General features: G+C 36.4%; 1 protein-coding gene and 1 long non-coding RNA gene across 3 annotated transcripts; both read right to left on the bottom strand.

Annotated features, from left to right (window-relative positions):
- Positions 1-267,476: 267,476 nt before the first annotated feature.
- LOC138706037 (Krueppel-like factor 8) lies at positions 267,477-1,144,638 on the bottom strand. 2 transcript variants are annotated; one of them, XM_069834934.1, is made up of 7 exons: positions 1,143,439-1,144,638; positions 777,418-777,477; positions 659,356-659,439; positions 606,527-606,665; positions 308,126-308,225; positions 303,287-303,492; positions 267,477-276,305 (listed from the first exon to the last, which is right to left on the bottom strand). In XM_069834934.1, exons 1-7 carry the CDS (start codon positions 1,143,448-1,143,450, stop codon positions 276,133-276,135), a joined length of 774 nt encoding a protein of 257 aa, XP_069691035.1. In that variant the 5' UTR covers positions 1,143,451-1,144,638; the 3' UTR covers positions 267,477-276,132. The 2 variants fall into 2 exon arrangements, with proteins under 2 accessions (XP_069691035.1, XP_069691036.1); XM_069834935.1 differs by lacking the exon at positions 777,418-777,477.
- Positions 502,628-504,054, bottom strand: LOC138706036 (uncharacterized). The gene is made up of 2 exons (XR_011333880.1): positions 503,768-504,054; positions 502,628-503,164 (listed from the first exon to the last, which is right to left on the bottom strand). It is a non-coding gene; the product is annotated as an uncharacterized lncRNA (long non-coding RNA).
- Positions 1,144,639-1,153,433: the final 8,795 nt, after the last annotated feature.

Here is a 1,153,433-nt window from a genome sequence, read left to right as displayed (position 1 = left end):
CATAAATATCTTTGACAAATAACCAACCTCAAAACTGAATAGTGCAAGAAATCTCACTACCATGCCACCTTTCCCAACACACCATTAATCCCTTTTATATCTTGACAGGTTCCACTTTTTTATTTGCATTCCTTGGAATATGCAATCCACTGTACCGACACCTTTCTAGAGCAGAAATTTGGTCGAATTTGAAGCCTTTCCCGCCCGCGGCCCGGCTACTGTGCAATAAATCAAGTTTACGGTCACCTGTCAAGACGGGCCACCAGAGCGACTCTACTGCGCATGCTCATTTGCATAATTACACGGACAGGAGCGTCATGTCTTTATTAGCCGGATTATTTCGCTTCAGCTGCGAGGCCGATCGATAATTAAACATGTTAGAGGTGGTCCGCATGATATTCATTGTTGTCATGTACCTAACATGTTGCAAAATGTTCCTACATCAATTGCTAATAGAATTGACGGGTGCTGCACAACAGCCGAACACGCGTCTTACATTGCCGAAAACACCGGCACTACGATCCATATAGATTATAGCACAGTCTAGTATATACAGTCACGAAGCTCAATACGTAGTAACTATGCATCCATAGACAGTTGCTAACCACTAGGATCGCTACTATCGCCTCATTACAGACAATGCGAAATAGTACCTGTACAGTCTATTGTTCCTAGTACTCTCACAACTCAAGTTTCGTGACTGTATATACTAGACTGTGATTATACGCTATTCTGCATAGTAGCAGAATACCTCGTTGATTTTCAATACTGAACTCTTGACAACAAAGTTATTGGTTCTCCTTCACTAGTCTCGGCTTAATTGATGTGCGCCTTCAATATATTCACTTCATATATTTATGATAGCGGGTTTCGTTACATAAAGAATTCTGCAGACCAGTGATATTTTTTAATGTACAGTCTTAGAAAAAACTTTTGTCGCACATATACTTTCTAAACTCCAGAAAGGAGGCAGTGCGCATGATCAGACATTCAACGAAACAAAGCTAATTTTATTACCTCAACTAGTCGTTCTTTTGCGAACCAGATCGTTCGTCCTCTGATCATGCACACTGCCTCCTTTTTAGGACTTAAAGTATCTGTGCGACAAAGCTTTTTTCTAAGACTGTACCTGTTTCAATTCTTCCTATTAGAGGCCTCCTTAATCATCGTTGTGATGATTGGGGGGGGGGCGGATTCATATGCACTAAAAAACGAAAAAATATGCATGCATATATGCATTTAAAAACCATGATATATGCACGAAAATAACGAAATATGCACTCTTAAAAAAAGCAATTTACTATTATTGATGGTTTTTCTGTTACAATATAAGAATATTGAGAGACCGTCAGTTAAAGTTGCGTGTCCTTCAACCCACTGCTTAAGTAGAAGCACACTTCTAGCACATTCTTCGTTAGGCATCGTTGATAAAGACTAATTCAAAATTAATAATTTTCTTGCAGCTAAGCTGTTCTAAAATACAATTCACTCTACAGACTGTAGAAGTTTCTAACATCCGTCATTATAATAAAATTAAATATTCTGATTTACCACGTTGGTATAAGAATAAAATAAACATAAAAAATTGCATTATCGTGCCTATATTATTGTTGATAATATATTTATATTTAAGTATAAATTATTATAATATTAAATATCAATATCATTAATTTATTCAATTATATTAAATATGTTCCTATAGGATCATATTAAAATGGATTTGAGGGAGGTGGGATATGATGGTAGAGACTGGATTAATCTTGCTCAGGACAGGGACCGATGGTGGGCTTATGTGAGGGCGGCAATGAACCTTCGTGTTCCTTAAAAGCTGCAAGTATATTATTGTTGACAGGTGGCGAAATTCGAACTCTGCGAGTGCAAAGAATCCTATGAATACTTTCTGTAAACTATGTTCCCAATCATATTACAACGTTCCAGTGACAAAATCTTATGGACTTGCGGAATAGACAATAAGCTGGCTTCTTGTTTTGAATAATTGTTCTTTTAATCACAACTTTCTTCCATCATAACATCCGAATATTGTAAATTTGTACAAAGTCCCTAACGTACCTAATTAACCCTTAATTTGGAAAAACTTCATTTCTCACTAGTTTATTAAACCGTGTCGGACTGTAAAGAAAACAACTATCGCAATGTCTGTATTTTATGTGTTGTACAATATTATAGTATTGTGAAATTGTGGTTAAATATAATTTTCCTACCAATTTTTTTCTATTGTTCTATTAAAATAGCATATAGCGGCTATTATAGCCTATTAACCTGTTTTATCCTATAGGATACTTTGTGAATTTAAGGATTAATTGAGTGCTTTGTTGATGACAAGGATCTGTCCAAAATGATTCGCCGACAACAGTGCACTCTCTGTATGTTGTCAGATTGCAATAAATATAACTCCTGTAATGTTTTTCAGTGTCTGACTTTCTTCTATATTCCAATTTTCCGTATTCTCAATCTTGGTTGAAGCACCACATTGCTAAAAACATCTATACTAATAATAAATCTGTAGCCGAAATTTTTCTGGTAATTTTCGATTTTCCAAAAATAATTGGTCCTAACATATATAATTAACCACCCTGAAACCGAAAATCGCTTTTTTGAAATGTTTGCATGTCTGTCTGTCTGTCTGTCTGTCTGTCTGTCTATTACCTTTTCACGCGATAATGGCTGAACGGATTTCGATGAAAATTGGAATATAAATTAAGTTCGTTGTAACTTAGATTTTAGGCTATATGGCATTCAAAATACATTATTTAAAAGGGGGGTTATAAGGGGGCCTGAATTAAATAAATCGAAATATCTCGCTTATTATTGATTTTTGTGAAAAATGTTACATAACAAAAGTTTCTTTAAAAATAATTTTCTATAAGTTTTATTCCTTGAAATATTTTGATAGGACTGATATTTAATGAGATAAATGAGTTTTAAAATTAAAATAACTGCCATCTAAGGCCGTGTAATGAATTAAAAAAGAAATGACTTCGTCTATAAGGGGCCTTGGACAGCAACAATCGAAAGCTATGAAAGATAGCCTACAGAGAATGTTTCTGTGTTTGTATGAAGTAATATCGGAAGCTAAATTAACCGATTTGTATAATTAATTATTATTTCACCATTGGAAAGTGTAGTTTCTCTAGATGGACATAATGCTATAATGTTATTACAATAACTTCTGATATAATATAATATAATATAATATAATATAATAATACAATATAATAATATAATATAATATGTAATATTATATAATATAATTTAATATGTAATATTATATAATATAATTTAAGTTATTTGAAGGGTTCACAACCATAGTGGGCCAAGCGCCATTTACTGAATACGTAGAAAACAAGGGTTAAAATTAAGTTATTACCATAATTCAATGGAAACCTATAACAAGTAAAATAAAATATACACAATAAATCTAAATGATGTCAATCTTCATTAAACTATGGTTGCATGTAATAAAAATTAAGAAACAGGTTAAAGGAATTGTCATTGCATCAAATGAGTGTCTCTGGACCAAAATGATCGCATTTAAATTATTTGGATGCAATTTAAATTAAGTAACACATTAAACGATTTATCCTTCTATCAAACACGAATGTTCCCTGGATCAAACGTCCTATTTTAATTATGCAATTACTTTATATTTATTTCTAACGGGTGCAGCGGAGCGCACGGGTACTGCTAGTAACAAAATATGCTTTTATACAGAGTGTCCCATTTATCTTGTGCACCCATTATAACTTTTTTGTTTGGATAGGTATTGGAATTTTTTTTTAGAGTTATGTTAGAACGAGGGGCTAATATGATTGTAGAGATTTGGTGCATGTAACTACATTATAGTTCGAGATACACGTGACGTCATCAATTTTTCAAATAGCACTACATACTTTAATCATATTACATTGATTACACACATTAAGACTAGTTCAAAAATGTATCACAATGTCACCTTCCCTATCAATAACAACAACAAAATGCAAAATGAATGCCATCAGAATGTGCCGTTTGTTATGGTGCCCTATTCATCTTGTGCATTAACTTACACAAAACGAAAGACGACTGACGTCTGTACACGTCGTATGTTGTGTGTTTGCTGTCTTAACATGTAAACAAACTACATCAACTGTTCCACGCCACAATCTACGTAGTGGCCTTCTCGTTCTCCGGACCTGTCGCCACTCGACTTCTTCCTGTGGGGAACTGTAAAGGACAGTGTGTACCAGAACATTCTGACAACACCAGATGGCATGCAGCAACGCATTCGACAGGCTTGTGTGTTCATTCAGCCAGCAACATGCCGGGCAATCATACGGTTTTTCGGGGAACGCCTTCGAATGTGCTTTAATGTGAATGGTCACCATTTGGAACATCTTCTGTGACGCTTAAAGCATAACATTATCACATCGGAAGTACGTTTTTGTTTAGTTTTGTTGTTATTGATTAGGAAGGTGACACTGTGATACATTTTCAACTCTTCTTAATGTGTGTAGTCAATATAACATGATTAAAGTATGTAGTGCTATTTGAAAAATTGATGACGTCACGTGTATCTTGTACCATAATGTAGTTACTTGCACCAAATCTCCATACACATGTTAGTCTCTCGTTCTGACATAACGCTCAAAAACAAAAATTCCAATACCTAACCAAACAAAAAAGTTATAATATGTGCACAAGATAAATGGGACATCCTGTATGCGCTAAAAGCTGAAATATGTATTAACTCCTTAAATATGTATATATCCTCTATAAAATCTTGATCTTTGGTTACAAATAACTGAGATGCATTTATATAATGGCAGCATATGATTTGCAACTAAGGAATAAAACATGCAAATATGCTAAACTCCGCCCCCTAGTGATGACATTACATAGTTTAGGCCTACCACTACACGAAATTGAAGTAATGTCAGTGTTGGGCAGATAGTAATTCATCCTTGTTCGTGATCAAGGAAATATTTTACCCGTTGTGATCCCAGTACATACAGTAGACACACAAGGTCTATTGTTTCATTAAACATTTTTCCCTCTGAAAAATCCACAGCTCTCGGCCGGAGTCCTCGTATTCTGTGTCCCCAGGAAGTAGTACTGGCTACAATGTGCAAGTGTTGCGAACATGTAGCTAACATGTTGCAAATTTGTTTGTATAGATTTATTCAAAAGTCAGGAATTATATGTTGTTATCAAAGAAACTTCTCTTTCAAACGCTTTACTTTTGTTGCTATGGAAAATGAAATAAATAAATAGAAATTTAAGCTATTTTTCATTTACTTATTTATGTATTTAATTAGTTATTTATTTAGTCTCGAGAGGACACAATCCTTACACTTTACAAAGTACTGACAATGCCATCTCTGCTTTACAGCTGTGAATGCTGGACCCAAACAAAAACAGAAAAAGAGGCTGAATCATTTGTCGTCATCCTCCCCCTATTTCACTTCCTTCAAACATTTCTTCCCCTATCCTGACTTTGACTCCTCGTTTCAAATATAGGTTGCTGAACAGCCTCCTGTCTTTCGAATTCACACCTATTTTCTTCAGGACGTCCATCAGTTTGTTCCAATCCACTCTGTCAAACGCCTTTTCTAGGCCCACAAATACTATATACAGTTCTTTATCTTCTCTAGGTATCTTTCGCAGATTTTTCGTAGTAGTCCAGTTGCATCTCTTGTACCTTTTCCTTTTCTGAAGTCAAACTGCTCTTCTTCCAAATGTCCTTCCATCTTAGAATATAAACGTCGATTTAATATTCGCAGGAGAATCTTTACCGAGTGCGATATCAGGCTGATAGTCCTGAACTCCTGATGTTCCTAACAGTCGTCTTATAAAAGTGACAAGGTATTTTAAATTATGCTTGCTCATATTTAAAAAGTAGCATACATATAATTTTTAAACTGAAAAGTAATAAGATGTTTATAACAATCATTATTTTCGTCGTATGATTACACAGCATCTGTACATAATATGATAACAGCATATGTCACTTTTTAGTGTACATTCATATGTCTCTATCTTTGCCCTTCGCTGCAAGAAGGAACCTATTTTATTATTTCCTTCTAATTAAGAAACATTTCTCGAATTCTTGAAGCAAAAAGATAGACTAGAATATGTAAAAATATACCTGTATAAAAACAGAATCGTATCAGTACCCGAGTCTTATATCACAATTTTTCACTTTACATGAAGACCACAATAAAGGGTTACGAAATCCTCGGACGATAGGACATACAAGTTTCGATGAGTAAGTAGTATTTTATTCTACGAAGCTTTCAACTGCAGACATTATTCAGTGTTGAAATTCAACGTGGCAAGAAATAACCTTTAATTTTGAATGAATCCCTCAATCAGAAACAGGGTCCTTCTGCATACCATAAATCTACAATTGGGTCTCACGAGCAAACATTCTCATGGGGGCAGATAAAAGAAAATATATATTTTTTTCTTCCACCATGTTAATAATGTCAAAACAAGTGCTTGTACAAATTTTGGCCACTCAACCTGTAAAAAATTAGTTTTCCTGGGACCGTTTACATAAAGAAAACACAATTTCATGAAAATATTTATTGGAACAAATATAGTAGGCCTAATTGTTGTAATATTTTTCAACATATTCCCCACCGGAATTGAGACATTTATCATACCATGAGATCAACTTTTGTATGCCTGTGTCGTAGAAGTCTGCCGCCTGGGATCGGAACCAGTGTGTGACAGCCGTCTGCACCTCTCTGTCGATCTCATGGTATAACAAATGTCTCAATTCCAGTGAGGAATGTGTTGAAAATAGCTTAATAGTTATTATATCTGTTGCAATAAATTTTTCCAATTAAATTGTGTTTTCTTGCTATAAACGGCTTCAGGGAAACTTATTTTTTTTCGGTCCTGGTAATTATGCACGAATGGCCAAAATTTGCACAAGCACTTGCTTTTGAAATTATTAACAAAGTGGAAGAAAAATATGTAACTTTTTTATCTACCCCCATGAGAATGTTTGGTTGTCAGCCTTACTTCTATTCCGAAAGAAGCCATACTAAGAATTTTATCGCTCTTCAAAATGCGCGGATTTGTACTCGAAAACCAAAAGGCGTGGTATTCCTCATCCTGGAGGAGATAGTAAACGTCATACATAAGATGTCAATATAGGCCTAATTTGCCTATATGTCACGATAATGTAATGATGATGATGAAGTCACAGACATGTTGGACACAGAGGGACAGAGAGAACACTATAGGGTAAACTAGGGTCTGTTGGACAGTCGGGCATGTTGGACACTCTGTACTTTAACGTGTTACCTCGCCACTTGTGGCCATCACATTCTGCTAGAAGTCAATGACGGAAGTAGCCCCACTCGTGGCTACTTCCGTCATTGACTTCTAGCAGAATGTGGTGCCCACAAGTGGCGAGGTAACACGTTAAAGTACAGAGTGTCCAACATGCCCGACTGTCCAACAGAGCCCAGTTTACCCTATTGAATTCATTTTCGGTCAACAGAGTTTATTAATGTCAGCCTACATCATAGTCTAGGTACACACTTCTCATTATATTGTGACGTTTTGTTAAGTGACCTAAGTTCTGAATTGCCAGTCAAGTTACAGCGAGCTCAGAATATGTGCGTCAGATACGTGTGCAACATCCGACGATATGATCACATATCACCGTCCTTCGCAAGTCTCTCGTGGCTCCGACTTAAAGAACGTAGAACTTTACACACTTTGTCTTTACTCTTTCGAATTCTGCACACTTCAACACCAAATTACCTTTCTTCTCGTTTCTCTTATCTATACTCTAACCACGACGTAAATACCAGATCACTTATCTGTGGCACGCTAAGTATTCCTCTTCATAGAACATCTTGTTATTCATCATCTTTTACAATATCCACCTCGCGTCAATGGAATTCCTTGTCACAAAGTATTAGGGGCTGCAAGACAACAAACACCTTTAAGAACAGCTTAAAAGATAACCTTATTAGCAATTCACTCCAATCTTACTGATTTAAAATATCACTGACTACATTCTTACTTTTTTCTTTAGACATCATCCTGATTGTGCTGTATTTTAATTGTCTCATAATAATCTCTTTCTATTATCTAATATTATTTGAAATATATTAACATCCTATGTATTTTAGTTTAATTCTGCTACACAGTTTATTTCAGTGTTTAATTAATAGTTCATAGTATTTTGTTGTTTAATTTGTAAATAACTCTTGTATACATGTAACTCACATCTAAATCAAATTGTTGAATTCTTTGTAAGTTCATGCATATGTATATACACTTTTTGCTGGTTGAGTGGAAGAGAAGGCCTTACGGCCTTAACTCTGCCAGCTAAAATAAATCATCATCATCATCATCATCATTATTATTATTATTATTATTATTATTATTATTATTATTATTATTATTATTATTATAAAATAGAATTGCATCAAAATTCGACAGTCTTTCCAATGTCAAATTGTGTACTAAGAATCCATTTGAACAGGCTGGAAATATTTTTCAATATACCTGACACATGGGGTCAAAATAGGGCTCACGTAGATAGAAATTATTAGTATGTGCCTCAGAGAAAAATGATCCATCTCGTAATGAAGTTTCTTTTTCGGAAAGCAACTCAACAAGCATTAGTCCGTGCCGGCCCTCCGGCGGGTATGCTGAGGAAAGCGAACGCCTGCAGGTTGCGATATGCAAATAAACTCACGTCACGTCTGCGTAACCTGGATTCGTTGATGCGATGCGATACGATACGATGTTCATAAGTTGCCCCTAGCTACGCAGCACTGCAGGGGTAAACAACTCACTGTGCACCACCGCATAACAGAAATATTAGGGAAGCAAAACACATTGCTTAACTTTAATTATGGGTATTCAAATCTGAAACATGCCGTTTCGTTGTGTATGAAACCATAACATATTAATTCAATTATGGTCAATTATGTCAATAGTAGTATTGGTGCGTCTAAAACGTTTTTCCTATAACTGTGTTTCGGTCAAATTCTACGGATCTAAACGTCACCGTTCAGACAAATCCCAAATTAGAAGAGTGACACTGAAGCCTTAGATCCTTAAACCGCGTATCTACGAAGTGAAGCTGCCACGCGTGGCCGCGTCTCGCGGCAGCCTCGCTTGTTGTTTGCCTCGCGGTTTTGTTCTTTTGGTAGCGAGGCAAGAACGCAAAGCAGCGTGAGCCACCAATTAGCGCGCGGAAATAGAGACAGTTAACACTGATCTCCATTTCAGTTTGGTTGATAGGCCTTTCCCCTCTACTCACACACTCTGCCATCAGTGAAGTGGAAGATGCTACTGTCCATCTCACAAACGTTCGACTAAATGACTTTCAATACAGTGACCAATTTATTATTATTGAAAGTGTTTACCGGTAATCTATATTTCGAAAGTCTATACTAAACGTTTATATTTATTTTATTGCTGTTTATATTAACTGACATGTTAAAAAGCTACTGACAGCAGAAGATAAATGTTTTCTTCACCGCTAGTTACTACTCTACAGTATACACAAAGGAACAATCTGCACTGTGTCGCTCCCACCCGACTTCATAATACAAACTAACATTCCTTAATTAAATTTATTATTAGTTGAAAATATTGTAACAACGACACTAAAATATATTCAAACATATAATTGTCAAACAACTGTGTTCCTGTATTTTATATTCACTAATGCACTTTATTTAATATTTTATTGTCCACACCTGTGGAGTAAAGGTCAGCGCGTCTTCCTCGAAACCAGGTGGCCCGGATTCGATTCTCGGTCGGGGCAAGTTACTTGGTTGAGGTTTTTTCCGGGGTTTTACCTCAACCCAATATGAGCAAATTCTGGGTAATTTTCGGTACTGGACCCCGGATTCATTTCACCGGCATTATCACCTTCATCTCATTCAGACGCTAAATAACCGAAGATGTTGATAAAGCGTCGTAAAATAACCTACTAAAAATATATATTTTATTAGCTATTGTGTACAGCCTAGGGGGTGCAGGTATAAGAAGTAACAACTACCAGTCTGTCACTGACGGACTCAGGGCAAGTAGAAGGGGAAAGAAATGTCTTCACACCCTCTCAACTTGTATGAAATGTCGTTTATGTTGCGTGATGGCATCTTTACCAACGAACAGTTCACACGGAGCGTAAATCACTATGAGGCACCTTTGACCGCTCCAAAAACTGACAAATTGGTTCAGAGGTGAAGAAGCCTCGCATTCTTGCGAGGCAAGGTAACCACTGAGAGAAGCATCATGAGGCAGCCTCGCGAGGCATTCTTGCTTCAGGGATACGAGGTTTAGAAACGCCAAAACTTGCTGACAGTTCACTGCTATCGGCTAGTGTCAGTACAGTCTTAAGATAATACCAGACGTAATAGGTCATTCGACATTTGACATTAAATAAAACAACAAATCAAAATTACTTAAGTGCTATTGCGATTTCAGTTAACGGATACTATTCGACGCTCATTTATAAAATTTGGTCAACCCATTTGAAGGTTCCGTAGTAACAGTCTTCAATATCTACGCTGTGTACCTCCTATACTAGAACGTAACCAAGAATACGAAAAACAACGATAGCATGTTAAGTATATATAATGACACTTCAACACATCCAAATGGTTTTAAATTATAAATATCATATACAGCAAATATTTAACATATAATAAATTTAAAACACACACCATTCTATTCAATAAAAATAATAAATAAATGACAAATAGAACTGTAATAAAAATATATATTACAATAATTTAAATAATAAGTTAAAATTCAGTTGAAATTATAGCAAATTACGTTCTCAATTGATATGAAAGCGTACTTTATAATCAAACTAGTGGTTTGTGTAGCAAATGCTGCAAAATAAGTTCATTAGAAGTTCAAATAAAAACTTTTTAGATTTACTCGTATTTTCATTGAAGAATGCAAGAATTTTGAAAGATATGAGGAATTTATTACTGAGATGCTGAAAATAAGGCAAATCCTATATCATGTTTTTCCATTTTCTTCTTTCCTCCATCTTCTCTAACATTTTCCTGTGACCCAAGGTTTCTTCGTTCTCACTCCTTCTCTGTATCCTATTGTTTCTTCTGCTGTTGTCTGTATACAGCTTTTTAGATGAGTCCAGTACTCATTACTATTCAAAGGTGTGGATTCTAATGTAGCGGCTTTCTCTTAAAAATTTGCTTCAAATTTTCTTCCTTCCTCTTCATTCTTCAGTTTTTCCATATCAAATTTCGTCACCTGTCTTCCTCTTATTTTCTTAAGATGAAGATCTACTTCGCCTATCAGCAAAACATGATCTGAGTTAATATCCGCTCCTGGTAAAGATTCTCCTCTGTCATTTCTTTTTTACCAATCCATTGTGAGCAGTATGGGATGAAAATAAATACAAGCAAGACGAAGGCCATGGTTGTCGCAAGAAAAATAGAGAAGGTAAACTTGCGAATTCTAAATGAGACAGTAGATCAACTGAACAGCTTCAAATACTTGGGATGTACAGTACTATAAGCAGTACATGAGCTACAGCCAAGATGCCGAAAGGGGGACAGTAATGGACAAGAAAGCTTTTAATAGAAAAAAGAGCTTCTTCTGTGGACCTCTTGAAAAAGAACTAAGGAAGAGACCAGTGAAGTGCTTTGTGTGGAGTGTGGCATTGAATGGGGCAGAAACATGGACAATACATCGAACTGAAGAGAAACGAATAGAAGCATTTTGAAATGTGGATATGGAGAAGAATGGAGAGTGTGAAGTTGACAGACAGAATAAGAAATAAAGGTATTTGGATAGAGTGGGTGAAGAAAGACTGATAGAGCCCCAGAACACATTGCATTATTGGATTTGTGTAAAAGAAACTATCCTATTATAGGACTGAATTTAGACAAAATCAATAACTTTTCTCCTATCTTACAGATTTTTATCAAACTTTGTACAGTAGTTACAGATAGCATATTTTTTTATATACAAGCTTTCATTATATTTGTTTAAAAGAAACTACCCATTATAGGTGTAAATTTAGACACATTTAATAACTCTTCTATCTTACAGATTTTGTTCAAACTTTGTACAGTAGTTACAGGTAACGTATTTTTTTTATAGAAACTCTCATTACATTTGTTTAAGAGGGACTACCCTATTATAGGGATGTATCTAGACAAAATTAATAACTTTTCTCCTGTGTAACAGGACTGAACTGAAAACGTAGTCTACTGGTCTAGAGTACCTTGTAGAGAATGTGCTTGAATTTTGCCAAATACAGTAATAATAATTTGTCATTAGACTATCATTATTTAAGGTAACAACTTGTATTGGTACAACGGAAGTCATAAATAAATTCATGTCATGGTGCTGATGGCCCTCGCCCTTAAGTACTTGTTCATAGCTATTGTCCCCACTGCTTCCATCACACCCTCATTTATGAAATATTTATAATTTTATTTCTGATTCGAACTTTGTGTAATTGAACAAGGTTAATTTAATTGCTATTGCTAATTCTTTTTTACAGTTGTATCTAATATATGTTGTAATTGAATTTCGGTAGAGTTGTCTGTAATTTTTATGGAATTTTCGGGAGGATAGCAGTCTTTCTTTGCATGTACAACTTTGCAGTATGGCGAATATATGTTTGCATTACAATCAATTTCTGCTCTTCGAATTGATAAATATTGATGCTTACCCTGTAGTTAATCTGTTTCGCATAATAAGAGCCAAAGCTTTGTCAGGAGTTATTGGAATATTCTTTTGCCAGCTGACATGTACTCTCTCTTTATTTTTGTGGTAGGCCTTGGTGTAGCATCTGCAATTTCCTTGAGAAGATCAGCAGCATCTCTCTTTCCCTGATCTCTCAAGCTCATCTGTGAGAGAAAGGGAAGTTATTCCTTGTTTGGGATTGCAGTGTGTTCCTAGCTTTCCTTCTCTTACACCTTTCAGAAGATTAAAAAACAGTTTCCTTGGTCTACCCCGAGATATCTCTTTGCTAGTACCAGGAGTTGGTTCAGTGTGTCTACTTATGTCGAATATTATGCTGTCATCCAGTCATTGATAGTTATTTAAAAAAAATACAGCATTTATAGTATGATAGCTTTTCGCCCACCTTTTTGTTAAACTTATTGTGAAATTAAGTAGCTGTGACTATATTTTATTCTTGCCAGCTTCGTTAATGGATAATAGTGTCCATGTTTATTTTCCAAAAAAAAAAATTATATAAATATTGACGGGACTGAATATTCTGTGGCCGTAGTTTGCCTTTACTTCTCAGAAAATCGAAGAGTTCCTTACGGGTCACAGACACTCCGACTACTGAAATGAGGAATAACTGCTAGGAAGGCGACTAAAGGCAAGTGAAACTTATGGGACCATGAAGAAGATACAGTAGAGTCTCGTTAATCCCAACTAATTCGGACCAAGACCTATTCGGATTACAAGATTTTCGGATTAACCGAAATATTTCCTGTAATGCAATGCATGCTATTCACGAGAGCTGAGAGACGGTGGTGGGAATACCCTGTTGCTATTTTTAGAACCACAACCAACAGGTTCACTTCATTACGACAACAGACATTACTGATTTTATGAGCATGACAGATGTGTAAATTATGTACAGAAAACACTGTTTTAAGTACCCTTGAATGTGCTTTTTTTCATAATTTTTTGAAGTAAAAGATATTGAGTGAATTTGATTACCAGAAATTGTGTTCATGAGGTTAATAGTTGAACAATGAATTTCGTATTAATTTTTCATGGCAACTGTGGTAATTTTAAATTATAAGTGAAATGGAAAGGGATCCTAAAGTGACAACTTCCCAAAAGGATAAACCCCTTTTTGCTTTTAAAGGATTTCTATACCAGCATCATGACTATAATAAGAACAGAACTAAAATTTGTCTTTCTAAAGAACATCGAATTTGTAACTTTGTAAAGTGTGGACACAAATATTACAAGCAATAGGCCATACAAATAAAAGAGCCAGTAAATAAAGCATATGTGACTAATCAGCGACAAATTCTCCGGATGGTCAGTACCAAACCTACAAGTAAAATGATGAAATTCTCATATATCTGAGAGGAATTGGATATTGCCTGAAAAATGGGGCTCCCCTTCAAGTACCAGAGGAACAATAACGTAATGTACATAATAAATTTTAAGAAATAAAATTTTGGTTCTGGAGACATTTTGTCGTTTGTACATTTAGCTCATGGACATTTCACGTTCATGGATATTTTAACGTCATGGCCATTTTAATTTCGTGGACATTTTAACATATGGATAATTTATGGTGAAAGCAGTGAATTTATATATTTTTTCTTTTCGCTACTTTGTACTATTACAATAAACTTGGTTTTTTCTTAAAATAATTTTGGTCGGATTAAGCAGATATTCGAATTAGTGTAGTTTGGATTAACGAGACTCTACTGTATATCTCAGAATAAAGTAGTATATAGCTTATTAGAGTAAAATGGAGTATTTTATTAATCTCAAGACAAATTTAGAAATTTAAGAAAAAAGTGCAATTTTATATGGCTGATAAAAACTTTAACTAAACCACAAAACATCAATTAATAAAAATTATCGATCACTTTACATGATATAACATATCTTGAAGATGAGCTTCCATCTCGTTTCACTTCAATTAAAATTACAACTGAAGCATACAACACTATTCCACAACCACCGTCACTGAGTGTAAGAGCGTGACTACTGGGGAGCTGTTAGTATCCCTGCGTTCACGCCTTTATCTCGTTTTCCCCAAGCAACACAAGAACTTTTCTTGTTTGTTTTCATGGAGTCTGAAGAATGGAGAGCATAATTATTTCATGTTATGAGTAGGTCAGAATATCGAATTTTGGCCGCCCAGATTGCTGATTTGGTCCGCTGCGCAGCGGTCCCATACACTTGATGGAAAATTTTTCCTGCGTGAAGGCTCAAACCAGAGTTCATTCCGTAACACTAGTCCAAGGCATGACGCCTTTAACCGCGCAGCTACGAAGCGGAAAGATTATGTAAATTGAATGCTCAAATATGTGTGAAAGTGGAAAGACAAACTTTTTTTTTAAATTATGACACTCGGATGCAAAACTCAAAGAAAGGAAATATGGAAAGACAATCGAAATGGGATTTTAAGATTTTCACTGCAAATTATAATAGATAACTGTCAAATAACTAACGATATAGGCTACGAAGACATAATTTATTTCAAATAATTAATAATAGCGGGAAGTAGATGAAACGGACGAATAAATGTAACCCATGAGTAGTTTGATCTAAGATCATGTGGCTTGTAACTGTGATCGTACAAGAAACATGTGTCTGCATATATGTGAGATGATTATAATTATGATTTTATTTAACCTGGCAGCGTTAAGGCCCTTCACCAACACTCAATCATGAGTAAAACTTTGATATAAAGAACGTTACAAATGTATCAATTATAGTACACGAACAATTGAAAAAGCATAATACAATGTAAACAATAAATCAATAGATCAAGAGAAATGAAACATACACAACACATAAATGAAAAGAAAAGCATAATAAAATGTAAACTTACATACTTATGGCTTTTAAGAAACCCAAAGGTCATTGCCGCCCTCACATAAGCCCGCCATCGGTCCTATCCTGAGCAAGATTAATCCAGTCTCTAAAATCATATGTCACGTCCCTTAAATTCATTTCAATATTATCCTCCCATCTACGTCTCGGCTTCCCCAAAGGTCTTTTTTCCTCCAGCCTTCAACTAACACTCATGCATTTCTGGATTCGCCCATACGTGCTACATGCCCTGCCCATCTCAAACGTCTGGTTTTAATGTTCCTAATTATGTCAGTTCTTTGTTGTGCAACTTTATCCATTCTCCTGTAATTTCATCCCTCTTAACCCCAAATATTTTCCTAAGCATCTTATTCTCCAACACCCTTAACCTCTGTTCCTCTCTCAAAGTGAGAGTCCAAGTTTCACAACCATAAAGAACAATCGGTAATGTACAGTAACTGTTTTATAAATTCTAACATTCAGCTTTTTGAGAACAGACTGGGTGACAAAAGCTTCTCAACCGAATAATAAGTGCATTTTCCATATTATTCATTTCCTCCCGAGTGTCATTTATATTTGTTACTCTTGCTCCAAAAGTTTTTAATTTTTCCACCTCTTCAAGGATAAATTTCCAAATTTTATATTTCCATTTCGTACAATATTCGTACATAATCATATACTTTATCTTTTCTGGATTTACTTACAAACCTATCTCTTTACTTGCTTCAAGTAAAATTACCGTGTTTTCCCTAATCGGTTGTGGATTTTCTCCTAACATGTTCACGTCATCTGCATAAACAAGAAGCTGATGTAACCTGTTCAATTCCAAACCCTCTCTGTTATTCTGGAATTTCCTTATGGAATGCTCTAGAGCGAAGTTAAAAAGGAAAAAGGTGATGGTGCATCTCCTTGCTTTAGGTCGCAATGAATTGGAAAAACATCTGACAGAAACTAACTTATACGAACTCTGCTGTACGTTTCACTGAGACATATTTTAATTAATCGAACTAGTTTCTTGGAAATGTCAAATTCAACAAGAATATCATATAAAACTTCTCTCTTAGCCGGGTCATATGCTCTATGAAATCTTGAATAACTGATGTACTGTACCCTTATACTCCATTTTTCTCCAATATCTGTCGAATACAAAAAATCTGATCAATAGTCAATCTATTACGCCTAAAACCACATTGATGATCCCCAATAATTTCATCTACATATGGAGTTAATCTTCTCAAAAGAATATTGGACAAAATTTTGTACGACGTCAACAAAAGTGATATTTCTCGAAAGTTACTATAGTTAGTATTGTCTCCCTTCTTAAAGATAGATACAATTTATGGACTCCTTCCGTTGTTCTGGTACAATTTCCTTTCTCCAAATAGCAAGTACAAGTTTATACATTTCTATACATAATGCGCTTCCAGCCTCTTGTATTAATTTTGCTGGAATTTGATCGATACCTGGAGACTTGTACTTTTTCAGATTTTCTATCGCAATTTCGACTTCAGAAAGTGTGGGTTCCGGTATAAATGGCTCAGCAGTTGGTATTGAATTTCGTCCCGATCATTTCTATTTGGCCTATGTACATTTAGTAGTTGTCCAAAATAGTTTTTACATCTGTTCAGAATTGTATGAGAGTCTGCAAGCAAGTCACCATTCTCATCCCTGATCAGTTTACCCATGCCTGATAGCCGTTCTTAAATTCCTTTATGTCCTTATAGAGATCTCTAATGTTTTTATTCACACTATTTGTTTCTATCTCATTCAGATTTTCCTCCAAGTAATCTCAATTTTTATTATTAAGTGTACGATTTGCTTTCCGACTTTCATAGAAATAATTATCTCTATTCGCTTCAACTGGATCCTGTACCATGGAGCAATCTTCATCAAATTTATTACTCGTAGTTTCATAATAACCTATGCTCTGCTCAGCTTGTAATTTTGATATTATCTCAGTAAGTCAAAATGAGTGAGGCAATACAATGTATAGAAGTATGATAACAACAATAATAATAATAATAATAATAATAATAATAATAATAATAATAATAATAATTATTATTATTATTATTTTGAGTAGGTTATTTTACGTCGCTTTATCAACATCTTAGGTTATTTAGCGTCTGAATGAGATGAAGTTGCTAATGCCGGTGAAATGAGTCCAGAGTTCAATACAGATACTTACCTAGCATTTGCTCATATTGGATTGGGGGAAAATCGCGGAAAAAACCTGAACCACGTAACTTGACCCGATCGGGAATCGAACCCGGGCCACTTGGTTTCGCAGCCAGACACGCTAACCGAATAATAATAATAATAATAATAATAATAATAATAATAATAATAATAATAATAATTATTATTATTATTATTATTATTATTATTATTATCATTCTTAAGAATTAGAATTTATAGAACAATAATTATTTTACCGATTCTTTATAGGATTGTAGAACTTGGACTGTCACTTTGAGAGAGGAACAGATTAAGGGTTTCGAGAATAAGATGCTTAGGGAAATATTTGGAGCAAGAGGAATGACGTTACAGGATACTGGAGAAAGTTGCACAACACAGAACTGCACGCAGTGTATTTTTCTTCACATAACATAGTTAGGAACATGAAATATATACGTTTTAGATGGACAGGGCATGTAGCACGTATGGATGAATCCAGAAATGTAGATATTTACAGGGTGTAATAGGACCTCAGCGACAAGCTGATAGGGATGGTAGGCCATGCAGAGAGGATAATTTTTTTTTTAAGGAACATATACTCCCAAACTCCTCGTTTATGAGTTATGCGCATTTATCAAGGTGCGCACGACGCACACTGTAACCAAGCCGTATGTTGTTCATCTGCGTCGTAAGCCCTCATTCTGTCGTAGCAGTACGTACCTGTAGATTTGGTTGGTTGTGAGGATTCAATCAACATGGAGTACGAGTTGTCTAACTCAGAGATATGATTATGTGTTACGATGAGGCGAGGGGAAATGGAAGAGAGACTCATCACATCTATAAGCAGCAGTATCCTGGCAGGAGACGTTCACACCACACTACCTTTGCTGCAATCCACCGACGTGACGCTTTGGTGAAACGGGGAATCTTCGTTCTCGGTCCGTTGGCGGCGGGAGGCGTGATGCGAGGACACAGGAGTTTGAGGACGCTGTATGTGGTCGAGCGATTTAGTGAAGAACCTTCGACCAGCACGCGTAAGTCACCAATCCATTTGGAGGGTATTGAGGGAGTACATACTGCACGTGTACCACCTTCAGAGGGTGTAGGCAGTAGGACCACAAGATTTTGTACCCCGTATGCAATTTGTACAGTGGTTTCTGCATCAGCGTGTTAATGATGCTGCCTTCCCCACACAGGTGTTAATCTTAGATGAGGCCTATTTTATGCGTGACGGATACTTCAATAGTAGGAATAGTCACATGCAATTGATGTTCGCAATCACCAGTACAGTTTTCCGTCAATATCTGGGCTAGAATTGTTGGTACTCATCTGCTGAGACCTGTAATTCTGCCAGCAAGGTTAACTGGGGCAGCTTAACTACAGTTCCTGGCCTGCTGGACAGTGTACCGCTTGCTGTGCACCGCAATTTCTGATTGCAGCATGATGGAGCCCCAGAACACTTCAGTGTCGACGCAAGAGCACAACTTCGACTATGGGGAACATTGGATTGGACGAGCAGGAGCTGTTGCGTGGTGAGCACGTTCGCCCGATTTAACGCCTCTTGATTTTACTATTTGGAGATGTGTCAAGAGTATCGCCTACGTAACTCCAGTTGCCACCAGAGCTCAGCTGATTGACCAAATAAATGGTGCGTTTTACAACGTCAAACAGAATCCTGTCATGTTCGACAGAGTTGGACGATCGTTGCTGCGGCGTTATGAAGCATATAATGAGGCACAGGGTTGATTGTTTGAACACCTATTGTGAGAACATGCCTTTCAATAAAATGCCATTTCTGTACAATTCTTTGTATTCAATTCCGAACCTTACGGGCGAGCTTCTTCACCTGCGCATAACTCATAAACGAAGTGTTTGGTAGTTTATGTTCCTTAACAAAAAATGATCCCATCTGCATGGACTATCATCCCTATCAGTTTGTCGGTGAGGTCCTGTTACACTCTGTATAGTATTAGTTGGAAGACCTGAGGGAAAAAACGTTTGGGATGTAGATGGGAGGATAATATTAAAATCGATTTAAGAGAAGTGAGTTGTGATGCTATGGACTGAATTAATCTTACTCAGGTTAGGGACTGATGGCAGGCTTTTATGAGGGCGACAATGTACCTGCGGGTTCTTTAAAAGTAATTTGTAAGGAAGTAATACCATTAATAATAATAATAATAATAATAATAATAATAATAATAATAATAATAATAATAATAAAAACAATAAAAACAATAAAAACAATAATAATAGTAGTAGATAATGGAGTACAGATCGTAAAAAAAAACACATTTTTAGATACACAAAAAAGGAAAATTGCGATAAGTAGCATGAGTTCTCGCATAATAGATATAACATGCTAGGTATTATAGGGTAAAAAAAAAATTCAAGAAATGTCACTAGAATAACTAAATGTAGAGAATGAATACGAATATCATGACGATGACGATAACTACGACCACGTGTGAGTCTGGTGTGGCAGGTTTCCCAACCCCTGCCCTGGTAGCAAGTTTGAAAAATTCTCGTCTTTGTTTAGCCAGAATGCCGCAGGCTACTACAAGTGAACGTTCGAGGGCAGAAGCATCCGCCCCGGCTGATAACACAAATTGTTTATTACATAAACCTAGCAACGTGAGTGGAGCCATTTGCATACCGTTGATCGTTGTCAATTTACATCAGTGCCGACTTCAACGTGATGAACTTAACAATGAAGTTCTGGCCGTTCTGACAGGCGAAGATTGTGGCTGTGTAAACTTCAATTAAAGTTCAACAAACATAAAAGTGAAGAAAAAAGACTAGCACGATCTGTACCTTCTTCTCTTATGCATATTTTTTCCTTTATTCGTCCATTCCTCAACCCCATCTCCTAGGTATTCTTTATTTACTGTTAATTTAGTCTTCTTTTTCTTTTATTCATCAGCGCATTTTGTGTTTATACATCCGTAAATTCCCCTTGTCAACAACACTTTAATTCTATTGCAGAGGCCTATTCTATTTTCATTTATTGAACTTCTCCATCTGTTAACATCAAAGAGTCCTGATAATTCTCAACATTCTTAGGTCTCTTAATTCTGTCTCCCCAGTCTCAAACTTAAGGGTATGAACCCGTACCTACGAAAACTTATCCAAGCTCTACACACCCACTCGATCGCTAATCCTCATCAATAACTCATTAAGACACTCAACTATCCATTAAAACAGCCACTCACTCATTAATCCGCTCAAACATCCACAACTCACTGAGCAACTGGTCTGTTTACTAAAACCATCCAACTGATTAACTCACTCAACTTCCACGTATGCTTCAGCGATTTAGCCAGAGACTCATTACATTTTTATGGTATTTAGCCCTCACATTACTCATTCATTACCCTTCATTCACTCACTATTTCCATACCGACTCATTAATCCTGTTACCAGTCTCTTTATCCAGATACTCGGATACTCAATAATTACCCCGCTCACTCATTCATACAATCAATTATTCAATTATTAATCCACTCACCATCTCCTTATCCAGATACTCGGATAATCAATTAACTCGTTCATTCACCCATTCGCTTATTGCAACACCCACTCAATAACTTCTCACTCATCTCTTTGTACAGAAATACCGATACTCAATAATTAACCTGCTCACTCATACACTCATTTATACGGATGCCCACTCACTAATCCACTCACCATCTCCTTATCCACATACCCGGATACCCAATCAGTTCATTCATCCACTCACTTATTCCGGTATACCCACTCATTAATCCTTTCATCCGTTTACTGATCCAGACACCCAGATACTCAATAATTATTAACCCGCTCACTCATACACTCAACTATTCGGTTATCCACTCACTAATTCGTTCACCAACTCTTTATCCAGGCACCCATATACTCAGCCAGTTCATTCATCCACTCATTTATTCCGGTACCCACTCATTAAGCCTCTCACCCATCTCTTAAAGCCTTGGTTTTTCTGAACCGACGCATGCGAGTTGCGAGGTGCGAGGCCCGCCTCGCACAAACCCGGACTATACGAGAGATAGTGAGTGGATTCTATAACTGCAAGGTACGCCGACCTCGCATCTCACAGTTATAGAAACCACTCACCATCTCTCGTATAGTCCGGATTTGTCTCGCAACTCGCATGCGTCGGTTCAGAAAAACCAAGGCTTTATACAAACATCCGGCTATTCAATAATTAGTGTACTCACACACTCACTTATACGGATACCCACTCATTCAGCCACTCATCTAATCAGTAATTAACTTTCTCACCCATTTCTTTCTCTCACCATCTTCGTATCCCAAATAATCACCAATTTAACCTCCTCACTCATCCACTCATATATTCGGATTGACACTCATTCAATCGATTATTAACCTCATCCATCTCTTTATACAGGATCGCGGATAACCACTAATTTCAGCTCACTCAGCCATTGACTCATTCAGATTCCCACTCATTCAGCCACTCACCGAACCAATAGTAATTAAATCTTTCATCCTTCTCTTTATACAGACACTCGGATAACCACTAATTTTAGCCCACACACTCATCCACTAACTTATTCGGATTCTCACTCATTCAGCCACTTACCGAACCAATAGTAATTAAATCTTTCATCCTTCCCTTTATACAGAAACTCGGATAACCACTAATTTTAGCCCACACACTCATCCACTAACTTATTCGGATTCTCACTCATTCAGCCACTTACCGAACCAATAGTAATTAAATCTTTCATCCTTCTCTTTATACAGACACTCGGATAACCACTAATTTTAGCCCACACACTCATCCACTAACTTATTCGGATTCCCACTCATTCAGCCACTCACCGAATCAATCATTAAATCGTTCATCCTTCTCTTTATACAGACACTCAGATAACCACTAATTCTAGCCCACTCATCCACTAACTTATTCGGATTCCCACTCACTCAGCCACTCACTGAACAAATAATTAAATCTTTCATCCCTCTCTTAATACAGACATTCGGATAAACACTAATTTTAACCCGTTCACTCATCCACACACTTATTCGGATACTCATTAATCCACTCACCCAATCAGTCAGCAACCTTCTCACTTTGTCAATATCCAGACTCACAAATACTTAACCCAATTACTTATTCGATTACCCATTCATTGACCCACTCAATCAATCATTAACTCTATCACAATCTCTTTATCTAGACACCCGTATAGTCATTAATCCGTTCACTTACCCACTCACTACTTTCATCCGGTCACTCTGTCAAATATTCGTATTTTCATTCACCCATCCACTCACCCGGACACTCATTCAATAAAACATTCATACACTTATTCATTCATCCACCTATTTATTACGGCAGCCATTCCCTTATTAATCCACTTAACGACACACCGCACCCATCCACTCGCCAAGTTACTCACCCAGTCAATAATAATTCATCCACTAACTCATTCAATTATTACTCAGTTCAAAAATCAGTCAATCATTCAGCCATTCACTCGTTGTCACTCAGCCATCTAGAAACCAATGCTTTCCAAAACAAACTTTATGTTCTGAGTATCATCTTAGAAATCAGATGTAGTCTGAATATTTCAGCTGTTCTGCATTATACCACGAGAATGAAGAGGAACAACTCTGTGTTCCCCTCTCGTTCCGTAGCTCTGCACTATCAATTATCGTTCCCGAAAGCCTCAGAGCGTACAGGGAACAAATGTTTTTATCCCACGAATTCGCACTTGTTCATTACCACCTCTGAAGTAATATCCGGCCTCATAAACAAGTAACGCACGCGTCCCGCCCGATGAGATGAGAAGAGGTGTGATCGCTCTTTGAGGAAAGCCGCCCAATTTGTTCCGCGACTTCCAATTGCATTCCTGCATCTCAGCTATCTCTCTCTTTCTCCTTTCTCTCTCTCTCTCTCTCTCTCTCTCTCTCTCTCTCTCTCTCTCTCTCTCTCTCTCTCCAATTTGGAATCCGCAAACCATTGTGAAAGGTAGACAAGTTACATCAGCTAAAACTCTAATACAGTTTTTATTTAGATGTGAGCGTGAGATTAACGAAAAACGTGCTTTTGAGGTAGATGGACACATAATTCCTTGTTTCACTATTTTGAACTAAAGAATCTCTTCGCAGGCGATGAAATTATGTAGTAATAATAGGATGAGTTTACGAGGGGGAGCAGAATTACTGGGGGGGGGGGATCTGCCTTCAACAGCTTCTTTGTCCTCCAGAAGCTTGTAGAATTTTCAAGGAATACGGAGAACTGTGACCTCTATAGTGACAATAATTAACAACCGACTGAGTTCTACTGCACCGCTGGATACTACTAACTTGGGTATTAGAGGAGAAAAGTTCGCTCCGGCGGTGGGGATCGAACCCGGGTCCTTGGTTCTACGTACCAAGTGTTCTAACCACTGAGCTACGCCGTTACCATAACAGCCACAGATACATTCTGTAAGACCAAAAATTAATCTTTACGTAGATTCTTCGCCCAACAGTGCATAATACTGAGGAATATCGGCCATCAAGTCACTCAATTGAGTGCTGTCCTTGTAAAATGACAGTTGACTTAATATATGTCAACGTATATGTCGAACTTCAGAGTTAGGCCACAAAGAAAAAAACACTAGAGGAGGCAGATTCGATCCGATGCTGTGGATTGAACTACGGTGTAGCTCGGTGGTTAGGGCACTTGGTACGTAGAACCAAGGACCCGGATTCGATCCCCGGCGCCGGAGTGAATTTTTCTCCTCTAATAACCATTGTTACCATAACAGATATATTCCGTAGGACCAAAATTAATCTTTACGTACTACTAAACTAAAAAACAAGCCCTTATAATAGCTTAGTGATAGAGCGAACAATAATTCAATACGAATAATGACGCAGAAAAAGACATAGGTATGAAGTTATCAGAATTCCGGATGACGTGTGGTATAGATCATTCGTTATCTCGGGAAACCAAATGCATCCGTGCGCCGTAGCTCACAGTAAGAACCTTACGGTGGAAGTAAGCGAGCTAGCTAGCTTGCAAGTCGAGGTGAGAGGAAAGTTTCTCAGTCAACCTTTTCCTTCTCACACGCAGGTAGGTTTCACGAGATAATGGCCTATACTATCCATCGAACCATGAAAAATATAACAAAGAAAACAAGACTGAAATGTTTCAAAACAATGCCCGCTCTACTCCGTGATTCTGAAACATGGACAGTAACTCAAATATCCAAAGCAAAATAGAGTGTAGAAATGGGATTTATGAGAAGCACAAAGAGATGTACCATTGTACAAAATTAGGCTTGGTGAAAAGCGAGGATAAAGGAGACAATTTTCCTTCACCTTCAAATTGATCATCACAATGAACGTAGTCGTCATCAACCACTGAATGTAAACTATGAAACATTAATTAGTGACCAAGATAAATCGTATAGTGTGTACAAATCTAACTAAAATCCATCTCCGAGGTTTCTCATCTCTCTAGAACAGTGTTCCGCAACCTTTTTCTACTCACGGCACACCCTAGACAGGCCTAGACTCAACACGGCACACCAAAATGTTAATCCCCTCAAAAATATATGATGCGACTCTCCTAATATAATTACGTAAGGTAATCAAATTTACTATTATTATTATTGTTATTATTATTATTATTATTATTATTATTATTATTATTATTATTATTACTATTATTATTATTATTATTATTATTATTATTACTATTATTATTATTATTACTAAACAAAAATCTACTCTTGCATTTATTAACAATTTATGAACTTTAATTCACTGTAGAAAATACACATTTCTATTACTAACATTAAAGTAAATAACTTTACTCATACTTTCAATGTGATACTTGGGTCTGCTTAGCTGAACACAGGTGACTGATCCGCGTCGAGAAGACCAGTTCACACATATATCATAGTTGAAAATAGCAATAACATATTAACTGTAATCTCAGAGATAGCCGGGTATTCAGTCCTTATTGACAACCAAAATGTTTCCAAAGGCACTTCGAGAATTTATAATTTCAATGTTTTTATGTAGGAGGAGTGTAGTGTACTCTGATCTCATTTCCTGACACAAAACAGAAAAAAGCTGCATTTTTAGGGACCGCGATTTGATTAAGTTCACGACTTTTACTACTTCGTCCATCACAATTTTCAGAGGAGATGGCAAAACAATGGCTTCGCGGCGAATGAGACAATGGTCGCCAGTATGTTAGGATATAGGCCTGCTTCACGTACTTCAGCCATGAATTCTTTCACTCGGCCTGTCATAGAAGCAGCTCCGTCTCTAAAACACTAATGCTATCCTCCCATGTTAATTCATTATGGACCACATATTCATTAGTTGTACGAAACATTTCTTCACCGGTTGCTCGCTGGGGCAGTTTGCACAAAAAAAAAAATTGCAATTACATCCCCATCAATGTACCGAATGTAGGAAAGAAGTTGTGCATGACCGCTAATATCGGTGGACTCGTCGATCTGAAGTGAGAACTTCTGACTGCTCTTTATTTTATCCTTCATAATGCCTTGGATGTCATTGGCCATGTCACTAACTGGGCGGTTGTGTCAGCAGAGAGAAGAATTTAATTTTAATTAATTTTATTAATTTCTTACAATAATAGGTAAAAGTTCGCGTCACACCTATCAACTTGTGGAGGCACACCAGTGTGCCGCGGCACACCGGTTGCGGAACTGCTCTAGAAGTACCTTTTCACAAAACTTGTGGGTATATTGCCTTTGTAAAATATAATTATCTACTAAATGCGACCCTTGATTGAAATTAAAGAAGAGCAAACGATAAGAAGTGAAAATGACTGTGTAATTTCTTTTGATTTGGTTAATAGCACAATAATAAAGTGTAATCCAAATCGTGGCATGCCAGACGAAAAACAGACTAAATAACAACCAGCTGCTACAACATTCAATTCATTTAAAAAACTGCATTGAAATTGTAACAGTAGCTGTTCATTTGTAATGAAAACGACTAACAATACCATATTACTTTTATTAGAACATTCTTCTATATTTATATAGACTGTATGTCTGAGACTTAAAATTTATTAATGTCTACTCGAAGTTCAAGTATAATGCAATATTTATCAAACAGTAGAATAAAATGAGTACCATATATTAATGTCATACATTCAATTATCCTCTTGGCACAACGTACACCAGGTACATATGACCTGTTACATTTAATAAAAATACACTTTACTTACTTCGATATATCGAAATTGCGAAACAAGCTACGAATCCGTAAATTGACTACAATTTTCACTAAATAAATTGTACAGTAGTGGCAAAAGAACCAGATCGACCCTTGTATCTGATTTCAGAGCCTTGTTCACTCCAGAGCACGATAGACTGGTAACTAAGACTTTCGTGGTTCGAATCCTGCCTGAGAAGGGAACATTTTTTTGTTATTCAAATTTATTCCCAATATTTTTCGATTGCTAGTAAAATTCATGTTCTGGGAATAATAAATTAATTACGTAGTAAAATATCGCTGCAATCGAAAAGTATTGGGAATAAATATTTGAATAAAGAACAAAAAATTTTCGCACCACGAAAGTCTTAGTTACCAGTCTCTCGTGCTGTGGAGTAAACAAGGCTCTGATATCAGCTACAAGGTTCGGTCCGGTTTTGTTTCCCACTACTGTACATGTTGGAATAAAGAAGCATTTCTATTTAATTTAAGATTCGATTAGAGTTAAATAAATCGAAAGCTAATCTTAATATACTGTAGTAAGTGTTCAAATTCAACGTGAACACATCCTATACTACTTACAAATGTATCCATGGACTGTCAATGAAGAGGTTGAATATTAGTTCCCTTTGACCACATTGATCCTACACATATTACCTAAATTTCTAATCATAGTTTTGTCACTTTCCCTTCCCTTTTCTACACCAAATTTCCCTTTTTCTCATATTCTTCCTTCTTTCACTTCACGACGCTTCTACTGACTGTAGGCTATTCAAAGACAATAAGATAATATAGTAGTTCAATGAGAATAACAAAGAAAATTGAGGTTGTGATAGAATATGTGTATGATTTGGTGTATAACAGACACATAGCACTAGTCTCAGAGGAATTATTCGAAATATCAGATGACTGAACATGGCTGGAACTGCAAGGCAATTGAATGAAAAGAGAGTAGAAGAAGAAGAAGGTGAAAAAAGAGATTAGGAGAAGAGTAAGCGGAGCAAATAAAGAATAGAGCGAATAGGAAGCAGAAGGGTAACAAACAGGGCTGAGAAAGAAAAGACAGACACAAGATGCAGAGGAAGAAGCGGATAAAGAAGTGAGTAAAGGTGCAGAGAAGGAAAAGTGCATATAAGGAACAGAGCGAGAAAGAAACAGGGCAAAGAAAGAAAAGAGCAGAGGAAGAAATAAGCGGACAAAGTACAGACTGCAGAAAGTAAAGAGCGAAGAGAGAAAAGAACAGGGAAGGGAAAAGAGCGGAGAAAGAAAAGAGCTGAGAAGGGACAGAGCAGAAGAGCGAAGAAAGAACAGATCGGAGCGAGAAAAGAACAAAGGAAGGAAGGAACGGAGAAAGTAAAGATCACAGATAGAAAAAAAAGACGGAGAAAGAAAAGAGCGTAAAAACTGATAGAACTCAAAAAAAGAAAAGATCGGAGGAAGAAAAGAGCTGAAAAGGCAATAGAGAAAAAAGAAAAGAACGGAAAAAGGAAAGAGCGGAGGAAGAAAATAGAAGAGAAAGGAAAAATCAGAACAGAAAAAAATCGGAAAAAAAAAGAAAAGATCGAAGAAAGGAAAGGGCTTAAAAAGAAAAGAACGGATAAAGGAGAAAGCGGATAAAGAAAATAGCGGAGAAAGAAAAGAAGGGAGTAGGAAAAGAGTGGAGAAAGAAAAGGGTGGGAAAGAAAAGTTCAGAAAAGGGAAAGATCGGAGAAAGAAAAGAGTTTAGTCACACGTTAAAAAATGTTAATTTTTTTTAAAAAGGTTATATACCTTGGACAGACGGTCCGTTTCGACGCGATGTTGCGTCTTCATCAGTGTCCCCTGAAACTACTGGAGACACTGTGAAGACACAACATCGCGTCGAAACGGGCCGTCTGTCCAAGGTATATAACCTTTTTTAAAAAAATTTAACAGTTTTTAACGTGTGGCTAAACAATTTTATATTTTTAACAAAGTGCTAACGTGAACTAGAATCAATGAAAGAAAAGAGCGTGAAAGAAATAATAGGTAAGAGACACATAGGTGGAGAAACAGCGGAACCGAAACAGAATGAAGAAAAACACAGAGAAAGGGAGAAGAGTTGAACAGAAAGAAAAGATAAATATTTGAGAGGAAGCGAGGGGTAGTGATATAACGAAAATAACAGAAAAACCAGAAAATAACTAAGCTTACAAGTCTAATGGAGAAGAAGTGCAATAAGAAGAGTGAATGAGAAAATAAAATAAGGACAAGGTTGAGCTGAAGTAGAATAGGCAGAGAAAAGCTTTAAGAGTAAATGCTAACGCTACTTCAGTCTCTGATAATACAATGCAAGAATAAATATCTGTAAAGGAGACTTAGTTTTGTTGTACTCGTTCCAAATTACGAATTCTCTCTCCGGACAGGTCGCGTGTTCCCCCAGAATGTACTTCGTTCAGCACGATTCGTTTCGTATATCGCAAGGCAAACAACATTCCTCCAAAGAACGGCATCTAGGTTACGTCTCAAAATAGTAAATTCGTTTAGGACAAAAACTGAGAGTGTTTAGCATCGCTCTGGTTACTTTAAGCAATTTCATACAAATGTGCACACCAAGGTCAGGGCAATATATCACCGGCATGCTACAGCACTGCTGTCATTAACCGCTCCTTAAATGCGTGTTTATTAATTGGTCCATGATAATAAGACGTATTCTGGCAATATAAGTACGAGGAGTCGCCTTAAAATTATTTGACATTGATTTTACGGTTCAGAAAAGTCTAAAAAAGAAAGACTGAAACACAAATGATTTAAGTGATCAGCTGAAGCAGGATTCGAACTCTATCCGAGAGCAGTACGAGCATAAGTCGTCCTTCCTAGACCACACTGGTAGCGCCAGTCTCTTGGTTATGTTCTTGGAACGACTAAGAATGACACAATATGTGAAGGGTTCAGAGCCATAGTGGGCCAAGCGCCATTTATTAAAAACTGAGAAAGCAAGGGTTGAAGTTAAGGGAATACCATACTTTAATGAAGATTGACATATCATTTACTTTGAATGTGTATACTTTATATTGCTTCCTATATGTTTTCATTGAATTACGGTGATAACTTCATTCTACGGTTTTAGTAAATGGCGCTTGGCCCACTATGGTTCTGAACCCTCATTTTAAGTCTTCGATAAATGAATAATTAACAGAACTGAACAATAATTACCAGGACGAAGAAAATATCAACTATACTACTCGCAGATGGTCAACTCATAATATATCAAATTCAGAAGATCATTTATAGGTAATAAGCCACAATTTAAACGAAATCCTAAATAATTCTGGATTAAAAATTTCAACAGGAAAATTCAAATTAATGGAATATCAAAATGAAAACCACAAATGAAAGTAAAATATTAACTAATAAGAGAAAAAAAGCAAGTAAATACATTTAACTGTCTAGGTGTCTAGTTTCACATAAAAAATAAAAAAGAACGTCGACAGCAAAATTTCGAAGCCTTTAGAAGTAAAAAAATATATATTAGTAATATCTTCAGAACTAAATACTTGCAACACTGCTCACGGGCATCTGAAGATGGCTACAAATCAAGCAGAAACTAAACAACTAAGATAAATTGCCAACATAGTTTCATATTAACACTGGAAAGTTTATTTCGATAGTACATTTACGAAATCTTAAGTGATCAAAGTGTGTAGGCCTAATCAAGATGTAAAAATTAAGAAATAGTAAAAATAACGAAATTACACAAGACACTAGCCCATCCTGTGCTATTATAGAGCTATATGTGAAAGAGAAAGTTGGATATTAGAATCAAAAATAAATAGAGATTAAAATCTTTCAAGACTAAATTCATGCGAACAACAGCAGGATACAATAAAATTAAAGAGTGAATGTGGAAAAAGGTGAAAGTGTAACCATGGTGTATATGTTTTCGTGTCATCTATTGAATGTACCACAGGGCACAACATTTAAACGGTTGATAGTGCCATTACAGTGTGAATATTTCTGAGTAGATTTTTTTTCCCCCCAAATAAAATTAAAGAGTGAAAGTGGGAAAAGATGAAAGTGTAACCATGATGTATATGTTTTCGTGTCATCTATTGAATGGTCGACCTGGTTGGCAAGTTGGTATAGCGCTGGCCTTCTATGCCCAAAGTTGCGGGTTCGATCCCGGGCCAGGTCGATGGCATTTAAGTATGCTTAAATGCGACAGGCTCATGTCAGTAGATTTACTGGTATGTAAAAGAACTCCTGCGGGACAAAATTCCGGCACATCCGGCGACGCTGATATAACCTCTGCAGTTGCGAGCGTCGTTAAATAAAACATAACATTAGACATTTCTATTGAATGTACCACAGGACACAACATTTAAACTGTTGATAGTGCTATTACAGTGTGAATATTTCTGAGTAGAATAATTTTTCTGTGCTTCTTTGACTTTACAATACAGTTTTAGAAAGTTTTAATGAAATTATGAAAACGTTTGTTTTTGGTACTTTCACTCTTCCTTATTCACTCTTCAATGAACTGTCAAGACTTGAAACAAAATGACGAAGTTTTATAAGAACTAAGAATAACTTCTATTTTCTAATGGAAAAAGTAAAAAAAAACTTACAAAACGAATTTGATTGAATTTCTTCACGGAATATCCGGAAAAAGATTCCCAAAATTAATTATGTGATATACGCCAAATGGAAGAAGAAAGCAGGGGCTTCTTAGGCGAAAACATGCCAACAATGGTATATGAGCAGTTGAGAGCAGAAGTGATGTAAGTAAAAAATGGGTAATGAGGTTTAAAGTAAACATTCTGTAAAATACAGCGCAAAGTAGCAATTAATATTCAATGTATTAGTAGTCAGTGGATATCATGAAGGACATATTAATTGCTACTTTGCGCTGTATTTTACAGAATGTTTACTTTAAACCTCATTATCGAATTTTGACTTGCACCGATTCTGTTCTGAACGGTTCAAATATCTCTGAAAGCTCGGTGGTGGTGGCGGTGGTGGTGGTGGTGGTGGTGGTGGTGGTGGTGGTATCATTCTGGACTCGCAGGAGTTGAAGACCGGAATTGTGCGTGGAAATCCAATACACCTTCGCATCGCGGCACCCAGAGTGTCTGGTTGTGCCACGTCTCACGCTCTCTGCTCAGGTAGAGCCCTGATTATGCTCCTCTCTTGTTCTTGTTTTGTGGTAGGAGTATCTCAGCTGGATCTCGTAGCGGAGGCCATGTCTCTGTTATTGATTAATCTGCATGTTACATAAAGGCCTCCGCTGTTTCCCCACTGGAGCATATCCAGTCGTTTATTTGCTGTAACCTCATTACAGCCATGTCGTGATGCCATCTAGCGGCAGGCTCCGTTATTATGAAGGGAAGATGTTATCGTGCCTGACTATTAAGTCATCAATGACAGCTATACATCAACACAACAGCAAAAAGGTAGGCACACGCCAGTTATTTCTTTCTTTTCTCTCTTTAGACTTATTGTCCCGTCACAATAGAACCCTGGGAACGTTCAATTTTCGTACTTGCCTTCACAACATTCGTCAAGCAGGAGAAAAAAGTAAAAAAGAGTTTCTTTTGTCATTGCCATCTTTGGTAGTGAGAGTTCTTCAGTTACTCTTCAACCTGGGTAAGTGGCTTCCTTGTTATGTTATCAAGTCGTGAAATCTAGCTCAGGGCGTGGAATTATTAGATATGAGGTCAGACCTAGAAGATGACACTGAGAAATGCTGATTTAGTGGAAAGTACTGAAACTGTAAGGTTGCTCTTCACTTCCTTATTATAAGAACATTAAAGAAAGCGAAGCTGGAAAAATCTATTTCGAGCTCTTAAATAATTATTAGAGATGAACAAAACTAACTGCCGCTCTCGCTCGCTGTGTTCGTCTTTCGAGTCTCGTTCATCATTCTCGAAATAGCATTTGGTCGACGTGGAAAGATTTCGTAACTTTTAATAACATACATCATTGAAATAAATAACATTATAAATGTTTAAATGAGACAAAAAGACAAAACGGAACAGTATCTTAGTTATCAAAATGTTCTGGTTCTATTATATGATATTACCTATGGTTATATAAATAGAAAGAAAACAATTATCAAATAAAATTTCATTTCTAAGAAACATAAAACATAACGTTAATATCTTTTTACGTGAGATAGCACATTTGATCTGAAACATATGAAAAGAAAATTCCTAGTCTTTTAATAAGGGCCTAGTAATTAAATAAAGATTGAGGAACGGATTCTTATACACTGAAAGGTAGAGATGATGATTGAAATAGGCTACTTGATTGTTTATAAACCTACATAGGCCTATATAACAGTTGCCAAAGTAGATAAAAGTTCAGTCAGGTATAAACAACTGTGGCGATTCAAGGCTACGTGATTTCAGTAGTCGTCATATTAACTAAATAATATTTGGCGTGGAATATGTCTTTCTTTATGTAGAAATTTTATACCTACTCGTACTTTTTATTAAGGAATGGGCACACCATAGTCTCGATAACTGAGTCTAAGCGGGGTGAACCGGATTTAATGTGAACAGTACTACTCCTAACTGAAAGGGAATCTTTGTAATTGGTTCGCCCAACATACAAATTTTCAACATCTTAAATATGTTTTCTATTCATGCCACGAAGTCCGTTCGCCTTTAATCAACAACCAAGTTAATGCCCGATTTCTGGAACGAAATATATTATTTTGTACAAAAACAGTTATCTACGATCTAACATGCTAACGTGTTTGAAACTGGATCAATGCAGTTATCATCTTTACAATTATTATTACTTTAACTGCTAACTGTGCCTGGATTTGTAGTTAACCGACTATTAGTACGATTCGAACAATTAAACGATAGTCAACGCCACTGCATAACAACATAATATTATGTTATACTAAAATAATAATGCAATCTACAGTTAGTTTACTCAACATTTTAGCATTTTGTTTATGTAACATAAGGTAAATATTCTACCTTTCTATGTCATATTGCTTTACTCTAGAATTTATCTTCAACTTCGTTTCACTTAACTTCAGTTTCTACGTCGTCAGATGAATATTTATTTTTTTTAGTGCTTTACCAGAGGCAATATTGTTCCAAGCTCCGAAAAGTCCATTTGAACATTTAAATGAAATCATTCCTCTGTATGTCGATTGCATACAACTTACTAGCATTAGCAGTGGGAAGAGTATGAAGTACTGGCTACAAACAAACTTCAAAACGTGACGGCATTAATGGATTGGATTGTACGACTGCTGTTCAGGAGTGGTAATATCTTCGAAGGGCATCACTAGCCATGGAGTTACGCCATAACCAGAATATCCAAGCAACACGGCATTATAGCCATTCCAGTGCATTCCTTTATATATAGCCTATCTGAATTTTTCTAAATACGTGAGTCATGTGCAGACAGTAGTAATTAAGCACCAACATCTGTAAATTGTACTCTGCCGTTAGACGTTGCTTGTAGTTTGATGCTGGGAAAATTTCTATTGACATATTCGTCACCAGATTGAGCGGGTTTTACGATCGGAACATGAGTACAATCTATAGCACCTATGGTTGAAAGAAAGTAATACCACAGTCTAGTATATACAGTCACGAAGCTTGAGTTGTTGAGGGTAGGAACAATAGACTGTGCCGGTACTATTTCACATTGTCTGTGATGAGGCGATAGTAGCGATCCTAGCGGTTAGCAACTATCTATGGATGCATATTTCCTACGTATTGATCTTCGTGACTGTAGGCCTAATTATATACTAGACCTAGACTGTGGTAATACTTGTTTGGCCCCTTCTTTTTCTCAATTTCTAACTCTTCAACGGAAGAAGGTTATCTAATCTACAATATGGCTTACCTTCTTACAGCAGCCCTATGTCTTCTCCTACTCCACTATAAAATCCTGGATGTTCCATATAATGACGAAAAATCCTCATTTTTCCATCATTGGTTAAGACACCAATTCTTGTTTTAAAACTATCTCCCAGAAAATGTTAACATAAAATTAAAAAGGGCATAGGGGATGTTTTTCTGAACATTTTGAGATAGGGAACTTATGGCCTGAGAAAAAAGCTTAAGGAGATATGAGCTTAAACATGTGAGGGAGAGCTTGAAGGTATTTTTTGTTTACCGGTAATGTAACTGTTTTATAAATTCTAAATAAGATTTTTTGACAGCAGACTAAATGACAAAAGTAACGGTTGGTTTTATAAAATACTACTAAATGTTGATTTTGTGATGTTAATTATGGTCACGATGGTGATGGTGATGTATTAGTGTTAGTGATGAAATGGTATTAAATTGTTGACAAAGGAGAAGAAGCGAAGAAAACAGAAGAGATCAAGGAGGAAGAAGGAAAAGTAAACATGATTATGATATTGCATGGCCCTCCGTCATTAATTAAGTTCATTGCAGAGATCTGTATCTGCTGAGTCCTGAATTTCTCATAAAAGAGACTCGCATAATTTCCTGTCCCATCAAGTGTAGTCTCAGAGAGCAGCATGCTTCTAAACGTCACTCGCTTTGCCTCTTGATGTAAAGCTCGTCTCACACTACCAGCATCAACATTGTGGGCCCTCTAAAAGACGATCGTCCATAAACATGTCCTTTCCTTGAACCATAATAATATAATATTTTGACAAGCGTAACTTACTGGCCATCAGTGGTGGTTCGTCATAGCGGGAAAAGGTTTAGTCACACAGAAATCAGATGCAGCCATAGTGAAATTGTTCCTAACCAAAGCAATAAAGATTCGATCTCCGACAGATGCAATATTTGTTTCATTCACCACTATTACTGGAGTGCGGGCTTGGGTTCGATACCCAACACTGCCAGGACTGTTACTTGTAGTGGACAATATAGAAGAACAATATAGAAAGTATATAACTTATATGACATTCTATCCAATGTAGCCTACTTCAGAGGATTATTGTAGAAATGAGTTCCCATTCGCTTAGTTAAGTTGCAGGAATACTTAAAAACACGTGCTTTACGCGATCGTGAAATTACCTTTATTTCAATATATTTTCTAGCATGGAATTTTAGCATGTGGAAGTGCTTGTAATTCTACTCTCACTCCACTAATACTTCAGAAAAGAATAATTAAAATTCATCCTAATAATGCTCTTGATTAGTCATCGTAATATTTGTTCACTGATTTCAATATTCTTAAAATTTGACAAATGTATTTTACTGCTTTATTAAACTTTATACACCAAAAACCTATCTCTTATTGAGGTTTCGGCTGAAATGTACACCCTTTGATACGGAAAATGATTGCTCTTGCTTCATTCCAAGTGTCATTCGGATTAACGTGCGATTCACACGGGTAAATATTAGACATCGAGGTCCGAAGATGAAATCAAGTCGTAGCAGCGATGTATCCGTAGGTCACGAAACGACATAGGTCTATTCCTTACGAAGACTTTATGGCTTCTAGTTACAAAGACCGGGTTACGAATCTTTCCATGTAAAACGCACGCGTGTAAACACAGCGCACACGATGATTCCCGAGCTATTCCGAAGTGGGACTTAGTCTCTGAACAGCGTCTAATTTCCATCTCGAAGGATGTACATCTATTTCAGTCAGTATATCTGGATCTTGGAATTCTCGTCACCGGAAATGTCGTCATTATACCTTTTGTCACCGATTACATTTTAGTCACCGGCGTTCTCGTCACTTATTAGATTTAAGAATAATTATTAATGTTTTATTGGAAAATTTTAATGACATTTAAATGTAATGTGAAGACTGTTTCCATAGTTGAAACACATATTGCTTTCATTGATTTGGAAAAAGCATTTGATAGGGTGAACAGAAATAAATTATTAAATGTATTAGCCGCAGACCATGTTCCACAACTTATAGCAAACATACATAATATCTATAAAACAAATCTAATTGCAGTAAGGTGTGACAATAAATTATCGCATTGGACAGAAATTCATACAGGAGTAACACAAGGCTGCGGCCTTTCACCGTTGCTATTTATTATATATATATATATATATATATATATATGAATCAAATAATTAGAGAATAGAAACAATTGCCTCATGGATATATACAACTCAATAGACATTTACAACTAGATTCATTACTTTTTGCAGACGATTTAGCTCTGATGGTATCCTCAGAAAATAAATTACAATGTTCAATTTTTAATTTTAACAAAATTGGAATTAAATATGAATGAAAATCAATAAAGGAAAAGCTAAAATTATGGGCTTCTGCGGAAAATACCCTATTCCTAGCAAAATATGTTTAGATTAAAAAATATTAGAAAGAGTAAATTATTTTACATATCTCGGATACACATTATCTTTTTTCGATGAAGTAGACATTTCACAGAAAATTTCTAAATACACCAAAACAATGGGAATAATTAACACCATTATGAAACCTTCCTTAGTACAAAGGCATACTCGAATTCGCCTTTACAAGACCTTGGCGAGACCTATGAAATTTATGAGATATACTGCGGCATATACGAAATGGGATCACAAACGCAATGAAGATGTAATGGAAGAATTACAACTAGAACCTGTAATTAATCACGTAAAACATTATCAGAACAACTGGATAAATCATCTGCATCGCATGCATAGAGATAGAATCCCAAAAGTCATGCTCCACTATCGTCCAAACGGGAAGAGATCTCTCGGTCGTCCAAAGAAGCGCCGGATTGAAAATTCAACTGTGAGATCGTAACAGGCCATTTGACCTAATACTTGAAGGAAAGAAGAAGAAGAAGAAGAAGATTAATTGTAATTATTGTGTATAATTGTGTTGTGTATTTTTTTTCTCGCTGTTATTTATACTCGCTTTAACGTCTCTGGTCATATCGCGAGTTAATCTTCCCTGAATATGCTAATCATATTCGACAAAATGTAGTCTGGGAAGCTGTCAAGACAGCATTAGAGACTGATCAGGTGACACACATGAAAAGTAAACAGATATGTCAATTTGACAATATTAATTGGAACAATGAATAAAAATAGTTCCATCACAGGTTGACTAATTTATTTCATAGTGTACCTTTCCTTGTTAAGACCACTTTCCTTTCTATGAAGTATAGATCAACGTCACATAGTTAAAAATAGGTCTGAATTGCAATAATTTATTAACAGTAAGATGAAAAATATTTATTTAAATATAGACATTGCTTGTCAACACAAATTAAGGAAAATTCAGTATTGAGTAACATAATGAAAAGCAGTCTTTGTATCTCAGTTGGCAGATTACTGGGCTTCCGATGTCTGCATACACGGGTTCAATCTCTGTGATGTCATGGTCGTATTTGTGATGGGCTGATAAGGGAACCGTCCCAGGTCATGTTGCTTGAATTTAATGAAAATGCATTTTTAAGCTAATTTTCATTCGTTAAGAAACGTAGTGATGGTCGTTCGTTTCGCTTTTTCCTCGTTTAAGAAATATAATGACTTGAAAATCGCTGCTACGTATGCTTCTTGCACGCACTCGGTTCCTCATAGTTTGCGTCACCGTATCGCAGTTCTCGCATTAATGCTCTAGTCCAGCTGTCATCAAAACACTGCACGCTCGGGCTAGCGTCTCTTACTCGCGGACAAGACACTGCCCTAGCGTACAATCGTCGCTGCTGGCGGGTATGCTGTCTCTCTATCCCTTGTGCGCGACGGAGCAGAGTTCCTTACCCTCCATGCACTCTACCCATTTCAGCGAGTGCTGACGACCACTGCTCTAGTCTACACTAGTGTCCAAAAGTTAAGCATAATTCGTAAAACAGAGAAATGAAAGGGAAAACGGTGAGCAATCGCTATAAAACTTTATCACAGTGTGTGCCGCTTCGTACTTGTGCTCTGTGCATAGGGAGGGGGTACCTCAACCTCCGCTTCCCCTCCGAATAAACACGTGTTTCGAAGGTAAGCAAACAAACCCAGTGCGACTCATTCGTTCTTGTTCTCCCATTGTGAACAGAGGGTAGTTTCTTATCACAGCACCAACATGCCACAGAGATGCCAACTGGGTCCTGTTTTGAAGGATAGAATAATCGGACGTCTGGAAGCAGGTCAGACACAGACCGAAGTCTCTCGAGCCATGAATGTGGCACAAAGTGTAATTTTTCCAGGCTTTGGCGACGGTTCGAAGACACAGGAGATGTTCGTCGTATGCCTTTACAAGGTCGCCCATGGGTCACAACGCCGGAAGAGGACCGATATTTGACTTTAACAGCACCACGTAATCGGACGATGCCTGCAAGACAACTGCCTTCTGCTGAGCTTGCAGCCGCCTCAGGTGTTCGAGTTCCCAGGCAAACTGTACACTGGAGGCTCAGGGCAGACGGCCTCTGTGCCAGACGACCAGCAGTGTGTCTCCAGCTCACTCCAGTACATATAAGGAACCGTTTACAGTGGAGTCGGCAACACCAACTTGATGAATGGAGGAACGTGCTGTTTACAGACGAATCCAGATTCAGTTTGACCAGTGATTCCCGAAGCACAATAATCTGGAGGGAACGTGAACCAGGTTTCATCCCACAAAAATCGTGGAAAAACGCCCATTTTGTGGTGGTGGCATACTCGTGCGGGCAGGCATAATGTTCAATGGGCGTACAGATCTGCACATCTTCGCAGCTGGCACTGTGAATGCCCAGAGGTACAGAGCCGAGGTACTGGAACGACATGTGCAACTTTTCAGAGGTGTAGTTGGTCCACACTTAATCTTTATGGACGACAATGTACCTCCGCATAGAGCCAACCTGGTGGACGAGTATCATGAAGGGGAAGATATCCGGCGCATGGACTGGCCAGCGATTCCCTGGATCTGAACTCTATAGAGCATGCCTGGGATGCATTAGGAAGAAGAGTTGCAGCCCACCAGCCTCCATAGAGGACACTTTCAACACTCCGCAATGCTCTTCGTCAGGAATGGAAACAGCTGTCTGCTGAGCTCTTGAACCACCTGATAGAGGGCATGCCACGGCGCTGCGACGCCTGTGTAGCCATGAGGGGTAACCACACCCCATATTAACCGCTCAGCACCATCATTGTTGTGGACGTGATAGTCAGATTTTGTACCGTAATTGTGTAAAATGTGTCTCTACACCACAATAAAACAAAATTTCCTGATATGTGTTACTCTGTTGCATACCAGATCCTGTGTGATTCATTTGTATAAGTTTGGTGCCATTCTGACAGGTTGGGAACAAAATATTGAATTATGCTTAACTTTTGGACACTAGTGTATTTTCTTTTTCTCTTAATTCACATTAATACAGTACTCTTGCTGAAATGCAAATTCAATTTGAATTTAAAGTACGTGTTAGCTTTGTGACTCACATTAAATATGATTCGAAATGAAGTGGTCGGGACAATGAACAGTACAAACATTTTATATAGTCTGTTTTTCACACTCTTCTACAAAGAAGAAAGAAAAAAAAACAAACACACACACCACAAACACTGTTTCCAACATTGTTGCAAGAACGTTATCAAACAGAATGGAATGGAATGTCATTATAATACCCCTACTGCATAATGTGTCTGGAATGTTTTCAGAAATAATTTTGTATCTGAAAATACTCTTCTAGCCTTCGAATTATAATTTTATATCGTGTAAAAAAATACACATACAAAGGTTACACAAGTCTTGTAGGTTTTGGAGGGATAATTTGTGTTTTAATTGTCTTATAATGTAAAGTATTGTTCACTTCTTCATCAATAAATATAGTATCATCTATCTGATCACTCCAGGAATCCAGAAGTAGTAGTGTGTCTTTCTTAACATCCGGTATAAATACATCTCTCAACATCTCGCGTGATTTTTTTGTCATTTTACCGGAGTTACTTGCATCGACTACGATATTAAATGACTTAGCTTTGTCTACATGTTGTTTTACTTTAGTTCCAAATCTCCCTTTCGGTTCTTGAAAACATATTATGTAAGCCTACAGTCGTGTTTCTGCCAGATGCATACCTATGGATTTGGACGCCGTACGAATGAGTGACAGATGCGATGGATTGCACTACTACTGTATTAATGTGAGTTAAGAAAGCAATTGAGTAGAGCAGCGTTTCTCAAACTTTTTTGAAGTGGGGATGAGTTTTAAGTCAGAACAGTTCCGCGGACCACCTTACTCTTGTTCCCTTCGAAAGTGGATTTATAATTTTTGTAGCATATTTTAATACCAGTATACTTATATTTTAAATTAGAATTAATTAATTAAAATTAATTTAATTGTATTAATTTTATATTAGTATTAGCTAATTAAGTTAATGTTAATAGAAGAATTTTTTTTAATAATTCAAGACAATTAGAGTTTGGATAACCTTTAACTTATTAACTAAAAAAATAAATAAATAAATGTTGGTACTCACATTAGTGAGATGAATCAGCCTGTCGATTCGTACAAAGTTGTTCTAGGCCTATGTTTGAATGACTAGATATTTCTTTAATGGCACTAGGATCACTGATATTCATATCTTCACACACAGCTTCTGAACTATTAGCAGTGCCTAAATGAAGCGTATTATCACGTTCCTTTCTTTTCAAAGATCCGGATCGAAGCCAGTTTTTCATTATGTATAATGGGTACTATTTAACAGAGACATAGACACCTACTAGCGTGTACCACATCAGAAATTTTAAAGTCATAAATACATGAAAAGGTTCGGTACTTTGGTCCTCTGTAATGAATTCGAGTGGTCCCTGGCTGGGTTACAGGTGCAGCACCAGAAGTGCAGGGAAAAGATGGCGAGAAACACCACGTCCATAATGCTTTAAATCCCTCTTTTGTTGGTGATAGTAGAGTGGGAAGTCGATAGACGGGTAGGGTAATAAATTTCATAAAATGTCCGTGAGGAAAAGTGAAAGCGATTGCCATGTGTAATTTCCAATCTCTGAGGTTTTCAGCTATAATGTAATACGCAATTCGTTTGAATTTTATTTTTTTCTTCTGTCTTTTTTGAAGGACCACAGGGGCAGACCTCGAGGACCACAGGTGGTCCGCGGACCATAATTTGAGAAACGCTGGAGTAGAGCATTAATGAGAGAGCTGTGATACGGTGTTGCGGAGCTATGAAGATCAGAGTGTGTGCAAGACGCGGTATAAGTAGCAACGATATTCAAGCCAAAATATTTCGTAAACGAGGAAAAATCGAAACGAACGAAACTTAGCTTAAGTATGCCTTTTCATTAAATTCAAGCGACCTGGGACGGTTCCCTTGTAAGCCAAGGTTTCTGAGAGTGCTCCTCGGGATTCTTCAGTTTCCTTCATAAATTCCAGTCATTCACCAATCTCCATTATCATTATTACAAAGGAATTAACCATAAACGGTGTCGTCGTGATGTAGTATTGTGATTGGCGTACAGATGGCATCACTCTGAGGAAGCATAGTACGCTTTCGCGTAGTGTGAAAGAGCACTCTAGTGGACGTCAGCGAAAACTTAAGCCCACATGGCTGAATCAGCAGATGGCACCACATGACTGAATCATATATACAAAGAAAGTGGCCATTTGGATTTCAATAAGCATTGCTAAATAAAGGAATGATAGGGCATAATAAACCCATTGGAGGCTGCGGTTCTAGCCTTCGAATCTCACTTCCCTACAAGAGGAAGAAAATACGGAAAATTTATGTCTATTTGCTTCCAGTATAGACTATAGATTTGTATAGGCATATTGTATTCTACTAATATCACTTTTGTCGTAAAAATGACTTATACATGTAGACAGTGGTGTATTTTTAAAGAAAGAAGTACCCTGGTTCTGGGATCTCGGAAGTATCGGTAGTAGTTATCTTCATCTTCGTCGTCGTCGTCATCATCATCATCATTTCCGCAGCAATACTTAGGAATATCAGACGAAAATGCATGGGTTCGAATCTAGATGTAGGAGGTGTTATGTCTGCGGAGTAGGCCTCACTATGAAATTGTAGAAATATGAATAAATGACAAGTTTGACGACAATATGAGAATCATCAAAGTGTCCTGGTACCGCCTGGCCTCGAAAGAAAGTGTTGTGGCGCCGCCAGGTCTGAAATATACTCCTGCCTACAGATGTAGTGCAAGAGTGTTTTAAACACACCTTTCACACAAAATTGATAACTAAATTCAGTGATAATTAGTAAGGTGTTACCAACTTTGAAAAAATAATACTCATTGCTACCATCTGTATAAGAGAGTAACACACATTGAGAAATCTAAAAGCGACGGTGCCAAACATTTAAATAAATTTCATTTGGCACTATTATAAGCCTAAGTTTAATTCTTTCAGTCCGGTGGTATTGCTAGTACGTCTGGCATTTAGGCTACATCGCCAAGAACACGCCTGTAGTACTAATATGCAGTGTTGGCACTTTTATTTCCTGACAATGTCAGGGTTTGGTACAATTTAAATTATGTGCACGTTAATATGTACAGTTTATTCTTTGGTACAATTTTATACAAATTGGTGCGTACAATCTGTACTTTTTATTGTTTATTTTTTATTGGGTTATTTTACGACGCTGTATCAACATCTAGGTTATTTAGCGTCTGAATGAAATGAAGGTGATAATGCCGGTGAAATGAGTTCGCGGTCCAGCACCGAAAGTTACCCAGCATTTGCTCGTATTGGGTTGAGGGAAAAACCCCCGGAAGATACCTCAACCAGGTAACTTGCCCCGACCGGGATTCGAACCCGGGCCACCTGGTTTCGAGGCCAGACGCGCTGACCATTACTCCACAGATGTGGACTTCATTGTTTAACATGAAAATTGAGAATTTTGCTAATGTTTTATGAACTTCCAATGTTGAATTACTAGTATTATCAGTGATGAATAATGATATTTAGTCAGTTTGAAATAAAATGTAGTAGCTAATAGGGAATACAAATTAATTACTTTTAAAATTAAGTTGTTTTCTTTCTGTCAATGCCCATCATTATTTTCACCTGAAAATAGGTTTCTCTGTTGACGCGATTATATAATTAACCGAAATCAACATGGAACAACATAGTGTACTGTATGTAGAAAGAAATAAAACTCATAATGCTGTAATCGTACGAGTAGTATAGGGACAACAACAAATTTAGATAGAGGGAGATTTAAAGAAAAATAAATCGTCCGGCTTTAATTAAGGATGACCACGATAATCCAAGTATTAATAACAAAAATATAATGAATTAAAGATGAATATTGTTGTAAAAATAAATGTAATAATTAGGATAGTATCAATTATAATATAAAATCTTAAAAGACAAGCTTAAAATTAAATTTATAAATAAAAACTTTTAGTTAAAATTAGCATATGACATATCCTTAATTAAGACCTTCTGAGCGGTATGAATGAAATTGTATAATCTACAGGGAATCTTTAAGAATGTGGTGATGATTGTTTTAAATTCAGAAGATGGTATTGATAATTGTTTAAAAAATTACATTTGTAAGTTGTTTAGAGGGTGCAATTGATTGGTAAATTTTGTACCTGAAATAAAGAAAGTAGAATTTGGTACAATTTGGTACAATTTTCTCTAAGATTTGGTAAATTTTATTTTTGGTCAGTGGTAGCGCTGCTAGTATGCCTGGGTACAGCGCGCGTACTCAAATTTTCGATCATTTATCGAGAAAACCGACTCTAATACTGATGTGAACAGTTAACCATTCGACAATCCACTTCATCTAATATTCACGGTAAAAAATATAAGCAGGGTGCGAATTAAGATTTCTAATGAGGGGGGGAGGGGATAAAATCCTAGATAGAGAATACCACACATTATTATTATTATTATTATTATTATTATTATTATCCTCATTCGATACGGCTCAACGCTTGGTTGCACTGAGTTGCTTGTCTTGCATCTTGGTCATAATAATAATAATAATAATAATAATAATAATAATAATAATAATAATTATTATTATTATTATTATTATTATTATTATTATATCCATGAGCAGGCTTAAGATAAGATGGGTAATTCCTAAGTTATTGATTGTTGTTAGCTTGCCGATGATCTTAATACATCTATATATATATATATATATATATATATATATATATATATTGCTTATTTTATACTGTACTTTATAAAGTATAGCCTAATCGAATTAAAACAATTATATTTTGTGAGGGAGGATAGAAGTTATCCCTGGCAGGGATGTTAATATGAATTTATGAGAGGGGGATAATTTTCGAACAGGAGGAAATCTCCCCCATCCACCCGTTAATTCGCACCCTGAATATAAGTCTATGTCAAATGCTGGCACCTCAGGAAAATTTTTCGTAGTATGGGCATTTAAAAGAGACGACACAGGGGTATGCTATTTGATTAAATACTTCCAGACTTAATGTGTTAATTGATGCTTAGGGTAGCCTTAATAAGTAATGGTTGACACAAATGCGATACACCATCTCTGGCCGACTGACTTACACAAACAGAATTTATTTAACTTACTACTAATTGGGTTTCATAGATCAGAATTGTAGACTGGCCGCCACTGATGACGATGTTCTATTCAATTATTTTTGTACATAACTGTCACAGTCGCCATTTTACCTATTTACAGCGACTGGTTTCCTGCTCATTCGGTCGCCTTTATGTCTGAGCTCATTTCTTGCCTCGTGTGAGTTATGAGGCACCGGACAAGAATGTGACTTCACGCAACGTGCAAGCTCAGAAATGTCCGAATAAGACCAAACCTCGGCGCGCTAAATAACAAGAAACCTGCACTAACTCACCGAGATGTTCTCATCAGACATGGACACGCGGTGTTCTGATCCTTAAGCAAGTCCGTTCTCTGGTAGAAAGTAATTGCAAAACAGCGCAAGGAATGTGTGGATGTACCGCTCTCAGAAATGCTCGCTCTTACTCATTTTCATTCACTTTTCCTACAAAGCGAGCAAAAAAATTACTCCGTTAACTAATTCCCTTCTCTTTACATTTTTTCTTCCTCGTTATAATATTATTTTTTCCGTACTGCGTTTTATATTTTCTTACTTTTCCCCATTCTTTCTTCTTTCCTCGCTTATTCTTTATTGTTTCCCTTCCAATATTTTCTCACTCCTTTTCATTTCTTCTATCTATTATTCCTCATTTCCGTTCTTTATTTCGCTCTTTCTTTATACCATTATTTGTATTTCTTCCCTCCATTCATTGCATTCCTTCTTCCAAACTTTTTATTTCTTTAATTTTTCTACCTTTATTTAAGTTTCTTCCTTTTACTCTATTATTTCTTCTCTTTGTTTCATTTTTTATTTCTTTTTGTCATATTTGCTTCCTTTCATGATTTCCTCCTCTTTTCCTTTCTTTGATGTTTTCTACCTTCTTTTCTTTCATATCTTTCTTATACTTCTTTCTTTCATTTGTTATTCTTTCCGTTTTTATGTTCTCCACTCTTTAATACTAAATATTAGCAAAATCAGTTTAGTAATATAGAAGACAATAAATTGCATAAGCAGACGAATAGACAAAAAAGATGGAGTGTCAAACGAATAATCCTTTTTTCCCAAGAATACCGAAGATCAGAATTTTCGACAAAACAAATTCTTTTACCATCAAATTTTACGGTCTTCATACTTCTTACGGAATATCAAAAAGCGAATTATTTATTTTCAAGAATACCAGAAATCTGAATTCTCGCCAAAACTAATTCCTTCAGCACCAAATTGAATTTTTTGTATTTCTTTATACGAAATATCTAAGATTCTAAAGCACGTATTCTTTTCAAGAAGTCTAGAGGAAGGATTTTCGTCAAAGCATTTTTGCAGCATCAAATTACATTATTTGCATTTCTTTATATGGAATAACAAAGCAACCTTTTCTTCTCAAGAAATCTGAATTTTGGTCAAAAACATTTTAAACACTAAATGACATTCTTTGTATTTCTTTAGACGGAATATTAAAGCTATTTATTCTTCCAAAAAAATGCCGAAAATGTAAATTTTCTCACAACTATTTTTTCAACACCAAATTACGTTCTTTGTACTTCATTATACGGAATAACACAGACATACATTTTTCTCAAGAATGCTGGAAATGCGAGTTTTCGTCAAAAACCTTTTTCTTCGGCACCAAATTGCATTGTTTATATTTCTTCTATTCATTAATTCATTCGTAGTCCAAAGGCAGGTCTTTCACTGCAAACCAATATTTTCCAATCTTTCCTATTTTCTGCCTTCTTCTTAGTCTTCGCATATGATCCATATATCTCAAGGGCGTCTCTTATCTGATATCTTCTGCGCCGAACTCTTCTCCCGTTCACCATTCCTTCCAGTGCATCTTTCAGAAGGCAGTTTCTTCTCAACCAGTGACCCAGCCAATTTCTTCTTCTCTTCCTGATCAGTTTCAGCATCATTCTTTCTTCACCCACTCTTTCCAACACAGCTTCGTTTCTTATTCTGTGTGTCCATTTTACACGCTCCATCCTTCTCCTCATCCACATTTCAAATGTTTCTATTCGTGTCTCTTCACTTCGTCGTAATGTCCATGTTTCTGCCCCATATAATGCCACACAAAGCACTTCACTAATAGTTTCCTTAGTTCTGTCTCCAGAAGTCCGCATAAGACGCTTCTTTTCGTAGTTTTCTTAGGAAAGGTAAATGCAGTAACTTCCCGTTGTTTTACGCACACCACTCTCTCATCCACATTTTAAAAGATCCCAGAAGTCCCCAGCGTGGAGGTGACCAGAGTGGATTTGACTAATTACGCCCTCTGAACTTCATCGAAAGGTTAAATATCAATTCTATCAAGGTTTTTGACCCGATCAGAGACCGGAATATCCCAATTAGCCTTTGTCCCCCTTTGCGGGAAAATAATACTGGACCAGAAAAAATATGCCAATAGTTAAATGACTGAGAACTTCAATGAATTGTAATGAACATTTGAGAAGGTAATTTCTTTCGATTCCATTATTGAATCCACGCCATACTCTCCAATACTAGTGTCGTTAAATCTCTCGTCAAAAATAGAGAGTAATCATTCTTATTCGAGATGTGAAATGCTCATTAGCGATCACAGTCACTGTACTTTCGTATTAAATTTATATATACATATTGTATATATACACTGTATATATACTGGGTGTCATTTCAAAATGTGTCATGACGTCACTGTTGGTGAGTCAGCGATTTGAAGCGAGTTTCAGCTTTTATGTCAGAGAAGTTGCCTATTAATCAAGGCGTTCAATCTGAACTTAAGAACGTGTACGGTATAACTTGAACGTCGTAGCAACAGATGGCGATCTGTACGGTCTGTGTGCTACCATAACCTCTTTCGAACTGTGTTTTGCGCGGGCACGTCGTACGCAGGGTATTTGTTATCATCGGTTGCGTACGGCGTACGGCAACATTCCACAATACAAATCAAATGCTCCGTGTACATGTTGACCGTCTAAGTTAATGTCAACAAATACTGTACGTAAGTAATCGTCTTAACCATCTCCCCATATCCCGACAGTAAGAAAAAAACTCACCTCAGTACGTGTTTCCAAACAGTTCACATTCCTGCCACTGCAGGCGTTACCGTGCGTATCGGTAAGTACTCTTCAGAATGAATGCCGTACTTGGTAGGCAACTTCTCTTGCATATAGGTATTACGCCTTTGCGGAGATGTAGGAAGATTGAATTCTCTAGGCTCATCGGCTAGCCACATGACGACATACAGCGAGCCATGACACACTTTGAACTGAACACCCAGTATATATTATATAATTAAATTAATATGTTTTTAAACTTGGCCAAACAGCAGTTAAAATGTAGTTGTAACATCGTGGAGAAACCTATAAACATTGGTTGAAATTTTCCAAAAAGATATAGAATTATGTTCATCTTTCGTCATTGTGACAAACTTAGTTGTTTTAGGTTGAGTCCTATAGTCGTTTCAACCCCACATCACAAGATTTCCACACATTCATCTATCACGTCAAAAGATAGCAACAATGAACTTCAGTTTATTAACACCTAGGCCTAACCATACATTTAATCCATTATTACCGCTTAATATTCATTTTCCTATTTATACATTCTTCTTTCCTTCTTTTGACGTGAAACACATCTTTTCTCGAACCGAGTATGGGGACCCGTTCCGGGATCTGTGGTGAAACAAAAAAATATTATTTCAAATGCTTACTGTAACAGTGTGAGCCACAGCCGAATACTAATGTCATTAATAGTTATACCATGAACCAATGTAATTTGTGTAACTACCCTAATGACGCTATCTCCCCTCGCAAAGCGCACGACGCGACGCCGCCGAATTTTCGTTTAAAATTAGCCTACCGCGTGGCCTCTCTCAGTAATATCTCGGCTTCACGAGAAGTTTCAGAACTGTGCTACCACTCATTTTATTTATAATCACAAGTTCTAACGTATTAAAATGGTAACATACAGTACGATACACTTCGAGTGAACAATAGTGAAAAATTTATGGTGAGCTGGACATATTTCGGAATGTCGGTTCATATGAACGTAACGTATTGCATGCTCGCCATTAATTACTTCTCATATATCTATAATCCTCATTTCTAAACGGAAACAAAATAAAGCATTAAAAAAATCAACACAACTGTACACGTGTTCCCGAAACTCAGTGACGTATTATGTGCCGGTGTATCCCTGATACAACACAGAATTCCTGTGTCTTGTTTTATCTCCTTTGATACCTTCTTACAATCCAATGCAGTGCAGTGGAGAGAATAACATGGGACCAACACTAGATAAATACACATTGCGGGCCTTCCTGATTATGCACTCAGCAGGCAAAGGACCACCGCGGAAACAACACAAAAGAGCGCGCAAGGGACAAACACCCAGGCCCGTGGAAGGAAGATAAATCTCTATTGCTTAACATTTAAGTAGTCGCGTGGAGATCATGTTGACCCCCAGTATTATATGGTACTAATGTCATAAAATAGTAGTTCGCGACTACTTCAATGTTAATACGGAACAGATTTGCACAAAAATGTGGACACACCTACTTACGAAAGGTATGTTTTTTCTCTCACACAGTGAGTCCTTCACATTTCACCGCACTACAGTTGAAAAGTTAATGGTAAATACAGAAATACATTTGATTACTTACTTACTTACAAATGGCTTTTAAGGAACCCGAAGGTTCATTGCCGCCCTCACATAAGCCCGCCAGCGGTCCCTATCCTGTGCAAGATTAATCAAGTCTCTATCATCATATCCCATCTCCCTCAAATCCATTTTAATATTATCCTCCCATCTACGTCTCGGCCTCCCTAATGGTCTTTTTCCCTCCGGTCTCCCAACTAACACTCTATATGCATTTCTGGATTCGCCCATACGTGCTACATGCCCTGCCCATCTCAAACGTCTGGATTTAATGTTCCTAATTATGTCAGGTGAAGAATACAATGCGTGCAGTTCTGTGTTGTGTAACTTTCTCCATTCTCCTGTAACTTCATCCCGCTTAGCCCAAAATATTTTCCTGAGCACCTAATTCTCAAACACCCTGAACCCATGTTCCTCTCTCAGAGTGAGAGTCCAAGTTTCACAACTATACAGAAGAACCGGTAATATACATTTGATTAGATTCATAAACTTTCTAATTAATCAAGTTTAAAAATCACATCTGAGTTTCATGTTGCAGTAATGATAAAGAAAATTACAATGGATAAATATCCTAGTAGTCAGAGATAGTCAAATTGCCAGTTGTGTTACAATCTTCTACGTACATCGAAGTCTCTAACCTTCTGTTCATACTAGCATTGAAGTCCCCACAATCACCTGCTTTGGACTGGCATTAAAATCTCTACGAAGTATCCTGTCGTAACTTGAAGTTATAAATAAAACAATTGCTTATCTATTATATTGCACTATAAGTGCATCATGCTGGATGTTTCAATTTAATTTTCTTTTAATATTACATTTTTTCTTTCCTTTCTCATATCTACCTTCATGTGATCTCCATTTCATTTGAGTTAGACATATGATTAATGAACAACTTAACATGCTTACATTGAGATTAATTGGGTAATACCTTTCTTATGTATATGCCTACCTATTCCTATTTTGTCCTCCATCTCACTATACTTTTTCATATTCTGCTTACTTCACCTAATTTTGACTTCCATATTATACGTAGTGTAATGTGTCTAAAATTCTATTAGAAGTATATAGATTAAATATAATAATATTTAGACCCTACTCTAAACGAACTTTATTTGAAAACATTATCGTCAAAATTCAGTCCTAACGAGTTTCTTTTCTTGTTATTTTGTTAATTTTTTTCTTTGCATGGCTTCTCTCGAAATAGAAATAAAAACTCTCTGTCCCGTGTTCTACATTTAAACCTTGGGAGAAATCTCATAGGAAACCAAGGCCGATCAACCTACTACTCGCGTCACTTCTACATATCTCAGCAGTGGTGAACTATCATTCAATCAGTATGGAGTATAGTGTTGTCGTTGCACGATGATCCCCTAGCCATTATAGGTAATTCGAAAAACCGATTTCGTTACCTATCGTAGATTATCAAATTCATTATGATTCTGGGTAGACATCGGTTCCATACAATGGCCGAAATATTATTCGAAAATTTCTTCCCATATAAGGATTTGAACCACTGCAGTGTTCATTTCGTAACGCGAGTCCAGGCATGACGCCTGAGACCACGACACTACGGCGCGGAAGGCGTAGTATATTTACGGTACGTAACAGAAGCCTGTCCTAATGGAGGAGGGGGCAGGAAATATTTGCTGTTTCCCGCATAGGCCTATGTTGAAATTCGACACTGAATAACTTCTATAGTTGACAGCGTCGTTAAAATTACTACCTCTACTACTAACAGTAGTAGTAGTAGTAGTAGTAGTAGTAGTAGTAGTAGTAGTAGTAGTAGTAGTAGTAGTAGTAGTAGTAGTAGTAGTAGATCTGCTGAGTAAGTTGACCCTACCAGGGGGAATCACACATATAGAAATTTCTTTATTATAATATGAAGAGAGTAATTTCAAAACACGTTCAGCCATTTTTATGAAAGGACAGGACTAATTTCTTTATCCATCGGTCTACGGACTGAGAGAGTTTCCAAGTGACTTGTACAATAACACAATCTTTTAGATAAGGATTGGCGTTGTTTTGGAAGGAAATAAGTGTAAAATATAATGATAGAGGTCTCAAAAATCATATACATTTATAATCATAAAAATAGTAACATGGCCTGAGCGAGTTTTGGGATCACGCTCTTCAAGTTGTAATTGTTAACACTTTCCTACTTGTCTGTTTCAAGCAATAGCCTACATCGGATGAAATGCAACTCTAGAACAATTGAGTACACATAAAATCAAATAATAATAATAATAATAATAATAATAATAATAATAATAATAATAATAATATTATTATTATTATTATTATTATTTATTTATTTAATCTGGCAGAGCTAAGACCAGTAGACCTTCTCTTCTGCCCATCCAGACTATAATTCTAATTGAATACATTAGTTACATAGTTATTACATTAATATCTAGACCAGGCCTACAGAACTCGCAAGTAGGGGAACTATGACGTCAGCCTCACTCCACTTCTATGGGGATGATCGACTTCCGCCCCGAGAATGAATGTCGATGCAGCCGAGCGTAACTAGAACGCCGTGACCGTACAGGTAGAAAAGGTGGGTGGGGTAAGAAAGGGGAGGAAAGGAGTCGCTCTCAAGAGCTACAGTTCTGCAGGCCTGATCAAGACCATAAAACAACATGAAAGTAAATAATGAAAGTTGGATAAGTAATGCTAGTGAGACAATAATAAACATTGGTAACAAATAATAATAATAATAATAATAATAATAATAATAATAACAATAACAATAACAATAATAATGAGATAATTTAAATATTTATTCTGTGATATATATAACCATTAAACATTGAGGAACTTGAAACAGCTATTATTGTTAACAAGAATTGTTAGAAAAATATTTCCTTAGTCTGTTCTTAAATTGGTTTGATGTCTGACAGTCCCTGACATTACTCGGTAGAGAATTCCAAAGCCGAGAAACAGCCACAGTGAAAGAAGATGAATATGAGGAGTTCGGTGGGAAGGAATGGAAAATATTGAGGAGTGTTGTGGTCATGTGTCTAGGTTATGGTGGGTGGATAAATTTTGAAAAGAAGACGCAAGATAGACAGGAGTGGAGAAATGCAATATGTGAAAGAGGAGGGAAATATAATGGATTTTCCTATGATCTTCTAGACGGAGCCAGGACAAAATTTCGAGGGATGGTGTAACGTGATGGTAATGAACTTCTTAACAGGACATCACAGTTAACAACTGAATAACATTACAACCCTCGAACAGAAATTGAACTTAGACTTTCATGAAACCTTAAAGTTGTGCGCCTAAATTATTGTACACACTACGACCGGCATTTCGCTTTATTTCTTCCCATATTTCTTCCTTCATTCATCAGTCCTTCTTCGCCTAATTCCCAACCCGTAGTCTCCTGTTGCCGCCCTTTCTTCTATCGAAACATATTTTTGCTCAATATTTCGTACAGAGTTCGTGACAGCACTGCCTTTGCTTCCGCGGAGGACGTGACCTCTGGACCGGAGGGCGGAAGAAGTCGTTCGCTAGCCGCGACAGGTGTCCCCGGCCGGCCGGAATCACTTAGTCCGTGTGTACTCACGACCAGCGCGCGCTATTGTGTGCGACAGCCCGCGGGAGAAGGGAGTTGGTTCCGATAAATATCGTGGAGGGGTGTCACTCGTAATAATGTTCCCGGATCTCGCGAAACCAGCAGGGCGATGCCTCTCTAATGACGCACTCACTCCACCCTCGCAATCTTCTCCGCCCTACAGCCTGCTCCACAAAGTGCATCTTCTACCTCCGGGTCCTTGGAACGCGCCTTCGGTTTCCAGCAGCGTGACCAAGTATTGTTGATGTTCAGCACATATAGAGGGGACATAAATAAAACATTCCTATGATAATTACGAAATATCAAGGTTGCTGCTTCCTTTCCTTAAAACCTTGACCTTTGGATTCGATAGACGCAGCTCTTAACCTCGACTGAGTACGAAAATTCGTGCTGTGTTCTTCATTGTGGCCAAATTTTGGCACTAGAAACAAATTGATCATATTTAACTTGTAATGAAAATCGGAAAATTTGAATTGTTAAATTAAAATTTTTATGTTGTTGATGATGATGATAATGATAATGATAATAATGGTGATAATAATAATAATAATAATAATAATAATAATAATAATAATAATAATAATAATAATAATAATCATGAACAACATTACTGTATATTATGTTCCTATGATAAGGTCGCAAATAGCATAGTAGCTGACGCACCCTTTTTAAACCCCACTAACTGTTCCTATGAGAGGCATGACGAGAAGTCGCGATCTGTTCTTCAACAGAATTCTAAATATCTTTCCTTTTTCTTCAGATGATTCAAACTGCCAAATTCTAATTTTGTCATCTATTTAATTTACAAACTCAAAATTTGCATGATAAAATATTTGCGAGTATTATTATTATTATTATTATTATTATTATTATTATTATTATTATTAGTAGTAGTAGTAGTAGTAGTACGAGTATCATTATTTTACATGACGAATCTTTTCATAAACAGTCAATATCTTTTTCTTTCGCGCGAAACACGACGTCACACCAATACCTTTACCATATCTGTAATATAATAATAGCAATATTTAGTCTACAAAAAGAACATTACTAAGAAAAACCGCCACAGTGGCTCAGTCTTACAGCGCTACATTTATAAGCCTAAGGGTCCGGTTCAAATCCCGATCGATCCACCTTGTGCTGACAAGCCTGTGGTACAGTCAAGTCAACACAGGTGTTTTCTTCGGTCGCTCCTGTGACATCCCAACAATTCTCAATAATTATTCACTACGAGTGTAATCTACGTTCACCGGCTATAGTGCATTCTGAATAGTATCTGACGAACTAAGTGGTCTACGCTTCTCAGCACTAGCGACATCTATGAGCCACGCATGTTAGAGTCGGGGAGAATAACGGTAGTTCAGAGTCTGTCATTACATAAGAAACATTATTAGCAGGGAAAGGGATTTGGAGTATTATAAAGAATGGTGAAACGTAGTATAGATATTTGTAGCTCAGCGACTGTCAAGCGAGCTGCGTCACAGAGCATGGACGAGTATAGTTCACTTCATACAAACTTACACGCAACGTGCTGTAAACATATTGCAGAATAAACAAATGATATAGTTTAATGATATATAGTGGCCTACATAATGTACATAATCTGCATTTCATTTTGAACTACATGTGTTTTTCTTGGCAACGCACAAGATACCAAAAAACAACAATACAAATATACATAATTAAATATCAATCTCTGCGTCCTCGCATATCAGTGGAAACATTGATGGCTAATAGACAGTTGTCTTCTATATGGAACTCGCCTCTGAATATGTATGTTTTTTTTCTGTCAGGAGCGTGTTAAATTAAAATCTTTATTTACAATATTACGAAATATGATAATATGTATACAACGTATACTACAGAATTTACAATATATGTAATATATTACTATGTTTACAACATAGCCTAATGTAGTATCATTAAAAGTTGAACAAAATATAGAACCAAACGAAATGGTATTTTCAATTAATGCTATGTTTTGTTGATGAAACAATTATTCCTACTGTGCCTTGTTGTAATCAATTGTGAATATCATGTTGAATGACGTCATTGGGACACGTCTTTGTTAGTACATCTGAAATCCGACTAAGAATATCGTATCCATCATTTTTAATCAAACCCTGTTCATTTTTTCACCAACACGGTTTCCTACTTCACCTTCTACTGCACTCAGTTTATTTACAATAGTCCTCATACTATTTATTTGCTCAACTAGTTCTACTCCTGACTTTTCTAATCGAATAATGGCATCCGGTAAATATAAAAAAATGTGCTTAATATCCACGACTTCTTTCTCGATTGTTTATCCTTTAGCAGTTCCTGGCGTATTTGAATCGCAGCCGCGTCATCGGGATTGAAAGACTGGACCACTTTCTTCACAGATTGGAGGTGATGTGCGTAATAATTGCAAGCTTCTAACCATGACCCCCAGCTCTTAAGAACTGGAAATGGGGGGAGCGACAATTTTGGGAATTGTTTCCTGAATTTTGATACTCGAGCTGGAGCTTTTACAAATATAGGCTAGTCTTTCAATTTTGTATTGTTAGTTGGTTTCACTTTCGGCATTGTAGAGCTGAGACGAGATGTTATGGCACCAAAATGCGCGAAGTTTTAAATTGCCGGCCAGCAGGGTAGAGGAGTGGGGGTTGTTTGGGTTACGGTTCTCAAGCTCAGAGCGGCAGGCATATCCGTTTCATCTCTTTCCAAAAACATTCGTCTTACCTTAGTATCACCACTTTCCTACTCAAGAGTCCGAAGATACCTAATGGAATTACGCCCGCTATTCCATCTTTATATTCTTATTCTCCGTCCGAATCAGACGACTGATCTGTGCTGGAATCAGATATCCCTAAGTTTATGGAAATATCCCTAAGTTTATGGAAATGTTCTCCAAAATACTGTCCATCACGTGCTCACTTTCAATGTAATTGTTCTCTACTTTCTTCACATAATCATAAACCGATATCCATTCTTGGAAGAAGCGATTGCAGAGTCGGCCTCTGCTTATGCGTAGCGTAGAAATTATAAATGAGTCTTATGACTTCCTCATCAAAACTGTCTACAGCTGCAACAATCTTCTTCTTCGGCTATGATTTTTCCGGACTGGAGAAAGATCTGCTGTTCCTGCCTCAATATTTTTCCCTTCTTTCCTGATTCTTGCCAAGGTTCGCTTTGAAATACCAATGGCAGCCAGTACCCTTGCAAACACGCTTTTCAATGGAATTGGTATTCCGTTTACAGCCTCTTCTGACATGAATTTCTATACATTGTATGCTATTTCATGTCCTTGACTATGAGCTACTCTATGATTTCACACCTTAGACAATGCCATAATGAGGGCGCTCAGAAGGACAATGTTTTCAGTATTAGCAATAACGGTAGTAGCAGAACGATCTGAACACTCGGAATGCTAGTAACCAACTAACCAAACACCCCTCCAGTTGAGTGTGAGGGCGAGCCCAAGCAAACGAACTGAAATGCGTCCCTCGCGCCGATGCCATAACTTCTCGTCCGGGCTTTACCTGCACTTCATACTCTGAACTGCAAACCTGCATGTTGAAGTTCTTATGCGGCAACTGTCCCGTTCACCTGCTGTTGACGTGCAGAGAGCTGCGAGTATGTCATGGAGGGGAGGACTTGATATAAAGGGTTGTAAACAAATGGCTGTGTAGATGCCAATACTAGCTTTTACTGCTCCAAATTCCGTTCCCTAATTATTAGGATAAAGAAAATATTCCCATATAATATATCTTCTAGCGAGAGTGACAACAATGACAAACGGTCAATTATTCAGAATAGTAAAAGCAAAAATTTTGTTTAATTTTTTACGAAGATTTGAAAATAAAACATTGAAACACAAATACGAGTATACAATAAAGGCGGAAAAAATGTTTTCAGCAGAGCAACTAGAATATCACTAACGTAAGATAAAGAATGAAGCCACCAGTAGCCTACCGTGAATAAATTGAGTCAAAGAAATATGGTACAGATATTTTCAACGCGTGGGTGACAAGAGATTACCGAACAAATGTTATAGACTACGTAGATCCCACATGACCAAGAAAATAATAAGGATAAGACTGAAAGACTGTACCACCCAGCAATGAAATGCAATGATGCAATATAACAGCGGGAAGATAGTCACTCCTGGAAATATGCAATTCAAAGATGTTGACAGACTCATAAACGACTACTGCACGTAAATAAATATACACACCATATCCGTGAACAATTGATACACTTAATTTGTTATACTAAGGTATTACTGATAGGGCCTATACAGCTGTTAACTAGTGTCTTTTTAATTGGTTATTTAACGACGTTGTATTATATACTAGGTTATTTAGCATCGATGAAATTGTTGACAGTGGGATGGTATTTAGCGAGATAAGACTCAGGATTCACCATGTGATTACTTGGCATTCGTTTTACAGTTAGAGAAAGAGTCTGAAAAAAAATTAAATCCAAGCGGGCATCGAACCCACGCCCAATCACAGCTACGGATCAGTAGGCAAACTTTTCAACCGTCTGAGCTACGCCGATGGTGTGTAAACAGTGTAATTTGGAAGACAAATACTGAAAGCTTTACGCACTCTGAAAATATTCCGTGTGAGCTCCATTCGTAACTCGGCAAATTTATTCTCCAGCTCATTCCACACTATTCCTAACATGTTTTTGGGATAAGTCTTGATAGCTGCTATAATACTTAACGTCCATTGTTCAGTATCCACTGGTAGGGGTGGCATAACACTTTATCACATAACCCTATAAAAACAATTCACCGACACCTTTCAGTCCCGAAAGAAAGAATCCTATGACAGGATCTGGCGGGAACGATAGGTACTGAAATACCGCGAATTTTGATAACTGTCTGATTCTGGCGCCAATTTTAATAGTTCTGAGCGTCTGGCGGTAAAGACAAAAAAGAATAATATGAAGATACACCGTCAATTTTGATATCTGAGAGTTTGGCGGTGGAGATGGAAAATATGAATATATAACGCCAGTTTTAATACCTCTGAGAATTTGGCGGTAAAGTTAGGTAATATGGAGATGTAGCCTACCATCAATGTTGATATCTCAGAGTTTGGCGGTAAAGAAAGATAATATGGAAATGTACCACCAATTTTGATACCTCTGAGATTTCGGCGATAAAGAAAGATAACATGGAGATATGCCGTCAATTTTGATATCTCTGAGATTTGGCGGTAAAAATAGGTAAAATGGAGATGTACGCCAATTTTGACATTTGTGATATTTTTCCGGTAAATATAAGTAATTTGGAGATTCTTCTTCTTCTTCTTCTTTTTCATGGTTTGAAGTATTTAATCTATTCCGGCTCCACATTGTTCGGACTATCTCTCCTTTGGCCTATCAGGCTTTTTTCTGCCTTGAAGTTTAAATTTTAATCCTAGTTTAGGGATTCTGATTTCCGTCATTGTGTCTATATATTGTCGCCAGTTTTTCTTTATTTTGTTTACTATTTCATTCACTGTTTCTATTTGCAATTATTTTCGGATATCTAAACTTTTTTTAGCCAGCTACTGACCTAAGGAATCCTCTGCTAATTGTATTCTGGATGTTGCCTGCCTTGCCATTAATGTCCATGTTTCTGAGCCGTAATATGACAGTAGTCTTTCCTTTCTTTGTGTTTCTATGTGCTTTATAATGTTCCTGTTATGTGGTTAAGTTTGGAGATGTGGCAATTCTGACAGCTCTGAGATATTGGCAGTATATACAAAGTGAACCGTAAGTAATGTCACTAATTTCAGAGGATAATTCTTTGATATATTTCAAACCAAAAACTTCGATCAAATTTTGCTGGTTGTTGCTTCCTTTTCGGGATAAAATTTGTTTTATCAGAAATATTTCATACGGCGTTTTGGTAAAGCCATTGATTTAATTCCCAATGTGCTAGTTAGTTTAACAGAGCAGTGTATTATGATAATAAATTATTGAAAGAATTTTAGTTTTGTTCTTTAAATGTGTAGAAATTTCATCTGAACAAACGTAAACATGTTACATTTGTTCGGGTAAATTTTTTGCTTATTTAAAGGGCAAAACTACAATTCATTCAATAACGTAGTACCATAATACACTGCTCTGTTAAATTAAAGGAGCATATTGGAAATTAAATTATTCGTTTTTCCAAAACACCCTACGAAATGTTTTATATAAAAATTATTATCTCGGGAAGGAAGCAGAAACAAGCAAAATTGTATTGAACTTTTTAATTTGAAATATCTCAAAGAATAACCCATTGAAATTAATGACATTACTTACGGTTCTTCCTGTACAGGTAATATGGAGATATATCGCCAATTTTGATATATCTAAAAGTTTGGCGATAGATATAGCTAATATGAAGATATTGGCAAATCATCAATTTTGGTATCTCTACAATTTTGTCGGTAAAGTTAAGTAATATGGATATGTACAGTTAGTTTGACTTTCCTCTGACAAAGGTTATTTGTGGTATGCTTAGTTACTCTCGTATTTTATCGTCGAAAGGATATCAATAATTGAGGCATTGACATGGGAAAGGTCGTAACTGCCAAAAATTCCAATTTTTAGGTTTTTTATTGAGAAGGTAGTAAATGGTCATGCCAATGGCACAGAGAAGGTAGTATGTCCGTATGTAATGAAACGAAGTTGGAAATGTAGTCACTAGATGTTGTAAGTTGTATGTGCACAGATGTTGGCGCGAAGAAGGTAGTAAGTCCTTTTACAACATCAGAGTGTGTCTAGACAAATATGGGCTGATAACTGTGCAGGGCAGAATAAGAATCGGATGATTCTAATGGTCCTGATTTACATTATTGCCAGGAAACATTTTGATTCAGTGTACTTGAAATTCCTGGTTTCAGAACATTCCTACATACTGTGACAGCGACGTGAGATTCGAACTCACGACCAGCGTCCCGCAAGAAAGCAGATCGCGCGGAGCACGGAGGGACGGCGCGCGGCGGAGAGTAGTGGGGAAAGGGGCCTGCACGCGAGGGGAGGCTGCGCGCGCAGCTGCTACTTAACGCAGTGAATGGGGAACGGACCTTCCCGACTATTCCAGAAGTGCGTCGAAGTGGAGATATCCAGATAATTCTCTACACACTTGTAGAAATTTCTCGCAACTATGATTTTGCTATAAAAGAAGAAACGCCAGCGAACTCGAGCAGAGTTTTCAGTTGATTAGTCAGCCAGTCAGTGAGAAAGCCAGAGCAAGCAAGCCAGTCTTGTGTACCGGAGTTCGACTCGAGTGTGCGTCCGCAACTGTATCAGCATCCGAAGGCCTGAGTTCGAGTGCAGTGGACCGCAGTTGGAGGGATCTGAGTTCGAGTGCAGTGGACCGTAGTTGGAGGGACCTGAGTTCGAGTACAGTGAACTGTCTCTGAAGGTCTGTGGTTCGAGATACTGTGAACTCGAGTGACTGAGCTAGAAGAACTGTGAACTGGGAACTGATAGTTCTGATTTGTAAATAGTGCTTTGTAAATATTAGTTAAGATTAACAGTTCATTGTTGTTCGTAATAGTCCAAGTAAATTGTCATTGCCGTCAGTGGAGTGCTATAACGAATACTGTGTTGAGTGAAAATTCTATTGTTGACGAGAGCGTTTAAGGTGATTGTAGAAAGGAATTATTGTTGGAAGAATAAAATCCTATTGTTGAGTTGAAATAAAATTCATGTGATAGGGAATTTGGCATCATAGAGAAAAGAAAAAAAAAGATGCAAGACCATGGTTCCAGAAGAGATAAGGCCTAATAATGTAATAATCAGGGAAAGGATTTATATGTAAATACATATTTACTTATAAAGCTAATATAATTTATATTTTGCATTATCTTTATGTTTCACAATGTGTAGGGTTGAAAAATCCTACTTTTATTTTCCATATTTTTCCATATTTTAGAGTTTAGTACATATTTTCGTTAATTTCCATATATTTTCCATATTTCATATAAAACAGTCCATATTATATTAGGTTTAACAATAAAACAAAACAAAATTCCATTAACTTTTAAAAATACATTTCGACAATAGAGATTTAAACACATGTTCAGTAATCCCTTTAACATCAGAGTTATTTGAAAATTAGCAGTCCTATCAACAATGGGAAAGTAAGTTACAAAACTGTATTAATTTAATTTAAAATTTTTAACAGACTTCAGTTGTGCAGCTCAACAGTTAAATGCCAGTCAGAGTACACATAGGTTCAGTTTTGTAAATCATACTATAAAGACGGTAAATATGCCAAAAGTACGTCATTCAGTCAATTTAAAATCAAAACTAACAAGTTACATTTCAGAATTTAAAGAAGATGGTTTATCAACTGACAATAAAATATTATTTTGTAATTTGTGTCAGTGTGCAGTATCATCTACACAAAAGTTCCTGGTGCAACAACACATTACAACTAGTAAACATCAGGCCAACAAACAACTAAATTCCAAGCAGAGACAATTGTTTTTAACACAACCAACAACATCGAATGTAAGATCTGAGTTTAACATCGACCTGTGCCGTTCTCTCATCTCTGCTGATATTCCTCTCTACAAACTAAAGAATAAGGTCTTCAGGGAATTCCTTGAAAAATATACTCAACATACAATCCCGGATGAGTCAACACTTAGGAAGACGTATGCTCCATCCATCTACGATGAGACAATACAGAAGATAAGAGATGAAATTAAAGATAGTTCAATTTGGGTTTCCATTGATGAGACTCCCGACAAAGAAGGTAGACTTGTTGGTAATGTAGTTATCGGTTTGTTAAGTGAACAATATTCTGAACGAATTCTTTTACATTGTGATGTTCTAGAAAAGTGCAATAACAAAACTATAGTTAAACTGTTCAACGAAGCTATGGGTATCCTGTGGCCAAAGGGTATTATGTACGATAATGTGTTATTCTTTATTAGCGATGCTGCCCCTTATATGGTCAAAGCTGGACAAGCATTATCTGTTGTATATCCTAAATTGACTCATTTTACTTGTGTGGCGCATGCATTTCATCGTGTGGCAGAAGTGGTCAGAGACAATTTCCCTAAAGTAGATTTGTTGATTTCATCAGTGAAAAAAGTATTTCTCAAAGCTCCCAGTAGAGTTAACGTGTTGAAAGAAATGTACCCTGAAATTCCATTGCCACCAAAGCCAATTTTAACCAAATGGGGTACATGGCTAGAAGCAGTTGAATATTATGCCGAACATATAGACTCTATTAACAATGTTCTCCTTGCATTGGACTCTGAAGATGCAGTCTCAATTGATACTGCGAAAACAGTTACCTGTGACATAAGTGTGAAGAATGACTTAGCTCACATTCAGCATACATTTTCATGCATCATAAAAACGCTCAAAAGTCTCCAAAATAGGCACCTTTCACTATCTGAAAGTTTTGAAATTATAAATAGTACTGTGGAACAACTGAATCGTGGTAGAGGTAAAGTTGCAGATGCAGTAAGAGCTAAGGTGGACACTGTACTTTCAAAAAACCCTGGATATGAAGAACTACAAAAGGTTGTTGCTGTGATGAGTGGTGAATCAACAGTGAAGATGAACTTGGACTTATCCCCAGCAGACATTGTGAAATTGAATTATGTACCAGTTACTTCTTGTGACGTCGAACGCTCTTTTAGTCAGTATAAATCTATCCTCAGAGACAATAGAAGAAGATTCACTTTTCAGCACTTGAAAGAAATGTTTGTAACCTATTGTTATGGTAACAGACAATAAAAATTGTGTTTTGTTGAAACTACATTGGAAGATAAGGTACGTCCATTATATTTTTTGTTTAGTTTGATTAAAATGTACCAATATTTAACGTACATAGTCATTTTTTTATAATTTTAAGTCCATATTTAATTCCATATTTTGGTAAAAATCCATATTTAATTCCATATTTTGGTAAAAATAACTACATATATATTTACATATTTCATATATTTTTAGTCCATATAAATCCGTTCCCTGGTAATAATGATGAAGGATGAGGATTTCTTCGACTTTTCTGCAGAATGTGACAAGTTTTTGAATACAACTCCTATCAAAATCAGCACCCTCAACTGGATTAGACTCTCAAGAGCTGATTTTCCTCTAATAAAAACAAGACAGTCATTTAATGACCTTGAAATGTGGACAGAGCACAGGATTTTTAAGAAAGGACAGTCATTAACGTCAATCACTAACTTGCAGTGCTTGCAACGCCTTGAAAGAAGACCAGTCGTCCCTGATCCCAAAAAGAGAGACTTGTTATCTATGTTAGACTTCCTCGATGAAAAGTATCATGCATTTTACCGAAAAATTTGTGCATAATGTGTAAATAACGTTAATTCTCAGTTTGGTTAAGGAGTGATTTCAATGTTGTATTTTCATAAAATAGGATTTCACGGATAAATCTGTGCCAGGCTTTTCAAATTTCATATGTAACACAAACATGAGTGTATACGTTTCATTTAAAGCACTTTCTGTAATAATGTAACTGAGAAAATGTTCATAAATTTGTTTTTTGCTTCCCTGAAAAATTATGTTTTTAGCAGTTACTACCTTTCCCATGTCAGCGCCTCAATTTACGATCACGATGTACACGTAGGCCTATATAGTGGCATATTAAAGATCGAAATACTATAAATTTTAACAACAAAATTGAAGTAAAAAAATGCAACAATTTTCTCTAATTTCATGTTGTACGGCATACAGAAGTAGACTACACATTGAATAAATTATGAAGATTGGGTTTTAAAATATTCTTAGCAGAAATCAACTAAGATACATTCCTGTTTATACAGTGAAGAAATAAAAAAAAAGAATGACATAGTCTCAATTAAAATTCATATATTTATGTTTGCGGTATGTAACTCAAGACATACTTTTTTTTTCTATTTGTTTTTTATCTTAAGAAACCTCCTTTAATCACAATTCGATAATACACAATTTCTTAATAAGCTCATAAAATATCTCTTAACTGTACTTCAGATTTACGAGTAGATAAAATGTTAAAGCTCAGGAAACTTAAGCTTTAGTACTAACTTAAGCGCAATTAAGTCTATGGGATCACGTCCCCAAACCGCAGACAGTTTAAGGCATTTCGTAAAGAAACTGAAAGTGAAATACGTGGCAGTGTTTGTAAAGGCGAGGTTTTGCAGAATCTTTATCCTTATACTAAAAGAAATCAAGGTTAGTCTTTTTGGAGAAAGAAATAACCCGCCAGACGCGTGGAGTATGAATTGGATATGCAATCTGGCCTTCTTGAACTACATTTCTGTGTACTCGAGTGATCTAAATAAGAAATTACAGTAGAAATAAATGTCAGCTTGTAACTGGAAGGAACAACAATATAACGACATTCCAGCTTAAATTATCATTATTCCAGTCACAAGTCTTGCATACCATGAGTTGTCATTGTCGAAATTGACTGAAAATACGTCAGCAGTACAAAACAAACAGGTGATACTTCAAGTCACATTTGCATAGAGATTTGTGAACTTGTATAAAGTTGACTCTGAAGAACTCCACTTACTTTCTATTCGGAGCAAGGAAACTATTTTTATTACACCCAAATAAAAAGTTCAATTGAATGTAAACTTATTACAGAGGAAGAATTTAAAGCAGTGTGACTCCAAAGCAAATACTGAAATAATTATATCTAGTAAGTTTTTCAGAAGAATTTTTTTTTAGAGATTTGGGAAAAGAGAGACGGCGGGTCCCATATCGTCATCGGTCATTTAGTGATATATTGACATATTAACTGCTGAATTATCTAACGGCGGTAGAATTTGTGATAGCGAGTAGAAGCCGAGTATTCGCAATGAATTACCTGATATTCGCCTTACATTTGGGGATAGCCTTGGAATGAATCCAACCAGGTAATCAGTCCAAGCGGTATTGGAACTCACGCCCAAGTGAACCTCTGATAACGAGTCCAGCTTCTTATCTCTTAGTTACGCCGATGGCTTTACTCATAGATTTACATTAGCCTACACGAAAAACAATCTATTCGTGAATTGAATCACTCCAGGTAAAATTATCAACCATTGCACTCAATTTTCTTTCTTCGCGGACAAGCGCCCCTCCAGCCCTAGTGAAAAAGAAAATACGGGCATTGTGCTTCAAATGGTCAGAATTAGCTTTTCTCGTCTGTAAATCCATGTCACAATTCATTCACATCAATTTTGTTATCCCAAGTGTGACTTTCCTCATAAGAAAAATTAATATACCAGATGTCACCTTGATTTTTAACAACCACGCAATGACACATGAGTGAGCGTGATGCTGCACTCAGAATTCAAGTCTGTTTATTTAGGAATTTGGATTTTAACAGCCACGCGCGTGACTTTTGCGCGGCGACATTGCACAAGTCCCACTACGAAATGCGGTAGCGGGATCCAGACTTTGACTTCGTCGTACTACGCAGTAGTGTGTTATGCACTGTGGTATAATGATTAGGGATCGGAATTTAATTATGCACTATAAAGTAGTATTGCTACTTGTGTATATTATATTGAACCTGGCCCCCATACACGTCTAACATGATAAAATGACGTAACCATATTTTGGTAGGCATGGTATATATTACGGTAGAGAAAACATGGTTCATAGCATTACGAAGTTTAAATCTTTCAGTTTTATCTTCGTAGTAATACCTCAAGAAGTAGTCGCCTATGAACCGAGCGCATTACACATGCAAATTATTGTTACAACTATTATAAATAGACGCTACGCTTAAATTTGTTTTATCTTCTTTACAGGCTTCTGTGATTGGACTACTATACATTGTTTTCCACTCCATGGTTGAGTATCCAGAAATATCTGATATCAGACGCGTATGGAGGTCTGGTTAAATACCTATATACGAGTTAGCAATACTACTTTATAGTATATATTTCCTACCTCAAGTAATAATACAGCCATAACCTTGATAACATGGTGAAGATTTTGTACAGTAGTGCTCTTGTATTGTAGAACTACAGTATTCGCTTTTGTATCATTAGTTACAAAGAAGATTTTCTATGTTTGTGTATGTGTGTGTGTGTCTGTATATGCATATGCATATGTATATGTATATGTATATATATATGTATGCACAGAAATTCTTCTAACAGATATATATTAATCTGTTATTTATAACGTTAGCAAGAAGTCATACAAGGACAGGATTGCCAAATAAAATGGCTGGAAATGTATCATTCTATTGAATATATTTCTAGCACCCTCCGTCGCACAGTAAACCAGTAATCTTAAACCATAATCATAATTATAATCATCATCGTCATCCTTCTCCTCAAGCAACAGCCAACAAGGCAACAAGTCGAGCCATGTCCACAGGAAACCACGAATTTCATGATACTCCTAGAGGGACGCACACAATGACGGCCTGTTAAAAACCATGACAGTGCGCGTACGTACACTTCAATCTTTTGGTTTCACGTTGTGCCGCATCGCGTTCGGGGCGTCATTGCTTGGTTGTTAAAAACCAAGGCTTTGGAGTACGATAAAGAATTATGTCTAGAATAAGAGACTTTCACGAAAATTTATGGGAAATTCCTTGTCCAGGTTTCCATAGATGTTTGGAGATGTAATGGTCGCACTGCGTGTGAAAAGTTCTCAGAGCTAGAAGAAAAAAAATGAATGTAATTATGAAGAAGAACCTAACGGTTAGGATGCTGAGGAAGAAGAAAAAGATGAGAGCGAGGGAGAAAAAGAAAGCAGTACATGGAAGAGATAATTGAAAAGGCCAAAAGAGTAAGAGGAAATGTGGATCTATATCAAAATATTCAATAGTACAGGAGAGCAAAAATATATTTTAATATCTTTATAACAAACAAATATCTGACATAAAAGGTAATTTAAATATCTTCATCTAAGGTTTATATCCATGCTTTGACATAAGATGCGTCTGCAGAAGATTCGGAAATACATTTTTGATAGGGATAAAATGAAATCTCATTTTGTTCATTTTTTTTACATACTGTTGATATTTCAAAGGTGGGTGTTCATTCTTTAACACCTTTCCTAATACATTTTATAAGCTAGTCATAGATGAAAATATGATAATTTGGCGAAGATTATTTTGTCGTGTGTGGCAGTTGTGATATTAGAATGAAGAATAGCATCACAGATACGATTTCTCGTACTCTGCATTGTTCCACGCGATAGATAATGATAATGATGCGAGACAGGAAGGAGTTTTCATTTATCAAGTACTTATAGGAAATTGCAGAAACATTATGAAGGTCTGATAAATGTTTTATTTTTTAAATCGGGCTTATTCTTGCATTTCAATGAGACTACAGGCTACAACCAACGTTCTTAATACATAGTATAATGCCTTATCTTGTGAGATATCTACACGAGTTGAGCGCGCATCAACTACTATATTATTTAGTGTCGATGGAATTGGTGGCAGCTAGATGATATTTAGCGAGAATTAGAAGGAATCCTTAGAAATACTCAAGCTAGGCGAGAAATTAGTGATAAACCAATCGTCTATCTATCGCGTGGCAGAGCAATTGCCACACTTCGCTGGCCGACTGCAGCCAGAGTTTCCAATACGCAGCCTAGGACTACGGTTACAGTGGATGCGTATTCTGACGAAGGGTTGTGCCAGTGATGTCAAAGCAAGCGCATTTTTCTGACCTTAACGTCGTGCGCGGGCAGCAAGCGCTAAGTATTGAAAGAGGAAGGGCTGTGTATATGAGTAAGCAACCTGTTGGATTAAGAAAACAGTGGTGCACAAACTTCAAACGGAACGTGAAATTTTATGTCGTTATTTTTATATGGCTTCTTTCTGTTTAATATTATCTATATTGTCTCTAAAACAAAAGTACTAACACTGATTTCTTAATATTGCACTTGTGTTTTAAATCTTAATAACATAATAGAGAGTTAAGAAGGAATATTCACTTAAATTCCATAGTAGTATAATATTATACTGTATTAAATGGATGAAACACATCATTCATAAAGAAAGTGATATTCCAAAGAAAGAGATTGAGTATGACATGATAAGTTGGAATTTAGCCTATAATGATGATATCTTTAGCCTTACAAAAGTAATCAATAAACTAATCAAAACAATATTACAGTACAAAGCAAAGTTACCTAGGTACTGTACCTATCTGTTTTAAGTGTAACTAATATAACATAACAAAACTCTTATCGCATTATGCTTTTAAGGTGATACTAAGGCCACTACTAAGTTTTTCATATAGGATTTTGCACACTGCCGTAAGACAGATAATATACACTACTAAAAAAAGTTTTGCACCACCCGCATATCTTGCGTATTTTTTGTTTATGTTAACATTTATGTTTTCTTGATCAGTATACATTTACATTGCCATAGTAGATTTGCCACCTGTCCATTCAGAGTGAAACTAAAGCTTCTGGCCTCGGTATGTCAGTAGAGTGCGCTGTCTGGAATCCTGAACTGCATTAAACAGTGCTCTGTTCAGTTTGTCAACATGCCTAGAAGCGTCTATAACGTTTACTCGTACGAGCATCGTTACTTTGTCACAGGAAAGGTTATCAGTGCGGGAAGTTGACGTTTCACCATAGCGACATCGATAGATGATCATGTCAACGATATCGTGTTACTAAAAATGTTCAAGACATGCCTCGCAGTGGTCAAGAACAGCAGCTGAAGACCGATACCTACGAATTATGGCTCGTAGGAACAGAGAGATGAACGCCATGGAACTGTGCAATGCCTTCCTGGAGGAAACTCATACGGCTGTGTCGACCCAAACTGTAAGAAACAGATTTCACACAGACAATTTGGCCTCCAGACGTCCTACACGAACACCACTACTACAACCTCAACACCGTGGCTCCAGGAACAGATGGGCAAGAGAACATCTGCAATGGGACCTGGATCAATGGCGTAAGGTCCTCTTCAGCGACGAGTGCAGGATTTGTCTGACGCCTGACAATCGTCGTAGGAGAGTGTGGAGAAAACCAGGTACCAATTCATACTATCCATCGGATCCAGCAGCGAGGTGAATCAGTGATGTTTTTGGCAGGCATCATGTAGAGATGTCGGACAACGTTCATCGTTGCCGAGAGTACTTTGAGAGCTGCCCAGTACTGGAACAGCATTCTCCAGCCCATTGTTCAGCCCTACAGCCAATATATAGGCGATGGATCTGTCTTCCAAGACGACAACGCGCGATTGCACCGCGCCCGTCTCGTGAAGAGCTTCCTCCAAGAGACTGGCATACAGAGAATGGAATGACCTTCGATGTCACCAGACATGAACCTAATTGAACATGCTTGGGGATGTTGAAACGTGCAGTACGACGCCGCAGAAACCCACCACGCACCCTACAGTCCCTCAGGAGAAACGCTATAGAAGAGTGGGACTTGCTTGACCAGCAACGCCTCGATCATCTTGTGGACGGCATGCCGAAAAGGATCCAAGCATGCTCCAACGCAAAGGGTGGAGTAACATGATACTAGAGTCCCCCAGAAGAAGTTTTTGATTTCGACGATTAGCACAGAAACACTTTCCAGCTAATTGTTGCGCTATTTGTCAACATATCCTCACTGGAATTGAGACATTTGTCATACCATGGGATCAATTTTTGTATCTTTGTGTCGTAGAAGTCAGCCGCCTGGGATCAGAACCAGCCTTTGACAGCCGTCTGCACCTCTCTGCCGATGACAAAGATATGAAAAAGTCTCAATTCAGGTGGGAATATATTGAAAAACAACTCAACAATTGCTGTGTTTGTTCCAATACATTTTTCCAATGAAATTGTGTTTACTTTCTGTAAACGGTAAAAGTTAATAGTAAAAGACATGATTTTAAACGCACATTTTCAAGAACTGGAAGACAAAACCAAGAAAAAACAGTGGAAGGCATGAATTCAAAACATCCCAGACGGACCACGAAAAACATCAGTTGCCCTATTTCGTCTCAGTACTGGTCATGACTGTCTTGAACAACATCTCCATCTCTTTAGAATTGTGATGTTTTCAGCTTGCATCCTTTGTAACCCATCTGAGGTTATGGACAGAGAACATCTCCGGAGATGCCCAGTTCTGCAGTGTTTCTCAGAGCCATTAAGATACTGGGAAGATAGATTGAAAATGATGAAATTAATGGGATAATAATGTTTCTTCTTTATTACAGTGTAATCCTGCCATTAGATTAAATTTATGTATATATATATATATATATATTTATATTTATATTTAAATTGTTATTTGTTACGACCTTAACATTTATTGTTATAACGTGATCTGGTTAATTTTAATATACGTTGGCTGTCACTTCAAGTTGTTGTGTACTACAGTATTATTAGTTTACGTTTTTCCCAACTGATCTACTGTTCCTCATCTTTACAAACACCACGCATATCGGTACTAGAAATTTTAGACAGTTTTACACAAAATTGTCATGCATATCTTTTAAGAATAAAAAAAAAACGAATTCACAAATAGGTATCCAATTATACGCCAAAAACAAAACGAAACGTTGGACGATCAAGCAAAAGATGGAGAAATCAGCTGTAGAACTTCCTGGAGACGGAACAGGTCTGAGGTTCTAATCCTAGAAGTTAATGATAGTGATGATGATGATGATGATGATGATGATGATGTGTCTGTATGAGGTCTTATGTGTGACACTATGTAGTTACTGAGAGTTTGTCATGGTACATAATTATTGTAGTGTCCTGGAGCGTAATTTTCTAAGACATTGTCGTTAGGAGAGATTACCTGGTATTAATCTCGAAAGGCAACTCCATTACTTAGAAATCTGTTGCAAATACCTCCATAGAGGAGAAAAACTGCTGCAGTGCCCTGGGGCATAATTGTCAAAGACTTTGTGTTTAAGTGAGATTACCTGATATTCATCACGAAAGAACTCCATCACTCGGAAATCTACTGGAAATACCATCCTAAAGGAGAAAAACTAGAAAACCTCTCACCTGGCTATACTGTGTTAACTCAAGTAGACTACACTAATAGACATAGGGAGGTAGTAAATATTATCCATCAAAACTTGTCATGTGCACAGAACCTGTTCTTGGATGAAGATCATATTCAGTCCTGTTTCGTTAAACAAATCCCCAAAGGTGAACTACTTGACAGACGCAACTTTGTCTACAAAAATAAATTTCGTCTAGGCAAACCTGCTTACATTTCTTCTTCTTCTTCTTCTTCTTCTTCTTCTTCTTCCCCTCCTCCTCTTTCACATTATCGTCGTCATCATCATCAACATCATAATCATCATCATCAGACCGAACGTCTCCTGAGCGTTCCCAAACTCCACGCAGTTCGATTCTGTAATCTTTGCGGTTTACTTCACTTTTATCGCTCCAGTACTTTTATTTTCCATCTAATGTGGTTGTTGGTTTGAATCCTTCTACTTGACCTAGTCGTACAGATAGCTTGGTTGGCATTCGTGAACCGATGCTGACAGGGGTCATCCTGCCTCAACCTGATAGAGTCAGATCCCGTCATCAGAAGAATATCTGAGAATCTCCAGGATCCGGAGCACCAAGCTATTCCTACGCTCAAGATTCCAGCCCAACCTATTCTTATCTATTGCAAATTTTATTCATTCACGTGATGGACATGGACAATCATTCTGTATTATTCTAGATCTGCAACACCCTTTATCTTTCATACTATTCGCATTACGCTCTCATCAAAGCGGGTTCACTTAAAAATCTATAATGTATTACGGATTTTACGCGGATGCAAACCCTTCACTACAGCTTTAATGAGCTACTGAATCTAGCCTTGAACCAAGTGGAACGGGACAATAAATCTCTCAAGATGCTTAATCAGATTGAAATAATTCTGATTGCAATAGGTTTTAATGCTATAGCCAGACATGACCCTCTTGCATATGATGTTGACAGGTTTTTTTTTTTTTTTTTTTCTTTTTCGAAATTAATGAATAGTAATTGAAACTGCGTTGAAGTGAATTCTTACAGCTTACTTAGGATAATAGAAATGATAGCCTATTTACATTTTTTTATATGAAATAAATATTTAAAATATTTAGAGGCGAAATGCTATTTTAAGTTCGATCCGGGCCCATGCAAAAAAAAAAAAAAAAAAACGTTCAATAGCGTTTATCAGCGAGAATGCGTTAGACTACAGAATGCAAGTCACAAGTCAGATAAATTAAAGAGTATAAATAAAGAGCTTTTTATTTATTCAATTATGAATAATATACATAGGCCTATTGTTAAAATTTTCGTTTCCTTCTCAACTTCAATAACTTTCCACACCCAAAGAACCGGATTTAAATGAAGATCTATGCATGTATTACAAGAGAAATATATTAAGTAAACTTGCGATTTTATAACTTGCTTTTATAGCTTAAGGGTGCTATGCATAGACATTTCGCTAGCCCGCGCTACAAGCGTGCTAAACTAGACCCGGCTATCGACCGATTACTTGTACAGGATTCATATTATATCATATCGCTAACACTGCTTTATGAATACGAAAAACGTTAGTTCGCTGATCATCTACCGGAAGCCCGCGCTAAGAATGTCTATGAATATGGCCCTAAGAGTTTTAGTACAATTTGTTAATAAAACTTTGTTATACCGAAGCAGAATTTTCACTTAGCTGTAACGTTATCTATAGTTAAATTATTAAGTCGGCGCAATATAGGAAAAAGGAAGCGTAGAGAAAACTCTGATTATAAATGAATATAAAAAGTAAAAAAAAAGTAATTAAATCCATGGCGCTACAGCCCATGAAGGGCCAAGACCGACCAGCCGGCTACTGGCCTCGCGTCCACATGCCGAAACAGAGGTGGACGATAATCCAACCAGAATGGAGGCATCGTGTAGTTAGCACGATGATTCCCCCCCCCCCCCCAGCCGTTGTAGCTCGTTTGCGAAACCGGATTTTCGCTACCTATAGTAGCTCCCCAAGTGCATGACGATGCTGGGTGGGCACCGGTCCCATACACTGACCGAAATTTCATGAGAAAATTTCTTCCCCGATGAGGATTCGAACCAGCGAGTCCTAGGCAGGATGCCTTAGACGACGACGCCACAGCGCGGGACTATAAGTGTATATATTTTACTTTAAATTGTAATAAATATAAAAACACATAGTTTTACAAATACAGTACATCAGACGATATTACGTGGAGCACACTGAAAGTTTCTGCAAACTGATAACTTATAACAATAAACTACATTGCCTTTTGTTCGAAAATAAATGCAATTCAGAGTCCAAGAAAATCTTTGTTTACAAATAAAACAAATCATGCATTTCCTACTTTAGCTACTAGATAGTGTTGACGGCAACAGTCTCTCATTGTTCTTTCTTTAATATGTTTCTTTTTCGTTTCTTTGTTTAGCCCTTTGCTTTTATGTGGTTTTACACTTTTATATCTTTGATTATTCTCTATTCCTCCATTTCTTGTATTGTATTACATCTTTCACACTTATTCCTTTTTGTCATCTTACACTGAACTACTCTTATTCTACAAGAAGGAGTAATGTAATTATTCCGTGTACATAATAAAGTTAAACATAGCCTATTACGTCCCGTGAAAGGCAAAGGCATCCTGCTAGAGAAAAAGCTCTAACTTCTCTAACGAGGTGAGCTAATCCACGTTAGAAGTGTACATAATACCATATACAGGGTGATTCAGGATTTCTGGAAAAAATTCTTGCGATCGATAGATCTCGCAATGAGGATAATTTTTCGTAAAACAACCCATTTTCTCCGATGCCTCGTGTAAGAACTACGCGACATCGGAAAAACACAGGTTTTAGTGACTTTACAGTTAATTATGAAATTAATTATTCATGTATTTCTTCAAGTACCCTTGCGGACAGTTACAAGTGCTCTGTCATTTTGCTGCCCCGTTTGAATGGAGCGCTACTCATGGAGGATGTACCCTTCATGATGTGAGGGGACATGTGATTCAACATACCGTCCCAACGCACTTCAACCTGAGCACATATGAACAACATCTACGGTAAGCAATGGATAGGGAGAGCCGGACTTGTCGCATGGCCAGCGTGATCAACCGACTTCAAGCCCTTAACCATTTTTTTCTCTCTCTCTTTTGGGACATGTGAAGTAAGACACCAATCGCATTGACATTAAAGAGGAACAGACTACGCTAGTATTAGCTGCTTTTGATCAAATTCGACACAGGCCGAGAACCACTGCTACAGCTGTGTAATGAATGTAATTAGGTTCAGGGTTAGGGTGACCAGACGTCCTCTTTTGTCCGGACATGTCCTCCGTTTTAGATCTTTGTCCGGGGTCCGGGCGGATTTTTTAAAAATCAAGAAATGTCCTCCTTTTCATAACTTGTATGCCTGATATTTTGAAATTATCTGCTTTGACGCCTTTTCAAGTAATTTGTCTGTAGGTAGCAGCAGCATCGACGAAATATACTCTTTGCCAACGATCATAACTCCCTCTCCTCCTCCTTGTTATGGTCGTTGCTCAGAGGTAGCTAGTAAATCGAGGTGCGAATGTAAATCTGAATAGATATTTTCTGTTCTCTTTAATGATTTTATTATAGTTCCCATGAGTTTCATATGTAGCTAACTACAAAATCATTATTACTAAGTTTTTTCATAATTATTTTATAATAAAATAGATAATATCATATTAAAATATGTTAAAATGAGCCTAAATCTGTACTGTAAATACATTGAAGATGTTAATGAGATTTATATAATCTTTAAGTATTGTATTGTATTTATAAAATTTTTCTTTATTTCTAGAGTGAAAATATAGTGTTTTAATATTATTAAACTATATAAATTAGAAATGTAAACGGAATTTAACCTAAAATAGATATTGACATAATTTAAAGTATAATATAGGCCTAAACCTAAATCTAAGTAAATATTTTCTGTCCTGTTTTTTCGAACAATGTCCTCGTTTTTTAAATTTAGTGTCCTCTTTTTTATCGATGTGAATCTGGTCACCCTATTCAGGGTAGACACTTTGAACACTTGTAACTTGTCAGCAAACATATTTGAAAAATAATTCATTTAATAATTGTAATGTCACTAAACCCTGTCGTTTTTATGTCGCTTAGCTCCTAAACGAGGCATCCAAGAACATGGGTTGTTTACGAACAATAATCCTTATTGCGAGATCTATCGAGCCCTCGAGTTTGTTGCAGAGATCCTGAATCACCCTGTATAATAAACCAATAGTTGTTACTCAGTTATGCAACATATCGTGTGAAAATATTGACATTACTTTATGTTGTTTGTCACAATTAAATCTGATACTATTTGCACGTATAAACAGATCAGTAATGTATTCTCATTTTTCGTCTTGATTGGCCTGGTTAATATTTTCCTCATTTTCTCCAGGAAAAACTACACTCGTTACATGTCCACGTAATTTCCACTACCAAACATTCGTGCTCCTTGGAATTGATAGGCTACATGGTCTTCGGAGCAATCGATACTTAACAGCGATCACAAACTACTACAGATACCGTGACAAAAGTGTCATTGGCGCAAGGTGATATGTTAGCGAACCGCCTGCATTGAATACAGATGCCGCACACTAAGATAAGCATTTAATTCGTATCCCACAAATGACAGACAGCGGACTGTCGTTTAGTACAAAGCGCTGACGCTAAAACGCTGTTGATTACTCCCCTTTTCTGGTTTGTACGTTATGCACCCGGCTGGCCTTCCTCAGCTTTACGAGGTTTTGTTTCGAAAGCCTAATAAATACTTGAATAACATTCCGACCCGACTGCTTGAATGTAAAGAAGCCGGGCCGGGCCACGCCGCAGCTGACTCCAGATATCGCCTGCTTTCATATCCTCAAATTACTGTCCTCTCATAGTTCTTTATTTAACGACCATTTTATTTCTCAGGGCCCACCCGTAGCTCAGCCTACCGATAGTTGCTCTATAAACGATTTGAGATTCAATTCACAGTAAGTCCCATAAAATATGTGTTTACAAATTGATTGCAGAATTTCACGGAACTTCGATTTGCTTCTCATTTCCCATCCTGCAATTACTTTTCTGGAATTCTGTCCTAATGCCAATAGTAGTAATAATACAATAGCATTAATAATAATAATAATAATAATAATAATAATAATAATATATTTATTTTATTTATTATTTATTTATTATTAATATTTCTGTGCTGAACAATAGCCGGAGGCCAATTATAGTTCAGGACAATATACAAACAGAAGATACAAAGGTGCAAAAACAAATAAATAATATCTTAAATAAAGAAAAACATACATAAATAAAATTGAGAACAAGAACAGTTAGTAAATACTAATAATCAAAACGAAACTATACCTTAAAAGGATCTAAATTGTGCCCATGCAAACTGCATATTTTATGCATCTACAGACTGGAGAAAGTGATTTTGAATTTCTGTTATAATTTTTTTTTTTTTTTGAAATCTTAAACCTTTTGTAGGAATACGAAGGCTGATATTGTTTATGATAGACTCACAATCAATATCACACTTGATCACTTTGCAAAAAAATTAATAATAATAATAATAATAATAATAATAATAATAATAATAAAACAACAATAAATACGCTGATAATTCTAATAAACACAATTGTGTCAACTATATAATACAATACATTATAATATACTATATTACATTGTATTACATAATTCATTCATACATAGGCCTAGTGTTCTGCCCAAGGGCAGGTCTTTCACTGCAAACCCAGCATTTTCCAGTCTTTCCTATTTTCTGCCTTCCTCTTTGTCTCCGCGTATCATCCATATCTCTTAATGTCATCTATCATCTGATATCTTCTTCTGCCACGAATTTTTCTCCCGTTCACCATTCCTACCAGTGCATCCTTTAGTAGGCAGTTTCTTCTCAATTAGTAATCCAGTCTCTTTCTGACCAGTTTCAGCAGCATCCTTTCTTCATCCACTCTTTCCAACACAGGTTCATTTCTTAGTCTGTCTTTTCATTTCACATGCTCCATCCTTCTCCACATCCACATTTCAAATGCTTCTATTCGCTTCTCTTTAATTTGTCGTAATGTCCATGTTTCTGCCCCATACAATGTTACACTCCACACCAAAGCACTTCACTATGTCTTGCTTAGTTCTTTCTCCAGAGATCCGCAGAAGTTGCTCCTTTTTCTATTAAAAGCTTCCTTTGCCATTGCTATTCTCCTTTTGACTTCTTGGCAGCACCTCATGTTACTGCTTATAGTACACCCCAAGTAATTGAAGCTATCCACTTGCTCTACTCCCTCATTTAAAATTCCTAAGTTTACCTTTATTTTTCTTCCTATGGCCATGGTCTTCGTCTTGTTTGCATATATCTTCATTCTATACTGCTCACATTTAGCTCCAGTAGCACATTCCTCAGTAGCATCTCCTCTTCTGTTAACAACGCCATATCATCAGAAAATCTTACACACTTTATTCTTCTTCGTCCCACTATCACTCCTCCCATGTTCTGAAAACAGTTATTGACTAAATCCTCCAAGTAGATGTTGAACAGTGTAGGTGATAAAGGCCATCTTTGTCGTACTCCTCTCCCTATTTCACTTCCTTCTGACATTTCTTCTCCTATCCTTATTTCGACTCGTTTCATTTAAAGGTTACTGAACAGCCTCCTCTCTTTCCAATCCAATCCACTCCTATTTTCTTTAGGATCCCCACCAGTTTATTCCAATCCTCTCTGTCAAAAGCTTTTTCCAAGTCCACAAATACTATATATACTTCTTTATTCTTCTCTAGGTATCTTTCGCCGATTGTTCGTAGCAGTCCAATTGCATCTCTCGGACCTTTTCCTTTTCTGAAGCCAAACTGCTCTTCTTCCAATTGTTCTTCCGTCTTAGAATATAAACGTTGATTCAGTATTCGCAGAAGAATCTTCGCCGAGTGCCATATCCTCCTTACATTTCTTTGCATTATTTTCTTCGGTATTGAAAGAAACACTGTCTCCGTGAAATCTTCAGGCCAGTCGCCTTGCTCATATATTTCGTTGCATAATGATAGAATTTCCTTTTTGTATTCACCCAGACATTTCACTAATTCAATGGGGATTCCATGAACTCCTGTTGCTTTCCTATTTCTCATTTCCTTAAGCGCTAGTTCAACTTCTTCTCTTAAAATAGAAAATCCTTTTTCGTCTTCTGATACGGCTGCTTCGTCTTCTATAGCCAAGTCATGTGGACGATTCCGTCTCATAAAATTCTTCTACATATTTCGTCCAACTGTTCAGTAAGTTATTCCTGGTCTATTTGTTATTTCATTTCCGATTTCGTCCTCTATCAACACATGGATTTGCGTTTCTTATTTGTGAAGTCCAAACATTTTACTTCGTGGTAAGTTACATTAAATCATATCTTCCTTTTTTCTCTAGATCGTCTATTTCTTCACATTTCTCTTTCATCCAGTCTTCCTTCGCCTTATCAGTTTCTCTTCTTAGTTCGTTGTTATGTTTCCTGTAGTTTTCTTCTACCTTCTTCTGTGTTGATGTTTTTGCATTTTCTCCTTTCCTCCATCTTCTCCAACATTTTCCCTGTGACCCAAGGTTTCTTAATTCTCCCACCTTCCATTACATTACATTGCATTATACAATAATAAAACAAATTAAGTCATGCTAAAGTTCTGGAGAAAAAGCTTTTGTGCGAGATCGTGCGTATTTGCTTGTTTTCCGCACAGAACCAATACGCGGTAAGTGTGAAATACCACATTCAGTATTCCCAACGTAACACATAACAATTTCCCTCTTCTTACCGCTTAAGCGCGACATTCATTTTACTGCTTTAGGCTTTTAACATATTATTTTTAGAGACGTTTAACATAGTAATAATTATAAATTGGAAACTTACCACTGCAATTTCACCTAAATTGCAATGTTAATTATTGTTTTTAAATATTTGCAAAAATTAAGTAAAGTCTACTACTCCACGAAACTTATTGGATTCCTGATACAAGTAACATGAAGGAAGCCGTGAAAAAATCAACAAGATTCCAGATGCCGAAGTTATTACTGCAATATGTTATATAAATAATATTGTTAAAATATTAAAATGAAAAATAAATCATTACATAACCTTACCGTTTGTTTTAAGTTCGCATTTATAGACTGGGGGGAAAAAAAGACAGACGTATATCACGGCCTGCTGGAGTATAGTAAACACAGAAAACATTTTACAGCAACAATGTTGAAGAAAGATATTTTGGTTTTCCTAAGTTGGCGTCATTAAACAGAAACCAACATGGAGATTTCATTGCAACTAATTAGAAATTCGTCTTTCAGGTATGTAATAAACGATCTTCGCACAAAATAATGTACAATACACGAGCGGTATGTTTGTTTTCATGTTGTCGGAAATTAAAAAAGCTCAACTACGTTTCGCTTTTTCAATCTTTTCCTCGACCATGAAAACGTCAACATACCGCTCTTGTAACGTATATTACTATTATAAGTAGTCTACACAAATGAAAAACAAAAAACATAATTTTGGGAACAATGTCTTAAAAACTTTTATTTCATAGAAAATCCGTTATCTATACTTAGAATAATGTAGAATATACACATCAAATTCTGTCCCCGTCAGTAATTTAATTTGGACACCCGATAATAATTTAAATTCTATATGAGAACCAAGTCTTATATTCAGAATCTATAATTCATGATTCTGTAGTCCTAATTTATTTCCTATTGCCACTTTTACTGTAAATCTTTTTGTATCAAGAAATACAGCATCAATCTAAAGCTAATGACATTGATAGTGCTGTCAGTCAGGAGTGTTTATTGCTGCCGTCACCCTGACACGAAATGGGCGCGCCGGACTCGCTGCGCAAAAATACGGCTTGCTATTTGTTACATTTTTTGTCTGGATGTCAGCATTCGCAACACGTGACTAGTCGGTTCTATTCCTTTAAATAGCTCACACTGAACAGAATTGAGGATTCCTTGGGTAACCCAAATCAAGAGCAAAATAAAACAGAATTATTAACATTGAGGTGTTGTCAGCTGTGACTAAAATGGTAGAGTTGCAACAGTGGTGATTTATGGCAGTAGCACCACCTTTATTATATTAATTTAAATTAACCAAGATTGAATATTGTTACTTCTCAAGCAGCATTCCAATTAATTCATCCTGAGTTGCGATTCGTTTAAAGTTCTCCGGAATTAACAGCAACAGAATTTCGATTGCGTTTAGTCCAGCGAGTTGTGGCAATAGCGATATCCTGAACTAGCACCAACAGATAGCACGCGTGTACTTTGAGGGACGCGCTTTGGTGTACATTTGTTTCCCAATATATAAACATTGAAGATTTACGTAGTGTATTAGTATATTAAATACTCTTAAAAACAACTAAAAATGCCAAATTTTTGTTGTGTTCCTATATGTAAAAACCAGGGAAAGCTTATTGCCCCGAATCAGGTCCCGAAAGAGTCTGAATATATGCTTTCAACCTTAAAAAGATATAACTAATTAAATTGCGCCTATTAAACAACAATCACTACTTCAAATAAGGAGTTGCTGGCTACAGTTTCATTTTGGAAGAGGGCAAAAAAATAAATTTTAATAAAAACACATGCAACATCGACATTAAGCCATGTCAGCTTAGACTGTATGCAGTATTTGTAGGAGTCCTCGATGGAACGTTACTTGGCCTACACTAAACTCTCGAACTGAGATGTTTATTATCTAGGACGATCCGTAGTGAAAAAGAAATATATAGGCCTATATATAATATAATTTATGTAACTTATTGAAACCATGTTTTAACTCGAATTTTCAAAATCATCAGCCATAGTATTCAAAACTGCATGTTCTTAATCTACGAAATGCACGAATAATCGTGATACTACTGCAATCATATTATAGCCTATCATCCTATTAAAAATTGCATTTCTGCAATTAGAGAAAACAAGTACGAAGAATTCAAGCCGCACAGTCCCTTCCCTATAAAAAGACATTGGTGGCAGCATATCCTGTTTATCTCGTACGGTACCTATTTACAATACACTTAATTATGGTTAAAGAGGCAATATTCACCTTCGACAAAGATACTTCTTTTTTATTATTCATGCACCTCGTTCTCAAAGTAGCCCTACTCGTTTAGGATCATGACAATGTGTTATGGTTACATTGGTTTATAACTTAAATTAAATTCAACACTGACTCAACTGACAAGATGAAATGACTCGATCTCTTGATGTGAAACAGGCCAAGGGCCTAATTCCATGAGTAATAATAATAATAATAATAATAATAATAATAATAATAATAATAATAATGAGTTCAGTACCCAGTTTGGTCTTAAAATCCTTTAGTTTGCATTTGGCGGGATAAAAGTTGAAAATTAAAAATCTAGGACGACCTATTTCAGCTCTAACAGAGCAGACTATAAAATAGAACACCATGAGACAAGGTAGCCTTTCCGTATTAGTATGCCTCGAGTGCAAATAAACTTCATCATGAACATTTCCAATTTTAATCAGAAGGTTATTAATGTTTGCTCATAGCAAAGCACGTAGACTGGACTTCCTTTTCAAGTAGGACTACGTAAGTGTTTTCGAGGAAGATATTTAATGTATGTACCGGTACAGTATTATTAGTGTTTTAATTGTTATAGGACTTTAATAACAGCTAATCCTGTAGGCCTACATGGTTAGGATATTCGTAATTTGATTATAAAAACTGAACCTCTTCGTCATATTTCGTTAAACCTACTTATTTCTTTCTGTTGAGTTTAAATCAATTTTGTATGGTTTAAAGGCCATTTTCAATGCAACAATTTATACACTATGTTATAACGCCCTATCTCCTACTGCAGATAATGGTTTGCATCTTTTACCATGTGTATTTTGTGTGTTGTTTCAAGCTAGGATCTTGTTATGTCCAAGTAAAAAAAAAGTTATCAAGCAACTTATAAAGATTAATAATAATAATAATAATAATAATAATAATAATAATACTTACTTATTGGCTTTTAAGGAACCCGGAGGTTCATTGCCGCCCTCACATAAGCCCGCCATTGATTCCTATTCCGAGCAAGATAAATCCAGTCTCTACCATCATATCCCACTTCCCTCAAATCCATTTTTATATTATCTTCCCATCTACGTCTCGGCCTCCCCAAAGGTCTTTTTCCCGCTGGCCTCCCAACTAATAATAATAATAATAATAATAATAATAATAATAATAATAATAATAATAATAATAATAATATCGTCATCATCATCATCATCATCATCCAGTTTCCAAGGATATAGGTCAGTGTTGACCAGTTCCGACCTCAGATTTCATTTGTTAGTTTCTTCATTGGTCAGCCCAGGTTCCATCTTACTTTTAGAGTAAATTTCATTACCATTCCTCGGATTCTTGGTCAGGACATTCGGTTCACATGTTAAACCAAATTCGTTTCGTATTTTTTTTTTTTTGTAAATTTTACTTTTGTTACAAATTTTGTTCGTTTTCTATGGAGTCTAACCAATTGTATCCTGCTGTTCTTGCGTAAATTTTATTTCAGCGAATTTCAATCTGAATTTATTTTGGGGTCAGGAAGTCTACTGTTCCTTGACATAATAACTTAATAACTACAAAACACTTCCACATATGCAGAACACGTCACAAATGCTAACCATACCTACAGAGACAAACATAAACATGGAAATTCTATATATTCAACCAAAAACCAGACACTAAACTCACTAGAACAATACGAAATATATAGACACACAAAAACCCATTCAAATGAAATTCTCAACACAAAACTCAATTTCAGAACACACAAACTCTTTGACTCCACATTACATTACACAAACACGCCCCAACAGAAAAAATAAACAAAAGGCGCCAAGACCAGCATCAACCAGTTCTGAAGATGGCCAATAACAGGCTGAAACTACTTAACCAGGTACTGTAATATTTAAAACGCGAAAGATATTAATACATATTACGAAGTGATATCGTGTTAAAGATTGTGTAATCAAGATATAAATTTATTTTTCTAAACATTTCTCTTATCCTATAGGGTGGTTTTTAAGTAAGACCTCTGTTTTGATTTTACTCAGATTTTTATATTATAATCCTTCCGTATTCGGCTTAAGTAAGTTTAACATTCTTATCTTACGCTTCCATCTGCTTTTGCTCACCCCCCTCCTTCTTCGGATGAAGAAGTCTTGAAGAAAGTCACGGATTCGTTTTCAAACACGGATAACCTTTACGATATCACTGCTACAAAAGAGTTGCGGTCTCGCCCAACCTCCTATGACACGGCACCTCAGTCCTAGGTCGAAAGTGCCGAAATTCGACCCTAGCCCTGCCTGCAGCCTGTGTCTTTGTTATTGTTCTGTTGACCCGCAGTCTCGACTTGCGGGCCACCCGGTGCGTCCTTGTTTTCTGCACATTACAAATTCGTCTCGTGCTGGAACATGCACCACGCCCCTCGGCACGTGAGAAGATGCGCAGCCCAACCTCAGGGCGGCCTGCGACACCCACACGACGGTGTCATCCTGCCAGGGCTGTCCATCTTTCATTTCATGGTATGAGTTGAGAAAATAACAGGGCTTGACATTAGAAGAGACTTTCTTCACACGTTTATATTGCTGTAAGTTTAGTAAGGCCCCGTCTATGGTTCAAATACTAGCGCGCTGATCTTCCATTCATGCGGGCCAGGTCGTGATGGAATTCGTGATGGACAAAGTAGACGTTGCAGAGGGTTTTTCTCGTGGTACTCCCGTTTCACACTATCATCCCATCAACATTTTTCACCTTCCCCTCATTTCATTCATTATCTACAATAGTTAACAGGCCAATAAATAAATAAATAAATATATATATATATATATATATATAATTCTTCCATAAAATTTTAGTTCTAATTAGAAATATTACTAACTATTGTTCACATCCACAATGACTTTCAGCGTTCAAACAAATCAGTAGCCATTTCTTCATTCAATCAAGAATATTATTAAATTATAATTTTATTTATTTATTGATTTATTTATTTATTTAATACTTTACACTTGAGCTACATTAGGCATTGCAGCCCGAAAGAGCAGAAGCTCGTGCTCGGGCGCAGTTCAGATCAGTTATACAAAATATATCACAAAATTAAGAGAGTTCATTGAGCACAATAACATTAATAAGTGATAAAATACATACAGCATGTAATAATAGGGTCTATATACAAATAGAAAATACAGAAGTACATGAATATTAGAGTATCAATTTTTAACTCAATTAGCTTAAACAATTAAATAATTATTCTGATTTGTTTCTTAAATCTATATGTGTTAAGTGTACTTAGCTCAGGGTAAGCTCTAATTAATGCATTATATATTTTGGGTCCAAATAGTAAAAATAGACTGTGGTTAAGTCTTTGAGTAGTACGGGTTTTTGATGTTGATAAGGAAAGGATTGGAGCTACGGGCCCCTGGAAATTATCAGGCTACTCGTCAGCGAAACGGGACCTGACTCTATGAGGGGCTAGACAGGATGGCCCATCTGTCATCGTCGGATTCACAAATGCCACTCAGGTCACCTATAGGACTTGGACAATCATCGTATATATAAAGGTAATGCCAAGACTTGTAAACCCAAGCCAAAATCTAGCAAGACATCCATTATCACACCAGTTAGTGTTGCGCTGATGCATAGTAAACATGGCTACACCTGTCTCCGTTTGACCAAAGAAGAACAGCGTGCAGTGTTCCGTGATGCTCATACTTTGTGGGACTCACAACGGCCAACACTGCATTATTTGGCCTACTTGTAAAAAGGTCAACAGTAAACAGTGCACGTTACAGTGAGATGCTGAGCAATGGGCCAGGTGAATAAAAATCAAGTTAGAACTTAAGTGTTAAGTTTTAGTACTAGCTCTAGCTATCAAGTGTTAAGATAAAGCACTAGCTTTAGCTTGAAAAAATGTGAATAAAACTGAAATCAGACTTCTAAGTTAATGCTGGAAAATTTAAAGCTTTAGCTGCCGCTGAACTGAACACCTGCAAAAAAATCCGTATAAATTGGTTTAAATATGACATTGTTGAATACACTTCTGATATTATTAATAACTACTAGGCCTAAAGTATTGTTGTTGAGGGAATGTAAGGCAGTAGTTTACAAGGGAATGAACAGTACTGCAGGATGTCAGGGTCAGGGTCAGAAACAGAAACAATTCAAGAGTCAAATAATGATTCACAATTGAAATTTGTCATGTTGTTGGCAGAACATAAGATACTTTGTAGCAAGTCTCAACTGCCAAAAATTAGAGATGAAAAAAAAAAGATCAGTGTCTGTATTGAGGAATGAATTCTTAAAACATGTTGGCCAAGACATCACAGAAAAGCAACTTAAGAAGAAGATACAAAATATGAAGACCGAAGTGAAAAAGAAGACGGATAAAAATGCTACAGGAAATAAGAAAGTGGTTCTAAAGGACTGGGAAAAAATATTACTGGATTTGCTGTCATCTGATGAAAATCCCGTTTTCAACAAAATGCCAGGTAATTATAACCTATTAGTATATTGTCAATAAATTTTTACTCTGATTCTTATTCATTCGTAATAATACATTTTTATTAATTATATTATAATTTTGTAATGTATATTCATAATATAATATTAGTAATATTTTAATAATATTAATTTTTATTTTTAATTATTGTTAACAATAGTTATCCATTTTATTCATACATTTTATTACTAGTAGTAATAATCAGGGAAAGGATTTATATGTAAATACATATTTACTTATAAAGCTAATATAATTTATATTTTGCATTATCTTTATGTTTCACAATGTGTAGGGTTGAAAAATCCTACTTTTATTTTCCATATTTTTCCATATTTTAGAGTTTAGTACATATTTTCGTTAATTTCCATATATTTTCCATATTTCATATAAAACAGTCCATATTATATTAGGTTTAACAATAAAACAAAACAAAATTCCATTAACTTTTAAAAATACATTTCAACAATAGAGATTTAAACACATGTTCAGTAATCCCTTTAACATCAGAGTTATTTGAAAATTAGCAGTCCTATCAACAATGGGAAAGTAAGTTACAAAACTGTATTAATTTAATTTAAAATTTTTAACAGACTTCAGTTGTGCAGCTCAACAGTTAAATGCCAGTCAGAGTACACATAGGTTCAGTTTTGTAAATCATACTATAAAGACGGTAAATATGCCAAAAGTACGTCATTCAGTCAATTTAAAATCAAAACTAACAAGTTACATTTCAGAATTTAAAGAAGATGGTTTATCAACTGACAATAAAATATTATTTTGTAATTTGTGTCAGTGTGCAGTATCATCTACACAAAAGTTCCTGGTGCAACAACACATTACAACTAGTAAACATCAGGCCAACAAACAACTAAATTCCAAGCAGAGACAATTGTTTTTAACACAACCAACAACATCGAATGTAAGATCTGAGTTTAACATCGACCTGTGCCGTTCTCTCATCTCTGCTGATATTCCTCTCTACAAACTAAAGAATAAGGTCTTCAGGGAATTCCTTGAAAAATATACTCAACATACAATCCCGGATGAGTCAACACTTAGGAAGACGTATGCTCCATCCATCTACGATGAGACAATACAGAAGATAAGAGATGAAATTAAAGATAGTTCAATTTGGGTTTCCATTGATGAGACTCCCGACAAAGAAGGTAGACTTGTTGGTAATGTAGTTATCGGTTTGTTAAGTGAACAATATTCTGAACGAATTCTTTTACATTGTGATGTTCTAGAAAAGTGCAATAACAAAACTATAGTTAAACTGTTCAACGAAGCTATGGGTATCCTGTGGCCAAAGGGTATTATGTACGATAATGTGTTATTCTTTATTAGCGATGCTGCCCCTTATATGGTCAAAGCTGGACAAGCATTATCTGTTGTATATCCTAAATTGACTCATTTTACTTGTGTGGCGCATGCATTTCATCGTGTGGCAGAAGTGGTCAGAGACAATTTCCCTAAAGTAGATTTGTTGATTTCATCAGTGAAAAAAGTATTTCTCAAAGCTCCCAGTAGAGTTAACGTGTTGAAAGAAATGTACCCTGAAATTCCATTGCCACCAAAGCCAATTTTAACTAGATGGGGTACATGGCTAGAAGCAGTTGAATATTATGCCGAACATATAGACTCTATTAACAATGTTCTCCTTGCATTGGACTCTGAAGATGCAGTCTCAATTGATACTGCGAAAACAGTTACCTGTGACATAAGTGTGAAGAATGACTTAGCTCACATTCAGCATACATTTTCATGCATCATAAAAACGCTCAAAAGTCTCCAAAATAGGCACCTTTCACTATCTGAAAGTTTTGAAATTATAAATAGTACTGTGGAACAACTGAATCGTGGTAGAGGTAAAGTTGCAGATGCAGTAAGAGCTAAGGTGGACACTGTACTTTCAAAAAACCCTGGATATGAAGAACTACAAAAGGTTGTTGCTGTGATGAGTGGTGAATCAACAGTGAAGATTAACTTGGACTTATCCCCAGCAGACATTGTGAAATTGAATTATGTACCAGTTACTTCTTGTGACGTCGAACGCTCTTTTAGTCAGTATAAATCTATCCTCAGAGACAATAGAAGAAGATTCACTTTTCAGCACTTGAAAGAAATGTTTGTAACCTATTGTTATGGTAACAGACAATAAAAATTGTGTTTTGTTGAAACTACATTGGAAGATAAGGTACGTCCATTATATTTTTTGTTTAGTTTGATTAAAATGTACCAATATTTAACGTACATAGTCATTTTTTTATAATTTTAAGTCCATATTTAATTCCATATTTTGGTAAAAATCCATATTTAATTCCATATTTTGGTAAAAATAACTACATATATATTTACATATTTCATATATTTTTAGTCCATATAAATCCGTTCCCTGGTAATAATAATATCACCCAGAAAATACTCAGCCAGCCATTCAACTTTCTCTTCTTCGAATCTGAATAGAACATGGTAGTCTACTATGTGCGTTGACTTACGTTCTCTGTATAATTTAGGAGTCCGAATATTTATGAAAGCAGCCATTCTATATGATGTAGCCTCACAAACTGATTTTAAGTCTGGTCAGAGGCACATTTGAAAATTCGTAAGACTAAACTTGTAGTTAAATAGTTTTAACTGGGTTTTATTCACACTTTTTAAAGCACCTGCTGGAAAATTTAAGTTTTATCTACGTGCCTTAGTATAAACTTCGTTCAGTAATATTCAGCTCTAGTTATTGCTTATAAGTTTAAGAATAAACTTGACTTTATTGACAGAATCGGTAGTATGAACTTAAAATTTGCTAGATTAAGCAATAACTAGTTTTTATTCACTTGGCCCAATGAGCTGAAGCCTGCAATTATAATCAAACGCCGAGGGTTATTGTCGGAAGAAATTTTTTTGTTGTATGACAATGCGCGTCCACATATTGCAGTCCACACTGCTCAAACTATTGAGAAGCTTCGATTCGATGTGTTCGAGCATGATGCATACAATCCCGATCTCACTCCGTGAGATTTACATCTTTTCGAGCCAGTTAAAGATATCTTAAGGGGAGAGGATGGCATTTTTTAAAACTTTTTTCCTATTAGGTGTAAAATATTAATTTTTGTATGTAGATAGTTTATAGCTGTGGCAACTCAACCAAATAAAAACATTTTGAAAAAAAAAATTATTGGGGGCTCAAATTTGAAAAAAAAAAATATACCCAATGCAGGAATGTACTAAAACCGATATCTAAACCGTTTTTAAAGATAGATTCAAACAATTCTTTGCAATGTATTTGCAAGAGCATGTTCTCCAAACTGTCTGTAACAGAATTTTGATATTAGTCCCTACGTTTGTAAAATAAACAATTAAAATTTAATAACAATTTTCTGATTTCCTTTCTTGCAAACAAACGGACGTATTTTTAAAATGAAATAAATTAACAAAATTCTGTTACTGAGAAAAGTTTCCTAATAGCCTAATGAATGTGTATTCTAAATTTCATTCATGTATCTTTAATAGTTCAGAAATTATATCCATTTTTGTCTGGCAATGTAGCAAAAAAAATGAAGTTACTGGAAACCGATAAAAGCGGGCGAGTGATTTAAAAATCCATAGCGCAGGAAGTTTAAAAATGGCGACTCAACATCCGATAAGGACACAAATATCCACAAAATGTTATGCTATGCATTCCACACATGTCACAGAGTATTTTAAAGAATTGTTTTTTGAAAATTTACTCATTTTTCACCAAAAAATACCATCCTCTCCCCTTAAAGGGCCGTCGATCCACCACAGACCAAGAAGTGAAGGAAGCGATGCATAAGTGGCAGCTGCCTAATTTTTAAACATGTTCCGCAATGAAATTGAGACATTCGTCATACCATGGCATCAATTTTTGTCGTAGAAGTCTGCCGCCTGGGATCCGAACCGGTATGATAAATGTCTCATTTCTGGTGGGGAACATCTTGAAAAATAGCGCAACAATTATTGTTGTATCCGTTCCAATAAATCTTTCCATGAAATTGTTTTTTTTTTTTCTGTAAATGGCCCCAGGGAAAATCACTTTCTGGACGGCCGCGTAATTGCGGTCGAGTGGCGAAAATTTGTATAAGCACTTGTTTTGGAATTATTAACATGATGGAAGAAAAAAAATAACTTTTTTATCTGCCCCCATGAGAATGTTTGCTTGTCAGCCGATGTATTTTTTTTTCTGAGGGCAACAGGAAGATTGTGCAATGATGGACCAAGACAAACGTGACTAAGTGCATTGAGAAACAAGACGACTGTATTGAAAAATGAGGTAATTGTAAGTTTTCTATTGTTATTATAATAAATTAAAAGAATAAAGTGCGGATACTTATTGACTTAACCTCGTACAATATAAGAATACGGTAACGTAGCGTAAACAAGACTATGACTGGCAACATGAGAAACTACATACATTGATTCGGAATGAATAGTCGGTATGTATCACCTTCATGACACTTTTAGCAAGAAATGTTTATGCTCGAGCTTCAAATGGAAAAATATGTTAAGGAAATTTCAACATCTGACATCATTTACTTAGAAACAGCAATGAGTTATGTGACAATTATTCTGAAGTTACTTGCTTAGCAACGAATCAGACTCTTGCACAAATTGGTGTTTACTTTGTTTATGAATTTTATTTCTTATTTCTCATGAGAACATCACACAAAAAGCCCTCATAACGAAGTGGAAGTGGGGTGGTCATGTAACAAGGTAGCAACAAGGTAGAGGGGCGCTGGAAACCACCATGTGGGACCTCTACATAGGAAGGAGAACACAAGGCAGGCCAAGAAGAAGATGGGCAGATACATTCAAGCAGCAGCTGGGAGGGAACTGGTCAACCATCTCCAGCAACAGGAACGAGTGGAGACAGATAGTGAACAAACTCATATAGAACTAAAATTTGACGAACTTCAGAGTATCTCACATAGTGAATGTGAATGTGAATATTGTTCACGTGAAATAGCTCATCATGTGAACCACACCAACCGAGCTTCCCCTCCTGTAGGAGGCCCTAGCCCTCATGGGACACAGTGGCTCCATTCATTCATTCATTCATTCATTCATTCATTCATTCATTCATTCATTCATTCATTCATTCATTCATTCATTCATTCATTCATTCATTCATTCATTCATTCATTCATTCATTCATTTTCTCACATCATAGATCGGCTCCCCAACAAACCAATTAAGATGAAACACGGTAATTCCACTGTAAATACTTGTAGAGATATAATAATATTGTACATATCCTACAAAGAAATAAAGGAAAATAATCATTAATCATATAACACATAAATTGCATTAAATATACTGTACTTCAGTTGAAACGTGTCCTGGATTATTCTCGTGATGTAAGTACAGGACGTACACTGGACAAGGTTTCTCCAGCTTTAATCCAGCAGTCAAGCACTCAGCGTAACTAAATGAAATGAAAATGTGTTTGTTAACAGGATAAATAAAAGCACTACAAATAAATTTCACAAACCAATTCAATAGCGATTAAATAACAAGACCATTTTAACTCATACCTTTAACAGATGCAATTACAGTTAACCTAAAATTAATTCAATAACTAACATCAAGAAAGTTGGAAAGTTGAAAGCTAAAATTGCTCATGGTTGGCGAACATGTTTTCCGATGTTAAATCACAAGCTGATCTAAATATCGGCTTAGATGGCAGAAGTCGTAATTATTGTTGTTTGGTCAACTGTCCGAAGACAGCTTTGAACCTCATAAGTGACGTCATGAGGCAGCTAAGCCAGGGGATAATGGGGTAGTGTGTCCAGTTCTTTCCCCTCTCCACTCCATACATCACAGATTAGTGACATATTACATTAATTAGACCTCAGATGTATACAAACAATCAAATTGTTCTTCTTCTGACACATCATCAGGTGAGATGGACTGCCTGTTAAGAGATGTATAGTACATATCGTCCAGAATCTCAATAAGAGGTAATCGTAAGGATTAAAGGTTCTACATTTTGAAATGACGCCGAAATAATTAAGCTAAATTACAGTTACCAATATTACCGGCTCTCACGCCGGCGTAAGATAGAAGTTACCTTAAATTGGTTTCTGGTGTTTATAAATTTATAATCTACCAAGAGAGATGTTATTGATCCAACCTGCAGGCTCGCACTCAAGAGAGTGAGAGCGACCAGATCGATGTACTACCTCAACCGGAACCAATAGCAAGTACCACGCATACGCACAGAATCGATAGATATGAATCGATCATATCGGAAACCTGATAAAGCTAAATGTACCATTCTGTCAGATTACAATAACATATATAATATATATACATATATATAATATATATATATACGTATATATATATTTCTCATTATATATCATTGTATATATATATATATGTGTGTGTCTATACATCTCTCTCTCTATATATCTCAAACCGTTATTTATACATTCCTTCATATTCACAATCCCTGTAAGAACCAATTCCTTAAACATCTAAATATCACAGTAACATTCAACTGAGAGTATAAACGTTTTACGTATCCATGAAGTAGAATTGTTACATCATAATATTACATCTTTGTATCTTCTCCGTAACTTCTTCCTAATACTCAAAAATAGTTCAGCGAAGCTCATTGTGATTAAATAATTGCCACAAAATAAATATTGTAGGTCTAAGTTTGCAAAATGTTGTATATTTTGCTTTTCTAATAATCTTGTTTTTAGGGAATCGTTTACACAGAAAGTTGTCATTTCACTTTTAATTACAATTCATGTACGAGTTCTTGGATAATGAGCCTATGTGAAATACTAGTCATAAATATAACTGTGTGATCCGAAAAGCACTCGAGTCTAAATTACCGCCTATATAGCATTTAAAGCGTTTTAGCAGCGTCTGTGTTAAGGTTTGTTAAAACAAGTTAGGCCTAATACTTTTAATATTTACTATTTTAAAAAGTCATATAAATGTTACAGTAGATACAGTTCGATTCGAGTCCTAACATTACATCTTAACAGGTATATCTTTTTTTCTTTTTTGTCGTCCTTCAATCTTGCCCCACTTTAGCACTGTTTCAGCTGTGCTAGGAGCACTAACTACACGAGAAAACATTTATGATGGCTTTTAGAAATATAATCGCCTGACATTTATCAAAATTGGCTCATCTCATGAAAAACCTCTACACGACATAAATAAAATATTACACATCGTAAAGTGTGTAAGATTGGGCGTATATTTGAGGATATAAATTCATGTCAAAATCAAGTTATATATAATTAATCAAGTGTCACGAAAGTCTAGAACACCTTGTAAAGCATGATTCAAACCTTGAGCTGAAGTTACTCGATATTATGAGTGGTTAATGATGTGTAGAGAAACGATTCATCTATAAATCTAAAAGCTAGCTCAAATATCGTTAACTCCTATAAAATATATTACAGGATGTATATTTGTGGAGAAGGCAGAAATGATCAAGAGTCATTCATTATAATAGGTAGAAACTGTACAAGAAACGAAGGTTTTAATGCTCTTTCTCAATATTCAACGGTTACACTCGTAATTTTCTCGTTTATGGTAATTTTAAATGCCGCCTCTGTGATGACAGACATTAGTTGGTTTCTTGGCTTCTGTGTTCTTTGACTGGATTCCCATTATATGAAAATAAAATGTCCTTAACACAAACTGGCATAAAACGACACGATAACAGCAAACGCAAATAATGAACGACGAAACGCTTGGATTGGATTGCATTGGATTAGGTGGGATTTTATGGGCAGGTTTGGATTGTGATAGGTTGGAAGGGACTGGATCGGTTGAATTCTGTTGGGTTGTAATGCAATGGAAATGAATGCAATGCAGTGGAATTTTCGGGAGGGGGCACTATGACCCAGCACCGCGACCTTTTACGATCTATTGCGCTAACCCTCAAACTAGAAGTATTCCCAAAACCACATCGGCTGACTACACTAAGGTTCAATGTGTACCCAAATTTCAAGCAAACCATCCCACTTGACCGTAGATCAGCTTCCTCCGTGCTTCGCCAGCCGGTGTTCGGGAAATGAAATAGAATAATGACGAAATGGAGAAACGTTTACGGTATGATACATATACATTCAAATGTTCTGCCCAATGGCAGGTCTTTCACTGCAAACCCAGCATTCTCCAATCTTCCCTCCTTTCTGCTTCATATGTGGAAACGGGAAAACCCCGAGAAAAAACTAAACTGCAATCTTGTCCGCCACAATGTATTGGAATGAGTTTGGTTGCATTGATTAGGATCATGTTGCTGTATTATTATTATTATTATTATTATTATTATTATTATTATTATTATTAATGTTCCATTGCATTGTATGGGATCGGTTTGTATTGTGTTGCGTTGCTTCAAATCAGAGTGTGTATAATTGTATTAGATTATATTGTTAAGATTATAATAAATCAGATTTGGTAGAATTGCATTCGATTGGATTGCGCTGGATTACTTCCGATGTGATTGCATTGAATTGGATAATATTCGACTCGATTGTGTTATATTATTAGGCCTATTGACTGGATTGTATTATTTTATATCGGCTGAATTGCATTGGATTATATTGATTGAATTGTGTTAGATTATATTGGCCATGAACAATCGTTAAGCATGAGGGTAATAAATTTTTAACCAGTACAATAGACTCGTCAGGAATAGTGAGTATAAGAAGAGTTCACCCTCCTTGATGAAGGAGGCCCTTGCCCTAATGGGATGTAGTGGGGTTATTTATTTTTTATTATTCCGACAAGGCGGTCCTATGGCTAGAGCGCTCGACTCAATCGTGTGGAGTTGAGTTCGGTCCCCGGCGTTCCCCTGATTTATGACTTATGTTGGGCAAGCTCGTGGTCCAGGTAACACAAGGATTTTCTCTGGAAACTTCTGTTCCCATGCGGCATCCCAACCAATCTCCATCTCACCTTATCTCATCTCATCGGGGATGTAGCGTAGACCAGTTTCCTATGATGCAACCTTAGCAGTAAAAATTGGTCTACACAACCGGCTTAATAAAGGTGTATGGCGATCAGTCAAGTGCCCACCATTAGACAAAAAGTATTCGATGGGATTTGATTGAATTACATTGGATGGGACTTTATTAGATTACATTATATTGAATTTCATTGAATTACATTCCATTGGATGTTACTGCATTGCAGTCTATTAGATTTTATTGGATTACTTTCGATTGGATTGTGTAGGATTGCATTCGATTGGTTTATGTAGGTTTGCATTCGATTAGATGTCATTGTATTACATTCGACTGGATTTTATTGGATTGCATTCGATTGGATTTTATTGGATTGCATTCGATTGGATTGTATAGGGCTGTATTAGATTGGATTGTATAGACTGCTTTAGATTGAATTATATTGTATTTCATTCGATTGAATTATATTGGATTTAATTGGATTACATTAAATTGGATTTTAGTCCATTATATTCGATTAGATAATGGTGGATTATATCAGATGGATTTTGTTCGATTAATTCGACTTGGTCCTATGACAATAAAGATAAGAAAAGCAATAACTGACGAAGTATTACATTACTTTAAAATAACTTCTTTTAACGCAATATTTTAAACACTTTCTTCTTCTTATATTACCTTATTTTAAAATTTAGAGCCAAGTTTTAAAATGTTAAATTGAGCTCACTGCACGGTTAATTCGAACGAAATAACCTGTCGGTTAAAATTAAAACCTCGTATCTCATTTTTTTTAATGTTTAAATTAAAGTAGGTCTAAATATAGCCTATTAAAACGTAATTTTTTAACAGTTTAAAGGATTTCCTGAACTGACTTGCTTTGCTAAATTTCATTCTTCTTTAAATAATAAAATTGGTAGTGCTCAAGACTCTGCATGTATTATACATTGATACATACAGTATACACATTATATAATAGAAATTCGCTAATTATTTTCAGAAATGTCTGCATATAATGTACAGTTACCCTTAAAAAGAATGAGACGATTCTTGGTTGTCGGAAGTTAAAGTTCTACAGCGCGGTTCACTCGATATCGACGTATAACGGTAAGTACCATGACAAATAGAACAAGAATTGTTACAAGGACCACAACAAGGACAAGGATCAGAATAAGGATCACGAAGAAGACAGCCATTTAAGGCCACTATTTCACAACGTAGCTCGGGTAACAAAATATCATTGCTTCTCTGTACCGAATGGCAAATGCCTGCTATCGGATCTACATTCTGGACTGCTACTGTCACTGTCTTGTCTCAATAGCTCATACAGTAGCGTGCCGGTTCCACCTTATAACCGAAATGTTTCGTGTTCGATCCCAGGTAAAACTCTTTTTTTTTTATTGAGGTGTAATTAATTTGTTCAGAGTTCCTCGACTGTATAATTTGTCGAAAAATATGGAGAAATGAGGGATGGCGATAATACTTTAGTGTAGACAATGACTATTTAGCGTGATATAGAATTATTGAAATAAGTGGCATCTTGTACAGTAAGAGTTAATAATTCAACCCTAAATTAAATATTTAAATAACAGGATATAACAGGAAGTCCAATTATTGTTGAGAAACTAATCAAATTAAATCTAATTACGTTAAGTAGACAAACCCCAAGTTATGACACCACATTGCTACAGTTAAATTCTATGTTATTAACATAAGCATTGAATAGATCCGTCCTTATGCGTTGGACGACAAAACCAAACATCGAAAGTTCGAATGTTGCCGCGGAATGTAACTTCTTGCTTTTTATAATGTAAATCAGACTTCTAACTACAATCATTCATATTTCTTACATTATCTATTAATATTTATGCCCGACATTGAATTTGTAAAGAAAAGACTTTAGAAATCTCATATGGAATGTGTAATCTGTAGTGACATAAACATAAATTACCTCTCGGAACTTTTCCGTAAAAGTAAATTAAATTCACTCCTTGAAACTGGAAACCTTAGTCGTAGAGCCATTTTCCCACCCGCATACAAGCTGAAGTAGCACAGCCATTGATAAAAGTTTTGTACACAGAATTAGACTGAATTCCTATTCGACAGAACCTATAATCAATGGCTTGTCTGAACATGATAAATAAATCCTAAGTGTTTCCAGTGTCACTGAACAATTTCAAAATATTAATTTAAAAACTAAAAAAGGGTCGTAGTGACTATTCACATTTATGTCTATAAAATGAATCTTGGAAAAACGTATATGATACTGGTACTACTGATATTAAGAGTAAATGTATTGTATTTTTCACTTTAATTTCAGATTCACTTTAGTGGATGTTCTCCACTCAATGTTGTGAAAAAAATTCAAAAGTAAAAGCATGTAGATAACGCAGGGACTTAAAAATCTCATGTATTAAAAAGAAGAATCCATATGTAATGAGTTGCAATGTAATGAACCTCATGTTCTTAAATACTACAAGAAGTACGGTGCAATTTATCAAACATTATGAAAGAGGGAAATAGAATACATTCGAATAGAAAAGTACGACATTCAGATAATGCAATTAAAGCTATTCGGAATATTATTGAAGTTAAACTTGTAGATATTCTAAGAAAGAAAATATTTTTTCATTAAAACCAATGATTATAAAATAGAGGACCCCAAATCTATTGCAAATTCTTTTAATGTCTTATAATATATAGTACAGAAATATTATTGACAACTTAAACATTCAAGATTTTGCAAAAGATACTGCAATTGGTTATTTAAGAGATGAATTTAATAATTAGTATTAATATATGTAATTAGTCAATAACTGCAACAGTTCTTTTTCATTCAATCATAACATGAATAAAATTGAATGAACATTAAATTAAACACTATTGCAAACACGTAGATAAAATAGTTAAAATCAACTGAAGTGGTGAGAATGAAATAATCCAAAGCCACACTTTTAACAAAAATTGTTTTGTGCGAGTGCATTTCTTACACATATGGGAAAGCTACTAATAAAATATTGTAATAACTACTCAACAAATGACATAGCCTAAGGACTCTAAACCTTTGTAAAAGTTTGTCTGTGTGGCTTAGGAATATTTTTTAATTTCATTTTAATTGTTAGTTTTTAATATATATGCATTTACATTGTATGTGTGTGTATGTATAAATGCATTCATTAGATTAACGTTTACAATATTATACCTTGTAATTTTGTATTGTCTGTGATCATTAACACTTAAAACATGTAAAACTCTATTTCAAAGTTATTTCAACAAAAAAAAAATCGTTGTGTAGACTAGGAATCGAACTCGCACTCTTCTACACGAGACGCAGAAGTCTTAGAGTCTGAGCTATGGAAACGACATGAAAGCTTTCATTTCTGTGCGGAGTGTCGATCTAGTCATGAAGGTCCATTGTCGATTTAAGTACACGATTTATGTATATATTTATCTTTTATTTACGTAATATTATCATATTTTTGCAGTTTTTGAAGTGAATTTCGGAACGATGCTAGTAAGAAACCAAATAGCCTGAATTTAAGTAACTCAATATTCGTTATCTTGTGTATCAGTGCTTTGGTCTCTGATCATGCGCAGTGTCTTACATCTGAGACTTAAGAATATTCAATCGTCTCATCCTTTTCTAGGGAAACTGTACATATCAAAAAGTTCAATACTGAATGCATAGTGCAATTTTCTTAATGAAATTCACAGGAAAAACTGTGCAACCTGTAAAAATGCATTAATGAGACTTAATTTTTCGCAATTGAACGTATTTCTTCTTACAATTATGGCGAACTGTTTTGATCAAAAGTGAATAATAATTACTATGGGTAAATACTCTTAATTTGGCTTAAATAGTTCAAATTTCAGTTTTTGTTCGTTGTCTCATTTTGAGTACCAGTATTTCTACATTATTGATCATTGTGGTCTGGAGGAAGGCCACGACGACTTGAAGGAAGACCGGGAAGACCAACGGCTGACATAGACGAGGTAAATGGCATGAGGTCTGAAAGTGGAAACGTAATGTGAGTTGTTTAAGGGCAACAGCAGAAGAGGAAGGAGTAGCTAACATTTCAAAGATGGCTTCTACCACACGACAAGCTCTGACACAATTCTTCTCCAATTGGTGTCCTGCCGAGCAATTGAAGGTCTAATTAGAACCAAAAGTTCATCAAAATTTAAAGTTCTCATTCTATAACTTAATAGTTCAAAAGTTATCAGAATAATGCAAACCTGGCTTTCAGGTAGAGCTTCCTGTGAAGCAGACTTGAATAATTTCAAGGGAAAAATTGTTCCGGGTATCGAACCCGGGACCCTTCGCTTAGCGCACTAATGCTCTATCGATTGAGCTACCCAGGAACTACACTCGACACCGTCCCAATTTTTTCATTTATATCCACACAACTCAAGTGGGCTGACAAGACACCAGAAACCCAACTTTGAAAAATTGTTCCAGGGCCGGGTATCGTTCCCGGGACCCTTCGCTTAGCGCACGAATGCTCTATCGAGTGAGCTACTCAGGAACTACACTCGACTCCGTCCCAATTTTTCGCTTTGTATCCACACAACTCAAGTGGGCTCATAAGATGCCAGAAACCCAACTTTGAAAAATTGTTCCAGGGCCGGGTGTCGTTCCCGGGACCCTTCCCATAGCGCACGAATGCTCTACCGACTGAGCTACCCAGGAACTACACTAGCTCAGTCGGTACAGCATTCGTGCTCTAAGCAAAGGATCCCAGGATCGATAACCGGCCCCGGAACAATTTTTCGCTCGAAATTATCAGAATAATTCCTATAGCGTTGAAAACTGGTTTAAAACTTTCCAAGTAAATAGGATGTACCCAAAATTGACTTACAATTCCAGTCTACAAGACTCAAAATAAATAGCAGCTACTTCTACTATATCCATGAAGATGCTGGCAACAAAACTGTGTCCGGTGAAAACATACGCCAACGACGCGACAGTTTTGTCTTTTACTGTTGTCGTGCAGTTGCCAGCGAGAGAGGTTGTCGACAAAAATGTCGTTCAACAATTTGTCGCCTGTGTAAACACAGCCTGGGTTTTCATTATAACTCCCTGATCATGTGTCACCATTTAAGCTGACAGAGGATTACACCCACACATCCCATTCCTACCGGAAAATTTAAAGTGGGTCAACTGGAATATTGTATCCGGAACTACTAGATTAAACCTACTATTATGTCTATCAAAATGTACGTAGATTTTGTGACATGATCATGCAGTACACACAGTGTAATAATACAATAAAGCTCTGTTATCCAATTTATGTAGGAATATTACACAGCCAGAAATTATTACACTTGGAATAATGCACATACTCATTTCTGCCGGAAATTGATAAGGGGTTCATTGAAATTGTAGCTGGAACTATTACGATTGAACTCACAGCATGTCCTCTGAAAATGCTGTACATTTCTGTAACTTGGCAATGCGGTACACGGTATTAGAATAAAGTAAGGTAGGCTACTATTATACAATTCATGTAGGAATATTACGCAGACTAACGATGTTCACTATGTCATGGAAATGGACATTTAAGCACGTACGCGTCTTACTGCATGTAATGCGCATCACATTTATAAATAGTCTTGATAAGACGCCCAAGCTGACGTGAGACGCATTTTGACATCTCTCACGGCTACCATGCAAATAGGCTACATCGAGGGTGTGTCGAGACGTCACAAGGATCCGGGCTGTCAAGATTAATAAAGTTAATCCGTAACTCTGCCCATTATTTACACGTATATTATGAGATAATAGTCTGGAATTTATGTCCATTCATTGCAAGTTGATGTATACATATAAATTACTCTGTTTTAAATTTATTTTATAAATGAAGATCTTGCAGCTCAATTTCTTTAATAACAGGATAACAAGTTCTGCAACAAGTTTTAAACGCGTGTTCGGTTACAAAGTTGGCTTCTACGATTACAGTGATTTAACTAACCAATTCGAAAGTACGTATCATGTATGTACGCAAATTAAGAGATAATTATTATTAGGGCTCCGAAGTTGATGACCTAAAAACACAGAAAAATGACCTATAAAATGACCTTAAATTTATGAAAACATGACACTAAAATTAAAAAAAAAGACCAAGATATTTAACAATAATAATAACAATAATAATAATAATAATAATAATAATAATAACTTATTTTTGCTTCAACTGTCGTCATGGGCGCATACTTAAAACGATCAAGGTCCTCTGGTGAAAAATATTCATCAAAACCATTGAAGTCAAAATTTTCACTTTACAGAGCTTTCTCGATTTTACACATTGATTGGTAACCAATGTTATATTCCAATACCTTTTTCATTTTTTGTCTAACTTCTTGTCCAATTTTTCCTACATGTTTTTGCAAGTTGTTGACTCGCAGTAGTTCATACACTCTAGAAAGAGCAAGAGCCATGCATGTTATGTGAACCATTTTTGTACAAAATGATTTAATTGCCGTGGCCGCTTTCAACATATATCTGGCTGCATCTCCACTTTCCTTAATTTCACACAACTTGTAAAATAGTATAGCCTACTTCCGTCTGTGGAAAATATACTGTCACTAACTGTAGCAAAAAAAAAAACTTTGTCTATTTTATTTCACTTTCGGCATTTGTACGTCTTCACTTGTGAAGTACAATAAAATGCTGACTGCGGGCACTGCGGCTGCAGTATTTGTTCTGTCGCGTTGAATGGGGGGGAAGCACTTAACACACATGATCAAGAATCAAAGCTGATGCAACCATAGGCCTAAGGAAAATTTCTGCATGACGCAATCAAATTGCGTAAGCAATCTGCAGTAGGTTCCCTAATATGGACTACAACCACAACGTAAAAAAAAGTCCGTTGAAAGCAAAAAAGGGGGAAAAAAATGCAACAAAAAGTACTATATTTCCTTAAAAATGACCAATATATAATAGAAGATCGAAAAATGCAGAAAAATACTAAATAAAAGTAGGCTATATTGGTTCGTGTTGAAGTGAAACCAGTTTATGTTGCATCCTGCATTATCTGTGATGTCTTAGAAAAAAAATGATATTTCATCAACTTCCGAGCACTAATTATTATGAAATTGTGCCCTTGCATTGGAATAACATCCTTCCACACTCTAGAAATACCTGGTCTCTGAAATTCTTTACCTAATGACATCAGAGTTTGCAAGACATTATCACAATTCAAAATTAAATTGAAAAATTTTCTCATATTCGATGGTTTTTAAGTATTGCTAGATTGTGTCGATTTGTGTTCTTACTGTAGATTTAAAATTGCAATTTATTGTTTGCATTCGGTATTATCTTAGCCTTGTTAATTGTTGTTGTTTAGTCAACTACCCGAAGACAGTTCTGAACCTTACGAGTGATACCAAGAAGGCGCCACTTATGAGGCAACTAAGCCAAGTGCATACATCGCAGAAAAGCTAAAGTGAGATTAATTCGATAGTGTTCGAGTAAATAGAGGTAACTCATTTTTTGTGCCAATGGAGTTTAGTTCCCCAGGCGAATACACAAGTTAAATTCTACGTACAAGTGCAAGAAAAGAAATAGACCTAATCCTAATATTTGATTTGTTTTATTTGTGTAGAAAATTATTTGCGAAAAGGTTAGGAAGTTTAATTTTCACTTATCTCACAGCTCATTTTTATGACTTATCTTCCTTTACCCAAACACCATCGAATTGTGATACTTATTCCCGCATTTAAAGTTTGTGTGATTTCATTCTGTATTTCGTGTGGTTTTACTTTGTTTATAATTTTATATTTTTTCTAATATTGTATTTGTATTTCTGTTGGTATGGGAGGCAAGGCCACATGGTCTTAACTACACCAGAATGAACGAAAGAATGAACGAACGAACGAACGAACGAATGAACAAGTGAACGAATGGATAAATTTCTAGGTAAATAAATTAAATAAATATTTTAATTTTATCTGGTTATTTTACGACGCTGTATCAACATCTAGGTTATTTAGCGTCTGAATGATATGGTGATAATGCCGGTGAAATGAGTCCGGGGTCCAGCACCGAAAGTTACCTAGCATTTGCAGGTATTGGGTTGAGGGAAAACCCCGAAAAAACCTCAACCAGGTAACTTGTCCCGACTGGGATTAGAACCCGGGCCACCTGGTTTCGCGGCCAGACGCGCTGACCGTTACTCCACAGGTGTGGACATTAATTAATTAATATACTACATAAAAAACCAAATAAATAAATGAAAACTTCTCTATGTAGGTGTTACGGAGTAGTGGCCCAATGCACTGTAGCGCCTACTCGACTTATCAATTAGCTTTATCGCTCCTATCGCAGGACTGATGTTTGAAGTCCGAACGGTCGTTCTGCTGCTGGTATCATGACATACAGTAGCTGTGTGGCGCCATCTGACAATTCAGTTTGCACGTTTTACGGTTACGATGAAGTACTACTGCAATGTTTGCTCTCTGTTCTCCCCCGAAAGTACACTATGCCTATTCAGAATGACGCCATCTGTATGCCAGATACATCACCGCTTCGGATAATGCTAGTGAGCCACCGGTGTAGCTCGGTCGGCTAAGGCGCTTGTCTGTAGGTACGAGTTGCGATCGGGCGCGGGTTCGATCCCCGTTTGGGGTGATTAGCCTACTTGGTTGGGCTTTTCCGAGGTTTTATTGAATCGTAAGGCGAATGTCAGGTAATCTAAGGCGAATCCTTGACCTCATCTCGCCAAATACTATCTCACAATCAGATCGATGCTAAATAACCTAATAGTTGGTACAGGGTCGTTAAATAACCAAGTAAAAAAATAATAGTATCATAATGCTATTGAAGTGGTAGTAAAGAAACTGAAATTGAAACTGACTGTGGAGTGTAGAATGATAGAAGGAACTGGAGACCCTTCATAAAAAATCCTCAAGTTTTCTGGCTTTGTGCACCACAAATACGAGTCCGCCATCACCGGGATTAGAACCCGGGTAGTCATCGCTAACAAGCTAACATTCTGATCGGGGCATATAAAAAAAAGTTTGTTTTCTTCCACCATGTTAATAATGTCAAAAGAAGTGCTTGCACAAATTTTGGCCACTCGAACGCAATTACGAAGGCAGTAAAAAAAATGTTTCCCTGAAAGAAAGAAAACAATGTCATTGAAAAAAATTATTGGAACAGATACAACTGTTGAGCTATTTTTTTCAACATATTCCCCACTGGAATTGAGACATGTGTCACATCATAGGATCGACAGAGAACTGCAGATGGCCGTCACACACTGCTTCCGATCCCAGGCGGTAGAATTCCACGACAGAGGGCTACGAAAGTTGATCCCAAGGTATGACAAATGTCTCAATTCTTATGGCGAATATGTTGAAAAATGTCTCCACAATTGCTGTATCTGTTCCAATAAATCTTTTCATGAAATTTTGTTTTATTTCTTAAACGTATTTTACAGCCCTCGTAATTGCGTTCGAGTGGCTCTTGTTTTGACATTGTTAATATGGTGGAAGAAAAAAAATAACATTTTTATCTCCCCCATGAGAATGTTTGCTTGTAAGCTAGTGCTATTCAGTCGACTATTTTGAAATGAAACTATAAAAGTTAATGCAAAAAGATATTTAGATTGTGTGATACAAAGAACTACACAACGCAGAACTGCACGCATTGTATTCTTCACCTGACATAAGTAGGAACACTAAACCCAGACGTTTGAGATAGACAGGGCATGTAGCACATATGGACGAATCCAGAAATGCATACAGAGTGTTAATTGGAAGGCCAAGAGGAAAAAGACATTTGGGGAGGCCGAGACATACATTGGAGGATAATATTAAAATGGATTTGAGGAAGGTGAGATATGGTGGTAGAGACTGGATTAACTTGCTCAGGATAGGAATCGTTGGCGGGCTTATGTGAGGGAGGCAATGAACCTCTAAGTCATAAGTAATATAAAGAACTTCATAAAGTTTTGAATGTTGAGTGTACTTTCGTTTCCAGGTGAAAAGCAGGCTTAAAGGAAAAAAAAAAAAAAAGTTATCTACTTGTTAAGGTCGTCTCTCACACGAAGATGGAGATTATTTATTAATAGGCTAATAGTAATTTACTTATTTAATCTGGCAGAGCTAAGGCCAGCAGGCCTTCACTTCCGCCGTGGTAGTGGTAGTAATAATAGCCTATTAGTATTGGTTTATATAACGGTACTTTCAAATGCAGGGATCATTCAGTGTCGAAATTTAGCGTGGGCGAATAATGTCCGATAAATTTGTTCTGGAGCCCTCTATCAAAAGACAGTGTTTTCCATTTGTCGTGTATCTACGGCACGGATCCACAGATTACTTCCCTCCTGTACTAAAGAAGCAATGACAGAAACAAATAATATTAATTGTAAGAAGAATCTAAAGGGCAACAGCTATCATTACAAGACGTGGCTAGTCCTTGTTGGAATTCGTAAAAATAAACACAATTATTGACAGATGTCTTCGCAGCACTCATATTTACTCGCTGACTCGTTACTGTCATCCCCTTCAACTTTCGCAAATGGCCTAACATTTGTCTTCGAGAGAAAGAGATGAGGCTAATTTTCTCTCATATTAATGTTAGTGACTTTTGGTGGACAATAAAATTTGATAATGACAATAATTTTAAGAATTAAAAGTGCAATGCACCGAGGAAGTCTCAGGACCTGCAAGCCTCGAGCTCCACAGCATCGCTCCCTTTGAAAAACCTCAACTGCAATTTAAATACCGACAACTAAAATGGACAATGACAAAAAAAATTAGAAATGCACACTAACAAAATGTATCACAGGTGTACCGTGACAGATCTTCACTCATCCATCACGCGGTATCACAGGAAGGAGACAACAAGTGTTTCGGTGCAACAGTGTCCTATGAGAATTAAAATAAGGGCTTTGTATTGTAGTTTTTATGCTCTATCTATGTACTAATCATTTCAAATCTAATTATGTTGCGTAGCAAAAAGTGTGTATAAAGTCATTCAAAAGTAAGTTCCCATTTCGAAATGGTAATAAGTTAGTCAAATTTTTAGATTCCAAAAAATTAAAAATACTAATTTGTTCTTAAATAAATGGGATTTTATTAAAACACGAAAAAATTAAATATGACCACCACCGTGTTTTTCAATAAGAAATAGCATTTCCTGAACAACTGCACATTTGCACAAATTGCAACCATGAAAACATTGTTTTAACGAAGCTTTATGTACGGCTTATAGAAAATATGATTCAGACAGACAATATATCAAAGGCTTCCTGAAAACAATTGGAACCATGAAAACATTGCTTTAACGAAGCTTTATGTGCGGCTTATAGAAAATATGATTCAGACAGACAATATATCAAAGGCTTCCTGAAAACAATTGGAACCATGAAAACATTGCTTTAACGAAGCTTTATGTGCGGCTTATAGAAAATATGATTCAGACAGACAATATATCAAAGACTCTCTGAAAACAGTTGCACATTTTCACATATTGGAACCATGAAAACATTGTTCTAAATAAACTTTTGTGCGGCTTATAGAAAATATGATTCAGACAGACAATATATCAAAGTCTCCCTGAAAACAGTTGCACATATTGGAACCATGAAAACATTGTTTTGACGAAGCTTTATGTGCACCTTATAGAAAATATGATTCACACAGACAATATATCAAAGACTCCCTGATAACAGTTGCACATATTGGAACCATGAAAACGTTGTTTTAACGAAACTTTTGTGCAGCTTATAGAAAATATGATTCAGACAGACAATATATCAAAAACTCCCTGAAAACAGTTGCACATATTGGAACCATAAAAACATTGTTTTAACGAAGCTTTATGTGCAGCTTATAGAAAATATGATTCACACAGACAATATATCAAAGACTCTCTGAAAACAGTTGCACATTTGCACATATTGGAACCATGAAAACATTGTTCTAAATAAACTTTTGTGCGGCTTATAGAAAATATGATTCAGACAGACAATATATCAAAGTCTCCCTGAAAACAGTTGCACATATTGGAACCATGAAAACATTGTTTTGACGAAGCTTTATGTGCACCTTATAGAAAATATGATTCACACAGACAATATATCAAAGACTCCCTGATAACAGTTGCACATATTGGAACCATGAAAACGTTGTTTTAACGAAACTTTTGTGCAGCTTATAGAAAATATGATTCAGACAGACAATATATCAAAAACTCCCTGAAAACAGTTGCACATATTGGAACCATAAAAACATTGTTTTAACGAAGCTTTATGTGCAGCTTATAGAAAATATGATTCACACAGACAATATATCAAAGACTCCCTGATAACAGTTGGAATCATGAAAACATTGTTTTAACGAAGCTATATGTGCAGCTTATAGAAAATATGATTCACACAGACAATATATCAAAGACTCCCTGATAACAGTTGGAACCATGAAAACATTGTTTTAACGAAGCTATATGTGCAGCTTATAGAAAATATGATTCACACAGACAATATATCAAAGACTCCCTGATAACAGTTGGAACCATGAAAATATTGTTTTAACGAAGCTTTATGTGCAGCTTATAGAAAATATGGTTCAGACAAACAATACATCAAAGGCTTCCTGAAAACAGTTGCACATCTGCACAAATTGGAACCATGAAAACAATGTGTTCAATATCATTTTACAATATGCTACTTTTTAAATCGCCTACTTCAAGGAGGATAGCTAGTCCCAAGCCTAGAAAAAGTGTGAGGGAAAAGTTGCGAGTTTTTAAGAATCTTCTATTTTCGAAAATGACGCAGATAAAAATTGTTTTATTGGAAAAACCACCATGAGACATAAGACTTCGGAAATGACACTGCCGCAAATGACGCGCTACGATCTAAGACATGGTTCTCTCGTACTTTTTTCCTTCCCGTATGAAACTATGCTAAGTATTTTTTCGCTTTTTTTAAATCCTTCGCATCCGCGAACCTAGGGTCAACTACTAGCACAGTAGCCGTTATACCACCTAGAGCAACCACTCATTGTAAAATTTTGGCTGCGTGTTTTTAGGAAAGTAAGATATTCTCCCAGGGAACGATTAATGATTCCTCTTGGTCTTTTGGAACGCTTCCTCGTCATGTAACTTCTTAAACTCCGAACAACGTCTTCATACAAACCAGCTGTTTGTTAAAGAATTAAATGAAGTACCATACGGACTCAATTTCTGAACATAAGTAACAAGGACAATAAACGCAGTTGGCTGCGGTGGACGCGGCCGTTAAGCGTCCTGCGCCGCGGTGTGGACGGACAGCTGCTCGAAGTCACGTTCGTGCGGCAGATGAGCTCCCCGCCCTGTACTCGAGACGCTGCGCCCCATCCGACCGCCCGCCCGCGTGCGCTTCCCACTCGAGTCGCGACCGTCTCACGGCATTCGGGAGACCCAGGGGTCGAACCTTGAGATCTACATCTCGATAGAGATGTTACACAAACAGTGTATGCTAATTCCCTGCTTTCCTGTGCAAGATCTCAGCTTGGTCGCATATCACTACCGAATCAGAATTCCGATAAACATTCTGCACAAAGTGGTACGTATATATAATATAACTTTACTGAATTTTATAAACTGATCTTACTTACTTACTGGCTTTTAAGGAACCCGGAGGTTCATTGCCGCCCTCACATAAGCCCGCCATGGTCCCTATCTTGAGCAAGATTAATCCAGTCTCTATCATCATATCCCACCTCCCTCAAATTCATTTTACTATTATCTTCCCACCTACGTCTCGGCCTCCCAAAAGTTCTTTTTCCCTCAGACCTCCCAACTAACACTCTATATGCATTTCTGGATTCACCCATACGTACTACATGCCCTGCCCATCTCAAACGTCTGGATTTAATGTTTCTAATAATGTCAGGTGAAGAATACAATGCGTGCAGTTCTGTGTTGTGTAACTTTCTCCATTCTCCTGTAACTTCATCCCTCTTAGACCCAAATATTTTTCTAAGCACCTTATTCTCAAAAACCCTTAACTCATGTTCCTCTCTCAAAGTGAGAGTCCAAGTTTCACAACCATAAAGGACAACCGGTAATATAACTGTTTTATAAATTCTAACTTTCAGATTTTTTGACAACAGACTGGATGACAAAAGCTTCTCAACCGAATAACAGGCATTTCCCATATTTATTCTATCCTACAAGATCTGCACGAGAAGAAAACCAGCATACCGGAGGAATTCTATGCAACGTGTGCGATGCAAGATAGGACATGGACGGAAGCTAATCATGAAATGGGACACGTGACGACAAGATTGGCAACCCATGGCTTCCACCACAAGGTGTGCGGCAACAAGACTTACCACGAAACAAATGATAAGTGTGTGTGTGTTTTATGCTCAGAACTATGTGACAGATATCATATTATCAAATGTAAGAAGAGACAGAAATCCATCGCAGCTTATAGTAAAGACAAGTAATGTTTCTTACCCCATGCACGGTGTGTGCGCATTTCAACTTATTATATTATATTTATTCTGTTTTTAATTTCCTCCCAAGTACTATTTATATTTGTTACTGTTGCTCCCAGGTATTTGAATTTTTTCACCTCTTCAAAAGATAAATTTTCAATTTTTATGTTTCCATTTCGTACAATATTCTCGTCACGAGACATAATCATTTGTCCAAACCTATCTCTTTACTTGCTTCAAGTAAAATTCCCGCATTTATAAACTGGTCTACTGCGTTTAATAACGTAACTATGGAAATTTTTGTACAGTAAAATCTGGACTGTTCGGAATTATCTAAATTATCCACAGCTCAGAACTACAAATAAATGAAGTTTGAATATAACATAATTTTTGAACGACTAGAAATCAGTTTAATATAACACAGTTGGGAACACTCGTCCAAATGTGTTTAAATGAACAGAAAGTAGCTGGAATTTTACGGGGACACTATGATGAAATAATGGTGAGATATAAATAAAATCCTCTTTTTTATGTTCTTAACTATATTTGAACCATCTGGTTTCATAATATGTTTTCATTCCATACATCAGAGCCCTTTATCAAATATAGCCAAACATACGGTGCGTGAGTGAGAAATCCTTCTTCTCGATTTTTAAATATTAAGCTGTTTCTTGAATAATAAAAGTCCCTTGCAAAACACTTATTGTCAGATTGGTCTGAAACTTCTCACAGAGGCCACTTAATTTAATTAGCATTTGTATGAAATATTAATATTAAGTTACTGTAGGGTATATTCATATTGAATTTAGAATAACATTTCCTGCAATGGTAATTCATGAAATCGAGAAATTATTTTAACCCTAAGCTTATATTTAGACTGAGCTCAAAAATGAAATTAAATTTTATTCCCTTGATTATTTTGAAGCTTTTTTATTGTCTTTATGTAATATATATTTAAAAAATATAATTTCAAAACTATTAGTCCTGTACACTTTGTACAGATCATCATATTGCAAGCATGTTTATGTACTTTAATAATAATCCCTGGCGCTACAGCCCGTGAAGGGCCTAGACCTACCAGCCGGCTGCTGGTCTCACGCCCACATTCCGAAGCAGAGGTGAGAGGAGAGTCCTAGGCGGGATGCCTTAGATCGCGACGCCACGGCGCGGGACTTATGTACTTTAAATTTCATAAATTTTGGATGAAAATTGTAGAAGTTTTAAAAATCATATCTGTCAGCATATTATTCAGTATAAATGCACTATCGTACATACATTTACGATATTTTAATTATGATTTTTTTATATTCATTCATAGTTTTCACAGCAACCCTATCATTCTCAAATATTTCTTATATTTTTTACATTATACATGTTTATTACAAACCTTCTTGAATTTCATTTTTTTGTTTCGTTAGAACTTACCTCAATTTCTTTTATAAGTCTAATTTTGTCTTCTAGCGACTATTTTGTCCTTTTATTGTCACAGATGATTGCTAGACAGATACTGAGTGGTCTGCAACTGTTTTAAAATGTTTCGAACATGTCCAATGAGAAAGAAGATGCCTAGCATATAAAGACAGAGCATGCCGGCTCTGTATTCGCCTGGGCTCTGTAAATTTGCTGTTTTATAGGTTGGAGTTCCGAAGCCTTAAGATCACTTATGTAAAGAGGCAGTAATCTTCACAGTCACGTGGCTTTTATGTTTCCAGTATCCCGCAGCTGACCTTGAAGATTGTAGGAAATTAATAAAATATATTCAAAGTCATAAAACAAACCATGGGTGAAGTTAAAATTAAACTTTATTACATATCAAAGCCAATAAAAATACATAGGCCTACAATTCAAAATGGATTTTAAGAAATTCCTACTTACAACAGCGAATTACGTACAATTCAAAATCAATTTATACGTAATGAAATGTAATTTTGCCGGGAATTGTGCATAATTACGAACAAACTAGAACTACGTATAACTGGGTTAAGTATAATTCATATTATTATTATTATTATTATTATTATTATTATTATTATTATTATTATTATCGATTCTGCATACGGATGCAAATTATTTACACAATCTAAAATATTGTCACCATCATCAAATCTAATACCATGATCACCACGAACACCACTTGCTCACTGGTGTAGTAGGCCTGCAGGAGTAGCAACTTAGACTTTCCTCCGATGCAGCTCTTGTGCTTACCATTGCCATTATTTGGTTCAGTTTGGCAGAGGTATATTCTCAGACTGTAAGGCGAATGTAATGTAATCTCATGGAAAATCATGGAACGAATATTAGGCCTATCACCAATTGTGCAATTGATACACCACTATCACGAATCATTTTCGTACCTTGGCTTCGCTTTTCGAGATCCGAACCCGGGACAGATCTTTGCACTTAGGCTTGCTTTGTCCCATGTGCGTCCTATACCATAGGTTTAAATAAAAGTATGGCATATTTTCACAGTAGATAGTACTGGCCAAAACTAAACAAAATATTACCGTGAACACATATCGGAAAACAAATATCTTTAGACGTATGGGTTATTCTTTATTGTGGCCTACTAATGTCAGAAGTTTAAATATCACAAGACAAAATTCCGTGTGTTCTGAGAATGGGAAGCATTCCTCAATATAAGTAAAAAGAGTCCAGCAAACATGGGTTTTTAATTTAATACATTATCTTCGAAGATATCTTCTTACATGTGTAGAGTATTCAGTGGTGTAGCCTGACTTTCCGTCTGATCTCATTTACCTTTTTTCTTGTCTGTGTTTACCTCTGCAGCCCACCATCGAATGTAGTTCATGCACGATATGGGACCAACTCCATTTTCTTCACATCGTGCGACAATGCCTAACCCAGACATGTAATTACCAATGGATTAGTTGTGGAGATCCAGTAGCATGGCCTCTCCTTTCACCTGACCTTAATCCTTTGGATTTTTGGCTATGGGGATACTTCAAGATCTTGGTGTGCCACTTCAATCGACAACGTATAATACAAACTTGCAGGAGAGTGTGTACAATGCAAGTCTGAGAGCAGACAGGGTGTGCTCATAAGAGTACGTGATTTTCTGATACGTAGGGCTTACGATGTGTGACAAGCGTGGTAAACATATAACGCACCTCCTACAGTGACTACTGAACAGACAGGTGAAGATATTAGGCCACAATATAAGATTACCCATATTTCAACATTCATTTATTTTCGGACGTACAATGTTTCTAGCAACTTTTTTTTTATCAATACTACCAAGTGAGCAAATATGTCATACTTAGGGTAACCAGATTCACATCGATAAAAAAGAGGACACAAAGCTTAAAAAAGGAGGACATTGTTCGAAAAAAGAAAGCAGAAAATATGTACTTAGATTTAGGCTTGGGCCTATATTATACTTTAAATTACGTCAATATCTATTTTATTACAAAATTATTATGATAAATCTTAATAATAATAATAATAATAATAATAATAATAATAATAATAATAATAATAACAATAATAATGATTTTACAGTTAGTTACAATATGAAAGTCAAGGGAATATAACATTAAAGAGGACAGAAAATATCTATTTTGATTTAGGCTTAGGCCTATATTATATTTAAAATGATATCAATATCTATTTTATTACAGCATACTTATAATAAAACTTAATAACATAAAAAGTAGGAGCAAAGAGAGTTATGATCGTTGGCAAAGAAAATATTCCGTCGATGCTGCTGTCACCTACAGACAAATTACTTGAAAATAATGATAATTTCAAAATGTCAGGTATATAAGTTACGAAAAGGACATTTCTTGATTTTTTAAAAATCCGCCCGGACTCCGGACAAAGGCCTAAAAAGGAGGACAAGTCCGGACGAAAGAGGACGTCTGGTCACCCTAGTCATACTTTTAATTTTAACAACCCAGTATATAGTAACGTGTGTATTTATGTGTCCCTGGTGTAGTTTTTTTTTAATTGGGTTATTTACGACGCTGTATCATCATCTCAGGTTATTTAGCGTCTGAATGCAATGAAGGTGATAAGGCCAGTGAAATGAATCCGGGGTCCAGCAATAAGTTACCCAACATTTTCTCGTATTGGGTTTAGGGAAAACCCCGGAAAAAACCTCAATCAGGTAACTTGCTCCAACCGGGATTCGAACCCGGTCCACCTCGTTTAGCGGTCTTAAACTTCATCAGGTAAAATATATTAATATTAGGCCTATTATTATTATTGTTATTATTATTACTCTTATTATTATTATTTATTATGCAGTGATTATCAGAGTCCGACAGGTGGCCTGTGTGACATTCGTAAATCTGACGCTGACAGGAGAGCCATCCTGCCTCAGTTCTGAGAGAGAGCCAGATCCCATCCTCAGACACGTACCTAATAAATCCCAAGGCCCGAAGACCTAAGCTGTTTCTATATCAGCGTCGGAAACCCGTACTACCCCCAAGACTTTACCCAATCTATTTCTAACTATTGAAGGTGATAGATGAATTTAGAGGAACGTGGAGAGATTTGGTGGGATGATAAGAGAAACGGGAGTATCCCGACAAAAACACTCTACAACGTATGTTTTGTTCATCACAAATTCCATTACGGTCTGGCCGGGGATCGAATGCGGGCCACCTGGATGGAAGACCAACGCGCTAGCACACATACGTGGCTATTTTATCATCTTACACTTATATTAGACCATAATGTTGTAGGACACCAATAACTTGAGAATCGAAACGTCTCTTCCAAGAACAGGTAGCCTAACAACTTTGTAGTTATAGATTGGAAAAGTTGCCACCATTAGTACTGCCATTGGCTTCTGATTTTCTCACTGACAATGACAGTGTATTCGTAGAGTATGAAACACAATATAAAAATATCTTCTTTCATTGCTTCACGTTTTGTTGTTCGGCGTGGGCCTATTGATGCACATGCATTTCAATTGCTTATTTTATTCGCTACATCCATAAGACACGCTGTGGCCTAGATATTCTAATGCCCACATTCAGCTGTCGATGTAGTATAGATTGCATGTGCCCATGTTCTGTGAACGTCATGTTTAAAAAGACTAAAATGTGCTTCTAGTTTGCACCGTTAGGGAGTACGGGTATAAATATGAATCGTAAGCTACAGTACTTCTGTGCTTTGGGTGGTCAAGTTAACGCCCTTGTCAGCACAGTGACATTAACCTAATTCGTGGAAGTTTCAATTTATGACACGGAGGATCATCCCAGGTTCACGTTCCTCCCACAACGTGATGGCCACTTGAATGCTCCAACTAGCGCCATACCACGGTTCTCGGTCAGGAGGTCTCGACACACTTCCTTGTCACCGAGCAAAACAGGACCATAATCAAAATTGATTTCACACACAGACATGAGCTTCTTAATCGCTTAGAAGATGGACATTCACTTGCGGACGCTGCAAAAACTAACCTATCTTAAGAAATGTTGGTTTATTATATGTAGGCCTGCTATAAGTCAGCAATATCTAAGTGCCAATTATCATATAAATACAGAGTGTTCAAAAGTATGGAATATTACTCATAACTTCTTAAACTTTAATTTTACAACAAAGAAATAAATTACTAGTTCGTCCAGTAACGGAATATGGTGCTGCATGTTGGGATCCTTACTGATTAGAACATATTAAGACACTGGAAAACATTTAAAAACGGGCTCTCAAGTGCTTTCGTAATAATTCCCCATTAAAATGGGACACACTCACGGACAGGAGAACGCGAATTCGATTATGCGCAATGTTCAAAACATGCAGAGGTGAGCCTGCCTGGAGAGAAATAAAAAATAGGTTGCAGCCGCCAAATACTCTTCAAGGAACGACCACACATATAAATTGAGGGAAAGGTGACAGAGGACGGACACTGGAAAATTTTCTTTTCTCAATCGTACTATCAGGGACTGGAATGCTTTACCTGCAGACTTACTAAAGGCTTTACCAATAACCAAAAATGTATTTAAAAATAGGCTTAAGGACTTTAATAATAGACGGTTGTATATTATACACACTATTTAAAGGGTGTAATTGATATTTTGTTATTGAAGTGTTGTATCAGTGAAGTGTGAAGTGTATTGTGTCAGTGAAGTGGGAAGTGTGTCTTGTCAGTAAAGTGTGAAGTGTGTTGTGTCAGTGAAGTGTGTTGTGTAAGTGAAACGTGTTCCTGTCAGTGAAGCTTTATAGTTTATAGTGATAGTGCAAAGTACTTGAACAGTGAAATGTTTTGAAGTGTTAGTGAAATCATGATAGAAACAGTGAAATGTGTCTTAGATCCAGTGCAGTGAATGAGTTGTCAGCGAAATGAGTGTAGTGCTGAAAGGTACTTGTGCAGGTATGAAGATATCATACTCGTGGGTTTCAGTTCGAACTTAAGTTTAAGATACAAATTAGATTTACTTTAAATGTTATTTTGTCCCGCGCCGTGGCGTCGCGGTCTAAGGCATCCCGCCTAGGACTCGCGTTACGGAATGCGCGCTGGTTCGAGTCTTCATGGGGGAAGAAATTTTCTCATGAAATTTCGGCCAGTGTATGGGACCAGTGCCCACCCAGCATCGTGATGCACTTGGGGAGCTACGATAGGTAGCGATATCCGGTTGCGAATACCAGCTATAACGGCTGGGGGGATCATCGTGCTAACCACACGATACCTCAATTCTGGTTGGATGATCGTCTACCTCTGCTTCAGCATGTGGGCGTGAGGCCAGTAGCCGGCTGGTCGGTCTTGGACCTTCACGGGCTGTAGCGCAACGGATTATTATTAAATGTTATTTTAAGTGATCGTGCTTCATTTAGTTTAGGTTGTTCCCTGTTGTTGTTTTGTTGTTATTATTATTATTATTATTATTATTATTATTATTATTATTATTATTATTATTATTAATTTATTATTAATTGTATTGTTATTGTGTTTATTATTAATTGTCATTATTGAGTGTAATTAGTTGCCATTGCCACCGGGTATATATCCATTTGGAGCGTAAATAAATAAATAAATAAATAAATAAATAAATAAATAAATACATACATACATACATACATACATACATACATACATACATACATAAAAAGAAAAAAGAAATTTCATACAAAAACTGTTGCAGATGAACCATACAATATGATATCAGTGTTCTATTCTGGCGTACAGATTGTGACAATAAACTATTTTTTTTTTAAATGGCACCCAATATTAAAATTTACATCTTCCGAACCTCCATTAAATTTTACGTACGAATGTCTAGAAATTTTACCCATTCATCCGTCTGATGTCTCTTAACTGTTTATTAAACTTGTTTCGTGGACTTCAAACTTGAGATAAATATGTAAAGTCATATTGAGTAGGCCATAAATCTGAACAAAACACTATTACTAAACAAACTTCACACATATGCTCAAAATGAAAACCATTCACAGCCAAAGAATATCCCAGTCTATCACGGAAACAGTCCAGTGTAGCTGTGAGATGGAAGAACAGATCAGTCATGCAACTGTGAGAAAGACAATGGACATTGTTTGGCTGTGGTTCTCATTGGTTAGTATTAGGGTTTTGTTTTGTTTTATAGCCTATTCAAGTCTCTCTCCTGAAAAATTATTTAAAAAAATGCAGACAGAACCTTTCTATTCTCACATCACGCTGTATGAACGTCGAACCCAGTATAATAACTCAGAAATGGAACCCAATACGGTGAAATAAAACTAATAATAAAACTGACAACTATAATCATAAAATTAAAATGATACTGACTGGTGACAACTCTTCGAAGGATGTAACTGTATGCGACTCCAGGCCCACTGTATTATCATATCCGTGAGTAATGCATGAGAATGAGTAATTTTTGCCCTTCCCCTGCAAGTATGGGCTTGGAGAAACCGTGAAAAGATGACAATGAATGTTATAAGAAAACTTGTGTTACATTTTTAATATCATTAATTTCCTTCTATTAAAGAGATTTGAGGCGGTTGGAAGCAAATGGGCATAAGTGACATTTCTATGTGCATCCAGGGTAAACTAGAGCATTTAATATTTCAGTAGTAAAGGGATATATCTTTTAACCATATAACACATTAAAATTAAAACTTCACGGAATTACGAAAGATTAGTAACTTTTAATCACATTTTTTCGAAAGTAACTTAAGTTCATTACATCCCTTTGCTTCTAACCGCCTCATTTGAAATCAGAAGTCTCAATCCAATGAAGTAGCCACTTGGCAAATCATTTAAGGTCAAGGAGGGCTATTATGATACAAAAATCGATTTTTTTCTATAATTTTTATCAAAACATTACAGATTTAAAAAAATTAAGTCAAGTGGAACTTTAGACATACATGAAAGATTTGGAATTAAATTTATTTTTTATTTGTAATAATGGATAAAATGAAAACTAAACCAGTGTATCAGAATAGCCTTCTGTGTGGGCTATTGTGATACACCCATAGTGTTATTCTGATACAGTGCTGTAAATCTTGCCATATTACACAAATCAATGAAGTAAGGCTATTGTGGTAGATACAAATGCTTAATGTATCATCTGTAAAAGTTTGATTGAAATCACATTAAAATTGACTAAGATTTAGCAACTTTTGTAATGATCTCTTTTTCTCACAGAAATGTACACACTTTACTGAAATTTTAACACTTATTGTCAATACTATAAAATTGCTGTATGTCCAAAAAAATTGTGTAGAAAAATAGAGTGAGAAAATTTTGATATAGTTTGTATTGCTAAATTAAATTAAAATAAGTTTTTAAATAATATTTTTTTTTCAAAGTTGTGTAAAATTTTAGCACTAAGAATAATGACTATTAAGCTAAAATTGTTAGGTAAATGAGTAAAAATAAGACTGTAGGCCTATGTGTATATATTTTTGTACTTACACTGTATTGTAGGTGCCACGTCAACATGTCAATTCAAACATCCCTCAAGAGCCGAGATATTATGAAACACCCCTCAAGAAGTAATACATTATTTTATGTTAGAACATATTTATCAAATTGATCAATTTATTTCATTGCAAACATAATATTATAATAGCCCTTCTAGCGTATCATAATAGCCCCTCTCATTAACTCACTAATTTACTCCTACATAGATCAACATTCACAGCTTTTCTTTAAAGAAAATGAAGCCGACACTATTCTGAGTAAAAGAAAAATTTAAAAATTATCCTACCTTTATTTATTCAAGAGCAATAACAACAGAGTATCACATCAAAGATTTTTCAATACACAAAACTGCCCTTCCTTTAATACATTTATAAGGCTGTTAGTGATTTTATTAAACTTTGTTCAATATTGCACCTTAAAGAGCATAAAATGTACTTCTGTAATCGTAGTTTTAAATATTTTCAGACTGAGTCTTTGGTATGTTTTAAAGTCTATATCAAATTAGCCGATTTTTTACAGTAGCATATTAGCCCTACTTGACCTTAACCCATAAACAACTGTAAAATTTAAACATTGCTGAAGATAGAAACTCAAATTAAATGAAAGAAAGTGAAAAAGTCTGTCCTTACAGCAGTGACTGAGGAAAACAAATCTGGAGTGACGTGCAGAGACCAGCGCGGTCGTTGCACCCTGGCGCTTCAGATGTTCCCATCACGCTCAACCTCCTCCGCCGTTAGAAACCATTAGTCTCCATTCAAACTGGAGCGTCGTTAAACAGCAGGTGGGAACAGGTGTAGAGCCACGGCGACACCCTTAGAGGAAGAGTGAGTTAAGTGCGCGATTCCAGACGGCTTTTCATTCATTACAAAATAATAAAAAGGATGTTTCTAAAATTCCGAGAGAGCCGTATACAGTAAAACAAGACTGGCTGTCTGAGGACATTAAATTTCCAATTCCTAAACAAAGACGTGCCAGACTTCATTCTTGCCTGTTATAAATATTAAGTGATTCGGTGATCACCGCTCCTGTCTCTGGATACAAGTAAGTATATTGTAGGTTCGAAACTGGGAAAGATAATAGACTTTTCCATAAAAAAAGAAAATTAAAGAATAATAACGAAATAGAACCATAGGGTGTTATTCATAGACATTTCGCAGCACGCGCTACGAGCGTACTAAGCTAGCCCCGGCTATCCACTGGTTACTTGTACAGAATTCAAATCATATCCTATCGCTAACACTGGTTTATGAATACGAAAAACGCTGATCATCCACCGGAAACCCTCGGTAAAAATGTCTATGACTACAGCCCTTAGGTTCTATAACACACTGAATTTGTGGCGTAACTTATGAAAGACATTTATTCCTTGAACATAACATAAAAACATATTATATACTGAACACATGCAATTTTCAAACTTCGAAGTTTGCGTGATAAGTTTAAGAATATTCGAACTTGATATTTTCATTTCAATCATTCATATTTTATGCCCAAGGCCAGGTCTTTCGATGTAAACCCAGGATTCTCGAATCCTCCCTCTTTTCCTCCTTCCTCTTAATCTCCGCATATGATCCATATACCTTCATGTTGTTTATCAAATGACATTCTTCTGCCGGGACATTTCTCCCGTTCACCATTCCTTCCATTGTATCCTTCAGTAGGTAGCCATTTGGTATCTCGTGAAACTTTCCTGCGCGTGAGGGGAAGGAAAAAGTTGACTGAAAATCTTCCCTCCCTCGATATACTTCGACTTCCAAGATAGCTGGCTCGCTTACCCTCACCATAAGGTTGTTGCTGTGAACTACGGCGCACGAATGCATTTGGTTTCACGAAATAAAGAATGACTCTATACATCGTGATGTACTTTGGGAACTACGATAGGTAGCGAAAATCCGATTTCGAAAACCAGCTATAACGGCTGGGGGATCATAGTGCTAACCACACGATACCTCCATTCTGGTTGTATGATCGTCCACCTCTGCTTCGGTATGTGAACGTGAGGCCAGCAGCCGGCTGGCGGTTGGCCCTTCATGGGCTGTAGCGCCAGGGATTTACGTTTTATGCCCTTAATAAGGTATCCATCCTCCGATTGAGGTTCTGGTTGATATGTAAATCTACTATCAGGCAATAGGCCTACATCTCACTTCACGATATGTGTTAGAGAAAGAATAATTGTTTGTATAAGCCTAAATCTGAAGTCTGACTAGTGTAATATGTAGCTAGTCGGCGATATATGTAATGGAGGGTGAAAGAAACTGGCCACCCTACCCCATTATCTTCTGGCCTAGTTGCCTCATAAGCTGTGTCTCCTTGGTATCATCATTTGTGAGGTTCAGATCTGTCTTCGGACAGTTGACTAAACAACAACAATAAGGTATCGTATTTCCATCCCTTTCTTAGTTGATCTTTTTTCAACAACCAGTCACTGCTCTCAGTGTACGCATCTTCTTTCATTTGTTTCTTGTTAAAATTCAACATTCGCTCTCATGTAATATAAATGGCATAGTTAACACCTCATAATTTTTTTTCCTCCTTGCGTGTCTTGTTTAACAATGTTCATTTAATTGTACCACGTACGCCTGACAGTTGAACTTACGTATCTTACTTTCTTCATTGGTGTTGACATTACATCTTATTTTACAACCAAATTAAAAGTTTTTACTTCATATATTACGTTATTATTATTATTATTATCATCTTTGCTGGTTGCACATTTTTTTATTTAAGAAATAATATCTTTATGTTAATTACTCGTATATGTACTGCGACGAATACGTAAAGAGTCAATTAAATGTAAAGAAACAAGTTTAAAATCACTTTGTCTTACTGGACATGCATTCCTCTAAATTCGATGCGACAGTAACAACAACTAAGGACTTAACAAAACTGTGATAATTCTGTATCGAAGGAGCTCACAGATTTCTCATAACATGGTGTCTTAGAATAATCTGATGAATTTTTTCAATGGCAATTCGGTTTCGGAAATAGAAAATAGTCTGTGGGTGCTAGATCTGGAGAGTATGGTAATGAACAAGTGCATATTTACTTTCGGGTTAGAAATTCCTGTACAGCTATTTCCCTACGAGGAGCTTTGTCTTGGAGCATAAACAAGGTGAGATATGCGGGTCTTACACAAAAAATTCGTTCCCACAGTTGTTCAAAAACTCTCACACATAGTAAGTGGGTCTACATTATCGTGATGTTAAACACAGCTTCTTGGGTTTCTGCGAACTTTGTGACATCCATCTACTTCTTGACGCTCCGTTCAAGATAAAACTGGTAGCCAAACATTAGATTTATACCTCGTAGTCAGAATTTTATGTACGTTATCTGTTAGCAATTTCAATTACTTTTACAGTTTTAAATATGATGTTCATATTCTATACACAGAACTGCACGCATTGTATTCTTCACCTGACATAATTAGGAACATTAAATCCAGACGTTTGAGATGGGCAGGGCATGTAGCACGTATGGGCGAATCCAGAAATGCATATAGAGTGTTAGTTGGGAGACCGGAGGGAAAAAGACCTTTAGGGAGGCCGAGACGTAGATGGGAGGATAATATTAAAATGGATTTGAGGGAGGTGGGGTATGATGATAGAGACTGGATTAATCTTGCTCAGGATAGGGACCGCTGGCGGGCTTATGTGAGGGCGGCAATGAACCTTCGGGTTCCTTAAAAGCCATTTGTAAGTAAGTAAGTAAGTAAGTAAGTAAGTAAGTAAGTTCATATTCTATTCATCTGCGAGGAATATGCCGTGTACAACCGTTCCAGTACTTGCCCATACTGAAATATTTTTCAATATTCTCAAAATAATACAACGCCCAATTTGCACCTTTTTAAGAGATTGATACATTAATAACACCGTTTTGGATATGATTTTACATATTTTTACGCAGAACCTAATTTTTGCTCTTTGATCCATTTTGGTTTAGTTACAACAATTTAGGCCTATATAGATCAATTATTTGCTAAGAAAAATATAATAAACTCAAAGTAGATCAAAGGTAATTTTGTGCTAATTAGGATAGATAAGAATGTTTAATTTAAGGTGTATGAATTGAGACTATACAAGAGGCAATCCCTCCTACTTCAGATGATACGGGACCCAGACCCAGCTGTTCGACAAGTCACGATATGGAACCAGACATCGAAGCTGGCGTTTCAATGGATGACAGCCATGAAAACGACATTGGTAGATCCGTTGAACGGTCATCTATGATTTCGACTGAGAAAAATAAACAGTTACTGGAAGATTGTTGGATTTTAGTTCAGATTCAGAATGAAATCATTTCTTTATATGGTACTACTATAAAGGAGAGCATCGTCAATAAGGTGAAAGAAGTGTGAGCGTACAGCTTACTAGCAAATGAAAGGAGCAGTTATCCATATGGTTGCGGTATTTCGATAGAGGCCGATGAAATCAAAGAGGAATTTGTTGGCTTTGTTGAACTGGAAGCTCTTAACGCAAGAACAATTGCGAAAACCATTGACGATTTTGTCACAAGCGAAGAACTGGATCCAGAGAAATTCGTGACTTGGGTTTTGATAGCTGTTCTACGATTTCTGGCAAAGAAGGTGGGGTCCAAGAAATATTTCGGGAAAAGTATGAAATCAAAGAGGAATTTGTTGGCTTTGTTGAACTGGAAGCTCTTAACGCAAGAACAATTGCGAAAACCATTGACGATTTTGTCACAAGCGAAGAACTGGATCCAGAGAAATTCGTGACTTGAGTTTTGATAGCTGTTCTACGATTTCTGGCAAAGAAGGTGGGGTCCAAGAAATATTTCGGGAAAAGTATTGCTGTTCACACTAACTAAACCTGGTCGTAAATAATTTGAATACAATACCTGAAATTCACGATACTGTAGGAACCATAAAGGACATTATTACGTTTTTCCGCGAGTCAGTCTTGAGAAAAGAACTGATACCAAATATCCCACGCTTATGGGAGACCAGATGGTCTGAAAACACAAGTGCATCAGAGTGTCTAAGGAGCACTTCTTATAAATAATGCAACTATTAGAAACCCTTTCCGTTGAAGGAAATACCGCCAGAAGAAAAAGCGCCTTTCGGTTGCATTCAGCGGCTTTTAAGTCGTCATTCGTCATGGCTGTCATTTTGATTGCGAAGTTCTCTGCAGTGTTGGAACGAATCTCTCCAATCCAAGACTATGGATATCGTCAAAGCCTCGCAGCACATTCGACGCATTGTGGAAATGGTTAGGCACCATCGCGAGGATGAAGAAAAAAATCACCGTTAAAGTGTTAAAAGAAGGTAATCAAATCGCCGAGCAACTGGGACTGGATCTGAATATGCCACGGATTGTTGGTGTGCAGCAGCACTGCAACATCCATTCAGAAAAAAATTCCTCGGAGTTCTTGAGAAGATCTTTAATAATTCCGTATCTGGATTCTATTATTTCTTCTTTAGAATTACGGTTTCTTACTGACTGCCTTTGCATTGACATATCTACATCTTTCGCACATGTTACTCATGACAATCGATGAATTAAAGGAAAAGGCAGCTTCATTCTATCTATAATAATTGCAACTGTCCTAAACTACGCCCATCAACCCACGTGAAATATTTAGGCATCTTCATCGATCAAAACTTAAAATGGAATTTTCATATTGACTATCTATGTCTTAAATTACGTAAAACTCCATACAAATTTGTTCAACTGCGTCGCTTTATGCCAGTAAAACTATTGAGAATAATATTTTTTAGCCCTATTGCAGTCTATAATACAGTATGGAATTATAGGATGGGATGGATTATCACAGAGTACCATTCGCCCATTAATATTACTACTTAAAAGAATTATTAAAATATGTTTACGGAGAAAACTTGATCATCCACCTCATCTCATATATAAAGAATTTATGTTTTAAATATCAAGCAAATTTATATGTATACTATTTTGAATCACTACCATAAATATCAAGCTAAATTCATATAATCCGATCATGGCCACAACATAAGAAGATACAATATTTCGCTCCCCGTCATTGAACCAAAATGTAAGATTGAAGCAGGTCTAAGGCACATTTCTAATTACAGTCCAAGATTATATAATGATTTTATAAAGAGGAATCCTGAATTAAAATTATTGAACAATACATTATTCAAAAAACAAGTGCTTGAACTGTTTCTAAAATTATAATCATGTAAATTCTTATTCTTTATTTTTTTCTGTCACTTCAACAATGTTGTATTCTTAACTTAGTATGTTTATGTGGGTATAGGCTATGGTATTGTTTTGTTTGTCTGTTTTTGTTTTTGTTTTTTTTTCTTATTCCTTTTAAACTTTATGTGTTATTACATTTAACAGTTTTAGTCAGATTATTATTATTATTATTATTATTATTATTATTGTTTTATTATTTTTTTTTCTTCTATCCAGTTTTCATTATTGGTCACACCCGACCTCAAGCATCTTGCTTTTTCGGGTGTGGCCCAGTTACTTTGTATTTATACAATAACTAGTGGCTTGTGCAGCAAATGCTTCTGCAAACTAAGTTCGTTAGACGTTCAAATAAAAATTTTTCAGATTTATTTTCAATGAAGAATACTTGTCTTTTTAATAGTTATTTGCTTCCATAATAATGAAACATACTCCCTCTGAATGGATTTTTTTAGGCCATATACTTTCTCTTGAACCTATCCAACTTCAGTTTTTGAGTTTCAACACGAAAACGCAAGTATCAATGTCAGGATGATATCAGTAGCTATTTCAGGTCATTGTGGATTGTAGGCGAAAGTTAAAAAAAATGTCAGGTTTGCTAAGCTTTCGAACAATAGCATTTTCGTATAGCTGCTGCATGTAGAACTTGAAATATAGAGCGTAAAATCATTTTATCCTACTAAGAGATCTTGCTGAAATGATCTGGAGACTACAAAATTTTCTAGGCCTCTTATTTTATCAGTAAGTAATACCTTTTGATCTTTCCTTAGGAAATGTAATTTTTGCGCTCTCTCGAGCCAATACTGAAGACAATGACACATATCAATATCTACACTACACCGCCATTAAGTATATGAAAAAGACCCAACCCCATTGGGTTAATAAGTATAAAAAATATTTGATTTTTAATAACAATATTATTATCTTACTTAAGTTTTGTAGTTATATATAGCAGCCACTCAGTAAATTATAGAAATGAAGATCTAAATTAAGATATTCTCTACATTTACTTACATAAACTCAAAACGTTTCACTTTCATGTCATCAATATAGCATCAATATTATGGACAATTAATGAAAAATAGATGCATCATGATATTAACTATAATAATATTTAATTTATAATGATAATAATGTCATCAAACCACCTCAAGTTTCGTAGATTTGAATATCTAATATACAGCTGTACTCAGAAAATTATTATACACTGCAGAATCAGTTTTAATAACAAATTGAATTGAGCTCTAAATATGTCGGCAATCCTGCAGGGCATGGCCTTCGTGTAATAGCCTATTGTTTATTGTAATGTGTGCTTTGTTCTGAAATTCAATCAAGTCGGCCGTGATTCGATAAAATTAGTTCTCAAAACTGACAACAGATGGATTTTGGAAAATAGGAAAATTATGTAGGGAAATTGACATTTCACTGAAAACTACTACTTTTCCGAAAAACTCTGGGTTCCAAGCTTCAAAATGAGGGGCCATTTATTAAAATCCGTTCAGCCGTTTTCCCGTAATTTCCATTACCAGTTCAAATTATATATATAGATTTGTAATATATAGACTATTTGACTACGAGATTTGTAATCAATTTCGAATTTTGAAGAATATTCATATACGAGTATTACAATAGTACTGTAAAATCTTTGTTATTGTATGTAATTTTTGCTTGCAATAAAAAATCTTGTAATCTTTTAATCTGTAATTCCACAGCTTTCACCATTTGGAGGGCCTAGAAGCAGAGTTGAAATTTTGGTAAAAGCATGAAAGGACAAGAAATTGAGTAGTGAAGAATTAAAAGATCTTGTCGTCTCCCAAGTCTTAAAGGAGACTGAATTTTTCTGCTCGCCCAGCCATGCACAACCAGTACAGTAGAGCGCTCTTTCAGCACTCTGCGAAGGATCAAGACATGGCTACAAAGTACCATAGGAGGGATTGGCTATTATGAGTACCGGTATACATAGAAAATTTGTGACAGCTACGATTACTTTATTCAAAAAGTAATTGAAGAGTTTGCCATGAACACAAGAAAATTAATTTTTCAATAATTTTATTATCAATTTATTTGCAACGCTTCCATATTTTGAATTTTTCATCGTTTCATACTGTATTGTATTTACTACTATATTCTATTAATACAATAAAAATTAATTATTAAACATCAAATTACTTCCTTATCAATACAAATGTTTCCAATTTATTACAGTACGGCTGCTTCTTTCCCTGTACGTTATACAAAATTTTAAGCTGCCCTCCCTAGCTTGGAAGCTGGGGACGCCCCTGTCTTGCCATAATTATTATTAAGGCTTGAATGAAGAAGAAATCTTTCCTAACAATTCCATAAACATCCGTCTATTACACATAACGCATAATAGGAATTCCATTACTCAAATTGTGATTCATGAATTCGACCAATTTCTTTTGTGTGTGTTTGTGTGTGTGTGGTGTGTATACACAGGGTGTAAGGGGTATAATTGCCATCCTTTCCACAGTTGTTGGGGACAGTCTAAAGGATAAAAAATATCCTTACAACATAGGGTCAAATCTTTATAGTTTTCCCAGAAAAAATATTTCTTTATTTTATTTGCGTTACACTCCTTATATCGTGAGTAAAATTATGAAAATAATTACATCAGTAGGTATATCTAGCAAAGAGTTAATGTTAGTTTAAATCAGCCGCGGCGAAAATGCGACTCACGAGCACATTGTGGCTCGCAGTGCTTTTCTCTCGCTTCCTACCTACAACCCCCACCCTCTCACTCACTGGAGTCAAACTCCGTTCTATTTGTATTTGTCTCGGACCTGCGAGTGGCGTATCGTCGCAATATCTCTCTCGAAACCATGTACTTCTATAAAAAAAAGAAAGTTTCAAGTAGGATGGGAGGATGCATTCTTTTGCTTACAATATGATGAAAATATTAAATGTATGATTTGTTCACAAATATTACTAGGAAAACGGTTGTATAACATAAAACGGCATTATAAGTTACTGCATGTTACTGATGAAACATTAAAAGGTTAAGTGTTATTATTATTATCATTATCATCATCATCATCATCATCATCATCTCTGTACGTCGATTCTTTTACAGCAGATGTACGAATAATGCGGTTAGATTTTCAATTTAAACTCACAGATTTACAATGTGACGTTAAATGAAAGCTAGATGTAAGGACTTGACAGATATTGAACTTTTCAAATCTTTGGAAAAAAATAAATATTTGAAGCTTCGTTCTTTCGCTTGCTCTGTTGAAGCCATGTTCGCTGTAACTTACGTTTGTGAAAAATTATTTTCAACAATGAAAATAGTAAAAATCAAATTTAGATCACGACTGACAATCGTGATCAACTACGATTGGCAGTAAGTGACATAATTCCTGATTTTGAAACTTTGTCGCAGAGACATTCTGAAGACAGTTAATTTTAGGTTGTGATAATGTGTCCTATGTTTTCTTCTTCATTTCTTTCTTCGTTACACGTCCTAAACATTAACTTCCCCTTCGGTTGTCCGCCTCCCTCCATAGGTGCTATGCACGTTGCAGCTTACACAGTGGCTCGGCGCACCATGGCCTTTTCGCCACGGCTGGTTTAAATAAATATTTGTGTGTTCTATTACGTTTTCGTGAAATTAAATAATAATGCATGCTTAAATTTTTTAATATTCTAGCGTGAGAGACGTTGCAACATGTTTATCAGGATTCATGCTCCTGACAGCAGTCTGCACAAACGTACAGATCAGTCGAGTTCAGGCTCCCTGTCCATAGGTCTCCTGCCAAGCGGATAGCAGTTCAGGACAGGTAGGCCTATTCGATAAACAACTTACAATGTCATTCACAATTCAGGAATATCATTATATTAATTTATGGAGAAAGTCTTCGTAATTCAAGTGTGGCCAGAAGGATGTACCGTCAACGTTTTCCGCAAAGAAGGTTACCCAATCGGCGAAATTTTGTAGCAGTTTCTCGACAATTATTAGAAACTAGAAGTCTCTTATCCCGTTTCGCAAATCACACAACGAGAAATTTCTTTAAAAATGATACTGCTTTAAGGAAAGGGGAGAGATTAACATTTTGCTTAAGAAAAAAATTTCATGTGATTTTGTGTACTAAACCATTACTGTTTATTATTAGACGTACAATAAAAATGGAGTAATATTGTTAAATAAAATGTAAATTTAACATAATGTTCTAATAATGAGATTGAAAGTTTGTATTGGCTGCTCGTTTTATGTAAACAATTGTCCTGTCCGTTCCTGCATTAGAACATAGCATCTGTTTGTACCCGCTTGAGCTGTACTGTGTACTTACAAACCGCCTCCTCCCCATCCAGCAACGTAGAAAAACGTTTAATATTGTAAACTTTAATAATTAATTAAATATTACAACTAGAAAAATATTGTGACGACATGTTTTCTTCCTTATGACATAAATAATCATCAGTTAAAATAATGGCACTTATGCCTCTTACACTCTGTGGTGTATATATATCCACTTCACTTGCGTGATTTAGGTTCCACATACTGAGGATAGATGGCAGGACTGTGAACCATTTTCAAATTGCATACCATTTTGGCGGGCCACGTTATGCATGATGTGTATCTGTGAAGAGTCATATGGTGTATTAGGTGAGTGTAAGTGTTGTCTAGGGAATGGATGAGGATGATGAAGGTGAGGAAGGGAGAAGGATAAACCCGGTGCCGGCACGAAGCATACTCCTGTCGAATAGCACCAAGGCAACCGCCAACCTTAATGTCCCCATTTGACGGACGAATCACTATCTCAACAGTGACATTATGCATTCTCTTCATATATAGGCTACTGCGGTGAGATCTGAGATTTAACCCAGGCATATTGATGCACAATTTAGTGATTAGAAGTTGTGCACCGCCATCTCTCCTACTCCCGATGTAGAAATTTTACATGAAAATTTCTGACCCCGCCGGAAATCGAACTCGGGCCGGCTAATCTGGAGGCAGACGCGCTACCTCAGACTTTTGTATATATATTAACAACCATTCTCAGTAATCACATTTCAGAAATTAATGTCCATAGATTCAATTCCGGACAGAGAAGTGAGGCCTGATCTCCTTCGAGTTGGGAATTGTTCCGTGCTCCTCGTCTTTCATCTGTGTTTTCTCAAGAAACCTATTGTATATATGATGTTAAGAGTGTGAAAAGGCTAGCTATACAGTAAAAAAGACTATTCTTTTTAGGCAACAACTAAACTAATAGAAAGAAATCGGCCTATACCTATTTTATAGCCCCGACACTGGACACCCGATCACTGTTTAAGGACCTCTATACTCAATACGCGATACCTGTATTTGAGCCTCGATATCCGATCTCTGTTTTAGAGCATCGATACTCAATACACGATACCTGTTTATAGAATCGCTACTCTATACACGATACCTCTTTTAGACCTTCGATACTCGATACCCGACACCTGTTTTGGATCCTCGATACTCTATATACGATCTCTGTTTTAGAATCTCTATACTTTATACACTACATCTGTTTTAAAGCCTCGATACACGATAGCTGTTTCAGAGCGTCGATACACGATATCTGTTTTAGAGCCTCGACACTCGATATCTGTTTCAGAGCCTCGATACACGATATCTGTTTTAGAGCCTCGATAGATGATACCTGTTTCAGAGTCTCCATAAACGACACCTGTTTCAGAGCCTCGATACACGACACGATACCTGTTTCAGAACCTCGATACACGATATCTGTCTTAGAGACTCGATACACGATATCTGTTTTAGAGCCTCGATACATAATACCTGTTTCAGAGCCTCGATACACGATACTTGATTCAGAGCACTGATACACGATACCTGATTCAGAGACCTGATACACGATATCTGTTTTAGAGCCTCGATACACGATATCTGTTTTAGAGCCTAGATAGACGATATCTGTTTCAGAGCCTCGATACACGATATCTGTTTCAGAGTCTAGATACACGATATCTGTTTCAGAGCCTGGATACACGATATCTGTTTTAGAGCCTGGATACACGATATCTGTTTCAGAGCCTCGATACACGATATCTGTTTCAGAGCCTCGATACACGATATCTGTTTCAGAGTCTAGATACACGATACCTGATTCAGAGCCCTGATACACGATATCTGTTTTAGAGCCTCGATACACGATATCTGTTTCAGAGCCTCGATACACGACACCTGTTTTAGAGCCCTGATACACGATATCTGTTTCGGAGCCTCGATACACGATACCTGATTCAGAGTCCTGATACACGATATCTGTTTTAGACATGATATCTGTTTCAGAGCCTCGATACACGATATCTATTCCAGAGCCCTGATACACGATATCTGTTTCAGAGCCTCGATACACGATACCTGATTCAGAGCCCTGATACACGATGTTTTAGAGCCTTGATACACGATGTTTTAGAGCCTCGATACACGATATCTGTTTCAGAGCCTCGATACACGATATCTGTTTAGGAGCCTCGATACACGATATCTGTTTCCGAGCCTCGATACACGATATCTGTTTCAGAGCCTCGATACACGATATCTGTTTCAGAGCCTCGATACACGATATCTGTTTCAGAGCCTCGATACACGATAGCTGTCTTAGAGACTCGATACACGATATCTGTTTTAGAGCCTCGATACATGATACCTGTTTCAGAGCCTCGATACACGATACCTGATTCAGAGACCTGATACACGATACCTGATTCAGAGCCCTGATACACGATATCTGTTTCAGAGCCTCGATACACGATATCTGTTTCAGAGCCTCGATACACGATATCTGTTTCAGAGCCTAGATACACGATATCTGTTTCAGAGCCTCGATACACAATATTTGTTTCAGAGTCTAGATACACGATATCTGTTTCAGAGCCTAGATACACGAAATCTGTTTCAGAGCCTCGATACACGATATCTGTTTCAGAGCCTCGATACACGATATTTGTTTCAGAGCCTCGATACACGATATCTATTTCAGAGCCTCGATACACGATATCTGTTTCAGAGCCTCGATACACGATACCTGTTTCAGAGCCTAGATACATGATATCTATTTCAGAGCCTCGATACGCGATATCTGTTTCAGAACCTAGATACACGATATCTGTGTCAGAGCCTCGATACACGATATCTGTTTCAGAGCCTCGATACACGATATCTGTTTCAGAGCCTAGATACACGATATCTGTTTCAGAGCCTCGATACACAATATCTGTTTCAGAGCCTCGATACAAGATATCTGTTTTAGAGCCTCGATACACGATATCTGTTTCAGAGCCTCGATACACGATATCTGTTTCAGAGCCTCGATGCACGATACCTGTTTCAGAGCCTAGATACATGATATCTATTTCAGAGCCTCGATACACGATATCTGTTTCAGAGCCTAGATACACGATATCTGTTTTAGAGCCTCGATACACGATATCTGTTTCAGAGCCTAGATATACGATATCTGTTTTAGAGCCTCGATACACGATATCTGTTTCAGAGCCTCGATACACGATATCTGTTTTAGAGCCTCGATACACGATATCTGTTTCAGAGCCTAGATACACGATATCTGTTTCAGAGCCTCGATACACGATATCTGTTTCAGAGCCTCGATACACGATACCTGATTCAGAGCCCTGATACACGATATCTGTTTCAGAGCCTAGATACACGATATCTGTCTCAGAGCCTCGATACACGATACCTGTTTCAGAGCCTAGATACACGATATCTGTTTCAGAGCCTAGATACACGATAACTGTTTCAGAGCCTCGATATACGATATCCGTTTCAGAGCCTCGATACACGATATCTGTTTTAGAACCTCGATAGACGATATCTGTTTTAGAACCTCGATAGACGATATCTGTTTCAGAGCCTCGATACACGATATCTGTTTCAGAGCCTCGATACACGATATCTGTTTCAGAGTCTAGATACACGATACCTGATTCAGAGCCCTGATACACGATATCTGTTTTAGAGCCTCGATACACGATATCTGTTTCAGAGCCTCGATACACGATATCTATTTCAGAGCCTCGATACACGACACCTGTTTTAGAGCCCTGATACACGATATCTGTTTCGGAGCCTCGATACACGATACCTGATTCAGAGTCCTGATACACGATATCTGTTTTAGACATGATATCTGTTTCAGAGCCTCGATACACGATATCTGTTCCAGAGCCCTGATACACGATATCTGTTTCAGAGCCTCGATACACGATACCTGATTCAGAGCCCTGATACACGATGTTTTAGAGCCTCGATACACGATGTTTTAGAGCCTCGATACACGATATCTGTTTCAGAGCCTCGATACACGATATCTGTTTCAGAGCCTCGATACACGATATCTGTTTCAGAGCCTCGATACACGATATCTGTTTCAGAGCCTCGATACACGATATCTGTTTCAGAGCCTCGATACACGATATCTGTTTCAGAGCCTCGATACACGATAGCTGTCTTAGAGACTCGATACACGATATCTGTTTTAGAGCCTCGATACATGATACCTGTTTCAGAGCCTCGATACATGATACCTGTTTCAGAGCCTCGATACACGATACCTGATTCAGAGCCCTGATACACGATACCTGATTCAGAGCCCTGATACACGATATCTGTTTTAGAGCCTCGATACACGGTATCTGTTTCAGAGCCTCGATACACGATATCTGTTTCAGAGCCTCGATACACAATATTTGTTTCAGAGTCTAGATACACGATATCTGTTTCAGAGCCTAGATACACGAAATCTGTTTCAGAGCCTCGATACACGATATCTGTTTCAGAGCCTCGATACACGATATTTGTTTCAGAGCCTCGATACACGATATCTATTTCAGAGCCTCGATACACGATATCTGTTTCAGAGCCTCGATACACGATACCTGGTTCAGAGCCTAGATACATGATATCTATTTCAGAGCCTCGATACGCGATATCTGTTTCAGAACCTAGATACACGATATCTGTTTCAGAGCCTCGATACACGATATCTGTTTCAGAGCCTCGATACACGATATCTGTTTCAGAGCCTAGATACACGATATCTGTTTCAGAGCCTCGATACACGATATCTGTTTCAGAGCCTCGATACAAGATATCTGTTTTAGAGCCTCGATACACGATATCTGTTTTAGAGCCTCGATACACGATATCTGTTTCAGAGCCTCGATACACGATATCTGTTTCAGAGCCTCGATGCACGATACCTGTTTCAGAGCCTAGATACATGATATCTAATTCAGAGCCTCGATACACGATATCTGTTTCAGAGCCTAGATACACGATATCTGTTTTAGAGCCTCGATACACGATATCTGTTTCAGAGCCTAGATATACGATATCTGTTTTAGAGCCTCGATACACGATATCTGTTTCAGAGCCTCGATACACGATATCTGTTTTAGAGCCTCGATACACGATATCTGTTTCAGAGCCTAGATCCACGATATCTGTTTCAGAGCCTAGATACACGATATCTGTTTCAGAGCCTCGATACACGATACCTGATTCAGAGCCCTGATACACGATATCTGTTTCAGAGCCTAGATACACGATATCTGTCTCAGAGCCGCGATACACGATACCTGTTTCAGAGCCTAGATACACGATATCTGTTTGAGAGCCTAGATACACGATAACTGTTTGAGAGCCTAGATACACGATATCTGTTTCAGAGCCTAGATACACGATATCTGTTTTAGAGCCCTGATACAAGATATCTGTTTTAGTGCCTCGATACACGATACCTAATTCAGAGCCCTGATACACGATATCTGTTTCAGAGCCTCGATATACGATATCTGTTTCAGAGCCTCGATATACGATATCCGTTTCAGAGCCTCGATACACGATATCTGTTTTAGAACCTCGAAAGACGATATCTGTTTTAGAACCTCGATAGACGATACCTGTTTCAGAGTCTCCATACACGATACCTGTTTCAGAGCCTCGAAACACGACACCTGTTTCAGAACCTCGATACACGATATCTGTTTTAGAGACTCGATACACGATATCTGTCTTAGAGACTCGATACACCATATCTGTTTTAGAGCCTCGACACAAGATATCTGTTTCAGAGCCTCGATACACGATACCTGTTTTAGAGCCTCGATACACGATACCTGTTTTAGAGCCTCGATACACGATACCTGTTTCAGAATCTCGATACACGATATCTGTTTTAGAGCCTCGATATACGATTCCTGTTTTAGAGCCTCGAAATAAGATATCTGTTTCAGAGCCTCAATATACGATACCTGTTTCAGAGCCTCGATACACGATACCTGTTTTAGAGCCTCGATACACGATATATGTTTTAGAGCCTCGATAGACGATACCTGTTTTAGAGCCTCGATACACGATACTTATTTTAGAGCATCGATATACGATATAAGATACCTGTCTACCGCGATACTCTATACATGGTACCGCTTTAGATTGTCGTTACTCTATACACGACACTTGTTTTAGATACTCGATACTCTATACTGATATGATACCTGATTTAGTGCATTAATACTCTATACACGATACGTGTTTTAGAGCCTCGATACTCGATGCACGATACTGTTTTAGAGCCTCGATACTCGATACCTGTTTAGAGCCTCGATACTCGATTCCTGTGTTAGAACATAGATACTCTATGCAGATATCTGCATTAGGCTATCGATAGTCTATTGAGGATACTTCTTTTAGAGCATCGATACTCGATACACGATACCTGTTTAGAGCATTGACACTCTATAGACCAGTGGTTCGCAACCGGTGTGGCGCGCAGTCCCATGGAGTGTGTCGCGAAATTTTGGAATTGAAAAATAAAATTATTCCATCCATGCAGTCTCTTTACAACGCATTTTTTTATTTACAACGAGGTCTTTGATATGATACTTTTCTTTTAGACCGTCTTTACCAATGAAACATGAACACCTGCAAAAATGCTCAGTTTAATTTTTCTGCCTGGCGATAATTCGAATGAAAATGAACACCTCCAACAATGCTTAGTAATTCGTTTACTCTTCCCACTTAGTAATAAACAGAGTTTGGAATCGTCAGAACATATTGGTGAGTTTCAATATATACTTGTGTGTGTTTGTGTGTGTGTGTGTGTGTGTGTGTGTGTGTGTGTGTGTGTGAGTGAGGGGCGATAGTGCGATTATTTTAACAAAAGTGCTTTATTTGGATTTTTATGGACAAATTATTAATTCAAAAAACTCAATCTGAATTAAGTTCTGGGTTAGATGACAGCAGTGCTAATTCAAAAAATGTGAGCGGAAGTTCCCTTCAGGGTTCGCAAAAACGTACTGCGTTTCGTAAATATTATCACTCATTCCAGACACTATATTTACACGAACACTTACACATGCACTCACCCTAGTACACGACATAACTGTCCACAAATACACATCATGTACAGTTGGGACGTTCGTTCTGTGCCGGTGAGAATCATATGGTAGCTAGCCAGTGAGCCTACACTATCTCGCATGCGCAGAATATGGCAAGTGGCCAGTCTCGCAGAAAGCCTTGGCTGTGTAACATCGTCCTGCCACGTGTGTGATAATTGCTGTTTGTTAGTTTAGTTAGTTCATATTCATATTGTTTATTTATTATCGTGGCAAATTGCAGTTGTGTGTGTTTGTGTAGACTAAAATGCCTCCTATTCAGTCTAAACTTGGCGCAAAAAAACTGCATAGCCAAACTCGGGAAGTTGTGAACAATATACATTCTTTCATGAAGAGTGAAGCAGCTTCTGGAGACTTTTTAATACCGCTGAAAAAGGTGCAAGAACGAGTGAGTGCAGCAACTAAAGTGCCCAAAAGAACAATAAGAAAGATAATTAAAGAAGGGAAACAGTGTGAGGAAGAAGGGACCTCTTTTGGAACGCCCGGTAAAGTTCATCGTGTACCGAAACGCATCACAGATGTTGATGATTTTGATAAAAGAGTTATACGACAGACAATTTATAATTTTTATATAAATGACAAAACAGTGCCCACTGTCAGTAAACTGCTACCTAAACTAAAAGATGCCATAAACTTTAACGGGGGTAGTACAAGTTTAAAGATCATTTTACGTGATATGGGGTTTAAATGGAAGAAGACAAGAAATAATAAAGCGGTATTACAGGAAAGGCATGATATTCGAGAACAGCGCGTATCATATTTACGCGCAATAAAGAAATACAGAGAAGAAGGTAGGCCTCTAATATACGAGGATGAAACGTATATTCATAGCACGCATACAAGACCAAAAAATTGGAGTGATGACAAAACCTCAGATTTACTGGCGCCTATTTCGAAAGGACCTAGGCTTATTATTGTTCATGCAGGGGGTCGAGCGGGTTTTGTACCTGGCGCATTTCTGATGTTTAAATCGAACAGGAAAACTGGAGACTACCATCATGAAATGAATGCCAACAATTACCAGAAGTGGGTAACGGAAAAGTTGATTCCGAATTTGCCCCCTAGATCTGTTTTTATAATAGATAACGCACCTTACCATAACGTGCAGTTGCATAAAGCTCCCTCAAGTAATTCAAAGAAAAGTGATATGCAGGACTGGCTTAGAAGAAACAATGTGCAGTTTCAGGAAAATATGCTGAAAGTGGAGCTTTACGGGCTCATTAAAACACATAAGCCACTTCATAAAACTTACGTGATTGACAATCTCTTAGCTATGAATGGACACTGTGTACTCAGATTGCCGCCGTATTCACCTGAGCTAAATCCATTGGAATTGATTTGGGCAGATATAAAGCAGTGGGTAGCCGGTCAAAACACAACTTTTAAATTAGAGCAAGTGATGAAATTGTGCCAACAACGGGTTGATGACATCAGTGTAGAAAAATGGGAAAAAGTATGTGAACATGTTGAAAAAAATCGAAGATGAATATATTGAACAGGAAGGAATTATGGAAAATGTAATTGAAAGCTTCATAATTACGGGCGGAGACAGCAGTAGTGAAAGCGACGACGATGAAGATGATGATCACGACGACAATGGTGGTGATATATCTGGTATCGAAAGTTTGTCTGATGATTAGATATATTGATTGCATCTGTTTCTCTTCATTGCTATATAATTGAACCATGGATATCATGTTATGTTTATATTCAGTTTGTATTTATTATGATAACACGTGTGATGTGAAAAGTGATACTGGACAACTGTGAGTGGAATGCGCCGTTCATCGCACATCCTGGAACCAACTGCGCATGATGATGTCACTACACGCTGCAGATCCCAGCCGAGGCGGTAAGTCACGTGTTTCTATAAACTCACTCTGTTGCTCAAGATAACCAAGCACACCGGCACAGAACGACCGTCCCAACTGTACAGTGTGGCTCGCCGAAGTGGTGTACAACTAGAAACTGGGTTACAGTCCTGCCATCTATCCGCAATATACGGAACCCGAATCACGTAAAAGTGAAGTGGATAAGGATTGGATACATACATACATACATACATACATACATACATACATACATACATACATACATAGTGATGAATACTTGCAATATAGTTTTACATAGCGTGGCGATGAATATAAACAAAATCCCGAGTGTTTTATATGCGGAAATGTTTTGTCAAATCAGTCGATGGTGCCGAATAAACTAAAAAGACATTTATAACTGCCGTTTTCAACGTCATACATCTATCATAAAAATAGTGAACTCTAAACAAAGTAACAAACTGCTGCATCTTGAAGATAATTTACGTGTTGGCCTGTCTATCATAAGGTCACGTATAGAGAAACTCTATGCAATCCACCAAGCGCAGACTTCACATTAATTTAAATAGGTTAGTTTCCAAAAACGACAATAAACATTTTTATCGGACATCCAGAATAGACAGGTTGATTTTTTTGCCACATATATTTTTTTCTTTAGAATTTTCGATTGCTATTAACATCGACCTATTTACAACATGGATGTCCGATACTACATAGAAATTGTTATTAGTGCTCTTTTCTGACTGAACGCTGTGGAACAGCATTCCGGCACCTTTTTGTTATATTTTTCATCATGGAACCGAAATATATGTGAATAACTATGTTTTTAATATTTTTCTTTGAATTCCCCTTAGACCTCGAAATTCTTAGTTGGACGAAAAGGAGGTTAAACACGACAAAATTCCCGTGCAGTGAACAGTAATAATCTCCCCGTCCACTAAAAATATTCTACACAGTATTCCACCACCTTCTTCTCCAGAAGAAAAGCACTGGTTGTTATTATTATATAATTATTTTTAACAAAAAACAAATAAGTGTGTCGCGATATCGTGGACTTCCACTAACGTGTGTCGCCAATCAAAAAAGGTTGGGAACCACTGCTATAGACGACACCTTTACACAGAAAATATAAATAGCCTACAGAAAGAAATATGAAAAGAAAGCGATAGACAGAAAAAAGAAAGAAACAAGGAACGAGAAAGAAACAGAGATAGAAATAAAGAAAGAGAAAAATGAGAAAGAGATGAAGAAATAAATAATTAAATAAATAAATAAATAAATAAATAAATAAATAAATAAATAAATAAATAAATAAATAAATAAATAAATAAATAAATAAATAAATAAGAAGGAAAAAAGAACAAGGGAGAGGGAGAAAGAAAGAAAGAAAAAAGAAAGAAAAGAAAAAATAAAGAAAGAAAAGAAGAAAGAAACAAGGTAATACCCTAACAGCTAAATAAAACTAGCAATTCCCCCAAAATTAGTGATCAATCATTTCCTTTACCTCGTTATACGGCGTTTGAATGTAGTATTATGCCAGTATCCTGCATTATTGCTTCAACCACAGGTGTAAATTGGGGATGAATATAATTTAGTTTGTTGACATAGGATTAAAAGTACAGTGAACAGACGACCTACTTATACAACATGTCAGTTCTCAATGTTCAGATAGGAACACGGACCAAGATACTTTGTCTGCTGTGCCACAAAACTTCAGATAAGAATAACGTATTCTCTCTATATACTCAGAGGTGATACCCTGTCAGTAGGAAGGAAGACACTTGAAGCTCCTTGGGCTGTGAAGTGCATTACAGCCGAGATGCGATCACACGTCTCGCCGAAGTGCGTTGTTGCACGCCACGTGCGACTCCAGCGCCTGCGTAGGCGGCTGTATATAAGAGTGGCCTACTCATTCATGATTGCAGTAACGAATAATCGTGACTTGGGGAACTTGCCTCAGAGGCCGGCAGCATGAGCGATGCGCACTGACTGTAAATTACTGTATATCAATAATAATCACAACCAATGGGTTCGCTTTGCACAGACATCCCCAGCAGCGATACCGATAGCACTCTGCTGTACATCATAGGAATGTAGGTGAAACTCTGCCTTCCCTACATGTGTGAACTACAAAACTAACCTTTTTTACGGATCAGCGATTGGAGGGTTTATACATCCAATTTTCATCGATTTGGGATTTCGAACTAAAGCTCCTACTGCTGCTGAAGTATGCCAGGAATGGTTTGTACTTGCATATGTAACCAGGTTTTCAGTAAAGCAATTTCATTAAATATTCAGACGTAATTTGGAGACAGATTTAAGGCATCCTACCACCTCAGGCAACGCATGGCATAGAAGAGTGTAAAACATCACATTCACCGCCTGTGGTGCACACTGGATAGTCTCTAACGAACTAAGTGATGAGAATCAGAAACTACACAATATATAGGAATGACAGGGATCGACGTTAGGGAGGTGGAACAGCCATTTTCATGAAATCGGATATTCCACATAGATTAGCCATCATCCCCACCTTAATGTACTAGAAGCTACAGCTATTTATATTAGTTTTGAGGATTTAGAAGTCTTGGTTGCAACTATATACTACCTACCATATGATCGTCTGGATAGAAATGATTTGGATTCCTTAATCTCGTTACATAAAGACTTCATTATATGTGGGGATCTCAATGCCAAACACAGCACAGGAACTCTAGAATCAATACCCCGAAAGGCGAACTTTTTTTAGATCATTCCTTAACACATAATTACACTGTGCTCCGACCACTGGAACCAACGAGATATCCCTGGATTGCTACGCATCACCCAGAGTTCTTGATATCTGTCTATATCGTGGCAAAAACATTCCCATAGAACAACATTGTCTAACAGCACTAGATTCTGATCATATACCGGTGCTTATAACTTTCAGCAGATCCATCACTAGATATTTTAAACCAGTTAAAAACTTTAAATTGATGAACTGGAATGAATATACCAAACGCCTACATGAGACTATCCCAGGAAACCCTTCAATTCAAAATAAATGTGATATTGACACATCAATACAGATGTTTACTGATACCATAACAACTACCCTTGATGAAACAACAACTTTCTTACCTAAAACGTATGATACAAATAACAACACAGAATTGCAGTTCCTCGTCAAAGCTAAAAATCAAGCACGGCGCCGTTGGCAACGTTTTGGAGATGTTCAGGCAAAGAGAGCTTACTATCGTTATCAACTAGCAATACGCAGGAAAAGTCAAGCTTACATAGTCCAAAAATTTACAAACTAAGCTCAACGACTTTCACCAGGAGGAAGAGATTTTTGGACTTTCACTAAAAGACTTCTTGGAAAATCTAAGTAAAAAATTCCAACTCCCATGCAAGATAATGTAAGCAATATGTTTTATGAACCTCTGAACAAAGCAGAAATTCTGGCAAATAGTTTCTATGACAGATTCCGTCCATGTGCACAACCCTCAAATGACAATTTCACTATGGCTGTTACTCAGCAAGTAAAACAAATACTTACTAGACCTCCATCGAAGATCATACCTCATGTAGGCCCTAAGGAATTTAAAATTATAATTCAGAACTTACCAAATAACAAAGCGCCAGGCCCAGTTTCAATCTGTACGGAAGCACTGAAACGACTACCAAATCGTGCACTGACACACATCACTAAAATATTTAATTTATGCCTACGCTATCACTATTTTCCTCTAACTTGGAAAACAGCTCACATCATAGCTATTCCTAAGCCTGGTAAAGACCCATAACTACAGGCCAATAAGTCTGCTGAACTTTCTGAGTAAAATTTTTGAACGCTTAATATTAAATCGCCTCAGTCTAATCTTAAACTCACCTGAAAGAATAAATCACTTTCAATTTGGTTTTAAGAGTCTTCATAGTACCACAGATGCTTTGTTTAGATTGACATCTTTTATACAACATGGCTTTCAACAACATAGCCATACAGTTGCTACCTTTCTGGACTTTGAACAGGCGTTTGATAAGGTATGGCACAATGGCCTGATATACAAACTACATCAATTAAACTTCCCTGATATTTACATTCATCTGCTAGCTGACTACCTTCAAAATCGTACATTTCAAGTTCGAATAGGAGCAGCCCTCTCTACCTCCAGAAACATCAAAGCAGGCGTTCCTCAAGGATTTGTTCTTGCACCTGTTCTTTACTCCATTTATGTCCAGGATATGCCTACAATGCCGGACTGCCTCCATAGTCTCTATGCTGATGACACTGTCATATTTACCAGACATTTTAATATTCATGCAGCTTGTGTCAACATGCAAAATGCCCTAAATATATTAACACAATGGTCAACCAAATGGAGGTTAAAAGTAAACTGCGAAAAATCTCAATTTATGGTCTTTACTAAACGTTTTCCCAGGATTATAGACCAACTGAGTATTCAAAATCAAATAATACCTTTTACCACATCAGTGAAATATCTTGGAGTACTTCTAGACAAACGTTTATCTTACAGGCATCACATTCAAAATATAAGAGACAAAGCATTTCAAAGATTCATGGCACTCTATCCACTTTTCAAAAGTCTGACTTCAAGGAAAGCAAAAGTCCTGCTGTATACATCAGTCATCAGATCATACATCCACTACAGCTGTGAGATATGGGCCTAAGCTCATCCCCGCCACCTGAAGAGTCTGGAAGGAATTCAAAGAGCTGTCTGCAGAACAATCACTGGTGCACACTACCTCACGAACAATGTCAAACTCATATACCCTTCCTGGTTGCTCATATTCAAGATCTACAGACTACATACAGGAACAAGCTACTTCATCATGCCAACCCTTTACTAAGAGACATAACATAAATTCAAACAAATACTTCCGTCTTTGACGGTCTTAGTAATCAACTTTCTTTAACAAAACCTAATTACACTTCAATTTATAAAATCATATTTTGTAAAAGGCAAGGGTCCAAGAGATCTGGTACTTTTAATAAAAACATCTTTAAAAAAATCGGCACAAGTGGCATCTATAGACCAAGCTCGTGAGGTCAGGGTGAATAACAACAATGCGCAAAAAAAAAAAAAAAAAGAATGGACAAACCAATTTTGATCGTAAGTTCAAGGATATTGTGCATATATTACTATTATTACTCGTCGTAATCTTCATCATCATCTTTATTTTACCCCTATTCATCCTCCCTCTACTCCTTGCTTCTCTTTAATTCCATAATATTCTTCCTCCTTTCTTTCTAAAGTTTTCATCTATTCTCCTCATATTTTGCTTCCCCATCATCTTATTAGTTTCTCCATCTTTCTTTCAAAATTCCTTCCTTACTCTTACAGTCACATCCTTTATATTTATTTCCTAATTTCCTTTCTTTCTCCTATACTTACTCAATTTTCCTTTTTTCAGCTTCCTTTCCTTTTCTCGTTCCCTTTTTCCTTCTTTTATTCCCTAGTTATATTTATTCTTCAGATCCTTTCCCTATTCTCTTTCTTTTCATAACTGTTACTTCATATTTCTTCTCATATTTGCCATTTGTAAATTAAGAAAATGTTGTCATCGAAAATTTTCACCAGCAAAATAAAAAATAATGATATTTTATAAAAAGGATCCTATACGAACAAAAATAATTTTAGATAACTAGGCAATTGAAGTAGCTGTGAGTTTCAACCATTTAACATCAGTATGTGTGGTTGAATTAAGAAAACGCTGTTGGGGAGAGTGCGGAACCATGTCGAAATTTTGTAAGGTTTTGGTGGCCCTGGTTTTTATAATTACATATTAGTTTGTCTGACACTGAATAAAGATGTAGCCAAACGAATAAAGAGTTTGAAATTAAATGTCCAATAGCTATAGTTTGATTTAGACTGGCTGAAAAATATAAATAAAAAAAATTGTAGAAAATTGAAAACTTTATTTTTTCAGCAAAATAATAAATTACGGATTATAAGACAAAATGATACGACCATGTCTACAGAATGAACGAAAAAATAAACCATTAAACGCCATAACATACAAATCTTCTAGATAGTAGATGCTAAGGAATATCTTTTAAGGATTCACCAACTATAACCTATCCTGTCATTTGCATCTGGTACTAGCTTTAAGCCTAATCCTTGAGATGAGATGAGATGAGATGAGATGAGATGAGATGAGATGAGATGAGATGAGATGAGATGAGATGAGATGAGATGAGATGAGATGAGATGAGATGAGATATGAGATGATGATAATGACTAAGGAGCGGATTCTTATAATATTCTTTTTGCTTGCGATAAAACACAATTAACAAAGTTAAAAATTCCGAACATGAAGTTTCAAGTTTAAAACCCGAATTTTATTTCATATAAAAACACATATTTTCACAAAAAAAAATATGTAAATACATATTTTCAGGAAATCTATTATAAACACATAAATCTTGGAGTTTTTTTTACATTTTTTACAAGACCTTTTAAATATTTTAAAACCAAATCAATTATATCACTCGAAGTACTTCATCTTTTTTAAGAATTCTTGGTTACTTCGTGTTTCTAAGCGCTATGCGGTGTATCCGTGATCCATTTTCATAATAGTATCGCCTCAAGTTCTGAGAACTGCTAGGCAGCATATCAGTGTTATTATTAGAGAATAAAGTAACATGGACAAGGAGGAGAGATCTTGTAACACATAATTAGGAATATTTATTGTTGCTGAAGATGATTTCATTCCATGCTTTGTTTGTGAAACACAACAGATAAGAGCTGGGTATGAACATTATTTAATTTAAACAAATCTCTCATCTTTCGCTCATGTCTATCAAGTAAGGCAATATGTCTTGTTGTGATTCCCTGTTATCGGGCTTCGTCAATCGATATCCTTCAATATATACTGAAAGATGGTTATTTAAAAACGATTTGGCTTTCCTATTAGCAAAATTTAAGCTTTTTGTGTGACACCATAAAAAAACTGGAAACATCCAAAAACCTGTTGTCTGAAACAGGCAGGTGCGTGCCGTGGAAATTAAACTAGACTCGCTAACAGGTTCAGGAGCACAATTACTAAGGGACACATTCCAGAATGTGTTTGGGAAAAACAGTGGATCTAAAAAAATGTGTAAAGTTGCTCAAGTATTGGAAGATGTGCCTGTAGGTGAAATTGACGGTGTTTGTGTTTCTGACATTCCTCTCTTTAAATATGAAAATCTGACTTCCTGTGATGTGGAAAGATCGTTTTCACAGTATAAGTCGTTGTTCAGAGATAATCGGCGTTTATTTGTGATGGAGAATTTGGAGATGACCTTTGTTGTTCACTGCAATTCTCGTCTAACTACTAGCACTCAAGTGTGGTTGGTGAGTACCTACTAACATTTTTTTTCAAGCTAAGTAAGGTATTTTTGTCATATTAAAAAGAAAATATTTTTTTTAGCAAATATTTTCGTACTTTTCAGCACATAAAAAATAAATATATTTAAATTTGTTAGCACATAAACATCCGCTCCCTGATAATGACAATGATGATGATGATGATGATGATGATGAAGACGACGACAACAAATAATTCTTCGTGCATCACACATCCTATTTTGCCTTATGTTTCCTACAGTTATTCTCCTGCTGTCTTTATCATATTACGTCCTCTCTTTTCCAGACACCATATATTCTTCACATTCCCTCCATCTGATCTCTACTCTTCTCCTTTCCTCCACCAGATTTCTACTCTCCTCCTCCTCTCCACCAGATTTCTACTCTCCTCCTTTCCTCCGCCTAATTTCTACTCTCCTCCTTCCCTCTACCATATTTATACTCTGCTCCTTTCCTCTACCACATTCCACTCTTCTCCTTTCCTCCACCACATTCTACTCTACTCTTTTCCTATACCACATTCTACTCTCCTCCTTTCCTCTACCAGATTTATACTCTGCTCCTTTTCGCTCCCATCCTCCACCAGATTCCTACTCTGCTCTTTTCATCCACCAGATTTCTACTCTGCTCCTTTCCTCTACCACATTCTACTCTTCTTATTTCCTCCACCACATTCTACTCTTCTCCTTTCCTCCACCACATTCTACTCTCATCCTTCCCTCTACCAGATTTCTACTCTGCTCCTTTTTGCTCCCATCCTCTACCAGATTCCTACTCTGCTCTTTTCATCCACCAGATTTCTACTCTGCTCCTTTCCTCTACCACATTCTACTCTTCTTAATTCCTCCACCACATTCTACTCTTCTCCTTTCCTCCACCACATTCCACTCTTCTCCTTTCCTCCACCACATTCTACTCTACTCTTTTCCTATAACACATTCTACTCTCCTCCTTCCCTCTACCAGATTTCTACTCTGCTCCTTTTCGCTCCCATCCTCCACCAGATTCTGCTCTTTTCATCCACTAGATTTCTACTCTGCTCCTTTCCTCTACCACATTCTACTCTTCTTATTTCCTCCACCACATTCTACTCTTCTTCTTTCCTCCACCACATTTCTACTCTACTCTTTACCTATACCACATTCTACGCTTCTCCTTTCCTCCATCAGAACTCCACAACACATTAGCTTTATTAGCATTTTTGTACCGTACCGATTTGAAACTTGGACGCTGACAACAGCTCATTTGAGAAGAATTGAAGCCGCTCAGATGACATTACTCCTACCATTTGCTGGATGAATTCTTTTTGATCACAAAATAAGTGCAATTAGATAAAAGTTTAATGTAGAAAATGTTTGCAACAAAATTATAACAAAGGACAAATTGGTTTCCACATATAGAAAGAAACCCCCCACACATGTCCCAAACAAAATATTTAATTACAATCCAACAGGCAGACGTTCTAGAGGACGCCCGAAGATATGTTGGAAGACCAAAGGATTAGATACTGATGATGATGATGATGATGACGACGACGACGTTGATGATGGTGATGATTATAAATACTGTACAGCTGTCAGAAAAGTGATCGCACTCGTGAACAGCGAATATATTCTATCCACGGTGATGTTTTATATATATATGACATTTGAAACATACTGCAGAATTGGTACAGATATTCTTTATAGACTGTATTTACGTAAGTGACTATTTATGTCATTTTTGGACCTCATTATTAATACGTATTCATTTTATTATTTTATCTTGTGCCTTACTTTTGTCATTTAATTTCGCACGTGTTTTTATTGTATATCATTACAACCGTAATGAATAAATAATACAATAATTAAACAGATAATTAATACATTAAAAGTAAATGTAAGTAGCTAAAACTAAGTTAATATAATCTAGAACAAATGTTTATAGAACCAGAAGATATTGCACGTTAAGCATGCTCTCCTAAGGTCAATAACTTTCCATATAAAATAGGAAAAACGACCTTAAAGAATATGAGCTGCGGGGTGTTTACGCCAGGGGTTACCTCGTACGAGTTACAATTGAACATTATGATCTAGTATGATCTGTCACTTACTTAACCACAGTGTCGAACTTTCTTTCGCAGAAGCCTAAATCTATACTAATAATAAATATGTAGCCGAAATTTTTCTGGTAATTTTCGATTTTCCAAAAATAATTGGTCCTAACATATATAATTAACCACCTTGAAACTGAAAACCGCTTTTTTGAAATTTTTGTTTGGATGTCTGTCTGGATGTTTGTTACCTTTTCACGCGATAATGGCTGAACCGATTTATATGAAAATTGGAATATAAATTAAGTTCGTTGTAACTTAGATTTTAGGCTATACGGCATTCAAAATACTTTATTTAAAAGGGGAGTTATAAGGGGGCCTGGATCAAATAAATCGAAATATCTCGCTTATTATTGATTTTGTAAAAATGTTACATAACAAACGTTTTTTTTTTTTAAATTATTTTCAATAAGTTTTATTCTTTACAAAATTTTGATAGGACTGATATTTAATTAGGCAAATGAGTTTTAAAATTAAAATAACGCCATCTAAGACGGTGCAATGAAATAAGAACATATGACTTCGTCTATAAGGGGCCTTGGAAAACAACAATCGAAAAAGGAGCCTTGGGCAACAACAATCGAAAGCTATTAAACATAGCCTACAGAGAATGTTTCTGTGTTTGTATGAATTAATACCGGAAGCTAAATTAACCGATTTGTATAATTAATTATTATTTCACCATTGGAAAGTGACTGATTTAGTATGCAGTAATAGTACGTTAGGTTAGCAATTAATTTTATTATAATTCAAATTTTAACTATGCTCAATTGAATCGTGTTAAAATACATAAAATATATATGCTATAAATGCAATGCAAAAAAAATTGGGTAATGAGCCCAGCAGATTATTGAAAAATGAGTTCTATTCAGTCAATACTTAACATAAACACAATAAACATGTTATAATAACATTTACACAGATTTTAAAAACAAACGTTTTCGCCAATTTTGATTGGCATCTTCAGGTCGTGTAGGTCGAATGGAACATGTTATGAAAAGCAGATTATGTTGAGCAGTTGTAAAAGTTGTTCCTTTTGAGATTCAAGATCCCCCACAACAAATTAAAAACTTACTTATCGGAGTACATCCGTTATCAACGCACTTTTTATATAATATAATATAATATAATATAATATAATATAATATAATATAATATAATATAATATAATATAATATAATATATACTAATAATAAATACGTAACCGAAATTTTTCTGGTAATTTTCGGTTTTCCAAAAATAATTGGTGTTAATTATTCATCCTGAGACCGAAAATCGCTTTTTTGATGTTTGTATGTCTGTCTGGATGTTTGTTACCTTTTCACGCGATAATGGCTGAACGGATTTCGATGAAAATTGAAATATAAATTAAGTTCGTTGTAATTTAAATATTAGGCATATGGCATTCATAATACTTCATTTAACGGGCCTGAATTAAATAAATCGAAATATCTCGCTTATTATTGCTTTTTTGTGAAAAATGTTACATAACAAAAGTTTCTTTAAAAATGATTTCCGATAAGTTTTATTCTATGCAAAATTTTGATAGGACTGATAGACTTTTAAAATAACAATACAATACATTTTCACCGCCGCCTCAGATTGTAGCGTTGTTGTTCCTGCAGTAAATCCTATGTGCAAAATATAAAATTTTTGAGTAGGAAGAAAAAACACATTTATTCATTCCATGGCAATGGTACATAGGAGATCGTGAATTCTTACATTTTCGAAAGAAAGAAATATAATTACATATCACTGTTTATGCTGTATCACTATTTAAGTTATTTGAAGGGTTCAGAACCATAGTGAGCCAAGCGCCATTTACTGAAGACGTAGAAAGCAATGGTTAAAATTAAGTTATTACCATAATATATAGCAAACATATAGCAAGTAATATAAAGTTTACATATTAAAACTAGATGATATGTCAATGTTCATTAAACTATGGTTGCATGTAATAACAATTAAGAAACATGTTAAAGGAATTGTCATTGCACCAAATGAGTGCTCTCTGGACCAAAATGATCGCATTTTAATTAATTAAATACAATTTCAATTAAGTAACATATTAAACGATTTAACCTTCTAACAAACACGAATGTTCCCTGGATCAAACGTCCTATTTTAATTATGTAATGACTTTATATTTATTTCTAACATGTGCAGCGGAGCGCACGGGTACGGCTAGTACTTAAATAAAATGTATTTTAACAAATGAAAATAAACACAGAAAATAAAAGAGACAGAAGTGAAAATTTTAGACTAAAAATATTTATTAATGAAACGAAAATCAGTTCTTCTTTCCAAAGCTGAATTTCAAATCAGACATAACAATAAATAAAAAATTAATAAATATGCAATAGTAAGTAAATGAACTCAAGAAACTTATAATCTAAGCAATGACCATTTTATCTACACTTACTGTTCCAAATCAGTCAAGGTGGCGATATGCAGTTATATTCCTTGAAGAAACTTATAAATAAAAATTGTCCAATCAATATTCCATCTTTAGCTTCGAGTTGCACCCCATACGATATACAGAACAGTGTTCCACATTGCATCATTAAATAACGACTCATATGTAATGCTGTCAGATTTTCTAAGTAATCTACAAAGTTTTCAAGATCATAAAGCTGATCTGAAACCTAGATCACATACCATACCGTCATCTAGTGATACGATCACATATTGTGGATGCCAATGACATATGACACCTCGTAATACCGTTGCTTTATCTTTGAAAAAAATAGTTGCTATGACTTATGCTCCAAACTATAACTGTATAACATATCTGTAAAACCAGTTATGTATAGGGTCAATGTCAAGTAATTTTAACAAGTCGCGATATGACGTAGATATCCAAGTGACTATAAATCAGTTTTAAAAAATTCAATGAAAAAAATTAAAATAATACAACAAAGTTTCATTCTAACCAGGAGTGATTATTAGAGGAGAAAAATTCGCTCCGGCACCGGGAATCGAACCCGGGTACTTGGTTCTACGTACCAAGTGCTCTAATCACTGAGCTACGCCGAAGTTCATTCCACAGCAGCGGCTCGAATTCCCCTCCTCTAGTGTTTTTTCCTTTGTATCCTCACTCCAAGTTTGACATATGAGGGGGTCAGAAGCAAAGAGGTGTAAGTGCACTTAAGATATTTGTGAGAAAATGTGGTTGAAAGTATTTAAGATTTCGTAAATTGCATGAAATTTTTTATTTCAATTTTAGTGTATGGTGTGGTTAAAAGATGTATCCCTTTGCCAGTATAATTTTAAATTGTTTAGATTGCCCTGGATGCACTTAACTCATGTTCTTAGAAATGTCACTTGTACCCCTTTGCTTCTGACCCTCTCATATATGTTGACATATATTAAGTCAACTGCCATTATACAAGAAGCACACTCAATTGAGCGACTTGGTGGCCGGGATTCCATAGTAATATGCACTGCTGGGCGAAGAATCTACTTAGAGATTAATGTTTGGACTCGCAGAATATATCTGTTATGGTAAAGAATGATTATTATAGGAAAAAAAATTAGCTCCGGCGCCAGGAATCGAACCCGAGTCCTTGGTTCTACGTACCAAGTGCTCTAATTACTGAGCTACGCCGAAGTTCAATCCATAGCACCGGCTCGAAACCCCCTTCTCTAGTGTTTTTCCCTTCGTCAACATGTATGCCAAACTTGAAGTAAGGCCACAAAGGGAAAAACACTAGAGGATGGTAATTCGATCCGGTGCTGTCGATTGAACGTCGACGTAGCTCAGTGATTAGAGCACTTAGTACGTAGAATCAAGATCCCGGGTTCGATCCCCGGCGCCGGAGAGAATTTTTCTCCTCTTTTAATCATTGTTACCATAACAGATATATTCTGTGGGACCAAACATTAATCTTTAAGTATAAACTAAACAGGAGTCTAAAGTTCATCTCCCAGTAAATAAAAAAAAGGCAATATTTATAGTCTAATCAAATAACAAAACAATTACCAAATAAGTGGAAACAAAATGAATAAGTGACATAAATATGAAATCAAATAATTAATAAATAAACAAGGAATTCGTTGAGCACGCCTACGTGCCGGGTGGCACGGTTTGCTTGATGCTCGAAGTGGAAGTGTTAGTTTTTATGTGCACCACGAGCGGCGATAAATCAAAAATCAATTTAGATACTCGTACGTCGTATAATTACACGTTTTATATATTCATAAGTTATTTTAATTTCGGTTTATGTTGCAATTTCCTGATAGCTGATCCGCTGATCTGAGCTCGTAAATTCGATTACAGCGGGCGGCGGCCGCGCCAAGGCTAACTGCGGGGGGCTCGGACTCAATTTTTAATTGCTGCATTGTGAACAGCAGGGTTACCAACCGCGTGCGTTTTGTTACTAAATGAAGACTTAAAAGCGGGATTATGCCGTGAAGCCCCTAGGGGGCTCCATCATGCCGCACAAGAGGGGGCGTCCCGACCCGACCCGATCCGGAGAGAGAAATCTGGCGCGAAGCCTCCTTCATCCAGAGTCGTGAGTTTAAATCTCGGCCAGAGCCCGGAAACGCTCACTGTTTGAGCAAGAGGGAAGGAGAGCGAGGCAGAAAGAGAGGAACGAAAGAAAGTGAGGAAGAAGTAATAAGAAATTAAGTAAAGCAAATAAAACCCCAAAGAAAGAAAGAATGAAGTACAGTAAAACTTCAATAATCCGAATACATTACTGAACATACGTACACTGACAAAACACGGAAAACGGGAGAATATTGGAAAAGAGATCTAATGAAACTCCCTCCTCTAACAGCAGTGATGTGTAAGTAGGATAAAAGGGGATATTAAGCAGAATAAGGAGGAAAGGCGGTGATTTCTACCACTTTTTATATTTATAGTAGTGTACAATGTGTTCAAGTTCAAGTACAGTAATTTAATATAGGTCTATTTAATAATTTGAATTGTTAATTCAAACAACCCCCGAACCCAATTAGTTTGAATTATTCAGGTTCTAATGTAATCGGAAGAAAAGAAAAAAAGGAAATAAATAAATAAATAAATAAATAAATAAATAAATAAAGAAAGAAAACAAGTTGGGAAAGATGGTAAAAAAACAGGAAGAAATGTAGACGAGATTAGAGAGAAAGAAGAAAAAAGAAGAAAAGACGGAAAGAAAGACAGACACACTGAAGAAAGCAAGAAAGAAAAACGGAAGAAACGAAAGCAGGAATCTCAGAAGAAAGAAAGGACGGAACTATTAAAAAGATGCTAAAAATATTAATTTATAAATAACGGAAGAAATTAGATAATCTCGAAACTGACTTATTTTCTTTGCAGGATGACAATACTTCTCTCTATATACTTTTTGTAATAAAAAAATAAAAAACCAGACCTTTTCCTATTAAATATTATTATTATTATTATTATTATTTTCCCATTAAGGCCAAGTATATTGGTCTTTGTGAGTCAGCTTGAACACTTACCGTCTTACTAACAAACCGTGAATAGTTTTCATACGAGACTCATGTAAAGTTGAGACAGAAAACGTTACTAATAAACCATGCATAAGCGATGGATGTATAAACAGTCTGTAACTATATATTGGAATTGTTTTGCAGTAGTTATATACATTAAACCCCTTGTTTAAGCGTTGTATATAGAGAAAAAAATGGCCACCGCTCTAACAGGTGTTCGCATCGATTGTCATTTTATTATGATGGTTGCCGTGTAACAACAGAACAACAAACCAAAGAGCAGAGATTAATTAAAATAATATTGCTCTAGCTTGTACTCTTTGACCAAAATATAGCGTGGTAATCAATCAGACCAAGTTATACCAAGTTGTACTATCGACAATAAGTGCGACACACTAGAGCGATCTATCGGATGCAATACAGAACCTCAGATATTCTATTACCATTCGTAATGAAGTAATGACGAAACTATGACGTAGCTGTACAACAGTTTTACTGTCATAAATGACGTATGTAGTGTGTATTAGTAAGGAATTTACACACAACATATAAACGAGCTATTCATTGTGCAAGTATAAGAGAGTTAAAAGTCTGTGAAAGAGTTTTTATTAGTAAGACCGTTATTAATTTTTAATAAGTAAAACAAGATTTTTTAAAAGAAGAAAAATATTTTGAATTAGAAACACAGTATAATCGTGTATCTTAGCACAACACATACTTATAGACCTACTTCTAAATTAAAAGATTTAAATATCTGCTGTGTATATATATCCTGTTTATACAATACTTGATGAAAAATGATTATGTTATACCATTAAAACAGACGCGGCTACAATGAAGATATCACTTTCATAAGTGAATGAATATTACAAACTACACTATAAAAAACTACACTAAAAAAATTATATTTGTGATTAGTTGCAGGAAATGGGACCTAAATTCGGATTTTCTATTTGTTTTTTGTGGTTTCAAAAAAAAGAATGAAATACTGAGCATTAAAAAAAAATTCATGGTTCTAGGTGCTAAAGTTTGTAATATGTTACTTATGAATGTTGATATTACATTATGTACTTTTCGAGAAAAATAAAATTAAAGTTTTCATCGTTTTCTTAGCAACTGTAAGAAAGATTTAGTTATTAATTTTAAGAAGCACTGTGTAAAACTACATCCTAGTTTAGTATCTAAAAAAGCCTACAGGTAGCGTAAGATGTCAAAACACCCAGTTTTTACACCGCAAATTCGTTATTTTGTTATCCTGTAAAATTTCCTTTTACGACTTTAGGTCCCTTTTCGCGCAACGGGATTCATTTACCTAAATTACTAAAACGAATTTGAGGGGGAAAAGCTGAAAATCTGTGGTGTTATGTTATTGTTCGCACAAGCTCTAACTACATGGAATATAATAAACGGGACAACTTTTATTTTTATGTACAAGAGTACTCATTTTAAAAAGAAACTTGTTTTCACTATAGTTTGTATTTAATGTTTAAAAATAATATTGCATTTCCTCAGCATGAACTGCTGAATCAACAGATTTTTCAAATTAATAGGAATAGCTTCCAAACATTCATTAAAAAACAATGAAGTCAACTGCAAATTGTTTACAAAATACATAATAATATAGGAACTTCTTTAGGTCTCACGTAAACAACATACGGAATGGCAACAAATGATCTCCGTTACGTTTTAATACATATTTTACGACATATCTGTAGAAATTATCACGAGATTAAAGCTTACGCAAAATCCAGGATTTTTTTCAACTCTTAAAGGTACGATGATGATAGGCAAGTAATGTAGTAATTAAAGGGCGTGACTGCGGCTATAAATAAAGGGATCAGAGCCATAGTGGGCCAAGCACCATATATTAAAAACGGAGAAAACATGAGTTAAAATTAGGTGAATACCATAATTCAAAGAAACATATAGCAAGTAATATAAGGTATGCACATTAAAACCAAATGATATGTCAATCTTCATTAAACCATGGTATTCACTTAACTTTAACCCTTGCTTTCTCAGTTTTTAATAAATGGCGCTTGGACCACTATGGTTCTGAACCTTTCAAATATTGGTTCCCTTTAACTTAGATTGTTTTAAAAAATAACTTCGCTTAAAAACAATATACTCAAAATAACAATTTAATATCACTGTCAAAACACAGCAATGGAAATTATTTTTAAAATACAAGATGAATCATATTTAATGTAATATGAAGGAGACTGAGGAAGATTAGATTCTAACAAATAATTCAGTAACATCTTATAAACGCAAAGTTCCGTTAAACAAAAGAAATGTTGCGTGCGTTTAAGAAAAAAATATAAATAAATAATATTCTAATTTAAAGGGTCCCACTAAGTACCACGACTCTTAAATATCTCCAACATAAAATCAATATGACAAAGTAACAACTATTAGGCACAAATTACTTTAAAAATCAACAACCTTAATGATTATAACAATATATTCACCAGATATGAAGTGACTGGTGTTCGTATCTGATAAAATATTCAGATATGAAAGGTCCGATCATTATAATTTAAATAGAATAGCAAACACTAAAGTAGTATATTTCATATGTATAGGAATTAGAAGAAAAAAAAGATGCACTTACGAGAATATGTCTTCGATTTATCACTACCATTGAGAATAAATACGCGTGTCCTAGATGACATTGGCCAATTGCTAACATAGTGTCATCTTTCCACGCCATGAAGGCCTTGCAGATGAATAGGCTACAATTATTTGGCAGTATCTCTTAATTACGGTAAGAAAAACATGTTTACAGTAGAATAAAGCAATATTAACAGAAGACATAAGGCTAATATCATGTGGATATCTAAAAAGACTTACAAATTAGAGTACTAAAAGTATATACATCGAATGCAAAGAAAGAACATTGACACTATCCCACTATGCAAACGATGCTAACTTTCCTTAATTGTACTTATATACACAGTGTGTTTAATAAATATATTATTATTAAAGTATATATATATATATATTTATTTATTTATTTATTTACACTCATGTTTTCAAACAGAGGAATAAAGAAGAAACCAAAGACCAAAGAAGAGATGGATGGAGTTATTTAAATTAAGATTTTACTACTGATAGTGAATTGAGGAAAAGCAAAATTAGCTCAGAAAGAAGAACTCTAACGTGCTTTTAACAGGTTGACTGTCGTGGAGGTATCCTCTCCAAAACATTTTTTTCCCTGTGTCCGCTGCTCTATGCTTTGTCTCACTGCCACATGTCCGCTAGCTTAGCATTTTGTTTATGCATGTGTGTCCCCTATAGTCCACAATAACCTCACGCATGCAACAGTTCTTATGGAATAGATCATTTCGGTGCAAGAATGACACAAGTCATTACATCTTCTTTCTTTTCCTTAAAATGAATGTGAACTACTAATATTTATTGAAAATCATCCGTCCTCAAGTGAGGTTGACCACTGGGATCCGGAATTAACAAACATAAAAATATAAAGAGAAATGTTTTAAATGTTATGTTTTGCTTAGCGACGCTCGCAACTGCCGAGATTATATCAGCGTCGTCGGTATGTCGGAATTTTGTCCCGAAGGAGTTCTTTTAGATGACAGTAAATCTACTGACAGCACGCTGTCGCATTTAACCACACTTAAATGTCATCTACCTGGCCCGGGATCGAACCCGCAACCTCGGGCATAGAAGGCCAGCGCTATACCAACTGCACCAACCAGGCCGATGATAAAGAGAAATGAAACGAGTAAAGTGATTATTAGATTTTTACATTCAAACAAAATGTATGTGTTAACATATAAATGATTGTGTAGAATTTGAAAAGAGGCCTTCAGAATTTCCATCACAATCTTCTAAGCCTCATAAAAGGGAATTTTAAAAGATTTAAGGATATTACATGTAAATTTTCGTAAACAATCCCTCGCTTCAAATAGTAAGCCTGTAACATTCCAGTTGTAAAGCGAAATGCCATATTTTTCACTGAGGTATGGTAGACAAGGAACATACATTTACATACACACAATAGCTATTCCTGATTACTTTTATCAGTTATAAGTTTAACATGGAAAGAGTACAGAAAAGTACTTAACTAATGGTTACAATGTAATAAATAATGTTCCAGGCCAGAGAGATCACTGGCATCCGCTACCCAAAAATATGTCATTTCCAGCTTAATTTCTTTTTATTTGAAAAAAAAAACTATATATTATAGCATTAAAACCAATTCATAACATAATAGTGATTTTGGCCTGAGGGAAATATTTTTCAAATTTCGGCCTGGCAGTCAACTTTACTTCTTATTTCTTGGTGGGGTATGATTTTAAGACCTGTGATTTTGTCGCTGTGACAGGTTTGTCGCTGGTTTCGACTTTGACTATAGTTCCAAAATCAAAGCTTAGAGAAATCGCCATCTCCTACAGATATGTGATATAGCAATAGCAACTGATATACTGATACATATATGTGGTGCTTCTAGAGCCAAAGCAACTGCAAGTCAGGAGATTAACTTGAAGAACAACATAACTGGGATCTAATTAATTTTCATCTCGCTCAAAAAGTTAACTTCAGAAACTCTCTAATATTCAAATTAAAATGCATTCGCTATATTCGTCCAAAAATGATTCACCTAATCATTCGTAAACAATCTTAGGCGAATATACGCGCCCACCCATCGCGATAACGCAGTTCAGAGCAAGGAAAGTAACTGGTTCAGAGCGTGCTTGCTTATACTCGCCGCGCTAATTAGTATTGTTGATAATAAGACACAACATCCGTATGTTCGAAGAAGAGCGATAAACATTCACAATCGCCAAGAATCATTAGAACGCAAAAAGTACACTGTGACAAAATCACTGTTACCTGTCACAACGATTTTTTCGGAACTGTCGCAGTTCGGATATGTAACGGCAAAACGTTGTCACAGCTCACCTCTAGTTTCAACGTATTCTGAGGTTGCCACAACTATCTTTCTGGTCTCAGAGAGAGAGAGAGAGAGAGAGAGAGAGAGAGAGAGAGAGAGAGAGAGAGAGAGAGCAGTACCTACGGTCATGTTAATGTGTTACCGGGTAGATGGCTTATCTGTTGCGACCACGCAACCTAATTCTAGTGCCGAGGTCAAGAAAGTGTGGGGCGCTACCTCCAATATCTTCATGGCATGTGAAGGGGCTACCTTTACCTTTACTTTACTGTAACTTGTCCAGAGTAACAGATATGCATTTCTTAAACTACGTTCTTTCTTCACCCTTCTAAACAATTATTGTCAATATTACGTACATTACAAAATCACTAAAGTTGGCTTCTTAATGTTACAACACAAGTTTAAAGTTACATACCTTAAGTTAAAAAGAAAGCACCCACTGAAGTTTGAACTTTAGATCTCATCCTCCGACAGAAACCGTCTACAGTGTTTGCCAATTGTGCTAGAGAGATATACTAACGTTCAATATTGTATCCGACACATTTCCAAATGCATCGCTATGCCACGTGCAGTTTTTGTCAGTCGCTTACTGGCTCAAAAAATATTTCACGCCATTACGTGTACGTTTGAACTCCCAGACTGTTAGTTCCCCATCTCAAAATACAGTAAAATCTCTCATATCCGGCAATACCAAAACAACGGCACTTTCGGCTAGGCCAAAAAAAATAGTCGTTCATGCGAAACGGAAGAGTCGGACGAAGATGTGAGTGGTTTTCGTGAATCGCACATGCTGTATATTATGGTTACTCTTTACATTGTTCATGTGTGAAAACAGACTGAAAACCCTGTTATGACCCTGGGCTTGGACCTTACAAACAATGCCCAAAGACGATATATTTAAATTTACCACTTGAACTCGCTCGTTTCGAAGGAGTGTTGGCCGAGTCTAAATAAGAAAGTGTGAAAACCTCTGTTCCTGCAGTGTGTAAAAGTTTCATTCCAGCGATAGATAGTATATATTAACAAGCATACATTACAGATATGTTAAAGGGGTTCAAATCATCGAGCGCTACATGATCGTCTTCATACATGTAGCGACGTTGGCTACACTGTTCTTCACGTCACATGGCCGCCATTTAAAATTGTCACAAGATGCGAAAACTTTTACTAATTTTTAGCTATTGTGTATTACTGTATTACAATAATTATGAACTTATGACTCTACATTACCGTATTTTACAACTTTATCTTTAAATATCTATATGAAAATTACAAAATTTTAACATTGATCAAAATGTTTGTGCAGTAGGCTACAGTATGTCTTCACATAACCTATAAATGTATTTTCCAATTATCCGGGACAGGCTTTGTCCCACAGCTACCGGATACGAGGAATTCTACTGTACTTACATAGGACCGCTCTACAACCTCTTAAATTTCTTCGGTTAAATTATGAAACACCCAATATAGAACATGACGAACGACGGGGCACATAAGCTCAGTTTCCGTTCTCGAAAAGTCGAGCCCCGTGATAGGAATACATTTTCACTTTCCTTCCTGAGATCGAAACAATGTTTAGTGAAAAATTTTTGCATTTGATCCAAATCCCAATTATTTTCAACTTTAAACTTAATTGTCATCAATTTTGTACTATGTTAACATACATTTTCTTTTTGTAGTCACATCCTCATGCCTTCTTAAATCCCAATCATTATAGGCCTACATTCTCCATTATGATTTCCAACGCTTATGTGTGGTTGTATTACTGCGCCTTGTTTTGTAATTGAGTAATATTAGAGCGTTACTAGTGAGTGTCAGGATAACTCAGTGTACTACGTGCAAAGACATCGAAGGCAATCGCCAATGAAGTATCTCATTGATATGATTTCTTGATCGGATAAAGGTAGGCTATAAACTTTCAACACAAACTCGTCTTGTTTGAGGCATGAGTTTGGTTTACATTCCTAGACAGAGGCTGTATATCACATCCTCTAACAACAGCTAATGACACTGTCATAATACTAAATTGGCATTTATCATATGACAGATGCAAGATTAGAAGAAAACGCTTGTCAATTATTTCAGCGTTTCGGTATTTGAAATAGAAGAGTGACAACACCAACAGCTTGTCCAGATAACCAGCCTCTTACGTGGCAGGAATATGTTCAATTATTGCCAGTGTATTTTGCTACTAAAACTGAAGTAATCTCACATTATAATCTACATTCCCTTCTATGCAATAGAATGCTTCTATTTTCAAGCAATCAGAAGTTAGTCAGCTTTGACATTGATGAACAAACATCTCAGGAAACATCCGCGATAATGATACGCTTTTTTTAACATATTATAGAAAATCACAGAAATAAAATACAATAAAAATACAGAGAGCTTACAAATTCCATCACTACAATCTGTATGAGAGTATCAGAGTACTGCACTACAGTTACATTTTTCCACAGTTTCAAATAAACAGGATAACATTGTTACTCATATAGTAAAGTATCAGTATGGTAAGTTGCAATTTACACAGGTAACATTGCGGCGCATCACATGTAATTATTTTAAAGTACATAATACGAATACTTAACGTGATCATTATTATAGTTATACCAGGGATACAGAATCGGAGAGAGAGGGGTGGAAAGCATGGGGAAAGCGTTGGGTCCCTCTCCACAGTCCACCGGCGTTGAATGACGTCTCTTTGGCCCGTAAGACGGACACTGAATACAAATCCCCTCCCCTACCAAGTCAATGACGCGGGGGGGGGGTGGAAGGTAGGTGTGAGTGACGTATTCGACGAGTGACGTAACGCCACAATTGTCGCACAGTTATGCAAGCCTGAGTTATACTTTCAGGTGATTCATTCCCCTACCTCTGCCTTTTTGGTTTAGTTTGTTTTGTTATTTTCGCCGTTTTCTTTCTACGCCTAATCTTCTTCGCATACCGTTCCTTCTCTTTTTGTTTCCAGCTTCGGTGATGTTGCGATTACAGTGCTAATCGTTGAATTCAATATCCACGTGTTCAAATCCGAAGGAGAACGACAGATTTAAAAGAGCGAAAATTCATCCGGGTGGGAAATAAAGCTATGGTTCCGTGTCGTACATTTTCAGCATGTAAAAGAACCCTTTACCAGACAGAGCGCTCAAAGCAAAATGGGTTGATCATTTCTCGCCTGTGTTGAATTTCTTACGCTGGACAAGATCTTCAGTTGAAGGACTGTTAAATCAGTTTTATTTTTGTTTTATTTTTCTTCCTGTTATTCTTTACATTCCTCTTCTGCCTTCTCTGTTATTCTGACTTATATTTTGCTCCTTCTCTTTCTGTTTTATCTTTCTCTTGTTGTTATATTTGTTAACAATAATAGAAAGATTCTGAGCCAATCATAGCTAAAACAAAGAATATGATTATGTCTCATGACCGGAACATGGTACGAAATAGAAATAGCTATAACAATTTGAAATTTCTCCTTTTAAATTTGAAAAATTTAAAATACCTTGGAGCAACAGTAACAAATATAAACGACACTCGAGAGGAAATTACACGCAAAATAAATATTAGAAATGCCAGTTATTATTATTCGGTTGAGAAGCTTTTATCATCTAGTCTGCTCCCGAAAAATACTAAAGGTTAGAATTTATACATAAATATATACACATATAATACATATATAAATTCATACATAAAAATGGAAATAATTTTGAATTGTATTCTCATAGTTGTGAAACAAATGGTATGCATTCTTTATGATTGTTTGAACCAAAATTCAACACTGCTAGAGTATTTAATCATAGTAGTAATTTAGGCCCACGAATATGTAACAAATTTATATTTAAATATCCTAATCTTGTCAATTCTAATAGTTCTAGTATTAAATTTAAGAAGTCATGTATGGATTTTATAAATAATGAAAAATTGTAAATTTAGATTTATATATTCTTATTGTGCAGTAGACGTAAGATAAATGGTATTATAAACTTCTTAATTTAAATTCACAAATCCGCCACTGAGCATGAGTTCTACTCTTTCAGGAGTGAGTTACAGTTTTATCTGTTTATATTATATTTTATGTTACAATTATTAGCAAAATAAAAATAAAAATATAAAACTATTATATTACCGGTTTTTCCGTATGGTTGTGAAACTTGGACTCTCATTTTAAGAGAGGAACAGAGGTTAAGAGTGTTCGAGAATAAGGTGCTTAGTAAAATATTTGTGGCTAAGAGAGATGAAGTTACATAAAGTTACACAACACAAAACTGCAAGTATTGTATTCTTCACCGAACATAATTAGGAACATTAAATACAGACGTTTGAAATGGACAGGGCATGTAGCACGTATGAAGGAATCCAAGAATGCATAAAGAGTGTTAGTTGGGAGGCCGGAGGAAATAAGACCTTTGGGGAGGCCGAGACGTAGATGGGAGGATAATATAAAAATTGATTTGAGGGAGGTGGGATATGATGCTAGGGATTGGATTAATCTTGCTCAGGATAGGGACCGATGAGGGCTGCAATGAACGTCATGGCTCCTTAAAAGTATTTTGTAAGTAAGTAAGTAAGTAAGTAAGGGCTTCCTGACCATGCAGTCCGGCCACAAAGGAGACTGCACTGTTAAATATGGCAACACAGCCAGCCGCTTCTAGGAGTCGTCGTGGGGAATAAAACGCGGAGTCGTGTGCTGACTGAAGCGTTTTATTAGGGCTGCAATCAAGCTGATAGAGAAATAGAGTACAGTGTGTTGGCACGCCTGGCGGGCGTGGTGGTTGGTACCCGCTTTCATTAACCCCAATTAATGGAGCGTGGTGAGGGCGCGGCCGTCGTAATTACTGGCTGTGTAATTATAGCCGTGCGCCATATTAGGTGGCCGGACGAAGATGAGGCCCGTGCGGAGGCCGAGTGACATGAAGTGAGTCCGGCCGCCACCTCGCACCGCTCGTGTTCACTTATTTACTAATTCGAATTTCATTGCTGTCCTGCATTCCCAGATATACCGGAGGCAAGAACTGCAACCATATTACTATACAACAATCATTCACAAATCATGTAAAAGGGAAACGAACAGCATTTTTAGTCCGAAACACACAAAATCATAAACAGTTATACATTTGCATTTTATATAAACCAAGTAATTTATAGTATACTTAAAAATAGCTTTTAAGGAATCCGAAGATTCATTGCCGCCCTCACATAAGCCCGCCATCGGTCCCTATTCTGAGCAAGATTAATCCAGTCTCTATCATAATATCCCATCTCCCTCAAATCCAGTTTAATATTATCCTCCCATCTACGTCTCGGCCTCCACAAAGGTCTTTTTCCTTCCGGTCTCCCAACTAACACTCTATATGCATTTCTGGATTCGCCCATACGTGCTACATGCCCTGCCCATCTCAAACGTCTGGATTTAATGTTCCTAATTATGTCAGGTGAAGAATACAATGCGTGAAGTTCTGCGTTGTGTAACTTTCTCCATTCTCCTATAACTTCATCCCTCTTAGCCTCAAATATTTTCCTAAGAACCTTATTCTCAAACACCCTTAACCTATGTTCCTCTTTCAAACTGAGAGTCCAAGTTTCACAACCATAAAGAACAACCGGTAATACAACTGTTTTATAAATTCTAACTTTAAGATTTTTTGACAGGAGACTAGATGACAAAAGCTTCTCAACCGAATAATAACACGCATTTTCCGTATTTATTCTGTGTTTAATTTCCTCCCATGTATCATTTATATTTCTTACTGTTGCTTAAAGATATTTGAACTTTTCCACCTCTTCGGAAGATAAATGTCCAATTTTTATGTTTCCATTTCGTACAATATTGTGGTCACGAGACATAATAATATATACTTTGTCTTTTCGGGATTAACTTCCAAACCTATCGCTTTACTTGCTTTAAGTAAAATTTCCGTGTTTTCCCTAATCGTTTATGGAGTTTCTCCTAACATATTCACGTCATCCGCATAGACAAGAAGCTGATGTAACCCATTCAATGTCAAATCATGTCCGTTATCCTTGACTTTCCCAATGGCATATTCTAGAGCAACTTTAAAAGGTAGAGGTGAGAGTGCATCTCCTTGCTTTAACCCGCAGTGAATTGGAAAAGCATCAGAAACTGACCTATACGGACTCTGCTATAAGTTTCACTGAGACACGTTTTAATTAATCGAACTAGACTCTTGGGAATACCAAATTCAATAAGAATATTATATGAAACTTCTCTCTTAATCGAGTCGTATGCCTTTTTGAAATCTATGAATAACTGAAGTACTGTACCCTTACACTCCCATTTTTCTCCAATATGTGTCGAGTTCAAAAAATCTGATCAATAGTCGATCTATTACGCCTAAAACCGCACTGATGATCCCCAGTAATTTCATCCACGTACGGAGTTAATCTTCTCAGAAGAATTATAAGAGAGTAAAATTAGATTTTATCCGCAAGTGGAAAGTTTAGCACCCGAGATGAAGCCGTAGTTGATAATTACCCTAAGCGCATCGAATCTGTTTACTCTCGTGTGCTATACATTATTTTATCAATTACTGATATCTAAATGTAATTTTAAATTGCAGATCTTTCCTTTGTAATGTGTAGTTTCTGAAGAATTAATGTTGTTGCTAATGTCTTGATCAGGGATGCAAACTGGCATACGTCACAAGCCAGATTACGTCACTCATTCCTTCCTTTAACTCCATTCATCATTCATAAACTAAGGTTAGAAGGGATTTGTATTCACTGTCTAATAGTGGAATTGTGCACAATATCGTTAGGAAAGTACCAGTTTAAAGAAGAATGGGAAAATTAATGCTTCCGCATTGAAAACAATTACAAAGCACGTATGAGTTCTGTGCTTTAGTTATATATATATATATATATATATATATATATATATATATATATATATGTATATATATATATATGTGTGTGTGTGTGTGTGTGTGTGTGTGTGTGTGTGTGTGCAAACATTCTCGAAAATTAACTTCATTAAAAGCGACGATCGCTCTAAATTGACAGATGCAGATCTGATTTCCCTCCTCAGGCTATAGGCCTGTACATCTTCAGTATTGTCTAATTTTATAACGAAACAGGTGAACAATAAAAAAGAATGCAGAGATGTGGCGCACGTTGTAGTTGAAACTAAGTTAATTACAATGATTTTCCTTCATATTCACATGACAAATAACATTTGTCTTAGTTTTTATTATAATATAATGTAGTCAATTTCACTTAAAATAGAAGTACGTACATTTACTCTTTTCAAAATATTATGGATGATTTAATTTTTACATACAATATCATGTACAGGCCTAAATAGTAGAGGCCGGCAAACTGTCGATCAGGCTTGCCCATGACTGTTTACGTCCGTGACCGGGCTTAAGCTTCGTATCGTTCGCCTGCCTGCAACCTTCCCTCTCAAGCAGGCAGGCAGTGTGGTTGCACGTGAATCCCAAACAGTCCTAAGAGTGACCCGAAAGGCCTGTTGGATTCCGCCGACCTGCAGCGGACTGCTGCTTTCAGATGCATGATAAATATGAACCAAGTCATTCAAACCTGACAAGAAGCCTATAGATGTAGATAAACTACTGAAAACTTAATTCGTTGTCTTCTGAAACATACCGTTAATAAAGACAAAGAAAACTATTTCTCGTCAACATAATATCCATTAAATGCCAACAGTTATTATAAATTACTTGCACTTTACTTTTCATCGTAGTAATATAAATTTAATGCAAACCATTCAAACTTTCAGCTTCATAAATAAAAAGAAATCTGTCCCTCAGAATTCAAATAGCAAATCAATATTCTGAAGAACGAAAAACTTTTATACAGCTTACTTTTATACAGCTTAGAGGCTGATAAAGAAAAAGTTAAAATGAAATATTTTTCTATAATAGTTCTTGATATTCATAATAATTGTTACCAATATCTTTTCAACACCTCTCTCGTCGTCTCTCTCCCGTCTCTCCTCTCTCCCCCTCCCCCTCTCGTCCCCGCTTCCCCTCTCGGCTCGTCTCCCCTCTCCTCTCCCCCCCTCTCCTCCCCCTCTCTCCCCTCCCCTCCTCTCTCCTCTCCTCTTTCTCGTCAACATAATATCCATTAAATGCCAACAGTTATTATAAATTACTTGTACTTTCCTTTTCATCGTAGTAATATAAATTTAATGCAAACCATTCAAACTTTCAGCTTCATAAATAAAAAGAAATCTGTCCCTCAGCAGTTAAATAGCAAATCGATATTCTGAAGAACGAAAAACTTTTATACATTTTACAGGTATTCATGAGGTTTTTAATTGTTGATAAGGAAAAAGTTAAAATGAAATATTTTCTCCCCTCCCCTTCCCTCTCCCCTCTCTCCTTTCCTTTTCTCTTCTCTTCTAGTCACAAGTTACGAAATGTTATCATACTATTTTGTTGAGTCAGATGCAATTTGCAGGAATATGAAATGTATAATATTGTCTTATTACTTTATGAATTCTGTAGCGCAATAAATCGTAAAACTGTGTTTCTTTAATCAAGAAATATCTGCCGTCTTGGACCATAAGATAAAGATTTTTTGAAGTGACTAAATAGCCAACGAACTTAGATTTCAAACTAGTACTGTTTCATCTTAACCAGCGCAGACTGGCTTCCGTGAATGCACTCTACCTTATAATACGAACAAACAGGCAGGCTTTCTTGGGTCCCACCTGGACTGAACCTATAAAACCCGGGCTCAATGGGTTCAGGCTAAAAGTTAACATTCTTTGTAGCGTCACCGGAACCCAAGCCTGACGGCAACCGGGTACGGGCGTGAGTCTTGTGTGATTTGCCGGTCTCTACTAAGTAGCAATACAAGAGTAAGGTATTTAATCTGTTTTTATAGCAATATGTTTTGAAAGGGAGTAAGGCCTATTTAAGCCATTTAATTCATGACTGATATTTCCCTAATCTGCTAAGACTACAACAAAAATACGTTTTGTTTAAACAATTAGTATTATTATGAGTTCACTTCAACCAATTGAATTTAAAAGAGAAATTATGAATTTAAGTATTCTTCAATGTCTTTTTTTTTTCTTTTTTTTTTTTTACTTATAGCCATTTGTATTTCTTTACATACCATTAGACATGTAATGCACTTAATCCGAATTTGTTGGTTAAGTTTAAGTGTTGTAAATATTGTGGTCGGAAATACTTTCGTCATTTTTTTCCATAAGCACCAATCTATTGCAATCCGCTACATGGTTGTGGACGCATCACGGAGACGTCATTCAACAACGGTGAACTGTGGAATGGAAACCAATGCTTTTCCCAGGCTTCCATACCTCTCTCTCCTAGTTCTGCATCCATAGTCTAGATGGTCATGGAGAGAGTGATTTAAAAAACTTTAATTCACTGCTGTGAGTTCAAAACGTTTAATTCACTGCTGTAAATAATGCAATTGTTAGGTTCCTAAGGACCGTGAAAGAAAGATCAGTTTTTATTGTTATTTTACGACGCTTTATCAACTGCTCTATGGTTATCTAGGTCTGAGTGCAATGATGATAATGGTACCGAGTCTGATTAGTCTAATATGTCAGCCATGTATACAATGGAGGGGAAAAAGAAACTGGTCACCCTACCCCGTTTTATGCGCAGTGGAAAGTTTAGCGCCCCAGGGGAAGATGAGGATGATGATTTCCACATGAGCATAAAATCGGTTTACTCTCGTATGATATACATTATTTCATCCATTACTGGCATCTAAATTTAATCTGGCATTATAGGTCTTTTCTTTGTATGCCTAATATTTTGTCTGTGAAGTTATAAATGAATATATGTGTGGATTTTCATCTTGCTCATGTGTTGGTTGTCATGGAAAGAGTGATTTAAAAGATTTTAATTCACTGCTGTGAATAAAGCCATTGTATAGGTTACTAAGGACGGTGAAAGAAAATCTGGTTTTTAATCGGTTATTTTACGACTCTTTATCAATTGCTATGGTTATCTAGCGTCTAAGTGAAATGAACATGATAATACTAGCGAGATAAGTCCAGGGTTCAGCGCCGAAAATTACCCAGCATTCGCTCTTAATGGGTTGAGGTGAAAACCCCAGGAAAAAAACCTTAACCAGGTAACTTCTCCCAACAAGGATTTGAACCCGCTAGTTTCACGGTCAGACGTGCTAACCGTTACTCCACAGCGGTGGACAAAAGATATGTTTAGATATCAGTGTGGATAAAAGCAATTTTCTCAAACTCTGATCCAAACGTATGTAGCAGTATCCTTGAGATTTAACGTGTTCGTTTGCTATGTAAAACGGTTAATTTATTACTAGGAATAAAATAGAGCCTTTTATATTGAAATGAGAGTAACACTTTTAAATAAAGAAACTCAAGCATTATTGTGAAATTCTGTAAAATTTTTGAACACTACATCATTACTGCTGAAGAATTTATTCTGGTCTTTAAAATTTTTAAATTCTTTAAAATCGTCATTTCATTCAAGAAGTTTGAGAAACAGCGAAGTCTAGTTTAGACAACATGGAAGAAGAAATTTTGGAAGGACAACGGTAAGACAAGACAAAATGAAACAGAAAAATCTTAAGTGAAAAAGAAAAGGAAAGCGTTTATTTTACGCTACATACACTATTAAATCAATGCGTTGATGAAGAAGCAATACTGCAGCAACGATTAGGTAATTACAGGTAGAAAAAGTAATGAAAGAAAGCTCGTCTTACAGCAGCTTTGTCTACAAAAAAATCTACATGGAACCGGTCTCATTGCTCATGTCCGAAAAGAATTAAAAGAAACTAAAAATTTAAGAGTTTTGAAGTAGATGAGCTTAGAGAGTAGATAATAAAAAAATAACACAACAGAAAATAATTGTATGTTCAGAGTCTGACAGAGTAACATTTCAACATGAAATGAAATTATATCCAAAAGATGGGTTGAATGCATGTACAATGATTAAGAGGAACAAGGGAAAACGAAGAAAATCAAGAAAAGAAAGAATACGCACGTCGTTCATGAAACATTGTGAGTTAGGGTAGATAAAAATATCGACGTTGCAGACAGAACAGTTTAAATATTGTGAATTGAAAGACATTATGGATGGAGCACTTGATTTCAGCATATCTAAGGCAGCATAGGAATGATTTAAATCGGTTACATAATTGTCAGCATGGGTGGCTATTCATGTGAGAGTAAATTGAAGGGTTCAGAGCCATAGTGGGGCAAGCGCCATTTACTATAAATGAAGAAAGCAAGGGTTAAAGTTAAGTGAATACCATAATTTAATAAAGATTGACGTATAATTTAGTTTTAATGTGCACACTTTATATTATTTGCTATATGTTTCATTGAATTATGGTAAGGACTTAATTTTAACCCTTGTTTTCCCCGTTTTTAATGTATCGCGTTTGGCCCACTATGGCTCTGACTAGATTCAAATAACCAAGTAGATGCAGTGATTATTCACTTTTCACGCGCATTCGATGAAGTCCCACACGACATATTGTTGGTTAAACTACAGTCAAGAGTACTCCAGAGGATCAAGGAATTTTTAACTTGTTGCACTCAGAGAGTACGGGTGGGGGAGGAATTATCGAGCCCAATAGAAATTACAAACTTCCGGAGTTCCACAGGGAAGTGTCTTGGGGCCCCTTCTATTCCTGGCTTTTGTAAATGATATGCCAGTTAACATCTTATCCAGGGATCGCTTAATCGCGGATGATTATATCGTATACAGGGAAATAAAAAGTTATGAAGATACTACTCTTCTTCAGAATTACCTCAATAGAATAAACGATTGGGCAATGGCCAACAAAATGAAATTAAATTCTCTAAAGAGCAAAGCTGTCGCATCGTATACGTTAGGAGGTGGAACCATTCCGGAAGTTAACAAATGTAAATACCTTGGAATAACTTTTAGCTTCTATCTCGGCTGTAGGGACCAGGTTACTGACACAGCGGGAAAAGCATGGAGAGCGTTATACTTTGTGATGAGGGTACTAAAAAAAAAGTCTCTGATAAATCCAAAGAGATTGCATATAAGTCACTAGTTCGTCCAGTAATGGAATATGGTGCTGCATGTTGGGATCCTTACAGATTAGAACATATTAAGACATTGGAAAATATTCAAAAACGGGCTCTCAAGCGTTGTCGTAATAATTCAAGATTAAAATGGGACACACTCACCGACAGGAAAACACGAATTCGATTACGTGCAATGTTCAATACATATAGGGATGAGCCTGCCTGGAGAGAAATAAAAAATAGGTTGCAGCCGACAAATTACTCAAGGAATGACCACTCACAAATTCAGGAAAAGAAGACAGAGGACGGGGAGTTTTCTTTTCCCAATTGTACTATCAGGGACTGGAATGGTTTACCTGCAAACTTGCTATAAGCATTACCAATTACCAAAAACGGTATTTTACTTAGGCTTAAGAACTTTAGTAATAGACGGTATATATTATGCACACTATTTGAAGAGTGTAATTGATGTTTTGTTATTTGAAGTGCTATATCAGTGAAGAAGTGTGATGTGTCAGTGAAGTGTGAAATGTCAGTGAAGTTTTATGGTTTATAATGGTAGTGCAAAGTATTGGAACAGGGAAATGTTTTTGAAGTGTTAGTGAAATCAGGATAGTATCAGTGAAATATGTCGTAGTTGCAGTGCAGTGGGTGAGTTGATAGCGAAATGAGTGTAGTGCTGAAAGGTACTGGTGTAGATATGAACATATCATACTCGTGGTTTTAATTGGAACTTAGGGTTAAGATACAAATTAGATTATTATTATTATTATTATTATTATTATTATTATTATACTACTGTTATTATTTATTATTAATTATTATTTATTAGTATTAATTATTATTAGTTGTATTATTAATTGTGTTTATTATTAATTGTCATTATTGAGTAATTAGTTACCACTGTCACCGGGTATTTACCCATTTGCTGTGTGAATAAATAAATACATAGATTACGAATAGGTACACTAACACATACATTACGCGCATTACATTACATTAGGAGTACATTACAATACATTATTGATGGGGGTCCTAAAGAAAATTGGTGTGGATTGGAAAGAGAGAAGGCTGTTCAGTAATCTGTATATGAAACGAGTCAAAGTCAGGATGGAAAAAATGCCAGAAGAAAGTGAAATAGGGAGAGGATTACGTCAAGAATGGCCTTTATCATCTACCCTGTTCAACATATTCTTGGAAGACTTAGTGAAGAACTGTTTTCAGAATATGGTAGGAGTGATAGTAGGAGGAAGGAGAATAAAATGCATAAGATTTACTGTTAGCAGAAGAGGATATGATGCTAAGAGATGTGCTACTGGAGCTAAATGACAGCTTTGAGCAATATGGGAAGAAAATAAATATAAATAAGACGAAGATCTTGGTCATAGGAAGAAAAATAAAGGAGGTAAACTTGCGAATTCTAAATGAGGCAATAGAGCAAGTGAACAGCTTCAAATAAGATTACTTGTGATGTACTATATGCAGTAACATGAGCTGCTGCCAGAAAGTCAAAAGGAGGATAGCAATGGCCAAGGAAGCCTTTAATAGAAAAAGAAGCGTCTTCTGGGAACTTCTGGAAAAAGAACTAAGGAAGAGACTAGTGAAGTATATTATTTTAATGTACCGAAGTACATATGATATTTCCATGCAGATATTCTGCGCTTATTCCGTCGGATCCCGGCCAACTAGTCACTCATAACGAGTGCTCCTCAGCACATGTGTGGATTTCAGTCCTACGTTCATAGACATCTATGACGTAGTGCAGAGGGCAGTCACTAGAGGGAACCCAAGAGTTGGAACTTAAACTGAGACGATTCTGTCCGACACCGGGATGGGTATCCGGTGTGGCTTAGTGGATAAAGTATCAGCACGTAGAGCTGAAAACCCGGGTTCAAATCCCGGTGCCGGAGAGAATTTTTCTCCGTTCCATTACTCTTTCATCGACTAGTGAAGTGCTTTGTGTGAAGTGTGGTATTATGTGAGGTAGAAACATGGACATTACGACGAAGTGAAGAGAAGTGAATAGAAACATTTGAAATGTGAATATGTGGACGAATAAAACGTGTGAAGTATACAGGCAGGATAAGAACTGAAGCTGTGTTGCAAAGAGTGGGTGAAGAAAGAATGATGCTGAAACTGATCAGGAACACTCTCCATCTTCCCTTTATATGATCTATCATCTGTAATAGGTAAAAAAAAATAGGCTGGGGTGAAGCCTTTGGCGAAAAGATTTCAAATTTTGATTAGGAAGAGTTGAGAATCCGGGCCCGTGGGCGTCTTAGGATGGGACTAGCTCTGTCAGGGTGTGGTAGGATGGTCCACCTGTTAACACCGGATTCACGAATGTTACCCTGGTCACCTGTCGGACTTTAACTATCATCGCAAAGGCGCATAAGGGTCAAAGCCATCCAAAGTGCAGAAATCCGTCAATGGTCCGGTTTTCGAAAAGTAAAGCCAACCCGTTCACCTTTCTTTCCTCCCGTCTCCCTTTATTTGGTTTTCCACTTGCTTTCTTAGTAGTATGTCGTTCTGCCTGTCTTTACTTATTTCTGTATGTAAGTATGTAAAAGTTTTACATATGAATTTGATTCTGCAATGAATTGACAGTACATGTGATGTATTAGACCTACTTGATGACAAGTGTGAGATTTCATGAATTGAACAATACCAAACATTCTGTGTTCGTGAAATGATAGAGGGAACGGGAGTACCCTGAGAAAAACTCTCTGTAATGTACGTTCTTTACATAACAAATTCCAGTGAATAGAAAAAGGTTCGCCTGGATGGAAGACCAATGCTCTACCACTTGAGCCACAGACGGATGGGCAGACAGATTAAAATGATCAGAGATGAGAAGTGTCTTGAAAAAATGTTTACTTCCTCAGCATAAGCAGGATCGTCTGTTGAATTTTCTGGGTAGTATAATGAAAAATCATTAGCCAATCGCTTTAGTGCTGGGCCTTCAAAAACTGGTGAACAATGAAGAGTATAATTGTGTCCACATGAAGAGCTCCATCGAAGAAGGATTAAGCATACAGAGAAAGAAGAAGAGTTTGGAACGAAAAAGAGGGACGCTGAACAAGAGTCGAATTAAGGAAGTCTTGGATGAGGAAGCAAAATAATGAGAATGAAACAGAGAATGAGAGTGATCGCCCAGAGATGAATCAGTCCCATGAGATGACAGCAAGCCAAGAGAACTCTGTATTTCTGAAATTTGGTGAGAATAAGAGAATCACTGCTCTATCCAAGAGCTGACCCACTAGCCAATCGCTGAGCTGACTCAACTACTGACACTAATGTATATGATGCAGGCCTGAAGAACTGAAAGCAGCTGTCAAAGAGAAATTCGTTTCAGGCAGATAGCGAGGAAGTCGAGAGGTACGCCGCTTGCATATTCATATCGGCCATTACTGCAAATCACGCTTCATTAAGTTCAGGAGGCGGCACGTTCAAGACGCTTGACAGGAAGGGTTTAATGCAGTAACTTCGTGATCGACTTCCAGTTGCTTCTGCCCTTGACATTTGTCTTTGTTAGCTTCGATATGGAATATTAATCTATATATTATAAGGCAGTGGTTCTCAAACTTGTTAGCATACATCAGTATTTTCGCGAGCTCCTTGAAAGTCGTCAATGGAATGATAGGTAGGTTAGATTTAAAGATAATATAATATTAAGTGAATACGAGTAATGATAGTTGTTATATTTTCCAAAATAGAATAAATATTAACGATATATGTATTTAAATTAATGCGCAAAAAATAATTATACTGTCCTGAAAAAAGCAGATGGCCTTCATCAATATGTTACAGCAGAGTTGATATTAAAAAAAATGTAAAGCAAAACTATGCTCTGCTTTCAATACATTCTTTGTGCAATGTTCTTATATTACAAAAGAAAACAGTTTATTTTTGCAACTTTCCCTGTTTGGTGAGAATTTTGGAATTTTTTTTCTTAATATGTCTTTACATTTAGGATCAATGTTAGTTATCTTTAAACTTAAGTCTATCGCCGCATTTACTCTGCTTCTTTTAACAGTTTTGATACGAAACAGTAGAAAATGCTTGCTCACACAAGTAAGTCATGGGAAATGGCATTCAATGTTTCAAAGTTTTAAGAGTTCTGTATGAACATTCAACCAAAAATAAAAAAGCTAGGATTCACTTGAACGTTCTTCCAAGCTTGTCACGCAACAACTCAACAAGCTCATCTTCCTCATCTTCGCTGATCTTGTGAATCTCCATACTGATAAAGATAATAATTTGAAGCTATAATTTATTAAAATTAGGAACTGGAAAATAATATCTGAGTTTATCTTTTTATTATGATGAAGTTTAAGCCAGCGATCCATTATAAACAGAACTTATAAAATGTTTGTGGTTAGTGTGTTTAAACTTACAGTCTTACACTGTTTAACAACTTTAATCCATGTTGTCAACAAAAATCGAATGAATTTATAAGTTCTACGTAATGGCAACAGCCAATGGTCTTATTATTACCAATCAAAATATCTTTCTTACAGGTTTACACTGATTAACACACGAACAACTTATTGAACGAATTTATAAATTATATCAACAAAGGCCCTCCTCCACTATTACCACAAAAAATCCTTCAGCAGGAAGAAGAAATTGTCCCTATCCAGAATATTCGCGGACCCCCAGAATGAGCTTTGGGAACACCCAGGAGTCCGCGGACCCCACTTTGAGAATTTCTGTACAAGGTATAATCCTTCATGTTTCGCAGTATTTATGTGATGCACAAAACAGTTGACATGAATATATTTCTTGAATCTGCTCAGAACCTGTCCGCTGTACTTCCAGAGCAAAGATAGGAATCGAAGTTCGCAAATGTCTCAGGGAACAATAAAGAAGGTGGAAACATGGTTTGATCGAAAGACTGGCAAGCTACTATTCAGAAGTTCAAACCAAGTCTTTATTAAAACTCTCGTTCCAATGGACAGTATTCTGTCAACACCGCAACTATTGGTAAAATAACAAGATATGGCAGTTTTGGAAATATATGCAGCTAGGGGATCAAATTTTTAAGCAAGAAGAAATAACTGCGAAATATATTCTTCTAGATCATAAAGCTATCTAAAGTCAAAAATGGAAACTTTCCGATCTATTTCGCCCTGAAGTGTAACATTCTAACATTGAAATACATTTTTTAAATTTGTTAAAAGAACATATCTGGAATAACAATGTACAGAGATTTGTGCAAATAGCATTAATACTGGCGATTTCACAGTAAGATTTCATAATCTCATATCCCAAGGTCTACTACGGTTTAGTAATATCAGAAACATGCGAGGTTTCGAGAGTCGTAGTTCTACAAAGGTGTCTGCAGTCTCAATTTTAATATTGGTCCGCAAAAACATGTTTGTCTGCAAACTAGGCTTGGCTAGTGAATGTTATCCGGAGCCTTCTCTATCATTCATGTCCCGATAGTCCTTAATATCAGTTTTATTTCTCTTTTGAAAAGTTCATGCTTAGAATCTGTATAGATTAAAAAAAATCAGGACATCGGGAAAATCTGAACCCTTCAAAATTGGATCACAGAGAAGGACTTAAATTTATACATTCTTAAATTGTCAAGAGAGACGAGATAAAGGAGAATGCCAATGTTTACCTACTTAGATATAACACGCGTAGCAAGTCCACTGCAATCGGCAAGCATCATATTTAGGTAGAGGACGGAAGTCTAGGAGTATTAAGGACAGTAAAAAATCGATCACGTGGGGATGGGTATTTAAGAGTAAAGTTGTTCTTTCATTATAGACAGTGAATCTGATGTGTTAATACAAATTAATGTTATCCTAGAATACATCTATCTATAAAATAAAATAATGAATAAAAAAGTAAGAAAGTAAATAAGTGAATTAATTAATTACTCAGTAAATAAATAAATATTACCTTAAACACTCCCCTTAATATTTGCGTCGGTTTCAAGGCGTTGAATAACATTTTACCTTGTCAGAAATAATCAGACGTGAACGTGTTTGTGACATGATGCCTTACCGGTATGCAGGGGCTTGGATTCTCGTCACAACAGACCACACTGTACTGTTTCGCTGCTTTCTTTAGACTCAAACGCATTCTACTATCAATGGAGCAGTGTACTACGCGTTCAACGTTTGCCTACGTTGATCTGTTCCATATCCGTATTTTGGGCTTTTCTAGACTTACAGAATGGCACAGTCTGACTATCATACCTTGAGATTAGCACGATTCTTCACAGAGGACAACACTGCATGATGACTTAATGGCAATGGACAGACATCCACGGATTTAGAGTGTTTTGAATTCAAAGTCTACTCGCAGTGTAAAAATTGAAGGCCTAGAGTGTAAAAATGATAACCCACATGTACAAATCGCTCACATTTTTTAAACACAAAATAACTGCCATATTTTTCTTGCAGCTTATTCCAATTCTATGTTAATATATTCACGTAATTCTCCAACTAAATGAAACAAAGTGGCTTATAGACTGTTTACAACCGGAGAACTGTAAATCTTAATTTTTAGTGTTGTTATCGCTATTTACTCCCGATGTTTTCAATTTGTGCTTAGATTTATGTTCACCATGACCGATTTTTATCTAGAATATCTAGTAGGCTATTTTTCATGCCCATAATCGGGTTTATTGTAAGTTCATAATTTATAATTTATTTTATTTGCACTGAACTGAGGTAGGTTGTGGCTTCCGTATGTGGAGTCAGTTCGACGTTGAAGTCTCCTTGGGCAACACAGAACATTACATTAACAACGGATAAACATCTGTGCCTCTGGCGTGATCGAATCGTGACTCTCACGCAACATCAAAACCGCATCCTAGCTGCTGCATACACCACGCCAATCTGAACTAAACGGTGTTGCGCCTCGTTTCATAGATGCGTTTCCTTATTTTTGTATGGCATGTCCTAAAGTATATAAAACAACAGCTCCAAAAAAGGGTTACCCTTAAAAAAATAATTATCTTATGCCTGAATCAGTTTTAAACTATTCACACGTAATATTTTAAATATTAAACAAAAAAGAAAAAGAACTCATTTTTTCCTATTTCTTCTCCAAGTAGATAAGATGGACCTAATGTAAATTCCAATTTCTGTAGCGGTCACTTTACTATGTGCATGTGCCAAGTGTGGTGCACTCTAGATAATCTCTGACGAACTAAGTGGTCTACGCTTCTCGACACTAGAGACATCTAAGAACCGCTCATAGAGTCGGGGCGAACCATTGGATAAGGGAGAAGTTTATGATTACGAGTTCAAGTTGTGTGAGAAGTCTTTTTGGATAGCTTCTTGCTAAATAAATGTAAATAATAATGATCACGACTTAAATTTTACGTCTGACTTCAACACAATACTAGCTTCACCAGATCTAAGTTACGCACTTCCCAAACAAGATTTAACCATTGTTTAGTTGTACCTAAAGTGAGGCTGTCGAAAACCGAAACCAGTTAATTTTAATGGCAATTGCTTAAAAATAAGCTTCACATTGTTAGTTTTAATATATTCAAACCTTTCTTACGTCAATGGCTCTTTGTTAACCCCCTTTATGATGTTCGGGAATATTTTAATAGTGTTTTTTGTAATTTTAGTTTATTCCCTATGGCTTTGATTGATGTTACTCTATTTGTACTTGACTATGTCATAGCATCTTCTGATGTTTTTGACAAAAGCAATCAATCAAATCAAATCAAATCAGCAAATCAGAATGAGAGAATTATTCTTATTTTACGCATAGGATTAATTGCGACAAGGTAAATGGTAAATATGAATTTAACCAGTCGAAGAGACAGCTGCTTCTCTCCGAATACTAACAACTTCAAACACTATCCTACAACTGTGGCAGAAATTTTAAGTTGCGTATGTCATCAAGTTGGGCATGGTTTTCTACTTTGGTTGTTCAATCTACAATAGATTTAAAAATCACATGAAATGTGAACTGATCTATGATTAGCTGTTTCTACTTCTTGGACATCAATCATCATAAATATCATAAAATGTTACATTTTATTAAATTAATTCGAAGAAATTATTCAGATGAATCTAACTTTAAGGGAAGATGTAGGCTACTCGTAAAATGTGTAACATTATCCTGTCATGAAAAAATGAAGTTCAGTAATTTTTCTCTTCGCATGTTATAATATTAACAATTGAAAAACAATTACTAAAACATAAAATTTACTATTATCCCTTTGTGTGTAGAAAACTTTGCTTACAAATTCACTATGGAAATGATATTGACATATTGAAGAACATATACTGTACTCACAGTGGATGTAATGAAATGCATCTCTAACAGCCTCCTACCTGAAAAAAGAAAATAAATCCAATTAGATATAATAAGTCATTTTCTGTAAATCGTTGATAACATTGACTAACAGATTTTAGAGGATTGTAGTTTCCTGACAAATATTACAAGTATTTATCAAAAACTATATGTCCGCTATCGTTTAGTTTTAATGCTTCCTAACAACAAACATTACACGTATCATAGCATAGTTGCTTTTAGCTAGACATATCTCATATTTTATAAATTCATTAAATACTAAAAATGAAGGTTAAAAAAAAAAAAGAACCATAGTCCAAAAAATGCGAATTTAAGGTATTAAGTATGTAGTGAACGTATTGTAGCGGCCATCTATTGAATTAGTTGTTAGTGAAAAAAAAGAACACTATAGTCCTATGTTATAGGAGTGAAAATTTTTTCATGAAACAACTATAATCCAAAAACTTTTTTTTTGTGAATACAGCCATTGTCCAGGACGATGGTAGCATTTACAAATACCCCATTCATATCATCTTGAAACATTTATCCACACAATTTTAAACTGTAGTAGACTGGCAGTACTGCTTCTTATGTACGCGGAAAAAGCCACCTCAGAGAAAAATACTGCAGCACGTGAATTGTTGTATTAGTTATGGAATCATCTTTAGGTGCAGAAGTAACCCCAAGGTAGAAACGTAAGCAAAGAAAGGAGAAGAAACAGGATATAATAAAGAAAAATAAGATTAAAGTGGAGGCACACTTCAGTCACAACAGAGAATTTTTTCTTAAAACAGCCATTGTCCACAGTTACCTGCATTTACACATGTATTTCTATGAGGCAGTTTAAGTTGTAAATGTACTTCAGTTTTCTCAAGTTTCTGAAACACCTTAAGATATGGAATGATGAATTTCATACTTGAAGTGTCAACAACATCCATGCCAGAAAGCTTTTTTTGTTTCTGCTGAAAATTTTTATGTTTGGCCTAAGGTTGTTTTTCCAAAGAAACCCTTCAAATATTACGAGTAGAAGTGAATTGAAAGTCTATGCTGTTCACTGAGTCACAAGCGTTCATATATTTATTCTTTTCCGCGACGATACTCTAACGCTTTTATTAATGATGAGGTATTAAGTGCATGAAGCATATAGCGGAAGAACATGTAAAATTTCGTATCACTCTATATACAGATGACGCTGTGTAGTGGAATCATCACTTCCTCCATTTTTGGAAGTTTTTCTTTAAAATGTGACATAACTGTTAATAGTTCAAATCTTATCTTTATACGTCAAGATACAGGGCTACTTATAAAGTTCATCTTTGTGAGAATCATTCCACATGGTAAACGAACGGTTTTATTGAACTTTATGACTATTATAAAGCATATTTCATTTAGGCTAAAGATCTGTTAATATCCTTCATTTATGTTCATATCTTCTTCTTTGTTCAGTTCAATCATATGTAACGCACAGTTTGTTGATTTTAAATAAACGTGTGTACTGTACATTTCTGACTAAAAATATTACAGTACATTATTCGAGTTTGATAAGCAAAAGTGTCTTTAAAATAACTTGAATTTAAAATGTCCCTTTTTTAAATGTTTATTTCTGAATTTTAGTTTTTGTTCTGTATATTATCAAATTGATTACATCAGCTTCTTGTTTATGCGGATGACTTGACTATGTTAGGTGAAAATCCACAAACCGTTAGGGAAAACACGGGAATTTTAATTGAAGCAAGTAAAGAGATAGATTTGGAAGTAAATTCCGAAAAGACAAAGTATATGATTATGTCTCGTGACAAGAATATTGTACGAAATGGAAATATAAAGATTAGAAATTTATCCTTTGAAGAGGTGGAAAAATTCAAATATCTTGGAGCATTAGTAACAAATATAAATGATACTCGGGAAGAAATTAAACACAGAATAAATATGGGAAATGCGTGTTATTATTCGGTTGAGAAGCTTTTATCATCCAGCCTGCTCTCAAAAAATCTCAAACATAATTACAATTATATTACTACTTCTTCTGTATGATTGTGAAACTTGGACTCTTACTTTGAGAGAGGAGCAGAAGTTAAGGGTATATGAGAATAAGGTGCTTAAAAATATTTGAGGCTATGAAGAATGAAGTTACAGAAGAATGCAGAAATTTACACAACGCAGAACTGCATGCATTTTATTCTTCACCTGACATACAGTAATTAAAAATATTAAATCCAGACGTTTGAGATGGGCAGGGCATTTAGCACGAATGGGCGAATCCAGAAACGCATATAGAGTGTTAGTTGGGAGGCCGGAGGGAATAAGACCTTTGGGGACGCCGAGACATAGATGGGAGGATAATATTAAAACGGATTTGAGAGAGATTAATCTTGCTCAGGATAGGGATCGATGGCGGTTTTATGTGAGGGCGGCAATGAACTTCCGGGTTCCTTAAAAGCCATAAGTAAGTATATTATCAGATTAAGGGTTTAATTTTCGTTGCTCAATGGAATATCTTGCGGTAGGAAAAAATTAGCTGGGTTAGCAATTTTTAAAGAGGCATTCTTTATTTCATAAGTTTTAATGGTACATCTCGTAAGATGGGAAGTACGTCAACGACTATGCTCAAAGTTTGGCGTATTTATACGGAAATACGTATAATCTAAAAGAAAAACTTTCAATTAAGAAAATGGAAAAAAAAGGCAAGAAAAATATCCCAGCTGCAGAAGTGCAAATTTTTAAGAACCAGGAGAGTTGGAAAACTGGTCACTTAACAAGTGAACCTATATGAGAACTCAACATGATATAGATCTAATACCGAACAGTGTTTCTCAGCTTTTTTGATGATGAGGCTCCTTTTTCCTCTCATTAATTCAGTGCATCCCCCTGGCATAATAATCATAACGAGTATTTTTGGAGTCCATTCTAAACCATCTAGCCTGGAGTTGGACACACACACTAAAAATTGGGAGAGAGACTGGGTGTATGTAAGAGCATAGGTGAAGGGAGCGTCACAGCTTTTCATTACCGATTCCAATAATGAACGAAAAACAAATTAATATTCTCCTTCCCTCTTTCATTCTCTTGAACCGAAAACATTGCACCTCTTTTACGCAAGGTGGGAGAGGAAACTTCGTAGATATGAAGTTAAAAAGAAAATAATTTCAATGTGTTTCTATTTAGCTACTACTACTACTACTACTACTACTACTACTACTACTACTACTACTACTACTACTACTACTACTACTACCACTACTACTACTACTACTACTACTACCACTACCACCACCATCACTATTATTATTAATTATTATTATTATTATTATTATTATGATTTTCCCCGCTGCCAACCCATTAAGTATCCAAAGGCACGTCGGTTGAGAATCACTGATAAGCGTACTGGAGAATAAGTAAGAAAATTAATTCCACAAGGAAACACATTTATTGAGATCATAACACGACAGGTTTCCAAGAAATGACTGAATCTATAAATAAATTGTAAGGAAAGAGCAAGAGAGATCACGGCAAATTTGAGTATCAAAAGGGGATTAGTGCCTGTTAGCCTATGCCCTCAAGTGCACAAGAAGTGTAATACATTATTTAGTCCCTTAATCAGCGGTCGGCATTTCTTGACTCGCGAACCAATCCCTTAATAAACAAACAGGGCGGAGAAGTAAGGCATGATCTCCCGTCCCTTAGCCATATAACTGGTTGGCTGTCTGGCTTTAAGAGAGCTGGAACCTGAACGAGTCCGTACACTTAGGCACTTTTTGGCCCATTGGATTCCGTATATACGATGACTGTCCAATTCCGACAGGTGGCCTGAGTGGCATTCGTCAATCCGACGCTGACAGATGGATCATCCTGCCTCAGCCCCTGATAAAGTCAGGTCCCGTTTCGCAGACGAATAGTCTGATAAGCCCCAGGGGCCCGGAACTCCAAACCCTTCCTACATCAGCATCGGAAATTCGTACTCCCCCAGATTTCGCCCCAGCCTATTTTTACTATTATAGATGATAGATGAAATTAGAGGGAGGTGGAGTGTGTTGGTAGAATAATAGAGGGAAACGGAAGTACTCCGAGAAAACCCTCTCCAACGTCTGCTTTGTCCATAAAAAATTCTATCATGACCTGGCCGGGGATCGAAATCGGGCTGCCTGTATGGAAGGCAAACACGCTAGTGCTTGAGTCACAGACGCGGCTCCCTTAGCCATCACTTGTTCATTCAAAGTTATACTCCTCCTCCTACCTTCCCCTTTGTCGTGCATTGCGAGGTGCATTTTATATGACCATGTTCTTATCTGCAAGTTTCATTCTGAAACTGTTATATTGCTATTTTAATAACTATAAAATAGAATCTACAGTATTTAAAACAGCAACATTTATATAGTTATTGCAAGTCGGGTTTAGACTATGACATACTATACAGAGCGATCCAGAAGTTCCATAACCCGTAGAATATTGTCCTTTGCTGCGTTATGATGCTTGAAGAAAAAGACTCTGAACAAACCGGAATGACACGGTAGTGTCCAAAGAGCAACAGAGACGTTACAACTGCATCCATATCGGATTCACGTTATGCATGGACTTAGAGAATCTGATAAGGAGAAACGACTCCATTACTGACTGTGGTTTAGGCGGTTGGTGCTGCTTTTCTGGACAATGCGTTCTTTACAAATGAAGTGTGGTTTCGTGTTAGTTGTTACGTGAACAGTCAGAACAGCAGGGTATGAAGTTCCGAAAACCCACACGTTTATCATGAGAAGCCACTTTATTCTCAGAAAGTTTGTGTATGGTGTGAGATTTCGTGGAAAAGAACAGGTGTGGCTCTTTAAGGTAGTAGCAAGTTTGTCCTACAATTAAAAATTTCTGAAGGCATAGACCCTATACTGTTTGAAATAAGAGTTGAAATAATTTAGTTCTGTTTAGGCCTATTAGATGTTAGCAGCACGATTAAAATTTTACTTTGCTTCAGATATCGCACGAATCGTCTGTAGGAGCCTCATCGTTGACTCGCCGAAGTAAGTGACCGTACTTCTTATAAAAACAGAGTAAATCTTGGAAATTTTCCCGGAGAGGAGACACAAGAGTGTTTTTCTAGCACAACTTAAGAGTTTTTGATAGCGCAATTCTAAATTTTCGACATATAGGACAGGAGGCAGCAGCTGTCAGCAGAGAGTGGTGACGATGAGTGAGATATGAAATACCCTCGCTCGCTCTTGTTTTGGCGAGAAAACTGGTTTTTCCTCCTTTTTCCTTGCTATGAGTATCTTCCGTCTTACTTTAAGACAAGTATTTTCTTTCCGAATCAGATTCTTTGATTGTGATTGCTGTGATACGAGATTCGTTTGCTTGAATATTCATTTACCACTAGAACGTGTTAATATTTAATTAGTGCTAACAATTGTGTTATGAGAGATAAATGAGTAGCTTAATATCAAAGACAGACATCTGACCTCAATCGAAATTTAGATAGCTGTGGTTTTTTATATAGAATTTTTCATGCACTTTCCAGTTATAGTGAAACCGTATGCAAACTCTAACACTATTTTTATAAAATAAATTGTGTTAAATATTACAAAGAACACTGTGAATTAAAAATTGCCTCTAGATCAAAACCATGGAGAAGACAGATGTCCGTCTTTTAATTAAGCTATGTTTGAAGGTAGCTTTCATATAGTGAGGATCACGTAAGAGCAGTTCCTAAAATGCTAATTTGGTCGTCTCTTCCGTATTTTTAACTAATACCAGGTATCACCAAAGAGGATAAAATCACAATGTCATGAACTGTATTAATAATAATAATAATAATAATAATAATAATAATAATAATAATAATACAGTATTAATAATAACGGCCCAGAACAATTTATATTTTCAGAATTTACACCACCGACAACTGCTATCACTGCTGCCAACATAACAGTTAGAAAATCACTACCAGTTGTAGCCTATTTCTCTGTACTGAAATTCCAAACGAAGTTGCCAAAAGAAAATTCAACCTTCAAACTATAAAATCACCATAATCCACTAGCATACGTAGTAATGGGGGAAAAATGCTTAGGTTTCACCCTTCGGGTATTAAGTAAGCTGGTCCGGACTATACTGTATATTAGTTAATAAAGATGAATACTTCACAGTATTTTTAGAACAGCCTTTTTCAGCGGGCACTTGGACAATTTGGAAGAAAAATCTGAGATCTACAATTATTACTGATTTTATGAAAGTAAACCACCAATTTTTTTTAAATACCAGCTGCCATTGAAAGGACAACATTCTTCATGGACACAGTTACGCCTGAACATTACCAGTACATAAATAATCAGTTGATATCTATGTTAGAAATTGAGGGATGTGATGATTATAGCAAGATGAGAGAGTAAAGCACATAGCAAATTACACTATTTTCTTGTTGCAAAAGTTATTCAAAACCGCATAATTTGTTGTAGATTGTGACCGCCTAAATCACCTGATATTTCCCCTCTAAATTTTTATCTTTGAGGTCCTGAAGAAAAATTTCTATAAAAGCCAATCCACGAATACTCAACTATCTTAGGCGGAACATTGAGGTATCAATGGCCAACGTGTAGTGATTATACGAAAGGTTGCAGCAAACATTATGAAACGTATTGAAGCTTGCATGAACCTGATGGAGGACATTTCTAACATTTATAGTACATCAGAAGTGTAAATCTGTTTTCTGGATCAACCTAGGTCCTAGGTCTACGTCACATAAATCGTTAAACAATCAATATCATACAGTAAAAGTGCCCTTTTTTATAGTTTACAGAACATTTACCAATACAACAGTTCTTCTCGTAAGCATAAGTTAAAACTGTTGTGCCCAGGGATTATGATAAGCAATATATTTTCACTTTAATTTAAAGTAACGAAATCGTATTATTAATACATGCATACATGCTTTACATGCGAAAGAGCTCGCTTCCTGTTTCGACAGAGTACAGATTACAGTTTAGTTAACGTCAGCACAGTCCAGTCCTTGAACATGCAGAAATCCGTACGCTTGCATCTTGCATTTTTATCGCGAACTCAACTTAGCAACAGCTGACTTATAGCGAGACATTTTAATTGGCGATGATTCCGAAATTCTGAATTTCCATTGGTCAAGTCAAAAACAGATTTAGTCGTGAAAGTTCCTTGAATCCACATTGTTCTAAGTAACGACCGGAAACGCCGATTTGAAAGAATGGTTAAGAATCAGAAGCGTGGTGTTTAGTGAATGCAATACCGTCTTTTCAGAAGATTCGCGGGTAAAATAGCGTCACTCTGTTACGTCACAAAGGACGCGGTTCGAGAGTTTATAAAAGAGCATGAAACGTCGAAAACGCGGTCATTAGTTATTGTTCAAGATAGCGGTCATGGAGTAGCGCTCCCGACGTTCAGGAAGAAACTCACGAAAATGGGTTCAACTGGGACTAGCATTAGGGTTCGCCCTACTATTTATTGTAAGTAAAATCAGCAGATAATTCTATAAACTTTTCATTTAACTAGTTATCTTGGTACTTCAGAATAAACAGAAATGTTCATACTTTCCAAATCGTTCAATACTCAATATTTTATCTGTAGTAAATTGATATTTTTATTAATAAACTTAGTAATAGTGAATTTCTACACTTGTGGTTATTTCGGAAACCTGAAATCACGTTCTAAGTAGGAATCCCTCCTATCCATAAGAAAGAACAGTTTATAAAGTATAACGCAGTGTCTGATTCGTTTGTGTTATCTTGATAGAGATTATAACTCGCGATTATCTCGAAGATAAGCCATCCGCCCTTGTCGCGGCAAGCGCCACGACAAATTACTGGTGTCAGATATAATAGATCTTAACAATAAATTATGGTGTCAGAAATGGTATAATAAATAATTATTGGTGTCAGAATTAATATAGTATAACAAAAAGCTGGTGTCAGAAATGGGCACAACAAAACTAACCTTTTCCAAAAAGTTGAAGTCTAGGGGTCACATTTCCGAGGCTACATTCGGGCGTGGGTTCAAATCCCCGCTTAGACTAATTATTTTTGGTTGTGGTTTTCTGAGATTTCCTCTGAATTTAAGGCGAATGCCAGGTAATCTAATGGAGAATTCTCGAATTTATCTACCAACAAATCCACCTCCACTAGGTAACACCGCAGTTCATACAGCGCCTTTGAATAACTGGCGTTGTAAAGATGCCGTGTGCTATGCTTGATAATACTGCAGATATTGTTCCTGATGTAATATGAAAATTTCTCCATAAAATGTGCAGACTATTAACAATTCTATAACATGGCTCATCCACAATAATCCAGACTATCTAAAAATACGTTAAGCGAGATTCTTCAAGACTTGCTATGAATAGAGGAAGGGCGGTTAATTCTCACATGAAAAATTACACCATTTAACATCAGTCGCGCAAATATGACAATGGGAGATCAAAGCAAGGTCTTACAGCTGAGATATGTCAATGATTAATGGCGTATCAGTAAACGTTATTCAAAATAAGATACGCTTCATATAAAATCTGCAGGTAATTAGAAAGTCACTATCGTTTCTTTTCCTTGACCAGTTGTAATTAGCGGCATTCAAGTGCTAGCCAGAAATACAGAAGCGGAATCTAATTAATGGAGTCCGTTGTTAGGAATGACTTCTGCGGCTGCAGGTTACATTCCCGCAGTTTAAAAGTTTCGCAGGGACGTGCGAGTAGCGATACCAACCTCTGCGAAAAATCTGTGTAATGACAGCCATTACTCTACCAGCAATTGAAGTAAAACAAAAATAAAACACAAGTGATAAAATTAACTCTTAGTGCAAACCTGAAGTTCAAAACCGTATTGCAGATATGTTACCGGTATTTTATAAGAAAGTTAACAAGTTATTGCATAAGAATAATGTAAAAAACCGACAAGGATGAAAAAAAAAATGTTGTTATTTCTATCACTAGTCCACTACCACACCCACTACATTTTCTCTTCATGTGTATAATAATAATAATAATAATAATAATAATAATAATAATAATAATAATAATAATAATTCTTACAAATGGTTTTTAACGAACCCGCAGGTTCATTGCCGCCCTCACATAAGCCCCCCATCGGTCCCTATCCTGAGCAAGATTAATCCAGTCTCTACAATCATATCCCACCTCCCTCAAATCCATTTTTATATTATCCTCCCATCTACGTCTCGGTCTCCCCAAAGGCCTTTTTCCCTCTGGCCTCCCAACTAACACTCTATATGCGTTTCTGGATTCGCCCAAACGTGCTATATGCCCTGCCCATCTCAAACGTCTGGATTTAATGTTCCTAATTATGTCAGGTGAGGAATGCAATGCATGCAGTTCTACGTTGTGTAATTTTCTCCAATCTCCTGTAACTTCATCCCTTTTAGCCCCAAATATTTTCCTAAGAACCTTATTCTCAAACACCCTTAATCTCTGTTCCTCTCTAAAAGTGACAGTCCAAGTTTCACAAGCATACAGAATAACCGGTAATATAACTGTTTTATAAATTCTAACTTTCAGATTTTTTGATAGGAGACTAGATAATAATAATAATAATAATAATAATAATAATAATAATAATAATAATACTCTGCTAAGTGGTGGTCCTCCTCATAATCGTTTAGTTATTTTAATGTTCATATAATTTCATGTTTCATGTAATTTGTTTCCATTTTCTTGTTTGTCATTTTGTGCGACAATTGGTTTTAAATAAGCTATCCATTTAATGTAGGTATTTCATATGTTATGTTATAATCTAGCTGAGTGGAAGAGAAGGCTTCATGGTCTCAGATTTACCAGGCAAAATAAAGTAGTCTACTACTGTTGCTGCAACTGCTCACCACCACCACCACCACCACCACCACCACCACCACCGTCAGTTTTACTTGGTTATTTAACGACGCTGTGTCAACTACTAGATCATTTAGCGTCGATGTAATTGGTGATAGCGAGATGGTATTTGTCGAGATGATGCCTAGGATTCGCCATAAATTACCTAAAAATCTCGGAAAAACCCAACCAGGTAATCAGCTCAAGCGGGAATGTGACCCGTGTCCGAGCGCAACTCCGGATCAGAAGGCAAACGCGCTACCGCCTGAGCTACGCCGGTGGCACAGCCATTATAATCACTGCTATTACTGCTGCTGCTACTATCATCACATTCTTATTCATTTTACCTACTGCAGTATTTTACGTAGGAATGTTACTTTTATTACTACTCGTATATTATCACATCTTCTTTAACCACATTCACTACCACTGCTACTACCATCAACCCCATCACCAACATTAACACCGTACCATAGGCAATGGTGATGATGATCATATCTCCAATTAAAAACTTTCCTATAAAAGATAAATTTGTGAAGCTCAACAAGCTTATGAAGAGACAATAGCAAGTTGAGCAAGTAAGATCATAAAAATCGTCGTCTCATGGTTCGGCGTTGTAGGTCTAACCAGAAGTTTGCTAGAAGGTCTTAAGTAACTGGATGTAGAGGTTAATGTTTATAAGCTCATAGACCGTGGAAATTGCAATAACAAAAATCGTCAGGATATTTATGAGAAATAATGTTCAGAAGTAGATTTTTGGATATTTTATCGTAATACTGAAAATGGAGATGTTAATATCCAGGACAAAGTGGATTATCCAAAGTCTGTTTCTGAATGCATGCAAGGTAGTGAATCGGAATACGCACCACTAGGATTTCAGTGCTAAAATTTATATGTTGAGATATTAGCTCCTCTGATTGTTACGAAAGCAAAACTTATTGCATTATTCTGTAGAGAAAGATGTTATTCGTTCATTCGTTCTATTAAATGAATATTTTGAGTACGAGTTTGTTGGTATTCATAAAAATTAACAAGTAACTTAAAATGAAAAATATTCATTGCAATAGGCCACGTATGACTGAAATTATGACGTGTTTAAAACAGTAGTTTCGGATCCAGCCAGCCGTGCTGAATCATAAAGAGGAAACAAGTGAATGTAACAACATAATACTGGTCATTTTTTTTATTACGGATGAAGGTCCTCTCTGGTATTATTTTATTGCGAGGTATAAATGAAAGAGTATATCAAATTAGTGAATGAGAAAAATCCGAACTCTTGAGTGGTCTAGCCTCCGAGAATCACCGAGTTTCATGTACGCCTTGCTTGACTGTGACATCATGCTTGCCCACTGTCGAGTGTTATTATTATTATTATTATTATTATTATTATTATTATTATTATTATTATTTTATTGCGATGTATAAATGAAAGAGTATATCAAATTAGTGAATGAGAAAAATCCGAACTCTTGAGTGGTCTAGCCTCCGAGAATCACCGAGTTTCATGTACGCCTTGCTTGACTGTGACATCATGCTTGCCCACTGTCGAGTGTTATTATTATTATTATTATTATTGTTATTATTAATATAAGTATTTATTCATACATAGTGTTCTGCCCAAGGGCAGGTCTTTCACTGCAAACCCAGCTTTCTCCAGTCTTTCGTATTTTCTGCCTTTTTGTTAGTTTCCGTTTATTATCCATATATCTTAATGTCGTCTGTCGTCTCATATATTTTTCTGCCACGAACTATTCTCCCGTTTACGATTCCTTCCAATGCATCCTTCAGAAGGCAGTTTCTTCTCAACCAATGACCCAACCAAGTCCTATTCCTCTTCCTCATCAGTTTCAACATCATTCTTTCTTCACCCACTCTTTCCAACACAGCTTCGATTCCTATTCTGTCTATCAATTTCACACGCTCCATCCTTTTCCATATCCACATTTCAAATGCTTCTATTCGCTTCTCTTCACTTCATCGTAATGTCCATGTTTCTGCACCATACAATGCTACACTCCACTAGTCTGTTCCTTAGTTCTTTCTCCAAATCTTCGCAGAAAATCTCCTTTTTCTATTAAAAACTTCCTTTGCCATTGCTACCCTCCTTTTGACTTCCTGGCAGCAACTCATGTTAGTACACCCCAAGTATCTGAAGCTGTCCACTTGCTCTACTGCCTCATTTAGAATTCGCAAGTTTACTTTCTTTACTTTTCTTCCTATGACCACGGTCTTCGTCTTGTTGGCATTTATCTTCATTCCATACTGCTCACAGCTGTCATTTAGTTCCAGTAGCATATCCCTTACTTAGTAGCTTAGTATCGTCTCCTCTTCTGCCAACAATGCCATATCAGTAGCAAATCTTATGTACTTTATTCTCCTTCCTCCTACTATCACTCCGCCTATGTTCTGAAAACAGTTCTTCGCTAAATCCTCCAAGTAGATGTTGAACAGAGTAGGTGATAAAAGAGTATCAGAGGTTCGAACTGATATATGCGTAAAACCGGCGACTGACTGGCGTGAACTGAGATAGTAAAGCAGACACAAGTGGTGCCGCTATTATTGGATACTCCTCACTAAGTATCTGATATAGTCTACGTGCACTATTTCCAGCATTAATTAATCATTCGTGAAATACATTTTTTCAGATTAATACATGAATCATATACAACAACGTTGCATTCAATTTTCAAAATTGTTTTTACTGATGCATGGTCAATAATTATGATTTGCGTGTACTAAAAACTCAGTGCAGTTCCACTGCAAAATACTGTATAAATTGATTTAAAAATATATTATCCAGAGGCAAATAATTATCTGTGCAGTTTCACTGGAAAATACTGTATACATTGATTTAGAATTATATTATCGAGAGGCAAATAATTATCAGTGCAGTTTCACTGGAAAATAGTGTATACATTGATTTAGAATTATATTATCGAGAGGCAAATAATTATCAGTGCAGTTTCACTGGAAAATAGTGTATACATTGATTTAGAATTATATTATCGAGAGGCAAATAATTATCAGTGCAGTTTCATTGGAAAATAGTGTATACATTGATTTAGAATTATATTATCGAGAGGCAAATAATTATCAGTGCAGTTTCACTGGAAAATAGTGTATACATTGATTTAGAATTATATTATCGAGAGGCAAATAATTATCAGTGCAGTTTCATTGGAAAATAGTGTATACATTGATTTAGAATTATATTATCGAGAGGCAAATAATTATCAGTGCAGTTTCACTGGAAAATAGTGTATAAATTGATTTAGAATTATATTATCGAGAGGCAAATAATTATCAGTGCAGTTTCATTGGAAAATAGTGTATACATTGATTTAGAATTATATTATCGAGAGGCAAATAATTATCAGTGCAGTTTCACTGGAAAATAGTGTATAAATTGATTTAGAATTATATTATCGAGAGGCAAATAATTATCAGTGCAGTTTCACTGGAAAATAGTGTATAAATTGATTTAGAATTATATTATCGAGAGGCAAATAATTATCAGTGCAGTTTCATTGGAAAATAGTGTATACATTGATTTAGAATTATATTATCGAGAGGCAAATAATTATCAGTGCAGTTTCACTGGAAAATAGTGTATACATTGATTTAGAATTATATTATCGAGAGGCAAATAATTATCAGTGCAGTTTCACTGGAAAATAGTGTATAAATTGATTTAGAATTATATTATCGAGAGGCAAATAATTATCAGTGCAGTTTCACTGGAAAATAGTGTATAAATTGATTTAGAATTATATTATCGAGAGGCAAATAATTATCAGTGCAGTTTCACTGCAAAATAGTGTATACATTGATTTAGAATTATATTATCGAGAGGCAAATAATTAACAGTGCAGTTTCATTGGAAAATAGTGTATACATTGATTTAGAATTATATTATCGAGAGGCAAATAATTATCAGTGCAGTTTCACTGGAAAATAGTGTATACATTGATTTAGAATTATATTATCGAGAGGCAAATAATTATCAGTGCAGTTTCATTGGAAAATAGTGTATACATTGATTTAGAATTATATTATCGAGAGGCAAATAATTATCAGTACAGTTTCACTGCAAAATAGTGTATAAATTTATTTAGAATTATATTATCGAGAGGCAAATAATTATCAGTGCAATTTCACTGGAAAATAGTGTATAAATTGATTTAGAATTATATTATCAAGAGGAAAATAATTATTTATGAATAAATGGAGCATTTATTTATCTAAAAAAAGAACTGCACTAACTTTTTTGTATAATAATTAAGGGAGCAAGTATTTTAACATATACATTTCAGCAGTGAAATCTCTAACACGCGTGTATCAATTCACCACCCGGTGTATATTTTCTCTTTACTGTAGTTAATTGTGCTTTAATTTTAATGATTTATGTATTGCTATTGCATTAGAAAAATGTTTTAAGTGAAATGAATAATTGTAATATAATTTAAATAATTTGAACTACCTTTCATAAAAACTGATGCATTAGAAGAATGAGCTAATAAGGAACACAGTAAAAATAACGTATATGGGTAGAAGTAATTACTGTACAGATTGAAGAGGGCAATAGAATACATTAAAATAAATAAAAAGTTATTATGCGTTTTGTAATTAAGTGCGTGATTAAGTAGAAAATTAGGCTAAAACTCTGAGTAATTTTGTGATATCGCATCGCCGGCTCTTCTGCGAACACATACAAACTCAGATCTGAGTAAAAACATTTCGTTCCTTAAGATTGGTCCACAATAAACCGGGAACGGAAACGACAACGAGAACGAGAACGGAAATAATGTTAAAATTAATGTATTTAAATGTGAGCATTCAGAATAGTTAATTGCTCACATTTAAATACATTAATTTTAACAATATTTCCATTCTCGTTCTCGTTGTTTTCGTTCCCGGTTTATTGTGAACCAGCCTTTAGTCATAGTCGTAGCAGTAGGGTTGTCAGACTTCCTAATAGCAGGAAATAACGATACGTGTTAATATTTTTATTTCATTCGTAAGAAAATCGTCGATTTTATTGAAAAACTGCAAAGGGATAACTCATTCCTTATCATTTTCTCTAATAATAAGAGTAAAAATCAGAATCGCATGTATAGAAGATCCTGCTTATCGAGTAAAATAGAATTAAATTTAGGGGATTTTTTTTCTTAGGAAAGTAGGCTATAGATTTCGAACTAATAGGGTATTAGAATTATTTTCTTGTACTCTATCCAAGGAAGAAGCTGTAAAAATCTGCACAGTAATGTTACTTCCACTCTGTATAACATTTTGCAATTTGGTAAGGTTTAGATATGTGTTTCTTTTGTTTTAAGTTTTCGTAAAGCAGCAACTGATGAAGAGACAAAAACTGTGAATATCTTGTGTCGGTTCAAAAATCCACACGAAAGTTAGGACTCATTGCATGAAAATAAAATAATGATGATGATGGTGATTGTGATGATTATGACGGTGATGGTGGTAATGATGCAATAAATATCAAATATGCTTCTCGTTCATTATTACGCCTTATAAAAAACTCTGTGCACATATTATTACTTGCATTTCTTTTTTACTACACAATTATCGAAATTAATTTATTTGAAGTTGGCAACGCTAGTTTGGAGACCTGAAGGGCAATGTGGGAGCAGAAAGGCTAATGACGTCGATTGTGCTCATAATTACGTAGATAAGCATCTCGAGAGGGGCGGAGACACCTCGTTTTCTGGATAACGGCATTAACAGTGGATATAATTGCAGTGGTGTGCATTCGAAGTGTTGAAACTATTCAGCATGAGCTACCCGTGAGATATGAAGCTTAATTGCAGGCACGTAAATGCCCTTGCCACGATGTTGTAAGATAAGCCTCTGCCTTCAAGTTTTAATAGTTACTTCGATGTACACGGCTATCTCAGTTACACGAAGAAATGTGTGATTACGTTTGTGCATACAGCACATTAAGAGAAAAACACATGATGTCATCATTATATGTAGCTACGTTTGTGAATATATTCTAGTCACCTTAAAGCAACTCATTTTACCAGAATTGATTTTTAGGAAATGCTATATTTACTTCCTCCTGAAACATAATTTCGCATTGCTTATTACATATTTACTACACTAAGTAAATAACATTGTCCTACGTAAGTATCATGAATAAGCTTATTCGGCAGATCTTACGTCAATTTTCGTTTTATCTCCTAAACGAATCATTTCACTTCAGTTTGTTACAAATACTTTCATATATAACTCTCTTGAAGTCTTACATTATAGGCTGAAGAAATATTTATTCCCTGCAGTAGGCCTATAGAAGTTCCTGTTTATCGAATTAAATGTTGAGAATACATACATATGATTACTTCTATACTGCTGAAGAAATCATATTAATTCTCAGCAGTACAGAAGTTCCTATTTATCGGATTAAATGCTGAGAATACATACATAAATACTGTATGATTACTTCTACTACTGAAGAAATCATTTATTCTCAGCAGCATAGAATTTCCTATTTATAGCATTAAAGGATAAATGTGGTAGGATAAACGCGGTAGCTTCCCGTTGCTTTCCGCACACCACTCTTTCTTTCGCATATGGAAAGATTCCAACGCGTCCCAGAGAATGGATTTGACTAATTGGGCCCTCCGGACTTCATCGAAATTCAACACAAGGGTTAAATATCAATTCTATCAGAGCTTTAACCCGATGAGAGACAGGGGAATCTCAATTAGCCTTTGCCCCCCTAATAATAGTAATAATAAGACGAAGAGCATGGTCATAGGATTCGATAAACTTGCGAATTCTAAATGAGGCAGTAGAGCAAGTGGACAGTTTCAAATACTTTAGGGTGTGTTATAAGCAGTAACGTGAGCTGCAGCCAGGAAGTCAAAAGGAGAATAGCAATGGCCAAGGAACCTTTTAATAGAAAAAGAAGCATCTTCTGCGGACTTCTGGAAAAAGAACTAAGGAAGAGACTAGTGAAGTGCTTTGCATGGACTGCGGCATTGTCTGGGGCAGAAACATGGACATTACGACGGAGGGAAGAGAAGCGAATAGAAGCATTTGAAATGTGGACATGGAGAAGAATGGAACATGTGAAGTTGACAGACAGAATAAGAAAAGAGTGGGTGAAGAAAGAATGATGTTGAAACTGATGAGGAAGAGGAAAAGGAATTGGTTGGGTCACTGGCTGAGAAGAAACTGCCTACTGAAGGGCACTGGAAGGAATGGTGAACGGGAGAAGAGTTCAGAATAGAAGATATCAAATGATGAACGATATTAAGATATATGGATCATATGCGGAAATAAAGAGGAAGGCAGAAAATAGGAAAGATTGGAGAAAGCTGGATTTGCCAAATTTCACCCTTCTCCTTCCTTAAACCCCTTGTCATGCGATGTTAAAATGATAGGTAGAAATGATAGTGAGCACAGTCAAATTGTAACCAAGGTAAAAAAAAATAGTCGATAAATTACGTTTGAAGCACTGTCAATGAGGAACTGGTTTCTTTCACATGCGACAAAAAACGAGCCTCCCAGCTTTTTTTCTGTCTGACGGAAGCCATCCTAAGGTCTTAATGGTCTTAAAAAATCACACACGAGCCTCGATATAAAGAAGCACGAAATTCATTCAACTACCGAAGACTATAGAGAAAAGAAGTGATAAGTGGCTGGTAGAAAAACCACAAATCGATCACATAAGTAAGGTAATTTAATTTGATTAAAGGATCGGTGAGTTATTCGTGGCACACCTTATACGAATGATCGTGAGCTTTTTATTATCCGTTTTATAACTTGGACTACAATGCGAACCGAACCGCATCAGCACCACATGTGCTTATATTCTAATAGCGTTTTTGTGTTCATGCGAAATGCCTGCTGAATTTGCAATCGATATAAATGCATGGCATTGCTCACACACCTTTGCGGAGTGCAGAATGCAATCTGGACTCAAAAGTCTTGCTACCAACAGCACACTTTGTGCATATTTATACATTTAAATAAATAGCTTATGACCTTACCGTCTCGTACAGAATACAAAAATGAGGTAAACTGCTTAGCTAAAATAAAACTAGAATAAGTGCACTGCAGACAGATGAGATAGCTGAGCCCTTGTTAAATACCTGCGTATTTACTTATTTTGTATTATTTATTCACTTAATACCTAATTTTCATTGCATTATTTAATAGTCTATTTATTTTCATAGTAATGAAGAATACTGATAATCCACCGCTGTGGAGTAACAGTTAGCATGCCTGACCGTGAAACGAGCGGGCCCGAGTTCAGATTCTGGTTGGGGCAAGTAACCTGGTTGAGGTGTTTCTGTAGTTTTCCCCTCAACCCATTAAGAGCAAATGCTGGGTAACTTTCGGCTCGGATCCTGGACTCATTTCGCCAGCATTATTACCATCTCACTCAGACGCTACATAACCATAGCAGTTGATAAAGAATAGTAAAGTAACCAATTAAAAAAAGAGTCCTGAGCTGATCCGCAACTACAATTAAGCGTAAACACACTTTAAGTAATATGGTTGCTGTTGCGAGGGACTGACGTCATGAATAACAGTACTGTTATCTATGATGTGAAAATTCATTTTCGCACATTATGTTCGTATTATGATTTTTTCCTCTTCTTCTCTCAGGAATCATCTTCTATTATTTGTGCACACATTTTAAGTTCAACCTGTATAACAATGATTAATTTTTCATTATATGAAGTTTAAAACATCATTAATTATTTTAGTGTTATTTCAGAATCAAGGCTATTAAATATAGACTGTGACATGCTAGTAAAAAAAGGGGCTACAAAATAGTACATTATGCAACAAGCCTATAATGATAGTAATTAAGACGCAAGTATGTTTGTTTATGAAACGAGCGCAAGCGAGTTTCATAATTTTCATACGAGCGTCTTAATTAACATTATAGGCAAGTTTCATACGACTTTTATGCTCGATCATATTTCTAACTTTAAATTATTCAGAAGTATACATTTTATTTGTATCTGACAGAAGATCGGAAGTGACCTTGTTCATAGCTCTTGAATTGTGAGATGTGCGCAGACGCGAAAGTATTGATTTTTTTTCTGAGGAACAATAATGTCATTGATGTAATGCAGAGAATGTATAACCTGGAAATTGATTTAGAACTGAAAAACGAGATGACAAATTTAATTTATTTGAATATTATTTACAATTAACGCTAATTATTATAGTAACAGAACATAACCTTCTGCGAAAGTATTGGATTTCCAGCCTCCGTGACGTTTCCCTCGTCTTTCGATTGCATATCCGAGAATAATCGAAAACCTGAACTTTAATGAATAGGTGTACTTTAATGACATGCATTAAATACTGCTACCAGGTGTATAATTACTACATTTCGGCATGGTCGAGCATAAATAAATTTTCTACACTCAAAGATTGCACTGTGCAAGGGAGAAGTGCAAATGTAGAAACCAGACAGGTCGTTAAATGAAGATAAAATATCAACAGAGCTCGGAAGATTATCTAAATGTAATGAACGAAGAAGGCTTCACAAAACTAATTCTACAGTAAAAAAAAAAAAAAAACAAGAAATCTGGAGGACATGGAGTTAAATAAGTACAACGTACAATCCAGGGGTTCCCAACCGGTGTGTCGCGCAACCCTATGGAGTGTGTCGCGAAATTTTGAAACTGAGAAATAAATGTTATATAATCCAGAAAGTCTATTTGGAATGCATTTTTTAATTTACAACGAAGTCTTTGATAGGACACATTTTATTTTGAGACTGACTTTACCAATTAAACGTGAACACCTGCAATAAGGCTCAGTTTAATTTTTCTGCCCGGCGATAATTCGAATGTAAGTGAACACCGCAACAACTTTTAGTAATTCGTTTACTCTTCCCACTCAGTAATAAACGGAGTTTAGAATCGTCAGAACATATTGTTCAGTTTCAGTAGGCCTATATACGTGTGAGCAGGTCGACAGTGCGACTATCGTATCAAACCGATTTTTGTATCTCTTCGTCATACAACGATGTCGCCCGTGATGATTGCCCTATCTTTTAATCACATCACACTTAAAAATTAAAATTAAAAGTTCACGGAATTTACGAAAGTTTAAACATTTTCTCAAAATTAATTAGTGCACTTATATCCCTTTGCCTCTGATCTCCTCAATTGAGAATTCGTTTTACACTCTTTTTCAGTTATCCAATAGCAAGAAAGAAAAAGTAAATTGAGGGTTGTTTGTTTGAATTGACAGCGGGTAGTCCGTGAACAGTTGCTATCAATCACCAATAACTGCAGTTATTGTACGTTCGCTCGGAGAAAAACCAGGGGAAGGGGTGCAATAAGTGAGGAAGCTACCGAAGCAGTGGTTGTTGTTACACAACTTAACACGCGACTAAGGAAGCAGCGTTGTAACATCTACTAGATTATGTGACTTAAACGTCCCTTTACGATCTATGTTTATTTTCACTAATAAGATAATAACATTTGTCATTCTTGTTAGTCTATTATTATTATTATTATTATTATTATTATTATTATTAGTGTTATTACTCATATTACTATTATTAATCCGCCAGTGAATGGGTCATGAGAGTTACGTAACTGCACGGATTAGGTCTCTCAGATCCATTTTCTAAATATGAAAAAAGTATAAACGTTTGAGTCGTATAATAATTTTATTTTCCCATACAGTTGGCATAATACATTTGTGAATTTCACAAATTTCAGAATAGTATAACCTATAACAAATTAGTAATTTTTTTACCAATACAGCAATTCGCAATCTGTGTCTCGTGTCTTTTCTTGCACTGCACTTAAAATGATGTGTAATGTCGGGGATATGTAGTTGTTGTAACATTCATAAATGGTGCGTCGTATTATATCACGTCCGAAATCAAGTTTTTTTGAATTTAGTAAGTGTTTGTAATGCAGTCTGAGTTTTCTTTTAAGGAATGTTATACTCGGTTATATTGATAGACATTATTTTGTTCACTAATGAACTTGAAACACCAGTAGCGCGAACAGTTTTAGCAATATTGGCGAATAACATTTGCTTTCTACTTCACTGAAAAAATAGGTACACATTTTTTTTTATAACATGTGCAGCTTGTTTCTGTAATGAATGACCTCTTCCAACAGGAGAAGTACGAACATTACAATTATTGTTGTCATAACTATGTTGTTCATTCTTTCCAACAGACTTCCATGATCGCCACTATCTCTAATTTTAATATACACTAAGAAACCTACACAGATAATGTAAACTACGTGCACTGCAAGTCGTTAACAGAACTGCAAACTATGTGGTGTTTACCTCTGCGCAGGACGAAGGAAACAGCAGTAACTTGTGTGGTCTTCTGCTTTCAATCCCGATCCTTGGTTTTTCTCCGAGCGAACGTACAATACATTATAGTCATCTGTCTTTTGAAAATATTAGTGCCTGTGTTGTGATTATAGTATCTTTAATGAAAGTGCCGTTCGTTCAGAAATTTAGCAGAGGGGCTAGAAAATGTTAATTTTAAAATATTGGCTTTAAGAAATGTATAAGGACTCTATTATAGTGACATACACATTTTTCAACTAATTGAAGCAGAATTGTTGGGCAACTTTCGATGTCGGACTTATTTCGCCACCATATCATTGTCATTATTAACACAGCCCGAATTTAGTCCAGAACGCAGCGTGCTGTATACGTAAAAAAACGACCGTTCGGCGACAAATATTCACAGAACAAGCACAATAAACCTCAGGTTACGATGCAAGTCTTAGGCCCTATATATTAATTACGGTTAATCTAAAGGTTAAGTTAAAGCCGAGAGTTTAACTCAATGCGCAGTATTACAGAGTCTCGGTTAAGTTGACCTGTAGTGGAACACGATTGCTATTACTAGTAGAAAAGAAAGAAGGATGGTCGCGGCCGTTTGATTATATTATTGCAATTAAAATAGTCGACGCTCGTGGAGAATCTTCATTAAGAAACATCTTTTTTCTTCGATAACAGAAAGAATATCATAAAAAAACCCAACGCATTGCAACTAGACTAAACCAAGCATGGCTATCAGCGACTTAACTCCATGGAGCAGCCGTCGGCAAATTTGTACTCACGATGACATCACTGGACGCACTTCTCATCCTTTTGTTGCATCTCGTATTCGACTTTCAATTTCCCGAAACAAGTTTAGGACTATAAAGTCTAATTCTGAAGGTTAGGGTTGTCTTTTTCGAAAGTCTGAATCTATTTTAAAATTCATGTTCATTTATATTTCAAAGTCGTACACTCTATTTCGAAAAATTCTTGGCCGCCGTTGTCATTCAGTAATATTGATCACTTAGGCCTACTCATCGTCACTCATAAGTTCTTGGAAAACATGTCATATCCATAATTATGTATAGTGGGAACCGCCATCTTGCACTGTTGAGCCTTGAACTGCAGTTTAAACGGCAGAGTTAACTCAAGGTTAAGTGGTAGTTAAGGTTTATAATACGAAGCAGAACGAAAAACTCGAGTTTAAACTGAACGTTTATAATATCGGCACTTAGGGCTCCTTCCCCATAAGAGAAAATAGTGATGAATAAATCTAAGGGCACATTTACAACTCTAACAAAAAACGATTTACTAAGCAGTAATACGACCTATGTATGCCACTAGGAAAGTCCAGGATAACAGAGAGGGTTTGGAATTGAACGGGTTACATCAGCTGCTTGCCTATGCGGATGACGTGACTATGTTAGGAGAAAATCCACAAACTATTAGGGAAAACACGAAAATCTTACTTGAAGAAAGTAAAGCGATAGGTTTGGAAGTAAATCCCGAAAAGACAAAGGTTATATGATTATATCTTATGACTAGAATATTGTACGAAATGGAACTATAAAAATTGGAGATTTATCCTTCGAAGAGGTGGAAAAATTCAAATATCTTGGGGCAATAGTAACAAATGAGCCGTTCAGAGCAGAAGTGGTGTAAGTCAAAATTGAGTAATGAGGTTTAAAGTAAAATTCTGTAAAATAAAGCGCAAAGTAGCAATTAATATGTCCTTCGTGCTATTCGCTGACTACTAATAGTTTAAATAAATTGAATATTAATTGCTACTTTGCGCTGTATTTTACAGAATGTTTACTTTAACCTCATTACCCATTTTTGACTTACACTACTCCTGCTCTCAACGGCTCAAATATAAATGAAACTCGGGAGGAAATTAAACGTAGAATAAATATGAGAAATGCCCGTTAATATTCGGTAGAGAAGATTTTATCATCCAGTCTGCTCTCAAAAAAGCTGAAAGTTAGAATTTGTAAAACAGTTATATTACAGGATTACCGGTTGTTCTTTATGGTTGTGAAACTTGGACTCTCACTTTGAGCGGGGAACAGAGGTTAAGGGTACTTGAGATAAGGTACTTAGGAAAATATTTGGGGCTATGAGGGATGAAGTTTCAGGAGAATGGAGAAAGTTACACAACGCAGAACTGCACGCATTGCATTCTTCACTTGACAATTAACATTAAATCCAGACGTTTGAGATAGGCAGGGCATGTAGCACGTATGGGCGAATCCAGAAATGCATATAGAGTGTTAGTTGGTTGGCCGGAGGGAAAAAGTCCTTTGGGGGGGGCGATACGTAGATGGAAGGATAATATTACATTGGATTTGAGGGAGGTGGGATATGATGGTAGAGACTGGATTAATCTTGCTCAGGATAGGGACCGATGGCGGGCTTATGTGAGGGTTGCAATGTACCTCCGGGTTGCTTAAAAGCCATAAGTAAGTAAATACGATCTATATTTAACCCCTCGATAGCTCCACTGCTGTGGAGTAATGGTTAGCACGTCTGACCGTGAAACGAATAGACCCGGGTTCAATCCTGGTCATAGTCCGGGTTAATTCACTGCGCGCGTCCTGTGCTTGTACAAGAGCGCGGCCGTTCGGCTACCCAGTCATTCACAGAATAGGAGTGGTAAGCACAATAAGCCTCAGGCTGTAGTGCAAGCCTTCGGGTCCCTCCTCCGTACAAGAGAAAAAAAATGCTCGATAGCCGTCTCAATTTTGAATTGCCTAACTCAACTACGAAGAGAGCAACGGGAGTTACACTTATAACATGAAATACCGTTAGGCCACCTTTATCGAGGGATAATCAATCTTTTAGATACTTTTAATGTAAAGAGGTTGTTCAGAGGTGATGAATTGGTGATGTCATGATAATCAGGGATTGGTGGAATAAGAATAACATAAATAGGCCTATACAGAAGTACCTACTCTGGGAAATCCTTGCTTCAGCACAAATCTCAAATTCTACCGAGCCTCTTTATGAATGAGAGAGGGAACAGCGTCTCTGTCACGTACTAAAGCCAGTAGTTTAAGATTCAGAATTGACGGGATTATAAAAGTCTAATGCAACGATCAAGACTCAAAGATGTTGACCTCTCGCCCGGAACTGCCGTCGACAGGTTTATGTACAGTTCAATTTATGAATAAGATTGCGAATTTAATGGTGTGGGCTCTTAAACCCGGATTAACCGAATTAAGGCTATCAAACAGTTAATTTTAGACACGTAGCCGGAACTCGGAGAGATTGTGGTGGCCATTGTTTTTATGGCGAACATAAAGTCGTTTGATTGATGGACGGGGAGCCTGTCACTTGTCTCTGCGCACGTTTTCGAATGGATATTAGCCTTGTATCATTCCTAATTAACAGAAACAGAAAAAAAGCGAAAGGAGTAATTACGGAGCGAATTTAGAACGGTGAACGAACACCGAGACAAGTGTCTCCGCCCTTTGTGCTCTTACTAGTTTGTGTGCTGTTGCAAATCCTTCATAATCTAATACCTACGGGCAAAAAACAGATAAACTGATACTGGTTCCAAGGCAGCGTGCTCAGAACTGACCTGTGCCGCTAGTTACGCAAAGATTCGTGTTGTTTCAGTTCAGTACGTAAGGAGTACTTTTAGTGGTACTTTTATTTGGTCTACATGTAGGCTGCTATAAGCAGTAACATTACCTGCTCCTAAGAAGTCGATAGTAATGGCAAAGAAAGCTTTTAATAGAAAAAGGAGCATCTTCTGCGGACCTTTGGAAAAATAAATAAGGAAGAGACTAGTGAAGTGTTTTGTGTGAAGTGTGGCACTGACTGGGGCAGAAACATGGACATTACGACTAAGTGAAGAGGAGCGAATATAAGCATTTAAAATGTGGATATGGAGAAGAATGGAACTTGTGAAGTGGACAGACAGAATAATAAATGAAGATGTGTTGGAAAGAGTGGCTGAAGAAAGAATGATGCTGAAACTGACCAGGAAGAGGAAAAGGAATTGGTTGGGCCACTAGCTGAGAAGAAATTGCCAACTGAAGGATGCACTGGAAGGAATGGTGAACGGGAGAAGAGTTCGGGGCAGAATAAGATATCAATTGATAGACGACCTAGAGATATACTGTATATTTTTAGTAGGTTATTTTACGACGCTTTATCAACATCTTAGGTTATCCAGCGTCTGAATGAGATGAAGGTGATAATGCCGGTAAGTGAGTTCGGGGTCCAGCACCGAAAGTTACCCAGCATTTGCTCTTATTGGATTGAGGGAAACCCCGGGAAAGAACCTCAATCAGGTAACTTGCCCCGACCGGGAATCGAACCGGGCTAGCTGGTTTCGCGGCCAGGCGTTCTAACCGTTACTCCACAGGTGTTGACTAGAGATATATGAATCATATGAGGAGACAAAGAGGAAGGCAGAAAATAGGAACGATTGCAAAAAGCTGGATTTGCAATGAAAGACCTGCCCTTGGGCAGAACACAATTGATTAATATAATACTAATAATGTTACTTTGCTTAGAACTGTGGCACTTTTGATAGATTTATGTGCAGAAACACGAATTTAACATTTTTTAAGGAAGTAGGGAAATCTGTTAGAATTTATAACTTTTTGTTAACGTTTTCATGATACGGATTCTTTATTGACAGAGAAAGAGTGTAACAAATATTGTCATAATCTCTGCTCGAAAGGATGAATTACGTCCAAATAGATGGCGACAAAAAAATTCAAAATTTTGACACGTGGTAATATTCATCAAAACAAGAGAAAAAATATTTAATAAATATGGACCCTAAAATGTTCAGAGGTATGAGTACTTGTTCATCAATATTATAGGAGATGTCCAATGTAATTTCCATAAAAAAAGGAATATTCAATATTCTGAGAAGTGACATTAGTCTCCATAATAAGAAAAATATTATAGAACTTGATTATATAACTTCTAACACTATATCACTTCGGAATATGCAGTTTATTGCTTTCGCGTGTTAAATATTAGGTACGGTACCTTGTTGACTAGTTTCAGCCTGTTGTGGGCTATCCTCAGAATTGGATGGTCCTGGTTTTCGTGCCTTTTGTTTGCGTTTCCTGTGGGGAAGGCGCGAAAACCAGGACCATCCATAGGTCTCCTTGGATTCCTTTAACATTGGGGATTACAGGCCCGTGCCGCTTTAGATATTCTACTATTCGGCACTTTGGTTATATGTTCTTTCCAGATTGCTTTATATTTATTTACTTTCTGCGTAATTATTGTTAAATATATATATATATATATATATATATATATATATATATATATATATATGCACGCACATAGCGCATTTTATTTATTAATGTGCTTATTATATTAATTTTATTATGATTACAACCACCTTTAAGTTCACTTAGCAAATATAATAGTTGTCGATTCTATGTTTATCGGTTTATCAACCGTAACTTATAGAGATTTCTTGAATTCAGTTGCAATGTTTAAAATTAGCCTAAGAGGAGAGGAAGCAAGGAAGTTGAAGAAAAGAGCCCGCACTGCAATGTAATGTTATGCAACGCTTATAGTGAGACAGATAGCTATCTATCACTGACTATAGTCACTCCTGACAGGAGAAACCTTGCTGGTGCGGGACAAAATTAATGCGGGAGATATAGTTTTGCAATATCATTAATGCAAGTCTCTGAAGAAGTTAGGTATCGAAGTTCACTTACAAACTAAACAAACTGCTATTCCTGTGCTGCGATCACATCTAATGTACGTACGTATATTGATGAAAGTCAGTTTATTAATATTTAATGAGATAGTTTGAGGCTCTGATAGTTTATAGTAATAAGTAATTCCAACTAAATCACCGCCTCTTAATATTTTAAGTAGACACTCCGAAAGCAATATGTTAAGATGGAAGTTGTAAAACATACTACTACTAGCATTTTCCCAGAAGTACAAAGTTCTGAACCGTAATTTAACATTTGTCATATCACGCGATTTAAAGTAAGGAATAAAGTTACAAAAAATCTTTGGAGCCAATTTTGAATAAGTCACCATTTTGTGGTATTGGTTTTTAAATCAATCATTTTTAAATCTAATATTTAATGACACTATCAAATTCCCAGTTTTACAGCGTCGTCGTTGGAATTGGTGATAATGCTTTAGTATCTTAGACCAGTCTGAAAATTCGCCATAGAATTACCTCACATTTATCTAACAATTGGGAAACCTCGGAAGTCGCAACCTGATAATTATCCCAAGTGGGATTCGAACTCACGCTTGAGCGCAGCGACGCAGGCACTTAAATTATGCCGGCGACTTAATAATTACTTCATTCAAAAGGTGATTTTCCATATGCATATTTCCATACCAAATCGACTATTAGACAGGTCTACTGTAAAATAAGAAATAATTACGATAAGGAAGCCCATTATCACCTATTCTGCTCAACATTTACTTAAAAGATTTAATGACGAACTGTTATCAGAACATGGGAGGTATGATAGTAGGAGGAAGAAGAATGAAATGTAGGTATAAGATTTGCTGGTTATATGGCATTGTTAGCAGAAGAGAAGATGATACTAAGGGATGTGCTATTGGAGCTAATTGACAGCTGTGAGCAGTATGGTATGAAGATAAATGAAAACAAGACGAAGGCCATGGTTATCGAATGAAATATAAAGAAAGTAAACGTGCGAATTCGAAACGAGGCAGTGGAACAATTATACAGCTTCAATACTTGAGGTGTACTGTAAGTGGTAACATGAGCTGCTGTCATGAAGTTAAAAGCAGAATAACAATGACAAAGGTAAGTTTTAATAGAAAAAGGAGCATATTTTGCAAATCTCTGGGAAAATAACTAAGGAAGAAATTAGTGAAGTGCTTTGTGTGGAGTGTATCACTGTATAGGGCAGAAACATGGACATTACGACGAAGTGAAGAGAAACGATTAGAAGCAATTCAAATCTGAATAGCCTATAGAGAAGAATGCGGCGTGTGAAATGAAGACACAATAAGGAAAGAAGCTGTGCTAGAAAGATCGGGTGTAGAAAGAATTTTGCTGGAACTGATCAGGAAGAGAAAAATATATCGACTAGACCATTGGCTGAGAAGGAACTGCCTACTGAAAGATGCACTGGAAGGAATGGTGAACGGGAAGAGGGTTCGGGACAGAAGATGATATAAGATGATAGACAACATTAAGATATGTGAATCGTATGCGGAGACTAAGGAGAAAGCGGAAAATAGGGAAGATTATAGAACCTGGGTGTGCAGTGGAAACCTGATCTTGGACAGAAAACTATGAGTATGATGATAATAATAATAATAATAATAATAATAATAATAATAATAATAATAATAATAATAATAATAATGTATGTTTAGTCAACAGTCTGAAGACTCTTTGGAATCTCGTGATAGCAATAGAGCGTCTGTTATGAGGCAACTAAGCCAAGAGATAAAGGGGTAGGTTGGCTAATTTCTTTCCCGCTCCATTTCATATAGCCTATCACAGACTAGCAACATACCTGTAGTTCACTAACCAGACTTGAGATGTATGCAACAATAATGTATGAGCCAGAATCTAAAACAGAGGCAGATAATAATAATAATAATAATAATAATAATAGTAATAATAATAATAGTAACAATAATAATAATAATAATAATAATCATCATCATCATCATCTGGAGTCATAAATTTTGAGTTTCTCAGTTAAGATTCGGAATCTTAGAAAAGAGTCCTTGGTCTTCAAGGAGTTGTGCAAGATAAACTGTGCCCGTTTATAATGAGAAGACCTAAGGCATTGCTTAAAATATATCTCATATTCTTAAAATACGTGTTCCAATTTTTTTCTGGACATCAATTAATTGTACTGTATAGTACAATTCCATATCTTTCACTAAAGATGCAAAAGTAGCGGAATATTGCTGCGCGGTGATATATTCTGTAGTAATAAAGAAAACTTTCAACCATGTTCACAATTTTCTTGGCAAACGGAAAATTAACCGCTCTTAAATCTGTAACGTTTGTTCGCTCCTTCCTGAATAAAGAAGTAGACGTCTACTAAAACAGGCACGCAGACCGTAGTGGGTGACCAGCTTCTAACACATCAAAATGAGGACTTTTCAACCATATCAATGAATAAAAAATGAACTGTCAGTTTGACAGCTCAAGTTCATTCTTCGACATTGGTTACTGCGGGTGTTTTTTTATTAATCCGTTTTAGAGTTGCTTTTGGTGATTGATTAAATATTTTTATAATAATAAAGACAAAAACAATCTAAAAACAGGAGCAAAATAATAACATAAATAATTAGATAAAAAAGGAAAAGTTTGTTCCCTAGTTATTTTAGATATAAATTATTTTTAACTTGAGTAGTATTAGTTAAGGTCTTGAAACAAAGAATTTGTACTTAAGATCATAGCTGATTTTTACAACCGAAGCAAATATTGTAACAGACAGTCGGGATTGAACGTTTGTTATTATACAGATACTTTTGCCTATCGAATGGATTTGTTATGAATTCTCCGGTTTTTTTTCGTACGAATATAGCATTAGGATGGCCAGTGTCACATCAGAAACTATTGTTAAAATATTATAAGGAATTCAAAATCTTAATTCAGACAATATATTTGACAGCAGTGTAAATATTGTAAATAGTGAAAGCACTGCTCATGTTACAATAACTGCTATTAGTAGTCTATTAAAGTTCAGACATAAAATGTACTGACTAAATTAGTAACAAATGCAAGTAGTATTGGATTACTGTTGCTCACAGTGTTCTATGAGAGAAACTCTCTCCTCTAGACCCAAAAGTTGCGGCTTCAAACCCGGCTAGGGTCGATGATGGGTTTTTCAGGACGCAAAAACCCGGAGCTCAAGTCTTCCGCGAGGGACTTCAAGCCGTGTTTTGAGTGTCGGATTAATCTGGCAAGTTAAAGACTTCCAAGTCTAAATTAGAGCCTCTGGACCAAATTTTTCTCCTTTATCACGTCCTAGATACCGTTTTAGGTGATGAGCTTACCACTTGCTCTGCCCCTGTCGGCAAAATAGTGTAAATTCCTTGTAGGTGTGAAACCTTCGCTAGGAAACACATTTGTTCCGGCATCGTCAAGATTGGTTATATACAGAGTGTAACGAAAATAGTGGGCAAAACTTCAGATATGAATTCCTCATATGTAGAGAGGAAAAAAAGGTTATATGGAAATAGGTCCGGAAATGCCTGGTTGCCGAGTTATAGGGGTCACAAGGAGGATCATTGTGCATCACAGAAGTTAAGTATTAGTTGATTAATGTTTCAGTCTGTGTACATTCGTTTACAGGAACTGTTCAAAATGTTCATCTCCTGCCAGAATACAGGCCGCAGTTCGTCGTCGCACCAACATCCGGACCTGCTCCCAAATTTCTGGCGTAGCACGTATTGTCCGACAGTGTTGCTCAATTGGCACACATTTCAGTCTGAATGTACGTAGACATCTTAATGCAACATTCCCTGGCCGATGGATAGGGTGCTTAGCCTCCGCGCTCACCAGATCTCAACCCACTGGACTTCTACTTGTGAGGGCACTTGAAGTCGCTTGTGTATTCAACTCCTGTGAACGATGTGGAAACTCTAAGTCTGCGACTTGAGCAACACTGTCGGACAATACGTGCTACGCAAGGAATTTGGAAGCAGGTCCGGACGTCAGTGCGACGACGAACTTCGGTCTGTATTCAGGCAGGAGGTGGACTTTTTAACAGTTCCTGTAAACAAACGTACACAGACTGAAACATTAATCAACCAATACCTAAGTTTTGTAATACACAATGATCTCCTTGTAATCCCTATAGCGCGGCAGCCAGGCATTTCCGGACCCATGTTCATATAATCTTATCTTCTCTACATATGAGGAATCCATACCTGAAGTTTTGCCCACTATTTTCGTTACATTCTGTATATAGCTCGAGTTCTACTCTTTTAGAGGCGAGCTAAAATTTTATCTGTGTATATTATATCTTATGTTACAATAATTATTACCAAATTAATAAATAAAAAATATATATTATGTTCCTGCAATGGAGCATGCTGAATATAAATGAGGAGTCCAAAGCACAAGGGGTATAAGTGCACTTTTCAAAATATTTGAGTTAGGCATAGGAGAGTGAAGCTAAAATTCCCCTTTATTCAGTTCACAAATGCTATGTATGTTACTCAAATAGGTGCTGAATTATAGAGATCTAAAGAAAAACGACTTCACCACACACCTCTTTAGTTTGGAACACAAGGGATATGTTGCAGTTATATTCACTGTGCTCCATTCTTTCAAATAGGATGTTACATGACTGCAGATTTCATTGTAAAATTCTGGCTCTATGTTATCCGTAACACCAATATTCAGAGTATAAGTCACAAATTCATCATTTCTGTAACTGATTCAGGGAATGTGACTAGAATTTTATAATAACAGAAAATGCTAAGAAAAATAGTGACTGGAAGTTGTTTGTTCCAGAACACATACTGTACATAGGCCTACTTACTCCAAGTCCGAAGTAAAATGGCACTTCTGGACATTCTGTATGTTTAAGACTTCAACTTTTTCACAGGTGTAAATTTGTTTGAATTTAGAATGTATTTTGTAATTTACACATTACATTTTTGTTTCATTTAGTTTATACACTTATTTAATCTGCAAAATAGTTCGGAGCACAAGAGGTACTAGTGCAACGTCTTATTATAAAATAGTTATTTTTAATATCTTAATGTTAAAATTTCTTCGAAATCTGCAGTGAACTACTTCATTAAACCGAGACTCAAATGTAAGCATACAACAGACATCGTAGACTTTGCATACAATTTTCTCAGCTTTAGGGTTATGTCACTTGCATCCTTTGTGCTCTAGACCCCTCAAGTTAAAAAAAAAAAAAGCAAGAATGAACGATATCAGAGAAAATGAAAAAAATGCAATAAAATAGAATGTAATATATTATAAATCAGATGTAAGGAAGCATTGATAATTTAATTGGATAGGAGAGACTTATTTCAGAACTCAAGGATTCTTGGAAAACTATTCAAATACAAAAATCTTGCACAACAAGAAATATACCTCATGTCAGAAAACAATGTGGAATGAACCTGCTACTTCAAATCTTAAAAGTCAAGAGCAACTACTGTGCACGAGAAGGTGACTTATTTGTATGGCTATGACATTATGAATTTTGTTCAATTTTATTTAGCCTGAAACTTGCTTCGATTACGACATCGTGTTACAAGTTTGTCATTATACAAAAAATAACGGCCAGTGTTTCATGCTAGCAAAGGATACTCATGTCACATATTTCTCGGAACTTCAGGTATAGCATTTCATCCTGAACTTGCTTGCTATTTTACTAAGCATAATTACCAACTTCGTAATGTTCTTGTATTTACATTCTTTACTCTTATATGTATGTATTTATTCACACTGCAAATGGGTAAATGCCCGGTAGAAAGGGTAGCTAATTACACTCAATAATGACAATTAATAATAATAATAATAATAATAATAATAAGATTAGATTAGATCTTTATTAGCTGATAGAATTACAAGCATTCATGGCGTCGTCAGTACACAAGAAAAATGACATAACATACCATATAATACAAAAATAGACTTAATTCTAAATAAATTTAACAGTTTAATATTACGTGACATGCAAAAAAAAAGAAAAAAAAAAATATATATATATATATATATATATATATATATATATGACAAGCTTGATCTTCAGTCTCCACTGTTCTATCTAGTATCTTCTCTTTTTGCTTTCCCTGTCTTTTCTTCAACTCTGAGTTACCTGAAACATAAATGGTCAAGGGCAGTATCAAGAAACGTTAAATACTAAAATTTTAAATTTAGATATTCATTTGCGCAAAATGGCATATGTGTTAATAAAATGTTCTTTACCTCTTTTTTTAATTTTCTTATGTTAAGTTCTTTGATTTTCTGTGGAAGTTTATTATATAAATTGCTGCCTCTATGTGATATGCTGTTAAGACTTCTGGTAAGCCTGCGGTAATTCAGATGTATGTTTTGGGATGTTCTGGTGTTATACTCATGATAGGTTGAATTTGTTTTAAAGGAATCTATGTTTTGATGAATAAAGCACACTGTTTCTAAAATATATATACAGGGTACAGGTAAGATTTTTAGTTCTCTGAAAATTTTTATACTTTCAGTCCGAATAGGAACTTTTTTGATGATTTCGAGTATTCTTTTCTGCAATTTGAGAACTTGTGTCACTTTTGGAGAAGATCCCCAAGTAATAATGCCATATGATAGTATTAAATGAACATATCCAAAATAGACAGATATTAAAAGTTCCATGGATGATATCTTCGCAAGGACTCGAAAAGCATAACATAAGCGACTCAGCTTCTCAGTTAGATGTTGTATATGATTTTCCCATGTTAGACTGGAATCTATTCATATACCTAAAAATTTAGAGCATTCTACTTCCTTAATTATGGTATAATAATAATAATAATAATAATAATAATAATAATAATAATAATAATAATAATAATAATAAATGCTAGTTCAGTATACTGAAGATGGCCAACTGTATAGCCTAATTCTTTGTATATGAATTGACAGTGTTCAACTACTTAACAAGCCAAATTCAATCTTCAATTCTGATCAACGATAATGAACATTCATGAAAATGAAATACGACTGTTCACAACGTTCGCAGTTCTCACATTCATTAAGATGTCTTGGGCGTGATCGATGAAACTAGTTTTCTGTGTCATCAACATTTCACTCTTGCTTTCACACAGCTACTTTTTCCAATTACTCGAACAAATACAGGGTCGTTTCCGATCTCTGATAACGAATTTAAATGACGTCATGTGCGTCAGGAATCACACCAACAGCTGAATTGCGGCGAGAGGTTACAGACCAATAGTGAGTGATTTCATAATCAGAGTGCACGGTGTATAATAGCAGCAATGCCCAAGAAAATCCTGTTTTCTCCCTATTCTGTTTTATATTTTTCTTCTGTTACTATCAATGAAGTAACTCTATGCTACAATTTTATTTCTCATTTTTGTTCTCAGTAATATATTTTCTCTCACCTCCTATCCGATTTTATTTAATGTTCCTTTCTATATTCAACTATATACTGTAATCCCCCTGTGGATTATAGTAAACTCTTTCAAATAGATTAAGTATATATGCGAACTCCCCTTGTGTATACCACTAGACTCGTTCACATTGATAACTTTATCGTATAAGATGTAAGAATTTCCATGGCGACGAAAGTTTAATAATGGCTTTATAATTTCCGTTCTACCAAATCCTATCATTTTTTCTATTAATGTAGGTTGAATATAGAAGTTACACTTCAAAAGGCTAAATTACAGTCCCTCTCCGTTACCTCATGAGAACCTCCTTTATTAGTTTACGCGAGTAAATCACGTTTTAATTGTTTATCTTAATAATAGTTTACCTTATTAGTTTTGTGGCTGTAGAATTAATTATACAGCACTGCCTCGTCATCAGCGTGTGGTAGCATGTCGGATGATAGCGAAAGTTGCCGCTTTCCGGACGGAAGATAATGTGATCACCCAGTAGTAATAGTAGTACGCCTATTAGTAGCAGTAGCAGTAGCAATAATAGGAGCAGCAGCAACAGTAGTAATAGTAGTAGTAGTAGTAGTAGTAGTAACAACAGCAGCAGCAGTAGTAGTAGTAGTAGTAGTAGTAGTAGTAGTAGTAGTAGTAGTAGTAGTAGTAGTAGGCCTAGTAGTAGTAATAACAGCAGTAGTAGTAGTAGTAGTAGTAGTAGTAGTAGTAGTAGTAGTAGTAGTAGTAGTAGTAGTAGTAGCAGTAGCAGATGCAGTAGCAGTAGTAGTAACAAAATTAAATTATGGTTCATTTAACGACGCTCGCAACTGCAGAGGTTATATCAGCGTCGCCGGATGTGCCGGAATTTTGTCCCGCAGAAGTTCTTTTACATGCCAGTAAATCTACTGACATGAGCCTGTCGCATTTAAGCACACTTAAATACCATCGACTTGGTCCGGGATCGAACCCGCAACCTTGGGCATAGAAGGCCAGCACTATACCAACTCGCCAACCAGGTCGACGCAGTAGTAGTATTTTATTCAACGACGCTTTAAACCTCAGGCGTTATTTAGCGTCTAAGTGCAATGTAGGCGACAAATGGACGACGAATTTTGCTTGGAGTCTTCTAACTGGGACAGTTCTTAGAGGGGAGCTCGTACATAGTATATCAACAAGACACCTTTCAGCTTTAATTTCCTCTGGAAGGAAACTATACTGAGAATCTCATTGTCCTTTAAAGTCCATCATCCTCGGCCGGGTAGGAACCCGCGATTTTCTGAGACTACGACTATGCATGATGAACTGCTAGACCACCTACTACGATATCAACATTGTCCTCATTGCTGTCACTGTTGTCCCCATCATAATTATCATTGTCACTATCATCGCCATCATAATTACCTTCATCGCGATCCCCATCATCAGCAGTATCATTATTGTCGATCTCCTCTCAAGGGCAGGGCCATTAGAATCGTTCCATATCCGTAAGGATTATATCGAACCAGACTTACAACAAGCGGAACTTACTGACCATATGGCCAGCATGGGCGAGGTCACTGCTGAGACAATAGAAGGACATCAAAAGTTAGAAGACACATGTACGGTTCCCCTGAGGGAAATGTATCTCCATATCATTTTATTGGAAATCAATTTCCAGTCTGCTGTGTCTATAGCAACAAATTTCACCTGTAAACTACAACGAAGGATATATTATTAATATATCAATGGCAAAAATTGTGGGCTGCAACCTGTTATCCTTGCAGGGCTGTCTGTTTTGTGCAGTGAAGAATCTATGCGAATGTTTAAGAACTGCGTAACAATTTAACGGATAATAATTAGACTATATCCGCAATGGAAACTTAAACTCAACATTGGAAAGAAAGCTAGAAACTACTCCCTTAAATGCAACTACTCAACAATATGTCAAATAATACTCCTGTTTTTCTCTATCATTCCACTAAGTCTCTCCATTTTATGTACTAAAATTAGGTTGGATTGAAGCCTTGGAGGTAGTATGATACAGGAAGGGCTTGGGGCTTCAGGCCCCTGGAGTTTATCAGGCTACTCGTATGGCTCTATCAGGGGTCGAAATAGGATGGCCCACCTGTTAGCGTCGGATTCACGAATGCCACCTAAGTCGCCTGTCGGATTTGGACAATCATCGCATCTATAGGGCGCACAGTGGACCAAAGTAGGGCTGGGGACGGAGCGGTTCGGTTCGGAGCAGTTAATGTGACGTCATTACTCGGTTGAACCGAGTACAAATTTGTGGCGGCAGATTTAAAATTTAGATAGATTGAGTCGATTTTAGAACGTACTTTGAAAGTGAAACCAAGCGTGTTTTAAAAGCGTTGTAGTAAAGCGCTTTCGCCTTGCCAATTGACGAGAAAAAAGTACTTCTCTTCATTGCAAAATGGCGGTTGCAAAATCCATTTGCGTGATTACAACTATTTGCGGAGTTATTTTGTATGAAAGGACTATTTAACTTTCAGTGTTGTTATATATGACAGACGAAATAAAATTGATAAAATAATTTATAATACTAACAACTAATAAATTAACATGTGATGTAAACGTTAAACGCTGCAGCTAATTAAAAAAGAAGATAGAAAGAAACGGGTCCATGAAGCGCTGCCTAAAACACTTAAAAATAACACACAGAATTATTTACTATTACGGAAAGTGGATAAAATAATCAATAAAACGTGGAATCTTAAACTGAAGAACATAATGTTTATTTATTTTATAACATTACTAGCCTTCAATACAATCATGTTCTCTTTGCTGAAGAATAATAATATTGATAAATTAAAGTAATTAGGTAACACAATTCGTAGAAATAAATACAAACAAAATTATGACTGATGAGGTAACACAAATCCAATAAACACAAACAGAAGAAAAATAAAATGCACTTCCTTTTTAACATATTTTAATATTAATCAAACACATTATTATTATTATTATTATTATTATTATTATTATTATTATTATTATTATTATTATTATTATGTATAGTAATATGTTCAGACTGTCAATGTTCATTAGGTCCACTTGACAGGTCATATAATAGGATGAACTCCTCTTCAATACTAGAGGCCTTTCAGCCCGCCTTGGGGATAAGGAAATAATTCGTCCTCCAGCAGAAAATATTTAAATGCAACAGTACCTATGTTGTTGCCTGCTAGAATTAAGTAAAACACGCGAACTCTGTTTGAACGTTTGAACTGACCGGAAACGGCTACGGTTAACCGAGTAACTTCGGACCTCCGCTGCCAAGCACATAAACCGATAGAACCGAGTAACTCAACAGTTCTACTCGCTCCGTCCCCAGCTCTAGACCAAAGCGTGCCTAAGTGTACGGACCCTTCTCCGGTCCAGCTTTCGTAAAACCAAGCTAGGCCAAGACCCATCCATTTCACATTGACTTAGGAATACGAGGAGTGGATGGGAGTTTAAAAATATACTCTACGTAGCTGTCAAAAGTTGCTTTTTTTCTTGCGGGAGCTTCAAGTACATTAGAGAGAGCAGGGCAAACGATGTTGTGAGCATGGACTACAATCTATGAAAAGCTTGGAACCCAAGTACGAGCTACAAGAAGCAGAACTTTCTTCCATTCACTCTTTTTAATTTTTTTTAGTCGGTTATTTAACGACGCTGTATCAACTACGAGGTAATTTAGCGTCGATGAGATTGGTGATAGCAAGATGAGGCCGAGGATTCGCCATAGATTACCTGGCATTCACCTTACAGTTGGGGAAAACCTCGGAAAAAAACCCAACCAGGTAATCAGCCCAAGCGGGGATCGAACCCGCGCCCGAGCGCAGCTTCAGACCGGCAGGCAAGCGCCTTAACCGAGTGAGCCACGCTGGAGGCCTCCATTCACTCTTTTCATTCCGTTCTTAAATTATTCTTTTCTTTATTTCTTGTACGTTTCATCCGTGTCTCCTTTACTTTTTTCTTTTCTTGCCTATTCCCTCTTTTCATCTAAAAGTTTCTTCAATCCTTTCTTCTTTTCATATTTCGATTAATTGAGGATTTTCCGTATCGCTGTCTGGCCTAACCTAAAACCTATTTTGACACTGTATATCCTGTCTTACAATTTATCTTTCTTTCTTCCTTTTTTTATTCGCCCTCTTCCTTTTTCTTTATGCCCTTCTTCTCTGTATTCCACTTCTTTCTCATTCATTCTTCTCTCTGTTCTCTATCTTCCTGCTTCCTTTCTTTCGAAAGAGAAATTAAATGTTGATCAATTGAGTGAAGTTTTATTTGCGATCGTAGGAAAGATAATTTTTACGCGAGTCTATTCCTTAGAATGACAAGCCACAACAATCTATAAACCATCTCTATCCCATTAACTGAACAATTTCATCGTCGCTTCTCGGACTGTTTACATTCTAATAAAACAGTGCCCGAATCTGTGTAATTAGCTATCGCCTCAACATCATCTTTACACGAATCAGCACTGCCAAATAATAATAATTATGATAATAATAATTAGGTTCAGTCCGTGTAATTGCAACGTGACAAGCTGCGCGCTAACATAACACGCCGTTGACATAAAAGCTGCTCTGCAAACTCGGGTAATTGACCAAATGTTGAGACCAGTTTAACGGCTTTGACAGGCGCTGACAACAACGAGTGATACGCATTCTGAGGTGTAGGTGCGGTCAGAAAACTTGCAGTCTGTGTTTTACAAACCTGTAACTTTTTAATGCAGCTGGTTGAAAAAGTGGACACAGTCTTAACGTTTGATATATCGATCCACATCAGAAAGAAATTAGAGAAACAAATCTGTAGTACTACGGAAAGGAAGTAATGGTGCAAAATGTTACACAACACCGTTATATATTACCTGCAATTCCCCGACACATTTATCCACTTCATTTTTACTCATTTAACTGGAGCGAGAACTAAATTTAGAAATTCACTTTTTGTTTAAACTATAGTCGCAACACTCAATAACTTGCACAGACTCAATTTTTCCTTTTTCCTTCTTATAAATCTATAGACTTTACCATGTGTTATTACAGTTTAGATAATTAGAATCTCATACCATGAGACTCAGTTTCCTCTTCAACGTTTCAAGAGCCTTATTGAGCACTTCTACTTATGGATATTTATCTTAATTTTAACGTTTAAGTTCGTTGTTCGACTCGCTATCTCCCCCATTTCGTGATGTGTTTTTATATTAGTTATCTTTTTGTTTAATTTACCATTTACTTTTAATTGTAATGCATCTTTTTTAATTTGCAACTCCGATGTCTCAAAATTTCATTCGCTTTCATTTCCCCTCCACTTTACAGAATAAAAAATGTGGATGTTTTGTTAATTTCGCATAATGTGGTAGTATTCTGGTTTTCCACTTTAAAGCAGTTCACGTTTGATTTCTGCTTTTCAGACACCCTATTCTCCCACTGTCCCTCTTCACCGTGCATATGTGTATTCCTTCATACCATGTCTTTCCAGCTCTTCCACGGTTTCTTCTTCCTGGCACGGTCCAATTGAGGATACATTTAGACCACCGTTCCTCCGACATCCGTACCACTGTAAAGACCTATTTTCTATTCTGCCCATAACAGTTTTATCTGCATCCATTTCTTTCCTAATATAATATGTGTTTCTTACATGTTCTATCTAGTCTGGATATCCTCACACTTCTTCGCAATCTATCCATTTTTGTCACCAACACTCTTTTCTTCATTTTTTCACTTATTGTCCAACTTTCTGAACCATATGTAAATATGCTTTCGATTATTTTTTTAGAATATACTGTTTTGTATTTCCAGTCATGTCCCTACTCCACAAAATACAATTCAGGGATCTAATCACTTTCCTAGTACAATTTACTCTATTAATAATATATTTTTCACATGTGCCAGATTTATCAATAATGGATCCCAGGTATTTGGATATTTGAATTCCTCAACACATTTAATTGTGACATCATTTATCTATAGATCTTCTGAAATTCCTCCAATTACCATGTATTTTGTTTTAGCAATATTTATTTTCAGTCCACCTGCTTCAAATGCATCCATTAATTTACGGACCATATCTTCTATGTCTTCTTTGTCCTGTCCTATTATAACCTAGTCATCTGCAAATAGTAAATTGTGCATTAACCGATCATTTATATTCACTCCCATTCCTCTGCATGACTTATTCCACTTTATCAGTATATCTTCTAGAAATATCTTAAACAGTGTTCGTGATATCCCGTATGCCTCTTTTAATCCTTTTGTTGTAATGAATTCTGATGATAACCGATTTTCGACTTTAACACATGCTAAGGCATGTTCATACATCCTTTTTATAAAAGTAATGAGAGCTTTATGGATTCCAAATTGCTCCATTGACACCCAAAGTCTGTTGATGGTATAGAATCATAGGCCTTTTCAAGATCGATAAATATCATATGTACTTTCTTCACTTTGGCCACCATTTTTTTCAGTAATCTAACCACTTAAATTTCTCAGTATCTCCTGCTCAAAGATCACTCCCCAGAAAATATTACTAGCCTTACTACCATTAAGCATCTCATCACCGAGTGTACTCTTCACGACAACTGGAGAAAACTACCGAACATCTCTCCACACCTCCCAAATGCTGTCAGAGGCTCTACTTCTTGTGTGAAATTAATTAAATTTTTATGATAAACTATTGTAATCTGTATTGAAATGTTCATACTGTCACGTAGTGTACTAAGTTCTGTTAATTTAGTCAGTATACAACTATGCAGTCAGACGACTATAAATAAATGAAGGGTACACGTAAAGGACAATCAGAGTCACAATTTTAATGTTTTGAGTAAATAAAAATTTTAAGTTTGAAATGCTGTGATGTATTTAAATTAATATTTATAAAATTAGCTTCAACGTAGAAATGTTCCACTGATATCTATATATTATCCAATAATCTGACTTGTTACCTAATTTTTCCACAGTGCATTTTGTTGTAATTTTTTCCAGTAATATAAGAACCGAAATTCTGGGAAACAAGGAAATAATAATCAAAGTCATCACAAAAATTACATTATGATTCACAATATTATTAACTCAGTGTTTCTTACTGCCTCTTTCACAACAGTTGAATTGACGATTCATGTTTGTCGCGTTGACTGTCTGAATACGTACCCTAATACCCCAACTATCCACGGCACTAACTAGGGTTCAAAATATCTCTTCCGAGATAGTGCTCTGTACTGTATCAAATGCCATGTTGAGTCATAACTAAGCTTATGTCCAATTTCTTAGGAACATTACTATCCTTCTTCAAGATTTCATCAGTTTATTTTGAAAAATTCTATAATAAAACGCAAAAAATAAAAAAAGAGTGTTGTAATAAGTCTTAAAATTAGCAAAACAGGTATCACACGGCGGTACATGTACCTGACCCGTCAACATCCAGATATGTCGCATCATCGTTTATTTAATTTAACCTGGGCCCATCCCATCTAAATCCACAGGCGAAATAATGCACCTCAGCGGGTCTTCGACTTCCTCAGACATGTCCCCGGTCGTGAGACAAAGGTTGCCTTAGAGAAAAGACCAGCTCAACTCGGACCTGAAAGTCTAAGTCACGTTTTTGTATAATACAGTATACAGAGTGTTTAAAAAATACGGGGCATAATTTCAGGTATGTATTTCCCACATGTAGACAATCAAAATAGTTCATTACAACATGTGTCCGGAAATGCTTCATTTTCGAGTTATGGCCTTCACAACATTGAAATTCACCGGAACGTTTTTCTTTCCGCAGATCGTTGTCATTACAGAAGATGTTCAAATGTCCACCTCCTGCTTGAATACAGACCTCACATCGATGTCTCATTGACCTGCGAACACGATCCCAAACTCCACGAGTATTGCGTATGTCCTCAGAACATGCCACAATTCGATTCCGAAGGGATTCCAAATCAGACACCGGAGACGAATAAACCAATGATTTTAAATGGCCCCACAAGTAGAAATCGAGAGGGTTCAGATCAGGTGAGCGTGGAGGCCAAGCAATTGGGCCACCTCTACCTATCCACCGATCATGAAACCTTCGATCCAAGTACCGGCGAGCCGTACGACTGAAGTGTGCAGGAGCGCCATCATACAAGAAGTGAATGTGTTGACGATTGATCAGTGGAGTGTCTTCTAAAACATGAGGTTTGGTGTTTTCCAGGAAGTTTGTGTACGCCTGCCCCGTAAGTCTGTTTACAAGTACATGAGGTCCAACTAATCGATCACTAATGAAACCGGCCCACATGTTGAGGGAGTACCGAACCTGGTGATGAGATGGAACAGTTGCACGTGGGTTTTCATACGCCCATACATGCTGATTGTGGAAATTTGTTATGCCATCTCGTGTGAACTGTGCTTCATCTGTGAATAATACTAAGGCAGGAAAGTTCGGATTTACACCACACTGCTGCAAGAACCACTGACAGAACCTAACTCTTGCAGGGTAATCTGCTGGTGACAGGGCCTGTACACGTTGCAAATGATAAGAATACAATTGATACTCTTTCAACAGTCTCCAGACAGTCGTGTGAGGAACATTGACTTGCAACGCTACCCTTCGTGTGCTGATAGAAGGAGTCATGTTCATAGCCTCCAGAATCTCCTCCTGTACTTCTGGAGTTGTAGATCTTGGTCGTCCCCTTCCCAAACCAGGAGAGTTAAATTTTCCATACTCGCACAGACGGTAATGGAGACGTACAAATGTCTTCCGATCTGGACATTGTCGCTGTGGGTACCTCTCCTGGTACAAACGACGAGCCAGCGCAGCATTTCCGTCCGCCTTACCGTATACATGAAGTGTATCTCTGCCAGCTCTTGATTTGAATACATGTCGCACAGTCTAACGCCTACACAACACTGAATGTAACCTTCGCCTCGGAATGAACTGTCAGAGTGCCCTCTTAATGTCTCCTTTGATGGCAACGACCTGCGGAAAGAAAAACGTTCCGGTGAATTTCAATGTTGTGAAGGCCATAACTCGGAAATAAAGCATTTCCGGACACATGTTGTAATGAAGTATTTTCATTGTCTACATGTAGGAAATACATACCTGAAATTATGCCCCGTATTTTTTAAACATCCTGTATATGTACTTACGACTGGTAAGCAGAAATACTTGCAGAAATTAATAATACACAATAGATTAAAAATTATCGTTAACGTATACTGAGAAATGAAAATGTATAAATGTCAGTCACAGTAAAACTATCCTCAAATGAGGACACTGGGATTTAAATCACGGTCACAAAAGTATTTATATTACTGCTCCAAGAAGTTAGTTACACAGAGCATGCAGTACTTAGACAGCCAAGATGTAGGATTGACATCCCTACTGTTACTAATGCCTATTTTCTGTAAAATTGGGAGCTATAATCTCACGTTTCCCTAAGGACCCCTAGAGTCTATAAAAATGACAACTTTATTTTTACCAATCACTATTAATATTAATATTATTATTATTATTATTATTATTATTATTATTATTACTGTTATCATTATCGGCATCATCATTATTGCTCTTTAAAACACAGCAATGAATAGTGAGATCTTCATAATATGGCGGAATTTTAAAACTATAATTACGTGATCTCCCTATGTTGAAGTTAAAGAGTTCGTAGTAGGAAAACACTACAAAATTCGCGTTTGAAGGAAAAATGAAAGACGGAAATTTATTTTTCATGTGACAAAATACCTGTGTGTAAAGTAGCATGCTTCTCTGGGTCTTCAGAGTCATAGTATCGCTCTAGAGTACGTTTCTAGATCTGCAGGCAATATGAATAATGAAGACATTCTCTCAACTTTTGGGTCACACTTAATTGTCAACCTCAATTTTTCGCCACCTGAGTTAATTAACGGTAGATGGCAACGTTATTTTTAACAAAGCAGAAAATAAGTATGTGAAACACACTCTTGATAAATATACAGATAAGAAAATTGTCCAAGAGTCAATCCTAAGGATGCATTAGTCTACTAAAGATCTTGTTATGAAGATATCATCAATAGAATAAGAAAAGTTGTAGTAGACGAAAAAAAAAATAGGCTTTGAAATTATCGCCTAATTGAGCTGTTAACAGATTTTTGTTAGCTAATATGTTAAGTGCTAGGTATAAGTTGAACCACAAAAGCACTGAGAAAAATTGTATTTTTGTACTAGAATTATTTGACCTATAGACTATTCGTAAATTTAAATATTACATTTTCCACCTCACCGTAGGCCTACATACGACAGCCTATTTGTAGAAATTACCTTTTACCAGTTTCCTTTTATTGTAGAACAAAATGGTCCCGGTCCACGCAATATACTGAAGAGGCTACGTGCCGGCATCGGGTTTCCCCTTTCCCTTTCCTCATCATCATCATCATCATCATCATCATCATCTCATTTCAGACACTACACTTACACGAACACTTACACATACACTCACCCTACTACATGACATAACTCTCCACAGATACATATCATGTACAGTGTGGCCCGCTGAAGTAGTGTAAAACTAGAAAATGGGTCACAGTCCTGCCATCTATCCGCAATATGCGGAACCCGAATCACGTAAAGTGAAGTGGGTAGGCACTGGATAGATACATACATACATACATACATACATACATACATACATACTGAAGAGGGGTCCTGTGGCCGAGGTCTATCATTACCAAGCAATGATCATTAGGTTCGAACCTATTCTTTTGCTATCTCATTACTCTAGAAATATCACTTTTATTTTTCGTTTTATGTACCAACGAATAACACACCTAAATATTATAGAACCTAAAGAGGCCTAATTCGTAGGTTAGGATCTAGAAGTATCTATTTTGCTTGTTAGAACCCAAGAAGACCCAACTCGTTGTATTTAACACATAGGCTACATTACTACATTTTATTTATTTTAAAGTAATTATAGAACTTTCTGAAACTGTAGTCTATTGTAGTTCATTCCAGCGTAATACCTTTAAAGGGCAAGTTCTTACAATACGGTGACAATGTATAAGCCTACAGAGGACTACTGTCTATAGGAACATAGAACAAATTTTAAAAGAAAAGGTGCATGTCAGAGTCAGAGATAGCCCAATCACGCGATCATGACAAGGAACATTTGTTCTCTCCACCTAAGACGTGAGAAGTTTGATTCGTTATCGTTCAGTACTGAACTAGTGCTACAGACTTCAACAATGTTATTCGTACAATATAATTCAGTTTCCTCAATTAAATGATTTTTTTAAATGAGGATGGCCCTGTTAATTTAGAAACTGAATTATACTGTACGAATAGCTATCCACTCTCGCACACTTCTTGAGGACTTATATTATGAGGAGGTTTCACTCCTGAAAATCTGTCAAAATATTAAATTTCATTGTTCAGCATCATGTTATGAATACTAATTAAATGAGTGGTTTGCGGGTGTAATAATTTAATATACACAGCATTGTAAATATAATACACCTTTAATATGTATCAATATCGGTAAATAGTTTCATGAAATATTTCATCATTACCACGTAAATCACTTTTGTGCGAGATCGTGCGTATTTGCTTGTTTTCCGCACAGAACCAATACGCGGTAAGTGTGAAATACCAGTCAGTATTCCCAACGCAACACACATAACAATTTCCCTCTTCTTACCGCTTAAGCGCGACATTCATTTTACTGCTTTAGGCTTTTAACATATTATTTTTAGAGACGTTTAACATAGTAGTAATTATGAATTGGAAACTTACCACTGCAATTTCACCTAAATTGCAATGTTAATTATTGTTTTTAAATATTTGCAAAAATTAAGTAAACTCTACAACACCACAAAAGTTACTGCATCTGTAATGCAAGTAACATTAAGGAAGCCGTGAAAAAATCAACAAGATTCCAAATGCCGATGTTATTACTACAATATGTTATATAAATAATATTGTTAAAAGATTAAAATGAAAAATAAATCATTACATAACCTTACCGTTTGTTTTAAGTTCGCATTTGTAGACTGGGGGAAAAAAAAAAGACAGACGTATATCACGGCTGCTGGAGTATAGTAAACACGGAAAACATTTTATAGCAACACTGTTGAAGAAAGATATTTTGGTGTTCCGAAGTCGCCGTCATTAAACAGAAACCAACATGGAGATTTCATTGCAACTAATTAGAAATTCGTCTTTCAGGTATGTAATAAACGATCTTCGCACAAAATAATGTACGATACACGAGCGGTATGTTTGTTTTCATGTTCTCGGAAATTCGCTTTTTCAGTCTTTTCCTCGACCATGAAACGTCAACATACCGCTCTTGTAACGTATATTACTATTAGACTTACAACGTTATAATAACGAATATTTTCAAGTAAAGTTAGTATTGCAATATATATATATATATATATATATATATATATATATATACATTAATAGAGCATGTTGCTTATTTTTAATTTTTCAGTTAAACACTTACAAATTCCTAAATATAAGATTTAAAGTCCCCAAAAAAATCTTAAAACAAACATAATTTTGGTTTTTTAAAGCCTAAAAATCCGTAGATTGATCATGACTTATCTATCAGCAAATCATGTCCCGTGCCACTATCCTGTTACAGCAATGTTAGGATTAAGATGGGGAAGTTCTGGCCTGGCATGACCACCATCAGCAGTACTCCGATTCGAGCATTTTCAAGTTTGTCTTGAAGGCTTGAGTAATGTTCGAGAAGCTGCTAGGAAGTAGCACAATGGGCCCGTATGGTAGCGGGAGTGCATGTGGGCCTCTCCCATTTCTCGTTGTGTCATATCTGAAGTCACATGTCCATGCTACTTTAGGAATTGCCATAGTTACTTGTTACGTGAAATGTTCGTACAGAGTTGATATCGTGGAATGCAGCAATGTTCAATTACTTACTGCTCGGATGACTTTCACTGAGAATTGTGAAACAGAATGGAATATTAGGGGGGGGGGAGAGGAGCATCACGAGAAAATCCACAAAGCAAGCTTTGTCCGCCAGAAGTAATTAGTCCCATCTCGCCGGAATTTAAACAAAATTTCCCGACATGGAGAGATTATTGTTTCAATACTGCAGCTAACGACGCTGTATCAACTAGCATGTTATTTAGCCTCAATGAAATTGGTGATAGTGAGATGTTATTTGGCAAAATGAAACAGGATTCGCTACGTGATTACCCGACATTCATCTTATAGTTGTTGAAACCTCGGTAATCAGCCTGCGGTAGCTGAATGGTCAGACCTTTAACCTGTCAACATCTCTTTATCAGTTCCACTACATCCCCACTCCCAGCTTCCTCCGGTCAGAGGCAGTGAGGTGAGTCCCAAACTATAAGGGTGCTATTCATAGACATTTCGCTAGCCCGTGCTACGAGCGTGCTAAACTAGCCACGGCTACCTACTGGTAATTTGTACAGAATTCATATCATATCATATCGCTAACACTGGTTTATGAATACGGAAAACGTTAGTTCGCTAATCATCCACCAGAAGCCCGCGCTAAGAATGTCTATGAATACGGCCCTAAGTGATTCCAATTCCGAACTTTTTGGCTAAGACGTAGGTTCGATGATATAATATTCAATGTCCTTAATTGATATTGTTCTCCACTATAGCATATTTATCAAGTTTGTATAATGTAACATGTTCTGAATATTCTTTGATTATTCAAGATGCAATAGTCTACTGCAGATATGATCACTATACATTTTTGTCATATTTACATGGCATTTGTTATATTCCTTTTTAAACTTGAGTACTGTGTGATATGCCATAGTCCTATTTGTTCTTGAGTTCTTAGGTTTTGCTATGTTAAAAACGATAATACTAATCTTAAACAGTAATATCAAATATAGCTCCTATCGAGACAGACCTGAAGAGTGACCTAAGAAATCAACAAATTACAATTTTTACTAATGTTTTCGATAAGTCTGAATTATCAGCTGGTCTGATACAAACTCAAACAAAGAATAATTACAGGACGAACAAACAAAACCCAGGCTAAATTTTAAGAGTGAAATGGGACTAGATGGGACCTGCTCTAAGAAAGAGAAACTCAATTTCAAAATATAGTAGACTAGAATCCAGGAGGAAAAAAAAGGAGGAAATCCAAAAGAATTTGGAAAATAACTGTACACCAATAATTAGCAAAGGTGGGTAAAACCTGGAAAGAGTGAAATGTATGAGCGGAAACTAAGTTCGACGGCGATTTCCTATTGATGCTCCATGTTATCGAAGGAATTAAAGGACACAATCATCACCGCCATGTAGATGCTGATTTTACTTAAATTGCGGTAGCAATTGGCTATAAAGACATACTTTAGTTTCTAAAACCTGTTTATGAGGAAAAATGTTTGTTTATTATGAATACAATTAGTGCATTTTACCTGTATCATAAGACATGTTCAAAATGTCCTTCTGCTTCAATACATTTCTGACATCTCCGAAGATTGTTCTGAAATACTCGACAGTCCTCTTCTTGTGAAATGTTAGAAATGACGTATCGGATATCTTCTTCCACTTTTTGCATAACTTAACTACATAAACTCGTTGCAATACGCCTATGCTACACACCATTCTCAATTAGAAAAAAACATAGTAACGTCTACTACAATACGCATGAATGAGTAATCTCTTTGGTTTTCTCAAACAGTTATAAAAAATATAGTAGCTTGACTGCAGTGATAATAGGAGGAAGAAGAATGAACTGCATGAGATTTGCTGAGGATATGGCCACAGTCTACTATATACAGTCGCGAAGCTCAATATGTAGTAAAAATGCAAACATGGGTAGTTGCCCACCACTAGGATCGCTACTATCGCCTCATCATCGCAGATCACTCTCCTAGCAGACGACAAAATATGTTACACTTTCGTTGTCGTGTTCTTTTGGAAAAATTAACACCTTCCTTCCATTATTGAAATATTAAATGCATAAAGTTAATTTATTATTTTAATGAAGTATATTAAATTCCACCATAAACTCGAAGATACCTGCAAGAAATAAGTTAATATAATTTTTGTTTGTGCAAAACGAACTGAAATTTACTATAATAGCTTCACTCATTCAAGATTATAGCGATAATTAACTATGAAACCAATAAATATTAATTTGCATTTCCCTTTTACAACAATAATAATGGAAATATGAATTAATGGAGTAACTTACGTGTACCGGTACTTGTACACACCAGAATTGGAAATAAAACGTGATCAATAAATTTTATTGTAACAGACTTTTTCTACGTCTCTAGCAAAGCAACAAATAAAAATAACAAAATTAACAGCTATAATTAAAAACATATCCTTTGAAAAAAAAAAGTAGGCCTAAGCAATAATAATCCCACCAGAATTGAAAATAAAACGTGATCAATAAATTTCATTGAAACAAACTTAATGTTTTTCTACGTCTTTAGTAAAATAACACATAAAAATAACAACAAAATTAATAGCTACAATTAAAAATATATCCTCTGAAAAAAAAAAGTAGACCTAACCTTTATTTCTCTGGAAATTCAGCAGCCTAAGTGACAGAACTTTAACCGGTATCTAATGTCCTTTCGGTTAGACTGAAACATTTCATTGTGAAATTTAAGGATATAATGTATTCTAACAGTCACAGATAACTTCAAAATGAAGAGTTTTGTTTCTGCACAGCATTCTTGTGGAAACCCAGGAACCTTTCTGAATCTTTCGGAAATCGGAAAAAGGATAACTCTGACCTCTTTCTCTTACTGTTGCTACAATTTATATCACTACAAACGTCTCCTCCTTGTCCCATATTATTATTCCAATTATTATATTTTAGCCATTAACATTTTCATTACAACCAATAACGAACATTTCACAAGCATCAATGTGAAATACGCAACGAGCTAGCACTTGATAGAAATACGACACAGTCCAAAGTCGACCATGGACAGTCTATTGTTTATAGTTGCTAACCGCTTGGAGCGCTTTATCACGAGATTTGCAAAAAAACACCTCAAGCTTCGCGACTGCATATAGTAGACTGTGATATGGCGTTGTTAGCAGAAGAGGAGATGATACTAAGGAATATGCTACTGGAGCTAAATGACAGCTGTGAGCAGTATGGAATGAAGATAAATGGAAACAAGACGAAGACCATGGTCGTGCCATGATTCATCACCGCCTCAATAATCAATATCATAAAACATTAATCAAAATCTATAATAAGTTATATGTGCACAAGCCATCTACAACACACAATTGAAACAGGAACGATAGTGAAAACGACCTACTGGTATACCTTCAGATCCCAAACACGCAATATGACCACAGATTTTAAAGGGTCTATAAATAAACTTAACAAAGAAAATTCATTTATATCCGACAGGTAACTTAGCAACAAGAAAATTTTACACATTTTACATCATGCTGGAGCTTTAAATAATTCTTTATCGCTAACAAATAGGCTACTACATAAGGCCCGATGCAGACTAGCGTTAAAAGGACGCTGTGACGCAGAGTCCCATTGATGCGCGGTTTAGAAGTACATTGTTCTAAGTGACTAATACACACGTGGTCCCCAGGACGCAGCGTCAGGTAAAGACAGACGGCGGTGACGCAGCGTTAATTAGCCTATCTAGTTGCGTGTTCTGCCAGAACGCAGCGTCACCGCTGGCTGCTGCGTTCTGGCACTTCATTGTTGACTGTTGTTCAGTACACACTGGACGCGCGTCTTTATGACGCCGTATGGACAGCGAAATCGACGTAGAATAATGCGTCATTATGACGCTACGTGTGGACGGGTGGACACAGGGATGCAGAGTTAATCAAATAATTGGACGCGCGTCTTTATGACGCTAGTCTGCATCGGGCCTAGAAGTAAAGTAAGTAAAATGATTACTAGGATAATTTAAGATAAAACGTTGTAAATTACACGTGGATAAAATTCCATTATGCATTCGTGAAAAATTATGATTCGAAAGCGTAAATAAGTTTATCTTATTTACAAATAACTTAAGCTACTTATAAGATAAGTATCTTATTTCCATTAGTATTTAATTCTATAGTATGGTGTTGAACGTTGCTTGCTGTTGTCATGTTAACCGAGTTTCCAGAAATTAAAAAATAATGACAAAGAAATTGTAATTAATTTAGGGATAGATTATTATTTTCAGAATCTGTGGATTTATCAGCAGATCACCAAAGCTTTGCTACTGCCTGTTCCTGCCTACGCTATTATGCACTTCTAAATCACATTTAAAATTAAGGTAAACAGCTCGCGGGTTTTACAAGTTTTTGCAGCAGAAGAAATGAATTTTCATTCTATTACGTCTTATTTGGTACAAGTCCTGTCTGCGTGACAGGATAAGTGATAATGCTCATTGAACAGCATAAATCTGAATTGTCTTACAAGTCGCTTCCTTGTAGCTACACTTAATTGGCACATATACTTAGTTGGCGTTGTTGTCGCCGACGCTCAACTCTTCCTTGCTTCTAAATATGCACTTGTCGGAATTGATTACTTTATCCAGCCATTATAAAAAGTCGATCGCTCTAAATAATCAATACAGACGCTCATTATGATGTTTACAAACAAGGGTTACTTCGCGGTAATGGTCGCTCCTTGTTCTACTAAGTGACACATTATGTCTTACACACGCGACCGTGCTGCAGCGGCGGCTCCACACAAGAATTCCAAGTAGCATACAAGTAATAGTTACTTATTATTTAACACTATTCAAAATACTGATGTAATGAGATGGTAATACCACGATAATGGGATGCTGGTGACCGAAGACGAAGAAAATATACATTTTAACAGCTGCTCTGTACATCACAACCTCCGAACTTGTTTTCAGAAGAAAGAAGAAGCAGCCTTTTGCTGGAGTGGGATACTTGCTTACAAATGGCTTTTAGAGAACCCGGAGGTTTATTGCCGCCCTCGCATAAGCCTGCCATCGGTCCTGAGCAACATTAATCCAGTCTCTACCATCACATTCCATCTCTCTCAAATCCATTTTAATATTATCCTCCCATCTACGTCTCGTCTCCTCAAAGGTCTTTTTCCCCTCAGGCCTCCCAACTAACACACTATATGCATTTCTGAATTCACTCATACGTGCTACAAGCCCTACCCTTCTCAAACGTATGGATTTATTATTCCTAATTATCAGGGAACGGATTTATATGGACTAAAAATATATGAAATATGTAAATATATATGTAGTTATTTTTACCAAAATATGGAATTAAATATGGATTTTTACCAAAATATGGAATTAAATATGGACTTAAAATTATAAAAAAATGACTATGTACGTTAAATATTGGTACATTTTAATCAAACTAAACAAAAAATATAATGGACGTACCTTATCTTCCAATGTAGTTTCAACAAAACACAATTTTTATTGTCTGTTACCATAACAATAGGTTACAAACATTTCTTTCAAGTGCTGAAAAGTGAATCTTCTTCTATTGTCTCTGAGGATAGATTTATACTGACTAAAAGAGCGTTCGACGTCACAAGAAGTAACTGGTACATAATTCAATTTCACAATGTCTGCTGGGGATAAGTCCAAGTTAATCTTCACTGTTGATTCACCACTCATCACAGCAACAACCTTTTGTAGTTCTTCATATCCAGGGTTTTTTGAAAGTACAGTGTCCACCTTAGCTCTTACTGCATCTGCAACTTTACCTCTACCACGATTCAGTTGTTCCACAGTACTATTTATAATTTCAAAACTTTCAGATAGTGAAAGGTGCCTATTTTGGAGACTTTTGAGCGTTTTTATGATGCATGAAAATGTATGCTGAATGTGAGCTAAGTCATTCTTCACACTTATGTCACAGGTAACTGTTTTCGCAGTATCAATTGAGACTGCATCTTCAGAGTCCAATGCAAGGAGAACATTGTTAATAGAGTCTATATGTTCGGCATAATATTCAACTGCTTCTAGCCATGTACCCCATCTAGTTAAAATTGGCTTTGGTGGCAATGGAATTTCAGGGTACATTTCTTTCAACACGTTAACTCTACTGGGAGCTTTGAGAAATACTTTTTTCACTGATGAAATCAACAAATCTACTTTAGGGAAATTGTCTCTGACCACTTCTGCCACACGATGAAATGCATGCGCCACACAAGTAAAATGAGTCAATTTAGGATATACAACAGATAATGCTTGTCCAGCTTTGACCATATAAGGGGCAGCATCGCTAATAAAGAATAACACATTATCGTACATAATACCCTTTGGCCACAGGATACCCATAGCTTCGTTGAACAGTTTAACTACAGTTTTGTTATTGCACTTTTCTAGAACATCACAATGTAAAAGAATTCGTTCAGAATATTGTTCACTTAACAAACCGATAACTAGATTACCAACAAGTCTACCTTCTTTGTCGGGAGTCTCATCAATGGAAACCCAAATTGAACTATCTTTAATTTCATCTCTTATCTTCTGTATTGTCTCATCGTAGATGGATGGAGCATACGTCTTCCTAAGTGTTGACTCATCCGGGATTGTATGTTGAGTATATTTTTCAAGGAATTCCCTGAAGACCTTATTCTTTAGTTTGTAGAGAGGAATATCAGCAGAGATGAGAGAACGGCACAGGTCGATGTTAAACTCAGATCTTACATTCGATGTTGTTGGTTGTGTTAAAAACAATTGTCTCTGCTTGGAATTTAGTTGTTTGTTGGCCTGATGTTTACTAGTTGTAATGTGTTGTTGCACCAGGAACTTTTGTGTAGATGATACTGCACACTGACACAAATTACAAAATAATATTTTATTGTCAGTTGATAAACCATCTTCTTTAAATTCTGAAATGTAACTTGTTAGTTTTGATTTTAAATTGACTGAATGACGTACTTTTGGCATATTTACCGTCTTTATAGTATGATTTACAAAACTGAACCTATGTGTACTCTGACTGGCATTTAACTGTTGAGCTGCACAACTGAAGTCTGTTAAAAATTTTAAATTAAATTAATACAGTTTTGTAACTTACTTTCCCATTGTTGATAGGACTGCTAATTTTCAAATAACTCTGATGTTAAAGGGATTACTGAACATGTGTTTAAATCTCTATTGTTGAAATGTATTTTTAAAAGTTAATGGAATTTTGTTTTGTTTTATTGTTAAACCTAATATAATATGGACTGTTTTATATGAAATATGGAAAATATATGGAAATTAACGAAAATATGTACTAAACTCTAAAATATGGAAAAATATGGAAAATAAAAGTAGGATTTTTCAACCCTACACATTGTGAAACATAAAGATAATGCAAAATATAAATTATATTAGCTTTATAAGTAAATATGTATTTACATATAAATCCTTTCCCTGCTAATTATATTAGGTGACAAATACAATAAAATAAATACAGATAGACGTGTTGCATTTCTTTTATTCTTTTGTTCTCTTGCTGTTTCTTCAAATGGTTGGTTGCAGTTCCCCGTTATACTGTAGTGCCCCTTCGATTTTCTTATTATACTAATGTAAAGAGAGAATAACATAATACTGCAAAAATCTGGGTTTCTTATTTTATACATACATTCATTCATTCATTGTTTCTGTCCAACGACAAGTCTTGCACTGCTAACGCAGAATTTTCCAATCTTCCTCTTAGTTTCCGCATACGATCCATATATCTTACTGATGTCTATCATCTGGTATCTTCTTCTGCCTCAAACTTTCTTCCAGTGCATCCTTCAGTAGGCAGTTTATTCACAGCCAGTGACCCAGCCGATTTTTTCTCTCCTCCTGATCAGTTTCAGCATTATTCTTTCTTCACCCATTCCTCCTGCCACAGCTTCATTTCCTATTCTGTGTCTCCATTTTACACGCTCCATTTCTTTCCATATAATACGATTCAAAATGCTTCCAGTCGTTTTTCTCCACTTCGCCGTAATGTTTATGTTTCTGACCCATACAATGCCACACACTTCATACAAAACACTAAACTACTTTCTTCAAGAGTTCTTTTTCAAAAGTTCCAAAGAAAATGGTCTCTTTTATATTAAAAGCTTTCTTTGACATTGCTATCCTCATTTAGACCTACTGGGAGCAGTTCATATCGCTACTTAGTACACCCCAAGTAAGTTATTTGAAGCTGTCCACTTATTCTATTGCCTCATTTCGAATTCGCACGTTTACCTTCTTTATTTTTCTTCCGATAACTATGGTGTTCGTCTTGTTTAGATTTATATTCATCCCATACTGCTCACAGCTGTATTTTAGCTCCTGTAGTATATACTTTAGTATCACCTTCTCTTCTGCTAATAAAGCCATATCATCAACAAATCTTATGCACTTTATTCACCTTCCTCCTACTATCACTCCTCCTATCTTCTGAAAAAGTTCTTAACTAAATCCTCCAAATAGATGTTGGACAGTGTAGGTGATAAAGGGCATCTTTTTCATATCCCTTTGCCTTTGAGGTAGCGGAAAGTTGAGGTTACCTCCCCACGAGACAATCAGAACTGAGTAGCAATAGGGATGCCGACTAGGCCCATCAAATAAATATTTCTAATATTCGTTTATGTTAGAGGGTGAGTGAACTATAGAGGCATAGTGCGGCGGAAAGTATTCGAAAGATGGAGGAATTCCATGTCCACATCGGGAATTGAATCCATGACCTACAGGCTTACAAATACTTAACCGTAAGGCTACAGAGCACCCCATAATAAGGTAGACGCAGTGTTTCTCAAACCTTATACGAAGTGTGATTCCCCTCTTCCACCAAAAAGTAGCTAATTCTTGGCGACCCATTCCAAAAATTAAATAAAAAAATATATTGTAAAACAATAACTAATTACCATGTTTAAAAATTGAAATTCCGACTGTAGTTTTTACTAAATGTGTTTTACATTTGCTTCTCATGGGTGCGAGGACACAGTGGAACAGCAGGAAATGAAAGGGCTGATGAACAGTCAAAAAGTGCTGCAGTTTCGAACTTCAATTTGAGCTATAGTCTGTGCCCTTATTCATACGTGAAAAGGAAAATAAATGAGCATATAATGAATAGGTGGAACAATCAGTGGCTATGCAGTACAAAGTGTTCAGTTACGAGAGAAATCTTTTTCCCTAGTTCGACACCCTCTTAAATAGAAACAAAATTATACCGGATTTTATACTAACGCAAATTTTATCGGGTCATGGGAAATTTGGGTCTTATTTAGAACGATTTAAATTACATAAGAAAAATGACTACTTATGTATCTGTGAGGAACAGCAAACTGTGGATCACCTTTTGGTTCATTGTCCAGTATTCGAAAACAGAAGGTTTATTTTGGTCGGACATTTACATTTTTGTAATGTAATATATGACAAACCATTATTCAATGTGTTCAGAAAAACATGCTGTTATAAAGAGTTTTGTAATTTTATACGCAATATATTTAAGCACTTGTAATTAATAATTCAAATCAATGTAGCAGATATGTCTTAATTTTAAGTAGCAAGACTGGGTTACTCCCGTAAAATGAATTCTTATTAGCCTATAATAATATAAACTATTAATCTACAACTATAACCCTAATATATGTATGATTTGAGGCTTTCTCGGCGTTGGTTCGCTAATATGAGGCTCTATTACCCGAAAAAATCTGCAGTGGCGCAACACAGCATAGAAAAGGAGTATAAAATACTGTTTGACCATACCAAGGTCATTAACAAATCAAGCCACTACTGGGATCGTACAATCAAGGAGGCCATAGAGATCAAGCTGGAGAGAAACAACTTTAACAGAGACAGTGGACTCCAGCTCAGTCAGGCATGGACACCGGCCTTGGACCAACTTAGGCCCTCTTACAATCAAGGTCATGAAGATCACGGACCGAGGACGGCAACCGATTCCAACCGGCGGAACTGGGCTCGCCTCCCGCCAAACTTCACACAGGAATCCCGGGAGGGGCGGAGCTTACGAGGAATGACAATTCCCGGCCCCGGATTGGCCGATCCGCCAACCAATCCCGTTTCACCTGAGACAGCCTAACATCTATATTACCTTTCGACTTTCTGTTCGGACATCACTTCCCTGAAGATGGCTGCAGAGATAGCAGTCGAAAGCTTGGAGCATTCCAAAATCTTAACTCGGCTGATATCCCGCGAAAACATATTAGATAACCCTAATACACTTTGGGATAAAATAGGGTTCAAGAAATTGTATATATTCAAATAGATAAATATGTTTTAACAATAATGTTTATAACATTGTGTTTTCGTTTTTCTCAGAAAATGTGTTTTACTTCTTTCGTACACAAGTTATTTTTTATTTCGCGACCTCCTTGATATGGTGTCACGATCCTCAGTTTGAATTTAAAAAGTTTTCACAGTTTTGTATGAAAGAACTGAATTAACTGAATTCTTGAGTGCATAATTGCATCTCTTAAAAAAAACTTCACACAAATATTAAGTTTTAAAGATTTCTAAATGAATAATTCTGAAAAACTATTAGCAAACGGCTAGACTTGTAAAAGGAGCAAGAAACAAAGCACGTTCCCGCGGAATGCTGCATTGTGTTAATTTATTATTCACTTCTCTGCAGTATTTTTTTTGTCTACAGCAAGTTCATAGAAAATGAAACCAGTTTATTGCACATAGGCCTATACTTTATTATTTATGTACAGTATTAATAAAATGTTGATAAAGCGTCGTAAAATAACCTACTAAAACAGTATTAATATAATACCGGCAATAAGTAGGGCTATATATTAATAATAATAATAATAATAATAATAATAATAATAATAATAATAGAGGTCGAGGTGAGAAACTACCTTTTGAGAATAAGGAAATAATTTTCTTTGCCCCTCATACTCCATGCTAATGCATACAGTTGGACAATTATTGTTCTTTGATACTGCAGGTTTCCTCTGAAAACAATATACTATACGAGTATGTATTTGAAAGCGAAATAACAAAGACTGGAATGAGTCGTTGACAGAAAAATAAGGGAAATAACTACAAGCCATGAGAGTCCGTGTCCTTGCAAGGGGATTTGAACTGAGTAGAAGAAATGATGTGAGCTCAAAGCCTGTAGACCACTTGTCTAGGTTTACAGGTTATTTCAATTTAACGGCGATACACGGAATAAGACAAGTGGCCTACCGTCTAGGAGCTCATATAACAATGACTGAACTTCAACAAGAGCGTAGTATAGATCGGTCTTTTCTTTCTTTCCCGTCAGAATCGGCACGACGTACATGCACAAGAATAACGTTATTTCAAATAGTAGCAGTAAGTATTCTGACTCACAGTGGGATTTGTCTCTCCGCAGCGACCAAATAATATCGCGTTCATTTCCACTGCGCAGAAAGTTGGTACTCGTCATTCAAAGCTATTTAAGGTGTGGGGTGAACAGATAACTGTATGAGTTCTCTCAAAGGAGGATCATTTGTTCCACAGACTCTTATTTGTTTTGTAATCATTCGTAAATGTGTATTCGTACAGACTGTTAATGCTGATGTTAACAAAGAGCCATTCCTCCCACATAACGGGTTCTCGCTTTTTCCACTATTTAGTATTTTTTGTAGTATGAAGTTTATGCACATTAATATTTTACTATGAACTGCACTTTCTTTCTACGTCGAATTTTGCATAGTTCTATTCGTCTACAGATAAATTAACTAAATTTTAATGTCTGGAACATAAAACTAATATTTTTACTTAATGAATAAAATGTATAATAATTAAATATATAACTGTAAAAAGCTACAAAGCTCAGTTCACAAGTAACTCTAAGTAATTCGACTGTCGTAGAATTTATACAGTAGTATTAAATTTATACAAAATTTTGATTGTAGTAATGATAACACATTTGTGACACAGCTGTTGTAACTTATACAGGATCTTTCCGAATACTCTTCAAAGAAGGCTTGTATAGCATTATGTACGAATCCGATGTCTATCCACTTCACTTGCGTAATTCGGGTTCCCCATATTGTGGATAGATGGTAGAACTGTGACTCACTTTTCAAGTTGCACATCACTTCGGAGGGCCATGGGCTATGCTGTGCATGATGTGTAGACCTATCTGTGGAGAGAGATGTGTACTATGGTGAGTGTATGCGTAAGTGTTCGTGTAAGTGCAGTGTATGGAATGGGTGAGGATGATAATGAAGATGAGGAAGGGAGAAGGGGAAACCCGGTGCCGATACGTAGTCTACTCCTGTCGTATAGTTAAAAACCACAACTTGACAAGAATTGGCCCTACTTATAAGAAAATATGGCAGATCTAGACCTCACTACCGATAAATAGATTGGACTCTATGTCCACAGTAAAAAAATTACTCCAACTGCAAAATACGTAAAGGTTGTCGCATTTAAGCCATTGTGGCATACGAGAAGTAGGAAGGTAAATCTTCCATCTTTCCTGACCATGGCACTGAAAAGTGATTTAGGGCCTACTACATTACAAGAAAAAGAATGAATCTACGTCTGAGGTAAGGGGAAAGCTGATTTGTTTTTCTGCTTCCACAACAATAGTGATAACACTAATCGTCGATTCATACGTGGGAACGGCTATGTTTCACCGTCCTAGCACAAACCATTAAAAGTTCCACATGCGGTCTTCCTTATTAACGCGATGGTGTAGGAGCACTCTGCACTCAAATATGGATAGTGTGTATGTCTAATGTACTGTGACAGTCTGCTGCCACGTCTTGCTTAGCAGTAGGTTGTGATACTTCACGAGTTCATTCCTTTCCCTGTCAATTAGTAGTCAACATCACCACTTGCCGCGTTTCATTCTCGGGAAACACCCAGTACTCAATTTCGTACGAGGCTTCCCAGGCGTTTTGGATGTTACAAAAAGATGAATAATTTCGAGGGAAAAATTGTTCCGGGGCCGGGCATCGAACCCGGGACCTTTGGTTAAACGTATCAACGCTCTCCCAACTGAGCTACCCGGGAACTCTACCAGACACCAATCCAATTTTTCCCTCTATATCCACAGACCTCAATGTTTGTTGCTTGACGGTTGTCAGCCCACTTTGAGGTCTGTGGATATAGAGGGAAAAATTGGATCGGTGTCTGGTAGAGTTCCCGGGTAGCTCAGTTGGGAGAGCGTTGGTACGTTTAACCAAAGGTCCCGGGTTCGATGCCCGGCCCCGGAACAATTTTTCCCTCGAAATTATTCAAATCAACTTTACAGGGAGTTATACCTGAAAGCTTGATTTGCTTACAAAAAGATGTCAAATCCTATCTTCATCGTAATTCAAGTCCTTCCAATTCGTAGTCTATATGTCACTGAACGAGACAGTGCTCCTTGTTCTCAGTCTTCAAATTGAGGGTTTGTGAATTAGGTAAAATTGTAAAAATACGAAAGTGTTATTATTCCCAGACAAGGAAATCAAACCGCTACAAGTCTATAACAATTGGAGAAATAGATGTCTTGATAATGAATCTGTTATTACACACACATAAGAAGAAGAAGAAGAAGACGAAGAAGACTACATTGTTACATCCACGCGCAATGAACGCCCGAATAAAGATTGTCCCAAACAATCAATCATCGAAAATGCCTGCAAAGAAAGGATAAATATGGTCAAAAATGAAGCTTCCAGGAGTGAGTAGGCCTAAATGGAACAATTGAGGGGTTAGCTGGAAGAAGTGCGTAACTCACAAAACATAGTTTTGAGATAACCAACAAAAACTATCTGTACACTGCATCTCTTGCTGGAATATGACACTATTCATATATATAATCTATTGTAGGGTAATACGTTCTCTTCTGATTACAATGAGTTCCATGGTTAATGTTTAAATATTGTACGAGAACGAAGCATTCAATTTTTTTAATTACGCTCTTCTTCCATAGAAGATGGTTGAAAATACTGCAATACTGTTAACTTTTCTTTATTTCTATAGGAAAGATTAGATATACTGTAGGTCTATACTACAATAATGAAGTTATAATGTATGTTTTAAAAAAATATATGCACAGTATGTTTGTTTACTAAATTGTTATCAGAACATTAAAAATAATAAATCCCACTTATTTTTCGTTATCATTTTAACTTAAAGTACCTAGAATATTGGCTCACAAACACTTTAAGTGATCTAATAACCTAACATAACATCTAGAATCTTGTGAGACCTATTGGAGTGTTTGCTTCTCATATCAGTCATTACAGTATCACCTAGTTTCACTATATTTTATACAGTTATCACTCGTTTCTCAGATATTTTAAACAATGGCAGAATAAAGGACTTGCATAAAATTTCTTCTCAGTCATGATAGGCTACTGTATACTCAAGAACATTCTCGGTGGTGTGGTTTTACAGTTGTTTGACGTTGCTTAATGATCCTCCTCTCCAAATATCCCATAATAAATGTACCCTGTTGGTTTTTGATTCCAGTTTCACAAAATCCTCAATGGCTTGTTCCTTTGTAGACATCTCATATTTCTTCTGGCAGCAACTGGTTTAAATGTTTTGCTGCTAACCTGTCAGAAATATGGTCGTTCCTAAATGACTGCTAGCCTGGATCTAACATTTTATAGCACTGCATACGCCTATATTATTAGTACCTTATATTCATTCTCCAATGACAAAATAAATATTAATAGTGTATTTCAACACGTTGAGAAATGGATGCTTAATATCTGTGATAATACGGCACAAAATGTTTGAAAGTTTAGTTTGAATGACAATGTATTGTTTCCAACGAAAATGAAATGGGTTCGCCGTCATCCTTGTACAGGTGAAATTAAGGATTAACAAGGTATTTATGCAGTGCCTATTTATAGTCCATAAATCCTTCTATCAAAACAACTTTTAATGAGATCTGTCAAACAAATTTATCACTGTAACGAAAATGATATTTCATAAAATTCTGTGAAACTACTAAGCACATACAATATACCTATCTATAAAAAGATAAAACGTCTAATGCTTTGCTATAGGCCTAAGACTGACTGGGTCAATCCTTCACGTTAAATCAGATTGATAGCCTATATTTTATCCAACAAATTTTAAGTTTCGGCTGGCGCAGAGCTCTGCTAATCGTTCACTTGTTAGCTAGGTAATTAAATCGATCTGTCATCGCGGCGCGGGATTCCAGTTAATGAGTTCGGACTATTGACCAGCAGTTCATATGGCCTGGGGCTCCGCATTGAGAAGTCACGAGCCGCCGCTGCCAAATTAGTTGCGGTGAATAATAAGAACTGCATAAGGAATTCTTGGCCGCCAATTACTGCGCCATCATTAGTGCGTGGGTTGGAGTCCCGATACACGTGTAATTGGCGGCAGCGGATATTAATAATCTCGGCGGCCGGACGGGACGATAAGTTACAGTAATGACGCATGCGCAGTCTACTTTGTTCGCGTTAAGAAAGCTAAATGTGTTCTGTACTCATCTAATTGGTCATTGTCTTCGTAAAGGGTTTCTCGTGTGAATTTTATGTTGTTTCTCCACTGGGCTTTAAAACTTGATATAATTATAAGAGGAAAACTTGCTGGTCTGCTTGTATGAAATAAAGAAGATATCAAAACATGAAGACGTGCATTTTATGTATCAATACATCTTATATTCTAAAATTGTAGAAAAATACATTATTTGCTTAAACGATAACTATTGAATTATCTATTATTATTATTTTTACATATTTTCTCATTCATTTTGAATCTCAACTAAAAAAACAAAATTACCGTACTCAATTTGTAAAAAGTTTAGGCGTTATAAATTCATATCAATTTATAAACCATGGTATGCGACAAGATTTTCCTTAACCCCGCTACTTTTAACATTTATATTGAGACCTGGTTTCAAGACTTATTTTGAAAAACTGCAAATGAAGTCAAAATCCATACTTAATTTTTATATAGCGCTTTAAGAGGAACAAATCTAGAAATTAATTCTGATAAAACTAACAAGCAAACATTCTGATGGGGGCAGATAAAAAAGTTAATTTTTTTCTTCTACCATGTTAATAATGTTATAACAAGTGTTTATACAAATTTTGGCCTTACAAGGGCCGCGCAGAAGTAAGTTTCCCTGAAGCCGTTTACAGAAAGGAAACACAATTTTATGTAAAGATTTATTGGAACAGATACAGATATTGTTGAACTATTTTTCAACATATTCTTCACCGGAAATGAGACATTTGTGATACCATGGTATGAACTTCAATATCCCTGTGTCGTAGAAGTCTATACTGCCTGGGATCGGAACAAGTTTGTGACAACCGTCTGCACCTATTTGTTAATCCCATGATATGAGAAATGACTCAGTTCCGCTGGGGAATATGTTGGAAAAATAGCTCAACAATTGCTGTATGCGTTCCAATAAAATATCCTTCCATTAAAATGCATTTTCTTTCTTTAAACGGCCGCAGGGAAACTTACTTTCTGGGGGACCCTTGTAATTCCGCTCGAGTGGCCAACATTTATATAAGCATTTGTTTTGACATTATTAACATGGTGTAAGAAAAAACATTATCTGCCCTCATGAGAATGTTTGCTTGTAAGTATCTTGTTGTGACTAGACATCTATCAACTCTATACAAATAAATTCATTAAATTTTCAAAGCGGTAGTAATAGTAAAAACAAATACTAGATTATCGCTGGAATTCAGAAGGGCAATCGATTTTACTAAGTAGACCTACCAGCCTATTAAATTACTGAAGATATTATTACAAATCACTGAAAAATTGAGTTATGGTTGTGAAACATGCACACTTACAAGAAAAGATGAGCAGGCACTACAGATTTTGGAAGAAAATTATTTAGAAAAATATTCGAGCTAACACTTGATCCTGTATCCCAAAATGTTGCAATGACGCATTCGGTATAATTATTAAATTTATGATTTAATGATTATTTGTGGCTAGAATTAAATCAAAACGAAAAAAGAGATTTTACATGAATATAGAGCAAATCAACTCATAATATTGACCAAGCTGCAATTGAAATTACAGACCATTGGGTAGACCACGATTGCAGTGGACAATAGTAATGAAGATAAATTAAGTTTCTTGTATCCTCACTGGAAGACTATTTGTGACAATAGAGACCAATAGAAGCAAATTGTTCATTCCGCAGCGAAGATCCTTCTTGGCTTATGAAACTATATACGAGTAATAATAATAATAATAATAATAATAATAATAATAATAATAATAATAATAATAATAATAATAATGTCGTACTAATAGGCCTAACTTAATCTTACCGTAATAGTAAAATTAAATATAGCTTTATAGAAAGTTTATATGAACTTCGAAAATTGAAACAATATTATACCGACAAGCAAAAGTTTAAAAATCAATTACATGTAAATTATTTGTGATATCAGCGTGATGGCTTAGTGCACACATGTGTTAATTACATTTTCCGGTCAAATTGAGTTAAGTACAACATCGGAGTCCTGTGAGGTGTACCTTTACTGTGCACAAATGTGGGAAGTGAATACAAAGGTTTTCCTATGTTATGTTCACTTTTTGAGAATAGATGTTTAATTGAAGTGTAATTATTGAAAATTAAAACTCGTTTTCCTCAAAATTAAGAAATTAGTACTTACAACATGTGTGCACTAAGCCATATGTGTGCTGCATGTCCTTGCAGAAATTAGTAGTTTTTTTTTTTTTTTTAAGGCATATTGGTTCCGTTAAGTGCAATGTTAATTGATAAAAGAGTTCTATTCAGTCAATACTTAACATTATGTTAAGTACTGACTGAATAGAACCCTTTTATCAATTAAGAAATTAGTAGGCCTAAGTACTGTCCCTCTAAATGGTTATGTCGCAGGGTCGTCGAAATGGGGCAAATCACGTGACAGTTATTTACTTAATGGGACCCTCGTCTTTAAATTATTTTAAACAGTTATATAACGTTACGTAGACTTCCAATTCCGTACAGGAAATACTTTCTGGAAAGAGTCTAACAGCACAGCTACTAGCATTCACAGAAGCGGGTTGGGGAAGCCGGGATGTGTCATAACCACTCTGGCAGACAGTACATGGAAAAGAATTTTAGATTAATTGGTGTAAAAATTCAGAAGTTAGAAATTTCACAGATTCATCGGCTTAATTAATTTTCTATATGAACATCCTCACACTTATTTTTTCCTAAGGTTCTGTAATTTTGAAAGGCTTCATGGGTACCTATCTGTCCTTTCTCATTCTTTTCTCAAAACAATTGCATTGTGTGGGTTTCAATTCATAACAGTGTGCTTTTAGCTCTTTTCGTGTCTCTTATTTTCATAATGTGCATAAATATTACTTCGGTAAAGTGTTCGGGTATATTTTAATGGTATAGTTTTGTAGTATTTTGTTTTCAATTTTGCTGTCATGCAGTTTCCTTTTCCTAACAGAAATAATTATTTTATTTAATATAGAAGTTTCAAACCCTGATATAAAAACTTCAATTTCATTGATGACAATAGCCATCACAAGCAAAACCTTATTTACTATGAACAAATACGAGTATAAATTAATATCAAAGATTTTTTATTAATTTGTCCTACAGAATAATATCTGTAATATTGACAATTAATATTTGAGGAGAAAAATTCACTCTGGAGCCGGGGATCGAACCCGGGTCCTTGGTTCTACGTACCAAGCGCTCTGACCACTGAGCTACGCCGAATTCAATCCACAGCACTTGACCGAATTTTTCTCATCAAATATTAATTGTCAATATTACAGATATTATTCTGTAGGACAAATTAATAAAAAAAATCTTTAATATTCTCATAGCTAGCAGTGCATATTTCTGTACAGATTACTGTGCACTTAACTGCGGAATCCCGGCCAAACAGTCACTCAGTTGAGTGCGCCCCTTGTATAATGGCAGTTCACTTGGACATAAAACGTCAACGTATATGCCTAACTTGGGGTCAGGTTACAAAGGGAAACATAGAAAGAGGAGAGTTCGGTCCGGTGCTGTGGATTGAATTCGACATAGATCAGTGATCAGAGCGATTGGTACGTAGAACCAAGGACCCGGATTCGATCCCCGGCGCCGGAGCGAATTTTTCTCCTCAAATATTGAGTATAATTAAGATAACGTCTGAAATTCAATCCACCTGTTTTATATCGTTTTCTGAAAAATACTCGTTTTCCCCTTACATTTCATTCATTTAATAAACACGACTTCAGAATTGTAATAACACTTCTTTACACAAATTAAATTTGTATAAATCTGTTATCACTCGAGTGTTTATGGCTGGAAAACGCTTATAAAATCTTCACTAAGACTTGTCAACAACAAAAGAAATAACAAAAGACGCGAACCGTGCGAACAGTTTGTTTCCAACAAAATGACAAGATCTCTTACTCATTTTTCTTTGGGATGTCAAGGGTTTATAGCCACAAACAAAATAAAAGTGGGATATCAACTATGATCAAAGTACAACAGTGATGAAAAGAGAAAAAACCTGTTTCGACCATCATCGTGGTTTTACGAGGAGTCAACAATATACCCGTAAGTTACAACGCTGTAAAGCTTCCCTGCCTTGTTCGCAGCTCTGTTTTTCAGTCGTGTACAATATTGTTTTCTGTCCGGCTTGACAACTAATAACTTCATCCAGCTCCACGTCATAATTCATATTTCAGCACAATCTGGAGAAAATTGTGACTCGTGGTAGACTTCCAAGTTAATGATGCACTCAACTGTTGACTATTATTTCTGACATATCTATTGTTCAAGACTGCGCGCTTTTGACACGCACAGTTTGATTCCTGAATAAAACAAGGATTGATTATTCAACGCCATTGCGTTAGACATGCTGTGACGTTTTAATTAGTCTAGTAATGCTTTGTAATTATACTATACAAAACTGATTCATTGACTGGATTGACTGCACCTTGCATTCTCCGTTCATGACAGAGCATTAGAAACTGATTTATTTTAATGATGCGTTTTGTATAATTTCTTACGCCTCATTGTTGACGTAAATATTTTGACTATGATACCTCATTACCATATTAACTAAGTTTATAATTCTTGTGCACTATCCTATCCTCTTTCATTGTAAGAGCTCTCACGCTATCATCCCACTTTCCATTCTTTTTACATGGCATACTAGCTTATGAGTTTTAGTGTTGTATGTATTAGTGTTGCGTCTCAATTTCTTCTCTAATTGCACTATTTTGTATTTTGTGCTTTCCTGAAAATGTTGCAGATTTCTAGCACTCTATTTATTATTAATTTGGGAACGTCTAATCTAATTCATAAGTGATCGCACTATTTTTTCTTTAGTTTTATTTTTATTATGTATTGTGACAGCGACGTGAGATTCGAACTCACGACCAGCGTCCCGCAAGAGAGAAGATCGCGCGGGCTCCACGGAGCACTGAGGGACGGCGCGCGGCGGAGAGAAGAGAGGGGAAAGGGCCTACGCGCGAGGGGAGGCTGCGCGCGCAGGTGCTACTTACGGAGTGAAGGGGGAACGGACCTTCCCGACTCTTCCAGAAGCCCGTCGAAGTGGAAAAATCGCGAATTCGAAGTTTCTTGGTTACGTCGCTGTGGTTATAAAAGAAGAAACGCGAGTGAAATCAGACAGAGTGTCATTCATGATTAGTTCAGTCAGTAAGCCAGTGAACAGAGCAAGCCAGTCTTGTGTACCGGAGTTCGACTCGAATGTGCGTCCGCAACTGTGTCAGCATCCGAAGGCCTGAGTTCGAGTGCAGTGGACCGCAGTTGGAGGGACCTGAGTTCGAGTACAGTGGACTGTCTCTGAAGGTTGTGGTTCGAGATACTGTGAACTCGAGTGACTGAGCTAGAAGAACTGTGAACTGAGAACTGATAGTTCTGATTTGTAAATAGTGCTTTGTAAATATTAGTTAAGATTAACAGTTCATTGTTGTTCGTAACAGTCCAAGTAAATTGTCATTGCCGTCAGTGGAGTGCTATAACGAATACTGTGTTGAGTGAAAATTCTATTGTTGAGTTGAAATAAATTTACAGTATCATGAAACTTAAGTCATTCTGGCGCTTGACATCGTTAAATGCTAATAAATCAGTACTTGTGGAAGATAAATTAATACAAACCTACGTGCAAATCAAAGAAGAAATGCGTTTTTTATCTGTAGTAATGTCACGAGAGGTCTGAGATTAGGACTATTTCGTGAATAAAACAAAAATGTAAATAATATATCCCTAAAATTCGCTCACAAAATGTTAATAATTATACATTTACGAATACTTAACCTGTTCAGACATTGTGAAGTTGAAATAAATGAATATCGATTACTGCAGTAAAGAAATTGGATGTTACTCAGTAATGCCAATTGCGAAAAGCAAAATATAGATTTAACAATGTAAATTACATGTACTGCGCTTTTCTTTTGTTATTATAACAGAAATACATTTTCATTATCTGCTGAAATCATAATCTAATTTAAACATTTTATAATATAATTAACTTACAAGTAACCTGATTAATACATTAATTAAATGAAGAATTGTTGAAAACGCTGTTATCAGATCTGAATGAAGGAGTGTAATTTTTTCAGAGAGCTTACAATGGATATGGAATTAGAAGATGAAGATGTAGGTGTGGAAGTAGAATTTCGCACTTTATTGAGTATTTCATCGTTACATTACCCACTACACCGAGAACTAAGAACTATGTAATATGTGTGGAGTCAGCTATACAGCAATGCTTATGTATTCACACTACAGCGAGACATATGTTGCTACACAGTGCAGCCATCTCTGTATAGATAATTAAAACACGAATTTTATTACGCCATACGCAGTTTGATCAAAGATCTTGTATAATATTATACAAAGTCTTTGGGTTTGTTATGGTTAATAAATTTGAACATCTGACTTTCTATTAATTATTTAATTTCATTCACGTAATACAAATTTTATAGGCTACAATTACGTTAGATTGCCTGTGAGACCGGGACCAATGTCAGCTGTGCCTTATTTCGACCGTGCTACAGGAAAGCATTTTCCATAGATCGACAAAAGCATTCTCGCTGTAGTGTGTAAAGTGACTGAAGCTGCATCTACACAGTTCAATTTTCCATGCTCCTATTCATGCAATCTGGGAAGAATATTGAAAGAATTAAGTATAAATCGTACGAGTACGTTCAATTAAGATGCATGAATATTGTGTGTCTACATGGTGCGCCGTTTTGAACGTCATCTGCATTCCGTAATATGTAAATATATTAATTAATATTAAATATCAATCTTTAATTCATTGCTTGAATGCGTAAAGTTGAAAGAAAAGTTAGCCGTGTAGATGCATCTTACTATAATGAATTCATGCTCATCGATTTACGGGGAAACAGTTGGCAACACCAACTAAATAAAATAACGACAATGCGATAAATTGATAGCAATAAATTTAGCTGCTAAAATTATCGCGATGTATAACTGTGATCGGTTGGAATTCAAAATTTAATTACACTTCGTTGGTCGAAAATGGAAGGACGTCATATAAACGAAATAATCCATATAATTTATTTTATTCCATAATGAATATTTTACACAATATTACAAGCAACAATTTTAGTTCACTCTCTATCTTCAAAATCTTTCGATGCTCAAAGTACATAAGTTGGGTCTATACAGAGTGAACCGTAACTAATGTCATTATTTTCAGGTTATTATTTTATTGACATATTTCACACAAAAAGTTCAATACAATTATAAATTTGATTCGAACAAATATAACATTTTAAAATATACTTTCAGAACGAAAAGTTACATCTGTTTGGATCAAATCTTTGCACATTTAAAGGACAAAACTAAAATTCTTTCAATAATTTATTATCACTATACGCTGCTCTTTTAAATTGACTGAGCATATTGAGAATTAAATCAATGGCTTTCCCAAATCACTATATGAAATGTTTCATATAAAACAATTTTTATCTCGAAAGGAGAGCAAAAACGAATAAAATTGTATTAAACTTTTTGTTTGAAATATCTCAAAGAATAACCACCTGGCATTAATGACATTACGGTTCATCCTGTATATTGTGAGTGAAATAAGCAAGTAAACATAAGATTTTAAAATCTGTATTCTGATTTTAGCTAGCTTTTATAGTTTAAGAGTTTTGGTACAATTTTCTACAAAAAATAATAATAAGCTTTGTTATATTGAAGAAAACTATTACGTAGTCTGTTGTGATGTCATCTACGGAGAAGATAATTATGTCTACGTAAAACTAGCGTGCAGAGTACATGTGTGAATATATTGTAGTATTCAGTTAAATTCAAAATTGTAGCTACGGCGAAAGATACCTAGAGAAGAATAAAGAAGTGTCTATATATAGTAGTATTTGTGAACTTAGAAAAGGCGTTTGGCAGAGTGAATTGGAATAAACTGATGGGCATCCTAAAGAAAATTGGCGTGGATTGGAAAGAGAGGGGACTGTTCAGTAACCTTTATGTGAAACAACGAGTCAAAGTCAGAATAGGAGAAAAAATGTCAGAAGGAAGTTAAATAGAAAGAAGAATACCAGAAGAATGCCTTTTATCACCTAGCCTGTAAAACATCTACTTGAAAGATTTAGTGAAGAATTGTTTTTAGAACATGGAAGGAGTGATAGTAGGAGGAAGAAGAATAAATTGTATAAAATTTGCTGATATGGCATTGTTAGTAGAAGAGGAGATGATACTAAGGGATATGCTACTGGAGCTAAATGACAGCTGTGAGCAGTATGGGATGAAGATAAATGCCAACAAGACGAAGACCGTGGTCATAGGAAAAAAAGTAAACCAGGTAAACTTGTGAATTCTAAATGAGGCAACAGAGCAGGTGGACAGCTTCAAATATTTGGGTGTACCGTAAACAGTAACATGAGCTGCTGCCAGGGAGCCAAAAGGAGAATAGCAACGAAAAAAGGAAGCGTTTAATAGAAGAAGGAACATCATCTGCGGACCTCTGGAGAAATAACTAAGCAAGAGACTAGTGAAGTGCTTTGTGAGAAGTGTAGCATTGTATGGTGCAGAAACGTGGACATTACGACGAAGTGAAGAAAAGCATATGAAATGTGGATATGTAGAAGAATGGAGCGTGTGAAATGGACAGACAGGGTAAGAAACGAAGCAGTGTTGGAAAGAGTGGCTGAAGAAAGAATGATGCTGAAACTGATCAGAAAAAGAAAAATAAATTGGCTGTGTCACTGCTTGAGAAGAAACTGCCTACTGAAGGATACATTGGGAGGAATGGTGAACGGGAGAAGAGTTCGAGACAGAAGAAGATATCAGATGATAGACGATAGGCTATTCAGATATATGGATCATATGCGGAGACAAAGAGGAAGGCAGAAAATAGGAAAGATTGGAGAATGCTGAGTTTGTAGTTAAAGACCTGCCCTTGGACAGAACACTATGAATGAATGAATGAATGAATGAATGAATGAATGAATATAGAAACATTACAAATTGAAGGTTCCCCCTGTTAATTTTTTCTTCCGTAATTCAATGTTTAATTTCTTGCAAGTTTCCATTTTCTAATTCAACTAAATATTAGATTTTGTCAAAACTTACTATAATTCCTCCTGTAATCATTGGAGGCTGTCATCTATTCTCAGCTAATATATTGATTTATTTAAAATTTACAACCACCGCCACTATTTTTGTCTATATTTGGTAATTTGATTTTTGATTAATTGTGTTCTTATTTTTGTGAAAATGTAATTCTACACTAAATATTAGAATGAAAGAACTGCTTAAAAAAGCGAGGACAGACACAAAAGAAGGCTGACATATTAAGGGGTAAGAATGATATAGTCCTAAGCCACACAACAAGATTTTACAGGGGAGCGTATTCATGCTATTAGATGCGGTATCATAATTTCTTCGGCATATACTTATGTTGTTTGTTAAGTAATTTTTATAATATTTTATTAACCCGTCCTAATATGTGTAAGAAGTGAACTCGCACACAAAAAAAAAATGTTAAAAGTGTGGCTTTGGACAATCTCTTTTTTACCCCTTCATATGTCTTTTTCAGATATGATTTTTGTGGGGGGGGGGAAACATTTTGGTCAGCCTTCTACAAGGAAATCCTAATCTCTCTTACAAGGTACAATCTCTGAAGCCAACTTCATTGGACCCTGCATACAAGAGTCAGGTATAAAATACAGTATAAAGAACCGAATCTTGATTTTGTGCTTAAATGAGCTTTCAAGGTCATTTTCTGAAAGTGCATTCGGAATGCATGAGCAATGCATTCAACTTTTTAGGTAGTGAGTTACTATGTCCTTCCAGTTTTACTTGCATTCAACCACGGGCGGCTCGTGGGCTGAGGTCCATGAAGAGCAATTCAGTTACCTTTGTAAGTTTCGATGAAGCAACGTCTTGAGTGGCACATGAAACTTCTTAGAATGTGTTATTCTCTGTGATGTATTGATTATCATTAGAGACCGGATTAAAAAGAGAGTCAATTTTTATTTCAACACGAAACATGAAATAATTAATTACAATGTTCAAAACTATCTTCCACCGACCAAATTATGTGGTTTTGACTTCCATTTTTTCCCTTTTTTTAGTTCACATTCTTTTTTTTTCTTTTTTAGTCCATATTCCCATTTTTCCCTTCTGACAAAACAACGCAAACATTTAGATAATTTTCCCATATTTTTTCCGATAGACATATAACTTCCTGAACAAGCGAAAATAAATATCGTTCTTCTTCTGATTCCAGACATTGAAAAACTAATAAAGTGTGCTGAGTTATATTTCAGGATAAACATAAAATTTTCACCTCTGGTTTCAGTTGATGTTGAGCGGTCATTTTCCGTTTATAAAGACATTCTGCATTCAAAGAGGCAATATCCCATTCTTTCTGCTATTCGTCTGTAGTTAGAAAAATAATTGTATTTCTAAATAAATATTTGTATTGTGTCTGCACGAATGTGATAGCTCGTGACAGCAAACTCAATCAGATACGATGTAAGTAAACCAAATATCTTATATGCGTTATCTACCGGGTGTTTCAGAATTCAATCGAAGAAATTTTAGGGGTTGTGGAGTGGTCCCAGGTAAGTATTTTGATACGGGGAAGTAGGGGTTTGCGGATTCAAAATTACACGTAACAGTTGGGCGTCATCCAATCCCTACTAATATCCGAAAAAAAAAAATCCGATACCATTCCTTACCCCTATTTAATTTTAATACTGGATTAGGAGTGTAAAATGTAAACAATTTCAACAGCTGCTAACTTGGATATTTTTCGTCGGAGACCCTGAGTTCCTGATATCAAATTACTTGTTTACAACTCCTCTATAACCAGATGAATTTCTTGGGTTGAATTCTGAAACACCTGTATATTTTCTTAATTATTTATTATTTTATTCGTGAAATAGTCTTATAAAATTTCACGCAAGATTTTAGATTTCTTTGCGTAAATTCACAGCGCAAGATCGACAAAATGAACATTTCTTGTGATAGGACCTATCTATTATCTATAAGTATATTAGGATTAGGTCTACAGTACACAGATATTTTCCTTCTTGAAATTATCTATTCTCAAGTCTCGAATAACGTTGCAGTCCCCAGTTGAAGCTTAGTGGAGCCGCTACTGCATTTGAGTGTTATTTGGTGCTGTGTTCAGTAAATACCGAGAATGCATTATCTAGTCAAACGGATTTGGCTGGTTAACATTCTTGCATCTAAAATGTCGTCATGTAACTTTATTAAATTATCCCGTGCAATGTTAATTGCTCATAGAAAGTAAACTACTCGTTGTCTTGTACCAAGCTGAGGCACATAAATAGTGGTATCTCTTGACATTCAAATAAAACGCCGTTTTGTAGGGCAGCATCCGAAGTTTGTAGGTCGCACCACCCTTTATGAATATGCATACGTGCACTCGGCAGTTACCTTGGAAATCTGATAATAAAACAACCAAGCATCAGTAAGACTTACTCGATGTAATCATAGTGTTGTTCCTTAATTGAAGACCCTCGCGGAATAAGGATATAACCAACGAAACTGTAATTCATGTTTCGGCAGAAAGGAAAATAATTTCAGGGGTATATTTCATTAGGCCTTTATTTATGGACTAGGAGGGGAAAATGTGGAAAGAGGTGAAAGCATTGGGGAGGGTGAGGTGGAGGAAATTCGTTGCCGCCCTATGCTTCACTGAGGAGTAACAGGAAGCAAGAAGAAGATATTTGCTATCATAGCCATTTGACTGAACAAGGATACAAGTTTATTCAGCCACTGAACGCAATAATTTATCTATAGTAATCTCAGACCTCGAGAAGACATTTATTAGGACTATTTCGTGAATAAAATAAAAACGTAAATAATATATCCGCAAAATTCGCTCACAAAATGTTAATAATTGTATATTTATGAATACTTAACCTATTCAGACAATGTGAAGTCGAAATAGATGAATAACGATTACTACAATAAAGAAATTGAATGTAATTCAGTAATGTCAATTCCGAAAATCGAAATACAGGTTTAAAATGTTAATTACATGTACTGCACTTTTCTCTTGTTATTATGACAGGAATAAGTTTTCAGTATCTGCTGAAATTATAATCTCACTTAAACATTTTATAATGTGATTACAAGCAACCTGATTAATACATTAATTAAATGAAGAATTGTTGAAAACGCAATTATCAAATCTGAATGAAGGAGTGTAATTTTTTCAGATAGCTTACAATGGACATGGAATTAGAAGATGAAGATGTAGGTGTGGAAGTAGAATTTCGCACTTTATTTACTAATTCATCGTTACATTACACACTACACCGAGAACTAAGAACTATGTAATACGTGTGGAGTCAGCTATATAGCAATGCTTATGTATTCATACTAACAGCGAGACATATGTTGCTACACAGTGAAGCCATCTCTGTATAGATAATTAAAACACGAATTTTATTACGCCATACGCAAGGCAGTTTGATCAAAGACCTTGTATATAATATTATACAAGGTCTTTGGATTTGATATGCGCCGATGTTACATAATTTGAACATCTGCCTTTCTATTAATTGTTTAATTTCATTCACGTAATACAGATTTTATAGGCTACAATTACGTTAGGTTACCTGTGGGAGCGGGATCAATGTCAGCTGTGCCTTATTTCGACCGTTACTCCGTACTACAGGAAAGCATTTTTTATAGCTCGACAAACACATTTCCGCTGTAGTGAGTGACGGGACTAAAACTGCATCTACACAGTTCAATTTTCCATGCGCGTATGCGTGCAATCTGGGAAGAATATTGAAATAGTCAAGTTTAAAACGTACGTTCAGTTAAAATGCATGAAGTTTTTTGTGTCTACATTGTGCACCATTTTAAACGTCGTCTTCGCTGCATAAATAGCCTATATTAATTAATATTAAATCTCAATCTTTAATTCATTGAAGTTAACCGTATAGATACATCTTCATGGATTCATGCTCATCGATTTACGGGGAAACAGTTGGCGACACCGACTAAACAAAAGAACGACCATGCGATAAATTGATAGTGATAAATCTAGCTGCAGAAATTATCGCGATGTATGACTGTGATTAGTTGGAATTCAAACTTTCATTACACTTCATTGGTCGAAAATGGAATGACTTCATATGAACGAAATAGTCGTTATAAATAAATGCTTTAAAATCACTTTTTCCATTTACATCGCATGTTTCAATAATTTGATAATACACCCTTCTTCCGGAGAGATCTTCAATCATAGCTAGAACTCTTCCTTTATTTCACTCCTCAGTGAATTACTTACTGTAGTTTTTTTTTTTTTATTTACTTATACGCTTTATAATCTATGGTCATATCGTGTGTTTAGGATTTGTGAAATAGGCCTATACCAGTTAGTCGTTTACTCTTTTTTTCTTATTTTTCATTTTAATGTTTATGATATTGGTAACTGAGGCGGTGGTGAACCATGGCATGTAAATTTCCAATCCGGCATTTGCATTTGTGGCTGAGAGAAACTATGAAAAATCCGTCAGATTGGTTGGCCAAGGGGTTTGAACCCGGGACCTCTCGAATGCGAGTCTCAAACGTACCGTCTGCCTGTAGTTTTATCTTATGGATCCCAAACACTGAATATGTTAGCTTGATATCGAAAAGAGAAAACAATCCTACCCTTGAGAGTATCTAATTAACAACATCTACATTCGAAAACCGGTTTTGGCCACGTTTGTACAAATATTAACGCGCTGGTCTTCCCGTCTAACTGCCCGAGTTCGATATCCAGCTAGGTCATAATGGACCGTTTGGTGGAAAAAACAGACGTTGCATGAGGATTTTCTCGGGTATTGCCATTTTCTTCTTTCATTTCACGAATAGTCTTTACCTCTCCTCATTTAATTTTAAATACAATAGTTATGTTAAGTCTAGTGGGTAGTACGAATTTCCGATTGTGATCCAGGAAGAGCTTGGCACTTCGAGCCCAGGGACTTATCAGGTAATCGTCCGAAGATGGGACCTGGCTCATTAGGGTTGAGGCAGGATGACCGACCTGTCTGCATAGGATTCACGAATGGTACCCAGGTCATCTGTCGGACTTGGACAATCATACCATACACGTATAGGACGTAAAATGAGCAAAAACAAGTTTAAGTTCAAAGACGAAAAGCCAAGCCAACCCAAGCCTGTCCAAACATTGTAAACATACGAGTAAACATTTCATTAACACATCAACGATTAAATAAGTTTATAAAACTACAGAACTAGGTTTCGAAAAATTACAACAAATTTCAGAAAGCCCTCTTTTATCACAAGTGAAAAAATTGGGACGTCATTTTTTCGCTTTGCTTTATCATCAATGTCCATTCAAAGATTTGAGATCCATTCTGAGATTTTAAGTTGAAAACTCTTCTTGTTATGTTCGTTCCTGTAATCCACCGTTGCCTCTTTTTTTCGGTTACAGTAGTAGTCTATCCCCAATAATCTTGTATCAACCCTTATTAGTAAATCTTCCTTACATTGCAATCCATACAGAGTGTCACAGGAGAAAAGTAAAACACTTCAGGATAATGTAGTTTAGGTTAACCTGCATCGAAGCGTCTTGCGGTTCCGTGTGCTATACTTGAAGTGTTACGCCAAATCTTTTGCACACGGCAGTATCTGAGGATCGCAACACCAGCGCAACACACACAAGTGAATACACGTTCACTTGATATTTAATTAATGTATTCGCATAATGAATATGCAGAATGCTTTTCTTTTATGCGTTTTGTGATGGCAATGCATTGGCTGCTGTTGAGGAATACAGACGACGTTTCCCCAATCAAAGGATTTCATCTAGCTGTGTCTTTTCCCGTGTTTGCCGAATGTTATCTGAAACTCACAAGCTACTAAATGCATCACTGAGGTCGGAAAGAGAATCGATGATTCATGAATTCCATAAGAAGTGCAACCTTAGTAATTTGTCTTGTGTGGTTATTTTATTTTCTTACCGAGTTTGTACTTAATTATGAAATTAACTTACTGGACAACACGAGATGAAGGATTTTCAATAATATATCATATAACAGTGTTCTAAAAACGTAGAAATACGTCTATAATCCCTCTTAGCATTTAAAAGTTCGCCCATCAATAACTTCGCAACTGTTACATTTCTGACATAGGTATATCGGGTTAAATCGATGTAGATTAACTCAAAATACATTATCCTGAAACATTTTACTTCTTCTTGAGACATTTTGTATATCTATGATGCTATCACAGAGTTATATATGGTGATAGAATTTTTAGTACTTAAAGTTTTATAGACTGAAACATTCAATACTTCGAAGCTACTTCCATTATCAGGAAAGACAAGAAACGGAAACGTAGGTCTGTCTATTGAATCCGTTACCAAGAGCTGTTTTCCAATCTGATCCAACAGATAGATTTCTCTTCTCTTATTTTCCCTGGTAATGAAGCAATAAAGGTACAGTGGTGCTTATCGGGCGGGACATGAAGCATTCCTAGCACTTCAACGCAAACAGGCTTCTTGTGCACCCGTATTAAAGTGAGTTGTGTGCCGATTGTGCTGCCGGCTAAGCCGACTTCATCATCAGTCACATCACGAATTCCTCTCCAGCTATCGAATCCGTATCTACCATAGCTTTGATGGTGAAGTACTGTACCTCACAGATTTACATGAGTCTTCATATCTCTGTCAAGCAAGGGCGAACCTGAGGGAATCCGGCACATCGTTTGGAGATTATGATTCTTATAAAATTCACCACCACTGCCCTCTACCAATGGTTGGAAAACCGTGAGGAACATCTACCAAAATAGATCATCTGAATCCTCTAGATTCAAAAACCCCTAAAGACCATTTTGTTCATAATTGAGTTATGCCCACATATTGCTTCCTAAGAATGAATTCTAATGATATATATATATATATATATATATATATATATATATATATATAGTTTGAATTAAAAAATCCACTAAATTTAAAGCAAAAGGTTTGTTAAAAGTCGCTGTTAGGTTGAAAATCCCCTCTATTTGGAACCAGTTACTGTCAAAATCCTTCAATTTGTGAAAGTGGATAGAGAGGATTTTGAATCTATAGGACTCATCCATTCGGAGTCACGTAAACCCAAGTGAAGGCCTGTTTTTCGAGACGGACATAAAATCAAAGAGGAATAATTCCTCAATTATTGTGAAGTGTTTGTAGAATGACGAGGAAAAAACGGGGCAACCTCGAATAAAAACTCCACAGCCTTAGCTTTGTCCTCCACAAACATAACACCGCCATTGTCGAAGTCGTTGTGGTCACGGTCGTCCTAAACCAGCACTCTACCGACTAGGCCTAAGCCATTTATGTAGCTCCGAATTCTTACATTATTAGTTGCACGCTGTGAAAATCCAAAAATTCTTACACCATATCTGTATAATTCTTCAGCTTCAACGAAATTGTCGTGTTTATTTGCACCATATTAACTTCATGTTTAATGCATCTACTTATCAACGATTCAAAAACTTCATTTATTGAATTTCCAATCTTATTTCATATGTCTTGTGTATCAGAATAAAAAAAAAATAACGTTTAATTGGACATAGCTCTAATCAGTTTGAGTAAGACATTTGGTAACATCTAATTGCCAGAAATATTCTAACAATTCCAGTCATTCTGCTGAGAAATATGACGTTGAAACACTCAAGACTGCGTTGTGTGGTGTGAGAGTGTCCGTTACTTTTAGAAGGACGACACCAGAAGTTATCAGAACATACATATTGGTCTGTGTTCTCAACTTCAAAACTGATTAGCTTATAACGAAAATAATTAAACGAGCTCACAAATTAATCCATGATTTCACAATGATTCACATTAGCAGAGTGCTCACGCATGAACCTATTCGGGAACTCTAGGTCGTCGGTGATATTCTATATAACTTACCTTTAATTTCCAGAAGTCTCCAATATTCAGATGGTTCTTGACAATTTTAAGAGTGAGAGGTAACAACTACAGAAGCTAGAGATTTAGGCCGCAAAAGAGATGGTGGAATTCGTCGCAGAATAATAAAATGAATTTTACATTGGAAAAATTGTTGTTGAAGAAGAAAAAGAAGAAGAAGAAGAAAATTATAATTTTCTGATTACATTACGTGAATAATGTCAGAGTTGTAATACCGTATCGCATAAATAACACCCACCCATACATGTACACATATTTATTTTTTCAAATAGATGCATCAGTTCCCTCCAGTTGTTAGAAAATCACAACAGGATTCTTTTTAACTTGTGTCGTCGGTTATCAATATTATCAAATTCTATCAATTACTTTTTTTATATTTTAAATTTTATACCGACTATTACACTTTTACTGCGTCATACTACTACATAAAATGGTGGGAAAGGACGTCTTTCAACCAATCATGACTGTTTATTGCTACAATTTTATCACTTCCCCAACCTTTGTTTTATCACTTCCCTAGCATTTGTTCGTTTTTATCAGCTCCCTACCATTTGTTTCTTTGTTTACTAACATTTCAAACTGCAAATTCTTCACGGTACTATAAAACATGCTTTGCGGTCGTCATTTGTTTACCGCATAGCTAGTCAACTGAAAATGGCGGCCCCGTTCAAACGTTTTGGTGAAACTAACATTAGTTAAATAGAATTTTAGCAAGTCAATTAATATTTTATTGTATTAGAGTACTTTATTTCTTCTAATTTTTATATTATACTTTCTTCTAATCGTGTGATAATCAATTAAATCCCACTCGAGTTTTGATTTTCTATAGATAAATCGAAACCTCTAGTGGGATTACTGTTGAAGAACTATCGTGTTTTCAAATTTAATTACAATTCATTTTCATTCACTTTTAAACAAAAAGGGAATAATAACTCACTCGATGCAACAACCTCTGTGCCGAACGGGTATCAGATATATATATATAAAATATCATTTCATTTAATATTTTCACTTATCAGCAGTGCTCTTTGAGCCCCAAACGACGAACATATCTCTGTCGTGCAAATGTCTGAACTCGAAGAGCCTTAAACATTCGACCACGCTATGTACGTAATTCGAGAGCTTCGTCTTTTCCTTTCCTCAATTCAATAAAGTTCGGAAATCAATTAGAGTCCAGAATCGTAATAGTAATATGCGTTACAAGAGCGGTATGTTGAAGTTTTCATGTTCGAGGAAAAGTTTGAAAAAGCGAAACGTAGTTGAGCTTTTTTAATTTCCGAGAACATGAAAACAAACATACCGCTCGTGTATCGTACATTATTTTGTGCGAAGATCGTTTATTACATACCTGAAAGACGAATTTCTAATTAGTTGCAATGAAATCTCCATCTTGGTTTCTGTTCAATGACGGCAACTTTGGAAAACAAATATATCTATCTTCAACATTGTTGCTATAAAATGTTTTCTGTGTTTACTATATTCCAGCAGGCCGTGATATACGTCTGTCTTTTTTTCCCCCAGTCTATAAATGCGAACTTAAAACAAACGGTAAGGTTATGTAATGATTTATTTTTCATTTTAATATTTTAACAATATTATTTATATAACATATTGCAGTAATAACATCGGCATCTGGAATCTTGTTGATTTTTTCATGGCTTACTTAATGTTACTTGCATTACAAATGCAGTAACTTTTGTGGTGTTGTAGAGTTTACTTAATTTTTGCAAATATTTAAAAACAATAATTAACATTGCAATTTAGGTGAAATTGCAGTGGTAAGTTTCCAATTTATAATTATTACTATGTTAAACGTCTCTAAAAATAATATGTTAAAAGCCTAAAGCAGTAAAATGAATATGGCGCTTAAGCGGTAAGAAGAGGGAAATTGTTGTGTGTGTTACGTTGGGAATACTGAATGTGGTATTTCACACTTACCGCGTATTGGTTTTGTGCGGAAAGCAAGCAAATACGCACGATCTCGCATAAAATAGTTTCAATTACATCAAGGCTAAGAAATTGTTTCTTGAGAATTTTATAGACAAAGGTCTCAAGTTTTCTTCAAGAATAGGAATTCAAAGAACTTGAACAAGATCTATAATACAGTGGTCCGTGTAAAATTTACTGAACGAATTGGTCAGAATTAAAATACAAGGAGACCGTACGCAAAAGTATCTGTACTGCATGCATGCAGTCATAGATCCTATCATTAATAAGTGACTATTGCAACTAAACAGAAAAAATTTTTTTCACGTTTCGCAATGCTTTTCCAGATTTCTAAGAATCAATACCGCTGGCTACAAATGATCCAGCAATACTGAAGTGAAATATCTACTTTTTATATGATCCACTTGGTTGTTAGAGTGGAATGAAATTTCATTTATTCTAATGATAATAAATGGTCAATATAAGGACGACAAGACAAAGAATGTGCGCCTCCATTGAACTGAAGTCTGAGAAAATCGCAGGTTTGTAAATTGCATGGTAGGTTTTGCGCCTACATAACTTAAATTGAAGTTCCTCATCACTCATTTGTTACCAGCATTTCCTTGCCTCGCTTCGTGATCTATTCTACAATCTGTAATCGTGCACACAAGATAAAGAGCTAGAAGTAAAACCAGTGAGTGACTACATTTTTAACTCCCGAGAAAATTGCAGGTCATTTGTCGTAAGGATGGAAACCCGAAGACTATTTGAGGAAATTCCCAGACGAAATGAATGCATGGATAGACCTACCACACACGAAAGTACAATGGTTTAATATCTGGTTACGCAAGGATTATGGTGTGCTCATCATGGTGGTAGTAGGAACAGTAGCAATAATAATAATAATAATAATAATAATAATAATAATAATAATAATAATAATAATAATGTACAGCAGAATCCGTATAGGCCAGTTTCTATCTAATGCTTTTCCAATTCACTGTGGGCTAAAGCAAGGAGATGCACTATCACCTTTACTTTTTTACTTCGCTCTAGAATATGCCATTAGGAATGTTCAGGATAACAGACACGGTTTGGAATTGAACGGGTTACATCAGCTTCTTGTCTATGCGGATGACGTGAATATGTTAGGAGAAAATCGCAAACGATTAGGGAAAACACGGAAATTTTACTTAAAGCAAGTAAAGCGATACGTTTGGACGTAAATCCCGAAAAGACAAAGTATATGATTACATCTCGTGACCATAATATTGTACGAAATGGAAATATAAAAATTGGAGATTTATCCTTCGAAGAGGTGGAAAAATTCAAATATCTTGGAGTAACAGTAACAAATACAGGGACATCATTTTATTTTTACTAACATTTTTAATATTAACTTGTCTACACCTCTGGATCAACGCCGTTTGCTATCCCCTTCCACGACTGGAGTTCGATGATACTGACGTAATATACAAACAAATCACTTTACTAGGTATAGGAGGGAAGAAAAGTAGTTCATCCATTTATGTAAACTAGGAAATATTGCGCTTTTGAGTTTCATCATTTTCATTAGGTTTTTGTTTAATCAAAGTACAGTACAGTATTAACAATGAGTGTTTTTACTCACGAACTGAGCTGTCCATGTGGACGTATTCATTATACAGTGTATATTATACTGTCTACAACACATTAGCGTACAATATAGAGAATGAAGTTAAATTGAAAAATAATCATAATATGGATATTAAACACATTTCGATACAGACTTCAATTCTAATGTGCACATTATCGCACTATAGACTATTGTACTTAATTCCAATTACCAGTTCTTCGTACTAGTAACTCATGTTGAAATAATTCTGTACCTACTCTATAAAAGAGTACCTTACGTACTGTAAATTCAATCTTCTGCCCGAAAAGATAAAATTACTCAGACTATCTACTGTCCGTCCAAGTGGTTATGTCGTAGGGTCGTAGAAAGGAGGGAAATCACGTGACAGTTAATTACTTAACGAGGCCCTTTTATTTAAGTTATTTTAAACAGTTGTATAATATTGCGTAGACGTCCAATTCCTTTAGAACAGAAATTAATGTTCTCAGAAAAGAGCTAAGACAGCCCAGCCACTAGCTGGCGAATAAAAGCTGGTTGGGGAAACCGGGATACGACGTAGGCAAATGGACGACAGTACCTGTGCGAAAATGATTCAATATTGAAAGCTCTTTCGTCACTGGAAAATGCGAACATATTTTTGGAACGTACTGTGGCTACTATGACTGTATATGCGGTCTTGGAGCTGTGTGGAAGACGGTTGAAGGGGTGGGAGTGAAGTACATTCAAAAACTCAGGTACAATAAAAATTGAAGTAAAAATAAAATGATGTCCCTGTATAAATGACACTCGGGAGGAAATTAAACGCAGAGTAAATATGGGAAATGCGTGTTATTATTCGGTTGAGAAGCTTTTGTCATCTAGTCTGCTGTCTAAACATCTGAAAGTTAGAATTTATAAAACAATTATATTACCAGTTGTTCTGTATGGTTGTGAAACTTGGACTCTTACTTTGAGAAGGAAGAGAGATTAAGGGTGTTTGAGAATAAGGTTCTTAGGAAAATATTTGGGGCTAAGAGAGATGAAGTTACAGGAGAATGGAGAAAGTTACACAATGCAGAACTTCAGGCATTGTATTCTTCACCTGACATAATTAGGAACGTTAAATCCAGACGTTTGAGATGGGCAGGGCATGTAGCACGAATGGGCGAATCCAGAAATGCATAGGCCTATAGAGTATTAGTTGGGAGGCCGGAGGGAAAAAGACCTTTGGGGAGGCCGAGACGTAGATGGGAGTATAATATTAAATGGATTTGAGGGAGATGGGATATGTGATGAGAATGGATTAATCTTGCACAGGATAGGGACCGATGGCGGGCTTATGTGAGGGCGGCAATGAACCTTCGGGTTCCTTAAAAGCCATTTGTAAGTAAATAATAATAATAATAATAATAATAATAATAATAATAATAATAATAATAATGTATCTGGATCGAAGTCCATTTAGATTAATTTTTATGTTATAATTAAGCATTAAAATCCTCGGCATATAAATGCACCAGCAGCTCTGACAATATAAAGACGATTCTAGTATAAAAGTCACTCCTCTAATTTATTGTTAACTTTACTATATCATTTCTATTTTATCTTTCGACTTGAAGGGTGCTATTCATAGACATTTCACTAGCCCAGGCTACGAGCGTGCTAGCCAGGATTCATATCATATCATATCGCTGACACTGATTTACGAATACGAAAAACGTTAATTCGCTGATCATCCACCGAAAGCCCGCGCTAAGAATGCTATGAATACGGCCTTAAGACTTTTTTGGTAGTGGCTTACTGCTAATGTTTTCATTCCGGCGACAGAACTCGCATTACAAGCAATATAGGCCTAGTATCAATAATTTTCAGTAAAATGTATGAGAAATTTGTTTACGAGAAAGCGACTAGTAATAGTACCTTATTAGACTAAAATCCAAGTGAGTTTTGTCTCCTGTACCATTCCTGCTCTTCAAACACACAGAACCACCGAGCAGGAGTTTCCTTCCACCTCGAGCCGATATGCAAGTAAAAATAATAGGCATATTAGTCATGCTGAATTAAAAAAAATCCATTGTCAACGAATGTCATTGCCTTTTTTTTTATTTATTTATTTTTTTTTTTTTAGGAATTTCTAGAAATATTCAGGAAAGTGAATACGAAATTTAAATCCGGGTACGTGGTTTCGGAAATTTGCATTCGGGAACATACTGTAGATTCGAGAAACAGGCTTTCGGGAAAATGATTTTTCGGGAAACTAGATATTCGGGAATGCGGATTCAAGAAAATAGACGGGAACGGTCCACTGTTGTGGAGTAACGGTTAGCATGACTGACTGTGGAACGACGGGCCCGGGTCCAAATCCTGGTTGGGGTAAGTTACTTGGTTGAGGTTTATCCGGGGTTTTCTTCAACCCATTAAGAGCAAATACTGGATAACTTTCGGCGCTGGACCCTATATTAATTTCGCTGCCATTATCACCTTCATTTCACTCAGACGGTAGATAACTATGGCGTCGTAAAATAAAGCAATTAAAACAAAACACAATATTTACGATTTTAATTTTAGTTCCAGTGTTATTTAATTTTCTATATTCATCTTATATTCCTCTTATATTAATAATATACCTATCTGAACTGCGACCGAACACGAGCGCTGGTCATTCGGTCCTTAAATTTTGTTAATATTATTGTATCCTCTTTTCATATGGATTGTATTATGTTATTTCTATTTCTGTTGTTGTAATAATTATTATATTCTGTATTTTTAAATAATAATAATAATAATAATAATAATAATAATAATAATAATAAGTTAATAATAATAAGTTAATAATAATAATAAGTTAATAATAATAATAGTAATAATAATAATAATAATAATAATGTTTTCATTATTACAACACATGTTTTAGATACAAGAATTTATTTGCTAACGAAAGCTACAGTATATTTTGCCGTTAATATATTGTAATGACACCTCATGCTACTATTTCTTGTAAAACAGAACGTCATTCTAGGTATTAGATTCATTAGTAATACTCTGTAGCCTATGTGTAGGAGTATGTACAGTATGTATGACTGTTGAAAACGCGAGACTCTCTGCAGAGACACTTTGCATAACTACAATAGCGGGTTTGATTTAAATACAAACCTCAACATTTCATTACTAAATAGAGATATGTGTATTAAATACTAAAATAGGATACTAAAAGCCTTTTGACTGGTTTCTAGATTCTAACCTGGACTTATTCCAATGTATCTTTTGCACTCTCAATGCCTAAAATGTTATTGTATCTTGCATAAATACCTCAGTCGCCTTGCAATTAATTCTCCTGAAAATCACTCACAAACACACTGAAACAAATGAACTGTCATTAGCGCGTCACTACACCACCATCCACCATATACGAAACGAAAGGGAACTGCCGTCCGTGTTTCAGTACAGATACTAACTTCTACTCTTCTACCGTCTAGTCTAGTGTGCCTCTCATTGGTCAAAATGAAGACTCTTGTGTCTCGGTGTTCTCACATTCAACTAACTCGTATCCAAACGCTACATCTTTTTTGCTTATGATCGCTTCTTCTAGGAACAGACTTTAATAAGAAAAAATCAATATTTTGACTGCATCTGAATCGTAAAGAAACACGATTTACTTGCTCTTTATAAAGTACGCATTCAAGTGACATTCATACTCTAGTACATATATTTATTATTAACTGCGAATTGGCGTATCTAATCTAATACAAAAGACAATAATACAGCAGGAAAAATAATAACAATAAGATAGGCCTAAGTAAAGGAATTATTGTTTAAAGTAAATGTAAATACTGAAGTAAAGCTAAGCTTAAGGGAGACTCCAACGAAAATCATGAAAATTTTCCAATTTCCCAATATTTTTCTTGGCTATTTCGGTTCTTTAGAATATAAATATATCCCAAAATGATTTAGTTTAATTCTGATTACAAATATGTTTAATTTTTTTAATTAAGAAAGAAGATCTGTCAAAATTATTTTTTTCATTAAAGAATTCTTTTTTGCAAATTTCTGATTACGAATCTAATAACTTTTTGTTCTAAAGTAGGCTTCTTGAAGTTACTAGATCAATGTAGCGGAGGAAAATTGTAATAGGTATGTGTTACACATAAATCCATTTTACTTTCAAATTCATCTTTCCGTAAGTTTATTTTTCTCGGTTCAACACCAAATTTGCTTGCCAAATATTAACCAATGTGGATGAAATTTTTACTGCAAGTATTTATGAGGTAGCTGCACATTTCTATGCATTTATTTTGTAAGAAATGCTGCTAGTTAATATTATTAATATTTTTTAATGAATTATAGAAAACAGTAACATTTTCAAAAGTTGAAAACATTTTTGAAAGCGAATAAATTAGATATTTCATAAAATTAATTTGTCTTGTGAAAGGAAAAAAAAAAAAGGGGGGAATCTTAAAAATTGAGACGTTCTACTAAAAAGTTGGATTTGAAAATATTTATAAAATTATAGAAAAAAAATAAAAAGTCAAACACATTTGGGAGTTGAAAATTTGGATTTTGTTAGTCCTTTACATAGCAAACTTGCTCTCAAAATTTGGTTGAAAAAAAATGATTAGGAAAAAAGTTCTCATTTTTAATGGAGTGTACCCTTACCGTAAATCTAAAATCTGTGAAATTCATAGGTCCAAACATTGAGGAGAGATGAAGTTTTTAATTTCGAGAACTGGATATTCTCAGAAATTCGGCAGAAATACCTAAAGTAGATAAGATTTCGAAGTGACGTGAACCAAGGACACCCGAAACAAATGTCGTGGAGTTAATTTGCTGGCCATAAATGACAGATGTGAATAAAAATTAACTCCTTTTGAAAGACGAGAAAGGAAATGGTTCATTTCATTAAACGGAGTGATTGAGATCCTAAAAACTTCATTTCTATTCCAATACCTGAATTTTTTAAAAATTTGAAATAGCTCGCTATCGAACAAAGAAGTCTAATTTATATTGCAATACGTTACATAAAAACTTCACTTCATTAGATGCTGTAATTGAAGATTAAATTTTGTTAATTATTCAACATAGACACTTTCATCACCTTGTAAATGCCAACCTAGTTCTTCTGAAGGTTTTCCTTTGCAACATTTTTCGTATTATTAAAATGCTTTGAAATTTAATTTTACATCAATATCTTCTTTTAGGCAGTATGATGTGTTATAATACTGAATAAAAAAATTAATTGTTCTAAAACCATTACTACAAATTACTTCACCCGGGACGGTCCGTACACTGAGGCACACTTTGGTCCATTGTGCATCCTATATATGCGATAACTGTCCAAGTCCGACTCTGACAGGTGGGCCATCCTGCCTTAGCTCCTCATAGTCAGGTCCCATCCGCACACGAGTAGTCTGATAAGCTCCAGAACCCGGAGCCCTAAGCTCAGCCTTTATCAGTATCAGAAACCTGTACTACGTCCAAGATTATTGCAGATGATAGATGAAAATCAAGAGGAGGTATTGGTGGAATAATAGGGGGGAACGAGAGCACCCCGAGAAAAACCCTCTGCAACGTTTCCTTTATATCCACCGCATAGTGCTCTCGAGTTCTTTTGAGAAACAATGGCGGTACAAAATATTTTTGTCTTAGACCCAATTGTATAAAACTCCCTGACTAAAGATCAACTTTGATCGAAGATCGAAAAGTGAACCGAGTTCAGACACTTCTATTGTATAAAACTTTTCTGCGATCAAATTACCTTGGTTCAAATGCAATCTAAGTTCACGTGAAAAGGATTTGGCAACATCGCATAAACAGGTGAAGTATGTGATGCGCGGATCATGTTGTACAGGTTTGTTCAGTGTGGCCAATCTAGCGACTTTAACTCTTTTTGAACAACAATTTCTTTTAACTTTTATATTGCTTAACTAAGGGTTTAGCGACCTTTTTAACATCCCATAGTGACAAAATTTAATCTTTCTTTGTAGATAATGAGAAATCTAGCGACTTTACAACTACTTTTTGGCGACGTTCCTTACACTCTGTTGGAGACACTGGTTTGTTTTGTGCAATGTAAATAATGGCGGGCAATAAGAAGAAGGTTGACCGTTCTCCAAATTATTATCATGTTATGGTGTTTGATACTGTTAAACATAATAAAGCTTTGTAAAACGACAATTTGTTTAGTAATACAGTTAATTGAAATATCCATTAATAATTAATGGTTGTTATAAACATAATATAATTATAGGTTATGTTATTTGATACTGCTGAACACGATAGAGCCTTATAAAATATAAGATTGTTTGTGTATTAAGGGAAGAAATTGAAATATATATATATACATATATATACATATATATACATATATATACCTACCGTATCTATTAATATTATTAATAATTAATATTTTATTTGCACAATCTGTCACTCGTATATTTCAAACAGAAAATGAATAACTGAACTTGGATCATCTAACTTAATCGGAGAAATTTCTTCAGTCAAAGTTGACTTTAGTTTAAGGCAAAGTAATCTCAGATTAGACTTTATACAACACAAAATTCCAAATTCAGCTAGAACAAGGATCAATTTAACCTCTGATCTAAGATTAAATGGTTTATACAATCGGCCCTTAGAGGTTCATATTCAGGAGAAAATGAGGAAAAGAGAGTTGATAATGGAGATAAGGAGACAGAGAGGATAACAATAAAAAACAAGTTGTGTGAAATAAACAAGAACATAGATTTATTTGCTCATTTTTTGAACAGCAACTGGATGTTGTTATGCTGTCCACTTGGAATGTCTCAACCATATTTATTATAAATACGTAAATGTTGTACCAAGCGAAGCTTCCCCTGAACCTGCCGTACAGGAGAAGTTGTATTATTGTACATGAAAAGAGAGATGAAATGCACCTTAGCTGTTTGTCCTCAGAAATAATAACTCTAAACTTACCTATACAATTAATATTTACATCATAATCTATTCTAGGAGTATCGATAGAGAACTGCAATAAATTATAAAGACTATAAACCAGATACAAAGATACTGACCATATACATCTTCTATAACAATATAACAAGGAGGTGGCGCCCAAGCTAATGTGGACGCTATAAGCTAAATCCACTCACTACGCCTTCACCCTGATGCCTTTGCACACGGGTGTTAACGTACACTACTATCTATACAGTTGCACCTTGCACAATTGAGTGCAAGGAGGTATAAAAATTATGTTGGTCCCTTTGATAAAAGTTAAGACACGTGTGTACAAGTGATATAAAGTCTATGACCCTATCACCACTGGCCTTGGGAATAACTTAAAAAGACAGCGGAAGCCATCTTTAGTAAATAATGCAGAAACGTATAATGCAGAAGGGATCTCACTGCAGAAAATTTCAACAATATTCCGTATTAACAAGGAGTCACATTCTAAAGGATAAAGTGCCTGTAAGCTCCTTATTAACTGTAGTTGATCTTCATCAACTGTAGTTAAAAACGCGAGTTATTAGTTACCGAATGTGAAACGGTTTTATAAACTAAATTAGTAGCCTATTTCAAACTAAAAACTATAATCCGTTCGGCCGCTGGATTTAAAAATGTACACGATATTTGTGGCAGAATATTGTATTATTTTATTTTTGTCATATTTTCTTATGTGGAATGACAAACTTCTAAATCAGCCCTGGGCACAAGACGGAAGCGGAACGGAATTCTGAAACCCCCCCACCCATGTCCTTTCGCCTTACACTGTCTTATAAACGTATCAGTGATGGATTTCAGGCGGCCAATGAGAGTGAAAGTTCGTAAAAGCTATGATGCAATCCGTCACTGCCAGTCTACTCGTCTCAGCCGAGGATGATGAAGTGGAGAATTAAAGGGAAATCTGAAGTGACTCAATTGAACTAATAGCGTCCAGGCCTGTTCTAGATGCTAACTACTCAAATCCTCTATATCTTGTGGTTCTTCCGAAATAAACTCACAGTATCATATCCTATCTATTCACTCCATTACAATCTGATGATATCAATTTATTCTGAAATAAATTTAGTTCATTACTTATGCACTCTCTACGGTGAAGATCTGCGGGCGTGATTACGTGAAATATGTTTCATTCTGTGAACTAATACTAATTCCACGACAATTCTCACATTACATCAACAATACTTCTCTCTTCTTCTTAAGCTCTACAACTTTTATTGAGAAAATACCGAAAATTCGACATTATTATGTATAGTATTCTTCCACTATTATATGTATAATATATCTAAAACATATTTTATTTTACGTTCTTTTTACACTACACTACAAAGTGCACGAATTGATATATTAATAGAACCATAGTGAAATGGGGCAGGGAAAACCACTACATTAAGAAAGAATTTTTCCCTCAGTCGTTTTTCACTACAACTTTCAGAGGATTTACCGAGGATTCAATTCCCGTCTAATCCATGAGAAGTCGTTAGTTAACTAACCTCTAACTGGGCCTATTATGCAATTAACAAATGTTTCTACATTTTCTCTGACAAATTAGAAACATTACAAATAAAGAAAAGACAAAAACATAGTTCTGCTTGTGTTACCCTTATTGTAAATATCTTGAATAGGTCTCTAACTATGAATAATATATTCTTACAGGAGTTCAAGCGCACTAAATAGTCTATGTTACATGTCTTCGGAATAATTTAACCATTGCTCTTAGAAAGAAAATAATGTTATTGGAACTTATATTTGAAGGGATGAGAATGATATAGTCCTAAGCTATACAGCTACAAATTTTAGAGGAGGACGTGTTAAATGTTCAGAGTCAAATGCTATTATGTACGGTATCGTAATTTCTTCGGCGTATACTTACGTCATTTGTTGAATAATTTTTATAATATTTTACTAGTAGCTTCCCCATACGTGTAAGAAATGAACTCGCACAAAATACATTTTTGTTAAAAGTGTGGCTCTGGACTACCTCATTCTCATCCCTTAATTTGAATATTTTATTGTCATTTTATCTGAAGGCACAGCATACTACACACTGCTGGAAGTTGTTAAGGGCTTATGATATGAAAGAATGATGCGATTAATACAAACATGATGGAATTTGAGCACTCTTATAACCGAAATGTAGCCCAATAGGGGACGGAATCAAGTTCGCTATAGTAAGAAACAATCGAACTGGCTTTTATGACGCAGGCCTATATGTATAACAGGAAAATCAGTCGTTAAAAATCGATTCTAAATAAAATATTCAATATGTATGTATGACACGTCATTGATTTATCATGCTGTACCGGAACAGTGGGTAGAATAGCCTTGACAAGCTGTATTTTCTCGTGAGATACGATAGGATTGTGTTATAAAGGAGAAATATATGGATGGAGAGAAGAAATAAAAAAGTGAATAGAGAAATTAAGGAAATGGATGGACAGGAAAAAAGGATGGATAAATTCAGGATTTGGGAGATTACATGTTTTAGACTTTTGAATAATATTTGGCAACTCTGTTAGCGAGTCCTTTAACATACTACGCGTCTTCCTAAAAAGGAAGTAGATCTACTGGCTACACATTTAGGAAATACCAACAAATGACACCGTGACTCAACAGAGCACTATGATGCCACCATCGCACGAATTTGTATGACTTCTCATAGTTCGGCGATTACTGGCCATTCAGCAAGAAACACTGCAGTAATGCAACAAAAGAGTATCAATTATTCACAAGTATTTTACCACAATGGATCCAATACATCAGGAATACAAACACTGGCCATAGATTTGATGTAATGACTAACACCCGGGCGCGATAGCCCACAGAGGGCCAAGGCCGGCCAGCTGCCTGCTGGCTTCACGTCCCCATACTTCAGCAGAGGTGAACGATCATTGAACCAGTAGTGTTGCTAGCAGAATGATCTCCCCAGCCGTCACAGCTGATTTACAGAACCGGGTGTTCGCTACCTATCGTAGCTTCCCAATTTCATCACGATGCTGGGTGGACACCGGTCCCATACACTGGCCGAAACTTCATGAGAAAATTTATTTTCCATGAAGACCTGAATCAGCGCGCATTCCATAAGCGAGTCCAGGCATAGTGCCTTGGACCAGAACGCTATGGTGCAGGACTAACATTGATGTAGTACTAAATAAAATCTACAATTATCTCATAAAATAGTGTTAGTAAAAATATTCTCTGATTAAATGTATTCATATGATGAAATAGGCTACTTGTTCGACATCGTCATCATTTTTATAAAAATAAATGTGTCGGGTTTTCTCAGGGTTTACTGATATTTTCTTCGGAAGTTGTTATGCAACTTTTGACAAACGTACGTATAATTATGTAATTAGCTAGTTACCTATGACTAAAATAAACATAATAAAAGATAGAGTACAGTAAACAGAAAGTTATGAAACTGAAACGTCAGTACTCTGTTCAAGTTCTCAAAGTAATATCTTGCATTCATTGTCACAAAACTACATAAAATAAAGTTATTTCTAGTGTTGTTAATTTCTCTTCACTCGTTTGGATTGTATTCAGATTTCAAAGGCGTATTTTTTATGAATCGAATTCAATATAATAAGTCACTCAGAATAATATTCACTTTATCTGTAATATTCACCCGACACTCTGACACATATTAAATAACGGATTATTAACATATGAAATGCTTTTTAGAAACACTGTTCTTGCAATCATCTGTAACTTCTGCAAATAAATAATAAAGCTCTACCTATAAAACATTCATTGTCCATTAACCAACAAGCTAAGATTTCAGACTATCTTTCCTTTTTCTCCTAGTGAACAGCGATTGAGCTTTTCAAAGTGGAAGAGTGAAGTGCATTTGATCGGTACGAAACCCTAACTCTACTTCAGTAAAGCAATTTCTGCAGTGAGAACCAAACCTAATTCTTCTGCATTTAGAATCCCATCAGCTTGTGCTTCTTCGGGTCCGCCCGCCGCTATCTTGAGAAGACATTTTGGACGGACACAAAACTATGATAAGGAATGGCAAACCATACAACACAGCCGTGTTTGAAATACTAACTCCAGCCAACATATTTATATGAGGGCCAAGAGAAAATATGCAATATCCATGTGTACAAGATCCAAAAAATATATATAATTATTGTACAAGTTCACATTCAAGGCACACTAATCCCTTATTTACAATTCCAGCTCCTATTACTATATACATATTGAATAAATTAACTGGAGGAAATAACATGTTATAATGCAACCTCACATTGGAGTCTCGCGTTTGCCGTTTAGATGTAATATACGAGTTTGTTTCATGCGGATAACAGTAAGCAACTGTTCATAGAGATCCATCGTGTAAACAGGTTGTACGCATGATTTGCGTGGGAACGGACCTCTTCAAACCATTAAAACAATCTTAATTAATTCTCTCTACATTTATGGATTAAGCTTCCGAGACAGAAACGTACAGATGGATCCAAAGTTGTCTACTATGACAATCACAAAAAGGATACTGTTGTATCATGTTCATTTTTGTCCTTGCATTCTATCCATCACATCTTGATTGCGACACTCCAAAGTAGGGTCAATTACAAAGGGACACCAGCAAAATGCATCTGGTTCCATAAAACCACAAAACATAATCAACCATGGAATGTCTATGAAACACATACAGAGTAAAACAATCTTCAGTAATCTCTTTGAGCTGAAATTTAACAATGGCCGGTACTCCTGTACTTTAATCACAGGGTCCTCAGGAAATAAAATTCTTGAGATGGTAACTTAGCCACTCGTAGGCCTTCTTTAAACTGTGAATAACCCACAGAAATCTATTTAAAGACGGAATATAAAACAATTGTTCATTCCTACAGTAAACAGTAACAATTTATATAAAATAATGTTTTGCACTGGTACATATTCTTTCGGCGAATTTTATTGGTGAATTAACATTATTTTTTTAAACTAAAACAATATCCGTGAAAAGCACTTTTTAAACAGACACCTACTTCAGAAAGTCTTACATTTAAAACGCCTTAAAACTTTATTTTGAACCAAAAAGAACATTATTCACTGATAAACAGTTTATACAGTACTTTGTGTTTAAAATTTTCTGACATTCTTCCTACTGTATCGTATAATCAATTTTATTCCAATAGTAATTAAAATGATAAATTTATCAGAAAGAATTGTTATGCTACAAAACATTGAAGATAAATTTAAGAGGGCGACCGTAACCATCTCAAGAAGACTTGGAAGACAAGTAACTGTCAACATGAAGGGGCTATCATAGTAGGCTTTGTTAAATCAACAACAGGGATTTCAGTCTAAGATTTGTGTGAGATCTAAGGGAAATTTACTGGCCTCAGAAAACCTAAGATTCAGCACACGAAAGTTCCATTCTGTGTAGCTTGAGTTTGAAAGTTAATTTCAGTGCAGCAGTGACTTCGTATGCAAATCAAGGCTTGTTTTTGGGAACCTAAGGCTGGTTCTCCAGGATATTGATTTTCTCTCAAACGCTCTTAACAAAATGTTGTTCTTTTTTTCAACATACCTCTACTTACGCATGCACTCAATTCAGTTTTAATTGCTACTCGAGAATTAAACACACTCCACATGAACTCCAAATTGCTCAGCAGACGACAGAACTGCAAATTATGTCATATTACAATAATATTCACTATTATTCAATCAATAACAATCTTTATAAAAGTTTAACTTGCTACCGAATGATGCCCATGTGAATATTAACTCCTTAGCAACAAAGAAGGCATCCAAATCAAAATACTGTATATCTTCCTACTAATTCACGGCTGCAAAGCTTGTTCAACAAACCTGAGCTCACTGAATAAAACTGAACAAAAGATAGTTCCATTTGTATGAAATGAAGAAGACATGTCACTCAACTTATGACTTCACTTTAGAGTTGCCCAGAGCGATCTGCGCAACTGGTATCGTCCATCTTTCGAACTCAAGCTCACATTTAATATTACATGTACTACACAACCTCCGAGTGTCGTCCTATATTTATAACGACTCCCAAAAATATATATTTTTAAATTATTTATTATATATTTTTTCTCAACCAATACTTAACTTGATATTTAATATATATCTGCTCACTTCCACACTTAAAATATATAAAGAAGTACCGGTATTATCTCCAACAAACTGAACTCATACTGGCTCCAATAATACTACTGTTTTGTGACGTAACAAAATAAATATCCTGCCCCAAACTATCTACATATAGCAAGAGACTGTCTCTACCCCATCCTGAAGAAAGCACCAACAAAATATTATTGTGTTCCTTGATCACCATACAAAATCAGTCGTTATACAAACTGATATTAAGCTCAGTAGGAGTCAAATGGACCATACATGATCCCTCTCCTTTTAACATTTTGTTTCAGGGAAGTTCAAATTGATATAGATTCATCCAGTTGAGTCGATATTGAAGATCTTCGTATCAATTCTAGTTTTATTATAATACTAACGTTTGAATCCATTAAATAAATATGCGTGTATGATAAAATATTTTCTTTAATATAAATATATTATTTTCAGTTTCAAATCTGAAATTCTTCTTAGAAGAAATGTACTTATTGAAAGTAATTTTAATGAAATTATATTTTTTGCACGTAACGGAATAAATCCTCATTTGAAAATTTACTATATATTCCTTAAATCTTGAAGCAGCTACAACACCGACTAAATTAGATAAATCCCAAAACTGGGAAGACTGGTAGAATAACTGAAGGATAAAGATTCTAATTTTTTCCATCATACAAATAATGTAAATATTGCCAATTTTATAAACAAAATAAAGTTGTGTTATAAATGACCAAATGCATTCTAAAGAAAACATAAGTAAAGTCTCAAATTATAATACTGCAATGAAAACGTATGTAGATTTATGTATTTCTTGGATTAAAAGTCTGATTTATACATTTCACAGCAAAGAGAATTTAAATTTAATGAGAATTTGTTAGTTTTAATGAGTTATTTGACATTTGTGGAAAATCGCGGGATTGATAGATGCTCTAAAAGCATGATAACTTTACAGAACAGCTATTTTAAATATAAAATTCCATTGATCTGCAACTTTTACAGAACTTGGTGTGACTACCTTATAGAAAGTCACATTTCACGCTATTAACACCATATTTTATTAGAAAGTACAAAGAACAGAATCTCTCAATCATCTATCACATGAACGTGAAGCCTTAAGGAGTTTGAAAACTTCCGATAAACTAATCTTATGCGTGAAATGTAATTTAAAACCATAACAATTAGAACAAACAATACAGACAGAATAAATGTTAAAGGAAATTATTGCCTTGATCCAAATAGGAACAATGAATTCATATTTTATCTTCATTAATATGGAAGAACAAATAGGTACTTCATTCGAAGTTCTTATGAGGGAGTTTTGAACTTTTCATTCGGATATTTTACTCAGACTGACATACAGTTTTCTGAACAGCAATGTAAAAAGTTATAATCTGAGTATTTCCAAAAAAATAAATATCATTTGTACTCTCCAAGCTTTCATACTGGCCAAAATTGAGGTAAAAAATGATGCTACGCGTTAATAAATATTTAAGATAAAGTCTTATTCAACAGGAACAATATTACAGTCATTATAACTTGTTAATTCGCATATAGATTTGAAGGTGAGTAATATGACGCACAGAAGCAAGTACGATTTGGCAGCGAATGCTGAATTCAAAATCTTGTACAAAGGAACGAGTTAGAATATCTATCCTTCATATTACGCTCTGAAGATTCTAAAGTCCCATTCACACATTGGACATAATATATATAACTTAATTGCATGCAGACAAGATCGAAACCTAGATCAATACTAAATAAGAAGTCCAAATCAAGATTAAAATGTGTCAACGCAATATCAAAATTAATGGAATAATAATAATAACAACAGCGATGTTTTAAACCCTCCACATAAAAGGAGATAAACATTTTTAACAGTGAAATTGTCAATTTTGATTTCTTTATCTTTAGGATGCTCCATTACTTAATTTTCTCAAAGAATCCTATTTTAGTATTGACACTTTTTTTTGTTGTTGTTATATTTCAAAATTCATTAAGATTGTCAGTTAATATTATCAGCACTGCTGGATTTATAAGTGACACTTCTGCAACCGGAGCATTTTGGCGTTGACTATAGGAAGTAGAAACTGATAGTAATTTAGTGGTTCTACCAAGATCTTTGACAGCGACTTCTGGCGATATCATCACATGAATATCTGAAGCAGCAGAATAATCAAGTGCTTGCTTCCACGAACACATTGCGCTTTTTGGTGGCGTTTCGATTCTGTCTGGTGTGAATGGGGCCTTGCACCGAACTCGCTGTTCGCATGGCCAACTATGACTAGCTTGTTCGGGGGGTCTGGGTTCAGTGGCGCTTCATGTGCAGGGACAGGTGGTCGGATCTCGAGAAGGAGCGCTGACATAAATGGCACTTGAAGGGTTTTTGTCCTGTGTGTTTTCTGTAGTGACGCGTTAATTCGTCGGAGCGCGCGAACTTCCACGTACAGCCTTCCCACGTGCACTGGTAGGGCTTTTCACCTGCAACACAACAAAACGCCAAATTATTTCCAACATCAAATAATTTTTAGGAATTAAATAATTGACTAAACATGGCAAACATAACAGTACACATCAATAATTCACTTTATTAGCTACGCAGATTGACAACTAAATTATATTTAGCATGCCTTGCCATTATTTGAGGGTATATGGAAATCTTAATTTACATCTTGCGTTAAAATTAGGAAAGTTTTGATTATCACTAAAAAGTCTTCACTTTTTAACACAAAACCATCAGGAAAAGAACGTACTCATAAGGTAAGTATTAGCACACATTTTAATTATTTTAGGAAAGTTTTGATTAGCACTAAAAAGTCTTCACTTTTTAACACAAAACCATCAGGAAAAGAACGTACTCACAAGGTAAGTATTAGCACAGATTTTAATTATTTTAGGCAAGTAGTCTCAAATTCAGGACATTACAATAATATTTCATTTTTGTTCAGAATAGTGAAAAACACATCATAATATACGATTATAAATTCAAGTTTTAAAACTCACTACTTGTTCATTTCTGTTCAAATATGAAACAAAACTTTAATGAATTCATGAAGATCAGAGCATTTTCATGAGATAATCGAGTGGAAATTAAATTTTTCTCTTTTTAGGAAGTAGATACAGCTTAATGCACTGAAAAATTGACCATGTTCAAATTTTTTTCTTCGTCCACATGCCTTATACAAAACTGGAAATTGAAAAACCTACCATTTTTAATAAATTAAGACTATTTTATAAATGTTAGCATGCAATTAAATTAATTATTTAATTATTCAAAATGGCAGGTACTCGTTACGCCGGAATCGAGCGTTTCTCTCTTAACTCATCCAATTTTTAACATTTTCATGTTCTGCTTTTTTTTTTTCATTTTGAAGCTTAAGGATAGCTCTACAAAATTGACCACCATCAGGTTTCTAAGTAAACGGATAATATTTTTAATTTATATTTTAAATTATGTAACAGATTTTCAAGATATTTCAAGTTTAGCTCATAAGTTATTTTTTTCTAGGCAAAATATTTAACTGAAGGGCATGATTATATTCAATTTTGTAGGTTATATATGTGTTAACATGCACAAAAAATCATACAACTCTGTTCAATAGTTTCAGAATAAAGAGGAAAACGGATTTGGAAAATGCAGTTTCCGGAAAACGAGCGTGCCGTTCTCCACTGACAGCTGCACGAGCATAGTGCGGAGTCTTCCATTTAAATCCATAACTTTAAAACTAATGCAGATATAAAAATAAACTTTCTACCAAAATGAACTTACATATTTAATGCATATTTTAAAAAATATTTTGAAAAAATTAATTTTTTGAATGTGTTACGCTGTACCTACTCCCTTAAAATTACACGCCCTTGATTTCTAGATTAAATGTAAAACGGGCGTGTAATTTCAAAACAGAGGGTAGATGGAATTCTAATTTGTATCTTGTATTAAAATTATGATTGTTTTGATTAGCACTAAAAGTGTCTCGATTTTTAAAATAAAACATCGACAAGAAAAGAATGTACTCATAGGATAAGGCCAATATTTCTAAATGTTGAAATATATTTTTACATGATATTGTCTTATGTACATCTGTCATTCATTATTCTTAGAGCTATCTTTTGCAAAACAAAAATATGTTTAGCTTCAGAAGAGTTGGTCCTTAATATTAATCCATATTTCTTTATAGAAATATACCACAGACAGCTAGAATAAATGTTAAAGAAAGAAATTTTCTTGATCCACATACACAGAATTTAACTGCAAATAAAATATCAACCAATAGTAATAATTAAGAACCGAATTAACGTAAGTTATATATACTTCCTCACTAGGCCTATACAGCTCGACCAAGTTAAGTCTGAGAGCCGAGAGGGGAAGTTGGAGACAGTTCTGTAGGGAAAGGAGGCGGTAACGAGAGGAGACCAGTACAGTCTCATATGACAGCAAAGTTTTCCTACTGCGCTTCAGTTCATAGAGCGGTAACAATTTAAGACGCTTTGAAATAGACTGTACTTCTACTTCTGCTTGACAGTGAGGTTTGGCGTTCTGATTGGCAAGCGTGGGCGTAGGAGAGAAAGTTGCATGAGGGGGGAGGCAGCGTAACTGTTGCCTTTATCTGAAGACAAGGACAACAAATGCGTGCGCTCCGTAGTGTATTTTAAACGATGTGCACACGTTGAAATCTGAGCGTCAAGTGACCTATGTGGCAACTGTGTTTTGCTTCTACATTCATCCCGATATTCCCACTCGCAGACTTGACTTGGACGAGCTGTATATTTCATTCTTTGAAGCGCTAAACTGTTACTTTTATGTAAATGTGAATGAAACGAATTGAAGATTGGGCAAAAAATCTGTAAGTGCCAATATCTTTGAAAATTCGTTTTTCCAAAAAAAGCCTATGTCCCCGGCTCAGTCCAGTAAGAAAAGAGGATAAGTCCCATTGCAATTTTATTTACAACCTAGCTTCGCCCATACTAATGCAAAATGTATGATATTACTTTACTACTTGCATAAGGAAGTCCTGTTTTCTATGGTTTTTCTCTTTGGCACTTACAGCCATTTTTATGACCAGTACTTAATTTATATCTTATTATGGTCTTCATAATTTATCTGAGGGTATTTTGTAACTTTCTTAAAGTTGCTAAAAGAAAGCTCAATATTTGCTGACGTCTGATAATGTGAGCATATATACATTAAATTGATCTGCAACTCAATATCCAGAAGGAGAACAAAGTAGGAATACATTCGCTAGTTCACAATTGTGAATATCTATTACCTCCCACTGAGCTGATGCACTCACGAAGCCTTACTTAAAAAGTCATAGAAACGTGGATGACCACACCTACGAATCCTCCAAGCACGCGCCGTGTTTTATCTGGTCATGAAGAAGAACAATGGAACATTTCAAGATTTTGTCAAAGCCATAAATTAAAGAGTTTTCAACCGCAGCAAACCATGTGGGGTTGGGAGGTTCTAAATCAAATGCTTGTTTCATAACAACCTGTTTCCATGCAAGTACTTATCCAAACTTTGACCATAAGATAGAGTTATATTTGCTCAGATATTATCAAGTTGCAGCAGATTAACAATGCCAAACAGTTTCATTCATAATTAAACGATTTATGTCGGTATGATGAATTAAGTAGATCTGAAACAAAGATTTAAGATTCAGAAATAGACTTTTGGGTATTCCACTGTATGCTGGAACTTGACATTTCAAACGCTTTGGAACTACAGATGGGCAGATAAGTATGAACAGAGGGCTCTTTACGTATGGCTACTCCAGACGAATGAGCAAGGATGATTCTTCGCCATTACTTACATAGAGTAATAAAAAAAAAGGATTCAGTATTTTGAGAGGTGGAAATATTCATCAGAATAACAAAACAAAGTCAATAAACATGGGTCATAAAATTAATATCTTCCGAGATAGGAGTCCTTGTTCATAACATGATAGTACAGTAGATGTTCAATGTGATTCCCATAAAAAAAATCAATATTCGAGAGGTGGCAGTATTCATCAAAACAAGAAAAAAAGTCTAATAAACATGGGTCCTAAAATTAATATCTTACGAAATATGAGTACTTTCCATCAGCATCACAGGAGAGGCTTAGTGTGATTTCCATTAAACAATTCAATATTGTGAGAGTATTCGTTAAAACAATAAAACAGTCCAATAAACATGGGTCTTAAAATTAAATTATGTCCGAAACAAGGGCTTTGAAATTCGGGTGTAGATTATTATCTGACGCCAGCTGTTAGTTATCTTCTTATATAGGGTCTTGTTTTGTGGAAAGAACTAGGAAAGGTCATTGTAAATAGATAACATAATCAGTGTTAAGATATTGTAAATAGTAAAGTCAGTATTTGTGAAAGTGTGAGATCAATTTTGTAAATAGTAAGGTCAGTGTTGAGAAAGTGTTAGTTAAATAGTGTAAATAGCAATCAGTGTTTGTCAAAGTGCTGGTGTTAGTATTATGTGGACAGTGCATAAATGAACAAAGAACAAAGTGCTGAACAGGGTTAGTAACCATGTCACGATAGTAGGCTATAGACGACAAGCTCGCCTGGATTGGCTCACCAAGCGAGTACACTTGAGCCATCCCTGTCGAGGGGGTTCTAACCTCATCACAAGAGAACCTGTGCCCAACACGGGACATCATGGCTATCATTCATTCATTCATAGGGTCTTAAAAATGCATTCTATATTTTGGAAGGTGACAGTATTCATCAGAACAAGAAAAAAGCCTAATAAACATGGATCCTAAAATTAATTCTTCCGAGGTATGAGTACTTCATCATAGAAGACGCTCAATATGGTTTTCATTCACTGTAACATACCCTTCTGCTCTGTTATGCTTTTTTCCCACGGTATAAGAAATGTCTCACTTCCCGTGGGGAATGTTTAAAAATAGTTCAACAATATCTGTACCTGTTCTAATTAAACTTTCCATGAAATTGTGTTTTCTTTCTGTAAACTGCGTCAGGAAAACTTACTTTCTGAAGAGGGGGCCTCGTAATTGCGCTCGAGTGGCCAAAATTTGTATAATCACTTGTTTTGACGTTATTAACATCGTGGAAAAAAAAAAAAAACTTTTTTATCTGCCCCCATGAGAATGTTTGCTTGTGAGATGAAACTGCTGCCAACAAAGATAATGATTATGGTAATAATTAGGACTCGGATAATCAATTACATAAATATATATATATATATATATATATATATATATATATATATATATATATCTTAGTTTACTAGTGAAATGTATTCTCATTTAAGGTTATTTTCAAATTAGATAATTTTGAGTACCCTCGTAGATATTTTAAGCACGTACCTTCGCTGTTGTTTCAGAACTTCGTAACTCCAAAAAACATTTTTCAGTAAAAAGAAAAATATCAATGGAGCGAAAGCAGGTGCTTTCACGAAATATAACTACAAAAACCTCGCAATAATCATTTACCAAATTTTGCGTTAACAATAAAGCACTAAAAACTGGTATGTATCAAAACATTAGGCTAACTATACGAGATTTTGTACTAATAGATACGCTATCATTCCAATGTACGTGGTTATATAATTTTTCATTTGCGGAAATGTATTGTTCATTCTTCAATAAGGATTCATAAACCACTGAGGATCGATATTTTGTAAACATCAAGCCCGAAACCTCGATTTCAACGGTCATCGGATTTACGAGGTTTTGGAATAACGACGATATTTTTTTACATATTTCGGTATTCAGAATTCTATTCTATTAGTCCCCCTTGATTCAATATACATAAATACATATTTTTTGTCATGTGTACTTATAGACTAAATACATAGGCCTATATTATTTAAGTAAGCTTAATTGAGACTAACAGTGCAAAAGCTATTACCAATATTCATTACTAATTTATTTTTAAATTAGCGATAACAAAAATGTTTTTTTTTTTCTAGTAAAGCATGTATTTTTTTAAGTTGTAAATAGACCTGCACGTTTTGTCAATTTTAAATACATCAATCATAAAAGAATGTATAATTCCACTTGAGGAAATTTTATAAGTATTATTTTAGCAGATATTTTTCGATTATTAAGCACATAAAAATTAAATAATTATGGAATTTTAAGCACAAAATTATCCGAGCACTAGTGACGATTATGATAATAAAATTACCTATGTTCATATCAGATAATAAAAACGCTCCGTGATTATGGAAATTTGTGTATACAGTGTCTTAGTGTGAGCCTGATCTGGGATTCCCCAATCTCATGATACTGAATCTCCCTGATCGGCGACGGAAAGCCAGGGAGAACAGAGCAGCGGACCTGGTAAATCAAACAGAGACAACTTTACTGCTGTCGTCGGACAAGGGTGCCTTGCGACAATAAGTCAACGGAAATTTGAATAGGGCGTGGTCCTATTGAAAGGCGAACTGCGAGATTTATGCAGGTTAGATCGAATCCGGCCTCATTGCTCATTCTCCACCAAACTCGCTTTCCTGCGAGACGTTCTTCAAATACAGGATGTTCAGAAAGTCGATTCGCTGAAAACGGCAGAGTTGATAACAAGACCATTTTTCACTTTTTAAGTAATTTCCAACAAACTGCACTAAGTACGTGGGAATATGAAGGTCAGTAGCACTCACGAAATTTGTCCCCAGCAATTTTTATGATGTTAATATGTTATCGAAGTCTCCATTGTACTGAAACAAACTGTATGATAAAAAATATACGTTTGAAATTATCGTAAAGTGTTCCGAGCTGCTAATATTTAAGTAATTCTTCTACTTGTCCTTGACGAAGGCAAGCCAAATGAATCACATTTTACACTGCAGAATAGGAAGACGGGAAACTTGTCACACTATATGCTTTAAGCAAACACTACTTAACAGTTTCTAAGTATTTTGCTTAAAACATAGCACTTCATCACATTGTGCCATTGCATTTCGTAACTTTTAAACTTGTGCATTTGACATGTCAATGTTTGCCCACCATATGATTTGTAATCCATATGATATATTTCTCATACAGTGTTTATTATTGCAGTTGTGTTCAATCTTCGCACAAGCTACTACCACAGTCTAGTATATACAGTCACGAAGCTTGAGTTGTTGAGGGTACTAGGAACAATAGACTGTGCCGGTACTATTTCGCATTGTCTGTAATGAGGCGATAGTAGCGATCCTAGTGGTTAGCAACTATCTATGGATGCATGTTCCCTACGAATTGAGCTTCGTGACTGTATATACTAGACTGTGCTATTACACTGGAATCATATGATTTTCCATCCTCTGTCAAACTGTTCAACACATCGTAGTTTGTACTTCATTTTAATATTTTACTGATATAACAGTTTATACAAGCATTTTATCGATGTTTTAATTTTTTAAATTTTAAATTTCACAATTGTATTGTTTAATTTTAGCAATGTTTGATATTATATTAGATTACACACATGCATATTTAAACAGATGTATTTGTGTTTTGATTGGCATAACTTCTGAAGATGACTCAGTCGAGTCGAAAACGTTAGATATTTATTTAACAAAATTTGTACAAATAAATTCTAGTTAATTGTTCCAAAGAGATAAGCATAGACGGACCTTGTGTTTAACTTAACTTAATATAATAGGTTATCGGATTTCCATTATGGTTTTTAAATTTAATTTCAGTTGTCGTTGATTGGCACATCTATGGAGGCATCACACTGCTAGTACGATTCTACCACCCAGCACAAAGTGAAAATATGGGCTACAGTTCCGTTTTTTTCTACCTTACCGTTTACGTTTTATTTGTTTTAGTTGGTTATTTTACTACGCCTTGTCAACTGCTATGGTTATATAGCATTATACCGTTTGAATGAGATGAAGATGATAATGTCGGCAAAATGAGTCCAAGATCCAACGCCGAAAGTTACCCAGGATTTATCCTTTAAGTAATTCATTAGGTTCACAAGTTAAAATAACACGTTTCCTATAACTTAGTAGTTTCGAAGTCAACAAGTCTCAATCCATAGGCCTTTTCATTAAAAATAAGGGAATTTTTCTGAAAAAAGAAGCCTTTAACAATAAAGAAAATCTTCTCTTATAAACCAAATGAAATAAAAACGTTTATCCACATAATATAATAATATAATATACTACCTTCTCATATTATTTTAGGAAACAATGGTAATGGTAGTAAATAATGCAGAAGTAATGCTACTACTGCAAAGGAAATAGAAGTTCGTCCTACAAAATTCCGTTCCAAAACAGTGTATGTTTCGTAAATTAAACTTAATCTATTCGTGATTTCAAGTTGTCTCTCCAAACTATATTAAAAAGAAATATTAGTTTCAACAACTTATGTAACTGATATACACTTGATTACTCGTGGATGAGATTTTTAATCCAGTGTACTATAAACATAAGCCACTTTTGGAACACACTGTATATCAACGATTCTTATCTGTGACTCAAGCAAATAAATATGAACCTGTACCTGTATCTGTGCACAATATTCGGTCTCCTGACTTCTCACAATGTCATATCGTTCATTTCCCCCTCAACCTCTCACCATGTTGGTTAAATGAAAGTAGTGCAACAGATGTGTAAAAAAGGTCCGCGACTCGACTTCATTCTACTGGACCATATTTACAGAAATATAAAATAATTTTCTGAATTTGTGTATTTACTAAAGGAGATAAATTTGACAAGAATACTGGATTTTTCTTTTTCTACGAGCTAGAAGTCCAACTATTTTAGTTTAAGGTCAGTCGCTTTACCGATATGAAACTATTCTCTTCAACAATACATACAAACAAGGTAAAATCAGTCTTTGTTTCTTTTTCACGATTTTGACTCTTGGAACGTGCGGTTTCAATATACACATTTTCCTTAATTCCTGCTTCCGAATACTGTTCGCAATTCAACGTCGCTTCTGTTAAGCGGTCATGATGTTCATTCCACTTCGCTTACAGTTTACTATTCTTTGATGACATGATTTCCATCTTTTCTCATTAGTTAATTCTTAATATGATTAAGTTCTGAAAATTCCTTTGTTATGCATGAAAAAATTCCAATTCTGAGGCAACTACACGGCCCTCATTTTTAAGTTCCATTAAATAGTATTAATTTATACTCATTATCATTTAACGATGCTGTATCAACTATGCTGGGTTGGTTTTCCGAGGCCCGGACTCAGGATGGGCCCTTGCACTTTGGCTTGCTTTGGGGCATTGCGTACCCTGACTATACACTACACATGCGATGATTATTCAAGTCTTGCCTGGGTGAAAGTTGTGAATCCGACGCTGACATGTGGGCCAGAACTGTGCTCCAACCACGAGAAAGTCTTTCCGGAATGAAACGCAGGGGGGTGATGCTGTGAATGAATGTTGATGTCATAAGATGTCATAAGGTCACACACGTGGGTACTCGTTTCTGTATTGGCTAGCTCTCACAGCACAAACAATAACATTGACACACATATGTTTATACTACCCTAGTTACAAAATTAGATCACTGTTAATCTCCTGGTCTTTTAATCTCTCCATACATATGCAGAAGAGAGCATGGTTTTTAAACTGACGTTATAACGATAACATTATCTTTCTACTTCGCTCCAATAGATGACGCAATAGTAAGCACATTCCTTTCACGGTTGATCTCCTGATTGGAGAACAGTATGCCTCAGCCCTGTCAGAGACAGGTATCATCCGTTTTCTGATGGTTGGCACACAACAAATGTCACACGAGTCATTTCATACTGGAAGATGACACACAGCAACTGTCACACACGCGACATTTCGCCTACCCCAATGTAACCTACAGCATATATGTAAGTTAAATAAGAATAATATTAACAAGTTTGATATATATACAGTGTATATATATATATATATATATATATATATATATATATATATATATATATATGTTTACTGCACATTCTTTTTCTGGAGCCTACCAATCACGCGTCTTTTACCGTACCTGTTCTATATCTTGGTCTGGAAAGCTACAACGTTAGTAAAACATTTAGTAAACAAAATAATTCCCTCCATTCATTTTACCGTGTCTTTTCTCTCATAAACAACTATTATAAATATCTATATAAAACCATAAATTTGATAGAATAGGTATATGTAAATATATATGTAATACAAACATGAATCTATTCATCCATCCATAAACCCATTAATACATTTTACCCATATTTTACATTTCGTGACATTACATACTATGTCAATTTTCAAAGCCTCAGTCGAAACATCACGAGGTTACTTCCTTAGTGAATTGGTTGTGATTGCGGAATCTTTTTCACATAGATCTATTGAAATCGTTAATCTTGTGCTGGGAAATGTCAATACCAATGCACGCAATATATTTCATTGCTGTAAAATTATAAATCTCGAAACTAGTCTCAACTAGATGTTCTGTCTGTAAGCTCGTATTTAAATGTACATTTCCAATCGTCACAAAAGGCAGTAACCTTGGTACTCAAACCCTAGAAACTCGTTTCACTTCCGAAGGTCCGCCGCATAAGAGCACGCACGCATAGGGCAGAACGTGAAGAGAACCATTTGGGGCAGTCATCGAACAAGTGCAACAAGGTCTTAAGAGCAAAACTGTTTGAGTTGATTGTTGGCTACTTCATGACATATTACAGCAAACGTTAATATCGTTCAGATTATGATGAAAAGATGACATTACCAAAATTCAAATTTTACTTCCAAATTGCAATATAAAATTTATGCACGCTTAAAGCACACATTCGACCAAATTGTGTGATTTATGACCTGTGATTTATCCATCTTCCTGCAAAATTATCAAATTGTAAGATTGAATTACTCATCATTTCACTAGCCCTACTGCTTTGCTGTGCCTTATCCTGTTTCACCTCGGCCTTCCTTACAGACTTGCAAACAATTGCAGTGTATATGTATGTATGTATGTATGTATGTATGTATGTATGTTGACAAACACTAGACACTACGGACTCTCAACACAACACAGCCACCGCTGAGACAACACCAGAAATCACCGCTATAACACAACGGCACAATTACGAGCAGGTGTGGAAGATGCCTTCAAAAAAGTGGCCCTTGATTACGTCCGCAAAACATCTGCCAGAACTGGCGCAGAATTCAGCTATGCTATGAAAATGAAGGTCTTCATACCGATATCTTGAATCCTTAAACTATCAGATACATGATGAAAATACAAAAGTACAATTTTAATATTTCCGTCTTTGACTTATTTAAAATGTCAACAAAGTTATTTTTGTTAATACATTTGATTATATTTGAACGTTTTCGCCCCTTGTTATGGGCATCATCAGACAACTATGTAGATATCTATATATAATATATATGGTGAATAAATCAATATTACATAATACAAGAGATGAACCAATTTTACAAACCTTAAAAAATTTAAAACCTATAAAAACTTTCAAAGAAAGCTATCTAATTAGAAGGTAAAGGTAATTAATTAACAATAGTAATATGCGTTACAAGAGCGGTATGTTGAAGTTTTCATGTTCGAGAAAAAGTTTGAAAAAGCGAAACGTAGTTGAGCTTTTTTAATTTCCGAGAATTGAAAGAAAACATACCGCTCGTGTATCGTACATAATTTTGTGCGAAGATCGTTTATTACATACCTGAAAGAGGAATTTCTAATTAGTTGCAGTGAAATCTCCATCTTGGTTTCTGTTCAATGACGGCAAATTTGCAAAACAAAAATCTCTATCTTCAACATTGTTGCTTTAAAATGTTTTCTGTGTTTACTATACTCCAGCAGGCCGTGATATACGTCTGTCTTGTTCCCCCCAGTCTATAAATGCGAACTTAAAACAAACGGTAAGGTTATGTAATGATCTAGAGTTTACTTAATTTTTGCAAATATTTAAAAACAATAATTAACAGTGCAATTTAGGTGAAATTGCAGTGGTAAGTTTCCAATTTAGAGGAGAGTCGGACATCGGGTAATATCGGGCAGTGAGTTTCTTTCATCTACCACACGATGATAGTACCTGATTGACATGGTTACGTTCTGTGATGTCACATAGAGAAACGTAACCATGTCATTCAGGTACTACCATATGGTGGTAGATGAAAGAAACGCACTGTCCGATATTACCCGATGTCCGATACTACCCGACTCTCCCCTATAATTATTACTATATTGAACGTCTCTAAAAATAATATGTTAAAAGCCTAAAGCAGTAAAATCAATATCTCACTTAAGCGGTAAGAAGAGGGAAATTGTTATGTGTGTTAGGTTGGGAATACTGAATGTGGAATTTTAGACTTTCCGCGGATTGGTTTTGTGCGGAAACCAAGCAAATACGCACTATCTCGCACAAAATTACATATGATTATTTTAAAAGTTTGTAAAATTGCTTCATCTCTTGTATTATGTAATATTGATTTATTCACCATATATATATATATATATATATATATATATATATATATATCCACACAGTTGTCTGATGATGCCCATGACAAGGGGCGAAAACGTTCACATGTAATCAAATGTGTTAACAAAAATAACTTTGTTGACATTTTAATAAATATGCCAAAGACGGAAATATTAAAACTGTACTTTTGTATTTTTTATCATTACATGACTTATTGGAACACATACAAAAATGAATTCAAAATTCAAATTTATCAGATACATGTCCATATCAATGACATATTTAAGTGCATATTTCAGCTAAATTAGCACTGAGTTAGTTCCCTTCGTACTCTGCTTATGCACCTTCAACTGTCTCACAGCTCTTTCCTCAGTCATAACTTAGGTGACATTACGAAAGTTCCACGCTATGTCTTGCATATACGAATCTGTGACAGATTAGGTCAGATTAGTTTATGCTTTTGTTATGCCTTGCATGTACTAATCTGTGATAAGGTAGGTTAGGTTAGTTTAGGCTTTTGTTATGCCATGCATGTACGAATCTGTGCAGGATTTTCAAGCGCTGGGAAAAGTTTGGTGAATTTCTTTAGTAATGTTTTCAGTATTGCTCTGTCAGTGGCTAGCATAATGGCGGACGTACAGACGAAGTTACATTATGGAAACTGTGTGTTTATTTCATTATTATTATGAAGAGTTCGCGGGAAAAACGATGAATGTCACAGTTTTCTTAAGGTTGATGTCATTATCTAATTCAATGGATCACTGCGAAATTTAATGTTGTTCTTATGAAAAATGGTAAAAAGGAGAATTATCACCGTGAATACAGTAATCCTTTCCTTTATTTTCTATAGAAACAGCACTACATCTTGCAGTTATAGACTCAGATCATTATCTAATCCTTAACAGAAATGTGACATTCGTCGTTTTTCCCGCGAACACTTCATTGTTGTTCTTCACTATTTATCAGTGGCTATTGAATTAATACTAGTTTTAAATTATTCACATTGCATCGTATCGTGTGTTTTATATCCTTACATTCTTCTCCTTCATGAGAAACCACAACGTTTGCACTTCCATTACCATATTCGTCTCATTTCTGACGTGATTTACTACATTTCCGAACAATTTTCTTTTCTTAAAAAATTTCCGTATAAAATCCTTAACTTTTCAAACCCATGTCCCCCCCCCCAAAAAAAAACCTTAAAAGGCAACCATTTTCACTTCGAAAATTACCGGAACTAAATCAGCGCTAGTTTCACCCATATTTCTATTAAGCGGCAAATTTAAGTGCATATTTTAACTATATTTGGTGCATAAAAATACAATATATAGTAATGAGAGTTATGAGTTGATGTGGTCTGATTTGCACAGATAATGGTCATGGAACGCTGATGCATATTCACGGAATGGCGGCTTGTGTGACAACATGTAGGGTGTTGGTGGGAATGATACAGCCAGGGCCCCGTGAGGCGACAGAGGCGGAGGCGGGAAGAGACGCCGCCCCTGTTTGCACAGTGGGTCAGCATGAGACACTCCCTGGTCCTACCCGCTACCGCGCGTACGTACAGCGGTGACAAAGGCGTAACCAGGGCTCTGTCTGGCTCATTAACATTTGTGATGAAGTTGTTTCATGATGACACAATGCGACAATATGCCTTCGACCATGAGCGCAGATTTCTATCTCTTTCATATCATGAAACTACGACACGCCCAAACTTGTTGCCGGTAGAGGCTTGAGAAATCAGACAATACACTCCTATTATTATTATTATTATTATTATTATTATTATTATTATTATTATTATTATTATTAAACGAAATTATAATTAATCACTTCCTTGCACAAAGCCAAATTTAGGCCTAACTGTAAGTTTGGATCTGGAAATATTGTAAGATTTGGACAACTAGGTTGTATGCTGATCAATCCTGTTCTCAGCTGAACATCACTTCGTTGTCATGTCTTTACATTAACAGGGACGTAAAATAAAGAGTTACAATAGAAGAGTCCACTGCAAGAATGATGGATGTCCCTTTCTTGTAGAAAATGAATCAAGACTGTCAATGCATAGATTAAGACATATAGAATATACATAGAGAGTTATATGGCATTAACACTGATAGTCATTGTCCAGTAATGATCGGAAAATCACAGTTAAGCTTTGAGCGCTAAGCATTTCAAACTTTCAATTGCTTCTCCTGCAAAATGTATTCCAAATGACATCCATCATTCTTGCAGTGGACTCTTCAATTCTGAGTTCTGGGTTTCATATGAACTCGATCCAAGCTCCCCCAATACTCAAAAGTGAAAGTCTCCCATCCTGCCTGATTAGCCACAAATTAGATCTTTGCGTAACTTCGCGGGCGCAGGTGATAAACTCGAGGCTTTGTGTTAGTTTGTAAGTTTATTGCAAGTGCTTGTCCAGAGTGGCGAAAGTTTTTCACCGAATCAGACAATAAACTCGAGTGTATATTGGACAGCCGCGCGCACCGGTTACACAACGCTGTCGTCGAGCCCACGCCGCCGGTCGCGGCCACAGGGTGCGGTACGGGTGTGTGTGTCTCTGCGGGAGGATGACAACCCAAAGGTCAGTGTGTCGTAACCAGGATGGTCCTTGTTTCCTCTGCGCAATACCGTGTTGGCTTCGCCCATATTTTTGACTCAAGAATCTGGGACACTTCACACTTCAAGTTGTCGTGCTATAAACTTATTTAACAACATAATTTAAAAATCTTTCATGTTGCGTGACAACAGCTGACGGATAACATTATCAATAAATGGTTGTAACGTCTTAATAATACAGCTGCCAAGTTTTCTACTGCGAAGACGTCCTTGGCAGCCTAGTGTCATTTGGTCCGAAATTCGTGGGTTTAAACCAGGATTTAGTCGACAGGCACATAAAATCTCCGATGGGGGATGTTTCACACGATTCCAGACGTTGACTGGAGTGACATTTGTGGTAGGCAAGATCTTAGGACAAAGGTTTTCCCTCTCTTTTTACGTTGCCCTCAACATTACAAACTACATTCAACTCTTCATTACATCATCAAAAAGATGGCAGGGGTTCTGTAGAATCTCTACAAATGTCTGGAACGTTTTTAGTGTTTTGTGTTTGTGTGGCTGTATGTGTTTGTATGCTTCTATGTTATGATGTGTATGGCGTAATAGCACAGTCTAGTATATACAGTCATGAAGCTTGAGTTTATGAGGGTACCAGGAACAATAGACTGTGCAGGTACTATTTCGCATTGACTGTAATGAGGCGATAGTAGCAATCCTAGTGGTTAGCAACTATCTATGGATGCAAATTTACTACGTATTGAGCTTCGTGACTGTATATACTAGACTGTGGTAATAGCATGCTGCATTATTAAGAGTTATTTTATTTGTATCTTCTTTGCTAACGCTGCGTATTGCATCGACCGCTGCCGCTAAAGAGTAATTATGTTGCGGGTTTTCTTTATTTTGTTTATATAATTGTCAATCATGATTACTTATCGGAACAATGGACTAAACATGGATTTAAAAATGTTGCGGTTTGCTAAGAAGGAAGATTTACGTAGAGTATTATGTAAATGTTAATGCCGTGTTAAGTGTTACAAAGGAATAGCGATTTTTTTTTGTAATGAGGCAGGGGGAGCTATAAAAATGTTAGTATGCTAGTATATAGTGATTTTAAATAGGATAGACAACAAAAACTTATGAACGATATTTTGAAAGAATATAATATAGATCAATAGAATAATATGTTGATTGACTTTGGTATTCTCAAGAAACTAATTCGATTAATTAAAATGTGAAACGTATAGCAGAGTCCGTATAGGCCAGTTTCTGTCTGATGCCTTTCCAATTCACTGTGGGCTAAAGCAACAAGATGCACTATCACCTTTACTTTTTAACTTTGCTTTAGAATATGCCATTAGTAAAGTCCAGTAAAGCAGGGAGGGTTTGGAATTTTGAACGGGTTACATCAGATACTTGTTTATGCAGATGACGTGAATATGTTAGGAGAAAATCCTCAAACGATTAGGGAAAACACGGGAATTTTAATTCAAGTAAGGAGATAGATTTAGAAGTAAATCCCGAGAAGACAAAGTATATGATCATGTCTCGTGACCAGAACCTAGTACGAAATGAAAATAAAAAAAAAAATTATTCTTTGAAGAGGTGAAAAAATTAAAAGAATTTGGAGGAGGAGAGGAAATTAAACGCAGAATAAATATGGCAAATGCCTCTTGTTATTCGGTTGAGAAACTTTTATCATCCAGTCTGCTCTCGAAAAAGCTGAAACTTAGAATTTATAAAACAGTTATATTACCGGTTGTTCTGTATGGTAGTGAAATTTGGACTCTCACTTTGAGAAAGGAACAGAGGTTAAGGGTGTTCGAGAATAAAATATTTAGGAAAATATTTGGGGCTAAGATGGATGAAGTTACAGGAGAATGGAGAAAGTTACACAACGCAGAACTGCATGAATTGTATTCTTCACCTAACTTAATTAGGAACATTAAATCCAGACGCTTGAGATGGGCAGGGCATGTAACACGTATGGGCGAATCTAGAAATGCATATATAGAGTGTTAGTTGGAAGACCTGAGGGGAAAATACCTTTGGGGAGGCCGAGGCGTAGATGGGAGGATATTAATAAAATAGATTTGAGAGAGGTGGGATATAATGGTAGAAACTGGATTAATCTTGCTCTGGATAGGGACCGATGGCGGGCTTATGTGAGGGCGGCAATGAACCTCCGGGTTCCTTAAAAGCCATTTGTAAGTAGTAGGTAAGAATATGTGTTGTTGTTTAGTCAACTGCCCGAAGACAGGTTTGAACCTCATAAGTGATACCAATAAGGCATCACTCATGAGGCAACTAAGTCAGAAGACATACATACATCGCTGACTAGTAACATATTATACTAATCAGACTTCAGATGTATAGAAACAACTGTTCTTCTGACACATAACTTATAGTGAGATATTCTGCCTGATAACAAATGCAGGCCTACCTATCAGTCAGAACCTTAATCAAAGGTACAAGAGAATATACTCTATGAAAAATACTATAGTCTTGCAATGAACAGAAACGTCTAAAATGTAAAAGGCTAGAGTAGGAAAAGTAAGATGGGATGTACGAAAGACCGTAAATAGGCCTATTATATATATATATATATATATATATATATATATATATATATAAGTTATGTTAATAAGAATAGAATGCAAGAAGAAACGTGATTGGAGTGTGAGCTGGAAGAAGAAATAACAGATGGTGAATATTTAAGATCAGTAGGACGAAATGGACTGTTTGAAGTTAAATGTAATAGTCATGTTGAGATTAAAGTTCAGATAAGTTGAATAATATATAGTAAGGAAAATTATATTACAACTTCAGTCAGCAACTTATCAGATTGGTACAAAAACAAGTTTTGTTACAATAATCACATTTTAATTCTTGATTGTATCCACCAATATTTTCGATTTTCAAAAAAATCATCATCAGGTGGAAAAGCAATACATTAGACAAATTGAACACAAGTGAAATATAAAATATAAAATGTATACATGATGAAATAAAACAGTGCAGGAACATTACCATGTCAAATTATTAAAACAACTTATAAAATGATAACATGCATTCAAGAAGTGATGCAAATGTATATATCTTTTGGATTGTTAATGATTACAAGAATATAAATATAAGATATATGTATGTTAAAAGTTAAAGTTCAATGATGCCATATTTTGATAGTAGTTGAAAACTGAACTGCTTTTCCACCTGATGATGATTTGTTTCAAAATCGAAAATATTCGTGGACACAACCAAGAATTATAATGTGATTATTGTAACAAAACTTGTTTTTGAACCAATCTGATAAGTTGCTGACTGAAATTGTAATATAATTTTCCTTATTATATGTTTGGAGTTAAGTTAATATCAGGATTAGTGGAGTTATTAGTTAAACATACTGTCGGAGTTTCATACAAAGTTTATGCAGTGGAACCGCGAATACAGGAATTTGGAGTTACACCATAACTAGTATAAATGTTGATGACAAATATTATATGATCATATAAATGGGTTGTAATTGGTTATTTAACGACGCTGTATCAACTACTGCGTCATTTAGTTTCAATAGCGATAGCGAGATGATATTTGGCGAGATGAAGCCGAGAATTACCTGACATTCCGGATGCGTATGGGGGCATAAATGAAGAGCGTCATGTTTTCATCACCTCGGCACAAGAAAGAAATGGTAAGATCGGCACCACGCTCCGACAGCCTTTTTAACCCCGATAATGACTCGGCAAGTTATTCACTATGACGGAGCCGTAATGAACGAAAGTCCAACTGCCACCCGGGATAGTATGTAATGGTGGAAATATGAGTCTTGGATAAGTACCGTACATGGACAGCCCTGCGGTGTGTCGGGCAGTATGTTACGCATGAGATTTTCTTTTTGTGTCTCCTTAACTTATAACTCCGTCCTGGAGATAAATGACCGGAGATAAAGCATACACACGGCGACTCTACTGCCATCTTTGCTTTATCTGAAGGTCGGATCCCAGCGCAACCGTTTCCATAACGCGCGCCGGGCGATTTTCAATTGTCGAGTTATTTGTGCGACTCCATCTTGCTCTAATAAGTCGGCAAAGGTTTGTGTTTCCCGAACAATCGCCTTATCAAGGCACTATTCATGAACACAACGCCCCAAGTTCCAATGAAATAGTCAGGTGCCGTAGAAAAAGAAGGAATTCTACAGGATGTTTAAGAAGTTCATATCAACTTAAATGAACAGCAATTTATACATATTCGTATATAAAATATTGTTAATATATTATTATTATTATTATTATTATTATTATTATTATTATCATCATCATCATTATCACCATCATCATCAGGAGAAGAGGAGCACTCGCAGCAGCAGCAGCAGCAGCAGCAGCAGCAGCAGCAGTAGTAGTAGTAGTAGTAGTAGTAGTAGTAGTAGTAGTAGTAATAGTTATCGTGGAATTTTGTAAGTCATGAGTTTACGTATTTCAATAAAACTAGTTGAAGTTTAGTGAACTCTATTTTCATTGTGTAACCTACGTTTGCTGGATATTGCCCAGAAGTATTTTTTTTAAGAATCTTCAGATGATGCGGCTATTGCGGATGTGTTTTACTTATGATCAAATATTCAAGAACCTCTTGAAGAGTAGAAGAAAATTGTCCTCTTGTTAATGAAACTATTACTAAGATTTGGACTTGTTATTTTCCGTAGATGTGCAATTCCAATACAAAGTAAGTATAGGCCTATTTAGTTATTTTAATTGTAATACCATCTGCAAACTTGTGTTTTGGACCTACTACGTCAATGAAGAACACATTCTTATAGGCCTATATGTATTTTCCTGTATATGCTTTTAACCTGGCTGAGTGGAAGAGAAGACCTGATGACCTTAATTAGGCATTAACTCTGCCAAGAAAAATAAAACTATTATATTATTATTATTATTATTATTATTATTATTATTGTCCAAACCACGATTATCATTTCGAGGCTGCTCTCGGACTTGGATTCTTTCAAAGTTTCCCCCAATTTTAAGGCGAATGTCGGGTAACCAAATGGAGAATCCTTCGACGCAACTTGCCAAATACCGTCTTATTAATACAAATTACAATAATGCAAGATAATCAAGCAACTGGCAAATCGTTGTTAAATAAACGGTATAAAATTAAATAAAACTTATATCCTATTATTATTATTATTATTATTATTATTATTATTATTATTATTATTATTGTTGTTGTTATTATTCACTTATTTGCTGAGATTTTAGTATGCTATAACTTAAGGCTCATCTACCATACGATTAAATCCGATAGAGGGTGGTATATTTTTTAAGATGCAATAAATATCCTGGATACGGCATCTTTCGGAATGAATCAAAAGTCGCAGCATTGTAGTATGTCATTTATGCAAGAAAAGTATTATCTTTGGGTTTATGGAACGTGTACGCTAATCTTCAAGAATGTCATAATGAAGATTATAGGTAGGCCCACACAATTGGATAGTTTTATGTAATCCTAACATTATAAACTGAAAACAAGTCACAATACGACTTGAAATTATCCTGTACGCGTCTGTCTCATGTGACGAATTCTAAGAGGAGTGGTTTGTTTCCATTTCCCAGGAGATCTCATTTCTTTTTTGTTTCAATAAAGTTATTGTATATTACATAATCGTTTCTGAGTTGCTAGCTGACCTTAAAATAAATGTGCTATAAAGAACCCATTATGCACGATTTGTATTGTTTACAACAACCTGTTCATAATGACAGGATTGCATAAACTATTGTTGTTCCTTATCGAGAGGGCCACGGCCAACTTTACTGTCTCGTTGTTCCCAGTCCCAACGAGTTCCCCTTCTGCGGACTGACGTTCTCATGATACCACAAGAGGCTTGTGATGGCAAACTAGGTTGAAAGTAATAAAGGTATGCAGCATGACTAGCGGGCTATCGTATATTAGTAACTAGATATCGAATGGAACTATCAAACATATAAATTAACCTACAGTTATTATTTTAGAAATTTATGATCACCTACGTGCTTCAGTTAAGTTATAAATTCGACGTGGTATAGCCTATAGATTGCATGAATGTATCAATATTTCCAAAGGCTCTTCCCTTTGTTTTTCGACCACTCTAAGCATTACTGGTCACCAATGTAGCTCGCTCGTCAGGCGCGCTTGCCTGGTCATCCGAAGCAGCGCTCGGGTGTGGGTTCGATTTCCGTTGGGATCACTGACCGGCTGGTTTTTTTTTTTCCCCGAGATTTTTCCTCCCAACTGTAAGACCAAGGTCGGGTAATATGAGGAATCTTCGACCTCATCTCGCTAAATACCATCTCGCTATCACCAATTTCATCAATGCTAAGTAACTCAGTAGTTGATACAATGTCTTTAAATAAGTGGCTAAAAATAGTGCACTCGGTCCAGTTTTAACATAGGAAATGGATCTCCAGTAGTCTTATATGTAAGTTCTATAATACACTCAAGCACTCAGTGAATAATTTCGGATGTTGTATTAGATATTTATCGCTGCATTTGTTCCTTTTAATTTAACATGGCAGAATGATTCATTGTTCCACATACAGACTCGCGTTAGAGTCCATGAATTGTAAAATTAGCTACGTCACTGGTGAATGTACTCTTAACACCCGTGGCGTCACACAAACGCCCTCACTCAAAACTGCGCCCTTTGTGCCGCTGTTAAGGACCACAGGGAAGCTCACAAAACCCTCCAGGTGAGATAGTATTGAAATTTATCAGTGTTACAGTTTGTAATGCGTTCCAGCAGCGAAACTAAGGAGGTAATAATACAATTTACGAGTAGTTATTCCTGCCTTTGTGGACGCGGTTGCCATAGAAATTGTGTGCGGTCAATTAGAATTTACAGATTTTTATTTTTATTAAGACAGAGATTTCATGAAATTAAACGTAAATTTGTAAGTCGAATGGCCAATGCTGGATACCAAGGTTGAAATACCAGTAAGTTCAAGTGAAAAATTTGGTGTTAGGTAGTTTGTTCGGGGTACTTCAGTCTTCTTTACTATCAATCTACCATTTCCTACATCGTCCGAGAGGGAGTGCCTTTATATACAGTTCCATGGCAACTCATAAAAGCACACAGTGATTCAAATATGACCAGAAATTGAACTAAATTTATAAAATTATATCAGAATAGAAATACACGCAAGGAAATATGCATCTAAGATAATTATATATTACAATCAGAGACGACTTGGTTATTCATAAGCCTTTTTTTCAACGTTTTAAGGGGTTAGGTACAGCTTACAGCAGCAGAATTTTTGGAAACAGTCAACATTTATTTCCTCCATTACTGTATCTTGTACAATAATGAAAATTGGTATGTGTAAAACACTGTCCTTCTCCTATATGAAAAAATAAATATTTTTACGATTAATATATATATATATATATATATATATATATATATATATATATATATATTTAATTCAAAATGGTGGCCGTCCACTGTGCAGTGATGAAGCGTTTCCCCCATAACTCATAAACTTGTTAACTTTTTCATGTTCTCTCTCTTTTATTTTATTGCTGAAACTCATGTTCATAATATCATGCGCTTTCAGCTACATTCCTTAATAAATAATATTTTTTTTAATTTTATGTTAGAAGAAAATACTGATATTTGACCATTTTTTAATGAATTTATTTTTTATCAGATAGACCTAATCTAATAAAGATATAGAAGTGATCTTGCGTCATATTGTAGATATGACATGCATAAATACACACAAAAAATTTCATCACCGAATGTTGGGTAGTTTGTGAGTTATGTGGGAAGCGCTTCATCACTGCACAGTGAACTGAATTTGGGGGGAGGGAAGGTAATAGTAATATGCGTTACAAGAGCGGTATGTTGAAGTTTTCATGTTCGAGGAAAAGTTTGAAAAAGCGAAAAGTAGTCGAGCTTTTTTAATTTCCGAGAACATGAAAACAAACATACCGCTCGTGTATCGTACATTATTTTGTGCGAAGATCGTTTATTACATACCTGAAAGAGGAATTTCTAATTAGTTGCAATGAAATCTCCATCTTGGTTTCTGTTCAATGACGGCAAATTTGTAAAACAAAAATATCTATCTTCAACATTGTTGCTTTAAAATGTTTTCTGTGTTTACTATACTCCAGCAGGCCGTGATATACGTCTGTCTTCCCCCCCCCCCAGTCCATAACTGCGAACTTAAAACAAACGGTAAGGTTATGTAAAGATTTATTTTTCATTTTAATATTTTAACAATATTATTTACATAACATATTGCAGTAATAACATCGACAAGTTTGTTGATTTTTTCACGGCTTCCTTAATGTTACTTGCATCACGAATGCAGTAGTAGAGTTTACTTAATTTTTGCAAATATTTAAAAACAATAATTAACAGTGCAATTTAGGTGAAATTGCAGTGGTAAGTTTCCAATTTATAATTATTACTATATTGAACGTCTCTAAAAATAATATGTTAGAAGCCTAAAGCAGTAAAATCAATATGTCACTTAAGCGGTAAGAAGAGGGAAATTGTTATGTGTGTTAGGTTGAGAATACTGAATGTGGAATTTTAGACTTACCGCGGATTGGTTTTGTGCTGAAACCAAGCAAACACGCACGATCTCGCACAAATAATTTCTTTAATTTCCCTCCCCCCCCCCCATATAGCAGAAGGACAGTGTTTCACATATACTAATTTTCATTATTGTACAAGATACATTAATCGAGGAAAAAGATATTGAATATTTCCAAAATTTTACTGCTGCAAGCTGTACCTAACCCATTAATAACTAAATCTTGTATTCAAACGTGCACTACCACACTATGGCTATATCAGATGTTTCCTCATAGTACGCATACATTGAGAGCGATCACGAAGAGAAATGGAGAATTGATGTAATTATGGCAGGGAAAACATGAATACGCCGAGAAAATCTACCTTGGTATCTTGTGAAGAAACTAAATTCGAGGGAATTTGGATCCAAGAGAACTGGTGCACTAGCCATTGGACTAAGAGGGAGCCATATTTGTTTTTATAAATAACTTGGTCTCTGGTCGTGGTATCGTAAAGTTTGAGCAAGCCCGGCACAGGCTTCATGGAGACACGAGGCAGCGCGGATCCCGGACCTTTGAACTGTTCAAAGTCTTGGAGGATGGTGCTGGAGTGGCAGTGCAGTCTATGTGACACGAAATACTAAATACAGGAAAACAAACTTGCCGTGAAGATGATAGGAAGTTCATCATATATCCATTTTGCTAAAATTTCTTCCAGCATGACTTCAATAACCTAATATAAAATTTTTATCTCTTCTCTATATCTCAATAACTCATGAAATATATATTTGTTGTCGGTTTGTGGCGATTTGAACTGTATCATGAAAAATAATTTTAAAATATATTTTAAATCTTTATTTAATTTATTAGAGAGCGGGAGGGTAAAGCAAGGAGATGCATTATCACCTTTACTTTTTAACTTTGCTCTAGAGTATGCCATTAGGAAAGTTCAGGATAACAGAGAGGGTTTGGAATTGAACGGGTTACATCACCTGCTTGTCTATGCGAATGACGTGAATATGTTAGGAGATTATCCACGAACGATTAGAGAAAATACGGGAATTTTACTTGAAGCAAGTAAAGAGATAGGTTTGGAAGTAAATTCCGAAAAGACAAAGTATGAGAAAATTGTACGAAATGAAAATATTAAAATTGGAAATTTATCCTTTGAAGAGGTGGAAAAATTCAAATACCTGGGAAGAACAGTAGCAAATATAAATGACACTCGGGAGGAAATTAAACGCAGAATAAATATGGGAAATGTCTGTTATTATTCGGTTGAGAAGCTTTCATCATCCAGTCTGCTGTCAAAAAATCTGAAAGTTAGAATTTATAAAACAGTTACAAGTATATTACCGGTTGTTCTTTATGGTTGTGAAACTTGGACTCTCACTTTGAGAGAGGAACAAAGGTTAAGGGTATTTGAGAATAAGGTGTTTAAGAAAATATTTGGGGCTAAGAGGGATGAAGTTACAGGAGAATGGAAAAAGTTGCACAACACAGGACTGCACGCATTGTATTCTTCACCTGACATAATCAGGAACATTAAATCCAGACGTTTGAAATGGGCAGGACATGTAGCACGTATGGGCGAATCTAGAAATGCATATAGAGTGTTAGTTGGGAGGCCGGAGGGAAAGAGACCTTTGGGGAGGCCGAGATGTAGATGGGAAGATAATATTAAAATGGATTTGAGGGAGATGGAATATGATGATAGAGAGTTCATTAATCTTGCTCAGGATAGGGACCAATGGCGGGCTTATGTGAGAGCGGCAATGAACCTCCGGGTTTCTTAAAAGCCAGTAAGTAAGCAAGTAAGTAAGTAAATAAATAAGTATTACAGAGCGGGAACGTCAACATTCAACTCATTCTAAGCCTCTCCGTTTAGGAACATGATGCCCAACATATCCATCACTTATCCGTCATTGAGATTACACGTGGTGCACTATGAGAGGATTGATGTTATACGAGGGATTCGGATATGAAAAGCACGAGTAGGCCTACTCCAAGGAAATCATCATCCCATACATGTGCATTGTGTAAATTTACAATTCCATCCCTCGTGAACTACGCCTCGGCCGTAAGCAAGAAGTCGAAGATAGTACGTATTCTGTTGTTACTACACGAATTTTAAAATAAGTTTTTCGTAAAAATTATTAATTTTAGGACTCGTGTTTGTTGGATTTTTTCCTTCTTGTGATGAGTATTACCATCCCTCAAAATATTAAGCCGCGCTCGTAATGAACATGTTCACATCTAGTTGGCTTATCTTACTGCCATGCTCAAAGCTACCCCATTGTTGTTTTCTTACACTGTCATTATAAAATGCTAGCCGGCATGGATTTCAAGGCATAAAAATATCATAATGACCTGCTTTACCACACTACTGCGGTACAATTTTTTCAGGATTTGCTGAAATGTCGATATCAAGGACAACTTTCTTCATATGTATCACTCACTTTTACAATGATGCGCAAATTATGACAGACAATGAAAAATATTTGTCTCCTACTAAATTGTTTATAGTGACTTAGCTACCGTAACTAATGTAAATTCAATTGTTTCAATACTAATCGTATTGTAAACAAAATCTTGTCGCTCTCCCCCCAGAGAGATCGTCAAATCTAATAAAACGTCACAATTTTAGATTAAATAGTGGCCTTAGGCCTTGTATAACAATTTTCACATCTCGTATTATAATACGATACGTTACGATACTTAGGCCTATATCGTAAATAACTATCATCCACTGATTATATAAGCAACAATAGTACAAATTAGTATGCTCATTTTATAGTATAATAAATTGACCCATATGTACAACTAAATTATCTGTGTTTACATTCTGAACAATTTCCAATATCAAAGTACGAGGGAGCCCAATACTTTTTAAAGTCACTTTATGCAAGTCTAGCATTATAATAGTTAGACCTATTTACTCGTAACGTTCCATATTACAATACGAGATTGGAAAGCTGTCAAATGAGGCCGCAGGCCGAGTTCGATAACCAGTCGAGTATTGTAATATGAAGTTACAATAAATATATTTATTGTACAAAGTTTTGTCCACTTTGATAAAAAAAATAAATTTTAACTAATTATAATTTTTTAATAGTTTTGAACATGTCTTTGTATTTATTATAAGATTCTTCCTGCAAGAGGCGATTCGTTTATGTTTGTTTTATTAGTTTGGAATACGATAGGTTTTTGTTTATAATAAATAAAATCAATTTAATTTAATTTAATGTGTGGTTCATTCACATTACGCAACCAGTTATGTAATAACAGTATCATCTAACTAGCTGCGTAATAGAAGTATCATTACCTTATTAGGTACACATTATCTAACTAGTTACAATGTGTTTGCAACATTTTCATTAGTGATGTGAAGTCCACATTACATAATCAAAGTGGATAAACAGTCTTTATCCCACACTTCACTTTTCATTCTTACTTTAGCACTTAATTTGTACTCCTTTTAAAAAGATTCAACTTCACAGCGTCTTTCTTTTGACTTCCCATCACTGTAATATTTTTGACAGCGTATTAGTAGCATCGAGAATGAGATGCTCGCTCTCACTGACCGAATACCGATCCTTCGGTAACGACAAGCCGAACAAACATCTCATTCCCGTACGCTACCAAGCGTCTTAATCTGCTAACCATTGTCATGATCGAGTATAATCTTCTAATACAGTTCTCTAATTTCTGCCCAGCTGCTACTTCGATAGTAGCAGTACGGAAACATAAACAATATAAAGGGATCGAGTGTGAATTAGTCTACAACACCTCACAAATTAGTTTGATTTATTAATTTTTACAGACTTCCTTATCTGCGCAAGAGATTTCGCATTTCTCTCAGCAAGGCTTGAAATCGCATCGGTTTCAACGGTAACGTCCAGAGCACAGGAAGGGGGGAGGTGGGGTCTGTTGTGACTATTCCGCCTCGCATCGCGACTCGACTCACCCGTGTGCGTGCGCTTGTGCGCCTTGAGGTGCGAGCTCTTGGTGTACACCTTGTCGCAGCCCGCCACGTCGCATCGGTGAACCTTGCGCCGTCGCAGACTGTCTCCGTAGTCGGGCGGGGCGCTGGGCGACGGGGACCCACTGCGCATGCCGTTCTGCGCAGGAATCCCGCTACTAGGACTCACTACTGCCCGCTTGTGGAAAACTCTGCAAATATACAACAATGCATGTGTCTTCAGCAGAGATAGGCAATGTAGTCTACACATTTTGTGAACAGAGTTCGGATTTTTATGTAATATCATCATTAGACCCCGGAATTTCAGGTGCTAAATGTTAATATTATTCCTCGCTATAGTATATAAATATAGAAGCCATGCCCTCACTTCTTTGAGATGTCATTCTTGTCATTCAGTATTTTTCCTTGGTACCGTTGAAGGTCTTTAATGCTCTTAACCACCACTTATAAACTAGCGCACCATTTACAAGTTCCATTGCCCAGTCCTTGCGACTCTTTTGTCTATCATTAGGCCTACACATCGGACTGTTGTGAACTAGGCTTAAAACCCTCCTCACGGGCACTACATCTATTCATCTACACTAAGTGTCATTCTTAACTTTTAGCACCTAACATTCCGGGCTCTAGCCATCATATACCTAGTGAAATGGTTCATAAGTACGTAGCAAGGATCCTCGAAATATGTAACTAAGATGTAACTGTGAAAAAAATTTGAGAATCAAAATGTAGTACTGATAATAATTTCACTTAAAATGGTACATAAAGATGTCACGAAGGTGACATAACTTTCTCATTATACATTTTGTGCATCCCGAAATAATTTGGTTTTTCACATTGACAACTATATTCTCGCCTACGTTATATAACCATATTCTTACATTATACTTCATATTTATTTCTTTTTAAAATTTTACCAGCGAGAGGCCATTTTCCTAAAAGTTTCTTTTGTTTCACAGATTTCCTTTTTTTCTGTTGTCTTTTTTTTTTTCTTGAACTAATACAAACACAGCACCCATACCCGAGGCAGGACTCGAACCCACAACTTCGGACCAAGCAATAGATACATTCCGTGTCTCACTCAGGCCGACACTTTCAATCTCTTCTCCACAAGCACACACATGCTGGCACCCATGCTAACGCAAGCAGACAGACAAATTGACATAAAACAGCTGTTCATTTGAGAAAAGGAGGAAAGAAATAAGGAAAGAAAAAAGAAAGAAAGAAAGAAAGAAAGAAAGAAAGACAGGGGATCATACACAAATACCGGTATAGAAAACAAAGACATTTAATTTTATTTATAAACTGTATTGTTTAAGATTTAGTTGAAATTAATGTACCACAAATTTATATAAAACTAGTGGCTTGTGCAGCAAATGCTGCAAACTAAATTCATTACAATTCAAATTAAAATTTTTCAAATTTATTTCCAATGAAGAATACCAGACATTTTGGAAGTTATTTGCTTCCATAATAAAGAAACATACCCCTCTGAATGGTTTTCTTTATGCTAAATACTTTTTATTGAACCTATACTATCACTATTACATCTTCAGATCTTGAGTTTCAATGCGAAAACGCAAGTAACAATGTCAGGACGATCAGCCGGTTTTTCTTGTGGAAGCGAAGCAGTAGCTATTTCAGGTCATTGCGGATTGTGAGAGTTAAGAAAATATCAGTTTTGCCATGTTTTCCAACAATAGACATAGCGTCTTAGTATAGCTGCTGCATGTTTCGTGAACTACCTTGAAATGTAGAGGGTAGAATCATTTTATCCTGCTAAGAGATCTTGCTAAAGTGATCGGGACACTACAACATTTTGTAGGCCTCTTATATTATCAGAAAGTAATACCTTTTGGTCTTTCCTTAGGCATTATAATTTTTGCGCTTCCTCTAGACAATACTAAACAGAATCACACATATAAATATCTACATCACTTATTTACAAATGGCTTTTAAGGAACCCGGAGGTTCATTGCCGCCCTCACATTTATAAGCCCACTATCTGCCCCTATCCTAAGCAAGATTAATCCAGTCTCTACCATCATATTCCACCTTTCTCAAATCGATTTTTATATTATCCTCCCATCTACGTCTGCCTCCCTCAAGGTCTTTTCCCTTCAGATCTTATAATTAACACTCTATACCATTTCTAGATTAATCCATACGTGATACATGCGCTGCCATCTCAAATGTCTGGATTTAATGTTCCTAATTATGTTAGGTGAAGAATACAATGCGTGTAGTTCTGCGTTGTGTAACTTTCTCCATTCTCCTATGACTTCATCCCTTTTAGCCCCAAATGTTTTCCTAAGCATCTTATTTTCGAACACCCTGCATTTGTCGCATTTTGCTACTCGATTTCTAAAAATGCAACAAACTTTCAATGTAAATTGCAAAAATGCGACAACACATCAGACTTCAGAAACGAAGATGGTAATAGAGAAAATTAAATCAAAGATGAGTTTGAAGTAATGTGAATTTAAATGAAATGCTAATAACATGGGCAATGTTCAAAAAGATACTGAGCAATAGATATTCAGGAATAGATTTCAATGAGGTGGTGTAATTCATGTAAGTTAAGTGAACAAATTTCTTCTAATTGATTTATATAATTACATCGCATACTATAAATTGTGAGCGAGGATTTAGTTGCATAAATCTTGTAAAAACTGTAATAAGAAATCGCCTTTCAGTAAAAAGAGTTAGCACTCTGTTAACAATAAATCTTGAAGGGTCTACTCGCAAAGAATTTCAATGCCTAGAATAACCATAAAATAACGTATTTTAATGTGTTGTAAATTCAGTATTTATTGGTTCTAAACATATCTAGTGTGATGATTTACTTACATATCTAGAATGTACTAAGATGGATTGAAAGTAATAAAACTCTAAGAAACAAATTACATAACCTTTTGTGCATACTTTATTATTTCATATTTCTGTAGAACTATTTATAATATTGCACAAGCTTTGTGAAATTTGAACAAATATAATTTTTCATTTGTGCATTTTTTCGACAATTATAGTATTTCTTTTCTAGATTTAGACCGACTTTGCTATTCTGGTGCGTGAATTTCTTAATGAACAACTTCCAGGCCGCTGGATTTGGCGTGCTTCAGCAATATCACCGGCCCCATTGATACGGCCCCCACGAAGCCCGGACCTTACCACACCAGACAACTCAATATGGGGAATAATCAAGTCTCATATCTCTGGTAGAGGATAAATGAAGAATTACGCGAAAGTGTAGATGAAGCCTTCCGAAACATAACTGCTGAGATACTTCGCATCATGTCAAGGAGGACATGAAGACGCATAGATCTCTGTGTTGAGCACGATGGTGCACATACAGATCCATTGGATACATAATTTGTTCATGTAAATACTCCACTATGCTATACTATGATCAACTTTCAGTTTATACATATGTAACGAAATATAACAAAGAGGTACGGGGACTTCTCCGACAGTATATATGTATTTTTTTCTCCCTCTCTTTTCATTAATAACATAATTTTACTTTTCTCAGTCTTTGTTGGCTTAGCTGTTATATTTAGATTTTTAATCACTTCGATTGTTTTATACAGTCCTAAAGTTTGCATACACTTCTAAAAATTATAATTATGACTCGAATTGTTCATTATCTAATATTAGAAATACATAAAAGTACCTGTTACATGCGAGTAGTTTCTCTAACCGTTCATAGGACATACTGTTGCTTTACATCCTCTTATTAAGGTACGCTCGTTCATTTTGTTTTACCAATAAGCGGCAATTTCATTGTTCATAACTGCTCGAACAACTAACTTTCATGCATTTAGGCCTACCACTAAATGTTTTTACACTAAAAATATAAAATATGGAGCCTCCTACTAGTTTTTTTTTATTTGCACACTTTCAATGCCTCCAAATTTTCTAACAAGATTAGGACCTATGTATTGTAGTATGATATTGATACCTGGCTAAAGTATCCTAATCTTATTTACAATTGTCGAGCGGAGTTGGTGAGTACATTAGAAACATAAGCGCTCGCGGCTACTATGCAGTGGTATGCAGACAATAATATTCAACGGTTGGACTGACCTGCACAGAGTCCTGATCTCAATCCCATTGAGTACCTTTGAGACAAATTGGACTGGCGATTGAGGTCTCGGGAGATGCGGCAAACTTCCATTGTCCAACTGAGTGCCATGTTGCAGGAGGAATAGCGATGCATTCCAGTGGATATCCTACACAAATTAGGGGAGAGCATGCCTGACAGGGTGGCTGCTGTTATAGCAACAAGAGGTGGTACCACGAGGTTCTAAAGGGGCAAAAATAGTTCCCAATTACTTTTTGGTAGACAGTGTATTATTATGTTGTAAGACAGCTACGGAAGTAAGCGCCATTTAATGGTAAGGAAATAAAACAGGCGTACTTTATACAGCCTAACATATTCAGAAATATATTCATAATAAAGAAACACAATAAATAGTGTATATAAAAACGGAACAGAAATCAAAATAAAGAAATACGGAAATGAAGAAAAAATAGTAAATAGGATAGAATGAGTAGGCCTAAATAAAAAAAGAGGAAAACAGAAAGAAAGAAGAAATAAAGAGAAACGAAGGAAGAAAAACCGAATGAATGAAAAAAAAATAGAAAATAAGAATTAGAAGTGCTAAGAAACGAAAGGAAATAGAAAAGGATATGAAGACAGAGGAAAGAAAGAAAACAAAACGCGAAAGAAATAATTAGAGTAAAGAAAAAATGAACAGCAACAACAAAGAAAAAAAGATGAAAAATGAGCAACACCAGCCACACTGGAGATTACTAGTTACTCACAGGGAGGCATTCTTTATCCTCTGCAAGGACAGGAGCGTGGTGGGGCCAGTGCGCAGGTTCTCCAGGCAGTTCGCCAAGGACTCGCTGGGGGGCGACGCTTCTGCAACACAAACAACATAATCATCAACACCTCCATCTGTCTGTTTCCAGTTGATATTAATTTCATAACCACTTCCCCCGGAGTCAAATTTGGCAGTTATGTCTAGGGTTTTAAACATGTGCTAACTTTGATGAAAGTATTTCAATCATGACTGGATTATAGGCCTACAGTATCCAAAGATTTGAGAACTTCTTACTAGATTCCTAATTTATACAGTATATAAATGACATTTGTCACACTGAGCCAACAGAGGAAGACAGCCTACTGCTTAGAATCTACGTGCTACAGAAGTTCAAGTGCACATTATAATCAAATTAATTATAATCTGCTATACATTTATTTGTGATGTAATTCCATTTAGGCCCCCTTGGTTCACATAACGGCAAATGCTTGCAATTCACAGTATATGGTTTGAATTTCACATAGTGCACGCAGGTTTATTATTATTATTATTATTATTATTATTATTATTATTATTATTATTATTATTATTATCATTATTATTATTATTAACAACAACAATCGAAGTAAAATTGCATAATGCTTCACGTAATAAACTGAATTTTAATGCTTAAAATGCTTATAGAACCTTCGTTGCAGGATTCATGTTGAGTAACGTTAAATATTAGGTTTTCTATTGAAACAACTTAACAATTGGATTACGTGTATGGACAGTTGATGTGGATGTAGTCTATGTAATGTTTTTGCTTCAGATCTGCGTTGTTAATACCCACGTACGTATTCGGCATTAGCCTTTCTTCGTTTGGGTACATCATTACTAGATCGAAAATTTATCTTTCTCTTCACGTTCCCTCACCCTTATAAAGTCTCCTATTTTGTACGAGTACTCTGCGCGATTGCTTCCTGTAGACATGTTTATCTGTGCAGTTGTTATAATAGTACCATAGACAAACACACTGTTCCGTCGATTTAGTACAATGCGTTTGGGTCTAAAGAAAGCAGAAAAACAGTACAACGCGGTCTGTTATTCTGACGAGAATCCAAACCCCCGCATACTGGTAAGATATCATGTCAAAAACACTTTCAAGTCTGAGTATTTCTGGCAAAGTAAATATTATTCAACGCCTTGAAAAGGGCACAAATGTTAAGGATATTGCTGGCGAGAGTAAGATAATATTTATTTGTTTTTATTTTTTCTTTCTTTATTTAATCCTTTATGTATTGATTTATTTTTTAGTTTACTCCTTCATTAATTCCTCCCTTCTTTCCTTCCTTCATAACTTCACTCACTCACTCACTCACTCACTCACTCACTCACTCACTCACTCACTCACTCACTCACTCACTCCTCCCTTTCTATCTTTACTTATTTATTTATTACTTTAGTTATATATTATATGTATTTGTTCATATATTATTGTATTTTCTTAATATATAAAATTAAGTTGTATTAACGTTGTATCAGATTCACTTTTTTTAAATGAATTAACAACTCTTGAATACCCATTCCTATATGATCGATTTTTTACTGTCCATAATGTTTCTTGATTTTCTTGTTCTACAGGGACATCATTTTATTTTTACTTCAATTTTTATTGTACCTGAATTTTTTAATGTACTTCACTCCCATCCCCTCTACTAGTAAACTTCCAACTGTTCTCCACACAGAATCAAGGCCGCGTATGCAGTCATAGTAATACTGAGTTAGTGAGTATAGTACGTTCCAGAAATATGTTCGCGTTTTCCAGTGACGAAAGAGCTTTCAATATTGAATCATATTTTCTCATAGGTACTATCGCCCGTTTGCCTACGTCGCATCCCGGTTTCCCCCCACTCACTTCTGCTCGCCGATCTGTAAAGGCTAGTAGCTGGGCTGTCTTAGGTCTTGTCTGAAAACATTAATTTCTGTTACGAATTGGACGTCTACGTAATATTATACAACTGTTTAAAATAACTTAAATAAAAGGGCCTCGTTAATAATTAACTGTCACGTGATTTCCCCCCTTTCTACGATCCTGCGACATAACCACTTGGACGGACAGTAGATAGCATGTCTGAGTTATTTTATCTGTGGGGTCGGGCAGAAGTGAAGATTGAATTTACAGTACGTAAGGTACTCTTTTATAGAGTAGGTACAGAATTATTTCAACATGTGTTACTATTACGAAGGACGAAACTGGTAAAAATGCCGACAAATTTATTTTATTATACTTGTTGATAATTGAATAGCCGCCCAGAACAAGGCTGTAACCCTCATTTCTCATAAGTTGACTTTTTAGTGAATAATAAGAGTTAAAACCCATTAGCTGTTACGGTTATTATAACATGTTCTCAGTACAGCAGTTGCATAACATAAACGAAATCGTAAGAGATGGGTCAAAACGGATTGTATTTTTGAAGAGAGCTCATTTATTAACGTATTTCATTCGCAATATATCCTGATCCATCTTTTGTAGTTTAGCCGTAGCAAGCATAGTATCAAGAGTCAAAGAGCAGAGATATTTTCAATTGGAAATATAACTGCAGATCAATGTCAATATCAAAGAGGGAAATGGGAGGCGAAATATTTAAAAGGTGTGCGAAAACGTATCCTTGCAAGGGAATTTAGGGCTGAAAACTGAATATGTGAGTTCCAAGCACGTTGACCACTTGTCCCACTTAGAGCTTCGCCATTCCATTGAAGGAACTTTCGAGAATTTTGAAGGGGAATCTGGACGTAATCTAATAGCTACCACATGCGAGGGGGAGGAGAAGCATGACAGTACAGCAACAGTAAACTAAACGGAAAAGTCCTCTTTAATCATAGTTTCTCTTACGTAATTAATCGGTCAAAATAATGTCGTAAAGATTTTTACACGCCACAAACCTTGTTGACATGGGACTCCTAGAGTTGGGATCCGGAATTTTCGTCACCGATTTTTCGTCACCCGGTGATTTCGACACACATTACATTTTGTCACTGCAACATTTTGTCACCGATTGACTTTTTCACTGCAAAATTTTGTCACCGATTCACTTTTCACCACCATATTTTGCCGCCGATTTAATTTCATCACTATTCGCCACCACAATTTCCCCCCCCCCCCTTCGTATCGTTTCTCTTGATGATACCTATACAAAATTATTACGTAATATGAAACCTCCTACTTCATTGTACATTTCGTTTCAAAGGATACATTCATTTTTTTGGTTTCGAAATCTTCAAGTTACATGATTCATTGTGTTCATATTGTACATTTCGTTTGGATACATTGATTTTTTGGATTCGAAATCTTTAAGTTACAGGATTCATTGGTTTCAAAAGGTATGGGGAATTATTTCGATTCGTAAGAAGTAATAGAGCAAAAACTAAGTTAATCTATAATGAACATATGTATACAAAACACAAAATTACGAAGACCGGGATTGTATGGAGGCATGATCAGCGAGACATTTGTAATTCATTGATGACTATTTCCTCAGATAAGAAAACCATTATAAAAGATCTACAGAGCACATCAGTGGGAACTTTGGTTGAAACTCCATAAAAACAGGATGAATGTATGCAATTCAAAAGCCATGTTAACAGAGCATTAAAAAAATTATACAGTGATAGTTTTGGACTCATAATAAAAACAGCTTAAATGTAATTTTCTGTATTATTTTGGTGACGAAATCCCATCACTATAAAAGAAAAGATGACAAAATTTATATGATGATGTTCGGTGACAAAATCTCCTCAGTGACCAAAAAACTAATGACGCAAAATAGATGACAAACTATAACGGTGACGAAATTTGCGATTACGAAATGCCCTACACCTCTAGAGTTAAGTCCCTCATTTATGTTACAGCAATTGCTGGGTTTGAACCATGATACGACGATCGAGGAAGCATTGAAATCACTTCATCACCGTAGTCTGAAAACCTTCGAAGTGTTCATGCATGTAAATAATTTTGCAAGATTCTTCTGGCGTGGAAGTGTGGAAGGTTGGCGTGAGTGGAAGTTGCGGTGTGGATTGAAACCGCACAAGCAGCGTGCGTGTCAAATGATGAAGGGTGGAAGCTGACTCGCGTGTAGTGACAAATTCAAGTGCCACCGACGTACATGACGGATCCATTACACCGCTTGCTCGGTGAATTCCTGTGGCCGCAAGAGTGACGATCGCTGACAAGTCTGCCGGACTGGAACACAACTCTAATAAATTATCTAATTCTTCATCTTCCTCGCTCCTTCTGCTTCGCTGTGCAGGAAGTGCCTTCTGTAATCGTCTTCAGAGTGGTAAAATCGCTTTCCGAGTTCATTACAAATTAAATGATATAGACTTTTTTTTGTAGTCTGCATCAGCTAGTGCACTTAAGTGACGATAATAATTCCTTTATCCCTATTCTTTTTCATCTTTTTTCTCCCTCCTTCTATAATTTTCTTTCTTTATACTTTCATCCATTTTCTCCTCCGTTCTTGTATATTGTCTTCTTCCCTTCCTATCTTTAAGTTTTCTTCCTTTCTTCACTTCACCTTTCTTCATACTGCTTTCTTACCTGCCATTCTTTCTCCTTTCTTCCATTTTCCTTCTTCTTTTTCTCCTTTCTTCCATTTTCCTTCTATAATTTTCTTTCTTTATACTTTCATCCATTTTCTCCTCCGTTCTTGTATATTGTCTTCTTCCCTTCCTATCTTTAAGTTTTCTTCCTTTCTTCACTTCACCTTTCTTCATACTGCTTTCTTACCTGCCCTTCTTTCTCCTTTCTTCCATTTTCCTTCTTCTTTTTCTCCTTTCTTCCATTTTCCTTCTTCTTTTTCTGCTTTCTTCTATTTACCTTCTTTTTTTTCCTTTTTGCCTTTCTTTCTTTAACTCTTCCTTCTTTTTATAGATAGGATTACCAGATAGAAACAAAATGAAAAGCAAGACTTTTATCTGAAAAAGTACGATTTTCCACAAAAAAAAAAAAAAAGATAGCGTGACACGTCGTGACGTGACGCTTATTCTCAATATTTCAAATAACAGCCAGGGTAAATATGTTACTTTTAGTATTCACTAGGCTTACAATTGATACAAACTGTTAATAATCAATAATTAACTATTTAAATTTGCAGATTATAAATAAGCTTATATCGTCGTCGTTCCTGCAATAACTCCTATGTGCAAAATATAAAATTGTTCAGTAGGAATAAAAACACATTTATTCATTCTATGGCAGTAGTGCATAGGAGACTGTGAATTCTTAAATTTTCGAAAGAAAGAAATATAATTACATATAGGAGATTTTATTATTTGCTGTATCACTATTTAAGTTATTAAATAGAGCAAACATTTCAAAATCGATAAATATGTCACATAGGAGTTATTGCAGGAACAACGACGATATACGTCATTCGTTATACTTCTGATTGAGGTTCTCGCTAACATGTATAAGCTTATCTATTATCAGGCAATCTCATTTTACGATATTGATATTGATATATATTTCTCAAAAAAAATCTACGGTCCTGCTGGCCCTTCACATTTCTGTATTCGGGCCAGCATTCCCTTACTTGCACTATTTACAATTTTAAACAAGACGTGTATTGATCCTTGAAGCCTGTTCTTGCCATGTCTTTGATGTCCCTTCATTTTCACTTGACCATCATTTTACTTTATCCCCTATTATTCTACTTCCCTTCTCTTCTTCTCAGTTCCCTTAAAAAATTCTAACTAAAATTAATTAATATTTCTTCCCTCCAAACTAATTTCATATTTTTAAATAACAATGCACATAACTTATTTAATATAAAAGACCTAACCCTTGTTGACTATTTCACTACAAACTTGAACTAGTAATATATTCACTGACTAAACACTTCTCCACCACACATTAGCGCTCGTATCCTGGCAACATTGTTTTCACTTTATTTATAACACAATTTAACACTGGAACAAAAGAACTACAGTTTACCTCCATTTACCATTCCTAGCTAACCTACTATTATTTCAACCCACTGATGCACCATTTCCTCAGATTATAGACAGGTCATTTTACGATATGTGTCAGAGGAAGAACAATATTGTTTGTATGCATCTGAAGTCTGACTAGTGGAATATGTAGCTAATCGGCGATGTATGCATTGGAGGGGGAAAGGATCTGGCCACTCTACCCCATTATCTCCTGACCTAGTTGCCTCGTGAGTGATGCCTTATTGCTGTTACTTATGAGATTCAAAAGTGTCTTCGGACAGTTGACTAAACAACAACAACAAGGTAAATATGTTACTCTTAGTATAGGCTACACTAAGCTTAAAATTGATACAAACTGTTAATAATCAATAATTAACTATTTCAATTTGCAGATTATAAATAAGCTTATACACGTCATTCGTTATCTCGTGAAACCAAATGGATACGTGTGCCGTAGCTCATTGCCCAGATCACATAATTATACAGATTGCTCAGCCTTATAGGCTTTGACGACAACACCTTTTATCAATTTCACTATGCTGCCATCTAGCTACTGCATAAGAAGTCACGTTATAACTCTCATTTGAATTGCATGGAGCAACTGTACTACCTTATAGCGGTCGTTCCCAATCGACGGTGGCGAACCTGGTGGTTGTTCTCTTCCACATGTTACCGTTTTTAACATAGGGATGGTCAATCTGTTATATATGTAATCACGGCTCATAGTAAGGACGTATGGTGGGAATAAGACAGCTAGCTAGGTATAAGTGGAAACGTAGCGAGAGAGGGAAGCATCCCAGTCTACTTTTTCTTCCCCTTAAGCGCAAGCAGATTGCATGAGATAACGAATCCCCTATACTTTGTTTAATTTCCTAATTGTTGGTACTTCTCAGACGATCCAATCTATTTGAGCAAGAAATGGTGTTTGTCACTTCAGTAAATACTAGTGGAAATTCACTCGACATAGATGTCTTAGATTAAATTTTACAAACATAATTCCTCTAATGGAATCTATTCTCTGTTTGGTCCACTGAGAATTGACGAGAGAGAAAAGCAGGACAATGTCTGTTTTTATACAATGCCTGGCCGGACGCAGGACACACATCTAAAGAGCAGGACATGTCTGGAAAAATCTGGACGTTTGGTAACCCTATTTATAGGTAAGGAATAAAATGTATTTTTATCACTTTCATTCCAAATACACTTTCCATTGACTCAGAAATTATTATTATATTCAATTAATTGGTACGTACGGTATCCAATTACGGTCATTTTCGATCACTCCAGGCTGTCATTCACTTTCATGGTTACATACTCGAACAACTATAAACTATTTTTCTTAATTTGACATTCCTACCAGATAATCTTTCCATTCACTTAGTAATTTAACATTTTTAATTAAATATATAACACCATTGTATTTGGTGAAAGGGAATGTCTTTGTGGGTGTTACAAATTACTAAATCCAACTGAAACTAAAAGGAAAGAAAAAAAATACAGAAAGAGAATGTGATTGGTTTACCTCATCATGCCTTCATTTGAAAATTAATGCAGATTTAACCTTCACGAAACATGGCGTGTTCTATAATTTTGTTTAATCTGTGTTTCACTCCCTTATAAAGGTCTTGCAATTCGAAATATAGCAAGGAACAAAGACAAGTTAATTTAGACGAAAAAAAGGTGAAAAAAAGTTCGAAATCTTGCTTCTGTTTTTCTGTTATTTCCTGGTAGGGCTACATACAAAAATGTTATTCTCTAACAGGAGTAGAGTTCCGATAGTGAATCATGTGAACCCAAGCGCGCGTGATTGCGCACACGTCAATTACACCTGCAGCCGCATGCAGTAAAAGGGTATTCGCGTGTTCAGGGCCACTATCACAAGCCGGTGAATGAAGTATAAGTACAAAGATGTTGCCGCTCCTTCCTTCTAGTTGTCCTCACACGCCGCCACCCAGCTGGAAGCGCACCCAGCTCGTGATGTTAGCACGACGTGTGAAAAATACTGACACGTGACGTCATAGTGTATTGGTGCAATAGTGACACAGCTTGTCCCATCAAAAAGCACAATTATATAACCAATGAGACAGTATCTTTTATGAAATACTACAACCATCTCCATAATAATTGTGAAGCAGATGGTCGGATGCACACCTGCGATCTTATTCGAGCAGACAATTCACAGAGACATCTATTCGAATATAACAAAACTTTATGGGCAAGAAACACCTTATCTGTATTTCTGCCTTACTCTCTCTATCTTAACGTGCAGCAAATATACGTAAAACATGTCGTCGTTGTTCCTGCAATAACTCCTATGTGCAAAATATACAATTTTTCAGTGGGAAGAAAAAACACATTTATTCATCCTATTGCAGCCGTACATAGGGGATTGTGAATTCTTACATTTTCGAAACAAAGAAATATAATTACATATGGGAGATTTTATTATTTGCTGTATCACTATTTAAGCTATTTAATAGAGCGAAAATCTGAAAATCGACAAATATGTTACATAGGAGTTATTGCAGGAACAACGACGATGCCCCTTTTAAATTTGTCTTAAGAAGAAAACCACGCAAATATTTGTAACGACATTATGCACTTAACAGCTGATTACTTTATCGTTTAAAAGGTGTGATGTATCTCATATTTCTGCTGCTACCAGCGTCATCTTCCCGATCCTATTTCAACATATTTCCTTATTTACAAATGTCTTTTACACAACCTGGAGGTTCATTGCCATCCTCACATAAGCCCGCCATCAGTCCCTATCCTAAGCAAATTAGTCCAGTCCCTACCGAGCAAATTAGTCCAGTCCCTACCATCATATCTCAACTCCCTCAAATTCATTTTAATATTACCCTCTTATCTACGTCTCGGCCTCCCCAAAGATCTTTTCTCTCACTGAAACTCTATACGCCAGGGATGGGCACCAAAAACCTATTCTACTCTCTCACGGGGAGCCATATGACTTCTCTTCAACCCCTTTCTTTCCCGCCGAACACCGCGCAGCGTTGATGCGTGACGGATGAATATTAAGCGTTCCAGTTTAGAGTTTGGATTCGCTCCCGGTGCCCAGCCCTGCTATACGTATTTCTGGATTCACTCATACGTGCTACATACCCTTCCCATCTCAAACGTCTGAATTTAATGTTTCTAAAGAATCCTGTTCAAACACGGCAATATTACATCCGAAAAAGAAGTGCTATTACAAAACCAGTTCAGAAGTCTTCCAGGTGGCGGCATTACCATTGAAATAGCCAGAGTGAAAAACCTGATGAGAAATGCACAACTTTTTACATGCCGCAAATGAATAGTCGAGATGGAAAACTACATCTTTCTTTCTTAGACAAACTACATAGTTCAACATTCGTGCTAGAGATGATGGTGGTGGTGGTGGTGGTGGTGGTGGTGGTGGTGGTGGTGGTGGTGGTGGTGGTGGTGGTGGTGGTTTTCAGAAAACTCGTATTAAGTTAAAAAAATATCGATGCTGGAAAATTGTACCTCGATAGCGCAGTTTAAAGATATGCATGTTTTCAACATTCTTTATGTCTAAAATTCCCTTCATAATCTGTTATTCGCCAGTCTGTGTGCTTGCGTATAAAGCTTTATATCCTACACTAATGGACCAATTTCATTCAAAATGAATTAAAGGCCTCCCTACAAAAAGGAGATGGCTCCACTTTCTGGTGAAATTAATGTTTTCCTTGTTTCATACGTTACAAAAATATGTCCGACCTTTTAGTGCAAGAACGCTGTGATTCCGAGCATTTGGTAGTACCTAAGTTACAGTGGAATTGGAGCTGAACTCTCAATCATTTCGTTGCAAAAAGGAGGCAGCTCCTGTAGCTATGTACAGAGTGAATCGTAAGTAGTGTCATTAATTTCAGGAGGTTATTCTTTGAGATACTTCAAATAAAAATATTTAATACAGTTTTGCTCGTTTTTTCCTTCCTTTTGAGATAAAAATTGTTTTATATGAAACATATCATGGCGTATTTTGGCAAATACATTGATTTAATTCCAAATATTCTCAGTTATTTTAAGAAAGCAGTGTATTATGATAATAAATTATTGAAAGAATTAAATGGGCAGAAATTTGACTCGAACAAATGTAACTTTTCGTTCTGCAAAGGAATTTTACAATGTTACATTTCTTCGGATTAAATTTCAGTATATTGCAAGGACAAAACTAAAATTCTTTTAATAATTTATTATCATTATACACTGCTCTCTTGAAGTGACTGAGGATACTGGGAATTAAATCAATGGCTTTCCCAAAACAGTCCTCAGTTGTTTAAAATTAGGTTGTTTAGAAATATTTTAAATGAACAGAATTAGTTTTTAGGCATAATTTTTATTTATTTATTTATTATTATTATTTTATACAGTCATTACTTTATTTTTCCATTAACACTAATATCTAGGTAATTGTCATTGTCTCAATGTAACCCGTGCTGTGCTAATCATTCTAATTGTACTATTTCTTTAGTTATGAGATTATATTCATATGTATTAATTCTTTTTTTTTTAAGTTAATACTTATATACTAGAATGTATTTTCCTGTTTGTGATTACGTATTCAATCTCTCTTTTTTCATTATATTAATTTTTTTATTATTATGTTTAAGTTAATACTGATTGTATTATGTATTCAATCTCTCTTTTTTATTTCATTATTATTATTATTATTATTATTATTATTACTACTACTACTACTACTACTACTACTACTACTACTACTACTATTATTATTATTATTAATATTATTATTAATATTATTATTATTATTATTATTATTATTATTATTATTATTATTTAAGTTAATATTTGTATACCGGTATGTATTTTTCTGTATATGATTTGGTCCTGGTTGAGTGGAAGAGAAGGCCTGATGGCCTTAACTCTGTCAGGGAAAATAAAACTATTATTATTGTTATTATTATTATTATTATTATTATTATTATTATTATTATTAAAACACACTATGAAATGTTTCATATAAAACAATTTTTATCTCGGAAAGGAAGCAAAAACGAGCAAAATTGTATTAAAGTTTTTCGTTTAAAATATCTCAAAGAATAACCCCTGAAATTAATGATATTACTTACGGTTCACTCTGTATAGACTCGATGCATATGCCTATTACTTCCATATGGAAATGCATCACTGACTTAACTATCCTTCAAGGTACCGGTAAAGAAATGAGCATAAGAATAAATTAATGCTAGAAATGAATAAATGGCAATATTAGACGTCATTGAATGTTATGCAACTTAGCATGTTCAAAGGAGTAACACTATAAAAGCCATCAACTTCAATGCTGCATGGAATAAAGAGCAACGAGAAAAACAATCTCAGACTTAAAATATAACGTAAGGTCAAACACGTCAGGTTCGCCCTGGAATGCTTTTATGCTGATTGCATCAGTTTTGTGCTTGCGTGGGACGCCTAATTAAAACTGTGTTATAACGGTGCCGTTTGTTTTTATACAACTTAATTTATACCGACGTTTGGGTAATTATGTCTTTGAAACAATCTTAAGATATCTCACGATAAGAGGATACTTTCTGCACTCATACGTAAATCTTCCCTTAATTCTGTACACACTGTAGACATTCACACAATCTCTGAACTGTGAAGACAAACCTGCCACTGTTGCATATATTTCATCCAAAAGCAGCGGTTCAGCAGATCATCTTCACTGTGGGTGGGAATGCGTCTCCCATGACACATTTCTAACATATAACTGACAGTCCTTTATTTAACTTTTCTTCCAAATAAAGGGACAATCCAGATAATATGGTAGGATCATACTAGCATGGCGACAATGATAAATTGGTGATCTAAGAATGGCTACAAAAACTGAATTACAGGTACTTTGAGAATATCTGGTCCGCATACATTTTACCCTCCGTACATCTTACAGAAGAGCGATGAATGTTTCTTTCAGTGAAAATATGTCATATGACTGCACTACGAATGAGTATTTATATAACTCTGCAATAAATATATTATAAGATGACGTGAATGTGTTAGGAGAAAATCCACAAACGATTAGGCAAAACACGGAAATTTTACTTGAAGCAAGTAAAGCAATAAATAGGTTGGAAGTAAATCCCGAAAAGATAAAGTAGGCCTATATGATTATTTCTCGTGACCAGAATATTGTACGAAATTCACATATAAAAATTGTAAATTTATCTTTGGAAGAGGTGGAAAAATTCAAATATCTTGGAACAATAGTAACAAATATAAATGACACTCCGGAGGAAATTAAACGCAGAATAAATATGGGAAATGCCTGTAATTATTCGGTTGAGAAGCTTTTGTCATCTAGTCTGCTGTCAAAAAATCTGAAATGAGGATTTCTTAACAGTTATATTACCGGTTGTTCTGTATGGTTGTGGAACTTGGACTCTCACTTTGAGAGAGGAACAGAGATTAAGGGTGTTTGAAAATAAGGTTCTTAGGAAAATATTTGGGGCTAAGAGTGATGAAGTTACGGGAGAATTGAAAAAGTTACACAACGCAGAACTGTACGCATTCTTCACCTGACATAATTAGGAACATTAAATCCAGACGTTTGAGATGAGCAGGGCATGTAGCATGTATGGAAGAATCCAGAAATGTATAGAGTGTTAGTTGGGAAACCGGAGGGAAAAAGACCTTTGGGGAGGCCGGGAAGTATATGGGAGGATAATATTAAAATGAATTTGAGGGAGATGCGATATGATGATAAAGGGTGGATTAATCTTACTACAATTAATTTTACAATTACAATTGCAATAAAAATCAAAGTACGAAAAGATTACCTGATTAATGAAAGCTAGACAATTTATCATAGAAGTTAAGAACAAAGAATATTTTTGTATTTACTGAATTACAAATTAAACCTAGAATAACAAAATTGTATAGTGATGAAATTACCGGATACTGAAATATTTTATGATAGATGGAGAGAACTATTTATAAGAAACCATGTCTGAACGAGTCTCAATTACTGACCAAGTACCTAGTAAGTTTGCGTTTGAATTCAATTTTATTTCGACAGTCCCTGATGCTAGCAGGTAGCGAATTCCAGAGTCTTGGCAGGGCTATTGTGAAAGAGGATGAGTATGAGGAGGTGCGATGGGATGGTATAAATATTTAGGCTACAGAAATGCATCAGCGATTAACAATTGTTTCAATGTTTTAAATACAGTTATCTTCTCCAAAATACTTCCAGTAACTACTGTACTGCGATTTTACAAGACAATCATCCAATCAGTGTTACTCTGCACAACAGAAAATTGGATAATTACAAAATGAATGGGAAATGCTCTTTTAATTTTTGAAAATAAAATTGTAAGAAATATCTTTGCTCATATTAATGAAAATGGAGTACGGATAAATAAGAGAAACTAAGAGATTAGAAGATTACATAAGGATCCGGACTTCATAGCAGTTCTGAAGAGTAAGCGAATTCGCTGATTGGGACACGATCTCAGAAGAAACAATGACACCTTGCTAAAAAAAATGCATGGAGAAATAACCCGTATGGCTGGAGACCTCTTCGTAGAGAAAAATCACAGTGGACGGATGAAGTCAGAATGGACTTCATCTTCCTACGAAGACGTGAACACAAGACGGACATAGTGGAATGGAAGAAAATTGAGTGGCTTAGTGCCAGAGTTGCTTAAACCACAATTACGCTGAAAAAAGTTACTGAAGTCTAAACTTAAAAGTCGTTTGTTAAAATTATATGCTCTCAATTGGAAATTAGTTTTCATTTACCATCATCTAATATTTATCTAGTACATGTTCTCTGGCATACATATAAATAATACATTACAGTAATTTTACGCAGAAATTAGAGGCTTAAAAATTTGTGGGTTAGGCAACTCTGGCACTGTGCCACTCAAATGTGATCAAGATCAAAATCCTTCCGCGGTTTGATACGTCACGGAATTAAACTGAAAAATACTTAAGCATGTTAATAGTCGGCTATTTTAATTGATCGTCTGCAAATAACAATGTTCACACAGTAACCCCTCCAATCATCATACCCATAGGCTACTACACACTTCTATTTTATTTTCCTATTCGAATATCTACAGAGTCATTAATCTAAGACGAGACAGGAAATCATATTGAAAACAGACAAAGCCTCTATCATTGCCCTAGGCGCAGTCCTAAACCACGACACCAGTCACCACGCTACGTCGAAGACACGCCCTAACCACTGGGTACAATATGGCTTGTGAATAATTTTAAGCATTTGGAAATTTTGCAAATAACACATTTCCTTCAAGTTTTCAACAACTACAACCCAACTTGAAGGAACAATCAAGAATGCGAAATGAGGTAAAATGTTTTCCCATACTGTTCGGGCTTCTGCAGACCCCACACGCCCCACCCTGCTGCTGCTGTAATTTATTCGAGTCGGTGTTTTCTCTTCAGCAAATGACGGGCCGGTCTCGTCACAGCTCGCTCCTCCCATCGGCATGTAAAAAAGTCAGGGGGGGTCACGTAATGACCCCAACTTCACGATCTCGACTTCGATTCATTATCGCCTGCCTCACTCGGAGCATCTTCCATGGCAGCCCACCGATCGCTACTCTAGCCCGGCACAGGGTGACCACAAACTAGCTTCTTTTGGTTCTCAAATGCGTCGTCACTAGGCCCCGGATTTTTTCCTTGCAGTAATAAATAACTCAGACTGGGTTCTTACATGTTTAAGGTTTTACAGATTTTAATTTTTAAGTGATATTCTGTAGGTTTCTTTGATGATTTTAAGTCTAAGACATGTGCACCAGTAAACATGTTCAGATTTTTAAAAGTGATGAAAACGCTTTTGATGTCAGAAATATTTAAATCCATGAAGCAGACATTGAAAATATTATAACATTATAAAGTAAAAGGGTGGTATTCATAGACATTTCGCAGCACGCGCTAAGAGCGTACTAAGCTAGCCCCGGCTATCCACTGGTTACTAGTACAGAATTCAAATCATATCCTATCGCTAACACTGGTTTATGAATACGAAAAACGCTGATCACATACCGGAAGCCCGCGCTAAAAATGTCTATGAATACGGCCCGAAGTGTCCACCTACATGTCATTAACTTTGGTGGAAGGGAGGCAGGAAGGTAGAAACCATAGACTTTCTTAACCTCGGTACCATCAAAAAATGATATGATAATCAAATCTCTTCATTTCAATATTATTACCGCTACATGATTTATTACAGTCTGAATTACATTGAAAGCTTTTTAGTATAAATTTTGTACAAAATTCAAACAAGTTATTAGACAAGTAAAATGCTTCTAAAATGCATGCATCCATTTCATTAATTTAGTGTTCTGCCCAAGGGTAGGCCTTTCACTAAAAACCCAACTTTAACCCAACTTTCTCCAGTCTTTCCTATTTTCTGCCTTCCTCTTTGTTTCCTCATATGATTCATATATCTTAATGTCGTTTACCATCTAATATCTTCTTCCACCACGAACTCTTTTCCCGTTCACCATTCCTTCCAGTGCATCTTCAGTAGGCAGTTTCTTCTCAGCCAGTGACCCAACCAATTCCTTTTGCTCTTCCTGATCAGTTTCAGCATCATTCTTCCTTCACCACTCTTTCCAACACAGCTTAATTTCTTATTTTGTCTGTCCACTTCACACGTTCCATTCTTCTCCATATCCACATTTCAAATGCTTCTATTCGCTTCTCTTCACTTCGTCGTAATGTTCATGTTTCTGCCCCATACAATGCCACACTCCATACTTCACTAGTCTCTTCCTTAGTTCTTTTTCCAGAGGTGAGCAGAAGATGCTCCTTTTTAATGCATGCAAATATGTACAAAATAAAAGAAAAATTGAAAGGTGTCAAGTAGAGATTTTTCAGATTGTAATACCCACATTAAGAATCTTACGTTCAATGAAATTAATATATTTTGTCAACCTAAACTTGAAACGTAAAATAAAATTAACAAAACAGGTTAAACTGTATAGGCCTAATAGGATCTACTTTCAAAATCCGGGGCACAGTAAACATTCACTGGTAGTGTTTTGCGAATCTGAAAACTTACAGGAGGGAGTCAATTTCATCTATTTTAGATCATATTCATGTTCTGTTTCTTGATGTATTTTCTAGTATGCAAACACACTCTAAATTATTCATCTTCAACTTCTTCATCCTCTTCTTTCCACTCTCTCATATTATCACGTAACGAAATTTATTTCTAGCAGAGAGGTATAGATGTGTTTATATGGGGGGACACGGAGCATCCCTAAGCACTTTACTTGTTCAAGTAGGCTTTTTGTGCACCAATGATTGAGTGGGTTGTGTGCCGATTGTGCTACCCAGCTAAGCCGGCTCCGCCATCTGTCACATCACTCATTCCTCTGCAGTCATCAAATTCTGCTGGTGGTCTGCCGTACGTCACAATTTTACTCCAGTCATGTCTCCGTCAGACAAGTAAGAAGCTGCGGGACTCCGGTCCATCTTACGCAGATCTATAAGTCGTCTAGAATTCATCACCACAGTAATCTAAAAATCTTTGGACAAACTAAGAGGAACACCCAACATGGCGGACGACCGATTCGGCGTTATGCAAACACAGGAGATTCCTTATTTTTCAGTACGGAAGGTAATAATGAAATGAGAATTGTGTAGTGTTGTTAGAATGACGAGGGTAGAAACGGGAGAACACTGAGAAAACTCCTCACAACGTTAGCTTTGTCCATTACAAATAGGCAACTCCGCCATCGCCGAGATTTGAACTCGGATCCGCGGTTGTACTAAGCCAGCACTCTGCCATCTGAGCTAGCAAGACGGATTGATTTTTAACATGCTTTCTCTTTTTAGTTGAAGTAGACGAATTTGAATCAGACTCAAATTCTGCGAGGAAATTCATCCCTAAAAACTTTCACGTGAGATTATTTTAAGTTGCCATGCGAAATCTGTACAAAATCTTTCTTTTCTCTCTTCCATTTTGTAATTCTTTCTCTTTCCTTTATTTATATTTTAATTCTGTTATTGATCATCATCATCGTCATGCTTCCTCTCATCAATTGTAATAATAATAATAATAATAATAATAATAATAATAATAATAATAATAATAATATTAATAATAATATGAATATTAATAATAATAATAAAAATAATAATTAGAAGTTCCATTACACAATGATTCCCCACCCCAAAATGATCTACCGCCAAAGATCTCTATCCACATCTCCCTCACATAGGCCCTTCCCCTCCATGCATCTCCCCATCCCATCCATTCAGCATTTAAACATTCTCATGGTCTAACTTTTTTCTCTTTTCCTTTCCGCCTCCCATTACAATATCTTTCTTGGTATCCTGTCCTCTATTATACGTTTTAAATGTCTATACCATACCAAACGTTTTTTTTTCTGTTGTCTCTCAAAATTTTCCTGTCGTCCTGCGTAATTTCCCTTATTCTAATATTTCGAATTTGAACTTTTCTGAAGATTCGCGCTCACTTAAAATAACCCAGTTCTACTACCATTAATTTTTTGGCTTGTTGTCTGTTCACTGTCTATGTTTCGGTCCCATTCCTTACATTTAATGAGAATTTTCAGTATCCGTAGCGGACTATACTATAGCCTTTATATATATATATATATATATATATATATATATATATATATATATATTACTACTATACTGTATACAATATATATATATATATATATATATATATATATATATATATATATATATATTGACGATGCTACATCCAATCGGCAGACGAAATTAGATTCACATTTTATAATTAGAATAATTAGAAATTGACATCTAGATACTTTACTTTTTGCAGATGATCAAGTTCTCATATCTAGCCCAGAAGATGGATTACAGAAAGCTCTGTATATATTAAATAATACTGTCCATCAATATAACTTAACAATATCTATAAACAAAACTAAAATATTAGCTTTCAACGGATCAAATACCATAAGAGCCGCCAAAATCATCATAGAAGGAAAAGCCGTTGAACAAGTCAATTGCTTTAATTATCTTGGTTGCAATATCTTTTATTTAAAAAGTGAAAATATTTTAAATAAAATTAATAAATTTAACTATGTTTGTGGTACTATAAAGAGATCTCTAAACAATACGAGAAGAGAAACTAAATTAAACTTTATAAAGTGACGGCAATTCCTATACTATTATATATGACTGTGAATTTTGGACTTTAACTAAAAAAGAACAACAAATTATCGAAACAGCTGAAATGAAATTTTTAAGAAATATTGCTGGATATAACCTACTAGATAAGAAAAGAAGTGAAGATATTCGAAATGAATTGAATATCTTTAAGTTAACAGACAAAATAAAACAATACAGAAACAACTGGAAGGGACATGTCGACAGAATGAATGATTCCCGCATTCCAAAATTAGTTTTAAATTATAAACCGTCGGGTATAAGAAATATTGGCAGACCAAGAAAAAAATGGATACAACTTTTTGACTAAAACTTACAAGACCGGAACGAGCCTTGATAGCTTAAACCGTGAAATGTTGATGATGACTATATACTACTTATTCTCGATCAATTTCGTATTAATAAATTGTTTGCATGCAAAAAAAAATCTACTGAACTTTTTTTTAAATTTAGACTAGACAGATACAATCTCGGTAATAATTTTCTTATCCTTCCTTCAGTCTCGCACGCCTTTGTTCGTTTTTCCCTCATCCATTATATCCTCTTCAATTTTCTACTGCTTATCATCATTCCCTTATTGTTCTTCTTCTCCACTTATCTTCACATATCTTCATTAGCAACTTCAACTGATGTTTCTTCATATTCGTAGATAAATTATTGTTAGGTTTTTTTTTACATTCATTAACATCAACAACTTCGTCTTATTTTTAATTAGGGTTTTTCATATCCTTCCATGTTGCTTTTAACCTTCACTAGATGTAGGTAGGCCTACACATGGTCAGACTACCATTATATGGTGTGAGCATCTCAATTTCAAAAAGATACGATAGGCATATCATATTATGGACATTCATCCACACCCTGTGCAGGATTCATTATCTTATCTTTATACTATTTTTTACTTGTCCTTTCATTACTCCATCTTCTAGCGCTGGCCTTTTGTGCTCGAAGTTGCGGGTTCGATTCCGGTCCAGGTCGATGGCATTTAAGTGTGTTTAAATGTAAGTAGACTTACTGGCATGTAAAAGAACTCCTCCGGGACAGAATTCCGGCACATCGGCGACGCTGATATAACCTCTGCAGTTGAGAGCGTCGTTAAATAAACCATAATTAAAAAAAAATTAAATTTCCTTATGATTTAATATTGATTTTTATCGTGTCGGTAAACCTGGTATTCGAATTCAAGACAGAAATTTCTAATAGAATTTCTCGCAATTGACAGAAAGTTACATATCCGTTGGTGGACATGAAAAGCGATTTTACAATGACTGTAAACTATAGGCCTACATATTCTGAAAATTTCAACAGTGGAAAATATTCCTTCAAGAGAGAGAGAGATAGAGATAGATAGAGAGAGAGAGAGAGAGAGAGAGAGAGAGAATATGTCGTCGAGAAGCAAAACTTTAAAATGGAGTATGGATTTAGTAGGTACACCCTGTTTGCTATATGGAAGTGAGACTGTCATTTTTTAAAGCTCTTGTGAATCTGCGCGCTGTGAGAGTATTTGGGAGTCTGAAAAGGTAGAAGAAGCCACTGGGAGAATGTTGAGCTTGCCGAATAGTAATTTCGAGGAGTGAATGCCAGGCGTTTCTTGTTTGTTTATTGCCACAGCAATGAAAGGTTTCCGTGACGTCATTAGGTTACTTAATGGTCGAGAGCAAAGTGTTTGTGGCTGTAGGGGAAGAAGTGCGGCAGGTAAAAAAGGGTTTCTTTATGCAGAAAAACATAAAAAACGATAAAACAAATAAAGAAGAACCCACATTCTTGAACGAGACACGAAGTTTGGTACTTTTATAAGCTTATATCAAATGCGGAACAGATAGCGTAAACTAGGGATCTTAATAGAAAAGTGTTTTAAAGGTCTTGGGAATCTCTTTTGTGCCAAGTCATCTCCCTTTGTTTACTTTTTATAATTACTCCGAAGGACCATTACAAGACAATGATCTGTCGCTACAAATGATGATTTTCACTCATGCCGACGATGAAAATAGAAATACAAGGATTGGCCATTCCGTTCGCACTCTTGCGAAAGCTTACTAAAATAGAGCCAAAGCTAGATTGTTATGAATAGCAGAAAATTCTGCCGAACTGACCAGCAAAGTGTAAAGTCACTGCTTTACAAAACAAAGGACAAACATAAGACAGGAATACTCACCGAGCCAGTCCCTACTGCAAGGAAATAAATTTACATTTTTCTCCAATAGTTGAGTCCATTGTCCCTCGATACGCCTGACGTCAATAAAATTCTTATCATGAATAAAATTCTTCTGGGAGAGACGTAAAATTGTGGGTCCTGTGTCGTACATTTATGTTGCATAAAAGAACCCTGTCCTTGATTACCTGGAGCTCCAGGTAAAATTTTGTTGCTATTTCCTCCACGTTGAATTTCGGCGCTGAATACTCTACAACCACTGTTATTAGTAGCCTACTACTGCTACTACTACTACTGCCGCTGTTGCTGCTACTACTACAGTTGCTGCTGCTGCTACTGCTACTGACTGATGTTACTACTATTGCTGCTGCAACTACTACTACTACTACTACTACTGTTGCTACTAATACTGCTACTACTATTACTGCTACTACTACTACTACTACTACTGTTGCTGCTGCTACTACTGCTACTGCTGCTACTACTGCTACTGTTGCTGCTACTACTACTACTACTACTACTACTACTACTACTACTACTGACTGATGTTATTACTACTGCTGCTGCAACTACTATTGCTGCTACTAGTATTACTGCTACTACTACTGTTGCTGCTGCTACTAATGCTACTGTTGCCGCTGCTACTACTGCTACTGTTGCCGCTGCTACTACTGCTACTGTTGCTACTACTACTACTACTACTACTACTGTTGCTGCTGCTACTACTACTGCTACTGACTGATGTTACTACTACTGCTGCTACTGCTAATGTTGGTGTTGCTGCTACTGCTACGGCTACTGTTGCTGCTACTGCTGCTGTTGCTGCTACTACTACTGCCACTGTTGCTGCTACTACTGCTGCTACTGCTGCTGCTACTACTACTACTACTGCTACTTTTACTGCTACTGCTATTGCTACTGTTGCCTCTAATGTTATTACTACTGTTGCTGCTACTACTACTGCTACTGTTTGTTTTACTACTACTACTGCTAATACTATTACTGCTACTGCTGCTAGTACTACCGGTATCGTTAAGCTGGATATTAATGGGAGAGTAATATGTCCGACTCTGGATCTCAGACACCCAGTTTCCGTGTTAAAACGGCCAGTAGAGCAGTGTCGCTACATCAGCAAGCGAACAGCGCGAGAACAATGTATGTGCAAGTTGTGTCCCCGTTAAGACACGTCTTGGGTAGTGCCGAACATCGCTTTATGAATTTCTGGAAGATTGGAAATAAATGTCTCACACTCGGTAAAGATCAAGTAGCGAGATGGATGCAGTGGACTTGTGGCAAGTTTATACTAAATATTTGATTATTTATTTAATGTATTTGTATATCACAGCTGCCAAAAATTGTTCTACTAATTGTAGCCAGTAAAATCTGTTGATTTCTCCCTAATGAATAATAGAACGATCGATTCGGCGTCGTACAGAGACAAGTGGTGCTTATTTTTGGAAACAGATGATAATGAAAAGGGAATTGTGGAGTGTTCGTGGAAGGTCGAAAGTCCTTAATATTTTGGCTTTGTCCACCACAAATATAATTTCGCTATCGCTGGATTTGAACCTTATGGCGAGACTCACATGATAAGGAGTACGTACAGTACGATGCCAGGCCTCCCCCTAAGACAACAGAGAGTATCGCAATGGCAATGGACAGAGATCTATGTCCAAGACGAGATCCCAACCCACATCCAAGTAACGTCATAGCTGTTCGCGTTGCCTTTATTTAGCACGACACATCAGTCACACATAAATTATGATGATAAATGACGATATGGTTGGTTGCGTGGGGCTCCAAGATGACGGTAGGTTCATGCGGGGAGGCGGTGTCGACCCACCCTGTGAGGAACCCGAAACCGCAACCTCGACGCAGCCTGTGCACGAGGTCAGCTGCGTTTAATTAATATGAACCTGGTATTATTAACACCATTGTATGCTAATGAGTCAAGCGGTATCGGACGATTAGTATCCGAGATCCAGAAATTCAGCGCTATGCCTTATAGTTTTTTTTTTTCAAGGATTGTAATACGAATCACTATTCGTTTGAGTGAAAGTGGAACTTCAATAATTTTCTTTAGGGACACCATATTTTTCTAAAATCTAGTATTTGATTTAAATTTAATCATAAGACGGATACACATACAAAAATTAAATATAAAAAACAATAAAAGAAGGAGCAAATATTAATAATTTCAAATTATACTTGTTAAAACTAGAATTATAGCAATATGAAGAAATTAATGCACTTCGAAATTTATTAATATTTAGTTCAAGTCAGAAATTAGACTTCTAGGGCCATATTAATAGACATTCTTAGCGCGGGCTTCCGGTGGATGATCAACGAACTAACGTTTTTCGTATTCATAAACCAGTGTTAGCGATATAATATGATATGAATCCTGTACAAGTAATCACTCGATAGCCGGGGCTAGTTTAGCACGCTCGTAGCGCGGGCTAGCGAAATGTCTATGCATAGCGCCCCTAAAAATTTTCTTTCTTTGCTCCATACTTAGCAGAAGTTGTTATTGAATTCGGCAACTCAGGTTTTGCAAGCAAATATGAATAAAATCATTGCAGTTACTACGGTGTGTATCAGAAACACGGCTATACCTTTGATTGCACCGTGTGATGACAGTATATAATTGTTACAGATAAGTAAAAGAAAGGAGTTATTAAATGATAGTAAAGTCACAGAATTAACAAACAAATTCAAGTTTGGCAGATATGCATTTTCATGACTTACTGATATAACATTTTGGACTTAGTTAGAAATTACTTAGCAATCGTTTTTATTTATAAATTTAATAGTTTTGAAAGAATGTCAAAGGAATACTGTGACATTAATTAAGAAATGAAAACTTGCCAACTAGAGAGGGCTTATACGAAATGTGTAAATATTTCTGTTGCGAAAGAGGAATGGAAGATAGTACCATAGTGAATGAGTTATATTATACTGGTTGCATATTGTAGAGTTAAACGAGAATTACGGCTTAGGCAAGTAAATAAATATTAAGGGTTACAATAAACTAGAGTGGTTGAGTCTTGCTTTAAAACTAGACATATTATATTAAATATTTAATTTTAGAAGTTGTGTTAAAAATTGTATATTTATTGTGTAATATTACTAATTGTGTATATGTTAGTTTTAATTATTAAGTTTATGTACTATTTTGTGAACTATTAATATAGAGTACATAAAATAAGACATTACTGTTGGAAAGGCAATTCTTCAAATAACAACAATACCACACCACAACAAAGCTGACCTTACGTCAATAGTCAAGATGGCGCTGAATATGCAACAGCAAATTGTAGTTGCAGAGTGGGCAATAACGTACGGTAATGATCATGAGGCCGCAAGACTGGCAAGACGTGATTTTAACGTGGTATTGCGGTCGTCGACTGTGGGTAAGCGGAGGAAACGGATGCTGGCAACGGGAAGCATTCAGAAAGGAAAACCTCCTGGAAGGCCGCAGTATCACGGATGCAGCAACAACGGGAAGGATTCTGGAAGCGTTCGACATTAGTCCACAAAAATCAACCCGCCAAGCTGTACGCGAGCTTGGTATCGGTCATGCCAGTGTGTTTCGTGCTTTGAAACGTGAGGAGTACCATCCCTTCAAACCGATTCGTGTCCACGAACTTAACGAGGACGACCCTGATAGGCGGATGGAATTGTGTGAATTTGTTGCCAATTATCCTTGGATGTGAATGGTGAATAGTTCGAGGCAATAAAGTGACTTGGCTAGTATTGTTGTAAGTGACTTGTTCAATTTGAAGAATTGAGGACCGTTTTTGCAAAACTTGCTAACTGCAAAATTTGCAAAATTGAGATTTTGATGGATTCGTTAACATAATGTTCAATGAACATTATGTTCAAAGCGTCTTAGTAAAATTGGGTTATTTCTCTTCATTGTAGTGTGTCAAAGTGTAATCGTTTTTTCAAAACTTGCTTTCTGCTATACAGTAAGTGAGAGTTACAGTAAAACTTGCTTACTATAGTGTTTCGTCTCTCCTGTAAAATTTAGTTTTTTTCAGTTAGCAAGTTTTGCAAAAACTGTCCTCAGTTGCCTTTCCAACAGTTACGTCATATTTCATGTAACAATAATACTACCATCACACAATGCAATCAAATGTATAGCCGTATTTCTGATACATTCTATATATTCAGCTGACTGTTATTTTCCGTAGTTCTAAAACAAGTAAATCTCATTTCAAACTCTTCCGTAAATTTACATTGTCTCTTTGGCATTGTTATAAGAAGTGAAACACAGTTCTAATGTTCACTATAAATACACATTAAATTGATTAAAACCCTAGCTGAACTTGACAACTCAACAAAAAAAGGTAAAAAATCTCGAATGTTATCGTTCTATCGATAAAAAAAACAGGTAGTACCAACCTAAAAAAATGATATTCTTAATAAATACAAGCTATATTATGGAGAAATATCTTCCATGTCGACAGTATGAAAGTATTATAGGTAAAATTTATCGGCACACTTTTAAGAAGTTTATAACTTGCAAACTTACGCCAAAAATCGGGACAAAAGCCTATTTATTAAAAAAAATAGGGATAGGGTTTTCAAGGTTCAAAACCGGGACAATCCCGATTAATCGGGACGTATGGTTACCCTATACGAACAACAACCTGACTTGTTAGAAAATGACATGTAGTGAACGTCAAGATTAAAGAGAGCACTGTTAAGAATGCCATAAAAATTACAGTATATTTAAATTTGTTAATTTTTATATTCTGATAAGACTAACATGTTACACATTAATTGCTTTAATTTACTACAGTAAATTTCCGATCATCCCATTCAATGAAGTCAAAGAGTTGCAGAGCTTGGTGGAAAAAAATACAGATAATTCAAATTTTTCCAGCCACAAAACACAATGCACTTTTCTTTGGACATCCATCTTGTATATTTACTTGTAGCAATAAAAATTATTGCATTTGTTCGATTGTTACCGTTGGTTTGTTTCCCTCAGTGCCTTAAAATTACAGACGAAAAACTTTTAGTGTTTTATTTTCATCATATTACGTTTATACCTCTATTCATTCAAAAAATATAATCCTCTGAAACCCCACCATGATTTTGGGACACAGTGTATTATATCGTCGACGATTAACTTCGTCGTCCATGGCTATTATGCTAGGACATGAATTCGAGATTCACGAATTCAAACCGAACTGAGGGTAATGGATTTAAAGGTTTTTTTTTTTTTTCGGGAGACAATAAAGCTGTAGATTCCTGTAGTACCCTGTCCCTCAGAGAGGACCCACCAGACAAAAATTTCGGCCATATTCACGTTGAATTTCGACGCTGAATAAACTCTGCAGATAAATGCTACCAATACTACTTTCACTAAAATCACTATCACCTTCGTCACTACTGATACTACGATTACTTTCTGTCTGAAGGTCTGTACAAGTACTCCGGATTTGTATTGATTTTATTGATATCTTTGACAGTTTCTACCATATATTCCATAGTCTGCTTCCAGCTTAGTAACCGAATTTCAGTGGCTCACATGTACTTGGCGCATCTTACAAATCGTCGTTGTTCCTGCAATAACTCCTATGTGCAAAATATAAAATTGTTCATAGGAAGAAAAAACACATTTATTCATTCTATGGCAGTAGTACATAGGAGACTGGGAATTCTTAAATTTTCGAAAGAAAGAAATGTAATTACATATAGGAGATTTTATTATTTGCTGTATCACTATTCAAGTTATTTAATAGAGCAGAAATCTGAAAATCGATAAATATGTCACATAGGAGTTATTGCAGGAACAACGACGAAATGTAGTTTATGTTGGGCGAATATGGGATAAATTCACTCGCATTTCTTCATCCAGCACTTTTTAAACTGCCACGTTTCACTGTTTTGGAAAGCTCTAGACCAAATGTTTTGGGGTCTTGTTATCAACACTGCTTCATCTGTCAGTCCTTTATGTCAAATAAAAGTAATAAAGTAGACAATTATTAGCTCTAGTTTTCATTACTGATATATCACCATTTTTTTTATAATTTTATTTTGACTTAAGGGCTTCAAATAATCTCTAGACTAAGAATTACTACAATTCGCGTACATACTTCTCGGATGAAATGACTCGTACATATTGAAATCCACCCAGTAGCTTAGGGTACACAGCAACTGCTCAGACAGACAGTGTGACAGACAGACTTCAGAGGACGATCAAAGAAGAAAGGTTGATTCAATCAAAGGGTTGGCTCTCCAGACAACAGCGGCAGGCAGAATGTTAATTGATTTAATAACTGTAGTTAAGGAATTTGTAGTGGCGAGGGAGGGGGCAAGCTAGGAGCACCCCGGCGCCCCGGCTAATGAGACGCGGTCATAATACATCACTCAGCCGAAATCGCGGAGGCACCACACCCTTTACATTTTAATTGAACTGCCACCAACACATCCACTCGCGCCATTTTATTTGTGCCCCCTGGACACGTTAATTCAGAAGGCAACAAAACAAAGGATGGAGTCCAATTTAATTCCCATTACCCCACATCCGCGGCCAGATGCAGGATCACCGCTGTCACTGCAGCAGTACACTCAACAAAACCACTAAGACCCTTCGGAAGACATCATCATCATCATCATCATCATCATCATCATCATCCATGTCCTTCTATCCTTATCCGTCTTTCGGCCAATAAGTAATGTATTTCATGTAATTATATATTGCGTTCCTATATAGACCTATGTAGCTATAAGAAAAACTAAAATGTAGGCGAATCACACCAAAGGGGTCATTAGTCCGAAGTTTTAAATTACATATTTTTACATATTTTAGTGCATAATAAATATTTTGGCATATATTATATATTTTGAAGGATATTGCAAATTTTGAATGAATATATTTTTCTTTTTCACCAATTTTCCCTCGGCTTACGTTTGAAAATTGTTTATAAAGCTTGTCCCTTTGTCTCTAATGCATTAAAATAATTTAATAACTGAAAATAATAATGTATTCTGCCAAAAAATGGACATCCCTTCGCCATGCTTACATTTTGTGTACTCCTTAAGAAGTAACGATAAAGTAGGAATTAGTACCAATGCGAAGAGTGGGTCATTGTACTGCTACTGCGGTGAAGGGAAAAATGAAAATTACCCTGTGGATTGAACATTTGGCACAAACACCCACAATAAGTTGCTCTGAAAGAAAACAGTAGTTATTTGAGTTTTCTCGAGAAGTTTACTTTGACATCAGGTGACACAGCTAGCTAGTCTACTGCTATGGCGACAGTCGCAACTAAATTAGCATTCAAGTTAAAAGGTTGGATTTCAATTGATAAAGCCTTTACTAATGACGATAAAATTGTGCTGGGAAAAGTGTGTGACAAATGCATTTAAAAACTGAACTTCATGAAACAGATAAAAAACGTGTTCCGCCGAAAAAGCAAGTTCTTTTTGCATAAGTGGTGCTGGAACCTTCTTCGTCTTCTACCAGTAAATTTAATAAATATTTGTAAATGGCAATGGTTGCTGCAAACATACCGTGGTATAAACTTGGAGTGCCAAAGTTTCGAGCATTCTTACGCAAATACTGCAACTTCAATATTCCGGATGAATCAACACTCCGGAAAAATTATTTGAACTCCTGCTACACTGACACAATGGAAACTATTAGACCTTAACTTGGCGATTCCCATGTATGGATTGCCGTTGACAAGACAATGAATGACCGCAGAAAATATGGAAAAATATTAATTTAATTAATTGCGCCTATAAATAATAATTAAAAGAGGTTGAATCACATGTGCACCTGTAATTTTTTATCAGTGTGCAAAAATACATCTAATAAAGCTCAGATTTCAAGTTACATATTTTGATTTATTATATATTTATTTACATATATTGGCATTTTATCTAAATATTTTTTGTTTTCATATTACATAAAATCCGGCTCTAGTAATGAAACCCCATAAGCATGTAGCTAGTATGATGAAACGACCACCGTTTCAAAACTACAGGCAATACGCACAAGGAGCACACCATGCCTATAGAAGGGACATAAATCTTAATTTCTTTAACGGCAATTGAACTCGGTGTAGTCACAGAGGAAGCTATTATTTTTAACAGTTTTCTTATGTTACAGGAAACTAGAAAGAGGTGACAGATCATGGCATGCATTTATATAATTAATAACAAATAAATAATGACTACTGAGAAGACATCAGTAAGCATAGGGGAGAGTCGGGTAGTATCGGACGTCGGGTAATATCGGACAGTGAGTTTCTTTCATCTACCACACGATGATAGTACCTGATTGACATGGTTACGTTTCTGTGATGTCGCATAGAGAAACGTAACCATGTCGTTCAGGTACTACCACATGGTGGTAGATGAAAGACACGCACTGTCCGATATTACCCGACGTCCGATACTACCCGACTCTCCCCTATAATACATGTGTTGCTGTAGACTCCGGAAAGGCTTAAAATCATATTCATTAACGTTCAGAGTAAACTTAAATTAACACAAAACAATAACAATAAACAGGATAGAAACATAGGTTACAACGAAAATTGGGGAAAAAAAATTTGAGAATCATATTTGGGTCAGTAAACATAAATGTAAGAGTAACGAGTAAGATACAATCGCGAGTTCTAGAGTATAGCTATGACTTACTGAAATATATAGCCTAATATAACAGTTGAACGGTTAAAATGGACGAGAAATGTATTCGTAATCACATCTAACGATCACACGCACGCACACACACACAAATCTTAGCTCAATAACTGAAAGCAAAAGATCCAAAGGACCAAAACTCCGATAAGAAGGGTAATCACCTCCACATTGAACTTTTGGTAAGAAAAATTGGCGAGCACTGGCACCGAATAGAGGAGCTTAGAAGCAACAAAGAGGGCTGTTGTGCCACTGATAATGATGATGATGATGATGATGATGATACACAACACGAACAGTGTACAACATACAGGGAGATAGGGCCTACAGTTTTCAAGCTTTCTGGACTTTGACATTGAAGTGATGTGGTAAGCATCATAGTCCCGTCGTCTTGTATCTCTGGTAAGACCTGATTATTACAGGAGACTGGAAAGATCGTAAAACTCCACTGAAAAATATGGCAAGATGAAAAATTTCATCTCCAACCAGGTTTGAACCCGGGTTCTCCCAGTCCGTAGTTTGTTGCTTTAATTCGACTCGTTCGTAGGAGAGCAGATGAGAAAATCAAAGTACACCAATAATGTGCTTCATACCCGTAGTTATGAAAAATACCTGAAATTTCTCGATCTGATTCACCAAGCCAAGGATGGAGGACGTTTGTGAACGCCAGTTTCATTTAATAAGTGGGCTGATAGGCTAGCTATAGTAAAAATTAAAACTGACATTAATTTATACATGTATTGTATAATAAATAAGACCCGTCTTAATCCGAACAGTTGGAACATTGGCTTTCATGCCGGTGGCAGAGTCCAAATTGAATTCGTGATGGACAAGGACGGCGCCCAGATAATTCTTCATGGGTTTCTCCAGTCGCCGCCATCACTACCACTATCATCATCATTCATCACAACCAATCTTCCAATACTGCTTCGTTCTATTTGCATTATTTAGGAAATTTAGAACCACAAGTGACTGGTTGACGATGTGGTCATAATAGAGAAAAGCACACATTTACGACAACAAGAGCAAACACAAGAGAAGGAATAGCCCAGGCCTATATGGAAACGGTCTCAATAAAAGAAGGATAAATCTTCAATTCCCTTTGCAAATTTTAACGCCGATGCACCGAATTCGTAGTTGGAAATATTACATTATTTTATATGTACAGTAAATAGAAAGTTTTCAACATTTTAGAAATCTTTCTCGTTCCATTTTCAGTCAAGATAGTACACAATGATGGAAACAGTTCTTTCATTATGGGAAATACATCACGGAATTATGTGAACTCTCTCAAGTCCCAATATTTAACAACATAGTAACATTTGATCAAAAAAGTAGGCTGTTGAAGAATGAAGGCAAGGAGCACAATAAATATTTAAGCGTTGAAGTGAACGAGATCACCGAAGTCAAAAAATAAGCAATTACAAAGACAGAACATGTAGATATGAAACCTTTAATAGAGCAATAAGACGACGACAAAACTAAAATAAAAGAGATTAAAGTAAAATAAAAACTGCCTGAGCGAATTGGCTCAGTGGCTGAGCATAAAACTCGCATTCGGGAGATTTCGAGTTCAAACCCCATAGTCGGCCAATATAATTGGGGTTTTTAGTGGTTTCCTCGGTCTAAAATCTAGCTATGTCAAAAGAAAATGCCGGAGTTGTTCCCAGTTGCACTGGAACAGAGATACAAACACTGATCCACGAGACATGAATCCATAGTTGTACAGTCTTAGAAGAACGTTTTTCGCACAAATACTTTATAAGTTCCAAAAAGGAGGCAGTGCGTATGATCAGACATACAACGAAACAAAACTAATTACCTCAACCAATCATATGTAGGTCGCTCGAACTCTGATCATGCACACTGCCTCCTTTCTGGAACTTATAAAGTATCTGTGCGACAAAACTTTTTTCTAAGACTGTACATGATGGCCGATAGATTACATCTAAATGGAAACACAGTGTATTATTCCCAAAATATAGTCGTAATATAGACTAGAAATAAAACTAAGAGAAATAAAAAACACATTAAATCAGTTTAAAATATATTGAAACATTTGGAACTCACATTTTTTCTACACACGAAATAAATACGTTGTTACCTTCGTCAAGACGGAATCATGGCCTTCCTTGCAGTAGTCATCTGACTACAAGAGAAAGCCAAGTATTAAAGCCGTTCAAGAATACAGCAATTGTTTTTCCAATGGCGGGTACCTGACTTCCGTCATTCAGCCAAGCGTCCCTATCTATGGTCGACGCATAGAAGCTATAGTTCTTTTAGCCGCCGTAGACGTTTCTCTCAGTGCACCATCGGGGACGAAATAAATAGTAGGCTACCGCACGATGATGATTAATGGAGCAATGATAGAATATCGGTTGGGAAAACGAGAGTATCCTGCGAAAACCTACCACGAACCACAGTCTTTGTCGGCCACTAATTCCAGTTTGACCTCCGGAAATGGAACTCTGGTTACCACGTTAAAGTCTGAAATTTTATCCGTTCGGTTAACGGTAGCTCACATTAAATCCTTACTGCTTACCAAAGTTTTGTCAGATCTTCTTAATTGAGAAGTGCTCTGCAATAACAAGGTACGTACACATACCGGTATAGTCGCCATCATTAGAAATACGAAGCAAATGCACTTATTTTGCTGTTCCATCACATAGGTGGAGAGTATGAAATGTCTTACTGCTTTTGCACAGCTTATAATAGGCCTATGACTATGTCACAGCTTCGTTACGTAAATAGTAGAGAGCTCTAGTGTCGGTGCAAACGTTCGAACGTCACTGAAGGGAGCAGACAGCAGACCTACTACCAGAAGCTTTTCGAAGCTGCACATAGGTCAGAAGCACTGGATTCTGAATGTGATGAATCCGAGCTGGAATACTGACTGATGATATAAAATATTACTTCGTAAAGTGATCAAATCAATGTGAAGAAAACATTTTGGAAGCAATACTGTAACAATACTCACAAGGTGATGGATGCCATTATTTTGATTTTGAGAAGTCACTTTTTTTCTCCACTACCTAAAAGTGCTGGGATATACAAGAAAATACACAAGTTCTACTTTCTTATTTTCTTATATCACGTATTGTATAGGCTACTTAACTTCTATTGTTTTTTATTTTTTTAATTGGTTATTTAACGACGCTGTATCAACTACGAGGTTATTTAGCGTCGATGAGATTGGTGATAGCAAGATGGTATTTGGCGAGATGAGGCCGAGGATTCGCCATAGATTCCCTGGCATTCACCTTACGGTTGGGGAAAACCTCGGAAAAAACCCAACCAGGTAATCAACCCAAGCGGGAACTTGTATTGCGAAAATAAAGTTCAACTCTTAAATTATTTTATGTTAGTGTATTACATTTTAACCCTTATTACATTTAGCAACCTTAGAAAGAATCTACAATGTTCTCATGCATATGAAATAACAAGGCAAATTGTATCGTATGACTGTAATAACAAGGCAAGTTGTATCGTGTGAGTGCAATAACAAGGGAAGTTGTATCCTATGACTGTAATAACAAGGCAAGTTGTATCGTGTGAGTGCAATAACAAGGGAAGTTGTATCCTATGACTGTAATAACAAGGCAAGTTGTATCGTGTGAGTGCAATAACAAGGGAAGTTGTATCCTATGACTGTAATAACAAGGCAAGTTGTATCGTGTGAGTGCAATAACAAGGGAAGTTGTATCCTACGACTGTAATAACAAGGCAAGTTGTATCGTGTGAGTGCAATAACAAGGGAAGTTGTATCCTATGACTGTAATAACAAGGCAAGTTGTATCGTGTGACTGCAATAACAAAGTAAGTCGGAGTACTTTACTATTAATGTATTAAAATAACAAATTCAATAACAAGATTTTGACGAATAATACATGAAATTTATACATATAAACTATCAATAATACTAATTCAGAAACGCAGATTTGCAAAGGCCTTTCTTTGTTAATGAAAACAATGTTAATTTTACTTCCTGCCAAAAACCCACTCTTACACATACTTTGTTATTGCAGAGCACCTCTCAATTTTTGGTGTTGTGTGCATTACTTGTGTCTTAAACGCTGTTTCGATCTGCAACAGGCGAAGTTTTGTGAATGCCTTGATATTCGACAGAGCTGGGTGTGCCTCGGAACAAGAAGCACTGAATGGTTGGCAAGGCGACAGAGCCCGGTAGCTAGCTCTGGGCTGTGAACGTATAACTCAGGGACCACCAAGCAGCAACGCCCTCTCTGACAAGCTCGACAAATTGAATATTAATTCACGGGCTACGGAATAACTATTCCACAAATATCCCAGTGCCTGCGACTCACCGTACAGAACACGTAATAGATTTCTACAGTCCTACCAGACCAGAACTCTTCCTCTTGGAATATGTCAATCTTTTATCAGCATTCGGTTTCAGAAGAATGTCATTCTTTTATCATCAAACGGTTGTCACTGACGTTTTAGTTTCTGATGGAATTTGTAAGATTAATTGTTGACGAAAAGGCTCTGGAACATAATATATTTATTCTCAATCACCATATAGACATAATCTTCTTCTTCTTCTTTTTCTTCTTCTTCTTCTTCTCCTCCTCCTCCTTCTTCACTAAGTTATTTTTCTGTCTCATAATAATAATAATAATAATAATAATAATAATAATAATAATAATAATAATGTCTTTATAACACAATAACATATATAGGTCCTAACTTTCAATCATTTTTTTATTTATTCTGGAGACCTGGTTCGGGATCTCGCAGTGAGGATAGCTGTGAACTATTAATGAAATGATCACAATGGTGAGAGAAAACGAGAGAACCCCGAAAAAAAATCCTCGCGGCCATTTTGTCCACCACAAATTCCTTTGTGACCGGACGGGAATTAAACCCGGGTTTCCATGGTGGAAGGCACAGAAGCAAATCACTTGGCACGTAAATGATATTAAATAATAATTAAACCTGTTAGTATTCTGTTACATACAGGATACTGTAATTTAATTTTTCCAGACGTTGCATTAGGCCTACGCAACTCTATAAAACGGAATATAAATATAGGCTAGCCTAAAACCAGAATTATACATTGACTGAAAACATTTTAATAGTTCAAATAACACGAAATGTTGAAGTTTTTGTAGTGGCATGAAGGAACAAACATAATATTAAATAATACACAAAAGTGACAAACATCAGCACTAAACAATTACGGTTTCCGAGCTCTATCACGCGAATTTTATAATATTTTATATCTCTTCTGTGCATCTTGGAGTTGTGCCTTTCTGAACAAACATCGGACCGCCCTCCCATTAGTACGTAGGAATGTAGGGTATGTTTCTTCAACGATAAACAAGATCGTTTACTCTCTGTGGTCGTACAAGATATTGTTAAGCTAATACTGAAGCACCCTGTATAGCAAACATTTTGTTTTAACTCGAAAAGTGGCTAGTGAATGTCTCTGCAAATTTAATCTGTCTTATGACAGGGAGAGAAGAGATCTGTAGGATGACGGTATTCAAATATTTAAGCCGCTCCTGCAGGTATTTGCGCAAGCATGTCGTCAACCACGCGCACACGAGCCAAGAATGTCACACCAGACAGAGAATGCTGCACAACGCCACCTGGAGGATTAGCGACTTATCACCGATTCCTTTATAACCACGTCTGAAGACACAAGCTTAGACGTCAACTGCAGGAGTTTCACGGTTACTTGCCTCGTGAGATATTAGCAGTCATTCAATGGAGATGACAAGAGAGCGGCAGTTCCTCTACCTTCTGATACACGTGGTTGCGAATTATGGAGAAATAATGAAACGATATGAGATAGAACTCGAGAATACCTATAGAAAATCAGAACGATATGAGATGGAACTCGAGAATACCTATAGAAAATCAGAACGATATGAGATGGAACTCGAGAATACCTATAGAAAATCAGAACGATATGAGATGGAACTCGAGAATACCTATAGAAAATCAGAACGATATGAGATGGAACTCGAGAATACCTATAGAAAATCAGAACGATATGAGATGGAACTCGAGAATACCTATAGAAAATCAGAACGATATGAGATGGAACTCGAGAATACCTATAGAAAATCAGAACGATATGAGATGGAACTCGAGAATACCTATAGAAAATCAGAACGATATGAGATGGAACTCGAGAATACCTATAGAAAATCAGAACGATATGAGATGGAACTCGAGAATACCTATAGAAAATCAGAACGATATGAGATGGAACTCGAGAATACCTATAGAAAATCAGAACGATATGAGATGGAACTCGAGAATACCTATAGAAAATCAGACTTGAAACTGCTTTTCCCTACAACTACAACAAATAGAAGGGCTCCCTGCAAAAACGAAGTAGCTCCACTTTTACAAATTTGTAGAAAACAACAAAAAACATTCCAAACGGATTAAAATTTTTACTGAGCTTCTTTTCTTTTTCAGAGTATGTCTAAGTAGCTAGGAGTTCCATTTTATCTCACTTATTTATTACAATCAGCAATTTAGAGACATAAATTATGCACGAATAATGGAGTCATTTTCTTTTTGCAATAAAATTGGATATAATTAGCCACATTTTGCACTAAACACACAGTTACTGTGCGAATATCATGAACTACAACACAAGACATAGCTATAGCTCCAGGAGCTGCCTCCTTCTTGCAATGAAACGATTAGGAACTCAGCTCCAATTCCACTGTAACTTACTACCAAAAGCTTGGAATCACAGCGTTCTTGCACTAAAAGATCGGAAATGTTTTTTAACATATGAAACAAACAAAACATTAATTTTATGAAAAAGTGGAGCTGCCCCCTTTTTGCAGGGAACTCTTTAATTTCACTCTGATACGTTTAGAGAGGAATAACAACGTCCGACGAAACATAAGGTACACACGTGTATTGTAGACCTATGCATATAGGGTTATTCAAAAGTCAAGAAAGACTTGAAAATCCTCTAACTTTCTTAAGAAGTACGTTTATAGAAACATAATACAATAAGGTAGTGATGTAGTGTTAAACTTTTGTATAGAAAGGGATAAGAAAGAGAAACTCTTACAGTCAGGGTCAGGTTTAATTAATGTAGCCTACTATTATTACACGATAGGAGATCTTCGCATTTAGCCTACTTCCCTTTCAAAGAAAACCTTTTCATGAATTTTAAGTCTAATGGTGGTAGGTTATTATTATCGAGTTGGAAATACTTAAAATATACCCCATTATTCTTTCACTAATGACATTTAAGGACCATAAAAATAATTCCAGGTACGGTGAAAAGCGTGAAAAGTACCAGACAGTGGAAAATACTTAGACAAAAGTTGATTTTTTTCATTTTTGTAGATTATTTTACGATGCTTTATCAACATCTTAGGTTATTTAGCGTCTGAATGAGATGAAGGTAATAATGCCGGTGAAATGAATCCGGGGTCCAACACCAAAAGTTACCCAGCATTTGCTCATATTGGGTTCAGGGAAAGCCCCGGAAAAAACCTCAACCAGGTAACTTGTCCCGACCGGGAATCGAACCCGAGCCACCTGGTCTCGCGGCCAGACGCGCTAACCGTTACTCCACAGGTGTGGACTTGAAAGTTCATAAAGCATCAATTGTACAACCCTGCCAGTTCTCAAATGGTCACTCGTTTCGGCAGTGCGTTTCTCCCATCCACAAGAATATACTCGTACATTAAATTATTTTCCCAATACGAGTATTTCCCCTACACCAAAAATACAATACAGATGGAGTAAAAATGAGTATTTTTACTTTTTATTATTTATTTTTCTATCGTGGAAATATTTACCTCTACCATGACGCACATCTCTCATTTTAACCGCATTTCATTACTTTATCTAACAATTCCACTTCAAAAAATAATAGCCTTAGAAAATCCTTAAATATTAAAAATTCATCTCCACAAGAAAAAAAAAGCGTTATAAATTTGACGATTTTTAACTTCAAAATCACAGTAAAGGCTGGTTCACAATAAACCGGGAACGGAAATGACAACTATAACGAGAATGGAAATAATGTTAAAATAAATGTATTTAAATGTGAGCAGTCACAATTAACTATTGTAAATGCTCACATTTAAATACATTTATTTTAACATTATTTCCGTTCTCGTTCTCGCTGTTGTTTCCGTTTCCGGTTTATTGTGAACCAGCCTTAACTTCTCGTGCGCTAATTTCTCCGTATTTTTAACTTTCCACGAGTTTTCATGCTTTCACACTTTTCATCGCACTTAGAATTATTTGCTTGATCTTTACAATGTTATTATGAAAATAATTACTTAATTTTATTAACAATTTCCAACTAGTACAGAATGTCCCCGAGGTTCACTCAGCCTCCTATAAAATTGAGTACCGGGTCTTTCCCGGGGGTAAAAGGCGGTCAGAGCGTGGTGCCGACCACACCACCTCATTCTAGTGCCGAGGTCATGGAAAGCATGGGGCTCTACCTCCATGCCCCTCAAGTGCCTTCATGGCATGTTACGGGGATACCTCTACCTTTTTTAATAATATGTAGCAACAGAAAGAATCGACAGTTTCATTTACATTCTAGAGTAGGAATAAATACGAAGAGACTAACCCTCTTACCGTTAGGCCTACCCCAATCTGCGCTCCACTCTAACGTGTCTTCGTAGTTTTCGATACGACTTATTGAAAAATAATCTGAATAGGTACACTATATAACAGCACTCAAAATAGTAAGAATTACTTCAACTGCACGAACTACCGTAAAGAACTGACTCTTAGAAGCAAAAGCAACCCAGCTTGTCATTTATGGTTGTTTATAGCTAAGTTGGTGGTACTTTGGAGAGGATAAGTGCAAAAATGTAATACGTACGGCCCGCCAATATTCGTTCCCTGAACTACAAGCGTGAGGGAGTTATTAGTGAACTGGCGCCCCGAGCGTTGTGGCCCTGCCCGCAATCCGGCAGAGTTTGTATGTGTCATTAGGAGGTCCGTTTTATTGCTTTATAAACAGGAACTCAAAGGCGTTGTCCACTTGCTGAAGCACGCACATGTGTTTGCTGGTACACACAGAAGTGCACTAACTAAGCTGCCAGCATGCACGGCTACATGTGAACAAGAGACAGACACTTACAGTATATTGCTTGAAATCTCTCCAATTTCCTAAAATTGAACAATTGCAACATACAATATACTCGTATGTGTGTGTGTGTGTGTAGGGTTTTTGTAATGTAACCAACATAGTCGAAATTAATGTAGGGCCTAAGTGACAAACAAATTGAGCGATCAAGATTATAGAATATGTGAAGGACGGGATTTTGTTATGCCGTGCTAAAACAAATGCTTTCATTGCTATGACGTAATAATTAAGCCCTGAAAAATAAGCTTAAGTTTGCTAACAGTTTGGCTTCTTTATTGCACAGAAGTTTGAGAATATAGAATTTTTTGGAGCAATGCTATTATTAGAATCCGGAAGTTAGGAAAAATGTCTTTTTTATCTGGAATATGTGAAAGAGTTAAATAGAGATAAACACGTTTCCACATAATTGGGGACGGTAGTGTCAGTTTTTATTTTGCATTTTTGCCCTATTTTAACTTTCCTTGCCTATTTTATGGATTAATATCCTATTTTTCCTTTATTGCTTTGTTATTGATATTTCCTGCTTCTATTTACATATTAAAATGAATCCGTACAAATAAAATAAAAATGTACGAATTTCAATATACAGGGTGTTTCAGAAATACTTTGACAAACCTTGGGGGCATGTTCCTCACATCAAAACAAGAAAAAAAGTTCATATATACATATGTCCGAAAATCCTTAGTCTTTTAGTTATTAATGAAAGAACATAATGAAACATCTGTTAGATATTGTCCGCTTGGTAGCAAGTGTTGCACTTTAATCAATTCAGAAACTCATAACAAATGTTCAAATGACAAATGACTGTAGTAAACAAGCCACCTTGGCAACACACAGCCATCTAGGATACAATTAGTGCATCAGCAGACTTGTATCGATAACATAATTCGATTATCTAACAAAATTAATTATTATTATCAGTTACAAACTTAAGTTAAGTTGTTGGATTCTACCTCGAAACGCGTTGAACGTAAACTTTCATTGTTATGAGTAGACCTCGGACTTTTAGGTCCTAAAAATCTTAAATTAGGTACCTAAAATAGGTTCTATCAGAAATCAGAATAGGTTCTAAAATTACAAAAATAGGTGAACAAAAATGACATTATTTCATTTCCCATTACAAATTAGCCGAAACATTTGACATTATTTCATTGTACATGTCCATAATTAGAGCCAGAGTAAACAACTAACACCTTTTCTAAGTTTTCCATTGAGAAACTGCATCGCTTCTCAGATAACACCATCTCATATGCCGAAAATGAGAGTTCCACATCAACTGATGACACCGAAGCATATTTAAATGTTGGTATTAGATGCAAGGGAACAGCACATTCATGTTCAGGTGTTTTGTCAGCCAAGATGTCAGCAACTGTGCGGAGAACTGTCAGTCCTGGGTTTTTTTGAAGCACTGATTTGAGTTTTTCAGAAACTTTTTCACCAACATAACCAGGAACCAATTTGAATTTTTCTGTCACCTCTTCTATCAATCCCAGTTGCGTGTAGACTGGTTTGCCTGAAGACTCTAGAGCATTAATAATCGGGACCAGAAATACATAATGTGATTTGATGAATGCAATATCCCGGGCAATTGTTGGGTCCTGCGGAAGTTTTTTAGCTGAAGTAATGCTCACTGCATCTTCCCCCAGTTTCAAAACAAAGTTCTTAATGTCCTCCAAATGCTTGCTGTAATATTCCACGGCCTCTAACCATGTTCCCCATCGGGTAAGAATAGGTTCTGGTGGAAGTGGCACATTGGGAAGTTGCTCTCGAAATAACTGAATCCTCGTAGGTGCTTTAATAAAAACCTTTTTAATTGTGGAAACCAGCTTATTCACTTGTGGATATTCATGCCGTATCGTCTCAGCTACGCGATTCATGGAATGGGCAAGGCAAGTAATATGGAGCAAGGCAGAGTAAAATACTTTAAGTAATTTAACGGCAGCAATTATGTACGGGGCTGCATCAGTGTAGATTACTAGCTGCGATTGTTGTCAAGGCACGACTGGCATACAGAATTACACAGCGTTTCCATATTACCAACTGTAGAAATTGGAAAATGTAAAATTAGGTAAAAATAGTTTCTAACGTGAAATTAAGTATTTTTAGGTTGTATAGGACCACCATTTTCGAACATATATTTCCATAATTCGTATATATACAACTTTTCTTTTGTATATATCATGAGGAACAAAATAAGTTTTTACCTAAAATCCGAGGTCTAGTTATGAGTTTCTGAATTGATTAAAGTTGCAACACTTGCTACCAAGCTGACAATATCTAACATGTTTCATTATGTTCTCTCATTAATAACTGAAAAACTGAAGATTTTCGGACATATGTTTGTATGAACTTTTTTCTTGTTTTGGTGTGAGTAACATGCTCCCAAGGTTTATCAAAGTATTTCTGAAACACCCTCTATAAAAATATAAATGAGTATTTTTATTTTATAAATAGAGAACAATTACACAAATTGAACTAAGAAAATAAAAATGTACGAATTCATATATATATATATATATATATATATATATATATATATATATAAGGAGTAATTTTTATTTTATAAATAGAAAACAGTTACAGAAATTAAACGATATTTCCGCATTACGCGAGAATCTCACTCTACACAGATAGGCCTACATTTATAGTGGCATGGTTACAGCTAGCCCTAAGCTGATCAGCCAACTGGCCGAGAACTCCTGTGCTAACAGGAAATCATTAGCAATGATCTCGCATTTATAGCAGCACATCATCATGGTATAGAGGAAGCAAATACGAAGTTGGAGAAAAGAGGTGAGACACTGCTGTCATCATGGCTACCATCGGACATCCTGTAGGTCATCACTGGAAGTGAAAAGTGTAAATGTGTGCTGTGCAAATGGAGACCTAGAGAAACTTAAATACATTCGTGAAGTTCTGAAATGTGAAATTTCATTGTTACTGATATTAGTCCATCCACAATATCAGGTTTTAAGTATGCACTAATCACTTCAGTGGAAGTAAAACGATGTTTTTCCATGATGAAAAACGTCCTCTCTGACATGTGGCTAACTTTGACAGCTGAGGACTAAAAAAAAAAAATAAAAAAAAAAAAAAATTTGCTATGGGATGTAAGCAAGAAAAGTAAAAGGACTGAAATGTGATACAGAGGTATATTAACTGACACATATTAAAATAATAGGCTACTTTGATGAATTTACTGTCTAGTTTCCTAATTTATTTTAAATGCCTATTTTGGTTGTTTCACTGTCTATTTCCTGAATTTTAAGTGCCTATTTGACTGCCTATTTCAACCAAAATAAATTCCTGAACTTCGGGCTCTAGTTGTTATGTATGTGGTAGAAACTACAATACCTAATTAAAAAGATTTCGGACCAAAATGTATCTGATGGATGGGCCTTGTACCATGCTTCCTTATGGTAGAAAAATGAAGAAGAATCGATGGGACTAGTTCAGTTCATGATAAAATGAATTGTGGAAGACCAAGAATTAGTGACATTGAGATTGCAGAGGTTCTTCATGAAAGTCGAAACCTAGCTAGAGAAAATCTGTTAATATGTTGAGTAAACGCTTGCTAATGATAATACCTACAGCAGTGTACGTAAACTTCTGAAAATGTATCCTTACCACCTGCAAATGATGTTTGAAAATGGTGAAATCAATACTCACGGTTGTCGAATATGGACAACAGACAATCCACATACTCATTCTTAGCACATTCCATAGCCACTTAGTTCATCTTGATTGCTCAATCTGCAGTTATATAAATTTCATCTACGTTAGTTTATAATAACTCTACCTATAAGGTAGGTGTATCAAACAAGGCCCAGCTCTTAACAAAGCCCACCCCTTCTTGTGCTAAAAGTATACGCGATATCTGGTAGATGAGAACAGTGATTGAATCCTCTATCAGTGCGCATTTAACAGTGCTAATATCACATATCAGATGTAACTGGTTTGCCGCCATTGTATGTTGCTGTGTTTGAGATGTTTGTCTGGCTAATTATGGAAAGTGTAGTTTTTACGTATTTCTGCAGCCATTGTACGTAATATTTTAGGTATACATTTTTCGAAAGCTGTTTTATTCCTTTTGAAGATAATATAATTAGATTTAAGACATAATTGGTGGCGATGGAGTAGTGAGCAAGGGACTGAAGAAAACTGCAGGTCTCTAATAAGGCGCGGGTGGGCCTTTTTTGGTGCATGAAGTGTCAGAAAGATTACACGTTCAACATTTGGTGAACTGTTTCCATCTGCTTGGCTCAGAGCAATGACTCCAGGTAATTTGATTGCAAGATTTCGAGAAACAGGAAATTTTCCTTTCAGGCTATTCCTGAATCTGTGACCTATTGAAGGACACTCAGGTTCAAATGCAGATGTACCAGGTCTGTCATCTGACGAAGAGGCAGATGTTAATGATCCTGATGATGTCACTGATCTAACATCAGCAGTCATTAACAGTGAAGAATCTCCAAACACCCGTGTGATCAACAATGATAAACACAGTCCTGGGGCTTATTTAGAACTATGCTTTCAATAAGGCCCACATGACAACTAATTTTGAAATAATTACCACGACAAAAATCTTTAAAACATGGGCCCTACATTTAGAACATTTTTTTTCCCCCAAAGAGAGTACAAACTCAATTGTAAACGATTTCCCATCTTTAACCACTGAAAACATAGATACTCCTGTGTGTATGTGCGTGCGTGCGTGCACGTGTACGTATTCTTGTGTTATTAAGTTTCGAACTTCGTCAAACTATGATACTCGCATACGATATAATAATGCACCTCTTGGTCTATGATGATATATCGTTATATGGTGTCACGTGATATATATCACTACAGTCGCCCTCGGTAGCGCAGTTGGTATGGCGCTGGCCTTCTATGCTCGAGGTTGCGGGTTCGATCCCGGCCGAGGTCGATAGCATTTAAGTGTGTTTAAATGCAACAGGCTCATGTGAGTAGATTTACTGGCATGTAAATGAACTCCTGCGGGACAAAATTGCGGCACACCGGCGATGCTGATATAACCTCCGCAGTTGCGAGCGTCGTTAAATAAACCATATATATATATATATATATATATATATATATATATATATATTACATGGTTTGGTATGATTTGATTATTTTATACGGTATGATGCGGTACATGACGAGATATATTATGATGCTTCTATAATGAATGATGGTTTTATGTTATAAAAATATGATAAAATATGGCGTAGTAACATATAGGAGATAATTTACAAGGTAGACGTTATTGAAAATATAAAATTATCATATTTATGCGAAAAATATAGGCCTACTATTTTTCAATGGACGGCTGAATCAATGTGGAAAGCATTAATCCTCTTGCGTGTACAAAATCTGGGCGATGAATTGTTAATTCTATCTTGCGTGAAAGGAATGCCAGGCACACGGTTCTCATCACCATAATGATGTCACACAATGAACCATTAAAGCAACTCTCTTTTGACAACTACAATTTAATCAGGGATAGAAGATCTAAAACGATTTGACTGAATGCAGGCGTTGCTATTCACACATGCAATCAAGAAGGATGAGGCAGCCGAACAACTGACAGTTCGAGAATCGCGTCTGACATTGGACATGAGGATGGCGGAGGGGGGGAGGAATAGAAGCATACGGTTTGGAAAAAAGATCTGTACATCCGACAAGGATGAAAACTTCTCAAAGAATCTACCGTCAGAGAATTTAAATAACCTGCAGACACATAATTGTTGACATTTAGACAAATGGAATCTTACTTCATTTTCAAAATGAAGAATGTCAGCTGTTCAATCTGTGTTGACTTATTATCTCCGGAAATAAACAGTAATGACTGCTGTCGCGGCACCTAGTAAGGAATGTCAGCCACCACAAGAATTTTTCTCTTTTAATAAAAGTTATTTAAATTTAGTAATAATTCGACGTCTTTACACTACTAATACTAAAAGAATTTTGAATTTTTAACTCCATGGACTTAGGAGTTGTTAACCGTGTGCATTATGCATAAGCACACACACTGCTATAAATTAAAAATATTTCTTCTGAGGAGAATCAGTCTCACCATAAATTTGCAAATCCAAAACTTTTCTTGTGAGGAAATATTAAGTATCCATACACGGTTGAAAACAAATATTTATTTCTACCCCGAAAATATTTTTAATCTCATTCAACATGCGGTTGAGAACTCAGGGGGAACCAGTGGGGTTGCCGTTTCGAAACTTTGGTACGCAGCAAATCTTAGTGTAGTTATCCGGTGTGGGTTCGGGAATGCGTCTAGCTTGAGAGTTAGCGCAATAGATCTTAAAAGGTGACAGTACTGGGTCATAGTGCCCCCTCCCGAAATTTCATTCCATTCTATTACACATAGTAAATCTGCTATAGGGGACACCTGGCTGTAATTTTGTTCAGAAAGATACAAAGTTTTTTAGATAGATAGATGGATTTATTGAGGAATATTATACAGAGTGATTTATATAGAACTGACACATTTCTTTCTTTAATTATTCCGTTGGAAATTCATTCAATGACCCAATTTTAGCACCAAATTAAGCAGAATGTTCTGGAGTTTCGATTCCTTGTCACTAGATGCGCAGATGTTTATGTTTTATTCCTATTGTTGGCAGCTGTTTTCGACATTTTGTGTCAACGTGAAAATGCAGTACACATTAAATCAACGACTGTTCCTTGTGAAGCAATACTGGATTACGAATTCAATTACAGCTACTCAAAGGGCATGCCAGAGAGAAATTGGTGTTCGCAATCCTCCCAAAAGAAACATAATACTGGGACTGGTAAACAAATTGGAAACATCTGGATCTCTGGTGAGTGAAAAGGGCAAGCATCGTTCATCTAGGCTTCCCACGGTTGTTGTTGACGTAAGAGCACGACTGAAGCAGTCACCCAAAAAATCATTAAGACGTTTGTCGCAGGAGACAGGGTACACCGCACAGAGAATAGTGGGGACAATTTTTTTTAACCAGACTGTGAACACTGCAGAGTACCGACTGATTTTCATAGAGTTTGTTGAGCAACTGGACGATGTAGAGCTGAGTCAAGGATATTTTCAGCAAGATGGCGCTACATGCGATGCATCAAATGAATCCATGGAACTAATTGCAAGTTTCTTTGACGACCGAATAATTTCCAGGAACCTGTGGCCACCGAGATCTCCGGATTTGACAACGCCGGACTTCTTTCTATGGGGTTACTTAAAAGACGGGGTTTACGCCACACGTCCCCAGACATTGGTCGATCTGAAGCACAACATCACACAGGAGATTCAAGCTATTGACAACAGAGTCCTCCAACGAGTGGCCAGTAACATGGAACGACGTGTTGAGTTGTGCCTTATGCAGGATGGAGGACATTTTCAACATTTGCTATAGAGGTAAATAATCTCCCAAAATTCCTCTACATTTTAGGTATAATAAGTTGTCGCTAGCACAATTCGTTTTGAAACAATTAATGAAAGAAATGTGTCAGTTCTATATAAATCACTCTGTACATGCAGATGTACTATATTATCATACTTTTCTCTTAAATCCAATTCACGGGTCTTCTGACCGTACGTGCTGTGTACCTAAAACAAGTCCTACTTTGTAGGTTCCCCCCTCACTTATGATTAAATCCAACCACTCTCTAAAAGAACACACAGATTAAAATTAAAATGGCACAAACAAAACACATTATATAATATATCCTAACCTAAAACAGACTTAAAAGTGTATGATTGAGTAGTTACCACTATCCCTTCGTCAGTTCGCATCACAAACTTCAACAGCTGAAGTTCTAATCCGTCTCGCATTCAAGAGGAACAATCCAGTCTTTTGTTCGCATTCTCTAGTCCCCATGAGGTTAAGACATGCAAGCGAACTCCTATTCTGATTTAGCATCGAGGGTGGTAGATATTTTCTCCGGATATGTTCCAATTCGACACACTGCAATGAAATATCTTTATAGGAGTCCTTTTCTCCGCACATTGGACAAAGGTGCTCTCCATCTTCGTTGAAATTTTATTACCCTTCCATGTCCCCAATATTAACCACGCTAAACCTGCTCTACTGTCTTTGTTACAAGAATTTATGTAGTCACACCTCCCCCAGTTAAGCATGAGATCTGATTAGGGTTTTGCATCGTCCCGAAGAAGTATCTCGCCTCGATCGGGCCTGAATCTTTGGTAGCCACCAAAGAACCTGACAATAATTGCACACAGGTCTAGTTCATTAAATGTATGCTGCATTCAAACAGACTAACTTGCTGAGTGTTTCCGTTTGTCCTCTGTACGCCAAATTTCCTGTAGACGAATAATGTCAGCCCTGAAGTGAATGATTTAATATTATGCCTTCTGGGTTCTCCTTGGGCACTGTTCTCATTTATGAAGAATATTTGCTCTTGAATTATATCTTCATTTCGCTTTTTATCACTTTGCGACTAACCTACAATTTGTGAGAGGAATTTCATGCCCGCCCTTTCATGTCTCGTTTTGTTTTCTTTGCCAGGTCGTTCATCTGCTACATGCATTATAGCTGAGACGGCCATAATTCTGTTTGTAGCGCAGTCTGCTGCTTCTCGGTGTCCTTAACTCTCAAGAAGTATTATTTTTTTCTACTTACTAAGGTAAATGCACTAGTAAATTGTAAGTCATGAAAATTAACTGAAAACTTTTATTATCTGAAAAACGTAAGGTTAACGTGGGAATTGGAAGGTACACTTACAGTCCTACGAAATTACATTTGCATATCAACATCCCAATTTTCTTCAGCAATTGCTGAATAAATTTATACTTCTCGGTGATTGTATTGAGAAGAAATGTTTATCTTAAACCTTGTGTTGAGACTTCAGACTTAATGTCTCGTAAGAATAGTGGGATTGTATTGCTGTTACGGCATCTAATAGTCTTAAAATAATATTTCCTCGTTTTTGGTAGTCGTTAAAATTTGCGAACATTTCGCGTTTTTTTCCCCTAACTATAGGATGTAGCAATACGAATTTTTAGACTTTCAGATTTTCAACCTATGTTCAATGAGACTTAATATCGCCTCAGACGAAGAATCTTGGGTTTCCAATCGTATGCACAGTAAGATTTAGTGTTTCTTCAGAAAAGAAACTTTGGGTTGATAAAGTTTTCATATATCCTTAGACGAGAAATATTTGTTTTCTACCATATATCGATTGAAACTTAGTATTTCCTCATATTATAAATTTTGGGGTTTCAACCGTATGTCGAGTGAGACTTAAAATCTCCTTAGACGAGGAATTTTGGAATTTCAACGTATATTGGTTGAAACGTAATATCTCTTCGGTCAGGAACTTTGGGCCTTGAACTGTTATCGAGAAAGACTTCATATTTCCTCTGGCGAAAAATTTTGAATTTTCAATCCTATGTTGAGTAACATTTCATAATTACTCAGATGAGAAACCCGCAATATTAAAAATAGGCAGGAGTGAAGTCTGGAGATAGTACGAGCTTTCGATGGTGATGTAGGAAGAGTTTGGGGCTTCAGGCCTCTGGGGTCCATCAGGCTACTCGTTCTCGAAATGGGACCTGCCTATCAGGAGCTAAGGCAGGATAGCCTACCTGTCAAGTTCGGATTCACGAATGACACCCAGGCTACCTGTCGGAGTTAGACAATCGTATATAAGAGCGCACAGTGGACCAAACCGTGCCTAAGTGTACGGACCAGTCTCGGGTATAGCCCAAGTAAAAGTCAAGGCAATTATCGTACTAAACATACGTTACCTCCTGGCTGGATAATCTTTCATTCTGTTGAGGCATGTGGTCGGCATTAGAACTCTATGGACTGTCCCGTCACAGATTCAAAATTCTAAGTGTTTGTTTCAAAACATTTTAAATAGGGCTTATATAGGGTGATTCACGAAGATTATGCCATAGTCTAGGATCTGATACCTGACATCATTGTGAAGAAAAAAGTTCATTACAGGTGTCCGATTTTGAATAGTTTTGGATAAAATCACGGTTCTTTCATCCGTAACACGCATTCTTGTGAACTACTCTCTCTCTCTCTGGACGTCTGGAGCTGTGTGTCTCGTGACATTAGGATCAGGGTTAGAGATAACGCAACACCGAAACAACTTCACCTACATAACATCCGAACAACAGAAGTTAGGAAATGCGGCGGGCGCAGTTCGCACTCAGGTGACTTCATGTATTACTACAGAAGGGGGGGTCTTTGAAAACAGGGTTTAATAGAGATTTTTCAGGAGAGTAATAATATGAATATCCTTTAATGAATTTATAATACACTCAGTAACCATTCTCGTAAATAATTTAAATGCTTAAACCTTCTACGTTTATGTTTTACATTCAGGGCGTAACTCAATTAAGAAAAATATGACATACGGTCATAATATATACTTTTTCATCGAAATGATGTCAGAAATCAGATCCTACTGTCCGAGCGAGTGGTTATGTCGCAGAGTCGTCGAAACGAGGGATATCACGTGACTGTTGCTTAACGGGATCCTTTTAAGTTACTTTAAACAGTTGTATAATATTACGTACAGAAAATATTTTCAGGAAAAAGTCTAACAGCTCAGTCACTAGTCTTTACAGACGGGTCATCGGAAACGTGTGGGGGAAACCTAGATGCGACATAACCATTCGATAGGATAGTAGAGTATGACACAACTTCGCGAATCACTCTGTATATGTATATATCGATTATTTAACGACGTTGAATCAACTATACAGTTATCTACTGTTGCTCATGACACCGAAATGATTTCGAAAATTCGTCATAGATAGGCTACCTGATATCTTCCTTACAGCAAGGAAAAACTTAGGCTGCGGTCACATTGGACGCACGCTTGGTTAAGTAAAATGGAAGCGCCTGCGTGTCCAAGCGTGCTTAGAAGCTTGCTCTGGAAGTGTGGTCACATTGGATGCAAGTAACCGCTTCTACTTCCAGTCTAGTTGTCGAAATGGATTCCTCGGATGAAGAGCATTTATTGTTAGAAAAAAATGGAGTGTTGAAGTTTTTAATGATAGATGAGGATGCAGAAGTTTTCAATGATAGATGAGGATGCTGAAGTTTTCAATGATAGATGAGGATGCATTTTAAGGGATGAATGGGTGAACGAATATTTTAATGACAGGGAGGAAGATGGAGAATATAAACGAATTTTTCCCGATCTTCTTAAAGAGCCAAAGTTATTCTTCAATTCTTTTAGAATGTCCTTACAAGATGCATCCCAGTTTGCCCTTCTTTCTTGAACATATGCTATTGGTATTTCAACATCCATTGTGGAAAAAAATCAGTCACAAAAAAAAGCTACAAATATGACGTCACACAGACAAGCGTGCTAGAAGAAACAAATTTAGGCTGCGTTCACATTGGAGGCACGCTTGGGCAAGTAAAATGGAAGCGCCTGCGTGTCCAAGCGTGCCTGAAGAAACAAAATTAGCGAATGTCCGTTTGAAACTAATGGTGACGCGGCGAAGGTGTTCACACTGGAAGCAAGTTACAAGCGCAACCTTGTGGACGCTTGTTCACCCGTCTCCGCCGATTAAATAAATCTGCTAAAAGGATATAAGGTAAGCAAATTTTTTCAGCTTACTCAATATTTACACCTTAGCTTCGCCACCGTTACATGCAAGCCGCCATTTCGTGTTTGTGTGCAAAAACTGAACGACACAAAATATTTCAAGTTCCTGCGCCCGAATGAAGTGTGCTCCATAGCAATTTATGTTAGTATAGTTTTGTATAAAGAGATAAAAGACATAAAAGAGTGGGTCTTTTTTATTCTTCTATATCAGGAAACTTCAAAGTCCGTATTTTACAGTTTATTTATACTCCTTGTAATGAAAAAGTAAGAAAGAAAAAGAAAGAAAAGAAAAGACTGGCAATATGACTCTCAAACTACTGTGAGTACTAAAGTCGTAATAATCTCCACAGTAAACTCGGTGATATTAAAACGTACAAGTAATAAAGAAGGCAGATGTATCATTACTCGAACTTAAAGCAATGTTATACGCACACTAATCTCAGACATAAAGACGTTGCTAACTACAAACACTCCGAAATAATTACGGGTATGAATTTATTGACAATCACTAGGAATATATAAAATGTCAGTGCTCCACTGTGATTACGATAGCATCATTATTCTCACACTGCAAAAACGACCTTTCCTGTCGATAAAACTGACTGAACTCAATCGTTATTTGTTCACGGTAGAACACTAAGGAGAACTGATGTTGTAGTAGCAAGGTAGTCACAAAAAATTACTCTGAAAGAATTCTTCCGATACGAGATTCCGGATATTCATGGTTATCGAGTTGTGAAGATTTCTTGATTTTACAATCGTACCATTAAGGACTTAATTTCTCACAACTTCCAGTGCGATACGCGTACGATAGCACGGCTCTCTAGTTATGAACTTAAGTGTTGACGTCAACGCTACATGATTAAAAAAGTGATGGAACAGCTTGCAATGCGCGGTAAGTTGGTAACGAGTCAAACATTTTCGCGACGTTGCCAGCTCACTCAGGCTTATCCGGCAGCGGTCGTTCATATCTCAGTTGTTGTCGGTGTTTATTTCTCTATTTTAAGGTCTGTGTTTTTTTCATTTGCGAGCAGTAGCGGCGAAAGGAGGTTACTGAGTCACCCAGCAGTCCTATCACTCTGTGTGTACATACATACATACATACATACATACATACATACATACATACATACATACATACATACACATACATACATACATACATACAGTCGCCCTCGGTAGCGTAGTTGGCCTTCTATGCTCGAGGTTGCAGGTTCGATGGGTTTGATCCCAGCCGAGGTCGATTGCATTTAAGTGTGTTTAAATGCGACAAACTCATGTTAGTAGATTTACTGGCATGTAAAAGAACTCCTACGGGACAAAATTCCGGCATACCGGCGATGCTGATATAACCTCTGCAGTTGCGAGCGTCGTTAAATAAATCATAATTTAAATTTTACATAATACATATTCATACATATATGCATGCATACAAATACATCTGATACTTCTACTATGAAAACTGATGTCATATTAGTGACAGGGAATTGATACTGAGAGAACTAAATTCACGCTTGCACATTATGCTTCTCAATCATTTTGTTGATAACCCTCCCACATGAAAAGTCAGTTACTTAACAGCGATCTTATTTTAACTACTTGTTAGAATAAACGAAGGACAAACAATTTGGAATGACTGATCAACGCAAAATAGCAAATGGAATGTGAGAGGGCTTCATCATAAGTATTCTGAACTTATTAAACATATTATTTGTCGACGATGTTGTCCTTCTGACCAAGTCTGGAAATTAATTACAAATGATTGAATTTACTTTTAACTACTCGTAGGTCTTAGAACACCTTATCTGTAAAATTTATACAGTACTACGAAGTCGGTAGTAATGGCAGTTTATGTTTTTTTTAGTACTTGTCTAATGTCTGGCCTTAATTTGAGACTGTATTTCCACCAGACAAAAAAATATAATACTAACAATTCTTATAACGGAAAAAACATGTATGCCCGATCTGGACTCAAACCCGCATCGTGACTTCTACACAACGATTGCTTTGCTAACCCGCATGCTTCAAATGCATGCAGGACTATTCTGCTAATCAACGCAGACAACTCGAATACCGCATCTCTAGATAAAGTCGTAATTATTTCAAGACGTCTTGCCTTCTAGCGCCCGAGGTGACCCCGGTATTTGATTATCATTTTCAGCACATTCCCCTAAGCGTGCTATGTAACAGTAATTTAATTTTTAAATTAATTGCAATTTATTAGTTTCGGTCTTAGCAAATTACAAAACCACTTTGCTCTCATCTTATACTTATTTTATTCCAGTTTTTACCCAATTCCATTTGCATACGACATCATTGCAAGCGGCAAAGTGAGCAACAGTCATCACGCCACGACTTAATACAAAACGCTACTTTTAAATTTACTTAAATATTAACCACTGTAATCATCAACAACATAACCGTACAATCTTATTAAGACTGGGCAACGTGTGTACAGAACTGTAAATAATTGTAATCTAAGAACATAACCTGATCTGATGACTGTTTTCTCCACAGACTAATAGTAAGAGTAAATAATACAGATTATCTCGTTGAGACCACACATTACGGAACAGCCGACCAGGTCTTTTCTGCAGAGTACAAATAATTTTACTGTAATAATAATAATAATAATAATAATGTTTATTTAACGACGCTTGCAACTGTCGAGTTTATATCAGCGTCGCCGGTGTCCCGGAATTTTATCCCGCAGGAGATCTTTTACATACCAGTAAATCTACTGACATGAGCCTGTCGCATTTAAGCACACTTAAATGCCATTGACCTGGGCCGGAATCGAACCCGCAACCTCGAGCACAGAAGGCCAGTGCTGTACCAATTGCGCTACCGAGGTCGACTAATTTTACTGTATAAAATGAAGTAAGTATTTGAAGGTTGTTCATTATCGCCTACATTATTAAATCAATATATTTTATTCGCGGATGATATGGTGATATTTGCAGACAAATAATAATTACATATTAACATGTACAAACTAAATCAATGAATCTAAAAATCCTAGAACAAACACGAAGTGCATGGCTATTTTCGGTTTATACCAGAAACATATTATTAATAACAAAATGGTAGAACAAATTCATTCATAGTGTTATGCCCAAGGGCAGGTCTTTCACTGCAAACCCGCTTTCTACAGTCTTTTCTATTTTCTACCTTCCTCTTAGTCTCCGCATATTATCCACATATCTTAATGTCGTTTATCATCTGATATCTTCTTCTGCCCTGAACTTTTCTCCCGTTCACCATTCCTTCCAGTGCATCCTTCAGTAGACAGTTTCTTCTCAGCCAGTGACCCAACCAATTCATTTTCTCTTCCTGATCAGTTTCAACATTATTCTTTCTTCATCAACTCTTTCCAACACAGCTTCGTTTCTTATTCTGTCTGTTCATTCCACAATCCATTCTTCTCCATATCCACATTTCAAGTGCTTCTAGTCGCTTCTCTTCATTTCGTCGTAATGTCCATGTTTCTGCCCCATACAATGCCATACCTCACACAAAGCACTTCATTAGTATCTTCCTTAGTTATTTTTCCAGAGGTCCGCAGAAGATGCTATTAAGAAATTTAATAACGTGGGTTGTAACAGGCGATAAAGAAGAAAAATAAAAAGCAGAACGATAAGAGCACGTTAAGGCAGAATAGCATCAACGAAACACAGTTAATTATAAAATTATTGCTACACCAGTGATTACTTAGGCTATGGAAGCGAAAATTGGAATATAAACAGATCTGACGAATGACAAAGGGAGACAGCCCAAATTAAACTTCAAGAGCAACTGCGGGAATAAGACTTATAAAAAAATAAGAAACACTATATATAATAGAAATAAAACATAGAATAGCTCAAAATCGGGTGACAACAACATATTAGGACAAGATACAAAACTCTTCAGACAAATAACAAGCCACAAAGAAGATTCATAGGAAGACGACGTAGAAGTTGAAAAGGTTTCTTCTGCCCCAAATATTTTCCTGGTGACGGAATAGGTCATTTGACATAATCCGATTATGATGCTCATCATCTATAAAATGAAATTTATTCATCGATACCAGGGCTGCGGGAGGGTGATTCAATATGCAGAATAAAAATTAATAAAAATACAAGAAGTATACTTACAGAGAGTGTAATAGGGCCTAACCGACAAACACTGAAAAATGATTGGTGACACAGAGAGGATAATTTTTGTTAAGGAACATATGCTTACCCACTCGTCTTTAACCAGAAAGTCAGATCTCTGGTAATTTTTTTTGCACAAATGGAATTTCATTTTCCATGCATGTTTCGACAATTTACAATAGCTGTTCAAATTTCATGTCCTACATCTCATTACATATTTGATACCTTGGCAGCATTTATCGTCCAATTCTATCCAGCACAGCAGGGTTAAGTTAGATTTGAGTGATAAGACGGACTGAAGGTGCATTACACAGAACAATAAACCTACGTAGGCCTACGTACTACACAACTACAGTGAGACGGTAAGACGGACTGAAGGCACATTATACAGAACAACAAACTCACTTAGAAGAAGAGGACACGCTCTGTATATCACCGAATTAAATCAGATTTTGTGACATGAAAGTACAAGACACACTGTTTAAAGTCATACCTGGTATGGGTGGCCAATGACCCCTCGTTTTGGAAATATTGGCTATTGTTTATAACATACTTCGGTTAGGTGCCTAATAGGGAAGCATTTGACTGTGTAACAGCGTAGCTCATGTGGTTGGATGCTGAGTTGTCATCCAGGCAACCCGACTTCGAATCCTAATGCCTTGTCATTTTTAAAGCTTGATAGTCTATTATTATTATTATTATTATTATTATTATTATTATTTTAATTCACTTTCAGTTGTCAGTTCCTATATTCAAAGTCATGTTGAAATAAGCGTGGTATGCATCAAAATTGATAAACGAACGAGAAGTGTTTGTGAATGTGAAGGACATCTGTTTCGCAGCAGAAGTGCGGAAAAATGTGTGTGACTGTGGAGAACTTCTTTCATTTGTTGTGCATGGTGCAGGAAATATGTATGTTTTGTGTGTTTTATGACATAATAATGAATCGGGTACAAAATGAAATGGAATAGCTGCTACAGAAATAGAACAGACACCAGTGACGCATCTTACCTTCCTACGTGAGCAGTATTTCATTGTTTATCCTTTACAATACATTGTTAGTTAATTAGTAATTTGTTTAAAACCTGATGAAGCATTCAATACATTGAGAAATATGATATAGGTATGTAAATAGATAACTGTGATCACAATATGAATCATTATTAAAAGAAAAAAAAATATAGGACCAGTTAAGATTCGAACTCGGTTGCCTGAATAACAACTCAGGATCCAAACATATGGGCTATGCTGTTACACAGTCTAATTCTTCCCTATTGAGCATCTAACGGAAGTATGTCACAAACAATAGCCAATATTTTCAAAACGAGGGGTCATTGGCCACCCATATCAGGTATGACTTTAAACAGTACGTCTTATACTTTTATCTCACACAATCTTATTCCATTCGGTGATATACAGAGCATGTCCTCGCCTTGTTAGTACGTGTCTACTACAGTGTGACAGAGATGATAAAACGGACTATGGATGCACAACAAGGACCAACAACAGACTACAGCAGTGTAACAGAGAAGATAAGAACTTACGGCGCACACTCATGCAATATATGTGTTATATATTATTTTAATGTACCGAAGTACATATGATATTTCCATGCAGATATTCTCCGTCATCATTACTCTTTCATAATATATGTGTTGCAAAATAAGTTTCCAAAAATACTCATTGGTCATTACACATTAAGAAAAATATATCCTCTGTGTATAACCTACCACTCATCAAAGTTTGTCGGTGATCCTGTTACAGCCTGCAATGAGAGTCCTTAACTTGTAATTATTCGCTTCGACTCTACGAGCATAGATGTCGCTAGTACCGGGAAGTTTAGACTATTTAGTTCGTGAGAGATTATCTAGAGTGCACCACAGGCGGTGAGTCTACCTTGCACTCGTAATGAAGTATGGTTTGATGACGGCGAACGTCACAGAGGAACCGGAGTACCCGGGAGAAAACCTTTGTGTTGCATGGACCACGGGATTACCCAACACTAGTTATAATACGGGGTGGATTGAAAAGTAACGTAGAAGGAATGAAGAATGTAAGAACTAAGAAAATAGAAGGAATGAAGAGCATGAAGGTAAAAAGGAAAGAAGAACGTACACGTGGAAAACCAAAAGAGAAGAGAAGAAAGTGGAAGAAAAGAAACAAAGAATGACGAAACGAGAAAATAGGAAGAGAAGAGAACATTTTGACTTCAAAGATGGAAGTAAAATAAATAATATAGAAAGAAAAGAGGATAAAAACGATACTGGAAAGAGGAAAACAAAAGAAAGACCAAAACGAAAACATGAATAAATGGAGTTAATGAAAAAAAGAAGTAAAAACACTAAAGAAGAAAGAAAAAAATCACAGAAAAAAAGAAAGGAAAAAAAGGAGAGAAATGAAGCAAGAAACAAGAAAAGGAAAGAACGAAGAAATTAAAAAGGAAAGAGAGAGAATGACAGAAAATAAAAAGAACGTATCAAAGAAATACATATTGGAAGAAGTATAGGCCTAATATGAATTCAGCCACCGGCGTAGCTCAGTCGGCTAAGGCATTTGCCTGCCGATCCGGAGTTTCTCTCGGGGGTGGGTTCGATGCCTGCTTGGAATGATTGCCTGATTGGGTTTTTTCCGAGGTTTTCTCCAAACGTAAGGTGAATGTCAGGTAATCTATTGTGAATCCTCGGCCTGAAGTCGCCAAATACCATCTCGTTATCAATAATCCCATTGAATCTAAATAACCTAGTAGTTATACAGCGTCGCTAAATAACCGAGTAAAAAAAAACATGAATTCAGTCAATTTTTCGAAAGACAATGAGATAAATTTCTTCCCAAACCACACACACATAGATACCTATTATTGGAGAAAAATTCATTCCGGCACCGGGAATCGAACCCAGGACTTCTCAGCTATGCGTGCAGAACGCTCTTTCCATCTGGGCTATGCCGAGACCCGATTCACGGTGCCGGCCGAACTCTCCTCCTTTGAATCGGGTCTCGACATAGCTCAGATGGAAAGAGCGCTGAGCGCGCATAGCTTAGAGCTCCTGGGTTCGATTCCCGGTGCCGGAACGAATTTTTCTTCAATAATAGTTATCTGCATGTTGACTATTTATAGAAAGTAGTCTTGATTATTCAATGAGGATGGCGAGGCCTCATAGGACTATATGAATATATACACACATACTCTCTCTCTCTGTCTGTGCCCACATTCCACTTTATTACTCCAAACCACACGTCGCGTTTTTGTAATCCGGCGACGAAGTATTAATTCTCATTCTGTTAGTAAGGGGACACATTACAAACATCCACAAGTCATACATGACATAAAGACTTATGATCTGTACATTAAGGTTCCGAACTGGACGGCTTCTTTAATTTAATATATAATAATTGTCTTCCCCCAACGGCTTGTTTATATTTCTACAGGGAATAATAATATCACAATAATAAATTAGTAAACCTCGTTATAAATTGATGCAACAAGGATGGAACTTGGCAACGCTGGAAGGCACTTTTCTCCATGGAAACGGGCTACTAATTATACAAACGGTGTATTATGTCGTCCCTCATCTACATAAGATTATAACACTCGGAGTGGTACAAATTGCTTTTCTCGCAGCACAAACACACAGACATATAGAGAGAGACAGAGAGAGAGAGAGCGATTTAGTAGGGAGCAATCTTTATGTAATTATAATAAGTTGGGTGGCATTATGAATTCTATTTACCAGAAGATTGTACGGCGACCTTCGTGAGCTACTTTCAGCTTCTGAAAGCGCCTTCAGCTACGAAGCTGCGTTCTAAATCACTTCCATTTTCGCGGACGTGGATTGTATTAAAATAACTAAAATTCTTTTCATTGCAATCTCATGAAGGAGCAAGTTAACTCGATAGAAGGCATGAGCTGTGAACTGAGTGTTCGCCGGCTCGATACCTGGAGAAAACAAGGGAATTACTTCTTCGCCATTAAGTCTCCACGACACGCCGTTAACTGAATGTTCAGAGCGTGGCTTTCCACGCTAGACATCCGGGTTCAAATCCTGACACTTGTGAGTGGAATTTGTAGTGAACAAGTCACAATCTCCCCTAACACCACTACAACCGTCCAGTCGTTAACATGCTTACCAGGTTAGAAGGTTCGCTGTTTCAAACCCGCCCAAGGAATCTTAAGGGCACTCGTCTGTTAAATACAGTAGTTTCGTGGTTTATACATTTAAATACATCTAAGTTACTTTATCATACATCATATATTCATTATATGATGTCTCGCCATCCTCATTGAATATTATCACGACTACTATGAAGTAGTCAATGTGTATTATCACCGTTAATTCGAGAAAAATTCGTTCCGGCACCGGGAATCGAACCCGGGACCTCTCAGCTCTGCGCGCTGAGAATAGTTCGGCCGGCACCGTGGATCGTGTCCCGGCATAGCTCATTTGCTCAGCGCGCAGAGCTGAGAGGTCCCAGGTTCGATTCCCGGTGCCGGAACAAATTTTTCTCGAATTAATGGTGATATTACTTATATCATTTTCAGAGCAGCAGAGAAAATGTAATATAAATTTACTGAGATATGTCATATAGTTTTAGAGTGCAAGTGACACAAAACAGTTGAATGCTTTAATATAAAGTAGGTGCAAATATATTTGAAAATCCTGAAATGAGAGACATAAAATTTCAATAAAAAAATTAAGAGCATGCTCATAAAACCATGCAACATTGGGATCTTAGCCACCATGTAAAATATATTCCACTGTTCACCGATAACAAGCGATTAATGTGCGAACAAAATTGCTTTCCCTGAAATGCGTGACCCTGATCATGCCAGTAATTCAATTTCATCAAAAGTTAGGTAAAACGTAACTCCGAATATGTCCTACAAACGGAATAATGACTGGCCAGATCAGTGTTAACAGAGCTAAGGAGCAGGAGTCGGAGTCAGAGTCGCAAAGGGAGTCGAAGACAGTAAAAACAATTTGCAAACACCGACCTCTATACAGAATAAAATTGTTCTTCATTACTTTCTTATCACAAGACACCCTCAGGGAGGTCCAATGACCAATTCAATCACGTAGTATGAGAATGTTTTGTAACATTATTTCTAGTACGTACTTTAAGAATGGATTTCTGATTTAATCTACCGTAATTCATTAGACGTATAGTGGTACTTAAATAAAATTTGTAAGTCTTAAAGGTATTCTCATTATTTATGTGGCTCTGATGAAATAGTACGATCTGAAACTTTCACGATGTTCAGCATTGAGACACATTAGTTCTGCAGTGCTTGGGAAAAGTGGCATAAGTCAGCTTCCACAAACATTTTTTTAATAATTTATTGACAACTTAAGGAACATCTGCTCGGTTGGGAAAAGAGACATAAGTATTTCTCCCATTACAATAATTCATGCAGAAGAAAATCAAATCGACATAAACCAGTGTGAAGATAGTTTTTTTTCTTCTCCTGTAAAATTAACATTTTTGACTTGTGCCACTTTTCCCGAGCACTACAGAGTTTTTCCAGTGTGTCATACGTACATGCTGAAACATAACAATTAGCAACTACGTATCGGCGACGAGGAAGACGAGGAAAGTAGAACCTACCTATTGGATCTGTTACCAAGAAGTATCATCCAAGACTAGCACAGAGTTGAATTCGGAGTCCGGAGACGGAGCTGGAGTCGATTCGAGTCGGAGATGGAGCCAGGATCGGAGCTGGAGTCAGAGTCGGATATGGAATCGTACCTGCAGTTGAAGTCGGAGTTGGAGCTGGAGTCAGTCGGATATGGAGTCGAAATCGGAGCTCAAATGGGCCTAAATAGACGGAGCTAGAGTCAGAATTGGAGTTGCAGTTCGAATCGGAGTCGGAATCAGAGTTGAAATCGAAGTCGAAGGTGGAGTCAAAGTGGGAGCTGGTGTCGGAGCCGGAGTAGGAATTTAAATCGGACTTGGAGTCGGAGGTGAAGTCAGAGTCGGTGCTGATGTCAAAGTCGAAGTCGAAGCTGGAGTCAGAGTCGGAGCTAGAGTCGAAAGTGAAGTTAGAGTCGGAGCTGGAGTCGGAGTCAAAGCTGGTGTCGGAATCGGAGTTGAAGTCGGAGTCGGAACTGGTGTTGGAGTCGAAGTCGGAGGTGGAGTCAGAGTCGGAGTTGGAGCTGGAATAGATGTCGAATTAGACGCTGGTGAAGTCGGAGCTGAAGTACAAGTCGAAGTCGAAGTTGGAGTAGGAGGTAAATGTGAAGTCGGAACTGGAGTAAAAGTCGAAGTCGGAACTGGAGTACAAGTCGAAGTCGGAGCTGGTGTTGCAGTCGAAGTCGGAGCTGGTGTTGGAGTAGAAGTCGGAGCTGGTGTTGCAGTCGAAGTCGGAGCTGGTGTTGAAGTCGAAGTCGGAGCTGGTGTTGGAGTCGAAGTCGGAGCTGGTGTTGCAGTCGAAGTCGGAGCTGGTGTTGCAGTCGAAGTCGGAGCTGGTGTTGCAGTCGAAGTCGGAGCTGGTGTTGCAGTCGAAGTCGGAGCTGGTGTTGCAGTCGAAGTCGGAGCTAGTGTTGAAGTCGAAGTCGGAGCTGGTGTTGGAGTCGAAGTCGGAGCTGGTGTTGCAGTCGAAGTCGGAGCTGGTGATGGAGTCGAAGTCGGAGCTGGTGTTGGAGTCGAAGTCGGAGCTGGTGTTGGAGTCGAAGTCGGAGCTGGTGTTGCAGTCGATGGTGTTGCAGCCGAAGTCGGAGCTGGTGTTGCAGTCGAAGTCGGAGCTGGTGTTGCAGTCGAAGTCGGAGCTGGTGTTGGAGTCGAAGTCGGAGCTGGTGTTGGAGTCGAAGTCGGAGCTGGTGTTGAAGTCGAAGTCGGAGGTGGAGTCAGAGTTGGAGCCGGAGCTGAAATAGATGTCGAATTAGAAGCTGGTGAAGTGGGAGCTGAAGTACAAGTCGAAGTCGAAGTTGGAGTCGGAGGTAAATGTAAGGTCGGAACTGGAGTACAAGTCGAATTCGGAGCTGGTGTTGGAGTCCAGTTGGAGGTGGATTCAGAGGTGGAGTCGGAGCTGGAATATATGTCGAATTAGAATCTGGTGTCGGAATCGGAACTAGAGCTGAAAGCAAAGTTGGTAGTCTTGTGTACCGACTACAATGCTATGTGACACAAACGTTTCAAATAAAGAAGAAAAGAAGAAAAACAATTAGTTTGTGTGATGATGCTCTTAATAGACGCCCAACGTAGCGAATACTTCGAAAAATGTTTTCTCGGAATTTTACCAACATTGGCAGAACTGCACCTGAATATTACTAGACAGATGGATGGAAGAAGGCAGAAGAACTGTATACAATGAATGTTCACAACATTAAAAAATGAATTGCAGCTTTGAGTGGGAAATTAAATTACATTTTAATTTGATCGTTTATTATTTTTAAACAGTCTGTATTAATATTGGACGGGGCCCTTATAAAAGAATCTGAGCTAAAATGAGAGGAAGGTTTGTTCGGAAGTCTGTTAGTGCAACAAAATTGCGATTAAGTACGTGTTAATAAACAGGCTTGAAGGATCTATCGATAGCAATCAGGTAAGTACGGTCTACAGACAGGTATATGCGCTCAAAGCAGCCTTTACAAGACACTATAAAATATTTTAAAATACTCCAACCCCACGCGCTGCAAACTAGACTCATAAATTAAAAGCCAATCGAAAACTGTGTCTTAATTCCCTTGTAAATAGAATTAATGTTGCAATTTATTCAGTGTTAATCTATAATTATATTACACACACTCGTTTACAAAACCCTGCTTTTCTTGCTTCCCACCTGACATTATATAAGAGAAAACTGGAATCTGAAATCGTACAGACTTTTCTAAAGAAATAATATTGCTAAATATCAATTATATAGCACAGCATACTTCAAAATTCAAAACTGAAGTTAAAATATAACAAAAACAATAGCAAATATTAGGTTTTGGTACCCTACAACAGCTGACAGAAGACAAAAAACCTGAAGCTATTTTGTAAACGAGGCCAATGTTTTCGGTTAGGATAGTAATATTACCGCATATGAACCATCAGATAACACGTAATTACTCAACAACTTCTCCGCCCACCGATGTTCAATTGTTTCAAGCATGAGGAAGGAGATCGGGAGCTGCTACTGAAAATACAAACCGGTTTCATGTGAAACAATACACATACTTCATATCACACTCCAGGCTGGATATTACAGCCTTGAATCTGTAGCGCGCAGGACATCTCCATTTTTACTCTTCTGTACAAATAGCTGTTGGTGGCATTATTATTATTATTATTATTATTATTATTATTATTATTATTATTATTATTATTATTAGAAAAGCTCCCGGCCCGGATGACATTAATATGAAATTAATAAAGTATGCTCCTGCAAACTTTATGTACAGATTACTAAATCTTTTAAATGTTTGCTGGAAATATGGATATTCACCAGAAGAATGGCAAGAAGCTATAATTATCCCTATATTTAAGAAAGGAAACAGGAGAGATTGTGGAAATTATCGTGGGCTCAGTCTTCTAAATACCGGATATAAAATATATTCTAAAATAATAACAAACCGATTAGCTCTTATAACAGAAAATATACTACTGAAAGAACAACATGGTTTTAGGAAGAATAGATCCTGTATCGATTGTGTATTCTCCATAAGCCAGATGATTGAGAAAAATAGAGAACACAATATCCCAACTTATATTACCTTTATTGATTATAATAAAGCTTTTCACACTGTTAATCGTCAAAAATTATGGGAAGTATTGAGATCTAAAGGAATATCAGATCATCTAATAAGGGTAATACAAGGCTTATATAGTAACACTAAAATTAGAATTAAACTAAAGAATGGAATAAGCAAAGAAATAACACGAGGTGTTCGACAAGGGTGTTCTTTATCACCTGTTTTATTTAATTTATACATTGACGACGTCACCAGAAGGTGGCTATTACATATGGAAACCATTTTCAACCGAACTAATACACCTCTAAATACAATTTGTTTGCCGATGATCAGGCTATATTTACAACCACAGAAGGCGACCTCCAACGAGCTTTGTTTAAACTGAACTGCATCACAAAAGAATATGATCTTCAAATATCTACTAAAAAGACTAAAGTGATGGGTTTTAAGGGAACAATGCCATTAAGAACAAAAGCGATTATTGATAATGAAATCATAGAGCAAGTGAACTGTTTTAATTATCTAAGTTCCATGATATCATATGAACAAATTAACGACATAGATAAGAAGCTCTCTAAATTCCAGCAATTAATTGGCACGATAAAAAGAACACTAAAGAAGAAAGTTAGGACCGACACAATTTAAAAATTTTACAAAACAATGGCAATTTCAACATTAACCTATGGGTCCGAAACCTTGTGTATGACAACTCAACAAATGAAGAAAGTAGAATCAGCTGAAATGAGACTGCTAAGGCCAATAGCAGGATATAGCTTATTGGACCACAAGCGAAATGAAGACATACGCCAGGAACTAAATATGCCTAATTTTATTGAAACGATCACAGAATATAGGAATAAATAAATGGGATGGACATATATCTAGGATGGAACCAACCCGCATTCCATACCGACTACACTATTATAAACCGCAAGGGAGAAGACGAATCGGACGCCCTAGAAAACGCTGGAAAGACCAATTTTAATACTGTTATGGAGACGAAACAGGCCAATGGGCCTAAATCATATTGTTGTTGTTGATGATGATGATTACTACCACTACCACCACCACCACCACCACCACCACCACCACCACCACCACCACCACCACCACCACTACTACTGCTACTGCTACTACTACAGTTTACCGATATTTACTTCAAAATTTAGTCCTCTAGCCTATGCGACTCTCAATCTTGTAATAATTCTGAACCCTCATTAGTAATTCACAAGTAGTAGCGGAACACTGGTCATAAAGGAAGCAAGGGGGCAAGTGTACCGCTTATGATAACACAGAACAGCATGAAACAAGGAACATATCCATTACCCACGATAGAAACAAATCTTAAAACATTCTATTCGAGTTCTTTGAATTTATAGTCCTATTTTCTAAAAGTTGAGCAACAAGAGAGAACATTTTAAATGTATTTTTATCTTCATTATAATATGTACTCAGCATCATTACTGTTCATTATTTCTTCTTTTTTTCTTTGTGATGTGCCTGTTAATGACTACAACTTTTTCATACTGAGATATCATGCTCATTTTTCCTATTCGCTTCACATCCATTACAACTTTGTTAAAGTCTTTAGATTCTTTAAAGGCAACCTTAAATATAAAACAAATGAAGACAATTCCATTTAGCGACCTATTTATTTATTTTATTGGATTATTTTACGACGCTGTATCAACATCTAGGTTATTTAGCGTCTGAATGAAATGAGTCCGGGGTCCTACACCGAAAGTTACCCAGCATTTGCTCATATTGGGTTGAGGGAAAACCCCGGAAAAAACCTCAACCAGGTAACTTGCCCCGACCGGGATTCGAACCCGGGCCACCTGGTTTCGCGGCCAGACGCGCTGACCGTTACTCCACAGGTGTGGACGTTTAGCGACCTAAATGTAAACCTTAAATAATATGGAACCAAACGGAAGTCAGCCACCGTAATCTCATACAATTAAAATGTGTTAGCTGATCACATACTGTATGACTTAGTGATTTTGTTTACTATTAATTCATTAATTAATGACGGAATAGATAACAGACTTGCTGAATGACCTATCTAAATAACTAACTGAATGACTGACTTACTGAGTAACTGAAGGAATTACTTGACTGATTGAATGAATAATTGATTTACTGAATGAGTGAATTACTTGACAGACAGATTTATTGATTTATTGAATAAATTAATAACTTGTCTCACTAAATGAATTATTGATTGATGAAATGCCTGAACGAATTACTTCACTGACTTCATTATTTATGTATTCATTGAATGAATTAACTAATTATTTCCCTGATTGAATGAATTATTGATTTATTGAATGGCTGAGCGAATTACTTGCGTGACTTAATGAATTATTGATTTATTGAATGAATGAATGAATGAATGAATTAGTTAGCTACTTAAGTATTCGCTTGCCCGGCTGAATGAATGATTGATTTATTGAATGACTGAGCAACTTACCTGACCAATAAATAATTGAATTGCTGAACAAATTATTGATTCACTGAATGACTGAATGAATGATAGATTTAGTGAATGAATTATTGATTTACTGAATGGCTGAGCAAATTACTTGCGTGACTTAATGAATTGATTTATTGAATGAATGAATTAACTAATTAATTAATTAGTTACTTAAATATTCGCTTGCCCGGCTGAATAAATGATTGACTTATTGAATGACTGAGCAATTTACCTGACTAATAAGTCATTGAATTGCTGAACGAATTATTGATTTACTGAATGGCTGAATTAATTATTGATTAACTGAATGACGACTTACTCAGTTACTGAATAACTTACTAAATGAATGACTAACTTACTAAGAGACAATGAGTAACTGAATGACTAATTGGTTTACTGGATAACTTAATGACTTAGTCGGTTACTGAATGGCGACTGTTTATTGAGCAGGCAGACTGATTTTACTGTCTAAATGTCCTGACAAATTAATCTAGCTGACTGATCTTTCTTACTACCTGACTGGAGGACACTGAGATTCGGTCATTTATGTGAAAATAAATAAATAAATAAATAAATAAATAAATAAATAAATAAATAAATAAATAAATATAGAAATTATAAGGATGCCCGAGATTTTAATTTTATTACAGCGGTGAGTAGGACGAAAAACATAAAAATTAGACAGAAACACAAACGCCACCTGCACTGTCATTCAATTTGTCTTTCACGTCGCGCGAATTTAAATTAACTTCTTGATACACTCTTCTAATGAAAATAATTCTGACCCCTTAGTCCGTAACAACAAATCACACATGCAATGCTGAACGCGCAAATTTTCGTCTCGAATACATTAGACGTCATGTAGGGACTTCAGATATGACAAATTTCCCTCCAGATTACCAAGCTGGCATTTTCTTAATGGTCTCCAGGTGGTAAGTTTTTTGGGAATTTCTACAACGAGATTAGAATCTCATCTTCGGCACAGGAAGTACGCAGCTTTCGTAATTACGGCAGGTGAGGCAGTGTTGCCGAAACACAAACACATCTCCAAGCTATAAATCAACATTCTTTTTTATTTATTGCTGTAAATCATACACAAAGAAGTCACCAGATGGCTTCGTATTTGTGCTCACCGCCTCACTCAGAAATGGCCAAATATTTGCTCAGCTTTGCACAGTGCTACACCCACGCCAGTGCTCAAAGTCTTCCTTCATGACCCACCTCACCCACACGTCAAGAAAACCTGTGCTTTCATACGTTCTCAGGCATGCTGCCAACTCCGGGAATCGATGCCAGCCTCAGCCGGAACTAAATCATTGTTTACTTCCAAATCGTTCTTAACAAAGTTACAAACTATACTCGGCTTAAGTCTTCTCACCAGAGTAACCGAGGTTGCAATCCTGGCGGATCCTATTATTTTAACGTGCCTACTACCAGAGTGATCATGTTTCTACTTCCGACGGATCCTTAAGATTTTACGGCTTCTCAACGGAAGGTCCGAGGTTCTATTCCTGACAAATCTTGTAATTTCGTTGACAGCTACTTACGAATTCATCGAGATTTCATTCCAGACGAGTTCTACTATTTTCTTCACGGCTACTACCAGGAAGACTGTGGTTGTATTTCCGACGGATCTTACAATTCTGTATGTTATCAACTTATCACTATGATGCCATATGTTACATGAGATGGACTTTTTTTTAGTAGATTATTTTAGGACGCTTTATCAACATCTTAGGTTATTTAGCTTCTGAATGAGATGAAGGTGATAATCCCGGTGAAATGAGTCCGAGGTCCAGCACCGAAAGTTACCTAGCATTTGCTCATACTGGGTTGAGGGAAAACCCCGGAAAACCCTCAACCAGGTAACTTGCCCCAACCGGGAATCGAACCCGGGCCACCTGGTTTCGCGGCCAGACACGCTAACCGTTACTCCACAGGTGTGGTCGAGATGGAGGTCCGACGTGTTCATTGTCATACAAAAAAAAAAGGGCTTACGAATTTTAATATTATTGTGATGTACCGAATTACGTATGATATTTCCGTGCAGGAATTCTACATTACCATATGATGAAGGATGGGTGGAGCGGAGAAAAATTCTGAGAGGATTCAATCCGGCATCGGGTCTGGAATCCGGTGTGACTTAGTGGATAAAGCCTCAGCATGTAGAGCTGAGAAGCCGGGTTCGAGTCCCGGTGCCGGAGAGAATTTTCCTCCGCTCCACGCATCCTTCATCTTACGAAATTTAAGTTGAATTCTGCAAGAGCTGCAAATGTTGTGACAGTGTGTGTGTATGTATGTATATATGCATGTATGTATGTATGTATGTATGTATGTATGTATGTATGTATGTATGTATGTATGTAAGTTATGTATGTATGTATCTATATCTCTATATATGCATGCATGAATGTATGAGTTTGTGTCTGTAGTACGTATAAAATAACAGTTCCAAATATGGCAATCCCTTGCGCAAAACAAGTAAACCGGCAGGAAGGGACGGTTAGGGATGGGGTAGTCTTCTTTTTCTAGCAGAAGACCCAGACGGTCAGTAGGAAGTAGAGTGGGAGTTTTGTAAATTTATGACAGAAAATCTAGTTCCCTATCAGATATAACTTAAAAATGTAGGATTTATTTTGTTTCAAGTGCGTAGTCCTAATGAAATTGAATATTAAAAGAGCAATAATTGAGGATTACAAAATAATCTTAGTGTAATATAATAATTGTAGAAAGTTAAGTAACAGATATATTGCGATCCGGTAGTAAGACAGAGCGAGACAACTGAACATCATGCCAGCAACTTCATACTAACCCTTACTATCCCAAAAAGAAGGTTCGTTCCTAAGGAAAACGAAATTATACGTTGGTTTCTGAGTGGATACCATCATTTCAGAGCTGGATTAAATGTATATAGTACAGTCGAACCTGTATGAGATTCTTTCCCAAGAATGGCGCTAGACCTACATAAAAGTGAAATTCTACAATGTGTTATGTAGCCTTATTTAATTATATGGTGAACTGTATTTTAACAAATACATGCATTCAGAAGGTCAATTAATATTTAATTAATATTAAATCAAAACAATGCTCATTCTGTACAGAATATTTTAAAGAAATTCTATGGGCTACGTGAGGAGCTGTTTTCCATTCCTATATTTACTTTAGGCGTTTATTTTCTTCCATTCTGAACCCCTAATACAGAGTTGCAGAATTGGGGAAGAGAGGGTTGGAAACATGGGGAAAGAGTTCGTTCCCTCATCCATAAGGCCGGAGCCTTTAGTGACGTTTGGCAAACACACTGTTCTTTCTTCTCTTCTCCTCCTACCGTACAATGACGCGAGGGTTGAAGGGAAGGGATGAGTTATGTGTTTCGGTTTATGATGTGTGCATCAATTGTAGCACAGTTTTGCATCCCTTCCCTAATAGGTCTCATTATATATGTACACTGAATAAAAAGCAATGTTCTACGAACTGACAATTATTTCTTTATTTCTTGGATCGTTCATTGTCTCGGAATAATTCATACATATGTTAGTTCGTAGGTGAAGCATGTTCAGGACCTCCATGTGAAAGAAAAATTTTTAGTCGCGGTTTTATAAATCTGTGATGTAGGTACTAGAAACGGTAACCACTACCGATCCATTTACATTTTAGTAAAAATGTTGCCAGATTTTAAAATTTGAAGCAGTCAGTTTTTATTTATTTAGAAAGAAAAACTGAAAAGTTAGAGAAAATACGGTATTTTAAGCAGTTTATGGCTGGTAATAAAGTAGAAGTGAATATAATATTGAAGTTGATTGGCCATTCAAATGAAACAGTGTATAAGGTAAGTTGTAATTCGATGTTGCAGAAGAAACAATAACTCACAACTGTGGCTCCCACGTAGTGTAAGAACTGTGCTTTACAAATATACGCCCATTCAGTACAGAGTACACGTAGAAATAAACAAATAAGACGATGTGTGTATATACATACATATATTATAAGTAAATAAAAATTTATAAAAATATTTATTTGTGGCACTTCGATACAAATGGTATCTTTGTGACGGGTTGGTCATTTGCAGCGAGAAGACGTATTAAACACAATCGTGTCAGATTAGACCCGTAATGAACACCACAAAAGGGCAACAATAACGAGTGCTAGAGCTCGGCGGCCGTCCTATTTATTCTACCAGCAGCAGATGTGAACTGCAAATGATTTATTGAGCTTTAAAAATTCCGTCTCTTGTAATGAAAACCACTATAAAACAGGAAATTGTTTGTACAGAAGTATTTACAGCTACAGCACAGTGCCATAATCTAGTACTGAGAAAATTTGTAGCAGTAAATCGTTTAAGATGATTGTGGAGCGATGATACAGCTACTTAATTAAAGTAATAGGGAAACATAATTATACAGTAATCTGTAATTTACTGATGATCCTGTACGGCAGTCTTTCTTCATCCAATCAGCTGGCACGCTCGTGCAATTTTGTTCTGTATTTCTTTTTATTTTACCATTAATACTAAAATCTGCAATTATCTACAGAGTTCCTCATTCCCTTGCTTACCTAAATGTGCGCATCCTGCCACGTATCTAAAAATCTCTTTGTGTTACCTCCAATCGTCTCAACAAATATTTTTCCCAAGTCCAACATCCGAAGTCCTTAAATAAAACTGGTACAGCTAAAGCTGAATAAAATTTAAGAATTTTCTCTACGCACTTTCCTTGCCAATGCTTTTCAATCGTACTACATGGTCTACATCTTGAAATTCGTAAATTTAATTTCTTCTTTATATCCTTTGTTCTACTATTACCTATAAATACCGCCAAATAATTAAAACCATTACTTGTTCAATTATAACCTTTGCTCTTGCTGGATTCTACTCACAAAATGCCATAATTCGATTTTTGGTGATATTTATAATGTTATGTTCAGCGGTAACTTAGCCAACAAGTGACTCAAAAATGGCTCCCTTTACACTATCATCATTTGAAGGTATAACACTTGATCGTCTGTGAAAAGAAGAGCATTTAATTTTACATTAATTACTATAAAACTGTGTATTAAAAACTATTGCCAAATTCTTATACAAACTTTTAAATAAAAGTATTGCATATTTTCATGCCAGATAGTGTTGGCCCCATGAATTATGTCCAGAAACAAATACATGTTGAGATATGAACCATGTTGTATTGCAGCCTATTATCCTTATGTCTCTTGAGTAGTCACTATAGGAGGTGATTACTAATTACCACACATTATCACACATTCTTCAGCCCTATGTCTCAGAGAATCACGTACTCTTGCGAATACACTTCGCTGCTCTTGGATTTGCTGACTTGCATTGTACACACGCTTCTGCAATGCTTGTGCATTGTCGATGGATGTGGCACACACCAAGATCCTTTAATATCCCCATAGCCAAAAATTCAAAGAATTAAGATCAGGTGACCGGGAGGCCATGCTACTGGACCTCCTCGACCAATCCACCGCTTATTAAATGCCTGATCTGTTAATGCACTGCAGAAGTAAACAACCAATAAGAAAAGTCACTGAATACTCTACTTAAGCAAGAAGATATCTTGAAAGATAGTGTATTAAACATACGGACCCTTGTTTTCTGTTTTTAAATGAGTGATGGTAATAGACCTCAATACATAATGAACCATATCTGAACAGGTATTTGTTTCTTGCTATACGTTCATAGGAACTTTTTGATCGTGAGGGAAGAAAATTTCTCATGAAATTTCGGCCAGTGTATGCGATCGGTGCCCACCCAGCATCGTGATGCACTTGGAGAGCTACGATAGATAGCGAAAATCCGGTTTCATCCAAACAGGAGGGGTAACGTGTGGTTAGCTTGATGATACCCTTCAGCCTTTATTGATGACTCGCGAATCCGAATTTCGTTACTCACTTTAACTTCCAAGTTCGTCACGATACTGATTGGGCAACGGCTCGATACACTGATCCCAAAGTTTCATGACAAAATTTCTTCTCATGAAGACGGGAACCAGGGAGTATTCTGTTATTCAAGTCCAAGGCAATGACATCTTAGGCCTTAGATCAAGCAGCAAAACATTTCTTACTGCCTAATTAAAATAAGGATTGTAGTGGCTCATAAATATATTAAAACTTATATAAGATCATGAGCACTACAATTCCTCAGTTTGTCACACAATGAATTTCTTACATAATATATTTGAGAGTTACAATGCTTTCCAACGACTGCAGAATTTTGAGCATTCTCATATTCTCACTTCAATTACCTTCAGCTGAACAACATCCTAAATTATTCTTTAGATACTATAAACTGCAATATAACCATAAAAGTCAGAAAATCTGAACTTATCATACATTTTATTCTCTCTTTTAACGTAAATCTATTCCAAAGTTGTGCATTTACTGTTGATTCCATGGTAATCCCAGATGTTCACCTCTCCGCCCGAAAAAAGTAATAGCTTTGAGTATCCTATAAATAAGTTCGTATTCTAAAGTAATCCTAGAGACGACATTTTACAAATAAGACTCATTAACTTATGGTAGACAGATGGTTCGAATTCTGTGAACTCTTTCACCAAGGCGCCTCGGAGCTCCAATGGCCACACAAATCTTGTGTAAACGAGAGGGTATATAAATTTCAGTCTACATTTTTACTGTAGCGAATAATTTCCATTTGACTGTCGTAAAGTGACCTCACTTCTCCGCGTCAATAAATCAATGCAAAGCGTTCTCTTGCTCCGCGATCCTAAATTGGTGATTCAATTACTTAATGGACCATAAGAATCTGCTCCACTGTGTTGCGTGACCGTATCGTCATTTGTTTGTAGCCCGCAGGCTGCTGGGTCCATGTCAACACCCTCAAAAGCACTGAATAAAACATTACCTCACAACTCACATAATAATACAACTCGCATTCAAACCAAGTCGTTATCTCGTGTAAAAGCGATCTGTCTTCAGCGTTCCTTATCAACAGTAACGATCAATATGATCGCAGTTAAATGGACTGTCGGTTAGAGGTCGAGATGAATTCGTTTCTCGTAACTAGAAACAGGATTTTCATGCACTATCAAATCGTAAAATATTCATGCATCCATGCATCCATCCATGGCCAAATATGCACAATGAAGGAAAAAACCACTGAAAATATGCACTACCAAAATTGAAATTTAACATTTTATTTTAGAATGGCACAATGTACTACTAATAATCTTTCCAAATTTCTAAGATATTCTTTTCCCTTGATCCACTGTGCCACAAGATCTCTTCTCGAACATTTAATCGAGGGCATTACAACAGTTCACAGATCATCACACAACACAAATTCAGCAGCTAATTCACAAAACACCTGTACATGTAGCCTACTATAGACCTTCTACCTATCTACCGTTCCAAATTAAAGACATGTTAGGGGAAGGATATTAGTGCTATTGTCGCCAAACTTCGAAGTATGGGAGGGAGCAGGAGAGGCATCCTTCTAATAATAATTTTAGCCTCAGGGTAAGACTTGTATAGAACAGGAGTGTGGAATTTCAGTGTGACAATACAATGAGAGGATTAGCTGGTAAGGTTCAAAGTCCTCAGGTAGAAACCCTGCAAACCGTTAGCATTTCACTTACATTTTTCAGTACATATACTCAAATATTGTAAGCCCAGAAATGCCAAACTCTACGAGGCAATATTTATAAAATGCAGTATCATGCAATTTAATATGAAATGTGAATGGAACTATAAAAATGGACGTAATATGCAACATAAACCTCAAAATACACATTATTAAACTTAAATTCTAAAAGACATGCATTATGCATGAATTTACCACTAAAAAGACCAAAACATGCAAATATGCACGGAAAAAGTATACTTACAGTATTTCGAATCACTAAGCCATAAACGGATATTTACAAAGTTTGATAACTGTAGCAAGCTTATATAAAAACATGCATTTGCATGGAAATCCTGTCTCTACTCATAACCTTACTACAGAAAAACAATCCGACAATGCTGGAGACATAATTTTTACGACGCAAATAGTTTAAAATATAGAACTGTGAAATATGAGTATAAAGTCAAGGGAGAGTAGCTCCCATAGTGTTTTTCCTTATCCAATGAAATAAAAAAAAATCAGTTTCGATATTTTAAAATAAAATTCTTGTCCGCATATTTCTTAATAGGTTAAGAATAAATTTCGTCACGTTTGTCTGTCTATTCCATCTTTTTAACAGTACACTCTATATTATGCCTCTCTAAGGAAATTTATTCAATATATATTTCGCAGAAATGTAACACTCATGAGTTGTCTGTCGTATATCAGAATTGTTATTCTAATGTTACTTGTACAACCCCTGATAATATATGAATATCAGTTTGGCCATTACTATGTTATAGAAGAGAACAACCACTAGTATCTCCACTGTCCAAAATGAATTTTTTAGTAACGACCGCTATATGGTCCATCAGGGTTATAACGTGACTTCTTTTGCAGTCGCTAGATGACAGCATAGTGAAATTGATCAAAGTAGTTGTCTTGAAAGTGCTTTAGGCTGATCAATCTGTTATATGTGATCAGGACTTGTACTATAATCAAACGCTGTATTAAGGAATATTACATTTCGAATATAGTGATTTACACAGAAGAGACATCTTTAGATAACACATTCTTCCATTCTTCCCTTTCAGAAATTGAAAGCTATATTTCAGTAGGCTAATAAGTTTTCTTTTTACAAAGAAGGGCTTAAATTTGCAAGTGGTAAGCAATTTATTTTCGGGAAAGTCGTGAAATTCACCATTTGAAAAGTAGAATTTTGCATTAATACGTTAATTTGAAAAATATTTTAAACGCAAACCGTCTCTCTCTCTCTCTCTCTCATTCTCTCTCTCACACACACACACACCACACACAATACACATACATATACACACACTCTTCCTTGTGATGTTTTGTTAAAAGTTACAAAATAAAAGTTAACCATAAAACAGTCGTTTGCAAGTATTATCGAAATCTTCAGAATGTTGAACAATTATCAATGACAACATATGAAGGGCTCACAACCAGAGTGGACCAAGTCCACCAGTGATCAGTTTGTGGATTAATACAATCTCGGATGAAGAAAACTTAGATTTATTCATTGCCATAACAAACAAAGTCCATAACTCATTTGTTACTTCACAGAGGACAGCATTTCCTATGGAAGGTGAAGGTTGCTAAGCATGAGCCAGGAACTTTAAGACTCAATATCTCAGAACTACTCCAGATGGACTTGGTCCACTCTGGTTGGGAACTCCTCATATTACTTCATGTGAGGTTCATCAACTATAAAAAAAACAAAATGACAATTGGTATAAAGAATTCAATAATCTTCATGTTCTCACACAATCCTGTGGTGAAGATCCAGTTCTTAAAACATCTATCGTAGGTCTTCCCAAAATCTTTCGTTATACATGTTAAAGCTTACTTATATGTCTTTGAGTTGCTAGGTAATGAACATTTGTTTATATCAGCTGTTGTTAGTACTGTACACAGTGGCCACACTAAGAGTACACAGAAATAATAGCTTATAAGTTCACAATCGTAGGCCTATATTATAATTCTTTAAGATAAAGTTCAATCAATAGAAAAACTCTCGAAGATTTCGTATCATACATTTTCCATGACCTTTGTTGTGCGCAATGTTTTGTTTCAAGCTTATTGTTGCATGACCATTGTTGTATGAAATGTTTCGTTTCAAGCTTATTGTTGCATGAATGAAAATTTGCATTTATCAGTCTAGTTCCTTGTCAATAGAGACGCGTGCTCTGGTTTGCAGAATTGATTTCAATTACGCGTGTTCAGCGGCGCATGCGGAGGGAATGGAATGTGGATCCTTCTACACGCAAATCCATTTAGGAGTGGGATAGAACTCCACGAGATAATGGAAGCTTGATTTCAAAGACAGAGAAACATTCTAAAAAGCATGTGGCCGAAATGACTGTGGATCACGTGCGTGAATCATTTGCTATAAGCCCACGTAAATCAATTAAGCAGGCTAGTAGGGAACTGCAGGTTCCTCATTCAACAGTTCACAAGATTCTACGCAAACGTCTCCGTATGCGTGCTTGCAAACTTCAGGTCCTTCATAAACCCAAACCAGATGATTGTCGCAAGAGAGCTAATTTCTGTGATGAGATGATTGCAGAAAAAATTCATTTAATAAACCTCATCCAAGTTACGATATAAGCTGTTATTTCTGTACACTTTTAGTGTGGACTTATTGTATTTTCAAGAGGCAATTAACTGTATATTTATTTGCGGCATACAGTAGGCCTTGTATGATAGTATCTATTAACTATCTTAATTTTCTCAATGCAAATGTACAACGACATAATTGGAATTAAAGTGTTTCTGCCTTATTTTTAGAAAAGAACGGCATCAGTACAAAATCAGCAACTTAAGAAGTAGCCTATATTAGTGGAAGGCGATGGGGCAGTCAGTAGTAGGACAGCATTGAACTGTGTTAAGCGATGAAATGATGGAGATCTAAGTCTTGAAGATAAACCTCGATACGGAAGACACTTAACAAACTGAATCTCGCACTCGCAGGTAATAATAGAGCCTCAAACGAAGGCGACGATACGCCTCCGGTGTAGTCGTAAGAAAGACTGGGAACAAGTATAAAAATCGTAAGTCTTAGTATCTACTTTCAGAAATGAGGATATTTGGTAAATTCTTCAAAATCAACCTAGCTAACTAGCTAACCAACGAGGACAACTTTAACCGTGCTCACTTCTCTTCGCCTCTTCCGACGACGAGTGATTGTGAATAAACAAACAGCAACTCAATTTCGCGATGTTACTGCATACGGAAGTAGGTTAACGATGGACAATCCTGCGACGACCTCTGCAGCAAGAGCCAACATAAGATCGCACTGTACCTCCTACACGAGCTGAGGAGGAAACGAGGAGAGTGAAAGAAGAGAGAGGAGAAAGGCTGGGCGAGGAGCCACGCGCGATTTTTCGGTAGTGAAGGGCGTCGAGCGCCACGCGGCGAGCCCCGGGCGACGGGCATGCGTGCGGGGCTCTCCTCTTTTTGGTCACAGCTCCGCAGATGGCAAGTCGTGGCCTCTTCTCCCATATGTCACGTACCCGTCCCAGCATTTACTATGCAATACTTTCACGAAGACCAGGCTGCTTGTAACAGTGGCTTACGACGCAATTTGGGTCATGACAACTCCTCCAAGAGAAGGTATAGGTAATGACATTCCTTTTGCTTGAATTGCTCATCAATCCTACCCCAAAACTCACTGAGTTAGCTGTCTTAGGAAATTATAATCCCAGAGATAGACTTTCCTCGTATTTAATATTCCAAAATCTGATGAACATTATAGGCCTAAACCTTGTGATTTTCGTAGTGTTCGCGCTTCCAAAAACTGACGCATACGACAATTCCAGAGATAAACTGCCTTAGTATTTCACCTTCCGAAACTTTATGTCCATTACAAGTTGAGAGATAAACTGTCCTAGTATTTTTGCTTCCAAAAATGTGTGTTTATATATGTGGCAATTGCAAGGATAAACTGTCCTAGCGTTTACGCTCCCAAAAAAAATTATGGAGACGATAATTGTAGTTTCCAAAAATTGACCTATCTGACAATTCCAGAGATAAACTGTCCCAGTATTTTCTCTTCCAAAAATGTATCTATATGGCAATGCAGAGATAAACTGTCCTAGTGTTTACGCTTCCAAAGAAATTATGGAGACTATAATTGTCGTTTACAAAAATTGACCTAGCTGGCAAATCCAGAGATAAACTGTCCCAGTATTTTAACTTCCAAAAATGTAATACAGTATATGACAACTCTGGAGATAACTGTTCCAGTAGTTGTACTACCAGAAACCCACGTACATGAAAATTCCACAGATAAACTGTCCTAGTATTTGAGTTTTCAAAATTGACCTACATGACAGTTCCAGAGATAAACTACCCAAGTATTTTCGCTTCCAAAATGGCAATTCTAGAAATAAAATGTTCCAGTATTTGTGCTTCTAAAAATGTATGGACAAGACAATTCCACAGATAAACTGTTCCAGTATTTCCGCTTTCAGACAACTTAAATCAAGAGATGAACTGTCCTTTTTTTTTTATTTTATTGGGTTATTTTACGACACTGTATCAACATCTAGGTCATTTAGCGTCTGAATGATATGAAGGTGATAATGCCGGTGAAATGAGTCCGGGGTCCAGCACCGAAAGTTACCCAGCATTTGCTCGTATTAGGTTGAGGGAAAACCCCGGAAAAAATCTCAACCAGGTAACTTGCCCCGACCGGGATTCGAACCCGGGCCACCTGGTTTCGCAGCCAGACGCGCTGACCGTTACTCCACAGGTGTGGACTGAACTGTCCTAGTAGGTCTACTTATCCTCCCAAAAATTGATCGATATGGCATCAAGAGATGAACTGTCCTAGTAGGCCTACTTATCCTCCCAAAAATGATCTACATGGCAATTCTACAGATAAACTGTCCTAGTATTAGCACTTCCAGACAACTTAAGTCAAGATATTAACTTTTCTAGAAGCTTATTTACCTTTCCAAAAATGTATCTATATAACAATTCCAGAGTTAAAATGTCCCAGTATTTGCCCTTACAAAAATTTAGGAACACGTCAATTCCAGGGATAAACTACTGTAATATTTTCGCTTCCAAAAATTCATTTATGTGACAATTCCACGGATAAACGGTCCTAGTATTTGCCCTTCCAAAAATTCACCTACGTGACAATTCCAAAGATAAAAGGTCCTAGTATTTGCGCTTACCAAAAATTCATCTATGTGACAATTCCAAAGATAAACGGTCCTCGTATTTGCGCTTCCACAAATTTATGGACACGGCAATTCTAGAGAAAAACTATCCTAGTATTTCCGCTTCCAAAAGTTCACCTGTGTCACAATTACAAGGATAAACTGTCTTAATATATGAGTTTTCAAACATTTACTTAAGTAACAAATTCCAGATATAAACTGTCCTACAATTTATACTTCCAAAAGCTGACGTATGCGACAATTCCAGAGATAAAAAAACTGTTCTAATATTTATGCTTGCAAAATTGATGGACATGACAAATTTCGAAGAAAGACTGTCCTGTTATTTCAACTGAAATACATATTAATATAATAATAAAATTCTGAGAAGGAATCTTCTTTCAGAGATTCTCTAACATGATCTAAAATAAGACATGCAGCCAGTTGCGAGTTATACTGCACAATATGACGTCCAGTAATGCATTAGTCTTATTTTGAGACATTTTCTTTAAGATTTCATTCAGTTAAAAGTGTCATTGGATCTACCGGAGGTCGAACCTCATTCCAACTATTCAAAAAACATAATATGACCGAAAGGTGTATAATGAGATGTCTGTCGTAAACACGGTAAAAACGCGGAATTTAAATAATTTCGGACACGTAGCCGTGTGAAGTAACGAATAGTCGAAGATGCCTCATGTATGGAAACAGCCAGGATAAAGGAAGAGTGGCCGATCGTGTAAATTGAGGGAGAGAGAATTTAAGAGACCAGCGAGAACTGGAAGTGGACAAGGCACAATAAAAACAGCATATATAGGATTGGCGATAGAATTGGTGGTAGAGAGATGGCATTTGGCGAGATGAGGTCGAGGATTTACTAGGGATTACCTGACATTCGCCTTACAGTTGGGGAAACCTAGGGAAAAGTGCAATGAGGTAACTAGTCCAAGAGGAAATCGAGTCCATGTCCGATCGCAACCCACAGAAACAGCAGACAAACGCTGTATCGCCTGCGGTACGCCGCACATTGGTCGTAAGACACCTGTTTGGCGCGAAAACCTCATTTTACGAAACTTCTCTATACGGGCCGACGAGTTCCCCAATCAACTGTCCGATGTCTAAGGATGTAGAAAATAACAAGAAGCTGAATAAAAATATGCCATTTCGTCCGTAGTGCGACCGCACAGTCAACGTACCAACTTTTACAATTTTAATATGATTATGTGACTCTTTTTCATGACTTTTTTTCCGTATTGAAAACGTCAAAATTTTAAATTATTGAGTGTAATTTTGTATTAAGACCTTTAAGAGTGATCAGGTCAAAAAATTCTTTACCTACAAATTTTTATTGATTTAATGGCCTTGCAGTATGTTTATTAAATTCCTTAACTTTATTCAGTTTTCTGGAAAAAACAACCTACAACATTGTAGTATGAGTTAGAAGTTTCTTTTCTTTTTCCTTATATAACTCCAAATATCGTTTAGCAATACCTGATAAAATTAGGTGGGTATGGCTGCGCCTGAGAGTTTCCTGCCTATTCAATATTGTTACTGTTATAACTCGCAGTTGATTTAGTGACTAGGCTTGGCAGACACAGAATTGACCGTTTGAGATAAATCTTTCAAAATTTGTACTGTATATAAATAGCGTCGTAAAAATTTATATTTTATTTAGTCGAAAATTATAAGAATTTTTACAATTTTTGCAAATTTAAATTGTGTCGCATTTGGAAGAATCACTGTTTCTCCTACAAAAGTCAAAAGTCCACACCTGTGGAGTAACGGTCAGCGCGTCTGGCCGCGAAACCAGGTGGCCCGGGTTCGAATCCCGGTCGGGGCAAGTTACCTGGTTGAGGTTTTTTCCGGGGTTTTCCTTCAACCCAATACGAGCAAATTCTGGGTAACTTTCGGTGCTGGACCCCGGACTCATTTCACCGACATTATCACCTTCATATCATTCAGACGCTAAATAACCTAGATGTTGATACAGCGTCGTAAACTAAACAAAAAAAAAAGTGAAAATACTTACCTAAAATTTGCTCTGCATACCTTTCAAGCTTCCCGAACATGAAACACAACTTGCTACTTACGTTTTCCACGTTATTCTTCAAGTGCTAAGAAACAAAAATACATCACAATTTTTACCTGTTTGCATATTTGACTATATAAAATAATAAAAGCTGGAATTTGAAGCTTCTTAGAGTACGAGAAGGTAGCTATATCTATGCGACCGGATGTCACTTTATTCTGGATGCGCCAAAGCGAGGAGGAATGTCTAGTCTACACTTTCTCAGTCAATAAGCGTCATGATAGTGGAGGGCTACTTTGCGCTTTATTGCAATATTTTCTACTTTGCATTTTAAAGTTGTGCTCGTGCGTACAGAAAATATAAGCATGAAATATCGTACACGTGTGATGTTACATACGCAAACACGAGGAACTGTACATAAAATGAGCCAGTACTGCAAAAACAATTTCTTAGAGTAAAGCATGAAACATGCGCGTCGGCTACCAACGTTGCACAATGTCAGGGGAGTACAGGTTCTGCTCCTGGAATCCGGCTTCGTTTGATACAAAAGCTTGTAACCAGAACATCTCTTAGTGACAGAAATTCTCTCGCTTTTAATCATTAAAAATATACCAGTCTTTGGCACCTTTAGATTGTTTATCAGCCAGTAAAGTGTAATTTCTCAAATATGGCGCTGTCTTACTCGTGTAAGGAAGTACTTTGTTCACCTGTACAGGTGTGCCTTCCTTATTGTATTGTTTGTGTCTGCTATCTACGACTATGGAAGGAATTTCGAATGGTCGAACTGTGAACTCATCCGCTTCACTGCTATTATGAGTCAAATAGAGTCCAGTCACGGACAGCAGTATGTGGAAATTTTTACCGTGACCATGTCTTTATTAAAGTATAAATCAGAGCTTTTCAAACTGGGTGTCGCTTAAAGGTTTATGGGGTGTCGCGAACTGTCTGGTATATTTAATTATTTTGAGCTATTAACTCATGAAAACTGAAATGAAGTAAGAAAATCGCTGGTCACCTCTTGCTTACCTTGCTGCCTAGTAGACTCGTGTCCTTGACAGACGCATAGATGTGTGTATAGTTGTATATAAGTAGGGGGCGGATGTTGATGACCTAAAAATCTACTTAAAAGATCAATAAAATGCCCGTAAAATAATGGGAAAATGATATAAAATTAAAAGAAGAAGACATTTAAATATTATTCAAAGTACTCGCACCACAACGTCTTAAAAATTAGTCACCTTGTTGCAATGACTGCCCTGCAAATCTCGGAGAGAGAAGGCAACTTTCTGGAATTTGACTAACATAAAGGCAACAAAATAAAGGTTTCCAGGGTAAACTACAGAATTTAATGAAGGTTTACAGTTGTTGCAATCAGGGGTGGTCATTGTCAGTTCCTTCATTCTCCGTCTCCTTTTTCCGCTCTTCACATATAAGGGAGTGTGAATGACAAAGCAAATTGTGGGCGCAGCGTACATTCTTGCAATCTTTGTTTTAAAAAATACTGTCTACTGTCTCCTACAGTACATCATTTCTAAACCATATTGGGGACACAACGTTCTATTCTCCAGGAAACTGTGAAAGTTTCCCCCCCCCCTTCCAAACATAACTTCTAAAAACACCTTCATACCGATGAAAGAACAGTAACGGTCAAAGCCCTCACTTAAACTAAGTTGTTGTCAAGCATTTTATATAACTTCCGTTGTGTGAAGTGAAGTCTTCAGTGGAATGAGGGATGGACTTTAGAGTCTTTTCCAAACTATAAAACTCAAACTTCTCGTTATTCACTTATTCAGTAGGTAATTACTACTGACCTATTTGCTTAGAAAATGATTTAACAGATCTATCGGTAAAGAAGAAAGTAAAATGCATTTGAAATGATCTAAAAGCTCTTCAAAGTATTAAAAATGACCTATTAGTTCAAAAAATGCAAAAAATGCTATATAAGGAATTATTGTTTTACGTTGATATTCACATAGAAAGGAGTTCTGTATTAATAGGCATCGTCCTAATGTGAAAAATAAGAAAATGCGTTTTTATCAACATCCGCCCCCTGTATATAAGCATAGGTCTAGTCAGCAAGATAAGGATGAGAATATCTTAACTGCAGCAAATAAAATATCTGCCTTATGACACAAGTTAGCAATTTGGTCTCGGAAAGTGAAAGAGGGCAGCTATGAAATGTTCCCAAATACATCTCACTGTGATTCGAAGAAAGAAATAAAAGATTGAGTTTACAATTGTCTGACATTACTCACAGACAAACTCGAAAGTTACTTCTCAGATCTGAACACAAATGCTTATGACTGGATAAGAAATCCATTTTTGTCATCTGAAGTTAGTGTACTTTCCTAAGAAGAAGAAGAAGAAGAAGAAGAAGAAGAAGAAGAAGAAGAAGGAGGAGGAGGAGGAGGAGGAGGAGAAGAAGAAGAAGAAGAAGAACTGGCAGATATTAAAAATGATAGGAACTTGAAGTTAAAACACAAAACAGATGATTTAGACAGATTCTGGATTTCACTTGAAGATTTATTTCATTTTAGTAGGTTATTTTACGACGCTTTATCAACATCTTAGGTTATTTAGCGTCTGAATGAGATGACGGTGATAATGCCGGTGAAATGAGTCCGGGGTCCAACACCGAAAGTTACCCAGCATTTGCTCATATTTGGTTGAGGGAAAACCCCGGAAAAAACCTCAACCAGGTAACTTGCCCCAACCGGGAATCGAACCCGGGCCACCTGGTTTCCGGGCTAGACGCGCTAACCGTTACTCCACAGGTGTGGACTCTCTTGAAGATTTTCCGCATTTTGTTAAACGGGCTTTTGTGACTTTGTTACAGTTTTCAACCACATATTATTGCGAAGCAGGATTTTCTGTGATGACCAATATCAAAACAGTGAAACGTGGCAGTTTAAAAGTGCTGGATGAAGAAATGCGAATGAATTTATCTCATATTCGTCCAAACATAAAATACATTTTTAAGATTCGCCAAGCACATATGAGCCACAAAAAAATTAAAACCAAGTGTTATCGTTTTTCTCGTCTTAGAACTCTATGTAAAATGTTTTTTTCCCCTTCATATAATATGTTAACAATAGCCTACAAGTAGCCTATTAATGTGTGGGATACTTTCATTTGAGGGATGAGGTGACGCGCTAAATTTTTTAAGTTTACTATGGTATCGCCATATGTTTGGAAAGCACTGGTATAGTAAATGGAAAAAGTCACATTTTATATGTAACAAGAAGCAATGACGTCATACAGTGATAAGATAACAGTGCGTCGGCTGTAGTATTGCTGTCTGACGAAGTCACGCACTGGTATGGGGAACTGGATTTAAAAAAAAATGTCCTTTCACTTTTTCCGTTCGAAACAATTTCACCTGTCGGTTTTATTAATATCGTTAAAATATTCTGCAATGAGATATTTTTCTCACAAATTGGCAGCACTGTAAATAAATATTCTGTAGTTATATTTGTGACAGTGTGCGTTGTGTCCATGTTGCGCGCGACTATTAGGGCCGGGCGATCCTAGTGACCCGTCCCAGCCGGCCCAACCCGACTCATCCTCGCGCACACCCTGCAATAGGATGTGCCGCGTGACGCAACAGCATGACATCACAGCGAGCCGGCGCTCCACCTCGACGACGCACGCGCACAGCGGCACCACGCCTATGCACGTGTCTCCTCATGTGGAACAACTTCTTTATTACACGGCCATCTAAAACTATTCACTGATTATGGTACCGCGATAATGAAGCAATCGTTGAATAACAAAAGTGAGAGCAATCTAAAACTTGGAGAATATCATATAGGCTACTGCGCTGCCCACTGTTGAAAAATGGAATTTACAATGCAAGTGGTGACAAACCGTTAACGTGCACTTACAGGGTTCAACTTTTCTTTCTATTTTACGCATGCAATAGTGCACGAATCGCATTCAATAGTGCATGCCTTTTTCCACTAAAAATGATAGCGCATGCAGCAATGAGAGCTACCCATCGCCGGTGGGTATTGTGTGCGTCATTACGTTCAACAGTAGCATGTAGCGGACAGTTGTTGATTGCTCTAGGTGGTCGAGAATAAACTGAAAATTGTTTTCTTTGGTGATGTTTGGCCTTTTAAGCTCAAAATGATGGAAAGTACGATTAAGCTTATTACTTTATAGTGAAGACGACGTTCAACATAGAGCATCATGGAGATACAAAATCTTATAGAACGTTCCTTTTCAATATTCTTCCCAGATTGCATACGTACAGTCTTAGAAAAAAGTTTTGTCGCACAGATACTTTTAAGTCCCAGAAAGGAGGCAGTGCGCATGATCAGACGACGAGCGACCTGGTTCACAAGAGAACAACTAGTTGAGATAATAAAATTAGTTTTATTTCGCTGTATGTTTTCTGGGACTTATAAAGTATCTGTGCGACAAAAAGTTTTTTCTAAGATTGTACGTGCACGGAAAGTTGAACCGTGAAGTTTCGTCTCTAAATTATTTGTCTCTATATTAAAAAAGACGTAAACAAAGAGGTGGAAAAAATGTCTGTAACTCTGCATCTCCCTTGATTAAAATATGGAACATGCACGATCTTTACGTTACTTGGCGTACATAAATTACTTGAAAGTTGTGTTGAGTCTGAAATCATTACTTTTTATCTATATCGAGAAAATAAACTGAATAAATTTAACAGCTGTAAGATGCATAAATCAACAAATCACTCTTATCACAGGAGCAGTTATTTTTACTGAAACTTCGATCTCTCTACGCACCACACACGGGACTGAGTCTGATTTGTATTACGTTAGTTCATGGTGAAATGAAACTGAAAAATGGTATAACTTTACAAATTCACAATATCTGGAAATATCAATAAGCGAGTTTTTGTAAGATCGAGGATCAGTGACAAATTAAGTTTGGTTTGTTTAGGATTTCGGTATCCCTTGTACATAAGTTACGTTTTTTGGTATATAGGTAGCAAGCAAGTTTTCGTGATGTCGAGAATCAGTGATAGGTTAGGTTTGGTTTGTTCAGGCTTTTGATGAGCCTTACATACACGCTTTTTTCAGATAGATAGAAAACGAGCTTTCGTAAGGTCTAGGAACAGTGACAGGTTAAGTTTGGCATGACTTGAGCTCGTTTGAGGAGGGATCTAACTCTGTCAAGAGTGAGACAGGATGGCACGCCTTGTCAGCATCGGATTCATGAATTCACGAATGCCACTCAGGCCACCTGTTGGACTTTAACAATCATCGCATATAGGACGCATAATGGGCCAATGTAAACTTAAGTGCAAGAATATATCCCAAACCCTGTCCACGAAAAATCAGCCCTACTGACAAAAAATACAATATTCTGTACACTATATAAAATTGACTCACAATATTACACTGCTTTAATTATTAAGATCTTCCTGTACCTTCCTGTACTATAGTACATCGTAACTTAAATCGATTATGGAAAACGCAATAATAATAATAATAATAATAATAATAATAATAATAATAATAATAATAATAATAATAATAATAATTTTTTAAAATGAAAAATCATAGAATATAATCAACTTTCCTATAACATTATCCTCTTTCTTAACTTTGTTTGGTTTTCTTCATTTTCTTCCTTCTTCTCTGCTAGTCCTCTTTGTCCCCTGGTTTCTTCTTTTCGTCTTCTTTTTATTTCTTCCCAATGCCCGTTTCTTATCTTTCTTTCTTTCCTTCTTCTATATGAGATTTTCATATCAGGCTCTCTTAAGCATTTTTCTCTCCTTGCCGTTTCTCTCTTTCCTCTTTTACCTTTATTACCCCCTGTTTTCATCTTCCATTTTTCTCTATTCTTATCTTTTTGTCACGCTCCTCCCTCTCCCTTCTTTATTCTTCTTCTCCTCTTATTCTTCGTTTTCTTCACCCTTTCTACTTTGAGGTTTATATTCTTCCTCTTCTCCTTTTTACAGTGTTCATCTTGTATCTTTACATTTTGATATTTCATTTCTATAGAACCTATTTTCAGTGACGATTACACTTATATTAATATTAGGAAATACTGTGGCTACACGTCTTCGAAAATTGAACCTTTACCTACCGTAACCTTATACAGGCAGCACCGAGTACTTCATTCAGAGCGTTGGGATGAGTTAAATGCCCTCAAGTAGATGGGAATTGAGCCTCCCGAACGGAAGGCATTGCACTATAATCCACCGTGTAAACAGGGCACATAAAATGGAAATTCGTGCTGTTCATAAAATGGAAATAGCAATGTAAAGCTTCGGTAATGGTAATCTAAATACAAGCAGTTATTCTTTTATGTCATGTTAATGTGCAACTTACTGTGCTTTTAAGAAAGATGCAAGAATACTCTGTGTGAAATGTTGGCAAAACAACGTAATAAATATTTGAATTAGTGGCAATAAATTTCATTTACAGCGGCATACTGTATGTATTTGCTAAACTGTAACATAACTCGGTTACTGTACAACTGCAAACCTCGCACTATATTTGATGGAAATTCTGGAAGGAAAAAAAGCAATTAAATGTGGTATATATTACGTTTATGACTCTTATAATAATAAATAGTGAGGATGTCTGCGCATTCCAAAACACTTGAACTTAGGTCGTATTATGAAAATATTTTCTTCAGACATGCTGTAATAACTTTCTTTTCACTGTTGCCAAACCGCGTGTTTCTGTCATGCATACTGATATTTGTTTTTGTACGGAGTAACTTACCCAAGATGCATCCTTAAAGCTGTAGTATTATGAAACGAAAAGAATATCATAAAAATATTCAAAATAATTTAGTTATAGCTTTGACTGTCTTATCATTTCGATGGCCAGATTCGGGATGTATCCATGCACTTGGACACACAGTACCAGTGCAGTATTGCGCGCCCTATACAGAGTGTTAATTAATAAGCTGTGTGAAATGGTTAGAGGACCTAAAACAAGCAAAATAGTTCATGTAAATATAAAGAAAATTTCACTTAGTTTATTTATTTCAGGTACTTTCATTTCATGTGGTTCAGTTCTTGAATTAGTGGATCATCTCTATTAAAATTAATTGAACATAAATGTCATACAAGTGCAGAACTTAAACATGGTTTCGGCCGAAGACTATAATAAAATTACTGTCCGTTACTCAGGAGAAGACGAGGGGCAAGAATGTGACCTTTTTGACTATCGCTGTTGATTATTACAAACATCGCTCAGATAAGCATCCCAGTATCCAGGTTATTACTCGTGCAGGAAACATGAGTAACAATGTGTATAGAAATTAAAGCTAAGTTGAACAGAAGGAGACCTAATGTTTCCGCTTACTACATTACAAATATGACGTGTTGTCGTACGTTATCTGTTCACATCCCTTTCCCCTCAGTCCGCTCTCGTCTCCTCCTGAGTCACCGACAGTATAAACCATTTTCCAAATTTGAAATATTTTAAAACTGAACCTTTTAAAAAAGAAATTTATAAAATTATTCATGATATATAATACTAACAAATGTGTGTATTTTTTACCTTTTTATTTCTGTCGACTATGTTCATGTTTTTATTGAATATCACTGGCTTCTGTCTGATTATCAATATATATTAAATTAGTTTTTTCTCTATTTCTTCTTTTTTTTTTGCTCTTGTGTGTTATTTATCGGTTTGAATTAAGTTAATTACTGTATCTAATAAACTGTCTTTGTCAATTTTATGCTATATTATTGGTTAAGACCACACCGCACACGAGCCTGGCACTTACGGTAGTGGCTAGAAACATTTTTGTTTTATAAATTTAATTTGTACTCACTTTGCTAGCTAAATAAAACATCGCAATATGTATTATATGTCTTTCTCGTGTTAAATTCTATGGTACCTGGTTAACATGTTTCGGTCTGTTATTAGCCTTCTTAAGAATTGGTTGTTGGTCTTGGCGCCTTTTGTTTTGTTTCCTGTAGGGGTGTGTTTTTGTAATGTAATGTGGAGTCAAAGAGTGTGTGTGTTCTGAAATTGAGTTGTGTGTTGAGAATTTCATTTGGATGTGTTTTTGTGTGTCTGTATATTTCGTATTGTTCTAGTGTGTTTAGTTTCCATATTACACTACACAAACACACCCCCATAGGAAACAAACAAAAGGCGCCAAGACTAACAACAACCAGTTCTGAAGAAGGTCAATAACAGGTCGAAACATGTTAACCAGGTACGATAGAATTTAACACGAGAAAGACATATAATACATATTCCGAAGTGATATAGCGTTAAAAGTTGTGTAATTAAGATGTATAAATAAAACAAATAAAATCAGTAGTCCCAGTAAAAAAGAGGATCTACTCATTACCGCTATCTGCAACTGAAGACAAGGGATAGTGAAAGCTTCACGATTTGTTATTTGCTACTGAAATATGTTACTATGTGTTATTTGTCATTGTATTTGTGGTCAAAATGTATTCTAATCAGAGATTTCCTAATAAACGGATAGGGCATGGGGGAGACCAACATCCTGGCCTGCTCGTTCTCCTGACCTCAATCCATTGGGAATTTGCTTATGTGAGCAATTGTGTATTCACGACATATTGTCAACACTGAAATTCTTCGCCATGTATTGAATAAGGATGTCAACAGATAAAACAGACACGTAGAATATGGCAGAGAATAAAACAGTCCAGGATGCGGTACGTAAGAGTCTGCATTAGAACACACGGTGGTGTAGAATAATATGTGGGCTTTGTACAGACGTAAAAATTGATCTGTAATAAACAAATATGTATGAACTAGAAAACTACCCGTAATTAAAGAAAGAAAGCAAAATTGATTATTGTGTTCGTGCATATGAAAAGCGACCACTTAGCGGCTTCTAATTTCAAATAGTATAATCCAAAACAAAACAAAAAAGCAAAGGGAGGATTCAAACTGGTGATTTTTATGTCTTTGATATGATCACATCCTAAACAATAAACTGTATTACAAATAGACCTATTGAAGTCCTGCATCAACTGGATCACGGTCAAATCACCGTCTATATCTGAAACTAAAAAGTCACCCCAAGTGGTCCCTTTTCATACACACGCGCGTATATTTACATGAAATTTTTTGCTTCTTTTAGTCTTCTATCCATTCCACAAAGGTTTCCTACATATTAGTTAACTCTCTGTATATGCGATGACTGACTAAGTTAGAGCGTTGGTCTGAGTGGTATTCGTGAATCCGATGCTGACAGGAGGGCCTCCTGCTCAGCCATAATAAATACCCCAAGACCCGTGGACAGAAAATCCATACTTACCCTAAAACTTCAACCAGGCTATTTTTAAATACAGAAGATGGCAGATGGAGGAGGTGGTAAAGTGAAAGGGAATCGCACGTACCCTGGGAAAAACACTTTCTAAAGTCTGATTGTCTATGACAAATTCTATCATTACCAGGCGAAAGATCGAAACCGGACCGCCTGGATGGAAGACCAGCGCGCTAGCGTTGAGACACAGACGCGGCTTTTGTTTTGTAAAACTCGAAGATTGCTTTCTCTTTTACTGTCACCATTCCGTGTACCGTGTACTTTCGTGATGTTTGGTGATCAGTTACCAGATTCCAGTGAAATGATGAACATATTTAATTTATTTCATTTTATTTAAACTTCACCACCAACAGAAGGAAGCTTCCAATTATAGGTGGTGTACAGTGATACAATTTGTAATACAAAATATATAATAGTAAAAAAAGAATAAAAAAACCGAAACAAAACAAGCAAGACAAACGAGAAAAAGAAGGATACATAATAGATGCTAGAATATAATATTGCAGTTAATATTAGTGCCAAATGTCAATATACGAGTAGGCCTAATAATGCAGACTTATTTCAAATTAGAGTAAAAATATTATAATACACTTATTCATAATTTAAATACCTAAGGAAATACAGTTCTTTTCAAAATTGTACGAAATCTAGGTAACTGAAAATCACAGTTTAAAGGTGGGCCGTATTCATAGACATTCTTAGCGCGGGCTTACGGTGGATGATTAGCGAACTAACGTTTTTCGTATTCATAAACCAGTGTTAGCGATATGATATGATATGATATGATATGATATGATATGATATGATATGATATGATATATGATATGATATGAATCCCGTACAAGTAACCAGTCATTAGCCGGGGCTAGTTTAGTACGCTCGTAGCGCGGACTAGCGAAATGTCTATGAATAGCATCCTTGAGAGTTGTAAGTATTACACATAACAAACAATTGAGACTTCTTGAAGAAAATAGTTCTAGGAATTGGAATAACAAAAGGTTGCCTATGACGTAATTCTGTTCTTTTTACATTGAACTGAGAACTTAAAAGTTTGTTAATTAAAATTGTATGGCCAATTTTATCAAACTCTTTGGAAAAGTCAAGGTGTCTAAATTTCTAAGATTATATAAAGCATTAAATACTTTTTGTGTAAAATTAATATGACTAACATAATAAAATCATTGCTAAATAGGATGAGTCGTTATGTGAACAGAAAGAAGTTACGTTCCTCGATATAATTTTTACAGTATTCAAATAAAGACTGTAATAGTTGCGTTACCCAGTAGCGGAGTTCTGGAGTAAGAAGCTGTTCTCCTGGTTCGAAGTTGCATTCGAACGTGGGTTCGAATCCTGTTCGACTGTATTAGACCCTACCTGTTGGATTTTTTCGAGGTTTACACCAACTGTAAAGCGAATGTCGGCTAATTCGTGGCGAATTCTCGGTATCATCTTGCTAATAACTCCGCCAACGCTAGATATCCTCATAACCGATACAGCGTTGTTAAATAACCATACTAAATATCAGTGGCTCAATAGTGAAGTAAGCTGGAGAGTTTATGGACGTAAAACTACATTTTGTCAGCGAGGGCTGTTCAGTCTCCAATAACCGAATTCACTATGTGAGCCGTATAGACAACTGCGGTGAGACGTATCGCCGTTCTGAGTCCACGGAGTCCACATGCGTCCCGCTCTTTTGCGCTCTCTCCCTGTCATCTCTTGTACTCCGCAGTGGTGGTCTTGGGATTGTTTGATCCGTCTTGAGATTCCCTTTTCTCCTGTTGTGTTCATGTACACTTTCAAATTTCCTCAATCTTTACACTTCGAGGCATTTTGAAAGTTCACAAATTTTCACGACTACTTTTTGAAAGCTGAGGGCCCAATTACTCACATCTTTCTTTCATCGCGTTTAATTTCATCGAGCTCGTCGCGCTCGATCGATCGACATTAAACTATATCAAAACAATGGCTCATTTGGGTGGCAACACTGGTCGCAACCGCTGTAAAAGTTGCAACAAAAGCGATATCAAAAATGCTGCGGCTGCAACCCTGAGAACCCTGTTCATACGTCGCTACTTAGAGACGTGGATAAATTATTAGCAAAATTGGAAATTTTTATTATATATTTTTACAGATTATGATTCTTCAATTTAGACTACAGTTGACATCTTTGGGTATTTCCAAATTATTAGAACAATCGAAGATTTTTATTTTATATTTTTAAAAAATTTCACTCTTCAATTTAGACTACAATTGATATTTTCGCATATTTACAAATTATTAGCAAAAGTGAAGATTTTTTAAATATATTTTTTACAAATTCGACTCTTCAATTTGGACTACAGGTGACATTTAGGATATTTCCAAATTATTAGCAAAACTGAAGATTTTTATTATATATTTTTACAAAATTTTACTCTTCACTTTAGACTGCAGTTGACATTTTTGCATAATATTTACAAATTATGAGCAAAGTTGTAGATTTTATTATATATTTTTTAAAATAAAATTTGACTCTTCAATTTAGAATAGCCTACATTTGAAATTTTTGCATATTTTTATCTACTGTAATGATAGAAATATGCAAAATTGTCAACTGTAGTCTAAATTGAAAAGTCAAATTTTGTAAACAGAATTAATCATAAAAATCGTCAATTTTGTTAATTATTTGTTCCCGTCTGTATAAGCTGCGCGCAGCATGGAAAAGTAGCGGGCAGCAGATTCGGTAGCCGCTGCTTTTCGGGTTGCACCGCTATTCAGACGTCGCAGTACGAGAGTTGCGCAGTTTTTTGTACTGCAGCGCTGCAAATGTAGCGACGTGCGACCGCACCTTTAAGAATTAAAAATCTGTCTCCATCGGCAGAGTCTCAGACCTAATAGCAAGTACGTCTAGCAGGGTAACCCATACACTACCGTGAATGATACCGATTTCTTGTTTTGTATTCGTGGGTGTTTGAAGCATGTATGCGCACCGCACAGTACACGCAACGCTCAAAGGAATCTCCTGCTTCATGAAGGACGCAGTGACTGGTTACATCCCAAATGAGGGCGTGAGACTGCATATGGTGGCTCTGCTGTGAAGACATCTATGTGCTACTACTTTCATTCGCCCGCCACCTGATCTCCACTCTTACGACACGGGGTCGACCCCTCAGAACCTGACGCGAGTGTGTATTGCTTGTCCCTGAGGCCAGAGAAGAATGGCAGCGCGAGGCATAATCACCTAGAGGTACATCCTAGATATTTCAAAACCATTTTTAGAGCTAACAGTGTCTTGTTATCAGCGACAGTAATACCACAGTCTAGTATATACAGTCACGAAGCTCAATACGTAGTAAATATGCATCCATAGATAGTTGATAACCACTAGAATCGCTAATATCGCCTCATTACACACAATGCGAAATAGTACCGGCACAGTCTATTGTTCCTTGCAACCTCAAACTCAAGCTCCGTGACTGTATACACTAGACTGTGGCAATACATTGTTAAAAAGCAGTATCATCTTATCATCATTATCATTATCTGTTTCGTCTTTGTCATAATTATTCTCTTTGACTATAATTATATGTGTACAAAACCGCCTTTGCTTATCATAAAATAAATAAATTTTCATTAACGTTTTCGATACATGTGTATCATCTTCAGATGTGAAATGTTAGATTAATATGATGAAAACCTTGCTTATTAGATGGAACTTAATGTGGTAATTTTCGGGTCATATTAGAGTGATTGCTTGGACTTAACTTAGGTTGATCTATGATATACATGCTATGTTAGGTTAAATCACTGCGAGTCATATGACATGATCTAAAATATAAAATAAAACTGTTTAAGAATTGTAACCACTATTAGCGTAGTTATTGAAATGTGAACACTTTGTATAAACACTTTAAAAGTTTAAATCACTTTGAACATGTGTTGGCTGTATTTGCCGATTTAAATCACTGCAAGTCATGTGATATGATCTAAAATATAAAAAATTAAAACTGTTTAAGAATTGTAACCACTATTAGCGTAGTCATTGAAATGTGAACACTTTGTAAAATCACTTTGAAAAATTATAATCACGTTAAACATATGTTGGCTGTATTTGCCAATTTAAAGTTCGTTGAATAGGGCAGTTTCTGTTGATCTTGATGTTTGACGTTGAACTGAAGCGCAGTGTCTTTTGCCACTAACATGTTTATATTTTGTTAAAATGCGTGTTGTTAAGACGTTTCATCCAATTGTAGTTGATGAAATTGATGTAAATCATAGATATATTACTGATACAATATTAACATGACCATCACCATCACCATCATCGCAATTCAACCCTTCCAGATGTGTTCTGGTTTCAGAAGGTTCCAGTGGTTAAACTTACACAAGTTACCTCGTAATTTACCTTCCTACATTTCTCCTTCAAAAAAATCCCTGAGGTGGCTGAGCGGTCAGACCTTCAGTACCTTCAGTCTGTCACGTAGATGGTCCGGGTTCGTGTCCCGGTCAGACCTCGGATTTTTCATTGGACATTTGTAGCGGACAAGGTCGCAGTGGAGGTTTTTTCTCGGGGTTCTCCCGCTATTTCACATATTTGTTCTCTACATCAACCCATCAACATCTTTTCATTTCGTCATCATTCCATAGCATTCCCTGAACGCCGGTGGCTATGCACGGAGGGGGTTGGGCCTAGGGACGAGTGGGGTTACCTGCTCGAAACTTGGGTACGCAACGAACCTTAGTGTAGTCAACCGGTGCGGATTTGGGAACGTGACTACTGCAATAGATCTCAAAAGGTGCCAGCATTGGGTCACATTGCTCCGCTCTCGAAATTTCATTCCATTCTCCCTCAAACAGGTCTACAATAATTTATTGATAATATATTTCGGTATACGATTGTCAGTGATAACATGCTTGAGTTTCATTAATAATTCTTTTCTTTCTTGTCAATTTACAATTGAAGAGGTGGATTCCAAAGTGTTTTAAGTCCTTTTTTTTTTTTTTTTTTTTTTTTTTTTTCCACGTTCTAATTTATCCCTTTCAAACAGTGTAAGTTTACTGAACAGACTCTCCTACGGCTTGACTTCGCGTCTGCATATGATTTTTCAAACGGATCTAAGTGCTTCAATTTATTTTATCAGTTTCTGTCATTTTCTCATAACCTGTCATTTGGACCTAGGCCAGTTTGAATCCACCTCTTCAGTTGTGTGTGCGGGTATTATAATTATGTAAATACTTAAAAAAATAATTATTACTACTCGTTTAGTCTTTCATCTTTTATGTTAGGATCCAGAATTCGAAGGCATAGCCTACATGATGAGAGCAGTGATATAATTTTGTAAATGTTGAATGTTGTGTTCTTCTTACGCCTTAATAGTTTTTTTACATTGTACTTACTTATGGCTTTTAAGGAACCCGCAGGTTCATTGTCGCTCTCACATAAGCCCGCCATCGGTACCTATCCTGAGCAAGATTAATCCAGTCTCTACAATCATAGTTCACCTCCCTCAAATCCATTTTAATATTATCCTCCCATCTACGTCTCGGACTCACCAAAGGTATCTTTCCCTCCGGCCTCCCAAATAACACTCTATATGCGTTTTTGGATTCGCCCATACGTGCTACATGCCCTGCCCATGTCAAATGTCTGGATTTAATGTTCCTAATTATGTCAGGTGAAGAATACAATGTGTGCAGTTCTGCGTTGTGTAACTTTCTCCATTCTCCAGTAACTTCATTCCTCTTAGCCTCAAATATTTTCCTAAGCACCTTATTCTCAAACATCCTTAACCTCTGTTCCTCTCTCAAATTGAGAGTCCAAGTTTCACAACCATACAGAACAACCGGTAATATAGCTGTTTTATAAATTCTAGTTGGCTACAGCGTAAATAATAATTAACTTATTACATTACTTTCATAGTTATAAATTCATTCCCCCCCCCCCGCCTCCAGATGCTTTAAAACTAACAAAATGTTGAGTCATTTAATTTACACACTCAGAATTTGCATAACTGTAAAATATCTACCTATTATTGTTATTTTTATAATTTTCATTAATCTTGCTGTATATTGTAACTGTTGTACTCTCCAATTATTGGGTAATCGATGTCAGCTAGCACATTAATACTAATATTAAGTAAATAAACAAATTATTATTATTATTATTATTATTATTATTATTATTATTATTATTATTATTATTTAATATCTTAACTGCTTAAAGAACTCTTTTATATAAATATATAAATTTGTGGAAATTCTGAATCGTCTTAGAAGGACGAAATGGAAATAAATTTCCATTCATTTACGAGAAGTCAGACTTCAGGACAGCGTGGGAGTCTGCAATGTTTTGGAGCGCCGCAGTTACATAAATTGCAAGCATCATTACAATCACGAAGGTCGACGTAAGATATTCAGTAAACGAACATTAACTGAGATGAAATGACTGTCTGGAGCGACGAGATGAAAGCACAGAACAATGTCGTTTTGATCCGGCATTGGAGTGATAATAGAAGTGGCAAAATAGTTTTGTGCAAACAATAGAGTTTCTACTGAGTTATTAAGATGGAAAATCCAGCCAACCGTAACATTACGCAATAGCGTCAGTGTAGTTAGTATTAAGTACCCAGCAAAATATTATGTATCCAGTGGCGGACATCAGCGTCGTAGTCATAATTACCCCCACTATTCTCTCTCCCCCCCTCCTATTTAAAGGAATGTGCCGTAGCAAGTTGTGAAGACCATGAATATGAATCGAACGTTGTCACGTAGGCAGCCCCTTGGGAAGATTGAAGTAATAAGGGAAAGAAAAATATGGGAAAGAAAGCAGAATAAATCATGAGAGGCAGAATGAAAAATATTGGAGAAAAGAAAATAAAGAAGAAAAGAGAACACAGAGAAAAGTTAAAATAATAAAAGAGAAGATATGATTAACGATTACCGATAAAATGGAAGAAAAATAAATATGAAAAGAAAACATGCTGCATGATGGAACTACAGAAAGTAAGGAAGTAGGCCCTAAATACGAGGAAAAGAATGAGAACAAGAAAGGTAATTATGCACAAAATAATAATAATAATAATAATAATAATAATAACAATAACAATAATAATAATTTATAACTTTCTGCCCAAGGGCAAGTCTTTCACTTCAAACTCAGCATTCTTCAATATTTCCTATTTATAATAATAATAGTAATAATAATAATAATAATAATAATAATAATAATAATAATAATAATAGACAAATAAGCAATGCGACTGGTAAAGAAGGGTGGAGATGAACTGTATGCAAATATATTGTTCCAAATCTAATACTTATTAAATTTATTTTATTTATATCGCTAAAGAACGATGAGAGAATATAAATGATAACTTGAATATTATTTATATCACTAAAGAACGATAAGAGAATATAAATTATAAATATCGGCTTGTTTAATTAATATAAAATATAATATAATATATAAATTAATTATTTAAATAAAATAACCTCTTTCACTAAGAAAATATATTATTTATATTACAATAATTACTTATATAAAATACAGATTATTAATATCGCTAAAGAACGATAACAGAATATAAATGATAACTTCAATATTATTTATAAATCTAAAGAACGAAAACAGAATATTAATGATAACTTGAATATTGTTTATATCGCTAAAGAACGATAACAATATAAATTATAAAGATCGGTTTGTTTAATTAATATAAGATATTATATAATATATAAATTAATTATTTAAATAAAATAACCTCTTTCACTAAGAAAAAGGATTATTTATATTACAATAATTACTTATATAAAATACAGATTATTTATATCGCTAAAACCTTGTTTTTACTGTGACAACGTTCGTTTAGATCTTTTTAGCATCTGGTTTTTGTATTGTTTGCATTTTTGTTTTGTGAAGAATTTTAGATAAGGGCGCAAATAGCCATAGTAGCTGACGCGACCTTTTAAAGCCCCAATAACTAACTAACTAACTAACTAACTAACTAACTAACTAACTAACTAACTAACTATATCACTAAAGAACGATAACATAATATAAAAACTTGAATATTATTTATATCACTAAAGAACGATAACAGAATATAAAGAACGATAACAGAATATAAAGAACGATAACAGAATATAAATAACTTGACTGTTATTTATAACACTAAAGAACGATAACATAATATAAATGATAACTTGAATATTATGTATATCGCTAAAGAACGATAAAAAATAAAATGAAAACTTGAACTAGGCCCGAGCTCACAACCTTCGAATCTACCGCTGCTCTACGAGATGTAGATATAGAATAACTCCATAGTTCCGAAACTGCTTCTAGAAGCGCATGCATCATGTAACATCGCAGTGACCCGAAGTGGACCTAGAAAACATTCGCTGTTCAAGAGTGCGGTCACTTTTTTTTTTTTTTTTGACAGCTGTACATCTCACTTGACGATATGTCAGAGGAAGAACAATTTGTTTTTACACATTTGAAGTCTGACTAGTGTAATATGTTACTAGTAAGCGATGTATGCAATGGAGGGGGAAAGGAACTGGTCACCCTACCGATTATCTCCTGGCTTCGTCGCTGCATGAGTGATGACTTATTGGTGTTACTTATAAGGTTCAAACCTGTCTTCTGACAGTCGAGTAGATAACAACAAGATCAGTATGTGGTTCATTCTGCTATGACGATGATGGTAAGAGTGTTATGTTAGTTTCAATGATAGGATAATGGTCGTAGTGGTGGCAGTGATGTCGATGTCGATGTTGATCAAGTAACAGCCGCAGATCCGGAACTAGGCCGGGCACCCCTAGCCGCGCGGGCAGGGCGTGGCAGGGTAGTAGTGGCAACGCCGCAATGCTGCTGTCCTTGCCTACTGGGCGCATCCCGACCCACAGCAAGAATTAGCATCCGGGATGATGCGAGTGAGGAGCCATCTTCAACTGCGGCCTTGTCCGGAGAGAGGGGACACACCTAGAGCGTACAGCGCCGCCATAAGTCGCGCCTCCGAGGCCAACCTGCTCGTGCTGGCGGCTTCCGCCACGACACGACGCGACGCGACTGCCAGCCTCATTCTACTTCATACCACACAGGCAGCCCGGTTCCTGAACCCTACGGAATGACTGCTGCTGTCACACTATCAATCAGTTTGGAAGAAATGACGTTGCTTAATTTTGCCTCTCGCTAATAAAGTATTGTGATGCTGCATATGATTAATGCGAAGAAAGGAGAGATTTTGTCGTACCGCTAGCGTAACAGCATAAGATCCGAGCTAGAGTCCTTGTGAGTCCAAATAGAATTTGTCGCAGGTAATGAAGTATTGTGGAAAAACTGCACATATAATATTGATCACTTAATATTCTCATTAGATATGATTAATGAGAAGAAAGAAGAGATTATGTCGTACCGTTAGCGTAACAGCAGAAGATCCAAGCTAGAGTCCTTGTGAGTCCAAGTAGAATTTGTCGCAGGTAATGAAATGGAGTGGAAAAACTGCACATATAATATTGGTCACTTAATATTCTCATTAGATTTGATTAATGCGAAGAAAGAAGAGATTTTGTCGTACCGTTAGCGTAACAGCAGAAGATCCAAGCTAGAGTCCTTGTGAGTCCAAGTAGAATTTGTCGCAGGTAATGAAATGTGGTGGAAAAACTGCACATATAATATTGGTCACTTAATATTCTCATTAGATATGATTAATGCGAAGAAAGAAGAGATTATGTCGTACCGTTAGCGTAACAGCAGAAGATCCAAGCTAGAGTCCTTGTGAGTCCAAGTAGAATTTGTCGCAGGTAATGAAATGTGGTGGAAAAACTGCACATATAATATTGGTCGCTTAATATTCTCATTAGATATGATTAATGCGAAGAAAGAAGAGATTATGTCGTACCGTTAGCGTAACAGCAGAAGATCCGAGCTAGAGCCCTTGTGAGTCCAAGTAGAATTTGTCGCAGGTAAAGAAGTGTGGTGGAAAAACTGCACATACCATATTGGTCGCTTAATATTCTCATTAGATATGATTAATGCGAAGAAAGAAGAGATTATGTCGTACCGTTAGCGTAACAGCAGAAGATCCGAGCTAGAGTCCTTGTGAGTCCAAGTAGAATTTGTCGCAGGTAAGGAAGTGTGGTGGAAAAACTGCACATATAATATTGGTCACTTAATATTCTCATTAGATATTAATGCGAAGAAAGAAGAGATTTTGTCGTACCGTTCCATATCATAGGCGGGATTTAAATCAAGGATTATACGTTCCATACAGTTTCTAGCTTACACTCTAAACTCCGTATACAGCATGTGATTAAAGAGAGAACTCGCGCGTAAAGGCACAAGTCTTCAAGTAATTGCATTAGCAGCTGTCATTTAGGGCATGCGCACACCGGCAAGACGAGTATACGACTCACATTCCAGACTTTGGCTGTGGGATCACATCACAATCTACTCACTCGCAGTGTAAGGAAGAGGTGCATCAGGTACTGCTTCTGCAAGTGAATGCTTCTCTTCCCTCCCTCATCATAACTTTGCTGTTATAAAGAATTCACCGTAAGTTCATTGGATTTACAAGGCGGAGATGTGTTTCACTTCATTGCGAAGAAAATTAAATTTTGTTTGCAAGGGCGATTTTCTCAAAAAACTTCCTTTTATTTTTTTCTGTTTTTTTTCCAAAGATTTATCCATTGTTCATGATGCAGGAAACAATGTAATTGTACTGCTTCGTCTCGCATCTTCAGGGCAAAAAATTTATGGGACCAGTGATGAATTCAGGGGATGACCCGGGGAGGGAGGAATTTCACCCCCGGATTTCAGGATGTTCTTCCGGAAAGTTCAGATCTTTTTAAACCAAAAAATACTATTTATGCTATATTATAGTTCAATTTTTATATGACTTTTCAGTGACTAAAATGAATTCTATTATGTGGATTCAGGTAGTTGTTTCCTTGAAGCCTAGATCGTATATGTAACAGATTGTACATCCCTATGTTAAAACCGGTAGCAGTTTGAAGAGAACAACCGCCAGGATCGCCACCTGTCCGCCGTAAACGAACACGAGATGGCAGTACAGTCGCTAATGGAATTAAAATCGGAGTTACGACGTGACTCCTTATGTAACAACTAGATGGCAGCATAGCAAACCTGACAAAAGTTGTTACCGTCAAAGCCTATAAGGCCGAGCAATCTGGGTATATATGATCTAGGCTTGAAGGTTAGTAGTCTTCCGGCCGATCTTGATTGGTTGAAATTTGAACCGTCTGAATTTTCAGTCTTTATTGTTATGGCTAAGAAGTCAGGTGTGCTGTATTCTTACTGATGTAGTTTTCAGTGTTACCGGGTTTCCCCTTCTCCTTTCCTCACCTTCGTCATCAGCTTCATCCATTCCCTACACTACATTTACACAAACACTTACACATACACTTACCCTAGTACACGACATAACTCTTCACAAATACACATCATGCATAACGTGGCCCGCTGAAGTGGTATGCAATTTGAAAATGGGTCAGAGTCCTGCCATCTATTTGCAGTATGCGGAACCCGAATCACGCAAGTCATTAGATACACACACAGTTTTGTTTAGCAATTACTATAATAATTTTGTTTACTAAAGTAGTTACAGCATATGAAGGATTCAGAGCCATAGTGGGCCAAGCGCCATTTATTAAAAACGGAGAAAGTAAGGGTTAAAGCTAAATGAATATCGTAGTTTACTGACATATCATTTAATTTTAATGTGTATACTTTACATTACTTGCTATATGTTTAATTAAATTATGGGAATCACTTTATTTTAACCTTTGTTTTCTCTGATTTTAATATATAGCGCTTGGCCCATTATATTTCTGAACCCTTCATGTACAGTAAATATAAATATTTTAGTGTACGATGGCAAAACAGGAGGGAGCAGACATAGTTAACGTTTCTTAAAAAGAAAAGACGTATTGAGAAGTCAATGGAAAGTGCATCCGTTGCATTTAATGAACAAAATTCTCAATTGACTGTAAGTGAAAGTAAAAACTATCAAACGGTAATTACATCTGTCTTACCTTCATCTAGTGCTGTTAGTAGCGGTTAGAAGTGAAATGAAATTTAAAAAAATGATGGGAAACTAAATATGATTGGTTGTATTTCGATCGTCCTCATGGTGATACATTTTGCAAACTGTGTTATATATAACTTATTTAAAAATGGCGAAGCTCTTAAAAAAACAGGTGGGATATTGATATTATTCCCCTTTGAAAATTTTAGAAAAAAAAAACTCCTGGAAAATGCATTCGTCTAATTTAATCGGTGAGCAATTACTACTTGTAGGCCCACTAAATTGAGGTGGTTTGTGTAAAAAAGGATACCCAACACCGATTTTAAGGAACAAATTTACACAGAAGAATACACGTATAGTAGTTAATATTCTTCATGTTTCACATAACAATATTAATACTTTTAAGTTAATGATTATATTGACATTTAGTAACAGGTACTCGTATTTAAAACAAATACAAATCAATGCAAATTCTATTTCATTAATTGGCACCATTTTTACGTATATTTTTTACACAGTTGTTGCGTTAATACCGGAATTATTGCTTATTTTGCTGTCGGTTCCCCTACTCTCCCTGTATAGTATAAATCCCCACGGAGGAAAAGGTTTCAATTCAACATTGTATGATAGTTCTACTCTGAAATATTTTATAAAATCAGCAACCAGAAGCATTCTTCTCAGTTGACGCCAGCGCCCTAATCATCACATATTGCCCCCGACAGGCCAAAATAATTAAAAGGTGATAGCTGAGGCGCTTAAAAATCATCAACACGGAATAATCGTGCGAAATGTTTGCGGTTTTGAACCGCGCACATTTATAAACGTCCAACGTTTGGAGTTCGCATAAGCAAGGAAAGAGAAAGCTGGAATTTAGGGGACTGCAAAACAGACTGCAATAAAATTCGTCTTATTTACCTCGTAGAAGTTAAAGTCCTTTGTCAGAGCATGTCATTGGGATATTATCATCATTTTATTGGTAATCGTGTCTAATTTTTATTTCACTCGCAAGGCCTTTTTATCGTTTAGAACATGAACTGGAATGTTGAAAGTTTATCAACATATGCTAATCAGCAGTATAAAATATTTTATGCTCGACCATGCCGAAATGTAGTAATTATACACCTGGTAGATGACCTTTAATGCATGTCATTAAAGTACACCTACTCATTAAAGGTCAGATCTTTCAGCCAATGACGACTCAGGTTACAACTGTTCAGCCAATGGCAGGTCAGTTTTCAACCGTTATAAAACCGCAAGTATCGATTATTCTCGGATATGCAATCGAAAGAGAATTAGCGAAAAGTCACGGAGGCTGGAAATCCAGCCTCTGTTACTATAATAATTAGCGTTAATTGTAAATAATATTCAAATAAATTCAATTTGTCATCTCGTTTTTCAATGTCTAATTTAATTTCAATGTTATCTCTGTAGGTTCTTATGGCCTTGCAAGGTCAATGTGGACAACTGTTCCTCGGAAAAAATCAACACTTTCGCGTCTGCGCACATCTCACAACATACGGGACATTGCTCAAAAATTAATAATATCAAGTTAGAAATATGGTCGAGCATAAAAAGTCGTAAGAAACTCGCCTATAATGGTACCGTAATTAAGAAGCTCGTATGAAAATTATGAAACTCGCTTGCGCTCGTTTCATAAATATCCATACTCACTTCTTAATTACCTTCATTATAGGCTCGTTGCATAATGTACTATTATTCCATGTAGATCCAACTTTTACTTCTCCTAATGTTTGTCCTTATTTATATTTACATCCACAAATCGATTATATTGAACAGCACTCTCGTGCGTCAAAAAAATTAACACACTGACTGAAACTTCACTTTATCCCTATCAAAAATAACTTTCCGTATCTTCTGCAGACACATCTTATGTCAAGGCATGAATACAGATTTTTCAAGAAGATAACTTCTTATGTCAGATATTTGTTCATTATCAAGATATTAAAATGTTTCTTCACTTTCCTTAAAAAAATGAACATTTGGACATAAGAGGTTGCTGTTCAACATGATCGATGTTTTGTCGCTATGATCAATATGTCGTCAGAAAAAAATACATTTCATAAGAGTAGTGATGTGAGATGAAACATTGTCCCCTATATTTTTTTGGAAACATTTCCCGTCTAATCACATTTATGCTTTCTTCGCTCTCCTGCTCCCCGTTAGCCATCTGCTTATCAAACGTAAGTCGTCTAAGCCTTTTATAGATGAGTCAATATTGACTCCAAATCATTGACATGTTTGCTTTACCATGACACTAATAATGATTAAAAAATAATCGTTGACGAATAATTATTTTGTGAAAATTTTACTCAATCTAAATTGTCACAACAATATTTGATCTACATGGGGATGATGTATGCCTATCATTTTAAAATAATTAGTTATTATTGGCTGAGGAAACCGTTTATATGGTGTGTTATTCGTGATTTCCAGGCTTAGTTATATCTGTGGACTTCACCTTTTATTTTTTACTATGTATTCACAACTCAGTTTCCAGTCACCCATAGCAAGTGAGAAGTTCTGCAAGTAGTGTACTGTATGTAGTCTATGACTGTCTGAGGAAACTGTTACGTGAAATTAATTTACAGATTAATTTTATTTTTTAAATAGTGATCTGCTTTGAATTGCGCGTGTGAATTTTGTATATACACACTTTTAATTAGCCTAACAAGCTGTGCTAAAACTAGCTAGCTAAAAATATGAATACAGATTTCAAAAGGTAGTGTTTACTTAAGTATTTCATTTGCAATATCTATCGATCCAACTCTTGTACGAGTATTTCGGACGTGGCAAACGATTGAAGATGGGAAGTGAACGAAATATGTTGCATGTTTTCAGTAATTATGTAACATGTGTAATATATTCATTATGATATAAAATAAATCACGTACATGGATAGTAAGTTCTTTATTTAATCTTTAATTTACAAATGGCGAATTCTCACTCCCGTTTGGTCTGATCACCTGGTTGGTTTTTTCCGAGGTTTTTCCCAACCATAAGGCAAATGCTAGGTTATCTTTTGGCGAATCCTCGGGCTCACTACATCTCGCCAAAAATTGTAAAAAATTAAAACTGTAAAAAAATTGTAATTGAAGAGTCCACTGCAAGAATGATGGATGTCATTTGGAATACATTTTGCAGGAGAAGCAATTGAAAGTTTGAAATGCTTAGCGCTCAAAGCTTAACTGTGATTTTCCGATCATTACTGGACAATGACTATCAGTGTTAATGCCATATAACTCTCTATGTACATTCTATATGTCTTAAGCTATGCATTGACAGTCTTCGTTCATTTTCGACAAGAAAGTGACATCCATCATTCTTGCAGTGGACTCTTCAATTGTAATCTTGTAAAATCTTGACTTGTTCCACATCTTAAAGCTTCATTGCTAATGTAAGCTCTATGGAATATAATAAATGAAATGAAAAAAAATGAAGTAAGTGTGTGATGTCCATCTTTTACAGGTACTGAGTTATTGACATCTAACGCCAACGTGAATTAAGACCTAATGTACATTTTATGTCTAGGGCAGACTCTTAGATAAAGTTATTCAACGTTAAAATACAGCACAAGAAGTGAAGCAAATGTCAGTTCGTAAGTCCAAATACTTGGAGGAAGAATTCTGTTAAATATGCGGCGTGTCTACGAAAGAAGTATATCTCCTTAAAAAGATCGGAATGTATAATGGTGTAATTTGTTTAGTGCCATAATGGGCACTCAGATCAGCATCAAAATACGTCTGCAAGGTAATGGAATATAAGTTTACATTTACATGTCTTTAGATATGCCACATTAATTAAAATGTCCGAATATTTCCATAATCGGCTGTGGCAGTTCAGAAAAGATTTTAATTACGAAAGCTATTTGATACCCACCTATATAAAGAAACGAAATTAATAGTTTGCACACCTTTATTCGAAAGATTTATGCTCTGTTTTATTCGTGTTAACTTTAGTGACACTGGCACGTCCATAGAGGAATTCCATAACCATTTTAAGCTTTCATGTTATATCCTGGATTCTTTAGAGCTGCGATAAATAGCGCGCTCCCATTCGACTGCTCCAGCAGAGAACGTTAACTGCACATCTTTGCAAAGGCCTTCTTTCTGCACATTAGTTTTGTGTAATGGTCTCACCATGGGGCCAGAATGGAGGCGGAGAATTGTGGGAGGAATATATTTGGTTTAAGTTTTGAAACGAGCTGCTCAAATTGTGTGCATACCCCACCCTTTGCCCCAGGATCAACTTTATGTGCTGTACCCATACACCGAGATGGCATTCAGGTTACTAGCAGTAACAAAAGAATTCTGAGAAGAAATTATGGGCTTTATATCCTACTATAAGGTTTAAAGTTAATAAAAATATCACATGAACAACACGTGCTTTAAAGTAAGTAATCTACATAGATTTTACGAACAAGCACTGACCTTCATACTAAAATATTAAAAGTAGAATATTATCTAAATCTGATTGTATGTTTTCAACTCTCCTCTACCCCCCCCCCCCGTAAAAGTCAGATGTCATTTGTATAGGGTAGAGAGATATTTATTTTCCTTTCTTTCTATATATGAATTCTTGAATTGAGAGGAACATTGGGATTTAGTTCCTTCGCGAACGATTTTATTTAAACTTCTGTTAAGATATTTTCGAAGATATAGGTTGAAGTTTCACGACGTCCCGTCTTGGATATCGTATAACAATTAAATTTGAAAACATAATTACTGTACTCGTTTGTCAATAAAACGTACGCCACAGTTCAATGAGATATTGCTGACGCCAGCGTTTCTGGCGCGTGTCCTTGAGTACAATGCACAGTCTGCGAGCATCTGTTGATAGTGTAGCTGAGAATGGTACTACCTCCTATACACGTCACGTCAGCAATCTACCAACCACAGTTGTCAGTCTTGCTGCCCAGACTGCGGCAAAAGAAAGATACTCGCACTTAACTTTCCTGCGGTGTGTGCTTGAGTACAGTGTCCAGTCAGTGAGTTTCTGTTGTCACTGCAGCTGAGAACGGTACCTCCTCCTAAATACACGTCACCTCAACAATCTGCCAAACACAATTTTCAGCTTTCTCGCCCATAGACTGCTACAAAGGTAAGACACTCGCACTTGAGGTTCCCATTACTTATTTCATATGACAGAAACGGTGGCGCGGCCTATACCATCGTCTGTGTTTTTCTTTCGAATTATTACGATTGAGGAGTTAAATTCACTATTCTTTTGGATGTCATTATTGTGAATCAGTAATTTTATCGATAAAATTACTACTGAACAAGTTATAAACTGAATTATTAAACAATACTCTTAGATCAGTGATTTCCAAAATTTTTAACCTAACGTCCACATCCGAGAACTAGATGCTGACTGCTGTCCCTTCCCCGAAAGTTAAATGTAATGCTAAAATCAGCGATAATATCTTACATTTATATTACATTGTACTTTCATATCTAATTATTTCAAATTAAATTGTATCTGCATTTCTTTGCCATACTTTGCATAATTCTATCGTATCAATTAACAATCCAATGCGACATAACGGAGGGTATATATTTCGACCAACATTTGCCAAGCACACATTGTAAGCCTCTCTGGTTGTACGTATAGTCAGCACGGAGCAGGGCCACCGCTGAGACAACAGAGGACAGTACATGACAAAGGACAAACATCGAGTCCCACTGATGGGAGATAAATCTTTTTCTCAAATTAAATATAAAAAGTGAATATTCATTAAAAATCAATTGACATAATTTTTAGATACCGGATTTTTTAAAAATGGCATCGGATATACTTCAGTGGATGTGATGTAGGTTAGAATCATTTTGAGGACTTGTTCATAACACTCGGAAATCTGACAAAAGACAACTGGGCCATAAAGACTGGAGAATGCATCTAGTGAAGAGCGCTTGCTAATTTGTAAGTAACGATTGTGAATGAATGAATGAATGGATGAATGATAGAATGGATGAATGATAGAATGAATGAATGAATCAATGAATGAACGGGGAAACAGGCGGAGAAACATTTAAAAGGTACGCGAAAACGCATCCTTACAAAGGAAAATGGGGTTGAGAAGAAGCTCCAAGCTTGTTGGGGAATTTCTCAGTCCGATTTTCGCCGTTCCATATGAAGGAATATTAGATAATTTTCAAGGGGAAAGCCGAAAATGCACCTTAAATTGAATTTACATTATTTTGAGAAGCGAGAACCAGCAAGTAAATCTATCTACATGCATACGTCAACGGAAACTTTGGTTAATAGCAGTGAATGGTGCAAACTTCGCCAATTAAACAGTGAACAAACGGCTACCGCTTTCAAACCCAGCGGTATTATTTCATACGAGAGTGGGGATACTGCTTGCTCGTTTATAACTATAGCTAGTTGGATTATTAGCTTTCAATATGCTACCTAAACATCCGTTCCCCAACGATTTTATTTAAAACACAGTACAAGAATAAATATATAATTTCATCAGCTGTCAGAAGTTCCAAATTTGTCAACACTTCTGATCAGTATAAATGAAATGTTGGACAATACGTCCACGTTTGGAAAAAAAAATCGCAACCTAACTTTACTGAATTCTTTCGTGACTTGGCTTATAGTATTCATGCATAAAACGAGTTAATAAATTGTAACGTATGTTACTGGCAAATGTTTATAAACACAAGTAATTAAACGTATTTTTTTAAATCATAGAATATGTATTCAAAAACAAATTTAGAACCATTTCGCTAAATATTTTGTTGCCTATTATTATTAACAGAATTATTCCTGCAAAATCTATAAAAACTTACACGCCCCAAAATTGCCCCCCCCCCTTAAAATTTAATACTCCTCTTAAAATCAAAAACGCTCCTGGGGGGGGGGCGATTATGTCCAGATTTAGAATCGCTGTTCTACTGTATAACATTGCAGTTTAGTCAACTGTCCGAAGACAGGTCTGAACCTCACAAGTGATAGTTTCACTGACATTTTGATTGGCATAGTGTTCCGATAAGCAAGTATGATAATATTAAAAAATTTATATTTTGTTTCGTCTATTACTTATGTTTATTGTTTGATAATAAGTTATTACATTATGGCAAAAAAGAATTCATCTTCGACAGTGGAGATCCTAATGGTTGTTCTCTTTTATATGTTGCCATTTTATAACATGGGAAAGGCCAATCTGAGATATATATATATATATGTAATCAGGGGTACAACTAATTTACTATAACTGAACGGATTTCGAACTGGCAAATCAAGGTCACGTACAAACGCACAAATCATGCACGAGTCACTGAACTGAAAAGTGTGAACTGAAGCACTGGCAATCCCGGGTGTCCCAGTTGAGGAGAATGGTCTAGGAATGGAGTAAGCACGCGTGGAAAATGCAGTCCATTGCTTGACCTTGATCTGCCATTTCGAAATACACTGACAATACAAGAAATCAACGCCACTCTAGCGTGAGAAAATAGGCGCAGTGTAATTGTGCAGATAATTTTAACTGTTAACTTTTAGGCTAAATTTCACCACTTATTTTCTTATTGTGGACTTGTAAGATAAGAAGCGACGATTTCTTAGAATAGTGCTTAAAAATCTTGTTCCGTGAATTCACCGACTTTTCTATCTGGAATCCTTGTAAAACCCAATCAAAACTGTTACGTCTGCCGACGTCAATTTGCTCAGCCAGCTACACATCGGAGATATCGATCTGGCCCGTGTAATTACGATACAAACAGGTTGTTTCTTCCCAGACCTGTTACGAAACAGAGTGAAAGCTTGTCCAATTTGCTCGCAGACTTGTCAAAACATTGGGTTCCTCGTCGGATGTATAGAAAGACAGACAGACGTGGTCCCTGTCCAACAGCGAGAACTGGATTCTGTCTGTCGCAGAGATGTATTCCCTGCAGTCAAAGCAATTAATTCGCTCCTTTTCTTTCTTTCTTTTTGTCTTGATAAAGCTGCAACCCAAACAATCTCGTTACCTAGGAACGGATTTCGAACCAGCATAGGAGTAGTAATAGCTTGTTAGAGAACTTATTTACTCCTCCTATCTTGTTTTCTAATTTATTGATTTCTTTAACTAAGTTCCACCGCTGTGACACAATGGTAGTCCGAATCGCTACGGATACAACGACCACGAATTTAATTCTCCACCAGAGGACTACCTATAGACTATCTTCCTCCAATTATCAGTAAGACGTGTGGTCGTTTCTTATTTAGCCTTGTGTTAGATCTGTCCACATGGTCAGAGCCTGTTCAGTTGTAAATTGGTTAAGTAGCTAGTCTTAACTGGAGAAAAGGCGGAAGAGCTCAAGAACATTATCTGTAAGGATATGATGATGATTGTTCTATCTTAATAGCCCATATGGTAGAGAACTGACTTACGATGACTGCGGACCCGAGTTCGAATCCCGGCCATAAAGGAGTCTATTTGTGGCGGAAAAATTCGAGGTTCTTAACTATTTATCTGGGAATTCTTCCGTTTGTACCCATCATTCCATGGTTACTTTCCACCCCAATATTAATTTAAATTTATTATCTCAATACTAATTAACATGGACTTTATGACGAAGTGAAGAGTAACGAATAGAAGCATTTGAAATGTGTGTGATACTGATGAAGTTTGTTGGAATAACTTTATTGGAGCGCGTTGTAGGTGGGTAGTAAAAAATCTAAGTCCTTTAAACTACCAAGGGCTGCCAATACTTAAGTTTATTAACCAATTTTGAAATACAAGGTGTAGTACAAGTGATGAAATGAGGATGATGGTGATGATGATGATGATGATGATTACTCGTAGCCATGTGGGCCACTTGTCGCCCTCCTCCGTGCTTCTGCTACTGCAGAGCTACCGTAGTAATAATAATGATAATGAATGAGATCCTCCAATGATCACCGCGCCTTTTCATGGTCTGCCCTATAGTGACGCTACGGTGACCTTTGAAGTCCGCGTGATCGCCTCTACTCGGCTTGGCGTCCCCACGCTATAACCAGTGCAATGACCTGATTCTGGAGTTTGAAAGATAAGCTCTTAGTCATTAATCCCAGTACATACATGACTCAATTAGTAATTATCGGTCAGATCTGCACGAGTTATGAGGATGGAATACATTTTAGACTTACAATGTTAACAATGTTACTCTTAACATTAATTACAATCATAACAATTATAATCATATCAATTACAAGCATACCAATTATGATCACATTAATTATAATCATACCAATCATGTCCCTACAATAAGTGGCGCTTATCACATGTGAATATAGAGAAGAATGGCGTGTGAACAGTCGGAATAAGAAATAGAACTGTGCCAGAAATAGTGGGTGAAGAAAGAATAATGCTGAAACTCATCCGGAAGAGAAAAAGTAATTGGCTGGGCCAATGAATAAGAAGAAACTGTCTACTGAAAGATGCACTGGAAGAAAATTTCGAGATAGAAGAAGGTATCAGATGATAGACAACATTAAGATACATGGATCATATGCGGATACTAAGAGGAAGACGAGAAATAGAAAATATTGGAGAATGCTGGTTTTGCAGTGAAAGACCTGCCTTTGGGCACAACACTATGAATGAATACTACTATGCATCAAAACAAGAAAATAATGTCTAATAAACATGGGTCCTACAACACATACTTTCTGGGATCTGATCACTTGTTCATAGGAGGTGCTCCATGTGACGTCCATTCATGGCAATGAGTAAATATCGCACTCCCAGTAAAATAGTGCCGTAGCTCGAAAATTGTGATTTGTAAAAATATGCTATTTCCTAGTAAAATACTACTGTAAGAATATTTTAATAAATAGGTACCAAAACTTTTGATAATTTACTATTTTATTATTATAATTTCATACCTCCAACCAGTAAAACAGCGTTGTAAATAATTCACGGAAGTAATATGTGACTTTCGACTTGCGACAGTATTTTACTGGGTGTGCGATATGTTATGAGTCATATTGCACTTTTGCTCTCATTTCGAAGACTGTAAGATTCGTTTATCTCCGTATTTCTTCAAGTTATGTAATTTGTGTCAAATTTATTATATTGCAGATACCATTTAATTCCATCTGACATCTCAATTCGTCCTTGCAGCTGATAACTCATCCACACGCCATTGTTACTGCACCGCGTGGTAACTCATCTGCTTATTGGACCATGGAGACAATGTTGTGCATGTGTGCAGAATCAGTTCTCTATCTAAGATGCATACAGCGGCGCACTGCCTCTCAAATTCCGTGTTGGAATATACGTATACGAATACGTTTCTCTTTTTCCTCCTCGGCTCTCGAATATCGGATGTTAGGATATCACAATGAAAGCATATTAAATTTTACATACATTTCATAGGCAGATTTATAACAAATGTCCGTAATTTAAATATAATGTTAATATCAAAACTGCTTCTACATAAGCACGTAAATATATCTTTATGTATTACTATTCTTCTACATCATAATGTTCTTAATGTAGTCATGGATTAAGCGTTAATCTGTTAGAGCTTTCTTGAGAGTCTAAAATATAATTCTTTTCCTGTATATAGTTTAATACAAAAACTATACGTTTGTGTTGCCTAAAATTAAACTACTTTAAGCTATCAATGTTAGGCCTATTATACATAGATGACCAGATCCTATTATCAGGATCGTAAGATGTGCAACAAAAAGGATTATTTTAATGTTGACAAAATAATTAAGAGCTATGATCTAGGCCGTAAATTTTACTAGGACTGAGAAAACAAAATTAATAGTAGTTTTGTGAAAAATAACCAATAAAAGAGAAGATACTGTAGATTTAAATGCTGTATATGCCATTAGTTATCTCGTGAAACATACTTGCGCTTCAGGGAAAGAAGAAATTGGACTGGGAATCTTCCCTCCATCCCAATGCTTCCACTTGCAGCTAGCTAGCTCACTTACCCTCACCATAAGTTTCTTGTAACATTCGGCGCATGCATGTATTTAGTTTCAAGAAATAACGAATGGCCTAAAACAAGATAATAAAGAAAATTAATGTTTTTAATTATTTAGACTACAGTAAAATTACAAATTCAACTATGATTTACAAAAGAAAATTTTCATGTTCCAAAATATGTGTGGCGCAATTATTATAACATTTAAAGGCAAAACACAAAGGGATTTTCTAGTAAAGTTTTGTACATAATAGGTGGAAACATGTACACCAGGTACGATAGAATTTAACACAAGAAAGTCATATAATACATATTCTAAAGTTTTGTAAAGTAATGGCCGTTCCTAAGTTGTATATGGATGTGAAACCTGGATACTAGCAAAAAAAGAATGATTATGAATGAATCCAGACAGCAGAAATAAAGTTTCTGCGACCAGTGACAGAGTATAGGCTAATGGATAGAAAGAGAAATGTAGATATCAGGAAGGGACTAAACATTTTTTCATTAAATGAAAAAATATAGAATACAGAAGTATATGGAATGACCATTTAAATAAACAGTACGACAGTAATATCGCCAGGAAAGCGTTACTATATTATTACAGTGAAGGGGCAGTGAAGAAGCCTGAGACGCTCAAAATTAAGATGGTTCTCCACAATCTTTTGAAGCCAGAACTGGCCACAGGTGGCTAATCGCTATAAGAAGAACAAGAAAAAGATCATGATGATGGGTTGCGAAATCTTTCAAGTCACTGTAAATTGTGGGCATGATTCTTAGGAAGAAATTACGTCGTTCTAGTGCTGTGGTCGCGGAAACATGGACTCCCCAAAGCGCCTTTTGGCATGCGAAGGGGACACCTATTACCTTCTTCCGTAGAAAAAATAAAGACAGATGTATAGTGTCGTTTTAGAGGCACAGAATTTAAAATAACCCTGACATAGACAAAATTAGTGGCTAGCCTTTCACAAACTTCTCGGCTTTTCGAACAAACGTCTGAGTTGAGGCTACAGTTGTCTGCGCAAGACAGTTCTCGAGGCCGAGCAAGCAAGAGATCTCTTCTGAGCAAAATAGGAAAGATATGCGACGCATAATAGACTTCCATATGCCACAGCGGTTAAGAAAAATAAAATGTTAACCGCTACAATTTTTTTTTTTTTTTTTAGTATTTAGGTTATCATTGTTACCATACTTGCCACTAGATTCGAGGTCGATGGCAATTGATTTTAAGGGCTTTGAACACCATAACATAGCTTCCTTCGGAAGAAAATAAAGCTGGAATATTGGGAGGTCTTAGACATAAATTGACGGCTCGAAAAACAATCTCATCTTTAAATGAGAAGGTTTCAGACAAAAATTTACTGGTGTATCTAAAAATTCAACTCTGACGGTAGCACATCGGTCGGCACACGTGGCATGAGTGTACGTGGAAATGTTTCTGTACGTTAATACATCTAAGAATATAATTTAGTTTGATAGATTTGTCATGTTATTTACAATATGGTGACATTATAAAATTTCTTATATGTTTATTTATATATTTTGTTTGTCTTTTGCATGCTACCTGCATACAAAAATTTAGTTCGTCCTTCCAGACGATTTTCATTAAATCCTTCGATAATATAATATGTACCTCGAAACACAATGTGTACACTATTTTGATGCAATTATCTTCATTTTTTTTTAATATTCCATGACTGTTACACGACCAAAGGCACCGCCTGGCACATCTGCCGACGTAAGCGAGCGGCGCGCGATGAAGGTCGCCGGATCCGCGTCCGGGTGCTCACCGGAAGCAGCGCATGCAGCTCCGACCCGTGCTCAAGGCTGGACTCGTCCACCTGTTCCTGCTCCACGACGCGGTGCTGATACCCGGACTCATGATTCTTCCAACGTGACTGGTTCTCAAGCATTATACCGGGATATGTTTCCACATTTATCAGTGAACTCAGTCGATGAACTTCTTGTTAAAGAGATTTAGAGTTCGATTCCCTGCAGGTGGCGAGAGATTTGTGGTGGGAAAATTAGAATGTCAAGCAGGTTTTCTTCGAGTAGTGCTCATTAGCAGCCGATGATTTTTGTTGTGGTGTTGTTTAAAACTGGTACCCACTAGGAAAAATTGGGCGGGGAAAAAGAAAACTTTAGTTAAAACCTAAAATGTACAACAGATAGGCAAAATGTGAAAATTGACTTCGATAACCGAAGGATAGGAGCACCTAACAATAGCTAAGTGTCGTGTTGGCGTGCCTGGGTAAAACCCAGGGAGGGAAAGGGGATCGTATCTTTCAGGGTTTTTGATTGCCTTTCACAGTAGTACTAAATAAAGAAGCCACCATGAAATTAACAATTTAATAAAGGACAAAGAAAGTAGAGAGAGAAAGGATAACACAGATGTACAAGTTAAGAATTATAACCTAAGGATATCCCCAGACACGGGGAAATAGATAATATAGAATATAGACTCTAAAATCTGATAACAGTATAAATTAGCGAGAGAGGGAAAGAGAGAAAATTAATAACTAACATAGAATAGGTTGTAAAGAATAATAATATATCACAAAGGTAATTAAACGCCCGTAGCACACGGGCCCTGATAAATCCAATAAAGTTCTACGCTCCAACCTTTAGCTGAGTTGAGATTCAGATCCATGCAGAATACGCCATCGCGAACTCACAAACTATCTCCATTAATACTGTCGCAACCTCAAGGAAACTTCACTGCCGGCTTAGGGACGTTAACCATCCCTCGTAGTGTAGAATATAGTAATTAACAGCGCTGGCCAACGCGTTGTTAAAGATGAAGCAGACCGTCCCTGGATATGTGTAACTGTAATATGCAAAGGATGTTCCACCGATGATGCGTCCCACGCAATCAGAGTCGTTCCAAATCAACCAAGCGGGCCAGCTCGACCGCAGCAATGGCGAAGTACAACCAAACGACGAATCTTACAGCAGAGGTCGGAGACTGCCCGTGCTCTCTCTGTCTCGTCACTAACCAGAGTCCCTCTCGAAGTGAAGTCCCCTCGGTCTTCCAGCAGACCGTACTCGATACTGGCTCCTTCCTCCAATCAGAGGAGGAGAAGATGGAGGTGCGTTCACAAAAATAAAGGGAACAATATAGCCACCATAATAACGTAAAATTAACCGCAGCATAAACTACATCACAAAAGTCACGCGCAGGCGTCGGGAGCGGGAGGAGCATCCGCCATTTTTGGTTCTGTCGCACTGAGTTACGGTTCTTCAAGCCACTGCATCTCCAAACTGCAACGTGGTAAGACGGTGATATGGTTCTCAAGCGATTCATCTGAACGAGATCTAACCAGAGAACGTAAAACCATAAGCATTTAAACCAGGGATATAGAACTGGCGAGAGAGGGGTGGAAAGCATGAGGAAAGCGTTGGTTCCCCGTCCGCAGTCCACCGACGTTGAATGACGTATATGTGGCCCGTACGCTATCGCATAAGACAGACACTGAATACAAATCCCCTCCTCTATCAAGTCAATGACGCGGGGATGGAAGGAACGGGTGAGTGACGTATCCGATGAGTGACGTAACGCCACAATTGTCGCCCAGTTCTCCAATCCTGATCTAAACGTACAGTAAAAAGTTATAAGTAAGAATCCAAAACAAAAAAAGTGACTAAAATTGAAATGTCGAAATATTTGTAACGAAGTCCAAGTCAAAATACAAGAAACGCATATCGGATGAAAGAATAGTTCAAAAGGAATCGATTAAGCCCAAAATGACCAAACCGAAAGACGTAGGGCTTATAGAAAGGAAGAAAGGAGAAACTCGAAGAGCCTCAACCGAGCACGTCTACCGCGCACACGTGCGAACCAATGGACACTGAATACGATTCAACAGAAGGAAACACACATAGGCTACCAAGCCAGTAAACGTGTTTAGATCTCAAGAAAAAGTGAGAAAATATAACACAAATTAACTAATAAAATTAGTGAGCAATAAACCAAACGTTTGTTACTTCTCATACCACAGTCCTTTGTATGTTGTTTAGTCAACTGTCTGAAGACACGTCTGAACCTCACAAGTGATACCAAGAAGGCACCGCTTATGAGGTAACTAGGCCAGCAGATAATGGGGTAGGCTGGCCAATTACCTCCTCCACTGCATACATCGCCGACTAGATATATATTACAATAATCACACTTCAGATGCGTACAAAACAATTGTTCTTCCTCTGACACACATCGTCAAGTGAGATGTACTGACTGATAATAGACATACATATCAGCCAGAACTTCAATCAGAGGTACACCGAACTTTAATAAATAAAATTCTACTAAAGTTAACTTGTCTTTCATTTCACAACCAAATTATCCAGCGCTATGAAGTAACGGTTAGCAAGCCTGACAATGAAACGAGCGGGCCGGGGTTCAAATCCTGATTGAGGTTATTTCCGGGGTTTTCCCTGAACCCATTAAGAGTGAATGCTGGGAAACTTTCGGCGCTGGACCCTGGATTCATTTCGCCGTATTATCATCTTCATCTCATTCAGACACTTGATGTCCATAGCTGTTGATAAAGCGACGTAAAATAGCCAATCAAAAATACAACCAAGTTCTACATCAAACCCTTTAGTGTCCAACACGGAACCACGCACATAAAGCACCTCGGTTGTGTCACCGACATAGGCCACTCCAATTCAGTGAAGGATGTCAGTATAACAACAATGTTGTAGGCCTACATAGTCTACATCGAATTATTGAAAAACAGGAAACTATAGTGGGGATTCGAACCGAGATCCTCACACATATTAGTTTACATCGTTATCCCTGTTCTAAATCTGGGCAAAGAAATTTCAAGTGACGAGCCGTTTTTTAATTAATTAAAGACTAATCGTCTTTTCCAGTAATATAGCTGTACTGGAGTGTATTCTTTAAGGGTTACAAATTGGTATGGTTCTCATTAAAAATATTGCATTATTCGTTGACGACCTCCCCTTGACGACGATACTAAGGGATATGCTACTGGAGATAAACGACAACTGTGAGCAGTATGGGATGAAGATAAATGCAAACAAGACGAAGACTATGGTTATCGGAAGAAAAATAAAGGAGGTAAACTTGCGGCTTCTAAATGAGGCGGTAGAGCAAGTGAACAGCTTCAAATACTTGAGATGTAATGTAAGCAGTAAGATGAGCTTCAGCCAGGAAGTCAAAAGAAGGATAGCAATGGCTAAAGAAGCTTTTAATATAAAAAGGAGCATCTTCTGCGGACCTCTGGAAAAAGAACTAAGGAAGAGACTAGTGAAGTGTTTTGTGTGGAGTGTGGCATTGTATGGGACAGAAACATGAGCATTACGACGAAGTGAAGAGAAACGAATTGAAGCATTTGAAATGTGGATATGGAGAAGAATGAAGCGTGTGAAATGGACAGACAGAACAAGAAACGAAACTGTGTTGGAAAGACTGGTTGAAGAAAGAATGATGCTGAAACTGATCGAAAGAGAAAAAGGAATTGGTTAGGTCACTGGCTGAGAAGAAACTGCCTACTGAAGGATACACCGAAAGGAATGGTGAACGGGAGAAGAGTTCGGGACAGAAGAGGATATCAAATGATTGATGACATTAAGATATATGGATCATATGCGGAGAATAAGAGGAAGGCAGAAAATAGGAAATATTGGAGAATGCTGGGTTTGCAGTGAAAGACCTGCCCTTGGCCAGAACACTTATGTAAGTAACACATTTTAAATAGCTCCCGCTATGCGAAACTACAGTGAAAAAGGTAGGGTCCATTTCTTCGATCGAGGAATTCTCTCTACGATCATCATCTCTGCGACCATGAATATTTTTTGTAGTCATGAAGCATCTCTAATAAAGAAACATGAAAATAAGTATGCTATAGGACCTGAGGCAATGTTTCACAACAGCTAATGAATACTATCACAAACATAATAGCTCTCTCCATAAGAAAATACAACACAATATATTTTAAAGACAGATATCCAATGAGTCGTCCTTGACATTATCATCATCATCATCATCATCATCATCATCATCTTAGATTAGGCCATTTATTTTTCTTTCGGTTCCAAAACAAACTGTTCATTCCACGTACCAGTCGGTCTTCCTCAGCTTCTAATGTTGTTTTTTCCATTGATTTAGTTTACTTTACATGCGGATTTCTTTAATTATTTACATAATATATTGAAGTCATTTCTCTTAATAATGCTTAATTTATTTTACAATGGTGGCACATTTAGTTCGTTTTTTACACCTACAATTCGCTTTTTATCTTTTTGCCTGAACCACGAAAGTGATGTTAATAAACTCATTTCAACACTTCCACTTTTTATTTTGCCTTTGCTGTGGGCGTCCAACTTTCGGCTCCATATGGTAAGAAAGTTCGGACAGTCAGTACGCTATTCAGTTTTACAACGGTGTCTGCTTTTTTAAGTGTTCGTTTTATTGTGTCATATAAGACACGAAATCTGTTCAAGTTTTATCCATATCTCCTTTTTATTGTATTTAAGCTTATTCATATATAGTTTAATTCTTTAACCTGAGTTATATATTTTTTTCTTAAACACTTTAACAGTAACAGATTTCTTTCCTTCCATATATATTAGGCCTTCGTGTTGTCCTATTACATTTTGAGCCAGTGTGATGTATTTTCATACTCTTTTTGGGATCAAATGTATTAGTTTTAAAGAATTATTTGATCTACAAAAATTGCAATATATAACAAACTGCATTTTATTTCTTCCTTCACGATTATACTTATTATTATCATCATCGTAATAATTGTCAATAGTGTCTAGATATGAATTCAAAAAGAATTTATATGCACTTAAATATGCACAAATTTTACTGAAATATAGTTCCAGGATAAAGTGTACGGTGCCGACCGATGACTGGTAATTTTACTGCCTGTTTGAAAAGTTGGCTATGCTCCAGTATCAAACGAAGGACCTGAACCGCAGAGCCACTACACATTTAAGGGAGTATGTTTCTGGTGTTGGACGAGGGAAGGTTAAGGCGCGCCCAGATGTGAATTTTGTTCACAAACAGAGTTCGCAAACAAAAGTCGGCAAAATTGTTCACGAATATTGTTTTACAAACACGTTCGCTGATAGTTGCAAAGTAGGCCTACAAACCAAGACGAACATTTCGTTCATTTTGTGAACAAGATTACGTGTGGTTGAAGACATATCAAGTAGCAAAGAGAATGTCCCCCCCCCCTCCAAAGACAGGGCCCTTAACTTGCCGTTATTCGCCCCAATTCTGAAAGCGTGCTCATAGATGTCGCTTCCATATTATTAATATGTTCTGCAGCATTTTCAGTTCATTAAGGCCGACAGAACTGAATAGCCTAAAAGCACGTATACTTCGGTTTGTAGATGGATAGGAGCACCACTCCCAGTTTCTGCCACCTTTATTTTTTCTCTTCCTCACCAGAGCAATGATTTCAGTTTCCTTTCTACTTCCTCTGTCGAAATCCATTTGATACTAGCGAGAGCCGCCGAAAAGACTCGACCAGACAAACGTTAACTTGGTTCACGGTGTTTGCGACCAATGTTTGTGAACTACGTTTGCGCGTTTTTCACGGAACATCTTCCTACAACATGTATTTTGCTATAAAATTCTGTATTTGTTAGCGTAGAACAGTGTTATATCGAGAGTCGGTCGATGGAGATCAAAAGCAAACATGTTCGCAAGAAGTTTCGCCATTTCACCATTGGAGATCGCCATACTTACTCTCTAGTAAGGACTAGATGCGTTGAGGTACTTCATTGAGATCAAACAGTTTGAGCCAATTTGAAGAGCAGAAATAGAATTGTGCAGATCGAAAACTAGTTCATTTCATTTTATGAAATGGTGGAATGTTTGCTGGACAAGACGTAAAAAAATTACAAGAACACATTGATAAAAAACGTTTCCTGTAAAAAAAAGTATATATCTTCTCGAATGAAGATTTCGTCAGGCAAGGTATAAAGGAAACTAGAATCATTGTTAACCCACTTCAGGAGGGAATAAAAGAAATGTGGCATAAAGTAAAAATCTGGTATTAGTGTTTCCATCTGCATACGAAAGTATGTGGGTTTAAGACCTTACAATTTTGTGTTTAGATATCTCCCTGAGCACGAGTTTTTTACTCCTTCAGGGAAAAACTAAGATTGTATTTCTGTCAATGTTATTTTATTAACAATAAACAATAAACTTGTCTTCATTCACAAACTGGAGGAAATGTTCATCTTGGTTTGAACGGTGGAGTCATCTGCGAATGTTCTCAAACAATTTTGCTAACTTTTGTTCGTGAACAAAGCTCTCGTTGGTCTGACTGTGTCTTAAGGCTTCCCTTGTGCAACATCGGAAACAAAATTCCTTAAGCAAGAACTCTGCCAGTCAAAGGCCGCATAATTGGTGTACTGCTGTCATTCGAGGCCGGTCTCTTTTCTGGTGACCGTTAAGGACCTGCCTTAAAGACGTCTGCGATATCTACGGGGATGATGAGTCAGCAGCAGGATTTTCCATTCATATCATATAACCGACGTGCCTGAACGGTCTGTATGCAGTCTTCTGTCCTTTCTGTGAACGAGCAAACAGAGACACATATCAGGTCTCAAATGAACAGAAAGAAAGAAATCAAACTTGCTGTTTATTAATAGCCACGGCAGTTAACACACTTCTTCCATTGTAACAACACATGACGGATACCGGTTTCACATAATCCCAGTAGCCTCAAGGTAAACCAATGTTTAAGAGCATTTTGTACCACTTCGTCTGATGAAAATGTAGATCATCAGGTTTTTCTTAAAATCTCCAAAAATTTGGGAATCGCATGAAGTTTAGGGAGTGACGGGTGAAATTTTGGTCATTTTCAATAAAAGAAAATCGCATTTTCGTTTTCTTGTAAAAAAATGAATCAGCAATCTCTTATTCATAGGTTGAGCAAGGTTCAATGATCTGTGGCGCTCGAAAGCATAAAAATTATGCAATATATAAATGGTTGCACCCTTGAACTTCAATTCCATGTACATTTTACAAGCTCTTTTCTCACACTTTTTTATAGCACATCTCGTGAGGTTCGAAGTGTAAAGGTCTTACAATTTTGATGCTAGGAACATGAAATTTGTACTGCATGTTCTATACACTGTGGTTAACAAAATGGTGTATGGGTTTTATGATTAAATTAATACTTTTTAAAATAAAAAATGAAATATTAATAATAGCAATGGAAATTTTCTATTTTTAGGTATGCAGTGGTTATATAAACCTTTTCCCCCTTTCATAGTAAACATATAGGAAAACTGATGCATGGTGTTTTCCTAAATATGCCACTGGTTTCGAAAAAAAAATCGAACATTTTACAGAAAAATTGAGCGACACAATTCATTTTGGAATATGCAAATTTTTTGTTAATAACTCAGAAACAATTGACTCACAGAAATGAAACTCCACCACATCATTATCTATCACACTGCGATTATGTGTACAAAAAATCAAGGACGTAGCTTGAAAAATGTAGAAAATATAAATTTCACCCATTACCCCTCTTAAGGGAGAGGTTATGGTAGTGTTTCCCAGGTATGGCATAGTTGCGACCCGAAGAAATCGGGTAGCAGAATGGACATGGCATAGTTGCGCCCCGATGAGCATAGTATACACGAAAGTGATTGTCATAAAATAAATAAATTAGGCCTACTTAAAAATATTATAGTGGTAGGTGCGCTGAAATCAGGTAGCATATAATCAATTTTGCTATTTAAAATAGCACATTTTTTAGCAATTACACACAATAAATGAAATGTAGTTTTTGTTTGTACACCGATATCTTAACCCTACGGTACAGGGTTTCGCAAATCGAAACTTACAACCATTGTGAGTTATTAACTTTTTACCCTTTTCACTAAACTTAACATTCATTTTAAATTAACCTCACTATATGCCACAGACGAGTGAAAATCACTAATAAAATGTCAAGATTGCTAAGGTCCCATATTCCAACGATTCACTCATTTGAATAGGTCAGCTAATAAAGTACTGCCAACTTCATGGTGTTCATTTCAACGGTATCGATAAGGAATATTAAATCGAATAAGAAATCAATAAGGTTGATTGATTACGAGTCTCGAGTTCTCGTAATTCTTTTTCTTTACCTATTTCATCGGGGCGCAACTATGCCATGCCCCTTTTCTCTACCTGATGGGAACGGGGCGCAACTATGCCTACAAAACAGGGACCCTTTTTTATCTGCTGCATCTTACCTGGCCGTGGGGCGCAACCATGCCCTACCCGTGTTTCCCAGCGAAATCTCTGAAACTCGTCCCTTGTTGATCTGGCAGTAACAGCATTCTTCTTGTCAAAAGGCATTGGCGTTTATTCTTGATGTTGTAAGATTCTCAAGGATGTCTCTATAGCGCTTGCGGCTTGATCACTTGTCCATGCTGCAGAAATTCCACTAGTAATGGCTCTCGATATTGTAATAAAAAAAAGCGTATTTACCTTGTAACTTGAGCTTTTTAAGCTAGGAGATTCGGTGCATTTTCAGTAAGAAACTAAGTTCGCTTATTGTTATTCTCCTATTGTGACAAGCAAGATCATCAACATGTTGAATTGAATTTGAAGTGATCGTCTTGAGAATCTGTTCTGCTCGTGGATTGTCCTGTAGAGATGTTCGGTCGGAACGAAACCGCGCACACCAATCCTTTACAGTTGATTTACCTAGATATGTCTCTTCATGCACTGTAACTATTCTTTGATGAATTTCAGCAAGTGTACGTCCCTCTGCAGTAAAAAAATTAATTATAGCAAACTGTTAAATTTTGGACGCTACCATATTATGACATTCGCTATTCTTTTTCCATTTATTCAAAGCAACAATGACAGATATGCCAACCATATCAATCTACTAACAGTAAGTGTCAAATCACTGTTGCCAATATTCCTAAAGCGAACTCAGGCCAATAATAACCTACTCCTGTTGCACATAGTAAGGTTCGGCCACCTTTAATTTGAATACACCAAGAAACTAAAATTTACATTAATATTTACAATTGCCGATATGATGACCTGCATTATCTAAGGTGAGTCTTTTTTACAATGTGAGTCATGTGCAATTTGGAAACCCAGATACCGCAAGGCAGAAGACGGACTACAAACTTATAACGAAAGTTTTGTAATGGTTGTATTGCTTATACTTAAGGAATGATATTACAAGACATGAAATAAAAAATAACTTGTCTGTAATTTGTTATAAAATGTGTTCAATGTGTACATCCAAGCAATATGTTCGCCAAGACTAGATAAAACTATATCCATATTAATTCAATACATCAATGTCTCATATTCCGAAGTCCGGACCTCCTGCCGAGAGAGGTAACACGGACCCGATGCCCTTCAAAGGTGTTGAAAGCTGTAATTATCATTTCCACATCTATACCAACACAAAAACGTCTCTGTCGCTGAATTTTCTAAATCCTTTCCCCTGCAATCGACGCGACGGGCCGGAACTAACCTCTGTTGAAACTCGTTTCCAGCTGAAAACATGCGGAATGGACTTGGCAGCAACAACGAGATACGTACAGCGCGCCTAACCTCATACATACAGGCAACAAGTAAGTCTGTGCGCCGGGGTTCCGTGCTTTTGAGATGGATCAACTGGAAGTAGTCAAGGCTAGAACTGCACGATATCTCCCGCTTTATAGTATAATTCCGTATTGCTCTCTCTTACAGATAGCTAAACATAAAAACCAACGTGGCGAATTGATTAACCATAAAATCACATTTCAGGCTAGTCGCCGAAATAAAACAATCTTACTTGTTGCTCAATCGTGTGTGAGCGAGCATTTATGAGTGTGAAAGGTAATCTTTCAGTACCGATACATGACAAAGAATTTTATGTATGTATGTATGTATGTATGTAATAGTAGTAGTAGTAGTAGTAGTAGTACCTAGATTATTTTACGACGTTTTATCAACATCTTAGGTCAGCTGTGGCGAGAATGCGACTTGCGAGGACACTGTGGCTCGCAGTAAGAGCTATGCATTTCTCTTGCTTCTAACCTTCCCCAACCCCCACCCTCTCACTCACTGGAGTCAAACTCCGTTTCATTTGTATTTGTCTCTGACCTGCGAGTGGCATATGTCTCTCTCGAAACCATGTACCTCTACAAAAACTAAAATTTCAAATAGGATGGGAGGTCGCATTTTTTTGCTGTCAATATGAGAATATTAAATGTATGATTTGTTCACAAGTATTACGAGGAAAACGGTTATATAACATAAAACGGCATTATACTACATTTACTGATGAAACATTATCATTTAGGTGTTAATAACAATAACAATAATAATAATAATAATAATAATAATAATAATAATAATAATAATAATATCATCATCTCTGTACGTCAAACCTTTTTCAGCAGATGTACGAATAATGCGGTTAGATCTTCAATTTAAGCTCACAGATTTACTATGTGATGTCAAATGAAAGCTAGATGTAAGGACTTGACAAATGTTGAACTTTCAAATCTTTGCCAAAAAATAAATATCCGAAACTTCGTTCATTCGCTTGCTCTGTTGAAGCCATATTCGCTATAACTTACATTTGTGAAAAATTATTTTCACCAATGAAAAGAGTAAAAACCAAATTTAGATCACGACTGACAGACAAATGCCTTCGTGATCAACTACGACTGGCAGTAAGTGACATAATTTCTGATTTTGAAACTTTGTCGCAGAGACATTCTGAAGACAGTTAATTTTAGGTTGTGATACTGTTCATTTATTCTTCATTCCTTTCTTCGTTACACGTACTAAACATTAGTTTGTAATCTTATACTCTATAAAATTATATTTAAGCGCTTGACGTAAGGAAAATTAAATCGGTTAATAAGTCAGACAGTTGCTTCACTTCCCCTTCGGGTGTCCGTCTCCCTCCATAGGTGCTATGCATGTTGCAGGTTACTCAGTGGCTCGGCGCATGATCGCATTTTCGCCGCGGCTGTCTTAGGTTATTTAGCGTCTGAATAAGATGAAAGTGATAATGCCGGTGAAATAAATCCGAGGTCCAGCACCAAAAGTTACCCAGTATTTGCTCATATTGGCTTGAGGGAAAATCCCGGAAAAACCTCAACCAAGTAACTTGCCCCAATCGGGAATCGAACCCGGGTCACCTTGTTTCGCGGCCAGACGCGCTAACCGTTACTCCACAGGTGTGAAATGTATGTATGTATGTATGTATGTATGTATGTATGTATGTATGTATGTATGTATGTATGTATGTATGCATGTATGTATGTAACACTGTGAATGTACCTAAGTAAGACAGACAGATAGAGATGGTCCACCGCTGTGGACGCTTAGCATGTCTGACCGTGAAAAGAGCGGACCCGATTCAAATCCTGGTTGGGGAATTTTTTTATTTTATTGGTTATTTCACGACGCTGTATCAACATCTAGGTTATTTAGCGTCTGAATGATATGAAGATGATAATGCCGGTGAAATGAGTCCGGGGTCCAGCACCTAAAGTTACCCAGCATTTGCTCGTATTGGGTTGCGGGAAAACCCCGGAAAAAACCTCAACCTGGTTGGGGAAAGTTACCTGGTTGAAGTTTTTCCCCTCAACCCATTAAGAGCAAATGCTGGATAACTTTCGGTCTGGATCCTGGGCTCATTTCATTGGGCTGACACCATCTTCATCTCACTCAGACGCTAGATAACCATAGCAATTGATAAAACGTCGTAAAATAACCATTTAAAAAAGAGATAGTGGGAGGGAAAGAGTGAAAGAAAGAGAGAGATGTAGATGACCCAGGCCTGGTAACATAGTCCGTGTTTGTTTCGAAGAAGAGGTGTTCAATGTTAGCATGTGGAGAAGGGGACTAGGCTAGGCTTCCTTGGTAAGAAGAAAGGCTAATAAATATTTTCCTTCCTGAAACACATCATAAAGCCCTTTAATAGTGATTTTTCTTACAACGTGACTTTTAGGGTCTCTGCCGTACGCCATAGGTTGCCTCTTTATTCATTGAAAAAAAAAAAGTAGCTTATTAAGGATGAAACATTGAGGATTAAACCTGTTCTACGTTCTCTTCGCATCTCTTGCAGTCATTACTAATTAATTACCTGACTATCACACTCGTTCTTATGTGCAACGCTACAGGTACTGCGCCAGTCCTTCCCGCGTTCTTGCTTACAGGGGAAAGTCAGCACGCATGCCGCTTCAAGTACTTGTCGTGCGTATAAATCCCTGCGTACTCATGCCACTAACGGTGCTGCGGCCAATATTTGGAAGAGGTATATGTATAATACAGTGAGGCTGCGGGCTGTTGAAATCGTCTCGTGCATTTCATATGCCACCAACTAGTAAATCCAATAGAAAAATGAGGGAGAAAATCAGAAATCAAAATAACTGTATGTTGCTAGAGTAGAAATGATATTGGGCGCGTTCATTTCTATTTCTACAGTAAACATTGCAGCACATTTTACACAATAAACGATATAAAATGCCACGGCTGTATGGATATATCCAGAAGCAGAATTCTCCGGGTACTTGAACTCTTATTCCTATGGCATGATTATTTGTCCTTCACTGAGACTCAAATTGTTTAGTTATTGTCACTTCCAGTAAGACCGTGTTTGATCACAAGCAGAAAAAAGAATATCTTTTACAGTGACTGATTGTATGCTAAATTACTCGTGAATAGTTACTGAACCATTATCCAATCCTTAGACAATACCGAAGATGATAAAGATTTTACTCATTATCTTCAAGACTTTTAGTTATTTGCTAACAGTACGTTAAAAGAACTCAAATCCAACAATAGTATCCAAAGAGAGCTTAATTTCTACAAAATAATAAATATCTTACATTTCCTTGTGTTTTCTTTAATTTTACAGACCTAAAGGAAAGAGAAAAGTAAGATGCTGACGGAACGCTGGAATGATAGAATAAACTATTTACTTACTTTAAGGAACTCGCAGGTTCATTGCCGCCCTCACATAAGCCCGCCGTCGGTCCCTATCCTGAGAAAGATTAATTCAGTCTCTAAAATTATATCCCACCTCCCTCAAATCTATTTTAATATTATCCTCCCATCTACGTCTCGGCCTCCCCAATGTCTTTTTCCCTCCGGCCTCCCAATTAACACTCATATGCATTTCTGGATTCGCCCATACGTGTTACATGCCCTGCCCATCTCAAACGTCTGAATTTAATGTTCCCAATTATGTCAGGTGAAGAATACAATGCGTGCAGCTCTGCGTTGTGTAACTTTCTTCATTCTGCTGTAACTTCATCCCTCTTAGCCCCAAATATTTTCCTAAGCACTTGTTCTCAAACAGCCTTAGCATCTGTCCCTCTCTCAAAGTGAGAATCCAAGTTTCACAACCATACAGAACAAACGGTAATATAACTGTTTTATAAATTCTAATTTTCAGTTTTTTTGAGAGCAGAATGGATGACAAAAGCTTCTCAATCGAATAATAACAGGCATTTTCCACATTTATTTTGCGTTTAATTTCCTCCAGAGTGTCCAAGATATTTGAATTTTTTCCACCTCTTCAAAGGATAAATTTCCAATTTATTTCCATTCTGGTCATGAGACATAATTATATACTTTGTCTTTTCGGGATTTACTTCCAAACCTATCTCTTTATTTGCTCCAAACAAAATTCTCGTGTTTTCCCTAATTGTTTGTGGATTTTCTCCTAACATATTCACATCATCTGCATAGACAAGCAGCTGGTATAGCCCGTACTCGTAAACGATCATGACTTTGATACTAATCTAAATTAGTGATTAGTGTTACGCATTTCGTTTATGATGGTGCTGACAATCTCTTAAAAATTACAGTTCGTACTGTCTCTGTACAATGACTGTTGAAGGAGGTCTATTAGAAACAGAAAATCCGGTTCTGAATTTCAGACGAATGCACAGTGGGATGAAATGACCTTATTTCAAGGCTCTGTTGAAAACGTCTGTCAAACTGGGAGCCCGAGAATTTCTTCCTCGCATGAAATTCTCTATCTTCCTTGTAAGCCTATACTTTATCCCATTTCACTTGTATTTGTCAATATATAATCTCATAAATTTCTCAAATTACCTGTAATTTGGCAAGTTTTTATTTCAATTCGATATGGAAATTGTATAATGTATTTAAACATTCGAAACCAGGCATGAAGGGTGCTGATTGTAGCGTTTCATGTTCAGGCACAAATACAATGTAGCTAAAGTTTTTGTGTGTCTAGGTTGCAGAGTTTTGCTTTACAAATCTGGCATGTTCGATTAGATTTTGTGTTTGTTAGTTGTTTAATATTTACCCGTCAACTAAGGTCATATTATACAATTTTACATACGCCGTATTACGCATAGAGTTATTTAAACGTTTTTTATCTGCTCGATTTGTTTGTCGATATTAGCCTTCTCTTACAGGGCATGGTCTCTCGTTTCTTTGATATGTTGTAATTTCAAAGGGCGACAGAATCTTACTGGAGGACTTGGTTGTTTCAAATAATATTCAATGATGAACTAACCATCTATACTAATAATAAATCTGTAGCCGAATTTTTTCTGGTAATTTTCGATTTTCCAAAAATAATTGGTCCTAACATATATAATTAACCACCCTGAAACCGAAAATCGCTTTTTTGAAATTTTTGTTTGTATGTAGGCCTATGTCTGTCTGGATGTTTGTTACCTTTTCACGCGATAATGGGTGAACGGATTTCGATGAAAATTGGAATATAAATTAAGTTCGTTGTAACTTAGATTTTAGGCTATATGGCATTCAAACTACATTATTTAAAAGGGGGGTTATAAGGGGGCCTGAATTAAATAAATCGAAATATCTCGCTTATTATTGATTTTTGTGAAAAATGTTACATAACAAAAGTTTTTTTAAAAATCATTTCCGATAAGTTTTATTCTCTGCAAAATTTTGATGGGACTGATATTTAACGAGATAAATTAGTTATAAAATTAAAATAACTGCCATCTAAGGCGGTGCAATGAAATAAAAAAGAAATGACTTCGTCTATAAGGGGCCTTGGACATCAACAATCGAAAGCTATGAAACATAGCCTACAGACAATGTTTCTGTGTTTGTATGAAGTAATGTCGGAAGCTAAATTAACCGATTTGTATAATTAATTATTATTTAACCATTGGAAAGTGTAGTTTCCCTAGATGGACATAATGCTATAATGTTACTACAGTAACTTTTGAGTGAATTGAGGACAGGTAAGATTAAAATAGCTTCTTATGCACAGAAAACTTGATAGGCTATTCTGTATATTCATTTCCTGTATTTCTTATAGTAATGTTTATGTACAGATTCATTTTAATCTCAGAGAATTAACGAACAACGAGAGTGTATTGATTTAGTATGCAGTAATAGTATGTTGGCTTAGCATTCCATTATTTTATAATCCAAGTTTTAACTATGCTCAATTGAATCGTGTTAAAATACATAAATAGGCCTACATATGCATTAAATGCAATGCAAAAAAATTGGGTAATGAACCAAGCAGATTATGTTGCGCTGTTGTAAAAGTTGTTCCTCCTGAGATTCAAGAGCCCCCATAACAAATTAAAAACTTACTTATCGGAGTAGCCTACATCCGTTATCAACACACTTTTTATATAATATAATATAGGCCTATAATATAATATACTATAATATAATATAATATAATATAATATAATATAATATAATATAATATAATATAATATAATATAATATAATATAATATAATATATAATATAATATAATATAATATAATATAATATAATATAATATAATATAATATAATATAATATAATATAATATAATATAATATAATTTAAGTTACTTAAGTTATTTGAAGGGTTCAGAACCATAGTGGGCCAAGCGCCATTTACTGAATACGTAGAAAACAAGGGTTAAAATTAAGTTATTACCATAATTCAATGGAAACATATAGCAAGGAAAATAAAGTATACACAGTAAAACTAAATGATATGTCAATGTTCATTAAACTATGGTTGCATGTAATAAAAATTAAGAAACAAGTTTAAAGGAATTGTCATTGGACCAAATGAGTGGTCTCTGGACCAAAATGATCGCATTTTAATTATTTAAATACAATTTAAATTAAGTAACATATTAAACGATTTATCCTTCTATCATCACGAATGTTCCCTGGATCAAATGTCCTATTTTAATTATATAATTACTTTATATTTATTTCTAACGGGTGCAGCGGAGCGCACGGGTACGACTAGTTCGTAATAAAACTATAGTTGTTGCAAACAAAATAGGCTCAAATTCACCGTGGCTTACTGATTAGAATGTGTGAATTTATGTTCGTATAGTGCTTGGTCTAAACTTCCATGAAATCCATAGCTACAGATTACAGTAGTTCCAAATTGCAAAATCCGCTATTATTGGTTAAAATGTCTCTTGGTATTATTCCTTCCTAAAATGAAAATAATATTTTAACAGTATGTTTCCGTAAGAAATTTAAGGGCATTTCACCTAATGTATCACTAATTTGTAGATGTGCATGAAAGTTTTGCTTCTTTAATGCTTTGATAAACGTTTAACAGGTGATGGATCATTCGAATCAAACAGCATTTTTTAAAGAATCTCTTCTCGGGTTCTCAGCCAGGTGAGCTGGAGATTAGCTTCCAAGCTTTCGACGGCTAGCTCTGCCATCTTCTTCAGGGACGTCCAACTCACCTGGCTGAGAACCCGAGAAGAGTTATTCTATATCAAACGCCGGGAAAGCCTCAAGTCATACAAGTATTTTTAAAATTTTTGTTGGCATAATGGGGGTTTTAATCACATCACAGCAACATATAATTGTCCTATTGATCTGGAAGCCATGCTTGCAGCTTTAACCATAAAATCAGCTTGTTGTTGATGATGATCAGATGATAACTTTAATACTACACTACGCTTCGATCTTTCTGATTTCCCTTCGAAAGAAAGAGCAGGACGACCTGATTCATGTCTTGAACACTTTGTAGAAGCAGAAGATTTCCATTTAAGGAACTCAAAATCCTTCGAAAGCCAACGACAGTTTCTAGACAGAAATTTTCTAACACCCTGTAGGTTTATTGCTAAGACAAAAATCTTCAAATTTAATTTCAAATTGTATACATAATCATCTGGAAGATTGCCTTCATCACTGAAGTGGAATATTTAACAGAGAGGAGCACTTTCCTTGTTTAATTTTACGATTTCATCATGCCATGTATCAAATAGTGTCTTTACGCGACACTTCTCAGGAAGAACGTAAATAACCCCTACGAGAGCAGGAGATTGCAAAACAAAAGCATTCGATCACGATCAGTGATAAATAACAATCAATTCACATTCGACTATGAGTCAGCATATCGCAGCACTTTTACCGTAAGTCTGTTGGAACTTGAAACATAACCTGTATTCATCAAGAAAATCTTAAATGCATTACAACCGTATCAACTCTAATATATAACAAGATATGGCTGACATAATGAATGAAAACATATGAGCATACCTTGGTGAATGGTGTACATGATCCAGTATTTGGTAGCCTATATCACCTTAACACAACACTCACAGTACGTCAAGAATTAACAGTTTTTAGGGAGCACACATTTTCTGACTAGGCTTGATCAGAAGTGTCAAATTACGAGAAAGATTGCACTATAACCCCTAAAGCCAATCTGCATGAATTTACGCTTATAAGATGCTTTAACTATAATAGATTCAATGCAGAATAAGTATTTTCCTAACAAATAAAAACTATTTTTTTTATTTTGGCCACGAAATCAACACTTCTATCCTACTGTGGAATGGTAAAAATCTATAAAATCTAGAAGGAATTCCGTTCTGTATGAAAGGATTGCAAAGAAACAATGTAACCTAAAAAGAATTCTGTTCTTGTTTATGGAAGCAATGTCAGAAAACAATGAAATCTAACATAAAATTTTGATCATGTGTGGGGAATGTTAAGAGAAGTGTAAAATCTAGAATAACTTTTGATCTTCCGTTTGGGAAAAATGTCAAGAAACAATGAAATCTAACATGAATTTTATCCTGATCTTGTGTGTAAGGGAATGGTAAGAGAACTATGAAATCTAACAGGAATTGTAGTATTGCGTGGAGGAAATAGTAAGCGAACTATGGAATCTAACTCGAATTGTAATCTTATGTATGATGATAATAAGAAAACTACAGAGTCTTAAAAGGGATTTAAGTTTTGAGTATATGAGGACGGTGAGAGAACAACGAAATCTAAAGCGAATTCTGATCGTGTACGGGAAATTGTAAAAGAACTGTGAAATCTAATAGGAATTCCCGCTTTGGCTACGGACGAAAATGGTAAGAGGGTTTCAGGATCTTATGGAATTGGGTACCGTATAGGCCTATAGTGGGAATGAAACGAGAACTAAAGAATCCAACAGGAAATCCGCTTCGTGTATGAAAGGAATAGTGGGAGAGTTGTGGAATCTAGCATAAAATCCCGTCCTGCGTGTGAGAGGAACGGTAGGAGTTCATCTGGTGCAGAGGCAATGGCACACGGAACAGAAGAGTGGACGGGCAGAAGGAAAGTCTGAGCCGCCGCACTGCGTCCCTGAAGTGTACTCAAGGCTGGTAACTTCTGCTGGGCCGTGGACATGTGACGGGGAGTGGATTCGCTTACTTTCGAAATTGGAGCGGAGATATCGGGTTACACACACTGTGATTGATGGTGCCGTAAAAACACGTGTTTATGGTGGAAGGAGCCTTCGTGGTGGCCGTGCAGATAACAACCCGCGATCCAATACACGTCTTAGAATAAATCTAACCCTATTGAAACAAGTCCGTGTGCGTGCCTTCGCCTCAATGAGGTGACAGCTTTCCATTTACTTGTATTAAGTATTAGTACCGCAGTGTAGTCGTTATCAAAGCGTGGGACGTACTTATATCAGAGACAGGCGCACTGTAGCCTTAATGTTTCTTTCATTACTTATTTTGAATTCCACTTCGCTGCTCAGCTCATGATACACTGCAACCTTTAGTGCGTCCTTTCTGATATTTTATATTTTGTTTCCTAGTTTTATGTCAGAAGCCATTGCGAGCTATTCCGGCAGTGACATCTGCAGTTCCAATTGAGAGGAACTCTATCGAGAGCAGTTAGCTCTAGCATTGCGGTGGTGCCTCCAGTTTAGTATAGAGCTCACTTGATCGAGAGGCAGCCCGCAGAGATATAATAATAATAATAATAATAATAATAATAATAATAATAATAATAATAATAATAATAATAATAATAATATTTATTTATTCTGGCGAAGTTAAGGCCATCAGGCCTTCTCTTCCACTTTGGCAGAAACAAAAGAAGTTGATACAATTTTACAGACTAATATTTAAAGAACACTAATAAAAATTTATATAGTTATACAAGCACAAGTTGAACATACTAAATAATAATTACAAAATAATATAAGGCTACACTCAATGAATGTGCAAGCGGTAAGTGAACCGATATTACAAATTACAAGAATAACAAATTCAAATGTAAATTATAACTACGAGTATACAACTTACTTACTTACTGGCTTTTAAGGAACCCGGAGGTTCATTGCCGCCCTCACATAAGCCCGCCATTGATCCCTATCCTGAGCAAGATTAATCCATTCTCTATCATCATATCCCACCCCCCTCAAATCCATTTTAATATTATCTTCCCATCTACGTCTCGGCCTTCCCAAAGGTCTTTTTCCCTCCGGCCTCCCAACTAACACTCTATATGCATTTCTGGATTCGCCCATACGTGCTACATGCCCTGCCCATCTCAAACGTCTGGATTTAATGTTCCTAATTATGTCAGGTGAAGAATACAATTCGTGCAGTTCTGTGTTGTGTAACTTTCTCCATTCTACTGTAACTTCATCCCTATTAGCCTCAAATATTTTCCTAAGCACCTTATTCTCAAACACCCTTAGCCTATGTTCCTCTCTCAAAGTGAGAGTCCAAGTTTCACAACCATAAAGAACAACCGGTAATATAACTGTTTTATAAATTCTAACTTTCAGATTTTTTGACAGCAGACTGGATGATAAAAGCTTCTCAACCGAATAATAACAGGCATTTCCCATATTTATTCTGTGTTTAATTTCCTCCCGAATATCATTTATATTTGTTACTATTGCTCCAAGATATTTGAACTTCTCCACCTCTTCAAAAGATAAATTTCCAATTTTTATATTTCCATTTCGTACAATATTCTGGTCACGAGACATAACCATATACTTTGTCTTTTCGGGATTAACTTCCTAACCTATCTCTTTACTTGCTTCCAGTAAAATTCCCGTGTTTTCCCTAATTGTTTGTTTCTCCTAATATATTCACGTCATCCGCATAGACAAGCAGCTGATGTAACCCGTTCAATTCCAAGCCCTCTCTGTTATCCTGGACTTTCCTAATGGCATACTCTAGAGCAAAGTTAAAAAGCAAAGGTGATAGTGCATCTCCTTGCTTTAGCCCACAGTGAATTGGAAACGCATCTGACAGAAACTGACCTATACGAACTTTGCTGTATGTTTCACTGACACACATTTTAATTAATCGAACTAGTTTCTTGGGAATACCAAATTCAATAAGAATATCATATAAAACTTCTCTCTTAACCGAGTCATGTGCCTTTTTGAAATCTACTGAGGAAAATTACATATATACACATATACACACAAAGGAGAATTAAACCTGAATAATGGTCACGTGTTTAATCAATTCACTTTTAAATTGCAATATCGTTCGACAGTTCCTGATGGAGCTGGGTAGGGAGTTCCAGAAACGAATTGCTGATACTGTGAAAGAGGAAGAATAGTGAGCTGTTTTATGGCAAGGGATTGATAATAAAGGGTCATTTTTAGAACGAGTACCCAGACTGTGATAAGAGGACAAGAAATTAAAATGCACCGAGAGATAGTTAGGCGAAGAAGTATTGATGATGCGATATAGGAATATGATAGACATCTTTCCGCATGGAAGTAAACTGCGTGAGACAAGAAAAATCTGGAAAGTTGATTTACCTTGAGTTTCTACACTGAAACTCTGTCGTCAATAATAATAATAATAATAATAATAATAATAATAATAATAATAATAATAATAATAATAATAATAATAATAAAAAGTGGCGTGGTCTCTTTGAATTGAATGAAGTTACTTATTCTCGTACCTTGTTGAGGTTAGACAACTGGATATAGAACGATGGTTGCAGCGCGGGACCATGGAACTGTGAGCGGTTGACATCGTGCGTGTCGGTGGGGCGTGGAGACAGACCGCTTCGCCTACTCATCCATCTCCATCACTTTTAACAGGAATGTAAATTACCCTGGGCGACAAGCTTCCGTTACGACACGGCATAGCCGGATCTTGCAGCTCGCTGACAATCCAGATTTATGACGATATTGGAAACAAGTGATCCTCCCATCACGAATCAGTAACGCAAACTCTTGTAGCAGGAATTCCTCAACTGTTCCATACACCACAACATTTTGGGCATTGCTGTCAACGATATCACATTTTCCTATCTCCAGAATGTTTGTCATAGATGCCTAAGTTAAAATTGTTACTAATGCTGTCAATCTAACAACAAATTAATCTCTGCTCATAACGCTGTCAGTTGCCAACTCAAGAATTAAAAATTTTCAGTGTACTGGTATGTCTAATGTATGTAGTAATTTGAATCTATCTGACATTTCATTGACAAGAAGTAGGAACTTCTTGCAACCGGAACAGATTAGGAGATCTACTCTCAGATGTGATATGATGATGGTGGTGATAGTATTAGTATAGCTTCATACTAAGCCGCGTCTGTGGTGGAATTTGTAGTGAACAAAGCGGAGTTTGAAGTTATTCTTCGGGGTGATTCCGTTTCCCTCTTTCATTTCATCGCCATTCTCCACTTCCCCCTTAATTGTTTCTATCAAATGCAATAGTTAAGTGGCTGAAAGGAATAAGGGCCCATCTCACTTCCAGTAAATTTTCAGAGCTATAAGCCTATAACATTACTAATTTTTCGCTCTAAATACAGTAGAACTCAGATTATCCGCCACCCCCCCTCTCTCCCTCTCTCTCTCTTACGGGACAAAATATGGAGTCCTATACAATTACTTATTGGAGGGGGTGTTTTTCGCAACTTGTAAAATAATCACTACCTGCTTTCAAGGAAATGACCCCAAGAATTTTCACACAAACAATTGCAAAACCCGTGTACAATTCAGTCCTTGTTCTACTGTTGGAGTGGACGTTCTGTATAACATATTATGTAAAATAACTTCCATGGGTGTCGAAAGAAAACGTGTTGTGCTAAGTATAAAAAGATCAAATAATTGAGAGATCAGGAAAAGCACAAACTTTATCTCATATCGAATCAGAATACGAGATTGGCGTTACAACTGTGCGCGATTTAATAAAAAAAAAAGGTAAATTGTATAAAGTACGAGTGTGTAAATCTACAACACGAGGCCTCTACTCCTATCTTTCGGCAGACAACCATCACAAAGAGTTCCCTTACCCCTTAAAACCCGTCATTGACAACCAGACTTAAATTAATGAACTTCTGCTCCACTATCTAGCATGTTAAACACAACACCACGGACGAAATTACGAAACTATAGGCCTAAATATTATGCACTTTATTTATGAAAATCTTTTATGGTACGGATTATCCGATTTTTTCGATTAACCGTTCAGTCCCTCTCCTTCATTACCACGGATAACGAGGTTCTACTGTATATGTCATACATTCCATCTTGGCATAGTATTGCATAAGGTACACATCAATTCTACCTGAAAATATTATAAGGTCCTAGGTTGATTAATTTAATAAATTTTACGTGTTTTACTGAAATCTGTCATTTTGAAGAGAGATTGGGATGGACCCTTATTCCATTCAGCCTTTCAATTGATAACAGACAGGGATGAAATCTTGAAGATAATACGATTCTCTGATAATGATAGGCCTATAAAATATAAGGGTGCTATTCATAGAAATTCCGATAGCCCGGGCTGCGAGCGTGCTAAACAGGATTCATATCATATCATATCGCTGACACTAGTTTATGAATACGAAAAACGTTAGTTCGCTGATCATCCACCGAAAGCCCGCGCTAAGAATGTCTATGAATACGGCCCGAAGGGTGCTATTCATAGACATTTCGCTAGCCTGTACTACGAGCGTGCTAAGCTACCCCGGCTATCGACTGGTTACTTGTACAGGATTCATATCATATCATTTCGCTAACACTTGTTTATGAATACGAAAAAGTTAGTTCGCTGATCATCCACCAGAAGCCCGTGCTAAGAATGTCTATGAATACGGCCCAAGTGTTTAAACTCCGAGTTCTAGGATTTATCAGGTACTCGTCAGGGGATGCAATCTGGCTCTACCGGCGTTGAGGCAGGATGGCGTATCTGTCAGAGTCGCAGTCACGAATGTCGCTCAGACCACATTTGTTTGACGGTAGAATCATCGCATGTATGGCCCACATTGAGCCAATGTCAGACTAAGTGCATGGATACATTCCGGTCTGGCCCTTGGAAAGTCAATCAGCCATACAGATAGTCTACTAAGATAAAACACGTTGTTTTAGTCAACAAGAGAGACAAAAATGAAGCTAGGAATGCGATATGAACGTTTCATAAAAATCTGTTACATAGGAGAGATGTTTTTACTTTTGTCTAAAGCCACCCCCTATGAAGGGGTAGTTCCTCTTACACAAACGTAATCAGAGTTTGTAGACAAAAAATATATGCTATCTGTAAGATCTATTCAAAGTTTCATAACAATCCGTTAGAATGCAGAGAAATTATTAATTTTGTCCAGCTAGATTTGCATTATGCGCACTGTGCGTCGCCTCTCTTCTTGGGTGGTTAATAGTACAATTTCTTCTGTTAATCAGCTAGCATTGCTACATTACGATAATATTAAAAATTCATTTTAAGTTTTTATGTCAATAATGCCGAACCCAATAAAAATTTAATCACTTCACTATTATTGGTAAAGGTACCAACTCAGTAACAACTGAACCTCTTGGAATTTGTGCTAACGCTGCAAACAAAAAAAAGTTAATCCCTTTAGTATAACAAGTAATGCGATCAACCTAGCAACTCATTAGTATTGCTGCCAACTCTATATATCTAACAAAAAACTCAATATTTGCCGTGTAACTGTCAGCGATACCAACAAAAAATTCAATAACTTTAGTACAGTTGTTAACATTGGCTACTAAACACAAAAATTTCGTAATATTTAGACATGCTACGAATGTTATCAACTTAAGAGGTTTAGGATTACTGTTGAAGGTAGCACCTTAATAACACTTTAATTTAATTAATACTGCTGTCAAGACTTTCAATCTAACAATTTAATATTTATTTGTCTATAACAGGAGAAAGCCCCAGTTACAATATACAGTACAAATAGTTGCTTATAACCAGGCTTCGGCCTAGGGACATAGAGTAACCAGTATGAGTACACGGAGTGTAGTTTAGTGTACACGGAGTATAAATGACGTCATGACCCGTACGCAGTCACCCGACTCCAATAGCACAGGTGGTCCGTAATGTGCATTACCGTTGTGTGTAGGCCTATTGCTGCTTGGCTGCGGTACGTTTAACAGGCTTCGGCGTAGGGACACCTGATTGAAGGTTACAACTCACGTTAATACTTTAATGGTAGACATTTATTTCTACATTAGGAATGTACTGTATATACTGCATCTGTACAGGGTGAAATAAATTTTGTGCCGTACTGTGACGGACCGTTTACATGTTGAGACACGAAGCAACGGCGCGCTCCATCCCCCACTCCACTCGACCAACACAACACTATTCTTCGTGCGTTCTGAACTTCATGCGTTTCTGTGCCCAGGACCGAAGCCTGCTTATAACACAAAAAAAATAACGTGAAAAAAATATAAATACAGATATAGGCTACATGTAAAGAACAGATATAAATAGAAACGAAAAACGAAAAATGAAAAGAAAAAAAAAAAAAAAAAAAACAGACAGGCCTAATAAAGATAATACAAGACACAGATATAAATATACTTTGTATAGCTGCTAAGGCTGACGATTTAAAAATTTAATTTTACTAGTATTGTTTCCGACGCTTGAAGGCCAACAAGATAATCTCATTACAATGAATCTACAACACATTTAATCAGTTTAGTGTCACTGTCAATATTCCCGTGAAAAATTAATTTCATCTCATTATTATTAATACTAACTCTGCGAATTTAACGATATAATATTTAGGCTCAATCGTTATGCTTCTAAATTATCCGCTATCCTCTATTTGATCTACTTAGCTTTCCTATTAATTTTAACAACCTAGAAATAATAATTCAATATAGCCTACTTAATACGTATTCTTTATTTCTCCGCCTTGACTGAAATAGTAATGTTTCTAGCTACAAATTCAGTTGACTTTGATTCAATTTCCGGTATAAAATTACAGATTTACTTTTCTTATATACAGAAATTACGTACGGTATGTGATCTTTGTCTCATATTTGAGTTGTAGGTTAGTCTTTTTATTACTGGTATTCTGTCATGCTAACAGCATAATCAAATAATATTTACATTCCTAACGAGTCTGATAAATAATATTCCGCAACAAATTGGCATTTTAAAATGTACTATATTAAAACAAGTATCGTTGTCATTTTAACAATAATTAATTACTAATTTCAGGAATTAAGGATGAACAATCAGAATCACATGGGTATTTTAAGACTAAATTAATATAATATAGCCTACACTTATTATACCATATCCATCAATAGGCATATACTGTATGCACTGTATGCTTGCACAGTACTAACATGCGTAAGTGCACGCACACAAACATGCATACATACATGCATTCATCCACACAACCCATACATACACGCATACGCAGCCTACAAAGGCCTACATTACAAACATACACGTACACAAATATGCACACATATATACGCATGCATACATACATACCGGTACATACATACATACATACATAGTTAGTAGGTTATTTTACGACGCTTTATCAACATCTTAGGTTATTTAGAGTCTGAATGAGATGAAGGTGATAATGCCGGTGAAATGAGTGCGGGGTCCAGCACCGAAAGTTACCCAGTATTTGCTCATATTGGGTTGAGGGAAAACCCCGGAAAAAACCTCAACCAGGTAACTTATCCCAACCGGGAATCGAACCCGGGCCACCTGGTTTCGCGGCTAGACGCGCTAACCGTTACTCCACAGGTGTGGACTACATACATACATACATAGGCCTACATACATACATGCATGGGCACGTAAACGTCAACAAGCGCTGAAGCCTGCAAATGCTAATAAGAGGAGATAAACCTTGTAAATGGATCAGAATTATGAACATGTTACATAAGAGGCGTGAAACTTGCCAATGACGCCACCCATAATCCCCACGAGATCTGCATTTCGACAAAGCAGTTTTGATTATAAGTTACGAAAAAAACCACAAGGTTGTAACATGATTAATTGATGAAAGCATTCATTAATCTTAAGATTCCAGAACAAGTTTATTTGTAACAATTAATCAACTTTTCAAGGCGTTGCTCATGAAGGAAAATTCTCTCCTCACTACTCAGATGAAAGAGATTATCAAGTAATGAGTTTTACTTAAACAAAATATCTCATCTTCCAAGCCAAAGCCTGCAAGTCTCTTACGATGAGGGCAACTTGCACATGTCTGCATGATATCTTAAGCAGCCTGTAGTTTAGTTACTTATTATAAAAACAAATATAGGTATGTATATCCACTTGTCATACAGAGGTAAGTACCTGGAAGATAGAACATCGGCCAGTCGAGGGAGACTGGTTACTTCCAAAGATTGCAACACTGAGACAATATCATCAAGATGAAGAAGAATGAAAAAAACCTTAACCTCTCTAGCTATTGGCTGCGGTGCTGGAAGTCCTTCATGCTATCAGGGTCTTTTAAGCTAAAATTTTCCAGCGACTCTTTTTTTTTTAATTTATGAACGGCGCCACTTTATATTTTCCCATGATTAAGGATGCTATAATCACAATACAGACACTATCACAGTGATTAATAGTATTTAAAAGACAGAAGACTATTATTTTACTGTACCTCCTGATGAAATTCAACCGTTCACGGGTCACCCCGTTATCAATTATAAGATACTTAAGGGGATATTATGGTAAAATAATGCTGAAAATTAAGAAGATCCACTTATTTTGTTTTCATAACAGTAAATATATTTGAGACTATTTTAAATGATCTAGCCATATAATCAAATGTGGCCAAACATACGGTACGTGAGTTGAGAGAGATACTTTTTGGTTTTCTTAATGGAGTTTCCTGGACTTAAAAAAATGTAGTAAACAGTTTATTGAATAAAAAAAGCTCCTTACACAACAGTTATTGTCATATTGGTCTGAAACTTCTCACAGAAGTCAATTAAATGTTGATAAGTTTAGTAGTATCATTATATTGATAGCCATCCAAATCTTGGATTTATAATATCGGCATCCTAATCAATTCAAATGAACAAAAAAAATGAAATTGTAAATCAATGTTATAAATATACATAATAAAATTTTAGAAAATTTAATGATCTGCAACAAGATGTGGTAATTAAATTAACAATTTAATTAGTATTTGTATGAAATATTAATACTAATATTAATATTAAGTTCCTCCGTGGCATATTAATATTGCACTTAGATTAAAATATACTGCAATTTAAATTCATGAAATTAAAAAATTTATTGTGACTGTCTATTTAGACTGAGCTCATAAAACGAATTAATGTTTCTTACAGTGATTATTTTCAAGCTTTTGTGCATATATGAAGTAAAAATTTTGAAAACATTGACGCAAGGAGTCTTTTTAGTGACGTCAATATAAAATATAACTCAAGAATTTAATTTCAAAACTATTAGCCCTAATGGCACCAAATTTTGTACATATGCCAGTATTGTAGGCCTACTCATATAGTTTAAATTTCAGAAATTTTGGATGAAAATTGTAGAAGTTTTAAAACTCATGTGTCCCATTAACTCTTGACTAGTTCAATCAAATAATTATACAAACATGATGATGATGATGATGATGGTTGTGGTGGTGGTGATAGACTTAGACATAATCATAATCATTATCGTCAAATTAATTAATATTTATTTGCAATTTCGAAATTTCTACCGGACATTGAATTCACACTATGTCGATAATAATAATAATAATAATAATAATAATAATAATAATAATAATAATAATAACGCAGAATAAATATGGGAAATGCCTGTTACTATTCGGTTGAGAAACTTTTGCCATCTAGTCTGCTGTCAAAAAATCTGAAAGTTAGAATTTATAAAACAGTTATATTACCGGGTGTCCTGTATGGTTGTGAAACTTGGACTCTCACTTTGAGAAGGGAACAGAGATTAAGGGTCTTTGAAAATAAGGTTCTTAGGAAAATATTTGGGGCTAAGAGGGATGAAGTTACAGGAGACTGGAGAAAGTTGCACAAAGCAGAACTGCAAACATTGTATACTTCACCTGACATAATTAGGAACATTAAATCCAGACGTCTGAGATGGGCAGGGCATGTAGCATGTATGGGCGAATCGAGAAATGCATATAGTGTTAGTTGGGAGACCAGAGGAAAAAAAGACCAATGGGGAGGCCAAGACATAGATGGGAGGATAATATTAAAATGGATTTGAGGGAGGTGGGATATGATGATAAGAGACTGGATTAATCATGCACAGAATAGGGACCGATGGCGAGCTTATGTAAGGGCGGCAATGAACATGCGGGTTCCTCAAAAGCCATTTGTAAGTAAGTAAGTAATAGTAATAATAATAATAATAATAATAATAATAATAATAATAATAATAATAATAATCGTCCTAACAAATATCGGGCCTAATGTCCCGTTACGGTCTCAAGCCAATAATAATAATAATAATAATAATAATAATAATAATAATAATAATAATAATAATAATAATAATAATAATAATAATCCGCAAGTCGTTTATGAAGCTTGTCTACACCTTCCGATTACAGCAAAACATTGTATATGCACACGTTTTAATGTTACGTATACCATAATATATTTTGTACGGAAGCTTGGTCCAAAAGCTGGTACTACCGCCGCGAATAGGATTGTTGTTCCTTACTGCCCTTTCAGGCTACTTAGGCATGATTGTTGAAATCCAAAAGGGTCTTTATTTGTGAATATGATTCAGATCACTGTGAGCATTTGATGTAAACTCACGGGTCCGATGACGTTCCAATACAGTGTCATTCCATTCTCTCCCAACTAAGCGTACTACGCTTCCACAGATAGATGTCATCTTATATTACTAACAATGATACATCACTGTAACGTTCTGGGTAAATGCTGATAATTGGTACGAAAATGAACAGTAACGGTGGGAGAAAGGAGAACGCAGAGAAAATCCACAGGAACCTTGAATTTATCTACCGCATGATTTAAGGAAGAGGCCTAAGTAACAGTAGCAGTAGTAGTAGTATAGTGGTGGTGGTAGTAGTAATTTAAGGTCACAGCCGACTGAGGGCCGAGGCCGACTGCTGGTCTCACGTCCACAGTAGCAGCAGAAGTGAACGATCATCCAACTAGTACGGAAGTAATGTGTGGTTAACATAATGTTCTCATCCGTCACAGCTGTTTCGCGGAACCGAATTTCGTTATCTACCGGTATCGTACTTCTCCAAATTCATCACGGTGCTGGGTGGGCATCGGTCTCATACACTGATCGAAATTTCATGAGAAAATTTCTATGAGGACTCAAACCCGCACTCATTCCCTAACTGGAGAGCGGACATGACACATTAGACTATGGCGGTGCGGCGCGGGACACTAGTAGTAATAATAGTAGTAACGGCAGTACTAGTGATACTAGTAGTCTACTAGTAATAGTAGTAATATTAGTAATTAGCATACTAGTAATAATACGACTACTGGTAAAATCAGCAGTAACATTACTAATAGTAATAAAAGTAGTATTAATAATATTAGTAATAACAGTTCTAGTAGTAATAACATTACCAAGAATAGTACTAGCAGTAATATTACAAATAATATTTCTAGTAGTAATAATAATACTAGTAATACCAACAGTAGTAATATTAGGCCTACTTACTTACTGGCTTTTAAGGAACCCGCAGGTTCATTGCCGCCCTCACATAAGCCTGCCACTGGTCCCTATCCTGAGCAAGATCAATCCAGTCTCTATCATCATATCCCACCTCCCTCAAATCCATTTTAATATTATCTTCCCATCTACGTCTCGGCCTCCCCAAAGGTCTTTTTCCCTCCGGCCTCCCAACTAACACTCTATATGCATTTCTGAGTTCGCCCATGCGCGCTACATGCCCTGCCCATCTCATTACAGTAGTAATATTAGTACTAATAATACCAGTGGTAGTAATACTATTACTAACTTGTAATAATAATAATTTAGTAACAGCAGAAGTAGTAACAGTAGGTCTAATAGTAGTAGGCGTATTAGCAGTAGCAGCAATAGTAATAAATAGTAGTATCAGTAATAGTACTAGCAATAAGAGTTGCAGTAACAGTAGAAACAATACCAGGAGTAATAGTATTTGCAAAAGCAGTAATATTAGTAATAGTACTAGTAATAGTGTTAACAGTAGGCCTAATAGTAGTATTAATAGCAGTGGCAGTAATAGTAGTAGTGTTAATAGTAATAGTGGTAACATTAGTACTAGTAACAGCAGTAGTGACGGTTGGATAGTTCACTTCGTACAACTGGCTACGGAATGGAAGGTTCGGGGTTCGATCTCAGGTAGTGACGGGATTTCCTCATTGCCAAACTTCCCGAGGTTCACTTAGCCTCCTATGAAGTTGAGTATCGGGTCTTTCCCGGAAGTAAGAAGGGAGTCAGAGAGTGTGATGCCGACCACACCATCTCATTCTAGTGCCGAGGTCAAGAAAGCATGGGGCTTTATATCAATGCTCTCCAAGTTTCTTCATGGCATACAGTATCTAGGGAATACCATTACAACAATAGTAGTAGTAATACCATTGGCAGGTAAGAATTTCACCCTCTTTTAAAATCAAACGCTCCCGGCCGAAATTAAACTGCGAACCTCGAATACAACCATGCGCAGGCCTAGCACTTAAGACACATTGTATTCTAAAAATATGAATAAATAATATTATTATTGAAAAAATTTCTTGCTGAGAAGGTAATATAGATAATTTAAAATACAAGAACGCATTATAAACGGACGGATACAAACATTTCAAATAAGTTATGATGCGGTAGAGTGAATGGCTTGCAACCGTCTTCTAGTGACACTATGCTAACGTCAAGGCCGATGTTCCTCGTTATGTACAAGCGGCAATGCAAACTACTGTCAAGGTTGATAGAAAGACCTGTGGTTATTAGTTGTAGGCAAACCCGCTCCAATTTCAATGACGATAAGTTGCCTACAGAGCAAGGCGCTGTCACGCGTTCTGAAGATATATGAGCTTTTGTTGATAGTAATATAAGTAGTACAGTAATTTAGTCTGGAAAGCTGAGAAAATACCGAACATAATATGTCATACAACAGAGTTACACAAATATAAGTATGATATTTCATATTAGTCGTCGAAGGAATTCGTTTACGTGACACTGGAGGAAGATCAGTTAGAAAGACGAGCGTCAGTGCAAGAAAGGTTTTATATACCTCCTAAGATTTACCTTACTCTGAAACTATTGGTCACATGGTGGAGACAGCACGATGGCTATTATCTACAAAGCAGACATTTCGATACGTGTACAAGCAAAGAAATTAGTATAACTAGACCTACTTACTGTTGCTGTTTTTTTAAGCTCTTTCATTAATTTCATCCAGATTTTCCAGTGCTAGCGCGCTGGGCTTGTAAGCTAGGGGGCCCGGGTTCAAATCCACTCTGAATTTATAACTTGTGTTTGATAAACCCGTGGTCTAGGCAACAGAGGTTTTCTCCAGATACTCCGTTTTCCCTGTGACATCCCAACAATTCTCCATTATCACTTTTCATTACGTGTAATGTAGACTTACAGCCTGTGGTGCAGTCTGGGTAATCTCTAACGAAATAAGTCGTATATGCTTCTCGACACTAGCGATAACTATGAGCCAAGCTCTTAGAGTCCGGCCGATAACGGCAAGTTAATGGCCTGGCAATGCTAAAAAAATCCATCTACACTGCAATTGCGATTTGAACCACTTTCACAAGACATCATATAGCATTTCTTAAAATTAGTACTCAGTCGAATCCTTTTAATGTCACAGATAGTACTTCCCTTCTATATTAGGCAATTACCTTCATAAAAACATGCGGTAACTCACTGGCAGAGCGAGAGCATAAACTCGGGTTAGATTTTCGGCCTTGGCTGGAGAATTATGTGAAAAAAAAAGACTGAAGTATGAGGGATTTCTAGGGTTCCTCGCGTTTTCCTCAATATAATTCCATGAACATTCGCCATTTCATCTTACTCTTCTCATGTCATAAGAATGTGGCTACATGTGGTGTATGAACTTCGGTGATGGCGAATGAAAATGCTCAACGAGTTAATTTTCTCTGTATAGGCTAGTACATACAGAATTATTACGTACCGGTGCCAGGCAGGGAACGCCCAGTTGACGAAACCCGTTGGCACAATGGAGTGTTGCCCTGTGAATAAAGAGTAACAGAAGACATTTTGAGCAAGTGCTCCAAAATTCAGGTAAAATTCTCTCTATTTCTGTGAATAAATAATTCACTATTTACGCGAAAGATCACTTGCCAGACTGTAGGTGCCGGTCCCTGTCTCTGTAATTCAATTGGAAATGATACGGCTTGTTTCGTCCCATATCTCTTATTCTCACATGTATTTCTTCATACCAATAAAAACAACACATTAACGTAATTTTCTTAAAGGAAGGATCTACAGGAATGACAAAATGTGTGTCAAAATTAACACTTTTTATTTTTAGACTAAAAAGACTTCATAGTATTAACTTCATTTGAGCAAAATTTCAAGGTCGTTATAATTAATTTTACGCCATTTTTAAATAGCCGCTGTGCTCCAGTCCCCTTGAATATGCGGAGTGTGTTTATTTTACATTCTTCAACATTTAATATGTAATATCTCAGACAATAATAAAGATAAATGAATATAATTTTCAAGGCACATTCTCACATTATATATGAATAATTCCGTGAGAGAAAATTGTAAAATTGCAAATTAAAGAATAAGCTAAATATAGACGTGCAACTTTGTTTCTGTTCATAAAAATGCAAACTAAAAACAAAAATATAAAATTTTAAATTTCTAAAAATCATCAAACAAAAATGATTAGTAGTCTTTTAGCTTTCATTGTGATTCTGTGATACTCTTGAGAGCAGGTAATCATTTTCTTTATATTACTGAATTTTTTGCATTTTTATATCTGTACCTGTATCATAAAGGGTAAACGTGAAAATGTTGTATTTAAAAGGCTTCATACATTGATATGAAACTATGTTAGGGAAATAGAGGCTCTACTTAAAATAATATGAGAAAAGAGATTTCCTGTAGGTCCTTCCCCTTAAGGCATTTTCTCAGCGACTAGCCATAACGTAACCAATGCCAAATAAGCGACTCCGTTTAAAATTATGGTGACTTCACGTTTTACTTTACTGAGCCGATTGTGTCATCCTCCTCAACTCTAAATTTTATTGCAGTAATAAATGTGAACAGTAATTAATAATAAAATTTTCACCATTCAGATAACGTGAATATTTTGGGATTCTACTAGATATTCACAAGTAGTTAAATTTTCTGTTAACGTGATCAGAATAATGTATTTTCAATTCGGGAGCCCGTCAAAAATTATTCAGCCCCCAGTATACTGCAACCTATTAGCTTGCTGTGACAGCTTTCGTTTTTATAATTTTGTGTTCTTTCTCCCAATATAAACTTTTGGAGTCTCACGAGAATTTGTTTTGCATAGATAGCCTATCAGTAGTCCCAATCGAGAATTTGGTTCGCAATTAGCACGAACCCTATTAATAAGGAGGGGGAGCGTTTTCATTTCCTACAAATTTTCTGCGTCAGACTCCTGGCTTTCGTTTCTAAAGAATATAGGGGGATAACTTTGCCAATTATCGAGGAACTTATTCGGTGTGCACACCACTGAACCCAACGTTGCCTGTATTAAGTAAGAAGTTAGCAGTGCTAAAAGCCTGTGTGATGTATCTTGTCTCACTGTGAAAAGAGAGAGAAAGGAGATGTCTTACCTCGTCTGTGTTGTTATGGCGATGGGGGAGTGAAGCGATGCCGTCCATCCATCCAGTGGCGGAAGGGACTAATTGATACATTCTGTAGCGCAAAATAAAATAACAAAATATCTCTCTTCGTACTGTGTAGTTCCGTCACTGAGCTTGTATTTCAAGAAACTGAGTTCCAATATCCTGTACAAAAATAAGGTTTTGAAAAGAATCCCGAAAATTTACAACCCCCCATAATCTCCACCCTCATCTGAAGGGACTTGGTTTTATTGCTACTGAGACAAGATAAACCTTACCAGGTATACGTATCGTGGAACATGTTCGATATGCACGCCACAGAGCACAATGTTGCATATGTGTAAACACAAGAATGACTGTGTTAAGAACCGTAAAGCATATGTTTGCGATGGTTACATAGTCTAGGTCTAGACCATCAGGCTGTCACGCAAGCGGTCCGGGGTTCGAGTCCCAGTGATTTCTCGAGTTTTTTCATTTGAATAATATGTAATGACACTATAGCGGATAAGATCGCAGTTGGGATTTTTTCGCGTTTCTTTTTTTTTTTACCTTCCCCCGTTTCTCCATTATAGACATTAACACTGCTCCGGCCGATCTCCATTCTATTTCTCACCGTCACGGAATTTCTTTGATCACTGTTGGGTGAAGTGCGGCAGGGGCTTGTCTAGGGATATGAGGGATGCAAGCATAAAATCTAGATACGCAGCGAACCTTAGCACAGTTGACTGGTGTGTCAGAACGCTCGTCGCCGGGTTATCCTAATACTTCAAGTATGATAACATAGAAGTATGGGTTCACTCTCTTCATGGTAACAAAACTGTGAAGCTTATTCGATTTGCACGCCACTGACCATCAAGTTGTCTGTGTGTAAATAGGAGGATGACTGTGCTAAGTACCGTGCTGCACGCTCGAAGCAGGCAATTAGACGGCGTAATGGAATGAAAGAGGCTGGCAGCTCGAAGGACAAACGGCTTCATGAAGCTTGGGCGCATGTTCCTTGTCCAGAGGAGAGATACCAGACTTCTACACGATATGTGGAAAATTAACCGTTCAAATAAGCCAAAATAAAATTTACATTTTAAAATAATATGAATTATAAAATAAAATTAATTAACCTGCATCCATTTTGTCTATTTGTACTACTACGACGCTCCAGTTAGTTAATTTCCTATTCAAAGCATCTAAGAGCGACTACGCGTACCGTAAGTCGAATAACGTATCATTGTGAATAATAATAATAATAATAATAATAATAATAATAATAATAATAATAATAATAATAATCATAATAATAGTAAGCTAATAATTATTATAATCTTAAATCATAATAGTAGGGGTCCCTCAGGGCACAGTTCTTGGTCCAATTTTATTCTTGATTTATATAAATGATTTGTTATAACAGATTTACGCAAATATAATGGGGTTATATATTCATTTGCGGATGATACCGTAATTCTTTTTGGTGAACAATCTTGGGAAGGCACTTATATTAATGCGAATGATGGATTACAGGTAATTAAAGAGTGGTTTGATTCAAACGCTCTTTCCTTAAACACATCCAAAACAACTGTTGTTCCATTTTCACTAAGGTCCAGTGGTCTTCAATCTCCTCAATCTTCCTTTAGGCTCAAAATTCATCATTCAGATTGTTCTTCTCAAAACCGTGAATGTCCCATATTAACCGAATCCTCAGAAGTTAAGTATTTAGGCATTACGATCGACCAACACTTACGATGGAACAAATATATTACATATTTATGCAATAGATTACGTAAAACAATTTATATCTTTGTTATACTTCGGTCATATTTATCAATTAAAATTTTACGTCTCATTTATTTAGCTTTATTTCAATCCATTCTCCAGTATGGAATTTTAGGGTGGGGAAATGCTTGTAATTCTAATCTCACTCCACTAATACTTATTCAGAAAAGAATCATTAAAATATGCCTTAATAAACCAATCGATTACTCATCTGAGCTTTTGTTTACTGATTTTAATGTTTTGAAAATTAAACAGATTTATTATATTGCCTTATTAATCTTCATACATAAAAACCGTAATAAATTCAAATTGTATCATCATAAATATGGAACTAAAAGATCCGATTTTATACGACTAGAGGAACCAAAGTGTTTCACAAGCACAGCTCTGAGCCATGGTACCTACTTTGGTCCAAGGTTGTACAATAAAATAATTGATAAATACCCAAATTTGGAAAATTTTAGTATCAGGAATTTCAAAAATAGCGTTAGGAATTTAATTTTTAAAGAATATATATTGATTTAATATGTATATGTATTTGTATGACTTAAATTGTTAAAATTGAAATTGTATTTTTAAATTTAATTTATTCCTGTAATTTTTTTTTTCTTGACCCAGTTTGTGTCAAAAAATTATCTTTGTGTTTATCTTTGTGTTTAGATATCTCCCTGAGCACGAGTTTTTTTACTCCTTCAGGGAAGAATTAAGATTGTATTTCTGTCAGTGTTATTTTATTAACAATAAACAATAAACAATAATAGAACTAATAAGACTAGTGTTTTGCTTTTCCGCTATTCCGGGATGATGGACGATTATAAAATAATGTTAAGAGAATGAGAGAGGAACTAAAGTGCCCGAAGAAAACCTACTTCAAAGAAACATAAATTAGATAACCGATATTCATGTGTATCTACCAAAATATAGATAGCCAAAATTGATATTAAATAGATTTTACAATCTACTAGCAGTAAGCTACTTACATAATTACCACAGTATTAATGTGATTTCATCAAACATCTCTTGCTAACGACAAACGATTTTCGTGTAAATTGAATAATCAAACAACAATAAAACATTTAAAACAGATATTCACATCAATTTGTACCATTCAGGAGAATAAATATTGCATTATACTCCCCGAAACATAGCACTATGCTGCGTTCTTGAATAGTTTTCTGAATAGATATATTTGCTTCAGAAGTAATTTTACCATATATGTTTTCACCAATGACAAATTTTTCCAGAAAGTATTTTATATAGTGACTGTTCTTCCAAAAATAAATTTTCCTAATGCCATTTTCTCCCACAGTATTTTTCCCGCCATACCTCTTTTCCAACAAGTGGTTAACACTGAAATAGTAAACATGGGAACATTATTTCGTATTTGATGCTAAAATATAGGCTTCAGTTTTAGGGAAAATTATTTCCAATATTATGTCAAAATTGTGAAGCTTTATGTCGTTGAGGTGTCCAACGACGCCCGGATTCTTACTTCAGAACGAGGTATAAAGAAATTACTTCTGAGACGCTACATGTATTACAGGCGGGATTCCAAAGACAGAATGCAGTGCTATTACCAAAGGTGCTAGAAGTCATATTACGATAATGAAGTAAGGAAATTACGGTCTTGCACCTGCTCAAGATAAAGTGCAAGCAGAACTGAACATAAACCGACTTTAGAGATTAGCTAATGACCATCCAAAGATAATACCATCCCAATTACTTCCCTGGAGTATCTTATAATTAATTAATGTTCTTTTGAAGAAAAAATGTTTTACGAGACAAAAAAAGGCTGTGGGATAAAAAGGTATTGAAAAAAAGAACTACAGGGTTGTTTCCGATCTCTGATAACGAATTTCAGTGACTCATGTGCATCAGGAATCACACCGACAGCTGAATTGCGGCGAGAGGTGACAGACCAGTAGTGAGTGATTTCATAATCAGAGTGCACGGTGTATCACAGTAGCAATGCTCAAGAAAATCGAGCCTATTTGGGAGGAGCACATAACAACTTTTTCCGATGCCAAGTACAGTTACGTGAAAATCACAGGAGCCTGCAAAAAAAGTGGTTTCGTCACAAGTCGCCTCACCCCACGAGGTGATACAAATCAATTCCATTCGAGCTTTACCAATCTTATTAGTAAACAGAAGATGTCTTTCTTGGAAATAACGAAACCTCGTTTATTGCAGGCTTATTTTATTTTCACTTAACTGTAATTCGCATGGGAAAGGGTTGTTATGTATTCTCTCAAAAAGGCTCGATTTTCTTGGGAATTTCTGCTGTGAGTCGTTGTGCACTCTGACTATGAGATCACTCACTACTGGTCTGTCACCTCGCGCCACAGTTCAACTGTCGTGTGACTCCTGACGCACATGATGTCATTCAAATTCGTTATCAGAGGTCGAAAACAACCCTGTAATAGTGAGAAATTACTTTTGGGAATAATTATCGAAGGGAAAATGTTATAAGGAAAAACTTTTGGGAATATTTGTTTCTGATAGAATAATTGGGAAAAAGTGTCAGTGAATCCTACCCTGTCTTTAAACGGAAGACATCTCTTTGAAAAAGGATTACCTGCTTGAAACTTGAAACGACAGTTGAGAGTAAGTACTGCGATTATTGTATTAATACTTTTACATTATAAACGAAGGTTATTCAGAAGCGCCGAGTACATGGTAAGGCGAAAATGCAGCAATGAATGAATGAGAAAGATATAGGAAACAGAAACGCTATACGCTAAAGTAACCTGATACACTGAAGACTTATTAGCCGCAAACACCAAAGAAAATGATTTTTCATCATATATTTGAGCGGTATTTGATTGAAAATTAAAAGAAACTTATGAAAAATATTTAACCAATTATTTTTACCGTCCAAAATATATAAACAGAAATTGTGTCCTGTCAAAATGTTGCTTTATTGATTCTACTTCCGCGTTCAATCACTGTAGCAATAAATTAAGATACGAAACATAAAGCAGCAGCTTCTTAAATTGATGTGACTTGTATTAATTAAAGCACTATCATTCGTTAATTAAGCCTTCAACAAAATCTACAATGTAACCGAATAAATAGATGCGGTGGAAACAATGGTCGATCATCACGATCGTTAAATGTGCTGTGGTCGAAGCCTTAATTATACATCTGCTGATGAGGATAAACTCGGTGATAAATGATCTTCGGCGGCCATTAAATTGTTACAATGCTGCCATCTGTAGGCGAGCCTTGCTAACGGGACGTGAATGGTGGCGTTGCAGTGATTGATCGAGTCCGATTTGTTTTGTTCAATGACGCACTATCCTACCGTGACCATTACGGGTTAAAGGAAACGTTGCTACCCATTAAACGGAGGAGTTTGTGAGTTGAATGCCATCAATTGCGGCTATTGTCAACCCTGATTGAAGTCAAAACGTTTAGTTCCTCTTGAGAAACTCTTAAGGAAAGAGGTGGTGCCATTCTTTGTTTGGAGAAGAATTTGGGTTTATCTATCATGTTCCATGAATTAAATATTAACATATTGTACATTAAATCTCCACACGAGGTTACAGCGTGAAATTGTACTCAAAAATATCATAGTCGAAACCAAAAATCTCATCTTTACATATTTATTTCGAGGGTACATCAGCTATCAAGCTAAGGATACAGTGAAACATGTTAGATTATTAAGTTCGTCCCATATTTTCTACATAAGTTTCTAATTTTCTTTCGGAGGCTTCTGCGACTCCCTGAAGACCAGAGATGAACAACAATCGAGAAAGCAAGACTAACAGTGCCTGCAAAGCCGAAAACCCGCACGACAATGTCCTATACGTCGCGTCGTCGCATCGTTGACTTAGACTGCTTGTGAGTGTTTCGAGACGCCGAAGTCCTGAACGTCAAGCAGCCTTGAATCGCCACAGTTGTTTATACGTAACTGAACTTTCATCTACTTTGGCAACTGTTATATATGTATAAACAATCAAGTAGTCTATTTGAAACATCATCTCTACCTTTCAGTGTATAATAATCCGTTCCCCAGTCTTTATTTAATTACTAGGTCCTTATTAAAAGGCTAGGAATGTTCTTTTCATATGTTTGAGATCAATTGTACAATCTCAAGTAAAAAGATATTAACATTATGTTTTATGTTTCTTAGAAATGCAAATTTATTTCAGATTTTTTCTACTTATATATCGTATATGGTAATATAGTATAATAGAATCAGAACATTTTGATAACTAAGATACTGTTGTGTTTTGTATTTTTGTCTCATTTAACCATTTACAACGTTATTTATTTCAATGATGTATGTTATTCAAAGTTACGAAATCTTTCCACGCCGACCAAATGTTATTTCGAGAATGATTAATGATATTCGAAGCGCACGAGAATGACAAGACGAGAGTCCAAAGACAAATGCAACGAACACAGCGAGCGAGAGCGGTAGTTAGTTCTGTTCATCTCTACTAAAGACATATTTCCAATTTCCAATCTCAATCGCGAAGTTATTATGTGGAATCATCTGTCTGTATAACAGTAAACTAGGTGAGACGAAAATCAGATTGCCCGTATTTTTATCTAAAACATTCCTATTTTGAAACGTAGTTTATTTACTTGCAATACATTTATGACTAGGGACCAGTCTTTACTTAATCTCCAAAGAATGTCATGCCAAAAATTGTATGGCTCTTTGAAAATCCGTTGCCCTCAGTCTGCTTTGAACTAATCAACTCAGAATTAAATAGCAACCACTACTGAAGGCGACTAATGAGGGTGATGGCGACAATAGAGAAAGAGGAAAAGATGGTGGTGGTGGTGGTGGTGCAAATGCTGCTGCTGTTGATTATGTTAACAGCGATTATATTTTATTTAACATATATTTTTAACAATATTTTTTTTAGAAATAAGGTGACAAAGCGATAAATATTAAAAATTGATATGGCTAGGCTGTGAAACAAAACTTTAGGTGGTAACCTGTCACATAGCCAGTTTTTCACCACGAAATTAACAGAATCTACCGGGAACGAAAGTACGACCACCTCCGCAAGAAGCTCGTTGCTGATTGGTATCACATAATCTTTGAAATAAAAATAAAATTGACGAAATAATTGTGCAAAATCTTATAATGCCACTGGCGACATAACTGCAAATGTTTTCTTAAATCTAAATTAATTTCTTCTTGAGAATATTTACGTCAAGAGACTTTTCCAAGACCCTGTAGGCTACGTACGATCATCGCCCTCGTATTAGGAAGACAGTTGGGGAAAAGTGCGAAGTTCGGTGCGCCACGCAGGCGTGTTTGAAGGTGTGATTTAGTGCAGGGGGCGTAGTCACGGCTCGAACCAAGTCCACAGCGCCAGTCAATCTATCACGCCGAGTCATCCTGTTAGCACTCTATAAATTAACGAGAGGCTCTACCATCTGCTGGCCAACAACGGTACATCTCCCAGTAACGGAGTGCAACACATTGTCGACTGCTGTTCGCATTGAGATATAAGTAGCTACGATAGGTCCATGTCTAGACTAAAGACTGGTTTGCAGATTTTTACGAATTAAGATAGATACCGGTTTGCGAGTCTTTTTGTTACTTTTATCTCTATTTCTTTTATTTTTCTTGGGCATTACGCCTATACAGGTGTCAGAGTTCGACTTTTGCCCCGTTCAGAAAATGTAACTTTTTACGAAGGGCAGATATTAATATCTGTAACAACATCAATATCTATTATTTAGCAAATATAATAGTAGTACAGATTTCCATGCTGTGTTCCTAAGTTGGTATCTTAGAAGGTATTGAGAAAATTATGATATGTGCATTAGGAGAACAGTTGTTGCGAAATAAGTCGTATTTAATTCATGAAATGAAACTGGATCTATTTTTTCATTCTTGCAGAATATCCATACTAGCCTACCTCTGTATTTAAAATGTTAAGAGTAAATGTGATGAGATCTGTATTTAATTAATGCAGAATATTCATATTACCTCTGCATTTAAAAAGTTAAATGTGATTAGATCTGTCTTTAATAACAATTGCAAAATATCCATACTATTTTGGTATGTAATACGTTAAGTGTGATTGGATCTAAAATTCTTCCAGAATATCCATACTATCTCGGTATTTGAAATGTTAAATGTGGTTGAAGCTTCAATTGTAGCAGGATATCCATACTACTTCGGTATTTAGAATGTTAAGTGTGATCGGATCTATAATTTTTAATTCTTGCAGAATATCCAAACTGCCTCGGTATTTAATAGATGTGAACTGTAAAATTAGATCTGTAATTAATTCTTGCAAAATATCCGATCTATCTTGGTATTTAATAATGAAATGTAATTGCGTTTATATTTAATTCTATCAGAATATCCACACTACCTCAGTATCAAATAGTACGTGAAATGCAATCGGATCTAATATATTTTAATCATAGCAAAATATCCATGCTAATTCGGTATTTAATACGTTAAATGCAATTGGATTTAATTTAATTCTTGCAGAATATACACATTACCTCGGTCTTTAATGCAATCGGATCTATATTTAATTCTAGCACGATATCCATATTACCTCGGAATTTAATACGCGAAATCAATTGGATTTAATTTAATTCTTGCAGAATATACATATTACTTCTTTAATGCAATCGGAATTATATTCTAGCACGATATCCATATTACCTAGGAATTTAATACGTGAAGTCAATTGGATTTACATTTAATTCTTGCAGAATATCCATATTACGTCGGTATTTAATAAGTTAAATATAATTGGATCTGCAGGCCTATTTGATCCCTGCAGAACATCCATAGTAACTCGGTATTTAATACGTGAAATGCAATCCGATCTATATTTAATTCAAGCACGATATCTATATTACCTCGGTATTCAATACATGAAATGCAATTGGATTTATATTTAATTCTTGCACAATATCCATATTACTTCGGTTTGAATAGGCATACGTGAAGTGTAATCGGATCCATATTTAATTCTAGCACGAAATCTATACTACATCGGCATTTAATACGTGAACTGTAATTGGATTCATATTTAATTCCTGTAGAGCAGCCATAGTACCTCGGTATTTAATAGGCCTACGTCAAATGTAATCGGATCCTTGTTTAATTATTTCAGAATATCTGAATTACTTCGGTATTTAATACGTGAACTGTAATTGGATCTACATTTAGGCCTAATTCTTGCAGAATATTCATATTAGCTCAGGCAGGGGAGCGTCTGTCTTCTGATTCGGAGCTGCACTAAGATGTGGGTTCGATTCTCGCTTGGGCTGATTATGTGGTTGGTTTTTTGTAAGGTTTTCCCTAACGTTAAGGCGCATTTCAGGTAATAAAATGGCGAATATTCGGTCTCATCTCATTAAATACCATCTCGCTATCACCAATAATTCCATTGACGTTAAATAACATACTAGTTGATACAGCGTCGTTAAGTAAACGTACATCGGTATTTATTAAGTAAAATGTAATTTATATAGGTTATTTAATTCTTTCGGAATAACTGAATTTATTTAAAAGGAAAGAAAAATAACTGAAATTATGTTTTCTTTCCTATGCATGTGTTATTTTTTGTGTGAGAAATATAGCTATTAAGAAAGAGATATCAAAATAAAATTACGTCAACGAAAATTAAATTTCTGATGCTATGGAGAGTGTGTAGAAATGGGGATATAATCTGCAAATAAAATAAATTGTACAATTAAAATTAGGAGCAAAAGCACTGCAATCAATAAAGCAATATTATTCTAAAATGCTGTTCAGTGTGATAATCACATTACTTCAAGTATGAAAGTATACAGAGTGTTAAAAACATTTATTTTCAGAGGTGATAGAATTCATCAAAAGAAGACAAAAAAATCTAATACACATGAGTCCCAAAATTAATTTGTTTCAGAGATGTGAGTACTTTTTCATCAGTATCATAAGGAGATAATGTGATAAAGAAGATCCAGTATTTCGAAAAATGGCAGTCATCAAAACAAGGAAGAAGGATAATAAGCATAGCTTCTAAAAATGAATATCTTCCGAAATATGGGCACTTGTTGATCAACATCATAAGCATAAGAGATACTGAATGTGATTATCATTGGAAAGAAGCATTCAGTATTCGGAGAGATCTTAGTTTTAACCCAGATAAGACTGACGTCCTATATATAGGACACCGGACGTTTCACACAAATGTGTTAATAACAATGACTATGACAGACTAAATATAAGAAAAAAAATTGGAGGCAATTTATAACACATAAGGATTATGGTATCATGGTTGCCGACTATGAAAATCTTACACAGCAATGTTAAAAAAATAAAGCGTTCCGTCCTATATATAGGACGTCAGTCTTATCTGGGTTAATCAAAACAAGAACTGTAATAAACATGCGTCATAAAATTAAATTTTGCACGCAACAAGGGTTTTGTAACATCAGCATTTCTCCTTGTGGGAGCTCTTTGTTTGTTTCTTATTGGGTATACAGTATCATAGTAGACTATTATATGGGAAATTCAGTAAAGAAAGGGTAACAAGGTGTGCTTCTCCACGATGTAAGGCAGAAGAATGTGTTAAAATGAATGGAAATTACATTGAGCATATGCTATGAGGTTGATGAAAATGTATTCATATCTCGAAATACATGTCTATACGACTTAATTTTCTTGTTTTCATGAATACTGCCTCTTCTGAAAATATCGAATGTGTTTTTAAACACCCTGTAAAACTCAATAATTATGAGATATATGATGTGCTCATACTACAAAACCTAGTAAACCAATTGCTAGTATATAGTAAAGATTATTCCTAGGTTTCCGAATGCTTCCTTTTTACCTCTTTCATGACAGATAATATGTGAAATTATTCCAAATCCTGGTAAAATTAAAATTTATACTTCTGCGTGTCCAAAGAATCAAAATAAATGTTGATATAGACTTTATAATCTGTTTCTTAAGTGTCACAATTCAGAAGTGAAATCAAAGGATACGACATAGAACTAATATAGGTACACTTTTAAGGAGAGCGGTAAGAGTCAACGGGTACAAAGAATAAGACAATGAGTGTGGAGGAGTAAGCCAGTATGGTGGGGGAAATGTTATGATTTGATGACAACTGAAATGATTTGACTGAATGGGAAGGAAAGAAGACGAAGAGAAAGCTGAAAAAGAAGTTTCGCAGGCGGAAGTAGGGTAAAGGTTGGTAATATTGTGATATGAGCAATATTGTGATAGTTCTTTTTGGAAATTTATTACACTTTTACTGAGCGACAAAAGGACTAGTTTTATGCAGAAACTTGCCCACGAACATCCCCTTAATACGTCTTCGCAAAAAACCGATCTTCCTCTCGCTCAGTAAAATTGTAATAAATTCTCAAAAACAACTATCAAAATATTACTCATATCACAATATTACCAACCTTTACCTTATAAGAAATAGAACAAGAATTAGCAAAGAACGACCGTGAAGAATAAGAAGACGATATCGAACGTTATGGACAATAGATTTTTGTTTACTATTTCTATACTTAATTACTGTTCTAGTGTATTTTATCTAAACTATAGACCTACATCCGGAGTGGGCTGGCATTTCTTTAACGAGAAACAAGACGAGCAAACGGCGAAACTCTTTGTATCGTGGTGTCAACACATTGTCTTTAAAGGAAAGATCGAACTCACGATCGCATGAAGACTACGACTTAGCCGTTGTCTACATATTATGCTATGAGAAGAAAAAGTTGCGAAAAACTCACTTAAAAGTCATACTCAAAGCAGGTTTCTTCGTAGCAAAGGTCTTATAAGATGGACAAACATGCTGTGCGGTGTACGTATTGACTTTTCTCGTTGCCAGGAGCAGTTTACATGAGGATATGATCCAGTAAATAACATGCACGCCTTGTGCTCTCCCGCTTTCATTTCTTGTTTCTTACAGAAGCCTGGCGTAACAAGCCATGACAAACTTTTACCTTACGGAGGTAAGTTATACTATACAATAGTGACGTCACGCATGATTTAACTCACGTGCTACTGCTTCTTGCGGTGATGACGTTGACTTGACTTACCTGTAACGACAGAAAACACGTGGATTAGAACAAATTATGTAACAAAGAAAAGTAATGGTAGGTTGTTACCTGCACTAGAGCAGAAAGGCATAAACGCTTCATAAATCTGTAAAACAATGGTAATAACAATGATTTCGACACCAAACTTCATTACAGAGGCGGCACATCAGTAATAACAAAATGTCATGTAATTCACCAGAAATTGCCTTGAAACTAATTCATCACAGAATCTGTGCCTTACAACAAAATATGCATACAGGTAATCATTTAGAAAACAACAAATAGCTCTATAATTTATATTCGGACAGACATAACAAATAGCCTATCACCAGGGGCAGGCATTTATGGAGATTGATGTTATCATTTGTGTTTTTTAATATTGATGTCGGCGGAGATTGTTGGAGATTGATTTGTACTCTTGGCGGAGATTAATGGAAATTTTGGAAATTACAATTATTTTGAAATTGGAGCATTAACTCAATACGAATATTACGGTACTTTCCAAAAAATTAACATTAAAAGTTCGCTGGATTCTGGTAAAGGTGCGGTATGGCCAATAGACAATAGTTGTTGGATTGAGATTGTATTCAACACACATTCATCAAAAACGAAACAATTTGCAGCCCTCAAATTAACACTTTCAAATTATTAGTTAAATACTGAATTCTCCGTCTTTTGAGTTCACTAATGTAATCAGAACACCTGGAATACCATCTAACGTAGCCTACTCGGATATCTAATAAATACAAGTGAAAAAAAAAATCCGAAAAAAACTCAGAATATAAGAAATTTGCTATAAAACGACGCAATAGTAATAATTCGCGAATGTGTTCATATTTCGCTATTAGAACTCTATTTCGCGATTTTTCGCGATTGTTTTAATCCGCATATTATTAATCAGAATCACTTAATTCGCAAAGATTAGTAAAAATGTATTGTAGGCCTATATGTATGACGTCGTGATTTTCGCGATCTCCATAAATACCTGGCCTTGACTATCACATATCACATAACAGACTCAACAAGACACGTCATATTTTTAAAATTTGAAGGAAATATTCCTAATCGGTAGACATCTGTAAGATAAAATACAGAGAGAAAATAAAAAATATAAACCGTTGGCAGATAAGTAAAATTATTCTGGAATGAAAATTATATCTTATTCTAAACAACATTTTACAAGATTGCATCAAGTTTGAAACAACTCCAGAAGAGCCCTGGCCGATCAACCAGCTGCTGGCCTCACATCCACCTTCCTCAGCAGAAGTGAACGTTCATCCAACCAAAATAACATTTTGGTCTCCAAATGATAGTTCAACAAAGCAAAACAAATAATGGTTTATTTATTACATGCAAGTTTTATGTACATTTATCAAATTTGGTTGAAAATAACTTGTTTCACATTCATTACGCAATATTTTGCAATTCAGACATCCCAAAAAATCATACAGAACTTCACAGTGTAAATAAATATTGATTTCAATTATACTAAATTTAAACAAAGCACATGTCAATTTAGATATTGAGGTGGAAATTTAAAACCAGTGTTAATTGCATTTTAGGTTTCACCCCCTTACCTGCCCCCTGTTTGAAATTGCAAATGGCACCTCTATATCAGTAAATATAAAATATTCTTTGTTTTTCTATGATAAATTATCTAGCTTTCATTAGTCAGGTAATCTTTTCGTACTTTGATTTTATTCTAATTGTAATTGTAAATTTAATACTAATTGCAATTTTATTCTTCATATTATAGTTGGAATCTCCTGGTAGAGGGGCAGAGAAGGCCTGACTGCCTTATCTCTACCAGGTTAAATAAATAAATACTACTACTAATACTACTATATTATAGTACTTAATTTTTAAAGAGTATTCATCTTATTCATTTTTTCACATCTTTAGTTTACTATTGTCGCCTGGATTATTGTTATTGTTGATAAGAGCTGAAGAGAATACAACTACAAAGGCTATTGTTGGTTATAGGTTATTCAGATAGTTACACAAACTAATATTAAGTATTTTTTAAAATTTAAAACAGGATAGGGGATAATAAAAGCCGAAGTTTCCATTTATGCACTTATGTATGTATGTATGTATGTATGGTTTTGATACTATGGAATGCTATGTACAGGAGTTCCGAAATAGCCTGTGTTACTGTCTAGCCAACAATGAACTAAACATTTAATGTAGTAAATGTAATTAATCAAATTTAGGAAATTCTGGTCTACTTCCCTCAGTAGTGGTGCCATGTTGATATCACGTGTGAGGTTCAGACCTGTCTTAGGACAGTTGACTAAACAACAACCCAAAATAAACTCTGTTTTCATCCTACAACCAACTGATAATAATAACAATCCAGGTTGCTAGGCGACGATAGAAAACAAAAAATGTGAGAACAAATTAATTACATGTATAAACAATTGAATTCTCTTTCAAAATGTAGGCCTAAATCTATACTAATAATAAATCTGTAGCCGAAATTTTTCTGGTAATTTTCGATTTTCCAAAAATAATTGGTCCTAACATATATAATTAACCACCCTGAAACCGAAAATAGCTTTTTTGACATTTTTGTTTGTCTGTCTGTCTGTATGTATGTTTGTTACCTTTTCACGCGATAATGGCTGAACTGATTTCGATGAAAATTGGAATATAAATTAAGTTCGTTGTAACTTAGATTTTAGGCTATATGGCATTCAAAATAGATTATTTAAAAGGGGAGTTATAAGGGGATCTGAATTAAATAAATTGAAATATCTCGCTTATTATTGATTTTTGTGAAAAATGTTACATAACAAAATTTTCTTTAAAAATCATTTCCGATAAATTTTATTCTTTGAAAAATTTTGATAGGACTTATATTTAATGAGATAAATGAGTTTCAAAATTAAAATAACTGCCATCTAAGGCGGTGTAATGAAATAAACAAATGAATTCGTCTATAAGGGGCCTTGGTCAACAACAATCGAAAGCTATGAATCATAGGCTACAGAGAATGTTTGTGTTTGTATGAAGTAATATCGGAAGCTAAATTAACCGATTTGTGTAATTAATTATTATTTCACCATTGGAAAGTGTAGTTTCTCTATATGGACATAATGCTATAATGTTATTACAGTAACTTCGGAGTGAATTGAGGACAGGCAAGATTAAAATGGCTTCTTATGCAGAAACAACTTGATAGGCTATTCTGTATATTCGTTTCCTGTATTTCTTAAAATAATGTTTATCTCAGAGAATTAACGAACCACAAGAGTGTATTGATTTAGTACGCATTAATAATATGTTAGCTTAGCATTCCATTATTTTATAATCCAAATTTTAACTATGCTCAATTGAATCGTGTTAAAATACATAAAATACATATGCATTAAATGCAATGCAAAGAAATTGGGTAATGAGCCAAGCAGATTATGTTGCGCTGTTGTAAAATAAAATTTGTTCCTCCTGAGATTCAAGAGCCCCCATAACAAATTAAAAACTTACTTATGTGTGTACATCCGTTATCAACACATTTTTATATAATATAATATAATATAATATAATATAATATAATATAATATAATATAATATAATATAATATAATACAATATAATATAATATAATATAATACAATATAATATAATGTAATGTAATGTAATATAATATAATATAATATAATATAATATAATTTAATTTAAATTTTTTAAGCTATTTGAAGGGTTCAGAACCATAGTGGCCCAAGTGCCATTTACTGAATACGTAGAAAACAAGGGTTAAAATTAAGTTATTATCATAGTTCAATGGAAACATATAGCAAGTAAAATAAAGTATACACATTAAATCTAAATGATGTCAGTCTTCATTAAAGTATGGATGCATGTAATAAAAATTAAGAAACATGTTAAAGGAATTGTCATTTCACCAAATGAGTGGTCTCTGGACCAAAAGATCGCATTTTAATTATTTAAATACAATTTAAATTAAGTAACATATTAAACGATTTGTCCTTCTATCAAACACGAATCTTCCCTGGATCAAATGTCCTATTTTAACTATGTAATTACTTTATATTTATTTCTAACGGGCGCAGCGGAGCGCACGGGTACGGCTAGTATCATAATATAGGGGTACGATCTAAAATTTCAATGGGGTGAAACCTAAAATGTAATTAACACTGGTTTTAAACTTCCTCCTCAATATCTAACTAAATTGACGTGGTGTTTGTTTAAATTAAATTGAACTGAAATAAATATTTATTTAGACTGGGAAGTTTTGAAATGAAAGTCCGGTATATCTAATACAGTAAAGCAAAAATATGCACTCTATGAGATATTCTGCATCAATTTCGTGCATATCGTTAACATAGTAGTAAATAGAGTCTTTCATAATGCCTTCTGGTGTATTGTGCGATCACGTTAATGAAGAAATATTTATGTGGTCGTTGTTCTAGCGTTTCGCCAATGAATCACCTAACTCGGGTCTTAAAAATTTGCTCACGTACTTCTCAGTATAATATTCACATAATATATCAACTGTTACGCTGCATAGCTACATAGAGATCACAAAGTTCCCTCCTTTCAACAACCAGCATGAAAAATACGTAAATCTCCGTCACGCCTTCTAAGAAGCAAAACAAGGTAAACACCCCTCCTCCACGATCATACATTCAAGAAACTTATACCTACAGTATATGTCGTCACCAACGTATCAATTTATTTCAAAATCGATCACAGGATAGCGTGCTGAATTCGCATTCTGTCCATAAGTGCGACTATCTGGATATCGATTTTCTGACGCCGACGCCGACGCCGCCGCCGCCGCCGCCGCCACCACCACCACCACCACCACCACGTTGCGAGATGTTTTCTACATGATTCCATAATTTATGAAATAGTATATCTTCCCTCTGGAATTCTCGCATATTATGTCTGTATTTAGGATTAGTATGATCTAATATTAAAATTTATTTTGTCTGGCAACATGAAATTCATTGCTTTAACTAAACAGTTTACGATTCACGAGACCTAACCTAAAAATGTAGTTTGATCACGTGAAATGATTAGTACGAATTCCGAAAACAGAACACCAATTTAAAATGTATAGCTTACTTAAAATACTTTCAAGCACTTTCTTGGACAAGTCGCTACCATGCTATTTCCTCTCTTAGACATTTTAATACAAATCTAAACACGAAAGAATTTTATTAAAATGTCAATATATTTACATGCGAAGTAGGTCTATAAGTTATTTCTTATTTAACTACATTTATCTGAATATAGAGTTGAATTGGAATCACAACGAAACAGAACTGAATTGTATATTGATATTAATATTAATACCGGTATTACTAATTAATTATTAATTCACAAGCCTAGGTACTTGCATTTTCATCGGTTTACTTATTGATCCCAACATAACAGTTAGAAAATAACTGCCAGTTGTAGTATTTGTCGGTACCCGAAATTCGAAACGAAGTTGGTAAAAGAAAGCTCAACCTGAGAGCTAGAAAATCACTATAATCAACTAGCATATGTAGTAATAGGGGAAAAATGGTTAGGTTTCACCCTTAGGGTACTGAGTCAAGCCTTTGTTTTTCTGAACCGACGACGCATGAGAGTTGCGAGGCCACAATTCCGGACTACACGAGAGATATTGTTGTTTATTGACTTTACTGGCTTTGAGCCAGAGGCCGTTTTAGGGTCTTATACGCGCAGGACGCCCTCTCCAGCCATTGTACATAAATAATAATAATAAAAAAATATATATTTACATATATGACACTATTTCTGGCATGAGTGCCAGTAGGTGTGTGAGTGCAGTGACTGATTCCTTTTATTTTGGTGTAGGCCTAATTTGTTAATTGCGATATTTAAGGAATGGTGAACGGGAGAAGAGTTCGGGATATCAGCTGATAGACAACGTTAAGGTACTATATGGGGAGATTAAGAGAAAAGCAAGAAATTGGGAAGAATGGGAAATGCTGGGTTTGGAGTTAAAGACCTGCTCTTGGGCAGAACACTGTGCATACACATACATACATACATACATACATACATACATACATACATACATACATACATACATACATACCCGAGAGATAGTGAGTGCTTTCTATAACTGCGAGGTACGCAGACCACCAAGATCTTCACATGGATTCACCAGGACTTGAACCCAGTCTTCGGTTTGAAAATTAAACTCTGTTGGAAAATTCTGTGCCAGAGCGTTGCCCTTCTACACCGAAATTGACTGAAGATGTTGAAGGATTGCGATCAATTCGCGTCTTTGAGCTCGGAGACAAGCAACCGATGCAGCAGGGTCCACTGGAGCGTGGAGACCGTCGTGAGCGGCGTAACACAGGGGGCGCTGCCAGTCAGGTCTTGCAACAATTAGCTTTATCTTGCATCTTCCGGCAATAATATTGTAGTATAAGAGAGCAAGATAAAGAAGAAAATATAGAAAGTAATCGTGGGCCTACATAAAAGACAAGGGGAAGAAGAAAATAAATTTCTAAATTCTAAATAAAACATATTGAAATGAAAAGTCTATGTCAGGGGTACAAAAGAGAAGAATTGTAACTTTTAACATGAAAGGTTTAGAATGACGTCACATATAGTACTAAATGTGGTATATACTACCATGGAAGCAGAACTATAAGTGATTTTCCATGTAATAGCTTATGCTTCGCTCCACTCTGTTTAATATCCTCAAAGTTTTCTCACAATAGTCATGGAAATATTAGGTAGGTCTATACAGGGTGGAAGAGAAATAACCTTGCAGATAGAAAGGGACGATAGGATACACGTAAATGAATATAAAACCTATATTACGTTTTGTAATTAAATACACGGTTAATTAGAAAATTAAGTTTGGAGTTTCTGCAGTCCGGCAACAACGCCCCTAACACACTCTACTATGATACAGATGTAGACCTACGAGTGTACGAGGTCAACGAACTCGGTGTGTCTAGGTAGGTGAGCTGCTCTCTCGCTAAGACGTCACTTGCTCGCATTGTGCAATGGCTTGAATTTAGAGGTTTTTAAAATTAAATTTACATGAAAACCGTGCACGCTCTTGAAATACGCCAGAGAAATAAACGATTCTTCATTAGATTTCCTATCGATATGGACAAAAAATCACGATCCTACTCGTAATAGTTACTGAATAAGAGATTGTTAAACATTTGGGGGGGGGGGGACATTTTTTTTTTCTGAAAAAAAAAAATCATCAACTTTTCACCAATAAGATATAATTTTTTGTTACATACAACATGAGCTATTCGCTCTGGAAATCTGCGAGGCTATTTCACTTATACCCTGCATAGGTTATGTATATAATTAATGAACATCAAATAAAATACACTAAAGTGTTAAAAAGTATATATTGTATTTTACTTTAATTCGATTACAGATGTTTCACGCAACCCCTGGAATTTCCTTAAATCCAATGTAAAAATTGTAATAAAAGAGACTGTTGCGTTAATATTCACCATAATTAGCAACACACTATACCTGGGATATCAAAGTGCCTATATTACGTGCTCACACTACAAGCAATACAAATCCAACAAGGTTCACTTTTTAGCAAGATAAAGTAAAAATTATGTCTCTTAAGGACATGTTGTGCGAGTTCTTGATACCAGGCAGTTCAGGCATTTAGACATTCCTGCTCTATACGAAAGCAATCTGTTTTGATTTGCACAGGAAAATTCTTTTTATTTTAAAACGAAATATAAATAAGTAGGTACATTTATAAACAAAACATATACCGTACCTACGAATGTTCATACACAGACATATACAGGCTACTATACATACTTACATACATACATACATACATACATGCATACATACATATCTTTGTACTTAGTCTTATGTTTCTAGTTTTAACATTCTCATAATGTACTTGTTATGCTACATGTTTACGCTTGTATTTACCTATGTAGCAACTATAATCCTAATATAGATCATAGCGAATCAGTGTTCCTATTTACGCAATATCTGTTAAACCAGGGATGTCAAAACGCCTGCATTGAGTGCTCTCAAGAAACCGAACAACATTTTCTTAAGAGCGATTATTGTGCTTCAATTTGCTGATAAGTAAACTGTGTTGGATTTCTATTGCGTGTAGTATGAGCACGTAATTCAGGCGTTTTGACATCTCTGTGTTAAACCAATATTACGTAGAATTTTTGTCAAACTTGTCATATTGCTAGTGGTACAAATTTCTGATCAGAAAATCAGATAAGCCTAGTCACAAGAGAGTTCAAATTCTGCGACCGCCCATATCTCGTTAAAAAAAAGTTCCATACTCACTTCCCAGAGGGCCGGTGGATCCTAGTGCTATTCTAAAGATTACGTAGAATATAAGAAAACAGTATAAGAAAACAGACTTGTTTCGGTTCTGGATCGAAACCACGACCTTCCTAGTCGACTTCGCTACTTCCGCTTCGTAAACCAGCCGAAGAATACGCCAATTAAACCAACACTGGAATGCAAACGACTCTATCGTGAGTGCAATTAATGAGCAAGAATTCCCTATTGAGCTTTATGTGAGATCACGACACGTTATGCCAACGGAGATGAAAATTGTTTCAAATGATGATTAGACTACACAAATGGAAGATTAAATTTGAAATCGCCAATTATTGGGCGCTCCGTATCAATATGAAATTAAAGCGGGCTGGGTAACAAGTGAGCATCAAGCACGCGTCGTGCCTCAGAGGGCAGCACAGGTCACAGAATGTGCGTTACGATGTAATCTTTTATACCAGTAATCAGCTGGGATATACGAAACCTCCCGTAATAAACCTCCCTTTTTCCTCCCTCTAAAAAAATAAAATGAAAGTTGCACTCAAAATTATACACGTTCGGAGAGCGCAGGTGCGAAGCGGGCGTGAGCATGCGCACTTGTGATTACAGTTGTTTGTTACGTCGTGTTATTAGTACGTGATCCCGCCACGGGACTCGTGCGGCGCTGCAGTATCGCGCGGTAATTACAGGGAGATATAACAATTTTCCTCAGCTCTTAAGAATCCATTTGGACGAAGGAAACATTAAAGATGGGTTTCAATACGCAGGCGATTTGATTTATTTCTACTCCTCTAGTTTCGCGTAAAGTTAAAATTGTTACAACATTTATTACACTAGCAATTATATCGAAACATGTTAGAACAACAATTGATACGCAATTTTTCAATGTCTATACTACCTGCTGGCCTGTAACTGGAGGGCGTTCTTTCTCTGTACACAGCACTATTGCAAATGTGTCAAATATACGAAGAGAGAATGAGAAACATATAGAGAATGAAGGAAATCAAAGCGAAAATGGGAACAGAAAATAAGGACTAATTAAATAAATTAATGAATAAATACAGACGTAAAAACCAAGAGAAAAGGTAAAACATAAAAAACCATAGTAAATCGAAACAGGAATAAAGACAATCAAGGTAAAGATAAAAAGATGGGGAAGAGACAAGAAAATCGGTGATAAAAACACAATTCATAGGCCTAATTATTAGAAAATGAAATGGAAAAGGAAGAAGAGGGAAGAAAAAGTAATAAACTTTATTACGAAATTCAGTAAGTTTAATACACAACTTCAACTTTCGTCAAAATGCACTTAACTATTCAAAATAACAGCAAGTTGGAAGGGTAAGATGCAAAAGCATCCTACTCGTCTAACGATGAAGTTAGACCCGTGCTAAAAGCGAGTTTCCAGGAAAGGAAGTATATAAAGTAAACATTTTTCGACTACATTTACACTATGTTCAGCAGGTTTACGGATCTTCAAGATATTTTCAGTTTCACTGAGAAACAAAAATACTGTATTTATTTCTCATTAAACTCTTCTATTTTCCCCTGCGATAATCTCAATTAATATTATTTTCATTGTACTTCTCATTTATTTATTTTATACTATACGAATAGAATAGCTGCAGTTTACTTAAAATTGTCGTACACAGTAGTGGCGTACCTATACGACTATAAACTCATAGTCTTTGAGTATCTTTTACAGCTGGGAAGTAGATATGTACATATCTTAAATTTGAGATTAGGCGTGTCACATTTTTTGTGTTTGTTCTGTGTTGTGTGAAACAGTCGTGTAGGATCAAGTTAACCGTAGGCTTATAACCAAGAAGATTATAATATTTATGACTTATAGGCTTACTACAGTCTATGAAAGATGATGATGATAATAATAATAATAATAATAATAATAATAATAAAAATAGCCACCGGCGTGGCTCAGTCGGTTAAGGCGCTTGCCTGCCGGTCTGAAGTTGCGCTCGGGCTCAGGTTCGATCCCCGCTTGGGCTGATTACCTACTTGGTTTTTTCCGAGGTTTTTCCCAACCGTAAGGCAAATGCCATGTAATCTATGGCGAATCCTCGGCCTCATCTCGCCAAATACCATCTCACTATCACCAATCTCATCGACGCTAAATAACCTAGTAGTTGATACAGCGTCGTTAAATAACCAACTAAATAATAACAACAATATCATTATTCCTTGGAAAGGGTCATATGCCCTGGTCTTAGTTTTTATAAAAATACACAAATGTGCACAATTTAGATGTAGAGATAATATATATGTATGTATGTATGTATGTATGTATGTATGTATGTATGTATGTATATACAGACACAGATATAGATATAGGCCTACAGATATATAGACATACAGACATAGATATTATAGACATAGACACAGGCATGGATAGACAGATATTTTAGCAATGTTCTATGTTTCTGACAATTTTCATAATCCTCACAATTCTGGATTTGATACCTAGTCTTTCCAGAAATTATGAATATGCTGCAGTAATAGAGTTTTCTTTCCCAGATTAGTTTAGGATACTCAATGATAATAACTACCTCTTAGTACAATATTTAATTCCGATCAACTGTAAAAAATATTTATTAATTTTTCATCAATATTTCTCCTAAGGTTTTCTTGCGAGTGGTAGTGATGTTAGTAAAATATGTTATCCTTGTTTACTAGGTCATGTGATATTTATTCGGAATAATGTTGTATTTATTCTATATACCCATTTGGGCAATCTTAGCTGGCTTGTGTTTCGTGATGTAGTCACTGAACTGAGACTTGAAGAGTATGTATTTATAATATACAAGACAATAGCTTATGGCTGATTATCAGTCTTTGCAGATCTCTGTGATTACTGTTTTAATTAACACATTCAACGGAATGCACAATCCAGAATATGAACTTATTTCCAAATTGTAGTGTAGGAAGTTATCTGCTTTCTTGTTTGTAGTCTGGAATTAAATCATCCTCCGCGTGTTTCTCTCCAGCTAACTTATTACCAACGGAGCTTCCTAACTTATAAGTGTCAGAAATTCATATTTTATTGTCTCTCTTATTGGACTTAATGTACAACGGAGTCTCTTAAAATATGTTTTAATATCCGAAGAGCTTCTCGTAATCTTCCGTGTAATCTCCACATGCACACAAGTGGAATTAAATTAAACAATTTTAAATTTAAATTAGTCACTCGGCCACTTCCAATGACATTAACAAATTGCCATCGTTTACCTGAACACAAACATTGGCAGCAATGCAGATACTTAATTTCTCTAACAAACGGCAGTAGGAAAATGAAGTTCGTTATATTTATGGCCCGAGTCCAGTCTCAGACAAACGTGGCCATTTTCTCACACACGTGCTTCTTCTTCTCTCTCTTCTATTTATTCTTTAATGAAATTGGCAGCCCTGCCGCATCATGTGAGAGGTCAGACACGTAGAAGGGAAGATGACCACTAGCCAGGGGTCACGCGCACCGCAAGTCGCTTCTCATTTGTTTTCTCATGTATCCGGCGAATCACGTGACGTGGGAACCATCAGTCAGTAAGTCATGCGGGTCGCCAGCGCACCGCGTGAGTTTTCTGCGAGGTCCGCAACCACATTCTAACGCTGTCACTGGACACTGGCTAGCAAGTCATCTTCCATTAAATATACGACGAGCTCTGAAATTTATGACTTGAAGAAATTATTTACTTATACAGGTTAAGCACTAACGACCGAGGTGGTAGATGGTGCGGTGATTATGAAGTATGATTGCTCTGTGATACGAGGGAAGCTGTTTAGCCTGTTTGAAGATGCGCATGATAGCTCCGAGATCATCAAGCGGTTGAATTTCATTCGCTGGAACTAAGGTTATTAATTTAGCATAAACACTATCTACCTTATTTATCCATCTTTCCGTTATTTAACGACGCTTTAACAAGGTCGGGGGTTCTTCGAAACGGCGATATAAGATAGTTTATATGGCAAAGAAGAGAAAAATGTTAACTATAAAATGCTGTAGCGTGTGAGTAAACAAGATTAATTTCAAAAGTATAAAATAAATTATTATTATTATTATTATTATTATTATTATTATTATTATTATTATTATTATTATTATTATTATTATAACCTCTTGTTTGCAGATGACCGGATAAGTTGACTGACAGTGACAATGACATTGACACTGATGAAACAAAGTTGGCGGCGAACGATGTTAAGGATGATCAGATCTTAAGTTCTTTTAAAGGATCTCGGAACTGACTAACAGTTATACGACCTTAAAATATATTGGCTACTTGCTTCTCTCCAGGAAACATCGTTCCCCCTTGATGGATTTTTTATTTTTTTATTTTAGTAGGTTATTTTACGACGCTTTATCAACAGCTTAGGTTACTAGCGTCTGGATGAGATCAAGGTGATAACGCCGGTGAAATGAGTCCCGGATCCAGCACCGAAAGTTACCCAGCATTTGCTCATATTGGGTTAAGGGAAAACCAACCAGGTAACTTGCCCCGATCGGGAATCGAACCCGGTCACCTGGTTTCGCGGCCAGACACGCTAACCGTTATACTCCACAGGTGTAGACTATATGTAGTTCAAGATTAATAAATTTTGTACGAAAATTGTAAAAGTTTTAAAAATCATGTGTCCCGTTAGGGAAAGGTTCCCAGTCAGAACGGCCGCGGTCTCTTGTGATAATGACAGTTGATACGATGTCATGCAAATGTGCCTATAACACAGTTGCACGAAGTGACGTGAACGGGACTCGAATCGACGACTCTCCAAGCAGGCGATCACGGTCACTAGGCTCCATAATTGCCAACTTGCACCGAGTCTCCTTTCTTCATCTCGGAAATTGTGTCAATGGTGGAGGTCGCTGTACGCACTCGCCGAACTGCGTGTAACAAGTGCCTATCTGCCATTTGTGCGTACGAAAATCGCAAGTGTCCTCTGCAATTATTTATAATATATGAATCGACGACGTCACTGGAACAGTAGCGGAATCGGAGTGTTAAGCTAACCCGAATTATGCAGGAAAATTCGGTCAAACAGTCGCTTTGTCTACCACGACACTGTAACGTGATCGAATTACCGACCATCTGCCAAGGCTACTATTAAGGAAACATGGTACCAGTAGTTCTCCATAATGACTTACGTGATCTCCGGCTACAGATCCAATTGATTGTGGTTCGATTCTCGAGCGGATGATGTTAATTCATTTTCCTTCCGTAAGGATTAGATCCGTATGTTTTGCTTAGTGTTTGCCCTATTTGCCTTGAAAAATGGTTTTCCACCATGTTGAACATTTACATAACTAGGAACTATCTCTTAATTGTGAACGTGATTTCAAATCTATACAAAAGTAAGAATGGAACGGGTGAAATGGTTCGATTCTGGAATCATGACGATGGCGTTGATGCCGATGGTGGTACAAACCTATGGTTTATTCTTATAGGCTATGTGTGTATTGTATATATGTTAAGTACGAAATAGCGACTTAGAAAGAAAATGAGGCGCTTGAAGCTATCACCGCTAGACGACCGTGTTATCAATGTGGGCTCAAGCGAAACAAAGAAGCAGTACTTGGAACATAGCGTCACCTCTGCATAAGTGTATCTTTGGCGACTTGATCCGAGAATTGATACACGTTTCGTCTCAGGCTGTAATGATGCACCCAAGACTGAGAGTACACGATCTAGCATATCGTCCATTTCACCATGTCCGCTTGGATCAAGTCGTCAACCCGTTGCACACTTGCCTCTGTGACAACCTTTACTGGCCGACGGACTCAGTGTTCGAAACTTGTCCTCCTTTCTTACAGCTTTTGCACTCGATAATTTTATTGTAGACAGCTTGACGTGACAGGTAATGCTCACCACACACGTACAAATTTTTTTATGAATATCCTTAGCTGCCAGATCTTTTTTTCCAGAAAAAGCGCAAACCTGGGCGCTGCTCGACAACGACACACTCATGTAGACATACCGTTATCTTGCAATTGCTGCTTCTTTGTTTCTCTTGTGCACACAGAGATCACTTTTACACTTGGATTACAGTGCCATTTAGCGGTGATACCTTCAAGTGCCTCATTAAAAAATGTAGTAGCAATCAACAGACGCGTTAACTATAGAACGTTGATACAAGCTTGGTAATACAGTCGGGTAAATAACAATAGGCCTAACAATAATTATTGGATATTCTCATGTGCTCACGTGAGGTATACCAATTAATTGTTAATTATTGTCTCTGGCTCAAAGCAATTCTGTACTTATTCTCTTAAGGGTATACATTCTGTTTATTAATAGACGATTTACTGTTAATCATAGCTTATTTCATTAATTTCATTAAACACATTTAAATTTTACAACAAATTGTATTTATCTTAATTTCATTCGGTCTACCCTAATTCTTGTAAAGATAATAAGAAGAAAATTTCCTATAGCCTAATTTCTTATATTTGTCTATCTAATGTGAAGATATGTTTTTTTTTTTTTTTATAAATCAGGACATTAGTTCACCAACGTTCTGTTGTCAGGCTGATATATTCGAGACAAACATTTTGCATTGTATCAAATTTCTGAGTGAGAAGCGGTAGCCCTATGCAGAAGAAATTGGCGATAAGTGTTCGTACACATGACGCAGTAATCCAGACACTACTTTATTCTTCTCCCTTCCCTGAGTGCAAGGAATAGAGTCTCAGGTTTCGCTAGAACTTCACTGAGTGTGGGCATCGCATCCAGTTTTCCAAAAACGGAATGCAGATCTTCAATGAGAGAATGAATCATACAACATTTCTCAGAAACGATTGGAAAAAATGGACAGGTGCATGACTTAGCCTAACTATGCTACACAGAATGAACCGTAAGTAATGTCATTAATTTCATGGGGTTATTCTTTGAGGTGTTTCGAACAAAAAAGTTCAATACAATTTTGCTCGTTCTTACTTCCTTTACGGGATAAAAATTGATTTATATGAAACGTTTCATAGAGTGTTTTTGGGAAAGCCATTGATTTAAGTTCCAATATGCTCAGTCAATTTAAGAGAATAGGACATTATGATGATTAATGATTGAAAGAATTTTAGTTTTGTTCTTTAAATGTGTAGAAATTTGATCAGAACGAATGTAAAATTTTAAAATTAGGTACTTTTCAGAACGAAAAGTTACATTTCTTCAGATCAAATATCTGCGTATTTGAAGGACAAAACTAAAATTATTTCAATCATTTATCATAATACACTGGTCTCTTAATTTCATCGAGCACATTGAGAATTAATTCAGTAGCTTTCCCAAAATACGCTATGAAATGTTTCATGTAAAATAATTTCTTTGTGAAAAAGGAAGCACAAACGAGCAAAATTGCATTACACTTCTTTGTTTGAAATACCTCGAAGAATAACGCCTTGAAATTATTGACATTACATACGGTTCACTCTGTATATCGTCGTCGTTCCTGCAATAACTCCTATGTGCAAAATATAACATTTTTCAGTAGGAGGAAAAAAACACATTTATTCATCCTATGGCAGCCATACATAGGAGACTGTGAATTCTTACATTTTGGAAACGAAGAAATATAATTACATATAGGATTTTTTTTTATTTCAGTAGGTTATTTTACGACGCTTTATCAACATCTTAGGTTATTTAGCGTCTGAATGGGATGAAGGTGATAATGCCGGTGAAATGAGAACGGGTTCCAGCACCGAAAGTTACCCAGCATTTGCTCATATTGGGTTGAGGGAAAACCCTGGATAAAAGCTCAACCAGATAACTTATCCCGACCAGGAATCGAATACGGGCCACCTGGTTTTGCGGCCAGACGCGCTAGCCGTTACTCCACAGGTGTGGACTACATATAGGAGATTTTATTATTTGCTGTATCACTATTTAAGTTATTTAATAGAGAAAGAATCTGAAAATCGATAAATACGTCACATAGGAGTTATTGCAGGAACAACGACGATATATTTGTATAGAATTACCTGTAGGTGCGATCACCTGTCGACAGATGCAGAGCTTTACTATGCTGCATATCTTTTTATGTAGAACTACGTAAGTAATGCGAGAAATGAAACAAGGAGAATACAAGGATTACAGGAAGACAGTGAGAATGAGGAAGTTAAGGAAAATAAGGGAAAACAAGGAGATCAAGGGGAATATATGGAGAACAAGGCGAAGACAAGATTAACAAGGAGAACAAGGGACATAAGAACAAGGAGAACAGAAGAACGAGCCACAAGAGAACAAGAGGGATGACAAGGAGATAGAGGGGAATCAAGGAACACAAGGGGAACAAGGGAACACAAGGAGAATAAGGGGAAGATAAGGAGAACAATGGAAATAGAAGAAGAACAAGGGGACGACAAGAAGAATGAGGAGAATACAAGGAGATCGAGGGAGGGAGTCAATTCCTAAGTTAACTCCCATAGGTCCTACCTAGTGAGGAGATAGACGTAGTTTTACATAAAAAAAAAGACGAGACAAAAGTGTAAATAGGAATGCAGTTACAATTTCACCCCCTAGTGCTAGGAATTGAGACTTATGTCCTTGTTTCAGCATCGTGGAGCATGTGTTAAAAATTATATGTATCACTGTTTAATTGAATTATTCACGTTTTGAGAGTGGTGTGGGGCCTTGACACAGTGGCTGCTGATTGACCATTCTATTTATTGTTGCTACGTTCACTCACTTGAGTAATGACTTGTCACTGCACAAGTTAGCCTGCACTACTTTCATCGCCTAGCACTCTGGCTACCGGGCCGCACGACCTTCCAACACTTTCATGCCGTTTTCGCACTTCCCCACGCCACGACTGCAGATGACAAAAGGCAACATCCTGTTCCATTACATTACGGTGCAGGCAGTTATAATTATCTGTCCGAGTTTTTTAGGTGTAATTCTATGGACCACTCGAAGAATGTCGGAAATTCAACCGACATGTAAAATAAAACAGGAAGTTCTTCAAACTTTTTACAGTGTTCTGCAGATTTCTTACCGTATTTAAGCAAATTTTCGAGTTCTTTGTTTAATGTTTGCTATTTAGTATTTATTTATTTACTTATTTATTTATTTAACTTGGTAGAGATAGGCTAAGGCCATCAGGCTTCCTCATCCCCTCCACCAGGGGTTTACAACTACAACATAATGAATACAATACAAATTTAAACTCACATTACTTACTTACAAATGGCTTTTAAGGAACCCGGAGGTTCATTGCCGCCCTCACATAAGCTCGCCATTGGTCCCTATCCTGTGCAAGATTAATCCAGTCTCTATGATCAAATCCCACCTCCCTCAAGTCGATTTTAATATTATCCTTCCATCTACGTCTCAGCCTCCACAAAGGTCTTTTTTCCCTCCTGCCTCCCAACTAACACTCTACATTTAGTATTAAATTTACATTTACATTTAAAATAAAAATCTAGGTATTAAAATATTACCCGATTAATAAAGAATACACAACCTATTGTAGACGTTCAGAACAAAGAAAGAATTAGTTATTGAAGTACAAATTAAACGCAGAATAATTATATAGGGATGAAATTACTGGAGATTAAAGTATTTTATGTACAATAAGAAAACTATTTACAAGAAGCCATATCTGAACGAGTTTCAATTATTGAACAAGCACCTAATACATTTACGTTTGAATTGAATTTGCTATAAGTTTACTGTAGGCATCCTAAGTATCCTACCTATGATTTTCCAGCACAGACTTGGAAATCCTACGGACTAACAGAATGCAGAAAATTTTTCGACTACTTTTTACAATGTAAGACATTTCACAATCTGTTTAAGAAGGTACTAAATTTTCGATTCGTTATGAATAATTTTAAATCGGCTGTTTAACGGCGCTGTACCAACTACTGTGTTATTTAAAAAAAGTTAAAGGTATCCCTTATATGGAGAATAATGAGGAAAAAACAGAGAATGTTACAGAACAGTATTATTGAGAAAATCAAGTTTCAACACCTGTGACATTAATGATTTTAAACAGTGCACCAAGTGTTTAACGTTAGCTTTTACGGACATTTCTACATTTAAAACCCTTTATAATTGGACAGTTCTATAGTCTCAGTTGCCAATAACAGAATTAGCTGTATACCATAAAATCGCTAAAAAATGGACAATCCTTGTTTTTCCCCTTTATCCTTCAATACGGCATAAAAGCACTTAGGGGACATGAAGACAGACCTCTATGCTTTCTTGACCTCCACAACTGAAAGGTAGTGTGGTCGACACCACGCTCCAACCGCCTTTAACCTCCTGAAAGACACAGTACTCAATTTTATGGAAGGCTGACAACTTCGGGAACGTTCCGAAGTTTTAATAACTCATTTAGCGTCGATGGAATTCGTAATAACGAGAAAAGGCCGAGGATTCGTCATTTGATTACCTTAAATGTGGAGAAAACCTCGAAAAAACAAAGCAGATAATCAGCGCTAGTGTGAATCAAATTCACGCCCAAGCGCAGCTGCGGATCGGTAGGCAAGCGCACTACCGTCTGAACTAGACCGGTGGCTATTATAGTCTATCTATAATAATGAAGTAGCCTATTTTTATTATTTTCGTTTTGTAAGTAGGTCTACATAGATTGCTTTGACTTGTGTTATTTACTTAGTAGTTAGAACTATTTCCTGAAAAATACATGAAGAATGCTGATTAGGGCAACGTTTATTTTGTTTCCGAAGGAGACCACCGGCGTAGCACAGAATTTTGGCTCATATGCCTGGTGATCCAAGGCGCGCTTGCGTGTGGGTTCGATACCCGCTTTGGCTGATTACCTGGTTTGGTTTTCCCAGTTTTCTCGAACTGTAAGTAATATGTGAGGTAATCTCATGACCTCATCTCGTCAAGTGCCTTCTCGCTTCCATCAATTACATCCACGGTAAATAACCTAATAGTTGATACAGCGTCGTTAAATAACCTAATAATAATAATAATAATAATAATAATAATAATAATAATAATAATAATAATGCTTTTATCTAGAGAATGAGAAATATATCTTAACACGAGTGTGACAGATCGGAAGAAAGCACTATTAGGCCAAGCTTGTGGACTAACATGCACGGCGCAAAAGCTCATTGGTATCGATGCCAATGCCCAGTTCCGAACGCTATCGTTAATGGTATGACAACTGAAAATGAAGGGGAACTGAAATATTCAGATAAAATCTCCATATACGAGTATTATAATCTTGTATAGTTTGTCAGATGGATCCATTCAGCTACTGTTTTGCGAAACAAGTAAGTTATATTAGCAAAAGATTATCTATTTGAGAGCGTATAGTTGTAAATTCATCTGTGTTGAAGGACAAGTCTAATTTTACTACTTGGAAGTGACAGTTATATGAGGTCAATACTTTTACGTAACCCGATTATCAGACGTGAAATAAGGACGGAAATCAGGTCGTACCTTCTCCAAGCGGAGCACTTTCATGCACTCCGCCTCCGTCCACGCCAAGCGCCTAGACTTGCGCAAAATGCGATTTTTATCTCCGTTACAAACGACACATAATTAAATTAGCCACGTAATTGGCATTCAAGTACAGTCCAGCGTCGGTCCTTATTCGAGAGGCAGAAGAGTTCGTGTGACGTAACTGGAAGTTACGTCACCACTTTATTATTATAAGCGACGTCGCGTATTTTTCAGTTGCCAAATAAGTTTGTTCCCATCTATATTGCATTCACGTATTTTTGTTTCAAGAACAAGACTGAGACTTTTTAGTTTCCTTTATAGTAGGCCTACTCCTTCCTTTCTTATCGTCTTAATCTTTCCTTTTTTCATTTTCCGTCCTTCGCTTATTTATTTAAATTATTTATTTAATCTATCTATTTGCCTTCTGCCATTTTTCTTACCACCCATCTCTTCTTTCTTATTTTTCCTCATTTCTTTACTTCGTACCATATTTCTTCGGTTCATTAATCTTCATTTCCTCTTTATTTCTCTTTCTTTGTTTTTGCCATTCTCTACGATTTCTCATATTTCCTTCCTTTCCATCCTATCCCGTTCACTCTTCTCTCCCTCTCTTTATTCACTTCATTTTTATTTCTTCCTATCTTCTTTCTTCACTTCTGGAAACGTTTCTTTATTTTCTCCTTTAATTTCAATTGTTTCCATCTTTTTTTGTTTTTCATTTCTCTCTTCTTTAGGTCTATTTCATTTATTTGCGTGCTAATTAGGCCTATTGCTTTCCTTTTGTCTTTTTTTTTTGTCCCTTTATTTACATGAAAAAGTCGGAAAATGGACTGCATATTTTAATTATGTAGGATAAAATTTATCTCGTATAGCCTACTATAGGGATGTACAGTATAAGAAATAGCTCGCGAACAATCTTTGTTTTTTTTTTTTTTTTGCGTGCTATACTTGGCAACAGTATACAGGGTGGAAATGAAATAATCCTGCAGATTCTTAGAGCGAATAGCTCATGTTGTATGTAACAAAAAAGTGTAATACCATATTGGTGGAAAGTTCATAGTTTTCTCAGAAAAAAATGTTCCCCCCCCCCCAAAATGTTTTTAACATCCTCTTAGTCGGTAACTATTGCGAATTGGATCGTGATTTTTGTCCAAATCGATAAAAAATCTAATAAAGAGTAATATTTAACTCTCTGTCATATTTCAATAACGTGAGCGGTTATCGTGTAAATTTAATTTAAAACTACTAATTTTAAACTACTGAACAATGCAATCCACATCGCAACGTGTTAATTAAAGAAGGGTGCGCGAAGCAGAACACGTACGCTGAGTTCGTTGACCTCTTACATCTGTATTGCGATACGAAAGGAGACTTTTAGCGGCGAGGTTGCCAAACTTCTGGAACTTCCAACTTAATTTTCTAATGAACCGTGTACAAAACGTAATATAGGTTTTCTATTCATTTGAGCGTACTCTATCGTCCCTTTCAATCTGCAAGGTTATTTCACTTCCACCCTGTATAGGGTAAATTAGGGTATGTTCGACAGTTGGGCATGTTGGACACTTTGTACTTTAACGTGTTACCTCGCCACTTGTGGGCACCACATTCTGCTAGAAGTCAACATGCCCGACTGTCCAACAGACTCTAATTTACCTTATGCTTTACAAATAGGAGTAATCAAAAGACAAGGATGAACAAAATTAACATTATGAAGTGGAGATACGATATCATTTTGAATATCTAACAAAATATTCCTTCTACAGTACAATAAAAATAACTGCATTCACGTACACAACTTTCGAAACTACTGGAGTATTACATCATTTTCTTCATAACAGCAATAATTCTATGCGAAAATAAACCTTTTAAGATAAAATTTCACCAGAATATCTGCTTCGATTTCCGGCTCACACCAGCCTTATTAAAGATTTATGCACAGGGCGCTTATAGTGATCGAATAGCTTTGTAATCTTGACTTTCTTAGGTTCATGAAAAGCTATCGCTACGTATATACTGCTGAAAAATCGTAATATAGCTACTAAGTTCTGCTACAAATTTACGAATCCTCGGACACAGTTCATATTGAGTAACGTACAGTCAGTGAACACGAATTTGTGCAATTGACAAAGTCAAGTAATACATATAAAATAAACAACAGAGACAAAAAATAATAACATTGTATCAAAAACACTCAACAACATTAATATTAAAAACCTCATTAATATAAAAGGGTTTGTTGATTAACCAACCAGAGACAAGTCTGTTAAAAGACTTCCTTTCCAGATAGAAAACATGTGTCTGAAATTTATTTGCAATTTTTAAAGACATAATAAAATAATAATTATTCATTGTTTTGGTTAGCCTACATTTAGGTATATCAAAAAAGTCACGGTTTCTGGTATTGTATAGGTGAACATCATTCCTATGTTCAACATTTGTGAATTATCTTTGACAAAATTTAGGGCTTGATAACAGTCATTATTTTTTCATTCACAAATAACGGTCTGCAGTGTGCCTTCATTGATGAATTTGTTATAATTATAATAGATTTTTTTTGTAACATAAGAACCTTATTAATACGAGTACTATTACCTCATAAAAATAGTCCGTAGGAAAGTATACTATGAAAATAAGAAAAATAGAGAACTCTAATGTACTTCTTCGGAACATACATTTTCAAATCTCGCAGGAGAAATATCACTCTCGACAATTTTTTTTACAAATAAAATCATAGTTTTAGGAATTGTAAACGCTAAAGAATTCCTTGCCTTTATGCGTACATTTCACCAGTGCAGTATGTGAAAGATCAATTAATTTTAGCTGCAACTGTGGAGGCAAATTGCAGAGATTCTACAATGTTGAAATACAATGTGGGGAAACTTAAGGTCAACGAATTTTGCATGAATCGCGAATAGAGTTTCCTCCCAAAGAAAATCATGCTAAGAATTTTACAACCCTTTAAAATCCATCATCACCTTCGGTCGGGCTTGAAGAAGCAAATCTACAGGACAGCATAATAATAACTAGACCAACGTGGATTCGACACTGCAGAACTACAAGTAATTTGTGATTCACAAGGCAGCTTTGGAAGAATGTAACGATTAATTTTTGGTCCTACAGAATATATTTGTTATGGTAACAATGATTATTAGAGGAGAAAAATTCGCTCCGGTGCCGGGGATCGCACCCGGGTCCTTGGTTCTACGTATCAAGTGCTCTAACCACTAAGCTACATCGAAGTTCAATCCACAGCACCGTATCGAATCTAATAATCGTTGTTACCATAACAGATATATCCTGTAGGACCAAAAATTAATCTTTACGTAGATTCTTCGCCCAACAGTGCATATTACTGTGAAATCCCGGCTACCAAGTCACTCAATTGAGTGCGCTTCTTGTATAATGGCAGTTGAGTTAATATAGCCTAATATGTCAACATATATGTCGAAGTTGGAGTCAGGCCACGAAGGGAAAAACACTAGAGGAGAGGAATTCGATCCGGTGCTGTGGATTGAACTTCGGCGTAGCTCAATGGTTAGAGCACTTGGTACATAGGACCAAGGACCCGAGTTCGATTTCCGGTGCCGGAGTGAATTTTTCTCGTCTAATAATCAGCTTTGGAATAAGTTCTCACGGAGTACGGTACTTCAATTTTCCTCATCACTGTTATTCCGCTTTTTTTAAACTGTATTCTGTGTCCATATGCGAGGTGTCAATTTTTAAATCCTATTTGTACAGAATTTTCTTTGACCTCGCTCGTATGATTAAATTATTTTGAGTAAGTGGAAAGTATAAGTTCCTGAAAGAAGCAGACCTGGCCTATTGAAGTCATTTTGCCGGTACTTGTTTGGGGAGATCAAAGACCACCACGGAAATAAAAAAAAAATCAGGACAGCCAACTTCGGGAACTGAATCCCGTATCTCCGGAGTAAAGCCAACAAGATATCCCGTCCTCCACATGCACCTACCCTGGAGAATGTGTGTGCACCTGTTTTCCGCGGGTCGTGAATGTCAGGAGGCTCAATGAACTGTGTTGGTGCGGGTCAGTAGTATCGATCGTGGTATCGATTACCGCGGCGTGGGAAAACTCTGCCCTTGCTCCAAGACAGAGAATGTTAAATCGTGATGTAATTATAAAACGAAAATCGTGGGCGATTAATGCTTCGAGCATCTTGTACACTCAAATGTATCGCTGTACACTCAGCTAAAATATTACTGTGCATCACGGTACGAGCTATTAATAATACAAATGGGATCGCAGTCGGGCAAAACTTTTTCTTTTTTGACTGACACTTTCTTTCGCATGTGTAACACATTAGGTAGATTGCATCAAACTATGTGTGTTCATTTGTATGGTGTGTTTTACGTTTGGGATCGAGCATTTTTCATGGACGGGCAATAGTTGTGTCTGCCGTTGATAAATAGATTCCTAGGTAGGCCTTAGAGCAGAATCATTTAAGGATTTATTTTTATTTTAGTACGTTATTTTACGACGCTTTATCAGCATCTTAGGTTATTTAGCGTCTGAATGAGATGAAGGTGATAACGCCGGTGAAATGAGCCCGAGATCCAGCACCGAAAGTTACCCAGCATTTGCTCATATTGGGTTGAGGGAAACCCCCGGAAAAAACCTCAACCATGTAACTTGCCCCGACCGAGAATTGAACTTGGGCCACCTGGTTTCGCTGTCAGACGCGCTAACCGTTACTCCACAGATGAGAACTCATTTAAAGATTTGGGCATTTATTTTACACATAACTTATGTTTTAAAAACACTTAAATCATGTGGCACTTGATGCATATAGAAAATTAGGATTTATAATCAGAAATACAAAAGAATTAAAAAATATAAATACTATATACTATATAAATACTATTGATACTCTATACAAAACTTTAGATACGAGTAAGCTAGAGTATGCGTCTATAATATGGTCACCTCAGTTCCAATCCCATCAGATGCAAATAGAAAGGATACAGAAAAAAAAATGTTATGTTATTTATATTTTAAAAAACATCACGTGTCGTCTTATGAAAAGCAAATTTTATATAATCAGTTACCTTTTGAATTTAATTATAAAAGTTTAGAATCTAGACGATTAATAAATAGCCAAGACTGTTAGCGGTATGTTGAATAATTGTGATTTTCTTAAATTCCTTCAGTTCAATGTAAGAAGAACAGAATTACGTCATAGGAAATTCCTAGAATTGTTTCTTCAAGAACTCTCTATTGTTTGTTATGTGTGATACTTATAACTCTCCGTCTTTAAACTGTGATTCTCAATTAGATTTCAGTTTAACAGTTAAAAAATTTCATACAATATTAAAAAGAATTGTATATTCTTAGATATTTAAATTATGAATAAGTGTATTATAATGTTTTTACTCTAGTTTTGAAATAATTTTGCATTATTATATTAACATTTGGCACTATATTAACTATAGTATTATATTCTAGCATCTATTATGTATCTTTCTTTCTTTCTTTCTTTCTTTCTTTCTTTCTTTCTTTCTTTCTTTCTTTCGTTTGTGTTGCTTGTTTTCTTATTATGTATTTTGTATAGGCCTATGTATCAAGGTAAGCCACCTATCAATTGGAAGCTTGCTTCTGTTGGTGGTGGATTTAAAATAAGATAAAATAATATCCTAGCGGCGGTAAAACTTTATCAATTATTTTCATGAATGACGTTACAAACATTAAAAATAGTGGCTCGGTAGCAGGAGAAATTAAATTAGTTTTCCGAACATGGCTTAACCCACCATAAATTCCATGTTTAATTTCGTATGACTTGACCATGAATATTTGGTGATGAAAGAACAACCATTTCCTAACTATTAACACTGGAGAATATAACACTTCCAGAAATGCCAGTGAGGCGTGACGAATAAAATTGCTTGCCAACCACCGAAACCAATGATTGTAATTTACTTCTCTTAATGATGACAATGATGATGGTAGTAGTATCAGTGATAGTAATCTTCATCTTGATCCTTTTCTACTTCCTCTTTTTGTTCTCATCATCTTTTACTCCTCCCGAATTGGTTTTCCCCACTTCCAACTACCCCAACACTTCCTCGTACCCCTTCATTTCCTATTCGTCCCCCGCTTTCTAGTCTCTCATTCACCCTTCTCCTCCATTTATTCTACTTCACTTCCTTCTCTCATCATCCTGTAATACCAATGTCTTCTCTCCTTTACTTCATTTTCTCCAATTTCTATTCATTTATACTGCTCAACTCCAAATTAACTTTGTGCGAGATCGTGCGTATTTGCTTGTTTTCCGCACAGAACCAATACGCGGTAAGTGTGAAATACCACATTCAGTATTCCCAACGTAACACACATAACAATTTCCCTCTTCTTACCGCTTAAGCGCGACATTCATTTTACTGCTTTAGGCTTTTAACATATTATTTTTAGAGACGTTTAACATAGTAATAATTATAAATTGGAAACTTACCACTGCAATTTCACCTTAATTGCAATGTTAATTATTGTTTTTAAATATTTGCAAAAATTAAGTAAAGTCTACTACTCCACGAAACTTATTGCATTCCTGATACAAGTAACATTAAGGAAGCCGTGAAAAAGTCAACGAGATTCCAGATGCCGATGTTATTACTGCAATATGTTATATAAATAATATTGTTAAAATATTAAAATGAAAAATAAATCATTACATAACCTTACCGTTTGTTTTAAGTTCGCATTTATAGACTGGGGGAAAAAAAAGACAGACGTATATCACGGCCTGCTGGAGTATAGTAAACAAAGAAAACATTTTACAGCAACAATGTTGAAGAAAGATATTTTTGTGTTCCGAAGTTGGCGTCATTAAACAGAAACCAACATGGAGATTTCATTGCAACTAATTAGAAATTCGTCTTTTAGGTATGTAATAAACGATCTTCGCACAAAATAATGTACGATACACGAGCGGTATGTTTGTTTTCATGTTCTCGGAAATTAAAAAAGCTCAACTACGTTTCGCTTTTTCAAACTTTTCCTCGAACATGAAAACGTCAACATACCGCTCTTGTAACGTATATTACTATTTTCACGTCTCCTATTTTGTTCCTTCTTCCTTTTCTCATTTACATTCCTTCTTCCTTTTCTGCCTTCTCCACTTTTCCGCTCTTCTCTTTTTCCTCCTCTTGGTCCCACTATTATTTTTCTTCCATTCAATCTCCTGTTCCATTATCTTCATCAGATCCTTCATTAACTACAGAAAAGCAAACTCGAACTGACTAGATTGATAATCGCAAGTTGCTTCGGTGTGAGAGAAGGTCAGAAAAATAGTGCCTGTTGCATATTGCTAGTTGCTTGTTCCATATTGTTCCGGTGTGAAAGCTGCGTAAATGTAACAATGGTAGAAGCAGTAGTAATCCCAGTGATAGTAATAACAGTACATTAGTAACAATAGTAGTAGCAGCATTACAGTGCCGGTCGTAGATAGGAATAATAGTAGTAATTGTAGTAGTAGTAGTAGTAGTAGTAGTAGTAGTAGTAGTAGTAGTAGTAGTAGTAGTAACAGTAGCAGTGTTAACAAGAATAGCAATGGCATCCTGGTCTACGCCTTCATCATGCTTAGGACTCGCGTTAAGGAATGTGCGCAGGTTCGAGTCCTCATAGGGAATGATTTTTCTCATGAAATGTCGGCCTTTGTATGGAACCCAGAATTCAGTTGAATTTTGGAAAATACAGGATAGGTAGCGAAATCCGGTTACGAAAATCAGCTATATCAGCTGGGATGATCATCATGTTAACCACACGACACCTCCGTTATGTTCGGGTGATCGTTCACCTCTGCTGAGGCATGTGGACGCGAGGTCAGCAGCCGACATAGACTTTGACCCTTCATGGGCTTTCGCGCCACGGATTTTATTTCATTAAGTAGAAGTTTCAGAAGCAGCAATAGCAGAAGTGACATTAGAAGTAGTAGCTGTGAAATTGACAGTTGCAGTAGAAAGTAGCAGTAGCAATAGAAGTAATATTAGCATTAGAATAGTAACAGTAGTAGGAATAGAAGCACCATTAGGAATAATAATGCAAGTAGCAGTAGCAACACAAGTAACAATGACAGTAGCAGGCCTAATAGAAGTAACAATAGCAGCAATAAAGTAGTCTGTAAGTTCCAAGAGCACAGCAGATGAAGGGTTCAGAACCATAGTGGACCAAGCGTCATTTACTAAACAAGGGTTAAAATGAAGTTATTACCATAATTCAATGGACACATATAGCAAGTAATATAAAGTATACACATTAAAACCAAATGATATGTTAATCTTCATTAAACTGTGGTATTCACTTAACTTGAACCCTTGCATTCTCCGTTTTTAATAAATGGCGCTTGGCCCACTATGACTCTGAATCCTTCACAGTAACAGCAGTAGCAACAGAAATAATATCAGTAATAATAAAATTAACAGTAGAAGTAACAGTAACACCAGTAAAGTAGAAATTCCAAAAGCATTCAAAATTGAAAGTATAAGCGACAGCTGCAGTCAAAGTAACAGTAGCAGTAGTAGTAGAACAATAGTAGCAAAAAAGCAGAAGTTTAAAGAACTTAAGTAGAAGTTAGAGTAGTAGAAAACACGAAATTAGCAGCAATAGTAAAAGTAACATTAACAGGAGCAGTAGTAGAAATAACTAATAGCAGCAATAATAGAAGTAACTACCAGCAGTGAAGTAGAAGTTCCTAGAGCTTAAGTACCTGAAGCGACAGAAGTAACAGCTCTAGTAGTAACATGAGTAACAGCAGATGCAGTAGTATAAATTACTTACAGTAACAGAATATTTACTGCACTTATTTGATTATTCAGAGCAGTACCCATAAAATTACAGTCAGGCTTTCAGAAGGGAAGTGCGATATAAACCTGCAGCAGTAACCTGGCTGTATTGAAATTTATGAGTGAAGAAAGAATAATTATATAATTTATATAATTGTTTTTATGACATCACATTCTGTGCTTGTAAGATGCGGCTTCGCTGTACATTTCCAGGTAATGAAATGAATTAGAAGAAGAGGCCTCGGGTCGCGGCCAACAACTGTTCCTTGAGGTCACCATGACAACCACTGCGTTGCATAACTCCTCTAATATATTCAACAGAGGATCTCCGATTTTCATCTCGTCCGTCTTACTTTCTCCATTGACACCCATTCTATCGAAACAATACTGTTGCAAGATACGCTCTGTAGTCATAATGAACCTTATTTATGTGCTATTTATGAACTAGATACCGTTGCTCAGAGAGAGGAAAATGCCAAGAAAATAAATCAGCCACCACAAACATTAAAAAAAAACACAGTTCTAGTCTATATTCCTACTGCGAGTTGCAAATTTATACATAATATGAATTCATTACTGTGGGCATATTTTTAAAGACATACCGTCTGAAATCTTTCACTTTAACAACACAATATATAATAATAATAATAATAATAATAATAATAATAATAATAATAATAATAATAATAATAATAATAATAATAATAATAATAATAATAATAATAATTCTGAACCAGGTAGTAATCATACAGGGTTGTTTCAGATCTCTGATAACGAATTTGAATGACATCATGTGCGTCAGGAGTCACACGACAGCTGAACTGTGGCGCGAGGTGACAGACCAGTAATGAGTGATGTCATAGTCAGAGTGCACGGCAGAAATTACGAAGAAAATCGAGCCTTTTCGGGAGGGGTACATTACGACTCTTTCCAATACCAAGTGCAGTTAAGTGAAAATAAAAGAAGCCTGCAATAAACGAGATTTCGTTATTTCCAAGAAAGGCATATTCTGTGTACTTAATAAGATTGGTAAAGCTCGAATTGAATTAATTTGTATCATCTCGTGGGGAGCGGTGACTTTTGACGGGGGGTGGATTTGCTTGCTTTTTCCACTCTGGAATTAATCTTATCCGAGCTTTGCCAGTCTTATTAGGTACACAAAAGATGCCTTTCTTGGAAATAATGAAACCAGGTTTTTTGCAGGCTCCTATGATTTTCGCGTAACTATACTTGGCATCGGAAAGGGTTGTTATGTACCCCTGCCAAAAAGGCTCGATTTTCTTGGGCACTGCTACTGTGATACACCGTGCACTCTTGACTACGAAACCACTCACTACTGGTCTGTCACCTCTTGCCGCAATTCAGCTGTCGGTGTGATTCCTGACGCACATGATGTCGTTCAAATTCGTTATCAGAGATAGGAAACAACCCTGTAATTTATAAATAGAGGGAACTCATATTCGTACTATTGTGGTAATCAAGACGAAGGGACACCGGTTAGAATAACACAAAACAATTCAACACTACAAAGGATACGTAAATAGTCACTGTATGAAATGTAATTTTTCCACTTTACTTTGTTATAATTTGGTGGTTTTCACATAATGTTTCCGTATAATATGGAAAAGAGAACGATTACCTTATATGAATTTATATAAGCATCTCCATTGTGGACCAAAGAGAATCTTAATGCTAGGTATTTAAGTTGCCTTCTGTACCTGTAGGCTTATGATGACGTCAATTCATAGTCTGGATATGTAAAAGAAGTAATGTTCTATAATTTTACCATCTTTTTCGCTGAAAGTAGTTCCTTTGAACGCAAAATAATAATAATAATAATAATAATAATAATAATAATAATAATAATAATAATAATAATAATAATAATAATACTAATAATAATACTAATAATAATAATAATAATAATAACAATAACAACAGCAATAATAATAATAATCGATATAAAAAACGTTTCGAGGCCTCAGTCCTTGAACCCATTTCGTTCTCACATTATTGGGATTCACGTTAAGTACCAAAGCTTTTTCTGTAATAAAAAACACTGTTCAATGCGAGTATGTATTTAGGCTATAACGCCAATATTTGACCCACAGAAAATTTAGTTTATAGATTCAATAAACCGAATAAGTTTGCTATGACGAAATCAATGCAAAAACCCATAGACTGTAGGTATAATTTTTTCAATCAGATCACTATTTTTTATTATAGTGCTACGTTATTTTTACAGTCTACCATTCGTGATAAATGTTCTGTCCAGTTATGTTGACATTCCCCTCTGTCAACATATTATTAATACACAACATAGGCTACTGTATACACTTATCTTGAATCGTTATTTCTTCACCCTGCCTCGCCTCATGCACTGTTTCTGTAAGGGTCGAGGGCATTTGCGAAGCATGCATTCCATTCTAATGCCATTTCCTAACATTTCGCTGCCGATGTTTTACGTAATTTCAATACGTGTTCTCACGAACAAAAATACTCTAAATTAGCTCAATTTAGGGCATTCGCGCATGAACACATGGAAAAAATCATTATAAACTTGAAAATATTTAAACTGCGGATGAACAAAAAGTTGCAGCCATAATTTGATGAAATTTTATAGCGTTTTATAATGGTTCATCTGGGAATATTTCATTGTATGAGGCACGATATTTAAGACCACGGTTTTTTACTCACTCTTTCATAGTACGTGAATAAATATTTTTGAAGTTCCATAAAATGATTTTGTATTTAGGTTATTACCTATAATATTAGGTATACTATTGTTATTATTTGTCTGTATATCTGTCACTTCTAGTTGTGTGAAAGAGAAGTTTTTATGGCCTTCACTCAGCCACAATATATCGATCAATAAATAAACAAAAAAAAAATTGAAATGTAGATCTCTTAAAATAGTACATTATGCAACGATCCTATAATGGTAGTAATTAAGACGCGAGTATGTTTATGAAACGAGCGCAAGCGAGGTTCATAATTTTCACACGAGCGTCTTAATTACCATTATAGTCAAGTTTCACACGACTTTTAATGCTCGACCATATTTCTAACTTGAAATTATTCAGAAGTATTCATTTTATTCTTATCTGACTGAGGAGCGGAACTGACCTTGTGCAATAACTCGTAAATTGTGAAATGTGTGCAGACGCGAAAGTATTGATTTTTTCCGAGGAACAAATGTCCACATTGACCTTGATATGATCTAGAGAGTAAAATAAACAATAACCTTGATATAACCTTGAATTGATTTAGACATTGAAAAAGGAGATGACAAATTGAATTTATTTGAATATTATTTACAATTAACGCTAACTATTATAGTAACAGAACATAACCTTCTGCGACAGTATTGGATTTCCAGCCTCCGTGACGTTTCGCTAGTTGTCTTTCGATTGCATATCCGAGAATAATCGATACTTGAGCTTTCATATTGCTACAATGGTGCTTTCTGATTGGTGGAACACCTGAACTTTAATGAATAGGTGTACTTTAATGAGGTCCATCAAAGGGCTGCTACCAGGTGTATAATTACTACATTTCGGCATGGTCCAGCATAAAACAAATTATATTATAAATTTCAAATTTTGTGTAGAATTTCAAAACTCAAGTACGTTGAAAGTAGACAATTATTATTATGTTGGTGTAAGAATTTCAATTATTTTACAAAGATTATTAATTTTAATTACAATTATTTTTGATAATTAAATTATTTCTATAAAACATAACCAATCACAGAAGCAGTATTATAATAAAATATTATAAATAATATCTTATTAAGAACCGCCAGGGAAAAAAAATCAAGTTCCTTGCATACTGTACTTTTGAGATTAAAGGCATAGCTAGCTTTTGTGAATCGCTGCCTTGAAGGAACAACAAGTTAAAGGTATGTTCAGAATATGTATGTTCAAACAATTTCTTTCTATAGTCAGTAGATAAACATAAGTTGCATATCTTCTCAACTTTTAAACATTATAATTTAAATTATCATCGCTAGTATATTTTATTTAGGGGATTAGTTGTTTTCCAACACGAGCATTAAAATCACCTAAATTATTATATATTTCTGTACAGTTATTAGTAAGTTTATCAAGAAAAACTATTTCGCTAAACGTATAGTGACAACAAATCATATACATAAAATATGTCTATGGTAATGTAGTGTCACGTAAGTACAGTTATGGGTAGAACATATATTCCAAACAGCGTTGCTAAAAAGCGACGCAAGAGGAAAGTCTTGTGTTGTACTAGGGATGGGAGATTTATGCAGCCTGTCAAGTCTTTCTCAAACAGGTGAGTCTACGGGGACGCAGTGTTTGTTTACAAGGGGAGTGGGCGACTGAACTGCAGTCAGGTGATGTAATGGCCGCAGAAACATGTCATAGGTCTTGTCACACATATCTCAAAGACCTTGGCGTCACAACAATACAAACAAAATCCAAGGTCTTCTATTGTATCAAATAAATTATAATTCTGAAACGTAATTACATTTAAATTTTCATTTAGTATCGAATTCTGTTTCTTGTTAAGTGAGGTCTGTTTCTGTCATCGGACTCGTACGTGTGGGCCGTGGAGTGTGTACAATACACAACAGAGGATCCATGTATGGCTGGAGGTGGGCACAGAACATAGGACGGGCTTGTCAGGAGTTGAACACATTTGCCTCTTATTGTAAATTTGCCAAAGGGAATACGATTATGAAAGGATCGCTTAAACAAAACATATTTCACGTCTTCGGTGAACGACACACAAAGCTGTGTTAGCTCAGCCGGTTAAGTAAAATAATTCTTTATTTAATGGCGTTTTAAATGCAACACAAAGGCCGCTCAGAGTAGTTGAAAAGTTGATACGCTAGGACAGAATAATGGCAACTTGAGAACACGGAAGGCAACTGAAGCACTCCAAGAAAACTTGCTCCCGCAAATGCACCGCTCACCATAAATTTTAAGGGTCCTGTCCAGAAGAGTTCCCTGGTGTTTCGTTTTTAAGAAGTTTTCAGGAGCTGGGATTTGTCGGATATGTAATTGCCGATAAAAGGCTGAACTGGATTATAATCAATTACAATAGACTACTAAGCAGAGCTCCTCTGATTGAAGTTCTGGCCGATATGTACACCTGTTATCAGGCAGTACACTTCACTTGGCGATATGTCAGAGGAAGAACGACTGTTTGTATCGTTGCTTACGAGATTATACAAGCTGGCGCATAGAGCTTGAAAAACGAGTCTGAAGTGGTTCCCTCGTAATGCCAATTCCGCCGCTCGGAGCGCTGTTCTGCCCTATATATTCATAGCAGAACACTTAAAAGACATTGACATTTGGGACATTTAAAGGACTCATCATTGCTTATTAAATGCTTCGTACAATATTTTATGGACAATAGACGTAATTTCCAAACTTCTACTCCTCAATTATATTACAATAAAAGGCTGTCATTCTTGATATTAAAACATATTACATATAAACTGAGGGACTGTCTGCTCTGTACTTCAGTTCATACACCAAACATTTCCGGAAATAAATTAACTTGACATCTTACATATACGCACTATAGCCTACCCTTTTCACCTAATATTATTAATATTGTTATTAAATAAGATATTGCAACTAATTAAGGTACTGCATTATCTTTAATTTCCTTGAATTCATAATTACGCATTTGCAAGAAGGCCTAACTTTTCCCTCTCTTTTTTAAAAAAATACGGACGTCACAATAACTGAGAAGTATAATTATTGCGCGATTTTTTCTTGCAGTGGTGAAAACATTTCTATAGGCCTACTGATTAATCTATTGAGCATAGTAATAGTAAACGCTGTAGTATTTTAGTGCGTGTACGCCTACTTAGCTCTTGTAAAACGAAATTTTCACTTTCACTTTCAACGGAACACTCACTTATATTCAGTTCTTGTATCTTGCAGTAAATTATCCATTTGTGATCATCTTTCCAATATAACCTCCCATTGAAACGACCACTTAAAATCATGAGCTAGAATTTATTATTTTAAAAACATTTCCACGTACATACTGTTATAATTGTTATGAACCACAATACAAAAGACAACACTGTGAAATTGGATTAATTTACCAAGATCAACATCAATACCAGTAGTATAAAATCACATATAGGCCTAGGCTATATTATTTCATTACTGTATGGTATTAATTAGAAGAATTAATTTTGAAGAATTTACAAATATGCTGAAATAATTTATGACACCTCTTATAGAAATGTAAAAATATGTATGTACATTTTGAAACAATGGGTATAGCACCACTTGAAAATGTTGAGCATTTTAACAGTAACTTGTAAATTGTTCCATCACGTTGTCTATAGTGTTCATTTATTGTAGCACTTTTAGAACGAACGTGGTTCACATACATAAGAAGAAATGACGATGGAATGAGTCGAACACATACAGTTTTCTTTAATTTTTAGCAAATGATGAAGTTGAATATGTACTGTTACTTCATATCCTAACATAAGTAGAGTTGCCACCATAGATGTAACACCTGAAATGAATATAAAATAAATTAATGTATTGGTAATGATGGTAATGATACAAGAATAAAAAGAAATTAGGCTAGACATAACCTCACAAAATTACAAACACATGCTAAAAAAAAAAAAAAAAAAAACTTTACGTATCCGTATATAATAAAACTAGATATTCCAGATATAATTTGTTTCACACGATAACCACCTCAGCCTATTTCGGCAGCAGCCATTATTAGTTACAGTTTGAGGTGCATTACCTAATCTCATACTAACCTTGTTAAGTTCTCTAACCAAATTCACTGATAATTACGTAACAATACACAGGTCTAAAATACAGACAAATACACATTAATTACCTAATAAGTACAGCATGAAGATAATTCATTACTTTTGTCGGTATTTTCTAAAAGAGAAAGTGAAAACAGTAACAACATTATCTTCAATGTTTACATCACGTCGTTCACATTTTCATTAGGCCTATATCAGTAATGCTTGGTAAGTGAAACAATGCATGAAATTATTTTACATTTCGGGTCACATCATTCGAGAGTCGGAAAATGCAATTCGCCACTTTTAACATAGCATTGCTTGTTATATGAGAGAACTTTGACATTTACCTTAACCTATAAAGATACGACCTGTTGGTACAGAGTTCTTCACATAGCAAAACACAGACAATTTTCCAGTATAACTTAGCAGAACAAACTTCAAATAACACTGTAATATGCTTGGCATATTTATAATATTCGTACTCAATCAGTAATGCACAATTAATCGAACTATTTTCACGATGCACAATGCTTTGTAATGGTACTATTCATCATTTCATAGGGCAGAGAGGCGAACCTAGCGGCAGAAATTGTCATGACTCACAGAGACCTACTCTCGACCGTGCTATGCGCCAGCTTGTATAATCCCGTAAGCAACGGTTTGTATACATCTGAAGTCTGATTAGTGTAACATGTAGCTAATCGGCGATGTATGCAATGGAGGGGGGAAAGGAATTGATCACCCTACCTCATTATCTCCTGGCTTAGTTGGCCTCATAAGAGGTGTTTTTTTTTGTATCAGTTGTGAGGTTCAGACCTGTCTTCGGACAGCTGACTAAACAACAACTAAACAGAGGCGTCATTTAAGGAGGCAGAATGGGGTAATAACACCCCCCCCCTTCGAGTTTAACCTTAATCAGAATTAATAATTGAGTAGCATTTCTAAGTAAAAAATGTGAGAACTGTACGGTACCTTTAATATTAAAATATTTCAGTTTAATAAACACTTAAGAGATAAAAGACGAGATATCTTGGGGAAATTAAAAAAACTGCTTGTGGCAATGACATATCATCCGGCCTTGTCCCGTTAAGAAAGCGTCAGAAAAAATGATGCTTTAATCCACTGAAAAATTAAATGTTAATTTTTTCAGCGTACAAAACACATTTATGAAGACTTTGCTCATAGTCCTAGACAGGAATTCACTTTGTTTTTTTTCTTTACTGTTGTTTTATTATTTGGAGTAGTGTGTTCAGCTAGAGAGTGTCATCAGGTGTATAGATTCCGGCTTTCTTAATAATCGACGATCTGTTTAAAGATTTTGGAAATAATATGTCCGAGTTACTAGTGTAAATTCTTAAAAACACATGTACAGGTGAAATAAAACGTGCTGAATTAAGTTTAGAAGTTGATTTTTACAGATAGTACTTCTGCATTAATTTCTAAATTTCTAAAATTAAAGCTCTGCTACATGGAGCCACCCATGGTATAGGAAATATTTAGCCTTTCCCTGCAAAATAATTTGGATAAATGAAATCAGAAATTTTAGATAGACCATTTTTCTTATAATTTAGCATGAAACAAATATCATGTCTCAAAGGAACAATATTGTTATGTTTAAATCCCTTTATTTTTTATGGTTAAGTTAGGCCCAAGAATATAATTATAACAAATTTATATTTAAATATCCTAATCTTGTCAATTCTAATAGTTCTAGTATTAAATTTAAAAAGTTATGTATGGATTTTCTAAAAATTGAACAATTTTAAATTTAAATTTATATATTCTTAAGATAAATTGTATTATATACTTCTTAATTTCAATTCAGGAATCCGCCCCTGAGCACGAGTTCTACTCTTTCAGGGGCGAACTAAAGTTTTTCTGTACATATTATATTTTATGTTACAATTATTAGCAATATATATATATATATATATATATATATATATATATATATATATATATATATAAACAAAGCGGGAGTGCACCACGCGATATATACCCTATAAGGTCTTCCCTTAGAGCAAAAACAGAAGTGACACTAGGCCTATTGCTACTAAGGTTTAAAGTTTCAAACTTCGATTTTTGCATACAATAAACACATTATAGTATGTATGTAGGCCTATACAGTATGTATCAGAATAGCTGGTTGACTTAAATCATTAATATGTAAATTCTGACTTTAAAAATGGTACATAATTACATGATGATTTTGAGTTGTGCAACAGTGTGTTGACATTTAATTTTTCCAATACTCAAGAATTACTTATAGGCTTCATCTTCAAGATAATATCACTCAAACCCAGAACGCGTCACAAAGTAGAGAATGAAACCTTAAGTAGTTTATAAGATTGCGAAAAATAATCCGAACACACGGTTAGCAGCACGGAAATTTAATCACAATGTATTTCATTCGAGATAGCACAAAAACGAGACAATATGTAACTTACAACTTACACGTATTATTCCTTCTACTTTCTCACTGAAGATGTATTATGAAGCTATCAACTGCGTTCCGGCATTTTTTTTTGTTGTCTTTTTCATCATGAAATCGAGAAATGTGTTAGTAATTAATTTTTCTTTGAACTCAAGTTAGGCCTTCATAGTCCTACAGCTTGGCGAAAAGGAGGTTAAAAGAACAAAATTCTCGTGCAGTGGGTAGTAATCATCTCCCAGTCAATTATAATATATTCTACAGAGTCCCATCACATTTTTTCTGTAGAAGAAAAGCAATAATAATAATAATAATAATAATAATAATAATAATAATAATAATTATTATTATTATTATTATTATTATTATTATTATTATTATTATTATTATTACTATTATTATTATAAGCAGCCGCCAGGGTGGTCTCGCGGCTAGAGCGCTGGACCTGTGGACCTGGGTTCGATCCCTGTGTACCCACGATTTATAACTTGTGTTGGGAAAGCCCGTGGTCCAGGTAACACAGGGGTTTTCTCCTGGAAACTCTGGTTCCCCTGTGGCATCCCAACAAAACTCCATGATCATCTCATCGCGTGTGTAGTGTAGACCAGCCTCCTATGGCGCGCCCTGGGCAATGACTCATCGGTAAATTTGTCTACATAATTGGCTGAATAATGTATGTCAAGTACCCACCATTAGTTTATAAAATAATAATAATAATAATAATAATAATAATAATAATAATAATAATAATATTTATTCTCATAATAATAATAATAATTATGAGAATAAAAATCCAATACATCTAAAAAGAGTAGTGAAATGATTAGCGTAGTGTTACCCATGTTTTATTCAGTAATCTCAGCCCATAGCTACAAACCAATATGGCGTATAATGCTAGGGCACTATTGTGGCGTTAATTAAAAAAATTTAAAAAGTTACGGTTGATCTAAGTGCGTATCAAATGGTAAAATGTATTGACAGGTCTTTCATTGCAAACCGAGCTTCTCCAATCTTTCCTATTTTCTACCTTCCTCTTTGTCTCCTCATATGATCCATATATCTTAATGTCTATCATCGGATATCTTCTTCTGCCCCAAACTCATCTCCCGTTCACCATTCCTTCCAGTGCATCCTTCAGTAGGCAGTTTCTCTTCAATCAATGATCCAGACAATTCCTTTTCCTCTTCCTGATCAGTTTCAGCATCATTCTTTCTTCATCCACTCTTTCCACTTCTTAGTGTCTGTCCACTTCACACGTTTCATTCTTCTCCATATCCACATTCCAAATGCTTCTATTCGCTTGTCTTCGCTTCGTCGTAATGTCCATGTTTCTGCCCCATACAATGCCATACTCCACACAAAGCACTCCACTAATCTCTTCCTTAGTTATTTTTCCAGAGGTCCGCACAAGATTCTCCCTTTTCTATTAAAAGCTTCCTTTGCAATTCCATTTCTCCTTTTGACTTCTTGGCAGCAACTCATGTTACTGCTTATAGTACACTTCAAGTATTTGAAACTGCCCACTCGCTCTACTGCCTCATTTATAATTCGCAAGTAATGACTAATAAGTTTATTATATGTAAGCAATTTGTTTGGAATACACGTCAAATTTTACTTCCCTGTATTTACGGTAAGCTCGATGTTAAGTTTGAAAAAGAAAAACCGTAATACAGGTCAAAGCAGTCGCATATTGTTGCCAAACTGTCTAAACTACCCACCATTTGGCTCAGAATTTAAACAAAACCTCGAGCCTATTGCATTAAAAGTTAAAGTTATAACCGCGGAGGACGTAGGTAGTTGAACGTGTTTATGTCACAGTCGCACAATTTGACACGAATTGTATTTTGTACTTAGGTTTGTGGGTCAAGTATGCAAGACCGTTCCTTGTTGGAGGGCCCAAGTACAGTCACACCTAGTATGTTGTAATTCTACAGACATATACTTACTCTCCCATAATGAGCCTATGATGCTTTGTTACGCTTAACAACAACAACAATAATAATAATAATAATAATAATAATAATAATAATAATAATAATAATAATAATAATAATAATAATAATAGTAATGAATTTGTAGAGACTCGGAATAAGTAGAAAAATCGTCAGTCCGCATGTATTGCAATATATTACTTAGCCCTAGTTGCTCCTTGCACACAAAATATAAACTATCCGAAAATTTTTTATCCATAAATAGTCTTTCTTGAAAAAGTGAAACAACAAAACTGACGATATGGCGCGATAGTTTAAAGTCACCGTTATTTCTCCAAATATAGATTTTCTTAAATTTATTTTATTTATTTTTTTTAACTAATGGCGAGTACCTGACTGTTCGTTATTCACCCACATGAAGTCAGCTATATAGACCTATTTACCGACAAAGTCGTTGTCGAGGGTGCGCCATAAGAGGCTGGTCTACGCTACACCCGCGATGAGATAGGATGATAATGAATATTATTTATTGTTGGGATGCCACGGGGGAGTCGGAGTTCTTGGAGAAAATCCCCGTGTTACCTGGACCATGGGCTTGCTCAACACAAGTTATAAATCGGAGGTACACCGTGGATCGAACCCGAGTCCACAGGATTATAAGCCGAGCCCTCCAGTCACTAGACCACCGTGTGTTCAGAGAAAAATTAATTAATCTTGTCAGGTAATTAATTCTCGTACCGCACAGCCTAGCACAAGACAACTTTCTTATTCGCCAAGGCTTGTTGTAGGCCTATTGTCTCCAAAATGTTTTGTGGTTACATTAGTAATATTAATGTAGTAATAATGACATGGTCCACACCTGTGGAGTAACGGCTAGCGCGTCTGACCGCGAAACCAGGTGGCCCGGATTCGATTCCCGGTCGGGGCAAGTTACCTGGTTGAGGTTTTTTCCGGGGTTTTCCCTCAACCCAATATGAGCAAATGCTGGGTAACTTTCGGTGCTGGACCCCGGACTCATTTCATCGGCATTATCACCTTCATTTCATTCAGACGCTAAATAACCTGAGATGTTGATAAAGCGTCGTAAAATAACCTACTAAAAATAATAATGACATATACGTAAATATACAGTACATATTATTTTTTCGAGAAAGAAAAAGTTGTGAATATGAGCACTACAAATGGGAATAACGCAAACAACACTGCAAAACAGTGCTGTGGTTAATGCTATTGAAGGAGAAAACGATCAGAAGGGATATGACTTTCCTGATTGTGGGTGCTGATTATTATAAACATCTCTCAGATATGCGTCCCAGTAGCCTGGCTATTACTCATGCAGAAAACATTAGTAACAATATGTGTACGAAAATTAAAGTATAATAATTATTTTAATAAAGTAATAATTCCTTTACCTAGTGTAAATTATAATTAATAGCTTAACTTCTCACTTACTAAGGACAAGATCAGTGATCAGAACTGACAAAATCTGAATATTTTTTACTTAGGCCTAATAGTATCGCTACTGTTCCACATAATGTAAGCATTGATATCTTAACATACATCCCCCTACCGCTTTATCACCAGCTCTTCATCTCGTAAGTAACACACAATATTTGTGCGACTTCTATTTTATTTCCTAAAGTGCTATGTTATGATAATTTTCCAAAAGCACTCACTTAAATCGATGGCATATTAAAATATTTACAACACAAATCTGTGTAATTGGCCATTCCATTGTTTCTTGAATGTACCAAATCCTCTTCCTTTTATCATGTAAAGCAAATTCTCGGATTCGCTTCCATTCACTGTAGATGAGCTTTCACCATTAGGCTGCTATCTGCTATCTGTAACGATGTCTGAGATAGTTGACACTAAACTTCCAGCTCTTTCCTCATAATGATGTGATAAATTATAGCTTCCAAGATACCGAAGTAGTTTTATCTCTGCAGAAACAGTTCGCTTCAGTTTTTGATTGCAGACTTGAATCATAGACTTGGATAGCATACTCCCTTCCCATCCAGACGGTCTGTGTATCAATTCCCGGCAAGTGTCTAATGAAAAAAAATCATTTTTCTTTCAAGGGTCTGCGTGTCTGTCCCTTGTTGTGTACTGTCCTGTGTTATTTCAGCATTGGTCTTGTGCCCGGGAGGCCCGAGATGTGTCTGTATAGTGTGTCATTCAAACAATACAAATTTTGGCTCTCGAAAAGAAAGAGGAAAACACAAGAAAGTTGAAATTGGAGCAGCCATCGTTTCCTAAAACTTGCGTCTTGCCATTTTCTTACTTTATTGTGCCATAATGGATAATTTATCCGCCTATCAATACAGTATACTCACAAACTATACACCTCCTTCCTTTTATTTCACTTGTAGATGAAAAGAAATAAAGAAAGAAATGGATGTACAGAAGTAAATACTGTCATGAAAGGTGGCTGAAATATGTTTCAATCCATCATAATCGAAGAGGTGGATTTCAAACTGGTCTAAGTCAAAAGACAAGGCACGAGAAAAATGGCAATAACTGATAAAACAAATTTGACGCTATTTTTTCAAACGAATATGTCAAAACTTAGGAGAGTCAGTTACATAAACTTGCATAGTTATATACGAGCTTGAAAAGAATAAATTAAAATGTTAATAAAACAAGTTAAAAACAATGAGTTAGGACACTTTACAATCCACCTCTTCAATGTCCATCCCTCCTTTCAGTTGGTTATTTAAAGTCGTTGTAGTGCAGGTTCTTTAACGTCGATGGAATTGGTAACAGAGAGATGTGGCGATGATTCGTCATGTGATTACCTAACATTTTCCTTGCAGCTGAGGGGAACCTCGGAGCATCTGGCGATCAGCAACAAACGCTCTACCGCCTGAGCTATGCCGGTGGCTAATTCCTTCATCGCATCGACACTTAAGTACCATTCCGCTGACGATGAACTGGGAAAGTGTACTTCCGTGACTTATCTCGCTTCTGCTATAACTCAATGATTTAATTGTGGGTAACAACCTCTTCGATACACTCATCATCAAGAACAGACCAGTTGAAGATGGTAAAACAAACATGAAATAACAGGCGTGCTTGAAATCACAGTACTTAAGTAACGTACGTATAATGATTCCCTGTGCGTTCTGCTCAGATTGATGTTCTGTATAACATGTGCTTATGTTGTTATAACGGACATCTTATCCAATCCTATAGAAACTGGCGCTTTGAATAGCCGTGCTAGAAAACGTCAAGAACCTTTCAAGTGTTCGCCAAAACACACCGACAAGTTGGGACATTGCGGAATGCTATTCAAAGAGTCTTGTAAAGGCATCGCAAGGTTGGATAGAGTCTGCACACCTCATCATACAGAGTGTTTGAAAAGTCGTGTTAAGGAAAGATGGTTGTTATTGTGTGTGAAAAATCAGACGAAAGAAGACAGAAAAGAAAAGAGGAGATGGAAGAAGAGATGAGTTGGAGCTAGAAGAGAAGAGAAGAGAAGAGAAGAGAAGAGAAGAGAAGAGAAGAGAAGAGAAGAGAAGAGAAGAGAAGAGAAGAGAAGAGAAGAGAAGAGAAGAGAAGAGAAGAGAAGAGAAGAGAAGAAGATACGATAGGATAAGATAGAATAGAATAGAAGAGGATACGATTGGATAAGATAGGGTAGGGTACGACAGGACAAGATAGAATAGAATAGAAGAGGATACGATTGGATAAGATAGGGTAGGATACGATAGGATAAGATAGGATAGGATAGGATACGATAAGATAGGATAGGATGCAATGAGATGAGACAGAATAGACTAGGATAAGATAGAATAGGGTAGAATACGATAGGATAAGATAGGATAGGATAATAAAAACAACTTTATATAATTTGTGCAATTTACGCGCTACGCTATATATAATTATCTTCTGCGTTATCCAAACACTGCTGGAAAAACGAAGTACTGAGAGACACGAGGTTCTGTCAAGTTAGAGTCACTGGAAACGAAGAGGCGTTCTACCAAAGAAACGTTAACCGAGTGGGCGTTCTGCATGGCATTACTGTACTTAAATATTTCCAGTTTTAGACATTCCCGCAGCGCAGAGATTGGCCTGTATGTGTGCTGGCAGCATCTCACATCTGCCGCTGCCAGGCTCGGCGTTTTGTCCTGCTTGACAGAGGACGCAGGATTGAAGCAATTTCGCTCGTGCATCACGCACCTGTCGCCGACATATGTGCCGTCAGTTCCCATTACGTTCTCACAACGCGTCCTTGCACTCCACACCAAGTTAAGGTTCGCGATCCGAAGATGGCACGTAAGCACTCTTCTTATGTATAAAATTAACCTTGGAAAAAACCAAGGAAATCTGTGGGCTACACTTCGTACTTGCTACTTTATTTTCGAACATATTATATAGACCTAATTAATTGTATACTCTGTAGTTCTTGCTATCGGTTCCTTGCAGTGTTGCCAATACATAAATTGTACTCCCGTCAGTCTAACACCTGGAAATCCGTCAGACTCCGTCAAAATAAAATGAAATAAAATAGGACCCACTCTTTATATCTACAGTATATACAAATAAAAGCAAATATTAACGCAATTTCCTCACTAATCTTGATTAAAATAATAATACTTCATACACATCACCCCCCTCTACTTCTGTAGTTGATGTGTTTTATTGGTCTACGCTCCCCCAAAAATTAAACAATTAAACATGACAGCAGCTAAATGTCAAAAGACGATGTAAATCGTAATTTCCTCCAGAAAATCCGTCATCCGTCAAAGCCATTCTTTTCCCGGCCGCTACATTGAAATTCCGTCACTTTTGATGGAATTTCCGTCCAGTTGGCAACACTGGTTCCTTCTGTGGTTAGAAAAGAAGCACAATAAGGAAGAATAAGCAGGGTCCGGCAGAATGATCTCCCCGGTTTGAATTGACCACCATACAGGTTTCTTGATAGTTGCGCTTGAGCGGCATATATCTTTGAGCAGCACAAGCCATTTCAGTTACCATCATGGCGTGGACAGATGAACATCGTGCTTTATGTTGTTGAGCATTTAAAAAAAATGGTGACTGTGATTGCAATGTTGTGGAAATTTCGTGCTCATTTTAGAGCAGGTCGACACGAAAGAATTCCTGATAAGAAAACCCTACTGATATGGGTGAGAATGTCAGACAAAAACTTCAATTTTCAAACAGAAGTCGCCCGGTAGATGTCGCAACGTTCGGGCTCCCGAGAATATCGCAGCAGTGAAGCATGCTGTTACCCCATCTCCACGACGTTCAGCCATTAAACATACTCTGGTATTGGGAATATCTGATCGGAGTGTCAGACGAATCTTACACCTAGACTTCAAGTTCCGTCTCTACAAAGTTATGGTGGTTGAGGAACTTCGGCAACGTGACTGGCTCAACCGCCAAGATGCTTGCGAGACAATATTGGAAAATGTTCCAGGCGATACTGTTGTGCTCAGTAATGACTAAACTCACTTTCATTTGTCGGGCTGCGTCAACAAACAAAATATTCCATATTGGTCCCCAGAAATCTCTCGAGAAATGCATCAGCAACTTCTTCACTGCAGGCGTGTTACTTTTTATGTCATTTTGCACAAATTAAAACAATAGAGAAGGACGCACAGTCACTATTTGGGAAATGTATACTATAGCTCGTGAGGGCAAGCATTTGGACGATATTATCTTTAAAACAAAGTGATGTCAAAATGGCAAATATTTTTCTGTAAGATGTTAAAATAAAAATTTGCATAGGATCTATGTTGCTCTTGTTATTTGTTTCTAATCGAGGAGATCGTTCTGCCTGATCCTGTACATACGTTGTTAAAAATCGCATGTAAAAGTGACTCGGCTGTCAACATCTACCGGGGCTCCTGTCCATGATTTATTGAGAATTCTACAGTACTTGTACCGATATAAATATAATGCAAACGGAAGGAACAACACCCAACCTAGGTCATTGCCTAGGACCGCGGAATAGGGAGAGGGCGCTCAACGTGGACGTAATGTAACGATGAATAAATGGTTTAGCTCCATTCAATTAGCAGATGATATGTTGACAAACCATAAGCTCACAGTAGTAGCAATACTGAGACAGAATATGAAAGAGATCCATTTTTTTTTTACCAAATAGGAAGAAGGAGGTATTATCATCATAGTTCTGCTATCATGACAAATTGAGTCTGGAAGATATCATTGACATCTTAAAAATTGATATCTGTTACCTTACTTTCAACAATGCACTGAGGAAAAACTATATAACAAGACACTAAGAATCCAGAAATAATTGAGTTCTATAACAACACCAGAGGAGGAGTGGACATCTTGAACCAAATGACATATTGCTATACAATGGCACGCAAAACTAGAAGGTGATCAGTTAGATTTTTCTACGGAATTTTAGATCAAACAGAAATAAATGGGATGGTACAGTTTACGGAAGTAAAAACTTCTGAAAAAGCTACAAAACAAATTCTTTATGAATTTGGTCTTCAACTAGCGCACCAACATATGGCAAGAAGACTGACCAAAGCCTTGCCTACAGAGCTTCGCTCAAATATTCAAGGAATAATAACATTGAAGAGGATGAGAACGAGCCAGAACTGCCGAAGAAAATCAATAGGAGTGCCAAATGTCATCTCTGCCCAAGAGCAAAAGACAGAAAAACAAAAATTGTGTGTTTCAAATGTAATACGTCTGTATGTCCATATCATCAATTGGACGCGTGTGATATGTGTAAGAAAACGTAACTGTGGACTGATATCAACAAGTTTTCAAAATGAAATATATCGCTTTCTGACAATGATGTATCTTAACATTTATGTTGAGGTAACCGAATACCCCATGTATCCATTTCTGAGTTTGAAGTTTATGTATCCTTTATAGGGATATAATTATATATAACAAATAATTAAATGCGACAGGCCCATGTCAGTAAATTTACTGGCATGTAAAAGAACTCCTGCGGGACAAATTCCGGCACACCGGCGACGCTGATATAACCTCGGTAGTTGCGAGCGTCGTTAAATAAACCGTATATTTTTGGCTCAAATAATAAGCAATCAATATTATTTCGAATGCAATTCAATCTTCTGCTGCGGTTCAAGTAGTAGCATTTAACACTGAACGATTCCCACAGAAAAACAGGAGATACACCTTCCTTTCATAGAAAGTGGCTAAGTGTCCCCTGTTTTGTGTCTTTATTACTAGATGTCCTTACCACCATGCTAACCACATGACGTGCGAGCCCTTTACTTGTGAACGCTAAGCCTTGGCTCAAAATCGTCACAGGAATGAGGATGCATATATGGTATCTAGGCAATTCATAAAGTAGGAGGCAATAATTTAAAATTTTACTCAACATGCATTCAAATGCTATAAGCAACTACTGTCCCCTATTAACAAAAAATTAACAAAGTAGAATTATAGAAATTGAAAGAGATTGAAAAGTATAACCCAATTCCATATTCCGTGAACTGTAACTAGGCCTATGTTCGTAAAGTCGATTATATTGTCGTGATCGTGATTAACTTACTGACTTGATGCACTTAACCTTCCGGCGAATTTCTCGCGCTTTTTGCCACAACTGTACAACTACTGGACAGCAGGATGACCTCACCAAATTACAAGACGTCCAATATGGCGTTTTTCTCATAATTCGTGGGTACATACTTTGAATAAATTATCAACATAGGTTGTGTGTGAGAGTACGAGACACGACCCGGGGGTCACACCTCCGTCACCCTCCCCCCCCCCCGCGGAACCATCTTCGCATTTTTTAATTTGTTTGCTCCTGCTGAATTTCTCATGCGTTCGCTGTGTAATTTGGGAGTATTACGTATCGATGGGTGTGGAGGAAGCCCCGCCTACTCCAAGCGGTAATGGAGTTTCTCCGCATATAGAGATGTGGCAAGTCTAACTTAGAAACTTATTCTCAAATGCATCGCGATCATAAAAATTATCTTCAAGTCTTTGTATCATATGAGAATACTTCGTAATAAAACTAGCTTACTGCTAGCAGCCGGTAGGGCAGCCTCGATGCACGACTGATTATAATTATCATTAGGGCTCAGAAATTGATGATCTGAAAGTCACATAAAATTACCTATAAAATGACGTTAAGTTTCTGAAAAAAAAAAAGGCATTAAAATTTGAAAAAATGACCGAGATTTTAATAGTAATAATACCGAATATCTCCGAAATTACGCCAATGCACATTTAAATATTACGAGAAACTGAATTTTCAGACATAGTTCTTATTCAGCATTGCAGTAAAGAGCCATCGCCATTCATAGGGTCTCGGGTTTGAACGATAGCCGGTTGCTTTACTTTCGGAATTTTTACGTCCTCACTTGTGAGATACAATATGCTGACTGCGGGCACTGCGGCTGCAGTATTTGTTATGCTGCGTTAAATTGGGGGAAGCAAATAACACACGTGACCAGGAGCCAAGGCTGATGCAACGGTAAGGAAAATTCCTGCATGACGCAGTTGATTTGCATATAGACTACGACTACACCGTAAAAAAAAGTCCGTTCAAAAACATAAAAGGACAAAAATGAAATAAAAAGTATAACATTTCCTAAAAAATGACCAATAGATAAGAGATCGAAAAATTGAGAAAAAAAAAAAAAAGAAGCAAAATAAAAGCAACATAAAAGTAGTCTATATTGGTCTGTGTTGAAATGAAACGAGTTTATATTGCATTTTGTATTGTAGGCCTATGTGATGTTTCAGAAAAAAAAAATGATATTTCATCAACTTCTGAGCTCTAGTTATGCGCACCGTTAGAACCGATGTGAGAGGAGTCAAAGTCGGTAAAGGATGATGGATTTTTAACGAAGACAAAAAATTATTGGCATGACCTCTCTAGAAAAGGAAGTCAGGAAATACGTAAATTTAAACATGTAAATGAATGAGAAGTAAAAACTAGTATTATTAGAACTAGTGAAACTTCTTCAGGCAGGGTACGAGTCAAACTCCATGAAACAAAATTATGTGACGGATGTTTTCAGAGGGCGTTGCGTTCTGTTGGTACGGTATTACGTACGTTACTATGTTATCGTGTAAAATAAAGTTGTTGATGTTTGCTGTTTTAAACTAATTCACACAAATCAATGCATGAATTAGTGAGAGTGGGACTGCTGCCGACCATTGCGCCATCTGTGTAAGTTGTGACGTTACACAGTCGAAACCATTGACTGAAATTACATTGTTGAGAAGATTATTGCTAGAAAATATGCGTGGCTTAAACGAAAGTGTGCAAACGAACTGCCAAAAATTGAGCCAAAAAAAAAAACGGAAAAAGAGTCGACTGGAACGAGTGCGAGAATGCAAGACTTTTCTAACCTCTTTTCTGTAGTTCAGTTACAAAGAGTCAACAATCTGGCAAATGTTCCTACACTACCAAACAATGAACGAGTGCAATGCCCAACCCAACTGGTGTTACCGATTTCAAATTAAATCGTTGTGCACCACGTGATATAAATCAAATAAAACTTCTCATCAAATATTCGAAAAGCAATTTTTAAACAATCTATTTAGTTTTGTGTGCTTCATTTCTCACATATTATTTTAGTTATCGTGGAACAATTAACTGTTTCATTTTTAAATTCTGAAGAGTAGCTATTGACCCTGATCACATATAGCAGATTGATCAACCTAATGCACTTTCAAGGCAACAACTTTGATCAATTTCACTTTGCTGCCATCTAGCGACTGCAAAAGAGGTCACATTATGACCCTGATGGAATTGCACGGAATAATAGCACAGTCTAGTATATACAGTCACGAGCTCAATACGTAGTAAATATGCCTCCATAGATAGTTGCTAACCACTAGGATCGCTACTATCGCCTCATTACAGACAATGCGAAATAGTACCTGCACTGTCTATTGTTCCTGGTACCCTCATAAATTCAAGCTTCGTGACTGTATATACTAGACTGTGATAATAGCTTGCACCAGTACTTCCATCTAGCGGTCGTTAACAAAAATTCATTTTCGACAGTGGAGATCCTAGTAGTTGTCTCTTTATTTGTTGTCATTTTATAACATGGGAATAGTCAATTTGATATACATGTGATCAGGGCTATTGAGTATATAAATTTGCATCACATTTAACCATAATTTATTGTATCTATTTCCCAGAACATTTAAAAAGCTTACTGCACATTTCGGCGACAGCGTAAGAAGTTCCAGTTCTGCCGCGCATAGTGGTTATACACTCATTTTTTTTTTTTTTTAACTTTTTCTCCTCTCGCTTTATTTAAGTTTCTTTCATTGTTGTCTAAGTTAGTCCTTCCTTTCGTTTTCTTATTTTCATCTTCTGCCCGATCTCCTATTCAGGTTTGTGTCTTTCGTTTTATTGCCATCTTGTACTTCGTCATTTCAAGTTCTTATCCCTTACAAATCCTTTCCTACAGATCCCTCCGTACTTCGAATTGAATTTAGCAAACAGAATATCACGTTCATATTTTCCCACCATCCTGGCTCATACCCCAATCAATTTCTTTAACAGATTCCCATTGTATGAACGATTCGGCATTCAAGAAGCTGTTACAATGAGGCGAACAACTCCTAGACCAATTCATAAATCAGCGGCACAATACTGGTAGCTTAAAGCGGAGAAATAACAGATTTCTGTTCGATGGGGGCAGATGCAACTCGTGACGAGGCTAATCAATATGGAGGCAGTGATTGCTTTCTGATAGATCGCGCCGCCATTTACGCGCAACGTGAGACCACCCTACGACGTACAGTCACTCAAAACTACAATGCGATAGGGAGACGATATCATATGATCTGAAAATATGTACTCTTTGGATAGGACTAGGTCCGTATAAAAGCGTCGATCGTTGCAAAAACATTGCCATATCTCTTTCATCCGGTCCCGGTCGATCTACCCTAAATTTATAACTTGTGTTGAGCAAGCTCGTGATCCGGGGAACACAGGGGTTTTGTGCGGGAACTCCGGTTCTCCTGTGACATTCCAATAAGTATCCATCAACATCAACCCTGGGCCATAAACTTGAAACGGTGGAATCAAAAAAGTGTACTAGTATGATTGTCAAATTACCCATAGTTCATCTCTTTTTCCGGTGTGTTTATCAGCTATTTTGTTCATATTATTACGATTACAAATTCTTTCGTGTTGTGAATATTTCAAAAGTGTAGTCAAGTTCAGCAGGTGTTATTTTTTTTATAAATAAGCTAATATTCTGTTCGGCTCAACTCTAGAATATGTCTGTTGATATGTCCCCCTATGCCGTAACATGTGAAGGAGTGTCAACATCCTTCTTGATAAAAGCAAGAACGTGGAAATGAAATGTTCAGTCCATGTCACAACCATAACATCTTTAATAAATATACAGTGTAATATACATTGATATAATAATCTGCTAATACTCCTGTTACCTCCACATCCATTCTAAACCGTTTACTTATGACCGAAACCGATAGTAGCAATTGAATATTTGGCGATTGGCGATATTTCGCGGAGGACTATGGGGCATAGAAGGTGTAGTTTGACGTCATATCCATCGCACCGATTTCAAGCATATTTGCTTGGATTGCTCCCTCCTTTCGTTTTATTCTCTCAGATCAACATCCATTACAAAGGTAATGTAGATGTACCGCCTGTAGTGCAATCTGGATAATTTCTGACGACCTAAGTGGTCATTCTTGGCACTAGTGACATAAATGAACTACCCTCCTAGGGGCGAATTGATTCAAGTAAATGGCTCTGCTATTGCACACACACAAAATCTCTTGCATCCATTTTTTAGAGTCCGTCCACTATTCTGTTCCGGATGCATTGCAACTTTTAGTTCCTTGTATTTGTTCTCATATTTCTCAATGCATATTCAACTAGGACTATCAAAACACCTATAGAGTCTTATAAGACTCTTGGTCTTTTACTGAAATTTGGTCTTTTACTGAAAACTCTTAGACAAAAATAGCTCATTCCTGTCGCCTGTAAATTAACTATTACAATTTTACGAATTGCCCTTCTTTCTCACACAAAAATTGTAAATGGATCTTTCGTGTTCCTTCGTTTTTAAATTTGTACGTGGTCAAATCCTATAGTCGGTCAGATGGGTGTCCCCTTCAATTCTGACAAGGTCCCCTACCATATTACTTGAGAAGTTTTGTAGTGGTTACGTCGTCATGTTGGTGCAAGGCCACGGACATTAATTTAAACGTGCATAGGAGTAGTAGTAATATTATACACTAACATTTATTTCCTAAGTTCGACTCTTTCGCCATTTCATACTCGCTCCGTTGAAGGTCACAAATCAATTCCACAAAATTATCGTAAAGGAGAAGGCTGAAACCTAGCGCTACGTCCATCTCAATGAACTATAAAGGCATAGACATTCTTAGCGCGGGCTTCCGGTGGATGATCAGCGAACTATCGATTTTCGTATTCATAAACCAGTGTTAGCGACATGATATGATATGAATCCTGTACAAGTAACCAGTCGATAGCCGAGGCTAGGTTAGCACGCTCGTAGCGCGGGCTAGCGAAATGTCTATGCATAGCACCCTTAGAGTTTACGCTAGGACCTTCTTTTCCACAACAGCTGAATGTGCTAAGGTTCGCTGTGTACCCACGTTTCATGCAGATAGTCTCGCACTTCGCCAGCTGGTGGTTGGAGAAATGCTATTATATGGTAATTTATTTTTTTTAACTACTAGCTAGTACTAGCTAGTGAGTACAATTAAAATTATAAAACAAAAATGTAATGGACTGGAGAGCGGCAGAATGATGTTAATGGCTATCACGGGAAAATGGGAGTTCACCGTGAGACCCCCATCTACGACCTTGTCCGTGTGTCACTTGGGTTTTCAATGAAATATCACAGGGCATACAATTTTAATTTATTTACAATTATTACACAAATATACAAGCAGGTTATATAAAAGAATCGAAGTCGTACGTTTTGTATTTACATTCCACAGCCGTGATTTTTACTCATCTTATCGTTGTGGAAAAACAGAAGAAACGGTTCTGCCAACAAAACAAAACTTATAGAGTGTGTTTGCAAAACGAATTCCGTCCATTTTTATGAAAGAACTGGGCAAGTTTCTTATCCACCAATCTACGGACTGAGCGAGTTTTCAAGTGACATGCACAATAACTAGACCTCGGATTTTAGGCTAAATGTCTATATTTCTTGTATACAGATAAACTAAAACTAGTTAAATATCTTCAAGTTTTATATAAAACATGAACGTTTGAAAGGGACTTTATATTGCCTAAAATGCCTATTTTGCCCACTGTGACCTATTATTTTAAGGTTTTAGAGCCTAAAAAGGCCTATTTTTATTGTGCTTGTATTTGTTTCCATTTTTTGTGTAGCAATGAAAAAAAGTATTGGATATCTTGGGATGAATTTCGTTCAAAGACCTTATAATAGTGTGGTTGTAGGAATGAAGCAATTACTGAAAAGTGACTGTTCTTGTTGAGTACTCGAGCTGGCAGTTGGAATGTAATGAATGGAGAGGATGTAAAAGAAATCAGCATTGCAAATGTTGTTAGATTTAAATAACCATCCATTATTTAGGTAACATTAGGAAGATTTTCCGTTTATAAAATGGACGTCTAAGAAAAAGTAAATCTCACAAAACAAAATTTAGAAGAGACCCTTGTTATGTATTGAAATGTTATTCATGAATAACGTGTTAATTGTAAATTGATACTTACGTATCCGCAGCATAGAAAAATGAGGCCGATGAATTAATTAATAATTATTCATAATTTAAGGCGTAACAAAAATAAAATTTCTAATCACAACTTTCTACTGTTTTTGTCACTGTATACCGTAATGTTTAATATTAACTAATTAATATATTTTTATAGTTATTGCAGTTTGAACGAATAGAAAGACTTGTAAGTGCATAAAATCGTATTTTTAGCTACCTGAAATTGTATCTTTAGGTGCCTAAAACTGCATTCTTAGTGACTATTTTGATAATTTTAGTGTATTTTAGGCGTATAATATAGGTTTTTAAGGGTTTAAAAATCCGAGGTCTAACAATTACACATAGCGAAGTGACAGAGAAATTCCATTGGGCGGCAGGATATACAATGGAGATAAACAGGAATAGAATCACGTCTATTACTACAGTCTATTATTCATGACATTAATTAATATTGCATGTAATTTCACAGCCGAAATATAAGAAGTTAGAAATAAATTGGATTGTAGTATTGTAAATTACAACTTTTTATCTGACAGAGTTAATTTTTTTCCTTTAAAATCCCATTACTGCTGTTTTAGAAATTGTACAGTTCCGGCTTTAAAAAATATCAACTCACGTGCGGCACAATAAAAGAACATAAATAAAAAGACAAGCAGGGAAAATCAACTTAAATTGGCTGTACCGGTGCCTTTTTTTTATGGATGTGAGAGTTAGGATTAAAAAAAAAATAAGGTAAATACAAACAGCTCAAACGAAATTCCTATGAAGAGTGTTTGGCTGCTCAAGAACCGATAAACTTAGAAATGACCATACAACAGCATTAATGATGGAACTGTAGGATATGAAAAATAAAAACTGGTACGAACACGTCATCACAATGGATACCAACAAACTACTTTATTTAGCAATATTTTACAAACCGAAAGGAACAAGAAACCTACAAAAACCCAGAAGAATATGGGGTTGTGACTACCGAAACAGGCCAAGGGCTTAAGACTTGACGATAATGATAATTATGATAAATTATTCTTGTTGCTAGAAAATCAGTGCAACTTCTCCCCCTCATAATCTCGAACTACCAACAGCTTAATAGATTGATTTATAAGAAGAAGGAATAATGCTGAAACTGATCAAGAAGAGAAAAAGAAATTAGCTGGGCCATTGGCTAACAAGAAACCGCCTAGTGAAAGATGCACTGGAAGGAATGGTGAACGGGGAAAAAAGTTCGGGAAAGAAGAAAACATCAAAAGATGGACAAGATATGTGGATCGTATGCAGATACTAAGAGCTATGCGGAAAAGAGTGAAGATTGGAGAATGCTGGGTTTGCAGTAGAGTTGCCAACTCCAGAGGACTGAAATTCAGGACATATTAAAAATAAATGTACATTTTAAAAAAAACTTAAAACAATTTCAATGTAAGTACGGAGCACACTAGTATTTTGAAATTCAATTATAAACAACGAGAACTAGGCTTACTATTTTTATATTACTATTTGGTTGAACGTTAAAATAGGTGACATAAAAGTCTTACACATTTAAAGGCACAAAGATTGCTATTCATGTTACTGGATTCGCTACATTAACATTACAGTTTAAAAGGACAGCTGTTGCTTCCTTTGCTTTCGTTTTCATCCATTCACAGTCTTCTACCTAGGGGCAGGTCTTTCACTGAAAACCCAACATTCTTCAATCTTTCCTATTTTCTGTCTTCCTCTTAGTCTCCGCATATGATCCATCTATCTTAATTTCGTCTAACATCTGATATCTTCTTCTGTCACGAACTTTTCTTCCCTTCACCATTCCTTCCATTGCATCTTTCAGTAGGCAGTTTCTCCTCAGCCAGTGACCCAATTAATTCCTTTTTCTCTTCCTGATCAGTTTTAAGCATTATTCTTTCTTCACCCATTCATTCCAACTCAGCTTCATTTCTTATTCTATCTGTCCATTTCACGCGCTCCATTCTTCTCCATTTCCACATTCCAAATGCTTCTATTCGTTTTTCTTCACTTCGCCCATGTTTCTGATTTCTGTCCCCCCTTAAAATGCCACACTCCACACAAAGCACGTCACCAGTATTTTCCTTAGATTTTCCTCCTTTGTTTGTGGAAGCAAAATAAAATATATATATATATATATATATATATATATATATATATATCTGTAGGGCATATTAAAGATTTTCTTGACTAAAATTTTGATTTCACAAGTTCTGGCCTCACTTTTTTCTCTCGTCAGTCCAGATATTTTTCATTTGCGAAAAAAAAACTCACTCCAAATGAATATTGCCATTTGGAAGAGCATGCATGTGTTCAACTATTTTCTTTAAGTTTGGCACACTACATGTTTTCAATATAGTGTTCCAGCGTTCTTCAGGCATTGGTAGATTTTTCATTCTAGGAATCAATATGTGATTTCAGAATATAAAATTGCAGTGAATAACATTTCGAACATTAAACGTCCTGAAAACGATTTAATTTCTTTCCTGCATAGGGAACGGATTTCCTGACAATCCGGAAAAATTCGGGATGGTTGACCACCCTAGTATACAATGAAGATCCTGTCCTTGAGAAGAAAACTATGAATGAATGAATGAATGAATGAATGAATGAATGAATGAATGAATGAATATATATATATATATTTTTTTTTATTTTACTTGGTTATTTAAACGCTGTATCAACCGAAGTTATTTAGCGTTGATGGAATTGATGATATCGAGATGATATTTGGCGAAATGAAGTCGAGGATTCGTCATAGATTGCCTGACATTTGCCTTATAATAGGGGAAACCTCGGAAAAAACACAACCAGGTAATCAGCCCAAGCAGGAATTGAACCCGCGCCCGAGGGCAACTCCGGATCGACAGGCAAGCGCCTTAGCCGCCTTAGCTACGCCGGTGGCTGAATGAACATATGGAGAGGGGGTCATCACCCAACACTTGGACTATACTCTTATCCATTGTATTGACCACCAGCTAGACCCATTCTTACCCACTGGTCGACTGTGCTAAGATACGTTGTGTATTCTAGTTGCCAAACTTTCAGAACGGCCCCGAGGTTCACTCAGCCTCCTATAAAATTGAGTACCGGATCTTTCCCGGGGGTAAAAGGCGGTCAGATCGTGGTATCGACCACACCACCTCATTCTAGTGCCGAGGTCATGGAAAGCATGGAGCTCTACCTCCATGCCCCCCAAGTGCCTTCATGGCATGTTACGGGGATACCTTTACCTTTTTTACCTTTTTTATTCAGGGTGCATGCAGGCAATCCCACATGCCACTGGATGACCCTCCTTTGCAAGTCACCGACCGGTGATCAGAGATATGCTGAAGAATATTGGCCTAATGGAATAGAGAGATGTTAGTAGAATGATGCCTACTTTGGAAAAAAGGGAAACTGCAAGAAAACCACAACTGTGTCCTTGTCCGGCAGCGTCACTATATATCCCAGGCAAGATCCAGACTCGAACTCGGACCGACTGCATGACTAGCTGACCGTCTAAACCACGCACAAGAGCAGAGAACACTCCAGAGTTCACTGCATACGGAATGCTTCAACGAACTTAAGTGAATGATAAAATATGAAGCAAACAATGCTCCCAATCGCTCCCGTGCAGGCCACATGCCACGGGCTATCCTCCTCAATAACATTATTTAGCAACAGCCGCGCCGATCGCAATCGCTTCATTTCCAGGGCCCCGAGGTGGCGCGGCGGCGTCGATAGAGTTGCAGTGCAGACTGTACCTGGGTGGAGTCTGGAGAGCCTCTCGGTAAATTGCTGCTCATGTGAAGATGTTCCTCTTGTAGCAATATTCCTCTTCCTGATAGGACGGCTTGCTCAAGGTTAGCGGGGTCAGCAGCAGGTGTGGCCGCGGGAGGGTCACACAGAGGTCACATCGCGTCATATTTCTCCAGATTACATGCACACGAGACCTCGTCGGCCATGACTTTGCCTTTTCACCAAGTTTTTACAAAGTGCGAGATCTGTCTGCGTCGCAGTTTCTGGTCTCGGCCGAAGCAAAGCGGCTAGTGACGACACTGCTTACCCTACCGACACTCCCTGGCTACCCCCACACACGTGGACAGCTACCCTAGTTCTCCTCAGTAATCCTCATTGATGGCTTCAAGGGGTTAGATTCAGATTAAAGAAGTAAAATTTTGGAAATATTCAACATTTTTTTCCTCCATTACTGTATCTTGTACAATAATGAAAATTAGTATGTGTAAAATATTCTCCTTCTGTCATATGATAAACATGTTCTTACGATTTAAAAAAAAAAAATATTTTTTTTTTTTTTTTTTTTTTTTTTTTTTAAATTAGAAATTCATTGTGCAGTGATGAAGCGTTTCCCTCATAACTCAAAAAGTATCCAACATTCTGTGATGAAATTTTTTGTGTGTATTTATGCATGTCATAACTACAATATGATGCAAAATCACTTCTCTAACTCTGATAGATTGTCTGATAAAAAATAATTCATTTTAAAAATGGTCAAATATCAGTATTTTCTATTACACAAAATAAAAAAAAATATTGTTTATTAAGGACTGTAGTTGAAAGAGCATGATATTGTAAACATGAGTTTCAGAAATAAAATAAAAAAGAAAGAACATGAAAAAGTTAACAAGTTCATGAGTTATGAGGGAAATATATAAATATATTTTTTTAAATAGTAAAAATATTTTTTATATAGCAGAAGGACAGTGTTTTACACATACCAAATTTCATTATTATACAAGATACAGTAATGGAGGAAAAAATGCTGAATATGTCCAAAACTTTTACTGCTGTAAGCTGTATCTAACCGCTTAAATTAAACTTGAGAGAACCTTGGTTAGGCTAGACACCCGACACGAAAAAGAGTACTCGTCTCTTCCGCAGAATATGTGTGTATTTCGCCTGTCTTGTGCCTTAATTGGTGATCTTGCGCCATGTGAACCGCTCAACTAAGAAGCATCCCTATTAATAATGTTTTAGTAGTATTTGGTTAAAATTATAAACGACGGAAAAAGTGGCACTGATCCCAAACCTTAAAAGCAGAAAATTATCATGAGAAAAATATTGAAACGTGAATTACAGAAACCTCACATGTCCATTTGGGGAATTTTTTCAGATGTAACAAAAACAGTTTGGTATTATGAAGTGACTAGTTTTTATTAGAGTATAGAAATAAGTTCTAGTGTTTGACATTTGATATACATGAACTTAAAATTTTTTTTCTTTGGTATTTTCTGGAACAAAATCTGAATTTCCTGGATATGAGAGGTTTCTGCAATTCACGACTAGTGACAACCATTTTATTTCTTTAAAACAACGTTTAGGTGAAGAAGACGGAAAACTACAATTTTTTTTAGCTTATAAAGAACAAGAAATTGAAAAGTTCACACACATAATCATAACAATGCAAAATTATGTGAACAGCATATTTAATTCTTAAAATTTCTCTAAACCTATAAAAAAACAAAGAAAATTAAACTGATTTTTTTAGTTACTAAAAAATTCCACATGCCCTCGATTTGTGGTGTCCGTGCTATTTTCTGCAGTTGACTAACTTATTAATAAAAATAATAATAATAAATTCTAGGCACGACAGTCCTTGAAGGACCATGGTCGACCATCTGGCTACTGGCCTCACGTCCACATGCGGAAGCAGAGGTGGACGATCATCCAACCGGAATGGAGGTATCGTTTGGTTAGCACGATGATCCTCCCAGCCGTTTTAGCTCGCTTTCGTAATCGGATTGCGCTACCTATTCGAAGCCCCCAAAGTGCATCACGATGCTAGGTGGGCACCGGTCCCATACACTGGCCGAAAATCTAATTCAGTATACAATATTACTGCAAACTTTAGTGTTTTTTTTCTTATCAAAACTAATTAAGAATGATGATCACCACGTATATAGTCATCTTTTCCTACTTTTTCATTAGGAACTTCACTAAATTTTGCAATAAAATACTGAATTAGACGATGACTAACTTATTGATGCTTGAAATGTAAAGTCAGCACTAGACGTGTGGGATTTCTGCACCACTTTAAAGGCCTTTGTATGAATATTAAAACCATATTAAAAACTTAATTTGAGAAAAATGTGACTTGTAGGGTTTCCGCAATTCAAAATACAATTGTCATTATCAGGGAACGGATTTATATGGACTAAAAATATATGAAATATGTAAATATATATGTAGTTATTTTTACCAAAATATGGAATTAAATATGGATTTTTACCAAAATATGGAATTAAATATGGACTTAAAATTATAAAAAAATGACTATGTACGTTAAATATTGGTACATTTTAATCAAACTAAACAAAAAATATAATGGACGTACCTTATCTTCCAATGTAGTTTCAACAAAACACAATTTTTATTGTCTGTTACCATAACAATAGGTTACAAACATTTCTTTCAAGTGCTGAAAAGTGAATCTTCTTCTATTGTCTCTGAGGATAGATTTATACTGACTAAAAGAGCGTTCGACGTCACAAGAAGTAACTGGTACATAATTCAATTTCACAATGTCTGCTGGGGATAAGTCCAAGTTAATCTTCACTGTTGATTCACCACTCATCACAGCAACAACCTTTTGTAGTTCTTCATATCCAGGGTTTTTTGAAAGTACAGTGTCCACCTTAGCTCTTACTGCATCTGCAACTTTACCTCTACCACGATTCAGTTGTTCCACAGTACTATTTATAATTTCAAAACTTTCAGATAGTGAAAGGTGCCTATTTTGGAGACTTTTGAGCGTTTTTATGATGCATGAAAATGTATGCTGAATGTGAGCTAAGTCATTCTTCACACTTATGTCACAGGTAACTGTTTTCGCAGTATCAATTGAGACTGCATCTTCAGAGTCCAATGCAAGGAGAACATTGTTAATAGAGTCTATATGTTCGGCATAATATTCAACTGCTTCTAGCCATGTACCCCATCTAGTTAAAATTGGCTTTGGTGGCAATGGAATTTCAGGGTACATTTCTTTCAACACGTTAACTCTACTGGGAGCTTTGAGAAATACTTTTTTCACTGATGAAATCAACAAATCTACTTTAGGGAAATTGTCTCTGACCACTTCTGCCACACGATGAAATGCATGCGCCACACAAGTAAAATGAGTCAATTTAGGATATACAACAGATAATGCTTGTCCAGCTTTGACCATATAAGGGGCAGCATCGCTAATAAAGAATAACACATTATCGTACATAATACCCTTTGGCCACAGGATACCCATAGCTTCGTTGAACAGTTTAACTATAGTTTTGTTATTGCACTTTTCTAGAACATCACAATGTAAAAGAATTCGTTCAGAATATTGTTCACTTAACAAACCGATAACTACATTACCAACAAGTCTACCTTCTTTGTCGGGAGTCTCATCAATGGAAACCCAAATTGAACTATCTTTAATTTCATCTCTTATCTTCTGTATTGTCTCATCGTAGATGGATGGAGCATACGTCTTCCTAAGTGTTGACTCATCCGGGATTGTATGTTGAGTATATTTTTCAAGGAATTCCCTGAAGACCTTATTCTTTAGTTTGTAGAGAGGAATATCAGCAGAGATGAGAGAACGGCACAGGTCGATGTTAAACTCAGATCTTACATTCGATGTTGTTGGTTGTGTTAAAAACAATTGTCTCTGCTTGGAATTTAGTTGTTTGTTGGCCTGATGTTTACTAGTTGTAATGTGTTGTTGCACCAGGAACTTTTGTGTAGATGATACTGCACACTGACACAAATTACAAAATAATATTTTATTGTCAGTTGATAAACCATCTTCTTTAAATTCTGAAATGTAACTTGTTAGTTTTGATTTTAAATTGACTGAATGACGTACTTTTGGCATATTTACCGTCTTTATAGTATGATTTACAAAACTGAACCTATGTGTACTCTGACTGGCATTTAACTGTTGAGCTGCACAACTGAAGTCTGTTAAAAATTTTAAATTAAATTAATACAGTTTTGTAACTTACTTTCCCATTGTTGATAGGACTGCTAATTTTCAAATAACTCTGATGTTAAAGGGATTACTCAACATGTGTTTAAATCTCTATTGTTGAAATGTATTTTTAAAAGTTAATGGAATTTTGTTTTGTTTTATTGTTAAACCTAATATAATATGGACTGTTTTATATGAAATATGGAAAATATATGGAAATTAACGAAAATATGTACTAAACTCTAAAATATGGAAAAATATGGAAAATAAAAGTAGGATTTTTCAACCCTACACATTGTGAAACATAAAGATAATGCAAAATATAAATTATATTAGCTTTATAAGTAAATATGTATTTACATATAAATCCTTTCCCTGGTCATTATCATTACACTTGGGTTATGGTTTCGCTTAACTTACGAGGGCCGAACCAGGGATGACTACATGCACAGGCTCACAAACCCTAGTGAGTATTATATGCAATGCTTCTTTCAATTCCGACGTGTGCCCATTGGATGACATTCGTGAATCCGAAGTTGACAAGTGGACCTCCTGTGTCAGCTCTGCAGGGCAAGGTCCCATTTCCAGGGTACGTAGCTTGAAGTCCTTAGAACCTTCATAGACTCCAAAACTCGCGCTTCACCTAAGTTTATTTTTAAATATTGCAGATGATAGTGGCTACGAAACTTAAACAGATATTAAATTCCAGAGGTAATTGGTAAATTGACATATTCAAAAATAAACAACGTTATTGCATTAATTTGTGTGTCCTGTTTTTACATATTCTCTTCGTGCATTTCCTCGTTAACGGAGATCATATTGCATCGACTTTTATGAAATTTAATTTAATTAGGTTAAAATAGTATTCTATTTCACTTATTTAATACGTAAAAACCGCTCCTGTACAAATAAAAAAACATACTAACACGATAACGAAATTAGTATTACTGTCGTACTCTGAGGAGTTTATCTCTGGAAGGAAGTACACATCACGTAAGAAACTAGAGACAATTACAGTATTGTACAACCATACAGATAACATGCGCCTGCCTTTATTTAATATGAGTTCGGCATTATGGGTGCTATTCATAGACATTTCGCTAGCCCGCGCTACGAGCGTGTTAAACTAGCCCCGGCTATCGAATGGTTACTTGTACAGGATTCATATCATATCATATCGCTGACACTGGTATATGAATACGAAAAACGTTAATTCGCTGAACATCCACCGAAAGCCCGCGCTAAGAATGTCTATGAATATGTCTGAGCGCCAGGTCTAAAACCGTGAGGTATGAGGAAGTGGGGAACAGGGGGACGTGACTCAGCATAGCCAGCTAGGGAGTGTGTGTGGGTGTTCCCTCCGTAGCACAAACATTAGCTCTTGAGTCTTACGCCATTACTCGCTTGTTGCTGCCACGCCGCATTCCTGCCGCGGTGTATCTTTTTAGCCTAGTAGAGTACAATCTTACGTCATCACCCCCTTATCGGTTCCACGCCGCATTCCTGCCGCGGTATCAGATCTGGCGTTCAGACAGTATTTATATAACCTATATTCTACTGATGACTGTATATTATTGAAACGACTGCTACAGCTTCTCCGTCTGTACTACGTTTTTAGTATCCAATAATAATTTAAGCATTCACTTGCAATCAAATGATAAGAATACGACAAAACACCATTCTCCCATACCTCATCTCGCAGAGACAAACTCGTCGCAGATAGGCAATAAGTATGCAATGTACAGTGCGTCTAGAGATAGAATGGACTTGCCGGCTGTTTACATGTAAATCTGGCAGTAGGTGCGGCTACTCTCGCCCAGTCCAAGGCTGCCGCGGTCCACTCTATCTCTGGACGCACTGTATTATTTAACCATAATCATCCAGATACACCCATGTTAAACTAGCAAGTCTGTTAATTTCTGAAATGGATGTCTCATATTCACACATATGAAAATGCCTATTACTCTATGGATACAATTTCTAGGATAATATATATAGATAGTGTAGAGAGAATATTGTTCAACGGTTTTCTGTGCAGTGACGGAAAACTGAATGGACAACGAAATAACAAGTTTTGACATGTCGATCGCTTAACCGACACTGAAGAGATACTAGAACTGAGTTTTGAAATTTTTACAATTTTAACAATATTTAATTTTGTAACCGTTTATTGAAAGCATTAAGTGTAAATGTGTACTAATTTTCAGCTCAATCGGACTGCTAGTTTCGAAGTTAATTTTATTTTAATTATGCAAAGTAGTGTTAATCAAAATGTTCCTTGCGCATTACATTTAAATACAGCAAGTTCATATTTCTGATTCACGGTCAATATCTTAATGCTGAGAAGTTCATGATATCTAGGCTAGTTTAGGAACAATAATTTTTTTGAAACTCAAACGTTTATTTATTTATTCATATTTCTTACTTACATAATAATTTTAGCTCTTAATTTTCAAGATACTTAACATTTCTTAACGTGTGTTTTGTGTGTGTATCTAATGCCTACCCACTTCACTTGCGTGATTCGGGTTCCGTTTACTGCGGATAGATGGCAGGACTGTGACCCATTTTAAAGTTGCACACCACTTATGGCAAGCCACGTTAGGCACGATCAAGGTTGCCATACGTACGACTATTTTGACTAATCGTACGAGGTACGATCGAACTCTATTTTGTACGACTATTTTAATGAAGGAATAAAATTTGGTGTTGTGTTTGAATGTTAAATGTCACTGTGAATGTGAAAAATAATTAGTAATATTCTTTATTTGAACAAAAATTTGCTAATATAATTAGAAATAGGCCTATGAATCACTTTTTTAGTGTATTGTGAAATCTATCTATAAAAATAGTAAGGTGAGAAATGTACGACAATTTTATGCTAAAGTACGATATTTTTCATAAGTTGGTACGACGGTTGTGTTTCCTTTATCTGGCAACCCTGGGCATGATGTATATCTGTGAAGAGTTATGTCGTGTACTAGGGAGAGTGTATGTATAAGTATTCGTGTAAGTTTAGTGTATGGAATGGATGAGGATGAGGAAGGGAGAAGTGGAAACCCGGTGACGGCACGTACCCTACCCCTATCGAACAGCACCAAGGGGGCCGGCAGGCTTAACGTCCCCATCCGACAGACGAATCACTATCAATAGTGACATATGCCTTCTCTTCATATGCACTGCGGAGAGATTTGGAATTTAACCCGATAAAACTATTCAGTGTAAATGAAATTCTTAACTTAAAGATTTAATCTGTATTAAATTATCATCCCAGCAGGTATATTTAGTGATTAGAAGTTGTGCACCACCATCTCCCCTAGTCCCGAGGTATAAATTTTACATGAAAATTTCTGACCCCGTCAGAAATCGAACCCGGGCCGGCTAGTCTATTAGATCTCAAGTAATCCTATGCATGGATACCTACGAATATTGTCATTGAGTTTGGAGAAAACTGCATTCGCATGGAGCGTTTTGAACATCACAAATATACTGGTAGTTTAGAGAAAAAGACAAATTTGTGAAAAGAGATAGGCCTACAATACTGACAAATGAAGCAGGCCTATATAATAATCACTCCTGGACCTCAAATAAGAAGTAGAGGCAAAAAAAACCTCTTACTACCAACTTCTTAAGTGCCCAAAGAATACTTTCGTACAAAAAACGGAAAATTGATTTGACCATTTTTTGTAAAAACTCAGTCCTAGCGTTCCTGAAACGAAGTACAGACAACAGTCACGTTAGAGCTATGCATTGCGTCATGACGTCATGTATACAGTGAATGTCCCAATTACATGTGTGATTACCACACCCTTTTCACACAATCATCCTACGTTCAGTTATAAATAACTGTTATGAATCACTAAAATGCGATATCATCGGGGATAAAAATGGATAGAGGTACACACTTTGTACATAGTACACGAGATATCATGCAATCCTTTACATAAATCTATAAAACGAAATACGGTATTCTAAAGAAGACGATGTGATGTAAGAACTGTATTATACCCAATCCTCCCAAACACTGTTCTTTCTTTGTAACAAGGAATCGTTCCGTAGACCAGTGGACTAAGAAAAGTCTTCAGTCATAACCACTAAGTTCCGAGATTGCAATGCTATCAACTTATGCAGAAGATATACTTATTCCACGCAACAAATCATTGCGGAGTTTTTAGACAGAAAACAGGATTCTTTAATTTTTTTAAGTTGGTTATTTAACGACGCTGTATCAACTACTAGGTTATTTAGCGTCGATGAGATTGGTGATAGCGAGATGGTATTTGGTGAGATGAGGCCGAGGCCGAGCGCAACTTCAGACCGGCAGGCAAGCGCCTTAACCGACTGAGCCACGCCGATGGCTGAAAACAGGAAAAGGGATCGCTACTCCACCCCAATCAAATCCTCTAAAATATTTAATGTCTGCATAATATTTCTCGTGGGCTGCGAAGTTGTGTACCTGTATTCACTTTTCAATTCATCATCATCATCATCATCATCATCATCATCATCATCATCATCATCATCATCATCATGACTACTTCATGGATCAGACTTTCCCCTTTTCCGTTCTGACTATTGTGAAAATTATGAAACACGACAGGCGTTCCTGGTTACGGTATCAACTTGTCGCAACATTACCGTTTAACACATGACAGCAGAAACAAACTAAAATAACACAAAACCAGTACCCCTGAAAGAGAAATAAATTTCCACCTCCCAGTCGGCTTTACTATATCTGTAACCAGCTATGTTACAACTTGAAGTACAATCAGAAATTCTAAAATGTTATAAAATTTAAAAATCTCAAAATGACGTAAGAAAAGGATAATAAATAACATTCATGTCGTGATTTGAAGTTTCAATAATCACATCCGTAAAAGGATTAATTCATTCATAGTGTTCTGACCAAGGGCAGGTCTTTCACTGCAAACCCAGCATTCTTCAGTCTTCCCTATTTTTCTGCCTTCCTCTTAAGTATCCACATATTATCCATGTATCTTAACGTCGTCTATCACCTGATATCTTCTTCTGCCCCGAACTATTCTCTCGTTCACCATCCCTTCTGGTGCATCCTTCAGAAGGTAATATGGTGAAGAATCGGTAGACCGGAGAAAAATTCTCTCCGGCACCGGGACTCGAACCCGTGTTTCCAGCTTTACGTGCTGGCGCTTTATCCACTAAACCACACCGGATACAATCTCCGACGCCGGACTGAATCCCTCTCATTTTAAGTTCTGCGTTCTGTGTTCCCCTTTGTTGGCCTACCCTCGTGTACCGTGTCACAGTATGTGTGGCAGTAGACACAATGACCAACCACAAGTACAGAGGTGCACTCATTACGAGTGACTAAGTGGCCAGGGTCCGAAGGAACATGGCGCCGACTTGAATCACAAAGTGATTACTTACGCTTTATCATTCTTCACCATATGGAAACGCAGAATTACTGCACTGAAACTCCATATGTACTTCGATACATCATAGTAATATACTTCAGAAGGCAGTTTCTTCTCAACCAGTGACCCAGCCAATTCACTTTCCTCTTCCTGATCAGTTTAGCATCATTATTTCTTCATCCACTCTTTCCAACACAATTTCGTTTCTTATTCTGCCTATCCATTTCACACGCTCCATCCTTCTCCATATCAACATTTCAAATGCTTCTAGTGCTTCTCTTCACTTCGTCGTATTGTCCATGTTTCTGCCCCATACAATGCTACGCTCCACACAAAGCACTTCACTAGTCTTTTTCTCAGTTCCTTCTCCAGTGGTCCGCAGAACATGCTATGGTATCATATTTTTATGATCATCGATCAATTGTAATGTGTATTGTATTTATTTTGTTATATTTTATTGGGTTATTTTACGACGCTGTATCAACATCTAGGTTATTTAGCGTCTGAATGAAATGAAGGTGATAATGCCGGTGAAATGAGTCCGGGGTCCAGCACCGAAAGTTACCCAGCATTTGCTCGTATTGGGTTGAGGGAAAACCCCGGAAAAAACCTCAACCAGGTAACTTGCCCCGACCGGGATTCGAACCCGGTCCACCTGGTTTCGCGGCCAGACGCGCTGACCGTTACTCCACAGGTGTGGAATTGTGTATTGTATGTTTTGCCTCTTCTACCTCGTTCTCTTCCCTCTTTTATTCATCATTAGTTCACCACCATCATCATGAAGGATTAGAACAGTAAAAACAGGTATTCATAAATAGTGGCCTGGTCATGTGGTTAGCATGGCATGACTTAACACACGAAAAGTAATTCATATAATAGCAATGGGGGATAACATTCAATGTTACTTTCTTTTTGTGTGTGTTTTTTTAATTTGTATTTATTTACTTGTCAATTTGTTAGTTTTACCTCCTCTGCTATGGCATGTTACAAGCCACTGCACAGCGGCGTAGGAGAGAGGATTTCAATTGATGCAGACTAGACATGTTACGTACAGTACATTGTAGGCCTCGTTGGCCGTGGGATCAGAACTAATGCAGGATCGCCGCGAAGACATCACAGGGTAGTCACAAATCAAGGAGAAAAAAACAGTTCCATGGAATCGAAATAAATTTCCGCCCATTCCGGTATCCGAACTACGGACTGCTTAGTTGAGAAGCGCGTACTCTATACAGCCACAAGTGTGGACTTGTGTATTACATAAAAGTGGAATATGTTCTGAGCTACATTTGAATCCCCATTTCCAAACAACGGAAAACAATATTACGAATGTCGAAAATAATGAAATTGTGCCAGAATTTAATCCACATATCTAAGACGTATAAACATCCGAAAACAATAAATCTGTGCCATAATTTAATCCACAATTTCAAGATGTATAAACATCGGAAAACAATATTACGTATGTTGGAAATAATAAATTCGTACTAGAATTTAATCTACAATTTCAAGGTGTATAAACATCGGAAAACAATATTACGTATGTTAAAAATAATAAATTCGTACTAGAATTTAATCTACAATTTCAAGATGTATAAACATCGGAAAACAATATTAGGTATGTTAAAAATAATAAATTCGTACTAGAATTTAATCTACAATTACAGCATGTATAAATATCGGAAAACAATATTACGGCGCTTATTCCGTCGGATCCCGGCCAACTAGTCACTCATAACGAGTGCACCTCAGCACATGTGTGGACTTCGGTCCTACGTTCATAGACATCTATGACGTAGTGCAGAGGGCGGCCACTAGAGGGAACCCAAGAGTTGGAGCTTAATCTGAGACGATTCTATCCGACGTCGGGGTTGTATCCGGTGTGGCTTAGTGGATAAAGCATCAGCACGTAGAGCTGAAAACCCGGGTTCAAATCCCGAAGCCGGAGGGAATTTTTCTCCGTTCCATTACTCTTTCATCGTATAATATTACGGAGGTTGAGAATAATAAATTCGTGTCAGAATTTAATCCACAATTTCAATATGCATAAACATCGGAAAACAATATTACGCATGTAGAAAATAATAAATTTGTGGCAGAATTTAATACATAATTTCAACATGTATAAACATCGGAAAACAACATTAGGCACGTTGAAAATAATAAATTCGTGCCAGAATTCAATCCAAAATTTCGAGATGTATACACATCGGAAAACAATATTACGCATATTGAAAATAATAAATTTGTGTCAGAATTTAATCCACAATTTCTCGATGTATAAACATCGGAAAATAATATTACGCATGTAGAAAATAATAAATTTATGCCAGAATTTAGGCCTAATCCACAATTTCGAGATGTATAAACATCGTAAAGCAATTTTAAGCACGTCGAAAATAATAAATTTGTGCTATAAATTAATCCATAATTTCAAGATGTATAAACATCGGAAAGCCATATTACGCATGTAGAAAACAATAAATTTGTGTCAGAATTTAATCCACAATTTCTAGATGTATAAACATCGGGAAGTCTACACCTGTGGAGTAACGGTTAGCGCGTCTGGCTGTGAAACCAGGTGGCCCGGGTTCGAATCCCGGTCGGGGCAAGTTACCTGGTTGAGGTTTTTTTCCGGGGTTTTCCCTCAACCCAATACGAGCAAATGCTGGGTAACTTTCGGTGCTGGACCCCGGACTCATTTCACCGGCATTATCACCTTCGTATCATTCAGACGCTAAATAACCTAGATGTTGATACAGCGTCGTAAAATAACCCAATAAAATAAATAAAACATCGGAAAATAATATTACGCATGTAGAAAATAATAAATTTATGCCAGAATTTAGGCCTAATCCACAATTTCGAGATATATAAACATCGTAAAGCAATATTAAGCACGTTGAAAATAATAAATTTGTGCTATAAATTAATCCATAATTTCAAGATGTATAAACATCGGAAAACAATATTATGCATGTAGAAAATAATAAATTTGTGCCAGAATTTAATCCACAAATACAAGGTATATATGTAAGAACAATAAATTTATGCCAGAAATTAATCCACAGTTCCAAGACGTATAAAAATCAAAAACCTATATTACATTATGTGGAAAAAATAAATTTGTGTCACACTTAGACCCAAAATTTCAACATGTATAAAAATATACGCATTAAGAACATCACCATATAATTTCTTCCCATGTTTGTAAGACTGACATGTGATGCGGTTGTGAAAGGTTGCATAACACAGCAGCACTAGAAACGGACATGGAGTATAGAGCAATCATCTCCAACAGAAAACAATGACTAGAGCTTCAATACATTCGTTTCCTGCGGCGACGACGTAACATAAATTTAGATTGCGTTACAGTACTTCAAGGCTGGCCATGTCGGTCGTCTATCACGATGATGAATTGGTGGAAGATGCTCGCGTCCGAGGGCAAAGCAAACACATGAATATTAGAAATGTGCGCGTAATGTGAACTAGAAATTAATGCATATCAGCCCGAAACTAGGGCGGATTTAAGTAGGTTCTGGCGTTGCTAGTTAAATAAATATCTGTACCGCACACAAATGTCTTAACAACTTGGATGAACTCAAGTCATATTTATAGTGTAGCTGTTCCTCTCTCTCCATATTTCATCAGTTACTTTAAAATAGGTGATTTATTCCAATTTATTTCTTTAATTTATTCGAACAATGTTTAAGTATTTTAACTAATTAAATATGTTTGTTACACCATCACCATCAACACTTTTACCAACTTCCAAGGGCCGAAGAGCCCATTCCGTTTGTAGCGATGATCATGAACTAACGCTAGACATTCACAAGACACGGAACTTTATAGTTGCAAAGGCCTATACTTAAGAAAACATAAACGAACACAAAAATAAACACCCAGTCTTTATGAGAATCGTAACCCCTCCGGTAAGTTTCAAAGACAGTGTAGGCTTGGCTTTTCGAGGACCGAACCCGGAACGGACTCTTACATTTTGATTAAATTTGGCCCATTGTGTGTCCAATATACGCGATGATTGTCCATGTCCGACAGGTGGCACTCGTGAATCCTATACTAACAGGTGGGCCATTCCACCTAGTCCTGACAGAGCCTGTCCTGAGACGAGTACCTTACAAGCAGAGAGCGGATTTTCGGTCTCTACACAGCAACAAGACGTCATGGTCCTTGGCATATGGAGGGGGCGTAGCACTGAGTTCAATGACCTCTCTACAACTGATATGAAGGGTTCAGAGCCATAGTGGGCTAAGCGCCATTTATTGAAAACGGAGAAAGCAAGGGTTAAAGTTAAGTGAATACCATAGTTTAATGAAGATTGACATATCATTTAGTATGAATGTGTAGCCTATACTTTATATTACTTGCTATATGTTTCCATTGAATTATGGTAATAACCTCAATTTAACCCTTGTTTTCTACGGTTTTAGTAAATGGCGCTTGGCCCACTATGGCTCTGAACCCTTCATATACAGTGAAACCTTTCCTTACGGACACCCCCAAGATACGGACACTCATCATATACGGAAAGATTTTTATGTCCCAACTGAAATAATATAGAAATAATGATGAATTTAACTCTCATTTACGGACACTCTCAGACACGGACACGGACAGCTGACTCACAGTCCTAAAGCTTGTTTTACTTCCTGACTACGGACAGAACTTGGATTTCAAGACATAATGTGTTACAAAAATGGAAAATTTAGTTTTGAGAACTGTACAGAAATTCTTTAACATGAAAGACAACGAGTTAGACTTCTAGCTCGTTGATGAAAGAAGACAATAAGGGTCTCATAGGCTACCACTAGTCCAGCCGGCTACCCCTTGTTAGCTGGAAGCGGGTGGATAAACAAAATCATAAAATTTAACCTGTTTGATGGGTCCAAGGTTTCCGCCATCGTGAAATTGTATTCGACACATGATAGGGTTAATAGGATTATTCTCTTCACTTCAATCAGTTGTTCTGTTTCGAGAGACATGACACCTGAACGTAAAGGTTAATTTGAAAACTGTAAATTACAGTACTGCATAACTGTAGACCTAGAATAAAATTGCCTTGCACAGTACTGTATTTTCCTTCTTCGGTCTTATCTACTGTAGTTCAAAGTTGCAAAGAATTTACTGTAGTACAGTAGACTGTATTTAGAATTAAACTACGGTAATACATTTCATTTAAAGCGTGAAGGGATATACATAACGCATATTATAAATTTACTGTTAGATTGGGGAGCCTCCCTCCCAATTACGGACACCTCCCAGATGCGGACAGATTGTTATGTCCCTTCGATGTCCTTAAATGAGAGGTTTCACTGTACACCTAACGTTCAGTATCGGGACCGAAAATCCGCTGTCTGCTCATAAGACTCAGATTCTGGAGTCCTAAGTCTTTCCTACAGGGCCTATTAGCACTGGAAACCCATCCTACCCCAAGACGATCTCTCTGTTCACTTAGTCGACAATACAATGATGTCCTCAGCATTAATAGCAGTGCGATCATTGGTATAAATTAAGTCGCAAAACGCTGAGAAGATCAAACGACTTGATTGACAAGTGCTGAGCATTAGAAACCAAATATAAATTTCTTATGGACTCGATGGGACCTGAATGCAGGTCCACGGTGTGGATCCCGACCATCTATACTTGTTTTTTTGAAAGATGAGACATGACAGTTTAGCGGCCGAACTTGGAACTACAGTGCTATGTTGCCAATATGGACTACCACGCTGCCAGCTGATGGAAGGTATCAACTGATGTTACGATGGCTGACGTTAAAACATTCATTGACAATTGACGCAAAGGTAAGAAAAAAAACACAAAAATCGACAGAGAATCAAAGATGAAACGTACCAATGCTAACACTGTGTGCACAATAAATGTCGCCAAGAGAGCTATTAAGCACTCGTCATGTGGGAACGGTAAGTTTGGCAACTCAACCGTTGTTACCATAGCAACAGGCCTACCATCGCAACGCTCCTGTCATGTCCCATCTTAAAAAAAAAAAAACAAGTATAGCCATTCCATCATTGGTGCGCCAATTTGTGTCGGCGTAGGAACATCGGATGCATCCAGATTGAGAAATGCCGAAACGTCGGAATGTTAGGTGTTGACCCGCGGAGCAGAATCGTGAAGGGTAGCAATTCGTAATGACGGTCTCGTCGCGAATCACAATTAGCTCGTTACGTAACAAATCGAACAGTTATTCAAATGCGAGTGTAGGCGCCACACCCGCGGCGCGGCGCGGCGCATCGTGAGGCGGGGGCGGGTCACGCGCTGATGGGAAGATGTGCGCCTCGCGTTCCCATCCAGCCGGCCTCACACCCAACGGCTCTCCTTGCGTCACGCGAGCTAATGGACCCGCACCACGTTTCGGCTTCATTAACAGCCCAGTTATTTACAGTGCCCACCTCTACACCACTCCTGATTTCTCCTCCTCCATCGAAAATTGGCAAATTCTACATCTGCAAATATTTGCTCCATACGATGAAGACAGAGCAATTATACAGTTCATGACCTTATTTTTACTACAGACTTAGAACATTTCAGTTAAGAATACTCTTTAGATTTTATATGTCCCTCAAAATCTAAATAGGCATAAAGTAGACAAATTCAATTAATTCGTTAATTAGTGAATTCATATATTTAATCATTCATTCATTTAGAATAACTCTTCTCGGGTTCTCAGCCAGGTTCCAACTCATCTGGCTGAGAACCCGAGAAGAGTTATTCTACATCAAACGCTGGGAAAGCCTCAAGTCATACATTTATATATTCATTCTCTATCCATTCATTTGTGAATTTATTCACTTATTCGTTCTTCCATCTGTGAATTCATACGTAATAAAATTAATTCATTTCATATTATGAAAAGGAAAGCATAGAAAGCTCTGAAAATATCAAATTCAACTCGTGGCTGAAAAGAGTTAAAAAATGTTATGTTTTATTTAACGACGCTCGCAACTGCAGAGGTTATATCAGCGTCGCCGGATGTGCCCGAATTTAGTCCCGCAGGAGTTCTTTTACATGCCAGTAAACCTACTGACATGAGCCTGTCGCATTTAAGCACACTTAAATGCCATCGACCTGGCCCGGGATCGAACCCGCAACCTTAGGCATAGAAGGCCAGCGCTAAACCAACTCGCCAACCAGGTCGACCCGAAAAGAGTAGTTTAAGTAAATAGTTAATTGCCATTACACAAATACAGTGCTTGGACATGGCATATAATATACAAGATATAATAATAAAATTATACAATAAGATAATAAATCGTAGCAATCTTTTCATTACATTTTATCTGGTGTTTCCTCAATTCTACGAGCTGTAAATTTTATTTCCACAAGAATTAACATAAAACCAATTAATATAAAACCAGAACGAATTCTCTTATTTGTATGACCTGCAGTCATTACAGCACTATTAATACTTCTATCACTTCCAGTACTTGCTGGAGCAATTACAAACAAAATAGAATAGGTTTTCAGTCGGGTCTTCAGATATTTACGAGCAGTCTTGGAGTAAGATCGGAGTTAGTAAATAATGTATACAGACTGAGCATGATATTTAAATTGTAAGCGTAACATTAATTTGCAGTATAAACGGTTGTTTAAATAAATATCAAATTGAAAGCTAAGTAAAATTAACAACATAAGTATGCTTGAATCTTTAAAGTGGATTGCAAATCACTACCTAACTAAAATTAATGACAAATGATTTTTTAAATAAAAAAGTTAATCGCAAACTAATAAAATTTACAACAATAGAAATAAATTTATAAAATAAACAGCAAGGCCAACTAAATTAAGAATAATGAAAATTAATTTTCAAAATTAATATCAAATTACAAGCTAACTAAACTGAACAACTACAATACAAATGAATGCTTAAAATACTCGTAAATGGCAAATTACAAGCTTATAACTAAAATTAACAACTGAGACAAATTTGTAGTGACAATTCACAGAATAACAGAGCAAAGTTGTACAGTAATTAAATGTCAGAGCAAACATAAATGGAGACTATGGCAGAGGGAGGGGACAGAAAGAGATATGACTTCGGTTTATTCGAAATGAAGACGAACAGCGTCTAACGACTACCGAAATTATGTTTCTGATTCTCACTATATTATGTTTGACCAAATGCAGTTCAATTTGATAACCAATAGCAGAGCTTCTGTAAACAAGCAGAGTAATTGGTTACATTTAAACATAATGGAACGTCTCAGACTACCAAGACAAGTACTTATCTAGCTAAAGTACTTTATGGAAAAGGGTTTCTGGGTCGATCTTACAAAAGATGTAGGCCTAAGGAGGTTGTAACACGTCACTAGACCTATTCCTTGGCACGGTGGTGATGATGATGATGATGACAATAATAATAATAATAATAATAATAATAATAATAATAATAATTATAATAATAATAATAATTTATTTTAGCTGCCAGAGTTAAGACCATAAGGCCTTCTCTTCCACTCAACCAGCAAAAAGTATATATACATGGGCCTACGTACAGTATGAACTTACAAGCTACGAAGAATACAGAGTTACTTATGAATTAAAAATTAAAATACTATGAACTATTAATTAAACACTGAAATACAAACTGTGTAACAGAATTTAACTAATATAGGCCTACACAGAATGTTAATAGCCTATATTTCAAATAATGTTAGGTAATAGAAAAAGATTATGAGACAATTGTCAAAAATACAGCGCTATCAGGATGGATGTCTAAAGAAAGAAGTTACCTTATAGTAAGTGGCCGTTACGTCTGTATAATTAGAGCGAGTTGCTAAGAAGGTTATCCTTTAAGCTATTTTTAAAAATGTTTATTGTCTTGCAGCCCCTAATAATTTGTGACAAGAAATTCCATTGGCGCGAGTTGGATACTGTAAAAGATGATGAATAACAAGATGTTCTATACTTAGCGTGTCACAGATAAGTGATCTGGTACTTATGTCGTGGTTAGAGTACAGATAAGAAACGAGACAAAAGGTAATTTGGTGTTGAGGTGTGCAGAATTCGAAAGAGTAAAGACAAAGAGTGTAAAGTTCTACGTTCTTTGAGTTTTACGTTCTACGATGATGGCGACAATATAATAATTGTTAATATTATCATCACTATTATTACTATTATTATTATTATTATTATTATTATTATTATTATTATTATGTATATATTTAATGCTCAACATCATTTGGTTTCTGGCAGACCAGTACAAAGTTCCCATAGAGAATTTAAAATTTACAAGTTTTTTACAAACATTTAAATGTTTCCAATCCATAATAGAATTTTCCTCATTACAAACTACGCACTAGGGTAATGGTAAAATACCCAGTTTACATAAATATTCCGCCACGCAGTCGTGTCCTGTGGCAATCCTTATGGCAGCTACAGTCTCATTATTATTATTATTATTATTATTATTATTATTATTATTATTATTATTATTATTATTATTATTGGCCTACTAGTATTATATTATTATTACAGTCATTCACGCAATAAGCTATTATTGGCTATTCGTTGTTGGTTAGTACAGTAAAAAGTAAATCCAAAGTGCTACAGCTCTTCGAAGGGCCAAGACCGACCAGCCGGTTGCTGGGCTCACGTCCACATGCCGAAACAGAGGTGGACGATCATCCAACCATAATGGAGGTATCGTGTGGTTAGCACGATGATCACCCCAGCCGTTATAGCTGATTTGCGAAACCGGATTTTCGCTACCTATCGTACCTCCCCTCCCCAAGTGCATCATGATTCTGGGTGGGCACCGGCCCCATACACTGGCCGAAATTTCGTGAGAAAATTTCTTCCCCCATGAGAACTCGAATCAGTGCGCATTCCGTAACGCGAGTCCTAGGCAGAATGCCTTAGACCATGACGCCACGCCGCGGGAAGCTGTTGGTTAGTATTTCTAATAATAATAATAATAATAATAATAATAATAATAATAATAATAATAATAATAATAATAATAATAATAATAATAATAATAATAATAATAATAATAATAATAACAAATTTTTGAGACCAGTAGTAGGATACAGTACAATAGACAGAAAAAAGAAATTAACATAATTACTCGTATTAAATTGAAGTTAAGCCCATTTGAAGAATTAAAATTTGGGCTATGTCAACAAGCAACAGTGAACCATATCCAGAGAAATCCTTAATCTAGGATTTTTAAGAAGTTAGGCTTATATGAACACCGTCTGAAATGGGAAAGACAAAGAGTAAGACCACAGTAAAGACGGAGAGGCCAGTCCAATTAGTCCTGGTATCAGATCAGTTTAATGGACTAGGCATGTATTAGATCACGATTTATTATTATTATTATTATTATTATTATTATTATTATTATTATTATTATTATTATAATTTTATTATTATTATTATTATTATTATTATTATTATTATTATTATTATTATTATTATTATTATTATTAGCGTAACTGAATGGCTAAGTAGGGAGGGCCAGATCATATCCCGTTACGTCCTCATCCTCATGATTATGAACGAACACTAGACATTTACAAGTGGCGGGGCTGTATGGTCATGTGGTCAACAGGACAGAAGGTCGCAGCAAGAGACAAACAAAGCAAGGGGGCAGAACCGGTCCCTATCAATATGTAACCGGATACGCTACCACACGAACTGAAATATTTAATAAGTAGTAGAAAAATGTTACATTGCGTAGAGGAAGAGGCTTTTAACAAGGGTATAGGTAAATAAATAAGCAAAGGAAACAGTTGAGTCCATCCTTCAGCTAATGTTTACACAATCAAGCCATAACTGAAATTCTTAACTGACATTATCTTTAATGATTGGATGTAGTCACAACCAATTAGCACCGAATATAAATGGATACAAATCTAATGGCTCAAATTATTACTTCTCTTTCTTTTTTGGAAAGCGGACAACTATTCTCGTCCCTACACGAGCAACCTCACAAACCTTGAGCATTCCTGCTGGTTGTCCTATAAGATATAGCGGCGTGAAAGAAAGCATATTTTATAAGGATGTGAGACCGCATAAAATTGAGGTAATTAATTAAAATATGGATACTACATTAAGTAGATAAAGAAAGCAGTTGTCCTCCATGGTCAGCTAGTTGCTATGCTTGCTTTTAGATCCGAAGTTCGCCAGTTCAAACCCGAGCAAGAAGTATGAGTTCAAGAGTTCGTTCAGTAGGAAAATAAAATCGGAATCGACAGTTATCCGTTATTGATAGGATTTAAGGTGAAATTTACTAGTCAGCTTTACCCCGCCTCACTAAGTTTTTTCTTTGCGGATAAATGTGTTTGTGTGTGTCTATTAGGATTGCGGAGTCGATAGGCCTACATAAAATTTTCGGCTCCGACTCCCGATCGCCACGCATCCTAAAGCTCAATGCTTATTAACCCGAGAGATGTCGCTATATACGATAACGTTCAGGTGGTCGTATATCCGGAATTTTGTCGAGGCTAGCACCGTACTGGATTTTCCCTGTTATAACTTCTAAGAGGGATGAAATAGTGAGGTGAAGTAACAACATGTGTTTTCTTAAGACTTGGGAGATTTTTTGATGTATATATATATATCCATACCTACTTGAATACTTTCGGGTACTATTATGTATGTTCAACTATCGTTTGTACTGCAAAATGCATGTATTTATTTAATTTTATAAAAAGGTAAGTTCTCTGACGAAATATCTGCATTCAATGAAAGGTTTAGGAACTAAAACTTTAGGAACAACCACCCGGTATGGCATAGTTGCGCCCTGCGGTCAATTGGGAGGCCTAGGCATGGCATAATTGCGCCCCGAAGAAATCAGGTAGCAGATGGGACATGGCATACTTGCACCCCGAAGAAATCAGGTAGCAGGATGGACATGGCATAGTTGCGCCCCGATGAGCATAGTACACACGAAAGTGATTGTCATAAAATAAATAAATTACTTAAAAATATTACAGTGATAGCTCCATTGAAATCAGGTAGGCCTAGCGTATAATCAATTTTGCTATTTAAAATAACACTTTTTTATTGATCACACACAATAAATGAACTGCATTTTTTGTTTCTACATCGATATCTTAACCCTACGGTACAGGGTTTCGAAAATTGAAACTTAGAACCATTATCAATTATTAACTTTTCACCCTTTTCACTAAACTTAACATTCATTTTAAATTAACCTCACTATACGCCACGGACGGTGTGAAAATCACTAATAAAATGTCAAGACTGCTAAGGCCCCATATTCCAACGGCTCATTCATTTGAATATGTCAGTTAATAAAGTACTGCCAACTTCATGGTGTTCATTTTAACGGTAGGCTATTGATAATCACTGCATAAACAATAGAAAAACAGTTAATAAAGTAATGCCAACTTCATGGTGTTCATTTTAACGGTAGGCTATCGATAATCACTGCATAAACAGTACAAAAACAGTTAATAAAATACTGCCAACTTCATGGTGTTCATTTTAACGGTATCGATAATGAATATAAATCGAATAAGAAATCAATAAGGTTGGTTGATTACGAGGCTCGAGTTTCCGTAGTGCCTTTTTCTCTACCTATTTCATCGAGGCGCAACTATGCCATGACCTTTTCTCTACCTGAAGGGAACGGGGCGCAACTATGCCATCCCTTTTTCTCTACCTGATGGGAAGGGGCGCAACTATGCCCACAAAACAAGGACCCTTTTTTATATGCTGCATTTTATCTGACCGTGTGGCGCAACTATGCCCTACCCCAACCACCATGCTGAAAACCATTTAAGGTTCAGATAATACTGAAGCCTAAAGCTATTTCATTCGCGTACATGCAATGGAAAAAAAACTCCCCCATATGCAATTGTACATCATACCTATTCCAAAAGAAAAATGAGTAGTAGTAATATTGTATTAATAAACTGGCTTGTAGTTGTAACTAGGCCTAATGAAAATTACAATAATCTATATTCCGTAAAAACTAGTATGTAGTACGTTTGTCTTTTATTACTCCATAACTCTAAGTCACAAGTGACGTTTGCGTTGTTCCATTCCACAATAAATTTAGTATTAGTAACTTACTTGTAGGCTACCAGTGAAAGGGAGGTGATAATTTTAAGTGTTACTCTATTTTATAGAGTATATTTACATCAGTTGATTTAAACATGTGCCCAGTAGGAGGAGTGAAAGTAATGGTGAAGTTAATGCGATTTGCCGTATATTTAGAGATAAATTAAACGGCTCTGTTTCTCAATAGGGAGCGCCACATCAAAACCTTAGCACGGCATGGGATATATTACAAGTAAAACACACTACTACATAATAAGCAGATCACCCAGACATCAATTACCAACAAGCTACCGTCCTTATTTAATCAACATAAACACAAACATTCAAAAGACACTTAATTTCAACAATTTGGAAAGTATTTCTATGTAAAATTAAAGAAGTAACACGACACTTGTAACTATTAATTACAATTCGCTAATAGTAAACAAATCTCTTGTAATATTTCACGTGACAAAACAGCAGAATTCAACACCTGACAAGAACTTAATTTGTAACTATTAAATCAATACGCCATGCCTTGACGTAAAAGATACCAGATGGGTACAGTAGTAGTTTTTTTTTTTTTTTTTTTTTTTAACGACGCGTTTAATTGCGCACGTTATTCATTGTCAAAATTCAACGTGGACAAGAAAGGGTTGCCAAATTTTGCTTGAAGTTTTTTTAAATGTTTGTATGCCATAAATCTGAGACATTAGGTTCACAGCTTTATTTTCCTCCCGGAGATAGGCATGCTAAGGATTTTATTGCCCTTTAAATCCATAGTCCTCGGTCGGACTTCAATCTACAAACCTCGCATATAAATACCATTAACCAGTAGACCACCTAGCACGATAGGTGAGTATGTATTCGGAAAAATGGAAGATATTATGTTGACCTACTCACAGCAGCGTGAAAGTTGCAGTATTGGGATAGAATTACTCTAAACACATCAATTTATTATTTATTTATTTTGTAAAGGACAAAAAGAAAATACTTCTGCATTGCAACTCTTGATAAGTACAATGTGAGTAGGCCTACATTCTATAGGAAGAAAAGAGTGAGGCGAGAGAATTTAATATGTGGATTTATAATACGAAGATGCAACTAAATAGTCTCAGGTAATACACTTAAACATACACTCACCCTAGCACACGACATAACTCTCCACAGATACACATCATGTACAGCGTGGCCCGCCGAAGTGGCGTGCAACTAGAAAACGGGTCACAATCCTGCCAACTATCCGCAATATGCGGAACCCGAATCACATAAAGTGAAGTGGGTAATAGGCATTGGATACACATACACATACATATATACATACATACACACATACATACGCGCATACATACATACATACATACACACATAGGGCATACATACATACATACAGTTCACACCTGTGGAGTAACGGTCAGCGCGTCTGGCCGCGAAACCAGGTGGCCTGGGTTCGAATCCCGGTCGGGGCAAGTTACCTGGTTGAGGTTTTTTCCGGAGTTTTCCCTCAACCCAATACGAGCAAATGCTGGGTAACTTTCGGTGCTGGACCCCGGACTCATTTCACCGGCATTATCACCTTCATTTCATTCAGACGCTAAATAACCTAGATGTTGATACAGCGTCGTAAAATAACCCAATAGAATAAAAAAATACATACATACATAAATACATACATTATATACATATATACGTACATTAAAAACAGATCAATTCATTCATTAATAGTGTTCTGCCCAAGGGAAGGTCTTTCACTGCAAACCCAGCATTCTCCAGTCTTTCCTATTTTTTGTCTTCCTCTTTGTCTCTTCACACGATCCACATATCTTAATGTCGTCTATCATCCGACAACTTCTTCTCCTCCAAACTCTTTTCCCGTTCACCATTCCTTCCACTGCATCCTTCAGAAGGCAGTTTCTTCTCAACCAGTGACCCAGCCAATTCCTTTTCCTCTTTCTGATAGATCAATTCCATATATTATTGTTTCTCGCCAACCAAGCATCCTGGACGATTCTGCAACATTATGCTTCTCCACCATACCGGGCAAGGCTGATGGTGATCATTACACAGAGAAATCTACTGTAGGTACATCTGGGTGGCCATTTTCATGTGAGAGGCCTATCTTCTAAACTCTTACGGTACAGCGTGCAGAATGTATTGCTTACAAGATAGTATGTACACATTTTTATATTTTACATGTGAAGTCCTGCCCGCGTCGTTATACATAGCTTAAGTGCGCGATTTATGTTTATAGCGAAAATTAAAACTTCCATATAATCTAAGCGCTCCGTGGTTTAATTTTTCCGTGAAAAGTGGAGATTTATCCTCAGTCCATGCAACTCATGCACCTTCCCTTTTATTTAAAATGAACCGATTTCTCTCACTTGTTTCCAATAAATTCTGGATTTTTCAAATGGATCTTTGTTAAAGGCCAGAATACTTCGGTACGTATATAGTACGACACATTTTGTACGATTTCTTCGGTGGCATATATAAGAAAAATATGAAGATTCGCTGTTGTAATGTGTACTGTAATGCCACGAACTAATGGAAGTCTGCTGTACATTAAAGCTCTAACTCTGACGACCTTTCAACGTGTGTTATGTCTATGCTACGCAATACAAGACCTTTCCGCTCTCTATTCAGGGGAAATGTACAGTCAGCGCAGTGGATATTTCGAAAATGTAAACAGTCACGCAAGATCATATGCTGTTTACCTCCCTGTGTGATTGGCCCGTAGGGGGAGAAAAGAGGCTACGGCGTGTCTCCAACTATCCACTGTGGTGACTGTACACACTATTTCCTCGGCAGTAGTATTCGATATGTGACAGTTGAAGGTCGACGGCATTTACTTGAGCGAAACTTTTTTTACTAACAGCGCGTACTTGACTGTTCATCATACATCCATACGAAGCCAGTTACGAAGATCAATTTACCGACTCAACCATTGCCCAGGTTGCGCCATAGGAAGCTGGTCCACGCTACACCCGTGATGAGATTTGTTGGGTTGCCACAGGGAAATCGAAGCTCCCGGAGAAAAACCGTGTTACCTGGACAACGGGCTCGTCCAACACAAGTTATAAATCGGGGGCACGTCGGAGTTCGAACTTGGGTCCACAGGATTTTATAAGTACAGTGCTCTAGCCACTAGACCACCATGGCAGCTGAGAACGAAAGCTATTTCCTTGTGAATGTTCTGTACCTTTTTCTATACCGCTTTGGCTTGAGTCGGTAGGAGGTTGTAGATTACGACAAATAAGAAATTTAATGGACTCAAAAGTCAAGAATGTTACGAGAAGTTCTTATGCTCAACATATCGTCGTTGTTCCTTTGTTCCTGCAATAACTCCTATGTGCAAAATACAAAAGTTTTCAGTAGCAACAAAAAACACATTTATTCTCCGTACATAGGAGATTGTGAATTCTTAAATTTTCGAAAGAAAGAAATATAATTACATATAGGAGTCTTTACTATTAGCTGTATCACTATTTAAGTTATTTAATAGAGCAAAAATCTGAAAATCGATAAATATGTCACTTAGGAGTTATTTCAGGAACAACGACGTTATAGTAAGAGTTTAAAGCCAATTCTACAGAATGTTGTTGTCGAATTCACATCACTGATCTCTGCACCATGACAATGACTTCTTTTAATTACTGATAAATAATTGAAATGATCGTAAGAGAACAGGAATCCGTTAATGCCACCAGATTTCAGACGTCTATTTTTAACATAAATTTAACTTAAATTCTCTGGGATTTGACGAGAAATTTCTGGCTTCGGCCGACGCACTAATCGCACAGTGGGCTCACACACAACATCGTGATCAATCTACGACATCGTGATCAATCTACGACATATCGTATTCACGTCCGTTCTTGAACTTACCGTATTCAGTGGAGATCCAGCAAAGAACAAAGTAGCTGTTACATAAAAATGAATGAACTTAACAAAAGTATAGTTGAAAACAAACGTCGGAAATGGATATTATAAAATAACACTTGCATCACACATTCATTAAGACCACACCCTATACAGGATCTGCTCTAAGCCTATATAATTCCAGGTAGTTAAATCCCTCTTACATATTCTGTGACGTAATAGCAGACACGCCCATCACAAAACCTCTCTTGTTTAAGAAGCCGCCTCAACAAGATGAATGACAATAAAACTGACAATCTGTACAAAAACGAGTTGAGCATTGGTACAAGACTGATGTATGTCACGTCTAAGAAAAGGCTTGCAAGAGAGAACCGAATGCTCTGGTAATATACAGTAGATTAATGTAATACTAATGAGCGATTTCAAGACAACTATTTTAAAAAAGCAAAAATATGTTCGTGCCGTGGAATGTCACCTATACGATGTAAATTATTTATAAGTAATAAACTGACTGAACAAGTCAATTATTTCAGATACCTACACAGCCTTCTGTCATATAAAGGATATATTGATATAAACTGCAGCAGTTAAAAACTGAATCGCATGTGTGTTACCATAAAGAGGACGGTAAAATACGAAATAAAATAAATAAAACTGGCAACAACTGGTGTCTTAATTGGAAGAGGAACTTGCAAGAGCAAATCCTACCAAATTGAAGGGCTGAAGAATAGACTTCAATACACTTACACCCGGTTTCTGGCACGTTATTGTCTGCTATGTACGTTTAAAATGAGTTTCCGAAACAACAGTTATCGTCATCTTTACAGTTGCCAGTGCTTCAACTGGTAACTGTGCCTGGATCTGTAGTTACCGAACACCGATATGCGGCGTTACTGCATTACTGTATCATAAACAACAGATTGACCGAAAAGTCCTACCCCATAGAACTAATCGAGCTATTCCATCTCAAATCGACCGAAATATAGAGAAAATTTACTTACAATTTCTAAATACAATGAAACTTTTTTTATACTTACAGAACTGTGATACAATGCTTTGTGCAAAGTTTGAGGCATCAGAACTTCATACGTTTAAAATAAAAATATTTAAATTTATCGTATTTTCATAAAATTAGCAACTTTAAACTATTGTAGCTCCGAAACTCTTTCACCCAATGATCAAAATCATGATTTATTTTGATGCTGAGAAACTAAAGTTTATATTGACATATAAACAGATTTTCTTACTTTTTATGGAAATGGAGAAATTTAGATTTTTCCTCATTAAGGCGCCTTTGCCCACGAAAAAATATTTTTAAAATATATAGCCTATTTAGATTCCGCATTGAAAGTACAAATAAACACATATTTTTACTGATGGCACGTTGATAAGAAAGTATTTAAAATATCAAATAAAGAAAATAAATAGTACGCGCGTGAACTAACCAGCTGACTGTGAGGCGGGAGCTAGACAAGACAAGCAAGGCCAGGAGACATAAACACGTGATGTGTCGTCTAGCAGCGCATGGCTGTGCTAGCTTTATCACAGGTTTTCATAAACACAGGAGTAAAATGACGCCCAACGCTCGCTTAACTTCAGCTCTCGGCCAGTGCGTGCAGTACTGCGCCGTTCAAGTCCAGGCGTGTGAAAATAATCTATTTAATACCCTCGAAACTTATTGCCATACCACTAAGCAAACAATGCCCAATCCCTCTTAATAATGCAAGGTTTTTCTCAATATTTTTTACATTTTTACAAATTGGCAAAAAGCCTAAAAGTAAGTAAAATCAGATTATCTGGCTCTCTGTGTATAATAAAAATAAGGATTACTTCTTAACATAATCTACCAAATGTCAGCTTCAAAATGAGCTCCCGTTCAATGTTCTGCAGTAAATGGTTCCAGAGTTCTGAGCGCTGAAAGAGGCTTGTTTTTATAAAATACGCTAGATTTGTCGCTCAACAATACGAAAACCGTTTGACTTTCGATAGTATATTTTTGAAAATGCACTCTCCTCAGCACCTTGTATAAATAGGGAAAAAATAGACTATAAAAAATGCGAGGTTTTTTACTGATCGATTTCATATAGAATAGCCCAATCATAGTACGCGTTCTATATGTGTTCCACAATGTTTCATACATATCGAGGAGAAATCGTATGTTCTACAAAACACGAGTCACAAAGCCAGGTGGTATTGTGAGACAGTCATCTTCCATGCTTTGGCGTAAATATTCTATGCTTCCAATCTTGACGCTGTAGACCCGTGGCTTAACATCCCCAGTAAGCAAATTCCAGGGGATTGAAGTCGGCGAGGTGAGCCCATTCGACGGGATCTCTGCGATGAATTCAACAGGAAACGTTATAGTCCAACCAAACATAAAACTCGTATCCACTCGTACTATGATTTGTCCTGTGGTGCGGGACTTTCCGGACACTTTGTATAATAAATGATAATGTATAGTGCACCTACAGTTCATTTACTCAGTTATAGCTTCAACATTTTCACGTTTTCTTTATGTAACGCGGTAAAATTCTACATTTGTATGACACATTAGGATACTTGCGTTTGTAAAGACAATTTGAAATTATAATCTCCATCTTCGTTCCAACATGAGAGTCTATGTCGACGGACGAGAAAGATTTTATTCTTTTCGATTCTCTGCCAAAGACAAGAGTATTTAGGGCTCCGAAAAGTCCTTTTGAACAGTTAAATCATGCACATGAACGAATCCAAAGTAGGTTTACATAATATCTAGCAATGTGGCTATCACAGCAACTATAACTGACACCGATTGCAGTTCCTATTGCAGAAGTTACATCTAGATCCCATTCCAGTGGTAGGTCAATTATTTACCTCGATGAACGTCACTTACAAACAATCATTGCTTTCTTAGTCATAAGCAAAGCTCGGAACTTGGGGACTTGTGTCTTTGCACGTGGCTAAGCGACCGGACTTCAATGTCAACAAACTCCCGCTTCCAACACGGAGGTACAGTCAGGTCTGCTATAAAAGTGGTTTCTGACTGGAACAAAATATTGATAGTATTGTGGTAGGTTGAAACACGTAATTTTACACCATATATAATAAAAATAAACATGAGAAAAATATAAAATTTGCTGTTCTGCTCTGTACATTTTATTACAGTGTATGACTACGTACATTCCAATATTTTCAAACACATAACTTCTTCGCTGATATGAAACAAGAAAAACGTATTTCCAAGTCACATGAAGTGACGGGAGCAAACTTAAAATACTGAATGTTTTCACTGTCACTGTTTTCTGTTTGATTTTGAGCAATTGCTAGCTGATCTCGTATGTGAGAAAGATAAGTATATCCTAAATTTTTCTCAAAAATAGTTTTCAATTTGTTCTACGGTAGGTTCCTCTGCTCCTTGATCCATGGCTATGGACACATTTTCCACTAATTTAAGGGACTGTAATGTCTTTCAATGAATGCCGGTTTCCAGCCTTTAGTTTGTGTGTAGCACAACTTACAAAATATAAACTCTCCATTCGAAGAAAATAATGTATCTCCTTCGAATTCCTCCACGAAATTCTGTACCTAAAGTTTAAAAAAATGTATTTTGAAACTTGTATAATATGCATTCGAATAACACGTATTTTCTAATTCCTCAAACAGACCGTTTATCTGTAATTCTCTGAATGTCATTGTCTTCGACATGCCACAGTTTCCTCGTCCGTCTTCCTCTCATTCGATGTGACCACTTCTTAGTACATACGACTATCCCTGAGCACTTGTAGCGTGAGCTGTGTTTACGTTGTACCTGTAACCTTACTCGTACACATGAAACACAAGTCCCCAAGTTCCGAGCTTTGGTCATAAGGATTGAGATGCCATTGTGCCATGTACATTACAGATGAACAAAACTAACTGTCGCTCTCGATCGCTGTGTTCGTTGCATTTGTCTTTCGAGCCTCGTCTCGTCATTCTCGTGCGCTTCGAGTCTCGCTCACCATTCTCGAAATAGCATTTGGTCGTCGTGGAAAGACCTCGTAACTTTGAATAACATACATAATTGAAATAAATAACATTATAAATGTTTAAATGAGACAAAAAGACAAAACAAAACAGTATATTAGGTATCAAAATGTTTTGATTCTATTATATGATATTACCTATAGTTATATAAATAGAAAAAAAAATCAATTCCGAAATAAATTTGCATTTCTAAGAAACATAAAAAATAACATTATCTTTTTACATGAGATTACACACTTGATCTTAGACATATGAAAATAAAATTCCTAGACTTTTAATAAGGGCCTAGTAATCAAATAAAGACTAGGGAACGGATTATTATACACTGAAACGTAGAGATGTTTCAAATAGGCTACTTGATTGTTTATATATAACAGTTGCCAAAGTAGATAAAAGTTCAGTCAGGTATAAACAACTGTGGCGATTCAAGGCTGCTTGACTTTGGGACTTCGAGACTTCGGGAGTGATCAATTTCTAGTTTCGGAACACTCACAACCAGTCTTTACGTTAAGGATGCGACGTAATATGTACAACATTGTCGTGCGGGTTTTCGGCTTTGTGGACGCTGTTACTCTCGCTTTCTTGATCGTTGTTCATTTCTAATGTACACCTATCACAAGGTTCTCTAGAAAATCTTTGTAACTATTAACCAAGGTACCACAGAAAATTTTTGTAAACAAAAGAACCTACTGTATATGCAACTAAAAAATCACTAACAAAATATCGAGGAGAGATGCTAAACATGAAGTTATCCGAACTGTTGGTTGCGAGCGCTGATAAATCTACATGTAATTATCCGAAAACTCTTGAAAATTATCTGTACTGTTAAATTTATAAGAGCAGTTACATTACTCACTGTTAACCGAGATATACGAGAAACCGGTCATTATAAAATAAACGTAGACAGTCAGTCGTTAAAAGAAATATTTTTAAAGCATCGTTGCCATTAGGTTTCATGACTACGCATCTGTTGTACCTCACTCTTTCAGCTGGGCTAGCCAAATGGATTAAATTAGACTATATTATTTATTAAATTGTATGAAGTAGCCTGCACGTGTCCTACAAAACATCAGAATAATAAATAAGCACTTACACCTATGTAGCCAACGTGGTAAATGTGTACAGTAGAAAGTCGATAATAATCTGAGCGTCGATCAACCGAAACATCAATTATTCGAATGAGTTTCTTACTGTGTCTTCACGACATCAGATCAAATAAGATTATGTAAAATCTTCATTATAGAGCACTACATAGTTAACATGTTATTTTAGATTGGGCAACAATATGTAACCTACTGCACTGTATTTTATTACAGTATGTACCTACGTAGTCTATTTCAAAATCATTTTGCTTTCTACCTTTCAAAGGCTATTTAAAAATTAGAGCTTTGTTTTAATTGTTAAGACAAAGCGCTTCCTTTTCAAGGACGAAGTTTGTTCATAAGACACTTAAGAATAATATACACAACAGCCAAATCCTCCACAGTCGAACAGATTTTTGTATTTTTCCCCTCCCTGGGATGGGGTGGAGTGGGGTGGGTGGTATGGGAACCTGCCGCTGGTAGCCCAACAGAAACACAGGGAACGTTCACTGAGACTCACTGTACATGTGTTTTTCAATGTAGTGTCGCTACGTTGTATGTATGAGATCCCAGAATCGATTTTTAATACTTACAATTACTTATTATTTTTTACGCTTTCTATTGCCTATAAATCCCATAATGTCACTATATCCATAATACTTTATTTATCTACACATGTTTAAATAGATTTCTCGCATTACGACAGTAAACTCGTTACGAAAAGACAAAGAAATGTTTGATTATTTTTTATTCAATATACAAGAGAGGTTCGATCCCAGGTGGATTTTTTCTCGTTCCCAAACTTTCAGAACGGCCCCGAAGTTCACTCAGCCTCCTATAAAATTGAGTAGGCCTACCGGGTCTTTCCCGGGGGTAAAAGGCGGTCAGAGCGTGGTGCCGACCACACCACCTTATTTTAGTGCCGAGGTCATGGAAAGCATGGGGCTCTACCTCCATGTCCCCCAAGTGCCTTCATGGCATGTTGCGGGGATACCTTTACCTTTACCAATATACAAGAAATGTCATTCAGAAATAAAGATGAGCGAAACGAGGTGTAAATATGTAGGCTAGTTAAAGTGATAAAATATATAATTATAGAAAGCAAAGGCTACATCATGCACAAAGTACAGAAGCACCCGAAACTGATTCTTTTATTATAGGCCAAACAAAATAAGAAATATTGGACGTTCGTGGAAGATATGGTTTCAAAAAATAGAGCCGCAGCGGAATTCAATGGTTGGAAAAAGGAGATATAAAAGGCCGTGCAGAGGTGATGGATTGACGACGCGATATTTAATCAATAATGAATTAGGAAATATCACATGTTTCAGAGTTCTTTTTAGCCACAAATGTAACAGCATCTACAGGGGATCGAACTCCTCTGTTTTTGGCGAGAAGTCATCAAGTGATTAAGCTGCGGATACGTCTGTCATATACTCATTAGATGGCCTTTTCGTGACACTGCCATGTGTTCGGTATTAAATGTTGCGAACACAACGAAATAACTGGTTTTATACACTAATCATTCCTCATATAAAACCACTGAGCGCTGTTAACTGAACACTAATAAACCGAACCTGACCCCGCATATAGGAACTCTAGCCTATCCTTGCAGGAACGCGAGTCTGGGAAGTGGATGTCCTCTTTAGCACAAGCCATAGAAAGTGTGAAGTGTATAGTCGCGAACTGTTTTACAGTCACTTTGTCAGAACGATACATATCTAAATTCAAATAAAATGCGAGAAAGCTGCATATATAAACATATTGCGCTGTATAATGGGATGCAGAGTTACTTACTCGTAAATATGTGATTTGTGGGAGGTTTTATCGTTGGATAACTCTGAAAAGACTACGGACAAATGGGATTGGTAATACTGCCAACTGCTGACAAGAACTTGTCACTAGATAATGATAAAATTATCTATTATCTGCTGAATATTCCCCTCTACCAGTTCTCTTCTAAAACTATGTAGGCCTGGAGGTACTCAACAGACAAGACTTAGCTTCGAAGCTACGTGAAGTCAGTGTCCTCTGGTTCATATCGTGCCTAAGACAGATGTTAGTGACGAAATAAACTGAAAATAGACCAGGGAGTATGCTGGTGAACAAAGCTTGTGCGAGACAGTTACTAGTTCTTCTATTTGTATTAAAGACAAATCATTCCAGAATTGGCTAAGATAGTTTATGAAGGAAAGTACAAAGATCACCATAAATAGGGACATAACAAAGCAAGCATAATATATAACTTTGATTATTTACAGCTGAGGCATTTATCGGGTCCGAATGGGCTGTGTCTCATTCTTGTAACTATTATCGAATCAAAATTAGAACGCCTTATTCCGTAATAGAATATTATGGTTAAATAAGCCCTAGAACTCAAACTTTTTCAGACACGTTTAAACACAAACGTTCGTAATTTTTACGACTACTTCATAAAGTATATTCTAGGAGAGGCTTGCAGAACAGGGCGACAATTGTGGCGTTGCGTCACTCATCGAAAACGTCACGCATCCCTTCCTTCTACCCCCACGTCATTGGTAGGGGAGGAGATTTGTACTCAGTGTCTGTGTTATGTGATTGCGCACAGTGACGTCATTCAACGCCAGTGGACTGTGGACGGGGAACCAACGCTTTACCCATGCTTTCCACCCCTCTCTCGCCAGTTCTATAACCCTGTTCTCGGATGTGGAGAAGAATGTAATATTTATATTTACTTTGAATACTAACTTTAATACTTACTAGAAGGTTCAAATCAAGCGTTACCATCATACAATGTAATTATTTATAACGATTATTGCACCATTTTGCACGGTGTTCTTTGCAGAAAGCCTTCCGGCAAATGGTAGGCTACAATAAGTAGTAGTCATTATTCTCTTTTTTTGATGGACAAATGTAGCACAATGTTCTCTTGTTCACTGAAGAAATCCAGTAACTTTTTCTTGGTGATTTTCGATCCCCAGTGCACATTTGATCGTTGAATAAATATCAATAGAAAGTGATGAAATAATTAGCCATTCCTTCGTCCATGGAACAATTAGTACTTGGCTTAGTACAAGGTAGTTTTTCCTTCGAAGTGTAGTCTTTTGTTCATGACTGATATTATGAACACGAATAACCTATGAATTGATGCAAACAATCTTGAGCATTCCGTACAAAATACATAATGGAGTAATATGGTGGAGCACCACCCTGCATAAACCATTCTGGTCTTTCGCCTAGCAGATACAATTCCGGCATCATCTTATACCATACCTGTGTGGAATTGGATCGACAACTTTCTTGACTGGTGGATAAGCCTGAAAGGACCCAGAGAATATTGTCACAGGGTACCTGACATAAATGAAATGGACATCGCTGGGGTTATGTTAAGGAAAAGATATACCAAGTGAAGTTTCACGACCTGTAATATCTACGAACGCGGATCGAGGAAAAATTGCCGTGAAATCACCACCGACATGCAACACCGTGTTGTAAATAACGTTGAATTCCATATCCAGACATGTTTGGAAATCTGAGGGGTTCATATTAAACATATTCTATGATTTAGCCTATGATGTAGAACTTGTCGAATACTCTGTACAATAAATGTGTTTCTAATTTCAAAACTGTAAGAAAATGTTATTTTGGCAACAGTTATGGAAGAAAAATAAGAAATTAGATTTCTATGTAATACCAATTATTTGTATAACATGGAAATTATTTGCCTCATTCTGATTAAAAGTTACACATTCAGTATTCACAAACACTAGTAAAAATGATGCCGTTGGAAGCAAAGTTTCTGCTTTTCTTGATATGTCGACAACTGTATGCAGCGATAAATTCCAACAAAACCACCGTCAACAAGAATCGAAAAAATACTGAAGAGATGGCACTGTTGACTGACTTTGTCTTGTTCCTCACTCAGATTTATGTAGGTACTCGTAAAATATACGAAAGTTTGAGTTCCAGGGTTAAGTTAATCAATGCACACCCAAACATAGTCCTTGCTATTTCCAATTAACAGATATTTTAATAGCTCTATATATTCTAATATAAACATTTATTGTAACTATTCAATTAATCTGGTGCAGGCATAGTACATATAATTGATTAAAAATAACAATAAGGACAACATATTCCAGAATATAAATACCAGTGAACATTTACAAGTTAATTATAAAACTATGGCAATAGCAGATGTTAAAATAGAAATAGAATAACAGTATGCAAATCGCAAACAAACATTAAAAGCGACGTTTAATAATATTCCAGATGGAAATAAAATTGTAAGTAAGCTAGCAGAATTCTGAATTTAGAAAAGGAAATCCAAACGATACGGCTGAAAATGTATTTCCCACTTATTTATTCATTCTTCTGATTGACAAATGCCGGAAAGACTAAGAAAATGTACGGATTCTCCTTCGGCGTTGGACTCCCAAAGACTGACTAATCAGAACTGACTTCGTAGAAAGTTCCTTGGTCAGAAAAGAGTAAAACAAAAAAGGCAATGAATGACGTGGTTGATGGACGCTGTGGGAAGAAGCTTAAGAAAGGTACGGAAACGACTACTATATAAGAGAGATTATCGACAGAAGTGACGTCACTAATCGGTAATATTGAATGCACAAATCATGAAAATATCAAAGGCGTGCATTGGTAAATTGAAGACAGTATTCACTACGCAGCTAAGAATGCAAACACGATGTCACCATAAAGTTTAACTAGTATAAGTGATGCGAGTTATAAAAGAACATTGGAAAACAAAATCAAATGTAGTACATTTATAAGGTAATGGCCACACCTGTTGTAACAGATAAAATCGAAGCATGGACATGTACATTAAGAAAGACAATTTTCAAATGGATATAATCTGTAGAAATTATTTTTCTGAGGAAACAGAAGTAACCATGCTATGAGTTAATTTACAAATCGGAGATAATAATGACCGTGGAGAGCCTGTTTTATTGGTGACACAATACGAGAGAGGAAAGATCAATATAAAAAAAATACAAGGAAATGAAAGATAATCAAAATTGAAACAAATAATTAAGTATAAATGAAATGGAAATGTCCAGAAAAAGGGTGGTACGAACGCAGACGAAAAAGGCCGCAGATTCGACGACAAATGGCGGAGTAATGTCATTTGGAGTACTATGTCAGGAACGGGGTTCTTTTTTATGCCGGCAAAACTACCACAAAGGAATCACAGTTTTACTTCCCTTCCGAAGGAATTCATTATGTTAAAAATCCATGGCACTAGCCCGGGTTTGGATCCGGGAGCCTTGTACCCTATGGTAAGTATTGCAACCATTAATCACAGAGGTCTACTATCGTCCCACAGTTATTAATATTGGCTATTATTTAAGGTCTCTTTACAATTATAGACACGACTAATAGACAATGAATCAGCCACAGAATCAGCATGAGATTGAACCTTGATCCCTCTTGATGGGAAGTCGATAGCTATCATAACTATGCCTGGGATTCATTACATAAAAATTATCATCGCTATTATTATAGATAATAATAATAATAATAATAATAATAATAACAACAACAATAATAATGTATTTATTCTGGCGAAGTTAAGGCCATCAGGCCTTCTCTTCCACTTAGCCAGAAACAAAAGAAGGTGATACAATTTGCCATAATGCAAGGTAATGATTACAGACTAATATTTAAAGAACACAAAAAAATTAATATAGTCATACAAGCACAAGTTGAGTAAAATAATGCAAACATACTAAATAATAATTACAAAATTATATAAGGTTTATAAGTTACACTCAATGAATATGCAAGTAGTAAATGAACCAATATTACAAATTACAAGAATTGCAAATTCAAACGTAAATTATAACTATACAACACTGAGAAAAATTACATATTTACATACAAACACACAAAAGAAAATTAAACATGAATGAGGAAAACAGAAAACGTTTTCAGAAAAATTAATAAAATATGTACTAACAATTTGTAGGATTACAATGAAGATTTATAATTTCAGTAATAAAAGTACATACAACAATCATGATAGGATAAAGAACGGGAAAATTAAATCTGAAGCTAGGAATTATGTGGCTTAGTACTGGTCACGTGTTTGAATAATTTACTTTTAAATTGCAATATCGTTCGACAGTTCCTGAGGGAGCTGGGTAGGGAGTTCCAGAAACCAATTGCTGATATTGTGAAAGAGGAAGAATAGTGAGCTGTTTTATGGCAAGGAATAGACAATGTATCAGGATTTTGTATAAGAGTATGCTACGGAACGTAACATCATATAAAATTGTGCGAGGAGTGATGCGAAAACAGCTTATGGAACACGCTGTATATTCGTCTGTATCTTGATAGGAAGATTTCGGAAACTGGTTCCATTGCTTTGTAGACGGAGCCATGTTAATGCGTTTTGCAAGCCAATAATTTACAGAAAAGTCTGTATTTCAGCAGATAAGAACATTTAGATGTTCAGTTTCGCTAATTGAGTTCATCATGTTACCCATCTGAATTGAAGAAAGAAAAAAAGAAAAAAAAAAAAGAATTTAAGTAACCTAACTTCAGTATTAAACTCAAGAAAAGAGTACGACCTTTGGGTTTTGTTTAATGTAAAATATAGGTACACTATAAAGAATTTAGAACTATTTCAGAAATCGATAGTGTCGTCCGTGTTTATCAGTAGATTCGAGATTCACAGTTTGAAGTCTGTCATCAGAGCTCTAGACCTAGATACTTTGAAATAGCCCACAATGTCAGCTACTGCATTACTGAAACTATACAAAATTACAACAAAATAAATAAATAAATAAAGTTTGGTGTGATTGGTTGGTTTCTTCCGAGGTTTTCCCCAGCCATGGGACTGATGCAGGGTGGTCTATGGCGAGTCCTCGGCCACACTTCACTTAACCCCCGTTTGGTCTCATTAACTGGTTGGGTTTTTCCTGGGGTTTTCTCCAACCGTAGGGCAGATGCCGGGTGGTCCGTTGGCAAATCCTCGGCCTCACCTCATCTCACTACATCTCGCCAAAAAATTGTAAAAAAATTATAAAAATTGTATTTGTAATCTTGTAAAATTTTAAAATGTTCCACATCTTAAAGCTTCACTGCTAATCTAACATCTATGGGATACAATAAATGAAATTTAAAAAATATATATTAATATAATTTTGATTTTGAAATTGTACTGTAAAAAGAAACTTTAAAATTAACACAGATGGTACCTTATTTTTCAAAACAAAGATGACAATGGAGGAATTGTGGGGAATGATAGTGGAATGACGAGGAGAAATGGGAGAACCTCGACTTTGGGTTTGTCCAACGCAAATACAAATGCACAATCGCAGAGATTTGAACATGGATCTTCTGTCGTCATGTCAGCGCTCTGCCAACTGAGCTATGGCTTGTTGGTTTAGTGGTCAGTTATATCCTGAAGTTGACAGGCTCAGATCAAACAGGGCTTTCATTCTTAAGTGAATTGATTATTTTGAGAATTTAGTAACGCCTAAGGTCACATATTGCTGGCACGTAAAATAACGCTGTCGTTTCGTTAAAAGCTTCATATAACAATTATCAACCATTTCCTCGAAGTTTACTGTCTCGAAGGGATTTCTGTGCAGATTTTGTGAAACTGCAGCTATATATGACGTTTTAATCATAGAAACAGAAATACAGTGGAAGCTCTTAAGTTCGACATTCTGTAGTTCAACTGCTTACGTAGCACCAAGAAATGCCCTATACGGGCAATAAGAAATGGGTTTGCCATTTGAATGGGAATTGGTTCTGTGTCTTATAGTGATACTTTTGTTAAAGGAAAAGAGAATATTTTATTGATTAGTACATCCATATTTAATCACTGATTTTAAATTAATGAACTCTTCTTTTTCTATTTGAGAATTGTGCCGTTTGTGAGACGGAACTGTCGAAACCCACTGTGGTACTAGAAGCGCATACACAAGTCTCGGGGCGGGCAGGAAATGCAAGTACAGTACTGTATTCACTGTTGGATAACCAATAAGAATTTGCCACACCCTTATTGGACTGAACTTTCAATTCTATTCAGTCGAACTTAGGGGAGTCCACTGTATTTTAGTTTCTCAGCATTGCAGGGGAAGGATCTGAAGACTCCTGCAAAGGCTTAACTTTAGGAAATTAATAGAAGTTGGTTAACAGTGCTAAGTATCTGATATTAAAAAGGAGAGACACAATGATCTCGAGGCGGGAAATTTCACACCTACTTAAAATATAATTCTGACCTACCAACTTAACTACAACTCGGAAGTTCCGAAGAGAAGCCTGTTCCATTCGACTTCACACCTCTGGCTGGGGTCAGACGATGGACATCAGAGATGATCTCGCGATTGGGATTTCTCAAGCCAGGGAGTCAGTTCGTTAGCAAGTCGTTTTATTGCTGCATACATCACATGTTTATAATCCCCTGCCTGAATGGAATCGCAGCTGTCATTCAGCGCTGTCATCACCGCGTGCGATAAAAGTTCAACGCTTCGCCCCGCAGGCATTCACATTCCCACAGGTGACCAACTGACGGCCACATCCAGCGTCCAGCACCAGGAAATGCACATTACCTACACTCAAAGACACTACAAATTCCAGCCCGGGGTCGCTGCTTTCTTGTGGAATACGCGGATGAGAGGTTAAACCTTCTTCTCGGTCTGCATTTAAGCTCGATCCGTTACGGCCTCAAAAACTTCTTTTTCTATTCTATCTAGTATGTCTCTGTCGCCTTTGAGTTGTAAATTGTAGCATTATTTTCAAATTCCTACTTACGTATTATTTCAGTGACTGATCTATTACTGTATCTGTTATTTAATGATCATAATAATTGCACAGGTATGTAGAGTCGGTGGAATTGTGATAACGAGATGGTGGTTTGTCCGAGAATTTTCCAAAGAATTAGGCCTACTTGATATTCATCTTACAGTTGAGGAAAAGCTCGGAAAAATTCAAACATAAAACCAGCTTACGACGGATTCGAACACACGCCCGAGCGCAGCACAAGTTCTGCTCGCTTAATCTTATATTATTATTATTATTATTATTATTATTATTATTATTATTATTATTATTATTATTATTATTATTATTGATACTATGTAAGCCAAGGATTCACTATATTTATGAATATTCAATCTTGCTCACGCGACAGAAGAGGGAACGGGCAATAACACATAATATTCTCAGCATTTAACAGAAACAGAAAAGTGGAAAGTATTGTATGTTAAAGACATGAAGCAAGCAGATCGGATACTATATTTACTTACTTAAAAATGACTTTTAAGGAACCCGGAGGTTCATTGCCGCCCTCATATAAGCCCGTCATCGGTCTCTATCCTGAGCAAGATTAATCCAGTCCCTACCATCATATCCCACCTCCCTCAAATCCATTTTAATATTATCCTCCATCTACGTCTCGGCCTCCCCAAAGGTCTTATTACCTCCGGCCTACAGGCTACTGGATAAATATTGTTACAGCAATTAGTTCATAAAACAAGAACGTTTCAATAACAATAATAATAATAATAATAATAATAATAATAATAATAATAATAATAATAATAATAATAACAATAATAATACATATTTATGTTTCATCAATTTTCTGCATCTCCTCTGATATATAGGCTTACATATATTATCAGACGGTAGCCTACATCTCACTTGATGTGTGTCAGAGAAAGAATAATTTCTTTGTATACATCTGGAGTCTGATTACTAGGCCTGAGAAATATATGCCGTTATACTACCAGTGCGCTTCGTGCGCTTGTAACTTTGAGTACGTCTCAGAGTTGGGGTGAGTTAACGCAGTGTCTTTCGCTCGTTTGTACTCATGCTTATCATCACGGTAATTTAGTCCTCAGCTTTTGGGTGGTTGAAGGCCACTCCTTTGACTTCGAAGCACAACTATCTGTTAAAGAAAAACTTTAAGACATCATTTTCTTTGTTAAAGAAAAATTGCACTATTTTAAAGACATATTTTCTGTCCGTATTACGTCTTTGTTTTACATAATTTCTCATTTCATATATTGTTGCAATGAATAACAAACCACATTTTCAAATTTTCAAAGGAGAATGATTACTTGTTGCTAGAAAACACAGTCTTATGTCCAGAGAAACTTCGTTCCACTTCTGCAGAAACAATGGGGGAATATTTGAAATAATTTACACAAGCATTATTTATCTCAAAATCTGTATCATTATTACAAATTTCCTCATTTGAAATTGTAACAAATTTTATCCTCGGCATTTTGCTATTATTCTTCTTTACAGGACGTTGAATGTTGCCTGTTATTCGGTCGTATTGTAACCGATCAACTAAAGTTCACTGCTGAACGAAACACAATGACATCCCCCACCCCAACGCAATTACGTACGGGTACCTAAAGTCAGAGGCGCATGAAGCGCAATGTAATGGCATACAATTCTTAGCCCTACTGATTACTATAAAATATATCTAATAGGCGAAGTATGCAATGGAGGGGAAAAGGAACTGGCCACCCTACCCCATTATTTACTGGTCTAGTGAACTAATAAGTGGTGCCTTTTTGGTATCATTTGTGAGGTTCAGACCTGTCTTCGAACAGTTGACTAATATTACATTATGCAACGAGCCTCTAATGATAGTAATTAAGACGCAAGTATGTTTGTTTATGAAGCGAGCGCAAGCGAGTTTCATAATTTTCATACGAGCATCTTAATTACCATTACAGGCAAGTTTCATACGACTTTTTATGCTCGACCATATTTCTAACTTGAAATTATTCAGAAATATTAATTTTATTTGTATCTGAGAGAAGATCGGAAGTAACCTTGTTCATAGCTCGAAATTGTGATATGTGCGCAGACGCGAAAGTATTGATTTTTTCCGAGGAACAATAATGTCATTGACCTTGATGTAATGCAGAGAATGTATAACCTGGAAATTGATTTAGAATTGAAAAACAAGATGACAAATTGAATTTATTTGAATATTATTTACAATTAACGCTAATTATTATAGTAACAGAACATAACCTTTTGCGACAGTATTGGACTTCCAGCCTCCGTGACGTTTCCCTCGTCTTTCGATTGCATATCCGAGAATAATCGAAAATCTGAACTTTAATGAATAGGTGTACTTTAATGACATGCATTAAAGGATTGCTACCAGGTGTATAATTACTACATTTCCGCATGGTCGAGCATAAAGAATAATTTTCTACACTAAGCATGTTTTATTATTGTATTAATAACAATGAATTGTCCTGCAAGAATACAGGAATTCAAGTATCGTACGGTATACAAAAGAAAAATTTACATCCAGTGCGGGTAAGTACAGTGCTTTGTGACGCTATTGCAGGTAACTTGGTTGTAATTGCATTTCAAACTATTTTCAGGACTGAAAATTTGACGAGGATGTAATTGTGCTGCATTCCAAGGTCTCCACCTCCACCTCCGCGTGTACACATTATTTTGTTGTGGTCGCGGTGCGGCTGTTAGTGGTCGCAGTGTGTAAATGTGATCAGACAAATAGCGAGCGCGCGGCGGGCGTGAGGAGGATATTACAGACTCTGGTCTGTGGAACAAGTGCATAAAAACAGCGGCAAGCACAGGTTTGCCGAAACCGTAGAATTTATTAGATGGAGACATGGCGGAAGCTACGAATAGAGAACAATATGCAATAAAGAATTTATTCATACGCTGAAAAGAAGACAATATGCAAAAGAGAATTTACAAAGAAATGAACTTGTAGAAAGAAACAAAGAAAGTAAAAATAAAAGAAGTAACAAAGAACGAAAGAAAGAAAGAAAGAAAGAAAGAAAGAAAGAAAGAAAGAAAGAACGAAAAACAAACAATGGATGAATGAATAAACGGATGTAAGAACTCGAAACAATACGCAATAGATAGTAAAGACATAATAAACTACTAAATGTACGTAATGAAGAGAATGAATGAATGAATGAATGAATGAATTAATTAATTAATTAAATAATACATTCATAAGTAAGTAAAATTTTGAACGAACAAGTGAAGTACTTACTCAATGAATGAACCAATAATCGAATGGATGAAAAGGGTAAAAAATATATATATATATATATATATATATATATATATATATATATATGAATAGCAAGATTCCACCGCTATATAGTAACGGTTAGAATGTGTAACTGTGAAACGAGCGGGCCCGGATTCAAATCTAGACCAGGACAAGTTACATCAACCAATTTATTGAACCAGGAGCAGAATTGCAGGATAACCCTCAGCTTAGCCGTCGGACTCATTTCTCCATCATCTCTTCATGTGTCACTACTAGCATTACCATAGCCCGGGTCTTTTCAAGGTGCAACGTGCTGTATGCGTACAAGAGCGCGACCGCTCGGCGAAAATATCATTCAGCCACCGGCGTAGCTCAGTCGGCTGAGATGCTTGCCTACCGATCTGTAATGAAGTTAGAGAGAATCCTACCCTCTTAACATTTTGCTTTATAAGTTCACCACGAACAAATGTTTGCAATACTCACAGTAGACGATTCTAATTCATCTGTTTCATTTGTAAATTTGTTGTACAATATATAAAAAGTCACAGACAAAATTGTCTGAGCATTGAGCGCCAATGAGTGTTTTGTTTTCAAATAAAAACCCCTTAATGGCTTACTAAAAATCACTAGTTCATGTGCATCGTTACCGGAAAAAATGACTAATTGATGCTTAATATGAACAAAATCCCAGCTATAGTTTAGGAGAAATCTCTGTATAAAACACACAGACAGATGTCATGACCAAAATCACTTGTTTCGTTTTCAGGGATGCTTAGAAAAGCCTATCGGCGCGAAAATCTTCAAACATACAAAATATTTCCTCTTTTACACTTTGCAGAATGCGAAATACGATAGAGAAGCAAGGAAGCAAATAAAGGGGATTGAGTATTAAATAAATAAAGGAAAATGAAAGGATTATGGACGAAGGAAATTTTTTAGGAGGAAAAGAAATAGGTAATGAAAGAAAGCTGAAAGAAGTGATTATAGGAACAAGAAACACATAATGAAGAAACCAAGAAAGGAAAGAGTTTAGTAAATTGGATAGAGGAAAATAAACAAAAATGAATTGCTGTTCCTTCTCTCACCACAACTTAATTTTCAAAACTTTCTCTAGAGTATTTAGTTGAGTACGTTGAGGATTTATAGGCCCATATTGAAGGTTGATGAGTTGGTTACATTTTATGGAGAAATTTGGTTTTTACTTTCTTTTCAGTCTCTGCAGTCATGTAAAAAAATGTTATGTTTTATTTAACAAAGCTCGCAACTGCCGAGGTTATATCAGCGTCGCCGGTGTGCCAGAATTTTGTCCCGCAGGAATTCTTCTACATCCCAGTAAATCTACTGACATGAGCCTGTCGCATACTTAAATGCCATCGACCTGGCCCGGGATCGACCCTGCAACCTCGGGCATAGAAGGCCAACGCTATACCAACTGCGCCAACCAGGCCACCGTCATGTAACAATGTTCAGACAAGGTACATGGATGAAAATTATCCTACGTATCTCTCGGTATTCAAAGATATGCTTATTTGTATAATCTTCTCTCCGTATGCCTTCTTTCTTTTGGTAATATCTTGCATAAGAAATTACCACCAATAAGACACGAAAATAAAATAAAATAAAATAAAATAAAATAAAAGAACATGAAATAAAATAAAATAAAATAAAACAAGAAAATGGCATAAACACCTAAGATCCATTTCAAAGATGTTACATTTTTTTGCTTTCAATTTTCATATGAATTCTCATACGAGATAAGGTATGATATAAAGAAGAAGACAAAGAGAAGAGAAAGGAAACAAAAATGCGATAATATGAAATCGGAGAAAATGCGTTTACAAACAAGAGACAGCTTTTGGGTAATTTTTTCAGAGCGTCTTTTTAGAGAAACAGGGCGGAAGGTAGACTTCTGTATTACGCTAAGAGCCCTCGTTGTATGGATGTGGCGAAGACAGGCCGGCCTCGTACGCGTGTGATAATGAAGGTTACGTCTCCTATGCAAAATAAACGAGAGCCGCTCTCAACAATAAGTTATTCTAATTGTGCACAATTCCGATTAGTCATCTCGCCATTATGGCTCGATCGTGCCACTTTTCATTCCGACTATCAAAAACTGTGGCCGTCAAGGTCTCCTGTCTATTTCGAAATTAAGGCCGAACACACAGACAGCATACTTTTTTTCATGGTCATGGAAAGAAGGATAAACTGGAGGAGAAGAACAAGGAAATATGACAAGTAATGAAAAGCAAATACGGCAGAATCTCGTATTGAACAGTGTCATCATAAACTATGGGAGAATGCAAAAGAAATGGGAAGAACAACAGTTAAAATGAAGAGAGAGAATTAATAAAACGATCCTAAATAACACGGTTCAGGTCAAATTGCATCTTACGGCTTCAAGTTCAGCTTTATTTAAAACTGGTTTCCATCCATTTCCACACGTCAACCAAGTAACTATTTTTCTCTTAAGTTTGTAATGGAATTCAAAGTGACTCTATTCTATCAATGGATGATGCCCATAACATTTTTATCTATATTCTGCAATGATTGTAATGATAATGATCCACAAGGAAGAATGAAATGTATAATAATAGTAACACTAATAGCAATAAAAAAACAATATACTCGTACAACTCGTCTTACTTGATTATACATTATCATCATCGATATCACTGAAAGTCGTACTCTTAGAACCTGTTGTGTCCGTATGTTTAAGAAACACACCTGATAACGTGAGACCACAAAATAAGACAACAGAGCACAAACACAGCACAATTATTAGGCATATGAAACAAGAGACAAGTGATGAACTGCTATAAAATAGAGAAGATTCGTCATTTCACTTCGAGAAACGAACAGTGAATCGTTAATTTGTATCCGAAAATGCAACAAACCACAGTCACAAAACAAGAGAAAAAAAGTTGCCTATTCAACTGTTGTGAAATGGTGATCATTCGTCGTTTCACTTCGGAAATCGAACAGAGAGTCGTTGATTTGTAGCCGATATGAGTCATAACGTAAAATAATAATAATAATAATAATAATAATAATAATAATAATAATAATAATAATGGTGTCAGTATGTCTAATGACATTTCGAACGTTCAGATTATCGAAATTGATGCTACAATAGACCTTCAAGTCTTGACGCCCATAATGTTTGTCATGCTTTCGTGATAGAAAGTATTAACAGAAATTATTACGAGTGCTTCTTTTTATATCTTTAGTCTTGTTTTTATTTACTTCTCTTTTTAATTTAATGTACTGTAATAAATTTCATTCCTATACGATCGGAACGTATCTTATCTCTACCACAAAAATAAATAAAATAAATAATATGTAATGAAAAATATGCATACTGTACTGCTCGTTTACAGATTACAGTGCGTATACTAACTGGCTCGACAATGAAGCAAGAGGCAGTATTCGATCCGGCAGCGATGTAAAGTTGGTACTGTGAAGCACCTGGTTTGAACGTAAGAATATTACATCTCCTCTCTCCCACTCTCTACCATTCAATGTGGCCAAGGTCATTGACTCTACCTTCATGATACCAACACAACTCCTCGAGTCCCCCGCGTTCTGCTTGCCACTTCTTCTGCGGAGTCAGTTAGTATACGCAATGTAGTACGAATACACCGGCGAAGCTGATATAACCTCGGCAGTTGTGAGCGTCGTTAAATAAAACATAATATAATTTAATTTACAAAACCATACCATAAAATACCGCATCATATCACATCACAAACACTATACTACTATTACATCATATTACAGCACTTCACATTATACATAAGTACAACATGAATGCCACACATATTGTGCCATATCATACACATATACGAGTACATTCGTATTGTATTAAAAGTTTAAGTAATGTTTCCAATAATTCATGTCTGGTCTTTGCCAAAAATTACCTAGCTGTATAAACCCAGAAACAAAATTTTCAGTTATAATATACTGAGCATGTAAGTAAACACTGCGCGTGCGCAGTATGTTATAAGTGAAACTTGGAAAATTCAAGTGGCCCAAATTTAGTTTCTGGGTCTGTACGTAAATAAAACAGTAAACGTGGATAAGAAATTTCCTAAGAAACTTCACATAGCTACTCGTATGAGCTCCTACTAATGTTCAATCGAATACAGAAAGAAATTAGACCAATACACGTTCAAGAAAATTCCACCTGCAGTAGAACCGTTCAGTAACACGTAATTCTCGTAACAGCCGGTCAACAAGAATTACCACCGTAGTTGCAACTCGTCCAGAGTCACTGCTAGCGGTGACTACCCGTAAGAATGTGACACGGCACAAGACACAAGATGGTGCTCGTCTTCCTTTTTTGGCTATCCCAGAAACGAGTCGAACCCATGTACCTAACAGCGCGAAACCTGTACGACACAACTTTGGTACAATGATTTATCACGCCGTGACAACGCGACAAGGATGCACGGCACGGCACGGCAGCCGGATTCACTCGCTCACATGTAAATTAGAGGCAGGTCCGAGCCGGCCAGGCCCGTCCCGACCGACACCCCTCGCACACTGTAATTCACTCGGCTGTCAGGCCCCTGGAAAGGACACGCTAATGGCGCTACAACAGTTTCCTAAAGGATCTTTTACGGCGTGTAGCTCCCTTTGAATAACAACCATCCTATAAGGCGGTGCTTGCCATCTTAAGAATTACAGGCGTCATTACAAACAACATATAATATAAATAAGAAAGAGAAATGTGCGTATTCGCCTGTATTTGAAGTACGTTCGCGTGTACTTATTGTTTCAGCTAATTGCATTGCGAAGAAAACCTGTCAACAGATCTATTACTGAGACTATACATAGAATTGCACACATCCAAGCACACAAAATTATTTTTGTTCTCACAGTTAAGCAAATAAAATTCTTTAGATAAATACAGAGTGAAAGTAATATGGTAAATGGAAATAAGACAAAGACCATGGTCATAGGAGGAAAAGTAAAAAAGGTATTTACGAATTATAAATGAGGCAGTAGAGGAAATGCAGCTTTAAATACTTGGGGTGTAATATAAGCAGTAACATGAGCTGCTGCCAGGAAGTCAAAGGGGGATAGCAATGGCAAAGAAAGCTTTTAATAAAAATAAGGAATATCTTCTGCGGATGTCTGGAGAAAGAACTAAGAAAGAGACTAGTGAAGTGCTTTGTATGGGGAAGAAACGTGGACATCACGACGAAGTGAAGAGAAACGAATAGAAGCATGAGATGTGGATATGGAGAAGAATGGAGCATGCGAATTGGACAGACAGAATAAGAAACGAAGCTGTGTTGCAAAGAGTGGATGAAGAAAGAATAATGCTGAAACTGATCAGAAAGAGGAAAAGGAATTAGCTGGGTCATTGGTTGAGAAGAAACTGCCTACTGAAGGATGCACTGGAAGGAATGGTGAACGGGAGAAGAGTTCGGGGCAGAAGAAGATATCAGATGATAAACGACATTAAGATATATGGATCATATGAGGAGACAAAGAGGAAGGCATAATATAGGAAAGACTGGAGAATGCTGGGTTTGCAGTGAAAGACCTGCCCTTGGGCACAACACTGAATGAATGAATATTGAAAGGAGGGGTAGATTACATGAAAACAAACAAAAATCTATTATACGTTTTACGATTAAGTGTATGGTTAATTAAATGATTGCATCGAAAATTTAAACTCGCTGGCAATGTCACAATGTCCAAGATTCTACACGAAGGCATTGAACTCATCCGACGACAGATTTAAACAAAAGGTTATATACTGTACAATCAAGCGACTGTTCTGACCCGGCTTTTTCTGCGCCAAATTTAAAATCTCCTACCTGTCAATCCCGAATGCGAAATGTTGAAATTACGCTACCCGTGCCACGGACCAGCTAGCAGACAGCGACGAATATCTCTGCACCAAGTACAGTACTATCTTACTGGACACCTTTCTGCATACAAGAATAATTGATTGCCACGCGAGTTACATTTCGTCTCTACGTAAATTAAAATCATGTCCAGACAATCTGAATTAGAAAATCTCGGCTTTGCGATACACTAAGCTGAATGGCAACATAAGCTTCACTTAAAATCGGAAGATTTAAACACTGGAAGATTTAAACACTCTCTTCCACTGCATAATCATGTAATACTGAAACAAGACGACCTGACTACCAATTATTCCCTACCCCTACCGAAAGAAAGTTAGAGAACAGCTAATCAATTTGCCATATCTGTCATGTTAATAGGCAACAAATTTTCAATACTTTCATTTAATTTACACGAAAAACAACGAAGGGAAAAAATCTTTATTAGCCTACATTCTCTATTTACATTGACAGAAATCAAGATCCTATGCATAATAATTATTCACGACGACGACGACGACGTTACATAATTTTTTTTTTTTTTTTTCGAAAACTATAAATTTCCCACCGATATATTATACTTTTCTTTAATTCTCAATATGACCAATTCGCTCTGAAAATCTACAGGGTTATTTCACTTCCACTTCGTATATAAGGTAAAGGTGCAGTACAAACCATGAAGGCATTTGGGAGGCATGGTGATAAAGCCTCCTATGCTTTTATGACCTTGGAACTACGTAGAATGAATTAGTGTGATCGGCATCACTTTCCGACCGCCTTTAACGCCCGGGAAAAACCCGGTATTCAATCTGATAGGAAACTGAGTAGCGTTCCACAATCAACCGTTTGGCGCATCTTACGGAGACGTTTGCTCTTGAAAGCATACCGATGTACGGTAATGCAACACATTACTGCAGTTGCAGAACTGACGCCGGATATGCTGCGTCGAGCTTGGAAAGAAATTGACTTCAGGTGGGATGTTTGCCGTAAGACCAATGGCAACCACATTGAACGTTTATGTCTGAACTTTGTGTTATGCTATCAAATGACATTAAAACCATTTATATAAGTCTTCTCAACCAATTTTCGCAAGTTTTCAAAGTTGTAAAGTCCTTCTTGAATCACCCGGCATATGAAAATCAATAAAGAACAGATTACGAGTTAGCCTGCCAGACAGACTAGCTGTTTGTAACGATCCCCAAAGTAAGTTTTCACCTGACGACGAAGAGAGATCAACTCTTCGAAATGTTGTGCCACAATTTTAAAAAAATTAGCAATGGAAAAAGTCTTGCTCAGGATAGGGACCGATGGGGGATTTATGTGAGGACGGCAATGAACCTCCGGGTTCCTTAAAAGCAGTAAGTAAGTAAGTAAGTAAGTAAATAAGTAAGTAAGTAATATTGTTTTGGATGATTCCTAAGAATATTCCCGTAAAATATTTAGGGTACTGCTATGACAACGATTTAAAAGTGAACTTTTCTGGCATTTATTTTGACGCCTTGAATTATTCCCTTGATAACAACCTAGATCATATATACCCAGATAGCTTGGCCTTATAGGCTTTGATGGTAACAACTTTTGTCAGGTTTACTATGCTGCCGTCTAGTTGTTACATAATGAGTCACGAAATAATTCCCATTTGAATTGCATTAGCGACTGTACTGCCATCTCGTGTTCGTTTACAGCGGACGGGTGGCGATCCTGGTGGTTGTTCTGTTCAAAGTGCTGCCATTTTAACATAGCGATGAGCTATCTGTTACATATATGATCTAGGATAACAATTATAAATTCACTGATTTCCTTAAAATGTATTAATTTTTCTTTCCATTAGAAGTGATTTCTAATTTACAATAAATTTATCTATGAGAAACATTACTCGTTTTCAGTTTTGAATTACGGTTTAAATTAAATAAATCGTACTTTTAGAATTCATCGTTTCTTGTCAATCACGAGACGGCTGCGCAGTTATGTAAATTCCATATTACATGTAACATGAGATAGGCCTACTCTGCATTTCAGTGAATTGCAAGATGATAATACATTAGTGAACTTAAGTTTGGTTAAATATGGAATATTGATAGTTTTTTTTTTGTGTTTAGACTGTATATCTTGTGTGTTCAGTTTGTATAATTTGTGTGTTCAGTTTTTACAATTTTTTGTGTGTGCATGTGCGTGCGTGTGTGTGTGTTTTAGACTGTATAATTTATGTGTTGTTTGTATATTTTTTGTGGGTGTTTAAGTTAGTACAATTTATGTGAGTAGACTGTATAGATTTCCGTGTTAGTTTGAATAGTTTGTTTATGTGGTTAGTTCGTAATTGTATAGTGTAAGCTCTCTTGGACTGGCTCCCTAAGTGTAGTAGTCCTTCAGCTCACCCTACACTTTTGTAGGAGGCCATTGCCTTATGGGATTCAGGCTTTTCATATTTCATATTTCACATAGTATATATAAATATGTCGTGCAGTTAGTATAGCATATAGTACTATTTCCCAGAAATATTCACTTAATCATCTTTTAAAAATTATCGAAGCGAGACAACCAATTCAAGAAACTCTGGGAAATGGACCATGGTTCCATTGAGTTCGAGGAATGAGAAACGATTACACACAAACCTCTAATTCAACGATCATCACACTCATAAACTACAACAAGAATAGAAACAAAATCCAAAGAAAAACCATTCTGTATTGGTCACGTTTTATAATGAAGTGATTGCAAGAGAAAATTGTACACGAATATCTTAATAACGGGGCAACCATTTTGTAGACAGAGAGAGATGGAGAAAAGGAAGATTCAAAATGACACCGCTTGCTGATGATGCCCGCTTATTAAAAACCCATCTGTCGACCATAAAGCGCAACACAATTCAAAGATATACAACTAGCGCCAAACGTAGCGGTCACCAGAACAAACAGGCTGAGGCGGGTCACATTCGTGGCCAATTTTGAATGCTCAAGCAAACGTGCCGAAATAAGCGGTAATTACAAGCACAAGACTCTACAATAATTATCCAGTTTGACCTGAGCTCCACGGCCACGTTAATCAATATTCCTGTATACGACAGACAAATGAGGGTCTGGAAACAGTTACTTTAAACTCGCAGCTCTTAAAGCTAAGTTTCAACAACTAATAAATTGCTAAATTCAGCCATGTCGAGAGCACGACTTAGACCTGCGAACAAGGAGTTATTATTTTGATAACAACAATAATAACATAGTCGCTTCTAAATTAATTAAACAATTCTACCGAGAAACATATCATAAAATTTCAAGGAAGAGCTCTCCTAAAATTCGCACGTATACAAGAAAGTATAATGATATATTGTTTATATTATTTATTAAGGATTCTTGTAAATGGTTTTAAAATACGTGAACTAAAAAAACTTCACATACAGAAACATCATCAGCAAAACACGCATTAAGTGCTAAGTGCAATATGCTCTCCTTGTATGAGCGACTTGATGATCGTAATAATAATAATAATAATAATAATAATAATAATAATAATAATAATAATAATAATAATAATAATTGCCACAGCAATTGTAGGGAAAGAAATTAGATACTCATATTATCTGAAATAAATTCTATACAGCGATCTCTAAATTATTTACCATAACAGTCGCGTACTATGAACATCATAATATACGAATGTACCGAAGAAAGTATGAAATTTGGTGTATGCGTGCAGTCTGAAGTTCAAAGTCATCATTGTTCTTAATTTTTAAGAATTTAGGTTTATTTTAGTTTCCAAATGAATACCATTAGTGAGCTGATACTTTACTCCGGGTTTAAACCAAATGAACAAAATGTGATTTCAATCTTTTCAAAAGGTACTGTAATGAACTGCAAGAAATTTTAGGATTATTTTCAAATAAAGACCATAATAACAAATATGCTTACGTGGCATAATAGACATCATGCACCATTTATCTGAAAATTGTATGTCAAAATAATAATAATAATAATAATAATAATAATAATAATAAATTATTATTATTATTATTATTATTATTATTATAAATTTATAAGTTTATTATAATAAGTTTATAATAAATTATTATTATTACTATTATTATTATTATTATTAGTAATAATAATAATAATTTATTATAAACTTATTATAATACACTTATAAATTTATAATAATAATAATTTATTATTATTATTATTATTATTATTATTATTATTATTATTATTATTATTATTATTAGTATAAGCTCTCCTATGGATTTCCGTTCACAAACAGTTCAAAACAAGTTACTGTGTATTGCCGATCATTGTTATTAAGAAATAAGAAAATTGTAAATAAAAAAGTTTTGAATTGTGTTTCTACGTAATAGATAACTTCTTCGTTGTTTATATTTGCAATTTCAGTTTCATGGCTCCCAACTTTTCTCATTATAACAGCTAAATATGCAATGTCTTCACAACTTTTATATTTCGGAATTTAAAGTATATACATGCTTACACATGTTAATTAACTAGTCGACAAGGTAACCTTAGTTAATTAAAACGTGAAAGCATCTATATAGGCCTACTTTAAATTCCGAAGTGATATAGTGTTAAAAGTTGTGTAATCAAGATGTAGGCCTATACTTATAATGAAGCTTTTTATAACTGCTTGATCTTTCACAATTAAATATTGCCTAGAATAGGCCTACTAACTTAAAAATACTTTTTTCTGAGAATTTAATGTTAATTCCCAGTCGTTTTACTGTTCTATTAATTTCCTTGTCATGTGCTCCAGATCCTTGTATCTTCAGGTAAAAACTGTATGATCACCTGCAAAGCGAAGATTGTGAATAATAGTGATGGTATCCTTTATTACGGTAGTCCCATTCCTGGACATTCTTTCTCCAGATGTTTAAAGCTACATTCAAATGGGATAAGGATACAGAATATAACATATGGACACCACTGTGAAACATGACAATTGAGAAAAAAAGGATGAGCCGTAAATCGATGGAAACTGAAATGAATTTTTTTACGTCTGTCAGCCGGAATATCAAGAAAGAAAAGGATTAGGAATTCTGTCATTTGAAAAAATATGAACGTAAAAGATACTATCGTTGATTATACTCAAATAACACAAATTAAGAATTATGGCCACGTACAAAGAATGGAAGATGACATTACACACAAGATTTAAATTGGTACCCAAGTGAAAGGAGGAAGAAAAGAAAATGATACAAAAGGAATCAATGAAGGAAACCAAGAAAGAGAACTTTAGGCATATTAAATTTCTAATTTGTATCTAATAGGGTCCTGATTTATATTTTGTTGTAGATACCATCATGTTATGTTTTTTCTCGCATTGTACAAAAGTATATAGTAGCTGTTGTAGATAATCTGATTCTACCATAAGTAGTGCACCATCTACGTAGCAGATAATATTAGTGATTTCCCCCATTTCTCATTTTGTAGCCTTTATCCTTTCCAGTTTCTTTTATTGTTTCATCCAAAATACGAGTATTAAATAATGTAGGGTTCAAGGATCTCCTTGTCTTATGCCACTAGTAATAGAAATTAGTAATAATCATTGGGTTGGGGTAAATCTTGTTGTCAGTGTAGATGTTTTAATTAACATTATCATAACATCAGGAATTCATTTACTCCATTTTTTAAATAGAGAAGCTTTCTGCATTTGAAAATTGATTAAACAGTCATAAGAAATAGTGGAAAACTTTAAACGAGATGGATAGAATCTAAAGACAGATTAAAATAAGCAAACGGTTGAAATATGAGGTGAAAGAAATTACAAAATTAGAGTAAATTTTTATAAATTGCACAGTAATCTGTGGTTAACCGACATCCACTTTGTCGGATGGAAAATGCCTTTAGTTAGCACGCCAGAAACGGAGTTAAAATGTCGGAATGTAGAAACAGAATTATTGGTGGGTAAAGACGATGTTTGATAACGATTTCGCAAAAATTTCCGTCTTCCTCACATCATTACACCAATTTTATATCTTTTATAACTACCATCGCCATTAACCGTAACACAATAAAATAATTTCGAGAGTGTAAAGTAGGTTTCATACCTGAACAGTCACTTGAAACGAAAGGTTATAAAAGAGGAGCAGTATTTATCTAACATTAAATGCAGACGTTTGAGATGGGCAGGGCATGTAGCACGTATGGGCGAATCCAGAAATGCATATAGAGTATTGGTTAGGAGGCCGGAGGGGAAAAAGACCTTTGAGGAGGCCGAGACGTAGATGGGAAGATAGTATTAAAATCGATTTGAGGGAGGTGGGATGTGATGATAGAGACTGGATTGGTCTTGCTCAGGATAGGGACCAATGGCGGGCTTATGTGAGGGCGGCAAATGAACCTCTGGGTTCCTTAAAAGCCAGTAAGTAAGTAAGCAAGTACGTAAGTAAGTAAGTAAGTAAGTAAGTAAGAAAGTAAGCAGTATTGATCTGGTCAGTGTACCGGTCACGACAAGTATTGTAGTATTCCTCGCCAATTTTCCTTTCTTGTCCTTTTTTTTTTCTGACGACGAAAGTGCACTGGATAGTATGATTTGTCAGCAACAGACCAAGTCCAAACAAAAACTCTTCTCAGAATTATTACCTTGCATTAAATCTAAACTTTTAGCTCCAAACCTTAAAGGCAAATAAAACAATGGAAAAACAAAAATCCATCTGCAGTAAATCTTAAATTCTTAATTTAAAGTTCCTTAAATACAACTATCCAAAGAAATTAAATATAATTTACAAGTAATAGGGCAATGTGGTACGAGAATGGAAGGTGGAAACGAAACGCCTTAAAATAAGTTACTTCTTCGACCACAAATGTCACAGAATCTGCGACGGTGAATCTTGGTTCCTTACAGAAAGTGCAACTATCAACTCTGCAACGACTGCCGTTCTAATGAAGATATATATCTTTCGTACACCAAAGCAAACCACAGTCTTTCTCTCTCTCACAAAAACATGCTACAGGGACACAAAGATGCTGATAACAATGCAAGGCGTGTCCTGCTGCCATGAGTAGCAGAGGGACAATATTAAAATTAACATGAATTATAGTTTAATGCCAGTTCTAAGATCATAAAATCAGCTTACATTTAAATTTACATGTAAGTGAAGGTAGTAATTAACTTATGACTTAACATAAGTTTTAAAAATTCCAAACGTATTAATTACACAAATCACATATGCATCGAACAATACTGAAACATAGTCCATCTTCAGGCATGAGAACCTCATATCTAAACAATTTCTTGGGATGGAAAAAAAGTCTTCTACAATCCACTATCACTGCCATCTATCGATTTTCGGACAAAACCGTGAGGAACATCCACCACGCCGAATGACAGACCCGAAGCCACACAAACGGAGGAGATAATGAAAGGAAAATTGGAAATGTTGATGGAATGAATAGGAAATAGCGGCAAAACGCCTAGAAAAATCCTTACGACCTTTGTTTTGTCCACCACAAACACAACCTCGTCATTGCCGGGATTTGAACTCGAATCCGCGGTCGTTGTGAGCTAACGCACTGACAACTGAGCTATCAAAGTGACCAAAAAAAAAAAAACAAATGATGCTGCTGTGTTTAACAAGTTGCGTTAAGACACAGCTGACATGTTCAATCATTTAAGACAATAAATGCAATAAATACATAATATATAATATTCTGGTGACAGAACTGAAAAAAATTGGTGAGGTAAAGTTGAATATGTTGTTAAAATGTAAAAATCTAGTCGATAAGTTTTTTTTTATACCAGAGATTATTATTATTATTATTATTATTATTATTATTATTATGTAATTTTGCTTATATTTACAATTTCCTACCAAATTTATCTGTTAATTTATTAAAGTCATAGCATAAATTAAAATGTTCTATCACATTAGGATACTTCGTCAATTTATGTGTTAAGACTTGAACTGCCAGTGAATCTGTAAAAGCTGTGCTGAAAGAAACCTACAGTTCATAAAGTGTTTTTTTTTTTTAATATCAGCTGAAGAATTGTACACGTTCAATGCTACGATAATGAATTCTGACGAATGTTACTTCTGCTGTTTACTTATGACAGTCCCTTCGTTTTCTGCAAGTACAATACGTCAGCTGTCAAAATGGGAGACAAACCGCCTTTATTTATGTCTTAGAGGAGCCGCAATTCTTCCAGCCACGCCCTGAAAGTCTGTCCAATGTAAGCAGACTCTAATGAAAGGAACGTTCTTTGATATATATGTTAAACTTCAATTTTTCCGTTCCTTGCCCTAGTTCTAAAGTAGATTATTTTTAATCGCTCTGAAATAAGAATTTTAGAAACAGGTGGATTATAAGGTTTCAACTATCACTTAAATTTGTAAAATAAAAGAAAAATAAGATAAATATTTTTTTCTAATTCTTAAAAAAACCACTAATTTTATATCAGAATTTTTATAAAGGCTGATTCACGAGGATTTACTATCCCTTACGGAGCTCATTTCCGAAGACATTCTGAGCAAAAAAAGTCATATAAACATGTGGTCTAATCTCAATATTTTCAGAATTACACTAATTTGAAGTTGTTAGTAAAATACCATTATTCCTGAGTTTCAAGGGTAAAAGAATATTATAGATAAAGAATGAACTATTCAGAAGTATCATTTCTTTAATTAGCTAGTATTCCGAAGTTAAAAATGTGTTGCGACTTCCATAGTTGCTTCGTCACTTTTTTTTTTAACTACAAAATTACATTTTCTTACGCATTTATCACAACAATTGTTACAAATCACGCCATTGTTGTAAATTATTTAAGACTGTACATTAAGATGCATAATTGAACTGCAAAGAATCAAGTTACTAAAATCGTATGATTTGTAACAATTTTTGTGATAGCGTAAGTGCGTAAGAATGATGTAATTTTTAGTTAAAAATTGAAAAATAAAATCTGTACAAAGCAATTAACAACACATTTTTAGCTTCAGAACACTAGCCAATTAAAGAAATGACACTTTTGAATACTTCATTTTCTATTTGTAATATTTTTACCCGTAAAACTAAAGAAAAAGGTATTTTACTAAGAACTTCAAATTAATGTAACTTTGAAAATATTGCGATTAGGACAAATGTTTATATAACATTTTTTTGCTCAGAATGTCTTCGGAAATAAACTCCGTAAGTAAATCCTCTTGAATCAGCCTATATACCACTTGCATCTTCAGAAACGTAATGTGCAAAAATGTAGCCTACATGAACAAAACCTATCAAATAGTTGAGTAAAATCGTTGATCACAGACAGACGAACATTGTCACTATCAATGGAGGAAATTAATGGAGAAATATTGGAAAAGTACGCGAAAACGCGTTCTCACGAGGGAATTTGAGGCTGAGAAAAACTGAATGTGTGAGCTCCAAGCCTCTTGGTCACTTGTCTCACTCCAAGTTTCGCCGTTCCACTAAAGAAACTTAGATAATTTTGAAAGGGAAAGCCGAAAAAGGACGTAACCTAACAGCCACCACAAAAAAAGGAAGAAACATGACAGAACAATAACGGGTTAGGATCGCCGAAGATAGTAAAAAGTCTGCACATCGAGTGGGACTGCCGCAGTCATCGCAAAAGAAGTAAGCCGAGCCCTTGCAATGTGCGAGTGACACTCGAATAAACTCGCCCCAGAGTCCCGAAGGCAATATGCGAAAGTCTGAGCTCCTATTTCGAAGGGTTTCATTTGCATAGATATTACGCTAAAAACACTCTTTTTGGCATTACGCTTGTCCGTGAAAAATATCGAAATAGATTTTCTGAAGATTAATACCTTCTGTCCAAAATATTTGGTTTACTTAGGCCTACACAGCATCATATTTATTTCACTGTCACGACGTACCGCATTCATAAATAATTAAAATACTTATTTAGAAATACGACCAGAGCTAACTAATGTTAACTAATCTAGCCACACATGAAAGACAGAAATAACGGAATGATGAACATTTTTATTTTTGTTATATACACAATGAAATCTAAAAAAGAATGGATATATAATTAAATATATACAGTACATATGTGAGAGCGACATTCCGTAAAATAATATTTATTGAGTAGAGATACTTAATACTGAGGAAATTGATGTTGATTGAGTGTTCCAGAGCTCATTCATAATAACGTTATAATTAGACCTCGGATTTTTAGGCTGGAATAGGATAGATTGCAACAATATTATGCAAAAAATTCCTAAATGTATGCAACACGAGAAACTTTCGAGCGATGATATTACCTAACACTTGGTGAATTAAAGAACGTATGTTTCAGCCTACGCTAAAGGAGCGTAAAAATCCGAGGTCTATTTATGATGTTCCTCCTCACTGATCTGTATTGTCATCCAAATACTTATTTAGCCTACCAAGCAGGAAAGAACTGCGAATCATTAGCGACAAGACAAAAGTGGGAATATAAAATAGACAAAATCGCAATGATAGAGGGCTATGACTGGTTGAAATTCAACGGTTTCTAACGTTCCTTTGGATAACTGGTATGCTTACATGAGCGAAATAGTCAACGTAAATATAATAAAAACATAATAATTGAACTATACGCAAATAAACTGAAATATGAGTAGTAGGCTGCATGAATTGCACGTAGAGAATTCTACTTCCAGATTATTTTGAAGAGGAATGATTCAGTTGGGGGTATTCTCGCAATAACGCAGCTTGTACAAAGTGGGAACGGAAATGGATTCGGCCTTTCTTCAAGGACGTATTTAATGCTGGGAGTATGGGAAGTCGTGGCAAATAATGAGAAACGCGAGAGATTCATACGCGGGAGCAAAAACAAAGTAGAGCCAGACTATTGTTAGAATCCACTCAGCAGGACTGTGTTTCTACGGCAGTTGCGTCAGTCTGCCGACTTTTTGTGACTCGAAACAACGGTCTCACAATTAGCCTAAATAGTTTTAATAACGTTCAATCGGGGATAAAAATGCACGAGAGTAAGTCATAATGTGTACTGATATTAAGAAAATAATTGAGAAGAAGAACAACGACACAAAGAAAAAGAAGAGAAACTACAAAATAAAGAAGGAAAAGGAAAGGAACAAGGCAATAAAAAAGAAAGGCTAAGAAACAAATTAAATGATAGAATTTATAGATAAGTGAAAAATAAAAGTAAAGGGTAGAAGAGTCTACACCTGTGTAGTAACGTTTAGCGCGTGCTGCCGCGAAACCAGGTATTCCGGGTTCGATTCCCGATCGGGACAAGTAAAGGATGCTCCACAATAAATCGCGAACGGAAACGACAACGATATCGAGAACCGAAAGATTGTTAAAATAAATGTATTTAAATATGAGCATTCACAATTCACTATTGTGAATACTCACATTTAAATACATTTATTTTAACATTATTTCCGTTCTCGTTCTCGTTTCCGTTCAAGGTTTATTGTGAATCAGCCTTTCCCTAGTTGAGGTTATTTCCGGGGTTTTTCCTCAACACAATATGACCAAATGCTGGGTAACTTTCGGTGCTGGACTCCGGATTCATTTCACCGGCATTATCATCTTCATCTCATTCAGACGCTAAATAATTTAAGATGTTGATAAAGCATCGTAAAATAACATATTAAAATAATACTGAATTTATAAAACCACTGTCTGAACGGATATTGTTCTTTTCATAATTTCCAGTACTTCCATCATTGGCCAAAATTATTGTTTCAGTTAAAAGAGTTATGCGTTTTATTAAACTTTCACTGTGAATGTGATCCGAAACAGATTTTTTTTACCGTGTCCTGAAATTTAATATTTCAAACGTTTTCAGGTTCCACCATCAGGGCAGTTAAGTATAACCAGAGGGGTTACCTCCTTTGTAGGGCTCTTTACGTCAGGCTGTCCAAAGCAACTAAGCCTTTTTATTTAATAACCGATTTTTCCAAATGTTCCATGTAGAAGCTGGCTATAATACGAGATAAAGGAGAACACATAGCTACGCCATCTGTCCATTCATAGTAATTTCCCAAAACATGGTTAAATAATTTAATTTAATTATATTATGGCCGAAAATGTAGTACAACCAACAGAAATGTTGTATGCTTAAATGGAGAAACATTTGTTGAAGCATTGCAAAGCACTTTTCGTTCCTATACTAAACTTATATGTGGTAGAATAAATAAAACATTTTCATCAGGTCAAAATAGAAAATAAAGCTCAGAAACGCTATTAAGATAAATTGAATAATATGCTATAAGGAATCACATATAAAAATATGTTATTCCACAAAAGTTCAATTTTTAACCTAAACTAATGTAATCATAGATAATCATATACAACAAAAATTCCAGAGACAAGATCTGTGAAGGCGGAACAAATTAGAGGAGTTTGAAAACTTGGAGAGGATGACCATGATGACGATAATAATGATAAATAATTATGATAGCCATATGTTATAGAACGCGACTATACGCTTTGTTAAGAAAGAATTCAATATCAATTTGTCCATTTGTAATTGCAGAAAGAGCTTTAAACACAATAAATCCAACAGGGATGCAGCATTAAGGATAGTGGAAGTGGAAATGTGATTGAAATAGTCAGTAACAGTGAATTGAACGCGCTGTATAAGAAATGTGCATTGTTCCTTTCAAGGAAGAGCATATTAAAGAAGGAAGACAGGGAAGAAGCATGCATATTATCAGGGTATCGCTCCGAAAATTTAAAGGAGAACATCATACAGTCGTTATCTCTGCCACACACGGAGACTGGGCCTGAAGAAGCTGCAACTGGTCCTACCACTCCATTTTAGGACGGTACCGATGGGTCGTAGACACACTTTCCAATCATACACATAAGGCGGTCTTCTTCTCACTTCCAAGAATCGAATGCACGATTATACCAGCACACACGTTCACTCTGGTGAAAATCCCATGCCCTCGTACTCTCCCACCGAAACAGAACTAGTGCAAAACTCGCGGTCCTTCGCTGTCTTACATGCGAACACTTATCTGGGTGAAATATTTCCGATGTACAGAATTATAATTCATGACAATGCCTTTTAATAATAGTTAGGCTACTTATGTTGTAAAAAAATTCTGTAGAAATGAACTAAATAGGAGCAAATATATGATATTATTAAAAGAACGTTGAAGGAAAATTACCAGGAAAAATACTAATTATGTAAGTATGTATGTATGTATGTATGTATGTATGTATGTATGTATGTCTGTATGTATGTATGTATGTATTTATTCACACTGCAGTGGGTATATACCCGGTGGCAGTGGTAACTAATTACACTCAATCTATACTAATAATAAATCTGTAGCCGAAATTTTTCTGGTAATTTTCGATTTTCCAAAAATAATTGGTCCTAACATATATCTATAATCAATCACCCTGAAACCGAAAATCGCATTTTTGAAATTTTTGTTTGTATGTCTGTCTGTATGTTTGTTACCTTTTCACGCGATAATGGCTGAACCGATTTATATGAAAATTGGAAATAAATTAAGTTCGTTGTAACTTAGATTTTAGGCTATATGGCATTCAAAATACTTTATTTAAAAGGGGAGTTATAAGGGGGCCTGAATTAAATAAATCGAAATATCTCGCTTATTATTGATTTTTGTGAAAAATGTTACATAACAAAAGTTTCTTTAAAAATGATTTCCGATAAGTTTTATTCTTTACAAAATTTTGATAGGACTGATATTTAATGAGATAAATGAGTTTTAAAATTAAAATAACAACGCCATCTAAGATGATGCAATGAATTAAGAACAAATGACTTCGTCTATAAGGGGCCTTGAACAACAACAATCGAAACAGGGGCCTTGGACATCAAAAATCGAAAGCTATTAAACATAGCCTACAGAGAATGTGTCTGCATTTGTATGAAGTAATATCAGAAGCTAAATTAACCGATTTGTATAATTAATTATTATTACTTCACCATTGGAAAGTGTAGTTTCTCTAGATGGACATAATACTATAATGTTATTACAGTAACGTCTGAGTAAATCGAGGACAGGTAAGATTAAAATAGCTTCTTATGCACAGAAAATTTGATAGACTATTTTGTACATTCGTTTTCTGCATTTCTTAAAATAATATTTATGTACACTCATTTTAATCTCAGAGAATTAACGAACAACGAGAGTTTTAGTATGCAGTAATAGTACGTTAGCTTAGCAATCCATTATTTTATCATTCAAATTTTAACTATGCTCAATTGAATCGTGTTAAAATACATAAAATATATATGCAATAAATGCAATGCAAAAAAAATTTGGGTAATGAGCGAAGCAGATTATCTTGCGCTGTTGTAAAAGTTGTTCCCTGGATCAAACGTCCTATTTTAATTATGTAATTACTTTTTATTTATTTCTAACAGGTGCAGCGGAGCGCACGGGTACGGCTAGTAATGACAATAATAAACTTATTAATTAAAAACACAATTAATAATACTAATAATTAATACTAACAGTAATTAATAATAATAATAATAATAATAATAATAACAACAACAACAACAACAACAACAGGGAATATACTAAATTAAATGAAACGATCACTTAAAATAACATTTGAAATAAATCTAATTTGTATCTTAAAACTAAGATCGAACTAAAACCCACGAGTATGACATGTTCATATCTGCACAAGTACCTTTCAAATTACACTCATTTCGCTGTCAACTCACTCACTACAATTGAACTACGACACATTTCACTGATTCTATCCTGATTTCACTAACACTTCAAAAACATTTCACTGTTCAAATACTATGCACTGCCACTATAAACTATAAAGCTTCACTATCTATAATATCATCTATAATATCATGGTGGTACCAACATTGCTCTAAATGCACGAAACTTAGCCATAAAACAATCAGTAGCGAGAGAGAGAGAGAGAGAGAGAGAGAGAGAGAGAGAGAGATAGGGTGAAAAGAAGAAAGAAAAACACTGAAATGTACGTACTTCTTAAACTTGGTTTCAGAATTCAATGCAAGAGATATCGACTTCAACGGAGTGTGGCTTTTTTTTTTTTTTTTTTTTTTTTTTTGGATTTCTGCTCCTTGTCTTTAAGTGTGAAAACATCGAACGTTTCGGAGCTATGTATGGTTTATTATCCAGGAAGGCAAGAAGAAGGGAATCTACCCTTTACGAAGTGCTATTCTCCAGAACCGAGACAGTAACGAATTTTACAAACTAATAGCTTTCCTATTTTCTTACCATTCTTCGTGATGAAACTGATGCATGTTTCCACATCTACAAAAAAGCCGAAAAAGCCCAAAAGTTTCGTACCAGAAAAATTAAGATACTATAATAAAATATTAGCTAAATGAAAATTACGAGAACTGAAACACACCAAACACAATGGGTAAAGCACACCTGGAAAATAAGTTACTGAAAGATATTTTGGGTTTTCAGGTCCAAAACTGAAAGAGATCAAACTGATGTAGAAGATGGAGTGAGCAGTTAAACCATAATCTTCTTTTAACAGTCAGCTTATTCTTATTTTCTATCTCGACTAATAATACAAAATTTGCGCAAAATGGTCTGCATAGAGATGGGCACACAAGCAAGTTTCTTACTTAGCAAGAAATGTATTTCAATATCTGTGAAGTAACACAGAGAAAAACTGTACCTAAGATCATACGTTAAATATACAGTTAGATCTATATACATATATAGAGTGCTTCAAAGCATCAGTATCGCCTCTTTTTTCCGAAAACTGTATGACACTGGGTATTCGCGAAAAAAAAATTGCTACCAAAACCTATATAAAGAATCGATTAATGGCACTTCCATTTTCCGGGTCAATCGGAAGCAGGGTAACCGGGATCAATTTGGAATTTTCAAATAAGAAACTAAGTCGTGTAAGGTATCTTTGGATAGGACTTAAAAACCTTTATTTAAACTTTTTTTTCTAACTTTCACCCTTCATTCAAAAAAAAAAAAAATAAATAAACTGTGATATTGGGAACACTGATTCTCACACAACTCTCTTCACAAGAGCTCAAATTGTTCATCATCCTGTGCTAAACAACGCTGTGAATTCTTTCTTACGTCCTGGGTACGACGGTGGACTTCAGCATTGCTGACAGAACCACACGCTGCTCTAATTCTACGTATCTCTTATATCAGCGGTCGTCAAAACACTGCATGCTGGGGCTAGCGTCTCTTACCCGCAGACAAGACACAGCCCTAGCGTGCAATCGTCGCTGCTGGCGGGTATGCTGTCTCTCTATCCCTTGTGCACGACGGAGCAGAGTTCCTTACCCTCCCTGCACTCTACCCATTTCAGCGAGTGCTGACGACCACTGTCTTATATCTTTCTTTGTTGTTGTTTAACCCCTCAGACAGGTACTAGTACGTAGCATTCTAGGCTAGTTCTGTAGCGGTTTTACGTACACGTTTACGCATCATGCACGATTTCACAAAATTTCGTAATTTACTGGAGATATTTTTCGAGTGTCTTGCAGAGAGTCTGGTTTTAACTGTCATATGATTGAATTATGTTTAACCATTTCGAAAACAGAAAAAAGAGTGACGTCATGTAAATTTAATTCTAATAGAAGACTTAAATATACCGCTCCAACGCTTAGCACCGGGACTTTTAAATACCGGGTTGAGAGGTTAATTCGCCCCATAAAACGAATGAAGCCGTTCAACGTTCCGAAACGTTACATGTTACTGTTCCTATGACAAGGTGCAAAGTGTAAAACAAAGTCGCACTAAGATTTTGTATATACCTATCAGGATTATGGAATTTTGCATTTAATACAATAAACAAGGGCACACGAAATAAGTTATGAGACTATAACGCATCCAGGATCAAATGTAGGCGGACCTTGTTAGAGAATCAGATTTTGTATTAAAGGAGAGATTAAAACATAAATAAATATGATTCATGATATCGCGCGTCTCTGAGGGATCGCGCCCCACAGATTGAGAAGCAGTGTCTTCCACGTCATATTGTATACGGTGGAAGTCAAGAAAGTCGTTATAACACAATTTAGCCGCGCATTCCGTTCACTTCGCTCCACCGTCGTATCCTGTTTCGTTGACCAACGTCATTACTCAGTCGTTTGTTTTTCTGGCCACTTCATTTCTTGTTGCCGGGTGTATTATAGAAAGCAGAGGCATGCTAATTGCTCGAGTCACAATAACGTAATCTCGCCGTGCAGAGCCTCCCACTAGCGGACCGGGGCAACCGGTCAAATTACCCACGGGGATGGGATCTTCCTCCTGCCCACAATCATTACCTCCGAGTAAAAATATTATATGCACTGCTCACAGCTTAATATTAGATACACGTCAGAATAAATAACCGAACGCATTACAAACAGAAGGCTCAATAGCGGTTTATTTAAGAAAGATTTGCAGCAGACTTATTTTATTTTTTTTTTGTTTATTTTGCGATGCTTTATCAACTGCGACAGTTATCTATCGTCTGACTGAGGAAACAGCGAAATGAGTCCAGGGTCTAGCGCCGAAAGATACCATGCATTTTCTGTTAATGGGCTGAGGGAAACCCCGGAAGAACCTCAACTAGGTAGCATTTTCAAACCAAGATTTGAACTCGGGACCACTCCTTTCACAGCGGTAGACACCAGGCTTATTCTATTGTTGCAAAAGTATTATACAGGGTCAGGCAGAATGTTCTCGATTACAAACATAAATAACAAGAGCAACATAGATTCTATTCAAAATTTTATTTTACCATCTTACAGAAGAATGTCTTCCATTTTGACATCACTTTCTTTAAATTGGGTTAAACAAACAAAGTCCGTCTATGCTTATCTTTGAAACAAAATAACTAAAAGTTATTTGTACACATTATTTAATAAGTTTTAACTTTTTCGACTCTACAGAATCACCATCAGAAGTCATGCCATAATTTTATTCCTCTGTACACCTTATTTATGTGTATTTATCTGTACATCTTACCCATACTGTATTCATCTGACGTTGTTTACGTTGTCTACTTACAGTATTCCATTCAGTGCGCTGTCTGAGGGGTGGGGACAGGAAACTACATTAAAGCAATGCAGATGGCGTAATGTGTAACGGACATGGTCGGTCCTGATATGCACGTCTGTAGACAGCAGTGTATGTGTACAAGCTGCTGTGTTCAGTCGATCAGTCCTAGCGAAATGGAGGAGTACACGGGAGAGGAATATGCAGACCTGATTTTCGAATACGGATGAGCCAATGGGAACAATAGACAAGCTCAGAGATTGTATCGGTCTAAGTAACCACGTAGGAGACATCCGGTCAATACCATCTTTCCACGACTGTTGCAAAGGTTAAGGGAAGGAGGCTGTGTGTTGCCAAATTACAATTCCATTTCCACACAACTATTTTCGCTTATAATTTTCGACTCAGTCATTTCAGGACCAGGGTTCCTTATCTCAAATTGATACATGTGCCCTTCGTCATCATCCCTGAAAGTTTGTAACACCAACCCGGAAACACCCTGTATAAGACCGCAACTCTACTTGAGCCACGTCAGCGGACTGTGTACTGTACATTACCGACTGTACAATTAGTGTAAGGTGAGAGAGGTGAAGGTGTCGCACAAGGAAAATTGTCTTTAATACACTTCTGTAACCATCACCGTATCAGGCAGCAAATGTACTTCCAACTACAGTAGTTTGTCGAAATTCCTATCAATTATTTTGTACAGTAATTAGTATGATGCAAATTTCTGTAAAATAATTGTGATAGGACACATTGTGCGAATTAAACCGCAGTAGGTTTGTCTAGGAATGACACAGAACCGTGGGCAGCGGTTTCTGCTGAGCCCAGGTGTACGGCTGACCCGCGGTCACGCTGCGCACACACGAGTTTGACCCCGCCGCGGGATGAAGAAGATCCCACACAGAACCTGTTTGAGAGGACGTGCCCGCCTGACTCCGTGCCTGGACGCTGAACCAACTACAGAGGTTAACGAGTCAATCTGGAGCTCCATGAATCACTTCCAGATCCACTTATTCACATACGACACTGAGATATTGTGCTTAGTTTATGCTGATAATTGTATAATTTGTTACACAAGAAGTGTGATTAAAATAACTGAGAAGATGGAAAACGATATCATACTGGCTTTCCAGACTTGAGTGACAATGTAAAGGTGAGGGAGTGACTATAATGATACAGGCTATTATACTCGTATTTTAAACTTTAATATTCCATAGTACATGGTCTTATACGATGTGACATGATCGGATATAACATGGATCAGTCTTATAAATACGAGTAAATAAATTAAGCCTAGGCTGGAACAACGTTATAAGTTACATTTGGTAAAATTTACAGGAGCTACAAAAATGTGTGCACGCACAACGTTGTTCTTATGAGGGTAGCAAACTTTTGAGCGGACAAATTTCACGCACTGCATTGATGGACAGTTGCAAGCCAAAGTGTATTGCAAGGCAACATGACATACAACATTGTTACACGGAAATACGCCGAATGAAAATTTTGTAACTTACAACGTTGTTCCAGCCGACGCTTCAATTAATCTGAGATAAGGCAATGAAATTAACATTTATTTAGGGTAAAGTTTTGGTGGTATAAATACTAATACTAAGATCAAATCTAACTGATGATTTTTTCTCAGTTCAAGATAGTTGAACTTACATTGTAATTTAGCAGAAGTTAAATAATAATTATTAAAATAAACTATATGATATTTTAAGCTTTCACGGTAACTGATCAAATTTAGGCTTTTGGGTATTTCATCATTTTCTGGAACTTGACATTACCAACGTTTTGGCACTACATACAGGTTCCATCATCAGAGCAAATAGGTAAGACCGGAATCTGGAAGTATATTTTGTTTATATGTAGAGAAAGGCCTTTATTAACATTTAACGTATAATTATGTGCATAATGAAATAATGTATTCTTGAGTATGTTCCATTACTGTTCATATTCAGATTTCACGTTTACTCGTATTTTCATACCACAACTTCAGAATTTTCCAATTTCTTAGAATTACATTCGTGAAACCACACTGTGCAGCAATTTAATTCCATCACCTTTTGATTAGTGGTATCAAAATCTGTTTTTCGTTTTCTGTAACAAATTTATATTTGACAACAATTATTTCGATCAACATCTCCTTCTATCCTCATTCTTTTAAATTTGCTGCACTTATTCCCTTCTCTTTGTATTCCCCCATGGTTATCTTTCTGGTTACGCATGTTACCAACACAGTATATGAATATCGAACGATGTATTGAAAACCGACTCGCTATAAACACTATTTCTTTTCTCTCATTTCATGCTATTGTCACATTTATTTTTGTGATCTCAGATTAGCGTTAAACCAACTTCACACAATCCAAGATCAATACTACACAACATAAATAGAGATATATATATATATCAGTCCATTTACTGATATTTGACCGAAAGTGAACTCCGGGTAGGTTAGCTACATTAATGCAACCAGGCCTATGGCAAATCATGTTAAACAAAATTTCTATCTATTAGGCCTACTATAGATCCATGATATAGGCTAAAGGGATCATGTGATTAGCAGTGTTACGAGATGTAGAATATGACACGATGAGATATTGCATTATTGTGATATAACATGGAATTATCATAATTGTAGTAGTAGTAGTAGTAGCAGCAGCAGCAGCAATGGCAATAATAGGAGTAGCTAGCAGTAGCAAAGCATTAGTAGCAGTAGAAATAGTATTGTAGTAGTATTAGTAATAGTATTAATAGCAGTAGCAGTACTAGCGGTATTAGTGGCAGTATTAGTACCAGTAGGAGTAGCATCAATAACACTATTAATAACAATAGAACTACTAGTAGTTGTAGTGGGAGTAATAGTAGTATTAGTAGCAGCAGTAGTAATAATGGCAGTAGTAGCAAAAGCAGTTGCACTATTAGCAGTAATGGAAATAGCAGTAGCAGCAGCAATAGCAGTTTTAAAAGTAATAGGAGTAGCAGTAGCAGTAGTAGTATTAGTAGTAGCAGCAGTAGCAATAGCAGTATTAATAGTAGTGGTAGGAGTAGCAGTAGTAGTATTAGTAGTAACAGCAGTAGCAATAGCAGTATTAAGTGTGGTAGGAGTAGCAGTATTAGTAGTAGTAGTAGTAGTAGTAGCAATAGCAGTATTAATAGTGTGGTAGGAGTAGCAGTAGTAGTATTAGTAGTAGTAGCAGTAGCAATAGCACTATTAATAGTAGTGGGAGGAATAGCAGTAGCAGTGGAAGTAGTAGTATTAGTAGTAGCAGCAGTAGCAATAGCAGTATTAATAGTAATGGGAGGAATAGCAGTAACAGTGGCAGTAGTAGTATTAGTAGTATCAGCAGTACCAATAGCAGTATTAACAGTAGTGGGAGAAGTAGCAGTAGCAGTGGCAGTAGTAGTATTAGTAGCAGCAGTAGCAATAGCAGTATTAATAGTATTGGTAGGAGTAGTAGTAGTAGTATTAGTAGTAGTAGCAGTATTAATAGTAGTGGGAGGAGTGCAGTGGAAGTAGTAGTATTAGTAGTAGCAATAGCAGTATTAATAGTAGTGGTAGGAGTAGCAGTATTAGTAGTAGCAGCAGTAGCAATAGCAGTATTAATAGTAGTGGGAGGAATAGCAGTAACAGTGGCAGTAGTAGTATAGTAGTATCAGCAGTACCAATAGCAGTATTAATAGTAGTGGGAGAAGTAGCAGTAGCAGTATTAGTAGTAGCAGCAGCCCGTAACATGCCATGAAGGCACTTGGGGGGCATGGAGGTAGACCCGGTACTCAATTTTATAGGAGGCGGGGCAGTTCTGAAAGTTTGGCAACGAGAAAAAATCCCGTCACCACCTGGGATAGAACCCCGGACCCTCCAGTCCGTAGCCAGCTGCTCTACCAACTGAGCTACCCGGCCGCCAGCAGTAGTAGTAGTGTTAGTATTAGTAGCAGCAGTATTAGTAGAAGTGGGAGTGGCAGTAGCAGCAGCAGTAGTATTATTAGTAATAGTAGTAGCAATAGAAGTATTAGTACTAGTAGGAGTAGCAGTAACAGTGGCAGTAGTAGTATTAGTAGCAGCAGTAGCAATAGCAGTTTTAGTAGTAGTGGGAGTACCAGTAGTACAGTAGTACAATGCTTTCAACTGCAAAGGTTATTCAGTGTTGAAATTTAATGCCGGCAAGAAATGGTCTACAAATTTTGACTTTACCCAGTGTTATTTCACGTATCTAACGTAAATCTATGTCACGAAACTTACAGCTGACTTTCCTCCAAGAGGAAGACATTCTAAAGATTTTAAAATCAATTGTCCTTGGAAGGATTTGAGCCTACGAACCCCAGGTGCAACTATTAGCGTGATAGATCACCGATGATGACCACATGATATGGTGATGTAAAGTGTGTTATTACCATATATGAACATTGTTAAGCGATATTACGTGACATAAGTTAATCTTTAGATATAACGAGTATTGTTATGGGATGTGTCGAAGTTCTATACTTCACGAAACGACAAGAATGGAACAGCGGCAGGAAGAGGATGGTACACCATAACTCTCCCAGTATCTGCCGGAAGTGAAATTCCGATTCCTTTGATAAGAAGTCGTCAGATGTTTGTGGTATAACTAAGATGAAAGACACAAATGTTTGTCGCAATACACACGAAAGCTTCAAATTTATATTTGTATACATACAGTATATCTATGTCAGTAATTGATATATTAAATTATAACATAAGCAGACCTCTGTGTCATTCATAATAAGCCGAATTTCCGGCCTTCGGTTATGAAAAAGTAGTATGTTTTAATTAACAAAATAGCCCTAAGCGAACAAAGTTGACCTTGTCACAACAACCGAAAATCACGTTAGAAAACCTTGAGCCCCTAACCGAAATAGTCAGTGAATGTTTCATGAATGTATAAACCGTTCGTGGTAAGTCTTCATATCTGTACAGTTGAACAAACTGAACAAGAATGACACTAAATACAGACTTTAGGGTACAAGGAATATCTGTCAATGTAACTGCATTTTTAAAAACGATGTTTTTCATTATTTGAGTTTCTATAGAACTTGTTATTTTTTATATGTGAAGCTCAAATGTAAACAAATAACCACGCCCGGACACAGAACCAGGGCCCCTTGGCAGTTAACAGGGTCGGGCCTCTTTTTTTTTTTCTCATAATTTAGCAAAAACCAACCTTCGTTTTCATTTTTATCTATTTAACGTAGGCCTACTTAATAATAATAATAATAATAATAATAATAATAATAATAATAATAATAATAATAATACATTTAGCTAGACTTAATTTCAGTTTTGTTACTTATAATAAATAAAGTCCTGATTTTACATATCAAACAATAAACGCTATAAACCGAAGATTGTTCATTCATCGAAAACATCTATATTTCTGATGTACCGGTGTACGTGAAATATTTTCTGCTAGGTAAAACTTTGAACATTATTAACTCTTTATAAACCCCCCCCCCACGCCAATAAAATGTTTCATACATAACTTAACAAGATTAATTTTTAATCACACGAACTCGATTATTTTATTTTCGTGTGTGCCTTTCTTATTTTGATAAAGAATTCTTTTCTAGATAAAAAAGTGAAAGGAATTTAAAAAACAGAAACTTTTAAACTAAGAGGATGGTTGGCTGCTAACACTTACAGATAGGCTATGGTCAATGAAAAAAATTTGTAAATCATGTTTTATTTAACGATGCTATCAATGAAAACCTTCTTAAGAACTTTTAAATGTAGATGTATGACAGGTAGGTTAAGTGGCGGAAATAGAGAAGCGGAGTTTAAAAAAAAAGATAACGAGGAATAACCGGTAAACCTCGTATGGGGCTCTTTCACTCATTATCTTGAAGAAACCTTCGTCTTGGCTACGTTTTAATCGTCAAATCTAGAACTTACGTGAGCAGGTGCAGCTTTCCAACTATAGCCGTAGGCCTAGATTAAATGTAATTCAACATTTTATATCTCAATATCCAGTCCAGGTGAAATAAAATTTGCATACTTACAATAATTTTCTTCTTTATTGTGAATTTATAACACTTCCAAAGACCTGTTACTAATTAACAGTAATTTATTTCCTAAATGTTTGATGAAAATTGAGTACTCACGCATTTTTGTAATATTTTCGACAAATATATGAATGACTAAACGATTCTCTTTTTATAATTATACGAACAACATAAATTAAAAATCGTTTACTCATTTCTTGAAAAAAAAAGTTTTGTTTCTTAAATGTTTATACAAACATTTATTAACTTAATATTTTCATTAAACCCATACTATTTCTTAAGAAAAAATGCTACAGAAAGGAATGCAGTTTATGTATGTTGAGATGACAATGAACAGAAAAGCATGCAAAATTTCATTAAAACATCTCAAAAACATTTTGAGTTATAACGGAACACAAATATAAAATTTAAAGTTTCGGAAAAGAGCAATGAAGAATAAATTTAAAGAAACAGGTGAAGTTAACGCAAGAGTTAAAGGACATTTCTGGGGCATTATTAGATATATCTTAATCTCTTTCGTTATATAAAAAGGGGAAAGTGTATTCCACGGAGAAAAATAAATTTAAAATGTCAGTTTTGACTCCATAAAGATGTACATGTCCGCTTAATAACAAATGTATTATAATTCCTGTCTAATTTTCAAACAAACATTATTTACTTCGAAATATATAACAATGAAGCAATGTAAAAATAAATTTAATAATCTGAACTTACGCCCCCCGATATAACTTATACGCAATACCTTTGACTTTCCTGAACGAATTTCGTCAAAATCTGTCGGGCATCGGCATGTTAGTTTCAAATAAATCACCCTTGATCTCTTGCAATTTTCGTACAATATAAAAAATTTCAAACATGCTAAGTATTTTGAAGTAATTTCTCTAGGATGAAATGAAAAGGTATCTTCAGTTTAAAACAAAATGAATTGGGATGTAATCAGGATGAGGTTGAGGAAGAGAAATGGGAAGACAAGAAATATTTCATAACGATAATAAAAAGTATCTTTCTCAACGTTCTGGGGATTATTAGGTTGAAATTCGTGTGTAAATTGAGTAAGCATATTTTTACTTGTAAATAAGTGATCTCTCTAATTTTGTTTCCATTTCTGATAGTAAATTATAGGTCAGATGTGACATTTTAACTTATGTGTCCATGACATAGGCCTACTGAAGTCCTGGAAGGCAAGGTCGGATACTGCTAACGAGTTTGATGTAGGCCTAATAAGGATGATATGACGACAGAAACTAATTATTTCATTAAAACTCCCTGAATACCCTATATCGTTACGTTCATTTTCGGCTTTCTCTTTCAAATTTCTCTAATCTTCCTTCACGTATACAACGGCGAAAATAGGAATGAGACAAGTGGACAACAGGCTTGGAGCTCACATAATCTTCCTCCCAGTCCTAATTTCCTTTGCAAGAAAGTATTTTCGCGTACACCACCTCATTCTACTGCCGAGGTCATGGAAAGCGTGGGGCTCTACATCCATGCCCCCCAAGTGCCTTCATGGCATGTTACGGGGATATCTTAACCTTTTTACCTTTTACCTTTTAGTTGTTTCTCCACCCATTTTCCCATACATTAATTCATACATCCATTCATTGATTTATTCATTGATTCATTCGTTCATTCAATCATTAATTCATCTCTCTCAGCTAAAAAATGTTAACAACAGTCTTCGATGTAGAAAGCCGAAGCCGTAATCGTTCAGCTAACGGTAACATTTCGTATGATAATGAAGTGAAGCAATGTAATGAATGGCTCATACATCTGACACAAACTTCTCATGTGCTTCCGAACAGGAATGACAGATTCTTCTACACAGATCGAATACGATTTAGGCCACAGATGTGGATATGGATGTTGCAATACTTCGTGAAACACCACTGAACGTTTTTCCCACGTCAATTGCATCTCTGGAATCTATCCATCAGTAAAAACGGTCTTTGCTACGGAGTCTCGGCGTTCTTGCAAGATTTATCTTGTGGCAGGTGACAGCGACATGGATGCTTGCAGTCCGGGCATCAGTCACCGAGAAAGTGCCTGAGCAAGATGTCGTCACCTGGACCAGGCCGAACATGCCGGCAACGCCAATCATTATAATTTCCTTCTGTCATGATGGGTTGCCACGAACGCAACACTGGAAGCTATTTTAACAGTGCCGATAAATTCAGATCTTTCAGATATTATGTCTAGTAACCTTTGAACTCACCCATTCTGCTGTACTATGAAGAAGCAGGATATCTCGAGCTTGACTATCAAATGGAACAATTCAACAGAGCTCGCATTTCAGGTAAACGAATATGAAAATTGTATTATTAATAGACGCTAAAAGGGATAAAGTTACAGAAGAATGGAGAACGTTACACAACGCAGAACTGCACGCATTGTATTCTTCCCCTGACATAATTAGGAACATTAAATCCATATTTTAATTAGGACCTCATATAAATGAGAAGAAAACCAAATATAAGAAAATGTCAACTGGAATCAAACAAAAAAGTACAGAATTTAAAGATTAAAATGTACAATTTTGAAGGAGTCACAAACCTTTCGTATCTTGGAGTAAACCTAAACAGTAGAAATTATATATTAGAAGAAATAAAACAACTGTGATGAATAGCAACAAGGCTTATTATGCAAATCTCCCAATTTTGAAGTCCTCTTTATTGCCTATACCAACTAAAATTACACTCTACAAAACTCTAATAAGGCCTGTATTGACATATGGTGCGGAAACATGGACCCTGTTATCAAAAGATGCGGAATTGCTGCGAAGATTTGAAAGAAAAATCGTAAGGAAAATATATGGCCCAGTGAAAGAAGGAAAAACTTGGAGAATTCGCAGTAACTATGAGATTAACACGATATTACAGGGCGAAGATATTCCAAGATTTATAAATTCAGCTAGACTGTCATGGTTGGGACATGTACATAGAATGGATGATACAAGACTCCCAAAATTTATGTTGGATGGAAGAATACTGGATGTGGCTAGACGAGGTAAACCTAGGAAAAAATGGTTCCGAGATATATTTTTTTAAATTTCTTATTTTGGTTGGTTATTTAACGACGCTGTATCAACTACTACGTTATTTAGCGCCGATCAGATTGGTGATGGCGAGATGGTATTATGATAATTGGTGAGATGAGGCCGAGGATTCGCCATAGATTACTTTGCATTCACATTACGGTTGGGGAAAACCTCGGAAAAAACCCAACCAGGTAATCAGCCCAAGCGGGGATCGAACCCGCGCCCGAACGCAACTCCAGACCGGCAGGCAAGCGCCTTAACCCGCTGAGCCACTCCGGTGGCCGTTCCAAGATATCTTGGATGATTTGAAGAGGTTACGTATATCTGATTGGTGAGAGAAAGCAAAAAGAAGAGATGAATGGAGGCGGATCGTTGAGGAAGGCAAAGCCCACACTGGGCTGTAGAGCTATTGGAGAAGGAAAAATCCAGATATTTGAGTTGGGCAGGGCATGTAGCACGTATGGGCGAATCCAGAAATGCATACAGAGTGTTAATTGGAAAGCCGGAGGAAAAAAAGATCTTTGGAAAGACCGAGACGTAGATGAGGAATGATAAAATACACATATTTGGTCAATGTTACAGTGTTCATAAAATCAATCAAATACATTAAAAGAGATATACTACAGTTGTATGGGCATTTATTTGAGGAAGGTGGGATATGATGGCAGGGACTGGATTAATCTTGCTCAGGATAGGGAACGATGGCGGGCTTATGGGAGGGTTCTCTAAAAGTCATTTGTAAGCAAGCTATTAATAGAGTCTACATAGCTGAATTGATGCGTCTGAAATAAAATGTCTTGCTGATATCTTTCTGTTTCAGTGACCAGATTACTGATCCATAAAGTAAATCCGTATATTCATAAATGTATTACATTTTATGTGGGTGTTTTTCTATGTTTTCTTCCTTAATGTCGTTTATAAAAATGTATTTACTTTAGTATTTACACTTTGAAGAGGGAGAGAGAGTATTGTTGTAGGATGTTTAACAAACCCCAAAAGAAATAATGCAAAGCATCAGTCGACATGGGGGCATAATCCTGTGCCTCTTGAAATAATAATTCTGTACCTACTTTATTACAGAATACCTTACTTACGTATTGTAATCACTTCACTTCTGCCCGATTCGCACAGATAAATTTACTCAGATTGCTGTCTACTATCCGTTCAAGTAGTTATGTCGCAGGGTCATAGAAAGGGGGGAAATCACGTGACAGTTACTTAACGAGTCCCTTTTATTTAAATTATTTTAAATAGTTATATAATATTACGTAGACGTCCAATTCCTGACAGTAAATGTTTTCAGAAAAGAGCTGATAGACCAGCCACTAGTCTTTACAGAGGGACCAGCAGAAACGTGTGGAAGAAACCGGGAAGCGACGTAACCAAACGGACACTGTGCCTGTGCAAAATATGATTCAATAATGAATTCACTTTATTCACTAGAAAATACGACCATATTTCTGGTACGTAATGTACTCACTCACTCAATACTGTATACTGTGACCGTAAGGCGACTTTGACTGCAAATGCGGCCTTGGATGGAAGAGATGGGAGTGAAATACATTCAAAAACTCAGGTACAATGAAAATTGAAGTAAAAATAAAATCATGTGCCTGTACAAGACTCCTCCGAATATGAAGCCCACCGGAAGTACAGAAACGTTACCTCCCATAGTGCGGCTGTCGTACGGGCTGAAGTTCAAGGGTGCTTGTCGCGTCCAGTTCACCTGTCTTGTGAGCTACTGAAAAGATTACTCATTCGTGAGTAGCGCAGTGTAAGTTATTGTTTTTTTTTTTTTAAGAATACTGAAGAGACCACTTATTTCTGCGTAGTATAGTGTAAGTTATTGTAAGTTTCTTTCTAACTTATTGTGTGAAGCTGGTGTATAGTATATTGCTGCGATTTTTTGTAGTTTTATGTTGTGCAAAAAGTGGAAGAAAATATTCGACAAGTCGTTTCCAACATTTCGTAAGAAGAGATTAGTCAAGCATTTTAGAACAATCTTCGAAGATGTCAAAAATGCATTGACAATTTGAGAAATTCTTATGACACAGACACTTCTCTTAATTTATAAGTTACTTGCAAATATTTTCCCTGCTAAATAGGTTTTAGAAACTAAAGATACTATTGTAGAAACAGCAGCCGAGTTCATGGTAACTGTGCGAAGCGTTAACATAAATGCCATTGAGTTTGAGGTGTGAGAAAAGCGTTATAATAAAATTATATGGAGGATTATGCACCTATTAGCACACATGAAACTTTGATGTGCACATATAAGCTCTATAATTTATCAAGAATAATGATGGTGTGGTCTTGGCTGAGCTGTTAAAGAAAGACATGTCACAGGCTCATCCGCCTCTTTCTCATAAATCCTTCGCCGCTACGCATACCCTTATTAACAGTAAGAATGACAACTGTGAGTCTCCCGCCTGAAAACATCAATCCTACAGTAAAGACATCAGATATTCAGTCTAATACCTGATACGACTTATTTTCAGAACATGTCAATGCCTCTTCTAGTAATAGGCAGCAAGAATTCTCAATCTATACAAATAGGCTAATAACAACTTTAATATTCATTCAGAGTTTTCTGCCCAAGGGCAGGTCTTTCACTGCAAACCCAGCTTTCTTCAATATTTTCAATTTTCTGCCTTCCTCTTTGTCTCCGCATATGACCCGTATATCTTAATGTTGTCTATCATCTGCTTCGAACTTTTCTCCCTTTCACAATTCATTCCAGTGCATCCTTCAGTAGGCAGTTTCTTCTCAGCCAGTGGCCCAATCAATTCCTTTTCTCTTCCTAATCATTTTCAGCATTATTATTTCTTCACCCACTCTTTCCAACACACCTTCGTTTCTTACTCTGTCTATCCATTTCACACGCTCCACCCTTCTCCATATCCACATTTCAAATGTTTTAACCGCTACTCTTCATTTCGTCGTACTGTCCAAATTACTCCCTCATGCAATGCCACACTCCACACAAAGCACTTCACGAGTCTCTTCCTTAGTCATTTTTTCAGAGGTCTGCAGAAGATTTTCTTTCTTCTATTAAAAGCTTTCTTTGCCATTGCTATCCTCCTTTTGACTTCTTGGCAGCAGCTCATGTTACTTTTTATAGTACATACATCCCAAGTATTTCTAGCTGGGCACTTTCTCTTCTGCCTCATTTCGAATTCGCACGTTATCTCCTTTACATTCCTCCGATAATCATGGTCTTCATCTTGTTTGCATTTATCTTCATCCCACACTGCTCACAGCTGTCATTTAGCTCCAGTAGCATATCCCTTAGTATCGTCTCCTCTTCTGCTAACAACACCATATTATCAACAAATCTTACGCACTATTGGGGTCATTGAAAGTAGAAACATTAATTTAACGAGATGCAGTACCTAAGCACTTGAGAAACACTTATCATAATATTAATCCTAATATCTGGGAGGAGAACAGCTCAATAATTGAATAATTATTACTGTTCATCTTCACTTGTGAATTAATAACACGATACCTTACATTTCATGGATTTGTATAGGTAGTTCCAATGACTGTAAAATTTAATTAGTAAGAAGGGAACACCCATGCTTCACTTATTATTTTTACAGTTGCGCAGAACTATCACTGCTATTAGTATAAAGTTTTTAAACGATCTTATGACTTGCAGCACTTTCACAAATGCTTCCAGTAGCGCTTTGCATAGGTGGAGCTAGAAAATTTCATTAGGGGGTGTTCCTCGTGCCGCAGCTTTTGTGATCTGAAACTACAGCTGGATTACAATGAAAAATGTTCTGTATTCTTACGTATTGTATGATGTATTTATTCATTTTTATATTCAACATAGTAAGAAAAAAGTTATATTTGAAGTAGACCTATAAAATAGTATTAGCAGCGTCTATATTCTAAGAAGTTATTGGCCTACCTAAACATTTTGTTACATCTAGTTGCTCTGTTATTGTCTGGGTTACTTGAGACACGACAAAACTATTATTTTTTTTAAATCGTAGGGTATATTGATTACAGCATAAATAATTAACTAGTCTATGATTAATTCCTTTCTTTTCCGGAATTTTAGCTAAATATGATATAAGCGAAATGGGTCTGTAAGTATTCATATTGTTTTCATCTCCTGATTTATAAATTTGAATGACAATTTTATTTTTTAAATTATTTTGATAGTTGAGATAAGCATCCTATATTAAAAATAAGACTAAGAGAAATAACATATAAAAACAAATGACAATTATTTGGTTAGGCTATTAAGTCATTATAACAAAATACGCTTTTGGTAAAAATAAAAGTTCTTAAATTCATCAATGACTCATCTGTAATGATGAATAGAAAGCAATATGCTTAACACAGAAGGAAAAACCGAGTTTGTCCGAAATCACACGACCTACAATCCATTCCGGAGTTAGCTTTGACTATGACCAAATGTTGATTTTAAAGGAAAAAAAGTTATTGACTGAATATTTTTGTTTCAGTTTTGAAAAATTTGGAGGCGTTCTTACAACATACGTATTTTCGTAGCTCCGCCTATGCGCTTTGATAATAAAATTCCAATTTGGCATTAACAATTCAGTACGCGCGGTAGCATTCCAGTTTCTACGCGGTTGCGTAATCCCGCAGCTTGAAAGATACATATATTCTGCATCTCTTAAATGCAATCCATTAACCTCCATCCAGGATGGACGAGAATTGTGGTCAAGCAAGGCTGCATCAATGATACCAATTTCTTCCTACGAAGGGCGTTTCCATTGTCCTTCCGAGTTCCTTCGTTTTGACATATAAATTAGTTTTACATTCTTCTCCACGCCACACCCGCGCTTCCCACATTCTAATAAGCCAAGCAATCGAGTCTTACCTGGGTAGGTGAGGCGCAGGTCTGCGCCGTTGGTGGGCAGCTGGGGACTGTATCGGGGCACCTGCAGCACCACTGGGGGCGAGTGAGGGGCCTTCACGCTTAGGTCCACGGGCTCCAGCTGCACGGGTGGACCCGCCGCCTGCAACACAATTAAATGCAACTGGTCAAGCTATTGTGGGATGTATTAGAAATCATAGCTACAGTCACTGTTGCATCATCTGAGAGGTTCTGTAGCGTCGATGGAATTGGCGAAAGACATGGTGCCGCATTTTGGCAAGACGTCCAAAAAACCACCGTGAGATTACCAGACTTTGACCTCATAGTTGAGTTATTAAACCAAACTCAGATGAGATTCGAACCCACGCCTGAAAACAGCGTTAGAACATCAGTTCTGCTCGCTCGTTCTGTCCAAGCCGGTAGCCTCACTATGCCCTTTCATAGAAAGTAAAAATTACAGTAGATACTGCACTAAAATATTATAAATAAACGAAACACTAGTCACTTGAAACCCAACAGGGAAATGACACAAAGTTATCTTGACTACATTGCCTGAGAAATAAGGTTGTGATTGACAATGCGTGGGAGAACTCGCACGTGTGGGGACTCGGCGTCACCTTTCCCAATTACAATTCACGAATATCACGACCCAGGGTTGGTGTAAGAGAACAAGCACTCAGCGTTGTCACAGTTCATATCGGATCGTAAGCCTGCATTGCACATTCAGTTCCGCCATTGGAGGTAGACAGCAAGGAAAAAGAGGCTGTGTGACATTATTTCTCAAGTACTGTAGCAAGAACTTACTCCAAATAATAGTAGACTATAGATAAAGTCCGGAATTTACCGAAACTTTGATTACTAGCTACAAGTTGCTCGCGATAACGTTTTTAATTCCCCGTGTGGGAACTTTCTTCCTCATCGGAAATCTGTGTAATTGTACTGGAGGACGAAAGCGACTGTAACACTACACTGCTCTCCAGTTCATATTCAGCTGATACGTATCCACATGACGCTTACCATAATTGACTTATATAGAGAGAATATTACAGCTTTGTTGTTTATGAAGAGTTTACTTCTGATTTTGCTTTGACAGTGTGTTTTAGCTGAATAATGAAGCCAATCAAAAACTACAATAATAATGAAGATATTGGAACATACGTAACTGTCACTATGCAAAGCGATTAACTTTCCCTTCAAACTCATCCACCATTTTTTTCAAAAGAGAAGTGAAACAAAAGTAGAGAAACGTAACGTTCTAGTATTATAGGTACTTACTTCAGTAGCGTGGTAATATTATATTCTGGTTGAGATGAGTGCTTCTTACAAATTCCGCAACAAATACGAAGATACGATAAATACTTTTTTTAGTGTTATACATGCACAATTACTATCAATATAAACAAATAATTTTCTTAGCTAACTTCATCATTTTTAGCTACCTTGTCCTCCATTTCCTCAGCTCCATTCTTTTCCATCTTTTCGGTTAACTTTTTTCCCTCCTTAGCTACCTCTCCAACTCCCCAGCTAACTTTTCCTCCACCTCCTCAGCTAACTTTTCCTCCATCTCCTTAGCTATTTTGTTATTCATTTCCTCAGCTAACTTTTCCTCCATCTTCTCAGCTAACGTTTTCTCCATCTCCTTAGCTAACTTTTCCTCTATCTCTTTAACTATCTTTTCTTTCATCTTTTCAGCTACCTTTCCTCTATCTCCTCATCTACCTTTTCTTTCATCTCCTTAACTTCCTTGTTCTCCACTTCCTCGATCATCGTTTCTTTCATCTCTTTAGCTACCTTAACTTGTTCTCCACTTTCTCAGCAATGTTTTCCTCCATATTCTTAGCTACTTTGTATTCTATCTCTTCAAAATACTTTATGATCCATCTTCTCAACAATCTTATATTCAAATTGCTCAACTTACATAATGAAATCTTACTCAGAAAATGTTATAATTACTATGTAAAAAAAAGGCAAACATTTTGTAAACTTAGGACAAATTATATTATTTGGAGCTGATCATATTCTTTAGAAAGTGTTGCAGAAAATAATACTGTAAAAACAGAAGCAGATAAACGATAGACCAATTATAATTGTTGAAAATGAAAAGAAGATAGTAACAGCAATGACCTTGCAATTCATGTTAACAGACTGTTGAATGTGACAACTGAGCAATAGTTATTATAACTGGATCTCTTGGTAATACATCACTAAGATTAACCCAGAACTGTCAGAAGTGTATAAAAAGAGGTAAAAATCTGTGAAATACAAGGTGGGAGATTTTATCTGAAAGTGCTCATAACCTTTGTAAAGTTTTGTAGATCACACACTCTTCGTATCTGATCCTGTGGAATTACACTTGTCGAGAATAGGAAAAAATAATTTACAGTAATCAATCTAAATAATGTCTCGAGTTAGAAGGTATGTCAGATAAAGCATTACCACCCCGTTTCTACACCGCTCATATATGTACAACGCAGTGAAAGCGATGCCGTGCGGGTTGTCGTGTTTTGTTTCCATCATATCAAGAGGAAGGCCTGTTCAGCAGACCGTAAATCGGTGTACGATGAAGATATCTGCTACAACAGATTTGTAGAACATCGCTCTAAGTGTTGCATTTTAATTGCACCAACATGTAAGCTGCCTCGGATAAATTGGTATGGATCGGAAAGTACAGGCTAGACGTATATCTTGCAATAAATCAGAAGTCCCGTAGTTACTCACTTGTAACTATCCTGTAAGCGTCCCATGCAATACATTACAACTTTCTACAGACATTGTCGTCATTCATTTGAAATATTGGTTATAAAGAGTAACTTATATCTGATGTAAGAGATGCCAAAGCACTGAGAGTTACACACAATGACATAAAGTCTATGAACAGACTGTAACTCGCCATCTAACAGTAAGATATCACACTTCATTTCATTCAGAGTAAGAACTGCTTCAAGAGAAATAAAAAGACAAGAATTCACTAACACTTCACCTTCAAGCAAACAGTTAACATAAAGAATCCTATTAATACTTGAATTTTTGTTTTTCACTTAGGTCATTTTTTGACACATTTAGCTATTACAACCATATTTTAATCACGGTTTGAAACCCAAAAGTTTATACCTTATGTCTCATCTAATAAGATTAAGTTTTTCTATCGCCTTGCAGACGACTTTTTATGTATAGCGCACACTTTAGATTAATTGCCTTTGAAATCCTTAAGTTCTGTATTTTATTGCAACATGAAAACCAATTCTGACGCAGAACTACGTTTTTCTCTTGACTAGGTATTGGCGGAGGGTAACTGGAATTAACCGTCACATAAAACTGTAATGCCCTCTTCTTGCCTTTCTTTTGTTGTCCTTGCGTTTCCCTTACCTTCCCCTTGTTTTCCTTCTTCTTGTTATTTCATACCCCTTCTTCTCCTTGTCTTCCTCTTGATCTTATTAGCTTCCCCTTGTTATCCTTGTCTCTGATTTGTACTCCTGATATCATCCTTGCTTTCCTTGTCATCCCCTTGTTTTTCTTGCCTTATCCTTGTTCTTTTGTTTTCCTATTACCCTTATATTCTCCATATTTCATTTCTCACAACACTCACGTGCAGTTCTACGTAAAGATGTGCAGAATAGTAAAGTTATGCACCTGTTGACAGGTGATCGCATCAACAAATAGTTATATGTAAAATTGTGCAGCATAGTAAAGCTATGAATCTGTAGACTTTTTTCTACATATGGAAATGTGATCCTAGCAAGCTAGGTGCCTGATTTCCTGCCGTTATTGAAGTATTCATCGAACTATTCGGCACAGATATTTCATCCATCCATTCACAATACAGATCCATCCATCCATCCATCCATCCATCCATCCATCCATCCATCCATCCATCCATCCATCCATCTATCTATCTACAATCGTCCTCCTCCTTGCGGTTATTCATTTTTCCTTTCACCCATTGTCAGAACGTCCTTATATGTTTTCGTTCATCCAAACATCCGGCCATTTATTCATCCTTCATGCAGTCCGTCTCTTCATTTCTACATGCATCCAGCCATCCATATGGCTAACCATCTTTCTCTACATCCGACTCTTCATCTTCTTACCTACTTGTATTGCTATGTACGATCACACATTTGTCTCTACACCCGTTATTATATGCTTCCATATCATAGGTATATTAATTTTTTGGAAGGGAGGACAAGTTTATTAGACATCCAATTTTAGTCTATCATTTGATAACATAAATAAAATCTAACAGTGAATCAAACATAAATCTAACAGGGGATCTCTGGCTTAATACTTTATATCTCGGAAGAAAACATGCTGAAGTCTTTTATAGATTCTTGTAAATTTATAACAGCTCTTGTACGGATTTTAAACAGCAACTCTTGGGCCCAGAAGAAATTCATGCAAACTACTAGGCCACAGAATCGATTTCTTTGGAAATAATGAGAACCTTGACTTGTCATAATTAGGACTAAAAAGTGTTGGTTATAGGTTACGCTGCATCGAAGTAGAGCTCTGTGTTTGCAAAATGCTTGTATAGCTCGCGCAAAGAACGATTACCGAAAAGCAATGGTGGCGTTGCTGTCTGACGTGTGTATGTAGGCATGCCAAGGGGGCGAGAGATGCGGGCCGATGGAAGTACTGTCTCTTCCAAGAAGATGAACAAATGAGAACATCGCTGTGGAAATAAAGAACGCAGCAAGAGAAAAATTCGAAGCTAATTAAACGCGCAACATATGTTTACCAATTAAATAATAATACCGTGCGATACAAGACACGCATTCACATGCAATGGAACAAACTAAAGTCGTAATGTAACTATTACAACGCAAGACTGATTCTATCGATGTCATTTCTCTTTGGACTGTACTCTTGAATATCATTCAAGCTATCTCGTGATCTTTCCTGTCGCCCGCTCTTCCTTATCGCATTTTTGATTCGCATTCCTTCCGTCGGTAATCCCTGCTTGCGAGACCTATATGCACACTCGACTGGTCACGGTAGCGGCTGCTTGTACAGTCCGCTCCTTGTATGAATGAACTCATAATAGAATTTTCATTTCCAGGATTACTTGTGTTTCAAATTGATTAACTAGGAGCAAATATTAAATTTACAAAAAATATCATTATTATCAATTTTATTAAGTTAAATACATTTTCCCCATGTTCCGAATTCAGTCGTCTTATTATCTGTTCTTTGTTCGATTTTTGTTTCGGCATTCTGATACAATCTCACGTCACTTAAGCAGATTTACTATTGAGGAGTGTCGAATGTTCACTCTTATCTCCTCCTTACAGACAGTAGAGACACCCTGCAACGGGACGCATTTTGTAAACAGAGTATATAGAAATTATTTACTACCCTGATATAGCTCGCGCAAGGAACGATTACCGAAAAACAGTGGTGGCGTTACTGTCTGTTTTGACGTGTCTATGTAGGCACGCCGAGGGAGCGAGAGATGCGGGCCGATGGAAGTACTGCCTCTTCCAAGAAGATGAATAGATTGGGACATCGCCTGTGGAAATGAAGAGCGAAGCAAGGGAAAAATTCGAAGTGAATTAAATGCGCAACATTGCGTATACGAATAAAATAATGATACTCTGCGAGGGAAACTCTCCATCACTACATAGGCTAATAAAATAAACGCACTTAGAACAAGACACATATTCACATGCAGCGGAACAAACTAAAACCGTAATGTAACTCACAATGCAAGATTGATTCTATCGATGTCGTTTCTCTTCCGACTGCACTCTTGAATATCATTCAAGTTAACTCGTGACTTTTCCCGTTGCCCGCTCTTCCTTATCGAATTGTTTCGTTCGCATTCCTATCGTCGGTAATCCCTGCTTGCGAGACTTTTATACAAATACTTTTCTTCAGCCCTAGTCATAATATAGGACATCATGTTGATAACGGTTGGACATTCATTTGAACCCACCACCGTGGACTCCACGCAGCGTAAACCTGCATCTTAACTGTTGTCGGGAAGCCACCTTCTTAGCGTAACAAATCTACTGCACGAATAGGTTAAAAAACATCGAGAAAGTCTTGAACTGGTCCAAAGCACGCACATATATCACTGGAACACTGATACACTTTCATGGGCACCCTGTCGCTGGAACAAATGCCGGTAGCAGCCGCGAGAGTGTAATGGCGTCGTTATTAATGCGATTGTCATTTACACAGAAACAACGAAATTCTGCACCGCGAGGGGTCTCAGTGGGTCCCAACACCACCTGTCGACAGCCAGGTTGTTCACCTTCGTTCGTCACAAAGATGCTAAATCATCTGGGATACCTTGAGCACATATTTTATTACGCCTCATTCGCCAAGATTTTACAGTCCCCCCACGTTACTCTGTCATAATTCTTCCTTCTGGGTTCCTTCCCATATGACAACATCGGAGAACAGATCTCACGAATTAAAACTTAATATAAAAGAGAAATATCACCGTTAAATTTCTAGTAAATCAATTCTGTTCCCACCTGTGCGTAGGGGAAGATTGGTCGCTAGCTCCGGTGCGGAGTGAGACGAGATTTAAATCTTTGCTTTTTCAATATAGGCTACCGTCCACGGTGAACGAGTGGCTACCATACTTGACTTTAGATCTGAGGTTGGAGAGTACGAACCTGACCAAGGGAAATGACATTTATATTTAAAAAAGTATTTAAAGTGATCTTCTTCTTCTTCTTCTTCTTCTTCTTCTTCTTCTTCTTCTTCTTCTTCTTCTTCAACAATTCAGATTAGATGAATCGCCTATTTCGAATTCACAGCAAATCTTTCCATCTTTTCTTTGGTTTCCCCATACCTCTGAATCTCGACGGTCTATGCCAGCGGTGACCAAACTGGGTATCGTGATTACATCGTGTAATCAAAGACATTCATACTGGTAAGGAGAGTTTCCAGTACATTGCTCTCTGTCTCGCTCACGTACTGAAGGCAAGCAGTGTCGGTACCATGTCGCTCTACAAACCCTCTGTCTCTAGCAGGAACAGAAGGTTTCGTACAGAATGAGAAGAGGAATTTGTTCGCTGTTCTGTCGGAGAAAATGTAATATGTTGCTTTGCTCAACGGTTCAATTAGTAGTAGTAGTAGTAGTATATAGAAGCGACATTACAGGGCATTACGCTGAATACACAGGTATAACAGGTATTATTATTATTATTATTATTATTATTATTATTATTATTATTTATTAGCAAGTGTTACCATAATTCTTATATACGTGCCTGAATATAGCCTATAGGGCTACATCTTCCCTTGAAGGATAAAATAATTACCAGACGACGCTATATCTCTATTTCAATTTTTTTTAAATCTTTTGATGATTATTATCAGTTATTTACTAGTTTTGATTTAATAATAATAATAATAATAATAATAATAATAATAATAATGGTAATACTAATATAACAATACTGATAGCATTACCAGTAGCAGCAGTAGTAGTAGTGGTGGTAGTGGTGGTGGTAGTAGTAGTAGTAGTAGTAGTAGTAGTAATAATAATAATAATAATAATAATAATAATAATAATAATATATAGAAACTGATTGAATATTACGTGCTAGTGTAGTAATGAAACGAGCCATTAAACTTCAAGAACTGAAATCAGCCATAAATTATCGTCATGAAGAGAAAGATGACAAATAAAATGTAAGGAAGCCAGCTACAGTATCTACTGGCGAACGAAATAGTTCATTCTCTTAAGCCTTCCAACGTAGAAGAGTTTTTTAAAAGCGTAATGATCAAGGTGGCTGAAATGATTTGTCCAATGAAACTTTTAATTAATTTTGAAAAAACTGTGCTTTCTCGACTAAATAGCCAGAAGAGAATTCAGGAGATTTCTGATTGTGTTCATGAGGAATATTAAAAAAAAAAACAAGACAGTAAAGCTTGCTATTTTTATTCGCGGGGTTGATGAAGAACTCAATGTTAGTGCACGAACCACCACTGGTTGTAGTTTTCATGCCAAGCACCTCTCCCCCTTCTCTTTACTTCATAGACTGTCTCTCGCATGTAATTACTCCCGTTCGAGTTTTGGTCGCCACTGGTCTATGCCAAGTTAGACAACCTTGTTTGGTCCATTCTGTCTACATGTTGTTTCCAGTTAAAGCGGTAGTGTTGAACTTCTTCATTTATTGAATGTATTTGTAAATAGTTTCCAATGTCTTTATTTTCTTCTAATCTAATCTTGTACATGCTTCAATATATAGGCCTTTAGAATATGAAACTAGCTGCAGAACTGCAATATTTATTTTGAGGTCATCTGTACCTATATCATCACTAACTTACTGTGCTCAAAATCACCACATAGCATGTATTCCAGCCTAATTCAACGTATCGAGAAATACCGTCTTCGTACAGCAGAGAATAATCGCCTTCTATTACGTTTTCACCACCGTATTCCATCCGAATGACATATGAGTCCCCTCCTTCCAAGTCGCGGTGGCTGGAGCTGTTATCCATCTCCTCTGCAGGACGCTTGGGCGAGGTATCCAGTTTGAAAAACGAGTCCGCCAATGGCAAGTGCATTTTTTACGCCTGATCACTGCAATTTATCTGGAAACGTACCATACATCATAATATCTCCTCTACCGAGTTACAATCAAGTGAAATATCGCCAAAATCAATAAAGATATTAATGGAGAAATTTAAACTGCATAAATTCTTTCATGGCACATTGGACCGAGCAATCATTAAATCACTTCTACTTATAATTTCAGTTCAAAATATTTTCATAGCAAAACGCACTGAAATATGTGTATCACTTAAACAGGTTCTCCGTTGTGGCTCACGCGGTACCGCTTCTTGGTTCGATTTCATTCCATACGACTTGGTAATTATACTTTTAGTATTTGTATTTGTGTTTGTTCTGCGTTGTCTTAAAGCGGTAGACATGGGTCGTGCTGGTTGCATGATCAGTTAGTAGGTCTACTACTGTCCATCGCTGTGGAGTAACGGTTAGCACGTCTGACCATGAAACTAGTGGACCAGGGTTCAAATCCACGTTGGGAAAAGTTACTTGGTTGAGGTTTTCTGAAGCAGAATTAATTGCTGTGTAACTTTCGGCGTTGGACCTCGGACTCTTTTCGCCATCATAATTACGCTTCTCCTCTTTCATCATCATCATCATCATCATCATCATCATCATCATCATCTCCGTTTCCCATATTTCGGTCTTGCTCCGATATAGAGTCGGCTGCGGGCCGCCACTGAACTTGGACCACGTGATATGTGGTCATTAGTTCCTGGTGGTAGTACTATGTACAGTGAGTTATCCTCTGGGCTCATGGTAGATCCGCGAATTCGGTTCCTCTCTACAGATATGAGTCTAGGATCTACTACCATTGCGTTGGATAAACCGCAAGGGAACATCCACCATGGTGGCCAGCCGATCCTGCACAACATACACAAGTGGTGTTCAGTTTTCCGAAACGGAGATGTTAATGAAATAGAAATTGTAGAGTGTGTTGGTGGAATGAGGAGTGAGAAACTGAAAACATTGAGAAGAATCCTCACAACCTTGATTTTGTCCATCATACATAGCGGTCGGCGTAAGCCAGGGCTCTACCGAGCTACCAAGACAGCTGTGAGCTTTCATAGTTCACCAGTAATGGGAAAAGCCAAAGCTGCATCTCTTCTAAATATTAATCATCGTATCCTTTTCCATTTAGATAGTTACCTTGACTTGTTAATATTTTAAGAAAAGATTACATATATATATATATATATATATATATATATATATATATATATATATATGATGATTCAAAAGTCCCGCGTCATAGACAAGCTTCGTTATTAGTGCAGATAGCGAAAAATGGAAAGAGGAGAAAGTTGTTGGAAATAGGTAGTTTTCAATCTAATGTGCTTGAATTTTTTTACTTAGAATGCACCGTTGAGGCTGTACATTAGTACGATACACCCGCCAGTCCAAACGTTGAGAAATTAGTGGGATTTTCGCTAGTTTTACCGGATTTTAGACACGTAGTGTATCGCGTTAAATTGCGAGATGATGATGATGATGATGATGATGATGAGAGCAGTGCTGCCAATACATATTCAGGAAAAACCGCCAGGCAAGAATGAAATTCCCCTGAATTCTTATGCTAGTAATGCAAAGAAATGCTTCTTTGCACTGTTAGAAGTTAAATAAACGCTTAACTCTACACTCATTCATTCATTCATTCATTCATTCATTCATTCATTCATTCATTCATTCATTTATTTTATTCCATAGATCTTACATGAGCAGTGAAGCTTTAAGATGTGGAACAAGTCAAAATTTTACAATATTACAATTACAATCTTTACAAATTTTTTGTAGTTTTACAATTTAGTAATTTTCTACAATTTTTACAATTTTGTGCAATGTTTTACAATATTTTGGCGAGATGTAGTGAGATGAGGTGAGGTCCGAGGATTTGCCAAAATATTACCCGGCATTTGCCTTTTGGTTGGGGAAACCTCGGAAAAACCCAACCAGGTAATCAAATCAAAGGGGTTGATGCCAAGGACTCGCCATAGACCATCTGGCTTCAGTCCCACGGCTGTAGAAAACTTCGCAAGAAACCAAAGACCAAAGGGGGATCCAACCCAAGCCCGAACGCAGCTCCGGATCAGCAGCCCAGCGAGTCTGCCGACTGAGCTACATCGATGGCTCTACTAAAAGTATACAATATATAGCCAATCAGATTATTAAATTTACAAACGCAAACGATCATTCATCAGTTGAGCTATATGTATAATACAAAACAAGTAAGTTAATCAAATTTAAGGCATAAACAATTCAACCAATTGTGATATACAGAAATTGATAATACATATCATGCAAACTACTTCAAATTACAAACACAAAGTAATCATTTTAAAAGCATATACAATTCATCAGCCAAACTATACAAACATGTACAATCAAATTAGTTCAATTTACAAACTTATTTTCGTTAAGCTATACAAAATTGTAAAATTCATGTGAAGTAGATTAATTCAATTTATAAGCTTAAACAATTCATCAGTTGACCTATACAGTATACTATTCAATTTACAGCACATACAATTCATCAGTTATGCTACACAAAAATATACAATGCATAGTAAACAGATTAAGTCAATATAAAAACATATTTTAGTTGAGCTATATAAAATTGTACATGTCATTTAAGTAAAATAATTCAATTCACAAGCATAAACAGTTCATCAGTTGTGTAGAAGGTATGAGTATGTAGAAATTTGGTTAATTCTTTTCTGAACCTTTTCTCGTGGTTCTTCAAATCTTTAAGATAATTAGGCAGTGCATTGAAGACTGTTATACAAGAATAACGAAATCCTTTTTTAAAACAGCTTAGACTAACAGAGGGTAGATGAAGATCTGATTTATGTCTTGTATTAAAATGATGAATGTCTTGATTAGTACTGAATTTATCTTGGTTCTTAATATACAGCATCATTAGGGAAAGAATGTATTCACAAGGTAAGGTCAAGATTTCTAAGTTTCGGAAAATATTTTTACATGATGTCCTTTTATGCACACCGGCCATTATTCTTATAGCTTTCTTTTGTAAAACAAAAACGTGTTTAGCTTCAGATGAGTTACCCCAGAATATTAATCCATATTTCATTACAGAGTGAAAATATGCACGTCAACTATTTTCCTTCGTTAAATAATACATATCTAAAATCCGGTAAATCTAGCCGAAAAGCCACTAATATGGCAGTATTGGGACTGGCGGGTGTGTCGAACTAATGTACAGCCTCAACGGTGCATTCTACGTTGAAAATTCAAGAAAATTACATTGAAAACTATCTATTTCCAACAACTTTCTCCTCTTTCCATGTTTCGCTATCTGCACTAATAACGGAGTTTATCTATGTCGCGGGACTTTCGAATCATTCTGTATATAATTGTCACCGGGTATATACCCAATTGCAGTGTTCATACATACATACATACATACATACATACATACATACATACATACATATATCAATATAAAAATATATATAAAATTTAACAGAAGTATGTACACACCAAGGATGAAAAGTCTACATTGAGGTAGGGAATTTCCCAACGTCGTTTTGAAGGTAACATTTTCTCTTAGTAATAAACGGATGTGTAGGTTTCACCAACAAGCAGGAATAGACAAAGAAGTGTTGAGTGTTTTGCTGCGATAGCGACAACTTACTGGTTAAAAAGTTTCTGGAACTACATTTACACCCTTTCCCTTACCTGTAATTACAAATCAGCCACCTGTTCAACCTTGGACCAATGATACATTTATGCACTACTGAGATGGCAGCTCGCAAATCAGCTACCGGCACAAAAAAAAAACTGTACCATGTAACACTAAATCAAACACAAGAAACGGATTAAGACTTCACCAATAGCGGTCTAACAACTTATGGATGCTATTAATATAAAAATAAATCTTCATACATAAACGTGTGGAACTGATCTACTTTAAAAATGAACAAGTGTAATTAACTATCTTACATTAGCCTCGTATAAACGACTGCTTCTACGGTATTTATTAGAATATAATTTTAATTATACACAGTGTGTAGGCCTGTATGTGTGAAGTCCATGTGACTTTAATATAACAAAGACAAAGTAAAAGGAAGTCTTTGATAGGCTATATTGTATGTCAGAATTTTAAATCGCCTAAATATCCACAGCGCTAGTTGGGAAAATGACAACTCAATTTTTTAAAGTCAATTTCCGCGAACGAAAACCCAATGATGCATCATCGTAAAGATAATTTTGTTTGTGCGGAGTAGAAATACCAACGAAAATCTACTTAGTAGTGATGTGAGAAGCCTGAACAAATTGTTACTTTATTCAATTCCTTACTTGCAGCCCCAAGAACTCCACATTTATTACTTCTTCAGTATTCTTATTAGTCATGAGCTTATCAAATGTCTGTACAGCCCATCGCAAAACATCTTATCATTGATAGCAGTGTCAATAATGACTCCGAAATAGCGTTATTGTCACGTTTCTTTTACCTTTACGTTCGTACTGATTAAGAAACAAGCGCTTTCGAATATCATATTCTGAAATAATCTAAATTATCACAAAACTTAGCCTTAAGACATAATACGTATAATAACTTTCATTTAAGTCATATAAAATTAGTTTTAACCTTAACCTGTAATACATTTATAATAATAATAATAATAATAATAATAATAATAATGATAATAATAATAACAATAATAACAACAATAATAATACTCGTAATAATAATAATAATATTATCACAATTACTTTTATTTCCTATTCCTCACTTTTCATTTTCTTGTATTTGTGTTAAAGGTTTCTTGTGTTCTCTTTTGATCCTGTTGATCCTTAATCGACCTTTTATGAAATTTGCATTATTTATTACCGTTACTGTTTGCATTTGTCTGCGTTATCTAGTAGAATGGAAGACAATGTCCTACAGTCTTAATTCTGTCAGATTAAATAAATAAATAATAAAATAAAAATAAAGTAAATATAAAATAAATAAACTAATAATCAAATAAAAAATAAATAAATGAACATTATTTGTTCAACATAGGGTTGATGTATTTCTATCATTTTAAAATAATTAGTTATTTTGGCTGAGACAATTATTAATTTGATCTCTGGTTTAGTGGCTCGTGATTTCCCGACTCCATTACATCTGTGGACTCCCCACTTCAATATTAAATTATAAAGGGAGAGGGGCGAAAAAGTTCGTAATCAATTAGGACACCAAGAAGAAACATATCACTAAGCACTAGTCCATTAAAACCTTCTGCAAAACCGGGCCGTACGTACTGTTATATCAGCAACGTCGTAATTTATGAAGATGGATTCGAACTAAGAGAACTCTGGTTCTTGACATCAAGATAAAGAATGTTCAACAAACTCTGTCTTCTATGAAATTTGATAGGTAGGTTAAAATAAAAATCCCTCGCTTCAATGTGAAGCTTCTTATTTTTTACTTCCGAACGTGAAGAAGATATTAATCATTGAAGCGTACTATAATTAGGTACTAAAATTATCATTACCTAACACATAATATGCTACCTATTCTATTATCCACCCAATATAAAACTACCGGTATACACATTACACACGACGTAATTGCTTCCAAATTAATATTAATAAATATATAAAAGGAAATAGAACCAAACTTCTAAAGCGCAAGAACAGGTTTCTTTATTTTTTCAGAGATAAGAGCTACTCGTATGTTTGTGGATAAAAGTAAGTTTTATGCGTGCGCAAAATCTTTCCCCTCTTGTCTTCCTTACTCTCTTCTCTCCTAGGCAATAACGGTCTCTGAACGCACATATAGGAAGTACTCTGATTATCAAGAAATTTATTTTGCGACTAACTTCCAGGGGCCTGTTTCTCAAAAATACTAGTTTAGTAGTTCACCAGTTACTAGTTACCAGAGTATATTTTACCAGCTCTAGTAGATTCTGTTTCTCAAACTATTTTACCAGTCTAGTAACTTGTGACAATTTTTCACTAGTCACATGATCTGTTTCACTAGTCAGCTGATTGAGTTCATTTGTTTATAGCCATTGGTAAGTATTGTTATTTGATATTAGAAGGCTAAGTTGTTTGTGTTTTGGTTTTGGTTTTGATTTCTCTTTTCGGTTGAAATTCCATCAGTTGAAAGCAAATTAACTATACTCAATATGATTAATGAATCAAAGGATTATTATTCGGTGCTTTTCCAAGCATGTTAACAAAAAATGATGCAGTAAACGAATGGACAAAAAGTATTGTAATGTTTGGGCTATGGAACTGATACCCCAGAACAAAGATTATGCATACATTAGGGACACTTACTGGCCCAACATTAAGAAAGTAATTTTGATAAGTACCAATTCTATTTCATAGCATCGTAATATGAACATATTGTGATGTAGCTAGTGGGTCTACTGCCGACATGAATGCCACTTATGACTTGATGAAAAATTCGCTAATTTTTTTTCAGTTTTATATTTGATCTATTCATAAATTATTGTCGTTTTATATTTAATTTGTAGGCTAAAGTTGACAATGCCAGAAGAACTGGCAGTGGAGGAGGAAAGCCAGTAAAAATTACTGCAGTTGATGAATTGGTATTATATTATTAGGAAAAAATTCTGCAAGTGTTGCTGGTCTAGGACAGAAAGACTAGACAGCATTGGAAAATAATCAACAGTCCGATTTGTAGAGCAATTTGTATTTGAGGCTTTGCTGATAGTGCAAGACTTCTATTTTTTGTCTTGTTATGGCAGATCCCACTATATTTAACAACTTTTCAAGCTTTTCAGTACTTTACCTAAACCGTTCATTATATTTAAACAATGCTCCCGTAAAGGAATAATAATTGTTCTTTCTCGATATAGTTTTAGCTCTTCTCACAACTTCTTCATCACTTCATTCGGAATCACCAAATCAGATATTGAAAGAAAATAACTACAATATTTTGTTTTATCTGAGAAAGGTTGTCACTGGCAACTGATAATGTAGAAATCATCAGTCTTTAGAGTCTTGTAGGAATATTCCTGTTGAATACTAGTGTAATCAACTAGATTAGCATTTTGAGAAACAGAATCACTTATGAACTGGTGAAATCGACCAATATTACTAGTCTGTGAACTGGTAACTACTACTTTAGCCTTGTAGTTTCTAGAAACACAGACTTGTACAATAAACTAATATTACTAGTGTACAGACTAGTATTACTAGTCCATGAGTTTTGACAAACAGGCCCCAGGCCGCATGAAGGAAGTCTGTAGCGCATCTGCGGACAATGAACGTGTCACTCAGCAGCAAGTAAATAAAATTTAACAGGCTCACTATTAGTGGCGGCTGATTGACTGAGGCAAGTGAGACCGGGCCTCAGTCACTTGGCTTAACTGAAATCAAATTTTGTGTTTTTATATAATATATTAGTTATTTGAATGAAGCATATATCGCTGTAGAAACATTTGAAAACTTTGATGTATATAGAACTGTTTTGCAGTAAAATTTGTTCCTGAGGCCGGGATCGCTCTTGCCGGGTCTGGCTTGTGATGTATGTAGACCTGTTTTGCAGTAAAATTTGTTCCTGAGGCCAGAATCGTTCGTGCCGGGTCTGTCAATGCATTTCATGTCCTTTCGCGGGCTTTGAGTTTACGCTTAAAACGTTGTAGCTGAGGCACAATTCGTCTGGCCTGGTCACGTTTCACTCGTCCCATCCATGGGCCGGCCTCAAGGGCAGAGTAGGGTGGGAATAGCAGTGGTGACTTGTCTTCCTAACTAGGCCATAAATAACAAAATTCCAGCTCTTTGGCAGGCAGAAGCCCACTCGATTCTCTCCCCTTATGTCTCAGTTTATGACATAAGCGAGGGTGTTCTACTATTGTACTTCGTGAATCTGGGCCAATGTTGTTATGTATTTTGGGAAAATATAAACAGAAACAAATGAGAGAAATAATGCTGGAGAAGTTAATTCATTGTTAGAGTGTCCTTTTTCGAGAAGAAATAATACTGAAAGAAAGGAAGTTTTAAATAAAGAGAGAGACTACCGAGATACCTACGACATGGAATTTCAACACATAATATGGGTTGCTTCATCACACTGAAACAATCACTGAAACTCACGGCATAACAGCTATTTGGTGAGTGAAATTATTATTTTTCATTGATAGTAATAAGAATAGACTAATAATAATAATAATAATAATAATAATAATAATAATAATAATAATACAGTAATAATGATATTAGTAATATAATAACAATAATAATTAATATCATAAACAAACATTTCCTATCGGATGCACTTAAACTATGTAGTTGCATCTGGCCTCACCGAGGATTTCGATCACCGGCCGCTACTGCTCACTATACAGGATGATTCACAAGGCTTTACTGTCCTTTACGGAGCTTATTTCCGAAGATATTCTGAGCAAAAAAGTCATATAAACATAGGTCCTATTGTCAATATTTACAGAGTTACATTTTGTTATTGGAACGCATTGCTGTGAACGAGTGATCTTGGTCAGTGTGCAGGCAGCAGCCACCGCGAGCGCTACGGAAATCAGACAGCCGTATGCAGTTATATACGTGGCGCGACGATTGCTGTTCACAAGCGTGCGGCCAAGTGTACTCAAGCGGACGGCGACATTTTTTTTAATGTGTTGAAAAACTCTACAAGACTGTAAATTAGGATGCAAAATTGAACTGCAAATAATTAAGTCGGCGGAAGTGGTGTGGTATGTAATAATTGTGATAAGTGCGTAAAAATAATGTAATTTTCTAGTTAAAAATAGAAAAAGATATCTGTACGAAGCAACTAAGAAGTTCACAGCACATTTTTAGCTTCATAATACTTGCTAATTAAAGATATGATACTTCTGAATAATTCATGATCTATTTGTACTAGTCTTTTAGCTTCAAACTAAAGAAAAAACGTATTTTACAAACAACTTTAAATTAGTATAACTCTGAAAATGTCTTCAGAAATAACCTCCGTAAAGGACGGTAAATCTTCGTGAATCAATCTGTATAAAATTCGCAAGAAAATTCTGTTGATCTCAGTCTTAGCTTATTCATGAAATGTCGGTAAAATGACAGGAGCACATCACCAATAGACTTATGAAAGTGGTTCTCTGCGGAAAAAAAAAAAAAAAAAACTTTTTCCTTTAATTCTCATTATAGTGTTGTTTAAGTATTGTTCTGTCATCTTAATGTGGGCTCTGAATGCGTTCTGCAATATTAAGTGCAGTTAAAGAGCTTTTTATATACGAGTATCTGGTTTCTGTGTTATTAATTTCTTTGGCATACTCAACCAGTCATGACGGTAGGTGACCGCTTAGGAAACATTCCTGGCATAGTGGAGCGACTGATAAAAAAGGAGAAAAATTTCATTTTAGACATATGATTCCAAATGATTAATCTGTTAACTTCGAAAAGCAATCCAGTCATTATTCAAAATGAGATGGCTTGTTCCATTCTTGCGCGGAGGAGTGGAAAGCGGGTCGGAGGTCTCGTGCTATTTGAGTACACGGTACAACCGTTAATTACAGATGTGTTGATTATGTCTATCTGACCCTCTCCCGATCTGAAGCCAAATTACGGGTTCAACCCGTTCCCAAGATATGCAATTATTGAAATTAGTTCTTTTTTCTTGTACAAACAAGACACCTGTACGGAGATATTCCTTGGAATTGGTTGTTTCGGGCATGAGGTCACGAGGAAAGCTCTGAAGAATTTCATTAAGAATCTCTGAGCACTATCAAATGAGACGTACTCTTTCAGAAGACTTTGAGAAAGTCGCGTCTTATTAACAAATTAATATCGAGATAGACTTTTATTACTCTGACAAAAATTAAAGCTATAAGTACATAATGAATACTTATATCATCTAATTTCCTGCAGTGCCTCAAGCTTTAATGTTTGCAGCTACAAATGCAGTGGACCCGAGTTCGATTCCCGATAGAGAACTTGTTACATAGGCCTATCTGCAATATTTATTTCTTACACAAATAAACAGTCGCAATAATCACAAAATATATTTAAATTAATTATGAAAATAAATTATAACAAATAATTCATAATGTCATCCATGCCTCTAACTCGATGGTGTTTGGGTAAAGGGAGATAGGTCATAAAAATGAGTTTTGAGATAAAAGAAAATTAACTATAGACCTTACTGCAAATAATTTTCTTCACTAATAAAACACATCAAATACAAGTATTATTTTGTTTCTTGTACACCCACTTGTAGAATTTAAATTCCATACTTAGCCTACTTACTTACTGGCTTTTAAGGAATCCGGAGGTTCATTGACGCCCTCACATAAGCTCGCCATTGGTCCCTATCCTGAGCAAGATTAATCCAGTCTCTACCATCATATCCCACCTCCCTCAAATCCATTTTAATATTATCTTCCCATCTACGTCTCAGCCTCCCCAAAGGTCTTTTTTCCTCCGGCCTCCCAACTAACACTCTATATACATTTCTGGATTCGCCCATGCGTGCTACATGCCCTGCCCATCTCAAACGTCTGAATTTAATGTTCCTAATTATGTCAGATGAATACAATGTGTACAGCTCTGCGTTGTGTAACTTTCTCCATTCTCCTGTAACCTCATCCCGCTTAGCCCAAATATTTTCCTAAGAACCTTATTCTCATACACCCTTAATCTCTGTTCCTCTCTCAAAGTGAGAGTCCAAGTTTCACAGTCATACAGAACAACCGGTAATATAACTGTTTTATAAATTCTAACTGTCAGATTTTTTGACAGCAGACTAGATGACAAAAGCTTCTCAACCGAATAATAACAGGCATTTCCCATATTGATTCTGTGTTTAATTTCCTCCCGAGTGCCATTTATATTAGTTACTGTTGCTCCAAGATATTTGTATTTTTCCACCTCTTCGAAGGATAAATCTCCAATTTTTATAGTTCCATTTCGTACAATATTCTGGTCACGAGACATAATCATATACTTAGTCTTTTCGGGATTTACTTCCAACTCTATCGCTTTACTTGCTTCAAGTAGAATTTCCGCGTTTCCCCTAATCGTTTGTCGATTTTCTCCTAACATATTCACGGAAAAAAATTCCATATGCACAAAAAAGACAATCCCCTTTACCCGAACACCACCGAATTATGAATTTAAGAAGACTTAAATGAATAGGCCTACACACCTCATTAGTGTGTCACTTGTTTAGTATTTACTCTGTGTTATATGATGCAATTTTTCCAGCTAGGGTCGTGCAGGCGCTATATTCGTTTCAAATTTGTCGAATATGGCGGAGTTCGATATTCACCTACGTTCGCCTGTTATGTTTGTTCCAGCTTGTTATAAAAATATTCACTGTCTCCACTCCATCCCTTCATGTTTTAACAGCTTAATGATGCTAGCACAGATCTTGCGATTAGTGTCTCATATGAAATAAGACGTTATTAATGTATTAATTACCTCTCTAATGTTCGAACATTGCAGGTCACTAGTTCGAGCCAGACAGGCAGTATTTCCGAACAGCCCTATTATAAAAAGCCATCCTACCTCATTATCTCCAGGCCTAGTTGCCTCATAAGTGGTGCCTTGTTGGTATCACTTGCGAGGTTCAGACCTGTCTTCGGACAGTTGACTAAACAACAATCCTAAGAGGAATTTAAAAATCTATTTCAAAGAATCATCGTTAATATGCAAAAAAGGCGTAGGCCTACTAGTAATATAAATAATACGTATTAATAACCGGGACCTGCATTAATTATTCCGTAAGGTACATATTTTTATTATAATTACTTATGTATACTATTAATGTTTATTATTCATTCCCCGCTAGGCTATGTAGCCTACCGTATTTTCCGAAGTATAAGACACACTTCTGAAAAGCATGGTGCAACTTATGCGTCGATACTAACTTTGTGAATGAGTGAAAGCTTCATGGAATTCTGTGAAAACTGAGATAATAACACAGTCCAGTATATACAGTCACGAAACTTGAGTTGTGAGGGTGCTAGGAACTATAGACTGTGCCGGTACTATTTCGCATTGTCTGTAATGAGACGATATTAGCGATCTTAGTGGTTAGCAACTATCTATGGATGCATATTTACTACGTATTGAGCTTCGTGACTGTATATACTAGACCGTGATAACTTGTCGATTAGCGCTGTTTTTTTTTTTTATGTTTTCGTAGAACATGAAGGTGTATAGTGTGAGAGCAAGTTATGAACTAGTGCACATGATTGTCGCAATACATCGAACTTATTCAGACAGACAATTTATGAAGAACTGAATTTTAACAAAAACAAGAATATAGTATGTCCCACTGAATCTTCGAATTTCGAGACCATAAGCTTGTCGCTAAATAATGTAGTAATCGTGCACAAGAAATTTCCCTGGTCTTACATTCGCACAATGCAATGTGATCGGTCACAGAACACTGAATGACGCCGCCTAACAGCTACGATTGAATTGTCTGCTTTACATCATCTGCTCCGAGTCTGGTACCGTGCTGTGTAGGTTTATTTTGACACTGAGTTTGACGTACCTGATTAGTAAATCACAAATTCCATAAATTAAAGTTCACCGGAGTAGCTCAAGGTATGATTGTTGTTGTTTAGTCAACTGTCCGAAGACAGTTCCGAACCTCACAAGTGACACCAAGAAGACACCACTTATGAGGCAACTAGGCCAGAAGATTAATGCCAAGTAATCTCATAAGGAATCATCGGAGTCATCTGGTCAAAATACGAGCATATTGCTATTACAAACTTTACTGACGCTAGATAACCTCGTTAGTATAGTTAAATAACCGATAAAATAGAAAACAAATTTTAATAGAAGTCATTTATTTAATGCCTTCTGGAGTCGCTCCACTGGGTCTTAGAAGTGAGGAGTCGCTAGATGCGCTGCTAAATGTTTCGTAAGGTATAAAGAGGAAGGCAGCTGCCTAATTACAGCCGGAGGGTGGGGTGTGACGTCGTGCCCTTGAGGCAGTCATGGGCCACTCCCGCAGGGAGTGACATCTCACGATTCCACACAAAGAGATAAATACGTTGCCGCGCAATAATGAAGATTTTAGCACACCAAAAGCTTTGCGTGACGTACCTCAGTGCTCACCGGTCCGTCCACCAGATGGCACTGAAATACTGATTCATCAGAGTACTGTAGATTGCAACTCCCAAGAACAGTTAATTCTTTGTTGGAGAATATGGTACAAATTTCCAACGACACTGAATAATAAAACTGCTGCATATTCTCTTCATACTACTCCTTCGCCTGGAGTTATAATAACATTTTGTGTATTATAATTAGAGTTCTGCGTTTGGTTACTTTGAGTACAAGTACATGGATCATACTAGCTTCGCTTGCAAAGGAGGGCTCTTGACTCGTCTGACCGCCCCGTTTCGTGTATTCACAGCTGCTTATTCGTATAGGGCAATATAGGCACTGAACAATGAGAATGCTACTCACGTACACAACATACTACCACAGTCTAGCATATATAGTCACGAAGCTCGAGTTTATCAGGGTACTAGGAACAATAGACTGTGCAGGTACTATTTCGCATTGTCTGCAATGAGGCGATAGCAGCGATCCTAGTGGTTAGCAACTATCTATGGATGCATATTTACTACATATTGAGCTTCGTGACTGTATATACTAGACTGTGATATTACCATGTCAATTTAATAACAAACGCAGTGCATGAGGGTAGAGGGAACCCAAGACATGGAACTTAAATTAAGAGGATTCGATCCGACATCTGTTCCACTCCATCTTTCATCAAATGACTCAGAATTTCTGCACGGAAATATCATGTGTACTTCGGTACATCGTAATAATATATGATATGCGAAAAATAATTACTTTGTGATTAAAAGATGGCGTTTACTCCGTCGGTTCTCAGCCACTTAGTCACTCATAAGGAGTGCACCTCTGCACATGTGTGGACATTGTTCCATTGTCATACATCTATGACGCAGTGCATGAGGATAGGGCACTAGAGGGAACCCAAGAGGTGGAACTTAAACTGAGAGGATTCGATCCGATATCGAAATGGTAATCCGGTGTGGCTTAGTGGGTAGAGCGTCAGCACGTAGAGCTGAAAACCTGGGTTCAAATCCCGGTGCCGGAAAGAATTTTTCTCTGTTCCACTCATCTTTCATTATAATAAAATACTGACAATACATTATTAAAGGTTTTAACAGCCATTTACATATCAGCTCGCGGTTTACTCGATGTTACAAATGGAAGATAATAAAGGAAATCTTCGTAGGGATGCGAGACACCAAATTTTCAAAATTTCAAAATTTTCTCTCCGTATATTTTCCTCTCTTGTCACAGTCATTGTCCTGCCAAGCAAAAAATACCAAATTTTATAAAGCACTGACGACGTTCTCATTAAGGGGTTAAGTACAGTTTATAACAGTAAATTTTTTGCAAATATTCAACATTTTTTCCTCCATTACTGTATCTTGTATAATAATGAAAATTGGTATGTGTAAAACATTGTCCTTATGCTACATGAAAAAAAAATATTTTTCAATTTAAAAAATTATATATATATATATATATATATATATATATATATAAAATGTTATGTTTTATTTAACGACGCTCGCAACTGCAGAGGTTATATCAGCGTCGCCGGATGTGCCGGAATTTTGTCCCGCAGGAGTTCTTTTACATGCCAGTAAATCTACTGACATGAGCCTGTCGCATTTAAGCACACTTAAATGCCATCGACCTGGCCCGGGATCGAACCCGCAACCTTGGGCATAGAAGGCCAGCGCTATACCAACTTGCCAACCAGGTCGACTATATATATATATATATATATATATATATATATATATATATATATATATATATATATATTACAAATTGAAATTGGTGGCAGTTCACTGTACAGTGATCAAGCGTTTCCCTTATAATTCACAAACTTGTTAACTTTTTATGTTCTCTCTCTTTTATTTTATTACTGAAACTCATGTTTACAATATCATGTTCTTTCAACTACATTTCTTAATAAATAATGTTCTTTTTTTATTTTGTGTTAGAAGAAAGTATTGATACTTGAACATTTTTTAAATGAATTTATTTTTTATCAGACAATCTATGAAAGGTAGAGAAGTGATCTTTCATCATATTGTAGATATAACATGCATAAATACAGACACAAAATTTCATCACAGTATGTTGGATAGTTTTTGAGTTATGTGGGAAATGCTTCATCATTGCACAGTGAAATGAATTTTGGGGAAAAAAAAGGTAAATATTTTTTTTATTGTAAAAATATTTTTTTCATATAGCAGAAGGACAGTGTTTTACACATACCAATTTTCATTATTGTACAAGATACAGTAATGGAGGAAAAAAAATGTTGAATATTTTCAAAATTTTATTGCTGTGAGCTGTACCTAATCCCTTAAAGTCAATATGTTGTTATTTAGTCAACTGTCCGAAGATAGATCTGACCCTCACAAGTGATACCAATAAGGCATCACTTATGAGGCAACTAGACCAGGAGGTAATGGGGTAGAGTGGCCATTTCCTTCGCCATAAAGTGAGTATGAGAATACTGTTAAAATTTAGCCTATTGACCTTCAGACAGAAGCATCAGATTTGGAACGTTTAAGAATTATTAAAAGATGTACAAGAGCAGATAGTATACCAAGTGAACACACCTACAAAATATGAATTCCATGTTCAGGTCCTAACGAGATAATTTGGTGTAACATAACTTGGGAAGACCACGTTCTACGTACGTACTTTAACATCATTCTTAAACACGCTTTAGAGTACATATCTGATGGAAGAAGAAGCGTAACGAAACAAAGGAATGTGAGTGTGAAGTCGTTATTCTGTAGCCCCAAGTGTCCATGCCATCCACTTGAAGTATCCTCAACCTCAGAGAGTGAAGGCTCAGTCCGATAATATCCGGCGCAGAGAGTAGGATCAGATCACATTCATCTGCAAGGAGTTTCAACTTTTACAATTCAAGTACCAAAAGAATAGAAGGATATGGAATTTAATGGAAATACACTATTGAAATAAACGCATTATTTCATTAGAAAAAGTAATAACTAGGGATTGTATTCTGTCCGACGGCGTACGGAAATAAGGTTAGTTGTTCACAGACTATATTGGCGTGATGACGCGTTGGCGCGTGGCACAGGTACTATGAGGGAACACTTGTATGTTATTTGTTCTGCAGTTGACGTTTTATTAATGACTCAAAATTTGACATTGGAGACTGTTGAAAATGCATTCTAGTGATAAAGATTGAAACTACGGTGACCTTTCCTACAATTTATATTATCTGTTAATTTATTTGTTTCATTTATTTTTACTGGTACTGTCAGACTTAAGGCCACAATAAAAATACATAGCAAGTATATATGTATGTATGTATGTACTTACGTACGTATGTATAAAAATATGTATAAAATCAATACAAAAAACAATATAATAATAATAATAACAACAATAATAATAATGATAATAATAATAATAATAATAATAATAATAATAATAGTAAGAGCAAAATGTAGATGTGTTTAGTTACATGCAATTCTAAAGAGTTAAACAAACACAATTTAGTGTTAAATAAGACAATTTGGATCGAAGGAATAATTGACATAATGAAGGAAAATTGATATATTAAACATAAATATTCTAAAAAATTAATAGGCCTAATAATAATAATAATAATAATAATAATAATAATAATAATAATATAATAATCCGTGACTCTACAGCCCACGAAGGGCCAAGACCGACCAGCCGACCACATGCCGAAGCAGAGTGGACGATCATCCAACCAGAATGAAGGTATCATGTGGTTAGCACGGTGAGCCTCCCAGCCGTTATAGATGGTTTGCGTAACCGAATTTCATGAGAAAATTTCTTCCCCCATGAGGACTCGAACCAGTGTGCATTCCGTAACGCAAGTCCTAGACAGGAAGCCTTAGACCACGACGCCACGGCGCGGGACACAAAAGTAATATGTGAAGAAAAATTATAATCTAGAGACGGAAAGCATGCATTATTTTTTAATGAACATATAATTCGCGGAAACAATTTGCGTTTATTTAAGGCCAGACCCCGACCAGAACTCGATATGAATGAATTTCAACCTGAGCCCGGCCCGCGGGCTTGACCCGAGCCCATGCAAAGCTCTAATGAAAAGGCTCAAAAGAATGAAGTGCAAAGATTTCTGCAGAGAAGAGTTCATACTGAAAACACATTTGCACGAAACAGTCACTTTCTACATTTTGAGAAATGTAAGGCTGTCTATCGTAAATAAATACCACAAATTAACATTAACATTTGTTTGGTTGTTTTAAGTATGCACTTACAACGAAAAGGTATTTTAATAAAAGAATTAATAACTTGTAACTTTACTTGTATCATTTTAAAATATTACAGGAATTAATATCTCCAATAATGTCCGCATCAAACCAGGATCTGAATTTGGGCATGACAGCATAAAATGCAGATTTACGTAACTCGCAGCTTTAAACTTACACCCACACTCACACTCACACCACCCCCCCCCACACACACACAGACAGATTATTAATATGATATACGGTATCAGTATAGACACGAAATAAAATAAATAAATAAAATCCGGTCATCTTGGCCTGAGTTCTTTGGAAGCGAGTCTGTCCTTGTCAAAAGCCATGGCGAATTGAAAAGTGATAGAGCAGTGACATTTCTTTAAATACCAGGATTCTGCTGGTCTGACCCGTAAAGACTCTTGCTTGGGATTACAGGCGAAGACGGGTCAACGGTTCAAATGGCAAATATAATCATCTCATAACTGTATAAGAACCGGAAGAACAAAAGTGAACATTTCCCTCACATTTCCAAACAAAACTGGACATTTCCAACAGATTTTTGTCTATAAAATGCATAGAAAATAATTAAAATCATGATTATTCATACCATCAGAATAACGGACGTAACTTTCACAACACAAAAAATTATCGTTCACTTTGGAGTATAGTGAAGGCTCCTTTCTACTTCCTGGAAAAAACAAATACTAGTTTGGAAATTACCGGTTTTGCTCGCAACATCCACATTTGTCTTTATATAACGTCCATTTTAAACTAAATGATAAGACGAAAATCACAAAAAGCAACCCCCGCGGCCACTACAAATATTATCTCAGAGGGTGTGTCCAGCAATGAACCCGCACCTCCTAATGAGAAGTCGCCTGCTGAACGAATCTACAGTTAGATTGGTCAGAAAATAGTAGCTAAAAACCGGGTCCGAAACCATTCTCTCATGAAGGCCCTGTGCCTCCACGAAGGGTGAAAGGAACTATCTACTACCGTGCAAGTTTTACACTTACCTCAGTTAAGTAGCCAGTGATTTATCACCATATTCCAGTTTCATCTAACCCCCGTTCTCAAATTCAATTCACATATATGATCCATATCGGCAGCGGCGGATCCAGTTTGTAGCCGTGATACATGAGCTGCAATTACACGGCACTGCCTCGTGTTTCAACTGTTTATTATTATTAATACGTCCCAGGACCGGTCTCGACGAAAGTGAAAAGATGCAATAAGAAATATGGACTACTACATTTCTCAATCCAGTCATTGTGTTCACAACCACACCTCACAACCAAATAAGGAACAAAATGTAAGTTATTCTATACGGGAGGGTTCATTTGTTAATAAAAAATGACTATCGAATTGATTATTGAAACAGCATTATTGAAGGCCATGATTAGAACTGTTGCGTAAGACGCCAGCTAATTCATCGATTCCGTACCTTTGAATGGTAATTAAGTTATTATTCAGGAAGCACTCGGCCACGGCACGATGTGTACGTGATCCTTGCAAGCCATTCCCTGGAACTGCCCTTCCCTTGCACCTGACGACGCGACGGTGAAGTATTTCCCTGCCAATATATGAAGATCCACAACCTGCAATACCTCAGTCATAAGGTACCGTATATCTATCTTCATTCATTCATTCATTCATTCATTCATTCATTCATTCATTCATAATGTATCATTCTTCGTCCCGGTTTGTTTATTCCCCGAGCTCGATATCATGCATTAATCCAATTTGATTACTACTTGTGGTTTATGAAACCCTTGTTGACTCTGAAGAAGATCTTGCATCACGCACTGTCTGCGCACTAACTGAAATCAGGGAAATGCCTGGCGTCTTTGCTAGGGTACGATAAAGTATGGCATGTCGATGCAATTCTTGTCTGGAAGTGAATGTTCCAGCACTTGTAGTGATGAGACAGTAAATAAATGGATCCATACTGCTAATTTAACACTGAAATGAGTGTTCTTTCTTTTTCATTCGGTTTGTTTCGTTTGTGTTTTTCTATATGTTTGGGTCAATAAATTGTGCCTGTAACATTAATGATTTGTTTCACTTTTCGCGTATCTAATTACTTGAATCTCTTCCTTCACGATCGAACCATGTAGCCTAATGACATAAACCTCTCTTGCTCTGAAAGAAAGTGTCGCAGCCCATGGGTTCCTGAAGGAAGGTTATCTATCCGATCTCAAAGTTTGTCGGCCTAATTTACAATTTTATTGATAAATGAAGGGTTCAGAGCCATAGTGGGCCAAGCGCCATTTATTAAAAACGGAGAAAGCAAGGGTTAAAGTTAAGTGAATACCATAGTTTAATGACGATTGACATATCATTTAGTTTTAATGTGTATACTTTATATTACTTGCTATATGTTTCCATTGAATTACTGTATGGTAATAACTTCAATTTAACTCTTGTTTTCTACAGTTTTAGTAAATGGCGCTTAGCCCACTATAGTTCTGAACCCTTCAAATAACAATGCTAGGCAAGTGAACAGTTTGAAATACCCTACTTGGTGAGTACTACTATAGGCCTATAAGCAGTAATATGAGCTGCTGCCAGGAATTCAAAAGGATAGCAATGGCAAAGGAAGCTTTTAACAGAAAAACAAGCACTTTCTGCGGACCTCTGGAAAAAAGAATTAAGGAAGAGACTAGTGAAGTGCTTTGTGTGGAGTCATTGTGTGGGGAAGAAACATGGACATTACGACGAAGTTAAAAGAAGCGACTAGAAGCAATTTAAATGTGGATATGGAGAAGAACGGTACTTGGGGAATGGACAAACGAATAAGAAATAGAACTGTGCTAGAAATATTGGGTGAAGAAATAATAATACTGAAACTGATCCGGAAGAGAAAAAGAAATAGGATGGGCTAATGGCTAAGAAGAAACTGTTTACTGAAAGATGCACTGGAAGGAATGGTGAACGGGAGAAAAGTTCGAGGCAGAAGACGATATCAGATGTTAGACGACATTAAAATATTGTGACAGCTGCCTCGGGAATCGATCACTCGTCCCACAGGAGAGAGACGAGTCGAGTTCCGCGAGGCGGCGGAAAAGGGAAACACGCAAGTCGGCCAGCACTGCGGCGCGAGGCAAAGGGGGACGCAAAGCTGTAGGTGCTTCGCTGTGAAACCTCCCGAACAGACGTGCGGAAACAGAAGCCGCGAGTAACAGGTGGAAGACACTGGAAACAGTACTTTCTAGAAACTATGATTTAGTGATAAATAGGAGACGCGAAGAAGGAACCAGTCAGTTGTTGTTGGACAGCGAGTCAGCTTGTGAACCAGCAGTCTAGGGTTCGACACGCGAGTGAACTTGAGCAGCGTCCAGGCGGAAGCAACGCAGTTGGAAGTCTTGAGTTCGAGTGCAATGGACCGTCTCTGGAAGTCTTGGGTTCGATATACTGTGAACATGAGTAAATGAGCTAGAAGAACTAGCCAAGGCAACGAACTGTGAACTGAGAACTGACAATTTTGTTTTGTAAATAGTGCTTTGTGAACATTAGTTGAGATTAGCAGTACATTGTTGTTCTCAATAATCCAAGTGAATTGTCATTGTCGTCTGTGGAGTGCAATAACGAATACTGTGTTGCTGTGTGGAGTGGAAATCCCATTGTTGATGGGAGTGTTTAAATTCAATTATAGAAAGTGATTATTGTTGTGACAATAAAAGTTACATTATTGTTTTGAATTAAAAGTCACAATATATAGATCACATGCGGAGACGAGTAAGGCAGAAAATAGGCAAGATTGGAGAATGCTGGGTTTGCACTGAAAGACCTGCCCTTGGGCAGAAGACTGTAATGAATTAATAGGCATATACATTTTAAGTGATATTCAGTATTCGGAATTGGTACTAATCATTTCATGTGGTCAGACAAACTGAATTTTTTAGGGTAGATCTCATTAATCATGAACTGTTTAAGTCAAATCAATGAATATGTTGCTAGACAAAATATATTTTAATATTAGATTAATCAGATTATTATTATTATTATTATTATTATTATTATTATTATTATTTCCGTACATAGCATGTGGTTTTACTTGCTTTGGTGGTATCTGCTAGCAGATGGTAACATTGAAAATATAGTCATATTAGCATTTTAGGAAGTAATCTTACGTGAATCCCACTATACTACAGTCGACCTCCACTAAAAGCTCAAGCAGTGACTGGGCATGCGTGCACATAGGAAGAGCGCCATGTGTACATACTACAGTACTTACGGTTAGGTTGTGAAGATCTGTTTCCGAATAACTTACTACGTTAAAAAGAACGTCGTAAATACGTGTGTAGGCCTAAACAAGATAAATGTCAACAAAACAAAGTATGATTTCTGACATGGAAGTGATGATTTATTTACTTCCGAGGAAATGAGTGTCTCCCGTATTGTATCCACTATATTGAAATTATTAAGCACTGGCCTTGGGCCGTGCTGGTCACACGATTACATAGACCCGCTAATCCAAATCACCTTTAATTCAAAATGTTTGCAATAGGGAGGAAGAATGAACAAGAAATCCTATTCATTTTAATAGATTCTATAATATTAATTAATTACAACAAGTCCGCACGTATAATCTAGGTCACTGCTCTTTATTTCAAGAATCCAAGGTCACAACTTACTTCCGCTTTTGAAGCGTGTACTTCCCCAAGTCCCTCATGTGGTAAATTATGTTACATAAAATTACGCATCCGTTACGTTATATAAGAGCTTGTAGAATATTCTGCAGTCCAGTCACGGATCAGAGCATCGCATCTACGCATCAAATTCAATAGAACACTCGCCACACTTCTGTAGGAGGCTCTTTTAATAACTCTGTCTTACTGGCGGGCCAAATAAATTTCACTCTGTGAATAGGATAACGAAATCAACACTGAATGTTAATTTATTCACGAACATCTATTAAGTTACTGATAAATTGCTCGTAAAACCTAAGTCAAATGAAGTGTTAGCACGGTATCTGGGAACGCAATCAACATCATCACCTCCGCCACATATAGGCTACTTCTATTTTGATCAAACTTAAACAATTATGTCCTTACTGTATCTACATTGTTCCTGAAGTATTGTAAATATTTTATACATTAATCCTTATTCTGAAATAATTGGACTATTTATCTATAGTAATGACACGAGAGGTTTGAGATTTCCCGATAAATCTGGGAAACCAATGAAAATGTTAAAAACGAGAAAGAATGGAAAGGAATATGTTGAAAACTAGTAAGATAGGAAAGTAAGATGTTGAAAACGAAAAACAGAGGACAGGAAGATGTTGAAAACGAGAAAGAAGGGAAAGGAAGATGTTAAAAACGAGAAACAGAGGAAAGGAAGATGTTGAAAACCAGTAAGGCAGGAAAGGAAGATGTTGAAAACAAGAAACAGAGGAAAGAAAGCTGTCTATAACGAGGAAGTGAGGAAATGATGATGTTGAAAACGAGGAAGAGAGGAAAGGAAGATGTTGAAAACGAAGAAGACAGGAAAGGAAAATGTTGAAAAAAAGAAGGAAGACTGGAAAGGAAGATGTTAAAAAGAAGAAAAAGAGGAAAGGAGAATGTTAGAAACGAGAAAGAGGACAAAGGAAGATGATGAAAACCAGTAAGACAGGAAAGGAAGATGTTGAAAACGAGAAACAGAGGAATGGAAGATGATGAAAACGACAAAGTGAGTAAGTGAGGAAATGATGATGTTGAAAACGAGGAAGTGAGGAAATGAGGATGTTGAAAACGACGAAGTGAGGAAATGAGGATGCTGAAAACGAGTAAGAGAGAAAAATAAGCTGTTGAAAACGAGGAAAAGAGGAAAGGAAGATGTTGAAAACGAAGAAGACAGGAAAGTAAAATGTTGAAAAGAAGAAGGAAGATTGGAAAGGAAGATGTTAAAAAGAAGAAAAAGAGGAAAGGAGGATGTTGAGGAGGAAGAGAGAAAAGGAAGATGCTGAAATCGAGGAAGAGGGAAAAGAGAAATGTTGAAACGGAGAAGGTGGGCAAGAAAGAAAGATTTTTAAAAGGAAGAAGAAAGAAATGGAAGATGTTGAAAAGGAGAAAGATAAAAATTATGATTTTGAAAAGGAAAAGATAGAAAGAAGACACTGTAAGGGTGAGGTAGACAAAGAAAAAACATGTTGAAATGCACAAAGAGGAATAAGGAATAATTACGTTGAATAGGGGAAGAAAGACGGTGGAAAAGATGTATAAAATGGGGAAGAGAAAATAAATATACGAAATAGTTTAATTATAAGGATGAAAAATAGGAAAAAGTGAGGAAAGTATCTGTAGAAGGTTGAAGACAGAGAGGATGGAAGGAAGAAAGTTGAAGAGGAGGTGAAACGAAAATAAATATAATATGTAAGATGAGCAGGAATTATAATAACAAAGGGGCTAAAGAGGGAGAGCAAGAGACGGAGGAAGACAGGAAAGGAAGAAGTTGAAGAGTAGGAAGAGCGACGACGAGGAGAAGAAGCAGAAGATAATAAGGCAGCCTCATTAGCATCCAAGCCGACTTGCAGGAAATTAATTGATTATCAATTCAGTGAGAGGCTGTATAAATAAAGGATCATTTTACGATCGAACAGGGTTACACGACTGGTTTCATGTGACCTCTCTTAAATTATTCTTCAAAAAGGATGGGGTCACATCTCCTTAATCGATACTAAAAGAGCAATTAACCTCTAGGTAACATCAATTATTTACTCCACAATCCTCGAATAAAAAGTACAAAGGCATCGCAACATAAAATGCGAACATTACAACTGTTCGGCAACGGCTTCAGCGTCGCTGCTATTAAATATGAGGACGACTGTGTTTACTTACGTAGGGGACGAAGGTGAAGCAGGAAGCGTGAATACAGGAGCATATAATTAGAATGGACTTGAAGGCACAATATTTTACGAAGTGGTTCAAACAATGACGGCAATTTCTTCTTCTTATTCCTAAAGTATTCACCGCCTATGTCTGCACCATTGAAATAAGGAAACGATTGCCGAACCTGAATCCTGCGAGAGTGCAGATATCAGCCCCCTGTGTAATTTACTACGTAATAAAATCTGTTGAAGGTGGTTCTTACGGCGTGCTACATAAAGGGGCACCAGGAAGCTTCACTCTTCTTTCAATCAAAGGACTGAATGGACTATAGCTTTGAAGAATAAGGTAATTCCTTCAACGAGGGTGATAACGGTAAGTCATTATCACCATCATGTTCACAGTACGGCCTTACTGGCTAAATATTTAAGATATTGGAAAGCTTCTTGTCTATGCGGATGACGTGGATATGTTAGGAGAAAATCCACAAACGATTAGGGAAAACACGGAAATTTCACTTGAAGCAAGTAAAGAGATAGGTTTGGAAGTTAATCCCGAAAAGACAAAGTATATGATTATGTCTCGTGACCACAATATTGTACGAAATGGAAATATAAAAATTGGATATTTATCCTTCGAAGAAGTGGAAAAATACAAATATCTTGGAGCAACAGTAACTAATACAAATTATACTCGGGAGGAAATTAAACACAGAATCAATATGGGAAATGCCTGTTATTATTCGGTTGAGAGACTTTTATCATCCAGTCTGCTGTCGAAAAATCTGAAAGTTAGAATTTATAAAACAGTTATATTACCGGTTGTTCTGTACGGTTGTGAAACTTGGACTCTCACTTTGAGAGAGGAAGAGAGATTAAGGGCGTTTGAGAATAAGGTGTTTAGGAAAATATTTGGGGCTAAGAGGGATGAAGTTACAGGAGAATGGAGAAAGTTACACAACACAGAACTGCACGCATTGTATTCTTCACCTGACATAATTAGAAACATTAAATCCAGACGTTTGAGATGGGCAGGGCATGTACCACGTATGGGCGAATCCAGAAATGTATATAGAATGTTAGTTGGGAGGCCGGAGGGAAAAAGACCTTTAGGGAGGCCGAGACGTTGATGGGAAGATAATATTAAAATGGATTTGAGGGAGGTGGGATATGATGATAGAGAATGGATTAATCTTGCTCACGATAGGGACCAATGGCGAGCTTATGTGAGGGCGGCAATGAACCTCCGGGTTCCTTAAAAGCCAGTAAGTAAGTAAGTAAGTAAATAAGTATTGGAAAGTTTTGTTCCATTCACTTGGTACTCAACACTGGCTTCAGAATGCGATGACTGGCTGTTTCAAATCGTTTATTCCACTTATATTTTATTTGCTTGTGCTCTATTTGTGGACATCCCTTCACGAAAAATCAGAATAACATTTCACGATATTGTATCGTCTTAGTATTTTCACCTCTATACAAGTTATTTTCATCCGATGGCACAGTCGTATTCTTACAAAATTTGTATTGCGTTCTTTCCGAATTATATTTTTTATTGTACTGCACATTCTCATACAAACATTGGTGCTGCCACATTTTGACTATTGCGACATTCTACTAACGGATTTAAATTCTAATTTATCCCAAAGATTGCAGTGCGTTCATAATGCCTGCGTACGTTTCTTTTGCAAATACGACCACATTACACCTTCCAATGGGTAAGATTACAGGACCGAAGATTATATCCATTCACTAATTTTCCTATATCGCATCATCAATACTTCTTCGCCTAACTATTTCTCGGTGCGTTTTAATTTCTTGTCCTCTTATCACAGCCTGGGTACTCGTTCTAAAAGTGACCCTTTATTATCTATGCCTTGCCATAAAACAGCTCACTATTCTTCCTCTTTCACAGTATCAGCAATTCGTTTCTGGAACTCCCTACCCAGCTCCCTTAGGAACTGTCGAAAGATATTGCAATTTAAAAGTAAATTGTTTAAACACGTGACCAGTATTCATGATTAATTCTCCTTTGTGTGCATATATATATAATTTTCCTCAGTGTTGTATAATTATAATTTACTTTGAATTTGTTATTCTTGTAATTTGTAATATTGGTTCACCTACCGCTTGCATATTCACTGAATGTAACTTCTAGCCTTATATTATTTTGTAATTATTATTTAGTATGTTTGCATTAATTTACTCAAATTGTGCTTGCATGACTGCATAACTTTTTTATTGGTGCTCTTTAAATATTAGTAAAATTGTATCAGCTTCTTTTGTTTCTGGCTAAGTGGAAGAGAAGGCCTGATGGCCTTAACTTCGTCAGAATAAATAAATTATTATTATTGTTACCTGGAATCTTTTTAGTTTCATTTACATACAGAGTGAACCGTAAATAATACCATTCAGGAGATTATTCTTTGAGATATTTCAAACAAAAAAAGTTTAATACAATTTTGCTCGCCTTTACTTCCTTTTCGAGGTAAGCCTAAGAATGTTTTACATTAAACCTATTATGTCCAGTCAATTAATATACATATATAAAACATAACAAGATATACATATATTATAAATACATATAATTATAGTCCCTTCGTTAATATTTGTCACAAAGAACCTGATAAACTGCTATAAGTTCCCGTTGTAATAATTTGCTATAGCTGCGGAAAGGGATGCACCCCAAAAAATGATTCAACACCATCACCACCACAATCATTATCCTTCAAAGTACTGTAATAGGCACATTTTGATTTTAGAATAATTTCTTTTTGTCTCCTTCGTAATGGGAAATCTCGTAACTCTATCACCTAGGCATTTCTTATTTAATTTATTTCGCTTTCATTAAAATAGAAAATATCCTCACAACCACCACCACTACCACCACCACCACCACCACCACCACCACCACCATCATCATCATCATCATCATCATCATCATCATCATCATCATCATCATATCAACAAAAGCTCAAGAATTAGATCAATGGTATGTTTCGTCTACACTCAATGCATAGCCTAATTTTTTACATGGATCTATATCTTCTCTTGCCACCGAACTTGAATGTTCACATGTCTGCGTCGTTAGTATTACACTCTCTAAAAGTGCCAATCCAAATGTGTTCGTAATTTTCTATAAGCTCAGAAATCTCCGTAATCTTTAGCTTATTTATTATATTTTCAGTACGAAAATGTCTTTTTCCTGAAAACAGCTTTCAACAGATCTTGCAAATTACATTCCTTCTGCTGTTAGCAAGCTGTGCATTACTCAGGTTACACTACCACGCAGCAGCCTGGCATCCACGTCACTCTGTAGAACTTCACTTGACAGAGGAAGGGCACGACCTGGGAATGCGATATTTTAATGAAAGCCATACCAAGTTGTAGCGTTTGAAGGGTGGACTCGAACACACGCAAGTTATAGGCGTAAACGGTAAGCAATAAAAAAATTAACACTCTTAAGACGGTGCTGGCGTAAGCTTGACAATGCATTAGCTGTAACTTGTGCGCCAACAAGAAGACTCGCAGAGTTGGCGGCACTGCAGATTGCTATGTAAGGTTCGAATTTCAGTACAGTAGAGTCCCGGAAACTCGACATTCCGTAAAACTCGACATCTGCAGAAGCGTCTCTATTTTTTTTTCATAGCGGAAAAAATCATGATGTAAGTTTTTTTTTATTTTATTCCTCTATGGGCCAGGGAATTTTAGAAACAATGTAAATGCGATACAGGCGCAAATTTCTGTCTTCTCTAATTCTAACTACGGAGAAGAGCCGTGAGATGATCGGGAGACTGAAGAAAATTGACCTACTGGATGTACAGGATGAATTTCGGAATATTGGGACGAGATTCAGCTTGTAAGTATTGTTCGCTTGCTTGACTATGGTGGGAACGAGTTCCAAGATGGTAGAGAAGAGACAGAAAATGTTGAGCTAACGAACTACTAAAAAAGATTCAGGGCTGCGAAGAAGTTACTGATGATGATGTTGAAGAATGGATGGAATAAAAATGGCGAATTACTAGGCGAAAGGGAAATAGATGCATTGGTGAGAGAGAGGGAAGAGGAATCAGAGAAATGCATATAGAATGTTAGTTGGGAGGCCAGAGGGAAAGAGACCTTTGGGGAGGCCGAGACATTGATGGAAGGAAAATATTAAAATGGATTTGAGGTAAGTGGGATATGATGGTAGGGAAAGGATAAATCTTGCTCAGGATAAGGACCGATGACGGACTTATGAACCTCCGGGTTCCTGAAAAGCCATAAGTATGTAATACTTCATGTACATGTTTTCACTTTAGTCTTTAATTTTAACAAATTAAAAAATTTCCCTATTTCCCTATTTTCACTGTCCTAATAATCTAACATTCTGTTTACGGGGAAGATAAGAAAAACCGGCGGCTCATCTTTCGTATTCTATTATGCCGTTCTCAAGCTTCAATAATGAGATTTTTAAATAATTCGTGTCTTTCTTCCATTCGCCAACAGTCGTCTTGCTAATGTTTAATACGTTTTTAGTCTTTAGTACTGCAAATTTTCTCACGAAATTTTGGCCAGTGTATTGGACCGGTAGCCATCCAGCTTCGTAATGAATTTGGAAAGCTCCAGTGAGCGAAATCCGGTTTCGCAACATAGTTACATATAACTGAGCTGGTGGAAATAATCGTGCTAACCACACAACTCCATACTGGTTGGGAACGTAAAGCGAGTCGTAGACTGGTCAGCTTTGGCTCTCCGAGGACTGTCACGACAGATTGTCATTTTTTTTATCGTTTGTGACGCACCGACTCTTAGAATCTTCGTGAACTTTGGTATCATTACTAGCATCTGTTCCACCACATGACATTTCATAGTCAAAATAATTAATATAATTCACTTGTTCAAGAATGTATATATTAACGCTTGCCGTAGTTTACTTCTGATATCATCTTGTGCACGAAGAGTTGTAACGCTGACTTTAATGATAGATTTATTCTTTAGAAACGCATTGCTACCCATTTTAAATCAAACATAACAAGCTGGAGTTAATGTTCTGTTGTGGAAAATATCTGATCATAAAGAAGCACTTTCTAAACCTGGATGGTCGTTGACCATTATCCCACCAAGGGGTCCCACTCTCCACTTTTCAATTTACTTATTAACGCAAATAATGTACAGTAGTGGTGAAAGGCAGCAGCTTTGCCTGACATCTGTGTATATTTGTAGCCTCTTATACTTTTATTTTGTATTATACTGTACACAGTGTTAACTAATGTGTGGGAAACTTCGGGGAATGCACAGAGAGAGAAAAACAAGCAAGAAATTCATGTAAATAATATACATAGGTATAGCCTATAATCAATTTCGTCTTGGTTTTAATTACAGATACTGTTTAGTCCTTAAATGTTTGCTTAATATAACTTTATTTTTACATCGTTGTTTACAAAGTCCATGCATAATTTTATTCTACAGATAGTGCTCAAAACAGCAACCACGAGTTCTAGTACAGGCTTCTAAGCGTCGCATCATGGACTGTCTTACTCTCTCTCACATTCAAGTTGTATGTTATATCTGTTGGAAATCGTCAAGACGCTGGCGAAATGTTCAATGTTCCCAATAGAATACACAACAGTTTTTAAAAATAAAAATTCAATGATTTGAACTTGGGGAACGAGCACGCCAGGATGTTGGTCCCTAATGACCAGGTACCGCATTTTCGTTCCCAAACAGGTTTGGGCCGTTCAAAGTTAAAACTCTGACGCTAAATCCTTACGTCAGGACGCTACGAAAGGTATACATAATAATAATGGATCATGACAACTGTAAGTGGAATTGCTACTAAATTGAAATGGCTACTTTTAACCACATACATGCACTAAAACTTCGAAACTAGCGCTCTACAAAATATTAGTGGTATATGACAGAAAATGTAATTAGATAATAATGTTAAATGTTATGTTTTATTTAACGACGCTCGCAACTGCAGAGGTTATATCAGCGTCGCCGGATGTGCCGGAATTTTGTCCCGCAGGAGTTCTTTTACATGCCAGTAAATCTACTGACACGAGCCTGTCGCATTTAAGCACATTTAAATGCCATCGACCTGGCCCGGGATCGAAACCTCAACCTTGGGCATAGAAGGCCAGCGCTATACCAACTCGCCAACCAAGTCGACTAGATAATAATAGTGAACTAGTATATAGAATATACATTATGGAACATAATAGTAAACATGATACACATTAAATGTATGTACTCTATATATAATATAGGCATATACAATTAATTCATGTAACAAAATCAGTTCCGCTACGGTGAACAAAACATGTATTCTGAGATTATAAAAGTTTAATAGAATTTGCTCGTTTTTACTTCCTTTTCGAGAAAAACAAATATTTTATATGAAACATTTCATTGCATATTTTGAGAAAACTATTGAATTAATTCCCGATATGCTCAGTCAATTTAAGAGACCAGTGTAATATGACGATAAATGATTGGAAGAATTTTAGTTTTGTCCTTTAAATTTGCAGAAATTTGACCCCAACAAATTTAACTTTTCGTTGTGCAAATGAATTTTAAAATTTGATGCACCCTGGCAACCCTGTAAAGATTATTTATTGCCTGCTGGTAAGATGCAGCTCGCTTAATGCGAGAGATGGATGAGACAACGAGAAATGTAAATACAACAAACACAATTGATTTTAAGAGAAATTTTATTTCTTATATGTAAGTTTACCGGTTACTACTTTAAAAATTAAATTGGGAGGGAACTATTTCTAATTGGTTGAATAAAATGCTTGTACTGCAGTACTACAAACGGAGATTTTTTAAAATCATTAAATAGATTTAAAATTAAATTAAATCGAAGAGTTTTATATTAATATTTTTAATTCAGTTCGTTTAACGTAATATACTGTAAGCGTATCGTATTTTTATTTTATTTCCTTAATTTAGAGTTTTAAATGCTTTAAAATTTTGTTTTCATAACGTGACATAACTATAATTATTGTTTACATTCCTTAGAATATTCAATTGAAATGGGAGAGTAAAAATATGTCTTAATCTTAATTTAGTTTGAAATAAGCGTAGGCTATCTCATTGTCTGCGTTTTCTGAACATCTAAATTTTCCAATATTTTATTTAACGTGAAATGAGCAATGTTCATTCTCCGCTTTCTAACACAGATTAAACACAAAACTTAAACGGTATATCATCTGTATTTTTTCTTACGAGTTTAAGAACAATGTACGCGGCAAGGACCTTCAAACTTCCCTGTTCATATCATAACAAGCGAAAGAAGGGGTTGTTCAGAGCAACACAGTCATACGTACACTTCCTACTGATTGCAAACGTGTTGGTGAAAAAATGAACAGAGTTTTGATTAAAAATGATAGGTACAGTATTCTTAGTCGGGTTTCAGATGTACTAACAAAGACGTGTCCCAATGACGTCATTCAACATGTGAATTTAATTGACGTATCTTGTTTCAAGTACTCTCCAATTGTCTCTGCAGATGTTAAAAAATTTCCTTCCTTGCAACAGAGCAAAGTTGTATTTTGAAAATTTGAAAATGATATTTACAATTTATTATAACAAGGCACAGCAGGAATAATTGTTTCATCAACAAAACATAGCATTAATTGAAAATGCCATTTCGTTTGCTTCTACATTTTGTTCAACATTTAATGATACTGTATTACGCTATGTTGTAAACATTGTAGTAGCCTATATTGCATATATTGTAAATACTGTAATATATATTGTATACATATTCTCATATTTCATGATATTGTAAATAAAGGTTTTAATTTAACACGCTCCTGACAGAAAAACGTAGGCCTACATATTGAGAGGCGAGTTACATACAGAAGACAACTGTCTATCAGTCATCAACATTTCCACTGACACGCGAGGACGCAGAGATTGATATTTAATTATGTATATTTGTAATGTTGTTTATTGGTGTCTTGTGCGTTGCCAAGAAAAACACATGTAATTCAAAATGAAATGAAGATTATGTATGTAGGCCACTATATGTCATTAAACTATAACAATTGTTTATTCTGAAATACGTTTACAGCACGTTGCGTTTAAGTTTGTATGAAGTGGACTGTACTCGTCCATGCTCTGTGACGCAGCTCGCTTGACAGTCACTGAGCTACGAATATCTATACTACGTTTCTCCATTCGTTATAATACTCCAAATCCCTTTCCCTGGTGATAACACGTCTCAGGTTCCAAAAGAACAAAAAATTTGTCCACACCTGTGGAGTAACGGCTAGCGCGTCTGGCCGCGAAACCAGGTGACCCGGATTCGATTCCCGGTCGGGGAAAGTTACCTGATTGAAGTTTTTTCCGGGGTTTTCCCTCAACCCAATATGAGCAAATGCTGCGTAACTTTCGGTGCTGGACCCCGGACTCATTTCACCGGCATTATCACCTTCATCTCATTCAGACGGTAAATAATCTAAGCTGTTGATAAAGCGTCGTAAAATAACCTAGTAAAATAAGGAACAAAATTTGAATCTAAAATTCACTGAATATGTTCTAAACGAGTCTATTTGCTATTTTTAGCTCCTTTTATCAGTCACTCATTGCTATTCATAATTCATAATTAAAAACAAAGTTATTCAATGTTTCTCGGTTCGTAATCAACAATCTGTGTCGATCTCTACCTTCGTAAGCAACGCAGTTGAAATGTCATTAAGTAAACAAAGAAAGAAAATAATATACGATTTTACAACTCCTCAGCGCTGAACCGGAGGCACTAAAATTTCCTCAAGAATGTGTGGATTACTTAATACTATGAGGATATTCAGGGCTACTCTATCATTTTGCTACTCTTGGTATTGTATTAGATTATTGGGTGCAATTAGAAAGGACCGAGGCTCGTCAAAATGATACAAGTGAAGGCTCTCACACTCAGAAGTAAATACGCATCGCACGTAATGAAAGCAGTTCTGTTCTTGTAATTACTCCTTCATTCTCCAGTAAACGCAGAAGCGTATCTCGTGAGCATTTTAATCTACATAATTTAACATACATTATATTCTCAAGATGCTTATTATCGGAGTTACTACTCCATTGTTTTCATTGTTAGTTGTATCAGCCACAAGTGCAGTAATCGCTCAGATTATGATGTGTGGATACTATAAAATATACAGGGTTATTAAAAAATAACTGAGCATTTTTTAAATTATGCAACGACAATTATGAAGCAAATTTCTGTTATTCTATTGAATGTGATTAATTTGCACAAGCTATACCTCGAAGAAAAAAAACATTAAATGCAAGAAATTTTCTAAGTCGTTAAATTTCCTTAGGCTTCCATTCCAACAACGGGAATTCCAAAAATAAAGGCACGAACTATATTAGCAAAAGAAAAAAAAAATGAAATACAAGACATTTTCTATTGTCATTAAATTTGCTTATTTGTGTATAATGACTTTCACAGACTCCTGACGGTTTTTTTTTTTTTTTTTTTTTTTTTTTTTTTTTTTTTTTTTTTTTTTTTAAGTTTTGTTGAGTGTTGTAACCATAAGCTGAAATGTATAAAATGCTCATTGTTTTGAATAATAATCCTATCCCTAAACAATTTTCCCTTTGCCCATTGACTTCAAACTTCATAATAATACAATCCTAACCCTTAAGAAACTTTTCCTCATGCACAATGTCCTGAAACTTCATAGTAATAAAATCCTAACCCTTAAGGAACTTTTCCTTATGCACAATGTCCTGAAACTTCATAATAATCCTATCCCTAAGGAACTTTTCCTATGTCAAATGTCTTTACGCTTCATAATAATATTATTCCTAAGGAACTTTCCCTATTTCCAGTGTCTTAAATATCTTACAATAATCCTATCCTTAGAGAACTTTCCCTATGCCAAAAATGGTCTTAACTTCATAATAATCCTATCCACAAGGAACTTTCTCTGTGCCCAATGGCTTGAAACTTCATAATAATCCTTTCCCTAAGCAACTTCCCTTATACCCAATGACTTGAAACTTCATAATAATAAAATATTAACCCTAGGAACTTTTCCTTATGCCCAATGTCCTGAAACTTCATAATAATATTATCCCTAAGGAACTTTCCCTATTTCCAATGTCTTAAATACCTCATAATAATCCTATCCTTAGAGAACTTCCCTATGCCAAAAATGCCTCCAAACTTTATAATAATTCTGTCCACAAAGAACTTTCCCTGTGCCCAATGGCATGAAACTTCATAATAATCCTATCTCTAAGCAACTTCCCCTATACCCAATGACTTGAATGTTCCGTGATATTTAATTTTCGGTTTGGTATATAAATTATTATTTAAAAGAATTTACTTGCTATAAAATGTAATTACGAATTCAAATTTTACTTCTGAATGGTATTTTACGCTGAAAAACCACGACCTTTGTTGTCACTGTAGAAATTTCCTTATTGAAACTTTGCGCTTTTATGTTGAAATGGTGTACTGAACACTGCAATAATTGACCTTCATTAATAGTCCAGCACCTCTAATAAGGTGCCAAGATCAATAATAATAATAATAATAATAATAATAATAATAATAATAATAATAATAACAATAATAATAACAGTAATAACTTTTCTTTCACTTAACGGGTTTTATTGCTTCTCACACTAGACAGACATAATGTAGAATTCCCGCGACAGGGAATCAGCATGGCGCTCAGTCTTCAGCTACAAGGAACACCGAAAAATCACAAGGGCTTAGGTGGCATTTGCATACATTTTCGCAGTCTCTACACAATCTACAAATTAATTGTCGCGTTCACAGTAATAATAATGATTAATAATAATGATAATAATAATAATAATAATAATAATACACTAATAACGATAGCAACGAAACAACCTTGTTGTTGTTCGGTGAACTGTCCGAAGACAAGTCTGAACCTCACAAGTGATACCAAGAAGATACCACTTATGAGGCAACTAGGCCAGGAGATAATGGGGTAGAGTGGCCAGTTCCTTTCCCCCTCCATTGCATACATCGCCGATCAGCTACATATTACACTATTCAGACTTCAGATGCATACAAACAATTGTTCTTCCTCTGACACATATCGTCAAGTGAGATGTACTGCCTGGTAATAATAGATGTATACTGGCTCACAAAACTTTTGTCCTATGAAGTAATGTGGAAGTGAACTTTGTGAGATATTAAGTTGGCAATATGTCTACATACCCCACTCCACATGTCGTCCTGGGAAGGGAGGAATTTGAACTCTGAGTTGCAGATATATACCTACCTAATCGACCAAAGATAACCTTTTAGAACAATAACGGTATATGTAACAGACAGAAATAAAACATTGAGTCTATTTTGCACCGAAATGTTTAAAACATGTTGTTTATTTCCCTTGACTATTATATCATATTCCAGGAAAAGTTTTCATCTTCCCTGCAGATATAAATAAACACCACGTTGGATCATAAACATAGAATAGATCACATCGCGTTTTGACAAGAATATTATGAATATCCATGGGACAATGTAAAATTTTCGGATTAAAAGATTTTCTCAAATATTAGTCATAGGCCTATTCAGGTATTTCGTCCTACTGGGTCCACAAGGTTCCAGCCAGAATATGTAACATCAACACAACGCAGTGGACGTATTTCTGTCACTGTTTGGGGATGAATTTCTGGATTTCCAGGCTATGAGGAGGAACTCTGTGTAAAATTTAAGAGAATTTGACTTCCCAGCAATATATCCACACACTGGAAAATACTGTATGCTACCTAGCATGTGCATGTTGCAACTTGATATAATTATATTTATTTAACAGGACAATTCCTCCATCTACACATCTTTGTTGTATCAGATATGGTTCTAATATCATATTTGGTGTTGAAAGCACAGACATTTGCTATTTCTATGTGCTTTGCTTATTTTTTAGTTCGTTATCCACATTTTCGTTCCATTACTATATGAGAATAATATGCAAAACTTTTTAACGTGTGCTGTATCCTACGGGATATAATTGACAATCAAGTTTTAAATTATACACACACCCATAAAATTTCTCTTAATAAAATTATTTATCCCATTTTTTAGAATATTAATCTATTGATTGTTAGTGCCACCTTTAATCAATGTCATTTTATTAGCGTAGTGTTATTACCATAACAACAGCCAAAGAAAAATAAGCTATAGGCGCTTTATAACGCAAAGATCCGTGGCGTGAGGAGGAGCTACAACACGGCATGTGTTTATTAAATTTATCTATATCACTAGACCACTAAGTAAACATACAGTATTCTCTTTAAGTGTACTAAGTAGCTTGATTCAACCTTTCTGTTGTGAGGAGGGGTGGTTTGTTACCTGCGGGGAGACTACCTACCGCCTACGCTATGAGTGTATTCCGAATCTCACCGGACCGGTGGACAACAATGACGTCACGCTGCAGCGAAATAGGAACAAAACTGCTGGAAGTTTCGATGACTGTCATGGCGGCTGTACAAGTTGTTGTCTGCGCTACACTAGCAAGATTTTGCGAAATTTCCATACTGTCATCTCGTTCAAAGAAAAGAGAGCATAAACAATTTATTTCTTGAACCGGCAGTAATAACTGGTCCGTTGACATGTTCGCTCATAAGCATTAACATACTGTTTTTACGTTGTGCTCATTACAAATAATACAACACAACCAAAGCAGAACACACCGCCATGACACAACAGTGCACGATGTCATTCGTCTGCTAATTCTCGCCCTTTACAAGAACCAATCAGATTCACTGATGACGGCTGATGGAGACTGCCACCACCTCTGCAAGCTGATGGAACCGGTGCGACACCGGTGGAGCATCAGTGACGTCATCGTTGAAATTCGGAACGTCGTGATGCCATCAGATTGCTCAGCGCTGAGATTCGGAATACGCTCTACTGTTCTAAAGTGAGTACAAATACCAACTATACGAGAAAAACTGTACAGTATATCGGACAAAAGTTTTGCGAGCCAGTGTACATATCAGCCAGAACCTCAATCAGAGACAGAAATAACCTTATGCCATATTATTGTTCATCGCAGAAGCAACAACTACACAGAATGTACAGAGATTTATCAATGTATAGTGTTACTGTCAATTTTATTTACATATTTCATTAATTATTAATTAATGTACTAGAGAAATAGTTTTATATGTCACATGAGGTTTTCATTTCCTTGTCACTCGCGCGACATCAGAACTTCTTGTGGTTTAATAGTTCTACCTGTAACATTTTTTTTTTCTGGGATAGCCTATACTATGTGGAATCAGAATGAGCACATGTGGTTAAGTGCTTCCTTGGGTCAATACAGAGCGTTAATGCGTCCGTACGTTATGTATGACGTCGTTTATGACAGTCAACAACCACTAAAACAGTATTAACAACGTTTATTCTTTTAATGGTACAAGATGTTAAAAGCATGGCCACCAGCTTTTGTGCGCTGCACCACCACCTACTGCGAACCTTGGATTGAATGTGGCGGTCCTATGTTTTGGCCTTCCAGGCCATTCTGTCTACCATTGTTATATATCTACTTATGAATATACGTAACAATCATAATTTGCGATAGGCCTATACATGTTGTGGAGGAAATTATTTTTGTAGAGAGGAGTTGATTTCCGATAGATATCTGTTTTAGAGCTTCGACACCAGATACATCTTTGAAAGTGAGTGCAAAAGTGTTTGAGAATTACTTTATTACAATTTTCTTCAGCTTTTCGGTTATCCCCGTATTACAATTAACAATAGCGGTTGCACTGAGCCAGATCGTCTGCGATTAATAACTTCTACTAATATATTCCGCGCTTCTCATGGGTCAAGTCTTATTTAAGAAGCACGTGAGGAATTCCTAGGTTTAAATGAATTATTCTTCTGGAAAATACCGAACTTTCTGAATTTTAGATAATAATAATCCGTGGCGCCACAGCCCTTGAAGGGCCCAGACCGACGAGCCGACTGCTGGCCTCACGTTCATAGTTAGTTATCTGAAATTAATTCACACGTCTTATACCTTATCGAAATCATTTTGGGCAGCATGCGGAAATAACAAACCTTTTATAATAGGCTACGTCATATCCTTTGGAATTCCTCTTACGCACCGTTACTAAGGAATTTCCCAACCGCAAGATTGGTGCTATTCAAATTTTTCGGTTTACCAGGTTTCATTATTATTTGCAACCTACTGTTAAATTTTTTTTCCAGTGGTGGAAAAGTCAACACATATCTGTAGAATGCGAAACGTATATTATAGGCTAGTACAAGATCCCATAAATTTTCGTAGAGTGGAAATCGACTCTATTGCTAAAACGAAATCATAGAAAGAAGGAAAGAAAGAAAGAAAGAAAGAAAGAAAAGGAAGATACAAGTAGAAAGAAACATAAAAAGAAACAAAGAAAAAAGAAAGAAAGGAAGAAGAAAGAAAGAAAAGGAACATAGAACCAAAGAAAAAACAAAGAAAGAAAAAATGAAGAAAGAAAGAAGATAATACCCTAAAAACTAAAATGTATCGAAAAGGTATTCAGTCATTTCCCCGAATGTAGCGATCGTTTTTCATTACTTTCAAGTATCTTGGGTATCGAGATATCGAAATTATCAGTTACCCAATTCTAAATCTTTTTTATTAACTTATTAGTAACGCAAAAGCAGCGGCAGTAGTCAGAGAATATGTCGGCATAATCCAGTGCAAAAGCCAATTCCTGCTATTTGTTTATAGCTTTGTACAGAAGACGGTATCCATGATTTTGAGCATTTACTGTATTGCATTACAAAATAAATAAAGCATTACTGATCATAACTCTTCATTATAAATAAGATCCAACGTACAACCCGTTAGATCTGTCACGTAAGAAAGATGATCATATCCATGTTTACGTAGCAAATATACACTTGTTTTTAACCTACCTAATATATAAAAAAATTTACAAATAATTCTTTACTCGGTACTTCTCAATGTTCTTCACGTACTAGAACAGAGCGGCTCCATTTGGTCGGCCAGAGCTGCTCTCGCTCCGCAAGGCGCTTCAATTCCAAACCAGAGAAGAACGCTCACGCAGTGGCGGACTCGCATTACAGCTACCTTCCCTGCATTAATATAACAAGAGCCACGGTTGTTCTAGTCATTCAGTCTGTCAGTACATAATAGTTTATAAGGATATTATGCCTACATCAATCCATTGTACATTACAGAATTTATAACACTCTTATAATATAATATATGATATGATATATGATACATGATATGACCATAAATTAATACAACTTAAAGCAAATGTTTCTCAGGTACATTATATTAGAGTATCTATTCGATATTTATATTTCATTATAAGTTATTATAGTACATTTAGTAATATATAATTTTAAATTATACAAATATTATGATATATCATAGTATAGCATATTACAGTTCATGATATATAATATGATATATGATATATCATGAACTGTAATATACTATACTATGATATATCATAATACTTGTGTAATTTAAAATTATGTATTACTAAATGTATAATAACCTATAATGCAATGTAAATATCAAATAGATACTCTAATATAATGCACCTGAGAAACATTTGCTTTAAGTTGTATTAATTTATGGCGTTCATTACCAACATATTTGTCATATTCAGTAGCATGTTGTAAAGAATAATGTCGTTGGATATTGAACTTCTTAATCAGTTGGAGTGTTTTATGCCAAATTAAACACTTTGCTAATCCACTGCTCTCTACCAAAAAAATTCCTCCTCCCATGATACATTACAAGCATTGGGAATAGCGGGACGGTTTAGTGTATGAGCGGAAGCTCCGTCTTCAAAATTCGCCATCATACTGCAGTCACCACTGCACCGACCCTGAATGACGTACAGTATGCATACGTCAGAGCGCTCGCAAGACTCGCTCTTTAAAGCACACAGCGCTCATTTCTCAGAATCACGTAATATGCCCAGTCCTGTACTAGAAAATAAATAATCTTTCACTATTCAGCATAAATTCATTGTCTCGTGCAGGCTATAGATCATATAAACACAAATCCTTGTTCGTATGAATTCGATTCTTGGACAGTTACCCTCAAAATGCATAGGCCTATACTCATAGCACTCCTCTAATGACAGTACTCAAACTAATGTGCGGTGACTATTTTCCGTGGACCCTTCGATGCCGTAAGTGCAATCAAAGCAAGAAAACACACCTTTTTAGCTATTAGCTACTGTGGTGTGTTGAATTAACAAAGCCTCGACCTCACGCCTCGTGTCTGTTTATCTCCAGGAAACTCTAAAATACAAATTGTACACAAATAATTCACATACTCTCAAAGAACTGAAACGAGTGACGCGTCACTTCTGTAACACGCACGGTAAATGTTTTGAACTACAAAGTAGACAGCTTCTTCGGTAAGTTAGTGATGTTTTAAATGCTTATTTTAAATATATATTATTATTTAATACGTTATTAGTTTGTGATGTGTTGGATTACTAATACACGCTCTCTGCGTAAAAGTCAACTGCGAACGGCTCGGTCGAGAGCCGGATTGCTGCGATGCGGTTTCTCTAAAAGAGGTTCACCCCATAATATAATGTATTATATTATAATTATTTTTATAAGAGTTAGTAATTTTTTACACGTTTTATAGGCCTATAATCGCATACAAGTTGCCAAGAAATGCAAATTCGGCCCCGTGTGATGACCTACAATTTGAAGTATTTACATTTGATAAAGAAACCAAATTCCTAGTTTCGGTGAACGTATAGAACCCTCTTGCTGTAGGTAGCCAACACACCTGCATAAAAACAAGAAGGCTGTCTTAACAACAGAGGTATTTCCTTCTAATACTAGTCTATAGGATCTACGTGATATCATGTTGCGCGCATGCCCAGTAGAGATCAGTAAGGGGCGATATCAGAAGTGGAGACGAGACCTCACAAGGAGAAAGTGTCCCTCGGTTATCTGCGGCAAGACACTTGCTGCACCAAAATACTTAATTTGTCCTCAGTCTAAACACACCTCGCGCACAAAATTATGCAATCATAATCCACCATGAAGCTAACACGGTAGCAACTCTACCTGTAGGCAGTATAGCCTCAAGTTCAATTCTTTCAAGTGTAATTTCACAAATAAAAAGGTAAATTTACCTTGTGCTGCATAAATTTGTTTATAACATGTTCGTGTGTCTAGAATTACGTGCTACACAAAACGATGACCCAACTTTATTAGCCGAAGGCCGGTCACCAGGAACTTGCTCCACAATATTTACAATTCTTGTAAATTGTACACTTATTTAAGTTGGCACGTGTGCAACGATCCCACCGTCAGCCTTGCACACTAATTACTATTTTCTTTATATTTATAAAGTTTTCTCAAGTCAATATTTATTGCACATTTTGGTTAATATAACTTCACAAAATTATCTGTAACATATCGTCGGTTTAAAAGCAAAACACATTAAGTAAAAAATATTACCTCTGAGAAAAAATGCGTTTTGAAAGCTCCTACAATAATGAATCCTCAAAATATTATTTTTAGTAAGTTGTTGCTCTTTATGTCTTTATGTGTATTTAATTTTGCAATTCTAAGTTTATATAGCCTACATACATTATGTATATTATATAGGCTAATACGCCTTTTTTTTTTTTTTTTTTTCCAGAAGTAATAATTTTGACTTAATGTGTTTCGCTTGTAAACCCACGATATAGGCTATTCGGCAAGTAAGTTACAGTGACTAAATGTATATAAATAGTAATGAGTAATAGCCAATTCTGTGTTGTCTAAGTGAATTAATTATTGTATAATATGAAACGGAACTACGAGTATGAAAATGACATTTTTCACCCTCACAAATTCAACGCTTCTAGCGAAAAAGATAATGAGAGAGGAATGGAGCATACATACATACATACATACATACATACATACATTATACAAGTTACATAGGCCTACATATATACACACACGATACAAGAGTGCGTGATGAGAAATTAATTTTGTCCATCCCTTTTCGATGTGAGTGAATGGATGATATTGCAGAAAAATAGTATCGTGGCGTGTAAGCATGTTTCCGAGAAATTGGCCCGGAACCCGCAATTACGTGAGGTTCCCAGCGCCGCTATCTGGCAGAAATGAAGAACACCAGGCGAGTGTCTTTTGTCCATCATAGAATTAGTCCGTGAGAGCAAGCAGAACGAAGAGACTATATTATGTTTAGAGCGCGCACTGAACGGAAGCGTTCAGCGTTGAGATATCATTACATGAATAAAAATTAGCATAATAACCGCTGTGTACGTCTGTGTGAAGGACTGTAAAGTATGTATCTATGTACGCAGTCGTCCTGGGTGGCGCAGTCGGTAAAGTGCTGGTCTTCTGTGCTCGAGGTTGCGGATTCGATCTCGGCCCAGGTCGATGGGATTTAAGTGTACCAGTGGCGGTTCGTGCCTAAAATGACAAGGGGTTCACTACTTTTATGATATTACATAGTTTTCCAACGATTTAAACAATATCTAATTTCTGAAAAATTAAAAAAAATACAGTTCTTTAAAGTTAAATTCAAATTTAAATTTATTCACAATTTACATTTGAGAATGGTACATATGAATAGATACCCGAAATGAGCATATGCTCGGGTATATAGTGGATAATAACCTTAAAATGGATCTAATGATGATAGTGTTGATGATGATGATGATGATGATCAATTATCTTTGAAAGAACATAGCGATTTTTCCTATGTTATCAGTCTGTCTTTCAATATTCTGTCTGAAACCTGAGCTAAGCTGTTGCCTAATAAAATTTCTGTTCCTCCAAGGACTGATTAATCTAGGCAAGCATTCTTATGAGCAGTAGATTGCTGAGGCTTCTTAATTTTCTGTGTCAAATGGCTTAAATCTGACACACCAGTGCATGTCCAGCTCGTATCTTTACCCTTAGCAAATACCAGGCACGGGAAAGAAAACAATTTATTTGTAGATTCACAACCGCAAATAAAGCTGTTTCTTTCACATATTTTCACATTAAAAGCCCTGCAAAACTTCTTACCTCGCCTTGCTTGTGCTTTCTTTAAATCGAACTGAGGTGACGGCGAAATTGAACCTTGTAAGCATGTATTCGATCTCTGCGATTCATAGGTTTTCATGCGACAAAAAATACATCAGAGCCGCAAGTAAACTTATTAAAGATGAGCAAGAAACAAAGAATGATAGTGTAAATTATAAATAAATTTATTTAAACAATTAAATTATTTTCCTTGTTTTTTCCTGGGGGTTCTCTAGGCTCATGTCAGTAGATTTACTGGCATGTAAAAGAACTCCTGCGGGACAAACTTCCGGCACACCGGCAAATCTGATATAACCTCGACAGTTGTTAGCGTCGTTAAATAAAACATAATTTGAACAATTTCAAGGGAAAAATTGTTCCGGGGCCGGGTATCGATCCCGGGACCTCTGGTTGAACGTACCAGCGCTCTGCCAACTGAGCTACCCGGAAACTCCACCCGACACCGTCTCAACTTTTCCCTTTATATCCACACAACTCGCGTGGGCTGACGAAACGCCAGAGACCCACATCGTGTGCACTCGATGTGGGTCTCTGGCGTTTCCGGGTGGAGTTTCCGGGTGGAGTTTCCGGGTAGCTCAGTTGGCGGAGCGCTGGTACGTTCAACCAGAGGTCCCGGGATCGATACCCGCCCCTGGAACAATTTTTCCCTTGAAATTATTCAAATCTGCTTTACAGGGAGCATTACCTGAAAGACTAGATTAACATAATTTGAATTTGTGTATGTAAGCTTATGTATGTTTACATATGTGCGTTGCTGGAGATTTATCCAGGGTTCGATCCTCGGTCAGGTTTTGGTGAAATTTGTGGTGGACAAAACAGACGTGTAGATAATTTTTCTCGGGTACTCTATCATTCCGCCAACACTCTTCACTCCCATCTCATTTCATCTATCATCTTGGGTGATGTCTGGGGGTAGTACGGGTTTCCCATGCTGATCTCTAGGCTCCGGGCTCGTTAGTAGCCGATGGGACCTTACTGCAGAGCCCAGAAAGGATGGCCCGTCTGTCAGCGTCGGACTTAGACAATGGGCTCAACGGCCTAAGAGCAAGAATCCATCCCGGATTCAGCTCTCGTGGAATCAATCAATCAATCAATCAACGGATTAGTTGGCCACATGAATGAAGAATTTTTGATCCTAACACCCAACTGATATATGACAATGAAGTGACTTACCTCTCTGGATGTGGGATGCATCGGGCTAGAAGGCGGGCGAGGTGCACTCGCTGGCCACCTCTTCGACTGGGACTCGCTCTCATCCTACAACAAAAAGAAATTTTATTCTTTAGGTGCAATTAGATATACTGTGTATAGTTTACTGACAAAAGCGTTAAGGAGTGGTACAAAAGCTGCAGAATCGGTACACAACTCACGACTCACCTCCGACACTTTCACGAAAGTTCAATCCTATGTATTAATCATGATGATGAACATACTGTGATATAAATAAATGGTGGTACATAAATCAGTTGACAATACGCATTATTTTTGTAAACAGGTTTCCTTTACAAATGTAAAGCCATACAGATAACATTTAATAAAAAAGACTGAAATAACATATTACTCACTATCTTACATTAGGTGCTTAAATTTCCCACCTATGCTAGTCAACGAAGAGGTGATAACTGCTGTGTCAACTGATTTGCGGGCTATCCCATAGTATATGTGAACATTTTATTATCTAATACGCTACTCTTGAAACTTATAGCTTATATTTAAATTCGGTGTAATGGTTATTGTAGACTGAAAGACAAATCGGTTTAATCGCATTTTCTTAAAATGCGTTATGGCATAGTCTAAATGAAGACTACATGTACATAATATAAAAAAAACTTGCTGGAAGAATACGAAGAATTGGAATTACAATAAATGTTAATAAATCTCAATATTATGTACAGAAATTAGTGACAGTGGTCAAAATTATTATTTCAAGAAGCCAAAGAGTGCATTAACACGTCTTGTGCTAACAATATATATTTGCGAGTTGAAATTACAAAACAGGAAATGATGATTCTGAATTATAGAGAGAATAATTGAAGATCGATCTGCAATAGCAATGCTGAAAGGAATTTTGTGAGATAAACAAGTATTTAAAAAAAATTAAATCAACGTTTATAATCAATAGTGAGAAGCTTACTAACACAGTGCAGAAAAATGGAATATGAATACAAACTTAAAATCAAAATTGTAGTGAATTTGAAGTGATTTTTATGAAGGATAGCACGACACACTTATAAATGACACAATAAGAGAAAATACGAATTTTAAAAATTACATTACACAGTTCGTGGAAACTAGTTTCGTTTCCAAATATAAACATGTCTCTAGGAAGTGCAAGTTTTTTCTCAATGGCCAGGGCGCCAGTGTTGCCAACTGGACGGAAATTCCGTCAAATCTGACGGAATTTCAACGCAGCGGACGGGAAAAGAATGGCTTTGACAGGTGACGGATTACCCGACGGAAATTACGATTTACATCGTCTTTTGACTTTTTTAGCTGCTGTGATTTTTAGTTGTTTAATTTTTGGGGGAGCGTAGACCACCCCAGCACATCAACTGCAGAACTAGAGGTATACTTGTTTTTTTGAAAGATGGGACATGACAGTTCAGCGGCCGAGCTTCAAACAACAATGCTATATTGCCAATATGGACTATCATGCTGCTAGCTGATGGAAGCTAGCAATTGACATTAAGATAGCTGAAGTTAAAACATTCGTTGACAATTGACGCGATATAAAATCGACAGAGAATCAAACACGAAACGTACCAATGCTAACATTGTGTGCACAATAAATGTCGCCAAGAGAGCTATTAAGCACTCGCCATGTGGGAACGGTAAGTTTGGCAACTCAACCGTTGTTACCATAGCAACAGGCCTACCACGCTATGTGACATTCAGTTGTTTTTCCGATCGCAACGCTCCTGTCATGTTCCATCTTTCAAAAAAATAAGTATAGATGATGTGGATGAACTATTATTGTAATCAAGATTGGTAAGTTGGTTACAATTTGCTTTTTATTTGTATATATATGTATATATGATTGAGTGGGTCTTATTATTATTTTTTTAAATTTTGACGGATTCTGACGGATTTCGAGGTGTTAGACTGACGGGGATACAATTGATGTGTTGGCAACACTGCAGGGCGCTCTTTTTCTCAGCACAAGGCAGTGTTCCGCGATAATCTTCATTCATTTGTGATGGACAACTTGAAGATGAATCTCATTGTGTAGTCTACTGTAATTCTTCAGCAGTTGGCGCGACACCATATTGTTTCAACTGAAACATAATTAAATATTTTTCCTTTCTTGTAACATATTTTTCCCACATAAAACATAAATATTTTCCCGATTTTTAGCATCTAAAAATCCAAGCACTAATTATTACATTACAATCTCATATGTTCCCCCATTAATTTCATATTTGCAGAACGTTAATATGCATTTATAATCTCTACTTTCACAGGAGAAATATTTTAATGCATATCAGTAGGATTCAATTGTTCGCATAGAAATTATCTATGCCGAAATTTGCAAAATAGTTTTCCCCAGTAATTTAATTTCGCTTTCGAGCTCATGTTTCTTGTCGCGAAATAACTAATTTTCGATCTGCGGTCTACCGTAGAAATTATCATGACAAGCAATATTCGTTAAGCTCATTTAATTTGCCGAAAAATATCAGCACTTCTGACATTACTGTTGATAGTATTTATACAGTATACTATGTCATTAGGAAGAGTAATAGAAGTATTAATCCTTTATAGTAGCAGAAGGAGTAAAATATGTTAAAATAATAGTTTGGTTTAACGAAATGTTTCGAGGTGGAAATCTGTATAATAGATGTCAATTACCGATGCTTAATGCGTGAAGTATTCCCATCTGTATACGATTATTCAATTTCAGCAACTAAGTGTAATCTGTGAACAAAAAAAGAAAAAAGCTTTTGGAGAGAAACACAATCAAGATCTTTAAGCTCAGAGCGAAGAATGCCATCTTTTATGTTCAGGATTTCTGTTTGGTTCCTACAAGACAAATCACTTCTCTCTTTCTTTTGATGACAGCCACGTGAGTCCATTCCAAGAGAGACAACCTCGGCGCATGCCTGCACTACACACTTACAGAATCTCACTCATTTACAGCTTTTTGTGCGATTCTCTGAGGTCACACATACTGCTGCGCGCTGTCAAAATGCTTCAGATGCCTGAATCAAACTCTGATTCCATGGCCACTGTACTGAAAGCAGTAGTTCATCGGAGTTTGAGGTACCGTGGATCCTCGAATTCTTAACTTTGCATCAAGCATACACGCTAAAGTATGTAGTCGTACTCGAAGGGATTAATACATGTCAGAAACATAATTACTTAACATAGACTAACAAATAAGACGAAGTGTATTATGACACACACTTACAAGGAAGAATAGGGATCAATATACAGTGACATCAAAAACTTTCTCCCTACATTTTTATTGTACCTTGTTCTTTGACTATACCATGCAGGTTTTGTTTAATCGTAAGCTTTAGTTGCCATGGTAATATTTTACACTGCATATGTACAATCAGAACATAATTAAAAATTCAAGGAAAAAGTTTTTGATATGACTTTATTTTTAATTAAATCCATACACAGTATTTACACATCTTAATTTAAATAGAATCATTAGTCAGTTCTAAAAAGCGATAATAAACAGAGTTACTGGTTCATAATTTTGTTTTTCTAGACACAAATTATGGCCAATGAAATCTGTGGGCGAGAAGAACTCTCTAGAACAATCCACTTTTTTAACGGACATTTTTGAATACGACTGATTCTGGGGCTTCCGCGTAGCTCACGCGTAGGTGAGTTTGGCTGTTGATAAGGAGCTGCGCTTAGGTTAGGTTCGATTCCCGCTTTGGTTATCTGGTTGGGTATTTTCCGAAGTCTCCCTCAAAATGTAAGGCGAATGTGAGGTAATCATTTATTTATTTACTTATTTATTTACTTATTTACTTATTTACTTATTTACTTATTTACTTATTTACTTATTTATTTATTTATTTATTTATTTATTTATTTATTTATTTATTTATTTAATACTTTACACTTGAGCTACAGTAGGCATTGCAGCCCGAAAGAGCAGAAGCTCGTCCTCGGGCGCAGTTCAGATCAGTTATACAAAATATATCACAAAATTAAGAGAGTTCATTGAGCACAATAACATTAATAAATAGTAAAATACATACAGCATGTAATAATAGGGTCTATATACAAATAGAAAATACAAAAGTACATGAATATTAGAGCACCAATTTTAACTCAATTAGCTTAAACAATTAAATAATTAACCTGATTTGTTTTTTAAATCTGTGTGTTAAGTGTACTTAGCTCAGGGTAAGCTCTAATTAATGCATTATATATTTTGGGTCCAAAATTTCTGCTGTGTTTTAATCCAGCAGTTGTGTGGCATTTGGGAGTATTTAGAAAGAAACTGTATCATATGGTGAATTTTAGGTCTCATCTCGCCAATTCTCTTGACGCTAAATAACCTAGTAGTTGATACAGCGTCATTAAATAAGACTATAAAAGTGATGCGGATATAATTAGCCAAAATCTGTGTTATTTTGGTATATAGACAAAGTAAGTCAGAACAAAGAATTTTAAATTTTTCGGTAATTAAACGCTGTACCTCGAGAAAATCTGCTCCAATTCTATCACTTTGACAACATAAATTCGTTTTAGATCTGTCGGAAATTGAAGCTGAATCACAGACGTGGGAAGCAGACATTTCTTTCAGTTCTTCGAATAACCGTGACCTATTAATCTTACATACGCACACACATAGGCGTAGATACAGTAGTAGGTATTTCATAATTCTTATTTTCTGATTCGGAAAACAACTTAACATGTCTGATAAAAGAGAATATCTCTTTATATGCCCAATTAATCTGTGTATAATTACTGAAGACATAATTCTGGCCAGGCTTGACTTAAAAAAAGTCGCCGTAGGCCTATATTTCAGTCAGAATTACACTTTAATTTAATTACATGAAAGTGGGGTAATCCTACAAGCAATTCGACGAGACATTTTATGTAATGTTACCTTTACATTGTCCGTAATGGCTACTGATCGACGATTAGTTAACAATGCCTTCCGCGTATGCTCAGTTGGCATTTTCTACGTCATAATGATATTGCTCAGGAGCTGCGCTGCAAGATTTAAAGTGTTTTTTTTTTACGTAAACCAGTACAGGATCGCGCATTTTTAACCCAAGACCGACTATTAATTCTATCTTTTTATCGTTCACATAATTGGCCGGTCGCCAATTTGTATCAGGTATCAGTTTATTATGAGAGATAACAGACATTAAGGAGGGCTAGATATATTACAGGGTATTTATAACTCATTCTTTCCCTTGCGTCAAGCTTCATTGACTTTTATGTGAGAACGAAGCAAGATGGTAGAACGTTGCGGTGTTCCAAATTGTCCAATTTATAATCGGAGTACTGCGGACAGCGTGAATTTATTTCACTGGAATATCTACACCCACCTGACTACAGTCTGAAAAGAAATGAATTATATTTATTTACACCATAAATAGCGATACGTACTTCTAGAATAACACTTAAGGAGGTTCATTTGGTAGATCGTGTTAAGCAGAAAATACGATTAGCTTCTGCACCAGCACGTTTATTTCGGACTTCATTTGCCATACTTATACTTCTCTTAACCCGTTTATTTATCTCTTTGCTAGTTTGTTCCTTTTATTCTCTCTCTCTTTCTACATATATTATCGATTCATCATCTTCAAGCATTGCCAATCTACTTCAGGATGGAGGTCTTCTCAAGTTTCTTATAATTTTTCTTATCTAAAGCCTTATTTTCCCATTGGACTCTGGTAACGGGTTTGATTTCATCTGCCCATGTATACACTGGTAGTTGGAGTAGTTATTTTCTTGATCTCTTGATATTCCTTGGAATCTAGTAAAGAATTTCTGTTGACCATGTCTTATCTGTTCTACATGCTAGATACCAGCCCAATTCAGTTTGGTTTGGTCAGCTGTCCGAAGACAGATCTGAACCTCACAAGTAATACCTAAAAGCAGCACTTATGAGACAACTAGGCCAGAAGATAATGGGGTAGAGTGGCCAGTTCCTTTCGCCGTCAATTCCGTTTACTTGGTTATTGAACGACGCTGTATCAACTACGATGTTATTTAGCGTCAATGGAACTGGTGATAGAGAGATGACGTCGAGTATTCGCCATAGATTACCTGACATTTGCCTTACGGTTGGGGAAAACCTCGAAAAAAACCCAACCAGGTAATCAGCCCAAGCGGGAATCGAACCCGAGCCCGAGCGCAACTCCGGATCGGCAGACAAGCGCCTTAACCGACCGAGCTAAGCCGGCGGTGGCTAATTCCGTTTAAGATTTACAATTTTTTGTATAAATGTTTTTCACCATTACTTGCTGTATGTTCCATTGGTTCTTTTTGCGATCTCTTCTTGTAATGCTTAACATACATTCCTTCAATTCCTTTGTGTTGTCTGTACCCCTGAATTGCTTTCTTGGTAAACGTTAACATTTCGGATTGAAAAGTGAGAAATGATAAAATGCAATCACTGAATAGTTTCCGTTTCAAACATATAATGTTACGTTATTTCTACCAAAAGTATTTGTTGGCGTAAGAATAAAATAGCTTTTAACATCCAAAATCCTGTGGAGTAACGGTCAGCGCGTCTGGCCGCGAAACCAGTTGGCCCGGGTTCGAATCCCGGTCGGGGCAAGTTACCTGGTTGAGGTTTTTTCCGGGGTTTTCCCTCAACCCAATACGAGCAAATGCTGGGTAACTGTCAGTGTTGGACTCATTTCACTGGCATTGTCACCTTCATATCATTCAGACGCTAAATAACCTCAGATGTTGATACAGCGTCGTAAATAACCCAATAGAACCCAATAAAATAAAAATAAACATCCAAAATTGTAGTCCATACTCATCATCTATAATTTCTTCCTGTATGAACTCATTGAGCATGACTTCGAAATTGCTGAAATTTAGGCTGTAACTAATCATATTTTTCAAGCTTTCTATACATAATTTTTGGATCACTGATTGTAGCTTTTTAGAGTTAGACAAAATCATTAAGTCGTCCGCAAAATGAAGATTGTTTAAATATTGTCAATTTACTTTTATTCCTTCTTTCTACAATTTTTTTTCCAAAAAAATTCTTCCACTACTGCAATAAACAATTTATACCATATTGTGTCGTCCTGTCTTAAGACTCTTATATTGATTATTATTTATGCATACGAATATTTGAGGTGGCATTCTAATATATGTTTCCGGTTATTTTTATGTAATTTGAATCCACGTTTTGATTTCTTAAGCCTGTAATCACTGCGGAGACATACTAACTGAACCGAATGCTTTTACAATGAATAAATTCAACTGTATCATCTGCACAGGTTGAAATCACGAATAATTAACGAACATTATAACGCATCACATTACATTGCGAACGGACAAAGAAACACAGGATGACTAACCATTAGATGAAAACAGCATTTCAGTAATGACTAATAGGGTCTAATGATGACAAAGGAGAAAAAAGATGATGATGATGATGATGACAATAACGATGAAGATGACTGATTAAGTTTATAAAATTAAATAATAAAAATTAAATGAAAACAAAGACATGACAGAAATAGGGCGAATCGAAGTCATATCACGAACAGTAAGCCTGTAACGGTAGTCATCCTAAGCGGACGAGTTTCAACTGATTTATAATCGAGAAATCTAATACTTACTTTATAAAATGTCGCCATTTTCAAAATGCATAGTAATCTACTTCTGCGACATAACATATTTTCTCCAATCTACTGTCAAAACCTTGTAATTCAGTAAATATTCGGGTGGCATATCGCTCCCCCGATTGCATTTTCTTGAAAAAATGCTGAGCCCCTTCATTTAGGAAAAAAATGGTTTATTTAACGACGCTCGCAACTGCAGAGGTTATATCAGCGTCGCCGGTGTGCCAGAATTTTGTCCCGCAGGAGTTCTTTTACATGCCAGTAAATCTATTGACATGAGCCTGTCGCATTTAAATACACTTAAATGGCATCGACATAGGCCGGGATCGAACAAATTTATTAACAAATTCCACTAACACTTGTATTAAAAATACAAAATAATACAATAAAAAATCAATCCTAACGGGAATCGAACTTACAACCTCTGATTCCAAAATAAGAAACTTTATCCTTACGCTACACCACCTCGTAGCACTTGCTGTATTGTAGATGGATCACTATCAAAGAATCAACCGGAACAAACAACACAGCATTGCCTTCAAACGCATTTAGTTTACTCGTGTGAACCTGACTTTAAAACTTTACATTCAAACTACCATTTTTTAACCCAACTGTACAAAGAAAATAACAAAAGGGGGCAGAGTATAATAGAATGGAATGGCACATAATGGAATGAGACATAAAACAATGTAATTCGATTAATTACGGCAGAATAAAATTAAATTACATTGAATTACAAGGGAAGAATCAAACGGAATACAGTAGAATCTAAGACTACAACAAAATAAAATAATACAATAGAAAAAGGAGTAGAACAAAACCGAATAAAATTAAATATAGAAGAATACAATAGAAGAGAATAGATCTGATCCAAAATGATGTGACCAAGAAAGACTATAATACTTGTAGGCCTAAAAGTAATAGAATGAGCCAAAAGAATATAACAGAGGAAAATAAGAAAACAGATAAAGAGATAAGAAAGAACGGAATGGAATGAAAATGAAGGGAACACACCGAAGAGAAGAAACTAAAAATGATAATAGAACAGAATATAACACAAAAATAAGATTAGTGGATTGAAAACATGAAAACTAATCAACCACCAAGGATAACTATTTGTGAAACATTACATTTCGACACAGTTTAAGGAAAACAGAGACAAATTTTGAAAAATGCAAGGTACGAGAACTATCTGACTGATATAACGTTGCACATCTGTACGCATTTCGTTGTTATTAAAATTAAGAGTAAAGTAGGAATCAACTTTTTTCAAAAGCGATTCATATTTTCACTGTACAAATATGTAATTTATGTAAATGCTTATATGAAGGCCTACGTTTCTGTTTGTAGAAACAATAATAACAATTCAGTATAAATACTTACTTGATTTCTTTTATAATCTCTTGTCTTAGTTAAAGAAAAAGAATAACCCAGTGACCTGCTACAAAGGAATTAGAAATACAGTGTTGCAGTCTGTGGGAAACACGAAACATTAAAGTTGATCTCTCCGCCCCCACTAGACAAACAACTAACCTGAGAACCTTATTGCTGTCTAAATATAATTGTTTTTAGAAAGTAATAAGATAAATGCGATAGCCTATGCTGCAATAATACGTTAAAATTCATCAGCCAAGCATGAAAGAATTCTACGATTGCCCAAAATCGACTCACTTAACATATTTCTCGAATAGTTCACATATCACGAAACAAATTCTGTGAAATTTTGTGCAGTGACGGTTTCCAAGGATTCATAAAACCCGATGACTTTAAAAGGGCAAAAGCCATGGAGAATCCTGTTCTATAAAAATATTTCTTACTACTTTACGGACTGGAGTGTTGACATAAAGTACAAAGTGAAGGCAGCCTACAACCTCTATTAGATAAGACAGGACCACCGCGTAGATGGTCAGATTTGAAGATCTTGTCGGCAGCACTATCAACAAATCATAATGAGTCTACTCTATAACGTAACCACGGATGAGTGGAATTTTCTTCACAGAATTACCGCCCTGAAGAAGTATGTGTTCCGTTAGCGTTGAAATTTTATCTCGTTAAAAGACTGAGTGTGTGTGTGTGTTTGTGTGTTTCTCAGACGATTTGTGTTATCATAATGATACAGGAGAGAACATGAAGAACGTGAAGACAGACAAGCGAAAGGTTTAATCACAAATTAATTAACAGTTTCTTACCAAAAGAGACGGTGTTCGATATTAATTTTACTTTTTATGGAGACGGAAGCTGTGATGAACGTTGTCTTCTAGAATTCTGGTTTCCAGGATTGTCGTAATTTATTAATGTCTCCATTATTGCCTACCTAATATCCTATTATTGTTTCCCAAAAAGTTTTGCACAGTACCAGTAAAAAAATGACCTGCCTAATTTTACTAAGTTCCAGACACAACTAATGTGTATGTGCAGTAAACAAGAGCGCCTATATATACGCTACTTGTGACCAATCGTGCGAAAGTAGTTGTCTACATACAGGAGGACTCCCATCAAGACTCGCTCCATTTTTTTTTAAACTGTACTATTAAATGAAATGTTAAATAAATAATAGGTCTAAAATGACAAAATTACCTCTGATTGAGGTTCTGTCTGATATGCACATCTATTGTCAGGTAGTATCTCACTTGACGATATGTGTCAGAAGAACAATAATTGTTTACATAAATCTCAAGTCTGAATAGTGTAATGTGTAGATTATCAGCGATGTACGCAATGGAAGGGGAAAGGAACTAGCCACCCTACCCAATTATCTTCTGTCTTAGTTGTCTCATAAGTGGTGCCTTGTTGGTGTCACTTCTGAGATTTAGGCTGTCTTCGGACTGTTGACTGAACAACAACAACAGCAACAACAACAATGACAATATATCTCAAATAGTCTAATAGTCTGAAATCTGTTAAGAAATGCCCGATTAAACTTCTGGAACGTGCAAAATAATCACTATTGTACAAAAATCTTTCACTTTGTCACGAACGACAAATTATTATTATTATTATTATTATTATTATTATTATTATTATTATTATATCTATTGTCGTTGTATTATAATATTCTTGTCATCTTGCATATCTTTGTAATATTCATTCTTCATTTATATGATTCCATTATTTCATTTGTTATTAGCATTTTATTTCATTGCCATTATTTTAATTACTTCATTGTACTTTTATTGCAATTTATATCATTTCTGATGCTTTTGTTATATTCTTTGTGCTGAACTGTAATTGGCCACTGGCTGTTGTACAGCACATTAAATATAAGTAAATAAATAATAATAATAATAATAATAATAATAATAATAATAATTATTATTATTATTATTATTATTATTATTATACTGCTTTTGTACTAAAGTAATATCTAGATTTTATCAACAGTAATCTCACTAGACGTTTTGATTTATCTAGAGAAAATCAAAACTCGAGTGGGATTTAATTGACTATTACACGATTAGAAGAAAGTATATAAAGATTAGAAGTAACGAAGTACTCCAATACAATAAAATATTAATTAACTTACGAAAATACAACTGTCTTCAAATGTATTATTGTACCATCTCAACATTACAAATATTACGCTAGATGCATGCTAGATGGCAGTAGTGTCTTTATACAGACACTAATGATTACTATTCAATAAATCTTAATATTAAACAATCTCTGATACGTGACTATCCATAATATCATATAGCAGGAATTCTTTTTATCCTCTCAGAGCAGAAGCTATAACATAACCTAACTAATATACACAAGTGTTAGAAAAGTTTTAATTAACGACGATGACATAAAAAATAAACATGAATAATTTTAAAAGGAATAATTATTGAATGCACAATTTTCAAATTTGAATGTGGTTGGTGGTTCAATTGATGTTATATTGGACGTGTGCATAATAGAAGTGGAACTCGTTGATTTAGGCCTACATGGTGTATTCAACTAATTCAGGATTTCCGAATGGTGCTCTTCATTTATTTGTAAATCGGATTTCAGAAGATGCATAGGTATGATCAGTGATTTTTATTAATTCTTGTTCTTGAATGCCAATGCGAGTCATATTTGAAACTGCTGTGCATCGACTGGAGTGGTTTGTAATTTTATATATATTTTTGACGTCCAGACCAGCGCAGTTTCAAATGTTGGCAAACAAAGAAACAAATGCTAGGGACGCGATAAAATTAAACAAATGCTAGGGACGCGATAAAATTGTGCGATAAGCAGCCATGATTGGTTGAAATACGTCCTTTCGTACCGTTTTATTGGTCAAAAGTAGTATGACGTAGTAAGAGTGTAATAGTCACAGTAACACATTTTATGTGGACATATCATGAAGTTATGACACGTACAACTAAAGGCGTCAATGCCGCCTTGATAGCTCATTTGGCTTACGATGATTGCGGATCCGCCTTTGTATCCAAGTACGTCATGGCCGACACTTTGTTAATAATATAACTTAACGTATATTGTCCACTCGATGTAGCGATTCACTGCGAAGCAAGTTCCACGAGACTTCCATTTCGAGTAGTGAAATATTTTACTTTTCCTCTCTTACTGATTTCGAGAATGGTTCTAAGTCTACTCATACATCCCACCATTCTACCTAAAATTCACCAGGTTACTTCAACAAGTAGGACAAATCTTATCACTCTCCATTTAGTGCCTATTCTTTACACTCTCCCCTGATGGAACCTTATAACTCTAACTCATTTATCTATATTTGGCAAGGGTCTTAAATGGTCCACTCGTATGGGTCATGTCACATGTCTGACCCTATATTCTGTGTCAAGGTTAAGACTATCCCCTTGTACTGGTCACGTTGTATGTTAGAATTTTACGTTTACTTTACTGTTTTCGTATAAATCATTTTGATAAGTTCAATTAACTGTGTTAGAATTGTGAACGTTATTCAGACAGCGTTGAAAACTCTGTTCCAGAAACCAATTCATCACAAATACAGGACTGCGTTCCAACACATGTCTGCAAGTCACGCTATTCAGATCGTTCGGTCTGTCGTGTTTGACTTCACTCGTATGAAATTTAGGCACTTTCTCTTCTGTTTGTTATGATACAAACTTGCACAATATTTTCGCTCTTTTAATACAGAATTCAGAGCAGCTTCAAAACAATCATTCCTCTAGATCGTATTGCTTGATCATGAAAATACAACTTTGATCAGGGGCAACAAGTGAAAAGATAAAGATGTTGAGTTCAGTAGCCTATTCGAATATTGATATCCGCTATTATTTCTTCGTATTCATCATCTATGCCAAAATTCGGGTTCTTTGGCCCGTTCTATCTTCTCTTTTGTCATTATTTTGAACATACTCTAGATATTCAGGTGGCAGTGTAGTTCAGTTGGTAGAGGAACTGGCTACGGAATGGAAGTCCCGACTACAGTCCAGAACGGTCACAGAGTCCATTCAGTATCCTGTCAAATTGAGTGCGCCTACAGGGTCCTTTCCGGAGTAAAAGAAGGCGGAGCGTGGTGCTGACTACACCACCATGCTGAGGTTACCTTCTTACTATAGATATTCGCAAGTAGAGGATTTATTTATTTACTTTTATTATATTAACTTAGTAGCAGTAGCAGTAGCAGTAGCAGTAGCAGTAGCAGTAGCACTAGTAGTAGTAGTAGTAGTAGTAGTAGTAGTAGTAGTAGTAGTAGTAGCAGCAGCAGCAGCATATATTATAATAGTTATAAAAATACAAAAAGGAGCAATAATTTACAGCAGTACACGAACAATAGCAGTAACAGTACCTATGCTCCGTCCCAGAAATCTCTAGAGTAGAAACACGAAATAAAACCTCTGCGCAAGTGGTATGTGGGAGGGCTAGAGCCAATGATCGCTCTGGGGGGGGGGGAAGTGTTGGTTGAACGAAGCTAGCAATCGCTTGCAGGGATTGGATAATTTTTGTCTGAACTCTAGTTTACCGTCTACCACAAGCATCTTACCCCTTAGCGCCCTCGAGCTGATGCTGCCCGCAATACATTTCGCCACAGATATACTCCGCCTCCATATGCGGGAAGTTACTCCACAGATTCCTGGGAAAATTTGTAAATTTGTAAAGTAGTTTCAATATTCAAATGAAATAGAACCGCCACAAGATAAATATTGGTCTCTTTTTCTTCCCTCCATTTGTAAACTCAACAAATTTAAGGGAACTTCAGTTTGGAGTAAAAAAGACTGCAAGTTTTTTGTTAGCTGAGAGAGAGAGTATAAAAAGTAACACAGCGATGACCATGACGTCATCAGACAGCACTTTTCTTTAGAGTAGGCCTACTTTGCAGTAAAGAGGTAATTTGGTCATAACTTGCTAAGTCTTCAAGTATGTTTTTTGTACACATAAAGATATTTCATTTCACAAATAAGTTTTTGGTCCGCAGCCTTGACTCTGTAGATAGCAAAGGCCTACATGTTTTCCATCCCAGTGATCCGTGGTTCGATTTCCCAGTGGGAAAAATGGAATAGATTTATTTTCCGTTTTCGGGATTAAACATTTGTCTCTTATCATGTGTTGTTCTGTGTTGTCTCAACGATGGCCCTATGCGGTGCTGGTCACAAGACCAGGGAGGTCCACAATGTGAAGCTTGTCTTCAGTGTCAGTCCAAAGATACACCTGGCCGTACACCACACTGGATTGTACTTAAGTATTAAAATTATAGTCCTGGGCGCGACAGCCCACAGAGGGCCAAGGTTGACTTGCCGACTGCTGACCTTACGTTCACATGCTTCAGCAGAGGTGAATGATCATCCAATCAGTACGGAGGTATCGTGTGGTTAGCATGATGGTCTCCCCTTATTGCAGGTTAGTGAAACGGGATTCTCAAATTCATTACGATGCTGAGTAGGCACCGGTTTCATACATTGGCCAAAATTTCATTAGAAAATTTCTCCCCCATGAAGGCGTAAACTGGCCTTCTATCCTTGAGGTTGCGGGTTCAATCCCAGCTCAGGTCGATGGTATTTAAGTATGTTTAAATGCGAAAAGCTCGTATCCGTAGATTTACTGGCAAGTAAAAGAACTCCCGCGGGACAAATTTCCGGCACATCGGCGACGCTGATATAGGCCTAACCTCTGCAGTTGCGAGCGTCGTTAAATAAGCCATGATTTAAAAAACAAGGCGCGAACTAGACCTCATTCTTCACTACGGCGAGGAACGTACAGCATTGTTAACAAGAGGTAAAACAGACGAAGAAATAAAGAAAATATTATGTTTTAAGGAATAAAAATATAGCTTTAAATCATTGCAGTATAACAGTGAATGGTTTAAGAAGCGTTTTATGAACGTATAGTAGGCACATCATTTATCACATTGGTGCTTACTAAATCTTCCACTCGAATCAATGGCAGGTGTATTTGTATAAGCTTGCAATCTTACCTCCTCCAAATTGTACGTATCATTAACTTGCTTTTACTCCCGAATATAATCACCGTCGTAGCTCAGTCGGCTGAGGCAGTTGTCTCCCGGTCCGGAGTTGCGCTCGGACGTGGGTTAGATTCCCTCTTGGGCTAATTACCTGGTTTGGTTTCTTCCGAAGTTTTCCCCAACCGCAAGGCGAATTTCAGGTAATCTATGGCGAATCCTCGGTCTTATCTAGCCAAATATCATCTCCAGTGCTGTCATGATAATTTTTCTCTTGGCCATACGCCCCACCCCTTGTTTTCTCCCTTGAAATATATTTTACTCTCCTCTCTCTATCTCTCCGACTGTCATGTAATGATTTTTTTAGTATTAAAGAAGAAGTAAAGAAATTGTATTGCTTTACATTTTAATTGTACAAGTTTGAGTTAAAGAATACACCATGTAGCACCACCGTAGATGCACACTTGTCTCGATGAATCTTGGAGTATGTATTTGCAGCACTTCTTTTTAAACCGTTATTTTATAATAAAGGTGCGTCAGAAAGAACGGATGGATTTCAAACTATCGATACGCAGCGAGGGGAGGGATAGAGTGAGGGGGACCACGACTGTTGGGTCAGCCAGAGAATGCAGTTTCAATTGCGAACATGGTGTTGGTCTGGCGTACAACGTGCTTTCATCGTAGAGACATTTTTGAAAAATGAAGAGTCTGTGATCGCCACTCAGGACTCATGGATGTGGCTTCATTTCGTAACACAAGTTCAACATTAAAGAAGAAATCACCTGCAAATGTGGAGAGAGACACTAGGTTTTCCAGCTACCTCAAAGATCAGCCCGCAAACATGCTATCGCACTGAGATTGTCCGAGGCTACGGTAAAATCTCGCGCCCTGCGACTTCTTTCTTTGGGACCATTTGAAGGCGTAAGTTTGTAAACATCGATCACATACACTGGACGAACTAAAGACGGCAATTCGTGAAGAAATCGCGGCAATCCCACCAGCTATGACTGTGAAAGTGATGGCGAACTTCAGAAAACGCCTCGAAGCCTGTATTGAAAGCTAAGGACATCATCTGGCTGATGTTGTATTCCATAAAATAAACTGCAGGTATTGGTGAATGTGTTGATAACAATAATTTTTTTGATTTGATGAATCCTTACAATTTTCTTGCCATGTGAAATCCATCCGTTCTTTCTGACGCACCCTATATAATCTGGATTCCAGTGCTGTAGAGGTGGAAAATTTTTGTTTATGAACATTAAACAAAATACATTAGGGACAGCAAGAGATGATCTAAGATCTGTACAGATCGTGTACAAACAAAACTTAGGTGCCCATATGCCGTACGGCTCCGTACAGATAAAATTTTCTTTTCCCCACACGATTAATTAAAAGAATTGCAGGTTCCCATGCAATGTATGGCCCCGTATGGCCTCCATAACAGTAATGACCATCTCACTATCACCAATTCCATCGACGTTAAATAACTGAGTAGTTGATACAGCGTCGCTAAATAGCCAACAAAAAAAATCTTCCGAATAAAGGAATTAAATATAGTATATTCTGTAGTCACAATATGCTCGTATCAACACTAGTATTGCCGTAACTATTGTTTTCATCAGGAACTGAGTCTATTACTCACTACTTCCCCTTTCATGTGAGAAGTTGATATATGATAACATCAAGTATCGGAGCTTTCTATTCATATGACGTTCAGCTCACGCCAGGGACTAAAGGCGACAAATATAAGAACAGAGACACGCCCAGTTTATATGAAGGGAGATAAATCTACACAATCCTGCCAATAAATGAACTGGCGTGCTGTGGATTAGTAACCGGACAGGCTACCACACGAGTCACAGCTGAGAACTTATAAGATAGCATTACAAACCAAATCTACGGGTAATGACCTCAAACAAGAACAGAATCACATCTATGAACTCCAAGTTGGGAATTATATTGCCTTAATTCTAGTCATATCATAAAAAAATCTATGTAGTGACGAATAAAATCTACGAACCCTAGAGGCAAGGACAACCGGTGGTGTCCGAAACGTTAGACCACCTACAATATTTTATCTATACTGCCCTTGCGATCCTTATCCGAGTTTGTTGTAACATAACCTATTTTCTCAATCACTTTCGCGGCCAAGCCACTAAAAAAAGACCGTTTGCTAAGCAGCTGATTGCAAAATGGCGCAAAGTGTTAACCTTCAGTCAGTATCCTGTACAGCACTTCCCTTCCACACCTCCCAGCGTCGTGTTCTCGAATGTGGCAGTTTTGAAATATTGTGGCCAGGTAATGATAGGTTCCGTAGCTGCTCCACAGACCGCGTTTAGGTCAACAGCGGGTTATGTCAGCTATTTCGATTTCCGCATGCCTAGACACCATATACGTGGTTTTGTGTTTTCTTTAATAATTCGTAAATTTACCAAGACGAAGACTAACTGCAAAGGAATATTTTTAAATCACATAAAATATGTGAACAACACAATATTAAAATAGCCGTTGAAGGTTATGGCATTCCAAGGCAAACAACAAATTAGATTCAGAACAGAAATAGAAAACATAATCATCATCAAAAAAGTAAGGCATTTTAATTATCTAGAATGTGATATCTCATTTGATTATGACAGAGATATAATGGATAAGATACCAAAATTTCAAGGAATATGTGGAACGATAAAACGACAAGTAAATAACAAAGCAACAAAAGAGACATAATTAAAATTCTATACAGGGTTGTTTCCGATCTCTGATAACGAATTTGAATGACATGTGCGTCAGGAAACACACCGACAGCTGAACCGTGGCGCGAGGTGACAGACCAGTAGTGAGTGATTTCATAATCAGAGTGCACGGTGTATCACAGTAACAATGCCCAAGAAAATCGAGCCTTTTTGGGAGGAGTACATAACAACTCTTTCCGAATTTCTGCTGTGAGTCGCCGTGTACGCTGACTGACATCACTCACTATTGATCTGTCACCTCGCGTCACAGTTCAGCTGTCGTGTGACTCCTGACGTCATTCAAATTCGTTATCAGAGATCGGAAACAACCCAGTAAAACATTATCAATACCAGTTTTAGTCTACGGTTCTGAATCCTGTATAAAAAAAAAGATCTAAGTAATATAACAGCAGTAGAAATGAAAATGTTTCATTCTGTTAAAGGTTGTACAAAGGAAGACAGAATAATTCAAAACACATAAATTAGATAATATCTTGAGATATTTGCAATAACAGACAAAATATAAACATATACACAAAATTGTAAAGATAACATAGAGCGAATAAAGAAAGATATAATGAAATAATGCAATACAAACCAAAGGCGAGATGTAGGCAGACCCAAGAAGCGATGGGCTGAAAGTAGAAACAGGTCATATGACCTAATCGGTGAATAATGATGATGATGATGATGATGAAGAAGAAGAAGAAGTTTACCAATAAACGCTATCATTGCTAGATACTCTTTGAAAAAAAAAATAGTTTCTGGGCGAGCTTTGACTTGACTTGGCTTTCCGAGGATTGGGCCAGGGATGAGTGCTTACACTTAGGCAGTCTTTGACCCATTGCACGCCCTACATGTGCAACTATTGTCCAAGACCAAGAGGTGGCCTGGGCGGCAATCGTGAATCCGACGCTGACAGTTGTGCTATCCTGCCTTAGTCCCTGACAATCAGGTCCCATCCGCAGACGATAAGCCCAAAGGGTAGGAGCTCCAAGCCTTTCCTATGTTAGCATCGGAAACTCGTTACGCTTTAAGTCAGTGAATTTTTAACTACTGCAGACGAAAGATGAGATGAGGGAAGGTAGAATGATAAGAGTGAAACGGGAGTGCCACATTTGCTTTATCTACTACAAATTCCATCATAACCTAATTGGGAATCAAACCCAAGCCGCCGGAATGAAAGACTAGCGTGCTAGCGTTTGAGACACAGACGCGACGAATAGTGACAAGAATATGGAACTTAAATTACATAGTCGTAGACAGTGTTGCCAACTCAGAATTTCATTTACCGCTGCACAAGCTTAAAAAAAACGCTGAACTGTAGTTGAAAAACTCCAGATTTTTCTTAACACATCACTTCCAAATTTGAAATACAAATTATACAGTTTTAGGAACTGGAGAATTTTATAAAAATGTACATTAAATTATGGAAAGTGTGTATCACTTTGTAGGCTCTATGTTCTATGCAAAACCGTATAGATAATTAAACCTGAATATTTTGCATTCAATATACAGTATCACCTTACACCATTTACACCGAGCTTTCCAACTACCACCGGTAACTTCTTCCACCTAATCTTTCAACGCGTGTTTTTTTCACACATATCTAAACTTTAGAACGTATAGAGTTATACGCGGCATATTTCTTCAAAATTGAATGAAGTAGCTCAAGAATATACTGGACACTTCGGAAACTATCACATTCACAATCACACCAGTCGGTTCGTAATCTGATTTCACACTGAGCTGGAGACGTGCCTGCCAACAATGAGTCTGGTTTTAAGTTTTAAGTATCTCTGTGTTACATAAACTATAATGCGGGATGATAAATTAAATAATATATCACACTATAATAATAATTCAGTTCATTATCTACTCTTTATGATTAAATATATCAATTCATTTACAGAAACAATGCATACATGATTAGACTAAGAGTTTAATAAAATGCGGCATACCTTATTATTTTGTACAACAACAATGGATGAGGCAGGAAATGGATAATGAAAAATTGTGATAATACCATATTGAACTCTGATTTATGATTAATTAATTGAGTACCAGGTCTTTCCCGGGAGTAAAAGGCGGTCAGAGTGTGGTGCCGACCACACCACCTCATTCTAGTGCCGAGGTCATGGAAAGCATGGGGCTCTACCTCCATGCCCCCCCAAGTGCCTTCATGGCATGTTACGGGGACACCTTTACCTTTTACCTTTTATACCTTTACAGGAAAAAAACTTAAAAATATCGTCTCCTTCTGCTGGAATCATCAAAAAACGTCAAATAAATAACTAGCCGCTGACGGTAAAATTCTATAGCTGACCATAGTCCTGAAAACACCAGATTTAGCTACAAAACCGCTGACTTGGCAACACTGGTCGTAGATATTAAACAATGTGTGGAACAAAACACTGAGAAAGACATGCTTATTCGATAACGGTTGTGCCCGCATTGTTGTATGGCAGCATGGCAGTGAATCTTGAGTTATGTAGAAGAAAGACTGCAGCCTTATTCAAGCAGTAGAAATAAATTTCTTGAGATCAGATAAAGGTTACACCAAGGTGGGTATGATATTGTGACAGCGACGTGAGAATCGAACTCACGACCAGCGTCCCGCAAGAAAGCAGATCGCACAGGCTCCACGGAACATTGAGTGACGTCGCGCGGTGGAGAGAAGAGAGAGGGTGTATTACGTCACGCGACGAGTCTGCGCGCGCAGCTGCCACTTGACTCAGTGGATGTGGAACGACCTTCTCGACTATTCCAGACGTCTGTCGATGTAGAGATATTGAGATAATTCTCTACACACCTGTAGAAGGTTCTCGCAACTATGATTTTGCTATAAAAGAGCAGGCGCCAGCGAACTAGACAGAGTTTTCAGTTATTCCGTCAGTGAGTAAGCCAGAGCAAGCAAGCCAGAGTTCGACTCGAGTGTGCGTCCGCATCTGCGTCAGCATCCGAAGGCCTGAGTTCGAGTGCAGTGGACCGCAGTTGGAGGGACCTGAGTTCGAGTGCAGTGGACCGCAGTTGGAGGGACCCGAGTTCGAGTACAGTGAACTGTCTCTGAAGGTCTGTGGTTCGAGATACTGTGAACTCGAGTGACTGAGATAGAAGAACTGTGAACTGAGAACTGGTAGTTCTGATTTGTAAATAGTGCTTTGTAAATATTAGTTAAGATTAACAGTTCATTGTTGTGCGTAATAATCCAAGTAAACTGTCATTGTCGTCGGTGGAGTGCTATAACGAATACTGTGTTGAGTGAAGATCCAATTGTTGCCGAGAGCGTTTAAGGCGAATTGTAGAAAGGAATTATTGTTGTGACGAATAAATTACATTGTTGTTACTAATAAAATTCACAATATCTTAGAAATGAATTAAATATGTATTAAGAAGGTGAGAATTAATGGAGGGGATGGGGGGATTTCCCCCCTGTTGGAAAGTTATCCCCATCTCATAAATTCATATTAACATCCCTGACAGGGATAATTTCTATCCCTCTCACAAATAATTCTTTTAATATGAGAATATGTAGGCTACTTTATAAAGTATAAAGTATGCAAAGAAAGTAATATTGATGTTATCATCACCGGCAAGATGACAACAATCAATAACTTATGAATTACACATCTTATCTTAAGCCTGCTCATGGATTTATTATTATTATTATTATTATTATTATTATTATATTACGATCAAGACGTAAGACAAGCAACTCAGTGTAATCAAGCGTTGAGCCGAATCGAATGATATTAATTTTATGTGTGGTATTCTCTATCTAGGATTCTATCCCCCCCTCATCAGAAATCTTAATTCGCACCCTGGTTTTAAGAAAATAGCAGAATATAACATACCACAAAACTGGAACGAACTCTTTGCAAGAACAGAAGAATTAAAGGTCCCAAAAATGACCTTACGATATAAACTTAAAGGGAAGAATGAGGAAGATTATTTAAAAGATGGAATTAAAACCGAAACAGTTCGATGGGCAGAAGAAAACACATTTCATACGTCTCCAGTCTTCTGTCATCCTGTAATGGTTTCCAAGTTTTCCAATTCATGCTTCTTCCTATTCCCCAGCTGTTTGTTGATGTTTACCATCTGACCAGCCAATGCGCTAACATTGCAATTCCGTATTTGGAAGGTATAGTCTTCGATTGTAAGGATAGGTTGTTATTATAACTGGATTTTAACGTAAACGCACCGTTAGCCGAATTACGAGCATCAGTTTTCCACATCAGAGACCTAGGTTCAAATTCCGAAGACTCAAATTGAATTTATGATTTCTACTTACTATTACACTTTTACTACGTCATACCACTTGTGACCAATAAAACGGTACGGTACGAAAAGACGTCTTTCAACCAATCATGGCTGCTTGTCGCACAATTTTATCGCTTCCCTAGCATTTGTTTAATTTTATCGCTTCCCTAGCATTTGTTTGTTTTTATCACTACCCTAGCATTTCTTTCTTGTTTGCCAACATTTCAAACTGTAAATTCTTTACGGTACTAGGAATATAAAACATTCTTTCCGACCGTAATTTTTTTTCCCGCATAGATAGTGGACTGAAAATGGCGGCTCCGTTTAAACATTTTGGTGAAGGTAACATTACTGAAATAGAATTTTACTAAGTCAATTAATATTTTATTGTATTAGAGTACTTTATTTCTTCTAATCTTTATATACTTTCTTCTGTTTTTATCACCTTCATACCATTTGTTTCTTTGTTTGCCAATATTTCAAATTGCAAATTCTTTACAGTACTATAAAACATGCTTTGCGATCGTCATTTGTTTACAGCATATTCAGTCAAATGAAAATGGCGGCTCCGTTCAAACATTTTGGTGAAGTTAACATCAGTGAAACAGAATTTCAGTAAGTCAATTAATATTGTATTGTATCAGAGTACTTAATTTTTCTAATCTTTATATACTTTCTTCTAATCGTGTAACAGTCAATTAAATCTCACTCGAGTTTTGATCTATGGCGAATCTTTGCTCTCATCTCACTATCACCAGTTACACCGAGTAGTTGCAGCATCGTTAAATGGCAGATTAAAAGCAGGAGTAGAAGCTTATTTATCGTAATTTTTAACTGCAGGTGTTATTCAATGTCTAACTTCAATGCGGGAGAGAAATGACGGGTAAAATTTATCTGCAGCCCTCTATCAGACATTGGGCTCTTTTTTTTACGTGCCTAAATCTAAGACTAAGAACTTAAAGCTTTGCTTCCCTCCCGAAAGAAACCATGCTAAGGATTTTATAACCCTTTAAATCCCATCATCCTCGGCAAGGTGTAAACCCTTAACCAGAGACTAGTATGATAAACCTAGACCACCGAGGACGACAAAGTCAGTTGTCAGACGATAATATACTGAGGATGAGTTAGAGATAACAATCACAAGGATTATTAGTATTAGCCTAGATCATATATGTAACAGATAACTCCTCGCTACGTTAAAATCGGCAGCACTTTGAAGAGAACACCGCCAGGATCGCCACCCGTCCGCCGTAAACGAACACGAGATGGCAGCACAGTCGCTAATGCAATTCAAATGGGTATTATGACGTGACTCCTCATGTAACAACTAGATGGCAGCGTAGTAAACCTGACAAAAGTTGTTAACCTCAAAGCCTATAACCCCGACATATCTGTTGCATATATGATCTAGGGTATTAATATTTATTTATTTAACCTGGTAGAGATAAGGCCATCAGGCTTTCTCTTCCCCTCTAAGAATTGGTAAGTGAACGAGAATTATATATATACGGTTAGCTCGTCTGGCCGCGAAACCAGGTGGCCCGGGTTCGGTTCCCGGTCAGGACAAGTTACCTGGTTGAGGTTTTATCCGGGGTTTTCCCTCAACCCAATATGAGCAAATGCTGGGTAACTTTCGATGCTGGATCCCGGACTCATTTCACCGGCATTATCACCTTCATCCCATTCAGACGCTAAATAACCTAAGATGTTGATAAAGCGTCGTAAAATAACCTACTATAAGCTTATATATAGCCATGGCTTTTGTGTATAAAAAGTAAGCAGGGGAACCTCGGTTTCCAAGTTACCGTTGAATAACATTATGTAATGTATACGTATAGGTCTAATGTATATTTTGAATTTTATTAAATATCTCCGTATAATTGCGCATATACTCGGCACGCTTGCTTCGTGCCAACAAGATAATATATATTTTATCTGCAGATGACGTCACAGCAGACTACACAAGAATCTTCTTCAATATAACAAAAAAGCTTTATTGACAAATTGTACCAACGATCTTAAACCTAACCTAGGTAAAATCTGAATACAAATTTGAGAAGTTTATGCTTACTTAAGTGTTTCACTCGCAATATGTACAGGTCCAACTCTTGTACTTCGGGTTTGGCAAGCGACTGAAGATAGTTTTCAGTAATTATGACAATGTGTAAAATATTAATTGTGGAATGAAAAATTTGGTTTTTAGTGCAGAGGAGTGTCTAGTAACGTTAAAGGAACCAATTGTAGGCTCAGAAGAAAAGGAAACTAACAGAAAATTTTTGAGAGAAAAAAATCAAGAATATCGTATCTAAAGGCGAGGTTGGTGACACAAGTGTGGCGAGTGTACGCGAGACGTGTTAAACTCAACGAAAATTTCCGGAAAGCAGGCAGTGACGTCATCTGAAGAAGAAACAGGAGTGACGCGAACTGGTATTCAGAAAGCACAGCAGAACAAGACTCAGTGCAAGCGAATGGAAATAGTGGACATCCGATGGGAGCAATTCCGAAGCGGGTGAAGGAACTAAGATCTAAATCGAGGCCGACGAGAAGTAGAGTATCGCAAGTAGGAGATAGTTCAGGAAGCAGTGATGAAGGAAGAGGGGAAAACAAGGTGAAAAAACAGTATGACTTAAGGAAATGGTGTGAAGGGGACATAAATCGTGAGAAAAGAAAACTAATACCTAAATAAAGTAGCAATGTGGGAAAGTTAGCAGTGAAAAGTGCAAATAGAGAAGTGAAGTGAGGGGAAATGTGTCATACAGGACGGGGGGTCAAGAATTAGAAGTATAGTATCTTTGGTATAATAGTGGGTTAAGAGTAAAGTAGTGGAAGAATTGATGACAGACAAGCAAAGACTAGAGGAAGAATGGCAATAATAAATTAAAAATAAGTAATGTCCTAAAAGGCTTGTACGAGAGGTGTTGTAAAACGGGGAGACGGCACTGTATACTAATAATGTGAAGTGCCGCCTCACCAAAAGGTATATTGCTTAAAGACAAATATATTCATTCATTCATTCATTCATTCATTCATTCATTCATTCATTCAATTGTGGAATAAAATAAATTACAGCAATGAAAAGCTCTTTATTTACACTTTAATTTATGGGATTTAAGTATAGATTCGTGTTACCTTTCACAGGTAAGTTATTGATTGCCATTTAGCAACGTTAACATTTTGATTTTTCTGTAAACTCGTAGATAGACGTTGACGTTATTCAACGTTAAATGTTCTTCCAATTTTTGCCTATACCCTATATACTAAAGATAAACGTATACTAACTATATATCGAGCTACTTCAATCACGATAATGTTCACGAGTCGATGACATTCATTGCTCATGTAAGATCTATGGAAGATAATGAATGAATGAATGAATGAATGAATGAATGAATGAAATCGATCATAGCAATAATGAGTGACAGGAAAAATTGTAATATCGGAGAAAACCAGTCCCACAGTCATTATGTTCACTAAAATTCCACTGAGTCTACGGAAGTGATGCAAGAATGAGATGAAAGGAACTGATGGGATTGAAATAAAACTTAAGTTGACGAGAAAAAGGAAGGAAACTGGACTCGGAAAAAATTACCTTTTCGTTTGCCTTTAGTTATTTATAGTGTATCATAATATGGCAGCAAAAAATTTCAAAGTTGAACTCGATACCTACATTCGCAATTGATATTTCATGGGAAAAATGTATATTATTCATACTACACATTCGGCCTTTGTTTTGCATCTACAACACATGAGATCAACGACCATTTAAACATCCGATAGCCCCAGGCAAACTAATTCCTAAACAGTTGCATGTGAATAACATATTTAAGATTTTGACCCAAGGCACTTTCCCAGAATACATAAATCTCTGGGAAGAATGCTACGACTTCGACATCGTTTTAGCCACACCTTTCTATAAATAAAGATGTTTGTCGTATATTTATTACCTAGACGCATTTTAAACAAGTAAATAATATTTAAAATCTTACAAATAGCAGTTAGTAAACTTAAACTCGTTATGTTGGAAATGACAACTTAACAGACATAAATGTTATTTACGAATCAACCTGAGCCCTGAAAAAGCTGCTTTTCGTGAATATAATATAACAATAAGATGATATTTTTCGAACGCGAGTCATAATATAGTCACCCTGAAGGAGCCTTAAGATTAGATACGAAAGAATCGTGAATTTTATATAGACCTACCATTATCTAACCTTGAAAATTACCCCTTAATAGACGGATATTTACTTACTTCAGTCCTCTGTAGAATACATTTTCAGCATTTAAAGCGATGAGACAATCAGAAGCAATATTATGCATGAGAAGAATGACACAGAAACTCGATACATTTCAAAGTAAAAGAAAGAACATAAAAGTATCTCCTTTATTTATCATAAAGGAGCATGTGCAGCATGGAGGTAGAGTTTCATGTTTCCATTACTACGACACTATGGTCCGTCCCAGGGATCTGTGGAGTAACTTCGCGCATATGGGGGCGGAGTCACTCTGTACCGGAGTGTATTGCGGGCAGCATCAGGTCGATTTCGCTAAGGGGTAAGATGCTCGTGGTAAAGTTCAAATATAAATTATTTCCTCCTGCAAGCGATTGCTCTCTTCGTTCAACCAACACCTCCCCCCAGAACAATCATTGGTCCTAGCCCTCCCACAAACCACTTGCGCAGAGGTCTTTTTTCGTCTTTTTACTCCACAGATTCCTGGGACGGACCATAGAATGAGGTGGTGTAGTCGGTATCACGCTCCGGTCGCCTTTTACTCCCGGGAAAGACATGATACCAATTTCACACGTGACTGAGTGGACCGTTGGTCTGTTCCGAAAATTTTGACAAGAACTTCGCTAGCACACAGGACTGAACATGGAACCTTTCAGTCCATAGCCAACTGTGTTACTAAATGAGCTACCAGAACATCTCATTTCAAGATAATTTGTCGAATAACTGTTTTTAGATCTGTTGGAGATATAATCAGGGTTTAAGCCACAGCCGCATTTGTCGCATTTCGCTACTCGACTTCTAAAAATGCAACAAAATTTGAATGTAAATGTGCAGAAATGCGACAACCACATTGGACTTCAGAAACGAAGATGGTAATGGAGAAAATGAAATCAGAGATGTGATTGGACTAATCTGAATTTAAACGAAATGCTAATGGCATGGACATGTTCAAAAAGGTATTGAGCAATAGATGTTCGGGAATTGATTTCAAAGAGTTTGTACAATTCATGTAAGTTAAATGAACAATTTCTTCTTATTGATTTATATAATTCCATCGCATACTGTAAATTGTGAGCGAGGATTTAGTTGCATGAACCTTGTAAAAACTGGAATTAGAAACCGCCTTTCAGTAAAAAGAGTTAGCACTCTTCTAACAATAAATCTTGAAGGTCCTACTAGTAAAGAAATTTAATGTTTAGAGTGTCCATAAAATAATGTACTTTAATTATTAATATAAATTCAGCAGTAATTGATTCTAAACATACCTAGATCTAATGATTTACTTACATAACTATATCTAGAGTGTGATAAGATGCATTGAAAGTAATAAAACTGCAAAGAAACAAATTACATAACTTTTTGTTTTTGCATACTTTATTAATTTTATCTTTCTGCACAATTATTTATAATATTGCACAAGCATTTCGCAATTTGCAAAATATAATTTTTCATTTGTGAATTTTTGCAACAATTATTTATTTTCTAGCTTAAACCCTAGATAGAATGCCTCTCACTTTAGTAATAAACCATAAGCCAACTGAGAAGCTTTTTAGGACTGCAACAGGCGAAAGTCTGATAGTCTTTCACTTAAATAACAGCACGCAATTTTTGAGATTATTTTACAGTTAACATCCTTCTTAGAATTAAAATTATTTGATTAAAGATTCATAATAACTTATTATTACATAATATACATAATTATATAATTATATGTAGAAAAATAAACACTGAAACTTTAATTCTCACATAACAGGATCCAGTTCTACAGATTACTACAGCAATGTCCTAAATGAAATAAACGTCAAATGTGTTCAGTGGCGCCAACTATGGACCCGTGGGATGCGAGCCCGCCCAATAATTAGTCTTGTTATTATCATCATTATTCTTTATGAGATTTATTTATTTTAACTTATATTTCAAGTGTTTGAGCCCACCCAATGTTTTCTTAATGTTGGTGCCACTGAATATGTTATGTAAACAAATACATGAATAATACAGGAAATAACGTAATTTAAAAACGAATATTGACAAGCTGTAGAAATTAGATAATTACAGGCAAAGGAGTCATATCGAAACAGAAAAATAGGCCTGCATCTCTATATGCAGATATGAAAAAAGAAAAATAAGACCTTAACTCACTTTCATATCATCTAGATCTCTAACAATATTTTCGTTTTCTTCTTATTTGAGGACCGTCTGAAATCCGCCGCCTAAATTATAGAACAGTGAAACCTCTGTATGTTAGACACCTCAATACATTGGACACATTTTCTTGGAACCGGACAAATTTCTATGCTTTTACATGTCCAATATATCCTCTATGTTGGACACTCCTCGATCCTGGAAGCTAGAACCCCTAATTGTTCTATCTTGGACGATTCTCTTGTTCTGTTATGTATTTCTACTATCTGTTTAGGGTTGAGTTTCATGGAAACCTTGTGTTTTGCAAGGACCGTTAGCACAGTGGGATCATAAGGGTTCTTCCTTGTACAGTACAGCAACTGTGAACTTCCTGGAATTACCTACTTTGTTCTTTTTGTAATTGTACTGTGGCTAAATTAGAGTTCTTCTTCTTCTTCTTCCCTTCAAGTATTATGCCATATGGCCTGTTACGATCTCGCTGTTGAATGTTCAATCCAGCGCTTCTTTGCACGACCGAGAGATCTCTTCCCGTTTGGACGATAGTGGAGCATGACTTTTGGGATTCTATCTCTACGCATGCGATGTACTGTAGATGATTTATCCAGTTGTTCCGATAATGTTTTACGTGATTAATTACAGGTTCTAGTTGTAATTCTTCCATTACATCTTCATCGCGTTTGTGATCCCATTTCGTATATCTCGCTGTATATTTCATAAATTTCATTTCATTAGCCGTTATTCTGCTTTCGTCTTTGTTCCTTAATGTTCATGCCTCACTGCCGTAACAAAGTACAGATCTCGTCAAGGTCTTGTATAGGTGAATTCTAGTATGCTTTTGTACTAGGGAAGGTTTCATAATGTTGTTAATTATTCCCGTTGTTTTGGTGTATTTAGAAATTTTCTGTGAAATGTTTTCTTCATCGAAAAAAGATAATGTGTATCCGAGATATGTAAAATAATTTACTCTTTGTAATATTTGAAATTTAAACATATTTTGCTAGGCACAGGGTATTTTCCGCAGAAGGTCATAATTTATTATTTTTCTTTATTGATTTTCATATCATATTTAACTCCAATTTTGTTAAAATTAAAAATTGAACGTTGTAATTCATCTTTTGAGGATGCCACCAGAGCTAAATCGTCTGCAAAAAGTAATGAATCTAGTTGTACATGTCTATTGACTTGTACATATCCATCAGGATATGAAGTATGAGTATGAAGTTAAGGGACATTATTTATCATAACAATAAACTTTATGATGCGAAATTATTTCAGTAGGTCTGCAGTGTAGAAATCAATCTTTGTTGTGATTTTTAACTGTGAGAACAAGTTTGTGTAATTTGTATAGTGCCTCAATATGAGTAAGCGTAAATTGGTCGAATTAACCCACAGAAAAGAAGAAAGAAGTTATTGATCGTTTGTGTTATGGTGTTAGTTGTAGGAAAATTGCAGATGAGTATGGAATTTCTAAATCAACAGTTTCAAATATTAGCAACAATAGGATCTCAACATCAAATGCACGGGAACAAAATTGCAGTAGGGAAAGAAAACGAGTTCGCAAAACTGTTAATGAACTAAGTGACAATACTGTAGTTCCTTAACATTATGTAAAGTAATTTCCTTTCCATTACATGCTAAAAGATTTTTACGTTCCCCTACCTATGACATCCCATTAGGTTGGACAATTTTTTATTGAACCATACTTGTCCAAGTTAGAGATGTTTCACTGTATATTACCTTACTGTCTCCTATCTCATTTTTCCATGCACTTTGCTACATTCATCGCAGGCTTACAGCCCTGGACTTATCCGTGCCCTGTAGACCAGCAGGGAACTTTTTAGGAGTGAACTTTGTCTTTGTCTGTAGTTCTCGTATTTAGGAACAAATTTATTTTACGTTCCGTAAATGTCGGACATGTGATCCCTAACTTCACTACTTATATGAGAGAAGTAATAATGATTTATATTCCTCTTGAAAGTCCGCGAATCCTCCGCTGTGGCGTTATGGATAGTGTACGCGCTTCTCAACCACGCAGCCCATGGTTTCATTCCCGGCATGGGAGGAGATTTTATTTCCATTCCATAGAATTGGGTGTTGAAGCTCCAGTTTCAGGTTAAATAATTTTACTTTTAGCTGGTGCACTGTTGAAGCTTGGTGGATATGGGTTATTGCGTGTATTTATAATTCTATTACCTTTTATTCCTTTATTTAATTATGTATGGATTTCTATTAAAGTAGTTGGTGGTGTTTTGTTCCTTGTCCCTCACCTTGGATGGCGCTGTACCGAGCAGACTACACTGCCGGGGACGCAGGCAGGCATTGTGTATCTGACGTTGGTTCAAAGACAGCTTTCCCTGCACCGCATTGAACTGTAAGATTGTATAAAAGAGGAGGCTAAATAATAAGACAAAGTAGAAGAAAATAAGAGCCTCTAGGCGAGCTGAGAACACAAGATCTAATTATGAGTAAAATTAATATAATCGCTTAACCAGCGAGAATGACCTGCGTGCAGTTCCGTCACCTGAAGGATTCTCACCTAAGGGAATGAAGGTCGAACTCGAGCAAATTCTGTGAGATAGACTGCAGCACAGCCTTTCTCCGAAGACTTTAACTTTCTCTGCCGTTCTTGTTCAATCACCATCCCAGTATCGGCATATCGTCCTCTTTTAAGTCTTAGAGTTGTTGCTTAGTCAACTGTCCAAAGACAAGTCTGAACCTCACAAGTGATACCAACAAGGCACCACTTATGAGGCAACTAGGCCAGGAGATGATAGGGTAAGGTGGCCAGTTCCTTTCCCCCTCCATTTCATACATCGTCGATTGGCTACATATTACATTAATCAAACCCACCGGCGTGACTCAGTCGGTTAAAGCGCTTGTCTGCCGGTCTGAAGTTGCGCTCGGGCACGGGTTCGATCCCCGCTTGGGCTGATTACCTGGTTGGGTTTTTTCCAAGGTTTTCCCCAACCGTAAGGTGAATGCCAGATAATCTATGGCGAATTCTCGGCCTCATCTCGCCATATACCATCTCGCTATCATCAATTTCATCGACGTTAAATAACCTAGCAGTTGATACAGCGTCGTTAAATAACCAACTTAAAAAAATTACATTAATCAAACTTCAGATGTATACAAGCAATTGTTCTTCCTCTGACACATCGTCAAGTGAGATGTACTGTCTGATAATAGATGTCCATACCAGCCAGAACCTCAGTCTGAGGTAAATCTTAGAGTATAATCTGCAATTAGACTGAAGATTGACTAATGACTTATACGCCAGCTTATGTTACATGCAAAGTTTTGTAGTGGAAATTCAATATCGTCTGTCTCTTGGAAATATATCACATAGGAGTTTTCCGCTGTTTCATGTGCGGTGAAAAAAAAAATTGTGCAAATTGTGGGATAATGACATGGGAAAATCAGTCTTTTCAGATCAGCAGAACGCTGGTTTACGGCGACTGTGGTCCCCGATTTCAAATCTCGGCGATGGGCAATTTTGAAAGCCAAGGTTGTGTGGATTTTTCTCGGAATTCTTCCGATTTTCCCTTTCATTTCCGCCAACACTCCACAATTCCTTCATTATTATCTCCGTCTCGAAAAATAAGGCACCACTTGTGTCTGCGTGACAGCGGATCGATTGTCCGCAAGCTATATGTTCCTCGCAGTTTGTTCAAAGAGTGGCAGATAGCAGTGGTGGTGGATTCTAGAAGACTCATATATTTACATCAGAGGCTGAACCACACTAGATCTGCGAGGTACAGCAGACTACCAGCAGACCTAGTGGTATAGCATAAGATCAACGGTGACCAACTTGTGCACTTTATGCAAGAGAACTCTTCGCTACACACGAGCAATATGTGAGACTAGATCGTCCCAATGCTTTGCAATGCCAACGTTACCCTTTTTTCCTCGAGAGTGTACGTGAATGCACACAGTACTTCGTAAGAGCAGCTGAGTTGGTCATCATTGGAATAGGGATATGAGGGCTGGAGATGAATATGTACAGAGTGGGTGAAAAGTTTCAGTACACCTGTTTATTTTTGCTGCAAAACAAACCTGTGCATGAAAATTATGTCCGTGTTACTGGTAGGACATTGGCGGACGTATTTCGAGGTGTGATCATGGTGGAAGATCTGAGGGAAACCATAACAGAAGGAAATTCCAGCCATTCCAAGAGTGCAAGATGGTGAGGTGAATATGAGAGTTTTACTGTGGAGGGTGCAGTCACATATGCAGGTTTTCAGGGCTGGTATTGGTAAGGCGCCACCGAGCAGAGATAAATTGTTGAAGTGTGAAGAAATGAAATATTTTAGTCTTGTACCTATCAATAAATTAACAGGCAGGATTTGAACAGGCGCACGACATACGACTGCACATTTTTAGTCATATTTTTTCCATATGAAGAGTCCACTGCAAGAATGATGGATGTCATTTGGAATACATTTCGCAGGAGAAGCAATTGAAAGTTTGAAATGGTTAGCGCTGAAAGCTTAACTGTGATTTTCCGATCATTACTGGACAATGACTATCAGTGTTAATGCCATATAACTCTGTATGTACATTCTATATGTCTTAAGCTATGCATTGACAGTCTTGTATGATATCTGATTTGTACTCGTACATCCTTTAGAATAACATATCTAATCTATTTACTCTAAACGCAAATACTGTATTTAATACAGTCAGAAAGAGCTAGATAACCGAAAGAAACAAAGAAATGCAGGACATATATTTCAAGCCGAAAGAGCGACATAGGCGCTTGTTCCACAATAGCTTTCAGTAATTAATATAAATCAGGGAAGGGTATGGGCAGTCCCTGACTCCTCATTGCAGGCCAATTAGGAACCCATGTAACAGGTGTGCCGGCAATGTAATCGATTCATATCGACTGTTTGTACACTAGACCGTGCCTGCTTCTATCTATCCGCTCAAGTACTGTAGTTTTGCAATCGGAATTCAGAGTCGTCTGAATGAGTTAGCTTGTTTCAAGAAATTTAAAGACGCAGTAAAGAACCTCCCATTTATTTTCTCATCAGTTCAGGATTCCATTAACAATGTAGTAACCACATCCTCAATCATCGCAGATATATAAGAGAAAACAAGACGTAACAGAAAAGAACGAATGTAACCAAACTTAACGTTAATAAAATGTTCATTAAAATAACTAACAGTTTCTTTTTAACACTAACTTACTTCAACATTTGTCACATTTAGTGTAAGTGAAGGTATTAACACCATCAATTCAAAAAAATGGGTTACAACCAGGGTTGTCAGATTTTAGATCTAGCGAGGGGGGACATCCTTTTTCCATCACACAGTACTTACGTTTTGTCTTAAAGAAAAAGTGACTGGTATAGTTGACAGTTTCATGACTGTACCAAAACAATGAATAAAAGATTATTCCTTTATATGCAGTTGAAGAAACTAATACGAATTTCAAAATTGAAATTTAATAAAAAGTATCGTAGGTACAGGTTTCCAAGTACAAAACAATATTTATCTGGCTGTAAGTTATATCACGTTCCTCTGCCGTCTTTCCGAAGGACTTGTGGGAATAATTATGGCAAATTATTAACTTAATGACTTAATAATAGCTCTGACTCCTTAGATTTCCGCAGCTGTTTATTATTAATTGTAAAGCTCAAATTCCAAAAGATGCAGCACATGTGACAAAATACAGTATTTAAACTTCAATGTTTAATTCACTCACGTAGTATAACATAAAATTTATTGATACCTAAATTCATATTTTTTTTCTGTGACGTTGCATATTACTGCTCCAAACCCATCATTTAACATACGGTATACATTTTCAGAGTTTCTATACATAATTGTCACTGGACTTCAGCATTTTCAACAAGCTTTTTTTATTCTCTGTGCCATGCCTTTCTCAACGCCTGTTTTTAAATGTTTAGAAATATCATATTCATCACTGAATTCGCTGTAACAAACCTTACATTTAGCAAAATATTTTTTTTTCCAATGTACGAACCTATATTGTTAAGAAAATTAATTTAAATGTAATGTAATTATTTAGGCCTCGAAGAAAATAGTTAAATAGGTAATTATACAAGTGATTTTAGTTTTATAGGGGGACTTTTTTTTGCCCCGCCTCGAATCGAAGTGGGACTCGGGATTTTTACATGAAAATCGGGACATGTACCGCCAAATCGGGACATCTGGCAACCCTGGTTACAACTGATTAGAAATACGGACAATAATATTAATCTTTTAGATATTAATCATTTGGAGCCTTTCTTATGGAATGTGCATTTCAAAAGTTTTAATTGTGATAAGGTTTTACAACAATATAAATAAACATAAGTACGACGCATACTGACGCTATTACCTGCAGTGACGGTAATAACGCCACTTATTTAATGGAACAAAGAAACATGTTCATAAGCAAAAGTGACAAACGTAAGATTATGTTATAGAATTAAACAACTATAAATGATTAGAGATAACAAAAAAATTCTCAATACTCATTACCACATAACTTTAAAAAGTTAAAAAATTTAAGTCGACCTCGGTAGCGCAGTTGCTATAGCGCTGACTTTCTGTGCTCGAGGTTGCGGGTTCGATCCCGGCCCAGGTCGATGGTATTTAAGTGTGCTTAAAAGCGACAGGCTCATGTCAGTAGAATTACTTGCATGTAAAAGAATTCCTGCGGGAAAAAATTCCGGCACACCGGCGACGATGGTACAACCTCGGCACTTGCGAGCGTCGTTAAATAAACAATAATTTAATTTAATTTAAAAAATTAAATCAAGGTCATTGTCATTGAGTGGTGCACAACAGTCTTCACATAGTGAAGAGTTCAGATTTTTTGTGCTACTCATGTCGGATGTTTCGTGACCCAAGTCCGGTCGATTATCCTTAATTTAGAGACGATTAAACTAACTACAGTACTACCATTTCGTACTAAATCAAAGTTTATTCTCGCAGCGATATGGGATTATTACCTACAGTCGCAAATTCTATTTTAAATTATTAAGTACCTACCTCATTTATTTTTGACCTGCTGTTCACATTTTATTATGCTTTTTTCTTTCTTTCTGTATGTTATATATTATGTCTGATTTCTTCTTACATGTTGTTTACATTTTATTATTATTATCTTATTCAGTTTTGTGTGTACTTTGTAAATTTGTAGTGTTTCTATAACGCAGTTTTTACTCCTGGTTGAGTGTTAGAGAAGGCCGTATGGCCTTAACTCTGCCAGGTTAAATAAATTATTATTATTATTATTATTATTATTATTATTATTATTATTATTATATTATATTATAAATTTTAAAACAATACCACTCCACTAAACTTAAGAACACATATAAACGAATTTCTCATAGCGTTTTATTATTCCCTATATTTCAAATTCAATTATCTGTATTTACTTTATGCAGAATACAATATTCACGTGGCTGGGCGATCAGTTCAAACGCGAATTTCTTCATTCAAAGCTTCTTAAACTCGCACTAAGGACAGAAATCCAATTCATTGTTGGTTGAAGATGTTTAAGAAAGGTTCCTCTAAACACCACAGTTCTCTGACGGGGGCTGCCAACGTAGATTTTCACGTAACTATTCTTATCACTAAATTGTGCACCAATATGCCTGGGTTAAATCCCAAATCTCTCCGCAGTGCATATGAAGGGAAGTATATGTCACTGTTGATAGTGATTCGTCCGTCGGATGAGGACGTTATGCCTGGCGGCCTCCATGGTGCTATTCGGCAGGAGTAGGCTACGTACCGGCACCGGGTTTCCCCTTCTCCCTTTCTCACTTTCACCTTCATCATCATCATCATCATCATCACCATTACCCATTCCCTACACTATACTTCACGAACACTCATCATACACTCACCCTAGTACACGACATAACTCTTCACAGATACACATCATGCATAACGTGGCCTGCCGAAGTGGTGTGCAATTTGAAAATGAGTCACAGTCCTGCCATCTATTCGCAGTATGCGGAACCCGAATCACTCAAAGTGAAATGGGTAGGCATTAGACACACAAATTATAAAATATTAGATGGCGTTAATATCTTCACTTACTCTACAGTTTGCTCATTTACAGTTTGTTGATGTAGATGCATTATTATATTTTTATTGCTACTACATTTTGGAAAAGTTTTCGTAGTTCATTTTCGAGTTGTCTGAACTTCGCCGACACGTTTTTTCCGACTGTTCTTGGCATGCGACTTTTTCGCTTCCATAAAAACAATGTTGGCCCTTGTGAAAAATTATCAATTTTAACCTTCACAGACAGCTATCATATATGACTGATTCTTCCATTTGATTATTATTATTATATTATTATTATTTTATTATTAAATTTTGAGTACCAAACCTCTTGTATAAGTGGAATATTCCAGTTTGCACTTGCACGGCCAATATTGTTATCTTCCCAGCGTAAAACGTCATCTTTCCCTTTTATATGCGCCATCCATCGGCTTATGCAATATCGAAACCGATAGTGCTGGTCCTATGCTCAACTTTACGAACTTCATCTTACATAGTGGAATATTCCAGTTCGTACTTGTACGGCCAATATTGGTATCTTCCCAGCCCAAAACGTCATTTTTCCCTTTTATATGCGCCATCTATCGGCTTATGCAATATCGAAACCGATAGTGCTGATCCTATGATCAACTTCAGGAACTTCATCTTATATAGTGGAATATTCCAGTTTGCACTTGCACGGCAAATATTGTTATCTTCCCAACGTAAAACGACATCTTTCCCTTTTATATGCCCCATCTATCGGCTTATGCAATATCGAAACCGATAGTGCTGATCCTATGATCAACTTTAGGAACTTCATCTTACATAGTGGAATATTCCAGTTTGCACTTGCACGGCCAATATTGTTATCTTCCCAACGTAAAACGACATCTTTCCCTTTTATATGCGCCATCTATCGGCTTATGCAATATCGAAACAGATAGTGCTGGTCCTATGATCAACTTCAAGAACTTCATTTTACACAGAAGTGTTACATATTTTCCCAGCTTACAGAAAAAGTAAAGAAATTTAACTCCAAAAACAGCTGAATGAAAGCAAGAACGACTGAAGTAAAGGCCCATTCACAATGAAAATTACACATAACCGTAACATAAACACAAAAGTTTGCGGCCAGGTTATCAAATGGGATCATTCACAATGACTCACATAAACATTGCCGTTAGACGTTAACATGAAACTTTGCAAACTCCAAACTTTCATGCTTATGCTTACGTGATTTGCAAACAGGACACAATCGTGGAGCGCTGAAGTATACGATAAAATACGGGGAAATGGCGTCGTTGTTATGTTTCCATGGTTAACAAGTATCTTAGCGGTTATGTTTATGTTCCCATCGTGAATGTTCTTGATTTTACCGTAACGTTTACATTCTTAAGTTAACGCTTACGTTATGTTTAATTTTCATTGTGAATGAGCCTTAAGGGAAGGAAATAACACAAGAAAGGCGTCAGAAAGAAAATATCAACAGAAAAAATAATGCCAGAGGAAAGAAAGAACAATGGAAAGCAAAAAAAAAGAAGAAGAAGAAAGAAGAAAAAGTAAGGAGAAAAGAAAAGAACATGGAAAGAATGACGGCCAGAAAGAATAAAGAAAAGGAAAATAGTTAAAAGATTAAGAAAAACGAAAATGCAAAAGGAACGAAAAAGAAAAATAATAAAATATTGACCAAACGAGGAGTTAAATATAAGGAAAAGGAACAAGAAAACTAAAAAGTAATAGAAGTGGATAGATGAGAGAAAAATTCAGGTAAAACAGAAATGGCTATCTGGAAGAAATAAAGGAAAGAGGACACCAGAAGATGAAGGAAATGAAGGAAAAAAAGAAGAAAGAAAATCAAAAGAAAAAGGCATAACACAAATCAATCAATAAATAGACAAGTTGAAATGGATTGACAGTAGACAGAACAGGACTTCGTTTTTTTTTTTTTCGGTACTACCAACGCTGAAAATCTGTGAATGGACTTCCTGTCTCATGACTCACGACATCATGAGGTGTATGAAAAAAAATCCAACATGACGAGAATGAAAAAGTTGCCATTGTGAAATCGTCAATTCTTACTATTAGTGCATTCATCATAGCTAAATGATCAGATCCTGCGTAGCCAAGTCTTTATCACGGCTATAAATCTACAGCACATGTTATTTTCAAAGATATATAGCATAAACATACGCCTCGGGTGGGAATCGAAGCCCCGATCTCTGTTATCGGGACCACACAGCCACCGGGTTGGACTTGAATCGATCATAAATCAAATACAAATATCAGTCAAGTGATTGCCCGTCATGAATAACACATTCACCGCAGAATAATTTTCCACTCGGCAGCCACGGGTTTCTGCCCGCCACGGCCGAGTGGGCAACAATATGGGGAGTGCGTGCGCTCAAAGTGTTCTCATTCGAGTGAGGCAGGATGCGATTCTAATTGCCACTCGGATTTCATGAGTCGTTAAGCAACACCAACTCAAAACTCTAAGTGAAAAATCTATCATTATACTAATTGTCTGAATTCAAAATCATTTATATTGTTTCTTTCAGTACAACCTCGGACTTTCGCACGGCTGCCATATTGATGTGCTTCATCTTACAACGCCGTTTGGGAAGAGAAAAATACAGATTAATTACAATCACATAAATACTTGAGACTCTAGCATAATTATTTGCAATTATTTTCTTTTCTTGGCAATGGATCGAACATATGAGTTTCCTTTTCGCTTTCGTTTGCAATGATTGAACCTGTACATAGATCAGAAAATTTGGATATTTCTGCATATTAAATGGCAAAACAAAACACCACGTTGACCACCATGAAAGTCTTAAACCATAATAACCACACTAAAAAAGTCATATGAGATTCATACGATCCCTATTATTACGTAAAACGTTTATGCTCTCGGTTGGGTGTTATTGTGATATTTTAGATGTTTAAGAAATTCGTTATCTATATGGATTTTAAATACGATCGAGAGTGAAATAATTTTAATGCAACTTCATTTTTCTTATTTCCCCTTTATTTCTTTATTACCGGTAAACGTTTATCAACATTAATCTCACTAGAGGTTTCGATTTATCTAGATAAAATCAAAACTCTAGAGGAATTTATTTCACTATTACACGATTAGTAGAAAGTATATAAAGATGAAATGAAGTACCGGTACTGTAATACAATAAAATATTATTTGACTTACTGAAATTCTTATTTCACTAATGTTAGCTTCACCAAAACGTTCGAATGGAGCTGCCATTTTCAGTTGATTGTCAATGCTGTAAACAAATGACGATAGCAAAGTATGTTTTATAGTACCGTAAAGAATTTTCAGTTCAAAATGTTGGCAAACAAAGAAACAAATGGTAGGGATATAGTAAAAACAGAAGAAAGTATATAAAGATTAGAAAAAATGAAGTACTCTAATACAATAAAATAGATATTAATTGACTCATTAAAATTCTATTTCACTAATGTTACTTTCACCAAAAAAATTTGAACGGAGCCGCCATTTTCAGTCGACTATCTATGCAGGAAACAAATGACGATCTGAGTATCGAAAGGGGAATAAACCTATCTATACGCAAATTTATTCTTAGGTCTACGGCAGGGGATGAGTAATAATGACTATTTCAAGTTGTTTTGTACTTTAAGCGTCCACTTCTTTTGTTAGGCAGTGTTTTAACGTTGGCAGCAAGAACATCAGTTCTCGAAGAGTCGTAGTTCCGGCTCTTCAGGGACAGTATTCACTGAAGTCTTGAGTGCGAGTCCCGATGTCTGTAGAAAAAGCGCTTCTGTCATAATATGACTAGAAATTGGCTGATAAATTGAACTTTATAGGATGGAGTTTAGAGATGAACTATTATTTTTACGCGTTCTAGTAAACTGCAGTACAATTCGAGCATTATTTTCTTCAACATTTCTGAAGTTCATTATTCTGAACTCGCTAACAGATATCATATTGTTTGTCCACGACTTCGTAGACTTTTTGTGAGGACGCAAACTCCCAATCCACTTGCTTGCCACAGTCTTGAATTAGAAAAAGGTTATCGTTGCTAATTTATATCACGTAAATTTCACAATATATATAGCCTACTAATACATTCATCATATCTCAGTGTTGATAAATAACTGATTATCTAAGAATTCCAGTGGTTTCACTATCTGTAGTAAACTACTCAACTCAACATTTCCAGCATTAAATCATGGGTCTCAATTTCTTGATCGCACTGATGTCGCAGAAGTTTATAAATCTCGTTTTAATCCGCGTATGTCGCATTTCCTCTGCATAGAAGCAATTACCAACTTTCTCGCCAACTATTATAGTCGGTGGAATATTACAGTACGTGGTCATGAACCTGCTCCTCGTGAGAACAGAGAAGCCGTACGTTATCACAGCGTATAACTACCTAGGTACCAGTAACCTTGCTCAGACCTATCCAGGAAAGTAATCTCACCTAGGTAACACGTTTGGTAGCGTTCAGAATTTATTATTTTCTGAATAGACTCACAATGGACAATAAATGAAAGAGATAAGACCCAGCACGAAGTACAGGCAATAACATTATTAAAAGCTGTGATATGATTAAAAAAAAAAACAAAGAACTTACATTAAAACAATACTATAGTAATCTCGCGACTGATGTAAAGGAAAAGTTTCACTGATTTCCTAAAAATAAATACACATACCCGACCTGGGTAGCGCAGTCGGTATAGCGTTGGCCTTCAGTGCTCGAGGTTGCGGATTCGATCCCGGCTCAGGTCGATGGCATTTAAGTGTGCTTAAATGCGATAGGCTCATGTCCCTAGATTTACTGGCATGTAAAAGAACTCTTGCGGGACAAAATTCCGGCACACCGGCGACGCTGATATAACCTCGGCAGTTGCGAGCGTCGTTAAATAGACCATATTTTTTTTAATACGCATACCCCAAAATTGATCAAATATTTCTGTTTACTGCATTTCTATTCCAAAATATGCCGACAGTTATGTCGGTGATTCTCGATTCTCTAATTTCTCAGTGACTTGATTTCAGGTCCTCGGCTATGACAAGGTAATAGATACACAGACGGAACTCCAATCCGTTAAGGGGAATATGAATGGCCTATCCCGCTAATGTTAAATTTGCAAACTTTATGACCCATTTTCTGAAGAACTACTTCATGCAACTTAATGAAGCTTTTACAGGTCACTTATATATCCTTTATGAACTTACTCCTCTAGTTTCATTGAAGTACATATGCTAGGAGTTAGGATAGAATTTTTTTCTGTTGTATTATTTTTTTTTACATTTTTTCCTTAACTTTATTTTTAATTTTACGCCAAATATACAAGCTATATCTACCATTCTAGAGGTATGGTATCAGAAGGATATTATAAATGAACTGTGAAAAAATCAAGAGTCAATCTTTTATAGTTCCTGAGAAAATGGGTTATATGTCTGAAAAAAATAAGTTTTTCAGAAATTGCAATTAAAAATTAATTTAAACAAAAACTCACTTTTTATTAGAAACAACAGCTAAAACCCTCCAGCACTGTAGTCTTCATCATCTTCTGCATTGTCCAAGTGCATCCTCTTCCTCCTCCTCAATGATCTTGCCTCCTTGGACACTTTTGGGCTTGTAGCTCTGCCTTGTCGACTCGCTCCTTGTCTAGTTCCTCCAGTATGACTCGTGTGTTCCAGCCAGTCTTCACTCCCAATTCTTCCAAGAGTTTCAGTCTGCCAGCATTACCATCATTAAATGTGATGACAGCATCATACACACCAAGCTTCAATGTGTGGGACCCCACAAATACATTTTTAGGTAGTCTTGTCCACACTACATTGTTGAATGACTCATTCACATTTTGTGTTTTCCCTGTGAGACATTTCTTCAATAGATATGGATTTGCCAAATCTCTATAAACTGGCTTTATAGCCAACATAACAGCCTCAGATAAAGAGTTCTTGTGGGTAAACTTATGTAAAGTTCCACCTGCTTCAGCTTTTTTATATTTACACCATTCGTCTGAACAAAAGTTGTGGATCGGCTTGTCATCTGTTGATATTTTATGAAAAAAGGTTGCCCACACAGCCTTTTTCATACCATCTAGGCTTTTTTCGTTGCTTCTTATGGCTTGACCATAGTAGTCTGATAGTTGATTGATGGTACTGTCTAGCAGACGACCCCTAATAGTCTTGCCATCAGACAGCGGTGTCTTCGACAGCTCCTGCTTCCTCCGTCGAAGCCGTGTGCCCATTCTTTTCTGAACAAGGTTGACACACTCTAACTTTTCTGGTATCTTGTTGCCATAAGGTCTGCTATCAACAACAGATTTGAATGAGCTAGAGTCACCATCTCCAATGAATTGCACATAGCGAACCCCTTGTTCTTGTAGAGACCGATGAAAAATTTTTACTGCTGAGGTACTTTCCATGCCTCCACTAGAGCCTGTATAATTCTTGGTGCACTTTGGTTCATGCTGCGCCTTTTTGTCTGCATTTGACCCAGCAATATTGCATCAATGGCAATGTTTACATAAAATTTCTACATCTAGGACCTTACCTGTGTCAATGCTCGTGGCAGCTGCACAGGAGTTCAAAGACTGATGGCCCCTCTTCTGCCAAGTACCATCAAATGCAATTGTAATATCTGTAGGTGTCTCACTGTCTCTGTTTTCCTCAACTGCCTCCTGTGTTGCAGTTTTCATTGATTCTTCTGCCACTTTTTCTAGTAAAATGTCTCTGTGTTTTGATATGCTTGTAGTGGGACGTAGCAGATTCATTATACCACATAATATTTTCCCAGCAGTAGGCCCTTTCCCAATGCACCTCAATCCATAAAAATATCTTATGTTTGACTCAAATAATTCATTATTTTTGCACTTTTCTGAAGTAAAAAATTGTTTCTGGCTTTTACAATTTTCACATGAAACTGTCAAGCTACAAACTAACCCATTTCTTTTAGAGGCATCTTCAGTGATGTTTATTTTCCCTCCACATAAACTACAACTTGAAAATTCACTGAACACTGACTTGAGAATACTCAAATCTATAATGATGCTAATGCTGTTATCATTTGCACTTCTCTTACTTGAATATAATTCATCACATTTCACAAGTTTCTTTTTGGAGGAAGAACTTGAAGAAAAAATTATCCACGTTACAATAAGAATATCACATGCACAACGTAAACAAGAATCAGAACTGTTATGAAAGTCCTACCAACTTATGCAGCAATGTTTCCACTAGAATTTAAGTCAAACCACAGCCTTGTAGACCTTGAGGTTCTTGAGATATTAATTTTTAACTGACCAATGGTTTATGAAATTCTAAAAATGGCCTATGCAGCTAATTAAGAAAAAAGAATTAATTATACTTCCAGTCAATCAAATTTAATAAATCGTACACCTAATTAAAGAGCAAATTCCAAATAATGTTTCTGCATAAAAAAAAACAAAAATTAAAAATTTTCAACAAAATGGCCATTTATACTCCCCTTAAAATTTAAAGAGACAAAACAGAGGTCTAAATTTTGCACACTCGACGCTACTCGTCCCTCGCAAGGCAAAGTACTGTAAGCGCCACTTTTACAGAAAATGAGTTAAGGTACTTAGAATAACTTGCTCATCACTGTGCATTGACTGTAAAAGTTGCGTCAATCTCAAATTTTTTTTCTCCCTCTTGTAAGTTGGTTTAAATTTTGACTATCGTATTTACCATCACGTTGAATAAGTACCTTAATTGTCTCTCCTATAAAGTAGAAAATGGTGCTTACGATACTCTGCCTTGCAGGGAACGATATGGAGCTCGTTAATATTAACCTGTCGAGAACTAAATGCGGGGATGCTCTATTGCGTCACAATAGCTATCGCTCGCAATGTAACTTCAAAGAAGGAAGGAAAATGAAAAGTATAAGGAAAGCACAAGTAATCCGCAAACCTAATAACCGGGACATTAACATATATTTTCGTCATTTCTTTGCTTTTCTCCTTTCTTTCTTTCTTTCTTTCTTCTTTAGTTTTTCGTCAGCTTTTACTACCTCTCCTTGTATATTTCCTACTTAATCATATATATTAGAAGAGAGAGTATAATATTTTGACCAACACTAGACAAGTACACATTATGTGCCTCCCTCATCTTGTAGTTAGCATTACACGAGGCCAACGATGAGACAACACGGGACAGCACATGACACCATGAACCACGTAGTTCGAAGCGCATATGCAATCCGCATTGCAAAGACGGCGGAAATGTACAGCATATACTTAAGGGAATTAAAAATATTTAGCTAAATTTACATAACGTTCGCCAGCTAAATTTACATAACGTTCGCCAGGAAACAGATTTCGCTTGCATAAATCCCGTCAACCTTCAACTGTGACAGACCGAACACGACTGCCGAGGAAGGCTAGTGTGTACAGTAGTGGCAAAAAAAAAAAAAACCGGAACGACCCTTGCAGCTGATCTCAGAGCCTTGTTCACTCCAGAGCACGATAGACTAGTAACTAAGACTTTCGTGGTTCCAATCCTGCCTGGAAAGGAAACTTTTTTTTGTTCCTTATTAAAATTTATTCCCAATACTTTTCGATTACTGGTAAAATTCATGTTCTGGGAATAAGTTAATTAAGTAGTAAAATATCGCTGCAATCGAAAAGTATTGGGAATAAATTTGAATAAGGAACAAAAAAAGTTTCCTTCCCAGGCAAGATTGGAACCACGAAAGTCTTAGTTACCAGTCTATCGTGCTCTGAGTGAACAAGGCTCTGAAATCAGCTACAAGGGTCGGTCTGGTTTTTTTTTTTTTTTGGGCCACTACTGTACATTTCCTATGGATCGATCGAGCGTGGAAAGATTTTGTATTGCGTAGTATGGATAGACATCACAAACTGAAGGACGTTAAGATTAGAGCACTAGTATGCAGCTGATTTAAATTCAGTACAGTTCAGCTTAGTTCGTGGCAATGTAGTACACGTTAGAATAGCGAGTCTTCATAGGCCTATACAGGCTACTGTATATTACGAAGAAATCCATCCTGCTATATAGCAATTGACAGTTCCAGCATTTATTATAAATTAAGCGAACAAAATTACTTCTGTAACGTTATGTAAAGTCGGGAGATATTATCGCCGAAAGCTGACGCCCTGAATAACCGCTATGCGGGCTGTTATTGGCCCATGTCACTTTTCGAAGGGCGCCGTATTAAGCGACAACTGTTTCCAGGCGTACACTCGTTACAAAAGATAATTGATTATACAACGATGATCGAATTAAAACATTAAGGACATTCCAAGAAAATTAAAACTCATAACAATGTAATTTCGTTGGCTACGATTACCGCAAGCATCGATGTCAGATTGTGGAGTATTTTTTAATTGGCAATTTTACGACGCTTTATCAACTGCTGGAGTTATCTAGCGTCTGAATGAGATGAAGGTGATAATGCCAACGAAATGAATCCAGATCCAGCGCCAAAGTTACTCAGCATTTGCTCCTATTGGATTGAGCGGAAAACTCCGGAAATAACCTCAACCAGGTTACTTGTCCCAAGCAGGGTTTGAACCCGGGCCCATTCATTTCACGGTCAGGCATGCTAACCGTTACTCCACAGCGGTGAACTTGTTGACTCCTTTCAAAGCGATCACTTTCAGTTGAAACATAAGTCTGTCAGCAGTTTTGGTACAATTGGTGAAATAGTCCTGAAAACGTTCTTCGGAACCCACTACGTTAAAGCAGTAACAACATTATATCCTGAAAAGGATCTAAGTACTACAGGAAGATGAATTTTCACAAGGAAAAGCAGGTTAAAGTCCTATAATGGTAAACTGGCGGATTATGGACACTGTGGCAACTCTGTGTGTATTGTTTTGTCTGACATTTTCTTAAATGTTATATTTGCACGCTGTTCAAATATTGACAATATGATGCACTTAGTAACTGTAACTAACACTATGGCACACATCACGTACCCGCTGCTAATTCTGTTCAAACAATCAAACTAATGCGTCAAGTCAATAAATATTGTGTGTGAGAGTGGCATCACCTTATTCTCGCAGTTACTCAAGAAATAAATGAGCGAATCTCAGAAACTTAACTAAACCTTCCCAGTTTTGCCGAAAATCACCGAAGAAGTGGAAAAGCCTTAAAAATGTTCACTTAACTGGCAGAGTTATGAGGACGTTAAACAAATCGTAGTTGGTAGAATTACTTTCTGAATTATCATTTTTTGCTTCTTTATTAATTTCGGTGTCAAAAGTGTTTAAATTAATCATTACCTGTGTGACTGAATTAATCCCTAATTAAATGTTATCTATCTATAAAATGACGGTTGTGAATGAAAGCATACTGTAATCAACCTGTCAACTCAGCCGAAAACTTCAGAAAGAAGACGTGAAGTGTAAAAATCTTGCCCACTCACTTGGCTCAAACCATCGCCAGCTTATTAGGAGTTAATTCAAAATTACTATAAATTGAATTATTTATAGAGTTTCGTCTAAAAAACGCAGTTGGAACTGAACTCTAATCTTGACTTACAGAGAAAAGCAATTGAAACAAAATCGAATAATAAAATAATTATAAAGATTATAAAATTATTATTATTAAGCATAAAACATTTAGGCCTATTGCTAACAAGTAGACCCCTCCAGTTCGTCTGGGCGCTTTCAGAATGAAACATATAGTGACACATATGTAGAGTTGGTAAAGTTTATTGATATACCTTTTAGCTGCTAATAATCATGGGAAATGGACGTACAAATTCGAAGTGTGAACTTCAAATACATCAGTATATATTAACATATTTTCTGATTTTTCAATCTAAATGAACAAAAATGCGGCAGGGGGCAAAGTGCAAGTCACCAGCATTCATAAAATGATCAAAATAGAATTCTGAAGTACTCCATGAGCACCTGATATATACTGTTTTATACTAATGTAAACATAAGCACGTTGCCGTGATTGGCTCCCAGTCGAAACACTCACATGGCGCAGGAAAATATAGTTCGTATTTAGAAACCATAATCTTGTATTGTTTGAAAATAAAAAAATTGAATTCTAATTGTTAAATACGATGAAACATATAACTTCACTCATATGTAAAACGCTATGTAAAAGAAAAGCTACTTTTATATTTTGTTATGTACTATGAACGTAGATGATTACCAGCAGTAATACCGAAGTAATCTGTTCTTGTAACACGCTGGCGTCACTAGAGCTCGTAGTTGTTCACGTAAGCACGTGGTATTGAAGTATGGCTTCTGCATCCTCGGTGTGTGTGGTTATTAAACATAAGAGTGAAGAAAAACAAATAGTGTTAAATGTATATAATAAGTTAAGTGAGTTGAATCCAACGTTATCTACTCAGAGCAAGTCAATCAGACCGCATGTTCCAGCTGGAAGAGATAACTGACGCTGTCTTGTCATAAATCCTGCCGACGATAGTTATGATTCGGAAGGAATAACTCCTTTGTCCGGCAGCGATTGACCTTACACCTAAGTTTAAAATAATTTAATTACACTAATTATAAAGTAAATGTTTCCTAAGCAAACGAATGCATAGCAGTGAGCTTAGGCCTACTTGACGAGCAAAGGGAAATGTTTAACATGAAACAGTATGTACAACAGTTGGCGGGAACACGTACTGAGAATCTATGGTGCCAAACAGCGGCCAATGAAGCCTCACTTCAGTCACGTGCTATTGTTTACATTAGGATTTTTCTTACAGCGAAAAGATTATAGAAAAAAACCTCTACAAACGTCGCAAAAGTTAACTCCTGGTATGTAGAAAGCGTACTGCATCGGCACTTCAAACCATTCAATGGAATCATTAATGTATCCCGATTTATAAAATGTGTATCGAATCATGTCTTTGAATCGCGGTGACTGAAATTGGTTGTAGAGAAATCAATGCAGAGTGACAATGATATCTCTGTCATGAGATTTTGAATGAAAATGGTCGTCCTTGATTGCATAATCCGATATAGTCCTTCAATATGTTTTGTATTGTTTGAAAAAGAATACGTCCAACGGTTGAAAATGTTAAATGTTATGTTTTATTTAACGACGCTCGCAACTGCAGAGGTTACATCAGCGTCGCCGGATGTGCCGGAATTTTGTCTCGCAGGAGTTCTTTTAAATACCAGTAAATCTATTGACATGAGCCTGTCGCATTTAAGCACACTTAAATGCCATCGACCTGGCCCGGGATCGAACCCGCAACCTTGGGTATAGAAGGCCAGCGCTATACCAACTCGCCAACCAGGTCCAACGGTTGAATCATATCGGTAGTTCCTTTTGCAATTTATCGGACTTCCACTGACTTCCCAGCCGGGGCTGTTATTCGCACTTGCTCATGTATTAATCCATCAATATCTGGTAAAATGGAATTACAACAGCTGCGGGAATGGTACCTTAATTGCTATTGGCCAAATGCAGGTAGCAAGGTAGCAGGAATTTACTTATGGTGGACAGCTGAACATTGTTTAACAATGAACAAGTGCGAACAACAACAGCTCCAGCTGGGAAGTCAGTGGAAGTCCGACAAATTCCAAAAGGAACTACCGGTACGATTCAACCGTTGGACGTATTCTTTTTCAGACAATACAAAACATATTGGAGGACTATATCGGATTATGCAATCAAGGACGACCATTTTCATTCTAAACTTCATGACAGAGATACCATTGTCACTCTGCATTCATTTCTCTACAATCAATTATAGTCACCGCGATTCAAAGACAGGATTCGATACACATTTTATAAATCGGGATACATTAATGATCTCATTGAATGGTTTGAAGTGCCGATGCAGTACGCTTTTCACATACCAGGAGTTAACTTTTGCGACATTTGTAGAGATCTTTCTACATCAGCTGCTCATGGTGCACTGTAAAGTTCTGTTTTGATCACTTTATGAATGCTGGTGACTTGCACTTTGCCCACTGCAGAATTTTTGTTCATTAAGACTGATAAATCAGTAAATACGTTCATATATATTGATGTCTTTGAAATTCACACTTCGAATTTGTACCTCCATTTCCAATGACCATTAGGAGCTAAAAGATATATCAATAAACTCTACCAATGCATACTATGTATCAGTATATGTTTCATTCTGAAAACGCACAGGCGAACTGGAGAGGTCTACTTGTAAGTAGACACATAAAAATAACTGCGCGCACTTTTCAAACCATATTCCTAATAAATTGAAATCAAAACTGAAGTTACAAGATAACATTTTACATATTATAGCATTAAAATTCGATGAATGCAGTAATCTTCTTAAGCTATACAGATTATGAAATTAAATAGTCAGTCAGACAAATATTGTGCGCTTTCGTGAGACCTAACACATTTCTATGAATGTTCAGCTGCGAACCTAGCTCACAAGCTTATGCATTTAAAATCATTATCTTTCTTAATAGTTCCAGCTCAGGTAGTTGGTCTGATAAAAGTGTACCATTACGGTTCACTAGCGTCGTATATATTATACGTTATTGTACTCGCTGGAAGAGTATGCAAATTCTTCTCTTGGTAATGATAAAAATGACAGAGAAGAAGTTAGAGGGATGCCAACGTGAAGATGACGATGATGATGATGATGATGATAATGATGATGATGATGATAACACTATTTATTCCTATCCTATATTAAACAAATATTCTTGTTCCCTCCATCTTCTTCAGGGTCTTCCACAATCTCGTCCATTAGCTCAAAGTTGTAGAATGATTTTATATGGTCGATCATCGTTCAACGTTAATAGTATTTCCGTACAGACTTTTATTTTCTCTCATATGTCAGCGTTGCTTTGATAATCGAAATCCTAAGAAGGAAAACTGAACTGCTTTTAGTCGTCGGTACACATTCTTTTATTTAAAATAGACTACATATTTCATCATCAACATCGACGGCAAGGATTAGATCTATTGGCCTGTTCCGTATTAGAATTGAAGGGTTCAGAATCATAGTGAGCCAAGCGTCATTTACTAAAATCGTAGAAAACAAGGGTTAAAATGAAGTTATTACCATAATTCAATGGAAACATATAGCAAGTAATAGAAAGTATACACATTAAAACTAAATGATATGTCAATTTTCATTAAACTATGGTATTCACTTAACTTTAACCCTGGCTTTCTCAGTTTTTAATAAATGACGCTTAGCTCACTATGGCTCTGAACCCTTCAATTGTTCATGCGATCTTTTCAGAGGGATACTCACTTTCCTTCATGCTGTAGGGTTATAACGGAGCACAGTTTTCGTTAATCTATTATTCGGCATATGTTATATATGGTCCCTCCAATTTATTCTGTATCTTTCTCTGATAGATGTAATTGATTCCAGGTTTAATTCTTGTCTCATAGCAACATTTTCCTTATGGTGCCCCAGTGAGTATCCAGCCACAAACCGGAGAGATCTCATTTCGTATGACTCAATTTTTCAATTGATCTGAAGTTAATGTCCAGTTTTCACATCCACACAATAACAAGGGCAATGCAATGACCTTGATTAAAGTACCTCTCCGTACATTATGTTTCAATGTTCGCTGGATTACCCCGCAAAACTGTATGAACCAGTTCAATTTCATTCTACATCTTGCGATTTCGTGAATATAGTGTGGTAGCCAAGGTATTTTTAATGGGTTATTTTACATGTAAGGTTATTTAGCGTCTGAATGAAATGGTAATAATCCCGGTGAAATTAGTCCCGAGTCCAGCACCGCTAGTTGCCCAGCATTTGCTCATATTGAGTTGAGGGAAAACTACAGAAAAGAAGAAGAAAAAGAAGAAGAAATTTAATAAGAAAGGCTAACGGCCTAATGAACATAGAAGATATTAATAACAATCTTAATAATAATTCTTAAGATTTCTTGCAATTCTCTTCAAGATGCTGCAGAGGAGAGCAAACTGCTCTCTCCAAATCCTCGACCGTGATATTCCAATTGATGTGTATTGTTTCAATGCACTCCGTGAAGACGTTTTTTCATGCATGAGGGTATGAAGTCATGATGTGTGAGAAAGGAAAGGAGGCAAATTTGTGAGACACGTTTTGAAAGTCAATTAACCACCGTGTAGCTATTTTCTCCCTTATAACATCACATACGAGAGGAAGTTTGCAGAGTGACTGACATAATTAATGTTATAAGATTTTATCTACTTTTAATAGCCCGTTTCCCTAGCGAAGGCAGCCATTGCCTCTTTTATATCACGGCGAAAAAAGATGATATGATATACATAACATTATCTAAAATTACTGAAAATTATCTCTCTTATTCAATTACAACCTCTATAATATCCTGCAATATTTATGGTTTTCAAAATTTTAATACGTCATTCCCTCTCCTCTCTTTCGCACTGAAGAATACTTATGTACAAATTCTGGAAGTTACTGGATTACAAGTCACACTGCACAAAATATCATGTAGGATATATATATATATATATATATATATATATATATATATGACAATTAAAATTTTTTCTTGAATAAATAGTGGTCTACAGTGAGCGTCATAGGCAGATTCTGTTAAAATGCGCATAGCTTTTTTTTTTGTAGAATGAGAATCTTGGACATATTATTGCTATTTCCCAAAATATAAATACCATATGATAATATACTATTGAAAAAGACGTAATAAGATATAATAGAACAGGAATAGAAAGAGCAGAAATTAGTAGACGATGAGAAAGCAAGAGCAAAATTTGAATATATACAAAAGGGAAAAGCTCATAACAGAACAAAAAAAGGATGAAAGATATGAAAAGAGAAACTAAGAGTTAAAGAGGAAGGTCAAAGAGTAAGATGAAAATGAAAGAAAAGAAGAAAAAGTGAAGAAAGGATGTAGGAGAATAAGAGGAAAATTGAGTAATTACAAGCGGAGGATTTATTTTTGTACAATGACGGGAACCTTAACTTACTGTTATTCGCCCCGATTATAAGAACGTGGCTCAAAGATGTCGCTAGTGCCGAGAATTGTAGACCACTTAGTTCGTCAGAGACTAGCTAGAGTGCACAACAGACGGGGGGGCTTACTTTACACTCGTAATAGATGATGGTGATGATGATGATGATGATATCTCATGTAATGGCGAATTGTTGGAATGTCACAGGGAAACCGAAACCCAACACAAGTTATAAGTTCAAGGTGGATTGACCGGTATTTGAATATGGTCCTCGTGGCTTATAAGCCCCGGGCGTTAGCACTGAGTCACTATGGCGGTTAGAAGCGGAGGATTAGCTGAAGAGGAACAGGAAGAAGAAAAATAATTTTAATCGGTTATTTAACAACACTGTATCAAGTAAATGATCACCTAGCGTCGGTGGAATGATATTGAAAAGTGTGATCCCAAAACTCTCTCAATCTACTTGGCCATTTTTATTATTTATACATATATTTGATTATTTTTAAACCTCTGTCGTCATATTTTAAGCTTCTTTTCTTCCAAAACAACTCCAATCCTTGTATAAAAGTTTGCGTTATTGTGCATGTCACTTGAAAACTCGCTCAGTCCTTAGACCGGTGGATAAAAAAACTCAGTCCTTTCATAAAAATGGACTGAACGCGTTTTGGAATCACATTCTTCAATTGGAGATAGTGAGATTATAATTTGTGGAGATGTGTCTGAGGATTCGTCAGGAGATTACCTGTCATTTACCTTGCAGTTGAGGAAAACCTAGTAAGAAACACAACCAAATAATCAGTCCAAGCGAAGAAAAAATTAACTAGAGAGAATAGGAAATGATGAGAGAAAGAAGAAGAAACCGTAGAAGTAACAGAAGAAATGATCCGTAAAATTTGTCACTCGTATTGGTAGGTAGGTTTCGTAAATTTGTATTTACTCTTTGTTTATAGCAACATGAATATAAAGAATAACTTTATAACAAATACAAAATATAAATGTAGCATCGGGCTAATTTACTAGAAGGTGTTGGAGTTTTTTTTTTATTTTAGTAGGTTATTTTACGACGCTTTATCAACATCTCTGGTTAGTTAGCGTCTGAATGAGATGAAGTTGATAATGCCGGTGAAATGAATCCGGAGTCCAACACCGAAAGTTACCCAGTAATTGTTCATATTGGGTTGAGGTAAAATCCGGAAAAAACCTCAACCAGGTAACTTGCCCCGACCGGGAATCTAACCCGAGCCACCTGCTTTTGCGGCCAGACGCGCTAACCGTTACTCCACACGTGTGGACGAGGTGTTGGATAAATAATTTAAGAATCACGTCAATCACACATAGTATTATCTGATAGACAAGAAGGAATCTTTTATTAATTTGAGATGACAGTGATGTAAATTCCCAAAATTAATAATGAATTAAAGATACGTAGCGAAGAGAAAGTAAAATAATCTAGTACCTTTTGGGAAGTAAAGGCCTACAATCCCTGTAGAGAACTATTGAATTTTAGAACATTAAGTTGTAAGCCTGCAAAATATTAATACAATTTGTACGGAGGAAGACATATTTTAACATTTTCTTACATACAATTGTAAGTGTCAAAATTTATGTTTGACATCTATTAAACACTTTTTGTACCGAAAAAAAATATGTTAATGTTAAATGTTACGCTTGATTGTTCTATTCCCTACACACACTACTGTAATGTTCAGCCACGGTATGAGGCTATTTTGATGTAATCATTAACCTTTTTTTTTTAGCGGCTTCCTGTAATTGATAGCTTGTTTTATTAAAATAACATACAATACCGTAGCTTCTGAAGGCAGTTTAAAAAAAAGATAACATTATTACAAAGAAGCTTGACTGGATCTCTTCAGCAAGTCTACCACCAGCAGAGTTTAACAGCGGTGATTTCTTGTCACGCCGGCAGCGATATGAAATGATGCAGAACTCGGCCATTTTGTGTCATACAAGGAAAATAAAAGACGACGACTATAAAGCGAACAGTAGTATTGACGATGGCATTAAAGACGCTTCTACATCACAGGAAGTGAAATAGCAGACATCTCGCTCAACGAGAAGCAATATTTCGCAGCTGAATGATAGACTAACATGCGATGTAACTCACGGGCCTCCAGTTAATATCTGCGGCCCACCCGTTCAATTATTCTCAACATGTATTAAGTCCTCGGCAACATACATTTTCAAACGATTATATTCATCAATGTGTTTCTATCTACAAACCTTGCGCACCCGGGTGCGAATTCCAGAGGCAAGTGGACATTTATCTTCCTCAGGGTATGGTTTTCCTGCAATCTAATTTGTCATGTATATGCTTAAGCGGTTGGCTTGTCCCTTCCTGATCACATTACATTCATTTTCGCTACTCGCTACTAGTTCGGTCCCATCAGATACACACCTGAAAAATACAGTAGGCCTACTAATTCGGTCCGAGGTTCAGAAAGGTACAGTATTAATTCGGTCCGAACTAGCAACAGAACATAAGAACAATTCAGAAATTGGAGAATTTCTTAAGTGTTTTTTTCCGCCTTCCACCTGCCGTCGCAAGATGTGAAAGACTGTTTCACAGAAGACTTGATGCGCATGTCGACCTGGTTGGCAAGTTGGTATAGCGCTGGCCTTCTATGCCCAAGGTTGCGGGTTCGATCCCGGGCCAGATCGATGTGCTTAAATGCGACAGGCTCGTGTCAGTAGATTTACTGGCATGTAAAAGAACTCCTGCGGGATAAAATTCCGACACATCCGGCGACGCTGATATAACCTCTGCAGTTGCGAGCGTCGTTAAATAAAGCATGACATTAACATTGATGCGCATTCAACCCCTACATCATAGAGTGCAGCATTTTATCGATTAGGCTATGTGCTAGAGAAGTACGTTAAGGCTGATACTACTTTCCCGCCATAATTATGGGCCGAATTCGTACCTACGACAGAAAGAATGAGAAACAGTTGTGAATCTTACCATGCAAAGTTAAATGGTTTATTCTACATCGTTCAATTAATAGACGTTCTAAAACGAATTCAAATTGACACTTACCTGTACATACAAATTAGAAGTTCAACAACAAAAAGAAGACCAGACCGATTAAAGAAAGAACAATATACTGGAAACAAAATGACAGAATTTGTATCTAAATCAATAAACAGACTCCAATATATAACAGCACTGTTCTATAAATCTCTCCCAAAAACATAGCTTCTAGTATCACCGACTACTCTGAAGTTTAAGAAGCTTTGACTAAAGTTTATACTGTACAATGTACATGATAATCAACATTTTAACCATGCTTAAGGAAGCGGCAGACAATTTTGTAGTTTGCTTCATTTCGAACCAGTACTGCTCTATTTTCCATCCGGGACCGAAGTAGTAGGCTGCTATCAATTTAATGATCCGGGACCGAACTAGTAGTTTATTGATTACTTCTTGGCTCCGGACCGAACTATGGGACCGAACTAGTTAAACTCCGTGTTTCATGTTGGTTAACAATCCTTAAAGAATGCATGTAATGTTGTTGTTTGGGTAGAAAGAGATAAGTCCGCCGCTGTGGAGTAACGGTTAGCATGCCTGACCGTGAAACAAGCGGGCCTTGGTTCAAATCCTGGCTGGGACAAGTTACCTGGTTAAGGTTTTTCCGAAATTTTTCCGTAACCCATTAAGAACAAATGCTGGGTTACTTTCGTCGTTGGACCCTGGATTCATTTCGCTGTCATTATCACCTTCATCTGATTCACTATATAACCAGCGGCAGGTATTTATGGAGATTAATTTTATCATTTGTGTTTTTTAATATTGGTGTCGGCGGAGATTGTTGGAAATTGATTTGTACTATTGGTGGAGATTAATGGAAATTTTGGAAAATACAATTATTTTATAATTGGAATAATACTTTCCAAATAATTAACATTAAAGGTTCGTTGGATTCTGGTAAAGATTCGGTATGGGCAACAGACACTATTTGTTCGATTAAGACTGCATTCAACTCACATTCATTAAAAACGAAGGAAACTTGCATCCCTCAAATTAATACTTTCAAATTATTAGTGAAATGTTGAATTCTCCGTCTTTCGAGTTCACTAATGTAATCAGAAAACCTGGAATGCCATGTAATGTAACCTTCTTAGATATATAACAAATCCAAGTGAAAAAAAAATCCGAAAAAAAACTCAGAATATGAAATTCACTATAAAACGACGCAAAAGTAATAATTTGCGAGTGTGTTCATATTTCGCTATTAGAACTCTATTTCGCGATTTGTCGCAATTGTTTTATTCGCATATCATTAATCAGAATCACTCAGTTCGTAAAAATTAATAAAAGTCTATTGTATATCTATTATATCGTGATTTTCGCGATCTCCATAAATACCCAGCCCTGTATATAACCATAGCAGTTGAAAAGGCGCCGTAAAATAACAAATTGAAAAAAGAGATGTCATAGAAATGAGTTTTGAGATAAGTTAAAATTAAACTTTGGGCCCCTATTGCAAATAATTTTGTACACAAATAAAACATACCAAATGCTATTATTTTTTTCACACCCCCTTTATAGAATTTAACTTTATATTCACCTGGACAAAAAACTCCAGTTGGACAATAAATGACAACTCCCTTTATCCGAACACCATAGATATTTCCTCATCAAACATTTTACGCGTATCGTGTTAATTCAGTTCCGCTATTACACTGCGACTGATGTTACTTACATATATCTGATCTTTATTCAGTGCAGGCCAGTTTATTTCGTGCCAAAGCAGTACACATTAGAACAGTGAATCTTCATTTATGATACGTATAGGCTTATTACAAAGAAATCATACAAAATGTGTCGTGCTACATTCTCAGGAGTCGACAGTTCCATGCACTTGCTACAAGGTAAGCCAATAAATTACGTATTGCGTAATGTAGTGTATAAGCCGCGAGATTTTATTCTCGAAAGCTAACGCGTTGAATCACCACTAAGGGGGCTGTTACTTGCCCATGTCACTTATCGAAAAGCGCCTTACTAAGCGAAACCTGTTTCAGGCGTACACCCGTTATCTTCTCAATCGCCAATCTGTATTACTGAAAGGGATCGCATCGCATAACAAAATAATTTTTAACTTTATTATGGAAGCGAGGTGTTTACCATATAAATAGACTAAATAGAAATACAAAGTAGACAGTAATATTAAGAGTATTAATAATTTATTTAACATAAAAAATTTAAAGTTAATGATTGCAAATATAAGGAATCACTTCATTTATTATGTGATGATAGAGAATTGTGTAAATTAGTAATGGTATTAATAGTGGGTTTGGACGTTTTCGTAACCATCACATTCGTCACCGGTATGTTTCGTCAAAGCAGGTTCGTCGCGGTAGGTTTTACAACAATGTCACGTTTTGTCACAAAATAGTTTCTTTGCACGGTTTTTCTTTGTGACAGCGCCTTCCGTCACAGTCTCGAATTTCGGAGTTTCAAATAATTAGCAGTGAAACAAAATATGGAGACCAGTAAATTTGTGTTTTCCAGAACTGTTGCTGCATTGTGAGTTATACCCAAAGTAGCCTATCAGAATATGTCAATGAACTTCAAGCGAAGTGTCCAGCCGAACTGTGTCCAATGGTTCCCAGGTATGTGAGAATATTATTCTCGTATTTATAGTCTTGACACCTTTCCACGATTCGAGCAGTTCTGGTATCGAAATCAACGAATTTCTTCCTTTTATGCGGTGGTGATTGTCCACAACCCAAACATTCCATGTATTTGTGTATATTAGCAGTTTCACTTTGCAGTACGTACTGTTTCATTGTTTCCAGCCATGGCAGCTTCGAGTTGGTTTCTCTGTTAACATGTTGTACATGGTCCTTCACAAGGGCTGAAGTTGGCTCCATCGAAGTTTCAGCTGTCTGCTTCATCGACTGATGTCATTCGGCTGCATGAACCCTTCCCCAGTCTGGTGCTAGTTCTGTGTGCTCTGTGGAACTCTTGATAATGGGTCTTCTGTCGTGAGATGTTATTGTATAGTTGCAATTGTCCCGCTGGTCACATCTCTATACAACACCACTTGCTTGATCATTTAATCTTCATGGATTAATTTTTTCCTTTCCTCGCTTAGACTTTCAGAAACGTGTGTTGTCTGTCTGTTAATTTTTCGACGGGATGGGAATAAGTCGGTGATGGTATCTGTGGAAATAAGCTAACAATAAATGGACAACCTCTGCCTACGTCGATGTCTAATAAATGACAGAATATGACATGAATTTATATACTGTGACAAAACGTAGTGTGACGAAAGTGTAAAGTGTTACGAAACATACCTATGTCGAAAAAAGTGTGGTGAAAAGGCCGGATTCCATTAATAGTAAGGTAAGTGCGCCAAATAGACCATGTAGACCAATAAGGTCAATTACTGTTTTACGAAGAACTGTCAAATATTGGTGATAAAGAGCACTTCCTTCCTCATCCGCATGCTCTGTTAAATGTTAAAGTATATCAACCACTCGCTTGTAGTCAGTTATAGTGGCTGCACAGAAGAAGAAAACTCTTAATAAATTTCATGAAAATGTAGTGTGTTATGTATATCATTACAGTATATTTTATCTATTTCCAAGATCTCAAAACAGTTTTAAAATATAATTCAAATTATGATTGTTTTACGTAACACAATAAAACGTGAGGCCAAGCGATGACATTATTAGGACCACGTGATTAATTAAATTCCTTGTATTAATTAATTTATTTATTTGTTTTTGTTTATTCATTTACTTACTTAATTATTAATTAATTAATTTCGTTTATTTAAGCTGGTACTGTATTATTTGTAAGGAGAACGTAATCAGAGATATGATTTTGTGTAAAACTTGTCGCAGATATGTGCATGGGATAACAAAACAACAGAACATTTTACATTTTGAGTACCCATAATGTGAAAATGATTGAGTTCTGATATAATTTGAAACGTTTTATGTTATTCATACTGTAAAGATCATTTTCTTAATGACTTAGAATTTTTATTAGAATAAATAAAATAAAGGCTATTTTTATTCTATCATTTGTTTCATCAATTTAAAAGTTTATCAACTCTGTTTACTTCCAAAATTTGGAAATTCAACTGACCTTATTTGGAACCCCTGTTAATAATACGGCCAATTATCCCTTTGTTGTTATAGATATTTTTAATGACAAATAGTATAATTTAACGGTAAAGCTGTATGTTTTACATTTCCTCATGAATAAATATCTTATTGTGTGCAATTTGAAAAAAAGATTAATTGAGAAAGAACTAAACGCCAGCGAAGCAAACCTTAGAATGGCCATATTTGGCGCAATTACCTTGTTATATTTTAATCTAAAAAAATGTTAAATACCAATATAAGGCGTGAGGGATGATCACTACTCTATTTTGCTCGGAAAGATTCTTCCATAACTTCATAAAATACTATCATGCTCGAAACGGGTTTCCAAATCACCAATGTAGCTTTTATACCATCAAACCAGCACCTTAATCAGAATTTATCTATGCCCATAACATAAAATCTTACATAAACTGGTAAGCCAGGTGTGAGAAATGACGATTTTGACAATTAAAATATCGAAAGTGTATAAAACACGATAGATCTATAAAATTAAAAGCATGTCGAAGAATGCCGAAAGCAATATAGAAATTCCCGTCAATTTTCACTGGCCTCTTGACGAGACAATCTCGCCGCAGGGCAGCAGTATACTTGGATTTTTAAAAGTGTGTGTATACATTGCATCACACACAACATCTACTTTACGCTGTAATTATCGTTTCAACACAGCTACTAGAACTTAAGAATACATCGACTGGTATAAAATGAGTTGTGGAATGCATTGACAACCACCCTTTACAACAGTAGTTTTCCTCTATTTTGAAGTCAAGTTGACAGAAGAACTGGTCCTGTTTTATGATATTATGCAGAACGTTTAAAGACTTCGTTTTAAAGTAACAAACCTGATAACAGTACCAGAAATGAAACTATATCAGTGTATTTCATACTCTAAGGCAGTGGTTCCCAAAGTGTGGATCGTGTAAAGTGTTGGGGAAGTCGCGAGATGATTTACAAAATAAAATAAAATATGCCTTATTAACGTACATATATTTTGTATTTAGGTACATAAATAACGTTGAACATAACATTAAAAAAAATCTTTCAGCAGTTATAAAGTAAAAAGTAATTAATGCGACAAATATACCTGTTTTTCAGAACGTAGCTTCTCAAATCTCTACTAAGTATTCGATACACACAGTGATAAATTATTTTCAAGCTCAAGGAGATTGCTCGCTTTTGTTTGGTGGCGATCAAGGACGAGAAGCTTATTTTACATAAATATGAGGTTCTAAAATTTATAGAAGATTTAAGGGCTTCTTTTGCAAGCTTGAGGCATTCTTTTGGTACAAAATTGGTCTATGCTCTGCAAAAGAAAAAGATCTATTTTTAACATTCCATCAGTAACGAAGGATGGGTGGAACGGAGAAAAATTCTCTCCGGCACCGGGATTCGAACCCGGGTTTTCAGCTCTACGTGCTGACGATCTATCCACTAAGCGACACCGGATTTCATTTCCACATAACTATTTTTTCTTATAACTTTCGACTCAGTCATTTCCAGACCATGGTTCCTGATCTCAAATTGATACATGTGCCCTTCGCCATCATCCCTGAAATTTTGTAACACCACCTCGGAAACACCCTGTATACAGGATGTTTAAAAAATACGGGGCATAATTTCAGGTATGTATTTCCCACATGTAGACAATCAAAATAGTTCATTACAACATGTGTCCGGAAATGCTTTATTTCCGAGTTATGGCCTTCACAACATTGAAATTCACCGGAACGTTTTTCTTTCCGCAGGTCGTTGCCGTCAAAGGAGACATTAAGAGGGCACTCTGACAGTTATTCCGAGGCGAAGGTTACATTCAGTGTTGTGTAGGCGTTAGACTGTGCGACATGTATTGAAATCAAGAGCTGGCAGAGATACACTTCATGTACGGTAAGGCGGATGGCAATGCTGCGCTGGCTCGTCGTTTGTACCAGGAGAGGTACCCACAGCGACAATGTCCAGATCGGAAGACATTTGTACGTCTCCATTACCGCCTGTGCGAGTATGGAACATTTAACTCTCCTGGTTTGGGAAGGGGACATCCAAGATCTACAACTCCAGAAGTACAGGAGGAGATTCTAGAGGCTGTGAACATGACTCCTTCTATCAGCACACGAAGGGTAGCGTTGCAAGTCAATGTTCCTCATACGACTGTCTGGAGACTGTTGAAAGAGTATCAATTGTATCCTTATCATTTGCAACGTGTACAGGCCCTGTCACCAGCAGATTACCCTGCACGAGTTAGGTTCTGTCAGTGGTTCTTGCAGCAGTGTGGTGTAAATCCGAACTTCCCTGCCTTAGTATTATTTACAGATGAAGCACAGTTCACACGAGATGGCATAACAAATTTCCACAATCAGCATGTATGGGCGTATGAAAACCCACGTGCAACTGTTCCATCTCATCACCAGGTGCGGTTCTCCCTCAATATGTGGGCCGGTATCATTGGTGATCGATTAGTTGGACCCCATGTAGCCTACTTGTAAACAGACTTACGGGGCAGGCGTACACAAACTTCCTGGAAAACACCATACCTTATGTTTTAGAAGACACTCCACTGATCAATCGTCAACACATTTACTTCTTGCATGATGGCGCTCCTGCACACTTCAGTCGTACGGCTCGCCGGTACTTGGGTCGAAGGTTTCCTGATCGATGGATAGGTAGAGGTGGCCCAATTGCTTGGCCTCCACACTCACCTGATCTGAACCCTCTCGATTTCTACTTGTGGGGCCATTTAAAATCATTGGTTTATTCGTCTCCGGTGCCTGATTTGGAATCCCTTCGGAATCGAATTGTGGCATGTTCTGAGGATATACGCAATACTCCTGGAGTTTGGGATCATGTTCGCAGGTCAATGAGACATCGATGTGAGGTCTGTATTCAAGCAGGAGGTGGACATTTTGAACATCTTCTGTAATGACAACGACCTGCGGAAAGAAAAACGTTCCGGTGAATTTCAATGTTGTGAAGGCCATAACTCGGAAATGAAGCATTTCCGGACACATGTTGTAATGAACTATTTTGATTGTCTACATGTGGGAAATACATACCTGAAATTATTCCCCGTATTTTTGAAACACCCTGTATAGAGAGTGTCCATATAATAACTATTTCGTGTTTACGCTAACTTACGAATGTTTTTGTTGTTATAGGTTGACCACTAAGTACAATGATGACTATTGCTGAACGTGTTTTCGTTGTAACATGGCGTCTACAGAATGTTCCGTACGATAAGCTGCGACGACGATTTCAACGGAAATTTCGAAAGCATGGACCAACGAATAAATCCATATGGAGGCTGTTGAATAAGTTTGAACGAACAGGCAATGTTGCTGACGAGTCTCGACCAGGTCGACCTTCCACAAGCCCAGTTGACATTGACGCTATACGGGAGTCAATTGAACGGAATCCTAAATCTGTACGTTGTCTTCCGCGTCAATTGCAAATTCCGAAATCAACAATGTTCAAAGTGTTGAAGTTCACCTTGAAGAAGCGTGCATATAATTTGCAAGTGTACACCAGTTGCATGAAGAAGACCTTGCGGAACGGATGGCGATGTGCATGGATTTGCTGGATTCTGTGGAGACTGATGATAACGCGTGTTGTTCAGTGATGAGGCAACATTCAATGTAAGTGACAAGTGAACCGGCATAACTGTCAGATTTGGGTCGACAAACTTCCAACGTATTTCATTGAGCATATCAGAGACAGTCCAAAGACCAATGTGTGGTTGGGAATCACGCAGACAAAGATCTATGGACCATTTTTTTAAAAGAGAAGACCATTACTGGTGCCTGTTACTTGGATATGCTGACAGAGTTTCTGCAGCCACAATTGGAACAATATGGTATCGTAGACACTGCTGTTTACCAACAAGACGGGGCCCTTGCCACTATGCGACAATTGTTAGGAACTACTTGAATGAAGTGTTTCCCAACCGGTGGATAGGACGAGGCGGCCGAAGACCAAGGGCAGCAAGATCCCCAGACCTTACCCCATTAGACTTTTTTGTATGGGAAAATGAGTGTGTATGAGTGAGTTTGTAGTGTACAATTGTCTTATGAATACAAATATAATGAACTGTATCGTTTTCATGAAAATAGTTACTTATTTTATGGACATCCTGTATATGGACACATTCTGGAACCTCTCCCTCTGACGAATTAACGTGGATAGTGCTGCAACTCATACTGCCCGAACTACGACTAAGTCGGATATTTGGACGCAGAATATATCAGTTACGGAGAACTTAATGATGCATCTGAACAGATGCCTTTGGTTAAGATCTAATACGCCAAAGTGATCTATAATTTCGGTACGTTATTCCTAGAGCAGGACGCCGCATCTGTGTCTCAAGTATTAGGGCTCAGGTCTTTCATTCAAGTGGCCCGGGATCGATCTCCGACCATGTCGTAGTGGAATTTGTAGTGGACAAAGCAATCGTTGCAAAGGACTCTTCTCCCGTATTTCCTATCATTCCACCGAAACACTCCACCTATCTCTCATTACACCAATCAACTGCAATAGTAAAAATAGGCTATGATGAAGTCTTGGGGGCAGTACGGGTCTCCGACGCTGATAAGCCTATAGGAAAGGCTTGAGTCTACGAGTCCCTATGACTTATCAGGTTACTCGTCTATCAGAGGCTGAGGCAGGATGACCCACATGCCCGCATCGGTTTCACGATGCTGATTCAGGAAGCGAATATTTCTCTTCTACTATTAATTGTTACCGTAACAGACGTGTTCTGTAGGACCAAACAATTAATCTTTACGTAGATTCTTCCAGCAACAGTGCATATTACTGTGGAATCCCGGCCACTAAGTCACTCAACTGAGTGCGCTCCTTGTATAATGGCAGTTGATTTAATATAAAAATGTCAACATATATGTCGAACTTGGAGTAAGGCCACAAAGAGAAAAACACTGGAGGAGAAGGATTCGATCCGATGCTGTGGATTGAACTTCGGCGTAGCTCAGTGGTTAGAGCACTTGGTACGGAGAATCAAGGGTTCGGTCCCCTGCGCCGGAGCGAATTTTTCTGCTCTAATATTAATAGATCTACTTAAGTTCTCCTCTCCGAGCTCTTTTCCGATTTTTAAAATCTTGAAGTGTTATTTATCACTACTGTATTGTTTAAGCCTGGTTGTGTGGAAGAGAAGGCATATGGCCTTAAATCTGCTAGCGAAAATAAAATATTCTATCTTATTTCCGATGCACATCTCAGAAACCGCATCTCTATTGATTCCATTTTTCTTCCTTCTTTCTCTGATAACCTCCACGTCCAGGCCTGCTATTTTGTTAACTCGTACGGTTAGTCACCTTATAAATTATATCATTTTTATTATTGCAGAATATCAGCATTACCCAATGTACCGTATTTGGTAAGGCTGAACACTGTTATTAACACTAACGCAGCCTGTCATTGTAAGGCCATCTCTATCATGAAAGCTTTTAGGTCGTGGACGTGGGCTCGAACCAGGAGTCCGTTACGTGGGAAACACGCGCGGATGAGCAGGTATCCTTGTGCCGGCCTGTACCGCAGATGTTTGCCCCGAGCAAATCTGAGCAGACAATTGATTGCTCACGACTCTGGGTGCTTCTCATGGACTGTCCTAGAAACTGGCTTAACTAGTTTGCCTGTCAATAAATAATGCAACCATTACTAACCGCTGCAAAAACACTGACTCCTGAAAAAAATGTACTTCTCATATTTTATAGCGTTGTTGAGATGTGTGATCAAATATCATGTTATTGGTACAGACACTCTGTCATAAGCAATCTGTAACATTGTTCTGTGCCAATTATGTACTGGAAAACGAGAAGAAGGGGCTGATTTAAGTATCATCCACTTCACAATGTACAGTCAGAGAAGTGCATTACAAGCAAATAATGGGAAGACACACCGTTAACCCGGATGGCTAATGCATCGGGTTTCCAAGCCGGAAAACGAAGTTCAAATCCTGATAATATCTAAATCTAAATAATTTATAATAGTGGTGTCCTTTGTATGTTCCTTAAACAATGCGGCCTTTGAAGACTCATTTCGCTCCATTACTACATCATATGCTTTATTTCCTCCTTCATGTGCCAAAGGCCTCTGTAGTCTCACGATACATTGGATTGTAGAAACAACTGTAGTGTCAATTTAGGAATCGGTTCCTAAAGCAGGAAACTTGATAGGGCGAGAAAAAGTTATTCCTCTTTTACGTGTCTTAAATCTGGTTTGTTTTCTACACCGAGTACCTCAGAACTAAGCCAATGATTTTTCTCTGAAATAATCTCAGCTTAATTGATCCCCATTTTAAATTTGTCCACATTCGGATATGATTGCTATTACCGTGTTATTTTGAATCGAAATGTTCCCACTCCTCCCCAGTAAAGTTAACAATAATTACTGGGGTAGTAACATTGGTTAGGTACCAAATATTGAAAACGAAGTAGCGGCAGATCTGGGCATAAATGTTCCTTATATTCTGTTTCGTCGCGAATAAAGAACAAAGTTTAAGCAAAACATCTATTACAAAAAGAAATCGACTTTACTTCGTTATCCTTAAGAGACTTGACTAAAACATTGTTCTGTCTAAAATCCACTACAATCGCCCAGCTTCAAACTCTCGTGTATTGGTACCAGAGATGAATGGTAATAATTTGATCACCGGAGTTAGCAACTGAGGGGATAGGATGTTATTTACTTTTTTCCTAATTTATTCACATTTTCTTAATTTTTTAATGCTGAAATATCGATGTTGCAACAACTTAAATTCAAGATTAGTTTTAAAAAATGCGGCCCAAATTAAAAAAAAAAGTATCAGGATATAGTAATTCACTAAAATATGTATATTTCAGCAACTTTTAAAATACATTCAAAATTTCTGTGGCTCTTTACTCCCAAAAGCACGTTCTTTAAAATTTCTCTAGCACAATTTTGATAACTTATTGGTTTAAACAATTTTAAGTTAAGCAATTACATTTTCAGACTGAATTTTAGAGGTATTTTTATTACAGAATTATACAGAAATATTGTTCCAATGTAACAAAATAGTAAATTTATATTACAAAGAGAAGTTTACTAATAGGCTAAAGAATGTATGTCCCGAATAGCATGCATGTAGCGTTAGTAGTTCGAAGATATATAAGTTTTGTACGAGATTAAAGTAAAAATTAAAGTTATGGGAAATAACACTCAAGTTTAGTATCATTTAAAAACTTTGTGCACCACAGCAGCTAGCAAGGCCATAAGGCCATAAATGGGCTTTAAATTTTATGTAATACCAGGAGCGGATATTAACTCAGATCATGTTCTGCTGATAGGCGAAGTAAATATTCGTCTGAAGAAACTAAGAGAAAGACAGGTGACGAAATTTGACACGGAAAAACTGAAAAACGGAGAGGAAAGAAGAAAGTTTGCAGCAAATTTTCAAGAGAAAGCCGCTACATTAGAATCCACAGCTGAGAATAGTAATGAGTACTGGACTCATCTAAAAAGCTGTATACAGAAAACAGCAGAAGAAACAATAGGATACAGAGAAGGAGTGAGAACGAAGAAACATTAGGTCACAGGGAAAATGTTGAAGAAGATGGAGGAAAGAAGAAAATGGAAAAACATGAACACAGAAGAAGAAAATAAACAACGAACTAAGAAGAGAAACTGATAAGGCGAAGGAAGACTGGATGAAAGAGAAATCTAAAGAAGTAGATGACCTAGAGATAAAAGGAAGATATGATTTAATGTACCGCGAAGTTAAATGTTGGACTTCACAAATAAGAAAAGCAAATCCATGTGGTTGATAGAAGACGAGATGGGGAATGAAATAACAGACAAACAAGAAATACTGAACACATGGACGAAATATATACAAGAGTTATATGAGACAGCGAATCGTCCAGGTAAGTTAACCATAGAAGATGAAGCAAAAGCAACCGTATCAGAAGACGAAAAAGGATTTTCTATTTTAAGAGAAGAAGTTCAACTAGCGCTTAGGCAAATGAAGAATGGAAAAGCAACAGAAGTTGATGGAATCCCCACTTAGTTAGTAAAATGCTTGGGTGAAGACAAGAAGGAAATTCTATCATTATGCAACGAAATATATGAGAAAGGCGAATGGCCTGAAGGTTTTACGGAGACTGCGTTGCTGCCAATACCGAAGAAAAATAATGCCAAGAAATGTAAGGAGTTCAGGACTATCAGCATGATATTGCACTCGGCGAAGATTCTCCTGCGAATACTGAATCGACGTTTATATTCTAAGATGGAAGAAAGGTTGGAAGAAGAGCAATTTGGCTTCAGGAAAAGAAAAAGTACAAAGGTTGCAATTGGACTACTACGAACAATCAGCGAAAGATATGTAGAAAAGAACAAAGAAGTGTATAGTATTTGTGGACAGAGAGAATAAGAAACGAAGCTGTGTTGGAAAGAGTGAGTGAAGAAAGAATGATGCTTAAACTGATCAGAAAGAGAAAAAGGAATTCTTTGGATCACTGGCTGAGGAGAAACTTCCTACTGAAGGATGCACTGAAAGGAATGGTGAACGGGCGAAGAGTTCGGGGCAGAAGAAGATATCAAATGATAGACGACATTATGATGTATGGATCATATGCGAAGACTAAGAGGAAGGCAGAAAATAGGAAAGACTGGAGTATCCTGGGTTTGCAGTGAAAGACCTGACCTTGGGTAGAACACTTATGTATGTATGTATGTATATATGTATGTATGTATGTATGTATGTATGTATGTATGTATGTATGTATGTATGTATGTATCAAAGATTATTTTAAAGAGTTCTTTTAGTTTACTGGTTTTCCACCATATTTAATCATGCTTTCCCCTTGATTTCGCACAGAAACAATTTCCTTCGTCCCGTTAAAAATGTCTCACGTGTTTATAATTTATAACTCAAATGCCAAAATTTAAATTTCTAATTACTTATGTACGAATTAAATATCACCCTACTCCTTCCAATGATGCTTTATTCGAGATGAAATATGCTTAAATCAACAGATGTTAAAAGCAATACGCCAATATTGACAACTGGAAAGAAAAATGATTTATTGTATAAATCCTTTTCTCCTATTTAGTTATAGTAACTATTAAGAAGATATATTTCGATCATAATCTCAAATGCTACCGTAAGCACTGCGGTGATCGAAGCGAAAATTTTCAAAAGTCAAAACTAGAATTTCTTATACCGTACGTATAATTATAATTATGCTGTTGAGACAGATCTCCGACAGGCTGATTGGCTTTCCAAAGGCCAGACCTGGGAATGGATTCAAGCACTTAGATTCATATTGGCCTTCTGTGTGCTCTATATGCGATGATAGTTCGAATTCGATTAGTCAGAGTGGCACTCGTGAATCCGATGCTGTCAGGTGGGCCGTCCTGCCTCTGCGCCAGGTCCTGAGTCAGATCCCATTCCCAGACGAGCTCCTAACAAGCCCTAGGGTCCGGAGCAGTAAGCCGTTAAATCCTGTGTCGGAGGACCCCACCCGTGGTATTTCAAAGGCATCATCCTAGCCTATTTTTAACTATTGTACAGAATCAGCCAATGACGAGCAAACTACCTCGCGGCGTTTGTGCTATCGGTTCGCGCGGCGCTCACAGGGTGTGGTTGCCACAGAATGGCGGTGAAGCAACCATGCTCTACTTTCAACAGTTTTCTTAAAAATTCAAGGAACAAAAGTAGTTGAAGGGTTATATCACATACGTGAATAGAATTTCGCTCCCTCCACACCAATTTTTAAATAGAGAATTGACAGGGAGCGTGATTTCGCTTTTCAACAGACTCCACTATCACAGCTCATAGAGTCAATGTTTTGAAGAATGTCAGAGTGAGGATAAATTTATTATTATTACCAACAGCACCATAATTATGTTGTCAGAGGGTAGTGTGTGTGGCTACAATAGGTCTGGGTTCAATTTCGGGAAGTGTATAAATTTAGCTTCTCTCCTGTCTCGAGGGGTAAATTTTTTGTTGCTCTTTATTGCTTAAGTACTGAAATTTGATGTGCTCTAACAATTATAATGATTGTTAAAATTAATATTAAGTAGATCAGGAAATAAATAATCCATATATTTTCTCCAATGTTTATGGCTACTAATATTCACCCTATATGATTAATTGAAGAATGACTATCTCCCATGCTGACACACATGATCTAAGAGCCGTAATCGTATTTTATTTAGGTGTGTTGTCCTTTGCAGCGAGCCATAAGGTGATGGTGGTGGTAGTGATGTGATAATTATGGAATAGTGACGGTGATATGGTGATGATTATGACAATAATGATGGTAAAATTGCAGTGATGATACAGCGATGGAGATATAGATGTGATTATTATGGCGATATGACGGGGATGACTATGATATGGTGGGGATGATCCTTTGAGAATAATGGTGATATAACGATGTGATGGTGGTGATTATGACTATTACACTTTTACTACGTCATACTACTTTTGACCAATAGGTACGGAACGACATGTTTCAACCAATCATGGCAATCATGGGTACTTCTCCTACCTTTTGTATCCCCTCACTAACATTTGTTTTTATCGCTTCTCTAACATTTGTTTGCTTTTATCACCTCGCTAGCATTTGTTTCGTTATTCGCCAACAGTGTACTTCATGTTTATTTCATCATCCTTATTTATCTTGTTTATATTTTTTAGGTTATGTTAAGCTTCTGCTATATAAGATTATGGATAGTCATGTATCAGAGATTGTTTAATATAATATTAATAATTGAAGTGAAATGCAACTGTTATAATAAAAATGAAATTGAATCAACAAAGCCTTCTTGATTAGTAATCGTCCACAGAGTTCAATGAATATTGTATAGTGGCACAACTGGTAACAAGAGAGCAGCTCATCATAACTCATAACAACACATTACTGCCATCTAACGGAATATATGTAATGATGAAATGGTACAGTAATACATTTTCAAGACAGTTTAGTATTTTAGTAAGTAAATTAATATTTTATTGTATTAGAGTACTTTATTTCTTCTAATCTTTACATACTTTCTTCTAATCGTGTAATAGTTAATTAAATCTCATTAGAGTTTTGAATTTCTCTAGATGAATCAAACCCTCTAGTGAGATTACTGTAGATAATCTAGTGGTGATGGTGACAACAACTTAAATTACTGTACTGTATGGAAGAGCTAAAACGCTGTGAGAAAACGAAGTTTGTGGGTACAAAATCCATCCGAGGAATGGATGTTTCCCTGCAATCAACTCATGTGGCTTTTTTTTTCTTTACTTGGTTATTTAACGACAGTGGGTTATTTAGCATCGATGAAGTTGGTGTTAACGAAATGATATTTGGCGAGATGAGGCCAAGGATTCGCCAGAGATTGCCTGACATTCGCCTTAAAGTTGGGGAAAACCTTGGAAAAAATCCCAACCAGGTAATCAGCCCAATCAGGAATCGAACCCACCCCCGAGCGCAACCTCGGATCAGGAGGCAAACGCGCTACCGCCTGAGCTACGCCGGTGGCTATGTTCTGTGTTGTCTTGGGTGAAGGCTGGGCGTTGCGCTGATTTCATGACGCAACAGTCAACGTGTCCGGTTTAGTATGGAGAAGTCCAGTTATCTGTCGTCGATTTGCAAAAGGGGACACGTCCAAAATGACACAATGTTGGGAAATCGCAATATATAACAGACTTAAAAAATTAAAATGTTCATGGATCCTGAATGTATGTATCCATAGTGTTCTAATTAGAAAAAAATGTGAACATTTTAATTTGTTAACTTAGTTATAGTTTTTGCGATTTTCCCACACTATTATTTTGGACATGTCCCATTTTACCAATGGACGACAGATATGGACTAAGGCGATGACTATTCCAAGACTCTCATACCAAGAAAGAAGAAAAAGATGATAATGATAATGACCACGAAGACGTAAAGAGCATTCTGAGTATAGTTTCCCTTTGTAACTTAAAAGCTCAATTTTTTTATCAATTTAGAGAGACAAGACTGGAGAAACAGGCCTCGGAAAATACGAGTCGAAATCACAGTGTTTTGAAAGAAGTGTTGGTATCACCGTCACTCCCTTCACAATTCCTGTTTTATATAATCGCTCTCACAGCAAAGAGAGAGGTTTATCATTGTGCGGAACAAGTCCAGGGTGTACCATGCCTCCATAAGAATCGGTGGGTTCCAAGCGGGACAGGACAATTCGGTGTAAACCAGACTTTCAACTACTTGGTACGTTTGCATTAGTTAGCAGCTTGTTCGTGAACGGCGCGCCGCCTCAGCAATTTCACTCTCTGCAGTTTCCTGTAAATAAATTTGGCAATGTCCACAACGTGTCACAAAGAAACGCACGCTGCATGGCAAATCAGGGTTCATATAGTGAAAGGAGAAATACTTACAGTATATCGCTCTAAGCGCTTACGGTTTTGGCTGAATGACCACATTTTTACCAAGCAGAACTAAATCTACAACCTTCTACTTTACTAAACGTACTTGTTGGTTGTTTTATTTACCTACTGACCATTTCTGTACTAGAGAGATAACACCAGTTTCGTGCGTTATCATGTCAATTCAAAAATGTTTCACAGTTTCGTAGTAATTATTGTTTCGAAGTATTTTTCCTATAAATTACACTTTCATTAAATAATCACCATTACTAGCAAACAACACCGTCTACTAACTTCAAAAACTGGGCCTATTTTTACTCGTTCTGTTCCCACACTAAGAGATCCATAAGCAACGGACTCTTTGGTTATTGGTTACGTAATCGTCATGATCCACTATAAAAACCTAGACAACGCAAGAAAAATAAACAAGAGACCTACCACAATCTCTATGATAAGATATGTCCATTTCATAACCGAAAATCGAATATGAGTCTATTATATTTATAGCATCTGAATTATAATGAAGGAGAAGTGTATTTAATGTATACAGAAGATTATATTCAATGATCTTTCTTTAAAGAATATTTTCCATTAAAGTTCAGATTTCGACGAGTTGCATTTGATTAAGATCTTTCCGATCCTTCGAGACTTCATGAGTTATTTACTACACATGACAGAAGCTGAATTATCAGTAAGTTCCGAAATACTTTCCATACGTGACTGAAAATATCAGAACCTTAAAATGATGATGATGATGATGATGATGATCATGACGGTGGTGATAATAATAATAATAATAATAATAATAATAATAATAATAGAAGACTAATAATAATCAATTCATTATCGTCAAGGTATGGGTCGTGGCCTGTTCCGGCTAAATCATAGCCACATCTTCTTCTTCTTGTGGATCCTCCTAAGTTTCTTTATCCCTTCTGTTTGTATAGTACCAGTCTGTCAGCATCCATTATGATGGTGTGATTGTCCTTTTTTTTATTCTGCAATTTTATAATTAATGTTGAATATATTATGTACTTCGTCCATATAGTCATTTCCAAGTTTATCAGCTCTTGAGTCTTGAGCACTCATACACACTTCTTAGGAACGTCATTTCTGCTATGTATTTTGCTTTTTAGATCCATACTAAAGCATCGTCAGAACCATTCATTACCTTGTAGAACTTGTGTTGGGTTTCCTTGCGTTTCTTTTTATTTAATGTTCTTTTAATTGCGATACACGTGAGAATAATAATGCTGTAGTAATAGTAATGAATTAAAAAATAAGTCTAATATAATACTAACCAAACGATCCGTTTGAGAATACGAAGGCATGAAAGATAAAGATGTCCCACTGAAAAGGACGGATGGCCCATAAATTCCTAAAACTTTAAATATGATAATGTCTATGACTATAAAGATGATGATGATGATGATGATGATGATGGAAAGTAATATTGATAAAATCAAAGCTATCACAATCATTTATGGTTTTCTGTCCAGGGATAGGTCCTTCACTGCAAACCCAGCCATTTCCCTCTTTTCTGCCTTCCTCTTACAGTATTCGCATACAACCCATATATCTTAAGGTTTTCTATCATCTGATACCTATTCTGCCCCGAATTTTCCTCTCGTTAACCTTTCGTTCCAGTGTAACCTTCAGTAGGCAGTTCCTTCTCAACGATCGACACAGTAGCAGTTCAGGATGTCATCCTACTTGTTGGTCACTTTTGTCTCCAAGAAAACAGTCTGGTACTCATTTCTGTAGGAGGCTGAGTGAAATCAAGAGTCATATTGCGACCGGATGATTTATGTCAATTGGAAAAGTCCATGTCCCTCCAGGAATGGAACTCGCGAGCTTACGGGATATTATTTCCATGTCTCTCCACTCCATAAATCGAACTCGCGACCTTCCAAGAGATTATTATTATTATTATTATTATTATTATTATTCACTCAACTGTCCGAAGACAGGTCTGAACCTTACAAGTGAAACAACAATGCACCACTTATGAGGTAACTAGGCCAGGAGATAATGGGTTAGGATGGCAAGTTTCTTTCCTCATCTATTGCATACATCGCCGATTAGCTACATGTTACACTAATCAGACTTCAAATTGATACAAACAATTTGTTCTTCCTGTGACACATATCGTCAAGTGAGATGTACTGCCTGATAATACATGTAGGCCTTCATATCAGCCAGAAGCTCAGTCAGAGGCATATTATTATTATTATTATTATTATTATTATTATTATTATTATTATTATTATTATATTTGTATTCGAGTTTTTACTTCATCAGCATCATTCATTACATTATCCAAAGTTCAAATCTACAAATAAGTGACAGTCTCACTAAGCCACAACATGCAAACAAAATGTGTCATACATCAACATCGACATGAATTCGACCAAAAGCCTGTTCCTACTGCATACAAATACACACACACATACACGGCAGTTAATTTTATTATTCAACTTTTCTTTGTTTGTAAAGAAAGAAAGTAGGCTAATAACGCACTCAAACAAAAGAAGGTAACTAGTTAAATCTCCTCGTTTTAGAGCTTTCGTTACTGAATAGCTAGAGATAATTTCGAAACGAAGGAATGAAGTGTACATATTTACAGCACGTCCTTAAGAGGTTTGGCAAGGTGGCAGTCCAGACGGCCGCAGGGTACTGTTTAACGATTTCATTATCAAATCGTAACAAAATGCTTTCTCTGGGAACTCAGTCCATTGCAAAAAAGACTGGCAGATAGCGAGAAACTGAAACGAACTTCGTAAAAAAGCGTTCAAACAAAGCACGACAAGGCTTGTGACGTCATGATAACGTAACGTAATATATCGTGACGTGGTTATTAGTGTGTAATTTCCATAATGAGGGCCCGATAAATAACACGAATAGCAATTTGTTTCGAATCACTGAGTTTCCTTAACAAGGCTCCTGGGAAGAGCTTATGACGCCCTCCCAATCTTCAGAACCGCTTTGGTGTCAGGTTCATTGCAGATGTATTTCAGTATTTAACATAGCCTACATACGAAAAGCGATTAAAAATCAAATTGACAATAACCAAGGAGTTAAACAAGGTTGTAGACTTTCTCCAGTTTTGTTTAATTTATATGTGAAAGAAATAATAGACCTAAAATAATGGAATTACTCTTCAAGTAACGACAACTCATATACTCGTAAAATGAGGGAAAGAAGACAGAAGACGGACACTGGAAAGTTTTCCTTTCTCAATCGTACTAAAAAAAATATATGGTTTATTTAACGACGCTCGCAACTGCAGAGGTTACATCAGCGTCGCCGGATGTGCCGGAATTTTGTCCCGCAGGAGTTCTTTTACATGCCAGTAAATCTACTGACATGAGCCTGTCGCATTTAAGCACACTTAAATGCCATCGACCTGGCCCGGGATCGAACCCGCAACCTTCAATCGTACTATCAGGGACTGGAATGCTTTACCTGCAGACTTACTAAAGGCTTTACCAATAACCAAAAATGTGTTTAAAAATAGGCTTAAGGATTTTACTAATAGACGGTAGTAGGCCCTATATTATACACACTATGTAAAGGGTGCAATTGATATTTTGTTATTGAAGTGTTGTATCAGTGAAGAGTGAAGTGTGTTGTGTAAGTGACGTGTGTTTCTGTCAGTGAAGCTTTATAGTTTATAGTGGCAGTGGAAAGTATTTTAACAGTGAAATGTTTAGAAGTGTTAGTGAAATCAGGATAGAATCAGTGAAATGTGTCGTAGTTCCAGTGCAGTGAGTGAGTTGTCAGCGAAATGAGTGTAGTGATGAAAGGTACTTGTGCAGGTATGAACACACCATACTCGTGGGGTTTCGTTCGAAATTAGGGTTAAGATACAAATTAGATTTACTTTAAATGTTATTTTAAGCGATCGTGCTTCATTTAATTTAGGATGCTCCTCCTTCTTGTTGTTGTTGTTGTTGTTATTAATTGTATTTTTATTAATTGTGTTTATTATTAATTATCATTATTGAGTGTAATTAGTTACCATGTGATGACCAGGTAATAGAAGCAGGTACAGAAGACGAACTGCAAAGAAATATTTTTAAATTACACGTAATATGGCAACAATACCATTTTAAAATACGCACTGAAAGTAAGGTAATGGTATTTAAAGGAAAACAACGAAGTGTATTTTTAGTGGGTTATTTTACGACGCTTTGTCAACTGCTATTGTTTTCTAGCGTCTGAATGATATGAAGGTAATAATGCCAGCGAAATGAGTCCAGGGTCCAGCGCCGAAAGTCACCCAGCATTTGCTTTTTATGGATTGAGGAAAACCCCGAAAAAACGTCAACCAGGTAACCAAAGTAGATTCATAATAGGAATAGGAAACAAATCAAAGAACAAGCATGTCATTTTCATTTTAATTACATAGGATGTGAGATCTTATTTGATTAAGACATTGATATTAATGTCCTTAGTCTTGTAGAATTTAAGCTGAAAACTCAATTAAATTAAAAACTATATTCTGGACTCTAATAACAGCTATTTAGGATGGATTAAAGCCGCTGAGATGAGACTACTCCGACATACTTTTCTCACAAAAGAAATGAAGAGATTAGATAAGAATATAATGTAGAAAACATTTGCAACAAAATTTTAATATAAAGAACAATTTTGGTTTCAACATATAGACAGAATGTCCTCACACAAGATTCCAAACAAAATACTTAATTACAGACCAACAGGCAGACGATTCAGAGAACGCCCCAAGATGAGTTGGAAGGACCAACCTATGCTTCAAATTCCTGAAGACGGAACAGGCTAACCGGTCTAACCAATGAACAAATTTGATGATGATGATGATTATTATTATTATTATTATTATTATTATTATTATTATCGCTAAACTGGAGAATCTGCTACGGTAGCTTTGAACCGTGCCATTACTATTAGGACCAAATTGAACCAAATACATAATGTCGCCAACATAAGGACATGACTTTGATCTATGGCGTCGTTAGAAGGAAAAAATCGTTTTTCCTCTCTACCTCCTTCGTTCTGAACACTACTCGCACCACTGTTAGCGACAAGATGTATTTGCGAATAGATTACGTGACTTAGATGAGGGGCTCGTAACAGAACAGTTTTGCTGTGGCACATGTGCGGACCTCTCATGCGGTGGCAGCGTGATTTAATTTTAGTAGGTTATTTTACGACGCTTTATCAACATCTTAAGTTATTTAGCGTCTGAATGAGATGAAGGTGATAATGCCGGTGAAATGAGTCCGGGGTCCAGCACCGAAAGTTACCTAGCATTTGCTCATATTGGGTTGAGGGAAAACCCCGGTATATTCCAGTTCAAATCAAGAAGATCCTTCTTGCTCCGGTTACACATCTTGCATATTATACGAAGGTCAGGTTTGGTTAGTTTAGGTTTTTATTAACCAAGTCAGCACATGCGCAGACAGCCAATATGATCCTATCAGCTATGGCCCTTATGATAGATTTTGTTTCGTAATAGCCTACTGATAAACAATAATACGATGAAAGCGGTGAATGATTTCATGGTTGCTGAAAGTTGTCTTCGTAAAAGAGGAGTTATTTTCTCTAGATCTCAAATGAAAGGTAACGCGGTCATCATTTTATTACGTACTTAACGCTTGGGTGAACATTAACAGGGAATTTACTTTTCTTCATTTGAATGATATTCCCTGAAACACACATTTTTTCCCCTTTATTTCGTTGTGATAACCTACTTTAAGATCTTACTACATCTGCATTTTCTTTTGGTGCATTCAAAACACCGCCGTTATACTGCATAAACCTTGCACTTGACTAATGGAGTGAATTATTTAAGAATATAGTTGCGAATTTTACTACCACAATTTCCATTGTCTTTTGTTTGACACGGCTCGGTACGGTCCGGTGATTAGTGGCCAGCGAGCAACGTCGACAACCGACGTTGGTCTACCTTGCGTATTAACCAGTTGTTCCATTATTATTATTATTATTATTATTATTATTATTATTATTATTTTGCTCGCGGGTCCCCAGTAACTGCTCTTCAACATTTACAAAATGTAATTTCTTCTGTCTATATATAGGGAAAAATTAGTGGCATGTTTGGTAAAGGAACGAGATAGATCCGCTTGAAACTGAGCGTGTTACAAGAGATTGAAACTTGTCTCACTTATGTGTTTGATGCAAGAAGGAGACATTTAAACGTCTCTCCTGATAAATATAGTAAAATGGAGTTACTCCTCTCTTTGCACCAGACCCTTTAATTGCTGTAATCCCTGATCACAAATATAACAGATTAGCCATCCCCATGTTAAAAACAGTAATATGTGGAAGAGAACAACCAGGATCGCCATCGTCGATTGAGAATCACAGCTAGATGGAAGTACAGTTGCTCCATGCAATTCAAATGGAAGTTATAACGTGACTTCTTATGCATTAGCTAGATGGCAGCATAGTGAAATTGATAAAAGTTGTTGCCGTCAAAGCCTATAAGGCTGAACAATCTGTTTTATATATATATATATATATATATATATATATATATATATATATATATATATATATATGAATAAGGGCTGTCATAAATATCACTATTTTAATTTCATCTGAGCAGAATAAATACTCCCTTCTATTCTGTGTACGGTGTTAGTGATAAGAAAAATATTTATTTTGTAGGGAAATACTTTAAACTTGAGGCCACCACTGCAGTTGCAAATGTCCAGTTTTGATAAAAGTTTCTCATAAGAATGAGGACAGGACGGGTCAAAGGGGCCAACTTTTTGAGGTTGAACCGTTAGAATAACTTGGTCTAAATAAATATCTGACATTTTTTTCAGCGTGGCTGTAAACCTGCACGCAGAGTTCCGTAATGTGTGATTTGCATGAAGTCAATCCTCCAACTGAGACAACACAGGATATTACATTGACAACGGACGTGTCTTGGGCAGGTTACGAATCCACGGCTCTGGCTTCCACACATGCAATTGTCCGCTGCATACAACAAAGCCGGTATTTTTGTATGTTAAAGTCAGTCTTATCAACATTACTTTTCTATTCTTAAAATGTTCCCCGTGGAGTCCGTTATCTTAAAGAACTCGAGCTATTACCATACATCTCCAACATCAAAGTGACGACGATTGCTTTTATTGAAGTCAATTACCGCCGTTGACACAGGAGGCATTGTATTCGCGGTTATAAAAACCAGTTGACAAAATCAAGTCGTAATGCATGAGTGGGCGAGCGTATGGCTCAAGTCCCGACTTAATCCCTGTCGACTGTTCGTCCCGGATCTCCGAGCCGGTCGCTATAAACAAACCGAGTGCTGCAAGTCCCTGTGCTTCCCTAATCCCGGAACTCTAAACAAGCCAGTCACAAAAACGAGGGGCGGGTCCTTTCATAATTTATTCACGTCAGGTCTGCGTAGGTAAACTTAAATTTTAGCAGTCATACCATGAGTTTCATAAAAGAACTCTACAACTATTGCTGCAGTGGCGGCTCGTGGTCTGATAGAACCAACATCGGAAATTAGTTTAAAAAACACCGATATGCAGAATAGGTATTACAATCACTACCATTACCACTATAGTTACCATTATTTCCACCACCATCACCATCATTACCACCACTACCATCCTGCTGAAGAATTTGGGCTCTTATTTCCTTTCGCCTAATCGGAAAATAGTAATTTTGTCATCGTCATCACGATCATTGTCATGATCATTATGCATAAAGACCCCAGAACATGTTTGTTACATCCACGACTGGTTCCAAAATATATTTCTGAATTGTTCAAAATTGTTTTCCTATCTTTAATCGCTTGCCGCGCCTAAAGTACAAGAGTAGGACCTATAGGCCTACTATAGGCTTGCTAATGAAATACAGGAGCTTTTGAAATCTGTATTCAAATTTTAGTTAGCTTTTGTGGTTTAAGAGTTCTGGTACAATTGGTCAGTAAAACTTTGCTATATATTGAAGATTTTTACGTAGTCCACTGTGGAGCATATTCAAAGTATACGTATAAAACAGATTACATAATGTTATTCAAAGATAGATATAACGGGGAATGAGGTTCTCCTACTAATTGTTTTGATTTTCTACTATGCTAATACGATAATGCCGAGCTGTCTTGGTAACTGTTGGCACAGCGCTAGTCTATGACGACTGAAAATTTGAATTCAGATCTGTACGATGGAAGAAGGGGAAACGTAAATTCGTCCGAAACTGGCAAACACATCGCATTTGGAAGGTGAGTCATTCCACGTCAAATCGCACAAATTTAGCCTGAAATTGACTTTCATGTCTCCGATTTAGATAAAACAAATTTTACACATTCTATGGATTGAAAAAATAAATACGGGTTTTATTATTGTTGTCTATATCGATTATTGTAGTAGATATGTGTTATCAAAGATTCTGAAATAGGTCGCGCATCATTATTGTTAAACGTGATTATCTCCACTAATGCTCATCACAGAGATTTGCTCTTTGTCTCAATTTGAAGGTGACAGTACACACTTTATTCTTCGCATAATAATATAAAAATATAAGTTTGTTAACTTTGTTTTAAAAAACATTTAAATGTAAAAAAATATGTTTTAATGGCAGCGACTTACTTTAAAATTACAGAAAAAAATCCTTAAATACCTTGAAATTATTTTAACCGCCCTTAAAAAAATCAGAACTCTACTTCGAGCCGTTGAAGAATAATTAAATGATTCACCAAGCTGCGCGTCTTGAGGTCGCGGGCTGCATAAGTACTGTTGCAAGATGATGTGCAGGTGCAGCTCCGGATGAGAGTCGTGTGACCACTTTACACTGTTCCACGGTCAGAATATCACTCTTTTACGTAATTTACATAACACAGTACTGTATTTAAATATTGTTTTTGTAAAATATACACTTGTGAAAATAACTACAGTTTACACAACACTGGACTTTTAAAACTAATCAACTACAACCAATATCAATTCTATTTAATGTCCACCACTTTGCTCTCACTTTGAAGGGAATAGTTCTTTATCATGGCCTGAGATTTTGTCAGTGGAATAAAAGAATGAAGTTGTAAGGTACCTCGCACCACTTTTGCTTGTTGGTACCTTGAGTAGAAAATATTGCTATGTTTTTTTTTTGTGTTCACTAATGTAAAAAAATTAAAAGCAATATTAGAAATGTTTTTCTCAGCCCCAGTTATACAGTTTCCTTGGTGTTACAATAGGATCTATACCAGGTTGAATACTAGCTTTCATAGCAAGCCGCTTAACTGTACCGCCAATGCCATTACAAGGCCCTTTTCCATGTGATGTAGCAAAAAAATGCCACTCAGCACAAATCCCAAACTCATCTTCGTGGTGACATTTATTTTTAAAGTTATTTCTTACTCGAAATCAATCTGAAACCAACGTAGTTCTATGTAAAATATAATAGATTGTACGCATATTTTTTGCGTTTTTAAAGTAAGCTGTTATAAAAAAATATTAAGTTATGTTTAAAAAGTGGCCCTCTAAAACAACCCCATTTGTATTTCAACTTATACTTAAAAGAATTAATATAATAGTTAATTTCTTCCCATTTGGCACCAACACTCAACGTCTATGATGCATAGAATCTTAACAATGAGCATTTTCATAATGCGTCGTGGATGAATTTGTCATATAATTAAAAGAGTATAAATAGTAAAATTTTAAAGTATGATCCCAGAAAAAATTACAGACCTCTTATTTTGGTCTGCACAACATATTTTAGAAGATTTAAGCAAATACTAAATGGTCACGTTTCGTATACAGGTGTTTGATTTGACATGCACACAACACAACACGATACCTACTTCGAAAGACTTAGAAATTATTGTTAGATAAATTCAAGGGAAACTGCTAAGTGTTGAAGGGACATTACGTGCTTTTAGAACTAGAGGTTATCTGTTTATTTAAGTAAAGTAACACCGCACCACTGATAATGTATTAGTCACTCTCGCTGCTGCTGTCGCAGCTGTATGCTCCGGCGCGCGGTCTCACTCAATCCGACCCGAACACACCATCAGTAAATTATTTGCACAGCGACTTCTGATTCGAATAGAGTTCTAAAACCAACGCAGTTCTACGTAAAACATTTCAAAGAATATAATGATATTTTTTCCCCTTTTTAGAAGTAAGTCCCTGATATATGAAAACGTATTTAAAAAATATAACCCCCTAAAAGGGGCTCATTTTATAGTTTGATTGAACACTAAAAATTAGTATATAATACTGCAATTATTGCACTTTAAAATGATATAAATACGAAATTTCTACGATTTATAGAATCTTCAGTATAACCATTTTCATAATACGTTGCATCCAAATTTACGGAAAATGTAACATTTAATAAATGACTAAATAATTGTGTCAGCCCGAAAAAATTACACATAGGTTATTTAATTTCATCAATAGAATATATAAAAAAAATTGGAGCAAATATTAAGTTGTCATGTTTCGTAGGTGTTCGATTTGACATGGAATGACTCAAGTGTGACATTTTAATCGAACATGTAAACACCGCCGCCTAGCGTTTATTTCTTTACATCGGTAAATCGGTAACATGTAAACTCGTCTGCCTGCGTTTATTTCTTTACATTGGTAACATGTAAACTCGTCCGCCTGCGTTTATTTCTTTACATTGGTAACATGTGAACTTGTTCGCCTAACGTTTATTTATTAGCGTTTGTCACACAGATAAAGCATATGAATCTCTTCATGCAAATTTCAACAAGAATTTTAATACTGCTCATTCAAACATTTACGATTTTATCAACGTTTTAAAAGAATTTCAGACAGAAAGGTACATCAAGCTACAAAATATAAATACACAGAGAATAACTAGCTACCAGGAATAAGCAAACTGCGTATATGCAAAGCCCTAGAAAATCATAAAGCAGGGAATTTGTCCATGGTAGATTTTATTAAAATTACTTATCATTTTAATCCAGGACAAATTTGTCCAGTCGGCCTGAGTGGCGCAGATGTTTAAGGCACTTGACCTCTGTGTCCGAGGTTTTTTTTTTAATATTTGTCCATGGTAGATTTTATTAAAAGTACTTCTTTTCATGAGAGACATTTTTAACAATGCCACTTGCCAGTCCTAAGCCTGGATAAAATGGGAAGGAAAATGTTCTCTTTAGCATCCGGACGAGTTTACATTTCCGTGATACTGACATTAAATAGGTATGCGGACATGTTTACACTTCCATGACACCGATATTTAGTAGGAATGCGGACGAGTCTACATGTCCGTTTATAGGTAATTATTTCCATCGGACGAATTTACAGTTTCCCTGGAAGAATTGTAATTTGTGGTGGACAAAGTGAAGACTGCAACAGGTTTTTTCGGAGTTATCCCGTTTTTCCCTCATCATTACACCAACACTATCCACAATTCTTTCGTTATTATCATTTACGTATAAAAAAAGAGGGCACTACCTGTGTTTGCATAACGCCCAATCGTTGGATTCTAGATGACTCATAGATATGCATAAGAGGCACCATAGCCCCCGAAGTTAGTCCTTGCCTGACGGGATATGACGACCCATATAAATCTGAGTATGGCAGATCATCACTAGAGGTATGATATACATATTTTAAGGCTGGAGAGGAATGCTTAGTGTGGCGGATAGTGGAGCTGGTTTACAGTGATTGAGAAATAAGATTATGATTGACACTGCGTAGACAAATTCGCATGTGTGGAGGCTCAGCGTTGTCGTGCCCAATCGAAATCCATGATCATCTACGATACCCTACGTTACCCTTGGGCAAGATAACGCCGATCCTCCACACATGTGAATTCGCCCACGCAGTATTACTCACAAGCTTATGTATCACTCATTGTAGGCCGGCACTCAACTCATTTCATCACGGGTACACAAAAAGCCTACTTCGGCTGAAATGTTTAGGGAACTTTTTTTTATTGAATTGAACTTACGGGAGGGGGGGCACTATGGCCCAGCACTGCGACTTGTTAAGGTCTATTGCGCTAACCCTCAAGCTAGGTGCATTCCCAAACCCACACCGGCTGACTACACTAAGGTTCGCTGCGTACCCAGGTGTCGAGCAGGCAACTCCCCTTGTCCCTAGGCCAGCCCCCTCCGTGCGTCACCAGCCGGCTATCGGGGAATGCTATGAAATGATGACGAAATGGAGAAATGGCTACGGAATTATATAAATGCCTAATATGGGAAAAAAACGGGAGAACTCCGAGAAAAACCCCAACTGCGATCTTGTCCGCCACAAGTGTCACTACGGATTTGTTAATGAAAAATCCCAGACCCATCGGGACTCGAACCCGGGCCGCCTGTGTGACACGTCAAAGGTCTGACCACTCAGTTACCGCAGGGGTGAAGTGTTTAAGGATATTCCTTGCCTCGCCCGAAAAATTACAAATCCCAATGATGCCAACCTTCATTTAAAGGACAGGGCATCACACTGACAAAGGACAGAAGACCATGATCTGTGTGAGGCTCGAATCACAACAGTGGTAAAGTTGAAACTGAACACTTATGTCATTGCATATACTGTCGCAGGGAAACAAGCAAACATCGAACTAAACAGAATTGATAAAGTGGTTCTTAGATTTGAGATCCGCCACTGAACTCTTATCCCTGACATATTAGACATTTTTGTTGTCACTTCAAATGAAAGCGCTGTTTGTAAGGAAGACAGAAGTGCCGCCACTGTCTTTTTTATTTCACCGCGGGTTTCTTAAATTATTTCTTCTCGGCCAAGTATGCTATTAAATATTTCCTTTCTGGTGAGTGGCAGTGTTGCCAATTTTACATTTCCAATTCTAAATATGTCGGCAACAAAAGCAAATGGCCATCATATATTTTATATCCCTATGAATGTTAATTTATGAATGCTAAAATCGCTGATGCGATAAGGTTCTGTCGGGATACACTCGTTTGCACAGCTGGTTACACACAGTGGCACTTAAAACAAGATGGGAGTTATTACTGCAGAGACAACGGTCAACCAATGTCTCCTATTATCATCAGAATTGGAAAAACCTTAAATGAATTGGAAAAACCATCTACAAGAAAGAAGATATGTGAGTCGGCGCGAGCATAAAAAATTGAATGCAAATTTTTCGTTAAGAATGTAAGAGGCCTAGAGCGTAATAACTGAAGTAAAGAGAAAGTAACCAGCCTTATTAGGTATTACAAATTATCTTCTTCCCGTGAAACATTCCGCTACATGCCTACATAAAAGAAAAATATAAGAAGAAAGGAACGAAATGACAAATGAACTTTCGAAACTAGTACAGTAGCCTACATGTTTACCAAAATCTCTGTATTATTCGATATGATAATTTAGCAATTTCTTGTAAGTCCGTTTTCTTTCGTTCTTATAAGTCTTCATACCCGTCTCTCTTTTATTCATAACACTGTACAACATGAAATTTGTCCTTTTTTTAAAATATGTGTATTCGATGTATTTTTTGGTCGCAAAAACGAATCTGCAGTTACTTTTTGTCCAGTACGTATTGTTGCTCCAAAATATAAGTTATTTAATGTTAGTGAAATGTTGCACTACGTTCACCTTATGGGATGCAACATGTCACTGGAAGTACACTTTCCTGACAGCCACTTGGTCTTCTTCACAAAAAAAATCTTGGTGCTGTAAGCGATGAACACGGAGAAAGGTTTCATCAAGAAATATCTACCTTTGAAAAGCGTTTCAGTGGAAGGTGGAATGCAAGTATGCTGGCTGAATATTACTGATCACTTATCAGAGAGATTGTAGAAGCTGTCTACAAACGTAAAATATAAAAAAAAAAAAAATTTAATTTGTGAATTTTGGCCGAACAAATTTGTGTAAATAAGTGAAGTGCGTGGTAGGCCCTATGTGTTAGAAAATTTTGGTTTTCAGAAATGAACTCAGCACCTCTCATTTAGTTAAAATTACATAGTTTCATCTAAAGAACAGAAACAAAGTTTAAATTTGTTGTCCAGTGTAATCATTTGATTGATTATTCGTATCACTATACTGTATTTATATTTGTATGACCGAGACGAGCAAATCCACCCATTCACATTGCGATACTTATCTCGGCCGATTCACTTTTCCCCTCATCAGGTAGTCCACTGTCCACTGCATAATATTCACAACACTACAATACAGTCGTACTGCCATATTCTTCCAAAAATTTAACAAATTGTGTTTGGTAAATTTTCTGTATCTTTTACTGTTCAAAACGTCAGTCTGGATGAGAACTGAAAATTAATTCTGATAATAAATAACGTTAAGAATAATGAACTTAAAACCTGCTTAAATATTAATTTACTTATTACTTTACTCTACTTTTCCCACAAAAGTCATTTTTCAGAAGAAATGCGAGTTGTGTTTACGATTCTTCTTATTGAGAACGGAAATAGTTACTCTCCAGTTATTTAATAATTTAACATTCTGTTCATTTGTGTAGTCTCTGAAAACGCCGCCGAAACTTGCGTAAACACAACTACGTACGTTTCAACGAAGAAAATGCGTTGTTGTTCTGTGTATTTAATTATGGTTGAAAATAAGTCTTTCTTTATTGAAATTTCATATAACAAACACAGATTAACAATTTAAAGTGCGAGCAAAATTGTAACGCCGGTTTAGTGCAAAAAATTAACAAGGAAAACCCATACCTTATGTCCTGCACCAAGACAACGCGAACGAGAACGGAAATATTGTTAAAATAAATGCATTTAAATGTGAGCATTCACAATTAACTATTGTAAATGCTCACATTTAAATACATTTATTTTAGTAATATTTCCGTTCTCGTTCTCGTTGTCGCTTCCGTTCCCGGTTTACTGTAAACCAGCCTTACCGGGAACCCAATGCACCGTCCGTCAAAAGCAAATACGTGGCTCGGTAATAATGCCGGCAAACTTAGGTTTGACTCGCACTATACAGAGAGATACTTTTCAATTCTCTATGTATTTTAAAGTCACATTTAAATTACTGCAATATGTTTCACTTATACTCTTATAGTAATTGATTTCATAAGTTATGTTCATTAATTTCAGTCCTCCAATGTGGCTGAAATGGCAGCTACAAATCCAGTCCAGTACACCCGGATTCAGTTGCCGGCACTACAGTGGAGACCTGCCTACAACAGAAACCAGGGTCTGTTCACTCTGTTGCATTTCTCCTGCACTTTCTTAAGCGATGACCTTGAACCATGCTGACCACAGCACCGACAACTTCCACTACATAACAAAGTAAGAATGAAACGAACCAGCAGGAGCACTAACTTTTAAATTTGCGTGTTGATGGCATTTATATTATTTATTTTTAAATAAGAAATGCTAACAATTATCATATTTCAAACTGACGAGTGTAAAACACAGAAAAGAAGATAAATTACGAATAGGCCCATTTTTCTCTATGACAATGCATTTTTATCAATTTTTCGCGTTTTCCTCTCTCGTATAATTTTAATTTAACATGTTACGCACATGTGGAACTCTTTTGAAAAGTGTTCAATGCAATTCCGTGCCTACATTTAGTGCAACAAGCAATGACGTACATTAACAGCGAATAAACATCCAGGTACGAAACAGAATAGGAACCCACAACTGTAATTTCAAAGTAGGCCTAACTTAAAATCTGGACCCAGACCGTTACGCACAGCACAATAAGCTTTATTCCTATGTTCATAAGAACTCATTTTCAATCGGCTGAGGTGCTTCCCTGCCGATCCGGAGTTGCGCTCGAGCGTGGGTTCGATTCCTGCTTGAACTGATTATCTGTTTCGTTTTCTCGAGGTTTTCCCCAACTGTAGGGCGAATATCAGGTAATCTATGGCGAATCCTGGACCTCATCTCGCCAAATACCATCTCGTTATCATCAATTCCATCGACGCTAGGTACCCTAGTAGTTCATACAGCGTCGTTAAATAACCAACTAAAAGAAAACTCATTTCATATTTTATTTTTTTAGTGGGTTATTTACGACGCTGTATCAACAGCTTAGGTTATTTAGCGTCTGGATGAGATGAAGGTGATAATGCCGGTGAAATGAGACCGGGGTCCAGCACCGAAAGTTGCCCAGCATTTGCTCATATTGGATTGAGGGAAAACCCCATAAAAACTACAACCAGGTAACTTTCCCCGACCGGGAATCGAACCCGGGCCACCTGTTCTTTCATATTTTATTTTTGTAAATGCTAATAATGAATTTCATTGCATGCTAGCTGAAGTTTCTCCATGTGGTCGAGTAAGACTCCGATTCTAAATTTAACAGTGTCGAGAATTATGTCCTAATTAGGAATAGGATTACTTGTGTGGCGAAATTCATTATCCTCGATAATACAATGAAAGGTGTGGGTGATGACAAGCACAACTGAATTTCTCCGCGGACAACTAAATGGCAAATCAACTTTCCCTTCAGCTCTCTTATTCGGGGGCAGCGTTCTTTAAGTGTCATAAATCTATGACAGATTTGCCAGCTTCACATCCCTTTCAAAGAAACACATTCTAAGAATTTTTATTATGCTTAAAAGTCTATCCCCCTCTATCGGGTTCGAATCAGAAAGCTTCATATCTGACATGATAAAAATTCGATCATCGGTAATCACTGATCATGAAACTATAAATTTACACTTGTCATTAAAATTTAATTGGACGTGCATGAATACAGAAAATTTCTAGTATCTTACTAAGTAGGAAGTTTGAGAAATGTGACTTACAAAAAATGGGTCAGTTCTTGCTGACCGATTGCCTTTCTTGCTGATTTGGCAACATTGTGCTGGCGACACTTGCTCGGTGTTGTAGTAGTTTATAATGCATACAGCCCGTTTGTTTAAGTGTCATAATTTTTCACAACCGTTTACCGTGTTGTCGCTGGCATTTGTGTCCACCGTCCCTGTTCACCTTTGCGAGGGCGTGTCCCCTGGTGAAGCCATTGGTGCGAGTGAAAGTGTCCTGCCCAATGAGAGCCCCATAAATCGCGGCCATCATCTGTATCAGCAAAAACTGACTGTTGTGCAACGAGTGAAGGGCTGAAGTTATGTACAAGACTTCCTTAAAATCCATTATCTCTAATATTCTCGAGTCCCTAGTCCAAAGGGCAACTACAACCTTTCCCATGGCAAACAGGAATCAGAATTATAACATAGCGATAGCATGACAACAGCGAGACAAAGAAATTAAGAAATCATGGGTTGTTCAGTCGGTTATTTAACAAAGCTGTATCAACTACTATTTTATTAATTTAGCGTCGATAAGATTGGCGGTAGCGAGATCGTAAGTTATTTGGCGAGATGAAGTCGAGGAACGCCATGGGGTCATCTAACATTCGCTTTATAGCTTAGAAAACTCGTATATTACAGTAGACAACTATATGAAACTATTAATATAAAATTCTTTGTTCAATACTATGTAGACAATAATCTATTCCACATTTGATGTAAAACTGAAATAGAAAGTTTGACAGTCATAATCGCCACAAGAGTGAGGATGGAACGGCAAAGGACAGATAGCGATAACGAATATTATTTAAAATTCAAGAATGAAATTTTAACGTATTCATAATCAAGCTTCGCAATTTAAATATCCAGAAATTAAGAACTGTAGGCTATGGAATACAAACAATAAGTACAGACAGTTCCTATGCAGACCGGTCCCGGGTAGTAACGTTCCGTCGGCTTGCTGAGTATAGAAACAAATCCCGTGAAAGTAACATAAATGATAAATCAGTAAAAACATAAACTTGATAGTAAAGAATGGTGTTAAAAAAAAAGATAAATAACACGAGCAATACTTCTGCTTCGTTCGCTCGTAGATTACCAAACCCGCATGATCAAGGAAATTAATCAAATTTGATGTAAAATCTGGGAAAAGAATAATCGAAAGAATGTGAAACGACAGCCGGCAGAGAAGAATCTGTAAATGAACGAAATGAAGATTGCAGATGCTCGCTTTGCTTACAATATTAATCTGTTCAATATCGTAAGGTTCTTCCATATGCCACGAACTTGATTTCGATGAGAACCTAAGTTTTATTTCGCTTTCCGAGGAATCCGTATTTATGTTATTTCATATGGAAACTCGTTGCGTTCTTCCTGATTTGTACTTGCGATACTTCGATTCAGAGCCAAGTAAGGTAAACTATGCCTCCCGGAAACCATGAAGGCTGAATGTTTCTTAGCCTATAGCGTTAATGGTGGAGGCTTCGTGAAACTAAAATGCAATACGGACCGATTTAAAAATAGTGTAGGCTATAAGTTAGAACAGAGCTTGTCTGAATACAAATGGAATGGACAACACAAGCTTTACTGAGTGTGGCACAAGCCGTGCACTTGCGGATGATTCCTGAAGGTTGAGTAACGGAGATGCGCTTCAAGGATGACGAGGGCGCCAGACAACCTGCGGCTGTCCAAACAACAATACTAATGTCGAAACCTCGGTTGTCCCCCACCACAATATTGCACCACGGCTAGAAGGTCGGGATACGACCCATAACAACCATAATCATTATAGTAGTGATGATAAACAATAACAACAATAACAATAATAATAATAATAATAATAATAATAATAATAATATAGTCTAAATATGAAATTATCTACAATACTCCATTAAGAAACCAAGGAAACGAATATTATACGTAAAATTACTGTAGTTGCTTTAAAATACCTCCAGATATGGTGAACTAAGATCTTCTTGAACTCTACGAACATAGCAGTGTCTAAATCCAGTTCTGGAATACGGAATTAATTACTTCTGATAATAAGATGATAAGCGGAGATGAGACTAATTTTATTGCTGTCGAGAATGAAGATGTAAATTATGTTTAGAAAATTAATTTGTGTGTCTAACAGTAAGTATGAGCTAAGAATGTCGCTCTAAAAATTAACTGTCACCTGCAAGAATATCAATATAAAAACTTATGATATAATAAATAATTACAATATAAAGGAATTGATGTAGATTAATGAGGAGATTATTGTCATGAAGCAGGCAACGAAAATCGTGAAGGTAATAAGTTAGTAATGGGAGTATTCGAATAAAAAATACGAATCATTCTATTCTTGTAAGTTCTCGAGATATATCTCGAATCGTGAACAAGTATTCGAATACTTTGCTCAGTTGGTAGATGCTGCGAAAAGTGATGAATAAGAGAACCAAGAAGCGAGAAACTATCGGTGAGTAATGAAAGCGTTATTCTAATGATAAAAGTATTCGAGAACTTTAATTAGAATAAATTATTCGATTATTAATATTATTCGACAACAAATTATTCGATTCTACCCTTCACAAGTAGGCCTAATAAGAATCATGAAGACGCCAATGAAAACAATAAATACAGTAATTATAGTCATGGAGGAGTAATGAAGATAATAGAGGAAATGATCATGAAGGAGGTACCGTACTGAAGATCAAGAAGTAAGTAATGAAAATCATTAAGTAAGTTATGGAAATTATGACGGAGGTGACGAAGATCAAGGCGGAAGTAATGAAGTCATGAACGAGGTAATGAAAATCATGAAAGAGATAATGAAATTATGTAGGAGGCAATGGAAACCATGAAGCAGGCAATAAAAATCATTAAGGAGGTAATGAAGACCATGAAGGAGGTAATGAAGATCATGAAGGAGGTAATAAAAACCATAAAGGAGGTAATGAAAGTCATAAAGGAAGTAATGGAGACCGTGGAGGCAGTGAAAATCATGAAGTAGGCAATGAAAATCATGAAGGAGATAATGAAAATCGTGAAGGAGGTGATGAAAATCATGAAGTAATGCAATCATAATGAAATCATAAAGGAGATAATGAGAATCATTAACGAGGCAATGAAAATCATGATGTAGGTAATGGAAATCACGAAGGTGTAATGAAGATCTGAAGATTATGAAAGAGATAATGAACATCAAGATCATGGAGAAGGTTGTAAGAAATAGCATGAGAAGACAGTGAAAATAATAAAGGCGATGAAAATGATTTTGATATCAATAATGATGACGAAAGTCATCAAAGTGGTGCTCATTAAATGTGGTGAAGATCCTAAAGGAGGTTATGAAGACCACGAAGAAGAAAAGGACGATTATAATGCTTAATATCAAGAATATAAAGATTAATACGAGTAGGATGTTGAAAGACGGTGGTGTCTGACACAGAATGGCTTGTAACAAATATCTGTTTGTTGAGAAACTTTTTCGGGAATGAACACAGAGTACATTGCGCCCTTGTGTATTGCTCCCGCTAAGCCACCCCCGCACGTCACGTAGACTGTCTGAATTATGTAAATGGCGAGGGAAGACTCACGTCCGCGCACACAGAAACTTGCAGTTCCCACGCCGCCCAAAGCCGCTTTCTCAGAAGTCTTCACCGATATTCCCAGCTACAAGTACTAGTAAATGTGTCGCATGCCCGAACATGAGTCGATGGCACCAAGTTGTCTGCAAGCACGCGGTCGGTGTGGCAAGCAGCATGAAAATTATTTACGCGTTCAAACGAAAGAGAATATAAAGCAAACGTGTAGGTTTTGTGATAACCTGATAAGCTTACAAGAATAAAAGTACACTTCTCAGTGTGGGGAAGACGAAGAGGTATAATGAAGCTTTAATTCCTACTCTTCTTTGTGGTATAAGTAGCTCCGCTGATAAAGTTATACTTAGGAAGAAGTAAGTTAAACACTGTAGTTTTGCAAGTGATAGAGCTGCAAAAAAATAATACATAGGCCTATATCTATATATACTTTTAAATCTTCTATTTAACGGCTCTATATCAACTAGTAGGTTTTTAGCGTGGATGGAATTTGTGATAGCGAGATGATATTCGGCGAGGTGAGGTGGAGAATTTGCCATGGGATTATCTGAAATGGAAAAATTAAGTAAGAACGAGCATTCGTGTTAAAGCTCTGCAAGGGCTCGGGACAAGCCCACGGGCCTAGGATCGGCTCGGCGGGCTCGAGCTGAAGTTCACTGATACTTATCGGGTTCGGGCCTTAAAACGTAAATAATTTTTTTCGGCAATTATGTAGAGATTAAAAAAATAATACGAAGATTCTAATGCATGCACGATTAGATGTTCACCCGGCACCATCCAGAACAGTAGACTACCGGTATCTAAGTTATTGTTTAGTTCGACTTCATATTTCGTAACGGCACTTGTCTCGTCTCTGTTCTGTGTCAATTCACAGAGCATTGATTGTTCGTTTTACCTGGGAGACTGAGATATTACCCTTTTTCATGCTCTACTGGAGAGATAATCTCTGTTCCTGACCCTTGTGGCTCCCGACCTCTGCTTTATCGTTAGACTGGTCCACAATAAACCGGGAACGAGAACCAGAATGGGAACGGGAAGAGAAACACGTGAACGTGAAAATTTTTGATTCACAATAAACCGAGAATGGAAACGGCTATGTATATCGATATGTATTCCAATAACGATATGTAAAGGCCGATATTACACATTCTGATGTTATTTGTGAATACTTCACCAATAGCATTCTTTCGTAAGTACAAGCCAGGCAACATAAACACAGGTTAACCAACTTTGAAATTTAAGACACGGAATGTTTAAGAATTCAATTCAAGTGGTAGTCTGGTCACATATACACGTAACATATATGGAAAGTGATTCTACTGAATTTCTGGGTTAGTTACAAGCAATGAATGAACAAGAAATTATGTCACGACCTCCTTGCTACAACATATACGACGACCAAATAATTTTTTGATGACAGCAGAATGAATCTAGTAGGCTGTGATCGGAAACGAGAATGGCAAAGTTAAAACTTGACCAACTCTCACGTTACTCTTTCCGGACTCCGACAAGCTTCTCGTTAATTGTGAATGCTCACATTCAAATACATTTATTTTAACAATTTTTCCGTTCTCGTTCTCGTTGTCGTTTCCGTTCCCGGTTTATTGTGGACCAGCCTTTAGTCTGCTGACAGTAGCAAAATAATTAAGGTTAAGTGGATAATTTTGTTTTTATGTTCACTGTTTTGATTCTGTATTTCTTCGTGTCTTTCTAAAATAATCTCGGGTCGGGCTCGGGTGATAATAATTAACCTAATATCGGATTTCGGGTCAGGTTCGAGTCTGGTTCAGATCGGGCCGGACCGGGCCTAAGACTTTCGGTCCGTGCAGATCTCAAACTCGTATATGGCAAACTACAAATATTAATCATGTACCCCAACGATACGTAATAGGTTTGTTTCTGCAGCAGTTTCCAATCGACATGAGCATGCGCACATCGACTTTAATGTTCGTGCGGCGATAACTTCAAACTCTGACTACTTTCTGATTGAAGTCAGGCATTCTTGCAGCATATTAAACCGTCACCAATCCATTTCCTGACAGAAAATTTTTCGGATCAAGAGCAAACCAATCTCAAACCAGAGTGACGCATGCGCAAAAAAAATTAGTTGCGCTTTACGTTTATTCACTGGACTGGCTACAGACATACTCTTTGGATTTATATTTTATACTTCCATGCTTATTTATATTGGTTATTAAAACGTACTGTGAAATGTAATAACATCTTCAATATATGAGATTAGGAAATTATTTCACAGTACATGAACGTTCGTGCAGGGATGGTGCGCAAAAGTTGAGGTTGGAATAGTTTTCAAACAGTTGTCAAACCCTCGCTACAGAAACAAACCTAGCCTAATATCTACAGTGTAACGCATGCTCAGTATAGCCAAACTCTCCAAATCTAGCAGTCGCTGTTGTTACCTTGAGATGTGTATCAATGTACTCGTACTATTTTAGAAGTATTAAGTCCCAATATTAGTATAGATATGTTGAACGGTCGTCCTGACACTTGTCCCTGATTAATATGTCCAATAAATACAGCCGATTCGACAATTAGGTGGCACTCACATTATTTTTTATTTGTCTATCCACCTAACTATCCCTTCATCACATCATTTATTCAATTATTCATAAATAAATCAATCAATAAATCAAACATCCAATTTAATCCATAAACCTATCGACTGTAATTCATATCCTATCTAAGTTTATTTTTAGCCCATATCTTGAGATTTTCGAATATAGGCTATACTAGACGAAAACTCTGTGGAACTAACGCGAAGTGGGGTCTATACTAATTGAGGGAGTCAGCGCAACAGTGGTCTAACCCTCCTCAATGCGAAAAATTGAATATTGAGCCCTTCTGTTGATTTTGACCTGCACTATCGTCCTACGAAGTGGAATAGACCAATACACCATTACATAGCTTGTTAGGAAGCATGTACTTTTTCCCCTAAAAATATCACTTACAAATATATATAACTTTAACTTGCTCTTTCTACATTAAAAAAGTGGCTTAGATCACTGTTGCGCTGACCCCCTCAATTGTAAGTTGGAGCTCTACCTACTAGAATACGTACAGAACATCACTTGGAAAAACAATGAAATATAAAATATCGAAAATAACGAATAACATTTGGCACACTGCTGTCCTAAAAGTTAGAACAGCAGCTTTCTGCAGCTGAGACTCATGTTCTAGTCTCGTTGAAACCTGAATTGAATTTACGGTGGACTTAAGATGGAAAATGTGTCAGATTTTCGCAGAGTACCCTCCCCTATTTCATCAATTATTTCACGATTTCTCAATTAATCATCATTCGTAGTGCGATGTAGATCCACCTCCACCGCGGGCAACGTAAAAGACGGTAAATTCATCTACAGCTTGGCGCGTTACTCCTAGAGGAGGACGTCTGAATAGAGATGATTAATTAAGTACCCGCCAACGGCTAAAAATGTACAAGTCATATGTGAAATAACAAACTGAAACTACTGCATATCGAAACGCGAACGCACCTATATTGTTACACCTAGACTTTTCTATGAAGTTGCTAAAGGAAATAGTTCTAGGCAATATAATTGAATACATATATCGAAAATTATGAAGAACAAATAAAACACCTTTCCTTACGTACAACATTTGTTTTATCTGAAGTGTTTCATTTCAGTTGTCCCGTAACTTCTTGCTTATGTGTGGAGTGAAAAGCTAGAATTTGATAGCAGTTTTCGTTTGCGCAGTACGTTTACATTGTTATTTTGGTGAAACTAAACGATTCGATAAGATGTAATAATAATTAATAATATTATCTGCCCAAGGAAACAATTTTTTCGTTTGCAGTGGACTAGATACTAAGACCAGAAAGAAAGTCTTTCTATCCATCCCAGGGGGTAGTAGATCCAGAGGAAGACCAAGAACCAGATGGGAAGGTAACGTGACAGAAGATGCCAGAATTATTGGAACACGTAATTGGATGACAAGTCCCGCGCCGTGGAGTCGTGGTCTAAGGCATCCTGCCTAGGACTCGCGTTTACGGAATGCGCACTGGTTCGAGTCCTCATGGAGGAAGAAATTTTCTTATGAAATTTCGGCCAGTGTATGGGACCGGTGCCCACCCAGCTTCGTGATGCACTCGGGGAGCTACGATAGGTAGCGAAATCCGGTTACGCAAACCAGCTGTAACGGCCGGTGGGCTCATCGTGCTAACCACACGATACCTCCATTCTGGTTGGATGATCGTCCACCTCTGCTTCGGCATGTGGCCGTGAGGCCAGCAGCCGGCTGGTCGGTCTTGTTCCTTCGTGGACTGTAGCGCCACGCATTATTAATTGTATGACTAAGGCAAAAAGTAGAGAAAAGAGTGCCGAAAGTTTCTGCGTTAGACTAGGACTTTTGAAAGATTGTTAATCCAATGGTTATAATAAATAAACTGAATACGTTCTTCGTATTGTAATGGAATACGTCCTCTTTGGCGACGGCCTTCAACCATACTGACCATATGATTATCTCGCTACTAGTTAAAGTCTAATGTTGATCTATAATTCTCACAGAACTGGAGACGAAACAAACCAATGGTGAAACTTTGAAAACTGATCATGACAACAAACTTTCTTAGTCCTTTCTTTCCTGCCTTTGATATAAATCCCTACAGATCTTCTATGAACTGAACTCTGGATCTGACAACACGGAAAAACATGGCATTCTCACAGAAACGAAGGAGATTATGCACGCTGCATCTCACGAAAGAACGCAGAGTCGAGGACCCTTTATACCACGAGAATGTTGGTTCTTTATGCGAACCGCGGATTTAAACATTCACTGAAACCAATTACTCGGTATAGGGAGGTTGCCTTATTCGGCCCATCTTGCATTCCCTCTATGCGCAATTACGAGGAAGATAAATCAACGGAGAAGGCAGCTACTTGTACTTGTAGAATTTCAGCCGAACTTGTGCAGGTTCCGCGTCCCAGAATTATGCTCAAACACAAAGCCGGGCTCCTTGCTATTGCTGTTCCAAAAGCCCACTGACTTTTGCGTTCAGCTTGTAATTTGTGTGATTTTATACAGCGATCAATTGAAGACTGGACTTAAAGAAGGTTGTAAGTGTCAAAGACACCGTACAAAATAGAGCTTTCTTGTGCAACTAGTAGAGTATATAGAATCACGAAGCTTGAGTTGTGAGGGTGCTAGAAACAATAGATTGTGCCGGTACTATTTCGCATTGTCTGTAATGAGGCGATATTAGCGATCCTAATGGTTAGCAACTAATCTATGGATGCATATTTGCTACGTATTGAGCTTCGTGACTGTATACTGGGTGTTCATTTCAAAGTGTGTCATGACGTCACTGTTGTTGGGTCACCGATTTGAAGCGAGTTTCAGCTTATATGTTAGAGAAGTTGCCTATTATTTAAGGCGTTCTTCAATCTGAACTTGAGAACGTGTACGGTATAACTTGAACGTCGTAGCAACAGATGGCGGTCTGTACGGTCTGTGTGCTACCATAACCTCTTTCGAACTGTGTTTTGCGCCGGCAAGTCGTACGCAGGGTATTCGTTATCATCGATTGCATACGGTAACATTCCACAACACAAATCAAATGCTCTGTGTCCATGTTGACCGTCGAAGTTAATGTCAACAAATACGTAAGTAATCGTCTTAACCCTCTCTCTATATCCCGACAGTACGTATTTCCAAACAGTTCACATTCCTGCCACTACCGGCGTTACCGTACGTATCGGTACGTACTCTTCAGAATGAACGCCGTACTTGCTAGGCAACTTCTCTACCTCATAGGTTATACACCTCTTTGGAAGTGTAGGAAGATTGAATTCTCTAGGCTCATCGGCTAGCCACATGATGGCATACAGCGAGCCATGACACACTTTGAACTGAACACCCAGTATAGTAGACTGTGGTAATATCATGTGTTTTGCACATGTATGAGCGAAGTTAGGCTCTAAATAAAATTACAATCGAACTTATAATTTTCTCTCCGTATTGAGTGAGAGACATGGACTTTTTTTTTGCGGAAAAACTAATTTTCAAAGATATTGGCACTTGCAGCTTTTTTATGTCCAGTCTTTAATTATTTAAAATGAATTACATAATGCGAGTTATTTATTTCGCAGTAATTCTAACAATTGTGAAAGTTATTGCATATCGGGCATCGATGCTTGTCCAATTGCAATAATTTATAATAAGAGACTTCTATTAGCGCACCGTTAGCCGAAATATCAAAGCACAACTCTATAGCATAATTTAAAACAGAAGAGGAGTATTACAGTTATCAACACTGTTTATATTTACAGGAACATTGTTGTTGCTTATTACGGAAGTATATTGACCTATTTCTGACGGCCTTATATCAACTTCGAATACCAATTAGAACATCAATAAATAATACAACATGCTAAACCTAGACAGTGCTTGTGGAAATCACAAAGTGGCTGCAACCACCACAAAAGATAAAAGGCGATTAACTTCAACAGAAATTCTTACTGCCATCATATATTGGAAAATGAAGTTAGCAATAAACTGCACACTTTTCGGGCCCAATACAATAAAGAGCGGTCAAATGTTGATGATAATCGGGAAAACGTTATTATAGTATTCTTCCCCTTTATTATAGTTCCCGAAAGAGTTTGTCCATAACTGTACATTGCTTCATATTATCTTTGTTAAATCTTTGGCCCAGCACCGTCCTCTTCGTTAATAACTAAAGCAATTGGTAAGAAAACTGCCGCTTGTATACTGTAATCTGGAGGGGGAAAAAAAACATGTTACATATATAAAGTGGAAGTGAAATAACCAGAGTACCCATAAAGGGGATTTATGATACGTAGAAGATCCCCGGCCAAATAAAATTATTGGATAGATGTTTCTCATCCACTAAGTTCTCTACTCTACTGACATATATCCTCGCTGGACAATGTCTCGACTAAGATAGCAGGGATTTCTACAGAATATAGCATCGTGAGATCATAGATACCTGTTGCGAACAAAGCAGGAAACACTGTAACAAAATAAATCGAAATAAGTCTTAGAAGGCCGCAGATATTAAAAGACCTAACAGGAGAAAACCACTGCGTTTATTATTTAGATTTACATCAATCTTCAGATTCTGTGAAAATAAAACAATATATTTAAAATAAATTGGTATTATTGAATTGACTTTCTTCCTTGTTCGTTAACCAGAAAATTAAAAACGTAAATCATTTTTATGCGGCCTTTATGTAACAAGTGTGAAAGACTTAACAGAGAATTTCAGAAGCTGAAATTCAATATCTGTCTCAGCCGGTTGCGCATATTTGTGGTTGAGGTCCTGATATCAGTTCAAGCAGGTTAATGGCTCAAAGTGTCGAAAGAAAATTATATTTGTATCAGCTTCGACATCCGATACCAAGCTACTTCAGGGGTGAAAAAAGTTCTCTAATAAAGTGACAACATACTTTCTCGATTCAAAATAAACACTATTTCTGTAGGATTTGAGATTCATGAACGTATGTTAAGATACATAAACTGCGTCTCCTTGTTCCTTCCGTAGCTTTAGTTCTCTGTTTCAACTGAAAACACTTAAACCCGCAAACTGAATTTGACTAAACTTGAGATTTAGTAGTTTTAGTATAGTATAGGCCTATAAGTTCTGGAAGATTATCTAAAAAATTCTAACTTATAAACCGAAAGGAAAGTGAAATATATGTAGAGTACAATATAAAAGATGGAATTACTTCTGAGATGGGACAAGAATATATTTCCAACTGGGATAAAAGAAGACTGAGAAGAATAAGAAAGAAAATATATTTCCCAAATGTAACATATGTTAAAACTGTCGTTTTTGTCTTACCTTGTTCTATCTTTACAGGAATTGGATTCTCTGCCTGTTCCAAGTTCAAACAATGACTATAAAAATTAACCTAATATTTTCTTAAAGTAATCTATCCAATTTTCATAGCAGGTGTTCAGAAGATATTTATCAATATTATTATAGGCCTACCATTTATAATTTATATTGACAAATTTAGTGTCTTCCTCTATACTTGCACTTAATTGCCTCATAATAAATATAATAATAATAATAATAATAATAATAATAATAATAATAATATCAGTTAAATAATTAAATTTAACTCTCGTTCTTCAGTTCTTTTTATGTCAGATTTTTAGGAAACTATGCAAGAAGGGTTTAAAGGGTTTAATTGATGTTTTGTTATTTGAAGAGTTGTATCAGTGAAGTGTGTTGTGTAAGTGAACTATGTTTGTATCAGTGAAGCTTTATAGTTTATATTGGCAGTGCAAAGTATTTGAACAGTGAAATGTTTTTGAAGTGTTAGTGAAATCAGGATGGTATCAATGAAATGTGTCGTAGTTCCAGTGCAGTGAGTGAGTTGACAGCGAAATGAGTGCAGTGCTGAAAGGTACTTGTGCATGTATGAACATATCATACTCGTGGGGTTTAGTTCGAACTTAAGGTTAAGATACAAATTAGATTTACTTTAAATATTATTTTAAGTGATCGTGTTTCATTTAATTTAGGATGCTCCTTGTCATTATTATTATAATTATTATTATCATTACTAATAATTATTATTAGTATTAATTGTTATAATTAATTGTATTTTTATTAATTGTGATTATTATTAATTGTCATTATTGAGTGTAATTAGTTACCACTGCCACGGGGTATTTGCAGTGTGAATAAATATATACATACAATAAAATTTGAATAGTTAATTTCTAACACAGCTTCATTTCTTTTCTTCCAACATAATTTTCAAATGTCAATATATTATCCAAATCTAGTCTTTCAGGCAACAGGAGCAATTTTTCCCTTGAAATTAGTCAATATATTAAATTATTATTACATCACTGATGGATCATTCTTGTGTCCTCCCTTGTAAATAGCCTGTGTAATGTCAAAGTAGTTAAGATAGAGATGTCTACGTTAAAATAGCCTATATAGCACCAAATCCAGATTTAAAATGAATTTTCCTGCTAGTCCTACTCCTCGGGTTCCTTCTCATATCTTTTTGATACTCAGGCCAAAGTCATTTTTTCCTCCACCATCCTAAAATTTTTTTTATCTCTTCTTCGGATGTCATATTTTTAATCCGTTCTCTGTACATGATTTAGCCCTCATATACTGTAGTAGTCACTTTTCTCATTTAAAGCAAATATTTTCAATTTACTTTTTATCCAGTAAGTTTTTAGCGTCTCTTTTCTAATTATCATCATTAGATATCTTACAAATCTCATTTATGTTGTTTGTAATCTACTTTTATCTCTTCTTTTTTCAGTCATCTCCAAAGTTTCATTACCAAGAGTCGAAAATAATTTTTTTGTTATCAGTATAACGAAAACGTGCAGTTCCCGACACAGAGCACAGAAGAAAAATGTGACGATATAATTATTTCATAGGCTGCATCCAAGGAAGCAAATGGGACATAAGCAAGCAGTTTCAATTAAAAGCTCTCAAGCTTGCCCGCAGCGTACGAACTGCATGACTGAGACGGGCTCTTTGAAGAGCTCCCGCGCTAATGTGCCCCGAATCTGCCCCCAACGTCTCTATAAAACCTCTTGAAGGCCACCTGCACTACAAAAAACCACCACAGGGCGTAGCTGTCTCAATTCCACAGTCTTCCAAACGACATTAGTTCTGGAACTGTCCTAAAGATGGATTAAAACAACTTGCAGATGACAACTATTTTCAAATCATTTATTATTCGTAAGTCATAAGGTTTCTGGTATCACTTGTAGGAGTTATAGGACACACAACGGAATCACAGTCAATCACAATCATTATCAACATCACCATCATCATCAGCAGCAGCATCAGCATCTAGGTATTACGGAGTTGGGTCACTTCTTAACCGATTCTGATGAAGCTAATAATAATTAATCATTGTTTCATTATGATTTCGGCTGTTTTAGCAACTTCAGAGTATATGTCTTGTTATTCGATTCATAGGGCGTATAAAGTTTGTTTGTTTCATTAATTTGTTTGTAAATGCGGTCCATTTAACTTTTCTAACTTTCTTTTTATTTGCTTAGTAGTATGCTTAAGATTACTCTGCGGGAATCTACATCAAGATGATACAGAAAATAACTTATTTTAAAAAGCATACAAAATACCATGAAATGAACATGTAAATGGTGAAACAAATCATTCCAAACTGCAAACAGAAGTTCACAGTACAAATCCCAGATATTGTAAATACCAGAATATTAATTTTAAGGATAATAATAAAACCTATAAATAATAATAATAATAATAATAATAATAATAATAATCCGTGGCTCTACAGCCCATGAAGGGCCCAGACCGACCAGCCGGATGCTGGCCTCACGCCCACATGCCGAAGCAGAGGTGGACGATCATTCAACCAGAATGGAGGTATCGTGTGGTTAGCACGATGATCCTCCCAGCCGTTATAGCTGGCTTTCGCAATCGGATTTCGCTACCCATCGTAGCTCCCCAAGTGCACCACGATGCTGGGTGGGTCCCGGTCCCATACATTGGCCAAAATTTCATGAGAAAATTTCTTCTTCCATGAGGACTCGAACCAGCGCGCATTCCGTAACGCGAGTCGTAGGCAGGATGTCTTAGATCACGACGCCACGGCGCGGGACAATAAAACCTATACCTACAGTAGTCTAAATTTGTAAATAATAAATTTAATTATCACTATATTAATATAGTTTTCCTTCAGAATTGCATATTCACGATTTTCACCGACTGCCACGCAGCAATTTGTCCAAGCCAGACCAAGGTTCTTCCTATGTCACTATTTCTTAGGAACTATCCCCCTTATTTGCATTTCTAGGCGTTTCACGGCAGATCAGTTTTTTTTTTCAATCTGCTTGGTGTAGCCTGTATTAGACCATTTATTATTATTATTATCATCATCATCATCATTGCTGTTGTTATTATTATTATTATTATTATTATTATTATTATTATTATTATTATTATTATTATTATCAAAGCACTCGGTTAACAGGACTTACCTAATTTTATATTTATTCTGGTGAAAAAACACGTACGCCAACGGACACATACATACATAGGTTGTCCACTATAACTCAGCGGTTCCCAACGTGTGATTCACAAACCTCTGGGAGTCTATGGAACCAAGGTGTTTTTAAATGATATTTTAACTAAGCATAACTTGACTGACAAGTCTTGGGTGTCTATCCGATATTTTTAGTTTTTTTAATTCTTATCTTCAGGGTCCAACTTTAACTGTGGTCGCCGTTCCGAAGCAACGATAAATAAATTAAACTTGTAATATCGCTGAGTTATAAACCGATAATAATTTGATTCATTCACCTCTCTCAGTTGACTTTCTAGCAAGACATGATAATGAAATCTCGTCCGATATCTTTGGAATTAGGCTATAAAAACATCGTTGATTGACATTAAAACTAAGGAAATGTTATCCTTTCTGCATTGGGAAAAATAGATTGTATGGAAGACCCTTTCTTAATAACAGATAATACTCTGCCCCTCAAGAAATAAGAGGCGTAGTTAGAATTATTAGAATTATCTTCAGATTCGATTCGTGTTTCCTACAACGTCCCTGTTGCAAATTCGTTGCATACACCATCCATATACCTGGATTATTTCCCGAATTGCAATACAACACTTAATGACATCATTTTGCATTAGCATATTTTTGTGAGGTCCCGCGCCATGGCGTCGTTGTCTAAGGCATCCTGCCTAGGACTCGTGTTACGAAATTCGCGCTGGGTCGAGTCTTTATGGGGGGGAACAAATTTTCTCATGAAATTTCGGCCAGTGTATGGGACCGGTGCACACCCAGCATCGTGATGCACTTGGGAAGCTAAGATAGGTAGCGAAATCCGGTTAAAGAACCAACTATAACGGCTGGGAGATCATCGTTCTAACTGCACGATAACTCCATTCTGGTTGGATGATCGTCTACCTCTGCTTCGGCATGAAGCCAGCAGCCGGCTAGTCGGTCTGGGCCCTTGAAGGGCTGTAGCGCTGCGGATTATTTTTTCATTATATACTTTTGCGAGACTACATTTTCGGTTCTGGTCTTCTTGAAGAGCAAATATACTGCAGATGTAAACTTAACTAAACTTAATGTTGAGGTAGACTTGTGACTTAAACAGTAGACTATCTACAACTGAGCCAGACTTCGCAAAGCAACATCAACAATAGGCATGGCATTAGCAATCAGTAACAATCTTCAAGAACGGAATCAGAATGTATGCAGGTAGTGTTGTGTTGAATGGCGACATCGTCATCTGAAGAATGCGCGTCATAAAGAGGTCACAGGTTGAAGTTCTACCGCTATTTCAGTTTGGTATGCCGGTGGATACAGATGGAAACGAAAGAACAACACATAAATAGAAATTCTCAAACACCAGGTGGTTTAAAAGTCTTGAGCCATATTGATAAAAGAAAACACTACTGATTTCAGATTGAGATTGTTAGACATACTCATACCTTCTACACAACTGATGAATTGTTTATGTTTGTAAATTGAATTATTCTACTTGATATTAAATGTAGGCCTACAATGTTTTAACTCAACTAAAATATACTTGTAAATAAAATTAATCTGTTTACTATGTATTGTACTATATGTTTGTATAGTTCCACTGATAAACTGTATATGCTGTAAATTCAATAGTAGCCTGCACAGCTAGACTGATCAACTGTTTATGCTTATAAATTGAATTAATCTACTTTATATGAAATTGTACAATTCTGTATAACTTAACAAAAGTGTGCTTGTAAATTGAATTAATCTGTTTATTATGTATTGTATATCTGTTTATTATGTATTGTATATTTTTGTCTAGCTTGGCTGATGAACTGAATAGTAATTTGTATAGCTCAACTATTCATGCTTGTAATTTGAAGTAATTTGCATCATAAGTATTATCAATTTCTGTATATCTCAACTGATTAAATTGTTTATGCTTTTAAATTGAATTAATTTACTTGCTACGTATTATATTTTATAGCTCAATTGATCATTAATTGTTTAGGTTTGTAAATTTAATCATTTGATTGCTATGTACTGTAAATTTTTTTGCAGAGCCACCAACGTAACTCAGTCGGCAGACTCGTTAGCCTGCTGATCCGGAGCTGCGCTCGGGCTTGGATTAGATCCCTGTTTGGTTCGATTACCTAGTTGGTTTTTTCCGAGGTTTTTCCAACCATACCGCAAATGCCTGGTGATCTATAGCGAATCCTCGGCCTCACCTCACTTCATCCCACCAAAAATTCTAATCTTGTAAAATTTTGACTTGTCCCCATCAGCTTCAATGCTAATGTAAGATCTATGGAATACAATAAATAAAATGAAATATAGAATCATTGTCACGTTATAGAGTAGTGTAGCTATTTTAGTGACGCAATATCTACTAAATCAAATCTTTTCCAACAGTTGGGAAGGTAGAGGTTCCCCGAAGACAACCGACTCTACGTTCCCCTCATTTCATACCTCTAATTTTATCGCTTGTGGGTTCAAAAACTCGAGAGTGTACAGCACAAAAACTTATAGGGCCGTGTTCATAGACATTTCGCAGCACGCGCTACGAGCGTACTATGCTAGCCCCGGCTATCCACTGGTTACTAGTACAGAATTCAAATCATATCCTATCGCTAACACTGGTTTATGAATACGAAAAACGCTGATAATCCACCGAAAGCCCGCGCTAAAAAGTCTATGAATACGGCCCTAAGTGTCAATCAACTGATGCAGTAAATCTACGACGCAGAATATATTTAGATTTCAGAAAAGGTGATAGGGGCTGCATAGTTCCCCTGTAAATACTGTATTATATTCTCTGTTGAGTGTTTTTATCAACAGTAATCTCACTAGAGATTTTGATTTATCTAGAGAAAATCAAAACTCGAATGGGATTTAATTGACTATTACACGATTAGAAGAAAGTATATAAAGATTAGAAGAAATAAAGTACTCTAATACAATAAAATATTAATTGACTTACTAAAACTCTATTTCACTAATGTTAGCTTCACCAAAACTTTAAACGGAGCCGCCATTTTCAGTTGACTGTCTATGCGGTAAACAAATGATGATCGCAAAGCATGTTTTATAGAAAGCCTACCGTAAAGAATTTGCAGTTTGAAATATTGGTGAACAAGGAAACAAATGGTTGGGAGGTGATAAAAACAGAAGAAATTATATAAAGATTAGAATAAATAAAGTACTCTAATATAATAAAATAGATACTAATTGACTTAGTAAAATTCTATTTCACTAATGTTTCCTTCACCAAAACGTTTGAACGGAGCCGCCATTTTTAGTCGACTATCTATGCGGGAAACAAATGACGATAGCAAAGCATGTTTTATAGTACCATAAAGAATTTTCAGATTGAAATCTTGGCAAGCAAACAAACAAACAAATGCTAGGGAAGTGATAAAATTGTGCGATAAGCAACCATGATTGGTTGAAAGATGTCCTTTCGTATCGTTTTATTGGTCAAAAGTAGTATGACATAATAAAAGTGTAAAAGCCAAATTAAAATTTTAAGGAAAAGGTTCTTAATTATAAGGATTGTAAACATGATTGAGAGTGAAATAAATTTAATGTAATTTATGCAGCTTATTAATGATTATTTTCTTTTCATTTTTATTGAACATTATACCATGTACCAGTATGAATATTTACAATGGAATTATTGTGTTTCATCTGAACGATCCGTTGCTAAGCAAGTGACATCATATGCTGAAATTTTCGTAACGATTTATTCATTTGAGCCTTGAGCATAATAAACGTTTCACGTTAAAATGTTTTTGAGTGGAATTCACTCTCAGTTGTGACGAGAACTTTCACAAGTAAAATATGCCGATATGACAGCAAAAAAAATTATTTATGATGTTTCTTATTGAATTATACGATGCTTTTGAATCAACGTGTACATTTACCCATATAATCGTACAAAGAAACGAAGTGATACAGGCACCACTGTGATACTTCGCCATACGGGCGTATAGGAAATTGGTATGTATACGTAAGATCCTTTGCGTTCACACTGGAGGCATATAAGGAAAGAGATAAGGGTCTTGTGGTTTCATATTCATAGCGCTGAAAGTGGATGAGAGGTCAATATCATGCTTCGGCCCATTTATCTTCAGTGAAAGAGAAGACATGTTTACTCATACCTATAGGAAGCTGGAAAGGCGTCAGAGTAGTTTTACAGCTTTCGAAGAAGCGACAAATTCCTTACCACGTGGACTGTCGAAGCTCGGATAACTGATGGCATCTTTCCAAAGCACAGGTAATAGGCCAATGCAAGGAATGCAATCCACATGACATGCTGTGTATGATGTAAGTAGGGGATGGAAAACCGTCATCCAACTGTTTTCTGTGTAATGACGGAATATCGAGAGAGCAATTTAAAAAGGGTAATGTTATAGAAACTGAAACGGTTATAATTATATGGTCTTTTATGTATGTCGGAAAGAGAAAATAGAAAAAAAAAAACTCAAATACACTGTTATATAAACTACACATTTCCTTAATATTGATCTTGTGTATAATATTTAAGTTCCTGCCCAAAACAATGACATGAGATAATGTCAAAAACATGCACAATAGTGACAAGGAACAAAACTACATTATAAATTATTAATGATGTAAATTGTTACACATTCTACGTTCGTGATTTTGTGTTGTACATACATAATTTTCGTTCCTGCAATAACTCCCATATGACATATTTATCGATTTTCAGATTTTTGCTCTATTAAATAACTGAAATAGTAATAAAGAAGATAATAAAATCTTCTGTACGTAATTACATTTCGTTCTTTCAAAAATGTAAGAATCCACAATCTATGTACACTGCCATAGAATGAATAAATGTATTTTTCTTCCTACTGAAAAATTTTATATTTTGCACATAGGAGTTATTGCGGGAACAACGACGAATAATACTGTATCTCTTTAATGTCAGTAGAGTATGCACTCAAACAGCGTTTCTAACATTAGAAATAATATTTGCTATTTTAAGTTTCACAACAAAGTAAACTTATTTTCCAATTCCACATTAAATTATGTGATTTCATAACGATGTTTTCAGTAATTGGCATGATGAACAACTATCCGACTTTGCAACGAAGTGCGGTAGCAAGGCAATCAAAACGAACGTGAATACAATGAATATCATAATTACAATGCCTGATCACATGATCCCTTTTGTCCACCACTTCCATAACGTATCAAGGTTCGATTTTGGAATATTCTCTGAGAGTTCTGGCTTAAAATAATGCGTACATAGGCTAGCTTTCTATTTTCATCGAATATCAACAGCATGGTTTCCTACAGAAAGATCAAAGTAAAGTAAAGTCAAGTAAAGACTTCCCATATAAGTTATATGCCATGAAATCGCTTGGAGGGCATAGACTAGAATGAGGTGGTGTGGTTAGCACGACGCTTCGACCGCTTTTACCCCCAGAAAAGATTTGATACTCAATTTGATAGGAGTGTGTTCAACTTCGGGGTTGTTCTGGAAGTTTTGAAGAGAGAAATCCGGTCACAACACGGGAGTAGGATCTTTCAGTCCGTGCCCAGATGTTCTACCAACTGAGCTACCCGGCCGTAAAAAAGACAAAATCATGAACCAACAGTGCAAATTTCATGAGAATTAAAGTAAACTATAATAGGCCTATTTATTAATTAGTTCTTCTCAAAAAGTCTTTTCCTAAAAATGTTCTACATATTTTCCTTTGAGTTGCTAAGTAACGGACGACTTGTTTATATCTGTTATTTGTATTTTTTAAACACATCGAAAAAAGCTTTTAACTCATATATGTTTGCGGTAGACTCTAATAATCCGCATTATCTTCAGTTTACTGAAAATGTAAAAAAGGAATTTCAGTATTTCTGCGTTTCTAAAAAAAATGAATGTAAAATCAACAGCTGAAGACGTATGTGAAGCAGAATGTGAAGGAGTAGTCAGTAGCAGGACGACTTCAAACTGCTTTTAGTGATTTAAAGATGGAGGAAAAAACCGGACATTTATTATTAATATCAAATTTTCTTCTAATTCTCCAGTCTTAGCTAATGGTAAATGTTATGAGATCATATTTTTTTCAATAGGCTAGTAGATCACGGTCTTCATAATCGATAGAAAGGAAAGAGTAGATAACCGGGCATAAAACAACAATTTTAACAGTCAAAGGAAATGAGTTAAAAAGAGCTAAAATCCTAAACAAAGTGGAATAATTCAAATATTTATGATTGAAAAAATGTGATAAGAAATAGAAACCTGATTTAAAAAATCAGATCTAATGCAACTTCTTTGAGGTACAAGAACATTAAAAAAAAAAAAAGTAAGAACTGACACATTGAAAGTTTTATAATTTTTCAGCAATTCCTTCGATAGATACACTATGTATCTGAATGCTTGACCTAAGAAACAAGAGATAAAAGCGAATACAAAAGCTGAAATGAGATTTTTAGAAACCATATATACATAAGTAACAGGAAAATAAGTCCCGCACCGTGGCGTCGTGGTTTAAGGCATCCGCGTTACGGAATGCGCGCTGGTTCGAGCCCTCATAGAGGAAGAAATTTTCTCATGAAATTTCGGCCAGTGTATGAGACCGGTGCCCACCCAGCATTGTGATGCACTTGGGGAGCTACGATAGGTAACCAAATCCGATTACGCAAACCAGCTATAACGGCTGGGAGGCTCATCGTGCTAACCACACGATACCTCCATTCTGGTTGAATGATCGTCCACCTCTGCTTCAGCATGTGGCCGTGAGGCCAGCAGCCGGCTGGTAGGTTTTGGCCCTTCATGGGCTGTAGCGCCATGGATTATTATTATTATTATTATTATTATTATTATTATTATTATTATTCCGTATTATTATTATTATTATTATTATTATTAGGGAAATAAAATATATAACAACGAAACCAAGAAATAAAAATAGGCCTATCAATAAATACAGGTAGCATCTATCTCAACAATAATCAAGACATATCAACAAAACCGGTATACGCATGTTAATAGAAGGGGTAATAGTAGAATATCGAAGAATACTCCATATGGGAAAGAAGCAGAGTATGACTTATTATGAGATGAAGATTGCAGTTTGAAAATGGAGCCGGAACGGACCAACAAATCTAGATTATGATGATGATGATGATGATGATGATGATGATGATCGGACATTCTATGCTGGAATTCACAAATCGAAATGTATCCCACACGTGATGAGAACACCATAAACGAAATCAAGTAAGACCTTTGAGCAGAAGACAATAAGGAAGATCCTGAAATACACTGGTAGACCTCTAAAGTTAAATGCGATAACTGTCTGTTGTTGCAATGTGTAGACAGAGTATGTTATTCTGAGATTTTCCTCAGTGAAGCTTGTATGTAAGTCAATGCGATTCTAAGATGAGAAGATTTTATTGAATATTTGTCCAAGGGATACTCAGCAGGAGCGTTTTCAGAACATTAGCATAATATACTTGATCTATATCTATGCATGACTTGGAAATTGGCATGCCTGCTTGTAAACACCCAATAGCTATGGGCAATACGCAACATCTGGCTCTTAAAAACGGAAAAGGCGGTGAAGGAAAGTGGATATTTCATAAACAAACTGATAGATTCCACATCGATAAAATACACCTGACGCAAAGATACTTCGTAATGATGTTCTGATGTTTTATTTCAAGATTATTTTCAAATGCAAAGATTATTTCACTGATACGTACTTATAATGTATGGCACGTAAATACCATTTATTATTATTATTATTATTATTATTATTATTATTAATTCCATAGGGCAGAAGTGGAATTAAGAGAAAAAGTACTTCAACATGATTTTCTGCAGTACCATGCCAATAGAATAACTTTCGATGAAAGAGACAAATTTTGGCACCCACATAAAAACTCTCTCAATTACCTGCAAGAATTTAAGTAGGCTATCTTTTTATTAGACTGATAAATTTAACCAAACGAGAATAAATCTCACATCAAAAGGATGTTATCCGGGCATAAGGCAATTTCTTACTCTACGGCTATAATAGTAACGCTACTGTCAACTCCGATTATTCAGTATTGTTGCTTGTTTAGTCAACTTTCCGAAGACAGGTCTCAACCTCACAAGTGATACCAAGAAGGCACCACTTATGAGGCAACTAGGCCATGTATTCAATATTCTACTTCTATATTTTATTTATTCAATTCACTATAATCAAAAGCATTTTTCAATTTCAAACCTCCGCAAGCCATAATCACATTATATTCACTCAAAGTCCTTTCTCACATGGCTTTCAGTACATCACCAACCGCCATACAAGCTTCCTCTTCTTCATAATATTACCACAGTCTAGTATAATATACAGTCATGAAGCTCAATACGTAGTAAATATGCATCCGTAGATAGTTGCTAACCACTAGGATCGCTATTATCGCCTCATTACAGACAATGCGAAATAGTACCTGCACAGTCTATTGTTTCTAGTATCCTCAACAACTCAAGCTTCGTGACTGTATATACTAGACTGTGATATTACTAACAAGCAAACATTCTGATGGGGACAGATAAAAAGTTAAATTTTTTTCTTCCATCATGCTAATAATGTCAAAAGAAGTGCTTATATAAATTTTGGCCACTCGACCACAATTACGAGGCCGTCCATAAAGTGATTGTCAGAAAAAAGCCATTTACAGAAAAAAGCACAATTGTATGGAAAGATTTATTTAAACCGATACAGCAATTGTTGCGCTATTTAGCCTATCAACATATCCCCCACTGGAATTGAGACTTTGTCACATAATGGGATCAATTTTTGTATCTTTGTGTCGTAGAAGTCAGCCGCCTGGGATTGGAACCAGCGTTTGACAGCCGTCTGTACCTCTCTGTTGATCCCACGATATGACAAATATCTCAGTTCCGGTGAGGAATATGTTAAAAATAGCTCAACAATTCCTGTGGCTGATTCAATAATTTTTTCCAATGAAATTATGTTTTCTTTCTGTTAACGGCCTCTGACGAACTTATTTTTTTACGGCCCTCGTAATTGGGGTCGAGTGGCCAAAATTTGTACAAACACTACTTTTGAAATTATTAAAATGGTGAAAGAAAAAAATTTACAATTTTTATCTGCCCCTATCAGAATGTTTGCTTGTAAGATTAACCTGCATACCACGAAACATGGGCACGCTCGCTAGGATTCATTTTTGCAGCGTTACTATGGTTCTAGTGGTAGCTCAGTTGGTAGAGCAGCTATCTACGGACTGGAAGGTCCGGGGTTCGATCCCAGGTGGTGATAGGATTTTTTCTCGTTGCCAAACTTTCAGAACGGCCCCGAGGTTCACTCCGCCTCCTATAAAATTGAGTACCGGGTCCTTCCCGGGGGTAAAAGGCGGTCAGAGCGTGGTGCCGACCACACCACCTCATTCTAGTGCCGAGGTCATGGAAAGCATGGGGCTCTACCTCCGTGCCCCCCAAGTGCCTTCATGGCATTGTACGGGGATACCTTTACTTTTTTTACTATGGTTCTAGTGTGTACCACGAAATTGCTACATACCGGTATATAAACTTTTCGAATCTACGATAATTCCGACCAGAATCACAGCTATATCCTGACATTAAATTAAAAACAATCTTTCAAATGCTGAAGGCTTAAGGTAGACACTCTGCATATAGAATGATAGCTCATTATTACATATTACATGCATTAATAATCATTATGCTGTTCCCGCCGTATCCTGTCGAAGTAGCTACACAAGAATGCATAGTGCATTAAATTACTTACACGGACTCGAATTCGACTGCGAAGTGTAATGTCTCTTTCCAGTGCTGTACCGCACCTGTTTATGTGCTAAGTACTTGCTTGCTGACTACACTGATTAGCCTGGTCATTATCCTCGCATTCCTGCGCCGCCTTGAGATATATCGCAGCCACAACTAATGGGAGAGCGCGCAGGAATAAGGAGAGGCGTAATTAAGATCTAATTCACTAGCCTTAACAACAATATCAAGCTTAGAACTCTACGTTATTATTTTCAAAATAAAACTTACTGAAAATTCATTCGACTTTGCTGTTTTATCCTTTGACATTTATAATTAACATTACAACTCTGGAGTAACTTTTTTCAAGAGCTGTCATTCTTAATTCAGCGACCGCTTCGTCATATCCAATTTATCATTTCCTAGACTCTATATAGCTTTTTTAAACTATTTTCATTTTATAAAAACTGCACGCACTAATAAATAAATTTCAAGATGTAATTTAAACATTGGCTAAAAGTAATTTGAAAGAAGAACCTGGAATATTATGCCTATATAAAATTATTAAATAAATTGAGTGACGCAACAAACCATGGATTGCAAAAGCTGACCAGCCGACTGTTGCCCTTATGTACACATGCCTTAACAGGGGTAAACGATTATCCAACCTGTGAAGATATCGTGTGTTATCACGATGATCCCCTCCGTCGATAGAGTTGACTCACGAAACCGAATTTCACTACTCACTATATCTCCAAATTCATCACGATGATGCTGGCTGAGCACCGATCCTACAGTATATACTTCCCCCATGAGGGCTCGAATCAGCGCCCATTCCCTAGTTCAAGGCCACGCAGGTTCGGTGCGGGACGAAATTGTAGACTAAATCAGGCAGTACATCTCACTTTACGATGTGTCAGAGGAAGAACAATATTGTTTGTATGCATCTGAAATCTGACTAGTGTAATATGTAGCTAGTCGACGATGCATGCAATGAAGGGGGAAAAGGAACTTGCCCTCCTACCCCATAATCTCTGGCCTAGTTGCCTCATAATCGGTGCCTTCTTGGTTTCGCTTGTGAGGTTCAGACCTTTCTCCGGACAGTTGACTAAACAACAATAGGCATATACTGAATAATGAAATATACGAATAAATAAACGGAACATTAATTAGTTGAAATGTGCTCTTCATGGAAGTAAACGGAAAGTTAGCCAAAATGCGCACCGTAAACAATTATAATTTATGAGCAGTACAGACGAACAAGACGAAGACCATTGTTATTGGAAGAAAAATAAAGAATGTAAACTTGTAAATTCGAAATAAGGCAGTGGAATAAATGGACAGGTTCAAATACTTGGAGTGCATATACGTAGTGACATGAGCTGCTGCCAGGAAGCCAAACGGGGCATAGCAATGGCTAAGGAAGCTTTTAATAGAAAAAGGAGTATCTTCTGCGGATCGTTGGAAAAATAACTAAGGAAGAGACTAGTAAAGTACTTTGTATGGAGTGTAGCACTGTAAGGGTCAGAAATATGGCATTATGACGAAGTGAAGAGAAGCAATTAGAAACATTTGAATGTAGATATGGAGAAGAATGGAGCGTATGAAATGGACAGACAGAAAACGAAAAGAAACTGTGCTAGAAAGAGTGGGTGAAGAAATAATAAAGTTGAAACTGATTACTGATCAGGAATAAAAAAATAAATTGCCTGGGTCACTGCCTCCTAACCTAAAGGATGCACTGGAAGGAATGGTGAACGGGAGAAAGGTTCGAGGCAGTAAAAGATATCAGACGATAGGCAACATTAAAATATAATGGATGATATGTGACGACTAAGAAGAAGACGGAAAATATGAAAGGTTGGAGAATGCAGGATTTGCAGCGAAAGACTTGCCCTTGGGCATAAAACTATGAATGAATGACAATGATGATAGGATAGATATCAAGTCATAGAGCGCATCGGCCGAGAATCAAGTTTACTCTTTGCGGTAAGGAAATACTCTACTCAACAATACATTGAAAGGATATGGTAGGCGAGCTCCTTTGTTATAATGCAGACAATTTAGATTGCTAGGTTGCGGAAACCCTGCTTCTTCACGCTTAGGAATGTACAGCCGCACTATTACTAAAATTATATGGACTTGAGAGTATCCAATGGGGTGCACCGAAGCATTCGTGTGTAGATTCATATTCCGCCTAGACAATTCCATAGCGAATCCTTGAACTCATATCACCAAAATTTAAGCTCCTTACCACTAATTCCATCGTTATAGCTGATAAAAGGCATGCTAAGAGTTACGCTGGAAATTTAAAATTCATGACAAATTTGTTAATTGTCCAACTGGAAGTTTTCGGATGCTCATCCAGGGTCTACAAACGCAAACGCAATTAACGAAAACTTGTTTATTGGTCCGAGAGAAAAATTTTATGAAAAATTCACAGTAATATCGTAAAGCTGTGAAGTAAATTTTTCAGTAAGGGAGAGACACTGAGTCTCCAGAAACTAACTGGAGTAACAGAGTGCAGATTATGACAAAGACGAAGAAGAAGACTCGCTATTAATTTCGAGTTGCTCAATTCTCAATCTTAAGATTATCGTCTTCAGTAAAGGCTTAAAATTTCTCAGACGTTTAAAGGCTTGGTAATTCAATTAGAATAACCTCTCCACTTCCACTTCATTCAACAAAGATAACCTCAAAATAAATTAATGTTTGTAGAAGCCTAAATCTCAAGGAAGTGAGAGTACTGACAGGCTACCCTTTGCATCTCTGCTAACAAGCAGCAATTACTTCACTCAATTTCGTGGGCGTCGTGTAGTTAATGTGCGGCTGTTGCAGCTAATGGAAATCCATTAAGTTGCGTGATAATTTCGGGACATGATAAGGAGCCAAAAGTACTTCATAGCTCAAAACTGAAACATACGGGACTCCACCCAAGCGCCTTGCGATCAGCACCTCTTACCATATTGTGATTTATCTGTTCACGTGATGCTAACCTAAGACTATACCTTGTTCAAACCACAGTCGTTGCCACTACGTATTTGTAAGTAAAATATAGCAAGAATTTCTGATCATCCGCCTATTTTCCTGCCATTCTGTCACAGTTGTCTGATCAGTGTATCACAGCAAAATCTAGTCCACTTATGTGACGTGGAACTATAAAAGCACCACATAAAAGTGCAATTGAGGCACACCAATGCAATGGTTAGAAGCAAATCAGCCTTGTACATCCACAAAACGTCGTATACGTTGGTATGGTAGCTCATTGCAATTATTCAGTTTTATTTTTAATCTAAATTAGTAACACGTCACTTGTATGGAACATGTGAACACGTTTATGGGTAATATACGTAATTCAATAAGTATTTTATACGTTGCTGGTACCTAAACTAGTGTTTATTTCATCGTCCTTGGCAACCTAAACAATGGGTTCATTCGTAGCAGCGAAAAAGTTTTAATTTACTGTTGTTGTTGTTGTTTAGTCAACTGTTCGAAGACAGGTCTGAACCTCACAAGTGATACCAACAAGACACCACTTATGAGGCAACTAGGCCAGGAGATAATGGGGTAGGGTGGCCAGTTCCTTTCCCCCTCCATTGCATACATCGCCGATTAGCTGCATATTCCACTCTAATCAGACTTCAGATGTACACAAACTATTGGACGGAGTTACGCAGTAAGAGATCAAGCGCCAAAAACCTGTTTCGAGATATTGGCCATTGAAATAAATCTATTTTTTTATAAAACATTTTATGCAAGAAGTATTATAACTTTCATAGACTATTACAAAAAATAGCACAAATAATACCAAAAAAGCTAACCGATTTTTGATAAAAGACCAGCAGTTGAATTAATATTTCAAAGCAAAATAAATAAATGTATTTTATGCAATAAACGAATTTTTGCTTATAAATAGCAGCAAAATTCAGATATCGCATTCTTGATTTTTTCCGAGTTAAATTAGCCTGCCATCAACATATTTGTGCAAATATCTCTTCTTCTTCTTCTTCTTCTTCTTCTTCTTCTTCTTTTCAAATTGTCGGTTGATCTATTATTGCGTAACTCCGTCCAATTGTTCTTCCTCCGACATATCGTCAAGTGAGATGTACTGCCTGATAATAATAGATGTACATACGAACTTCAAATCACTCTCTCCTTGACAAGCAACATATACCAAGAAAAAAAATTCACGCATTCATTAACTTATCACTTCTTCACAATCAACACGTTATCAAGAATAGACCTAACAGTACAACTTAAAATTAAAATATTCTTAAGTACTCTAGTCTAAATACCAGCAATGTATAAAATTTTGTATTCCACAGGTCGACCTACGTTTGCGGAAATTTTATTTTAAAATTGGACATGTTTAGAAGAAAAATCGTTGACCAGGGCGATGAAAATTATAGAAAATAGTTTCTTCTAACATGCTTTTAGGTCTACATGGTTATATTAATTCAATAATCAGAACAAGAGGGGTAGAGAAACGATTAGCAAGATGTAGCGAATTAAATATGACACACAAAAGAGATGCATTCCGCTTTACAACTGGGGTGTTACAGGTTTACTATTTGGAGCGAGGGGATATCTACTAAAATTAACATGGAATATTCTTAAATCTTTTAATATTCCCTTTTATGAGATTCAGAAGATTTTGGTGGAAATTCTGAAGACCTCCCTTCAAATTATGTACTATCATTTATATGTAAACACATAATTTTTTTAATGTACGAAACGAATAATTATTTCACTCGTGTCATTTTTTTTCTTTCATATTTTCATGTTTGTAATTCCGAATCCTAGTGATCAACTTCACTAGAGGACGTTTGATTTTGAAATCTTAGTAGTAAACTAATAAGGAAGATAAGAAAGGCAATGAAGAAAAACGAAGAGGAAGAACAGAAGTGACGATGAAGTAAAAAGAAAATAAAGAAAGAAAATAAGTATGAATGGGATCAAGATGGCAATAATTTGATACAAAAATGAAGAAAGGAAAGACAAACATAAAAAGAACAAATACAGTAGGTAGACAGAAAATAAGGTAAGACAAGAAGGGAACGAAGTACAAAAAGAAGAGACGCTAAAGGAAAGGAAACGAGAAAAGTTTGAAAAATAGCAATCAGAATTAAAGGAGTAGGTACATCCTATCTGAAATTTCGACTCAAATATCTCAAAAGAAGGTAACAATCCAGATTAGATTAATGGCATAATTTTAATCAAAGAACATGTGTTCCCTCATTAAAAAAATCATTGCGCTTTTTTTCCCACTTACAACTTGCAGCCGATGTGATGGTGACGTCATCCACAACAGTCCAGCAACAGGTACACTCACCTGGAACAAAATACATAACAAAATTAAAACCGAAAACAATTGAGATGAATTCAGCAGTCGAATTTGTGTAACACTAACAATGTTTGATTTTGTTATTATCTACACCAACTATACAATTACAATGGAGGAAAGGGTTGTAACATTTACAGCTCTATCTTTAGTTTACGAAGAAATATCCCCTCATCATGATCTAAATTTGATTTTAACCGATGCAAGAGTACATGATCCCTTAATAACATGCGATTCAAAGGAATGCGTAATAGTATTAAATGTCCCGGCTGTGACTGATTGTTCTAGACTCTAGACTCTACAGTCTAGACCATATGTCCGATCCGGGTTCGAGTCCCAGTCTGGACAGGTAATTTTTTCAGTGTAAAATTCACAGCGACACTCGTGGTACACAAATCTCAGGTGGAGTTCTCTCATTTCTCCATGTCAAGTATTGGCAGCATTCCAGCCGATCTACAATCCATTTTCTTATTCATAGAATTTTTCCCATCTCTGGTGACGATGTGCGGAGGGGACTGGTATGGGTATATAAGTGTGGAGAAGCCTGCGTGAAACCTGGATACGCATCGAACCTCACACAAGCAATTAGTATAATTTGAATATGCGCCTAGCCAGGGATTAGCACAAGAGTTCACCATGAAGGACAGCGGTAGGAGTTCGCCCTCCATCCTGAAGGATGATGATGATGATGATGATGATGATTATGATGATGATGATAATAATAATAACAATAATAATCCAAATACATGTTATACACATAATACCGATATGACTTTGCGTATAAATATATTCCAAGTATATACAGATATTGATGTCAAACCAGATAATTATACTAAATAACGATTGAATATAATAGTAAAGACAAACAATAACAATAATTTTACACCATTCATCTCTTCTTCTGTGTCGTCAATTTAGAACAGGATTACTATTTAGTTAATTTTATCTGGTATTTCCAATTTTTTGTCTAATATATTTATTTCTAATTCTATTTATTCTTGTATATTCTTTCAAGTAAAATGGCTATAATGATGCACAATATTGTATTAGGAGTAACTAATTAACAATGAACAATGACTTTATGTTTATTCCAACTTTTTATGTGTTAACGGAAAATTAAATTATTATTATTATTATTATTATTATTATTATTATTATTATTATTATTATTATTATTATTATTATGTTACTAGAACTGATATTCATGACCATAATACAAGACAGAGCCTTAATATTCCTCAGACTAGTTTAAATAAAAATCTGAATTGGTTTATTCAAAAGACTGGCTGAAATGGCTAAGCCAATCACCGTTCAGCAATTTAAAATTGGCATAAAGAAATGGTTATTGGTCACACCACTACAGCCTTGAGGAATATTATAATATTAATAATGGCAGTACCTTTTATGATAATGACGTGCTATATATTCGTTAAGTGTCTCTAGCATGAAATATATACCTACCTACCTATTCAAATGATGAATTTTTGTGTGCTGAAATACTTGAACTTACATTTTAATCATGTTATTGTACCTATTTTTTTGTAAATTAGTTTGTCATTTATAACAATTGTCAATTTCATATTCGACAATAAATAAATAAGTTAATTAACAAAGAAATAAGTGAATAAATAAATAAATAAACAAATGAATGAATGGATGAATAACTGAATAAATAATAAATAAATAAAAACATAAATATAAAAAAGATAAATTATATATATAATATATATATATATATATTTTATTAACACGTTCTTTAGTTTGAAACGCCCCTTTCTTGTTTGGCGAACGCGCAGAGCTTCTGTTACAATTCCATCAACATTACAGCATTGTCCACAACAACTCAAATGGCAGGGCAAAGGCACTAAACAGCGTAAAATTAGCAATTATACAGCGATTTGTTGCGTCAGCAGAGGCATTGTGCGACCATACGGCGTGCAAAAATGTTTACATTCTGCAACAGTTGAACAAGTTTTCAACTCAGTGCCTTTAAAAGCCTGCGCAGACAAAAGAAAGTCGCTTTCTAGTCAGAATTTGCCTCCTTGTCCATTACAATTACGTATACAGTATATATAGGCCTACAGCATGAATAATATTACTGTCATTGTGTATGAGACTTTAGCAACAGTTACAGAACCTACGATGCTAGCTACTGAAACCACGATTCAGTTTTAAATTCAGCTATGAGAATAGACTTTTAATTGAAAATAATTTTCATCAAGGCTTTCACAGAATGGAATGTTAAATTAGGTATTCCGTGTCATAGATTAACGACAGGTACGAAGAGAACCCTGTCCCTGGAGAAAAGGGCACCCGAAAAATACTTCACGGATTTTCCTACACAAATTTATCTCTTCTTGGACTAATATTTTCTGCAGTCCATCGGTGAATGGTCTAGAAGCAGAAAATTGGACTCCTAATATCGTTTCCAAAGCTATGTGAATTACTCAGTTATCTAGCGACGTCGGAATTGGTGATTACGGGATTGTATTTGGCGTATGATTCAGAGAATTCGCCCAACATTCACCTGGCAGTTGAGGAAACCTCGGAAGAAAATAAAAAAAATTCACAGGTAATCCCTACATAGCTTCATTGTCCTGCATAGCTTTAAGTAGAAATATGTCTACAGGTGGTGGCTAGCAAAGGGAACAGAAGGAGAACAAGGGAAATACTGAGACAGTAAGGAGAATGCAAGACTAACATGGTGAGTACAAGGAGAAAAGGGTAATACAAGAACAACACGAGAACAACAAAGGGAACACAAGGACAGCAGGAGCAATACAAGGACAAGAAGGAAACACAAGAAAAGGGGGAATATTAAGAGTAAACGGGTAATACGACGATACCAATGTGAATACAAGGAGAAAAGGGGGAATACAGGGAGAATAAGGGAATGCAAGGGCATCGAGATTAATACAAGGACAATAAGGGAAATACAAGGAAAACAAGGGGAATACATAGAGAACAAGATGAATACATGGAGAATAAGGGGAATACATGGAGAACAAGGGAAATATATGGAGAACAAAGGAAATATATGGAGAACAAGGGAAATACAAGGAGAACAAGCGGAATACATGGAGAACAAGGGGGAAGAAGGAAAAGAAGGGGCATACAAGGAGAACAAGGGGAATACAATAAGAACAAGGAGAATATGAGAACAAGTGGAGGAGAAGAAGATCCAGGGGAGTACAAGAACAAGAGGAAGAAAAGGAGATCCAGAGGAATACAGAGAGAACAAGAGGAATAGAAGAACAAGGAGAATACAAAGAGAACAAGGGGAATAGAAGAACAACGGGTAATACAAGAATAACAAGGGAAATACAAAGAGAATAAGGATAACACAAGAAGAACACGGAAAATATGAGGAGAATAAGAAAATTACATTTTTATATGAAGGTAAATTTCCAAGTTACTACGGCATACTTATTAAGGAGAAAGACGTAGTTCTATGTCAAAACCCAACCAAGTAACCACATCTAAGCGGGATTGACACCCACTTCCGAGTGTAACCTCTTTACGCCGTTGACCTGTGAGATGACCAAAACTTGCAGACAGGAATAAAACTTAGTGACGAATGTTAGAAATCCAATATTAAAGATGGATGGGTTCTTTGGGGAGGGCTAACTTCATCCACCAGTCACTCAATCACTGAAAGAACACTGACATTTAGTACTAAGCTTATGCAATTATGCACTGTCTTTAGTTTCCAGAAAATAACATTTTCAATGAACTGTTTAAGAGCATTAGATATAGGACTACGTACACACACAATTGAACACATACATTCATGTATTCATGTACACGCGCCTGTTACTTCTTGTGTCTGCCATATTCTTGAACTGATTTTGAGCAAAAAAAAAAAGGTAGACTACCCGTCGCCTAGCACCACTTACTTACTTACTGGCTTTTAAGGAACCCGAGGTTCATTGCCGCCCTCACATAAGCCCGCCATTGGTCCCTGTCATGAGCAAGATTAATTCAGTCTCTATCATCATATCCCACCTCCCTCAAATCCATTTTAATATCATCTTCCCATCTACGTCTCGGGCTACCCAAAGGTCTTTATCTCTCCGGCCTCCCAACTAACATTCTATATGCATTTCTGGATTCCCCCATATGTGCTACATGCCCTGCCCATCTCAAACGTCTGTATTTAATGTTCCTAATTATGTCAGGTGAAGAATACAATGCGTGCAGTTCTGTGTTGTGTAACTTTCTCCATTCTCCTGTAACTTCATCCCTCTTTGCTCCAAATATTTTCCTAAGCACCTTATTCTCAAACACCCTTAACCTATGCAAATTAAGCTTTCAGGAATAACTCCCTGTAAAGTTAATTTGAATAATTTCGGGGGAAAAATTGTTCCGGGGCCGGGTATCGAACCCGGGACCTTTGGTTAGTTAGTGTTACTGTGCACTCAAATGTTGGTTGCTTGACGGTTGTCAGCCCACTTTGAGGTCTGTGGATAGAGAAGGAAAAATTGGATCGGTGTCGGGTAGAGTTCCCGGGTAGCTCAGTGGGAGAGCGTTGGTACGTTTAACCAAAGGTCCCGGGTTCGATACCCGGTCCCGGAACAATTTTTCCCCCGAAATTATTCACCCTTAACCTATGTTCCTCTCTCAACGTGAGAGTCCAAGTTTCACAACCATAAAGAACAACTGTAATATAACTGTTTTATAAATTCTAACTTCCAGAATTTTTGACAGCAGAATGGGTGATAAAAGCTTCTCAACCGAATAATAACAGGCATTTCCCATATTTATTCTGTGTTTAATTTCCTCCCGAGTATTATTTATATTTGTTACTGTTGCTCCCAGGTATTTGAATTTCTCCGTCGCCTAGCACTATAATAGATAATTAAACGTATCGTAACGTTCTGTGGTGCCTTAAGTTTCATATCTAGAAGGTGTCGGTGATTCATAAATTGAATCCAGGTGATCCAGTAGCGTGCACACGATTTTCTGACTGGATGTTAGAATCAACGCCATCCTCACACACCTATCTTTTAAGTGTTTGTTCTATTACAGCACGCTTCGGACAACGTTTCTTCTTATCGAGAACGAAACCCGTTTCTCGCCACTTATTAAATAATTTAGAAACACGCAGATTCCACAGGCTGGTTGTGCGGCCTCTATAAATCGCAGTCGGAACATAACGTCTACGACATCTTCTTCAGAAGATAACGTTTTAACGAGGAAAATGCGGTGCCGTACTGTGTATCTAACCATGGTTTGTAATATGTATTTCTCAATACAACTCGGACAACTGATTGAGGTCGACTAAGGCGCTTGCCTGCCGATCCAGAGTTGCGATCGTGTGCGGGTTCGATTCCCGCTTGGGCTGATTACCTGGTTGAGTTTTTTCCGAGGTTTTTCCCAACCGTAAGGCAAATGTCGGGTAATCTATGGCGAATTCTCATCAATTTCATCGACGCTAAATAATCTCGTAGTTGATACAGCGTCGTTAAATAACCAAATAAAACAAACTGACAGATTGATAAATAGTGTAAAATTCAGATTTGTGTCGCTGGCTTAGTGCAACAACTGATAAGGAAACCCCACGCATTATGTTCTTTGCCAAGCTAAAAACAAACGAAAGGCCGGGAAGAATTAACGCGACGCCCGTCAAAAAGCAACCTCGTGACTCGGTAAGATTGACGGAATCTTAAGTCTGACTCGTTCTATATCATAATATATAGCAAGTGCGATATAAAGTGAAAAGACACTGCGCAGAAAAGAATCTTGTCTCAATTCTCACAGGATCTGCAGGAGACGAAATCTCGATTTGTCTGGAAATTATTCGTTGTTTACTGGGTGAACTCCGTCAAATTGTAACGTGACTGTTATGTCAAACTCGTGATTTGAATATCATTTCACTTTATTTTTCAACGCACATATTCTAAGCCGTAATAATTGATGATTATATTGCCATCATTAAGATACAGTAAATTTAACATATTCGTAATATCATATAACTTACTTTAAGTGGACAGGATAGTATTAAAAGTCAAAAATCAGATTTTTTATTTTGTGTTAGGCCTATATAGGCCTATATTGTGGGGAGCTATCTTGCAGACAAGCTCTTCAAATGGCCTCTTTAAATTTGGCGGCGTATGTAATTCATACATTTTTTTAAATGCATTTTTCCGTAAGTTTATACTTTTCAAACTTAGGCACATTTTTCGCTAAAACTAGCGAATCTATTTACATGAAATTTCTACAGTGTTTTCTGCAGTCTATGTTCTACAAAGTAGATCTATGGGTTTATGAACATTACACACATAACGTGAGGCAAAAAATATATGCATTAAAAATGGCAAAAATTGTTAATAAAAGTTTAATTTTTTCTTTTCTGTTTAACTAAGGGAGAAATATTTAACTAAATTTTGGTTTAGAATTTTGCAATATGCATTATTTGATAACATAAAAAATATACAAGGCATGAGTGAAGATTGTAGAAAATAATGTGCATCTTGAAATTTGAGATACATTTAGCAAGCGGGAAAACACGTTATCAGTTAGGACTTTTTTTTGCACTTTGATAAGAAACTAATTAGTTGTATAACTACGTAAATTTTTATTCCGCTCTGAACACTGAAAGCCTAGAAATACTGAACTAAACTTTTGTACTGAAATTATTTAATCGCACAGGCATCACCATCCACTACCCTTAAAACTACAACAAATTCTTGTGGGCTGTAAACAGTTGTGAAGCACATCAGTTTATAAATACGCTTTAATATCTACAGGAAGATCTGTAACAACTGATTTATCTTAAAACTACATCCAATGAATATTCTTATTTTATACTGCAATCTTTGAGATTAATGTTTTATGAAATCTTATTGCATACCTATTAATTAGCAATCAAATAATGTAGGTTCCATCATTGTTCCATTGTTCCTGTTACATTTCTGTTTCCTGGATGGAATTTTAAATCTGCTAACTTATACAGCAATTTTTTTTCTATAAAAAGTAAGAAACTGTGTTAAGTACTTAAGGAAGCAAAGCTTGAAACGAGTTTCATTCATTCTTAAACCAGTCACAATTGAATTACTTATGTTCTTGCTTCTTAGCAGGAATGCTTTAGTTTCAAGCATAGAACTGCATGGCATCTAGAAACAACTTCCAGAAGTCTGTGTTGGAAGTACGAAAGAACTACTTTGTAGATACTGACATATGTATCCAAATTTGGTTGAAATATGATAGTAAAATACACAGATACATGTGCCAGAAATGTGCCACACGCAAAACAGTTTAACAACAACGTATCGGCACAAATAAATACACAGGCATACTCAGCTGGCTTCAGCGTGATATCCAAAACAGTTACATTTCGGAGTGCCATAAAAGGAATGCACATTCCCGGCTTCACGTGCCTCTTAGACGACGCAGTTCACGAAAGCTATTTTAATGGGAAAACATACAGGAATCTTTCATTTGTTCACGCCAGTTGCTATGATTTCGAATAGATATCATTTAGCACTTATTTATACAAGGTTATTCGCTTTCTCTTTCTTTTCAGTTTTATTCAATCCTAAATTTTATATCATGTCCTCGAAATTGCGATACCTGTTTCTATGAAATTTAACATAAGGTAAAGTGTGAAATTCTATGATTCTAGGGTTCGTCATCTATGCCTTCTTCATTGAAAATAAGTAAATGTAAATATTGTATTTCGTTACCAAGGAATGTTCACATCAGTTGCCATTAGCCCTGACCGCATAACAGATTGATCAGCCTAATAACTTTCGAGGCAACCACTTTCATTAATTTCACTGTGCTGCCATCTGGCGACTGCAAAAGAAGTTCCGCTATAACCCTTATGGAGCAATGTACTTCCATCTAGTGATCGTTACCAAGAAATGCCTTTTCGGCGGTGGAGACCCTTGAGGTTGTTCTTATTTTGTGTTGCCATTTCATAACATGTCACACATTTAAAATGAAACAAATTGCATAAAAGAACGATGTTTATTTATTATTATTATTATTATTATTATTATTATTATTATTATTATTATTATTATTATTATTATTCTGAATCACACTTAATATAATTATGTATGGAAGAGAACGTCAGTTAATTGGCCGCCGCGATTTCGTTGCGTTATGCGTATATGAGTCTTCCACTTTTCAATGACTGACAAGCATAAACCAGGCTCAATTTCACGACTAACGCGAGTGATATTGTTCCTTAGGTCATTAACTGTTTCTGGCTTGTTGGCATAAACTCGTGATTTTACATAACTTCATAAGAAGTAATCCAGCGGCGTTAAATGACGTGATCTCGAGTGCCAGTTAACATCACCACCACGTGAAATAATAAAGCTTCTGAAATTCTCCCTCAAGAGGTCGACTGTTTAGTGACGAGTATGACATGTGGCGCCATCTTGCTGAAACCAGACGTTTCTGGTATCCATATACCTTCCAATTGAGACCAAAAATAATCCCTTATCAAAGCCCAGTATCTTCCTCCATTGACAGTCAGAGCCTCTCCTCGTTCATCTTGGAAAAAATATGGATCAATGATTCCTCCATACAAAAAAAATTAAATTATGGTTTATTTAACGAGGCTCGCAACTGCAGAGGTTATATCAGCGTCGCCGGAGTGCCGGAATTTTGTCCCGCAGGAGTTCTTCCACATGCCAGTAAATCTACTGACATGAGCCTGTCGCATTTAAGCACACTTAAATGCCATTGACCTGGGCCGGGATCGAACCGTTGCTCCAATAGCGGCAATTTTGTTTATTAACGAAACCATTCCTCCAAAAATGGACCTCGTCTCTAAAGATGATATTTTGGCTAAATTGCTCCATAGCCCAGTCACAGAATACACAGCACAATCTATGGTCATTTGGCTTCAGTTCTTGAATTAAAGCAATTTTGTAAGGGTGTAATTTTTAAGTCCAAATTCAAAGTCCGTGCTCAAAAGCTGGATACTCAGCGAACATTCGCGTAGTCAGCTAGTGTGATGCGCCTTGTTCGAAATTAACGTAATAGTTCTCTCAGACTGACCTAGCGCTAAGATTCGTCCTCCCTCTTCATGATGATGATGATGATGATGATGATGATGATGATGATGATGATGATGATGATGATTATGATGATGATGATCTCTACTACTTATAGAATGGAACGAAGTTTGTATCTTTAGCACAGGGTGAACTTGCATAACTTTCGTGTCTAGAACTATCTCACTATATTTTGATAAAAGCACCACTGAAAACTTTCAGGAATTTAATTCTTTGGCCCAACCTAGTGCGTCTCTTGTGATAAATTCTGAACAAAACTGGACATCCACAAGTAACGAAACTCCCAGTAATGTGAATACAATTCAAAATGGTTGCTGGTTGGTACACTACAGAGCAACTTCCTTCTATTCTCTCTTTCACTTTTCCCATGAGTGCCATAGTCCATCTCTTTTCTGTTTTTAATCTAATTAAGAAGTAATATTAATGCCACAATTTTCTGGCATAATACGAGTAATAATAGCAATAAATTAATTGGGAGAATGGACATTGGGTAATCAGAAAGATAACATGTGGGAAAAATCGTATGTCCATGTTTAAAATATATTGCTATACGATCCTTTCTTGAACGGAATATAATACATTCATTTTTGCACTCGATTTTCGTCACTTACGCAATATTTGCCGACGTGTTGGAGTGTTGAACGCTGTGTTAACATTCAAGAAAGTACTGACACACTGAAATCATATCGCAGAGCAGTGAAATGTTTACGCACGTTTCTCTGTTAAGGTATACGTGAGTTACAACACTGCCTAATCACTACTGTATAATTTTATTTATGATATAATGATCATGTTACGAGGCTTAGAATCTTTATATCGATGGCTAAGAAGTGATAACTCGTATCTATGAATTTACAAGTGAACCAGAAAACTGTTTTAAAAATTAATTTCTCTCAAAACAGACAATTTTTTATATAGGCTATATGTTTCTACTTTGCAAGATCTACTACTCGAGGACAAAATATCATATAGCTGTCCAATTCTGTGGACGTAATAATAATAAAGTATAATAATGTGGTTAAACTAAATGACCATTTTTGTAGATACGAGATATGTCACTTCTTAGCCATCGATAAGGTTTAGAACACCGCATATGACCGAAGATTTAGATATCTTTGAAATCATTATAATTCTAAACTGTGAAATATAGCGACGATAGATATTTTAAGAGCTATTAAAGTTACAATAAATCTTGGCTTTTAACTGAAACGATAGCAATATAAATAGCTTACTGTACTCGAGTCTTCTAACGGACAGTAATTTTTTATTTACCAATTAAAGGCAGAGATATAAAAGAACGGTAAACAATTCAATGTTGAGAGACACACAATCTTTCTAAATTGCGATCATGTACTAAACTGCAATTTATTATTTTTTCTGAAATGTTATCTGTTAGTAAAAACATTTATTAAAATTTCATCATCATCATAATCACCATACAAGCATTAAGCCATAGGCTCGTTCCGGTTTCATAAAAGCTAGAATTGTTAAAATTGTTCAGACCATCTTCTGTGTGGGCGTCCAATATCTCTTTTACAATGATGATGATGATGATGATTATTATTATTATCATTATCATTATCATTATTATTATTATTACTATTACTACTATTAGACTTTTTAATAGTGATCTGTCGCAATTTTTGTCAAGTAAACAAGTAGTTTGGTACCTGTGTAATATTCATGACCATCATCCCAACAGATTTGAGGAAGAAACTGATCATCATAGAACGAAACATTAAAACAATATCATTTATGATTCTGGGCTGAATTGTAAAGACACGACCTACTTCATTTAAATTTCAGGACTGAGCTTTACAGCAAAGTGCGATGATTTTATGTGGATAATATCAACATTCAATGCCGAAGCTTCTATAATTTTAATTATTTTCGTTAAATTTTGCAGCAAAAAAATGGGGTATGATAGTTACTGAAAACATAGCAAGATTCGTCACTTTGGATCTCTTCTAGTTTCTTATTTAACAACGTCCTCAACCTATACGAGAATCGGTCACGAAAGTAGGCTACTTAGAATTTTAAATTTTTCAGGCTGAGGCGATACCATGACTGCCAGTCCATTACGTCTATTCATGATATTTTTGGTGATTTGTAAGAAAAGCCAATATCGCTGAAAAATGTAATCAAGTGTGAAAATATTTAAGTCCAACAAAAATGTGAAGAAATGTTCCGTTGAACTGGTGTCATGAATATTGTTTCGCAGCCACTTAAAATTTTAATGCTTCATATATTTACCTACAACATCTAGGTCTAAACAATACTTGTCCTAGATAATACGAAATTAAGAAACACGAATGTAGTCTAAGTTTGGTACAGTATATGCTATTTAAGATTTTCGAACGATTATAAACGGCCATAAAAGAAGAATATGTGGTAGAAAAGAGATTGTTTTGAGGTAAGATTTCTCCTTCCCCTATTTTAACATTTCCACAGAATTTATGATTCTTTTTGTCGTAGGTACAGAACACAAAAAGGAGAATGATGCAACATATCATTTTCTCACAAGATAAACTACATGACACAGCTACGATAAAGTTCAGACCAAATAACCACAGAATCTCCGCAATTGGTACCTTCACTTGAATTTTCGGACACAAGATAACTCATTCGTATGCGAGTTTCTGGATGGTTTTCACCACCCACAAATGACGTCAAGATTGTGAGCCAAACTGTTCTATATCTTGTCCACCATTTGAGAAGCGATTTCGAGATATTCTTTCTCATAGAATTTTGTGTGCTGAATGCGATTCTGGAACTGTTTAGGTTCAAAAACGGACAGAACAGAGCGAAAATAGCACTTAATTGTGCGCTTTAGTATCAAAATGTAGAAATTCCACAGTGGCTTGGTTTCAAATTAGGACAATTCCTTCAGTAGCCAATGAAGCCCACATTCGTACCACCTTTTCCCATCATGCATCGCGAATCCAACATGACTGATTGTGGACGAATAAGTACTGTTTTACGTAAATTTACTTTGAAACCGGGTTAGAAGAGACTTAGATTCAAAAGTAGACAATTTCACTTTAAATAAGGCCTCCTTTGGTTTCAAAAACAGACAACTCCACTTTAAATATGGATTCATTTGGCTTCAAAAACAGACAACTCCATGACTTAGTTTGAAAGATGGATAACTCCAATTTTTTAAACTTAAATTTCGACCTGAATATTAATTTTAATCACATTTTGAGACTGAAAAAATATTTCTATGACCCATGAGAATGTTAAAAAAATGTACGTATAAAAGTGACATTGGTTTCCAAGGATCTAGTTTTTCGCCTGGAGTTGTCCAACTCCGATACTAAGCTCCTCATTTTATGAGTAAGGAAGTGTCCCTCTATTCCCACTTTACACCTAATAGGACTTAGCATGGTACAGGGCTCTAAAAATTACTTAGGCCTATTTATTTGTTTATTCTGGTGTAGTTAAGGCCATCAGGCCTTCTCTTCCATACCACCAGAAACACAAATACAATTATAGAAATAAAAAGAAAAATCATGGAGTTATTCTTAAAATAATTATTAAAGGATATAAGCTAATAAGAACATGTATTATATTTACATCAAGGGTTGGACTATTTGGCTCAATTCGTCCTCATTACGCATTCAAACATAGCGGAACTTCGTGCACATGTGATCAGCATTATGGAAGGTCACAGTTTAAGACACAGAAAAAGAAACAGGGCATAAATACATTCGGACCCATCGGAAGCGAGATAATTCTCACATTTACTGGTAGGAACTCAACTAGTTTCTTCCGGATTTGTAGCCTGATATGTCACAGCCGAGGACTCACGTACATAGAAGTGTAAGTCTATGTTTCCAATTGGACTTATAATGCTAATTGAGTGTGTGTGGAACTTCATAACATATATTTCATTCACACAAGGTAGGCCTATTATTTGATTAATAAACATTTGAAACGTGAGCAACTTGCGCAAGTTTTCAGGGTCTCTCGGACCACACAAGGTGTACTAGTATTAATTATAACACAAATTACACAAGTAGTAAACACTTTGTAAGATATATACGAATGAAGCTGAAACGTGGTTCTTTCACCATGTGTTGACAATAAAACTGCTTTAATATTTTATATTCAGATACGTTAGCCAAAGGACTGACCGTCGATATTTTAAGCCCGAATCAAATGCGACGAGATCATGTGAACGAAATAGATTTTTACTGGTTACCATTCCACCATTTGCACATATTACCTAATATACAGCATTGTCTTTCCAACAGATCAATTCCATGGAGCAAGGAACCGCACGAATCCTTGAAACTGACTTTGAGGTCTAAGTGCCACTCAGCGGCGCTTCCGAATGGTGCTGTTTAGTGACTCAAACGCGCAACCGATTATCACGCTTCATTAACTTCATCAATTGCTTTTTGTGAACAGCTCCGATGCTTCATTACTCGAAGCAGCGTTGCTGGCTGCTGGTGGAAATGTTCGGTCAATGATCGCCAAAGTGGCTCGATTGCACTTCACGTGTGGACGCCTTCGTTTGATACACTCTTGCTAACGGTGACAAGAATGAGAAGCGTTACTAGGTGGCGGCATGTGAAAAGGCTCAAAGTCTTCACATTGATAATATCAAATAATCTGCATTATCTTCACATTGAAAATATAAAACCATCTTCTTCATTATCTTCACATTGAAAATATAAAACCATCTTCTTCATTATCTTCACATTGATAATATAAAACAATTTTCTTCATTACCTTCACATTGATAATATAAAACCATCTTTATTATCTTCACACTGATAATATACGTCCTCTTCATTATCTTCACAGTGATAATATAAAATCACCTTCATTATCTTCACACTGATAATATAAAACCGTCCTCTTCATTATCTTCACATCGATAATATAAAACCGTCCTCTTCATTGCCTTCATACTGATAATATAAAACCGTCCTCTTCATTATCTTCCCAGAGATAATATAAAATCACCTTCATTATCTTCACACTGATAATATAAAACCGTCCTCTTCATTATCTTCACATCGATAATATAAAACCGTCCTCTTCATTACCTTCATACTGATAATATAAAACCGTCCTCTTCATTATCTTCACATGATAATATAAAACCGTCTTCTTCATTATCTTCACCCTGATATTATAAAACCATCTTCTTCATTATCTTCACACTGAAAATATAAAACCATTATCGTCACATTGGTAGGATAAAATTATTTTGTTCCAAGTCGGTATTCCACAGTATTCTCGATTTTCTCACATTCTCCTTATCATTGATTAGTATTTCCCCATCGCTTTTCGTAAGTAATTATTATAAATTCTCCCAAGGTATTCAATATTTTAACAATATTTCTTATATCTGAATCTTAAAACAACCCCTAACTCAGGTAGATATATCATTTGTAAGAGGAGTACATTTCTCCCACCTACATACAGTCCTACATTTCATCATTTGGCATTCTTTCCTGCACTACTGACAGCACTCTGACCCTGTGAGGTGGAGTTTAGTTGCGAAGTTAACAAGTAAAACTTAACAGATTTCTATCTAAAAACTCAATAAGTATTATCATAAGGCTATTATAGCCTAATGTTGTTTAGTCAACTGGCGGAAGACAGGTTTGAGCCTTATAAGGGACACCAATAATGCATCACTCATGAGGCAACTAAGCTAGGAGATAATGGGGTTAGGGTAGCTAGTTCATTCCCCCCTTCATTGCATACATCGCTATTATCTGTGCATTTCGAACTGGTGGCTCAAGGTCAAGCAATGGAGTGCATTTGCCTCGTATGCTTACCCCAACCGGGACCATTCTCCTCAACTAAAGTCAGCTGAGACAGCAAGAATTACCAGTGCTTCAGTTCACAGTTTTAGTTCAGTGGCTCGTGCGTGGTTTGTACTTTTGTACGTTTGCACGTGACCTTGATCAGTCAGTTTGAAATGCACAGATAATAGTAACATATTGCACTAATCAGAATTTAGATGTATACAAACAATGTTCTTCCTCTGGCTTACAGGCCTATCGTAAGGTGAGATGTACTGCCTGGTGATAAATGTACAGTCTTAGATAAAAAAAAAAGACAGGCTGCCATACGCTAAGTCTTTTTCGGAAGACTTCGGTTGATTCCGTGAGAATTTAGGTTTACACGTTAACGAATTTCTTATTGAAGACTCCGTTCTGTTTTTTCTTTGTTTTGTTTTTTTTTTGTTGCTTTTTCTGTCTGTTTATAGATCAAAAGTTGCAAATATTCCATAACAAAGGGTTAAATTGGGTACAACAGAAACCTCCTTTCCCTAGTCGTGTAAACCAGGCGCTTCCCGAAGTAGACTTAGACAAATTCACGCTTGCAGAAGATCGGTCATTTTTTGTGTCTAAGGCTGTACATATCAGCCAGTGCCTCAGTCAGAAGTATATAGTCTAATGATGAATTTTAAATTATACCCCATTTTCTCAAACAAAGATTAATGCAAAATTTATTACATCAAGTTTAACATAGAAAGAAAGAAAGAAAGAAAGAAAGAAAGAAAGAAAGAAAAAATAAAAGAAAAGAAAGAAAGTTATGAACTCAACAATTCCCTTTTTAATTTGAAATATTTAATTAACTTTATGACACAAATTTTTAGTGAAATTAAAAAAAAAATAAACTCATGTAAAAATTTAAAAAATATTATTAGAACCATGGTCAAAAAACATTTTCCTTCCTACAGTAAATTCTAAGAAAATGAGTAATGAAATGTGCACATTTGGCATTACAAAGACAGGGCGTTCCGAATCCATTTAAATAAATTCTATGTTTATTGTTGACTTCAATAAGTATTTTATCTCTTCTAAAAGTATCGGGCACAAACTTGCAAAGCATTATTAGTAAACAACATAGCTCAACATTTCATCGAATATCCGTAAATATGTTACTGTTGGCAGTTCACGCTATGGGAAAGTAAAGGTACTTTCTTATGACATTACATCAAATCCAGACTTGCAGTCGCTCAACTACAGATTCTAACTCATCCAGAAATTGCTTTCGACTCCGACTCCATAGTTCTGGTTGCCACATAATCCCAGAAACTGCCGATCGATAGTGGATGTTTGAAACGAGTTTGCAGATCATTGCAAAAATATATATAATCCACATATCACGAAATCAGTAGTCAAGACAACCACACCACAGCTTTAATGAGTATTAAGCTGAGTAATGTTTTCTGAACATGTAGTAATTTCTAGTGGAATAGCTAGCTGTTTTCAAATAAACATTCTGTAGCTCTTTTCTTGCCGCACTAGAAGACTCCGGTACAACAGTACGGCCACGGTCTCATAAAATTCTAGCTGTGCCGTGTCAACCGCTGTGGAGTAACGAATGGCATCTGCCCGGGTTCAAACCCTGGTTGGGACAAATTACTTGGTTGGGGTTTTTTCCGAAGTTTTTCGTCAACCAATGGAAACAGAAATGCTGAGTAACTTTCGGCGTTGGGCCTCGGAATCATTTCGTCATCATTAATTCAAACGTCACTGTCATAATTACCATCACAGCGTCGTTAAATAACCAAGTAAAAAAATAGGTTGCGGTGAAGTCTTGGACTTAGTAGGTACTCGTCTCCGATGCTGAGGGATTGGGAGTCCTGGCCCTGAGGCTCAACTGGTACTTGTTTAGAGAACAGACACGGTTCTGTCAGGGCTGAGGATGCACCACCTGTCAGCATTGAATTCAAGAATGCCACCCAGGCCACCTGTCACATTAGAACAATCATCGCATATATGGCGCATAATGGACATATATGAGCCTAAGCGTAAGATCCATCCCGGGTCCTAGCTATCATTTGTTCGTGAATATTACTTGGCAGTCCGCCAATGAAATTGAACCTGAGTATATAACACTGAACCGAGCTCTGTCTTTGTCTTATTTTATATATACACCCAGAAACAAAATTTGGGCCACCTGAATTTTGTTTCTGGGTCTGTACAACTTCGTACTAAACCACATCATTCTTCTATATATATATATGTGTGTGTGTTGATTTTTACAGACACTTAAAATTTAAACTGAACTTGTTACAAATAAATTAATACAAGCAATAGGCCTACTGATTTAATAACTTCTGTAATTAGAAACACTCGAGGGTCTACTGTCGAACGAACAGCGCTAATAAAGTTTCCTTTTTGTATTTGTTTATTTTTATTTTTGTAGGTTATTTTAAGACGCTTTATCAACATCTTAGGTTATTTAACGTCTGAATGAGATGAAGGTGATAATGCCAGTGAAATGAGTCCGGGGTCCAGCACCGAAAGTTATCCATCATTTGTGATACTGGGTTGAGGGAAAACCCCGGAAAAACCTCAACCAGGTAACTTGCCCCGACCGGGAATCGAACCCAGGCCACCTGGTTTCGCGGCCAGACGCGCTAACCGTCACTCCACAGGTGTGGACTTGTACTTGTTTAAACAATACTTCTAAAATAAAAATATTAAGAAATGAAATAGCGCAGACGAATCGTTTTGTGTTGGTGATATGTACTAGAGTTTTCCCTACTAAACTTTGTGTCAACGTAACATATTTTTATTAAACACAGTTTTTTCTATTCCAGATCCACTTCTTGTACTGATTTTGCTTCTTCGTAACACAGATATCAAACCGTGCTATAAGTAAAGTTAAGCAAAATAAAGTCTGGACACCACAAGCAACAGTAGCCCTATTCGATCATATTATATTCAAATCTTTGTTTGTTTTACTACTCCGTATCAATTAGAGTCCACATCTCGTCGACCAGACACTCACCACTTTCTTGTCTAGTTTCTCCACATTCTATTTTTCCTTTCAAAGTTTGAGGAGAAAATAATTGATTTCACATTTACTTCAGACATCATCAACCGGAGAGCGCATCCCTTTCACCTATGAACAACTATCACCGCCTTATGCTAACAAGTCGAGATTCTGAAAGCACTGAAGGTGAATTACCGTGGTTATGGTCGGCTGCCGTTCTTCGGCACCAAGGTAGTTTCATTACCTTAATGAATTCTACTCCAGGCAAATTCTAGGAAGAAGCGACTGGCGACTATGTTTGTAGATGTATCAATATCGTGGTGCAGCATTCTAGCTCTCTAAAGATTATTAGCCTGCCCTACGTAGTGAACGTTAGAAATATAAATCTGTATAGGTCATTCCATTTAAACTTTGACGTAACTACTAAAATATTAAAGTTAATTTTTTTTTATTTTGGCAAGTAATAATTAATTTTATGGTTATTACCATATAGCAACGAAATGCTGATCCTCCCTGTTCTATAGGCCTAATACTCCAGATTCTTAAATTTAAAGAGTGTATGAAATTAAATGTATAGAATGTATCATTTCTGTGGTTGGCTAACCTGTGTTATGCAACTCACCATACTTTTGTTTTGAAGGTAGTAATTGTTCCTTGTTCAATATTGGAGGGAATTGCATGTTCTTCAAAGGTTCTCCAGTTTTATGCTACATATACAGGCTGACACAAAAGTCACTACTCATTAACGAACTTGAATTATATTTTCAATCTCTTCATGGATTTCAAATTACGCGCCTTTCATTTTCATTTCACAGTTAGTTACTGTTGCTGATGTAAACACTAGAGTGCATTACTATATAATCAATCAATCAATTAGATGTGAATAAAGTATCATTTTACCATTCGATCTGTGTTTTTTTCATTGTAATGGGTAGTGACTTTTGGACTACCCTAGCTAAGCTGTGATGTATGAAAACATTACGTGCCAAACAGCCTGTATGTATAAAAACATTGTCGTCCTGTGTATATTAATCACATTTCTTTAACATACTTAACAAGTGTTAATACCACAATTCACATAAAACATGAATAATGTTTTTTTTTCATACATTTAGAATAATTAGTACATACATATCACTTTATATAAAAATTATCTGCATACAGATATCATGGTATATGATTAGAAAGTTCACACAATGTCACAACCGTCATAAAGCAGTTACAACTGTTACATATGTTTTTAAAAAGTATTCAATATCCAGAGTTAAAGCAACATATCCATATCTTATCTTAAAGAACTCTTGTGGTAACTTCATGTCATGACATGGTCACAACCGTCACAAAAAAAGGAAGGAAAGCATGTTTTGTAGAATCTATTATTTCTATTATAATGTTTTGTCAGAGATTTTGAAGTGCTTCTGTAAACACTGTAGAAATAAATTCTGGACAAATTTGAACATTCACTCATTCATAGTTTTTCTGCCCAAGGGCAAATCTAGCACTCTCCAATTCTTCCTATTTTCTGCCGTCCTTTTAGTCTCCGCATATTATCTATGTATATATTAATGTTGTCTATCATCTGATATCTTCTTCGGCCACAAACTTTTCTGCAGTTCACCATTCATTCTAGTGCATCCTTCAGGAGGCACTTTCTTCTGACATGTGAGCTAGTGACCCAATCAATTCCTTTTTCTCCTTCTGATCCATGTTTGCAGTTTTTCTTGGGAAAGATGAATGCGGTAGCTTCCCATTCCTTTCCGCACACCACTCTCGCTTCACCGAAATTCATCACAATGGTTAAATACCAGGGCTTTTGACTCGATCAAAGACCAGCAAATCCCAAATTTTAAACGTGTAGTTTTATTATTAAAAAGTATTTTCTTTTGTAAATAGTACAAATATCACAACCGTCACAATGGAGTGACCCACATATTGCGACACATTTGTCTGGATTTGCAACCGGTACATTTCACATCGAAATAAATTATAATGTATGGTATAAGAGATGGTAACGATAAGGTAACTTCACTTAGTCCTATATGCTCTCTGAAATTACAGATAGTATTTAGAGTTTGTTAGGAACGGTGAAAAATAATGACTATCATCGCATATAGGGCGTAAATGGCTAAGAGCTAGGATCCATCCCATATCCAGCTCTCAATCAATCAAACAATCAATCAATCAATCCTGCCACAGAAAAATTTCATCCGTTCCATCTTCGATGACATAATCCATTCTTTCCGTGGTTATTCACATTTTCGTTTGTGGAGACAGGATTTAACATTTCAGAACTGAAATACAGTCCAATGTTACAAGAATCTGGATGAAACGATGCTTTGTAAGAATGCGGTGGGAAAAATAGAATAAAGAATTGCTCGTTCGAAATAGTGATTTTCATACTTCAATCAACATGACAATATTTCAGTCGAACGAAACCACAAAAATTGAACAATGAGCTATGTTTTCGGGAACAATAACACAATAACTTTGGAAACGAAGCCGATGAAACAACTACGAATACTAACTAAATGACTGAAGGCATTATGTTCACCGAGATTAAACCTAGACTATAATGAGACATAACAAGAAAGAAACTTATTCCTAAATAGAAAATAATTAAAAAATCATATCTCACACTTCTACATATTTTCTGTAGGTACATAACATTAAGCTTAATCAGTTTTCTCACACCTGGAATGTATCTTATGAATTCACTATGTTACATTTATACTATTACTAAAATTCTACGTAATTTCTAATAACAGAATTCAATTATTTATAGAATATACCGGAAAACTAGTGTTGAAGAATTCTTCATAACATTTTCAGCACTGGAACATTTAAAATAATCTGAAAGACAGAATATTTCGAAGGACCTAAAATGAAGTAGTAACTTAATTCAAATTAATTCATTACATCTATTGCAACGATATAGAACAAATTCTTGATAGAATATTGTAATAATTTTATATATTTTAATAATTGGAATTGATTACATTATTGTTAAGTTTCTGATTTAATTGTTTAGGGAATATAGTTTAATTAAATATGAGCAATTATAGTAAATTAATAATTCAAAATAATTTATTTCATTATTTATTATATTTTAATTAAATTCTTATAGAATATTGTATACGATTTTAATGAAGCGATTCCAAGTAATGTAGGTACTCCTTCCTTCTAAAGCTATATTATTATTATTATTATTATTATTATTATTATTATTATTATTATTATTATTATCAAGAATAATCTTAATAAGCTTATATTCATTATAACTAATAATAATAATAATAATAATAATAATAATAATAATAATAATATTTGGCCGGACGAGATCACTTTTTTTCAGAGGACTGCTAGAACTTTTGTTCCTTGTGTATGACTTATGTTGTCTTCTTCTAGCAATAATTATTATGCTGTTTACTCGTTTACTATAATTCGTTATGAATATTAAGATTTTCTGCTATTGTTTTGTATTCTTGGATATGGCTTGATAGCAATAAGTTAAAACAACTTAATTTAAATTAGGTCTGGCTTATTTCATCTCTATTCTTACTATAGTTCGTTTACAGGAGATGTAAACATGGCCGGCAGAGGAGGAGAGCAGCATAATTGCTATTCAATCAATGGCAGAGTCTCATTCCACGCTTGTCTTGAAGTTGGGTGGTCTGACGTGTTCTATCCCCACCAACTTGAAGATAAGCATGGAATGAGATCATGTCACTGGTTGAATAGCAAATTGTACCTCTCATCTCCGTTGTCGGCAATGTTTACTTTTCCTGTCAGACGTTATGGAACGAAGTATAGAAGTATGTACTAGCATCATTCGCAAGTACTAGACTACTAGCTACTCCTTGGTCAGCGCTTAATAAAACAGGACCACAAGACATGGAATACACCAAAATTCCTTTTACATATATATATATATATATATATATATATATATATATATATATATATATATATATATATATATGTTATCGTCAAGGGAGAGGACGAAACCTAACGCTACGTCCACCTGACAGAAGTTTTACATTGACCCCCAGCTAGGCGTATTCTCAACCCACATCAGCAGACTACATTAAGATTCGCTGAATTTCTGGGTTTCGAGCAGACAACTCCATTCGTTCCTAGACAAAACCCAAGGTGGTACGTAGCCAGCCGGCATTCGGGGAATGCTATGGAATGATAACAGATTAGAGATCGGACAGAATGATGGTGATGTTTAACATGAGAAGACGGGAGAACCTCGAGAAAAACTCCAAAACGCGACCTTGTCCCGAACATACAGTATATCTCCATGGATTTTTAAATGGAAAATCCCAAGCCTGATTGGGATTCGAACCTGGGGCACCTACGCCATCCACTGCAGGTACCGCAAAATTCTTTGGAAAGAATATCCACATATTCTGGCGGGAATTGAACTAGGTCCGCTAAATTTATAGCCAGAAACCGTACGATTATCACAGCTCAGAACTTGTTATTTTAATACTCTATGCGATTCCAATAACAGATTCATTCGAACGAATTTCTAATTGTAGCAAAATAATTCAATTTTTCTGAGAGCGGTTGCTTTAAATAATGAAAACAAGTCGAGCATTGGTCGTCGGAGGGTCGGATTAGGCAGTGAGCAGAGAGAGCAGCCAGCCACCTAATTACGGGTAAGTCGAGTAGTTACGCTGTGCTATATTATACTGCACGACCTCCTTTCTCCGCCGAGCCCACTGACCTTGTGAAGGCTGCAACTAGGGGGCTCCCCCCTCCTCCGGGGAGAGCGAGCGAGGGGCTCCGGGGGCGTGAGAATCGGTCCCGAGATGAAGGAACATCATCAGCGCCGCATCTCTGATATCGCGGCCTGATTGCGGCGCAGGTAGAGCCTGAGCTCCAGTGCGGCGATGCGCTGCGAGGCTGCAGCTATCACGAAAGCGGTGTCGAGTTTCGGTAAAACCGGACAGCTTTCCACTACAATTTTCACCAAATGCAAGGCCGAACTTCGAAGTTACAGTATGCACTGATTTCGTATTCGGGATTCGATCCTCAACAAAAATGTTATTTCAACATTTGCTTAAGGACTAAGCCATTCGTATTATTTCGTCCTTACTTTTGTAAGGATTCTGAACCAAAATTAGACGTTGGTATGTAAAGGAACTCCTTGACCATGTGGTCAGCAATAGCTCAGGACATAAGAACAAATAAATACAAGAGAAGATACATAGTACTAGAGATGAACAACGATCGAGAAAGCAAGACTAACAGCGTCCGCAAACCCGAAAACCCGCACAATGTTCTATAGTTACGTCGCGTCGTTGACGTAAAGACTACTTGTGAGTATTTCGAGACGCCGAGATTGATCACTCCCGAAGTCCCGAACGTCAAGCAGCCTTCAATCGCCACAGTTTTTTTATACCTGACTGAACTTTTATCTACTTTGGCAACTGTTATACATGTATAAACAATGAAGTAGCCTATTTGAAACATCATCTCTACCTTTCAGTGTATAATATAATCCGTTTCCCAGTCTTTATTTAATTACTAGGTCTTTATTAAAAGGCTAGGAATTTCTTTTTCATATGTTTGAGATCAAGTGTGCAATCTCAAATAAAAAAATATTAACGTTATGTTTTTGTTTCTTAGAAATGCAAATTTATTTGAAAACTGTTTTTTTTTTTCTATTTATATAATCATAGGTAATATCGTATAATAGAACCAGAACAGTTTGATAACTAAGATACTGTTCTGTTTTTATTTTTTTTTTTCATTTAAACATTTATAATGTTATTTATTTCAATGATGTATGTTATTCAAAGTTACGAAATCTTTTCACGGCGATCAAATGTTATTTCGAGAATGATGAGCAAGACTCGAAGCACAGCGAGAATGACGAGCCGAGACTCGAAAGACAAATACAACGAACACAGCGAGCGAGAGCGGCAGTTAGTTTTGTTCATCTCTAATAGCTACGTACATTTAATCCCTAGAAACGGAAATATTTCAGTCAGTTATTTAACAACACTGTATCAACTATTAGGTTAGTTAGTATCGATGGAATTGGTGATAGTGAGATGATCTTTGGCCGACGATTCGCCATAATGATCATCTGAAGTTTGGGGGGGGGGGGGGCAGATAGAACCCAACCAAACAATTAGTCCAAAGCGGATATCGAACCCACGCCAGAGCTAGTTCCGGATTAGCAGGTAAGCGCACGAACTGCCTGAGTTACTCCGGTGGAAAAAACTGAAGTTAAATCTCCATTTATATAAAGAGAATAGAATTCGGATCCCTTCAATTTGTAACTCTTATTATTATTCCATTTGTTTATTTTGAACGAAATATTAATACAACCCTATAAACATACAACATTATACGTTCTCTGTAACCGAATTTTAACTTTGACCTCTGGCCTGTAAGATAAGACATCGCAGACTACAGAATATTATGTATACACAATTGACCCTGCTGTCAGATGTTTACTGATGTCGTTCCCTGTTTCATGTACCTTAGTCATAGCCGAATAGTTTTTCGTCATTAACATCTCTCCGAAACTGCACAAAGTATACAAGAGAACAAATGTTATAAACAGATGAATAAAGACAGAATTAGAATTGCAGGAGAAACACATGATTATAATCGTTTCTCCATTGCAAATCTCAATGAACTTGTCGGGAGTTCGCATGCATACCTCTTGGCCACATACGAGCCTTTTTTTAAACAGTGCAGTGAAAGGGCGTTATCGAGAAGTTAGGAAAGCAGTTTAACAACCACATTCATGGGTTCGAATCCCGCCTGAGGTGTACAGAGTTATCCGCTGTTAAATATGATTGCCTTGGGAGAAATCCTAACTCCAATGGCACACCAGGAAACGCCATCCTCCACAGCCAATGTTTGGAGCCTCTAGATTTATTAACAGGCAGAATAATCAGAGTCGCATCTTCTTTGTAACCTCTGTTTAACATCAGTTTTAGACTACAAAAGCGGGAAACGAATTAAATACTCACCAACAACATGAATGAATTACATTTGTGTTCAAAAACATTAGGCCCTGTTCCTATCGGTCACAAGGTGCTCCTCATCTTTCCAACGCTGCCTCTAACTTCCCAGATCTCGGCGATCTCTTGATGGAAACGAAAGGTCATTTATGGAAAAAGAAATTCTTAATTCGCTGATATGGTTGCTCCAATTTCGTTGATATTGCACGATATCTTTCAGAATGTGCACTCCTTCACGAATGTTATTATATTGTCTATCACATTGTTGGCTGTAAGAATCTCATTTGCGCTGCTTCTAGTTTACATATTATGTATGATTTTCGATTGGGTGCCAAAATTACGCTGTTATATTTTTAAATATATTTAAATTACGTTGTGTAAACGTAGTTTTTTACTTGTGGTCAAGTATTTTCCCGAATGGTCTCTATATTATTTCATGACATACATTATAAATTTTAATGTAATTTTCTGTGTTCGGAAATAATTAACAAAGGTAATTAAGCTCTTGATACTTGATATACAGAGTGTTAAGGGTTTGAGAGCACAAATTTTAACAGGAGGTCCTTTGTATGAAATAGAACCAATACTTCTAAAGAAATATTTTTCTACTTTTCTACGCATACTTCAACCAATACAAAATAAGTTGTGTGGAAATTTTCGTTACCGATGTTTTCACATCTCTTTCAAATTTTAAGGTTTACTATGAATGTCACGATAAATATTAAAAAGATGAACAATTTATGTCTTTGTATTTTTTGCTCACAAATTAATGCTCAAATAATTGTATTATCTGTACGTTCCGTGTAACTAAATCATTAGTTTGTACGTGACAGTAATTAATTTGTGAATAAACGGTTCACTTTATACAAAAAAGATAAAGACATAATTGCTCATCTTTTTAATATCTATCGCAACATTCACAGTAAATCTTAAAATTTTAAAGAGATATGACAACATCGGCAACGAAACTTTTTACATAACTTATTTTTTATTGGTTGAACAATGCGTTGTATAAAAATATTTCATTAGAAATATTGGTTCTATTTCATACAAAGAACTTCCTGTTAAAATTTGTACACTCAAACCCCTAACATCCTGTATTATTACCCCATTTTAAATTGAAGACTGGACATAAAAAGGCTGTAAATACCAAAGAGACAAACCAAAGAAAACAGAGCTTTCTTGTGCGACTAGTAATGTAATATCATACTTTTGCACGTCTATAGGAGAAGCTAGGGCCTAAATAAAATTACAGTGGATTGAGCCAGGGACATAAACTTTTTTTTAACCAATTTTAATGATTTTGGCATTTACAGCCATTTTCATGTAAAGCCTTCAATTTTCACTCTCCTTAAATTTCTTCCGAAAAATCGCACAGTTTTAGTTTCTGTTAAAAAGATTTTAATATCGTATTTTTGGCAATTAAATTATACCAATATAATTATATTATGAAATAAGGAAATTGTGTGGCTTTTCTCTTAAAGAGGCAGCCGGGTAGCTCAGTTGGCGGAGCAATCGGCTACAGACTGGAAGGTTTCGAGTGGTGATAGAATTTTTCTCGTTACCAAAATTTCCAATCAACCGGAGGTCCAATCAACCCTCTGTCAAATTGAGTACTGTACCGAGACATTCCTACGGTAAAAAGGCTGTCTAAGTGCATTACTGTAACATATGTCATATCACCTCACTCCAATGAAAGCATGGAAACCTATCTCCATGCTCCTCCATATGCCTTAGGGCGTCTAGAGAGGATTTGTTTGTTTGTTTGACCTTTTTTTCCATTTAAGGAGCTCCCTCGCTTTGCAAAGTTTGCGAAGATTATCGCAACACAATTTAATCCAATTGATTTTCAGTTCAGTACACGCAAGAAGCTCAAAATGTGAACTTTGTAAGAATTTTGTAGGCATGTGAATAATCCTCGGCGGACAACGACTCTTCGAAATATTGAACGATACCATCTTGACGATGGAACCATTAAGTAGTTTCGAAACGATGGAAAGGTTAAATTTCAAGAAATTGGTTTTAGAACACTTCATCACAACCCAATTACGAAAAGAAATTGGAATCTCATACGATGAGTTATGTACTGTACATGAAGGAAAGAAAGAGAAAAATAAATCCCTTTGACCGTCGCAACGACGTTCAGGTTAGAGAGATGTAATGTCAGGCTGTACCAGAACCGTTATATAATGCGTATGTCCTTGTTTGTTTTCAGTGGGAACAAATTCTCTTCTTCCTATACATTTTGTTTATTACTTCAAGGTTGACAAACAGAAACAGATAACGAAGAAGACACGAGGAAACAAGCCAGCACTTTGCAATAATCTGCACTTGCGTGGGCGTCTCTTTATACTAAATCCAGGTTCAAACCCCAAGCACTTCATTATGTGGGATGACACCGATGTTGCTGTAAACGTCAGAGCGAGGTCAAGAGGTTAAGCGTGTGGAACAATGAAGAGATCAGACCTCTCGCCGCTCTCCGGCTTATAAATGGTTTATTCTCAATTTCTCTGGGAGGTACATGAAACGTGGAACGGCTTTCAGTGAACATCTGACAGCAGGGTCAATTGTGTGTACATAATATTCTGCGATGTCTTATCTTACAGGTCAGAGGTCAAAGTTAAAGTTCGGTTACAGGGAACGTATAATATTGTATGTTTCTAGGATTGTAATAGTATTTCGTTCAAAATAAACAAATGGAATCATGAAAAACGTTATAAATCTATATTGTCGAGTGATGCTTTGCATTTGTTATGGAGGGACCCAAGGCTCGTGAACACGGCAGGTCACTGTATTCCCATTGTTTTCTACATTTTTTATGGAAAGATAATCCTAACTATTTTTTCTTCATTACTGATTACACCCTTTCGTCTCTGGTAAGTACGTTATTTAGTTTCTTTCACCACTATAGTTTGGGTGTGTTCTATTTCAATTCACTTTTACAAGGCCTTTTCACTTTCACAAATACATAGTGTCCATCAGAAAACAGATTCCACTCAGGTAAATGCCGTCAGGTTTTAATAGATCGAACGCGACTGCCGAGGAAATTATCCTACATACATTTCTTCTGAATCGAGCGTGGGAAGGATTTGTGTTGCGTAGTATTGATAAATAACACAGGTTGAAGGGACGTCGAGGTCTAAGCATTAGTATACAGCTGACTTCTATTCAGTGAAGTTCAGTTTAGTTTCTGGTAATGCAGTATACAACAGAACAGCGAATATTCTATTATTATATCCATATTACAAAGGCATTACACAAAAATTGGCACGCTATAATTCAACGGAAATATTCTTGAGTTTGACAAGCTCTTTAAAAAATAAAAGGGCAATAAATCGCATTTCAAGACTTCAGTCTGGAAAGTGGCGAAGTTGTTAAAACTAAATCCTTGTATGAAATCAGTCGTTCATAAATTTAATCAATTCTATCGATAGAGACAAGATATAGTGCATCTAGGAATCTTTTCAAAACATGTGAAATGTTAGAGATTATGGTCAAAAGTTCCAGCACTCATTATAATGTAAGCCAATAAATAACATAACATGCAATGTAACGTATGAAGTTTTATTGCTGAAATCTGACGCGCTGAACCGCAACTAATAAACAAGCTGTTACTTGTCCATGTCACTTTTCGATCGGCGCCGTTCCAAACGAAACCTGTTTCCAGGCGTACGCCCATTATTTACTGTAAGCAATATTCATGATTCAGTATAGGCCCATATCTAACTTCAGCTTTCTGTTATTTCAAAGGCTCATTTCTTGCACCATGTCGTATTCAGCACCGAAACTTCAATTCTGCTTAAATATTTATTATTTCTACCCAGTCCCCACTAGGGAAAAATTATATTTCACTAGAAATTTTGTTCCATTATTTATTATTTCATTATTTTAGTCTCAACTAATGACATAAATATTTCAAATGCTTCATTTATTCTAGTATAAAACTATCTACAATATGTTCTGACAGCCATCTGCGTAACTGAGCCATAATACGTTGATGCATAATCCGATTTTTATTGTGTTATTTTATAATAATAATAATAATAATAATAATAATAATAATGATTTATTTTAGCTGGCAGAGTTAAGGCCGTAAGGCCTTCTCTTCCACTCAACCAGCAAAAAGTGTATATACATATGCATTTTACGACGCTGTATCAACATCTAGGTTATTTAGCGTCTGAATGAAATGAAGGTGATAATGCCGGTGAAATGAGTCCGGGGTCCAACACCGAAAGTTACCCAGCATTTGCTCATATTGGGTTGAGGGAAAACCTCGGAAAAACCTCAACCAGGGAACTTGCCCCGACCGGGATTCGAACCCGGGTCACCTGGTTTCGCGGCCAGACGCGCTGACCGTTACTCCACAGGTGTGGACACATAATCCGAGGCTGAGCTCAGTAGTGGATTTGAATTCGTGATTACCTGGTTGGGTTTGTTTCGAGGTTTTCCACAACTATAAGGTAAATCTCAGGTAGTCTCATGACGAATCCTCGGTCACATCCCTCCAAAATACAATCTCCTCAATCCAATTCCACCGATGACAATTTCGCAATTGATACAGTGTTGTTAAACAACAGATATTTAAGCTCTCACAAATAGTGAAAAATTCTCTTGAAAAACCAAGACTTCGGTCCTCTTTATTGGCTCATTTAGTTGCCATTATGTTTCCAGGTGAACACATGACTCAAAATACTCATTCACGTAGCCGTCAATGGATTAAAAAAATTCAGGAACACAGAATGGTCCGAAAGCCATAGCATTAATTTCAGGGGATTAGTCTTTGAGATATTTCAAACAGGAAAGCTAAATACATTTTGTTCGTTCTTCCTTATGTTTCGAGAAAAAAAGTTGCAATGAAACGTTTATTAGTGTATTTTAAGAAAACTAATGACTAAATTCTCAACAAAATCAGTCAATTTAAGACAGCAGTGTATTTTGATAAAATAGATGATTGAACCAATTTTAGTTTTGTCTCTTAAAGTTTCTCAAAATGATCCGAACAAATGTAAATTCAGAGCAATTTTAAATTGTACGGAGAAGCAACAACGCTGTAAAGGTTATTGCCTGGAGTCAACAGATACATTGGCCTACTACAACTTGAGTGTACGTCAGAGCGATGCGGGAGAGAACAATAAACGTGAACATAAATAATTTCATTTAAATACAGCTCTGGAAATTCACTTTCTCTTATGTAAGTTTACCGGTTAATTACTTTAAAAGTTAAAGTGGGTGGCATCTATGTCTAATTGGTTGAAGCAAAATACTGCTTGAAGCTTCTCTCTACACGTAGGCCTCTAAAACAAAAGAATTAAACAGTCTTCCATCTGCATTTTTACGACATTAAAATACAATCCACATGGCAAAGAGGTTCCACTCCCTTATTCAAAACACACCTACAATGTATAGTAAAACCACAGTCTAGTATATACAGTCACGAAGCTTGAGTTGTGAGGGTACTACTTAGTTATATGTTATGTTTTATTTAACGACGCTCGCAACTGCAGAGGTTATATCAGCGTCGCCGGATGTGCCGGAATTTTGTCCCGCAGGAGTTCTTTTACATGCCAGTAAATCTACTGACATGAGTCTGTCGCATTTAAGCACACTTAAATGCCATTGACCTGGCCCGGGATCGAACCCGCAACCTTTGGCATAGAAGGCCAGCACTATACCAACTTGCCAACCAGGTCGACTTTATACTTAGTAGATACTATAAAAATACATAGAAATGTTACGAAAATATGAATCAATAATAATATGAAACCACCGATAATATTAATAATAATAATGATAATAATAATAATAAACAAAGAATATACGTAATAATAATATTCCAATAATATGCGTAATAATAATATGTTTAATGAACATCTAAAACGGAAAATACCCATAATACTTATCACTTTCATCACTGGATTCTCTGCGTATGTGTTCACTAAAACAAAATATCGAAAAGACAAAATGCAGAAATACAGTAGAAATGAGACTACAACTTTCCGCCATAAAACCAGATTGCAGGCTTAAAAAGCAAATACATTCGTCCCACTGAACAGAATTATTGAGATACTAGCTTTCACTTGTCTGTTAATTATTAAACACTAATAAAATATTACAAGGATTCCGCAGTTACACTTTAGATTAAAAGGAGTTTCGCGGTGGAAAAAGTTTGAGAAAACTGTCATTGAAGAAAGAGTTTACGGGTGTGTACACATGACAACCGTAATCGCGATTAGGTCGATAATCTCAAGTAGAGATTGTAGTCTACCACTGGTATTAGTGTTTAGGTACAGGAATTGATGAGGACATAATTTGTTTTGTGAGGGGATAGCCTATACATTCGCTTGTCCATGGCTGATCTTGCTCCATAGCTGACGAAAGGAATCCTGAAAAGGACAATGTGTTGAACGTAGGGTAGTAGGCACATGCGGTACCCAGCACCTCTTACTCTCCCCCTCTGCATCTCGCCCCGCAAAGAAACAGCTCAGGAAGTGAGGCACGGGCAGTAAAAACAATAGACTGTGCAGATACTATTTCGCATTGTCTGTGATGAGGCGATAGTAGCGATCCTAGTGGTTAGCAACTATCTATGGATGCATATTTACTATGTATTGAGCTTCGTGACTATATATACTAGACTGTAATACAACTCCAATTCTGTGTAAAATCCTTCCCAGAAAGAGTCCACTCATTTTGGTTCACTAAGATCGCAGCGATACAGGTGCACTAGGAAAAGACCCATAATTAAGATAGTACCACAAATAAGTAGGTCTACGCAGTGTTACGTAATGTAACATTTGCTTTAATACTCAACATAAATTTTACGTCTTCATATAAGCCTATCAAATATACAGATTTTTTATGAGCTGTAATTTTTAGGGCTAACAGAGTTCCTAACAAACTTACAGCTTCATTCTGTTCTTAAATAAAAATAAATAGCATTTTACAAACAACTCTGAGAAGAGTCGCACCTGTAGCATAACGACTGGTGATTTTACATAAGGTTTCTTTATTCAGAAGTCACCATTTTGACTTCATATGCAAGAAACCTATTCCAGCTTGTCTTTAGAGTTTCATTGGAAATTTTAGCCCAGCAGGCAGCAACATTACAAATCGCGTGGGGACACTAATATTAGTCATAATTACTGGCGATACGTTTAAAGTTTTCGCCATTTTCAATTCGAAGAATAATTTGCAGTTTTTGTTACATGTTTAAATACTTCCACTTGACAGACATCTCTTGCCGTCTGTGATGTGCTCGCTGCCAGTGTCTGAACTAGCATCATCACTGTTCAGTATTAACTCATGGTATGCTTATAACTAGGGCTAGGATTTTGATGACCTATAAATCATGAAAAAATGTCCTAAAAACAATGCATTTATGAACTAAAAATCTTTCAAAAATGTCCTTAAAATGCCTTAAAAATTGATCTTACATAATTGGCTTAGTGGGAATATTAATATTTAGACTAGTAATTAAATTTAATTTTACATAATTTTTATAAGTAGTACACTTTAATTATTTTACCTGATGTAGTCCACCACAAGGTCATTCTTATCCGGAACTAGCAGGTATAGAGGAGTCTATATTGAAGGGGTGGTTGGACTGATTCAGTATATGGGGTGTAAAAGGTATCCCCGTAACATTTCATGAAGGCACTTGGGGGGCATAGAGGTAGAGCCCCATGCTTTCCATGACCTCGGAACTAGAATGAGGTGGTGTGGTCGGCACCACGCTCTGACCGCCTTTTACCACCGGGAAAGACCCGGTACTCAATTTTATAGGAAGCTGAGTGAACTTCGGAGCCGTTCTGAAAGTTTGGCAACGAGAATAAATCCTGTCACCACCTGGGATCGAACCCCGGACCTTCCAGTCCGTAGCCAGCTGCTCTACCAACTTAAAATGACAATATTTGTGTAGAAAAACGAATAAAATAATATACAAAATAATGGGTATTAATTGAAAAAAATATGTAGAGAAAATATCAAAGGAAATAAATAATATTTTACATTAATAATGGGGATTTATGGCCAAAATTAAATGAAAATACCCCAAAAATGACCGAATAAAACAAAAATGCTCTTATGAGCTGTAAAAGGTAAAAAATGCAAAAAATGCCCTAACAAATATGTTTTATAAAACACTCCGTTTATCACATAACATACCTTATAAATACTAAAGCAGTAATATTTCTGGCTTAGTAGAAAAAACATACAATTGCATCAAAATCCTAGTCCTACTTGCAACCACTCACAGAATTGGAGTCGTACTATACTGTGTATTGTGCCATTGAATATAACGTTACATGATGGCACATTTCACGTGTTTAAAATTGCACGTTTTCTGGGAAACAACCCTAAACAAAGCCAATTCATAATTGACATTTTTTCTTCATTATTATGAGAATTATCCATCAAAATTAATGACATGACTAACGATTTACCGAGTAGAGCAGATGAGTGAAAACATAATAGGCCTACATACTGCAATCTCTCGGTATACTCTTCCCATATGATTGAACAACAATAATAAAATTGTAGTACTTGTGGTGTGTCCAGTTACTCCACGTTCTTAAAAGGTGGAATCAATAAGGTCTGAAACATTGGACTTGTTCCCTTTTTTACCACAGATCTCACTACGAAAACACTAACATATAATCCAATCGTACTGGAAGTCTTAAATCTTACATTATTAGCTTACGTTTCTACAGGTATTAAAGCTAAGTCATGTTATATAGCCTACACGTAACAAAAAAGCTGTACAAAACAGAAAAATGGTACTCTATTATCACCTACAATTCACCTATAAATGCCACGGCTTTCTCTCGCTAGTACATAAAAATATACATTAAGAGCAGATTAAAAAAACCGCGAGATGCGTAACGGATATGAGCTGCTGGCTTACACACACCGCTCTAAAAATCATAAATTGCCCTCGAGCATTAACATTTAATCTCTCACCAGTCACAGAAAAATGAGCGGAGTCATAAAAACATCGGCAAGTTATCAGACAAATTAATTCCATGTACATTTTAATCACTTCCTGAGTTCACCCTCAAACTATTACAACCTCAGGACATATCTTACCTCAGGCTGTGCTTCTCATATTTTTAAATTATATTCTGCAGGGATGTCCAACGGAACGAAAAGTAAAGCATTAGACTACAGAGTACGCTGAAAAGTAATGCCTCTTTTTTTTTCTGTGAATATAGTTAAAAATATTAGTGATAGTACATTGTATTCAGTGAACTTTCTACTTTCAGTGACAAAAGTTTCGTATCTCTGTCAGTAGAGAGCTCTGAGTTGTAGCCTGAAACATGGCGGCGTGTACCAGCACTATGTCGGTGCGTCTAAAGCAGCGTTCTGTGATCGAGCTTTTAACAGCAGAAAATGTGTCCCCGATAGACATTTCATCGGAGACTGAAGGCTGTTTATCATGTTCAATGTGTCGACATCAGCATGTGCGACGTTGGTTTGCTCGTGCTCCTAATGAACCTGGTGCAACTCTCAACTTGTGTGACAAAGGATGTAGTGGGAGACCACGTACTGCAACTGATGACGCTCATCGTAATCGTGTCAATGAACTCATTACAGCGAATCGTCGCATAACGCAGGAACACCAAAAAGTTCAAGACAAACTCATACTTACAGTCTTTTGGGATATTCAAGATGTAATGCATATGGAATTCATACCTAAAGGCACTACCATTAATTCTGTAAGATACTGTGAAACCCTTAAGAAAACAAAGCAGGAATTTGAAGGGTTCGTCCAGATATGGAGCAGCCCCTCCTACAGCATGACAACGCTCGTCCGCACACCAGTGCTATGACAACAGAACACATTCAGCGTCTTGGTTTCATCCTTCATATAGTCCCGACCTGGTGCCATCAGATTTTCATCTGTTCCCAAAACTTAAAGAACATTTCTCTTTGGCTCTGATGATGCAATGCAGACAGAAGTGAGCTGTGGGTTCGTCATCAGAGTAAAACATTCTACAGTGACGGTATCAAGAAACTTGTCACCCGTTGGGAGAAGTGTATTCATCGCCAGGGCGAATATGTAGAAAAATAAAACTACAGGTATGAACAGTCAGGTTGTAGCAAGTTACCAGTTTTGTTTCACTCAAATAACTATAAAACTTTTCACATAAAAAAATTAGGAGGCACTACTTTTCAGCACGCCTTCGTATATGCGGAATAATTATACGTGTTACAATAGGACAGAATTTAGTAGTTACTTCTCAACAGCACACTATACCCATTATGATAATATGGTCTGTACTGCTGGATGGCAATAACCAAGTTTAATGAAGATTGTGAAAAGGATAACACTGAAAGTTAAGCTTTATAAAGGCAATAATGACAAAGATATCGCTTACAAATAAAACGATGAAAAAGACAACGAAAACAAAGGGGTATTTATGAACTTCGTTAGATTGTCTGAAAAGTCTTTATTCTTGGTAATATGTAATTTTTAGGTTAGGTGAAGGTGGATTTAAAATTAAATAAATACTACCACAGACAGGATGAGTACGTCCTATCCAATAATTAGATAATGGAACAAGACGGACCGTGTGGAATGACGCTATAAAAAAGGGGGGGAATGGAAAAGAAATAACAGGTACGAGCTCGCGTGTCCTTGCAAGGGAATTTGGGACTGTGAGGAAAAAATCTATGTGCGCTCCAAGCATGTTAGTCACTTTTCTCATTCCGTTTTTCACCGTTACGTAGGAGGGAACTAATAAACAAATATTCTCACGTGGGTAGATAAAAAAAAAGTTATTTTTCTCTTCCACCACGTTAATAATGTCAAAACGAATGATTACACAAATTTTGGCCACTCGAGCGCAATTACGAGGCCGTCCAGAAAGTAAATTTCCCCGGGAACTTTACAGAAAGAAAACACAATTTCATGAAAAGATTTATTGGAACAGACGCAATTGTTAAGCTATTTTTCAACATATTCCCCACCATACTGAGACATTTGTCATATCGTGGGATCAACAAAGGTGCAGTGCAGGCTGTCACACACTAGTTACGATCTCAGGGCTACAAAAGTTGATTCCACGGTATGACGTCTCAATTACGGTGGGGAATATGTTGAAAAATATCCCAGTGCGTTACCAGACTAAGTTTTGCCCCCTCACTTCATGTGATGTCGAGATAAGTTTTTAAATGCACCGATAAGTTATTACTGCCAGAATAAATAGGTTACATGTACAAAATTTGGACTATATAGCCTAATTGTTTCCAAAATTATATAAACCCCCCAAAAAAACGAGGTTTTCCTCACCAGAGATTATTTGAACTGAATTAATCTGAAACATTACAGTAACTGTTTTCTTCTTGGAACATTATAGGAACTGTGTTTTGAGTTTTACAGGTTAGTGTGCAAGCGCTTCCATTTTTTGTACACATAATAAATTAATTTTTTTTCTTAATGTTTAGTGGATATTTTGCTTGCATACCTTAAGGTTTTTAGTAATATAATTCTCAAAATTACCAATGACGAACACGGTTGTGAAGAAAATTAAATTGATTGTGAACAAAACTGCGACTATGGAGGTGGTAGTGGTGGTGGTGGTGGTGGTTTTTTTTAAATTTTAGTAGGTTATTTTACGACACTGTATCAACATCTTAGGTTATTTAGCGTCTGAATGAGATGAAGGTGATAATGCCGGTGAAATGAGTTCGGGGTCCAGCACCGAAAGTTACCCAGCATTTGCTCATATTGGGCTGAGGGAAAACCCCGGATAAAACCTCAACCAGGTAACTTGTCCTGACCGGGAACCGAACCCGGGCCACCTGGTTTCGCGGCCAGACGCGCTAACAGTTACTCCACAGGTGTAGATCGTGGTGGTGGTGGTGGTGGTGGTGGTGGTGGTGGTGGTGGTGGTGGTGGTGGTGGTGGAGGCGACTATACATTGTAGTTAACTTCACTTAAAACAGTTTTTTAAAAATCATATGAAGAAGAAAAGATGGAACAGAACAAATCCCTCTGGTCAGCCCTGTGGAGTGAGTTGCACGAATAAGCTAATTATTACGTGGAACTTATTGTTAAATTCCTTCGCTACCGAACGTAGTGCGAGGGCCTGCCCTATATGCTAGAACTCACACTGGAGAATAGGAACCGTCAATTTCACTGCAATTACTTCCAAGGTCCCCAAATACCTTCCATCAAGGTCGACACGAATAATTAATGCTTCACGGCAATTACATCTCAAAGTCCTTGATTTCAATCCCGGCAGATTCAGAATTCTCATTATTGCGATAATCTCTTTTTGTCTGTGGGCGAGGTTCCCCAATTCAAACTGCTTTCACAATGCACTGGGCGTTTAACCAATCTCTAATTAGTTTCCATGGCTAACGAACATACAGATATTTTCTTACCGTGCATAATTTGCATAATACGCTCAATTCTTTCATCAAATAACGAAATGCTGATAACTAGAATTGGAAAAGAATTCGAATGAACAAATCGAGCCGATACCCGCGCTCTAGATTTGGTATTAATTGAAGTCTGGGCATCGACACCGAGAGTGACTAACCTCTGTAAATTTTAGTAACTACACTAATAATCCTGGCATTTTCTGACGTACAAAGATGGCACCGAGATCAATTTTCTCAGCTCACTCTCGCTTCTTCTCCTGTATACATATCGGAATTATATAACTTAAGTAGGATTAATTTGTAAATGTTGAAATATCTTTTGCTTTAATTAAACTTCATAAGTAAGTTTAAGGAAGAGATTAGTGAAGTATGGAGTGCGGCAGAAACATGGAAATCACGACGAAGTGAAGAGAAACGACTACAAGCATTTGAAATGTGGATATGGAGAAGATTGGAGCATGTAAAATGGACATACATTAAGAAATTAAGCTGTGTTGGAAAGAGTGCGTGAAGAAAGAATGATGCTGAAGCTGATCAGGAAGAGAAAAAGGAATTGGTTTGGTCACTGGCTGAGACGAAACTGCCTAGGAGGGATGCACTGAAAGGAATGGTGAATGGGAGAAGAGTTCGGGACAGAAAAAATCAGATGATAGACAACATTAAGATACATGGATCATATGCGGAGACTAAGAGAAAGGCAGAAGATAGGAAAGACTGGAGAATGCTGGGTTTGCAGTGAAAAACCTTCCTTTGGGCAGAAAATTATGAATGAATGAATCAATGTTAAGTTACCCATTTAAGGTTTATGGTTTATTTTTTATTTAACGATGTTCTCAACTGCTGAGGTTATATCAGCGTCGCCGGTGTTCTGGAATTTTGTCTCGGAGGAGTTTTTTTACACTTCAATGCCATCGACCTGTGCCGGGACCGAACTCGCAACCTCGGGCACAGAAGGCCAGCACTATACCGCCTGCGCCACCCAGGCCGGCGTTATCCATTTAAGAAGTTATAAACCAGTAAATGTATGTTTGTATATGTTTGTTTAGTCAGCATTCCAACTCCATTCCAGCTCATGACACCTAAGGAATCACTCATGAGGTACCTAAGACAGGAGATAATGCGTTAGGGTAGCAAATTGCTTTCTCTCCTCCACTGCATACATTGCTGGCCAGTAACATATCAGTATTCAGATGTAAGCAACAATTCTTCCTCTGACACACATCGTAAAGTGAGATGTACTGCCTGATATAATAGATGTCTAAAAATCAGAGATATAGGCTAACTAAATATATAATGCTACAAAAATTAATATTGCAATTAACAGAAAGAAGCAATCATGGCAGAATTACGTACAGTACCTGCTTTATATATTTTTTTCACTAATTTCGGCACCGCAACCTGAGGCTTATTGCACCTAGACCCACATATCTACTGAACGCTACACGCTGCAGCACTCCCCCGTTTACTGGTCAGGGTACCCGGGGGCCATATCGAGACACCACACACTTGAACAATGGACAGACAACCAGTCCCCGTGAAGATATCCGAATTTAAATCCCCCTGACTTCACGACCGGGAATCGAACCTTGATCAGGAGTCCAGCACGCTACCTCGAGACCAAGAAGGAGGACCATTACCTGCCTTATTTCTACATTCATGTTAGTACAAAAATTCAAATCAGTTCATTTAAGTTTTATACGCTATTACTTGAAGAGATCAGAAATGAAGGGTTCAGAACCGTAGTGGGCCAAGCGTCATTTACTAAATTCGTAGATTTTTTTAGTAGGTTATTTTACGACGCTTTATCAACATCTAAGGTTATTTAGCGTCTGAATGAGATGAAGGTGATAATGCCGGTGGAATGAGTCCGGGGTCCAACACCGAAAGTTACCTAGCATTTGCTCATATTGGGTTGAGGGAAAACCCCGGAAAAAACCTCAACCAGGTAACTTGTCCCGACCGGGAATCGAACCCGGGCCACCTGGTTTCGCGGCCAGACGCGCTAACCGTTACTCCACAGGTGTGGACTACTAAATCCGTAGAAAACAAGGGTTAAATTGAAGTTATTACCATAATTCAATGGAAACATATACCAAGTAATATAAAGTAATACATTCAAACTAAATGATATGCCAATCTTCATTAAACTATGGTATTCACTTAACTTTAACCCTTGCTCTCTCCGTTTTTAATAAATGGCGCTTGGCCCAATATGGCTCTGAACCTTTCATATATACTCTACATCACCACAGTTCCATCGTTTCAGACTCCAGATTTCATGCTCGATGGTAGCAAGAAACTGTATGATTGGATTGGTGGTTTATTTATTATAACTTACACAAAATACTGAATTACAATTTACATGCTGAGCACGTTCATGTAGTCCTACAATGTAACAGTGTGTAGTGTTGGATCAAATATGTATTCTTCACGACCCCGCGTTGGCGTACGAATTAGCAAGAAGTAAATAAGATAAATATATTAGCAAGTACGTTGTTCGTTTCTATTATTTAAAAGTGATCTTATTATATTTATTTACGTTTTAAACAACTGAGAGAAAGTGTTTCGTGAATTATTGTGGCACGAAGAATAAGTAACCGACAGCGCAGCTAGTAACTGATATCAAGTTTACATCTACAATCTATATAATATAGCGTTCTCGCATTTCTCTGAACTTCAAACCGCTCATTGTATACTCGAAAGAATGACAAGATGAAAGTTTATTATTTCTTGAGGCGATTCATATTAACTTCATCACTTTCACTGCAGCTAGTGGAGCACATATTAAATCAGTTGATATAAAATAATCCACAATTTATCAGTAACACTCCACATATCATCTCCCTTTCACCGGTAGAAAAACATGTAGAAGACACAAATAGAGTAGGCCTACTAATATTTGTATTAAAAAACAAATTAAAAGGCACTTGTAACTAGTAAATATAGAGAAATACAAGTAAACAAGAGATTTTTGTGGAACACAATATTTATTTTATTAGCCATAAACAATTTCACTTATAAATTATTAATGCTGACATTTCTAAACATTAGGATTCACAATATATTAGCGTGGATTGGAAAGAGAGGAGGTTGTTCAGTAACCTTTATATGAAACGAGTCAAAGTCGGGATAGGAGAAGAAATGTCAGAAGGAAGTGAAATAGGTAGAGGAGTACGACGACGATGCCCTTTATCACCTACCCTGTTTAACATCTACTTGGAGGATTTAGTGAAGAACAGTTTTCAGCACATGGGAGGAGTGATAGTAGGAGGAAGAGGAATAAAGTGTATCAGATTTGATGATGATATGGCGTTGTTAACAAAAGAGAAGATGATACTAAGCGATATCCTACTGGAGCTAAATGATAGCTGTGAGCAGTATGGAATGAAGATAAATGGAAACAAGACGAAGACCATGGTCATAAGAAGAAAAATAAAGAAGGTAAACTTGAGAATTCCAAATGAGGCTGTAGAGCAAGTGGACAACTTCTTGGGCTATACTATAACCAGTAACATGAAGTCAAAAGGAGAATAGCAATGGCAAAGGAAGCTTTTAATAGAAAAAGGAGCATCTTCTGCGGACTTCTGAAGAAAGAACTAAGGAAGAGACTAGTGAAGTGTTTTGTGTGGAGTGTAGCATTGTATGGGGACAGAAACATGGACATTACGACGAAGTGAAGAGAAGCGACTAGAAGCATTTGAAGTGTCGAAATGGAGAAGGATGGAGTGTGTGAAGCGGACAGACAGAATAAGAAACGAAGTTCTGTTGGAAAGAGTGGATGAAGAAAGAATGATACTGAAATTGATCAGAAAGAGGAAAAGAAATTGGCTGGGTCACTGGCTGAGAAGAAACTGCGAACTGAAGGATGCACTGGAAGGAATGGTGAATGGGAGAAGAGTTCGGGGCAGAAGAAGGATTCAGATGATAGACAACATTAAGACATTTGGATCATATGAGGAGACAAAATAGGAAAGACTGGAGAATGCTGGGTTTGTAGTGAAAGACCTGCCCTTGGGTAGAACAATGAATGAATGAATGAATAAAATGGCCAACAAAGATTTTTCTAGACTTTACTATTACAGTTTGGCAGTATGAAAAATATAATTATGAAATGAAGGAACTCTCCTCTCTCTCCTATATTGGAATTTTAGACAAGAATGAATTGTTACAATTTCATTTCGATATGGGGAAAGAAAGTGATGATAAAATTTGCACAGAACTCTCTAATTTAGGGACTTAATTCTTTTACCTGTCGTAAATCTACAACGTAAGTGATCCGGATTTCCTTCCCTTTCGAAGGAAGCCACCCAAAGAATAACTGTTTATGTCCTCAGAAACTCAAATCTCGAAAGAGTCTGCATCTAATGGTGCGCATGGTTAGATTACCAATTCACTGCCGCTGACGAGGGACAACAAATTAATGTCGAAAGTTCCTTCATTATGCCTTTATATTCAGCAAGTTTCTACGATATTTCAAGGTGGATTTACTTTGCTCCGTATATTAGAAGCTATAATTATTAAAACAATCGATCAAGTTTCATGAACCACAAAAAACATCGTTCCGTTCTAATTTTAAACAAACGCACGGGACCCTTGAACGTGACAGAGAACAATCGATCAGCAGTAATCACTTTAAAAGCCATTATTATCACCATCATTACAGTCATTAGCACTAGGAAATCACCGACACTTGCTCTCGACTCCGCTTACGGCGACTACCGCTCTCTTGGTTGCACAGTTTGGTCGCAGCTTTGATTTGTTTCGCGTGAATAAGAATTCCATCATCACTCAATCTCGGTTGGCTATCACCACCACCACTACCATCACCACCACCACACCACCACCATTTTTATTATTACTGTTATTTAGTTTTACAAACATTCTGCTGAACATTCTTTAGTCTATAATTACCCCCAAAATAAAAGAATTCAGTAGCCATATGGTTATTTGGTGCAAGGTCGCTCCTTAATATTATTTAATGAAACTAAAGAATGGACACACCCAGACGCTAGCAGAATCTAGCAAAATAAATCTCGTCTTCTCCGCCGGAAACTGAACCCGCGTCCACTACATTTGTGTGCGAACACGCCACCACTCAGAACATTTTTCCCTGCAAATTCAGTAATGAAATATTAACGTCATTATGTTTGAATTATTATTTCACCGAAGGTATATTATCGAGAATAACTTCAACATAGCAACCACATAAAATTGAAGGGTTCAGAGCCATTGTGGGCCAAGCGCCATAAATAAAAAGCGAAGAAAACTAGGGTTAAAATTAATTACTGTAATTTAATTAAACATATAGCAAGTAATATAAAGCATGCATATTAAAACTAAATGACATATCACTCTTCAGTAAACTGTGGTATTCACTTAACTTTAAACCTTGCTTTCTCCTTTTTTAATAAATAGCGCTTGGCCCGCTATGGCTCTGAACTCTTCAATTATGTTAATAACTTTTAGGGGAGAAGAAAAACTGCTTCCAGAAACACTGTAATCGTGAATAGGTATACTGTATTTTTTTCATGACTCCGCAAAGTTGTCGGTAGACACCTGTTTGACGCGAAAGATTAGGACCGTCCTGATTTTGATGAAAATATGTCGTCAGATATATTTTGACGTGCTTGATCCATGTATTAGTAATTTAGTTTTTCAGTAATGACAAATATTATTAAGCATTTTAAGGACACACTTAGGTGAAATTTGAATTTTCTTAACCATTTATGATAGATCACCCAACATTTTTATTCTGATTTTGAGAAAAGTAATTTTGACTAGAACATTTCTCAGTAGGTTTCACGATAATTCAGCTTTATCTAATTTAGATGTTTTAAACATTACAAATGTCTCTGTTGAATAAGTAAAAACTGTCATTAAGCAAAAATTAAATTTAAAAAATCAAGTAGTCCAGATGGCATACCATCATACATAATAAAATCCTGTGGATAAATACTGTCAAACCAATTTGCTCTTACGTTCAATCTCTCAATAAATAATTCATGTTTTTTTTTTTTTAAATGGAACATTTCATCTATTATCTTTGTCTCCAAAACTAATACGGTATAGACTAGATTATCCGACCTTCGGCCCCCACATTCCGTATTATCCGTCACTGTTCATGGAAGATCTCGCAGCGAGAAAACGACAATCAGCAGGCAAGCAGACAATAACATTTTGTTCCTTAAATATTATACTGTAAACATTTATAATTACTGTGATGGTTAAATGACACTTGGAGGTATTAAATGAGAAGCATAGTATCAAAGTTAGACAACTCCATTTATTTCGATTTCGAGATATTGTTTCTCATAGAATTTTGTGTGCTGAATGCGATTCTGGAACTGTTTAGGTTCAAAAACGGACAGAACAGAGCGAAAATAGCACTTAATTATGTACTTTAGAATCAAAATGTAGACAACTCCACTGCGGTTTGGTTTCAAATTAGGACAATTCCTTCAGTAACCAATGAGAAGCCCACATTCATACTACCTTTTCCTACCACGCATCGCGAATCCAACATGACTGATTGTTTATATACAGTAATCGGTTTGTGGCTGAATAAGTACTGTTTTACGTAAATTTGCTTTGAAACCGAGTTAGAAGAGACTTAGATTCAAAAGTAGATAATTTCACTTTAAATATGGCTTCGTTTGGTTTCAAAAACAGACAACTTCATGACTTAGTTTCAGAGATGAACAATTCCACTTTTTAAACTTAAATTTCGACCTGAATATTAATTTTAATCACATTTTGAGACTGAAAAAATATTTCTACGACCCATGAGAATGTTTAAAAACAAGGTACGTATAACGGCGACATTGGTTTCCAAAGATCTAGCTTCTCGCCTCTCCTGTAAAAAAAGCAAAAGTGGATTTGTCCAACTTTGATACCAAGCTCCTCAAATATAAAGTTTTTTTTTTTTTTTTTTTTTTTTTTTTTTTTTTTTTTTTTTAAGACTTTGGATGACCTGTATTTTGACAATGTTATAAAAAATCTTGAATAAATAGTTTTGTTTTTATTGTATTGCTTACCTTTACAGGATAAACATCGAACTAGAATAACAGCAGTCGAAATAAAATATTTAAGAAATATTTAAGAAGAATGATGGGAAAGACTAAGAAAGATAGGATTAGGAACGAACGAATAAGAGAAGAGGCAAAAGAAGACAAACTATCAATAAATAAAATAGAAGAAAAACAACTAAAATGGTTTGGACATGCAAACAGGATGACAGAAGAAAGGAAGGTTAGGCAAGTAATGGAAATGAGTGGAGGGAAGAAGAGGTAGGGGACGGCCAAGGATAAACTGGAAAGATATAGTGGTAAGAATAGGAAGAAAGAGAGGCAAGACATTGGCAGAAATGAAGAAAATGAGCAGGGACCGGGAATCCTGGAGAGTCTGGACGAAGCGAGGCGAACCCAACGCCTAACGGCAAAACGGGGCGGAAGAAGAAGTTTTTATTATATTGCATTGATTTTATGCAAAAGGTTCCTGGTAAGATTTCCACGGTGGCTCCATAAATTTAGTTGGTTGGTTTAGACCGTTTCTGTCGAAGTTGAAGGAACCATTAAACACCGAATTATCCAAGATTTTGAATTAGACAAACTTCAGAATAGACAGAATTTGTAGTTCCACGGCGGAAGAAAAAAGGTTTTGACGGTACGCTGTCGTCGTGCCATTGAAAACATTTTCTGGTAGGGTATACCGGTAATCATGATAGCTCCTTTTCACATAATTATATTTACAAGGAAATCATTATTGTACATACACCTAGGAATCCCAAAAACTTGTCAATGGTGTCAAATATGAACTGAAAGAAGAATGAAAGCAAAAGAAAGAATTTTAAAAATTTACAAGAAGTTTTCATTCACCCAAATTTCCGTCGGAAATCCATTATTCGAAGCTGCTGAAGATTCTTTTCTAGCAGCTGTTACCTCAAGTTGGACAGATACTGTACATATATCTACAAGTAACGTGAGAAATTTAATCATGACCAAGCCTCGAAGTTTCCATGAAACCGTGCTGAAGAAGAGTGGAGGGTTGGGGGCAAAAAGTTGGACCGGCCCGTAATCACGAGGGGTGAGGACGTACCAGCCCAACCTGTCCCGCTACAAGGGTCCCGTTGAACAATGTGTCTTCTGACATCACTGTCTTCTGGTGATCATCCCTTTGCAACCCTTCATGCACACGAGGGTCTTATAGCAACGCGGCGGTGAGAGATGTGAGTAAATTCTAGACAATTCGAGAACAGAAAAAGTAAACTTAACATGTAACTGTGTAAGATAAAGTTCATCCACACAGCTATGATTAAACCTTGCATTAAGTGTTAAATTCTATACGATCTGAACATTACTGAAACCATCATGCGCAGACACAAGAATCTTGTCTTCACATTCAGGCCAGTCCATGCCAAATTCAGCATTTATAAAGTGAGTAATATTTTTTTCCCCTCTCTCTTTTATGGAGGAGGGATCCGAATGTTTACACTGCATCCTGAGACTTATTGTGCTTATCACTTCTGTTCTGTGAATAACAGTTGTAGTGAAACGACCGCGCTCTTGTACAAATACAGCACTCCGCACAGTCAACTTAACCGGGATATGGTAGGCTTATGGATAATGATATGTGAATTAATGATGACGAAATGAGTCCAACGCCGAAAGTTAACCCGCAATTCTGCTTCAATTGGTTGAGGGAAAACCTCGGAAAAAAAACCCAAGCTCGTAACTTGTCCCAATCAGGATTTGAACTCGAGTTCACTCGTTCATGGTCAGATATACTATCCTTACTCCACAGCGGTGGACTATAATATTCATTTCGAGAGAAATATATTTCCGCCACCCATATCATGTAAATTTTAGTTCGCCGAATATTTGACTTAACCGATTCTTTACATTCAATTTTGCATTGCCAATGCAACTGCTAACGTACAGTAAATACTTCATGATCAACTCTCGTAAATTATTTTTTTACGACTTATGGGAAAACAAATACGGAAATGACACTTTTTAAGAACGAATATAGGCTAATAAAATTACCAAAATTAGCGAATGTTTGCAAGATTCATTCGCAGACGGAATGGATTGAAGATGCAAGAACAACAAACAATATAAGAAACTGGAAGGCTAAAAATTATGAGAAGCAGAAATTAAAAGAAACCTATGGAAAAGAAGAGAAATGGAATAAAAAATTAGAGCAGAACAATCAGAAATAGAAGAGGAGGAAGCACGGAAATACGAGAAGATAAACAGAATAAGAAGTTGAAGGTGTATATGTGGAGAATATGACAAAAATGCAACAAAGCTTCGGTGAATGTTCTATAAAAATACGTAAATATAAATTGTCTATAAAATTTATTATTCAATACATTTCCTCCTTAATTCCGTTTTATTTCATAATTTTAAAATAGAATATGTTCATTTTGTTTATTTTAGTAGGTTATTTTACGACACTTCATCAACATATTAGGTTATTCCGCGTCTGAATGAGATGAAGGTGATAATGTCGGTGAAATGAGTCCGGAGTCCAACACCGAAAGTTACCTAGCATTTGCTCATATTGAGTTGAGGGAAAACCCCGGAATAAACCTCAACCAGGTATCTTGTCCCGACCGGGAATCGAACCTGGGCCACCTGGTTTCGTGGTTAGGCGCGCTAACCGTTACTCCACAGGTGTGGACGAGAATATGTTGATATGCTGTAATTACAAGAAAAAAAAATCTCTTATTATATTCCGAAAACACGAACTACGTCTTCCCTCACAAATTTTAAAACGAACAAATGAAATTAAGTTGCCTATCTTTTGTGTACATAATTTTATGTAAACCGTTGAATAGTTTTTTTTTTTTTTACATTCAGAATTTAACATCTACAGTATAACAGTAATTAATGATTGCCACACTTGAAATAATCTCTTCTAAATACGAAGATTCCAGTGTCGTAGTTGTACTGGCATTCTATTGAACTACGCTTTCAACTGCAGACGTTATTCGGAGTCGAATCTCGGTGTCGACGGGAAATGACCGATCAATTTTACCTGGGGCCTTCTGTAAGGGGCAATGGTTTTTACGCGTCATAAACCTACGACACGAGACCCACAGCTTTACTTCCCTCCCGGAAGAAACCATACTAAAAATGTTATCTCTGTACCAGAGTTCCGCTTTACGCTGAACACTACTCCTAGACATTCCGATTGGCAAAGATTGTCTAAACAATATTGATGACGATGACGAAAATAATAAGATTAGCTTATTACTTTACAAAAATTTTAAAACTATTATTATTATTATTATTATTATTATTATTATTATTATTATTATTATTAAGTTATTACATTATCATAATTACTGTAATACTTGTCTCATTAGTGTAATATGTAGCTAATCGGCGATGTATGCAATGGAGGGAGAAAGGAACTGGCCACCCTATCCCATTATTCCTGGCCTAGTTGCCTCTTAAGTGGTGCCTTGTTGGTAACACTTGAGGTTCAGCCCCGATTTCTTCAACCTTTGTTAAAATGTACCTAACATAGCGTTAATTAACTGTAAGTTAAAAGTATAAATTGCTGTTAAAAATATTGCATTTCTTAAACTTTATATTTCACATTCTGTTTGTTAACTTTCTGTTAGGACCAGAGATTCTAGAGTTTAACCATAACCTAAAACCAAGTATAGGCTCAATTCTGTTTTCTGAACTCAGACAATTGCGATTCTCGCTTGTTTCCGTTGTTTGATTCAGAGAGGATACAAGTCTTTCTATTCTCTCAGGTTTGATTTATGGTACTTTCCGTCGCCGATATCACAATACCTAGCGTGGAGCGGCGTATTGGTATTGCTGTTGTGAAATGGAAAACACTAGAACAAAAAGAAATCGTAGGACTAATTCTCTTCGTTCGAGAGAAGCCTTCTGCTGGAAATAATTTCGCAGTATAGACCAATTATTGAGAATAAACAAACAAACGAATCTACGTTGAAAGCGAAAAGTGAGGCTTGGCAGAAAACAGCCTATACCTTTGTATGAACTTCTGTTCTGTCAAATCACAGAAACCATCTTCTGCTCTCTCTATGTATTCATGGATATCATTTTCTAAATAATCAAGATATAAAAGTTCAGCATCTAACGCACCAACCATATTGAATACTTCTATGCTAACAGAGAGTTAAATGATTTAACTGCATGAAATTGGGCAGTTAAATTAACATGCGTTTTAGCAGCCTGATAGTACTAACAGCAATTAAAAATGCTTCAACTGTTAAGTTTACAGTTAAAATGGAATAACAGAGTTATAATTTAACAAAGGTTGAAGAAACCGGGCCTCAGACCTGTCTTCGGACATCTGACTAAACAACAACTGTAATAGTAGTAGTAGTAGTAGTAGTAGTAGTAGTAGTAGTAGTAGTAGTAGTAGTAGTAGTAGTAGTAGTAGTACACTGTGACTCAGTGGATAGTGCACGTGCTTCCCAACCAAGCGGTTTGTGGTTCGATTTCCTTCGTGGTCGCAGATTTATCTCCATTCTAGGGGATGGATGATTGCCCCTTGTATCATATTTGTCCCACGACTTCGCCACGATAGCTCTGCAATGTAATTACTGATCATAGGATCAGGAAAGCCCTCCCCCCATTTTGTGTTTATCGTCCAGCGTTGGTCGAAACTGAGGTTAAAACATCTAATAAAGAGCCTCAAGAAGGAAAATTAATAATAACAATAATAATAATAAATACTATAATAATACTAACAATAACAATAATAATAATAATAATAATAATAATAATAATAATAATAATAATAATAATAATAATAATATTCTAACAACCCTAACAACCATTACTCATAAATTCAACAAACCATCCTTTTGCACGTTCTGTACTCATTTGTGAGAGGTCTATGGACTAGCATTAGGCATTCACAAATAGAGTAACTTTCTGATCACATGAACAGTACGGCATAGGACCACCATCTAATAAAAAACACAAGGTGAGGGAAATGCATACTATCCCTATATGTGGGAAGTAATTTTAAAGTTTCCTACCGTCAGTCGAAGCCCAAACCAACGAATTTGCAGCTGAATAAAATGCCGTGAGATAGCACAACTAAGGACATATCAAGAAATAAATATTTCAATTTTTTTTTTTTTTTTTTACTTTTCAGTACACATTTTAAGACTTGGGATGACAATCTACAGTATGTTAAAAGTTACTGTAATTCAAAATATCTTAAACTTCTTAACTTCTGAAATACCCTGCATATTCATGTATGAAAAATTTACGCATCATTTTAAAAATATGTGACATATTACAACGGAAAAATTGATATGTAGGAAAGTTAGTCTCTTGTTTCAAACTTGTGAAATCGTAGAATAAATCTGTACCGAGAACATGAAAGATTCATCATGCTAAACATCAGTAATTAATTATAAAATATATTAGGTGAAATGTTTCAATGTGGAATTTGACATGCAAATACTTTTTCGTTATTGTTTTTTCTTCGAATCTGATAGGTAATGCTCTTAATTATTTTTTTTTGTTTAATTCCTACTCATATTCAAAAAATACGTAAATATTTGCGAAATATGGTCGATATTATATACACACCTATATTTCATTCTAAACAATTTTATTGTTAAAATTAATTTAACGTTGCAAGCTTTTAACACATTTCACATATTTTCGTCATTCTATAGAAAAACATACAGTTTATCTTTTCAGCTATATTATCGATTTTAAAACACGTAGGCTATACCATAATTTTTATTTATAAATTACAATTGAATAGTGTCAACTACAAACTGTTTAGACGCACAGTAGAACCCCGTTTGCCAGAAATCTCAGGTAATCCGAATCTAAATTTCGAAATGGGGGGAAAAAAGGCCTCAAACTTCTAACTTAAAAGAAGTAAAGATGAAAAATACAGGTTCTACCAGAAGTTTAAGGACACTCCTTCCAAAGAGATGTTTCACTTCTATTCTTATACTTACGTGAACTCCCCTGATGTTTACAAAGGACCAAATGCCTATGAAAAAATGAAGTTTTTTAAGTGCAAAACCCAATCTGTCTATCTTTCGAACTGTGTATTATACAAAAATTGTTCTGTTATGAAAACTTACTGAAAAATTACATTTTTAGTAGAAAAATTAATTACTCCAGAATCCAAGCAGTAGACAGATGCCTAAATAAATGGCCGAATATTGGGGTAAAGAATTTGGTCAACATCTATAATGCACTAGTAGAATCAAAGATATTACATAATATTGAGATCTGGGGTAGTAGGTTATCCAGCAGAAACATCGATAAAGTAAGAGCCAAAATGTGTAAAAAATTTCTAGGAATACCGGAGGCATTCTAACCTGGCAGCGTTACTTGAGATGGGAACCGATTCGAGTCTGGGAATTATTCTAGAAAGAAAAATCAAACATTTAAGTAATATTCTGTGTAGGAATGATTCGGCAGTTATGAAAACATGTATCTTTTGTACGAAAGCCGCTAATTGGAAATCGAATCGGCTGAAGGAGCTGGAACGAGAAATAAACAGATTAGGTCTAAATTGGCTATGGAGAGAACTAGGGCTATAAACACGAAAACTATTGGAAGAATAGCAAAAGAGAGGGCAAACGAAATTTCGAGACAAGATATTTTTAGTAATATTAAAGACCTAGGATCACTAAAATACTATAGGGAGGTTAAGCAGTTTTGGGAACAGGAAGAATATGTTAGACTAAATTCAAGGGAAGAGAGAACAGGAATGGCATGGTGGAGATTAGGTATCTGGAGACTCAAGAATAAGAGAGGGAACGTAGAGAAGGATAAATGTCCTTTGTGTGGACTAGCTGAAGACGCAATGCATATTGCGCTAAAGTGTCAGGCAACGAATGATTTGAGACACAGTTGGGTAGATAAAAAATTTCTACAAATAAACGCTATAGTAGCTTATAAAAATGAATGGTCACCTAAACGCCAGCAATCTACATAAATTAGGAAAATTTCTTTTTAGAGTTAAAATTAGATGGGAAGAGAAAGTCAAAGCTCTAACGGAGATGGAATTATAAATGTTGAGTAGTCACACGATAAAAAACTACGAAGAGTAGCCTATGAAGTTAATAGAATAATTCTGAAGAGATTGAGCATAAAAAATGAAAAAGCTAAAGTAGGAGTTTTAAATACAAGAGCTATGCTTATTATTAGTTGTGTATTATTATTATTATTATTATTATTATTATTATTAATTTTAGTATTGTTATTAGTATTGTCATTATTATTATTATTATTATTATTATTATTGTTGTTGTTGTTGTTGTTGTAAACAGAGGATACTAATAGATTCATTATGTATTAATTTTTGTTATATTTGTATTGAGAGTGATGGCGGATTAAGAACTGGAATACATCTAATCCGCCATGACGTGAACAAAGATTGATGAAATAAATAAATAAATTAATTAATTAATTACTCCAGAATGAATGTATTTAGATCAATGAATTTTGGGGTTGAGTTAGATATTATCTCAAGTCATTCTTCCACATCCTAATAATCTGCCACTTCACGTCCACACTTTTGAATTTCGAGCCATTTTCACTTTTTTTTTCAAGGAAGAAATCTAATCTTTCCACACTTGTAGTAAACTCCAAAACGTTTACGAAAAATGGAGGGAATAAGTTGATTAACAACTTCCAATGTTATTATGTAAGTAGCAGTTGCGGTCCCGGGTCAATTTGCTGCGAATTTTAAACTCAAGAGAATTTTAGAAAATGGAAATTTTTCCTTAAAAAATAGAGAAAAAAATCTGGATTTTAATGCGTGAACGAGGTATTACAATTCGTTTAAACAACAACTAATGATTGCATAAGAAGTCTTTGAGATATTTCAAGGAGGACATGTCCGGACAAAAGAGAACGTCTGGTCACCCTACGCATGTCTATTAGATTGATTAGAAAAAATCAGGTAGAAAACAAGAATATAAAATCAACATTATTTAAAAGATCAAATATTTTTACAACTTGTATTTCTTGATAAATCTGCTTTAGCTTCCTTATAAACCTTGTATCTTTATCATATAAAAATTTCAGTATGACATCTGCAGCAGTTCCTGAGATAATTGGTAATTAAATAAGCAAATTTAACATTGCCAGTATAGAGCAGTTCATCTCCCCTTAATATATTGTATTCTTATTTGACGGAGTGGGAAAAGTCACGGAGAAAACTCACCCAGGTAATCAACCCAAGGGTATTCCAGCTGATAATTGAGGCCAGCCTCCGAACACAAATCCCGATCGCTAACACCTAGATGAAGCAGGCAGAACCTGTCATAGTAGACGAACACCTGACATCCCGAACACTACGCTAGTCCATTGTTACGCAACAATAGCTAAGCCATAATAATATAGACGTCATCTACTTCCGGGATTTCCATTGCAGAAGGTTCGCGGTATGGGCCGCATGCAATTTGCCTCCTGGGAAATATCCTTTAACAGGCTATTTAACGATATTGTATCAACTGCAAGGTTACCTAGCGTCGGTGGAATTGGTGATAACGAGATCTGGAAAGGTGAATCAGAGGATTGGTCATGGATTACCTGACATTCGTCTTACAGGTGAGGAAAACCTCAGAGAAATAATCAAATCAGGCAATCGGTTCAACCTGGAATCGAACCGGCGTCCAAAATCGGCTCCGGAACAGGAGACCAGCTTCTTACCGTTGAGCTACGTTGGTGACCAGAAACACGAGAACAAAATCCCTTTCGCTTTTTGCTTTAGCGATGATTAGCATTTGTGTGAATTATGAACAAATGCGGGAATGAGGCAAAAAGACGGAAATGCGGATAGCTGCACAAAAATCTGTTTGCTCACCACAAATTCAACTTGGACTCACTGGGATTTGAAGTCAGGATCCTGTCTTTTCTAGTTAGAAAAATAAGATATAAAAAGAAGAAGAAAATCGAAAATAATAGGTCTACTGATTGAAGAACGATGTACACTTAAAATGCGTTTGAATAAGATCAAAAAGAAATTATTTATCACAAATCAATCAATAATATTGGATCGTTATACTCCTTTTCATGGACTTAGTTCACAGAGGCCATGATTATTTCGCCGCCCAGAACAACACTAGCCATTCATGCTTAAGAAATTTTGCCTAGTTGTATCGTTGCTGTTAATGGTGGTAATTTAAATACATATTACATGCGCCCACACAAAACACTGTAGCCACGAAGGAAATTAGACGTATTAATATGTACTATGTCGCGTGAAAAACATTATAATAATAGCGATTGTTTGAGGTGTGTCGTTTCCAAATTGAGTAATAATATTCTGTATTTAGTCAATATTGAGGTATTAGTCTTAACAACAGGTTTCAAATTACATACAGTAAATTTAAGAAAGCTTTGTTCCATACTTGGACATTAACGAGCAAATAATCTAACCTGGAAAATGACATTGATTTCAAAACTATCCAATATCGTCAACAATTCTTTATCATTCCAAGACATCAGTTACTGCCACGTTTTGCCTTAGGAACTTCAGGTCGGGAGAAATAAATTATTCTTAAAAACCAGCACGTAATACTCAGATATCGTAACAGAGAGCAGCACTTTCGCGAGTCCGATCGCACGAATATGCAGCCCTGGATTGATCAATTTAAAATAAAACGAAACTAAACCGTAATCCAGTTAACATTAATTAGTCTGTTAAAATGATTTAACATGTTCTTCTTATTTTGTATGTTTTCATGACTGCTGTCAATGTAATGAAAATTTCTAACAGTTAACTTGTATGACGAGGAAATGTTTGTCTGGATTAATGGACTTGGTTGAAGCTGAATGTCAAAGCAGCATGTCAACAATCGTACGTTCCATTTGGAGTAGATATAATGATAAACAAATAGTACCCAATAGATAAACAAGTGGTAAAATCTTTGCTTTGGCTCTCCCGTCCATCTTTTCGAATCCAAAATTTCGAATGGGTTTTTTTTTTTCCGGAATGATCGTTTTCCCCTACTCCATTTGACCTAACCCAATTTTGAGAAACCACATTTTTCCAAAATATCATTTTGCCGATTCCATTTTTTTTAATGCAGATTTCCGAAAATACGTAGCAATAATGAATTACATTACCTCTGATTGAGGCTGATAATAAATATTATCAGGCAGTACATCTCCTTTGATGATATGTGTCAGAGGAAGAACAAATGTTTGTATGCATCTGAAGTCTGATTAGTGGAATATGTAGCTAATCGGCGATATATGCAATGGAGGGGGAAAGGAACTGGCCACCCCTACCTCATTATCTCCTGGCCTAATTGCCTCATGAGTGATGCCTGATTGGCGTTACTTGTGAGGTTCAAACCTGTCTTCGGACAGTTGACTAAACAACAACAACAATGAATTACAACTTCAATGTATAGGGCCTAATAATAGAATAGCACTAATGAAACGTTTCTATAATACCAAATTTCTCTAAGATGGAGAAGAGACCTTAGATAACTAAATCCGCAGGAGATAGGCTGAAATTATTGTTAAACGGTTAAGTTTTTTTTTTTTTTTTTTTTTTTTCCTTTGACGAATTAAAGATGGAGAATTAGCCCAAAACCATATAATACAATACAATACAATATACACGGGTTGGGCTGAGATTATTTCGTGTGCAAGACTTCGAGACATACAAAGGAGACAACAGACTACTAGAGTACTTGTGGACTCTTAGCCACAACTTCACATATCTTAGACTGCGACCATTCATTCTCTGAGGAAACTGTAAACAGATTTGCAAAATTCCAATTAAAGGTCTAATGTAAATAGTGCAAATAGATTTTGAAAATTCCAGTGAAAAAGTCAAATGTAAACATTGGACAAATATTTGCAAATTCCAATAAAGAGGCCAAGTATAAATATTGGAAACAAATTTGCAAAATTGCTACAGAAAATCGGATGTAAATATTGAAAAAATTTTGCACTAAACTATCAAATGAAATTTTACAATTCATTTTGTTTTCAGATAAATCTAGTTCAATATAATACAAGTTTCAAGTTCAATCTACAAGATTTATCTATTTTGCAAATGTTTATTTGCTATAACATTGTATATGAAATATTAACGTTTTCGCCTTTTCATTGTTAAGAAACACGAAATCTAAACCTTGAACAAATTAAAATGTACATAGTGTTATGTATGACAACAAAACATTTGCAAAATAGATAAATATTATAGATTGAACTTCTACTTTTATTATATCAAATGAAAGTCAAATACTGAGTCAATTATAAGTTATACTTTTAAAACAATTCGGAATATGCTGTTTAAAAACAATGCATTCGGATAAATTCTCCTTCAGGAAATGACCCTTCCGGAAATTTGGCTTTGGGAAATGTTCATTTCGGAATAATGCTGTTCGGAAAATTGTATTCGGAAGAATAACCGGAAATCTTGCTTTGGATATACTGGTTACAATGTTTATTGTCAATTCTTCAGCCCTTCTGCTCAAATTATGAGATATACCGCTATCGAATCTTTTTCCAACAGTTGAGTACCTCACCATTCTATCACCTTACTAACACTGGGGAAGTCGTTAAAACCGAATACTAAATAAAGCGGTCCAGAGGTTACAATCCTTGCAATTATATACGAGATTCAAAGGTTCAAACTTAAGGCAGGACGATGGGCTCTCAAGTGAGATAAAATAGCTACTCACTACGCCACTGCACTACGACTTTATTCTGAAAGTAGCAAAGCCGGGTTTCCACGAAGCAGATTCGTGACAAGTGAAAGAACCTTTCTCAAGACACAAATAGGCAAAAATTTCTTACTCTCTGAGAGCTATAACAATTTATTACAAAAAAAAAATAAATAAAAATAAAATCCGCCTTCCAACACTTCTCCTCACGAAGTGTTGTTCATTATGCTAGGCTAGAAAAGGTCAATAGTCTTTTTTTTTTTAATGCAATTTATTTAAAGACGCTAGAAAAAATGCTAGAGTATGTTATACAGCGACGATGCAATAGGTGGCGACGAGATTTTATTTTGGTGAGATGAATCCGATGATTCGAAAGGGAATATCTGGCATTCACCTTACAGTTGGGGTTAAACTTCGGAAAAAAAAAACAAATGGATAATCAGATGAAGATTTATCAGAAACCATGTCCGAGCGCAGCGAAGAATCAAGAATTCCGCTCTCTACTCATTACGCCTTTGATTCAGTGGAGTGTTGCGTGTTGCATATACTGGAGAAATTAACCAATAAAACTGAATTTACAATACCAAAGTAAACAAACAGCTACCAGTAAGGCCTTGATTGAACTTGCACGTAGACGTCGAAAACTAATCACAAGGAATATGGCATAATTCAGGTTTGATTGGATTGTAATGTAAATTTTTAGGGGTCACGGCACTTAAAACCTATCTGTCATTTTCGTGTTTTTTTTAAGTTTACACATATAAAAATATTTTACACAGTAATACACAAAAAATTCCAAGGATCGTCAAGAAATATCAACAGTCTTGTATTTTCAATTGCATTACTTTATACTGCAACCATCGTTCGAATAGATTCCATTGCAGATTGATGTGAAAACATGTTTCAAAAAGATTGTCGGCTGTTTCTCGATGAAACGAAGTTGTGGTCTAGGAAATATTTCCCCGCCCTCTTGCAGTTTGCTTTCCTTTGTGTTAACACTTAGTCTTGTAGCTTCAGCTGCAGAAAAAGATTCAATGATCTCTTGAATGTTATTAATATTCATGTTTAATTTTAATACGCAAATTTCAATGTTGTAATAATAATTTAATTAATCGCATTTTGTATTAATGCGCACAGAAAGACGCATACCGCCTGTGAGCAACCAATGAAAGACAGATTCCATTCACAAATAGTCCAAGGTAGTACTACAAGTAACAATACACGACTGTTCCCAAATTTCTTGACGATCTTTAAATATTTTTGTGCATTACTATATAAAAGACGGCCGGATAGCTCAGTTGGTAGGGCAGCTGGCTACGGACTGAAAGGTGCGGAGTTCGATCCCGGGTGGTGATAGGATTTTCTCGTGACCAAACTTACAGAACGGCCCCGAAGTTCACTCAGCCTCCTATCAAATTGAGTATCAACCGAGTCTTTCCCCGGGGGTAAAAAGGCGCTCTGAACGTGATGCCGACCACACCATCTCACATTAATGTCAAGGTCAAAGAATAGGCTACGTGGGGCTTTACTTCCATGCCCCATGTGTCTTAAGGCATGTATTGGAGTACATTTATCTTTTTACCTTTACTATGTAAAATAATTTTATTTGTTTATTTTAACTTAAAAACATTAATATGACAGGTAGGTTTCAAGAGCCAAGGCATTTTTAATTTTAAACGATGACGCTGAAGTTTAATTTCTGCGATATTTCGTAGTATTTACAGATTCTTCCTTAGGATCTATCACTCGAGAGCTGATACAGTAGTCTACTCGCTTTCATCATCCATGCTTGGCTACCCTAACAGCTGGACCCTTTCAGGTTTTGAGGTATGTATACGACACTGAGGATGGGACTGTGAGGGCCCGCTCCCACTTAGTGGAATCGAATGGAACAGAATTTCTCTTCACAATGTATTTAAATGGAAGATAGCAGAAAGCGGCGCGTCGAATCGAATCGAAGTGAATAGAAAAGAACAGAATTCAGGAGCTAGAATGTTTATTCCACTGCCGGAACAGAATTTCTTGTTTCGGGTAAGATCGTAAGTTCTCGTGAAGCCTTCGTCAAAAAACAAATGAACCATATCCAGTTTGGAGGCTTAATTCATTTACGATTGAAAGTTAGTGCTGAAATAGTACGTATACAAAAATCACAATTGAGGGGTTGGGTGCAAGAAAGGCACTTCTCTCAAATGCAAGTTTTGAGAAAATTGATGTTCAAAATTCAAACCGTAATAATGTTATCTATGCACACCTTTACATTTTGGGTACTCCTGACCTCTATGAACACAGTATTGAACTACAACTTGGTGATCATATGCATAACAGTTCAGGAAACACAATAAAGCGTGTTACCCAAAAAGGGCACATCCTCTAAAATGCCTTTCTTGCATCCAACCCTTCAATTTATGGACGAAAAAAAAAATGTTGTGCAGAATTATCCTCTTTCGTATGACAAAACACAAAAGTACTGTTCGGTTCGATTCCACTAGATGTGAGCAGCAGCAGGCTTTTCATTTCGATTCGATTCCGTTCGATTCCGCTAAGTGGGAGCGGGCCTTAAGAAGTTTCGATACGTCGAAAAAAAAAACAATATCAACACACGGTTTAAAAAAAAATCTTCATAAGAGAAGAACTCAAAAGTTAGTAAACCAGACTAACAGAGGCAGGTAGTTCTTAACTGGCTTTAATTGTAGGCGTCGAAAGCCATTCATAAATTGCAATTAATTCTCACAATGTAATTGAAAACGAAAACCTCGTGTATACGAGATGTTGGCGATTAACGTCCTCAGAAATCACAACCTCTTCCCCTCACACCACAGAACAGAAATCACAACACCCAATCACCACTTCATTATTAGGCACGAAAGTAAATTATACCACTAATTATCGAGACACTGAGTAAACCGTAAACACCGCGTCCAAACAAATCATTAAGCAAGTGTATCCAGGCACAGCAATCACAGTCAATTACCACCAGCATCATTATAGTCATTATCACTAGCAAAGTGGGGCCACACCTACCTTGTTATGAACGGCACACAACATCGCTGGAACCTCCACCTACATCTACGAAGTAAATCTACATGGGACCTGGTGAGAACACTCACAACCGTGTCTTGCAGAAGAACTGAGGGGGCCCGTCTCCAAACAGGACGGTTACGCGGGACGGCCGGTTGCTAGCCGTTGGACTCTTCTTCTGCAAGAAACCACCCCACCCCTCTCAAGCAATAAACGTTACGTGATGGGACGGGGGTAGATCACGATGAGAACCTACCTATCCTATCGTCCTGCCACAGGGACATCCATAAAAACATACCTCTTCTGCAGACAATAATAAAAACCCTCTCTCGTGCATTTAAATTTCAATTATTTTGAGTCTTTGCGTGGGAGAAGAGGTTCGGAAAAAATTATTCATCGTTAAGCGTTCCACACCCGATAAGGATGTGAATTTTTCAGTCAATTCTAATACAGATTTTATGTAAATATGTATACTTTTATCGCAGCTTGAAATGAGTAAATACTCTATGTTTGATATTTAATTTTGCATAAAGTTTTTTTGTTTTGCTATTAAAAAAGCACAAATTATAACAGGAACAACTGAAAAACTTTATAATATAAATTTCAACTCAGTAACGACTAAAGATATTTTTACAACTCAAAGAAAACAATATAAAATTAATCCAAGGCATAAATTCAGCCATAAATACTACAGCACATTCAGAAAAATTATGAATGTAGCCTAATTATATTCAATAAAGGTTAAAGATATGCTAAATGAAACTTTAAACATGTACCGTATTTTTAATTTCAAGTGGATCATTAACTTTTAAATAAAAGGGTAACTTTTTAGAGTTAACACACCACTGTTTTACATTCTGAAAAGTTTTGTTTCAGTTTCCTAGAAATAGTAACGTAAAGATTCACCATGGCGAAAAAAATTAGGAAAAAAAATCTTATTAATGAAAGAATGTGCATATTGGAATAAGTTGAAGCAGATAGCTATCTTAAATCCTATTTATATAATCACGAATTTCTAGAACATTTTTAAAAGGTACCGTGGTTAATGTACGTACTTAAAAATGTTAGTGTTTTCTGTGCATTTATTGTGACCCATTCCAGAATGTTAACACGTGCTATTAAACAAAATTGATTCTAGTACATCTTAAAATTCTTGAATTTGTTACGACTAACTACTTTCATAAATTTCAAATTGCATGACAGAAAAAGTCAAAATTGAAAGGGAAATTTATCGTACAAAATTTTGCATATTAAAATGCATAGCCAAAATATTACTAAAAATGTGACTAATATAGAAATAATATGCGTACCTCAAATTCGGTGCTTAAGGTATATTGTTCAAACCAAATTATATTTACGTGAACTGACACGAAATTTAAGGCTTTAGATTTTATGGTCATATAATTTATATGAAATTAAGGAAAGGTACAAGAAACAAAGTAATGAAATAGCCTAAGAAGCAAGTAAAATATTTTTAAAGTGTATGTAATTTACTAAAATTCAGAGAAATAGTTGAGAAGCTCTCATAATAATGGAAATAATACGATTACCAAAAACGGCATTGAAAGACGATGAACCATTAGATGCCGAGAAAAAATATGAAGTTATCAATTTTTGTGTCAGAACAGGAATTCGTAAAATTAACATGGAGAAGACCAATCGGTTATATTGTTCGCTGTATTTACAAAATAAGGACTAATTTCAGGGCGAAAAATTGTAATAAAAACACCTCAATTAATCAGACGTACTTAATTCGACAAAGTTTACAATATGCATAAGTATTCCGATACGGGACGTCCCGTACGTGGCACCCGGTGGCAGTCTGCAGCGGGCAGCTCGTCTTGCAGACCCTCCGGCTTGCATATCAGCAGGCTGTGACGCAACACGCGTCAGGTGAGCTACCTGCTTGCACGTCACCCGCAGTCACCCCGCCATCTTCAGGGCGCGGAAATTCATCAGAGGTTTCCTCGCTAAATTATGATTACGTCATTGACTTCACTTTGCTTTGCAATGGATGACAATTTGGTTTTATTGGATGAAGCTCCAAACGACAAAGGTAAGCTGAAGGTTAATACGTGTAAATAAAGGCAATTGGAGTCGGAAGATATTTAGAAATACAATTTGTGAATCTTCCTAAAGGAATGAAGGAAACTATAAGAGAAGGTCACTAGAATGCCCGCTACCAGAAACTGAACCCCAGACATCCCGAAAAGCGAACTGAATTCGACACGCAACGACCCCTTCTATCGCTACCCAGTCTACAAATATATATAGACTTACAATTTGAGATTGAGATTTCCGAATGTTTGCGAGAAAATTTACGAATTCATGCACTTTAACGCGTTTTGCAGAGGTTTTTATTTTGCAAATAATTTTCAATTACAAAAAATCTCAGCCTAATACAGTCACGAAGCTTGAGTTTATGAGGTACTAGGTACAATAGACTGTGCAGGTACTATTTCGCATTGTCTGTAATGAGGCGATAGTAGCGATCCTAGTGGTTAGCAGCTATCTATGGATGCAAATTTACTACGTATTGAGCTTCGTGACTGTATATACTAGACTGTGCTAATACCATACCGGACCACTGCGTTAGAATGACAAACAGCAACCGGCGTGGCTCAGTCGGTTAAGGCGCCTGCCGGTCTGAAGTTGCTCTCGGGAGCGGGTTCGATCCCCGCTTGGACTGATTACCTCATTGGGTTTTTTCCGAGGTTTTCCCCAACCGTAAAGTGGATGCCAGGTAATCTATAGCGAATCCTCGGCCTCATCTCGCCAAATACCATCTAGCTATCACCAATCTCATCGACGCTAAATAACCTACTAGTTGATACAGCGTCGTTAATAACCAACTAAACACAAAAAAAACGGACAAACACTATCGGTACTGTGCGGCCACGAACTGTTCGCCGCAATGGCGAACCAGCTTATGCGGGAGGAGTTGTACGGAAAAAAAGACATTTTCCGGAGAGAAAAAAAAACGCATTTTTCAAACTATATGTAGTAGGAATTTAAATCTATGATTGAAAATGAATCAACCACATATTTCAATTAAAATATTTCAAAATTACGGAAGTTATAACTCTACATATTAATAGGTCCTGAGACACCCTGCATAGAACAATCTGTCAAGATTACAGTCAACGTACGAAGCTATAAAGAACATAGGCCTACTACTAAAGTTTCAAAAATTAATAGCGAGTGTTGGGCGGCTACAAGAATGACAAAGTGTTAATATAGTCTAACAAGATGAAGTTTTAAGATCCTAAAAATGAACGCATCTATAACAGATTCAAAATGATATGATTGGCATTACAAGTGAAATCCCTAAACTCACAAATAAAAAAATATACAATGAAATTATCTGAACGTTTGAAAAGAATGAAAATAACATCTACATTTAATGCAACAATAAAGACTACAAGGACAAAGAGATGCGGGGAGAACTACTGAACCAGAAAAGGCTATTGGGCCTAAATGTACGAAGCATTCATTGGTGACACATTAATACAACAAATCTTACTGAAATCGTACCTTCAGCTACCCAGAGGGGTACGTGGTCTCACACTACACATATTCCTTATAATTCACGCGTAACAATTTTCTTACATATCGCCTTCTAGTGGCTGACTGACAAACTGCTTATATCGTGCCACCTGGTGTAGGATAACCTCTGAACTCTTTAAAAAGGTGTGGTGAACTTATTTATCACCGCGTGTACTTTGATTTAGTAAATACGACGGTGATATTAAAAACCATAAATACTGGGTTACAAACACGCTTTCGTCTACGAAGAATTTGGTAACACTGTAACACTGTATATGAACCGCTTATGGATGATATAAAAGTGTTTCTGCTCTTATTTCCATTCCTTAAAGGTCAACATGCGAAGATTGGTCACGAGGTAACTGAAAAATTATTGCATGTGTTACTGGACTCTTATAGTTCACGTCAGTTGGAAGGCCAGGTTCCATAATGAAAGCCATATTACTATTATGAGTAATTTACGAAGGGAGGGCTTCGTGATGTAGGTGTCTACCGTCCTTCTTATGAAATCTGCTTCGTATTTTGATATAAAAATGTGTAGAGATTAGTGACAGGCATAGAGACTTATATCATCAACAATGAAAGGGTGTGTGCGTCTTTTATTATTCAATGCTGTGTTGTCTCAAGAATAATGACCATATTTATTTGTTTATTATTTCTAGAGCTCGTTCGCCAACCAATCCCGGATGCACTGCGGCCATAATAGCAACATGAAGGGTGGGGACGGTGCAATTATAAATTATTTTCCTAATTGATGCATATTTTTTATTTTTTGTATGTAGAAATATCATTGTTGTATCAATTTAAATTCGACATTAATTAAAAAACATGGTACTCAAATTTGAAAAAAAAAAAAAAACACCAGAATACAATAATTCACTAAAATGGATATATTTTAGTCGTTTTTGAAGACAAAGTCACAACATCTTTGACATTTTACTCCAAAAAGCACATTCTATAAAATGTCTGTAGCATAATTTTGATTATAAATCTTAATTACACAACTTTTAACACTATATCACTTAGGAATATAATATAAAGTGAATACTTTCACGTGTTAATATTGAACTAGGTATTTATAAACTTACAAGCAAACGTTCTGATGGGGGCAGATAAAAAAGTTAAAATTTTTTCTTCCACCATGTTAATAATGTCAAAATAAGTGCTTATACAAATTTTGGTCACTCGACCGCAATTACGAGATCGTCCAGAAAGTGATTTTCCCTGGGGCCGTTTATAGAAAGAAGCACAATTTCATGGAAATATTTATTGAAACAGATACAGCAATTGTTGCGCTATTTGTCAACATATCCCCCACTGGAATTGAGACATTTGTCATACCATGGGATCAATTTTTGTGTCGTAGAAGTCAGCCGCCTCAGACCGGAACCAGCGTTTGACTGCGTCTGCACCTCTCTCTGTCGACCCCATGATATGAGAAATGTCTCAATTCCGATGGAAAATATGTTGAAAAATAGCTCAACAAGCTCTGTCCGTTTCAATAAATTTGTCCAATGAAATTGTGTTTTTTCTTTCTGTTAACTGCCCTTGACGAATTTATTTTTTACGGCCCTCGTAATTGCGGTCGAGTGGCCAAAATTTGTATAAGCACTTCTTTTGACATTATTAACATGGTGGAAGAAAAAATTTTAACTTTTTTATCTGCCCCCATCAGAACGTTTGCTTGTTAGTTCAATATTAACACGTGAAAGCAATCACCATATATTATATTCATAAATAATTTTGATGTTGGCTTTCAAAATTTTTAGATGAAAGATTACATTTTAAGAATGAATTCTGTAGAAATATAGAAGGATATTTTTCAAGTGCAAGAAATAACAAATTTATGTTACAGAGAAAAGTTTTCTAATGGTCTGAAAAATTAGTGTTTCAAATATCATGCCCGTAGCATTCATAGATTCGAAGATATATAATTTTTTGCATGAAAATAAAGCGAAACATTAAAATTACAGAAAATGGCGTTATAGTAGCTAACAAGGTCACAAATGCGCATTCAATTTTATGTAATATATTTTCCATATATAGCGAAAATTATTTTAAAGCAAATGTTTTTCTTTTTGAAAACTTGCTGGTTTCCCCACCTCGAAAAACCCTGTACATGAGAACATTAAAAATGGCGTCGCAGCAACTGAGAAGTGCATAAATGCGCATGCAATATTATGTACATTATTTCTCGCATGTCAAAGTGCAAAGCGAAAAAAAAAATCTTTAAATTCACTGGGTTTACACCATACCAAAGCCGTCCTCTCCCCTTATGCGTCAATATTATATTTCACCTTTTTTCATTCATTTCATCTTAAGAGAAGCGATGGAAGTTCCGTGCTGTAAAACACTATATTGTTAATAATAACCACCTGAGGAGGATGGGATGAAATGAGTGAAACATCTGAAACATAACACAGAGATGAATGAGATGATCTCTGAGGTCATCAGTTTCAACTGATTGTCCTCCGGTCTCGCCGTCTGGGCACCCACACGATCTTGGAAAATGCTTCACCAAATTATCGACACCGCTTCCTGAAAGTTCCACCTCTGGCTGGCTATCTTTACCTAAAACAACATAGGCCTACGTAAGGTCGTACGTCAACCTATACCATAATTATATTTCATCTTAAATTAAAGGGTATCAAAGGATGGGAAAGAAAATTTTAAATGGAGTTTTGGTGGTGTGAATTGTATTAATGTTCGGGAAAATAGGAGATCTCAGGAAAAACTTTCATTCTCCTTTCTTGTTCACCAGAAGCATCATTTTTAGTCACAGCTTAGAATCGAACCAAAGTTTGCAGGATGATAGGCCCGCATTTTAGGAAAAATTATCGAAGGGTTATTTAATCTTTGATCAGCAAAATCAGAACTGATGGGTAACTACTGTACCTACAACGCTTAAGTTTAAGAATTCTTCACTTATCTTCACTTAGCACATGAATGCACCTCACAGTTTGGGGCCCACTATTTTAATCGATTTCTGTACTGGAGTATGTCGTGTCGGGTGCTATTAGGTGCCCTGTCCATATTTAGACTGCAACAATTCTGCAGGCGAGGGACCTCGTCCCGAGTGTTTATTTTTAACTTTTTACGTTACGAACACGGCAAGAACACCTGCAGCGAACTCTGATTACATTCATTAAGTTCTTAAAACCGCGTTTCAACACGGTTATTAGCTTCAACTCGACATTTCAAAAATTAACTTTTTTTGCCCAAACTCAACGTCTAACAACGTTCAGATCGTTACATAGCGAAATATTAGCGGAGGAAACATAACGCTGGGGCAGTAAAACAGAAACCAACCCATTCACTTCCTCTTCGGAACAGGAGCCATTAAATACCTACACTCGCATTTAGATCGCCAACAATGCTAAACAAAAAATAAGATAAAGATCATTATATCTGTCTGTTACATCAATGTCTGGCAAATAGGCTTTCCACGCAGATGTTTCATATCTCGGGGAATCCGAATTATTTTTTAAGAAAATAGTTATTTACAGATCTTTTTTGTGCATCTGAAAACGAATTGAAAGGAACAGTATGGAGCATGAGAATGTAATATAATTAAGATTTCAATGGAATAATTTCACCCTCTGAAGTAAAAGTTTTGAAGAAATCTTATAAGATACAATATAAATTTGGACAATATTACATATTTTAAAACAAGAGTCACATTTCAGTCAGAGTGCATGACTGTAGACCGTTGCTTACGCTGTAGACTCTCACGCCTTGTTATCTGAGCAAATGCAGGAGACAATGTGGTCAGTATCACGTCCCGACTCCCAGAAAATACGCGATGCTCAGTTTTATGGATAGCTGAGTGATCAACGGACAAGATGAAAAACTATCGCTTTTTCTAAGCTTCAACTCGGGCACTTTTCTAGACGTTGGTCTGTCCATTATCCACAGAACAAACATTGCCCCAAACTATAATTGCTGGTTTTAAATAGAATTATGCTAGGTAAAGAAAGATTTAAATGTAAATTATAACAAGCTTCAAAGAATGTGCAAAATAATACGAAGAATGCTACGTAAAGGAAGATTTAAATGTAAATTATAACAAGCTTCAAAGTATGTGCAAAATAATACGAAGCATGCTACGTAAAGGAAAATTTAAATGTAAATTATAACAAGCTTCAAAGAATGTGCAAAATAATACGAAGCATGCTAAGTAAAGGAAGATTTAAATGTAAATTATAACAAGCTTCAAAGTATGTGCAAAATAATACGAAGCATGCTAAGTAAAGGAAGATTTAAATGTAAATTATAACAAGCTTCAAAGTATGTGCAAAATAATACGAAGCATGCTACGTAAAGTAAATTTTAAATGTAAATTATAACAAGCTTCAAAGAATATACAAAAAACAAAAAACAAAAAAATACGAAGAAAACTGAAACAGAACACTGTAAATAATTTTATTGAATTTAAATTTCACAAGTTGATAATGGAGCCTGTACTGACTTAAGGACGTGAAAATTGAGCACTAAATCCAACTAAAATTAATGCAGGAGAAGAAACTCAAGTCAGTAAATAGGATATTCTTATGCGAGACACGCACTTTAGATAAAAAAGATAAATACCGGTACTTGAAAAATGTTAACAGAAAATAAATCACAAATTAAAGAGGACAATGAAATGTTGGACACTTCTAATTAGGTAGAAGAACTATTCTCTTGAAGCTAAGAATGAGTCAATTAGGCCCATGAGGTGAATGATTAGAAGTAGAGTTTATAAGCAGTCTTTCTTGCTACATTCATATTCCCCTTCATATAGTAGCTATTAGGTTACATTCATTTTTCGCTTTTTCCCTTCATAATTATCTTAAGTTCCTCCATCAGAACGGTGAAAAACGAAGTGAGACAAGTGGGCAACAAGCCTGGAGCTCACATAGATTCTTCTTCATAACCCCAAATTCCCTTGCAAGGACTAGCGATCTCGTACCTTTTAACTATTTTTCCTTCCATTTTCCCTTCTTTCATAATTCACATCGCGTTCACCCTTATTTGGCAATATGATTCAAATTTAAAAGGTACAAGATCGCTTGTCTTTGCAAGGGAATTTGGGGTTATGAGAAATAATCTATGTGAGCTCCAGGCTTGTTGCCCACTTGCCTCACTTCGTTTTTCACCGTTCTGTTGAAGGAACTTAAGATACTCGTAATTTTGAAGGGAAAAAGTGAAAAATGGATGTAACCTTATAGCGATTAGCCTTTATGAAGTGGAATATGAATGTAGCAAGAAAGACAGACACGCAGTGTGATTATCGTGATGCGGGATCTGCATGACATCATTCAGGACGTCGCATTGGTGACAAAAATTCAAACTGCAGACGGAACTCAACCCACTACCGCAACATGCAGAGCACGGCTTTCAGTCACCGTATTTCCAGTTCGTTTAGTTCTCAAATTAACACTGGAAAAGAACATTCATCATCATCACCATCATCGTCATCATCATCATCATCATCATCATCATCATCATCATCATCACCATCATCATCGCTACATTAACCATTTTTTTTTCCTAATTTTTGTTATGCTTCAACCATTGGTGCACCAAATCAAATTAGCTTCATGTGAAAGACAACATTTTACATGTTGGTGTGATTTCCTCGTAATATAGGTAATTAACATAACACTGGCTACAAAGTTGAGGAAAGCATAAGAAAAGCGAAAGTCAAGAGGAGATCATATCCATGTGGAAGATCATTTCTCTGCTGTCGATCAAACTCATTTCGACGGAACTGTAAATGAGAATTTCATAGCTTATAATTATTTTGTTCCAAATATGGATCCTTTTTTGTGTTACTGCACAAGTCAGAGACCTTCGCGGACCAGAGGTTGCGTAACAGTAGTTCAGGTGGTGCATATTGCTATCGAGAATCTGGTTTTGGTTCAGAAAGTCTATGGAACGTTATACTCTGACCGTATCTACGCCAAGTCCGTTAAGCAACAGTTTCTTAATCCTTAAATTGGCAATGTTTCCTATAGGAAAAAACAGGGTAATAGGCTATATGCTATAATTTTAATAGAACAACAGAAAAAAATTGGTAGGAAAATTAAAATTTCACAATACTATAATATTGCACAACATATAAAATATGGACATTGCGATAATTGTTTCCTTTACAGTCCGACATTGTTTAATAAACTAGTGTGAGAAATAAAGTTTTGCCAATTTAAAGGTTAAGTTATAAATCTGGCCTCAGTTGGTTTACCCCTTCCAATGTGCTCCTTTAAAAGATCTTAAAGTGAAATTTCTAACTGATATTGACAAATTAATTCGCAGCGCTGTTAAGGAAATAATTAACATTTCTACTGACACCCCGGATGCTATGTTGTACTCACCAAGAAGATTGCGAGGTTTAGGAGTCTTTAAAGCCCAGTGGGAAGCTTACCTTCAGCACTTAAATATATTTTGTCAAAGACTTTTACACGTTGACAAACCTCATGTAGCAGCCACTCGAAATCTTCCAGACGAAATTGAACATTGCAACAAACAATTACCAATTACCTTCGATTTCTTCTCAAAAACTAAGAAAAGCATTGCGTGAAGATTCTTTTCATCAATGGAGCAAATTGAAAAGTAAAGGTTTGGGAGTTGTTTTCTATTCTCACTGGAAGTAGGCTAAGGTAATTCGGGATCTCAACCAAAAAGGGACTTTCGAGCAGTCAGTGGACGCAAGCCATTAAGATGAACTGTAATACAATACCTGTACGTACTCTCCCTGGTAGAACTCTTGACTCAACCCGTTGCAGAAGATGCGACGAGCAAGAAATGCTTCCTCATGTCTTGGGTTTCTGCCATCATGGAGAATTGCTCCGAATCAACAGACATAATACGGTTCGTTCTCTCATCACAGCTTCAATTCGTCAGAATGCTTCCTATGAGGTTTATGAGGAGGTTGGTTGCATCTCTTCTGATGGCTCTACTAGACGTGCTGATATCATCATAATTGATCGGCAGAAGGATAAGGGTGTCATTCTTGATCCCACAATCCGTTTCGAGATGCATGAGCAACAGCCACAAGAGGTGTGTCGTGAAAAACAAGTCATATATGAGCCTTGTTGTCAGCATCTTGGAGCACAATACCACATCACACATTGGACAGTTTTTGGGCTCATGTTCGGTGCCCGTGGCACGATCCCACGAGAAACTTTAAATCAACTTAAACAATGTAACATTTCTGATCCACGATTGATGCCATAGGATCTCACGTGTTAAAATCATCTCTAGCTACAATTAGTAATCATTTGTACCCAACAAACTTTTATTGTAAATGATTTCCTTTGTTTTCTTATCATTTATCTTAATGTTTTTTTTCTTTCCACAAAATTGTTTTTTAATTATTATTCTTTATGAATTGATTAGTAGGCCGATCTGTCGAACCCTTATTTAGGGCGGCTTTTGTTTATACAAATTATATCTTTATTGGGTTGTGAAGTTTCGACGCGAGGAAAAAGAGTAAATGTTTGGATGTTGAAGAAACAGCATACAAAAAAAAAAAAAAACAATTATTTTAAAAGAAGAGACAAGAGAAATATTATGTAAAAACTACGATTTCACGTGTAATTTATTTATTTATTTATTTATTTATTTATTTATTTATTTATTTATTTTTGCTTTCGAAGACAACGACAATACAAATTAGTAAAGGATTAAAAAAATCGGGAGAAACAATTTAAGATTATATGAAACTGTTATTCGCTCTGTAAACAAATGGAGTTTAGTCACGGGAAACTTGAACTGTCAAAAATCTTAACTTCAAATAAAAACTTTAGAATTTTAGAATTGTGAACCGTTCATAATGAGAACATGATCTTTCTTTGTTGAGATCTATTTTAACTGTAACAAGGGAAAAGAAGAAAAAAATTGTAAATTATTTCCACAAAAAGGGCGGTACCTCAGAGATTCCCTCCAGTAGACACTTGTAACAACATCAATTAAGAAAAAAGTGCCCGAACTGCCAAGTCCGAACAGAAACTTGGAACATAAGAGAGAAGCATACTAACCTAGGGGGAGATTTTTCAAGTTGCTGGAACGCTTCTCCTTCAATTTTGAATCCAAATGAAGCTTCCACAACATTCTTTAGTCATTTGGTCTGTATGGCGAGAAGCCAATACTCAAGACAATACAGAAGAAGTAGGCCACAAGATAAGAGATACAACCAGTTTCTTTGGACAGAACATAAATCTTTACTTTCTTACGGGAAATCGAAATAGAAGGCGCTAGATACGTTTAAGACTACGAAAAATGAGGATGACGACAATGATAAATTATAGTAATGATAATCGTCATCGTCGTCATCATCATTTCCTTTACTAATAACTGAACCCCTTATCCCACTCTCTACTCACAATGTAAACAGCTTGAACAAACTTTAATATTCACAACCAGCGGGACAATGAATGCATATTCAACTACTAGTAGGATCAGTCCAAGAGGAAGCTAATAGGTTACTTCCCTGCTAATAATAAAAACCAGGTGCACTCCAGTTTTTTTTTAAATTAAAGAGATGATTTTCCTATTCTTCAAGGCTTGTTTCTTTAGGCCATTTTTTTGTGGACTGTATGCCAACACTACACATACAAAAATAAACGTTCGTTCCGGTCATGTAATCACCATTAAAAACAATTAAAACAGCAGAAATGCAAGTTAAGGCATATACGTCAGGTTCCTATAGCGGAAGAAAAAAACCTACCTACCTACTGGAACTTGACCTCGGGTTTGCTGAATTTGTTGTGAAATATGTTACCTGAATAACGTAGAGGGAATACGAACGGAAAGAATGATATTTTAATGGATCCCACAAAAAGTTTTAGATTTTGAAATGGAGGAGATTTCCATAGAAACTTTTTATAAACGTAGAAGATTTTTTTTTTAATTTTACTGCGGTCGAGGTATTTTACACTGTACCCGTTACAATTGAAGGGTTCAGAACCAAAGTGGGCCAAGCGCCATTTACTAAAACCGTAGAAAACAAGGGTTAAAATGAAGTTATTACCATAATTCAATGGAAACATATAGCAAGTAATATAAAGTATACACATTAAAACTAAATGATATGTCAATCTTCATTAAACTATGGTTTTCACTTAACTTTAACCCTTGCTTTCTCCGTTTTTAATAAATGGTGCTTGGCCCACTATGGCTCTGAACCCTTCAATTTGTACCAGCTACAAGGGTAATTTCACAATTTTGTTTTTAATTTGGTACGGAGGAAAGGCCCAAACGCTAGCACTGTAGCCAATAGTGGTCTTATTGTGCCTTATTAGTCACAATTTTTTTAACAATTTTTTCAGTTCAAAAAGTCGCGATCTAGATAGATATCGTGATTAAACTGCGTAGTATTGTTGTTCAGTCAACTTTCCGAAGACAGGTCTGAACTCCACAAATGACACCAACATGGCATCACTCATGAGGAAACTATGCTAGGAGATAATGGATTAGGGTGGTCAGTTCTTTCCCCTTCCATTGCATACATTACCGACTAGCTACATATTATATTAATCAGATTTCAGATGTATACAAACAATTGTTCTTCCTCTGACACATATCAAGTGAGATGTACTGGCTGGTAATAGATGTACATATCAGCCAGGACCTCAATCAGAGGTTTGTAAAGTATTATCTATCTATTAATCCTGAACGTTTTACGGTTCCGATGGAGTCCCACTAGAGCGTCATTCCATTTCCCACCACATCCCGAAAGTGTACTAGGACAGTTTCTTAGCACAAAAGCAACGACAGTACAATAAGTAGAAATAACAGTTTATAATGCACTAGAAATTATAGGCCTACTTACATTCTCAAAGTAGAACGGTCCACCGCTGTGGAGTAATAGCATGTCTGACCGTGAAACTAGCGGGCTTGGGTTCAAATCCTGGTTGGGACAAGTTATCTGGTTGAGGTGTTTTTCGAGGTTTTCCCTCAATGAATTGAAGCAGAATTGCTGGGTAGCTTCCGGCATTGAACCTCGGACTCATTTCACCATATCATTATCATCATTATCATAGCCCGGATTAAGCATTCGTACAAGAAAGCGGTAGTTCGGCGACAAATATCATTCCTGGTAAGCACAATAAGCCTCAGGCTGCAGTGCAAGCCTTCGAGCCCCTCCTCCGTAAAAGGGGGAGGAAGTAGAATAAAATAGAAAAAGGAAAAAAACCATAAAATCCAATGACCAAAGATAAGGTATTCTAATGACGATTCTGATGATTACTCCCCTATTCTTTTCTTTATACCGTTTCTAAAGACTCAGATGTTAGCGCAATCTGAAGTAATTTCTACGTCTTCTTGCTTCCTGAAACGTTCGCCGTAGAAATTCTCAGTGTCGTAAGAAAACAGTAGGGCAAATTTTCTCGCTGACTTCTGTAAATCATAGGATGATTCTTTAAAAAAAAAAAAAAAAATGAAATTGCATCAAGGAAACGGGATTGCCCAGAGAAAACATGTGGAAACACCATCTTTACTCAACACAAAACTTCACTTTTAATTCCCAAACTGTCGGTCTCGGTAGCGCAATTGGTATAGCGCTGGCCTTCTGTGCTCGAGGTTGCGGGTTCGATCCCGGTCCAGGTCGATGGCTTAAATGTGACAGGCTCATGTCAGTAGATTTACTGGCATGGAAAAGAACTCCTGCGGGACAAAATTCCGGCACACCGGCGACGCTGATATAACCTCGGCAGTTCTGAGCGTCGTTAAATAAGCCATAATTTAAATTTTAAATTCCCAAACTTGAACCTCAATCACCCAACCAGAGTGTAAAAACTATCCGTTCTGACAACGGTATTCCTGCCACAAATTGCCTCAATTTTTACTGATCGAGAAATGAATTAGATATCTTTTCTTACAAGAATGACTGAAAGAGACTTCGAAATTGCCGGCGGCAATATCTTGGAAATTTGACCAGCAGTCATTTCCTGTCTTGTTCTCAATAACGGCTGATTTGTCTTCCGTTGGCATTGAGCTACGGCCGAAGGCTCCTCAGTTTCCCAATGCTGAAGGGAAATTCATCCACACGGCTATCGAAAGTCCGGTTCATGAATACGTAATTACGTGCCATATTTAACAATCATTAAATATGTTGCACCATAACCTCGTCGATCGAGGTAATTCTTGGTTTCGTCCTTCTTTCATATTCGAGATATTAACAATTCGATCCCTGGGGTCGGCAATCATGATTTTCTTCAAATCTTTCTTAACGCTTTCTTCCAAATGTCTCATCATCGGCCAGTTCGTCGTCAACATCGTCATCGTCATCGTTTACGTGGAACCCGAAGTAACTCTGCAGTTGCTGAAGTACTCATGCAATAAAACAATAATTAAGTAATAAACTTTTCATTTCTTTCACAAAATATGTATATATTCTTGGGGAAACTATTTTGTCATCTAACTTTCATTTGTATTAGATTAGAATCAACGTATTTGTTCATGTTTGACGTTGGGTGTCCTTCGGAAGGAAGGGATGCTGGAAGTTCTCTGTCCTAGATTTAAGGTACGTGAACGCTGTTCATGACAGAGAGCTTCAGGCAAAATTTACTGACCAGCTATCACCCACGATAAAATTTGGCGGTAGCACAATGAATCCATATAAGTAGGCTTACCCCGCCCTTCATCCGCAATCCACATCATCCATACAATATCAATTGTGTTTGTCTAAGCTTAATGTCTAGTTTTACGTGATGTATTTCTCCATTTGCTATGGTATCTCTTTAAAATAATTATAATTGATGCTTCACTTTCCAACACCGTATTACGGTATACTTCTGTGGTTTTAAGCCAAAAGTTGATATGTCCATAGTTTTATTATTAGACATATCAACTTTTGGCTAACACCACAGACTTATGGTATGATGTATTCTTGCTTGCTTACAGAACGAGCGATGGTTCGAGTCCTCATGGGGAAGGAATTTTCTCATTAAATATCGGCAAGTGTATGGGACCGGTGCCCATCCAATATCATGATGAATTTGGAGAGCTATGGTAATCGAAAGCCAGCTATAACGGCTAGGGAACAGCATCGTGCTAACCCCCGCCGTACTAGTTGGATGATTGTTCAGCCGTGCCGAGGAATGTAAATGTGAGGACAACAGTCGGCTGTTCGGCCTTCGCCCTTCATGGGTTGTCGCGCCGTTAAGTTACAGTACGTTAGACAAAGATTTTTTGACGAAGTATTAAATTATTATTATCATTATCATCATTACAATTATCATTTCATTTAATGTTCTTCCCAAGGGCAGGTCTTTCACTGCAAACCCAGCTTTCTCCAGTCTTTCCTATTTTCTGCCTTCCCCTTTGTTTCCTCATATGATCCATATATCTTAATGTCGTCTATCATCTGATATCATCTTCTACCCCGAACTCTTCTCCCGTTCACCATTCCTTCCAGTGTTTGCACATTTTCTTGGGAAAGATAAATGCGGTAGCTTCCCGTTATTTTCCGCACACCACTCTCTCTTTCGCATCACAAAAAGATTCCGGGAGCCCCAGCGTGGAGATGAGGAGAGTGAATTTGACTAATTAGGCCCTCCGGACTTCACCGAAATTCACCGCAAGGGTTAAATATCAGTTCTATCAGGGTTTTTGATCCGATCAGAGACCGGAAAATCCCAATTAGCTTTTGTCCCCCTCATTATCATTATCATTATTAATATTATTATCATCATCATCATCATCATGGACAGTGAACAAACAACAAGCCGAAAGATTAATGATGGTAAACTTCTAGAAGGTTAGCGCGATTATCCAAAAATAAATAAATAAATAAATAAAATTCGAACTAATAGAAAAAGGGAAATTATGCAAGTCGATAGGAACATTTCAGAGACAATAAAAGAAAAAACGTTTGGGATACTACGGACATTTGAAACAGACAATAAAATACAAATGAAGATCTAAACTGGGAGGAGGAAGAAAAAGAAAGGAAAAGGTAGACCATGAGAAGGATGGCTGGATGGAATGCGAAAAAGCATTGGGAGGAATAATAATAATAATAATAATAATAATAATAATAATAATAATAATAATAATAATAATAATAATAATAATAATTTATTTTTAGTACAATATCAATGACAGTCTTCTAATAATTCTTATACAACTCCAATGCAGTTTGGGGGTACAAAAATATTTTGGGGGTACGCTAGCAAAAAAGACAATACCACTGCACTAAAGCATATGGAAACTAGGGGTCTGAAAATTTAAGATACAGAAGGCAGAAGGATTTGGAAGCTGCTTATTGAAAGACAGCAGTTTGCGTTTAACCCGTATTATTATTATTATTATTATTATTATTATTATTATTATTATTATTATTATTAATTAGTGTCTTATTATACAGGAAAAATTGTAATTATTGAAGTTATTTATTCACTATTGCTTCACCATCATCCTCATCCCCCCCGGAATCTTTAGCTAACAAGTACATATTGATATCACACCCTATTGTGACAGTTCACAGACATCTTAAGTGAGATGCAAAGCTAAAAAGTGCTGAAGGTGTTGCAGTCAACTTATTGATTTTCTTGCTCGGGTAGCACGGTGTCACTCTTCCAGGTGGTGATGTGGTCCTACTCGATGGACCCGTCCCGTCGGCTCCACCCGAACCCTCGAACCGGCCGCTATACCTGGGCAGAGCGGCACCTGCCTGCAGCGTTGTCACCGCTTCCTCGAGTGCGGCTGACCCTTCGAGATCGCGATAGTACTGAGAATTAAGGAGCGTTCACCTCTGCTCACTATCACAAGTCTTCGGTCATTACTATCGTCTTCATCACCTCCACAATTACCATAATCATTGTCAATCATTACCACCATCATCGTCATGCTCATCAGTATCGTATACATAAAGCATAAGCGCATTAAGAACATAATAGTACTACCATGAATTTCTTCGTAACAGCTTGAAATAAACAAATAAATACACATATAAATAAATTCAGTAATAATAATTATTTATTTATTTACTATTGTTTATTGTGCTGTACAACAGCCAGAGACCAATAACACTTCAGCACAAAACATAATTACAATATGACAACATTAATAATGACAAAATCACAATAAAAGTGCATAATAGTACATTATGCAACGAGCCTATAATGGTAGTAATTAAGACGCGAAACGAGCGTGAGTTTCATAATTTTCATACGAGCGCCATAATTACCATTATAGGTAAGTTTCATACGACTTTTTATGCTCGACCATATTTCTAACTTGAAATTATTCATAAGTATTCATGTTATTCTTATCTGACTGGGGAGCGGAACTGACCTTGCGCAATATCTCGTAAATTGTGAGATGTGCGCAGACGCGAAAGTATTGATTTTTTTCCGAGACACAAATGTCATAGTCATGTCATAATCTAGAGAGTAAAATAAACATTAATCTTGATATAACCTTGAAATTGATTTAGACATTGAAAAACGAGATGACAAATTGAATTTATTTTAATATTATTTACAATTAACGCTAATTATTATAGTAACAGAACATAACCTTCTGCGACAGTATTGGATTTCCAGCCTCCGTGACTTTCGCTAGTTGTCTTTCGATTGCATATCCGAGAATAATCGATACTTGCGCTTTCATATTGCTACAGTGGTGTTTTCTGATTGGTGGAACACCTGAACTTTAATGAATAGGAGTACTTTAATGAATAGGAGTACTTTAATGAGGTCCATTAAAGGGCTGCTACCAGGTGTATAATTACTACATTTCGGCATGGTCGAGCATAAAATAATAATTACACATAAAGACAATAATACAATTAACGACAATATGACATTGAATGGACAGAATAAAATGGATGACTAAAATAAAGACAATTAAAAGTAATTGAAAATGAAAGGATGAAATCATATAAATGAATGAACTACAAAATGATATAAAAGTTAACGAGAATAATATTATAATACATATTTAAACAAAATGACATAAATTAAACTGATATAAAACTCCAAACGTATGTACTACACATTAAATGGATCAAAGTTTAATTCATGCAAATTAGCATATTTTATACATCTGTAGACAGGAGAGAGAGATCTAGAACTTCTATTGTAAAACATTTTATGAAATCTTACACCCTTAGCAGGAATACGAAGACTGATAATGTTTAGGAAGGATTCACAATCAATATCACCCTTAAGGACTTTACAAAAAAATAAATAATCTAGATCTTGACGTCTGGCAAATAAACTACAGCAATTAAAATATTTGCAGTTAACCTCATATTTATAATCATCAGAATTAGATAAAAATCTATAAGAACACAAGGAAATAAATTTTCTTAGAATATTCTCCAGCTTAGCCGAGTCAGTGGAAGTAATGGAGTTCCATACAACAGATGCATATTCAAGCTTGGATCTGACCAATGTATAGTATAAAATTAATAAACACATAGGAGTAGAAAAAAAATAACTTATAGATCTAATTAGACCGAGCATTCTTAATGAATGGGTATAAATATATTGCACATGATCATGGAAATATAATTTAGAATCAAGTAAGACACCAAGATCTCAAATACAATCTTTCCTAGTAATTATAACATGATTAAGAGAATAATTAAATTTTTGGGAGATTGTTTTATGTGAGAAGGAAATAGCAAAAGTTTTGGATTGATTAATTTTCATTCCATTTTCAACAGTCCATAGTGCAATTTAATTAATATTGTGACAGTCGGGAGTCGATCGCGTCCCACAGAGGTCGGGGGCGCACGAGAAAACGAGCGACGCAGCGAAGAAGGTTGCGGCCGCTCGGGTCTGGAGGGGACAGACGTAAGAGGGGGGCGCGAGGTGGCGGCGCGGACGTGACGAAGGGTGAGGGGGAAGTAAAGCAGCTGGTGACTGAGGGGAGAAATCCAGAGAATTCGAGAGGTACCATCTTCTAGGCATCTGTCGATCGATCGCGAAATCGTACTCTCCAAAAATTATGGTTTGATTATAAAATACGACACGCGGGTGAACTTGAGCAGTTAGTTGGTTAGTTGCAGTGCCAGTCGTCAGTTTTTGGTCAGCCAGTCAGTGTAGCAGTGAAGCCAGCTTCGAGACCGGAGTTCGACTTGAGTTGTGTCCGTAACTGTGGGAGCCGAAAGTCCTGAGTTTGAGTGCAGTGGACCGCAGTTGGGGGACCTGAGTTCGAAGTTCAGTGGATTGTCTCTGAAGGTCTGGGGTTCGAGATACTGTGAACTCGAGTGACTGAGCTAGAAGAACTAGCCAAGGCAAACGAACTATGAACTGAGAACTGACAGTTCTGTTTTGTAAATAGTGCTTTGTGAACTTTAGTTAAGATTAACAGTTCATTGTTGTTCTCAATAATCCAAGTAAATTGTCACTGTCGTCTGTGTGCAATAACGAATACTGTGTTACTGTGTGGAGTGGAAATCCCATTGTTGACGGGAGTATTTACATTCAATTATAGAAAGTAATTATTGTTGTTTTGTAATAACAAGTTACAATATCATTTTGAAGAATTTGACAATCAACCAAACTACTAATTTTACGAAAGATTGAGAGATCATCTGCAAATAAAAGACAGCTAAAACTTATTCTTTGACTTATGTAATTTATAAATAAATAAATAAATAAATAAATAAATAATAATAATAATAATAATAATAATAATAACGGTCTTTCTAGTTTACTGCTCTCTCGGCTTTCTCCACTGCAAAATTTGTTTAAGTTCTTCAAGTGGGAGAATGCGAACGATGTAAGACAAGTGGCCTTTAGGCTAGGAGCTAAAAAAAACTGTTGTTTACCTATGATTCTGTATTCAAACACTTGTACCGCTATCTTACAGTTTCTCATTCTATTTGCATAATTTGACTGGTAAGTTATGTAAGGATGATTTTTTTTTTTTTTTTTTGTCGGTGTTCCTTCAGTACAGTATATTAAAACACAAGCACGGCGACAATGTTAAAATACTCGTTCGCCTTTTTGTGTTTTGTTCTATAAATCTACATGAATATTGTTCCACAAATAGTTACAAAATTATTCATTTTTTCCATCTATATTTAGTATATACATAAATGCTAAGATCAGTCCTTAGAACCCTTGCAAGGATGTGTAGTGTATTATACCTTTTAGCTTACTCTTCTCCCTCATAGGTTCATAGATAGCCAGGGCTGAAAATCCACTCGTAAAGATTGCACTCATCTTACCCCTCGGTTGTGTGCATCGTTAATCAACTGTGGTATAAATGCGAAAAAACTTCGATCAAATCTTCCCGTACACACACGCACTAGAAAACACAAATATAGCATACCTAAAACAAATTTAAAAGTGAGAGCAAGTCTAAGACAAAATTTATTACCCAGCTGATATAAAAATACACACAGATTAGAATGATGACTAGCAGAATTAAATTGACAAAGTCGTTAAATTTTACCTGGAGTCCTTTCATACAGAGCCAGGGTTCTTTTACGTAGGGCCTACTGTACATCTATAATATGGATCTCTTATGTTTATTTTCATTCCGAAAGAAGGATTTTATCGCCCTTGCAAAACCATTACACTAGATCGAATTTCAAGCATTGAACCTTAGATCCAATGGGAAGCATGGTGACCACTGAGGACGACCTAAAATCGAGAATAATATTTAGTTTTTTTTTTTTTTTTTTTTTTTTTTAATACAGTATCTTAAGAAGACACTTTACTGAAATTACCAACATCCGTCTTTTTAAAGCTAAATTCACAAAGATCTTATCACTGGTGTATCTGGTTAATAATAACACATACACAAAATTTCATCCCTCTATGATAAGTGGTTTGCATTTTAAAAATAGCTCAATAAAATATTGACTCGCTTTATATAAAAAGTCCCTTGTGCTACAATTTACATTATTTTAAACTGATATTCACTTATACGATTCTTTCTAGTATATTATATTGGCAGAGGCATTACTATTAGGTTTTTCTGTACAGTATATCGGTAAATTACTAGGAATTTTTTATGATTATTAATATTTGTATTTGTTGTTATTATTTTATAATAAAAATCCTAGTAACTTACTCATTAAATTTACAGCAAAATCCTATAGTAAGTTTGATCCCATGTATATAAGGATCCATATAAGTGAATATCAATTAAGAATAATGTAAACTGTGGCGCAAGGATCTTTCTATATAAAGCGATTCAATATTTTAATAATTTATTAATCAAATTCAAACCATGTACCATAGGCGGATGAAATTTTGTACATTTGTCTTTATTAACCAGATATACCAGTGATAAAAATTAGGTAAATCTAGCTTCGTAAGTATGGTAGTTATTGATTTCATTATTGTGAACTCTTAAAAATACAGTAGAACTTGGCAATTTCAGTATTGTGTTCCCTTAAGTTTCCTTTTTTAACTAATTATATTTAATTAATTTATTATTTCACTTGATCACTTGGATTAGATATGATACCGTTTTACTATTTTCAAAATTTAATAAGAAAAGTAACACAAATTCCACCATTTTCATTGAACATTAAAGGCTGGTTCACAATAAACCGGGAACGGAAACGACAACGAGAACGGAAATAATGTTAAAACAAATGTATTTAAATGTGAGCATTCCCAATAGTTAATTGTGAATGCTCACATTTAAATACAGTACATTTTAACAATATTTCCGTTCTCGTTCTCGTTGTCGTTTCCGTTCCCGGTTTATTGTGAACCATCCTTATGCCTTTATCATTTACAAAAATTCTCACAGGTAATGTTCCTGCATGATCCATGATTTAGCAAGCGGGACTCATGCTCTTGTGTCCGGGTGTGGGTTCGAGTACCGCGTGGGCCGAAGTCCTGATTGGGTTTCTTCCGACGTTTTCCCAAACTATAAGGTGACTATCACGGAAATCACATAGTAAATCTTTGGACTTAATTTGATGTCACAAATTCCACCGGCACTAGTTAACCTTGCAGATGACACAGCGCCGTTAAGTGATAGAGAATGAATATAAAACGAGTATTCTTGCTGGCAGTTACAAGAAAACATGCCTTGATTATATAATGTGTCAACATAAAATAATAAATTGTGACTTCAAATAAGGAAAGAGTCAAGAAACATGATTACTGGTCGGAAGAAGATGTCGGAGTTACGTAACTTAACACAGTGGACGGATTTAACAACAGAAGGACTGATTAGTATTGCAACGAAGAGTGACAAATTAAAGAAATGATAGTGATTGAACGCTTAATAACGTCGTTTTAAATATTTTTGGACTAGCATATCGAATATCCGTTGGCTGAAAGCTTGATCCTAGTCTTTCCACGCTGGTTTCTTGGGAATACCAAAGACACATATAGACTACTGTAATATTTGTTTAGGTTTTGGAGGTGACTGTCCAGAGTGCACAAATACTCGGGCGTGCATGTTTACTCTTATGTCCTACCAATTCCACTGCGACAGAGATAACAGCCGATCTTGCAGCGGTGAGGAACTCGCTCTCCATTTCACATTAAGAAAATCCATCTGCCAAAATCCCTGGCGCGACCTATAACCAGGTTTCGAACCGGGAGTTAAACTTATTGAAATTTATGGTTGACAAAGACGGAGCATGGTTGTAAGTTTTCGCACTCCAGTTTCCCTATCGGTATTCCATTATTCCTCAATTATCATCATCATCATCATGAGTACTCACCACAGAACATAAAATAAAGAGTGATATTGCTTTTATTTTAACGTAATGTGAAATTACAGATTTCACAACATGCTTTTTTTAATATTTAAAAATTAATTAACTAATTAATTTAATCTGACAGGATTAAGGTCATAGTACCTTTTCTTCAATCCTATGAGATTAATGCATACGAATGCAAATAGTAATAGTAAATAATGCAAATTACATTAACCCTTTGCGGCATAGTGGTTATTGAGAAGAACCAACGCTTTCTTTCTTTCTAAATTTTATGGCACAGATAATCCACCAAGAAACCACCTCTTGAGTAGGCCTATACATAGAGGTGCCATCTATGTTTTGAAATTGAGTGCAGAGTTAAAATGATTAAAAAAATTGATTGAAGCTTTGGTATGATCCATGAAATGAAAAATATAAAAAATTAATTTGTGCTTCAAAGGGTTAAAGTCCAACAGAGGATCAACAGTATCAAAATATAACACTAGAAATAAATGAAAATTAATTTCAACGGTTTATTTTACGAGTTTTATAAGCTGCTATGGTTATTTACGATCTGAATAATATGAAGGTGATAATACCAGCGAAATGAGTCCATGGTCCAGCGCCGAAAGTTACCCAGCATTTGTTCTTAATGGGTTGAGGGAAAACACAGGAAAAACCCTCAACCAGGTAACATGTCCCAACCACCATTTGAGCCCGGGCCCGCTCGTTCCATGGTCAGACATGCTATCCGTCACTCCACAGCAGTGGACTTCGAAACCAAATACAAGAAGAGGATAAGAGAGAAGGAATAACAATAATAATAATAATAATAATAATAATAATAATAATAATAATAATAAACTACACGTTCAGGGTAAAACTGACAATATGACATTTTACTTAATTATAGCACAGTCATCAGACCTATATGTATTATGGCTTAAAAACCTAAGTTCTGCAACCCAACAGTTGTTTATTAAGTCATGAAAATTTGAATTTTCATATTGTCAGTCTCTGATATGGTTAGGTAGAGAATTCGAGACGTAGAATCGATACACTGCAAGATGACGAGTAGAATAATATCCTGTGCAGGGAAACCAGCGAATAGGGATTATAAAGAATGGACACTGAGCGAATTTTCCTGTGTTTTGTTTCTCTATGCGCCAGCGGCTAGTTCCACTTTCAAGCGCTAGAGGTAGTGTAATCGAGCATACGCTAAGATAATAATGGAGAATAGAATTAAGGCACAGGATCCAAACATCGCCTACCTTATTGCATAATCCAGTAACGCTTTGCTTCAAATAAATTCAAGTTAACAGCTTTTCCTTATTTCTCAGTGACAAACTAGTTGTAATAATAATATTTTATATTTGAGATATCATAAATTATATTATAAAATAATATAATACATTATAAAATTAAGTATCGAATTCGTTTAATATTTGTATATAATATAATATAGGTATATGGTTTTACTTCTCGTAAGAGTTTTGTTTTTCCATTTTCAGCGCTGTCAAAACATTACATATTTTAATTGTTGTTGGGATCAACGACCTGAACTCTCATTATAAAGGAACTCTAGAGTCTAGACATTACAGTTAATGAAGGATTTATTATTTTATGGATCCAATTTATTTTATTTGAGTACATAATGTACCTAGATTTATTAATTATATGTGTTATATTTCCGCTGTGTCGACTGCTAGCTGGTGTGATGTCAGCGCCAACTCTAGGGAGAAAGCAGAATCTCACGCTTTAGCTGGCTTGAAGGTCATTGAAATCGGTCCGGCTACATCAAAGGTACCGACGCGAAGTGTCCATTCTTTATAATCCCTATTCGCTGAGGAAGCAGACAGAAGGTACATGTTCCGGGTTCGAGGTAGTGAAAGGTGCTAAAAAAATAATGCTTAAGTGGATGTGAATGTGTGGATGATTTTAAATAGTAATAATAATAATAATAATAATAATAATAATAATAATAATAATAATGATTTATTTAACCTGGCAGAGTTAAGGCCATACGGCCTTCTCTAACACTCAACCAGGAGTAAAACTGCGTTACAAAAAACACTACAAATTTACAAAGTACACTACAATTTTACACAAAACTGAATAAGATAATAATAAAATGTAAACAAGTAAGTAGAAATCAGACATAATATATAACATACACAAAGACAGGAAAGAACATAATAAAATGTGAACAGCAGGTCAAAATAAATGAGACATACAAAGTATAAAAAATAAGACAATTAATAATAATAATAATAATAATAATAATAATAATAATAATAATAATAATAAAATAATAGTAGTAATAAAAGGGAACTGAAAAATCTTCTTTCTTTAAGTGAATCCCAAGACAATAACTCTAGTGACGCTGTTACATGGTCGAATTTTCTAAAGTTAAAAATGAAATTAATACAGATATTGTGAACACACTGTAGTTTGTGGACTAGGTTAATACTAGATTTGTGAACAGAGAATCGCAATAATCGAAATGAGGCATCACTAACATTTAAATTAGATTCTCTTTGAGACTAATGGCCATGTGCATCAACGTCGGTTATTCTGACCACCGGTTAAAACTGCCACCCAACCCTTGGTTATACATTTAACGGTGCATCGACTGCGGTTAGAACTTAACAGGAGGTTAACCACGGTAATCTCTAACCGGCCATATGTGAGCAGTTAAAGGAGTAACCAGTGATTAGCAGGACTAATAAAATAAAATGGCAGCCAGATCTACAGCTGATTATTTCGAAGACGATTAGTATTGTACTTGGATAGGGATGGTCGTGAGTGTGGAGTTTTATTAGGGGAATGAGAATTCTTACGATGAATTAGGTGACAAAATTTCAGAGAGAATTTCGTTAATCAAAATCTAGCATGTCATGACTACTGCAACAAATTGATCACTTAGAATAATCCACAAACAGTCATATTTCTCCCATGAATCGGCTGTTTTTACATTACGATGCTATGCAACTGACATTTTCAATATTTTAATGGGGATAACTCGAGTATCCTTTTCCTACGTCGCAGGTTGATTGAAGAGAGGTTATGGATGGATCTTATGAAATTGCATACTTCCCTGGTACAAATGGGGCGCTGGATTAGCCTATACGCAGATTCCTACTAATCTCCTTCATCCGTTTCCTTTATGGATACTCCATTTTTTAAATATAACATATTTCCCCTTATCTAAATCTAGTAATGAAATCTATCAATAAATGTCCACACTTGTGGAGTAGCGGTCAGCGCGTCTGGGCGTCTGGCCGCGAAACCAGGTGGCCCGGGTTCGATTCCCGGTCGGGACAAGTTACCTTGTTGAGGTTTTTACGGGGTTTTCCCTCAACCAAATAAGAGCAAATGCTGGGTAACTTTCGGTGCTGGACCCCAGACTCATTTCACCGGCATTATCATCTTCATCACATTCAGATGCTAAATAACCTTAGATGTTGATGAAGCGTCGTAAAATAACATACTAAATTAAAATAAATGTATCAATAATTCAGACTCACATTGGGATATAATCATTTTCCCTTTTAATTTTCGATTTTGTACGATTCTAACCCAACAGCACTGAAAAACAGAGAAATTCAACCCGTAAACATAACAGTGTCCAAAGGAAAACACATGCAATCCGAAAACATAGGATACGTTCCGTTTCGATGTAGAACGGAGTAAACGCAATCGTTTTTAGACGTTGACTACTGAGTATTATCTTTGCAGAGGTATAGAACTATGGATGTTTTCCTTTCGTCATTTTGTAGAAACTGTGTATCATCACCGACTTTATCCTGGTTAAATGAGGAGTCAGCTAACCATGTTTAAGTAACTGGTGATTATTCATGGTGCATAGAAATTATATTTTTTCATTTGGTTATTTAACGACGCTGTATCAACTACTAGATTATTCAGCGTCGATGGGATTGATGATAGTGAGATGGTATTTGGTTATATGAGGCCGAGGATTCGCCATAGATTACCTGACATTTGCCTTACGGTTGGAGAAAACCTCTGAAAACCTCAACGAGGTAATCAGCCCAATCGGGAATCGGACCCACGCCCGAGTGCATCTCCGGATTGATGGACAAGCGCCTTAGCTGACTGAGCTACACCGGTGGCTAATTACATTTTAACTATGGTTACTTTTTAACCGTGGTTTCGTAACCTATGGTTACTTTTTAACCGACGTTGATGCACGTGGCTATAAGAGATAAAGCACTGGACAAGTGATCTGAGGATATGAATTATATAAAAAATGTATTAAGCTTATATAACATGTAGGTCACGTGACTTTGAAAAGTTAAGTTTGAATGTTCTAAATATGCTTCTAAATTTTTTACTGTTTTGCTATAGCTATGTTTAAAAATGTTCACAGAAATGTTGGCACTGGAAAAAAGTTATTTCCTCAGAAGGAAATGGACACAAGAACATGCCTTAGTAATATCATACGTCAATACAAAAATAATATATCACATCATTCAGGGAAAGAATGGAGGAAAAAAATATATTGTAGGAACTACAGGAGATGTCATAGTTGCGCAACTTGGCAAAGTGGGCGGGCATAGAACAGGAGAGGATTCAATAATGCTGCAAAAATGGGGAACAGATCAGAGAAGCGACCGTTAGCGTAGGCGCAGACGAAAGCTTCAATAACATAATTTTATAAACAGTTCTAGAATGGCATATATGAAGGATCGTTGGTAAACTGTCTAGACTCTGAAGCAACTGTCATCAGCACAGTGCATCCTCGGGCTAGCGACTCTTACCCGCGGATAAGAGACTGCACTATAGTGCATCCGTGGCTGCTGGCGGGTATGCTCTGTCCCTCTTCCTGCTGCACGACGGGGCATATTAGCCTACGATGCACTGCTTACCCGTTACCCATTTCAGCGAGTGCTAACAACCACTGTTCTAGAGCGTCAGTTTTCCACACTGATAACCCTGATTACAACCCCGGCGTATCCAAATGAAATTTGCGATGAATAAAGTTTGTGCTTCATGGTAGTAGACTATATATACAGCCACGAAGCTTGAGTTGTGAGGGTGCTAGAAACAATAGACTGTGCCGTACTATTTCGCATTATCTGTAATGAGGCAATATTAGCGATCTAGTGGTGAGCAACTATCTATGGATGCATATTTACTACGTATTGAGCTTCGTGACTGTATATAAAGTATGTGGTAGTATCTCGCAGGACACTCCCGTTGCCCATCTGGCATTCCATCATTGCTCCATTAATCATTATCATTCTGTACTATGCAGATCGCCGCTCACAGTGCATCGAGCAAACGCTACGGCGCAAAAAAGTACAGTTTCGACGCAACACTTGTAGAAGGAGACGCGTCCGTGGGTTACACACAAAGTACCCGCCAGTGGATAAATAGTATTGAGTAATATGGCTTTTATTTAAATATAATTTTATATAGTCTGCTGATGTGGTCCTGTGACATGTTAATTAAACATCAGGGAGGCTCGCCTTCACAGCATGCTTTTTATTAAAATAATTATGAAAATGTTCATAGAATCGTTTTCGTTTGAGAGAAGTAATATTCTCAGAGGGAAATGGATACAAGGTCTGTTTACGTGGCGTTTCCTCTGTAACCACACGCCAGGATGTTGCTCTACAATAAGGAAGAAAGCAAATGATGCGTATGTGAGTGACGACGCCCCTTCCGTCGGACATAAAAACAACATAAACACACGATATTGCATATGTACTGGATGTAGGCCAGGTGTTTTATAATGCAAACTATGTCGCGGAGTCGAGTACGGGAACGTTTTGTAGAGCATGTTCTAGAGTTCTAGACACTATCAGAACTGCATGACGTTAATCTCGCTGCACAAAATATATCAAATCTTGCACGCACGTCACTCCACACGTGACGAATATAGAACAATTACAATACTGTCCGACAGAGTGGTTATGTTGCAGGGTCGTCGAAACGGGAGAAATGACGTGACAGTTAATTACTTCACGAGACCCTTTTCTTTAAATTATTTTAAATAGATGTATAATATTCCAATTCTGTAGGACAGATAGTTTCAGGAAAGAGTCCAAAGGCTGGTTCACAATAAACCTGAAACGGAAACAACGAGAACGAGAACTGAAATAATATTTAAATACATTTATTTTAACAATATTTCCGTTCTCGTTCTCGTCGTTTCCGTTCCCGGTTTATTGTGAACCGGCCTTAACAGCCCAGCCACTAGACTTTACAGAGGGACCAGCAGAAACGGGTAGGGGAACTGGGATGCGACATAATCACTCGGACGGACAATACAAGGTGTCTCTAAATTAGACCGACAAAATTAGGGAGCAGATAGATGGATAAGGAGGGAACGGATAATCACTCTTTTCAGTCCGAGAGGAGTGTGTCATTACTACTATCACTCGGTTTGTTTGCGTCCGGAGCCCAGTATCATTTGGTATCGATTACAGCACGTTTGTTTACTTCCATTGGTACGACCTCTTGCTATCCGTGATATTCGTCTACGTAGTTTAGTACTTGTACTGCACTCATTCTGTTGTAATGTTCAGTACAGTTTAATGCGTCGTTGGTTTCGTTTTTCTGGAAGTATTTTTTCTTTGTTTGGATTAACACACAGAATCATGTGATACAGAATCGCTTGTTATTTGCACATACCTACTTTATTCTGAACTGTAATTCCCTCTTGCACTGAAACGATGGGTTCCTTAACAAAATATGCTTTCACGAAGGTTATCTATCTGCTCTCTAATTTTGTCGGTCTAATTTATAGACACCCTGTGTAAGAATGAACCTCAGTGTGGATGTCTACCTGAATGTTCCCTATTGAACGGACATATGTATTCATTACATTACATATGATGCATAATCTTAAAAAAAAAAAAAAAAAAAAAAAAAAAAACGGCATGATCAGACATACAACGAAACAAAACTAATTTTTATTACCTCAACTAGTCCTCTTTAACCCAAGCCGCACGTCCTCTGATCATGCGCGCTGCCTCCTTTCTGAGATTTATAAAGCATTTGTGCGACAAAACCTTTTTCTAAGACTGTACTCGGCAGCATTTAACTTCTTCTGATATGACTGCTATGTTGTTTTCATCCTTCGCTCCCGTAAACGGGAGTCTTCAGCAGTGCGGACCACATAATTAGTGGGTCTCGTTACTTACTATTTAATGCAGATTTACAATCCAGGACGGAAAGATCCACAGGTGTAATCCTTGGAGACCGTTGGTTTCACGATGACAGTGATGATAATGATGAACACAATACTGTTAAGAAATCACACTTGCTGAGTTTCCACTGTCAGTAGTTCGAAAAAAATAGTCAATTCTAAGATAGTTGTAGATATAACAGAGAGTGGAAAGGTAGCATTTAGTTGCTGGTGGAAGCGTTATCAGAAAACAAACCCAAGTCTTTGTAGTTGGATTTCAGGAGCAGCTGGTGCTGCAGGAAACAATAATTTATGGCTTTACCCCGAGAGCGCAGCACAGGCCGATTTATTACCTGCATCGCAGTTAACTGGAGTACTCCACCCACTTATAAGGTGAAGGCCTTTACACTAAAAGAAATTGATAAAGTGAAGTTATAATTTAGGAAGTGAAGTCTTAGATACGTACAATGATCAGTGCTCGTTTAAAGAATGTTGAAACCAACCTCAGCCAATAACAATTACTATCATAAAACAACTTTATTTTTCCACGAAGTGTTTTATTTTGCAAATATTTCGTTCATCTTTCTCTACATTTCATGTTTGGGAATCACTACGGTGCCCATATTTAAATCTAGAGGAATATTAGAGACATAAATGAATGCTTTAACAATGTTACTTGTAAAGAAGGGATAATTATTGTAGAGTGCAAGCATAGTTAATGCGAAGCTCCAATGACGACGTATGGATGCGAAGGTGATGAATTCGAATCTACTGGTTGAAATGTATATTAATTCGTTGTCAAAGTCTTCCTCCTCTTCCTTTTCAACATTTAAGCCTGTCGGCCTGTTCGTGCTCAAAACCCATTATCTTCAGAGTACAGCTACGTCCATTTGTACTTTTGTATATTTGCTTCCTCTAGTTGTCTTAATTAATTTTTAACTTTTCATTACACGAAGGACAAAGAGAGAGAGAGAGAGAGAGAGAGAGAGAGAGAGAGAGAGAGAGAGAGAGAGAGAGTATTCTGATGGTGCGCAAAAACTCAATTTAGTCATGTTTACTTGAGGTAATTTTAGTAATTTTTACAGAAACCGGCGTAGCTCAGTTGGCTGAGACGCTTGCCTGCCATAGTGGGCCAAGCGCCATTTATTAAAAACGGAGAAAGCAAGAGTTAAAGTTAAGTGAATACCATAGTTTAATGAAGATTTACATATCATTTAGTTTTAATATACATACATTATATTACTTGCTACATATTTCATTGAATTATGGTACTCACTTTATTTTAACCCTCGGTTTCTCCGTTTTTAATATATGGCGCTTGGCCCATTATGGCTATGAACCCTTCATATTTACCTAATAAAGTAAAAATAATTATAAGTTCTTAAATACTGTGTATGTAACATACAATTACAGAAATTTTTGTAGCAATATGTTTTTTTCTAAAAACATTAAGTAGTGGTTTGTCATATACAGTATATTACTGTACATTACAATAGTATAAATTTCCAACAATAAGGAATCCTCTGCTTGCAAAAACCGGACACTGGAACAGAAGGTGGTTCACAGTTTGTCGTACGTATCCATTCGTGTATAACCTTTTGCGGCCTCTGAAATATAATTTCCACTGCTTAAATTCGACTAAAAGTTTCGGGGACATTACTCAACTTTCTTTTCTTCCTACTAATGTGATTTTCTAATGCGTCTTATAATATTACGCCAGACTATTGTGTATGGCAGGAGTCAGTTCGTAATTATTTATATTAGACGGCCATTTTGGCTCACTTCATATTCACTTTTGTAAAGATTTAGAAACATCAGTAGGCAGCAACATATTCCGAGATTCCCTGGTCTTGTGGCCAGAATGGCGGAAGATCATAACATAAGACAACCTGGAAAATTACAAGATAATTAAGAAGAGCGATGTACATGTTTCAGTCTCTGCCGGAAATGAAACCTGGAGCTGCTAGATCTCTAGTTGAATACTCTACTTCTACTATTTCAGTCATAGTGAAGCACGTGCATTAATTTTCTATTAATACATCAAAAGGACAGACACAAATTACCTAATTAACAATGTAACTTTTGCACTTTTTCAGTTGAGATTCCTTTCAATTATAAGCCCTTTTCTCTGCGGTAGTTTTGCAAAAAAAAAAAAAAAATAGGGTAAATTAGGGTCTGTTGGACACTTTGTACTTTAACGTGTTACCTCGCCATTTGTGGGCACCACATTCTGCTAGACGTCAATGACGGAAGTAGCTCCACTCGTGGCTACTTCCGTCATTGACTTCTAGCAGAATGTGGTGCCCAAAAGTGGCGAGGTAACACGTTAAAGTACAAAGTGTCCAACATGCCCGACTGTCCCATAGACCCTAATTTACCCTATATATATTTTATTTTCCTTCCTTTGCCCTCTTTTCTTTCTCTTGATCACCAGATGAATTTATTATCATACCCTTTTCATTGTGGATTTTATTTAATTTTCGTTTTTTTTCTTGTTCTTTTATTATTATTTTATCATATTCCATTTTGTTGTATTCTTCCTTACGTTTTCCCTATTAACTATTTGTACTAACAGTTGATTTTATTATATTCCAATCTTTAGATCTGTATTTTACTTTTTTATTATGGTATTATTTGCATGTTGTTTAGTGTCGATTTTGTTGTGCTATTATTATTTTTATTGTAATATTCTGTTCTTTACCCTTTTGTTAAATTTTCACTGCTTGTATACTTTGTAACCTGGTAGAGTGAAAAAGAAGGCCCTGTGGCCTTAACTCTGCCAGTATAAATAAATAAATAATTTATTATTATTATTATTATCATTATTATTATTATTATTATTATTATTATTATTATTATTATTGCTGTGAGATAATTCCGGATTTTCTTTACAAGTCTGAAGTAAAAGTAGTGAACTTAAGAAAGAAATAGGAACGGAAGAAGACATGATTTAGCTTATTTTAAATATTTTTGGTATTAAAACAATGGCTGAGAGGCGAGTTTTTGGAAGCGCTTCAATTTTCTTTGTACATCGCTAGGCCTATTAATCAACATCTCTTCATCAGTGTGTAATCCATAATAAAAATGTAATTAATTGATGCACAATTTTGTGTTCGTTACTTTAATTTCAATCATTCACGATCCGCACTGCAAGTTTTAAACTAAAATAGGAAAAATTATTTACTTTTTAAAAGCTATTGTGAACCCCAAATAACACACAGAGGCAGTTAAGATACTTCATGGTTTGTGTATAGATACAGCAGTTTAATTAACTCGATAAGCGAAATGACGTTATGGCCGTTAAGATACTTCATGGTTTGTGTAGATACAGTAGTTCAATTAACTCGATAAGCGAAATAACATGAAAAGTTAATAATGAGGTCGATAATGTCCTTCATTTGCGGATTCTTTTCGGTTCTTGCTTCGTACCTTCAATCAAAAGACTATAAAATAATACATTTCATCTGTATTATGACACAGTCACAGGTTTAACTGGATTCATTACGTTGTAGTATGCAAAGATGCGCATCCAGCTACTTTTTTATATAAAGACTGGAATAAGACATAGCATATTGTAAAACTTTCAAATAACACTGGACAACAAATTTAAACTTTGTTTCTGTCCTTTAGATGAAACTATGTAATTTTAACTAAATGAGAGGTGCGAAGTTCATTTCTGGAAACCAAAATTTTCTAACATATACATTTTTATGGTACATGCACTTCACTTATTTGCACAAATTTCTTACACTAGCACATAAAGCAACCTTTGTTTGGCCAAAATTCGCAAATTAAAATGTATTTTTTTTTTATCTTTTACGTTTGTAGACAGCTTCTGCAATCTCTCTGATGAGTGACCAGCAATATTCAGCCAGCATACTAGCATTCCACCTTCCACTGAAGCGCTTTTCGAAGGTAGATATTTCTTGATTAAACCTTTCCCCGTGTTCATCGCTTACAGTAGCAAAGTTTTTTTGAAAAGAAGTACAGGTGGCTGTCAAGAAAGTGTACTTTCAGTGACATGTTGCATCCCATAATGTGAAAGTAGTGCAACATTTCACTAACATTAAATAACTTTTTATTTTGGAGAAACAGTACGTGCTGGACAAAAACTAACTGCAGATTCGTTTTTGCGACCACAAAATATATCGAATACACATAGTTTTCTAAAATTGACAAATTTCAGGTTGTACAGTGTAATGTTTATCCATTGTCATTAAAGAAGTCAGACGAATACAGAGCTATTCAAAACGAATATACTCATTTCAAATGCCAATAGGAAAGCCATTTGTATGGATATGAGTATGCAATTTGTAACTTGTTAGTTGTAAAAAAAAAAATTTAAAATTTCTTCTCACAGATGTTCTATATGTGCACCTTCGATCACACCGAACATATGTAGACGACAACGAAATTCGATTCACACTCGATCCAATGTGTCTCTTATTATTCCTTTCATAGCTACTACGCTTTTGTTCTTCAGTTCTAGGAGGTTTACGGGTGTGAGAGGCATGTAGACGATGTCTTTCACAAACCCCTACACAAAGAAATCGCATGGCGCTGGGGCAGGAGACCGAGGTGGCCAGCGGTGTAGGGCAAAGTTCTGGATTTTGCATTCTACGGTTACACTACCTCGGTTGCCATGTGACCCTCAAATTCAATTAACCCCCTCCCCTCCCGCGTATCGCTAGATGACGTCACTCGCTCCAATCAAGGTCACGTTGAATACATTGACCCTTTATCTGTGGATCGCCGTTTACTTCATTGGAATATGTCGTGTGTTATATGTAGTTTAGAAATTATAGGCGCGACAAAACTCGGCTGAAAATGTGTCGGTCCAATTTCTGGGATGGCACCCCAGTACTGGACCGAACTCTCAGATTTATTCACGTCAAAAACGCTATGGACTTCTGCATCAATCTGTTAAAATGTTATATAGGCTAAATCTACTACTATACATATTCTCTATTTCGCTAGAAAACATAAATTCGTAGCTCTCAAGAGGAGTGAAGTCAAAGACTGTAGTGTGTGCTTGTATTGCACCAGTGTTACTAGAGACGTGAATGACCAGGTGAGCATCCGGACACCGCAATGCTTGCCCATTTAGCGGACACGCTCTAGCGCTTGTTTGTGGTTTTCCTACTCACACTTCCTCTCTCAAGGTTCGGCAGAGCTTCACAAGGACACATCCCTGCCGCTCCCCTCTTCGCCGCCGAGGTTCTGTGTAAATCTTGGCCGCTCGGAGATTTATACACTTTCGCAACAAACAGCTTAAATGAATTAGGATCGCTGTCTATGGTCCGCGGAGTGCTGATATCTCTTTAACCGCTTAAATATGACTCGGTTCTAAATCCGTGGAACAATGAAACTATATATTAGCTATTTCGGCTTCGATTTCTTACGAGAATATTTTTACCTGACCACATAATTTGTCTGGTTCATAATTTATTTCTACTAAATGGCAAGGCAAATGTAAAAAGGGTCTATTCTCAGGATAAAGAAGAAAAGGAAGAAATAAATGATAAAAATTATGAGGAGAAAAATAGGAATAGAAGTAAAAAGGAAAAGAAGAACGTTACAAATATTATGTTTATGATGATAATGATGATTACGATGATCACTTTTACTACGTCATACTACTTTTGATCAATAAAACGGTACGGAACGACGTATTTCAACCAATCATGGTTGCTTGTCCCACAATTTTCATCACCTCCTTAGCATTTGTTTTTATCACCTCCCTAGCATTTATTTTTATCACCTCCCTAGCATTTTTTCTTTGTTTGCCGACATTGTACTTTCAATTATTAATTGTATCTTTCAAAATATTATTCATCTTTATTTCATAAACCTTAATTAAAACTTTTCAATCATTTATCTTGTTTATACTAATTATTTAGGTTATGTTATAGCTTCTGCAGTATGATATTATGGACAGTCACGTATCAGAGATATTGATAATTTAAGTGGAATGAAACTGTTTTAATAAAAATGAAACTAAATCAACAAAGCCTTCTTGACTAGCAATCGTTCATAGAGTTCAAAGAAGATTGTATAGTTGGCACAACTGGTAACAAGAGAACGACTGATCACACCACACTACTGCCATCTAGCGGAGTATTTGTAATGATGAGATGATACTATAATACATTTTCAAAACAGTTTAGTATTTTAGTAAGTCAATTAATATTTTATTGTATTAAAGTACTTTATTTCTTCTAATCGTTATATACTTTCTTCTAATCGTGTAATAGTCAAATCCCACTCGAGTTTTGATTTTCTCTAGATAAATCAAAACGCATAAAAGTCACTTTCTGCTCAAGTACAGTACATACTGTACCTATTTTCGTGTCTATTTCCACAGATAAACTGCATTTTGCTTCAAAAGGCGTATATTAGGATATGAAAATAACGCTTTAAACTACGTTACTCGTAGGTACTGCTTCAGACTAAGCAGTTGTGCAGTTGTTTAACGCAATGCGATCCTGTTTAGATGAATGTCAAATCGTGTAGAAGCTATGTGTGACCTCTGATACATTTGCGTATGTCACTGCAGTCTGATGAGCTATATAGTCTATAAGTAAATACATGAGGTGCAGTGTTGTGTGGAGCCGGAACTTTATTTTCCTCAATGGCATTGAACACTATGGTACAAGCACCAAACGAATATCTATTGTCTTTGAAAAATGCAGGGTGAACCTGATACGGATTCAGAAGACGTAATTTGTTAATGTAAATAACATTAATTTTCGCTAATACAGAATTGTTATTATTATTATTATTATTATTATTATTATTATTATTATTATTAGGCCTATTATTACTAACCGCGAGCTACCACGCGTCCTCAAAAGTAATCTTACAGCTTAAAATGTATTCACTGTGTATTTTTATTGGGTTATTTTACGACGCTGTATCAACATCTCAGGTTATTTAGCGTCTGAGTGAAATGAAGGTGATAATGCCGGTGAAATGAGTCCGGGGTCCAGCACCGAAAGTTACTGAACATTTGCTCGTATTGGGTTGAGGGAAAACTCCGGAAAAACCTCAACCAGGTAACTTATCCCGACCGGGATTCGAACCCGGGTCACCAGGTTTCGCGGTCAGACGCGCTAACTGTTAATCCACAGGGTGGACTTCACTGTATGGTGGTGGTAGAAACCAATGAATTCATGTCGGTATAAAAATAATTGTAACCAGGGATAATCTTTGCAACGAAAATGTGGCAACACTACTTAACATTAGGCCTACAAATAGGTATTGATTCGTGCAAAAAAAGATATATTGAATACAAAAGTCTTCCGTCTGGGTATTAATTAGACCCTCGGACTATATAGCAATATGACTTTATGAGACGACGACGGTGCCAATGTTGGGGATTTATTATTTTATTTTTTTTATTCATATGGCGGCCATACTAGTCCAGCATAGACCATTCTCCGGTTTACTGCAATAACTCCCAGCTAGAAGCATTCTCACCCAACAGGTCAAATGTGCCAAGACTCGCTCTATATGCAGAGTGTCTGAAAATAAACCTCAGACATCAGCCTTCTCCGCACATTGCCAATCAGTGATCGGAGAAATACTGAAGAATGGAGGAATGTTAACGAATGATGTCGATGCCTATATTGAGTCCATCTCAAGAATCACAACGGATTCTTCAATGAAGCAATCATAGGTCTGCAAATCTGGCTTTCAGGTGAAGCAGACTTGAATAATTTCAAGGAAAAAATTGTTCCGGGGCCGGGTACCTCAAAGACAGATTTGCATAATATATACGTCACTGTAGGGACGTTAACAGAAAACAACAATTCAAGTCACACAGTTTGTGTGCACTCAAAGTTGGGTTGGGTTCCTGGCGCCTTGTCAACCCACTTGAGTTGTGTGGATATAAAGAGAAAAATTGGGACGGTGTCGGGTATATTTCCTGGGTAGCTCAGTCGATAGAGCATTCGTGCGTTAAGCGAAGGGTCCCGGGATCGATACCCGGCCCCGGAACAATTTTTCCCTTAAAATTATTCAATTTTAGGTCTGTCCGGGACTCGAACCCGGACTGTTTCCGTGAGACGGTGGTGATAGTGACAGGTAATAAAATATAGATTATGATTGTGCTGATGACAATAGAAAGTCAGAATTACTCTGTGTGGATCTCACAATGACTTGGAAGGGTAAGCAGCGCTTAGTAATTAGGTATTGCGTCATGTTTCCCAAGCATAGAGCTCTTTATCTAAAACTTCACTATCACAGCAATGTTTTCCCACACGTGTTGTAAGTCTACGTTATATTCATGACCTTGAACACAATATTTCCACACTGACAGAAAAACAATCTGGGTTACATACAAAACGAACTTTCTATTTAGAATGTATAAAATATTATAATAGTTTCAGAATATGAAAAAGTGAAAGAAGATCGAAATAGTTTGGAAATTCTCTTATTCCTGATCATTTTTGTCTCTTACTCGTCTTATTTATTGAGAGCCACTTTCTTCCTTTCATATTTTGTCGTCGTTTATCACGGCATTGGACCTGAGGTTCGCGGTTTCAAACCTTCCCAAGGCGATAAAAATAATTTAACATAGCCAACTGAAGCTAAGGGTCACGTCTGTAGACAATCTATGTGTACAGATATATGAACTTTCTCTGAATGAGGATAAACTAAACAAAATTATCGACTACTCTCTTTCTCAAAGGTATTATTCTACTCACTTGCGCAGAAGTGACACCACCATTGCATTTATTTTTATTAAACAAACTTCAATTTGTTCGACAAGGTAAAGTGTTACATTTATGGCCACATTTAAGAAGTTTAAAACTTTAACAGTATTTTATTAATGTGTGTTATTGCTTTTATTTTATTACTTAACAAAAATTCAAAGGTTTTGAGTGTTACTGAAAAACATATTTTCTTACACATAATCTACCAATATAAGCTTTAAGTGAGTCTAATTAAAAAAAAATAGACAGTCATTATAAAAATTTGTCTAACCAAAAATATGGATTAGGCCTACTAAACAAATTTAATTTATACAGATTTTAAAGTATTAACTATTGAAGAAATTTATAAATATAGTTTACTTACTTACTACCACAGAAATCAAATAAAACATAAATCTAATCGACGTGAATATCGTACTCGAAGACAAAAGTCTACTTTTCCATTAATTGAGCGTAAATATCATACAAGTGCAGCTCTTAAACACTGTGCTAGTTTCGGCCCAAGACTTTATAGTAAAATTACAAACCATTTTCCAAATCTGAAATATTTAAAAAAACAGATTTATAAAATTATTCATGATATATAACTTAGTATTAACAAACGTGTGTATTTTTCTAGCTTTTATTTCTGTCGACTATATTCATGTTTTTATTGAATATCATTGGCTTCTGTCTGATTGTCAATTTATATTAAATGTGTTTTTTCTCTCTTTTTTTCTTTCTGCTTTTTCTTTTGCTATTTTAATTTGTACTCACTAGCTAGCTAGATAGTTAAATAAAATAAATCATCATTATTTACTTTGCCCAATACGTACGTTGAAGCAGTCGTTTGTTACTCTGTTGTGCATTGTTGGGTGTTGGGCGCAAGGTCATTGACAATGATATACATGTTCAGTCGAAATGTAAAATAAATAATAAACTACTATCAATCTTAAAAACATGGTATTGTACAAATTAAAAATAAAATTATAAGAAATAATTAATTTTCACTACATATTTTGTTCAGACGACCGATATGTACAGTACGATTATTTAGTCCTGACAGTCGCCGACAATGTGCGCCTGGGTAGGCGAGTCCATTAAGTTACGCTAAGGGGTATTCGGGTTAGTCATTCGCTTGCATTCAGAGCGATCGGATGTCACACGTGCTGTAGAGCGGTATGTTTCAAATACACTTACGCTGTACTGCATTTCCTTACTGATCGCTTGCCCTTATCTCTACTCCGGAGCTCTCCTCACTACTCCTATTACTTCCCCCTCTTTCACGTCGGCGAGTTGTCAGGACTAAATAATCGGTCTGTACTGTCTATATAATTTTGGCAGTTTATATCCTTTACACTCTGTATATTTGATTATGCAAGTCATTCAGAGACGATAAAAAGTGTGATCAAGGGACTGTGGATCAATAATTGTAAATTAAAATGTGCAGCGAAATAAAATTATCATCATCATCAACATAAGAAGACTAGACTTAACGGCCATTTTCGATCAGTCCATCTTACAACAGGTTTACAGATATTCCTTCTACCTCTTGGTTTATATGAAAGCATTTCAGGCAATCTACTTTCCTCCATTCGGTCAACGTGTTCTTTCCATAGCCTATTAGTTCTTTCCTTTCGTTTTATAATTTATTTTTAAAATACTTAGAAATTCTTTTATACTTCCATTTCATATCAATTTCTGTGCAATCATATACACTCCATAGGAATTTTATTTCAGTGGCTTGTAATTTATTTCGTTTTCTTTCCACAGTCCACGATTCGCTGCCGAATAAGAGCATCGATACAGAGAGCAGTTTACTGAAAAGTAACATGGGTCTCTTGTCTACATTTCTTCTTTAATGTTCTTCTAATGACTCCATTTTCTAATTGGTATCTTTGAAGTTTTTATTTATATATTCATCCTTCTGGTAGGATATATCAGAGCCAGATAATTGAAGTGTGACATTAATATCTTAGGGTCGTATTCATAGACATTTTTAGCGCGGGCTTCCGGTGGATGATCAGCGTTTTTCGTATTCATAAACCAGTGTTAGTGATATGATATGATTTGAATTCTGTACAAGTAACCAGTGGATAGCCGGGGCTAGTTTAGCACGCTCGTAGCGCGTGCTGCGAAATGTCTATGAATAGCACCCTTATATTTTATCTTGCAATACTTGCTAGAGAAATCTAAAATGTAGCCTATGTATCGTTTTCTGCAATAAATTTTTAAATTAAAATTAGTACAAACATTATTAAAAGAATACAGTTTGTTCTCGGTATTTTTCAAAATCACCATATCATACGCAAAGAGTAATCAAATTATACTAGAACACACAGTCGTTATATCCAGCAAAAAATATCTCAGGATATGAGGCACAACAAACTCCGGTTCCTTTATTAAGTCCTCAGCTGGAGTTAATAATCCTTGTACCATACATCGTGAAAAATTTACTGAAAGTAGTTCCAGTCGTACAGAGGCTTTAAATTTTAAAGGAGTGTCCAGGTACAAGTAAGACACCCGTTTGGAGTACAAGCAGCTGTAACTACAGAAAATATCTCATCGTTCTCCATGCTAAATCACAGAGGTAAAAAGTGTTGAACTTGGACCACCACAGTCTCGAAACATGGCCAAGTAACTAATGGTCACTTAAAAGATGGCGAAACGCGGGCTACTTAGTTAACAGTCGCAATAAATCATGGCTCCATTTCCCTGTAGCACCAGCCACTCGTACCTATATCATTAATTTCGGTGCGCATGCGTACCTTTCCCCCTTCGACAGCAAATAACTTTTCTCTCTGAGGTGCTTCACGATTTCAGAGTGTGTTTTGGCGAAACAAACATTCGTACAGGGGTGTACAAACTACAACTTATTTCTCACTTTTATGGATACTGACTGAAACTTCGCGTCAGCAAAAATTTTCCAAGTCGGACACCGAAGTTGAGCTCCGAGAAAGTAAGGGGATTTTGGCGAACAACGATTTGGATAAACACAAAAATAAACTAAGACGTAGGCCTACGGCAAAATGCTATCATCAACTCTATTTGATTTGTAAATTTATTTTAATCTGTGTCAAATACTAGATTATTTAGCGCTGACCTTTTTTATTTTATCAATTGTGTTTGTTATCTAGCGTATGGGTGAAATGAAGATGCTAATGCTAGCGAAATGAGTTCAGGGTCCAGAGTCGAAAGTTACTCAGCATTTTTTCTTAATGAGATGAGGGAAAACTTTGGAGGAAAAAAATGAGAAATTCGCCCAGCTAACTTGTCTCAACCAGGATTTGAACCTGGGCCCGCAGTTTCACAGTGCAGTGGACTTCAGCGCTGATGGGATTGGTGATAGCGAGAAGGTATTTAGTGAGATGAAGCGGAAGATTCGCTGTGAATTATCTGACTTTCGCCTTATAGTTAGGGAAAACCTCGAAAAAAGCCCAATCAGATAATCATCCCAAGGGGAATCGAACCCACACCCGAGCGTAACCCCGTAACAAGAGGCAAACGCGCTACCGCCTGAGCTACGTCGGTGATAATTTGTACATAAATACAGCTATTCTAGAAAGGCGATTAGAAACAAAAACAATTTCAAAGTGGACAAGGTTTTTAAATTAAATTTTACTTGCAGAAGACCACATAATGTTTGTGGATTTAGAAGATAACTTACAAAATAGCATGCAATAAGCTCGGTAAAATTATAGAACATTTTAACTTTAAAATACCACAAACTAAGAATAATGTAATAGTTTCCTCGGGTAAAAGAGATTGCAGATCAAAAATAGTAATCAACAATATGACATTAGAAAAAATCAAGGGAAGGTAAATATTTTTAATTAATTTCAGGACAATATCTGAACACTATCCCGCGCCGTAGCGTCGTGGTCTAAGACGTCCTGCATAGGACTCGCGTTACGGAATGCGCGCTGGTTCGAGTCCACATGGGGGAAGAAATTTTCTCATGAAATTTCGACCAGTGTATGGAACCGGTGCCCACTCAACATCCTGATGCACTTGGGGAGCTACGATAGGTAGCGAAATCAGACTTCGAAAACCAGCTATAACGGCTGGGGGATCATCGTGCTAACCACACGATATCTCCATTCTGGTTGGATGATCGTCCACCTCTGCTTCGGCATGTAGGCGTGAGGCCAGCAGCCGGCTGCTCGGTCTTGGCCCTTCATAGGCTGTAGCGCCAAGGATATCTGAAGACTAAGAAGAAGGGTAAGACATAAGACAACAAGGGAAATATAGTATAGTTTTATAAAACCGTAGTAGTCCCAATATTGCGATAGTGAAGCAGGTCTTGCAGATCACAATACAATGTACAGCGTTGCTTCGTGCGCATTATAATATGTCTGATCTGGAACTATCAAATTCTCTCGACTCAAAGACTGTATTTGCATAGTATGTTTGAAGAGTAGGCCTAGAGATGACGTGGATAAGTGGCTCAGAATTGCAGGTTAAGAGTTTTGCGTGCGGACATAGGCTATAATAGTGTTTGCACCCTCGACGCCCGCTAATAACGCTGTGTTGACATCAATGATGAAAGAGCCAATCAGTCCCCTCACGTTATTTCAATGGCGGAACCCGCTATCTCTAGCCGGATAACGTGACGTGAATGAGGTTTACCGTAGGCCTCATTCGGTATTAAAACATGGCATCTCGTTTGAGATTTACCACTGTGGATGATATTCATCTACTTAGAACAACTCAAGATGGATAAACTTATCAATCAGAAGTCAAGAAGGCTCGGGAAATAATTTTTCGTTGAGATTCCAACAGACAAAATGTTGAGTCGTGACTATTTCGCCAAAGGAACTAACTTGGACATCAGTAAAGATTTTGAGTAGCGACCGCTTTTAAAAGGAATTTGCATTCTTTCTCAGCATTTCTCTCGCTTTCACCCCCCCACATAACGTAAAATAAAATAGTCTGCAGCTTACCAACTTTTGAAGGTGTAAATGTACATTCTGAACAGATCACATCGAAGTTAGAATGTTTTTTTTCCTCACTTTATAAAAAAATATTTACATTTCGATTTTTTTCTATGCTTTCCCTAGACACTGAGCTCTCGATTAAAAAAATACAGCGCGATTTATTGAGTATAATAGAAGTTACGATATGATAAATGTTGAAGGAACGGAACATATCGCATAATGATTCCTTCCGAAGTTTTACGAATGTCACCAAATAGGTACGTCACTACTGACGTCAACAAAGTGTTAACAGTTTAGCGTACCAGGAGGGTGCGAAAACTCTAATAGGCTAAAAAATAAAATATAAAGTTCCAATATCTTTATGATTTGTTGAGAATATTCATCGTTGCAAAGTTTTTGCTTTGACGTCGCGCAAGATTTGTGGTAGACTGGAATTACAAACAAAAATAAAATTTGTTCCAAAGTAGATATCTATATGTTATGCAAATAACAAAACCATAGAATATAACATCATCATCATCATCCCCACCACCACCACCGCTATCACCATCATCGTCATAATCCATCATCATCCACATCACGGATTAAGCCAGTTGTCCTGTTCCGATTATTAGTAATTATATAATTAATTAAGTAGTATCATGAGCCGATCCAAAGAATTGCGGCCTCCGATCTGGATTCAGATCACCTCAATTTCATATAAAAATAGTAGTCTATCGCAAATTCCGAGAAATAAAGTATACACGAAGGATGAAAGGCAAGTTTGTGATCTTTCCGTGAACATTCTCACATTCTCTGCGTTTGGCATTTCCTAATCGTGTCTCAAGAGTCTATGACCTTACGAATCAAAGCGGTCGTTTTGGAGTGGAAAAGAGAGGAACAGAATTGTTGCAAAGGTTACAGCCTACTTATGTTCACCAGCTTGGCGTTTCAACAGAACTAACAGAAATCAAGTGTAACACAATTATCCTACTTTAAAACACTATTTCAGCCTTCATATTGGCAACTAGTGATTTCTCGTCAATGAGCAAGAGGTTTTTACGAGTAGGCTACTGTACTTCATTAGTGAAATGATACACCGGGAACCGAAATCGAAGTTCATGTTCCGGTGAGTCCAAGTGTAAAAACGGTGCTGGATAATTTTCCTGTGGGTATTCCCGTATTCCCTGGCACCATTTCAACATTTCTCTATCGTTTATTACCGGCGAAGTAAACAATGGGGAAAAGTACTGCGTAGTATTATCTTTCGGCCAATACCAATTGCATAGATTTAATGACCCCAGAGCAACCGTGGAAAGTCATTTTCATTGACCTAAAAGTCATCATGTTTGTCACTGAATACAAAGTGTCGGATTCAAACCCTATCCAGGATTATAAGAATCCTTTCTTCTTTCCGAAGGGAATTAAAGCTAAGGGGTGCCGTCTCCGTGAATTTACTGCAAATAAAAGATCCGTTTCCAAAACTAAAAGCTTACACTTACAGGAACACTAGAAGTAATTTTCTCGAGAAAGCTTCATGCTTCGAGGACAGATGTATCTTCATCCCTTTTAGCCCCAAATATTTTCCTTAGAACCTTACCTATTCTCAAACACCCTTAATAATAAAATAGCCTACTAAAATTAGGCTATTATACAAATAAACATTATTACGACGTGCAAACTGCTATTTCATGCGAAATTGTGCATAGTTAATGACTTACATCCACTTAAACCGCACAATTTATAAATATAATCTGATACTGGGATTATTAAACACGCTTTCTCTGGACAATCCAGAAAACAAAAGTTTAGTTTGTTTTATTCGGGTGTAGGAGGAAATTACTTCAATCATGATATTTAGAGAACAATGAAGTATGAAAGGGAATAATAGGCTATTTATTTAACAGGGTGGTAAAAAGAAGTCGAATTCTTGCGAAAGACTTGAAATCAATGATAATGAATTAAACGATAGCCGCGTCTGTGGCTCAAGTGTTAGCGCGCTGGTCTTCCATCAAGGTAGCCCGGGCTCGATCCCCAGCCAGATTATGATAGAATTTGTGGTGAGCAAAGCAGAAGATGCAGAGTCTTTCTCGAGGTACTCCCGCTTCTCTCTATAATTTCGCCATCACACTCCACTCCCTCTCATTTCATCTGTCATCTGCGATAGTAAAAATAGGCTGCTGTTAGTAGGCCTACGGGTTTCCGATGCTGATACAGAAAAGGCTTGGTGCTCCGGGCCCCTGAGGTTATCAGGCTACTCGTCTGCGGAGAGAACCTGGCTCTATCAGGGGTTGAGGCAGGATGGCCCACCTGTCAGTGTAGGTTTCACGATGCTGATTCAAGAAGGGCTTGGAGCGCTTCGGGCCTGGCTCGTCTGCGGATAGGACCTGGTTCTATCAGCATCGGATTCAGGATGCTAATTCAGGAAGGGCTTAGGGCTGGGCTTAACACACTATTCATCTGCAGATGGGATCTGGTTCTATCAAGAGGCTGAGGGAGGATGACCCTCCTATCAGGTCGGATTCATGAACATTATTCAAGCCACCTGTCGGATAGATGGCAGAAATGTGACCCATTTTCAACTTGCACATCACGCTGTACATTATGTGTATCTGTGGAGAGTTATGGCGTGTACTAGGGTGAGTGTATGTGTAAGTGTAGTGTAGGGAATGGGTGAAGATGATGATGAGGAAGGGAGAAGGGGAAATCCGGTGCCGGCACGTAGCCTACTCCTGTCGAATAGCACCAAGGGAGCCGCCAGGCTTAACGTCCTCAGTCCGCCGGACGAATCACTATCAACAGTGATAATTATATGGTACTCTCTTCATATGCACTCGAGGTAGAAATTTTACACGAAAATCTCTAACTCCCCTCCGGTGGATCAAACCCGGACTGGCTAGTCTGGCAGCAGACGCGCTATCACAGAGCTAACTCGGCGGACGACGTTTTCTATTTCGTTTCTTACATCTTCCGCCAGAAGTCTCTGCGGCATCTATTAGCGAAACAGGAAGCTTACTGGGGCGAGCCATGGTTGGTCGGTAATTTTTCTTTTTGTTATATATATATATATATATACAGTGACATCAAAAAACGTTTTCCTTACATTTTTATTGTACCTTGTTTTTTGACTGTACCATGCAGGTTTTGCTTAATCGTAAGTTTTAGTTGCCATGGTAATATTTTACACTCCATAGGTACAATCAGGACATAGTTAAATATGTAAGGAAAAAGTTTTTGATATCACTTTAGTTATAATGGTCTAATACTTTCCTTCCAGGGAAAGACAGTCTCAAGAGTTTTACTTTTAAAAATCCATCTTTGACAACATTTTAATTCGCGATACTTAAACAAGGGAAAAGTACGGTAACAAGTACACACAGGGGGAGACTAGGATGTTTAAATACACTCCCATAACGATAACACTGGCGCCTGGAAGAAGCGAACACTCAGCATCGTGTTCCGGGCCGCTTTATTCATTGGACAGGAAACTGAGTCACAAAGCACTTCTGGATGGCAGTTACATAGATAAGTTTCTAGCCTCCACTTGGAATCGAATCCGTGCCACTTCAGTCTAAAAACATACACACTGTCTCGACAATACAGATTACGATAGTAGAGCAAATCACGCAATGGCCCGATCTCCTTTTATTTACAACTGTAGAATATTGGTGCGGGACCTTGATATTTTTACCACTATCAGAGCGAGTGGTCAGTCACCTACCGGCCCCACATCCTGAGGAAGTGCGAGGATGTGGCAACGTGCAGGGCGAGGTTTTCCCATGGGCGGGCCGGGTGTGGCAGCAGAGGATGCAGTACAACGCTCGCATCTGCGGGGAGACATCTCCGCTCCCATGCAACACTGAACCAAGGGACATTTTCTCCATCCAGACTGCAGCGAGTCATAACTTCGCAATTTTTATTGCACAATTCCAGCTATTGGTATTCCACTCTTTGCCCATTTTAATACACTAGAAGATCACTATCCTCCGCTGTGTATAACAGTAGTAATTTTGTGGCTACAATATTCACCAACATTGGAAAGATTTATTCCCCTCTCAAAATTACATATCTTGTGTTTGTCCTATGACGTATATCAAGAGGTGTCCTTGTGCCATACTAACCATTTGACCGTAGAATACCGTAAAACCTGAATAGTTATAATCTTGGGGTAGGAACAGATCGAGGCAGCCCTATTTTTGAAGACATCTTTAATAAATATAGCCTATCTGATGAAAGCCAAGCAGGTGATATGAATAGAGACTATTTAACCAAGACGATTACAGAATACAGATGAATATGATAAGCAAGGTTTTGACAAAGTAGAAGACGATAATATGAGTGGCGACTATGATAACCAAGACGATTAATTACTGATGACGATTAGTCTATGATGGCCAACGTCTTGACAAGTAGAACACGATGATATGTGTGGAGACTATACACAGATGACAAATATAGTATGATAACCAAGGTCTTGATAAAGGAAAAGACGATATGGTGGCAACAATGGTAACCAAAACGATTACACAATGACGAATATGATAACCAAAGCTTTGAAAAAGGAGAAGACGGTGAAATGGGTGGCGACAAAGATAACCAACATGATCATATCATGACTATCATAATACAACAAGAGTGATGACTATGATAGGTAAGGAAATCATATAAATCTCTATAACAATGAAGATTGTGACGAAAAAAGAGCACTATGATATGGATGACTATAATAACCATAATAACCAAGACGATCATATGAATTGCTATGATCGTCTTGATCATATTGATGACCATGATAGCCCAAACGATTATATGGATGACTATGAAAAACCAATACTATGAATGAGTATGATAATCAAAACGATTATAATTATGGATGACTATGATAACCAAGACTATAGGCCCTATATCGAAGATTATGATAACCAACACGATCATATCGATGACTACGATAACAAAGACATTCATATCGATGACTATGATAACCAAGACGATCATATCGATGACTATGATAACAAAGACATTCATATCGATGACTATGATAACCAAGACGATCATATCGATGACTATGATAACAAAGACATTCATATCGATGACTATGATAACCAAGACGATCATATCGATGACTATGATAACAAAGACATTCATATCGATGACCATGATAACCAAGACGATCATATCGATGACTATGATAACAAAGACATTCATATCGATGACCATGATAACCAAGACGATCATATCGATGACTATGATAACAAAGACATTCATATCGATGACCATGATAACCAAGACGATCATATCGATGACTATGATAACAAAGACATTCATATCGATGACCATGATAACCAAGACGATCATATCGATGACTATGATAACAAAGACATTCATATCGATGACTATGATAACAAAGACATTCATATCGATGACTATGATAACAAAGACATTCATATCGATGACCATGATAACCAAAACGATCATATCGATGACTATGATAACAAAGACATTCATATCGATGACTATGATAACCAAGACGATCATATCGATGACTATGATAACAAAGACATTCATATCGAGACCATGATAACCAAGACGATCATATCGATGACTATGATAACAAAGACATTCATATCGATGACTATGATAACAAAGACATTCATATCGATGACCATGATAACCAAAACGATCATATCGATGACTATGATAACAAAGACATTCATATCGATGACTATGATAACAAAGACATTCATATCGATGACCATGATAACCAAAACGATCATATCGATGACTATGATAACAAAGACATTCATATCGATGACCATGATAACCAAAACGATCATATCGATGACTATGATAACAAAGACATTCATATCGATGACTATGATAACCAAGACGATCATATTAATGACTATGATAATCAAGACGATCATATTAATGACTAAGATAATCAAGACGATCATATGGATTAAATGATAACCCAGGCGACCATATGGATTACTATAATAACCCAGACGATTATATTATGGGTGACTGATAACCGAGACGATCATATCGATTATGATAACTAAGATGATCATATCGATGACTATGATAACCAACATGGTCATGTGAATGACTGTGATAACCAAGACGATCATATGGATGATGATGATGATGATGATAACCAAGACAACATTGGTGCCTACTATGATAACCAAAACTATAACAGTGGTTACGATTATGACAAGCAGAGCCGATTTATTTATGATTATAATAATAGTCAAGATAATAGTGACTATGATAACCAAGACGAAAATCATAATGATGATTCTATAACCAAGACGATGAGCAGAATGAAAACAACGATACCCAAGACGAGCACACAGGTGACAACCATGGTAACCAAGAATATGACAATTTGATGACGCAGATGACGGTCATGTTAAGCAAGACGATTATTATAATTACGGCTATGATATCCAGCTGAACATGATCGGAGGTTGATGGCATTTCTCGGAATTCTTCGTTTCCCACAATACAAATTTAATTCCACCAAGACGTTTTAATTTTTTGCATCTTTTCCTTAATTTAAACATTACATTTCATAAAAGATATGGCTTCAGAACAGCAGCACGAGCTTCGGTGATGCCCAACGTAGACGAAAAACCAGTTAATATAGAATGACTTTTATTTTTGTAGCAATTTCATATACATCTTTACTGTCTCCAGCACAGAGTGATCAATAAGGAAGAAAACTATGCAACAGGGAACAGGACTCGTCTTTTTAAACAGACATGCATCAGAAAATATCCATAGAAGCAAATGCGTTTGCAACTTCCTCTTTACCTGTTAAATATCACAGCGCTGCTGATTCTTATACTAGAAAAGAACATAATTCCGTGTGAATGTTGACGATTGAGTCCTTAGCCGGACAGAGAAGCAAATGGTAGTTCCTATTGGCGGGTTCAGGGATATGCCTAACATTGGCCAGGAACGCTGAGTGGTATCTCTCGAAGAAGGAAGATTGATAATGTCGACCCTTAACAGAGGAAGTTAAGTTTGCTGTGCCTCTCGGTGGAATGATCGTGTCGGACAGAAGCTGGCTAAGTGGCGTCTGCTGATGCTCGAGGAGCAGTCTGTGCTATCTAGTGACCGTTACGGATTTGCCTATGTCTGCTGTGAAATGTCTCTGGAGCTGAAGAGCTATCCGTAGGGTCATTCACCCATCTCATCCATACCTTCCGGGGATTATTCGTGTAATGCAGGGTTGCCAGATAAAGGAATCGCAACCGTCGTACCAACTTCTGAAAATTGTCGTACTTCAGCATAAAATTGTCGTACATTTCTCAGCTTCCTAATATGTATAATTCTAATCCATCGCTGTATGGCAAAGGTTAGCATGTCTGACTGTGAAACGAGCGGGACGAGGTTCAAATCCTGGTTGAGACAAGTTACCTGGTTGAGTTGTTTTCATTTTCCCTCAACCAATTAAGAGCAAAGCTGGGTAACAGTTCGAGGCTGGAGTCATTTCGCTGGCATCACCTTCATGTCACTGACGCCAGATAACCATCTCAGTTGATAAAGAATCGTAAAATAAACTACATATAAATGTCTGCCAATAAATTTTAGTTCCAATTAAGAATACTAATTTATTTTTCACAGCAACAATAACATTTAGCCATTTAGCAATGAAACAAATCATCACCCATTTCTTCATTGTCGTAAAGAGTGCACGATGACACTTGGTTAGAAACAACTTTGTTATATTTTTTAAACTCAGCAGAAATTTGATATTGGCCGGAGAGGTGGCAGATATTTTAATATCAATTAATGTGGCTGCTGAAAATTATATCAAATTAATTCATTTATAGTTGACTCAAACCCGACACCTCTATAATGTCGGCGCGTTTAGACTGCTGTACTATTCGAACAAACAAGGAAGTTAATAAAATTAAACCTGTGTTACTTTGATATAACCGTGTCCTATTCGTGAAACCTAGAGCTCAAGATGACACATTGTGGCTCGTATGGCAAAGCTACCAGATCGATTTTCAAAGGATTTTCCCCCTCCTTAAAAGCATGTTTCTTTCATTAATATTAGTCCAGGATATATACTGAATGAAGTAAACTTGTCTAAAAGCAACGAATCAACCATCAATTTTATTTTAATTATAAACCAACTTTGTAAGTTCCAAAATAATTATTTTCCCTTCAGTGAAATAGTCGTACAAAATTACGTAAGACATAGAGTGCGGTCGTACCTCGTACAATTAGTCAATATAGTCGTATGCATACGACTATAGTCGTACGTATGGCAACCCTGCTGTAATGGACCCAACTGCGTGGTCTACACAAAGATTGGTATTCCTAGCCCCCTCCGCACTTACTTCCTCCACTCCTCTGTCTCTATTTCTCATATTCCCATATTAAAAGGAATAAAATTGCAGAATCTGTGAAAACTAAAATAAAACGAATTATTTGTTAATACTATACTGGCAAGTTATAATATTGCTGCCTGGTTTTCATTACTTAAATTTTCATATTTCATCTGATCGACCCCTCCCCCCTAAAGAAAAACAAAAACCTCTGAGTACCTACAGATATTGAGTACAATGAAACTCAAGGAAGAAAAAGAGTAAGAAAAGAATTTTTATCCCTTTTTACGGAAGACTATGGTAGTTTCAATCATCGAAACGTTCTGGTTTATTCACATACCACCAACAACGTAAAAAATGACTAGTTCTTATCTCTTCTAAAATATCCGCAACTGTTTTCTTCTTCGGAGCTCACTATGTGTTGGACAGACTAGATTCCACGAGACGGTATAATCTAAATTGGCTAATTCTAATTCTGGAATATGTGGTAGTTGTGGTTGTGGTGGTGATGGCGGCGGATCTATATGATCCTGCTAACAGGTACAAAACAGTATCCCGAACATATACAGACTTCATACTAGGTGGGTAAAAAGTAGGCCTATGGAACACTATTTGTAGCTTTCTTATTTTCAATTTTATGAGAAAATCCTATACACAAAAGTTACAGGCAGGACCAGGTATTTATAGAGATGGGGAAAATCATGACATAATATATATAAAATAGATTTTTGATAATCTTTACGAATTAAGTGATTCTGATTATTATTAATATGTGGATAAAACAATCGCGACAAATCGCGAAATAGAGTTCTAATAGCGAATTATACACACATTTGCGAATTATCACTATTGCGTCGTTTTATAGCGAATTTCATATTCTGAGTTTTTTCGGATTTTTTTTTTTCATTTGAATTTGTTATATATCCAAGTAGGCTACATTACATGGTATTCCAGGTATTCTGGTTACATTAGTGAACTCAAAAGACGGAAAATCCAACATTTCACTAATAATTTGGAAGTGTTAATTTTAGGGCTGCAAGTTTTTTTAATGAATGTGTGTTAAATACAGTCTCAATCCAACAAATATTGTCTATTGGCCATACCGAACCTTTACCAGAATCCAATGGACTTCAATGTTAATTAATTGGAAAGTAATATTCATACTGAATTATTACTCCAATTCCGAAATAATTATATTTTCCAAAATTTCTATTAATCTTCGCCAAGAGTATACATATCAATCTCCAACAATCTCCGCCGACACCAATATTACCTACCATCCTAGAACCCAATGGCATAAATCGTTCCGATGGCAAACGTCCAGATGGCTTAACTTTAACACCATGGCCCAAAGGCAAATCACTTTTGTGGGATGCGACTTGTTATAACACCTTCGCTTCTTCTTATTTGCCCAAAACTTCCAAACTCGCTGGGTCAGCCGCTGCATCTGCTGTGACAATTAAACGCAATAAGTATCTCGATCTTCTGGATCGATATAATTTTGTCATTTTCGCCGTAGAATCTATGGGCCCATGTGTTCCGAGGCGAAGTTGTTAACTTCTGATATCGGCAAGTATTTATCAGCACTTAACGGTGACTCTCGCTCTACGGCTTTCCTCCGCCAAAGAATTAGTATTGCCATTCAACGAGGGAACGCTATAAGTGTTATGGGGACTTTTCCAGAATCTAAATCGTTGGAAGAAATATTTTATTTCGTGTAGAGCTGTAGACAGTTTTTCGCATCCTTCAGTCTTGTTGCTAATTTCTAGTTTGTCAAAAAACATAAATGATAAAATTAATCTCCATAAATACCTGTCCCTGATTATAGGGGATATAAAAAATAATATTTCGGAAATTTCTTCAGAAACTACGTTTTTTTGTTTATAAATGGTACGTGGAGGAGTCTGGTTTTCTAAATGATACAATGTAGGCAAACATACCTTTACATTTTTTAATCCTTCGGGTCTAAAAACGTACAAATGCCTCAAATTCATTATTAAATGTACAGTTAGAGGTCTATGTGTACATAACAAAGAGAAATGCTTCTGTATACCAATTTGTCGCTACGGAGAATAAGAGAAGCCATGAATTAAATCATAGACAAAAGCAAATAAAAACAAATTGAATAACAACGGTTCTTTCATATGATTAATCATGGCAAATCATACATAAAGAGAACGAATTGAAATACTGCTGATGATCAAGTAACCTCTTTTTGAGTCCTCTTCACCACAGCATATGTGCTTGTCTTATTTTTTGTGTCAAGTGGAGACTCGGCGTCGTTCTGGCTCTGTACCACTGGAGTATCGCCAAGTGTCAAGACTAGTGTCGCGTTGGAGCTCCACAAGAAGCGGATAATAAAACCATAGGACCTAGGGAAGCACGAGTAAGAAAGAAAACAATTCTAAATGCTAAAATGTAGCTCTATAGTTGGTGATCTTCAATGTGAAATTATGACATGGCGATGAGTCAGCTAAATTCCCCATTAAGAATGTGCGGACTAACCAAAGGAAATCTCAATATTGCATAGGGATTTAAATAAGGTGACGTGTAGGGAAGACGATTAAACTTCTTCACGTATTCCTATTTAGTGGGATCATGAAAAATGTTCCTTGGTTCTCGACCATTTAAAGAAGCTGACTTAGTATATGGAAGTTACACTTGCATTGCGGCGAACAATGAACCAAATCAATGTCTAAACGTTCAAGATGAAACAGGTCCCCTGAGGACTGACATTAGCTAAAATACGGAAGAAAAAAAAATGAAATGGGAGACTAGAATATTAGACTCTTATGAAAAAAATCTACCACAAACTCCTCCTTTCCTCCTGGGGGGAGGAGGGAAACCTCCCCTTGTCATTCGAAAGAGAAGTCCACAGCTTGTCGGTGATGACAGTCAAATTTTTTTGCTTTCCTCTTCATCATATTTATCTTTCTATTTATCGTCTCCATCTTCCTATTCTTCATAATCTCCAGCTTCATCATCATCGCCATCATATTCTTCCGCATCATCACCATCCTCTTCTTCTTTATCATTCCTATCAACCTATCCATTACCATGATTGCCATCTTCATCATCACCATGATTGCTATTTTCATCACAATCATCATCTTCATCACAATCATCGCTATCTTCATCACCATTACCTCTATCTTCATTGTCATCATCGCCATCTTCATCAGTTCTTCACTATCTTCATCACCATTATCGCCATTTTCATCACTATCATCTCCATCTTCTTCATCATGATCGTCATCTTCGTCATATATCAACGCAACTTCTTCATCACATTCATTGTCACCTTCTTCATCACCATTATCATCATCTTAGTCGTCTTCGTTTTCTTCTTTATCGCCTTCAACATTTCACCATTATATTTACCCCATTCTTCACATCATCTTTTTGTCCTTTTTTTTTCCACTATCCACGTCTTAATTTTCGCCATTCGCTTCACTTTTTCACGTCTCTTCCGTTCATAATCTCCATTTTCGTCTTAATTTTATCTCACTATATTCCAAAAATTCACCACCACTAACAAATTAAGAAAATCAGGCCACTTAGCACCTTTTCACTTCATTATTCATCTTGAAGGTAGTGCATTTGGAGTAAACATTCAGAAAGTCCTTGGTCGTTGCTCACATCATCTGTAAATAAAATTATAAGCCTGCCATTACTGTATGAAACATGATAAAATTCAAGAGGTAAAATATAAATGTACTGCATCTATCGGAGCAGAAAATCTAATTCTGTGCAGCTTGATTTTCAACTACTATGCTTATCGCTGTTCTGCAGTGACGGACGAGCCAAGCAATCGCCTAATTTTACACTATTTAGTAGTGAGCTCGAGATAGAGGATTCGAAAGTAGGATAGTTTCCATCAATATCTGTGTGGAAGGGCTGGGTTCTTTTGGTCCCCAACGTCACCTACTATGTAAAAACAAACTTTAACCAACATTAAACATTCAACGTAGGTGCTCCTTAGTTATGTTGTTAGCATGGAGCAAGGTCACCGCTTAAGACAGTGGTATTCAATCTAAGGTACACGTATTCCCAGAGGTGAGCGCAGTTGTTTCACAGTCTAGTATATACAGTCACGAAGCTTGAGATGATAAGGGTACTAGGAACAATAGACTGTGCAGGGTCCTAGTGGTTAGCAACTATCTATGGATGCATATTTACTACGTATTGAGCTTCGTGACTGTATATACTAGACTGTGGTTGTCTCAAGGAGTACGCATCCCACTGACTACGTATGTAAAAATGTTGACATATTTATTTTATTATATTTGTTGATAATTATTGCAGTTTACATATTTTCTTTTACAGTGTGAACTCTTGTTTTTTCTTGCTTCAATAACACTTTACACAATTCATTACTGTTTTTATTCCACGAATAACTACTGTATAATAATATGTAAAATAATTTTATTTATTTATTTTTATTTATTTTATTTAGAATATTAACGTGCAAAACAACAGCACAAGGCCAATTACAGTTTAGCACGATACAAAACAGAACAAAACAACAAATGATGATGAGAATGAATGACAGAAAATGGCAGTGAGATGAAGTACAAACAATATAATAGTCTACATCAATAACTGATCAAATGCAACAGAGTAGAATAGCATAAATAATTATAAAATTAGTACAATGAGATAATTGAAATAATGGAATAGTCTAGATTAATCAATTGACCAAATGCAACAAATAAATGGACAAATAATTATTAAAATTAGATCAGTGAGTTAATTAAAAAATGAAGCCTGGAATAATATGAGTATTGAAATGATACGCAATTGACAAGAATAGTATGATACATATCTTAACAAATGGCATTATTAATAATACTGACATAAAAACTCAAAGATATACTACACATTAAATGGATCCAAGATGAATCCATGCAAATTAGCATATTTAATACATCTGCTGACCGGAGAGAGAGATTTAAGATTCCTATTATAAAACAATTTATGAAATCTTAAACCCTTAGCAGGAATACGAAGACTGATATTGCTTATGAAAGATTCACAATCAATATCACCCTTAATGACTTTACAAAAAAATAAATAATCAAGATCCTGACGTCTGGTGAACAAACTACCGCAATTGAAATATTTGCAATTAATCTCATAGTTATAATCGGAATCTAGTAAAAATCTATAAGAACACAAGGAAATAAATTTTCTTTGAATATTCTCCAATTTAGCCAATTTAATAATAATAATAATAATAATAATAATAATAATAATAATAATCTTAATTTATTTTGCATACAACTGCAATCATGGTCTTTTGTTATTTATTATGTAGGCCCTAAATGCAGAGCAGTTTGGAGGTACAAAGGCGAACAAAAACGTAGTTCTGGGATGCGCAAGCAAAAAAAGATTGAATACCACCGGCTTAAGAAAGAAAACACAATACACAGAAGTGGAAGGACACACCCAGATCCTGTAACAAAGAAACAAATTTTCGATTCCTTCCACATTTTATTGCATCACCATTTGTTGCCAGGAATTCCACCATTTCAGCTGCAATGATCAATGGAAACGGTTTTCTATTTCCATAACTATAAGCATGGCTAGAAATAACGCCCTTCCTATAAAACTGAGTTCACGAACTATAGAAAACTCCTGAAAGTCAAGTCGCTATTCTTCCTTGCTTTTAAAAATCATACAGTAGAATTAAACTGGTTTACAAAATGGTCTTAAGCAATGGAACCGGTCCATATATTTTCAACGCTGGGGTGGTCCGGGGCTGGAAATGTGCACCATCTAGCGAATAACTTATGGAAATTACAGTGATGGGCTTCAATGGCCACTTCGATCATGGACATTGTTCCTGTACCTACATTTTTTTTACTTACGAAGAACAGGCAGGAGATACTCGTATTTACAACATTGAGGCATATTATTTAACTTTTTGTACATGGACTGACGTTTGTATTTGTGTTGTCCCGTGTTGTCTACGGCGGTGGCTTGTGCCCACGTTGACTATTGCACGTAAGCAGGAATATTATCCTCGCTACTTATGAACGTCCAGTGCCGATTCGTGATTGTCAAAGGGATGAGAACGAAGGTAACAAAGAGCAATAAAGCAAGTTAAGGCTTTAATCTATCACATCTAATTGTTCATTTAAATATTTACGGCACCATAAATTAATTAAAACATCATGAAGAGCTTTACAAAATATGTCATTGCGGAAATATTTTCCTTGACTTTATGCAGTCGACCTAGTTGAATGTAAAAATTATGATAATATTCAATATCATAATAATAACTAGAATAATGTTAAAACCAAAACAGCAGATGAATACAATTCCTGAATTTCTCTTGAAAAATCCTAGGTACATTTACTGAAAGGTCTTAATCTTTAACTTTTTGGGTTGTTACGAATCTGACACGAAGAGGATGTGGAAAATAAAGTCAAATATCATTCCCTATGCGATACAATATAAATTAAATCTCAAAAAACAAATCTGCAGACGCAACACACAATACATTTCACGAAAATTAATGAGTCATCCAGCAACAGTCTCTGGTACTGAAGCTTTTTATCCAGAACAAGAAAAACGACTTCTAATAAACAATAAAGGTTAGCGTTAGACATATAACAAAAATAATGGGTTTAAATTTGAAAGATAAAGAAAAGAGAGGTGACATGAATTCGGAAGTGTAGTCATAAAAAATAATTTAAAAGATAAACAATCAGCTTCAACTTATGAACAATCCAGAAGATTGTACCGCAATGGTGGCTCAGTGCCAATACGATGGGCTTATAAGCCAAGAAACCCGAGTTCAAATCCCGGCCGATCCACCCTGGATTTATAATTTGTGTTGAGCAAGACCGTGGTCCAGACAACACAGGAAGTTTCTCCGGGTACTCCTGTTCCCTTGTGACATCGCAACAATTGACTATCATCATCGTCATTCATCGCGAGTCAATGTGGACCCACCGTCTGTGGGCAGTCTGTGACGAACTAAGAGGTCTATACTTCTCCGCACGAGCGACATCTATGAGCCACGTTTGTAGAGTCGGGATAAATAACGGCAAGTTGAGGGCCCTGGCATTACATAAAAAATATTGTCTAAAAGAATAAACACAATAGTAAAACTAGAGCCCGAATTCGTATGAAAAATCCACATTACATATTATAAATAACATTTTGCAATATAAAAATTCTGAAAATTCTGCATGATTATAGACTTCTGAAGTATTCAACGTGGTGTAAGATTTATGGGTGTTTTGCAGTATGTCAGGGATAGGGATATTCAGTATTTCGGAGCCCTTATCTGCTCTACCATCAAGTTAGGTAAGTAAAAAAAAATAATAAATTATTTTACATCTTGATTACACAACTTTTAACACTGTATCACTTCGGAATATGTATGATAAGAACTTTCTTGTGTTAAATTTTTTTAACGTACCTTGTTAACATGAAGATGACCCAAAATAGGTCGAAACATGTTAACAAGGTACGTTAAAATTTAACGCAAGAAAGTTCTTATCATACATAAATTATTTATTGGATTCCTTTTCAACTTGCTTGATGATAGCGCCGATATGTAGCTTCGAAACGTTGGATGGTTCTGTATCTATAACATGTTCCAAAATAAACAAATCTGACACCTCGATAATTTTCTTTTTCGGTCCACGATTTCACCTGTAATTATACACACAAAAATACTACTGCGGTAATAATAGTCATTTACGATAAAAGTGTTAAAAATTACATTTTATTTCCGGAGTGAAGCAAACCTACGAGTAAAATAAACTCATTTTAACATGTGTGTCGTACAATATTTTTCATACAGTCGTTTGTTTGTGCTGGTATGGAGCAATTTCCTCTACTTCCCCACTGCTGTACGAGTATTGCTCCTCATTCTAATACTCAAACTTTAACACATTAAAAGCAGGCAATGGCGTAGCTCAACAGAGTACTGGACTACAGACCAAGAGGTCCCCTTTTTCAAAACCGGGTGCCTCCCCTCCTAATTTTTGTAATTACATTATTTTAATTCTTAATTTTTTTCAGAGTTATCAATAAATTAATTCTGGAAGCAATTTATTTAATTCGTACGTAATTTTAATGCGCTTATCTAGCGCTAAAATATCTACGTTTTTAGGAATGCCTGTCAAAAAAAATTACGTTTTTTAAGATTTTTCTCCTGTTTTTAAAAAATGCATGCTTTTGCTATCTAATTCTCAATATATATTAAGAAGACGTCAATTCGTTTCCCTGTAATGACTAGCAGAAAAAATCATATAGCACTTTCACTAGACAAGAAACCCTTCAGTAACCTGTGTTACCATAGAAGATAATGTAACATATTATATTATATTATATTATATTATATTATATTATATTATATTATATTATATTACATTATATTACATTATATTATATTGTATTATATTATATTATAATATATGGAGAAGACTGAAACGTGTGAAGTGGACAGAGAGAATAAGAAATGAAATTGTGTTGGAAAGAGTGTGCGAAGAAAGAATGATGCTGAAATTGATCAGAAAGAGAAACAGGAATTGGTTGAGTCACTGGCTGAGAAGAAACTGCCTACTGAAGGATGCACTGAAAGGAATGGTGAACGGAAGAAGAATTCGTGGCAGAAGAAGATATCAGATGATAGAAGAAATTAAGATATGTGGATCATATGAGGAGACAAAGAGGAAGGCAGAAAATAGGAAATAGAAAATACTGGGTTTGCAGTGAAAGACCTGCCCTTGGACACAACACTATGAATGAATTCTCTTGATATGCATGTATACTAATGCATATTTCCGTACACTTCTGTGCATCTCTCCGCAAACTTGATTTTACAGAGAATTTCAATGGAGATGTAACAGGTTCCAGAAGTCTAATGTTTACTGCTGATGATCTAACATTCGTGGGTCCCGAATGCATGCCAGGAAATGCTTGGGGGAGGGAAGTAAGCTCTCACGCCCACATAACCTCGACACTACAAAGAGATGAGTAATCATGAGCAAGTTCCGTCAGCTGTATCCCAGGAAAGTCAGGTACTTTTGAATTACACCGAAGACACGAGCTTCGATTCCCAGCACGTTTGTTAAGATTTATGTTCGACAAGGGCAGTGGTCGATATTTTCCACAAGTACTTAACGTATCTTGCTATAGGCCTACTACTTATTCTGCCAATACCTTATTAGAATCAAATTATTACCTCACAGATTGTGAACAGTCCTCATGACTTTAAAGAATCATAATTAGTGACGTCAAAATAATTATTAAGTACAGAATTTTAGTGTGCGTAGTATTAAAGACAAGGACAAAGAATTGTGACGATGGACAAAATTGTTCTAGAGTTTAAGTGCATGGATATGTTCCTGGTCGGCCCTCGAAATCCCGCCTATAGCCGTAGTACTGTAGTACTTGGACAGATTAAGGCCGGTTTTCACGTAGGGTACTGTACGGGAACTGTGTCGTGTCCTCGTGGATGGGTAAGCAGTACTCTCCATTTGATTTATATTGACAAGCTGTTTTCGGTTTTCACATAGAAGACTGTGCGCGGACTGTATTGTGTCGAATCACTTGGCCAGGCGATTTCGTGATTCCCGGTGGTTGTGACTAGGGTCCGTATTCCAGCTACCTATGAACTGGAATGAAGTTGCCTCATTCGAAGTATATGTGACGTCACAGTGCAGGTATAAGTACGTTCGTATACAAAATAGTTACACATCCTCTGCCCTCTTCCTCTAGATCTAGAAAGTCAAAATCGGGACGCAGACATAGTGGTAGTCTTATCGATCACTGCTCTTACTAGTCGTATTATTTAAATACCTTGATCTTGTGGCTGATGGAAGGTTCATTGCTGAGGTAAAATGCCTTAGGTAAGACGCTCAATCGTGTAATATTTCAGGGCATAGTTGAGGATATTTTAACTAATATTTAACTGTCAATATAGACAACATTACATATAAATTGTGTAAATAAACGTAAAAGTGACAAAAAACAGTGCATTGAAAGACATTGCAATACCAAAAGGCACAGAAAGTATGTTGAACGTACTCCAAAAGAACCAGTACCATAAAAATCTGAAAATTATGAAGATATTAACTCGACGTTTAGCATGGAATTGTGTAGCCTACCATGATGTTCAGTGCCAGCATTCCAATTAATAAATTAAATAATCTACATTTTAGGGAATTTCTAGAAAGGTACGTATAAAATTAGTGGGTTTTCAGTGAAGAAGAACATGCAATATCCTAATGAAACACGAAAAAATATCAGACAATATCTTGTACTACATCATGCACCAATAACGTCATGTGATACTGAAAGAATTTCATGTAATTTAAAATCATTTCAAGTGAATGAACGTTACTATTCACTGCATAGATCACGACGGAAATGAACATCACGGCTCAAGCATGTGTTTACTAGTATAGCTTCAGAATGTCGGGAGTTGACTGTAGTCCACGAACACGCAGCTTCGACCTGTTTTTGTTTATAGCCTTATCCATTGCATTATCTGTGTTCGGCGTACTATATACCCAATGTGTCCTTAACTTCAGTCTTTAGGTAGCTGCAGTGTTGCCAACTGGACGGAAATTCCGTCAAAACTGATGGAATTTCAACGTAGCGGTCGGGAAAAGAATGACTTTGACGGGTGACGGATTTTCTGGCGGAATTTACGATTTACATCGTCTTTTGACGTTTTTAGCTGCTGTCATTTTAATTGTTCAATTTTGGGGGATTTTACTCTTTCTTTGAACAGCCCTGCCTGTTAATTCATGGACTAATTTTAATATATTTCGCGGATTTTGGGACCTGCAGAGCACAGTTTACTAACCAAAGCAGTATGTTATTCCCTTTGGTGACATCACTGCCTAGAGGAACATGGAATTGTTCCCTAGTACATCAGCGGGACACACCCTGCCCACGGGTCGTGCTCAGACACAGAGAACGGGAGGATGAGTCACAACGGCAGGGCCCCGGAGCAGGGCAGACCATCCGCACAGCCGCTTCCAGTTGTGGCCTGCTACAGTTAAGCTTGGCGATGTGATTTGTTATTCTGCTGCAGATGATATTCAACGTTGTTGAGATGATGCGATTATGAATTGGTCAAAAAGAAACGTTATTAAAGGCGTTGTATGTAGCATTTTTCTGAGCAACAACAAGACCAAAATTAGCTCACTTCAGAGATGGAATCTCGGACCTTCTGAATTCGGAATTTTCAGCACTTCTTGCATACGTAATGATTACACACAAGGAAAATACAGTAATTTTCCTTAAGAAGGAATTCACAATGGCTCTACCATTGTCTTTATGTGAAAGAAGTGGCGGTGACTTAGTCAAGCAGATTAAAAAAATCATCCCAATCAAAGGAGGTATGGACAATAAGCTTCAAGTTGTGCTAGCATTCGGGCTCTAATCCGTGATACAGACAGACAGACAGACAGACAGACAGACAGACATAGAGATAGATAGATAGATAGATAGATAGATAGATAGATAGATAGATAGATAGATAGATAGATAGATGGATGGATGGATGGATGGATGGATGGATGGATGGATGGATGGATGGATGGATGGATGGATGGATGGATGGATGGATGGATGGATGGATGGATGGATGGATGGATGGATGGATGGATGGATGGATGGATGGATAGATAGATAGATAGATAGATAGATAGATAGATAGATAGATAGATAGATAGATAGATAGATAGATAGATAGATAGATAGATAGATAGATAGATAGATAGATAGATAGATAGATAGATAGATAGATAGATAGATAGATAGATAGATAGATAGATAGATAGATAGATAGATAGATAGATAGATTGTTACATAAGTGGGCGCTTAGAAAGGTAAGTAGTCAGTGCTGATAGGGTACGTAAGTGACTGCTTTATACATAGGTTATTATTTATGAGAATGAATGGATAAGTAGCTGGAACCTTGGGAAGGTAAGTAGGTCGGTAGTTGGTAGGGTAGATTAGTTATGACCAGGCTTAGAATCCGAGACAACTTAAGAATGAAATGGAAGTTACAGTGCAACGGAGTAGAGGTGGAGTGAGGTGGCGCCTTGAGTTTTGTTTACCTGTGCGTTAGTGTACAATATGGTTCGTAATCAAAAGTACAGCATTCTTCCGTCTCTCCCTAAGAAACTAACTCAGGCCATCACAGTGCATTTTCAGTTCATAGTAAACAGTTTTTCGAACTAGTTGCAAGTATGTATATCGTTGTTCATTGTAACGCTAACGCCTTCAATGTCGCCGAGGGACATGAAAACTTGTGAGGTAGTATGTATCCTACTTCATTTTCCACCGTTACTAGATTGTACTATTAATAGTAGAATATAATGCAGCACATTGACGTCGTTGTTTACATTCACAGTAGGTCTGTCTATTATGTACAAGGAATTCTATAGTCAAGTTGTGCATACATTGGTTGCTAAAGTGTACCGGATCCTAAGCCTGGTTATGATTTCTTCTTTTGTCTTTCTTTTGTGGGCTCTTCCACTCTTCAGCGGTTGCCCTGAATTCCCTTCCGCCATCCTTCTCGATCCCGCCAATCCTCCTCCTGCATATGTCGGTCCTTCATCATTTGCATGACACCGGCTTTCCATGTTTTTCTTGGTCTCGCACGCTTCCTCCTTCCCCGAGGTGACCATTCCAGAATAATCTTTGGCCATCTTCCTTCTTTCATCCTTTTTACGTGGCCATACCATTGAAGAGTTCGTTTTTTGATTCTTTCAATTACCGACTCTTCCATCTCCATCATTTGCCTCACATCCTCATTCCTTCTCCTTTCCAATCTGGATACTCTAGCAGCTCTTCTTATTCCCTCCATCTCCGTCGCTTGTATCTTACACTTCTGACGTTCAACAAGTGCCCATCCCTCTGCCCCGTATGTTAGTATAGATTCAACTATAGTTTGTAGAATTCTTTTCTTCATTTGTTTGGAAATGGATCTACACCACAGTACCCCATTCAGCATCTTTATTGCCCTTCTTGCCTGTTGCACTCTGTGATCTACATCTGCTTCACAGCTCCCAGACTCGTGGATAATAGACCCCAAATACTTAAAATGTCTCACAGATTTAATTGTTCCTTGCGGTAGGATAATATCTCTTCCACTATTGCCCACAACGAGGTATTCAGTTTTATTCATATTAATGCAAAGACCTCCTATGGTTATGATTTACGAGAATAAATGTAAGTGGGTGCTTGGGAAGGTTAAGTAGATCGGTGTTGGAAGGATAGGTAAATGACTGCTTTGTAGGGTATTAGACTATTTATGAGAATGAGTGGATGAGCAGGTGAGTGCTTGGGAAAATAAGTAGGTCTGTGGTTGGAAAAGTATGTAGGCCTTGTATGCTAATTATGAGAATGTATAAGTAGGCAGGTATTTGGGAAGGCAAGTAGATCGGTGATTGGGAGTGTAGATAGGCGATTGTTTTGTAAGTTAGTTTTTAAGTAGGAGGGTGTGTGAAAAGGTAAGTAGATCGGTGGTTGAGTGGATAAGTAGATGGATGCTTATGAGGATAAGCAGATCGATGGTTGGGATGGGAGGTAGATAACTTCTTGGTAGGATAAATAGGTGGATGGTGGTAGGGTGGATGCTTGGGATAGTAATTAGGTCGGTGGTTTGGAGAATAAGTAAATTAATATATTATGTAAAGTGTGACGGTGGGCAGAATGGTAAGTAAATGAGTGACTGTGTGTATAGGAGTGCAAGTAGTTAAGTGGATTTATGAGTGGAAGGACAAGCAGTAAGTGAATGGAGAGAAACGCGTAATCGCTTGGGTGAACGGTCCACTTACAGAAAAATGCATGTGTACAAATATTTTATGTTTCTTCGTTAATATGGTGTCCTATGTTCTTCAAGATGAAGGTCCAACATTGTGTTGATCTGACGTGAAATGAAACCCATAATAATCTGTCCGTCTAGTTGTAAATCGAACGGGCTAATGTATAGAAAGCTTTAAGAAAACTCAACTGTCAAATGACGTCAAAGAGAATAACGAAGGCGAGACTGCGATCACAAATCTAAGCCGCCCCCAAAATAATACAAGACTTCCCTTAGAAGAAAACAACTTCATTGAATTCTTTATAAATGAGTTTGCGAAACGGCAAAGAAATTCAGATGTAATTCAAACACTGAGACCTTAGTCCCTAATCACATATAACAGATTGATCATCCTAATGTACTTCCAAGACAACAATTTCATCAATTACACTATGCTGCCATCCGGCGACTGCAAAATAAGTGAATTGTGTGAAGCAACCCTGGGCCACATACTTGAAACGGTGGAACCAAAAAGGTGTACTAGTACGGCCGTAAAATTACCCATAGTTCATCTCTTTTTCCATTGTGTTTATCAGCTGTTTTGTTCATATTATTACGATTACAAATTGTTTCATGCTGTTGTGAATATTTAAAAAAATGTAGTCAAGTTCTGCAGGTGTTATTTTTTTTATAAATAAGCTAATATTCTTCTCGGCTCAACTGTAAAATATGTCCGTTGATATGTCCCCCTATGCTTTAACATATGAAGGAGTGACAACATCCTTCTTGATAAAAGAAAGAATGTGAAAATGAAATGTTCAGTCCATGTCACAACCGTAACACTTTTAATAAATATAGGCTACATTGATATAATAACCTGCTAATACTTCTGTTACCCCCACATCCATTCTAAACCGTTTACGTATGACCGAAACCGATAGTAACTGGCGGTATTTCGCGGAGGATTATGGGGCATAGAAGGTGTAGTTTGACGTCATATCCGTCGCACTGATTTCAAGCATATTTGCTTGGATTTCTCCCTCCTTTCTTTTTATCCTCTCAGGAATGAAGTAGTAGCTAGCAGCAGTACTTCCATCTAGCGGTCGTTACCAAAAAATTCATTTTCGACAGTGGAGATCCTAGTGGTTGTTCTCTGTTTTATGTTGCCTTATGTTGCATTTACTCAAAATTAACTTCTGGTAGTTACAACAGTATTATTACAAGGTTGCGATATATGTGATCAGGGCCTTAGTTTAATCATTAAAGTAGGCAGGTTGTTCACATTCTTCTTCCTTAAAATGACTTCAGACACAACACGTAATGCGGCAGATGAGATATCAATTATTACTGTAGAGTGATCAAATAAATTTCAACACACGTAAATGAATAGGCCTAACTTCCCGCATCATGACAAAAATGCAGAATAGGGGCTCTCTATATGCAGGCAGTGTTTTCAAGATGTTAATTTGATAACAGATATCACCGTCATCATAGCTACTGTATAATATAGAATTTCTGTTTCTTCTTACAATAATTGAATAACTGAGGCGGTCCATAGGTCTATAGGCATTTTTCGGGAGAATGTTTAATTCCATTCTCCGTTTTAAAATCTACTTGTTTACGTAGTTTCGTTTCAATATCTTGTAAACAGAGGGCAGGGTAGCTAATTGAATTAACCCAAGCACCTTTGCGTAGTTGTGGAACTCAGCAAACATCAATGAAGATGATCCTCAAAGTGAGCGTGAGTCCATCCAGAATGTGCACTAAAGTGTAAAGTGCAATCTGCATATAAACTTAGAAGTGAGTGCGAATCCATTCTAGATTACTATTAAATAACCTGTAATCTGTATTCTGTATCCAACATATATTGACTTTTACGTATTCGGTACACTTTATGACGTAACTATGATAATTTTACTAAAATTATTATGAACTTGTAAACCTCTGTAATGTGCGCTGTTCAATGCTGATGTTTAATTTCTGCTAAAATATAATCATATTGAAAGTATTTTGATAAAAGTAAACTTGTTCTCTGGAAAAAGGACCTATAAAATGCTCCAATAATATTTGTAGACAAACATTATTGTAACAGTATGCAAATTGTTATTTTGATAAAAGTGCATTCAAATCGCAATTACATAAAAATTAATCTTTCAATCATTGTTTTTCTCGAAACATGACTTTTGCTTATGGACTCTTTTTCCGGCTACCGCCTCAATTGTTTACTTTGAGTATGTGAGATTGATGGACATGGAAACCAATAGGAAACAGGGACGTAAATCCCTTTATTATTGTAGCTTTATACTTATGCAATACAGAGGTACGAGCGTAACGCCTATATTATGCTCTCTAGGTCATGAACTCATCATATGTTTGAATGTTATGAAAGAATACATCTGGTTCCTTGCAATCTCTCGACTCGCTGTGAATGAATGGCGACTACCTCTTCAAGGAAGTGTTAATTGTTGTCGTTCTTACTTGCAACGTCCTCTTTCTGTTGACAAAAAGTCTATTGCCTGAAGGTGATGGACAAAGTATACTTAGTTCCTGCTAGCAAAATATTCTTGTCTGTAGCCTTTTCTGCTCTCTCTCTCTCTTTTTTTTTTTTGCAAGTCATTGGTAAGATTTTATTCAGCACTTATATAGAGTCCCATTATCCAGGAAAAGTCGTAATTCGAGAGAGAGAGAGAGAGAGAGAGAGAGAGAGAGAGAAAAAAAAGAAAATCTAAAATTTTCACTGGGAATAAAACATAAAACTATGATGTACTTCAAGAAAACTCCATCGTTTTCATCATTTTGTTCATAAAGAGAAGAAAAATGTCGAATAGAAAATTGCCGCCCTGATGTTTTAAAAAACATTGCAGACAATTTTATTTTGACGATTCGTCAAATTATAGCCAGGCAACATTCAAAACATAGCGTTTACATTCTTCACATCCACTAACTAATAACGAGAGGCGTGACAGAGAGTTAGGCCATTTTACACTTTAAGGTTGACCTTAAATAAGCTAAGGTAAGAATAGAACAATGATATATTACATTATTCAGAATAAACCGTTCACACAAGCAGATCTGTACTCTTCAAGAGTCTCAAGACAAATTACTTCATTCATACTCCAATCTGACCAGTAGGAGCATTTGATTTCTGCGCACTTCGAAATGAATGTAAGCACAGTCCTCCGCATATGACGTCACGGGACGTGCAGAAAAATATTAAAGATAGATTCACATTATACGGAACGTCAACGTCACGTCCTGGACCGTATACGTTACGTCAAAATATTGCAAAACGCGTTTTGTATGGTAGCGTTCACATATACAGGCAACGTCACGGACCGTCAATGACACGGACCATCTGGGATTCTCGAGGAGAATGTTTAAAACACTACGCATGTCGTACTGGGCCGAAGTTCAAGGACGTTTGCCGGGCTTTCAATGCGTGCAGCTCACCTTATTGTGTTTTGAGCTACTGTAGGGATTAATCATTCATGCGTAGTGTAGCGCAAACTAACATGTTTTTTCTTAATTTTATTGTTTAAGAACACTGAAAGGATTACTCATTCGTGTGCAGTGTAGTATAAGATAATGTGTTTTTTATAATTGTTTGTAAGTGGTGTAAAGCATATTGCAGCGAGTTTCTGTACTTTTTAGTTGTGCAAAAAATGGAATAAAATATCAGATAAATCATTTCGAACATTTTGCAAGAAGAAACTGGTCGAGTATTTTAGAACAATCTTCCGAGATGTAAAAATCTCTCTTGATTTTACTCCAATCTTTGGATCTGTTGAGAAAAAAAATCGGTGTTTTTATGGGAGACTGGAGATCGAAGCCTATTCTGGAGATGAAATCGCCGCTGATCCTTGATTTTAGCAGAAGTTAGCTCGCAAATCGTCCATAAGCCGCTGTTACAGTGAGGGCGTTTCACTTGCTTGCAGCGAGAAGGGTCTTCTGTCTTTGTGTGGAAAGGACGGCGAGACCCGACCGCGCCCATAGACCCGGTCCGACCCTTTCCTGGGCTCCGGGAAGTGAACAAAGCGCATCGCATACGTGCGTGTGGCACCTGGCCTTAATCAACACGATCTTCGCCACAGTAAGCTGCGTACAGGTATCTCATCGAAGATAAAATGTGATACAAAATCTCCGACAAACGACAACCAAAACCCTCCATAAATGTCTCGCTAGATTGGAATGTTGGTAAAAAAAATTGTTGTATCAATTGTGCATGAATGAAAGCACCAACACAAATTATAATTGAAAGATCTGTTATAGGACAAATGGATAATAATTAACGCTTGGATATTACAAATAATAATAATTGATAACGAAACTGTTGAAAAGTGATCATTCCTTCATTATGTTGCCAATATTACTGTTTATACATAGGCAGTAGTTCATTTTCTTATAAAATACTTTAAAACGGTCCGCCGTTGTGACTATGTGGATAGAGTGTTCGCTTCTCAACAAAGCTATCCGTGGTTTCGAGTCTCTGCGTATGCCCAAGATATTTATCTTCTGTTCATGAAACTGAGTGTTTGTCCTTTATCATGTCCTGTTCTGTGTTGTCTCAGTAATGGCTCTGCGCTATGCTGATTACGTGACCACAGAGGCCCCCAATTTGTACGAGTCTGGTTTTAGTCCATACCTATATTATACAGTCAAGTCCACACCTGTGGAGTAACGGTTAGCGCGTCTGGCCGAGAAACCAGGTGGGGTTTTCCCTCAACCCAATATGAGTAAATACTGGGTAACTTTCGGTGCTGGACCCCGGGCTCATTTCACCGTCATTATCACCTTTATCTCATTCAGACGCTAAATAACCTAAGCTGTTGATAAAGCGTCGTAAAATAACCTACTAAAATTAAAAAAAAAATACAGGGCCAGTAAAAAGTACGGAACACTGTTTGTGACTTTCCTGATTTTGATGTTATGAAGAAAGTCTATATACAAAAGTTATAGGAAATGAAGAAAAGAATATTTAAAAAAATCTATGTTTTAATTTACAACTCATTTTATGTTTTTGTATTCTGTAAGTTTTGAGACATGAAGAATTAAAAATGGGAAAAAATATACCTGGTACCATTAAAAAGAAAACAGGCTCATTCGCACATCCGTTATAGGTCTAAATGAAAATGGTGGGGGGGGGGGGGGGAGTTTCTGAAGACATGTTCAAAATATTCCATTTTTCACTCCTTATAACGTTTAGCCTACTTAAGATGAGTTGGGGTAAGTGCATTTCTGAGGCAAGTGCACCTTCAGTCCATATTTCTGTAGTTCATTTGAGATTCGTCCTGCCATCTCGGGGAGAGTTAATCTCACTCCCTGAACACCGTTTATTGCCGAAATACATAATTTATCAGAAAAAATTAATAAAACAAAATTTGACACGTGCATTTGTAGCTCAAAGAACAGAGAATACGCACTTGCCCCTTGACTATGTTCTATCCATTACCATGGAAAGTTACAGCCTGGAGATGTTCTTTCCCCATATCACAGGGCAACTGCATACCCTCAACATTATAATGGTATTTATTTGTTTCATAAAACACGCTTCGACAATTTGCGCAACTGACAAGATGAAAATACACAGAATTAACCACTTGATATACCAATAAAATCTTATTTTAAAATTTCAAAGTGCCCAAGTGTTACTATGCACCGGAGTTTAACTGTCATATCTAGGGGATGCACTTACCCCAACTTACCTTACAGAATTTCTTCATAAAATTAAAAATACGAAATTTCAATCAGTTTTTACACTCTTCCATATATAGCATTTTATTGTAAGCCGGTAGAAAAGGAAGAAGGTAAACAGAAAAAAAGAAAGAAACACAGAAAGAAAGGAGAAGCGTGTTAAAGGAAGAATGAAAAAAAAACATTTACGAAATAATCAAATAAGGAGACATACTTTCGCTTCCTGGAAATATAATTCCTAGACTTGCGGCCTTATAGAATACAGGTACGGTAGTTTTGGTAAAATATGAAAATCGGATATTCTACAGCAGAAATAGTCGTAGATTTGGTAGTTTCTGTCAAAAAGAAACTTGAATGCACGTATAGGAATCTGAAGTATTTTTTAATTAAGTGTCACAGGAACATAGAACAACCAATGAAATTCCTTTGTAGGATATTTAAATAGGGCTGTAAACTGGTTTACAGTGTTATAACTGGTGTGAATGATAATTTTGGCGTATGCAAGATATCAAATACGTATTTATCTAGACGTTCCAGATGTGTGGCAAGAATTTGTTACTTCTCTTAAACAATCACATTTTTCTATCAATAAAAATAATTATTATTAGTGTTGGAAAGAGTGGGCGAAGAAATAATGACTCTGAAACTGGTCAGAAAGAGAAAAAGAAATTTGTTGGATAACTGGCTAAGAAGAAACTGCCTACTGAAGGTCGCCCTGGAAGGAATGGTGAACGGGAGAGGAATTCGAGGCAGAAGAAGACATCAGATTATAAACGACATTAATATATATGGATCATATGCGGAGACAAAGAGGAAGGCAGAAAATAGGAAAAATTGGAGAATGCTAGGTTTGCAGTGAAAGATCTGCCCTTGGGCGGAACACTATGTATGTATATGTATGTAAAAATAGATTTTTCTGGAATACGATGTTTCTAAAATTCCTAAAGGCACAGAAGTTATCTGAGTGATTAAATATTAAGTGTAGGTATAGATAAACGCATATTACAGCTAAAATTATATAAATTAATCTTCAATTTCATTTTATTAGAAATTAGGGTAACATTAAAGAAATAACTTGTTAGGAATTATACTTTGGATAATCACAAAAGTGTTCGATTATGTAATTTGCATTGTTATGGTGGGTTTTATTTTATTTTCAATCTCAGCTATATAATTGGATTTAACGCTCAAATTAACTTTATTAGAATTTAGAATTTCTAGTCCAGTTGACTTACTTGCATAACTTAAATGTTCAGTTGCCAGTGCATTATGCAATACTTGCATTTGGCTTCCTTCTTGTTCATAGTTTTAATATCGTACACACTCCAGACCTAGGACGCATTCTGAGAACCTTTACTTCAATACCGAGGTGCCTTTGCTTACAGAAATTTTTATGTAGATTACACTCACTTGGCTTCTACATTTTTACGAGTGAAAATATTGAACAGTCTCTTAAGGACAAATTTCCATGATCAGGACGAGAATCGAACCCGAGATCTCATGATTTGTGGTCACAGATGCTAACCACTAGATCACGATGTGTTATAAGATTCTACGTATTAGGCCTATAACGTCGTTTTCACCTCTGATTGAGGTTCTGCCGATATGTACATCTATTATCAGGCAGTACATCTCACTTGACAATATGTGTCAGAGGAAGAACAATAATTTGTTTGCATACAACTGAAGTCTGATTAGTGTAATATGTAGCTAATCGGCGATGTATACAATGCAGGGGGAAAGGAACTGGCCATCCTACCCCATTATCTCCTGGCCTAGTTGCCTCATAAGTGCTGCCATGTTGGTATCACTTGTGAGGTTCAGATCTGTCTTCGGACAGTTCATTAACAAATCATTGAGCAAATGCTGGGTAACTTTCGGTGCTGGACCCCGGACTCATTTCACTGGCATTATCACCTTCACCTCATTCAGACGCTAAATAACCTGAGATGTTGATACAGCGTCGTAAAATAACCTACTTAAATAAAAAATTAACAAATCAACAACAACAACATCATTTTAATAACAATGATGGAAGATATCGCCTGTTGTTTATGCAACTAGCAGAGCCTTGGTGTAGGCCTATCTAACAATAAGGTTGCATTGTATTCTACCAATGTTACTAGAAAAACTACAGTATTCTACACTGTCATTCGTATTCTATGATGATAATAATAATAATAATAATAATAATAATAATAATAATAATAATAATAATAATAATAATAATAATGTTTGAAGGAACGCTAAACTGAACATTTAATTAACTCAAGGAATTCTAAAATTGTTCTCAACTTCGAATATATTTCCTCAATACTGAAAACATGCCGAATTCTGCTAATCTTTCCATACTCGGTTAGTGTTGGATTAGGTTCAGTAATTTTTTGTTCAACTTGGGCTGCAATAAAGCACGCTACGTAGGCCCGGGAGCCAGAAAACCAATCGATCCTGTTGGCACGGGCGATGAACAGAACTCACGTATAACACGTCAAGCTCATCGCATCGGGGTGGGTAACCTCGTGGGCCGCGGTGCGGAGTGGGCCGGGAGGCGATGCTCATTCCGAGAAGCGCTGGGTGACCGCCCGCTCAGTACAAGCTGCCCCATCTACTACGAGTTTATCAAGTAGCAGACGGCCTCATTTGAATTCGCCGAAAATATTACTAAATTAACCATATAATCCAGATATATTTTACATTCTACATTGAGAAATATTTAAACATAAATAAAGCTTATGTTTTGAGGTTTTCTATGCAAGCAAACCGACTAACGATATACGAACAAAAGCAATTATTTTTATGTACAGCTTGATTCAGGGATTTTGGCCCCTGCAAAAAGTAAATAGACTAAGAGCGAGTTACTCAACACTACTAGCGGGTTGGGTCACACAGGTCAGGCCGCGCAGTCATAACACCTAACACTTCCTCCTTATCATGTCGCGGTACATTCCGTCTTAAAACAATATTCTTCCACACGTCCCGTTACTAATCACTACGTCTGAGTCAATGTCATGATGCCATATTTTCTTGACATGAGTGTCCCTCAGCTTCGAGCATAGATATTACTTTCATTCTTCCTCTTTTCTTTTCTCCTCCTATGTACATTTATGATTAAATTTCTTTCTTATGACGCAACATACACCTCGCTCACTAGCCAAACAACCAAGGACAGGGGCCAATAACGCTGAATCGAGCTGTAGTTACACTTCTTATTGCATCCAATCTTCTATAAAGTTTAATTGGGGTAGATGGTAATGAATTTTACGGTAAAGAGATAAAGTCTTTCATTCCCATTACAGGCCTAATCGGCCCACAGTGTGGCTGGGTGTTAAGCTTCCACGTGTACAGAAATCGGCATTACTTCAGTTATAGACACCGGCTTAGCTCAGGTAGTAGCCCGTTTGCCTGCTGATCCGGAGTTACACTCGGGCATGTGTTCGATTCCCGTTTGGGCTGATTGCCTAGTTGTTTTTTCCTAGGTTTTCCCCTATCATAAGGCAAATGTCAGGTAATCTATGGCGAATACTTAGCCTCATCTCGCTATCACCAATTCCATCGACTCCAAATCTGCAGTGCTCGGGAAAAGTGACATAAGTCAGTTTCCACAAACCTTTTTTGATAATTTATTGACAACTTACGGAACATCTGCTCGCTTGGAAAAAAAAAAAATCAAATCGACATAAACCAGTGTAAGTTGTCAATAAATTATCAAAAAATGTTTGTGGAAACTGACTTATGTCACTTTTCCCAAGCACTGCAGAAATAACAGTGTAGTTGCAGCGTCGTTCAATATCCAAGTAAAACAAGCCAATCTTATCGTCCTGCCTCCTTTACCTCCAAGGAAATATCCCTGGTACTTATTTCTGTGAGAGGCTGAGTAAACACAAGGGCTAGGGTCATAATACGGCGAAGTTTAAACAGATCAATGGAAAAAAATCCATTACTACATTGGGAATCGAATCCACAGCATTCCAGCTTGTAACGCAGTGCGCCCTGATGAATTTTAAGGGCGGTAAAAAAAATGTTCCTCGAAAAAGAAGTGAAGCCGAGATATCCGTGTAGTACATTTACGGCATGTGCAAATTCAAAACCTTTAGTCATCAACTCCTCATCGTCGTCTATTGCCTATCACACGGTGTAATAAAATCGCGGTCCACACCTGTGGAGTAACGGTCAGCGCGTCTGGCCGCGAAACCAGGTGGCCCGGGTTCGAATCCCGGTCGGGGCAAGTTATCTGGTTGAGGTTTTTTCCGGGGGTTTCCCTCAACCCAATACGAGCAAATGCTGGGTAACTTCCGGTGCTGCACCCCGGACTCATTTCACCGGCATTATCACCTTCATATCATTCAGACGCTAAATAACCTAGATGTTGATACAGCGTCGTAAAATGACCCAATTAAAAAATAAAATAAAATCGCAGCACAGGTTCCTCCATATCAGACATTAAATTCCCTACACTGTTACGTTAGCGGAAACCAGTAGGGTTTTAATTGACCACATGTGGTGGTGGAGTGCGCGGTGGAAGCGCAGTTAACGCGTTACTCTGAAAGCCGTAAGATCATGTGATCGAGTTCAGATGATGATCTAATCCTTCTGGTCGTATTATGATACTGGGGTTCACTCAGCCCTATGAAAGTCGAGTACTACCAGGAATATTCCTTGATGGTAAAGACGGCAAGCAAGTAGGATTAATATCCCTACTGCTATTAATGTCGACTGTCTGCAAAGGTGGAAGCCTTAATTTATCCCATACGATTTTTTTACTTGGTTATTTAACGACGCTGTATCAACGAATACGTTATTTAGCGTCGATGAAATTGGTAATAGCGAGATGGTATTTGGCGAGATGAGGACGATGATTCTCCGTAGATTACCTGACATTTGTATTATGGTTGGAGGAAACCTCGGAAAAAAATGAACCACGTAATCAGCCCAAGCTAAGGCCGAATCCGCGCCCAAGCGCAACTCCGGATCGGCAGGCAAGCGCTTAGCTGATTGAGCTACGCCGGTAGCTTCCACGGTACGATATGAATCTCCATAACCAGTAATAAGGATAAATTCTTCTTCTCTGCATGTCTAAGTAATAGCAAGCAAGCACTTTAATTGGCAATATAACAACAACATTGGTAAAAATTTATATTAGGCTTATTCAGTATGTAGACGTTCAACTGTCTATACCTAAGTATTCTTTGGTAAGTAGATTACTTCTATGGTTTATTCCCTTTCCTTTTATTTACCATATTTATCTTCGTTTGTACAGACTTACAAGTTGTTCGATTAGACTTGAGGTATGACATACAAGCAAACATTGTGATGGGAGCACATAAAAAAGTTAAATTGTTTTCTTTCACCACGTTAATAATGTCAAAACAAGTGCTTATACAAATTTTGGCCACTCGACCGCAATTACGAGGGCCATAAAAAAATAAGGTCGCCAGGGGCCGTTAACAGAAAGAAAACAAAATTTAATTGGAAAATTTTATTGCAACAGACACAGCAATTGTGGAGCTATTTTTCAACATACTCTCCGCCGGAAATGAGACATTTGTTATATCATGCGATTGACACAGAGGTACAGACGGCTGTCAAACGCTGGTTGCGATCCCAGGCGGCTGACTTCTACAATACAAGGATACAAAAATTGATCCCATGGTATGACAAATGTCTCATTTCTATTGGAGGATATGTTGACAAATAGCGCAACAATTGCTGTTTCTGTTCCAATAAATCTTTCCATGCAATTGTACTTTTTTTCTGTAGACAGCCCCAGGGAAAATCATTTTCTGGACGGCCTCATAATTGCGGTCGAGTGGCAAAAATTTGTATAAGCACTTCTTTTGACATTATTAACATGATAGAAGAAAAACATTTAACTCTTTTTACCCGCCCACATCAGAATGTTTGCTTGTTAGCTAAATAGGTCAAGCTGTGATTATATTTGGCCGATGTTTTTAAATTACATTATGAATATAACATGATCTTAACTGATGTCTGCTATCTTTATGAACTGGTGTTGAATGTGTCACCCTGAAGGGGGAAGGCGAATCCTTGCGTTACGTCTACCTAGCAGAGCCAAACTTGTGGCTCAAGAGTTAGGGCGCTAGACTCTCATCTAAGGTTCAATTCCTGCCAGATTTCGATTAAATTTGTGTTGAAAAAGCAGACATTGCAGAGAGTTTTGTTAGGGTACTCTCATTTCCCTACATTATTCTATATTTCTTTTATTTCATGTATCATCTGCAACAGTTAAAAATAGGCTGAGGTGAAGTCTTACGTACATTATAGGTTTCTGACGCTGATACAGGAAGAGTTTGAGACTTCGGGCGCTGGATTTGTCAGAGCTGAGGCACGATAGTTAAGACACCTCTCAGACCTCAAAAACGAAAGTATAAATTAATAAATATATTTCATAAACAAATATACAGTAATTATATTCTATCTGTTCAACTGTAAAACAGCACCAATAAATAATCCACAACAGGATATTGTATGAGTAACATTTAATCCACACAATCGTTTTATTAAAATTAAACATAGTATAAAATTTATAATATAAAAAAATTAAAACCTTTTGACGCAATAAACAGGATTCAAAAATCTATGTCACATGTTTAAGAAAACGGGATGCAGCTGCCAGTAGCGGCTCTACCATACGTTCACATGCTCACATGTAAATGCAATTGGCTAAATTTTATTTAGTTTTGAATTTTTTCCTTCGCGCCCTATTTCCTCTACTCTCGTTTCAGAACTCGCACTTGTAGCAATGTGGCAATATGGGCTGGTCACATTTCCACTGCGGACTTCTCGTGCCATACTGTTTTACAATGAATAGGCCTACCTGTCTCAGTGTTGGTGCGAACGGCAGGGAGCAAGAAGAGATATTTCCTACTTAATGGGGAGTAAGGAGAGATATTTTCTACTTAATGATAGTCTTCGGTCACAGAAGTGTTGTGACTGACAACTTGAAAAAACTAAAATTTCAAAAACTACTACAATTTTCCATCACATTATACTGTTCCGAAATAAGTAGTTGTTACCCTTCTATGTAAACCCTCCCCCAGATTGCGCAGTTCAATAGCGGGAGTATTTAAAAAAAAATATTTGAAAGCGTGGCGGGGATACGAAAAGAAAAATCCAAAGTTACCAGTCCAGTCGTGGTCATAGAGATTTACTGCCAAGTTAAGAAATCATGTTTCCTTAGCCTATTTCTTTGTAAGATATTCTGAGTGAAGTCGAGTTTTTATATAAACAAGGGAGGGTTTTTAGTCGGACATGATGTATTTGGCTGAAAACTGACTTAAGGTTCCTGAAAACGATGGTGAAGGTCTCTCGTTTCGGAATTGCATATTTGTGAAAAATACAGCAATTTTAATAATCTGGATTGCATGTTGTTCTTGCGCGCAGCTTGCTCATAACCAGGGAAAGGATTTATATGTAAATACATATTTACTTATAAAGCTAATATAATTTATATTTTGCATTATCTTTATGTTTCACAATGTGTAGGGTTGAAAAATCCTACTTTTATTTTCCATATTTTTCCATATTTTAGAGTTTAGTACATATTTTCGTTAATTTCCATATATTTTCCATATTTCATATAAAACAGTCCATATTATATTAGGTTTAACAATAAAACAAAACAAAATTCCATTAACTTTTAAAAATACATTTCAACAATAGAGATTTAAACACATGTTCAGTAATCCCTTTAACATCAGAGTTATTTGAAAATTAGCAGTCCTATCAACAATGGGAAAGTAAGTTACAAAACTGTATTAATTTAATTTAAAATTTTTAACAGACTTCAGTTGTGCAGCTCAACAGTTAAATGCCAGTCAGAGTACACATAGGTTCAGTTTTGTAAATCATACTATAAAGACGGTAAATATGCCAAAAGTACGTCATTCAGTCAATTTAAAATCAAAACTAACAAGTTACATTTCAGAATTTAAAGAAGATGGTTTATCAACTGACAATAAAATATTATTTTGTAATTTGTGTCAGTGTGCAGTATCATCTACACAAAAGTTCCTGGTGCAACAACACATTACAACTAGTAAACATCAGGCCAACAAACAACTAAATTCCAAGCAGAGACAATTGTTTTTAACACAACCAACAACATCGAATGTAAGATCTGAGTTTAACATCGACCTGTGCCGTTCTCTCATCTCTGCTGATATTCCTCTCTACAAACTAAAGAATAAGGTCTTCAGGGAATTCCTTGAAAAATATACTCAACATACAATCCCGGATGAGTCAACACTTAGGAAGACGTATGCTCCATCCATCTACGATGAGACAATACAGAAGATAAGAGATGAAATTAAAGATAGTTCAATTTGGGTTTCCATTGATGAGACTCCCGACAAAGAAGGTAGACTTGTTGGTAATGTAGTTATCGGTTTGTTAAGTGAACAATATTCTGAACGAATTCTTTTACATTGTGATGTTCTAGAAAAGTGCAATAACAAAACTATAGTTAAACTGTTCAACGAAGCTATGGGTATCCTGTGGCCAAAGGGTATTATGTACGATAATGTGTTATTCTTTATTAGCGATGCTGCCCCTTATATGGTCAAAGCTGGACAAGCATTATCTGTTGTATATCCTAAATTGACTCATTTTACTTGTGTGGCGCATGCATTTCATCGTGTGGCAGAAGTGGTCAGAGACAATTTCCCTAAAGTAGATTTGTTGATTTCATCAGTGAAAAAAGTATTTCTCAAAGCTCCCAGTAGAGTTAACGTGTTGAAAGAAATGTACCCTGAAATTCCATTGCCACCAAAGCCAATTTTAACTAGATGGGGTACATGGCTAGAAGCAGTTGAATATTATGCCGAACATATAGACTCTATTAACAATGTTCTCCTTGCATTGGACTCTGAAGATGCAGTCTCAATTGATACTGCGAAAACAGTTACCTGTGACATAAGTGTGAAGAATGACTTAGCTCACATTCAGCATACATTTTCATGCATCATAAAAACGCTCAAAAGTCTCCAAAATAGGCACCTTTCACTATCTGAAAGTTTTGAAATTATAAATAGTACTGTGGAACAACTGAATCGTGGTAGAGGTAAAGTTGCAGATGCAGTAAGAGCTAAGGTGGACACTGTACTTTCAAAAAACCCTGGATATGAAGAACTACAAAAGGTTGTTGCTGTGATGAGTGGTGAATCAACAGTGAAGATTAACTTGGACTTATCCCCAGCAGACATTGTGAAATTGAATTATGTACCAGTTACTTCTTGTGACGTCGAACGCTCTTTTAGTCAGTATAAATCTATCCTCAGAGACAATAGAAGAAGATTCACTTTTCAGCACTTGAAAGAAATGTTTGTAACCTATTGTTATGGTAACAGACAATAAAAATTGTGTTTTGTTGAAACTACATTGGAAGATAAGGTACGTCCATTATATTTTTTGTTTAGTTTGATTAAAATGTACCAATATTTAACGTACATAGTCATTTTTTTATAATTTTAAGTCCATATTTAATTCCATATTTTGGTAAAAATCCATATTTAATTCCATATTTTGGTAAAAATAACTACATATATATTTACATATTTCATATATTTTTAGTCCATATAAATCCGTTCCCTGCTCATAACCTACTCGCAGAGAGCACTAGAGGCGAGGAAACGTCTTTCTTCCATCCCTGATAGAAATCTAGAAGTGGAGTATGTTCACATTTGCATTTAAAACAAAATGGATAATATTTAGGGTAAACTCACCTGTTATGTTCACACATGATAATGCGGATTTATCAAGACACAGCATCTTTTCAAAATACAGGCAACTCATAATGGGTAAGTATGCTACTTCTTCACACTCATCGACACAACAGACACTATTTCCCACACGCAATAGTGTTTGAAGTATATTTTTAAGGAGTTTATTTTTCTTCCTGTATTGTATCCACATTTTTACCGACCATATATTAACATGTCTTGTAGAAGAGGCAAGCAGAACTGACGGTAAACTGAATGCCAATGTGAACATATTCCACTTCTAGATTTCCCATACTAGTAGCTCCAACGAAATAGATCATCATTTTTATCGCTTCTTCATAAGAGTATAAGAAAATATGCACAGTTCATTCTACACTGTTTTTCTTTTACACAGATAGGCCTATGGGGCTATATGAAAGAATGTTTGTCTCAGAGGGCTAATTTGATACGGAAACAAGGCGGAGGAAAAACAGGCGCGTTTAGCACGATGTGGCAACATGATTCCCGGAATGTTGGGAGTGGCGCGATCGTGCCGACAGGGCGGGAGCCCCATCATCCTCGCGGTCCTCTTCATCCGTCCCTCTGATACGCGCGGCCCTCAGTTACATTACATCTGTCTGTCACATCCAGCTTCGATTACCTCCGGCGTCAACTCTACAGGGGTGTGATTATGAACGTGCAAGCCACGAAATGGATTTCATATTCGAAAGAATATTTAGGTTGAACCCCGAGGTTAGTATTTGTCAGGTATGTCTGAGTTCATGCATTTCAGCCCAGTCGGTAGAGACAAATCAAAATAAAATTATCAATGAAAATTCATTTACTAAATTCAAAATTTGTTCTGCGAGAAAAAAAAAGGTAAACTTCATCTTCAGCCTTAATAATTATGGCAGCTGTCGATCCACTTTGATGTTGTATTACTGGTCCAGGTAAAAAAAACGCCAAAAGGTTCACCGGCCGCCATAATTAGCTGAGACTACTAATGACGAATTTAAAAAAATTCGCGGTAAGCTATATCAGAGCACAGCCGTAAGTTTTATACGTGAATGTGGCTCTCGGAATGGGATGTTGAGTGCAAGGTAACCTACCCGTTGCTTATACGCCAGCTTCCATTTGCGCTGCATATGTCTCGACATTGTGGATTTTCTCTCTTCACTCAACTTAATTCGTAATTTTTTTCAATTAACTTGTCGACTGCTGATTGTTGCTCAATTGAGATTGTAATCTTGTTCGTTACGAATCGTTTGTCACCACTGCGAACGTTCTACCGCTTCGCATTCTCGAGTTACACTGCCTCGGCTGCCGCCCGACCCGCCAATCCGTTCAACTTCACCCTCTCGCGTATCGCTGGATGATGTCACCCGTTCCAACTGAAGGTCATGTTGGATCATTCGTCTGTAGATCACCGTTTACTTCATTGGTCTATGTTGTGAAGTTTATAAATTATAGGAGCGACAAAACTCGCCTGAAAATGTGTCGATCGACTTTTTGGCATGTTACCTTAGTACTGTACCGAACTTATAGACGTATTCACGTCAAAAATTCATAAATGAATAAAATAAAAGTGACAGGGGATTTTTAAATCCCATTGGGTGCGTCAATACTCTTCTTTTGTATTATTTAAGTTTAATAAGAGTATTATGAGTCCGAGTACCTTATAAGCAAGCCTCAGAGCCCGAAATCCCAAGCATCGGTAATCGGTACTACCCAAGTTTTCACCTCAGTCTATTTTCACCTCAGTCTATGTTTAACAGTTGTAGATGATAAATGAAATGAGGGAAGATGGAGTGTTTGTGGAATTATAGAGGAAAAAACAGACTGTGGGGGCTTCGGTGCCTCTGTATACAAACCTATGAGTCGTTTAGAAATCACCACGATGTCGCACAGAAGATGCTCTATTTATTTAAACCTAGATGATAATGAAAGGGAAGTTGTGGAATGCTGGTGGAATGACGAAGAAAAAATAGGAGAACCCCGAGAAAAACTTCACAACCTTGGTTTTGTCCACCACAAATACAATTCCGTCATCGTCGAGATTTGAACTCGGTTCTCACGGTCGTCGTAAGCCAGTGCTCTGCCTATTCAGCTGCCAAGGCAGCGTACTCTTTGACCAACTACATAGTCTGACAGCTGAATTCACAAGAAAGCGCTCTCTCTTCTAAAGAGGAAACAACATTAATTCGCAACTCACTGATCGAAGCTAAATTTTGGAGAGATCGATCTATACTATAGTATTATTTTCAAACAGATGTAAACCTCAAATCTATTTCTAAATGTTTTACTGTGTGTGATTATGAACCCCTTGTGTGTATGAGTGAGTGAAAGAGAGAGAGACAGAGACGGGTGAGAGAGGGGGGAAGCACGAGAGCGAGGAGCAGCATGAGTGTAAGCGAATTCTCAAAAGAAATTTCCATATAAATAATCAAATTTTATTATGACAGGATGTGGAAAGTTTATCACAAATTTCTTCATAAATAAGTCAATTATTATAGGATGGATCATATGCGTAGGCTAAGAGGAAGGCAGAAAATAGGAAAGACTGGAGAATGCTGGGTTTGCAGTAAAAGACTCGATCTTGGGTAGAACACTAAGAATGAATGAATGGAACGTGTCTATCAGTTCTGTCACAAATTGCTATATTGTATAAAGACATTGATTATGACAGGATATGCAACGAGTCTGTTACAAATCCCTACAGCTACTACGTGTAGATGACAATTAGGATGTGGAACATGTCTGTCACAAATTTCTATACTATGTATAAATAAGTCAATTATGACAGGATATGGAACGTGTCTGTCACAAATTTCTATATACAGAAGTCAATAATAGCAGACATGGAACATGTGTCACAAATTTCTACACTAGTCAATTACTACAGAATGTGAAACCTGTCTGTCAGAAATGTCTATATAAAGTAGTCAATAATAGCAGATATGGAACGTGTGTCACAAATTTCTACATAAATAAGTCAGGATATGGAACTTGTCTGTCAGAAATTTCTATATAAAGGAGTCAATAATAGCAGATATGGAACGTGTGTCACAAATTTCTACATAAATAAGTCAGGATATGGAACTTGTCTGTCAGAAATTTCTATATAAAGGAGTCAATAATAGCAGATATGGAACGTGTGTCACAAATTTCTACATAAATAAATCAATTATTATAGGATATGGAATTTGTCTGTCACAAATTTCTATAAAAAGAAGTCAATAATAACAGATATGGAACGTGGTGTGTCACAAATTTCTACATAAATAAGTCAATTATGACAGGATATGCAATGTTTCTGTCACAAATTTCCATATGAATAAGTGAATTATTACAAGAAAGAAACATTTTATCATAGATTTACAGATAAATAACACAATTACAATAGGATATCAAATTGTGTCACAAACTTCTACGTATAAATAAGTCAATGACAGGACAAGGAACGTGTTTGCCACAAATTTCTACATAATGACAAGGTACGGAATATGTTTGTTACAAATTTCTATATGAATAAGTCAATTATGATATGATATGGAGCGTGTCTGTCAATGTTAGAAAGTCAGTTTTGTAATTATGATATCTTAAAATGAAAGATATAAATTCAGTCAGTAAAAACATATATTACTTTTCTTCATATTAATAGAAACGAGGGTTCTAGACGAATTTTTTTTTTAATGTATTTATCCAAATATTGTAACTTCTTCCATGAACTTCTTGCCAGGAAATGAATGCAGTTAAGTAATGTAGAAAGTCGATGCACTGGCGATTCGACTAACGGTGTCCGGTATATCGTGGACAAACGAAAATACCCTTCGATTTGTTTTGTCATGCTAGAAAAGGGAATGAAACAAGGACCGACATCATTATGAGTGAAAACCTTAAGAGATTGCTACAAAATGTAACCATATGTTACACCGCAGACATGTAATTCTCTTGCAAAATACTATGATTTTGCACTGAAGACACGATATGGACTCAAGATAACTTATGTCAAATTCAAGCCAAGTCATTCAGATGAATGAACGAAATACCGTAAATCGTGATGATATAGACTTCATATTTTCTAACTAAATTAGAACTATAGGCAATTGCGGCATAGTTCCTTAACGATCAATTAAATGACATTTTATTACTAAGTATATGAAGTCAGTAATTTCTTCACACGAGGACCATAACGAAATTAATGGAGCTGGTGATGTTATAACGGGAGTTAACAGTTACTGATCCTCAAAATATTTCCCCCAGACGATACATACTTCACTCAGCTCTCTGCCCACCTTCCGAATACGGATTTGAAGGCTTCTTATGGAATGGTATTGATGATAGCCATTGTTTAAAGCTAAATCGAGTCGAATCGACACTCTCGAAGCTGTGTCCCGAGCTTCGAAAAATAAGAAGAAGTTGGGCGAGACAAAGAATTACCTCAATCATTCTAAATTATTCATTTATTCCATCGTAGTTTGAGAAATTTGGTAACGCAACATGTCGATGCACTGTAATGTTGAGGAAGTCAATTCGAGTCAGCAAGCTGTATTTACACCTGTCTTGATTTAATGTATCGAATCTCAGGCTATACAGAAATAACAATTGCAAATGACAGCTTGCTCCTTAATTACGTGATCGTCATACAACACCATTTTGTTAAAATAGTAAAAAAAAAAATAGTACTGAAATATTTGTTAAGTCCATTCGATTGAGAGATGTTTTGTGATTCACGAATCCCTTCGACACAGCTGCTTGAGGGATAGAGGCAACATGCATGGACACTGGACTGGAGATCTAATCCCAAGGTGGGGGTGGGTGTTATTCCCATATTCTTTAAATTTCAGACGTAATTGTGCATTTGCGTGAAATGCCTAAACAATACTCACAAAATTATAGAAGTCAATAAAATAATTTTTCCTAACTTCACAATGAGTATGTCTAAATTTAACTGTGGTTTCTAAAACCTGATCATACAAACATAAGTAGACACATGTGACTTCGAAATGTATAACAGAAATGGTAGTTCCTACCTCCTACCGTTTTTCAGTTACATCACTTTCAGGATGCCTATCGTAGGCCTACTTTTTAACGTGGCGTTTCATTCCTTGAACAAATATGGATTAAATCCTGGGCTAATACTAGATAGTGGAACTTCTAATATGTGGGAAAGTTACGATTTCGAGCTCCAGCTGAGGCACCGCATGTTGACAGTGGATAAACATTACTGCTGTAGGCGGTATTTCAATCCACGATCATTTCAGATGTTACGTGCAGATCAACTGGTGTTACGTGCAGATCAACTGGGAGTTACATACACACACAAGTTACACACGAAAATGTGTTCACGCACATTACGTGTATGTGTATGCTTACGCTCAAATTGTGCACGCAAATGCCTAAAGATGTCATGCAAATGCTCAAACATGTGCACGCAAATGCCCAAACATGTGCACGCAAATGCTCAAACATGTACAAACCCAGAAACAATATTTGGGACACTTGAATTTTCCAAGTGCTTACTGAGCACGCGCAGTGTGTTATTACTCGAACTTGGAAAATTCAGGTGGTCCAAATTTTGTTTCTGGGTCTGTACATGAAAATTTTGAAACATGTACAGTACATGCAAATGCTCAAATATGTGCACCCACATGTACGTACCAAATATATATAATGCACGCACATGGATCTAGTAACACTTTCTCTCACAACAAAGAAACGGTAATATAATTCTCTCAGGTGATGCTGGAGCTCATCAGCTGCCCTGCAGCAGCGCAGGTAACGGTGTCTAAGCTAACTCTTTCATATATACGAGCGCAGAGCCCCGATTTCGGAGAACCGTGTGGCCTTTGTGCGACACGGGCGGAGGGATCGGCCCTTACATCCAGATGACACCAATCTGCTTGGGGCAACCACGCGTGGGTCCCCGCCTCGACAACCTTTGATACCGAAGAAGATATAGGTGGGCCTTGGGAAGGAAATGGGGCGGCTCACGATGTTCCCCGTAATTTACTCGATTGGTGGGCAGGATCGCATTCCGTGTAGAAGTATGAGCACCGGCTATAATGTAGAAGGCTATGGTTATGCAATCAATGCAGAAGCAAACACCGGAATTGTAGGCGGCAAGCTCTTTTATTACGGACTTAACAAAAAGTCATTAGGTAAACTATGAAAGGGTGTACCGCATTACATTCAAATGTCAGCACAGAGCGCGTCCCTACAATGAAAAATTCACTATTGAGAATTCACTTCCAGATCTATAACCAACGTACATTTATGACTCGTAGTTAAACTTTATGAAAGGATGGTGCTGTGTGAAAAGAAAAACACTGAAGGATGAAAGAGAAAGGAAAGACGGAAACAAAAGTGGAAAGAAAGAAGGGAGGTAAGCCAAAGAAATGAATCTAAGGAAACTAAGAGGAAACGAAAGAAACATGTCGACAGCTTTACATCAAATATTAAAAAGGTGTTCCCAAAATAATATCCTTTCAAATTACTATAGCTAGCAAAAATAATTGTCCCAAAAATGCTTTTACCGCCATGGTCAGCATTAACGCGGTGGGAAACCAGGCTGTATGAAGCTCTACAGCACTGGTCGTCAGCACTCGCTGAACTGGGTAAAGAGTAAGAAACGTATCGGAATACGTACCGTCGTGCAGAAGGGAGAGGTAGAAAGCATACCCATTAGCATCTCTTATCCCGAGGGTGTACTATGCTGATTACCGCTGCTCTACAGTATGCAAAACATTGCTGATATGATTGGAAATATTACGCAAATTCTATAGTGAGGAGAGCTGAGTCACTGGCACTGCAAAATTTATAGTTTTAGGGGAATTTTTACAGAATCTTTAATTTATCACAAATACCTTTACGGATTTATTTAAAACCAACATCCAAACTTAAATTTCAGCTGTAGTCTGTGCCCTTATTCATATGCCAAAAGGAAAATAAATGAGCACATAATGAATAGGTGGAACAATCAATGGCTATGTAGCATAAAGGGATCAGTTACGAGGGAAATCTTTTATGCAAGAATTAACTTCCGCTTAAATAGCAACAAAATTATACTGGATTTCACATTAACACAATTTTTTCTCGGGACAAGGAAAATTTAACTCTTATTTAGAAAGATTTAAATTACATAAGGAAAATGGTTACTTATGCATCTGTGAGGAACGGCAAACTGTGGACTACTTTTCGTTTCATCGTCCAGTTTTAGAAAATAGAAGAGTTATTACGGACGGACATTTACAGTTGTGTAATGTAATATACGACAAACCACTATTCAATGTTTTCTGAAAAAAACATGCTGCTACAAACAGGTTTGCAATTTTATATATTATATATTTAAGAACTTATAATTACTTCAAATGTAGTAGATATAAGTGTTAATTTTAAATAGCATAGACTGGGTTATCCAAGTGAAATGTATTATTATTATTATTATTATTATTATTATTATTAAAATAATTTAAACTATCACTCTATAACTAAACCCTAATGTACTTTCGGGTAAAATTGGATTTAAGAAATTGCATATTTAAATAAATAAATAAATAAATAAATAAATTAATAAATAAATATTTTTGGTGTTATTCAAAACACAATATAATATTTGTTACTCAGTCAAATGACAAATCAATGTAAAATAATGACTTATATTATATGGTCATTAAGTTTTATATATATATATATATATATATATATATATATATATATTACTTGACTTGTAATATTACATTTTAATTATGGAGATGTTTTGTACACCATTAATCTTAAACAGTTTATCTACCACCAATGTAATAGCTACATAGTTTGATATTGAGATATTGTATAATTGTGCCTGAAGATGCCTGAATGGGCGAAAACGTTTGCAATTTGTAGCTCATGTATATAAAACTTAATGACCATATACTATAAGTCATTATTTTACATTGATTTGCCATTTGACTGAGTAACAAATATTGTATTGTGTTTATCTATATTAATTGACAATCTGAATATTTTCAACATGCTTTCTAAGTTATTCAAAACATTTCAGAGACAATTAACGAAGTTGCTGATGAGTGTGCTACTCAGAGAATTAAATCAAAACTTAAAAATTTCGTTCCAAAAGATCATTTCTCTTCAAAACTCTGTGATATAAATAGTTTACTGTTGTACTGCAGCAAGTTAAACATCAGTGCATACGGGCTGTTTCAAATATTCTACAAACTTTTTCCACGATATACAAAACATTTTCAGTTGCGACAGAAGGAAAATATTTTGAGAAAGGAAATTGTTTTCAAATTTTAAAACGTACAGTCTTAGAAAAAAAGTTTTGTCGCACAGATGCTTTATAACTCCCAGATCAGAGGACGTGCAACCTAGTTCATAAGAGAAGAATGTGTGATCCTGGGTACTGTCTCCTTTCTGGAACTTGGCAAAGAAAACTGTTTTCAAGATTGTACGTTATTGTATACTGTAATAAAATAGCTATATCTTGTAGAGATTGAAAAGTTGTTATTTTCTCGTAACGGTTCCAACTGTTCCAGTTCCTTGAAAATACTAGGTTCCAAATAACAGTGCCATATGTAACTTGTGTGTAACTACAAGGTGCACAGTGGTATCTGATGGAATGGTAGTATATTGGAACAGGTACGTACTACTAGTATGTAATGTAACAGTGGTATTTTGGAACATGCACATACGACTAGTAATATAACTGTGGTACAGTATTGAGGACGCTAAATGATCACATACTTCCCTGTATGCCATGTGATACAGTATGATGTCATAGTGAGTCGAGATGTGAATTCGTGGAAAAGAAATGTTTTCTAATACCAAATTGAATTCGTAGATTAGGTTTGTTCGAAGCAGCAAATGTAAAGAAATTTTAAATTATTTGTAAATTTTATTGGTCACGAAATCGCAGTGGATCCCAATGGTAAATACAACCTAACCTAATCTTTCTCTTGTGCTCAGCTCAAGTTTACAATAGTGTTCAATTTGTCCAAAAATTAGTAAATAAAAGCTATAATCATTTCGATCGTGCTAAAATTCATATTAATACCGTCCTGAAGAGTAATAATCTCATTGTAATGAAATATGAAAATTTACCGTTGTATTTTTGTAAAGAAAAAACTTCGACAATAGTCATGTTTCAACAGAATTTAGTTTAATTTCAAGAATTGGTAATGAAACTAAAATTGTAAAATATTTGTAAATAAAACATAACCTATGTATTTTCACCTCCCTTGATAAAATTCACAATGTAGTTACTATACTCTAATACAGGCATTATGCTAATAATTGCATGATAGAATCCTATACCCAGTAACATTAGTTTCAAGATAATGTGTACATTTTTTATGAGGCTCTTTGCATGTTTACTATTTATCTTTCACTTTAAATTTCAACATTTATTTCAGTGCGACGAAAGGATTCCCAATTCTGCCTTCAAACAGTGGCGCCAACTTATATGGCCTCGTGGGATCCGAGCCCACCCAATAATTTATCGTGTTATCATTATATTTACGACATTTATTTAACTTATACCTCAAATGTTTGAGCCCACCCAATGTTTTCTAAAAGTTAGCGTCACTGCTTTCAATAGTGCCAAACATGTTCCGTTCTGTGGAACAGGCGTGTCATAATGTAGTTCCAAAGTGAAACGAGTATTTTGTAACAGCAAGTATTTCGTACTAGCGTTATTTTGGAACGTAGTATTCCAAGGTGCTGTTACGTTTTGGAACAGTTCCAAGCAAGGAACTGTTCCAAAATAACAGTACGTTATTTTTTCCCCACCTCTAATATTTTGTTCCATCGAACTATGCCACGGAAGAGCTGTCTAACATTTATTACATACAAACTAGACTGCTGGAAACACCCACTGTTCCTCTCTCCAACGAACACCATTACGGTACGAATCTTGTAGCCTTTGTGGACAAATTCCGTAGCCCAGTAATAAACAGCAAGATTTATTCCAATAGTCATTATCACTTCTTTTGACGTCAAATGTCTAGGCTATATTCGCTGATTAAATTGCAAACTTTCCCGTGTTAATCTTTAGTATTTAACTCGCTTGGCAAGTTTCGAAGTCTTGTGCTTCATTGTCCAAAGTCTAGTGGAGATTCCGCGCTATCTTCTGGTTTCCTGTTATGGTTGGGTGTGTTCATGATTGTGTCGAAAAGAGTGTGTTTTGAAATTGAGTTCAGTGTTCAGAAGGTGCTGAGGATGTGTTCTAGTATGTTCATAAATTTCATATTGTTCTAGGGTGTTACATTTCTATGTTTTTTTTTTTAATGCTGGATAAGTAGTATTTTCATGTCGTTGTTTATGTTACTGTAGATGTGGTTGGAGTTTGTGATGTATTCTGCATAGGTTGAATTGTTGTGTAGTTTGGTTATGGCTATCTATATTCGACCTAGAAAATGGAAAAATGTGTAACACTTTTGTGTAACAAGAAGTTTCCAAGAAGTTCCTGAAGTTGATTATAGGGGAAACACCATCGCTTTCGATATTGCATCAGAGAAAATAACGTCATATGCTGATAAGATAACAGTTGGAAGTGTAAGTCGCCTACAAACTAGATGAGTCTACTTAGGCCTATATACTATACAAAGGACGATAGACACTGAAAATTAAAAAAATGGAAGAATCCATTATACGTATTACACCTATATTTGGAGTTAAAATTACTAACGTTTACAAAAATTTGTATTCTAATTGTTATGAAAGGAAAAATTCTTAAGCACAGTGCATGCGTGCTTATCGTAAGCGAAAAAGACAAGACAATATTGAAAGTAAAAATAATGAACCGATAAAACCAAAACGTGACAAAAAGAAAGGAAAAGAACCTGGAAGGGAATGCAGAAAGCGCAAAAAAGGAAGATAAACAATTTCACAAGATATAGTAGTTACAAGTAATAATGCAATCTATATCAATTCTAATGTGTAAACTAGAAAACAATGTGATTATCAATGTTAAAGAAAGACAATATGATAAAAGAACCTTTTAGATGTTTTAATAAATATTTGATCAACAATAAGTTTGGTTAAAAATGTAATATGCGTGACAGACTGTGGTACGAGAATATCTGAAACCGTGAACTTAATTACAGTACAGGAATCAAGACGTAACACGCGATCCAATAGATTTCATATTTCGCTGTGATCTTTTAAAATATCTGAAACTTTATAAAAACACACATAATCAAAAGCATGTTTATTTGCAGAAATAGGTAAAATAAATGCATAACAGAAGTTGTAAAATTTCGTTGCCCATAATATTGTTAAGTCACAGTGCTGACCACAAAATCAGGGAGCCCTATAATAGGTATTACTGGAGAGGTATAATGGACGACAGTTGAGATGAAAAAAAATTCCGAAACATATAGTAATTATTAAACTTTGACCGTTAGAAAACAATATGATTAGTACGGGAGGACTTAGAGGCCTACCGGCAGACTTTTTATTTATTTATTTATTTATTTATTTATTTATTTATTTATTTATTTATTTATTTATTTATTATTTTTAAGGCACTAACCATACGCATTCGCTCCGCTGCACTTTCTACAAACAATTTTTTTTTCTGTATGGTCCAGTAACTTACAGCACAAAAGGGATTAACCAATTTTTAATAACTTATAATCAACTTCCATTAGAATAACACGTTTTATCAAATTTCCGATGTTTCAAGAAATGTTTAAGAAAAAAACGTTTTTGACAAGATTATTTATTTTAATTCTTGGTTGGTTTATTTATTTGACGGTTTCAAACCCTTCCTTCTTTCTCCCTTAATCTTCAGTGATAACCTTTTTGTTTTGTCTCTCTTGTACGGAGGAGAGACCCGAAGGCTTGCACTGCAGCCTGAGGCTTATTGTGCTTATTATCGCCGCGGCCTCGTAGTTAACATGCCGGCATCATACAATAACGTGCGGTGTGCTTTTAAAACATAATTTTGCCGACCGATTGTTGCTCTGTAGGTTTCACTCTAAGCGTCACGTTGTCAAGTCTACTTCCTCGATAGTTTGTTATATTGTTAAATGGCTATTATTATTATTATTATTATTATTATTATTATTATTATTATTATTTTCATATACGAATACGTTGACATTCTTAACTCTTAATAATAAATCTTTAACAATAATTTTTAATCACATACCTTAATGTTCCTCCTCAGCACAAGACATTGCAACCTCGGTTTTAGTCCACGTGGTTTAGACAAGTAGATGTCATTTTATAATGGAAGCAGCTTATTGGTTGCAACATTGAAATTGAGGCGAGTGATTGGAGCGGCGACACAAGAAATTGAAAACAATAATGCAATTAAATTTCAAAGACCTGCCGAATGTTAAGCATGAGACCGCGGCGATAATACTACTCCTATTCTGTGAATGATTGGGTAGCCGAACGGCCGCGCTCTTGTACAAGTACAGCACACCGCACTTATCTCGGGCTATTGTATGGATGATGATATGTGAATTAATGATGACAAAATGGGACCGAGGTCCAACGCCGAAAATTACCCAGCAATTCTGCTTCAATTGGTTCAGGGAGAACCACGGAAAAAACCTCAACCGGGTAACTTGTCGCAACCAGGATTTGAAGCCCGGCTCGTTAATTTCATGGTCAGACGTGCTAACCATGAAACAGTAAGGTATGACTGAAGCCCACCGCTGCAGCGGTTTGCTTCAGTGATACCTTATTGTTCTTATTTATTTTCTTTCTTTAATTGTTGTCATGTTTTTCGTTTTCCACAGACTGCAGTTTTATGATTTGCTGTAGCCCATTAGCTATGGTGTACAACATAATTACCTATCTGTTCTTGTACAGCCCCTGAATATGGGTTTTACTCATTCGGACACACTCAATATTTTAAAAAGAATTGTTAAATTAATATCTTCCGCTTGTTGTACAAGGCCACGACAAATAATCGCAGAGTCATTTGTCTTCATTTTATTGTATCAGCCGGAATGAGGTGGCACAGATATAAAACGCATTGTTATTTTACAACTCATACAATATAGCCTATTTCGTTAAATATCGGACCTATAAAAATTTTGCCTAGAATAAAACTTGTCGGAAACATTTTTAAGGCAACTTTTGTTATGTAATGTTATGCTAAAAATCAATACTAAGCTAGATATTTGGATTTATATATTTCAGTTCCCCTTATAACGCTTTTCAAACTAAGTATTTTGAATGTCATATAGCCTAAAATCTAAGTGGGACCTAACTTATTTTACATAGCAATTTTCGTGAAAATCGGTTCAGTCATTATCGCGTGAAAAGGTAACAAAAATACAGACATACAAACAAAAATTTTAAAAATTCGATTTTCGGACTCGGGACATTCATTATACTGTACATGTTAACACCAATTATCTTTGTAAAAGTGAAAATTACCAGAAAAATTTAGGTTACAGTTTTATTATTTAGTATAGATAAATGCGAAATGTGACCACTGAAGAATAACAGTTAGCATGTCCTGGTTGAGGCTTATTCCGAGGTTTTTCCTCAACAAATTGAAACATGGTGGGTAGCTTTCGGCGTTGGACCTCGGGTTCATTTCGCCATCATAATTACACTTCCCCCCCTTTCATTATCTCCTCTTCTTTTCCTTATTTCAGGCTTGCTCCGATGTAGACTCGGCTGCGGGCCGTCACCGAACTTCGACCGTGATAAGTAGCTATTAGTAGCTGGTGGTAGTGCTTTGTACAGTAGACTCTTCTCTGGGCTCATGGTAGCTCGTAGAACCGAGATTGAAGGAAGGCGATGATGACTACGCGGAAAGATATAGGAATTCTGTAGGTTGTAGGGGGTCCGGAAGAGGCCTGCAGGGTAATCTGTAGCGTAGGGGGGGGGGGTTCTTAGGGCATGCACACCATTCCATTCAGGGAAGTACAATGGACCCACGAAAGCGTCTACGTGCGAGGGCAGTCTTCAGCTCGTGCCCTACCCTCAAGAATAGACACATACACCAAGGAATATACGCATGTTTTATCACAAATGTGACTGATTTGTGACAATAAATTTGTCGCAAACTGGCTGTTTCTGCGAAGAAAAAAAAATTTGAAAAAAATATTTTAAAGACATATATTATTGGTTTTGAATATGTTATACGTTATAGGGAGACAAAACTGGAATGACCTACAGGACTCTATTTTCATACTTCTTCTAAACATTTCACTTATTTAAGAAACACATCAATTCTGTAAGTTGTTAGCTGCAAATTTATTGGAAAGTATTGAATTCTATTATTCTCTTTAATGGCACACGCGACCGTTGGTTGCTAGGTTTTCCTAATCCTTTAAGGTGACCAACCCGGCAGTCGTTTACACAATTCAGATGAGATGAGGGTATAGTAAAAGTAAATGTAAGACTACAGGTGACAAGAAGTATGAAAGGGCAAAATATTGTCACATATTGTTTAAGTACATATTTATATCTGATTATTAGACATCGGATTTTTAGGCACTAAAAATTGCAGTTTTAGGCGCCTAAAATAAGCTCAAAATTTGTAAAATTAGGCTCTATTTTAATGAAAATAGGCATTTTAGGCACATCAAGGTATCATACTTATTTCTTTCACTGAAATTTTTAGTTATACACTAAAATACGCAGAAAAAATTATGTTTAAACATTAAAAAAGAATACTATATTATATTTATAAACAGAGCTGCACAAATTTAATATATTGAAACTAATGAAATAATGATTATTGATATCAAGATTACTCATTTTAAGTTATTGAAATTCAGTTCCATGCTCAGACTTTATTATAATTATCTGCACAGTACACCACCAGAATTTTTTCTAAATTCTCCACAGTTAACCTTTGCCTTTTGTCACTGAGAATCATTTTGAAAGCAGAAAAACTTCTTTCAACCGAAACTGATGTGAGAGGCGCAAATTTTAAATTAGGTACAATAGAAACATCAATACTCACTGGAACATTTACACTTTCCCCCGATATCACTCGATACTTTTTCCAACAATGAAAATCCTACATTCTTATTTAATACGTTGTCCCACTTATTTTTAACTTTTTTCCCAGTTTCGCCCAAAGCAGAATGTATGTTCACTTGAGCTTCCTTTACTATTGCTATTTGGCTACAAAGAGATTGTTTTTCACGTTCTAATTGTTCAATGCTTGCAGGTATGAAAGAAAAGTTTGATGTTATGTAGGCAATATCGTTTTTCACTCGTGAGTCATTCAGACAATCTTTCACTGCTTTCACACACGCTGCACTATCAGTTTCAGGTAATTTACAATAACTGTGACCACTTCTTTAAAATACTTAGAATAATACACCACTGACTGAATCCAGGTTCCCCATCGTGTAACAACCGGCTGAGGTGGGAGTGGGATATCTGGAAAGTTCTCTCTGAATATTGAAATCCTGGATGGGGCTTTACAAAAACATTTTTTTGTGTTAGAAATAAACGAATTGACAAGAGGAAATTCATTCCGGATTGTTTCAGAAACGCTGTGAAGGCCATGTGCTACACAGGTTACATGCGTGAGGTTAGGATAAAATGTTTTAAGAAGTGGAGCTGCAGCAACCATGTATGAGGCAGCATCGGTACAAAACAACAGAACTTTAGAATCGTCTATATTACCTGAGTATAAAGACTGTAGGCCTTTATTTACAAAATAAGCAATGGCTTGGCTATTCACTTTCGAAAGTTCCTTAACACATACGAGGTGTGGAATCGAAGGTCCATCAGGACTAAGTTTTCCTACTACCATATTTGCTATATACCTATTCATAAGATCTGAGGTTTCATCCACAGAGACCCATATGTAAGAATCACCTATATCCTCCCGAATGGAAGCTAAAGTTTCATTGTATATTCTAAGTAATTTTTTCTTAGGGTCGACTCAGATGGGATATTTTGTTTGCAGTATTTTTGTAAAAACTGTCTTAAAACCGGATTTTCAATTGCATTCCAGGGAATGTTAGCAGCAACAAACGCTCTGGTTAAATCAGCATAGAAATTGCTGCTGAGATTGGATGAAGTAGGCTGTGTTAGTAAAGTTTGTTGCAGTTGATTTTTCTGCTGAGCTTTAGCCTTATGAGCCGCTCCTTGCACATGCTGCTTTAGGTGGCACCTCTTTTCTTGCGAAATCTAAAAATGTAAAGTATACTGAATTAAAATAAAATTCTAATTGTTGTATTGCCGTATTTCTATCACAAAGTTAGTGGGTTCGAACAATCAACATTTTAATGACCTGCAAATACTTTAACTATCGGAATTTAAAAGGTTAAAGTGTAGTGGTCTTAAAAAGAATTATACCTCAGGATAGCTCAGTCAATGTATAAATATTATAGGCCTACTCATTAAAATTAATAGAACTTATATATTTCAACTACTGTTACATACCTGTTTGCTACAAATCTTGCAGAATATTATTTTTCCATCATAAGTGAATTCTGAATATTCTGTTAGCCATTGCCGGATCAATGTAGATTTTGCACTTATATTTTTCGGCATTATCGCGTTAAACTTCACAGGAAAACGTCCTACCGCTCAAAACTTCTCAACACAAATAAGGTGAGGGAAAGAGCAACTGTTAACGAGCATTCAAATGAACCGTTGTTATTGAGATTCAATTGGACAAAAATACAAAGTTCCACTTATTGTTGCATTTCCTGGCAGTGTTAACACTAGGAGGGCCATTCTTTTAAATATTTTGTAACGGTTTACCCTACTAATTCGCAGTTTTACGACTTCTCATAAATATTTCAAAAACACTCTTTCTCCAAAAATTGTGATTTTATGACACTCTGAAGGGCAGTACAGCTAATCGGTTTCAGACCGAAAACAGTCATTTTTATAGTATAGTATATCTCTGAATCGGTAGCAGCACATGTTGTGATTGTTGCCTGCTTCAAAACTAAGGTTGGTTCTTTGTCGGCATTTATGCCTCCAAACATGTTAAATTCGGTGAAATCTATTGCGAGTGTCGTGAGATTCAAAACATTTTGTTTCCTTTATCAATGGTTTCATGGCCGGTGTGAAGCAAACTTTCCACTTTTTAAATGCCTTAAATTTCGCAGTGAATGCATGTATAAATTATAAAAAGTAAGAGTAAAATGCGAAACTTTACAGTGAGTTAGGCATTTTTAGGCGAATATTAACAAATTAGGCTCTAATAAGCGTTTTAGGGCATTTTAGGGCACTATAAAACTCTTTGAATACCTTTCAATTTCCATGAAACACAAATATTAATAATTATTTTTACTTTTCTCCTAAAGAAACAAAATAGGCATTTGCCCTAGAATCCGATGTCTGCTGATTATTAATAAGTGCGACATTCAGTGTTTTGTATACAGTTTTCTTTTTAAATGCCATTTCTGAATAAAACTGTGTTAAGTAGAAATAAGGCTTATTTACAATGGGTACAATGTGTACAATTATTATTATCATTATTGTTGTTATTATTACTATTGTTGTGGTTATTATTATTATTATTATTATCATTATTATTATTATTATTATTATTATTATTATTATTATTATTGGTGAACGGGAGAAAAATTCGGGACAGAAGAAGATACCAGATGAAAGACAACATTAAAAAAAACATGAATGGTAGGAGGAGACTAAGAGGAAGCGGAAAATAGAAAAGTTTAGACAATACTGGGTTTGTAGCGAAAGGCCTGCTCTTTAACTATGAATTAAACGTATTATTATTATTATTATTATTATTATTATTATTATATTAACAGCTTTATTTCGTCATGAATGTTGCTGTATAATTATATTGCTAATTAAGATTATGTAAGAGTGTACTTATAACATTATATGATAGAACAAAATAATCAGGAAATTGTCATTAAGTACGGTATTTTATCTATTTTTAACGAATTTTAAAAATATTTACGCAATAAAACCCTTCCAATCAGCCTTTTTAGCGCTCTTGTCTGTCTCCTTTGCGCCAAACTCGCCGATTTTTTTTTTTAATGAATTTAGACCGGCCAGAGGCCGTTTACCAAAGTTATATTTTTTTTTTGTTTTCTGTTTTCGTTTGTTTCCTTTGTTTTACTTACACTAATACAAACACAACACCCATGCCCGAGGCGGAACTCGAACCCACAACCCTCCGGACCAAGCGACAGGGACATGCCGTGCCCCTACCGCTTGAGCCATCCGGGCCGGCACGATGAGAGCGACGCGATAATATCTGACCTTGAGAAGGGTGACGTTGGAACAAATCCTCGAGCCGATATCTTAGGCTCATATATTGGCACAGCAAAGACGAGAACCTTCTGAGGCTGGCATCAAAACCATTTAAGAAAACTGCATCGAATACTTGTCATTATCTGGTACGCACATGCAGTTGCGTCACATTCGCCCTAGGCTAAAACGCTGGGTGACACACCCCTGCATGAGCATGTTACAGTGCCAGCACGTGCCACTACGCTGCAGGTGTGCAGGTGCGTAGTCTGCTCATGCAGTAACGCAGTAATGAGTCGAGTCCACAGTCGATGTATAACGAACCAATAGAATACATGAAACCGCGTACACAGTCTACTGCACGTACAGTCTTACAAAAAAGTTTTTTTTTTCGCATAGATACTTGATAAGTCTCAGAAAGGAGGCATTGCGCATGATCAATACATACAGCGAAATAAAACTAATTTTATTATCTCAACTAGTTGTTCTCTTGTGCACCAGGTCGCTCGGCCTCTGATCACGCGCACTGCCTCCTTTCTGGAACTTATAAAAGTATCTGTGCGACAAAACTTTTTTCTAACACTACGTGAACAAAACGTCGTATATAAATCTGTTAATATTTAAACTGTTAATGCACAGGAAGTTGCTAGGTACCATAATTTGAACGTAATTTTTACAGCATTATAATGGATCATTTGAGAATATTTTAAGGGGACAGATATAACTTTTAGGTACAAATTTATATAGCTTAATGAAAGTATGCTTGTAAATTGAATTAATCTGCTTATTTTATATTGTATATGTTACTATAGTTTTGGTTGATGAATTGTATATGCTTTAAATTGAACAGTAATCTGTATAGCTCTATTGATGAATTGTTTGTGTTTGTAATTTGAAGTAATTTGCATGATACGTATTATCAATTTCTGTATATTACAACTGATTGAATTGTTTATGCCTTAAATTGAATCAACTGATGAATAATCGTTTGCGTTTGTAAATTTAATTAATCTGACTGGCTATGTCTATATTTTTAGTAGAGCCATCGATGTAGCTCAGTCGGCAAACTCGCTGGGCTGCTGATCCGGAGCTGCGCTCGGGCTTGAGTTGGATCCCCCATTTGGTCTCATTGAATGGTGTCTTCCGAGGTTTTCCCCAGCCGTGGGACTGAAGCCGGATGGTCTATGGCGAGTCCTCAGCGTCGCTTCATTTCACCCCCTTTGGTCTGATTACCTGTTTGCGGTTTTACCGAGGTTTTCCCCAACCATAAGATAAATGCCGGGTAATATTTGGCGAATCCTCGGGCCTCACATCATTTCACTACAGCTCGCCAAAATATTGTTAAAAATGGTAAAAAATTGTAAAATATTGTAAAAATTGTAAAAAATTTGTAAAGATTGTAATTGTAATATTGTAAAATTTTTTACTTGTTCCACATCTTAAAGCTTCATTGCTCATGTAAGATCTATGGAATATAATAAATGAAATGAAAAGATCCATAGCTTTTTTTTTTACTCACAATTACATATTACGTGAAAAAGTATTTTTAAATGTGTAGGGTAAAGATTGGTAACACTGTGATACAAATAATATTGTGATAGTTCTTTTTGAGAATTTATTACAGTTTTACTGAGCGAGAGAAGGACCGGTCCTTGTCCACCAACATTCCTTTAATACGTTGATGCAAAAAAAAAAAAAAAAAAAAAGCGATCTTCCTCTCGCACAGTAAAATTGTAATAAATTCTCAAAAAGAACTATCACAATATTACTCGCATCACAGTATTACCAACCTTTACCCTATATATCAACGAGTTCTTGTTCAGGATAGGGACTGATGGCGGGCTTATGTGAGGGCGGCAATGAACCTCCGGGTTCCTCAAAAGTCATAAATAATACATCATTGAGTGCATATATATAGGCCTATATATAATACCAGTAGTCAATTTATTTTATTTTATTGAGTTATTTTACGACGCTGTATCAACATCTAGGTTATTTAGCGTCTGAATGATATGAAGGTGATAATGCCGGTGAAATGAGTCTGGGGTCCAGCACCGAGAGTTACCCAGAATTTGCTCGTACTGGGTTGAGGGAAAACCCCGGAAAAACCTCAACCGGGTAACTTGCCTCGACCGGGATTCGAACCCGGGCCACCTGGTTTCGCAGCCAGACGCGCTGACCGTTACTCCACAGGTGTGGACACCAGTAGTCAATGTGATGTAAGGAACTTGCCTATTTACTGGTAGTTCTTAATCAGATAATCTTCAAGTTAGAATATTATAATAATACGCTATTTTTGTACTTACTTATGTTGACAAAAATGTATATCATAGAACATTTAAGTGGGCACCTATTCAGGAAAAATGTCCATTTTGTAATACTTTACGCCAGTCGTTTCCAAACTTTTTGAAGGCGCGACCCACTTTTCGGTAAGAATTTTGTCTACGTTATTAGTATTTGTGTTCGTCACGGTACAACTAAGACAGTTCAAATGTATTTCAGAACAATATCAATAACCACAATAACGACATTAAGATCATAGGCCTATGCGGTGACTGAAAGGAAGGCGGAAAAGAGGAAAGATTGGAGAAGCTGGGTTTCCAATGAAAGACCTGCCCTTGGGCAGAACACTGTGAATGAATAAATAAATAAATAACCAATCCGAACAAATTATTAAGGCAGGAAAATCAGTACAATGTTATAGGAAAATACTTTTTAGACGACCTGGCTCGTATTAGTAGGCTATATTATAGAGAGCAGTATTTATCCTTGAGAACAACAAAATTGAAGGGTCTCACTAAAGATCTTATATTTTATATCTGCCTCTATGCAACGTCACATTTGCGGTGGGGAGGAGAGGAGATAGCAAAAGATTGTAATGCCTTTTAATACGCTTATGCCCAAGGCTAAGATAAGCCATTTGAAATTTAACGGTCACTGACCAGCAGAGATATAGTGAAACATCTGCACGTATTTGCTAAATAAATTAAACGAGCGAACTGCAATGGTTGAAGTGCCTATTTGTAAGAAGACGAAGTGCAGTTACGTTAAAAGCCCCAACCAACATGTTTCTGCAGTCTGGAATGATTCCAGTTCTGCTATTCAATTTACGGCAATGAAATCGAGAATGAATTATTTCAAATACCACATTTTAAAAGCTATACTGTCTGGTATCTTTCCTATTTTGTAAATTTTGAAAACCGTGTTATTGTACTTTTACTGTACATCACTTGTTTGTTTCATGCATTAGTATTCACTATTCACTACGGAAATTTCTTAAGCAGAAAACGAGAAAGGCTTGGTCGATGAACCTGCAGCATATGGTCATTGCGTGCGCGTTAACCCTTCAGTACTCGCGTGGATTACAATAGTAATCCACTGATATTTAATCCTGTATTACGTCACCGCCTGCAGCACTGCGTAGCTGAGCGTCAATGCAATTTCTCGTCACAGTCTAAGTGAGGCATTAGTGGTGTTTAGACGTATTTGTCGCAACGCTTTGGAAAGTTATACGGAGTTTTATCAAGTTATACGCAGTTTTTCCGAGTGGATTACCATTGTAATCCACGCGAGTACTGACGTCAGTTTCTTACTCAGGTAAGTGAAATAGTTTTTATATGGTTATGAGTGATGCAATGCAGGAACTTTATGAAAAAAGTGTGTGATATTGTTCCATCCTCTTTGTAGTTGGCTCCAATGGGCACGGAAAATACAAGCAATATTTGCAAGTGGCTAGATGAAGATCTGGATGTTGGCATTGAAAATGAAAGTGATGATGAAAGCAACAAAGAAGATCTTTTGAATGAAGTTCACGATTCTAATTCAGAACAAGACAATGAGGAGGAGGATGATGATTATGGTGATGGTGATGAAAGACTAATGTCTATAAATGATGGAAACTGCTATACGGGAAGAGACAACACTACAATTTGGCAGGAAGAACCAGTATCTCTACGAGGGAGAAGAAGAGCACAAAATATAGTGATTCATTTACCGGGCCCTAAAAGAGCTGCAAAAAATGCGCGGACACACACAGAGTGTTTTGACTGCTTTATTGATCAGACAATAATCAATGTAATAGTAAGGTGTACTAATATTTATATTGAAAAAGTGAAGCGTAATTACGGACGTGACAGAGATTGCAAATTAACAAATGACGTTGAAATTCGAGCACTCTTAGGTATTTTGTATCTTGCTGGTGCTTTGAAATCGGGAAGACTGAACGTAAGAGAACTATGGGATAAAAATGGCACAGGTATAGAGTCAATTTACCTGACTATGACCTACAATAGATTCCAATTTTTGTTACGATGTCTACGCTTTGATAACATTCATGACAGGCAGGAAAGGAAAGAAATTGATAAACTGGCTGCTGTACGTGAAGTGTTCGAGTTATTTGTTCAGAATTCACAAAGGTGCTACATTCCAAGCGAATATGTAACTATAGACGAGCAGTTGGTTGCATTCAGAGGACGATGTCCCATGAAAGTGTATATACCTACTAAACCAGCAAAATATGGGATCAAAATTTTTGCTATGGTGGATGTGAAAACATATTACACTCATAACTTGGAAATTTATGCTGGTATTCAACCAGATGGTCCATTTCACCAAAGTAACAGTGCACATGCAGTGGTGAAGAGGCTGGTTCATCCCATCAAAGGAACAGGAAGAAATGTGACCACCGATAACTGGTTCACGAGCATACCTCTGTGTTTAGATCTTCTAGAAAATGACAAAATTACACTTGTAGGAACCTTGAAAAAAAACAAAAGAGAAATCCCTCCTCATTTCACAACTACTCAAGACAGGGAAGTTAACAGTACATTGTTTGGATTCAATGAAAACTGCACAATTATTTCGTATGTACCGAAGAAAAACAAAACAGTGTTAGCATTATCAACCATGCATTATGATAAGGCAATGGATGAGGAAACAGGAGGAAGCCAGAAGCCTGAAATAATATCTTTTTATAATAGAACTAAATGTGCTGTGGATGTCCTGGACCAGTTATGCTCAGCCTATGATGTAAGCAGAAATTCACGCCGCTGGCCTCTGACTATTTTCTTTGACTTACTGAACATAGCAGGTGTCAATGCTCTTGTTGTTTATTCTGCAAACAAACAAAAAATTCTACGGAAAAACTTCCTAAAAACCCTTGCTCTGGACCTAATGAAGCCACTAATTTCCGAGCGTATCACCCAACAGACAATTCCAAGAGAAATAAAGAGAAGAGGAGAGCAACTGTTAGGCATTCCGCAAACAGGTCAAGAAGAAGGAACACGGCCAGAAGGTATTGGTAGGTGCTACATGTGTGGTAGAACAAGAAACAAGAGCACAAGACAATCTTGTTCCCAGTGCTTGAAGAGAATTTGTCCTACTCATTCAGATGTAATTTGTTTGAACTGTGTAGAAGAAATGCATAGGCCTACTCAGATAATTGAATCAGATGTAGATTAGACTCACGTGTGTAAAGTGTGAAATGCAAACATAAACACGAAAGTGCATCAATATCCTTCTTACAATACACAAAAACATCTGTAAAATATTACAAGTGAAGTGAGAATGATTGTTACATCCCTGAATTTTTTCATTGCTACACCCCTGAGTGAGGTATTCGGTTATCAAATATGACGTAAGTAAGGTCAGCAGTAGTGAACTTGCGTTTCCCGTGGGAGAGATTAAGAGAGATCAAGAGTTCAGATGACCTTCAAACATCGAGTGAGCAACAATGCTAGATAACCTACATAATTATGATGATAGTGAACTAACTCATAACTATGATGCAACAATAAATTATGACTCAAAGACACGACCAGTGTTGAAATATTATGCAAACATGTCACTTGAATGCAATTTGTGTACTATCCATTTCATTATTAATATTTATATTTAATACGTTCCGTTATGCGTACCATATCTATTCTTATTACTGTAATAACTGAAAACAATATATTTCTTAACATTTAAATCTAATTCCAATGTTTAAACCTTGTCTGTAAACAAAAACAAATGTGGATTACCATTGTAATCCAGGTGAGTACTGGCGTTACGGAATTTAACGCGAGTAACGAAGGGTTAAACGCACCCAGCTCGCGCTGCATGCACATCTGCACTTCGTTTCCGCTGAGAAACCGAGACGAAAGCAGGAAAATGGGGCACGAGCGACAATGGAGTCAGGTTACAATGCCATCGAGAATAATCCAAAGTCACCAAGACTTAAGATCATACATTACAGGATTACCGGTACTAAAAATACAGACATCCCATCATGGGTAGTAGGTACTTAAAAGGCTGTATTTGAAAACATAACACGTCAATTTAGTCCGAGAGTTACAAATGATAATACAATTACATCAAATTTATCTTCCGTCCACGGGAATACATGCTTATCCTTAGTCTTGTGATTGTGCTGTGATGTCTCAGTGGTGGGCCTGCGTCATGCCGGTCCCATGACCAAGGAGGCCCGCATTTATAGTGTGAGATCCAATGAATCGCCCTTCTCTATCCGCACAGGTGTGTAAGTCTGATAAAAGGGAAGGTAAAGCAGAATAAGAGAGAAAGAAGAAAGCTGTATCAAATTGACAGATATTGTGCTCATAACTAAGAGAAGTACACAGAGTGTTTCATAATTCCTACTACAAACTTCTAGGGGTTGTAGAGGGGACTAAGTAGATAAAGTTTTGATCAGGAACTCATGTTCGGAAATCTATCGTTTCGACGCAAAATAAGTTTGAAGATCGAATCGATTTCACACCTCCCACTTCACTAGAGACAATGAAGATCTTCCTCCGAGTCTACAGGAGTCTCATAAACAAGGTTCTTCATGAGGCCCCTAAGAAAAGTCGAGAGAAGTTAAATCTGGCGACCGTGGTGGCCAAGGAATTGGATCACCTCGATCTATCCACTTTTCCCGGAATGTTTGGTGGAGATGTTCGCGGACGGCAAGTGAAAAGTGCGCGGGTGCGCCCTCATGTTTGAACCACATTTGCTTACATAGTGCCAGTGGAAAATCTTCACATAACTCTACCAGTACTTCTTGCGGGATCCGTTAGGCGGTACGTGGAACCATTCTTGTAGTACACACTGGCAAGAGCTCATTGTCTCTAGTGAAGTGGGAGATGTGAAATCGATTCGATCTTCAAGCTTATTTTGCATCGAAACGAAACACTTCCGAACATTGGTTCCTGATCAAAATTTTATCTACTTAGTCCCCTCTACAATCCCTAGATGTTTGTAATAGGAATTATGAAACACCCTGTATATAGCCTTCGTGGCTTATATTACTCCTTTCAAACAACACAGTTTTTCAGAATTACCAACAATAAAATTAGATGCTAATTAATTATTATTAGAAACATTCACCAGATATACTGAAATCATCAATCACAATCATAACTGAATAAATAATTCAACAAATGTGGAAGTAAGCAAGTAACCATGGTGCGCATAATCATGTTTGAAAATAGCGTAACACCGGTGAACAGACTTCAAGGAATTTTAACTACACTACATGCTGTAGGTAAAAATGTTGTTTTCAACATTTTCAAACTGTTCTGCTCTTGACTGAAGACTGAAACGTCATCTTTTTGCTCCATTATCAATTAATAATGGCAAACTCTTCCGAAACATGAGAACTTCAGTAAGGGGGATCGTCATTATCTTCGAAAATTTTAGTAATCTGTCTTTTCTCTTCTCTTTTTGCCTAACGATTTTTGTATAGTGCCGCACTTTAGGATAACTGAAATTTTTACCATTTGTTTTACATATTATCTACAGTTCTGTATAACATACAATATCCTAGGTAGGCTAATTGAAGTGTAAAGTCTGTTTTAAAATACAGTTATCTTTCATAATAAAATTTATCGTACTGGTTCTTCTCCTTTCAACGCTATCACTTCCGTTTTCTCTGTTGACTTCTTAGGCCTATAATAATTGGACGGAGTTACGCAATAATAGACCAACCGACAATTTGAAAAAAAAAAAAAAAAGAAGATATTTCCACAAATCTGTTGATGGCAGTCTAATTTAACTCGGAAAAAAATCAAGAATGTGATATCTGAATTTTGCTGCTATTTATAAGCAAAAATTCGTTTATTGCATAAAATACATTTATTTCTTTTGCTTTGAAATATTAATTCAACTGCTGGTCTCTTATTAAAATCGGTTAGCTTTTTTTCGGTATTATTTGTGCTATTTTTTGTAATAGTATGAATGTTATAATACTTCTTGAATAAAATGTTTTATAAAAAAACATATTTATTTTCAATGGTCAGTATCTCGAAACAGATTTTTTGCGCTTGGTCTATTATTGCGTAACTCCGTCCAATTATATGATAAGTTATATCCATTGACAATAAAATTCCGTTAGACTTAACAAAGACTACTACATAATTCATTTTTTACTTTGACTATTATTGCTTGATGATTTGCGCATAAAATTATGATAACGATTATGAATATGATATTGTTATCATTTCTTTCTCTGAAAATTGAAACTTGCGATCGTGTGTAATTTATCATTAGTAGAAAATGTTATAGTGGTTACAGAAATCCATGAAACTCTCGTTATCTTGCCCAAGTAAAACGTTATTGAAACTAAGTAGTATCTAATGCAGTTACTCCCAAAGCATGGGTCGCGCGTGATTTACAAAATAAAATAAAAAACGCCTTATTCACAAACATTTGTGTTGTATTTAATAATAATCCGTGGCTCTTCAGCCCGTAAAAGGCCTAGACCGACCAACTGGATGCTGGCCTCACGCCCACATGTCGAAGCAGATGTGGACGATCATCCAACCAGAATGAGGTATCGTGTGGTTAGCACGATGATCCTCCCAGCCGTTATAGCTGGTATTCGCAACCGGATTTCGCTACCTATCGTAGCTCCCCAAATGCATCACGATGCTGAGTGGGCGCCGGTCCCATACACTGGCCGAAATTTCATGATAAAATTTCTTCCCCCACGAGGACTCGAACCAGCGCGCATTCCGTAACGCGAGTCCTAGGCAGGATGCCTTAGACCACCACGCCACGGCGCGGGACTGTGTTGTATTTAGAAACATAAATATAAAAATAAAAAAAAAGTTTCGGTAATTATAAAGTAACAGATAATTAATACGATAAATGTGTCTGCTTTTTAGAAAGTAGCTTCTCAAATCTGAACTCTATACTCGATACACACACAATATCATTTTCAATTTCAACTTATTTTGCATAAATACGAGTTTGCAAATGCTATAAAAATTAAAGAGCTTCTTTTGCAAACTCGAGGTATTCTTGCATTCTTTTGATCCAAAACTGGTTTACGTTCTGCGAAAAAAAAGTGTAGTTTCAACATTCTCTCAGTGGATACATATTTCAGCAAGTATTTCCTTAATAGTATATTTTTTTGGAATTTCAGCCATTTTAAAACAAGTGTCTAGAAACGGATTCAGTGCCCAACAGTACCTGTCGTAATTATTTTGAGTTTCTTCCGGAAAATACTCAAACAGCTGTCCGCAAAAACAAACTCCGTATTTCTCCTATCATAAGTAGGGCCTACATAGTTTAATTTTCCATGAGTTCTTTAATACAGTGGAATGAATCAAATTTCTTCCTGTGAAGTGATGTCTAACAGAAATCAAGTTTCCTTATAAATCCATCGATTTTATCTCTGGCTGTTATTATGTTAACACCTTGTAGTTACAAACTATTATTAAAAAAAGTTTAGGCTAAGTGTTCGAATTACGTCTCAGGCTGCAGTATAAGCCTTCGAGTTCTTCCTACGTACAAGAGACAGAAAAAAAGTTTCGAATAATATCAGTAGGGAAGGCCAGTTTAAGAAGCGAAAAAGAACTGGAAAATAGATTTGCTCGTTCTGATTTCTCGTCTTGTAGGTACTGGCACATTAGAAGTTGGGTGGCATCCACTAATTTCGAGTAAAACTACCGTTGTATTTGATTTTACAACGATATGTGTTTTTCGATTGGAGTTAGGGGAGAGTTGGGTATTATCGGACATCGGGTAATATCCGACAGTGAGTTTCTTTCATCTACCACCAGATGATAGTACCTGAATGACATGGTTACGTTTCTGTGATGCCGCATACAGAAAAGTAACCATGTCATTTAGGTACTACCATCCGGTGGAAGAAGAAAGAAACGCACTGTCCGATATTACCCGATGTCCGATACTACCCAACTATCCCCTAAGTAGAGCCTACCGGTATGGTAGTGCGGAGTCGCAAACAAAAGTCTTGTCCAAAAGAGGGTCCGGAATCTTCGTCACCCGGTGATTTCGTCACATATTACATTTTGCCACTGCAACATTTTGTCACCGAGTTACTTTTGTCACCACCATATTTTGTCACCAAATCAGTTTTGTTACCACCATATTTTGTCAACAATTTAATTTCCTCATGACTATTTGCCACCACAATTTTCCCTCCCTCGTGTCTCTTCCCTTGATGATACCTATATCAAATCATACGTATTCAAACAGAGGGACTATGAAGAGAATATCTTGAGGAAGAAAACACAGAACTAAGAAGCCAGTTTCATTCCTTCATTGCATTGGTCTTTGAACCAGAGAATGATGTAGTTCACGCCTTCGATATTGTCCAAGAAAATGTTATGGATGACCTAAACCCAATCTTCGATTACTTGGAGAATAATTATGTCATGGGTCGTAGATGTGGCAGAGCTCATGTTTCCTCCAAATACATGGAATTATTACATTCGTACCAGGGAAAACCTGCCCAGAATAACAAATACCTGCGAAGCGTGGCATAGACTTCTCAGTACTTTAATGGGCAAAGCACATCCCTCCTTTTGCCATGTCCTTCAGTTGCTACAGGAGGAGACTGCAAGGATACATCAGGACAATGAGAAATTAGAAGCAGGTCAGTCTCCACCCAGAAAAAAGAAGAAATACACGTCCTTAGGTAACAGAATTGCACGAATTGTCGATAGGTATGAAGACTATAGAACAGAAGATAATAACATCCTTGGTTACCTACGCGCCATATGTCACACTTTCAGTGGAAATTTTGGTTGAAACTAAAAAAAACAGGATGAATGTGTGCAATTTCAAAATCCATGATAGTACAGAGCATTAGAATAATTACACAGTGATAGTTTTGAACTCATAATAAAAACGGTTTAAATGTAATTTTCTGTCATTTTGGTGACGAAATCCCCTAAGTATAAAAAAAGATGACAAAATGTATATGATGACGAAATATCTTCGGTGACAAAATCTCCTCAGTGACAAAAAACATAATGACAAAATGTATTTGATGACCAAAAAACTAACGACGAAAAATAGGTGGCAAACTACAACGGTGACGAAATTTCCAGTTACAAAATGCCCTAGATCCGTCCAAAAGTGGGTTACGCCTTCCAAAAGTTTGGGAACCACTGATCTAATGGAATAATAGAAAACTCAGGCGGTAATGTATTTTACCAATTTTTACATTCAGAAAAACAATAAGTTACTACACTACCATTAGAGCACTTACTAGTTATTACTTTCACTAGGGGAGAAGTGAGTACAGTGAGACAGGGAGAACAGTGATCACATTTTTTATTAGATGGTAAATTTTGATGTTGAAATGTTTGTAACAGTGGAGTTGTATGTTGCATGAGTAAAGTAACAGTATTTTTATACTCGATTTGATTCTAGTTATAAAGGTGAGTGATGAAAAAAAATAATTCATAATTTTTCACTCTAGAAGTAAAATTTTGGCTTGTGTTAATGTAGGTTATATTGGATATACAAATGAAATAGAATTATGAATGTTTTATTACCTAATACTATGGTATTTGACGTTATGTTTGGCAAAGTTTCATCTTTCTTGTTCTGATTTTGAAGTGATGGCGCCATTTTTAAACGAACTATGCTTAAAGGGAACAGTGAGACATTCCATTGAAGGGTACACTGAGACGTCTCACTGTTCCCATTTACCAATGATTTGCAAAAATAAACTGTAATTATATATCACATTTACCGGTAACTAACATTAAAAATGAACATGCTAGTAACCAATTTAGGAACTAGGCCTATAGCTTAAAATAATGGATACATTACATTTTAATGGTTTCTTAAATAAAAAATTATTCACAAAATTAAAAAAATATATATTAAAAAATAACAAAGAATTAAATTAAATTCTTATAATTATAAGCTTTCTTGTCAACAAAAATTCATTTTATTTTTTCGCAAAAGTTTGAAAAGTTTGAAAAGTTATGGAAAAATCATTTTTCCAAATGTTCCAGATGTTTCAATGGTTTCGAAGTCAGACATCAAAATGATTCTAAATAAGGCTATATAACATGGCAAGATAAAGAGACAGCAAGTTTTCTTTTCTTTTGAAATAAAAGTAAATCATTTCAATGCCCGTTAATAGACAATGTGGTGTCTCACCGTACCCTCCTGAATGGGAACAGTGAGACATTTGCATTTTTTGACAAACACGCATTGTATATTATGTCCTTTAACTATTAACATTTATTTTTATGTATTATTGCACTCCATGTTTTAATGTATATTTCTACTGCACTTGATTTTAAAAATACTTGAAATTTCACTTGGATACATATGTCTTAATATTTTGTGTTTCACTGTACCCACTACTCCCCTACTACACTTCTTACTTCACATTTCAGAAAATATAGGCCTACTATTTCAAACATTATATTGCTTGAAGTCGTGATGCACTACAATATTTTTACCCGCAGTTACGTCATATCCGGTTATTTGTCAATGAAACTGTAAGTCCCGTTTCTATTTGCCCGACTGGGATGTTATAACCAAGCGTAGATTCGAGTGTAACAATCCCCGTGCCATAATACAACGCGAACTTCAGAACAACAGACTTAAGAAGTTCATGGCAGAAGATTATAGATTAGAAAACAGACGGTAGCATATTACAGCAATCTCGTCGGGCCTCAATTTGCGTCATGAGAGATGTAATGAAGGTATCATCAATATGGCAACGCGCGCAATTTTGATCGTCCATCTCCGTTATGGACCTGTAAAGAGAGGTAGCAGATCCAGAGACCAGAAACTTGTTTCAAGGACAGCCTACATCGCAGGGTCGTGATCTCGTAATCCTGCTAGTTTAATTTTATAAAAATTCACTCAGTACGTCAATAATATTGTTTTACACTTTTTTAAGCACTTTAATACAAGGAACTAAAAAATAATCACGGTGCTGTGTGAAGTTTCCGTACATTTTAGTTCTTAAGTTATTATTATACCAAGAATTATTTACATACCCTATAGCCAAGACATACATTTGTCTGTTACTATTTTTTATTATATTATTATTGGTAACATGGTCTATTTAAAGGAAAGTAAAATCAGCCGACCATAGTATACGCAATGGTTCAGATGAATAACAGTATTAATGCTACAGGGAAGCCACAGTCGTGGATTCAAATAAAGTCCATACTAGGCCTATCAGTCCGTTGTAAATTTGATTTCGTGTACGTATTGTATTAGATAACCATGAGACTCCTCACACTCGAATCAAGGAAAATGCCTAACGAAGCAGAATTCTAAAACGTCGCAAGAATAAATGCCCAATGAATGAAAATAAAACAAATTTCATGAGTTGTAATATAATTTCAAGCAACTTTCAAGAGTCTTGAAATAATAATAATAATAATAATAATAATAATAATAATAATAATAATAATAATAATAATAATAATAACAATAATCCTGTCCGCCTCTATAACTCAAAGGATAGTATGTGTGCTTTCCCAGCCAAGCGATCCGTGGTTCAATTTCCGACGTGGGCGTAGATTTTGTAAACACATGTACTTTGAATAATTTCAAGGGAAAAATTGTTCCGGTCCGGGCATCGAATCCGGGACCTTCGGTTGAGCGCTTCAACCCTCTACCGATTGAGATACCCAGGAAATCTACCAGACCCCAACTCAATTATTCCCTTTTTATCCACATACCTTAACTGGGTTGACAAGATGTCTCAGAGACCCAACATTGAGTGCACACTTTCTGTGTAACTTAAATATGTGGATTTCTGTCAACGAACAGTAAAGTGTGTTATACAAATCTGGTCTTTCAGGTATAGCTCCCTGTAAAGCTGACTTGAATAATTTCAAGGGAAAAATTGTTCCGGGGCAGGTCATCGAACCCGGGACCTTCGGTTGAGCACTCCAACGCTCTACCGACTGAGATACCCAGGAAATCTACCAGACCTCGGCTCAATTATTCCCTTTTTATCCACATACCTCAAGTGGGTTGACAAGACGTCAGAGACCTAACATTGAGTGCACACTTTCTGTGTGACAAATTTGTGGATTTCGGTTAACGAACAGTAACGTGTATTATACAAATCTGGTCTTTCAGGGATACCTCCCTGTAAAGCACACTTAAATAATTTCAAGGGAAAAATTGTTCCGGGGCCGGGCATCGAACCCGGGAATAATTGAAGAGGTGGGATATGATGGTAGAGACTGGATTAATCTTGCATAGGATAGGAACCGATGGCGGTTTTATGTGAGGGCGGCAATGAATCTCCGGGTTCCTTAAAAGTCATAAGTAAATAATAATAATAATAATAATAATAATAATAATAATAATAATAATAATAATAATAATAATCTATTAGAAGGACTAAGCGGACCTACACGACAATGTATGTACTATATTCCTATAACGGAAGGTTATGAACACCGGACCGACTACAAGAGACACGTGTAAAGGTTGTCCCTTATCTAAGTCGTTACGGAAAGCGATTCCACGGACGGACGTACGTACAGTCTGATCAGGTGAGTGGTGACAGGTGTGAAGCGAAACCTGTAAGTCATGTTGTAGGCCTACTACCATGGCGTGAGGCACCGTCACTAGTGTCTTTTCTATTTAAAGCAGCCTACTATAGTCAATATAGTTGAAAGACGGCTTAGCTATACACTGAAAGAGCATCGGTTCGACCTCCGCTCCGGTGGAAAAATAAGAATTTTCTCGTTGCTGTAACTCCCACAGTCACCCTTGGATCTACAATTCCTGCAGATACATCTGAGTACTGATGCATTTATGAAAATGAAGTAGACAAAGAGTAAGAGATCACACACTTCCAAGTGTAGAAGTTATAAAGGACAGGAACTCTGTCTTCAATTTCTTCCATGGCCTTCTTTGTCCATATGGGGAGCATTTTTCTTAATGAGAACACTAAAAAAGATGGTAGGGGACTGGTTGGTCGTTGTATGATTATGTGCGTTTGGATGTTTGTAGATTATGGTGTGTATGGAATAAATTAAATATCATTAGTCATGTTGCATTGCTAAGAGTTATCTTATTTGTATCCTTCATGCTTTGTTAGCGGATTGCATCGACCAGCTACCACTGAAGGCTGGTTCACAATAAACTGGGAACGGAAACGAAAACGAGAACGAGAACGTAAATATTGTTAAAATAAATATATTTATATGTGAACATTCAAAGTTAACTATTGTGAATGCTCACATTTAAATACATTTATTTTAACATTATTTCCGTTGTCGTTCTCGTTGTCGTTTCTGTTCCCTGTTTATTGTGAACCAGCCTTAAGGAGCAATGATATACTGCGGTTTGCATCGGGGCGTTCCCACTAAAGAACAAGATCCGCGTAGAATATTACTGAAATGATAACGGAAATTTTCCCGAATAGGTGCCTTCTTAAACGTCCCATATTACAAAAGTCTCTACTATACAAATTGTTAGTACTGTATCTGGCGGAAATAAATGTAATTAGGCTTTCCGTCGGAGAACAGAAATTCCTTCCATCCTTCTGCCTACGTACAGTTCCAGAAAAAATAAAAGGACCGTCTTATTTGACCAAGTTCCAGCTATACAACGCATATGCAGTAAACATGTTCTTTATATATGTTACTTTTGGACAGTATTGCAAAACTTGTTGCCTACATACAGGAGGACTGGCACCAAGACTCGGTCCATTACTTTTTTCTGGTACTGTACACCATTACATTCAAGTGTTTCATTTGAATTTTCAACTGGTATAAATACACAGGATGATTCACGAAGAGAAGTCAGTCATAACTTTAGAATGTGGTTGTTCAAGTCGTATTGAAAAAAAAAATAGAAATTTCTTATGACCAAGGGTCCGATTTCGAATGACTGAGCTATGGCCATTTATTTGGAAAAAAATGTAAACACCACTATGAACCTCTTCCTACTATATCACCTACATGATTTCCTGTCATGACCTTGTTCAAACACAACTCATAACTTATACGTGGGAAGATATATTATTGAAATTAAGATAACAGGAGCTATGCTCGCACACTAGAGCTTAAGGTCAAGGACAAGTTAATGTCAGTATTGGTGACATTACCGATACGCGATTCACACGCGAACGCAAAAACATATTGATGGAAAGAATGGTGCATTTGAAAATCTACTGCATGCGTTACTTTCGACTATAATAGCACTACACATATGTAGCTGTGAACATATACTGTACTGCAACCAGGAGAAAGTCTCCAGGGAATGAGACGCAGCGGGGTAATGCTGTGAATGAATATTGATATCATAAGATGTCATAAGGTCACACACGTGGCATGGGTACACGCATCTCCATTGGCTAACTCTCAAAGTACAAACGATAATATTGATACATACATACTTATACTATCCTAGTTACAAAATTAGATCACGGTTAATCTCCTGGTCTTTTAATCCCTCCCTACAGGAAATGACATATGCAGGAAGCGCATGTTTTTTAAACTGACGTTATAACGGTAATATTATCTATCTACTTCGCTCCAATAGATGATGCAATAGTAAGCACATTCCTTTCACGGTTAATCTCCTGGTTGGAGAACAGTAGTGTAAGTTTTCCTCACTATCAGTCTCCAAGTGTGATTTATAGCTGTGAAAGCGTAGCTATACAAAACTAGACAGAAATATTCATAAGTTTAGTTCACGGTGTCAAAGACACTGTCTCCAAATTCTTACTTAGCATGAAAATTATTTGGAGTTGCCAAGCATACAGGGCTCAAACGATTAGCTGACCATTCAGATCGTTTCAATTTGCCTGTATGATTTTGTCGCTGTGACAGGTTTGTCGCTGGTTCCGACTGTGACTATACTTCCAAAATCACAGCTCCGAGAAATCGCCATCTCCGACCGATATGTCTCTCGTAGTGATGGCTTATATGTGACAATTCCTGAGTCCAGACAACTACAAGTAAGAAGATTAACTTGAAGGACAACATAACTGGGATCTAATTAATTTTCGTTTCACTCGAAACGTTAACGTTGGTAATTCTTTGATACTCACGCTACAATGCACTCGCTATATTCTCCCATGAATGATTCACCTGATCATTCGTAAACATTCTTACGCGAATATACGCGCATATTTCGCGATAACACAGCTCAGTTCAGAGTGTGTTTGTTTCATACTCGTCACGCTAATTAGTATTGTTGATATACAACATGGCTCCGGTATATCAATTCGCAGAAGAGCGATACATAAAAATCTGTCGGCTCGTGGTGAAAAACATTCACATTCGCCTAGAACGCCTGAACATAAAAATCACATTGTGACAAAATAGCCATCATGTCACAGCGATTTTTCCGGAGCTGTCACAGTTCGGAGCTGTCATGGCAAAACGCTGTCACACCCTACCTCTAGATGAAACCTATTCCGAAGCGTTGCAGATGTTAAGTTCCAGTATACGGTGGAATACCCAAAAGTCTACTTGTGAACACAATCACTGTGAAAAGACAGAATTGAAAATGTTCTGAAGAGTCTCAAGTGAATTTCCAATATGTTTTTGGAGCGAAGTAGGGCATGAAGGTGGGGACAGGTTAACTTCTTTGGCCGACTCTTGTCTCCTTGATGACGCAATCTGGATCAATTTCTGCTTTTGTCATTACAGAACAATAAAGAGGACTACTCTGCTAAAGACCGATGTCAGCGGAAAAAAAAAAAACGGAAATGAATAAACTTAATCGTATCTTCATATAATTTGCGTAACTGTTGTGTACCGGATTCTATTTCCAATTTATAAATATAAATTTACCTCACATTCATTGGTATTGGATGTGTGGCCTTGTTTAGTGTTGTCTGAAACATACTGACGAAATATCCGGAAATTTCTGAATATGTAATATTGGTTGAAGTATCATCACACGATTCACTCTCGGTCCATAACAAGTGAGAGGATGTAAGAAAAAGTATGTTATTCCGTGTAAGTTAAGTGGGACAATGAAACAAACACGACAGACACGATGTGATTTCGAATAATTCGATCGTGTCTTCAATAAATGAGGTGACATTGCAAAAATTTACCAGCAGCAGTGATTCACAATAAACTACTTTATTACCATCAGCATCATTATCGTAACTATCCTTGTCCCTTCACGACCTGTAGGTCCATTTTGGCGAATAAATTACTGCAGTAGACTATACCAAAAGATTTAGAGGTGTTTTTTTTTTTACTTCCTTTCCTTTGACACCAGTATTTAAAAATTTATGTAACTAATACAGTATGTATTCGTTCATAACTGCAACACGAATCCAATTACGTTTGTAGGCATTAATTTTGACTGGTATGGATATAATCTACAACTCTTGCAGAATTTTGAAATTTTTTTGTCTCTTTTAGAAGTGCAGCGATAGTGGAAATCTCAACTATCAGTAAAGCATATATTCAATATGTGTAAACTCATTTACTGATATATTACATATTTTTAAACTATTAAACTCTTTGTAATATTGAATGTGGACAATGTTGTAAGTTAAAAAAAACATCATACCATATGATATTTTATTCTTTTAATCTTATTGTCCTCATTTATCCTAGTTTATAAATTGAGATGTCATCGGTCCCAGAAATTTCATTTGGTAACGCTACTAATAATATAATATACATTATATTGAAAGGAAGTTGTTGAAATGTATGATTAAAGGGTGAACTGCCTTGTAGAATAAACAAGTCCAGCTCCATAAGGAGAATGAAGATCACAAAAGCTAATTTATAGCACACAGAGAGCTATGGAGAAAATACATTTTACTGAAAAATGTGGAAACAAAAAATTAGTGGAAAATGGGGGCCGACAATCGCTACAGGAATCGGGTACGTAAATCGAATACCTGGTCATTGGGCTCTAATTCAACCTGAAGGCCAATTTGTGTTCTCGATTGCGGCACAGCGGTGGTCGAAAATGTGGACCGAGGGCCGAGCATAAAAGCAGCAGCTTCAGCTTGTAGTCCATGCTCAACATCACTTTTATGTTGTGATCGCAGTGTAACAAAGATACACAAGCGCGCATGCCCGGCTCATGTTCCGCACTGGGGCGCAATTCAGGGGTCGACAAATTTCTTTGGCCTCATTTGACCATATAATAATAAGTCTCTAGTCAATGCCCGACAGAGGATTATTGTTGTTATTCTGGCCATCATATCAATTATTACGTTAACCCGAGCTAGGCGCACTATTAGTCAATCATTTGAATCTACGAAAGTTCTCATTTCATGCCGATATATCCCTAATAAGGTAAAGGTGCCTAATTCCGTGATACCCCTCATCCCGTGATAAAGTTTCAATTGACAGCCATGGAGTTGCGGTCTCAGACTTTTAAGTTTTTGAAATACTTAACAGATTTCCAGGAGATATCTTCTTTCAATTCTATTGACTACCGGCCTTTTGAATAGAAACAGTCGACTGCAGAAACTTTTGTTCAGTGAAAGGTGGTTGACCAATAAGTTTTTCTTTCTTTTGTGACTCTCCTGAAGAAACATTTTATATTTCAGGTAAGAATTAATATAGCATTATAAAAATGATATATTACTAGACTTCGTTGAATTGCCACACGCAGCATGCAATCAGGTTGCCGATGTACGGTAGTATAGAGGAGGAGAGCGACCGCCCGGTCTCGTAGTATAAGCAATTCATGTTAAGAGTTGTGACCGGTCCAAATAGATAGAGCAGCTACAGCTAATGTATACCTATGTAAGCACTTGTTTTTGCATTACTGTGGTTGGAATAGTCAAAGCTTAACATCTGTTCAGTGCAGACAAGAATTCAATCAAACATACTACAATGCTGTTGCTGTTCCAAATAATTGCCCCTGGAATACCCTTACCCCCGCAGCCAGTCTTGATCCTTTGGGAAACGTGGTTGGATGCTGTTAATTATTATGCAGAATATTACGGCAAAATAATTAAGGTAATTGATGCATTGGATAGCACAGACAATTCCGCTGTTGCAGCTGTAAAATCATTGCCTTCTGAATAGCTATTGGAAGATATTCTGTTCATTGATTCTAATTTTAAAATCGTGTCCAAAAGCATCACCCTGTTAGAATCGTCTAAACTACAATTCTCAGAAGCCCTTAATATAGTGGATTAAGTATCACAAACCATTATCCAAAATAACAATTTACTAAATTCAGAAAAAGTGAAATGTAAGTTGAGAAACATTATTGCTAAAAATTCCGCCTATTCACAACTTCGTATTATAAATGATGTACCATCAGGTCACGACAAGACATCTGAAGTTGGTATACTAAAAAGTAGTGACTTTCCGTTCTTCAAATAATATGTAAGACGTATTACATCGTGTGATGTTGAACGTACATTTTCCCAAAATAAAAACTGTTTCAGTGACCATCGGAGGAGGTTACTTTGCAATCGCTCAAAATGTACGTAACTCTTCACTGCAATGCACATATTCAAGGATGATGCGAGTATCTTACATTAAATTTTAAGAGTTAATATATCTCACTATAAAATAATTGTGTATTTACATGTTTAGACATTTCCTACTTCAATGATCATTCATTATATTTCTTGAATGCAGGATACAGGTTTTATTGTAACCGCAGTATACCTCAGTGTTTACATTAGAGGCATACTCATCCTTTGCACGCCCCGTCTATACCGCGTGCGCAGTAAACTTTGCGATTCTCGTGGCAATTCCACGAAGTCTATATATTACTATACATTATAGTCAGCTCAATCAATCTGTATAATTATTAAACATTGTGAGACATTAACAATGCTACATAAGCTTTCCCATTTTCGGATTTATTTTCATATTTCTCCTTCCTGGCTCACTCGACCAGTGATGTCAATGCTAAATTGTGAAAATTAATGTTTATGAAAAAAAAAAATAGTTCCTGGAAATAATAACAGAAATAAGTTATAGAAAACATGAATTATAATTATAATAAAATAATAGGGCTTATATTTAACTTAATTGCTGCTGCTGTTGTTAGGAATATGAATAATGAGAAATAATTGTGTTATAATTCAATTTATTCAAATTTAATTTTGTATTGGATTTAGCTTTCAGTTTATTTTGTTTATAATATATTAATATGTAATATGTATTCCGGTAGTTACACAAGTATTTTCTATGAAATTTGTCACTTAAGCCCTTTTTCTATGTTGTAATTTCTTGGTTAATCCATATTAAAACAATATACCATGACTTTAATGTGTTTTTCCAAATACACGTTTGTTTTCTGAGCAGTTAATGAGGGTTATTTTAGTATCACGAAATTAATATATCACTCACGGAATTAGGAAACCACTATGACGGAATTTGGATCCCTGTCACGGATTTAGGAGCCACTGTATAAGAATGAAGAATCACATATTATATACCAAACTTGTGAAACTGTTGACACTGAATGTTGTAAAAACTGTAGCTAAAGGTCCAAATAACATCATTTAGGTGTTATTTCAAAATTTTTATTACAATTTTGGCATAAATATATACTTTATTAAATATGTCACGGAATTAGGCTATCTTATCCTATTAATAGCAAGGAAAGAACCGACTTATGACAATTTCGTAACGTCTATTTTTGAACTCCCTTCTACCCGCTATCCTCTTGATCCAATCATAAAAACTTAGCGATCGCGAGGAAAGAATCGATGCGGAAGGTACAAGGCCAGAGCGCAACGACTGTATTTGTTGATTCTTTATTTTGACACAGTTTTTTAATAAATATTATTTTCCTTCCATTATGGCTGCATGTATATCTTTATCGTGTGTTGTCGTAAAATGGTCTTATGCCACATTGACCACATGATAAAGAATTTCTCTGCCATTAGTGAAAATTTTTAAACACATAATCATGATCTTCAGCAATAGTAAGGATAGTCCACCGCTGCGAAATAATGGTTAGCATGTCTGAAAGTGAAACGAGCGGGTCCAAGTTCAAATCCTGGTTGGGACAAGTTACTCGGTTGGGATTTTTTCCGAGGTTTTTCCTCTCAATCACTTGAAGCAAAACTGCTGGGTAACTTTCGGCGTTGGACCTCGGACTCATTTCGCCTTCATTAATTTCATCTTCATCATCTTCAATAGTTTCAGGTTTCTGGTCGATCAGGAGATCCAGCAGACGTGCTACCGTGATTCACCTACAGACACCATCTGTCTGGAGGTTGTTACACAAGTCGCTGGCAGGCGTAGGGAATTTCATAGCGGATTACGACGGATCAGGGAGTGTAGCTCCCTCGGACAGATGACGCCATGGCGAGTCGCGATATTTACGGTGTAGCGATCATCAGGTAAATATAGGATGTAACAGGAGGTAGTACGTGAATTTCGAACATGTCATCGATCTGAGGAGGCTGCAGAATAACAACAGGGAGATGGAATGGAGTTCCTGTTCACGCGGGATCCATTAGACCTAGATGCTGTAACTGGCACCAAGCAGTGAATCACATACTTACAGGAATTCGGTCCTAAAGATCTGAACAATCACCACATAAGTTGGCACACTAAGTCTCAGGCTGCGGTGCTAGCCTTTGAGCCCTCCTTAGAAAAGGAAAGGAAATAGCTTAAGGATTGTACCAAATTCATCTTCTCCTTCTTCAATTTCTAAGGCATGTTGGGTCCGATAAGTATAATAATAAATTTAAAATATGTATGGATTTATTACCGTCAGAATTACTTATCAATAATCAAACATTAAACCATTATATTATTACATGAAATGGTGCATAATGACCGACGAACATCCTCAGGTCTCATCGAAGCAATGACACGTGATGAACACTTATAATTTCTGGTTTAAATACAATCGTTAAAAATGTTTGAAAAAGTTAATATGATAGGCGGTGTAAGCATATGCAATTAAGAACATACGTGTAACATAAAATTTAAAACCATACAAAGTATAGAAAAAACAATGTGCTGATGGTTAAATGTACAACGAGATAAAATAGTTTGACAATCTTCAATTGCAGGTGGTCATAAATCACAAATCATGTTATACGTATGTTTTTAATTGCATATGCTTACACCGCCTATCATATTAACTTTTTCAAACATTTTTAACGATTGTATTTAAACCATAAATTATAAGTGTTCATTACGTGTCATTGCTTCCATGAGACCTGAGGATGCCATATTCATGGCGAAAACGTTCGTCGGTCATTATGTACCATTTCATATAATAAGATAATGGTTTGCTTGCTTACCTACTTACTTACTTACTGGCTTCTAAGGAACCCGGAGGTTCATTGCCGCCCTCACATAAGCTCGCCATTGGTCCCTGTCCTGAGCAAGATTAATCCAACATGTCCCACCTCCCTCAAATCCATTTTAATATTATCTTCCCAAATACGTGTCCGCCTCTCCAAAGGTCTTTTACCCTCTGGCCTCCCAAATAACACTCTATATGCATTTCTGGATTCGCCCATACGTGCTACATGCCCTGCCCATCTCAAACGTCTGGATTTAATGTTCCTACTTGTCAGGTGAAGGATACAATGCGTACAGCTCTGCGTTGTGTAACTTTCTCCATTCTTCTGTAACGTCATCCCTTTTAGCCCCAAATATTTTCCTAAGAACCTTATTCTCAAAAACCCTCAATCTCTGTTCCTCTCTCAAAGTGAGAGTCCAAGTTTCACAGCCACACAGAACAACCGGTAATATAACTGTTTTATAAATTCTAACTTTCAGATTTTTTTACAGCAGACTAGATGACAAAAGCTTCTCAACCGAATAATAACAGGCATTTCCCATATTTATTCTGCGTTTAATTTCCTCCCGAGTGTCATTTATATTTGTTACTGTTGCTCCAAGATATTTGAATTTTTCCACCTCTTCGAAGTATAAATCTCCAATTTTTATAGTTCTATTTCGTACAATATTCTGATCACGAGACATAATCATATACTTAGTCTTTTCGGGATTTACTTCCAAAGATAATGGTTTAATGTTAGATTATTGATAAGTAATTCTGACGGATACATATTTGAAAAATCTCTCCTTCTTCGCTTGAAATGGATCATTCCAAGCTTTTAATGGTGTTTTAATTTTCTTTATATTCTTGAACTATTTTCGTTAATCTAGTGTTTTACATGACATCTATTGCCTACATTTTGTATGTGTATATTACTTAAGTTATTAATATTGGGTTATTCAAAAGTCACGAAAAATTTGAAAGCCATAAAGGAAAATAATAGCCTATACAAAATACGTACGCAATCACTAACAAAGTGCCACAGATTCTCAACGCATCTGTGGTGGGCATCTGATCTGGATGTGCGCAAGTGACGGACTGTACAGAAAACACGGTGCAACCTTCACGCTTAACCGACAGAGCGACTCATTGAAAAACCGCTCGCTCGCACGATCGGTCATTCACTGTCCGACTTGAAAGCATGGCAAGTGGAGTGGTGACAACTAGACCGGGGTGTTAATCACAAAACCCCATAACAGTGTTTGTCTTTATTCAGGATAAGCTATTCAGAGTCGATGACATGACAGCGATGTAGTAACGACAGAATAAAAATAGCAGTGGAAACCGATGAACGTGACTAGCACGCCCCCTTGCTCACTATGATGTTTATTGAATTTAACCAGAAATCGCACTGGAGTCGCTTTGTTAAAAAGTCGTCAAATGACTGAATGAATGAATGAATGAATGAGTGGGGGGAAGTGGGAGGAGAAACTTTAAAGGTACGTGAAAACACGTCCTTTTTGCAAGGGGGGAGTTGGGGCTGTGAAAAACTGAATATGTGAGCTCCAAGCCTCTTGGCCACTTGTCTCACTTCGGGTTTCGCCGCCCCAGTGAAGGAGCGCTAGAAATTTCTAGTGGGTAAGCCGAAAATGGACGTAACTGATTAGCTACAACATACGGGGGGGGGGAGGAGGGGCAGAAGTACAGCGACCTGATCCGGAGGAGAGACGCGATGGAGGAGAAGTCTAGGCACGAAACGGTGATAGCCAGTTTGGCTGTTTGAAGATTCGAACGCGTAGGGATTAATCTTACAATAGCCAATTGGCGCTTTGATGATTTTTCTCAGATCAGGAGACCAGCCAATTGGCTCCTTGATGACTCCAGTGATCTGTACAAGGGGACGATTGAACCCTGCCAGGGCCCGAGTTCGATGTGAACAATCATTAATCTTGAGCCGTCACCAATGTCTGGGGAAGTGAATGCAGGTCCGTGGCCCATTTCTTTTAGGGCTTATCCCGACATGTCAAATGACTGAGCTGAGACGGGCCTTTCTAATTTCTTGATTAACATGAAAAACAAGCCAGATTTTTGAAGATACAATTTATACAAATTAATTAGCATTGCCCAAACCATAACCATCATTGTGAAACATGATTAATAAGACAACTGATAAAATCAGAGTATTATCCTCCTACCAGGAAAAAATCAAGTGCAAGAATTTTCCGAGCATTACGTTATGTACTGAGCGAAAGATACATAACATACATAACATAGAACTATAAAAACTGGAGACTTATCCTTCGAAGAGGTGGAAAAATTCAAATATCTTGGAGCAACAGTAACAAATATAAATGACACTCGGGAGGAAATTAAACACAGAATAAATATGGGAAATGCTTGCTATTATTCGGTTGAGAAGCTTTTGTCATCTAGTCTGCTATCAAAAAATTTGAAAGTTAGAATTTATAAAACAATTATACTACCGGTTGTTCTGTATGGTTGTGAAACTTGGACTCTCACTTTGAGAGAGGAACAGAGATTAAGGGTGTTTGAGAATAAGGTTCTTAGGAAAATATTTGGGGCTGAAGGGGATGAAGTTACAGGAGAATGGAGAAAGTTACACAAAGCAGAACTGCACACATTGTATTCTTCACCTGACATAATTAGAAACATTAAATCCAGACGTTTGAGATGGGCAGGACATGTAGCACGTATGGGCGAATCCAGAAATGCATATAGAGTGTTAGTTGGGAGGCCGGAGGGAATAAGACCTTTGGATAGGCCGAGACGTAGATGGGAGAATGATATTAAAATGGATTTGAGGGAGGTTGGATATGATGATAGAGACTGGATTAATCTTGCTCAGGATAGGGACCGATGGCGGGCTTATGTGAGGGCGGCAATGAACCTCCGGGTTCCTTAAAAGCCGTAAGTAAGTAAGTAAGCGAAAGATAAGAAGCACAAGGAGCACGAGAATACTGGTAAAATGACAGTTCAAAAACATGTTCCATCCTTCATGCGGCACTTCCTGTACTGTATGAAGAGATTTGAAGACCGGTATTATGCTGTTGGGTCTCAGGGTGAAGTCAAATATTATTTATTTCAATTTAATGAAAATACATGGGTCATTCAATAATTAATGATATTAGAATTAACAACAAAGAAAACATTTCTGGAACAGTCACATTGTTGCAGTGCTCAGAAGTAATCTCCTCCAACATGAAGAACCCGCCTCCACATCTCAGAGAGACGACGGATGCCATCCACAGCTTCTTGTACTAATCTTCGAACAGACTGCTCTACTGCTGCTATAATTGCCTGTCTGGTTCTAAAGCGAACTCATCTAAGTGGTAATTTCATTTTCGTGAAAAGGTCAAAATCACATGGGCTCCTATCTGAGGAGTATAAAGGATGCTCCAGAATTTCCCAGTTCCATCTGCGAAGTAAATTAACCACAGGGGCAACTATGTGAGAGCGAGCACCATTATGTAATATAATAGGATGAGATTCAGGAGATTTGAACGTTTACGGCGCACAGCTGGTCGTAAATGGTGCTCCAGAAAGTAACTGTAATAAGCACCATTCAGATGATTTCCCGCAGGAACTGAATGAGTGACAAGGATACCGTCAAAATCATAAGCAGCAATAAACATGGCTTTAAGTGGATCCTGTTCTTGCCGATAGTTTTTTGGTCGTGGAGAATCATTGTGCCGCCACTCAATTGATTGTCTCTTCAATTCTGGTTGGTAGCATCGAACCCAGGTTTCATCTAAAGTTATGATACGTCGAAGGAAGCGCTTGCCTTCAAGTCCATAGCGTTCTAAGTGCAATCTCGCTATTTCCATTCTCCGCCACATGTTTTCCTCTTTAAGATTGTGTGGAACCGACCGAGCGCAGATTTTCCTCATCTTTAACTTCTTCTTAAGTATGTGAAGAATCGTACCAGGAGCAATTCCAACTTCCCTTGCTAGTTCAATACAAGTCCAACAACGATGTTCTTCCAGCAGTGCTCTTACAGCGTTCATATGCACATCATCACTTGCCGATTGCGGTCTGCCAGTTCCAGCTCCACGTTTTTGATTAACATTTTCCCTCCTGTTGCGAAATTATGTTCGGTTCAAGTTTGTCGAATACGGCGAAGTTCGATATTCGCCTATGTTCGCTCTGCAAAAGGAGGCCTGTCGTGTTTGTTCCATCTTGTTATAAAAATATTCGCCATCCTTCACTCACGTTTTAATCGCTTAAGAATTTTAGAACAGATATTGCGATTAGTTTTTAATAAGTAATAAGACAAAAAAATTTATGTTTTGGTTGCCTCTATTATGTTCGAACATTGCAGGACACTAACCTCTACCACCGTCGCTATAGGACCTATAGTATAGGCCTAAACGTACTCGTACACATTGTATAACGATATATGAATACATGCTTTTCAAACTTCAGAGAAATATCTGTACAAATTATCTGCACAGATAATAGTTCACAGTTATAATTTTCTATTTAATTGATGTACATAGGTTGTTTACTTTCACTTAAAATAAGCATACGCATAATATAAAGCATAATGTACTACCCGTTCCTTGTAAATTGATCGGTGTTGATTCCACGAACTATTAGAGTGAGTCATACCCTTCCACGAATGCTATGATCCCCTCAATACTCCGGCGCTTCGTAATAGCTACGCTGTCTTGTATACAATGAAAGTGGCGACATAGCACTCAGCGGTCATGTAACATGGAACGCATATTAACATGCGAGATCCTTCATACAACGGCATTTCAGCCGTCCCACAGAGATGTTCATATTTCTACATTACAGAAATATGATGACTTTTAACACACCACAATATGGGTTGTTTTAAACATAAGTTACATTGAAATTTGCGCTTAAACTCTTCATAAAGACATGAGTATTTTCTTTCCTATATTCTCCGGGCATCTATATTTCTACAATTGAAGGGTGCAGAACAGAAGTGGTGCAAGTCCACTATTGGAAGTTTTGAGATAACTACATGCTTATACAGAACATTTCATTCTCTTTTCAAAGGTGAACTTAAGTAAGCCCACAGTGCCATAACTTATCCACAGATTGTAGCACTTTCCTACAGCTGTCACAAATTTCTTCCTTTTTTCAGAGCAGAAGGAAAGCAAGTCCTCACTGGTTCATACAACATGTTTGTGAGTGTAGTTTCTTTGTTTGTTCAATAAGAGTTCAGACTGTGATATTAGTGATGCTGAGTGTTCAAAAGATACAGATTATGAACCAGGGAGTCAAGCCAGGCCTAGACTATCAGGACTTGAATTAAATTAAGGTAGGAAATATTTTTCGTTTATATCGTATAGTATAACACTGTAGTTACAAAACAACCCTTCTCAATAAAATTCACAAAAACATGAATAATGTCATATTATGTAATAAATTGTCAACTTGCCATTAACATTAGTATTTGTCCACCGCTGTGGTGTAACGGTTAGCATGTCTGACTGTGAAACGAATGGGCTCGGTTTAAATTAGATTGGGTTTTCTTTATTCCCGACATTTTCCCTCAATCATAAATTAAGAAGAATTGCTGGGCTACTTTCTGCGTTAGACCTCGACTCATTTCGCCTTCACTTATTCATATCTCATTATCATCATTACCATAGTCGGGTTTAAGTCTACGGTGCAATGTGCAGTATTCGTAAAAGAGCGTGACCCTTCGGTGACAAAATTATTCACAGTACAGGAGTGGTAGGCACAATAAATCTCAGGCTGCAGTGTAAGCCTTCGGGTCTATCCTCCGTTAAAAAAAAATTATGATCAGTGTTTATGATTACACTATTCAAAATAGTTTCGGAAAACTCGAAACATCTCGAGAAAGATGAAAATCATTATGTATTCGGACTGTTGTGGAAGACAAAACCGAAGCACAAAAATGACCTTGACACATTTAAAGTAAGTACTGTATGTTAGCAACCCCACAAACAACCAGAAATTACTAATAATAAATTTCTTGTGTCAGATCATTCTTATCTACCTAATGAATCTGATTTCGACTTAATTGACAAGAAGACAAATTTACAACGGGAGATATCATAATTTTATGGTTTGGTGGATATTGTGAAAACTGCTCAAAGAAAGCCGTTTGAAGCGACTGTGACGAAACACGAATATTATTTATTAACAGAGACACTTGAAAATAGTGTCACAAAACAGAAATATATAGTTCATGGACATGGCGTAAACTGGCTTAAAATTAACGATTTGAAAGGGGTGCACCATTTATTACTAAATCTAAAGAGACACTGGACTGTGAAATGGTGCTCTCTTCAATAAATCTGAAAAAAAAAAGTCAAGGTCATCTATTAAGTTGCCTTCCCGTTGTTGACCAAGCTAAGCTGCATGCAATGAGGAAACCTGTGTCTGAACATAAGGATATGACAGATATTTTATTGCTTTTCATTTCTCTGAGCCGGCTCCCATTCTTCAAAAACTTGTCTGTGACAGTGAACACCACATTAGGGCAAAAACAACATGTCAACAATACTGAAGAAATTGGTGGTGAATCTATGATTTGTAGCTTATTGACACTGCCTGATTTTCCTTTGCTTTATACAGCATAAATGTTTATTTTCAGTGCAGAACCATTGTAAGTTCTTTTAAATTTATTCTTTCTTAATTTATGCAGCATACTTTACCTGCAATTTAATTATTTTATTATTGATAATATCAATGTGTGTGTGTGTGTGTGTGTGTGTGTGTGTGTGTGTAACTATGCCAATAAATTATCCGAGTACCGCCGATTCCCTCCAAAAAATCAGGTTCTGATTTTCTCACTAGAAAGGGCACAACCCTTTTCCCTCTCAGTTTTCCGTTATTTATGCAGTATTTAGTGCAGTCTGATTCCCTCTATAGCATTTATATTACTTAACCAGGCATACAATTTTCCGTCACACTTTACATAGACTTCGGACTGTCAAGGTATAACCTAATAACGAAATCATATTATAGGGAATACCCTTAGTATGTCTAAAATTATGTATCTGTAGACTACGGTTCTCTTTTCTTGCCAGTCATGTCAATTAATTAAAATATTTTAAGTTTGTATAAAGAATATTAAAATAGTTTTTTGTTTCTTCTACATGAAAACATTGGCAAAGGCCTTGTAAGGCATGGCATTGCAATACTGTGAAGTAATGATCATTCAGTTATCTAATTCTTCAATTTTATTAATTAAATAACTGATTTTTCGTTTGGAAGTCTTTGTACTCGAAGTTCGGTTGATATCTGCGGAATTGATGTTTATTTTGGTGTCTGCCTGTAATTTTGTAACACATTTAATGCAAAAAAGATGTATATGGGAGGAAATCGGCGTGTTTAAATATAGCAGTTCCATTCTGGTGATGAGGGAATCTGTATATTTACAAATATTGTTTCGGAGGGAAACGGGAATAAAAATTGACAGCGGGAGGGAATCGAGAGTCACCCAAATTGTCTGTGCATCTTCCCTAGACTCTATATTTTTCATTTTCGCAAACATCCTATTTTCTGAATATCACATTTTTGGCCTTAAACTACTTGTGCTCTGCATTCCTCAATTGTAAGAATTAAACTGAAATTGTGAAAATATAACACAAACATACTTACTGTGTATTCTACTGTCTACTATGTATTACGCTTTCATTTCTCTAAAACGCTTTTCTCGTCTGGTTGAAGTTGTTAAAAATTAAATTAAACAATATAATCTTTGTATATTTTACCAGGTTATAACAAATTTTATACTGTACGTACAATGTTTTAAAAAGAATAATGGAGGTATGATAAATTCTGCACTGGAAGGAATGGTGAACGGGAGAAGATTTCGGGACAGAAGAAGATATCAGATGATAGACGACATTAAGATATATGATCATATGCGGAGACTAAGAAGAAGGCAGAAAATAGGAAAGACTGAAAATGTTGGGTTTGCATTGAAAGTCCTGCCCTTGGGCAAAACCTATGAATGAATGATAAATTGCAAGCACTAGGGAGTATGGTATGAAGTGGAATGTTTTCGAAAGCATAGAATTATGACTTAAATGCAAACAAGCTTGCAAGCCCTGACATTCTATGGTATCTTTTGTCCTGTATAGCGAAAAACAGGTGACTGATTCTTCACAGTTCTCTTATCAATAAAGTACTTTCATATGCTCTGATTTGAGGAACCATTACGAGCGCTTGTACTGCAGTATATCCACCTCAGTGACCTTCTGGCAAGAGAGAAATTTTCCTCTATTACCCAAATCACGGCATTTTTGCCTACAAATTTACATAGAGTCCCCTAGTTAGATTTTGTACAGATTTCGGAGATTCTTATCCCTACATGGACTGAAGTGCGTAGGCCTGTTTTGTCTTAAAGTTTGGTCTCTAGCTATGCTAATCATGTAATCAAGGAGCTCTGCTATTAGTGGTCCTTTATATCCTCGAAATGATAACAGGTATTCAATCATGCTTTCAAAACAAATTCTGTTGTTACTGAACTTGGTATTAAAAATTATTAGAACTTCAATTCCCGTAACAGTGTTAATACTGATAGAGATAATAGTGGTAGCAACATTAGTAATAGTAGTAATGATGATAATACAGGGCGAATCCAGTCTGGACTGGCACTGCTGTCGTCTTTCGGCAAGCATATCGCCAGTCTGGCGTGTAACATTCTTGCAGCTTCAGAGCATTACTGTGTTGCAAATTATCTACAGCGTAGCTACGGAAATAAGAATTCTACATGAATTTCAAAACAATTGCTCGGAATGTCCACTATTACGTTCTATAAAGCTACATATGGTGCAACTATTTATGAAGTTCCGAGACAAAGGTATCCAAAAGAAAAAATAAACATCTTGTACTTACCTGCTAATAATAATAATAATAATAATAATAATAATAATAATAATAATAATAATAATAATAATAATAATAATAATAACCATTATTGGTTTATTTTACCTGGCAGAGTTAAGGCCATATGGCCTTAACTAGGAGTAAAACTGCGTTACAAAAAACACTACAAATTTACAAAGTACACTACAATTTTACACACAAAACTGAATAAGATAATATTAATCATCTGTTCATTCCCAGAAGCGGACATCTTTCTGTGTTAGAGAGTCATGTCATGTTGTGTTCTAAAACGATAGTCACCAGCCGTAGAGAGACCCTATGCAACACCCGATAGTAATTTTTTCCTTGAAATTATGCAATGTTACTGATGATGATGATGATGATGATGATGATGATGATGATAATCGGCCACCGACGTAGCTGAAGTGAAGGCGCATTTGTCTCTTGATCCGCAGCTGCAGTCGGGCGTGGGTTCGATTCCCGCTTGGGCTGATATTTTTCAGAGTTCCCCCCCCCCAAGTGTGAAGTGAATGCCATGTAGTATATGGCGAATCCTCGGCCTTATCTCGCCAAATACTAGTTCACTATCACGAAATCCATCGAAGCTAAACAACAGCATTGATAACTAACTGTTTAAAATACTAATAACAGAAGTAACACTATTCATCGTAGTCATCATGTGGTGCTACGGCCCTTTCAGTTTATCCTTGACCTCCTTAAGAACAGCTGACCAATTCTCTCTTTCCAAAGCCTCCTGTCACCATCTTTTTATCCCTGTCCTTGTAAGATCATCCTGGACATCTCTCAGCCATCGTAGTTTGGGTCTTCCGACTCTTCTTTTACCACTTAATTTAACATCTAATATTATTTTAGGGATTCGGTTATTGTCCACCTGATGATGTGACCCAGCCATTCCAATCTCCTAATTCTTATGTCAATGATAATATTAGCATCATTGTATAAAGTTTGTAATTCTGAGTTTGTTCTAATTCTGCAAAACCCTTGATCATGAACAGTTCCAAAATTTTCCGTAATATTTTTCTTTCCAAGGTATTTAATTAGGCCTAATTTAATTGCACGTTCAGATAAAATCCAGGTTTCACTTCCAGAAAATAACAGTTGGTTTGATAACTGTCTTTGACTTTTCTGGAGATATATCTGGCTCTCATAATTCCATCCAATTCTCTGAGACATCAGTTACCAGCTGCAATTTTATACTTAATCTCTATTAACATGCCATTATTATCTGTAACTGTTGATCTAAGGTACCTAAAACAGGAAACTTTGATGTATCATTTAAAACAATAGTATTTATAACATTTGTTTTGATTGCATTATTCATATAGCCTACTTTGTTTTAGTGTTAATTTCCAAAATTGGTATGTTAGTTTCGTGCTGTATCTGTTTCAAAATTTCATTGAAAGACGGCAAATTCCAAAATAACGATGTCACCAGCGAATACAAGATATTGAAACATTCTATTAAATATTACACAGTACGATTATTTAGTCCTGACAGTCGCTGGCAATGTGCGCCTGGGTCAAGAGAGTCGATTTAGTTACGCCAAGGGGTGTTTGAGTTAGTCAGTCGCTTGCGTTCAGAACGATGGAATGTCATGCGTAGGGTAGAGCGGTACGTTTCTAAAATAGCACAGTTATTGTACTGCATTCCTTTACTGACCGCTCGCCCTTATCTCTATTCAGGAGCTCTCACCACTACTCCTATTAATTCCCCTCTTTCGCGTCGTCAGCTGTCAGGACTAAATAATTGGTCTGTACCACCAGGATTAACTACAATTTTCTTAATTATTCGTTCCAAACCAATATTACATAACAATGTGGACAAAGAGTCAGTAATAATAGTAGGGGCAGTAATAGTGGAAACAGGTGTAGTGGAAAAGTAGCAAGAATTAAAGTGTTATAATTACTTTAAATAATTTTACGACATGACGTTGGAATAATGTTGTAGGCTAATTAACTTCATTATGCAATATTTACAACCATCTTCATTAAGCTGTTCGATAGTGAAGTAGGCCTACGTACTTCCATGTGTTACTTGCGGCCGTTCTGTTGATGTTAATATTAGTTTCACTAGATGTTAAAACGTGAAATGTAATTTATTTGTTTGCATTAAGTAGCATTTGAATACAGGAATAGCTGGAGGAAGTCGTGAAAGACGTTTTTCTTGTGTCTGATTTATTTTCAAAAAACGTAATTTTAGAAAATATAACTGTCTCGTAGTACGGTCTATGTTAAAAACAAGTCATAGAAATGAAAACGAGAAATAGCGTCTCAACATGGACTAATGGTCACTACTGCAAATGGACTACAAGTTGGTAGGAGAGTCACGCAATGGCATTTCTTTAAAGACTCCTTGTTGCATAAAACAAAACTATCTGTATTAAAGTTTTTATTCGTACGTGCTTATACATCGAGAAAAAGCTATTAACATTCCAGAACCCAGAAGGATAGAAAAATACTCAGAGAAAATTGAAAGGAATAAAACAAATACTTACATGCAGCTTAAAAATAATGTCTCATAAAGAAGTTCTGATACGCCATTAAAAGTGTTTTAAATATCTCTAACAACCCTTTAATGTTTAAACTTATGAACTTGATAATAAATTTTCGAAAGCACAGTACGTACTACCATGGTTGAGAAATAAATAGGGACATAATCAGTTTCAAACAAAGAAGGATCTAAAGACGCAATCACAGCAAAACAAAAAGACGCGTGAGAAGCGGGTCGGTAGGACTGCAGCGCTTTTATAACCTTGGCGGCAGGACGAATAGGTGGTCAAAATAAATTCCTCTGTCCGTTAACACTGAAAATAGTATTTATTTGAGGAGGAGTAAGATACAGCCTCGAAATAACTATGAAATAAAATTATGTTCTGCGATGCCATAAGTGGAGGCCCGACGTGTTGACTTCGCATGAAATGAAAATGAAATACAAAATAAAACTATGTCCTGCGTTTCCGTAAATGGAGGTTAATTTCATGTAAAGGGAGAAACGACGAAATCAAAAATAAAACTGTCTGCATTGGAGTTCATATGAAGGGAAAGAAAGATGAAATTCAAAATAAAACTGTGTCCTGCGTTGGCGTTCATATGAAAAAGACGAAATCCAAAATAAAAGTATGTCCTTCATTGGTATAAATCAGGCCTGGGCACATTACGTGATTCTGAGAAATGAGCGCTGTGTGCTTTAAAGAGCGGGTCTTGCGAGCGCTCTGACGTATGCATACTGTACGTCATTCAATGTCGGTGCAGTGGTGACTCTGCAGTATGATGGCGAACTTTGAAGACGGAGTTTCCGTTCATACACTAACCGTCCCGCTATTCCCAATGCGTTTAACGTATCATGGGAGGAGGAGTTCTTTTTGATAGAGAGCAGTGGATTAGCGAAGTGATTAATTTGGCATAAAACACTCCAACTGATTAAGAAGTTCAATATCCAACGATATTATTCTTTACAACATGCTACTGAATATGACAAATATGTTGGTAATGAATGCCATAAATTAAAACAACTTAAAGAAAAGGTTTCTCAGGTACATTATATTAGAATATATATTTGATATTTGCATTGCATTATAGGTTATTATACATTTAGTAATATATAAATTTTAAATTACACAAGTATTATGATATATCATAGTATAGTATATTACAGTTCATGATATATCATATATCATATTATATATCATGAACTGTAATATACTATACTATGATATATCATAATATTTGTATAATTTAAAATTATATATTACTGAATGTACTATAATAACTTATAATGAAATATAAATATCGAATAGATACTCTAATATAATGTACCTGAGAAACATTTTGTTTAAGTTTTATTAATTTATGGTCATATGATATCATATCATATATTATATTATATTATATTATATTATATTATATTATATTATATTATATTATATTATATTATATTATATTATATTATATTATATTATATTATATTATATTATATTATATTATATATTAACAGGATGACAATAATGCACTTAGTGAATCGGCTATGAGAATTAACTACAAAATTTGCCACGAAATTGCAAAGGAATTGAAAACATTCAACGAAGGTGAATTCATCAAGCGATGTTTAATTACATTGGCAGATGAACTCTGTCCACAGCAAGTAGGGGAAGTGGAAGCCATATGCCTGTCCCGTAGAACCGTGGTGAGGAGATTGCAGTATGTGCGTATGGGTTATGTAAATAAGCCTAACGATTTGTGTGTGTGCATAGAGCGAAGTTTATTTCATTAAATTAATAAGAGTGTTATAAATTCTGTAATGTACAATGGATTGATGTAATATCCTTATAAACTATTATATACTGACAGACTGAATGACTAGAACAACCGTGGCTCTTGTTACATTAATGCAGGGAAGGTAGCTGTAATGCGAGTCCGCTACTGAGTGAGCGTTCTGCTCTGGCTTGGAATTGAAGTGCCTTGTGGAGCGAGAGCAGCTCTGGCCGACCAAATGGAGCCGCTCTCATGCCCGGCCCTGGTATAAATGGAGACTCGACACGTTTACTTCATACGAAGGGGAAAAAAAAAGACGAAATACAAAATAAAACTGTGGCCTGTGTTGGAGTTCATATGAAGGGAAAGAAAGACGAAGTCCAAAATAAAATATGTCCTGCATTGACGTAAGTGAATGACCGACATGTTGCCTTCACATGAAATGAAAAGAAAGACGAAATCCAAAATAAAATTATGTCCTGCGTTGGTGTAAATGAAAACCTGACGCATTGACTTCATAAGAAGGGAAAGAAAACGAAATCCAAAATAAAACGATGTCCTGATTTGGTGTAAATTGGGGCCCTGAGCATAGACTTCATACGAAAGGGGGGGGAAGACGAAATTCAAAATTAAACAATGCCCTGCGTTGGTGTAAATGGAGGCTCGACACTTGACTTTATACGAAGATAAAAATGACGAAATCCAAAATAAAACTGTGGCCTGTGTTGGAATTCATATGAAGGAAAAGAAAGACTAAGTCCAAAATAAAATATGTCCTGCATTGACGTAAGTGGATGACCAACATGTTGCCTTCACAAGAAATGAAAAGAAAGACGAAATCCAAAATAATATAATGTTCTGCGTTGGTGTAAATGGAGGCCTGACGTATTAACTTCATACAAAGGGAAAGAAAACGAAATCCAAAATAAAACTATGTCCTGAGTTTGTGTAAATGAGGGCCCTGAGCATACACTTCATACGATGGAATTGAAAATTAAACAATGTCCTGCGTTGGTGTAAATGGAGGCCCGATGCATTGACTTCATAGCAAAATAAAACTGTGTTAGGGTTCATGTGAAGGGAAAGAAGTACAAAATCCAAAATAAAACTATGTCCTGCGTTGGCGCAAATGGAGGCACGACTCGTTGATTTCTTATGAAGAGAAAAGGAATACGTTGTGATAAGTAGAGATTCCAAGTGTTAGCTTCATAGAAGAAAACCAGAAATTTTGAAGCATAAATACTTTTGTAGGTAGAAACAATAGTTAACAATTCAATCAATGAACACAAATTCAAATCAAATATTATTTTGGACATTTGAATCGGGTAGGCCTAATTATGTTCTCGAAAAATTAGTCAATTCTTAGGCATAGGCTTACTTGGAATAGCTGGCCAATTTAGCAAATTTCGAGCTATTCCTACAAGAACCAGATACATTTAGAACTTGATTTATCATTTTTAACGGAAATATCTCTTGTAACACATTAATCGCAGTCACTTGAGTAGTACACGGTAGATATAAGTCGACGTCACAATATAAAGAGTAAGAACTAAGTATCCTGTTATCAGGCCATTTATATATAGCTAACCTTGATGGAAAAAAAAGAACACAATCGCTAGGAAATAAATTTCAGCCTATCACACTACAACTCGATTATTCGATGTATTTAGCTAACCGGGGCTTACAAGGCCAACATGTTAACTTACTGACGAACCCGATAAGACAATACCAGTAACTGGGAAAGACAGATATAGGCCTACTAACTATCCACGACATCGTAAGAAGTACCTGTGTGTGGTTCTATATTTAACAACAATTTAGCGCCATTCATTTCGCCCTAAGCCTACTCTACGTCTTTTAAAACATATTTGCTTAAACAGTGGATCCGCCATCTAATCATCACTTTGCATGCAAAATATATGTATAATTTTCCAAATAATACGAAACTGGTAAAAAAAATTATTCTAGAAAAGGATTTGAAGATCTATTTAGATGTAAAATATACTTACAGCATGTCTGGCGTAAAGCATTTGATAGTATTCACATGGCGAACAGATGAAAAGGCACTTACCTGAAACAAAAAAAGAGTTCAACGTATAAACACGCTTCATAAATGAAATTAAATATATTTCTACAGCACAACTCAGAGGTATCAAACACAAATGTAGTAAATACCAAGGAGCATTTTTCGAAAATCCAGCAATTTCAGCTCTTGTCGAGGAAGACATGGTTTCACACTACAATAAATGAAAAGTACTAAGCAAAATGCAAGATGTACTTGAAAAGCGACAGTAGAGTAATTATTTCATTAGCTATCAGATAAACCTGTAGAACAGGTTAGTGATTTTAAATACTTTCGTTATTTTTGCAGTGGAGAGATACATATTTTAAGTTTCATACGTTTTTACATACGTAATGCACAATTGAAAAAAGTTCACAAGGTAACGTCCGTATTGAACCTACAGGGTGATTCAGTGACTATATTACAAACTCTTAGGGATGATAGAGGAGACTGAAGAACTTTCATGTAGGAATCTATGATCGGAAACGTTATGTTTGATAAATACAAACGTAGATATGTTAGTCTGTGTAACCAGCTGGAATCGAACTTGAGGCCATCCTTTTCAAGTTTTGTTGCAAACGACCGTTCCTGCAAACATTGGTGATTTCTCATAAACATGGTATAAGCCTGCTGGCATCGTATATGATACGAGGGAGAATCAAAAAGTAACCTTAATAATTGTTTCATTAATTTAATATGTACAATAAGACTACAAACACTTCATACTTTTCAACATAATCTCCACTACGTTCAATGCAAGTGTTTCCGTTATATTATGTTCAAAAGTGATAAAGTGTTTGTAGTTTTATTGTACTTATTCAATAAATAAAACAATTGAAGAGTCCACTGTAAGAATGATGGATGTCATTTGAAATACATTTTGCAGGAGAAGCAATTGAAAGTTTGAAATGCTTAGCGCTCAAAGCTTAACTGTGATTTTCCGATCATTACTGGACAATGACTATCAGTGTTAATGCCATATAACTCTCTATGTACATTCTATATGTCTTAAGCTATGCATTGACAGTCTTGGTTCATTTTCGGCAAGAAAGTGACATCCATCATTCTTGCAGTGGACTCTTCAATTATTAAGGTTACTTTTGACTCTCCCTCGTATTTTGACTGATTAAAACTTGCAACTTTCCTCGCAACTTGATGATACGCTTTTCATTTATGGAAGAGCAAAAGGCAATGGAAGGAAAGTTGCAAGGTTTAATCAGTCAAAATACCATTTACGATGCCAACTAGCTTATACCATGTTTATGAGAAATCACCAACGTTTGCAGGAACAGGTCGTCTGCAACAAAACTTCAAAAGGATGGCCTTGAATTCGATTCTCTAGGCTTGTATCTACCAAACGAAATGTTTGCGGACGTAGGTTCCTATATGAAAGTTGTTCATAACTGTCTCCTCTATCATCCCTAAGAGTTTGTAACATAGTCACTGAATCACCCTGTATATTCAGTGTATACACGAGTAAGACTTCCACCATTTTGCATAACAATGTATGACTTTCGTTTCGTTGAATGAATGAATGAATGAATTAATGAATTCCCCCCCCCCCCAGAGATGCTTACTACTTTTTGTGTTCCAATTTTTTAGTCCCAAACGCCTGTACGTCCCAAGCAGAAGTTAAGGTAATTTGTATATTAATGAAATTCTGATGAATTACAAATAAATTATAAATGATTTAAAAGTGTACTAGCTTTATTTAATTCAAGTACAAAGAAAAGAATAAATGTCCTGAAACATCACGTCTCAAAGCGCGTAAGTACTGTGCAATTTCACCATCATCCTTACTATCATATGACTTTCCACCTGACGATCTACGGCTAAATGAATTTTTCTTCTCTTCCTTGGAAATTCATCGACTTCAACACACAGGACTTCTCTGGCCACTATATATGCCTCCTTTTGTAATTTATCTAGGAACTCATTAATTAATGGATGTGGTTTTCCTACGATTTGATTTATTTTGTTGTTCCAACCTTCCACGGGTTTGTCGTTCTGGGAAGTCCGGCCACGGCACGTTCACAACAGTTCTAATTTCTAATTGGGAACAGTGGTGGTCGATAACCCCTCCCTCTACGCCGGCCACGAAGGAAGTTGGATCCAACATGGGCCAAAAGAGTCTCGATTTGGTCCCAGTCGCGTGGTACGAACATTAATTAGGTACGTACGAAAATTGTTTGTGACAAAATCATTTCTGGGATGTTAGCGACCTGGGACGAATCGCTCGGGACGAAAAGTCGTACTACGGATAATGACAAGCCACGTCTCTGGGTCAATTGCTAGCACTCTGATCTTCATTCATGCGTCCCGAGATCGATCCCCAGCAGACGTTGCAGAGGATCTTTCCCGGCACTCCCGTTTCCCACTATCATTCCACTAACAATCTTCACCTCCCTCTCATTTCATGTATCATCCGGAATAGTAAAAATAGGCTGGAGTAAAGTCTTAGAAGTAGTCGGGTTTCAAATGTTGATATAGAAAGGACTTGGGACTTACTTGGACAATCATCGCATATACAGGGTGGTCTTAAAGATTTCCAAGATGTTGTAAGCAACAAAAACTACAATATCATATTGGTAGAAAGTTCACAGTTTAAAAAAAAAAAAATTCCAAATGTTTACGATCTCTTATTCGGTAACTATTGCGAGTAGAATCTAATTAACTGTGCATTTAATCACAAAACGTAACATAGGTTTTCTATTCATTTAAGTGTACTCTATCGTCCCTTTCAATCTGCAAAGGTTATTTCACTTCCATCCTATATAGGGCGCACAATGGACCAAAGCAGATGTAAGTGTAATGACCCATCCCGGGTACAGCCCTAGAAAAGCCAAGGTAATGACAATATCGACTCTGTTATAGGCAGCAATTTGTGGTTTCCTGATTACATAAACAACAATATGAATATTTTTAAATTTATTTTTTTTTTCAGTTCAAAATACTTAGTTTTCCGTGTACGAGAAATTAAATAGCAAGCACACTCGGTAACCATGAAAGTAATAAATCACAGTTACCGGAAATAAAAACCGTGGTCTGAAATGCTACCGCGTGAGCAATAGCAAAGGAAATACAACATTTATTTCTTAGTTGAATTACTGCCCGAGAGCTCGGAAAGCTAGCCACGTGTGTTTAGAAAACCAAATGGGTAACATGTGAATGAAATGTATAAATTCAGTGACGTTTACTATCAGCTGCAACACAACAGCGAGGAGAGTATGTATTTATTCTGCTCCTGGCCATTTCTATGCACAAGTTTTACTACCAAGTGGGCGTGGTCAGCGCTAGCCACCTGCAAAGGCTTTTATTAATGTCGGCTCTCAGGGCCTTCCTGTCACTGTAGTGCCGAGATATCACGGATAACATCGAATAGTGAGAAATATGACCTAACAATATCCACAGAATATAAAATTAATGGCATTTAAAGTTCGCGATCCAATCAGAAAACTGTAATAAATAACAAAGTCATCGAGCAAGTCAACACTTCTAACTGCGTTAGAAGCAGTAGTGACTGTGAAAAGAAAGCACTCGTAACTGAAGAATGTAAGAAAATACTTTCTGTGAAAACTTCTATGAGACCTCTACCACAAATTTCCTTGGAATATTACGATTAATTCAATATCTCAAATGCCAATAAATGAGCAAGTTAAACACTTTTCAAGGTGCCCCTTTCCACCTTATTTTCTCATTACACGAAAAGAAGCGACAGCAATGTGTTATATTTCATCTTAAGCAATACTTGGTATCGATACTGAATACCGTATTTAGTATCCATACTCCCATATCGAAAAGATAGTATTGATACTAAAGTATTGATTGATAACGCTATAGTGCATTAAAGAGCAATGTTACTTTTACTAAATAAAACAATAATATGCTATAATAATACACCGTGTCCCGTTTAGAGAGGTCGAGAAATAAATGCTCACCATTTAAAGTCAGATGAAGATATTGTTTTGATTTACATCTGACAAGATGCAGAAACTGTCCAACCAATGGTTTAAAAACAGTTGCATGTTCCTGCGCATGCCCACTAACGTTTATCGTGGAAACAAGCCTGGCGTCATTCAGTAGAACATTCCGTCATTGGACCATTCTTCTTCATCGAGGTGACAATCAAAGGGAATGTGTATCTGGACATGTGCAGAACTTTTGTTGTTTATCAACTCCCCCAGGATCGGTTTTTCAGCAGCATGGGGGTCCACCCCATTACTATGGAGCAGTGCGTGGCTTCTTGAATGCAAACTTTCACAATAGGTTGATCGGAAGAGGAGAACCCTTGCCTGGCCACCTAGGTTATCCGACTTGACGCCCATTGACCTTTTTCTGGGGCTTTATGACGAATGTTGTGTACCAACGTGGTACAGTTGACATTTTGGAAAAACTGAGACAACGCATTATAAATGCAGCTGCGCTAATCACTCCACAAATGTTGTGGCACACTTGGCAGATGGTTGAGTACATTTTAGATGTCTTCAGGATAGCTCGCGGTGCATACATCGAGTTGCACTGACCATTCTCCGAAACTCTGAGAGTTTTTACATCAAGTTGCACAAAAAGTTATGTTATAAAACCATTATTTATAGGCCTACTTTAAATTAGTACTTATTTCTCGATCCCTCTAAGCGGGACAAGGTGTGTTCAATGATAAATAAAACTTTAATATTACAATGAAATATTTTAATACACAATTTCCAATAAAAGATGAGTTCACAAACGATGGAAATGAATGACATCTCAATGTTCCAACATAATTGATGTCTCCTGGTATATACTTACGGCATCATTCTTCCTGAGAAATATTTCCTAATGACTTACTATGGGTAATTATAAATCCGATTCGTCTTACTGCATTCAATACTTTTGTTTCGATACTGCTATTTTTCTATCGATACCAGTAAAATATCTAAAATCCAATATCGAATACAATTATAATCAGTATCGCAAGTAAAGTATCGCTACATACTTACAGTATATCAATAGTAAGTACGTTTTTACAGGATGCACCAAAAGTCTCCATTATATTTAAAACAATGTATAGGTACAGCAGCTTCAACCTATGGATTCAGATTTATCAGGTTTAGTTTTAGGTCTATTTGCTTATGACTTATTGTTGATCGAATCTACCACGCAGATGAGGTCATTACAGCAAATCTGTAAGATGTTTCCAGAGCAACTACAGAACTCTGGTAGAGTTTTATAGAATATAAGACGGTACAAGTTGAAATGCAATACAGTGGAACTAGGGTTCATAACGCAACATGTCCATCATTGTAAATTTTTTAGATAACAGATCGAACAGGCAGTTCTTTTCATTCTCCATTCGATAAAGTGTTGTACTCCTTACATATCGCATCAAGTTCCTAGTTTCTATAGCGCGAAAAAAGTTGTTCATTCTATTCGTATCATGATGCAAACAATATGCAACATGTCCTCGTCAGTCAATGAAAAAGCTCCATAGCAGCTCACTGCGTTCTTTCTAACCAAAATAAACTCTGATAAGGATTCTGTTGTTGGAGACAAAAATTGTGGATTCCGAAAGAAGAAAATGTTCTAAACATCCTAAGGAAAACTTAGATTTTAATGGGATAAAAATTCATACTAAGAGAGCGAAGTGTTTATGATCTTCCGAAAAAAAAAAAAAAAAAAAAAAACTTACAGACACATACAGTCTTTGCTTTGACATGCAGCAGGTCTAACCTTTGCCCAAGACATCTATTCAGGAAGCATATAGCAGGCCAATTTGATTTTACAATCAGTGTTGCCAAAGCTTGTTAATGAAATTACCCATATATAATCCTGAAATTACCCGATTTTGCTCCAAAATACCCACATACAATTCTGAAACTACCCTATTTTGCTCCAAAATACCCCCGTTCCAAAAATAATTATAATTAAATATCAAAATCAGAACTGTCAAATAGATGGACACCAAATTACATATTAAGTTAAAATTTAAAAACTATTAACTTACCTAAACACAAGTTTCTAGCATTGTGCCGTAACTACCACACACTGTTCCTCATCGTGTCTTTAGTTGGTTCAAAGTATACACATTCTCCCTTGGCTTCTATCCCCTCCTTTGTAGCCATCAATGCTACCACTGTTTCTGTTTCCAATCTGTTTCTATGTGCGGTTTTCAGGTTCTTTAAGACACTAAACACTCTTTCAATCGAATATAAATCGTCATGCAATGCTCACGCTTCCGACTGGCTAGTGGCTACAACGAACTTCATCGTGTGATTAGGGGTTATAGAAGGGGAATAACCTATCCACGTGATCATTACATCATAGTGTTAAATTGTCATGCAATTGTCACGCTTCATGAGTAATTTATGACCCATGTCATTACTTTGGACGAGTAGTATTGAGGAGCCCATAAGCATTTATTTATTATTATTACTTTCTTATTGTGAGAAATTCCTACATTTTCTTAAAATTAAGCGAAAAATCCCTCAGTCTCTTTCGGGCCAAAATATTCCTACACCGTGGGATTAATTCCTCAATCTGGCAAATATTGAATTAGTGAAATATAGAATTAGTTGCATTGCAGCTCTCTGATAGCAATGATCGCATGAATATGCAGCGACGCGAGCTAAAATTGCGTCAATGTTAGCATGACTCAGCACTCTAGTGCGCTGGAGTGAAGAAACATTTAAGGTGAAGTTGCGAGCAAAGATGCTAGGGATTCCCCGGGGAGGAAGCCCTAATACACGTGTCTATTTTCGTATAAATTGTACAGAATAAAGTTATAAATAAATACATAAATCATATATAACGAATGATAGATTAAAATACGGTACTAATTCAAATTTGGAAATTCTAAAAGTATTAAATTACCCGAAAATATCCGAAAGTCTTAATACCCGCTCAGATACCCTCCGACCACAATTTTACCCGAAAATCGGGTAATTATCCGCCGATTGGCAACACTGTTTACAATATATGTAACTTACACATGAAAAAACAAATCCGTAATTTGCCTTACTTTTATGTTTGTACAGAACCAGAATATGTAAGATTCCACTAAAAATATTTGCCCCTGTCGTAATTTTGTAATTTTTAATGTGTCTAATATGTATAAGTAAATAAGTTGTAGAATGCTTGTGTAAGGAATCAAAATGTGTAAGCTTGCACTACAAATATTTTGTCCATATTATACTTTTATATATCATTATACAATATTAAATTCACATTTAGATAATTTTTATGTAATATTACATAAATGATCCAGTGACTGGATTCCAGTCATAAAGTAATATGTCCAAACATTTCTTACAAAAAGTAACATGTCCGGGTTATATTTCATTATAAACCACCAAAAGTAATTTTAATTTCATTTTATGCATATACAAAAGATGTCTGAACACAAAACAATACATTAGAATATAAAAGAAAATAATTTTGTTGTATAGTTTGATAATAGTTTTTTTTTCCGCCATTCCTGAAAAATGGTTTATGGTCGACATGTTGCATTTTGAACGCCAGCTCCACGTATTAAAATGCGATGAAAAAACATGACAACGTGAATATTTCACTTCAGAAATGAAATTCCCCTCACTGCCAGACAAACACAGGAAGAACTTCTCTGGGCATGTCTGGATGTGTTTGCAAACAGGAATCCAGCGCTGATGAAATCCTTATCTGAGATTGTTCATGTCGTAACGGGACTTGTACGCTTACACACTGACATATTCCGTTGTTCTCAACACAACATCATGCGTTTCAATGTAATCAGCACTTATCTCATTTATCGCGCATCAGGGGTGAGTACTACTTCTCAATATTGTTGACTTCAAGTGTTGCTTAACTTTAATCGCACAGCGCAGGCGACATTATCTGATTTATCTACCCGTTATCTAATTACGAGGTTCATTATGAGCAGACGTACTCCGTGAGGAGTCGAGTGGCGGCGCTTCCGGCTACAAAGTCAGAGGGACATGGTTTTGATTCCCGAAGTGAAAATTGAGATTTACAGTTACCTTCGTTAATGTTAGTTAGGGGTGAGTTCTTCGTATTGTGTTTGTGCCAGAGGTCTCTTTAACAGTAATTTTGGACCAGACTAATCATTAGGGCTAGGATTTTGATAAAATTGCATATTTTTTCTAGTAAGCCAGAAACATTGCTGTTTTAGTATTTATATGTTATGTGAAAAACGGAGTGTTTTAAAACATATTTGTTAGGGCATTTTTTTTTTTTTGCATTTTTCCCCTCTTACAATCCATAAGAGCATTTTTTGTTTCATTCGGTCATTTTTGGAGTATTTTAATTCAATTTTGGCCATAAATCCCCATTATTAATGTAAAATATAATTTATTTCCATTGATATTTTCGTATAATTTTAATCGTTTTTCTACACAAATATTGTCATTTTAACGCAGTACACCCCCACATAATGGATCGGTCCAACCACCCCTTCAATATAGACTCCTCTATACCTGCTAGACTAGACAGCATTTCGGAAGGCGATCAGCTGCTATACGTGCCGTAGCATGTCTGGTATGTGACGTCACAAGCTTGTACAGTAGAACCAATCGGAATCAGTCTATAACAAGTACTTCCCGAGTTCGTTTGTTCACGTGTGTGTGTTTCAATACATTGAATAAGTAAAACTAACATTTACTGCGTGTGTGTAAGATAAATGAATGGAAGAAGAGACTATAAAAAGACAAATATTGCACAGGCAGGCGTGGTAAATAGTGTTCAAGGTGTATAATTATTTCAAAAACGTTGACGAGCAGAACGCTGCCGGCCATCTTGATGCTGGCTCCAACGTTGCCAACGCGCAAGAAACGACTGTAGAAGCATGTGGTGTGGGATTGAGAACCGTGCAAATATTACAGTAATCAATGGCTAAGGTGATTATTGTCTTTTGATAATTTAAATTCTCTCCTGCGCTATTTGTATTGCAATATGATATGACAATGTTGTACGCTGCCTTGCTGTCACTATCTGTCTCTCTCGACGCAAACGCTAGCAGACTACCGCCTTCCGAATTGCCGTCGACTCTAGTTCCGGATAAGAGTGGCATTGTGGCGGACTACATGGAACTACATCAGGTAAAGTAATTAAAGTGTACTACTTAGAAAAATTATGTAAAATTAAATAAACTTGAATGTTGGTACTAGAATTTAATTTAATTACTAGTCTAAATATTAATATTCGTACAAGCCAATTATGCAAGATCAATTTTTAGGGCATTTTAAGGGCATTTTCGAAAGATTTTTAGTTCATAAATGCATTGTTTTTAGGACATTTTTTTCATGATTTGTAGGTCATCAAAATTCTAGCCCTACTAATCATATTATAACTAGGAACAGATTCATATACACTAAAAACTGCAAAATATGCATGCATGTACTTAAAAACCAGAATACATGCACTAATAACAACAAAATAAGCACTGAAAAAACACTTATTTTTATTTTAAGCAATTGATTAATACTGGTGTATTTTCCTTTATATATAAGAATACTGGAACACCATCGCGTGTTAAAGTTGCGTGTCATTCAACCCACTGCTTAAGCAGGATACTTCTGGAACATTTTTCGTTAGGCGTCGTTGATGACACTAATTCAGAATTAATCATTTTCTTGCGGTTAAGCTTTTTTAAATACAATGCATTGTAAACACTGCCAAAGTTTTTCCGACTTCTCATCATAATAAAATGAAATATTCTAATTTGCCACGTCGGCAAGGAGGAAACAGAAAGTTGCATTAAATGACAGTTGACAGACGGCGAAATTAGAGTTTAGCGAGCGCCAACACTTTCTGCAACTTCTGCGCCCATCATGTTGCAGCATTCTAAAAATCTTCAGCGGCCCATACACGCTCATTCATTAATTAAGTTTTGAATGCACACTCCAGGCGTCTCAATCAATAGTGTGCGTGTATGGACGATATCGGGCAGTGTGGAGCTGAGTGTGGGGTGAAGTGTGGAGTTTCAACCTGTTAGAATTCTTGAGTGCATATTTCATGAGTGGACATGGCAGAAAATCGGCAAATACCCAATGAATTGATGAGTGATTTTATACAACTTTTGTCAACAACACGAATCTTTATGGAAATCTGCAGCTAATGCTAATAAATAATTACGAACTGAAGCAACAACAGAAACTTGTTAAGCGTCATTCAACAAACATTTTCAACTCCAGACAAGGAGGAATTTGTGATTAAGAAAATGAACACCATAAGGTGGTGTTTGGGAAGTATTTGAAAAAGTGAAGGAGTCTAAACGAACTAAAATTTAGTTCTGGAGCTGACAGCATGTAAAAGCCATTACTGTGGTACTTCAATTTATTCTTATTCACATGCGATCAGGAAACTCCAAGAACCAGTGTATTAAATTCGGATGCCGAGACTGTAAATGTAAAATGATCAGATACAAGTATCACATATTTAACTATTCATATATTTCAGTCCCATTACTCACCTATGGCTGCGAAAATTGGACACTAAACAGAAATAACAAGAAAAAATTAGAAAGCAGCGAAATGAAATTTTTTCGAAGTGTTGCAGGCCTCACATTATTTGATAAACAAAAAAGTGAAGATATACGCAATAGATTACAGATATATAATCTTTATGAGCGGACACTAGCACAAAAACGAAACTGGTACGAACACATTCAACGTATGGAATATTATAGACTTCCTAAAATCCTCCTCAATTACAATCCTATTGGTAGGAGAAGCGTTGGAAGACCTAGAACCCGCTGGATAGATGACATCATCCTTTGAAGTCGGAACAGTCCTTGAGGCCTATACCCTGAAGTTGAAGAAGTAGAAGAAGAAGAATATATTGAATATAATATAAATATTGTCCTTGTTAATCTACTACCGTAAGATACAAACTATGGGCCTATCACACACATTTTATTCATATTGGCCTATACAGAGTGGAAGTGAAATAACCTTGCAGATTGTAAGGGACGATAGGGTACGCTTAAATGAATACAAAACCTATATTATGTTTTGTGATTAAATGCACGGTTAATTAGAAAATTAAGTTGAAAGTTCCAGCAGTCTGGCAACCTCGCCGCTAAAAGTCTTCTTTCGTATCGCAATACAGATGTAAGAGGTCAACAAATTGAGCGTACGTAAACTGTCTCGCGCTCCCTTCTCTAGCTACAACGTTGCAATGTGGATTGCATTGTTCAATAGTCTGAAATGAGTGGTTTTTAAATTAAATTTACACGAAAACAACCAACGTCATTGAAAAACGACAGAGGGATAAATGATTCTTTATTACATTTTCCATCCATATCAACAAAAATCACGATCCAATTCGCAATAGTTACCGAATAAGAGGGTGTTAAACATTTGAGGGAGAAAAAAAAAAAAAAAAAAAAAAAAAAAAAAAAAATTTCTGAGAAAACTACGAACTTTCCACCAATATGATATTACAGGTTTTTGTCACATACAACATGAGCTATTCGCTCTAAAAATCCGCAGGTTTATTTTACTTCCGCCCTGTATAGAGATCATTATTTCTTCCCATAGAACAGCACCATTGTTTGTAGAATATTGCAAGCTGCTTCTACATTGTTTTGCTTCCTCAGCGTTGTTTCTAATGAGGTGATTTCTTTGTATGCCAGCTATTGGGGAGACAGAGCAGTTTGTCCGTCCATTTGTCCCAATATCAGCATAGACTACTGCCAGGAAGACAATGCTCTGAAATGTAGCTAATGCATTTCTTTGCAAATGCCAGTTCAGTATTGTACCGGTATCAGATTTTTTGTTTCACCTTTAGCTTTCTCACTTTCTATAACTATGAAAGCCGCCGCTAATTTTCTTAAAAAAAAGAAAAAAAAAAAAGAATGGCATTTTGCTCGCTTGTGAGTGTACTCATAATTGAGTGGTCAAATCGAGGAGTAAGTGGAGTGCACATCCTGACACTCAAGAATGTACACTCCAGGAGTGCATTCGAAAGTGTATATGTTTGGGGCCCTCCACACAGTGCGAAGTAGACAAGGCGACATCTTGTTTTGATTAGCTGATCTTTTAATCTCAACTTTCATCCGTAATACCGCCCAAATATTGGACTATTTTCTTGATAGTCGCGGTGGCGGAATATTGTCCACGATGATTCGCCGACAACAGGACACTGTCATATGTGTGTGTAAGTATTTACATGTATGTATGTATGTATGTATGTATGTATTATGTATGTATGTATGTATTTATGTATGTATGTATGTATCAGGGGCGTATTTTGCGGGCTACCGGCTACCGGCGGTAGCCCAAGGAAATTACAAAAGAAAAAGTTTATAATATAACATAATGTCATAATTTTGTATTATTAGTTTTACCATAGTAATTAAAATTAAAGTAATTGTTAGATATATTTTGTGTAATAATAGGATCAGCGGTAGCCCAAACCCTTTAACCAGTATACGCCACTGGTATGTATGTATGTATGTATGTATGTATGTATGTATGTATGTATGTATGTATGTATGTATATATGTATGTATGTATGTATGTATGTATGCATGCATATATATACATACATTATTCTTTGAGATATTTCAAACAAAAAAGTTTTTAATACCCACAATTTTGCTCGTTTTTTCTTCCTTTTCGAGATAAAAAGAGTTCTGTATGAAACATTCCATAGCGTTTTTTTTTTCTGGAAAACCATCGATTGAATTTCCAATACGCTCAGTCATTTTAAGAGGCCAGTGTATTATGAAAATAAATTAATAAAGAAATTTCTATGTTGGTTCTTGAAATATGTAGAAATTTCATGTCGTTCGAGAATGGGATCTCGCTCTTTCAGGGCTTAGGCAGGATGGTCCACCTGTCAGCATGAGCCAAAGCAAACCCAGGTGCAAGGATCCAGGCTTGGCCCTCGAAAAGAGTAGTAGTAATAGTAGTAGTAGTAGTAGTAGTAGTAGTAGTAGTAGCAGAAGCAGTAGTAGTAGTAAGTAGTAGTAGTAGTAGTAATAGTAGCAGTAGCAGGAGCAGCAGCAGCAGTCATAGTAGTAGTAGTAGTAGTAGTAATAATAAGTAGTAGTAGTAGTAGTAGTAATAGTAAATTATTCATTTCTAAAGCAGCAATAATTAAAATAGTCATATTTAATAGAAAGTGACTGTAAGAGGCCAGAAAATTCTAATACATATTTAAATTTTTTATTGAAAGTCCCTCTTACATTGCAGACATTGTCCCGATAAAAGCAGATGATATTATGGCGATGATAGAATAATTACTGCTAACTGAAAACGGCAGAGAAAACCGAGCACTATGTAAAAACTGTCAAAGACCTTAGAGAATACGAACGGATATAACAGGGGAAACAAAAATACTCCGTCAAAAACTGTCCTCAGTAATGAAAGGTCAGCTGAAAATCAAGGATCGATTAACAGTTTATTCTGTGAGAATGTGTCAACTGACACCTCTAAATGGGCAGGCTGAGTCTGAATTATTTCTACATGTGGTCAATGACAATCTTGCAGGATGAATTACAGTTTTGAGATAGGGTCGCCTGTGAGACGGAATACTGACGTGTGCGAGAAATGACAGAGTTTGGTGGTTCAGGGACGGAATACTTTTCGTAATGCAAATTTACGACTCGGAATTTCCGACTACTCTTCCTTTCTGATAAAAAGCAAAAAAGAAAGGGTAAAATTAACAAGGAATAAAGGTAAAGCATAGCAAGTGTGAAAGAAAAAAAGTGATAGGGGATTCACAGATTCTCTAAGTTGGTGTTATAGTGATATTTTAATTTAAAAAAAATTAGTTCATATTTACGCCTGTAAGGATTGAATGTGAATTGACAGTGAAGTAAATTAATAAATGACAGGGGTATGCTGACATTTAAACCTGTCAAATATTGTGTTTCACTCTTTTAATTGCTAAACGACAGTAAAAATGCCTTTCAAGTTGTAGTGAGAGACACGTCACAGAACTGACATTGCCACACTCAGAGTTGCTGCTCCGGCATAATATGGCTTAATTACAATTTTCCAAAAAATAATTAAATTACAACATGATGACTGTCATTGTTTTAGTAGGTAAAAATTCTATAATTTTCAATCAGTTACACAATAAATTTCAAGGACAAGTTTTGACCAATTTCGTGATTCAGCCTTATTCATGACTATATTATACTTGAGCATTAAACGATGGCGAAGATTATAGTCAGCACGTATTCTTCACTTCTGACGGGTTTAAATATTTTATCCTTAAGTTATCCCATTCAGGGATATTGTTTATTTATATGCTGTAGCAACACGAGAGTGCTAATTTTACTTTCTTTATAAGGCCACAGCAAGGATTTTACTAGGTCTTGAAAGTTCGTTAACACTCAGGAGTTTTGAACACACGAACTTCGGATTTAATGGCACTCATAATAATCGTTATATAGACCACCAACGTCGTCGACGACGACTACTGGTAATTTACTTCCGCGCTTTGTTCACCCTTGTTAGGACAAACAAATTTGTAATCATCTCTAGATATGGAATGTGCCCCTCCCTCTGGAGTACATCCTTATCACCATAGCCACGCCTAATGACGAAAACCACAACATATCCGCCCATTACTGTATTTAGACTCCGCTGCGAGGACAACGAATCATAGCTTTGGTATTATACAACTTCTTTCAATTACGGCATTCAACTTATCAGCATTCGATTCTTTTTTTTAGCTCATTTAGCTTTCAAATCTCGCTGAAATATATAAAATATTCTCTATGTAATTTGGTTCCTCTAGAAGTTCAACTTCACACAGAGATGTGATATTTGACACTAGTTCTTCGTTAACATAAAAAATTCATTTCACACAATTTTGCCATTTCTTTTTTTTTTTTTTTCAAATGATAACCCGACGAAAATCATTTTTTTTAACGGGCTATCATTATACAAGGTGTAGGAAAGAAAGAAAATAAAATAAATAAAAGTGGTAAGGAAAGTGAAAACAGATAAGACAGACACACGTGCACACGTCACAGTATATAAGGGAGAAAACAAGAAATGAACGAAACAAATTAAACTTAGAAAAAAAATAAAAATAAATTAAGAAATAGCGAAATAAAGTAATAAAGTAAACCACAAACGAAGTATAAAACAAAATGAAAATAATATGAACAGGAAATATGAGAAAGAAAAAAAAAACGAAGTGGAGAGGAAATTTATAGCTTTTATTTTTCCTTACTGAGAAAAGTTTCCAACATTTAAACGAATTTGTCTTTAAAAATATCAATGCGCCATTTAACTGTAATTGTACAAAAAAAATTCTTTAGTTGAACATAACTCTTTATAGTTGACAGAGAAAAAATTCCCGCATTGTTGTGACAGTTAACTGTTTTAAATTAAAATTTCTCTTTAGAATACATATAACTATCCTTTTATAAGTAAACAATACCCAACAAATATGAAATTTCCACATAGTACTTGACAAGGTTCGTTGCTTGCATTTGCATATTTCACTGAACACCATTTTCCCCATCTCCATCTTAGCAGATAAAATTGCAGTCAACATAGGAAACTTTTCGTCTGCCTAACAACTTTTAAAAAAATTCTCTCTTAGATATAACTGTCCACACATTTGAGAGAAAATTCCAACCTTAAAAAATTTCCTACATTTGACGGAGCTTCACTATCTAGAAACGGGAAATTTTACATTTGATGTTACTACTTCAATTCCGTCTTTACAAGAAAATAAATACTCAGCATTGTAGGACATGTTCCCCATCTATTAACCATCACCGCGCATACCACCTTCGGAACTGCCTCCCAGATAAGGCGTGGTGGCATGCACTTGCGTCCAGCACGTGCGGAGATAGCCGACGCTGTGTTATCGCCGCAGCCCACCGTGCAACCTGTTCAAAGAGCCCAATATGTCGCTTCTTTCGCTAAAGTCGTGCCTCTCCTTCGCATCAGGCACCGCCGAGTATTGACTGCTTATGAGGCTGATTTCCGGAAAGGAAACAAGCCTTATGAGACAACATCCGTGCGCGAACTATTCAGCCCCTCTTAACAATTCCTATACGCGTGAACATACTTTGACAAAATTTTATGAGCATGTAGCGTCTGTCGAGGTCACAACGGCATTAATATTAGGATTTGAACTGAGATTTCCATAGAATTAAAGAATGCATCGATAAATAAGTGCATGGATGAATAGATTAATGTTTGAAAGGATTGGTTGGATTAATTGATAAAGTATTGCAGAATGGCTCAGATGGCGACTGCTTGAATGGGTGAAAAAGTGTTGCAGAACAGCTGAGAGGACGAATGTTCGAATGGATGAATGTACGAAAGGCGAGTCAGATGAATTGATAAAGTGTTGCAGAATGACTTAGAGGACCAATACTTGAATGAGTGAATGATTCAAAGGATAGTTGAATGAATTCATAATGTATTGCAGAACACCTGAGAGTGAGAGAACGAATGCTTGAATGGGTGAATGATAGAAAGGACGGTTGGATGAATTGATAATGTGTTGCAGAACAGCTGAGAGAACGAATGTTTGAATGGATGAATGTACGAAAGGTGAGTCATATGAATTGATGAAGTGTTGCAGAATGGCTTAGAGGTGAATGATTCAAAGGATAGTTGAATGAATTCATAATGTGTTGCAGAACAGCTGAGAGTGAGAGACGAATGCTTGAATGGGTGAATGATTCAAAGGATAGTTGAATGAATTCATAATGTGTTGCAGAACAGCTGAGAGTGAGAGGACGAATGCTTGAATGGGTGAATGATTCAAAGGATAGTTAATGAATTCATAATGTGTTGCAGAACAGCTGAGAGTGAGAGACGAATGCTTGAATGGGTGAATGATTCAAAGGATAGTTGAATGAATTCATAATGTGTTGCAGAACAGCTGAGAGTGAGAGACGAATGCTTGAATGGGTGAATGATTCAAAGGATAGTTGAATGAATTCATAATGTGTTGCAGAACAGCTGAGAGTGAGAGGACGAATGCTTGAATGGGTGAATGATTCAAAGGATAGTTAATGAATTCATAATGTGTTGCAGAACAGCTGAGAGTGAGAGGACGAATGCTTGAATGGGTGAATGATTCAAAGGATAGTTAATGAATTCATAATGTGTTGCAGAACAGCTGAGAGGACGAATGTTTGAATGTGTGAATGTATGAAAGGTGTGTAAGATGAATTGATAAAGCGTTGCAGAGCGGCTTACAGGACGAATAGTTGCATGGGTGAATGATAGAAAGGACGGTTGGATAAATTGATAAAATGTTGCAGAATAGCTGACAGGACGAATTCTTGAATGGGTGAAGACGAGTACCTACTTGAATGAGTGACAGAAAGGATGGTTATATGGGTTGATTGAAAAGATGGTTGGGTGAATTGATAATGTTTTGCATAACGGTTAGAGGACGAATACTTCAATAGGTAAATGACAGAAAGGATTTTTGGAAGAGTTGATAAAATGTTGCAGATCAGCTGAAAGGACGAATCTTAAACAGGTAAATGTTTGAAAGAATGATTGGATAAATTGATAAAGTGTTCGAGAAGGGCTTAGAGGAAGAATACTTGAATAAGTAAATGCTTAAAAGAATGGTTGAATAAATTGATAAAGCGTTGTTGAACGTCTAGAGAACGAATATTTGAATGGATAAATGACAGAAAGGACGGTTAGATAAATTGACAAAGTGTTGGAGAAAGGTTAAGAGCATGAATGCTTGAAAGGAGGTTGGATGAACGAATGAGACGTTGCAAAGGATGTTATGTTTTTTATTTAACGACGCTCGCAACTGCAGAGGTTATATCAGCGTCGCCGGATGTGCCGGAATTTTGTCCCGCAGGAGTTCTTTTACATGCCAGTAAATCTACTGACATGAACACACTTAAATGCCATCGACCTGGCCCGGGATCGAACCCGCAACCTTGGGCATAGAAGGCCAGATTTGCAAAGGATGAATGTTTTAAATAATGACTATATGCTAAGAATGGCTGAAAAATAGTTTAATGAGTATATAAATAGTTGAAGAAACTGGTGAAAATGCATAGCTGAAAAAAATAGTGGTTGAAATAGCAATGAATTGTCTCAATTAAAGAATGCTGGTTGTAACATTTCGTCCAAGTGCAACATCCAACTTTCTATCGTTAAGGTATTCGATTGCTGAATGGCTCCACCATCGACTGAATGAATAGGTGAATAGATGAAATAATGAATTTGGAAAACAATCGTTCAATGAATTGATGACTGGTTAAAATATTGACTGAACGAATGGCCGGAGGAACGAAAGAAATTAAGAATACGGTATATGGAATACATGAAGAGCGAGGAATGTCAACGAATTAAAACTGAAGTTATCGATTAGAGCAAGCCTTAAGTCGGGTACTAAAACAATTGAAGACCTCCCTCGAAAATAGTGTAACATCAACTTAATGAAATATGTGATTTCGGTGGAAAAAGTAATTCTTAAGTATTAATTTATAACAATGAATGCATCCAATAGCTGAATAAACTGGTATCCTTGATTAATCAATGGTTCTGCTAATAAATTTTGGCCTAACGAAATATGCCCCTGAACTTAGCCTATTTTCTTTCCTTTTTTTTTTTACTTGGTTATTTAACGACGCTGTATGAACTGCGAGGTTATTAAGCGTCGATGAAATTGATGATAACGAGGTGGTATTTGGCGAGATGGGGCCGAGGATTCGCCATAGATTATCTGACATTTTGCCTTACGGTTGGGGAAAACCTCTGAAAAAACCCAACCAGGTAATCAGCCCAAGCGGGAATCGAACCCGCTCCCGAGTGCAACTCTGGATCGGCAGGCAGGCGCCTTAGCCGACTGAGCTACACCGGTGGCTCCTTTCCTCTTGAAACGTGTATTATAAAGTTGTTGGTTACACCCTTATTCGAGAGAGGTCTTCAATTATGATTGTTTCAATAATCATTACCTAAAACAAAATATCTCGTTCTTAATAAATATCTAATGATTTTATTTAGCTTAAATTATTGCATCTTTGTTTATTAATTTACTATTTTTTTGGTAGAAATAAGAAAATGCAGGTACGAATATGTATGAAAAATATTTTTTCAATGATATTTGCATTTATATGCACAATAAAATATCGAGTAAAGCATAATTTTGATGGAATTCCACTGTGGCTTACATTGTATAGGATTTTATATCTAACGTGCATTTTGCGTATAAATTCGAGCTATAAATCTAAAGATAATACTTGCTACACACAACTCCAGATTTAATTAATCTTCTATCGCTATCTATTTTCTCGACAACCACTTGAAAACTCAGATTACTGATGCATTAAGTTCAAATAACCACGGTATAATTTCAGTTAAATTCTCGAAAGAGAACTCACAACTTGAAACCTAATAGTTGTCAGCTGTCTTTCATTGTCACTACTCAATACCAGTGCTGTCATGGTAATTTTTCTCTTCGCCATACGCCCCGCCCCTAGTTTTCTCCCTTGAAATATATTTTACTCTCCTCTCTCAATCTCTCCGACTGTCATTTAATGATTTTTTTTTAATATTAAAGAAGAAGAAAAAAAAATGTTTTGCTTTACATTTTAATTGTAAAACAAGCTTGATTTAAAGAATACACCATGTAGCCCCACCGTAGATGCACACTTGTCTCGATGAATCTTGGAGTGTGTATTTGCAGCACTTCTTGTTTTTCAACCATAATTTTATACAATTCTGGATTCCAGTGCTGCCGAGGTGGACAATTTTTGTTTATGAACATCAAACAAAATGCGTTAGGAACAACAAGAGATGATCTAAGATCTGTACAAATCTCCGCGTACAAAACTTAGGCACCCATATGCCGTATGGCTCCGTACAGACAAAACTTTATTTTCCCCATACGATTAATTAAATAAAATTGTAGGTTCCCATACGATGTATGGCTCCGTATGGCCTCCATGACAGCATTCCTCATTACACGCTAACAAGAAACTAAAAGCGCACAACAGTAGAGAGCATTATAAGAAGTTCGATGGCAATCTAAAATATGGATTGTGTTGTATTATTGTCTTGTACGATCGACTTGTTACCATAGTAACCATTACAACTGCGGTCCGCGAGTAGGCTACAAATTCGGTCGACGACGATGAACATCAGGCAGCCATAAACGTGCTTAGCAGGCTTCCTTCGGAAGAGAAATAAAAATTCGCATACAAATTGCTGAGTACACTGTTGGCATGCAAGTGAGTTGACACGCGCTACGAGTTACATAGGCTACCTGTCTCCTGTAGGTACTACGTATTGTATTATCATATCGCTGCAACACGTGCAAGGGCACATTTTCTTCAAGAATAATTTCCTTCATGGGACTACTAAATACTAATATTGCATGGAACAAGCACGCTTGATGTCTCCGCACCAAACTTAAGACAAGATACTCGGAAATGCAGGGAAAATATTGCACCAGGTAACTAGAAAGTTATATTCCTAATTACTAGGGTTCGTGGTTTTTCGCATTAGCGATAAATGCGAAATGTCTCCAATACACAAGTATTATGTCGTTTAGTATTTTCACAATATATGAGTTCTAGATAGATAATTTAGTACTTTAAATTTTTCAACAACATGTGAAAAGTGTCTGAAAATGTGATATGAATTTTTATTATTATTATTATTTTTTTTTGCGAAATAAATACGAAATACCTCAAATACACAAGTATTATGCCGTTTAGTATTTTCATTTTCTATGAGTTCTAGATTGATAATTTAGTACTTTTAATTTTTCAACAATAGGGTAAACTAGGGTCTGTTGGACAGTCGGGCATGTTGGACACTCTGTACTTTAACGTATTACCTCGCCACTTGTGGGCACCACATTTTGCTAGAAATCAATGACGGAAGTAGCCCTACTCGTGAAAGTAGCCCTATGTGAAAAGTGTCTGAAAATGTGATACGAATTTCTTTTTGCGAAATAAATACGAAATGCCTCCAATACACAGTAATATACCGTTTAGTATTTTCATTTTCTGTGAGTTCTAGATTGATAATTTAGTACTTTTAATTTTTCAACAAAATGTGAAAAGTGTCTGAAAATGTGATATGAATTTCTTTTTGCGGAATAAATACGAAATGCTTCCAATACACAAGTATTATGCTGTTTAGTACTTTCATTTTCTACCAATAATTTAGTACTTTCAACTTTTCAACAAAATGTGAAACGTGTCTGAAAATGTTATATGAATTTTTTGCGAAATAAATACGAAATGCCTCCAATACACAAGTATTATGCCGTTTATTACTTTCATTTTCTACCAATAATTTAGTACTTTCAATTTTTCAACAAAATTGTGAAAAATGTGTGAAAATGTGACGTAATTTTCTTTTTGCGAAATAAATATTAACTTAAATGTCTCCAATACACAGGTATTATGCCGTTTAGTATTTTCAATTTTCTACGAGTTCTAGATTGATAATTTAGTACTTCTAATTTTTCAACAAAATGTGAAACGTGTCTGAAAATGTGATAATTTTCCTTTTGCAAAATAAATAAGAAAGTGTAAACAAATGGTTTTCTGCCGAAAAAATTGTTTTGTAATTTCTGCGTTAACGATAATTCTCTGAATATAGCAATTGTCCAAACAGTGCTGAGTTTATGCAGAGATAGGAACAAGTTTCCTTTGCTGAAACTTCAACTGAAGTATGTGAACTTCAACTGAACTTTGTTTCAAATATTTCAGTAAAAATTTGTGAACTGATTACTATGCTAGTGGGATCGTTTCATCTATATGCACATAAATTGTGGGATGGCCTTCTAGTATTACGTGCGGAAAGGGGTGCTAATTGATTGTTTCCAACACAAATGATATGCTGAATAAAAATATGTTAATGACACTACGGCTGAAATCATATCACAATTTAAAAGTGTCTAGCAATGCAATTCACACATGGTTAAGAAAAAGTTGAACATTTTCTTCCAGGAGATGTGCAAGCTCTTCAACCATCAATTGCAGGGCAAAATAGTGTGGTTCATAAAGTGTCATTCCTAGAAATGAAATATATTGCTATTTTTATATTACTAAAATATTAATTTGTAGAAATGTTTGACTCCTTCCATATGTAGTTATGGGAACACCAGGAATGACAAAAACATTGGATAAGTTAAAACGTTAATGACACTGTAATTGAAGTTCCTTTCCTTCATCTCTGCAGCTCTAAAGTGTACAAGGGCCCCAATAAATGATGTTAATGCTGAAGGATTTTTCAGTAGGCTACGTATAATTTGTTTGTGACAGAAGATCTAGGCTGAAAGAACTCATGATCGAAACATAAGAAATGATAAATTTCAATGCCTGTACTGAATGTAATGTTGATCATGAGTGCAAATTATAGTTGTAGTTCACCCCAAAATTTGTTTAATTTATTATCTCATAATTTCCTATCAGTATATATGTATTACCAAATTTCAAAATCATAAGGGCTATAAAATGCTAAAAATGAATTTCAAAATGCTTTTTTTTAAATTATAAATACTAAATACTTGATTACAGGTGAAAGTGTAAAATATGCAAAGTTAGCTAAATTAATTCTTCTTTGAACGTCGACTCACTAATAAACTCTAAATCAAACAGACTGGTTCAATGACTCAGTGCCTCTCGGTGTCTACTTATTTCACTCAAAAATTACGTTCGAACTCTCGAAATAAGAGCCACGCACTGACGGCCCTGAACACTACTAATTCCTCTGTATAATATAATATAATATAATATAATATAATATAATATAATATAATATCATATAATATAACTTTTAATTGATTATTTTACGACTCTTTATCAACTATTACGGTTATCTAGCGTCTGAGTGAGATGGTTATAATGCCAGCGAAATGAGTCCAGGCTCCAGGCGCCGAAAGCTACCCAGTATTTGCTCTTAATGGGTTGAAGGAAAATCCCGCAGAAAACATCAACCAGATAACTTGTTCCAATCAGACTTGAACGCGTTGCACGGTCAGGCATGCTAACCGTTACTCCATAGCGGTGGACGTAATGTAATGTAATGTATTATACTGTAATATAACTATAATATATGTGCCACCCTGCCCCATTATCTCTTGGCTTAGTTGCCTCATGAGTGATGCCTTATTGGTGTCACTTGTGATGTTCAAACCCGTCTTTGGACAGTTGACTAAACAACAAATAATAATAATAATAATAATAATAATAATAATAATATAATATATAATGCAACGCAAAACAATATTCTCAAATAATATTACGCAGAAATTAAATTAATGATCTCTGATGTTACCAACTTGAATGTGGAAAAAACTGAGAATGAAGTCTAAACGAAGCACAAAACTGTCATCTTTCCTGTGTGTGAGATACAAATGTGTTCACTTCAGATAATTCGTGACGTAACATGGTAGCCATAAAAAGTGGTGCATGAATGCGCACAGCGATGTGCGGCACTATCTGCCGTCATGCTCAGCCAGTCTTGCAGTACACTTGTGCAGATAGTTTTCTGCGACCTTCGCAGTGTCTTCGTTGCCCACTCAGCCAAGGTTACTCGTACTGCATATCTCTGATGCCTATGGGTGGGAACACGTGGATCTCGCCTATGACTAACCCTAAGGGATATGTTTGTGTCAGCACATGCGTGCCCCACCCAGGAAACTTGGCTTGGAGTGGGGACACCATTATTTTACATTATCGTCATATGAGTAAAGAAGGCCATAAGATACTACAAAATGAAGGAAATAAATAAAAAGGAAAGTGCAGAAAGATAAAGAAGGCTCGAGAGAGTAAGAAAGACAGGAATAGGGTGGGAAAAGCAAGAAAAGAGTGGGAAGATGGTGAAAAAGATAGAAAAAGAGTGAGGGAGGTAGGAAAAGGGAGACAAAGATAGGAAAAGAGTGAAAAAGACAGAAAAAGGGTGAGAAAGAGAGGAAAAGGGTGAAAAATACGGGACAAAGTTCAAAAAACTAGGATGAAGATGAGAAAACTATGATGAAGATGAGAAAATAGGATGAAAATGAGAAAGTCAGGAAAATGTCGACAAAGACAGGAATAGGCCAATGTTAAGAAAGGCATAGAACATATAGGAAAGTCAGAAAAATGACGAGAAAGGCAGAAAAATAGTGGGACAGATCGGAAAAGGATGAGAAAGAGAGGAAAAGAGTGCAGAAGTAAAAAAATGGCGAGAAAGGTCGAAAAAGATTGGGAAAACAGGAAAAGAAGTGGGGACTGTGGGAAAGAGATGAGAAAGAGAAGGGCGAGAAAGCCAGGAAAAGGTTAAAAAATGTTCAGAAAATGGTGGGAAAGACAGAAAAAGTAGCAGTAGCAGTAGTACTTACTCGTAATTTTATTGCCACAGACATACTCGTATTCCAATGTATTAGCAACATCAATAAAATATTTATGTCATAACTCATAACATTTAATTTTACCAAAGTGCACTGGCACTGTATAGAAGTTTTATCAACAGAGTAGATTTAATAGTCCTTTTAAACGATGCATAAGCCATATCTTTAGCACTCTCTGGAAGAATACACCGTATTTACCCGCGTAATAGACGCCCCCGCATAATGGACGCACCCCAATTTTTTCGCGTTAAAAAAAATTCCCCGCGTAATAGACGTATCTCATTTTAAAGAAAGATCGTTTTAATAATATCGAAAGTCGTAAGCTTGGATGCACTGCTTAAGTTTAAATTAAAGTTTTTAAACAACAATGCATGGTATCACTGTCGATCGAAATATTCAAGTTATACAACGAGTTTTAAGCTTGAAAGTTATCAAATTCGCGGAAGAACACGGTAACAGCCGCTGGTCGAAAACTTACCGTGTCGGAGTGTGATGTGCGTAAGTGGCGAAAACAAAAAGAAAAACCCCTAACAAAACAAGATAATCATTTCGTGGTCCAAAGTGTGGGAATTATCCCGAAATTGAAAATAAACTAGTGGAATACGTAATGGAGTGAAGGAACAACTATCTATCGATCGTCTTAAGTGTGACGCAATCGATAGACTATATACATTAGTCGCGGCCCTATACTATTACGTGTTCTATAAATTATTTCAGCATTCGAGCTGGCGCACCTTTAATACATTTTTTTTGCACTAATTTTTTTTCCTCGTATAAAGTACGCACATTAGTTTTCTATTATAAAAATAACAAAAGGTGCGTCTATTAGATACGCGTAACTATTTTGAGTACTACTACTTACATTTATTAATATAGCCTACAACTTATTTGTGCTACGACTTGAATGATGATGAACTGAAGAATAGGCCTACACAAAAATGGAAAATTCAAAACGCAACAAGTAACTCAACGAAAATGGAATGTCAATAAGTCGTTTCTTCTTCTTCTTCTTATTCCCCTCCTCCTCCTCCTCCTCCTCCTCCTCCTCCTCCTCCTCAGATATGATCCGGTTCTCCATCTCGTTCTTGGCCTTCCTATACAACGTTTTTCATTTTGTTGATAATAATTATACAGAGTATGTTAGAAATAAACAGACATAATTTTTGCAAAGTTCTTAAAAAACATACATACACAAAAAACAAGAGATTCCAACATTCTAATTCAAATAGTTCTTGATATTATCTAATAAACATGATTTATGATTAGGTAGTATGTTGGATATTGGTGTACATAATACGTCCATTACCTGACATCAAACTGTTCAACTTTAGAAATCAGAGAACAGCTCTCTATACACTGCCTATCACTCTGAGTTAGGTTGAGGTTGCAAAATTTTACCTTTAATAGGTTAAAAAAGCTGAAATACCTTTTCCCTCTTTAAGCCTTTCAGAAATTGTTTAACTTTCATTCCAGGGGCTGGGCTTTAACAAATTCACAGAATGATAATTGAGAAATATTTAAAACAGGACTGTGAGGTTTTTATTGAAATATTTCTTTACTCTGTTGCTACTACCACAATTAATTTGTCGGTACGTTTTTGAGAGACTGTGTGTGTTATCTCAGGTAACCGTGTTTCTTGCATTCTGTCTAGATGTGTTGGTCAATTTTGTCTCTAACAGTAAATTATTTCTTTTTTTTTTTTTAATATTTAAGTCATTCCTTACGGGTTCTTTAGCGGTTCTGTCAATTCTTATTACATTCCTTACATTGCTTAAGTATTCAATTTCGGCTGCTTCGTATGTTGTTCTTTGTTGGCATTGTTTTGTATAATTTTAATTTTGTAATGGCTTTTTGTGAGGACCGATCCGTAAGATCGAGAGTGGTTATAAACAGTGAATGAAGTCCTTGAACAAGTAACACAGCTTAATTACTTAAGCTTCGATATTTGTCATATACTACGACAAAGATATTAATAATAAGGTGCCGAAATTTTACTATGTGAATGGAACAATAATGTCAATTAGCTTCCTAAGTAAAATCAAATTTCAGGTTTACTTTTTAATAAACTCCGCTCTTATAATGTAAGAATTCGTGCATAATGAACCATTAGGGTTGAAGGTTAAGAGCTCATCTAACCTGCTTCTAGATTATACCATTTCTATTCAAAATGCTCAAGGTTTGATTTATGGAATTTACTCGTAAATTTGTGCGTTGCTTGTCAGTATTTTCAGGTAGATGTCTATATGATTCTTCAAAAGTAGACCTATTGTCGGTCGGAGCCATTATCATATTTTTTGCCTGTACATAACGGTGAAATGCAATATCTAACACTCGCTTAAAAACTGAAAAATAATTAGTTCATTATTTTGCAAGATTAAAACTTTTGATCGGTCCGTTTTGCTTTCTATGAAGATATTGAACAACTGATATCAACAAGAAGACTAATTCTTTGTCATATACAGTTGACTCAAGATTACTTCTTAAGACATCGCAAGATAAATACAAGAAAAAAACTTGCAATTCGAGTTACAGTATACAGAGTGATTCACGAGGATTTACTGTCCTTTACGGAGCTTATTTCCGAAGACATTCTGAGCAAAAAATGTCATATAAACATGGGTCTTATTCTCAATATTTACAGAGTTACGTTTCGTTGTTGGAACGCGTGATCTTGGTCAGCGTGCAGTCAGCAGCCAGGGCGAGCGCTACGGAAATCAAACATAGCCATATACAGTTACGTAGCGCGACGAGTGCCGTTCACAAGCGTGCGGCCAAGTGTACTCAAGCGGACGGCGACATTTTTTAAAATGTGTTGTAAATCTCCAAGACTGTAAACTAGGATGCGAAATTGAACTACAAATAATTAAATCGGTGGAAGTGGTGTGATTTGTAATAATTGTTGTGATAAGTGCGTAAGAATAGTGTAAATTTCTAGTTAAAAATAGAAAAATATGTCTGTACGAAGCAACTACGGAGTTCACAGCGCATTTTTAGCTTCATAACACTTAATGAAGAAATAATATAATTTTAGTTTTGTTTCCGTTTTGACTTATTTTAATGTAGAATTTTAATTTTGTTTGTAGAATTTCAATATATATTATGCAGATATCTTTATGGTCTGAAGATGCCCAAAATGGGCGAAAACGTTCACGAGTAAAATATTAAAATGTGTTAACAAACATGCTTCTAGGTTAACATTAAAATAAGTCAAGACGGAAACAAAACTAAAATTATATTATTTCTTCATTATAATTCGACTTACTTGACAGCTTTATTAAAATGAATTCAAAATTCAAATTCATAATACTTGCCAATTAAATAAATGATACTTCTGAATGGTTCATTCTCTATTTGTATTATTCTTTTACCTTCAAAGTAAGAAGAAACGTATTTTACAAACAACTTTAAATTAGTGTAATTCTGAAAATATTGAGAATAGGTACTAAGTTTATATGACATTTTTACTCAAAATGTCTCCAGAAATAAGCTCCGTAGAGGATGGTAAATCCTCGTGGATCACCCTGTAGAGAGGAGAAAGAGAAATCTACATTTTTCATGGCTGAAATTGGACCGAAGTCCAACGTTTACAATTTAAACCACGCCGGAGTAAAAATAAGTTTATTAAAAAAATCTATACGTTCGAAAGTAAGTAATCGATCACACTTCTGATCTTTGATTTTGGGTGTATTCGCCTTAGCAGCTCTGCAGGTATCCACTTCTTCAACGGATATAATTTTAGAAAGGAGCCTGAGGTTACAATAATTGCCTCATAATTTGGGCTGTTGCAATGTGCAGACCTACACCTCGGCTTGTTATTTTTACGTATTCCCTGGGCGTGACTCAGGGGAAACTTCGATGTTTTGAGACGTGGAAACAAAATTACATCCTTTGTTCGCGTTGAAGACAGTTCGGTTTAGGGCAATTTTAGCAGCACCTTGTCCAGAGGAGACTTGCGCAATGTGGGATGAATTCCCAAGGAAGACTCATGAACACTGCACTTCTAAGAAGCGTTTTAGACTATCGGGAATAAATACGTGAGTCTTTGTATACTGTTTTTCCTTTGTAAACGTCACCGCAATGTTCTGAGCAGGTTCTTATCAGTTTGCTCTATGTCAGAATCCAACTGTTCGTCTTTCAATTCATGACCAAACTCCACTTTTATGTTAAAATAGAAAGGAAATATTACATCAAAATCACTCGGATGTGCATAAAAAAAGTCAACAATTCGGCACTAGGAAGCAATATTTTTCATTAGAAAGAAAGTTTTATGAAATATCCATCTGTACATTGGTTCAAGTCTGAATAGCCTATATATGTGATATATGACCAAGAGAAGCTTGACAAATAAAGACATATAGGACAAAATGCTTCGATTGACTGGCATGGGAAGACGACACTAGCTGTGTAATTAATTTAAATTAATAACAGGTACGATGCAAAAATTCGGAGCCCAAGTCGTCCGGGAGGGGCTTTTGTGCGAGATCGTGCGTATTTGCTTGTTTTCCGCAAAGAACCAATACGCGGTAAGTGTGAAATACCACATGCAGTATTCCCAACGTAACACACATAACAATTTCCCTCTTCTTACCGCTTAAGCGCGACATTCATTTTACTGCTTTAGGCTTTTAACATATTATTTTTAGAGACGTTTAACATAGTAATAATTATAAATTGGAAACTTACCATTGCAATTTCACCTAAATTGCAATGTTAATTATTGTTTTTAAATATTTGCAAAAATTAAGTAAAGTCTACTACTCCACGAAACTTATTGCATTCCTGATACAAGTAACATTAAGGAAGCCGTGAAAAAATCAACGAGATTCCAGATGCCGATGTTATTACTGCAATATGTTATATAAATAATATTGTTAAAATATTAAAATGAAAAACAAATCATTACATAACCTTACCGTTTATTTTAAGTTCGCATTTATAGACTGGGGGGAAAAAAAGACAGACGTATATCACGGCCTTCTGGAGTATAGTAAACACAGAAAACATTTTACAGCAACAATGTTGAAGAAAGATATTTTGGTGTTCCGAAGTTGGAGTCATTAAACAGAAACCAACATGGAGATTTCATTGCAACTAATTAGAAATTCGTCTTTCAGGTATGTAATAAACAATCTTCGCACAAAATAATGTACTATACACGAGCGGTATGTTTGTTTTCATGTTCTCGGAAATTAAAAAAGCTCAACTACGTTTCGCTTTTTCAATCTTTTCCTCGACCATGAAAACGTCAACATACCGCTCTTGTAACGTATATTACTATAAACCGTGTATCCCGGAGTTTTCCGGCACGACTTCGAAGCCCACGTTAGAGCTTCTGGTTTAGATTTCTCCTCTCTCGCGTCCTAGTAATTCCATAGTTGCATTCTATGTGGAGTTTGAGGCGATGAGCTTAGCTTCTGACGAAGCCCAAAACTGTATGTCTAATGGCCAAATAAATTGAATTGAATTGGATTAGCACTTGTCCCTCTGCTCTCTACCGGCATATAAATGCAACTAAATTCCTTGTAGGTACTGAAACCTCCGCTACGGGATATACCTGTGTTCCGACTCCGGAACTATGGCTTAAATCAGTGGTCGTCAGCACTCGCTGAAATGGGTAACGGGTAAGCAGTGCATTGTAATATGCCCCGTCGTGCAGCAGGAAGAGGGAGAGAGCATACTGCCAGCAGTCACGGATGTAGGTACCTTAGTGCATCTCTTATCCGCGGGTGAGACGCTAGTCCGAGAGTGCACTGTGCTGATGACCGCTGAGTTAAATGAATGCATTACACCCAAAGAACAGCAGTTGTAAACACTCCTATAACTCAGCGACAGTACAAGTTGAAACTCCAATTTATTAATATAATGAATAAACAGCTATAGTACGTCTCAGATAAACTAGAACGAATGGCTGTAATTCTAAATGAGCGTTTTACACAGCGCTTACTACACCAAAACAGACATTCCATTCCACAACACGTCGTCAATCTCATTACAGGCTTTATAATTTCAAGAACTAGCAACTTTCACTCTTCTCTTCCTTACTTAAATCATAGACCTAACGCACCATCTCGATAAATGTTTGAGACACTTCTTGCGATAAAATACGAGGGGGATTACAAAGCATACCCACAAATAACTGGTACAAGCTGAAAGTAAAACTTTCAGAGATTTCAAAATTAGGTTATGTCTCCACATTACTTAGCTTACACTTATAGAATTCTTTCTTTTGGAACTGAAAGGTGTTGGCAACATGTAATAATCTCGAAGGCGTTTCCACGATTGTGATTTGTTTACATTATTATCCAGGTTGGGTTTGTTTGTTCTTTTCAGAAATGGCGTCTCTCACTTGACCTTGGAGCATGAAAGGGATTCACCTGGATATAGCCTACTGCAGAATATTGGTTAGGCTTTTACTCCAACTTATGGCACATGACAACATCTTTATATTTCAGTAAGATCTCATGTTGTCCAGATTGTTAGGGAATTTATGAATCACTCTATCAAACCACGGATTGGGGAAGTTCAGATACAGATGAAAAATGAATGAAATGGTCTTCTCGCTCCCCTGACCTCATACCATGTGACTTCTTTACATTGGATTACGAGAAGGATAGGATGTTTGTACCACCTCTACCACTGGAGAAGAATATGAAACAAGCTAGATTAAGAGAAGAATGCACATTTGTCAAATCATGAATGGGGCTCATTTCGAGCGTCTTTAAGAGTAGATATGTAAAACTTTCAGTATTTGACATTCATATTACACTAGTTACAACACTGTTATCTGTAATATAAATTAAAAGTGCATCAATTATGGACATGGTAAATATCAACAATGCAAGCCGAATTGTGTACCTTCTCCTTGAAATTCGACCCGTTTTAGACTAAGTTGCGTATGTTGTCACACAATGTACTCTTTCAATCAGCTGTAGTCACTTGCTGTGTTTATCCCTGCTGAAATTGTGATTGCTTTTTAAGCTGTGCTTAAAGACTAATTTTTATATTTTAAAACTAGCAAGGCGACAGTCATACAACGCAGAACTGCACGCATTGTATTCTTCACTTAACTTAATTAGGAATATTAAATCCAGTCGTTTGAGATGGGCAGGCCATGTGACACGTATGGGCGACTCTAGAAATACATACAGAGTGTTAGTTGGAAGACATGAGGAAAAGAGTTTTGGGATGGCCGAGACGCAGATGGGAGAATAATATTAAAATGGATTTGAGGGAGGTGGGATATGATGGTAGGGACTGGATTAATATTACTCGGGATAAGGACCGAAGGTAGGGCAGAAATGAACCTCCGGGTTCTCTAAAAGCTATTTGTAAGTAAGTGAGCATTAACACCACATACTCTTAAGACTTCGCAAGGAGAGGCAATGTGGTAGACTAATCGTCAGTTTCTCCATAATAATAATAATAATAATAATAATAATAATAATAATAATAATAATAATAATAATAATGATTTATTTAACCTGGCAGAGTTAAGGCCATACGGCCTTCTCTAACACTCAACCAGGAGTAAAAACTGCGTTACAGAAACACTACAAATTTACAAAGTACACACGAAACTGAATAAGATAATAATAATAAAATGTAAACAAGTAAGAAGAAATCAGACATAATATATAACATAGACAAGGAAAGAAAAAAGCATAATAAAATGTGAACAGCAGGTCAAAAATAAATGAGGCCTACAAAGTATAAAAAAATAAGACAATTATTGATAATAATAATAATAATAATAATAATAATAATAATAATAATAAATAAGAATAGTAATGATAATAATAATAATGATAATAATAATAAATAATAAATAATAATAAAATATTAATAACAGGCCTAATAGTAATAATAATACTAATAGTAGTAATAAAATAGTGCACTACAAAGCATACAATGAATACAATATTTTTAAGTATACACAGTAAGGAAAATTATGTTTATATATAGCTCAACTTATCACATTAGAGATATACCATTATCGGAAAATATGAAAACAAAAATATAAAATAAGTTAAATATCACCAGAACATAAAAAAAAATGTGAATACGTGGAAACATGCAATACAACACTTGTCATAATAGTAAGTTAGTTTGGCAACTCGTCACATAGGCAGTTTAGAAAGTTTTCTCCATTCTTGTTTCTTTCAGCGGAAAAGCAGACGATGGGATATCCATATTCAACGTTATCAGAGTATAGGAAAGTACTGCTTAAGCTTGTAAAATGACTCTAGAGCTTTGTTTTTTCCTCTTTTCTTCTACTCGTATCTCCTGAAACGACAACGGTAGCAGCGCAATTTGTATCTTCATCCATTTCCTGTGCAACATCCGTCTTTTAATATGACATGGATTATAACAGCAGGCCTTCTCGTCACTTAGTCAGAATGGCAAAAGAAAGCAACGCTGAACCAATCGATATAAATATAAATTATTACTGTTTGGAAACAAAGCTAACAATCCACAGCTGAACTTCACTATTACACTAATATACAGGGTGATTCACGAGGATTTACCGCCCTTACGGAGCTTATTTCGGAAGACATTCTGAGCAAGAAATGTCATATAAACATGTGACGTAATCTCACTATTTTCAGAGTTACACTAATTTGAAGTTGTTAGTAAAATAGGCTACTTTTTTTCTATAGTTTTAAGGTAACAAAATATTACAAATAGAGAATGAAGTATTCAGAAGTATCATTTCTTTAATTGGCTAGTATTCTGAAAGCTAAACATATGTTGTTAATTGCTTTATACAGATTTTGTATTTCAATTTTTAACTAAAAATTACATCATTCTTACTTACTTAACACAAAAATTCTTACAAATCATACGACTTTAGGAACTTGATTCTTTACAGTTTAATTATGCGTCCTAATGTACACTCTTGAAGAATTTACAAGAGCGGCGTAACTTATAACAATTGCTGTGATAAATGCGTAAGAAAATGTAATTTTGTAGTTAAAAACCGGGAAAAAAACTTCTGTACGAAGCAACTATGAAATTCACAACACATTTTTAGTTTCAGAATACTAGCTAATTAAAGAAATGATACTTCTGAATAGCCCATTCTTTATCTGTAATATTTTTATACCCTTAAAACTCAAGAATAATGGTATTTTAGAAAAATTTCAAATTAGTATAGCTCTGAAAATATTGAGATTAGGACAATGTTTATATGACATTTTTTGCTCAGAATGTCTTCAGAAATAAGCTCCGTAAGTGACGGTAAATCCTCGTGAATCATCCTGTATAGGCTGCGGCAATGGAACGTGATGGTTTTCATAGTCTTCTTGTAGGACACTGAGCTAAATTGAAAGAAAACGCATATTCTGGAAAAAAATATGGCATTACAATGTAATTTATCAATCTCTAATAATTATTTTAATTACATTATTTTAAAAAACCTACATAGCAAATAACACATTCTTGTAATCTACTTTTGAAAGTTCTACATAACTTCCCGCAATAAAGCGGGATTAATGGCTCTAATGTAATTGGTTATACTTAGTTTTAACTTCAGGATGGTGCGTGGCCTATTATGATACACTTTATTTTCTAAATATCTCCCCAGGAAGTAGTCGTGCCGTCAGATCTTGGCGGCCAGTTGTCTCCAAATCGTGAAATGATGCGTCCAGAAAACAAAGTTTGCACACAGTTCCTGCACGAAATAATTAGCCATAATATAGTCTTCCACTACAATGATAGAAGAAACTGCATAACTTGAAGTTCACATAGACAACAATGCTTCTTTTCACATGCAGAAACTCTAAAAACAGCTGCGTTCTGAAAACCATCACATTTCATTACCGCATCCTATATTATCATTATCTTTCAGGACGACTCCATAACACAGGAACAAAGTTATATTTTCAGTCACGGTAGATGAAATTATTGGGAATCATCAGTGTGATTTTAGGCGTAATAGATCGACTAATGATCAGATTTTTTGTATTCGACAGATATTGGAGAAAAAATGGAAGTATAAGGGTACAGTACATCAGTTATTCATAGATTTCAAAAAGACGTATGACTCGGTTAAGAGAGAAGTTTTATATGATATTCTTATTGAATTTGGTATTCCCAAAAAACTAGTTCGATTAATTAAAATGTGTCTTAGTGAAACTTACAGCAGAGTCCGTATAGGTCAGTTTCTATCTGATGCTTTTCCAATTCACTGCAGGCTAAAGCAGGGAGATGTATTGTCACCTCTACTTTTTAACTTCGCTCTAGAATATGCCATTAGGAAAGTTCAGGATAACACAGAGGGTTTGGAATTGAACGGGTTACATCAGCTTCTTGTCTATGCGGATGACGTGAATATGTTAGCAGAAAGTCCACAAACGATTAGGGAAAACACGGAAATTCTACTTGAAGCAAGTAGACCAGAATATTGTACGAAATGGAACTATAAAAATTGGAGATTTATCCTTCGAAGAGGTAGAGAAATTCAAATATCTTGGCGCAACAGTAACAAATATAAACGACACTCGGGAGGAAATTAAATGCAGAATAAATATGGGAAATGCGTGTTGTTATTCGGTTGAGAAGCTGTTGTCATCTAGTCTGCTGTCAAAAAATCTGAAAGTTAGAATTTATAAAACAGTTATATTACCGGTTGTTCTGCATGGTTGTGAAACTTGGACTCTCACTTTGAGAGAGGAACATAGATTAAGGGTGTTTGAGAATAAGGTTCTTAGGAAAATATTTGGGGCTAAGAGGGATGAAGTTACAGGAGAATGGAGAAAGTTGCATAACGCAGAGCTGCACGCATTGTATTCTTCACCTGACATAATTAGGAACATTAAATCCAAATGTTTGAGATGGGTAGGGCATGTAGCACGTATGGGCGAATCTAGAAATGCATATAGTGTGTTAGTTGGGAGGCCGGAGGGAAAAAGACCTTTGGGGAGGCCGAGACGTAGATGGGAAGATAATATTAAAATGGATTTGAGGGAGGTGGGATATGATGGTAAAGACTGGATTAATCATGCTAAGGATAGGGATCAATGGCGGGCTTATGTGAGGGTGGCAATGAACCTCCGGGTTCCTTAAAAGCCAGTAAGTTATAATACTTGCAATCCCAAAGTTTAAAATGAACTTGTTGGAACGTATGCCATGAAGTGAGACAAATATTATAGTGAAAACCATTCTAAATAATCGTAAATTGAAGCAACTCAGCATATTTAATTGCTACGGACTCAGTTTGTTATAAATTACCTACACAGCGACTTGAATTATTAGTTATATGAATAATTAAAATTAAATTAAGACATAAAATTGTGTTATTTCTTTCTAGCTCTTTACCTTTATGCATGTCCTTTTTCACTTTCAGCTTTTTTCTTGGTTTGTTTGTTTTACCTTTCTCTTTTCCTTTTTCTACTTCCTGATTTCCCTTTCCCCTTATCTCTTCTTCTCTCCTTCCTTCTTGCTTTCTTCTATGAATGTGTTTTTCTTTGTACGACACTTGCAGTCCTTCACGAGTCTTGTCCCATATCCATGTCCCGAGGTTTTCGAGCCCAACAATTTATAGACATGCACAAGGCGGAATTCCCGGCCTTGTCGCGTGACCGGTACGATGCCGGACTTCCAAGTAAGACAACACAAAACATAACACTAACAATGAAAATGCATGTCCTAGGAGAATGTAAACCCACGATTCACTATGGCTTATAAAATATCGTTGAAGATGCGCACCTTTGAGAACACCGTTCCTGAAATGGTAATTTCGTCTTTTCCGACTGTGATTTATTTTAATACTGCATGAAATTCCCGACATTCGCCCTACAGTCGGGGAAAAAACCTAATCATGTAATCGATCTAAGCAGGATTCGAACTCACATCCGAGAATTAAAACACAAGTCGCTCTTACTGCCTCTATACCACGACGATGGCTAATTCCGTCTTACAGGTATTTCTATCAGAAACGGAATTCGATTGGCCAAGCTTACAGAGACAGGGATGGCTCAGTTATAGCTATGCCTATTCCTATGTTAAAGAAACTATTTTAGTTTTTTTTTTAATAGCTTTGACTTTTCATGACGGAGCCCCGCACTTAACTTCCAGCGAGTTAATATGGAACTTGTTACGGACAAAGGTGTATAGGGTGATCCGTTTGCGTATGAATAAAATAAAAACACCGTAAAACATTTACTGCTGAACTTTATTTGTTCAAACTTTATACATACAACACTGAAAGATGGGAGATTTCTCAGAGCTCAATATGATCCACCATTGCGCACCCTGCACAACTCATAACGGTGATGCAATTCAGTCCATGTCCGTTGTAACATAAGAGGGGTGATTTGTTTAAAAGCCTGAGTAAATTTCACTCTCAGATCACCAATATTCCTGGGTTTCTGTGAACAGACAATGTCTTTAATAAAACCCCATACGATGAAGTCAGGAGGGGTTAGATCTAGGGAGTTTGGGGGCCAAGCCAAGAGATAGCTTGTTTCACGTACTGGGTTTCGCCTGCGACCTCCTGCACGTTTTTTAACACAGAATCTGTTTCTACAAATGTTCGATACCACAATATTATGGAATCGTGTTTAGGTACATTACGCACACCATACTCACGTCGAAATTTCCTTTGAACTCTTCTAACACACTCAAATTTAGCATACCAAAGAACACATTGTGCCAGCTGTTGATTCGTAGTAGCCATTTTAATCATCTACGATTTTCACTTGTCCTTTCAGAATATGCATTGTTGATTGTCATATATGGAAAATCCCATCTTTTAATCATAATATACCCAGCAAGAAATTTTTCCTACTTTCATAATAGCTTTATAATAAACTAATTTTATCCATACCCAAACGGATCAGACTGTATTTATGGCATTTTTTTTGCAAGACTCTTTCTATTTTCTTTTTTGGTAAGTTACTTAACGGCTCTAAGTCAACTACTAGCTTATTAATGTCGATCAACTTGGTCGTAGCGAGATTGTATCTGGCGAAATGAGACCGAGCATTCGTCATATGATTACATGGTATTCGCCTTATGAGTGGGGAAAACCTCGGAAGAAATCCCAACTGTATAATCAACCCATGCGGGAATCGAACCCACGCCTAAGCACAGTTATGGATCAGCAGAAAACGCGCCTACAATCCGAGCTACGCCGGTGACTCCCGTTTTCCATGGCGGAATTCCAACTGCTCTATGAACTTATCAGCACAGTGGTATGATGTAGATTCATCTTCCATAGAAGTATAGAGCTGCCCCATAAACACTGCAGACTAAATAGGCTTTCTATACACTCGTGACGGAAAGAGCTGCGTGCCAATTCTGCTTACAGCTAAGCCAGCTCCACCATCCGCTATACCGTGCATTCCCCTGTAGCCTGAAATCCGTATACCAAACCTCTGGGTCTGTCGTACCTCACAGATCTATACAGATGCCATGTTCCCTCGAGAATCTGAGGTGCTCCGGTGTCTCTTATGCACATTTATGAGTAATCTAGAATCTACTACCATTATCATCTACCAACCTCTGAAAAAAAACCAAATAACACCCTTATAACGGACGATCGATTCAGCGTCACGCAAATACCAGTGATGCCCTATTCTTCGAGATTGAGCTGGCAATGAAAGATAAACTGTGGAGTTAGTTTGTTCACTACAAATATAAATCCGAAAAAAAATTGAAATCAGATACGCGGTAGTCGTAAGCCAGTGCTCTACTGAGTTACCAAAACGCATTTACCATCCTTGGTAAGTGATAGTACCGGTACAGTTTAGGTGTGATATTCCAAGAAGGAAGTGGTTGAGGTCATTGATCAATAGAGTCCGGATGTTTGGCAAGATGTCTTTTTTTACTGTGTGGAAGTAAATCATTATTTGCATAGATATAAATGTAATTTAGAGTAAATCAAAGTGATAGGGCCCATTTTTATTTGGCCTATTTTGCCTTTTTAAAGGTGTTTCTTACTAGTAAATGCCTCTTGTTTATTTGCAATTTTCTAATCAATTGTAATGTAATGTGTATGAAATTTAAATATTTGAAACAATGACTAACTTTACTAACAATAGTAAATAAAAGTAATTTATTTCGGTGCTTAATCTGCTAATAATACATTGTGCTTTAATACTATTGGTGTAATATGAATAATGATCGACAATCCACAGTTACAAATATCTTATGTCTTCACGATACCAAAAATCAGCTTTTAAATTTTAAATATTAAGAAGTTGTCTCGTAGCATTTTCAATGGTTTGCTTTCATATTTTCAAATCGTACTATTAGAATTTTGTGCTACACGTGTTTATTATTGTAGGAGAAAGAAATGTGAGTGAGGAACAGTCAGTTATTGTCGGGTGACAGAAGGTATAAGATCGGTTAGCTAGAATGCCTAAATTCAGTAAACCACTGAAAAGTAAACTTCATGCTTACGTTAGTGAATTTGGTGTTTTCAACCTATGGAACAGTTTTGTCATGTAAGGTTTTAAAAAGACAGTTAATCACGAAAAAAAAAAAGTATTTTATAAGTCAACATGTGTCACCTACGAAGTAAATAGGCCTATGTGAGTTATATTGATATAATTTAAATTTATTGCTCAAATATATTATGCCTTTTTAAAAATTATAACTTAATGCCTTTTTCAAAGATTATTGTGCCTTTTTACGTTTTTATTGCCGCTTTTTGCCTGCCTATTTTAACTGTTATAAATGTCTAAACAACCAGGCTCTAGTGATCAATAAATAGAGTACCCACAGGTCGAATATTCTCATCCTAAGTTGTGTAAACGGTCTAAAATTTGAGGTGAGATTTGTTTTTCTCCCTCTCTAGTAATCTAAGCATTCTAATCCAGATCACATAGAGTATATAACAGATTGGCCATCTCATGTTAAAAACGGTAACATGTGGAAGAGAACAACCACCAGGATCGCCACTGTCGATTGGTAACAACCGCTAGATGGAAGTACTGTACAGTTTCTTCAAATAACAGTTATAACGTGATTTCTTCTACAGTTTACTATGTGCTTGGGATTCTTTGTAACTCAAAACATTTCGCATTCCTGTCTTTGACAAATCCAAGCTTGGATGAGCGCTAAGGTGAAATAAAAGTGCGAGGTCGCTCATATTGTTGCAAATGCCAAGCATTGCCAGCTTCCAACAATTGAATACTAATTAAATCCCATGCAAACAGATGGGGTTCCGCTGCAGATGGCTGACAGCTTAGTGGTCAGTTCTTGCTGTCGGTGTGCGCACCTGTCGGCAGTACAAAAACCGGCACTCGGTGTTCCTGGAAGAGGCGCAGAGCTGTGGAAAAGACAACCTTGGGCGGTGCATCACACATCTAACTCAATGACAATTTTATTAATAAATTAATCAGACAGCAATTTAAATTTCAACAAGAATTTTCCATGCATAATTGAAAGCCTATATTAGTTTTGATGTTATAGAAAGCGGCTGCGAACTGGAGGTCGCTGGTTCGACCTCGATTGAAAACGAGGGAGTTTTAACTTGTCTAGATTCTTGCCCTTACTTAACCTCCTATTAAATGAATGTCTGTAATTCTTTACCGCGTTACGTGGTGCTGAAAACTGATGCTAAGCACTCACTTTTTCATAGATAATAAAGTCGACATTACAATCAATTTTACCGTCGTTAATCATCATCATCCATCATTATCTAAGATATTAATTAGACCAAATCGCTTATTAGGGTTTCATTCCAAACTTTAGACGGTCTTCCTATGCATCTTCTTCCAGTACGTTTGTATTTGACAATTATTTTAGGAGAGAAGAAGTCCGTTACCATTAATTCTTTCGGTGAAACCTTTCTAATTTACAAATGTTTTAATGTAAGTTTATATTTCGTACGCCTGCCAATCTATTATTTATTATTAGGTTCCCAAGCTATGGAAACTCTTCGCTGGTCAACTGGCAAAAAAAAAAAAAAAAAAAAAAAAAAAAAAAAAAAAAAAAAAAAAAAAAAAAAAACTTTCTGCACTCACGATTATTTGATGTCTTCGTGTCTTTTTCTACGTTATCTAAATATTGAAATATTGGTATTGTTAGTAGTATTCGTATGTGGATCATGGATTTCCTTTTATCCTCTGGTTGAGTGGAAGAGAAGACCTCATGGCGAGTGGAAGAGAAGACCTCATGGCCCTAACTTTGCCAGAAAAAATAAAGCATTATTATCATTATCATTATAATAATAATAATAATAATAATAATAATAATAATAATTATTATTATTATTATCATTATTATTATGTGGAAGTGTCGTTGAGCCTACGCGCAGCAAACAACCTGAAGAACCGTGAATGTGATTTCGAGTTACCAACATGTACATCAATTGTTTCCATCACAACTATGAAGTCTAATCAACCCGGTCTGCTCGGGGCATTTGATTTCCCTTCTACCCCACATAGGCTATTTGAAGTGAGGGTCTTCCCTTAACTGTAACCTGAGGACGCAATCTCTAGGGAGGGCAACTGGAGCAAATAAGAGCAGTAAGTGTTATACACGCTATAATAATAATAATAATAATAATAATAATAATAATAATAATAATAATAATAATAATAGTAATAATAATAATAACAATAATAATATTTATTAACCCTTAAATATTAAATAATTCAATAGGCTTCGTCACAACAGTAGATTAAAAATCAAACTTAGATTTAATACATTCATTTAAAGAATAAAATGGTCTGACTAGTAGCCATTGTTCAATTTTCTATTTAAATGCTGGAATTGTCAAATGTCGAATATTTACAGGCAGCATATTAAAAATGTTTAAGCCAGTATATACGTAACTAATCTGAATGGTATTCTATTCAATGCAACGGTACAATACAAGCAAAGGCATTCCTTGTTTCGTAATTATGCATTTCATTTCTATGTAAACAACATTCTTCATTGTTCTTAATATACATTAAAATGTCATAAATATTTAACTTGAAAACTGTTATAATTTTTTGTCAAATTAAGAAAGGTCTACACGATGTTCTATACCATGGATGGCCAAACGCCTATAGAACCAGGAGATATTGCACGTCAAGCATGCTCTGCTAAGGTCAATAACTTTCCATATAAAATAGGAAAAACGACCTTAAAGAATATGAGCTGCGGGTTGCTTACGCCAAGGGTTACCTCGTACGAGTTACAATTGGACATCTATGCTCTATACGAAGACTTTGCCAATATTATTAAAGCTTCCTTCTGCAATAAAATAATTTCATTTATGAAAGAACTATTGCCATAAATAAAAAGTTGGGCGGGGGTAAAACGTTTCAGACCGGCAACTTGAAGTCAAGAGTGGAATGAGACCTCTGCCATTGGTTGAATAGCAATTATACTGCTCTCCTCCCGGCAATGTTTACATCTCTTGCTGATATTGTGGAACGAAGTATAGAATGAGATGGAATGATCGATATCATGCTCCAACCGTCTTTTATCTCCGAGAAAGACCTGGTACTCTATTTGACAGGAGACTGAGTGGGCTCCGGGACCGTTCTGGAAGTTTTGGTAATGAGGAAAATCCTGTCATCACTCGGGATTGAGCCAGGGATCTTCCAATTCGTAGCCAGCTGTTTTACCAACTGACCTACTCGGCCGTCTCATGTTATTAATAAAATAAAAGTGTTTGTTTGCAAATATACAAACGTCCTGTATACAGATTAAATGTGCGGCGTCTACAAACTATTTTTACGTATTCCCCGTCTTTTATTTACAGTAGGCTACAGACTTCAATTGAAAGTCAGCACAGACATGGAATCTCCGTACATGCGGTTACCTGCGCCTGGGAAGATCATTGCATTAAATGCCATCTGAGATTACAATGTAGATTTACGAGCTATCATAAATGAGTTGGAGAGAGAGATTTTCCCCCATTGTTCTTGAGCAAACACAGTGTTCATACACGACAGCAAATAAAAGATTGTCGTCTCCAATTATGCGCGACGTGTGTGTACAGTCCCGTGCTGATAACATCTGGCTAACTACACACACAACTTCATAAGGTTACAGTTCAAGAACTTAGTATCATGCAGTAATTATGTATTAATTTAGTTAAAATTAAAATTAATGTTTATGAACGAGACATTTATTTCGTTTCGAATCTACATTTGTTCAACGTAGTGATTTTGGACGTCATGAACTATTATACTTTTCTCATAAATTACGTCTATTGATTTAAAACTGCAATTTTTATATTTGAGGCATTGAAGGTTTCATGTGCCATTTCTACGATATTTAATTACTAGGGAAAGGGATTTGGAGTATTATAAAGAATGGTGAAACGTAGTATAGATATTCGTAGCTCAGTGACTGTCAAGCGAGCTGCGTCACAGAACATGGACGGGTACAGTTCACTTCATACAAACTTACACGCAACGTGCTGTAAACGTATTTCAGAATAAACATATGGAATAGTTTAATGACATATAGTGGCCTATATAAATAATCTTCATTTCATTTTGAAATACCTGTGTTTTTCTTGGCAACGCATAAGACACCAATAAACAACATTACAAATATACATAATCAAATATCAATCTCTGCGTCCTCACGTGTCAGTGGAAATATTGATGGCTGATAGTTGTCTTCTGTATGGAACTCGCCTCTGAATATGTGTTTTTTTTCTGTCAGGAGCGTGTTAAATTAAAACCTTTATTTACAATATCATGAAATATGATAATATGTACACAATGTACACTACAATATTTAGAACATATACAATATACTACAATATTTACAACATAGCCTAATAGAGTATCATTAAATGTTGAACAAAATGTAGAACCAAACGAAATGGTATTTTCAATTAATGCTATGTTTTGGTGATGAAACAATTATTCCTGCTGTGCCTTGTTATAATAAATTGTAAATATCATTTTCAAATTTTCTAAACACAACTTTGCTCTTTTGCAAGGAAGGAAATTTTTTAACATGGAAAAACTCCGCTCTACATCTGCAGACACAATTGGAGAGTACTTGAAACAAAATACGTCAATTAATTTTACATGTTGAATGACGTCATTGGGACACGTTTGTTAGTGCATCTGAAATCCGACTAAGAATACTGTACCTATCGTTTTAATCAAAACTCTGTTCATTTTTTCACCAACACGTTTTCCTACTTCACCTTCTACTGCACTCAGTTTATTTACAATAGTACTCATAATATTTATTTGCTCAACTAGTTCTACCCCTGACTGTACTAATCGAATAATGGTATCCGGTAAGTATAAAAAATTTGACTTAATATCCATGACTTCTTTTTTGATTATTCTATCATTTAGCAATTCCTGGCATATTTGAATCACAGTCGCGTCATCAAGATCGAAAGACTGGACCACTTTCTTCACAGAGTGGAGGTGATGTGAGTAATAATAATTATTGCAAGCTTCTAACCATGACCCCATCTCTCAAGAACTGAACATGGAGGAAGCGATAATTGAGGGAATTGTTTCCTGAATTTTGATACTCGATCTTAGCTTTTACAAATATAGGTTAGTCTTTCAATTTTGTATTGTTAGTTGGTTTCACTTTCGGCATTGTACCTGCACTTCACTACGCTGAACTGCAAACCTGCATGTTGAAGTTCTTATGCGACAACTGTCCCGTTCACCTGTTGTTAACGTGCAGAGATCTGCGAGTATGTCATGGAGGGGAGGACTTGGTATAAAGGGTTGTAAACAAATGGCTGTGTAGATGCCAGTACTAGCTTTTACAACTCCAAATTCCGTTCCCTATTAATTACATTTATCTACTTATATATTCTTTTATTTCACATACATAAATGTCCCACTCCATAGTTGAAATATCTACGAACAAAAGAGAGAGAGAGAAGAGTGAGGACAGAAGGAACAGAGAGAGAGAGAGAGAGAGATAGGGACAGGAGGAAGAGGTAGATAATGTAGAGAGAACAGGAGATAAAGATAGCCTATAGCCTCATTTCCTTATGAGGACAAGAAGAAGAGATACAGAAGGAAAGGTACAGAAGGAAGAGACAGAGAGGAAGAAATGATGAGAGGTATAAAAAAAAGGTCTCGTAAGCAGGGATTACCGACGATAGGAATGCAAACGAAACCATTCGATAAGGAAGAGCGGGCGACAGGAAAGATCACGAGATACAACTTGAATGATATTCAAGAGTACAATCGGAAGAGAAACGACATCGATAGAATCAGTCTTGCATTGTGATAGTTACATTACGGTTTTAGTTTCAGTTTCACTGCATGTGAATACGTGTCTTGTTCCAAGTGTGTTTATTTTATTATGTAGTGATGGAGCGTTCCCATAGCAGAGTATCATTATTTTATTCGTAAACATAATGTTGCGCGTTTAATTCGCTTCGAATTTTTCTCTTGCTACGCTCTTTATTTCCACAGACGATGTCCCCGTCTGTTCATCTTCTTGGAAGAGGCAGTACTTCCATCGGCCCGTACCTCTCGCTCCCTCGGCGTGCCAACATTCACACGTCAAAACAGACAGTAACGCCAGTAATCGTTCCTTGCGCGAGCTATACAAAAGAGGAAAGAACAGCATCAAGAGGAGGAGAGGAATGAGAGCCAAGAAAAGGAGAAAGAAGTAGACAAAGAAGAGAGGGCAGGAGGAAAAGATGAAGAAAGGAAAGGAGGAAGATATATATGAAAGGGAGGAGGGGAAAGATGAAGAACACGAAGGAGATGAAGAGTAAGATTGGGACGATATGGTAAATAAAATTAACTCTAATTTTCCTTCACATATAATACGATTGTGCTGCATCTGATAATACTGGCATCGGCATCTACTTTGAAAATAGCTACAATTATTACATATTATTCACATAGGAATCGCATGAAGTTAGTAGTATCACAAGAAGAAAGAAAGAAAGAAAGAAAGAAAGAAAGAAAGAAAGAAAGAAAGAAGGAAAGAAAGAAGGAAAGAAAGAAAAGTTTAGTGTGCCCCCTCTGCTTTCAGCACCGGTGATGAAGTGATCATTATCATTGTTAATGATGAAATGGTACAGTGATGACGAAGTAAAACTTAGAGAGCCGAAAAATCTTCTTCAACACCATCATTATCAGCCACAAATTGCACTTGAATTGTCGGCATTTCTAGCATTGTAGTCGATGTTCTAACCTTTCGGCTGAGATGTTTTCGGCCATCTTTTGAAAAAAAAAAAAAACATTCTTCAATTGTCTGCAAATTGAAAAGTAGGCCTAGTTACTTTTTTATTTCATTTCCTGATGGAAAGCCTTCTTAAAAATAACGAACGCTAAACAGAGGCACCCTGTAGGTACACATTAAAGTATTCTTTACAGATTGGAGTAATAATGTTGTAGACAAAGGCTATTTGATCTTGCAAAATTGTTTTCGATAATTTCTAGCAACCAATTTCGCTCGAGAGAATGTACACAGATTAATGAAATGAAACATTAGAACGTTTTTTCCTGGCAAACAACTTCACCTTCGCCAACATCTTGCACATCAATCTTCATTTTCTCCTAACATATCGTTACGACTTTCTACTCGCAACGGATTAAATTGCCTCTTACAAGAAAGATTCTCAACTATTTTCACGCAAATGAAATGTGCTCATTTCGTTTCAGTTGCAATTTTAAAATATCGCTCTGGGTGGCAACGGAATAAGATGCAGTCATATACGTGCATGAGTGATCAATTGCGGACCCCGTCACTGTCGTCAAAGTTTTGTATCCTTTTCTCACCTGGGGGAAGTTTTTTCTCTCGTTAAGGGAGGAACATTACAACATTTATTTCTAAGTGGGTGATGTAACTCTCCATTTAACAATCCCTTCAAAGGACAAAGACTAATCAGAGTGACATGGTGATGAATGAGCATATCCTCCCAAAGATCATTGAAATTGCCGACGACATGCACATTTTGTTGATACACTTCGAAGAAATAATGCCTTGAATATGCTTGTCGCCTTGAACTTGACAATTTAACAAGTTATGCAAAATAATTTTCAGCAGTAACGACTCTCCTTGTGCCGGTAATGACACCAATGGGTAAGATGGAGTTTTGACGTTACGTGTAGGCTATGGTGTGGGTTCGAATACAGAATTGGATATGCATGTGTGTCTGTTGTCGGCGTTGTACTGGAATCATGTAGCGGAAGTTTCGTAACGTTTGTGTCCAGTGCGTAAGATTGAAATTGAAGGATTTTTGTTATCCAATGGCATAATTCGTCCAAGTGTCTTCTCTAGGAGTGATGCACCGCAACTACACTGTAGAGGTATAGACAGAGCTGCTTATCGGGTAGGGCAAGGAGCATTCCAAAGTATTTCAGATCAAAGAGGCTTTTTGTGCACTCGTAATTGAATAAGTTGCGTACTGGCTGTAAACATCGTTCTGTATATCTTGAGTGTTAGTGACCGTTAGATTGAAGTGATCGGTACATACTGTGCAGGCATTTTATTGATTTCTATACTATTAACACATCCTCTGATTGAGGTTCTGGCTGATATGTACACCTATTATCAGGCAATACATCTCACTCGACGATATGTGTCAGAGGAAAAACATTGTTTGTACGCATCAGAAGTCTGACTAGTGTAATATGTAGCTAGTCATCGATGTTTACAGTGGAGGGGGGAAGGAGCTGACCACCCTACCCCATAATCTCCTGACCTAGTTGTCTCATAAGTGGTGCCTTCTTGGTATCACTTGTGAGATTCAGACCTGCCTTCGGACAGTTGACTAAACAACAACTGTTGTATCAGATGAGGTATATGATCAGTGATCAGTGTTTGTAGTTTGCCATATAGAACTCCCTTTCTTATTTTAATTTTAACGTCTACGTTCATCAGTGCTCAAGATATACCGCGAAACCATCAGCTAACTATGTACAGTACGATTAATTAATCCTGACAATCGCCGACAATGTGCGCCTGGGTCAGGCGAGTCCATTAAGTTACGCCAAGGGGTGTTCAAGTTAGTCAATCGCTTGCATTCAGAGCGATCGGATGTCACGCATGCGGTAGAGCCGAGTGTTTCTAGTACAGTTAAGCTGTACTGCATTTCTTTACTGACGGCTCGCTCCCATCTCTACTCCGGAACTCTCCCCACTACTCCTATTACTTCCCCTCTTTCGTATCGTTGACCTGTCAGTACTAACTAATCGGTCTGTATTTCTCATCTACATATCCATATACTGTACCATACATACCTCTGGTGGTGATATGCCATTCCTCACGGATGTAGGTGTATATGTAAATACGAGTTGCCATATTCCCGTCAGGCAAGCAAGAAACTGGGGGGCTTCAGTGCCTATAATACAGAACTGAGAATGCCTAGTACACACCACCAATGACATCCACTAAACTTTGGGAAAACCGCGAGAACATCCATTGCGGCGGATGGCGGCTTCGACATCACGCAAACACAGAATATGTTCCATTTTTCAAGACAGGAGTGATTATGGAAGTGGAATTGTAGAGAATGTCGGTGGAATGACGAGGGAAAACCGGGAGAATCTAGAAAAAAACCCTCACAACCTTGACTTTGTCCACCACAAATACAACTATGCCATCGCTGAAATATGGAATCAGGTCCACGGCCGTCGTAAGTCAGGGCTCTGCCAACTGAGGCACGATGGTAGTTAACTTAAATCTTTTTGTCGTCGAAGTGTTGCGTACCATGCGAAGCGATCTACATAGCACCGTATGATGATAATGGTTAATGAAGCAATGGTGGAAACTGGAGTGTCCCGCGAAAACCTGCCAACAAGCACGGTAGTTCTTCACCAAAATTCCAATAGGACCAGCCTGGATTCGAATCAGAGTTATCAACGCGGAAAGCCAAAGCTCTAACCGTTCGAGTAACGGTCACAACTGATGGCTAGGCCTATATCGAGGAAAAATTCCAAAAAAATAGCAACTTATAATCAGCTATGAGTAAAAATCTTGTTTGAAAGTGATTGTCGTTAAGTGTTGTGGTTAAGACATAGGCCTATTATAAAAGAAACAACACAGAAAAGAGATAGAGATAAGGGAAGAGGTACTGTACATTTTTCCAATGGTTTTTAATTGGCTATTATACGACGCTTTATCAACTGCTATGGTTATCTAACGTATGAATGAGATGAAGGTGATAATGCCGGCGATGAGTCCAGAGTCACCCAGCAGTTGTTCTAAACGGATTGAAGGGAAACCCCCGGAATAAACATCAACCGCATAATTTGTTCCAACCAGAATTTGAACGCTCGTTTCATAGTCAGGCATGCTAACCGTTACTCCACAGCGGTGAACTTTATCAATTGTAATATCCTTAGCTTGTCGTTATTCACCCCGAATCTATGAGCGGGCTCGGAGATGTGTCTAGTAAATATGCATCCATAGATAGTTGCTAACCACTAGGATCGCTACTATCGCCTCATTACAGACAATGCGAAATAGTACCTGCATAGTCTATTGTTCCTAGTACCCTCAATAACTCAAGCTTCGTGACTGTATATACTAGACTTTGGTAGAAGTCCAAAACGTTAATACTGAGCAACGCGGCGGTTAAAGAGAGAGATGAGAAACAGGGAGAAAGGAAGAGAGATGGGAAAAGAGAGAGGAAACAAATAGAGAAAGACAGAGAAATAGCGAGAAAGAGACAGGAAATGATAATAAATTAGAAAAAGGGACAGGAAGAAAGCAGAAAAGATCAACACAAAAAAAGGAAAGACTAAACTTTTTGTCGCTAACGCATTTTTTATTAAAATTCCATACCAACAAGAGTTCAGTTTAATTGCTACAAAAGTACGAAAACCTTCATGAAGGAATTCACACGCTGTACCGGTATACACGTCATAAAAACGTAACATGTACAGAAGTCCTTGACAATGTAGGCGCTTCAGTTCGTCACAGCAATAGAACATAGCATTCATAAAGAGAAGGAAGGAAAGAAAGAGTAATTATGCAGACTCATACGTATTTAAACATATAAGGGAGCTGAAGTCAGCAAGGTCGTTCAGAACTAGGCATAAGAACGAAACACAATACACGTACTAACAAAAGACTGAGATGGTTTACGTTACTGGGCGGAGGCACCGATGTAGCCTTATTAGCATCTTATTCTAAATTCTTTTTCAACTGTAGGCACACAACAATACGATTTCCAGAAGTAACTCCATATTATTTTCTGTTATATTCGACAATAAATTTGGAACGAGATACAGACTACTCAGGAAGCCTAGCAGAATGACCAATATTTACACACAGAAAACCTTGGGTTCAATCTCGGGGGAGGTGTGATTTTTCGTCTCGCTTAAGTTTTGTCTGAACGGTTACGGGGTGCACAGAATGATACATAATTGAATAAAGAGGCCGGAATGTGTTGCGGGTCACCAACTCCTCCATCCAGTGCCTTGACAATGAACGAATGAGGGAAATAGGAGGAGAAAACGCGTCCTCGCAAGGGAAATTGTGGCTGAAAGGAAGTGTCTATGTGAGCTCCAAGCCTGTTGACCATTAGTATAATACGCGTTATTGTTTCGATAACAGGAAACCACAAATTTAAGTCATAGAGTAAGTGTGCACTCAATGCTGGGTCTCTCACGTCTTGTCAACCAAGTTGAAGTATGTGGATATAAAGGAAATAATTCAGCTGGTCTGGTAAAGTTCCTGGGTAGCTCATTCGGTAGAGCGTTGGTGCACTCAGCCAAAGGTTCCGGGTTCGATGCACGGTCCCGGAACAATTTTCCGTGTGATATTCAAGTCAACTTTACAGGAAGCTATAACTGAAAATTTTAAGATATAGTTTAGCATAGTATATTTACTAGCCATTGAATATTACAAAATTATAATTGACTTACGAGTAGTCAAAGTTTAAACTATTTACATAAGAATTAATTAAAATTACATTCAATATATTCCTGTTTTAAAAACTTTACTAAGTTATAATTTTTAGTTGATTATTTAATGACGTTGTATCAACTACTAGGTGATTTAGCGTCGATGAGATTGGTGATAGCGAGATGATATTTGGCGAGATGAGGCGGAAGATTCGCCATAGATTACCTTGCACTCATATTACGGTTGGGGAAAACCTCGGAAAAAACCCAACCAGGTAATCAGCCCAAGCGGGGATGGAACTCGCGCCCGAACGCAACTTCAGACCGGCAGGCAAGCGCCTTAACCGACTGAACCACGCCGGTGGCTTGTTATTATCAATATTTTTAATGTTAGAAGAAACTTTATTAAAAGTTTACACACCCATAACAAAGTGGTTATTACAAACCTTGGCTAATATACATTTATGTTTTTTTTTTCTATCTCATGAAAGCTTATTTACAATCTGTACAGCTACCTATTTAATTTAATAAATAATAATTACCCATTTATATCAATTTTATTGTATACTTACTAAGACTAACAATTTGCTATATTTAAAATGTTGAAAATAAGCATCACGTCACGTATCACATTATCGTGTCTTTTTTTGTTGTGGAAAAATCCTGCTTTTCCAGATAAAATGACCTGCTTTTAACATTTCCTGTCTGGTGACCCTATGAAAGGAGTACTGCAAGTTGGACAGTATGGAGGAGCACGAAGTTCTAGTACACGTTGTGACCCTATGAGAACGATTGTCACAGGTTGAATTTCAATACCTTCCGGACGTGCTCCTCTGGGAACGAGCACCATAAGTTGAGTACCTCAAGACGAGCAATTGCGTCGTCACACAATGCTTCTGGGAAACAAAAGGTTGTAGGGTGGAGCAGGCCCCCGACTCGACTTCCGGTGACACGCCGAGCCGCCACGCCCACCTCCAGCCATGACAGGTGCATGAGAACCACAATGAGGGGCAGGTGCCGCCGCGCCGCGCCAGGGTCATCCCCAGGCGATATGCTACACAGGCACCGCGGCTGTGTACATTTCTGATACGTTTTGTAAACATTCTACATCAACAATACAGCCAAATGATACTCGTGACATACGAGGGGAAAATTGCACAAGCAGTCGAGGTCTGCGTCACGGCTTGGTTTCGAAGCCTGATGGATTTTTAATTATTCGAGTTTGTGAATTCTTCCAGGCGCTGTAACTAATTGCTCATTATTAACCATACGAATGGGTTCAATAATTAAGGTATAATCTTGCAGATTTTTCGTGTATCCTAATACCGGTAGGGGAATCTCGGAAAATTTGGCAATATGGGAAATTTGGCAATATTCTTGTATTTGTCCTATTGCCAAATTTCCTGCAGAGTTTTAAGAAGTTCAATGACACGATCATAGAGTGCAACATCTGAGTGTAATTTTAGTTTTCGTTTCATTCGAATCTGCGCATTATAGTGGCACATATTGTTACTAATAGAAAGAAGTGTTGAATACTTCCTTTTGACGTGGTGGTTGTGTGGACGTGTGTATACAAAGACGGAAGAAAAGTGTTGTTCATTACCTACGTTTGTTTGTGCATTACATATCAAAAGCTGAGATTTCATATTATAAGGTAAGCCATTTATATAATTAATATTTTCTGTTAATAATTTATCAGGCCTTAGCTCATTTTATGTTCTTCTTAGCAAAAAATGTCTTCTACAGGGTAGTGTGAATTAGCCATTTTCCCTTATAGTGATATATTGCTGCTCTCTTTGAACAAGAATGTGTACTCGATGGTAAAATTTAAGAGTAGGGACGTACCATATGAGGAATTTTTATAGTTTTCAATGCAGCACTGTGTGTGGTGTGTTGCAGATATGCCAAGGGAACGAGGACATTATTCTGAAAAATATTCCAAAGATGATTTGCGGGCTGCGGTTGGAAGTGTTTTGAAAGTTAGATGGTCGACTTATAGGGCTTCTAAGAAGTACAATGTGCCCTTTAACAACTTAAAGAGGTTTCTGTATGCATCCTCAGGACCCGATGACGTTGTCTTTCCCAAGAAAGGAAGACCCCTAGCTCTAACCGTTGAGGAAGAGCAAAAACTGGTGACATATGTAATCAAAATGCAAGAACTTGGGTTTGGGCTATCGACAACAGAAATTAGAAGACAAGCCTTCAATATAATTAATAAGAGTGGTCGGAAAAATCCATTCAATTTTTTTTCTTGCTTTTGTTTTGTGTTTATGGTATTTACTGATTTCTTGTCCCAGTAAATTAAGTCTTATAAACCTTGTACCACTGTTTTATTTTGAAAAATTTACTTTTTAATCGTATTGCCAAATTACCCCTGTACTATTGCCAAATTATCCTGATGAAGTATCAAATCTGGAAACATGTAACTTGTTATTTATTAGTGTGTTATGTGTAAAGTAATTTAGATTTGTAGAATTTTCTTTCAGAGGTTTATTGGGATTTAATGTTTAAACACATTCCATAATAGAGGAATATTTAGTTTCAGAATATGTAACTACAAACTGTGTCAAAATACAAAGTATTGCCAAATTAGACGAGTCTCCCCTACATTAAATATTCAATATTACGTTAGAGTTTAAAGAAAGGGAACGTGTGAAATCGCAATGAGGCAGTAGAACAAGTGGGCAGATTCAAACAGGATGTACTATAAGTAAGGGTGTGATATTTTGGTATTAGTGATATACTGAAATGTGTTTTATGTATGAAATCCCCAAATGAAAGTCCAAAATTAAGTGGAATATATTCGCGAAATTGATAGAAATCTACGAAATTCCTTCATAATTACGACATTTTCAACGAAAAAAAAATGGTTTTATAGAGAATTCTCACGAAAAATGACTTTCTCCCAAATGAAAAGTGAAACTTTTTGTTATAAAAATATACATTAACTGCGTCTAACATCTGACAATGATGTATGCATAGTTTCAGGGACTACTTCCAGGGAGCAGCGCAAGCACACAAGGATCATTTTTCTTTCCCGCAACTACTGCCTTCGTGAGATCAAGAAGACAGTGCCGTCATCCCCTCACAGTCGAATGAATTTCAATTATGAATTTAATTAATGACGCAAACAATTTTCTGTTAGTGTGAAAGGTATTGTTTCAATAAAAGTATAAAAAACGTTTTATTTTTTTTTTAAGTTTCTTTAGGGTACGAAATATACTGGAAATATTTACCGAAATTAAACCATTTCAATCACCGAAATAAGGATAAATAATCACCATAAAATCACACCCCTAACTATAAGTAATAACATGAGCTGCTGCCAGGAAGTTAAAAGTTTCGTTTCCCTTCTGAAGGAAGACATGCCACAAATTTTATCGTCCTTTAAGGGACACTAGGTCTACATTTTGAAATTTTTACCATTTTAATGCGATTTCTTTTATTTTTTAACTGTTTGTTAGAAGCGTTAAGAATAAGGTTTGTGCAACGTTTCAGTTCAAACAGACTGCTAGTTTCGAAATTAACTTTATTTTAATAAATTATGCAACTTAGTGATATCAAATTGTTCCATGCGTAGGCCTACTACATTTAAATTCAGCAAGTCCATATTTTTTCTTCGTACGGGCCCTGATTCACGGGAATTATGTTAACGTTCAGAAATTCATGGTCTTCAGGTTACTTAAAGCATCATAAACTTTAAAAATAAGTTTTTTATTTATTCATATTTTTTTTATTTACATAATATTTTTTAGCTCTTAATTTTTTAGATGCTTGACATTTCTCAACGTTAGATTTCAGATAATATATGCAAGGACACATACGAATATTTTCATTGAATTTGGTGAAAACTGTATGCGCATGGAACATTTTGGACATCTAAAATTGTTGTTTCGAGAAAAGGGAAAATTTGTGAAAGGGAATGCAATAATAATATGGAGCAAGTTTACATAAGCATCGCTCCTGGAACTCAAAGAAGGTGTAGAGGTAACAAAAAAAATCTTACTACCAACTTCCTAAGTGTCCAAGGTACATTTTCTTACAAAAAAACGAAAATTGATTTTTTGGTCAAAAAGAAATCAGTATGTAAGTTTACTAATCTCCCTTAAAATCCATCGTCCTCGGCCCAATTTCAACCAGTGAACCTTATTGATCAGACCTAAACAGATCATTTAAGGAATTAAATTGCGAAATTGAAAGAATTCATAGTATTAAGCTGATTTTTAAATCCTCGTTGGAATATTTTAACAAATAACTAATTAATCAATCAATCAATCACGACCAACTAAACCAAAGGAGGTTTTTGGCCTCATTCACTAGAACTCTCGAGAAACTCGTGTCTTCACCTGTGTCTTGATCACTGTGTAGGCCTACTTGGTCCTTTCTTAGGAGCCGTGTTCTACTAAGAGGCCTTTTACCGCTAGGTAGTTCATCATTATCTGAAGTAGATTTATATGGTCTGGACATAAGACATGACCAAGACACTGTTGTCTTCAGCTTCACCAACGCCACTATCTCAGGATCTTCATAGACACTTCTTAATTCTCTATTTTTGTCATTGTTCAGGAGTTATTTTCAGCAATGAGGTAAAAATCCTTCTAAAAATGTTATTTTCAAAAGTGAAAATTAATTTCAAACACTCTTTTTTTGTTAGAATCCATGGTTTTGCTGAATTTAATAGTGCAAGTGGGATTACTGTTTTGTAACACCTTAATTTTGTTGCTCTGGAGAGGAACTGCGAACTATTTTAATGCTGCAAAAATATAGATTTCGGATCTTTTCGGGAAAATACGGCATGCTTATGCCGAAAAAATGCCTGTAAGTATGTCTTCCTTCAGTGTACACCGATTTCTCCTAAGAATTGATCGAATTTCGTTCGTACACAATGTCTACGAGACAATGTAACCTGGAATGATACGCATGAAATATAATTTCATTAAAAAAAACTAATACGTCTTTATTCAAAATAAAAAGAACAAATAGTGCTCCAGCTCAAAACAAAGTCAAAGGTTTTTTTTTCGCGATTTCTTGAATTACGCAAGACAAACTGAGAAATAAAAACACATTTTGAAAACATGTTTAAAATATTTATCTTTTCAACCCCTATAATAAAAAATAAAAAACATACAACCAGTGTTACATACTTTTTACTCTCATTTTATATCGAAATATTTCTACTTTTCTTCAAGAACTCCGAAGTCTTGATTCACAAAACTACAACATAGCAGGTCGAGATATAGCGTGAAATAGGGTAGAGTGGACTCACTGTCAAGGATTACTATCCCTTGTAAACCCATTATTGTTATGCGTTAATGAATCACTCATGAAAGAAGATTTATAATTAAAGGGAAGGAATAAATATTAAAGCCCCGACAATTGAAATTAATGATCTCACTGAAGGTACATTTCAAGCTGTACATGCATTAAGATATTCTCAATAATGTTGAGGCATACTAGTTAAACCAATGAAGTGTTGAGGGAAGAATTTTACATTTAGGAATGTTCCGTTAAATAAGTGTAATTTGGTACTGCTTTACCACACACAGTTCTTAACATCCATATCACTTTTACATATTTTTGAATTTGAAAGGTTACATTATAAAATAATTACAATATGCATATAAATATTTTATGTGAATTTGGGGAAATTACATGAAAGTTAATTTCCTAATTTTGACGAATATTACTTTCTTTATTTTGGTAGCTGTATGTTTGGATAACAGTTAAGCAAAAATTATGAAGTATAAATCATTCGTCTCATGCCAAAGAAACTGAATCAATGCGAAATGCATAAAATGTATTGGGTTAGTGTATAAGTCCATAGCGTTTTCGTTCATTATCACAACACTGCGTTGGTAGGAGATTATTATCGTCTGTAATATTTTGTCATTTGTTATTTGCAATGTTGTGCTTGTAAATACGCCATAAATTTGCGGATTTGAACGAAGTTTGTGCTACTTGTGGAATAAAGAAGATGAAATGCGAAGTGGAAAAAAAAGAACACTTCCTACATAGTCTTCTGTCTGAGTTTAATAGAGGAGCAAAGGCAGCGGAGACAGCTCGAAACATTTTCGCCATGTACGGGGAGAATTTCACAGGAGGAAGCACTGCAAGAAAATGTTTCTGTCGTTACAACACAGAACACCCTGTACTAAAGTTAGTATCCTTCCTCGGAAGATGATGATGTTATGCGTCTGGTGGGATAAAGAAGGCGACGTATACTACGAATTGCTTCCCAGCAATGTAACCAAAACTGTTGACATTTATTGCCGACAACTCAGACGTCTTGAAGCCGTAAGTGAAGAAAAACGACCAGGAAGACTCCATCAAGTACTACTGCAACACGATAATGCACTCCCTCACTCCGCTATCATGACGAAAGCAGCTACCAGGAGCTTGGTTTGGAAGTAATTCCACATCTCCCATATTCTCCCGATCTTTCTTCCTTACATTTCCACCTTCACCCCTGCTATGCAACATTTATGGGAAATCCTTTAGCAACAAAGATGCTTTACAAATTTGGCTTGACGACTTTTTAAAATCCAAACCAGATTTCTTCAGAAGCGGAATCGAAAAACTACCCCAGCGTTGGCAGAGTCGTGGATAATATAGGAGAATATATTAGTGATTGATTTCTGTAATCTATTCATCTAAAATAAAAGTTTCTGTTGAAGCGAAAAAACGCCACGAACTTTTACATCAACCCAATATAATAAACAGCATGGGTATTTGTAACCGTTGCGACATTTTTTATCTAACAGGGCAAATAATGTGGCTCTCTAACATGGGCTGAACATTAATCGGGGCTCCACCTAAGAAAACGGAAGAAATATTTTAAATCGGACTAATATCCATGTCGTAGGAATGGTTGGAATCCACAACCGTTGCTTTCACGCAACACCTCAGCAATAACATACGCTGCTGCTGGCAACTATTATTACGGAAGAAAAGTATATCTTACAGAAATTGATTCAATAAAAAGTGGCACTTTGAATCCCAGACAGAAACACGCCGTCTTACTGCTAGAGCTTTATAGCACTGTAGCGTGTGCAGCACTTGCTCCATAAGGAAATACCGGAAATTATTACCTCCAGACAAATAGCTGGTAAAACACGTGGCGGTGTCGGACCATGACGAGCACTGCGGGATCATATCGGGTATCAACATTCCGATCAGAGATGCCAAAACCGTTAAAAATTATTTGCATACGCCACAATTCTACATACAAGATGTTATGATTAGGCTATGTGCCACCCAAGAATAGTTGTTAAACAAAAATAGAATTAAACCTTTCCATTATTTTAAGTTCAATTTGTATGTAATTTTATGAAGTGGGGCCTAAAACTTATTTATTTATTTATTTTTTTTTTCCTTTTTAGGGTAAAGATAAATGAATTTTCAACAAAAATCCAAACTGTAGATTATACAAGAAAGTAAGGAACCTGGAAGAAAGTTGGAATAGAAGGTTCTGATCAATATTAATATTTTACAGATATAAAAATGTGTGTATGTATTTATTTTTATTTTATTTTAGTAGGTTATTTCACGACGCTTTATCATCTTAGGTATTTAGCGTCTGAATGAGATGAAGGTGATAATGCCGGTGAAATGAGTCCGGGGTCCAGCACCGAAAGTTACTCAGCATTGCTTATATTGAGTTGAAGGAAAACCCCGGAAAAACCTCAACCAGGTAACTTGCCCCGACCGGGAATCGAACCCGGGCCACCTGGTTTCGCGGCCAGACGTGCTGACCGTTACTCCACAGGTGTGGACTATATATTATGTATGTATGTATGTATGTATGTATGTAGGCAGGCGTGTGTGGATGTGTGGTCAGCCGAAGCATGTGTGTTGCTACATCCCTTTTCACGCGACTTAATTCATGCATGTCGCGGCTTTTTAGCCGCCCAGAATAACACGAGCCATTCGCGCTTAAGCATCGTTGCCGAATTGTAAAGTTAAGACTCAGTCGCTGTTAGTTAGGGTAAATTAAATATTACATGCGCCCATACAAAATACTGTAGCCACGAAGAAGATGGGACATATGAACTAAGTCGTGTGAAAAGAAATTATTTAGTATTGATAGTGTGGGTGTCACGACCGCTATATTTAAAATGCGCTGAGAAAATGCGATAGTAAAGCGTTTTGATAAAACTTACAGTTAAAAGTAAGCATAATATAAAATTATAGAACAATGTGGGTTCTTTTCGCATTTTTTTGTTAACAGATCTGCGTTTGATGTAAATAATTCCGTGTTAAATTTAGTCCTGATGTAAACAAAGAGGATAGGCAATCAGCTCTGCTCCATTTCAAGACTGTAGACAAGCCGATGTATTCATAAAATCATTATATACAGAATGTTTCGTAACTCGGTGAACAGGAGACATAATAACATCGAAAAAGTTTCATATTATACACTTTTGCCACATATGTCACTGTTGCAGAATTAAAATTAACCGAACAAATGGGTAGATCCTGCAGGATCCACTGGCAGACCTGCGCGTACTCAAGGCCTATTGCCGTTGGACTTTCATTTGTGAGGCCACTTGAAAACAAATTGTTTATTCGTAACTCCTTCCCAACATCGAAATGCTTCGTCAGCGTATCCAAGACGGCTGCCAACGTACCCGACAGAAGGCTGCGATTTTTGAACGAATAGACTACGCAATTTTACGATACGACTGCAGGCTTGCATTCAGGCTGAAAATGGCCATTCTGTAGCGGTAAGCAGCTCCATATTACCGACATACAAACATGACTAACTTGAGATCAAGAACAAAACAGACGAATGTTTATACGACCTTCCTACATTGCTTTCGTGCCTCCTGTCCACCGATGAAGTGGGTCCCACATGTTACGAAACTTTCTGTGTAGAAAAGCCGCATTTCAGTTTCACTTACTTGAACCAATGAGTGGTAACATAGGCCTATACTGCATTTCTGATAAACTTTTGCGGGCCAAATATTAACGATATGAATAGTATACATATATAAAAACGATTAGTTGAGTATGGCACTCTTAGTAAGTACCGCACTTATTTTAGAACTCTTGCAAATTGGTTTTATCTTGTGACTGCAGAACGAATCTGAAATTATAACAGGAAGCGTCACTGCTGACGTGGTTATCTTTACCAAGGTTGTACAATGAATCTCACGCTATTTCATCAAATTGTATTATTATTATTATTATTATTATTATTATTATTATTATTATTATTATTATTATTATTATTATTGAACGCACCGCACAATTATATGAAAAGATCACTTGCGCCAAGCACATGCATATTGCTTCAAAACAATCACATGCTGTAGGGTAAGGTTGCCTAATTCCGTGACATATTTAATAAAGTCTACATTTATGCCGAAATTGTAATAAAAATTTTCATATAACACCTAAATGACGTTATTTTGACCTACAGTTTTTACAACATTCAGTATCGACAGTTTCACAAGTTTGGTATATAATATATGATTCTTAATTGTTATACAGTGGCTCCTAAATCCGTGACAGGGATCCAAATTCCGTGACAGTGGCTTCTTAATTCCGTGATACTAAAATAATCCTCATTAACCGCTCAGAAAACAAACGTGTATTTGGAAAAACATACTAAAGTCATGGTATATTCTTTTAATGACAAATTTCACAGAAAATACTTGTGTAACTACAGGAATACATATTAATATATTATAAACAAAATAAACTGAAAGTTAAATTCAATGCAAAATTAAATTTGAATAAATTGAATTATAAAACAATTGTTTCCCATTATTTATATTCCTAACAGCAGTAATTAAGTTAAATATATGCCCTATTATTTTATTATAATTATAATTCATGTTTTCTATAACTTATTTCTATTATTATTTCCACGAACTATTTTCTTTAATAGACATTAATTTTCACAATTTAGCGTTGGCATCACTGGTAGAGTGAGCTAGGAAGGAGAAATATGAAAATAAATTCGAAAATGGGAAAGCTCCTGTAGCATTGTTATTGTCTCATCATGTTTAAATAATCATACACATTGATTCAGCTGACTATAATCTACAGTATTATATCATTTTTATAATGCTATATTAATTCTTACCTCAGGAGCCGTCACAAGAGAAAGAAAAACTTACTGGTCAGCCACCTTTCACTGAACAAAAGCTTCTGCAGTCGACTACTTCTATTCAAAAGGCGGATAGTCAATAAAATTGAAAATAAGACATTTCCTGGCATCTGTTAGGTATTTCAAAAACTGAAAAGTCAGAGACCACAATCCATGGCAGTAAATTGAAATTTTATCACGGGATTAGGGGTATCACGAAATTAGGCACCTTTACCCTATGTAAGTCGATTTCTCCATTTAGTTATTTACAAGAAAAATCTGATACGAAATGCATCTTTCGTATACATTATATTTATAAAAGAGCTCCAGTTGCACCTGTAAGTAAAACATACGATGTACTGTAAATTCTTGATTTTTGTTCCACTGTATAAAGATTTTATGTACATCCTGTATGTAAATGAAATTTTAAATCAGCAGAGATACTGGCGCTGCTAATGATGCTATTAGTGATGCAGTAAAGAATTCCAAACGCTCCTGGAGAAACGTAAAATCCTGTGGAGTAAGAAACTCTACTGTCAAGTAAGGATTAATAAATGGGACTTCTTTTGCGATGTCGCGAGTGCGAAATGGTGTCCACAGGCACAACCATTTCCTGCTACACGTTTCAAGTGTAAGGGCATTTCCCGTTATACTAGAGACTTTCCTGGTAGCAGATGATAAAATAGTACACACTAGTAACTATGTCCTTTAGGTGCTAACTTCTTGCACTGGAGTCTTTCCATATAAGAGTTGCAACGATACGTGTAATTGGTACACAGAACATGACAAGCAGTAAATCGTAAATTTCTCTATGGTAATCAATTAGAGTGCCATAAAGGCGTATAGCAGACGTAGTCCTAGTACATCTGCTGTACTTACATCAAAGACAGTCATATATGAGAGAATATCAAACATTATGTAAGTTCATTCAAGTTACTTAAATTTTAAAATGTTATAAATATTACATTTTAGGTAGAAAAAACAAAACCATTACTACATTGTGCTAACAATGGGGATTTTCATTTGTTGCTTTTTACATTTACGCAATCACCATTTTGTCGATTAAAACATTAATGATTTTATTAAATACTGCTACAAGGATTTTGCAATCATGGTTCCAGCATTAAATTTTAGGACACAGACAGTCCAATGCTAATAAGAAAACAATACGAGTTTTATTCTCAAGTTATAAGAAAATGTAGAAGACAACTTACTGGTTCCACAAAGTTTTCGGTATTTATTACCGGTCCGTATTTCTTCGAAAAAAAAAAAAGACAACAATAGAATAATAGAGACTGTTGCACTAAACGAGGAGGGCTACTAAAGTGTGCTACAAAATTTAATAATTCCTGGATTGAACTGGAAAACAGTACTCATACAACATGGTGCACCGCATCACACCTACACTTCTGGAAAACAATTACACGGATCTTTGGCGATCGTGTCATCAGTAGACACTTTCCAATAATATGGCTCCCACTAGAATTCTGCAAAAACCGGTTGAGAATAATATAAATAATTATACAACGGCGGTGTAGGCAATATGCAAAGCTTTTCCACCATGCGGATTGCCTTATTATTCAGTTTAACGAATGCTCGATTTGTTTCGCTCTCATTGTGAGAGGACGGCTGCAGCATTTGGATATAAAAGGCAGATCACGTCATTGAGCCATCCAGATATTACAATTACCTATCTTCAAGAACAACAACATGCAGCGTAAAATTACATCCATCAGGAACCTGAAAGTACGTTTTTTTTTTTTTGTTAAAAATTATATTCTTTCTTAAAATTGACATTCTATCTTTTTTGAAATGACTTCTTAATGAAATAATAATGTATGTGTATTTACAGCAATTAAAAAGCATTAGGCTTATCCATATAATTATGAATAACAACTTCTTTTTAGGTATACCTTTCCATTTTACTAATAAACTATGTACAGTATAACGTTATACAGAACATACACCGTAGGAGCGTAAAACGTAACTAATAAACAGTGTATAAGTATTGTATATAATTATAAGAGATATACAATCACACACGACAATCGTTACACAACCTATCACCCTAGTATAAGCCTTACACAGAAGGACAAGATGATCGATTACGTAAACGGCTAATAATTTGTTTCCTGACTTTTTTTTTTCTTGAAAACTGAGCTAAATATCTCCTGTGAAGAAAGTTATACCCTACAGCCGAAATGGTAGATTCAAAAGATTATTAATTGAGTATTAAATTCTTTTGACTAAACAATAATTACAATATCTCTTTTTGTCCTTATAGCCAGAATAAGTACCGCATATATCTCTTCCACAGAATAAATATGGGAAATGCCTGTTATTATTCGGTTGAGAAACTTTTATCATCCAGTCTGCTGTCGAAAAATCTGAAAGTTAGAATATATAAAACAGTTATATTACCGGTTGTTCTGTACGGTTGTGAAACTTGGGCTCTCACTTTGAGAGAGGAACAGAGATTAAGGGTGTTTGAGAATAAAGCGCTTAGGAAAATATTTGGGGCTAAGAGGGATGAAGTTACAGGAGAATGGAGAAAGTTACACAACACAGAACTGCACGCATTGTATTCTTCACCTGACATAATTAGGAACATTAATTCCAGACGTTTGAGATGGGCAAGGCATGTAGGTAGCGATATACCAACTCGCCAACCAGGTCGATCCGAGACGTAGATGGGAAGATAATATTAAAATGGATTTGAAGGAGGTGGGATATGATGATAGAGAATGGATTAATCTTGCTCAGGATAGGGACCGATGGCGGGCTTATGTGAGGGCGGCAATGAACCTCCGGGTTCCTTAAAAGCCAGTAAGTAAGTATATATCTCTTCCTACTATGATCAAAATATACGTTTCTAGTATAGTAAAATATTAGCTGAGTATTATCATAGCTTATTAATACAATATTTACCTATTATGAAAGACGTTTATTAATCCTACACGATGACGTCTTAAAGTGTATGGTAACTTACTTACTTTTTCTGTATTATCCCAATTTGGAGATCGTATTTTCTTCCCCTTCCCGTTTCTTTCTGTGTGAGATTTTTGTTCTAACATAACATAAACAGTAAACATTTATGTAAAATATCGATTATCGGATTATACAAATCGAACGAGATTCAGTCGATATGTGACGAGAAAGAGTTACGACGTAATAAAATGATGAAGTTATGACATACTGTTTAACACTGATATAGTAAACCGCCAGCTATATAGCGTTTATTGGTAAAAAAATATATACATTACTTATGCACGTCTTGTGCATACCATTGTTTAACACAACTATAAGCAATTTTTATTAATAAGACTGTAAAAGTTAAAATATAAACGATACTTATGAAGTTACTGCAAGTTTAAAATAATAAAAAAATAATATGTGTTAAGTGTTGAATCAACTGTAGGATTACTTGTAAACACTTTTTTTTTAAATAAGACAAAGTAAATTTCCTTCAATTGTTACTTCGGCTACTCGAAAAGTGTCAGTTTCATGTATGATTAAGTGCTCCTGAAGTTCAGTCTAGCCTGCAATACATCAGGGGTAACCGCTTGAAAATCAAATACTCGGTCGGATGCTCAACCTAGCCAGTTGGGGTGCTATTCATAGACATTTCGCTAGCCCACGCTATGAGCGTGCTAAACTAGCCCCGGCTATCGACTGGTTACTTGTACGGGATTCATATCATATCGCTAACACTGGTTTATGAATACGGAAAACGTTAGTTCGCTGATCATTCACCGGAAGCCCGCGCTAAGAATGTCTATGAATACAGCCCTTGATCTCTGGCCGGTCGAATCTAAACCGGTTCTAAACCCTAATCTGCAGCTCTGTAGCTCCCACGATAACCAGATCTCAACCCGGTCGAATTTTGATTAGGGATTATAATAAAGAACGAGTTTTCATGACGTACTTAAAAACCCTAAAGCAACTGAAAAGTATTATCTCGAAGGGAATTGGGAATATTCTAAGACATTGTCCACAATGTGTGTGTATGATGTCGCAGAAAGAATGGTGTTTGTTGAATGAGGTAACAGAGAACATAGTCTCAATATTTTGTAAAAAAAAAAAAAAAAAAAAAAAAAAAAAAAAAAAAAAAAAAAAACTCCATTATTTACCCAACACAATGATTTTTTCTATCTTAAACATTATAATATTCGTATTTATAAATTTCTTAACACTTTGAAGTCTGAAGTGATATTTGAATGGCCTCATACATCAAGTTTGTTGCATATTGTGATATGCAGTAAAGCTGTGCACTGAAGTAATTTATAACAATTATACAACAGGAAAAAAAAAACCTACAGAACCTCAAAAAGAAAGAGACAAAATATAAAAAGTGGCGGAAGAAGAAATAAAAGAAGAGGGAAAAAGAAGGAAGAAACGAGGGACGAAAAACGAAGGAATTAAAGGATGAGAGAAGAATGGAATGAAGATGTAAAGGAGAAGAGAATGTTAGGAAACAAACAATAGAAAAGAAAGATGTTAGAAAGAGACGGCACCAAACAAAATGGAGTAAAACGGAACGGGACTTGTGGGCAGATAGATACTAGATGAACAGACAAGAGACGGCAAACAGACAAAAACATACACACAAGAGACAGATAGAGAAACATTTAACAGTGAAGTGCATATATACTCAAGAAACTGTATAAACCATGCCCGTCTGAAAGTCAGTAATAAACTATCGTCACTTTGAAACGTTTTGCACGTACAGTACTCGTAGTTGCGAGATACGAAATTGCTGGCTGGATATCACTTGATGCCGCGAAGGGCTTCAGTTTGCCTATCAGCCCCCTCCCTCCCACTCTATGTTGGCTATCTCGAAATCTCTTGTTGACAATTACTTGACGATTAACAGGCACAGATTTATTCCAAGTACTTCCATTGAAAAATGATTATCTTATCACTTCAAGAACACTGATGAACCCTGAAATGAACAATTATACTTCGTAAATTTGATACTGTCTCGCTGACAACAAGCGTTAGTACTCCACAACGATTTAAATTAATACTCATAGTAGGAATCATATTTTTGGAACAGATGTATTCAGTCTAGCAGAAAAAAAAAAACACAAGAGCGCAAAACTAGATAGCCACAAACTATCTGAATGAATGATATAAGACTCCTTAGACAAATACAAACATCCAAGCTATAAGGAAGAAGAAGCATAGGAAAACCCAGTTTTTATATGGGACGACTGCCTCACAATAGACGATAATGATGACGGAACAGGATATAATCGATGTGGAGGTTGGTGAGTATGTTTCTCGATTTACCACGCAACACAGAATGTTCGTGTTTCTCATGTACTTAATAATTTTGCCCTATCTCTGCTGCGTTGACTGCGTGATCTAGACCATCCGGGTTCGAGTCTCCGTCAGGTCTGAGATCTTTCCCATAGAGATACAGTATTTGTGGCGGACAAAATCGCAGTTGGGGTTAGGGGTCTTTCTCAAGATTCTCTTCAGTTTCTTAAATAAATAATCCATTATTCAGTGCGAAATTACTTGCCAGATTGCCGTACCGGGAGGTGAAAAAAATGTTTTAAGCGAGAGCTGGCGATTTGCTTACCAGACTGTAGTGCCGAGAGACGGCAGGAGTGGCGGTTCCTTAGGTTTGACTCGTTCTGTATAATAGCTGAAGTGTACACGGTGAAAACGATATAAACTGCTAAAAAGATATACCTACATGTCGGTCTACTGAAGAAAATGTCTAGTGAAATTTAATTATTTCTTATAATTCTTATATAGAATACCATGTTTTTAAGATTTATAGTAATCTAATTATTTGTTTACATTTCGACTGAACTTGAATGACATTACCAAAGACCTTGCGCCCAATATATACCAATACACAACAGAGTAAAGAGCGCCTTCTTCAGCTTACGTATCGGACACAGTAAATAATGACTAATTTCAAGGGAAAAATCGTTCCGGAGCCGGGTATCGAACCCGGGACCCTTGGCTGAGCGCGTCATAGTTCTACCGACTGAGCTACCCAGGAACTGCACCAGATACCGGCTCAATTTTTCTCTTTATATCCACATACCTCAAGTGGACTGTCAGGCCGCCAAAGACCCAATATTCAGTGCACACAAACTCTGTGTGACTTGAATTGAGGTTTTCTGTTAACGAACAGTGACGTATATTATGCAAATCTGGTAACCACAACTCAAGTCATACAGAGTTTGTGTGCACTCAATGTCGTGTCTCTGGCAGCCTGTCAGCCCACTTGAGGTATGTGGATAAAAAGGGAAAAATTTAGCCGGTGTCTGGTGTAGTTCCTGGGTAGCTCTGTCGATGGAGCGTTGGCGCGCTCAGGCAAAAGTCCCGGGTTCGATACCCGACCCCGGAACAATTTTTCACTTGAAATTATCTAAATCAGCTTCACAGGGAGCTGTACCTGAAAGCCAGATTTGCATAAATAATGACTGTTTATCCTTTTTTGAAAAAGTCAAATTCACAAAAAAAAAAAAAAAACATTTTTTTTCTAGGAAAACCTTGACAGTTACATCACAACATTACTTGACTTTTTTCCTTCGGTAGTAATTTATGCTCTAGCAACAGTATTTTTTTTTGTCAGTTTAGCCCTAGATCACATATAGATTGCTCATTCCTATATTAAAATCGGTTGCACTTTGAAGAGAACAACCGCCAGGATCGCAACCCGTCCGCCATAAACGAACACGAGATGGCAGTACAGTCGGTAATGCAATTCAAATGAGAGTTATGACGTGACTCCTTATGTAACAACTAGATGGCAGCATAGTAAACCTGACAAAAGTTGTTACCGTCAAAGCCTATAACGCAGAGTAAACTGGGTATATATGATCTAGGGTTTAGCCTATACCGTTTACACCCTGTATATTTTTTGTTCCATTGCTCTGCTTGCATTAATATTTCACCAGCCAATAGTAATTGCACACATGTTTACATTCGTACGTATGCAACTTCTAGTCATATATAGCTAGCTTAAGTACACGACTTTTTACCGAATTTGGTTTCCAGTATATCCTGTGAGCTTTGTAGTGGATGAAACAACGTAGAAGAGGTTTCTTTGCGATTATTCAACTTTCACTCGCCATTTGTATACCAAAATTCCTTCATTATCTCCTTAATATTATCCCATCGTCTCTGGATATTCTTTACTCGTAAACGAGCGCTAGAAAATATTAACAATTATAATCAATAGAGGCGCATCTCTGCCTGCGCAGGTCCTATACAGAAACATCCTGACTGTATGAGAGGGCCAACTCCTTCCTAAGCTCCTGGGAGCAAAGAGTGGGGCATAAAACCATATAAACATTCCCTCCTGGGCGGAAAGCAGACATGTTGAGCGTGTAGCATCTGCCGCTACAACTACGAAGTAATTGCGGTCTTCCGCCGCACCAACACCTTGTGTCCATCTGCCGCGAAGCACACCTTCCTCCTTCTCTAAGTAAATTTTGGGTACATGCACCGTGACAATTTTTCATTCTAAATCGCATTAATCTGCTTCGAAATCGGGGATCCGATATATTAATGGTTATTTAACGATGTTGTACCAACTGCTCCATTATCTAGAGTCGGTAGAATTGTTAATTACAAGGCGAGTACGATAATTCACTATGGTATTAGGCCTGCCTGATATTCGTGTTATTGTACGAAAAATCCAATCAAGCAATAAATCAAAGAGGGATTCGAACTCACGTCCGAAGGCAGCCTCGGAGCACGAGTTCTGTTCGTTTCCACTCGGTTACATTGTAGTTTTTTCAATGCTGATTATACAGAATTTTTTTAAATTAGATCTACATCAGAAAAAATTTGGAATTTTACCATCAAAAGTTCATTACTGCTTTCTTTCAAATCTTTTCATATCGGCTCAGGATTAGCCCAATCACTGATAGGCGAACAGTAACCGCTCGAACTGAAAAGTGAAGTAGCATGAGCCTAATTCTACATTGCCAAGTTATTAATTCTTAAGCTGGCATCATACTGCATCGGACAGGAGAGTTTTGTCTCGGACAGTTCAACGCCACGGTGATTAAAGGTCTCACAAGCAGGGAATACCGACGGAAGGACTTCGAATGAAACACTGCGATAAGGAAGAGCGGGCGACAGGAAAGGTCACGAGATAGCTTGAATGATATTCAAGAGTACAGTCGGAAGAGAAACGACATCGATAGAATCAGTCTTGCGTTGTGATAGTTACATTACGACTTTAGTTTGTTTCATTGCATGTGAATATGTGTCTTGTATCGCACGGTATCATTATGTCATTCGTAAACATTTGTTGCGCGTTTAATTAGATTCTAATTTTTCTCTTGTTACGTTCTTTATTTCCACAGCGATGTCCTCATTTGTTCATCTTCTTGGCCTGCACCTCTCCTCCCTCGGCGTGCCTACATACACACGTCAAAACGGACAGCAACGCCACGATTGCTTTTCGGCAATCATTCCTTGCGCGAGCTACATGCATTGCTATGAGACTGCAGCACACTGCATCGGACATTCATCCGTGACAATCCCTCATAGCAAGACAAAACCGTCCTGTCCGAGACAGAATGTCGGATGCAGTATGTTGCCGGCCTTAGAAGTACACTCAAAATTGCAATGGCAGTTTTAACACAGAATACGTCTTTGAAATCGCTCGCAGATGAGGTGCCATCCTGGAGTTGAGTGTTACGAAATTAGTTGTAATTTATAACAGCTACAACTCAGCACCTAATTAGTGGATAGTAACAAGTGATATCCCGATTGATAGTCATAGGTCCAAAGTTATGAATAAAAACACGCAGAGAGGGGGATGTAAAATAAGCCTGATATGGCACAAACTTTCTCATTCCACGTATTACATAGAAATTAAAGTAATAGCTATGTAAAACAGATACGAAATGACTGTGAGCCAAACAAATCAATTTTAATTTTCGCGTTAAAAAACTGATTAAGTAATACATAGCCTATCACAATTGATATATCATCGGTTTACAAACAAAACACATTGTCAGAAATATTACTTTTGAGAAAAATGCGGATAACCTACTGTATAATGTACATAATGTATGTGTATAAACTCTGAATTGGAAAATGAAATACACATAAAGAGAAACAACTTACTAAAAATAATATTTTGAGGAATCAGTTTCCTGAAGAACTTTCAAACGCCTTTTTCTCAGAAGTAATATTTTTGACTTGATGTGTTTTGATTGAAACCGACGATATGTACCACGAAAGTAAAAGCGTACCTGAAAGTAAGGTTTATTGGAAGAAAATATAAAGCCCATGCGGTCACCAAAGGAAGCGGGGATACTAATACTCAGTCACTCCACTCACATATTGTATCGAACATAGAAATAGTTCAAGTACTGATTATTAAAGCTAATTCCAAAGAAGTTAATGAATATTCAGAACTAAATCCGAACCAGTTTCTTGGAAATCAGTTACACGAATTTCGATCAGGCTTTCTCAACATTTTGTAAGGGAGAGAACATTTAACAAATCTTTGAAAAGAGAAAGAAATATTTACTACTGAAAATAAACTGAATATATCAAATTACTAAAATTTAACATTCCACATTCAGAAGTAATAACAGGACTATGCGGAAAATTAGTATTCGGGAAAATGGACTGAGTTCTTCTTTCCTTTCGAGGAAATGATCATTCGGAATTTTGTACGGGAATCGGTTCCAACAAGTTTTAAAAATGCATAACACAAGACTAATAAGTACGGGGCGGATGTTGATGACCTAAAAATCTACTTAAAATGATCATTAAAATGCCCTTAAACTAATGGAAAAATGACATGAAATTAAAAGAAAGTGACATTTAAATATTATTCACCGTACTCGTACCACAATTTCTTAAAAATTAGTCACCTTGTTTCAATGATTGCCCTGCAAATCTCGGAGAGAAAAGGCAACTTCCTGGAATTTGGCTAAGATAAAGGAAAATAACATGCAACAAACTAAAGGTTTTAAGGGAACACTATATAGATTTTAATGAGGGTTTACAATGTGTTTCAATCAGGGGTGGTCCATGTCAGTGCCTTCATTCTCTGTCTCCTCTTTCCGCGCTTCACCAGATCTTCCAGAGGGGGGGAGTGTGAATGACAAAGCAAATTGTGGGCACAGCATGCATTCTTGCAATCTTTGTGTTAAAAATATTGTCTACTACAGTAGAAATTCCTTCCGAATCATGTTGAGGACACAATGACCTGTCCAGGACACGTGACAGTTTCCCCCCTTTCAAACATACATTCTAAAGACACCCCCGTACCGACAAAAGAACAGTAGCGGTCAAACCCCTCACTTAAACTAAACTGTTATCAAGCATTTTATATTACTTCCGTTGTGTGAAGTGAAGCCTTCAGTGGAATGAGGGATGGACTTTAGAGTCTGTTCCAAACTATAAAACTCAAACTTCATTGTTACTCACTTATTCAGTAGATAATTACTACTGATCTATTTGCTTAGAAAATGATTTAATAGACCTATCAGTAAAGAAGAAAGTAAAATGCATTCCAAATTATCTAAAAGTTCTTCAAAGTATAAAAAATGATCATAAAATGCCGAAAAAATATAAAAATGACCTATTAGTTCAAAAACGTCAAAAAATGCAATATAAGAAATCACTTTTTTACGTTGATATTAAAACACAAAGGATTTATAGATTAATAGGTATCGTCCTAATGTAAAAAAATAAGATTACTTTCATCAACATCCGTCCCCTACTAATAAGATTTATTCTAACAAAGTACAAAACATATGGATATCGAAGACTTGGAAAACCGCTAAATCATTATTCAGACAAGGCAGAAACAAGTAGGCCTATATCTAGATCTAATAATTTATGATGGATCACGAACTGCAATACAAATTTGAAATAAAGAAATAAGAGGAAAGAATTTGTAAATATTTACAAAATTGCCCACGATCTTACCTTACATAACCTTTTCTTTTGTAAAGTTACGTAACTCTCAACGTAGGCGTTCTCTATCTTTTCTGATTCCAAGTCCGTGGATATAAAATACAATAGAAAAAGAAAACGAACAGTGCCATCTCCAACAGCTGCCTCGCTTACAACCTCCGCATGGGATGTTGGAAGAGAACGAGGTGGAACGGGGTACTAGAAGAATGATGGCGCCATCTCTGTTCGTGACAATTTCGCCTTGAATTCATCGGTAACTGAACGGAGATCTTTGGCGTGGAAAGTCATAGCTCTACAGTTTGGCTGATGGTGTGCATGACATTCACCGATACAATAATGAATTCAGGAGGTCACCGCCTCGAATGCCAGGAGATTTCAGACTTTTTAAACTAAAATATATAATTTACACACTACTGTTGGTGTTTATTCAACTGCTCAAAAATAGGTTTGAACTTCATAAGTGGTACCAATAAGGCATCACTCAATATCATATTTCAATTTTATATAACTTTTCAGTAACTAATATAAATTGTTTTGTAGAGTTATAGGTAATTGTTCCGTTGAATTTTATGTAGGGTTTAGGTAGTTGTTCCGTTGAATTTTACGTAGAGTTTAGGTAGCTGTTGCGTTGAATTTTATGTAGAGTTGAGGTAGTTGTTCCGTTGAATTTTATGTAGAGTTTAGGTAGTTGTTTACTTGAATTTTATGTAGAGTTTAGGTAGCTGATCCACTGAATTTTATGTAGAGTTTAGGTAGTTGTTCCGTTGAATTTTATGTAGAGTTTAGGTAGTTGTTTCCTTGAATTTTATGTAGAGTTTAGGTAGCTGTTCCGTTGAATTTTATGTAGAGTTTAGGTAGTTTCCTTGAATTTTATGTAGAGTTTAGGTAGCTGATCCATTGAATTTTATGTAGAGTTTAGGTAGTTGTTCCGTTGAATTTTATGTAGAGTTTAGGTAGTTGTTTCCTTGAATTTTATGTAGAGTTTAGGTAGCTGTTCCGTTGAATTTTATGTAGAGTTTAGGTAGTTTCCTTGAATTTTATGTAGAGTTTAGGTAGCTGTTCCGTTGAATTTTATGTAGAGTTTAGGTAGTTGCTCCGTTGCATATTTTTTTTTAATGTAGGAGATTTTTGGGATGGCTAGTTGGCGACACAACACGTATAGCTGAGTCTGCCGGCCGATCTTGCATGGTTTAAATTAAACGGTCTCAATTTTCAGTCTTGATTGTTACTGTTAAAGTAGTCATGTGTTCTATGTTTTTATTGGCATAGTTTTCAGTGTTAGTTATGTTTAGCAAATATAGTCATTTTGTTTACTGGATTAGTTGTAAGATAAATGTGAATATAAGTACGATGCCAAAACAACAGACATTTTTTGCTTTTCTTCAACAGAAAAGACGTATTGAGGAGTCAATAGTAAGTGCATCCGTTTAATTTAATGAAAAAAAATCTCAATTAGCTTTAAGTAAAAGTGAAATCTTGACCCGGTAATTCCATCTGTATTACCTTCATATATAGTGTTGTTAGTGGTGAGTCAATGAATAAATAAGAAATATAAAAAACGATGGGAAACCAAATATGAGAGGTTGTATTCGAACGCTAGATACTCGAGATGGTGTATTTTGTAACCTGTGTCAAATGCATTTCAAAATGACCTCGAAGCTTAAAAAAAAAAAAAAAAAATGGGTATTAAAAACTTCAGGAAAGCTGCTTCAAGAATCTTATTTAATCGGTAAGTAGCCACTAAATTTAGGCGGTATATGTGGAAAGGATACTTAACACGGGCTTTGAAAATTTTACAAAGAATGGAGAGTTCATATTCACCATGATTTACATAAAAATATTAACATTTTAAAGTCAATGCTTAATATTAAAATTTATTCGTAGTACAATTTAAAACAAATATAGGCCTAAACGAATGAAAGCATTATTTCTTTAATTGACATCATTTTTCTATGTTCCCTTTCTCACAGACTGCCTTTGTTGCAGTTAGGTAAGATTATTATTATTATTATTATTATTATTATTATTATTATTATTATTATTATTAAAATTAAAATTTGATTACAACATTCTTTTCTTCAGCTATTTTACCCCATATTGTGTGTCCCTATTACCACGGCATGGCGCGTCCTCAGGTTGCGGATAGAAGAGACGGCCTCTAGATATGGAGGGTAACTACGAATTTATTGAATAAGCAATCGTGGACAGCCGATAAGGGTTGGTACTCCAGCTTGGGGGTTGAGCGAATGGCTAACAACCCATCACCGTAAAAAAAACAGCTTGTTACGAAACCACACAATAAGACTTTGAGAGAGGAACAGAGATTAAGGGTGTTTGAAAATAAGGTTCTTAGGAAAATAAATGGGGTTAAGAGGAATGAAGTTACAGGAGAATGAAGAAAGTTACATAACGCAGAACTGCATGCATTTTATTCTATACCTGAACATTAAATCCAGACTTTTGAGATGGGCAAGGCATGTAGCACGTATGGGCCAATCCAGAAATGCATATAGAGTGTTAGTTGGGAGGCCGGAGGGAAAAAAGACCTTTGGGGAGGCCGAGACATAGGTGGGAGGATAATATTAAAATTGATTTGAGGGAGGTGGGACGTGATGATAGAGACTGGATTAATTTTGCACAGGATAGGAACCGATGGCGGGCTTATGTGAGGGAGGCAATGAACCTCCGGGTTCTTTAAAAGCAATAAGTACCGGTAAGTAAAAAGTAAGTATTTATTTATTTATGCTCGACCATGCCGAAACGTAGTAATTATACACCTGGTAGCAGACCTTTAATGCATGTCATTAAAGTACACCTACTCATTAAAGGTCAGGTCTTTCAGCCAATGACGACTCAGGTTACAACTGTTCAGCCAATGACAGGTCAGCTTTCTACCGTTATAAAACTGCAAGTATCGATTATTCTCGGATATGCAATCGAAAGAGAATTACCGAAAAGTCACGGAGGCTGGAAATCCAATACTGTCGCAGAAGGTTATGTTCTGTTACTATAACAAATTAGCGTTAATTGTAAATAATATTCAAATAAATTCAATTTGTCATCTCGTTTTTCAATGTCTAATTTAATTTCAATGTTATCTCTGTAGATTCTTATGGCCTAGCAAGGTCAATGTGGATATCTGTTCCTCGGAAAAAATCAATACTTTCGCGTCTGCGCACATCTCACAACATACGGAACATTGCTGAAGGCCAGATACAATTAAAATTAATAATATCAAGTTATAAATATGGTCGAGCATAAAAAGTCGTATGAAACTCGCCTATAATGGTAATTAAGAAGCTCGTATGAAAATTATGAACCTCGCTTGCGCTCGTTTCATAAATATCCATACTCACTTCTTAATTACCTTCATTATAGGCTCGTTGCATAATGTACTATTATTTATTATGCCGGTTTCACGTCCTTCCCTTCAGAGGAAAAGGTCTAAATTCAACACTGCGCAGACATCTTCACGATATCATTACACACCGCGCAGTGTCACGCGAGTCCAAACACAATAAACATATATGGGGGCCGAGTACTCAGCGAGCGAGTGGTTTGAGTGCACGCGACTGTACCGACCAATTGCAGCCAATTCGTGTGACGTACATCAGGTTCGCTCCACCGGATGTGTCCAAGCAGCGGGACCCGACGCCGGGCCCAGATTCTAAATCAACACTGCAATATGCAACGGCGGCGCAGCACGCTCGTCACCTGTTACTGGCACGAATCTCATCTCTGCCTGGTGAATTATTGTCCGTGATATTCCCACTTTTTCTTCCGAGCGCAGCGGGTATAACAAAAAACGCCCTGCACCTGCCAGGCCTGTTCGTGATGAAAAAGTACTCAAGCATATAAACGTTACTAATCATCTCAGCTTAATAAGTTTTATGTAGATCATTGGAAATAAACGGTGCAATGGGTAGTAGGCATATTTTCTCATAAGACGATATATTTTACGTATTAACTAATGGTTTATCAACAGTAATCTCTCTAGAGGTTTTGATTTATCTAGACAAAATCAAAACTCGAGTGGGATTTAATTGGCTATTACACGATTAGAAGAAAGTATATAAACATTAGAAAAAAAAACAAAATACTCTAATACAATTAAATATTAATAATTCATGTTGAATCTTTCGTACACTACTTTTAACACTTGAATATAAATAATTGATTAAATGGCGATCTTACTCGTGTTAATTACGTAAGCATGTGTGGCTTACAGCTGTTTCGGCAGGCTCTGAGGATGGTGTCGAATAGCACCGAAACAGCTGTAAGCCGCATATGCTTACATAATTAACATGAGTAAGATCGCCATTTAATCAATTATAAAATATTAATTGACTTACTGAAATTCTATTTCACTTCACCAAAACATTTGAACGGAGCCGCCATTTTCAGTTTACTGTCTATGCTGTAAACAAATGACGATCGCAAAGCATGTTTTGTTGTACCGTAAAGAATTTGCAGTTTGAAATGTTGGAAAAAAAAAGAAACAGATGGTAGGGAGGTGATAAAAACAGAAGAAAGTATATAAAGATTAGAATAGACAAAGTACTCTAATACAATAAAATAGATATTAATTGACTTACTAAAATTCTACTTCACTAGAACGTTTGAGCGGAACCGCCATTTTGAGTAGACTATCTATGCGAAAAACAAATGATCGCAAAGCATGTTTTATAGTACCGTAAAGAATTTGTAGTTTGAAATATTGGAAAACAAAGAAACAGATGCTAGAGAAGTGACAAAAAAAAAAAACAAATCCTAGGGAAGTGATAAAATTGTGCTATAAGAAGCCATGAGTGGTTGAAAGACGTCCTGTTGTACCGTTTTATTGGTCAAAAATAGTATGACGTAGTAAAAGTGTAATAGTCTAATCAAAATTTGATTACAACATTCCTTTCTTCAGCTATTTCACCCCGTAATCTTTTCTTTAAGTAGTAAAAACAGAAAGTAATGCAATACAACAAAACCTCTCTAAATTGACCACCTTTCGCCCCGGTGAAACCTACTCAACATATTTTATAGAGGTGGCCATTTTGTATGTAGTACGGAGTCATTTTTTGTCGTTCCTTCATACCATTTGTAAGGTTTGTAACGCGTAACATCCAGACAGCTGTCTCACACCCACTGAAAATGGGATATTTGTTCATATGAACTTTTTTTACTCAGAATAATCCTGAAACACCATACATTTCATACCTTTAAAAAAGTTTATTTTAATGTTTGGAATTTTTTGTTAAAACGTTAAACTGTAGTGCTACGTATAGGCTATTATGACAAACTTTTAACTATTTCAATTATCTTCAAGATATAACTGAATATTTTATTTTTCTTTCCTTTATTCTCTTTCTTCTTCTTCTTCTTCTTCTTCTTCTTCTTCTTCTTTTTCTTGAAGCTATTCTATTTCATAGACAGCTACTAAACGATATAAACAAAGTTCAGGTTCTTTTCTAACAACTCGTATTGAAACACAGACTAAAAAGTGTTAAACAAGGTTATTACCAGGATGGACTCTGATGCTTCATATGTTCTGCTATATCACTGCCTCTAATGCGCGCCGAGTAACACGCCTTCCACAGCTGACGAAGAAGAAAGATAAATTGCATTCTCACTCTGAAAGGCGCCGCTTCCAAGTCATTTGAGGCTTGCAAAGTCATACGAATCTGTTCAAGACTCTTTCGCTGCGTGTAGCCGCTCATTCGACATACAAACTCTGTCTCTTGAGAAAAAACATACAAGAAATCGGAGTACATGGTTAAAAATGTCTTGCCTTCAACCTTCGAAGCCAAAATAAGAGCTTAATCATTTCTGAGAACTTTTTCTTGAAGTTCGGCAAAAGGTGTCCACTGTACACATACCGTTAAGTCTTAACGTAGCCTAATTCATATAAGAAAAACAATCCGAGCGGAAACACTAATGGTGGTTAGAATAATATTAACAGCTTTAATAATAATAATAATAATAATAATAATAATAATAATAATAATAATAATAATAATAACAATAATCGTTAAGGAATGGTGAATTGTACCCTCAGACAGCGAAATTCATTTCTTCCCTTCGAGATCAGTTGTTACATACTACAAAACGACAAATAACCGAAAATATTTAATTAAGGTTAAAAAAGAGTAACTTATGCAGAAAAAGTTGTCTTACGGTCACAGTATATAAACAGTATTGAGTGAGTGAGTATAGTACGTTCCAGAAATATGATCGTATTTTCCAGTGAATAAAATGCATTCATTATTTAATCATATTTTCACGCAGGTACTGTGTCCGTTTGGTTACGTCGCTTCCAGGTTTCTCCCACCCGTTTCTCTTGGCCCCTCAGTAAAGGCTAGTGACTGGGCTGTCAGCTCTTTTCTGAAAACATTTGCTGCTTAGGAATTGGACGTCTACGTAATATTATAAAATGTTTAAAATGATTTAAATAAAATATTCTCGTTAAGTAAGTAACTTTCACGTCATTTTCCCCCTTTTTACGACCCTGCGACGTAATCACTTGGACGGACAGTTGATGGCATGTCTGGGCAAGTTTATCTGTGCGGATCGGGCAGAAGTGAAGATGAATTTACAGTACGTAGGGTACTCTGTTATAGAGTAGGTACAGAATTATTTGAACAGGCGCAGGATTATGGTCCATCATGTCAACTGATTTGAGTGGTTTGCATTATTTCTGTTGGGGTTACTGTAAAACAGTTGTGTTTCCTAAACATCATACAACAATAGAAGGAAATAAAAAAATTACATTCATGAAAAAATACATTACATTTCAGAAGATATATTTTAAAAAGTTTTCGATAATATGCACAGAATAACTGAAGCCTGTATCGAAATGAACGTCCACCATTTCAACAATTTGTTTAAAATATCCCGATTTTGATTATTTTTCAATTTAAATGCACTGTCCACATTATATGTTAATGTGCTTTAGACAGTGTACTATACATCGCATAATGAATACGTCCTCCTGGATAGTTGTTATAATAATAATAATAATCCGTGGCGCTACAGCCCGTGAAGGGCCTAGACCGACCAGTCGGCTGCTGGCCTCACGCCCACATGCCGAAGCAGAGGTGGACGATCATCCAACCAGAATGGAGATATCGTGTTAGCACGATGATCCTCCCAGCCGTTATAGCTGGTTTTCGCAACCGGATTTCTCTACCGGATAGTTCAGTTAGTGAGTAATAATATTTATTGTTAATACTGTACTGTATTTTCATTAAATAAAATCCTAATAAAAATTATCAAACTCAAAATCGTAATAGTTCCCAATTTACTTGAATGCACTACTTTTCTTCCCTCCTATATCTAGTAAAGCAGACGCTCGTACAGACTCTTATTATTTCTCATTTCGATTACTGTGACGCTTTATTCAGTGATCTCAGGGTGGATTTATCCCAGAAACTGCAACTTGTTCATAATGCGTGTGTTCGTTTCATTTGTAATGTCCGCTACTACGATCACATTTCGCCTTCTTTCGATAAATTATTGTGGCTCAGGTTAAATGAGAGGAGAAAGTTACATTCCCTTTCTCTCTTATACCGAATTCTGCACACCTCTACTCCCTCTTACTTATCTGTCCGATTCCACAGTCTTTCTCGGTATCATAACTTAAATACTCGGTCACAATATGATAACACGCTAGAAATACCACTGCACACATCATCTCTTTATTCTTCATCTTTGACTGTTGCTACTTCTCGTCACTGGAATTCTCTGCTGCCTGAAGTCAAGGGCTGCCGAACTTTAATTTCCTTTAAATATAAATTAGAAAAATATCTTATGATGAGTTGCCAGACCTAACACGTTGCAAATATTTAATGTAATGTGTTCCACTGTATTTATTATTATTTTTTTGTTTCTTATTTGTATTAACTAAATCGTGTCTATTTATCACTTAACGCCAATATGTATCCCACAGTGTTGTTGTTTTTTTATTAACCTATTTTTTGTGTACATTTTATTCAATTGTCGGTTTCTGGTTTAATTATATATATCCTACTTAATTGTAATCTAATACTAATATGTATACTAATGTGTTTATTTTTATTTTTACTGTGTACATTTTTTTATTGAATTATCGGCTTCTGTTTTTATGTGATTCGTATTTGATTCTAACAACATTAATATGTATTTCACTATGTTTATTTTTATTTTATGAGGTAAATTTTATGTAACTACCTCTTTTGATCAAATTATGTACCTTTATCAGTATGTAATTACTTAATTCCGATTCAGTTTTATGTTCAACTGTGTAAGCAAGTTTTAATCCTGGTTGAGTGTAAGAGAAGGCCTTACGGCCTTAACTCTGCCAGGTTAAATAAAGCCATTATTATTATTATTATTATTATTATTATTATTATTATTATTATTATTATAAAGTGATTTGTTTGTATTTTATACTAGTATCCACAAACTCCGGTCTTGGAAGGGGATAACGAACAGTCTTTCTGGTTCTCAACAGTTAAACCAAAAGTAGCCTATAGCCAGGTTAATATTAGAAATGTTAGTAAAACAAAATGATGTCCGGTATAAATGATGAATACACAATGTTAAAGGCAGTCTGAATGAACTTAAGTCTAAATTTCGCTAAAGATGTCGCTTAGATCACTGATCCTCTCAGGTTTTATAATTATTCATATAGTCAGCGGATGCCCAGCTTTAGCACAGAGGCAGTACATCATCACATCATCAGACGTAATTAAATATTCGTATGCAAAATAACTCATAAATAAACTCTGAAATATAATTACAGAATTCGTGCCATAATATAAGTACTCGTACTCTCCGGTAATCGTTTAGTATGAAGCTTAATGGAATGGGCACATTTTACATATCGTAATAGCACACAATAGACTCTATTATATTACAACATGCTTGCAATTTAAAAGAGGACCAAACATTGAAGAATATATAACTTTGTGATTATTTTGTTTGCAGTAGTAATCTATATATATAATTTGAACTGGTAATGGAAATTACGGGAAAACGGCTGAACGGATTTTAATAAATGACCTCTCATTTTGAAACTTGGAACCCACAGTTTTTCAGAAAAATAGTAGTTTTCAGTGAAATGTTAATTTTCCTACATCATTTTCCTATTTTCCAAAATTCATCTGTCGTCAGTTTTGAGAAATAATGGCTTTTCAGAATAAAACAAAACACAAACACACTACAATAAACAATATCACACGAAGGCTACGACCTGCAGGATTGCTCACATATTTAGAGTTTAAATTCAATTCAGTTAAATAAATTAAATTAGGTTTATTACCGAATTAAATCGATACAGAAATAAATATAATAATTGGTTATTAAAAACTTTAAGACTTACTGAAAATATTTACAGGTCTGATTCTGTGGTGTGTAATTTTCTGAGAACAGCTGTGTATTGGATATTAAAATCTACAAAACTGAGGTGGTTTGATGACATTATTACCATTAGAAATTAAATATTATTATAGTTAATGTCATTATTTTTCATTAATTATACATATTAATGCTATATTGATGGTATGAAAGAGAAACGTTTTGGTGTTATGTAAGTAGATGTAGAGAATATCTTAAATTAGATCTTCATTTCTAAAAATTTACTGAGTGGCGGCTATCATATAATATAAAACTACAAAACTTACGTAAGATAATAATATTTTTATAGTTATTAATCAACTGAGGTTGGGTCTTTTTCATATACTTAATGTCATTGTGGTGTAGATATTTATATACGCCATTCTCTTCAGTATTGGCTCGAGAGAGCGCAAAAATTTCAGTTCCTAAGGAAAGATCGAAAGGTATTACTTACTGATAAAATAAGAGGCCTAGAAAATTTTGTAGTCTCCCGATCATTTCAGCAAGATCTCTTAGCAGGATAAAATGATTTTACCATCTACATTTAAAGCTCTACATGCAGCAGCTATACCAAGATGCTATGTCTATTGTTCGAAAGCATGGCAAACCTGACTTTTTTTTTTCGCCTACAATCCACAATGATCTGAAATAGCTATTGCTTTACCTCCACATGAAAAGCCCACTGATCGTCCTGACATTGTTACTTGCGTTTTTGCGTTGAAACTCAAAAACTGAAGGTGGATAGATTCAAGAAAAAGTACGTGGCATAAAAAACCATTCAGAGGGAGTATGTTTCATTATTATGGAAGCAAATAATTTCAAAATGTCTGATATTCTTCATTGAAAATAAATCTGAAAAACTTTTATTTGAACGTCTAATGAACTTAGTTTGCAGCATTTGCTGCACAAGCCACTAGTATAATTATATTTCTAAGACATATGCATAGGACATAAATAGTAACCTAGCAACAATCAAATATGTTTGTCGACAAATGTACTGAAACGGACGGACATCATTTCCAATATATTATGCTGTACTCGTAGCTATCTATAGCAAGTCATCTTTTAAATTGAACACTCTCTATATAGGCCTACACAACACTTAAAGACAATACACTGAAGCCAAAATTCCTGACCGATGCTTTTTTACAACCGCAGACAAAAGTGAGGTAAAATATAGTTAAGTATGCCGAACAATACAAGTCGTTAATATTATGGAATAAAACTGCTCTGAAATCATGAGCACATTTCTATAATATCCTTTACTTTATTCAGCATAAGACATTATTTAATCAAGTAAAAAACATCGGCGTCAATTTATTCTTAATTGCTACCCATACATATTATAATTTAATACAGCCACCGGGGTAGCTCTGTTGACTAAGGCGTTTGCCTGCTGATCCGGAGTTGCGCTCGGACGTGGGTTTGATTCCCGCTTGGAATGATTACCTGGTTGGGTTTTTTCCGAGGTTTTCCCCAACCGTAAGGCAAATACAAGGTAATCTATGGCGAATCCTCGGCCTCATCTCGCGATCACCAATCCCATCGACGCTAAATAACCTCGTAGTTGATACAGCATCGTTAAATAACCAATTAAAAAAATCTCCTTCGTCAAAACCTAGAAATTCATCTCTAAAGCTAATGAAGGAGTCACTAATGCCACACTTCCTAAATGATTTAATCTTTGTCTCAGTTTCCACAGCATTCCTTTGATCTAGTCACAAAATCAGTAGCCAGCGGCGTAGCACAGGCGGTAGCGTGTTTGCCTGCTGATCTGGAGTTGCGCTCGGATGTGGGTTCGATTCCCGCTTGGAATTATTATCTAGTTGGGTTTTTCTCCAGAGGTTTTCCCCAACCGTAAGATAATCAGGTAGAATATTCAGTCTCATTTTTCCAAATACCAACTAGCTATAACCAATCCATCGCATCTAAATAACCCAGTAGCTAGTACAGCATCGTTAAATAAGTAAAAAAAAACTCACTACCGGCGTATAAGACGCACCCTGTTTTCTGACCAATTTTCAAATAAAAAGAAGTGCGCCTCATACGCCAACAAATACATTAGCCTACTTTTCTTATGGACTTATATTCTGAATTTATTTCCACTAATCATTTTATGAACTACTTTTTATATATTTTTAAAATTTATTCATCACCAGTACCTTACTTATCTTTTCCTACGAACAGAAAAGCTCCTAAAAAACAAATAGCTAAACAATATCGTTCGACAATCATGAGTGCTAAAGGTTAATAAAAAGTTAATTTCGTAACTGACTTGAACTCTATCCTGAAAGAGAGAAGAACTGAACATAAAAAAGAGGGGATAGTTTTGCGATTCAAGCAATCAACAATATTGGCCTAACCCATGCCATTCCATAAGAAGCGCTAATGCTGTACATAACATGAGTGTTGGAAATGAGTTTTTAAGATGAAGGCCCCCCAATAAAAACGAGACAGAGCCGGCATGTCTTTGAAGCATACCTTCGCTCCTATTAAAAGTACATTTGTTGTGGTAATAGCATTCACTCTGTGCGGTGCAATCACCCGCAACAATGTGGCAACATAGTATTCGCGGAAGCAATGCGGGTACTATGATATAGGGGTCCTGTAATGTCTTAATGCATCGCCATGTTGCCAAGCAAGAGACCAATCATTATCATGCAATAAGGCGATCAACAATTACTCACATTGCTACAGGAATGACAATCACTCGCATGGTGTCAATTTCTTGTTTTAGAAACCACAATTCCACTGACCCCGTGTTGATTAGTGTAATCTCAACTCTTCTTACACACACCCCCTGGATGGAAGGCTGTCCTGATTGTTTGCGTGATACATGCTATCTCCTTACTTATTACCACAATGTCTGCTTGGGTCAGTTCAAAGCTATTATCAGTAATATTACTTATGCATTACTCTTTCCATATGCAGAATATATCAGAAAATGTTTCTGGTCTACTATTCGTGATGACAGTTCATTTCTAAATGCTATTTGTAGTAGGCCTACATAACAGGTTATTATTTTTATTTTTTTTATTTTGGTTATTTAACTACGCTGTATCAACTACGACATTATTTAGCGTCGATGGAATTGGTGATAGCGAGATGATATTTGGCGAGATGAGGCAGAGGATTCGCCACAGATTACCTGACATTTGCCTTACGGTAATGAAAAACCTCGGAAAAACTCAACCAGATAATCAGCCCAAGCAGGAATCGAACCTGCGCCCGAGCGCAAACTCTGGATCGGCAGGTAAGCGCCTTAGCCGACTGAGCTGCGTCGGTGGTTATGACAGGTTATCAAATAATAGGAATAGTAACATCATTATTATTTTGCGACCTGCACAATATAAAGAAAATTTTGCCATAATATGAAGATAACAATAGTAGATAGTAATAAATAATAAATTGTTTATTTAACGACACTCGCAACTGCAGAGGTTATATCAGCGTCGCCGGTGTGCCGGAATTTTGTCCCGCAGGAATTCTTTTACATGGCAGTAAATCTACTGACATGAGCCTGTCACATTTAAACACACTTCCGCAACCTCGAGCATAGAAGGCCAGCGCTATACCAACTACGCTATCGAGGGCGACAAGAATAGTAGATACGGTACAAGGTTGGTAAGTGCATTTTACAAAATCGAGGAAAAGTATTAAATAGAACAGAGCGAGTTTTTCAATTTCCGAAATTTTGTAATGAACTTCACAAACGTGTATTGTACAATATTTTTTGCAAGATAGTATATTTTGAAAATAATATTTTTAAAAATCTTGATATACAGTACGTACATTACAATATGAATAGCTGACTGAAGGTTAGCAGTTTGGCCAACGTTCAAACTTCACTATCAACTACAATGTGAAGGAGTAAAAATGATTCAGGTAACTTGTAATATTTCGTGTTCAAGTGGAATAATATTTATTTATTTTTGTTAAGTGAAGTTTGAATTGTTTAAATAAAGTTCAGTACATTTCAAATGCAATGATTTGTTTCGTACAATGTAGCCTATAGTAATTAACACTGCCTTTTGCATATGAATTTTACATGCATTGTAGGATTGTAGCATACATAGAAGGCAGTGGTTTTCATTACAATTCGAGAGCAGTTATTTGTAATATTTTAATATACTACGTAATCTGGGTTCGCAACTCTGAATTCAGTAAAATCAACTTTCAAGCGTGGCGGCCGGACGAGAAAACACTCTATTGTGCAAAAATAAATATTTCAATGCTGAAGTATCTTCCTTCCTAAATGATTTGGAGCAGGTTTTTCACCATTATTTAAAAATGAATATTAAGAGAGTATGTCTATATTTAATATGCCACCAAATAAAATTCAATAAATCTGCATCACCAAATTCTTATCTGAACGCAAGAACTAGATAACTCAATTTCTTACACTGCGCACTCGCTGGACACAACACTGGTTACAATATAAAACAAGTAACTTTTCTATATTTTTAGCAAAAGATTACACCTTCTGTCAGTATTATTTAGTACGATGAAAACACCATGAATTAACAAAAAATATCACAAATTAAGTAGACAGTAAAATTGACAGTCGGAACCCATTTGAAACATCAATTTACACGTATAAAAGAAGACATGCCAACAATGAAAATACTTTCAATGGATTAGACAGAATGAGCACAGTTGGAATAGCAACCACTTATTTTATTTGGCTTTAGAAATTCATTTACGCTGCGACTTTAAATATTCTAAAGGGGAATTTGGAGATTTCACTTGGCCTTGGGTATTCCAGAATGTTTGTGGACTGGATGGCTCGGGTTTTTCAATTGTTTCCTGGAAAACATTTCTACTGTGTCTTTATAATGTCTGGGAAGTCCGGTTCAGTGGTAGTTATAGCAGAAATGTTAACGGAGGAAAAAGAATCGTGTTAAATATGAAAGAAATGTAAAACTTTACCAAAATATTATGCAATATGAGCATTTGTTTGGAATTTATTGTATTCTATACATTCTGAAACGTGAAATTCTTGTTCCCGGAACGCTAGCAAGAAAGGTTTAGAATATGGTTTTTCTTATTTGACTGTCTATAATAATAATAATAATAATAATAATAATAATAATAATAATAATAATAATAATAATAATAATAATAATAATATATAACAACTGGAGCTGAATGGCAGCTGTGAACAGTATGGGATGAAGATAAATGCAAATAAGACGAAGAGCATGGTCATAGGAAGAAAAATACAGAAAATAAACTTGCGAATTCTAAATGAGGCAGTAGAGCAAGTGGACAGCTTCAAATACTTGGGGTGTACTATAAGCAGTAACATGAGCTGCTGCCAAGAAGTCAAAAGGAGACTAACAATGACAAAGGAAGCTTTTAATAGAAAAAGGAGCATCTTCTGCGAACTAAGGAAGAGTCTAGTGAAGTGCTTTGTATGGAGTGTGGCATTGTATGGGGTAGAAACATGGACATTACGACGAAGTGAAGAGAAGCGAATAGATGCATTTGAAATGTGCATATGGAGAAGAATGGAACGTGTGAATTGGGCAGACAGAATAAGAAATAAGGCTGTGTTGGAAAGAGTGGGTGAAGAAAGAATGATGCTGAAACTGATCAGGAAAAGGAAAAGGAATTGTTTGGGTCACTGGCTGAGAAGAAATTGTCTACTGAAGGATGCCCTGGAAAGAATGGTGAACGGGAGACGAGTTCGGGGTAGAAGAAGATATCAGATGATAGACGACATTAAGACATATGGATCATATGAAGAAACAACGAGGAAGGCAGAAAATAGGAAAGACTGGAGAAAGCTGGGTTTGCAATGAAAGATCTGCCCTTGGAGAGAAAACTAAATGAATGAATGAATGAATATATAACAAACAACCTGTAGTAGTAGTAGTAGTAGTAGTAGTAGTAGTAGTAGTAGTAGTAGTAGTAGTAGTAGTAGTAGTAGTAGTAGTAGTAGTTGTAATAATAATAATAATAATAATAATAATAATAATATAGATTATATTATTAAATATCATTTTATAAGTAGTTGAAGTAGCAGAAATGGCAGTCATAGCAGCAGCAATAGTAATAGAAATAGTTATTATAGAGGTATAGGCTATTCGTTATCTCGCATAAGAGGAAGAAGAAAGTGGACTGAGAAGCTTCCTTCCCTCACTATGCTTCTACTTCCAGCTAGCTAGCTAGCTAGCTCACTTACCTCACTATAAGGTTCTTATTATGAGCTAAGACACACACATTCATTTGGTTTCACGAGATAACGACTGTAGTAATATCAGTCGTAGCGGTAGTACCATTATCAGTTATAGCACGTAGTGATAAAAGAAGTAATAGCAAGAGGTGCAGTAGCAGCAGTGGTAACTGTATAGTAGTAGCAACTGCAACAGTGGTTCCCGGGTAGCTCAGATGGTAGAGCAACTGATACATACAGATTCAATCCCGGAATTTTCTCGTTCTCGAAACTTCCAGAACGGTTCTAAGGTACACTAAAATTGCTTTCAAATTGAGTACCTACCTTTCCTGAGAGGTTAAAGATTGTTGGAGCATTATGTATTGCGTAACATAGTTCACAAGCATTTGTAATCTTTTATTTGTGGTTTGTATACTATTAACTTGTAATAATATGTTAGCAATTGTGAAAGGACCCCAGTACATAATCTGAGTAAGAACATGGCCCTCTCTGTTTCAAAAGATGATTTTTTCAGGTACCGTAAATCTATGCCACGGGTCAACTCCACTTCTCTTTCTTAGGAAGTCATGGCTAGTGATTTTTATAGCTCTTCAAATTCATCGTCCTAGGAGGATTTGAACCCGCGTATCTCGCACCTAATGAAAACATTGCAATCACTTCGATAAGCGATTCTGACAATGTTTATTTGTTGTTTAGCTTCTCACTCAGCTTTACAGCAATTTCCTTGAAATATGAAGTAAAGAAGATTCAGGTCACAGCTGGCAGCAATATTACTTCCTCGAGTGAAATGTTCAGAGCATTGTTGTAATTGTTAAGTTACGGCCAATTAAGCAACAAAATCTGAAGAAAAACTAATCCAATATCATCTGCTCCCGGCAGACTCATCTTCAAGACACTCATAAACAATACAGCGGCAACGGTGGATGGAAGATATAACATAGTTCAGTTAATGGAGCCGTTTATATTTCTTTACGTCATAAACAGACAGATGTAAGAGAACATGGAATCATTTCTTTGTATGAGAGTGATAAAAATGTTATTCTATTATTCAATTTATATGCTTTCCAATCAACTACAACGTTATAGCTTAAAGTACAAAAAGCCACTTACGGTTTTCATTACACTATTTTAGTTTCTTTCATTATCATTTTGCGTGTAACTGCAATGACTGTAACTGTAATGACTATAAATACAGAATTTTTCAGTTATTTAAACTTTGGAGCAATAAGGAAAGAAAGTATAAATAACGAAATAAAACGCTACTGCTTTGGAAAAATACGATGGCTACCGGTGTTTTCCATGGTGAGATGAAAAAGTGTTTCATCAAACAAGTAGGCCTATAACCTAAATTTTCCTATTTTTCGTGTAGTTCAACTCTTTATAACACCGCAATTACTAATAATGAGACTCAGACCTGATCGCTTAAGTTGCCAACAGTTGCTTTCAGTCAAAACAAAAGTTTGAGACAACCTAAAATAGAGCTTTAAAGAAAAGTAGCCTATATGTGTTGAAAACATAAGAAAGAAGTTCAACTCTTCCTATTTGAAAGAGCATCAAGTCAAGTCTTCATTCATCATAATTAGGGCTAGGATTTTGATGACCTATAAATCATGAAAAAATGTCCTAAAAATAATGCATTTATGACCTAAAAATCTTTCAAAAATGCCCTTAAAATGCCCTAAACGTTGATCTTACATAATTGCCTTAGTAGGAAAAGAGGTTTTGTACTAAATATTTAGACTAATAATTAAATTAAATTTTACATATTTTTTTTCTAAGTAGTACACTTTAATTCATTATTTTATCTGATGTAGTTTCCATGTATGATCGATCGTTCACCTTTGCTCGGCATGTGAACGTGAGGTCGCAGGCGGCTGGTCGGTCTTGGCCCTTCATGGGCTGTAGCACCATGGATTTACTTTACTTTTAGTTTTCGTGTAGTCTACCACAAGGCCACTCTTACCTGGAATTAGCAGGTATAGGGAGTCTATATTGAAGGGGTGATTGGACTGATTCATTATGTGGGGTGTACTACGTTTTAATGGCAATATTTGTGTAGAAAAACGATTAAAATATTATACAAAATAATGAGTATTAATGGACAAAATATGTAAAGAAAATATCAAAGGAAACAGGCATTATTTTACATTAATAATGGGGATTTATGGCCAAAATCAAATGAAAATGCTTAAAAAATGACCGAATAAAACAAAAGACGCTCTTATGAGTTGAAACAGGCAAAATATGCAAAAAAAAATGCCCTAACAAATATGTCTTAAAACACTCAGTTTATTACATAACACATAAATACTAAAGCAGCTATGTTTCTGGCTTACTAGAAAAAAGATGCAATTTCATCAAAATCCTAGCCCTAATCATAATTGTACATTTTTTCATTTTTTTTTCCAACAGTAATCTCACTAGAGGTTTTGATTTATCTAGAGAAAATAAAAACTCAAGTGGGATTTAACTGACTATTACACGATTAGAAGAAAGTATATAAAGATTAGAAAAAATAAAGTACTCCAATACAATAAAATATTACTTGATTTCCTGAAGTTCTATTTCACTAATGTTAGCATCACCAAAACGTTTGAACGGAGGCGCCATTTTCAGTTCACTGTCTATACTGTAAACAAATGACGATCTCAAAGCATGCTTTATAGTACCGTAAAGAATTTGCAGTTTGAAGTGTTGGCAAACAAAGAAACAAATGTTAGGGTAGCGACAAAAACAAACAAATGCTAGGAAAGCGATAAAATTAAACAAACGCTAAGGAAGCGATAAAATTGTGCGATAAGCAGCCATGATTGGTTGAAACACATCCTTTCGTACCGTTTTATTGGTCAAAACTAGTATGACGTAATAAAAGTGTAATAGTAAAATTAAACAGCACTATTCTGCTTTTATAGTGGTCATATGAATGATCACTATGTTCTGTAAGAGTTTGCTAGTCTATGGTAAAAAAAATCACCAAACAGATTATTATAATATAAAATTTAACACTTACCGCACGTGATGCATTTAAAAAAATTATATCGTCGGTTTACAAGCAAAACACATTAAGTAAAAAAATATTACTTCTGAGGAAAATGTGTAGATAATAAACATAATGCATGTGTATAAACTTAGAATTAGAAAATGGAAAACACTTAAACAGAAAGAACTTATAAAGATAATAATATATTGAGAATTCAGTTTCGTCAGGAGAAAAGCGTATTTTTCTAACAAGTAAAATCTTGACTTGATGTGTTTTGCTTGTGAACCGATGATAAAGTACGATACAATAAATTCACCTGTCGAGTAATTCCAGAGAGGTCAGTTTAAACAAGTCAACAGTCGTTCTGAATTCACTTTCAGGGAAAACTTTGCCGACAAAACATCCCAGTAAACCTTTCACACTGAAGTAGAAGAGTGTGTGTCAAGAGTACCGAGAAGAGGATACTCGAAGAGTCTCACCTAGCACTTAGAATGCACTGACACCTTCCACCCACCTCAACTCCGGAACACTCAAACTGCCAATTCTCAATATCCATCATACATGGCTCACCTATATTCTTTACTTATAAAAACATCTTCGCCTTTTGTAGTCTTATTACAAATCGAAACATATTTACCGTCATTACTGAGTGTACAGAGCAAGAATTATTGAAATTTTATACCCTCGATGATGATGATGATGATGATGATTATGATGATGATGATCATGCTGATACAGGGATTAGGCACTTACGTCTCTTCTGGCTTCAAAAGATCGTTGTAACACGTAATTTTGGATGTTCCTTCGCTATAAACCGAGGAGATGGTTCATACGTTCCACATTCTGGAGGTTCGTGGTTCGATTCCCAGACCGACCAACCTGACTGTGGTTTTTCCGTAGTTTTCCACAGTTACTTAAGCAATTGACGAGTTTGAATTTCCATTGCCACGATCCATTTCCCTTTCCCTCCCGCGTAGAAAAACAATTTAGATTTCATATCATTCATCTTCTTCATCTCATTCCATAGACATATTCAGGTCAAGATGCATGTCTTCGTCCGCTTACGGGGGGGGGGGTCCTCTCTGCAACCATTCCTGGGTTCCCAGCCTTCCGCAATATCTCTGCCAGGATTCATTCCTTAAGAGCACTTCTAAGGGAGCTTCGACACCTTGGCAGGGCCGTTGGAATGGCTCCTGTGCTGCTTCGTCACCTTGGTGGTATGGACTTGGGGCGGGAGACTAAGGGGCCCACTCAGAGCGGGTGAGGGGTCATATGCGACCGGTGCACACTAGGCCCCAATATTGCCGACGTGCAAAGGGTCGTCCCTAACTCGATCATAGCCATCGTTACCTTATCTAACCTCCTTCGCTATAAATATTGTGATGCTTCAATATTACTGTCGGGTTGTTGTTTAACCAACTGTCCGAAGACAGGTCTGAACCTCACAAGTGATACTAACAAGGCACCACTTATGAGGCAACTATCCCAGGGGCTACTGGGTAGAGTGGCCAGTTCCTTTTCCCCTCCATTGCATACATCACTGACTAGTAACATACCTATTACACTTATCAGACTTCAGATGTATAGCAACAATTATTCTTTCTCTGACACATATCGTCAAGTGAGATGTAAGTATCTTTAAACGTTACTTCCATTCGCTTCTGTATAATTTTTTTGATTTAGTGAGAAAATATATTTTAGTTTCTTTCTGATATCTTAATTTCTCTTTCTGTCCGTTACCCCATATTCCGTCACTGAACGCAAATATTTCAATTCCGCAGAGTGTATTCTTTTACAATCATTTTTGTCAGTGTCTAGGTTTCACATATATGTAATTACAACGTAAAAACGGCTGTCGCTTCATACAACTCCAATAGGGTATCCTTTCGTACTATAATAATTATGGCACACATATTTTGGAACATGAAAATTATATAAGGTAATTCGGGGGAAGATGCCAGTTGGGGGAAGACGCAACTTTCTTTGCAGTTCTTTTATGTGTCAGCAATTGACAGCGCGGATCCTCTAGTTTGAAGAGTGTTGACGGGGTGGACACGTAGCGTGTGCATTTGTCTTACTTTATCGCCTTTCATCGCCGTTATTTTGGATCTTGTGAGCATATAGTCTGGTTAGTACACACTTTATAATATTTCGTTGCTTATATTTAAGGTTCATAGACTGATGTTTTATTTTAAATGGAATATCTGCTGTATACATGAGTTGTGCATTTTGTTACGCACACTAGACATGCAGCTACGGCAACAACCTTGCGGCAGTAGGCAAGTAAGTGTGAGTGGCGTCTTCCCCCTGTAACTGGGAGAAGACGCAACATGGTTAAGAAATACATTATTTAACACGTAAATTATGTTTTGGGAAGGTTATTATTTGATAATATTTTAAATTATATTATTTTACATGTTCTCTGATACTTTACAAAAGTTATCAATGATTAAAAATATATTCACATTTCATTTTTATGCAGACGATGACTTGAGACTACAAAATAAAAACAGATTGGACATCTTAGTCAAAATAAAATTTAATTCTAGCTGCTGAAGATTTAAAGTATGGACAAAAATCGTCATGCGCTGCAGTGAGGGTGTGTGGCATTCCATACAGAACTCTCAAATGACGAATGGAATCTTCAAACATTACTACAAGAAATCCTTGCACGAAGATTGGAGTGGTGATAATTTGCAGTGTATGAAATGTGGTGCAGGCTCGTACTAACATTCAGAATTGTGTCCTAATTAATATATTTTTGCAAAATAATCATGAAACAAGTTTATAATTAAATTCATAGATGTTTCTCTGTAGTTGTAATAAAATACACATAAAATATTCCAATGTTTATTTTATGTATGCCATTTACTCTGTTGTTGCATCTTAGCCCCTACCAAGTGGCATCTTCCCCGTATATATGGGGGAAGATGCCACCCTGACGCGAGTTCTTTTAACATGAAAAATTGTTAACAATATACGCACTTGCAAAGGAACCAATCATTATACAGAGCAAATTATAATGGAAAAATACGATAAATTTGTTTGTATTGGCTTATCACTTCAGGTTTGAGTTGTATAGCCAAGAAATACCTTAGTTGTGGCGTCTTTCTCCGAATTACCTTATATATATTTTTTTAATCGCAGTTTAAATTTTAACTTATTGCAGACTGAATAATAAAAAAATAATAATTTGCTCTATTTTCCTGTTATTTGTCCCGCCCCGTGGCGTCGTGGTCTAAGGCAACCTGCTGGTTCTAGTCTTCATGGGGGAAGAAATTTTCTCGTGAAATTTTGGCCGGTGTATGGGGCCGGTGCTCACCTAGCATCGTGATGCGCTTGGGGAACTACAGTGGGTACCGAAATCCAGTTTCCGAAAGCTAGCTGTAACGGCTGGAGGGATCATCGTGCTACCAACACGATACCTACATTCTGGGTGGATGATCGTCCGCCTCTACTTCAACATGTGGACGTGAGGCCAGCAGCCTGTTTGTTATTCTGGACTCCCTTACTTATGGATTATTATTATTATTATTACTAATACTATTATTATTATTATTAGTTAAAACTACCTTCCCTGTTATTGGCTGTTTCCAAAAAATTACTAATAATTTTGTTTCCTGTATAGATATATTTAAGTTATAGCCGTCAATCAACTTGTCAAGAATAAATAATCCTTTTTGGAACATATCTTCCCATCCTCATAGAATCTGGCCTTCTGTATAACACGTTGTAATAACGTTGAAAGATTACAGTTGGTAATTTCAGTGCAATATCTGTATTTACTTCCCAGTTTCTTATTGCATCGCTTAAATACTGTACATATTAGAGATTATATTGGGAATACTGAGCAGCCTTGTCAACTTTTCCAACTCCTGGAGATGCTATAATAATATTTTCACTAATTGTATCACTTAATTTTTAATTAGAGCCTTCATATAAGCTTTCATTATTTTAATTAAGTGCAAAGGTTGGCCTACCTCTTTTTTATTTAAAATTTTCCATAATTTACTTTTATTGATGTTATCGAAGGCCTTTACATAATCTATAAATAAAATTACAGTATGTTGGTGTATTAAATAAGTTTCCAGTGTTTTTCAATCCTCTGTTGAATGATAAAAATGTTATCAACTAATGAGGATTTTTTACAAATTTCGGTACGTCCTTCCATTAAAAAGTTGAAAGTCTTGCAATGATTATTCTGGAATAAATTCTGCATGCAGATATTAATACCCTTGGTACATACACTTATTCCTCTGTAATTAAATTATTTCCCAAGTTATCTCAGAGCCTCCGTTAACAAGCTGTGGTTGTAATGGATTCTTTACATTCGACTCCCAGATATACTCTGAATGCTTGAACAAACTGTGGTACTTCCAATCTCAACGCTACAACAGTATGAAAAGTGTATTGAATAGTATTGAGTCTATTGGGTGTGTCTGGACTCAACCCCGTGACACTCTGCAACCGCAGAAACCACAGCGGTGCTTCTCGCGACCCCAACACATTATTGCTCAATTAGCCTCCAGCATGGAACTGTCAGAGCATGATGTACGAGCGCAGATCTGAAAGAGCCTGCCACAGAGACCGAGGACAATGTCTGCACCTAAGTCTGCGTGAATTCCACATTCTAAATCTGAATCACTTTTAGCGGTAGTCTTCTTTCATATTCCTTAAACGACGCAGCAATTGAAAACCTTATTGGAAGCACTCTATTCTTTTTTATGTCAATTGTATCAGTTCTCTCATAAAGCGTTTTCCAGACATATTTGGCTGAAAGTAGGAAACTTGGTGATGGTAAAAATATCTGACGGATAATTTTATATGAATCAGGGTTATTTCAATTGCTATAAATCTGATCCTCAGGATGAATTTTCACTTCCGAATGCAAATACATACCAAGTTCATAAACTACCAGTACTACCACGCCAACGCCACTAGTAGTATGATAAAACATAAGTAGAATCATTGTTTCTAGTTCACGTTAACATATGTTTTGAGACGGTTCCTCGTATAGGATGAGGAGATTTTCATTAGATTAGTATTTCGTGTTAATATTCTTATATGGATAGGATGCGCGGACGTGTAAGTTAGTTTCAAAATCTGAGACGGAAGTAACAGGTGGACAGGAAGACCGAAAGGAAGCTAGGCGGACAGGAAACATGTGTCCAGGCGTGGAGTTGACTGATGAGGGAATGTATGGACTTTGCCTGCGGGTGGTCAGTAAGATGACGCCAAGCCAGGTTCCAAAAGAGATGATCTGGTATATGTCAGAGAATTGTCAGGACGCCGGAAGTAGGAGATGTTCTAGTTAACGAACAATTTTGAAGAACGCGTCTTGAGTGACGTAAGTGTAATCATGGCCAATCAGGATTCTTAATAGAGACACGTGATATATAGATAGGAGGGCGAAATTCTATGTTTTGGTGGTTGAAAGTAGGGGATAGATTTGGCAGATAGACAGAAGGCAGATAGACAGTGTTCGGAGAGGTCGAACTCCACATATTCTCGGCAAACCTAACTCGGAAGTATAACAATTTACGGACTTAGAATTTTTTAGTGGGTGTAGTAAGAAGTCGTGTGTTGCATTATTATTATAAGTCTGAATTCTTTCCTCTCATCACGTTATCAACTGTCCGTTATATTACTGGTGTTTTATAGTACAAAAGATATAATTACGTGAACTCAGAAATTAGTATACCAATTTGCAGGAAGTGAGAGCGAGATATTATACACTTGGACGCGCATTTCTGCTAATCTGAAACGAACACTTAATAATAATAATAAACGTTTTCATAGTTCTTACCAACAACTTCTGGTGTGCGCCTACATCATTTCAACCTACGAGCACGTCTCCCAAACCCCATGTCCCGACCGTTTTTGCAGCTGACCTGGGAACCTCATCCTCTACCGGAGTAATCTCGAGGAGGCTGGCGCCCAAATTAATCTGTGTACATAATTAATTATTGACATCGACGTGCCATCCTCGAGATACTTTCCATATTTCGGAGCTGGAAGCCGAGGGCGACGACGACCGCTTCATATTTTGGCGTCCCAACGTCGGGCTCGAGATGGCAACAATGACCACGGCGGGGATCGACGCGAGAGCCGACAGCCGACGCAGGGTTAATGCGGCTGATGGCAACAATGACCGCAGCGGGGATCGACGCGAGAGCCGACAGCCGACGCAGCGTTAGTAGAGCAGCTTGCAGTATCATGCAGTGTCAACGACCGACATCCACAACACCATGCAGACCCCAAACAGCTGAGAACAATGATGGACGGTGGGGGAGACGATCAACCAGGCGTAACCTAGAAGACGTCGATACGTAAGCATAAAGGGTTTCATTTCAATTGTTGTATCCATATATATGTACATGTGTGTAATTCATTTTGGTAGGGTTTATTTTGTTTTTGAGTTTAAGGGGAATTGTTGAAGATATATTATATATTACATGTTGCTAAGGAGCCAGACTAGAAGTAAAAAAAAATGGAGACTACAGCAGGGACGAGTACTAGCCAAGATAAAGAAAGTTCGCTAGGTTCGGACAATGTCATGTCGAATAATGTGTTAGAGCGGATATTGGAGCAGATGAATCAGATGAGGAACGAAATGATAGAAACTAGTAATAATTTGAAGAGTGAGATGGGTAATTTGAAGAGTGAGATGGCTGAGAATAGTAGCAGGCTAGAGAGCCATAGTAGCAGGCTAGAGAGCCAGTTCGTTAATTTGAGAAATGAAGTAGCCGGGAATTATAGGAAATTGGAATCTATGCTGGTCTGGAATTGTAGTGAATTGAATAATGAGGTAGCCGAGAATAGTAATGAAGTGGAAAGTAAATTGATTGAGGATATTAGTGAATTGAATAATAAGGTAGCCGAGAATAGTAATGAAGTGGAAAGTAAATTGATTGAGGATATTAGTGAATTGAATAATAAGGTAGCCGAGGATAGTAATGAAGTGGAAAGTAAATTGATTGAGGATATTAGTGAATTGAATAATAAGGTAGCCGAGAATAGTAATGAGGTGGAAAGTAAATTGATTGAGGATATTAGTGAATTGAATAATAAGGTAGCCGAGAATAGTAATGAAGTGGAAAGTAAATTAATTGTGGATACTAGTGAATTGGATAATGAGATAGCCGAGAATAGTAATGAAGTGAGAAATAAATTAGCTGTGGATATTGATGAATTGGGAGATAATCTAGATGAGAATTGTAATGAATCGGATAATAAATTAGAAGAGAATATTGATGAAGTGAATAATATGGTAGCTGAGAATAGTAATGAAGTGGAAATTAAATTAGCTGTGAATATTAATTAATTAAAAGAGAAACTAGATGAAAATAGTACTGAACTGAAAGATAAGTTAGCCGAGAATATTAATGAATTGAGTAATGAACTAGCTGAGAATTGTAATGAAGTGGAAATTAAATTAGCTGTGAATATTAATGAGTTGAAAGAGAAACTAGATGAAAATAGTACTGAACTGAAAGATAAGTTAGCTGAGAATATTAGTGAATTGAGTAATGAACTAGCTGAGAATAGTAACGAAGTGGAAGTTAAATTAGCTGTGAATATCAATGAGTTGAAAGAGAAACTAGATGAAAATAGTACTGAACTGAAAGATAAGTTAGCTGAGATTATTAATGGATTGAATAATACGATAGCAGGAAATAGTAATGAAGTGGAGAGTAAATTAGCTAAGGATATTAATGAGAATACTGAGGAATTGAATATTAAAGTAGCCGAAAATAATAATAAGCTGGAAAGTAAAATAACTATGGATATTAATGGATTGGACGATAATCTCGATGAGAATAATAATGAATTGCAGTATAGACTAGCCGAGGACAGTATCAGGTTAGAGAGCCAGGTGTTAGAAAGTTATGGAGCATTCAAGGAGCAAGTAAATAGAGTAATCGAAAAGTTTGATGAGTTTGGGAGCGAGAAAGAGAATGCTAAAACCATCACAAACATGGGGCGGAGGGCAGAAGAAGCCTTCCCACCCCACAGAGGGTACAATAGCAATGACCATAATGACGGTTGGAGCAGGGATCGGCCACACAGTGCTGGCGGTCATGGTTTACAACCCTACAATAATGACACGCGGTATTTTGTGAACCGATTCTCTAACAATAGTAGGAAGCGGTACTGCAACGATCAAAGGAATGAATATAGGAAGGGCTATTGGAGGCCTCATTTTTCTGCAGGAGGAGAAAAAGTTAAGTGGAAGCATGCTGGTAGATTTAATGTGAGGAGTAGCGTGTCTCCACGTGTAAACTGTCAATTTAAGAATGGCACAATGACATATGAGGAAGGCCGCAGACGATCCCATTCGGAGAATGACGATCCGATTCATGATAGGCATCCAGGCGACGTACCAGGTTAATAAACGAGAATTTGTGTAAAGTTGAAAATAATACGATTTTAATTATAAGAAAAATAAGAATGTGTTTGTTTTGTGCATGTAGTATTTGAGCGGTATAAGCAACTAGAACCAAGAACTAATGTCAGTGCTGAAAATGTTAACCTTGGGAAAATTTTTTTGTTACTTTTGTTTTCTTTCTGCCACCTTCAGAATTAGTTGTTTTTGTGTGTTTTCTTATAAGATCATGCGATAAGTAGTATTCCCTGTGGCAATAATTTAAAGATGATATTAATAAGAATTAATAATGATTAATAATAATGATAGAATATATTTTTTTAATTAACTTCATTTATGTTCATTCATTTGTAGAGATTGAATGATTCGATTTGAATATGTATCCATTTTTTTTAGAATCAATATTAAGTGCCAGACCATCATTTTTAGTTCGAGACATAAAGTTGTCCTCTATATTGAGGGGACGTTATTCGAGATGTGTATTCAAGGTTGCAGCTCATGTATGAGATATGATAAATAGAGTCAGTTAGTATTTCAGAAGTATTATGTATCGTTTGGTATAATTTTGATTCTGGTTAATAATTATTTCGGTTTTATGAATGTAAATGTGTTTTCAAGGCTGAAGCTAATGTATGAAGTATGATATAAAGGGTTAATTGGTATTTTAAAATGTATTATGTATTATTTAGCATATTTTTTTATTGTGGTTCATAATTCTTATTTCTATGTTATAAGAATAAGTATGTATCAAGGAACCGATCATGAATGTGAGTGAGAGAGCGCCATTGTATTCGGATGTGCCCTGAATGTTACGATTGGATGCTGTATATATGTCAGGTAGAAGTCAGTTAAACTGGCGTGTGAGGTGTAAGCAGGCGTGAGGTGTGTATATAGATTCATACATGTGAATAGTTGTAAATATGTAATAATTGTAAGTGTAAATTTGTACATTGTTTATAAGCATAGCAAAAGGTGTATCCAAGTGTGACTAATTAGGGGACACCGGAGACTAGTAGCGAAGGTATTTTATGGGACGTCTCATGACAACAAATATTCCCTTGGGAATATTCTTTGTTATGAGAGGGCATTTGAGACGGTTCCTCGTATAGGATGAGGAGATTTTCATTAGATTAGTATTTCGTGTTAATATTCTTATATGGATAGGATGCGCGGACGTGTAAGTTAGTTTCAAAATCTGAGACGGAAGTAACAGGTGGACAGGAAGACCGAAAGGAAGCTAGGCGGACAGGAAACATGTGTCCAGGCGTGGAGTTGACTGATGAGGGAATGTATGGACTTTGCCTGCGGGTGGTCAGTAAGATGACGCCAAGCCAGGTTCCAAAAGAGATGATCTGGTATATGTCAGAGAATTGTCAGGACGCCGGAAGTAGGAGATGTTCTAGTTAACGAACAATTTTGAAGAACGCGTCTTGAGTGACGTAAGTGTAATCATGGCCAATCAGGATTCTTAATAGAGACACGTGATATATAGATAGGAGGGCGAAATTCTATGTTTTGGTGGTTGAAAGTAGGGGATAGATTTGGCAGATAGACAGAAGGCAGATAGACAGTGTTCGGAGAGGTCGAACTCCACATATTCTCGGCAAACCTAACTCGGAAGTATAACAATTTACGGACTTAGAATTTTTTAGTGGGTGTAGTAAGAAGTCGTGTGTTGCATTATTATTATAAGTCTGAATTCTTTCCTCTCATCACGTTATCAACTGTCCGTTATATTACTGGTGTTTTATAGTACAAAAGATATAATTACGTGAACTCAGAAATTAGTATACCAATTTGCAGGAAGTGAGAGCGAGATATTATACACTTGGACGCGCATTTCTGCTAATCTGAAACGAACACTTAATAATAATAATAAACGTTTTCATAGTTCTTACCAACAACTTCTGGTGTGCGCCTACATCATTTCAACCTACGAGCACGTCTCCCAAACCCCATGTCCCGACCGTTTTTGCAGCTGACCTGGGAACCTCATCCTCTACCGGAGTAATCTCGAGGAGGCTGGCGCCCAAATTAATCTGTGTACATAATTAATTATTGACATCGACGTGCCATCCTCGAGATACTTTCCATATTTCGGAGCTGGCAGCCGAGGGCGACGACGACCGCTTCAGTTTAAAATCTAAAACTATATAGTCGAATCGTTAAAAGTGTTAAAATTTAAAACAGGTTATGTACCTTAGACAGACGTCTGTCTAAGCTACATAACCTGTTTTAAATTTTAAAACTTTTAACGATTCGACTATATAGTTTTAGAAGTAAAATCAATGCGATAAAGACGACTATGCTCCTACTACGACTGTGATGACCATGTTACCGATTAACAGGATTTTAAATGAAAATTTAAGTGCAAAGTACTCTGATTGTACTATTAATTTCGGAATCATGCATACACACAAATTGCTACTGAATATGCAAGGAAAAGTAACACTAAAATATGCACGCAAATGTGCAATAAATTGAATACATGAACCAAAATATATACTACAAATATTACAATTACTTACAACACATTTATAATTAGGGAGCGGATTTCTAATTCCATACATATTTTGTTTGCTACGTCCTAGACGTATGTCATTCAAATATCTCTACGTTTTATGTACACAGGATCCCCCTATTACAATTCAAGAGTCCACTGCAAGAATGATGGATGTCATTTGGAATACATTTTGCAGGAGAAGCAATTGAAAGTTTGAAATGCTTAGCGCTCAAAGCTTAAGTGTGATCTTCCGATTATTACTGGACAATGACTATCAGTGTTAATGCCATATAACTCTCTATGTACATTCTTTATGTCTTAAGCTATGCATCGACAGTCTTGGTTCATTTTCGACAAGAAAGTGACATCCATCATTCTTGCAGTGGACTCTTCAATTCTATAGGACTTAAAACGCTTGAATGATCATAAAGTCCTATAAATTTCTAAAGACTATGTTTGTGCCTACAAAGCGCATTTTTAGTATTTTTCCTAGATTTTTATATAAAAATACCGGTACTAAAAATGCAAAATTCGCAAAAATTACAAAAATTCCATTCAAAATGTAAAATGGAAATTATCTTACATGTAAACACTGGTCTGGCAAGTTCGTTCGATATTCTTTTTAGAAAGGAAGAGAAGAAGTTTTTACCTATTCTCCTGAAACCGAAGTTCGTTTGGAAAAGTCCATTCTAGAATAAAAGGAGTGGTAGGTTGTTCAGGTTAGGCGATAGCTTACATATTAGTTTTCGCATCAGTGTACCCCAGTTATGCGAAATGGTACTAACCAATCAGCAATCAGTGTCTTTCACTGACAGAATTTGAGTCTTCAGTTCAGTAGCACTCATTGTCAGCACCAGTTCTCTGTAGATAAATTCCTTCTAATATAAAATATTTACTAAAATTAAAATTATGAATTGTCAATTTTATATAAACTCCTGAAAGTCATAAATCTGTCTTTTTTAGCACCTAGAAATCCATTCGATATTTATAATATAGTACACTGTGCTAACGAATCTACCCTACAAACATCATCATCATTATCGTCGTCAGTATCATCACATATCATTGTCGTCGTCATAGTCACCATCATCATCATCATCATCATCATCATGGGTTAGTCTGTCATCCTCAAAACTTCATCTTATCTTTGATCTTACAGGAACTCATCTTCCAGTAGGTTAGTAGTCCTTTGTTAGTTTGGGAAATCTTTCTGGAGGTATTCCTTGAATATTATGGAACTAATTTAGCTTCCTTTCTTTTATTTGTTCATACTATCTCTTCTACTCTGATTGAGATTCTGGTTAAGATGTAAAAGTCTTAGGTAAAAAAATGGCAGGCTGCCATAAGCAAAGTCCCCTTCGAAAGACTTCGGTTGATTCCATGACAGCTTAGTTTACACGTGAAGGAATTACTTATGCACAACTCCGCTCTGTTTTTCCTTTACTTTGTTTGTTTGCTTTTTCTGTCTGTTTATAGGTCAAGTGTTATGAATAATCTATAACGAAGATATATTCAAGGAGTAAATTAGGTGCAAAATAAACATCCTTTCCCTAGTCGTGTGAACCGGGCGCTGCCTGAAATGGACTTTTGACAAATTCACGCTACAGGAGAGCGGTTATATTTTGTGTCTAAGGCTGTACATCAATTATCAGGCTGTACATCTCACTTAACGGTATGCGTCAGAGGAAGAACAATTGTTTGTATACATCTGAAGTCTGATTAGTGTAATATGTTACTATATCTGATTTTTTATACATGGAACATGACAGTCAAGCGGCCAAACTTCGAACTACAACGTCATGCTGCCAATATGGTAGACCACGCGATCAGCTGATGTGAACTAGCAGTAGACGTTAGATGGCCGACGTTAAACCATTCACTGACAATCGACGCGACAGACCATGAAACACGAAACGTATTAAAGCTAACAATGTGTGCACAACAAATGGCGTCCAGAGAGCTATTGAACACTCACCACGTGAAATGTAACTTTGACAACCCAACCGTTTTACCATAGCAACAGGCGTCCCATGCTATGTGATATTCAGTTGTTTTTCCGATTACAGCGCTAATTTCATGTCTCATCTTTAGAAAAAAAAAAAGGTATAGTCAGCGATGTAAGCAATGGAGGTGGAAAGGAACTGACCACCCTACCCCATTATCTCTTGGTTTAGTTGTCACATGAGTGATGCCTTATTGGTATCACTTATGAGGTTCAAACCTGTCTTCGGATTGTTTACTAAACAAAATCAACCTCTTCATATTTAATTCTTCTCTTATTTTAACATTTTTTTTGGTATCTAAACTGTATGTATTGTACGTATCTCAAAAAACTTCATTTATGCTAAGCCTAATCCCCTTTCGTTTATTCTTCTTGTAGGCCTGGATTCGCTGTCATACATTAAATAAGGTAGTGTCACTGATTTATAGAATTTCAATTGTGTGTATTTCATTGTTTTACGTCTTATTGTTCGTATAATGGCTCTGCACATATGAAATTTTTAAATTTCTTTTTTTTTTTTACGCAGGAGTATACAGAAGGCTTACACTGCAGCTCGACAATAATTGTGCTTACCACTCCTTTTGTAGGAATTGTTGTTTAAGTCCGTAGGACCGCATTCCTGTAAGTATAGAAATTCACAATTTATCGAGCCAACTTATAAAAGACTCAGTTTCAATGAAATCTGCGTTTAACGCCCCTCCGTCCCCCTGAGAGTTATGCAACTTCCTCATCTTTGTGCAAGTCAAGGGTACTATATCCTGCTGCATTCTTTGTTGATCTGCAATTTTTGAATTATGAAAAATGTAATTGAAATAATTAATGGTGTCCAAGAATCCAACGCCGAAAAAATCCAGCATTTTCTTGGAATTTGGTGAGAGGAAAACCCGGAAGAAACATCAACCAAGCAATTTGTGACAACTACGATTTGAAGCAGATCCGTAGTTTCGTAGTCAGACATGATGACCACTACTCCATAGCGGCGTACTTTTTTTATTTACTGTTTCAGTATTGTCATTCTGTTTTTGTAGTAAACAATGAAAAACACTGTAATTCTCCGGTCACTCAGTCAGAATTGTTTCATATAGGCCAGTGTCCGTCAGCACTCGCTAAATGGGTAACGGGTAAGGAATGTATCGCAATATGCACCGTTGTGCAGGAGAGAGAAAGAGCATATTCGCCACGGATGCACGCTAGTGTAATGTCTTATCCGCGGGTAAGCGACGCTAGCCCGAAGATGCACTGTGCTGATGACCACTGATATAGGCCTAGTCCTAGTATCTTTTTCTACGTTCGGAGGAAAATGTTACCAAAGTTACGATTTTTTCAATAATCATTGACATAAAAGTGCCGCTCTTTTGTGATAAAACTGAGTTTTAGAAAAAATATAGGTCTAACTACGTATTAGTATAACCCGTCTAAAGAATCATTGCAGACGGCAGGTAGAGTAAGTTTGGACATAAACATGCGATCGATACTGCATTACGTCACCCTGTTCTGACGTACTATGCACAGTGCTACAGTAAAGAAATGCCTCAGTTCAGTTCGTTCAGTCTGTTAGTCGGTAACGGAAGTGTGTGTGTACACAAGAGCGAAAGGAAACTCCGCCGAGACACTCGTCACGCGAAGTCTTACACTCGCAAAGCAGAAATATTATATACAATGTGCTAAAATTTTATAAAGATGAGAAAAAGGAAGGTCTAATCATTCCATTAACGAACGCTGTGAAAAGAACAGCAACGGCGGTGGGGTAGAGTGAAAGAACAATACATACTATAGCTAAGGAGGCGAGGAAGCAAAGAGCATTGGAGGACAATTTTCAACTCCTGGTGAAAGCCGCCCACATCCAAAGAAAATTGTACTTGATGATTTTGAAAAAAATGTGTCATCCGCAGAACTTTTTTGAAGTTTTATGAGAAGAGAAAAGAAATTCCGACCCTACGCAAGCTTCTGAATGCTGTTAAGAAAAAGATACAGTTTAATGACGGAAAAGATACATTCTGGAGGCTGTCAGTTTTGAAACAAATGACCGCACAATCAATAAGCGAAATCAGCAAATAAGTCTGGATAAAATGCTGCCAACCTGTTAAATATATCGAGGATGAATATTGGCGTTAATGGAAGAGGAAGTAGAAAGGGTAGTAATAAACATAGGCATTGTGAGTGTGATGATGAGATGGATCATGATAGGCAGATACAGCAGACGAAGGCAGTTCAACTGATAGTGCAGATGAAATTGAGACCTCTGCCACGGGCATACATGTACATGACAGAAAAAGTAAATTCAACTATGGTATTAGTAATTGTATTTGATTATGTTCATAACAGCTGTTGATGTTTTTATTGTTAGACTGTACCAACATTTCTCCAGCTGACTCGCCACGCATCGAGACTGAGCGGATCGCATTCGCGACACACGAGCGCCCTCATCTGAAAACTGCAATGTTTCGTCAGACGGGTTATATGTCTTTTTGTACTGGATACATAAATATCAATATAATGTAATTATGAAAAGAGTTGACAAAGACAGAATTTTCCAAGAGCAGTACATACGACAAACATTTTTACACATAGCCTAGGCTATATTCAGTTTATAAATAGTAAGTAATATCTAACACTTTTTTTTCAATACAAATGCAGCTATTACTCTCAGAGACAACCTCCGTCTGTCTTTATAAGCCTTCTTCTGATTTTCTGTCCAATACTCTGTGGGCATTTCGCATTTCCTGCATCCGTGTCTGAAGTCCCGACCAATGCTTTAAGAGTCCTAATTAGGTATGGAGAAGATACAAAGCGTGAAGCTCATAATTATATAACGTTTTCCATTCTGCCGTCGCTTCATACCTCCAAAGCCCATAAATCTTCGTAAGTACCTTGTCTTTTAAATACCCTCAACCTGTGCTTCTCAGAGTGAGAGACCATGTTTTACATCCATATAAGACAACCGGCAAGATAATCATTTTATATAGTATTCCAACCTCCACTTTCCTAGAAAGAAGAGGTGGTAATGAAACCTTCTCGCAGAACAATGGCGTGCTTAATATCAAACAACATCACCACCACCATCGTCGACAGTCCTACCGTCACCGTTATCACCACCGCATTCACTATCACCACCACTACCTTCACCTACCTTCCTTCACCGTCGTCGTATTTATGGCAGGCCTGCTATTAGATCCAAGGTTTGTGAGTTCAAATAAGGCAGGGAACTATGGATTTTTAGCAGCAATGAAATCGCTCGCATAATTTTTTCGGAGGAAAAATAAAGCCTGTTCATGTTGTTGCACATAAAAAAATGCACGTTTTGTGTAAATTAGGGTAACTATTTTTGACATTGTTGTAGTTTAAAAAATCTATAAAAACTCTTGTTACTGGTACTTTGAAGACAGAATACTTGACATAACAACACCAATATAAGTTGTAACAACCAACGAATATAGCTACATACAGGATGATTCAGGACCTGTGCACCAAACTCGGAGGGATAACAGGTCTCGTATGAATGACGTTTTTTGAGAGACAACTCACAAGCAAACATTCTGATGGGTGCAGATAAAAAAGTTATTTTTTTTTCTTTCACCATGTTAATAATATTAAAATAAGTGCTCATACAAATTTTGGCCACTCGACCGCAATTACGAGGCCGTCCAGAAAGTAATTTCCCCTGAGGCCGTTTACAGAAAGAAAGCACAATTGTATGGAAAGATTTACTGAAACAGATACGCTATTTGTCAACATATCCCCTACTGGAATTGAGACATCTGTCATACCATGGGATCAATTTTTGTATCCTTGTGTCGTAGAAATCAGCCGCCTGGGATCGGAACCAGCGTTTGATAGTCGTCTGCACCTTTCTATTGAATCCATGATAAGACGAATGTCTTAATTCCGATGGAGAAAAAGTTGAAAAATAGCTTAACAATTCCTGTGTCTCTTCCAATAAGTTTTTTCAATGGAATGGTGTTTTCTTTCTGTACACGGCTCCTGGCGAACTTATTTTTTTACGGCCCTCGTAATTGCGGTCGAGTGGCCAAAATTTGTATAAGCACTTATTTTGACATTATAAACATGGTGAAAGAAAAAAAATAACGTTTTATCTGTCCCCATCAGAATGTTTGCTTGTCAGTTTCTCCTACATGTTTACGTACAGTACATTACTTTGGGTGGCAATGTTTACAATGTTCAACAGAGCCACGCACACGTCCCTTTTTTCCCCTCCTCCTATTCGTAAGTCTGTGTACATCAAGATCACAAGACAAATTTTGAAGTTACCAACGCTGTAATTTATTTGTTATGATCGCATCAACTCCCACCTCTCAACATGCGTTCGTGCCTTCTATGGCTTGTTGCAGAAGACGTAACATGTGTTTGAGTTACTGTACGCATTACAATAGGTTACTTGTGCAACTGAATGGAGCAGCTTACCTTCAGGTCCTTCAGAACACAATGTCACTGCTCATGGAGAATGTACCCCCCGCGATGGGAAGGGACATGTGGTTCCAGTATGATGGAACTCGATGCACTTCACTCTTGCTGTGCTAGCATATTTCAACAACGCCTACGAAGGGCGGTGGATAAGGAGAAGGGTAACTACCCATTGCGTAGCCAGAGGATCGCCCGACTTAACGCCCCTTTGAATTTTTTCTTTGGGTACATATGAAGAGTGTGGTGTACACCACATCGGTTGCCACGAACTGGTTGTGCGGAGTCAGGCCGCGCCACCGGTATTGGCAAGTCAGATAAGTAATGGGAACCTTAAGTGCGAGTGTCTTACGTTTGTAGCAGTCTATGGGCGATAAAACTGACAATTGTGATTGGTAGATTGTTGATGTGACGTGTATTTAGGAGGAGGTACCGTTCTCAGCTGCAGTGGCAACAGAAACTCACTGACTGGACACTGTACTCAAGGACACACCACAGGAAAGTTAATTGCGAGTATCTTACTTTTGCCGCAGTCTGGGCAGTAAGACTGGCAAATGTGGTTGGCAGATTCCTGACGTGACGTGTATAGGAGGTGGTACCATTTTCATCTACTCTATCAACAGATGCTCGCAGATAGTGCATTGTACTCAAGGACACGCACCAGAAACGCTGGCGTCAGCAATACACGCTGCCTTTGACCAACTTCACTGAAGACCCCACATGTTGAAGAGAGTTCTAGGTCAATGTTACGACGGTGTGAAGAATGTAATGAGGTTCAAGATGGACACTTCGAACAAATGCTGTAAAATGTACGACATTAAACTATATGGAAATACATTACATCGTGTGATAACCTAAAATCGCGTAACTCCTGAACGACACGTCGGAGAAAATTGATTCTCTGACAAAAATTATCCTCCATGCGAGATCTAACACCTCTCCGAATTTGATATAGGGATCCAGAATCACCCTGTATATGTAGGGGATTACAATTAAACCGTGCTTATGTAACTAGTTCCAGACGAGTAAGCCGCCAGTTTGTGCTTCTGATTTCCAATGAAGACCCATTAATTTCTTTCACTAAAGATTGTTATATTTCATGCGTTTCATTCGCAGATGAAACGGTTTATAGATATGAATATGAACAAAATCCATTCAACAATTTCGGAGAAATCGCTGTCCGTAGATAGAGTTGGTTTGCCAAAAACCAGTTTCTCGGCACCAGGGTTGCTGAAAACAGGAGACTGTATCGCTTCTGAAAATACCCATAAAACCTATATTTATTCGGTATTTCCAAATACCGCAAAAAAAAAATGGACTATTCTTAATACCATTGTGATGTCACTACAGAACTTTTATAGCGATATACACGTACATCCATTAAATTCGGGTATAATACAGATAAAACCATCTAAAGGGAAAGCAACACGAATACTTGTAATTATGATGTTTATTCAACAGTTCGTTCAGTCGTTACTTTTGCCTGGGCAAATGTGACACTTCTGATCAACTGCTGGTTATTCGCTTACGCCTGTAATGGGGTGAACTAACTTACTGACATGACGTTCACTTCGCATGACATTCTGTTATCTTGTTATGTTGTGCATACATAGTGTTTTATATAAATCTTCAGTCAGGCTGTATTCATGAAGTCCCGCTGTATGGTGTGCTGGTTAAAATTGGAAGACATCCCGCACATTCATATTTCGATTATCAGGCAACATGCAACACATTCATATATTTAATAAACAACTGCGTACTTCGTCCTCATTGCAGCAATAATTAGCGCATTGTTACTGATGACAAGTTATTATTAATAAGAGCCAATTCTCAATAAAGTTTGTTCTTTTCATATCGTTTTGTGAAACTTTCTTACTGCAATCTTGAATGAATTAAGTTTTCTGTAACTAAATTTGGCCCTCAGTCATTACCGATATGTAATCTTTATGTAATGGCAGAGAAGTACCGATATCTGGCGTATTCTACCGGTAATATTAAATTCTGATTCAGGTTCTAGTTGATAACATGTAGCCTATAGACGAGGAGGCGAGACCTGGCATGTGAGCTGTGCGAAAGGGGTAAGAATAAGCTATCAGAAAGACAGTTTGTTTCATGATGGTTAATATTATACTAATCTACCGACACGGAAGTTCATTTCAGACTAAAACCTATCTCCCCCCTCCATACCCATTGGTGATATACTCACGACAAATCATGAGGTCATAGGAGAGATCTTGCGTCCCCAATTGTACACTCAGCGGCAAAAAGCATGGGCCGGCCGACAATTTCTAAGTTCCAGAGACATAACATTGCGCATGCTCGTTTCGTCAAGGCCATAGTTCACTGGGTAACACGTAATTAAACCATTTAAATTTGCTTTTAGAGTCTAAAATATGTAATAAAATCGAATAGTGAGTTGATTCTAGATACATCACGGCCCTTGAAGAGCGAAATAATAATAAAATTGATAAATACAAAATCAACCGGAGCGAATATGAACAGGAAAACCGCGTATTTGCCGAACCGATATTAACAGTCACACGTTACGACATTGGTCTATTGAATAAGTTGATAGTAGTAGCTCAAGGTTCGAATCTCCCCCAATCTTCTTTTTTTTTATTACAAATTTGCCATCATATGTCTCGTAAAGCTATAATTATGTGGCGATACCTCTTAGAATATGCTCACACTCTAACAAATAATAAACCTCCCTCTCTCTTTCAAGCAATACTGCTATCTGTTAATACAACGTTCTGTCTCGTCATTACTCTTGAAGATGGCACAGAAACAATAACTCATTGCCCTGGTTCGCATAGATTATTCTGCGTATGCTACTCTCCGACAGGACTTCGATTGGAGAAATGTCATTTTCTCCAACGAGGTAATTGTCTCCAATAGCAACGATAGTACTGCCCTAGTTTCTTGTATGAATGACCACCGATACGACGAACGCTTCGTGAGACGAATTAACAAGTCGGGTTGCGTGAGGGTCGCGTGTTGGGGGTGGATGTCATACGATGGGGCAGGACTTCTGGAACGCATCCACGGGCGGTTTACGGCAGAAGTCTACGAACACATTTTGGCAAATGTAATGATCCCTTCCGCCCGAAAACGATATCCAGAAGGAACACTTTTCTTCCAGCAGGATAATCATCCGATAGACTACACACCGCCAACCGGATTCAAAGATGGTATACTAGGAGGCGTGATGTCGACCCATTCGACTGGCCTCCGAAATTCACCAGATATGAACCCGATTCAAAATTTGTGTGCTGCAGTCAAAAGGATCCTACGCTCTAATTGGGCAGAACAACCACCCGTTCGGACACCTGAGGAATTGTGGGACAGAGTTCTAGATGCGTGGGAGGAGATGGCCAAGAATTTAGACCTGTTCCATAATCTTGTGGACTCCATGCCGCGCAGAATGAGGGCAGTTGTTAACGCAGGTGGTTTGTGGACGAGATACTAGTTCCCAACACAGGCCTTTTTTTGTTAATATATTAAAAAACTTTTGTTTTTGTTCATTTAATTATTTATTTGTGTCTGATATGCGTCCGGCTTTTTTAGGATGTGAAACAAGTATTTTTGTTTATATAGGCCAGGTCTCACCTATTAATAGCCCACAGGTGATGGGCAATAATATTTTTACAAGGCAGGCATAACTAAGTTTGTTAACAAATGTCATTTCATATTTAAACTAATAAATTACATAAAAGTTAATATAAAAAATAATAATTTTACCCTACCGGGAGGCAAACTCACAACCTCCGGTACGGATGTCAGATTTCTTACCACTGGGCCACACATTGCTCATAAGGTTTACTACATTATAGACGGACGACTTTCAATGAAGAGACACCACAGCAATGCCTTGCAGTAGGTTACGTTTACACGAGTGAACCGCGCGATAGAACTTAACATTTTTATCGACCAAGAGTCGCCCATTCTTTTTGCCGCTAAGTGTACATCTCACCCGACAATATTTGTTAGAGAAAGAAATTGTTTGTATGCATCTGAAGTCTGATTAGTGTAATAATATATTACTACTCAGCGATGTATGCAATAGAGGGGGAAAGGAGCTGGCCATCCTACCCCATTATTTCCTGGCTTAGTTGCCACAAGAATGATTACTTATTGGTGGCATTTATGAAATTTAAATCTGTCTTCGGACAGTTGACTGAACAACACAACTTTTTAGCGGTAACAACAGAAGTTTCTAATCGTTGGGGTTAGGTGAGAGTAAGGAGTAAAGTCAATGTGAAGGCAGTTTTAAGTCAAAACCGTAATTATTTCGACATTTCATGTCTGCTCAAAGTACGTATTTTCGCGAAAATCTCTAAATGTATTTCTTGCACCATCACAATACCTTCTTTGAGTACTTCTAGTAAATGAGAAGCAAAATAAATAAAAATAAAGCATTTAAAAATCTAAAATTTCTCATGGAATCTCTCTACATACATTGTAACGGTAGTTTCGGCGTGAATACGTCTGTAAGTTCGGTGCAGCACATTTTCAGGCGAGCTTTTCCGCGTCTATAACTTATAAAACACGAAACATATTCAAATGAAGATCTACAGACGAAGGACAGACGTGACATTGAGTTGGAGTGGATGACATCATCTAGCGATATACGTTTACCTTAACAGCAAGTCTGTCAATGATGTATTCACGCATAAAATTTGCGGCTGTCTATCGGATACACCTTATCCCGATTTTTGGGTACTGAACTAATCTCGAAGCATATTCAACTTCACGGAACCCACAAGTTAAATTAGTACACTTAAAAAAAACCATGTTATTAAAAGACTAGATTATTATAATTAACCAAATGATAAAATTTGAAATAAAAAGTTGTATACTCACCGAACTAGTAAATTTCTTAAAATATCGAATGAGAAGCCGATTTCTTAGATATTCAATTGCTACTCTACTTACTTACTTAATTACTGGCTTTTAAGGAACCCGGAGGTTCATTGCCGCCCTCACATAAGCCCGCCATTGGTCCCTATCCGGAGCAAGATTAATCCATTCTCTATCATCATATCTCACCTCCCTCAAATCCATTTTAATATTATCTTCCCATCTACATCTCGGCCTCCCTAAAGGTCTTTTTCCCTCCGGCCTCCCAACTAACATTCTATATGCATTTCTGGATTCGCCCATATGTGCTACATGCCCTGCCCATCTCAAACGTCTGGATTTAATGTTCCTAATTATGTCAGGTAAGGAATACAATGCGTGCAGTTCTGTGTTGTGTAACTTTCTCCATTCTCCTGTAACTTCATCCCTTTTAGCCCCAAATATTTTCCTAAGCACATTATTCACCCTGATGGCCTTAACTACACCAGAATAAAAAAATAAAAAATAAAAAAATAAGTAAATAAAAAAATAAAATAAATAAGTAAATAAACAAACAAACAAATAAATAAACAAATAAACAAATAAACAAACAAACAAACAAACAAATAAATAAATAAATAAATAAATTCTCAAACACCCTTAACCTATGTTCCTCTCTCAAAGTGAGAGTACAAGTTTCACAACCATAAAGAACAACCGGTAATATAAGTTAACTGTTTTATAAATTCTAATTTTCAGATTTTTGGACAGCAGACTAGATGATAAAATCTTCTCAATCGAATAATAACAGGCATTTCCCATATTTATTCTGTGTTTAATTTCCTCCCGATTATCATTTATATTTGCTACTATACACTACATAAATTTCTGGGCTCTTTGCGAGACCACCAAATACCTCCTCGGAACCCACCCGTGGATCGGGGCCTATAGGTTGAGAATCGCAGTGTAACATACAATGACTGACTATTGTTATTCGCTGCTGTAATATGGAAAACGTCCTCGATCTCACGAGTGGAACTTTATTAAGGACATAAGCGGACAAAGTGGGCGTTATCACTCTCTTATCACGGTTATTATTTAATCTGCGATTACGCCGCGAGAATTACATAACTCGGACCGGCGGCGCTACCAACAGCACCGCCCTCCCACTCCGAAGCTGCATTTCGTTCAGGGGTCGGTAAACTGTCAACTCTAGTTTCTTACAAAAAAAAAAAACTTGTTCAACAAAGCCTGTATCTTAGTACATTCTGCTCCGTTTGGAAAGACATAAAATAAAATGACTATAAAATTTATAATGGAGGTGTTGTAGAATTAATTTCAGTTCCAATGTGATACTGAAGCATGGGAGTTTTGTATCATCATTTTTACCGCTTAAGAAACAAAAAGAAACTACTCAGCAACGACCGAATAAACAAAATGCCGTTTACTGCACAACAAGGAGCGAAATGTGTCTTCCATGTCAGTGGGCGAGTAAATACCCATAATGCAATCACATGGGGACGTGAAAATTCGCATGTCTCATATTATGAACTGGAACGGGCTAGTCCTAAAGTTAATGTTTGGTGCGCGATAAGTCGCTACAATCTGTAGGGGCCGTTTACCTTCGCAGAGGAAACAGTTCGATCAGGATCATACCTGGACATGTTGAACAACTTTTTCGAACCACAACTGCAATAAGAAAACAACATGGGTATCGTGTTCCAACAGGATTGTGCACCACCTCATTGAGCAACAGACATTCGTGATTATCTGGATGACACATTTGGTAACAACAGGTGTGGTCGAGAAGGGCCAATTATGTGGCCTCCAAATTCCCCAGACTTGACAACACCTCATTTCTTTCTCTGGGGTTTCGTGAAGAATTGTGCGTATGCACAGCGACCTTATTCATGATCTCAGAGCAAATAATATGATTTTGATAAAGTTATCCCTGAGACGTTAGACCATACATGGGAGGAATTAGCCTCAAGATATGAACTGTGTCGTGCTCGCAATCGTGAGCACGTTGATGTCTAATTTGAACAAAACTCCCATTCTTCTAGAATGCATGTACAAATTATTTAACAACAAATAGCAACAGTTCTCATTTCATCACGTTTTTATTTTATGTCTTCCTAAAGGGATCACCCCGTATATTTCCAATCGGTTAAGTTGTTTATCATGACTGACAATTCAGTACTAGAAAGCAGGAATTATATGTATTACTCAATGATGAATTCAGGCGGTGGCCCGGGAGAAATGTCCTCTCCCTCCCGGAAATTTCTGGCGTTTTTTAAACTGAAAAAATATAATTTACAGAATATTCCATTTCATTTTGATATGACTTTCCAGTAACCTAAATAAATTGTGTTACGTAGATTTGCAGGTAGTTTTTTCTATGAAGGTTTTTTTTTTAATTTAAAGGGCTTTAGGAAAGGCTAATTGATGGCAGATTGCATAGCTCAATCTACCAGGTGATCCTTACTGGTTGAAATTTAAACAGTCTGAATTTTCAGGTCTTGAGTGTTAGAGTCAGGTGTGCTGTTTTTATTGGCGTACTTAGCTTTATTTTTGTTCAACAAATGTAATAATACTGTTTATTAAAATAGTTACAGCACTTATAGCATAATTAGTTATACAGTAAATATAAATATTTTAGTGTACGATGGCAAGACAACATACATTGTTTACTTTCCTTAAAAAAACACGTACTGTAGATTCAATGGAAAGTGCATCCGTTACATTGTTGTTGGTGTTTAGTCAACTGTCCGAAGACAGGTCTAAACCCCACAAGTGATACCAAAATGGCAGCACTTATGAGACAACTAGGCCAAGAGATAATGGGGTGGGGTGGCCAGTTCTTTTCCCCATCCATTGCATACATCGTCGATTACCTACATATTCCACTAATCAGACTTCAGATGTATACAAGCAATTGTTCTTCCTCTGACACATATCGTCAAGTGAGATGTACTGCCTGATAATAGATGTATATATCAGTCAGAATCTCAATTAGAGGCATTCCGTTACATTAAAGAAAATCCTTCATCTATGTATTGCTTTTAGTGGTAAGTCAGTATGGTTGGACGCGAAATCGAATATAGAAAAATGTGGGAAACTGAATATGAATGTTTGCATGCCGCATATTCGCCAGATTTAGCTCCCTTAATTATACTTTGTTTCCGAAAAAAAAATCACTGAAATTTGACCTTACTAATAAAGATTGCGAAAATGAAAGAAAGTTTTCATCGAAAGAAGCAGTAATACTGTAAATGCTTTGGAAGAGTGGTGTGGCGGCCAATACTAATATTTTTTAAGACTCAAAATTGCTTACTGAACGTAGTAATAAGTAAGGTAAAGGGTAAATATGTTAAAAAAAATAAATAAATACATTTGTTTTCGGATAGGTACAGTAACTTTATCAATTTTAAGGCTAAGAATTTATCAATACCGTCTGGTACGTACATATAAATAGGCCTATATTACTTTTCGTACTCTTTATATCCTAATTAATTGATAAGAGTGTAGATTCTGGGCACAGAAAGATGCTGCTAATGCATTATAAACCTGCACAACAACAACAACAACAACAACAATAATAATAATAATAATAATAATAATAATAATAATAATAATAATAATAATAATAGAATTTGACATTTTAAGACGGTTTCCTTTTTACTTTGGAGATTTCAACTTTTGTTTTGAATAAACGTAAATAACGGGCACTAATAGTCACAGACGTTAACGCGTCTTGCAAACATACCAATGCAAATATTAGGGTGTAACAATCACGTGATCAATTTATTACTTCCGAGTAATAATCACAATGTACAGCACAGTACTTTTCAGTAAGACTCCAAGATTCACTCGACTGGCAACAGAGGTAACTCATGCATGCTATAATGTGCTCCACTTGTCCTTGACGCCAGCCTACATTGGTAGACAACCCGTCGAACACAGTCACTGCACTGTGTTGGGTTCACGAGCGGCGAGGTGATAACAAATACAGGCTACACTGCGATTATGCGAGACTAGAATAATTAGTGTGCCAAAGAACGCCTCCCAACCTTAACAAGATAAGTGCTATCGCATAAGCTACTCCCCTGCGGTTATTACTGAATTCGCAAGGTCACTTAAGCTATATTTTTAAAATAAAGGAAGGTAGGTACTATATTCATCAAGTCTACAGGGAGAAAAAACACTATGCAAACCATATGAACTACCTTATCTATCACTGTTCGTCGTAGTGTATGCAGGGGCTAGGGCAAAGCTGATACTAAGTAGTGGAAATCCCGCTTAGGCATGAATGTTAGTCCTTTTTCGGCATGATGTCCTGTATTGTATTAGCTGAAAAAGAGGCGGCGTGTTCTAAAAATTGTCTTGAATCATTCCATATCAATTTTAAAGTTTTTTAAATGTAATTTTCCGGATATTTTCAATATTCTAATATATGAACGTCATATTAGTAAATAATTAGACAACCTAATATGAAATTCATATCATCAGTGATTTAAATGCAGTGATGGGTGAAACACGCGAGGAGTTAAAATGTTGTTAAAATTATTCTGAAAAACATACTAGGCCTATGCTTTGTATTATCAGTGTAAAAGCTGTGCCAATGCAATAATGAACACAATATAGCATTTTTCAAGTTTTTCTTAAGTTATTAAGGCTTTTTTACTTTGAGTAAGTATATATTACAATTGACAATGAAATAAAGAAATACTGATATTTCCAAATCGAATATTTTTCCATTATGGTTCTTTCTTTACAGTGAGATAAATACATTATTATCCTTACTTACTTAGAAATGGCCTTTAGAGAACTCACAGGTTCATTGCCGCCCTCACATAAGCCTGCCACCGGTCCCTATCCTGAGTAAGATTAATTCAGCCTCTAGAATTAAATCCCACCTTCCTCAAATCCATTTTAATATTACCCTCTCATCTACGTCTCGGCCTCCCAAAAGACTATTATTCCTCAGGTCTTCCAACTAACACTCTCTTTGCATTTTTGGATTCGCCCATATGTGCTACATACTCTGCCCATCTCAAACGTCTTGATTTAATGTTCCTAATTATGTCAGGTGAAGAATATAATGCATGCAGTTCTGTGTCGTATAGCTTTCTCCAGTTGCTTGTAACTTCATCCCTCTTAGCCCCAAATATTTTCCTAAGCACCTTATTCTTAAACATCTTTAACCTCTGTATCATGTAACTTAAAATTCGATGACAGAAACCTAAAATGTTTAGGATTTAGTAAATAAAAAAGAAGTGAAAATGTTGCGCTTAAGGTTCAAAGTCGCGTGCCGTGTATTAATTGCTGACAGCAGACCATCCTTGTGCCAACGCAGAGACGTTTCCAGCAGTGACAGGCAGTAGTATTGATGGCGGTATAGAAGACTTCGTTTCCTTTTATGTGATCAGTTATTTTAATTGATAACCAAAGATTTAGTCACAAAATTATTACACCATAGAGAAAATAATAAATATTCATTCATCCATAAAGGAGGATAGCAACGACTACGGAAGCTTTTAATAGAAAAAGGAGCATCTTCTGCGGACCTCTGGAAAAAAAAAACTAAGGGAGAGACTAGTGAAGGGCTTTATATGGAGTATGTCATTGTATGAGGACAACCATAAACATTACGATGAAGTGAAGAGAAGCGAATAGAAGCATTCGAAATGTGGATATGGAGAAGAATGAAACATGTGAAGTGGACAGATAGAATAAGAAATGAAGCTCTGTTGGAAAGAATGGGTGAAGAAAGAATGATGCTGAAACTGATTAGGAAGAGAAAAAGGAATTGGTTGGGCTACTGGCAGAGAAGAAACTGCCTACTGAAGGATATAGCCTACTGGAAGGAATGATGAACGGGAGCAGAGTTCGGGGCAGAAGAAGATATCAGATGATAGACGACATCAACTTACATGGATCATATGAGGAGACTAAGAGGAAGGCAGAAAATAGTAAAGATTGGAGAAAGCTGGGTTTGCAATGAAAGACCTGCCCTTGGGCAGAACATTAAATGAATTCGTCCATAGTATTCTGCCCAAGGGCAGGTCTTTCAATGCAAACTCCAGTCTTCACTATTTTCCTCCTTCCTCTTAGTATCAGTATAATATGATCCATTTGCGATCGTATCTTAATGTTGTCTATCATCCGATTTCTTCATCTAGCACGATCGTTTCTTCCGTTCATCATTCCTTCCAATGCATACTTCAATAGGCAGTTTCTTCTTAGCCTAGTGGCACAGCCAGTTCCTTTTCCTCTTCCCTATCAGTTTCAGCATTGTTCTTTCTTCACCCACTCTTTCTACCACAGCACAGCACAGCACAGCACAGCACAGCACATATTAGTCCCGTTCACCATTCCTTCCAATGCATACTTCAATAGGCAGTTTCTTCTTAGCCTAGTGGCATAGCCAGTTCCTTTTCCTCTTCCCTATCAGTTTCAGCATTGTTATTTCTTCACCCACTCTTTCTAGTACAGTTTGACTTATTATTCTGTCAGTCCATTTCACACGCTCCATTCTTCTCTATATCCACATTTCAAATGCTTCAATAATCGAGATATATATATATATATATATATATATATATATATATATATATATATATTATTTTAACTTTTAATGTCAATCAAAACACTAAATTGTTTATGAAATCGAAAAAAAAAAAGTATTTTATTTTTTAGGTAAAATTTCCGCAGCTGCCCCAAAACCAACGCTTTAATAAGCTCCTTCCAGCGCTTTGTAATACTACTTTAGAAAGTTATTAATATTCTTGGGATAAGAAAAAAATAGGCCTACCGCAAGTAAGTATGGCCTAAATATGTTTGGTCAAAACACAGAATTTTAACTATCCAATTTAAAAGATGTCATATGGATACATAATTTTCTACATGGTTCTTGCATAGATGTACAACATACAATGTCAAATAGACAGTAATTATTATGAACAAATTTGAGATTTTTCATGTTTTCCGTCATATTGTTCTTTAACCGAAAGACTCTTGACATCATATTAGTCCCGTCATTTCTGTCTCGTATACACTAAAAAAAACTGAAAATACAAGTTTTTAAGGCAAACCTTGCTGTACTCTGATCACAAAATCTTTAGAGTGGTCATAAACACATTGCATGTCTGCCAACATCACTGAAAAGCTCCATCGTATGTAAGGCTTTCTGCAGTTCTCTGTCAATAAAAGTACTGCTGGTTATCTATGACAGGTTGGAATTTGTTTTGACATTGTCTAAAATTAGTTGAAGTAAATGTGAGAATATAGAAAAGAACCTTGACAGGTGGATTAAAAACAAACTTCATTCCTGATTATGAGGCCTTCACACAACATTTTCGGCAAAATGTCCCTTTCCTCAATAAGAAATGGGAAAATTGGAGGAGAAATAATTAAAGGGTACGTAATTTCGCGTCTTTGTAAGAGAATTTGGGGCTGTGAGAGAATATTTATGTAAGCTCCAGCCTATTTGCCACTTATCTCACCCCGTTTTTCATTTATATTGCAGACAAAGGAGTTTACGGGAAACGTCCCGTTAAAACTGTAGATGTCCCTGCAGAATAATATCTTGAAGGATTGCATATGTCTGTCATGGACAATGTAGGGGACAGAACAGACAATATGACCAAGTAATGCATATCGTAATGCAACTGAGACTTAATAGCAATCCTTTAGTGAGAGAAGCCCAGAATCTATGTGAACATCTTTGTCATATGCACTTGCCTTACGTTCATTTGAGATGCACGATTTATGAAAAGTACGAGTATTACTAAAAGAAACGTCTAATGCTTTTGATTCTAAAGGATGTGTTCAAACTGAAGGAACTTATAGAGAGGTCGAAATATAAAATTTTTCGAATAGTAATTTGTGGTCTCAGAAGTAAATCCTTAGTCGGTACGAGCCCGATATGACAAGACCTAAATTGCAGATGTAATCAAACTTTGTACCTTGCCTCCTGCCACTACATTAAGCTGGGGAGATTTATTTATTTATTTATTTACTTATTATTAATTTATATTGTGCTACAACAGAGCAATGTTCCAATAATTCACAGTAGCTATATATAGGCCTAGATCACATATGTAACAGATAACTCATCGCTATGTTAAAATCGGCAGCACTTTGAAGAGAACAACCGCCAGGATCGGCATCCGTCCGCCATAAACGAACACGAGATGACAGTACAGTCGTTAATGCAATTCAAATGGGAAATATGACGTGACTCCTTATGTAACAACTAGATGGCAGCGTAGTAAACCTGACAAAAGTTGTTAACCTCAAAGCCTATAAGGCCGACCTATCTGGGTATGTATGATCTAGAATATAGGTTAAGGTAAAACATCAAAACATAAAAGGATGAAGTAAGATTAAAAACTAAATAATGAATGGAATATTAAAATAACAAAAATTGTAGCATTTGAACGAACTCACAAAACTGTAGTATTAAGTATTACCAGACTTAGGATCCGAGACAACTTAAGAATGAAGTGAAGTTACAGTGCAACGCAGTACAGATGGAGTGAGGTGGCGCTTTGAGTTGTGTTTACCTGTGTGTTAGTGTACAATCCGGTTCGTAATCAAAGGTATAGTATTCTTCTTCCATCTCTCCCTACGAAACGAACTCAGGCCATCACAGTGCATTTTCAATTCTTAGTGAACAGTTTTTTCAAACTATTTGCAAGTATGTACATGGTTGTTCATTGTAACGCTAACGCCTTCAACGTCGCCAAGGGACATGAAAACTTGTGAGGTATGTATCCTACTTCATTTTCCACCGTCACTAGATTGTACTATTAACAGTAGAATATAACGCAGCACATTGACGTCGTTGTTTACATTCACAGTATGTCTGTCTGCTATGTTCAAGAAACTCTATAGTCAAGTTGTGCATACGTTGGTTGCTAAAGTGTCCCGGATCCTAAGCCTGATTATCACATAAAGAATTGAAAAACTAAGACTAAAACACTAATCAAATAATGAATGAGTTTTTAACGTGAAACGTTAATGCGCTTGACTTTCGAGAAATATGAGCGCACGCCTTTCTATTAGTGGTGACGTCATAATAATCAAAATAGGTCTTGGTGAGTGATGTGTTTAAAACAAAGTAATTGAGGGCTTTGCCGGAAGAAAGGTGGATAGACCTATACGCCCTTCTTCGGGAAAACGATTTAAAATGTAGTGAATAATTATAGTAGCGAAATTTTGTTTTGAATGTACTGTACATACCTGCAGGACAGGGCTGCGTGCGTGTATAACATTTTATTCAGGTGCGTTTTAAAATCTTAGATCGCATGTATCTCAATTCGCCATATTGACGTATACGCCCCTTTTCCGGCAAACCCCTCAATTTCGAATCCAACCAGCCGTGATAAAAAAGACAGGGGAAATAAAGGAATGTGAATCATAATGAAAATTATTAGAGGACAAATGGGATCATTAATAAATGCGGGAAATACAAAGAGAGAAATAGTTAATTTAACATAGTCTAATTCTAAAATACTTAATTGTAGTATTAAGCTCCAAATGAATAGAATTCTCTGCAGTGACGGTATTAATCATTATAATAATTTTTAACAACTTATTGATGTGTAAATCGTTTCGACTATCAATTGAAGGGTTCAGAGCCATAGTGGGCCAAGCACCATTTATTAAAAACGGAGAAAGCAAGGGTTAAAGTTAAGTGAATACCATAGTTTAATGAAGATTGACGTATCATTTAGTTTTAATGTGTATACTTTATATTACTTGTTATATGTTTCCATTGCATTATGGTAATAGCTTAATTTTAACCATTGTTTTCTACGGTTTTAGTAAATGGTGCTTGGCCCACTATGGTTCTGAAACCTTCAATTACATTGTTGTCTTGAGACAAGGTCTCAAAGAATGAGGAAGCAGTGAAGAAGTAATGAACGAGAAGGCTCTACTTTGTTAAATATAAACGCGGGAGTGCTAAGACAGAAAAGAAAAGAAATATCAAAATTTGATTTCAAATCTCAAATACTGTTCCAATCCCAACCACCATCTCAATAACAATCACGAACAGCATAAACATTTTACGTAATTATAGAGGTTCGATGAATCCGCTTTCAATTTTAGAATGTAGGCTTTCACGGCCAGCGTCATTAGGATTGGGATTTTCCGGGCTAGAGGGCCGTGGTCTGTCGGTAATAAAACCAAACGTTTCGTCCAGTGGACATCTTCAGTGGCGTGGTACACGTGAGAGGAGAGATATCCTATAGTATGTGCATGGATAAATATATAATAGAATGCGAAACTGGGGTCAACACCATCTGGCAATGGGGGGCTGAAATAAGATGATCAGCGCCCAACGTCGTAGGTGGTGAACATTAGAACTACGTGTTGGGTACATTACCCAGAGTTCTCTATTTATCCGTTCGAGATATTGCTCGAGCACTCGACGAGGAGCCAAGATGGAAGACAGAAACTTGCTAATAAGTGAACATAAAGTGATATTACGTGTGTGTATAAGCAGTGCATGTTAAACAGTGATGTTTATGGACGTTGTAAAAGTAGTGTTGCTGAATGTATTGTAAAGTAATAGTAATATAATAAATTGAACTAACTAAGTAGTTCTTGCAGACTTTTCAATTGCGCTGTACAATAAATACCCAAAGAATACAATCCCAATTATCTAACATTTTGCTTTATTTTTTTTTGTCTGTGTCTGGTTATATTTTAATTGCGTACCGGTAGTGTAAAATAGATCGTATCTTTTATCTTCCTGTTGGCTCCGGTAAGAATTTTCAGTAGAACCTGCTGTGAGGAATAAAAATGTAAATGTTTTATTTTAAATTGGGTTAGTTTTGAATATCGATGAGGGTGGGAGGGAATACTTTCTGCACAGTTTAACATTTTTGTCACCAGGTGCGCTGCTAAATGCATGGAATAATTACTCTTTTCGCTACTTGGTGCGCTGCTAGATCTAATAACGCTCCTCCCTCTAACAGGTGGCAGCAAGATCATTTTCTACAACAGCGCCTCTAGTATGTGTTATGGGAAACTCGGTAAGTTTCGCATCCTATTATATATTCATCCATGGTATGTGTATCAAGGACGACTGGTCACGTGTACCACTGAAGATGTCCACCGGAATAGTGGACGAAACGTTTGGTTGTATTACTGACAGACCATAGCCTTCTAGCCCGGAAAATATCAATTCCCTGCCAAATTTTTTACATAAAGGATTTATTATAGTACGTCTCTTGTTAATATACACGCCATCAGTGCAAATACAGGAAAAAATGGCCTACATAGCTTTTCATCACAAAACACTCTTCTCACTCCAGCCCTTGAAGATACAGGTTTGGCCAACCCTGGTGACTAAACTCGACGTTAACGTTCATTCAATTACGCTGCGTCAAGTGTTGTGCTGACGAGATTATGAACGTAGAACAAGTGCTGCTGGCAAGGAAGTGGAGGATAGGGCGCCGACGTCTCACTCTCTTGTTATAAGGTTGCAGATCAAATAATATTACACTAACAACATAAACGAGGCCACGTCAATAACACTATTTTCATTATGCGTAACTAACAATATACGGTAAACAATACATGCTGTCAAACTTACACAGCATTGTCAACTGAACAAAAAATTAATATCACGGAAGTGACCCATATTGTCTTATTGTACTCGTATATTTTACATGTCTCACAGCAGTTCAGTTCCTTTTTCATTTTGCGAATAATAATTTCGTAAGATATACACCTAAATGAAAATATAATATGTAAAAATGTGAGAACTAAAATATTCCACTTTTATGAACGCCTAAGAAATAAAAGAAAAGATTTGATGGGACCAATTCAAGAAATTGTGGTAACAGCTTATCATCCAGAAGTACTTTGTCCCTTTAGGAATAAACCAGAAAATCTTCCGTTTTAATCCACTGAATAAATAAATATTAATATATTTAAAGTATAAAATAAATATTTATGAATACTATAGATATATTATTTTGAGAAGACTTTATGTGCAACCAAATTCATGTTTTTCGGAATCCGTGATCCTATTACAGAATTGTTAGGGTATGTGTTCAGCTAGTGAGTGTCATCAGGTTTATAGTTTTCTACTTTCTTAATAACCGACGACCTGTTTAAATATTTTGGAGACAGTAATAGGTTTACGTCTGCGCTGCTACTGTAAACCCTTCAAAAAACACGCACATATGCAATAAAACACGCTGAATAATACTTAAGAGTGAATTTTACTGCATTAATTATTGCTAATTTTCTAAAATTAAAATGTTCTTACATGGCATCACTCGTTGAAATATTTAAGTTCTGCCTGCAATAGAATTTGGGCAAATGAAATTTTAAACGTATTAATTTTTACAATTACAACAATTGCAGGAAGTAACTACATTTCTCAGAACAACTATGTCATTCGGTTTAAATCCTGTTTTATGATCATGCTAACCCCAGCTGTCAAGTTTACCCCAGTTTACGGTATGGGGAATAGTTAATTTCATAGGAAATAGAAACGGAATATGCCATCCAATAAACTCTGTACAGACTTCCCTAAATAATTTTGCCTCCCCCAGCAAGCAAAACTGAAATGACGCCTTTGTACGATGGTGGTGGTGGTGGTGGTGGTGGTGGTGATGATGATGATGATGATGATGATGATGATGATGATGATGATGATGATGAGAGTATATGAAGGGTTCAGAACCATAGTGGGCCAAGCGCCATTTACTAAAACCGTAGAAAACTAGGTTTAAAATGAAGTTATTACTATAATTCAATGGAAACATAGGCCTATAGCAAGTAATATAAAGTATACACATTAAAACTAAATGATATATCAATCTTCATTAAACTATGGTATTCACTTAACTTTAACCCTTGCTTTCTCCGTTTTTAATAAATGGCGCTTGGCCCACTATGGCTCTGAACCTTTCATATATTTATAATGTAGGCCTAATCATTTCTAATGTAGGCTAATAATTGTTCAACAATTAAATTGACATAAACATATTAAAACATTATTAAACTTTGTTCTCGTCACTCGCATGTAACAAATGCATCAAAGACAAGGTGTACCTACAGAGCGTCCCATTCTGTTCTCGGGCGGAAACATGCGCATGAGCCATACGTGGCCATCCTAAGTTCTGTTATATTATCGATCCATAACCTCCTGCATATTTCTAGTTACGATTTTGATTAATTAGTATGCAGAAAGATGTCTTTGGCTACAGTGCTAGCGCGCTGGCCTCCCATCCATACAGTCCCGGTTCGATCCCCGACCAGGTCGTGATGGAATTTGTGGTGTACAAAGCAGACGTTGCGGAGGGTTTTTGTCGGAATACTCCCGTTTCCCTCTATCATTCCACGACACTCTCCACCCCCGCCCACTCATTTCATTCATTATCCGCAATAGTAAATATTGGTTGGGATGAAATCTTGGGAGGAGTTCGGATTTTCGATGCTGATATATAAAGGGCTTGGGGCTCCGAGAACCTGGGGCTCATCAGGCTACTCGTATGCGGACGCGACCTGGCTCTATCAGAAACTGTGGCAGGATGGCCCATCTGTCAGCATCGGATTCCCGTGCCACCCTGGCCACCTGTCGGACTTCGACAATCAACCCATATAAGGGCGCACGTGGAATGTACGGGTCTAGCCCACGTAAAAGCCAAGCCAAGCATGCACAAAATTATATTTTTTGTATCATAATGAGTGCTAACCTAAGTTATAGCTGTAGAAAACGATGTTCGTCTGCATTCACACATTTCCAACTCTTTTTCGATAAAATTCTCATTCACAGGCAAAAGTTGGCATGGTTTTATTTATGTGGTCATTTTGCTTTACAGAAGGACACCGAACTACAGATAATAAGCGATTAATACACGAAATTCTGCTGCATGATGTAACAAATTGGCGTATGGTGATTGGTGTGTTTTAACTGCAAACATAATAATAGGGTCTGTATTATTTTGAAGACATCGCAAATTCAGAGAAGTACCGCACACAAATACTCGCACCGGTTCTTTAATTTATCATTAACAAGTTAGGGACAAAATTCCTGGGATCCTGTGGAATTAAGAAGAGAGACTTTTGATGACAGAATAACTTTTAAAGGGCTAAGGCCCGCACGTTGTTTAACCCCACACTATAGACGAATTTGAAGACAACAGACAAGAAGAATTGAAGACCTGAATTGAAAAATGTCCGAAGTCCAAAATTTACAGAATTTGACTTTTTATCTGACGTGTTGTCTGTTGCATAAGCTACCATTCTGTAAAAGAGAATACCCCAATTTCGATTCTAAGCCTGAGTTTTTTAATATAAAAATATTTACATTAATACTCTTATATTGCAAGTCTATGTAGTTTTCTTGCTCTCCTGAACAATTTACTTCAGTGGACTTGGTACATTTGTCAACTCAGATCTTCAATTACAGGAGGAGAACTTTTCTGTGTGTTTAAAAATTGTATTAAAATGTCGGAAATGAAGACGAATACCGTTTTGAATGACTCTTATAACACAGGTTAGTACTCGTTATTAATTCATTTATGACATATAGAAGTATACAGGCTTGATGCCCATCAAACCACCTTCTTCACATAAATGTAAATAAACAATATAACTTACAATAATAAAATTATTGACGATTAAATAATCATTACAAGTATGAGCATGCTATTGTCAGAGTTACAAGTTATATGAAGAAACATACGGTACATGGGCGATTATGAATCAATAACGGCGGCATCTAGATGGCATTTGTGAATCTGACGCTGGTAGGTGGGTCATCCTGTCTCATTGTGAACCCCTAAGCGCTTCCTATATCAGTATCGGAATCGCATACTCCCCCAAAACTTCATCTCCTGCCTACTTTAACTACTGCAGATGATAGCTGAAATGAGGGGAGGATGGAGACTTATTGAAATGATAGGTGGAAACGGGAGTATCCCAAGAAAACCCACTGTAACGACTGCTTTGTCCAACACAAATTCCGTCACGAACTGGCAGGAATCATACCCGGCTTGCTTGGATGAAACATCAGCGACCTTGAGCCACAGATGTGGCTGTGTAGGTAAACCTAGTATTTAAAGATATGATATTATATACAGATTGTCTGAGCATGTACAGTAGCTGATTTCAGAGCCTTGTTCACTTCAGAGCACGATAGACTGGTAACCAAGACTTTCGTGGTTCGAATCCTGCCTGGGAAGGAAACTTTTTTTTGTTCCTTATTCAAATTTATTCCCAATACTTTTCGATTGCTGGTAAATTCATGTTCTGGGAATAAGAAGTTAATTAAGTAATAAAATATCGCTGCAATCGAAAAGTATTGGGAATAAATTTGAATAATGAACAAGAAAAAGTTTCCTTCCCAGGCAGAATTCGAACGACGAAAGTCTTGGTTACCAGTCTATCGTGCTCTGGAGTGAACAAGGCTCTGAAATCAGCTACAAGGGTGCCACTACTGTACATAAAGCTGTAATATATGGCGGATGTGAAACTTTAAGAGTGCGTGAGAATGTATGGCAGTTGTGAAATTAAGGAATAAGCGAATGTACGCTTATGAATATATTCGTTTTTAAGGTCATTTTCCAGCCTATATCATCAAAATATATCGCAATAAAACATGTTCTTCTATGTGACAAATTCTACTTGCGTCCACCGGGACTTGAATCGCGACCTCCGGTCAACTGTTGGTTGAAGCGTAGCTCTCGATGGAAAAAAAGATTACAGCTAAGTTGAATTCTTCAATAACGGCCATTAAAACCGAACTCAACACTTGGCACATTGAATTACCGCAACCAATCGTCGACTTCATAAAACAATCGTATATTATTCAGTGGTCTCGTAGGTAGTCTAGTATGCAATTAATTTAATTGGTTCATTAGGAACGAATTCAAAGACTGCCCGATAATGCACACTACTTAATTACGTTTTTACTGCTGGATTGTCCCTCATGCTTTGTTCATGCATGAAGGACAGAGTATAATTGTACTGTTCCTACACGTTTTCAACGTCGCGTCGGGGGAAAAAGAAAAAGTAACATCCATGAAATAAATTCTGAATACAATTTCATTATACTCATGGACATTACAGTTGCTAAGAAAATGCTCTAATTAGATCAAAGATGTCTGACGAAAGAATTGTACTCTCGCTACTCAATTACAAAATTGGTACGCTATTTAATTTTAAAACGATTATTGCTAGTAAAATGACTCTGTGTAGAGTTAGTCTCCAATTGGTCGCTTACCCAATAATGAACAGGGGAATGCTCACCGGATATGAAGGGTATAAGAGAAAAAAATATATATATACCCGAGATGGACCAAACAAGCTGCAGAGAGAAGTAACTCCTCTAGGAGAAGGACACAGTGAAATCAAATTCGGACCCTTCTGGTTGAGGATCAAGCAAATGCTATGCTGTTCAAACAAAGAATAACCGGACAGAACAACAGGCGTCGTTAAATGGTTTATGAACGCGTTGTGACGGAGAGATTGAGATGTATTGAACATATTGAGAAAATGCCAACTGACAAATGGCCAAGAGAGGCATGTATTGGTCGCCTCCAAGTCGCCGGAAAAGACGAATACCACAACTTATAATGAAAAGGTCTTGTTACGAAAAGTGCAGGATCGCGGATTGAAGGAGAAGTGGCAAGATAAGACAGAATTGACGCCTGGGATTTTCGGAGTCACCTCTGACAAGAGGATAAACCTGTAAAAGTAGCCTACTAAGTAAAATTACATATATTTACTTAATCCAGCAAATAAAGGAGCCTCAATTTTAAATACAGTGGAAGCTCTTAAGTTCGACAGAAATCAAGTTCGACATTCCTACGTTCGACTGCTTACGTAGGAGAATTAGACACGCCCCTATTCGGGCCCTAAGAAATGGGTTTGCCATTTAAATGGGAATTGGTTCTGTGTCTTGTAGTGATACTTTTGTTAAAGGAAAATAGAATATTTTATTGATTAGGACATCCATATTGATCAATGATTTTAAATTAATGAATTATTCTTTTCCTATTTGAGAACTGTCCAGTTTGTGAGACGGAACTGTCGAAACCCACTGTGGTACTATAAGCGCATACACAAGTCTCGGGGCGGGCAGGAAATGCAAGTACAGTACTGTATTCGTTGATGGATAACCAATAAGACTTTGTATTCATTTCACCTGCCATACCCACTACCCTTATTGGTCAGAACTTTCAATTCTGTTCTGTCGAACTTAGGAGAGTCCACTGTAGTGACAATGGAAATGCATAACAGTGGAAGAAAGTGACTAATTTTACAGCCGTAGTCAACATTTCCATGCAAACAGTGATGACGTCTGTATGAACTCCTGTTCGTTTCTCAGTCACAAGTCCTGCAATTAATTATGAATGGTGCAGTTCCATTAAGTCAGCCAATCAAATATTTTTCATTTCTTGACAAATACTGGCTGAATACAGAAATTGCAACGGGACGACCGCTCACGACTTGCGGTTACGCAGCGTAACAACAGCAATTTTATTCGACACATCACAAATTATTAATGTAAAATATTACTAAATATAAGCAGTTATAAAATCATTCATTCACTCACATTGAAAAAAGATGATGCTGAAACTGTCTGCCTTCTTGTCCCAATCATTTTTCGGACCTGTATAAGAAGTGACGCGGTACTCGTTACAGTTCCTGTTTTCTCGGATGATATTTTTCAGTTCTTCAAGAGTAAAACATTAAATTATGGTTTATTTAACAACGCTCGCAACTGCCGTGGTTAGCCTATATCAGCGTCGCCAGTGTGCCGGAATTTTGTTCCGCAGGAGTTCTTTTACATGCCAATAAATCTACTGACATGAGCCTGTCGCATTTAGACACACTTAAATGCCATCGACCTGGGCCGGGATCGAACTCGCAACCTTGAGTACAGAAGGCCAGCGCTATACCAACTGCGCTACCCAGGCCGACTATTCGAAAGTATGTGGATAATTTTTGTACTCTATGTCTTTAACAGTTCCCCAGAGACAAAAGTCTGGGGAAAAGGTAAAAGCACGCTCCCTCTCCAACAGGACTCTGAGAGAGTCTATACAGGTTGTTTCCGAGGTGATGTTACAAACTTTCAGGGATGATGGCGAAGGGCACATGTATCAATTTGAGATGAAGAACCATGGTCCAGAAATGACTGAATCGAAAGTTATAAGCAAAAATAGTTGTGTGGAAATGGAATTGTAATTTGGCACCACGTGCCCTCCTTCCCTTAACTTTTGGGACAGTCGTGGAAAAATGATATGGACCGGATGTCTCCTACGTGGGTACTAGGCCCGAAACAATCTGTGAGCTTGTCTACTGTTCCCATTGTCTCATGCGTATTCGAAAATAGGTCTACTTATTCCGCTCTCGTGTACTCCTCCATTTCACTAGGACTGATCGACTGGACACTGCAACTTGTACACATACACTGCTGTCTACAGCCGTGCATATCAGGACCGACCATGTCCGTTACACATTACGCTATCTTCATTGCTTTAGTGTAGTTTCCTGTCCCCATTCCTCAGACAGCGCATTGAACGGAATACTGTAAGTAGACAACGTAAACAAAGTCAGATGAATACAGTATGTGTAAGATGTACACATAAATAAGGTGTACAGAGGAATAAAATTATTTCATTTCCACAGAACTATTTTTGCTTGTAACTTTCGACTTGGTCATTTCCGGACCAGGGTTCCATATCTCAAATTGATAAATGTGCCCTTCGCCATCATCCCTGAAAGTTTGTAACATCACCTCGGAAACACGCTGTATAGCCGATTCATACAGTAATCGATGGTTTCGGTCCCCTCGACCGTCCTGGAACTATTATCTCTGGGAAAGTCTAGAAGATGAAGTGTCCGGAAGCATTCCATATATCCTAGGCGAATTGAAAAATATCGCCTTCCTTTCTAAATGGGAACTGTAGAGAATGACGAGTCACTTCTAAAACAGGTGCGACGAAGAAGGCAGTTTCAGTATCTCCTTTCTTGGGTGAATAAATGATGTTCAACCTCTTATATTTTGTAATATGTAACTTTAGTAGTTCGTGTCGTGTCCAATTACCAACACTGCACTGCGTATTACCGGTAGCAAGCTGTATGCATTACCGGAGTCTGCAAGCGCTCGGCCGAGAGCCGGATCGCCACGGATAGATGTCTGCAAACTACAGTACAACTTCAATTCTGTATAAAATCCTTCACAGAAAGAGTCCACCTCTTTTGGTTCACCAAGACTGCAGCGAAGTAGGCGCACTAGGAAAAGATCCATAATCACGATAGTACCACAAATAAGTACGCAGAGTTATATAATGTAACATTTCAATGATGTTGAACAGAAAAGTCGTATGTCAAAAACAAAATGAACACAATAAGATTTCATTTGATTCCCAAGAAAGAAATTTTGCCGAAACTTCTACAACACATCTTAAGTCAAGGCATGGATAGAAACTTCACAAGAAGAGATTTAAATATCCTCTTATGTCAGACATTTGTTCGTTATCAAGGAATTAAAATGTTTCTTCGCTCTCTTGTAAAAATGATTTTTTTATACACGAAGATACGAGGTTACTGTTCAAAATCATCGATTTGCTTTAATACTAAACACAAATTACATCTTAATATATCAAATATACAGCTTTCCTTTTTATTTTATGAGCTGTAATATTTTTATGTCTGAAAGAATTCCTAACAAACTCACTCGTACATTTTTACACCGATCTTAAAAATTAATAGTATTTTACAAACGGCTCTTTATTCAGAAGTCGCCCTTTCAACTTCATATGTAAGTAATTTATTCCAGGTTATCTTTAGAGTTTCAGTGCAAATTTTAGATCACCAGGCAGCGATATTATAAATCACGTGTGAGCACTAATTTTGTACTAATTACTTGCGATACGTTTAAAGTTTCCGACATTTTCAATTCGACGAATAACTTGCAGTTTTTACTGCATGTTTAAAGACGTCCGCTTGACAGACATCTCTTACCGCCTGTGTTGTGCTCGATGTAAGTGCCTGAACTGAACTGGCATCATCATTATATTTTACTAAGCCACGGTACGCTTACAACCATTCACAGAATTGAAATCGTACTGTCTTCACCGAGTACAATATTTAATTAGAAGTTCAAAGTATATTATGAAATGGTCTAAATTATTACTTATTATTATACATCGGAAGTTAAGGCACTAAAAGTGGTATTTTAGGCGCCTCAAAAGTCTCTAAAAACAACAAAAATTGGGCAATAAAATGCATTGAAATTATATTGAATCACTCATAATCGATAAAGTAAACATCCATAAGATCATAAGTAACTTAACAAAGTGCACTGGAAAAGTAGTTTGTGCGAGATCGTGCGTATTTGCTTGCTTTCCGCACAAAACCAATACGCGGTAAGTGTGAAATACAACATTCAGTATTCCCAACGTAACAAACATAACAATTTCCCTATTCTTACCGCTTAAGCGTCATATTCATTTTACTGCTTTAGGCTTTTAACATATTATTTTTAAAGACGTTCAATATAGTAATAATTATAAATTGGAAACTTACCACTGCAATTACACCTAAATTGCACTATTAATTATTGTTTTTATATATTTGCAAAAATTAAGTAAACTCTACAACACCACAAAGTTACTGCATTTGTAATGCAAGTAACATTAAGGAAGCCGTGAAAAAATCAACAAGATTCCAGACTCATCATAGACTGGGGGAGAAAAGAAGACAGACGTATATCATGGTCTGCTGCAGTATAGTAAACACAGAAAACATTTTATAGGAACAATGTTGAAAATAGATATATTTGTTTTCCAAAGTTGCCGTCATTGAACAGAAACCAAGATGGAGATTTCATTGCAACTAATTAGAAATTCCTCTTTCAGGTATGTAATAAACGATCTTCGCACAAAATAATGTACGATACACGAGCGGTATGTTTGTTTTCATGTTCTAGGAAATTAAAAAAGCTCAACTACGTTTCGCTTTTTCAATCTTTTCCTCGAACATGAAAACGTCAACATACCGCTCTTGTAACGCATATTACTATTCTCTGTTCTGTGGACTTGTTTCACTTGTACTTATGAATCCACAACTTCACATCCATAATTGAGTTACAACAAGCAACTTTTCAAGATTGACACACAAACTTCTGTCACGTTTATTGAACAAATCGAGTTTATATGCTGAAAAAGATCTCTCAAGTATACTGATGTGACTGGAGCACACTTAAACAGTGCCATCCTGGCTACATAATCGTTCCATTACTAGTGAAAGCAAGAAATTCTGCTACCCACTGACGATATAAAGAAGCTTTCGATGTTTTCAATTTTGGCATTTTTCACCACACAACAGTACCATCACAAAGACAATCCTAGACTGACTGCGTACTTCGTGTTCTCAACACAGTGCTGGAGTCAGAAGGACAAGATCGATTCCAGAGTAAGCAAAACAACAATGCTGCATTGAAACAGTGTGTCCCATATTTATGGCTACTCAAAGAACTGCAATTTCCTTAGTTTCCAACGCAGAAATAAATGCAGTATTGTTGAGAAAAAGGCAAAGAAGTACATATAAAAGCAAAAAGAAGGCAAAAAAATACATACCAAAGCAAAAAAGGCGTTAAAGGCAAAAAATAGAGACAAGATCAAACTTCATAGAATGCTTCATTTCTCAGGATTCGTGTACATTTACTAAAAGTCTTTAAATATGAACATTCAAATAAAATAGGCATTTTCCTAAACATCCGATGTCTGCTTATTATATAGTAGGACTAATCATACTAATCAGTTTTCGGTTTGCTCTGTTTTCGTTACCTTGAGCATCATATACAATTAGGATACATGGACAGTAACGACACCTCCGATGATGGATCAGCATGGTGCATAAGATAATACAAGAATCAAGGACACAACACATACTCACAAGCTATGGCACATAGATCTGCACTAACTTATGGAGAATCGAATGTGAGTCCAAGTGGAAGACGCTATCGCTTTATTCTCGTCGTCAGTTCAATTCGAAGCTGATAAAATGTGATTCTTACTTCTTGTCACCATTTCTTGTAAGTGCACTCAAAGTGGACATACCTACAACAGTCTCGTTCACCCACAGCAGTTCCTGTAGTGAAAGATAAATTACTGTTCCATAGTATCTCTTTCCTTCGTTTACATGAGGATCAAGTAAGCAATATTCCATTTAGCTGCTGTCACATCATCACTGCTCTTGTCTCTGTATCTCTCCTGTTCACTCATTGTGTGAGTATGCTACTTACTCTTGAAAAACGAAATCCTTGGACGAATATTACAGGTGTTTCCATTAGATATGCTGTAGTTAGCGAAGAAACTGAGAGGTATAATACATGTTTTGCTGTTGGTATCTATCAATCAAACGCAGTAATCTCTTCTACTGTATGTCAAGAGGGAATATCCTGAGATTAATTTTATCAGTAGTATGTACTAAATCAGAGGGTGCTCGCAATGCATCGCCTCTGTGGTCGGCAACAGCTGTACTGCGTAAGGATTCTCGTGCTTGTCTTTCTTGCCAACTCACGACGTAAACGAGCCCCCATTAGACCCGGATAAAAGGGTCAACGACCACCCCCGGAACCTGCACTGAACCACCGACAAGCCGCCAAAATTTCACTTTTTTTTTATAACATTATACTTTTATCACTTCTTGTGTGTACTCAACTCGAACAGATGTTCGGCTATTAAATCAACATAGCACTGCATGTCTACCGTTCCCCTCTGCAGATGAAACTAATTAAAGGGAAAAATAGGAATATTCCATACAAGTAGGTAAATTTTACTACTAGTATTAGTCGCGGTCGAGTAGATTGGTCATTAAAACAACTGGCTACGGACTTGGAAAGTTCTGGGTTCAATCCCGGCTAGTAAGGCTTACCAAAATGTCTAGAATGGCCCCGGTCCACTCTGGACGTCAAATTGAGTCCCAAATCTTTCTCTGGGGTAAAAGGCGGTCGGAGTGTGGTGTCGATCACACCACTACATCAATCTAGTGCCGAAGCCATGAGAGCATGAAGCTCTATCTCCATGATTACATGCGTCTTCAAGGTACAATGGGTAATCTTTTTATTAATATTATTGAACAACCGGTGCAGCAAAAATGAAAAAGTTGGCCTAATAAAGTGCCAAGTATAGTGGAGTGAAATAGGAGACGGATAGTCATCGTAGTTATCGCCTTTCAAAGGAAATATTGCAATATTAGTAAAAAAAAAAAAAAGTAGCAGGTCTACTGCAGCTGGGGCATGTCAAGACTGAGGTAATATTGAGTAAGACTACGCAGTGAAGATGATTAGGACGAAGATATTTCTTATAATAATAATAATAATAATAATAATAATACTAATAATAATAATAATAATAATAATAATAATAATAATAATAATAATAATTAGTAGTAGGTTCATTGCATTGAAATTGAATTTTAATTCTTCTTCTTCTTCTTCTTCTTCTCCTCCTCCTCCTCCTCCTGCAAGGTTAGGCTATAGGCCTAAAGCCTGTTCCGGCGCAAAGAGATCTTCCCATCTCATCCTAGGTCGACCGATCGAACGTCGGCCATCTGGTTTATACAGGAATGCTTGTTTTGTCCATTCTGTCTATGTGTTGAAACCACTTCCATTTCAAGTTGTTAATTTTATTATCTAATTTGTAAATGTTTAGTTCTTCTCGTACTTGAACGTTATAAATATGAAGAGTCCACTGCAAGAATGATGGATGTCACTTTCTTGTCGTAAATGAACCAAGACTGTCAATGCATAGCTTAAGACATATAGAATGTACATGGCATTAACACTGATAGTCATTGTCCAGTAATGATCGGAAAATCACAGTTAAGCTTTGAGCGCTAAGCATTTCAAACTTTCAATTCCTTCTCCTGCAAAATGTATTCCAGATGATATCCATCATTCTTGCAGTGGACTCTTCATATGGTCTTGTAATCATAATGTATATCCTGAAATACGTCTGAAAAATTGCATTTCGGATGTTTCAATCTTCCTTCTAATTGATCTATTGAGCACAGAATTTTCACTCTCATATAACAATAGAGGGACCGCCAGTATTTTGTGATAACTAGACTTCGTGGAATTGCCACGAGAATCGTAAGGTTTACTACGCACGCGGTATAGACTGTATAAGAAGGGAACGTGCAACGGATAGAGTATGCCTCTGATGTAAACACTCAGCAGTATACTGCGGTTACAATAAAACCTGTATCCTGCATTCAAGAAATATAATGAATGATCATTGAAGTAGCAAATTTCTAAACATGTAAATATACAATTATTTTGTAGTGAGATATATTAACTCTTAAAATTTAATGTAATATACTCACATCATCCTTGAATATGTGCATTGCAGTGAAGAGTTACGTACATTTTGAGCGACTGCAAAGTAACCTCCTCCGATGGTCACTTAAACAGTTTTTATTTTGGGAAAATGTACGTTCAACATCACACGATGTAATAGATGCATATTTGAAGAACCGGAAGTCACTACTTTTTAGCACACCACTTCACACGTTTTGTCGTGACGTGATAGTACATCATTTATATTACGATGTTGTGAATAGGCAGAATTTTTAGCAATAATGTTTCTCAACTTACATTTCACTTTTTCTGAAATTAGTGATATTTTGGATAACGATTTGTGATACTTTATCCACTATATTAAGGGCTTTTGAGAGTTGTAGTTTAGCCGATTCTAACAGGGTGATGCTTTTGGACACGATTTTAAAATTAGAATCAATGAATAGAATATCTTCCAATAGCTGTTCAGAAGGCAATGATTTTACAGCTGCAACAGCGGAACTGTTTGTGCTATCTAACGCATCAATTACCTCCATTATTTTGCCGTAATATTCTGAATTATAATTAACAGCATCCAATCACGTTTTTCAACGGGTCAAGACTGGCTGCGGTGGTAAGGGTATTCCAGAGGCAATTGTTTGGAATAGCAACAGTCTCATTGTAGTATGTTTGATTGAATTCTTGTCTGCACAGAACAAATGTTAAGCTTTGACTATTCCGACCTCAGTAATGCAAAAACAAATGCTTACATACTGTAGGTTGCGACGGGTTTTACCTGGTGGCTCACGTTGTTGTTGTTTATCTTCTTCTCTGTCGCGTCGCCGGCAGAGGAGAAGTCCACTAGCTCAGTCACACGTCGGTGGATGCTGGAAGATCTTGTCCCCCGGTAGAGGAGATCTCTTCTCAGGGACCTTGTGGTTTTGTGGGCGTAGGATATAATGTGATATTCGTCGTTCTCACGAAAAGAAACCAAGGAGTAGGGTTCCACTAAGTGTATTTATTCGGCTCACTTCCCTTGCTTGAGTCCAAGCGACGGAATACTGGCTGTTGTCTTCCGTGTGATTTCGGCTTCTCGTCTAACGCCAGTTTAAAATCGCTGCTGTCACTTTTTGAGTAAAACACAAAGCTAAAAAGTGCGAAATCTATACTTTATCACTTCGATCGGCTGGAAAACTGAGAATGATAAGAAATACACGATCGGAACAAGTGCCGGAAATATTATTAATACTCCCGCGATCGGCTCACAGGCCGTAGACTATATAAGTGAGTAAACACGCCACTGGCCGGCAGTCTTCTGACCAAAACACACGATCGGCTCACTAGCCGGTAATATTCTGAGAAAATACACGCTCGGCTCACAGGCCGGTAATCGTCTGCGAAAATACACACTCGGCTCACAGGCCGGCAATCGTCTCGTGTGTGCACGCTCTCGGCTCACGTCCTTTTAAATGCTCACTAAGGTGACGCGCTCACCAGACGCTACTATTGTTTGCCAGATACAAACAACGCTACCAACGCGTTCCTAGACAGGAAAAACCCCTTTATGCTATACTAAAGTTCAGTAACCTACCTCGCGTCTACTGGTCTTAAATGCGTTAGGCGCCTGTCAGACTGAGTGAATAAAGAGCCTATTACGCGCTTCAATGATCCCTGTGGCGTAGGTTAAACAAACATCTCAAAGAAATATAGAAATATCTAAACTGAAACTATACTATAACTTATATAGGAGAAAAAATATCTCACTATCGCCGGACCACCCGACTACAGCTTCAAATGCCCCTTTCTCAACAATGGAAATTCCCCTAAATAATTTTCATTGTTGGGAAATCTCGCCTTCGACAATGCCATTCTACCGTTATTCCTATCGCGATCAGCCAGGATACACGCCATCTTGCTCAGCTATACAAATTCTAAAATAAACATGACATATATGTTTTTAAACAATCTCTCTGTGCACACAGTCATTATTCAAGCATACTTGTTAATCATCCCTCACACTATTTACATACATTATCTACAAAATTCATAAGATTCTTATTTACAGTGTCACACATTATTCAATCACGCATCCGTCTTGCGTACGCAGTTACACTGCGCCGCACTGTACATTGGTATCCTGCCTTTTCACAATAGAGTCTAGCTCCCCATTCCAACTTACGTATCTATATTTACATTACTTCCGCTACCGCGGTCAACACCAGGATTATTGCGGTTGCACATATTTCTGACAGGTTGAATATCCCTCCTATTTCGGTTTGGACTGACAGTACCACTTTGACCCCGACTATTATTATTATTATACCCATAGCCTGGTTGTCTGTCAGCTGCCCAACTATTTACATTCATGTTTCCTCGAGGTGGTGAGAGGGTGCCATGTGCCCCTCTCTCCGCCTTCGAGTAGCTGGAATAACCCTGCGTTCTCTTCTCTACACAATTAGTTGCGTCATAACTTTCGCCTCCATTGTGTGTCATATCAGAACTATCTAGCGCGGTCAGGAGGTCGATGGTCTCCCCAAAATCTCGTGGTCCCGCGATAATTAAATTATACCTAATATTTTCCGGGTAATGGGATATGATAGTTTGTATCAACTCAGAATCTGGCATTGGTGGATTTAGACTCTTTCCCTTTTTAACAAGCTCCATAAAGTAATCAATCATCGATATGCCTTTCTTAGCATCAAACCTACTATCATTGATTTCTTTTCTAATTTTCTGCTGTTGCCTCTGCCCCCAATACCGGTCAGAGAACTTTGTTTTGAATTCTCCATAACTAACTTGTGCGTCTAAAGCTACGAGAACCCAATTAAGTGGCCGTCCTCTCAGACTTTTTCTCACGACGGTCATTTTTAGTTCCTCTGGTACCCCTTTCACGTGAAAATACGTTTCCAATTCGCGGATATAACAGTGAGGGTTTGAGAATTCCACCTCATCAAATACGGGATAACCAATTTCATTAATGATATGCGTGGGATACTGTGGGCGACCTAAAGATGACCTCTCGTTTACAATATTTAAATTACATTGTTCCTGATTTCGGGGGTCTTGGTTCTCTCCGACCACATGATTACTTATGTTGCTACCTCCTACTATATTTCCTAACCCCATACTACTGCCCCCGCTAGGCGTTCCGCTCACACTCGGTTCGCTAATTGAATTATCGACAGTGACTCCATGGATCCTATCTTGCATCGAATTCCATCTTGATTCTAAACTCTCTAGGCGTTCTCTCTCTTCCTTTCCCTGGTCTCTCACTACTCGCCTAATCGCTTCCATCTCTCGATCCACCCCTTGTAACCTCTCATCTACTGTCCCTTCTATGGCCGACCTCGTCTTTTCGTTCTCAGCAATTGTGCTGTTCCTCACCTTCTCCTCTAGTTCTCTCATGTTCTCTGCCATCTTATCTACTACAACGCCTAGTTGACTTTCTATTTCCGTATTATTGTCTGCTATCTTCCCCTCCAAGTTTTCTATTCGACTCTCTATCAGCTGGTTTACCTGTTCCCTAATCTCTCTGGAATTTTCTCCCATCCTACTCTCCATTTCTGATAGTTTGCTGTCCATCTGCCTCATCAGTTGTTCAGTCTTTTGGCCTAGCCTCTCATCTATTTGCTTTATTTGTTCTGAAATTTGCTTCGCTTGCTCAGTACTTTGACCTAATCTTTCATCCATTTTTTTCATTTGTTCTGAGTTATCTCGTTTCATTTGTTCAAAGTTTTGCTTAAATTGTTCTGAACTATCCTGTTTCATTTTGTCAAAATTCTGCTTCATTTGTTCTGTACTCTGACCTAATCTTTCATCCATTTTTTTCATTTGTTCTGAAATATGTTTCATCAAAATTCCTAGGTGTCCCAGCATCATCCCTTCTTCTCCCTTTTCCTTCTCGCTACATTGCTGGGTTTCTTCGCTATTTCCTATTATCTCGTCGTCCCCCATACTGCTCTCCAATTCTAATCTTCCCTCCATTTCGCTGTCTCCTACGTTTTCCATCCCTCTATTCTCTCTACTTATTATTTTCCTCTCACTCTCCGTCCCTTCGGTTTCAATTCTCCTATTCCTTAATAACATCTGGATATGCCATAACCTACATACAGATCACACAATAACAATCCCCTCCAAAATATTATACACACAGACATAAATATACGTACAACCCTACACAAAATTACGCGTAAATAAACGTTATTCTATCTACACACAAAAAGAAAATTCATACATGTATAACCCTCCAAAATATTACCATTCACGTTGTCTTCCTCCTCGATGTAGCGTCGACCCTGCTCGTCCCGCGTGGCCGTGATGATCTCGCCACCCTCGGTGTCGCCGCTCTCGTTGTCTCGGCGGGGATGATGCGTCAGCCTCTCTGCTGTCGTCTAGTACTGACGATAATCACGTTGCTGCTGCTACTGTTGTTCTCGTCCCGACGCCTCGGTGGTATTGTTGATTCTCGTAGCCACGCGTTGTTGTTTTTATTCTCGTAGCCACGCGTTGTTGTTTTTATTCTCGTAGCCACGCGATGTTGTTTTTATTCTCGTAGCCACGCGATGTTGTTTTTATTCTCGTAGCCACGCGATGTTGTTTTTATTCTCGTAGCCAAGCGATGTTGTTTTTATTCTCGTAGCCACGCGATGTTGTTTTTATTCTCGTAGCCACGCGATGTTGTTTTTATTCTCGTAGCCACGCGATGTTGTTTTTATTCTCGTAGCCAAGCGATGTTGTTTTTATTCTCGTAGCCACGCGATGTTGTTTTTATTCTCGTAGCCACGCGATGTTGTTTTTATTCTCGTAGCCCCACGTTGGGCGCCATTTGCGACGGGTTTTTTACCTGGTGGTGGCCCACGTTGGGCGCCATTTGCGACGGGTTTTACCTGGTGGCTCACGTTGTTGTTGTTTATCTTCTTCTCTGTCGCGTCGCCGGCAGAGGAGAAGTCCACTAGCTCAGTCACACGTCGGTGGATGCTGGAAGATCTTGTCCCCCGGTAGAGGAGATCTCTTCTCAGGGACCTTGTGGTTTTGTGGGCGTAGGATATAATGTGATATTCGTCGTTCTCACGAAAAGAAACCAAGGAGTAGGGTTCCACTAAGTGTATTTATTCGGCTCACTTCCCTTGCTTGAGTCCAAGCGACGGAATACTGGCTGTTGTCTTCCGTGTGATTTCGGCTTCTCGTCTAACGCCAGTTTAAAATCGCTGCTGTCACTTTTTGAGTAAAACACAAAGCTAAAAAGTGCGAAATCTATACTTTATCACTTCGATCGGCTGGAAAACTGAGAATGATAAGAAATACACGATCGGAACAAGTGCCGGAAATATTATTAATACTCCCGCGATCGGCTCACAGGCCGTAGACTATATAAGTGAGTAAACACGCCACTGGCCGGCAGTCTTCTGACCAAAACACACGATCGGCTCACTAGCCGGTAATATTCTGAGAAAATACACGCTCGGCTCACAGGCCGGTAATCGTCTGCGAAAATACACACTCGGCTCACAGGCCGGCAATCGTCTCGTGTGTGCACGCTCTCGGCTCACGTCCTTTTAAATGCTCACTAAGGTGACGCGCTCACCAGACGCTACTATTGTTTGCCAGATACAAACAACGCTACCAACGCGTTCCTAGACAGGAAAAACCCCTTTATGCTATACTAAAGTTCAGTAACCTACCTCGCGTCTACTGGTCTTAAATGCGTTAGGCGCCTGTCAGACTGAGTGAATAAAGAGCCTATTACGCGCTTCAATGATCCCTGTGGCGTAGGTTAAACAAACATCTCAAAGAAATATAGAAATATCTAAACTGAAACTATACTATAACTTATATAGGAGAAAAAATATCTCACTATCGCCGGACCACCCGACTACAGCTTCAAGGTATACATTAGCTGTAGCTGCTCTATCTATTTGGACCGGTCACAACTCTTAACATGAACTGCTTATACTACGAGACCGGGCGGTCGCTCACCTCCTCTATACTACCGTACATCGGCAACCTGATTGCACGCTGCATGTGGCAATTCAACGAAGTCTAGTGATAACTAATTATAGTGTCTTTCCTAATTTTATTTCTTAACGTTCTTTGTATAGACATATGTCGAAATAGATTCAATTTATGTTCTATGTCTCTTTCTTTTTCATATGAGATCCAGCATGTCAAGTATTTAAAGCTACTCAAAACTATACAAAATTATGCGTAGTAATTATATAATAACATAAATAATAGTTACATATATAGCTACATTAAAAACAGATTAAATATCTTGCAGAAATGTCTTATAAAACATTTACGATTTTTATCTACTGAATAATTATTACTTACTTACAAATGGCTTTTAAGGAACCCGAAGGTTTATTGTCGCCCTCACATAAGCCCGCCATCGGTCTCTATCCTATGCACGATTAATCCAGTCTCTATCATCCTATCCCACCTCCCTCAAATCCATTTTAATATTATCTTCCCACCTGCGCCTCGGCCTCCCCAAAGGTCTTTTCCCCTACGGTCTCCAAACTAACACTCTATATGCATTTATGGATTCGCCCATACGTGCTACATGCCCTGCCCATCTCAAACGTCTGGATTTAATGTTCCTAATTATGTCAGGTGAAGAATACAATGCATGCAGTTCTCCGTTGTGTAACTTTCTCCATTCTCCCGTAACTTCATCCCTCTTAGCCCAAAATATTTTCCTAAGAACCTTAATCTCTGTTCCTCTCTCAAAGTGAGAGTCAAGTCTCACAACCATACAGAACAACCGGTAATATAGTTGTTTTATAAATTCTAACTTTCAGATTTTTTGACAGCAGACTAGATGACAAAAACTTCTGAACCGAATAATCTTCATTTCTCATTTCGTGTCCTGATTTAGTGCGTGGACAAGTCTCGGAATGTAAGGCTTCCATTATTGAGCTCGCAAAATTCGATGAACACTGGATTTGCTGATACCAATCTCACGAGAACATTGCCTCATTGACTTCTTTGGGGATTGTGCAAAAACCTGTCACCGAATCATGTCAAGAAAATATAAGCAATCATAAAACTTTGTTTAGTCAACAGACGTACTGTCCGTTACTCAGGAGAAGAAGAGCGGAAAGAATGTGACCTTCTTGACTATCGCTGTTGATTATTATAAACATCGCTCAGATAAGCATCCCAGTAGCCAGGTTATTACTCGTGCAGGAAACATGAGTAACAATGCGTATGGAAATTAAAGCTACGTTGAAGATAAGGAGACCTAATGTTTCCGCTTACTGCAGTACAAATATTGCACGTGTTGTCATATGTTATCTGTTCACATCCCTTCCTCCTCAGTCCGCTCTCGTCTTCTCCTGAGTCACCGACAGTAGTGGTTAGTTTGGAAGAATATTGTGTTTTAAGGCGGAGTGTACCGCGACATGATAAGAAGGAAGTGTTAGGTGTTATGACTGCGCGGCCTGACCTGTGTGACCCAGCCCGCCAGCAGTGACGAGTAACGGCCCATTCACAATGAAGATTAAACATAACCGTAACATAAACACAGACGTTTGCGCCCAGGCTACCAAATGGGATCATTCACAATGATTCACATTAAGCATTGACATAAACATTACCGTAAGACGTTAACATGAAAGTCTGCAAACTCCAAACTTTCATGCTTATGCTACGTGATTTGCAAACAGAACACAATCGTGGAGCGTTGAAGTATACGACACAATATGAGGAAATGGCGTCGTTGTTATGTTTCCATGGTTACCAAGTATGTTTGCGGTTATGTTTATGTTCCCATCGTGAATGATGGTATGACTTCTTGATTTTACCGTAACGTTTATATTCTTAAGTTAACGCTTACGTTATGTTTAATTTTCATTGTGAATGACCCTTTAGTCTGTCTACTTTTTGCAGGGGCCAAAATCCCTGAATATATATATATATATATATATATATATATATATATATATATATATAGATATATATATATAATTTTAGTTGGTTATTTAACGACGCTGTATCAACTACTAGGTTATTTAGCGTCGATGAGATTGGTGATAGCGAGATGATATTTGGCGAGATGAGGCCGAGGATTCGCCATAGATTACCTTGTATTCACATTACGGTTGGGGAAAACCTCGGAAAAAACCCAACCAGGTAATCAGCCCAAGCGGGGATCGAACCCGCGCCCGAACGCAACTTCAGACCGGCAGGCAAGCGCCTTAACCGACTGAGCCACGCCGGTGGCTTATATATATATATATATATATATATATATATATATATTACATGTTGATAATTGAGTGATAGCTATGAATGCTGTCACTGGACATATTGTAACGTGCGCGTTAGCATAGTGGTTAAGTGGTTGAGCTGCAAGGCGGAAGGATTCGATTCCCGATGGGGTCCTGGAATTTCTGCATTGATGGAATCCTGTCGGTCGCACTCATTTATAGTCCTGGGGTTCATCAACTCAAAACAGAAATGAATACGAGGGAGTTTTCCTTGAGGGTAAAGACAGAAAGCACGTAGAACTAACATCCCTACTGCTACCAATGCCGACTGTCTTAAGGGATGCGAGGCGTAAGACTTAATCTTCCGTTACTCTCTGGACCTCCAGGCCTATAACAAAGATATCGGTAGTTTTATTGTACCAGTAAAATGTAATAGCCGCATCATAAATCGAAGTAAATAGCACGTAATCTTTTAAGTATGTTTTGTGAATCAAAATTTGCAATTTACATTCAGCGAAATTTGAACAAGATATCTGGCTTGTAATATATAGGTATATTTTTACACAAACACAAAGCAGCGGTAAACATAAGATTTATGAAGTTCTATGCTACAGGAAGCAGGCAGATACGGAACCGGTTCACTCCACGTGACGTGGGAGGTAGATCTGTTTAACATACACGCTGGGCAGTAATCGAATTTCAGTTTCAAGCAACAATATCAGGTTCAACAGTGTCCAGTCTCTATGGGCCGTGAAGGTGTAAATGAAACCCATGTATTCATAAACACAAAACAGGACACGGAGCGATTTTTATTTCTTCTTTTAAGATGGTAGCAATTTCTATGTGCATACGAACTTAAAAGATTTAAAATACAGAATTATCAAAATCTCGCTATATGAATATCTAAATCACCAACACAAAAATGTATAGTACCACAATTGTTTTCTGTACACTCCGCACACATTACTGCAGACTCTCTTACAGCTTCTACCTTAACGAGCGCAACAGCCGATAATAACGATGTCGTCTGGCGGTATAGCGAAACTTTACTCACAATGTATTTCTGAAGCTGACGCATGTTGTCGACGCAGATTTCTTTCAAAGGGGGCACACTACTGAAAACAAGCCCCTGAAACGGTATCTATACTAAAGCAAGTAGAAAAGAGTTGAGAGTATCGCCATTTTGTGTCGACATTCTCAGTGTAGTCGTTACTATGTTTGTCATTGGGTCCGAAGTTCGCTGGTTCAAATCTGGCATTGTGTGATGAAATTTTAAGAGCGATAAAAGTTGCTTGTATAGCTCCATTCGGAAAGAAAGTAAAGCTAGGTTCTTATGCCATATATTTACGGGTCAATGTCCAAAATTGCTGAGTGTCCAAGCAAACTTTGCGGTCACTTCTCGGCCACATCAAAGTTTGGAGGCAGCACAATGGCCCCATATTACTGTCACGTGCGCGTTTGGATTTATTCCATCCTTCACCCGTAGTCCATATCACCCGTCGTTTTGTGTGTTATTTTGCTGATGATATAAGTTAAAATTGTTAGCAGAAGATGAGATGATATTAAAGGATATGCTACTGGAGCTAAATGAAGCTGTGAGCAAAATGGGATGAAGATAAATGCACACAAGACGAAGACCAAAGTTATCGGAAGAAAGATAAAGAAGGTAAACTTCCATGGCGCTACATCCCTTTGAAGGGCTAAGGGTTTTGCAGTGAAAGACCTGCCCTTGGGCAGAACACTGTATGTATGTATGTATGTATGTATGTATGTATGTATGTATGTATGTATGTATGTATGTATGTATGTATGTATGTATGCTCCAAAGTCTACCCTTTTCACTTACATAATTCGGGTTCAGCATATTGCGGATAGATGGCAAGACTGTGATCCACTTATGAGGGCCACGCTGTGCATGATGTGTAGCAGTGGAGAGTTTTGTCGTATATTAGGGTGAGTGTTCGTGTAAGTGTAGTGTATGAAATGGGTGAGGATGATGATGAAGATAAGAGAGGAAAGGAAACACGGTGCCGGCGCTTAGCCTACTCCTTCGAATAGCACCAAAGGGGCCGCCAGACTTAGGCTAATGTCTCCGTCCGACGGACGAATCACTATCAACAGTGACATATACCTTCTCTGCATATGCACTGCGGAGAGATTTGGGATTTAACCCAGGCATATTGGCGCACATCTGCACAATCTAAATTAGAAGTTGTGCACCGCCACCGCTCCTAGTCCCGAGGAAGACATTCTACACGAAAATCTCTGACTCCGCCGGGAACCGAATCCGGTCCGGCTAGTCTGAAGGCAGACCAATTTACAAATGTTACAAACAGAAACTAAAATTTTCCTCAATGTTGCATAAGACCTCGTTCAATGTTCAGCCTAACCTACGAGCAGTGAGCACATTAAATTTATTGCCTAAAACTACACAGCTAAAACTGCCGTTATGACTTGTTCATTATCAACTGTATTCAATTATTAATTCCGAGATAATATTCATAAGTAAAATAAAACAAATACAGTTAATGGTGACATTGTCATCCTTAGTGATCTACAAGTTAACCATCTCGTTACAATCCAAATACGATAACTTCTTAAACACCACAAAAATATTTAGCAAGGCGTTGTTCGAAAGAAAAGTATAGGTGAAGTATATTCTGTTTCAGATTTACGTAACAGAACCGTATTTCCGAGTCCTCCTTGGAAGTTACCATACTTGCCACTAAGTCCGAGGTCTGTGGGTTCAAAACCGGCAGAGGACGATGGATTTTTAAGGAACAGTAACAAAAGTTTGGTCTAGCTTCTTTCATTGGTTGTAAGTTTTCTGGTAGTGAAAGAATCCTTACCCACGAAGAATTACTTCGTTCCACTGAGTTCCCGATCTTATGAGAAGAACTTACTGCAGAGTAGCGACTCGTAGATTCAGAAAACAGTAGTAATCGAATATAAAATATGGAACGCAACAGGACTTCAAATGTCTTTCAAGTTTTTAAAGGAATAAGAAATCGCTAATATGAACGAGATGGACAATAGGCTTTGACATCAAATATAAATCTAATGTTGCCATTCCGGTTGGATAATGGCTAATGTAGGCTATAAATCAACACTCCTCAATCACACACGCTTGTTAATTATTACAAAAATGTAAGACTTACTACCTTTTTTTTTCACGAGGGTGGAAGAAAATAGTATTCTACGTACCGAGAACTGGAAGTGAGGCTTATCTGGTCGAGAATGGTTTTGGAAACTGAGGCCCGAAGGGCTAAAATATTGTAAAAATGAGTGAGGTTGGTATTGAAGAAGGTGGGGATCTAGCATGTGCACCACTTTTACCGGAAAAATCAAAAGAAAGGTATGAAGTAGCTTACAATGTTTTTCCAAAGTGGTATTTAAATAAAAACGTTATTATTCATACCAGTGAGACTGTGTTAGTAACATTTTCTTGAGAAATCTAAAAAATATATCTCCAGCAAGCTTATAGTGCGATTATCCAATGTTACGATAAACTACTTCTCTAAATTGAATCGGCTCTTAATGTTAACAACATGTCAAATTGCACATTTGACATTACAATCAATAAGTAATCAATGCAATTGTAGATTTTAGTAAAGATCCATTAATTCAAGGTTTGGTTGTTAGGTTACTATTCTGTTGGGTGCTACGCCATTTCCAACTCGCAGTGTAAGTATTTCAGATCTGTTCAAGAATTGTTGCTATGGCAGTTAAGAAATGAATTGTACATTTTACTTTCACTGCCAAATATATGTTAAAAATAATTAACTTACATATCAGGTGTCGCAAAAACATATTTACACACTTTTCTGTTCAGTTAACTTTATTAGTCTATACCAGCGTTTCTCAAACTATGGTCCGCGGACCATCTGTGGTCCTCGATGTCTGTCCTTGTGGTCCTTCAAAAAAAGACAGAAGAAAAAATACAATTCAAACGAATTGCGTATCACACTATAGCTGAAAATCTCATAGTTTGAAAATGACACAAGGCAATCGCTTTTCACCTTTTCTCCCATTATTGACGTTTAATGAAATGTATTACCCTACCTGTCTACCGACTTCCCATTCGACTCTCAACAACAAAAGAGGCATTTAAAGCACTATGATAGCGATGTTTCTCGCCATCTTTTCCCTGCACATCTGGCGCCTGTAACCCAGCCAGGGACCACCCGAATTCATAACAGAGGACCAAAGTACCGAACCTTTTCATATATTGATGACTTTTTTAATAGTTTTGCCGACACCCAGTCTGCACATTGAAATGGTCACGTACTGTACGTCGTACACCAATAATACAACTCTGAGGTCACAATTTCAAACTTATTTTCCAAGTAAATATGACGAATTTTTATGAGTCCGTGATCCTTTTCATTGTGATATTGAAAATAACAAACTTTCATTGAATGAAAGAGAACAGTTAATTGAACTCTCGAATGACACCGGACTTATAATGAAATTCCAAGCGGAAGGTATGGTTAATTTCTGGACCTGATCACAAGTGGAAAAGAGAATATAGTGAAATGTACAATGGTGCTTTAGAGATTGTAATTCAGTTAGCTTCTACGTATCTGTGTGAGAAAGGGTTTTCATACTAACTCTAATAAAAACAAAGTAGGCTACCGAAATCGACCTGATGTATGTGACGATCTCCGACTTAAGCTTACCAGCATACATCCAAATATAGAACTGTGCAAGAGTACCAACATTTATTTATTAATCTACTTATTTATTTTAGTTAACTGGTTAAAGATTATCCAAACTCTAATACTTTGAATTATTAAAGAAACGAAAATGAATTTTCTTCTATGAACATTAACTTAATTAGTTAATAGTAATATAAAATCAATTGAATTAAATTAATTTTAATTAATTTATTCTATTTTAAAATATAAGTATACTTGTATTAAAATATGCTACAAATATTATAAATTTGCTTTCAAAGGGAAAAAGAGTAAGGTGGTCCGCGGAAGACTTCTGACTTAAAAAAGTGGTCCCCACTTCAAAAATGTTTGAGAAACGCTGGTCTATACATACCACTTGTATACTTCAAGTATTGCAGCTTATATCTTTTACAATTTGTATAAGTGAGTCTCGCGCCGTGGCATCGTGGTCTAAGGCATCCTGTCTGGGACTCGCGTTATGGGATACGAGCTGGTTCGAGTCCTCATGGCGGAAGACATTTTCTCAGGAAATTTCGGCCAGAGTATGAAACAGGTGCCTTGATGCACTTGGGGAGGTACGATAGGTAGCGAAATCCGGTTATGAAATCCAGCTATAACGGCTTGATGGATCATCGTGCTAACCACACGACCATTCTAGTTAGATGATCGTCCACCTCTGCTTCGGCATGTGGACATGAGGCCATCAGCCGGCTAGTCGGTCTGGGCTCTTAAAGGGCTGTAGCAGCACGGATTATTATTATTATTATTATTTAATTGAAGTATGTCTGGACTTTCCTCATTGCAGTTTGAAAAACAACAACGAGGTAGTAGCAAAAGCTCCGTTAAATATCGTTAAAGACTTCATTAAGAAATTTCTTTCATTTCGCATAACAATGTTCTTTCTTACCGCTCTATTCTTTGGAAAAGTGCATCTACAAATGACAACTTCTTTTTTTCATGTAGCCGCTCTTAAGAAACGATCGAGAAAGTAGTGCAATTATCATTGCACCGGTTTTTATGTCTCTTATGGGGGATATTGCCGCAATTCTTGGCTACTAGCCACATTATATTCTTGTTTCTACAACCCTTCACCTGTTATCTATGGTTAGTTGCTCCTTGTTTTGATTACCTGAACGGTGCAGGAGTTACGTCATGACATACAATACAAAACCCCGTGCACCTATAACGGCGGTAAAGCTTTCAGCACAAATGACATTCAAAGAATGACATGTCTTAAAACCAAACGTATTACATCATGCTTACTTCTCGCTATATGTAGGTACTACTTAGCAATTAAAACGACTATATTAAGTAAATGTTTGCCTTTTATACTTGGCCACATTCTCAAACATACCTTATTTCCCCACTACCTGTATCATTCCGTGTCTCAGATTCATAAAAAATCGACATGAAATTCACATATTCTCGACGATTAGGTAAATACGCCTGTTTAGTTTTGTTTTATATTTCATTATTATTCTTTATCATTATGGATGTTTTTTTATTTATTATAGGCTATTTGATTTTTCGTTATGGATATGACAGAAATTTTCTTTTCTAAATAAATATATGAATGATTAACATATACGTATATTATTTTATTTTACATACTCAAGGATGTTTCCAATACATAAATATTATTTTATATTATAAGATATAGCCAAAAAACATTAAAAAATAGCGCTTCCGTTCTCGAGTAGCGCATGACATCACTGTTCCACATCCACTAACTGATAATAATGAGAGGCGTGACAGAGAGGTTCGCCATTTTACACCTTATGATCGACCTGAAATATGCTAACGTAGTAGGAATGGAACAATCTACATTACACTACCTAGAGTAAACCGTACTTCACAGGAGAAGATGTGTACCCTTCAAGAGACTTAAGAGAAATTACTTAAACCGTACTCCAGCCTGACAGGTAGGAGCAGCCCTGCAGAACTCGTAAGTAGGGGAAATATGACTCAGCCTCACTCCATTTCTATTGGGGATGATCGATTTCTGCGTAGTTGTTTACATTCTTTGCATGTGTAAGGTCCATCAGCGGCGGCATTGTAATTTTCAATAAAGTCATTGTATTTATAATGCGCTATGTCGTTTCAAGGTTTACAATTATGCTATAGTTTCTGTCGGTAGTTTCTTTGGGATTTCTTTGCACCTAGCCTGCCTTAGATTTTCCAAAACTTTCCTCCTATCATCACCTACGGAAACATAAGTTTGTAGCATTTAAGTAATGAACCTTGAAAGTTAATATAAATGCCACTATTCATTTCAATACAAAATGAACACAACGAGTGATCTCCTTAATTTAACAGTATATAAATCAGACCTGTCGGCCTAGGTAGCGTAGTCGGTATAGCGCTGGCCTTCTGTGCTCGAGGTTGCGGGTTAGATCCCGGCCTAGGTCGATGGCTTTTAACAGTGTTTAAATGTGACAGGTTCATGTCAGTAGATTTACTGGCATGTAAAAGAACTTCTGCGGGACAAAATTCCGGCACACCGGCGACGCTGATATAACCTCTGCAGTTGCGAGCGTCGTTAAATAAAACACAATTTAAATATTTTTTAAATCAGACGTGCAGAACTGTAGCTCCTCAGAGCGACTGCCTTCGTACCCCTTCCACCCCACCCACCTTTTCTACCAGTGTGATCTTAGCGTTCTAATTGCGCTCGCCTATATCAACATTCAACCTAGCGGCGGCAGGTACACAATACGCGTACTGCAGTTTGAAGAGAACTGGAACATGGCAAAATCTGAACTCATGAAGAAATACTACTTCCAAAGGAAATGGGAATATGATTATTTTGTTGTTGAAGAACACGAAAGAATTGTTTGTTTACTGTGTCCCATCCAATTTATTTCTGCTCGTAACTATTCGGTCTATGAAAGAATTTTAAAATGTTACATTTGTTCGGATCAAATTTCTGCATATTTAAAGGACAAAACTGAATTTTTTCAACCATTTGTTATAGTCTAATAATAATTACACTGCTCTGTTAAATTGATTGAGCATATCAGGAATTCAATCTCGAAGAACAATCTCCTGAAATGAATAACATTACTTACGGTACATACTGTATAGCTATTTAGTTCATAATCATACAGGATTCAATATCATAAGCCTCTGATTGTGGAATCGATGCATAACTAATGGGCGTTTTCAGTCAGTTTCGAAGCCCTTTAAAATCCAGACTTCAGAAACGCGTGGTTAATAAAGACGGTAATTTTTTTTTTATTTTAGCAAGTTATTTTACGACGCTTTATCAACATCTTAGGTCATTTAGCGTCTGAATGAGATGAAGGTGATAATGTCGGTGAAATGAGTCCGGGGTCCAACACCGAAAGTTACGCAGCATTTGCTCATATTGGGTTGAGGAAAAACCCCGGAAAAAACCTCAACCACGTAACTTTCCCCGATCGAGAATCGAACCCGGACCACCTGGTTTCGCGGCCAGACGCGCTAACCGTTACTCCACAGGTGTGGACAAGACGGTAAAGCAAGGAGCACTGAATTGAAAGTTGTTAAAGCGGTGCCAGATGTAGTATGTTATCATTTCAAGTGACTGTACGTGTGGTCCATATCACTTTAATTTCATGTATTTCCGAAAAATCCATATTAACATTTCTAACATGAAAAGTTCACAATAATTTATCCCTCTCATCGCTTTTCTTCGGTCTACACAAAACGTTTATATGCTCTATCAAACCCGCCGCGTTTCATCTTGCATCGTAGTTTTCTTGCTAGTTTGACTGGCTACTGACAGAGAAAGAATGATCTCGATCTCTTACGGAGAACATTTTTTTTCTTTCAACTCCTAAGCTTCTAGAAAGCTTCCGGACTCCACCTCATTTCTTACAGAATACATACTTTTATACCCTCTCCCTCCGCCACGGCTTTGAAAAGTCACCACTCATTTCTGAAGCAGTTTGTGTTTCAAGCATGTAATGAAATATAATCTCTCAAGTGTTTCAAAATTACTTATTGCTACTTTCATATCCCTGAATAACAAACTAGTCCGGAAAAGTATGTGGGATTATATTTTGAGACACAGCTGATGAACAAAACTTACTTCGTAACTCAAACTTTGTCCAGTGGATTATTTAACTCAGGGCCTGATTTAGGCAGGAGCCTATGGTGCCTCTGCTCAAGGCCTCAAGATTCTGGGGGCCTCAAAATCCAGGAACAAGCTGTTTTTTAAATGAATTATGCAAATCAAGTAGACAATAACTCTGTCAACTAAAAATCAGAATAGATTATTATGTTAAAAAACACATAAAAATCACTTTGTGCGAGATCGTGCGTATTTGCTTGTTTTCCGCACAGAACCAATACGCGGTAAGTGTGAAATACCACATTCAGTAGTCCCAACGTAACACACACAACAATTTCCCTCTTCTTACCGCTTAAGCGCGACATTCATTTTACTGCTTTAGGCTTTTAACATATTATTTTTAGAGACGTTTAACATAGTAATAATTATAAATTGGAAACTTACCACTTCAATTTCACCTAAATTGCAATGTTAATTGTTTTTAAATATTTGCAAAAATTAAGTAAAGTCTACTACTCCACGAAACTTATTGCATTCCTGATACAAGTAACATTAAGGAAGCCGTGAAAAAATCAACGAAATTCCAGATGCGGATGTTATTACTGCAATATGTTATATAAATAATATTGTTAAAATATTAAAATGAAAAATAAAACATTACATAACCTTACCGTTTGCTTTAAGTTCGCATTTATAGACTGGGGGAAAAAAAAGACAGACGTATATCACGGCCTGCTGGAGTATAGTAAACACAGAAAACATTTTACAGCAACAATGTTGAAGAAAGATATTTTGGTGTTCCGAAGTTGGCGTCATTAAACTGAAACCAACATGGAGATTTCATTGCAACTAATTAGAAATTCGTCTTTCAGGTATGTAATAAACGATCTTCGCACAAAATAATGTACGATACATGAGCGGTATGTTTGTTTTCATGTTCTCGGAAATTAAAAAAAGCTCAACTACGTTTCGCTTCTTCAATCTTTTCCTCGAACATGAAAACGTCAACATACCGCTCTTGTAACGTATATTACTATTACTGTTTTACATTTAGAGTAGTAAGTTGATTGCAGAGTTTAATGTGTTAAACTTATAAAAGTTGGCTATCATGTACAATTGTACAGTTTATTCAAATTGTAACAGTAGGTCCATTTAAATACTTAATAATGAATTCACCAACATTGTCAGTTCTCATTATATTGAGTGTTAAATCAAGTGCCTAGTGCTTTTATTCCTTGCATCTTATCTCATATTTGTCGGTATAGGACCATTAGCGGTGTATAGCGGTAGTGTTAAAGTATTTTTTACTTGGAATTCCCAAGTAAATTTGAGTTAGTAGCTAATAAAAGAAAACGGGAAGCTATTGAAATTCAACAACAAGAAAAACAACGCTGATCATTGAGCTAGTATGTTCGTTTATACGTAGCTAGCAGTAACTCCTTTACCCACAGACCTCCAGTTTCAAAAGGTTAAGACTGTTTTAACACAGATTAATTAAGATTTTGGCATATAGGGACAACAATCCCCCACAACTACTAAATTTATTTATTTATTAATTTTTATTTACTTATTAATTTATTTAACCTGGTAGGGATAAGGTCATCAGGCCTTCTCTTCCCCTCTACCAAGGGATTACAAGTACAATATTAAGGATACAATTACAATTATAATTACTATTAATATTAAATTTACAAATACAATAAAAATCAAAGTACTAAAAGATTAACTGATTAATAAAGACTAGACAGTTTATTGTAGAAGTTAAGAAGAGAGAAAATGTTTTATTAATTAAGTAAAAATTAAACCTATTCTAAGCAGTAAGAAAACGTCTAATAAGTTTGTTTTTAAACGCTACTAAATTCCGACAGTCTCTGATGTCACTGGGTAAGGTATTCCACAAACTCGAGAGCGAGATTGTGTATGATGATGAATACGATGATGTCTTATGTGTTGGTATGGCTAGTATGCGGCGGCTATTTTGCGTGCGTGTGAATAGATTATGATATGATGACAGGTAACTGAAACGGGAGGCAAGGTAGGTAGGTGTAGAGTTGTGAAGGACTTGGACAAGGAGAACAAGGGAATGAAAATTTCTACGTTCGTTAAGCCGTAGCCAGTTTACAGTCTGGAAGGATGGGGTAATGTGGTCAGCGCGACGGACATCGCAGACGAAGTGAACACAAGAATTATGAACACGTTGTAATCTTTGAGACTGGCTGACATTTAGGTCAGTCAGTAGAAAATCACAATAATCGAAGTGGGGCATTACTAGTGTTTCCACTAGTATTTTTTTAGTGATGGCGGGAGAAATTTTCGAATACTGTTTAAGTAATGTAGTAGGCTATGGAAAGCACTTTTTTGATAATATGAGTTACTTGGATATTCCATTTAAATGCGTATCAAAGTAAACTCCAAGGTTTTTAACACAGGAAGCAAAAGGGATTATTTTATCGTTTAATTTGACTGGAAGAGCAGAAGTAATGTTGCATAATAGACATTGAAATTGTGGAGAGACAAGGTTTTTTTTTTTTTGTATAACTCTATGCCAGAATTTAGGAAAAAATGAGCATTGCTTTCAAACTCCTGAAAGAAACTAGGGATAGTAGAGAAACTAAGGATAGTACCGGTACTACAACCAATGCAATCAGCTTTGACCTGTCTTGTGGTCACACATAGGCTAATCACTGATACCTTATAGAACCGTTTTATGTTTAATCTTTCTCCTAAAGAAAAAAGAGGATTAATAAAAACCTCTGTGAAATAAATACTTGGTGAAAGGAGATAAGTAACAGAATTTAAATAAAATAAAAGACGCCTAGTTGTCATATATGAAAAGAAGGACCTCATAAAGAAAATTAAGCTCCGGGCCTCTGAAATTGTAAATCAGACCCTTACTTAACTACGATGTATCGAGTACTAGGTTAGGCCTGTAGAGTGTCGATGGAATTGCTGACAGCGAAATGGTATTTGGCTAAACGAAGCCGAGGATTCGCCATAGTTCATATGACATTGATTTTATAGATTTGGAAAACCTCAGAACAAATCGAAGCAAGTAATCAGTTCATGCGGTAATCAAACCCGGATAAGCAAGCAAATGCGCGCCTGTCGCCTGAGCTACGCCGGTGCTTCAAAAGTTGACCAAATATCACATTTACGCTGGCCACATAGGTACTTCCTGTTAAACCGCTGAGGTCTCTTAACGTCCCGCATCCCAGGTCTGCCGAGCAAGTTAAGTGGCAGCCTTCACTTTTATACGATCAGAACTCACCTGTCAGTATAGAAGCGGACTTTACATTCGCACTCACCTTTCCCAACACATGACTTTATGATAAAGCAACAATGAGCGAGAAGTTCTTAACTTGTGAACTACTATTGTGATTGCATCCGTAGGGGGTTGCCAGCAGTCAATTGGATTTGCCCACAGCAGGCGTCAGCGTGTGCAATACAACTGAACAGCTAGCGTCAATACCATAACCTGGTGAATGAGATGTAAGTGAATTACGATATTTTGTTTTAGCTTTCGATGTTGTTTTCTACCGTTAGAGATAAACTTTGTACTTAACAAACAATTAGATAGGAAAGCTCAAGAAGGAGCTTGTGAGCGGTGGGAAGCCACAGAAAAAAAAAAAAAAAAAACATAAATATAGCCTAAGCTTTGAAGAAGAAACTGATTAAAACTCAGAAATTCAAACACAATAAAATAATATAGCCTACAGTGGATGTTGCTCGATCATGTAGAGAGAGTTTCAGATTATATAGAGTCCGACATAGGAACGGGCGATTTTAAAAAGCACAATTGAGAAGTCATAACTGCGCGCACATTCTGCTGCGAATACAACACCATTTATTTATCATGGAAAGGTGGAGCGGTACACAACGTGCTTCTGCAACAAAACTTTTATAAGAATAACGGCATTTTAATTTTAATTTATGGCGCCATGAACCCGTCCCATCTGCTCATGCGAGTTACATGTCATCCCTATAAAATTCAGGTGGTACATCAATTAAAACATCGCGATATTCTCAGCCGAGGAACGTTTATGAGAAGTAAGGTTCGGATAAAATATTTGTATCAGGATAGACTTTATCGCTGTACAGAATAGATCCTTGACTTGCTTCAGACTAAGTAAACACTAGCTAAAACTCTACCTGGTGGGAAGAGTGTTTCCCACCACCTATCTAAAACATCAGTGAATGCACAGTACAGCCGACAGAGTGCTGCAATGGAGTTAAATCGCTCGCTTGAACTCTGTCGAGTGTCGGACCCTCGATTGAGATTCGATCGGTCGTGATACGCTCGTAATAAATAGAAGCACAGTACAAGGTCATCTCACCGACATGTCTTATCTTGTATGGAAGACGACAGATAAGATACACATAGGCCCTATGTTTTGCTCACACGGTAAAAATAAGGCTTTATTTTCTGCGTTTATGACAAACGTTTAATGGAACAGTCAATGGAACGTACCCGTACCAAACCAGGAACATGAAGTTATAAATAAAATAGTATGAAAAACTTCGATATAAAGTTATTATTGCTAATTAATAATTATTCAATATTTGATTTACCACATATACAGGGACATCATTTTATTTTTACTAACATTTTTAATATTAACCTGGCTATACCTTTGTATCAACGCCGTTTGCTACCCCATTCCACGAATGGAGTTCGATGATACTGGCATAACATACAAACAAATAACTTTACTAGGTATAGGAGGGAAGAAAAGTAGTTCATCCATTTACGTAAACTAGAAAACATCGCGCTTTTAAGTTTGATAATTTTCATTAGGTTTTTGTTTAATCAAAATACAGTACAGTATTAACAATGAGTGTTTTTACTCACGAACTGAGCTGTCCATGTGGACGTATTCATTATGCAGTGTATATTATACTGTCTACAGCACATTAACGTACAATATAGAGAATGAAATTATATTGAAAAATAATCATAATATGGATATTTAAACACATTTTTGAAAATGGTGGCCGTTCATTTCGATACAGGCTTCAGTTCTAATGTGCATATCATCGCACTATAGACTATTGTACCTAATCGCAATTACCAGTTTTGTCCTTCGTACTAGTAACTCATGTTGAAATAATTCTGTACCTACTCTATAAAAGAGTATCTTCTCTTCTGCCCGATCCGAAAAGATTACTCAGACATGCTATCTACTGTCCGTTCAAGTGATTATGTCGTAGGGTCGTAGAAAGGGAAGAAATCACGTGACAGTTAATTACTTAACGAGGCCCTTTTATTTAAGTTGTTTTAAACAATTGTATGGGTATAATATTACGTAGACGTCCAATTCCTAACAAAAATTAATGTTCTCACAAAAGAGCTAAGATAGCCCAGCCACTAGCTGGCGAATAAAAGCTGGTGGGGGAAACCGGGATACGACGTAGGCAAATGGACGACAGTACCTGTGCGAAAATGATTCAATATTGAAAGCTATTTCGTCACTGGAAAACGCGAACATATTTTTGGAACATACTGTTTACTATGACCGTAAGGCTACTATGACTGTATATGCGGTCTTGGATCTGTGTGCAGGATGGTTGAACATCATTAGTACGGTAGAAGGGGTGGGAGTGAAGTACATTAAAAAACTCAGGTACAATAAAAATTGAAGTAAAAATAAAATGATGTCCCTGTATAATATGATACATAGTGTTCCGCCTATATACTGCGACAATGTATAAACGTTTTACAAAATATTATTGATATAGCAGTAAATTAATAACAATATTAGTAGAGATAACGTCACAGAAAATATAATAAAACGAATAATCATGCTGCACAACTGTTACAGACGCAAAGATTGATACACTAATTATTAGAGATTATTATTATTATTATTATTATTATTATTAGAAAACTTGATACAGTTTTTGCATTATCGTGAGTGTGTTCTCCGTTTATAATAATTACATTTACATCCAATAACATCTATCAGATTGTGGCAAAAACAAAATCACTCCTGTGTCGGGGGGGGGGGGAACATTTACCTACAACATTTATATCACATTTTAAAGCAAGTTTTGTAGTTGTACTATGGAGAGGTTAGTTAAATACTGCAAAGTTTTGAAATGATAAACATCTATGATGTTACTACACAGTTCATCACTGTAACAACAACGAATGTCTAACGCTCGGCTTATACCGTTCGAGAATTTATCGCTCGTGACAATTTTACCCATCATGCATGTGCGCTACCTATCGGATTATGCTATGAACTACTTGGCGCTCGAGCGAAAACGTCCAATACAGACCTCTGACAGCCGATATGAAATGAATATACATCGTCTCTACTGTCGGCTGGGGGACACGCGACAACTAGGCTGAGTTAATGTTTGTAAACAAAACATACGGATTAAGGACATCTGTCCTGATAAGGTGTTTTATACGAACCTTAGTGAAAAGATATTAAATCGCATGGATGAAGATGATGACATTATTGACACTTCGTCAAGGTCTGAGGAAGCAAATCTCAATCTCAGTGGTAGTACTTAAAGGACGTCCTTTTCAAGAAACAAATTTAATGGCAAGCTTCAGTTCTGGGGGGGGGGGGGGAAGATACGCTTGAATTTTGTGTTTCAGATTCAACACAATGCGCATGTTGAGTGCTCCAAAGCTGTGTTACACACGAGATCGCTTTGGCAGTTATTGGAATTAATTTTAATTTATTTATTTAATTTTATTTTATTTATTTATTTAACTAGCTAGCTAGTAAAAATTAAAATTATAAAACAAAAATGTTTCTAGCCATTACCGTAAGAGCCAGGCTCGTGTACAGTGTGGCCAATAATATAAAACAGGCCTAAAATTCACAAAGTTTACTAAATACAGTAAGTAACTTCATTCAAACCAATAAATAACACACAAGAGCAAAAAAAAAAAAGAGAGAGAGAGAAAAACTCATTTAATATAAATTGACAATCAGGCAGAAGCCAGTGATATTTAATAAAAGCCTGCATATATTCGACAGAAATAAAAGGTAAAAAAATACACACATTTGTTAATATTATATATCATGAATAATTTTATAAATTTCATTTTTAAAAGCTTCAATTTTAAAATATTTCAAATCTGGAAAATGGTTTGTAATTTTATTATAAAGTCTTGGGCCGAAACTATGTCGATTGTTGTCGTAACCCGAAAGGCATTTGAAAAGATGCAATGAAAATTCATCTATTCTTAATAGTAGATGAACATTAAAAATAGTGCATAAAATAGAATGATGGTGAACGAAATTAACCTGCATAATTAATTAATGAAACTCTTTCCTCAACAGTATCGGAAGCCTGAACCTCGCAGTCTACGAGCAAGCATGCTAGCAAAGAGCAATCGGAATGCTTGCGATGAATTGTCGTAATCGGGGTCGTCGTACTCTATCGTGTTTAATAAATAATGATTCTTCGGCGTTAATATTTGACCTTATTTTCAGATTAATTTCGTGCTTTATGCATTGGTTCTGAAATACATTCCTGTAATATTATTCGTTTAAAACAGTGTTAAATCGTTGTATGAATCGAGCTCTGTAAGGAACTTCAAGAATGTGGTCATTTTTTGTTTCTGGGACTGTACTTCATGATGTAACGTGTGTCATTTTGAAAAAATTAAATAATTTCTCAGTCAATAATCAACTACAGTATTTAGCAATAATCGCCCGTTCCTCTGCCAGACCCTATTATTTCAGAACACTGTTTCTACGAGTAAAATTACAGGAAAAAGATTCAATGACGATGAACCAAAACGTAATGACAATCTTGCATGGGAAGAAAGGCAGTTTAATTAATTTTATTTACACGTTTTTTTTTTTTTTTAAGTTTCGGTCGGCCGTTATGGTTTAATGAATCCAGCATGCATTTTCAATACTAGCGGCCCGCGGTTCAATTCGATGGTGATTACGATGGTAAATAGTAATTATCTCCTAAACTTGCTGTATACTTCGTAACTTTTTGTTAATTGTAAACGAAAAAAATACTCCATATACCTATTGTCTTTGTCATCAAAATCCATTTTTGGGTCTGCCTCGGTACCATAGTCGGTATAGCGCTGGCCTTCTGTGCTCGAGGTTACGGGTTCGATCCCGGCCCAGGTCGATGGCATTTAAGTGTGTTTAAATGAGACAGGCTGATGTCAGTAGATTTACTGCATGTAAAAGAACTCCTTCGGGATAAAATGCCGGCACACCGCGACGCTGATATAACCTCTGCAGTTGCGAGCGTCGTTAAATAAACCGTAATTTTTAATTTTCCATTTTTGGTATAAATATATACCACTGCAGTTTATACACGGTTACATCATAGAAAACACATTTCAAGTCGAAGGTGTTTCTTTACTGCTGTATTGAACTTCTCAAACTCGTAATTAATAACATAACTTACTCTTCCAAGAAAGTGTTTATATAGATGCTCTTTTACGGTGTTACGGTTGTGGGCCTCTGTTTCCCATTCCTGCTCTATGGCCAACGTTACGTATCTCCCTTTAGGTCATCAAATTTTTATTCCGTGTATTGTACGTTTTTAAGTAGGTAGGCTAACCCGTCATTCAGAATTTTCATCCGTATTTCGTCATAGATCCCAGCAGATATAGAGAGTTCAAATTCAGATAAAGCGACAACGTTGCCAACCGTACCATCTGGATCGTACATGTGCGATAATTTGGTATCATGTATGATCGTACGATTCAACCCACGGATAGAACGCAAAATGTACGATCCTGTCAAAAAGAGAGGATTTTAAACATTTATTACAAATTAGGGCATTCGAAATTTTATTTTTACATTTCTGCAGTAGACCTATTATATTTCACTTAGACATTAAAGTAGTTTCTTCGTGTAGCTTGATTTTGGTAGACTGAACATAGTCTAATCGTTTTCCCTTCTCTAATTAATTTTTCACTGTTAGAGTAACAAAATCTACATCGACATAGGAGATAGACCTCCTACCTCTCCTTCAATATATTCTTCATGCCAGTTTCATTCTTCATCATTGGTGAGTTCCATGTTCCATTACTGTGTTTAATTAAATTTATTCGATATATTCTATTGTTTCCATTAATTTTTCTGTTATGTAAAGTAAAATGTCTTATCTATCATATACAAATAACGGTGTAGTGTAATAATGACAAAAGTATATTATTAATACAAAATTTAACACAAGTTAAAATTTGTTAAAAATAAATTGGATGGCTGTGAAAAATTACGTTTCAAAAGATATTATACGGATATTCATGAATATGTTCTGTTAGGAACTAATAAAATATTAATAAATATACCGTAAAATAATAATAATAATAATAATAATAATAATAATAATAATAATAATAATAATAATACACAAAATTGAAAATACAGATAATGTAAATTGTAAACAATTATAATAATACCTCCCTGACAAAATTCTGCGTACGTCACTGACATCGGGTATAAAAATATAAAAGACGGAAACACAATTATATAATAGTACATTATGCAACGAGCCTATAATGAAGGTAATTAAGAAGCGAGTATGGATATTTATGAAACGAGCGCAAGCGAGTTTCATAATTTTCATACGAGCTTCTTAATTACCATTATAGGCGAGTTTCATACGACTTTTTATGCTCGACCATATTTCTAACTTGATATTATTAATTTTCTTTGTATCTGACCTTGGCCAATGTCCCGTATGTTGTGAGATGTGCGCAGACGCGAAAGTATTGATTTTTCCGAGGAACAGATGTTCACATTGACCTTGCTAGGCCGTAAGAACCTACAGAGATAACATTAAAATAATTAAATTAGACATTGAAAAACGAGATGACAAATTGAATTTATTTGAATATTATTTATAATTAACGCTAATTATTATAGTAACAGAACATAACCTTCTGCGACAGTATTGGATTTCCAGCCTCCGTGACTTTTCGCTAATTCTCTTTCGATTGCATATCCGAAAATAATCGATACTTGCGGTTTTATAACGGTAGAAAGCTGACCTGTCATTGGCTGAACAGTTGTAACCTGAGTCGTCATTGGCTGAAAGACCTGACCTTTAATGAGTAGGTGTACTTTAATGACATACATTAAAGGTCTGCTACCAGGTGTATAATTACTACATTTCGGCATGGTCGAGCATAAAAATAATGTAAAGTGTTCCTAAATTTACGTAAAGATTGGTTGTGCGCTGTGATAAAACAAGCGGTGAAAGGGCTAGATGTAGGTTCTGCTACTTATGTTCCTACTGTTGCTGATCCTCCTGAGGAGGAAAATGATGATGCCTTAATTTTTAGCCTTCTCCCAAATAAGCACACAACAAATTTTTTTTAAATATTTTTATGCGAACATATTTAATTTTTAACAATTATTTCCTTATAAGAATGTCAAAAATTGTTTAAACAAAACGCTGTGCAGTGGGTTTAAGTAAAATAATCCAAATATGCTTATTTTTATATGTAAGTGTACGATCCTCCAATGAAAAGCACGATAATTCGAGACCAATTATGCGATCCAGTCAAGTTGCAGGGTTGGCAACGCTGCAGAGCGAGAAACGGCGCACATAAAACGACATTTCCGACGACAGCCAAGTTACAAACGTGTAAGTAAACTAATCCATGACGCTACAGCCCATGAAGGGACAAGACCGACCAGCCGGCTGCTAGCCTTACGTCCACATGTCGAAGCAGGGGTGGACGATCATCCAACCAGATGGAGGTATCGTGTGGTTAGCACGATGATCCCCCCAGCCGTTATGTTACGAACGTGTATTCCTATAAACATTTAGTAAAAATTTCTTCTTTACAGTGCCTACTGTATTAAACCTGTGCGCTATGAAATTGAACTTATACATAGCGAATAGGGATTATAAAGAATGGACACTGAGCGAATTTTCCTGTGTTTTGTTTCTCTGTGCGCCAGCGGTTAGTTCCACTTTCAAGCTTTAGAGGTAGTGTAATCGAGCATACGCTAAGATAATAATTGAGAATAGAGTTGAAACACAGGATCCAAACATCGCCTACCTCACTGCATAATCCAGTAACGCTTTGCTTCAAATAAATTCAAGTTAACAGCGTTTCCTTATTTCTCAGTGACAAACTAGTTGTAATAATAATATTTTATATTTCAGATATCATAAATTATATTATAAAATAATATAATACATTATAAAATTAAGTATCGAATTCTTTTAAAATTTGTATATAATATAATATAGGTGTATGGTTTTACTTCTCGTAAGAGTTTTGTTTTTCCATTTTCAGCGCTATCAAATCATTACATATTTTAATTGTTGTTGGGGTCAACGTCTGAACTCTCATTATAAAGGAACTCTAGAGTCTAGACATTACACTTAATGAAGGAATTATTATTTTATGGATTCAATTTATTTTATTTGAGTACATAATGTACCTAGATGTATTAATTATATGTGTTATATTTCCGCTGTGTCGACTGCTAGCTGGTGTGATGTCAGCGCCAACTCTAGGGAGAAAGCAGAATCTGACGCTCTAGCTGGCTTGAAGGTCATTGAAATCGGTCCGGCTACATCAAAGGTACCGACGCGAAGTGTCCATTCTTTATAATACCTATTCGCTGGTATACATTACTCAAATTATGTAGTAGGAGTTAAAAAAATAAGACACCGGCGTAGCTCAGACGGTAGCACGTTTGACTGCTGATTCGGAGGTGCGTTCAAACATGGGTTCGATTCCCGCTTGGGCTGATTACCTGGTTGGGTTTTTCAGAGGTTTTCCTCAACTGTAGAGCGAATGCCAGGTAATCCATGGCGAATCCTCGGCTCATTTAGTGAAATACCATTTCGATATCAGCTGTCCCATCGACACACTATAGTTGTTGAATCAGCGTCCTTAAATAATCGAAAAAATTATGAGCGAAAGATAATGAAATTACCAACGATCACATTATTTTACAGTCACAAAATGCGTAGGGCCGAGTACTTCGTCTCTCTCAATTCTTGTCCCGAGGATAACACTCAATAACAATGACTTTTCAAAAACAGCGTTTACCAACTTAATGCAAAGCCAGTTTTAACCCCAGGGCCGAGTAGATTAGCCTCTCTGACCTCCAACTTGAAGACCCGGGTTCGATCTCCATCTGGGCGATTGTAAATTGCACTGGAAAATAGTAAACTGCACTGCAAAGAAACCGGACAGTTAATCACTTACCATGTAAGCTGCAGTGGATGACCGTGGAGTAGAAGATACAAACTGGGCTGAAGCTATGAGCTGATATTTCTTGTATAGATGATACTAACGCTTTAGTTTATTATGCCTGCCGATTATGGAACACTTGTTCAACACTAATACTGTACTTTATGCGTGTAGATTATTAAACATTTGTTCAACATTAATACTGTACTGTACTTTGGAAAAGCTATAACATGTATTTTTTATGAATCTGAATCGATCAATTTTTCCTTCCTGGTAATCAGAAATTTGTCTTTCAACGCAAATTTGTTTCTTCTTAGTGTGTGAAATTTTTCCTTTATGTGGTGTACTGATGCTATTGATCTTTACGTAAATTTCGGCCTGAAGACTGATTAACTGGTCCACAAAAACATGTATAGAGGGATGAGAAGAATTAAAAGAAGAGGTGAAATGCGAATGGAAAGATTCGCACCCATTCGTTGTCCGAGCTGTGTCCGCAGACTGTGCTGCCCACATATTCGGTGGAAATGGCGCATCATCAATATAATTGTCACTAAACAAGAAGAAAATATACTACAGATTTAGTTTCAGGCTGTATGGGGATCAGATCATGCTCAAACGCATCTCTCACTTCATCCTGCTGTAAGTAAAGTAGCAAGAGTAGCAATAGACATTCCAACCGTTAGAGTACGCGTTAACTACAGTGACTGGAGTCTGTTCAAAAACAAACATCAGTTTCAAACGCAGCAAAAGCCTACGTTATGAAGGAGTCAGTTCATGAAAACAAACCCTATCAAATTCAAGCAAGGCCATGTCTCGATTGTCGAGAGTGTATAGACTGGGCAAAAATGTTGAGTAAAATTTAATAAAATGAGAAGAAGTGCAATTTACAACATCCAGTGCAATTTACCACATGCACAATCAGTGCAGTTTACATACAGGAAGTTTGAATTCCAGTGCAATTTACCACCCGACCTCCATCTGAGTCATGAAGGAATTTGTGGTGGACAAAGCGAGCACGAGGAGTTTTCTCGGAATTGTCCCATTTCCCCTCACCATTATCAACATACACGAATACTCCACAACCACCCTCACTTTGTAAGGTCCCAAGTCAGTCGTTCAAAATAAACAAAACATAACTTAAAGTTATACACATTGTGTTTAATAAAAACTTAACAGTGCTAAATAATCTTTTTGGCAGTTTCTGGAAATGCTTTTTTTTTTACTTGGGTTATTTAACGACGCGGTATCAACTACTAGGTTTTTAGCGTCAATGGATTGGTGATAGCGAGATGGTATTTGGCGAGATGAGGCCGAGGATTCCCCATAGATTACCTGACATTCGCCTTGCGGTTGTGGAAAACATTGGAAAAAAAAACCAAACAAGTAATCAGCCCAAGCGGGAATCGAATCCACGCCCGAACACAACCCAGGATCAACAGGCAAACGCACTATCGCCTGAGCTACGCCGGTGGCTGCTGGAAATGTTTTCTAACTGAATTTACTCATAAATGGCACCCTATTAGAAAAATTTCATGTACGTTTAAGTATTCTTAAGGACCTTTGAGAAGTTAATCACTCCCAAAAGCTGCCTTTCAATCCTTCTGACGTGTGGAAATTGTACTTACACATTTTTTCTTTATATTTCTCCGTATAAATCACACGGCGTGAGATCGGGAGAGGTATTTCCAATTTCTATATTCGTATAACTTTTATTGTGTCAGCTCTCGACGTCGCTGTTTCCGACTTATTGTCTACAACAGACCTGATACTTTTAATTCGCAATTCTATAAATATCGCGTGTCCTGTTGAGAATGACGGAATCAGATAATTTCTCACGGAACATTCTTCTTCCAGTACCCTATTAAGAGCTTCTCACGTATATATCGTATACATAAATAGAAATATCGTTGTACGAAACAAAATCGTACCTCAGCACTATCATACTCAACAACTGATTAGTAATAACTCACTAATTTGTTTTTCGCATCAAAGTGACGCAGACAACAGATCTAAGCTCAAAGCGCACAGGATAAGCGGTATGATTCAGATCTGATTACTACTTTACCCCTTTTCATGCGACTTACAGTAGGTCATGGAGGTCGTGGCTTTTTAGCCGCCCAAAACAACACGAGCCATTCGCACATAAGCAACGTTGCCTAGTTGTATTGTTAAGATTCAGTTGCTGTTAGTGGTGGGAATTTAAATATTATATGCGCCCAGACCAAAAATTGTAGCCACGAAGGACATGAGATGTATGAACTAACAAGCAAACATTCTCATGGGAACAGATAAAGATTTTTTTCTTCCACCATGTTAATATGTCAAAACAAGTGCTTATACAAATTTTGGCCACTCGAGCGCCGTCCAGAAAGTAAGTTAGCCTGGAGCCGTTTACAGAAAAAAACACAATTTCATGGAAATATGTATTGGATCAGATAAAGCAATTGTTGAGCTATTTCTCAACATATTCCCCACCGCAACTGAGACATTTGTCATACCGTGGGATCAACTTTAGTATCTGTGTCGTAGAAGTCATCCGCCTGGGATCGGAACCAGTACGTAACAGCCGTCTGCACCTCTGTGTCGATCCCACGGTATGACAAATGTCTCATTTCCAGTGGGGAATATATTGAAAAATAGCTCAAAAGTTGTATCTGTTCCAATAAATTTTTCCATGAAATTGTTTTCTTTTGTAAACGGCCCAAGGGAAACTTATTTTTTACGACCCTCGTTATTGCGCTGGAGTGACCAAAATTTACACAAGCACTTGTTCTGACATTGCTAACATGGTGAAAGAAAAAAAAACTTTTTTATCTGCCCCCATGAGAATGTTTGCTTCTTAAGTCGCGTGAAAAGCATTCTAAGATGCATGGCGCATGTTTCCTGGCCTGAGGTAAGATTTCCACCGCTGTACGGGATTTCTTGCAGGCTGTTGCGTAAGTTAAAAATGGTACCGTAAGTACACGACAGATAAGGTAGAGAGTGAAAACCTATTTAATACTTTTTGCTCTATCTCATAAACAACGAGCGTTAAGTCGATTTATGAAAGTAAACAGTGTGGATCTAAGTTCTACAATATACATTTGTCTGAAATGTTTTCTATTACAGGCTCAATTTTGCATATAATTAAATTAATATTTCAGATACAAACGTTTTCCGGGAATCTACGTAAAGATTATTATTTTTTAGTCCTACACAATACATCTGTTATGGTAACAATATTAGCGGAACCGGAGCGAATTTTTCTCCTCTAATATTAATTGTTTTCGGGAAGATATGATCTTCATCGCCTTATTCGGAAATCTCTCTTTCTTACATACAAAGCAATCGAAAAGAGAAACTGTTAAATCGTTTTTATTAAATCGTGCCTTCTTTAGTGTATCTTTTCTGGAGAATTACCAAATCGTCATATTGAGTTTATTTTCAAAGAAATAAAAACTGTATTGCGTGTGCTTCATTCCCGAACGAAATAACGTATTATGAAGAAAATTCATCCACAAGGTCCGGGAAATTACTACACGTGGGCACACATTGATATGATGGGCGCTAATATTTCTGCTTATATTACATTTTCCCCTTCCTTTCAGAATGCTTCCTTTTCATGCTTTCTACAACAAACACAAGTTTCGCCGAATATCAAATTACATACTACTAAGTACATAAATGAAATGACTCACCATAAAAACCATGAACCTTGCTTGCGATGGCAGCTTCACTTTCCGAAACACTCGCACAAAGTATGTGAAAACTGTTCTAGGACGCTGAGTATGCAAACAGATTGTTTCGTCAGCACCACCAACAGGTGTTACTTATTCTTCCCCATTCGCCGGTTGCAGAGATCGTCGTCAACTGTCAACCGATCAGTCACGTGTCGCGTTGTCTCTTCTTAGAAAAACAAACGGCATTCGGTACGTAACCTCCAGGAACTCACTGATAAAAAATTCTGTTAACAAATACTTCTCTCCTTGAGACAGATAACACAAATTCATCTACTTAAGCCGATAAATTCTGCAATTAAAACAATGTCACTGTATGCGGTATATTCTTAATATTATTGCTTATGAAGGTCAGCACCACTGATATTATTTAAGGTTATGTTACACTATTGAATAAGAGGAACCCGGATGTATTTTCAAAGGCACAAATATTGACGGCCTTACTTTTAACACGATCTTTGTGATGGTAATGCCCTTACACGCCTACTTTTTAGCACTTGGCATCTCTGTATTTTGAGCGATTATTATTCTCATCTGCTGTTGCATACGCAATGGTCACGTGGTTATATTAGCACCTTGTTGTGTACAGACCGAAATGGCACCTGCTACAGTCCTTCAGGAGTCAAGAGGATGTCAAGTTAATGAAAAACTCAAATCACTCGTACAGTCTCTGTTTCTTCTTGGCACAGTGCACGGCACTTGTTATACAGTCGTTTGTTGTGACCTGGGCCGAGGACGATAAATTACAAGGAGACACGCCCACCAACGTCAGTGTACTGTTCCAGATATCTCACTGCCGGTACTTTTACGAACTCTCTCGATCTCCACCTGTAGATCAACGTAGCAACAATGCCAAAACATTCGCCTTTCGGTATCTGTGACTGTCACCAAAAGTCTAACCACACCTACCGTTTCCTGTAGCAGTAAAAACCACGTAACAAAACACACCCTTTTGCTTTACACTTGAAACTTGTAAGAGTCACGTTTATAATTAAAACAAAACAGAGATGATAATGTTGTAACACAGATTAAAATGTATTATTGCCATCAACGATTGTGTTTTGTTCTTACTTCAGACATTTCTCAAACGTAAAAGACAAGAAAGCAACGAAATGAAAAACAGAAGACTAACGAGCGCGCCCGGTCTCGCTGCCGGCTCGCGTAGCACTGGGCAACTGTCCGAGAACCGTGCCGTACTCTCCCAAAGGCTCGGCACGGCACGGCAAGCGATGGTAACGCACCACAGCGGCAATCAAACAACCCATGTTGCCAAGCTGCATCCTCACCTCCACTAGGAATGCGTAAAGTACAATATTATTGTGTACACTGTAACCATAAACATTTTAACGCATATATTTTTTTATTATTTTATTTAACAAAACTTTCGATTAGATTATCCATTGTCGAGGTGTGTAGTATGCGGGGTTGGAGAATAGGGAGGATGGGAAAGGAGTCTGTAGAGGTTTGTAAAATTATCTTACCACTAACATATTTTGTTATAAGAATTAAAATAATTAAAATTAGAATTAGTTAGGCTAACTGAATATGTGGACGTTTCAACCCATGTTTACTCATTAATTTAAAGAGTTAAATAAATATTACAGATTAAAATGACATATCCTTTCACGTGATACATTTTGTGCAAAATTTAATGGAATAATATGTTATTAAAAATTTATAATTATTCTCCTACAATTTGTCAGGGACCTAAAAAACAACAAAGGAATAAATAGTACAATGAATATTATGTACCGTAAACTGGGGTTACTTTGAACACAGAGGAACCTTTGAACATTTTTTTCAGAAAATCATATTTAGGTTTCTACATGCTGCACTTGTTATAGATGGAGGTAAATTTAGTATGAGAATGATTTTTATGATAATTTACCTCCATCTATAACAAGTGCAGCATGTAGAAATCTAGATATGACTTTATGAAAAAATGGTCAAAGTTTCCTGTGTGTTCAAAGTAACCCCAGTTTACGGTACGTCTCCTCTATAATCCAGGACTCTCTCACATGAATACTCATAGGATAATCATCATCATCATTATCATCATTATCATCATCATCATATATTTCAATTATTGGGACCTTAGTCTGTTTGCCTAACGTTTTATGAGGAAGAAGAGGACTTGTTCTGTTCATGAGCTACTAAGGTACAAACACAATCAAATGTATATAAAACTGCAGAAGACAATATCTGCTTTCTTGACGGGATTCGAAGTTGGGTCCGATGGATTTGTAGCCAGAAACACTATTTGTAAGAAAAAGAACTACAATATTCTTAATAATTATTATTTTATTGAATTGATATGCAAATTGAACAAATGACCGAAAAGATAAATAGGAAAAATGTGGTCCTTATACCAAAAACGGTTACCTACATCTCGACACACAAAAACAAAATCAATAAGTGAGAACACGTTTTAATATAATAGGGGTCATCAGTATAATGGAAGTAAAAACAAAAATTTAAAATTAACGTTACCGAATGCTATCATAAAGCACCAACAATCGGACAGAATAGGTTGAACATCTAAAGGAAATTATAAAGAAACCAATTTCGATTTAGGTGGAACTGTGACCCAAATTTAAATCTTGAAGAAAGGGATGATGGAACTTATTATGATGGACAAAAGAAGAAAAGCTCATTATGAAAGACAAAGATGATAATGATGATGATAATGAAGATAATGATGATAATGACGATGATGACCACAATGAATTTTAGTCTTTAGTTATGAAAGGCTACAGTATTTCTCCGAAAGGAAGAGAAAGAGAGGGGGGAAATAAGAAAAAGAAAAATATCCCAAAAAAAGAAAACAGACAAAAATAATGGGTCTACAGTATATTGAAGATACAAAATATGACTAAAGAGACTGAAATTAAAAGAGAATTAAAATAAAGAGATAGCGAAAATTTAATAAAAGGGAGAAATAAGAAAATATAGGCCTACTTACATATTAGTAGGGCTATATGTCCATCACAAGCGATTTTTATACACCCATGGTTGCGTAGACCTAAACATTATTACCTTATGACTTTACGACATACATACATAATGTGTTAGGCCTATAGTTAGAGCCCTAATATTTGGCAAAATGTCTATTTTACTGCGTGGAAGTAAATCTTTATTTTCATAGATATAAATATGATTTGGGGTAAATCAAAGTGATAGGGCCAATTTTTATTTTGCCTATTTTGCCTTTTTAATACTAATTCAATAATAAATGCCTTTCTTTTTGTTCATAGAAGTTGTCACGTAGCATTTTCAATTGTTCACTCTCATATTTTCAAATCTTACTGTTACAATTTTGTGCTACACGTGTTTATTATTGTAGGAGAAAGAAATTTGAGTGAGGAACAGTCAGTTATTGTCGGGTGACAGAAGGTATAAGATCGGTTAGCTAGAATGCCTAAGTTCAGTAAACCATTGAAAAGTAAACTTCATGTTTACGTTAGTGAATTTGGTGCCCATGTGTTTTCAACCGATGAAACAGTTTTGTTATGTAAGATTTGTGAAAGGACAGTTAATCACGAAAAAAAGTATTTTATAAGTCAACATGTGTCAACTACGAAGTAAAAATGTAAGTTATGTTGATATAATTTAAATTTATTGCTAAAATATATTATACCTTTTTAAAATTTATGATGCTTTTTTCAAAATTCATTGTGCTTTTCTTTTACGTTGTTATTGTATTTTTTTGCCTGCCTATTTTAACTGTCATAAATGCCTAAACATCCGGGCTCTAGTTATAGTGATAGTGACAGAGTCCATCATGTTCTTATTTTAACATCGTGCAGATACGAAATTTTGTCAAATGGTAGTAGGAGAAATTGCAATAAAACACCACGAAGTTGTGACATATTTCATAGTTTATCTCATTTGTACTTAGCGACTTTTTCCTGTGTGTAAAAGACAACGGAATAAACATTATTTTCTTTAGCATACGAATTTATCACAATTGCAAGATCGCAACTTATTCCGTCGATAACCAGTTCCTTTTCTGGGTTGTTTGCTGTGTAACTCTGATATGAACCAAAGACTTCTTTCTTTCTCTCTATGAGGGCGGGAGGGGAACATCCCTGTGCACCGCGACCTGAGGTCTTTTGTGCTCCCCTGGGATGAGTTGCACGCTCACCGACCCCACCTATGTCGAACCGACCTAACCGCTAACATCCTAACCAACAGTCCCGCCATCCTTCCAAATCCGTATACCATTTCACCCCAACAGCCCCCCACAGTTCCCCCTCAAACGGTCCGAGGTGTAAGCCCCATCACCCGTCTCCTCAACGGTCTGAGGTGTAAGCCCACTCTCCCGTCGGGAGGGGAGTGGGTTCCGCTGCTGGCCACCAGCTACCATGCTTGACATATCCACGGAGGCCGGCCGATAGAGTCTGCGGCTCCGGGGGACCGCAGCAGGTGCCATATGAAAACCAAGTAAGACAAGCAGAATGATGAGGAAAGGATGATGAAGGAGGAAAGGAAGTGGCGAGACTGAATGGGGTTCCATAGCCTGATATTCATCCATAGGTGTGAGGGAAAAACTCCGAAAAAACCTCACCCAGGCAACTCGTCCCAAGAGGGGAATCGAACCCCGGCCCACTGAGTTCGGGAGCGAAAACCAAGGACTGTCTGCGATATGAATCCAGAATATTGTAATATTATAACCATAAACTTGTGTGTCATCATGAGTTCAGAAACATCTAGACCAGTGGTCGTCAGCACTCGCTGAAATGGGTATAGTGCAACGAGTGCAACAAAATATGCTTCGTCGTGCAGAAGGCATACCCGCCAGCAGTCACGGGTGCACGCTGGTGCTATAGGAGACCTGAGGGTAAGAGACGCTAGCCCGAGAGTGCAGTTTGTTGATGACCGCTGTTCTAGATCATCACAAGGAGCCCGATGCTACTGACAACATCATTAACTAAACACAAACAATTATCTTTAATTCCAATGTAAGTCATCTCCAACCTCAGAGGACAAGACACACATTCTTGGTCGCCGCGCAAATAATTAATCAGGGTTCATGTCAATATCATTTGTGATTATACCACGTCTGCAACCAACAGCTCAAAAAATGTATTTGTAAGATAGAAGGGTCATTTTTAATTGTCATTTTTCATTTTATTATCGCATTATGATATCTATTGTGCACATGCAACTAGTCTGTAATACTTTGAACTTCAAATTATACTTCTTTTCAACACTTGCACTGGACTTCGTCTATTATCATCGCTATATACCTCAAGCTCTCGAGGTACTTAGCTGCTTCACCTTCTCTTTCGACACTTTGACAGTAGACGACATTGGAAACTACGGTAGACGACAAGCTACAATGTTACATGTCCCCAAAAATGCAGGACAGCCTCTACCAAACGTTGAAGGGCATCTCTCCATAAATGATGTTTCGCTCCTGTCCTTGTACTTATGTGAAACCTCCTGATGTTTATACAAGGACAAATGCTTGTTAAAAGTGAAGCTTTTACTGAAAAGCCAATCAGCAGTCTGTGTTTCAAACTGTGGATTATATAACAATTTGTCTGTTATGAAACTTATTGAAAAATTACATATTTTGTAGGGAAAAATTAATTACTCCAGAATGGATTGACTTAGATCAGTGAATTTTGAGATAAAGTTAGACATAATAGACATAATATCTCAAAGAATTCTTGTGCAACTATTGATTTTTTTTAAAACATTTGTGACGGTTCATTTTTTTTTCTTTAGGAAAAATGGTCATTTTCTACAATTCTATTGATCTTGAAATTCGCGGCAAATAGACCTGGGTCCGCCACTGCCATTTACATCATAACATTGTGAGTTGTTAACATTGGTCAATCAGCTTATTCCCTCCATTTTTAGTAATCAGCTTTGGAGTTTGTTACAAGTGTGAGAAGGTTGGATTTCTTCCTTGAAAGAAAATGAAAAGAGGTCGAAATTCAGTGAGTATGGTCATGAAGTCGCAGATTATTGGGCTGTGGAAGAATGACTGGAGATAATATCTGAACTCAGTTCCAAAATTCATTAATATTGAGTGGATGGCCATTTCAGAGATGCCGGTAACAAAATTCAGATCTGACATCCAGTGATAATGCGTTATGTGAACATATCAAACAGAAAATTGCCCAGAATCGTTATCAGACAACTGAGGAACTCAAAGATGCTGTTCGGAATGCATTTGCTTTCATCAGCCCAGCAATGCTGCGCAAAATTTCACACCGCTCCTGGAGGCGAATAATATTGTGCTATGAAAATAACGGTGTGCACACAGATCACCTGGAGTAAATAGTGGTTACCTGTCGTATTTATCTGTCTCATCATATACATGCCATTGAAAGAACACTTTCCACGGATTTCTACAATATAAAGGGGGAGAGGTAATGGGATTTTTGGAAAATTCTGTAGAATCCACTACCACTGTCATCTAACAATCTTTGGACAAATCGCGAGGAACACCCATCAATGATGGCTGATCGACTCAGTGTCATGCAAATACAAATGACGGCCTGTTTTTCTAGACGGGGATGATAATGAAAGGGTAATTGTGAAGAGGTTTGGTAGGATGAGGAGGGAAAACCGGAAGAACCCCAAGAAAAACTTTCATAACTTTGGCTTTGTCCATTACAAGTAATAACTTCGTCAACGCCAAGATTTCAACTCAGGTCCACGGTCGCTTTAAATCAGCTCTTTGCCAACTGAACTAAGAAGGTAAGTTATACAGTAGGTGCAGACTATACATAAAGATGCCACAATTTAGCCGGTCTTAAAATCAGCTGTGGTTCACGGAATTTTTTAGTCTAACACCTTTCTCTATAATTTGACTCTTTGTGACAGCAATACGGTCATATACTTGACTGACAAGGATCAGAATTGAAGAGTCTAATGAGTTCGCAGTCGAAGTCTATTTGGAACTGAAGGGAAAGGAAATAAGAAAACTTTTGAGATGGATAAGGTCTACATTGGAACTGAATCGCAGACATGCAAAGTAGTAAGCTATAGTGCATCCCGCCCGCCCGACACCTCTGGGAGTCGCCACAACCGTTGACCTGGTGAGATAAATGGAATCAATTCGTCGCTTGGCAGGAAGGTCAACTCGGTAGCGGAAGTGCGTAATCATCGCGGCGGACGACACGTGTTGTCCAGACACTGACCACTCGCCGAGGCCCCTACACACGATTATGAGGCGCGACGTTGGAGAATATCGAATTCTCATATCAGTCACATCCTCTTGGGCGCTGAACACTTCTCTAAGCAAGTTGTTGCCACTACCGTGTTTTAAACTGACATGACACCTGCGTTATTTAGGTTTTCTAGTAAATCGTGAAATATGAGTATGGAAAGATGAAAGTACACTATATTGAAAGAGAAGAAAAGAGAGGGGACAAGAAAAAGAAGTGAATGACAAACACATGGAACGAAAAAGAAAACAAACATAATATCTTTGTATTGAAAACTCTCTACTGGAGGATGGACTGGAAGGAATGGTGAACGGGAGAAAAATTCAGGGCAAAAGAAGATTTCAGATGAAAAAAAAATGTTATGTTTTATTTAACGACGCTCACATTCCGAGGTTATATCAGGGTTGCCGGTTAAGCACACTTAAATGCCATCGACCTGGCCCGGGATCGAAGCCGCAACTTCGGGCTTAGATGGCCAGCGCTAGACCAACTGCGCCAACCAGAACAACAATTTCAGATGATAGACAACATTAATATATTATATGGATCGTATGTGGAGACTAAGAGAAAGGCGGAAAATAGGAAAGATTGGAGAATGCTGGGTTTGCAGTGAAAGACTTGCCCTTCGGCAGAAATCTATGAACGAATAAATATTGAAAACAGAAAAAGAAAAATGTTGGTAGAAAAAGGACAGGAATTAAAAAGGAAGTAAAATGAAGGGACGGAGAAAAATAAGATACTGAATAAAAAAGAGAAGTAAGGTAACAGAAAAATGGAACAAAGAAAAACTGGAGGACGTTACAGGGAGAAAGAGGGACAGGGGAAAATGAAAGAATACTGAAGGAATAGAAGAAGACACAGAAAGGAAAGAGATGGAGACTTAAAGAAAGAACATAAGAAAAGAGAAAGAGAGAAAGTAAACAAGCAAAGGAAAAAGGAGGAACAAACAGGAGATAGGCGGTAATATTTAATTTCGTAAGATTATTATTATTATTATTATTATTATTATTATTATTATTATTTGGACTGAAACTGTCTTCTTTCATTTTCCTGCCGAAGCACAAGAGCCATTCCACTTCAAACCTATCAAGATTTGATATTGCTATCTCCATTTATTATTATTATTATTATTATTATTATTATTATTATTATTATTATTATTATTATTATTACTACTATTTTTTTTTCGGGCACTTTTAATTCTAAAATCAATTTGATCCGTGTATATTTTTTCTAGAAATCTAATGTCTGTACATATTAAATTACGAAGTTTTCGAAAAACCGTTTGTACCAATTCCTTGGATCTATCTATCTCCGGTTCTAATTGTTCATATTATTTAGTCTTGGGCTTAGATGAAAGATAAAAATCTCAGTGAAATAATAAGATATTACACATATCGGGATTTGAGGTCTGTCCACTTCTTTCACTGGACCCCTCAATAATTTCAGAAGAGATCTATATTTTTAGTTTATTGACAAAAACGAACGCGCTGAATATTTATTAATTATATAATATATGCTTATTTTAATGCATACGTGAACACACTGTGTGCATCATTAAACTATTATTGCTGATGTAATTTCTGGCACGAACGAAACCCCACCACTGGAATACTGCATACCCATCAGCAGCCATGGTTGCCCCAGCGTGCATATCTTACCTGTGGGTAGACGGTCACCTGCGATATTTCTTCCAAACAGCTCAGCGGAGAGGATATTCCGAAATTGAAACGACACTGTCGCTGAAGGGTATGTGAAGGAATCCTTAGAATTCAAGAAACCAATCGCAAATCTTAAGGGAAGGATAGAAGAATTCTGTGGAATATGTTGCTGGTACGTCCGTCCGTGGATTCTGGAGTCGTCCATAACTCAACCCATGCAGATGTGAGTTCATATAATGTCCCAAATGTGAGCATGCAAAATTGCAGTAATTGCAACATTTCAATAACATTTCATTAATGTTTCTCCTTAAAACGCTACATTTGTTTTTAATTGTGGCAAATAGAAAAGTGTGTTATAAAAGTATGGTATAATAGTTATATTTACAGTATGTATCAAGGGTATTATGTAGATAATTAAGCACCGAAGGCAACAGATTTGCTAAACCGAGGACCTTTGGCCCGAAGTATTGCAAGTTGCCCGAGGTGTATTAATTATAATAATTATTCCCGAGTTGCATACAGTAATGTATGTCTTATTTCTGTACTAGGAAAGGAAATAAATATTAATATATCACATTAATTTGATGAAAGTTTGTCAATTTTATAAACATCAGAGTCAACAATGAAGTTACTAATGAAATGGTAACTCTAGGGATTTTGTTATTAACAACAGTTGTGTAAATTGGAAAAATTACTCTTTTGAAATTGTCTGTAAAAGATAATTCGTATTTCATTTAATTCATTTCTGTGTTTTTTATTTTGATCAGCCTCAGAAATTGTGTACATTGAAAATATTACTCTCTTGCAATAGCCTGTAACCATGGTAAACTTTATAGGCCCTTGGGCATGTTATAAATCCCTTACGCCCACGAGGGCGTAATGTACTTCCTTATATATCTCGTGTCCAAGGAGTAAAACTATTTTTCCATGTCTGGTGTCTAAACTGGTCTTTATTTCATCGTCCTTAGCAACCTAAACAATGTCTTTATTCACAGCCTGAATTAAAACTTTTCAATTTACTGCTGTGAATTAAAAGCTTTTCCCATGACAACCAACACATTAGCAACCATAAAATCCATAAATTAATTAATTTATAACTTCTTCACAAACA

The sequence above is a fragment of the Periplaneta americana genome, chromosome 9, assembly GCF_040183065.1.
Source record: "Periplaneta americana isolate PAMFEO1 chromosome 9, P.americana_PAMFEO1_priV1, whole genome shotgun sequence".
Taxonomy (NCBI): domain Eukaryota; kingdom Metazoa; phylum Arthropoda; class Insecta; order Blattodea; family Blattidae; genus Periplaneta; species Periplaneta americana.
This window is presented reverse-complemented; position numbering and strand designations above follow the sequence as displayed.

Bases quoted from the DNA above. Each gene is read 5' to 3' on its own strand.
- LOC138706037 (XM_069834934.1), bottom strand. The intron at 606,666-659,355 runs GTAAGTCACTTC...ATTGTGTTGCAG, and splicing joins TGCATCCCACATCCAGAGAG to GCGGCGGGTCCACCCGTGCA. The intron at 276,306-303,286 runs GTGAGTCGAGTC...GTTGTGTTGCAG, and splicing joins GCACAAGCGCACGCACACGG to GTGAAAAGCCCTACCAGTGC.